This window comes from Somniosus microcephalus, chromosome 10 (genome assembly GCF_052327205.1).
Source record: "Somniosus microcephalus isolate GS21.2 chromosome 10, FLI_Smic_1.0, whole genome shotgun sequence".
Lineage (NCBI taxonomy): Eukaryota > Metazoa > Chordata > Chondrichthyes > Squaliformes > Somniosidae > Somniosus > Somniosus microcephalus.
Window position 1 is genome coordinate 208,816,490 of NC_140996.1, and position 990,108 is coordinate 209,806,597.

At 46.4% G+C, this 990,108-nt stretch overlaps 3 protein-coding genes across 9 annotated transcripts; 2 read left to right on the forward strand and 1 right to left on the reverse strand.

Moving 5' to 3' along the window:
* Window positions 1–229,910: 229,910 nt before the first annotated feature.
* gabrb3 (gamma-aminobutyric acid type A receptor subunit beta3) lies at window positions 229,911–819,420 on the reverse strand. Of its 2 annotated transcripts, XM_085999547.1 has the most exons (10): window positions 818,971–819,420; window positions 707,611–707,658; window positions 613,358–613,449; window positions 613,147–613,214; window positions 333,788–334,008; window positions 319,301–319,383; window positions 312,892–313,029; window positions 290,669–290,821; window positions 271,833–272,077; window positions 229,911–231,399 (listed from the first exon to the last, which is right to left on the reverse strand). In XM_085999547.1, exons 1-10 carry the CDS (start codon window positions 819,072–819,074, stop codon window positions 231,049–231,051), a joined length of 1,503 nt encoding a protein of 500 aa, XP_085855673.1. In that variant the 5' UTR covers window positions 819,075–819,420; the 3' UTR covers window positions 229,911–231,048. The 2 variants fall into 2 exon arrangements, with proteins under 2 accessions (XP_085855673.1, XP_085855672.1); XM_085999546.1 differs by lacking the exons at window positions 707,611–707,658; window positions 818,971–819,420 and adding an exon at window positions 613,568–613,677.
* Window positions 266,786–304,332, forward strand: LOC147112048 (uncharacterized). Of its 5 annotated transcripts, none has more exons than XR_015079802.1 (2): window positions 266,786–268,367; window positions 290,658–290,996. XR_015079802.1 is itself a non-coding variant. In XM_085999550.1 (2 exons), the coding sequence occupies exon 2, from the start codon at window positions 299,903–299,905 to the stop codon at window positions 301,100–301,102; it is 1,200 nt and encodes a 399-aa protein (XP_085855676.1). In that variant the 5' UTR covers window positions 266,842–268,367; window positions 297,742–299,902; the 3' UTR covers window positions 301,103–304,332. The 5 variants fall into 5 exon arrangements, 1 of the variants encoding a protein (XP_085855676.1); XR_015079803.1 differs by having other exon boundaries at window positions 290,662–290,996; XR_015079804.1 differs by having other exon boundaries at window positions 266,786–268,346.
* Window positions 759,014–843,148, forward strand: gabra5 (gamma-aminobutyric acid type A receptor subunit alpha5). 2 transcript variants are annotated; one of them, XM_085999548.1, is made up of 11 exons: window positions 759,014–759,631; window positions 759,804–759,957; window positions 760,198–760,342; window positions 761,013–761,134; window positions 761,995–762,062; window positions 762,155–762,375; window positions 804,013–804,095; window positions 814,803–814,946; window positions 823,441–823,593; window positions 837,471–837,682; window positions 842,545–843,148. In XM_085999548.1, the coding sequence occupies exons 3-11, from the start codon at window positions 760,269–760,271 to the stop codon at window positions 842,836–842,838; spliced, it is 1,371 nt and encodes a 456-aa protein (XP_085855674.1). In that variant the 5' UTR covers window positions 759,014–759,631; window positions 759,804–759,957; window positions 760,198–760,268; the 3' UTR covers window positions 842,839–843,148. The 2 variants fall into 2 exon arrangements, with proteins under 2 accessions (XP_085855674.1, XP_085855675.1); XM_085999549.1 differs by lacking the exons at window positions 759,014–759,631; window positions 759,804–759,957 and adding an exon at window positions 759,967–760,119.
* The last annotated feature ends 146,960 nt before the right edge of the window (window positions 843,149–990,108 follow it).

Consider the following 990,108-nt stretch of genomic DNA (forward strand, 5'->3'; position numbering starts at 1 on the left):
AGCTGGGTCAGGTATCAAATTACTGGGGGGAATTTTTCGGGGGGTTCAGCGGGTACAATAGTATTTTAAGCTCACCTTTAGATTTTTAGAGTTCGCCAACAGCTTCCCCGCTGGGATCACGTCAGGTAAGGTGTTGTGTCAGCATGGGATGATTTCTAAACTTGACAGCTGCAAATGGTCTATAAAAGCTCCCATTTCAAAGGTGCTTACTTTCCAAGGTTACAGGTTGTTGCTTACTGCATTTGGAAGACAGATTGAACTTTATGCAGCTTGCAAGTGTTTGAAGCAAACTCCCGATCCAGTGTCACCTCATTGGATCAACCTCTCTCACCATTGACAGATCGCTTCTGTCATCTCAATCTCACCTGCCATCTATTCCATCAGCATTGGTGCCCTTTATACTCTCTCACCTTGGTCCTCAGAATCCCACCATGATCAGCCCCAACACCAGCGGCACCAGGCACACCAGCAGCACCAACAACAACACCAACCTTCTCTGCAATCAGCTGGTGCTGCACAGGGCACAGGGCATCAGCACCCAACCACATTGCTGACCGGGAGGCCAGGGATAGCCACACCATAGCCAAATTTACTTCACTTGATGCTGTACACCCTGGCTGCCACATGATGCGCCAAGTTGGCACCACCCCACACCAACACCATAAAGCATCCCTACAATGCCCAAGCCATTTCTTTCACACTCATCATCATTGAGGGGGGTACCGTTATGTCTCAGTCATTGCAACTCACTAAGCCACTTCCAAAGGTGCACACAAATCTGTCCAAAATGCAAAGTGTTTAAAGTAAAGATTTCAAAGTTTGATACCACATTAACAGAAACTTCACATGATCATTGACTAAAACAGCCAAGTGCCCGCCCTTGTGTGTTGTTAGTTGGTATGATTGCACTAGGATGAGGATGAGTGTGAGGGCGTCTAGTGAGATGGGGATGTGAAATGTAGATAGAGAGGGATGGGTGGAGGTGCAACATAAGTTGGTGTGATAAGGATATGCAGGAGTAGGGTAGGGAAGGCAGAGTGATGGGGATGTGATGAGAGGCACAGCAGGATGAGGTTGAGTGTGGCTTTGCAGTAACGTTTTGTGATCTACTCAGATCATTGAAAGGTTTGCGCCACTGCAGCCTAGTCCTCCTAACGACATCCCTGCTTGTGTCCTCCTGTGCAATGTGCAACCAAGCTATGTTGATCTCCTGGGGAGGACTCTTCCACTCATGGGAAGGGAACAGAACCTCCCTGTGTCATAGAGTCATAGAGTAATACAGCACGGATAGAGGCCCTTCAGCCCATCGTGTCCGCGCCGGCCATCAAGCCCTGCCTAATCTAATCCCATATTCCAGCCTTTGGCCCGTAGCCTTGTATGCTATGGCATTTCAAGTGCACATCCAAATGCTTCTTAAATGTTGTGAGGGTTTCTGCCTCCACAACCCTTTCAGGCAGTGAGTTCCAGACTCCAACCACCCTCTGGGTGAAAAAGTTCTTTCTCAAATCCCCTCTAAACCTCCCGCCCTTTACCTTGAATCTATGCCCCCTAGTTATTGACCCCTCTACTAAGGGAAAAAGCTCCTCAGCATCCATCCTATCTATGCCCCTCATAATTTTGTACACCTCAATCATGTCCCCCCTCAGCCTCCTCTGCTCCAAGGAAAACAAACCCAATCTGCCCAGTCTCTCTTCATAGCTGAAGCGCTCCAGCCCTGGTAACATCCTGGTGAACCTCCTCTGCACCCTCTCTAACGCGATTACATCCTTCCTGTAGTGTGGCGACCAGAACTGCACACAGTATTCCAGCTGTGGCCTAACCAGTGTTTTATACAGCTCCATCATAACCTCCTTGCTCTTATATTCAATGCCTCGGCTAATGAAGGCAAGTATCCCATATGCCTTTTTTACCACCTTATCCACCTGTTCCGCCGCCTTCAGGGATCTGTGTACTTGCACACCCAGATCCCTCTGACCCTCCGTCTTGCCTAGGGTCTTTCCATTCATTGTGTATTCCTTTGCCTTGTTAGTCCCCCCAAAGTGCATCACCTCGCACTTTTCCGGGTTAAATTCCATTTGCCACTGTTCCGCCCATCTGACCAACCCATCTATATCGTCCTGCAGACTGAGGCTACCCTCCTCGCTATTTACCACCCTACCAATTTTTGTATCATCCGCGAACTTACTGATCATACCCTTTACATTCATATCCAAGTCATTAATGTAGACCACAAACAGCAAGGGACCCAGCACCGATCCCTGTGGTACCCCACTGGCCACAGGCTTCCAGTCACAAAAACAACCTTCGACCATCACCCTCTGCCTTCTGCCACTAAGCCAGTTTTGTATCCAATGTGCCAAGGCACCCTGGATTCCATGGGCTCTTACCTTCTTGACCAGTCTCCTGTGCGGGACTTTATCGAAGGCCTTACTGAAATCCATGTATACCACATCCACTGCGTTACCCTCATCCACACACCTAGTCACCCCCTCAAAAAATTCAATCAAATTAGTCAGACATGATCTTCCCTTGACAAAGCCATGTTGACTATCCCTGATTAATCCTTGCCTCTCCAAGTGGAGACAAATTTTGTCCCTCAGGATTTTTTCCAATAATTTTCCTACCACTGATGGTCCCTTCATAAGCATATGGAGGGAGTCATGGGAGAGCCTGGGTGCAGCCGTGCACCTCTGTGCAATGTTTGTCAGTGTTTGCAGCACCTCAATGCTGTAGAACACTGACAGCAGAACTGTCAAAAACAATTTGTGCATGGTCCCTTTAAGGAAACCGGCTGATGACGCGTCATCAAGTAACGTCATCAGGCCCGCTTTCTTCAATTGGCCGGGAAATGCGTTGGGCGGGCTTAACAAGCCCAATCAATGTAAAATTCTTTTCACAGAGCGGGATGGAACCAGCAGCGGGGTCGCACCCCACCACCGACCCCAGCCACACCGGACCCACCTCGGCGGGTGAAATCGGGCCACTGAGTCTGCTCCAGAACATAGTTGCAACACCTGAGGGGGGTAATGGTGGGATCAGAATTTCTTGGCATGGGTTATGACCCCAATTTCAAATGCTAGAATTGTCCTTCACGTCGCCCCCTTCAATTCTTTACATGTTTCCCAAAGAGGATCAAGTTAGTTCCAATCTCCCATCGGCACACATGTTATTTTTGGAACCAACTTAAACACGAGCTGATCTACCTACCCTCTAAATACATTGGTGTTCAGGCTTACACGTACTAAAATGTTAGGTTTTTTTGGCTAAGTATTTACATATATCAATAGAATCAGCCAGCATTTCCAATCTGAATGGTTACAGCAAGACCACACAATGCCACTTATCCAAAAGTCAGGTAGCCAAATTAATGATCTGATGCCTGTCTAGCTGCTGATCTGTGGGTTTTTGGTTGATGCAGATGCAGTTTTTATGTATAAGAGAGTTGCCAAATTATAGCAACTTCAGCACAACCTATTTATGCATAAAACATGACAAGTCATTCTTTTCTTGTAATAAAATATAATTACTTGTTGTAAGACTAACCCTCTTGTATTAGCCAAGTAATTTGTTCATGTGGTTGTACTGGTTCGTTCAGATATATGATCTTGCACTATAATTGCGTGTAGTTCTGATCTCAGCCCTAGAACTAATCTTCTACTTCCTCGCTGGAAGCACCCTCTTCCCCCGCACCCCTCCATTTGGCAGTTCAATTGTGAATCACAACATGAAGCACGCCACTTCTTAAGGTGACAGTCAGACAAAAGACAGTCAGGATCAATATTACAGATGTGCATCTCCAAGTATTGACCGCAACTTTAAAGAGGCTGGTGTGTTGTCAGGAGCACACTGGGCTACCACTTAGAGTCAAAAGGGAGAATTTTAACTCGCTTCTGCCTGGTGGAAACCAGGCGGAACAGGAGTTAAAAATAAGCGGATGTATTTGCTGCTTCATTCCCTCCTTGTGGCAGGTCTACCCCTCCTGTTTTTGCCAGCAGCTGAGGCACCCGCCTACCTCATGCTATCCCTGACCTGGGAATGCCTGGGTGACTAACGTGGAAAGGATGAAATAACAACAGAAAATGCTGGAAACACTCAGCAGGCCAGGCAGCATCCGTGGAGAGAGAGAAACAGAGTCAACGTTTCAGGTCGAGCACCCTTCGTCAGAACTGGTAAAAGTTGGAGATGTACCAGATTTTAAGCATGCAGAGGCAGGGAAAGGGGGGGCGGAGGGGAGGAAGGAACTGAAGGGACAGTTTGTGCTAGAATGCAAGGCAGGAGTGGTTAAATGTTGCCATGGGTATGGCAGAATCATCAACGGCTGCCGCCTGAAAAAATGGGGGGGGGTTATAGTCTGAAATTGTTGAACTCAATGTTGAGTGCAGAAGGCTGTAAAGTGCCTAATCGAAAGATGAGGTGCCGTTCCTCGAGCTTACGTTCAGCTTCATTGGAACAGTGTAAGAGGACAAGGCCAGAGAGGTCAGAGTGGGAGTGGAGTGGAGAATTAAAGTGACAGGCGACCGTAAGCTCGGGGTCACCCTTACGGACTGAACGGCGGTGTCCCGCAGAGCTGTCACCCAATCTGCATTTGGTCTCCCCAATGCAGAGGAGACCGCATCGTGAGCACCGAATACAGTATACTAAATTGCAAGAAGTACAAGTAAATCGCTGTTTCACCTGGAAGGGGTGTTTGTGGCCCTGGACAATGGGAAGGGAGGGGGTAAAAGGGCAGGTGTTGCACCTCCTGCTCTTGCACAGGAAGGTGCCGTGGGGAGGGGAGGGGCTGTTGGGGGTGATTGAGGAGTGGACCAGGGTGTTGCGGAGGCCGCGGTCCCTTCAGAATGCTGAAAGCGGAGGTGAGGGGAAGATGCGTTTGGTGGTGGGATCACGCTGGAGGTGGCGGAAATGGCGGAGGATGATCCGTTGAATGTGGAGGCTGGTGGGGTGAAAGGTGAAGACAAGGAGAACCCTATCGTGGTTCTGGGAGGGAGAAGGGGTGAGAGCAGAAGTGCGGGAAATGGAACGGACACGGTCGAGGGCCGTGGCAACCATGATAGAGGGGAATCCTCAGTTGCGGAAAAAGGAAGACATATCGGAAGTACTGGTATGGAAGGTGGCATCGTCAGAACAGATGCGGCGGAGACGGAGAAACTGGGAGAATGGAATAGAGTCCTTACAGGAAGCGAGGTGGGAGGAAGTGTAGTCCAGGTAGCTGTGGGAGTCAGTGGGCTTGTAATGGAAAGAATAGTGTGTTCCCCTGCACTGACAATGCTTATCTAACATTTACCCAGAAATGTAGAGGGTTCAAAATTCAGATACATCAGTTACCAGGGGTTTTGATAGGACAGATAGGGCGAAACTGTTTCCACTGGCAGGAGGGTCAGTAACCAGAGGACACAGATTTAAATCAAATTGGCAAAAAAGCCAGGGAGGAGATGAGGAGACATTTTTTAAGCAGTGAGTTGTTGTGATCTGGAATGCACTGCCTGAAAGGGTGGTGGAAGCAAATGCAATAGTAACTTTCAAAAGGATATTGGATATATACTTAAAAAGAAAAAAGGGGATAGAGCAAGGGAGTGAAATTAATTGGATAGCTCTTGTCAAGAGCTGGCACAGGAACAATGGGCTGAATGGCCTCCTTTTGTGCTGTAAGATTCAATACGATTCTATGAATTACTTGGTATAAATGGGTTCAAGGACTAATTGGATATATTTCTGGAGAAAGAAGTGATTGAGGGAAATGGAGATATGATGGGTAGTTGGAGTTGATCTATCAAACAGGCAGGAGCTCTTTGAGCTTAATGGCTTTTTCCTGTTCCTAAAAATCCTTAAGCTCACATGTAGCTTTCCCATTTTAAAGTCTGCAAGGTAAGCTGAAAATAGGATAATGTATTTTTCTTAAGTGCATCACACCAAATGACATTTATGTTCGAGGTATAAATTAATCAGGCTTTGTCCAGTTTTATGGTATAATGGCAGCAGATGATAAATACATACCTCCACCGGGAACGTCGTGGTAAGTAACAGAGTAGATGTGACCATTGTTTAAAGAATAAAGTTCAAGCTATTGATAGCACTGCCGAGAAGGCAGATACAGAGAAATGGAAGGAGCAATGCACGCTGATAGAATTACAATTGATTTGTCCTATAATGTATTTGCACTGAAATTGAACACTTCAGTGAAGTTATTAAAATCTGAGGGTGTGCTGTAACATTTTTTGAATACAATATAATGCGTTAACTCATTCAGTGAGTAATACCGTAAAGATGGGATTGCCTAGAGACAGCAACTGCAGTAGGGCAATTAGGGACGGGCAATAAATGCTGGCCTTGCCAGCGACGCCCACATCCCATAAAAAACAAATATAAAAAAAAAGCACCTGGCATCATAGACATAGAAACATAGAAACATAGAAGGTAGGAGCAGGAGTAGGCCATTCGGCCCCTCGAGCCTGCTCCGCCATTCAATGAGATCATGGCTGATCATCCAAATTCAGTACCCTGTCCCTGCCTTCTGCCCATATCCCTTGATCGCTTTAATAGATCTTGGGTGCAAGACTGCCCTGCCTTTATTATGGTTATATTTATGTTAATATACTACAAGCCAAATGTATGTTGAATGTTTAAATGTCTTAATCCAAATGTACACTCTCGGGAGCCGCAAGCCTACATTTCGTTGTACTGCACTTGTGCACTAACAATGACAATAAAAGTTGATTTGATTTGATTTGATTTGAATGATGATAAATGGCATTGTTAATATTAAGGATTGGGGCTGAAATTGGCTGGTAGCGTTAAATGGGCAAAAGCGAATTGGCATCCCGTTGTGCACCCCGGCCCAATTTTCTTTGCCAATGATTTTAATGTAAAATGGGCTGCCGATTCGCTGGCGCCCGTTTCCTAACTCGCACCAAGTCCCGCTCACCCATCACAGTCGCTGACCTGCACTGGCTGCTGGTTAAGCAGCGCCTCGATTTTAAATTTCTCATCCTTGTTTTCAAATCCCTCCATGGCCTCGCTCCCTCCCTATCTCTGTAATCTCCTCCAGCCCTACAACCTTCCGAGATATCTGCGCTCCTCCAATTCTGGCCTCTTGAGCTTCCCCGATTTTAATCGCTCCACCATTGGTGGCCGTGCCTTCAGCTGCCAAGGGCCTAAGCTCTGGAATTTGCTCCTGAAACCTTTCCGCCTCTCTACCTCTCTTTCCTCCTTTAAGATGCTCCTTAAAATCTACCTCTTTGACTAAGCTTTTGGTCATCTGCCCTAATATCCCCTTATGTGGCTCGGTGACAAATTTTGTTTGATAATGCTCCGGTGAAGCGCCTTGGGATGTTTTACTACATTAAAGGCGCTATATCAATACAAGTTGTTGTTATTGTTGTTGTTTTGCACTGCCATCAAAGACCAATTTCACCCCCTTTATGTTTTCCCAGGACAACTCCCTACTTTTCTTAGAATAGTGCTATGGGATCTTTTACTTCCACTCAGCAGATAGATGAGACCTCGATATAATGTCTCATCTGGGATGATGACGAATCTCACAATGCAGTCCCCGTTCAGTACTGCAATGCAGTGACAAGCCTGGATTATAGGGCTGGAATTTTCTCTTCTTGGGCGGTGTTCCAGCAGGGTGAGACTTCCACATGCTCCTCTAACGCTACTCAACCCGTACCCATTTTAAGAACATAAGAACATAACATAAGAAATAGGAGCAGGAGTAGGCCATTCAATAAGATCATGGCTGATCTTCTACCTCATCTCCATTTTCCTAGGTCGTGGGGTTATTACCACCAAGGTAACCACCTCCCCCTCCTCCCCCCCCCTCCCCCTTGCCAGTACCACAGAGCAACATCTGGATGCAAATGCAGCATCCAAAGAGGCAGTGAGGGATTTTAAAAGAGCAGAAAAGCCCCATAAAGCAGGAGCTGCTGCTTTGTAAGCCTCAGCAGAGACTGAGGCCTACAGAGGTAGCTGCCTGAAGGCCAGATTGGAAGCAGATGAGGGCTTTAACTAGACCCTCTTCTTACATTTGTGGAAATCAGGGCCATTACCACCACTACTATGGGTCTATCACCATCTTGTCCCGAGGAGCAGTGGTGAGGATAGAGCGAACAGGAGGGAGAGGGGTTGGGAAGCTTTGCCTGCCCCATCACCCCGCCGGCATTTACATGTGACGGGTAGTAAAGGAGTAGCCAGCAGTAGCCCTGACAATGGCAGGGGGAGGGAAATTTGTCTCAGGGTGGGAATGCAGCACTGTAGGCCTCACTGCCCAATTCTGACTCCTTTTTCACCATTATCCGACCTGATTTTGGGCAGGATAGCGGAGGGAGATCCAGCCTGATACGCTCAAGTCCATAATGGGGCTTGAACGGACAACTCTCTGACCATGAGGCAAGAGGGCTACCAACGGAACCAAGCTGACATTAGGAGCCCTCCCGAGGCCTGGGGTGCCGAGGCCAATCTCATGTCTCTATTACCACCCTGGCTGAAAAATCACCGAGCTCAGCAAAGATTGGTGGGCAAAGCTGGAACATATGGCTCAATTTGACACTTGGTACATGCGGACTGAAATAACTGGGAAATAACAATGAGAGAGTTAAGCTCCTGAGCAAAAACAATAGCTGTTATTTCACACATGACAATGTTTGCAGAAAGAAAAATTGGATTTCGATTAGCTTGGCAACACGTAGAAAGTGTTGGTTCTCCACTTCCCCATCTCCATTTTATTTCCCATTCCTGTTAAGTACCCAGCAATACGTTCCATTTAATTCAGTAATGAAAGGATCATATTTTGAGAGTGTTTTATAAAATCTCTTATTTCCACTCCTGATCAGGTTTTCATTTGCCGGATGAATATAATGCTCAGTTTATTTTATTACTGATTTCCCCACCAGTTTGGAGGCAGCTAATATTTATGAGCCAAATGGTGGCTACACATGAACTGGGATCAAAAGCTAGGGGATGTCATTTAGAAATTAGGAAATTGGGAGTAAATATAGCAACAACTTACATTGACATTACACCTTTAACATAGAAAAAAAAGTCCCAAAGCGCTTCACAGAAACTTAATTAGAGAAAAATGGATGCCGAGCCAAAGAAGGGAGCTTTAGGAGGGGCGACTAAAAGCTTGGTCAAAGGGAGTGTTTATGGAACGACTTAAAGGAGGATAGGATGGCAGAGAGATTTAGGGAGTGAATTCTGGAGCTTAGGTCCAAGAAGGCTGAAGGCACGGCCGTCAGAGGTGAGGCAAAGGGAAAGGGGATGCACAAGAGGAGAACTGGAGGTTCTCAGAGGGTTGTAGATTTGGAGGAAGTTATAGTGGTAGGGAGGGGTGAAATAGTGACGGGCGAGGGCGTGGAGGGATTTGAACACAAGGATGAGAATTTTAAATTGGAGGCGCTGGGGGACCAAGAGCCAAAGTAGGTCAGTGAGCACATAGGTGATGGGTGAGCAGGACTTGGTGCAGGATAGGGTTGGGGCAGCAGAGTTTTGGATGAGCTGAATTTTTTGAAGAGAGGAGGATGGGAGGCTAGCCAGGAGAGCATTGGAATAGTCAAGTCTAGAGGTGATAACGGCATAGAAGTGGGTTCTAGCAGCAGATGGGCTAAGGCAGGGGCGGAGACGGATAATGTTGCAGGAGTGGAAGTAGGCGGTCTTTGTGATGGAGAGGATATTGGATTTGAAGCTCAGTTCAGGGCGAAATAGGGTGCCAGTATCATAGAATCATAGAATAGTTCAGCACTGAAGGAGGCCATTCAGCCCATCGAGTCTGCACCAGCTCTTTCAAATAGCAATCCAGTTAGTCACACTCCTCCGCTCTTTCCCCATATCCCTGAAATCTTTTCTCCTTCAAGTATTGAATCTATATCCACTACCCTATCATAAAGAGGTTGTAATTGCATTGTGCAACATTAATGGCACAATAATAGTTGAAACACTTGTATGTTAACGCACTCCTATGTTCATTATCATTACCAAGAAAATAATTTGTTTAACATAAACAGGTTAGCTCTATCATTGGAATGGAAGACATATGAATTTCATATAAATATATCAATACATTTGTTACCAACATCACACAGCACAATTTCACCTAAACCATAATGAATTTGTGGAAGACCATTAATGCAAATAGTATAAATGAGTTGAAGAGGTAATTAAATGGCCCATAATTTCCTGCAATGGCGAGGTGCGGCATAAATTTTGCTGCCCAGCATGCCAATCACATCGTTGCTGGCTTACTCCAAATTTTGCTTGTTTTCTAATTAGAATACATGAGAAACCTTTGACAAAGTCCCGCATAGGAGACTGGTCAAGAAGGTAAGAGCCCATGGGATCCAGGGTGCCTTGGCGCGTTGGATCCTAATCTGGCTGAGTGGCAGGAGGCAGAGGGTGATGGTCGAAGGTTGCTTTTGTGACTGGAAGCCTGTGTCCAGTGGGGTACCTCAGGGATCGGTGCTGGGTCCCTTGTTGTTTGTGATCTACATAAATGATTTGGATGAGAATGTAAAAGGTATGATCAGCAAGTTCGCAGATGACACGAAAATTGGTGGGGTGGTCAATTGCGAGGAGGAAAGCCTTAGGCTACAGGACGATATAAACGGGTTGGTCAGATGGGCGGAAAAGTGGCAAATGGAATTTAACCCTGAAAAGTGCGAGGTGATGCATTTTGGACGGACAAATAAGGCAAGGGAATACACAATGAGTGGTAGGACCCTAGGGAGTACAGAGGGTCAGAGGGACCTTGGTGTACATGTACATAGATCCCTGAAGGCAGCGGAACAGGTAGATAAGGTGGTTAAAAAGGCATATGGGACACTTGCCTTCATTAGCCGAGGCATAGAATATAAGAGCAGGGAGGTTATGATGGAGCTGTACAAAACGCTGGTGAGGCCACAGCTGGAGTACTGTGTGCAGTTCTGGTCGCCTCACTATAGGAAGGATGTGATTGCTTTGGAGAGGGTGCAGAGAAGATTCACCAGGATGTTACCTGGGATGGAGCGCCTCAGCTATGAAGAAAGACTAAACAGGTTGGGGTTGTTTTCCTTGGAGCAAAGAAGGCTGAGGGGGGACCTGATTGAGGTATACAAAATGATGAGGGGCATAGATAGGGTAGACAAAGAGGAACTTTTCCCCTTAGTAGGGGGGTCAATAACAAGGGGGCATAGATTCAGGGTAAGGGGCAGGAGATTTAGAGGGGATTTGAGGAGGAACTTTTTCACCCAGAGGGTGGTTGGAATGTGGAACTCAATGCCCAAAAGGGAGGTAGAGGCAGGAACCCTCACAACATTCAAGAAGCATTTGGATGAGCACTTGGAATGCCATTGCATACAAGGCTATGGACCAAATGCTGGAAAATGGGATTAGACTGGACAGGGATGGATGGGCGGCGCAGACACGATGGGCCGAAGGGCCTCTTTCTGTGCTGTAAAACTCTATGACTCTATGACTCTAACAGCGAATCAGAAGCAGCGAAGCCAATGGCCGTTCACAGATTTGGATTGTTTAGCATTTCCTAAGCACGTGTCTCTGTAAGAACCTCGGCACGTGGCTGCCTTTTGCTACCCTTAAATTAACTCAAACAAGCCAGTTGTTAAAATTTAATTGGGATAAATTAAAAGGAGAGACCTGCTTCATTTCCGGTTGGCAGGCTGTAACTGGTGGGGTGCCGCAAGGATCAGTGCTGGGGCCTCAGCTGTTTACAATCTATATTAATGACCGAGATGAAGGGACCGAGTGTAATGTATCCAAGTTTGCTGATGATACAAAGCTAGGTGGGACAGTAAGCTGTGAGGAGAACACAAAGACTCTGCAAAGGGATATAGATAGACTAAGTGAGTGGGCAGTAAGGTGGTAGATGGAGTATAATGTAGGGAAATGTGAGGTTATTCACTTTGGTAGGAAGAATAGAAAAACAGAATATTTTTTAAATGGTGAGAAACTTTCAAATGTTGATGTTCAGAGAGATTTGGGTGTCCTCGTGCAAGAAACACAGAAAGCTAGCATGCAAGTACAGCAAGCAATAAGGAAGTGTAGTGTCCGTGTGTTGATAAAGACACTGAAGACAGGAGTTGGTTCATAGGTATTTACTAAGCAAAGTCTGGGGGGGGGGGGTTCTAACGGATATACACAATATACAGGCTTATATAGGCCGAGTGGCAATTACCGGCATTACAGCACACCTGGGGCTCTTAAAGGCACATACACTACAATTCCTCCCCTTTTAGCTAACCAGTACATCACATTTTAAGTAATTATTAATTATATGTTATAAGCTAAATAATATACATTGCTGTAGTTAATTAATTATAAGTCAGTCTCTCAGGAGGCTTCCTGACTCGGTCCGGATAACGCCTCAGGGGTGTAGTAGTTTCTGGTGGTGTAGTAGGTTCCTCTGGCAAGGCTGATTCGGCTTGAATGCCAGTGTCGGGTTCATCGGGTTCCAGTATCACCGGATCGGAGGTAGATATGGGTATCTCTACTTCATCGTTAGATGTATAGAGTTGTGGTGTAGGTTGTCCCTTTTCGGATGACTTTATGATTTGGTCAGCATGGCGCCTTATTATGCTTTCTCCGATGTCCACGGTATACATCAGTGGTCCTAGTCATGTGCAGATAGTTCCAGGCTGCCATTTCTCGGTATGGTAGTCCCGGGCCAAAACTTGTTGACCTATCTGGAAGGTTCTAGTTGGCCTTTCATTCATGCCTTGAAACTGCCGGTTCTCCACGTCCCTTCTGATGTTGGGCTTGACCAAATCCAGCCGGCATCTTAGGTTTCTATTGAAGAACACCATGGCGGGAGTTTGGTTGGTAACCATATGTGTTGCATTCCTGTATGCGAATAAGAAGTTATCCACCTTGTGCTGAAGTTTTATGTCTTCATTACCCATGGCCTTTATGGCCTTCTTGAAGGTCTGGACAAACCTTTCAGCCAATCCATTGGTGGCGGGATGGTATGGGGCAGACGTGTAGTGCTTAACCCCATTGTTTTTTAAGAACTTTCTGAATTCTTCGGACACAAATTGCGGTCCATTATCAGAACATATCTGTTCCGGCAGCCCATTCCTGGCAAATATGGTCCTTAATACTGTGATGGTTTTTTCCGTGGTGGTGGAGGACATCTTTATTACCTCCGGCCATTTGGAGTGTGCATCAACCGCGATTAAGAACATTGAGTCCATAAATGGACCAGCAAAGTCGATGTGCACCCTTTGCCAGGGAGATGAGGGCCACTCCCATGGATGTAGAGGGGCTTGTGGTGGAGCGTTTTGGACCTTCTGGTATCCTAGGCAGCTCTTGGTCATTTCTTCGATGTCTCCATCGATACCTGGCCACCATACAAATGCCCTAGCTAGGTTCTTCATTTTCACTCCACCCAGATGCCCCTCGTGAAGCTCCTTTAGCACTTTATCCTGGAGTTTGGGTGGAATTACCACTCTGGATCCACACATCAAGGTTCCTTGGCACACTGACAGCTGTTCTCTTCTTTGTGAGAATGCTGGCAACAGTGGTTCGCCATGTGCTGGCCATCCCTTCACTGTTAAATCGTAGACCCGTGAGAGAGTCGGCTCATTTCTCATCTCCCCTTCAATGGCAGAATTTGTTACTGGTAGACATTCCACTATGGTAGAGTGGAACATCTCTACTGGGTCTACTGTAGGTGCCTCTTCTACCGTTGGCAACGGTAGGCGCGATAAACCGTCAGCATTCCCATGCTGTTTTGATCCTTTGTATTCTATGTTGTATTGGTGTGCCCCTAGAAAAAGGGACCACCTCTGTAGCCTTTGCGCTGTCATAATGGGAACACCTTTTTTAGGGTTGAATATGGAGATGAGGGGTTGATGGTCAGTCAACAAGGTAAATTTTTGTCCATGTAGGTAATGGTTGAATTTCTTCACTCCCCATACCAGGCTGAGTGCTTCCCTGTCGATTTGGGCATAGTTACGCTTAGCTGAGTTTAATGAGCGTGATGCAAAAGCTATCGGCCGTTCTGAGCCATCAGGGAATTTATGGGATAATACTGCTCCTATGCCGTAAGGGGATGCATCGCACGCCAGTCTGGTTGGCAGTGATGGGTTGTAATGAGCCAAAACTTCTTCGGATGTGATTAAGTCTTTGCATTTATGGAAGGCACGTTTACAGTCTTCGTTCCATTTCCAAATCACTCCTGTTTATAGAAGTTCATTAAGAGGGTGTAGAAGAGTTGATAAGTTCGGTAAAAATTTATGATAGTAATTGATTAATCCCAGGAACGACCTTAATTGTGAAACATTTTCAGGTGCTGGGGCTTTTATGACCGCTTCAATTTTTTCAGGTGACTTATGCAACCCTTCATTATTAATTATGTGGCCACAATATAATATCTGATTTTGGAAAAATTCGCACTTGGGGCGATTCGCTTGTAGGCCCCGTTCTTTCAGCCTAGTGAGCACCTGCTCCAAATTGGCAAGGTGCTCGTTGTCGTTTTATCCTGTTGCAAGGATGTCGTCTAGGTAGCATTGAGTCCCCGGAATCCCTTGCAGGACTTGCTCCATAGCTCTTTGCCAGACAGCTGGAGCTGATGCTACTCCAAAAACCAGTCGATTGTACTGGTACAGGCCTTTGTGTGTGTTTATCGTGAGATACTTTTTAGAGGCCTCCTCAACCTCCATCTGTAGATATGCCTGTGCCAAGTCAATTTTGGTGAAACGTTTCCCTCCGGATAGTGAGGCGAAAATATCTTCTATCCTCGGAAGAGGATACTGTACTGTGTGAAGGACCAGCTTTACAGTCACTTTGAAGTCTCCACAGATGCGAATTTTTCTCTGTTCTTCAGATTTATCTTTATTCAATGATTTTTTCATGACTGGAACGATGGGTGTTGCCCACTCGCTCCAATCTATTTTGGATAATACGCCTGCTTTTTCCAAATTCTCCAGCTCTGCCTCGACTGCTGGACGTATTGCGTATGGTACCGGTCTTGCCTTAAAAAATTTGGGAATTGCTGCATCTTCCACTTTTATTGAGGCGGTGATGCCTTTCAAGGTTCCTAGTTTCTCTTGAAACACTTCTTTGGCGTTGGCCAAGATGCCTTTTAATCGTTCAGGTATGATGTCATCATTATTTTTTTTCTTATTGGGCACCGTCAGTGCCTGAATGGAGTGCCAGTCTAAACGTATCTTTCTGATCCATTCACGTCCCAACAACAGTGGACCACCATCTTGTAGAATGTATAAATACAACTTTTGTATTTCTTTGCCGTTGTATACAACAGGCACCCTTATTTTTCCTTTGGGGTATACTTTCTGCCCCGTATATGTTTTTAAGATAATGGATGTGTCTTTTAGAGGTATATGCGAAAATAGCCTCTCGTAATGCCGTCGATTTATTACGGTTAGAGCTGATCCTGTATCTAGCTCCATTTTAACTGGGGACCCTGCTATCGTGAGGGTAACCCAAATGGTTTGGTAATCATCTTTGGCAAGTACATCATGTAATTTGAGACAGCTTAGTCTCTTGTTTTCGAAGTCGTTATCGCTCTTCTGGTCTTCGGAGCTACTGCCCATCATCATTTGTACCTTCCTGTACTTTTCTTTAATGATTTTTTTTTTTCTGTCTGTGGATTTATTTTGTCCAGATCGGCATACCCGTGCACTGTGTCCAATCTTTCCGCATTGCCTGCATGCTTTGTCCTTGAACCAGCAGTCCCTCTGGTTATGGGTGGATCTGCCGCAGCGATAACATCTTTCGAAACCCTGTGTCATTTCATGGGTGCCGAAGTCCTGTGTCTTTTGTTGTATCTCTGCAGCTCCTCTTGCTGCTGCTTCGTATGATACAGCCATACTGAAAGCTTTGTCCAATGTTAAATCTTTTTCAGAAAACAGCCTTTTTTGTGTTCCTTCACTTAAGAGACTGCAAACGAATTTGTCTCGAAGATAATCTGATAGTCCTGCCCTGAATTGGCAGTACTTTGATAGCTTTCTTAATTCGGTTAGGTAATCAGCGTTACTTTCATTCTTGTGTTGATTTCTTTTGAAGAACTTGAATCGTTCCGCTATCAGCAGCGGTGTTGGGTTTAAGTGCTCCTGCAGGGTATCAACAATTTCTTTAAAATTCTTGTCCTTTGGTTTGGCTGGAGTGATTAAATTTTGTAACAACCCGTACGCCTTTGCGCCCATTAAGTTCAGAAGTACTGAAGCTTTTTTTTCATCTTCTATTCCATTTGCAGTGCAATATACCTCTACTCTTTCCACGTATGTGGTCCAATCCTCTATTTCGCTATCAAAAGCATCAATATTGCCAGACTTAGGCATTTCAGAAAAGATATGGCGCTTCCCGCGCTTTTTTTTCTTTTCTGCAGCAAAGATATGGCGCTTCCCGCGCTTTCCCGCCGCTGCTGCCGATGACAACGCTGTTTACTGCGGTTTCCGTTCTTTTTTTAAAATTTACTGTCGGAGACTCGTTCCCGCTGGAGTTTCTCTCCAGGTCTGAATGCTGACCTGCTTGCCGCGCCGGCCGTCTCCCGAGTGCTCCCTCCCAGTCCGTTATTGCTTGCCTCCGATTTCGCTGCCTGTCTCAGCTGTAGAGCCAGCCGCTGGAGCCCCAGCCTGACGCGCAGGAAGGATTAGCGCAGTACCTGCCACCAGCTTGGCCAGCTGGTGAAACCACAGCTTCTCTCACTTCCTTGAGTCTTCTGGACGCCCGAGGAATCGATGTCCTTGAGGTGCTGCCGAATTGCAGGTAAGTCCGTTTCCACTTCGTCGCCACTGTCGTGTCCGTGTGTTGATAAAGACACTGAAGACAGGAGTTGGTTCATAGGTATTTACTAAGCAAAGTCTGGGGGGGGGGGTTCTAACGGATATACACAATATACAGGCTTATATAGGCCGAGTGGCAATTACCGGCATTACAGCACACCTGGGACTCTTAAAGGCACATACACTACAGGAAGGCAAATGGCATGTTGGCCTTTATTGCAAGGGGTTTGGAGTATAAGAGTAAGGAAGTCTTGCTACAATTGTACAAGGCCTTGGTGAGACCACACCTGGAGTACTGTGCACAGTTTTGGTCTCCTTAACTAAGGAAGGATATACTTGCCTTGGAGGCAGTGCAACAAAGGTTCACTAGATTGATTCTTGGGATGAGAGGGCTGTCCTATAAGAAATAGGAGCAGGAGTAGGCCAATCGGCCCCTCGAGCCCGCTCCACCACTCAATAAGATCATGGCCGATCGGATCCTAACCTCAAATCTTCTATCACTCTCTCTATCTATGATGAGAGATTGTGTAGAATGGGCCTATACTCTCTGGAGTTTAGAAGAATGAGAGATGATCTCATTGAAACATACAAGATTCTGAAGGGGATTGAAAGTGCTGTGTATGTACCTTAAGGGAATAACAGACTGCAATACCGGCAGTGACCACCCCTGTATAAAAGGCCCTAGCAGGCTTCTGTATTTCCGTTTGACATTGCCCTCCTGTTCAGTAAAGTACCTGTTAAACTGTTCTCCCGAAGTCCATGTATTATTGAGGCGCGGACTTTACAGTGGCGACGAGTAAGTTCGAACTCACCTGCAGTGTGGCATCATCTCACGGGGATCTCCCCCTGAGAGGAGGTTTCTTGGAGGTCGTAGTCTGAGCAACGGGCGTCGACCGCGGGCAACCGCCCAAAGAATTCATCGGTGTTCGGAGAATTGCGGGAGAGACTGTGGAGAGCTGTGCTTGGCTCCCCAGTTAAGGTGTTCCAGCAAATCGTGCTGGTAGCAGGTAGTGCGCTGACCCTTCCGGACTGCGGTGGGCTCAAGCTCGATCGAGCGGCTCTACAAAACGGGCCGTGCAGCGTCGCCGGAAAAAGAAAACAAGAGAGAGAGAGGGTGGAGCGCACAGAGCGCGGTCGGTGCTCAAGAACCGGGCAGCGGAGAAAAAATAAATGGGGGGAAGGAAAGCGAGACGCGCCGAAGCCGCGGGTCGCCGCCATTACCCTGTAGAATGCGAGGAGCAGCGTGGCAGCAAGGGGAAGAAGCAAAAGCGCGGGAGGCGCCATTTTATCCCGTTGGGGAAGAAGCAAAAGCGCGGGAGGCGCCATTTTATTCCATTGGGGAAGAAGCAAAAGCGCGGGAGGCGCCATTTTAAATCACCCAAGATGCCGAAAAGTGGCAGTATCACTGCTTTCGACAACGAGGTAGAAGACTGGACCACGTATGTGGAAAGAATTGAAGTGTACTGCAAGGCAAATGAGGTGGCCGATGGAAAGAGGGCGTCGGTATTATTAAATCTGATGGGCGCGAGTACGTACGGCCTATTGCGGAATTTAATTACCCCAGCTAAACCAATGGAGAAAAGTTTTGAGGAGATTTTTAATATCTTACAGGAACACCTAAGCCCTACACCACTGCTGATGGCAGAAAGATTCAAGTTCCATAAAAGAAACCAGCACAAAGATGAGAGCAATGCTGACTATCTTACGGAACTACGCAAGTTATCGAAGCACTACCAGTTCGGAGCAGGACTGGCAGACACCTTACGGGATAAGTTTGTCTGCGGGCTCCAGAGTGAAGGAACCCAGAAACGACTACTTTCGGAAAAGGACCTGACGCTAGAACATGCTTTCAGCGTGGCAGTATCCTACGAAGCAGCAGCACGGGGAGCTGCGGAAATACAACAGAAACCATAAGAATACAGCGCTAATGAAATGGCGTATGGAGCAGAAAAGTGCTATCGCTGCGGCAGAACAACCCATGAGCAGAAGGACTGCTGGTTTATGGACAAAGTATGCAGGCAATGTGGAAAAATGGGACATATAGCAAGAGTCTGCAGGTCGGGAAAGAAAACCAGCACGACAAGAACTACTAAGGAACAGTACAGGAAAGTAAAGAAACTGACAGACAGTAGTTCGGAAGATCCGGAGAGTGATAAGGACTCCGGGAGCATGAGACTAAGTTGTCTAAAGTTACACAATGTGATCGCAAAGGAGGATCACCGAACCATTTGGGTCACCCTCACGATAGCAGGGTCCCCAGTAAAGATGGAATTGGACACAGGATCAGCCCTAACTGTCAACTGTCATGAATCGACGAGACTATGAGCGGCTATTCTCACACATACCCTTAAAGGACACGTCCATTGTATTGAAGACATACACGGGGCAAAAGGTTTACCCCAGAGGAAAAATAAGGGTGCCAGTTAAATATAACGGCAAGGAAACGCAGAAACTATATATGTATATACTACGAGATGGAGGACCACCATTATTGGGACATGAATGGATCCGAAAAACACAATTGGATTGGCATTCCATTCAGGCGCTAACTGTGACTGACAAAAAGGATGATGACGTCGCACCCGGACGTCTGTCACAAATTCTATCTGACGCGGAAGAGGTGTTCCAACAAGGACTTGGGACTCTAAAAGGAGTAAAGGCAACCATAAAGATTGAAGATAACGCAAACCCAACATTTTTTAAGGCCAGACTGGTGCCATACGCGATCCGCCCAGCCGTTGAAGCTGAACTGGAGAGTCTGGAACGTTCAGGTGTGCTGTCCAAGGTGGACTGGAGCGAGTGGGCCACACCCATTGTTCCTGTAATGAAGAAAGCATTGAGCAGCACGCCTGGGGAGCTGAAGAAAGTTCGCATCTGTGGGGACTTCAAGGTGACTGTGAACCCAGTCCTGCACACAGTACAATATCCACTTCCGCGGATAGAAGATATTTTCGCCTCACTATCTGGAGGGAAACGTTTTACAAAGATTGATCTGGCCCAAGCGTATCTACAAATGGAGGTGGAAGAAGCATCTAGAAAATACCTCACGATAAACACTCACAAAGGCCTTTACCAGTACAATCGACTGGTATTCGGGGTAGCATCAGCCCCGGCTATTTGGCAGAGGGCGATGGAACAAGTCCTGCAAGGGATTCCGGGGACCCAGTGTTATTTGGACGACATCCTGGTTACGGGCGAAAATGACAGTCAACACCTTGCCAACCTGGAGCAGGTGCTCACGAGATTACAGGAATATGGGCTACGAGCCAACTGCCCCAAATGCGAATTCTTCAGGAGACAAATCTCGTATTGTGGCCACATGATTGATGAGGAAGGGTTGCATAAGTCGCCGGACAAGATTGAGGCTGTAGTCAAGGCTCCAGCACTGGAAAATGTGTCGCAACTGAGGTCGTTCCTCGGGTTGGTGAACTACTACCATAAGTTCTTGCTGAATTTATCTACAATTCTGCACCCACTGAACGCCCTGCTGCAAACTGGAGTAACATGGAAATGGAGTGATGAGTGTAAGCGTGCCTTTCAGGAATGTAAATGCCTAATCATTTTCAAAGAAGTATTGGCCCACTACAACCCAACACTACCGATTCGGTTGGCATTTGATGCGTCACCTTACGGCATTGGAGCGGTGCTGTCACACAAATTCCATGACGGTTCAGAGAGGCCAATAGCCTTTGCATCGCGCTCGCTAACCTCAGCCGAGCGTAACTACGCCCAGATTGACAGGGAGGCCCTCAGCCTGGTGTGGGGGGTGAAGAAGTTCAATCACTATCTGCACGGGCAGAAATTCACCCTACTGACTGATCATCAGCCCCTGGTCTCCATTTTTAACCCAAAGAAGGGCGTTCCGGTGATGATGGCGCAACGGCTGCAAAGATGGTCACTTTTCCTAGGGGCACATCAGTACGACATAGAGTACAAGGGTACGAAACAGCATGGAAACGCTGATGGGCTGTCGTGCCTACCGTTGCCTACGGCAGAAGAAGCACCTGCAGTGGACCCTGTTGAGATATTCCATGCAACCATAGTCAAATGTTTGCCTGTTACAAACTCGAGTATAGAGAAGGAAACCCGAAATGACCCGACACTCTCTTGGGTCTATAATTTGACGGTGAAGGGATGGCCAGCATATGGTGACTCACTGTTGCCAGCATTCTCGCCAAGGAGAGAACAGCTGTCAGTGTGCCGGGGAACCTTGATGTGTGGATCCCGAGTGGTAATTCCACCCAAGTTGAGAGATAGTGCTCAATGATCTTCATGAGGGTTATCTGGGTGGGGTAAAAATGGAGAGCCTAGCCAGGGCGTTTGTGTGGTGGCCGGGAATCGATAAAGAAATCGAGGATATGACCAAGAGATGCACAGGGTGCCAGAAGGTCCAAAACGCTCCACCACAGGCCCCGCTACATCCATGGGAGTGGCCCTCATCTCCATGGCAACGGGTACACATTGATTTTGCTGGTCCATTTATGGACTCAATGGGCTAGAAATTGACTTTGGGGAGGCCAGCTCGCTTGCGACCAGAAATTACCGCTGCGCGCGGAGCCACTTGCGCCCGCCGGAAATACAGTTTCAGCGCCCCAAGTCGAAGCCAGCCGCAAATCAAGGGTTTCGGCGCCCCCGCTTGGGGCGCTGAAACTGAATATCGGCGCGCTAAGTGCCGCAGCGCCACCCGCTGCGGAGCTGCAGACTGCGGTACTGCAGGCCTTCCTCCCTCTCTTAAGGGGGAGGTGCCTGCAACAGCACGATCGCCACTCGCTAGTGCCGGCAAATGAGCCCGGCACCACGGAGAAGTGCCGGGCTCCCGGAAAACAGCCGGCAATGCCGCGGGGGGGGGGGTGGAGGAGGCCGGGGAAGGAGGTGCGGTCAGGCCACACATCCGCCTTAACTCGCCCCACTACCGCATCAGGTAGGCCCCGTTTTCTGGTCGCTGTTTGCGGCCGCCGCGGAAGAGGAGGCCGCAACTCAATATGGCAGTCGGGCCGGTAGCAGGGCGGTAGCGGGGCACTGCGCACACCGATGACGTCATCGGTGGTGGCGCAGCGCTACTGGCTAACGCCGCCATTACCGCACCACTAAATATCGGGGGAAGTTTAGCAAGTGGCGCAAAAGCCCTCTTTGGGCGAAAACTGGGCGCAAAGCCAACCGAATTTCTAGGCCAATGTTTCTAATCGCTGTGGACGCCCATTCGAAATGGCCAGAGGTCATTAAAATGTCCTCCACCACCACGGAGAAAACTATTGCAGTCCTAAGGACCATCTTCACCAGGAATGGGTTGCCAGAACAGATTTGCTCCGACAATGGGCCACAGTTTGTGTCTGAGGATTTCTGGAGGTTCCTGAAGAATAATGGGGTGAAACATTACACATCTGCCCCATATCATCCAGCCACAAATGGATTGGCTGAGAGGTTTGTTCAGACCTTTAAAAAGGCCATAGAGGCAATGTATAATGACGACATACCACTACAACACAAGGTGGATAATTTCTTGTTTGCTTACCGGAATGCGACACATGCAGTAACCAACCAAACTCCAGCCGTACTGTTTTTCAACCGAAGGCTAAGATATCGCTTGGATTTGCTCAAACCAAACATAAGACGAGATGTTGAGGATAAGCAGTTCCAGCACATAAATGAGAAGCCAACCAGGAGCTTCAAGATAGGGCAACCAGTCTTGGCCCGCGACTACCGAACAGAAAAATGGCAGCCAGGAACGATATGCACACAGCAGGGACCACTAATGTACACAGTGGACGTTGGAGAGAGCATCGTGAGACGCCATGCTGACCAGATTCTAGAGTCGCAGGAACAAGCCAAACCTATACCACAAGCATGTGCACCTGGTAATGAGCCCGAAGTACAGATTGCGTCTACCTCAGAAGCAGGGGTATTGGAAGCTGACGAACCAACCAATGACAATGAGCCAGAATCGACTCCACCACAAGAACAGGATACTCGAGAAAGGCGCTATCCAGTCAGGATCAGGAAGCTTCCTCAAAGACTGAACTTATAAATGATTATTTCAGTTGACGTATATAGTACCGAGAAAATTGTAATTGTAATTAGTTATTATTTAGTTGTTAAATGAATGTTATGTACTGTTTATCTAAAAGGGGAGGAATTGTTGTGTATGTACCTTTAAGGGAATAACTGGTTTTAGACTGCAGTACCGGCAGTGACCACCCCTGTATAAAAGGCCCTAGCAGGCTTCTGTATTTCAGTCTGACGTTGCCCTCCTGTTCAGTAAAGTACCTGTTAAACTGTTCTCCCGAAGTCCGTGTATTATTGAGGCGCGGACTTTACAGACAGGGTAGATGCTGAGAGGTTGTTTCCCCTGGCTGGAGTGTCTAGAACTATGGGGCATAGTCTCAGCATAAGGGGTAGGCCATTTAAGACTGAGATGAGAAGGAATTTCTTCACTCAGAGGGTTGTGAATCTTTGGAATTCTCTGCCTCAGAGGGCTGTGAATGCTGAGTCTTTGAGTATATTCAAGGCTGAGATAGATAGATTTTTGGACTCTAGGGAAATCAAAGGATATGGAGATCAGGCAGGAAAGTGGAGTTGAGGTCGATGATCAGCCATGATCTTATTGAATGACGGAGCAGGCTCGAGGGGCCGTATGGCCTACTCCTGCTCTTATTTCTTATGTTCTTATCTTCTTATGTTCGTTTCATTTGTTCCCTATGCAGGCTGGTGGCTGTATGGAGCAAACCGATTAATTTCAGCCACGCCTGTTGAAAGAGAAAACTAAAGCTTCAATTTCTAAATCCACGTTTTATAATCCAAATGACTTAGTTGAATCTGTGCCGTGTTCAGCCAATTAGCTATATACACTATGTTATCGGAAGCCATTTCCATCAGTTTGCTCTGAGAAGTGATCACACAATAGCAATCCAAATGCAACAGTGAGCGTTCAGGGGTGATTCGTTCCAACATGGATAGTCCGAGTTCCCGCTCTTTCTGAATTTAACTTTGCACAAAATTGGCTTTTCTGCTTTACAAATGTCATGAGCATTCGAGGGGACATCGGCGGAAATGCTGGAGTGACGTCGCAAGCAGTTGTTTACACTCTATCTCCAGGGTTTCCACCGATCTTCTAGCCAACTTACAATGGGAGAGCAGGGAGCCACACCCGTTAATCTCTAGAACACGTGAATGGGGGCAGGGGGTGGCGGGGTCACCGGGAGAGAGTGGCAGGCAGGAGACTGTTTTATTTATTTGGAATTGGAGTCTTCCTTTCAGTGCCTATTCCAGGTGGGTGGTGTCTGGCTAAAGTACTGCCCCAAGTGATGCAGTCATATTGTGGGGAGACACCCGACTCACACTTTTCTCGGGCTCTTAATGAACCTTGCCCATCGAGCAGCCATCGCATTAACGGTCTCCTAGAAAATCCTATCAGCATTTATGGCTTGCATGATTGTAGATCTTCCGATTAAGAGGAAAAATATCTACTCATTTGCACATCATGTAATATTGACAACGTAACATCAGTGATGCCTGAATTGATATAGTGAAGTGTTACAGAGGGTGATTGTTTACTTGGCCAATTAATTGCTAATATTAGTGGGATCAATTTCTATTTATGAATGAACAACCTGATTGACATCATTCTACTGTCTTTGGGTGTTCTGCAGCATATTTATAGTGTAATCAGCAAAAGTGAGTCATGACAGTCTAACCTCAAATGCCATGTCTGCAATCAGACTTTGCTGATTAGGGCCCCAGGTTCTCAGATAAGAAATTCTATCACTAAATATTGATCGTTAATTCACGGGTGCAGGCTCCTTCTGGTCATGTTTTAATACAATTCCCCAGGCTTGCGGAATTAGAATACTGGACCTTTGTGTAAGACACAGAAACAACATCGAAGACTGTAAAGCGAACAGAGAAGGGACTGCACATGTTCATGGAGATGAATATAGATGCCCTGTGAGAGTAACTCGCCTCATCGAAAAAAAGCAGCAGATAATAGCATTATTTACCCTAAACGTCAGTGCTGCAGGGTTTCTCACATGAGATCGTGCGACCCAGTATATTAAAGAACAACGAGACCAAGGAGAGGTGTTGTTTCTTCAGTCTTAGCAAATCACTGAGGGGATGCCACTTGACACCGCAGCAGCACAGACCCAGTCCTCAGTATCCCCGAAGAAAAACCGGGCAAAAAAGTGATTAGGACCTCATAGAGGATACAAAAATAAATAGGAAAATACGAAGGGCTTTGGAATAAAGCCTGGGGACTAAACTGAGGACATGACTGGTAGCTGCCACTGTGAAAAGCCTCCGTGGGCCATTGGATGCTTACTAACCAAACTGGTAGATCCAAGTGATTTATTTGTTTATCCTAGAGGGATTAGCACTTCAATTTCTTTGTTCTTTGCTACTTGTATTGTTTGATTTGGGTAGGAATCAACTGGGAATAGGTTGGCAGAATACTGTGAAAGGCAACATTATGTGATCTTTAATAACAACAGAAAACGCTGGAAAAACTCAGCAGGCCAGGGCAGCATCCGTGGAGAGAGAAACATTCCCTCTCTCTCTATGGTCACATTCACCTAACTATTCGACTATGCAGCCCTCACACTCCCTATCACTGTGATGCTATGAAAACAACTGACAACACACAGGGAGGGCCCTTGGTCTTGCCACCTCACTCCATCTTTGTCTCCTTCTAATTATCTATGCTATGGAATCTCTATACTCACGCCTTCATTCTCACTCAACCTCCACTTGTTTCCCTCATTGCAGGAAAAGAGAGCTCACAATAAGCGAGAAAGAGCGAGGATAGGAGGAGGGCCACCCTCAGTAGCCCAGCTCAACCCCTTGGAGGAGGCAATCCTGGAGATCGTAGGAGTGGAGGAAGATGCGCCAGTGGGGGACGGACAGATGGGTGCATCACAGCAAGCTGGTGACAGATTAGTTTTCCATCTCTCTCATTGACATTGCATGAGTCGCTGATATTGATTCTGAAGCTCTAACAGATGGAGTTATGATCATCTGCAATATGCAATGTGCATGTAACCTTGGCATCACATCTCTGACTCTTTCCTTTACTCCCCCACAGGAACATCGCAAGCACCCGTCCCCACCAGCCAGGAGGAACAGCATGAGCCTCAAGACTCCTCAGAGGAAGCTGCAACCTCCGAGGGCGTAGCGTCAGCAGAAATAAGCGCACCCAGCACCAGCGCAGACACTCACACCTCGGTGGGACCTTCGGGACATAGAGTAGTGTTGTCACCTGGTGTATCACAGCTCACAAGTGAGCATCAGCAGATTGTGGAGACAGGGACAGCAGTGGAGAGTCCTCGTCGGAGGGTGCAGGTCGCTGCCAGCTCGGCTCAGCTGCATGTCGACCCTCTGCCTCTGGGTCCATCCATAAGATCAGCGGTGCTGGAACTCCAGGAACAGATGCCTTTGTGGAGTCATTGGTGCATGAATGCATCACCATGGAACGGATGGCAACCTCCATGGAGGTGATAAGTCACCAGAGTGCAGAAAACATGGTGAGTGTTCCAAATAGAATGACATCTCTGGAAAAGCGATGGTCATCTATTGAACAGAGAAACCAGACCTTCATGGAAGTCCTTCTGAGTAGGACTGCCAGTGCAGTTATGGGTCCCCATGGCCCCCCTGATGTGCAGCAAGGTGCTCTAAAGCCACTTGCAAGCGCTGAGGGGGACCTGACCCATGAGAGGGAAGTTGGTGGCAGACATCAAGGAAGTGGGGGCTCCTCTCCAAGCACTCACACTTCCATGCCACTAGAGAGCCCTTAGTCAGAGCCCCACCAGAGTCCACACCCATCTGAGATCGGCATCTCAACCCCTGCACAGCCGCAGGAGCAGCAGACTGTTGCCGAGCCCTCACAGGTTCGCAACCCAAGAGGATGCCCGCCAAATGTGTCGAGAGAGGAGCAGCAGGAAAGTGAGCAAGGGGCCGCCACATCTGCTGAAGCCACAGGGGAAGCACCACGTAGGAGCACGCGAAAGAGAAAGATACTGCACAAAAATTCACAAGGGTGAAATGTGTGAAATGGGTGAAATTTGATGTTTTTCTGTGAAAAAGCCATCAGATGAATAATGTAAATAAAAAATCTGATGGCTACTGCTGTAGTTGTAGCGTGTGTCATTTTGCGAATGGGACTTTCACATTGAGGGCTTAGGATTACTTGCAATTGTCAGTATTGTATTGATTTCTTTGTGGGTTCAATGACGAGACATTTATGAAAGCGAATGTCTTTTAATCTAAAGTCTGTTCAACTCATTATACAGCATTTACAGGAGACATCATGCTGGTGATGCATCTAGAACAAAACTGAAACCAAAACCAAACTGCCTTGCTTGTCTCGGTCACATGCCCTCTGCTGGTCAGGCACAAGCAATCAATACATGCAATTATGCTGGTAAGGCATGATAATCAAACAGGCAAATAACATCACTATTTGCTGATATCATTACATCTCCCTTTCTTAAAACAAAAGTATTTTACTTTTAACTAACAACATGTTTTCTTTGTATTAATCTGCATTTTAACTGTAACACTTAATGAACTTACATTATCATTATCATGATCAAGGCTTTTTAACCTTGCTTTGTGTGTTCACATGAAATATGTCAATACACTAGAACTTGAAGAAAGAATAAGATAACATTACTTCCTTCTATAACAATAGTCCTTAAATTTGCTCAATGAGTCTCTCAGGAGGCTTCACGTGTCTTGAGGATTTTCTGATTGATTGTCCTTGAATCTGAGTTGTTGCCTCAGATGATTGTTTCTCAGCTGTGTGATCAGGTTGTTCAACAGTATCAGTCTTTTGACTTGCTGTGGCTGGTCCCATGAGAAGATCCCGACGATTTCTTCTCAGAACAGCACCCTCATCTGTCTGAATGGTGTATGATCTTGGTTGAACTTCCATCAGGACAGTTCCCTTCTGAGTCCATATGTTTGTTTTGTCTTTGAACCTTACTTGGTCACCAGTGTGGAGTTCAGGTAGGTTTTGTGTTCCTCTGTCATAGTAGTACTTTTGCTTTTCTTTCTGTTGTTCTTTGAACTTCCTCACTTTCTCCCCCTCTTTTGTTTTCAGGAGGTTCTCCGGGATGGGTAGGTTTGACCTTAGCCGACGTCCCATCAGGAGTTGGGCTGGTGACTTACCACACTCGAGCGGCGTTGTGCGGTATACAAGCATGCTTTGGTAGAAGTCAGTTCCACTGTCTTTTGCCTTGTACATCAGTCTTTTCACTGTCTGGACCGATTTTTCCACTAGGCCATTGGACTGTGGAAAGTGAGGACTTGACGTTGTGTGGACAAAGTCCCACTCTTCGGCAAAGTGTCGGAAACTTGCATTGTAAAACTGAGGTCCGTTGTCTGTGAAGACCTCGCTTGCCACGCCATGTCTGGAGAATATGGCTTTCATACATGTTATCACAGCATCTGCAGTGGTGGTGCACAGTCTACAAACCTCTGGATACAGGGAGTAATAGTCTGTTACTACAAGATAGTCCTTCCCTTGACATACGAATAGGTCAGCGCCTACCTTCTGGTAAGGCCTGCCTGGTGCTGGGTGTGGCTTTAGTGGTTCTACCGGATTGCTTGCTCGATATTTCAGGCATATTGTGCAGTTTGACACCTCATTTGTCACATCTTGGTTGATTCGTGGCCAGTACATCACCTCTCGTGCTCTTTTCTTACACTTTTCGATTCCCAGATGTCCTCCATGGATCCTTTTTAGCATCTCTTTTCTCAGACTTTTTGGGATAACTATTTTACTTCCTTTGTAGATGATGTCTTCGACCAGTGATAGTTCCGCCCTGCAGTTCCAGTACTCTGCTATGTCAGGTGAGCAGTCTTGCTTTATGTTGGGCCATCCATCCAAGATGCTTTTCCTCAGTCGTCTCATTGTTTCATCTTTGTTTGTCTCATTCTTTATGAGCTCCATTTTTGCATCTGCTATGGGCAGTGCACTTGTGATCATGTCCACGCAGGCGTTCACTTTTTCATCCATTGTGGTGTTTGCGGGCTCACTTGGGTCAACAGCTCTGGACAACGTGTCTGCTGTATACATCAGTTTACCTGGTGTGTACGCAACATTCAGTGTATAGCGTTGCAGCCTGATCATCATTCTTTGTATTCTAAGCGGGCAGCTATTTAGTGGCTTTTGGAACAATGCAATCAAGGGCTTATGGTCAGTCTCTACACTGATTGCTTGTCCTGCCACAAACTGGTGAAATCTTTCACAGGCGTATGTGATGCTGAGCAGCTCCTTTTCTATTTGAGCATATCGCGTCTCCGCGTCTGTCATTGAGCGCGATGCATATGCAATAGGTTGCCAGTAGTCATATTTTTGCAGAAGAACGGCACCGAGCCCACTCTGTGATGCATCTGATGATATCTTGATGGGTCTCGCTGGGTCATAAAACCTCAGAACTGGTTCCTCTGTGAGCAGTTTCTTTAGATCGCTCCATGACATCTCATGCTCATGATTCCATTCCCATTCTATGTTCTTTTCAGTTAGTCTTCTCAGTGGCGCCATCTTTTCTGAGAGGTTGGATATGAATTTCCCCATGTAGTTGATCATTCCATTAAACCTCTGCACGTCCTTTTTGCATTGTGGCTTTGACATATTCTCAATGGCGGACACCTTTCTGGGATCTGGTCTGATGCCCTCACTGCTAAGGATATCTCCCACGAATGTCAGTTCTGTCACCCCGAGCTGGCATTTCTCTCTATTCAGCATCAGGTTTGTTTTCCTTGTTGCTTCCAGCACTTTTTTCAGTCTCTCATCATGCTCAGTTCTCGTGGTTCCCCATACTATGATGTCATCCATTGATGTATCAACTCCCTCCAGGTGCTCATAGATCATATGAATTGTTTTGTGATACACTTCAGGAGCTGAGGCAATGCCAAATGGTAACCTTAGGAATCTGTATCTGCCAAATGGACTGTTGAACGTGCACAGTCTTGAACTTGCTTCGTCCAGCTTCATCTGCCAAAATCCTGATGATGCATCTAACTTGCTGAAATACTTTGCATTTGCAAACTGTGCCATGATTTCCTCACGTGTAGGAAGCTTGAAGTGCTCTCTCTTTATTGCCCTGTTTAGATCTCTTGGATCCAGGCAAATTCTGAGCTTTCCATTCTTTTTGTCCACTACGATGAGGGAACTCACCCACTCAGTTGGCTCATCTATCTTCTGAATCACGTTCAGGCTTTCCATCCTGTCCAACTCTGCCTTCAGTTGCTTTTGAAGAGCAAACGGAACTTTTCTGCATGGATGTATGACCAGTGTCATACTTTTATCTACTCTGATCGTGTGTTCTCCTGGAATGCAGCCTAGACCCTTAAATAGGTCTTTGTACTCTTTCATGAGTTCATCATAGACTGTCTCTCTTTCGCTTTCCACAACGAGGACTCTCTTTACCAGGTTCAGTCTCTCACAGGCTTTTAAACCTAGTATGGCCTGCACATCCTTTGGCACCACGATTAATGCTAGCGTGTGCTCTCTGTCCTTGTGTGTCACTTTGACAATGCATCTTCCTTTCACTGGTATATCAGTACCTGAGTATCCTGTCACTTTCACTTTTATTCCATGTATCTTTGGTCTGGGTCTAATTTTCTTAAAATCAGTCTCTGATATCACATTAACTTGTGCTCCAGTATCCAATTTAAATGGAATGTGTATGTCATTCACTTTTAGTGTCAACATCCAGTCTCTTTTTTCTTCTTTGTTTTCAGACACAACATCTACATAGAACTCCTCTATCTCGCTTTCATCTACTGTATGGACCTTGCTTTGTTGTGCTTGGTTCTTACAGCAACGGGCATAATGGTTGTTTTTGTTGCAACTATTGCATGTTTTACCATATGCTGGACACTTTCTTGGTGTATGCTGTGTACCGCATCGACTACATGACTTTCGATTGTCCCTTTCATTTTTGTTCGCTGGCCACGCCTCTTTTTCACATTGGCACTCTTTTTGTTAAACGGTTTGTGTCCGTTCTTTCTCACTGCATCCACGTTGCAGCTATTGTCACTGAACAGCTCCTTTGCCTGCAACTTCACAGTCTCTGTAGCCCTACACAGTGCTATGGCTTTTCCCAGGTCTAGATCTTGCTCTCTTAGCAGTCTTTCCCTTAGACCATTATCTGGAATACCACACACCAGTCTGTCTTTTATCAGCGAGTCTGTCAGTCCCCCAAATTCACACGATTTGCTTCTGTTTCTCAGTTCAGTCACATACTGATCAATAGTCTCACCCGTTTTCTGTACACATGTGAAAAATCTGTGCCTCTCAAACGTCACGTTACGTTTAGGTATGCAGTAGGCCTCAAACTGTTCCATTATTTTATCTAGCTTCATTTTGTCTCCATCAGCAGCGAATGTGAAGTTATTATACACCTCCAGCGCTTCATCACCCACGACATGTAAGAACAGTGACGATTTCTTTTTATTACTTTTCTCGTCAGCTCCGATTGCTGATAAATACAACCCCACACATTGTTTGAACCTCCTCCAATTTTCAGCCACATTACCTGTTAACTGAAGCTTCGCTGGTGGGTGTAATCCTTCCATTTTTTCACTTCGTTAGCTATTCTCCAAGGTAAGTAATGATTTTCTCTTTTGGCTTGCTAATATGTGGAGAGCTGATTTCACTGGGTAGCTTACTTGCCACTATCTCGTCGAGTTGCTAACTTCAGATTTTTCCTCTTCATCTCTTTCAATCACTTCTGACACCATGTATTGATTTCTTTGTGGGTTCAATGACGAGACATTTATGAAAGCGAATGTCTTTTAATCTAAAGTCTGTTCAACTCTTTATACAGCATTTACAGGAGACATCATGCTAGTGATGCATCTAGAATGAAACTGAAACCAAAACTAAACTGCCTTGCTTGTCTCGGTCACATGCCCTCTGCTGGTCAGGCACAAGCAATCAATACATGCAATTATGCTGGTAAGGCATGATAATCAAACAGGCAAATAACATCACTATTTGCTGATATCATTACAAGTATGGTGGTCAAAATGCTAGGAATCCGCTGGTCCTTGGCCATTGTCGATGCTCAGGTAAGAAGCTGCGAGGCAAAAGTGCTTGATTGGCTAGGCTAAGCAAATCTGGCCAAGATAGGTGCGTTCCTTGCATCCCGGGTAGCGATGTTCTTGCGTACTGCTGCTGCTGGTTGATGGGCCTCTGCAAGATGTTCTTTTTCACTCTCCTCCTCCTCCTCCTCCTCCTCCTCATCTGAGGAGGATATGTGAGGGGCCACTTGGTCCTCAGGAATCTGCAAGCCACGACGCTGTGCCATGTTGTGAAGTGCACAGCAAACCATGATGATTCTGGAGGCCCTGGCTGCTGAGTACTGCAGGGCTCCACCTAATCTATCCAGGCATCTGAAGCGCATCTTCAGCAAACCGATGGTTTGCTCGATTATGGCTCTGGTGGACATGTGGCTGGAGTTGTAGCTCTCCTCAGCTTCGTTGGATGGTCTCCTCAATGGTGTCATTAGCCATGTCTTCAGGGGATAGCCCTTGTCTCCAAGTAGCCATCCGTTAAGTTGGTCTGGCGGACTGAATAGCGGAGGCACACTAGACTGGCGCAGTATGAAGGAGTCATGGCAACTGCCAGGGTACTTGGCACAAACATGCAAAATTTCCTTCTTGTGGTCACACACCAGCTGAACGTTAAGGGAGTGGAAGCCCTTGTGGTTGACAAAAATACCTGGATTGCGATGGGGTGCCTTAAGGGCCACATGTGTGCAGTCAACGACGCCCTGCACCATTGGCAAGCCTGCCAGATTAGCTAATCCAGCCGTACACGCCGTGACACTTGCTTGATCCTTGGTGAAATGGATGTGATTGTGCGCGATGGCAAAGAGGGCATTGGTTACCTGCATGATGTAAGTGTGTGCGGCCGCCTGGGAGATGCCGTTGATGTCTGCTGCTGATCCCTGGAATGAGCCTGAGGCAAAAATGTTGAGTGCAGTGGTGACTTTGATGGCCATTGGTAAGGGTTGTCCACCCGGTCCTCTGGCCTGCAGGTGTTGTTGCAGCATTGCGCAGATGTCACCCACTACCTCTCGCAAAAGTCGGAGCCGCCTTTGGCACTGCTGCTCAGACATGTTGAGGTAGCTGACCCTGTGTTTGTAGACCCTGCTTGGGGGGTATCTCCTGCGCCAATGGGCTTCCATGTGCTGGCCCCTTCTGGCCTGTGCAGCTTCAGGTGGCGCTCCTGTTGTTGCTGCTGCTGTTGGTGCTGCTGCTGTTCCTGGTTTTGCTGGTCTTCATCCTCATCTAATATCCAGAAGGGAAGGAAATAAATGGCTCCCATGCTTCTGGTATATGCCTCAGTTGAGGAAGCGCTCAGTGAAGGTGGCGAGAGGAGGGCACACTGGAGATGGGTGTCAGGCTCCAAACTTCCACAGCTGTGGTTATCCCTTCTAAAAAAGTTCCCCCAGACCTGAGACTACAAAGTCCTGCCACCTGCAAAAGATGGCTGATCAAATCTCCTCTTTAATGTTGGAGCTGCAGCTGATAGTCAGCAATCCAATTGTGCTCCCGCCCGGTTTCACCGTCGTGTTTCAGATCAGGCGTGTTTCACATGGGAAAAGGGTTAAAATCGCTAAGGCCTTTCAAAATGGCATTATAGAGGCAATTTACTGCTTGTTAAGGGCCTTAACGGCCTATCCCACCTCCAAGAGGCGGGATGGAGACAGGACCATTAGACACGAATTAATGAAAATTGCTTGGAGGCGGGGTTGGGCCCGCACACCAGTTTTTGCTATTTTAAACCTCCACACGCCTCCAATCCCGCCTCCACGGCCCAATGAAAATCCTGCCCTAGGTGTATGACACACAGCCCAAATGTGCTTTACTTTAGCATAAATGTGTGCCTCCAACAAAAATCCATAGAAGATTGCAGCACCGACAGAGGCCATTTGGCCCATTGTATCTGTGCTGGCTCTCTGTTAGAGGAATCCAAAATAAATTAAAATTAAAAAAGTAAAATAAAAAAGATTAACAGAAGGTTAAGGGGAGATTTGATAGAGGTGCTTAAAATCACGAATGGTTTTGATAAATAAGGAGAAACTGTCTCCAGTGGCTGAAGGGTCGGCAACCAGAGGACACAGATTTAAGGTGATTGGCCAAAGAACCAGAAGCAACATGAGGAAAAACTTTTTACAGCGAGTTATGATGATCTGGAATGCACTGCCTGAAAGGGCGGTGGAAGCAGATTCACTAGTAACTTTCAAAAGGGAATTGGATAAATACTTGAAGGGGAAAGAATTACAGGGCTATGGGGAAAGAGCAAGGGGAGTGGGATTCATTGGATAGACTCTTACAAAGAGCCGGCACAGGCACGATGGGCCGAATGGTCTCCTTCTATGATTCGATGAAATCCAACAAATGAACACTTCCTGTTTTGCACTGGTTGATATGCGCCGTGAAGCTTTTCTGCCATTGATCAGCAGCTAAAGATAATTACAAAGAGAATTTACAAGCATGTATTTTTCAATTATTTTTGTGTGCGAACCAGAATTAGCTGATTGCAGCTGTTGATGCTGAGCAATGGGTAGGAGGTAGAATACTTAACCAAGGTTTGTGTTGAAGCTGCAGGAATGAGGAATAGCTACATAAATGTTGGATAGAGATAACCTCAGCACAAAATGATCAGAGGAACACGTTGCTGTTTCAAGCTGGCAGCACATCATAAAACATGTATCTCTCTGCTCGCTAGGGTCACATAATAATGTCACTGCAAGGTTTACCTTACCTCTGCTCAACAAGATTTCGCCTGCTTCTCTGGGGATCACAATCGGCCATCCACAGTGTAAATTAATGACTCAGATTACCTTCCCCCTCCCTATTTCACCAACACTATAACAATCATTCAAGGAAATATTACGTAGCAGTATCATTAAACATGCTTATGAAGATCTTCTCTGCTCAGTGTTTCTCATGAAATTGGGAGCGTGTTTTTTTTTTGACATGTTAATGATTTCTCCAGAAACAAAGATCAAAGAAGATCTCTATCAATGCTTTTACAATGTCACTACACACAGCAATCACCGCAATCCTTGCCTCACGTTTATCGGACAGACAAGTATTGTCGTAAGTGTCCCATGGAGCAAAATTACACCTGACAAGTTGATTTATCGACTGCAAACCAATGATTAAAAAGGAGCGGGATTGATATCTAATAATGAAGGTTTTAGGTATAACTGTAAACAGATATTAAAGGGCTATTTAAAGGGATCATGACCTACTTACAGGTTAGTTGCTGAATTATTTCTTCTGGGTGATGATGCAATTGTACGTCATTTGGAGCTTTGCTATACTTGGCTAAAGTTCGAATGCTCTACAGCGAGTGGTGTGGCTGATCTTGAAGTCCCTTTTTTGTCATTTAAAATCTTGTGCTGAAACAAGTTGCTTCCAGATATAGGTGGCCTGGTAGGGATTCCTTTGAATTTGAACATGACTGGGAGAATGAAGAGAGGCCACGCAGAGCAGGACAAGCTGCTAGAAGAGGGAGGAGGAGGAGGGGAAGAAGGGCACTCAGCAGGAAGCCATATCCATGGAGGGCCTTCAGGGAGCAACTGTAATCAAATATATCATTGAAGACAATGGTTTTTGTGAAGCCGTGACCATGGAAATATTAGGGAAAGAATTCAGACAAGGCTGAATGATGCGGATTATATGCTTAGATAAATAAATATTCAGTACATTGAGCATGTGCTGACCGGGAAATCTTCCATTTAGAGATCTTGCCCAATCCTCATGAGATATGCCCAAACCTGTGAATGTTCAGCTAGCCCTAATGTAGTGTTCTGGCACAGAATGCTTTATTATGCATGCACCCTGCATGCAAATGTCTACATAATATTCAGCATTTTCCAATCTTCAGGCATAGTCCTGCTCAGTGTTTATTCCACCCATTCACAATTAAAGCTAAGCTGTATGTGGAAGAGAGCTGTTAAAGGGACATGGGGAGGGGACCGGTTAAATTGAGCCGCATACGCCCATTTTTTAGGCGCTACGCAGCCACATAAGGATCGAAGATGGGTGTGCCCACTTCCGACGGGAGGAGTGCAGGACGCCATCTTGGTAAAGGGGTTTGCGTGCACCACCTAACAGCCGCCCGCAGCATGCACAGCAACAAGATGATGACGCAAATCAGTGTGCAACGCTGATTTGGCGCCAGCGCTGCAATTTTTGAACACCACACTCCAGCCAACGCCCTCTTTTAACCTTGCACAACTGAACACGACATTAAACAGACTGAAGGATCCCCCATCAGCGCTATTTAAAGGGATCAGGAACTACTTACAGTTTAGTTGCTGAATTAGTTCTTCTGGCTGCTGGTGCAATTGTACGTCTTTTGGAGCTTTGCTATACTTGACTAACGTTTGAATAGTCTACAGGGAGGGGTGAGACTAATCTTGAAGTACTTTTTTTGTCATTTAAAATCTTGTGCTGAAACAAGTTGCTTCCAGATATGGGTGGCCTGGTAGGGATTCCTTTGAAATTGAACATGACTGGGAGAATGAAGAGAGGCCATGCAGAGCAGGACAAGTTGCTAGAAGAGGGAGGAGGAGGAGGAGAAGAAGGGCACTCAGCAGGAAGCCATATCCGCCAAGGGCCTTCAGGGAGTAATTCTCTTACCTCAACTAAAGCGAGAACCATTGCTTGAGACGTCTTCGCTTCACTAAAGAGGTCGTTACTGAAATCTGCCAACTGCTGCAGCCACAACTGCAGCCTCAAAGCAAGGCAAGGACCGCATTGCCTGTGGCTGCCAAGCTGACTGTGGCTCTTAATTTTTATGTGTCTGGTTCCTTTCAGGCAGCTGCTGGAGATATAAGCAACATCTCACAGTTTGTAGTGCCCTGCTCTATAAGGAAAGTCATTGAGGCTCTCTATACACAGAGAAACACTTTCATCTCATTCCCTCTTGCCAGAGACAAGCAGGTGGAGGAAGCATGAGGTTTTGCATGTATTGCAGGCTTCCCCATGGTACAGGGTGCCATCGACTGCAGACATATTGCCTTGCATGCACCTCATGTGAACTAATTTTCATGAATCAAAAGGGATTTCACTCCCTCAGTATGCGCCTGGTATGTGACCACAGGCAGCGCATCATACAGGTGAATTCTCATTATCCTCGCAGCAGTCACGATTCCTTCATTCTGCGGCAGGAAATGGTAACAAAGTGGTTATGTTACTGGACTAGTAATCGAGAGGCCTGGACTAATGATCCAGAGACGTGAGTTCAAATCCCACCACAGCAGGGAAATTAAATTCACTTAATTAGAAAAATCTGGAATAAAAAACTAACATCAATAATGGTGACCATGAAACTATCGGATTGTCGTAAAAACTCATCTGGTTCACTAATGCCCTTTATAGAAAAAAATCTGCCGTCCTTACCTAGTCTGGCCTATATGTGACTCCAGGCCCACAGCAATGTGGTTGACTCTTAAATGGCGTAGCAAGCCATTCAGTTGTAACAAACTACTATGAAAAACAATAATAAGAATAAAACCAGATGGACAACCTGGCATTGTCCTAGGCACCGGCTTTGAATATGACAACGACACTCCCAGCCCAGTCGACCCTGCAAAGTCCTCCTCACTAACATCTGGGGACTTGTGCCAAAATTGGGAGAGCTATCCCACAGACTAGTGAAGCAACAGCCTGACATGGTCCTACTCACAGAATCATAACTTTCAGCCAATAGTTCCAGATTCCTCCATCACCATCCCTGGGTATGTCCTGTCCCGCCGGCAGGACAGGCCCACCAGGGGTGGCGGCACAGTGTTATGCAGTCAAAAGTGAGTGGACCTGGGAGTCCTTAACATTGATTCTGGACCCCATGAAGTCTCATGGCTTCAGGTCAAGCATGGGCATGGAAAAATCCTGCTGATTACCACCTACCACCCTCCCTCAGCTGTTAAACATCACTAGGAAGAAGCACTGAGGATAGCAAGGGCGCATACTGTACTCTGGGTGGGGGACTTCAATGTCCATCACCAAGAGTGGCTCGGTAGCACCGAGTAGCCAAGTCCTGAAGGACATAGCTGCCAGACTGGGCCTGCAGCAGGTGTTGAGAGAACCAACACGAGGGAAAAACCTACTTGGCCTTGTCCTGATCAATCTATTTGTCGCAGATGCATCTGTCCATGACAGCATTGGTAGCTGTGACCATCGCACAGTCCTTGTGGAGACAAAGTCCCATCTTGACACTGAGGACACCCTCCATCGTGTTGTGTGGCACTGCCACTGTGCTAAATGGGATAGATTCAGAACAGATCTAGCAGCTCAAAACTAGGCATCCATGAGCTGCTATGGGGCCATCAGCAGCAGCAGAATTGTATTCCACCACAATCTGCAACCTCATGGCCAGGCATATCCCTCACTCTACCATTACCATCAAGCCAGGGGACCAACCCTGGTTCAACGAGGAGTGCAGAAGAGCATGCCAGGAGCAGCACCAGGCGTACCTAAAAATGAGGTGCCAACCTGGGAAAGCTGCAACACAGGACTACATGTATGCTAAACAGCAGAAGCAGCATGCTATAGACAGAACTAAACGATCCCACAATCAGATTGAACCTCTGCAGCCCTGCCATATCCAGTCGTGAATGGTGGTGGACAATTAAACAACTAACGAAAGGAGGAAGCTCCATGAATATCCCCATCCTCAATGACGGCAGAGCCCAGCACACGAGTGAAAAGACAAGGCTGAAGCGTTTTCCATCTGTAGCCAGAAGTGCAGAGTGGATGATCCATATCGGCCTCCTCCTAAGGTTCCTACTATCACAGAAGCCAATCTTCAGCCATGTGATATCAAGAAATGGCTGAGCGCACTGGATACAGCAAAGGCTATGGGCCTCAACAACACCCCGACTGTCGGGCTGAAGACTTGTGCTCCAGAACTAGCCGCACCTCTAGCTAAGCTGTTCCAGTACAGCTACAACACTGGCATCTATCCGACAACGTGGAAAACTGGCCAGGTATGTCCTGTCCAAAAGAAGCAGGGCAAATCCAATTTGGCCAATTACCGCCCCATCAGTCTACTCTCAACCATCAGCAAAGTGATGGAAAGTGTCGTCGATAGTGCTATGAAGCAACACTTACTCACCAATAACCTGCTCACCGATGCTCAATTTGGGTTCCACCAGGAACATTTGGCTCCAGACCTCATTACAGCCTTGGCCCAAACATGGACAAAAGAGCTGAATTCCAGAGGTGAGGTGAGAGTGACTGCCCTCGACATCAAGGCAGTATTTGACCGGGTGTGGCATCAAGGAGCCTCAGTAAAACTGAAGTCAATGGGAATCGGGGGAAAATTCTCCACTGACTGGAGTCATACCTAGCAGAAAAGAAGGTAGTTGTGGTTGTTGGAGGTCAATCATCTCAGCCCCAGGACATCGCTGCAGGAGTTCCTCTGGGAAGTGTCCTAGGCCCAACCATCTTCAGCTGCTTCATCAATGACCTTTTCTCCATCATGAGGTAAGAAGTGGGGCTGTTCACTGATGATCGTATAGGTTCAGTTCCATTCGCAACTCGTCAGATAATGAAGCAGTCTGTGCCCGCATGCAACAAGACCTGGGCAACATTCAGGCTTGAGCTGATAAGTAGGAAGTAACATTTGCACCACACAAGTGCCAGGCAATGATTATCTCCAACAAGCGAGAGTCTAACCACCGCCCCTTGACATTCAATGGCATTACCATCGCCGAATCCCCCACCATCAACATCCTGGGGTCATGGTGTGGAGATGCCGGTGTTGGACTGGGGTGGACAAATGTAAGAAATCACACAACACCAGGTTATAGTCCAACAGCTTTATTTGAAATCACAAGCTTTCGGAGCGCTGCTCCTCAATCAGGTGAACTAGAGAGATGCATAAAAACACAGCTTATATAGTCAGAGAATAATGTCAGATGTTTACAGGTAATCTTTCTAAGCTCGACAGCTTTTTGGGGAAAGAGAGTTCCAGATTTCCACTCCCCTTTGTGTGAAGAAGTGCTTCCTGACATCACGCCTGAACTGCCTGGCTCTAATCTTAAGGTTTTTGCCCCCTTGTTCTAGATTCTCCTGCCAGAGGAAATAGTTTCTCTCTATCTACTCTATCAATCCCTGTAATCGTCTTAAACACCTCAATTAGATCACCCCTTAGTCTTCTATACTCAAGGAAATACAAGGCTAGTCTAGGCAACCTGTCCTCATAATTTAACCCTTTTAGACACATTGGCCCTGAAATTAGATCGGGGGCTTGCCGCGCGTGCAAGCCCCCGATCTGCACTCACCCTGTGCGCCGACATCTGAAGCCCGGGCCTGCTTGCATTTCCTGTCACAGGCTTGGTTCAGCTGTCAGCGCGCTGTGCTTACCTGATCCAGCGGCGTAGTTAGTGCGATGTGCTGGCTGGGATCAGGTGAGCACTGTGCAGCCAATCAGGGGAGGGGAAACTCATTCATGAGTTTGAGAGTAAGAACTGTCAAACTCATGAAAACTACGGGGACCCAAAACACTATTTAAACTTTAAATAAAAATTTAAAAAACATCCCAATCATTAAATTAAGTATAAATAAGTTTAAAAAAATAATTTAAACAATAATTTTTTTTTTTGAAAAAAATAAATTTTTAATAAAAAGGGTCTAAAACTAAACTTACCTTATTGTAGATTCTTTAAAATAATAAACCTGTGGAAAAAAAAATTCTAAATTGCACTGTAAGAGCCATAAAAGCTTAAGGAAATACTTTAAAATAGTGGCTAAATGGCATAATACAGTTAATTTACCTGACCGACTTATTGTATTAAGAAACCCCCTATTTTCTTGCTCCAGTAGTATAGTCCGACACCCCCTTCATTCTTGCCACAATGGAACAGTCCCTAAGCCACACATGGGTGCAGCCATTTTACAGTTTAAACTGCACGTGGTGAAAGAGGCAGAAGCTGTGAGGTTTGGAGCAGTACAGTTTTTGACCGTGTTCGTTTATACGTGTTTGCTTTGTAATTCCGTTTGTTAAGTGTTATAGTAAACAGTTTAAAAGACAAAGCTACGTTTGGGAACGTTTTATTTCGACACGCGTCTACTCGTTGTTAAAGGCCCCACAGCTCAGTGGCCTGCCTGTTTGGAAACTAAGAAGCGCCACTACATTAGTCAAAAACTTGCTCCCTAAGAAGGAAGGGACGGAATCGTCGGCGAACGTATACATGAATGGTCACGGAGCCAGACGACAATATAAGAAAGCGAAGGTACAGTGACTGTTACTTGCTTTGTTCATTCTATTGAGAAGCTAAATAAGAGCTGCTGGTAAAATGGCCGAGGCCTTGCGGAGCCAGGAGCTTCCCTCAGCCAGGAGGATTGCTAGCCAAAAGAGGGAAATAAAGCTCACCCCAAAGGCAATGGAAGAGAAGTTACATAGAAGCATAGGTGCAAGGAAGGCTAAATTAGCTCAGATAACTGGAAAAATGAAGATAATTGATCGCCTCATGGAAGATAATGCTAATATTAAGAAAGCTGAAGACATAATGTATTACGATTTCTCCAAGCTGCATGAAGAATTTAATGTACTCAATGAAGATGTATTAGCACTTCTGTCTGAAGAAGAGGGAAACGATGATCAGCACAACTGGTTTGATCTTAAATCAACCAGCATTAAGGACTATATCAAGGCCACGGAACAGTGGATTTTAAAGATTCGTCAAGATGCTGATACAGCAGAGAAAGATAAAGTTGACGATGAAGTCGGACCAGACGATAGCATTTCAGAGACTTCCGCCAGACCGAGCAAAAATCGAAAAGAAGGTAGCTCTGTTTCTGGACGCAGGTCAGTTGCTTCCACCACAAGCTCGTCGCAACGCATGAGAGCGGAGGCTGAACGGGCGGCGTTGATGGCGCGCACAGCATCTTTAGCGGAGAAGCAAGCTCTTGAATGGGAAGAGGCCCGACTGCAGGTCCAAGAGGCCCAACTGCAGGCCCAACGGGCCCAGGTGCAGGCAAAGAAAGAACAGCTGGAGATAAAAACAGCTATCGAGGTCTCAGACGCCAGGTTGAGTGCGTACGAAGATTATGAAGGCTCACGGGATGGCGGGAGCCACTGCCAGTCAACGTTGTCACATAGAGTTGGATCCAGGGCACCTTCAAGAGTTACAACAGAGCCCGAAGGCAATCCCCTGGCATTACAGCGTGGAAGAGTGGCCTCTCCACTAACAGGAGCACGTGATGCTACCCCAGACGTCAGACGGTCTAGACTAGACCCTGCTGATGACCACCAGAGGCCTGAAGACACAGGGAGAAGCCTATACCGAGTGATGCAACGTCACAACGAAATTACAGAGATGCTTGTAAAACAACAGAATCTGTTTCGACTCCCTCAAAGAGACATACCAGTGTTCCAAGGCGACCCACTCAAGTATAAGCCCTTCATCAGATCCTTTGAACAAGCCATTGACTCCAAAACAGAGAGCAGCAGTGATAAGTTGTACTACCTGGGACAGTAAACCAGTGGTAAACCACAAGACCTGGTCAGAAGCTGTGAACACATGAGACCGGACCGGGGATACATAGAAGCCAGGAAGTTGCTGCAGGAGCACTATGGTAACGAGCTGAAGATAGCCACTGCATATATTGAAAAGGCTACCAAGTGGCCACAGATCAGATCGGAGGACGGAGAGGCATTGAACGCATACGTCCTTTTCCTCATAGGATGTCGCAACACCATGGAGGATGTTGAATTCATGGAAGAGATGGACAATCCTACGACTATGAGAATCATCATCTCTAAGCTTCCTTACAGGATGAGAGAACAATGGAGAAGAACAGCCTTTGAGATAATGGAGAGACGGAAAAGTAGAGCCAGGTTTGCAGACTTAGTGAATTTCATAGACAAACAGGCTAAAATTGCTAGGGACCCATTGTTTGGAAACATCCAGGATGTCAGCCCGACTACTGATGGAAGAGTGAAAGCCAAGCCTGTTGAATCAAAAACTCTCAGGAAAGGTGGTTCCAGGGGAAGCAGCTTTGCAACTATCGTCACTCAGGCCGAGGAAGAAAGGCCCCAGAACTCCTCTACCAAAAGGAGCAGCACAGGGACATCTGCTGATGCCTTTCAGAAGCCATGCTTATTCTGCCAGAAGAATCATACATTGGATTTCTGCAGCGACATCAAAGCACAGCCACATAAGGACAGAATCGAATTCCTGAAGTGCAACGGCCTATGTTTTGGATGTCTCTCTCAGGGGCACCTGAGTAGAAACTGTAAGCAAAGGACAACATGCAGAGAGTGCACTCGGAAACATCCCAGTCTGCTGCATATCCATAAAGAAGAACAAGTCCCTAAGAAGAGTGAAGAAAACAATACCGACGAGACGGTTGTTTCAAGTGCTCTGGTGTCGCTAGAACCAGAGACTTGTGGACTTACTGGGGCCGGTGACAGTGATTGTATTCTTGCCATCGTACCAGTAAGGATCAAGTCTAAGAGGAGTGAGAAGGTTGTGGAGACTTACGCCTTCATAGATCCAGGTAGTTCAGCAACGTTCTGCACAGAATCACTCATGCGACAGCTGAACGTTAGAGGCAGAAGAACAGAAATCCTATTACGCACCATGGGTCATGAGAAGGCAATGCAAAGTTATATCCTGTCAGACCTAGAAGTGTGTGGACTTGAAGAGAAGGACTTCATAGACCTGCCTAATGTTTTCACACAGAGGGAGATTCCTGTTAGAATAGGGAACCTAGCCCTGCAGAAGGATGTGGATAGATGGCCTTACCTAGAAAAGGTGCGTCTCCCATACATTGAAGCAGAAATTGGCCTATTAATTGGAACGAATGCCTACAAAACTATGGAGCCATGGCAGGTGATAAACAGCAAGGATGACGGACCCTACGCCGTCAGGACAGCCCTTGGATGGGTAGTCAATGGACCGGTAAGGAGAGATGATGGCAACAAGTCGAACAAGGAGGAACGACAAAATGTCACAGTTAATCGCATCTCGATCGCAAGCATCGAAGAGCTGTTGATACAGCAGTTCAACGCAGACTTCTCAGAATGCAGCTGTGAGGAAAAGACAGAGATGCCACAAGAAGACCATCAGTTCATGGATTTGATGACAAGGTCTACACAGTTCATTGATGGCCACTATCACATTGGTTTGCCACTGAGAAGACAGACCGCGAAGATGCCGAACAATCGCTGCATAGCAGAGCAACGCGCCATCAGTCTAAAGAGAAAGCTGAACAAGAACCCCGACTTTCACGAAGACTACAAAGACTTCATGAGAAACATCATAGCGAAAGGCTATGCTGTAAAAGTGCCTGAAGAACAGTTGAACAGAGACGATGGAAGGGTCTGGTACATTCCTCATCACGGGGTGTATCACCCAAAGAAGAAAAAGATCCGTGTAGTGTTTGACTGCGCCGCCTCATTCAGAGGAACTTCACTGAATGATCAGCTGCTTCAAGGTCCTGATCTTACTAATACCCTCATTGGTGTCTTGACTAGGTTTAGACAAGAGCTAGTTGCCATGATGGCAGACATAGAATCAATGTTCTACCAAGTCAGAATCCCTGATGAAGATGCTGATCTTCTGCGTTTCCTTTGGTGGCCAGATGGCGACGTTAGTCAAGCGATGGTGGAATGTAGAATGGCCGTACACTTGTTTGGAGCCACATCATCTCCCAGCTGTGCAAGCTACGCTCTCAGAAAAACTGCAGAAGGTGGCAAAGGCAAAGCACCATCAGAGGCCGTGGAGACAATCTTCAGAAACTTTTATGTTGATGACTGTCTGAAGTCCGTGTCAACAGAAGACGATGCCATCGCACTGTCAAGAGACCTTAGAACTCTGTGTTCGAATGGAGGATTCCATCTGACTAAGTGGATAAGCAACAGCAGAGCAGTTCTAGCTTCTACCCCAGAAAAGGAAAGAGCCACTGAAGTCAAAGATCTGGACCTGAGCCACGATGTCCTTCCTATCGAGAGAGCTCTTGGTGTACAATGGTGCATCGAGTCAGACACGTTCAACTTCAGGATAATGGTGAACGAAAGACCATCCACAAGACGAGGGATTCTCTCCGTGGTCAGTTCCATCTACGACCCTCTCGGATTCCTGGCACCACTCATTCTGCCGGTGAAGCTGATGCTACGAGAGCTGTGTAGAGACAAGAGAGGATGGGATGAAGATATCCCAGAAGGTCAAGCTCAGAGATGGCACAGATGGCTGACAGATTTGCAACAACTTTCTAGCTTCAACGTCAGTAGATGCATCAAGCCCGCGAGTTTTGGAGTTACAAGGACGGCTCAACTACATCATTTCTCGGACGCCAGTGAGGACGGCTATGGCACGGCTACTTACCTCTTGCTGACAAATCAACAGGGCCAGAAACATTGTGCCTTCCTCATGGGGAAATCCAGGGTGGCTCCGCTGAAGCAGGTCACCATCCCGAGACTGGAATTGACGGCAGCGGTTGTCGCAGTTAAAGTTGACCAGGTGATGCGTAAAGAGTTACAGCTCCCATTAGAAGAATCTGTCTTCTGGACGGATAGCACGACGGTGCTGAAGTATATAGAGAATGAGAAGATACGCTTCAAGACCTTCGTAGCAAACAGAATCTCATCCATTAGAGAAGCTACACAACCATCTCAATGGAGGTATGTAAACACCTCATTAAACCCAGCAGATCAAGCCTCACGAGGATTGAAGGCTGAAAACTTCATGAGGAGTGAAACTTGGATACAAGGCCCAAGTTATCTGCTGGAAACAGAGAGATCATGGCCAGAAAGACCAGATATGCCAAGTCAGATTGCTGAAGACGACGACGAAGTCAAGAGATCAGTCACAGTAAATCTCATAAATACGAAAGAGAACTTTGACACAGTGAACAAGCTTGTTAACCATTTCTCAGGATGGCACCAGTTGAGGAAAGCAGTTGCATGGTTTCTAAGGTTGAAAGAGTTGCTGCTACACCTGAGCGGTAAGAGAAAAGAGTACCGAGCCACTATCAGTCAGTCTGAAAGTAACCCTGATAAGCAGAGAATGCTTCTACAGCAGTATACGCATCATCACAAGACCACATTGGGCAAGAATTCATTGACCGTGGAGGATTTGGCCAAGGCTGAGAAGGAGATAGTTCGCTTCAGTCAAAGACAAAGATACCCAGAAGAAATCGAAGCTCTACAGCGAAATACTCCAATCAAGAAAGGTAGTCATATCTACAAGCTGGACCCTACACTGCAAGATGGAGTACTGAGGGTGGGAGGGAGACTAAACAAATCTGCTATGCCAGAGGAGGCCAACCATCCTGCTATCCTTTCTAAGGACCTCCGGGCTGCTACTCTCATTCTTCAGCATATACACCAGAGTATTGGACACAGTGGGAGGAATCACGTGCTTGCGAAGCTAAGACAAAGATACTGGATTCCAGGAGCTAATTCCGTAATAAGAAAAATACTCTCTGAATGCATTGTTTGCAGACGGTTACACGACCCTGGAAAGACCGATCACAAAGCTCTGCCTGCTACAAGAAGCAGCGTGAAAGGTTCCTGAACGAAAAAAGTGGACATTTATATTGTAAATATGTTGAACTCATTAGCTTATGACTCTTAAGAATGTTTGAGAAATTGATATGCTTCATGTGCCTAGTCAATTAGGGGCCGGAATGTAAGAGCCATAAAAGCTTAAGAAAATACTTTAAAATAGTGGTTAAATGGCATAATACAGTTAATTTACCTGACCGACTTATTGTATTAAGAAACCCCCTATTTTCTTGCTCCAGTAGTATAGTCCGACACCCCCTTCATTCTTGCCACAATGGAACAGTCCCTAAGCCACACATGGGTGCAGCCATTTTACAGTTTAAACTGCACGTGGTGAAAGAGGCAGAAGCTGTGAGGTTTGGAGCAGTACAGTTTTTGATCGTGTTCGTTTATACGTGTTTGCTTTGTAATTCCGTTTGTTAAGTGTTATAGTAAACAGTTTAAAAGACAAAGCTACGTTTGGGAACGTTTTATTTCGACACGCGTCTACTCGTTGTTAAAGGCCCCACAGCTCAGTGGCCAGCCTGTTTGGAAACTAAGAAGCGCCACTACACAGTCCTTCACACGGTACAATATCTGCTTCCACGAATTGAGGATATTTTCGCCTTGCTACCTGGAGGTAAACGCTTCACCAAAATTGATCTAGCCCAGGTGTTCTTGCAAATGGAGGTGGAAGAAGCCTCAAAACAATACCTCACGATCAACACTCATAAAGGTCTCTACCAATACAACCGGCTGGTGTTCGGGGTAGCATCGGCTCCAGCTATTTGGTAAAGGGCGATGGATCAAGTCCTGCAAGGGATTCCAGGGACCCAGTGTTATTTGGACGACATCCTGGTCACGGGCGAAAATGACAGTGATCACCTCGCCAACCTGGAGAAGGTTCTCACTAGATTAAAGGAATATGGGCTACGAGCTAATCACCACAAGTGCGAGTTTTTCCAGAAGCAGATCTTGTATTGTGGCCACGTTATCGATGAAGAGGGGTTACAAAAGTCCCCTGAAAAGATTGAGGCAGTAGTCAAGGCTCCAGCACCGGAAAATGTGTCACAACTGAGGTCGTTCCTCGGACTGGTAAACTACTACCATAATTTTTTACCAAATTTGTCTACGATATTACACCCACTGAACACCCTACTGCAAACAGGGGTACCATGGAAGTGGAATGACGAACGTAAACGAGCTTTCCAGAAGTGCAAAGAATTGATCACGTCAAAAGAGGTGTTGGCTCATTTCGACCCAGCACTACCAATTCGTTTGGCATGTGATGCATCACCCTACGGTATTGGAGCGGTGCTGTCGCACAAATTCCCAGACGGGTTGGAGAGGCCAGTAGCCTTTGCGTCTCGGTCACTAACCTCAGCCGAGCGGAACTACACCCAGATTGACAGGGAGGCCCTCAGCCTAGTATGGGGAGTAAAAAAATTCAACCACTATCTGCATGGACAGAAGTTCACCTTGCTGACTGACCACCAACCACTTGTCTCCATCTTTAATCCAAAGAAGGGCGTTCCGGTGATGACTGCACAATGGTTACAAAGATGGTCCCTTTTTCTAGGGGCGAACCAATATGAAATAGAATATAAAGGCACGAAACAGCATGGAAACGCTGATGGGCTATCACGCCTGCCACTGCCTACTGTGGAGGAAGCACCAGCAGTGGACCCTATCGAGATATTTTATTCGTCAATAATTGAACGATTGCCAGTAACTAACACGGATATAGAGAAGGAGACCCACAATGATCCGACACTGTCTCGGGTATATGATTTGACGGTGAGGGGATGGCCAACACATGGCGACTCACTGTTGCCAGCATTCTCATCCAGAAGAGAACAGCTGTCAGTATGCCAGGGGACAGTGATGTGTGGATCCCGAGTGGTGATTCCACCCAAGTTAAGGGAGAGAGTGCTCAATGAGCTTCATGAAGGTCATCTGGGAGGGGTGAAAATGAAAAGCCTTGCTAGGGCTTATGTGTGGTGGCCGGGGATCGATCAACAAATCGAGGACCTAGCCAAGAGCTGCTCAGGATGCCAGAAGGTCCAAAATGCACCACCGCATGCCCCTCTACACCCATGGGAGTGGCCCTCCTCTCCATGGCAACGGGTGCATATTGATTTTGCTGGTCCATTCATGGACTCAATGTTCTTAATAGCAGTGGATGCTCACTCGAAATAGCCTGAGGTGATAAAAATGCCCTCAACCACTACAGAGAAAACGATTGCAGTCCTACGGACCATATTTGCCAGGAACGGCTTGCCAGAGCAGATTTGCTCTGATAATGGACCACAGTTTGTGTCCGAAGAGTTTTGGAAATTTATGAGAAGGAATGGGGTAAGGCATTACACATCCGCCCCGTATCATCCAGCCACAAATGGATTGGCTGAGAGGTTCGTACAAACCTTTAAAAAGGCGATAAAGGCCATGTGCGACGATGAAATTCCACTACAGCATAAGGTGGACAATTTCCTATTAGCCTACAGAAATGCGACACATGCAGTCACCAACCAGACCCCGGCCATGATGTTCTTTAACCGAAGGTTGAGATCTCGTCTGGATTTGCTCAGACCAAATGTGCGAAGAAATGTTGAGGATAAACAATTCCAGCACATCAATGAGAAGCCGACAAGGAGCTTCAATGTACGACAACCAGTCTTGGCCTGTGACTACCGAACAGAGAAATGGCAACCCGGAATGATATGCACAAGGCAGGGGCCATTAATGTAAACAGTGGATGTCGGGGAGAACATTGTGAGATGCCACGTCGATCAGATCTTAGCGTCACAGGAACGAGTCAACCCCATGTCTCGAGTACCTGGGGATGAACCCGACATACCGGTAGCATTTACCTCAGAACCAGTAGCAGTGGAAACTGATGAACTAACCGATGAAAAGGGGCCAGAATCGCCTCCGCACCAAGAACAAGAACCTCAGGAAAGGCGCTATCCAGAAAGGATCAGGAAGCCGCCCCAAAGACTGAATCTATAAATGGACTATTTTTGTTTAATGTGCATGTTAAAGTGTTAATTGTTATTTGAATATTATGGGTACTGCTAATCTAAAAGGGGAGGAATTGTAGTGTATGTACCTTTAAGAGAGAACTACTTTTACAGCTCCTGTATACTGTAGTACCGGCTGTGACCACACCTGTATATAAGCCTTGAGCATGCCTCTGTACCCCCAGTCTTGAGACTACCCTACTCCAGTAAACACCTGTTGATTGTTAAGTTACAGCATCCGTGTAGTCATTGGAAAACATCATACTCTCAGAATCACGGATCTAAACCTCGGAGTCACTGAAAGATCAACCATCATCCAGCGCTGGCTCTAGGAAAAACTTGTTTACCATCAAAACGTCGACCAGTGCTAATACCGAAGACACCGCAACCAGCCAAGGAGTCCACAAGATTGAGGAGAGAGAAAGCAGTGTGCAACTGGTCTAAATTGTGGAGAAATCCTTTGGTGAGCACAGTCCCTGTAATTTCAGAGCCTAACTTAGTTAGTGTAGTGGTGGGAGTGTTGAGTCTGTGTGTCCCAGTTATGTTTAAGATCAATCACTGACACAGACAACAAGAATAACTTTTAACAGGTCTTTACTATTCGGAGGTCAGGGCTGAACTGCCCAGCAAATCCTTACACAACACTTATATACCGGTGTGGTCACCACCGGTATTACAGTATACAGCAGCCAAGAGAAAGTAGTACATCTCTTAAAGTAGTTCTCTTAAGGTGGAACAGGTTACATACACCACAATCCTCCATTTTTAGCTTAACAGTTATATCCCCATTTAACATAACATAATAACATATATACAACTTCATGCAAAACAGTTCAAAGATTGTGGCCTAGAAATTCAGTAGCGTGCGCCAGCCGTTAGCGCCTTAGGAGGAGTAGATCTCGAGCGCTAGGTGCTTAGCGCCCGGGCGCAGCGCGATCTGCGCCTCGCCCCAACTTCAGTAGACATTTAGCACCGGCGCAAAGTCTTTGCGCGCGCCCTGCTGCGCGCGCAGATTATGACGTCATTTCCTCGTGCAACGCCCTTTGTGCGCCCCAAACCGGAACTTCAGTCGCGCCGGCCCATTGTGCGCCGGGCGGCCCTAACGACTGTGGAGTGGAACGGTACACAGCCGAAGCGGGCCGCGGGGAGCGCAAATTAAAGGGCACTTACCCTGCACTATAAAGGGCTGCCATTTTGCAGCAATCACTCCTGTGCAACGGATTTTTTGAAAAAAACCAAGGAAGGGAGCTTACTGCTTTGGGCCAACACTAGGACAGGTATTTTTGGCTTCAGGCCAGAGCTTGGCAATTCGCCTTCACTGATATCTCATTGTTTGCCAGCATATTATGGGGGCTGCATGGGGTGCCAATGCTGAGTTTCAGGATTATGTCGGAAGGGCTCGCAGATGCTGGGTTAGAGGGCCAGCCCTGGCTAGACGCAGAGGGGGCAACAGGCGTCGGCAACGTGGGCCTTACCCACTCAGGCAATACCGCCAGCAGGTCTCGTATCTCAACATGACTGGCGCGCAATGTGTTAGGAGGCTGCGATTCAGAAGGGAGGTGGTTGCAGAGATCTGCCATCTGCTTCACAGAGATCTGCGTCCACAGCTGAGTTGCAGGACGTCTCTGTCGGTGGAAGTGAAGGTGACGGTGGCTCTGAACTTCTATGCCACCGGCTCCTTCCAATCAGCTGCTGGGGACATTGCTAACATATCCCAGTTCGCCGTCCATTGCTGCATCCACCAGGTCACCAATGCCCTTTTCAGAAGGAGACGCCAATTCATCTCCTTCCCCATGACCCTGGAGAGGCAGCAGCAGCGTGCAGTGGGATTTGCAAGAATCGCAGACTTCCCCATGGTGCAGGGTGCCATTGACTGCACGCATGTGGCTTTGCGGGCACCTCTGGACCATCCTGAGGATTACCGCAACCGGAAGGGCTACCATTCCCTCAACGTACAGCTGGTGTGTGACCACAGGCAGCGCATCCTAGCTGTCAATGCCCGCTTTCCAGGCAGCAGCCACGATGCCTTTATCCTGCGACAGACTACTGTGGCTGATATCTTCCAGGCACAGCCTCACCCAAGAAGATGGCTTATCGGGGACAAAGGCTATCCTTTGTGTACCTGGCTCATGGCCCCGCTCCGCGCGCTCAGGACCCCTGCTGAAGAGGCATACAACGAGAGCCATCAAGCGACTAGGAACATCATAGAACAAACAATTGGCGTCCTCAAGCAACGGTTCCGCTGCCTGGATCGTTCCGGCGGATCTCTGCAGTATTCGCCGGAGCGAGTCTCCCAGTTCGTGGTCGTTTGCTGCATGCTGCACAATCTGGCTATCCGCAGGACTCAGGCACTGCCACCTCACGCTGGAGCACCACCTCAGGAGGAGGAGCAGGAGGAGCATGAGGAGGAGGAGGAGGAGGAGGAGGAGGAGGAGTACCAGGCCAGGAGGGAGGCACAAGGTCCAAGGGCTGCCCGTCAGCGGCTTATTGAACGTCACTTCTAGGCCCCCTGTCAGGGCATGGCTTGTGCCAATGAAAGAACATGAATGCAGCCGCTCCGCAAGCCCTCAGCCGCTTAAGGCAACAAACACTTCAAAGATCAAACATGGACAATATGAATAAATAAAATGCTTTATTGAACAAACTCAGGGCCCTTCCCACATGAAACCCCAAAACAGCCAAGACCCCCCAAAAAACAGTCACACACATGACTCACTCCCACAACCTGGGGAGGAGTAACAAAACATTTGAACAAAAATGGCCTTCATCCTCGGCCTTAACAGAACAACCATCCCCAGAAACAAAACAACCATCCCCAGAAACAAGACAACCATCCCCAGAAACAAAACAACCATCCCAATATAAACAAACATTTGTCCACACTCTCTACTTTGTGGCCCGCGAGGGCGATTCCTTGTCCAGCCTTTGGCGGCCCCTGGCCGCCCTGCTGCTCCTCCTCAAACCGTGGCCAGTGGCTGCTGCAAGGCTGGGGGAAGGCTCCTGAGGGGCACATGTCGTCACGGCAGATGCCCTTGGGTGTCGGCCTAGACGAGGTCTGGGCCTCGAGGGGCCGGCTGGTGAATGCTGGAGCTGTGGCTGGCCAGCATCAGTCAGACCAGCATCTCGTGGCAGCTCCACTGGGGGAGTGACAGTGGCGGCTGGAGGAATGGGGGCAAGCTAGCGTATGGCAGGCCACCGCTGGTCAAGTGACACACTGGCACTCGCCCGGGCCCGCACTGCAGCATGCGCTGCCATGTGCCGAACGACAGACCGCTGTGCTGCTACAGCGCGGCGGGTGTCCTGGCGATGCCTGGCTGACGCAGCGAGTGTGGCAGCAGTGAGTGCCCGTGCTGCCCTGGTCTGTGACCGCATCAGACCAGCCAGTGACTGCACGGCACCACTGATCAGCTGCCCCCTCGCTGCCTGTGCTGCCACAAATTCGGCACGACTCGCGTCCTGTGCTGCCCCGAATAGCTCCAAACTCCTGGCCTGTGAAGCCCCGAACTCGGCCACACTATGAGCCAGGGACTCGATGGCCTCAGGCATCCGTACCACAACCCCCATGAGCTCGGTGTGCCGGCGCTCCGAGTCCACGGACATTTGATCGAGGAGGCGCAGCTCCTCGGAGTTGACCGTCGGCGGACTGGAGGCCGGACTCTCCCTCTGGGGAGAAGGCCGCCGAGCTGGCCGACCCTTCCCGCGTTGCTGGATGCCACTGGGCCCAGCAACTACACCCCTCTGGGAAGAAGGCCGCTGAGCTACCGCACACCCCCTGCGTTGCTGCACGCCACTGGTCCCAGGAGCGACACTCCCCTCCGACACTTCCCTCACGCTCTCCTCCAGGGAAGACGTGTCCCCTACATTGGCATCCCCTGGCGCGGGTGAGGGTTCCCCTGATGGGCCGCCTTCCTCTTCCTCTTCCTCCTCCTCCTCCCCCTCCTCCTCTTCCGAGGGGCTGTCAGTGGCAGCTTCAGGGACCTCCTCCTCACCATCTGAAAGCAGGAAGGGACAAGAGTAGCTTTAGATTGAGGAGAGGGCGTCAGCGAGGGAGGCATGAGTGGTGGCATTCAGCGCATTGGTCGGACAGTGGCAAAGGATGTAGATCTGATGCGCAAGTGGGACGAGAGAGGTCCAAAAGGTGATGTCCTTACCATTGGTGCCCAGAACAGGGTCGGCATCTCCACTGGCAATGGGGCCAATCACCCGGGCTCCCATGAGGCGACCCACGCGCTCTTCCAGGTCAGTGAGCAGCTGGATCTGGGGACCGCCTCCCCCGGTCTCAGTCCGGCTCTTCTGATTGTGGGCCAGCTTGGCCTGCAAGAGAAAGGACAGCCTCTAAGTACAGTGTGTAGCCCTCATCTGGTGTGCACTGCCTCCCATGGTCGAATAGCTTGGCCAGTGTGGAGCCCTGATCTGGTGTGCACTGCGTCCCATGGTCGAATAGCTTGGCCAGTGTGTCAAGTGCAGAATGTGCAATTGATGTTCATGCCAGTCCCATAGCTGCTGGATGAGGGCTGGCCATTAGGGCTTTCAAGTCCCTTTGCACATAATGTGAGGTGCACATGCAAGGATGAGGAGGACACTGGAAAGGCTACTCACCCTGACAATCCTCGTGAGGTCATTGAACTTTTTTCTGCATTGGATAGAGTTCCTGGGGACCTCGCTGTTGGCTGTCACCCTGATGACGACCTCCCTCCAGGCTTTCCTGTAGACGCTGGTCGCAGGCTTCTTCCCACTGTCCGGGAACAGGTGTTTGCATCTCCTCTCCAAAGCCCCAACCAGCAGCTTCAAATCATGGCCAGAGAAGCGATGCGCTCGTTCACGGGCCTTCTGCATCTTTCCCGGCGCTATTTCTGTTCAGCAGCAGTGTTTAGGCCTAGCTGGAAGGCTGCAGTGTCCAGGGCGTGGCAGCAGACGAACTCGACCCTTCCCCCTTTAAGAGCTGGGCGGCACCAGGGTGTCTGCTGTCAGTCAAGAAATGACCGCACCTGCGCTGTGCCCAGCCTCGGCGGTTTAGCTCAGCACCGCCGGCTTTGCGCCTAAAGATAGTTGTGGAACGCCAGTTTTAGCGCTTGAGCAAACTCTTAGGGCGAAGCTACTGAATATCGGCGAAGTGGCCTCGACTTTGCGCCGGGCGCAAACTTTAGCGGCCGCCCGACTTTTCCGCCCCAAAAGTGGCTATACTGAATTTCTAGGCCTCAGTCTCTGAGGAGGCCTCCTGATTCGAGTTGGATAACGCCTTTCAGGGGTCTCTGATTCTCGTTGTTGGGGTGACTCATCTAGTTGGTCTCTTATGGATTGGACATCATCATCAGGTACATTCACTTCTGAGGTAGATGCTTCAGGTTCACTAACTTCTTCCACGGTTGTCTCTGCCGTAACCATGGGTTCGACCCTTGTTCTCGATTCTACCAGTTGGTCAGCATGACGCCGTATTACATTTTTACCAACATCTACCATGTACATCAGGGGTCCTTGTCTGGCCCGAATTGTTCCAGATTGCCATTTCTCATTTTTATAATCCCGGGCTAACACTGGTTGTCCTATTTCGAAACTCCGAGTGGTCTTGTTATTTATATGCTGGAACTGTTTGTTTTCAACTTCCCTCCGCACATTTGGTTTTAACAAGTCCAACCTGGACCGCAGCCTCCTGTTATAGAACATCATGGCAGGACTTTGGTTTGTCACTGCATGGGTGGCGTTTCGATGTGCCAGTAGGAATTTGTCCACCTTGTGTTGTCGTAGAATCTGATCTTCGCTCATGGCCTTTATCGCTTTTTTGAACGTTTGTACAAATCTCTCGGCCAACCCGTTTGTAGCCGGATGATATGGGGCAGAGGTATAATGTTTCACCCCATTCTTCTTCATGAATCTCTGGAATTCTTCTGACACGAACTGCGGTCCGTTGTCTGAACATATTTGTTCTGGCAATCCATTTCTTGCAAATATCGTTCTTAACACCGCGATCGTCTTTTCCGAGGTAGTGGTAGTCATCTTAATCACTTCTGGCCATTTAGAATGTGCGTCCACCGCAATTAAAAACATGGAGTCCATGAAAGGACCAGCAAAGTCAATATGTACATGTTGCCATGGGGTTGAAGGCCATTCCCATGGATGCAGCGGTGCAATCGGAGGTGCATTTTGCACTTTTTGGCACCCTGAGCAGCTTTTCGTCAGCTCCTCTATCTGTTGGTCGATACCCGGCCACCACACATAAGCCCTAGCACGGCTTTTCATCTTGACTCCCCCCAGATGACCTTCATGCAGTTCCTTTAGAACTCTCTCTCTTAACTTAGGAGGAATAATCACCCTTGTTCCATACATCAATGTTCCTTGGCAGACGGACAGCTGTTCTCGTCTTGCTGAGAATGCCGGTAACAGTGGATCACCATGTGCTGGCCATCCCTTCACTGTCACTTCGTAGACCCTGGACAGTGTCGGGTCGTTCCTGGTTTCTCTTTCAATACTTGCATTGGTGACTGGTAAACATTCGATGATGGTCGAGTGAAATAACTCAACAGGGTCAACCGTCGGTGCCTCCTCCTCTGTAGGTAGTGGCAGGCGCGACAGCCCATCAGCATTACCATGCTGCTTTGTACCTTTGAATTCTATCTGATATTGATGTGCCCCTAGGAAAAGGGACCATCTCTGGAGTCTCTGTGCTGTCATCACCGAAACACCCTTCTTAGGGTTAAAAATGGATACCAACGGCTGCTGGTCTGTCAGAAGCGTAAACTTTTGGCCCTGCAGGTAATGATTAAACTTCTTTACTCCCCACACAAGGCTGAGAGCCTCCCTATCTATCTGAGCATAGTTGCGCTCAGCGGAGGCCAATGACCTGGATGCGAACGCAACTGGCCTCTCCTGGCCATTTGGCAACTTGTGTGAGAGTACTGCCCCAATACCATATGGAGAAGCATCACAAGCCAAACGAATAGGCAGCGTTGGGTTGAAGTGAGCCAACACTTCCTCTGAGGTGATCAATGCCTTGCTTTCGCGAAAGGCCCTCTTACAGTCCTCGCTCCACTTCCATGGTACTCCCTGCTGCAAAAGAGCGTTCAGCGGGTGCAGCACCGTGGATAAATTTGGCAGAAACTTATGGTAATAGTTAATCAACCCTAGAAACGACCTCAATTGGGATACATTATCCGGAGCGGGAGCCTTCACAACAGCTTCGATCTTGTCAGGAGACTTATGAAGTCCCTCCTGGTCAATGACATGACCACAGTACGAGATCCGCTTCTGAAAGAATTCACATTTCTGGCGATTAACTCGAAGACCATATTCTTTCAATCTGGTGAGCACCAGTTCCAAGTTTGCAAGGTGTTCCTCGTCATCATCTCCTGTAATCAGAATATCGTCCAGGTAACATTGTGTACCTGGAATTCCCTGTAATACCTGCTCCATGGCCCTCTGCCAAATTGCCGGAGCCGATGCCACTCCAAAAACCAGTCTATTATACCGGTACAAGCCTCTATGCGTGTTGATCGTGAGATACTGGCGTGACTCTTCCTCAACTTCCATCTGTAAGTACGCCTGCGCCAGGTCTATCTTGGTGAAGTGTTTCCCGCCAGACAACGAAGCGAAGATATCCTCAATCCGCGGAAGCGGATACTGCACCGTGTGAAGCACCGGATTAACAGTGATCTTGAAATCTCCACAGATGCGAACCTTCCCCGGTTCCCCCGGCTTGTTGCTCGATGAACGCTTCATGATGGGGACAATGGGCGTGGCCCACTCACTCCAGTCTACCTTAGACAGTACTCCTGAACGTTCTAGCCCTTCCAGCTCAGCTTCCACAGCAGGTCGTATTGCATAAGGTACCGGTCTGGCTTTGAAAAATTTCGGGTTTGCATGTTCTTCAACCTTGATGTTTGCCGTAATTCCTCTCAGTGTTCCCAGTCCCTGTTGGAACACCTCTTTAGCATCGTCCAATATTCTGGACAATCGTTTAGGTTTGACATCTTTTGTACCGGAATCTACCGTTAGTGCTTTTAAGGAATGCCAGTCCATATTCATTTTCCTAATCCACTCCCGTCCCAGTAGTGGTGGACCTCCCTCAGGTAGCACATATAAGTCCATTCCTCGGCTTTCTTTGCCCTTGTGGACCACCTTTACCTCTATCTTCCCGATGGGGCATACTCTTTGCCCCGTGTATGTTTTCAATACAATCTCCGTATCCCGTACGGGAATATGTGGGAATAACCTTTTGTAATCTTTCTTATTCATGACCGTCAATGCCAATCCAGTGTCCAATTCCATCTTCACTTGGACTCCTGCTATCTGAAGTGTGACCCAAATTGTTTGGAGGTCTGCTTCCTTACCAACATTGTGTACTCTTAGACTACCCAGTTCATTACTGCTGGAGTCTGAATCTGACTTCTGTTCGTTCGAACTGTTCTCTGCCACCTTGTGTACCTTTCTGTACTTTTCCTGCGGTGACTTTTTGTTGCTGGTCTTCTTTCCTGACCGGCATACTTTAGCTATGTGACCAAGCCTGCCACATTTTCTGCATTCCTGATTTTTGAACCAGCACTGGTTCTGATCGTGCGTTGTCTTTCCACAACGATAACATTTTACTGTACTCAAGACCATTTGATTGGTGCTGAGATCCGGTGACCGTAGCTGCATTTCCGCAGTGCCTCTCGCTGCGGCTTCGTGCGATGCTGCAATAGTGACAGCTTTATCAAGCGTAAGCTCATTCTCCTCAAGCAGTCGCTTTTGTGTTCCTTCTTTTAACAATCCACACACAAATTTATCTCTCAGCGCATCTGCTAGTCCTGTTCCAAACTGACAGTACTTTGCTAGCTTACGCAGTTCAATTAAAAATTCAGCATTGCTTTCGTCTTTCAGCTGCGTTCTTCTGTAAAATTTAAATCGTTCCGCTATCATCAGTGGCGTGGGGTTTAAATGATCTTTCAGGACAGTAACAATATTGGTGAAAGCCTGATCCGCCGGTTTATTTGGTGATAGAAGGTGCTTCAATAGCCCGTATGTTTTCGCACCCATTGAGCTTAATAAGGTTAGTGCTTTCTCATCATTTGGTACCTTATTTGCTTTACAATACACTTCCATGCGTTCTACATACGTGGTCCAATCTTCGATATCGCTATCAAAGGCATTAATGCTCCCATGTTTAGGCATCCTTGCAATTTTTTTTTTTTTAATTTTTCTTTTTCTCAAAATGGCGGCTTCCCGCGCTTGTCTTCTTCCCCCGCCTACTAAAATGGCGGCTTCCCGCGCTTGGCGGTCTTTCCCACGCTCGTCTTCTTCCCCCGCCGACTACAATGGCGGATTCCTGCGTTTGCCTTCTTCCCCCGCTGGCTGCAATGGCGATTGCCTTGCTGCTGCCATTCTCGCCTCCCCAGCGGTTCTCACTCCCCGACACTGCTTTGCCTCGCAGCCCTGCTTGCAGCCCGGTCCTTTACACCGGCTGCGTTTGAATTCTTCATGGCTCTCGTGCCTTAAGCTTCTCAACTCCCCGACGCTGCTTTGCCTCGCAGCCCCGCTTGCAGCCTGGTCCTGTACACAGGCTGCGTTTGAGTTCTCCGTGGCTCTCGAGCCTTAAGCTGCCCCAGTCGCTGCGCCTCTCGGCCTCGATTGCAGCCCGGCCCTTTCTACCGGCCGTGGTCGAGCTCTCCGCCCTTATTCCTCCGTTTTCCCTCCCCTGCTCCACAGCCAATGCGGCCGACTTTCTGCTCGTGTCGCTGATCGGCTTACCCACCACCATGGTAGAAGGGATGATCACTGCCTGTCGCTGATGGAGGGCTTCGTGGTCAGAATTCTTTTTCTTTTTAACCCGGGTTCTCGATGCCTCCCATGCGATGGTGCTCAGTAGGATGATGAGGGCGGATGCCTCTTCTCGACGCCCGTTCTGAGGACGAAGCTGCCTTGGATGTAAAACTGCCGCAGGGTAAGATCGGACTCGTCGCCACTGTTGAGTCTGTGTGTCCCAGTTATGTTTAAGATCAATCACTGACACAGACAACAAGAATAACTTTTAACAGGTCTTTACTATTCGGAGGTCAGGGCTGAACTGCCCAGCAAATCCTTACACAACACTTATATACCGGTGTGGTCGCCACCGGTATTACAGTATACAACAGCCAAGAGAAAGTAGTACATCTCTTAAAGTAGTTCTCTTAAGGTGGAACAGGTTACATACACCACAGGGAGGTGGTTTTATTTTGTTTTTTTTTCTCTCACTGCATAACCTCTGTACCTGTTGCGTATACGTTTTTGTTTGGTTAATTCGTGTGGTGTGCGATTTCTAAATAAAATATTTGTTCTTGCACCAAACAGTTGTCTGCCTACATCTATCACATCCCCTAAATAATTCCAAGCCCCAGAACCAGGGAGTGGGACGAGTCAAACCGTCAAGGTCAATTTAAAAGGCTGACAAACCCACCACCCCCTACACTTCCTACCAAAATGTATCACTTCGCACTTTTCTGTGTTAAATTTCATCTGCCATGTGTCTGCCCATTTCACCAGCTTGTCTATGTCCTCTTGAAGTCTATCACTATCCTCCTCACTGTTCACTATACTTCCAAGTTTTGTGTCATCTGCAAATTTTTAAACTGTGCCCTGTACACCCAAGCCCAAGTCATTAATATATGTCAAGAAAAGCAATGGTCCTAGAACCGACCCCTGGGGAACCCCACTGTATACCTTCCTCCAGTCCAAAAACAACCGTTCACCACTACTCTCTGTTTACTGTCACGTAGCCAATTTCGTATCCATGTTGCCACTGTCCCTTTTATTCCATGGGCTTCAACTTTGCTGGCAAGCCTATTATGTGGCACTTTATCAAATTCCAATCCAATTTTATAAATTCAATCATTACATAACGCATACAAAATGAAACTAATCACCCTTGGGCATTCCCTTAGTCCCCGTCTTCCGTGTGCCTTTTGCCTTTCCTAGTGCTCTTACGAGGTGCTTCCCCAGTGGGTGCATCATGGGTGGTGGAAGGCTGCTGAAGTTCAATTGAGCAGACTGCAGATGGTTTTGGAGGACAAATTCGAGGAGCTCTGGGCCTAGAGGGCTTCAGACTGCATAACCTTGGGCTGGGCTGCAGCAGTCTGGACTGGCTGGCTGACAGGCAACAGCAAGGGCACTGGCAGAGTGGCAGGCGTGGGAAACAGGAATGCTGTCATCCTGAGAGAGGACAGCAGGTTCGTTTTCCATGGAGCCAATGCCACTCTCCCGGGGTGGTGCTGCAGCAATCCTGCAGATCTGTTGGAGAACGGATTGATGGACTGCTGTGATGCCCTGGAAGCCCCTTTGAACAGTGGTATCCAGAGCCACAGGGGCAGCAATCTGAGCTTTCAAGGCAGCAGTCTGAGATTCCACTGCAACACTCAGGCCATTGATGGAAGCTGTTTGTGCTGCAATGTAAGATGTTTGTTCTGCAAAGGAAGCTGTAAAATCGGCCAGCAGACACTGCATCATGGTGGGCTCCACAGGTGGGCTGATGGAGGTGACCACCCTGTTCCATGTTGTAAAGGAGCAGTGGTTGAAGCTAGTAGTGCAGTTGTTAGGATGTGCCATTTGAAGATTGAACAAACTCACCTTGACAACTCGGGTTAGATCGTTAAACTTCTTCCTGCACTGCGTCCATGTTCTTGAAGCTACACTCCTGGCATTGACCTCCACCACTACTTCTTCCCACTGCCTCCTGAGCATATGTCCAGAGGGCCTCCTGCCACCCTGCGGATACAGGTCATCTCTTCCTCTTTCCACCTCTTCCACCAAGACCTCCAGTGCAGTGTCTGAAACTCTTGGTGCTCGCTCTATCGCATATTCAGCCGTTCCTCAAAGTATCACAGCATAGATTCACTTTTCAAAGGATTCCCACCACTTCTTGCAGCCACAATGCACCTCCCCGTTAAGAGGTGCAGGCTGCTAACCACTCGCGATATTGGGCCCCCTGCTGATGCTTGCAGGTAGCGCTGGCTGCATTTAAAACAGCAGCAAGCATGAATTTAACGTGCTGCCTGCATCGCAATGAACAGGCGCGGGGTTAATCGCGCATCGTGATCTCCATGCCCATTTTCAGGGTTATCCAATTTAATCCCCGCAGGCTTTAAAATCTAAGAACACGCTGGAAGTGTATATCTTAACAGAAACATAACTAAATCATCGGGCTCGATTTTGCCAGGCCCGAGGAGGCGGGATTGGAGGCATGTGAGGTGTTAAAATCAAATAATTGGCGGGCAGCTCCAATCCCGTCTCCAGCCCGCCTCTGAGCAATTTTCCCAGAATCAGAGTTTCAGACCTCGTTTCCATCCCGCCTCCAAGTGGCGGGATAGGCCCTTAAGGCCCTTAACAACCAGTTAAGTGCCTCTATAATCCCATTTTGAGAGGCCTTTCTGATTTTGACACATTACCCCTGTCCTGCATGTCTCCTCTGGAACACGCCAGTTAATCCTGGCAGCAGCACAAGTGGCTTGCTTACAAACAGCTGCAGCTCCACCATTAAAAAGGAGTTTTCACCAATGATCATTTGCAGGTGGCAGAACTTTGCTGTCTCAGGTCTGGGGGAATTTTTAGCAGGCATACTCATTGTTGTGGAAGTTTGGAGCCTGACACCCATCTCCAGTGTGACCTCCTGGGAAACCCCTCTCCCCACCTTGACTGAGCGCTTCCTCAACTGAGGCATATACCAGAAGCATGGGAACCATTTATTTCCTTTCCTCCTGGACATCAGATTCAGACGAAGACCAGCCGCGGCAGCAGCAGAACCAAACACTTTTGCCTCGCACCTTCTTACCAGAGCATCGACAATGGAGAAGAACCTGCAGATTCCTATCACTCTGACCACCATACTGACAATTGCAAGTCGCCCTAAGCCCTCAATGTGGAAGTCCCATTTGCTAGATGACACAGGCCACAACTTCAACAGTTTGCCATCAAATCTGTTTATTATCACATTACAAGGATGGCTTGTCAAAAATAAACACAACATAACACCCAAGTGACTACCCTTGTGACTACTTGTGCATTATCTTCCTCTTATGCGTGCTCCTATTTGGTGCTTCCCCTGTGGCTTCAGCAGATGTGGAGGCCCCTTGCTCACTTCCTTGCTGCTCCTCTCTCGACACCTTTGGTGGGCGTCCTCTGGGGTTGCGAACCTGTGAGGGCTCGGCAACAGTCTGCTGCTCATGCGGCTGTTCAGGGGCTGAGACTCTGGTGGGGCTCTGACCGAGGGCTTTGCAGTGGCATGGTTGTGTGAGCGCTTGGAGAGGAGCCCCCACTTCCTTGTTGTCTGCCACCAACATCCCTCTCATGGGTCAGGCCCACTTCAGACCTAGCAAGTGGCTTGACAGCATCTTGCTGCACTTCAGGGGGGCCATGAGGCCCCGGTTCTGCACTGGAAGTCCTACTCCAGACGACATCCATTAAGGTTTGGTTTCTATGCTCAATAGCTGACCATCGCTCCTCAAGAGATGTCAGTCTATTCTGAACAATGACCATGTTTTCAACACTCTGGCGACTTAGCTCCTCCATGGCTGTAGCCATCCTCTCCTCTACCATAGCCAGCCTTACCACGGAGGTAGCCATCCTTTCCATGGTGATGCATTCATGCGCCAATGTCTCCACAAAGGCTCTGCTCATGTTCGCGATGGACTCCTCCATTCACTCCATACTCGCAGCAACCCTGGAGACAAAACCTGCCAGAGACTCCTGCACCTGTTCCTGGAGTTCCAGCACCGCTCTCCTTCTGGATAGACCTGGAGGTACAGGGTCGACATGCAGCTGAGCCAAGCTGGCAGAGTCCTGGGCCCTCCGACGAGGACTCTCCCCTGCTGTCCCTGTCTCCACCATCTGCTGATGCTCACTTGTGAGCTGTGATACACCAGGTGACAACATTACTCTATCTCGCGAAGGTCCCACTGAGGTGTGAGTGTTTGCACTGTTGCTGGGTGCTCTGTATTCTGCTGACGCTGCGCCCTCAGAGGTTGCAGCTTCCTCTGGGGAGTCTTGAGGCTCAGGCTGTTCCTCCTGGACAGTGGGAACGGGGGCTGTCGATGGTCCTGTGGGGGAGTAAAGGAAAGAGTTAGAAATGTGAGGTAAAGGTCGCATGCACATTGAATTGTGCAGATGATCATAAGTCAATCTGTTAGAGCATCAGAATCATTATCAGTCACTCATGCAATGTCAATGAGAGAGATGCCAATCTATTCTGTCACCAGCTTGCTGTGATGCGCCCGTCTGTCCGTCCCCCACTTGCGAATCTTCCTCGATCCCAGTGACTTCCAGGGCCGCCTCCTCCAAGGTGGTGAGCTGGGCTACTGAGGAGGCCCGCCTCCTGTCCTCGCTCTTTCCCTCTTATTGTGGGTTATCTTTTCCTGCAATGAGGGACACAAGTGAAGTTTGAGTGAGAATGAAGGAGTGAGTGTAGAGAATCCATAGCATAGATGCTTAGAAGGAGACAAAGGGCCCTCTCTGTGTGCTGTAATTTGTTGTCATTGCATCACAGTGATAGGGAGTGGGAGGGCTGCATGGTCGAACAATTAAGTGAATGTGACCATAGAGAGAGAGGGAATGGGTAAGGGTGCAGGGATGTCAGTGTCAAGTGGGATGTGGAGGAAGAGGTTGGCAAAGCAGAGTGCTGGTGAGGAGAGGCGATGGGGATCAGATTGAGGGTGATGTTAAAGTCATACTTTTCCTGTGCGGAGAAGGTCACAGAATCACAGAAACCCCACAGTGCAGATAGAGGCCATTTCAGCCCAGCGAGCCTGCACCGACACATATCCCACCCGATCCCCGTAACCCCTACATATCCCACCCTATCCCCATAACCCCACGTATTTAATCCCCCTAACACTAAGGGTCAATTTTATCATAGCCAATCAACCTAACTCGCACATCTTTGGACTGTGGGCTTTAGTCTGCTGGGGAGGCTTTTTCCTCCCTGAGGAAGGGAAGAGCACCTCCTTATTTGATCTTGCTCCCTCCATCAGAGCTTGGAGGGAGGCCTCATCGAACCTTGGAGCACACTTTGGCCTACTGGTGGACATAGTTGCTGAATGAAGCGATCACAACAATGGGCATAAAGTTTAAAGTCTCCAGAAGAAGCAAGGCTGCTTGCAGGCCTTAAATCCAGCAGCATTGATGACGTCATCGGAGGCGACTTTCTGTATGAAAAGACTCATTGGGCCAGGGGTTTCCACACGCTGGAAATCAAGTGCCCAATTAGGGCAAGATCACACTTTTTTGCCACTTCACATCGGAGTCGGGGTCCTGACACGAAAACCACCTGACCCGCCCCAGCCCGCCCCCAATGGCAAAATCGAGCCCGGTCTCCAAAATCATTGAAAAGCCAATTGTAGGTGAAACATTTAAAAGTGTTCAGCAGAACAGGAAGATCCCTAAAGGATAGTGGATCCATAAAGTGGCTCCCACTATACATAGAAACATATAATATAGGAGCAGGAGTCGGCCATTTGGCCCCTCGAGCCTGTTCCACCATTTAATGAGATCATCATAATCCCATAATCATAATCATAATCAACTTTATTGTCATTGTTAGTGCACAAGTGCAGTACAACGAAATGTAGTCTTGCGGCTCCCGAGAGTGTACATTTAGATTAAGACATTTAACATTCGACATTCATTTGGCTTGTAATACATAAACATAAACATAATAAAGTGCATTGGCAGATGTGCAGGCTTTAGAGTTTATTTGTGGAGTTCAGTAGGATGACAGCCCTGGGAAAGAAGCTGTTCCTAAATCTGGTCGTGTGGGTGCGAATGCATCTGTAGCACCTCCCAGATGGCAGGGGGGGTGAACAAACTGTGGCTGGGGTGGGTAGGGTCTTTGATGATGGTCAGTGACCTCCGTAAACAGCGTTTCTGATAGATGTTCTCTATGGTCGGTAGCGGGTGCCGGTAATGCGTTGGGCAGTTTTGACTACCCGCTGCAGGGCTTTCCGATCATAGGAGCTACAGCTGCCATACCATACTGTGATACAGTTCATCAGGATGCTCTCTATTGTGCAGTGGTAAAAGTTAGAGAGGATCAGGGGTGACAGGCTGATCATCCAAATTCAGTACCCTGTCCCTGCTTTCTCCCCATATCCCTTGATCCCTTTAGCCTTAAGAAATATATCTAACTCCTTCTTGAATATATTTAATGAATTGGCCTCAACTGCCTTCTGTGGTAGAGAATTCCACAAGTTCACCGCTCTCTGGGTGAAGAAATTCCTCCTCAACTCTGTCCTAAATGGCTTACCCCTTATCCTTAGACTGTGACCCCTGGTTCTGGACTCCCCGGCCATCGGGAACATCCTTCCTGCATCTAGTCTGTCTAGTCCTGTTAGAATTTTATAAGTTTCAATGAGATCCCCTCTCATTCTTCTAAACTCTAGCGAATATAAGCCTAATCAACCCAAACTCTCTTCATACGTCATTCCTGCCATCCCAGGTATCAGCCTGGTGAATCTTCGCTGCACTCCCTCCATGGCAAGAACATCCTTCCTCAGATAAGGCGACCAAAACTGCACACAATACTCAAGGTGTGGCCTCACCAAGGCTGATGGAGTAACTGTAACTGTAAACTACTGAGTCCAATGCAATTGGGGAAGTCAATTTAAAATTTAATGATGGAGTTTGCTTCTAAGCACTGCAATTACAGTATTTGATGGTTGAAGGTACAAGATGAAAGAAGGTGTGAAAGAGAAATCAGCTGGCACCGGAGGCAGATGGCCTACATTTACCATTACACCACTAATCACACCTGCAGGCCATGACATAGCTACCTGGCAATGATTGACAGCAACTAGTGAGTTTAGGAGCAGTAAGACAAGGCAGGTTAATCTGTGGCTTGAGAACTGGCGCAGGAGGGTGGGCTTCAGATTCCTGGGGCATTGGGACCAGTTCTGGGGCAGTAGGGAATTGTACAAGATGGACGTGTTGCACCTGAACAGGGCTGGGACCAATGTCCCCGCGGGGAGGTGAACTAGTGCAGTGTGGGGGGTTTAAACTAATTTGACAGGGGGAGGGGCACCGGGATGAAGCATTAGAGACGAGATACAAGGTACACAGAGGACTGAGAGAGAGAAACAACATTAGAATAAAGAGTAGTTCAGAAATAGGAGGGACCAGACAGGGAGAAAATGCAAGGCAGACTAAGATTGGTTTAGAGTGCATGTGCGGAAATGCAGGTAGCATGGTAAATAAGGTTGTTGAGCTGCAGGCACAAGTAAGCACATGGGGTGATGATATAGTGGTAATAATGGAGACCTGGCTCAAACAAGGGGAGGAATGGCCACTTAATATTCCTGGCTACAATGTATTGAGGAAAGATAGGGAAGGAAAAAATGGAGGAGGGGGTAGCATTATTGATCAAAAATACTGTTACACCATTAGAAAGGGATGATGTACCTGAGGGTGCAGAGACAGAATCTATATTATTACACAGAATTAAGGAACAACAGAAGAGCTATTACCCTGCTGAGTGTATACTATAGGCCAGCAAATAGTTGGAAATGGGATAGAGGAGTAAATTTTCAGGCAAATTGCAGAAAAATGGAAGAACTTTAGAGTAGTGATAACAGGGGACTTCAATTATCCTAATATTGACTGGTAAGATAACAATGTAAAGGGCAACAAAGGCGAGGAATTCCTGAAACATGTACAAGAGAACTTTCTTGATCAGTATGTTTCCAGCTCAATGAGGAAGGAAGCAGTGCTACATAAGAACATAAGAACATAAGAAATAGGAGCAGGAGTAGGCCAATCGGCCCCTCGAGCCTGCTCCGCCATTCAATAAGATCATGGCTGATCTGATCCTAACCGCCAATCCACTATCACAGAACCATCTCCTGAATCTAACAGAATTAGACACACGAAATAGGAGCAGGATCAGGCTACACGGCCCCTGGGCCCGCTCCGCTACCCACAGGGCCATGACCGATCCGAACCTAGACTCATGTCCAAATTCCTGCCCGCTCCCCATAACCCTTTATTCCCTTTACTTCTAGGAAACTGTCTATTTCTGTTTTAAATGTATGTAATGATGTAGCTTCTACAGCTTTTTGGGGCAGCATATTCCATGGACCTACCACCCTCTGAGTGAAGTAGTTCCTCCTCATCTCAGTTTTGAAAGAGCAGACCCTTAGTCTAAGACTATGCCCCCTAGTTCTAGTTTCACCCATCATCGGGAACATCCTCCCCGCATCCACCCGATCCAACCCCTTCACAATCTTATATGTTTCAATAAGATCGCCTCTCATTCTTCTGAACTCCAATGAGAAGAGTCCCAATCTACTCAACCTCTCCTCATATGTCCATCCCCTCATCCCCGGGATTAACCGAGTGAATCTTCTTTGTACTGACTCGAGAGCAAGTATGTCTTTTCTTAAGTATGGACACCAAAACTGTATGCAGTATTCCAGGTGCGGTCTCACCAATACCTTGTACAACTGAAGCAATACCTCCCTATTTTTATATTCTATCCCCCTAGCAATGAAAGCCAACATTCCATTGGCCTTCTTAATCACTTGCTGCACCTGCATACTAACCTTTTGAGTTTCGTGCACCAGGACCCCCAGATCCCTTTGTACTTCAGTACTTTCCAGTTTCTTGCCATTAAGATAATAACTTGCTCTACGATTTTTCCTGCCAAAGTGCATAACCTCACACTTTCCAGTATTGTATTCCATCTGCCAAATCTCTGCCCACTTACTTAGCCTGTCTATATCCCCTTGCAGGTTTTTTATGTCCTCCTCACTCACTACTTTCCCTCCCATCTTAGTATCATCTGCAAACTTTGATATGTTACACTCGGTCCCCTCCTCCAAATCATTAATATAGATTGTAAAGAGTTGGGGACCCAGCACTGACCCCTGTGGAACACCACTAGTTACTGATTGCCAGTCCGAGAATGAACCATTTATCCCAACTCTCTGCCTTCTGTTAGATAGCCAATCCTCTATCCATGCCAGAATATTACCCCCAGTCCCGTGATTTTTTATCTTACGCAATAATCTTTTGTGTGGCACCTTGTCAAATGCCTTTTGGAAGTCTAAATACACTACGTCCACTGGTTCCCCTTTATCCACCCTATATGTTACTTCCTCAAAGAACTCCAACAAATTTGTCAAACATGACTTCCCCTTCATAAAACCATGCTGACTTTGTCCTATTAAATTATGATTATCCAAATGTCCTGTTACTGTCTCCTTAATAATGGACTCCAATATTTTACCTACCACAGATGTTAGGCTAACCGGTCTATAGTTTCCAGCCTTCTGTCTACCGCCCTTTTTAAATAAGGGCGTTACATTAGCAGTTTTCCAGTCTGCCGGGACCTTTGCTGAGTCCAGGGAGTTTTGGAAAATTATTACCAATGCATCCACAATCCCTACCGCCACTTCCCTCAAGACCCTAGGATGTAAGCCATCAGGTCCAGGTGATTTATCCGCCTTGAGTCCCATTATTTTACCGAGTACCACTTCCTTAGTGATTTTGATCGTGTTTAGCTCCTCCCCCCATTTAGCCCCCTGTTTGTCCAGTGTTGGGATATTCTTAGTGTCTTCTACTGTAAAGACTGATACAAAATATTCATTCAGTGTTTTTGCCATCTCCATATTTCCCACCATTAATTTCCCGGTCTCATCCTCTAAGGGACCAACATTTACTTTAGCCACCCTTTTTCTTTTTATATAACTGTAAAAACTCTTACGATCTGTTTTTATATTTTTTGCTAATTTACTTTCATAATCTATCTTCCCTTTCTTAATCAATCTTTTTGTTATTTTTTGCTGTCTTTTAAAGTTTTCCCAATCCTCTATCCTCCCACTAGATTTGGCTACCTTATATGCCCTTGTTTTTAGTCAAATACTATCCTTAATTTCTTTACTTAGCCATGGATGGCTGTCTTTTCTTTTACACCCTTTTCTTCTCAGTGGAATATTTACTTTTTGGAAGTTGTAAAATAACTCCTTAAATGTACACCACTGATCATGTATCGTCTTACCCTTTAATCTATTTTCCCAATCCACTCTACTCAATTCCGCTCTCATACCTTAGTGCTGGATCTAGTTCTGGGAATGAAGTCGGGCAAGTGGAGCATGTTTCAGTGAGAGAGCATTTGGGAAACAGTGATCACAATATCATTAGGTTTAGAGTAGTTATGGAAAAGGAAAAGGGGAAATCAAACATGAAAATACTCAACTGGAGGAGGGCTAATTTCAGTGAGTTGAAAAGGGATCTGGCCCAGGTGGATTGGAATCAAAGATGGGCAGGTCAAACAGTAAATGAACAGTGGGAGGCCTTCAAAGAGGAGATAGTTCGAGTACAGAGGGAAGAGAGAGAGCAGAGTGAAGAAGAAGAAGAAGAAGAAGAAACAGCGTCATTTGATTTGACACTCCCAGCCACCAGCTCCTCGAGGTCACCCTGCAAGGCCATCTGCAGTGTCCCCCGCTGGAAGTCAGCAGCCTTCCACCAGCCACGCTGCAGCCACTGGGGTAGTACTGTGCGACATCTCTAGGATAGCCAAAGGCAGATGCAAGACACTCACTAAGGGAATGCACAAGGGCGATTGGTTGATTTTTTGATGTAATATTGGATGTATATATGAATAATGTTGAATTGGAAAGTTTGCTTTGTGGTGGCTTTTATTTCAGCATTCCGGCCAAGAGGAAGCTGTGATGGTCAGTAACAGAGGGAAGGTAAGATGTGGGACAAATGTGGAAAGTGGGTTTGGTGCTGTGGTCACTGGTACCACAGGCGGATGATTCCATCCCAGCCAGAACGGGGCTGTCTGGGTTGCCTCCTTCCTTCCATTTCCTCCTTTCCTGTTTCCTCCTCTTCTGTTTCTTCCTCCTGCTTCCTCCTCTTCTGCTTCTTCCTCTTCCCTCTGTGAGCAGCTTGTCCCCTTTGCAGCCTCTGCTTCATCTCCATGTGATGTCGCAGTCCAAAGGGGGACTGCAAATAGAGCCCCCAGGACTGGGAGCAAGTGGTCTTCTCAGAGGCCTTCCTTTAACATCCAAAGCCTTGCAAGCACCCAGCAGCACTCCTTGCACTCCCTGCACACTTTAACAACTTTTTAAATGTATTGCACCAAGCCACTACTCCAATAAAATGTAAAGAAAACACTCCAAAAGCTGAAATTGAAACTTACCTGTAAGATGTGTGCATCCCCTTAAGAAGCACCGACAGCATCTCTATACAACTGCTGCATGCACGTTCTTCCATGCGTGGTTAGGAGAGGGCGGTATGGAGTGCGGCAACATACAAAATCGCAGTCGCACGCTGAATGACGTCACGATCTGCACATTTACATGGGCGAGGCCAGCACAGGCAGCGGCAGCGCTGCCCACCTCTCCAAAATGGTGGCCTGCATGTTCCACATCGGAAGCAAGGCGGCTGCCATTTTTTCGACAAAATCGGTCTGAACAGCCGGCGCTACAACACCGAATTTTGCGGCCATAGCGATAAAAATTAAACAGGAAAAGTCGGCTTATGATAAATGTCGAGTTCATAATTCATTAGAGAAGCAAGCTGAATACAAAAAGTACTGGGGAGAACTGAAAAAGAAAGTAAGTGGGGCAAAGAGAGTGTATGAGAATAGATTAGCGCATAACATAAAAGGGAACCCAAAAGTCTTTCATAAACTTAGAAATAGTGAAAGGGTAGTCAAAGGAAGGGTGGGGCCGATTAGGGACCAAAAAGGAGATCTTCTGGAGGCAGAGGGCATGGCTGAGGTACTAAATGAGTACTTTGCATCTGTCTTCATTAAACAAGAGGGTACTGTCACACTAAAGGAGGAGGTCGTAGAGAAATTGGATAGGATAAAAATAGACAAAGAGGAGATACTTAAAAGGTTGGTAGCGCTCAAAGTAGAAAAGTCACCGGTTCGGATGGGATGCATCCTAGGTTGCTAAGGGAAGTAAGGGTGGAAATTGCAGAGGCTCTGGCCACAATCTTCCAATCCTCCTTAGATATGGGGATGGTGCCAGAGGACTGGAGGATTGCAAATGTTACACCCCTGTTCAAAAAAGGGGCCAAGAGTAAACCCAGCAACTACAGGCCAGTCAGCCTAACGTCAGTGGTGGGGAAACTTTTAAATCCGGGACAAAATTAATTGGCACTTGGAAAAATATAGGTTAATAAATGAAAGCCAGCATGGATTTGTTAAAGGCAAATCATGTTTGACTAACTTGGTTGAGTTCTTTGATGAAGTAACATAGAGGGTTGATGAGGGTAGTACGGTTGATGTTGTGTAAATAGACTTTCAAAAGGCACTTGATAAACTACCAGAAAGAAAGACTTGCATTTATATAACGCCTTTCACGACCACCAGACGTCTCAAAGCGCTTTACAGTCAATGAAGTACTTTTGAAGTGGAGTCACTGTTGTAATGTGGGAAACTTGTAATAGATTTATTGGCAAAATTGAAGCCCATGGCATTAAAGGGACAGTGGCAGCATAGATACAAAATTGGCTAAGGGACAGAAAGCAGAGAGTAGTGGTGAACAGTTGTTTTTCAATTTGGAGGGAATTATGCAGTGTTGTCCCCCAGGGGTTGGTGTTGGGACCACTGCTCTTTTTGATATATATTAATGACCTGGACTTGGGTATACAGGGCATCATTTAAAAATTTGCAGATGACACAAAACTCGGAAATGTAGTAAACAATGAGGAGGAGAGTAACAGACTTCAGGAGGACACAGACAGACTGGTGAAATGGCAGACACATGGCCGATGAAATTTAACACAGAGAAGTGTGAAGTGATACATTTAGGTCGGAAGAATGAGGAGAGGCAATATAAACTAAATGGTACAATTTTAAAGGGGGTGGAGGAACAGAGCGATCTGAGGGTGTATGCACACAAGCCTTTGAAGGTGGGAGAACAAGTTGAGAAAGCTGTTAAAAAGGCATATGGGATCCTTGGCTTTAGAGTACAAAAGCAAGGAAGTTATGCTAAACCTTTATAAAACACTAATTAGGCCTCAGCTGGGGTATTGTGTCCAATTCTGGGCACCACACTTTAGGAAGGATGTCAAGGCCTTAGAGAGGGTGCAGAAGAGATTTACTAGAATGGTACCAGGGATAAAAGAATTCAGTTATGTGGAGCGACTCGGGCAACTGGGGTTGTTCTCCTTAGAGCAGAGAAGGTTAAAGGGAGATTTGATAGAGATGTTCCAAAGGGTTTAGCTGGAGTAAATAAGGAGAAACTGTTTCCAGAGGCAGAAGGGTCGGTAACCGGAGGACACAGATTTAAGGTAATTGACAAAAGAACCAGAGGAAAGATGAGTATTTATTTTTATACAGCTTATTGTTAGAATCTGGAATGCACTGCCTGAAAGGGTGGTGGAAGCAGATACAATATTGGCCCAGAAATTCGGGTCGGGGGCTTCCCGCGGGTGCAAGCCCCCGACCTGCACTTATCTTGCGCGCCGGCAGTTGAGCTGTGGGCCCCCGTGGAATTCCACTCTGGGGCCTGGCCCAGCTGCCGGCGCGCTGTGCTTGCGTGTCCCAGGGGCGTAGTTAGTGCGATGCGTCCCCTGGGATCACGTGAGCCATGGGCAGCCAATCGGAGGAGGGAAAAGGCCATTCATAAGATTGACAGGTAGACCTGTCAAAACTTATAAATACTACGGGCCCAAAATAGCAGTAAACCTTCAAATAAATTTTTAATTAAATCACGCTTTTTAAATAAAGTATAAATTACATTAAATAACTATTTTAAACAATAATTTAAATTTTTGAAAAAAATAATTTTATATTATAACAGGGCTAAAAATAAACTTACCTTGCTTTAAAGTATTTAAAAATAATAAACCTGTGGAAAAAATGTTTTAATTTTAATTAATTGACCACTTACCTTGCAAAAAGCAGGCCTTACGCCTGCTTTTTAAATGTGTAAATCCTGCAGGCTTACCCTCCCGGGAAAACCTGTAAAAAAAAACTAAGTTCAAAGCGCACGCGCAGCCTCCCCTGCGTGCGCGTTCGACCTCTGAACCTCTTCTTTCAGAGGATCGGAAGTGCCGGTTTCCCGCGCATGCGCAGTGCATGCAGGAAACCGGCACTTCCATTCGGCCTACGGGTGAGTACCCCGTGCGTACTCACCCGGGGAGAGCCGAATTTCCGGGCCATTAATAACATTCGAAAGGGAGTTGGATAAATAGTTGAAGTGGAAAGATCAGGGCTATGGGGAAAGAGCAATGGAGTGGGACTAATTAGATAGCTTTTTCAAAGAGCTGGCACAGGCACAATGGGCCGAATAGCCTCCTTTTGCGCTGTATCAGTCTATGATTCTATGATTCTATAACTGCCTCCACAGACTCCAGGGTAGCATGGAGACAAGTTCAGAGTGGAGCCATCTGTTGTATGAATACCTGCCATCACAGGGCAGCACAGCCTGTAGAGCAAAGTTCACCACTGCCCTTAACTACTTTGCCTCTGCCTCCTTCCAGGTTGGAATAGGGATCTTCCTGCAATCTCAGCTAACTTGCTGCCCACAGATGTACCAGCCAGATGATCGATGCATTGCTCAGCCAGGTCAGCACTTACAACTCCTTTGCTACTGAATAACAACAGCCTAACACAGACATCTGACTTTTGTCGCACCACTGGATTCCGCAAAATTCGAAGCATTAATGCTGCCTCCCCTGTGGCCGTGTGGATCATTGGATACAATGTCACGGCCTACATGAACACAATGGACTTCAATGTGCAGCCGGTCGGTGATCAGGAACACTGCAGATTGTAGTACAGTAACTGCTTCTCAGTCTGAGGTTGACATGCTTTCATTTAGCAGCAGTCAACCATGTCAACCTTCTTTGAAGGAAAAGGCAGACTCCTCAGAGACCAAGGCTATCCTTTTCAGCTCGGCCTAATAAGCCTTTTTGCAGCAGCCACATACAGAAACAGCTACAAGAATGTCCATGTAATTACCAGGATCGTTATAGAACACTGGCATTCTGAAGGAGCACTTCAGATACCTCAGTAGGTTCAGAGATGATTTACAGTACCGCTCTGACGATATCTCTAAATTAGCGCTGTCTGCTGTATGTTAAGTAGCTTTCCTACACAAAGTGACCTAACCATGAAGGAGTAGACACACACCACCAGGGCAGAATGCAGACACGGACCAAGAGGATGTTGCTACAGAAACACCAGTGTATCCAGGAAAATGATTGTACCATACACTCACCCAAGTCATCTTCACCTGAGCTACCCCTTCCACTAACTGTCATTTCCATGTATACATTACCAAGTGGTGCAAAGAAACTTCTGGAGAAAGTTGAAATGAATTGCAATCATTTTTTCCCCCTTTTTATGGCATAGGTTTTGGGTTTAATATAAAGACAGAAAATGCTGGAAATACTCAGCAGGTCAGGTAGCATCTGTGGAGAGAGAAACAGAGTTAACGTTTCAGGTCGATGACCTTTCCCACAGATACTGCCTGACCTGCTGAGTATTTCCAGCATTTTCTGCTTTTATTTCAGCTTTCCAGCATCCGCAGTATTTTGCTTTTGTATTAGGTTGAGGGTTTCTTGCCTAAGCTCATATGCACATACCAGATTCACCTCTTTGATAGTGCATGGTGTGTGCCATTCCAGTCTACCCCACTATTCCTTATGTGTTCCAACAGTGGAAGGACTAAATGAGGTGCTTGTTTGTTCTCTGACACTGGCTCTGCTGGTTGGCTGTTGTTCTGGGCCTATGAAAAGTGAAGAGGAACATATTTAACAATGCTGCCTGTAGGACACCATTTCACACAATGTTTACAGGGCAATGTACAGTGTGTGATGATTTTGTGCTTGAATGTATGGTCGTGAGGGCTTGTATGTTAGTGAGAAAGGGGGTAGGGGTAGGAAGGAAAAGAAAAGCAAGATGGCACTTGCCCAGAACTTGGGAAGGCCTTTCTCTCTCCTATTCCCTTTATGCTCCAGTCGACAATTCCTGAAGATTGGAAACGGGCACAACTTGTGAAGGCTCAATCAGTGTGTCGGTGCGAGAAATCCACCTTCATTTAAATCCTTGGCTTAACTCTATGGACTCATTAGAGGAATGAATGTGGCAGCATTTTTTTTTATGTTCAGGTTCATCAATGTGAGGGATGTTCGTGCTGGGGAAGAGAACTCGACCCAATTTCCAGCACCCAAAGCCAGTGTCATGTACTCCTGAGGTCAGGTATAACACAGACAGATGCAGAATAAACTTCTCTCTACCTTGTCCTGGCAAAGTGCCTCAGCAGCTAAAGAATATCTCCTGCTGCATTAATATGACATTTTTCTCCCTATTTCCACCAAGCAGTCATGAGATTGTCAATTACAGTAATACCAAATTAGGTGCACCTTTGTGCTGTAGGTTGATGCCCACTCAGAACTGGATTGAGACTGCTCAAACTCATTTCACATAGGACCCCTAAAGCCAAAAGACTTTCACCTCATCAGTCTGGGCTGAATTTGAACCCAGCTCCCAAAGGCGAAAGGTGAAAGGTGAAAGGTGAACTGCTAAGTCACTGCATGCACTAGTTTTCCCTGCATTTTATACCCATGCATCTGAGCTCAGTATCACTACGAATGCAGCTTCTTCACATGTCCCTTAAAAGCTCGATTCCTTGTTCTGGATAAGACCAATACATCTGGGCCACATTACTGAAATGTGAGACTGTGGCGGAGCCACCAAAGGACTCAGAGCAGTTGTACATAATTCCTTTAACAGCAATGCAGTTACAGCCCGTGTCTGTACCTTTAATTACACTGTTTAACTGTACCATGTCTAGTTACATTTACAGCGCGGTTTCAACGTGATGACATCATGCCGTTCGTCACGTGATGCCCCAATGGCGGGAAGAACGTGATGATGTCATGACGTCAGCCTTCGGACCAGAGAGTCAGTCCTCGTGGAGCCTTCAAAGAGAGCAGACCTGTATTCGATGTATTCCAGCAGTTTCTAGTTAAAACCTGTTTTGTTCCATTAAAGTTCGTTGTTTTAATTGCCTGAGTCGAACTCAGTCTTTTCGTTAGGAACCTCCGTTCCTACAAGACGACATTTTGACGTGTTCATGTCCAAGCTTATTTTGACAAGGACGTAAGCGCCTGGCCTTGTCAACTAATGAAATCCAGAATAAACAGATTGACACATACACACAAAAAAAGGAATATGATCCTATGAATGAGAAACAAAGCTTTTTTGTTAATGGATGAATTTCATATGGAGGAAGGGTCATGTTGAACAATCAAAGAGAATTTGAAAAATCAAGCCTTGACTGCACCTGTAGACAGTGTAACAATGTACATTACAATATACAAATGAATGTTAGATGGCTCGTCACACAGATTTCCTGTAACAAGCGCTGGGTGCAGTTGAGGGCAGATCGTGCCCAGAAAAACCAAGTGTTACTGCTTCCAACTGTCACGTGGGTTATAGCTGTCTTAAAGAGACAGATTGGTGTTGGCAAGTGTGGTGTATGTAACCTGTTCCACCTTAAGAGAACTTAAGCCTGGTCCACCTTAAGAAAGGTACTACTTTCTTTGGCTGCTGTATACGTAATACCGGTGGTGACCACACCGGTATATAAGCACAGTGTAATAATATTGTATTCAGTATAGTCCGACCTCCAACCAGTAAAGACCTGTTGAATTTACTCTAGTGGTCTGTGTAGTAATTCTCACTATAACACACAGACTTAACAGTGGCGACGAGTCCGATTCTTACCCTGCTGCAGTAATTTCCACGGCGACTTCGTCCACAGACAGGACGTCGAAGAGAGGTTTCCACCCTCATCACCTACGGGAAGACACGTCGAGCGGCAGGCATCGAGCAACCAGAGTGCAGAAGACATCCTGACCTCGAAGCCTCCATCAGCAACTGTCAGCTTCTTCTACTACCTCGTAGTGGGTAAGCCGGGCAGCGACGTGACAGAAAGTCAACCGCGTTGGCTGTACAGACGGGGCTGGGAAGACGGAGGAATAAGGGCGGTGAGGTCGATCGCGACCAGAGATAAGGGCCGGGCCGCTTTCGAGCGAGAGGCGCAGCGCGGGACATGGATCACGACCGGAGATAAGGGCCGCATTCGGGCTAAAGGCGCAGCATCTGGGGAAACTGAAGGCGCGAGAGCCGTGGTGAAGCGGAGACAGCGTCAGGGGACGGGTGAAGACCGCCAAGCGCGGGAAAACCGCCATTTTGTGGGCGGAGGACGACGGCAAGAGCGGGAAGCCGCCATCTTAGATAACATTAAAAATACGATAAATTGCTACGATGCCTAAACATGGGAACATTAATGCCTTCGACAGTGATATAGAAGACTGGGCTATGTATGTAGAACGCATACAAAACTATTGTAAGGCAAATAAAATTCCTGAGACAGATAAAGCACTAACATTACTAAACTTAATGGGTGCGAAGACATACGGGCAATTGAAACACCTGTTATCACCAGATGAACCGGCGGATAAGACGTTTGAACAGATTGTTACTGTCCTAAAAAATCATCTTAGCCCCACGCCGCTGATGCTAGCGGAACGATTTAAATTTTACGATAGAAGACAGCTGCAAAATGAAAGCAATGCTGAATATTTGATGGAATTACGTAAGCTAGCAAAATATTGTCAGTTTGGAACGGGACTGACAGAGGCACTTCGAGATAGATTTGTGTGTGGTTTATTTAAACAGGATACACAAAGGCGACTACTCGAGGAGAATGAGCTGTCTCTCGAGAAGGCGGTCACTATGGCAGCAGCACACGAGGCCGCAGCAAGAGGCACGGCAGTAATGCAGCTACGGCCACCGGAACTCGGTACAAACAAATTGGGTTTGAGTTCTGTCAAATGTTATCGTTGTGGAAAGACAACGCACGATCAGAACCAGTGTTAGTTTAAAAACCAAGAATGCAGAACGTGTGGCAGGTTTGGCCACATAGCTAAAGTATGCCGGTCAGGAAAGAAGGCCAGCAATAAAAAGTCACCGCAAGGAAAATATGCAAAGGTACACAAGGTGACAAAGAACAGTTTGACTGAACAGAAGTCAGATTCAGACGCTAGCAGTAATGAACTGGATAGCTTAAGAATACACAACGTTGGTAAGGATACAGACCTCCAGACAATTTGGGTCACTCTTAAGATAGCAGGAGTCCAAGTAAAAATGGAATTGGACACTGGATCGGCATTGACGGTCATGAATAAGAAAGATTACAGAAGGTTATTCCAACATATTCCCTTACAGGATACGGAGATTATATTGAAAACGTACACGGGGCAAAGAGTGTACCCCATCGGAAAAATAGAGGTAGAAGTGGTCCACAAGGGCGAAGGAAGCCAAGTAATGGACTTATATGTGCTACCTGAAGGAGGTCCACCACTACTAGGACGGGAGTGGATTAGGAAAATGAATATGGACTGGCACTCCTTGAAAGCACTAACGGTAGATTCCGGGGAAACAGCTGTCAAACCTAAACGATTGTCCAGAATATTGGATGAGGCTAAAGAGGTGTTCCAGCCGGGACTGGGAACACTGAGAGGAATTACGGCAAACATCAAGATTGATGAACAGGCACAACCAAAATTTTTTAAAGCCAGGCCAGTACCCTATGCAATACAACCTGCGGTTGAAGCGGAGCTGGAAGCATTAGAACGTTCAGGGGTACTGTCTAAAGTTGATTGGAGTGAGTGGGCTACGCCCATTGTTCCCGTTATGAAACGTCCTGCGAACAATAAGCAAGGAGATCCAGGGAAGGTTTGCATCTGTGGAGATTTCAAGATCACCGTTAATCCGGTGCTTCACACGGTGCAGTATCCGCTTCCACGGATTGAGGATATTTTCGCTTCACTGTCTGGCGGGAAACACTTCACCAAGATAGACCTGGCGCAGGCGTACTTGCAGATGGAGGTTGAAGAAGAGTCACGCCAATACATCACGATCAACACGCATCGAGGGTTGTACCGGTACAATAGGCTGGTTTTTGGTGTGGCATCGGCTCCAGCAATTTGGCAGAGGGCCATGGAGCAGGTATTACAGGGAATTCCAGGCACACAATGTTACCTGGACGACATTCTGATCACAGGTGATGGTGATGAACAGCATCTCGCTAACTTGGAACTGGTGCTCAACAGACTGAAAGAGTATGGACTTAGGGTAAATCGGCAGAAATGTGAGTTCTTCCAGAAGCGGATCTCGTACTGTGGTCATGTCATTGACCGGGAGGGGCTTCATAAGTCTCCTGACAAGATAGCGGCAGTTGTAAAGGCTCCCGCTCCGGAGAATGTCTCTCAGTTGAGGTCGTTTCTAGGATTAATTAACTACTACCATAAATTTCTGCCAAATCTATCCACGGCGCTGCATCCGTTGAATGCTCTTTTACAGAAAGGGGTACCATGGGACTGGGGTGAAAACTGTAAGAAGGCATTTCGCAAAAGCAAAGAATTGATCACCTCAGAGGAAGTGTTGGCTCACTTCAACCCGACACTGCCTATTCGGTTGGCTTGTGATGCTTCTCCATATGGTATTGGGGCAGTACTCTCACATAAATTGCCAAATGGCACGGAAAGGCCAGTCGCGTTTGCATCCAGATCATTGACCTCCGCTGAGCGCAACTATGCGCAGATCGATAGGGAGGCCCTTAGCCTTGTATGGGGAGTGAAGAAGTTTAATCATTACCTACAGGGCCAAAAATTCACACTTCTGACGGACCATCAACCGTTGGTGTCCATTTTTAACCCTAAGAAGGGTGTTTCGGTGATAACAGCACAGCGTCTCCAGAGATGGTCTCTTTTCTTAGGGGCACATCAATATCAGATAGAATTCAAAGGTACGAAACAGCATGGCAATGCTGATGGCCTGTCGCGCCTGCCACTACCTGAAGATGAAGACATGACGGAAGTTGACCCTGTTGAGTTATTACATTCGACCATTATCGAGTGTTTACCTGTCACCAACGCAAGTATTGAAAGAGAAACCAGGAACGACCCGACACTGTCCAGAGTCTACGAGGTGACAGTGAAAGGATGGCCAACACGGGGTGATCCTCTGTTACCGGCATTCTCGGCAAGGCGAGACCAGCTGTCCGTCTGCCATGGTACTTTGATGTACGGGACAAGAGTGATTATTCCTCCCAAGTTAAGGGAAAGAGTTTTAAAAGAACTACATGAAGGTCATCTGGGGGGAGTTAAAATGAAAAGTCTTGCTAGGGCTTACGTATGGTGGCCGGGTATTGACCAACAGATTGAGGAGTTAACGAAAAGTTGCGCTGGGTGTCAAAAAGTGCAAAATGCACCTCTGATAGCACCGCTACACCCATGGGAATGGCCTTCAGCCCCATGGCAACGCGTACACATTGACTTTGCTGGTCCATTCATGGACTCCATGTTCCTAATCGCGGTGGACGCACATTCCAAATGGCCAGAAGTCATCAAGATGAATACCACTACTTCAGAAAAGACAATTGCGGTGTTAAGAACAATATTCGCAAGGAACGGATTGCCAGAACAGATCTGTTCGGACAACGGACCACAGTTTGTATCAGAAGAATTCCGACAATTCTTAAAGAAGAATGGAGTTAAACATTATACCTCTGCCCCATATCATCCGGCGACAAACAGGTTGGCTGAAAGATTTGTCCAGACATTCAAAAAGGCTATTAAGGCCATGAATGATGATCAGATTCCGCTGCAACACAAGGTCGATAAGTTCCTGATGTCATATAGAAACGCCGATCATGCCGTGACTAACCAAAGTCCTGCTATGATGTTTTATAACAGGAGGTTGCGGTCCAAGTTGGACTTGTTAAAACCAAATGTGCGGAGGGAAGTGGAAAACAAACAGTTTCGGCATATGAACAGCAAGACCACTCGAACTTTCGACGTAGGACAACCAGTGATGGCAAGGGGCTATGGAAACGACAAATGGCAGTCCGGAACAATCCGGGCCAGACAAGGACCTCTGATGTACACCGTAGATATTGGTCATAATGTGATAAGGCGTCATGCGGATCAACTGGTAGAGTCGAGAGCAAGGGTCGAACCCATGGTTGTGACAGAGACAGCTGTGGAAGACGTTCATGAACCTGAAGCATCTACCTCGGCCAAGAATGTATTTGATGATGATGACACCCAATACATTGGCAACCAACTAGAGGAGGCACCTCAACAACAAGAATCAGAGACCACGGAAAGGCGTTATCCAAGCCGAATCAGAAAGCCTCCTGAGAGACTGAACCTTTGAACTGTTATACCTGAAGTTATATATGTATATATGTTATGTTTATTTGGGGATATGACTGTTGAGCTAAAAAAGGAGGATTGTGGTGTATGTAACCTGTTCCACCTTAAGAGAACTTAAGCCTGGTCCACCTTAAGAAAAGTACTGTATACGTAATACCGGTGGTGACCACACCGGTATATAAGCACAGTGTAATAATATTGTATTCAGTATAGTCCGACCTCCAACCAGTAAAGACCTGTTGAATTTACTCTTGTGGTCTGTGTAGTAATTCTCACTATAACACACAGACTTAACAGCAAGGAAGATCTTTGTTTCTGCTTTTTTGAATGAAAATGGTTTTGCTGCTTCAGTTCTACTTGTTCTAGTTCTAGTGTCAGCTGTGGCTCAGTTGGTAGCGCATTTGCCTCTAAGTCAAAAGGCTGTGGGTTCAAGTCCCACTCCAGGGACTTCAGCACATAAAGTTAGGCTGACACTCCAGTGCAGTGCTGAGGGAGCGCTGCACTGTTGGAGGTGCTGGCTTTTGGATGAGACGTTAAACCGAGGCCCTATCTGCTCTCTCAGGTGGACGTAAAAGATCCCACGGCACTATTTCGAAGAAGAGCAGGGGAGTTATCCCCGGTCTCCTGGCCAATATTAATCCCTCAACCAACATAACAAAAACAGATTATCTGGTCATTATCACATTGCTGTTTGTGGGACCTTGTTGTGCGAAAATTGGCTGCCGCGTTTCCCACATTGCAACAGTGACTCCACTTCAAAAGTACTTCATTGGCTGTAAAGTGCTTTGAGACGTCCCTTGGTTGTGAAAGGTGCTATATAAATGCAAGTCTGTCTGTCTGTTGCAGAATGTTGTTTATCTTTTTCACTTACTGATGGAAGCCGTATTCGATATTGTGGATTCCGCCCCGCCCTTAAGAAGTTATATAAAATGTCAGAATGACCAAGGCAAGGCGGTATAGCTTTAAGGGGGGGGGGGGGGGAGGATCCAGGTGAGCGGGAATTTAAAAATTCAATGAGAAATTAGAAAGCAATAGAGCAGGATAGAGATGGGGGCAATAACAACCAGAGTGTGACAGGAAGGGACAGAATGTTTAAACATAAGAATGCAACAGAAAATGGGGCCAAAACAAGGAGAAATGGTAAAAAGACAAAGTTAAAAGCTCTATATCTGAATGCACGCAGCATTCATAACAAGAGAGATGAGTTGACGGCACAAATAAATACAAATGGGTATGATCTGATCGCCATTACAGAGACGTGGTTGGAAGGTGACCAGGGCTGGGAACCGAATATGCAGTTAAACAGGGTATTTGACAATTCGGAAGGATAGACAGAAAGGAAAGGGAGGTAGGGTGGTTTTGTTCATAAAGGATGGGATCAGTGCAGTGGTGAGAAGTGATATTGGCTCAGATGATCAAGATGTAGAATCGGTTTGGGTGGAGATAAAAAATAATAAAGGGAAAAAGTTTCTGGTGGGCGTAGTCTACAGGCCCCCGAACAGTAGCAATATTGTTGGACAGAGTATAAATCATGGAGGCCTGTAAAAAAGGTACGGTAATAATCATGGGTGATTTTAATCTCCATATTGATTGGACAAATCAAATTGGCCATGGTAGCGTTGAGGAGAAGTTCATAGAGTGCATCTGGGATGGTTTCCTAGAACAGTATGCAATGGAACCAACCAGGGAGCAGGCTAACTTGGATCTGGTACTGTGTAATGAGACAGAATTAATAAACGATCTCATAGTAAAGGATCCTCTAGGAAAGAGTGATCATAGCATGGTTGAATTTCAAATTCAATTGGAGGGTGAGAAAGTTGTAATGTCCTGATCTTAAACAAAGCCAATTACAATGGCATGAGGGCAGAACTGGCTAAAGTGGACTGGAAAAATAAATTAAAGGGTAAGACAGTTGAAATGCAGTGGCAGACATTTAAGGAGATATTTCATAACTCTCAACAAAAATATATTCCAGTGAGTAAGAAAGATTTTAAGAGAAGGGAGCACCATCCGTGGCTAACTAAGGAAGTAAAGGATGGTATCAAATTGAAAACGAAGGCATACAATGTTGCCAAGATTGGTGGGAGACCAGGAGATTGGGAAAAAAATTTAAACCAGCAAAGGATGACTAAAAAAAGAGAAAAGATGAATTATGAGAGTAAACTGGCAAGAAACATTAAAACAGATAGTAAGAGCTTCTACAGGTATATAAAAAGGAAGAGGGTAGCTAAAGTAAACATTGGTCCCTTAGAGGATGAGACTGGGGAATTAATAATGGGGAACGGGGAAATGGCAGAGACTCTGAACAAATATTTTGTATCTGTCTTCATGGAAGAAGACACTAACAACACCCCAATAATGGATGATCAAGGGGCCACAGTGAGGGGGGAACTGAAGACAATCACTATCACTAAGGAAATAGTACTTGGTAAAATAATGGGACTAAAAGATGACAAGTCCCCTGGACCAGATGGCCTGCATCCCAGGGTCTTAAAAGAAGTGGCTGCAGAGATAGTGGATGAATTGGTTGCAATATACCAAAATTCCCTAAACTCTGGACAGGTCCCAGCAGATTGGAAAACTGCAAATATAACACCCCTATTTAAGAAAGGAGGGAGACAGAGAGCAGGAAACTATAGACCAGTTAGCCTAACATCTCTCATTGGGAAAATGCTGGAGTCCTTCATTAAGGAAGCAGTAGCAGGGCATTTGGAAAAGCACAATGCAGTCAAGCAGAGTCAGCATGGTTTTATGAAAGGGAAATTATGTTTAACAAACTTGCTGGAGTTCTTTGAGGAGATAACGAGTAGGGTGGACAAAGGTGAACCAGTGGATGTGGTGTATTTGGATTTCCAGAAGGCATTTGATAAGGTGCCACATAAAAGGTTACTGCATAAGATAAGAGCTCACGGAATTGGGGGTAATATATAAGCATGGATAGAGAATTGGCTAACTCACAGAAAGCAGAGAGTCGGGATAAATGGGTAATTTTCCGATTGGCAAACGGTAACTAGTAGGGTACCACAGGGATCGGTGCTGGGGCCTCAACTATTTACAATCTACATTAATGACTTGGGTGAAGAGACCGAGTGTAAGGTAGCCAAGTGTGTGGATGATACAAAGATGGGTGGGAAAGCAAGTTGTGCAGAGGACTTAAAGAACCTGCAAATGGATATAGACAGGATAAGTGAATGGGCAAACATTTGGCAGATGGAGTATAATGTGGGAAAGTGCGAGATTAAGCACTTTGGCAGGAAAAATAAAAAAGCAAATTATTATTTAAATGGAGAGAGATTACAAAATGCTACAGTTCAGAGGGACTTGGGGGTCCTTGTGCATGAAACACAAAAAGTTAGCATGCAGGTACAGCAAGTAATCAAAAAGGCAAATGGAATGTGGGCCTTTATTTCAAAGGGGTTGGAGTATAAATGCTGGGAAGTCCTGCTACAACTGTACAAGGTATTGGTGAGACCACACCTTGAGTACTGCGTACAGTTTTGGTCTCCTTATTTAAGGAAGGATATACTTGCATTGGAGGCAGTTCAGAGAGGATTCACTAGGTTAATTCCAGAGAGAAGGGGGTTGACTTATGAGGAAAGGTTGAGCAGTCTGGGCCCATACTCATTGGAATTTAGAAGAATGAGAGGTGATCTTATTGAAACATATAAGATACTGAGGGGGCACTGTAATGATATCAGCAAATAGTGATGTTATTTGCCTGTTTGATTATCATGTCTTACCAGCATAGTTGCCTGATTGATTGCTTGTGCCTGACCAGCAGAGGGCATGTGACCGAGAGAAGCAAGGCAGTTAGTTTAGTTTCGGTTTCGTTCTAGATGCATCACAGCATCGTGTCTCCTGTAAAAGCTGTATAAAAGAGTTGAACAGACTTTAGATTAAAACTCATTCTCTTTCAGAAATGTCTCATCATTGAACCCACAAAGAAATCAATACATGGTGTCAGAAGTGGCTGAAAGAGATGAAGAGAAAAATTCTGAAGTTAAATCAGCTCTCCACATATTAGCAAGCCAAAACAGAACATCGTTGCTTACCATTAGAGAATAGCTAACGAAGTGAAAAATGGAAGGTTTACTCCCACCGGCGACGCGTCAGTTGACAGGTAATGTGGCTGAAAATTGGAGAAGGTTCAAACAACGTGTGGGGTTGTATTTATCAGCAATCGGAGCTGACGAGAAAAGTAATAAAAGGAAATCATCACTGTTCTTACATGTCGTGGGTGATGAAGCGGTGGAGGTGTATAATAACTTCACATTCGCTGTTAATGGAGACAAAATGAAGCTAGATAAAATAATGGAACAGTTTGAGACCTACTGCATACCTAAACGTAACGTGACGTTTGAGAGGCACTGATTTTTCACATGTGTACAGAAAATGGGTGATACTATTGATCAGTATGTGACTGAACTGAGAAACAGAAGCAAATCGTGTGAATTTGGGGGACTGACAGACTCGCTGATAAAAGACAGACTGGTGTGTGGTATTCCAGATAATGGTCTAAGGGAAAGACTGCTAAGAGAGCAAGATCTAGACCTGGGAAAAGCCATAGCACTGTGTAGGGCTACAGAGACTGTGAAGTTGCAGGCAAAGGAGCTGTTCAGTGACAGTAGCTGCAACGTGGATGCAGTGAGAAAGAACGGATACAAACCGTTTAACAAAAAGAGCGCCAATGTGAAAAAAGAGGCGTGGTCAGCGAACGAAAATGAAAGGGGCAATTGAAAGTCATGTAGTCGATGCGGTACACAGCATCCACCAAGAAAGTGTCCAGCATATGGTAAAACATGCAATAGTTGCAACAAGAACAACCGTTATGCCCGTTGCTGTAAGAACCAAGCGCAACAAAGCAAGGTCCATACAGTAGATGAAAGCGAGATAGAGGAGTTCTATGTAGATGTTGTGTCTGAAAACAAAAAAGAAGAAAGAGACTGGATGTTGACACTAAAAGTGAATGACATACACATTCCATTTAAATTGGATACTGGAGCACAAGTTAATGTGATATCAGAGACTGATTTTAAGAAAATTAGACCCAGACCAAAGATACATGGAATAAAAGTGAAAGTGACAGGATACACAGGTACTGATATACCAGTGAAAGGAAGATGCATTGTCAAAGTAACACACAAGGACAGAGAGCACACGCTAGCATTAATCGTGGTGCCAAAGGCTGTGCAAGCCATACTAGGTTTAAAAGCCTGTGAGAGACTGAACCTGGTAAAGAGAGTCCTCGTTGTGGAAAGCGAAGGAGAGACAGTCTATGATGAACTGAATGTTGCGTACACACCGGGTAAGCTGATGTATACAGCAGACACGTTGTCCAGAGCTGTTGACCCAGGAGAGCCCGCAAACACAGTGAAAAGACTGAAGTACAAGGCAAAAGACAGTGGAACTGACTTCTACCAAAGCATGCTTGTATACCGCACAACGCCGCTCGAGTGTGGTATGTCACCAGCCCAACTCCTGATGGGACGTCGGCTAAGGTCAAACCTACCCATCCCAGAGAACCTCCTGAAAACAAAAGAGGGGGAGAAAGTGAGGAAGTTCAAAGAACAACAGAAAGAAAAGCAAAAGTACTACTATGACAGAGGAACACAAAACCTACCTGAACTCCACACTGGTGACCAAGTAAGGTTGAAAGACAAAACAAACACAAGGACTCAGAAGGGAACTGTCCTGAGTGAAGTTCAACCAAGATCATACACCATTCAGACAGATGAGGGTGCTGTTCTGAGAAGAAATCATCGAGATCTTCTCATGGGACCAGCCACAGCAGGTCAAGAGACTGATACTGTTGAACAACCTGATCACACAGCTGAGAACCAATCATCTGAGGCAACAACTCAGATTCAAGGACAATCAATCAGAAAATCCTCAAGACACGTGAAGCCTCCTGAGAGACTCATTGAGCAAATTTAAGGACTATTGTTATAGAAGGAAGTAATGTTATCTTATTCTTTCTTCAAGTTCTAGTGTATTGACATATTTCATGTGAACACACAAAGCAAGGTTAAAAAACCTTGATCATGATAATGATAATGTAAGTTCATTAAGTGTTACAGTTAAAATGCAGATTAATACAAAGAAAACATGTTGTTAGTTAAAAGTAAAATACTTTTGTTTTAAAAAAAGGAGATGTAATGATATCAGCAAATAGTGATGTTATTTGCCTGTTTGATTATCATGTCTTATCAGCATAGTTGCCTGATTGATTGCTTGTGCCTGACCAGCAGAGGGCATGTGACCGAGAGAAGCAAAGCAGTTAGTTTAGTTTCGGTTTCGTTCTAGATGCATCACAGCATCGTGTCTCCTGTAAAAGCTGTATAAAAGAGTTGAACAGACTTTAGATTAAAACTCATTCTCTTTCATAAATGTCTCATCATTGAACCCACAAAGAAATCAATACAGGCACGACAAGGTAGATGCAGAGAAGATGTTTCCCCTCCTGGGAAATCTAGAACGCGGGGGCACAATTTTAGAATAAAGGGTTGCCCTTTTAGAACTGAGATGAGGAGGAATTTCTTCTCTCAGAGGGTCGTAAATCTATGGAATTCCCTGCCCCAGAGAGCTGTGGAGGCTGGGCCATTAAATACATTTAAGGTGGAGATAGACAGATTTTTGCAAGATAAGGGAGTGAAGGGTTATGGGGAGCGGGCGAGGAAGTGGCTTTGAGCCCAAGATCAGCCATGATCTTCTTGAATGGCGGAGCAGGCTCGAGGGGCCAAGTGGACTATTCCTGTTCCTATTTCTTATGTTCCTAAGAAATCATTAAACTTAATTGTCTTTAATCAGGAACGACTCCCAGCCTGTAAGGATAAAAGGCAGGGGAATAGTTCAGTTGGGGAGAGGGTTTGGAGAGGAAGGAATTAAGAGTGAGGAGGTGTAGGTGGGAAAGCAATCCCGGTTACTGTCTTGTGCAATGCTGCAGGTAACGATACATCTGCCGTGGGTGAATAAACCTCATTTGTCTTAAGCTCCAATCTGCATGTCGAATTGACTACTGGGTGCTGGGCCTGCTTCAGCTTGTTACAATAACCCACGCTTATTTCCCTTGTTCCTCTACCCACTGCTTGCCAACATGCTGGCCCTTTTACCAGGTCCCTCCAGGGCAGATTGCAGAAGTGCCCAGACATTAGCTTGGGGTACGACTGCCACGCACATTAAAATAAATAAGAGGGACAGAGACGCGCACATTTTAGCTCATGGCTGGCGGATCTCAACCCTTTTAATAACGAAACTGTGACTGGTCATTTAATACACTGTTGAATAGCTTCACTACAATAAGTCTGAAATTGTCCCATATTCAAGGCCACCCCATCGACCTTGCCATCTCTTGTGGCCTCGCTACTCCTATCGTGTCAATCGCAGGTAAGGCCATCTCTGACCATTTCCTCGTCTCGTTCTCCATGCACCTCCCCCACCCAACCCTGCTTTGTTCTGCATCCGCCCCTGGAAAAATGTCTCTCCCAACTCTCTTACAACTACACTTATGAAATCCCAACTGTCCAGCCTTTGGCCCTCCATTCACCAGGGCATTTCTGCAGCTACCGATCTTCTCAACCACACCCTTACCACCACTTTAGATGTCCTAGTCCCTATTAAAACAATTACTGTCTCTCACCCTGGCCATTCCCCCTGGTACGGCCCTCATCTTCGCTCCCTTAAGTCCAAGGGACACAGCTTGAACGGATATGGTGGACAACTGGTTTAGCCATTCACTGTCAGATCTAGCTGGACCACTTAAAGCATTATTGGGCCCTGCTCTTGTCTGCCAAAACTGCTCACTATTCCAGAATCATTCTGGAATACAAAGATAAACCCCAGCTTCTATTCACTGCTGCTAACCATCTTCTTAAACCCCTCTCCCCTGTCTCCTCCACCCTCACCTCTGACAACAAGTGCGAGGAGCTCATGGACTTCTTTGTCTCTAAGATTGAGACCATTCGTTCAGCTGCCTCTGCTACTTTCCTTCCTTTCCCTAGCCCACCGGGCCAAACATCCTCTAAGGTTCCCCCCTGCCCTAGACTGAACTCACACCTTTCTCCTGTTTCTCTCTGATCTCTCCTCATGACCTCTCCATGCTCCTCTTGTCCATGAGACCCACCTCCTGCTCTCTCGACCCTATTCCCACCAAACTGCTGTAAGATTTGGATCACAGGTCACACATCGATTACCCAAAGGGTCTTAGGAGTTGTAAGGCTTTTTATTAGAGAGCTGCAGTTTAAGCATAATCAGGTATTACTACATACAATTGAAATAGATACAGTAGACATACAACCCGTGACAGCTGAGGACGATCTACGCCCCTGGAACAGAATGAAACAGACGATGAGGCAGTATGGTGGTCTCAGATTGGGTAGATTCCTGCAGTCTATGGCAGCGGTCACTTCTGTTGGGTCGTCCCTTGGACTGTTGGAGGTGTTAGGCCGTCAGCCAGCATTGATTCACCTCAGAGGCTAAACTTGACCAAGGTGTTAGGCCGTAGCCACCTCGGGGAAGCCTTCGCCCCTAACTGCCTGTTTTCCTCTCTCGGTCGTCTGTTTTTATACCTTATTTTGATGGGCTGGTGGAAACCTGGTGTCAATCATTTTTACCCATCGCATTGTCCAATTACAAGGGAGAGGCTACCTATGACAGCCCCCTCCCAGCCTCATGAGGTAATTTTCCTCCTTATCTCTGTTCTAAAGGTCTTGTTGCCCTCTCGTAGACAGCTTGTTTACCCTACAGCTCCTTGTTGCATCCCTTATGTTACGCCCACTTGAAGGCCTGTTTTTGTGTTCTGACCTCATAATTCAGCTCTCGGTACAGCTATTTTTCTGACATGACTGGAATCTTTCTGTGTCATCAACTTAGGCAAACTGCTGATCTAGGGAACTCGTAACAGACTATTATTTCTTTCAATCCACGATTTCTTACACTGCTGACCACTAACTTCATTTTCTGGCTCCCTTTTTAGCTGACATTGTTAATGGTTCTCTCTCCTCAGGTACTATCCCCCTTTTCCTCAAATCTGCCGTCATCACCTCTCTCCTGAAGAAACCAACCCTTGACCTCTTCGTCCTTGCAAAGTACCGCCCCATCTCCAACCTCCCTTTCCTCTCCAAAGTCCTTGAACGTGTTGTCACCTTCCAAATCTGTGCCCAGCTTTCCCACAATTCCATGTTTGAATCCCTTAAATTAGGTTTCCGCCCCTGCCATAGTACCAGAACGGCTCTCATCAAAGTCACAAATGACATCCTTTGTGACTGTGACAAAGGTAAACTATTCCTCCTTCTCCTTCTTGACTTGTCTGCAGCCTTTGACACGGTTGACCACTCCATCCTTCTCCAACACCTCGCCACCGTCGTCCAACTGGGTGGGACTGCACTGGCCTGGTCCATTCTTATCTGTCTAATCATAGCCAGAGAATGGCTGCAATGGCTTCACTTCCCGCTCCCGGATCGTTACCTCCGGTGTCCCCCAAGGATCTATCCTTGGCCCCGTCCTATTTCTCATCTACATGTTGCCCCTTGGTGACATCATCCGAAAACACAGCATCAGTTTCCACATGTACGCTGATGACACCCAGCTGTACCTCATAGCCACCTCTCTCGACCCCTCCACGGTCTCTAAATTGTCGGACATCCAGTTCTGGATGAGCAGAAATTTTCTCCAATTAAATATTGGGAAGACCGAAGCCATTGTTTTTGATCCCCACCACAAACTCCTAGCCACTGACTCCATCCCTCTCCCTAATCTCTGTCTGAAGCTGAACCACACTGTTTGCATCCTAGGTGTCAAAGGAGAACAATCCCAGCTTCTCAAGTCTGTCCACATAACTGAAGTCCCTCATCCCTGATACCATTCTAGTAATCTCCACAGCAACCTCTCTAAGGTCTTGGCATATTTCCTGAGGAGTGGTGCCCAGAATTGGCTATAATACTCCAGCTGACGCCTAACCAATGATTTATAAATGTTTGGCATAACTTCCTTGACTGCTATTAACTCCTCACATGCACCGTTCTTGCCTGGCTATGGGGTGGCGTTAAATCAACTTTATAATGCTAGAATGAGCGCTGAGAATGTCCTTGGGGAATCTCCCGATTGGCCACTGTAACCTCAGCAGTTACCATCATGTATACGGGGATTCTGCTGAAGTCCTGCTGAAGTTACAGCGGCCGATTGGGAGAACGGTTGAGGAAATTCCTGCTGGAGGTATTTACTCCAACTGGAGGTCAAAGGTACAAGATCTGTGTGAAGATGATTGCGGATAAACAGGAGCAGCCACTTCTCAATAGATGCATTTTTCTTCGGAAGTATAAGAGAAACCCATGAAGAACCCCTAAAGACATCAATAATTGTTGGAAATATCAGCTTTGAGAGTGGAGGGATAATCACTTGTGAGTTGATCCTGTTTCACCAATGGTACACCTACCTATTTTTAAAATATTTTTTCACATAATTAATTTTATTTTGTATAAAACTGGTTAATTTTGCGCTAAATTCAGTTCTGTTATATTCATGGGGCGATTGAGTCCTGCTGAGTTTTTTTGCAACTTGTAACATTGGCCCATAATTTCCGATAGTCTTCCTGCGTGCGAATGCCTCCTATCGGAAAAAAATCTACGCTCTTACCTGAAGGCTCCCGAGATCCGGACACTTCCGATCCTGGGCCTCTCCACAGTCGAAATGCGCAGGGCCCATGTATCCCAGGGGCGCAGGCGGTTCGCAAGCATCCCTGGGATCACGTGGGCCAGGCCAGCCAATAGGAGAAGGGAAATAACAACAGAAAATGCTGGAAAAACTCAGCAGGTCAGGCAACATCCGTGGACAGAAATTTGAGTTGACGTTTCGGGTCGAACCCTTCTTCAAAACTGGAAAGAATAGATAGATCGGAGGCAGGGCTGCGATCGGACAAAAGAATAAAAGAACAAGGTTGAAGAGCCAAACGGAGATCCCGTCGAAGAGAAGAGCAGAACTTCTTCAAGGTAGACTGTAGTAACCTGGGAGGTTATGAGTAACCTGATCCACCAGGTGGTGCTGTGGCAATTGGTCTCCTGAGTTAAGTCTGATCTGTACTGGTTGTATTCTTTGTTTTTGCTGCCTCATGGTAGAAGCTTTTATGTGCAAGTGTTGATTAAACCATGTTACGGAGTTAACCGGTGTCCGTCTCCATCTATGGCCACCTCAAGATACCACATATGGTGACGAGGGTAAAGGACGGAAAAGTTTTGGTGGATCAGTCATAGTTAGGGAGTATTCGGAAGAGGTGCTCGGGTTGGTTAGCAAACTAGTCAGAAAAGCACGAGGCTAGGCCGCAGGAGTCGAAACGGAGTTTGATTTTTTGGCTGAAGTGACCGGACTCCAAGGATGGCAGGAACGGTAGGCTCTGTGGCACCTTTTGACAGCAAGTCGCAGTCTTGGGAGGAGTATATTGAAATACTGAGCCATTTCTTTATGGCAAACGAGGTGGACAGTGCTGAAAAGAAAAGGGCCATTTTACTGAGTTGTGTGGGAGCGCAAACCTATACACGGATGAGGAATCTGCTGAGCCCGGAGCGGCCAGGAGAAAAATCTTTTGATAAGTTGGTGAGTCTACTAAAGAATCATTTCAATCCGAAACCTAGTGAAATAGTACAGAGATGGAAATTCAATTCGAGGATTAGGAGGCCGGAAGAAAGCGTTACTGAGTATGTGGAGGAGCTTCGGAAGCTCGCACAGGACTGTAATTTTGGAAATGCGCTCACAGTCATGTTAAGAGACAGACTAGTGTGCGGAGTTAACGACGACAGTATACAGCAAAGGTTGCTGTCAGAAGAAGGATTAACGTTTGAGACGGCACTTAAAAAAGCACAAGCCATGGAGACGGCTAACAAGGACATTAAGGACTTAAACAGTATGAGCAAGGAGAAATGGAGTAAACCAGTGGGAGGAGCTGTTTTCAAGATGGAAGCTGGCGCGAAAAGTCCACCAGTCGGGGTTGGGGATTGCTACCGATGTGGCGGGACGAGCCATTATGCAAAGGACTGCAGGTTTGCAAAGGCAAAGTGCCACAATTGTGGAAAAATAGGGCACTTAAAGAAAGTCTGTAAAAGGACAGTGAGTGAGAGAAGCAGTGCTAAAGGGGCAAAACATGCTAAAGGGGGGAGGGAGAAGTACACAAAGCGGGCAAATTACATACAAGAGGAAGAAGAGTCTAGTGAGTCTAGTGAGGAGGTTTTCACTGTATACAGTATAGACACTTCAAGGCCCAACGTACCCCCTCTCACTCAGTATTTGATAGTGAACGGAGGTCAAGTAAAGTTTGAGATTGACACCGGATGTAGTGTAACCATAATGTTGCAGACTGAGTACACCAAGCTATGGGGGGAAGCAAAAGTACCAGAGCTAGGTACATGCCCCATTAGTCTCAAAACCTAAACAGGACAGAAGGTGGACATTTTGGGGGCGGCCGAAGTACAAGTGGAACACAAAGGAGTCACCAAAGAGCTTACGGTGGTAGTGGTAGCAGGGTCAGGGCCAAACCTGTTAGGGCGAGGGTGGATCAGTGAGTTGAGTGTGTACTGGCAGGCAATGAATAAAATGGAGGACAATACAGAGGCACTGCAAGAACTGCTGATGAAGCATGAGATAGTGTTCAAGGACGAACTGGGCACCTTAAGGGGAGCCACAGCCAAGATTCATGTAGCCAGTGATGCCACGCCTCGTTTCTTTAAACCAAGGTCGGTACCTTTTGCAATGAAAACCAAGGTTGAGGCGGAACTAGATCGCCTGCTAAGGGACAAAGTAATAGAACCAGTGACATTTTCAGACTGGGCGGCACCAATAGTCCCGGTATTGAAGCCCGACGGTAATGTAAGGGTGTGTGGTGACTATAAGTTAACAGTGAACAGAGTATCATCACTGGAACAGTACCCCATTCCGAGAATGGAGGACATGTTAACATCGCTCGCTGGGGGAGAAAGATTCAGCAAACTGGACATGAGTCATGCGTATCAGCAGATATTGCTAGATGAAGAATCAAAAAAGTTTGTCACGGTGAACACGCACAAGGGGCTGTTCACGTATGCCAGGTTACCATTTGGTGTCAGTTCTAGCCCAGCAATATTCCAACGGACTATGGAGGACACTCTGCAGGGCATTCCAAAGGTGGCCGTGTACTTAGATGATATTCTGCTAACAGGAAGTGACGATCAGGATCACTTAAAAACACTGGACAAAGTGCTACAGCAGCTGGAAGAGGCGGGGCTATGCCTGAAACAGAGTAAGTGTAGTTTCATGGAGAAGGAAGTTACATTCCTGGGACATCGGGTGGATGCCACAGGCCTCCATCCATTACCAGGGAAAGTACGGGCAGTGCAGGATGCACCTGCACCCACCTCAGTGACTGAACTGAAAGCCTATCTAGGGCTCCTGAATTATTATAACCGGTTTCTTCCAAACTTATCGATGCTGCTGGCACCCCTGCACAAACTGCTGAGAAAGGAGGAGCCATGGCGTTGGGGGCCAGAGCAAGCGAAAGCGTTTCAGCAGTCAAAGGAGCTACTTCAGTCCAGCAGGGTGTTGGTGCATTACGATGAGAAGAAGGAGCTGATAATGTCCTGCGACGCATCACCCTATGGAGTGGGGGCAGTGTTGGCCCACCGCATGCCAGATGGAGCGGAAAGGCCCATCGGGTTTGTTTCACGCACGCTCACAGCTGCGGAAAAGAACTATTCACAGCTTGATAAAGAGGGGTTAGCCATTATGTTTGGAGTAAAGAAATTCCATAAGTACATATATGGGAGGAAGTTTGTAATCAGTACTGACCACAAGCCTCTTATTAGCTTACTGAATGAGATGAAAGCGGTGCCTCAAATGGCATCACAGAGAATAATGAGATGGGCAGTAATACTAAGAGCCTATGAATATGTGATCACGTACAGAGCCGGCAAGGAAAACGGGAACGCGGATGCTCTCAGCCGCCTGCCCCTCTCAAAATCTCCTCGCAGTACTTCCCCTGAGGAGCACGTCCTGATGCTGGATCAGGAGTTCAGTCCCCTGATGACTTCAGCACAAATCCAGGGCTGGACAGCCAAGGACCCCATTCTGTCAAGGGTCCGTGAGTATGTGTTGAAAGGCTGGCCAGATCACCGTGAGGGACCGGAGTTCGCGCCGTACAGACAGAGACAGCACGAGCTCAGTGTCCAAGATGGATGTGTGCTATGGGGAGCACGCATCATAGTCCCAGAGCGGGGACGCTCTACTTTGATGGAACAGTTGCATCAATCGCATCCAGGAATGACTAGAATGAAAGGACTGGCTAGGAGCTACCTGTGGTGGCCTAACTTGGATGCTGAAATTGAGTCAAAGGTAAAGTCATGCACTATATGTCAGGAACAGAGGAAAGCACCTGCCGGGGCACCACTCCATCCCTGGGAGTGGCCCAGCAAACCCTGGAGGAGAATTCACATAGACTATGCGGGACCTTTTAGGGGCAAAATGTTTTTGGTGCTGGTAGACGCTCACTCAAAGTGGATCGACGTTTATCCAGTGAGCTCTGCAACGACTGATGCCACACTGAATTGTCTCAGGAACAGCTTCAGCACGCATGGTATTCCAGAAATGATTGTATCTGACAATGCACAGTGTTTTGTTAGTGAAGGGAGCAAAGAATTCATGGTAAGTGTTGTGTATGTAATATGTGTGCTACTTTGAACCTATGGACAGGACTGCACTACTTGTTGGGCGTAGTGATACGCAGTACCACTCCTGGCCATAGGGGTATAAATAGTACTGTGGGTACTGATCCCCCTCAGTTCCCGCCTGTGGGCATGAAGTAAAGACCTACGTGTAGTCCCTACCTCCAACCAGTAAAGACCTGTTTGAGTTATACGTTTAAGTCTTTGTGTTAATTGTTCAATACAATACACATACTTAACACTGGCGACGAGTCAGGCTCTTACCCTGCGGCAGTTATTCCAGGCGGCTTCGTCCAAAGACAGGACGTTGAAGAGAGGTTTCAATCCTCAACACCCCACTCAAAACTGAAGGGCAGCAGAAATCCTGACAGCTTCCAGCGACTGGAAGCGACAGGCATTAGGACCCTGAAGCCTCCATCAGCTTGTGAACCGGAGTAAAGACAGGACTGGGGAAGAGAGAGAGGTAGGGCGATAGCGATCGGCAGATAAGGGCCGGGCCGCTTTGAAGTGAGGGGCGCAGCCGGGCCAGCGATCGGGACCAAAGATAAGAGCCGCACTCGGACTGAAAGGCGCGGCGGCTGCAGAAGCTCAAGGTGCGAGAGTCGCGGTGCACAGCGCGGGCTATCGATCGCGGCGAAGATAAGGGCCGCACTCGGGGGCTGAAGGAGACGGCGTCGGGGGACGGGTGAAGACCGCCAAGCGCGGGAAAACCGCCATTTTGTGGACGGAGGACGACGGCAAGAGCGGGAAGCCGCCATCTTTGATAACAAGTAAAGAAAATAAAATCTGAGAAATTGCAAATCTACAATGCCTAAACACGGGAATATTAGCACCTTTGATAGTGACCTCGAAGATTGGGCCATATATGTTGAAAGAGTAAAAAATTATTGTAAGGCCAATAAAATTCGTGACCAAGATAAAGCTCTAACATTATTAAATTTAATGGGTGCGAAGACGTATGGGCAATTGAAACACCTGTTATCACCAGATGAACCGGCGGATAAGACGTTCGATGAGATTGTTACTGTCCTGAAAGATCATCTAAACCCCACGCCGCTGATGCTAGCGGAACGATTTAAATTTTACGACAGAAGGCAGCTACAGCATGAAAGCAATGCTGAATATTTGCTGGAATTGCGTAAATTAGCGAAATATTGCCAGTTTGGAACGGGATTGACAGATGCACTACGAGACAAATTTGTGTGTGGTTTATTTAAACAGGATACACAAAAGCGACTGCTCGAGGAGAATGAGCTGACGCTTGAGAAGGTGGTCACTATGGCAGCAGCACACGAAGCCGCAGCGAGAGGCACGGCAGTAATGCAGCTACGGTCACCGGAGCTCAGTGCACACAAATTGGGTGTGAGTTCTGGCAAATGTTATCGTTGTGGAAAGACAACGCATGATCAGAACCAGTGTTGGTTTAAAAACCAAGAATGTAGAACTTGTGGTAGGCTTGGACATATAGCTAGAGTATGCAGGTCAGGGAAGAAGACCAGCAACAAGAAGTCACCGCAAGGAAAATACGCAAAAGTACACAAGGTGGCCGAACAGGAGTCCGATTCAGACGCTAGCAGTAATGAACTGGCTAGCTTAAGAGTACTCAACGCTGGTAAGGGTGCAGACCTCCAGACAATTTGGGTCACTCTTCAGATAGAAGGAGTCCAAGTAAAACTGGAATTGGACACTGGATCGGCATTGACGGTCATAAATAAGAAAGATTACGGAAAGTTATTCCAACATATTCCCCTACAGGATACGGGGATTATATTGAAAACATACACGGGGCAAAGAGTGTACCCCATCGGGAAAATAGAGGTTGCAGTGGCCCACAAGGGCGAAGACAGTCAAATAATGGACTTATATGTGATATCTGAAGGAGGTCCTCCACTACTAGGACGGGAGTGGATTAGGAAAATGAATATGGACTGGCATTTCCTACAAACAATAACGAGTGAGAACTCGGTGAAGATAGTCGGCCCAGACTCTGGAACGGATGATGGTAAGCCCAACTCAGGTGCAAAAGACAAAGTTTCAGCACAGAATTCCACTGAGCAACAACAACATAGTTTAACTGTGGATTCTGAGTCTGGCAAGTCTACTGATGTGCCCATTTCTGAGGGACACCGGGCTCGAACTCAACTCCATTTCAAACTGCAACAGCAATTAGAACAAATGCTTCGCCGTTTTGAGCAAGAGTTGAATGCAACGAAAGAGTTCTTTGATATAGAGTTGGAGAATCTGGAAAGACAACAGAAGCAGCTGATGGAGAAAATGGAGCAGGAGCACACAAAACGTCTGATGTCAGAGGAGTTAACGGTCAGCCAACTCCTGCATATGCTGAAGGACAGGACTCTGAAATGGGAAAAACTTGAACATGAACTTCAATATTCAAACGAAAGGGGTTCGGAGCTCTCAAAGGTTATTGGAAGAGCTGAGGTGGCAACACAGACTGAGATGACTGCAACAGAGCAGCCCTTGGATGCCAAAAGTACGCTGACTCACGTCAACGTAGAACAACAGACCGCTGAAACAGCTGCTCCGGTAGAGGGATTGCATAGTCCGATCAATCAATCTCCAAAGGAAGTTGAAGTATTAAAATCACAAATGAGGTCACTAGTAAACGACTTGCTGAAAGCCCAGAAAAAGCTGGATGCAGAGGTACACATGAAGAAGTCTCTTCAGGAAAGATGTCTGGATTTGGAACAAGAGCTGGCTAACGTCCAGCTAGGTATGGAGGAAATAGACGACCCTCTCACTGGTCTAGCTCAGGACGACACCGAATATTACGATGTCCTGTCCTGCCCAGCTTGTAACTTCGACTCCCAAAGTGCAGAAATCATGGAGGAGCACCAAAAGTCTACGGAACATCGGGAGAAGCTGGCTCTACGACGGAAACAGGAGGAAGAGAAGGAGGAACTGCGCATGCAGCTGGCAGCTGTGGCAGCTGACAATGGAGCCCAGAGAGTCTCCAAGAAGCAGAAAAGGAAAAGTAAAAACAGAAGATGACCCATCTGAACCATTATCACCTCTACCAGATCACACACGTGGTCCCTCCGAACGGAGCCAATTCAGTTCGGAAGTTCAAACTGTTAAATCCATGGAAGGACTATTGAATGAGTCACTCTAGCAACGTGAACCGACTACACCACAGAGATTGAATCTGTGAACTGTTTTCCGCAGAGACTGAATCTGTGATCTGTTTTTGACATGAAGTTATCTATGTATCTATGTTATTCTGTTATGTAAACCTGAAGTTATATATGTATATATGTTATTACGTTATGTTAAATGGGGAGATGACTGTAAAGCTAGGAAGGGAGGAATGTTGTGTATGTAATATGTGTGCTACTTTGAACCTATGGACAGGACTGCACTACTTGTTGGGCGTAGTGATACGCAGTACCACTCCTGGCCATAGGGGTATAAATAGTACTGTGGGTACTGATCCCCCTCAGTTCCCGCCTGTGGGCATGAAGTAAAGACCTACGTGTAGTCCCTACCTCCAACCAGTAAAGACCTGTTTGAGTTATACGTTTAAGTCTTTGTGTTAATTGTCACCTCGGCTCCATATCACCCAGCCTCAAATGGGTTAGCCGAGCGAGCCGTGCAGACTTTTAAGGAGCTCATGAGGAAGAGCTCAGGTGACACCCTGGAGACCAAGCTCAATAGAGCCTTGTTTAGTTATCGTATAACACCCCAAGCTACCACGGGGCTTTCTCCGGCTGAGTTGATGATGGGGAGAAAGTTGCGATGTACGTTAGACCTGATACACCCACATCTCAAAAGCAAGGTTGAGACAAAACAAACAAACCAAAAAGCGTACCATGACAAACATACTAAAGCTCGCCATTTTGCCATAGGGGACTCTGTGTACACCTGGAACTTTGGCTAGGGACCTAAATGGATACCAGGACTAATCCAGGACATTACAGTGTTACTAGGGGATGGTCGAGGGGTTTGTCGGCATGTGGATCAGCTTTTCAGCCGGCAGCAGGGAGAACTGCCTCAGATGGAACAAAGGGCAGTAGAGGAGGCTGTTCCAGGACCCAGCACGGCTTATAAGGTGCCAGTGGACACTGGCACTGCCAGGCCACAGCAGGACAGAGTAAAACCAACATCAGAGACTACTCCAATATCAAGTGCGAATGAATCTGAGAATCCACCACAAGTGGAATTAAGACGTTCACAAAGGATTTGCAAGCAACCAGAAAGACTTATACAAACCTGTTAAATTAGTCAGGGGTTAACCATGGTTAGAGCATACTGGTTAATTAAAACGTAGTACCTAGTAAGGGTTATTGTTTAAGAATTACATACGGCAATCTTAAGGGGGGAGGAGTGTAGTAACCTGGGAGGTTATGAGTAACCTGATCCACCAGGTGGTGCTGTGGCAATTGGTCTCCTGAGTTAAGTCTGATCTGTACTGGTTGTATTCTTTGTTTTTGCTGCCTCATGACAGAAGCTTTTATGTGCAAGTGTTGATTAAACCATGTTATGGAGTTAACCGGTGTCCGTCTCCATCTATGGCCACCTCAAGATACCACATAGGCATTCCTAGAAGAGGTGTGGCAGTGAACCAAACACTTGTACGATAGCAAAATACTGCGGATGTTGGAAATCCGAAATAACAACAGAAAATGCTGGAAAAACTCAGCAGGTCAGGGAATCCCCCTTCATACTTTTGACAGATAGACCTGTCAAATATATGAATGGAGATCACTGAAAAAAGACACTAAAACTTTAAATATAGAATTTTTTAAAATCACGTTTTTAGAATGAGTTAAAATTACATTAAATTAAATATTTTAAACAAAAAATTAATTTTTTGAAAAAAATAATTAAAGATTTTTACGGGGCTAAAAATAAACATACTTTTTAAAAAAAGTATTTTAAAATTATAAATGCGTAAAATTAAAAAAAAAAAAAAAAATTCAACTCTTATGCTGGTAAAAGCAGGCCTTACATCTTCTTTTACCAGGCGTAAGATTTCTAAGGGTTTTCTGCGGGTGGAGGTTCTGCAGAAAGCGGAACTATCCACCCGCAGAGGCCCTTCTCCAGGGCAGGCGTGCGATCTGTCAAGAGCATTCTTGACAGATCGGAAATACCGTTTTTCAGCGCAGGCGCTCCGCATGCCTGAAACCGGCATTTCTGATGTCCCTACGGGTGGGTGCACAGCACGTACACACCCGTAGGCATTGGAAAATACGGGCCATTATTTGCCCGTTAGGCAGAAATTTTTGAAGTCGGACATAGTGGAAGTAAAATACCTCAAAACTCCCATTCACTTTCTCGTGATATGATTGTGTACTGAGTGTTTGAAAGTTGAACTTGCCTGCTTTATTCAAGGGTCCTGAATATAGAAACATAGAAGATAGGAGATAGGAGCAGGAGTAGGCCATTCGGCCCCTTGAGCCTGCTCCACCATTCAATGAGATCATGGCTGATCATCCAAACTCAGTACCCTGTTATAGAAACATAGAAGATAGGAGCAGGATATCAGATTACAATATTGTCCATGGGGTGTGTGGTAAATGAAGCGTGGAACAAGTACATCCTGTAAATTGATGAGCTACATGAAGTTTGAAATGCCTGGAAAATCAGAGAAGAGGCAGAGGATGGGCTCCCAGAAAAGGACAATCACTGTGTCTTTGTGCCTGTTTGGGGCATCGCTGAGGCTGAAGAACGGCGAGCTCCATTCGGTCGCCTGTTTGTCGCTTGCAGCCCGCCTGCCAAATTCAAGCCAGGTCGAGGGCCTCACCATCATGGCTGCCTCTTTGCCGCCGGAATGGGCGGCCCCTCGGCTTCACAAAAAGCCAAAATCAACGCCTAAGCCCGTAATAAATAGATCTATCTTGATTAGCTTAACATGGCCGCAGTCATTGACTCATCGAACAACAACAACAACAACTTGTATTTATATAGCACCTTTAACATAGTAAAACGTCCCGAGGTGCTTCGCAGGACTATTAGAAGACAAAAAAATAATAATTTGACACTGAGCCACATAAGGAGAAATTAGGGCAGGTGACCAAAAGCTTGGTCAAAGAGGTAGGTTTTAAGGAGCTTCTTAAAAAGGAGGAAAGAGAGGTAGCGAGGCGGAGAGGTTTAGGCAGGGAATTCCAGAGCTTAGGGCCTAGGCAACAGAAGGCACGGCCACCGATGGTTGAATGATTTATAATCAGGGATGCTCAAGAGGGCAGAATTAGAGGAGCGCAGATATCTCGGGGGGGTTGTGGGGCTGAAGGAGATTACAGAGATAGGGAGGAGCGAGGCCATGGAGGGATTTGGAAACAAGGATGAGAATTTTGAAATTGAGGCGTTACTTAACCGGGAGCCAATGTAGGTCAGCGAGCACAAGGGTGATGGGTGAACGGGACTTGGAGCGAGTTAGGACACGGGCAGCAGGTAGGTGATTCAAAGAGGCCTTGAGGTGGACAATGTGAAAGCTATTTCTACCCATTTTATTTTCTTCCTTCCAGATTGTCTTTCATTGAAATTCTACAAGCCTTTCCGATACGCAACCTAACTTCAGCTATCTAGTCTATTTACCATCTGATGCACGTTTTATGAACTTTATCAACTTGCCTTTTGATGGTGTTTAGAGCTTGTCAAAGTTAACTACTCAAAAGTTATTCATTTTATTAAGCGATTATTCTGACACCAACCAGGCTTTGCGGATTGTACTCAATTATAAAACCATCTGTTCCTATCTTTAATCTTGGAGCATGACAAATAAGCAAAATGTCAAAAAGGTAATAAGGTGCCACATGGGAAATATGCTGATACACCCGTGGTACTTTAGGCAATTCTTATACCATTGCTGTGGTAATAAAGGTAGATTATTCAAGAAAAATTTGAAGCAATACTGAAGGAATGTTCTCAATGCTTTAAAACGTTGAGTGCTTTCCCTATATTTAGTCAACTGCAATTTACCTCACAGAGGAAAGTGATTTCAGAATTCCTTGGAATAGGAGGAAGGGATAAAGGGAGGGAAGATGAAAGGAAGGCAGATACCTGCTCTGGCCTATATGTGATTCCAGTCCCACACTGTAATATACGTGGGTAGAACAAATGAAGGACAGAGACACGATGAGTTGCTAGTCAAGGCACTTGTTTACTAAGCCAGAGCAAACTGAGCATGCTCATACGAAACCATGTGACAAACCATCTGAAAATACATTACACTACTTTCCGCTTAAAAAAAATATGTATTCCCCTCTTAAATACAACAAAACTATGGTCTCACCTTTCCCAGCAGTACATGTACCACATAACAAAAACTCCTGGCTTATTGGCCTAGAAATTCAGTTGGGCGCTGCAAGCTTTGCGCCCAGTTGGCGCCTAAAGAGGGTTTCTGCGCCAGTATAAGAGGTTGCGCTGATATTCAGCGCTGCGGTAATGGTGGCGGTAGCCGGTAGCGCTGCGCCGACACCGATGACGTCATCGGTGTGCGCAGTGCCCTGGTACCGCCCCGCTTCCGGCCCAAACCCCATATTTAGTTGCGGCCGCCTCTTCTGCAGCGGCCGCAAACAACGTTCATGAAACGGGGCCGTACTGCTGCGCTACTGGGGCGCTTTAAGGTGGAGGTGTGGCCGGCCGCTTTTTTGGCGGCCGCCTGCCCGCACCTCCCTCCCCGGCCTCCTCCACCACCCCCCCGCGGCATTGGTGGCTGATTCCCGTGAGCCCGGCACTTCTCCGTGGTGCCGGGCTCATTTGCTGGCAGAATCCAGCGGCGATCTCACGGCTGCAGGCAGCTCCTCCTTAAGAGAAGGAGGAGGCCTGCAGTACCCCAGCCTGCCGCACCGCATCGGGTGGCGCAGCGGCAGCTGGAGCGCTGAAATTCACTTTCAGCGCCCCAAGCGGAGGCGGGCACACCCTGGAACAGCGCCCGGTTCCGAATTGGGGCGCTAAAAGTGAATTTCTGGCGGTCGCAATGGGCTCCGCGCGCAGCGCTAACTTCTGGGCGTTAGCCTGCTGGCGGGCCTTAACTGAATTTCTAGGCCATTGTCTTTTAAATGAACTACAAATCCAGTTTAATAACAGGTTTGCGGAGCCTTCCTGATCTCCTTACAGAAGGTTTTGGTGTTGAACCAGTTTTCGGGCTGTTTTGCTTTGGTTCCGAACTCAAAGATGATCTTGTTTCTATCTCAGATTTGTTTGAACCTAGTACTTCAGTTACTGAAGTCTGAACTGAGTCAAACTCATGTATGTGTTCATGATCAAGTGGTTCAAGATCACGTCTTGGTTCATCTCCAGCAGAGATCACTAGATCTACATGCACACTTCGGATGTTGTCACCAATTTCAACCAAATATCTCTTGGTTCCACCAACCTCTACTATGGTTCCTACATCCCACTTGTGTGAACTCGACTTTCCAGGGAACTGAGAACACAAACACACTTGTTTTGTTTGAAACTGCGTTCTTTCTGATTGCTGCCATAATAACGTTTCTGATTCAACTGTTTCTGTTCAACTCTTGAGGCCAAATTTGGTTGAACAAAACTCAATCGTGTTCTCAATCTCCTCTTCATTAGGCGTTCTGCCGGGGTATATCCAGTTGTAGTGCATGGAGTAGTTCTGTACTTCAACAAGAAATTTGCCAAACCTTGCTGCATGCTGAGTCCCGAACAACCCTGCAACACTTGATTTTTGAGAGCTTCTTTTACTATTTTGACTGACCTTTCGGCTGCTCCGTTTGAAGCTGGATGATATGGTGGAACGAGTATGTGTTTGATATCGTTCCATTACATGAATTCTTGAAATAGTATAGAACGGAACTGAGGGCCATTGTTAGAAACAAACTCATCAGGTAAGCCGTGACATGCAAAGATAGACCTCAACTCATCTATGGTACGTTCAGTTGTAGTATTTGAACCCATGTGTTTCACTTCAATCTGTTACGTCCGTGTAATAATAAGAAAAGGACTGCAGAGAACGGTACAACAGGTGTTTACTCAACGTGGTTCAAACTGCAACTGAAACAACAGATTACTACTCAGCGTTATATACAGGTGTGGTCACTGCCTTTCCCGAGTGTCTTGCTCTTGGTGCGGAGGCGATTCTGGCCCCCTGTCGTCGGTTGGTTCATCAGCTTCCGATGCTACTGTTTCTGGGGTAGATGCTACCTGTACGTCGGGTTCATCACCAGGTACGTATGGGCGAGGCATGGGGTTGACTTGTTCCTGTGACTCTAGGGTCTGGTCAGCATGGCATCTCACGATGCTCTCCCCAACGTCCACTGTGTACATTAGTGGGCCCTGCTGTGTGCATATCGTTCCTGGCTGCCATTTCTCTGTTCGGTAGTCGCGGGCCAAGACTGGTTGCCCTACATTGAAGCTCCTTGTTGGCTTCTCATGGATGTGCTGAAATTGCTTACTCTCAACATCTCCTCGTACGTTTGGTCTGAGCAAATCCAGGCGCGATCTTAACCTTCGGTTAAAGAACATCATGGCTGGGGCCTGGTTGGTGACTGCATGTGTCGCATTCCGGTAGGCGAACAGGAAATTGTCCACCTTGTGCTGCAGCAGAATGTTGTCATTGTACATAGCCTTTATTGCCTTCTTAAAGGTTTGTACGAACCTCTCAGCCAATCCATTTGTGGCTGGATGATACGGGGCGGATGTGTAATCCCTTACCCCATTCTTTTTCAAGAACCTCCGGAACTCTTCGGACACAAACTGTGGTCTGTTGTCGGAGCAAATCTGTTCTGGCAAGCCATTCCTGGCAAAAATGGTCCGTAGGACTGCAATAGTTTTCTCTGTGGTGGTGGAGGACATTTTGATGACCTCAGGCCATTTCGAGTGCGCATCCACGGCTATTAAAAACATTGAGTCCATGAATGGACCAGCAAAATCAATATGCACCCGTTGCCATGGAGATGAGGGCCACTCCCATGGGTGTAGAGGGGCCTGTGGTGGTGCGTTTTGGACTTTCTGGCATCCTGAGCAGCTCTTGGTCAGGTCCTCAATTTGTTTATCGATTCCCGGCCACCACACATAAGCCCTGGCTAGGCTTTTCATTTTTACCCCTCCCAGATGACCCTCATGAAGCTCATTGAGCACTCTCTCCCTTAACTTGGGTGGAATTACCACTCGGGACCCACACATCAAGGTCCCCCGGCACACTGACAGCTGTTCTCTCCTTGTCGAGAATGCTGGCAACAGTGAGTCGGCATATGCTGGCCATCCCTTCACCGTCAAATCATATACCCGAGACAGTGTCGGGCCATTTCGGGTTTCCTTTACGATACAAGCGTTAGTTACCGGTAGGTATTCAACTATAGTCGAATGGAATATTTCGACAGGATCCACTGCTGGTGCTTCCTCCGCAGTAGGCAGTGGCAGGCGTGATAGCCCATCAGCGTTTCCATGCTGTTTCGTGCCCTTATATTTAATCTCATAGTGGTGCGCCCCTAGAAAAAGTGACCAGCTTTGTAGTCGTTGCGCAGTAATCACCGGAACGCCCTTCTTCGGATTAAAAATGGAGACAAGAGGCTGGTGATCAGTCAGCAAGGTGAATTTCTGCCCGTGCAGATAGTGATTGAACTTTTTCACTCCCCACACTAGGCTGAGTGCCTCCCTGTCAATCTGGGCGTAGTTACGCTCGGCTGAGGTTAATGATCGTGACGCAAAGGCTATTGGCCTCTCTGAGCCGTCCGAGAATTTGTGCGACAGCACCGCTCCAATGCCGTAGGGTGACGCATCACAAGCCAACCGAATTGGTAATGCTGGGTTGTAATGGGCCAATACCTCTTTCGATGTGTTTAGTGTTTTGCTCTTCTGGAAAGCTCGTCTACATTCGTCACTCCACTTCCATGGCACCCCAGTTTGCAGTAGGGTGTTCAGTGGGTGTAGTATTGTAGACAAATTTGGCAAGAACTTATGGTAGTAGTTTACCAGCCCGAGAAACTACCTCAGTTGTGACACATTTTCCAGTGCTGGAGCCTTGACTACTGCCTCAATCTTCTCTGGGGACTTATGTAACCCCTCTTTATCGATAACGTGGCCACAATACGAGATCTGTTTTCTAAAAAACTCGCATTTGGGGCGGTTAGCTCGGAGCCCATATTCCTGCATTCTAGTGAGCACCTGCTCCAGGTTGGCAAGGTGATCACTGTCATTTTCGCCCGTGACCAGGATGTCGTCCAAATAACACTGGGTCCCTGGGATCCCTTGCAGGACTTGTTCCATTGCCCTCTGCCAAATAGCCGGAGCTGATGCTACCCCGAATACCAGCCAGTTGTATTGCTAGAGACCTTTATGGGTGTTGATTGTGAGGTATTTTTTTGAAGCTTCTTCTACCTCCATTTGCAGATACGCCTGGGCCAGATCAATCTTAGTGAAGCGTTTCCCTCCCGATAGCGAGGCGAAAATATCTTCAATCCGCGGAAGTGGATATTGTACGGTGTGAAGGATCGGGTTCACTGTTACCTTAAAGTCCCCACAGATGCGAACCTTCCTTGGTTCCCCAGGCGTGCTGCTCAACGACTTTTTCATCACAGAGACGATGGGTGTAGCCCACTCACTCCAGTCTACCTTGGACAGTACACCTGAACGTTCCAGACTCTCCAGCTCTGCTTCGACGGCTGGGCGGATCGCATAAGGTACCGGTCTGGCCTTAAAAAATTTTGGGCTTGCGTTTTCTTCAATTTTAATTGTCGCTGTCATGCCTTTTAATGTTCCGAGTCCTTGCTGGAACACTTCTTTCACGTCAGTTAGGATCTTTGACAGTCGCCCAGGTGTGACGTCGTCACCCTTTTTGTCAGCCACAGTCAGTGCCTGTATGGAATGCCAATCCAGTTGTATTTTCCGGATCCATTCACGTCCCAGTAATGGTGGTCCTCCATCTTGCAATACATACAGGTCTAGATTTGGTGTTTCCTTACCGTTATATATAACGGTCACCCTTATTTTTCCTTTGGGGTAGACTTTTTGCCCCGTGTACGTCTTCAAAATAATTTTTGTGTCTCTCAAGGGTATGTGTGAGCATAGCCGCTCGTAGTCCTGTCGGTTTATGACTGTTAGAGCTGATCCTGTGTCCAATTCCATCTTTACCTGGACTCCTGCTATCTTGAGAGTGACCCAAATGGTTCGGTGATCCTCCGTTGTGATCACATTATGTAGTTTCAGACAACTCAGTTCCCTACTTTCGGAGTCGTTATCACTCTTTTGTTCGTCTGAACTATTCTCCATTATTTTATGTACCTTCTTGTACTTCCCTTTGGTCGGTTTCTTATTGCTGGTTTTCTTTCCTGACCTGCAGACTCGTGCTATGTGTCCTACTTTTCCACACTGTCTGCACACTTTGTCTTTGAACCAGCAATCATTCTGGTCGTGTGTTGTTCTGCCGCAGCGATAGCACTTCTCTGTTCCATATGACATTTCGTTTGTGCCATATTCTTGCGGTCTCTGTTGTATCTCTGCAGCGCCCCGTGCTGCTGCTTCATATGATACCGCAATGCTGAAAGCCTTTTCCAGTGTAAGGTCCTTTTCAGATAAAAGCCGTTTCTGGGTTCCTTCACTTTGAAGCCCACACACAAACTTGTCCCTTAAGGTATCTGCTAGTCCTGTTCCAAACTGGCAGTGTTTCGATAGCTTGCACAGTTCCATTAAATACTCAGCATTACTTTCATCTTTATGCTGGTTCCTTTTGTGAAACTTAAATCTTTCTGCTATCAGCAGCGGTGTGGGGTTTAAGTGGTCCTGTAGGATTGACACTATGTTTTCAAAATCCTTTTCTACTGGCTTCTCTGGGGTTACTAGGTTTCGTAGTAAGCCATACGTTTTTGCACCCATTGAATTCAACAATACCAGCGCTTTCTTGTCATCTGGCACTTCATTCGCCTTGCAGTATACTTCTATGCGTTCGACATATGTCGTCCAATCTTCGACTTCATTGTCGACCGCTGTGATACTGCCACTCTTCGGCATTTTTGGGTGTGGTTAGACTGGCTTAAAATGGCGTCTCCCACGCTTTCCTTTCTTCCCCGCTGCGGCTTAAAATGGCTTCTCCCGCGCTGCTGCCAACGCCGCGCTCGGCAGTCCTCGTGGCAAATGGCGACACCCTGTGGGTTTCGTGCGCTGCTCCTGCGCTGCTGCCAATGCCGCTCTCTGCGGTCCTCATGGCAATGGCAGCGCCTCGCGTTTTCCTGCGTGCCTCTGTCCCCCGTTGACGCTGCTCGGCCCTTGAACACCGGCTGCGCTCTGCTCTCTCTCGTCTCTCTCCCCCGTTGACGCCGCTCAGTCCTGAACACCGGCTGCGCCCTGTGCGCTCTGCCCTCTCTCTCTCCCCCGTTGATGCTGCTCGGCCCTTGAACACCGGCTGCGCGCTGCTCTCTCTTGCCTCTCTCCCCCGTTGACGCCGCTCGGTCCTGAACACCGGCTGCGCCCTGTGCGCTCTGCCCTCTCTCTCTCCCCCATCGACGCTGCTCGGCCTTTTTCTGTGCCGCTCGGTCGGGCTCTAGCCCGTCGCTGTCCGGGAAGGGTCTGCACAGTACCTGTTGCCAGCCCATTTCGCTGGACCACCATGACTGGGAAGCCAAGCCTGGCTCTCAACAGCCTCCCCTGCGATGCTCAAATCTCCGCTGGATGACTGGGCGGTTGCCCGTGGTCGACGCCTGTGCTTCTGGACTCGACCTTCTTCCACTGTTCTCCAGGAGCGAATCCCTGGGAGGTGATGCAGAGTTGCAGGTGGGTTTGAACTTGCTCGTCGCCACTGTTACGTCCGTGTAATAATAAGAAAAGGACTGCAGAGAACAATACAACAGGTGTTTACTCAATGTGGTTCAAACTGCAACTGAAACAACAGATTACTACTCAGCATTATATACAGGTGTGGTCACTGCCGGTACTACAGTATACATAAGCTGTAGAAAGTAGTTCCCCCCCTTAAAGGTGCATACATTACACAATCCACTTTGAGTGACTATCTACAAGTACCACAAAATAATCATTTGCTTTCTCACAGAAGTCTACATGTACTCTCGGAAAAGATCTAATTGACCATGTCCAGGGTTGTAGTTGAGTTTGGGTGGTTTGTTTCTGCAATTTTGGCAAACACCGCATTTGCTGACAAGTGATTCAAGATCACTGTCCAATCCAGGCCCGTAAACAAAGCTTCTTGCAATTGATTTTATACTGACGATCCCTGGATGTTCAGTATGAAGTTCGGCCAGAATTCTATCTCTCAAAGAAGTAGGTCCCACCACTCGCTCACAAGACAATTCAATACGACGGTTATGGGATGGTTTCAAATCTGTGTACAGCCACTGATCAGTCCATCTATTCAAGGGCCCAGAAATTGGCCTTCTTAGCGCCTCCCATTATCGCCTCCGGGGGCAATAACGGGGTGCTAAGCACTTACCGACCAGACGCGGCAAGAAGATCGACTCCCACAATATTCGGCGGGAGGTTTGCAGCGGTGGTATGGCATTGCGCACCGATCTCCTTCGGCCGGAGATCGTGACGTCATCGCCATGCACATCACCCTAGTAGTGCTCCGGACCCAAACTTCAGTTCTGCCCCCTGCAGCATCGCCGGGCGATGACACCGACAGCTGCAGGAGGCGTTCATCGGTTGGCCAGGCACATCAGGGGCGATACTTAAAGGCGAGCTGGCCGAGGTAAGTGGAAAAAATTCTGAAACGCTCTTTCTCTTTTTTTTTCTGCTGTCTTCGCCAACGATCGATCAGCCCGGCACACTGCTGCAGTGTGATCGGTCCGGATCGTGGCTGCCGTCGGGGACCAGGTAAGTTTTCCCCTTGCAGAGCCTGCAGCGATGGCACTTCCCTTTAAGGGAGGGAAGGAGCCTTCCAATGCGACGGCACTGCACGGCCCATTGAGCAGCGCTGCTCACCTACTGCCCCACCTGCTGCCTGTTGCGCTCCTTGATATAGCGTTCCACTTCCTCCCTGGAGAGTAAACCCCGAATTTTTTAAAAGTTGAAAAACATTCAACTTTTAAAAAGTTAGCGCCCCAAACGGGGCGATACCGAATTTCTCCCCCAAGGTGTTTTCATTCAATCTTTCAGTACTGAGTCCTTTTGAGTCTCATCTGCAATCTCAGTTGCATTCATGGGAAAGTCTTTGTCAACTGCACCTAGCGTGAAAATCTCACCTTCACTCCCAACACATGAGTCTTCACGTGGCAACCTGGACAAGGCATCTGCGATTGCATTTTGCTTTGAAGTACGATATTCAATCATGCAGTCATATTGTGACAACAACGCTGCCCAACATTACATTCTTGATGCGGTCATTGCAGGGATGGCAGATTTGGGCCCCAATATTGCTAGGAGCGGTTTGTGATCAGTTATCAGGGTAAACTTTCTGCTGATCAGGAACTGTTGGAATTTCTTGATTCCAAACACTATGGCGAGTGCTTCCTTTTCAATTTGCACGTCGTTTCTTTCGCTCTTTGTGAGGGTTCGCGATACGAACGCGATTGGTTTCTCTTGACCGTCATCCATTACGTGGCTTATGACTGCTCCCACACCATAGCTAGAAGCATCACACGCTAACTTAAGCTCATGCTCTGTGTCATAGTGCACAAGTAGAGCATCGCTAGGGAGACTTCTCTTACAAGCGTCATAAGCTTCCTGTTGTGCTTCTGTCCATTTCCACTGGACATCCTTCTTGAGGAGCTCGTGCAATGGAGCTAACATGGTCACTAGCTCAGGTAAGAAACGTGCGTAGTACGGGACCATTTCAAGAAAAGATCTTAACTCAGACACGTTCTGTGACTTTGGAGCATTGATGACAGCATCAACCTTTTCCTTAACTGGTTGCAAGCCATTTGCATCAACTTTCAGACCAAGGTACACAACCTTGGGCTGCACAAAAGCACATTTGCTTCTTTTCAATTTGACATTCTGGGAATTCAACCTTTGAAGCACTAAATCTAACACCTCTAGATTTTCTTCCTCGCTGCTTGTTGCAATCAGCACATCGTCTTGATTGCATAAGCAATTTGGAATTCCTTGCAAAATCTTATCCATCGTAGCCTGGATGTTTTTGGGGGAGGACTTTACACCATATGGCAGCTTAGTGTATGTCCCTTCTGTACATTCCATTTGTCCACATGTTTCTAGGATTTCTCCGGATTGGTTTTTAACTCTACAGTACTCTTTGTAAGTGGTATTTAATTAAACTTACTCTCATATGTGTCCTTATTCATGATAGAGCAGTCCACCGCTGTGTCAGTGCATGTATCAATATATTGGTCATTCATCAAAAGTTTTGTATGGAAGTCTTTCGCACGACTGCTAATGTTGCCACTAGTGGCATAGATACCGTAGATGCCTAGTTCTTCAACATCAGGTGTGTTCACTTCAATATTGTGAATTCCTCCCCTTTCTTCTCGCTGCTTTGCATTGCCACTAGAATGGTTCTTACTTCCTGCTTTCGATCTAGCTCTGCAAGCTGTTGAAATATGGCCTTGCTTCTGGCAATGAAAACACTTTGCATTTCTATATTGGCAGGTCGGTGGTGAGTGATTTCCATTGCAGTGATAACAATTCACTGAACTGCTCTCACCGACATGCTTTTGACCCGGTCTCACTGCTTTAGGTTCGGCGGTGGTTTTGTGAATGTAGACCTCAGCTGCACTAGTCACTTGAGTTGGACGGAGTTCCCTAGCATTCTTAGACGCCATCTCCATAGATAGGGCAATTTTGCATGCTATGTCAAACGTTAGGTTCGAAGTGTTCAGTAACTTGGACTGTGTGCGCTCATCCACCAGTCCACACACAAACTTATCTCACAACGCACGATCTAAAACTGTGCCGAAGTTACAATGCAAAGACACGTTCTTAAGAGCTACAATGTACTCACTGATGGTTTCACTTTGTTTTTGGTTTCTGGTACCAAACTGATAGCTCTCTGCTATTTCTAATGGCTTTGGGTTGAAATGGTCCTCGAGTTTCGCGACAATGTCTTCAAACGACGCATCCTTCGCTTTCCCTGGTGCGAGTAGGTTTGTCAACATTCCGTAGGCATCTGGCCCAATCTCCGTTCGAAAAATGATTTTTTTACATTCACAAATTACTTTATTTTGAGTTTGAACATTCTCATCTGCACCTTCGGTCTCAGTAATGTTATTGGCCTGAAGAAACATCTCCATTCGCTCAGTGTAAGAACTGACTGGTTCGCGAGCTCGGTCGTACATGCCGAGACTTCCAATGAATCCCATAGGCGCAGCCATGATTGCCCTGGTCCCGTTGAACAGTGCCTCAGCACGCTACCTGTATACCTTAAACTTTTCCACTCGAAGGTTGTCTTTCCCTGATTCCTAAAAATGGCTTTGTGATCCCATTCTCATCACCAAAAATGTAATATATATGGGTAGAACAAATGAAGGACAGAGCCACGATGAGTTGCTAGTCAAAGTGCTTGTTTACTAGGCCAGAGCAAACTGAGCATGCTCATACTAAACCATGTGACAAACCATGTGATAATACATTACACAAACCAACCTGGTTGACTGTTAACTGTCCTCTGTCCTCACATAACAAGCCACTCAGTTGATTCAAGAAGAAGGTCCACCACCACCACTTCCTCAGGGTAACTAGAGATGTGCAATAATGATTTAATTCTTTGATTTGCCTCATTTACCAGCTTGACTTAATTGATAGCACTCTTGCCTTTGAGCTAGAAGATTGTGGGGTGGATTTTGATGTCTGTTATACCCGCAAAAATGGGCATAGACGGGATGCAACAATCTGCAACATTAGGGCAGAATCCTGTTCCGCTGGATTTATGTCCATTTTATGCCTGTTAGATTTTCTGACCCAGTCTGGGGCAAGTGGCGGATGCTCTCCTCTGAAGCAGGGCTGATCTTCATGGATATACTTAAATGCATGGCAAAGTGATAAGATCATAAGAAATAGGGGCAGAAGTAGACCACATGGTCCCTCGAGTCTGCTCCGCCATTCAATAGTAACAATATGATACTTAGATGTCAACATAAGTTCATGTTGTTTCTGCCCATATAGTGCCAGTTCCGGTTTACATCACAAACCCTGAGTTTTCGGTAAAATCAGGTCGTTACTTCAAACAGGAAGGGTTTAAAAGGGCCTCGTCAATACATGATGCAGCCTGAAATTGTTTTTATTTGTTGCTGCAACAAATGATTCAGTGATAGTTAGAGACAATCTGCGGCAGATTTTGGTCATCACCACCTGGGCAGTAAGCTGCTGGGGCAGACTGCCTGCCCATTATAAAACCCATCCAATTTTAATTCCATTGATTTCCATTACCCATTGCACATCTGCCATCTCTATCAGGCTCTGCTTCAGAATGCTTACTGAGCAGATTCAGGGACAGCAATATGCTGAGTGATGCTGAAGGGTTAATTACAGTCGTAGCCCTTTTGGGCCATCCCAGATCAGGCGTATTCCCCAGACGTTCACCCTCAACTTAAGTTAGAGATAGCTGAATTCCATAAGATGCTTAAATGAGTCTAAAGGTTCAGCCTATCTTTCCCTAAAGGAAAGGAACGACTAAAGATGTTACCGTCCTCCGGGTAGTACTTTTAATAAGTTGAACTAGACTGTAGCCTTCCGGATATTATAAGGGTCCGGAATATCCCCCAGATTCCTGCAACTCCTTACAAAAGAGTGTACAGAATTTGTGGGTTCGCGAGTCTATACAGATTCACTCTTTGAGACAATTCTAAAAATATAGGGCTAGATTTTCAGTATAGGCAGTTTTGGGGCGCTAACCTTAGCGCCCGCCCGAAGTTAGCGCCCGCCCCAAAGTAGCGCCCCGTTGCCGGGAATTCAGTGGCTTCGCCCTAAGAGGTTGGTGGAGCGCTAAAAGAGGCGTTCCACCACTATCTTTAGGCGCTAAGCCGGCGGTCCAGAGGGATAGCGCCCAAGCGGGGCGCAGCGCGGGTGCGGTCATTTTTGGACTGACAGCAGACCCCGTGGCGCCGACCAGCTCTTAAAGGGGGAAGGGACGAATTGGTCTGCTGCCACGCCCTGCACACTGCAGCCTTGCAAAGAGGCCTCAACACTGCTGCTCAGCCCCAGGGAGTCATGGCAACGCCAGAGAAGGCCCGTCAGCGTGCCCTGCGCTTCTCAGAGGGTGATCTGGACATAATGGTCACAGCTCTGGAGGTGAGGCGCAAGATCTTGTTCCCAGAGAGTGGGAGGAATCCAACCCACCATGACTACACCAAAGCCTGGAAGCAGATTGCCCAGAGGGTGACGTTCACCGGCGATGCCCCCAGGACCCACAAACAATGTCGTAAAAAATACAACGACCTGACCAGGATTGTCAAGGTGAGTAGCCTTTCCAGTCTCCTCCTCATTCTTGCATGTACACCTGACATGATGGGCAAAGGGAGCTGGAAGTCCTATTGGCCAGCCCTCAGCCAGCAGCATTGGGACAGTCATGAGCATCAAATGGCCATTCGGCACTCTACACTTTGGCCAAGCTATTCCACCATGGGAGGCTGTGCACACTACATCAGGGCTTCACTCTGGCCAAGCTATTCCACCATGGGAGGCTGTGCACACTACATCAGGGCTTCACTCTGGCCAAGCTATTCCACCATGGGAGGCAGTGCACACTACATCAGGGCTTCACTCTGGCCAAGCTATTCCACCATGGGAGGCAGTGCACACTACATCAGGGCTACACTGCGCACTTACAGCCCGTCCTTTCTCTTGCAGGCTAAAGTAGCCTTTAATCGCCAGGCCCGTGCCAGGGGTGGCCGCGCCAAGCTGCAGAAGCTCACTCGGCTGGAGGAGCGCGTGTGTGTGCTCATGGGAGCCCGTGTGATCGTCCCCACAGCGTGCGGAGTATCCGACCCTCCACTGCCCGGCAATGGTAAGGACCTCGCCTTTTGGCCCTCTCGCGTCGCACTGGCCCATCCGAGCTACCTCCTTTGCCACTGTCCCACCAATGCGCTGAATGCCACCAGTCCTAACTCCCTCGCTGACGCTGTCTCCTCACTCTGAAGCTACTCTTGAGCATTCCTGCTTTCAGCTGGTGACGACCAGGACCCTGAAGCTGCCAGTGACAGCACCTCCGAGCAGGAGGAGGAGGAGGAGCAAGCCCGACCATCGGGGGAACAGTCACGTCCCGCAGGAGAGGAGGAAATGCTTGACACCTCCTCACTGGACGAGAGCCTGGAGGACCTGTCGCAGGGCAATGCAGCTTCTGGGACCAGTGGCGTCCAGCCACCCAGGAGCCGTGCGCGTGGCCCGCGGCCTCCCCCCCAAAGGGGGGAAGGATCAGAGGGGAGTGCTGCTGATCGGCACACTCGCCGCCACCAACGTGGCAAGGGTCCCTTAGTTCGGCCCCCTCCTCCCCAGCGGGAGAGTCGCGACTCCAGTCCGGACACCTTCACCTCGGAGGAGGTGCGGAAGCTGGATAAGATGGCCGAGGATTCGGACCGGCGCCACACGGAGCTCATGAGCGTGGCGGGGCGCATGCCTGAGGCCATCGAGTCGCTGGCGACCAGTGTGCGCGAGTTCGGGGCAGCAACTGCCGCGAGTGGCCGCATGCTGACTGATGCCGTCAAGACCCTGGCGGATGTGATGCGCGCGCACACCAGGACAACAGGGGCACTCACTGCTGCCACACGCGCTGTCTCAGGCAGGCATCGCCAGGGCAGCCGCCGCGCTGGACCATCCCAGCAAGCCGCCCCTCGGCTGATTGTTGCGGATCCTGCAGTGCGGGCCCGGCCGAGTGCCACCGCGCCACAGCACCAGCCAGTGCATCCCAGACGCCAGCTGGCCCACATTGCGCCATCCGTCGCCGCCATTCCCCCACTGGGGCGTCAAGGGCAAGCGGCTGCAGCTGATGGTGGCCAGGCTCAGGTGCGCCACTCAGCAGACGGCCCCTCGAGGCCCAAACGCCGTGTAGGCCGCCCCCCAGCGGCATCTGGCGGAAGGGCATCTGAGCCTCAGGCACCTTCCCCCAGCCTCGCAGCAGCCACTGGGCAGAGCTTGCGAAGGAGCAGCAGGCCGGGAAGGGGAGGCAAAAGGCTGGGCAAGGTCTCGCCCTCGCGGGCCACTCAGTAGAGGGTGTGGGCAGCTTTCCTTTTATATGGCGGTGGCCATCTTTATTTTGCCCATGGTTGTGTTGTTGGAGGGCTTATTTTTTGCGTTAGGCCGACGTTGAGGCCCGGTTTGAAGAAAGGTGGAGTGACTCCTCCCCAGTTTGTGGGAGTGAGTCGTTTGTTGGGCTTTTTGTGGGGCCCGTTTATTGTTTTTGGGGATTCATGTGGGAAGGGCTTTTCATTTTTGTGTAATAAAAAATTATCTTTATTCATGCAGTCTCCATGGTTGTTCTTCTTAGTGTTTGTTGGCTTCGCCGGCTGAGGGCTTGCGGAGCGGCTGCATTCATCTTCCCTCATGGCCCCTGGCCATTCCCTGACAGGGGGCTTAGAAGTACCGTGTAATAAGGTGGCGTCGTGCAGCCCTTGGCCCTGGTCGCTCCCTCCTGGGAACGTACTCCTGCTCCTCCTCCTCCTCCTCCTCATGCTCCTCCTGCTCCTCCTCCTGAGGTGCTGGTCCAACGTCAGGTGGCAGTGCCTGAGTCCTGCGGATAGCCAGGTTGTGTAGCATGCAGCAAACCACCACAAATTGGGAGACCCGGTCCGGCGAATACTGGAGAGCTCCTCCGGAGCGATCAAGGCAGCGGAACCGCTGCTTGAGGACCCCAATAGTTAGCTCGATGATGTTGCGGGTGGTTTGATGGCTCTCGTTGTAGGCCTCTTCAGCAGCGGTCCTGGGCGCGCGGAGCGGGGTCATGAGCCAGGTGCACAAAGGATAGCCTTTGTCCCCGAGTAGCCATCCTCTTGGGGGAGGCTGTGCCTGGAACATGTCATGCACAGTACTCTGCCGCAGGATAAAGGCATCGTGGCTGCTGCCTGGGAAGCTGGCATTGACTGCCATGATGCGCTGCTTGTGGTCACAGACCAGCTGCACATTCAGAGAATGGTAGCCCTTCCTGTTGCGATACTGCTCGCCATGCTCCAGAGGGGCCCGCAAAGCCACATGCGTACAGTCAATGGCGCCCTGCACCAAGGGGAATTCCCCGAGTCTGGAAAATCCCAATGCGCGCTGATGCTGGCTCTCCAGGGCCATGGGGAAGGAGATGAATTGGCTTCTCCTTCTGAACAGTGCTTCGGTCACCTGGCGGATGCAGCGATGCGCGCCGTACTGGGAGATGTTTGCTATGTCCCCAGCAGCGTATTGGAAGGAGCCGGTGGCATAGAAGTTCAATGCCACCGTCACCTTCACTTCCACCGACAGAGACGTCCTGCACCTGAGCTTTGGCCGCAGATCTCGGCGAAGCAGGTGGCAGATCTCTGCAATCACCTCCTTTCGGAATCGGAGCCTTTTAACACATCGCGCGGCACTCATGTTTAGGTAGGAGCGCTGCTGGCGGTATAGCCTGACTGGGTAAGGCCTACGTGGCCGACGCCTGTAGCCCCCTCTGCCTCTAGCCAGGGCTGCCCCTCTCACAATGCGTCTGCGAGCCCTACGGACATGGAGCTGCAGCTCCGCGTTGGCACCCCATGCAACCCCCATCAAATCCTGGCAAACACTCAAATTTCCAAAAGGCCACTTGCAGCGCTCTGGCCTGAGTCCAAAAATACCTGAGCTCTTGCTGCTTGAAACCAGTTAGCTATCCTCCTTGTTGTGTCTCCAGAAATGCGTTGCACAAGAGTGTTTGCTGAAAAAAGGCTGGCCTTTATACTGGAAAGCATGTCCCCTTTAATTTGCGCCCCCCGGGGCCCGCGCTGGTTGTGTTGCGTTCCTTTTTCCAAACGCTCCGGCCGCCAGCCGCACAATGGGGCGGTCCGACTGAAGTTTGGAATCGGGGCGCACAAAGGGCGTTGCACGAGGATGTGACGTCATTTTCTGCGCGCGCATCCGGGCGGGCGCTAAACTTTGCGCCGGCGCTAACGGGCAACTTAATTTGGGGCGGGGCGCAAACTGCGCTGCGCACGGGCGCTACACGCATAGCGCCCGAAAATCACTTCTCTTAAGGCGCTAACTGCTGGCGCTATCAACTGAAAATCTAGCCCCTGGTTTCTCTGTTCAACAGATGGCCAATGCTCCTCAAGAGATGTCATTCTCTTATGAGCACTCACCATGTTTTCCGTACCCTGGCGAGTTATCTCCTGCATGGAGATTGCCAACCTTTCCATGGTGATGCGTTCATGCGCCAATGACTCCACAAAGGCTCTGCTCATGGTCGCTATGGACTCCTCCATTCGCTCCACACTCGCAGCGACCCTGGAGACAAAACCTGCCAGAGACTCCTGCATCTGTGCATGGAGATCCATCACCTCTTCTCTTGCGGATGGACCCAGAGGCAGAAGGTTGTCATGCAGCACAGCTGAGCTGAGCTGGCAGAGTCCTGCGCCCTCCGATGAGGACTCTCCACTGCTGTCCCTGTCTCCAGAATCAGCTGAGGCTCACTTGTGAGCTGTGAAACACCAGGTGACAACACTACTCTATGTCCCGAAGGTCCCCCCGAGGTGTGAGTGTCTGCGCTGGTGCTGGGTGCGCTTACTTCTGCTGATGCTGCGCCCTCAGAGGTTGGAGCTTCCTCTGAGGAGTCTGGCTGCACAGCCTCTTCCTCCTCCACAGTGAGGACGGGGGCTCTGGATGGTACTGTGGGGGAGTAAAGGAAGGAGTTAGAGATGTAATGCCAAGGTTCTTCTGGTGACTCCCAGCGAGTTGGCATCTGCTGACACCTGCATCCATGCAGCATTGGCCTCAGTGGGAGGCCTCTTCCTCCCTGACCTAGGGAAGAAGACCTCCCTGTGGACCTAAACCCATCCAATAATGCCTGCAGTGAAGCCTCGTCGAATTTGAAGGCAGCTCGGCCTCTGCCGCTGGCAGCAGCTGGTGCAGGCTCCTCTGCCATTGTGCAAGAGTGGTTGAGAAGCCTGCAGAGGTGGAGAAGCTTGCTGGACACTTTGAAAGCACCACGAATGATGACATCATAGTGTGGGGATTTCTGACTCGAATTGGACAATTAGCAAGGCTTCCCACATGCTGGGAATTAATTGGCCAATTGAGGGAAAATTGCGTGGAGCTGGCTGACACTTTTTTATGTGTGTCAGAAACCCCACATTCAGGGAAATCCGACCATTCCCCACACAAGCCGAAAATCGGGGCCTTTGACTCTGTTCTGCTTCAAGTTTAATACAAACACAATGCAATTGCTTGGTGTCATCTATTGAAGTTATATCTTCAAAGTCTTGTTGGTATGGTTTTTACTATATGTAAATAAAAACCACTTTAACTGTGTGTTTACTTGTTTTCTAGCTATCTCAATTGGTTGCATATTTAATCATGTTTCCTATCATCCAAGTTTAACATAAAACTATTTGACCGATAGATGTTTCTTTTCTTGATGTCATGTTTCAAAGGCACATGCCTCTTTTAATGTTTGTATTTCTGTTTCAATCGTGTTGGTTTTTCACACTTTAAACTGTGTCTCTCATTGTGTTCTTTGCAAACCATAGACCTTTCGGAACCACCAATGGTTTGCTTCAATCTTTCACGGTTTTAGAACATTTAACTAATTCCCATTTCAAAGCTTGTTATCAACTGATCTTTTCTCAGAAGCCTGTATTTCTGTTTACAGCCTTTCTGCTGAGGCTTGTGTCTTTTAAACCCAATATATCTTTTATTAATAATATATTAGAAATCTGTACATAGCATCGTGTATTTCTCTGAATCATGGCTATTCCTTCACAATGCTCCAACTGTAGAATCTTCTGGACTGCCAAGGACTGAGAGGAGAGAGCAAAGCCCAGGGCCTGCATAGCTATAGGATGAGCATTCCTGAGAGAGGCGACTACTGGTTTTCCAGGCTTTGTCATGTTAGGGGCTTTGCTGCAGATAACCCTGGGGTTGACCATGGTAGAGTACAGAGTTGTGCATCAAAACCTCACATGTGTGTATTCTGGAATCCTTCACACTAGCAGCCATGTGATGGGAGCTCCTGGGCACACAGTCTCTTGCCAGGAGCAATCTATCACGGGAACATTGGAATAGTAAGAGGCAATTCGGCTCCTCGAGCCTGTTCCACCATTCAGTTAGGTCATGGCTGATCTCTACCTCAACTCCATTTGCTCCATATCCCTTGAAACATTAACAAATATTTTGTATCTGTCTTCACAGTAGAAGACACAAAAAGCATACCAAAAATGGTGAGGAACCAGGGGTCTAATGAGGGTGAGGAACTTAACATAATTAATATAAGTAGAGAAAAAGTACTAGAGAAACTACTGGAACTAAAAGCTGACAAATGCCCTGGACCTGACGGCCTACGTCCTAGGGTTCTAAAAGAGATGGCTGAAGAGAGAGTAGGTGTCTTGGTATTGATCTTCCAAAATTCCCTAGATTCTGAAATGGTCCCAGCGGATTGGAAGGTTACAAATGTAACACCGCTATTCAAGAAAGGAGGGAGAGAAAAAACAGAGAACTACAGGCCAGTTAGCCTGATATCAGTCGTCGGAAAAATGCTAAGGAAGTGGTATCAAGACACTTAGAAAATCATAACATGATTAGGCAGGGTCAACATGGTTTAATGAAAGGGAAATCGTGTTTGGCAAATTTATTAGAGTTCTTTGAGGATGTAACTAGCAGGGTAGATAAAGGTGAACCAGTGGATGTAATATATTTGGATTTCCAAAAGGCATTCGGTAAGGTGCCACATAAAAGATTATTACACAAGATTAGGGCTCAAGGGGTTGGGGGTAATATAGTAGCATGGATAGAGGATTGGTTAACGTACAGAAAACAGAAAGTAGGGATAAACAGATCTTTTTCAGGTTGGCAGGCTATAACTAGTGGGGTGCCGCAAGGATCAGTGTTGGGGCCTCAGCTATTTACAATCTATATTAATGACCTAGATGAAGGGATCGAGTGTAATGTATCCAAGTTTGCTGATGATACAAAACTAGGTGGGACAGTAAGCTGTGAGGAGAACACAGAGAGCAGGATTTTCATTGGGCCGTGGAGGCGGGATTGGAGGCGTGTGGGGGATTAAAATCCTGAAATCGGGGGGGGCACAAACCCATCCCGCACCCAACCCGCCTCCATGCCAGTTTCAAAGGAGGCGGGTACCTGACCCGCACTGGGACCCGCCTCCCCGAGGCGGGAAGGGGATTAGTGTCAATTAACTGCCTGTTAACAGATAGTTAACAGGCAGTTTTTAGCCTAATCCCTATTTTTAATGTTGAAGTGTGGGATTCCCAACGGCTCCAAACCACGCCAAGTTAGAGGAGGCGGACCGTCGGGATGAAGGGCTTGGAGGGGTCAAGATGTCCGGTGTTCAGGTGAGTGATGGGTGCATGAGTGCAAAGGTAAGTGTGTTTGGTGTGTGTAAAGTGTTTAAAGAAGTTTTACATATCTTTACTTACCTTTACAGCCTTCCTTCCTTCAGGTCTCGGGAGTCCCTCATCTCCCCGGCACAGAAAGCAGAATGGCTGCGAGCTGTCAAAAATTGCAGCATTCAGCTTTCTGTTCCGGGGAGATCTCTAAATCAGCCTGAGAGGAAGGAATTAACCTGGAGTACAGATTGTCAGTGTTTGACAGCTTCAAATAGCTGTGAAACGCTGATATTTCACCTGTCAAAAGGTCTTGACAGATGAAATATCAATTTGTGACATCACCTGTTGCTGGGTGGCCCTTAATCAAATCAAATCAAATCAAATCAAATCAACTTTTATTGTCATTGTTAGTGCACAAGTGCAGTACAACAAAATGTAGGCTTGCGGCTCCCGAGAGTGTACATTTGGATTAAGACATTTAAACATTCAACATACATTTGGCTTGTAGTATATTAACATAAATATAACCATAATAAAGTGCATTGGCAGATGTGCAGGCTTTAGAGTTTATTTGTGGAGTTCAGTAGGATGACAGCCCTGGGAAAGAAGCTGTTCCTAAATCTGGTCGTACGGGTGCGAATGCATCTGTAGCGTCTCCCAGATGGCAGGAGGGCGAACAGACTGTGGCTGGGGTGGGTAGGGTCTTTGATGATGGACCGTGACCTCCGTAGACAGCGTTTCTGGTATATGTGCTCTATGGTCGGTAGCCGGGTGCCGGTAATGCGTTGGGCAGTTTTGACTACCCGCTGCAGGGCTTTCCGGTCATACTAGCTACAGCTGCCATGCCATACTGTGATACAGTTTGTCAGGATGCTCTCTATAGTGCAGCGGTAAAAGTTAGAGAGGATCAGGGGTGACAGATTACATCCCTTCAGCCTCCTTAGGAAATATAGGCGCTGCTGGGCCTTCTTCACCAGAGAGGAGGTGTTGAGGAACCAGGAGAGGTCCTCTGTGATGTGGGCTCCGAGGAACTTAAAGCTGTCCACCCTTTCCACCACAGCCCCATTGATGTGGATGGGGGTGTGACTTCCGCCTTTGGACTTCCTGAAGTCCACAATGATTTCTTTTGTTTTCTTGGTGTTAAGGGCCAGGTTGTTATCGGCGCACCACTTCACGAGATGCTGGACCTCCTCCCTGTAGGCTGACTCATCGTTGTTGGTGATCTGGCCTACTACGCTGGTGGGCTCAACAAGGTCAATCAAGTCAAAATCGCGTGGGTTGGCTAGAATTCGATGGAGGCAGGACTACAAATTTCGGGGTTGTAGTCCCGCCTCCTACCCGACTCCTCAATGAAAATCCAGCCCAGAGAGTCTGCAAAGGGATATAGATAGACTAAGCGAGTGGGCAGTAAGGTGGCAGATGGAGTATAATGGAGGGAAATGTGAGGTTATTCACTTCGGTAGGAAGAATAGAAAAACAGAATATTTTTTAAATAGTGAGAAACTTTCAAATGTTGGTGTTCAGAGAGATTTGGGTGTCCTCGTGCAAGAAACACAGAAAGTTAGCATGCAGGTACAGCAAGCAATAAGGAAGGCAAATGGCATGTTGGCTTTTATTGCAAGGGGGTTGGAGTATAAGAGTAAGGAAGTCTTGCTTCAACTGTACAGGGCCTTGGTGAGACCACACCTGGAGTACTGTGCACAGTTTTGCTCTCCTTATCTAAGGAAGGATATACTTGCCTTGGAGGCGGTGCAACAAAGGTTCACTAGATTGATTCCTGGGATGAGAGGGCTGTCCTATGATGAGAGATTGTGTAGAATGGGCCTATACTCTCTGGAGTTTAGGAGAATGAGAGGTGATCTCATTGAAACATACAAGATTCTGAACGGGATTGGCAGGGTAGATGCTGAGAGGTTGTTTCCCCTGGCTGGAGTGTCTAGAACTAGGGGGCATAGTCTCAGAATAAGGGGTAGGCCATTTACGACCGAGATGAGGAGGAATTTCTTCACTCAGAGGGTTGTAAATCTTTGGAATTCACTGCCCCAGAGGGCTGTGAATGCTGAGTCTTTGAGAATATTCAAGGCTGAGATAGATAGATTTTTGGATTCTGGGGGAATCAAGTGATATGTAGATCGGGCAGGAAAGAGGAGTTGTGGTCGATGATCAGCCATGATCTTATTGAATGGCGGAGCAGGCTCGAGGGGCTGGATGGCCAACTCCTGCTCCTGTTTCTTGTGTACTTATGTTGATACTGTAATGTATATACCTTTAAGGGGGGAACTACTTTTTACAGCTCATGTATACTGTAGTACCGGCAGTGACCACACCTGTATATAGCACTGAGTAGTAATCTGTGCAGTTCAGTTCCAGAGTGAGCCACGTTGAGTAAACACCTGTTATGCCGTTCTCCTGCAGTCTTGTGTCTTACTACTGACGGACACAACATTGGCGACGAGACAAATTCGATCCTGCCTGCAACGCTGCATCACCTCCCAGGGATTCGTTCCTGGAGACCAGTAGATTGGAGGTCAAGGCCAGAGACATGGGCGTCAGCCACGGGCAACCGCCCAGTCATCCAGCAGAGACTCGAGAATTGCGGGGGAGGCTGTTGAGAGCCAGGCTTGGCTTTCCAGTCGCGGTGGTCCAGCAAAACGGGCTGGCAACAGGTAGTGCGCAGACCCTTCCCGGACAGCGGCGGGCTAGAGCCCGACCGAGCGGCACAGCAAAGTGCCAAGCAGCGTCGACGGGGGAGAGACAGAGAGAGGGCAGAGCGCACAGGGCGCAGCCGGTGTTCAGGGACCGAGCAGCGTCGAGGAGAGGGAGAGAGACGCGCAGAAACCCGTGAGGTGCAGCCATTGCCACGAAGACCGCCAAGAGCGGCGTTGGCAGCAGCGCAGGAGAAGCGCATGAAACCTACAGGCGCCGCCATTGCCACGAGGACCACCGAGAGTGGCGTTGGCAGCAGCGCAGGAGAAGCGCGCGAAACCTACAGGGCGCCGCCATTGCCATGAGGACCGCCGAGAGCGGCGTTGGCAGCAGCGGGGGAGGAAGGAAAGCACAGGAGACGCCATTTTAAGCCATACCCAAAATGTCGAAGAGTGGCAGTATCACCACATTTGACAATGAAGTCGAAGATTGGACTACATATGTCGAACGAATATGGATACATAGATACATAGAAGATAGGAGCAGGAGTAGGCCATTCGGCCCTTCGAGCCTGCTCCGCCATTCAATGAGATCATGGCTGATCATCCAAATTCAGTACCCGGTCCCTGCCTTCTCCCCATATCCCTTGATCCCTTTAGCCTTAAGAAATATATCCAACTCTTTCTTGAATATACTTAATGAACTGGCCTCCACCGCCCTCTGTGGCAGAGAATTCCACAGGTTCACCACTCTCTGGGTGAAGAAATTCCTCCTCATTTCAGTCCTAAATGGCTTACCCCTTATCCTTAGACTATGACCTCTGGTTCTGGACTCCCCGGCCATCAGAAACATCCTTCCTGCATCTAGTCTGTCCAGGCCTGACAGAATTTTATAGGTTTCGATGAAATCCCCTCTCAATCTTCTAAACTCCAGTGAGTATAAGCCCAATCGACACAATCTCTCCTCATACGTCATTCCTGCCATCCCAGGTATCAGCCTGGTGAATCTTCGCTGCACTCCCTCCATGGCAAGAACGTCCTTCCTCAGGTAAGGTGACCAAAACTGCACACAATACTCAAGGTGTGGTCTCACCAAGGCCCTGTACAACTGCAGCAAGACATCCTTGTTCTTGTACTCGAACCCTCTTGCTACGAAGGCCAACATACCATTTGCCTTCTTAACCGCCTGCTGCACCTGCATGCTTACCTTCAGCGACTGGTGTACAAGAACACCCAGATCTCTTTGCACTTCCCCTTCTCCCAATCTATTACCATTCAAATAATAATCTGCCTTCCCATTTTTGCCACCAAAGTGGATAACCTCACATTTATCCACGTTATAGTGCATTTGCCATGTTTCTTCCCAATCACCCAACCTGTCCAAATCGTGCTGGAGTTTCACGACATCCTCCTCACAGCATACCCTCCCCCCCAGCTTTGTGTCGTCTGCAAATTTGGAGATATTACATCCAATTCCCTCGTCCAGATCATTAATATATATTGTGAACAGCTGGGGTCCTAGGACCGATCCTTGCGGTACCCCACTAGTCACTGCCTGCCACTCGGAAAACGACCCGTTTATTCCAACTCTTTGCTTTCTGTCCGCCAATCAGTTCTCTATCCAAGTCAATACCTTGCCCCCAATCCCATGTGCCTTAATTTTGCACGATAATCTCTTATGCGGGACCTTATCGAATAGAGGTATACTGCAAGGCAAATGAGGTGTCAGATGAAAAGAAAGCGCCGGTATTGTTAAATTTAATGGGTGCAAAGACGTATGGCTTATTACGAAATCTAGTAACCCCAGCGAAGTCAGTGGAAAAGAGTTTTGGATACATAGTGACGATACTACAGGAACATTTAAACCCCACACCGCTGCTGATAGCAGAAAGATTCAAGTTTCACAAACGGAACCAGCATAAGGATGAAAGCAATGCTGAATATTTAACAGAACTGCGCAAACTATTGAAACACTGCCAGTTTGGAACGGGACTGGCAGATACCTTAAGGGACAAGTTTGTGTGTGGGCTTCAAAGTGAAGGAACCCAGAAACGGCTTTTATCTGAAAAGGACCTTACGCTGGACAAGGCTTTCAGCATGGCGGTATCATATGAAGCAGCAGCATGGGGTGCTGCAGAGATACAACAGAGACCGCAAGAATATGGCACAAACGAAATGTCATACAGAACAGAGAAGTGCTATCGCTGCGGCAGAACAACACACGCCCACAATGATTGCTGGTTCAAAGACAAAGGCCCCGATTTTCGGCTTGTATGGGGAATGGTCGGATTTCCCCGAATGTGGAGTTTCTGACACACATAAAAAAGTGTCAGCCAGCCCCACGCAATTTTCCCTCAATTGGTCAATTAATTCCCAGCATGTGGGAAGCCTTGCTAATTGTCTAAATCGAGTCAGAAATCCCCACAGTATGATGTCATCATTCGTGGTGTTTTCAAGGTCCATGGCAAGCACTGCATCCTCTGAAGGCTTCCAAATGAACCAGACAGGATGGCAGAGGAGCCTGCAGCAGCTGTGGACAGTGCCAGACCCCGAGCTGCATTCAAATTCGACGAGGCTTCACTGCAGGCATTATTGGATGGGGTTAGGGCCCACAAGGAGGTCCTCTTCCCTAGGTCAGGGAGGAAGAGGCCTCCCACTGAGACCAATGCTGCATGGATGCAGGTGTCAGCAGATGCCAACTCACTGGGAGTCACTAGAGGAACCTTGGCATTACATCTGTAACTCCTTCCTTTACTCCCCCACAGTACCATCCAGAGCCCCCGTCCTCACTGTGGAGGAGGAAGAGGCTGTGCAGCCAGACTCCTCAGAGGAAGCTCCAACCTCTGAGGGCGCAGTGTCAGCAGAAGTAAGCGCACCCAGCACCAGCGCAGACACTCACACCTCGGGGGGACCTTCGGGACATAGAGTAGTGTTGTCACCTGGTGTTTCACAGCTCACAAGTGAGCCTCAGCAGATTCTGGAGACAGGGACAGCAGTGGAGAGTCCTCGTCGGAGGGCGCAGGGCTCTGCCAGCTCAGCTCAGCTGCGCTGCATCTCGACCCTCTGCCTCTGGGTCCATCCGCAAGAGAAGAGGTGATGGCTCTCCATGCACAGATGCAGGAGTCTCTGGCAGGTTTTGTCTCCAGGGTCGCTGCGAGTGTGGAGCGAATGGAGGAGTCCATAGCGACCATGAGCAGAGCCTTTGTGGAGTCATTGGTGCATGAACGCAGCACCATGGAAAGGTTGGCAACCTCCATGGAGGAGATAACTCGCCAGGGTACGGAAAACATGGTGAGTGCTCATAAGAGAATGACATCTCTTGAGGAGCGTTGGCCATCTGTTGAACAAAGAAACCAGATCTTCATGGAAGTCCTTCTGAGTAGGACTGCCGGTGCAGAAACGGGTCCCACTGGCCCCCTAAAGCGCAGCAAGGTGCTCTCAAGCCACTTCCAAGTGCTGGCCCCTTCTGGCATGAGCAGCAGCCTGGTGCTCCTGGTAATCATCCTGCTGTTCCTGGTTCTGCTGCTGCCACCTCTGCTGTTGGAGATCCTCTAATGCCAGGAAGTGAAGGTGCCAAAGGCCTCCCATGCCTCTAGCAGAAGCCTCGGTTGAGGAGGTCCTGAGTTAGGGTGGTGAGAGGGGCTTCCCAGGAGCTCACACTGAAGAAGTGTGTGAGGCTCCAACTTTCTGCAGCTGCTCCTAAGGCTTCAAAAAGTCCCCCCAAGCCTTGATCAACAAGGTCCTGCAGCCTGCAAATGCTGCCTCTTTAAATCTCTTCAGCCCTCAGCGACCTGCTGCTGCAAGCAAGCAAGCCAGCTGTTTTCACGCCAGCTCTCATCGGCGGGGTTCCCCGCAGGCGGGTTTCAGGTGTGGAAAGCCCCAAAGTCGCAACGGCACAGGAAAATCGTCCTTAACGAGGTGATCATTGGTGATTAGTGCTCCGACGAGCAGTCCCGCCAGCGGCGGGCGGGACTGAAGCGGGGCGCATGGAAACGGCGGTCCGAAAGTCGGACGGGGCGGGGAATCAGGCGGGGGGGTCTCGACCTGCTTTTTCTGCGATTTTCGGACCACGGCCGCATGAAAAGCCGCCCGACAGCTGCCCGAAAATCGGGGCCAAAGTGTGCAGACAGTGTGGAAGAGTAGGGCACATAGCACGAGTCTATAGGTCGGGAAAGAAAACCAGCAATAAGAAATCTCCAAAAGAAAAGTGCAAGAAGGGACATAAGTTGACGGAGAGTAGTTCAGACGAACAAAAGAGTGATACCGACTCCGAAAACAGGGAGCTGAGTTGTCTGAAACTACATAATGTGATCAAAACGGAGGATCACCGAACCATTTGGGTCACTCTCAAGATAGCAGGAGTCCAGGTAAAAATGGAATTGGACACAGGATCAGCCCTAACAGTCATAAACTGATGGGACTATGAGCGGCTATTCTCACACATACCTTTGAGAGACACAAAAATTATTTTGAAGACGTACATGGGGCAAAAAGTCTACCCCAAAGGAAAAATAAGGGTGACCGTTATATATAACGGTAAGGAAATACCAAAACTAGACCTGTATGTATTGCAAGATGGAGGACCACCATTACTGGGACGTGAATGGATCCGCAAAATACAGCTGGATTGGCATTCCATACAAGCACTGCCTGTGGCTGCCAAAAAGGATGACGACGTCACACCTGGGCGACTGTCAAAGAACCTAACCGACATGCAAGAAGTGTTCCAGCAAGGACTCGGAACACTAAAAGGCATGACAGCAACAATGAAAATCGAAGAAAACGCAAGCCCAAAATTTTTTAAGGCCAGACCGGTACCTTATTCAATCCGCCCAGCCGTCGAAGCAGAGCTGGAGAGTTTGGAACGTTCAGGAGTACTGTCCAAGGTAGACTGGAGTGAGTGGGCTACACCCATCGTCCCTGTGATGAAAAAGTCATTGAGCAGCACGCCTGGGGAACCAAGGAAGGTTCGCATCTGTGGGGCCTTTAAGGTAACAGTGAACCCAGTCCTTCACACCGTACAATATCCACTTCCGCGGATTGAAGATATTTTCGCCTCGCTATTGGGAGGGAAACAATTCACTAAGATTGATCTGGCCCAGGCGTATCTGCAAATGGAGGTAGAAGAAGCATCAAAAAAATACCTCACAATCAACACCCATAAAGGTCTCTACCAATACAACCGGCTGGTATTCGGGGTAGCATCAGCTCTGGCTATTTGGCAAAGGGTAATGGAACAAGTCCTGCAAGGGATCCCAGGGACCCAGTGTTATTTGGACGACATCCTGGTCACGGGCGAAAATGACAGTGATCACCTCGCCAACCTGGAGCTGGTGCTCACTAGATTGAAGGAATATGGGCTCCGAGCTAACCGCCCCAAATGCGAGTTTTTTAAAAAACAGATCTCGTATTGTGGCCACGTTAGCGATAAAGACGGGTTACATAAGTCCCCAGAAAAGATTGAGGCAGTAGTTAAGGCTCCAGCACAGGAAAACGTGTCACAACTGAGGTCGTTCCTCGGGCTGGTAAACTACTACCATAAGTTCTTGCCAAATTTGTCTACAATACTACACCCAATGAACACCCTACTGCAAACTGGAGTGCCATGGAAGTGGAGTGACGAATGTAAACGAGCTTTCCAGAAAAGCAAAACACTAATCACATCGAAAGAGTTATTGGCCCATTTCAACCCAGCACTACCAATTCGGTTAGCGTGTGATGCGTCACCCTACGGCATTGGAGCGGTGCATTCGCACAAATTCTCAGACTGCTCAGAGAGGCCAATAGCCTTTGCGTCATGATCACTAACCTCAGCCGAGCGTAACTACGCCCAGATTGACAGGGAGGCCCTCAGCCTAGTGCGGGGAGTGAAAAAGTTCAATCACTATCTGCACGGGCAGAAATTCACCTTGCTGACTGACCACCAGCCTCTTGTCTCCATTTTTAATCCGAAGAAGGGCGTTCCGGTGATGACTGCGCAACAACTACAAAGATGGTCACTCTTTCTAGGGGCGCACCACTATGAGATTGAATATAAGGGCACGAAACAGCATGGAACTGCTGATGGGCTATCACGCCTGCCACTGCCTACTGCAGAGGAAGCACGAGCAGTGGATCCTGTCGAAATATTTCATTCGACTATAGTTGAATACCTACCGGTAACTAACGCTCGTATAGAAAAGGAGACCCGAAATGACCCGACACTGTCTCGGGTATATGATTTGATAGTGAAGGGATGGCCAGCACATGGCGACTCACTGTTGCCAGCATTCTCGACAAGAAGAGAACAGCTGTCAGTGTGCCGGGGGACCTTGATGTGTGGATCACGAGTGGTAATTCCACCCAAGTTAAGGGATAGAGTGCTCAATGAGCTTCATGAGGGTCATCTGGGAGGGGTAAAAATGAAAAGCCTTGCCAGGGCTTATGTGTGGTGGCCGGGAATCGATAAACAAATCGAGGACCTGACCAAAAGCTGCTCAGGATGCCAGAAAGTCCAAAATGCACCACCACATGCCCCTCTACACCCATGGGAGTGGCCCTCATCTCCATGGCAAAGGGTGCATATTGATTTTGCTGGTCCATTCATGGATTCAATGTTTTTAATAGCCGTGGATGCGCACTCGAAATGGCCTGAGGTCATCAAAATGTCCTCCATCACCACGGAGAAAACTATTGCAGTCCTACGGACCATTTTTGCCAGGAACGGCTTGCCAGAACAGATTTGCTCCGATAACGGACCACAGTTTGTGTCCGAAGAGTTCCGGAGGTTTATGCAGAAGAATGGGGTAAGGCATTACACATCCACCCCGTATCATCCAGCCACAAATGGATTGGCTGAGAGGTTCGTACAAACCTTTAAGAAGGCAATAAAGGCTATGTACAATGACAACATTCCGCTGCAGCATAAGGTGGACAATTTCCTGTTCGCCTACCGAATGCGACACATGCAGTCACCAACCAGGCCCCGGCCATGATGTTCTTTAACCGAAGGTTAAGATCTCGCCTGGATTTGCTCAGACCAAACGTACGAAGAGATGTTGAGAGTAAGCAATTCCAGCACATCCATGAGAAGCCAACAAGGAGCTTCAATGTAGGGCAACCAGTCTTGGCCCGCGACTACCGAACAGAAAAATGGCAGCCAGGAACGATATGCACACGGCATGGCCCACTAATGTACACAGTGGACGTTGGGGAGAACATCGTGAGGCGCCATGCTGACCAGATCCTAGAGTCACAGGAACAAGTCAACCCCATGCCTCGCCCATACGTACCTGGTGAGGAACCCGACGTACAGGTCGCATCTACCCCAGAAACAGTAGCATCGGAAGTTGATGACCCAACCAACGACAGGGTGCCAGAATCGCCTCCGCACCAAGAGCGAGACACTCGGGAAAGGCGCTATCCAGAAAGGATCAGGAATCCTCCCCAAAGACTGAATATATAAATGGACTATTTTCAGCTAACGTTGTATGTTAAAAGTGTTAATTGTAATTAGTTTGATATTTAATTGTTAAATGAGTGTTATGGTACTGTTAATCTAAAAGGGGAGGAATTGTAATGTATATACCTTTAAGGGGGGAACTACTTTTTACAGCTCATGTATACTGTAGTATCGGCAGTGACCACACCTGTATAGAGCACTGAGTAGTAATCTGTACAGTTCAGTTCCAGAGTGAGCCACGTTGAGTAAACACCTGTTAGACCATTCTCCTGCAGTCTTGTGTCTTACTACTGACGGACACAACAGATACCCTTGCTGTTGAATCCGTGAATCATGAGGTATGGTGCTCTTCATAAATAGACAGAGACTGCAGATGAACAATCAACAGGTGTTTACTGGATGAGGGTATTCTAAAAACTAACAGTACAGAGCCCTCCTCAGGGTTTATATACAGGTGTGGTCACTGCCGGTACTACAGTATACAGGAGCTGTAAAAGTAGTTCTCCTCTTAAAGGTACATACACTACAATTCCCCCCCTTTTAGATTAACAGTACCATAACATTCATTTAACAGTTAACACTTTTAACATGCACATTAACTGAAATAGTCCATTTATAAATTCAGTCTTTGGGGCGGCTTCCTGATCCTTTCTGGATAGCTCCTTTCCTGAGTGTCTTGCTCTTGGTGCGGAGGCGATTCTGGGCCCCTGTCGTCGGTTAGTTCATCAGCTTCCGATGCTACAGTTTCTGGGGTCGATGCTACCGGTATGTCGGGTTCATCACCAGGTACACGAAACATGGGGTTGACTCGTTCCTGTGACGCTAGGATCTGGTCGACATGGCGTCTCACAATGTTCTCCCCCACATCCACTGTGTACATTAGTGGCCCCTGCCGTGTGCATATCGTTCCTGGTTGCCATTTCTCTGTTCGGTAGTCGCGGGCCAAGACTGGTTCTCCTACATTGAAGCTCCTTGTCGGCTTCTCATTGATGTGCTGGAATTGCTTATTCTCAACATTTCTTCGTACATTTGGTCTGAGCAAATCCAGACGAGATCTCAACCTTCGGTTCAAGAACATCATGGCTGGGGTCTGGTTGGTAACTGCATGTGTCGCATTTCTGTAGGCTAACAGGAAATTGTCCACCTTATGCTGCAGTGGAATGTCGTCATCGCACATGGCCCTTACTGCCTTTTTAAAGGTTTGTACGAACCTCTCAGCCAATCCATTTGTGGTTGGATGATACGGGGCGGATGTGTAATGCCTTACCCCATTCCTTCTCATAAATTTCCGAAACTCTTCGGACACAAACTGTGGTCCGTTATCAGAGCAAATCTGCTCTGGCAAGCCGTTCCTGGCAAATATGGTCCGTAGGACTGCAATCATTTTCTCCGTAGTGGTGGAGGACATTTTGATCACCTCAGGCCATTTCGAGTGCGCATCCACTGCTATTAAGAACATTGAGTCCATGAATGGACCAGCAAAATCAATATGCACCCGTTGCCATGGAGAGGAGGGCCACTCCCATGGGTGTAGAGGGGCATGTGGTGGTGCATTTTGGACCTTCTGGCATCCTGAGCAGCTCTTTGTTAGGTCCACGATTTGCTGATCGATTCCCGGCCACCACACATAAGCCCTAGCAACGCTTTTCATTTTCACCCCTCCCAGACGGCCTTCTTAAAGCTCATTTCGCACTCTCTCCCTTAACTTGGGTGGAATTACCACTCGGGATCCACACATCAATGTCCCCTGGCATACTGACAGCTGTTCTCTTCTGGATGAGAATGCTGGCAACAGTGAGTCGCCATGTGTTGGCCATCCCTTCACCGTCAAGTCATACACCCGAGACAGTGTCGGGTCATTTCAGGTCTCCTTCTCTATATTCGCGTTAGTTACTGGCAAGCGTTCAATTATAGTTGAATAAAATATTTCGACAGGGTCCACTGCTGGTCCTTCCTCCGCAGTAGGCAGTGGCAGGCGTGATAGCCCATCAGCGTTTCCATGCTGTTTCGTGCCCTTATACTCTATTTCATATTAGTTCGCCCCTAGAAAAAGGGACCATCTTTGTAGCCGTTGCGCAGTCATTACCGGAACGCCCTTCTTTGAATTAAAGATGGAGACAAGTGGTTGGTGGTCAGTCAGCAAGGTGAACTTCTGCCCGTGCAGCTAGTGGTTGAACTTTTTCACTCCCCACACTAGGCTGAGGGCCTCCCTGTCAATCTGGGCGTAGTTGCGCTCGGCTGAGGTTAGTGACCAAGACGCAAAGGCTACTGGCCTCTCCAAACCGTCCAGGAATTTGTGCGACAGCACCGCTCCAATACCATAGGGTGATGCATCACACGCCAACCGAATTGGTAGTGCTGGGTTGAAATGAGCCAACACTTCTTTTGACGTGATCAATTCTTTGCACTTCTGGAAAGCTCGTTTACATTCGTCATTCCACTTCCATGGTACCCCCGTTTGCAGTAGGGTGTTCAGTGGGTGTAATACTGTAGACTAATTCGGCAAGAACTTATGGTAGTAGTTCACCAGCCCGAGGAACGACCTCAGTTGTGACACATTTTCCGGTGCTGGAGCCTTGACTACTGCCTCAATCTTTTCAGGGGACTTATGTAACCCCTCTTCATCAATAACGTGGCCACAATACGAGATTTGCTTCTGGAAAAACTCACATTTGTAGCGATTAGCTCGGAGCCCATATTCCTTCAATCTAGTGAGCACCTGCTCCAGGTTGGCGAGGTGATCACTGTCATTTTTGCCCGTGACCAGGATGTCGTCCGAATAACACTGGGTCCCTGGAATCCCTTGCAGGACTTGATCCATTGCCCTTTGCCAAATAGCCGGAGCTGATGCTACCCCGAACACCAGTCGGTTGTATTGGTAGAGACCTTTGTGAGTGCTGATCGTGAGGTATTGTTTCGAGGCTTCTTCTACCTCCATTTGCAGGTACGCCTGGGCCAGATCAATCTTAGTGAAGCGTTTTCCTCCAGATAGCGAGGCGAAAATATCTTCAATCCGCGGAAGCGGATATTGTACCGTGTGAAGGATTGGGTTCACTGTCACCTTAAAGTCCCCACAGATGCGAACATTCTTTGGTTCCCCAGGCGTATTACTCAATGACCTCTTCCTTACAGGAACGATGGGTGTAGCCCACTCGCTCCAGTCCACTTTGGACAGTACTCCTGAACGTTCCAAACCTTCCAGCTCTGCTTCGACGGCTGGGCGGATCGCATAAGGCACCGGTCTGGCCGTAAAAAACTTTGGGCTTGCATTTTCCTCTATTTTGATCATCGCTGTTATGCCTTTTAGTGTTCCGAGTCACTCTTGGAACACTTCTTGTGCGTCAGTTAGCATTTTTGACAGTCGTCCAGGTGTGGCGTCGTCATCCATTTTGGCATCTACCGTCAGTGCTTGTATGGAATGCCAATCTAACTGTATCTTCCGGATCCATTCACGTCCTAGTAGTGGTGGTCCTTCATCTGGCAATACATATAAGTCCATTTTTGGTGTTTCCTTGCCGTTGTATATCACGTTCACCCTTATTTTTCCCTTTGGGGTAGATTTTTTGCCCCGTGTACGTCTTCAAGACAATCTCTGTATCTCTCAAGGGTATATGTGAGAATAGCCGCTTGTAGTCCCTTCGGTTTATGACTGTTAGAGCTGATCCTGTGTCCAATTCCATTTTCACTTGGACTCTGTCTATCTTGAGCGTGACCCAGATAGTTTGGTGATCCTCCATTTTGATTACATTATGTAGTTTCAGGCAACCCAGCTCCTTGCTTCCGGAGTCTGCATCACTTTTCTGTTCGTCTGAACTACTCTCCGTCACCTTATGTACCTTTTTGTACTTCTCCTGTGGAGATTTCTTGCTGCTGGTTTTCTTCCCCGACCTGCAGACTCTTGCTATGTGTCCTGCTTTTCCACACTGTCTGCACACTTGGTCCTTGAACCAACAATCCTTCTGGTCGTGTGTTGTTCTGCCGCAGCGATAACACTTCACTGCTCCATATGACATTTCATTTGTGCCATATTCTTGCGGTCTCCGTTGTATCTCTGCAGCTCCCCGTGCGGCTGCTTCGTGTGATACTGCCATGCTGAAAGCCTTGTCCAGCGTAAGATCCTTTTCTGATAGAAGCCGTTTCTGGGTTCCTTCACTTTGAAGCCCACACACAAACTTGTCCCTTAACGTATCTGCTGGTCCTGTTCCAAACTGGCAGTGTTCCGATAGCTTGCGCAGTTGTGTTAAATACTCAGCATTACTTTCGTCTTTATGCTGGTTCCTTTTGTGAAACTTAAATCTTTCTGCTACCAGCAGCGGTGTGGGGTTTAAGTGGTCCTGTAGGATTGCCACTATGCTTTCAAAATCCTTATCCACTGGCTTCTCTGGGGTTATTAAGTTTCGCAGTAAGCCATACGTTTTTGCACCCATTGAATTCAACAATACCAGTGCTTTCCTGGCATCTGGCACTTCATTCGCCTTGCAGTACACTTCAATGCATTCTACATATGTCGCCCAATCTTCAACTTCATTGTCGAATGCTGTGACATTGCCACTCTTCGGCATTCTTGGGTGTGGTTAGACTGGCTCAAAATGGCGTCTCCCGCGCTCTCCCTTCTTCTCCGCTGGCTCAAAATGGCGTCTCCCGCGCTCTCCCTTCTTCTCCGCTGTGGCTCAAATGGCGTCTCCCGCGCTTCCTTTCTTCCCCGCGGACGCTGCTCAGCCCTTGAGCACTGGCTGCGCTCTGCGCGTTTTCCTGCGCGCCTCTCTCGTTGACGCCTCTCGGTCCTGATCCCCAGCTGCGCTTTACCCGCTCTCTCTTTTTGCTTTCCGTCGACGCCACTCGGTCTTCAACCCCCGGCTGCACCCCGTGTGCTTTACCCTCTCTCTTACCCCGTCTACGCTGCTCGGCCTTTTCTGTGCCGTCGGTCGGCTCCCGCCGCCGCTGTCCGGGAAGGGTCTGCGCCGTACCTGTTGCCAGCCTGTTGCGCTGGATCGTCGTGACTGGAGAACCAAGCCCAGCTCTCCACAGCCTCCTCTGCGATGTTCAAGTCTTCTTTGGATGGTCGACGCCTGTATTTCTGGACTCGGCCTTCTTCTTCAGAGTTGCAGGTAGGTTTGAATCCACTCGTCGCCACTGTTGAATCCGTGAATCATGAGGTATGGTGCTCTTCAATAAATAGACAGAGACTGCAGATGAACAATCAACAGGTGTTTGCTGGATGAGGGTATTCTAAAAACTAACAGTACAGAGCCCTCCTCAGGGTTTATATACAGGTGTGGTCACTGCCGGTACTACAGTATACAGGAGCTGTAAAAGTAGTTCTGCCTTAAAGGTACATACACTACACTTACCTAACAAAAATCTATCGATCTCAGTCTTGAAATCTCCAATTAGCCCAGCATCGACAGCCTTTTGAGGGAAAGTATTCCAGGGGCTGGAGTTTGCCGGGTCCCACCCGCACTGTGGAGTTTTAACTCCATAGCGTACGTGAGACGACAGGGGCGAGTTTCCTGCCTGGATGTCAGCCTGATTGACAGGCTGGCTTCCAGTCATGCGGGGAACTCGGCGAAGCAACAGGTAAGTGCTGGGCCCAGGATGGTGGTAGTGGGAGGGGGAGTTCCAATCCCAGGCGGCGGGCTCTGAGCCCCGGGGGGTGGAGTCCAAGCCCGGGGTGGGGGGCTCTGATCCCCGATCCCAGAGCTCAGTCGCGATCACCGAGGGGGGGTCCAATCCCGCGGTCCAAAGCCTGACCCCGGGGAGGGACAGGCTGATGGTGGGAGAGCTTGAGGGGCCGGGAGGAAGCACTCCTGCTCCTCTCGGCCCACAAGGATTGCTTCCTGAGGCTGCGGCCACCTCGTTGCAGCCACCGGGAATCCCGAGCCTCGGGATCCCTGGCCACCTTCCGTAAAAAGAAGCGTCAGGCCTCATTACAGGTAGACTACCCTTTATCCGAACTTCCGAAAACCGAAACCCTCTAAAAACCGAAGGTTTTTTCGGTCAGCGTAAGTCGTGCGCACGACCCCCCGCGGACCCCGACCCCCGCCGACCCCCCCGCGGACCCCCGCCGACCCCGACCCCCCCGCGGACCCCCGCCGACCCCGACCCCGCCGACTTACGCTGAGCAGAGGGTCAGCGTAAGTCGTGCGCACGACCCCCCGCCGACCCCCCCGCGGAACCACCTGACTCTCTTCCAAAGGCTCGAAAGCAACGAGAGCTCTGAGCCCGCGGCGGTGCCGGCCCCTGTTCAGACCAAGCACGACGACCTGTTGGTGGAAATGCGGAACTTCATTGCATTCCAGGCTAGCAGCGATGGACAAGCCACGACTGCGGACCCCCCCCGCGGACCCCCGCCGACGTCGACCCCCCCCGACCCCGACCCCCGCCGACCCCCCCCGCGGACCCCCGCCGACCCCCCCGCGGACCCCCGCCGACCCCCCCGCCGACCCCCCTTCCGAAATCCGAAATTTTCCGAAAACCGAAACACGGCTGGTCCCAAGTTTTTCGGATAAAGGATAGTCTACCTGTATCATATGTAAATTGCCAACCCGCCTCCTGGCAGCGGGTTGGCAGCCTGCCCTCCCGTCCCGCCTGAGTGAAAGGTGAAAGTGGGCGGGTTGGAGGTGGGTTAGGGTCAGGGTTTTCATTTTTTCAACTTTCCCTCCCCCTACGCATCCAACTCACCCGCTCGTACCTCTGAAAATTCCGGTCCAGATTTCCACTGCCCTCTGTGTGAAGAAGTGTTTCCTGATATCACCCCTGAACGACCAAGCTCTAATTTGAAGATGATGTCCCCTTGTTCTTGAGTCCTTGATTTCCCCCACCATAGAATTCATGCTCAGAAAACATCCTTCTTTTAAAAGCCAGGTCACTGAGGTTCACATCCCTGTTGCCTTCAACAGGAAATTGGCTATCAAAGAGATTCTGGAACGCTGTAGTAAATCGTTAATTCCACCATAAACAATCAAACTTCCAAACGGCAGAGCAAGAAATTCCAGCAGCCCCTGTTTTAAATAGGCAAGCGACACTAAAAGAGGGGCCAGCTAAAAAAGAACCCAACTTCAACGGGGCACTGAGTTGCATATGAATTACTACAATCACGAGATATTAAGGAGGATCCATACGAGGCCTCCAGAAGATCCTCCAAATTTTACAACATCGAATTGGCTTTTCGCAAATCAGTTCGGTTTACTTGCCGGATTCGACTCGATGCATTGATGCTAGATGTGGATGTGTTCTCGGAGCTGACCGTCGCGGCAGCAGACCTTGTGCACGAGGCGCTTTGAGATGTTTCTGAGAACTGCGACAAGGCGCTGTGCAACAACAACTTGCATTTATATAGCCTCTTTGACGCAGTGAAACCGTCCCAGGGCACTTCACAGGAGCGATTATCAAACATAATTTGACATCAAAGCCACATAAGGAGCTATTAGGACAGGTGACCAAAAGCTTGGTCAAAGAGGTAGGTTTTAATGCGCGTCTTAAAGGAGCAGAGAGAGGTGGAGAGGCGGAGAGGTTTCGGGAGGGAATTCCAGAGCTCAGGGCCCAGGCAGCTGACGGCACGGCCGCCAATGGTGGAACGATGAAAATCGGGGATGTGCAATATGGCCCTTCACCTAGGTTTCTCAATCATAAAGAAAAACAATCTCTGCCGATAGCAGCTTCTAAATGCTATAAAAATATGTATTTTCAAAAACAGGAAAATAAATGTACTCTGCAGCAGCATAAAGATGCTTCAGGAAGAATGGACCATTCTGACCCCTGGCGTGCTGAGTAAGATCAATTATACTTGTACTTTGTGCATGCTATTTCTCAAATTGGCAACAAGCTGGTTCTTCTCTGTACATCATAATATCTACATGTCAAATCATCACAAGCTTAATCCTTCTTCTACTAATATACAAGTGCCCTGAAATTACACTGTGGGATACTGTTTTATGAACTCTTAATATCTTCATCTGGAATCCTGTCCCTGCTAGTTCAGTGGAGGCATCAACGTGTTTAAAATAGATGAGTTAACAGCACTGATAAATTAGTGGAGAAAGGAGTTTCGGATGATCACATTTAAGCGCTCACATGATAGTTCCTGGGCAGTGTAATTTCAAGGCTAAAGAGTATTATAAATAAATTATCATAATTACAGGAAATCTGCGCAATAAACATAGACATTAGAAGAGAAAAGCTTGGGACTATGAGAAAAGTTCTACTGAGAATTAAATAGAAAAATATGAAATAGAAAATAAAATGGCGAGCTTTAAGTTTTAAAACCATGTTCAAGAGTTTGCAAAGGAATGCCCGCAAAGAAAAAGAATACAAAGCTTTTAACGGAATTTAATGAAGGGAGTCGGAGACTTGGAGACCCTTTTAAATGTTTCAGCGATCTGGACTTTGCTCACAGGTGTGCTTATCAAGTTCAAGGCTAGCAGTATTTATTGCATGTTGCACGCAATTTGTTGAGTTATGTGTATGCTAGGAAACTCCTGCTGAATTGAGCCAACAATTATTTCAATCCTTCAAATCTTGGCTACTGTTTCAGGGGTAATTACGTAGGCGCACTGTTCAAATCGTTTGAGTGGGCTGGAACCTTCAGAGAAAGATAGATTAGACCAATTTAGCTCTAACCTTCAATAGGTTTGACAGTCACGAGAATGATAAAATCATGGCCCTGCTACATTATAGGTGAGATTTAACAGGGTCTGTGTCCAGGCACGTGAAGCTCCTAGGCGCAGCGAGTACTGAAACGTTGGACAGATTCACTTTACAAGTGAGCAAGAGCAGCTGGTGGAGACAGGGACAGCAGTGGAGAGTCCACGTCGGAGGGCGCAGCCCTCTCCAGCTCTGCTCAGCTGGACACAAATGCTGTACCCCGGGGGCTGTCGATGAACAGGAGAATCACTGAGCAGCAGCAGACAATATGCGATGCACTGACAGGCCTTCAAAGTGGACTCACCGCAATTGCAGAGAAATTGGAGGAGTGCACCTCAAGCATGAGGGGGGGTGATGTTGCAGGCCATTGAGATGATGTTTTCTGACAGGGATAGAGTGGCCAGCGCCAATGTTCCCTCTAAGCTGTGCAGCCGCAGGGCCTTGCAATAATGGGAAAGTTCCCGCGCAGGCCACTCACCGTCTTCGCCATTGTAAATACCGCGCATGTGCGGTAATTTAAAGGGGCCGCGCTCCAAAAGAAATAGGCTGTGCAGAACAAAGCACAGCTTACAAGGAACATTGGCCAGTGCCATGGACCGTCATAGTCTCCATACCATGCAGAGTCTGGAGGCCAACATGTCTGCCACCTTAAATAGGTTGACAGATACCTCAGCCTTGGCCTTACAGGGCCACACTGATCTGCACCAAAGTGTTCTACAGCACAGTGGCAGCAGTGAAGTGCGGCTGGGCCATGAGAGGGATGATGGCGAAAGGGGTCATGGAATTGGGGACTCCACTCAAAGCACTTCCACTTCTCACCCATAGCGCATCTCTCAGTCAGTAGCCCACATGCTGCCTCGTCTCCCGATGGCCAAGTCTGGCCTGGCACAGGTGCAGGTGGAGCAGACTTTGGGGGGGCCCTCACGGGCTCCAAAACCCAGAGGACGTCGGCCAAGAGCATCTCAGCAGTCAGAGCAGGGATCTGAGCAGCTGCCTCCACCTCTGCTGAAACCACAGAGGTTGTACCACGCCAGAGTAGCAGGAAAAGGAAGAGTAAAGTTTTGTAGTTGCACAAGGATGTGCACATGGGTGTCTGAGAAAATGTTGTTTTGCTAAGTTTCTGTTCTTTATTTACATCACATGTTTATTCTTTTACACCACTTTCCCGACTTGTCCATTCTTGGTGCTTGGTGGTAAGTGGCCTTCTAACTTATTTGATGATGACTGTGAGAACATGAATTGCTGGGGACCAATGGGGGATTGTTGAAGGGGTGGTTGGTTGGTTGCAGGACTGCTTTGTGTCAGTGGCATTGGTGAGGGGTGGGCAGCAGGAAGAGTGCCATTTGCATTTCTTGGTGAGATGGGACCACTGCTGCAGCATAAATGAAGCTTCCATTAATAAGGCCATCCAGTGATGGCAGCAATGCGAGCAGCTGGGGCTGCATTGCCATCATCACCCTTCTTCTCCTCCCCCTACGAATCATCCAAAGAGGATCAGAGGTCTTTGCCTTGTTCATCCTGCAGGTCCAAGCCTCGCTGTCGCAGTTCTTGTGCATCTCCCAGTCAATGGTCAAGAGCAACATTAACAAATGCCTGAGTACAGGTTCTTTGAGCCAGATTGTGGAGAAAATAATTTGCAAATAAAGAGGAAAATAAGGAAGAGTGGATTGTGACAATTCGGGCTCCCTCCCAACTCAGGGGAATTTATAATGGGGAACAAAGAAATGGCAGACCAATTAAATACATACTTTGGTTCTGTCTTCACAAATGAGGACACAAATAACCTCCCGGAGATGTTGGGGAACATAGGGTCTAATGAGAGGGAGGAACTGAATGAAATCAGCATTTGTAGGGAAATGGTGTTAGGAAAATTGACGGGATTGAAGGCCGATAAATCCCCAGGGCCTGAAAATCTACATCCTAGGGTACTTAAGGAAGTGGCCCTAGAAATAGTAGATGCATTGCTGGTCATCTTCCAAAATGCTATAGACTCTGGAACAGTTCCCATGGATTGGAGGGTAGCTAATGTTACCCCACTATTCAAAAAAAGTGGCAGAGAGAAAACGGGGAATTATAGACCAGTAAGCCTGAAATCGGTAGTGGGGAAAATGCTAGAGTCCATTATAAAAGATGTAATAGCAGAGCAGTTGGAAAACAGTGACAGGATTGGACAAAGTCAACACGGATTTGAAAAAGATAAATCGTGCTTGACTAATCTACTGGAATTTTTTGAGGATGTAACTGGTAGAATAGATAAGGGAGAACCAGTGGATGTGGTGTATTTGGACTTTCAGAAGGCTTTCGATAAGGTCCCGCATAAGAGATTAGCGTGTAAAGTTAAGGCACATGGGATTGGGGGCAAGGTACTGACTTGGATAGAGAACTGGTTGGCAGACAGGAAGCAAAGAGTTGGAATAAACGGGTCTTTTTCCGAGTGGCAGGCAGTGACTAGTGGGGTACCGCAGGGATCGGTCCTAGGACCCCAGCTATTCACAATATATATTAATGATCTAGACGAGGGAACTAGATGTAATATCTTCAAGTTTTCAGATGACACAAAGCTGGGTGGGCATGTGTGCTGTGAGGAGGATGCTGAGAAACTCCACTATGATTTGGACAGGTTGGGTGATTGGGCAGATGCATGGCAGATGCAGTATAATGTGGATAAATGCGAGGTTATCCACTTTGGTGGCAAAAACAGGAAGGCAGATTATTATCTGAATGGCAATAGATTGGGAGAAGGGGAAGTGCAATGAGACCTGGGTGTCCTTGTGCACCAGTCACTGAAGGTAAGCATGCAGGTGCAGCAGGCGGTTAAGAAGGCAAATGGTATGTTGGCCTTCGTAGCGAGAGGGTTCGAGTACAGGAACAAGGATGTCTTGCTGCAGTTGTACATGGCCTTGGTGAGACCACACCTTGAGTATTGTGTGCAGTTGTGGTTGCCTTATCTGAGGAAGGATGTTCTGGCCATGGAGGGAGTGCAGCGAAGATTCACCAGACTGATACCTAGGATGGCAGGAATGACATATGAGGAGAGGTTGGGTCGATTGGGCTTATACGCGCTGGAGTTTTGAAGAATGAGAGACGATCTCATTGAAACTTATAAAATTCTAACAGGACTAGACAGATTAGATGCAGGAAGGCTGTTCCCGATGGCAGGGAGTCCAGAACCAGGGGTCACAGTCTAAGGATAAGGGGTAAGCCATTTAGGGCAGAGATGAGGAGGAATTTCTTCACCCAGAGAGTGGTGAACCTGTGGAATTCTCTACCACAGAAGGCAGTTGAGGCCAATTCATTAAATATATTCAAGAAGGAGTTAGATATATTTCTTAAGGCTAAAGGGATCAAGGGATATGGGGAGAAGGCAGGGACAGGGTACTGAGTTTGGATGATCAGCCCTGATCTCATTGAATGGTGGAGCAGGCTCGAGGGGCCGAATGGCCTACTCCTGCTCCTATCTTCTATGTTTCTATGTAACTCTGTTGACAGCACAATGCAGCTTCCATAGGCTTCTCTGTATCCCCTATGGCCTGAGACTGCCACTTTGATGCATGCTGGAAATGGACGTAATGTGCCACAGGATTAAGAGTTGCCCTTTTGCTGAGATACTTTGCAGTGCAATTTTATGGTTTGACCACCATGCACTCCTGTCCTTCTCAAAGGCAGAATGTACCATGCTGATTAACTGTATCATTCAGGTTAAAACTGCAATCAAATCAATTTACAAGATTTATAACCACACTGAAGCAAAAGGAATGCTCCTGCGGCTGGATGTCCGAAGTCTTCTTTGGGGGAATATCAACAGCCCCAGCATCGAAGCTTTGACCACGCTCGATCAGCTCCGATGGACGGGTCACATCGTCCGCATGCCCGATACGAGACTCCCAAAACAAGCGCTCTACTCGGAGCTCCAACACGGCAAGAGAGCCCCAGGTGGGCAGGGGAAACGCTTCAAGGACACCCTCAAAGCCTCCTTGAAAAAGTGCAACATCCCCACTGACACCTGGGCATCCCTGGCCCAAGACTGCACAAAGTGGAGGAGAAGCATCCGGGAAGGTGCCGAACACCTCGAGTCTCTTCGCTGGGAGTAAGCGGAAGCCAAGCGCAAGCAACGCAAGGAGCGCATGTCAACCCAAGCACCCCACTCACCCGCCCCTTCAACCACCGTCTGCCCCACCTGTGACAGAGACTGTAGGTCCCACATTGGACTCATTAGTCACCTGCGAGCTCATTTTTAATGTGGAAGCAAGTCATCCGCGGTTCCGAGGGACTGCCTAAGAAGAAGAAGATCACCTCTCTGTGTTCTTGGAAAGTGGGAGGCTGCCCCTCTGACTGTTTCCCCATTCAGTGATTCACCATCAGGCCTGTCAACCAAACCAACAACCTCCTCTCCCACGAGTAATATTCTCAGCAGATAACTATTGCTGGACTTACATAAAGAGAATCACCAGCCAACATAATAGGTGCGATTAAAAATATAAACAGAAAATGCTGGAGATACTCAGCCGGTCAGGCAGCATCTGTGAAGAGAGAAACAGAGTTAACGTTTCAGGTCGATGAACTTTCGTCAGAACTGGAAAAAAGCAGGAAATGGAACAGATTTTTAAGCAAGTGTAGGGGCTGGGAAAGGGGTGAGGGAATGAAAGAACAAAAGGGATATCTCTCAATTTCTCTTAACCTCTCCTGCCTTCTATCTTATCACAGCCCTTCCCTTTTGTTCTTTCATCCCCTCCCCCCTTTCCCAGCCCCTACACTTGCTTTTTTCCAGTTCTGACGAAAGGTCATCGACCTGAAACGTTAACTCTGTTTCTCTCTTCACAGATGCTGCCTGACCTGCTGAGTATCTCCAGTATTTTCTGTTTTTATTTCAGATTTCCAGCATCTGCAGTATTTTCTTGTATAATAGGTGCGATTGTCTTGATATCAGAGGCAAGATAGCAAATTGCTTCATCTTCCTTGGTCGTTGCGGACAACAATAAGGAAAGTTCAGCTCATTAACACATCAAACCCTTCTACCTCAGTGGGTGCAGCCTGTTGCTTTTTAAACCTGTGGGAACCACTTTTATTTTAAAACACAACACTTAAACATAAGCCATTCCTAAATCTTCTCTTTGAAGAAAAGAAATGAATCAAAAAATCGTGGAACATGACACCAATTACCCTGTAAAACAAAGATTTTAAGGTTTGAAGCAAGACAGGGCTCTGCTCCTTTACATGGATAAAAGAGAATGAATCAGTGAGTGACACAAGGCATAAATCATGAACGCTAGTGAAGAATGTATGAATTCCGATGGCAGCATCCCCACTGTTTTATTTGCAATAACGTACTGCCAACCTAACCTTTATGTTGTTTATACCACCTATGCTGGCAACTTTCCACCATCTACAAGACACAAGTCAGGAGTGTGATGGAATACTCTTCACTTGCCTGGATGAGTGCAGCTCCAACAACACTCAAGAAACTCTACATCATCCAGGACAAAGCAACCCGCTTGATTGGCACCCCATCCACCACCTTAAACATTCACTCCCTCCACCACCGGCGTGTCGTGGCTGCAGTGTGTACCATCTACAAGATGCACTGCAGCAACTCACCAAGGCTTCTTTGGCAGCACCTCCCAAACCCGCAACCTCTACCACCTAGAAGGACAAGGGCAGCAGGCACATGGGAACACCACCACCTCCAAGTTCCCCTGCAAGTTACACACCATCCTAACTTGGAAATATATCGCCGTTCCTTCATCGTCGCTGGGTCAATATCCTGGAACTCACTCCCTAACGACACTGTGGGAGTGCCTTCACCACATGGACTGCAGCGGTTCAAGAAGGCAGCTCACCACCACCTTCTCAAGGGCAACTGGGGATGGGCAATAAATGCTGGCATTGCCAGCGACGCCCACATCCCATGAATGACTAAAAGAAAACTTCTAGAAAAAAAAGTTTGTGCCTGCAATAATACCAGCCTGGAAATTACCCAGTGCAATATTACTATTCAAACACTTAACTTACAACTTCTTTTATCCAATATATTAAAATAAAACAAGCAGATTAACAAAGCGCAATTTGATATGAATACCTTAAGCTTCCATTCCATATTACGTACTATCAGTCCCAGGCTTTTAATGCATGTGTCTATAGTAGTTTGTCTTTTTAAATGCCGATGTTAACATTACTTGTAATAAATGCACAAATTTTGCCTGGTTAATTGTTCACGGATGTAATACATACTCCCCAAGGAACAAGTCCCTAATTAGACCAATTGCTTATGGACAAACCTAACTAAAATAAGCAAATCAGCAATTATACCAGACTTATGTATGTGACGCACATGAGTGATATTTGAGGTAAGGTTTAGAAACATAGAAATATAGAAGATAGGAGCAGGAGGAGGCCATTCGGCCCCTCGAGCCTGTTCCACTATTTAATGAGATCATGGCTGATCATCCAAATTCAATACCCTGTCCCTGCTTTCTCCCCATATCCCTTGATTCCTTTAGCCTTAAGAAATATATCTAACTCCTTCTTGAATATATTTAATGAATTGGCCTCAACTGCCTTGTGTGGTAGAGAATTCCACATGTTCACCACTCTATGGGTGAAGAACTTCCTCCTCATCTCAGTTGTAAAAGGCTTACTCCTTATCCTTAGACTATGACCCCTGGTTCTGGACTCCCCCGCCATCGGGAACATCCTTCCTGTGTCTAGTCCTGTTAGAACTTTATAAGTTTCAATGAGATCCCCTCTCATTCTTCTAAACTCTAGCGAATATAAGCCTAATCAACCCAATCTCTCCTCATACGTCATTCCTGCCATCCCAGGTATCAGTCTGGTGAATCTTCGCTGCATTCCCTCCATGGCAAGAAAATCCTTCCTCAGATAAGGCGACCAAAACTGCACACAATACTCAAGGTGTGGTCTCACCAAGGCCCTGAACAACTGCAGCAAGACATCCTTGCTCCTGTACTCGAATCCTCTCGCTATGAAGGCCAATGTACCATTTGCCTTCTTAACCGCCTGCTGCACCTGCATGCTTACCTTCAGCGACTGGTGCACAAGGACACCCAGGTCTCGTTGCACTTCCCCTTTTCCCAATCTATTGCCATTCAGATAATAATCTGTCTTCCTGTTTTTGCCACCGAAGTGGATAACCTCACATTTATCCACATTATACTGCATTTGCCATGCATCTGCCCAATCACACAACCTGTCCAAATCATACTGGAGTTTCTCTGCATCCTCCTCACAGCACACACGCCAACCCAGCTTTGTGTCATCTGCAAACTTGGAGATAATTAATTTAATGGCCCAGAACTTCGGGTCTCCACGGGTGAGTACGCACGTGGTACTCACCCGTAGGCCCGATGGAAGTGCCGGTTTCCTGCATGCACTGCGCATGCGTGGGAAACCGGCACTTCAGTTCCTCTGAACGAAGGGGTTCAGAGGTCGAACGTGTGCGCGGGGGAGTCTGCGCGTGCGCTTTGAATTTACGTTTTTTTTACAGGTTTTTCCGTGAGTCTTCAGAATTTAGAAATTTAAAAAGCAGGCGTAAGGCCTGCTTTTTACAAGGTAAGTGGTCAATTAATTAAAATTAAAACATTTTTTCCACAGGTTTATTATTTTTAAATACTTTAAAGCAAGGTAAGTTTATTTTTTGCCTCGTTAGAATATAAAATTATTTTTTTCAAAAATGTAAATTATTGTTTAAAATAGTTATTAAATGTAATTTATAGATTATTTTAAAAATGTGATTTAAAAAAAAAAATATTTGAAGGTTTACTGCTATTTTGGGGCCGTAGTATTTATAAGTCTTGACAGCTCTTCCTGTCAAGACTTATGAATGGAGCATTCCCTGCTCCGATTGGCTGCCCATGGCCCACGTGATCCCAGGGGACGCATCGAGCTAGCTGTGCCCCTGGGATACACAAGCACTGCACGCCGGCAGCTGGGCCAGGCCCCGGATCGGAATTCCACGGGGCCCTGCACCTCAACTGCCGGCGCGCAAGTGCAGGTCGGGGGCTTGCACCCGCGGGAAGCCCCTGACCCGAATTTAAGGCCATTACATCTAGTTCCCTCGTCTAGATCATTTATATATATTGTGAATAGCTGGGGTCCTAGCACCGATCCCTACGGTACCCCACTAGTCACTGCCTGCCACTCGGAAAAAGACCCGTTTATTCCAACTCTTTGCTTCCTGTCTGCCAACCAGTTCTCTATCCAAGACAGTACCTTACCCCCAATCCCGTGTGCTTTAACTTTGTACCCTAATCTCTTATGCAGGACCTTATCGAAAGCCTTCTGAAAGTCCAAATACACCACATCCACTGGTTCTCTCTTATCTATTCTACCAGTTACATCTTCAAAAAATTCCAGTAGATTAGTCAAGCATGATTTACCTTTTGTAAATCCATGTTGACTTTGTCCGATCCTGTCACTGTTTTCCAAGTGCTCTGCTATTACATCTTTTATAATGGACTCTAGCATTTTCCCCACTACCGATGTCAGACTTACCGGTCTATAATTCCCCGTTTTCTCTCTACTACCTTTTTTAAATAGTGAGGTTACATTAGCTATCCTCCAATCCATGGGAACTGTTCCAGAGTCTATAGAATTTTGGAAGATGACCAGCAATGCATCTACTATTTCTAGGGCCACTTCCTTAAGCACCCTAGGATGTAGATTATCAGGCCCTGGGGATTTATCGGCCTTCAATCCCGTCAATTTCCCTAACACCATTTCCTTACAAATACTGATTTCATTCAATTCCTCCCTCTCATTAGACCCTATGTTCCCCGACATCTCTGGGAGGTTATTTGTGTCCTCCTTGTGAAGACAGAACCAAAGAATGTATTTAATTAGCCTGCCATTTCTTTGTTCCCCATTATAAATTCCCCTGATTCTGACTGCAAGGGACATACGCTTGACTTCACCAATCTTTTTCTCTTCACATATCCAGAGAAGCTTTTACAGTCAGTTTAATATGTATACAGCCGCAGTCATAAATCTGACATATATAATGGGCTACACACGAGACCGTTGTGATATATGGAGCTATTGAACTTTATTGTCATGGAATTTGATGAAACTAAGTATCATTTTTAGGATTTGTATGTAATTTTAATAATGTTTTAAAATTACTAAGCATGCTCTGCTGATGGCTCAGAATGTAACTGCGGCTTAGAGACCAGAAGATCCTAAATTCAATTCCTGGTCAGTGCTGAGTTACCTGACCTCAGATTGGTAGCAAGAGCATTACTATTGCATGCCCCCCACCTGCCACCCTGAACTAGGGTGGCAACAATTAGCCCGGTTCAAGTTCCTGGTCACTACCAGTCACCCCTCCTGCAAAAGGCACGTGTGTGAGTATTGAGTGAGCGCAATATCAAGATTGGTTGTGATGCCCTCACTGTTGTATAACTTGCCAACTCTCACTGTCTAAGCTAGGGGTGGGCAATTATTTGGGCTGGAGGGACACTTAACAAGTTTTGGTGAGCTGTTGAGGGCCACACACATAAAATGAATTGAGTTCACAACAGCCATCATTAAAATTTGTTATGGCGTTTATTGTATAAAGAACCCTTCATATCGTTTCCACACTTAATAAAAATACCAACATTTATTAACATGCTAACAAACATGATACAGGTTTACCCAAAACTTAACCAACCCCAGCAGGGCCCAAATCGCGCACAAATACTGCACCCAGAGAGACGCTTTTGCTATTCACTTGTGCCTTGGGATGTTATCCTACGTTAAAGGAGCTGTATAAATACAAGTTGTTGTTGTTGTAGCTTCAGCTGGATACAATGATAACCCAACTACTGCTTGTACTAACTACTACATGGACTACTACATGTAACCTCAGGCAGTCTGACACATCTCCAGTATCCATATGATCCACTCTTTAGCTTCTTACCTTTTGTTGTCTGTCTGCAATAATTCAAAGGTCACACCTGGCCTGTGAGAACTGCCTGATCAGACAATTTCACAAGAGATGAGGTCCTTGACTTACCTCCTGAATAATAATGGGACACACTTTTATCAGCGGCTCAGATTTCCCATGAAGCAGCTCATAAAACACGTCGCCATCATTCACTTACATCACTGGTTTTAGAAGAATGAGAGGGGATCTCATCGAAACTTATAAAATTCTAACAGGACTGGACAGACTAGATGCTGGAAGGATGTTCCCGATGGTCGGGGAGTCCAGAACCAGGGGTCACAGTCTAAGGATAAAGGGTAAGCCATTTAGGACAGAGATGAGGAGGAATTTCTTCACCCAGAGAGTGGTGAACCTGTGGAATTCTCTACCACAGAAGGCAGTGGAGGCCAATTCATTAAATATATTCAAGAAGGAGTTGGATATATTTCTTAAGGCTAAAGGGATCAAGGATATGGGGAGAAGGCAGGGACAGGGTAATGAATTTGGACGATCAGCCATGATCGCATTGAATGGCGGAGCAGGCTCGAGGGGCCGAATGGCCTACTCCTGCTCCTATCTTCTATGTTTCTATGTTTCTATGGTTCTTACCACACCGCCCAGAGACTTAAACTCAGATAAATCTCGGAGCCCACGCTCCCGCCCCCGATTTGCCCATGCGTGGAAAATATATGTGTTTCGCGCATGCACAAATCAGAGTGTTTTATTTTAAAACAAAATGGTGAGATTTAGGCATTCCATTCAGAACCACTGCGTGAACTGGATTGAATTAATTGCCAGTCTGGATATGGCCCATGGGCCGTATTTTGCCCACCGCTGATCTAAGCTCACCCATGAATAAATAGAGGTATAGAGTACAAAAGTATGGAAACTATGATGAACACTGGTTCGGCCCCAGCTGGAGTACTGTGTCCAATTGTGGGCACCACACTTTAAGAAAGATGTGAAGGCTTTAGAGAGGGTGCAGAAAAGATTTACGAGAATGGTTCCAGGGATGAGGGACTTCAGTTATGTTGATAGGCTGGAGAATCTGGGGTTGTTCTCCTTGGAGCAGAGAAGATTGAGAGGAGATTTGATAGAGCTGCTCAAAATCATGAGGGGTCTGGACAGAGTAGATAGAGAGAAACTGTTCCCATTAGCAGAAAGGTCGAGAACCAGAGGACACAGATTTAAGGTGATTGGCAAAAGAACCAAAGGCGACGTAGGAAAAAACTTTTTTACGCAGTGAGTGGTTAGGATCTGGAATGCACTGCCTGAAAGGGTGGTGGAGGCAGATTCAATCACGGCTTTCAAAAGGGAGTTGGATAAGTATTTGAAGGCAAAATATTTGCAGGGCTACGGGGAAAGGGCGGGGGAGTGGGACTAGCTGAAGGGCTCTTGCAGAGAGCCGGCAGGGGCTCGACGGGCCGAATGGCCTCCTTCTGTGCTGTAACCAATCTATGATTCACACTTTTCTGCATTAAATTTCATCTACTACGTGTCCGCCCATTTCACCAGCCTGTCTATGTCTTCCTGAAGTCTATCACTCTCCTCCTCACTGTTCACTATACTTCCAAGTTTTGTGTCATCTGCAGTGATCCAGTGATGCAATCTTTCCGTGCAGCTAGTGGAAAAACAACATCAAATACACATTCAAGGAGCTCTAAGTGCATTCCCTACTTCCTGATATATCAGCACATGTGCTTGAGAGAACTGAGAGGTCAATCTTGGTTCCTGTTTTTTAAATGTCACAAACAGATTTCCCTTTTGTGCAAGTGAGCTATCAGCCCTCTTTGTCAGATATGCGATACCCCTCATTGGATGGCATTCCTTACCACCAATCATGTCCAATTGTCTTTCTCCACTTCTTTTATCAATTATGAAAATATGGCTTGGAAATGCTCATCAACAAGGGGAGTCACTTTGTCCCCCTATTTTAACAGAGGTGTCACAATTAATGGGTTAACTCTGTTAAAATACCTGACAAAGCAATTTCATTTAAACATGCTGGGATAGATTTTGATTGTGGGGGAGTTTCGGGCGTCCATCCGGAGGAGCGCGGCTGGTGGCTGGCCGATAGTCCTGACGGAGCTACTGGTCCATTTTGAGGGCAAGGCCTCATTTGCATAGGTGGCTGTGGGTAGAAAATATTATCACTGTAACCTTCTCCAACCCTTCGAAACCTCTGCCTGCTCCCAACTCTGGCCTCTTGTGCATCCTCCACTCGCTTCCCCCCACCATCGGCGGCCATGCCTTCTGTCTTCTAGGGTCCGGAATTCCCTCTCGAAACCACGCTGCCTCTCCACCTCTCTCTCCACCTTTAAAACCTTCCTAAAACCCATCTCTTTGATCAAGCTTTTAGTCACCACTCCTAACATCTCTTTCTTTGGCATGTCATCGATTTTGTCTGATTATGCTTCTGTGAAGTGCCTTAAGACATTTTTCTAGTTTAAAGGCACAACATAAATGCAAGTTGTTATTATTATTCTTCTTGATTATTGCTTGGCTGGTAAATAATTTTTACCCCAGTACTTTCCCTTGGTGACATTGGAGCCAAACATTTTGTGATGGCTGAATCCTGATGTAACCTCCACTACTGTGGGTCATTCCAGGGACATGGGCAGGTCCCCTTCTTTGCATGCCAATGGCCGGAAGGCAAAATTGTCTGTAAAAAACTCTGCTTTCTCTTTGGGGACCCTGGCCGTAACCCAAGCCTGGACTCCCAGGTGGACCCTACCAATGGTCGACCCAGCAACTGAGAGTTAGAAACATAGAAACATAGACAAATAGGAGCAGGAGTAGGCCATTCGGCCCTTCGAGCCTGCTCCGCCATTCAATATGATCATGGCTGATCCTCTATCTCAATACCATATTCCCACTCTCTCCCCATACCCCTTGATGCCTTTTGTGACTAGAAATCTATCTATCTCCTTCTTAAATATATTCAGTGATTTGGCCTCCACAGCCTTCTGTGGTAGAGAATTCTATAGGTTCACCACCCTCTGAGTGAAGAAATTTCTCCTCATCTCAGTCCTAAATGTCCTACCCCGTATCCTGAGACTGTGACCCCTCGTCTAGACCCCCCAGCCAGGGAAAACATCCTCCCTGCATCCAGCACATAGAAACTCCCCTTGGTAGGACTCCTTGCTGCGAGCTCCTCTATCTGCAATGTTGATGGCCTCGTTAAGGTGGACAGAGGCTTCACACTTACAAGGCCATTAGGAGCCTCCCATTCAGAAAGCCAGCATCTCTGCATTGCAGCCTGATTTATGGCTATTGTGCCACATGCCCGCTATAGTTATGTCAGGAGTGCACACTTTTTGAATCTCCACTGATAGTGATCTCCCACCAGCGGGCTGAATCCAGGCTAGGGGCTTGCTAGGGAATATTTCATTCGACCAGCCTCATGAAACTATGCAAGGTTAGTCCTTTTTAAAAAAAATTGTTTTATGGGATGTGGGCATCGTTGGCGAGGCCAGCATTTATTGCCCATCCCTAATTGCCCTTGAGAAGGTGGTGGTGAGCCACCTTCTTGAACTGCTGCAATCCTACATAATTCTGGCCAGCACAAGGTTGTACACCCTTTTTGCTTTTCAAGTAACACTGAGACATAGGAAAGTACAAAGAGAAATCTTCAAATTCAGTATATCCCAGGACCCTACCCTTTCCAGTGTGCTTTGCCCGTGCCATGTCGCTAGAATATGTTTGATGTGAAAGCTCAGACCTGAGGCGTAATTGCAACAGTGCCTCCATTTATGACAATATTTATTTATTGATTGTTTCCAGGTTCCTTTTCAAAGTAGCACAATCTTTGCAATATCTGCCTAAGGAACTGAAAGGATTTGTCAAAACATGTGGTTGATAATAGATGACAATATTAGAACATCTGATAAATATTTCAATCTTGAAATGCCCTGGAAATACATTACTGAACTTTACCTTACTTTACTCATTCAAGCATGCAATCTGCATGCAAAACGAAGAGCTTTTTATAATATGCACTGACAAATGCTAGTAATTTCCTTTGGGTATACAATTATTCTACGTAAACAAAAACTTGATAGGATCTGTCATCTGCAATGGAAAGATGCCCAACAACTGTCAAGTGGAACGTTTGGTGGCATACGTCAAGAAATAGGAGTTCCTGGTTAGTCTTTTAAAGGTTTAATATACGCCATAATGGAGAACCTGAATGGCTATGGCTAATGGTCAGCTGTGGTTCAGTTGGTGGCGCCCTCACCTCTGAGTCATGAAGGTTGTGGGTTCAAGTCCCAGTCCCAGAGACTTGAGCACAAAAATCCGGCTGACACTCCAGTGCAGTGCTGCACTGTCGGAGGTGCCGTCTTTCAGATGAGACGTTACACCGAGGCCCCGTCTGCTCTCTCAGGTGGATGTAAAAGATCCCACGGCACTATTTCGAAGAAGAGCAGGGGAGTTATCCCCAGTGTCCTGGCCAATATTTATCCCTCAACCAACATCACTAAAACAGATGATGTGGTCATTTGTGGGAGCTTGCTGTGCGCAAATTAGCTGCTGCGTTTCCTAAATTACAACAGAGACTACACTTCAACGAGTGCGTCATTGGCTGTAAAGCGCTTTGGGATGTCCTGATTTACGCAGGGGTGATCAGGAGTGGGGAAAATTGGCCCTTTGATTGTTTTCAATCAATAGCTGATCTCGATCAAGAACCGTTCCGCCTGACCGATATTATAGGTACATTCAAGAAATTTCAGTACAGAAAATATGTTGGCTTAAAGTGCCACTGCACAGGGAGGCTATGTTCATTGCTGTGGGCCCAGCACCATAAAAACCAATGTGTCATGGGATCAGAGAATCGTACAGTACAGAAGGAGGCCATTCAGCCCATCATGCCTGTGCTGGCTCTTTGAAAGAGCAGTCCAATTAGTCCCACTCCCCTGCTCTTTCCCCGTAGCACTGCAAATTTTTCCTCTTCAAATATATATCTAATTCTCTTTTGAAAGTTACTATTGAATTGTGCTTCCACCAAAAATACAAAAAATCTCCTCACCTCCCCTGTGGTTCTTTTGCCAATTATGTTACATCTGTGTCCTTTGGTTACCAACCTACCCACCAGTGGGAGCAGTTTCTCCTTATCTTACAGAGAATTACATAGAATTTACAGCGCAGAAACAGGCCATTCGACCCAACTGGCCTATGTCGGTGTTTATGCTCCACACGAGCCTCACTACCTTACTTCATCTCACCCTATCAACATAACCGTCTATTCATTTCTCCCTCATGTGCTTATCCAGCTTCCCCTTAAATGCATTAAAAGTGTCAGCTGTGGCTCAGTGGGTAGCACACTCGCCTCTGAGTCAGAAGGTTGTGGGTTCAAGTCCCCACTCCAAGAGACTTGAGCACATAAATCTAAGCTGACACTCCAGTGGAGTGCTGAGGGAGTGCTGCACTGTCAGGGGTGCTGTCTTTCGGATGAGGCATTAAACCGAGGCACCATCTGCTCTCTCAGGTGGACGTAAAAGATCCCATGGCACTATTTCGAAGAAGAGCAGGGGAGTTCTCCCTGGTGTCCTGGCCAATATTTATTCTTCAATCAACATAACAAAAACAGATTATCTGGTCATTATCACATTGCTGTTTGTGGGACCTTGCTGTGCACAAATTGGCTGCCGTGTTTCCCACATCATAACAGTAACTCCACTTCAAAAGTACTTCCTTGGCTGTAAAGCACTTTGAGACATCCAGTGGTCGTGAAAGGCGCTATATAAATGCAAGCCTTTCTTTCTTTATTCGTTCTGTTCGTCTCAACTACTCCCTGTGGCAGCAAGTTCCAATTCCAACCACTTTCTGAGTAAATATGTTTCTCCTGAATTCCTTATTGGAATTCCTCAAAAATTCGATGAGATTGGCAAGGCCAACACGACCCATTACTTCTAAATCCATGCTGACTTCCCTTATGCTCCTCAAATGAGTATTGATAACATCCCATAAATACCCTCAAACATTTTCCCCACTATTAGTGCTCGGCTATCTCATCTATAATACCTGGAATGATCGCTGACTCTTGTTCTAAATGTCTGGACACCATGGGAGGATTTTTATTGGGCCGTGGAGGCGGGATTGGAGGCATGTAGGGGGTTAAAATCCCGAAATCGGGGGGCACGAACCCATCCCGCCCCAACCCGCCTCCATGCCAGTTTCAAAGGAGGCGGGTAGCTGACCCGCGCTGGGACCCGCCTCCCCGAGGCGGGAAGGGGATTAGTGCCAATTAACTGCCTGTTAACAGGTAGTTAACAGGCAGTTTTTAATCTAATCTCTATTTTCATTCTTGAAGTGTGGGATTCCCGACGGCTCCAAACCACACCAAGTTAGCGAGGCGGGCTGAAGGGCTGAAGGTCTTGGAGGGGTCGAGGTGTCCGTGTTCAGGTGAGTGATGGGTGCATGAGTGCAGAGGTAAGTGTGTTTGGTGTGTTTAAAGTGTTTATAAAGTTTTACTTACCTTTACAGCCTTCCTTCCTTCAGGTCTCGGGAGTCCCTCATCTCACCGGCACAGAAAGCAGAATGGCCGCGAGCTGTCAAAAATTGCAGCATTCAGCTTTCTGTTCTGGGGAGATCTCTAAATCATCCTGAGAGGAAGGAATTAACTTAGAATACAGATTGTCAGTGTTTGACAGCTTCAAACAGCTGTGAAACGCTGATATTTCATCTGTCAAAAGGTCTTGACAGATGAAATGTCAATCTGTGACGTCACCTGTTGCCGGGTGGCCCTGAATTGGCCTGCTGAGCCCACTGGGCGGGTTCAACAAGGTCAATCAGGGGAAATTCGCATGGGTTGGCTACAACTCGATGGAGGCGGGACTACAACCCCGAAAGTTGTAGTCCCGCCTCCTACCCGCCTCCTCAATGAAAATCCAGCCCCATTTGTCTGTCTTCCAATCCACAGGCAGTGCTTCTGTCTTTACGAAACATCTAAAAAGTATTCACTACGTCCCTGTGAATTTTTTCTTTTATGTCTTGCTATATAAGAAAAGCAATATAAAAATCAGGCTGTTGAGGATTCTCGGGTGTATCCCATTTTATCCAATTCCTTAAGTGTCTTCATAATACATGTTTTACTGATATCCACTATATTCAAATTTGTATAAAAACAAGGCAGGTGAAATTGGATAAAGTTGAAAAACGGGCGCGGGGAGCGCGAAGCACAATGTGCCCGTTCAAAGTGGTGCAGGCAGCAAGCAAAATTCATGCTGCCTGCTCATTATAATGATTGGAGCGCTGATCTCAGCACTAAATGCACTGCTGGTTGGCTTAGAGCTGAACAGGAGGGCCAATAGCGGGTGCAGTCTACTGGCCAATAAAATTTGGCCTAGGCTGTCTGCCCTACTTAAAGGGGGGGTGCTTTGTTGCAGAAGCACCTCATTGTCACTCTGATACCATGGCCCCACAGGCAAGAGAGAGGGCAAGGAGGTTCTCTGATGCGGCATTGGAGGCCTTGGTCCTGGGGGGTGTGCAGAAGATGTCAAAGTCCTCTACTCGTAGGGTGGCAGGAGGCCTTCCAGGCAGCACACCAGAAGGTTGTGGGCAGAACTAGCGCAAGCTGTCAGTGCCACGAGTGTTGTCCCCAGGACCTAGATCCAGTGCCGCAAAAGTTTAATGACCTCACACAAGTGGTCAAGGTCAATGAATGCATCTTTAAATGCCATATCCCACCATCTGCACCACTAGCCTCACACACTGCTCAATGCACCACACCCCCAGCACTCACCTACCAACAATCTCTAGCAATCAAGACTCATACCTCATAATCATAACTTCACCTCACCCTCACACACTTACCACTGCTGCAAGACTCACACCCACATCTCACACCTTGCACACACCGCCAACTGTTCAAGCATCGCAGGCACATCGCCCAAACACATTGCACCACAATCACTGACACGCTTCCCTTTCTCTTGCAGGCAAAGGTGGCACACATATGCCGTGAGCAACAGCAGATGGGTGGAGTGGAAGCCTGACTTCAGAACGTAGCTGTCTTGTTTTGCACACTTTGTACAAAAATAATAACTTGCAGGACAACGGAGTATTACAGTTTAACTCTTTTATTAAGCATTAGGTCTGATCTTACTCATAGCAGCACAGTGGGGAAAAGCATGGCATTAGGACCCCTAGCCTGGGTCTTCCAAACAATAGTAGTCCTTACAGATGCCTGCAGGCCAATGACAACTCAGCATGTGATCACATGTGAATATAATAGGTATTCCTTACAGATGCCTGCGGGCCAATGATAATTCAATATGCAAATGTTACACTAACTTAGCTGGAGGACAGAGTGCTGGAGATCATTGGAGCGGCCATCACTGAGGCCGTGGCGAGTGGTGAGGTTGAGAGCATTGATAATGACGGTATGCTCATACCTAATCCTTCTTCTCACATCCCACTACGCCTCATGCCACAATCTCTTCTCACTTATAAGCTGCTGATGGTGTAGCCAAGCACACCTCGCTTCCGCCCCCCTCCCCTCACCACAGCCCGACCCTTGTGCCTTTCTCCTTTCAGATACCCAAGAACTGCCACCACAGCCTATCCCCGACATTATGGAGAAGAAGAGGCAATGTCACTCGATCTGACGCTCCCAGGCACCAGCTCAGAAAATGGATCTGCCCGGTCTTTCGAGGGCAGTGTAGAGGCAGGACCTGCACATGGTGAGTCACCGGGCATGAGTGGGCTGCAGCCAGGCTAGGGGGAAAGGGTAGCTCCGGTGCCAGCTCCACAGAGGGTGAGTTCGCACATGAGTTCCGCTGCACAGGACTCAGATAATGACTTCAATTGGGTGGCCTACAGAAGAAGGGTGATGGCCATGCACACAAATGCTTGGTGCAATGGCAAGTCTGCCAGAGAGCCTCTTGTCAGTGTCAAGGAGCATGGAGGAGTCCAGCTCCAACATTGCACCAGGCTTTGCGCAGAGCTTGGAGCCAGGATTCAAATGATGGGCAACTCCATTAGGACACTTGTGGACCCAACCACGATGCTGGATGTGATGGACGATGTCGCAGCTTCCATTGCAGCACAAGTGGAAGTGACCCAACGGGCTGGATTTTGCTACGGGGGCGGGTTGGAGGTGGGAAACCCACATTCGGGCTTGTTGTCCCGCCTCCATGGAGATGTGGCCAACCCACTGGATTTTCTTCTGATTGACCTTGTTGAGCCCACCCTGTGGGCTCAGCAGGCCAATTAAGGGCCACCCGGCAACAGGTGACGTCAGAGATTGACATTTCATCTGTCAAAAGCTTTTGGCAGATGAAATATCAGTGTTTAACAGCTGTTTGAAGCTGTCAAGCACTGAAAAACTGCTAATTCAGCCTCAGTCCTTTCTCAGGATAACTTTAAAATCATTTTGCTGCAGAAACCAAGAAGCTGATTTTTTTTTAAAAATCGGAGCTTCTGTGGTTCTTGCAGCCGACTCCCGACACCGGAATGCAGGACTCCTGTAAAGGTAAGTAAAAGTAAGTTAAACTTATTTAAACACTTTAAACACTTGCAAAACACTTACCTTTGCACTCCTGCACCCCTCACTCACCTGAACACTGGGCATCTCGACCCCTCCAAGACCTCAGACCCACGTCCCGCCTCGAAAACTTTTCGTGGTTTGGAGCTGTCGGGAAGCCCACAAACAAGCAATAAAAATCGCGAATAGGCAAAAAACTACCTGTTAACTACCTGTTAGCAGGCAGTTTAATTGCCTTTAATCCCTTCCCGCCTCTGGGAGTCGGGTTCCAGCACTTGTCGGCAACCCGACTCCTATGAAATTGACATGGAGGCGGGTTGGAGGCGGGATGGGGTCGGGACCCCCGGATCTCCGATTTTTATCGCCCGCACGCCTCCAACCCGACTCCAGGGGCTTAGGAAAATCCAGCCCAACGTCTCAGTGCTGCAGTGGAAGCTCAGACTGCTCTCCTGCGGGCTCAGCTTGCTGCCACACAAGCTCAGACTGATGCCATAGTGGTTGGGTTGACGAGTGTGGAAAGGGGCTTACAGGGTCTCACAGCAGTACAGCAATCTGTGCTCCAACCGATCGGTAGGAATGCTGAGGCGCCGCCCCGGGGGAGTGGCAGTGGCTCCGTGGAGCAAGAACCTGCTGTCCTCTCTCAGGATGACAGCATTCCTACTCCCACCACTGCCACTCCGCCATTGTCCTTGCTACTGTCAGCCAGCCAGCCTAAACTGCGGCCGCCCTTTCTGAGGTGGGGCAGTCTACAGTCGGGCCTTCTAGGCCCAGGGCTGCTCAAGGTCGTCCTGCAAGGCCACCTGCAGTCCCCCCCACTGAAAGTCATCAGCCTTCCACTAGCAATGCTGCAGCCACTGGGATAGCACTGCTTAGATGCACTAGAGTGGTTGGTAAAATTTTAGAGTCCATTATTAAGGAGACAGTAACGAGACATTTGGATAAACATAATTTAATAGGACAAAGTCAGCATGGTTTTACGAAGGGGAAGTCATGCTTGACGAATTTGCTTGAGTTCTTTGAGGACGTAACATACAGGGTGGATAAAGGAGAACCAGTGGATGTAGTGTATTTAGACTTCCAAAAGGCATTTGACAAGGTGCCACACAAAAGATTATTGCTCAAGATAAAAAATCACAGGATTGGGGGTAATATTCTGGCATGGGTGGAGGATTGGCTATCTAACAGAAAGCAGAGAGTTGGGATAAATGGTTCATTCTCAGACTGGCAATCAGTAACTAGTGGTGTTCCGCAGGGGTCAGTGCTGGGACCCGAACTCTTTACAATCTATATTAACGATTTGGAGGAAGGGACCGAGTGTAACCTATCACAGTTTGCATATGATAGAAAGATGAGAGGGAAAGTAGTGAGTGAGGAGGACATAAAAAACCTGCAAAGGGATATAGACAGGCTAAGTAAATGGGCAGAGATTTGGCAGATGGAATATAATACTGGAAAGTGTGAGGTTATGCACTTTGGCAGGAAAAATCATAGAGCAAGTTATTATCTTAATGGCAAGAAACTGGAAAGTACTGCAGTACAAAGGGATCTGGGGGTCCTGGTGCACGAAACACAAAAAGTTAGTATGCAGGTACAGCAGGTGATCAAGAAGGCCAATGGAATGTTGGCTTTTATTGCTAGGGGGATGGAATATAAAAACAGGGAGGTATTGCTGCAGTTGTACAAGGTATTGGTGAGACCACACCTGGAATACTGCATACAGTTTTGGTGTCCATACTTAAGAAAAGACATACTTGCTCTCGAGGCAGTACAAAGAAGGTTCACTCGGTTAATCCCGGGGATGAGGGGGTGGACATATGAGGAGAGGTTGAGTAGATTGGGACTCCACTCATTGGAGTTCAGAAGAATGAGAGGCGATCTTATTGAAACATATAAGATTGTGAAGGGGCTTGATCGGGTGGATGCGGTGAGGATGTTCCCAATGATGGGTGAAACTTGAACTAGGGGGCATAATTTTAGAATAAGGGGCTGCTCTTTCAAAACTGAGATGAGGAGAAACTTCTTCACTCAGAGGGTGGTAGGTCTGTGGAATTTGCTGCCCCAGAGAGCTGTGGAAGCTACATCATTACATAAATTTAAAACAGAAATAGACAGTTTCCTAGAAGTAAGGGGAATAAGGGGTTATGGGGAGCGGGCAGGAAATCGGACATGAGGCTAGGTTCAGATCGGTCATGGCCCTGTGGGTGGCAGAGCGGGTCCAGGGACCGTGTAGCCTGGTCCTGCTCCTACTTGTGTTCTAATTCTGTGTTAGATTTCAGGAGATGGTTCTATTCACAGGGATTAGTGGAGACCTCGGGAACAGGCTGCCAGCTAGGAGTCCTTCAAGAGTAAATTGGGCCTGTTCCTGGCTGGGGTGGAGATCCCCTCTTACAGAAGGTAAGTACTGCAGGAAATACAGGGACTGATTGATCTCCTGGACGAGTTTCGATCGCCTAGATGGGTCGGAGAGGAATTTCCCAGATTTTTTCTCCCAAATTGGCCATTGGGTTTTTTATCTGGTTTTTCGCCTCTCCCGGGAGATCACATGGGTTCGGGTGGGATGGAGAGTGAAAGTAGATTTGAGGTTAGGATCAGATCAGCCGTGATTTTATTGAATGGCGGAGCAGGCTCGAGGGGCCAATTGGCCTACTCCTGCTCCTATTTCTTAAGTTATGTTCTTAGAGTAGGCAAATGAACATGAGAGACAGACACTAAGGGAATGCACAAGGATGATTAGTTGATGTTGTTGTGTAGATTGGCATTGATTAATTTATAAATAATGTTTGGAATGTTTGTTTTGTGGTGGCTCTCATTTCAACTTTGTTCCCAAGAGGACGCTGTGATGTTCCGTGACAGAGGGATGGTAAGGTGGGGAAGTGGTGAGCAACGGGGATCTGAGATTTCATTCAGGGGAACCAGATTCTGATGAGGCGCTCACGGACAGCCCGTCCGGAATGGGGATCTGCTGCTCACCTCCTCCCTTCCTCCTCCTCCTCCTGAGGTGGTTTCAGAACCCATGGTGGCAAGGGCTGCACCCTCATGACGGCAAAGTTGTGGAGGATGCAGCAGACCACCACGAAATGGGACACCCACTCCACTGTGCACTGGAGGGCTCCTCCCGAGCAGTCAAGGCAGTGGAACCATTGCTTCAGAACCCTGAAGGTCTGCTCGATGAGGTTCGCCATGGCAACATGGCTCTCATTATATGAGTGCTGGCCACAAGTGTTGGGTTTATGGAGAGGTGTCATCAGCCAGGTGTAGAGCGGATAGCACTTGTCGCTGAGCAGCCACCCTCAGGTTCGAAGTGGTGGCTGAAAGATTGGTGGCACACTGGACTGGCGCAGGATGCAGGCATCATTACTGCTGCCAGGATACCGGGCATTCACCATCATGATGTGCTGGGAGTGGTCACACCCCAACTGTACATTAAGTGAGTGGTAGCCTTTGCAGTTGCGGTATATCTCAGGATTGATATGCAATGCCCGCAAAACCACGTGTGCAATCAATGCGGCCTACACCATGGGGAAGCCTGATATCCTGGCAAAGCCACATGCGAGCTCCTCCTGCTTCTCTCTGTTCAGAGGGAATATAATGAAGTCTCTTGCCCTGGAGTACAGAGCCTCTGTGACCTCTCGGCTGCAACGATAGACAGCAAACTGGGAGATGTTAGCTATGTCTTCTGCTCCAGACTGGAAGGATCCGCGTTCTCCATTTGCAGCAACATTGTCACCTCACCAACTGGACAGTAGAAATCAAAAATCAAGTCGGCTGCAAATGGTTGCCGATCCCTTTAAATAGCGCTGGTGGGGGGTCTTTCCTGCTGTCGAATGCATGTCCAGTTGTTGGTGATTTGGAGAGGGCGTTGAATGGAGTAGCAACGTCGAAAATGGCAGATTGTGCGTCAAGTCAGCGTGGTACACTTATTGACCTCACGATCTGCCTCATTACCATTTCTCTAGCGAGCGCAGGCAACAGCAGCACTGCCGACCTGCCCAAAATGGCGGCCACTGCAGGACCCGCTGGAAGTGGGCGGAAGCGAGGCGGCCGCAATTTTTCCTCCAAAACCGGCCTTATCAGCCGGCACCAATGTGCCGAATTTCACGACAAGTAACTTTGTAGCATGATGCTGTCAGCAAGCAACACAATCGTTTTATTGCATTATTAGAATCAGGCCTGCCTTCAGAGGCAATAATAATATAAATAAGGCAATGAACATGCTTCTAGGGGCAGAGAATAGTACTTCGTATGATGGCTTTGCTCCCTGCCTCAGGAGGTAATGTACCAGAAAATCTAAATAGCCACCTCCAGCACTGCTGCAACCACTGGCTGATATTTATTAATCATTGGTGCCCTGAGCTGTAAGTCATACAAACCACACAATTGCACACGTGTAAATTGTATGGCTTTGCATCCCCCTCAACATATTGACTTAGAAACCAAGCCAACTAGCCATTGTCTGAAGCCCCCGCCACAAACTCTGTACCCTTGTCACTGATTCTATGCCTCTCCCCAGCCATTGTCTCACACTGGACCAGATTGTTGGCAACCTTGAAGTCCGATTCAATGCTGAACTGAGGTTCTGACCCCAATATCTTCTCCATCACAAAGACCGCCAACTTCCACTCCTGTAACGTCATCTGCCTCCACACCTGCTGCTGAATTCATCATTTTTGCCCTTTTGCCTCCAGACTTAACTATTCCAATGTTCTCCAGACCAGCCTCCCACCCTCCGACCACTGCAAACTTCAGTTCAGCCAAAACTCTCATTCCCCTGTCACTCCTGTCCTTGCTGATCTGCATTGGCTTCCTGCCCCCCAATGCTTCAAATGTAAAATTCTCATCCTTGTGTTTAAATCCATTCATGGCCTCACCCCTCCCTATCTCTTTAAGCTCCTCCATCCTGCAACCCCCACCCCGCTCCCCAAAAACTCTCCGTTTTTCTGACTCCGGCCTCTTGCGCATCCCCTGCCCCTTTACCCCACCATTGACGGTCGTGCCTTCAGTCACCTCGGCCCTATGCCATAGCATTTTCTTCCTAAGTTCCTCCGCCTCTTCACCACCCTCTCCTCTTTATAAACTCTGTTTAAAACCCATCTCTTAGACCAAGCGTTTGGTCGCCCCTCCTGATATCTGCTGCTCGGTGCCCATTTTTTGATTAAATCTCTCAGAGTCATAACAGCACAGAAAGAAGCTCTTTGGCCCATCGAGTCCGTGCCGGCTCTCTGTCGAGCAATCCAGTCGGTCCCACTCCCCACTCTATCCCATAACCCTGCAAGTTTATTTCCCTCAAGTGCCTATCCAGTCTCCCCTTGAAAACATTGAGTGTCTCCGCTTCCACCACTTCCGTCGGCAGCGAGTTCCAGGTCATCACCACTTGCTGCGTAAAAATATTTTCCCTCACTTCCCCCTGTATATCTTGCCCAAAACCTTAAATCTGTGCCCCCTAGTCCTTGTACCATCAACTAGTGGGAACAGCCTTTCCCTGTCTAGCCTATTCAAACCCGTCATAATCTTGTACACCTCTATCAAATCACCCCTCAACCTCCTTTGCTTTAATGAAAACAAATCCAGCTTCTCCAACCTGTCGTTGTAGCTAAGATCCCCCATCCCTGGAACCATGATGGTAAATCTCCTCTGCACCCTCTCAAGGGCCTTCACATCCTTCCTAAAGTGTGGTGACCAGAACTGGACGCAATACTCCAGTTGTAGCCTAACCAGCGCTTTATAAAGGTTCAGCATAACTTCTCTACTTTTGTACTCAATACCTCTATTTATGAAGCCCAAGATCCCATATGCTTTGCTAACCACTCTCTCAATATGTCCTGCCACCTTCAGGGGCCTATGCACATTAACTCCCAGGTCCCTCTGTCCCTACACACTCTTTAAAACTGTGCCATTAAGTGTATATTGCTTCTCCCTGCTCCTTCTGCCAAAATTCATCACCTCACACTTCTCTGTATTAAATTGCATCTGCCACTTGTCTGCCCATTCTTTGAAGCATGTTGGGATATTTTTACTACATTAAAGGTGCAATATAAATGCAAATGGTTAACCTTGCTGTAATCCTTATGCCATGGTACTAACTTAGGTTGTGACGTGGATTCAGAACACAGCTGGTTTTTAGTTTTAACTGAATGAAAGGAACCACTCCTGAGCTAAAACCAGAGAAAGGTGCTTCATTTTTGTCACAGCAACTTCCGAGTCGCTGCACATCTGATATTTTGCATCTGTTGCTACAGGTTCTCTGAATCCAACCCATAATATAAACAGGTTAAATTCAGAACATCAGCAGCCTTTCACACATCGTGCACCCACTTCCCCTGGAAGTGGTTCTGCGATATAAACAGGGTATTAGAGACGAGAGTGTTATGGCTGTTCTAAATTTGTTGAGCAGATGCACTTAATTCCTGCTTGTTGATCGGCCAAACCATGACTCACAAGTGCGCTGCGATTCTGTACAGTTTTAACTTGGCTGAACTTTGCAGATCTAAGTAAACAAGCCGGCAGACTTCGTCATTCGCAGCTGCCTGGAGGAGCTGTGAAAATTCTAAATGAAAGGTAAAGAAAGGAAATTAGAATCTTCAACAAGGGAGATGTGACAATTACGACCCATTACATCCTGTCAGAAAAAAACCTGTTAACTGGAAGTACATCAAAAAAATATATAGTGCTAGAACCTATTAACAATGTTCTATTTTTACCACAAAGTTCGGGCAAATGGAGAGTGGTTTTGTTAATTGAAGATGGGCATCAAGGCAAGAATACAATCCAAGAACAATGGTTTATCAGTCATTCGAGACTTTTTTTATGGATTATTTCCTTCTAAGTTGTATAAACAGGAAAAATTAATACCTAGAAATTACTGTGGGTGATTTTGTGCATGAATGCACAACGTGATCTGTCAACATTCCTCTGTCCACTACTTGAGAAGAGACGTTAATGTATTTAACATGAACACATGATACGCATAAACATGAACGCATAATTTCCCCGGGATTTCCGTGGCTCGTCCCCTGAAGTTATGGCGGACCTGGGGGAAGGAACGTGTTCATCTTTTGGGGTCGATTTTCCACGTGGGATCTCCCGCCACGTCCGCCATAACTTCAGGGGATGAGCCACGGAAATCCCGGGGAAATTATGCAAATGAGGAGCTCTATTGCTGAAGTTACAGCGGATGAGCGGAAGCTCATCATCCCCTTTGTCTCTTAATATTTCTCCTAATTTCTAGCTTTCACTCTGAAGACTGGAAGTTTTATTTTACACCAATAAAAAAATAACTCAAGTTCACAATTAGAATAAATCTTTGAAATCTGTATCTCTTCGGCATTTAATTGGCTAATCCAATAGGGAATTCAGAAGAAACTTCTTTGCCCAGAGAGTAGTGAGAATGTGGAACTCGCGACCACAGGGAGTAGTTGAAGCAAATAGCATAGGTGCACTTAAGGGGAGGCTAGATAAGCATATGAGGGAGAAGGGAATAGAGGGTTCTGCTGATAGATTTAGATGAGGAAAGACGGGAGGAGGCTCGAGTGGAGCATAAACACTGGCATGGACTGGTTGGGCTGAATGGCCTGTTTCTGTGCCGTATATCCTATGTAAAAGAAGAGCCACCTTTGAGCCAATCAAAACCAATGTTTGTGCCAAGGAAGAAAAGAAAATAGGTTTTTAAGTCTCTATCCATAATATGTTAAAAACTGTGCAATTAGCTGTTAGACTTCAATAGTCACACTTCCTGTGTCACTGTTGTCACGCTTTGGCTTCACAACTGTATAATGCAGATTTCTTTGTCTTCTTCTTTGGAAATGTCAGAGGGCCCAGAATAACAGGTGTGGGATACACTGGACCTAAGAGGGTTGACCTCAGGGTATCCCACAAACACCCCCTAACGCACACAAACAGCTGCCAAGATGTGGAGAGGCAGGTGCAAAACAAGTTAGCCCCCCACATCCCAAATTGGGATTTTGGATGTAGTTTAAATGAGGTAGAGAGGCTAGATTTGGATTCCATCCCAAATTCCAGTCTCTGCCCCCCCCCACCCCACAAACACCCCCCATAGCTAAATGTCTGATTCCCACCCTCCCCCATTCCAGTAATTTCATATTGAGGTTATTTATATGGAGGTAGTGTGATACACACTTGAGTTATCCCCAGCATGATACTGGGTCTTAGAGGGTTAAATTATGAGGACAGGTTGCATAAACTTGGCTTGTATTCCCTTGACTTTAAAAGTTTGAGGGGTGATCTGATCAAGGTGTTTAAAATGTTAAAAGGATTTGATAGGGGAGATAGAGAGAAACTATTTTTCTGGTGGGGGCGGGGGGTGGGATCAAGAACGAGGGGGTATGATCTTAAAATTAGAGCCAGGCCAGTTCGGAAGAAAATCAGGAAGCACTTTTTCCATACAAAGGGTAGTAGAAATATGGAATTCTCTCCCTCAAAGGGCTGTGGATGCTGGGACAATTGGAGACTTCAAGACGAGATTGATAGCTTTGTGTTAGACAAGGGAGTGGTAGGTAAATGGAGTTTTTTAAAATTCGTTTATGGGATCTGGGCATCACTGGCAAGGCCAGCATTTATTGCCCGTCCCTAATTGGCCTTGAGAAGGTGGTAGTGAGCCACCTTCTTGAACTGCTGCAGTCCATGTGGCGAAGGTACTCCCACAGTGCTGTTAGGGAAGGAGTTCCAGGATTTTGACCCAGCGACGATGAAGGATCGGCGATATATTTCTAAGTCAGGATGGTGTGTGACTTGGAGGGGAACTTGGAGGTGGTGGTGTTCCCATGCACCTGTTGCCCTTGTCCTTCTAGGTGGAAGAGGTCGCGGGTTTGGGAGTGTTAGATCCGTGATTCTGAGGATATGCTGTTATTCAATAATCACACGGATGCTGTAACTTAACAATAACAGGTCTTTACTGGAGGAGGGTAGTCTCAAGACTGGGGGTACAGAGGCATGCGCAAAGCTTATATACAGGTGTGGTCACTGCCGGTACTACAGTATACAGGAGCTGTAAAAGTAGTTCTGACTTAAAGGCACATACACTACAATTCCTCTCCTTTTAGATTAGTAGTACCCCTAATATTCAAATAACAATTAACACTTTAACATGTACATTAAACAACAATAGTCCATTTATAGATTCAGTCTTTGGGGCGGCTTCCTGACCCTTTCGGGATAGCGCCTTTCCGGAGGTTCTTGTTCTTGGTGCAGAGGCGATTCTGACCCCTTTTCATCGGGTAGTTCATCGGGTTCCACTGCTACTGGTTCTGAGGTAGATGCTACCGGAATGTCGGGTTCATCCCCAGGTACTCGAGACATGGGGTTGACTCGTTCCTGTGACGCTAAGATCTGATCGACGTGGCGTCTCACAATGTTCTCCCCGACATCCACTGTGTACATTAATGGCCCCTGCCTTGTGCACATCGTTCCGGGTTGCCATTTCTCTGTTCGATAGTCACGGGCCAAGACTGGTTGCCCTACATTGAAGCTCCTTGTCGGCTTCTCATTGATGTGCTGGAATTGTTTGTCCTCAACATTTCTTCGCACATTTGGTCTGAGCAAGTCCAGGCGAGATCTCAACCTTAGGTTAAAGAACATCATGGCCGGGGTCTGGTTGGTAACTGCATGTGTCGCGTTTCGGTAGGCTAATAAGAAATTGTCCATCTTATGCTGTAGTGGAATTTCATCGTCGCACATGGCCTTTATCGCCTTCTTAAAGGTTTGTACGAACCTCTCAGCCAATCCATTTGTGGCTGGATGGTACGGGGCGGGTGTGTAATGCCTTACCCCATTCCTTCTCATAAATTTTTGAAACTCATCAGACACAAACTGTGGTCCATTATCAGAGCAAATCTGCTCTGGCAAACCGTTTCTGGCAAATATGGTCCGTAGGACTGCAATCGTTTTCTCTGTAGTGGTTGAAGACATTTTTATCACCTCAGGCCACTTTGAATGAGCATCCACTGCTATTAAGAACATTGAGTCCATGAATGGACCAGCAAAATCAATATACACCCGTTGCCATGGAGAGGAGGGCCACTCCCATGGGTGTAGAGGGGCATGTGGTGGTGCATTTTGGACCTTCTGGCATCCTAAGCAGCTCTTAGTTAGGTCTTCGATTTGTTGATCGATTCCCGGCCACCACACACAAGCCCTAGCAAGGCTTTTCATTTTCACTCCCCCCAGATGACCTTCATGTAGCTCATTTAGCACTCTCTCCCTTAACTTGGGTGGAATCACCACTCTGGATCCACACATCACTGTCCCCTGGCATGCTGACAGCTGTTCTCTTCTGGATGAGAATGCTGGCAACAGTGAGTCGCCATGTGTTGGCCATCCCCTCACCGTCAAATCATATACCCGAGACAGCGTCAGATCATTGCGGGTCTCCTTCTCTATATCCGCGTTCGTTACTGGCAATCGTTCAATCTTTGACGAATAAAATATCTCGATAGGGTCCACTGCTGGTGCTTCCTCCACTGTAGGCAGTGGCAGGCGCGATAGCCCATCAGCGTTCCCATGCAGTTTCGTGCCTTTATATTCTATTTCATATTGATTCGCCCCTAGAAACAGGGACCATCTTTGTAACCGCTGTGCAGTCATCACTGGAACGCCCTTCTTAGGATTAAAGATGGAGACAAGTGGTTGGTGGTCAGTCAGCAAGGTGAACTTCTGCCCATGCAGATAGTGGTTGAATTTTTTTACTCCCCATACTAGGCTGAGGGCCTCCCTGTCAATCTGGGCATAGTTGCGCTCGGCTGAGGTTAGTGACCGAGACGCAAAGGCTACTGGCCTCTCCAACCCGTGTGGGAATTTGTGCGACAGCACCGCTCCAATACCATAGGGTGATGCATCACATGCCAAAAGAATTGGTAGTGCTGGGTTGAAATGGGCCAACACCTCTTTTGATGTGATCAATTCTTTACACTTCTGGAAAGCTCATCTACGTTCATCATCCCACTTCCATGGTACCCCTGTTTGCAGTAGGGTGTTCGGTGGGTGTAATACCGTGGACAAATTTGGTAAGAACTTGTGGTAGTAGTTTACCAGCCCGAGGAACGACCTCAGTTGTGACACATTTTCCGGTGCTGGAGCCTTGACTACTGCCTCAATCTTGTCAGGGGACTTATGTAATCCCTCTTCATCGATGACGTGGCCACAATACGAGATCTGTTTCTGGAAAAACTCGCACTTGTGGCGATTAGCTCGTAGCCCATACTCCTTTAATCTGGTGAGTACCTTCTCCAAGTTGGCGAGGTGATCACTGTCATTTTCGCCCGTGACCAAGATGTCGTCCAAATAACACTGGGTCCCTGGAATCCCTTGCAGGACCTGATCCATCGCCCTTTGCCAGATAGCCGGAGCCGAGGCTACTCCAAACACCAGCCGGTTGTATTGATAGAGACCTTTATGAGTGTTAATCGTAAGGTATTGTTTCAAAGCTTCTTCTACCTCCATTTGCAAGTACGCCTGGGCTAGATCAATTTTGGTGAAGCGTTTACCTCCAGATAGCGAGGCGAAAATATCCTCAATTCGTGGAAGTCGATATTGTACCGTGTGAAGGACTGGGTTCACTGTCACCTTAAAATCCCCACAGATGCGGACTTTCTTTGGTTCCCCAGGCGTATTACTCAACGACCTCTTCATTACAGGAACGATGGGTGTAGCCCACTCGCTCCAGTCCACTTTGGACAGTACACCTGAACGTTCCAACCCTTCCAGCTCTGCTTCAACAGCTGGTCTGATCGCATAAGGCACTGGTCTGGCCTTAAGAAACTTTGGGCTTGCATTTTCCTCTATTTTAATCGTTGCTGTTATGCCTTTTAGTGTTCCTAGTCCCTCCTGGAACACTTCTTTTGCGTCAGTTAGCATTTTTGACAGTCGTCCAGGTGTGACGTCGTCATCCTTTTTGGCCTCAACCTTCAGTGCCTGTATGGAATGCCAATCTAATTGTATCTTCCGGATCCATTCACGTCCTAGCAGTGGTGGTCTTCCATCTGGCAATACATATATATCCATTTTAGGTATTTCCTGGCCTTTCACCCTTATTTTTCCTTTGGGGTAGACTTTTTGCCCCGTATACGTCTTCAAGGCAATCTCTGTAGCTTTCAAGGGTATATGTGAAAATTGCCGCTTGTAGTCCCTTTGATTTATGACTGTTAGGGCTGATCCTGTGTCCAATTCCATTTTCACTTGGACTCCGTCTATCTTGAGTGTAACCCAGATAGTCTGGTGATCCTCCATTTCGGTTACCTTATGTAGTTTCAGACAACCCAGCTCCTTGCTTCCGGAGTCTGTGTCACTTTTCTGTTTGTCTGAACCACTGTCCATCACCTGGTGTACCTTTTTGTACTTCTCCTGTGGAGATTTCTTACTGTTGGTTTTCTTCCCAGACCTGCAGACTCTTGCTATGTGTCCTGCTTTCCCACACTGTCTGCACACTTGGTCCTTGAACCAACAATCTTTCTGGTCATGTGTTGTTCTGCCGCAGCGATAGCACTTCCCTGTTCCATAGGACATTTCATTGGTGCCATATTCTTGCGGTCTCCGTTGTATCTCTGCAGCGCCCCTTGCGGCTGCTTCGTGTGATACTGCCATACTGAAAGCTTTGTCCAGCGTAAGATCCTTTTCTGATAGAAGCCGTTTCTGGGTTCCTTCACTTTGTAGCCCACACACAAATTTGTCCCTTAACGTATCTGCTAGTCCCGCTCCAAACTGACAGTGTTTCGATAGCTTGCGCAGTTCCGTTAGGTACTCAGCATTGCTTTCGTCTTTGTGTTGGTTCCTTTTATGGAACTTAAATCATTCTGCTATCAGCAGCGGTGTGGGGTTTAAGTGGTCCTGTAGGATTGTTGCTGTATACTATGCTTTCGAAATTCTTGTTCACCGGCTTCTCTGGGGTTATTAGATTTCGCAGTAACCCATAAGTTTTTGCACCCATGGAATTTAACAAAACCAGTGCTTTATTAGCATCTGGCACTTCATTCGCCCTGCAGTACACCTCAATACGTTCCACATATGTTGCCCAATCTTCGACTTCATTGTCGAACGTAGAGATACTGCCACTCTTCGGCATCCCTGGGTGTGAGTTAACTGTCAAAAATGGCGTCTCCCACGCTTCCCCTTCTTCTCCGCTGGCACAAAATGGCGTCTCCCGCGCTTTCCTTCCTTCCCGCGCTCGCCCTTCTTCTCCGCTGCGGCTTCTAAAAATGGCGTTTCCCGCGCTCTTCCTTCTTCTCCGCGGCTCAATGGCATCTCCCGCGCTCTCCCTTTCTTCTCCCCACGGACCCTGTCCAGCCCGTGAGCCCTTGCTGTGCTCTGCGCGTTCTTCTTTTTTTTTTTTATTCGACGCCGCTCGGTCTTGAACCCGACTGTTTCTTTACCCTGTCTCTCTCCAGTTTGTTTTCTTTTTCTCAACGCCGCTCGGTGATCAACCCCCGGCTGCGCCCTGCGCGCTTCACCCTCTGTCTTACCCCGTCGACGCTGCTCGGCTTTCTCTCCGCCGTCGGTCGGCTCCAGCCGCCGCTGCTCGGGAAGGGTCTGCGCTGGACCTGTCGTCAGTCTCTTGCTGATCGTCATGGCTGGGGAACCAAGCCCGGCTCTCCACAGCCTCCCCTGCGATGTTCACTCTCTGCCTGACGACTGGGTGGTTGCTCGTGTTCCTGGCCTCGACTTTTTTTTTGTTTTTTTGTTGCAGGTAGATTCGAATCGATACTCGTCGCCACTGTTAGATCCGTGATTCTGAGGATATGCTGTTATTCAATAATCACATGGATGCTGTAACTTAACAATAACAGGTCTTTGCTGGAGGAGGGTAGTCTCAAGACTGGGGGTACAGAGGCATGCGCAAAGCTTATATACAGGTGTGGTCACTGCCGGTACTACAGTATACAGGAGCTGTAAAAGTAGTTCTGACTTAAAGGCACATAGACTACAGGGAGGTGCTGCCGAAGAAGCCTTGAGGTATAGATCAGCCATGACCTAATTGAATGGTGGAGCAGGCTTGAGGGAGTGAATCCTGTTCCTGTGCTCCTATGCTTTTGTTCTCTTCACAGATGAAGTTGGGCCATCTGGGCTCCAAGGAGAAACAGTACAACAAACAACACAAGCCATATGCACTATCTCAGCAAGCACCGACACTGTGGCACCTGCACATGTAACTGCTCCACCACAGGAACACCTGACATAAAAGATGAAGTGATAATATAAAATTTAAATGCTGGAAGTCTGAAATGAAAACAGAACATGCTGAAAATTTGCATCTGATCCATTAGCATCTCTAAAAGCAAAGGTGGGGGTCACAGTTTTGGGAGTAGATCCTTCATGAGAACTCGAAAGATACAACGTTAGCAATGCAGAAAATCTGATTGGAAAGACCAGGTCAACTTTTCAAAGGAATATATTGGCGTTGTGTTAAATAGGTGAGTCGATATGGTCACATTAAATGTGTCAGTAAATGTGGTTGACTAAGGTCACACAGAGAAAAAGAGATTTTCTCATCTGAAATGATATGTGATAAGTTTGTCACAAGCCTTTTGGCAAAGATGACTCATAACCCTGGCATTCACAATAGGCCAGATAATTGGTCTGCTCTCAGGCTGCAACTTGTGCTTCTTATACCCAGCGACCAGGAGGCATTATTGATTGCCAAGATTTAGTCTCCCATCTCTATTTTTCCTTTCCCTGCAGGGAGATGCTAATTTTGCGTCTTCCTTTTGTACCTTCCTACTCAGCATGGCTCAGATCATTAAATGAGCAGAGCAGCGGCTGAAACTCTGCTCATCCTTCATTCCGTGGGTTGGAGGATTGTTGCTGTATACAGTGCTACCGAACTGTCCTCAGCTTTTAATGATTAATACCTCTGAAATCTTAAAAGAGCAAATGTGAAAAACGATCAACTTATAGTCCTGTCAAGAGATTTTGGAGAAAGCTTGATGCCGGAGGAAATTATAACTAGTAGTCCACTTGGGGACAAATGAGCTAGCACTCACATTTTCTGTAATTTGAGCTCCTTAAATAGGCACACTTTGGGCATGAGACCCAGAAAATCACCCCTTAGCATCCAGTACGATTTGGACAGGTTGGGCGATTGGGCAGATGCAGTATAATGTGGATAAATGCGAGGTTATCCACTTTGGTGGCAAAAACAGGAAGGCAGATTATTATCTGAATGTCAATAGATTGGGAAAAGAGGAAATGCAACGAGACCTGGGTGTCCTTGTGCACCAGTCGCTGAAGGTAAGCATGCAGGTGCAGCAGGCGGTTAAGAAGGCAAATGGTATGCTGGCCTTCATAGCGAGAGGATTCGAGTTCAGGAGCAAGGATGTCTTGCTGCAGTTATACAAGGCCTTGGTGAGACCACACCTTGAGTATTGTGTGCAGTTTTGGTCGCCTTACCTGAGGAAGGATGTTCTTGCCATGGAGGGAGTGCAGCGAAGATTCACCAGACTGATACCTGGGATGGCAGGAATGACGTATGAAGAGAGATTGGGTCGATTAGGCTTATACTCTCGAGTTTAGAAGAATGAGAGGGGATCTCATTGAAACTTGTAAAATTCTAACAGGACTGGACAGACTAGATGCAGGAAGGCTGTTCCTGATGGCGGGGGAGTCCAGAACCAGGGGTCACAGTCTAAGGATAAGGGGTAAGCCATTTCGGACTGAGATGAGGAGGAATTTCTTCACCCAGAGAGTGGTGAACCTGTGGAATTCTCTACCACAGAAGGCAGTTGAGGCCAATTCATTAAGTATATTCAAGAAGGATTTGGATATATTTCTTAAGGCTAAGGGGGTCAAGGGATATGGGGAGAAAGCAAGGACAGGGTACTGAATTTGGATGATCAGCCATGATCGCATTGAATGGCGGAGCAGGCTTGAGGGGCCGAATGGCCTACTCCTGCTCCTATCTTCTATGTTTCTATGTTTCTATGGTGTAGAGGGTTGCAGTTTGAATCCCCAATTCCTTGAGTTCCCTATCTTGGCTGAACACACAATGAGTGGCTCTTTGCAGGAGGAAAGAAGAATTAGACAGGGAGTCTCCTGTTGTTGTCATTAGCCTCTCAGTGACTAGTCAAGAGTGATATCTTCTCTACTTAAGGTGGCTCATGGCTGCTGGGACCTGTGTAGACAGGAAGATGGTGGGGGAAAAGGAGTATACAAAGCATTTTAGGAGACTAAGAGGGTAATTTTAACCTAACTTGCTTGGAGGGTAATTTATAGGATTGTGTCGGCCGTCCGCTTTACACGACACCGGGCAGATTTGATTAAAATTATTCCCTATGTACCCTGGCAATGTTTCATGTGCATAGAAATCTATCACCATGCTTAAGACTCTCTGAAACAAATTAATGAAAAACTCACAAAATTAGTCTTCCATTGCCTCTCCTCTCTCCTCATAGGGACATAGCCCATGTCCCATCCTGAGAATTTAACTGCATGTTGGCTTAAGGATTCCTAACTATGCATAGGAGTACTGTTAGTATCTAACCAGCTAAAATTACACAATTACCAGCACAGGACTTTGGTATGCTTCCCACAGCTTGTACAGCCAGTTGGAACATTCACTTGCAAGGTTACCTGAAGCTGTGTAGAAAGATTGCCAGTCCCCCGATGGTAAACCCTCGAAGTTCCATCAATGTGCCAGGCTAACTGATGAACTGTTAACAGTGCTGTAGACCTACCTGACTCAGGTGTTAGTTTACCAAGTCTGCCACAGAGAATTTACTCAGTTCAACCGCCTGCCACTAGGCATGTCATCTTGGAATCTACTTGACCCCACTTACCTCGCCTATGGAGGGTAATCATCAGCTGCTGAAATTAAGTGATAAATAGGAAAGCTGCCAAATAGCTTGCTGAAGTATAGTATTCAGAAAGTGTTGGCAGCAAATTCTCTCCTTATTTGTAAAGCTATTTGATCTTGGGTTTGCCAGAAGTGCTGTGAGGACACCTGTTCAGGAAGGTATTAATAGATGTTACTAAGCATGTTATGCTTTGCCTTATCTATATACTCAAATACAAAAGCAGGATCTGATCAGCACACTGCAAATAATGTCCTTTTAAAACTATCCCTTCCTATGTCATATTGTGTTGTTGAGTACTTTTATCAGCATTCTTATTGTAACACTACTTCAATGCACAACGGGCTTTTTGATAATTTAAAAAATCCATTTGTATTTTCAATATTAAATAGCAGCTACATGTGGGGTTATAGTAGAAGAACATAACAGGGGGAATGAGTTACTACTCATTTTGGGGCAGATTTGAGGCAGTAAAAAGAGGAAAATGGGCTCTTTAAGGCAACTGCCTCAGATAACCACCCCAAAAAACTGCACCTGCATTCTCTCCCAAAAAACACCATGAATGCCCCATGTACATGGAGTCAAGTGGATGTGGCCAAGCTCTCTGAGGGGAATGGTCCCCTCAATTTCCACCCCAAACCCACTCCACATAATTAATGCCACAATTCCTTTCTCTAAATCATTTATAAAAATTATAAGCATAGCTCCTTCATAAGACAGGAATTTCCATTTCACCTACTATCATCCAACTCCCAACAGTTGAAAACTAGCAACAGAAATTAGCTCACAATGCTATGTGATTAAGCCATATTTACTTTAAACAACAACATTCACCAGGAATGCCACAAAAAGTTTTTTAATTCATTCACAGGCTGTGGGTGTCACCGGCAAGGCCAGCATTTATTGACCATCCCTAATTGCCTTGAGAATGTGGTGGTGAGCCGCCTTATACAAAGGAGTGGCTTGCTAGGCCATTTCAGAGGGGCAGTTTAGAGTCAACCACATTGCTGTGGGTCTGGACTCATGTGTAGGCCAGACTGAGTAAGGACAACAGATTTCCTTCCCTAAAGGACATTCGTCCAGATGGGTTTTTACAACAATCCAGTAGTCTCATGGTCACCATTACTGACACTAGCTTTTTATCCCAGAAGTATGTTATTAATTTAATTTAATCCCCAGCTGCTGTGGTGGGATCTGAACTCGTGTCCCTCGGATCATTAGTGCAGGCCTCTGGATTACTAGTCCAGTTACAAGAACCACTATGCGACCATAGCCCACATTCTCCCTTTCTACAACTACTTATTAACACCATGACTCTCCTTTGTGCCAGCTACCTTACTTGCTCTAGCTCTTAGTCCACGACTCCTTCGAGGTGCTACCTGAGCGAGCTGACATTGAGCAGTAGGTGGCTGGATGGTTTCCCTGAAGCCTTAAAGACCTCAGCTCAGAGTAGCTGTTTCCCAGAGAGACCAGCTTCTAGCAGCTGTTCTCCTGCAGTGGCGTTCTCCTGTGAAATTTGCACCCACTTCTTGCACCCCACTGATGAAGAGCAGAGACTCTGGGCTGCTACTGCTGGGTGTCATTACAGACTGAATAGCCCCTATGACATGGTTCTGTTGAAAGCATCTATGGAAGCAGTGGTGGCTGCCAGTCTAGAAACCACCAAGTTCTTTCTAAAATCTTGATGTCACAGTAATCTCCTGGGCTTTCAGTGTCATCAGAGTGTTCTTCAGATACTTCCTGCAACATGGTACAGCAGTGGGTAGTGGAGTCCTCCCACTTATCCATCATCTCAACTATATATGCAGAAACCATCTCCACTGCCTCCACATTAGATCTATGCTGCCTAATCATTGCTGTTTTGAAGGCTGGGCCTCTAAGATCTGGGACCCCTGGCTTCTCACCCGAGGGTAATGGTCTCTCCCTAATATGAGTGCACGCATCCATGATGTAGGGGGTTGGCGTGTGCCCAGTCAGCTCTGCCCCTGACTGTCTCTGAGCGGTTCGAATCGCTCCCACACCCCTGGGTTCTAGACACCGGACTTAGGTACAGGCGGCGATACAGAAAATCGAGTAGACAAATGGTTTGGTGCAAGAAAACCGCAAATTTTATTAAAGACAGAATAAAACACAATCTTACTGAGAATTACTGATATAATTACAGGCATATAAAATTATACTTATTTGGGAATGGGGAACACACGGCACATCGAGGGAACAAACACATTAAAAATCCCCTTATCCTTATCCCACCCCCAATACATAACTAGATTAAGCTATGAGGGGCCAGGAATTCATGCTCACCAATTTGAAACCTGTTGGTGTAACTGGTTGTGGGTTTTTGAGGTTCACTCTTGTTGTCCTTTGGGGTTCGTCATCGTCACGTGGTCACAGGGTGCGGCGATGGAGTTGTTTGTGCGAAGCACCCTCCTTTTCCTCCGCTAACGTCTTTGTTGAGTACTTTGTCGCGATGGGTCTTCTTCTTCTTTGTTGCGGTTGAGGCTCGGTTGGCGGTTTTTACCGGTAGACAGATTTTTCTACCCAAGCTTCAAACACCAACTTATTCTTAATTGACCTTGCTACCCATGCTTCAAATGCCAATTTATTCATCAAACGCCAGCTTATAACTAGGCCGTTTGTCTCAATTTCACTGTCCATGCATCAAACGCCAGCTTATAACTAGGCCGTTTGTCTCCCAACGCGTCTTTCCGCTGCCCTTCTCTGCCTTTACCAGTTTTACCGTTTTTCTCCTCTCGTCTCGTCTCAGCTCGTCTGTTCATGGCCCCGTATGTCTGGTGCGTTTTCGATTCGGGTCTCGTTCTCCTCCCGCGTTTGGCCCCCGGTGTGGTAATGGGCGTCCTTGGTGTCAAGCGGTGCGGGGAGGAAGAGAGGCCACAACGAGGCATGAAGCAGCGAGAGGCAGGAGGCAAAGGCCAAGAGAGCGAGAGCTACCGGTGGGCCTACAATTATACCCGGTTCTTCACCCCTTATCTGCGCGCCAAATCAGGTCAGTCCTTTGTCTAACTTTTGGTGGGCTCGTCTAAAATGATTACAGTCATTTACTTTAACGACTTCTGGGGTGGTTGTCTGCAGGGGGTGGCGTGTGGTGGTGTTTGGCGCATACGCCCAGTCAGTTATGCCCCTGAAATAACAACAGAAAATGCTGGAAAAACTCAGCAGGCCAGGCAACATCTGTGGAGAGAAATTAGAGTCAACGTTTCGGGTCAAAACCCTTTATCAAGATAAAAGAGGCACAGGGAATGAAATAGATTAAGAGGCCGGGCTGGGAGAGAACAAAAGAGAAGAGACATTAAGAGGTATTCAAAACAAGACGAGATGGTGATAGGACTAGTGGAGACAAAAGACAGCTCTAGATTAGGTGTGAAATGCGCTGGCAGAATGGGAGACAGCTGCCATGTGGGAGAGAGAAGAAAAAAGGAAAGTGGGGGGAGGGAAAAACCAAAACAAAGGTGTGGATAAAAAATATAAGTAAAAATGTAATAGGGGCCGAGGTTATGATCTGAAATTGTTGAACTCAATATTGAGTCCGGAAGGCTGTAAAGTGCCTAATCAGAAGATGAGGTGCTGTTCCTCAAGTTTACGTTGAGCTTCCATGGAACAATGCAAGAGGCCAAGGATGGTGAGGTCCGAGTGGGAATGGAGCGGTGAATTAAAATGACAGGCAACCGGAAGTTCGGGGTCACCCTTACGGACTGACCAGAAGTGTTCCGCAAAGCGGTCACCCAATCTGCGCTTGGTCTCCCCAATGCAGAGGAGACCATATCGTGAGCAGCGAATACAGTATACTAGATTGCAAGAAGTACAAGTAAATCGCTGTTTCACCTGGAAGGGGTGTTTGGGGCCCTGGACTGTGGGAAGGGGGGAGGTATAAGGGCAGGTGTTACATCTCCTGCGCTTGCATGGGAAGGTGCAAGGCGAAGGGGAAGGGGTGCTGGGGGTGATAGAGGAGTGGACTAGGGTGTCTCGGAGGCAGCGGTCCCTACGGAATGCTGAAAGGGGAGGGGAGGGGAAGATGCGTTTGGTGGTGGGATCACTTTGGAGGTGGCGGAAATGGCGGAGGATGATCCTTTGAATGTGGAGGCTGGTGAAAAGTGAGGACAAGGGGAACCCTATCGTGGTTCCGGGAGGGAGGGGCAGGGGTGAGGGCAGAAGTGTGGGAGATAGAACGGACACGGTTGAGGGCTGTGTCAACCACTGTAGAGGGGAATCCTCGGTTGAGGAAAAAGGAAGATATGTCGGAAGCACTGGTGTGGAAGGTGGCATCGTCGGAGCAGATGCGGCGGAGACGGAGAAACTGGGAGAATGGAATAGAGTCCTTACAGGAGGCGGGGTGGGAGGAAGTGTAGCCCAGATAGCTGTGGCAGTCAGTGGGCTTGTAGTGAATATTGGTCAATAACCTATCCCCAGAGATGGAGACGGAGAAGTCGAGGAAGGGAAGGGAAGAGTCAAAGATGGACCATGTGAAGGTGAGGGAAGGGTGGAAATTGGAGGTAAAGTGAATGAAATTGTCTAGTTCAAGGCGAGAGCAGGAAATGGCTCTGATACAGTTATCAATGTATCGGAAAAAGAGGTGAGGGAGGGGACCTGAGTAGGACTGGAACAAAGAGTGTTCCACATATCCCACGAAAAGGCAGGCATATCTAGAACCCATGTGGGTACCCATAGCAACACCTTTGATTTGGAGGAAATGAGTGGAGTTAAAGGAGGAGTTGTTCAATGTGAGAACAAGTTCAGCCAGGCGGAGGAGGGTGGTGGTGGATGGGGACTGGTCGGGCCTCTGTTCAAGGAAGAAGCGGAGCGCCCTCAGGCCATCCTGGTGGGGGATGGAGGTGTAGAGGGATTGTACGTCCGGACTACCTGAACTACACTTCCTCCCACCCCGCTTCCTGTAAGGACTCTATTCCATCCTCTGTGGCGACACGCCACCACTGGACACAATCCGCTCACGGCGGTACGGACAGTTTAAGCAGATGCCCCCAACTGGGGGCCCTTTCCTCCAGCAACTTGTTTCCCACAGGGACAGGCTGCCGGGAGCACTTCCTGTCTGGGGAGTATTTAAGTCAGGCGCGAGCTCTTCCAGTTCCTGTTTTGCCATGAGGCTGAAATAAAAAGCTGTTCTGATTTACCAGCTCTGGTCTCGACTCCCACGTTTGCCGCGGTATCTCAACACTGGTGACCCCGACGCTCAGGACAAATCCTAAGCTAGCATGGCGGATACAAACGCAGTCACGGTTAAATTACCAGACTTTTGGGAAAACTTGGCCGAAGCCTGGTTCGTTCAAGCCGAGTCCAGATTCCGGCTGAAAGGCATCACAGGCGACACCACGAAGTACAACTACCTCGTCTCCTCGCTCACGTACGCTACCGCTCCCAAAGTTTGGGCAGCGCTGCAGGACCCACCACAGACTGGCAAGTACGAACATCTGAAGGCTGCGCTCCTTAAAAAATTTCAAACGTCCTCTTACCAGCGCCACTGCCAACTCCTTGACCTCCCCGGTCTCGGTGACGCTTCACCATCAGACCTGCTTTCCCACATGCTGTCCCTCGCGGACGACAAGCCCCCCGGCGCCCTCTTTCGCACGCTTTTCATTCGGCAGCTTTCTGCCAGCATCCGCCCGCTCATTGTGGAGTCCGGCTCCACGGACCTGAATGACATAGCAGAAAAGGCCGACCAGCTGCTCTCTGCACAGTCTGCGCGCGACGTCACGCCCGACCTCGCGGCAACAACCACGCGGTCTCCCCGGCCCACCAGGCCCGCCCGCCCTACCACTCCGGGCCACTGTTACTACCACACCCGCTTTGGCACTAAGGCCCAACGCTGCACGCCACCGTGTACCTTCAATTCCCCCCCCGCACCAGCCCCCGCGATGGCCGTGGGGCAAAAGGGGCCTCTACTGTACGTCACTGACGACAGAACCAACCGCCGATTTCTGTGCGACACAGGGGCCCAGCACAGCATCACCCCCGCCTCCACCCTCGAAATCCAACGCGGCACACGAGGTATCACGCTGGCCGCCGCCAATGGCTCGGACATCCGCACATATGGCACCCGCATGGTCACGCTCGGCCTCGCGGGCCGCCGCTACCACTGGGAGTTCCTCACCGCCGAGGTCCTCTGCCCACTCATCGGCGCCGACTTCCTACGCGCCCACGGCCTCCTTGTCGACATTCCGAGGCACCGCCTCGTCGACGCCAACACTATGGCCACCATCCCCGGCGCCTTTACCCCGGACCGTTCGGCCGGCCTGATGACCTACTGCCTCGCCAGGGCCGTGGACGACTACTCGGCACTCCTAGCCGAGTTTCCCGCCCTCACCAACCCGACCTTTTCGGCCAAAGCCGCCAAACACGGGGTGGAGCACTATATCCCCACCACCGGCCCTCCAGTTTCTGCCCACGCCCGCAGGCTCAACCCGGCCAAGCTAGAAATCGCGCGGGCCGAGTTCGCCACCATGGAACAACTCGGCATCATCCGCCGCTCCAGCAGCCCCTGGGCCTCGCCCCTCCACATCGCCCCTAAGCCCGGCGGAGGCTGGCGCCCTTGTGGGGACTACCGCCGCCTTAACGACGCCACCACCCCCGACCGATACCCGGTGCCTCACATCCAGGACTTCTCGGCCCGACTGGCCGGACGAACCGTCTTTTCCAAAGTCGACCTGGTGCGCGGTTACCACCAAGTCCCCGTACACCCCGCGGACATCCCCAAAACGGCCGTCATCACCCCATTCGGCCTGTTCGAGTTCCTGAGGATGCCCTTCGGCCTCAAGAATGCAGCCCAGGCTTTCCAGCGCCTTATGGACTCGGTCCTGCGGGACCTGAACTTCCTATTCGTCTATCTAGACGACATTCTCATGGCCAGCTCCTCCAAACAGGAACACCTCGAACACCTTCGCGTCCTGTTCGGGCGCCTAGCCCAACACGGGCTCATCCTCAGCCCGGCGAAGTGCCAATTCGGCCTAACCGAGATCGATTTTCTCGATCACCACATCACCCCTGCTGGGGCCGTCCCCCTGCCCAACAAGGTGCAGGCCGTCCAGCAGTTCCCCCGCCCCACAACCATCAAGGGCCTCCAGGAGTTCCTCGGGATGGTGAACTTCTACAACAGGTTCATCCCCAGAGCTGCAGCCCTCATGAAGCCCCTATACGACTCCCTCCGAGGTAAATCCAGCAAGATGGCCGTAGCCTGGACCACTGACACGTCAGCCGCCTTCGATGCCACCAAAAACGCGCTCGCCGACGCCACTCTGCTCGCGCACCCGAGGGCCAACGCCCGGGTCGTGCTCGCCACTGATGCCTCCGACCACGCGGTCGGGGCCATGTTCGAGCAGTGGATTAATGGCGCGTGGCAGCCACTTGCCTTCTACAGCCGTCAACTGCGCCCCCCGGAGGTCAAATACTCCAATTTCGACCGCGAGCTTCTCGCGCTCCACCTGTCGGTCCGCCATTTCAGGTTCCTCCTGGAAGGCCGCCCCTTCACCGCGTACGTGGACCACAAGCCACTCACATACGCGATGGCCAAGCACACCGAATCCTGGTCCGCTCGGCAGCAACGCCAGCTCGCGGCCGTGTCCGAGTTTACCACGGACATCCAGCACGTCTCCGGTAGAGACAACGTTGTCGCCGACTGCCTTTCCCGTCCCACCATCTGCGCGAATCACCTCGCGGTCGACTACGCGCAACTAGCAGCGGCCCAGCTCACGGACCCAGACCTCCTCTCGGCGGCTACCAGCCTGCCAGGGCTACGCCTAGCCAAGGTCGCGCACGGGCCCGAAGCCACGGCAGTTACTTGCGACATCACACTCAGCCAACCCAGGCCGGTCGTCCCTGAAACCTGGCGCCGCCGCGTCTTCGACGCGCTCCACGGGCTCTCCCACCCGGGTTCCCGCGCGTCCGTCAAACTCCTCTCCCAGCGTTTCGTCTGGCGCGGCCTCAGCAGAGATGTTCGGACTTGGGCCACCTCCTGCCTCGCCTGCCAACGGGCTAAGGTACAACGGCATACAAAAGCACCCCTGGGAGACTTCGAGGTACCCAGCCGCCGCTTCGACCACGTACACGTCGACATCGTCGGGCCCCTGCCGCCATCGCAAGGCCAGACTTATCTCCTCACGATGGTCGACCACTACACACGCTGGCCTGAGGCAGTGCCGCTGACCTCCACCACCACAGCCGACATCGCCAAGGCGTTCGTTAACACCTGGGTAGCGAGGTTCGGCGTACCGGCCGACATAACCTCTGACAGAGGCGCCCAGTTCACCTCCGAACTCTGGACGGCCACAGCACGCAACCTCGGTGTGACGCTCCACCGAACCACGGCGTACCACCCGCAGGCCAACGGGCTTTGTGAACGCTTCCACCGGTCACTCAAGGCCTCACTCCACGCCAGCCTGCAGGACAGTACCTGGACTGACCGCCTACCGTGGGTACTACTAGGCCTACGCACCGCGGTCAAAGAAGACCTCCAGTCCTCGGCAGCGGAGTTAGTCTACGGACAACCGCTGCGCGTCCCAGGCGAATTCCTTCCGGAGGCTACCACGCCTTGGTCGGCCGACCAGCAGCGGCTCAACTTTTTCTCTTCCGCTCAGCAGTTCGCCCCACTTCCGGTCAACCGACACGGCGAACTCGCAGCTCACCTTCCGCCAAATTTACAGCAGGCGCGCTTCGTCTTCGTGCGACACGACGCGCACCGCGGACCCCTGCGACCCCCGTACGACGGTCCGTACGAAGTACTACAAACTGGGGACAAGGTCTTCAAGCTGCGACTCGGCGACAGGGTCGAGACAGTCTCCATTGACCGGCTCAAACCAGCACACACAGAACCAGGGGAACAGGTCCCCGTGGCCCGGCCTCCAACTAGAGGCCGTCCCGCCAGCAAGCCAGCACAGCTGGCGGTGAACCGCCAGGCCCCGCCAACTAGACCGGCGATCACGCAGAGCCGCTGCGGCAGAACCATCAGACCACCGTCACGACTCGTCCACTCCTCCTAAGCGGATTCTGGGGGGAGCTCTGTGGCGACACGCCACCACTGGACACAATCCGCTCATGGCGGTACGGACAGTTTAAGCAGACACCCCCAACCAGGGGCCCTTTCCTCCAGCAACTTGTTTCCCACAGGGACAGGCTGCCGGGAGCACTTCCTGTCTGGGGAGTATTTAAGTCAGGCGTGGGCTCTTCCAGTTCCTGTTTTGCCATGAGGCTGAAATAAAAAGCTGTTCGGATTTACCAGCTCTGGTCTCGACTCCCACGTTTGCCGCGGTGTCTCAACACCTCCCAGTTTCTCCATCTCTGCCGCATCTGCTCCGACGATGCCACCTTCCACACCAGTGCTTCCGACGTGTCTTCCTTTTTCCTCAACCGAGGATTCCCCTCTACAGTGGTTGACACGGCCCTCGACCGTGTCCATTCTATCTCCCGCACTTCTGCCCTCACCCCTGCCCCTCCCTCCCGGAACCACGATAGGGTTCCCCTTGTCCTCACCTTTCACCTCACCAGCCTCCACATTCAACGGATAATCCTCCGCCATTTCCGCCACCTCCAAAGTGATCCCACCACCAAACGCATCTTCCCCTCCCCTCCCCTTTCAGCATTCCGTAGGGACCGCTCCCTCCGAGACACCCTAGTCCACTCCTCTATCACCCCCAGCACTCCTTCCCCTTCGCCTGGCACCTTCCTTGCAAGCGCAGGAGATGTAACACCTGCCCTTATACCTCCCCCCTTCCCACTGTCCAGGGCCCCAAACACCCCTTCCAGGTGAAACAGTGATTTACTTGTACTTCTTGCAATCTAGTATACTGAATTCGCTGCTCATGCTACAGTCTCCTCTACACTGGGGAGACCAAACGCAGATTGGGTGACCGCTTTGCGGAACACCTCCGTTCAGTCCATAAGGGTGACCCCGAGCTTCCGGTCGCCTGTCATTTTAATTCACCGCTCCATTCCCACTCGGACCTCACCATCCTTGGCCTCTTGCATTGTTCCACGGAAGCTCAACGTAAACTTGAGGAACAGCACCTCATCTTCTGATTAGGCACTTTACAGCCTTCCGGACTCAATATCGAGTTCAACAATTTCAGATCATAACCTCGGCCCCTATTACATTTTTACTTATATTTTTTATCCACACCTTTGTTTTGGTTTTTCCCTCCCCCCCCCTTTCCTTTCTTTTTCTCTCTCCCACATGGCAGCTGTCTCCCATTCTGCCAGCACATGTCATACCTAATCTAGAGCTGTCTTTTGTCTCCACTAGTCCTATCACCATCTCGTCTCATTTTGAATACCTCCTAATGTCTCTTCTCTTTTGTTCTCTCCCAGCCCGTCCTCTTAATCTATTTCATTCCCTGTGCCTCTTTAGTCTTGATAAAGGGTTTTGACCCGAGACGTTGACTCTAATTTCTCTCCACGGATGTTGCCTGGCCTGCTGAGTTTTTCCAGCATTTTCTGTTGTTATTTCGGATTTCCAGCATCTGCAGTATTTTGCTATCGTACCAGTTATGCCCCTGACTGTGAGCGGTTCGAATCGCTCCCACACCCCTGGGTTCTAGACACCGGACTTAGGTACAAGGCGGCGGTACAGAGAAGACTCAAGTAGACAGGTGGTTGGATGTAAACAAAAACCAAGATTTTATTGAAGAAGAATAACTTGATACAATCTTATGGAAAAATTACTAGTGTACACTTCTACAGGCAAAAAACCCCACAAAGAATAATAACTATACTTATACAGGGAATGGGGAACACACGGCACATCGAGGGAAAACAAACTATCTTAACAATCCCCTTATCCTTATCCCACCCCCTATACGTAACTAGGTTCAGCTATGAGGGGTCAGAACTTCATGCTCACCAATCAAAAGGTTTGTTGCACTCAAAACAGCGGTTGGGTTCGGGGTTCGCTCTTGGTGCTCTCTGGAGCCTGCCGTCATCACATGGCCTCCGAGCGCTGCAAGGGTGTTGTCCAGGTTTGAGTACCCCAAAGTTAAAGTCTCTGTTTGGGTACTTTACCTTGCAGGGATGATTCTTCATCGCCAGCCGCCAGTTTGAGTTGATGTACAGATATTCGAAGGTCGGCCGAGGCTGAAGGCCCGATAATTCGAAGCCTCCCCTCAGTTCGTCTCCTCAGTTGGTCTTCTTCAGCCGGTCTTCCTCAGGTGGCCTTCCCTCCGGTGGTCTCCCCTCCTCCCCTTGTCGCGTCCCGCCTCGCCTGGTCTAAATTGTCCGTTTCCGCCCGACCCGGGCCGGGGCGATTCCTGATGGAGTGGGAAAAAGGCACGGCAAAGGCCAGGGGGTAAGCGCGGGATGGGGAAAGAGCGGTGGCCACGAGGGCAAGGGGCCGAAGAGCAGAGAGAGCAGCGGCACCAGCACACAGAGAGAGCGATTGCTACCCGGGGGCCTTCAATTATACCTTTTTCGAAAGCCCTTATCTGCGCGCCAAATCAGGTTAGTTCTTTGTCTTAATCTTGGCGGGCTATTTTAAATAATGGTAGCAATCCATACTAACTGGTTTTAGATGGCCGGTAATCGCATCTACCGGCCCGATAATTGACTTGTATTGTCATGAAAGTTCCTTGATGGGCCTGTCCAGCCTCGATGGCTCTGTTAATCTGTTTCCGATAATATATGTAGACTGCTTGATGGCCTTAACTATAGGCCTAAACTGAATTTAGATTTGTCTCCAATTCGGTCTAATACATAATTCAGAGTCCTGTCTGGTTTCAAAATACAAAGTCTCTCTTCACAGACACTGCAGCTTTGGGTTTCGATCCACAAGCTGTCTGCGTTGCAGAGTCCATTTTAAAATCCCACAGGCTTTCTGCCACGAGGCATGAACGCCATCTTGGGTACCCTTTTTGATTTAAAAAGTCCACACAGGTTCCCGTTTATTAATAACAGCCTTCGGGGAAATGCAGAAATTTTGCAAATCTTACATGTCTCCTTGTTTAATGGCTTCGATATCCTGGCTGTTTGTTATTTATGAAACTTAATCGGGTTTTCCTGGCTCGGTGGCCACGTTGATCTGTTACCGATTATGTATGCAAAAGTTGATGGCCTCAAGATTAGGCCCATTCTGACTTGATCTGTTCCAAGGTGAAGAATGCATATTCTGTGTCTACCTAGCTGTCTGGATTCACAGTCTTTCACAGATTCATGCATGTTAGGTTTCGTTTCAGGTTTTGAAAGGGCCTGCCTTTTGCAGGGCCTTGCTTTTAAAATCCTGTCGGTTTTGGTCACGAGGTTTCAGAAGCCATTTTGGGTACCCTTTTTAGTAACTTGTCCATACAGGGTCCCTTTATCCATAACTTTGGGGAATGTGGGAATTTTGAGAACCCTACAATGATGGCGAGAATTAGAGGTGCAACGTCCCTTTAAATGAAGTCTCCTTGAAGACTAGCAGTAGCACTCGAGTCGAAAGAGTGACTGGTGAGTGTAGATGGTGATTGAGTGTTTTGAGAGGTTGACCTTTGCTTTTGTGAGTTTTCCTGTCACGCAAGTGCTGAGAGAGAATGAGGTCAGGAGGTGCATGAAGGCTCTATTAGTGGTAGAGCATGTGCATTGATATGAGTGCCTTGACATACCTTGTCCACCCTTGTGAAATTATTCAATCTTTTTGGCACTGTGTGGCAGTTTTAGGGATGATGAAGATTGCACTCACTGCCTGTGTCACCTCCCTCCAGCCAGCACCTGATGCATCTGAAAACTTTTGTTCCCTTGTTGCTGCTGCCATGCTTAAGGCCACTGCTCCATCAGCCACCTTGCAATATTTAGAATTGTAAATGCAAAGTCTCCCTTTTAAAGGCTACAACAGAGCTGTCTTTCCCTCTCTCCCGGTAAGCCAATGAAGGGTGGTTTTCTGACCTCCAAACTGCCCTGCATGGTGTACAGAAGTTCCGGGAGGAAATAGTGGTGGGTTAGTGGCGAGTTAGCGGTGGTTTCAAATGGACAGGCGTTAGGAGCATCCCACTGTAAACCGGCCAAGAGGAGGAGAATCCAGGTCATCAATTCGGATGAAGGATCGAAATTGCTTTGCTCAATATTAGGAAAGAATGTGTTAGTGTATTCATGTGAAATTCTTCCGTTCCCTATTTTAACAAAGGACATGTTAAAATAGCAGGAAACGGAATTTCATGCAAACAAATACTGCACTGCACGATTTCAACCTCATGTTAATAAACTGCTCACTGAATATGATATCCTCTGTACTTTTCTTGTAACAGTAAGGGAAACACAGCTCATTAGCACTGCAGCGCGAATGATGATTTAACTGTGGTAGCTTGGTAGCTGTGGAAGTTATGATGAACCTTTCTAAAACACTGGTTTGGCCTCAACTGGAGCATTGTGTCCAATTCTGGGCACCGCATTTAGGAAGGATGTGAAGGCCTTAGGGAGGGTGCAGAAAAGATTTACAAGAATGGTTCCAGGGATGAGGGACTTCAGTTACGTGGATAGACTGGAGAAGCTGGGGTTGTTCTCCTTAGAGCAGAGAGGATTGAGAGGAGATTTGATAGAAGTGTTCAAAATCATGAGGGGTCTGGACAGAGTAGACAGAGAGAAACTCTTCCCATTGGCAAAGGGGTTGAGAACCAGAGGACACAGATGTAAGTGATTGGCAGGAGAACCAAAGGTGACATGAGGAAAAACTTTTTTACGCAGCGAGTGGTTAGAATCTGAAAGGGTGGTGGAGGCAGATTCAATCGTGGCTTTGAAAAGGGAATTGGATAAGCATCTGAAGGGAAAAAATTTGCAGGGCTACGGGGAAAGGGCGGGGGAGTGGGACTAGCTGAAGTGCTCTTGCAGAGAGCTGGCACGGGCTCGACGGGCCGAATGGCCTCCTTCTGTGCTGTAACCATTCTATGATTCCATGATTCTACGATTCTATGCTGTCCACCATGACAATAGCTTGCTGGCAAAAGAAGAGTTGCTAAAGAGAGAATAAAATCACCACCTGTAGACTTCACCTTTATGTATCAGGTAACACAATGTACCACGCAGTGTGTTTGAAGGGTTCAGACGATTATCTTGATGCCAAGCATGGGGAAAGGATCCTGTCGCTAATGCTTCATTAGTTTGCCCCCTAATAACAGGAAGGCAAATCCTCTGCTTTGGTAATGCTTATTTGCACAATTAAGCAGGCTAAATAATTCATCCATGTGAAAGTTGCGAGTGAGTTATAGTCAACCACAGGATTAGCAATGAAGGCCTGCCCTTTAGCACGTTGTTTATAACACTCTCAGCCATCTGCCATTCTTTGCTTAGCTGTTTAGCATGCTCTGCAGATGGTATTGGCCAAAAATACCAAATGTTCGGGAGATTTACTGGAGATGTCTGGTGTCTAATTCCAACATTTAAGCGTCCAGATTGATTTGATTTTATTTAACATCATTATTGTGCACTTTTTCTTAACAAAAATAAAATCTGCCGATATAATTTAAGTGAAATGATTTTGAATTAAATCCATTGGGGCAGCTGGGTTGGCACAGTACCCTTTCAACTCGGGGCCTTGTCTTACGTTCAGTCCAGGTTGATAGGATGAGTTTTCTCTTTCTCTATTTGGTGTAAGGGTTGAAAGCTGAAATGTGTTTGGACAGTCTCAACCCAGTTCCTATTAGGAACATATTACAATATAAAACTGGGCCCGCTCTGCTACCCACAGGGCCGTGACCGATCCGAACCTAGACTCATGTCCAAATTCCTGCCCGCTCCCCGTAACCCTTAATTCCCTTTACTTCTAGGAAACTGTCTATTTCTGTTTTAAATTTATGTAATGATGTAGCTTCTACAGCTTTTTGGGGCAGCATATTCCATGGACCTACCACCCTCTGAGTGAAGTAGGTCCTCCTCATCTCAGTTTTGAAAGAGCAGCCCCTTATTCTAAGGCTATGCCCCCTAGTTCTAGTTTCACCCATCATCAGGAACATCCTCCCCGCATCCACCCGATCCAACCCCTTCACAATCTTATATGTTTCAATAAGATCGCCTCTCATTCTTCTGAACTCCAATGAGTAGATTCCCAATCTACTCAACCTCTCCTCATATGTCCACTTGGTGGGGGAGTGTAACAGTCTGATGGGGCAGTAGCTTTTAAAGGGCTGCGGCTCAACATTTAAGAGGAAGTTGTGATGTTGATGCAAAAGTGGGATGTGCACAACCATCAGCTTTTTGCCCACACTTTTTCATTGTGCCAAAGTCGGATGGCACACATTTCCCACCAGCGGAACAGCAAACATGTGCTCAAGCTTCCATTTGAGGCATTCCTCTGCTGTGAAGAGGTTTCTCAGTGGGGCCAGCAGTCATGGGAGCAAACCTTAGCCCTGGTCTCCCAGAAGCCATCTCACAGTGTTTCTTTGCCATCCAAAAATGCCGGTAATATGAACTGCAAAATAACTAAGGCACCTTGGCTGCTTCAGTATAACGGCCATTATGTGCATAATAATGTTTTTCTGGTCATATACCACTTGAACATTAATTGAGTGCGAGCCTTTATCCTGTTCATTTAGGCCATGGGGTTGCCACATGGGTGCCATCTGTGACCCTTTGCACTTAACCGTCTTCTGGCCATCTGGTGAAAGCTGTATCTCGTGTCCAGCTGGTGCCTCATTTCTATGTGGAAACTGATGACAGTGCTGCCCCTTGCTAACGTAGTATTTGGCACTCACTTGACACATGAATTACAGGCACAAGTCAGGAGTGTGATGGAATACTCTCCACTTGCCTGGACGAGTGCAGCTGCAACAACACTCAAGAAGTTCGACACCATACAGGACAAAGCAGCCCATTTGATTGGCACCCCATCCACCACCTTAAACATTCACTCCCTCCACCACCGGCACACTGTGGCTGCAGTGTGTCCCATCTACAGATGCACTGCAGCAACTTGCCAAGGCTTCTTCGGCAGCACCTCCCAAACCCGCGACCTCTTCCACCTAGAAGGACAAGGGCAGCAGACGCATGGGAACACCACCACCTCCAAGTTCCCCTCCAAGTCGCACACCATCCTGACTTAGAGGTATATCGCCGATCTTTCATCGTCGCTGGGTCAAAATCCTGGAACTCCCTCCCTAACAGCACTGTGGGAGTACCTTCATCACACGGACTGCAGCGGTTCAAGAAGGTGGCTCACCACCACCTTCTCAAGGGCAACTAGGGATGGGCAATAAATGCTGGCCTTGCCAACGACACCCAGATCCCATAAGCAAATAAAAAACAGAAGTGGCCTTTGCTTAGCTGTCACTTATCTTATGTTCTATTATTTCTGAATTATTTGAAGAGCTGAGATCTTTCTTGAAAGAAAATTCCCCCATCACCATTTACTTCAATGTGTGGTTCTTCCGCTGCAGTTTGATGAATGTAATTTTTTTTTTTAATTCTAAATACCTGCCAATAAATTGTGATTTGAAATAAATGTCAATGGTGACTATTGCTGGGATAAGGTTCCATGGAAGGCAACCGCACTCCATTACCTCACCCAACTAGCCATTCATAATATATGAGCCTAAAAGAAACAAAGACTTGCATTTATATAGCGCCTTTCACGACCACCGGATGTCCCAAAGCGCTTTACAGTCAATGAAGCACATTTGAAGTGGAGTCACTGTTGTAATGTGGGAAATGCAGCAGCCAATTTACGCACAGCAAGTGCCCACAAACAGCAATGTGACAATGACCAAATAATCTGTTTTTTTTAGTGATGTTGGTTGAGGGATAAACATTGGCCAGGACACCTGCTCTTCTTCAAAATAGTGCCATGGGTTCTTTTACATCCACCTGAGAGGGCAGACAGGGCCTCGGTTTAATGTCTTATCCAAAAGACAGCACCTCCAACAGAGCAGCACTCCCTCAGTACTGCACTGGGAGTGCCAGCCTAGATTTATGTGCTCAAGTGCCTGGAGTGGGACTTGAACCCACAACCTTCTGACTCAGAGGTGAGGATGCTACCAACTGAGCCATGACTGACATATCACACATAGCCATTGTTGAAACTGCAGATACTATCACTGTCTGCCCACCTGTGTGAAGTCTATTTATTACAACAGCACCTTATAGCACATCCCAGTAAAACCATCACATTTTACAATGACACATACACATCTCTGTAAAATAACAGATGGCGGCGATGGTTAACAATTTCTGCTGTACGACTCCTGCACACACCAAGCACAAACTTTCTAATATAAACCCTCACACCACATGCTTTGTAAAGAGGTATGAAATAATTCATATGTGTTTTGTACTACAAGTAAATGTGGCAGTGTCCATTGCCATGTTGACAGCGTATGTGTGAGTGATGAAGGAGCTCCTGTTTGGAAATGGCAACTTCCTTTGGTGATGGATCAGCCTATAGTTGTTGTTCAGATTTCCCAGGCATTGCATTTCTTAGGCAATACTCCCTGAGGGGAAGTTTAGAAGGATTTTTTATTCATGCTAAGAGTTAATGGTTTACGGAATGCTTCATCACAAGTGGCTATTGAACGCAAGCCGATCGTGACTTTGAAGAGAGGGAATTCGATAAACGCTTGAAAAATACTAAAGGGTTCAGGAAAAGAACAGAGAGATTGGATTTGAATACATAGCTCCATTAAGGGACAATGTGCTGAATGGTCACTTTCTGTACCAACATTTCTACTATTTTGCATGATACATTTAAAGAGTGTACAACTCCTATATAGCTACATGTAAAATGAGGACTGGTCTTACCTTTTATACTTTGAGTATTGTCCACCACAGTCCCACATTAATTATTAATGTCACAGTGTAACACAATCCTGAATTAGGGACTGTAGCATCTCATTGGAAAAAGTGTTACAAGATCACAAGATAATTATGGATGAGAAAGGCTATTTGGTCAATCTTAATTCATCCATCTAGAAAGAACATACACTATGACCATAGCTGTGTCTAGTCGTGCCTTAAATGGGGGCCCATTCTTTTCCCCAATGTGCAATACTTTATATTTGTCTACATTAAATTTTATCCACCGCTATGTTGTTCACACATATTTTGTCTAACTCATTCAATTTCACTGTCCCTCCTAGTTTGGTATCATGGCAACTTTGAAGAATTTGCATTGAGTTTCTGAATTCAAGTTATTAATGCAAATTAGAAACAGTAGTGGTCCCTACACTAAGCCCTGGGCCACCCTGCTCAGTACCTCCAGCCACTCTGACATAACTCCTCTAACAAGTACCTGTCGTTTTCTACCATTCAGCCAATTTCTTATCCAACTCCAAGTTTCACCTTGAACCCTTACTGCTTTGAGTTTAACTAGTAATCTTCATGTTGGAACTCTACTAAATGCTTTTCGGAAGTCTAAATACACAGGGGGAGAAATTCAACCTTGTTTCGCCTGCTTTATGGATGAAAAGTTAAGGTTGGAGAGATGAGTCTCGGGTTGGAATCTCTCGAATCATTTCTCTCACGCCCGATCTTCCCAGCAGTACACGGGCTGTCAAATTGGGAGCTGGCAACAGTCCAGGTGTGCAGAACCTCCACCCGAAACAGGCGTTAAGCATCTTGCATATAGTAATTGGGATCCTAACGGCAGTTGTAGGACCCCTCGATCAAAATTGGTTAAGAACTGGGCAGTGTTTGTGCTATGCGTGCTCCGTCCAGTTGTTCTGGCTCTTCAGTGGATTAAAGGAACCACTGGAGGCCACTGATAAAAAGGTAAGAATATTTTTTTACAGTTTAATTTCTGTGGAGCCTGGAGGAGTAGGAGAGCTCCTGCTCTCCTGTTTACATTGACACGGTGGCTCCGAGAGCAGGACAGCGGCTGGTTTCTCTGCAGCGAGTAGCTCCTATCCTGATCTCTTAATGTTTCTCCACCATCTACAAGGCTCAAGTCAGGAGTGTGATGGAGTACTCACCACTCATCTGGATTGTTGCTGATACAAGAACACTCAAGAAACTCAACACCATTCAGGAGAGCACTCTGCTTGATCCTCACTATTGCCACTGCACTCAATGTCCACCACCAGCTCACTGTGGCTATACTATGTACTATCTACAATATGCACTGTGGCAGCTCACCAATCTTAGTTCAGTAGCAGCTTCCAGCCTTGTGACTTCTACAACCGAGAAGAACAAGAACAGTACTGTCATGAGAACACCATCTGACAGCTCCACTCCAAGTCACACACCATCCAGTAAGAACACTGGGGTCGGTATCGCGACAAATTTATGCCAAGGAACCAGAAGAATCCCTAAACCACTCAACTGGACTCCTCACTGTGAGTTTATCGCTCAGTGGAGGTCTAGGAGCAAATGATGCTTGATTTGGCTCGGCGACCCTCCTTACATCACCCAGTTCAGAGTGAATTTGAGTTACCACCCCTCGCTTGCAAGACACACAAGCTACTGAGTGAATGAATTAACCCTTTCTTACCAAATCATCAAAGAAGAAGTCAAACAAATTGACTATCATTGTTTAAAATTAAACCTTGAGTTCACAAACAATTAATAGATATTGGCCTAGAAATTGGGTATAGCCCCGCCAGCACGTTTGCGCCAAAAATTTTGCGCCCGCCGCGGAGCCAGTTGTGCCCGCCCCATATTCACTTTCAGCACCCCAAAGCGGAACCGGGCGCTGGTACAGGGTGTGTCCGCCCCGCTTGGGGCGCTGAAAGTGAATTTCAGCGCTCCTGGTCCCGCTGCGCCACCCGATGCGGTGCGGCAGGCTGCTGTACTGCAGGCCTCCCCCTTCTCTTAAGGGGGAGGTGCCTGCAACGGCCGGAGCCCCGATTGCAAGTGCCGGCAAAAGAGCCCGGCACAACGGAGAAGTGCCGGGCTCCACGGAAACCAGCCGGCAATGCCGCGGGGGGTGGAGGAGGCCGGGGAAGGAGGTGCGGGCAGGCGGCCGCCCCGCACCTCCACCTTAACTTGCGCCGCTAAGGCTGCAGTAAGGGCCCGGTCTCCTGATGTTGTTAGCGCCCGCCACGGAAGAGGCGGCCGCTACTGAAGATGGGGATCGGCGTGGTTTCGGGCGGTACCGGGGCACTGCGCACACCGATGACGTCATCGGTGCCGGCGCAGCGCTACCGGCTAACGCCGATGTTAGGGCCCACCTAATTTCGGGCGCGACGCAACTTCCGGCGCAACCCACTCTTTCGCCCCTAATTGGGCGCAAACGCAACTGAATTTCTAGGCCACAGATAGTTATAGATAGTGTTGCCTAACAATTTGAGTAATGAATAGTTAATAGACAGAGTTATATTAAACCAATTGTTAGAGAAAAATCTAATTGTAAATGTTCAACAGTGGCTCTTTGCTTCAGGTTTTATTTGTAAGCATTTCTTGAATTCTAGAACATTAGAACTGAAAGCTCTTTGATACGGAGTTTAAACATATTTGTTACTGAAGGCAATTCTGTGTATCACTGTAATTCAACATTAACTAGATTGCTGTTTATTACATTATATTTGCAAGCAATGTCTGAGACTATTGCAAATTGTTGAAGCTACTCTAGGAGTAAGCTCCTTAGGCAGGCAACGTTCCCTCTAAAGTTTTTCTTTGTGCGCGGTACCTTTAAATTTGCTGCGCGGCTGTGCACGCGTGGTATCTTAGTGGGAACAGCTTGTGAGTGGCCTGCGCGATACCTTCCAGATTGCTGTGTGGCCGCGCACGCACACAGCTTAGCGGGAACTTTGCTGACAAGTTAACATCATCGATCTATTGGATAGATTAGGAGCTGTGTGCTTGTGGTTAACAATGTTTTTTTAGAGCTTATATGACCTTGTCCTTATGAGCGGCATAGTCCAGTTGATCTTCTTCCTCCCCTGGGATGGCGGTATTCATTTCTAGAGTTGGTGAAACCATTTGTTGAGGGTTAGCTGCTCCATGTGGATCCTCTGTTCCGGCTGAATCCACTTTACACATGAGTGACAGTATCTGCTAGCTGGCATTAATTATCACCTTTCTTGATCTCAGTCACTTGTACACTTAAGTGACACACTTATCTCTGCCAGTAACTGGCTGGTGTAGCTGTACAATCTGGCTTTCATAACCTCTTACTCTTTGTCCTAAATATAATTTTGAATGAATGTAATGGATTGGAATGGATGGAATGGATTGGAATGGAAACGGTTAATCAGAGCAGCCACAGGATTCTGGTTTAGTAGAGCCAATGATTTGTTTGCTGAGCACATTGTAGCTGTGAGAACAGACCCCCAAGGCCAAATAAGAATGTCCTGGATGATAAGGTGTTGGTACCGATTGATAGGAGGTACAAGGACTGAAGTGTTCCTTCAGCAAAAGAGCCCCTGCTGCTCAGACAAATGTAATAAGAGTTCATGTAAGGTCTAGCAAACAAAGGGGAATACAGCTAGCAAGACATGTTGACAGTCACATAGCAGTGATAAGAAAGGGTATAAAGGGTGAGAGAGTCTGCACCTTGGAGTTGAACTATGGGTATTCTCCACAGAAGAACCTCCGCTGCTGTACTTCTCAGTGACAGAGGATAGTATCATTGTGATCGTTGCGTCCTGCTTTTTTAGGTAAGGTTGCCTCATGGTGGAAAGTACGCAATGTCCTCTTACTGCTTTGAAATGTTGCTGCTTTGCTGATTTTGAAGTCTGTCAGAAATGAAGCTCATATTGATTTTAATATACATATATATGTAACGGGGTCTGATTTGACAGGCTTGAGCCCAAATTATATTTAGAGACACATTTGACCAAAATTTTGTAATTGTAAAAGAATCCTTTTATATCTGTTTAGGTGGAGATGACTACAGAAGAAAATGAAGAGAATCTTCTTCTAACCACAAAGAGAAACTGCATCTAACAAAGATAAAGAGACTCTTAACGAGACGCATGGCAAGTATCCCTTAATATATCCTAAATTCAAAGAAAAACCCCTTTCCATAAAATTGACCAATCTAGGTCACACATCTGTCTGAACACACAGTTATGTAAAGATTCTGGAAGATGTAAAAATTAATGAGGCATGGGCCCCTAGTTATACCAAGTTCTACTTTTTAATCCCCAACTTCCAATTTTCCTTTAACAAAGGGTTCCATACAGAACCAAATTGGGCATTGCATATTTATGTCCCACTGACGAGCTATTCCTGACTTCAGTTTCAATGGTAGCTGCCTTATCACTGGTAATGAATGCCCTGTTTTAAATAAACATCCTCAGGGTTTTAATTAGTTTCATTTCCCTAGCCACTTCCCATCATTCTAGTTATCTACTGACTCCATATTGTGAGGCCACTTTTATTGAAACTCTGTTTTAAGAGCAGAATTCAAACAATTTCTAGGGCCTTTTCCTTACAATCCTGACTTGGACATAAAGCATTTTACCTCTATCGCTGCTGGGTCAAACTCATGGAATTTTCTCCCCAAAACCATTAAAATTAGAAAATCGTGAAACGTGACCCCCAACCCGCTGTGTCCGCCCGCACCTGTTACCGTGTTGCGTGGCGTGTCCGTGTCCCACTCTCGACAGGAACGACTCTTCATTATAATATTTAAATCAGGCTCCCAGAGTTTCTGAAAACCCGGCAGCAAAATGGAGATGGAAGCCGCAGGATCAAGCAGGTAAGTGCTCTTTATAGCACTGCTTGTGAGTCAGGAGGAGCAGGAGTGCTCCCCTGGGCCCTCGAGCAAACCTTCTGCCTATGACACCGTCCCCCCACTCCCAATCTTTCCTTCCCTCCTAATTGCCAGACACCAACCCCACACCAACAACCCCTGATCTTTCCCTGCCTCCCTTCCCGCCTGATTGCTACGCTCCGAACCCCCCACCACAAACCCTTGATATTTCTCCCCGCCAAGCACCCCACCCCCCCCCCCCCCGCACCACCTCGATTGCCAGGCCCTGACTCCCCTCACCAAGCCCCCGATCTTTCCCTACCAATTGCCGAACTCTGACCCCCCCAACACCAACCCCCAATCTTTGCTGGTTACCGGAGACCACCCCCAAAGGTCCCCAGCTGCGACCTTCTACCGCTGGCTTTCCCATCTGGCAGCCGCCAACCTGTCAATCTGGCCGGCTGCCGGTTGGGAAACAGAAATAAAGAATCACACTGAAGTTTGCCGTTAAATTTGGCAGGACCTCCGCGTTCCCGGGATTTCCGGGTTTCCACCTCGCAACCGAACTCCCGCCCCCACCGCCTCCCCCATAAATATCGAGGCCAATGTTTTCCTTCCCTCCCCAGGTTAACATTCCTACCATGGCTGCTCAGTCCCAGCCAGTTCATTTTGGATACTATCCAAATGGATTAGTCTCTACACTATCATAGAGTTCCCAGCATTTGTTAAGATTTCAGGAAACATGAATAGCGCATAGCCCCTTAGGATCCAGATATCAATTATTATTTATTATTATAATCAATTGCAGGTTCTGTATCTACAAGAGTGCACACTTGGAAATAAGAACATAGAGCATTTCTGGTGGTGAGGTTGAGGTACAAATGTTTAATGTACCTGCACTACATTACGCGTGCATTATTTTTATGTAGCTGTTAACCTGTTTGTTTTGAAGGAGTTACGATCTATAAAAATAGCGATTGCAGGAATCTGAGGACATTAAGCTTTAAGAGATGAACTTCACCGGTCAGAATTTCTACCTCAGAACTCTGGAGTGAGAAAAGGTCATTTGGCCCATCAAGCGTGCGCCATCAGAAGCCTGTTTACAATTATTCCAACATGGACTTCCCATCCCAACATGGGCTACCCATCATTTAAGGTGATTGGTAAAAGAACCAGAGGCGATATGAGGAAAAACGTTTTACGCACCGAGTGGTTAGGATTTGGAAGGCACTGCCTGAGAGGGTGGTGGAAACAGATTCAATCGTAGCCTTTAAAAGCGAATTGGATAATTACTTGAAGGAGAAAAAAATTGCAGGGATATGGAGAAAGAGCGGGGGAGTGGGACTAACTGGATTGCTCTCGAAGGAGCTGGCGCAGACTCGATGGGCCGAATGGGCTCCTTTTGTGCTGAACCATCCTATGATTCTAGGATTCTATGGTCCCAAATGGGCAACAACATTCCATTATCCTTGGGTTGGCTAGATATAAGAGATTAGCGTGTAAAGTTAAGGCACATGGGATTGGGGGCAAGGTATTGACTTGGATAGAGAACTGGTTAGCAGACAGAAAGCAAAGAGCTGGAATAAACGGGTCTTTTTCCGAGCGCCAGGCAGTGACTAGTAGGGTACCACAGGGATCGGTCCTAGGACCCCAGCTATTCACAATATATATAAATGATCTGGACAAGGGAACTAGATGTAATATCTCCAAATTTGCAGATGTCACAAAGCTGGGTGGGCGTGTGTGCTGTGAGGAGGATGTCGAGAAACTCCAGGATGATTTGGACATGTTGGGAGTTTGGGCAGAAACATGGCAGATGCAATATAACGTGGATAAATGTGAGGTTATCCACTTTGGTGGCAAAAACAGGAAGGCAGATTATTATCTAAATGGCAATAGATTGGGAGAAGGGGAAGTGCAACGAGACCTGGGTGTCCTTGTGCACCAGTCGCTGAAAGGTAAGCATGCAGGTGCAGCAGGCGGTTAAGAAGGCAAATGGTATGTTGGCCTTCGTAGCGAGAGGGTTTGAGTACAGGAACAAGGATCTCTTGCTGCAGTTGTACAGGGCCTTGGTGAGACCACATCTTGAGTATTGTGTGCAGTTTTGGTCGCCTTATCTGAGGAAGGATGTTCTTGCCATGGAAGGAGTTCAGCGAAGATTCACCAGGCTGATACCTGGGATGGCAAGAATGACGTATTATGAGGAGAGATTGGGTCGATTGGACTTGTACTCGCTGGAGTTTAGAAGAATGAGAGGTGATCTCATTGAAACTTATAAAATTCTGACAGGACTGGACAGACTAGATGCAAGAAGGATGTTCCCGATGGTCGGGGAGTCCAGAACCAGGGGACACAGTCTAAGGATAAAGGGTAAGCCATTTAGGTTCTGAAATGAGGAGGAATTTCTTCACCCAGAGAGTGGTGAACCTGTGGAATTCTCTACCACAGAAGGCGGTGGAGGCCAGTTCATTAAATATATTCAAGAAGGAGTTGGATATATTTCTTAAGGCTAAAGGGATCAAGGGTTATGGGGAGAAAGCACTGAATTTGGATGATCAGCCATGATCGCATTGAATGGCGGAGCAGGCCCGAGGGGCTGAATGGCCTGCTCCTGCTCCTAGCTTCTATGTTTCTTTATCAGGCTGAGATCCTTAAAATCACTTTAGGAAATGCTATCTCTGATATTCTGTATTAACTATAAAAGCTTTCAGAATGGGTTTCAAAAGTATCCTATAAACTTTCTCTACAATAAGATTGTAGTAGCTTTTGTCAAAGATCTTTCTTCCAGTGTGATCACAATTTGTGTCATTAACATAAATATACCATATCTGAATGAACAGAAAGTGGATCTGTTGTAAACTCCACAATGTTTACAATTGCAGCAATTCATAGTTTACTGTCTTGAATGTTAGAAATCCTCAAGAAATGGTGACGCTGATTATTTTTGCAGGTTTGAATTCATACCCTTGTTTTTCTATTTTTGTTTCTCCTGTTCTCCTGGGCGTTTGGCGCTCGGTGGCCTTCCCGCTGTTGATAAGAGTAAACACTGTACACCTGATAATTCAATGTCACTGTTTTGCACTAAAAATATTCAAATCATCTATTCGTTCAAATTAAGCAAAGTAAATAATAGAGCAACATTTCAAATTTAGAGCAAAAGACTAATTATTGGATAATTTGAATTAAGCAACTTTGAATTAAACGATGTATAGATGGTGTACTTTGACGATGGCTCTATCAAGCTGGACTCCTCCCTTCGGGGAGTCAGATGACAGAACAAAATGTGCCGAGAAATGTTTCCACAGAGAATCTCTTGTGAGTTTGTAAAACACAAGCTAAATGTACTGCACTTCTGTTAACAAATCAGGTTAAAAGCAAGACAAGTCCTTTTCAAGTTACATGACACACCTCTGAAACAAAACATCTACTGTCAGCAGCTAATTGCATTACGAATGTGAGGAGGAACATGGGCAACACTCACTTCCACGGTATAACTGAATAAACCATCAGATTACCTCAGAATAGCAGTTTTACATTGTAACATCATAAAACACAGGAAAAGGGAATACTGAAAGACATCAGTATCTTCCTTTAAGATCTATAGAATTATTTATCAATTCAGATGACTACGTCCTCCAATTTATCATACTTGATTACGTGATTAGCTTATAAAATTCTTTATTGGGACAAGAAATTATGGCACAATTTTAAAATAGCAGACACCATGACAAACAAAATTGACAAGCAATATGTGTGATAGACTGAGCAATCTCTAAAATGTAAAAGTGCGAGGTTTTGAAACAGTATTTGGGAATGCGCAGGACACTGCAGCAATATGCAAAACCTCAGAATAATGGCTGAGGCAAGCTTGAAACCCATTTCTTTCCAGAGGCAGTAATAAGCATCTCTCCCAGCAGGGCTTAAAATAAACAGATGTGACTATTGTTGGAAGCAATCTGGTAAAAAAAGAGGTTTCAGCGTTAAGAACGAAAATATGTGGCCTTATAACAATGAGATATCTCTCTCGCCACCTATAGTTGAACCAAATTTAATTGTCTTCAATATCTGTGTTAACTATAGTGGATAGATCAATAGATTGCTGTCCTATCAATAAAGTGCATGATATTCTTCCAATTATTACAACCCGGAGTATAGCCCAAGGATGGCAGCCCTTCACTGTTATTTTTGGGGGGGGTTTTGCAATCTTGAAAGTGGATGACTTGAGAGAGGATCATAAAGAGGTGTATAGAATCACACAGTACGGCATGAGGCCTTTTGGCCCATTGTGTCTGTGCTAGCTCTTTGAAAGAGCTATCCAATTAGTTCAATTCCCCTGCTCTTTTCCCATAGCCCTGAAAATGTCTCCTTTTCAAGTATTTATCCAATTTCCCTTTGAAAGTTGCCAATGAATCTGCTTCCACCACCCTTTCAGGTAATCTATTCCAGATCATAACAGCTCGTTTTACAAAAAAAATGTCTCCTCATTTCCCCCCTGGATGTTTTGTCAATTATGTTAATTCTGTGTCCTCTGGTGACTGACCCTCCTGCCAATGGAAACAGTATCTCCCAATCTATCAAAACCCCATATATTTTGAACACATCTATTAAATCACCTCGTAACCTATCTGCTCTGAGGAGAACTTTTCTATTCTCCCCACATAACTGAAGTCCCTCATCCCTGGTACCATTCTGGTAAATCTCCTCTGCACCCTCTCTCATGCATTGACATCCTTCCGAACGTGCGGTGCTCAGAATATAGACAATAATGGTGTCGAAAATATAAATATAAAAACAGATCCTGTGAGTACCAACAGAATGTCTCTCTTCATTCATTTTCTTTTTACATCATATTTATGGTGCTTCCAACATTAAAGAAGAGTCTGACAGTTGCATAAAATATACTTTTAAATTATCATACTGATTGCTAATATAACATTGAAGATATCTAAATATCACGGAAAGGTCAACTAGTAGGGATCCTAAAGAAATAGCTTCTACAATATACTTATCCTTAGGTTGAAATTACTGCTTCAAATTAAAAAGTAACGGCAGGATAAGGGGGGTGGGTGAGGGCATAGTTTCAACTAGCAAAAGGCAAATAGGACTGATATCAGTGAAGAATATCATGCGGTCCAGAACTAGCCGCGCCTCTAGCCAAGCTGTTCCAGTACATCTATAACACTGGCATCTATCCGACAATGTGGAAAACTGCCCAGCTATGTCCTGTCAACAAAAAGCAGGACGAATCCAATCTGGCCAATTACTGCCCCATCAGTCTTTTTTTTATTCATTCATGGGATGTGGGCGTCGTTGGCAAGGCCAGCATTTATTGTCCATTCCTCATTGCCCTTGAGAAGGTGATGGTGAGCTGCCTTCTTGAACCGCTGCAGTCCGTGTGGTGAAGGTACTGCCACAGTGCTGTTAGGGAGGGAGTTCCAGGATTTTGACCCAGCGACGATGAAGGAACAGCGATATACTTCCAAGTCAGGATGGTGTGCGACTTGGAGGGGAACTTTGAGGTGGTGGTGTTCCCATGCGCCTGCTGTCCTTGTCCTTCTAGGTGGAAGAGGTCGTTTGGGAGGTGCTGCCAAAGAAGCCTTGGTGAGTTGCTGCAGTGCATCTTGTAGATGGTACACACTGCAGCCACGGTACGCCGGTGGTGGAGGGAGTGAATGTTTAAGGTGGTGGATGAGGTGCCAATCAAGCGGGCTGCTATGTCTTGGATGGTGTCGAGCTTCTTGAATGTTGTTGGAGCTGCACTGATCCACGCAAGTGGAGAGTATTCCATCACACTCCTTACTTGTGCCTTGTAGATGGTGGAAAGGCAGGGGGCGAGACACTCACTGCAGAATACCCAGCCTCTGACTTGCTCTTGTTGCCACAGTATTTATGTGGCTGGTCCAGTTAAGTTTCTGAACAATGGTGACCCCCAGGATATTGATGGTGGGGGATTCAGCCATGGTAATGCAATTGAATGTCAAGGGGCGATGGTTAGACTCTCCAGTTGGAGGTAGTCATTGCCTGACACTTGTGTGGTGCGAATGTTACCTGCCACTTATCAGGCCAAGCCTGAGTGTTGTCCAGGTCTTGCTGCATGCGGGAATGGACTGCTTCATTATCTGAAGAATTGCGAATGGCACTGAACACTGTGCAGTCATCAGCGAACATCCTCACTTCTGAACTTATGACGGAGGGAAGGTCATTGATGAAGCACCTGAAGATGGTTGGGCCTAGGACACTGCCCTGAGGAACTCCTGCAGCGATGTCCTAGGGCTGTGATGATTGATCTCCAACCACCACAATCATCTTCCTTTGTGCTAGGTATGACTCCAGCCATTGGAGACTTTTCCCCGGATTCCCATTGACTTCAGTTGTACTAGGGCTCCTTGAGGCCACATTCGGTCAAATGCTGCCTTGATGTCAAGGGCAGTCACTCTCACCTCACCTCTGGAATTCAGCTCCTTTGTCCATGTTTGGACCAAGACTGTAATGAGGTCATGAACCAAGTGGTCCAGGCAGAACCCAAACTGTGCATTGGTGAGCAAGTTATTGGTGAGTAAGTGCCGCTTGATAGCACTGTCGACGACACTTTCCATCACTTTGCTGATGATTGAGAGTAGACTGATGGGGCGGTAATTGGCCGGATTAGATTTGCCCTGCTTTTTGTGGACAGGACATACCTGGGCAGTTTTCCACATTGTTGGATAGATGCCAGTGTTGTAGCTGTACTGGAACAGCTTGGCTAGAGGCGCGGATAGTTCTGGAGCACAAGTCTTCAGCGCAATAGCCCGGATGTTGTTGAGGCCCATAGCATTTGCTGTATCCACTGCACACAATACTCCAAGTGTAGTCTCACCAGCGCCCTATATAATTGCAGTAAGGCGTCTTTACTCTTATACTCAAATCCTCTTGTAATAAAGGCCAACCTACCGTTTGCTTTCCTAATTGCTTGCTGTACCTGCATGTTAATGTTCAGTGATTCATGTACAAGGATACCCAGGTCCCTCTGAACACCAACATGTCCCAATCTCTCTTTAAAAAATACTGGGGGAGTAATTGGGTGGAGCCGCAAACAAGGCGCCCAAACTGTGCATTGGTGAGCAAGTTATTGGTGAGTAAGTGCCACTTGATAGCACTGTCGACGACACTTTCCATCACTTTGCTGATGATTGAGAGTAGATTGATGGGGCGGTAATTGGCCGGGTTGGATTTGTCCTGCTTTTTGTGGACAGAACATACCTGGACAGTTTTCCGCATTGTCGGGTAGATGCCTGTGTTGTAGCTGTATTGGAACAGCTTGGCTAGAGGCCCGGCTAGTTCTGGAGCACAAGTCTTCAGCACGATAGCCGGGATGTTGTCAGGGCCCATAGCCTTCGCTACATCCAGTGTGCTCAGCCGTTTCTTGATAACACGTGGAATGAATCGAATTAGCTGAAGATTGGCTTCTGTGGTGGTGGGGACCTCAGGAGGAGGCCGATATGGATCATCCACTCGACACTTCTGATTGAAGATGGTTGCAAACACTTCAGCTTTGTCCTTTGCACTCACATGCTGGGCTCCACCTTCATTGAGGATGGGGATATTCATGGAGTCTCCCCCTCCCGTTAGTTGTTTAATGATCCACCACCATTCATGACTGGATGTGGCAGGACTGCAGAGCTTTGATCTGATCCGTTGATTGAGGGATCACTTAGCTCTGCCTATCGCATGCTGCTTCCACTTTTTAGCCTGCATGTAGTCCTGTGTTGTGGCTTCCCCAGGTTGGCACTGCATTTTTAGGTATGCCTGGTGCTGCTCCTGGCATGCTCTTCTACACTCCTTATTGAACCAGTCTACTTTCAATCATCAGCAAAGTGGTGGAAGGGTATTGTTGACAGTGCTATGAAACAGCACTTATTTACCAATAACCTGCTCACTGATGCCCAGTTTGGGTTCCGCCAGGACCACCCAGCGTCAGACTTCATTACAGCCTTGGTCCAAACATGGACAAAGGAGCTGAATTCCAGAGGTGAGGTGAGAGTGACTGCCCTTGACAGCAAGGCAGCATTTGACCGAGTATGGCATCAAGGAGCCCTAGTACAACTGAAGTCAATGGGAATCGGGTGGGGGGGAACTCTCCACTGGCTGGAGTCATACCTAGCACAAAGGAAAATGGTTGTGGTGGTTGGAGGTCAATTATCGCAGCCCCAGGAGTTCCTCAGGGCAGTGTCCTAGGCCCAACCATTTTCAGCTGCTTCATCAATGACCTTCCCTCCATCATAAGGTCAGAAGCGGGGATGTTCACTGATGGCTGCACAGTATTCAGTTCCATTCGCAACTCCTCAGATAATGAAGCAGTCCATGCCCACATGCAGCAAGAGCTGGATGACATTCATGCTTGGACTGATAAGTGGCAGGTAACATTCGCGCCACACAAGTGCCAGGCATGACTATCTCCAACAAGCGAGCGTCTAACCACCTCCCCTTGACATTTAACGGCTTTACCATCATTGAATCCCCCACCATCAATATTCTGAGGGTCACCATTGACCAGAAACTTAACTGGACCAGTCACATACTGTGGCATCAAGAGCAGGTCAGAGGCTGGGTATTCTACAGCGAGTGTCTCACCTCCTGACTCCCCAAAACCTTTTCACCATCTATAAGGCACAAGCCAGGAGTGTGATGGAATACTCTCCACTTGCCTGCATGAGTGCAGCTCCAACAACACTCAAGAAGCTCGACACCATCAAGACAAAGCAGCCCGCTTGATTGGCACTCCATCCACCACCTTAAACATTCACTCCCTCCACCACCGGCGTACCTTGGGTGCAGTGTGTACCATCTACAAGATGCACTGCAGGAATTCGCCAAGGCTTCTTTGGCAAGACCTCACAATCCCGTGACCTCTACCATCTAGAAGGACAAGGGCAGAAGCCACATGGGAACACCACCACCTCCAAGTTCCCCTCCAAGTCACACACCATCCTGACTTGGAAGTATATTGCCTTCATCGTCGTGGGGTCAAAATCCTGGACCTCCCTCTCTAACAGAACTGTGGGAGCACCTTCACCACACTGACTGCAGCGGTTCAAGAAGGCGGCTCACCCCCACCTTCTCCAGGGCAATTAGGGATGGGCAATAAATGATGGCCTTGCCAGCGACGCCCACATTCCATGAACGAATAAAGGAAATAAATTCTTCACAAAAAGAGTGATTTTATTGCGGGTTGCCTATTGGAGGAAGAAGCCCTCGAATAATAATAAGAACTAGGGGGCATAATCTCAGGATAAGGGGACAGCCACTTTTTAAGACTGAGATGAGGAATTTCTTCACTCAGAGGGTTGTGAATCTTTGGAATTCTCTACTCCAAAGCACTGTGTATGCTGATTAGTTGAGTATATGCAAGACAGAGATAGTTTTTTGGACTCTAGGGGATTCAGGGGATATGGGGATAGGGCAGGAAAGTAGTGTTGAGGTCGAAGATCAGCCATGGTCTTATTGAATGGTGGAGCAACAACAACAACAAAATCAACTTGTATTTATATAGCACCTTTAACGTAGTAAAATGTCCCAAGGTGCTTCACAGGAGTATTAGAAGAAAAAAATTTGACACCGAGCCACATAAGGAGAAATTAGGGCAGATGACCAAAGGCTTGGTCAAAGAGGTAGGTTTTAAGGAGCATCTTAAAGGGGAAATGAGTGGTAGAGAGGCGGAGAGGTTTAGGCAGGGAATTCCAGAGTTTAGGGCCTAGACAGCTGAAGGCACGGCCACCAATGGTTGAGCGATTATAATCAGGGATGCTCAAGAGGGCAGAATTAGAGGAGCGCAGATATCCCGGAGGGTTGTGGGGCTGGAGGATATTACAGAGACAGAGAGGGACGAGGCCATGGAGGGATTTGAAAACAAGGATGTGAATTTTAAAATCGAGAAGTTATTTAACCGGGAGCCAATGTAGGTCAGCGAGCACAGGGGTGATGGGTGAACAGCACTTGGTGCGAGTTAGGACATGGACAGCCAAGTTTTTGACCTCAATTTAAGTAGGGTAGAATGTGGGAAGCCAGTCAGGAGTGCATTGGAATAGTCAAGTTTAGAGGTAACAAAGGCATGGATGAGGGTTTCAGCAGCAGATGAGCTGAGGCAAGGGGCAGATACGGGCGATGTTACAGAGGTGGAAATAGGCAGTCTTAGTTCTGCTGCGGATATCTGGTCACAAGCTCATTTCAGGGTCAAATATGACACCAAGGTTGCAAACAGTGTGGTTCAGCCTCAGACAGATGTTAGGGAGAGGGATGGAGTCAGTGGCTGGGGAACGGAATTTGTGGCAGGGACCGAAAGCAATGGCTTCGATCTTCCCAATATTTAATTGGAGAAAATTTCTGCTCATCCAGTACTATATGTCGGACAAGCAGTCTGACAATTTAGAAACCGTGGTGGGGTCGAGAGAAATGGTGCTGAGGTAGAGCTGGGTGTCGTCAGTTTACATGTGGAAACTGACGCTGAGTTTTTGGAGCAGACTCAAAGGGCTGTATGGCCTACTCCTGCTCCTAATTCTTATATTCTTATATTCTAATTTAAGGAACATTTGGATTCTATGATTCTGCTGATTTGGATGGACATTAAAGATTGCACTGCACTATTTGAAGACCAGGACATTTTTCTGCTGTCCAGGCTAATGATACTCCCTAAAATTAAGAAAATAAGAAAATGAGAAAGAGGAGCAGGAGTAGGCCATATGACTCCTTGAGCCTGCTCCACCATTCAATAAGATCATGGCTGATCTTCGACCTCAACTCCACTTTCCTGCCCTATCCTCCGTTAGAGTCCAAAAATCTATCGATCTCAGCCTTGAATATACTCAACGACTGAGCATCCAGAGCCCTCTGGGATAGAGAATTCCAAAGATTCACCACCCTTTGAGTGAAGAAATTTCTCCTCATCTCAGTCCTAAATGGCCAACCCGTCAACCTGAGACTCTGACCCCTAGTTGTAGACACTCAAGCCAGGGGAAACAACTTCACAGCATCTACCCTGTCAACCCCTTTCAGAATCTTATATGTTTCAATAATAATAATTCAACTTTATTGTCATTGCACAAGTACATGAACAACGAAAATGTGATCTTGCAAGCTCCCATGACTGGGAGAAGCAAAGCCGCTGCGTCGGTGCGCGCCGCCATTCCATTTCCACCATTCCTCCTGTCCGACAATCTTCAGCCCAACGCCCGGGCCTGCTCACCAGCCGCTCCTCCTTCCGTGACCTTCTCACCAACCGCCCCTCCTCGGGGCTCCTTCCGTGACCTTCTGCACCTGGTCTTCCCTGAAGGTCACCCCTCCAGGTACTAACCAGGCCTGGCTCTAGCTTAGCTTCCAAGCCTTGCCAGTGACCCTGTCCCTAGTCCCAGGAACAGGGCTGGGGGTCCTCTCATGAGAGATCACCTCTCATTCTTCTAAACTCCAGATAATATAGGCCCATTCTACTCAATCTCTCCTCCCAGGAATCAATCTAGTTAACCTTCGCTGCACCCCCTCTAAGGCAAGAATATCCTTCCTTGGGTATGGAGACCAAAGCTATACACAGTACTCCAGATGTGGTCTCACCAAAGTCCTGTACAATTGCAGCAAGACCTCCTTACTCTTATACTCCAACCCCCGTGCAATAAAGGCCAACATACCATTTGCTTTCCTAATAGCTTGCTGTACCAACATGTTAACTTTGTGTTTCGCGTACAAGGACACCCAAATCCCTCTGAACACCAACATTCATTAGTTTCTCACAATTTAAAAAACACCACCAAAAAGCCAATTAGCTGGTTATATCACTTGTGCTTCTAGGATGTTACTGTATTCAAAATGGCTGCATTGTTTACCTATGAAACAATAGTTGATGCGCTGCAAAGTTGTCATTGCATATGAAATGTTTTCAAATATTTCTGAGAGTTGGGATAAGCTGCTATATGTGTGCAAGCCTTTTTTCCTTGTGATTCACATCATCTTCTCTCCTATTGTACTCAACCTTGCTGGTGTCCTTCGCTACGAGCCTTGGCCCTTCGCCCAGGCTTCTCAATTAAAAAAAGACAATAACACTTAAAATTAGGGTCGTAACTAATATTGAGGAGTTCATTTTTTAAGAAAACAAAGGAAATCTGTGACCTTTAATTTTTATTGGTTCTTCTGCAGAAAGGTCTTTCTTACTTACACCCATACGTCATATTACTTCTACGTTCTGGAGGAATCTGAGGGCACATTTACATCTTATTGAACCAAAGCAGTCTGAGCTGGTATTATTACAAGTGTGTTAGAAATATTCCATGTCATCATAAAAAATAAACCCTTATATAAGTACAGCAAACATTCCAGTTATCATTTTACGCCGGTGTCTCTTTTTCAATGCACCAATCTCTCAGAGATACATTTGAGGAACACACTGGTCTTGAGGTCTGCAGGGTCTTGAAGTCCGAAGGACTTTTTCCAGTTCTCTGCCCATTTCTCTCTTCCTTTCCTGAAGGCACTGGCTTTTGCTGTTGTGCGGTTCTCCTGCCACTGGCAGTCCTCTGACACCACGCCCAAATGGTTATTCTTCATGTCTAGGTCTAGACAGTAAGGGTCAGCTGGCTATTACACAGCCGCGTCTGGTTCGGTTCCCACTCTTCAGCTGCACTTGTGTACTTACAGCAGGGGGGCATTAGAGAGTGCTCGCAAGCGGGAACCCTGGAAATGTTCCTTTCCCTAGCCCAGAGGTGCTGAGCTCAGTTGTAGTTCCTCATTTTCGCTCCTCTAACTCAGCACAGACCGGTGAAATAAAAGTAGAAGATGATGTCCTCAGTACACAGCAGGTCATTCACCATGTAAAAAGAAAACAACTGTTCCAATTAAATGTCAAACTCTTGATAATAACCTTTCTTTCATGTTTAGCTATTGAGTAGCCAGCTCTGCTTTTCTTGCATTTCCCTATTTATTTGAGCATTTTCAAATTAAGGATGGAGCATACTGTAGAAGCTATTTCTTTAGGATCCTTACTAGTTGACCTTTCTGTGATATTTAGACATCTGCAATGTTATATTTGCAATCTGTATGGTAATTAAAAGTATATTTTATGCTAATGTCTGACGCTTCATTAGTGCTGGGAACACCATAAATATGATGCAAAAGGAAAATGAATGAGGAGAGACATTTTGCTGGTACTCACAGGATCTTTTTATAATATATTTTGTGCTTATTAAGGTGAGGGATGTTATTGTTGGGCAATACATCACTTTCTATTTCACAGACTCAGCATCCAGCACTCCCAGGTCAACTATACAGGTGCAGAGTAAAGCTTCCTCTCCTCTATCTTAATAGGTCTTGGTCACAACCTCTGCATCTTCACTTGCCCTACCTGATGACCTCTGTGAGTGAGATAACCAATTTAAGGGCAGATTTTTATGAAATTGCTCTCCCAGCACTGAGCTCCACATGACAGGAGCGCATGCAGGTGGGATGTCGTGCACCGCACTCAGTGTGCTCAACGTGATGTTCCACCAAGAACGCAATTTCATAAAGTCGATCCTTTGATGCCAAACTAAGGCGTGCTGCGTGCCTCTGCCCTGGGTTGAGATTTAACAAACTCCTTTCATACAGGACATAACAGTAAGGAAGGAGAACCCTCTCGTCTTTAGATACAAATAGGTGACATGTTCTACATAAAAACGTAAGAAATAGGAGCAGGAATAGACCATTTGGCCCCTCGAGCCTGCTCTGCCATTCAATAAGATCATGGCTGATTTGATCTTGGCCTCAACTCCATGTCATTTGCTGACTTGAGCACAGCCAGTGAGGAACCTCGCCAGCCAGTAGTGCTTGGAACCCTGGCTGCATGCTGTGCAATGATATTTGATGTACAAACGTACAAAAATGATAGACAGGAAAATATGTATTTGTCCATCTAGCCTGTCTCATAGAGTTGTGATATGCAGTGCATCGCAACATAAACACTCCCCACTCACCCAGAGTCATGATATCTTCTCGGAGAGGCAAAAAAGCCAGGCCAATTAGGGGAAATAATCTACAAAATTCCTTTGCTAGCCCTTTCGATGATCAAAACTAGCCCAATAGATCACAGCGACCCCAATTTACATTATAGGATATCTACCTCTTGTACGAGATGATCTCCGCCCCAGCCAGAAACAGGTCCAACTCTCTCTTGAAGGTGTACAGTGAATCAGTGTTCACAGCACGAGCCTGCAACCTGTTCCACAGGCCCACTATTCTCTGTGAAAAGAAGAACCGCCTAACATCCAATCTAGTCCTGCCTTTACATAACTTGTAAGCGTGGTCCTCCCAACTAATCAAATTAAAATAATTGGCCCATATAAACACAATCTAATCCCTTCATATAACCTACCACCAGTGCGAAGCAAGAGATTCATCCCTATTAAGTATTCCTAGGGATTTGAACATTTTAACAACATTTTTTCTCTCCTAGTTAAGTATGTAACCAACATATTGCATAAGATTAGACAATGTACAGAACCGAAACAGGCCATTCGGCCCAACTGGTCCATGCTGGTGTTTATGCTCCACACGTGATTCATCCCACCCCTCTTCATCTAACCTTATCAGCATAACCGTCTATTCCCTTCTCCCTCATGTGCTTTTCTAGCTTCTCCATAAATGCATCTATGTTATTCGCCTCAACTACTCCTTGTGGGAGCGAGACCCACATTCTAACCACTCTCTGGGCAAAGAAGGTCCTCCTGAATTGCCCACTGGATTTACATACAGAAAATCAGTAAATCAGAGTGCTGCGCACCAAGGTTCAGTCTGAGTGTGGCTACACCCTTGTGCAGAGCTCCGTCCATTGACACCCCAACGGCAGTTAAATTTCAATGTTAGGAGCGAGCTGATAGGAGTATCAGCTTTCTGCTGATGTTAAAATCATTAAAAACTAACGGTCGACAGACCACCTGAAAGTTGGCTTAACCCCATGCTGCAGTTATGCTGCACCAGGCGATCTCAGAACTCTTGCCTAACTAGACTTTGGTGGATGGCTCTGAATTTGCGTGGGTCTGAATGGTGCAGTCCAGGGGATGCGCAGAAGAACTTGCATTCATGCAGCGCCTTTCACGGCAGAATGTTCCAAAGCGATTTGCAGCCAATGAAGCACTTTTGAAGTGCAGTCTCTGTTGAAACGTAGGCAGCCAATTTGTGCTTAGCAAGGTCCCACAAACAGCAACGTAATCTGTTTTAGGTATTGGATAAGGTCCATGAATTAGTCAGGGAGTTGTTAGGAAGTGCTACATTTTCTGAGTCCCTCACTGTAGCGGGCACCATGCATGCACCCAACAGTGGTGCCAGTGCCCACTATTGAAATGCAAATCTCCCCTGCCCGCCAGGGTCAGCGGCAGAGTTTCTTAGTGGGCACGTCCCAGCACGCAAGCCGGGATTCTCGGCCCTGCAGTCCTTTTTAATGTTACGAGTGTGTGGACTCCCATGTTACTGCTCACAGATATCCTTTTGCTGGTGGTTTGAGTGAGATGTGCATTGCGGAGTTTTGCAGGCTGCAAATCACAATGGCCCTGAAATTAGATCGGGGGCTTGCCGCGCGTGCAAGCCCCCGATCTGCACTCACCCTGCGCGCCGACATCTGAAACCCGGGCCTGCTTGCATTTCCTTTCACAGGCCCGGTTCAGCTGTCGGCGTGCTGTGCTAACCTGATCCAGCGGCGTAGTTAGTGCGATGTGCCGGCTGGGATCAGGTGAGCACTGTGCAGCCAATCAGGGGAGAGGAAACTCATTCATGAGTTTGACAGTAAGAGCTGTCAAACTCATGAAAAGTATGGGCTGCCAAAACACTACTTTAACTTTAAATAAAATTTTTAAAAACATCCCACTGATTATAATAACTATAAATAAGTTTTAAAAAATGTTTTAAACAATTAATCAATTTTTTGAAAAAAATAAATTTTTAAAAAATAGGGTCTAAAACGAAACTTACTATCCTGTAAATTTTTTAAAAATAACAAACCTGTGGAAAAAAAATTCTACATTGTACTAAAAGCCCACTTACCTGAAAAACTAAATACTTACGTCTTGTTTTTCCACGCGGAAAGACCGGAGGCCTTTACACGCGCGCAACTTTGAATTTTTTTTTTTTTACTGCGCACGCGCTGCCTGTGCAGTCGCGCGCGTTCTGCCTCTGAACCCCTTCATTCAGAGGACAGGAAATGCCGGTTTTCCCCGCATGCGCTGTGCATGCTGAAAACCGGCATTTCCTCCAGACGCATGAGTACCCCGACCGTACTCACACATTGGGAAAGGAATTACTGGCCCATTGTGCACATTCAAATCTCAGACCAGCAGCGCAGTATAACTGCGGCGTAAGATTTATCTTCAGCAGGCCAGGCAGCATCTGTGATGAGAGAAACAGAGTTAACGTTTCAGGTCGATGACCTGTCGTCTGACGTTCTGACGAAAGGCCATCGACCTGAAACGTTAACTCTGTTTCTCTCTCCACAGGTGCTGCCTGACCTGCTGAGTATTTCCAGCATTTCTTGTTTTTATTTAAAATTTCTAGCATCCACAGTATTTTGCTTTTGTAAGATGTATCTTGTCAGCTTGCTGGTTTTTTTCTGTTGTTTGTACATCCAGCACTTCTGTTAAAGGCAGGTATTCAGATTTTTCCATTACCTGAAGATATATTCTCTTAGAATCCATGCCCCTTATTTTGTATATGCTATTCATGGTGCATTATATTTTTACAACAAAACAGCACTGCTCTTACTACCAGTAAATTCAAACATAGAAACATAGAAAAATAGGAGCAGGTGTAGGCCATTCAGCCCTTCGAGCCTGCTCCGCCATTCAATATGATCATGGCTGATCCTCTATCTCAATACCATATTTCTGCTCTCTTCCCATACCCCTTGATGCCTTTTGTGTCTAGAAATCTATCTATCTCCTTCTTAAATATATTCAGTGACTTGGCCTCCACAGCCTTCTGTGGTAGAGAATTCCACAGGTTCACCACCCTCTGAGTGAAGAAATTTCTCCTCATCTCAGTCCTAAATGTCCTACCCCTTATTCTGAGACTGTGACCCTTCATTCTAGACCCCCCAGACAGGGGAAATATCCTCCCTGCATCCAGTCTGTCTAGCCCTGTCAGAATTTTATATGTGTCAATGAGGTCCCCTCTCATTCTTCTAAACTCCAGTGAATTCAGGCCTAGTCGACCCAATCTCTCCTCATACGACAGTCCTGCCACCCCAGGAATCAGTCTGGTGAACCTTCGCTGCCCTCCCTCTATGGGATTGAAGGCCGATAAATCCCCAGGGCCTGATAATCTACATCCTAGGGTACTTAAGGAAGTGGCCCTAGAAATAGTAGATGCATTGCTGGTCATCTTCCAACAGTCGATGGAATCTGGAACAGTACCCATGGATTGGAGGGTAGCTAATGTTACCCCACTATTCAAAAAAGGTGGTAGAGAGAAAACAGGGAATTACAGACCGGTAAGCCTGACATCGGTAGTGGGGAAAATGCTAGAGTCCATTATAAAAGATGCAATAGCAGAGCACTTGGAAAACAGTGACAGGATCGGACAAAGTCAACATGGATTTACAAAAGGTAAATCGTGCTTGACTAATCTACTGGAATTTTTTGAGGATGTAACTGGTAAAATAGATAAGGGAGAACCAGTGGATGTGGTGTATTTGGACTTTCAGAAGGCTTTCGATAAGGTCCCGCATAAGAGATTAGCGTGTAAAGTTAAGGCACATGGGATTGGGGGCAAGGTATTGACTTGGATAGAGAACTGGTTGGCAGACAGAAAGCAAACAGCTGGAATAAACGGGTCTTTTTCCGAGTGGCAGGCAGTGATGAGTGGGGTACCGCAGGGATCGGTCCTTGGACCCCAGCTATTCACAATATATATTAATGATCTAGACAAGGGAACTAGATGTAATATCGCCAAGTTTGCAGATGACACAAAGCTGGGTGGGCATGTGTGCTGTGAGGAGGATGCTGATAAACTCCAGGATGATTTGGACAGGTTGGGTGATTGGGCAGAAGCATGGCAGATGCAATATAATGTGGATAAATGTGAGGTTATCCACTTTGGTGGCAAAAACAGGAAGGCAGATTATTATCTGAATGGCAATAGATTGGGAGAAGGGGAAGTGCAACGAGACCTGGGTGTCCTTGTGCGCCAGTCGCTGAAGGTAAGCATGCAGGTGCAATAGGCGGTTAAGAAGGCAAATGGTATGTTGGCCTTCGTAGCGAGAGGGTTTGAGTATAGGAATAAGGATGTCTTGCTGCAGTTGTACAGGGCCTTGGTGAGACCACATCTTGAGCATTGTGTGCTGTTTTGGTTGCCTTATCTGAGGAAGGATGTTCTTGCCATGGAAGGAGTTCAGCAAAGATTCACCAGGCTGATACCTGGGATGGCAGGAATGACGTATGAGGAGAGATTGGGTCGATTGGACTTATACTCGCTGGAGTTTAGAAGAATGAGAGGGGATCTCATTGAAACTTATAAAATTCTGACAGGACTGGACAGACTAGATGCAGGAAGGATGTTCCCGATAGTCGGGCAGTCCAGAACCAGGAGTCACAGTCTAAGGATAAGGGGTAAGCCATTTAGGACAGAAATGAGGAGGAATTTCTTCACCCAGAGAGTGGTGAACCTGTGGAATTCTCTACCACAGAAGGCAGTAGAGGCCAATTCATTAAATATATTCAAGGAGTTGGATATATTTCTTAAGGCTAAAGGGATCAAGGGATATGGGGAGAAGGCAGGGATGGGGTACTGAATTTGGATGATCAGCCATGATCGCATTGAATGGCGGAGCAAGTTCGAGGGGCCGAATGGCCTACTCCTGCTCCTATCTTCTATGTTTCTATGGCAAGTATATTCTTTCTTAGGTAAGGAGACCAAAACTGCACACAGTACTCCAGGTGGGGTCTCACCAAGGCCTGTATAACTGTAGTAAGACATCCTTGCCCCTGTACTCTTTTCACATCCATATTTTGCTTATCGCCCCACACACAACCTCGATCCCTGGAGTAGTGGAAACCAGGCACTGTCCAAACCTCCAAGCTCACTGGCTAAATTCTTGTATTGGTGCTCTGAGCGCATGGCAAGCAACATACACGCACTGTCACCAAGGATTTACACTGGAATCTGTTGGGCTGCATTACACTACAACTGTGGCCTCTGCATGAGGTTGTTGTAGTGATCAATAGCATGTCATTCTATAGTGGACACTAGGTAGAGCCGTATATAGCTGTATGTATAAGACTACACTACCCAGCTATATATATATTAAGACTACATTACCCATGAGGCTAGGCTACCCACAAGGCAGCAGTCAAGATCGAAGCCTCTACAAGATGCTGTATAAGTCCACATGTGCTCAATAAAAGTAGCTAGCAAAAGCTAGCTGTGTTCATAATAAGAATGTCTATTTATTAATGAACATAACATGGTACCAGGATGGTGAAGATCTGCTGAAAATTGTGAAAAGCGACATGGAGAATTTGAAGTCACCAGAGCGTTTGAATCTCAGAAAAAATCGACTACAATTGGCAGATTTTTAAACAGCAATTCGAACTCTACATTGCAGCCATCGGATTCGGTACGAAGCCAGATGCAAGGAAGATAGCGTTGCTGCTTATGGTTGCAGGCCCACAGGCGATAGAGGTATTTAATACATTTGTATTTAATCCAGCGGAGAACAAAAAAAAATTAGAAGATGCGCTAAAAAAATTTGATGCATATTGCTCTCCCAAAAAGAATGAGGCGTATGAAAGATACATCTTCCGTTCTCGGACACAGCAACAAAATGAGACTTTTGTTAGCTTTATAACTGATCTGAAACTGAAAGCACAGACATGTAATTTCTCTGAGCTGAAATCATCCATGATTCGTGACCAGATTGTGTTTGGTATTCATGATAAAAAAGTCAGGGAACATCTGTCGAGAGAAACCGAACTAAATTTGGAAAATGCAGTGAAAATATGCCAAGCCAGCGAGCTAGCTCGAAAGCACGCGAAGACTTTCAGTGAAATCAATAATGATGCAATTGTAATGAGTGAAAATGCTGCTGTTGGTGCTGTGTCCTACAAGGGGAAGAAACGTGGGCAGAACAGAAATGAAAAGCAATCGGAGGATGAAATTTTTAATTGTAAACGCTGTGGTTACAAACACCAGTTAAGACAATGCCCAGCGTTTGGAAAAATGTGCACATAGTGTAATGGAAAGAATCACTTTGCCAAACAATGCTTTTCAAAAGTAAAAACAACGAAAGGGCAACAAGTTAATGTGATTAAGGACACTGATTTAAGTGAGACATTTTTTGTAGGAATGGTGTCATGTGACGATATCAAAAAAGATACAGAAAATGTGCAGCCCTCAGAAATGGACAATGCTGAACATAAAGTCAATGCAGTAAAAGTGGACAAATGGATGATCCCACTGCAGATAAATGGAGCATTAGTTACATTGAAACTGGACACTGGGGCAAAAGCAAACTTAATCAGTATGAGTGACATAAAAAATATGAAAGAAAAGCCCAAAATACAGAAAAAGTCAGTACTACTGAAGGACTATAATGGACAGAAAATAGATAGCTTAGGTGTATGCAGACTTAAAGTGACAGTCAAAGACAAAGTGCATCATCTCATGTTTTCTGTTGTGGCTGAGAGACTTGATTCGATACTAGGTGACAAAGCTTGTGAAGACTTAGAACTGGTCAAGAGAGTCTACCGTATAAACTGTGCCATAAGCAGACCAGATGACTCAGGTGATGAAGCAGAGAGCCCATCAAGGATGAAAAGGCCAAAGGGTATCCATGTCTTAAAAAAGCCTAGTTTCTCCAAGAAGAAAGAAAAAGACTTTAAGGTCAAAGAGAAGCCAAAGGAAGAAAAGCACAAAGAGGAAAAGCACAAGGAGAAAAAGTCCAAAGATATAACCACAGCAGATGTTGTTAAGCAGTGGAAAGAGAAAAAGAAAAAGAAGCCTGCACCAGAGCAGGAAGCAGTTCCGGTGGATACTCCTTCTTTTCTCAGGCCAATCTTTGGTGTTCCATTAGCCGAGGCTGCTGAGAGGACTATGCTGTATGATGGGATCCTGCTGCCAGCAGTTTTTCGAGAGTGCATTGACTACATTGAGAGTTATGGCATGAAGAGTGAAGGAAACACTGAAACCCTCTCCAAGCAAAGATCGCAAGGAGACCTCGATCTATACAAGAGCAGATCGATGACAATGCCGCAACTGCATCTTGTCATTCACCGCCAGAACAATCTCATGAAGACACATTAGACTTACCCGTGTTGAGAAGATCCACACGTGAAGTAAAAGAGCCTGATAGACTTAATCTTTGAGTACAATGTAAAGCTTTGAAAATGTGTTGACTGTTTTGAAAATGTTTATGTTTATAGAGCACTAACAAAAGTGTTACTGATATTATCTTTATTGTTTTCTTGAAAGTTGATTGATATTGATTTTGTTAAACCTCAAAGAAAGGGGGATGTAGTGATCAATAGCATGTCATTCTATAGTGGACACTAGGTGGAGCCATAGAGCTGTATATAGCTGTATGTATAAGACTACACTACCCAGCTATATATATATTAAGACTACATTACCCATGAGGCTAGGCTACCCACAAGGCAGCAGTCAAGATCGAAGCCTCTACAAGATGCTGTACAAGTCCACATGTGCTCAATAAAAGTAGCTAGCAAAAGCTAGCTGTGTTCATAATAAGAATGTCTATTTATTAATGAACATAACAGTTGTCTTTCTTCACACCAGGCCCGATCTGACACCGCAAGTTTGGTGTCAGGGCGCATGCAGAGCAGCATGGAGTGAGGCTCTCCGGATTGACATGCCACAGGTTTGGTGCGAGGTCACACCCAGCTAAACTTGTACAACAAGTGCACTGTTCTGACTTCTTTGCTGGAAGCTAAAGGATTAAGAAGGAATTTACATTTTATTGCAGGTACTGATTTTGAAATATAAAGAACTGGAAGGGCTTTTTTTTGGAGAAGAAAATATGGAACAAAAAAGCCACTTGATCTATTACATGCTTCCACAGATTACATACAAGTTACCCTATCACTGACTGTGCCTTACTTTTTTGATTTCCTGAGGAACATTCTGCAAAATGTTTCTTTGATCCCCAAAGACAGTTAAAGTAAATTTCCACAATATATACTACTGTATATTGTTTTCCACTATAATAGAGCAAACTGATCTTAAGTATTGTAGTGAGCTTACAAGGTGATAGAATTAATCGTCTAGAAATTCTGGGGAACATTCGTGCCACAGAAGTGCCAGGCAATGACTATCTCCAACAAGCGAGAATCTAACCACCTCCCCGTGACATTCAATGGCATTACCATTGCCGAATCCTCCACCATCAACATCCTGGGGGTCACCATTGACGAGAAACTTAACTGGACCAGCCACATAAATACGTGGCAACAAGAGCAGGTCAGAGGCTAGGTAGTCTGCGGCGAGTGTCTCACCTCGACTCCCCAAAGACTTTCCACCATCTACAAGGCACAAGTAAGGAGTGTGATGGAATACTCTTCACTTGCCTGGATGAGTGCAGTTCCAACAACACTCAAGAAGCTCGACACCATCCAGGACAAAGCAGCCCACTTGATTGGCACTCCATCCACCACCTTAAACATTCACTCCCTCCACCACCGGCGCACCGTGGCTGCAGTGTGTACCATCTACAAGATGCACTGCAGCAACTCGCCAAGGCTTCTTCGGCAGCACCTCCCAAACCCGCGACCTCTTCCACCTAGAAGGACAAGGGCAGCAGGCGCAAGGGAACACCACCACCTTCAAGTTCCCCTCCAAGTCACACACCATCCTGACTTAGAAGTATATCGCCGTTCCTTCATCGTCACTGGGTCAAAATCCTGGCACTCTCTCCCTAACAGCACTGTGGGAGTACCTTCACCACACGGACTGCAGCGGTTCAAGAAGGCGGCTCACCACCACCTACTCAAGGGCAATTAGGGATGGGCAATAAATGCTGGCCTTGGCAGCGACGCCCACGTCCCATAAACAAATAAAAAAACAAGATGGAATTGGAGCAGAACCTAGCTCTGCCAAATTTCCGTCCCATTTTAATTGTGCAGAAAATCCTGGTAGGGGGTGGTGTGGAAGGTTAGGGGAGTGGGGTGGGGGGTGGAAGGCTAGGGGAGTGGGGTGGAAGGTTAGGGGAGTTGGATGGGTGGTGGAAGGTTAGGGGAGTGGGGTGGAAGGTTAGGGGAGTGGGGTGGGGGTGGAATATTAGGGGAGTGGGGTGGGGGGTGGAAGGTTAGGGGAGTGGGGTGGAAGGTTAGGGGAGTGGGGTGGGGGGTGGAAGGCTAGGGGAGTGGGGTGGAAGGTTAGGGGAGTGGGGTGGGGGTGGAAGGTTAGGGGAGGGTGTGTGTGTGGAATATTAGGGGAGTGGAGTGGGGGGTGGAAGGTTAGGGGAGTGGGGGGGGTGGAAGGTTAGGGGAGTGGGGGGGTGGAAGGTTAGGGGAGTGGGGGGGTGGAAGGTTAGGGGAGTGGGGTGGGTGGTGGAAGGTTAGGGGTGGGGGCTGGAAGGTTAGGGGAGTGGGGTATGGGGTGGAAGGTTAGGGGAGTGGGGGGGTGTGTGGAAAATTAGGGGAGTGGGGTGGGGGGTGGAAGGTTAGGGGAGTGGGGGGGGTGGAAGGTTAGGGGAGTGGGGGGGTGGAAGGTTAGGGGAGTGGGGGGGTGGAAGGTTAGGGGAGTGGGGAGTGGGTTGGAAGGTTAGGGGAGTGGGGGGGTGGAAGGTTAGGGGAGTGGGGGGAGGTTGAAAGGTTAGGGGAGTGGGGGGGTGGAAGGTTAGGGGAGTGGGGAGGAGGTTGGAAGGTTAGGGGAGTGGGGGGGTGGAAGGTTAGGGGGTGGGGGGGTGGTGGAAGGTTAGGGGAGTGGGGTGGTGGGTGTGGATGGTTAGAGGAGTGGGGTAGGGGGTGGAAGGTTAGGGGAGTGGGGTGGGGGGTGGAAGGTTAGGGGAGTGGGGTGGAAGGTTAGGGGAGTGGGGTGGGGGGGTTGGAAGGTTAGGGGAGTGGGGTGGGGGTTGGAAGGTTAGGGGAGTGGGGTGGGGGGGTTGGAAGGTTAGGGGAGTGGGGTGGGGGTTGGAAGGTTAGGGGAGTGGGGTGGGGGGGTTGGAAGGTTAGGGGAGTGGGGTAGGGGGTGGAAGGTTAGGGGAGTGGGGTAGGGGGTGGAAGGTTAGGGGAGTGGGGTAGTGGGTGGAAGGTTAGGGGAGTGGGGTGGGGGGTGGAAGGTTAGGGGAGTGGGGTAGTGGGTGGAAGGTTAGGGGAGAGGGGTGGGGGGTGGAAGGTTAGGGGAGTGGGGTAGGGGGTGGAAGGTTAGGGGAGTGGGGGGGTGGAAGGTTAGGGGAGTGGGGTAGGGGGTGGAAGGTTAGGGGAGTGGGGGGGTGGAAGGTTAGGGGAGTGGGGTAGTGGGTGGAAGGTTAGGGGAGTGGGGTGGGGGGGTTGGAAGGTTAGGGGAGTGGGGTAGTGGGTGGAAGGTTAGGGGAGTGGGGGGGTGGAAGGTTAGGGGAGTGGGGGGGAGGTTGGAAGGTTAGGGGAGTGGGGGGGGTGGAAGGTTAGGGGAGTGGGGAGGAGGTTGGAAGGTTAGGGGAGTGGGGGGGGTGGAAGGTTAGGGGGTGGGGGGGTGGTGGAAGGTTAGGGGAGTGGGGTAGGGGGTGGAAGGTTAGGGGAGTGGGGTGGGGGTGGAAGGTTAGGGGAGTGGGGTAGGGGGTGGAAGGTTAGGGGAGTGGGGTGGGGGGTTGAAGGTTAGGGGAGTCGGGTGGGGGGTGGAAGGTTAGGGGAGTGGGGTAGGGGGGTTGGAAGGTTAGGGGAGTGGGGTGGGGGGTTGAAGGTTAGGGGAGTGGGGTGGGGGGTGGAAGGTTAGGGGGGTGGGGGGTTGAAGGTTAGGGGAGTGGGGTAGGGGGTGGAAGGTTAGGGGAGTGGGGTGGGGGGTGGAAGGTTAGGGGAGTGGGGTGGGGGTTGGAAGGTTAGGGGAGTGGGGTAGGGGGTGGAAGGTTAGGGGAGTGGGGTGGGGGGTGGAAGGTTAGGGGAGTGGGGTGGGGGGTGGAAGGTTAGGGGAGTGGGGTAGTGGGTGGAAGGTTAGGGGAGTGGGGGGGAGGTTGGAAGGTTAGGGGAGTGGGGGGGGTGGAAGGTTAGGGGAGTGGGGAGGAGGTTGGAAGGTTAGGGGAGTGGGGGGGGTGGAAGGTTAGGGGAGTGGGGTGGGGTGGGGGTGGAAGGTTAGGGGAGTGGGGTGGGGGGTGGAAGGTTAGGGGGGTGGGGGGTGGAAGGTTAGTGGAGTGGGGTAGGGGGTGGAAGGTTAGGGGAGTGGGGTGGGGGGGTTGGAAGGTTAGGGGAGTGAGGTAGGGGGGTTGGAAGGTTAGGGGAGTGGGGTGGGGGGTGGAAGGTTAGGGGAGTGGGGTGGGGGGTGGAAGGTTAGGGGAGTGGGGTGGGGGTTGGAAGGTTAGGGGAGTGGGGTAGGAAGGTTAGGGGAGTGGGGTGGGGGTTGGAAGGTTAGGGGAGTGGGGTAGGGGGGTTGGAAGGTTAGGGGAGTGGGGTAGGAAGGTTAGGGGAGTGGGGTGGGGGGTGGAAGGTTAGGGGAGTGGGGTAGGAAGGTTAGGGGAGTGGGGTGGGGGGTGGAAGGTTAGGGGAGTGGGGTAGGAAGGTTAGGGGAGTGGGGTAGGGGGTGGAAGGTTAGGGGAGTGGGGTGGGGGGTGGAAGGTTAGAGGAGTGGGGTAGGAAGGTTAGGGGAGTGGGGTAGGGGGGTTGGAAGGTTAGGGGAGTGGGGTAGGGGGGTTGGAAGGTTAGGGGAGTGGGGTAGGAAGGTTAGGGGAGTGGGGTAGGGGGTTGGAAGGTTAGGGGAGTGGGGTAGGGGGTGATTTTGCTTCTTCTGCGTGCTCCACTAACACCCCAACAGCACTTTGGGAGTGCACCTGGGTGCTTTTCTAGGCTACTCGGGGAATCCTGCCAGATAGCTCCTTATGTGGCTCGGTATCAAATGTTGTTTGATAACGCTCCTGTGAAGCGCCTTGGGACATTTTACTTGGTTAAGGCGCTATATAAATGCAAGTTGTTGTTGATAGGCCTGATAAGCTCTTCAGGACCTACATCTGGTAAGAGCAGGAGTAGGTGCTGTTCTGGCCTCACCACCAAGGCTCACCAGAGGGATGAGCTTCCACTTGATTCAGAGCCTGCCAGTGACGGATCTTCTTATAACAACTTCATGGCTGCCTGTATCCATTGGCCCACTGGAGTGGCAGGGTTCCGTGGCGATTTTCCGCTGGGCCAGCAGGGTGCACACTTCTGTTGCATTTCTCCCAACCTCATTACTTAAATAACCCTGCCCCTGGGATTTGGGACAGGATTACCATCAAGTTAAAGTGGCGGGTGGAAGTTTCACCCCCTTTGTACTTCTACCATACTGCAGGATTTCTCTCCTAAAATGTTTTACTTTATATCATTTAAAAATAGGCGAGACTTCAACTGCATCTGAGCTTCATACAGACTGTTCAAAATTGGAATCACTCTGAGTTTTTTTTAACTGCTTTTAACTTTTAGTCACAAGTTATCAATTGTGTCTACAGTGTATTATACAGTACTACACCATCTGTTCATTTTTAAAGATGTATAGGTTCAAATAACTGTTATGGATTCAACAAAGGTAACACGAGATTAGACATAAAAGAAAGACTTGCATTTATATAGCATCTTTCACAACCACCGGACGTCCCAAAGCGCTTTACAGCCAATGAAGTACTTTTTGAAGTGTAGTCACTGTTGTAATGTAGGAAACGTAGCAGCCATTTGCACACAGCAAGCTCCCACAAACAGCAATGTGATACTGACCAGATACAGGAAATTTGTGTTCTCCGGAGGCTAAGTGTCCGGCAAGCGCGAGCCACTGGCAAAAATCAGGAGCCGTTTCGTTAGGTTTTTTTTTCTTCTCGTGGCTTTTTTTTCAACAGTCAGGCTCTGGAAAGTCTCTCTGAAGCTGTTGCTAAGCTACAGAGACGCTTCCAAGGTACGGGCCGACTGTTTAGAAGCTGTTGCTAAGCAACAGTGTTTGTTGTCAGATACGGAGATGAAAAGCTCCGTATGCTTCAACATTAACGCTGGTGTGTCCGGCAGTTTTGAGGGAACGGCAACAGCTCGGTCCCGTCGGTGCCGGATAGCACAAAGTTTCCTGTAATCTGTTTTAGTGATGTTGGTTGAGGGATAAATATTAGCCGGGACATCGGGGATAACCCCCCCGCTCTTCTTCAAAATAGTGCCATGGGATCTTTTACGTCCACCTGAGAGAGCAGACGGGGACTCGGTTTAACGTCTCATCTGAAAGACGGCACCTCCCACAGTGCAGCACTCCCTCAGCACTGCATTGGAGTGTCAGCCTAGATTTTTGTGCTCAAGTCTCTGGAGTGGGACTTGAACCCACAACTTTCTGACTCAGAGGCGAGTCAGGTGCTACCAACTGAGCCACAGCTGACAGATGAGGAAACACAGAGGAGAGCATGCACTGGAAATGTAAGTTAGAAAATTGGGATTACATGTTATCGTGCTCTCTCCAATTCATAGTCCCTTTAAGCGAGGCTCCCCATTGGGATCAGTGAATGCATCTGACACTCTCTATGGAGATCTGGTGTTAAAGTCTATCACTAATTATCACCCAGTCACAAATAGCAAGCGCAAAAGAGAAGAAAATGTATTAAAAAAACATAAAGGTAGATTTTCCTGTTCTTGTGACTGGAGCCATTGGATTGCCTGGGTCCAGAGAATGCAGGAACATCAGGCGGGAAGGATTGCATTCCCATAATACTCCCTGCCCCATTTTCCGTCCATTTGAATTCATGGACGGAAAATTCGGCATAGTCTGTTAAAGGCATGTGCTCTTTCCCGTCTAATTTTCCTGTATTCGCTGTACCCAGGCAATTCACTAGCCCCAAGTGCAGAAAGAGGAAAATCTGCCCCTCAATAAAAAACCTTTAATCCAGTGCATCCGTCAAACTTCAGTGTCACACGTACATAGTCTGTGCTAAACTTGCACCTCAATGGATCAAATATCACACACTCTATTGATAATTAAAAGTTCTTGCACTGAAAGAAAATGAATTCATCAGAAAATTGAATTAAGCAATGTAACATAGGAAAGTACTTGGGGCTAAAAAAAATTTGAATGGTCAGATAATTCAGGTGAAGTGACTTTGAATTAAAAGAAGAAGCCTGTGTTCAGAGAACAGCAACATATCACAACTGACCAGCTGGGGAACATACCAATGAACAAGTAACGTCTTTACAATAGATATTTTTAAAAAAAGCCTAATTATTTCCTGCTGGTTTCTTCTGACCTTCATACGTTTGCCTCTCCGCAAAGTGGGTGAACTGGCCATTTATGGGCAACCGCCAATCTGGACAATCTTCTCAGCAACAGCAATTGGCCTCTGGTTGACCTCAGGATGTGTCCACTTACAGCTATTGGACCTCGAGCCCTTAAAGGAGCAGGTCCCCTTAAACACATTAATGACAGACAACTGCCCTCAACCCCTGTGAGGAAAGGGATCTCAAGACATGATCACACCCCCCTGCCGTTACATAATACACTGCCCATTACATAGGATGATACACCTGATACTATGAAGCAAGGGCTGGGAAATTCCTCGGAGCTATTCCTGCTCTGCCGGCGTGTACCTCATTTGACCCGCGCAAACGGGGTTTTTCGTCGCACTTCCGGCGAAGTAACGCCGGCGGAACGGGAGAAGCCCCGAGGAATTTCTCATCCGATGGACCTTCTGACTCACCACGAGTAAAGCTGGTGTAGAAGAAAGCAAAAATAATGGCAGTAGGTATTCTGTCAGGAAAGATGCAAAAATGGTAAAAGGTTTAAAAATGGAAAAGCTCGTGTAGTATATGGCCGCTGTGAATTATTAACATGAATAGTGCATTATATTTCTTTGTCTCTCTAAACAAATAAGCTGCAAATTATAGAGTAGTTAGTGCCATCAGTTTTGAAAGGAAATAACTTTAAGCATTAATTTATTGTTAATTCTTCCACTGCAGAATGTACTTCCAATCTGCATGTTGTATATCTGCATATAATTATAGAAGAAAGACTAACCAGCATTTATACAGTGTCTTATCAAATCACTTGGAAACATGCCAAGGTGTAAACATACAACAAATTCCTTCGAAATGCAGAGAACGTTGTATACGTGTATATCTATACGTTGTATTATAGACACATTTGTGTATAAGGGTGTTCGAAATCTTCACAAAAGCAGGTTAGGATGACTTCATATGTTCCTCAGGATATTTAATGGCTGTCCATCTAATAGTCTATTTATAAAACCTATATATGGGGTTTTCAACTGAAAGTAATTAAGCTTAAATAGTATTTCTGTAGCTCAAGAAAATCAGCTGGCAGTGTGTTTGGATGCAATCTTTGTTAATGTTGTTATATGTGTACAGAAGCATGCCTTACATTTCCATTTGCTTGCGGTAGTGTTATTTACTGTCAAGGATGGCGATGCCATTAAGGGGATTCACTTCCTCTGGCAGCTCACCAGCGAATGTGTTCATGTAAAATTCCCTTTGTACTCAATTTAACAGGTTAATGGCCGCATTTCAATTGTGCAGAAAGGAATTTTACATGAACACATTAACCAGCAGGCCACCAGAGGAAATTAAACCCGCAACTGTTCAACCGAAACTCCGATTGCAATCAATTGCATTTGTGAAGACTGCCTCTGTTCAGCATTTCTAGTGAAGTCATGAACGCATTCTAAACCAACAGGGTCGATTTCGAACGGTGGTTTCTAAAATGGACGGCTGACGTGTTTATAATTTTGTTACAAATACTAACCAGCATTTAAGGGGAAGCTGGATAAGCACACGAGGGAGAAAGGAATAGAAGGATGTGCTGATAGGGTGAGAGGAAGTTGGGTGGGAGGAGGCTCGTGTGGAGCATAAAGAGCGGCACGGACCAGTTGGGCGGAATGGCCTGTTTCCGTGCTGTAAATTCGATGTAATTCTATTCTATGTAACTGAGGAAATCTTCATCAGTGCATTTTCCAATGTCATTACTCATTGCAGCCAGTGCAATTCGTACCCCCTCAGGTATACCGAGAAATGCTCATCAAGTCTAATCTGTGCTGTCCATTCGTGGATGTACCTTGAGTCTCCTCTTGCAATCCGAGGCCAAAGGACGATGTGCCTGACATGGACATCGATTAAGAGTGAGAGTGTGTGTCGCGCTACGAGGCTCGATGGCCTTTACCTTTTAATTGCAGACACTTTTTTAACCCTTAGCCTCAAACTGCTGCTCTACCAACCAATTATTACCAATTTTATTATTTTTTTTACATTTTATTTTTTTTTAAATGGAACATCAAAGAATTCAAACAGTATGCAGGAATGTTCATGAAGTTACCACTGAGCAAATTACAGCATTTACCATATTGGTTTGGAAAATGGAAATAAAATGAAAAGTAAGTACTAAAACTAGAATATTTACACAATGTCCAACTGTGAATAGCAACTAATCCCAATAACTCTGCCCGTGAATAAATTATCCATGATAACTATACATAGTGTAAAATGATTAAATCACTCAACATCATTCACTGCCAAATTAATACTGCATTCATCCTGTGCTATGCACTGATAAGAATACTGCAAGGTTCCACACTGAAATATAATGCTGCAGAACACTGTGGGAGTTAACTAAATACTGTATATTAACCAGCCGTGATCATTGTATTTAGAAATAGCTGAAAAAACAGCTTCAAGAAAAAGCAACTCTTGCAAGGTCCAAACAATTACTAATTTTTACAATTCCTAGTGTATATGGCAGATAACTCATTGTTTATGTGACATGGTCTCATGCAAAGTATGACGAGCTGTTTCAAGGCTTATAAATGTCATTCTCTCTCTCTCTCTCTGAGGGTATCATTCTTTATCATTTTCCATATGAGTTTATTTTTTAAATTTTTTTCCCCCTCGCACTATCACAGCTTTTGTTCTATGGCAAGAAGATTCCCATAGCTGCGGGGCTGCATTCTGCATTCTTATAATGACTGGGCAGTTGTTTCACCCTGTACAATAAATGGGGTCCTCAGAACTTTGCAGATGGTACCTCGGCATCAGTTTACGTAGTAGAGCCAGTAGATCAAGTTGAAGAGAGAAAAAATCACCGGGAACACTATCCTTGACCACCTGTCTATGGCGTTAACGTCAGTCAGATTTGGGATTTTAATTTTTAGTTGGGAGGACCTTCGTCGCAAACGGTTCTTCTTCGCTTGGGCAGCATTTCTGTCCAACGTGCTGCGACCTAGTCCTTCGCGGGCTGTGCTTTGTTTCCTGTACTGAATGCCTGAGTTGTCAAAGGACATCATTGAATTCCTAGATTCGGTCACACTTGTCGTAACCTCTGTCGCCGTAACTTCGTTGTGGATCTCCAGGGTTGAAAGCAAGATGTTTCCATGGGCGTCCACCTAGTTGTACAAATAAAATTGCATGTCAGTCGCGATTCCCAAATACAGATTTACAACACCGTCTCAACGTTTGGTTGGACATTATGCGGAACAGCAACGGGGTGTAACAGCCGGGGACAAGCTAAATCACGATGGGTGTCACACAAGGTAATGGAAGGGGGTTGACAAAGTTGATCCAAGCAAATTGTTCACTGTGGGAAAGAATTCAAATACCAGGAGGCATTAGGGAAGCTAGGAATTAGGGGGAGCTATAACATTTGAAGAGTAATAGACTTGTGGAATAAATTACTAAAGAAAGAAATCGAAGAGGGCAGTGTTACGGAGTTCAGGAGATAATTGATGCTTTCTGGAGGGAGATGAGCTTGAGGAGGATCCTGTAAAAAAAAGGTCTAATGCCTTACTCTTATCCCTAAGCTGTCATGTTCTTACAATTGTAATTTGACACAAAATTCTGTGGGGGTTAGAACATAAGAAAAAATAGGAGCAGAATTAGGCCATTCAGCCCTTCGAGCCTGCTCCGCCATTCAATGAGATCATGGCTGATCTTCTGCCTGAACTCCATTCACCGGCCCTATCGCCATATCCCTTGATGCCCTTACCAGTCAGAAATCTATCGACTTCTGTTTTGAATATACCCAATGACTGAGCCTCCACAGCCCTCTGGGTTAAAAAGAATTCCAAAGATTCACCACCTTCTGTGTGAAGAAATTTCTTCTCATCTCAGTCCTGAATGGCCTATCCTTTATCCTGAGGCTGTGGCCCCTGGTTCTAGACTCCCCAGCCAAGGGACACATTCTCCGAGCATCCACCCTGTCAAGCCCTGTAATAATTTTGTATGCTTCAATGAGATCCCCTCTCATTCTTCTGAATTCAAGAGAATACAGGCCTAGTTTACTCAATTTCTTCTCATACGACAGTCCCGCCATCCCATGAATCAATCTTGTGAACCTTCATTGCACTCCCTCTATGGCAAGTATATCCTTCCTTAGGTAAGGAGATCAAAATTGTACACAGTACTCCAGGTGTGGTCTTACCAAGGCCCTATATAATTGGAGTAAGACTTCTTTACTCCTGTACTCAAATCCTCTTGTAATGAAGTCCAGCATAACACCAGTGCTAGTGCGAGCAAGCACTGAGTGCGAGTCAGCAGAGAGTGCTGTGAGTTTGGGTAAGTGTGAGTTAGGGTAAGTGGGGTGTTAGGTGCTCTTTTCAAACTTTAACTCTGTGGGTTGTAGTAATAAGGCATTTCTGGTGCAGAGTGACTGTTGGTAAACCATTTAACTGGTGTAATTAGAGGGATTGATTTAATTTAAATCCAATTAATTAAAGGGGATACTAGCATCTAAAATCGGGCAGAGGGTGTCCATAACTAACAATAAAACATTTAATTAATTACATAGAATGGAGCAGGTGATGTGTTACTGTTGCAAGATGTGGGAGCCGGTGGACCCCATTGAGGCTCACGGTGATTACGTCTGTGACAAGTGTCTGCTGCTACAGGAACTCCAGCTCCGTGTTGATGAGCTGGAGTCTGAGCTTCAGACACTGCGACACATCAGGGAGGGGGAAAAGTACCTGGACTCTGTGTTTCAGGAGGTGGTCACACCTATGAAGTTAATTAATTCAGATGTAGCCCATGGTCAGGGACAGGACGGTGTGACTACGAGTGAGGCAGGTACGGGGATCCAGGAGGTAGTGTTGGATGAGCCGCAGCCCTTGCTCTTGTCCAAAAGGTTCGAGGTTCTTACTCCCTGTGGGGACAGGAGCAGGGACTGCAGGGAGGATGAGCAACCTGGCCACAGCACCGTGGAACGGGGGGCCATTCAAGAAGGGGGAGTAAATAGAAATGTTGTAGTGGTAGGGGATAGTATTATTAGGGGGATAGATAGAGTTCTCTGCAGCCGAGAGCGAGGTCCCGAAGGCTGTGTTGCCTACCCGGTGCCAGGGTTAAGGACATCTCCTCTGGGCTGGAAAGAAACTTGCAGTGCGAGGGGGTGGATCCAGTTGTCGTGGTCCATGTTGGTACAAACGACGTAGATAGGACTAGGAAGCCGGTTCTGTTAAAGGAGTATGAGCAGCTAGGGGTCAAATTAAAAAACAGAACCTCAAGGGTAATAATCTCTGGATTATTACCTGAGCCACGAGCGAATTTGGCTGGGACAAATAAAATTAGAGAGTTAAATGCGTGGCTCAAAGACTGGTGTGGGAGAAATGGGTTTTGCTTCCTGGGACACTGGCACCAGTACTGGGGCAGGAGGGAGCTGTTCCGTTGGGACGGGCTTCACTTGGCCAGTGCTGGGACTAGAGTCCTGGTGGATCATATAACTAGGGCTGTAGAGAGGGCTTTAAACTAATTAGTGGGGGGGAGGTTCCTGGAGAGCAAATAATAAAAATGACAACAGAGAAGGTCATAGACTTAGGTAGCAGTGGGGAAATTAAAAACCAGAGCGTGTCAAGAAGGGGCAGAAGGTATGGAGTAAAAGGTAAAGTAATACAAAGGGCAAAAGCAGGAACTAAGTGTCACAAAACATATTTGAAAGTTCTCTATCTGAATGCACGTAGCATTCGTAACAAAATAGACGAGTTAATGGCACAAATAACGACATATGGGTATGATCTTGTGGCCATTACAGAAACATGGCTGCAGGGTGACAATGCCTGGGAATTAAACATACCAGGTTAATAACGATCAGGAAGGACAGGCAGGAAGGAAGGGGAGGTGGGGTGGCTATGTTAATAAAGGAAGGAATCACTGTAATACAGAGAAATGATATTGGGTCAAAAGATCAGGATAATGAAACAGTTTGGGTGGCGATAAGGAATAATAAGGGGAAAAAACACTAGTGGGCGTAGTCTAAGATTGATTAAGAAAGGGAAGATAGATTATGAAAGTAAATTAGCAAAAAATATAAAAACAGATAGTAAGAGTTTTTACAGTTATATAAAAAGAAAAAAGGTGGCTAAAGTAAATCTTGGTCCCTTAGAGGATGAGACCGGGAAATTAATGGTGGGAAATATGGAGATGGCAAAAACACTGAATGAATATTTTGTATCAGTCTTTACAGTAGAGGACACTAAGGCCTAGAAATTCAGTTGTTTGCGCCAGCCGCTAGCGCCTTAGGAGGAGGAGATGTGGGGAGCTAGGCGGCTAGCGGCGGGCGCAGCGCGATCTGCGCCTCTCCCCAACTTCAGTAAAGATTTAGCAGCGGCGCAAAGCCTTTGCGCAGATCCTGATGTCATTTCATCGTGCAACGCCCTTTGTGCGCCCCGAACCGGAAATTCAGTGGCGCCGCCCTTCTTTGCGCCTGGCACCCCCAGCGACTGGTAGAGGGGAACGGTTCCCGGTCGCTGCGGGGCGCGGGGGGCGCTATTTAAAGGGGACGCCTCCTGCAGTATAAGTGGCAGCCATTTTGTGCCAATCCCTCTGTGTGAGAGACGGATATTTGGAGAGAGACAAAGGCAGAGAGCTTTCTGCTTTGACTCAGCGCTTGCACAGGTACTTGTGGCTTCAGGCCAGAGCTTTGCACTTGGATTTCACTTTCAGTGCCATAGCCTTGAGTCGCCACATATAATGGGGGCTGCAATGGGTGGAAACGTTGGCTTTCTGCATTGCATTCAAAGGGATCAGAGACGCCGTGAGAGAGTGCCAGTCATGGCCAGACGGAGATTGGCCAACAGGCGTCGGCACAGGAGGCCTTACCCACCCAGGGTATACCGCCAGCAGTTCTCATATCTGAACATGTCTGAGGAGCAGTGTGTTCGGAGGATGCGATTCAGAAGGGTGGTGGTCACTGAGATCTGCCACCTGCTTCGCAGAGATCTGCAGCCACAGCTGAGGAGCAGGACGTCTCTGTCAGTGGCAGTGAAGGTGATGGTGGCTCTCAACTTCGATGCCACTGGCTCCTTCCAATCCGCTACTGGGGACATTGCCAACATCTCCCAGTTCGCGGTACATTGCTGCATCCGCCAGGTGAACAATGCCCTTTTCAGAAGGAGACGTCAGTACATCTCCTTCCCCATGACCCTGGACAAGCAGCAAGAGCGTGCAATCGGATTTGGAAGAATAGCGGGCTTCCCCATGGTTGAGGGCGTAGAACTGATGAACCAGCAATGGTCAGGCCTTGCTTCAGGGCTGCAGTGTGCAGGGCATGGCAGCCAAACAAGTCGACCCTTCCCCTTTAAGAGCTGACCGGCGCCAGCGTGTCTCCCTTCATTGAGCAACTCGCCGCACATGCGCTGCGCCCGTCCTCGGTGTTAGCGCCCCGGATCGCCGGCTTAGCGCCTAATGATAGTCGTGCATCGCCTGCTTTAGCGCAGCAGCAACCTCTTGGGGCGATGCCACTGAATATCGGCGAAGGTGGCGCGAAGTTGCGCCGGGCGCAAACTTTAGCGGCCGCCCGGCTGTAGCGCCCCAAACGTGGCTATACTGAATTTCTAGGCCTAAGAATATCCCAACACTGGACAAACAGGGGGCTATAGGGGGGGAGGAGCTAAACACGATCAAAATCACTAAGGAAGTGGTACTCGGTAAAATAATGGGACTCAAGGCGGATAAATCACCTGGACCTGATGGCTTACATCCTAGGGTCTTGAGGGAAGTGGCGGTAGGGATTGTGGATGCATTGGTAATAATTTTCCAAAACTCCCTGGACTTAGCAAAGGTCCCGGCAGACTGGAAAACTGCTAATGTAACACCCTTATTTAAAAAGGGCAGTAGACAGAAGGCTGGAAACTATAGACCGGTTAGCCTAACATCTGTGGTAGGTAAAATTTTGGAGTCCATTATTAAGGAGACAGTAACAGGACATTTGGACAATCATAATTTAATAGGACAAAGTCAGCATGGTTTTATGAAGGGGAAGTCATGTTTGACAAATTTGCTGGAGTTCTTTGAGGAAGTAACATATAGGGTGGATAAAGGGGAACCAGTGGACGTAGTGTATTTAGACTTCCAAAAGGCATTTGACAAGGTGCCACACAAAAAATTATTGCTTAAGATAAAAAATCACGGGATTGGGGGTAATATTCTGGCATGAATAGAGGATTGGCTATCTAACAGAAGGCAGAGAGTTGGGATAAATGGTTCATTCTCAGACTGGCAATCAGTAACTAGTGGTGTTCGCAGGGGTCAGTGCTGGGTCCCCAACTCTTTACAATCTATATTAACAATTTGGAGGAGGGGACCTAGTGTAACATATCAAAGTTTGCAGATGATACTAAGATGGGAGGGAAAGTAGTGCGTGAGGAGGACATAAAAAACCTGCAAGGGGACATAGACAGGCTAAGTAAGTGGGCAGAGATTTGGCAGATGGAATACAATACTGGAAAGTGTGAGGTTATGCACTTTGGCAGGAAAAATCGTAGAGCAAGTTATTATCTTAATGGCAAGAAACTGGAAAGTACTGAAGTACAAAGGGATCTGGGGGTCCTGGTGCACGAAACTCAAAAGGTTAGTATGCAGGTGCAGCAAGTGATTAAGAAGGCCAATGGAATGTTGGCTATCATTGCTAGGGGGATAGAATATAAAAATAGGGAGGTATTGCTTCAGTTGTACAAGGTATTGGTGAGACCGCACCTGGAATACTGCATACAGTTTTGGTGTCCATACTTAAGAAAAGACATACTTGCTCTCGAGTCAGTACAAAGAAGGTTCACTCGGTTAATCCCGGGGATGAGGGGATGGACATATGAGGAGAGGTTGAGTAGATTGGGACTCTACTCATTGGAGTTCAGAAGAATGAGAGCCGATCTTATTGAAACATATAAGATTGTGAAGGGGTTGGATCGGGTGGATGCGGGGAGGATGTTCCCGATGATGGGTGAAACTAGAACTAGGGGGCATAGTCTTAGAATAAGGGGCTGCTCTTTCAAAACTGAGATGAGGAGGAACTACTTCGCTCAGAGGGTGGTAGGTCCATGGAATATGCTGCCCCAGAAAGCTGTAGAAGCTACATCATTACATAAATTTAAAACAGAAATAGACAGTTTCCTAGAAGTAAAGGGAATTAAGGGTTACGGGGAGCGGGCAGGAATTTGGACATGAGTCTAGGTTCGGATCGGTCATGGCCCTGTGGGTAGCGGAGCGGGCCCAGGGGCCGTGTAGCCTGATCCTGCTCCTATTTCATGTGTCTAATTCTGTTAGATTCAGGAGATGGTTCTGTGATAGTAGATTGGCGTTTAGGATCAGATCAGCCATGATCTTATTGAATGGCGGAGCAGGCTCGAGGGGCCGATTGGCCTACTCCTGCTCCTATTTCTTATGTTCTTATGTTCTTATCTTTCACCATTTAGGAAATACTCTGTCTGTTTTTTCTACCAAAGTGGATAACTTCACATTTATCCTGTCTGTGTGGAGTTTGCACATTCTCCCCGTGTTTGCGTGGGTTTTCTCCGGGTGCTCCGGTTTCCTCCCACATTCCAAAGATGTGTGGGTTAGGTTGATTGGCTATGATAAATTGACCCTTAGTGTTAGGGGGATTAAAATATGTGGGGTTACGGGGATAGGGTGGGATATGTGTTGGTGTAGGGGTTACGGGGATCGGGTGGGATATGTGTCGGTGCAGGCTCGATGGGCCGAAATGGCCTCTATCTGCATTGTGGGGTTTCTGTGATTCTGTGATTATATTCCATCTGCCATGTTCTCGCCCACTCACTGAGTATGTCGAGATCCCCTTGAAGCCTCGTTGGAGGTTCGGGAGGACTTCAGTGGGAGTATATCGGAATGGCTGAATACTGGGCCAGGGTTTGGATACACCGGGTCCTGGCCTTCCGTCCAGTTTTCTGGGATCGCCTTGTGGAGGAAAAGCTTCTGCTTGCATCTTACAAGACCATCATCGTAAGCGGGGGGTCGGGGGAGGGGGGCGTTGCTGGAGCTGGTGACTCTGAACTGTTACAGATTATTTAAAGGACATTGTCAATTGTTGGTGTAAACCTCAATGTGCCTGACAATTGGACATTTTGGAATGTTCAGAGCTGTCAAAACCTGGAAAATATTAGGATTGTTATGTGTGATCAGCAAGACTGTCACTCATTGTAAAACCTTTAAATAGCGTGGTTTTAAAATAAACAGAGGCATTCCAAACAAGTATGTGAAGAATGGATACCATATAATCACACAGAAGAATTTCAAAGATTCCCCTTAAATTTGATGTAGTAGAATGGTAAATAACAAATGTAAATTCAATCGTGAAGGATTCCTCTGGTTGGGATTTGTAGAGAATTTAAAAATCACAGAAATCACAGAAACCCCATAGTGCAGATAGAAGCCATTTCGGCCCATCGAGCCTGCACCGACACATATCCCAACCGATCCCCGTAACCCCTACACCAACACATATCCCACCCTATTCCCGTAACCCCACGTATTTAATCCCCCTAACACTAAGGGTCAATTTATCATAGCCAATCATCCTAACCCGCACATCTTTGGACTGTGGGAGGAAACCGGAGCACCCGGAGGAAACCCACGCAAACACGTGGAGAATGTGCAAACTCCACACAGACAGTCATTCGAGGCCGGATTCGAACCCGGGTCCCTGGCGCTGTGAGGCAACAGTGCTAACCACTATGCCACCGTGCTACCCAGCACGGTGGGTTTATGATTTCTAGTGACCAGATGAAATCTTCAAGAATGCATTTACAGTTTGCGACACAGGACAAGAAGATCATCTCCTCCTCCATGGCGTTTATATGATGGAGATAAATGTGTAAGGTGCTGGCAATGGCTGATGGGGTATGATGAAGTAAGCAACATGAGCATTGCTAAAATTTGACACAACGTCCACTTTACTATGCTACCATATGCACAGGAACGTAAGAAAATAGGAACTGCTAGATGAGAAAACACCATGTCCCATCTCGTTTGCCGTCTCCCATCCTGGTAGTCACAGGATATCATGTCAATCAATCTCTATCAATTAGTCTACAACAGACCCAGACATCAGGTGAGGAAACCCCAGTGATGGAGAGCTTTGGGAACCATAGGTCCAAACTCGCCTGTTCCTCCTGAGCGTACTACACTTACCATATGTCGCGTCTCAAATTACTCATGTACTGTTTCCCAAAATAGTATTTTCCAAAAGAAATATATCTAATTTGCATTTGACTCAATCAATACTAACTGCTTCCACCATCTCCCTAGGGAGCCTGTTCCATGAATTGACCACTTGCTCACTGAAACAATGGGCTGGATTTTCTCAATGGAGACGAGTTGGAGGCAGGACTGCTGCTTGTCGTGTCAATGTCCCGCCTCCATCCTCGTCTGACCAACCAGAGGGATTTTCCTCTGATTGACCTTGTTAAGCCCCGCCCCGCGGGCTCAGCAGGCCAATTAGGGAGGAAGTCACTGACAGAACACGTTAATGTCAGACGTGCTATCTGTCAAGACTTCTTGGAAGAAGAAATGTCAGCGTTTGACAGCTCTGTGAAGCTGTCAAACACTGACATTCTCTGTAGTTGAATGAGTCCTTGTGTTCAGGACTCATCAAACCTTTCAACTTTGTCGATTTCAGATAGCTGTTGGTTCAGAGGATCCAACGGCCAGTCTGTGAAATCAACAACGAGCATGTCGGGTCTCCTGATCCAGAGAAGATGAAGGCTGTAGGAAGAAAACAAGGTAAGTGAACATTTTTTTACACTTATCACTCACCTTACATACTTACCTCTCCACACTTGCACCCATCACTCACCTCTACATCTTACTTCCAGGTGCCTCTGACCGCCGCAGACCTCCTTCACGTCTCCTCCAGCCCAGCGGGGTTCTCCAAGGTCGGGAAGCCTTCACCTGTGAAGGTAAAATGGCACTAATCCTTTTTTCTGCCTGTTAACTAGCTGTTAACAGGCAGGTAAAAGTATTTAATGCCTTTCCCGCCTCCAGGAGACGGGACCTGAAGCTGCACATCTTCCTGCCTCCTGGCAAAAGGGCACGGAGGCGGGATGGGGGCGAGTTTGCCATCCGCCCCCACTTTCTGCTACTTTACCGACAGTCCCGCCTCCATGCCCACCTCCTCGGGGCTTGGGAAATCCAGCCCAATGCTTTTGAAGATTAGTTTTGAATTTACCCCAACTTCAAGTGCAGGTCGAGTCCTCTGGTCTGGACAAGGTGAGCAGCAATCAGATCATCGCTCAACCTGCTCTTTTACAGTGAGAAGATGCCCAGTTTACATAATCGCTTCTCATAATCTAATCCCTCCATCCCCTCAATCATCCTTTTTGTACTGTGGCGGCCAGAACTGTACACAGTATTCTAAGTGTGGTCGCGCCCATGATTTATAAAGTGGCCGGATTACCTCACTTTGACTGTATTACCACCTCATAACTCACTCCTAGCCAGCCGCTTGCTCTTTATGCACAGTGTTTCCTGGTAATCAACTGTAGATAATAATTACTTTAAGAATCTTCTTTTAAGAATATACTCAGATGCATAAAAAAGACGCAAACGTGAATTCAACCACACCTTTTTTCCCCAGCAGTGACAATACATATAAAAATTAGGATGTTTTATGGCCATTATACAGCCATACACTTCAAAGAATGAACATGAAGTGCTCAAACTTTGCTTTCGTTGTTTTATGATACTTTCCGAAGCAGTTGTTTAGATTTTTTTGGTTCTATCTTTGGACATATTTTATGTAGAAGGGATGAACATGTTGATGAATGAGACATTTTCCACTTAGGTCAGATGTAGCGTGGGTTAGGAACAGGGTAACACTCTCTCTACCCTGCTTCAATGGTGTGTATTAATCCCAGCCTCAGAGGAACCACCAATATTGCACCAGGGTGACATTTCTATTTCTTGCAACAGCTGTCCTTCAAGCATCTCAGAGTAGGATTGCCAACTTATTGACGATGGGGTAGATGTTTAAAAACGGGTGATAGCGAATCGGCAGCCTGTTTTACATCTCTCCTGATTCTTATTTCCATTGAAGTTTTACACTATAGTCAAAATCTATTCCAATTAATGCTGAATTTGTGTTGTGGCAATGCAGTTACCATGATTAAAATGCCCAAACTCGTTTCATGTAGAACCCTCAGCCATCAGAGAGAGGAGGCCTTTCATCTCGTGAATTTGGCCTTGATTCAAATCCAGGTCCCAATAGTGAAAGGACAGCCTTCTAACCCATATTGCATTCCATTCCCCCAATATGTTTCTTTAATTTATTTTTTGCAATTAAAATCTTCAACTTCATACTTATGAAGACCAGTGCACCTGAACAAGCCACCTCCCTAGCCCAGCTATTCCAGTGCAGCTATCTGACAACGTGGAAAACTGCGCAGTACAAATCTAACCCAGCCAAATACTGCCCTACCGGCCTCCTCCCAATCATCAGCAAAGTGATGGAAGGAATCCTCAAATAGTGCCATCAAGCACCACCTACTCATGAATAACCTACTTGCCGACGTATTCGGTTCCACATCTTGTCACAGGATTAATCCAGATATGGACACATGAGCTGAATGCCACAGGGGAACTGAGGATAATTGCTCCTGGCATCAAGGCAGCATTCTACCATGTATGGCATTAAGGAGCCTTAGCAAAACTGAGATCATTGGATGCCAAAGGGAAAAGCCTCCAGTGACTGGAGTTGTGCCTGACACAAAGGAAGATTGCCTTGGTTGTTGGAGGCCTATCGCTGCAGTTACAGGAGTTGCTAAGGGCAGCGTCCAAGGCCAACCATTTTCAGCTGCTTCATCACTGACCTTTGGTCCATTACATGCTTAGGAGTGGAGCTGTTCACCAACAATTCTACAGTGTTCAGCTTTAATTGCAGCTCCTCTGATAATGGAGCAGCCCATGCTAACCTACAGCAGGATCTGGACAACATTCGGGCTTGGGCTGACAAATGCCACATAAATGCTAGGCAATGACAGTCTCTAACAAGAAAAGGCCCAATCACCTCCCCCTGACATTCAATGGTATAATCATCACTGAGTCCTCACCATTACCACTGACGAGAAACTTAAGTGAAGCAGCTATATCAACAATATAGCTACAAGGATAAGGCAGAGACTGTGACAAGTGGCTCACCCCCTCACCCCTCAATGCCTCTCCAGCATCTACAAGGTTAAGTCAGGATTATGATGGAATACTCATCATTCGCCTGGATGCGTGCAACTGTAACAACAAAGTCAGGTAGGTCGACGCCATCTAAGACAGAGAAGTCAGCAACCCTACTGTTGCACTGACTATCCATCCCTCCACCATTTCTGTGCTGTGGCTGTAGAATGTACTATCTACAAGGTACACTGTAGAAACACACCAAGATACTACAACAGCACCTCTTGTCCTCCTTAGTGGTAGAGATTGGAGGGTTAAGAGCAGCAGGATCATGGGAACACTATCACTACCAAGGTCCCCTCCAATTCCCACACCACTCTGACTTGAACAGATATCGCCACTCCTTCATTCTTGTTGGGTCAATATTCTGCAATTCCCTGCCAAACACCATCATGGGAGTACCATTAACACAAGATGAAGACTCACCACCACCTTCTGAGGACAACGAGGAATGGCTAATAATTATACCCCTGCTGGTGTCACCCGAGAAGAGAAAATCATTACCAGTTCATTAATTCAGCCTTCCTCCCAAGAAATACCACATTAAAAATGAAAGCATTTCTCTCCTAATGATATCTTTTAAATAATCTGCAATGTATTGTATTTAATATTTCACAGTATAATATTTATTGAGGCCCTTAAGGAAAGCACACTTAAGAGATTAATGACCCAGAAACAGAAAATTATCTTTAGATTTTTTTCGGAGCTCATTAATCTCAATCACAGTAGAGGGTCTGAGTGAAGCTTCGGATCGAGTAGTGGGATAGCAATAATCAGAAAAGGAAGCATGCAATCCTCAATATCACGAATGGCTCTCAAAGTGCACTTACACTGCAGGTACCATCTAACATCGATAGTATTTTGAGTGTGTTGCAAGCCAACAGCAATGAGTTGTACTGTCCTGCTTGAACAGCTGTGTAATCAAGCTCACCAATTGCGAGTAAAATCTGCAATGTTAGATGAGAGCTGATGGACAGATGACAGATCAATTACTTAGAGTCATATCTGTTACATGTTGTCGCAGTATTCTATAATGTGTTTTTTTTTTACTTATTTCCATTTTCAAGTCCTATCATTTTTGCTGGCTATATGCTGTTTATTGCTATTCATCCTCTTCAGTTATGTTAATCCACTTATACTTTAAGGCCTAGAAATTCGGTATAGCCGCGTTTGGGGCGCTAGTCCTGGCGATGCGCAAAGTTTAGCGCCAGGCGCAATTTAGCGCCACCTAGCGCGATATTGGGTTGCAGCGCCCCTAAAGGTGATTGCGGCGCTAAATCAGGCGCTGCACGCTACTGTTAAGGCGCTAACCCGGCGGCGCAACCCAATTTCGCGGCGGCGGGGCACAGCGAGGGTGCTGTCAATAATCACTTTCCCTCAGACACAGTGGCGCCGGCCGGCTCTTAAAGGGGCAGGTCAATTGGCATCACCAGACACACTCACTGCCTTGTAGGCCTTCAAAGCGGTGGGAGCCTACCTGTGGCGCACCAGCCTAGCAAGACACGGAAAGGGTGAGGCAGAGGGCGGAATGCCTCACTGATGGGGCATTGGATGCTTTGGTTGGCGCAGTGGAATCAAGGTCAAGGAAGATGGTCGGAATGTGATTTATGTTTTGGACAGTCTCCCGGGTGTGAGAGGCAGTTACCCATAGCTTTCTCATGTTTGAAAGAACCACATTTTGTGTAATTAAACACTTTCTTCATTTACAATGGCCATGCCTGCTATTTACATGCATCTTGCCCTTCACAGGCTTCGGGGTATCAGACCGGTTCCATTCCTGTTCTTGGAATGGCAGCAAGCATTCCGTGAGAGGGGCCTAGAAGCTACTTCTGATCAGCCTCTGATGCGCAGCCTGAGAAGAGCCGCTTGCGTAGAAGTTCAGGCCAGCAGCCATCTTTTCAGCCGCCGACAGAGATGTCCTGCACCTTATCTGAGGCTGCAGATCTGGCTGAAGCAGCTGGCACAGCTCAGTCACCACCTCCTTTCTAAATCGCAGCCTTCTGACACACTGCTCCTCCGGCATGTTCATGTAGGAAAACTGCTGTCGGATAACCCTGCCAGCGTAAGGTCTGCTGTGGCGACGTCTGTTGGCCCTCCTCCATCTGGCCATGCCCGCCCCCCTCTCCCTGCGTCTCAGTGCCCTTTCCAGATGATTCAGCAGCAGGACGTTCCCCTCCAATGCAGCCCCCATAATAAGTGCCCACAGGAAGGTTCTCCGTTGTCAAGGCTCACCAACAGCAAGGTGATGGTCAGAAGGCTGAAGATCGTCTGCCTGCGCTGACTCAGTGGTCAAATGGCTCTCAGTGTGCAGCTCAGCAACTCTTTGTAGCTCTCGAGGAAGTTGTGATCCAAAAATGGCTGCCGCTTTTAAACCACACCAGTCCCCTTTAAATAACACTCCTCCAGCCCGAGAGCGACTTGGTAAGGCACAGGTAAGCTGTCACTATTAGCGCCAGGCGCTACAGAGGGGGGCACCACTGAATTTCCGGTCCAGGGCACCCAAAAGGCGTTGCACACTCAAATGACGTCATAATCAGCCTGCGCCCATGAGCCGGCGCTAAATGCATGCTCAATATGGGGCGAGGCGCTAGGTGCCTTGCGCCCGCCCGGAAATTGGCTAGCGCCCCACTTCTTGGCCTCTTTAGGCGTTAATCGGTGGCGCTATCAACCGAATTTCTCCCCCTAAGAGTCTTATTAAAACATATATTGGCAGATTTCCTTGTAATCACCTAAGTGTGGAACATTGGACCAAATCTTGCTGGAGTGGGGCATCTCACAGCGTGCGCCATTAGTTAGACTTTTTCCTGCACCCTTCAGCTCGAATATAATTTGCGCCATAACTTGCGGGAAGTGTGAGTAATGAGCATCTGCGACCTTGGTGAACAACGGGACCAACAATCTATCTCCTTAACCAATGAGATTTAGGATTGAGAAAGAAACAGAGGAATGACGAAGAAAGAGGCTGAATTTGAGCCAAATCAAGTACAGAAAATGAGATAAAGAGAGGGAAAGAAAGATTGGATCAAGAGAGAAATAAAGATACAGAAAGGAAAAGTAAGAAAAAAAAGAAAAAAAATTTGAAGATTTAAAAATCTCTGAGTAGAATTGACAACATGCAGGAATGAGACTCAACCGTTAAATTGTTCCATTTCTGGGCCAAAGAGGTTGAATGGCATTGCATTAACAATTATCACATTGTTTAAAGAGTACTTATGTTGCTATGTATGAGCCCTAACATTCTGTGGTGAGTTTAATGGGCAATTTATGTGCAAATCCAGCAAGTTCTTAAAAAAAAAAATCAGGGAGGTTGAGGGCGAGCTGCTGTTTGTGCGAGGCAAACTTTGGAGGGGTGTAAATCGACAAGCAAATTATGGAGATTCACAACTCATGGGGTATCTCTTCTTCGCCTGAACTTGCTGGCCGATTTGTGCATTAATAACGCCATGTGTCATGAACTCTCTGTTATTTTTCCAGTGATACATCAAGGTTATATAACGTTATTTGCCAGAAAGCAATTGGACTGAAAGGAAGGCTAAAAGAACAGCTTTGCAAAATCAGCAGCCTTGAAAAGAGCTGACTGAGAGAGGGTCTTAAAGAGGGATATAAAATACTAAGTAAAGGTTAATCTGGAGCACAATTTCAAGTTAACCACCACTGTAGGGCAAAAGAGGTATACACTTCCAAAGTGCAAGTTCAATACTTCTTGCTGCAAAAAGAACATAAGAAACAGGAGCAGTGTAGTGTATGTACCTTTAAGACAGAACTACTTTTACAGCTCCTGTATACTGTAGTACCGGCAGTGACCACACCTGTATATAAGCCTTGCGCATGCCTCTGTACCCCCAGTCTTGAGACTACCCTCCACCAGTAAATACCTGTTGATTGTTAAGTTACAGCATCCGTGTGGTTACTGAAAAACATCATACTCTCAGAATCACGGATCTAACAGTGGCGACGAGTGTCGATCGAATCTACCTGCAACTCTGCATTTCCCTTCGAGGATTTGCTCCGGGAGGGCGGTGGAAGAAAGTCGAGGCCAGAAACACGGGCGTCAACCACGAGCAACCGCCCAGTCGTCCGGCAGAGAGTGAACATCGCAGGGGAAGCTGTGGAGAGCTGGGCTTGGTTCCCCAGCCACGACGATCAGCAAGAGACTGACGACAGGTACAGCGCAGACCCTTCCCGGACAGCGGCGGCTGGAGCCGACCGACGGCGGAGAGACAGCCGAGCAGCATCGACGGGGTAAGACAGAGGGTGAAGCGCACAGGGCTCAGCCGGGGGTTGAATACCGAGCGGCGTCAAGAGAAAAAAAAACAAAACGGAGAGAGGGTAAAGCAACAGCCAGGTTCAGGACCGAGCGGCGGAAACGAGAAAGGCACACAAAAAAAAAGAACGCGCAGAGCACAGCTAGGGCTCAAGGGCTGAACAGTGTCTGCGGGGAGAAGAAGGGAGAGCACGGGAGACCCCATTGAGCCGCGGGGAAGGAAGAGCGCGGGAGACGCCATTTTTAGAATCCGCAGCGGAGAAGAAGGGCGAGCGCGGGAAGGAAGGAAAGCACGGGAGACGCCATTTTGTGCCAGCGGAGAAGAAGGGGAAGTGCGGGAGGTGCCATTTTTGACAGTTAAATCACACCCAAGGATGCTGAAGAGTGGCAGTATCTCTACGTTCGACAATGAAGTCGAAGATTGGGCGACATATGTGGAACGTATTGAGGTGTACTGCAGGGCGAATGAAGTGCCAGATGCTAGGAAAGCACTGGTTTTGTTAAATTCCATGGGTGCAAAAACTTATGGGTTACTGCAGAACCTAATAACCCCAGAGAAGCCGGTGAACAAGAATTTCGAAAGCATAGTCAAAATCCTACAGGACCACTTAAACCCCACACCACTGCTGATAGCAGAAAGATTTAAGTTCCATAAAAGGAACTAACACAAAGACGAAAGAAATGCTGAGTACCTAACGGAACTGTGCAAGCTATCGAAATACTGCCAGTTTGGAGCGGGACTAGCAGATACGTTAAGGGACAAGTTTGTGTGTGGGCTGCAAAGTGAAGGAACCCAGAAACGGCTTCTATCAGAAAAGGATCTTACGCTGGACAAGGCTTTCAGTATGGCAGTATCACACGAAGCAGCCGCAAGGGGCGCTGCAGAGAAACAACGGAGACCGCAAGAATATGGCACCAATGAAATGTCCTATGGAACAGGGAAGTGCTATCGCTGCGGCAGAACAACACATGACCAGAAGGATTGTTGGTTCAAGGACCAAGTGTGCAGACAGTGTGGAAAAGCAGGACACATAGCAAGAGTCTGCAGGTCTGGGAAGAAAACCAACGGTAAGAAATCTCCACAGGAGAAGTACAAAAAGGTACACAAGGTGATGGACAGTAGTTCAGACGAACAGAAAAGTGACACAGACTCCGGAAGCAAGGAGCTGGGTTGTCTGAAACTACATAAGGTAACCAAAATGGAGGATCACCAGACTATCTGGGTTACACTCAAGATAGACGGAGTCCAAGTGAAAATGGAATTGGACACAGGATCAGCCCTAACAGTCATAAACCAAAGGGACTACAAGCGGCTATTTTTGCATATACCCTTGAAAGCTACAGAGATTGTCTTGAAGACGTACACGGGGCAAAAAGTCTACCCAAAAGGAAAAATAAGGGTGAAAGTGATATATAAAGGCCAGGAAATACCTAAAATGAACATATATGTATTGCCAGATGGAGGACCACCACTGCTAGGACGTGAATGGATCCGGAAGATACAATTAGATTGGCATTCCATACAGGCACTGAAGGTTGAGGCCAAAAAGGATGATGACGTCACACCTGGACGACTGTCAAAAATGCTAAGTGACGCAAAAGAAGTGTTCCAGAAGGGACTCGGAACACTAAAAGGCATAACAGCAACGATTAAAATAGAGGAAAATGCAAGCCCAAAGTTTCTTAAGGCCAGACCAGTGCCTTATGCGATCAGACCAGCTGTCGAAGCAGAGCTGGAAGGGTTGGAACGTTCAGGAGTACTGTCCAAAGTAGACTGGAGCGAGTGGGCTACACCCATCGTTCCTGTAATGAAGAGGTCGTTGAGTAATACGCCTGGGGAACCAAAGAAGGTCCGCATCTGTGGGGATTTTAAGGTGACAGTGAACCCAGTCCTTCACACGGTACAATATCCGCTTCCATGAATTGAGGATATTTTCGCCTCGCTATCTGGAGGTAAACGCTTCACCAAAATTGATCTAGCCCAGGCGTACTTGCAAATGGAGGTAGAAGAAGCTTCGAAACAATACCTTACGATTAACACTCATAAAGGTCTCTACCAATACAACCGGCTGGTGTTCGGGGTAGCATCGGCTCCGGCTATTTGGCAAAGGGCAATGGATCAAGTCCTGCAAGGGATTCCAGGGACCCAGTGTTATTTGGACGACATCCTGGTCACGGGCGAAAATGGCAGTGATCACCTCGCCAACTTGGAGCAGGTGCTCACCAGATTAAAGGAGTATGGGCTACGAGCTAATCGCCACAAGTGCGAGTTTTTCCAGAAACAGATCTCGTATTGTGGCCACGTTATCGATGAAGAGGGGTTACATAAGTCCCCTGAAAAGATTGAGGCAGTAGTCAAGGCTCCAGCACCGGAAAATGTGTCACAACTGAGGTCGTTCCTCGGGCTGGTAAACTACTACCACAAGTTCTTACCAAATTTGTCCACGGTATTACACCCACTGAACACCCTACTGCAAACGGGGGTATCATGGAAGTGGAATGACGAACGTAGACGAGCTTTCCAGAAGTGTAAAGAATTGATCACATCAAAAGAGGTGTTGGCTCATTTCAACCCAGCACTACCAATTCGTTTGGCATGTGATGCATCACCCTATGGTATTGGAGCGGTGCTGTCGCACAAATTCCCAGACGGGTTGGAGAGGCCAGTAGCCTTTGCGTCTCGGTCACTAACCTCAGCCGAGCGCAACTACGCCCAGATTGACAGGGAGGCCCTCAGCCTAGTATGGGGAGTAAAAAATTTCAACCACTATCTGCATGGGCAGAAGTTCACCTTGCTGACTGACCACCAACCACTTGTCTCCATCTTTAATCCTAAGAAGGGCGTTCCAGTGATGACTGCACAACGGTTACAAAGATGGTCCTTGTTTCAAGGGGTGAATCAATATGAAATAGAATATAAAGGCACGAAACAGTATGGAAACGCTGTTGGGCTATCGTGCCTGCCACTGCCTACTGTGGAGGAAGCACCAGCAGTGGACCCTATCGAGATATTTTATTCGTCAATAATCGAACGTTTGCCAGTAACGAACGCGGATATAGAGAAGGAGACCCGCAATGATCCGACGCTGTCTCGGGTACATGATTTGACGGTGAGGGGATGGCCAACACATGGCGACTCACTGTTGCCAGCATTCTCATCCAGAAGAGAACAGCTGTCAGTATGCCAGGGGACAGTGATGTGTGGATCCAGAGTGGTGATTCCACCCAAGTAAAGGGAGAGAGTGCTAAATGAGCTACATGAAGGTCATCTGGGGGGAGTGAAAATGAAAAGCCTTGCTAGGGCTTATGTGTGGTGGCCGGGAATCGATCAACAAATTGAAGACCTAACCAAGAGCTGCTCAGGATGCCAGAAGGTCCAAAATGCACCACCACATGCCCCTCTAGACCCATGGGAGTGGCCCTCCTCTCCATGGCAACGGGTGCATATTGATTTCGCTGGTCCATTCATGGACTCAATGTTCTTAATAGCAGTGGATGCTCATTCAAAGTGGCCTGAGGTAAAAAAATGTCCTCAACCACTGCAGAGAAAACGATTGCAGTCCTATGGACCATATTTGCCAGAAACGGCTTGCCAGAGCAGATTTGCTCTGATAATGGACCACAGTTTGTGTCCGAAGAGTTTCGAAAATTTATGAGAAGGAATGGGGTAAGGCATTACACATCCGCCCCGTATCATCCAGCCACAAATGGATTGGCTGAGAGGTTCGTACAAACCTTTAAGAAGGCGATAAAGGCCATGTGCGATGATGAAATTCCACTACAGCATAAGGTGGACAATTTCTTATTAGCCTACCGAAACGCGACACATGCAGTTACCAACCAGACCCCGGCCATGATGTTCTTTAACCGAAGGTTGAGATCTCGTCTGGACTTGCTCAGACCAAATGTGCGAAGAAATGTTGAGGATAAACAATTCCAGCAGCTCAATGAGAAGCGGGCAAGGAGCTTCAATGTAGGACAACCAGTCTTGGCCCATGACTACCGAACAGAGAAATGGCAACCCGGAACGATATGAACAAGGCAGGGGCCATTAATGTACACAGTGGATGTCGGGGAGAACATTGTGAGACGCCATGTCGATCAGATCTTAGCGTCACAGGAACCAGTCAACCCCATGTCTTGATAACCTGGGGATGAACCCGACATACCGGTAGCATCTACCTCAGAACTAGTAGCAGTGGAAACCGATGAACTACCCGATGAAAAGGGGCCAGAATCGCCTCCGCACCAAGAACAAGAACCTCAGGAAAGGCGCTATCCCGAAAGTATCAGGAAGCCGCCCCAAAGACTGAATCTATAAATGGACTATTGTTGTTTAATGTACATGTTAAAGTGTTAATTTTTATTTGAATATTAGGGGTACTGCTAATCTAAAAGCACGCAGAGGATAGTGACAAACTTTTGAGGGCAGCTGAATTTGAGGAGGACACTCCATAATCCCTCACGGTTGTCTTGAATATACTCAAGGACTGAGCCTCCACAGCCCTCTGGAGTAGAGAATTCCTATAAAAAGACCGGTGCTAGTGCGAGCAGCACGGAGTGCGAGTAGCAGAGAGTGCCGTTTTGAGAGTTTGGGTAAGTGAGAGAGTTAGGGTAAGTGGGGTGTTAGGTGCTGTTTCTGTTTTGTTTCTGGCCTTGTTTTAACTGCCAGTCTCAGGATTAGCGGACATCGCGGAGGCGGAGCAGCGAGGCGAGGCCCAGTCGAGGCAGCCGGGAGCAGCAGCGGGTGTTGAGTCAAGTCGGAGCAGCGAGGCGAGGCAGCCTAAACAGGCTCCACAGGCAACATTCCAAGGGGAGGTCAGAATCCAAAAGTGACAACGCAGCCAAGCTGGTCGGTGATTGGCTGGTTGGTGAGTACTTTTCCTTCCCTTTTAAACCTTTATAAGTTGGTAAGTTCAATTAAATAGAGGTGTGATATTCATCATCTAGAATCGGGGCAGAGGGTATTTAAAAATAATAATAATAAATTTAATTAATTACATAGAATGGGAGAGCAGGTGATGTGTTACTGCTGCAATATGTGGGAGCTGGTGGACACCACTGATGTTCACAGTGATCACATTTGCAGTAAGTGCTGGCTGCTCGAGGAACTCCGGCTCCGTGTTGATGAGCTGGAGTCCGAGCTTCAAACACTGCGACATATCAGGGAGGGGGAGAGTTATCTGGACTCTGTGTTCCAGGAAGTAGTCACACCAATTAGATTAACTAATTCAGATGTAGTCCGTGGTCAGGGACAGGAGGGTATAACTATGAGTGAGGCAGGTACGGGGATCCAGGAGGTAGTGTTGGAGGAGCTGCAGCCCTTGCTCTTGTCCAACAGGTTCGAGGCTCTTACTACCTGTGAGGACGGGAGCGGGGACTGCAAGGAGGATGAGCAACCTGGCCACAGCACCGTGGAACGAGGGGCCATTCAAGTGGGGGGAGTAAAAAGAAATGTTGTAGTGGTAGTGGATAGTATCATTAGGGGGATAGATAGGGTTCTTTGCAGCCGAGAGTGAGAGTCCCGAAGGCTGTGTTGCCTGCCCGGTGCCAGGGTTAAGGACATCTCTTCTGGGCTGGAGAGAAACTTGGAGTGGGAGTGGGAGGATCCAGTTGTCGTGGTCCATGTTGGTGCCAACGACATAGATAGGACAAGGAAAGAGGTTCTGCTGAGGGAGTATGAGCAGCTAGGGGCCAAATTAAAAAGCAGAACCACAAGGGTAATAATCTCTGGATTACTACCTGAGCCACAAGCAAATTTGGCTAGGGTAAATAAAATCAGAGAGTTAAATGCGTGGCTCAAAGACTGGTGTGGGAGAAATGGGTTTTGCTTCTTGGGACACTGGCACCAGTACTGGGACAGGAGAGAGTTGTTCCGTTGGGACGGACTTCACTTGGCCAGTGCTGGGACTAGAATCCTGGCGAATCGAATAACTAGGGCTGTAGAGAGGGCTTTAAACTAATTAGTGGGGGGGAGGTTTCAAGAGAGCGAAAAATAAAAATGTCAGTGGAGAAGGCAATAGAGCAAGGTAGCAGTGGGGGAATTAAAAACCAGAGCGTGTCAGGAAGGGACAGAATATATAAAGATAAAGGTAAAGTAGTAAAGGGGGTAAAAGCAGGAATAAATTGTCACAAAACATATTTAAAAGTTCTTTATCTGAATGCACGCAGCATTCGTAACAAAATAGATGAGTTGATGGTACAAATAACTACACATGGGTATGATCTGGTGGCCATTACAGAAACATGGCTGCAAGGTGACCATGACTGGGAACTAAACATCCAGGGGTATTTGACTATTAGTAAGGACAGACAGGAAGGAAAGGGAGGTGTGAGGTTATGCACTTTGGCAGAAAAAATCAAAGAGCAAGTTATTAATTAAATGGAGAGAAACTGCAAAGTGCTACAGTACAAAGGGATCTGGGGGTCCTGGTGCATGAAACACAGAAGGTTAGTATGCAGGTACAGCAGGTGATCAGGAAGGCCAATGGAATCTTGGCTTTTATTGCAAGGGGGATGGAGTATAAAAGCAGGGAAGTCTTGCTTCAGTTATACAGGGTATTGGTGAGGCCATACCTGGAATACTGCGTACAGTTTTGGTTTCCATATTTAAGAAAAGATATACTTGCTCTCGAGGCAGCTCAGAGAAGGTTTACTTGGTTGATTCCGGAGATGAGGGGGTTGACTTATGAGGAAAGGTTGAGTAGGTTGGGCCTCTACTCATTGGAATTCAGAAGAATGAGAGGCGATCTTATCGAAACATATAAGATTGTGAGGGGGCTTGATCGGGTGGATGCGGGGAGGATGTTTCCACTGATGGGTGAGACTAGAACTAGGGGACATAATCTTAGAATAAGGGGCTGCCCTTTTAAAACTGAGATGAGGAGAAACTTCTTCACTCAGAGGGTAGTAATTCTATGGAATTTGCTACCTCAGAGAGCTGTGGAAGCTGCGACATTAAATAAATTTAAAACGGAGATAGTTTCCTAGCTGATAAGGGAATTAGGGGTTACGGGGAGCGGGCAGGGAAGTGGATGTGAGTCTAGGTTTGGATCAGCCATGATCCTATTGAATGGCGGAGCAGGCCCGAGGGGCCGTATGGCCTACTCCTGCTCCTACTTCTTATGTTCTAAGATTACCACCCTCTGAGTGAAGAAATTTTTCCTCATCTCAGTCCGAAATGGCCGATCCCTTATTCTGAGACTGTGACCCCTGGTTCTAGACTCCCCAGCCAGGGGAAACATCCTCCCTGCATTTACCTTGTCAAGCCCTATAAGAATTTTGTATGTTTCAATAAGATCAGCTCTCATTCTTCTAAACTCCAGAGGATATAGGCATCGTCTACTCCACCACTCCTCATAGGACAATCCCCCCATCCCAGGAACCAGTCTGGTGAACCTTCGTTACAGTCCCTCTATGGCAAGTATATCCTTCCTTAGGTAAGGAGAGCAAAAGGTTTTATTTTTTATTCGTTTTTATGGGATGTGGGTGTCGCTGGCAAACCCAGCATTAATTGCCCATCCCTAATTGCCCTTGAGAAGGTGGTGGTGAACCGCCTTCTGGAACCACTGCAGTCCGTGTGGTGATGGTACTCCCACAGTGCTGTTAGGGAGGGAGTTCCAGGATTTTGACCCAGCGATGATGAAGGATCAGCAATATATTTCCAAGTCAGGATGGTGTGTGACTTGGAGGGGAACTTTGAGGTGGTGGTGTTCCCATGCGCCTGCTGTCCTTGTCCTTCTAGGTGGAAGCGGTCGCGGGTTTGGGAGGTGCTGCCGAAAAAGCCTTGGCGAGTTGCTGCAGTGCATCTTGTAGGCGGCACACACTGCAGCCACGGTACGCCGGTGGTGGGGGAAGTAAATGTTTGAGGTGGTGGATGGGGTGCCAATCAAGCGGGCTGCTTTGTCCTGGATTGTGTTGAGCTTCTTGAGTGTTGTTGGAGCTGCACTCATCCAGGCAAGGGGAGAGTATTCCATCACACTCCTTACTTGTGCCTTGTAGATGGTAGAAAGGCTTTGGGGAGTCAGGAGGTGAGACACTCGCCGCAGAAACCTGCTCTTGTTGCTACAGCATTTATGTGGCTGGTCCAGTTAAATTTCTGGTCAATGGTGACCCCCCAGGATGTTGATGGTGGGGGATTTGGTGATGGTAATGCCGTTGAATGTCAAGGGGCAGTGATTACACTATCACTTGTTGGACATAGTCATTGCCTGGTACTTAAGTGGCAGGTAACATTCGCGCAACACATCAGCCCAAGCCTGAACGTCGTCCAGGTGTTGTTGCATGCAGGCATGAACTGCTTCATTAGCTGAGGAGTCATGAATGGCACTGAACACTGTGCAGTCATCAGCGAACATCCCCATTTCTGACCTTATGTTGGAAGGAAGGTCATTGATGAAGCAGCTGAAGATGGTTGGGCCTAAGACACTGCCCTGAGGAACTCCTGCAGCGATGTCCTGGGGCTGTAATGATTGACCTTCAACCACCACAACCATCCTCCGTTGTGCTAGGTATGACTTCAGTCAGTGAAGAGTTTTCCCCCTGATTCCCATTGACTTCAGTTTTACTAGGGCTCCTTGATGCCACACTCGGTCAAATGCTCCCTTGATGTCAAGGGCAGTCACTCTCACCTCACCTCTGGAGTTCAGCTGCTTTGTCCATGTTTGGACCAAGGCTGTAATGAGGTCGGGAGCCGACTGGTCTTGGCGGAACCCAAACTGGGCATCAGTGAGCAGGTTATTGGACTTTCAGAAGGCTTTCGATAAGGTCCCGCATAAGAGATTAGTGTGCAAAATTAAGGCACATGGGATTGGGGGCAAGGTATTGACTTGGATAGAGAAATGGTTGGCGGACAGAAAGCAAAGAGTTGGAATAAATGGGTCATTTTCCGAGTGGCAGGCAGTGACTAGTGGGGTACCGCAAGGATCGGTCCTAGGACCCCAGCTGTTCACAATATATATTAATGATCTGGACGAGGGAATTGGATGTAATATCTCCAAATTTGCAGACGACACAAAGCTGGGTGGGAGGGTATGCTGTGAGGAGGATGTCGTGAAGCTCCAGTACGATTTGGACAGGTTGGGTGATTGGGCAGAAACATGGCAAATGCACTATAATGTGGATAAATGTGAGGTTATCCACTTTGGTGGCAAAAACAGGAAGGCAGATTATTATTTGAATGGCAATAGATTGGGAGAAGGGGAAGTGCAAAGAGACCTGGGTGTTCTTGTGCACCAGTCGCTGAAGGTAAGCATGCAGGTGCAGCAGGCGGTTAAGAAGGCAAATGGTATGTTGGCCTTCGTAGCAAGCGGGTTCGAGTACAGGAACAAGGATGTCTTGCTACAGTTGTACAGGGCCTTGGTGAGACCGCACCTTGAGTATTGTGTGCAGTTTTGGTCGCCTTACCTGAGGAAGGACATTCTTGCCATGGAAGGAGTGCAGCGAAGATTCACCAGGCTGATACCTGGGATGGCAGGAATGACATATGAGGAGAGATTGTGTCGATTGGGCTTATACTCACTGGAGTTTAGAAGATTGAGAGGGGATCTCATCGAAACCTATAAAATTCTGTCAGGCCTGGACAGACTAGATGCAGGAAGGATGTTTCTGATGGCCGGGGAGTCCAGAACCAGGGGTCATAGTCTAAGGATAAGGGGTAAGCCATTTAGGACTGAAATGAGGAGGAATTTCTTCACCCAGAGAGTGGTGAACCTGTGGAATTCTCTGCCACAGAGGGCGGTAGAGGCCAGTTCATTAAATATATTCAAAAAAGAGTTGGATATATTTCTTAAGGCTAAAGGGATCAAGGGATAAGGGGAGAAGGCAGGGACAGGGTACTGAATTTGGATGATCAGCCATGATCTCATTGAATGGCGGAACAGGCTCGAAGGGCCGAATGGCCTACTCCTGCTCCTATCTTCTATGGCCTAGAAATTCACTAGCCTTAGCGCCGCTTTTGAGGCGCTAGAGGGACTAGCGCCAGAGTTATGGCCATTTGAAAAATTGAGTGGGGCCCTAAAGCGGCGTTGCACCGGTAGCGCTGCGCCGGCACCGATGACGTCATCGGTGTGCGCAGCGTCCCGGTTGCCGTGGTAACCCGCCCAAACTCCAAAATTGAGTTGCGGCCGCCTCGCCCGTGGCAGCCGCAAGCAACGTTCTGTAAAAGGTGCCTTGCTGAAGTTAGCGCCGGCGCATTAAGGTCGCGCGGCGGCCGGCCGCTTCCCCGGCGGCCGCCTGCCCGCACCTCCCTCCCCGGACTCCTCCAAGACCCCCCCGCGGCACAGATGCATGTGGGCCGCGAGCCCGGCACTTCTCCGAGGTGCCGGGCTCATTTTTATTCAGCCGTCAACGGCCAGCGGTCGGGTGCAGGCAGCTCCTCCTTAACGGAAGGAGGAGGCCTGCACTTCCCCAGCCTGCCGCACCGCATCGGGCGCCGCAGCGCCGGAACAGCGCCGCAATGGGGCAGGTAGCGCCCATTGGGAGGCGCTGAAACCCTCCAGTAGCGCCGGCAGCCGTTTGGGCGCGGCGCTACTGAATTTTTGGCGCGCGCAGGGGGACTTAGCGCCGGCACTAACTTCCGGCGCTAAAGCCCTGGCTGCGCCAAAACCCAATTTCTAGGCCTATGTTTCTATATGCTGCTTGATAGCACTGTCGATGACACCTTCCATCACTTTGCTGATGATTATGAGTAGACTGATGGGGCGGTAATTGGCCGGATTAGATTTGCCCTGCTTTTTGTGGACAGGACATACCTGGGCAGTTTTCCACATTGTTGGATAGATGCCAGTGTTGTAGCTGTACTGGAACAGCTTGGCTAGAGGCGCGGATAGTTCTGGAGCACAAGTCTTCAGCACAATAGCCCGGATGTTGTCGAGGCCCATAGCCTTTGCTGTATCCACTGCACAAAATACTCCAAGTGTAGTCTCACCAGCGCCCTATATAATTGCAGTAAGGCGTCTTTACTCTTCTACTCAAATCCTCTTGTAATAAAGGCCAACCTACCGTTTGCTTTCCTAATTGCTTGCTGTACCTGCATGTTAATGTTCAGTGATTCGTGTACAAGGATACCCAGGTCCCTCTGAACACCAACATGTCCCAATCTCTCTTTAAAAAATACTGGGGGAGTAATTGGGTGGAGCCGCAAACAAGGCGCCAAGCTCGCCTGGGCGCCGAATTTAGCGCAGCGTTTGGAGCATTAGCGATCGCCGGAAATTCAGCTTGAGCGCCCCAAGAGGGACATGGGGTGAGGCTCTCCGCATCCCTCTTAGGGCGCTGAAACTGAATATTGCAACGCAACGGGCGCGCTGCGGTACTGCAGGCCTTCCTCCCATTCTTAAGGGGGAGGGGCCTGCACCAGCGCGATCGGAGATCGCGAGTGCCGGCAAAAGAGCCCGGCACCGAGGAGAAGTGCCAGGCTCTCGGAAAACAGCCGGCAATGCCGCGGGGGGCGATCAGGAGGCTGGGGACGGAGGTGCTGGCAGGCGGCCACCGAAAAAATGACCACCCCGCACCTCCACCTTAATTTGCGCCACTGCCGCCACAGGTAGGCCCCGTGAACCGGGCGCCATTTGCGAACGGTGCTACAGAGGCGGTCGGTGCCAAATATCGCGATCGGGGCGGTAGCAGGGCGCTGCGCACACCGATGACGCCATCGGTGGCGGCGCAGCGCAACAGGCTAACACCGCCATTAGCGCCCCAGCTAAATATCGCGGGAGGCGCGGCCAGTGGCGCTAAAGCCACTGAGTGCCCTCTTTAGGCGCTAACTGGTGGCGCAGCCCACCGAATTTCTAGGCCACTGTTTTTCTATTTTTCCTACCAAAGTGGATAACTTCACAATTATCCACAATATATTCCATTTGCCATGTTCTTGCCCACTCACTTAGCCTGTCTATATCCCCTTGAAGCCTCTTTGCATCCTCCTCACAACTTACATTCCCACCCAGCTTTGTATCATCAGCAAACTTGGATATATTACATTTGGTCCCCTTATCCAAATCATTGATGTAGATTGTGAATAGCTGAGGCCCAAGCACTGATCCTTGCAGTACCACACTAGTTACAGCCTGCCAACCCGAAAATGACCCGTTTATTCCTACTCTCTGTATTCTGTCCGTTAACCAATCCTCAATCCATACTAGTATATTACCCCCAATCCCATGAGCCCTAGCTTTGTGTAATAATCTCTTGTGTGGCACCTTATCGAATGCCTTCTGAAAATCCAAATACACCACATCCACTCTATTCTGCTAGTTACAACCTCAAAAACTCTAACAGATTTGTCAAACACGATTTCCCTTTCATAAATCTGTGTTGACTCTGCCCAATCCTATTATTATTTTCTAAGTGCCCTGTTACCACGTCCTTAATATTAGATTCTAGCATTTTCCCTACTACTGATGTCAGGCTAACTGGTCTGTAGTTCCCCGTCTTCTCTCTCCCTCCTTTCTTAAATAGTGGGGTTACATTTGCTTCCTTCCAATCCACAGGAAAAAGTATCAAGGATGGTCTTCTGAGTGGGGGCAAAAACTCAATCATTCAAGAGGCAGTTGGATGCTATGGCGAGGGATTCATAGGCTTTGATAGAATTATGAGCTAGATGGGCCGAATGCTGTTCCTCATCAAAACTTATCTCTATGATCTGGATTTTGAGGTAGACTCACAGGTACGTCCTAAGGGTCAATATTTTTTCATATATTTTCTTCATGGTAAACCTCTTCAGAGGCTATTTCAGTCTGTCCAAGATTTGAATACTGCTCTCATTTCTGGGGTGCTTCTTTTAGTAACTGTCATGCTCTCCTGGACAGAAGAAAAAAGCTTGTCTAATAGGCGATCCTACAACTCCCTCTCTCTATTGCAACCTTTCTAGTCTTTCTCTATTTTATCATCAATATTTTGGTTATTCTTCTTCTCAACCTTCCTCCTGTTCCTCTTAAGTTCCAATTACACTGTCCTCTCCATTGTGTCTTCACGATTTTGAAATCAGGACTCATTGCATCACCGTTCTAACTCAATTTTCCCAGGACTTCAATGCTATGGAAACCCTTATTAGGCTTTTGAGTTTTAACTGTAGACACTTCCTGGGTCAGTGGCTCAAACCACTCCTGTAGGCGAGTCCTCCCTCCCTATGACCTGGACTATACCATTACTCGCTCATTACATAAGTCATTTGTAGTGAGCTTTGAAATCTAACAGATGATCCTCGTCACTGTAGTTTGGTTTACTGCTTACATCAGGTGCCCTCATGTGATCTGTGTCACCTTCGGAATGTGCTGGCTTGGGCTAAAAACTGCCAAACAAATTTATTATGAGTAAGTAAGAAGAAGCCACAGCACACTGAAGAATAACATTAGATATAGGCTTAACAGTATGTCCCTGTAACACACAAACATTTGCATTGACGATGCTATATTGCACTTTGGGACCAGACACAAGGGGCTAAAAATTGAGTAGTGCCCCAATTGAGGTGCTAACTTCACCGGGGCGCTAAAATTGAGTGGTTGCGCCCCAAGAGGGAAGCGGGGCGTTCCTGGAAGCGCCCCGCATCCCTCTTGGGGCGCTGCGAGTGAATATCGTGGCGCTACGTGCCGCAGCACCACACGCTGCGGCATGTCGCACCGCGGTATTGCAGGCCTTCCTCCCCTTCTTAAAGGGGAGGGGCCTTGTGCAGCACAACCTGGGGCCCAGCTGGGCCCTCGGGGATTGGGAGTGCAGGCAAAAGAGCTCGGCACTCAATAGAAGTGCCGGGCTCTTGGCGCGGAGCCGGCACTCCGTGGGGGGTGGGAGGGCGGGTCGGGAGGCCGGGGACGGCAGCGGAGGCAGGTGCTGGCAGGCGGCCAGCAACAAAAATGGCTGCCCCGCACCTCGCCTTTAAAGTGCGCCTCCCCGGCCGCAGGTACGCCACCCTGACCCTGCCATTATCAGAGGTGCCATCTTTCAGATGAAATGTTAAACCGAGGCCTCTATCTGCCATCTCAGGTGGTTGTAAAAGTTCTGATGAAAGGTCATTGATCGAAACGTTAACTTTGTTTCTCTCTATTCACAGATGCTGCCTGACCTGCTGAGTATTTCCAGAATTTTCTGTTTTTATTTCAGATTTCCAGAATCTGCAGTATTTTGCTTTTGTATAATCTAAATAGTACATTTTGAGGAGGGTGCAATAGCAGGGGACCTGGGGGTGCATATTCACAAATCCTTGAAGGTGGCAGAGCAAGTTGACAAGAAAGCATATGGGGTACTTGGCTTTGTAAATAGGGGCATTCAATACTGTAAGTGCCCCGCCTCCCTCGAGGGAATATCACGGCACTATGTGCCACGGTATTGCAGACATTCCTCCCCTTCTTAAAGGGGAGAGGCCTTGCACAGTGCAACCCGGGGCCCAGCTGGGCCACCGGGTTCAGAGTGCCGGCAAAAGAGCCTGGCACTCAAGAGAAGTGCCGGGCTCACGGAGCGGAGCCGGCACTCCGCGGGGGGTGGGGGGCGGGTCAGGAGGCCGGGGACGGCAGCGGAGGCAGGTGCTGGCAGGCGGCCAGCAACAAAAATGGCTGCCCGGCACCTCACCTTTAAAGTGCGCCTCCCCGGCCGCAGGTAGGCCCCCCTGACCCCGTCGGACATAGTGTCCGGCAGTAAGTCAGGGGGCGCTACCGAACATTGCGGCTGGGGCGCTGCGCACGGCGATGACGTCATCGCTGGCGGAGTAGTGCTGCAGGGCGCTATTGGTTACCGCCGCCACTAACCTGCCACTGAATTTCGCGGGAGGCGCAAAGCAACCGAATTTCCCCCCTATGATTCTATTCTAAAACACAGCACTATTTGAAGAATAGCAGGAGCGTTCTCCCCAGTGTCCTGGCCAATATTTAGCCCTCAAACCAACACCTAAAACAGATGATCAGGTCATTTATCTCATTGCTGTTTGTGGGACCATGCTGTGTACAAATTGGCTGCCGCTATTCTTACATTGTAACAGTGACTATACTTCAAAAGTTCTTCCATTGGCTATAAATAATTTGGGATATCCTGATGTCATGAAAGGTGCTATATAAATGCTAGTTCTCTCTTTCTGTCTGGCCACAATTTCCAACTATCCTCTGACACTCTTGACTAATTCTCTGCCAATACTAAAAGGAGCTTTTCCACAAATTTTGCCTGTATGCTTGAGGTGTTGAGTAATAAGCAGTATGAATAGCATGCTTTCCAAATTTCACTGTGCACACAGCCCATTGTATCCCCAAGGCCACTTTACCAGTCTTTTAGTTCAATTTTTTTTGTTCCACTTATGGTGGTGTGCTGATGATTCAAAACCCCTTAAAAACGTCCAAGGCATCCCCTTCTTTAAAATTTGGTTCACATTGGAGTTAGTGAAATTATCCCTACAAAGTTATGAGCTAGACCAACTGTGTCCTCACTACTGGACTCCTGTCAATATGCCTTTTGCTGCTAATTCAATACACAGCAGTGCTGTCTCTGCTTTTCATCCTTTTCATAACAGTGAAATAATGATCTATTCTTGAGCATCTGTTGGGTACATATATTCAACGTACAGGCATGACCTTGCGGTTCATGTATTGTTTATTTGTGATTGACTCTAGGATAAATGGCATACCTGATGTGTATTTCCAATAGATGATGCAGCTGTGTACAGCCCCCTCAAAGTACTCTGGAAATGATGAAACTTTAGTGCTCCTGCCCAAAAATTGTATGGGGGAAAAATTCAGTATCGCCCCGTTTGGGGTGCCATTATCGGCCGCGCGCAAAGTTTAGCGCCTGGCGCTAATTATCGCCTCCGACAGCAAACTTGGCTTTTATCGCCCCTGGAGGTGATTGGAGCGCTAAATCAGGCGCTTCACACCTGTCTTAAGGCGCAAAGGCCGAGGAGCGAGGCGCTACCTCAGAGCGCTGGTGAAGCAAGGAAGGGCCAATCAAAGTAAACCTGCAAAGTGCTGCTCAGTACTCAAAACTCCTTCACACAGCGTTGAATCTCTCCAGAAGTCTCTCTCTCTCTCTTAGACTGCATGGTGCAAAAATGTCACCGACAAAAAAAGGCAGGAGGCAGTCGCCTTTAGATAGCATAACGCTCCCCTCAACCTGTCGTTGCTAGCGGCAGGCGGTAAGGCAGGGGGCGCCACTCAATTTCTGGTCCTGGGCGCTAATGGGGCGTTGCGCACTCGACTGACGTCACAATCTGCCGGCGCAGGAGATTGTGGCGGTAGTGTTTAGCGCCGCCGCGAAATGCCTAGTTAATTTCGCAAGCGGCGCAAACATCGCTGTGCCCGGGCGCTAGTTGCTTTGCGCCCCATTAGCGCCCTCTTAAAGCGCTAATGGGAGGCGCAAAGAACTGAATTTTTCCCCCTGTATGTTTTAAATTTCAGAAGCTAATAAAGGCTAGAATTTGATGGGATGCAATTGATGGGCTCATGGATTTGTTTTCGATGGGCTGATTGTTTCATATTTGACGAGCTCAGGGGTTCATCTTCAATGGCCCCTTAGGTTTGATGGGCTCTCGAATGAGAGTACGAATGGCTCTCGGTTTGGAGTTTCAATGCATAGTTGGATTAGGTGTGAAAATGCAATCCATTTTTGTCCATTTTTATTCTGTTATGACTTTTCTATTGCTGATTAATGTTTTTAAGATGATTATAAGAGTTGGTTTTTTTCGTTCATGGGATCTGGGTGTCACAGGCAAGGCCAGCATTTATTGCCCATCCCTAGTTGCCCTTGAGAAGGTGGTGGTGAGCCCCCTTTTGAACCGCTGCAGTCCGTGTGGTGAAGGTACTCCCACAGTGCTGTTAGGGAGGGAGTTCCAGGATTTTGACCCAGCGATGATGAAGGAACGGCGATATACTTCCAAGCCGGGATGGTGTGTGACTTGGAGGGGAACTTGGAGGTGGTGGTGTTCCCATGCACCGACTGCCCTTGTCCTTCTAGGTGGTAGTGGTCGCAGGTTTGGGAGGTGCTGCCGAAGAAGTCTTGGTGAGTTGCTGCAGTGCATCCTGTAGATGGTACACACTGCAGCCACGGTACGCTGATGGTGAAAGGAGTGAATGTTTAAGGTGGTGGATGGGGTGCCAATCAAGCGGGCTGCTTTGTCCTGGATGATGTCGAGCTTCTTGAGTGTTGTTGGAGCTGCACTCATCCAGGCAAGGGGAGAGTATTCCATCACACTCCTTACTTGTGCCTGGTAGATGGTGGAAAGGCTTTGGGGAGTCAGGAGGTGAGACACTCGCCACAGAATATCCAGCCTCTGACCTGCTCTTGATGCCACAGTATTTATGTGGCTGGTCCAGTTAAGTTTCTGGTCAATAGTGACCCCCAGGATGTTGATGGTGGGGGATTCGGCGATGGTAATGCCGCTAAATGTCAAGGGGCGGTGGTTAGACTCTCGCTTGTTGGAGATAGTCATTGTCTGGCACTTGTGTGGTGCGAATGTTACCTGCCACTTATCAGCCCAAGCCTGAATGTCGTTCAGGTCTTGTTGCATGCGGGCATGGACTGCTTCATTATCTGAGGAGTTGTGAATGGCGCTGAACACTGTGCAGTCATCGCGAACATCCCCATTTCTGACCTTATGTTGGAGGAAAGGTCATTGATGAAGCAGCTGAAGATGGTTGGGCCTAGGACACTGCCCTGAGGAACTCCTGCAACGATGTCCTGGGGCTGTGATGATTGACCTCCAACCACCACAACCATCTTCCTTTGTGCTAGGTATGACTCCAGCCAGTGGAGAGTTTCCCCCCCCCCCCCGATTCCCATTGACTTCAGTTTTACTAGGGCTCCTTGATGCCATACTCGGTCAAATGCTGCCTTGATGTTTAGGGCAGTCACTCTCACCTCACCTCTGGAATTCAGCTCATTTGTCCATGTTTGGACCAAGGCTGTAATGAGGTCTGGAGCTGAGTGGTCTTGGCGGAACCCAAACTGGGCATCAGTGAGCAGGTTGATAGGGTAGATAGAGAGAAACTATTTCCTCTGATGGGAGAGTCTAGAACAAGGGGGGGCATAACCTTAAAATTAGAGCCAGGCCATTCAGCGTTGATGTCAGGAAGCACTTCTTCACACAAAGGTTAGCGGAAATCTGGAACTCTCTCACCAAAAAGCTGTTGAGGCTAGGTCGATTGAAAATTTAAAAACTGAGAATGATAGATTTTTGATAGGCAAGGGTATTAATAGTTATGGAACCAAGGCGGGTGCGTGGAGTTAAGATACAGATCAGTCACGATCTAATTGAATGGCGGAACAGGTTCAAGGGGCTGAATGGCCTACTCCTGTTCTTATGTTACTATTCTGCTGTTGAATTCACTCTGTGCAATCCCAGAAACATAAAACCTAAAGAAATAGGAGCAGGTGTAGGCCATTTGGCCCTTCGAGCCTGCTCCACCGTTCAATAAGATCATGGCTGATCTTCTACCTCATCTCCACTTTCCTGCACTAACCTCATATTCCTTGATTCCCTTAATATTCAAAAATCTATCGATCTCTGTCTTGTATTTAATCAACGACTAAGTCTCCACAGCCCTCTGGGGTAGAGAATTCCAAAGGATCACCACCCTCTGAGTGAAGAAATTTCTCCTCATCTCAGTCCTAAATGGCCGATGCCTTATTCTGAGACTGTGACCCCCTGGTTCTAGATGCCCCAGCCAGGGGAAACATCCTCCTTGCACCTACCCTGTCAAGTCCTGTAAGAATGTTGTATGTTTCAATGAGATCACCTCTCAGTCTCGAGAGAATATAGGCCTAGTCTACTCAATCTGTCCTCATAGGAAAATCCCCCCATCCCAGGAACCAGTTTGCTGAACCTTCGTTGCACTCCCTCTATGGAAAGTATATCCTTCCTTAGGTAAGGAGACCAAAACTGTGCACAATACTCCAGGTGTGGTCTCACCAGGGCCCTATATAATTGCAATAAGATGTCTTTACTTTACTTTACTTCCCACATACTCCCTTATTTTCAAATGTGCCTGTGATATTTGATTGCACAAACTACTTGTACTCTACATGAAACCCTTAAATAGCTGAACCCAATAAAACAGAATTAAATGCCCAGTACAGATGGTCTTAAGCTCTATTCATATCTTACTCCCTAAAGATTTCAGTGAGTTCAGATCGACATGTCTGTAACTGAACACTGCTCCCAGTAGGTTGCATAATTCAGATAACCCTGATTCAGTTCATACTGCTCGAGAAATTTGATTACCTAACCGATTCATGTGCTGAAGAACCTGAGGTAAATCTCAAAACCTACATAGCTCCTAAATCAATATGTTTGATTTTTTTTTAGTTAAAACTATCACCATTCCTGCATAGCTTTTGTCTTGACTCAGCAGCAAATTCACAGTCACGAGGAATTCCAGGTGCCGTCGGATCTGTTCCTGACATATTATACTTGAATCTGATTAATGTAATAAATCAGGCATTTAATACAATCCTTCAGCCTACTATTACTCTTCAAAGACACTTTCCCTTTTAGTCGATTTTTCCTCTTTATGCTGAAATATATATATATTTTTTATTGAAGACTCTGGACTCCTGCACTCACAGTGGCCAGGTGGGGCAACATTTCAGTCTGCAGCAGAGTTCTATGATGAACTGCGGTACAGATTTGAGACCATACCTGCTACCTTCTGATCTAAATGACCCAGTACCACAGCAGTCACTGCATTTATCCACTAAGTTACTGGGGGAGGCAGGAAAACATCGTTGTCAATCCTTCCAGTGCTCTCCTGGTGGATCTCCCATCCTCCATCCTCCATAAACTTCATCCAAATCTCCACTTCAACAACAACAACAACTTGTATTTATATCGCGCCTTTAACGTAGTAAAATGTCCCAAGGCGCTGCACAGGAGTATTTTAAGCCCAAAAATTTGACACCGATCCACATAAGGATAAATTAGGGCAGGTGGTCAAAGAGGTAGGTTTTAAGGAACGTCTTAAAGGAGGAAAGAGCGGTAGCGAGGCGAAGAGGTTTAGGCAGGGAATTCCAGAGCTTAGGACCTAGGCAACAGAAGGCACGGCCACCAAAGGTTGAGCGATTATAATCAGGGTTGCTTAAGAGGGTAGAATTAGAGTGCAGCTATCTCGGGGGTGGGGGGAGACGGGTTGTGGGGCTGAAGGAGATTACAGAGATAGGGAAGGGCGAAGCCATGGAGAGATTTAAAAACAAGGATGAGAATTTTGAAATCGAGGCGCTGCTTAACCTGGGAGCCAATGTAGGTCAGCGAGCACCTATCTTGCACTCACCCATCACCCTTGTTCTTGCTAACCTACTTTGGCTCCTAGTCCCCCAATGCCCCTAAATTTAAATTCTCATCCTCGTGATTAAATAACCTTCATGGCCTTGCCCCCCTCCTCTGACTCTACAACGCCACCATAACTCTTTGTTCCTCTGACTCTGGCCTTTTGTGCATCCCCCCAATACCTTCACACCATCATTGGCACCTGTGCCTTCATGCTGCTTAGGTCCTATGCTCTGGAATTCCCTCCCTACACCTCCCGCTTCTCCTTTAAGACCCTCCTTGAAACCCACCTCTTTGACCCAGCTTTTGGTCACTCCTATTATTTTCACAATCACCATGAAAGCCATTCTCAGCTAATAGGATCCAAAACTGAATAAAACCAGGCCCATTAACTTCTCCATGCATATACTCCTCAGTATACATATGTGTAAATAGATACACAGGGAGATATTTTAAGATTGTAATCTTAACTCAGATAAAAACTTTTAATGGGGGGAAAGGGTTGATATTATTTGAACCCTTCAGAAGGGTTACTGCTATATAATCACTCCCATCTAGTCATTATTCTGTTTAATTTATCCATGAGACCATTTCTTTTCATTTTAAAGGATGGATGGTAAGTACTTTGCTCTCCAACTATAGCAGCAGTCTAAAATGAACACTTCTTCAGATGCTTCAGCACTGTGTCTGCCAATTAAATCTTGATACTAGAGCTTCCTCTGCTACTCTAACTCACGCTGTGGCAAGACCATCAAAACTGAGAAGCCCCTTAGGTCATTACTCAGGAATGTCTTCAAGCCGTCCTGCCTTCCTCCTATAATCTATGGATTTTTAAAACCCCAAGCCTGGTGTAGCCTAAAGGTGAAGGATTATGGATTTTTTAATACCAGGTTTAAGGAAACGAAAAAGGAACCCTGGAATGCTCAAAGAGCAAAATTTGTTTTAAAAGTATCAACAACAAAGGATAGAAGACAGGGTTGTTAGCCTGACTGCTTGGAAGGCTCACTGAGACAGTGCTCTTTGGTGGAGAGAAGGGACGAGATTGAAGAAGACAGCTGCCCGGCTAAACCTTGAGAGACTGTGGGAACATTAGAACACTGCTTCTGCATCAGAGTGAGAGAGAGGATGGAAAGTTACTGAGAAGTTTAGTTTGCCAGCAGCCAGGGTACAAAGAAGGACGAAAGGTCTGAAGAAAGGTCTTCGACCTGAAATGTTAACTCTGTTTCTCTCTCCACGGATGCTGCCTGGCCTGCTGAGTTTTTCCAGCGTTTTCTGTTGTTATTTCGGATTTCCAGCATCCGCAGTATTTTGCTATCATATAAAGAAGGACTGTTTTAATGCTTCAAAAGAGAAAAGGCTGCAGTCGGGGGAGAAGGAATCCACTGTCCTGTAGAAAGAAGGTAGCAAGACCTCAGGCAAGGGTGAGATCAACCCTTTGTTTTGGACATTATATAGACTCCTTTTAAGGTTGTATTATTGTTAACTGTTTAGTGAATAATTGATGGAATTAATAAAGTACTGTTAAGAAGACAGGAAATGCCTTTTGATGTGTACTAAAGCAGCAGTATTTAATCTCGCTTGAAAAATTGGTGGCTCGCAGTTGAAAATCGCGGGGGGTGGTGGTGGGTGGGGTTGGCATGTCAGCCACCCCACTGATGCCCACGGCCCGCCCGATGCAATTTTCAGGTGGGCCTGTAAATAGGCAAGCAGTAAAGCCACCTGTTTCTGGCAAGAGGTTGCTTAAATATACACATCGGGGTCCTATGCTATTTGTTTGCTGTTTTCAGGAACAAATGGGCAGAGGGCGTGCTGCACACATTCCGTGCATTTCTACCAGGCGTTGAGCAGCCTAACTAGGGCTCCTTAACCGGTGGCCAATGTTCCCTCTAAATGTTTTTTTCCCGGGCGCGGCCCCTTTAAATTTGCTGGTGAGCGGCCTGCCCTTGGACCTCCTGATTTATGCGCGGCCGCGCACCTGTTGGGGGTAATGTTGCTGGTGGCCACTCAAGAAAAAGCCCAGTGTGCCTCCTGGCTCCACAAAACTACAGTGAGGCACCACCGGCCCGTGCGCCACCTGCTCTGGGATCAACTCCTCACACATGGGCCAAAATGCCCTCCCACAAACGGTGAGCTGCAGCGGGCGTGATTGCTGAGCACCCACAGCTCACTGGTTCAGGCCTCCCCGACGCCAGCTTTGGGCGGGGTAGTGCGGCTGCTCCGTCGACTTTGTGCCTGCTTCAGACGCAAGTTGAAAATCGCCCCCAATGTGTCAAGCCAGAGGGTTGCAGAAGTTTTTGGAATAATTGCCGATTCTCCGCACTGTTATTTCTGATTGAATTCCACCCACCCCCAAAAAAATAAACTTCATTTACATCCCTGCATTACCAAGACTTGAAAATAACTTGCTCTGCAAGAACTCCACCATGACCATTTACAGAAAAATTACCTTGTACAACTGACACGAAAATGAAATGGGAAATGAAAGCCAGTCAATGCACAGCAACTGGTGTGGTATCTTATTGAGCCACAAAGTTAGGGTTAACAAATGTGATGATTAGTTGAGTCTTTTGAGCAAGCTGATGGATATAGCAACAGCATTCCAGGGGGCCGATTCAACTTCCTACCATCCCGTTTTGTTGGTGAGACCAGGGTGCTCATGAGATGATAATCGTTAAACAAAAAGCGGCAAGTTACCGCCAGGGGCCTACCTGTTGCCCATCAGGTGAGCCTCAATTTAGACGGCCTGCTCTCCCACCCGAAACCAGTGGGGGGTCAAATTAATATATTAAAATGAGAGCTTTAGGGCACTGTTAGGACCCAAACACCTGGGATGAAAGGGTTGTCCTTTGAGGAGGGATTGAGTAGATTGGGCTTATACTCTCTGGAGTTTAGAAGAATGAGAGGTGATCTCACTGAAACATTCTGAGGGGGATTGGCAGGGTAGATGCTGAGAGGTTGTTTTCCCTGGCTGGAGTGTCGAGAACTAGGAGGCATAGTCTCACGATAAGGGGTAGGCCATTTAAGATTGAGATGAATTAAGAGGAGGAATTTCTCATTCAGAGGGTTGTGAGTCTTTGGAATTCTCTACCACAAAGGGCTGTGGATGAAGAGCTGTTGAGTATATTCAAGACTGAGATAGTTAGATTTTTGGACTCTAGGGGAATCGGGGGATATGGGGATCGGGCGGGAAAGTGGAGTTGAGGTTGAAGATCAGCCATGATCTTATTGAATGGCGGAGCAGGCTCGAGGGCCATATGGACTACTCCTGCTCCTAGTTCTTAACACCATTTTTGTCCATCGGCACCGCCTTTACTGCTTCCTCAGCCCGCCCACAAACCATGGGTGGTACAGGTCGGGATCAAAGACTGCAGTCGGGTAAAACTGGAAGAAGGCCCAGCAAGTTCAACTCATTGTTGCTTGGTGCGCTCATTTTCATTACCCTGCCATTTCAATCTGCTGTTCTATTGACCAATTCCCTCCGGCTTGATGAATGACAGAAATGATAATCAACCCTCCATACTTTTTGATATCACTGAAACCGTCTGATCCAGCCTGAGCCAGCATGGTGATTGGGACTTGGCGCCTACAATTGCTGGGTCAGTTAAATGCCACAACCCATCCTCTGTATTTGTACTTATTTTACATCTGGGTACCTTGCCAAACAAACTGACCTTTGGCACAGAGCACAGTTTTTAATAAGAACATAAAAAACACGGCATGGGAAATGGTTATTTGGCCCAGTAAACATTGCTTCTTCCACAGACCATGTGCAACCTACCCGATGATGGACTCTAGCCTGTACATTTAATCTCCTGGGGCATGTTCCTGTCTGAAGCGTGTCAGGCAACATTACATAAATTGAACAGGTCGATGGGCTACATCGCCAAATCGGCGGAGTTCAAATCTGCCGAGGTCACGCCGAGGTCACGCTGCAAGGCTCACAGTTCCCTGTAGTGCCGTGCACAGTTCCGCTCACTTTGACATAAAGGGGCATCAAGGACCTTGAGGCTGTGCAAGTAGAGCAACTAGGCTGATCCCCAGTGTCAGATGGAGGAGTTTAAGGAATGCCTTGATGAGCTCGGGCTCTTCAGCCTTGAAGAGGCACTCAGGAGGGCTATAGTGGCATATCTGGTATCTAATAGGATAGAAGGAGCAAACCTGAAACAATACTTTCAGACAACAGGAAACGGGGGCATGGGCAGAGTGAAGGGTAAATTTAGACCAGGCGTCAGGAAGTATTTCTTTACATAGAGCAACAGCTGGCAGGCGGCACAAGCCAGGACACTGGACTCATTTAAGAAACAGATAGATCCTGTAATGGGAAGGCTGTAAGGTTGGTATTCTGGAAGGTGAGATCAAATGGGCTAAAGTGCCTTCATCACCTGAATTTGTTTTGTGAATTATCTGTGTATACCTTATCCATAGAGCCAACAATCCCATTCTGAACCAGATATCTCGACAGCTCCTTTCCAAAGGTATTGAGTATCTCAGCAACAACTTCTATTTCTGGGAGTCTGGTACATTTATCTGTTACTTTGCATTAGTTAAGTGATCTTTTCTCTTAGATGACCCCCTGCCCCCAGCATACACAGGCACATAAAACTTTAGAGGGTTGATTTTAACTTTCGGTTGTGACGTAAAACGAGTGGTAGCAGATCGGCCGCCCGTTACACAACTTGCCCAACTTCCCTTTCCATTGAAGTCAAAAATCTTGTGGAGTGTGCAATGGGCGTGCGATCCACTACTGCCTGTCTTCCACCACCAACCAATGTTAAGATTGGCCCTTAGGCTTCAGATGTACAATGGTAACACTCAATGACAAAGTAAAAAAATATATATAACTGCAACACATCCCACAGTGACAGAAAGAAATTGTATTCTCTTACCCTATTGCCCTCATACTTATGTCGGCCATTGTTGCCTTTAGTTGTTTTTTCTGCCAGTTTCTTTTGCATCTGCGGACCTCTCCCAAAGAAGATATAGTTGACAAAAGCGTACTCGAGTAAGGCCAAGAAAACAAACACAAAGCAACCCATCAGGTACAAGTCGATGGCTTTGACATAGGGAATCTTTGGAAGGGTCTCTCTCAGATGGGTGTTGATGGTTGTCATAGTCAGCACAGTGGTGATTCCTAGAAAGAATTACAAACAGGATTTAATAACCTATGCATTGAAGTGGTGTGCTGAGAACTGCTGAAAAATTAAGCCCCTTTGGGACAGGTGTAACAAAATTAGGAAAAGGAAGTATTGGATAAAAGGTGTAATACAATTGCCGTACCAAAAAAAACAGTCCCCCTCATTTTCTCCCCTCCCACCCTGAAGGCTTTGACTTAGGCTGGGATACGGTTCCTTGGTTATTGGTCGCCCTGGCATCTCACCCATTGTTCTAGCTGGAATATAACCAGTGAGTGGCAACAGACTTTGAAGAGGGCATCACAGACGAGCTTGATTCTGTCCACACATGCACTATCTTAGCAGCGATTACCAGAAAGCAATCAGGGGGCAGAAACATGACCCTCCCGTTCTCGGAGACCAATGGTAATGCCTCTGCCTGAGGTCAGCAAAACACATCACTGACTGGGGATCAAATCTAGGATTTTTCTGCTCTCTTCAGCTCACTTGCACACAAGGTGCTGCAGTTACCCACTGAGCTATCGTGGTTGCCAATTGCACTTTTTCGCAAGACATTTGCCCTTGGGCTTCCACTAGTGGGATTGGACTATCCAGTTTTAGAGGTGTTACCTGGAGAGAGAGAAACAATCTGATCAGTGAAACCGTTACTTCCAAAGTCTGTTTCTTGAATATTGACCAACCCTGATGGCATATGAGGAGATTTCTGTGATTTGGACTGTAATGTCCTGGCTAGAGTATAGCACGGCAGCAAGTGATAATTTTGGTGAAGCAGAGAGGGAAAACATTGCAAACATTCAGCAGACATTTACGCAATTCATCTTTACATTGTTCAATGCTGGAAAATTATTTATGTAGACGTTACAGGATATAAATAAATGCCGGCGATATATTACCATATGAACATTTAGGCCTAGAAATTTAAACGAGTGGGTATGCAAAGGGCTTAACGCTTGTTTCGGGCGTGCCAATGTTTTGACCTTTGCCAGAGACTTGAGCACAAAAGTCTTGGCTGACACTCCAATGAGGGAGTGTCGGAGATGCCACCTTTCAGATGAGACATTAAACCAAGGCCCCATCTGCTCTCTCAGGTCGACGTAAACGATCTCATGGCACTATTTCGGAGAACAGCGATGGAGTTATCCCCGGTGTCCTGGCCAATACTTATCCCTCAACCAACATCACTAAAACAGATTATCTGGTCATTGTCACCTTGCTGTTTGTGGGAGCTTGCTGTGCACAAATTGGCTGCCGCGTTTCCTACATTACAACAGTGACTACACTTCAAAAAGTACTTCATTGGCTGTAAAGCGCTTTGGGATGTCCAGTGGTCATGAAAGGCGCTATATTTCTTTCTTTCTATGGCTAGGGAAGGGGGGGGGCGGGGGGGCACGCTCTACTGGCTCCTAATGAGCATGCGCTTCCTGTCTGCCATATTCGAGACCTAGAGGGCTATTAATGCTGAAATTTCCAGGGCAGTATGGTCTCGTACCAACTTCCTCTATGTGCTATTTAAATGGTGGCGTGATCAATCCATTGGCCTAGAAATCTGTCTCGGGCAGAGGCGCAAAACAGGTAATATTGGATTGGCCGCCCGTTATACGCAAGTGCCTGATATTCAGTTTCACTGACTGCAATGGAACTCTGTATCAGGCACTGTGCATAACGTGTTAAAGTCGGATAGCCGGGTGGTGAAGGATAGAACACTAAAGCCTAGTCTTTAGTTACAAACAAGCCTTTATTTACAGAGACAAGATTTACAGAGACCATCTACAAGATGCCCTGCAGCAACTCGCCAAGGCTTCTTTGGCAGCACCTCCCAAACCCGTGTCCTCTACCACCTAGAAGGACAAGGGCAGCAGGCATATGGGAACACCACCACCTCCAAGCTCCCCTCTAAGTCACTCTTGGAATCCTGACTTGGAAGTAGATTGCCAATCCTTCATTGTCGCTGGTCAAAATCCTGGCCTTCCCTCCCTAACAGCACTGCAGGAGTACCTTCACCACACGGACTGCAGCGGTTCAAGAAGGCAGCTCACCACCACCTTCTCAAGGGTAATTAAGGATGGGCAATAAATGCTGGCCTTGCCAGCGATGCCCACATCCAATGATACTGTGAATCCCAAAGATCAGCTTGCAACCCGTCCGCAGCCTAAAAAAGAAAGACTTGCATTTATATAGCGCCTTTCACGACCACCAGATGTCTCAAAGCGCTTTACAAGCAATAAAGTACTTTTGAAGTGGAATCACTGTTGTAATGTGGGAAATGCGGCAGCCAATTTGCGCACAACGGCAATGTGAAAATGCCAAAATAATTTGTTTTTGTTATAGAAACATAGAAGATAGGAGCAGGAGTAGGCCATTCGGCCCCTCGAGCCTGTTCCGCCATTTAATAAGATCATGGCTGATCATCCAAATTCAGTACCCTGTCCCTGCTTTTTCCACATATCCCTTGATCCCTTTAGTTTTAAGAAATATGTCTAACTTCTTCTTGAATATATTTAATGAATTGGCCTCAACTGCCTTCTGTGGTAGAGAATTCCACAGGTTCACCACTCTCTGGGTGAAGAAATTCCTCCTCATCTCAGTCCTAAATGGCTTACCCCTTATCCTTAGAATGTGACCACTGGTTCTGGACTCCCCGGCCATCGGGAACATCCTTCTTACATCTAGTCTGTCTAGTACTGTTAGAATTTTATAAGTTTCAATGAGATCCCCTCTCGTTCTTCTAAACTCTAGCAAATATAAGCCTAATCGACCCAACTTCTGCTCATATGTCATTCCTGCCATCCCAGGTATCAGTCTGGTGAATCTTCGCTGCACTATCTCCATGGCAAGAACATCCTTCCTCAGATAAGGTGACCAAAACTGCACACAATACTCAAGGTGTGGTCTCACCAAGGCCCTGTACAACTGCAGCAAGACATCCTTGCTCCTGTATTCGAATCCTCTCGCTATGAAGGCCAACATACCATTTGCCTTCTTACCCGCCTGCTGCACCTGCATGCTTACCTTCAGCAACTGGTGCACAAGGATACCCAGGTCTCGTTGCACTTCCCCTTTTCCCAATCTATTGCCATTCAGATAATAATCTGTCTTCGTGTTTTTGCCACCGAAGTGGATAACCTCGCATTTATCCACATTATACTGCATTTGCCATGCATCTGCTCAATCACCCAACCTGTCCAAATCATACTGGAGTTTTCTGCATCCTACTCACAGCACACACGCCCACCCAGCTTTGTGTCATCTGCAAACTTGGAGATATTACATCTAGTTCCCTCGTCTAGATCATTTATATATATTGTGAATAGCTGGAGTCCTAGCACCGATCCCTGCGGTACCCCACTAGTCACTGCCTGCCACTCGGAAAAAGACCCATTTATTCCAACTCCTTGTTCCTGTAAGCCAACCAGTTCTCTATCCAAGACAGTACCTTACCCCCAATCCTGTGTACTTTAGCTTTGCATGCTAATCTCTTATGCGGGACCTTATCGAAAGCCTTCTGAAAGCCCAAATACACCACATCCACTGGTTCTCCCTTATCTATTCTACCAGTTACATCCTCAAAAAATTCCAGTAGATTAGTCAAGCATGATTTACCTTTTGTAAATCCATGTTGACTTTGTCCGATCCTGTCACTGTTTTCCAAGTGCTCTGCTATTACATCTTTTATAATGGATTCTAGCATTTTCCCCACTACCGATGTCAGAGTTACCGGTCTATAATTCCCCGTTTTCTCTCTACCACATTTTTAAATAGTGGGGTTACATTAGCTATCCTCCAATCCATGGGAACTGTTCCAGAGTCTATAGAATTTTGGAAGATGACCAGCAATGCATCTACTATTTCTAGGGCCACTTCCTTAAGTACCCTAGGATGTAGATTATCAGGCCCTGGGGATTTATCAACCTTCAATCCCGTCAATTTCCCTAACACCATTTCCCTACAAATACTGATTTCATTCAATTCCTCCCTCTCATTAGACCCTATGTTCCCTGACATCTTTGGGAGGTTATTTGTGGCCTCCTTTGTGAAGACAGAACCAAAGTATGTATTTAATTGTTCTGTCATTTCTTTGTTCCCCATTATAAATTCCCCTGATTCTGACTGCAAGGGACCTACGCTTGACTTCACCAATCTTTTTCTCTTTACATATCTATAGAAGCTTTTACAGTCAGTTTTATGTTCCCTGCAAGCTTACTCTCAATCTATTTCCCCCCTCTTAATTAATCCCTTTGTCCTCCTTTGCTGAATCCTAAACTGCTCCCAATCCTCAAGTTTGCTGCTTTTTCTGGCCAAATTATATGTCCTCTCCTTGGATCTTATGCTATCCCTAATTTCCCTTGTTAGCCACAGTTGAGTCACCTTTTTTGTTTTATTTTTATGCCACACAGGGATGAACAAATTCTGTAGTTCATCCATGCGATCTTTAAATGTTTGCCATTGCCTATCCACCATCAACCCTTTAAGTAATGTTCCCCAATCCATCCTAGCCAACTCATGCCTCATACCATCATAGTTTCCTTTATTTAAATTCAGGACCCTAGTCTCTGAGTCAACTACTTCACTCTCCATTTTAATAAGAATTCCATCATATTATGATCGCTCCTCCCCAAGGGGCCTCACACAACAACATTGCTAATTAATCCTTTCTCATTACATAATACCCAGTCTAAGATGGCCTGATATCTAGTTGGTTCCTTGACATATTGGTCCAGGAAACCATCCCGTATACACTCTAGGAATTCCTCCTCCACAGTATTGTTACTAATTTGGTTGGCCCAATCTATATGTAGATTAATGTCACCCATGATAACTGCTGTGCCCTTATTGCACGTGTCTCTAATTTCCCGTTTAATGCCATCCCCAACTTCAGCATTACTGTTTGGCAGTCTGTATACAACTCCCACTAACATTTTCTACCCCTTGGTATTTCTCAGCTCTGCCTATACAGATTCCACATCATCAGAGCTAATATCCTTCCTTACTATTGTGTTAATCTCCTCTTTAACCAGCAATGCCACTCCACCTCGTTTTCCTTTTTTCCTGTCCTTCCTGAATATTGAATACCCCTGGATGTTGAATTATGTTGGTTGAGGAAAGAAATATTGGCCAGGACACCAGGGATAACTCCCCTTTCTTCTTCAAAATAGTGCCATGAGATCTTTTACGTCCACCTGAGAGAGCAGACGGGGCCTCGGTTTAACGTCTCATCCGAAAGACGGCACCTCCGATAGTGCAGCACTCCCTCAGCACTGCACTGGAGTGTCAGCCTAGCTTTATGTGGTCAAGTCCCTAGAGTGGGACTATGAACCCACAACCTTCTGACTCAGAGGCGAATGTGCTACCCACTGAGCCACAGCTGACACTACAGTCTACGCCCATATGCGCACAAGAGAGTCCCATCACCTGAATACAATTAACACCCAATTGTTATACACCGCTTAAATACAATTAACATAACGGCGGCCAATCCGATACCACCCATTTTGTGCCATTGCCTGAGATGAATTTAAAACAGCAGAGAGAGTTTAATACGGGAACCTTCGTACGATAACAAAGCCCGTCGTAATTTTTACCCAATTTTAAACAATGGCGTATTCTGCCAGATGTAATGGACTGCAGCAGTGAGAGGCTAAGAGGGAGAAAGCCCATATACCTCTGCAATATTGCAAGCTATCAATTTAATTTTACACTCAAAATTATCAAGCTGACAGAGTTGCCGGTGGCTTTTCATCAGCAGATATCTGAAGGATCTATGAATAATAAATAATGGGATTAATGTTTATTTCCTAATAATATTCTCATTATGTTTGTAATAAATTTCACTGCACTTCAAAAACTCAAGCAGTTAGGCTCCAGAGAAATCACACGGCCTGCCAGCTTTACCAACCAGACACAGGGATCTATTTCAAACCGTTCCCTTGTGTCATTGATTTGATGTACGACAGAATCTTGCCTGTATCAAGGGTGATTTCAAAAAGTTTTCATGCAACTTCTCCAAATTTATTGCTTAAAGGCAAACTCAGTCTCAAGTGATGAAGTGGGCCCTTTGCACCACGTTGCCCATTTTTTAAGCTGTTCCTTTATTAAGTCCGATGGTTGCAGCTTTCAACTCTTTCACAGTTAGCTCCGCCCTCTCTCGCCAAGTTCTCGGGTTACGGCGATATCCCTTCAGGGTTCTACATGTCACTAAGCACTGGATATTTCTACATAAACAATGCATTTCATAACACCCTCAAGGCTATTAAAGTAAGGTTGAGGTGCCTGAGTGAAAATCGGCCCCAATGAAAGAATAACAGTGTTACAAATTTAGAAATAACAACAGAAAATGCTGGAAAAACTCAGCAGGTCAGGCAACATCCATGGAGAGAAATTTGAGTTGACGTTTCGGGTAGAACCCTTCTTCAAAACTGGAAAGAAAAGAAAATAGATCGAAGGCAGGGCTGCGATCGGACAAAAGAGGTGAAAGAAACAAAAGAAGTAAAAGACAATAAAAGGTATTCGAAGCTAGACGAAATGGTAATAGGCTGAGATTAGGTGTGAAGTGTACTGGCAGGGCAAGAGATAGCTGCCAGGTGTGAGAGAGAAACAAAAGGAAAGGGGGGGGAAAAGGAGTGGAAAAATTACAAGAAAAAATGTAATAGGGGCCGAGGTTATGATCTGAAATTGTTGAACTCGATATTGAGTCCGGAAGGCTGCAGAGTGCCTAATCGGAAGATGAGGTGCTGTTCCTTGAGTTCGATCTATTTTCTTTTCTTTCCAGTTTTGAAGAAGGGTTCGACCCGAAACGTCAACTCAAATTTCTCTCCACGGATGTTGCCTGACCTGCTGAGTTTTTCCAGCATTTTCTGTTGTTATTTCGGATTTCCAACATCTGCAGTATTTTGCTATCGTACAAATTTAGAAATTCTCTCGGGTATTAGCGGTGCTGGTCACTCCCTTAAGTGGCAGAAATTCAGGGCCTAGGTCTAATTCACTTGTGACATAAATGTTGCACTGGAACATGGTGTGTACAATGTTCCCTCTCATTTTTTTTGGCCCTTATAGGGGCTGTGCAGGCCATTCAAACTACCACGCATGCGGGGTTTTTGTATTGAAAAGCCAGCTGCGTGGGATCACTGGAGCATCTCATGGCCGTGCATCTTACAGGAGACATTGGCTGTGGACCCTATTTTTAAAATTTAAACCTGCTCTGTGCACTACACTTCCATTCCCCAGAACACAGAGGCCACACTTTAGGTGATCTCAGCAGATCATTAAAGCTTTTTCGACACTGAACCCATGTGCGTCTGCACACAGACCTCGAACTCACCTCCTCAGCAATTTGCAGCCAAGCTGCCTTGGTTTGCTGAGGAGGCCTCCTCCTTCCGTTTCCAGGGAAGAGGACCTCCTGACGTCCTCTAACTCCCTCAACAAGAGCATGGAGGGAGCCCTCATTGAACCTGGCTGCAGCCTTAGTTATTGGGGCTGCCATTCCTGCAACAGCCAGCACCTTTAAGAGAAAAAAGCATTAATTTTACTAAGCCAATGGATTGGAACACATCTGGCAAATTTTTGATAGACATTGATAGATAAAAAAATCATAAATGTCTTTCTGGAATTATATGACCAACATTTTCATTCAATTATTTGTGTTCACACCAGCCGCTGTCAAAATTGGCAGATGACACTAAACTTGGAAGTGTATAAAACAGTGAGGAAGCTAGTAATAGGGCTCAATTTTTATAGAGGAGGCGGGTTGAAGGCGGGCCCGCTGCTCGGCAGCTTTCTCGCATCTGATGACGCGTTTTTGGAGTAAAAATTTAAAGGGGCCATGTCCCCTTCGCAAAAAATGTAACTGGAATGGCTTGGTGCTGTATTATCTAGAAAGGGGAGTTGACAGCGGCTTGTGTGAAATACAAAACAAATAATTGAATAAAATTGCTGGTTATATTATTCCAGAAAGACATTTAGGATTTTTTTTATCTATCAATGTCAGATGTATTCCAGTCATTCGTTTAGTAAAATTAATGCTTTTTTCTCTTAAAGGTGCTGGTTGCTGCAGGAATGGCAGCCCCAAAAACTAAGGCTGCAGCCAGGTTCAATGAGGGCTCCCTCCATGCTCTTGTGGAGGGAGTTAGAGAACGTCAGGAGCTCCTCTTCCCATGGAAACGGAAGGAGGAGGCCTCCTCAGCAAACCAAGGCAGCTTGGCTACAAATTGCTGAGGAGGTGAGTTCGAGGTCTGTGTGCAGATGCACATGGGTTCAGTGTCGAAAAAGGTTTAATGATCAGCTGAGATCACCTAAAGTGTGGCCTCTGTGTTCTGGGGAATGGAAGTTCAAGAGTAAGGGCTCAGGGTGAATGCCATGTAGAATGTTGGTGGGGACACTGAGCACTTTAGTAGGCAGATGATGCCTTATAGTCATCTCCATGTGCCAGCCACCTGTGGTTGAAGCGTAAGCTTACGTAAATCTGGCATGGACGAGTGCATCCCTTGCCTGGCGGCCAGCAATGTGTTCGCCTGCTGCTGGATTGGCCACATCCGGCCCCGCAAAGCGTCGCTCTCCGTCCTCCTCCTCCTCCTCCGAGGCTGTGTACTGAGCCACTTGTTCATGCAGCAGCACTAAGCCGCGCTGCTGTGCGATGTTGTGCAGGGCACAGCAGGCCACGCTGATTCTGGACACCCTGGCTGGTGCATATTGCAAGGCTCCTCCAGATCTGTCCAGGCATCGGAAGCGCATTTTGAGCAAGCCGATGGTTTGCTCGATGATGCTTCTGGTGGATATGTGGCTCAAATTGTATCGCTCCTCAGCATCGTTTGATGGCCTCCTCATCGGTGTCATAAGAAACCTTTTCAGGTTTGGTGGTTGGAAGAGCTGAGGCACAGTAGACTGGCGCAGGATGAAGTAGTCATGACAACTGCCAGGGTACTTTGCGCAAACATGCATGATGATCTTCCTGTGGTTACACACCAGCTGGACATTCAGGGAGTGGAATCCCTTGCGGTTGACAAATACAGCTGGGTTGTGATAGGGAGCCCTAATGGCTACATGTGTGCAGTCAATGACGCCCTGCTCCATTGGCAAGCCTGCCACATTGGCAAAGCCAACCGCGCATGCCGTCACACATGGGCCATCTGTGCAGAAGTGGAAATAATTGTGGGCCTTTGCAAAGAGGGCATCAGTGACCTGCATGATGCAGGTGTGCGGCTGACTGGGAGATGCTGCTGATGTCTGCAGCTGATCCCTGGAAGGAGCCCGAAGCAAAGAAGTTGAGTGCGGTGGTGACTTTGACAGCAACTGGTAAGGAGTGTCCACACGGTCCTCGGGGCTCCAGGTGTTGGTGCAGCATTGCGCAGATGTCAGCGACTACGTCTCTTGAAATCCTCAGCCTCCTTTGGCACTGCTGCTCAGTCATGCTGAGGAAGCTGATCCTCTGCCTGTAAACCCTGTGTTGGGGGTATCTCCTGCGGCGAGGTGCAGCCCTGCGCTGAGGCCCTCCGCCCTGTGCATCATCAGGTGGGTGAGGAGGAGGTTGGCGCTCCTGGTGCTGGTGCTGCTGTTGTGGCTGATTGTGGAGCTGCCGCGGCTGCTCTTCCTCCGAATCTGACGACCAGGATGAGAGGATATAAATGGTTCCCATCCCATAGCTATAGATTTCACTTGGGGCAAGAAGCTTGCAAGTGCACACTAGAGGTGGCCTGAAATTATTCCAATCAGGTCACACCGCAGATGGTTGTCAACTTGAACAGTCGAGGTCAGTAGATTCGCAAAATCTTATCCCAAACCTCCAACAACAAGGTTGTCGCACTTGAATTTCAGCCATGTTACAGGAGCGCTTTTAAAGTGCTGCACCAATTACTGCAAATCATGTCCTCGAGAAACTCGTCTCCTTGCAGCTGGCCTGTTTCTGACAAGACGGGAAACAGGAGCCAGAGGCACGAAAATGGGAAACCATGATCAAAATAGGATTAGCAAGGCAGTTAACAGGCTCTTAACTGCCTTAACTACCTGTCCCACTGGTTCCAGTCGGGCCAGTTTGGGAGCGGCTGAACAGACACTCACGAAAATCGGGTGAGGGCGGGATGGAGGCGGGTTGGGTGTCTGAAGCCATTTTTTCCAATTTTCGCTGCCGACCCGTCTCCAAACCCGTCTCCTCAGGGCTATTAAAATCGAGCCCATAGACTTCAAGAGGACATAGCCAGGCTGGTGGAATGGATGGACACAAGGCAGATGAAATTCAACGCAGAAAAGTGTGAGGTGATACATTTCGGTAGGACGAATGAGGAGAGACAATACATACGAAATAATACCATTTTAAAGTGGGTGCAAGAACAGAGAGACATGGGGGTGTTTGTGCACAAATCTTGGAAGGTGGCAGGACAGGTTAACAAAGCAGTTAATAAAGCACATGGGATCCTGGGCTTTATAAATAGAGGCATAGGCCAGGATTTTCACTGGGCCGTGGAGGCGGGATTGGAGGCGTGTGGGGGGTTAAAATCCCGAAATCGGGGGGGCACAAACCCATCCCGCCCCCAACCCGCCTCCATGCCAGTTTCAAAGGAGGCGGGTACCCGACCCGTGCTGGGACCCGCCTCCCCGAGGCGGGAAGGGGATTAGTGCCAATTAACTGCCTGTTAACAGGTAGTTAACAGGCAGTTTTTAGCCTAATCCCTATTTTCATTCTTGAAGTGTGGGATTCCCGACAGCTCCAAACCACGTCAAGTTAGTGAGGCGGGCCGTCGGGCTTGGAGGGGTCGAGATGTCCGGTGTTCAGGTGTGTGATGGGTGCATGAGTTCAGAGGTAAGTGTGTTTGTTGTGTTTAAAGTGTTTAAAGAAGTTTTACTTACCTGTACAGCCTTCCTTCCTTCAGGTCTCGGGAGTCCCTCATCTCACCGGCACAGAAAGCAGAATGGCCGCGAGCTGTCAAAAATTGCAGCATTCAGCTTTCTGTTCCGGAGAGATCTCTAAATCATCCTGAGAGGAAAGAATTAACTTGGAGTACAGATTGTCAGTGTTTGACAGCTTCAAACAGCTGTCAAACGCTGATATTTCATCTGTCAAAAGGTCTTGACAGATGAAATATCAATCTGTGACATCACCTGTTGCTGGGTGGCCCTTAATTGGCCTGCTGGGCGGGCTCAACAAGGTCAATCAAGTCAAAATCGCGTGGGTTGGCTACAACTCGATGGAGGTGGGACTGCAACCCCGAAAGTTGTAGTCCCGCCTCCTTAATGAAAATCCAGCCCATAGAGTACGAAAGCGAGGAGGTTATGCTAAACCTACATTAAACTCTTAGTTGGGCCTCAGCTGGAGTATTGTGTCCAATTCTGGGCACCACCCTTTAGGAAGGACGTGTAGGCTTTAGAGAGGGTGCAGAAGAGATTTACTAGAATGGTTCCAGGGACGAGGGATTATATGGATAGACTGGAGAAGCTGGTGTTGTTCTCCTCAGAGCAGAGAAGGCCAAGAGGAGATTTGATAGAGGTGCTTAAAATCATGAAGGGTTTAGATGGAGAAAATAAAGAGAAACTGTTTCCAGTGGCGGAAGGGTCGGCAACCAGAGGGCACAGATTTACGGGGATTGGCAAAAGAACCAGAGGCGACATGAGGAAAAAACTTTTTTACTCAACGAGTGGTTAGGATTTGGAATGCACTGCCTGATAGGATGGTGGATACAGATTCAATAGTAGCTTTCAAAAGGGAATTGGTAAATACCTGAAGGAGAAAAAATTGCAGGGATATGGGGAAGAGCGGTGGAGTGGGACTCACTGGATTACACTTCGAAAGAGCCGGCACAGACTCAATAGGCTGAATGGCCTCCTTCTGTGCTGTACTAGTCTATGGTTCAATGATTAGGTCAACAGAGTGCTGTATAACCTCGTGAAGTACCAGCACCTGAGTGGGAGAATGTGGGCTTGTGCCCGTGATTCCTCACCTGTTATTGTAGCTGGGCTGATCTTCAGAGGAGCAGCGTGGAGTACTACAGGGTGTGATGGAAAATGGAATGGAGTGTCACCCCGGGCAGCTGCTGACAGCCTCTTTAATGCCAGCTATCAAGTGATATTGGCAGATGCCTGGGGGGTAGAAATGATTCACAACTCAAGGAGATCGTCAAAGCTGTGAGTGCAAGCTTTGGCCTGGCTCAGTAGTTTAGCATGCAGGAGGATAGTTAATTTGCTTAAGAAAGAAACAAAGATGAAAATACTTGCCCCTGTCACAACCTCAGGATGTTGGTTGAGGGATAAATGTTTCTCTGCTCTTCTTCGAAATAGTGCCACCTTTTATGCCCACCTGAGGGGGCAGACCGGGCCTCGGTTTAACGCCTTATCCGAAAGATGGCACCTCCGACAGTGCAGCACTCCTTTAGCATTGCACTGGAGTGTCAGCCTAGATTATGTGCTCAAGGCCTAGAAATTTGTTGATGCTGCATCCATTTTACCTGGTGTACAAAGCGGGGGAGGGGGGTTAAAGCCTCCAATATGGCGGGCAGCTTTCGCATGCCGTGCACATTCTGAGCCGAAAGTGCGTCCAGGGCCCACACCTGAAACAGGCTTTAGGCCCTGTGCATATGGAAATAGGAGGCATAACACCTGTTCGATAAATTGGGCTGCCCGGAGACGGCCCGGCTGCGATCAGGAAAATCAAGTTTACATGTGACCTAACCAGTGGTCTTTAAAGGGGCCGCTGCGGGCCGCCACCAACAAGGTAAGGTTTAAAAAATATACTTCCCTGAATGTGGAGCTGGGAGGTGCAGCAGTGCTCCTCCTGGCTCCACATTGGGGGGTGGTGGGGAAGCTGGGTTTCAGTACATTCACAACACAGCACAACACATTCAGTCCACTATAATACAAATGTAGAGGAAGGGAAAAGAGCATCATGAGCCAATTAGCTCGTCCCAAATTTCAAAAAAACACGCCAATGCTTTCATTTGACCAAACAAAACTATGCAGTTCCCTCTTCTGCCATCTCCCCTTGCTGCTTGTTCCACATATCATCACCCTCTGTGTGAAATAATACATGTAAATTGTCCATTCACCTTCCTCAAACCATTGCTCCGCACAGCTTCAGAAATTTAGTTCTGATGTCTATTGTTATGTATGTACCTTTAAGAGAATAACTGGTCTCAGACTGCAGTACCGGCAGTGACCACCCCTGTATAAAAGGCGCTAGTAAGCCTCTGTAGTTTCAGTTTCCCGATTGACTTCATTCAGTAAAGACTTGTTTTGTTCAACTCCTGCTGTCCGTGTCTCAATCATACATGGACATAATACTGGCGACGAGCAGATACGAACTTACCTACAGTCTGCACCACCTCCTGGGATCCATTCTTGAAGCGAAGTGAGCAGAGGTCGAGGCCAGAAGAAGAAGCAGTAGAAATGGGCGTCGACCGTGGGCATCCGCCCCTGAATCAGCGGAGTTGAAGATTGCTGGAGAAGCTGTCGAAAGCGGGGCCTGGTTCCTGTCGACAGTGCTTCAGCTAATCGGGCTGGTGGCAGGTAGTACACTGATCCTTCCTGGGCTGCGGCGGTCGTGAACTCAAGCGGGTGGCTTGCAACGGGGCCGAGCAGCGTTGTCGGGAAGAGGAGAGAGAGAGGGTGGAGCACACAGGGCGCGGCCGGTGCTACGAAGCCGGGCTGCGTACAGACCCGAGAAGAGGGAGGCAAGAGTCCCACAGGGTTGTTCCACGACGGGAAAATAATAAAAAAAAGAAATATTAAACGCGCAGGAAACCACGAGGAGCTGCAGGTTGCAACGGGAACCGCGGAAAGCAGCGCTAGCAACAGCGGGGAAGAAGGCAAAGCGCGGGAGGCACCATCTTAATCAGCGGGGAAGAAGGCAAAGCGCGGGAGGCGCCATTTTGTTAAATCGGGGAAGAAGGCAAAGCGCGGGAGGCGCCATTTTAGATTTTCAAGATGCCGAAGACTGGCTGTATCACTGCCTTTGATAATACAATAGAGGACTGGACCACGTATGTGGAAAGAGTCGAGTTATATTGCGAGGCAAACGAAATAGCCGATGAGAAAAAGGCATCGGTATTGCTAAACTTAATGGGCGCAAGAACGTACGGCCTATTGCGGGACCTGATTACTCCAGCCAAACCGAAGGCGAAGAGTTTTAACGAAATTGTTGCTGTCCTACAGGAACACCTAAACCCTGCACCGCTGCTGATAGCAGAAAGATTTAAATTCCACAGGAGAACTCAGCATAAAGATGAGAGCAATGCTGAGTACCTTACGGAACTACGCAAGCTATCAAAGCACTGCCAGTTCGGAGCAGGACTGGCAGATACCTTACGGGACAAATTTGTCTGTGGACTCCTGAGTGAAGGAACACAGAAGAAGTTACTCTCAGAGAAAGAGCTGACGCTAGATAAGGCTTTCAGCATGGCAGTAGCGTACGAAGCAGCAGCCAGGGGAGCTGCGGAAATACAACAAAAACCACAGGAATACAGCACCCACACAATGACACGGGGATTTGCAAAATGTTATTGCTGCGGCAGAACTAACCATGACCAGAAGGACTGCTGGTCCAAGGACAAAATATGCAGGCAATGCGGAAAGATGGGACACATTGCACGAGTTTGCAGGTCTGGGAAGAAGACCAGCGACAACAAAAAGGCTACTAAGGAACCGTACAAGAAAGTACAAAAGATGACAGACAGTAGTTCCGAAGACCAGATGAGCGATAGTGAATCCGGGAACAAGAGACTAAGCTGTCTCAAACTTTATAATGTAATCGCAAAAGAGGATCACCGAACCATTTGGGTCACCCTCACGATAGCAGGGTCCCAAGTTAAAATGGAATTGGATACAGGATCAGCGCTAACCGCCATGAATCGACGAGACTACGAGCGGCTATTCTCACACATACCCTTGAGACATCCATCGTCTTCACGACGTATACGGGGCAAAAAGTATACCCCACAGGAAAAATAAGGGTGCCTGTCGAATACAACGGCAAGAAAATACGGAAATTGTATCTCTACATACTGCCAAATGGTGGACCACCGTTATTGGGATGTGAATGGATCAGGAAGATAAGCTTAGATTGGCACTCCATTCATGCAATGACGGTGGATGGTAAAAAAGATGAAGACGTCACTCCGGGACGATTGTCAACAATCTTAGTTAACACCCAAGAGGTATTTCAACAAGAACTGGGCACTCTTAAAGGCATAACCGCCTCGATAAAAATAGAAGAGAATGCAATTCCCAAGTTTTTCAAAGCAAGACCGGTACCGTATGCAATTCGCCCAGCCGTCGAGGCAGAGCTGGAGAATCTGGAGAAGGCAGGCGTGTTGTCTAAGGTCGACTGGAGCAAATGGGCGACCCCCATCGTTCCTGTCATGAAGAAAATGTTAAGCAATAAGTCTGAGGAGCCAAGGAAGGTTCGCATCTGTGGGGACTTCAAGGTGACGGTGAACCCAGTCCTTCACACAGTACAATATCCTCTTCCAAGGATAGAAGACATCTTCGCCTCACAATCTGGAGGGAAGCATTTTACGAAAATTGACCTAGCACAAGCATATTTGCAGATGGAGGTTGAAGAATCCTCTAGGAAGTATCTCACGATAAACACTCACAAAGGTCTTTACCAGTATCATCGATTGGTATTCGGAGTAGCATCGGCTCCGGCGATATGTCAAAGAGCGATGGAACAAGTCCTGCAAGGGATTCCGGGGACTCAGTGTTACTTGGACAACATCCTTGTGACAGATGAAGATGACAGTGAACACCGTAACAACCTAGAACAGGTGATCACTAGACTATGGGAACATGGGCTACAAGCCAACCGCCCCAAGTGCGAGTTTTTTAAGAAACAGATATCGTATTGTGGCCACGTGATTGATGAAGAGGGGTTACATAAGTCCCCTGACAAAATTGAAGCGGTTGTTAAGGCCCCAGCGCCTGAAAATGTGTCGCAACTGAGGTAATTCCTCGGATTGGTGAATTACTACCATAAGTTTTTACCGAATTTGTCCACAATTCTGCACCCACTGAATGCCCGACTACGAACGGGAGTAGCATGGAAATGGAGCAATGACTGTAAGCGGGCCTTTCAGAAGAGTAAGGACTTAATCACTTCAAGAGAAGTATTGGCTCACTACAACCCAGCACTGCCGATGAGACTGGCGTGTGATGCGTCTCCCTACGGCATTGGGGCGGTACTGTCACATAAATTCCTTGATGGTTTAGAGAGGCCGATAGCTTTTGCGTCACGCTTGTTAACTTCTGCCGAGCGTAACTACGCCCAGATTGACAGAGAGGCCCTCAGCCTAGTGTGGGGGGTGAAGAAGTTCAATCACTACCTGCACGGTCAAAAATTTACTCTATTAACTGATCATCAACCTCTTGTCTCCATTTTCAACCCTCAGAAGGGCGTACCGATAATGACAGCGCAACGGCTGCAGAGGTGGTCCCTTTTCCTAGGGGCGCACCAATATGACATCGAGTACAAAGGAACTAAACAGCATGGGAATGCTGATGGATTGTCGCGCCTACCATTGCCGATGGTGGAAGAAGACCTTGCAGTGGATCCAATGGAGATATTCCACTCGACCATAGTCGAATGTCTCCCGGTGACGAATGCAAACATAGAAAAGGAAACACGAAATGACCCGACACTATCCCGGGTCTATGATTTAACGGTGAAGGGATGGCCAGCACATGGTGAACCACTGCTGCCAGCATTCTTGCCGAGAAGAGAACAGCTGTCAGTGTGCAGAGGAACCTTGATGTGTGGATCCAGAGTAGTAATTCCACCTAAGTTGACGGATAGAGTGCTCAATGAGCTTCATGAGGGTCATCTGGGTGGGGTAAAAATGAAGAACTTAGCCAGAGCGTTTGTGTGGTGGCCGGGAATCGATAGAGAAATCGAAGAGATGACCAAGAGCTGTGCAGGATGCCAGAAGGTCCAAAACGCCCCACCACAAGCTCCTCTGCATCCACGGGAGTGGCCCTCATCTCCATGGCAAAGGGTGCACATTGATTTTGCTGGTCCCTTCATGGACTCGATGTTTTTAATTGCGGTGGATGCACATTCAAAGTGGCCAGAGGTAATAAAAATGTCCTCAACCACCACAGAAAAAACTATCACAGTTTTACGAACCATATTCGCCAGGAATGGGCTGCCTGAACAGATTTGCTCTGACAATGGACCACAGTTTGTGTCTGAAGAGTTCCGGAGGTTCTTAAAGAACAATGGTGTTAAGCATTACACATCTGCCCCATATCATCCAGCCACTAATGGATTGGCCGAGAGGTTTGTCCAAACATTTAAGAAGGCTATCAAGGCAATGTGTAATGAAGATATACCCCTCCAACACAAGGTGGACAACTTCTTGTTTGCCTACCGGAATGCGACACATGCGGTTACCAACCAAACTCCAGCCATGATGTTCTTCAATCGAAGACTACGATGCCGCTTGGATTTGGTTAAGCCAAACGTCCGAAGAGATGTGGAGAACAGGCAGTTTCAGAATATGAATGAAAGGCCGACCAGGAGTTTTAAGATAGGTCAACCAGTTTTGGCCCAGGACTACCGCACTGAGAAATGGCAGCCAGGAACGATTTGTACACGGCAAGGACCTCTCATGTATACCGTGGACGTTGGAGAGAGCATTGTAAGATGCCATGCTGACCAGATTCTAGAGTCACTGGAAAACGTCAACTCCACACCATGATCTGATACACCTGGCAATGAAATCGACGTACCAATTGCAGCTACCGCAGAATCGGTGATATTGGAAGCAGATGAACCAAACAACGACATTGATCCCGACTCAACCTTGCCAGAAGAACCTGATACCCCAAAGAGGCGTTATCCAGACAGAATCAGGAAGCCTCCTCAAAGACTGAACTTATAATTGCTTAAACTCAACCAATGTATCTAGCAACCGTAATTGTGATTGTAATTAGTTATCATTTAGTTGTTAAATGAATGTTATGTACTGTTTATCTGAAAGGGGAGGAATTGTTGTGTATGTACCTTTAAGAGAATAACTGGTCTCAGACTGCAGTACCGGCAGTGACCACCCCTGTATAAAAGGCGCTAGTAAGCCTCTGTAGTTTCAGTTTCACTATTGACTTCATTCAGTGAAGACTTGTTTTGTTCAACTCCTGCTGTCCGTGTCTCAATCATACACGGACATAATATCTATCTAATCTGGTTTTCTGAGTTCGAGACCGTGCCCCCTGGTTACAGAGTTTGTGGTTTTTGATTCGGATTCAGATTATCTATATTCTTCAGAGCCGCCCTCAAGACTCCTCCTGCCCAGTGTCAACATTCTGAGCTTTTTCTTCTTTGAAAACCTCCGTAACAAGTGAAATTTGACAGAACTACCCCTTAATAATAATTACAAGACAAATATACAGCAATTTATCAATATAAGGAGAAGGATGGTGCAGCTTTAAATAGTCTGCACAGCGATCATTCCACATTTAAATGTTATCAGCTTAACAGTAATGTGATAGGCCCATTCACAGCCTCCTATTATTTATTATGTTGCAAATCACGTGCTAAAGTGTCATCAAATATATTTCATTGTACCTGCCTGCGGTATTTATTAAAAATATAATATTTTTTTTCTCTAGATAGCCCTTACCCAGCGCAACTCTTGCAGCCGAAGCATCATAATTGATCCAAAATGACACCCAGGAAAGAATTGTAATCAGTATGGACGGCATGTACGTTTGAAGAATGAAGTAGCCGATATTTCTCTTTAACTTGAAGCTCAGTGACAGCCTTGGGTACGCACCTGGGAAAACAAATGAGGAAAGTGCCATTTAATATAAGAAATATGCCCACAGACAGCCTGCACTTGCCGAGGTAGTTTCAAGAGGCACAGTTCCAGCGAAAGTATATGAGGCTGTCCTATGTTATATAAACAATATTCTGATTATTTTTTAAATAAAGTGCCTTTGATTTCTCAATATAGCTGTAATTCCTTATTAGAAATTTGCCAGAATGGATGAACCTTCATGATTTTGTTAAGGGGAGGTTGTGTCTGACTAACCTGATTGAATTTTTTGATGAGGGAACAAGGAGGGTTGATGAGCGTAATTCGTTTGATGTAGTCTACATGGATTTCAGCAAGGCTTCTGACAAGGTCTCACATGGCAGATTGGTCAGAAAAGTAAAAGCCCATGGGATCCAAGGGAAAGTGGCAAGTTGGATCCAAAATTGACTCAGTGGCAGGAAGCAAAGGTTAATGGCCGACGGGTGCTTTTGTGACTGGAAGGCTGTTTCCAGTGGGGTTCTGCAGGGCTCAGTACTAGGTCCCTTGCTTTTTGTGGTATATATCATTGATTTAGACTTCAACGTAGGGGGCACGATTAAGAAGTTTGCAGATGATACAAAAATTGGCCATGTTGTTGATAGTAAGGAAGAAAGCTGTAGACTGCAGGAAGATATCAATGGACTGGTCAGGTGGGCAGAAGAGTGGCAAATGGAATTCAATCCGGAGAAGTGTGAGGTAATGCATTTGGGGAGGGCTAACAAGGCGAGGGAATACGCAATAAATGGTAGGACACTGAGAAGTGTAGAGGATCAGAGGGACCTTGGAGTGCATGTCCACAGATCCCCAAAGGTAGCAGGACAGGTAGATAAGGTGGTTAAGAAGGCATACGGGATACTTGCCTTTATTAGCCGAGGCATAGAATATAAGAGCAGGGAGTTAATGTTAGAACTGTATAAAACACTAGTTCGGCCACAGCTAGAGCACTACATATAGTTCTGATCACCACATTACAGTAAAGATGTGATTGCACTAGAGAGAGTACAGAGGAGATTTACAAGGATGTTGCCAGGACTAGAGAATTTTAGCTATGAGGAAAGATTGAATAGGCTGGGGCTGTTTTCTTTGGAACAGAAGAGGCTGAGGGGAGATTTAATTGAGGTATATAAAATTATGAGGGGCCTAGATTGCGTGGATAGGAATGATCTATTCCCCTAGCAGAGGGCATAGATTTAAAGTGATTGGTAGAAGGATTAGAGGGGAGTTGAGGAGAACTGTTTTTACCCAGAGGGTGGTGGGGGTCTGGAACTCGCTGCCTGAAAGGGTGGTAGAGGCAGAAACGCTCATCACATTTAAAAAGTACTTGGATATGCACCTGAAGTGTCGTAACCTACAAGGCTACGGACCAAGAGCTGGAAAGTGGGATTAGGCTGGATAGCTCTCTTTTCGACTAGCACAGACACGATGTGCCGAATGGCCTCCTTCTGTGCCGTAAACTTCTATGATTCTATGATGAAAAATAATACACTTTTTTGGGGGCTCTTCTCCCTGTTCAAATTTGTACAACATTTACCTCTTTTATTCCATTCTTAACAATATCCCTTTAACATTACCAGTCAGTGGGAAAGTCCAAGTCCATATACCTGTCCACAAGTTTTTGATTTATCGCTGACTTTGCCTACATGCAATGCTGAGCAATTCTACAACGTGGTGGGAGCTGGGAAAAGACAGATGAACCCATCAAACTGAAGAAAACATTTTCTAACATCATGTACAAATTTATCATTAATAATTAAGGAACTAACAACCACCTTGCACTTACGAAGTGCTTTTAATGGCACAAAGCATTACAATTTGGTGGGTTGGGGTGGGGTGGGGGGGTGATATAAATCTCATCATTTATCAAGAAACTACTCATGAAATAACGCTGGACGGCCAGCTGGGCGCCATCCAAGGAGTATAAATACTCGGGCGTGGGCCCAGCTTACCAGGGACATTTTGTAAGACAAGGAACTAGTGAAGTACAACTAGACCTCCATGTTCTGAAACAAGTTGATTAAAGCCTTGCTTTATACTCAAACCAAGTGTGTAGTGAGTTTTATTACGTCAGGGGGCAGAGGAACAGATACATGGGTTAAAAGTGTTCAATTATGAGGGCAGGTTGCATAGACTAGGCTTGTATTCGCTTGAGTATAGGAGATTAAGGGGTGATCTACGTGAGGTGTTTAAGATGATTAATGGATTCGATAGGGTAGAGAGAGAGAAACTATTTCCTCTGGTGGGGGAGTAGAGAACAAGAGGGCATAATCTTCAAATTAGAGCCAGGCTGTTCAGGGGTAATGTCAGGATGCACTTCTTCACAGAAAGGGTAGTGGAAATCTGGAACTCTCCCCAAACAGCTGTTGAGACTAAGTCAATTTAAAATATGAAAACTGAGATTGATAATTATGCAAGGGTATTAAGGGTTAAGGAACTTAGGCGGGTGGATGGAGTTAAGATACAGATCAGCCACGACCTAATTGAATGGTGGAACAGGCTCGAGGTGCTGAATGGCCTACTCCTGTTCCTATCCTAGATAACAGCCAGGAGAGCTAGGAGCAGAACTTGGGAAGTGACCAAAAGTCCAATTAGATTGAGGAGTCATTTGAAGTTGGGAAGAGACATAGGTAGGCTGAGAGGTTTGGGAAGAGAATTCCCAACTGCAGGGCCACAATGGCGAAAGACTGATGGTGGAGCTGAGAGAGGTGGATCGGGCAATAGGTCAGAGACAGAAGTGCAGAGGGTGAAAACCTGGGTAGAGGGCTAGACGAGGTTGCAGAGGTAGGACCATGGAGGCTTTGCAACTGTGGAAGAGGTTTTTGCAATGCATTAGGGGACATAGATGGGTGAGCAGTACTTAGCGTGGGATAGGTGAATGCTAACCCACTGCGCCTTGTTACTGTAAATTTATAATAAAAATATTAGAAGTTAATAAAGATTTAAATGCTTTGGCTGAGAAAAGATACAACAAAGAAAAAGACTTACATTTCTACAGCACCTTTCACGACCACCAGACATCTTAAAACGCTTTACAGCCAATGAAATACTTGTTTTTTGAAGTGTACTCACTGTTGTAATGTAGGAAATGCAGCAGCCAATTTGCACACTGCAAGCTTCCATGCGATAATGACCACATAATTTTTTTTTTGTTATGTTGATTGAGGGATAAATATTGGCCAGCGACACCTGGGAGAACACCCCCTGCTCTTCTTTGGAATAGTGCCATTTCATGGGATTTTTTACACCCACTTGAGAGAGCAGACAGGGCCTCGGTTTAACGTCGCATCTGAAAGACGGCACCTCCGACAGTGCCGCACTCCCTCAGCACTGCACTGGAGCGTCAGCCTAGATTTTTGTGCTCAAGTCCCTGAAGTGGGACTTGAACCCACAACCGTCTGACTCAGAGGCGAGAGTGCTGCCCACTGAGCCACAGCTGACACTAAAGGTACGCTATAGTTAATGACTTGTGGGAAAATATGTTGTTTTCCAGTTCGGTGCTTGCCAGCTTGTGATTGCTACACCCGTCGGTCGTAGTCTATTGGTGTAAAACCGGTGCGTCGGCAAGCACCGAAAAGGAAAACCATGGCCATTAAGTATCTGATAAAAAGCTTTACAATCAAGTTGCCCATCGGCTCAAAGCGTTTGAAGTGAATTGCTCGGCCTTTATTTTTCACTGTGTATGATGCAGACATAGGCAAACTCCAATCAATGGACACTGGATCCCTGCACAGATATTTTTTTTATTATAATCAATAAACCATCTTAAAATAAGTAGCTGCTGTTAACACAATTTTAACATCAATCTATGTTGTGATATAAAATTGATTATTTTTTCCTGAAATTAATTGAAGCGGTGTTTATGTTGTGCAAGAAGGCATGAGGCAAGTGTGGTGGTGTGAGATGTCCAACATGGTGGCTTATTGAGCCCGCAGACTCCTGTGGGTTTAATTCACTCTGCTCAGTAGTTAGAGTGCATTGGAGTTAGCTTCCTGCTTATGGTATTCTATGTAGTCAGCCCATTTATTTTAAACTAGCTGGGGAGCCCCGCGTTGCGAGGGCAATTTTGGGGCGCTTGGTCTCCCTGCCCCTGTGTGTCCCCCCTCTCCCTGTCATGTCCTCTCCCTGTCCTATCCCTCCCTCCCTCCCCTCCCCTCCTCTCCCTCCCCTCCCCTCCTCTGTCTCCCTCGCCCACCCCCACCCCTCCCCCACTCCCCTCTGTCCCTCTCTCCGGCCCCTCCCCCTGCTTAGCGCCTGAGGTCCGGTGCCGTTCCGATAGCGGGAATGCTGAGCGGCGGCCGGCGCCGGGAGCGGGCTCTCGCGGGCGGCGCATGCGCGGTCAGTGCGGGCGGCGCATGCGCGGGCCCCCCGCGATTTCCCGAGGCTCTCCCCCCCCCGATTTCCCGAGGCTCTCCCCCCCCCCCGCGATTTCCCGAGGCTCTCCCCCCCGCGATTTCCCGAGGCTCTCCCCCCCCCCGCGATTTCCCGAGGCTCTCCCCCCCCCCCGCGATTTCCCGAGGCTCTCCCCCCCCCGCGATTTCCGGAGGCTCTCCCCCCCCCCCCGCGATTTCCCGAGGCTCTCCCCCCCCGCGATTTCCCGAGGCTCTCCCCCCCCCCGTGATTTCCCGAGGCTCTCCCCCCGCTATTAAATTGTTATTTAATTCCCTAACACATCATTAAAATATTTACCTTAGTTCCCTAACACACAGAAAGTGTGGGGGGAAAAATTGTGAAAAATCAAGATGGCGGCCACTCACCTCGGTTCAGAAGGATAAGGCCCGCCCACACACGCACCGATTGGTCGACCGGTCAGGTCACCGAAGCGTAGGATTGGTCAATCGTCGAGTCACTCGACACTCAACTGTAGGAAGGAACCCGCCGTCCGATTGGTGGACCTCGACGTCACACGGTCGCTAATGAGATGCTAATGAGCGGAACGCTGAACGTTTTTGGGATACCGCGGGCGGGATTTTTGTCCGGCCGAAACGTAAATACGCCTATGACCGGTCCGGAATCGTAAGCTTTCTTTTGAGGCGACGCGCGCGTCGGTACGCTCTGTAACTTTCAAACGTATAGAGAACGGACAGACAGACATCGGGACAGACAGAAGAGCCGCTTTATATATATAGATGGGTCCAGGGCTGCGTTAAAATACTTGAGGCAGGAAGTTATTGCAAACCAGTGAGCTAAAAATAGGTCGTAGAGTGAATTAAACCCTCAGGAGTACTACGGTGTTGGCCATGTCTGATCTGGGCCTGCAGAGTGAATGGTGAAAGGCCTTTAAAGTCATATTTTTTTTATTAGTTCTGTGCTACTTGTCCATCGGCCACTCAAACACAACACGGCAGATTGGGAAGGAAGGGAACAATCAATTAAACTACTTTCCAGATAGCATTCGTTTTCATTTAAAAAAAAAGAAAACAAGTACAGGTCAGGCATTCTAGATTTCTGCTGTGATTTCTGTGGGTGGGAGGGTGTTGCTATGGTTCCTATGGTTGCTATGGTGAGAAGTTGCATCCCAAAGACAGTGAACAAACTGTTCCTGAAACACTAAACTGAGGGCTTTTTAACACTGCAGCGCTGTTGCCAATGGCAGTCCTGACTTTAACTGTGGAGCTGTAAGATAAATAAGGCGGCTTTCATTCCATCTTGAAGAAGTGGTTTCCCTGGCACCTCTCAAGGCTACAATGTGAGTGTTGGTTCTGGCCCCCAGTTCTTCACAATTACTAGTTTGTATGGGGCTTCCGTAGCCATTGTAGAAGTCCAGCCGCCAGATACTAAAGTCATTTATTTGCAAGCAAACCCGTGTGCAGTTGTTTGTCTGTTGCTGCTACTGTTGCTGTAGAATGCTCTCTGCAACACAAATAGGCAGATTCCACAGCACTGACAGCCGAGGCTATTAGAGAGCCACTTCTACTTGAATAGAGACGCAATCTATGACAGGCATGTTGCAGTATGTTGGTGTACTAATGCACTGCATGGCAAAAAGGTACCGGGTAAGTTTGTACCCATGGCGAGTTCTCAACATAATATGGTGAGTTCTCGACCTCAGCTAGGGTTGTCTCCGCACGGAAGAAGGAAAATCAGAAGGTGAGCCAAGCTATGCTGCTCTCACATGTCTCCTAAAAGCCATTGCGGGCGTCTTCTGATCTCCTTGTTTAGGATAGTATGGGCAGAACTTGCAGCTTCAAAGGATAAGAAAATCAGGTGGCATGTGTAATGGGTGTCTGATCTGCTGCGGCCTCTTTTATTCCCACGCAGCCCCCCCGCCCCATCGAATATCAAAGTTCCGCTCATGGGAGCAGATTTTCATCCCACGTGCTGCTCGGGCCAGGCCTCGTTAGCATAGGGCCAGTGGGTGGGGAACAAGCCCCCCGGGGGAAGCCCATTATCAGGCAGCCCGGCCGGCTTCAAGGCTGGAAGATGGTAGGTTGGTTTGGGGTGCTGCTGTCCTGTTTCCCTTGGGCACGAAGCCTCAAAATCACCCCCATGGACTTTTCATTTCCCTTCCTGTTTGCTTAATACAGCTTCCTAACACGTGACATGCTTATTGTGATGGTGGCATTAAGAGGACATTTGGGTTGATTTACTGCCATTTCCCCACCTGCCGAGCGCAGGCAGCACAAGTCAACCCAAGCACCCCACCCACCCACCCCTTCAACCACCGTCTGCCCCACCTGTGACAGAGACTGTAGGTCCCGCATTGGACTCATCAGTCACCCGAGAACTCATTTTTAGTGTGGAAGCAAGTCATCCTCGGTTCCCGAGGGACTGCCTAAGAAGAAGAAGCACATTAATGGTGGGAAATAATATACAAGATTAGTATCATCTCAGTGCCGGTGAGCAGCACAATTTCTTTTTATTTATTGTGCTTTCAATTTTTACTTTCTTGCTCCCCCTTAAAGGTAGCTCCATGAACCCGTGCTTCTATCTCCCTGCACCCTCCGTGGATACCATCAACGCTTCTCAATGACTCATTGTCTAGGAGGTGTGGTTTGACCAGAACAAGAATGGGCCCTTCCCACCAAAGCTCACCCCCCCCTCGACTGCCACCTCTCATCGCCAGAGATGACTCAACTACGAATTGCACTCTGAGGAAAACCTGTTTGAGAACATCCGTTAAGCCTTGCTTTCCATTTACTGTTGTACTTCTTGGACATTTCCCTCTGAAGAAACAGTTGCGAAGGCAAGGATATTATGGAAGGGTAAAGCAATCTCCATATTTTATTCAATTTTCATTTTCTTCTTTACGTGGGCGTGCACCATGAAACACAGGGGAAAGACTAATGTAATTTTACTTTGTGTAGACAAATTTTCCCTTGACTAATTTTGGTGTTGTATTGATTTAGTCAGTGGGTTATGCATTCTGATTGCATTATTGAGAAACCTATCAATGGGTCCAAGGTCCAGCACTGCAGTTGAACATAGTAAGAGAAAAGATAAAAATAAATCAAGAAGCGATGGTTCGGTAACGTCGAGTTTGAGTTTTAAAAGCTTGTAGATTATAAAAAGACAGAGAGGCTGAAGAATGATTTACAACAGGGCAAAGGCCCAAGAACTTCGAGATGCTCCACTCAGAATAAACATCCAGCCGAATGCCACCGATGAACGGAATGTCTCTGCTCCGTGCCAACTTGCATAATGATCTTGAATCCATCGGAGCAAACCTGTTCAAACCCCTTCAAAATATCATGATGGACAAGCCAATCAAACTAATTAAATGGCAGAAATATTGAATCCATTAAATCTGTCAGAATTATCTGTCAGAATCTGTCAGGATTATTTTAAGTTTACCAGCAGCTGTCTATGAGCTATGGAAGGTAGAGCTCTTGTCTTCGAGCTTTGGTCGAATTGCGGTATACAGTTTAAATGAGGAAATATTGCTCCTCGGTGGACTATTGCGGTCCACCGGTAAGTAATATCTGGTAAGCTGAACAAAATAAACGATTGTTGACACTGTTTCTGCCTTGGGTTTGATCAGAATTTTGGGGCCATTGTTTTGCTCGTCAAAATTTACCTCACAAAATGTTCATGTTATATGCTGCATTCATGCTTTTGTATAAAATATATATTTGACTTTGAAGCCCCACCATTCCCCACCCCCCTCCCCGCCACTCTCCCACCCCCCCACCAAAAAAGGTTTTCTATCTTTTTTCTGTTCATCATTTTCTCACTTGCAAGGTGGGGCAGTGAGTGAGTGGAACTCTTATGAATACATTCATCTTGTTGTCAAGCATAAAATGTTCTAGAATTTATGCTAAACAAACATCATTTATGTAGTGTATGTACCTGTAAGAGAGAACTACTTTTACAGCTCCTGTATACTGTAGTACCGGCAGTGACCACACCTGTATATAAGCCCTGAGCAGGGATCTGTACTGTTAGTTTTTAGACTACCCTCATCCAGTAAACACCTGTTGATTGTTAATCTGCAGTCTCCGTCTATTTATTGAAGAACACCATACCTTAAGATTCACGGATTTAACAGTGGCGATGAGGTCGATTCGAACCTACCTGCAACTCTGCATTCCTCCCAGGGATTCGCTCCTGGAGGACAGTGGAAGAAAGTCGAGGCCAGAAGCACGGGCGTCGACCACGAGCAACCGCCCAGTCATCCGGCAGAGAGTGAGCATCGCAGGGGAGGCTGTTGAGAGCTGGACTTGGTTCTCCAGCCACGACGATCCAGCAACAGGCTGGCAACAGGTATGGCGCAGACCCTTCCCGGACAGCGGCAGCTGGAGCCGACCGACGGCACAGAAAAGGCCGAGCAGCGTCGACGGGGTAAGAGAGAGGGTAAAGCGCACAGGGCGCAGCCGGGAGTTGAAGACCGAGCGGCGTCGACGGAAAACAAAAAGAGAGAGAGGGTAAAGCACAGCCGGGGTTCAGGACCGAGCAGCGGCAATGAGAGAGGTGCACAGGAAAATGCGCAGAGCGCAGCCAGGGCTCAAGGGCTGAGCAGCGTCCGCGCGGGAAGAAAGGGGAGTGCGGGAGACGCCATTTTAAGCCAGCGGAGAAGAAGGGAGAGCGCGGGAGACGCCATTTTAGCCAGTCTAACCACACCCAGGGATGCCGAAGAGTGGCAGTGTCACAGCGTTCGACAAAGAAGTCGAAGATTGGGCGACATATGTGGAACGCATTGAAGTGTACTGCAAGGCAAATGAAGTGGCAGATGCCAGGAAAGCACTGGTTTTGTTGAATTCCATGGGTGCAAAAACGTATGGCTTACTGCGAAACCTATTAACCCCAGAGAAGCCAGTGGATAAGGATTTCGAAGGCACGGTGGCAATCCTACAGGACCACTTAAACCCCACACCGCTGCTGATAGCAGAAAGATTTAAGTTTCACAAAAGGAACCAGCATAAAGACGAAGGTAATGCTGAGTATTTAACGGAACTGCGCAAGCTATCGAAACACTGCCAGTCTGGAATGGGACTAGCAGATACATTAAGGGACAAGTTTGTGTGTGGGCTTCAAAGTGAAGGAACCCAGAAACGGCTTCTATCAGAAAAGGATCTTACGCTGGACAAGGCTTTCAGCATGGCAGTATCACACGAAGCAGCCGCACGGGGCGCTGCAGAGATACAACGGAGACCACAAGAATATGGCACCAATGAAATGTCATATGGAGCAGTGAAGTGTTATCGCTGCGGCAGAACAACACACGACCAGAAGGATTGTTGGTTCAAGGACCAAGTGTGCAGACAGTGTGGAAAAGCAGGACACATAGCAAGAGTCTGCAGGTCGGGAAAGAAAACCAACAGCAAGAAATCTCCACAGGAGAAGTACAAAAAGGTACATAAGGTGACGGAGAGTAGTTCAAACGAACAGAAAAGTGATACAGACTCCGGAAGCAAGGAGCTGGGTTGTCTGAAACTACATAATGTAATCAAAATGGAGGATCACCAAACTATCTGGGTCACGCTCAAGATAGACGGAGTCCAAGTGAAAATGGAATTGGACACAGGATCAGCCCTAACAGTCATAAACCGAAGGGACTACAAGCGGCTATTCTCACATATACCCTTGAGAGATACAGAGATTGTCTTGAAGACATACACGGGGCAAAAAGTCTACCCCAAAGGAAAAATAAGGGTGAACGTGATATACAACGGCAAGGAAACACCAAAAATGGATCTATATGTATTGCCAGATGGAGGACCACCACTACTAGGACGTGAATGGATCTGGAAGATACAGTTAGATTGGCATTCCATACAGGCACTGACGGTAGAGTCCAGAAAGGATGACGACGTCACACCTGGTTGACTGTCAAAAATGCTAACTGACGCACAAGAAGTGTTCCAGGAAGAACTCGGAACACTAAAAGGCATAACAGTGATGATCAAAATAGAGGAAAATGCAAGCTCAAAGTTTTTTAAGGCCATATGCGATCCGCCCAGCCGTCGAAGCAGAGCTGGAAGGGTTGGAACATTCAGGAGTACTGTCCAAAGTGGACTGGAGCGAGTGGGCTACACCCATCATTCCTGTAATGAAGAGGTCGTTGAGTAATACGCCTGGGGAACCAAAGAAGGTTCGCATCTGTGGGGACTTTAAGGTGACAGTGAACCCAGTCCTTCACACGGTACAATATCCGCTTCCGCGGATTGAAGATATTTTCGCCTCGCTATCTGGAGGAAAACGCTTCTTAAGATTGATCTGGCCCAGGCGTACCTGCAAATGGAGGTAGAAGAAGCCTCGAAACAATACCTCACGATCAACACTCACAAAGGTCTCTACCAATACAACCGGCTGGTGTTCAGGGTAGCATCAGCTCTGGCTATTTGGCAAAGGGCAATGGATCAAGTCCTGCGAGGGATTCCGGGGACCCAGTGTTATTTGGACGACATCCTGGTCACGGGCGAAAATGACAGTGATCACCTCGCCAACCTGGAGCAGGTGCTCACTCGATTGAATGAATATGGGCTATGAGCTAATCGCCACAAATGCGAGTTTTTCCAGAAGCAGATCTCGTATTGTGGCCATGTTATTGATGAAGAGGGGTTACATAAGTCCCCTGAAAAGTCTGAGGCAGTAGTCAAGGCTCCAGCACCGGAAAATGTGTCACAACTGAGGTCGTTCCTCGGGCTGGTGAACTACTACCATAAGTTCTTACCAAATTTGTCTACAGTATTACACCCACTGAACACCCTACTGCAAACGGGGGTACCATGGAAGTGGAATGACGAATGTAAATGAGCTTTCCAGAAGTGCAAAGAATTGATCACATCAAAAGAGGTGTTGGCTCATTTCAACCCAGCACTACCAATTCAGTTGGCGTGTGATGCATCACCCTATGGTATTGGAGCGGTGCTGTCGCACAAATTCCCAGACGCGTTGGAGAGGCCAGTAGCCTTTGCGTCTCGGTCACTAACCTGAGCCGAGCGCAACTACGCCCAGATTGATAGGGAGGCCCTCAGCCCAGTATGGGGAGTGAAAAAGTTCAACCACTATCTGCACGGGCAGAAGTTCACCTTGCTGACTGACCACCAACCACCTGTCTCCATCTTTAATCCAAAGAAGGGCGTTCCGGTAATGACTGCGCAACGGCTACAAAGATGGTCCCTTTTTCTAGGGGCGAACCAATATGAAATAGAGTATAAGGGCACGAAACAGCATGGAAACGCTGATGGGCTATCACGCCTGCCACTGCCTACTGCGGAGGAAGTACCAGCAGTGGACCCTGTCGAAATATTTTATTCAACTATAATTGAACGCTTGCCAGTAACTAACGCGGATATAGAGAAGGAGACCCAAAATGATCCGACACTGTCTCTGGTATATGATTTGACGGTGAAGGGATGGCCAACACGTGGCGACTCACTGTTGCCAGCATTCTCATCCAGAAGAGAACAGCTGTCAGTATGCCAGGGGACATTGATGTGTGGATCCCAAGTGGTAATTCCACCCAAGTTAAGGGAGAGAGTGCTCAATGAGCTTCACGAAGGCCATCTGGGAGGGGTGAAAATGAAAAGCCTTGCTAGGGCTTATGTGTGGTGGCCGGGGATCGATCAACAAATCGAGGACCTGACAAAGAGCTGCTCAGGATGCCAGAAGGTCCAAAATGCACCACCACATGCCCCTCTACACCCATGGGAGTGGCCCTCCTCTCCATGGCAACGGGTACATATTGATTTTGCTGGTCCATTCATGGACTCAATGTTCTTAATAGCAGTGGATGCACACTCGAAATGGCCTGAGGTGATCAAAATGTCCTCCACCACTACGGAGAAAACGATTGCAGTCCTACGGACCATATTTGCCAGGAACGGCTTGCCAGAACAGATTTGCTCTGATAATGGACCACAGTTTGTGTCCGAAGAGTTTCGGAAATTTATGAGAAGGAATGGGGTAAGGCATTACACATCCGCCCCGTATCATCCAGCCACAGATGGATTGGCTGAGAGGTTCATACAAACCTTTAAAAAGGCAGTAAGGGCCATGTGCGATGACGACATTCCACTGCAGCATAAGGTGGACAATTTCCTGTTAGCCTACAGAAATGCGACACATGCAGTTACCAACCAGACCCCGGCCATGATGTTCTTTAACCAAAGGTTGAGATCTCGTCTGGATTTGCTCAGACCAAATGTACGAAGAAATGTTGAGAATAAGCAATTCCAGCACATCAATGAGAAGCTGACAAGGAGCTTCAATGTAGGACAACCAGTCTTGGCCCGCGACTACCGAACAGAGAAATGGCAACCAGGAACGATATGCACACGGCAGGGGCCACTAATGTACACAGTGGATGTTAGGGAGAACATTGTGAGACGCCATGTCGACCAGATCCTAGCGTCACAAGAACGAGTCAACCCCATGTCTCGCGTACCTGGTGATGAGCCCGACATACCGGTAGCATCTACCCCAGAAACAGTAGCATCGGAAGCTGATGAACTAACCGACGACAGGGGACCAGAATCGCCTCCGCACCAACAGCAAGACACTCAAGAAAGGCGCTATCCAGAAAGAATCAGGAAGCTGCCCCAAAGACTGAATCTATAAATGGACTATTTCAGTTAATGTGCATGTTAAAAGTGTTAACTGTTAATTGAATGTTATGGTACTGTTAATCTAAAAGGGGAGGAATTGTAGTGTATGTACCTTTAAGAGAGAACTACTTTTACAGCTCCTGTATACTGTAGTACCGGCAGTGACCACACCTGTATATAAGCCCTGAGCAGGGATCTGTACTGTTAGTTTTTAGACTACCCTCATCCAGTAAACACCTGTTGATTGTTAATCTGCAGTCTCCGTCTATTTATTGAAGAACACCATACCTTAAGATTCACGGATTTAACAATTTACTTCAGGTAAAGTCTGCAAGCTCATGGTTTACACTGTTTTGAGGTTCTTACATCAGCTTCCTCAGAAGCTTCCGGCCTTTTCCATCACAGCACAGCACAGAAAGGGAGCATGACATAAAAATAGCAAGTGTCAGTGTGCCCTTAGAATGGTCATTTGACTTAAAACACAAAGATCTGTAGCTTCACTTTGGAGGCAAAATATAAAGAGGGGAAGAGCTTGGCATGAATGACACAGACAGCAGCCAATCAGAAGAATCTAAAGCATTTACAGAAAAATGATCCGCAAAACCCAACCCAATAATTCAAGCTGTATATAATGCTTTCAATGGTACCGCCTGAAACAAGGCTTGTCACAGTGATCAATACCCTGCCTGGCTGCGCTGCCAGGCTGCCTTCAAACATATCTGCCGGCCCCTGGAACACCTACTTGGCACTGGCCATTGGAAATTGCCTTTACAGGGACAATGTCATCAGAGAGAGCCAGATGCAGAGCTGTGCCATCTGCTTTAAAGACACCTGTAACTACCATGCAGCATAGGGCTGGCACATCCAGCTAAAGTAAGTGTGGCCTGAAACAGGACTCCATCCCTTTGCAGGAAAGCTGCAATACTGATGGTACAGTGGGGTGGCACGGAGGTTGACCCTTCCTGCAACCATTTTGTGCAGCACCATCTCCACAATTCCAATGCTCTCCAGGCCAGCCACCCAGCTTGCATCCTCCATCAACTTGAGCTCATCCAAAACTCTGCTGCCCATATCCTAACTCGCACCGAGACCCGTTCATCCATCAGCTCTGTGCTCACTGACCTATGTTGGTTCCCGGTCTGGCAACGCCTTGATTTTAAAATTCTCATTCTTGTTCTCAAATCCTTCCATGGCCTGGCCCCATCCTATCTCTGTAACCTCTTCCAGTCCTTCAGCCCTCCGAGATCTCTGCGGTCCTCTAATTCTGGCCTCTTGCGCATCACTGATTTTAATCGCTCAACCATTGGTGGCCCTAAGCTCTGGAATTCCCTCCCTAAACCTCTCTCTCCTCCTTTAAAACACTCCTTAAAACCTACCTCTTTGTCCAGGCTTTTGGTCACCTGTCCTAATATCTCCTTATGTGGCTCGGTATCAAAGCTTGTTTAATAACGCTCCTGTGAAGTGCCTTGGGACATTTTACTACATTAAAGGCGCTATATAAATGCAAGATGTTGTTTTTGTTGTTGTAGAAATAAAACAGGGAGTCGATTGGTGGACTGCCCCAACACTTGCCGGCACACGCAAGACCTTAGGTTTCCATTCCCTTCATTTTTGCCGATCATTTACCCTTCATTCTTGGTAATGAGTCGGACTGCCTTTGAACCTTTCCAGTGGCTTTCAGAATTTTTGTCATCCTATTGTTGCACACCCCTTTAATTTTCCCCACTCTTTGAATGACACTAATACACCTCCACTGTTATGTGCTCCCTGGAGCTGTGCAGAATTATGATAATATAAGCTGACTTTGGAAAATTGGGTGCAAATAGCTCACTTCCATTCATGTGTACGTAATACCCGTTTCTAAACATTTGGTGGCAAATTTCACCAATAATAACAACAACAACTTACACTTATATAGCCCATTTAACATAGTAAAACATCTCAAGGCACTCAACAAGAGTGGTATCAGAAAATAAACAAATATTTTTTGACACCGAGCCACAGAAGGAGATATCAGGACAGATGACCAAAAGCTTGATCAAAGAGATAGGTTTTAATGAACATCTTAACAGAGGAGAGAAAGGTAGAGAGGTGGAGAGGTTTAGGGAGAGAATTAGGGCCAAGACATCTGAAAGTAGAGTCACCAATGGCGGAGCGATTAAAATCGGGGATGGGCAAGAGGCCAGAATTTGAGGAGCACAAAAATCTCAAAGGCTTGAAGGGCTGGAGGAGGCAACAGAGATAGGGAGGGGTGAGGCCATGGAGTGGCTTGAAAACAAGAATGTGGATTTTAAAATTGAGGCATTGTGGGACCAGGAGCCAGTGGAAGCCAGCAATCACAGGGGTGATGGGTGAACGAGAATTGGAGCGGGTTAAGATATGGGCAGCAGAGCTTTGGATGAGCACAGGTTTACGTAGGGTGGAAGATGGGAGGCTGGCCTGGAGAGCATTGGAATAGTCAAGTCTGGAGGTAACAAGGGCATGGATGAGGGTTTCAGCAGCAAATGAGCTGAGGCAGGGGCAGAGTTGGGCGAGGTTACGGAGGTGGATGTAGGCGGTCATGGTGATGGAGCGGATATGTGGTCGGAGACTCATCTCGGGCTCAAACACAACACCAAGGTTGCGAATGGTCTCAGTCAGCTTAAGACAGTTGCCAGGGATGGAAACGGTGGTCAGGGAACGGAGTTTGTGGCGGGGACCAAAGACAATGGGCTGGATTTTCCAAGGCCCGAGGAGGCGGGGCTGCCGGTAAAATTGGAGAAAGTGGGGGCGGATGGAAAATCCACCCCCATCCCGCCTCCGTGTCCTTTTGCCAGGAGGCGGGAGGATGTGCAGCTTCGGGTCCCGTCTCCTGGAGGCGGGAAAGGCATTTAACCCTTTTAACTGCCTGTTAACAGGTAGTTAACAGGCAGAAAAAAGGATTAGTGCCATTTTACCTTCACAGGTGAAGGCTTCCCGATGTTGGAGAACCCCGCCGGGTTGGAGGAGACGTGAAGGAGGTCTGCGGTTGTCGGAGGCACCTGGAAGTAAGATGTAGAGGTGAGTGATGGGTGCAAGTGTGGAGTGGTAAGTATGCAAGGTGGGTGATAAGTTTAAAAAAGTGTTCACTTACCTTGTTTTCTTTCTACAGTCTTTAGCCGCGCTGGATGGGGAGAGCCGACATCCTCCTCGTCAATTTCACATAATGGCTGGTGGATCCTCCGATCCTACAGACATGTGAAATTTACAAATTTGAAAGGTTTGATGAGTCCTCACCACAAAGCCTCATCAAACTAAAGAGAATGTCAGTGTTTGACAGCTTCACAGAGCTGTCAAATGCTGTCATTTCTCCTTTCAAGAAGTCTTGACAGATAGCACGTCTGACGTTGACGTAATCTGTCAGTGACTTCCTCCCTAATTGGTCTGCTGAGCCCGCAGGGCGGGTTTAACAAGCTCAATCAGGGGAAAGACCCTCTGATTGGTCAGGCGAGGATGGAGGCGGGACATTGACACGACAAGCAGCAGTCCCGCCTCCAACTCGACTCCATTCACAAAATCCAGTCCAATGGCTTCAGTCTTCCCAATATTTAGTTGGAGGAAATTTCTGCTCATCTAATATTGGATGTCAGACAAGCAGTGTCGCAAATCAGAGATAGTCGAGGGGTCCAAAGAGGTGATGGTGAGATAGAACTGAGTGTCGTCAACATATATGTGGAACTTGACATTGTATTTTTGGGAGAGATTACCGAGGGGTAGCATGTAGATGAGAAATAGAAGTGGGCCAAGGACAGATCCTTGAGGGACTCCAGACTTAACAATGTGGGAGTAGGAAAAGAAGCCATTGCAGATGACTCTCTGGCTACAATTAGACAGATAAGAATGGAACCAAGCTAGAGCAGTTCCACCCAGTTGAACGACGGAGGAGAGGGGTTGGAGGATGGTGTGGCCAACTGTGTCAAAGGCTGCAGGTCGAGAAGGATGAGGAAGGATAGTTTATCACAGTCACAGTTACAAAGACTGTCATTTGTGACTTTGACAAGGGCCGTTTCAGTACTATGGCTGGGCCCGAAACATGGAGGGATTCAAATATGGAACTGCAGGAAAGATGGCCATGAATTTGGGAAGCAACATGTTCATGGACTTTGGAGAGGAAAGGGAAGTTGGAGATGGGGTGGTAGTTTGCAAGGATAGAGGAGCCAAGAGTGGATTTTTTGAGAAGAGGGGTATCAGAAATCTAGGTTAATAACTGACAAATCATTCCACCTATTAATATCATTGCAACAAAAAGGTGAGAAGGATCGACAGAAAGGACAGAGGGAAATCAAGGAGACATTAGAGTAGATCCTGAACTTTGTTTTAACTAATTGCAATTTTAAATGGGTTCTGATTATGGGACCACCCCTACGATATTGTGATTCAATCACTATTCAAGACTCAGCAAACCTCTTTTGTGAGCAGAAATTAGATGGTTGTTGCACTGGAGAATGCAGCAACCATCTGTCATCTCTGCCGGTGAGATGCGAGACTCTCTGCATCCCCAACGTTTGAAGTCAGCAGGAAGAAACAAAGGTAAGTAAACATTTTCTATCACTTTCCATTCACCTCACATACTCACCTCTCCACACTTGCACCCATCACTTACCTTCACAGTGCACTTTTGCACCCCTCCGACCCCCGAAGACCTACTGCTCGCCTCCCTGACCCTGGTGGGGTTTGCAGCCTTCGGGAAGCCCACACTTGTGTGGGTAAAATGGGGATAATCCTCTTATCTGCCTGTTAACGACCTGTTAACAGGCAGCTAAGTGGCTGCAATCCCCTTCCCGCCTCCAGGAGACAGGACCTGGCGCGGGTCGACTACCCACCTCTCGGGAAGATGGTACGGAGGTGGGATGGGCACCCGCCCCCAGATTCTGCCATATTCCTGGCAGTCCCGCCTCCCCAGGGCTGGTAAGATCGCGCCCTATGTAAACCTAAACTACATAAAATAAAAAGTGACGTAAGAAAACTACTAGGCACTTGGTCGAAGCGTTAAACAAAGCTTTAATCAACTGTTTTACAACATGGAGGTCTAGTTGTGTCCTTCACTAGTTCCTGTTAAGAATGTCCTGCGCAAGCTGGGCCCGTGCCCGATTATTTATACTCTCCCTGGACAGTGCTACCCGTAGGCCGCTCAGTATTATTTCATAAGTCTTTTTTTCATGAATGACTGATTCATGTCAACAAGAAATTGTAAAGAAGAAACTTTCACTGAAATGCAAATCAATGGGCTCTGCCTGTCTCCTCTGGCTGGTCCAGCATTTGGAGCCAAGCCAGCTGTGGCTGTGCCTTCCCACCCCTTCTCTCGGCCTGACCTCCTTCATCCCTAGCAGCACGTCTGGAGCGGTGGGAGGGTTATGTGACAGACGAATTACTGTGTCTATCCCAAAACCTGTCCCTGGAGGAGCACACCGCACAGGCACAGGAGCAGTGGCCATGCAAGAACACGCTGCTGTAGTATGACCAGAACAAATAAAACTCCTAAATTATGCAAAACAGCTCTTTAATTAATCAGTATTTCCAGAGGTAGGCTCTTGGAGCTTGGATTTTGTAATTTGGTTCAGAACAGGTGAACAATCAGTTGTGCGCGGAGCTGGACAGTCTTATGTATGTAGATTTTACCAATCGCGCCTCTGATTAAGCATTTTTAGTACAGTATTTGCTCAAACATCAGTGAACTGACTCTATCTAATTTACATAGAAACATAGAAGATAGGAGCAGAAGTAGGCCATTCGGCCCCTCGAGCCTGCTCCGCCATTCAATGCGATCATGGCTGATCATCCAAATTCAGTACCCGGTCCCTGCTTTCTCCCCATACCCCTTGATCCCTTTAGCCTTAAGAAATATATCCAACTCCTTCTTGAATATATTTAATGAATTGGCCTCAACTGCCTTCTGTGGTAGAGAATTCCACAGGTTCACCACTCTCTGGGTGAAGAAATTCCTCCTCATTTCTGTCCTAACTGGCCTACCCCTTATCCTTAGACTGTGTCCCCTGGTTCTGGACTCCCCGACCATTGGGAACATCCTTCCTGCATCTAGTCTGTCTAGTCCTGTCAGAATTTTGTAAGTTTAAATGAGATCCCCTCTCATTCTTCTAAACTCCAGCGAGTACAAGCCCAATTGACCCAATCTCTCCTCATACGTCATTCCTGCCATCCCAGGTATCAGCCTGGTGAATCTTCGCTGAACATTGTGTGAGTGAGTTAACCTCCCCCCCCCCACCCCTGGATTAGGTCTGGATTTGGAAGCTTGCCAGAGGATGATGTGAGATTTCATCAAGAGAGGGATCAGTAAATCTAAAGGGATGTGGTGACTTAAAGATAAGTAGCTGCATGCATGTGGGGATAAAAAAATGTGGCTACTATTCCTAATGTATAGTTCGGCATTTGCAAAAAGTTATTTGGGTAGCAAACATGCCTGGCAAAATCCCATGGCTGGCACAATAAATCTGGAGGCAGGAAACCAAGCTTGTTGCCCAGTGACTGAGAGGTACAACACGGCAACTGCTTGATGGCTGGTAATGTGGAGATAAGGCAGAATGAGATGATAGCAACGGAGGTGGCTCTGTGTTCTATATAAAAAGGGTATAGAGGCACTGGAGAAGGTGCAAAAAAGATTCACAAGGATGATACCTGAACTGAGAGAATATACGCATCAGAAAAGGCTGAGCAGGCTGGGGCTCTTTTCTCTAGAAAAGAGAAGACTGAGGGGGTGGCCTGATAGAAGTTTTTAAGATTATGAAAAGGTTTGATAGGGTAGACGTAGAGAAGATGTTTCCACTTGTGGGGAAGGTCAAAACTTGGGGCGATAAATATAAGATGGTCACCAATAAATAGGGAATTCAGGAGAAACTTCTTTACCTAAAGAGTGGTGAGAATATGGAACTCGCTACCACAAGAAGTAGTTGAAGCGAATAGCATAGAGGCATTTAAAGGGAAGCTAGATAAACACATGAGGGAGAAAAGAATAGAAGAATACACTGATAGTGTTAGAAAAACAGGGGTGGGAGGAGGCTCATGTGGAGCATAAACACCGGCATAGGCCGGTTGGGCCGAATGGCCTGTTTCAGTGCTGTAGACTCGATGGAATAACAGGGTACCCTCTCCATAGCACAGTATTGCAACATGCCTGAAAGAGACATGAAAGAAGACTTGAAGACATAGCCGACAGTCAATGCCACTGGCAGTGCCAACCCTATGGTGCACGTTAGCTGCGGGTGTCCTTGCAGCAAATGACCCAGCTCTGCATTTGGCTGTATTCTGATCTGGAAGCTGTGCAGATTGCTCCACAAGGTCATTGCCAGATAAATGCGCCTCCCTGCCTCTGGTGCAGCTTGACATGCTTTGCAGCTCTCCTTCGCTTCCTTCAAGATACATAAATAAAGGGGCTTGCCATCGGGAACACCACCGTCCCAATATTGAGGACGCTCCAAAAATTGGTAGTGCCAGGACACTTGGCACGAATCCTCCCGATCAGCTAAGGGGACACGGCAAAGAAAATAAGAGAGCAAGAAATAAGGTTCAAAACTAGCCTGACGATGTCGCTACAACTCATACTATAGGAGTCTTCATATGCACTTATGCAAACAGTATGCTCCAGCAGCCCTGGACATCCAGAGGCCGAATTTTGTCGTAGAGCTCTTTTGATGGTGATATGGAACTGGACTTCACTTACATGCATCTGCCCCTAACTCAATCACAAATTTGGAGTGCCCCATTTTATATGGGTGGGTAGATGACGAAGTGCTAAACTGAAAGAAATATTATAACGCCACTGGTGGCAAATTTTAATTAACCCCAAACAAACTAGTCCATTTTTAGCCAGTACAAAACTCGTCCAGAAAATTGGATGGGGTGCTATGTGGGTGAAAATTTGGCGGAACAGGTCTCCACCCATTTTTCCGATCAGTAATCCCGGCAAACCGAGTGTGTAGACAGTTAAAACTGACCAGGTGATTTGCCTGCCAACACCCCCCGCCCGGATCCTACCGTCTTCAATCTTAACCTGCTCTTCTGAGCAGGCAGCCAATGTACCCACCTGAAGCCGACAGGGTCCTTCTTTAAATATGCAGATCGGGGGGTTCCAATGATGACATCGGGCCCTGACCGCTGTTTTAACTCTGACCTGAGTGGAGTGTCGCTGTGGCTTTCCCTTCAGGTGAAGTCAAGCGAGAAGATGCCATTTAAGGTAAGTTTTTTTAAATTTCGCTTTGCGAGTCCAGGAGGAGCAGGAGTTCTCATTAACTGTTCCGGGTGGGAAGTCGGCCAGGGACTCGGGGGTTAAAGTCACCGTGACCATATTCTGCCGCAAGCGAGCGGGAATCTAACTGAAACCAGTGGGTTCCAGGTTGGCAGTTAAAATTCCATGCGTAAATCAGGTGGTTGCTGAAAAATTCGTCAGTTAAGTTTCTGGCCCTGAAGTTGAGGGAAATTTTATATTGGCCAGAAATACAAAATTACGGCATAGGAAGCAAAGGGTATTACAAAGCCATTTCTTTTTGAAATTATGAAAGCACCCTAAGTTAAATGTACACATCTATTGAAAATAAATGTACTGAATGACACAACAACTGATCACTAAAGTTACCACTGACACTTGTGACTGTGCTTAGTCCAGGTTATTCGAAGGCCCACCCCCACCATCTCAAGGATAACTCGGGATGGGCAATAAATGCTGGTCTTGCCAGCGAGGCCCGCATCCTGAGAGTGAATATTGTTTTTAAACGTGCAAACTAAGAAGAATAGACCAGGAACTGAAATGCCTGTGAACTTCGATGAAGTGTTTAACTATTATCGGGCAGATTTTCTTCTTATACAACTTGAGTGTCGAGGGTCACCCGGATAGAATGCAGAGAGGAAAATCGGACAAGGAGGATCCCACAACGATAATGGAGGCTGCCTGATTCCAACCCATGTGTCAAAAGTGTGGCAACGCAGACATATAATTGGTACCCCCTTATTTGTTTTCCTTCCCCATCTCCATTTTCCAGGAAAAACACAAGAAATCCTGAAAGTCAGTAAGCATCGTTGTAATGAAGCCAGACTTGCCTGTGGCAAACTCAACGTTGCGGGACACCAGCCTGTACTCCACAATAGAAAACTGTGGCAACTCAATCTTATGTACTCCAGTCACAGCGTCGTCCCCGCCTCTCCAGTAGAACTGAATGTCGTCCGTTGTGTATCCATCTGAAAGGCAAAGGCAAAGCCGGCATTAGTCGGATGTGTCACACTTTCCATACATTCCGTGCTGATCCATCCTTTAACTACACCGTGTATTTTTTTTAGGCTCATTGAGGTGAAGGATGTGAGTGCTGGGAATGGAGCACTTCCCATGTTTATCCAATCAGTCTAAGCATCAAACGTTTTCAGGTCAGGTGCAGCACCAGTCAAAATGCCCTCTGCTCTGCTTCAACACTGTACATTAAAACTGAATCTCAGAAGGGTGAAATTTTGCAATAACCCAGCAACCATTTTTAAGGGCTCTCAGAGAAGAGTTGTCGAGTTAATGCCAATTTGTGCCAAGCTTTGTATGGTGGGTCTATGGCTAAGAATAATTGGATTCACACTATCTAAAGTGATCATGTATACTATCCTTATAACAGAGAGAAAAGACTTTCAGATCAACTGTCTGGGATGGGTTTAAACCCAGTTCCCAAAGGTGTTCAGCCCCCTGCACCATTTCATCTAATAGAAGGTGATCGCCATGCCTCAGAGGGGAATGATACTTTTGCTGTAATGGAATAGAATTTACAATCATTTTATGCTTTTGTAGTTTAACAGAAGTCTAAATAACCCTCTAAAAGGACACAGAGGCTCCGGAGAAAGTGCAAAAAAGCTTTACAAAGGATGGTACCAGAACTGAGAGATTACAGCTATCAGGAAAGGTTGAACAGGTTGGGGCTTTTTTCTTTAGAAAATAGAAGACTTAGAGGTGACCTGATAGAGGTCTTAAAAATTATGAATAGGTTGGACAGGGTAGACGTGGACAGAATATTTCCACTTGTGGAAGAATCCAAAACTAGGGGCCATAAATACAAGATAGTAAGTAATAAATCCAACAGGAAAAACATTTCCCCTGTCCTATTCTTCAGCACTTTCTTCGCCTTGTGTAGCATTCCCTCCTGCAACCCAGCAATCCCCGAGTTCCCTGATAGTCCCGCGGGCCTCTGTCATTACACCCTCTGTCAACTGCTGAAGAGCGATCCATTAGAGTAGTCTAGGCTGATTCACCCTTTGATTTTCTCTTCATCCCTGTGAGCACCTTCCTATCTCACCTTGGCACATTCCATGAGGATTTAGTCAACATTAACTACTTACACCTTGGGAGGAGAGGAGTCGGGGGGGAATACACATATGTGAATTGGCATCCTAATGCCTAAGGGGCAACGTGTGGATATTCCAGATTTGGCACCAACTTAAACAAATCAAATATAATACAACATGTGCTGACTTCTTTCTGGATTATGTTACTTTTATAATTTCTTTATTGTTCTTTTTTGGGGACTGAATGAATTTTCTCAGCTTTAAATTAATTTGCTCTTTCCTCTTTTTTTTCTTCTTTCGCTTGTTTCATGGTAAAGTATTAATAAATGTCACAAATAAAGATTATTCTTTTAGGCATTCCATAATGCACTCAACCCAGTAAAGCCTCGGCAAAATTCAACTTCCCCAGTAATGCCACAGCTGGTTTTGGTGGTTTGTAAAAATGTACAAAAATACAATTGGATCCTTCAAGTGCCCTTGGGTGAATTTATTATTTCAGGTGCCTTTGAGGCATTCTTGACTTGGATACAATTTCCACATCAAATGTGACCCGTCAATCATTGCAATCTAAGCTTTTGATTGGTTCTCAAGCTGGCCCCGGAAGCTGGTTTCCAACCAATGAGAATGCGCTTTTTAAAACAAAGAATTGCTCCGCCTCCAAAATGAAGAGAGGGAGTGAGACGGCAAGAGAAGAAAAATAAATTATATAAAAAGGTTAGAATTAGTGGAATAGGTAGAAAAGAATAAAACTGAAACTCGAATTAACAAAATAAGACAGAAAGAGAATATGGAAAGGATAGTAGGAAAAATGAGGCAAAACAAGCACGAATAAAATGTTTGCTTTTTATTAATATATAAATGTGTGTTTTCGCTGATTAATTTAGTAGATTAGGGTTTCTTTCTTTCTGCCAATTTTCCTCATCTAACCCTTCTTGCCTGAAGGTATCGACTCCTTGCTGGGGTTTGGTTCCATTGGTGTCTCCCAAGTGAACACTGTTCATTGACAGTGAGTGATGCAGATGATTCCTTTGTGTGTCACTTAAGAATGGAGCCTGAACGACCCGAACCTCTTGCCCGTGCACTTACAGTGGGAGTCACCGGACAGCAATCAGGCGTGGGATCCCCCAGCCAGTTTTCGCTTTCATAAAAGGGGTGCTGAGGACACTTGTAACAGAGCAGCAACACCCTGATTGACTCAGTACAGACTGGGGAGGTTAAAACCTGCGACTTGGCTGGTCTGTATGCTTCAGTTGTTCATTGGATAAACTTGCAGAACTGTTGAGGAAGTTTATTTAGGGTTACCTTCGCAGTAATGAAGCTATTCCTGATGTTTGAGTACTTTTATTACTTTAATATTGATGCTTATTTCAGCGTTACTATGCATAACTATTCAAGAAGCATTTAGATGAGCACTTGAAATGCCATAGCATACAAGGCTACGGACCAAGTGCTGGAAAATGGGATTAGAATAGATAGGGCTTGATGGCCGGCGCGGACACGATGGGCCGAAGGGCCTCTTTCTGTGCTGTATAACTCTATGCCTCTATGACCTGAAAACAAATAAAACCAGTCAGCCCAGGGAGACAGGAGTTTCCCTGACCTTGCTGGCAGCTAAGGGTTAATATTTAACCAATGACCCAGAATTTGCTGGAGTGGGGCATCTTGTGGCATGGCCCGTTTGTTAAGATTTTTTTTCCCTCACCTCTAAAAATGTTTGCGCCGCAACTTGCTGGAAGTGCAAGCTGATAACGGCACCAAGAGGGCCAACAGGGGCATCTGGGACCTTGGTGAACCAATGGGACCAACAGTCTATTTCCTTAATCAATGAGAATTAGGGATAGAGAAAGAAACTGGGGAATGATGGAGAAGGAGATCGGGTGAATTAAAGACAAATTCGTTACAGAATGAGAAATAAAGAGAGGGAAAGATAGATTGGATTAAGAGAGAAAAAAGTGACAGAACGAGAAAGCCAGAAAAAAACTTTAAAATTTTTAATTTTTGAAACCTCTAGGAACAATTTACTACCTGCAGGAATGAGACTCTACATTTCAATTGTTCCCTTTCTGGGCTGGAGAGGTTGAATGGCATTGCAGGAACTTAAAGCTCATCATTAAATGGGTCCTTACATCATTAAGTACCAGCCCTAACTTTCTGCGGTGCGTTTAATTCCTTTTAACAGCGGAAATGCAGTAATTTTCTGACACCCACGGGAGGTTGATGGTGAGCTCCCATTTCCACGAGGCTAACAGCAAGTCATCCAGCAATTTGAGCCAACTCGCAACCCACTCAATGGGGTCGATTTTAACTCAGGTGTGGGGAATTGGCGGGTTCCCCGAATTTAGTGATTCCGACACGATTGTAAATGGGTCTGTGAGACTGATGCAAATTTAACACAATTGGTCAATTGATTTCCAGCGTGTGGGAAGCCTTGGCAATTGAGTATTTTCAGTCAGAAAGTCGCAGAATATGACGTCATCATTGCTGCTGCTTCTAAGGTCCACAGCAAGCCTTGCTTCCTCTGCAGGCTCCCAAACTTCACCATTAAGATGGCACAGGAACCTGCAGGAGCAACGGCCAGCGGGAGGGCCAGATCTGCCCCCAAATTTGATGAGGCTTCACTCCAGGCATTACTGGATGGTGCTAGGGCCCACAGGGAGGTCCTCTTCCCTTCTTCAGGGAGGAAAAGGCCTCCCAGTCAGACCAAGGCTGTGTGGCTACAGGTGGCAGGTCAAGTCAACTCCTTGGGGTTCACACGAAGAACGTGGTTGCAGTGCAGGAAAAGAGAGCTCACAATAAAAGAGAACAAGCGAGGACAGGAGGAGGGCCACCATCAGTAGCCCACCTCACCCACTGGGAGGAGGCGATCCTGGAGATCGTGAGACTGGAGGATGAGGCGCAAGTGGGGGACGGACAGACGGGTGCATCACAGCAAGCTGGTGACAGAATAGTTTTCCATCTCTCTCATTGACATTGCATGAGTCGCTGATAATGATTCTGAAGCTCTAACAGACGGACCTATGATCATCTGCAATATGCAATGTGCATGTAACCTTGACCTCACATCTCTAACTCTTTCCTCACTCCCCCACAGGACCATCGAGAGCCCCCGTCCCCACTGTCCAGGAGGAAGAGCCTGAGCTTCCAGACTCCTCAGAGGAAGCTGCAACCTCTGAGGGTGCAGCGTCAGCAGAATTCAACGCACCTTGCACCAGCGCAGACACTCACATCTCGGTGGGACCTTCGGGACATAGAGTAGTGTTGTCACCTGGTGTATCACAGCTCACAAGTGAGCATCAGCAGATTGTGGAGACAGGGACAGCAGTGGAAAGTGCTAGTCAGAGGGCGCAGGCTCGGCTCAGCTGCATGTCGACCCTCTGCCTCTGGGTCCATCCATAAGATCAGCGGGGCTGGAACTCCAGGAACAGATGCAGGCGTCTCTGGCAGGTTGTCTCCAGGGTCGATGTGAGTGTGGAGCGAATGGAGGAGTCCATAGCGACCATGAGCAGAGCCTTTGTGGGGTCATTGGCGGATGAATGCATCACCATGGAAAGGATGGCAACCTCCATGGAGGAGATAAGTCGCCAGGGTATGGAAAACATGGTGAGTGCTCATAATAGAATGACATCTCTTGAGGAGCGATGGGTATCTATTGAACAGAGAAACCAGACCTTCATGGAAGTCCTTCTGAGTAGGATTGCCAGTGCAGATACGGGTCCCCATGGCCCCCTGATGTGCAGCAAGGTGCTCTCAAGCCACTTCCAAGCGCTGGCCCCTTCTGGCCTGTGCAGCAGCCTGGCGCTCCTGTTGCTGCTGCTGTTGTTCCTGGTTCTGCTGGTGCTGCAGCTGGTGTTCGAGCTCATCTAATGCCCAGAAGGGAAGGAAATAAATGGCTCCCATGCTTCTGGTGTGTGACTCCGTTGAGGAAGCGCTGAGTGAAGGTGGCGAGAGGGATTTCCCAGGAGGTCACACTGGAGATGTGTGTGAGGCTCCAACCTTCCACAGGTGTGGCTAGGCCAGGTAAATGTTACCCCAGACCTGAGACATCAAAGTCCTGCCACCTGCAAATGATGACTGATCAAATATCCTCTTTAATGTTGGACCTGCAGCTGATAGTCAACAAGCCAATAAGTGTTCACACCAGGTTTCACAGGCGTCATCCCCATCAGGCGTGTTTTACATGGGAAAAGGGTTAAACAGGCAAGGGCCTGTTAAAATGGGATTATGAAGGCTAATTAGTGCTGTTTAAAGGCCCTAAAGACCAGTCCCGCCTGTTGCAGGCAGGACTGAATCGGGTCAATCAGACACACCTAGGTTAAAATGGCGTGGAGGCGGGAACCAGGCGGGGGTGTCCCGACCCCCAGGTTTTGTGATTTTAACCCCCCGCCCGCCTCACGGCCCAATGAAAATCGTGGCCAATATCTCTTCCTCGCCACAAATTGCTGGGTTTATTTACACACTAATGATGCTGCGCGCATTAAACTCGACATTACTTTCCCAGCAAATTCTGCGGCATTATCTCCTTAAATAATTACAAGTTTCCTGAGGCACCTTTCCACCTGCCCCCCCCCCCGCTCCCCACCCCACCACCTGCTCTCCAGTTTACGATTCTTCTATTGGTTGTGCACGCACTTGAATGAAACATTTGCAATGTCCTGGGTTGAAAACAATGGACTAAATGACCCAAATATCTCGGCAAACTGCTTGTATTGGGCTTGAACTCCTGATTATGAAGTAGGGCTCCGCATGAGCCCAGGGGGCTCAGCAGCACGTGAAGTCATGCGCAATAAAGCAACACAGAGAGCAAATTGCATCCCAGTGTTTGCTTCATTCAGGCTGAAACTGATTAAAATTGGAGCATTATTCATCCCGTGTTGTAGATAAACATCAGACCTCTGTCTAATCAAACTGAAATGATGAAGCGTTTAATGCTTTCTGACTCCCAGCTGCAATTCTCCCATGCGGCGATGCGCGCACATGCCAAAACATTAAAAAAAGAAATAATTTAAAAAAAAGAAGAAACCTCTATCTATTGAAAGAATTTTTTTTAAATTCCATTATGATTTGTAACAGATTTCCCCCCCCACCCCGGGGGGGTTGGGCAGGGGTAAGGGGATACATTTGAATGCTTGATAGGACTAACGCGAGTGGTTGAGAATTTTTAGCCACAGGGCCTGCTTCTCCTGAGAGTACTCACAGCTTTCTATTTCCAGCGTGCAGTTTTGTTCATCCAGTGGGTACCTCCGCAGATCCATCATACATGCAGCTGTTGTTGTGATTCTGCATCAAAGCAAAGAAAGAAAAGGTCACCACGGTAGCTGCTTTTTATTCTGAAATCATGGTGCACGCATCTGTTAACAAGCCCGGGCATTAACTCCTCTGAATTCTGGTCATTGCTCCGCTGAGCTTTCCTCCCTGAGCTCCCAATATGCCATCTTAAGTGCTCTTCCGCCTCCTCACATTCTCACTTTATTGAAATCAGGACAACAACAACAACAACTTGTATTTTATATAGTGCCTTTAACGTACTAAAACGTCCCAAGGCGCTTCACAGGAGTATTATACGACACACAATTTGACACCGAGCCACAAAAGGAGAAATTAGGGCAGGAGATAGGTTTTAAGGAGTGTTTTAAAGGAGGAAAGAGAGGTAGCGAGGCGGAGAGGTTTAGGCAGGGAATTCCAGAGCTTAGGACCGAGGCAACAGAAGGCACGGCCACCAATGGTTGAGCGATTATAATCAGGGATACTCAAGAGGACAGAATTAGAGGAGCACGGAGTTGTGGGGCTGGAGGAGATTACAGAGATAGGGAGGGGCGAGGCCGTGGAGGGATTTGAAAACAAGGATGAGAATTTTAAAATCGAGCCGTTGCTCAACCGGGGGTCAATGTAGGTCACTGAGCACAGGGGTGATGGGTGAACCGGACTTGGTGCGAGTTAGTATATGGGACTCAATGCACCGTCCCCTGCTCTAATGCCTGTTACTAGGACCTCAAAAGTCTCTGAAGCTCCTTACCTCTCTCAGTATTCCTTAATTCCTACAGGCTTTAACCACTCATGTTTAGTATTACCTAAGGACTACTATTGATTTCTCACGTCGCCTTGTTGCACCGTGAGCCTTGGTCCTTTACCCCACTTTCTCAATTTTGAAAAAAAAAACCCTATTAACCTTTAAAATGAACAGTCATTGAAGTCATCAGCTTTGAAATTGAGGTGTGCGATACTGATGTTAAAAATTCCTCACTGCTCTTTTAGCGCAGGTGTTAATCCATTTATTTTAATCACGTTAAACCTCTGTCAAAATGGCAGCAAAAGGAATTTTAGACATACGTTCCTACACTGGTATCCAACAGGCATCACATCCCAATGGGTTTTCATTTTACAAACAAAACAGGCGATTTGAGAGGTGCTAGACTATGTTGCCTACCAACTTGGTGAATCATTTAAAGATCACAGTGACCCTGAGTCACTGTGATCGCCAAATGATTCAGCAAGTTAGATAAACATCAGATCTAGAAACAGTGTCAGCCGGGCTAGTCTGTATTCAACCCAGATTGTGATAGATAGACCCTTAAATCTAAAAGTATATTGTTTAGTCAAGCATAGGAGTAGGGAACTTCTTAAATATACACAACTGCATCTTCATTACTTTCACCAACCCTCTTTGTTGTTTTATTGTCAGTTGTGGCTAATGGATGAACACTCTGTTTCCAGCATAAGATCCCATTAAGAGCAACAAAGCTATGATTCACTCATGTTTAACAGTAATATATACAAGGTGGTGAATAATCCAGTGAAAATGAGTAACACAGCCTTCTGAAGTATGTTTCCTTTGTTTTAAATTCCCCAGTTAGAGCAAACACAGATATGCCTTCCATTCCAAAAAGGATAAACCATTTTTAAACAGCAGCTCTTTGTTCCACCTAATTCCAGGATTATCCTCAGCAGAAAAACTGAACGCAGTTAAGTCTCAATGTTTCTGAGGCTCCGGTCCTGGGGCAGAACATTGCTTGTGGCGGTCACGGGTTGGAAAATCCAGCCATGACATTGCATGCCCAATTTGGCTCAAGCCGATTTTCCAGCGAGTGATTAAGGAGCCGACAAACGAGGCCTTGTTATCGGTGTGTGCAGGCCTCATTTAAATATTTAAATTGGCTAAACCAGGTCCCACGTTGAATCTTCCTACTTAGGGAAAAGGCTCCATCCACAGCTTGCACATAAAAACTGGGTGTATGGGAGTCCTGGGACTTAGTCTTCTTAAAGGGAGATGATAATTTTAGTCCCTGGTAAAAGTCTTTTCTTGCCATTTAATTACATTTTGCTCCGTGTATTAGTTACAGTAGAGGAGCAGCTCGGCCCAGGCACCAACAATTGTTAGTTGTTCCATCAGTGCCATCTGAACCTTTAAGATAGGACTGCAATGGAAATCAAAATTGGGACAGGTGTAAAATGGGCTGCCGATTTGTTATCGCCCATTTCACACTATCGCACAAAGTCAAAATACCACCCCCCCCCCCACCCAGTGTGTGTAAAAAGGTTGTATACAATCCTTCAAATTGTACTTTTCAGAGGGTGTGGCAGATTAGGTTTGTGCCATCGATTGATGGGCCTCAAAAGAAATGTGGGGGTTGTCGGGGCCAATAGTTTGCTACTAATGATAAACTGACACCACTTGCTTGCAACGCAAAGCTTGTAGTCCATCCTCACTGACATGCCCTTTCCTGCAGAAAACAGGTACATGGAAACTGTGCGGACCAATAATTTCCAAATTAAAAACGAGCTGGTATACACCCAGCGTCCACAATTGTAGTTTTTGTTGTGACCTCTGCTGTAGGAAAAGTGAAATGTCAAAAGAGTTTGGGCTATTTGAGGCACACAATTGCTTTGCAGGACAGCATCTGCCAGTGGGTTCCTCAAACAGAAAGCAAGCTTGAATTCGGAGATGGGAGGGATTCATTTTCTTCTGAAGAACATCGCAATTTCTGGCACTTGAGGTTGTATACAGCGAATGGAACATGTAAAATAACGGTGTGTGTGGAAATAAGTTCATGAAAACATTTCCCACAACTTCCTAAAGTCTTTGAAGGCCTAATGTACTGCAGCTCTGAATTTGGCATCCTTGACAAGAATAATTAATAGTCGTGAGGAAGGCAGTTACATGCAGTAACTGAATCGTGTGGCTCAGATGATATGTATAAGCCACTTGAGCTTGCTGTTTATAATGTGGTCTGATTTGCTAAATTCTGCGAGTGTGTTGTGACTCCTTCCTGCCAATTATTGTACTTGAAGGTGACAGGTAGGGCTGAAAGGCTGTGGCTTGGAGTTGCTTGGCAGGTAGACTCTCACATTAGAAATAACGTAAGAAACAGGAGCAGGAAGTAAAATAACAACAGAAAATGCTGGAAAAACTCAGCAGGCCAGGCAGCATCCGTGGAGAGAGAAACAGAGTTAACGTTTCAGGTCGAAGACCTTTCGAAAGATGAGGTGCTGTTCCTCGAGCTTACGCTGAGCTTCTGTGGAATAATGCAAGAGGCCGAGGACGGTGAGGTCTGAGTGGGAATGGAGCGGTGAATTAAAGTGACAGGCGACCGGAAGCTCGGGGTCCCCTTTATCACAGAATCACACAGAAACCCCACAGTGCAGATAGAGGCCATTTCGGCCCATCGAGCCTGCACCGACACATATCCCACCCGATCCCCGTAACCCCTTCACCAACACATATCCCACCCTATCTCCGTAACCCCACACATTTTAATCCCCCTAACACTAAGGGTCAATTTATCATAGCCAATCAACCTAACCCGCACATCTTTGGACTGAACACTTTACAGCCCTCTGGACTCAACATAGCGTTCAACAATTTCAGATCATAACCTCGGCCCCTATTATATTTATATTTTTTATCCACACTTTTTGTTTGTGTTTTTTTCTTCCCTCCCACATGGCAGCTGTCTTTCATTCTGCCAGCGCAATTCACACTCCATCTAGAGCCATCCTTTGTTTCTGAACCTGTCCCATTACCACCTCCTCTTGCCTTGAATATCTCCATGTCTCTTAACCTCTCCTGCCTTCCATCCTATCACAGACCTTCCCTTTTGTTCTTTCATCCCCTCCCCCATTTCCCAGCCCCTAAACTTGCTTTAAAATCTGCTCCATTTCCTGCTTTTTTTCCAGTTCTGACGAAAGGTCTTCGACCTGAAACGTTAACTCGGTTTCTCTCTCCACGGATGCTGCCTGGCCTGCTGAGTTTTTCCAGCGTTTTCAGTTGTTATTTCAGATTTCTAGCATCCGCAGTATTTTGCTATTGGAGCAGGAAGTAGGCCATTTGGCCCTTCGAGCCTGCTCCAGCATTAAAAAAGATCATGGCTGATCTTCTACCTCAGGTAGATGGAGGGGCATTGATCTCATAGGTAAGAAAAACAGACAGAATCCAAATGGTACTGGGGGTTGTGTGTGCCTCCCGCCCAGCCCACTCTCCCTTAATGATCAGGAGGCAGAGTTAATGATAAATCATGGAGAAATCTGCAGCTTCCATTATACTTGCTTTCCTGGCTGGAGAAGCATATGGGGGGAGCGACGGCCAAAAGACTGAGAAGGAAAAATAATAAACAGCAGTGAAAATATTTCTTTTCCCCTAAGAGGTGGCCTGTGTCAACAGCTTGCGGCTGAAACCAATGGGACGATTTTAAACCTACTCGCTCAGCAGAATCCTGGCGGGTGGGCAATGGAAATCGCCCTGGCTCTTACCTGTCTGAAAGCCGTCATGATCGCAACATCTGCAATTTTAACCTGCTCTCCTGAGCAGGCAGCAAGGGCGGAGCCAACAGGGTCCTTCTTTACATATGCATGTTACGGCCTGATGACATCATTGAGACCCGACTCTAATTTTAACTCAGGCCTGGTCGGGGAATCCACCTGGAGTTAAAATCGGGGCCATATCTGAGAATTTCACTTTCGCAGAAGTGCCAGTAAAATCCTGGTTAAACTGTTGCTCTCGTCTCATTTCAAGTGTATCCCATAAAATTAGATTCACTTTCATATTTGAAATATATGAAATACATATTTGAAATATATGAAATACATATTTGCAATATAGAGACAGTGACCCTTCCAAGCTAGATGTGCCCACATCCTGGCATTTTACAACCAGTGTCACATGGTCGACAATAAACGGTTCTGCACTATTGGGCGAAATTTCAAAGCAGTAACTTGAATTTGGTGATATTAACGCTGCGATTGGCTGGCAGTTGTGCCGACAGCAGCATGCACACTAAAGTATGTCATTCAACGAACATGTGTGCATCCCAGGTGCAATTAGGAAAACATGCAATTGGTGGGAATCCTACAGAACTGCAGTGTTTACTCCCTGATTTGGGTCCTTAGGCCAGTCTGAAGTTGCAATGTCCCCGTAAAATGATTGGAGCCAATCAGCCGGCTCCAACCCATCAGTGACATCACTGGAAGGACCTCTGGGGAAGCAGTAATGGTCATGACATTGGAGGTCTATTTTGGGGCAGGAAGGATTGAAGTTTTGCTTTGAAATGGTAATAAATATTTGATAACTATATAGTTTTTACATCGACACAGTAGGGAGTACTTTGAATAAAAAGTACTCCCCCATGAACTTCCATCCACTTCCCATTAAAAGCTTTGATGGATTTGTGTTTCTCTCTTACCTCTCGCATCCTGAAGATGGCGACTTACGCTTTGGTACAGTTACATTAGCTAACAGCTCTCCAGTATCTTACACAAGTTGCCATTTTCTCACATGTGAGCTTGGACAGTGCATGGCGACAGGCTATTCGGCTGCAGTGACCATCACAGCAGAACATGATTCTACCCTCACTCGGGGCTGAATTTTAATGGGGAAGGTGGGCTGGGGCGGTTGGCAAATCCGGGAGGACGGGTTTCCCGCAGGTCCTGCCTAATTTAACGGCAGGGGCTGATTTGCATGGGAGACCTCTGTTTCCCACCCGCAGCCAGCCAGATTGAGAGGCTGGTTGGCTCCGGCCAGGTAGGCCTGTGGCACTAGGCAGCACAGAGGAGGGAGGGATCACGTGGGGGCTGGGGTTGGCTTGGGGGGGGGGGGGACAGGGTCTGAATGGCAGTAGATTGGGAAAAGGGGAAGTGCAACGGGACCTGGGTGTCCTTGTGCACCAGTCGCTGAAGGTAAGCATGCAGGTGCAGCAGGCGTTTAAGAAGGCAAATGGTATGTTGGCCTTCATAGCGAGAGGAATGGAGTACAGGAGCAAGAATGTCTTGCTGCAGTTGTACAGGGCCTTGGTGAGACCACACCTTGAGTATTGTATGCAGTTTTGGTCACCTTATCTGAGGAAGGATGTTCTTGCCATGGAGAGAGTGCAGCGAAGATTCACCAGACTGATACCTGGGATGGCAGGAATGACGTATGAAGAGAGATTGGGTCGATTAGGCTTATATTCGCTAGAGTTTAGAAGAATGAGAGGGTATCTCATTGAAACTTATAAAATTCTAACAGGACTAGACAGACTAGATGCAGGAAGGATGTTCCCAATGGCAGGGGAGTCCAGAACCAAGGGTCACAGTCTAAGGATAAGGTGTAAGCCATTTAGGACTGAGATGAGGAGGAATTTCTTCACCCAGAGAGTGGTGAACCTGTGGAATTCTCTACCACAGAAGGCAGTTGAGGCCAATTCATTAAATATATTCAAGAAGGAGTTAGATATATTTCTTAAGGCGAAAGGGATCAAGGGATATGGGGAGAAAGCAGGGACAGGGTACTGAATTTGGATGATCAGCCATGATCTCATTAAATGGCGGAACAGGCTCGAGGGGCCGAATGGCCTACTCCTGCTCCTATGTTTCTGAAGATAGATCGGCGGCGTGGGCTCTGAAGCTTGGCCAGGTGGAGGAGCGAGGTGGGGTGGTGCGGGTCTGAAGATCGATCGGGGCCGAGGGGCGGGCATAGCAGCAGTGGGGGGTGGGGGGGGGGATCTCGAGGGTCGGGGGCTGGAGGAGCATGGCGGGGGTGGGGAGGGGGTTTGTGATCGGCGGTCTCATTGGGGTTCTTTGATCGCGGGGATTGGCACGTACCTCCTGGATGCAGAAGTCCTCGCCTTGCATTAGCTGGCGGGTGTCACGAGGTGTGCAAAACCCGACCAGCTAAAGTTAAATACAAAATGGAGGTTAAAACAGAGGCTTCCAGCCTTATTGTAATATTTAAATAGACGGTCCGCCTCCTGGCAGCGGATTGGCTATCCGCCATCCCCCGCCTCTCGCCACCATTAAAAGCGGAAGTGGGCGGATTGGTGGCGGGTTCAGATTTTTAACATTTTAACTACCCCCATGCACCCAACCCACTTATTTTTTTTAGGTTACAATTCCCCCCTTGATGTCCATGCATGCAACGGACAATTGTAACCTAATCTGTCCATCGGGAAACTGATGTGGTGGGGGGAGGGGGGCTGGTGGGGAAGAGCCCGCCCGGCTGCACTCTCCATTGAAGTCAATGCTGAGCAACATTGGGCGGGGTGTAAATCCGGCATGCCACCCGATCCCGTGGGATTCCTGCCCGACGAGTTAGCTTAAAAATGACCCCCCATGCTCTTCCGGCCGGGTTCTACTAACTACAGAAAACTTTCTGGTATCCGGCACCGACGGGACCGAGCTGGTGCCGTTAGATCAAAACTGCCGTAGAAACCAGCGCTAATGTTAAAACATACGGAGCTCAGAGCTCCATGTGAAGCAACAAACCCTGTTGCTTAGCAACAGGTACAAAACAATCGGCGCAGCTTGCAAGCATCTAGCTGAAGCTGTTGCTTAGCTACAGAGACGCTTGCAGAGCCAGGACTGGAGAAAAGAAGCAACAACAAGAAAAAAAATGATCTGAACCGACTCCTGAATTTTGCCGGTAGATAGAGCTTTCCGGACATTTAACCTCCGGATAAACGAAAGTTTCCTGTAACAAATCAGAAGCAGGAACCCTTGCCAACGTTCACCTTTCCCTAGGCCACAAGACTGAGGATAATTTCTGATGCCTCAGTTTCGCCCATCCTGAGATCAGCTCACACAACCTGGGGCTTTCCTGCGCCACATTAAGGAGGATATTTACAAATGCATGGTGAAAAGGCTAGGCCGAGCTATGAAATGAAGATTGCATTAAGGAAATAATTTATGTGGTCTGCACTTAAATATTTCATAATTTTACTCTTATTCTGTACAGGGCAAAAGAGCTTTAAAATCAATCCCAATTGCAGGCATTCGATCTATTCCCTTCCTTCAATAGGGCATCAATAACAATACAGGGGTTTCCAATTTCTATAGTGAGCCACAGCAAGCTAACTGAAGCAATCTACAAATTACATCACTCATGCTTTGAGTGGCAGGACTAAAACAGCAGTCGTTCATATATTATTCTGATTGGTAAATAATTAAAGAAAAGCACATTTGTGTCAAAAATACACGAACATGGATTAAAGCTACATCATGCATAAAAGATGAACATCAGCGAGGAAGTCTACTTAAAAGGCAGATTGTGGAGAGTGCATCTTAATACAGCATTCAGCTACTCTCAGTAACTACCTTAAGCCCGATGAAGGAGGATGACATTGTAATCATTAGTTTGCATTTTTTTAAATGAATATAATGAAATATAATGAAGAACATTTCAATGTAATTCAGTGTCTATTCTCTGGTCCTTGCCATGCATCACTGACCTGCATTGTTGTATTATTATCCCGTTCTCACGACGGCCTTTAGAGTAAAGGCACCACCTGGTACAGCACTGGGGCTGTGCAGATCAGAAGCTGCCGGTGGTGTAACTGGGCTCGGGCGGTAATGTAAAGCGGGCGATAGCAAATCGGCCGCCTGCTTTACAATCCGTCCGATTTTCTATTCCACATCTGGGCTGCTACAATTAGCCTCAGTGTCCCTGGACTGGGGAAGGGGAAAAGCAGCTGGCCCGGCTGTGTTCAGGAAAACGTGGTCTTGCAGGTGGCCTAACCAGCGGCCCCAATATCAGGTGCGCCTCGGGCCTACCCGTTCCAGCGCAGGGATCGTTGCCTGTGACCAGTTTGCACCGGTAATTTCTTGACACTCAAGAGTAAAGAGTTTCTGCAAAAGTTGCTCTTTTTCCCTAAGTGTACCACAAATCAACATCCCTTTGGAGGACACTAATGCTAGACTTCTTACAGTGTGCTACAGGCAAATCCACAGGCTGAAGTATCTTGGGCAATTTGGTATAAAGTGTCAGCTGTAACTCAGTTGGTAGCACACTCGCCTCTGAGTCAGAAGGTTGTGGGTTCAAGTCCCACTCCAGAGACTTGAGCAAATAAAGCTAGGCTGACACTCCAGTGCAGTGCTGAGGGAGCGCTGCACTGTCGGAGGTGCCGTCTTTCAGATGAGACGTTAAACCAAGGCCCCGTCTGCTCTCTCAGGTGGACGTAAAAGATCCCATGGCACTATTTCGAAGAAGAGCAGGGGTGTTCTCCCCGGTGTCCGGGCCAATATCACTCAATCAACATCACTAAAAAAACAGATTATCTGGTCAGTATCACATTGCTGTTTGTGGGAGCTTGCTGTACGCAAATTGGCTGCTGTGTTTCCCACATTACAACAGTGACTCCACTTCAACAAGTACTTCATTGGCTGTAAAGCGCTTTGAGACGTCCGTGGCCGCGAAAGGCGATATATAAATGGAAGTCTTTCTTTCTTTATAACCTCTATAATTGGAAATACAGCGATGTCATAAAAAGTAATTACGGCCACTGTAAAAGATTATTCAATGGGGGTCAGAAAAGGCTCTGGTTATAAGGTTACTTCTTAAATATCTGGTTGGTTCAGGAGGGAATGGGTTTTTACCTCAAGACTTAGCCCTGGTAAAGAAGTAATGTTCTTTGCCATTCCTAATAGGTGCTACATTTCTCTACCAGTATTCATTTTTCTATTGGTCTTTATCTGCCTTTACCTGAACTTCTCAGTTAGTTGAAGTCCAGCAATCTGTAGGCTTGGGACGTTTGACTATGTTAAAGGCGCTATATAAATGCAAGTTGTTGTTAGTCACAAGCGTTCCAGATCTCTTTGTTCCGAGGACGTCCTCACTGAAATGGGTAAATTTGATCAAAATACAACAGCCTTTCTTCTCTGCTTTGACCGTCTTCAAGAATGCCTTAGCTTAAGTGATGGATTTGACAGCAAAGTCTGCCCAGCTTTAGATATACAGGAGTCTTTAATCACTACATTTTGGGAATTCCCGAATCCTGTCTTCACCCAACTCTTTTGCGATATGAATTCCCACTGCAGAACAGATCTGAATCCAGATATTGTTCCAGACTTTTCAATACCACAACAACTACCTATCTCCAGCTGTTTCAAGATGTATGTAAATAATTTATTCACATAAAGGGGAACTTCTGACTCCTTCTTGTATTTCTTTTCACAGTGAATCATCACCATCTGAAACAGGCTCCCAAAACATGGGGTGGGTATGGATTGACTACTTGTCCCCTGAAAGGGAACTTGAAAAGTTCATGAATGAAGAGGACATTTCCAGTTAAGAACATAAGAAATAGGAGCAGGAGTCCGCCATTCGGCCCTTCGAGCCTGCTCCACCATTCAATGAGATCATGGCTGATCTTCTGCCTCAACTCCATTCACCGGCCCTATCGCCATATCCCTTGATGCCCTTACTAGTCAGAAATCTATCGACTTCTGTTTTGAATATACCCAATGACTGAGCCTCCACAGCCCTCTGGGGTAGAGAATTCCAAAGATTCACCACCCTCTGTGTGAAGAAATTTCTTCTCATCTCAGTCCTGAATGGCCTACCCTTTATCCTGAGGCTGTGGCCCCGGTTCTAGACTCCAGAGCCAAGGGAAACATTCTCCCAGCATCCACCCTATCAAGCCCTGTAATAATTTTGTATGCTTCAATGAGATCCCCTCTCATTCTTCTGAATTCAAGAGAATACAGGCCTAGTTTACTCAATCTCTTCTCATACGACAGTCCCGCCATCCCAGGAATCAATCTCGTGAACATTTGTTGCACTCCCTCTATGGCAAGTATATTCTTCCTTAGGTAAGGAGACCAAAATTGCACACAGTACTCCAGGTGTGGTCTCACCAAGGTCCTATATAATTGGAGAAAGACTTCTTTACTCCTGTACTCAAATCCTCTTGTAATGAAGGCCAGCATACCATTTGCCTTCCTAATGGCTTGCTGCACCGGCACATTCACTTTCAGTGACTCATGTACAAGGACACCCAGGTCCCTTTGAGCATCTGCATTCCCCAATCTTTCACCATTTAGGAAATACTCTGCCTTTCTGTTTTTTCTACCAAAGTGGATAACTTCACATTTATCCACATTATATTCCATCTGCCATGTTCTCACCCACTCACTGAGCCTGTCGAGATCCCCTTGAAGCCTCTTCACATCCTCTTCACAACTGACACTGCCACCTAACTTTGTATCATCAGCAAATTCGGAAATGTTACATTTAGTCCCCTCATCCAAATCATTGATATAGATTGTGAATAGCTGGGGCCCAAGCACCGATCCTTGCGGTACCCCACTAGTCACGGCCTGCCATCCTGAAAAAGACCCGTTTATCCCTACTCTTTGTTTTCTGTCTGTTAACCAATTCTCAATCCATGCTAGTATATTACCCCCAATTCCATGTGCCCTAATTTTGTTCACCAACCTCTTGTGTGGGACCTTATCGAAGGCCTTCGGAAAATCCAGATACACCACATCTACCGGTTCCCCTTTGTCTACTCCAATAGTTACATCCTCAAAGAACTCCAATAGGTTTGTCAAACAGCATTTTCTTTCATAAATCCATGTTGACTCTGCCCAATCTTACTATTAATTTCTAAGTGCCCAGTTATTACATCCTTTATAATAGATTCCAGCATTTTCCCAACTACTGATGTGAGGCTAACAGGTCTGTAGTTCCCCGTTTTCTCTCTCCCTCCTTTCTTAAATAACGGGGTTACATTTGCTATCTTCCAATCTGCAGCAACCATTCCAGAATCTATAGAATTTTGGAAGATGACAAGTTAGAGGGTAAATTGCTAGTTAGCTGAGATTCTGAGGAGTTCTGGGCTATTTGTAGCTTCAGTTGGAGAGAGATTTCCTGCGTTGGTTGGTTGGTTGGTTGTTTTCTTGCCTTTTCCAGGGAATGGTTAGGAAGTGGTTCAATTGTGTAGGTGTCTATATGGGGTGAGGGCCCAAGAGTCTTTTACGCTTCCTTGCTATATGTTCCTATATTCCTCATGTGTGAGATAGATTCATGCTAATCTGCTCATCTAAATACCATCAAAGTACAGTTGAATTCATGATGCTGGACCAAATGTTCCAACTTTGAGTGCACACTTCGAGATGGCCCGGTCAAAAACTTTACTCTCAGTTACATTAGGTTGTGGCCACTTTCCTGTATAGGATTAGGAGAATGCCCTCGCTTGGTTTGATCCTTTTAATATTGCTATCGTCATTGTTTTGTGCCACCTTCCCCCTTTATTATGGGGAACTTGGTCCATTTTTTAAGATGGGCATGTGACCTGATCCACCAGTGTTGTTCAGGTTGTCCAGGTTAATCTATGTTGCTCTGTGGTTTGTAAAAGTAGCCCAGGATTGACTCTTCTGCTGACGGTTCCTCCCTTTCCATAGGGAAGCACTTGTCCTTTGTCTTTCACTTGCACCGTGTCAGCTGTGGCTCAGTGGGTAGCACATGCGCCTCTAAGTTGGAAGGTAGTGGGTTCAAGTCCCACTCCAGAGACTTGAGTACGCAAATCTCGGCTAACACTCCAGTGCAGTGCTGAGGGAGCGCTGCACTGTCAGAGGTGCCGTCTTTCGGATGAGATGTTAAACTGCGGCCCCGTCTGCTCTCTTGGGTGGATGTGAAAGATCCCATGGCACTATTTCAAAGAAGAGCAAGGGAGTTATCCCCGGTGTCCTGACCAATATTTATCCCTCAATCAACATCACTAAAACAGATTATCTGGTCATTATCACATTGCTGTTTGTGGGAGCTTGCTGTACGCAAATTGGCTGCCGCGTTTCCTACATTACAACAGTGACTACGCTTCAAAAAGTACTTCATTGGCTGTAAAGCACTTTGGGATGTCCGGTGGTCGTGAAAGGTGCTATAGAAATGTAAGTCTTTCCTTTCTTTTTGCTGGTTTCCAATAGTGACATGGGTGAGGTCAGCAGCTGCATCTGTGAACTGACTTCCCATCATTTCGGAGAGCTACCGCTATATGGCCACGTGGCATTGGTTAGGTCCCATGGGCACCAGAAGCCCACCTCTACTGTTTCCAAACAGCTATTTGTCTTACAGGAAGCCTAGCAACTGTCTATTCAACGACAAAGGGCTTCATGGCCAATTCTGATCCTAACATTCATTGTGAGCACTTTCCAGCAGATGTCACTGGATAGAAGTCAGGAGCAGGAACCCCAGATAGCTTATTCCTCTCCCTCCCTCGCCCATGGCGATTGCAGTTAATTGCATCATTTCCACCATTACCTTTGATAAGATTACCTAAATCAGCATATTCTGGGAAGCAAACCCGTGACCTTCTGGCCTGTATGACCTAGCATTATACCAGGTTGTACCTTTACCCACTGGGCTATCAAGGGAATGGGCTGATTATCTTAAAATGTATTTTGTTGGCAGTGGCTGTGATTCTGTCAAGTCCGTTAGTCAAAGGGATATGGGGGCTGGTTGGAAATTAGTCTATTGTGGGCTTCGCAGAATTCTCGCCGATCCCAGCTTCCTTAAGGCCACTCTCTGTAACACAACTACAGAAATCCACACAGGGATAAAGGCTATTTGGTTATTGAAAAAATTCAATTACGGCCTACATCAGGGTAATTACTACTTTAACTCTCTTCCCCTCAGAAAAATCTGCAAACAGCCATCAAACGATTCCCTGAAGCCACTAGTTAGCTCCAACATTCAGATTATTTTTCTTTTATAATTCCTCAAACCAATTACACAGCCGTTTCAGCTTTCCATCATTGGCAGTCTGGCTGTGTCTTCATTATTACTGTAATCGGCCATTTTGGGACCGGGACCATTTTTTTTTATTTACAGGGTGATGATTATGATGTTGAGAGTGGTGTATAGAGGAGATTTTCCTCTGAGATTTTCCATTCATTTAAATGAAAGGTTCCTTTACATGCCTGTGCTGCGAGTACGACCTGCCCAATTTCCTGATATTCACTGTGCCCAGATGATCTAGTACGCCTGGGCACAGGACCAGGAAAATCTGCCCAACTATATTCTGGGAACTAACAGGAAAAACTCGATCAGACAATCCTTAGAGAGGAGAGGGTTAAACCAGGATTCCATAAATGCCACAGATTACGTTAATGTAAACATGATTAATTATTTTGCAAGGGAAATTTCTCTTTGTCTTGTCGCACGTGCTTATATTCCGCCCCCGTTTTCAATTTGCAGTCACTGCAGGGCTTTCCTGATACAGAAACCCAGCCTATCCAGATAAAAGCTGACTGATGACGCCACAGGGGAGACGGGGGAAAAAAAGCACAGAGTGGGTCACGTGTTTGCTACAGGCTTTTTCTTCAGCCTGAGGTCAGGGTTACATAATGTAGCCTGCCAGAATTGCCTTCTGAACATGCAAATGTCAAGGGTGTTGGTAAATTGCCAGGCCAATAAAGAAGGCTCTAATCATATGGTACAAACCTCAGCCCGTACAGCACCGTTCCATCCGGATGAAGGCGGATCATCCGATTCTTCACCGTGACACCGTGCACAAATGATTTCTTGTCGTTCAGGAAGTACGTGTCGGGCACCCAGAGCTGATCTGCCACTCGATTGTCTAGAGTCAGGTTGAGAGGTATCCCTGAATAAGCAAGCCTCTTGTCCCTCCAGTATTGTTGGAAATACATAGTTATCGTGTAATCCTGTAAGAAAAGTGACACGCAAGGCTATCAGCGGTGTTTCACTGAGGAATTCCTTCACGCTTTAGATACTGCACACAAATAGAATGGAAGCAAATGAACCATATAAAATCCTTCTGAGCAAGCACTTAGTGGAGTGAGCATATGGACGGACTAGATTCTACACAAACACTGGAAAATAAATCAGTGTAACGATTCAATGATCTGGCTAGAAATTACAGAACAGAAAACAATATTAGAATAATATTTTTAGGGTGCTTTCATTGAAGACATGCTACATCTTGTTAGCAACGAAGCAGTCATATAAAGAACTGGAGACAGTGTCAAAAGGTAATCATTTAAAAAAAAAATACTGCATTTATGACAAGATACTGTGGAAGTACAGCAGTTAGCCATCTTAGAGGAAATTCAGTGGTCTTTCCCCTGCAAAAAAAGCTGATTTTGACTACAGTATTATGGGTTTTGCATCTCTAAATAGATCTTTATGTATAATAAGTTAAGAATGCAAAAAATTAAAAGGCCATCGGCCCACTAAGTCTGTGCCTTCCACAAACCGAGTACAGTATAATCCACCCTATTGTAAACTTAACAGTATCCATTTAATCTCCTGAGGAAAAATTCTCTATATGCAGTCCCAAATCCACAAACGAGAGAGTGAATTCACAGAATATTCATCCGTCTTGACATATCTATTGTTGAAACCCTGGGTGACTGCCCTCCACAGGTGACGCCCACTCCTAGTCCTCAGCAGCACAAGAACCACCGTATCTTCACCATCTTACAAAAAAATATATATTGCGCTCGCGAGTGCTGGTGGCGCGAGTGCGAGCGTGGTGCAGAAAGAGCAGAAACTCCGGCTTTTGATCCCCACACCGCTTCTGCGTATTTGCTGGGGGCAAAAGGGGCTCGGGGCGAGCCTGGTCACTGCACACATTTGGGTTATGCTGAGGTAGGTGTTTTCTTCTCTCAATTACTTGCACTGCCTTGCTCCATTGAAGCAAGTTCCTCCAGATGTACCATAAATAGAGCAGAGGGAAGGCCTACATGCACATAGTTACAGAAAGTGCCTCCCTGCGCCCCTTAAAGCTGTACCATCGCTGATTGGTAAGTATAATTTTTTTTTCTTTACGGCTTTCTTCTGTTAGATTGACTTTGAAGCTTTTTTTTTAAGTTTCAGATACAGTTTTATTTTTATTTGACCCCTTGTTGCCACCTACCAGTCCTGGTTAATTCACTGCCATGCGCATCAGCCCCTGCTGGGCATTTTTGGGGAATTCTTCTGGTCCTCTGGAGAACCAGGAGAATTTCCAGAGGATTCGGCAGAGAGATGTCTGGTGGCTTCCTCTGAGTGAGGAAACTTGCACAGACCTGCCATAAATCAGGTAGGGATGGTCCCCAGATCCCGTGGACCTTCCTGGGCAGGTCACAAGACACTTGATGACGGTGGCCATTCTCCAGGTTGGGAGTGAGCCAAATGGCATCTGGTTGTCTCAGTAGAAAAAGTCATCTTGATAGGTTGGAAGGAGCACAGACACAATGACAGACACGTACACAACCTACAAAGCCAGCCTGGGAATCAGTAAGTAACTGCACACCAGGCTAGGATGTTCTAAAGTTATTTGAGGTATTAGGGCCTTGAAAGACGTGACTGTGACAAGGTTTCAGATTCTACATTGCACCTCGAAGTTGTGCCATGGGGTTTCATGAGATGCAAAGAATGAGCTGTAAGATTGGGTAAGAGGTTGTCATGGGTGAGGAGTTCAGGTGGAGCAGGCAACACTTTGCAGCAAGCAACCTTTCAGGGATCTATGAGGTAAATGGTTTGGTTGGGTACTGTTTCTTTGCCCTATTCCTTTGTGTACTCTCTTTGCTATCTGGTCCAGGTTCTGCAGGTGGTGATCGTAGCGCTGAGCCAGCTTACCACCTGCTGCCATAAATGGCGCTCTGATGCCATCCGAGGAAGGTTCCTGAAGTGCCACCTTATTAGAAACTAACCACAGTCATTTAAAGAGACACTGACCTGGAGACAATGTCAAAAGGTAGTCATTTATAAAACAAATCCTGTATTTTTAATACGATACTGTGGAAATTCAGTAGTCCAGCCAACTTAGGGGAAATTCAATTTATGTTGCCCTGCAGAAAAGCTAATAACGGCTGCTGTGGGTGCCTCAAAGTGCCATACCTCATACAAACCTCATGTGGCTGCATGTCCATTTAGCTATCCCTGAAACAGAATGCGTAACTGTATCACTCATTCACACGCCCACAGAATCAGCTTTGTACCTCTACATTGGATATCTTTACACTGCCTACACACCCCACCCCCCACCAAGACATGGCCAAGGTTTACTAATATATGACATTGACTTTGAAGCCTAAAGTGGAGATAAATGATTGTCCCCATATGCAGGCAACTTACCTTTAAGTACATAGGCACATTTATTTGGACCTAGATACCCAGAAATGTTACTTGCTGGGGTAGCTGCCTTGCGCAAGGGCAGAGCTGGGCAGGCTGCTATATAGAGTTATTCTAATGAGCTGGAGCAGTCAACGCACTTCTACACTGGGGCAGTTGGCACGGGCAATGCTGCACAATAAAACCTCTCGTGTGTACTCTCTTTGCTATCTGGTCCAGGTTCTGCAGGTGGGAGTGCGATTTCAGGCCCAAGTAAATACTGGACCAGTCTAAAAAATCTCTTTGAATGCCTGGCGCACTCTTCTTCAGCAGCTGTAATAGGATGTTGGAAAAATAGCCAACTAAAATAATCCTCTTACATGGGCAATTAAGACTTCCATGCTGAATTTGATTTTTTTTTGTGTTTATATGGCATCCTCTCCAGAAATACACTACGTATTTACAGGCCAAATCACGAGCTGTGCTGTATAGAAGAGCAGAAAACCAACTAGATATCGAATCAAGACAATAAATCCTGAAAACAAATTGGTTTTAAAATCGGAACTTTAATTTTAGTGAGATGTTGGGTGCTAATCTCGTGAAGTGGTGCGCCGATAACAACCTGGCCCTTAACAAGAAAACCAAAGAAATCATTGTGGACTTCAGGAAGTCTAAAGGCGGAAGTCACACCCCCATCCACATCAATGGGGCTGTGGTGGAAAGGGTGGACAGCTTTAAGTTCCTCGGAGTCCACATCACGGAAGACCTCTCCTGGTCCCTCAATACCTCCTCTCTGGTGAAGAAGGCCCAGCAGCGCCTATATTTCCTAAGGAGGCTGAAGGGATGTAACCTGTCACCCCTGATCCTCTCTAACTTTTACCGCTGCACAATAGAGAGCATCCTGACGAACTGCATCACAGTATGGTATGGCAGCTGCAGCTACTATGACCGGAAAGCCCTGCAGCGGGTAGTCAAAACTGCCCAATGCATTACCGGCACCCGGCTACCGACCATAGAGCACATATACCAGAAACGCTGTTTACGGAGGTCACGGTCCATCATCAAAGACCCTACCCACCCCAGCCACAGTCTGTTCGCCCTCCTGCCATCTGGGAGATGCTACAGATGCATTTGCACCCGTACGACCAGATTTAGGAACAGCTTCTTTCCCAGGGCTGTCATCCTACTGAACTCCACAAATAAACTCTAAAGCCTGCACATCTGCCAATGCACTTTATTATGGTTATGTTTATGTTAATGTATTACAAGCCAAATGTATGTTGAATGTTTAAATGTCTTAATCTAAATGTACACTCTCGGGAGCCGCAAGCCTACATTTCGTTGTACTGCACTTGTGCACTAACAATGACAATAAAAGTTGATTTGATTTGATTTAATATCTCAAATTAGAGCTCTGCGGTAATTTTGCCTGTATTGTTCTAGGTTAGAAGCAGATATAATGAATGGTGACAATAAACTAAAGCAAAACGAGAAGCTCTAAAATAATGGGCTGGGGAACAGTCAGCAAATGAGGGGTAAACGAGAAAAGATTGAATAAAAGGGAAAATAAAAGTCTGGCCATCGACTGGAATCATTTCAGTGGAAGTTGTTACTAGAACAAAGTTCAGCAGAGAAGTGCCGTGGAAAACGTCCTTTTTACATTGCTGCAAATGTTTGGAAATAACACCTGAGCTCCACTTTTCATTTTCAATTTACTTTCACAACAGGCTCTGTACACCTGCCCTGAATGTTACAGAATGAGCTGTCAATGAGTACAAACAATGTAATCACAAATAATAAGAGCATAAAAGGCTTTAACTTTGTTGAAATTCTAGCCCGGAGATGGTGAAAGGGGCCTTTATCAATATTATGTAGTATATGGATAAGGTAAACCCAGGTTATTATTTCAAAGCGATCCAGGAAGGTAGTTGGAAATGACTGGAAAGTAAATTTAGAATAGATACCAAGTAAAATTTCTTTACTCAAAGAGTGATAAATATTTGGAATAATTTACCTCACACGGTGATAGAAACAACAAGCATTTAGATTAGTTAAAATAGAATTTTATGGCTTGAAGGGAGAGCTAGAAACATAGAAGATAGGAGCAGGAGTAGGCCATTCGGCCCCTCGAGCCTGCTCCGCCATTCAGTGAGATCATGGCTGATCATCCAAATTCAGTACCCTGTCGCTGCCTTCTCCCCATATCCCTTGATCCCTTTAGCCTTAAGAAATATATCCAACTCTTTCTTGAATATATTAATGAACTGGCCTCCACCGCCCTCTGTGGCAGAGAATTCCACAGGTTCACCACTCTCTGGGTGAAGAAATTCCTCCTCATTTCAGTCCTAAATGGCTTACCCCTTATCCTTAGACTATGTCCCCTGGTTCTGGACTCCCCGGCCATCAGAAACATCCTTCCTGCATCTAGTCTGTCCAGGCTTGACAGAATTTTATAGGTTTCGATGAGATCCCCTCTCAATCTTCTAAACTCCAGTGAGTATAAGCCCAATCGACACAATCTCTCCTCATACGTCATTCCTGCCATCCCAGGTATCAGCCTGGTGAATCTTCGCTGCACTCCTTCCATGGCAAGAACGTCCTTCCTCAGGTAAGGCGACCAAAACTGCACACAATACTCAAGGTGCGGTCTCACCAAGGCCCTGTACAACTGCAGCAAGACATCCTTGTTCCTGTACTCTAATCCTCTTGCTACGAAGGCCAACATACCATTTGCCTTCTTAACCGCCTGCTGCACCTGCATGCTTACCTTCAGCGACTGGTGCACAAGAACACCCAGGTCTCTTTGCACTTCCCCTTCTCCCAATCTATTGCCATTCAAATAATAATCTGCCTTCCTGTTTTTGCCACCAAAGTGGATAACCTCACATTTATCCACATTATTATAGTGCATTTGCCATGTTTCTGCCCAATCACCCAACCTGTCCAAATCGTACTGGAGTTTCACGACATCCTCCTCACAGCTTACCCTCCCACCCAGCTTTGTGTCATCTGCAAATTTGGAGATATTACATCCAATTCCCTCGTCCAGATCATTAATATATATTGTGAACAGCTGGGGTCCTAGGACCGATCCTTGCGGTACCCCACTAGTCACTGCCTGCCACTCGGAAAACGACCCGTTTATTCCAACTCTTTGCTTTCTGTCCACCAACCAGTTCTCTATCCAAGTCAATACCTTGCCCCCAATCCCATGTGCCTTAATTTTGCACACTAATCTCTTATGTGGGACCTTATCGAAAGCCTTCTGAAAGTCCCAAATATACCACATCCACTGGTTCTCCCTTATCTATTTTACCAGTTACATCCTCAAAAAATTCCAGTAGATTAGTCAAGCATGATTTACCTTTTGTAAATCCATGTTGACTTTGTCCGATTCTGTCACTGCTTTCCAAGTGCTCTGCTATTACATCTTTTATAATAGACTCTAGCATTTTCCCCACTACCGATGTCAGGCTTACCGGTCTATAATTCCCCGCTTTTTCTCTACCACCTTTTTTGAATAGTGGGGTAACATTAGCTACCCTCCAATCCATGGGTACTGTTCCAGAGTCTATCGAGTTCTGGAAGATGACCAGCAATGCATCTACTACTTCTAGGGCCACTTCCTTAAGTACCCTGGGATGTGGATTATCAGGCCCTGGGGATTTGTCGGCCTTTAGTTCCATCAATTTTCCTAACACCATTTCCCTACAAATACTGAGTTCTTTCAGTTCCACCCTTTCATCAGACCCTATGTTCCCCGGCATCTCTGGGAGGCTATTTGTGTCCTCCTTTGTGAAGACAGAACCAAAGTATGAATTTAGTTGGTCTGCCATTTCTTTGTTTCCCATTATAAATTCCCCTGATTCTGAGTGCAAGGGACCTACGCTTGACTTCACCAATCTTTTTCTCATCACATATCTATAAAAGCTTTTACAGTCAGTTTTTATGTTCCCTGCTAGCTTATTAGAGGGATGAGCTTTGCTGGGGCAATGGCTTTTTCTCAACACTATTGTTCTTATTTTGTTATGTGATGGCTACGTACACAGAGTTCTCCTATTGGTTTAGGTGGTAAATGTTGTGGTACTGAGGCACAGATTTGGAAAGTCCAAAATTCATCCCTGGTCTTTGCAGGTTCATCAAGGATGACCATGGGTGAGGCGGGGGGGGGGGGTGCTATAATTAGGCTTAGTATCTCCAGGTTAGGAGGGGAGGGGTGTCGGGGGGAATCAGCCAGGGATCCTACACCTTGCTCATTATTCATTGACCCCTACTTAACAGTCTGACTCCGAGGACAATGATCAGGTTGAGCAATGGCGCTCCCCTTCCATTCAGCATCTAGGTTCAGACATGAAATGTGACCACTTGGGTGAGATAGCAGAGGTATGTCTCAAGAAACGAGGGGAGAAATGGGGAAAGTATTGCAAAATGTATTTAGATTTTGCAATGCAGTTAGGACAATGATAACTTTTTGGGGGTGATTTTAATATTGGGACATTGCTAAACCATGATAGTCCATATTCCACAGAGTTAGTTATTTAGCCTAGGTGGTACAATTACTCTTAGCATATTGAGAATGTATCATATTGGAGTTAATTTTTCTGCCTTATGGTGCATTGTCAGGGAAGTACAATCCAACTGTGGCGCGTGCTATCTTGATGCTTCATGGAGCTAGAATGCTAACCGTTCAAAGCTCCATGTACTGAAAGGCCCCTGGAGGTTACCCTGGACAGTATGTGAGTCCAGTAACGTGCACTTTTCGGGGTGCAAGATCAGCCCATTAATAAGCAGAAAGATGAGTGTGCATAGGAGTGGTGACGAGGTGTTTCCTACCCATTGCGCTTGGAAACATATGCACAAGGTGTCTGACCTGAAGTGGCAGGGGGAGCAATGAGAATAAATGTAAATAGCCTGAGCCTGCCATATATGGGTATCTAAGGAAGCTCCCTGTATCAATCATGTTTGCTTGTCCAAGGGGATACTTATCCTGAATGTATCTTAGAATGTTTTGGAAGTGGGGCATGTAGGAGACAAATGACGATTTTTGAGAAGAATTAAAGCACATCATTTACAGAAAACATATCAAGTTGCAATGAAATCCAGATTACTATTATTAAGCACTTATGGAGCTGACAATTGAAATGCACTCAGCCTACTTCAAATGATATTATACTATGCATAAAGCCATCCTAACTGTACTGCAGGTGTCGAGTCTCACCGCAGAATGTCTGCTCATTCAATGCATATTGTTCTTCTCCTTGCAGTAGAAAGTGGCTTTCAATTGGAGAAACCATCTTAAAACAGGTGGGGCTGCGTAGTGCCTGGCAACTTAAACTTGAGCAGGTGACTAATACTCCTGCGTTGTACATTAACTATGTGTACATTAATTGTGCCAATGAATGAGGGTTTTAGCTGGTCCAAGTCTATGCCCTATCTCTGTAACCTCCACCAGCCCTACAACCACCTGAGATCTCTGCTCCTCCAATCCTGGCCCCCTGTGCATTCCCGATTTCCTTCTCCCCACCGTTGGCGAACATTCAATCAGCTGTCTGGCCCTAAGCTCTGGAATTCCCTTTCCTAAACCTCTTGGCCTCTCTTTCCTCCTTTAAGACGCTGCTTAAAACCTACCTCACCTGTCCTAATACCTCCATATGTGGCTCAGTGTCAAATTTTGTCTGGTAACGCTCCTGTGCAGCTTCTTTGGGGTGTTTCAGCATGTTAAAGGCGCTATATAAATGCAAGTTGTTGTTGTTGACTGTGCTGTGCCACAAAACTTAGTGTGTACGTTAGTGCAGTGACAATATGCATAAAGTCAATTTCATTTATATAGCGCCTTTCCCAACCTCAGGACGTCCCAATGCGCTTTACAGCCAATGAACTACAATCACTGTAATAAGGTAACAAATGTGGCACCCAATTTGTGCATAGCAAGCTCCCACAACCGGCAATGTGAATAATGACCAGATAATCTGTTTAATGACCTGGAATTCGCTGCCGACGGAAGTGGTGGAAGCGGAGACACTCAATGTTTTCAAGGGGAGACTGGATAGGCACTTGAGGGAAATAAACTTGCAGGTTACGGGGATAGAGCGGGGGAATGGGACTGACTGGATTGTTCTACAGAGAGCCGGCATGGACTCGATGGGCCGAATGGCCTCCTTCTGTGCCGTTATGACGCTATGGGTTGGATTTTACTCACCGAGACGAGTTGGGGGCGGGACTGTTGCCTTCTGGGTTCTAGTCCCGCCCCCAGCGATGTCCGATGCACAGGCGCTATTTTCCCATTTGACGTTGTTAAGCCTGCCTGCGGGCTTGCTGGTTAATTAAGGGAAAGCTGGTGTCAGATGACATCAGTTGATGACGCTTCATCTGCCGGTTTACTTAAAGGCACATGAACCATAAATTTTTGATGGATGATTTGACAGTGTTTGACAGCATTGAGGTGCTGTCAAACACTGTACACAGGCGAGCCCTTGCACCCAGGCTCTCCAGTGACTCTCCTTAGGAGGAAACAGGTGGCAGTTGCAGGTGAGGGTACAGAAGCGATCTGTCACTTCTCCCAATGAGGTGAGGCCACACAAACACTTCAAAGCTTGTCACTTACAGAAAAATCTAAACACATTAATAATGCCTTTCCCAACATTTCCTTACCTCTGATACTCACCAGTATCCCATTGCATTCTTCACACCACTTCTGCAGCTGTCATCTATACACTAACATAACAACAGACATACAGCACGCCTTACTTACCCTGGTGGGGTTCCCTGACGTCGGGAAGCCCACAACAGAAGTCTAAAAATTGGAAAAAGCCTCTTAACTGCCTGTTAACTACCTGTTAACAGACAGTCAAGTGGCTATGATCCTCTTCCCGCTGCTAGGAGTCGGGTCCCTGCACAAATTGGGGACCCGACTCCCAGGAAGATTGGTTGCAGGCTCCCATTCTTTTTGACTTTCCCAGCAGTCCCGCCTCCAAACCCGCCTCCTCAGGGCTGGTAAAATCCAGCCCTATGACTCGATGATTAAGATGTTGATTGAGGGATAAATATTGGCCAGGACACCGGGGATAATTCCCCTGCTCTTCTTTGATATAGTGCCATGGGATTTTTATGTCCACCCGAGAGAGCAGACAGGACCTCGGCTTAACGTCTCATCCAAAAGACAGCACCTCTGACAGCTGGTCTGTCAGTCTAGATTTTTGTGCTCAAGTCTCTGGAGTGGGACTATGAACCCATAACCTTCTGACTCAGAGGCGAGAGTGCTATCAACTGAGCCACAGCTAACACTTCACATAAGAAATAAAGTAAAATAAATATTAAATAGAAACAGAAAATGCTGGAAACACTCAGCACATCAGGCAGCACCTGTGGAGAGAGAAAAAGAATTAACATTTCAGGTCGATAACCTTTTATCAGAATTGTCATTGACCTGAACTCTGTTTCTCTCTCCACAGATGCTGTCTGACCTGCTGAGTGTTTCCAGCATTTTCTGTTTTTGTTTCAGATTTCCAGCACCCGCAGTGTTTTGCTTTTGCATAAATATGAACAGGGATTCATCATGTGCCACATACTTCTGTCACATAAATGCCTCTCAGTTATTTAACGTTGAAAACTGATGGCCGTCTGCTCTGGAGACTGCCACTGAGCAGCTTGCAGCATCAGTCACATCTGCAAAAAGAGACCTCAGGCATGCAGATGGTCAGCACAGTGGCAGCATCTCTCCGTGTGCGGCAGCACGGAACAGACTAATGGGTCTCAGCTCGCTCCATGACCTTTCCGTGTTTTGTGTGCATCTGGGAAAAAAGAGGCACCTGAAAGAATGCATAGGGAATTCCGAACACACAGCCAGAGCCATTAGGGTTCTGTAGCAGGTCGAGGTAAGCGGAATCGCACAAAGTTCCTCAGGGGACTCTGCAGGAAGCCCTCGCACCCTCTTTTCCAAGGAAGCACCATTTAGGAACCATGGAATAGATCATGAGGCAGGCCCCTGAGCACCAGTATACATATCATAAGCAGACCGGTCAGTAGCATATTAAGTTAAGCACACCCCATAAATGTAGCGTTAAATTTAAAAAAAAATTCACATCAAAGTAAATTTTGTCGAATTATATAGAATTTGCAGCACAGAAACAGGCCATTTGGCCCAAGTGGTCCATGTCAGTGTTTATGGTTCACACGAGCCTCCTCCCACCCTACTTCATCTCACCCTATCAGCATATCCTTCCCCATTGGATTTATTGGTGACTATCTTATATTTTGGTCTTCCCCACAAGTGGAAACATCTTCGCTACATCTACCCTATCAAAGCCCTTCATAATTTTGAAGACCTCTATCAGGTCACCCGGCAGCCTTCACTTTGTGTCAGCCAGTGGCTCGGTTGGTAGCAGCCTGGCCTCTGAGTCAGAAAGTTGTGGGTTCAAGTCCCCACTCCAGAGACTTGAGCATAAAAGTCTGGGCTGACACTCCAGTGCAGTGCTGAGGGAGTGCTGCACTGTGGGAGGTGCCGTCTTTGGGATGAGACGTCAAACCGAGGCCCCGTCTGCTCTCTCAGGTGGACGTAAAAGATCCCATGGCAATATTTCGAAGAAGAGCAGGGGAGTTATCCCCGGTGTCCTGGCCAATATTTATCCTCAAACAGATTATCTGGTCATTATCACATTGCTGTTTGTGGGAGCTTGCTGTGCGCAAATTGGCTGCTGCGTTTCCTACATTACAACAGTGACTACATTTCAAAAAGTACTTCATTGACTGTAAAGCACTTTGGGCCGTCCGGTGGTTGTGAAAGGTAAAGAAAGACTTGCATTTATATAGCGCCTTTCACGACTACGGGACGGTTCAAAGCGCTTTACAGCCAAGTATTTTTGGAGTGTAGTCACTGTTGTAATGTAGGAAACACGGCAGCCAATTTGCGCACAGCAAGCTCCCACAAACAGCAATGTGACAATGACCAGATAATCTGTTTTGTTATGTTGGTTGAAGGATAAATATTGGCCAGGATACCGGGGATAACTCCCCGGCTCTTCTTCAAAATAGTGCCATGGGATCTTTTACGTCCACCTGAGAGAGCAGACGGGGCCTCGGTTTAACGTCTCATCTGAAAAACGGCACCTCCAACAGTGCAGCACTCCCTCAGCACTACACTGGCGTGTCAGCCTAGCTTTATGTGCTCAAGTCCCTGGTGCTATATAAATACAAGTCGTTCTTGCTTTTCTACAGAACAGAGCCCCAGCCTGTTCAGTCTTTCAATATTGGTATCGATTCTTTTTAATGAATTTGTAAAACTATAGCAAATAAAGAACGTTAACCAAACAGTAATAAATAATACAACCAAAAAAAATCACACCTAATGTGATTATAAAGGTTTTGGACTTCCTCAAACTAGTACTGCTAGTTGACTTAAGGGCCCTGTGCAGGCCTCGGGAGTAGAAATCTTCAGTCGGAGCCTGTCACTTCCTGCAGTGACTGCTCTTTTGCTAGCCCCTGGTCCATCATCGTCCATATCTGCATTATGCCTGATTTCCAAGGCTATGTTATACAGCATGCAGCATACCACTACCAGTCTGCCAACTCTCCATGTGGCATATTGCTGGGCAGCTCCGGAGTGGTCCAAACGTAACTGCTCTTTAAGCAGGCCAATGTCTGCTCTAAGATGTTCCAGCCTCTTGCACTTGCCTCACTGAACGCTGTTTACTGGGGGGTTCAGGGATTGCGAGGTGGTATCATTTTGACCAGGTAACCCGCATATCTAATAACCCAATTAGTCAGAACTGTTCTTACACTGGAAGAGTTGAGGAGTCCACGATTCCTTTAAGATAAGTGCATCAGGGCAATCCCTGGAAAACATGCATTGACATGTATATTAATTTCTCTTCGCCCACCAAGCAGACAGTTGTGGAGTGTTGATCTTTCCAGTTTTCATCCAGGTGTTTGAGTCATCACGTGGGTCCACTTGACGACACCCTGTACCCTAGGAATGTCACACCTTTGGTAAACCCGTGTCTGCCTCTTTAGCTGCAGGTAGACCCCAGTGCTGAACCTACTGTCATCACAGGCGTGTTGAAGTATAGCCTTCGTAATGCAGCAGTGAATTGCAAATTGCTTGACCCTTGTAAAGTCTCCTGCTGGTGCCTGGAAGGATCGTGTAGCATCAAGGTCTGGCGCCGTCATCACTCCTCCTACTTATGTAAGTGAAGTGTCGATGTTGCGTCTTGGCTGTAGCTGTGGTTCCAGCCAATGATACAGTTCCTAAACGGCGTCTCTGGTAAATTCTCCTCACACAGTAATCAGGTGCCTGTGGTAGACCAGGTGCTTGGAGTAGTGTCTGAGTGAAATTGCTAAATTAGATTGCCCTTATTAATGTTCAGAATTATGGATGGCTTTCATCGAATAAACTTGATTGAAAGTGTCCCAGCTCATTTTACTTCGAATCATTGACAATTGCAAGAGATGGGAGACCCTCAGCAGTGCGGTGAACACCAAAAACCACAATCAAACTCACCGCAACCACTCAGCTCATAACTTCTAATGATTTTTTTTAGGCTAAATAAATGAATTACCTTGCAGTGCCAAGCGGATGACCTAACCATCGACAAACTGGAAAAAAAAACCTGTTGATACTTGAGGTTCTACTGTGGGTAGAAAAGAAGCAAAACTATAGGGCTGAATTTAAATGAGGAAGGCGGGTTGGGGTCCATGGCGGTTGGAAATCCGGGAGAACGGGTTTCCGGCAAGCCCTGCTGAATTTAACGGCAGGGCCTGATTTGCATGGGAAGCCTGTTTCCCACCCGCAGCCAGCCAGTTTGAGAGGAGGGAGGGAGGGATTGCGTTGGGGCCAGGGGGTAGCCGGAGGGGTACGGAGCGAGCCTGGACCAGCACAGGGGGGCGGGGGGGTCACTAAGGATTGGAGCTGGTTGCGAGGAGGATCGGTGGCCAGTGAAGGCTGGGGGGGATTTGCGAAGAGGATCGAGGGCACCCACGGGGGAAGGGAGGGGGGGGATTATAGGCCGGGCTGGGGTGCGATTGGAAGCCTCTTGGGGGGGGATCGGAGATCTGGGGGTGGTGGGGGGCGGTGTGAGGCGGGTTAGGCAGGGAAGCTGGATCCAGGAGGTAAGTGTAAAGGCACTTACCTCCTGGATCCAACAGTCTTCACCTTGCATTAACTGGCGGGTTTCACAAGATGTGCAAAAGCTGACCAGCTAAAGTTAACTACAAAATGGAGATTAAAGCAGAGGCTTCCAGCCTCATTATAATATTTAAATAGACGACCTGCCTCCTGGCAGCGGATTGGCTGCCCACCCCCCACTCCATTAAAACCAGAAGTGGGCGGGTTGGAGGCGGGTTCAGGTCGGGATTCAGATTTTAACTACCCACATGCCCCCAACCCACCCGTTTCTTTAGGTTAAAATTCCCCCCATAATTTTTTAAGGCGGGGAAAGAAAACCTCAAATTTATTTCAACTGCTGTGCCAAAAAAATGACCCGGGGTGAAAGAAATTACTTTTCTCCACTGCGCCTTTGATTTGCAATATTTAATTCCGACAGATCCAATTATTTTCTCCTTTTATAGAAACAATGAGAAAGTGCAAACGTATAACTGTAAAAGATGAAACTACCATCATCACACTGGGTAATTTTCCCGGAAGATGCACAGCCGCACCACAAACAATACTGAAGTGTGTCCCTTTCTGTTGCCGTGTTGGAGATGAAAGAAAACATAATCAGCACAAGAAAGGGACAAGGAGACTTGGGGTTGTGTGATGGAGTGGGCTACATTATCCTTTCAGTTAACATAAGAACATAAGAAATAGGAGCAGGAGTAGGCCATTCGGCCCCTCGAGCCTGCTCCGCCATTCAGTAGGATCATGGCTGATCTGATTTTGGCCTCAACTCCACTTTCCCGCCCTCTCCCCATAACCCTTGACTCCCCTGTAGCTCAAATATATGTCTATCTCCGCCTTGAATATATTCACTGACTCCGCCTCCACAGCTCTCTGGGGTAGAGAATTCCAAAGATTCACGATCCTCTGAGAGAAGAAATTCCTCCTCATCTCCGTTTTAAATAGACGACCCCTTATCCTGAAACTATGCCCCCTAGTTCTAAATTCCTCCATGAGGGGAAACACCCTCCCTGCATCTACCCAGTCAAGCCTCCTCAGAATCTTGTATGTTACAATAAGATCACCTCTCATTCTTCTAAACTCCAATGAGTATTGGCCCAACCTGCTCAACCTTTCTTCATAAGACAACCCTTTCATCTCAGGAATTAACCTAGTGAACCTTCTCTGAACTGCCTCCAATGCAAGTATATCCCTCCTTAAATAAGGAGACCAAAACTGTACACAGTACTCCAGGTGTGGTCTCACCAGCGCCCGGTACAGTTGAAGCAAGACTTCCCTACTTTTATACTCCATCCCCCTTGCAATAAAGACCAACATTCCATTTGCCTTCCTAATTATTTGCTGTACCTTCATGCTTACTTTTTGTGTTTCATGTACGAGGACCCCCAGGTCCCTCTGTACCGCAGCATTATGTAGTCTCTCTCCATTTAAATAATTGCTTTTTTTATTTTTCCTACCAAAGTTGATAACCTCACATTTTGATGATACAACGATAGGTGGGAAAACAAGTTGTAAGGAGGACACAAAGGGTTGGCTTTTACCTTAGATCCGGAGGTTGAGGTGGAACTGCTGGTTTTCGGGTTTCAGCCCTGCCCCCAGCGACATCTGACAAACAGACGCTATTTTCCCTTGATAGGCCTTGTTAAGCCCGCCCTGCGGACTTGCCGGCCAATTAAGGGAAAGCCTTATACTCCGTCTGCCAAATTTTTACCCACTCACTTAACCTATCTATATACCTTTGCAGGCTCTGTGGGGGGGATTTTGCCAGCGCTCAGGGGGCAGGTTTGGAGGCGGGACCAGTGGCAAAAAATGGGAGCGGGTCCCGAACCCGCTCCCAACCCGCCTCCAAACTATCTTCCCGGGAGGCGGGTCCCTGATTCGCGCAGGAACCCATCTCCTAGCGGCGGGAAGGGGATTAGAGCCAATTATCTGCCTGTTAACAGGCAGTTAAGAGGCTTTTTCCCATTTTGCGCCTACTGCTGCGGGCTTCCCGATGTCGGAAAACCCCGCCGGGGTAAGTGTGGCGAGCTGTGGGTCTGTTGTACTGTAACTGTAGAAATGACAGCTGCAGAGGTAGTGTGAAGGCTGCAATGGGACACTGGTAAGTATGACAGGTGAGAGAATGTTGGGGATATTTTTTTTACTGTGGTTTGATGCTTCTGCACGTGACAAGCTGTGATGTGATTGTGCAGCTTCATCTCATCGGGAGAAGTGACAGATGGCTTCTGCAATCTCACACGCAGTTGCCATCTGTTTCATCCTAAGGAGAGAGTCATTGGAGAGCCTGGGTGCAAGGGCTCACCTTTGGACAGTGACTGTCAGTGTTTGACAGAACCTCAATGCTGTCAAACACTGACAATTCATCTGTCAAAAAATTATGGTGCCTGTCACTTTAACAAAACCGGCTGATGAAGCGTCATGCACTGACGTCATCTGACACCGGCTTTTCCTTAATTGGCCGGCAAGTCTGCAGGGCGGGCTTAACAAGGCCAATCAAGGGAAAATAGTGTCTGTTCGTCAGACGTCGCTGGGGGCAAGAATGAAACCCGAAAACCAGCAGTTCCGCCTCGGCCTCCGGATCGAAGGTAAAAGCCAACCCTTTGTATCCTCCTTACAACTTGTTTTCCCACCTATCTTTGTACCATCAGCAAATTTGACTACAGTACACACGGTCCCTTCATCCAAGTCATTAATACAGATTATAAATAGATGAGGCCCCAGAAATGATCCCTGTGGCACTCCACTAGTTACAGTTTGTCAACCGGAAAATGACCCATTTATCCCGACTCTAGAATCTGAGCTTGAATCTCACCGAAGCTAATGGTAGACAGTCTTCCCTCCAAAAAAGGAGGTGGGGTAGCATTGCTGGTTAAAGAGGAGATTAACACAATAGTAAGGAAGGATATTAGCTCTGATGATGTGGAATCTGTATGGGTAGAGCTGAAAAATACCAAGGAGCAGAAAACATTAGTGGGAGTTGTGGGAGTTGTATAAAGACCCCCAAACAGTAATGCTGAGGTTGGGGATGGCATTAAACAGGAAATTAGAGATGCGTGCAATAAGGGCACAATAGTCATCATGGGTAACTTTAATCTACAGTTAATTAGTCTGACTAATTTGATTGAATTTTTTGAGGGGGTGACTAGGTGTGTGGATGAGGGTAACGCAGTGGATGTGGTATACATGGATTTCAGTAAGGCCTTCGATAAAGTCCCGCACAGGAGACTGGTCAAGAAGGTAAGAGCCCATGGAATCCAGGGTGCCTTGGCACATTGGATACAAAACTGGCTTAGTGGCAGAAGGCAGAGGGTGATGGTCGAAGGTTGTTTTTGTGACTGGAAGCCTGTGGCCAGTGGGGTACCACAGGGATCGGTGCTGGGTCCCTTGCTGTTTGTGGTCTACATTAATGACTTGGATATGAATGTAAAGGGTATGATCAGTAAGTTCGCGGATGATACAAAAATTGGTAGGGTGGTAAATAGCGAGGAGGGTAGCCTCAGTCTGCAGGACGATATAGATGGGTTGGTCAGATGGGCGGAACAGTGGCAAATGGAATTTAACCCGGAAAAGTGCGAGGTGATGCACTTTGGGGGGACTAACAAGGCAAAGGAATACACAATGAATGGAAAGACCCTAGGCAAGACGGAGGGTCAGAGGGATCTGGGTGTGCAAGTACACAGATCCCTGAAGGCGGCGGAACAGGTGGATAAGGTGGTAAAAAAGGCATATGGGATACTTGCCTTCATTAGCCGAGGCATTGAATATAAGAGCAAGGAGGTTATGATGGAGCTGTATAAAACACTGGTTAGGCCACAGCTGGAATATTGTGTGCAGTTCTGGTCGCCACACTACAGGAAGGATGTGATCGCGTTAGAGAGGGTGCAGAGGAGGTTCACCAGGATGTTACCAGGGCTGGAGCGCTTCAGCTATGAAGAGAGACTGGGCAGGTTGGGTTTGTTTTCCTTGGAGCTGAGGAGGCTGAGGGGGGACATGATTGAGGTGTACAAAATTATGAGGGGCATAGATAGGATGGATGCTGAGGAGCTTTTTCCCTTAGTAGAGGGGTCGATAACTAGGGGGCATAGATTCAAGGTAAAGGGCGGGAGGTTTAGAGGGGATTTGAGAAAGAACTTTTTCACCCAGAGGGTGGTTGGAGTCTGGAACTCACTGCCTGAAAGGGTTGTGGAGGCAGAAACCCTCACAACATTTAAGAAGCATTTGGATGTGCACTTGAAATGCCATAGCATACAAGGCTACGGGCCAAATGCTGGAATATGGGATTAGATTAGACAGGGCTTGATGGCTGGCGCGGACACGATGGGCCGAAGGGCCTCTATCCGTGCTGTATTACTCTATGACTCTATGACTCTACATATAGATTGGGCTAACCAAATTAGTAACAATACTGTGGAGGAGGAATTCCTAGAGTGTATATGGGATGGTTTCCTGGACCAATATGTCGAGGAACCAACTAGAGATCAGGCCATCTTAGACTGGGTATTATATAATGAGAAAGGATTAATTAGCATTGTTGTTGTGCGAGGCCCCTTGGGGAAGAGCGATCATAATATGATGGAATTCTTCATTAAGATGGAGAGTGAAATAGTTGACTCAGAGACTAGGGTCCTGAATTTAAATAAAGGAAACTACAATGGTATGAGGCACGAGTTGGCTAGGATGGATATGGGAACGTTACTTAAAGGGTTGACGGTGGATAGGCAATGGCAAACATTTAAAGATCGCATGGATGAACTACAGAATTTGTTCATCCCTGTTTGGCATAAAAATGAAACAAAAAAGGTGACTCAACCATGGCTAACAAGGGAAATTAGGGATAGCATAAGATCCAAGGAGAGGACATATAAATTGGCCAGAAAAGGCAGCAAACCTGAGGATTGGGAGCAGTTTAGGATTCAGCAAAATAGGACAAAGGGATTAATTAAGAGGGGGAAAATAGAATATGAGAGTAAGCTTGCAGGGAACATAAAAACTGACTGTAAAAGCTTCTATAGATATGTGAAGAGAAAAAGATTGGTGAAGTCAAGCGTAGGTCGATAAATCCCCAGGGCCTGATAATCTACATCCTAGGGTACTTAAGGAAGTGGCCCTAGAAATAGTAGATGCATTGCTGGTCATCTCCCAAAATTCTATAGACTCTGGAATAGTTCCCATGGATTGGAGGGTAGCTATTGTAACCCCACTATTTAAAAAAGGTGGTAGAGAAAATGGGGAATTATAGACCAGTAAGCCTGACATCAGTAGTGGGGAAAATGCTAGAGTCCATTATAAAAGATGTAATAGCAGAGCACTTGGAAAACAGTGACAGGATCGGACAAAGTCAACATGGATTTACAAAAGGTAAATCGTGCTTGACTAATCTACTGGAATTTTTTGAGGATGTAACTGGTAGAATAGATAAGGGAGAACCAGTGGATGTGGTGTATTTGAACTTTCAGAAGGGTTTCGATAAGGTCCCGCATAAGAGATTGGCGTGCAAAGTTAAAGCACATGGGATTGGGAGTAAGGTACTGATTTGGATAGAGAACTGGTTGGCAGACAGGAAGCAAAGAGTTGGAATAAACAGGTCTTTTTCCGAGTGGCAGGCAGTGACTAGTGGGGTACCGCAGGGATCGGTGCTGGGACCCCAGCTATTCAAAATATATATTAATGATTTAGACGAGGGAACTAGATGTAATATCTCCACATTTGCAGATGACACAAAACTGGGAGTGCGTGTGTGCTGTGAGGAGGATGCAGAGAAACTCCAGTATGATTTGGACAGGTTGTGTGATTGGGCAGATGCATGGCAGATGCAGTATAATGTGGATAAATGCGAGGTTATCCACTTTGGTGGCAAAAACTGGAAGACAGATTATTATCGGAACAGCAATAGATTGGGAAAAGGGGAAGTGCAACAAGACCTGGGTGTCCTTGTGCACCAGTCGCTGAAGGTAAGCATGCAGGTGCAGCAGGCGGTTAAGATTGCAAATGGTATGTTGGCCTTCATAGCGAGAGGATTCGAGTACAGGAGCAAGGATGTCTTGCTGCAGTTGTACAGGGCCTTGGTGAGACCACACCTTGAGTATTGTGTGCAGTTTTGGTTGCCTTATCTAAGGAAGGATGTTCTTGCCATGGAGGTAGTGCAGCGAAGATTCACCAGACTGATACCTGGGATGGCAGGAATGACGTATGAAGAGAGATTGGGTCGATTAGGCTTATATTCGCTAGAGTTTAGAAGAATGAGAGGGGATCTCATTGAAACTTATAAAATTCTAACAGGACTAGACAGACTAGATGCAGGAAGGATGTTCCCGATGGCGGGGGAGTCCAGAACCAGGAGTCACAGTCTAAGGATAAGGGGTAAGGATTAGGACTGAGATGAGGATGAATTTCTTCACCCAGAGAGTCGTGAACCTGTGGAATTCTCTACCCCACAAGGCAGTGGAGGCCAACTTATTAAATATATTCAAGAAGGAGTCAGATATATTTCTTAAGGCTAAAGGGATCAAGGGATATGGGGAGAAGGCAGAGACAGGGTACTGAGTTTGGATGATCAGCCATGATCTCATTAAATGACGGAACAGGCTCGAGGGGCCGAATGGCCTACTCCTGCTCCTATCTTCTATGTTTCTATGTTTCTAAATCACTAAAAGCTTAAAAAGGGGCCGTGCGATCCGAAAAAAAAATGAATTGGTCAGTCCCCATCTGGAGTACTGCGTTCAGTTTTGGGCACCGCACCTCAGGAAGGATATATTGGCCTTAAAGGGGAACAGCACCGATTTACCAGAATGATACAGGGCTTAAAGTGTTAAGTTGTGAGGACAGGTTGCATCAACATGGTTTGTCATAGAATCATAGAAAGTTACAGCACGGAAAGAGGCCATTTTGGCCCATCGTGTCTGTGCCGGCCAACAGAGATCTATCCAGCCTAATCCCACTTCCCAGCTCTTGGTCCATAGCCCTGCAGGTTAGAGCATCCCAAGTGCACATCCACATACTTTTTAAATGTGGTTAGGGTTCCTGCCTCTACCGTCCTTTCAGGCAGTGAGTTCCAGACCCCCACAATCCTCTGGGTGAAGAAATTTCCCCTCAAATCTCCTCTAAACCTTCCACCAATTATTTTAAATCTGTGCCCCGTGGTTTTTGACCCCTCTGCTAAGGGAAATAGGTCCTTTCTATCCACTTTATCTAGGTCCTTCATAATTTTATACACCTCAATAAGGTCTCCCCTCAGCCTCCTCTGTTCCAAGGAAAACAGACCCAGCCTATCCAGTCTTATCATTCCCTTTTATTCCCTTGAGTTTAGAAGGTTGAGGGGTGATTTAATTGAGATGATTAAAATGATAAAAGGATTAAAGGAACAGTGGCAGCCTGGGTGTGGAATTGGCTAAGAGACAGAAAGCAGAGTGTAGTGGTGAACGGTTGTTTTTCAGACTGATGGGAAGTGTGTAGTGGTGACCCCCCCAGGTGTCGGTATTAGAACCACTGCTCTTTCTGATATATATTAATGACCTCAGCTTGGGTATACTGGGCATAATCTTAAAGTTTGCAGATGACACAAAATGTAGTAAACAGTGAGAAGGATAGTGGCAGACTTCAGGAGGACATAGACTGGTGAAATGGGAAGATAACATTTAATGCAGAGAAGTGTGAAGTGATGCATTTTGGGAGGACGAAAGAGGAGAGGCAATATAAATGAATTAGTACAATTTTGAAAGGGGTGCAGGAGACTTGGGGGCTCACATTCACAAATCTTTGAAGGTGGCAGAACAAGTTGTTAAAAAAGCATATGTGATTCTTGGCTTTATCAATAGAGGCATAGGGCTGGATTTGGTCAATGGGGAGCTTTTGGAGGCGGGACTCCCACTTGTTGGGTTTCAGTCCCGCCTCCATCGACTTGTGGCCAATCCACGCTATTTTCCCTTGATTGACCTTGTTCCAATGAAGGGAAAGCCAGTTACAGGTGACGTCAGCGAGTGCCGTCTCATCTGTCAATAGCTTTTGACAGATGAAATGTCATCGTTTGACAGCTCTGCGAAGCTGTCAATCACTGACAATCTGTCTTCTAAGTTGTGTCTTTACTCAAGACTCAATTAGAAAGCCTTCCTGACCAGAAAGCAGAGGCTGCAGCTTTTGACAGTTCAGCGGCCATTCTGCTTTCTGTGCCAGTGAGCTGAGACCTGAAGGGAGGAAGCCTGCAGGAAGAAGTAAAAGTAAGTAAAACTTATTAAAACCCTTTACACACACCTCACACACTTACCTCTGCACACATGCACCCATTACTTACCTGCACACTAGACATCTCGGCCCCTCTGACCCCCGCAGACCGACGGCCCACCTCGCTGACCCTGGCGAGGTTCGGAACCATCAGGAAGCCCACACTACAGGGCTCAAAATAGGGATTAGACAAAAAACTGCCTGTTAACTACCAGTTAATTGGCATTAATCCCCTTCCCGCCTCGAGGAGCTGGGGCCTGGCGCGGGTCGGCTACCCGCCTCCTGGCAAGATGGCATGGAGGCGGGTTGGGCACCCGCCCCCAAATTCTGCCATTTTCCTGGCAGTCCTGCCTCCAAACCCGTCTCCCCAGGGCTGGCAAAATCCAGCCCATAGCGTACAAAAGCAAGGAAGTCATGCTAAACTTTAAAAAATGATTGATTAGGCCTCAGTTAGAATATTGCGCCCAATTCTGGGCACCACACTTTAGGAAGGATAGCCAGGCCTTGGAGAGGGTGCAGAAGAGGTTTACTGGAATGGTACCAGGGATGAAAAGCTTCAGTTATGTGGAGAAACTAGAAAAGCTGGGATTGTTTTCCTTAGAGCAGAGATGATTAGGGGAAGATTTAATAGAAGTGTTCAGAATTATGTGAGGTTTTGATAGATTAAATAAGGAGAAACAGTTTCCACTGATTGGTCAGTATCCAGAAGGCACAGATTTAAGATAATTGGCAAAGGAATCAGAGGGGAGATGAGAAGAATGTTTTTTATGCAGTGAGTTGTTATCATCTGGAATGCATTGCTTGTGCTCGTTGACCTACATTGGCATCCGGTTAAGCAACGTCTCGATTTCAAAATTCTCATCCTTGTTTTCAAATCCCTCCATCGCCTCGCCCCTCCCTATCTCTGTAATCTCCTTCAGCTCCACAACACCCCCCCCCCGAGATATCTGCGCTCCTCTAATTCTGCTCTCTTGAGCATTGCTGATTATAATCGCTCAACCATCGGTGGCCGTGCCTTCTGTTGCCTAGGCCCTAAGCTCTGGAATTCCCTGCCTAAACCTCTCCGCCTCGCTACCTCTCTTTCCTCCTTTACGACGCTCCTTAAAACCTACCTCTTTGGCCAAGCTTTTGGTTATCTGCCCTAATTTCTCCTTATGTGGCTCGGTGTCAAATTTTTTGTCTTAAAATACTCCTGCGAAGCGCCTTGGAACATTTTACTACATTAAATGCGCTATATAAATACAAGCTGTTGTTGTTGTTGAAAGGGTGGTGGAAGCAGATTCAATAGTAACTTTCAAAAGAACTGGATAAATACTTGATAAAGATAAATTTGCATTGCTATGGGGAAAGAGCGGCAGTGTGGGACTAATTGGTTAGCTCTTTCAAAGAGCAGGCACAGGCACGATGGGCCGAATGGCTTCGTTCTGTGCTGTAAGATTCTATGATTCAATAGCACAGTTACAGAGAATCTATTCCCTCTGCTGGCGGACTTCAGACCAAGGGGGCACAATCTCAGAATTAGAGTTAGGCCATTCGGGAAATCAGGAAGCACTTTTCCACACATATGTAGTGGAAATCTGGAACTCTTCCCCCATCGCCACAAAAAGGCTGTGGATGCTGGGACAATTGGAGCTTTCAAGACCGAGATCGATAGATTTTTGGTAAGTAAGGGTATCAAGGGATATGGAGCAAAGGTGGTTAAATGGAGTTGATGCACAGATCAGCCATGATCTAGCAGTATGGTGGAACAGGCTCGAGGGGCTGAATGGCCTGCTCCTGTTCCTATGTTCCTCTTGACTGGCTGTAAGGCTATTAAGAGTTTCAGCCATCTTACTCACTTCCGAGTGGGCATGTGTCCACAGCACAATGTTTGGCATCAGCTCGGTGGACTCAGTCAAAGGCTAAAAGGACGCCTGGTAAATAGTATACTAATTAATACAGTATAGCACTTTTTAAGTAGCACTTGGTATCTCTAAGTGGCCGATTGCAGCCAGCCTGTCTGGAGTTGTTGATGACTATAATTAGTTTGCCTGATTTTTCCGTAAAAGCACAGCAAGAGTAACCTCTGTATTATGGTCTGGAATATATGAGTTAATGACCCGACCTGACCCTTGATGAGCTTTGGTTGACGGGAGGGCAGATCAATTGGGCACTTAGCTGTGGCGGTCAGTACGGCCCATTCATTGCCTTCAATGGTTTTCTACTGGTCATTGAAGTTAGTCGTCCCCACAACTTATAGAGGGCGCGTTGATGCCAACGCGATTAGCCCGCTATAAGTGATGGACGGTCTATTGTCTTTTCCAGGGACTAAGACCATGCCGCTACCAGAGGACTGGGAGCAGGGAGCGCCGCACATGGTCAGTCTCAGAGCCAGGCACCGCTCCACACACCCGTTTGTTTAAGCTTCTTCCCTTCACAGGAGGCAAGATTCTCTCCAGAGTGAGGGGGCACGGCCCTGTGTTTGACCCCCATCCCTCCAGAACTGATCACTCTGTCCATCTCCAACATCGGGGAAGGGGGGGTGTGGGGAGACACAGGACACCCCCTCCTACATCTGCAAGCTGGTGAGTAAACTCCACAATCTCGATGATCACCAAATCGAACACAATAAAACCCACTGAGACCCCCAAAAAAAGACACTCGGGGGAATTTCGCCAGCCCTGGGGAGGCGGGACTGCCAGGAAAATGGCAGAAACTGGGAGTGGGTACTGAACCCGCTCCCAACCCGCCTCCGTGTCATCTTCCCGGGAGGCAGGTCCCCGACTTGTGCAGGGACCCGTCTTCTCGAGGCGGGAAGGGGATTACAACCACTTAACTGCCTGTTAACAGGTAGTTAACAGGTAGTTAAGAGGCTTATCCCCATTTTACCCACACAAGTGTGGGCTTCCCGACGACTGCGAACCTCGCCAGGGTCAGCAAGGCGAGCAGTGGGTCTGCGGGGGTGAGAGGGGTTCAAAAGTGCGCAGTGGAGGTGAGCGATGGGTGCAAGTGGGAGGTGAGTGAAAGTGTTAGAAAAAGTTTACGTAACTTTGCTTCTTCCTGCAGGCTTCAACCCTTGGGGATCCGGAGGTGCCTCATCTCAACGGCAGAGATGACAGAATGACTGCTGCATTCTCAGATGCAGCAGCCATCTGCTTTCTGCTGAGGAGAGAGGTCTTGGTGAGTCTTCAGTACAAGGGCTCACCTTAGAACAGAGATTGTCAGTGTTTGACAGCTTCTCAAAGCTGTCAAACGCTGACAATTCATCTGTCAAAAATGTTTGACAGATGAAGCGTCATACACTGACATCCTCTGTCACCGGATTTCCCTAAATTGGCTTGCTAAGCCCGCTGGGCAGGCTTAACAAGGTCAATCAAGGGAAAATAGTGTGGGTTGGCCGGATGTCGTTGGGGGCGGGACTGAAACCAGACAACCAGCAGCCCGCCCCCAACGCACCTCCATTGATGAAATCGAGCCCAAAGAGAGGGACAGTACCAGTGTTGGGGGGGGGGGGGGCGGGGGGGGAGGGGGGGGAAAGGGGGTTAAATTGTTAAAAATGGGAAAACTGGCCCCAACCTTCCGGTTTAACTTTCGTGGGTTTGGGGTCGGACCAGTGAACTGCTCGAGGTGGGTCGGTAGTTGGAATATGTAAACGAGGCTCAATGCCTCAGATTTTATCAGCGATTTGGAGTTATCGGCCGCGGGCCCCGGAAAACCCGGCAGCTAAAGGGAGGCGTGAGCTGCCAGATCCAGCAGCTAAATGCTTTTTCAGCACTGCCTGCGTGCCATGAAGAGCAGGAGTGCTTCCCCCCCTGGTCCCTCAGCAAACCTGCCGCTGAGATCTGCCTCCCTCCCTGTGATCTGTCTCTCTCCCTGTGATCTGCCTCTCTCCCAGTGATCTGCCTCCCTCCCCGCGATCTGCCTCTCTCCCAGTGATCTGCCTCCCTCCCCGCGATCTGTCTCCCTCCCTGTGATCTGCCTCCCTCCCCGCGATCTGCCTCCCTCCCCGCAATCTGCCTCTCTCCCCGCGATCTGCCTCTCTCCCAGTGATCTGCCTCCCTCCCCGCGATCTGCCTCTCTCCCAGTGATCTGCCTCCCTCCCCGCGATCTGTCTCCCTCCCTGTGATCTGCCTCCCTCCCCGCGATCTGCCTCCCTCCCAGTGATCTGCCTCCCTCCCCGCGATCTGCCTCTCCCCGCGATCTGCCTCTCTCCCCATGATCTGCCTCTTTCCCCGCGATCTGCCTCTCTCCCCGTGATCTGCCTCTCTCCCCGCGATCTGCCTCTCTCCCTGTGATCTGCCTCTCTCCCCGTGATCTGCCTCCCTCCCCGTGATTTGCCTCCCTCCCTGTGATCTGCCTCTGTCCCCGCGATCTGCCTCCCTCCCCGTGATCTGCCTCCCTCCCCGAGATTTGCCTCCCTCCTTGCGATCTGCCTCTCTCCCAGTGATCTGCCTCTCTCCCAGTGATCTGCCTCTCTCCCCGTGATCTGTCTCCCTCCTTGCGATCTGCCTCTCTCCCTGTGATCTGCCTCTCTCCCAGTGATCTGCCTCTCTCCCAGTGATCTGCCTCTCTCCCCGTGATTTGCCTCCCTCCTTGCGATTTGCCTCCCTCCCTGCGATCTGCAGACATCCCCCGCAATTAGCCCTCCGTCCCGCAATCTCTCTGACCCCCCACCCCTGATATTTCAGACCCCTCTCCCCACAATCTCTCCACCCCCCGCGAACTCTCCCTCCCTCCTCTCTGCCACGCTCCAAGCTCCCCGCCCCACCGACCCCTGATCTGCTACTGCAGGCTTTCCCGCCTGGCAGCTGGAACAGCCTCTCAATCTGGCTGGGTGCCGAGCGGGAAATGGAGGATAAATGCTAATGAGGTCATGCTGATCATTGCCGGGTTTCCCAGCCATCGACAGGCGTCCCCGCTCCCACCCCTTAAAAACCAGGGCCCGAGAGATCCATGGAGGGATTTAAATACTAATACAGTACGATAACGAGGTGGGAAAATCTGACTGAATTGTTCGAAACAGCCGCCATGCTTAATGTGTCTTTGTATTTGGCTTCAGTGGCAATGACAAATGGTTAGCGCCATATGCCCGACGTAGGTGGCTGCTCATGATAAGTGCAGGATAAGCCTGGGACTGGAAAGTTATCAGGGCCACCATCAAACGTGCTGATCTGCTCTCCCATCAAGTCCAGCTGTGTGCTGACAGCAATAACTCATAAAATTCAACTTTATATTATATAAGTCAGTGTCCAGCACCTGAAGTGTTTGTGAATTGAGTTCATTTGCACCCCAAGTGGCTGCTGTGGTTCATGGGAGTATCACACTAGCACTGCTGAGGTTTGAGGTGATGATAAATTGTTGGGCGGAGTAAACGGTGGTTAGACTGAAACTATCCTTTGTCGTACCTGAGAAAGACGTGTGATGCTAGGTGTCAAAACGTTTTGCAAGTACTAACTCCCGAAAGCAAACTGGCTGAGAAATTGGGCTACGACCATTTTTGAGTGTGCGGAGGAATATTTTGTACTCAAGTCTCTGGAGTGGGACTTGAACCCATGAACTATCCAACTTAGAGCCACAGCTGACACTGTGCAAGTGAAAGACAAAAGACAAGTGCTTCCCTATGGAAAGGGAGGAACCGTCAGCAGAAGAGTCAATCCTGGGCTACTTTTACAAACCACAGAGCAACATAGATTAACCTGGACAACCTGAACAACACTGGTGGATCCGGTCACATGCCCATCTTAAAGAATGGACCAAGTTCCCCACAATAAAGGGGGAAAGTGGCACAAAACAATGATGTTAGCAATATTAAAAGGATCAAACCAAGTGAGGGCATTCTCCTAATCCTATACAGGAAGGTGGCCACAACCTAGTGTAACTGAGAGTAAAGTTTTTGACCGGGCCATCTCGAAGTGTGCACTCAAAGTTGGAACATTTGGTCCAGCATCATGAATTCAACTGTACTTTGATGGTATTTAGATGAGCAGATTAGCATGAATCTATCACACACATGAGGAATATAGGAACATATAGCAAGGAAGCGTAAAAGACTCTTGGGCCCTCACCCCATATAGACACCTACACAATTGAACCACTTCCTAACCATTCCCTGGAAAAGGCAAGAAAACAACCAACCAACCAACCAACGCAGGAAATCTCTCTCCAACTGAAGCTACAAATAGCCCAGAACTCCTCAGAATCTCAGCTAACTAGCAATTTACCCTCTAACTTGTCATCTTCCAAAATTCTATAGATTCTGGAACGGTTGCTGCAGATTGGAAGATAGCAAATGTAACCCCGCTATTTAAGAAAGGAGGGAGAGAGAAAACGGGGAACTACAGACCTGTAGGCCTCACATCAGTAGTTGGGAAAATGCTGGAATCTATTATAGGGCAGCACGGTGGCATAGTGGTTAGCACTGTTGCCTCACAGCACCAAGGACCCGGGTTCGAATCTGGCCTCGGGCGACTGTCTGTGTGGAGTTTGCACATTCTCCCCGTGTTTGCGTGGGTTTTCTCCGGGTGCTCCGGTTTCCTCCCACAGTCCAAAGATGTGCGGGTTAGGTTGATTGGCTATGATAAATTGACCCTTAGTGTTAGGGGGATTAAATACGTGGGGTTACAGGGATAGGGTGGGATATGTGTTGGTGTAGGGGTTACGGGGATCGGGTGGGACATGTGTCGGTGCAGGCTCGATGGGCCGAAATGGCCTCTATCTGCACTGTGGGGTTTCTGTGATTTCTGTGATAAAGGATGCAATAACTGGGCACTTAGAAACTAATAGTAAGATTGGGCAGAGTCAACATGGATTTATGAAAGGGAAATCCTGTTTGACAAACCTATTGGAGTTCTTTGAGGATGTAACTAGTGGAGTAGACATAGGGGAACTGGTAGATGTGGTGTATCTGGATTTTCTGAAGGCCTTCGATAAGGTCCCACACAAGAGGTTGGTGAACAAAATTAGGGCACATGGAATTGGGGGTAATATACTAGCATGGATTGAGAATTGGTTAACAGACAGAAAACAAAGAGTAGGGATAAACGGGTCTTTTTCAGGGTGGCAGGCTGTGACTAGTGGGGTACCACAAGGATCGCTGCTTGGGCCCCAGCTATTCACAATCTATATCAATGATTTGGATGAGGGGACTAAATGTAACATTTCCAAATTTGCTGATGATACAAAGCTAGGTGGCAGTGTCAGTTGTGAAGAGGATGTGAAGAGGCTTCAAGGGGATCTCGACAGGCTCAGTGAGTGGGCGAGAACATGGCAGATGGAATATAATGTGGATAAATGTGAAGTTATCCACTTTGGTAGAAAAAACAGAAAGGCAGAGTATTTCCTAAATGGTGAAAGATTGGGGAATGCAGATGCTCAAAGGGACCTGGGTGTCCTTGTACATGAGTCACTGAAATTGAATGTTCTGGTGCAGCAAGCCATTAGGAAGGCAAATGGTATGCTGGCCATCATTACAAGAGGATTTGAGTACAGGAGTAAAGAAGTCTTTCTCCAATTATGTAGGGCCTTGGTGAGACCACACCTGGAGTACTGTGTACAATTTTGGTCTCCTTACCTAAGGAAGGATATACTTGCCATAGAGGGAGTGCAACGAAGGTTCATGAGATTGATTCCTGGGAAGAGATTGAGTAAACTAGGCCTGTATTCTCTTGAATTCAGAAGAATGAGAGGGGATCTCATTGAAGCATACAAAATTATTACAGGGTTTGATAGGGTGGATGCTGGGCGAATGTTTCCCTTGGCTGGGGATTCCAGAACCAGGGGACACAGCCTCAGGATAAAGGATAGGCCATTCAGGACTGAGATGAGAAGAAATTTCTTCACACAGAGGGTGGTGAATCTTTGGAATTCTCTACCCCAGAGGGCTGTGGATGCTCAGTCATTGGGTATATTCAAAACAGAAGTCGATAGATTTCTGACTAGTAAAGGCTTCAAGTCATATGGCGATAGGGCCGGTGAATGGAATTGAGGCAGAAGATCAGCCATGATCTCATTGAATGGCGGAGCAGACTCGAAGGGCTGAATGGCCTACTCCTGCTCCTATTTCTTATGTTCTTATGTGAAGCGTGAAGAGCCTGCTGGTCAGGAGGAGTCCACTAGCACTGTTGTCGGGGATCAGGCCCTGGGTCAGGGACCAGTTTCTAGACCATTGTATTTAAGGACTAAAAGGCAGTCCTAGAAGGTGAAAATAAGAACATAAGAATATAAGAAATAGGAGCAGGAGTAGGCCATACGGCCCCTCGAGCCTGCTCCGTCATTCAGTAAGATCATGGCTGATCTTCGACCTTGACTCCCCTTTCCCGCCCGGTCCCCATATCCTTCGATTCCCCTAGAGTCAAAAATCTATCGATCTCAGCCTTGAATATACTCAAAGACTCAGCATCCACAGCCCTTTGTGGTACAGAAGTCGAAAGATTCACAACCCTCTGAGTGAAGAAATTCCTCCTCATCCCAGTCCTAAATGGCCGACCCCTTATCCTGCCACTATGCCCCCTAGTTCTAGACTCTCCAGCCGGGGAAACAATGGGGGAAAAATTCAGTATCGACCATTTTGGGGCGCTAACATCGCCTGGGTGCTAACTTTAGCACCCGCCGCTAATTAGTGCCGGCGACCGCAAAATTGAGTTTTAGCGCCCCAAGAGGGAAGTGTAGCGCTAAATCAAGCGCTACGCACTTCTCTTAGGGCGCTAACGTCAGAGAGCGGGGCGCTACCTTCAGAGCACTAATCAAGTTCTGCCGCTGTCAATTAGAAAGCTGTCAGACAGACTGGCGCCTTCCAGTTCTTAAAGGGGAGGTTTAATCGTGCTGCACAGCCTCACTCTGATCATTGCTGCTTGTGAACTGGGCCTGCAAGGAGCTGCAAGCCTTCGCTCAAAGAAGTCATGGCTGATCAGAGGCCCAGAGAGAGAGAGAGCCGGTTCAGCGACCACACTTTGGAAGTTCTGGTCGCGGCCGTGGAACACTGATGGGCAGTGCTCTTCCTGGACACTGGCAGGAGGCCACTGCCACTGGCCTTTAGGAGGATGTGGAGGGAGATCGCACAGGAGGTGCCGGCCAGAAGTGTGGTCCACAGAACTCTCACCCAGTGCCGGAAGAAATTAAACGACCTCACTCGGGCGGTCAGGGTGAGTACATGCTTCGAAAACCTCTACATGCCACCATCTTAATCTCACTCTGTGCACACACTGTATAAACCGCCACATCCCCAACACTCACCCACCAACTATGCCCACCTACTAAAAGTCACATCCACATCTCACGCCTTGCATACATTAACAGCTATTCAATTATGGTAAACACACAGCTGCACACTCACTCACACGCTTTCCTTTTTCTTGGCGGCCAAGCTTGTTCACAACAGGAGGGAGCAGCTACGAACGGGAGGAGGTGAGGTGGACCTGCACCCCCTTACAGACCTGGAGGAGCAAGTGGGCTGCGTCATTCGGGCCCAGGTCGTGGGCGCTGTAGCCTTGGGAGACGTCGGCCCCCTTGGGGACAACGACGGTATGTTCATCACCACTCCCTCTTCTCTCATGCCACTTCCCCTCACCACAAGCCTTTCCCACTTTCCATCTAAATATACTGTCTTCATTCCTTGCTCCCTTCCTGACCCCTCCCCTGACCTTAACCCCATTCTTGTGCCTTTATTCTTTCAGATAATCAGCCACCACATGACCAGCCTTTCCCTCAGCCTCCCAGTGGCAGCGACGCAGGAGAGGAGGAAGAACAAGCCAGAGCCTCACTGCCTGTGTCTCCCGAAGGCGCTAGGTCCAATAATGGGGCAACGTGGTCGCTGGAGGGGAGCCTAGTAGATGGGTCTGATGTGGGTGAAGCTCCGGGACCCAGCGGGCTGCAGCAACGCCACGGGGAAAGGGAAGCTCAGGGGTCATCTCCTTGTATGCAAGGCGTGAGATGTGGAGGTGACTTTTAGTAGGTGGGCATAGTTGGTGGGTGAGTGTTGGGGATGTGGCGGTTTATACAGTGTGTGAGTTTGCGCGCGAGTTCTGCTGCACAGGAATCAGATGAGGACCTCGATGTGGAGGCGTTGACCAGACGGCGATGGGCATGCACACCGAGCTCATGCGTGCAATGGTAAGGAGCATGGAGGAGTCCGCCTCCAACATTGCACTCAGCTCTGCTCACACCATCGAGCCCATCCTTGGCAGTTTGCGAAGGATGGTCGACTCACAGAGAGACCGTGGGGACCGACCTCATGCCGCGTGTCATGGGTGAGGTGGCAGCAGCTATTGCAGCACAGGCCGAAGCAACGCAATGGCTTAGTGCTGTAATGGAGTCTGGTTGCTGGCATCCAATCTCAGACTGCTCTCATGCAGTCTCAGATTGATGCCATGCAAGTACTGACTGCTGCCATCGTCGCTGGGTCGCACACAGTCCACCAGGGATCTCATGGTGTCGCAGCAGGCCTGCAATCTGTGCTCGAGCAGATTGCTCTGGATGCTGAGGTTCTGCTCCGGGGTGGGGTGGCAGTGTGTCGGTCGAGCAGGAAGGTGCTGTCCTCTCTCAGGATGACAGCATTCCTACTCCCACCACTGCCACTCCGCCATTGCACTTGCTGCAGTCTGTAACCCAGCCAGCCCAGACTGCCGCCACCCATGCTGAAGTGGTGCAGTCTGCAGCCGGGCCTTCCAGGCCCAGGGCTGGTCGAGGGCGTCCTGCAAGGCCACCTGCAGCCTCTGGCTCCCAGGCTCAGCAGCCTTCCACCAGCCTTGCTGCAGCCACTGGGGCCACATTACGGAGGAGCAGTAGGGTTGGGAGCGGGCGGGGGGCGGGAAACTCAAAAGGGAAGGGAAATCATTGAAGGGGGAGTAAAGAATACTTTAGTAGCATATGGGGGTAGTGTGTGTTAATAAATTGATGTGTTTGTAAATATATGGTTGTGTTTGGGAACAAATAGTTATGCTTGATAAGAAAGAGTTGTATTTGTTGATAAATGGCTGTGTTTGTTTAAGAATAGTTGTGTTTCATAAGAGAGAGTTGTGCTTGATAATAAATTGTTAATTTGACGTTGCACATTTTGAGATGTTTCTCATTTGACCTTTACCCGGTGATAGGGACTGCGAGTTGGATGTAATGATGTGGTTGTGCTGCGCAAACGCCATGCGATATATCATTGATTGGAAACGCTGTCTAATGAGGCGCTTACGCACAGCCCTTGCAGAAGCAAGATTGAGTGCCTCCCCCCTCCATTGCTGCTCCTCTTCCTCCTCCTCTCCCTCTTCCTGAGGTGGACCTCCAATCCCTGGTGGCAATGGCTGGGTCCTCAGAAGGGCCGGGTTGTGCAGCATGCAGCACACAATGATGAAAAGGAAGACTCGATCAGTGGAGTACTGCAGGGCTCCTCCAGAGCGGTCAAGGCAGCGGAACCATTGCTTTAGTACCCCGCTAGTCTGTTCGGTCAGGTTCCTGGTGGCGGTATGGCTGTTATTGTATGCGTGCTGAGCAGGAGTGTTGGGGTTGCAGAGGCGTGTCATCAGCCAGGTGGCGAGTGGATAACCTTTGTCTCTGAGCAGCCAGCCGTGAGCTTCATGAGGTGGGTGGAACAGTGCTGGGACACTGGTCTGTTGCAGGATGAATGCATCGTGGCTACTGCCAGGATAGTGGGCATTGATGGCGAGGATGCGCTGTCTGTGGTCGCACACCAACTGAACGTTCAGAGAGTGTTAGCCTTTGCGGTTACAGAACACCTCTGCATGGTGATGAGGTGCCCGCAATACCACGTGGGTGCAGTCAATGGCGCCCTGAACCATGGGGAAGCCCGCTATCCTTGCAAAGCCACATGAACGTTCGTCCTGCTTCTCTCTGGTGATGGGGAATGAGATGTACTCCCTTCTCCTTCTGTAGAGAGTGTCTGTTACCTCCCGGATGCAGCAATGGATGGCAAACTGCAAAATGTTTGCAATATCCCCTGTTGAAGCCTGGAAGGAGCCGCTGGCGTAGAAATTGAGAGCGACTGTGACCTTAACTGCCACTGAGAGAGACGTCCTGGTCCTGAGCTGAGGCTGGAGCTCTGGCTGCAGGAGGTGGCAGAGCTCTGTGACCACCTCCTTGCTGAAGCGGAGCATTCTAAGGCACTGCTCCTCTGAGAGATGAATGTATGTGAAGTGCTCCCGGGAAACCCTGGGAGGGTAAGGCCTCCTGTTGCGAGGTCTGTCGGCCCTCCTCCTACCTCTGGCCACATTTGGCTATCTCTGTCTCTGCATCCGCTGCCTCTGACGTAGTTGCCGGGGGGCGAGGTGGAGCGCCAGTACAGCCCCCATAAATGAGAGAAAAGAGCACGTAGAAATGTTCAGAGCAATACAAGTGAAGAAACTGTTAGAGCAGCAACAAAGCAAAAATGGAGAAAATGTGAACGCAGCCAAAACGCTGTCTGACCAGCCAGCAATGAATCTGACCTCCCAATGAACCGGCAGCTGATCCATTTAAATAGCCCCCCCTGGAGCAGCAATCCCAGATATCAACGCCTGCTACTTCTGCCATTCTCAGCGCCAGGCGGTAAGTCAGGGGAAGCGACTGAATTTCGCATCCGGGGCGCTAACGGGGCATTGCGCACTCACTGACGTCAGGGTCTGAGCGGCGCTAGAGGGCCAGGCGCTAAGTGTTAGCGCCGGCGCAAAATGCCGACTGAATTTCGCGGGTGGCGTTGGAATCGCCCTGCTCATGCGCTAACAGGAGGCGCTAAGGTACCGAATTTCTAGTCCAATCTCTCAGCATCTATCCTGTCAATCCTCCCCAGAACCAGTGGTATGAAATAATCCTGGGATGAATTTCAGCTACAGTGCTTCCAGTGCAGGGCTTTGTTCCGGGGAACACATACCAGACATGAACAAAAGGGGAGTCTGTGCAAATTCCCAACATGTACTTTGGTGCAAAAACCCCGAGTTCGGAACCCTGAAGATGAAAGTGTACCCCATTGGATCGTGCATCACATGTATTTCCATCGGTCGTGAAATGTTAACCAGCTTGAAGTTTAAGCTAATTCGTAGTAAAAACAAACTGTTTCGGGTGTTTGCATACAAATTACATCATTATCCTTTCCCTTCAACGCCCATCATGCCAGTAATGACAAGCTGTGTTTGCTTTGAGAGATAATGCGGTTGTGTGAGCAGAACCAACGTCGGATTAACATTATCGCAGGGATTTGCTCGGGCAAGGAAGTCAAGGATTTTCAGGGTATTAGCTAGATTTAAATCTGAGCCCATAAACTCTTTAAGTGTGCTGATTCATTTTGATGCCGAGACTTTGTTTTATTGATACTAATAAGATAAAAGTTTCTCCAAAAAAAAATCCCTGGTATCTCGCTGCACACCTGAACATCAGTTAAGCGATCGACATCATTCGTGTTACGTTATAAGGCTTGTAATATACATTCACTGACACCACTCAAAATGGCTCCAAGTACTAGGAGATTATTGAGAATTTGTAACATCTTACCAATATAAACAATGCTTGCACATCGCCGATATATATTGGAGTGGTGGTATCCATGATCTGGTCGAGAAAGTGAACCGTGAACATGGGCGGTGTGGGAAATGGAGCCTTTTACTGATGCTCTTCTGGGGCTGATGCTGAACATATTGGGGGGAAATTCCACAAGGGTTCTGCCGCTCGTCCACTGTAATTTCAGCAGAAGGGCCGCAGAGACCCAGGAAAAAAGGCAGAACAAGCGGAATCTCACGCTCATTTTTGGGCCTCGCTAGGGGTGACGGTGAGTCACAGAATTGGGCCACTATAGCCTTACTTGTGATCCCTGATTGTGTCTAGTGGGGCTTGTACTGGGAGCAGAACCTCACAATCCCAGCCCCCGTCCACCCATTGGAATTCCCTCCATAAACCTTTTCACCTCTTGCCTTCTTTAAGACACTCCTTAAAACCTACTGCTTTGACCAAGCTTTCGGTCACCTGTCCTAGTATCTCCTTATGTGGCTCAGTGTCAAATTTTGTTTGATAACCCTCCTGTGAGGCGCCTTGAGATGTTTTACTGTGTTAACAGTGCTACATAAATGCAAGCTGTTGTTCATTGCCAATGGTTTCCTCTTGTATATAGTCACCCTGGTGAGGTGCGTGGGGGAATATTTACATTATACACATTTAGCTATCTTTCTATTTATTGATCTATCTTTCTTTTGCCTTGTCACTCTACAAGATCTGGTCAGCAGATGGACTGTAGATAAGAACGGGGTACTCAGTATTTTATTTTGTGCTTATAAGTAAGTATACATGTGGTTAACCAAATCAAATACAAATGTGGGGTTGTATGTGATCGCTGATCATCTTGAATCTGTATTTTGTGAATTCAAAGGTGATGTGCAACTTTCTTAGAGTACTGGAGTACTGTGCACAATTTTGGTCTCCTTATCTGAGGAAGAACATACTTGCCTTGGAGGCAGTGTAACGAAGGTTCACTAGACTGATTCCAGGGATGAGAGGGTTGAGCTATGAGGAGAGATTGAGTAGATTGGGCCGATATTCTCTGGAGTTTAAAAGAATGAAAAGTGATCTCATTGAAACATATAAGATTCTGAGGGGGATTGACAGGGTAGATGCTGAGAGGTTGTTTCCCCTGGCTGGAGAGTCTAGAACCAGGGGCCATAGTCTCAGGATAAGGGGTCGGCCATTTAAGACTGAGATGAGGAGGAATTTCTTCACTTGGAGGGTTGTGAATCTTTTGAATTCTCTACCCCAAAGGGCTGTGGATGTTGAATTGTTGAGTATATTCAAGGCTTAGATATATAGGTGTTTGGACTCTAGGGGAATCAAGGGATGTGGAGATCGGGCGGGAAAGTGGAGTTGAGGTTGAAGATCAGCCATGATCTTATTGAATGGCGGAGCAGGCTCGAGGGGGCCGTATGGCCTACTCCTGCTCCTATTTCTTATGAACTACTTGGATCTCCTATAGATTTGGATGAACTCTGAGTGCTGATTCCAGTTAGCCAGGAGTCTACTGCCAGCGAGGAGAGTGACAGTTCGAGCTCTGGGATTGCTGAAGTGATTAACTAAAGCTATTATACATTGCACTGTAATGAACACGGCGTCAATAAAATCAGTCCACTCAGGAATTGGCACGCATCATTTTCTATCCTATCGTCCTTTCGGAACCGATCTCAATCTGGAATCAATAGCCCACGAGTGGACTGAGGTTACTTCAGAAATCAGATGGCAACATGGACCCTGCTAATCACTCCGAGTGACACCAAATGTGGGAATCACACCGCTCACCACTGCAGATTAAAAAAAAACAATGACTCGGGATGCTGTTTTAGTTCTGGTCAATAAGGTTTGATTGGTACAAACTGTATTCAGCAAACCTTAAGCTTTGCGCATACACTGAAGCAAAGAGACAGCATAGTATGCACAGTTAGCAAACGCAGCCCAAAGTATTAGTAAGCTGGCTTGCAGCCAGGCCTTTCTCCCTCGGCACTATGGATTTTATCCCTGAATGCTAACAGTCCCACAGCCAATTGTACACACTTAGCTCATACTTTAAGCCAAAATGCTAATAAATGCCTAACAAATGTCCTAGCAAACTGCCTGAGGGTGCTTTTCAACGTGCCCTGGAGTGTAACACCGGCATCTCGGGTCGTAGACCCCGTTATAAAGAAATAAAGAAAGACTTGCATTTATGTAGCGCCTTTCATGACCTCAGGATGTCCCAAAACGCTTTACAGCCAATGAAGTACTTTTTTGAAGTGGAGTCACTGTTGTAATGTCGGAAACGTGGCAGCCAATATCCGCACAGCAAGCTCCCACAAACAGCAATGTGATAATGACCAGATAATCTATTTTTAGTGTTGTTGATTGAGGGATAAATATTGGCCAGGACACCGGGGATAACTCCCCTGCTCTTCTTCGAAATAGTGCCATGGGATCTTTTACATCCACCTGAAAGAGCAGACGGGGCCTCGGTTTAACGTCTCATCCAAAAGACAGCACCTCCGACAGTGCAGCGCTCCCTCAGTACTGGGCTGGAGTGTCAGCCTAGAAACGGCCTGAATTTCCTTTCCATTGAGTTCAGTACCAAGGCAAATCGGGCGGTTGCTATAACAGGCGCCAGATCAGCAAGGCCAGTTCTACGCACCGGTGGTAAGATACCCCCACTGGGTCTCGTGTGTAATGGTGAACCAGGTATTTACACACGCATTAATACTGTCTCATGCTTGGTTGCACATCCCAGCATTCTACGCCCTCGAACTCAAACCCATGCATTTTTTTGTGTGATCCTGTCAGCTTTCTTTCCTGTGATGTACCTAAGGTTCCGCCGTAGTTCATGATCGCGCGACCTGATTTTTCATTTAGCTCTCAAGATGTCTGACGATTTATTTAGCATTAATATTAATCTTCATCATATCAGGGAAACCTGAGCAGCAACACTGCAACAAAATGACGTTCCTGAAAAGATGGTCCTTGAAGCTCTATGAATAAAACAACAAATGAGAGATCAATGTGAATATTATCAGAGTACTCACGGTCGAGAGGAGAAAATTAGTCATTCATTCTTGATATGAATTATTAACTGCTATAGAAACCCTCAATATTACACTGATATATCACAGCAGCCCTTCACATAACAAAAATTGCTCATGGTTTCTAATACAGATTTCATATGTAACCCTGCCACATGGGAGTATGCTTTTGTCAAACGCTCAGTGGCCCCAGGCTTTCTGCGAATGGATGGAAAATTATGGTCTGACAAATGCAGAATCGGAATTTCTACCCTCAAAGTGTGAATTGTGTGCAAACCCTAAGTTTATGAGCGAATGCATGTTTGGAAAACACTGATGGAAGTGCGTCCAAATTTGTAGCCAAAGTAGGTAATGTAGTCGGGTAAATTTTCTGGTTAGTGGGATCGGTCTCGTGCTGAGGAATGAGGGGCTCAGAGCAAGGAAATGGGCCTTTTAAGCCAGCCTAAAGTGGCCGGTGCAAAAATTTGAGAAAGCTTAATTAAAGTTCTATGTAAATGAAGAAGATTTCCCTGAAGGGAACAGTCTCCCGATTCTCAGGAATGCACGGGACGCTCAGCTCCCCTGTATAAAATGGGGGTTGAAATTCAGCTACATTCCGGCCTTCGCAGAGGTGAACTGGTGGCTAGTTAGTTGCTGAATTTTCCATTTCTGGATTGCTACAATCAACATTCAGAAGACGGGAATTCCTACAGGTCTTCTACTGGCTGTGAACATCCCCAGGGCCCTGACTGCTTCTGCATCTGGATCCATTTAATCAAACTTTGGGACTGCAACATCAGTCACTCTCCAGTACAGCCACTGTATTTAAGCAGGTCATTGATATGTTGGTTGGCTGTGGCAACTCATTCATTAGTTTCTCCAGGGAAAGCTGGCAGCAAAATGGGGGCCACTGTAACTTCACTGAATGGTATGGTGCCTCAAAGTGGAGGGCATTACTGATGGCACCCATGCAGCCATCTGGACCTTTATACAGAAAGACAATTGGCGCAGATTTTGCAGTAAGTAAGTGCTCACTGTTATTATGGAGTAAATTGAAAGCAACTTCCGGCGTCCGCACATGCGCAGTTAAAAGTGGAAATCTGGAAGTTGCTGTCTGATTTGCCACAAGCTTTGCTACACTGGTACCTCACCGAGAGACTCGGCATTCAAACACATGTAAGGGTGTGAAGTTGCAGTACTTACCCACTAGATACCCACTAAACTCACCAAAAAAGGTTAGGGCTTGTCAATTCAAGTGTAAGTGAATTTTTAACGGCGTGGTAAGTTTTAATTACTGCCAAACAACCTCTCTGGCACTGAAAATTAACGTTTACAAGTGTGGAGTCCCATTCCTTCAGATTGTATTTATTGTTGGAGATTAAATTTTTTAAAACTTTTTCTTTGTCTCTTTTATCTCTCTCCCTTAATCCCATCCATCTCTCCCGCTCTTTATTTCCATTATGTACATGATTTTACAGTGAATTAAATATTCTAACTTACATTTTCTGGTTTAGAATCTGCGTGTCTCAGTGAGGATTCTTCAATCTGGTTGGTTGAAGAGCCACGCTGTTGCTTTCCCTGTTCACACAGGTACCAGATCCCCTGTAGAGGGCGCCGCGCTGTATCAGATGCCCAATGACAGCAACTTGTCGCTCAATAGCTCACGAAAAGCCCGTGGTTAGCTGTAAGCGTAGTGAACAGCGGGCACCGTTCGTTCGCCACTGACCGCAAAATCCGGGCCATAGTCAAGTACTATAAGGGGTTCCATTTCATAAATGTGCTTGTTCCAATGCTCTGTAGGCCGGCCTCCCACCTTCCACCCTGCATAAACTTGAGATCATCCAAAACTCTGCTGTCCGTATCCTAACTCGCACCAAGTCCCGTTCACCTATCACCCCATGCTCACTGACCTACACTGGGTACCGGTCTGGGAACGCCGCGATATTAAAATTCTTATCCTTGTTTTCAAATCACTCCATGGCCTCACCCCTCCCTGCCTCTGTAACCTCCTCCAGCCCTACACGCTCTCGGCGCTCCTCCAACTCTGGCCTCTTTTGCATCCCTGATTTTCATCGCTCCACCACGGGCGGGCGTGCCTTCAGCTGCCTAGGCCCGAAGCTCTGGAATTCCCTCCGTAAATCTCTCCACCTCTCTCTCTCCTCCTTTAAGCCACTCCTTAAAATCTACCTCTTTGACCAAGCTTTTGGTCACCTGTCCTAATATCTCATGTGGCTCGGTATCAAATTTTGTTTGATAAATCATTCGTGAGGCATCTTGGGACGTTTTACTACATGAAAGGCGCTATATACATGCAAGCTGTTGTTGTTGCTGTTGCAGGTGGTCTGTGATCATCAGTACAAGATAATGCAAGTCAAATGGCAGCTTCTCAGGCTAGTCATAATTTGTTTAAGTCAATCTAGCACGTCTGATTTATTTAAATGGAAGGCATACTGGAAGAAGGACTAGAAGATTGAAGCTACCTTCTTTAGGCCTCGCTTTTAACTCCATTGCAACAGCTTAGAGCATCGAATGATTGCAAATAGATTGAGGCCTGTGGGGCCGCCAATATAATTGTTGAGCATAGGAAAGCCTATTTAAAGCAGTGCTTCAGATGCCTGGACAAATCAGGGGGGATTTTACCGTACAGACCTGCTAGAATTTCCAAACTTATCATTGTCCACTGGATGCTGCATGCTGCTGCCATCCAGAGAGGCTCAATCGTTGAGCAAATCTCCTACTTTAACGCTTTCTTTCTCAGCAATGCAAAACGCATCTCTATTAATCTTCCGATTAGGCACTTTACAGCCTTCCGGACTCAATATCGAGTTCAACAATTTCAGATCCTAACCTCGGCCCCTATTACAATTTTATATATATTTTTTATCCACACCTTTGTTTTGTGCCCTTCCCCCTTTTTCTCTCTCCCACATGGCAGCTGTCTCCCATTCTGCCAGCATATTTCACACCTAATCTAGAGCCGTCTTTTGTCTCCACTAGTCCGATCACCATCTCGTCTGGTTTTGAATACCTCTTAATGTCTCTTCACTTCTCTTTTGTTCTCTCAACCCCATTTCCCAGCCCCCAAACTGGCCTTTTAATCTGTTTCATTTCCTGTGTTTCTTCAGTCCTGACGAAGGGTTTCGACCTGAAACGTTGACTCTGTTTCTCTCTCCACGGATGTTTCCTGGCCTGCTGAATTTTTCCAGCATTTTCTGTTGTTATTTCAGATTTCCAGCATCCGCAGTATTTTGCTATCTCTCTATTAGTCTTTCTTTCCTCCTATTATCTGCTTATATACAGGCTTTTGAAACCCAAGATTGGTGTCATCTAATTACTGTTGCTTGGCTTGCTTCTTTGTCTCTCTTATTCTTTTCGACCTCGATGATGTCATGCACCATACTATAGAGCTGGGCCCTTTACCCATTTTCAACTAAAATGACAAAAAACCTGCTCCTACGTGAATGCTGAGGATGTTCTGAGGTGGCCACTTAGAAAAGCCGTTCTGCATTTAATAACCATGCAGGGAAATATGTGCAAGGAATGGAAAGGAAAATGTTTCCGCTTTACGTCTGAAGTGACAACCTGACTGAGAGAGCATCAGATTTTCATTACGTATAGTTTCCTTTTTACATGTTTCCTGCTTAATTCAAATTATTCTTGCGTTAATGAACAATGGGAAAATTTAAAGAGGGTTCAAAGGTCACATCTTGTATTGACAGCAGGGTACCATGTTGGAGCTGAAATGACAACAGAGCGATTTTACTTTCCTTTAATACCTTTTTATTCATGTAGCACATGTAACATGGAAAGCAGACAAAAGTTCAGCAAAAAAAGGGGAAATGCAGTATCCGGGACAAAGATCTGGTGCTGAAATAATGAATCAAGATGTACAACATTGCGTTGCGGGCTGACTATTTTGAGCAAATATGTGTCAAAAATCATCGGCTAATCCACTGGACCAACAGTGCCATTTATGATATTGAGCGCTGGTTTTAGGTAGGGCAGTGTAGTCAGACACAGGCATGGTGGACCGAATGGTCTCCTTCTGTGCTGTATCATTCTATAAACAGAGCAGGCAGGGAGTGAGGGCATATATCAGCAGATGGGACCCAAACTGTCAGATGGGAGGATGCGGCACAGCTGTGTGGGGGGTGAAGTGTTGGGGAGGCAGGCACTGCGGTGTGATCGAAGCAGAAGCAGATGTTCTTCCATTGAGCGGGGAGAAGCAAAACAGTCACCCCATCAATTAAAAAAAAATCCAATTTCTTTTATCCCGTAAAGCCGAGAAATGAATTACCACATCATGCTTAACTCGTTCCTACTTTTTGGCCGCATACGCCCAGGAATGTGAAAGTAAGAAGACAGTGTGCAGAGGTACTTCAGCTCTGATGAAAGGACATCGACCGAAAACGTTGGGGGGGAAATTTAACCCCCAAAAATGGGTGGGTTAGGGTCGGATGAGACGAAAAAATGTTTAAATCTCAGACCTGACCCCAACCCGCCTCCTACCCGCCCACTTTCAAGTTTAATGGGATGGGACAGGGGGCGGGCAGCCAACCCACTCCCAGGAGGCGGGTTGTCCATTTAAATATTACAATGATGAAGCTGGGAGCCTTATATTTAACCTGTCTTACAGGTTTAACCCTGGCCGGCCAGGTTTCCCAGGCCTCGGGAAACCCGGCAGCTCAAGGGAGGGGAGGACAGCTTCGGGGAAAAGGTAAATGCCTTTACAGCACTGCTTGTGAGCCATGAGGAGCAGGAGTGCTTCCCCCCCACCCCCACGGACCACCCAAGCTCATCCTCTTCCCTGGGATGGCACCCACACCACCTCCCCGCCCCAATCGACTGGAGCCAAGCCTGTCAATCAGGCTGACCTCCGGGCGGGGATCCCATTAAAAAAAAGACACACGCTCCACAGCATGCGGGGAAAACAGGACTTCCGGGTTTCCCAATTGAATCTCTGCCCCGCCCCGGCTCGGCAAACCCGCCCCCGTCAATATCGGGGTCGTTAACTCTGTTTCTCTCTCCACAGATGCTGCCTGGCCTGCTGAGTATTTCCAGCATTTTCTCTTTTTATTTCTGATTTCCAGCATCCCACAGCATTTTGCTTTTGTCCTGAGGCCGTGAAAGGCGCTACTTAAATGCAACTCTTTTCCTTTTATATCTACGTGTGTGTGTATATACTGACTGCATGCCTTGCTACTTTAGCAAAGGGTTAAAATAAATGGGTTAACGCTTTTATTAAAATAGTGGACACTGTAATTGCAGGCGAATGCAGTCATGTACAGTGTCATGCCTGCCCTAAAATGTTTAAATCAGATGGCAATGAATGCAGAGATTCAATAGTTTATTTGATTAAGACTGAACCGAAAAGTAGTTTTAAAAATGGTTAAGTTGATGTTTACATTTTTTTTTAAATCAAATTTTTGGTGACATCATGGAGTCAGTGGTACATTAAATTCCCTCAACATTGGGCAAAAGAACTTCACGGCCAGTCAGTAATAATAAATTGGTTACACAGTTGAACTCTGTTAAAGTAATTGCACTTAAAATAGAATCATGGTAAACCCGGTCTATAAATCTGCTTTTGACAGTTGTGCAAAGCCGTACTTTATAGTAAGGAGTATGTTACAGAACAAGGAGTTTTAACATTGTTTTTTGGTTAGTGAGGGAGCCACAAGCAAGGAATGCCTATGTGGAGCATAAACACCGGCATGGAGCGGTTGGGCCGAGTGGCCTGGTTCCACGCTGTAAATTCCATGTAATATGAAAAGCCAATGCTCATGTACTTATTTATACTGACTCTGTGGGAGATCTTGAGGCCCTTTGCCTGGCGGAAATATGGCGGTAGTGCTCCAAAAATGGTGGGGTATGACTTACCAGCCCATTCCCTTTGAATATGCAAAGGATCTAACGCCTGCTTCAGGTGTGGGTAAAGGTTGCCTATTTTTTTTTCTTTCCCAATATGGCGGGCGGTGCACTTTCAGCTGGAAACGTGCGCACGCTTTCCTCCGCTGTTTTTGGGGTCTTCTTCCTAGGCTAGTTAGCACCCATCTGCGGCCGAATTTATAAGTCATGTTCTATCCGGGAGGCCCCGAATTCCAGGAGGGAATGCAGTTCCTTCTGGCATTCTATCCCTTTCACAGTGCCCAATAAAATTCTGCTAAAGGTAGGGGAGGGCGAATCTTCCACCTGCACTCTCTACATCAAGGTGGCTTGTTTAGGGGAGTTCCCAGTCTACTCCAGAAATTCTGCCCATCCCGCCCTTATAAATCCTCAATGAAACGCTCGCCAACTGAGAATTAGCACGAGTTCCGTTGAGACCTTTTCAAAGGTCCAAGTCTTATCTAGACTAAGGTAATCGATCTAGGAGAGGATCCATTACCTTTTGTCTTCAACTTCGGGCATGAACTCAGTGACAACCACGAACCGCCACGTCACAACTAATGAGCAAGAGGACCACGTGGAATTGGTCTACCCGTGTCACTAGGATGTGACCGGTGTGCTGGGGACGCCAGTGGCACCCCAAGAGGCAATGCGCCGGTCGCAAAGATGAAGATCGACCGACAGGGACACTGACACCATCGGACCTACTGAGAGTCCAGCGAAGAGGGAAAGAGATCGGGGTGGGGGGGTGCAGCGGCCCACAGTTTTAAGGTGAAGCACTCCAGCTCCACCTGGCTCCACTTTCAGGTAACCTTTTTTTTGCAGAATAAGCACGTGCACTCAATATTGGACCCTTCAGCACTCGTTTTCTGCCTGAAAAACAGGTGCTGCGGGTTTCAATTTCTACTACAACAACTTACATTTATATAGCGCATTTAACGTAGCAAAACCTCCCACGGCGCTTCACAAGAGCGATAGCAATAAAAACATTTTCGACACCGAGCCACAGAAGGAGATATTAGGACAGGCGACCAAAAGCTTGGTCAAAGAGGCTTCAAGGAGCATCTTAAAAGGAGTTGAGGTAGAGAAGTTTAGGGAGAGAATTCCAGAGATTAGGGCCAAGGCAGCTGAAAGCACGGCCACCAATGGCGGAGCGATTAAAATCGGGGATGCGCAAGAGGCCAGAATTGGAGGAGTGCAGAGATCTTGGAGGGTTGTAGGGCTTCTAGGCCGCCACTTCCAAGTAATCCACTGGAGATTCAATTCTAGTGACCGTACATCGATTACACCTCAAACTGAATCTTCAAACACCTGAAACATCTACTGAATGGAGTGTTGATGTCAACCATGATACCCACTTGCAAGAAAGAGGTGATCTCCTCGTACGGCAGCATCTGGCAATGGCTTGCTGTTTCTCAATTGCAAGGTGCAGCGTCTCTTTTCCTTGTTGTATAATTTGAGCTCGTTTTACTTTCCAACTCAACTTTGATTTTCTCTCACCAACTCCAGCTTTTCTGTGCTTATCTTTATCAGGTCTTTTGTTCTAGACACAAAAGGCATCAAGGGGTATGGGGAGAGAGCAGGAATATGGTATTGAGATAGAGGATCGGCCATGATCATATTGAATGGCGGAGCAGGCTCGAAGGGCCGAATGGCCGACTCCTGCTCCTATGTTTCTATGTTTCTCTGTTCCTTTCTGAAGAACACAAGGAAGTCCAAGGACAAAAAACACTCCTGTGCGGTTTACCTTTAAAGGCATGCAGGATAAATATATACTTAAGATAGCAAGCCTAGACTAAAGAAGCGTGACCCAAAATGGACTGTTAAATTAATCAAAAGCAAAATAATAAGGAAGAATGGCCTCTACAAATCCCGCAGGGAGAAAGGTGAAGATCGGAACTTGTTAAAAAAAAAGTGTTCAGAGCAGCAAAGAACTGAAAACGCACAGCCCCAGGACCAAAAAGTAGCAGTAAGAAATCTATTTAGCACCTTAACAGTAAGGACAGTCAGAGCTGCGAACTATTAAACGTGCTAACCGAATTCAAACAGAGGATGAGTATAATATTCTGAAGGATTACTTCCTTCAAGTTTTCACCAGGGAAGACATGAGAAATGTGCTCTCCCTAAGTAGCAGTAACCTAAGTAGAATTAATCACTCCGATATAAATGAGATAGAAGTCTAGACCGGCCTAGGAGTATTATCCCAAAGTACTAAGAGAGACTAGGGAGATGCACTGTGAGGTCTCTGAGGGAGGCGAGCAACACTGGGGAGATGCCGGTAATTTGGAAACAGGCTCATTTTCAAAAAGGGCAGCAAAGCAGATGCAGGAAACTACAGACCCATTAGTTTTACTTCGGAACTGCGTGAAATAATAGGATTGATTACCAGGAGAAAAGTTGAAGATTATCTGTACAACGATAATTCTGGTAAACAGCAATCAACATTGATTCAGAAGGGGAAGATCCTGCCTTGACTTTTTTGAGGAAGTCCTACTATGTGGTGTACCCAGGTGCCCATAAAGCATTTGCCAGGCGGCTAGTTAAGCTCAAAGTGTTTCGGATAGAAACATAGAAATATAGGAGCAGGAGTAGGCCATTCAGCCCTTCGAGCCTGCTCCACCATTCAATATGATCATGGCTGATCCTCTATCTCAATACCATATTTCTGCTCTCTCCCCATACCCCTTGATGCATTTTGTGTCTAGAAATCTATCTATCTCCTTCTTAAATATATTCAGTGACTTGGCCCCCACAGCCTTCTGTGGTAGAGAATTCCACAGGTTCACCACCCTCTGAGTGAAGAAATTTCTCCTCATCTCAGTCCTAAATGTCCTACCCCGTATCCTGAGATTGTGACCCCTCGTTCTATTACCCCCAACCAGGGGAAACATCCTCCCTGCATCCAGTCTGTCTAGCCCTGTCAGAATTTTATACGTTTCAATGAGATCCCCTCTCATTCTTCTAAACTCTAGTGAATACAGGCCTAGTCGACCCAATCTCTCCTCATACGACAGTCCTGCCATCCCAAGAATCAGTCTGGTAAACCTTCATTGCACTCCCTCTATGGCAAGTATACCCTTTTCTTAGGTAAGGAGACCAAAACTGCACACAGTACTCCAGGTGTGGTCTCACCAAGGCCCTATATAACTGTACTAAGGTAAACCTTAGGAATGGACAATAATTGACCAAAGGATAGAAAGTATCAGATGATACCAAACTAGGAGGGACAGTTAATTCTGAGGAGCCAGCTTGGGAAGCACAAAACAAGTTGGACAAAACATGTATCGAGGCGAAACAATGGCAGATTTAAAGTGTAAAATAGGAAGACAAACTGGTTAGTGTACAGAACTGCACCAAAATGTATTGAATAGCTAAGGATGAATTTGAAAGCTATCTCGTGGTCCTGGTAGACTGAACGTTCAACATATCCAACCGCCTCAAAGAAGGAATAAACAAAGCAAACAAAACAGAACTATATAACCAAAACAGTAAAGAATGTCAGAGAAAGTCATGGTCAAACTGTACACTGTCCTGGTCAGACCGCACCTTGCGTGCTGTGTCTAGTTATGGTTACCCAGAAACAAAAGTACTGTAATGGAGGTATTTCAGAGAAGCACAATGAGGTTGATCCAATGGAGTCGATTTTAACCCCTTCCTCTCCCCGCCAGGTTGGAATAATACGTGGGAAGGGTTGAAACCAGACATTGTCCGATGTCCCGATGTCCCTCCGCTCCCGCCTGCTGCCATTTCATCTTTGCCGACTTTCCAGTCAGCCAATTCTCCGATGACGTCATTGAACTCCCCATTATATTTGAACACAGAGAAGCCATGTTCGGCGCCCAGTGCCGGCAGCACCAGGAGCAGAAGGCCCAGAAGAGGGCCAAATTGTTAAGTTGAGTTTATTTTTTTAACCATTTGCTTGGGGGGCCAGGAGAAGCAGGAGTGGTCCTCCGGGGTCCACAAGGAAGTCTAGCCTCAGGCACACGTCTCCTGACTGCGATCGTTTAGCCCTCCCCACCGCTTACCTGACTGCCTGGGACCGCTCCTACTGTTCCCTGGCTGAGGCCTTCTGCCACGTTCACCCGACTCCCGCCAGCCAGCCTGATGCCATTGATGGTGAGAGTCGGGGCTGGTCTATTTAAATGAGGCCCGGGGGTTAAAATTGCGACCCAGGGCGAGCTTGACGCTCACGGCACCGGCCCCACACTCACTTCACATTCCACGTTAAAATCAGTTGCTTATGTCAACATCCAAGTTTGGATTGGACAGGTGGATGAGGGAAAAGGGGTTGAAGGTATATGGCAACATGGTGGGTAAATGTGATTAGATCTATTTGCTCGTGCGGAGGGCAAATGCCGACACGGATTGGTTGGGCCGAATGGCCTGTTTCTGTGTTCTAACGTCTAGGTCATGTTTTATTTTTCTAAGTAAATCTTTCCCTCACAGAATAACAACCGACTGTTCTTCCTTATAGTGGTCAATGGTTTGGTTAAACCGCTCTGCACCCGTTTCTGGCTCTATAATGGTTTAAGGCTCTGTTAGTGAAAGAAATTATTCACACAATAGCCGAGTGACACAACACAAGTAGGTCCGCTACTTCAAATCAAATGACACTCGCCTGACATTTGTTGAAACACCGGCTAGGAAATTATCTTGCTTCTCTTCCCACCAGATGCTCTTCTAGCCAGAAGCTCGAGCCAGCAACATTTACAATGAATGTGGTTCGGAAAATCAAGACAATACAGATTGCAACTTTTATGAGCCTACGGACCCCGCAGAACAATCCCGCGCACTCTGCTTAATCTTCCAAGTCACATTCCAGCTAATAAATCAGCCTTAATATCAATTATGCCGGATGCTACTTTGACAGTCAAAAGTGTCTAATACTCTAATGCACTTGTGCAAATCATATGGAAGACTCACTGCCCGGGTTTCTTTTTGCTCTCACCTGCTGTTGGTGTACTTTAGTTTATTGGAAATGAGGGGACTACATTATCAGAAATTAGTGAGCTTTCTTTTGCTAACAGACTTTGGACTCATTGGGGGCCATTTTGTTCTTTAGACGATAGTGTAAAACGGGCGATATCAACTTGGCCACCCGTTAAACACCGCTCCCGAGTTTCATTTCCATTAAAGTCGATGCGAGAGGTGTTTAAGGGGCGGCCGAACCGATATTGTGCGTTTTCCACCGTCCTCTAATGATGAGCTTTCTCGGTGCATTTCCTATCACGAAGTACAAGGTGAAGGGTTAGCTCAGTAATCTGTCAGTGTGGATTCCTACTGCACACACCAAGGGGGTGAAATGGGACACGGGCAGGGGGACACTCAACAGGCAGAATCGTACTGACTTCAACAGAATGGAATATCGGGCATGTCCTATAAAGTGCGGCCAATGCGATCCCGCCCATGTCCAATTCACCCCGCCATAAAGTCACAAATTCAAAGGCCAGCCTTATCTGATATTCAGATGCCTTTGCAGTATTCCGCTGCTTTTTAGCCCATTCTCAGCTGACAGCACTGCTCAGTGGAGGGAATGTGCCTCATTTTTACCTGCCATGGTGCCCAACTCAAAGCACAGGTGATATTAGAATTCCCTTTAAGAATTGAATGTTGGCAACGCTGTGGGTATCATTTAAAATAAAAAGAGAAGTCTGATGTTTACCGTACTTAAACATTCAGCGTTGACAATGGCTTCTAAGAAAAATCCCAATTTTAACTCAGGGTGCGAATCGGCTGGGCAGGGAGCGGGAGGCCCAATCGATTTTAACTCCCAGGCTCCATTTATTTATATACTAGCTGGGGAGCCCGGCGTTGCGAGGGCAATTTTGGGGTGCTTGGTCTCCCTGCCCCTGTGTGTCCCCCCTCTCCCTGTCATGTCCTCTCCCTGTCCTATCCCTCCCTCCCCTCCCCTCTCTCCCTCCCCTCCTCTCCCTCCCGTCCCCGCCTCTCCCTCCCTCCCCTCCTCTCCCTCCCTCCCCTCCCCTGTCTCCCTCCCTCCCCTCCCCTGTCTCCCTCCCTCCCCTCCCCTGTCTCCCTCCCTCCCCTCCCCCACCCCTACCCTCCCCCACCCCCTCCCCTCGCCCACCTCCCCCGCTCCCCCACTCCCCTCTGTCCCTCTCTCCGGCCCCTGCCCCTGCCTAGCGCCTGAGGTCCGATTCTGAGGCCGGGACGGACCGGAGCTGAGGTCCCCCGCGTATGGCGCGGCTGATGGACGGCCGCTGCGGGCGGGCGGCGCATGCGCGGTCAGTGCGGGCGGCGCATGCGCGGTCAGTGCGGGCGGCGCGAGCCCCCGCGATTTCCCGAGGCTCGCCCCCCCCCGCGATTTCCCGAGGCTCTCCCCCCCCCCGCGATTTCCCGAGGCTCTCCCCCCCCCGCGATTTCCCGAGGCTCTCCCCCCCCCCGCGATTTCCCGAGGCTCTCCCCCCCGCGATTTCCCGAGGCTCTCCCCCCCCCACGATTTCCCGAGGCTCTCCCCCCCCCCGCGATTTCCCAAGGCTCTTCCCCCCCCCCGCGATTTCCCAAGGCTCTCCCCCCCCCCATTAAATTGTTATTTAATTCCCTAACACATCATTAAAATATTTACCTTAGTTCCCTAACACACAGAAAGTGTGGGGGAAAAAATTGTGAAAAATCAAGATGGCGGCCACTCACCTCGGTTCAGAAGGATAAGGCCCGCCCACACACGCACCGATTGGTCGACCGGTCAGGTCACCGAAGCGTAGAATTGGTCAATCGTCGAGTCACTCGACACTCAACTGTAGGAAGGAACCCGCCGTCCGATTGGTGGACCTCGACGTCACACGGTCGCTAATGAGATGCTAATGAGCGGAACGCTGAACGTTTTTGGGATACCGCGGGCGGGATTTTTGTCCGGCCGAAACGTAAATATGCCTATGACCTGTCCGGAATCGCAAGCTTTCTTTTGAGGCGACGCGCGCGTCGGTACGCTCTGTAACTTTCAAACGTATAGAGAACGGACAGACATCGGGACAGACAGACATCGGGACAGACAGAAGAGCTCTTTTATATATATAGATATAAAATTGACAGGCAGCCCAAACGATCGTGTCAGGTAACGGGCAGCCTGCCCACATGACGCGCGCTATTTCCGGTGGACCTCCTGAGGCCAACTTAAAGCGGGGATGCACCTCATAAAGTGAGGCTGCCTTCCCTACTTTGAATCACTGGTTAGGCCTCAGCTGGACAATTCTGGGCACCACACTTCAGCAAAGATGTAAAGGCCTTGGAAAGGGTAGAGAGGAGGTTTATCAGGATATTACCAGGGATGAGGGACTTCAGTTATGAGGAGAGGTAGGAAAAGTTAGGACTGTTTCTCCTTGGAACAGAGAAGGTTAAGAGGTGACCTAATAGAGGTTTTCAAGATGATGAGAGGTTTTGATCGAGTAGAGAGAGAAAAACTATTCCTTCTGGTGAGTGGCTCAATTATGTATATAAATCTAGAACGCTCTACCTGAAAAGTTGGTGGAAGCTGATTCCATCAATAATTTTAAAAGGGAGTTGGACAGGTGCTTGATGAACATACAGGATTATGGACAAAAAGCGAGGGTGTGGGACTAAGCACGACTGCTCTTTCAAAGAGCCGGCACAGGCGCGACAGGCCGAATGGCCTCCATCTATGGTTGTATGAATTTCGGTTGAATAACGCTGGAAACGATTGTGGTACCAGAAACAAGTCAGAACACTGCTCCCAGGTTTTCTGAAACCTCCCTGGCAGTCAAGGTGAGGAGGGAGGTACTTTTCCTGAGCACCTACCAGGGCCACACTTGTGCAGGTCTGTACAGAGGTGGCTGACAGGGTCAGTGCAACCAGCATCGCCGCCCCCCGCCCCCCCCCCCAGCACCTGAGTTCAATGTAGAAAGCGGTTCAATGACATCACAAGAGCAGCAAGAATGAGTACAGCTCTTCATCTTTGCACCTTTCTCAACAACACCTGACAGCACCCCTTACACCCTCTCAACACCACTCTCAACAATTCCCTCCCCTCCGTCACATCCTTTAGCATACAGTCGCAAGGGCACACCTCTCTTTCTCATTCCAAAACACACTCACCCCTTCCTTTGCTCTCTTCACAGCACACACCAACACCATCCTCTTCTCACATTCTAGCACTTCCACAGCCACCAACTAATTGGTTGGGAGGCAGGAGACAAATAATAATAGGGATAAAGGGATTGTTCTCTGATTGGTGGAATGTGACAAGTGGTGTTCCCCAGGGATCTGTATTGACGCCTCAGCTTTTCACCATACCTATTCATGGCTGGTGAGGGGATAGGCAGTTATATATCCAAGTTTGCATATGACACTAAGTTAGGCGACACAGTAAATTGTGTAGGTGGGAGCAGGAAGTTACATAGATAGACTAAATGCGTGGGCAAAACTATTGCAGATGGAGTTCAACGTGGGGAAACATATAGAAACATAGAAGATAGGAGCAGGAGTAGGCCATTCGGCCCCTCGAGCCTGCTTCGCCATTTAATGAGATCATGGCTGATCATCCAAATTCAGTACCCTGTCCCTGCTTTCTCCCCATATCCCTTGATCCCTTTAGCCTTAAGAAATATATCTAACTCTTTCTTGAATATATTTAATGAATTGGCCTCAACTGCCTTCTGTGGTAGAGAATTCCACAGGTTCACCACTCTCTGGGTGAAGAAATTCCTCCTCATCTCTGTCCTAAATGGCTTACCCCTTATCCTTAGACTGTGACCCCTGGTTCTGGGCTCCCTCGCCATCGGGAACATCCTTCCTGCATCTAGTCTGTCTAGTCCTGTTAAAAGTGTGAGGTTGTCCACTTTAGATCCGAGAAAGACAAATCGGATTATTTTGTTAATGGTGAGAGACTAGGAGGAGCAAAGGGATTTAAGTGGCCATGTACACAAATCACTGAAAGATTGTGCACAAGTACAAAAAGTTATCAAAAAGGCTAATGAAATGTTGGCCTCCAGCTCAAGGAGGTTGGAATACAAAAGTGAAGGAAATGATGCTTCAGTTGTACAGAACCTTGGTCAGACCCCGTCTAAAGTTCTCTGTTCAATTTTTGGCTATGCGGAGCCCTCAGGCACATAGGTACAAGGACACTTTCAGCATCTCTCAGGAATGCTTCCACTGATGAATCGAGGTGTCAAGATTCACAGCCCAAAATGCAAGAAAGGCCGATTTTGATGTGGTTAGAAACATATTAGGAACAGCAATCAAGCAGTGATTCAGAAACCTTGCGGCAGTGCTGTATGTAAAACATTCACACAGTCCCCAGAGATGTACTAATCTCCTGTCTGCAGACACGGATAGTACTCGAGCCATTTGATAACAAGTTGAAATATTAATGTATTTTTTTACATATGTTTTGCAATGAGAAGTGATCTCGCTTCCTGAACAAAACTGAGCAATAATTCCAAATTATGTTTTTGTTCCTGTTTTTAGCATATTTGATTTTCCCTCCTTTTATTTTATGTGGCTGCCTGAGAGTTAGTGTAAGTAAGCAGTATTTGCATTTCTATAGTGCCTTTCATGACCTCAGGACATCCCAAAGTTCTTTACAGCCAATGAAGTACTTTTGAAACGCAGTCACTGTTGTAATGTAGGAAACGCGGCAGCCAATTTGAGCACAGCAAGCTCTAACAAACATCAGTGAGATAAATAAGTTTCTTCTGTTGCTTGAGAGATTAATATTGGCCAGATAGAACCATGGAATCTTTTACGTCCGCCTGAGAGGGCAGACTGGTTTAACATCTCATCCGAAAGCCGGCACCTCTGACAGCGCAGCACTCCCTCAGTACTCCACTGGGTGTGCTCAAGTCTCTGGAGTGGGATTTGACTCGAGAGTACTACCAACTGAGCCACAGCTGACACTTAAAACAACTTAGTGATTATAAGAAAGAGAGAATGTGACAGTACGCTTAAGGCAATAATACATTCTAAGTTCTGTGACGGTTCACTTACTTCATCCCTTAGTTTTTGTGTTTTATGTCATTAAAGTGGCCTAGACTGAGCCACTGTCTTGCAACTCCCTGCTATCTATTATTCTGTATAATGTTATTTCCAAATATAAATACCAAGGGGGAAAAATTCAGTATCGCCCCATTTGGGGTGCCATTATCGGCCATGCGCAAAGTTTAGCGCCTGGCACTAATTATCGCCTTTGACAGCAAACTTGGCTTTTATCGCCCCTGGAGGTGATTGGAGCGCTAAATCAGGCGCTTCACACCTGTGTTAAGGTGCAAAGGCCGAGGAGCGAGGCGCTACCTCTGAGCGCTGGCGAAGCAAGGAAGGGCAAATCAAAATGAACCTGCAAAGTGCTGCTCAGTACTCAAAACTCCTTCACACAGCGTTGAATCTCTCCAGAAGTCTCTCTCTCTCTCTCTCAGAATGCGTGGTGCAAAAATGTCACCGACAAAAAAAGGCAGGAAGCGGTCGGCCTTTACATAGCGCTCCCCCAGTCCCTTTCTGACTGCAAAACGCTCCCCTCAACCTGTCGTTGCTAGCGGCAGCTGGTAAGGCAGGGGGCGCCACTCAATATCCGGTCCGGGGCGCTAACAGGGCGTTGTGCACTTGACTGACGTCACAATCTGCCAGCGCAGGAGATCGTGGCGGTAGTGTTTAGCGCCGCTGCAAAATGTCTAGTTAATTTCGCGAGTGGCGCAAATATCGTCGCGCCCGGGCGCTAGTTGCTTTGCGCCCCAATTGGCGCACTCTTAAGGCGCTAACAGGAGGCGCAAACAACTGAATTTTTCCCCCCAAATGTTTTTGGCCCAATCACTAACATAATCCTAAATATAATTTTAAGCAAAATGTCTCTGTATTGCTATCAGCCTAGATCACAGCTGATTTTTTTTGTGTAATCTATAAAAGGTTACAGCTCTCTGGTGATCTCTGAATGAAGCACGCAGGAAATAGAAACAGAGGCTCCGATTGTAACTCCCCCCTGCCCAGTTTCCGCTGGGGGGGACAGGGGGGGTGGCAGTTAAAATGAGGGCAGTCACTTACCCTCTGTGAGCCCACTGCCTTCCCGCGGGCCCTGATATCAACCTGCTGTTTTGAGCAGGCGAGCGGGACACCCGCAGGAAGGCAGCGAGGTCCTTCTTTAAATATGCAGGTCGGGGTCCTGATGACATCATCGGGACCCAACTGCAATGCTCGTCAGAGGCCTGAGCGGGGGCGGTGGGGAGCAATGGTGGCTTCCGTGTCAGGCCAAGCCTGCTGGGAGCCCGATCGTGCACGTAATAGGACCCCGATTTGCATAATTTAATGTCTGCAGTTAACTGATTTCAAGCACTATGTTCGACAGTTCTGTGAGGTTCTCTTGCTGGGCGGGGGCTGAAGAGCAGGAATGGGAATCCCATGGGTCTCTATTTTGAGATGGGGATTGCAGGAGTGTCAGCCCAAGGCTGGTGGAGCGACGAGATTAACTTCATGGCCAGATTCATGATTACAAGATGCTGAGAGGCTGCTTCCCCTGGCTGGAGAGTCTAGAACTAGGGGTCATTGTCCCAGGATAAGGGGTCGGCCATTTAGGACTGAGATGAGGAGAATTTCGTCACTGAGAGGGTTGTGAATCTTTGGAATTCTCTACCCTAGAAGGCTGTGGGTACTCAGTCATTCAGTGTACTCAAGACTGAGGTCGATAGATTTTTGGACACTCAGGGATATGGGGAGAGGGCGGGAAAGTGGAGTTGAGTTGGAAGATCATCCATGATCTTACTGAATGGCGGAGCAGGCTCGAGGGCCGAATGGCCTACTCCTGCTCTTATTTCTTATGTTAAATCCTCGAGGTCGCCACCTGCTTTAGGTGGGTGCCTCAGCTGCCTGCAGGTTAAGTTTGCAGACAGCGGCGAAAGGGGCAAAAATGGGCGGCTAACTAATCGGCTTGATTTTAACTGCCCGCCCAGGCCCAGTTTCCATCAGGTGGGTAGGGTTAAATTGGACCTCCAGGGATTATTCCGGTTTGCATGGTTTAGTATCACATCGGGCAGTGTCATTACTCGCTGAGCCGAATGGGCAGCCCTTTGCAGATGACACTGGCAAAACCTCCGCATTAAATTAAACTAAGGCTGCTGATGTCAGAGAAAAGAAGCATTAATTGAAAATTCACTGGATCCTTATACCCAGGAGTGGATCCTGGTCAGTAATGCAGTTTTGGGATTCAGTTGACATACATAAAGTAGTCAAGATTCACTGTCATATTTTCTTTGATCCTCACCATTGTAATATTTAATCTGCTTGCAAGTCTGCATCTCCCCTACACTGAACAAAAGGGAAAAGTTGGCAGCCATGCCTTCAGCCCTTTAGGCCCTAAGCTCGGGAATTCCCTCCCTAATCCTCTCCGCCTCTCTGTCATCCTTTACGCCATTCCTTTAAACCTACCTCTTTGACCAAGCTTTTGGTCACCTGTCCTAATATCTCCTTATGTGGCTCAGTGTCAAATTTTGTCTGATAACCCTCCTGTGAAGCACCTTGGGATGTTTTACTACATTAAAGGCGCTGTTAAATGCAAGTTGTTGTTGCTGTTGGTTCCGCAATCAGGTGCGACCAGCGAGGAGCGCAGGGCAGGGCCTCCCGAGCCTGGTTCTTCACCCATTAAAATTAATGGACCTGAGAAGCACAGGCTGAGGCCTTGCGATTTCCTGTCCTGTGCTCCGTGTGAACGCTATTCATCAAGTGGGAGCACCTGAATGTGGAATCAGCCGGGAAAATGTTACGACTGAATTTCAAAGGATCGAACCTCTGTAACCGTCAGATTACTGGCAGCCTGACCAGAAGCTCACAATGGTATACGGTCTATTAACATTAGGTCTAACAGCTACAGAGAATTCAACAGGGGAGTCTTAATTAGATCATTAGCTCCGCAGCAGGCGATGACAAAATATGATGTCAGTAACAAGCAAACAGCTCTTGTCTTTTAATAGCTCAGCTACACATCAACTGTTTCTGGACTTAACTTGCATTCTTTCATTTTTCCAACCCCGATGATGTCCTCCCCTGCGGACCTTGGCTCTTCATCTAAGCTTCTCAATTAAGAAAGCTATGGACTCTCACTTGAGAAGATCGTTTTAATCCGATGGCACTGTTTCATAGAAGGGTAGGGGAGTTCTCCCAGCATTTATCCCTCAGCCAGTATCATTAAACAGTGCTTCCGTTATGTCTTCATTTTTTCCTCAACCGGGGATTCCCTTCCACCATGGAGGACAGGGCCCCTCGTCCGTGTCCATCCCATTTCCCGTACTTCTGCTCTCACCCCTTCCACCCCATCCCAGAACCAGGATAGGGTACCCTTTGTCCTCACCTTCCACCCCACCAGCCTCCACATTTAATGGAGCATCCTCCGCCATTTCCGGTACCTCCAGTGTGATCCCACCACTAACCTGGGGAAGCTGCAACACAGGACTCCATGCATGCTAAACAGCGGAAGCAGCATGCTATAGACAGAGCTAAGCGATTCCCACAATCAACGGATCAGATCAAAGCTCTGCAGTCCTGCCACATCCAGTCGTGAATGGTGGTGGACTATTAAACAACTAACGGGAGGAGGAGGCTCCATGAATATCCCCATCCTCAATGATAGTGGAGGCCAGCACGTGAGGGCAAAAGACAAGGGGTGCAACTGTCTTCAGCCAGAAGTGCCGAGTGGATGATCCATATCGGCCTACTCCCAAGATCCCCACCATCACCATTCAGCCCATTCGATTCACTCCACCCGATATCAAGAAACAGCTGAGCGCACCAGACACAGCCAAGGCAATGGGCCCCGATTGTGGTGTATGTAACCTGTTCCACCTTAAGAGAACTTAAGCCTGTTCCACCTTAAGAGATGTACTACTTTCTCTGGCTGCTGTATACGTAATACCGGTGGTGACCACCGGTATATAAGTACTGTGTAGTGATATTGTATTTAGTATAGTCCTGACCTCCAACTAGTAAAGCCCTGTTGAACTTTATTCTTGTAGTCTGTGTCAGTAATTAATCTTAATACAACTGGAACACACAGACTTAACACCGATGACATCCCGGCTATCGTGCTGAAGACTTGTGCTCCAGAACTAGCCGCGCCTCTAGCCAAGCTGTTCCAGTACAGCTACAACACTCGCATCTATCCGACAATGTGGAAAACTGCCCAGGTATGTCCTGTCCACAAAAAGCAGGACAAATCCAATCCGGCCAATTACCGCCCATCAGTCTACTCTCAATCATCAGCAAAGTGATGGAAGGTGTCGTCGACAGTGCTATCAAGCGGCACTTACTCACCAATAACCTGCTCACTGACGCCCAGTTTGGATTTTGCCAGGACCACTCGGCTCCCGACCTCATTACAGCCTTGGTCCAAACAGGGACAAGAGGGCTGAATTCCAGAGCTGACTACACTTCAAAAGCACTTCATTGGTGTAAAGCACTTTGGGACATCTGGAGATCGTGAAAGGCGCTACATAAATGCAAGTCTTTATTTTTTTTACATTGTTTTACGTCATAAATATATTATGTTCCTTCACTGGGAGCATCCGATCAGGGAATTGGCCCTTAATTCTCTTATCACTGATACTCAACAGTGGGTCTCCTGCAATTCCAGGCTGATGGTTGTTACACAATTTAAATCATCATTCTGTCATTTCTGATTTACAGACTTGTCAGAGGAAGGGCTGATCTCTGCTCTCATCTACACTGTGTTAGGAGAACGTGTCAGAGCAATACATATGCACGCTCCACCCAGCCCATTCCCTTTTTCACTCTCTCCTGACTTGTCACGGATCTCTCCACAGATTTCCATTGTCCCATCTCTATACTAAGGGCTGTAGTACAAGTGCAAAATGGATATTGTGCTTTCTCCGATAAGTATTATGTGTGCAGCATCTCAAACGCTTCCTGGACGTATCTATTCCTAGAGGAGCGATAGAAGAATGAACTAAAGCCAGGAACGGATATTCTAACACAACTCATGACACAACCTCCTGCTGATTACCACCTACTGCCCTCCCTCAGCTGATCAATCAGTACTCCTCCATGTTGAACAGCACCTGGAAGAGGCACTGAGAGTAGCAAGGGCACAGAATGTACTCTGGGTGGGGGACTTCAATGCCCATCACCAAGTGTGGCTCGGTAGCACCACTACTGACCGAGCTGGCCGAGTCCTGAAGGACATAACTGCCAGTCTGGGCCTGCGACATGTGTTGAGAGAACCAACACGAGGGAAAAACCTACTTGACATCGTCCTCACCAATCTACCTGTCACAAATGCATCTGTCCATGACAGCATTGGCAGCAGTGACCACCGCACAGTCCTTGTGGAGAGGAAGTCCCATCTTCACACTGAGGACACCCTCCACCGTGCTAAATAGGATAGATTCAGAACAGATCTAGCAGCTCAAAACTGGGCATCCATGAGGCACTGTGGGCCATCAGCAGCAGCAGAATTGTATTCCACCACAATCTGTAACCTCATGGCCCAGCATATCCCTCACTCTACCATTACCATCAAGCCAGGGGACCAACCCTGGTTCAACAACGAGAGTAGAAGAGCATGCCAGGAGCAGCACCAGGCGTAGCTAAAAATGAGGTGCCAACCTGGGGAAGCTGCAACACAGGACTACATGCATGCTAAAAAGTGGAAGCAGCATGCTATAGACAAAGCTAAGCGATCCCACAATCAACGGATCAGATCAATGCTCTGCAGTCCTGCCACATCCAGTCGTGAATGGTGGTGGACCATTAAACAACTGACAGGAGGAGGAGGCTCCATGAATATCCCCATCCTCAATGATGGTGGAGCCCAGCATGTGAGTGCAGAAGACAAGGCTGAAGCGTTTGCAACCAACTTCAGCCAGAAGTGCCGAGCGGATGATCCTTATCGGCCTACTCCTGACGTCCCCACCATCACAGAAGCCACTCTTCAGCCAATTCGATTCACTCCACGTGATATCAAGAAACGGCTGAGCGCACTGGATACAGCAAAGGCTATGGGCCCTGACAACATCCCAGCTATCGTGCTGAAGACTTGTGCTCCAGAACTAGCCGTGCCTCGAGCCAAGCTATTCCAGTACAGCTACAACACTGGCATCTATCCGACAATGTGCAAAACGGCCCAGTATGCCCTGTCCACAAAAAGCAGGACAAATCCAATCCGGCCAATTACCGCCCCATCAGTCTACTCTCAATCATCAGCAAAGTGATGGAAGGTGTCATCGACAGTGTTATCAAGCAGCACTTACTCACCAATAACCTGCTCACTGATGCCCAGTTTGGGTTCCGGCAAGACCACTCGGCTCCCGACCTCATTACAGCCTTGGTCCAAACATGGACAAAGGAGCTGAATTCCAGAGGTGAGGTGAGAGTGACTGCCCTTGACATCAAGGCAGCATTTGACTGGGTGAGGCATCAAGGAGCCCTAGTAAAACTGAAGTCAATGGGAATCAGGGGGAAACCTCTCCACTGGCTGGAGTCATACCTAGCACAAAGGAAGGTGGTTGTGGTGGTTGAAGGTCAATCATCACAGCCCCAGGACATCGCTGCAGGAGTTCCTCAGGGCAGTATCCTAGGCCCAAACATCTTCAGCTGCTTCATCAATGATCTTCCCTCCAAAATAAGGTCAGAAATGGGGATGTTCGCTGATGACTGCAGAGTGTTCAGTGCCATTCACAACTCCTCAGATAATGAAGCAGTTCATGCTTGCATGCAACAAGGCCTGGATGACGTTCAGGCTTGGGCTGATAAGTGGCAGGTAACATTCGTGCCACACAAGTACCAGGCAATGACTATCTCCAACAAGCGAGTCTAACCACCATCCCTTGACATTCAATGGCATTACCATCATCGAATCCCCCACCATCAACATCCTGGGGGGTCCCCATTGACCAGAAACTTAACTGGACCAGCCACATAAACACTGTGGCAATAAAAACAGGTCAGAGGCTAGGTATTCTGCAGCAAGTGTCTCACCTCCTGACTCCACAAAGCCATTCCATCATCTACAAGGCACAAGTAAGGAGTGTGATGGAATATTTTCCACTTGCCTGGATGAGTGCAGCTGCAACAACACTCAAGAAGCTCGACACCATCCAAGGCAAAGCAGCCCGCTTGATTGGCACCCCATCCAACACCTTAAACATTCACTCCCTCCACCACCGGTGTACCGTGGCTGCAGTGTGTACCATCTACAAGTTGCACTGCAGCAACTTGCCAAGGCTTCTTCAGCAGCACCTCCCAATGCCGCGACCTCTTCCACCTAGAAGGACAAGGGCAGCAGGCGCATGGGAACAACACCACCTCCAAGTCACACACCATCCTGACTTAGAAGTATATCGCCGGTCCTTCATCGTCGTTCGATCAAAATCCTGGAACTCCCTCCTGTGGTGTATGTAACCTGTTCCACCTTAAGAGAACTTAAGCCTGTTCCACCTTAAGAGATGTACTACTTTCTCTGGCTGCTGTATACGTAATACCGGTGGTGACCACCGGTATATAAGCACTGTGTAGTAATATTGTATTTAATATAGTCCTGACCTCCAACCAGTAAAGACCTGTTGAACTTTAATCTTGTAGTCTGTGTTAGTAATTACAACTAGAACACACAGACTTAACAGTGGCGACGAGTCCGATTCTTACCCTGCGGCAGTTTATATCCACGGCGGCTTCGTCCACAGAACGGACGTCGAGGAGAGGCTTCCACCCTCATCACCCTGCTGGAAGACACGTCGCGCGGCAGACATTGAGAAACCACAGTGCAGAAGACACCCTGAACTCGAAGCCTCCATCAGCGGCTATCAGCTATCTTCTTTCTACCTCGGTGGTGGGTAAGCCGGGCAGCGACGCGACCAGAATGTCGGCCACGTTGGCTGTACAGACGGGGAGGGAAGACGGAGGAATAAGGGCGGTGAGATCCATCGCGACCGGAGATAAGGGCCGGGCCGCATTCGGGCCGAAAGGCGCAGCGCGGGGACATCGATCGCGGCTGGTGATAAGGGCCGGGCCGCATTCGGGCTAAAAAGGCACAGCGTCTGGGGCAACTGAAGGCGCGAGAGCCGCGGTGAAGCGGAGACAGCGTCGGGGGAACGGGTGAAGACCGCCAAGCGCAGGAAAACCGCCATTTTGTAGGCGGAGGACGAAGACAAGAGCGGGAAGCCGCCATCTTGGATGAAAATTAAAATAAATTAAATTGCAACGATGCCTAAACATGGGAACATTAATACCTTTGATAGCGACATCGAAGATTGGGCCATGTATGTAGAACGCATACAAAATTATTGTAAAGCAAATAAAATTCCAGATGAAGAGAACGCACTAACATTATTAAACTTAATGGGTGCGAAGACATACCGGCAATTGAAACACCTTTTATCACCAGATGAACCGGCGGATAAGACGTTCGAGGAGATTGTTACTGTCCTGAAAAATCATCTAAACCCCACGCCGCTGATGCTAGCGGAACGATTTAAATTTTACAGCAGAAGGCAGCTGAAGGATGAAAGCAATGCTGAATATTTAATGGAATTGCGTAAGCTGGCAAAGTACTGTCAGTTTGGAACGAGACTGACAGAGGCGCTACGAGATAAATTTGTGTGTGGTTTATTAAAAGAAGATACACAAAAGCGACTGCTCGAGGAGAATGAGCTGACGCTTGAGAAAGCGGTCACTATGGCAGCAGCACACGAAGCCGCAGCGAGAGGCACGGCAGTAATGCAGCTACGGTCACCGGAACTCAGTACAAATAAATTGGGTTTGAGTACTGTAAAATGTTATCGTTGTGGAAAGATAACGCACGATCAGAACCAGTGTTGGTTTAAAAACCAAGAATGCAGAACGTGTGGCAGGCTTGGCCACATAGCTAAAGTATGCCGGTCAGGAAAGAAGACCAGCAACAAAAAGTCACCGCAAGGAAAATACATAAAGGTACACAAGGTGACAAAGAACAGTTCGACCGAACAGAAGTCAGATTCAGACGCTAGCAGTAATGAACTGGGTAGCTTAAGAGTACACAACGTTGGTAAGGATGCAGATCTCCAGACAATTTGGGTCACCCTTCAGATAGCAGGAGTCCAAGTAAAGATGGAATTGGACACTGGATCGGCATTGACGGTCATGAATAAGAAAGATTACAAAAGGTTATTCCAACATATTCCCCTACGGGATACGGAGATTATATTGAAAACATACACGGGGCAAAGAGTGTACCCCATCGGAAAGATAGAGGTAAAAGTGGTCCACAAGGGCGAAGAAAGCCAAGTAATGGACTTATATGTGCTACCTGAAGGAGGTCCACCACTACTGGGACGGGAGTGGATTAGGAAAATGAATATGGACTGGCACTCCTTGAAGGCACTAACGGTAGATTCCGGGGAAACAGATGTCAAACCTAAACAATTGTCCAAAATATTGGATGATGCTAAAGAGGTGTTCCAGCACGGACTGGGAACACTGAGAGGAATTACGGCCAACATCAAGATTGATGAACATGCACACCCAAATTTTTTTAAAGCCAGACCGGTACCCTATGCAATACGACCTACTGTAGAAGCGGAACTGGAAGCGCTAGAACGTTCAGGTGTACTGTCTAAGGTAGATTGGAGTGAGTGGGTTACGCCCATTGTTCCCGTTATGAAACGTCCTTCGAGCAACAAGCCAGGAGAACCAGGGAAGGTTCGCATCTGTGGAGATTTAAAAATCACCGTTAATCCGGTGCTTCACACGGTGCAGTATCCGCTTCCGCGGATTGAGGATATTTTTGCTTCGTTGTCTGGCGGGAAACACTTCACCAAGATAGACCTGGCGCAGGCGTACTTGCAGATGGAGGTTGAAGAAGAGTCACGCCAATACCTCACGATCAACACGCATCGAGGTTTGTACCGGTACAATAGGCTGGTTTTTGGAGTGGCATCGGCTCCAGCAATTTGGCAGAGGGCCATGGAGCAGGTATTACAGGGAATTCCAGGCACACAATGTTACCTGGACGATATTCTGATTACAGGTGATGGTGATGAAGAACACCTCGCAAACTTGGAACTGGTGCTCAACAGACTGAAAGAGTATGGACTTAGAGTTAATCGGCAGAAATGTGAGTTCTTCCAGAAGCGGATCTCGTACTGTGGTCATGTCATTGACCGGGAGGGGCTTCATAAGTCTCCTGACAAGATAGAGGCAGTTGTAAAGGCTCCCGCTCCGGATAATGTCTCTCAGTTGAGGTCGTTTCTAGGATTGATTAACTATTACCATAAATTTCTACCAAATCTATCCACGGTACTGCACCCGCTAAACGCTCTTTTACAGAAGGGGGTACCATGGGAATGGAGCGAAAACTGTAAGAAGGCATTTCGCAAAAGCAAAGAATTGATCACCTCAGAGGAAGTGTTGGCTCACTTCAACCCGACGCTGCCTATTCGGTTGGCTTGTGATGCTTCTCCATATGGTATTGGGGCAGTACTCTCACAGAAGTTGGCAAATGGCATGGAAAGGCCAGTCGCGTTTGCATCCAGATCATTGACCTCCGCTGAGCGCAACTATGCGCAGATCGATAGGGAGGCTCTCAGCCTTGTATGGGGAGTGAAGAAGTTTAATCATTACCTGCAGGGCCAAAAATTCACACTTCTGACAGACCATCAGCCGTTGGTATCCATTTTTAACCCTAAGAAGGGTGTTTCAGTGATGACAGCACAGCGTCTCCAGAGATGGTCCCTTTTCCTAGGGGCACATCAATATCAAATAGAATTCAAAGGTACGAAGCAGCATGGCAATGCTGATGGGCTGTCGCGCCTACCACCACCTGAAGAAGAAGAAACGACGAAAGTTGACCCTGTTGAGTTATTTCATTCGACCATCATCGAGTGTTTACCAGTCACCAATGCAAGTATTGAAAGAGAAACCAGGAACGACCCGACACTGTCCAGAGTCTACGAGGTGACAGTGAAAGGATGGCCAACACGTGGTGATCCTCTGTTACCGGCATTCTCGGCAAGGCGAGACCAGCTGTCCGTCTGCCATGGTACTTTGATGTACGGGACAAGAGTGATTACTCCTCCCAAGTTAAGGGAAAGAGTTCTAAAAGAACTGCATGAAGGTCATCTGGGGGGAGTTAAGATGAAAAGTCTTGCTAGGGCTTATGTATGGTGGCCGGGTATTGACCAACAGATAGAGGAGTTGACGAAAAGCTGCGCTGGGTGCCAAAAAGTGCAAAATGCACCTCCGATCGCACCACTACACCCATGGGAATGGCCTTCAGCCCCATGGCAACGCGTACATATTGACTTTGCTGGTCCATTCATGGACTCCATGGCCTAGAAATTGGGTTTTGGCTTAGCCAGGGCTTTAGCGCCGGAAGTTAGTGCCGGCGCTAAGTCCCCCTGCGCGCGCCAAAAATTCAGCAGGGCCGCGCCCAAACGGCTGCCGGCGCTACTGAAGGGTCTTTGCGGCGGTAAATCGGCGCTAACTGCCGTTTCGCGCCGCAATTCCGGCGCTGCGGCACCCGATGCGGTGCGGCAGGCTCGGGAAGTGCAGGCCTCCTCCTTCCGTTAAGGAGGAGCTGCCTGCACCCGGCCGCGGCCCGCGCAAATCTGTCTAAAAATGAGCCCGGCACCTCGGACAAGTGCCGGGCTTGCATCTGTTCCGGGGGGTGGGGGGGAGTAGTCCGGGGAGGGAGCTGCGGGCAGGCGGCCGGCGGGAAAGCGGCCGGCCGCCGCGGGGCCTTTAATGCGCCGGCGCAAACTCATGCAAGACTCTGTTGCCAGAGTCTTAGTTGCGGCTGCCACGGGCGAGGCGGCCGCAACTGAATTTCGGCGCTAGGGCCCGTCGGCATGGCAACCGGGACGCTGCGCACACCGATGACGTCATCGGTGCCGGCGCAGCGCTACCGGTGCAACGCCGATTTAGGGCCCCAGGGAATTTTTAAACTGGCCATAACTCTGGCGCTAGTCCCTCTAGCGCCTCAAAAGCGGCGCTAAGGCAACTGAATTTCTAGGCCCATGTTCCTAATTGCGGTGGACGCACATTCCAAATGGCCAGAAGTGATCAAGATGAATACCACTACTTCAGAAAAGACAATTGCGGTGTTAAGAACAATATTCGCAAGGAACGGATTGCCAGAACAGATCTGTTCGGACAACGGACCACAGTTCGTGTCGGAAGAATTCCAAAAATTCTTAAAGAAGAATGGGGTGAAACATTATACCTCTGCCCCATATCATCCGGCGACAAACGGGTTGGCCGAGAGATTTGTCCAAACATTCAAAAAGGCAATAAAGGCCATGAACGATGATCAGATTCCGCTACAGCACAAGGTGGACAATTTCCTAATGGCATATCGAAACGCCGCTCATGCAGTGACTAACCAAAGTCCTGCCATGATGTTTTATAATAGGAGGTTGCGGTCCAGGTTGGACTTGTTAAAACCAAATGTGCGGAGGGAAGTGGAAAACAAACAGTTCCGGCATATTAATAACAAGACCACTCGAAGTTTCGACGTAGGACAACCAGTGTTGGCAAGGGGCTATGGAAACGAAAAATGGCAGTCCGGAACAATTCGGGCCAGACAAGGACCTCTGATGTACACAGTAGATATTGGTAACAATGTGATAAGGCGTCATGCGGATCAACTGGTAGAATCGAGAGCAAGGGTCGAACCCATGGTTGCGACAGAGACAACTGTGGAAGACGTTAATGAACCTGAAGCATCTACCTCGGCAGGGAATGTACCTGATGATGATAACACCCAATGCATGGGAGACCAACTAGAGGAGTCACCTCAGCAACAGGAATCAGAGACTACTGAAAGGCGTTATCCAAACCGAATCAGAAGGCCTCCTGAGAGACTGAACCTTTGAACTGTTTATACCTGAAGTTATATATGTTATGATGTTATGTTAAATGGGGATATGACTGTTAAGCTAAAAAGGGAGGATTGTGGTGTATGTAACCTGTTCCACCTTAAGAGAACTTAAGCCTGTTCCACCTTAAGAGATGTACTACTTTCTCTGGCTGCTGTATACGAAATACCGGTGGTGACCACCGGTATATAAGCACTGTGTAGTGATATTGTATTTAATATAGTCCTGACCTCCAACCAGCAAAGACCTGTTGAACTTTAATCTTGTAGTCTGTGTTAGTAATTACAACTAGAACACACAGACTTAACACCTCCCTAACAGCACTGTGGGAGTACCATCACCACACGGACTGCAGCGGTTCAAGAAGAGGGCTCACCACCACCTTCTCAAGGGCAATTAGGGATGGGCAATAAATGCTGTCCTTGCCAGCGATGCCCAGATCCCATAAAAGATTTTTTTTAAAAGGCCTGTGAAGAACGTTGTGACCAGATTGTGCCATAAAGTTCATTCATATCACCTCCAGTGTAAACTGTATCTTTCTAGTATGTAAGAATATATATTTTTTCTTTTTATTGAGAGAAGAATATGCATACGCAAATTCTGTGAAGTCTCTGCACAGTTTGGTCACACGACACTTAAAGGCGAATACATTGATACTGACATTGTTGGTGCAGTTAGTGCTGGCTGGGAACCAAACACTTTGGTGCCAAGGTAATTTGGTGTTCCTCAGGGTCAGCTGAGTCGAGCGTCCTGCCTGCGTAGAGGGGGGGGTCTCAGAGGGTTGGGTTGTTGCCCCATGTGCATCTAGTGTCCCAATCACAAGGAGGAGAATTTTTTTTAAATTCATTCACGGTATGTGGGTGTCGCTGGCAAGGCCAGCATTTATTGCCCATCCCTAATTGCCCTTGAGAAGATGGTGGTGAGCCGCCTTCATGAACCAGACTACACCGTATCTCTGACTGCATATTTCTTGAGCTATACCAAGTTTTGGGTTCTGTAATGACACTGTATAAAGCAAGGATCACTATGTTCTGGCATTGGTATGTGCTGCCTACCAAGTAATAAGTTTATCCACTTCTAATAACTAGATAAAAAAACAACTTGAACCGGTTCCACAGTCAGCGCTGCGCCTGTGTGTGCATTCATAAGAAAATAAAAAGATACTGAAGTAATAAAAAAAAGTCAGCCTGGTGGATATAGAACTTTAGTATAGGTTCACTGGGGATAACCCCGTGCGGTAGTGGAAAATGGGCGATAGCGAATCAGCAGCTCGTTTTGCATCTTTCCCGATTATTATTTTTATTGAAGTCAACAGAAATAAAAAAACGGGAGAAATGCAAAGCAGGCTGCCGATTTGCTATCGCCTGTTTTGCTCTGTCGCACAAAGTCAAGATTACCATTCGTTGTGTTTAATGTCACCACCTGTCCCGGACAGTCAAGTTTGCACCTTGAGTATTGTGTGCAGCTTTGGTCACCTTATCTGAGGAAGGATGTTCTTGCCATGGAGGGAGTGCAGCGAAGATTCACCAGGCTGATACCTGGGATGGCAGGAATGACGTATGAAGAGAGATTGGGTCGATTAGGCTTATATTCGCTAGAGTTTAGAAGAATGAGAGGGGATCTCATTGAAACTTATAAAATTCTAACAGAACTAGACAGACTAGATGCAGGAAGGATGTTCCCGATGGCAGGGGAGTCCAGAACCAGGGGTCACAGTCTAAGGATAAGGGGTAAGCCATTTAGGACTGAGATGAGGAGGAATTTCTTCACCCAGAGAGTGGTGAACCTGTGGAATCCTCTGCCACACAGGGCAGTTGAGGCCAATTCATTAAATATATTCAAGAAGGAGTTAAGATATATTTCTTAAGGCTAAAGGGATCAAGGGATATGGGGAGAAAGCAGGGACAGGGTACTGAATTTGGATGATCAGCCATGATCTCATTAAATGGCGGAGCAGGCTCAAGGGGCCGAATGGCCTACTCCTGCTATCTTCTATGTTTCGATGTGTAAGCTAACCAGACATTTCCAAGAGACAAACAAAATTGTTTTTTTTTATATAAAAACAACTTGTTCCATCTATTCCAGATGCAGAACCATTAGTTATGGAGGCTATCCAGGATTTTGATTCAGTTTCTACATTGGCAAAGCCAAGCAAATTCAAGGCATGGACCTCATCTCCTGCCCTGAAGCCTGTTTTTTGAACTTGGCAAAAGGTAGTAACTTAGCTGTTTATTATGTGCCTAATAATTGAATAATGAATATTTCAATGAACATGCCGCATGGAGCATTATGAGTGCAGCAGAGCTGGGTCTGAGCTTTTCACAGCAGGCCTGGGCCGGAGAGCATTTTTAATATCAGGTTAAGCCATGTGTAGTTTTATGTAATAAGTTAATTAAGTACAAAGTTGCTTGTGGTGTATTCTGGGAGAGCAGCTTGCCGAATGTTTGTGTTAATAAAGCGCTTTTCTTCCGACATGAACTCCATCAGACCTTGGAGGGAAAGAGTAAAATAAAAACATTGAAGCCAAGCTTGTTGACGCTATTTGTGTGCCAGAAGTTCATTTGTATCACTCCCCTAATTTGCAGCTGTCGTTTTCGATGCTTTGCTCAAACCCACATACCGGGGCCGAAATTCCCGCAGGCAGAGAAAAATGGCGGAGGTCCTTATTTGGGCTAGTAGCAGTAATGGTGAGCATGAAAAATGTCGGATTGTCGTAAAAACCTATCTGGTTCACTAATGTCCTTTAGGGAAGGAAATCTGCAGTCCTTACCCGGTCTGGCCTATATGTGACTCCAGACTCACTGCAATGTGGTTGACTCTTAACTGCCCCTCTGAAATGGCCCAGCGCGCCACTCAGTTGTATACCACCAGCTTCTCAAGGGCAATTAGGGATAGGCAATAATTGCCGGCTTTGCCAGCGATGCCCACATCCCATGAATGAATAAAAAGAAAAGCCACATTGGAGGGGGCTGAGGCTGAGAGAGAAGGCCTCCAATAGGGAGGTGTACAAGATTATGACGGGTTTGGATAGGCTAGGCGGGGAAAGGCTGTTCCCACTAGTTGATGGTACAAGGACTAGGGGACACCGATTTAAGGTTTTGGGCAACAGATACAGAGGGGATGTGAGGAAAGACTTTTTTACGCAGCGAGTGGTGAGGACCTGGAACTCGCTGCCGACGGAAGTGGTGGAAGCGGAGACACTCAATGTTTTCAAGGGGAGACTGGATAGGTACTTGAGGGAAATAAACTTGCAGGGCTACGGGGATAGAGTGGGGGAATGAGACTGACTGGATTGCTCTACAGAGAGCTGGCACGGACTCGATGGCCCGAATGGCCTCCTTCTGTGCCGTTATGACTCTATGGGCTGGATTTTCCAAGCCCCGAGGAGGCAGGGATGGAGGCGGGACTGCCGGTAAAGTAGCAGAAAGTGGGGGCGGATGGCAAACCCGCCCCCATCCCGCCTCCATGCCCTTTTGCCAGGAGGCGGGACGAGGTGTTATTTCAGGTCCCATCTCCTGGAGGCGGGAAAGTCATTTAATCCTTTTAACTGCCTGTTAACAGGTAATGAACAGGCAGAAAAAAGGATTAGTGCCATTTTACCTTCACAGGTGAAGGCTTCCCGACATCGGAGAACCCCACCGGGTTGGAGATGTGGAGGAGGTCTGCGGTGGTCGGAAGCACCTGAAAGTAAGATGTAGAGGTGAGTGATGGGTGCAAGTGTGGAGTGGTAAGTATGTAAGGTGAGTGATAAGTGTAAAAAAATGTTCACTTACCTTGTTTTCTTCCTACAGCCTTCACCCTCTCTGGATCGGGAGACCCGACATCTTCCTCGTTGATTTCACAGACTGGCTGTTGGTTCCTCCGAACCAACAGCCATGTGAAATCGACAAAGTTGAAAGGTTTGATGAGTCCTGAACACAAGGGCTCATCAAACTACAGAGAATGTCAGTGTTTGACAGCTTCACAGAGCTTGACAGATAGCACGTCTGACGTTGACGTGATCTGTCAGTGACTTCCTCCCTAATTGGCCTGCCGAGTCCGCGGGGCGGGCTTAACAAGGTCAATCAGGGGAAAATCCCTCTGGTTGGTCAGATGAGGAGGGAGGCTGGACATTGACACGACAAGCAGCCGTCCCGCCTCCAACTTGTCTCCATTGAGAAAATCCAGCCCTATGACTCTGTGGAGAGTTCTTGCACCTTTTGCACTGCAGGAAATCCAGTATGCCAAGGAGAGGAAGCATACTGGCCTCCAGTCTCAGCACAAATGGATCGTACTGGGGGGGGCGGGCGGAGTGGGGAGTGTTCTGGCTGGAATCGGAGCCACTTACGCCACACTATGCGGCCTCTTCTGGTGGTGAGCGCCCTACATGCACCTCCCTGAACACCAAAACCCTTCTTTTCCTGGCACCCAACCCTACTAACCAGCAGCAGCTGGGGTGGTGGCGGCAGACGGTCGGGCCTGCCTGTGTAGTTTGGGGCCAACTTTCCTTAGACCATTAGACACAATCACAAAAGTAGAGACCAATATATTTTAAAGCTTAAAAAACTTAAAAGCATATTGGCTGGCCGCTCTTAAAACAACACGTACTGCAGTACATCTTCCTGAGCCCGCTGCTGTACGAACACAGGAAAGCATCGGACTGGAGAGGCTGTTCACTCCATTGAACCCAATACTTCTAACAGCCATGCAGAAGCTCCATCATCACGGGCTCTACCCAACTCTATCAATCTCCCGAGGAAGGCCAATAAACACAAGAAGATAAAGGTATTTCTCCCTGGCCTCCTCCTCTTGCAAGGGAGTGCATGAAACCTCAAGAACAAAAATCTAATATTACAAGAGACATTATTCAATCCTAATCACGTGCTTTCCCCTTTTGTGATTTCCATGGTTACAGTAGCATAGGACCAATGAAGAGGGGTTGCATTCATTTGCTCTGAGTGTTAGAGATAGTGCATGTGCCAAATCTCCTTTAAGCTGTAGTAAATTTGTGCATTAGCATCAATGCAGAAAGCAAATTAACTCCTAAAGTTGCTCCTGGGAATAAACATTTTAAAGCACTCACCCCATGGTAATGGTCTTATTGTTTGTTAAGAGGCAATTGAAGGCTGTGTCCCTACATTTCTAAGGCTTGACTCCATAACAGAAAAGGCATTATTGATACCTACTGACAGTTGCCAATAGGGCACTGGGAGGAATGGGAAGCTGCCTGGAGGACCCAAAGCAGACAAAACAAGCATGTGGGACTGTGGCAGAAGTTCAGACAAATCCACAGCCTGGTAAAGAAAATGCCCTGATGGGAGAGCACAAGTATCCCCATGTCTGTGCCACCTACTCCTATTGATAACAAGGCCACCGGTTATGTTGCTGTGATACAGTATATCGATAATTCCCCAAGTTTGTGCTCGGGACACAAAGCCTTGCCCACCAGACATGCTCATCAGCTCCCCCCGTGAGTTTCTATTGCAATTATTGGACGGAAACATCAGTGGACATGTACCTGAATTGCTAGCTGTGTTCCCAGGAGAAGAGGTTCCCCTCTGGGAGTGTAAACTTATAAAATCACCCCTTGACTCGACACTCCAGAAGCTGGAGCTGAAGATTACAACACAAAATTCAGCAAAGATGCGATCTTCATGCTATGAATAATTATATACGGAGCAACAGCATGTGGCAGCTGTGGCTCAGTTGGTAGCACTGTCATCTCTGAGTCAGAAGGCTGTGGGCTCAAGTCCCATGCCAGAGACCTGAGCACAAAATTTAGGCTAACACTCCAGTGCAGTGCTGCACTGGCGGAGGTGCTGTCTTTCAGATGAGAAGTTAATCCAAGGTCCTGTCTGCTCTTGCAGGTGGATGTAAAAGATTCCATGGTGCTATTTCTAAGAAGAGCACGGAAATTATTCCTGGTGAGCCCTTATACTTCCCACTTCCCACTGTCCAGGGCCCCAAACACCCCTTCCAGGTGAAACAGCGATTTACTTGTACTTCCTGCAATTTAGTATACGGTATTTGCTGCTCACGATGTGGTCTCCTCTACATTGGGGAGTCCAAACGCAGGATTGGGTGACCGCTTTGCGGAACACCTCCGTTCAGTCCGTAAGGTGGACCCCGAGCTCCCGGTGGCCTGTCACTTTAATTCACTGCTCCATTCCCACTCGGACCTCACCGTCCTCGCCCTCTTGCATTGTGCCACGGAAGCTCAGCGTAAGCTCGAGGAATAGCACCTCATCTTTCGATTAGGCACTCTACAGCCCTCTGGACTCAACACAGAGTTCAACAATTTCAGATCATAACCTCGGCCCCTATCACATATACATATATATATATATATTTTAATCCACACTTTTGTTTGGCCATTTTTCTTCCCTCCCACATGGCAGCTGTCCTTCATTCTGCCAGCGCAATTCACACCCCATCTAGAGCCATCCTTTGTTTCTTAACCTGTCCCATTACCACCTCCTCTCGCCTTGAATATCTCTTAATATCTCTCAATGTCTCTTAATCTCTCCTGCTTTCTATCCTAGCACAGACCTTCCCTTTTGTTCTTTCATCCCCTCCCCCTTTTCCCAGCCCCTTCACTTGCTTAAAAATCTATCCCCTTCCTGTTTTTTTCCAGTTCTGACGAAAGGTTCTCGACCTGAAACGCTAACTCTGTTTCTCTCTCCACGGATGCTGCCCTGGCCTGCTGAGTTTTTCCAGCGTTTTCTGTGGTTATTTTGGATTTCCAGCATCCGCAGTATTTTGGGATCGAATTATTCCTGATGTCCTTGTGTATGTACCTTTAAGAGAATAACTGGTCTCAGACTGCAGTACCGGCAGTGACCACCCCTGTATAAAAGGCGCTAGAGAGCCTCGGTTGTTTAGTTTCGTTATTGCCTTCCACCAGTAAAGATCTATCTGTTTTCACTCCCGCTAGTCCGTGTCTCAATCATTCACGGACTTAACACTGGCGACGAGTAAGAAACGAACTTACCTGCAACTCAGCAGCAGCTCCGACGACGTTGTTGAAGGTCGGAGCCAGAAGAAAGAAAAAAAAAATAGGCCATTGAAACTCGGGAAACGGGCATCGACCGTCAATCATCGATTTCAAAAACTTGCAGGGGAGATTGTCCAGAGCCAGGCTGGGTTCCTCGGTCCGTGGTTTCCCAGCTAATCGGGCTGGTGGCAGGTAGTGCTCTGATCCTTCCTGGGCTGCGGCGGGCTGAAGCTCGATCGGGTGGCTTTTCAACGGGGCTGGGCAGCGAGACGGGAAGCAAAGAGAGAGAGAGAGGGTGGAGCACACAGGGCGCGGCCGTTGTTTCGAAGCCGGGCAGCATTCGGACCTAAGAGGGAGGGAAGTGTCCCAGAGGGTCCGCTCCACGACGGGAAGATAATAAAAGAAAAAGAATTAATATTTAACGCGCAGGAAACCGTGGAAAGCAGCGCTAACAACAGCGGGGAAGAAGACAAAGCGCGGGAGGCGCCATTTTGTTAAATCGGGGAAGAAGGCAAAGCGCGGGAGGCGCCATTTTAGATTTGCAAGATGCCGAAGACTGGCTGTATCACTGCTTTTGATAACACATTAGAGGACTGGACCACTTATGTGGAAAGAGTCGAGGTATATTTCGAGGCAAACGAAATAGCGGAGGGGAAAAAGGCATCAGTATTGCTAAACTTAATGGGCGCTAAAACGTACGGCCTATTGCGGGATCTGATTATTCCAGCCAAACCGAAGGCGAAGAGTTTTAACAAAATTGTTGCTGTTCTACAGGAGCACTTAAACCCTGCACCGCTGTTGATAGCAGAAAGATTTAAATTCCACAGGAGAACTCAGCACAAAGATGAGAGCAATGCTGAGTATCTTACGGAACTACGCAAGCTGTCAAAGCACTGCCAGTTCGGAGCAGGACTGGCAGATACCCTACGGGACAAATTTGTCTGTGGACTCCTGAGTGAAGGAACACAGAAGAAATTACTCGCAGAAAAAGAGCTGACGCTAGATAAGGCTTTCAGCGTGGCAGTATCGTATGAAGCAGCAGCCAGGGGAGCTGCAGAAATTCAACAAAAACCACAGGAATACGGCACCCACGAAATGACACGGGGGTTTGCAAAATGTTATCGCTGCGGCAGAACTAACCATGACCAGAAGGACTGCTGGTCCAAAGACAAAATATGCAGACAATGCGGGAAGATTGGACACATTGCACGAGTTTGTAGGTCTGGGAAGAAGACCAGCGACAACAAAAAGGCTACAAGGGAACCGTACAAGAAAGTACAAAAGATGACGGACAGTAGTTCCGAAGACCAGATGAGCGATAGTGAATCCGAGAACAGGAGATTAAGCTGTCTCAAACTTCACAATGTAATCGCAAAAGAGGATCACCGAACCATTTGGGTCGCCCTCACGATAGCAGGGTCCCAAGTTAAAATGGAATTGGATACAGGATCAGCGCTAACCGTCATGAATCGACGAGACTACGAGCGGCTATTTTCACACATACCCTTGGAGAGAGACATCCATCGTCTTGACGACGTATACGGGGCAAAAAGTATATCCCAGAGGAAAAATAAGGGTGCCTGTCGAATACAATGGCAAGAAAATACGGAAATTCTATCTCTACATACTGCCATATGGTGGACCACCGTTATTGGGACGGGAATGGATCAGGAAGATAAACTTAGATTGGCATTCCATTCATGCAATGACGGTGGACGGTAAAAAAGATGAAGACGTCACTCCTGGACGATTGTCAACAATCTTAGCTAACGCCAAAGAGGTATTTCAACAAGAACTGGGCATGCTTAAAGGCGTAACCGCCTCGATAAAAATAGAAGAGAATGCAGTTCCCAAGTTTTTCAAAGCGAGACCGGTACCATATGCAATTCGCCCAGCCGTCGAGGCAGAGCTGGAGAATCTGGAGAAGGCGGGCGTGTTGTCTAAGGTCGACTGGAGCGAGTGGGCGACACCCATCGCTCCTGTCATGAAGAAAACGTTAAGCAATAAGTCCGGAAAGCCAAGGAAGATTCGCATCTGTGGGGATTTCAAGGTGACGGTGAACCCTGTCCTTCGCACAGTACAATATCCTCTTCCAAGGATAGAAGACATCTTTGCCTCGCTGTCTGGAGGGAAGTGTTTTACAAAAATTGACCTAGCACAAGCATATTTGCAGATGGAGGTTGAAGAGTCCTCTGAGAAGTATCTCACGATAAACACTCACAAAGGTCTTTACCAGTATCATCGATTGGTATTCGGAGTAGCATCGGCTCCGGCGATATGGCAAAGAGCGATGGAACAAGTCCTGCAAGGGATTCCGGGGACTCAGTGTTACTTGGACGACATCCTTGTAACAGGTGAAGATGACAGTGAACACCGTAACAACCTAGAACAGGTGCTCACTAGACTACGGGAACATGGGCTGCGAGCCAACCGCCCCAAGTGCGAATTTTTTAAGAAACAGATATCGTATTGTGGCCACGTGATTGATGAAGAGGGGTTACATAAGTCCCCTGACAAAATTGAAGCGGTTGTTAAGGCCCCAGCGCCTGAAAATGTGTCGCAACTGAGGTCATTCCTCGGATTGGTGAATTACTATCATAAGTTTTTGCCGAATTTGTCGACAATTCTGCACCCACTGAACGCTCTGCTACGAACGGGGGTAGCATGGAAATGGAGCGATGATTGTAAGCGTGCTTTTCAGAAGAGTAAGGACTTAATCACTTCAAAGGAAGTGTTGGCTCACTACAACCCAGCACTGCCAATCAGGCTGGCGTGTGATGCGTCTCCCTACGGCATTGGGGCGGTACTGTCACATAAATTCCTTGATGGTTTGGAAAGGCCGATAGCTTTTGCGTCACGTTCGTTAACTTCTGCCGAGCGTAACTACGCCCAGATTGACAGAGAGGCCCTCAGCCTAGTGTGGGGGGTGAAGAAGTTCAATCACTATCTGCACGGTCAAAAATTTACTCTACTAGCCGATCATCAACCTCTTGTCTCCATTTTCAACCCTCAGAAGGGCGTACCGATAATGACAGCACAACGGCTGCAGAGATGGTCCCTTTTCCTAGGGGCACACCAATATGACATCGAGTACAAAGGAACTAAACAGCATGGAAATGCTGATGGATTGTCACGTCTACCGTTGCCGATGGTGGAAGAAGAAGACCTTGCAGTGGATCCAATGGAGTTATTCCACTCGACCATAGTCGAATGTCTCCCTGTGACGAATGCAAACATAGAAAAGGAAACACGGAATGACCCGACACTATCACGGGTCTATGATTTAACGGTGAAGGGATGGCCAGCACATGGCGAACCACTGCTGCCAGCATTCTCGCCTAGAAGAGAACAGCTGTCAGTGTGCAGAGGAACCTTGATGTGTGGATCCAGAGTAGTAATTCCACCTAAGTTGACGGATAGAGTGCTCAATGAGCTTCATGAGGGTCATCTGGGTGGGGTAAAAATGAAGAGCTTAGCCAGAACGTTTGTGTGGTGGCCGGGAATCGATAGAGAAATCGAAGAGATGACCAAGAGCTGTGCAGGATGCCAGAAGGTCCAAAACGCCCCACCACAAGCTCCTCTGCATCCACGGGAGTGGCCCTCATCTCCATGGCAAAGGGTGCACATTGATTTTGCTGGTCCCTTCATGGACTCGATGTTTTTAATTGCGGTGGATGCACATTCAAAGTGGCCAGAGGTAATAAAAATGTCCTCAACCACCACGGAAAAAACTATCACAGTTTTGCGAACCATATTCGCCAGGAATGGGCTGCCTGAACAGATTTGCTCTGACAATGGACCACAGTTTGTGTCTGAAGAGTTCCGGAGGTTCTTAAAGAACAATGGTGTTAAGCATTACACATCTGCCCCATATCATCCAGCCACTAATGGATTGGCCGAGAGGTTTGTCCAAACATTCAAGAAGGCTATCAAGGCAATGTGTAATGAAGATATACCGTTACAACACAAGGTGGACAACTTCTTGTTTGCCTACCGGAATGCGACACGTGCGGTTACCAACCAAACTCCAGCCATGATGTTCTTCAATCGAAGACTATGATGCCGCTTGGATTTGGTTAAGCCAAACGTCCGAAGAGATGTGGCGAACAGGCAGTTTCAGAATATGAATGAAAGGCCGACCAGGAGTTTTAAGATAGGTCAACCAGTTTTGGCCCGGGACTACCGCACTGAGAAATGGCAACCAGGAACGATTTGTACACGACAAGGACCTCTCATGTATACCGTGGACGTTGGGGAGAGCATTGTAAGACGCCATGTTGACCAAATTCTAGAGTCACTGGAAAACGTCAACTCCACACCACGATCTGATACACCTGGTAATGAAATCGACGTTCCAATTGCAGCTACCGCAGAACCGGTAATATTGGAAGCAGATGAACCAAACAACGACATTGATTCCGACTCAACATTGCCAGAAGAACCTGATACCCCAAAGAGGCGTTATCCAGACAGAATCAGGAAGCCTCCTCAAAGACTGAACTTATAATTGCTTAAGCTTAACCAACGTATCTAGCAACAGTAATTGTGATTGTAATTCGTTATCATTAGTTGTTAAATGAATGTTATGTACTGTTTATCTAAAAGGGGAGGAATTGTTGTGTATGTACCTTTAAGAGAATAACTGGTCTCAGACTGCAGTACCGGCAGTGACCACCCCTGTATAAAAGGCGCTAGAGAGCCTCGGTTGTTTAGTTTCGTTATTGCCTTCCACCAGTAAAGATCTATCTGTTTTCACTCCTGCTAGTCTGTGTCTCAATCATTCACGGACTTAACAGTCCTGGCCAATATTTATCACTTAATCAGCATCACAGATTATCTGGCCATCATCACATGGCTGTTTGTGGGAGCATGCTGTGTGCAAATTGGCTGCCCCATTTCCTACATTATAACAGTGACTTACTTTGGCTGTAAAGCACTTTGGGATGTTCTGAGGTTGTCAAAGGCGCTATATAAATGCAAGTACTACTTTCATGTTGCTACCATTTATTACACCTGCTGACGTGCAAACTGCATCATGGCACGATCGAGTTTACATTTTCCGTTCAATACAGACATTCAAACTGGGGAGCTGAAACAGATGCCTCAGCCCTGTAATTAGAAGTTCTACAAAATCCCGCAAATGCAGAGAAACTGAAACAATGGTGGAAAAATCTGGATACCAATAGCAGACTGTCTGTTCCCTTCACAGACGCTGACTGACCTGATGTGTGTTGCCAGCTTTCTGTTTATAGGTCGTGATGTTCCAAATTAATCTTTGTGAACTGAACACAAGCCTTGACTACTGCTGTTTGGGAATACTTGCATGCATTGTCAACTTTCCAATGCAAAATAGGAACAGACTTACAATTATCATCTTTTTTACACCTCATCTAGGAGCCCTCTTTTATTTCTTAACTTGTCCCATTACCATCTCCTTTTGCCTTGGACCATCTCTTAATCTTTCTTAATCTCTCCTGCCTTCCATCCTATCACAGACCTTCCCTTTTAAGGAGGCAAATGGTATGTTGGCCTTCGTAGCAAGAGGGTTCGAGTACAGGAACAAGGATGTCTTGCTGCAGTTGTACAGGGCCTTGGTGAGACCGCACCTTTGAGTATTGTGTGCAGTTTTGGTCGCCTTGCCTGAGGAAGGACGTTCTTGCCATGGAAGGAGTGCAGTGAAGATTCACCAGGCTGATACCTGGGATGGCAGGAATGACATATGAGGAGAGATTGTGTCGATTGGGCTTATACTCACTGGAGTTTAGAAGATTGAGAGGGGATCTCATCGAAACCTATAAAATTCTGTCAGGCCTGGACAGACTAGATGCAGGAAGGATGTTTCTGATGGCCGGGAGTCCAGAACCAGGGGTCATAGTCTAAGGATAAGGGGTAAGCCATTTAGGACAGAGATGAGGAGGAATTTCTTCACCCAGAGAGTGGTGAACCTGTGGAATTCTCTACCACAGAAGGCAGTAGAGGCCAATTCATTAAATATATTCAAGAAAGAGTTGGGTATATTTCTTGAGGCTAAAGGGATCAAGGGATATGGGGAGAAGGCAGGGACAGGGTACTGAATTTGGATGATCAGCCATGATCTCATTGAATGGCGGAGCAGGCTCGAGGGGCCGAATGGCCTACTCCTGCTCCTATCTTCTATGTTTCTATGTTACGTTTCCCCCCTTTCCCTGCCCCAACACGCTTAAAAACCTGTTCCATCTCCAGCTTTTTCCAGTTCTGACGAAGGGTCATCGACCTGAAACGTTAACTCTGTTTCTCTCTCCACAGATGCTGCCTGACCTGCTGAGTGTTTCAGCATTTTCTGTTTTTATTTTACAATTATCAAGACAGTCTTGCTACCTCTTTTGGTATTTTCTAACCTTCCCATAGATTATTTTGCCTTTTATTACCTTAGGTCACCTTCGGGTGCCAGCCTGAACACTACCTTCGAGTCAGTTTATTCTTGCCTGAAGATCTGCTTTCAGTGACAGGCATAGGAAATTAACAGCAAATCTTTGTCTGGTAATTGCTATTAGTTACTTGGCGTAGCCTATGCCTCCCTAAGGATTCACTCCAGCTTTTGAAAACAGTGGAGCAGCATATCAGACCTCATTTAAGTTTGAAGACTGAACGGTCTGGGGCTCTTTTCTCTAGAAAAGAGAAAACTGAGCGGTGACCCGATTGAGGTGTATAAAATTATGAAGGGGTGGAGAAGATGTTTCCGCTTGTGGGGGAGTCCAAAACTAGGTTCCATAAATATAAGATAGTCACTAATAAATCCAATAGGGAATTCAGGAGAAACTTCTTTGCTCAGAGAGTGGTCAGAATGTGGAACTCGCTGCCACTTGGAGTAGTTGAGGCGAATAGTATAGATGCAGTTAAGGGGAAGCTAGATAAGCACATGAGGGAGAAAGGAATAGAGGGATATGCTGATAGGGTGAGAGGAAGTAAGGTGGGAGGAGGCTCGTGTGGAGCATAAACACTGGCACAGACCTGCTAAGTTGAATGGCCTGTTTCTGTGCTGTAAACTCTATGTAATTCCACGTAAAATGTTAAGAAAATTTAGTTTACAAAAAAATGAACAAGCACTTAATTAACAGTCATATAAAATAGTTCTCTATTTTAGATGGACAAAATAATAATAAGATTGCTGCTCGGAATTTCCAATTTGCTCCGCAGAGCTGGAGAGAGATTGGGAAGCCCCAATGGAAATTTTACATCCACAACTTTAAGAACTAAGTTAACTCTTTGTGATTAATGTTTAAATAATACAATGATTGAAGTGTAGGGAAATACGGCAGACTATTATCATAGAGCAATGTCACACAAACAGCAGTGAGATAAATGGCCAGATAATCTGGTTTTGTTGGTGCTGCTTAAGGGATAAGCATTAGCCAGGACACCAGGAGAACGCCACTATTCTTCTTGAAATAGTGCCATGAGATCGTTTATATCCAACTGAGAGGGCAGAAAGGGCCTTGGTTTAATGTCTCTGGAGTGGGGCTTGAACCCACAACCTTCTAACTCAGAGTCAAGAGTGCTACACTCGTTGCCGGCAAATAATTGCAATCCCCAAACTCTATTACATATGGGGTTCAACAGGTTACCCACACCTGACCGTGAAGGGTAGACATACGCTGATCCATTTGGTGAAGCGTGTGAAAAATTTGACACTGAGCCACATAAGGAGATATTGGAATAGGCGACCAAAAGCTGGGTGAAAGAGGTAGGTTCAAAGGAGAATCTTAAAGGAGGAGAGCGAGGTAGAGAGGCGGAGAGGTTTAGGGAGGAAATTCCAGAGCTTAGGGCCTTGGCAGCTGCAGACAAGGCCGCCAATGGTGGGTCGATGGAAATCAGGAATGCACAAGATGCCAGGAACAGAGGAACACAGAGGGCAGGATTTTCATTGGGCCGTGGAGGTGGGATTGGAGGCGTGTGGGGGGTTAAAATCCCAAAATCGGGGGGCATGAACCCATCCCGCCCCCAACCCGCCTCCATGCCAGTTTCAAAGGAAGCGGGTACCCGCCCCGCACTGGGACCCGCCTCCCCGAGGCGGGAAGGGGATTAGTGCCAATTAACTGCCTGTTAACAGGTAGTTCACAGGCAGTTTTTAGCCTAATTCCTATTTTTAATGTTGAAGTGTGGGATTCTTGACGGCTCCAAACTGCGCCAAGTTAGCGAGGCGGAACGTCGGGATGAAGGGCTTGGAAGGGTCGAGATGTCCGGTGTTCAGGTGAGCGATGGGTGCATGAGTGCAGAGGTAAGTGTGTTTGGTGTGTGTAAAGTGTTTAAATAAGTTTTACATACCTTTACTTACCTTTACAGCCTTCCTTCCTTCAGGTCTCGGGAGTCCCTCATCTCACCGGCACAGAAAGCAGAATGGCTGCAAGTTGTCAAAAATTGCAGCATTCAGCTTTCTGTTCCGGGGAGATCTCTAAATCATCCTGAGAGGAAGGAATTAACTTAGAATACAGATTGTCAGTGTTTGACAGCTTCAAACAGCTGTGAAACGCTGATATTTCATCTGTCAAAAGGTCTTGACAGATGAAATAACAATCTGTGACGTCACCTGTTGCCGGGTGGCCCTTAATAGGCTGGGCGGGCTCAACAAGGTCAATCAAGTCAAAATCGCGTGGGTTGGCTAGAACTCGATGGAGGCGTGACTACAACCCCGAAAGTTGTAGTCCCGCCTCCTACCCGACTCCTCAATGAAAATCCAGCCCAGAGTTCTTGGAAGGTTGTAGGGCTGGAGGAGATTACAGAGAAATGGAGGGGCGAGGCCATGGAGGGATTTGAACACAAGGATGTGCATTTAAAATTCGAGGATTGCGGGACCAGGGCCCAATGTAGTTAACTGCTGTGAGGCATATTATACAATTTTGTATCGATAGTTTAAAAAAAATACTGGTCTGTTCCACAAGTTGATGCATATTTTGTAGCTGGTGATAAGCTGCATGTAAAGGATGGCAAGGAGTAAACCCACAATTAATTATTTCAGTCTAGGCTTCTGTTTTTCCGAAGTAAAAAGCAAAACGGTTTCCATTCTAAAGCAGGGTCTTCTAGGGATATCAGCTTTCCCACACTTTTACCAATTAAAACAAACATCACTAGAGATTAACAACAGAAAATGCTGGAAATACTCAGCAGGCCAGGTAGCATCCGTGGAGAGAGAAACAGAGTTAATGTTTCAGGTCTGGGACCCTTCATCAGAACTGGAAAAACTGGAGATGTAACAGGTGCAGAGACGGGGAGGGGTTAGGAGGGGAGGAAGGAATAGAAAGAACACCCTGTACTTTTGTAAGAGGCAGGAAAGATAAAATGTTGCAAATGGGAATGGCAAAAATCATACTGCATGAAAAATGGGGGCAGGGATAATTATCTGAACTTGTTGAACTCAATGTTGAGTCCGGCAGGCTGTAAAGTGCCCAATCGAAAGATGAGGTGCTGTTCCTCGAGCTTACGTTGAGCTTCATTGGAACAATGCAATAGCCCGAGGACAGAGAGATCAGAGTGGGAGTGAAGCGGTGAATTAAAGTGACAGGCAACCGGAAGCTCAGGGTCACCCGTACGGACTGAACGGAGGTGTTCCGCAAAGCGGTCGCCCAATCTGCGTTTGGTCTCCCCAATGTAGAGGAGACCGCATCGTGAGCAGCGAATACAGTATATTAAATTGCAAGAAGTACAAGTAAATCGCTGTTTCACCTGGAAGGGGTGTTTGGGGCCCTGGACAGTGGGAAGGGAGGAGGTAAAAGGGCATGTGTTGCATCTCCTGTGCTTTTAGATCACTAGAGACATGCCCCCTACAAGGGAGAATGTGCAATCGTTTGCTAGTTTTGAGCTCATTGAGTGGACAGTAAGCAGATTAACAAGTGGCTCAGTAGAATTGCTGCATGTGCGTGCACCGGACTTCAAGAAAGGGCAATGAGTGCAATTGCGCTCGCCTCCGAGTGTGTTGAAGAAAATGGGAGAAAGATTTTACATTCATTTAACACAATCAATGTGCTAGGATATAGGCACAATCACTTGAGGGTATAATAGGGTTGTATCTCCCCCCAAATCTTTTGCCTCCCTTTTCCAAATCTCAGCATGTCCCCTGATGCCCCCTTCCAACTCTTCATATGTGGTTGTGCCTCTGGTGTTCCAGCGTACGCCGTTATCTGTATCTCTGCTTATTGGATATGGTATGGGAAGACCTGAAGGGGTCAACTGAAAAAGAAAGTTTCTATGCAGCTTAATGTTTTTTAATAAGCTGATATTTTAATCGTCACTTCACATTTTTGACATCAGAACATCCACAGTTGAGATCACATGATCATAGGATTTTCCATCTCCAGTCTTGTTTCTTTTTGCCAATGTTCCCCTCTTCTGAGCTCTCCTGAAGACCATGGCCTAGAAATTTGGTGGGCTGCGCCACCAGTTAGCGCCTAGAGAGGGCACTCAGTGGCTTTAGCGCCACTGGCCACACCTCCCGCGAAATTTAGTGGGGCGCTAATGGCGGCGTTAGCCTGTAGCGCTGCGCCGCCACCGATGACGTCATCGGTGTGCGCAGCGCCCCGCTACCGCCCCGCTACCGTCCCGAACGCGATATTGGGTCGCACCCCCCCCGTAGCGCCGGTCGCAAATCGCGACCGGTTCAGGGGGCCTACCTGTGGCGGTAGTGGCGCAACTTAAAGGGGAGGTGCGAGGCGGCCATTTTTTTCCGCCCTCCCCAGCCTCCTGATCTACCCCCCCAGGCAGTGCCGGCTGTGTCCCGAGAGCCCGGCACTTCTCCTCGGTGCCGGGCTCTTTTGCCGGCACTTGCGATCGGTGATCGCGCTGGTGCAGGCCCCTCCCCTTTAAGAAAGGGAGGAAGGCCTGCAGTACCACAGCGCGCCGTGTCGCAGCGTGTGGCGCTGCGGCACGTTGCGCTGCGATATTCAGTTTCAGCGCCCCAAGAGGGACGCGGGGCGCCTCGAGCAGCGCCCCGCTTCCCTCTTGGGGCGCTCAAACTGAATATCGGGCTGGCGCTCCCGGCTCCGTCCGGGGCGGGACTTCCGGCGCCCAGGCGAGCTTGGCGCCCCAAACGCGGCGCCACTGAATTTTTAGCCCCATGACTCTTTGCTGGGGTACAGTTCCATTGGTGTTGGCTACCCTATGATACCTTGCCCAAGTGCCCATGTGCCACCTTTGTGAGCGTCAGCAGATTATTAGATCGTGGCAAAACATTAAATCAAGCTCGATCCTGTCCTCACCCAACATCCATGGATACGTACAAGTAGGTGTCTCAAGACAGGGATCAGGCTTTTGACCCTCCTTAACCCTGCCTAACCCTTACCCCTGTATTGGCTACTATCAGATCAGGGATCGAACCTGGGACCTTCGGGGGCTGTATGGCCCAACTATTCAGTGGTTGAATCTGCTGAACCATTGAAGAGGCTCCCAGTGTTCTTGATTACAATCAGCCTTCTCACTGTGACCGGATAGAGATCAATTATTAAGAAAGGAAGAAAAGGGTGCACAACATGTTCATTTTCCAACACATATGGAGTGGCTGGGCATTAATTCCCACCATGCTTCATATGATGAATACTCGCTCTTAACAGATCTGCAATAGGGAGGAATCAATAAGGGCACCGGTGCTTTCCCACAGGGAAGAAGAAATGGAAAATTGGGTGAAAAGTCATTCCTGACCAACTCTCAAGCACATAGAGGCAGGGGCCTAGGAGTAAGTCTGAAGCCTGTCATCTTAGTTAAAGCTGAGTTCTGCAGGAAGAGGTAAGGGAGGAAATTAGATCGTTCCCTAACAAAAAAGAGGTCAACTGAAAAATCAACCTGCATGTATTCTAAAAAGTGATTACTTGTGTTTGAATTGCTGATCTGCATACTTAGAATCATAGAATCTTACAGCACAGAAGGAGGCAGATCGGCCTGTCGTACCTGTGCCGGCTCTTTGAAAGAGCTGTCCAATTTAGTCTCACACCCTCGTTTTCTCTCCATAACCCTTCTTAAAGTACATGTCCAATTGCCCTTTGAAAGTTCCTATGGAATCTGATTCCACCACCCTTTCAGGTAGTGAATTCCAGATCTTAACAACCTTCTGTGTGAAGAAATTTCTCCTCATTTCTCCTCTAGTTCTTTTGCCAATTATTTTAAATCTATGGCCTCTGGTTACCGACCCAGAGGAAATAGTTTCTGCCTGCTTGTATACAATACTCTAGCTGAGGCCTAATCAGTAATTTGTAAAGGTTTAGCATGACTTCCTTGTTTTTGTGTTCAATGCCCCTATTTACAAAGCCAAGTATCTCAAATGCTTTCTTAACCATCTGATCAACTTGCCCTGCCCTGCCACCTTCAAGGATTTGGGAATATACACCCCCAGGCCCCTCAGCATCAGTGGGAATTTCAGCAGCAGCAGCGAGGCTATAAAAGGCTCCCAGAGACCAGGTAGGCCTCACAGCGTCGCTGGGAATTTCAGCGGCAGCAGCGGGGCTATAAAAGGCCCCCAGAGACCAGGTAGGCCTCACAGCGTACTAATCTCCAATCTCATAGAGAGGGAGAGAAGTAAAAAGTAATCGGAGTGTGACGTCACCAGAAAGCAGGTAAGTGATTGGTTGGTGAGTATTTCTCTCTTTTTAAACTTTAACTCTGTGGTTTATAGTTTCTAAGCTCTCTGTGGTGTAGCGGGGACTGTTTGTAAACCAGGACCCTTAAATATATCATTTAACTGTAGTGAAATTGGTGGGATTGATTTGATTTAATTTAATTGCAATTAATTAAAGGGTAAGTCATGGCAGGACAGCCCAGTGCCATGGTATGCTCCTCCTGCGATATGTGGGAACTCAGGGACACTTCCTGTGTCCCTGACAACCATGTGTGCAGGAAGTGTGTCCAGCTGCAGCTACTGGCAGACCGCATTGCGGCGCTGGAGCTGCGATTGGATTCATACTGGACCATTCGCAAAGCTGAGGACGTCGTGAATAGCACGTTTGATCAGTTGGTCACACCGCAGGCAAAGGTTGGACAGGCAGAAAGGGAATGGGTGACCAACAGACAGAGTACTAGGCACAGGCAGGTAGTGCAGGGGTCCCCTATGGACATCCCCCTCTCAAACAGATACACCACTTTGAGTACTGTTGGAGGGGATGGCTTATCAGAGGAAGGCAGCAGCAGCCAACTTCCTGGCACCAGGGGTGGCTCTGCTGCACAGGACGGGAGGAAAAAGAGGGGTAGAGCTATAGTAATAGGGGAGTCTATTGTAAGGGGAATAGATAGGCGTTTCTGCGACCGCAAACGAGACTCCAGGATGGTGTGTTGCCTCCCTGGTGCAAGGGTCAAGGGTGTCTCAGAGCGGCTGCAGAACATTTTGGAAGGGGAGGGTGAACAGCCAGTTGTCATGGTGCATATAGGTACCAACGATATAGGTAAAAAACGGGATGAGGTCCTAAAAGCTGAATATAGGGAGTTAGGAGGTAAATTAAAAAATAGGACCTCAAAGGTAGTAATCTCAGGATTGCTACCAGTGCCACATGCTAGTCAAAGTAGAAATAGAAGGATATTTCGGATGAATACGTGGCTATAGGAATGGTGTGAGGGGGAGGGATTCAAATACCTGGGACATTGGAACCGGTTCTGGGGGAGGTGGGACCAGTTCAAACCGGATGGTTTGCACCTGGACAGGGCCAAAACCGATGTCCTCAGGGGAGTGTTTGCTAGTGCTCTGGGGGAGGGTTTAAACTAAAATGGCAGGGGGTTGGGAACCTGAGCAGAGGGACAGAGGAAAGGGAAACAAGGATAAAAGAAAAAGATAGGAAGGAGAAAAACAAAAGTGGCAGTCAGAGAAATCAACAGTTTAAATCAAACATGGCCACAGTAAATAATAATTCTAATAGGTCTAAGAGCGTTAAAAAAACAAGCCTGAAGGCTTTGTGTCTTAATGCGAGGAGCATTCGTAATAAGGTGGATGAATTAGCTGCGCAAATAGAGGTAAACGATTATGATTTGATTGGGATTACAGAAACATGGCTCCAGGGTGGCCAAGGCTGGGAACTCAACATCCAGGGGTATTCAATATTCAGGAAAGATAGGCGAAAAGGAAAGGGAGGTGGCGTAGCATTGCTGGCTAAAGAAGGGATTAACACAATTGTAAGGAAGGATATTAGCTCTGATGATGTGGAATCTGTATGGGTAGAACTGAGAAATACCAAGGGGCAGAAAACGTTAGTGGGAGTGGTATATAGACCTCCAAACAGTAATGCGGAGGCTGGGGATGGCATTAAAAGGGAAATTAGAGAAGCGTGCAATAAGGGCACAGCAGTCATCATGGGTGACTTTAATCTACATATAAATTGGGCTAACCAAATTAGTGACAATATTGTGGAGGAGGAATTCCTGGAGTGTTTATGGGATGGTTTCCTGGACCAATTATGTCGAGGAACCAACCAGAGATCAGGCTATCTTAGACTGGGTATTATGTAATGAGAAAGGATTAATTAACAATCTTGTTGTACGAGGCCCCTTGGGTCGGAGCGATCATAATATGATAGAATTCTTCATTAAGATGGAGAATGAAGTTGTTGACTCAGAGACTAGGGTCCTGAATTTAAATAAAGGAAACTACGATGGTCTGAGGCGCACGTTGGGTAGGAGTGATTGCGGAATGTCACTCAAAGGGTTGACGGTGGATAGGCAACGGCAAACATTCAAAGACCGCATGGATGAACTGCAGAATTTGTTCATCCCAGTTTGGCATAAAAGTAAAACAAAAAAGGTGACTCAACCGTGGCTAACAAGGAAAATTAGGGATAGCATAAGATTCAAGGAGAGGACATATAAATTGGCCAGAAAAAGCAGTAAACCTGAGGATTGGGAGCAGTTTAGGATTCAACAAAGGAGGACACAGAGATTAATTAAGAAGGGGAAAATAGAATATGAGAGTAAGCTTGCAGGGAACATAAAAACTGACTGTAAAAGCTTTTATAGATATGTGTGAAGAGAAAAAGATTGGTCAAGTCAAGCATAGGTCCCTTGCAGTCAGAATCAGGGGAATTTATAATGGGGAACAAAGAAATGGCAGACCAATTAAATATATATTTTGGTTCTGTCTTCACAAAGGAAGACACAAATAACCTCAGAGAGATGTTGGGGAACATAGGGTCTGGTGAAAGGGAGGAACTGCAGGAAATCAGTATTTGTAGGGAAATAGTGTTAAGGAAATTGATGGGATTGAAGGCCGATAAATCCCCAGGGCCTGATAATCTACATCCTAGGGTACTTAAGGAAGTGGCCCTAGAAATAGCAGATGCATTGCTGATCCTCTTCCAACATTTGATGGAATCTGGAACAGTACCCATGGATTGGAGGGTAGCTAATGTTGCCCCACTATTCAAAAAAGGTGGTAGAGAGAAAACAGGGAATTACAGACCGCTAAGCCTGACATCGGTAGTGGGGGAAATGCTAGAGTCCATTATAAAAGATGTAATAGCAGAGCACTTGGAAAACAGTGACAGGATCGGACAAAGTCAACATGGATTTACAAAGGGTAAATCGTGCTTGACTAATCTACTGGAATTTTTTGAGGATGTAACTGGTAAAATAGATAAGGGAGAACCAGTGGATGTGGTGTATTTGGACTTTCAGAAGGCTTTCGATAAGGTCCCGCATAAGAGATTAGCGTGTAAAGTTAAGGCACATGGGATTGGGGGCAAGGTACTGACTTGGATAGAGAACTGGTTGGCAGACAGAAAGCAAAGAGTTGGAATAAACGGGTCTTTTTCCGAGTGGCAGGCAGTGACTAGTGGGGTACCGCAGGGATTGGTCCTTGGACCCCAGCTATTCACAATATATATTAATGATCTAGACGAGGGAACTAGATGTAATATCTCCAAATTTGAAGACGACACAAAGCTGGGTGGCTGTGTGTGCTGTGAGGAGGATGCCGAGAAACTCCAGTATGATTTGGACAGGTTGGGTGATTGGGCAGAAGCATGGCAGATGCAATATAACATGGATAAATGTGAGGTTATCCACTTTGGTAGCAAAAACAGGAAGGCAGATAATTATCTGAATGGCAATAGATTGGGAGAAGGGGAAGTGCAACGAGACCTGGGTGTCCTTGTGCACCAGTCGCTGAAGGTAAGCATGCAGGTGCAGCAGGCGGTTAAGAAGGCAAATGGTATGTTGGCCTTCGTTGCGAGAGGGTTTGAGTACAGGAACAAGGATGTCTTTCTGCAGTTGTACAGGGCCTTGGTGAGACCACATCTTGAGTATTGTGTGCAGTTTTGGTCGCCTTATCTGAGGAAGGATGTTCTTGCCATGGAAGGAGTTCAGCGAAGATTCACCAGGCTGATACCTGGGATGGCAGGAATGACATATGAGGAGAGATTGGATCGATTGGGCTTGTACTCGCTGGAATTTAGAAGAATGAGAGGGGATCTCATCGAAACTTATAAAATTCTAACAGGACTAGACAGACTAGATGCAGGAAGGATGTTCCCGATGGTCGGGGAGTCCAGAACCAGGGGTCACAGTCTAAGGATAAGGGGTAGGCCATTTAGGACAGAAATGAGGAGGAATTTCTTCACCCAGAGAGTGGTGAACCTGTGGAATTCTCTGCCACAGAAGGCAGTAGAGGCCAATTCAGTAAATATATTCAAGGAGTTGGATATATTTCTCAAGGCTAAAGGGATCAAGGGGTATGGGGAGAAAGCAGGGACCGGGTACTGAATTTGGATGATCAGCCATGATCGCATTGAATGGCGGAGCAGGCTTGAGGGGCCGAATGGCCTACTCCTGCTCCTATGTTTCTACTCTTGCACCCCCCTCAAAATAGTACCATTTAGATTACACTGCCTGTCTTTGTTGTTTGTCCCAAAGTGCATCACATCACTCTCATCTGCATTAAGTTGCATCTGCCATGTTTCTGCCCATTTTACCAGTCTGTTTACATCCTCCTGAAGTCTGCTACTATCCTGTTCACTATTTACATATGGCCAAGTTTTGCATCATCCACAAACTTCGAAATTGTACTCCCTATACCCAAGTCCAGGTCATTTATATATAAGAAAAGCAATGGTCCTAATACTGACCCCTGGGCGACCCCACTGCATACTTCTCTCCAGTCAGAAAAACATCTGTTCACCACTACTCTCTGCCTCATATCCATTAGCCAATTATGTGCCCAAGTTTCCACCATCCCTTTAATAACATGTGCTTCTATTTCCAAATAAGTCTGTTATGTGGTACTTTATCAAATGCCTCTTGAAAGTCCATATATACAACATCTATTGCATTACCTTCATCAACCCTCTCTGTTACTTCAGCAAAGAACTCAAATCAGGTTAGTCAGCCATGATTTGCCTTTAACAAATCCATGCTGGCTGTCCCTTATTAACCCATACTTCTCCAAGTGAGAATTAATTTTGTCCTTGACAATGGTCTCTAGTAGTTTTCCCACCAGTGAAGTTAGACTGATTGCTGACCCCTGAACTAACATGCAGCAAAATACACCTTTGTACTACAATTCTGATCATCTAGTTTTTGCACATTTGATACAGTGTGTTAAGCAGACTTTTAGTGCACAATTGTGTGGATAATGTGAATGTTGACGATTCACAAATTAGTCTTTAAAGAAAACATTTAGACAGGTAATAATTTTATACGAAGACACTGTCTCTGCTGTATGTGAGCATTTAGCTGAAAATCCAATTGTGAACTGTCGGACCCATTGTTAATCCTTAAAACATCTGTTCCATTTAGCCATAGGCAGCTGTTTCTAATTATTAGGAATAATCTACTGGCCATTATAAAACAATCAGGTATGCAAAATGTAGCAAGCAAAACAATATTATCATATGCAAAATGCTAATTACCAGAGAAACCTGTCACATTTGTTTAAAGTATGGAGAATACATTTGTTAATTGGTACAAATCAGCAGAAACTATTTTTAACGTGACTATTCATAATAGATTTCACTGCCACTCCAGAATCAGAAGCACGATGTGGCCACATCTGCACAGGTACATTATTGAAAGGAAACAAAAAGCATTGTTGAAGGGTGCCGTCTAGGGAAAAGAAAGGCCTGCCTTTATATAGCGCCTTTCCCCATCTCAGGACATCCCAAGGCGCTTCACAGCCAATGAAGTACTTTTGAAGCGTAGTCACCAATGTTCCCGTGAAGCTGGGCGGCCACTTGCTGGCTTCACAATGGAACAAACACGCCTGCGCGAAATGTGAATGGGCCACTCAGTACCCTAACGGGGCCACGCAACCAAAAACAAAATTAGAGGGAACATTGGTAATCACTGTTGTAATGTGGGAAACGCAGCAGCCAATTTGCACACAGCAAGCTCCCACAAACAGCAATGTGATGATGACAAGATAATCTGTTTTTTAGTGATGTTGATTGAGGGATAAATATTGGCCAGACACCGGGGTTAACTGCCCTGCTCTTCTTCGAAATAGTGCCTTGGGAACTTTTACATCCACTTGAGAGAGCCGACTCGGTTTAACATCTCGTCCGAAAAACGGCACCTCTGACAGTACAGCACTCCCTCAGCACTGCACTGGAGTGTCAGCCTAGATGTTTGTGCTCAAGTCTCTGGAGTGGGACTTGAACCCACAACCTTCTGATGCAGAGGCAAGAGTGCTACCCACTGAGCCACGGCTTTTGGATGAGACGTTATATTAAGGTTCTGTACGCCTGTGCAAGAGCCCATTATCCATGTGTCACCCTTGAGTGGGTGTAAAAGATCACGTGGCACTATACGAAGATGAACAGGGAGTTCTCCTGATTGTCTGACCAGCACTGCTCCCTTGACCAACAGCACCACAAACAGATTAACTGGCCTTTTATCTCACTGCTGTTTGCAGGACCTCGCTGTGTGAAAATGAGCTGCTGTGTTTGCTTATACAACAGTGACTGCACGTCACAAGTAATGCACTGGCATTCTTCTTACCCGAGCTGAAGTGGCAGTTTGCATATAGCAAGACCTGAAATGAGCAGCAGCAGTTAACTGAATTTAATGTTGGTGGTGTTGGGATCAGTTAGGAAAGTTGGCCTGGACACTGGGAGAACTCCAGGTGCTTCTTCAAATGCTGCCGCAGGATCTACAAGAACAGGCAGATGGTTTAATTTGAACCATCTGAAGGATGACTGCTCTGACAATGCAGCACCCCCATCCCAGCTTATTGAAGTGTCATCCATTATACTAGCCACTTCAGAGGGAGGTAGCACCAATGGGTTTCAGGCAGCCCAAGGCCTCCAAAATGATAAGGATTTAATATGCCATCAAAATATAATAAAATAAATCATATTGCTTTTTTAAAAATAATTTGCATGGAAGTGGGTGTAAGAAAAGACAATGTGAGCTAACAGCTGAAATCGGTCATGAGGTTTAGGCTGCACTGTTAACTCAACGCGAGTGTCTCGTAAAGATCAAATTCGTATTCGGATTCAGGTTGCATTCTGCAGATCTTTGGTTCAGAATGGAACGGGCCTCCTGCTGCAGGACTATCGGGTGGTCGACTGGCACACCCTGCTAGCCGGCCACCCAAAGTCCACTCGGGGTGAAGATCTACCCCAGGGCATGGTGTGCCAATGACTCAGGCAAACAAGAAGGTCTCCAGGTTTAGTCCCAGGGAATCCCGAGTTGACTGCTGTCAGCCGGGGGAGGTAGTTATTGTGCTACATTTGACACCCAGGGTTAATGACACAGAATTTACAGCACAGAAACAGGCCATTCGGCCCAACAGGTCTCTGCTGATGTTAATGCTGCACACGAGCCTCTTCCCACCCTACTTCACTACACCTTATCAACAGATCTTTCTATTCCTTTGGAAATGTATAGATGCATTTCAAGGGAAGCTAGATAAACACATGAGTGAGAACAGAATAGAAGGTTCTGCTGATTGGGTTAGATGAGAAGGGTGGGAGGAGGTGTGGAGCATAAACACTGGCATAGACCAGTTGGGCCGAATGGCCTATTTCTGAGCTGAACATTCTATGTAATGTCAGGCAGCATCTGTGGAGAGAGAAACGGAGTTAACGTTAACTCTGTTTCTCTCTCCACGGATGTTGCCTGGCCTGCTGAGTTTTTCTAGCGTTTTCTGTTGTTATTTCGGATTTCCAGCATCCGCAGTATTTTGCTATTGTATTCTATGTAATGTAATCATTTCTCCCTCATGCACTTATCTATGCTTCCCCTTACTTGCATCTGTGTCAGAAGGGTTAAGGAGGGTAAATCACTCACAGCTCCCATTGCTCATCACTACCTAGCCTGATGGAAAGTGCACATATATGGATGTTGGGTGAAGAAGGGAGCAGGATGTTGTAAAATATCACTGTCTAGGCTCATACATGAAGAAGGACTTAGATGAGGTGCTTGAGGGTGATCAGTGGCTGTGCATCCCGGTGAGTCAGATCCTTCAGCAAGGTGGGGACAAAAGAGACGAGGTGGCAAAGAAGAACGTTAGGAAGAACAAAGACTGCTGGCAGTTGGAGCGTAGAAAAGCTGATAGGACGACGAGCAATCATTGGCCAAGGGAACTGGTAGGGACGCTCTCTTATCTAAACATATATTCTGCGCTGAAACAAAACAAATAAAATCTACATAACATCCTGACAACCCTACTGCTCACAGCTATCACTTACACCTTTCCAGTTTTAGCCAAGACATGTCACTGCATACGGAGACAAATGCATTGTGTCATCTGACATTTCACCACTTTCTATTTTCTGCGTGCCACTGTGACAGTCAATGATGATGGAAACTTCACTAAAATTCGAGGACTGGTGAACATTGTAAACTACGTTAAACACTGTTGTACATTTTGTTCAATACCCACCTTTCTTATGTAAAATAGCCAGATGGTTCAGTCACACACCAATGTAACAGAAGCACTGTATTGACAAATCCCAGTGTGTAGCCTGTAGTAGTAGAATAGGGTTGCCAACACTGGCTGGACGTATTCCTGGAAGTTTACTCACATGACCTCCCACTTCCAATCAACACGCCCAGTCAAACAGCCTTTATTGCCCAAAATTTTAATAACGAATAAACAAAAGTGTTCAAACAAAATGAGAAAAGCACACAGTTTCTTTTAAAGCTCCTGTGATTTTTCTCCCGGTTTTGTTTCCAGGAGATTATTCCTTAAATTCCTGGAGGCTCCAGGGCACCCCCGGAGAGTTGGCAACCCTATAGTAGAAGGGCAGCAGACAAATCACCGTCTATTCACCAAAAGCCCCAATTCGAGAATTAGATTGAGATCTACCATGTACGAATATCACACACAGCCAATTCTTGGCTACCCGGTTTAGCCCATTTTTGTGATCTCACTTTTTGGTAAGGTGTGAAAGGATTCAACTGTGAGCTGTCTCGTCTCATCTAAACAATAACAAGTCCAAATAACGTGAAGAATTAAATGGAAAACTAACTAGAAAGAATGGAAAACAACTAACTAGAAAGTTACTTCAGCCTAGGCAATGCAAAATAGGATTTTATTATTAGAATCATAGAATGGTTACAGCACAGAAGGAGGCCATTCGGCCCGTCGAGCCCATGCCGGCTCTCTGCAAGCGCACTTCAGCTAGTCCCACTCCCCCAACCTTTCCCCGTAGCCTTGCAAATTTCTTTCCTTCAGGTATGTATTGATTTCTTTGTGGGTTCAATGATGAGACATTTATGAAAGAGAATGTCTTTTAATCTAAAGCTTGTTCAACTCTTTTAACAGCATTTACAGGAGACATCAGGCTAGTGATGCATCTAGAACAAAACTGAAACTAAACTAAACTGCTTGTCTCTGTCACATGACCTCTGCTGGTCAGGCATAAGTAATCAATCAGGCAACTATGCTTGTAAGACATGATAATCAAACAGGCAAATAACATCACTATTTGCTGATATCATTACATCTCCTTTTCTTCAAACAAAAGTATTTTACTTTTAACTAACAACATGTTTTCTTTGTATTAATCTGCATTTTAACTGTAACACTTAATGAACTTACATTGTCATTATCATGATCAAGGTTTTTTAACCTTGCTTTGTGTGTTCACATGAAATATGTCAATACACTAGAACTTGAAGAAAGAATAAGATAACATTACTTCCTTCTATAACAATAGTCCTTAAATTTGCTCAATGAGTCTCTCAGGAGGCTTCACGCGTCTTGAGGATTTTCTGATTGATTGTCCTTGAATCTGAGTTGTTGCCTCAGATGATGTGTTCTCAGCTGTGTGATCAGGTTGTTCAACAGTATCAGTCTTTTGACTTGCTGTGGCTGGTCCCATGAGAAGATCCCGACAATTTCTTCTCAGAACAGCACCCTCATCTGTCTGAATGATGTATGATCTTGGTTGAACTTCACTCAGGACAATTCCCTTCTGAGTCCATATGTTTGTTTTGTCTTTGAACCTTACTTGGTCACCAGTGTGGAGTTCAGGTAGGTTTTGTGTTCCTCTGTCATAGTAGTACTTTTGCTTTTCTTTCTGTTGTTCTTTGAACTTCCTCACTTTCTCCCCCTCTTTTGTTTTCAGGAGGTTCTCCGGGATGGGTAGGTTTGACCTTAGCCGACGTCCCATCAGGAGTTGGGCTGGTGACATACCACACTCGAGCAGCGTTGTGCGGTATACAAGCATGCTCTGGTAGAAGTCAGTTCCACTGTCTTTTGCCTTGTACATCAGTCTTTTCACTGTGTTTGCAGGCTCTCCTGGGTCAACAGCTCTGGACAACGTGTCTGCTGTATACATCAGCTTACCCGGTGTGTACGCAACATTCAGTTCATCATAGACTGTCTCTCCTTCGCTTTCCACAACGAGGGCTCTCTTTACCAGGTTCAGTCTCTCACAGGCTTTTAAACCTAGTATGGCTTGCACATCCTTTGGCACCACGATTAATGCTAGCGTGTGCTCTCTGTCCTTGTGTGTTACTTTGACAATGCATCTTCCTTTCACTGGTATATCAGTACCTGTGTATCCTGTCACTTTCACTTTTATTCCATGTATCTTTGGTCTGGGTCTAATTTTCTTAAAATCAGTCTCTGATATCACATTAACTTGTGCTCCAGTATCCAATTTAAATGGAATGTGTATGTCATTCACTTTTAGTGTCAACATCCAGTCTCTTTCTTCTTTTTTGTTTTCAGACACAACATCTACATAGAACTCCTCTATCTCGCTTTCATCTACTGTATGGACCTTGCTTTGTTGCGCTTGGTTCTTACAGCAACGGGCATAATGGTTGTTCTTGTTGCAACTATTGCATGTTTTACCATATGCTGGACACTTTTTTGGTGGATGCTGTGTACCGCATCGACTACATGACTTTTGATTGCCCCTTTCATTTTTGTTCGCTGGCCACGCCTCTTTTTTCACATTGGCGCTCTTTTTGTTAAACGGTTTATGTCCGTTCATTCTCACTGCATCCACGTTGCAGCTATTGTCACTGAACAGCTCCTTTGCCTGCAACTTCACAGTCTCTGTAGCCCTACACAGTGCTATGGCTTTTCCCAGGTCTAGATTTTGCTCTCTTAGCAGTCTTTCCCTTAGACCATTATCTGGAATACCACACACCAGTCTGTCTTTTATCAGCGAGTCTGTCAGTCCCCCAAATTCACATGTTTTGCTTCGGTTTCTCAGTTCAGTCACATACTGATCAATAGTCTCTCCCGTTTTCTGTACACATGTGAAAAATCTGTGCCTCTCAAACGTCACGTTACGTTTAGGTATGCAGTAGGCCTCAAACTGTTCCATTATTTTATCTAGCTTCATTTTGTCTCCATCAGCAGCGAATGTGAAGTTATTATACACCTCCAGCGCTTCATCACCCACGACATGTAAGAACACTGACGATTTCTTATTATCACTTTTCTCGGCAGCTCCGATTGCCGCTAAATACAACTCTACACGTTGTTTGAATCTCCTCCAATTTTCAGCCACATTACCTGTTAACTGAAGCTTCGCCGGTGGGTGTAATCCTTCCATTTTTTCACTTCGTTAGCTATTCTCCAAGGTAAGTAACGATTTTCTCTTTTGGCTTGCTAATATGTGGAGAGCTGATTTCACTGGGTAGCTTACTTGCCACTATCTCGTCGAGTTGCTAACTTCAGATTTTTCCTCTTCATCTCTTTCAATCACTTCTGACACCATGTATTGATTTCTTTGTGGGTTCAATGACGAGACATTTATGAAAGAGAATGTCTTTTAATCTAAAGCTTGTTCAACTCTTTTAACAGCATTTACAGGAGACATCAGGCTAGTGATGCATCTAGAACGAAACTGAAACTAAACTAAACTGCTTGTCTCTGTCACATGACCTCTGCTGGTCAGGCATAAGTAATCAATCAGGCAACTATGCTGGTAAGACATGATAATCAAACAGGCAAATAACATCACTATTTGCTGATATCATTACAAGGTACTTATCTAATTTCCTTTTGAAAGCCACGACTGAGTCTGCCTCCACCACCCTCTCAGGCAGTGCATTCAAATCATAACCACTCGCTGCGCAAAAAATGTCGCCTTTGGCTCTTCTGCCAATCACCTTAAATCTGTGTCCTCTGGTTCTTGATTTTTGCATTCTCAGTCATTTTTCTCACATACTGGAATGCAGAAAATCTATGTAAAAGAACACTGTAGGAGTGGAGGAGCTCACAACATAGAATCACAGAATGGTACAGCGCAGAAAGAGGCCATTCTACCCATCGTGCTTGTGCTGGTATAGTGGCAGCAATATCCAAGTGTGTGGTTGTGGTAGCAATATCATAGAATCATATTAACTTACAGCACAGAAGGAGACCATTCGGCCCGTCGTGCCTGTGCTGGCTCTTTGAAAGATCAGTCGTGCTCAGTCCCACATCCCCGCTTTTTGTCCGTAATCCTGTACGTTCCTCATCCTCAAGAACCCGTCCAACTCCCTTTTAAAATTATTTATGGAATCAGCTTCCACCACCTTTTCAGGTAGAGCGTTCCAGATCCCGACAACTCTCTGAGTGGAAAAATTCTCCTCATCTCCCCTCTAGATCTTTTGCCAATGATTCTGAATCTGTGGCCTCTGGTTATTGACCCACTCGCCAGAGGGAATAGTTTTTCTCTCTCTACTCTATCAAAACCTCTCATCATCTTGAAAACCTCTATTAGGTCACCTCTTAACCTTCTCTGTTCCAAGGAGGATATTCCTAACATTTCCAACCGCTCCTTATTACTGAAGACCCTCATCCCTGGTGACATCCCGGTAAGCCTCCTTTCTAAGGCCTTTAGATCTTTCCTGAAGTGCGGTGCCCAGAATTGCCCACAATACTCCAGCTGAGGCCTAATCAGTGATTTAGAAAGTTCTAGCTGATCTCTTTGCTTTTATATTTTATACCTCTATTTATAAAACCAGGTAACCATATGCTTTTTAACCACCTTATCAACTTGCCCTGCCACCTTTAAGGATTTGTGTACAGGAAACTTTCGATTAACCGGCCCCTAAATAACCGGAATGCTGTATCCACCGGCAAAATTCAGGAGTCGGTTCAGGTAACTTTTTTTACTTTTAGTTACTTTTTTACTCCATTTGTTGCTGTGCAAGGGTGTAGCTGAAGCTGTTGCTAAGCTACAGAGACGCTTGCAACTTGTGCCCATTGTTCTGAAGCTAAGCAACAGGGTTTGTTGCTTTATACGGAGCTCTGAGCTCCGTATCTTTTACTATAGCGTTCGGTTATCCGGAATTGTTGATGAACCGGCAACACGTCGGTCCCGTCCGTGCCGGATACAAGAAAGTTTCCTGTATATGGACACCAAGGTCTCTCTGCTCTTCTTCAAAATCGTGCCATTTATAATACACTGTCTTTCCATGTAAGTCCTCCCAAAGTGCATCACTTCACACTTTTCCGCATTGAACTTCATCTGCCATTCTTCTGCCCATTTCACCATCCTGTCTATGTCATCCTGAAGTCTATAACTATCCTCATTACTATCTACTACTTTGCCGAATTATGTATCATCTGCAAACTTTATAATGCTGCTCCCTACACCCGAGTCTAGGTCGTTTATAACAATTGCGAAGAGTAAAGGACCCAAAACTGATTGGATAGCAAAATACTGCGGATGCTGGAAATCCGAAATAACAACAGAAAATGCTGGAAAAACTCAGCAAGCCAGGCAACATCCGTGGAGAGAGAAACAGAGTTAACGTTGCAGGTCGAAGACCTTTCGTCAGAACCTTCTGATGAAGGGTCCCAGACCTGAAACGTTGACTCTGTTTCTCTTCCCACGGATGCTGCCTGGCCTGCTGAGTTTTCCCAGCGTTTTCTGTTGTTATTACCCAAAACTGACTGTTAGGGAACACCACTGCAAACCACCTCCCAGTCTGAAAAACATCCATCCACCACGACCCTTGCTTCCTGTTACTGAGCCAATTTCGTATCCATACCGCCACTTTCCCCTTAATTCCATGGGCTTCCATCTTCTTAATATGCCTCCTGTGTGGCATTTTGTCGAATGCCTTCCGAAAGTCCATATGTACATCTACTGCACTACCTTGATTTGATTAACCTTCTCTGTTACCTCATCAAAGAATTAAATCAAGTTAGTCCAAATCCATGCTGGCTTTCCTTGATTAACCCAGTACAAAAGTAGAGAAGTTATGCTGAACCTTTATAAAGCGCTGGTTAGGTAGGCTACAACTGGAGTATTGCGTCCAGTTCTGGTCACCACACTTTAGGAAGGATGTGAAGGCCCTTGAGAGGGTGCAGAGGAGATTTACCAGAATGGTTCCGGGGATGGGGATCCTAGCTACAAGGACAGGCTGGAGAAGCTGGATTTGTTTTCATTAGAGCAAAGGAGGTTGAGGGGTGATTTGATAGAGGTGTACAAGATTATGACGGGTTTGGATAGGCTAGATGGGGAAAGGCTGTTCCCACTAGTTGATGGTAGAAGGACTAGGGGACACAGATTTAAGGTTTTGGGCAAGAGATACAGGGGGGACGTGAGGAAAAACTTTTTTACACAGCGTCGACGGAAGTGGTGGAAGCGGAGACACTCAGTGTTTTCAAGAAGAGACTGGATAGGCACTTGAGGGAAATAAACTTGCAGGGCTACGGGGATAGAGCGGGGGAATGGGTCTGACTGGATTGCTCTACAGAGAGCCAGCACGGATGCGATGGGCCAAATGGCCTCCTTCTGTGCCGTTATGACTCTATGGGCAGGATTTTCATTGGGCCGTGGAGGCAGGATTGAAGGCATGTGGGGGGGTTAAAATCCTGAAATCGGGGGTCCCGACCCTATCCCGCCTCCATGCCAGTTTCAAAGGAGGCGGGTACCCGCCCCGCACTGGGACCCGCCTCCCCGAGGCGGGAAGGGGATTAGTGTCAATTAACTGCCTGTTAACAGGTAGTTAACAGGCAGTTTTTAGCCTAATCCCTATTTTTAATGTTGAAGTGTGGGATTCCCGACGGCTCCAAACCACACCAAGTTAGAGGAGGCGGACCGTCGGGATGAAGGGCTTGGAGAGGTCGAGATGTCTGGTGTTCATGTGAGTGATGGATGCATGAGTGCAAAGGTAAGTGTGTTTGGTGTGTGTAAAGTGTTTAAAGAAGTTTTACATACCTTTACTTACCTTTACAGCCTTCCTTCCTTCAGGTCTCAGGAGTCCCTCATCTCACCGACACAGAAAGCAGAATGGCTGCGAGCTGTCAAAAATTGCAGCATTCAGCTTTCTGTTCCGGGGAGATCTCTAAATCAGCCTGAGAGGAAGGAATTAACTTAGAATACAGATTGTCAGAAACAGCTGTGAAACGCTGATATTTCATCTGTCAAAAGGTCTTGACAGATGAAATATCAATCTGTGATGTCACCTGTTGCCGGGTGACCCTTAATTGGCCGGCTGAGCCCACTGGGTGGGCTCAACAAGGACAATCAAGTCAAAATTGCGTGGGTTGGCTAGAATTCGATCGAGGCGGGACTACAACCCCGAAAGTTGTAGTCCCGCCTCCTACCCGCCTCCTCAATGAAAATCCAGCCCATGACTCCATGCCTTTCCAAATGAAAGTTTATTTTGTCCCTGATCATGGTTTCCAATAACTTCCCCACCACCCATATTAGACTGTGTTGGTTAGAAACATAGAAACATAGGAGCAGGAGTCGGCCATTTGGCCCTTCAAGCCTGCTCCGCCATTCAATATGATCATGGCTGATCCTCTATCTCAGTACCATATTCCCGCTCTCTCCCCATACCCCTTGACGCTTTTTGTGTCTAGAAATCTATCTATCTCCTTCTTAAATATATTCAGTGACTTGGCCTCCACAGCCTTCTGTGGTTGAGAATTCCACAGGTTACCCACCCTCTGAGTGAAGAAATTTCTCCTCATCTCAGTCCTAAATGTCCTACCCTGTATCCTGAGACTGTGACCCCTCGTTCTAGATTCCCCCCAGCCAGGGGAAACACCCTCCCTGCATCCAGTCTGTCTAGCCCAGTCAGAATTTTAGACGTTTCAATGAGATCCCCTCTCATTGAAACGTATCAGCTGATGTTTCTGGCTTATGAATCTTGCTGCTGTTTTTCTCAGTGACGCTACTTAATGCTTGGATATCCTGACTGAAACGCACCGATTGAAAGATAATGGCTGGAAGATAGTGGTATGGGACTGGGAGCTAGAGAGAAGTAATAACAAAATAAAAAAAGATGTCAAAGTATTTCAACATCAAAGAATGATTTGACGTCATTACACAATAGACAAAGAAAAGCAAATAGAATCTGCAGAAAGAATCTTCCCTATAGGCAGTCACCAGTGCAGCTTATTAATAGCTAATATTTGAAATAATAGGTATTCGTCATTGGGAATGTCACTTGATTAAAAAGATTTTTTAATTAACTCAGTGCCGGAGGAGTTAAATCAAAATCTCCAGTCTTAGGTGCAGCATTTTATTTGTAACTCCATCTGAACATTCACTCCTACCCTTTGTGCAACCTTACCTTGACCCTTGAGATTGGAGTGTTGTGTCTTTTCTAAAAATAGCTGCACAAGGTGAAAGATTTACCCATTTGAGCTTTGAGCATCCTCCGCAGCTTGAAGCATAATGCGCGAGGTGCCCATTATATCAGCACAAATGACACTCTGTAGAGTGGTGCTGTCGCATAACTAAACAGGACGCTGAGCATAAGATACGATTGCTTGGCCGCGGCGTCCATAGAACAAACTGAAGAATTGTAACCTGGGATCAATGCAAAAACTTTGGGCACGGATATTGAAAGGAGATTGAGGTAGTGGATCAGGGTCAGGGAAGAGCAATGAGGCAGATTCTGGCATTTGAAATTCTTAAGTTACAAAAGGAAGGTGCACATGAATGTAGCGTGTTATTAATGGATCAAAGATTTGCGAGAACACATGACCCAGCTCTTCAGAATGCTGAAATTAAATGAATTGTAAATTACACAGAATTTACAGTACAGAAACAGGCCATTTGGTCCAACTGGTCTGTGACTGCATTTATGCTCCGCATGACTGTGACAACAGAAGCAGCGCACATGAATGCAAAATGAACCTCCCTCAAGTGTCTCATTATGATGATATGACAAGTTCTTTAGGAAGATTTAGGATTCCGTTCCTAAATCTCTCTGCCTCTCTCTCCTCCTTTAAGTTGCTCCTTAAAACCTGCCTCTTTGACCAAGCTTTTGGTCACCTGTCCTAATATCTCTTCATGTGTCAATTTTTTTTGATAACCCTCCTGTTTAACACCTTGGGACGTTGTATTATGTTAAAGGCACTATATAAATGCAAGTTGTTTTTGTTCTTGTTGAATGCTTGATTAACAACTGGACTGATCCAGGGCAAAGTGTCAAGTTGGATTCAAAACTGGCTTGGAGACAGGAAGCAGAGGGTAATTGTTGATGGGTGTTTTTGTGACTGGAAGACTGTTTCCAGTGGTAGTTAACAGGCAGTTAAGAGGATTTTTCCCATTTTGAGACTTCTGCTGCGGGCTTCCCGATGTCAGGAAACCCCGCCCAGGTAACTGAGGCGTGATGTGGGTCTGCTGTCATGTTGGTGTATAGATGACAGCTGCAGAAATGGAGTGAAGGATCCAATGGGACACTGGCGAGTATCAGAGGTAAGGAGATGCTGGGAAAGTAATTTTTAATGTATTTAGACTTTTCTGTAGGTGACAAGCTTTGAAGTGTTTGTGTGGCTTCACCTCAATGGGAGAAGTGACAGATCGCTTCTGTAACCTCACCTGCAGCTGCCATCTGTTTTATCCTAAGGAGAGAGTCATTGGAGAGCTTGGATGCAAGGGTTCACCTTTGTACAGTGATTGTCAGTGTTTGACAGTATCTCAATGCTGTCAAACACTGACAGATCATCTGTCAAAAATAAATGGTACATGTCCCTTTAAGAAAACCGGCAGATGAAGCATCATCAACTGACATCATCTGACACCAGCTTTCCCTTAATTGGCCGGTAAGCCCGCAGGGCGAGCTTAACAAGGCCAATCAGGGGAAAATAGTGTCTGCATCGGACGTCGCTGGGGGGGTGAGACTAGAACCCGGAAGGCAACAGTCCCGCCCCCAACTCGTCTCGGCAGGTAAAATCCAGCCCGCAGAGTCCAAACCAGGAAGTGTATGTTAGAATATTGAATTCAATGCCAAATTATGTACAGACAGCAAAATAAAGAGAGGGAAAGAAAGATGGGATTAAGAGAGAGATAAAAAAGACAAAGAAAAGTAAAAAAAAAAATTTTAAGTTTTAATTTTTAAAAATCTCCAACAATAATTAAAATCTGAAGGAATGAGACGCCACACTTGTAAAAGTTAATTTTCAGTGTCAGAGAGGCTGTTTGGTAATAATTAAGACTTATCACGTCTTTAAAAATTCACTTACACTTAAATGGACAAGCCCTAAAAACTCAAGAGGCGAATAAGGAAGGATCAAGAAACAAAGTTGCAATTACATCTAGTGCCTTACCACAGGACCAGGACGTCCCAAGACATTTCACATCCAATGAACAACTTTTGACGTATATTCAATCTTGTTAAGTAGGCAATTGCGTAGCCAATTTGCACACAACAAGGTTGCACAAATAGTAAATGATGATGAATGACCAGTTAATGTGTTTTTTTTTATGGGATAAGTGGAAGGAGACATGTTGCTGAAGACATCAGGAGAATTGCCTGCTCTTCTTAAAACAGTGTCACGGGATCTTTTAATTCACTGCACCAGCAAAGGTATATGATGATAAGTGGAATATAAAAACTTAATATATAACACTATTTGAAGTTAGACCTCGATTGCAAGAAAGAAGGACATAGGTACAAACTGGTAAAAGCAAAGTTCAGGATTGATGTCAGAAAGCACAAGGATGAGACCAGAACTGAGAGGATATACTTATCAAGAAAGGCTAAACAGGCTGGGTCTCTTTTCTCTACAAAAGAGAAGGCTGACGGATGGCCTGATAGAGGTCTTTAAAATTGTGAAAGGGTTTGATAGGCAGACATAGAGAAAATGTTTCCACCTGTGGCGGAGTCCAAAACTAGAGGTCATAAATATATGATAGTCACTAATAAATCCAATAGGGTATTCAGGAGAAAACAAAGAGTGGTTAGAATGTGGAACTCGCTACCACAAGGAGTAGTTGAGGCAAAATTAGATAAGCAGAAGGGAATAGAAGGATATGCTGATAGGGTGAGAGGAAGAGGGGTGGGAGGAGGCTCGCTTGGAGCATAAATGCAGGCATGGACCAGTTGGGTCGAATGGCCTGTTTCTGTGCTGTACATTGTATATATTTCTATGTAATACTTCTGCATGCAAAGAGTTATTAATATTTGAAATAGCCTTCCACGTAGCGTAGTGGAGACAATTAGAGAGGCCGTTGGATACAGTAATGGGGGCAATGGTAAGTATCCTCTGAAGTAAAAGCCAGACAGGCCAAATGACCTCCCTTGGTTGTAGTTACCTTTAGAATGATTTTAAAGGGTTATATAAGTGCAGAGCCTGCCAGCACTCTCCGTTCTCACTCCAAAGAAAGTGTCTCGCATCACAGAAGGTTTTAATAAAGCTTTAAGGGAAGTTGCCCATCCCAGTACTATATGACGCTGAGAGTGACCATTCATTCGTTGCAAAATTCCCCTTTAACAATAACTGAGTGAGGCTCTGTCCTCCCATTTCAGCAGCCACATGCTGTTCAGTACCACGCTTTTGCTGAGCTTCATTATTACCCTTGATGAAGCTGGATTCGTGCAGATTTGCCAATCATCACTGTTGTTTTTCCCAAATGACTGATAGGTACAGAGAGGACAGAATTGGTTGGCATCCGTACTAGATATTACTTTATGACAAAGCGTTTCAGAAGCGGAGAACTGGAGGACAGATAGCCTTATTCTCGGAATGGATTAAAATAATTGGAGCCAATTTTGCCCCCTGTGACACTGATTTAGGAAGAAGGCACATGAAAGAGGCTTATTTGAGGTGGTAATAAATAGATCTAAAAGGAATGCTGTCTCAGATATAATCAATTGGCTAGAGGAATAATAATTTAAAGGGGCACTCCTAAGAAGCAAAGTGTCCTGCAAGGTGCTTTACCTGGTTGATAACCAAAAGTGGCCTCAGTGGTGTGATCAGAGTTGCAATGGTCAATTGTGCCTGTCCACCCAGACATATCCCTGGAAATGTTGTTGCCAACAGTTTACCCTAGAATGTATGATAGCTTCACTGGGCCAACAATTGCGGCCGGAGGCATACCTCCGGAGTACGCCTCCGATCCACAAAAGAATTCCGAATCTATCTGCTGGTGGCCAGGCTGCGGAAACCTGCGGTCTCAGGCCTCGAGGCGGAGGGCAGCGTAATGGTCCACGGTTCCCAGGGACGCAGGTGGTGCGGAAGCCTACCTGGGATCGCGTGGGCCTGGTCCTCCAATCACAAAGCAGAATTCGATTTTAATCATTTCCGAAGGGAATCCCCTCATGAGATGCAATGGAACCCTGAAATCTGATCTAAGTGCACTTTACAGAATTGGAATTTTATTCGTAATTACCTTCATTCCACCGACCTCACTAAAATTTTAATTTTTGATAATAATTTGAGACATCGTTAAAACTGTAATTCAGGCCAATATTAGCAGGAACTCACTTCATACAGTGATTGTGTATAATTTACCAGCTGAAAATGTTTAATGAATGTTATCCTCTTACGCTGATGCAAACTGGCCCTGCACAATTGCTGGCCAGTCAGTGGGCAAATAGCCCAACCCAACCCTGCACCCGCGTGGATGGCTGACAGACCGCAAGTTCTGGATATCGCACCTGCGCAAGCACAGGTGGAAATACCAAACTTGCAGTGGATTTCAAAGGAGATACGGCAGCCTACTCTGCAAGTATGTCGCCATACCCTGGCCATTATGTATTCAAATAAGGTCAGTGGTATTTAACCCTCCATTTTCTTAGTCTCGGACGGAATGCCAACCCAGATGAATGAGAGCCCTTTCAAAGTGGGTATTAAAAGCAAGCAGCCTTCTCCACGTGGAGTGGGGGAGGAGGGGTGGGATCTGAAAGGGACACTGCTATTTTTACCATGGCAACTTTACATTAAATAATGGCTTTGCTTTCTGCGCACCCCTACCACAGGTTTTAGGACTTGGGACGGTGAGGATCAAAGAAGTCATGCCAGGCAGATCAGCCTGCACCAGGGCCAGATATCCTGTCCCGGCCATTATGCCACCTTGATCACTCTGGCCCTGACAATGCTGTGCAGTACCAACCTTTTGTGCGAGGTGTTCAGCTGCCCAGCCGGGAACAGGCCCAGCTCTCGTTTAAAGGAATTCAGCAAAGCACCGTCCACCGCTCGAGCCGGCAGCCTGTTCTCGCACAAATCTTAGAATCATCCGCAAACCTGCAGATTGTGCCCCCAACATCTACATCTAGATCACTACTAAAAATGATAAAGAGCAGCCGTCCTAATACCGATATTATCATATTGCTGGTTTGTGGGAGCTTGCTGTGCGCATATATGGGCTGCTGCGTTTCCGGCATTACAACAGTGACTACCCTTCAAAAGTACTTCAGTGGCTGTAAAGTGCTTTGAGATGTCCTGAGGTCGTGAAAGGCGCTATAGAAATGCAAGTCTTTCTTTCTTTATAAGTGAGCTGCAAAGCTTTAGCGGCAGAGACAAGGGGATATGCTTCAGTGAAGCTGATGCATCTAAAATACAAGTATTGCCATCTGGTCATCTGCAGCATGGCTTCCCTTTCCCTTCATTTTTCCCGGTCACTTCACAGTCCCTGCCGCTTAAGCTTTGGCAGAGACTGCAAATATCATGAGATGGTTTCTGAGGCTCTCCAAAGGCTTTCAAAAATGTATCTCTCCCTATCGTGCTACTCCCTTTTAACAGGCCCCATCCCTTTAAATTTCACTTGCACACACCATTTTCCACTCCCACCACCATTTTGCTTCATAGATTCTTTCAAGTCTATACTTGGACCTGTGAACAATTACACCATTGAGCTTTCAACGGCAAAGTAGCACTTTCCCATTCTGGAGGGATTTGCACCCTCCAGAACAGACTTCAACCTGTGGATGAAAATTGGCCTCATCACTCTTCATTCGCAATTCCCTCCTCACCCATGCAATCTGCCCACCCTGACACTAAACAGAAATGGAGCAAGGTGCGGGATCAGTGCTTGAGTTCTGATTAGCGCTGGAGTTTTTGTCAGCGCTTGTGTTTTGGCATGCCTGTCCCCACCCTTGCCTCAGCTCATCCGCTGCTGAAACCCTCATCCATGCCTTTGTTACCTCTCGACTTGACTATTCCAACGCACTCCTGGCTGGCCTCCCACATTCCACCCTACGTAAACTTGAGGTCATCAAAAACTCAGCTGCCTGTGTCCTAACTCGCACCACGTCCCGTTCACCCATCACCCCTGTGCTCGCTGACCCACATTGGCTCCGGGTTAAGCAGCGCCTCGATTTCAAAATTCTCATCCCTGTGTTGGAATCCCTCCATGGCCTCGCCCCGCCCTATCTCTGTAATCTCCTTCAGCCCCACAACCCCCCAGAGATATCTGCGCTCCTCTGATTCTGCCCTCTTGAGCATCCCTGATTATAATCACTCAACCATTATTGGCTGTGCCTTCTGTTGCCTGGGCCCTAAGCTCTGGAATTCCCTGCCTAAACCTGTCCGCCTCGCTACCTCTCTTTCCTCCTTTAAGACGCTCCTTAAAACCTACCTCTTTGACCAAGCTTTTGCTCACCTGTCCTAATTTATCCTTATGTGGCTCGGCGTCAAATTTTTTGTCTTAAAATACTCCTGTGCAGCACCTTGGGACGTTTTACTACGTAAAAGGCACGATATAAATACAAGTTGTTGTTGTTGTTGGTTCTTGTGTTCCATTTTCATTGCAGTGCACAAGATGTAAAATTAGCTTATTTGTGTCAGCTGTGGCTCAGTGGGTGGCACTCTCGCCTCGGAGTCAGAAAGTTGTGGGTTCAAGTCCCATTCCAGAGACTTGAGCACAAAAATCTAGGCTGACTCTCAAGGGCAGTGCTGAGGAGGTGCTGCACTGTCGGAGGAGTCGTCTTTCGGATGAGACCTTAAACTGAGGCCCCTGTCTGCTCTCTCAGGTGGATGTAAAAGATCCCATGGCGCTATTTCGAAGAAGAGCAGGGGGAGTTATCCCCGGTGTCCTGGCCAATATTTATCCATCAATCAACATCACTGAAACATTATCTGGTCATGATCACATTGCTGTTTGTGGGAGCTTGCTGTGCGCAAATTGGCTGCCGCGTTTCCTACATTACAACAGTTACTGCACTTCAAAAAGTACTTGATAAAAGCGCTTTGGGACATCTGATGGTTGTGAAAGGCGCTACAGAAATGTAAGTCTTTCTTTCTTTACTGGTTCTACAGAAATTCACGCTCATGCCTCAAGCACTGATCCAAATTCCACCCTTTCAACACGACGCAGTTCAAGAGCATGGGTCTGAGCATAAAAACCAGGTCCTATTCACTGCAAATGTATAGAATTCATGACCGAAGCAGAACACTAAAATCGAAAATCCTGATCCATGCACAAAATGCTCCCTAATTATCCTTTCTGTGGTGCTCAGCACACCTACAGCCATCCACTGTCAAATTTCACCTCAAGATAGCGCGTATTTGAGTAGTTTAATCACTTTTTTATAGAATGTATGTTTTTCCTGGTGATTGTTTTGCTGTTGGTTTATTTTAGATTGACTCACTGAATGAATGATTAAATGGGTTGTTTGTATCTGCAGATTTTCAGAAGTCCTGACCCAAGCAAACTTTCCCTGGCAAACTCAATGTGCGTTAATCAAGATTCGGCTCAAACTGTCAAGTACTCTGCGCTGCAAAAAATTTAAAGTGAAGTTCTACCCTACTTAAAGCTACAGTGGCACTAATTACATATAACGGCTCTGGCACTGGACTAACAACCCAGAGGACATGCGCTTACCTCCCATCCTGAGAAGTTATCAAACTGAATTCGATGGGCCTCAATTTCCTCGAATGGTGTGATATAAAGATACATCTACATTTACGCCGATCCTGACATTTCCCAAGATAGCGTACACCAGAATGTAAAAACAGGCAGAAAACAAGCGGGAATCAGCGTAAACAAATGAGGCCCAAGGAGATTGAGAAACAGACGCACGTTAAGGACAGCCTGGTGTAAGAAAATTCAATCGTAGGAGCTTTTCCCTTTTTAGCGTAACAGTTTCTGAAGCCAAAAAGAAGTTTTCAAAGATATAGAAAATACAGTGAGGAGAAATAAAAATAATCACTATGAAACACCAAGGGGGAAAAAATTCGGTTGGTTAGCGCCTCCCGTTAGCGCCTCCGGGGGGCGCTAAAGGGGCGCTAGGCACTTAGCGCCCGAACGCGGCAATTTTAGCGCTGCTCGCGAAATTGACCAGTCGTTTTGCGGCGGCGCTAAACACTTACCGCCACGATCTCCTGCGCCTGCAGATCGTGACGTCAGTCGAGCGTGCAACGCCCCGGTATTTGTAGGGAAATGGTGTTAGGGAAATTGACGGGATTGAAGGCCGATAAATCCCCAGGGCCTGATAATCTACATCCTAGGGTACTTAAGGAAGTGGCCCTAGAAATAGTAGATGCATTGCTGATCATCTTCCAACATTCGATGGAATCTGGAACAGTACCCATGGATTGGAGGGTAGCTAATGTTACCCCACTGTTCAAAAAAGGTGGTAGAGAGAAAACGGGGAATTACAGACCGGTAAGCCTGACATCGGTAGTGGGGAAAATGCTAGAGTCCATTATAAAAGATGTAATAGCAGAGCACTTGGAAAACAGTGACAGGATCGGACAAAGTCAACATGGATTTACAAAAGGTAAATCGTGCTTGACTAATCTATTGGAATTTTTTGAGGATGTAACTGGTAAAATAGATAAGGGAGAACTAGTGGATGTGGTGTATTTGGACTTTCAGAAGGCTTTCGATAAGGTCCTGCATAAGAGATTAGCGTGCAAAGTTAAGGCACATGGGATTGGGGGCAAGGTATTGACTTGGATAGAGAACTGGTTGGCAGACAGAAAGCAAAGAGTTGGAATAAACGGGTCTTTTTCCGAGTGGCAGGCAGTGACTAGTGGGGTACCGCAGGGATCGGTCCTTGGACCCCAGCTATTCACAATATATATTGATGATCTAGACAAGGGAACTAGATGTAATATCTCCATGTTTGCAGATGACACAAAGCTGGGTGGGCGTGTGTGCTGTGAGGAGGATGTCGAGAAACTCCAGGATGATTTGGACAGGCTGCGTGATTGGGCAGAACCATGGCAGATGCAATATAACGTGGATAAATGTGAGGTTATCCACTTTGGTGGCAAAAACAGGAAGGCAGATTATTATCTGTATGGCAATAGATTGGGAGAAGGGGAAGTGCAACGAGACCTGGGTGTCCTTGTGCACCAGACGCTGAAGGTAAGCATGCAGGTGCAGCAGGTGGTTAAGAAGGCAAATGGTATGTTGGCCTTCGTAGCGAGAGGGTTTGAGTACAGGAACAAGGATGTCTTGCTGCAGTTGTACAGGGCCACATCTTGAGTATTGTGTGGAGTTTTGGTTGCCTTATCTGAGGAAGGATGTTCTTGCCATGGAAGGAGTTCAGCGAAGATTCACCAGGCTGATACCTGGGATGGCAGGAATGACGTATGAGGAGAGATTGGGTCGATTGGGCTTATACTCGCTGGAGTTTAGAAGAATGAGAGGGGATCTCATTGAAACTTATAAAATTCTGACAGGACTGGACAGACTAGATGCAGGAAGGATGTTCCCGATGGTCGGGAGTCCAGACCCAGGGGTCACAGTCTAAGGATAAGGGGTAAGCCATTTAGGACAGAAATGAGGAGGAATTTCTTCACCCAGAGAATGGTGAACCTGTAGAATTCTCTACCACAGAAGGCAGTAGAGGCCAATTCATTAAATATATTCAAGAAGGAGTTGGATATATTTCTTAAGGCTAAAGGGATCAAGGGGTATGGGGAGAAGGCAGGGACAGGGTCCTGAATTTGGATGATCAGCCATGATCGCATTGAATGGCGGAGCAGGCTCGAGGGGCCGAATGGTCTACTCCTGCTTCTATCTTCTATGTTTCTATGTAGTGCCCCGGACCGGATATTGAGTCGCGCCCCTGCCTTAGCGCCTGCCGCTAGGAACGACAGGTAATGGGGAACGTTTTCAAGTCAGGAAGGGGTTGGGGGAGCGCTATTCAAAGGTGGGCACTTCCTGCCTTTTCTTGTCGGCAAAATTTTTGGTTTGAACGCTGTCCTAAGGAGTTTTGGCCCTCAGCACCACTTTTGCGGTTCCTAAGCGCCGAGCTCTTTCCATGGGCCTATCCATTAGTGCTTCCAACACAATTGCTTTCGAGGTCTCTCCAGGCCGAGATTCAAGGCTGCAATGAGCAGGGAGTGGCTGGTCAGCAAGATGGCCCCTCCCCTTTAAGAACTGGACGGTGTCAGTCTGTCTGGCTTCCATGGTAACTGGCATCGTCTGAGCTTCGGTAGCGCCTCGCTCACTTGACGTTTGCGCCTTGAGAGAGGTGTGTAGCGCCTGGTGTAGCACTCAAATCACCTCTGGGGCGATAGAGGCGAATTTTGCAGTCAGAGGCGATAATTAGCACCGGTGTTAAACTTTGCGCCCGGCCAATAATAGTGCCCCAAAATGGGCGATACCCAATGTTTCCTCCCAAATATAGGACCTTGGGTCTTATGTGCCTAAAATTTTGAAGTAAATGTTCAGAATTGGCGTAAATGTAGGAAACCCGAGTTTTCTAGACTTTTGCACGTGGCAGAGCTATGTTAATGAGCTAAGTGCCGTTTCAGTGGACGTAACTTGGGACGATCATGGAAATTTGCGCCTGACAAGGTTCAGGCGTAAACCCAACACAAGTTACTTACTCGCTCGCCCTGTCAGATCTACGCAAATAAGGCCTGGGCCTCACAGATTGCGAGATAGTCAGCGTCGTTAGAAAGCAGAGACTAGAGATACATTTAGATATTTTTCACATTGGCATGATATAGGTAGTGATGTATCCTAGGGATCCGTACTGATTCCAAATTTGGAGTTATAGCAAACCGTAAGGAAGACGCAGGAGATTATAGGACAACATAGATGGGTTATTGCAGGACAGGTGGCATGTGCAGTTAATGTGGAGCAATGCAAAATAGTGGAGCAATGCAAAATAGTACATGTGAAAGGAGGTTTACTCTAAGCGGTAAGATTCTTTACAGAGTGCTCTGGAACTCACTGCCTGAAAGGGCGAAAGAGGCAGAAACCCTCATCGCATTTAAAAAGTACTTGGATATGCACTTGAAGTGCCGCAACCTACACGGCTACGGACCAAGAGCTGGAAAGTGGGATTAGACTGGATAGCTCTTTCTCGGCCGGCACGGACACGATGGCCCGAATGTCCTCATTCTGTGCCATAAACCTCTCTGAACAGAGAGATCGAGAGATTCAGATATATAGATCATGAAAGAATGGAGTGTAGGCAGGAAAGGGCACTGAATATAAAAGCAAGGAAGCAATGTTGAATTTGTACAAGAGAGTGGCCACATCTGGTGTACTGCGTGCAGTTCTGGGCATTCCATTATAGGAAAGATATCAGAGCCATGGAAAGGCTTCTGCAAAGATTCACTCAGAGAGTACCAGATTGCAAGGTTACACTTAGGAAGAAAGGCTCAAAAAACCGGGGCTTGTTTCACTGAATGAAGAAGGTTCAGGAGAAATCTGATGGAGGTTTTCAAAATTATGAATGGTTTTGAGAAGATGAATAGTGAGAGATTGTTTCCAGTGGTTGGTGAATCAGTAACAAGGAGTCACTGGCGGTAATATTGACTTTGGGCGATACTGTGAAATGGGCGATGTCAGATAAGTCTCCCGTTATACATCACTCACAATTTTAATTTCCATTGAAGTCAAATATCACCCATTTTACATAATCATCCAAAGTCAAAATTACCCCCATTAACTCAGGATTAGCACTGGAAGAATGCAGGGGGAAATTAGAAAAAATGTTTTGAAGAAAGATTTGCATTTATATAGCACCTTTCACGACCTCAGGCTGTCCCAAAGTGCTTTACAGCCAATGAAGTACTTTTTGAAGTGTAGTCACTGCTGTAATGTTGGAAACGCGGCAGCCAATTTACACACAGCAATAGGATAATGACCAGATAATGTTTTTTTTAAGTGATGTTAATTGAGGGATAAATATTGGCCAGGACACCGGGGATAACTCCCCTGCTCTTCTTCGAAATAGTGCCGTGGGATCTTTTAGGTCCACCTGAGAGAGCAGACGGGGCCTCGGTTTAACGTCTCATCCGAAAGACGGCACCTCCGACAGTGCAGCACTCCCTCAGCACCGCACTGGGAGTGTCAGCCTGGCTTTATGTGCTGAAGTCTCTGGAGTGGGACTTGAACCCACAGCCCTCTGACTCAGAGGCGAGGGTGCTACCCACTGAGCCACGGTTGACACCAAGGATTGTTAGAATATAGAATAATCTTTCCACAAGTTCTTATTGAGGCAGAGTTTATAACATCATTTTAGAAAAAAAAAGGGATAAGTAATTGAAAAGGTAGAATAGACAAGGAAGGGGCAGAGAAATGGGCGTAGAGCAGATTGCTCCAGTTGAAGAGGTTGCACTAACACAGGCGTGATGGACCAAATGGCCTCCTTCTGTGCTGTAGCTTTTGGTTATTTTATGAAATTAAAAAAAATAAAGGGGTCAAATTAGCTGCAGTTTTAATTTCTTGCTTGATTTGAGAACATTAAAAAAAGCATTAAAATATTGTGGGTTTGCAAAAAGCCAGCGCTAGCAACATAACAAGGTTGTGGTTTTGACTGAACCATCTCAGGGTAATGCCAAGTGTAAGCTCGCTGCTTCTCCACAGGGAAGATGACAGACTTCGGGGATATGTCAATCTGCAGCAGCCTTTTACACCAGCTCCGGGCCTCACTGGCTGAAGCCGGAGGGTAGAATGTTATTCGTAACATAGCAACAGGAGGAGGCCATTCAGCCACCTCGAGCCTGCTCCGCCATTCAATCAGATCATGGTTGATTTGTATCTGAACTCCATTTAACCCGCCTTAGCTCCATATCCCGAGATACAAAAATCTATCCAACTCAGTCTGGAAAGCATTATTGTTCCAGCATCCATAGCCTTTTGGGGGAGCAGCGGGGTGGGGGAGGGGGGAGAGAGTTCAGGATTTCTACTACCCTTTTGTGTGAAAATAATAATAATAATCATAATCAACTTTTATTGTCATTGTTAGTGCACAAGTGCAGTACAACGAAATGTAGGCTTGCGGCTCCCGAGAGTGTACATTTAGATTAAGACATTTAAACATTCAACATACATTTGGCTTGTAATACATTAACATAAACATAACCATAATAAAGTGCATTGGCAGATGTGCAGGCTTTAGAGTTTATTTGTGGAGTTCAGTAGGATGACAGCCCTGGGAAAGAAGCTGTTCCTAAATCTGGTCGTACGGGTGCGAATGCATCTGTAGCATCTCCCAGATGGCAGGAGGGTGAACAGACTGTGGCTGGGGTGGGTAGGGTCTTTGATGATGGACCGTGACCTCCGTAAACAGCGTTTCTGGTATATGTGCTCTATGGTCGGTAGCCGGGTGCCGGTAATGCGTTGGGCAGTTTTGACTACCCGCTGCAGGGCTTTCCGGTCATAGTAGCTACAGCTGCCATACCATACTGTGATACAGTTCGTCAGGATGCTCTCTATTGTGCAGCGGTAAAAGTTAGAGAGGATCAGGGGTGACAGGTTACATCTCTTCAGCCTCCTTTGGAAATATAGGTGCTGCTGGGCCTTCTTCACCAGAGAGGAGGTATTGAGGGACCAGGAGAGGTCTTCCGTGATGTGGACTCCGAGGAACTTAAAGCTGTCCACCCTTTCCACCACAGCCCCATTGATGTGGATGGGGGTGTGACTTCCACCTTTAGACTTCCGCCTTTTTTGTGCCCAAAACATCAGGGAATAGTCATAAAATAGCTAAACATTTCTGGCACAAAAGAAAATGCTAAAAAAATACAATAATACCCAGTTGAAGAGAGACACCAGAAAAAACAAGACGGAGTGGCCGGCAGAGTGGATGAGGGCAGGATGCTGGAATCATTTAAGAAGCCGTTCGATGCTGTAATGGGATACGGTCGGGTTGTTTTTCTGGAACAATAGGATCAAGTGGTCTGAAGGGCCTTCTTCCTCTGATCTACAACAAGCAAGCAGTGTGTTTTTTCTGCCTGCACAGTTTTTCAAAACATAATTGATTACGAGGGTGTGCAGCACAAATCCATTCCCAGCTCCTTGAACCTCCACCGAGGAGACAAAGATGCGACATCATCGCTTCACTAACAAAGTCGGAACTTTGATTCCCTACCGAAGCATCTGATGTGAAAGGAAGAGATTTTGTGCACGGGTAGCAGTTTGGGCTCATTTGCACGTGCCCGGGAGGGCGTGAATAAAAGTAGTCCTGTGTTCTGAGACATCGCAACACGAGAGTGTGATACGTGTTTTGATGGACTGGTTTTTTAAAAATTAATTGATGGGATGTGGGCGTCGCTGGCTAGGCCTGCATTTAGTGCCCATCCCTAATTGCCCTTGAGAAGATGGTGATGAGCCGCCTTCTTGAACCGCTGCAGTCCATATGGTGTAGGTACACCCACAATGCTGTTAGGAAGGGAGTTCCAGGATTTTGGCCCAGCGACAGTGAAGGAACGGCAATACAGGTCCAAGTCAGGATGGTGTGTGGCTTGGAGGGGAACTTGTAGGTGGTGATGTTCCCATGTGTCTGCTGCCCTTGTCCTTCTAAGTGGTAGAGGTCGCGGGTTTGGAAGGTGCTGTTGAAGGAGCGTTGGTGAGTTGCTGCAGTGCATCTTGTAGATGGTACACACTGCAGCCACAGTGCGCCGGTGGTGGAGGGAGTGAATGTTGAAGGTGGTGGATGGAGTGCCAATCAAGTGGGCTGCATTATCCTGAATGGTGTCGAGCTTCTTGAGTGTTGTTGGAGCTGCACTCATCCAGGCAAGTGGAGAGTATTCCATCACACTCCTGACTTGTGCCTTGTAGATGGTGGAAAGGCTTTGGGGAGTCAGGAGGTGAGACACTCGCCGCAGAATTCCCAGCCTCTGGCCTGCTCTTGTAGCCACAGTATTTATATGGCTGGTCCAGTTCAGTTTCTGATCAATGGTAACCCCCCAGGATGTTGATAGTGGGGGATTCAGCGATGGTAATGCCATTGAATGTCAAGGGGAGATGGTTAGAGTCTCGCTTGTTGGAGATGGTCATCGCCTGGCACTTGTGTGGTGCGAATGTTACTTGCCACTTGTCAGCCCAAGTCTGAATGTTGTCCAGGTCTTGCTGCATATGGACACGGACTGTGTCAGTATCTGACGAGTCTCGAATGGTGCTGAACAGTGTGCAATCATCAGCGAACATCCCACTTCTGACCTTATGATGGAGGGAAGGTCATTGATGAAACAGCTGAAGATGGTTGGGCCTAGGACACTGCCCTGAGGAACTCCTGCAGTGATGTCATGTGATTGAGATGAATGACCTCCAACAACCACAGCCAACTTCCTTTGTGCTAGGTATGATTCCAACCAATGCAGAGTTTTCCCCTTGATTCCCATTGACTTCAGTTTTGCTAGGGCTCCTTGATGCCACACTCGATCAAATGCTGCCTTGATGTCAAGGGCAGTCACTCTCACCTCACCTCTTGAGTTCAGCTCTTTTGTCCATGTTTGGACCAAGGCTGTAATGAGATCTGGAGCTGAGTGGCCCTGGCGGAACCCAAACTGGGCGTCAGTTAGCAGGTTATTGCTGAGTAAGTGCTGCTTGATAACACTGTCGACGACACCTTCCATCACTTTGCTGATGATTGAGAGTAGACTGATGGGACGGTAATTGACCTTTCAGCTCCCTTCTCCCTCAATTGCTGAGGCTAATTGGAGCACTCCAACCATTGCCACAGCTAAGATCGATTTATTTCGTAAATACCACTCAAACCCAGGACTCTCCTGCTCTGTAGGCCTCAGTTCCACAGTAACTAAAGGTATGAACAATTTGGTTGAGTTTAGATGTAGCTAAAAATAAAATTACCTTATAGGAAGATGATTTCCTCTGAGTTCTATGTGTAAGAAAATCATAAACCTGTTCTTTATGGAAGGGTTTATGACCTTGTCACACGTGTCGTGCAGAGGCAGCGATGGCCCCATAGTGACTTGTTGAGTCATGGTGTTAGGTGGAATCCTTTAATATCATTGTCAATGTGCAAGCACTACTTCTTATCTGGTGTGGCTTTTAGAAATAATTATTTTTCACTGATATTCAACATAAGATGAACTAGATGTCATTTCTAGCACTGCCAATACTCTAAAGTTCCACTATATTTAAAATTTCCCACGTGAATCAGGAGTATTTAAAAATACTTCGTGACTTTGGCCGACTGGCAAGTGAATTAAGAGCGTTTGCAACCCTGCACTTCGTGCTGTGCTTGTTTTAAGGGGTCAGCCGTGGCTCAGTGGGCAGCACTCTCGCCTCGGAGTCAGAAGGTTGTGGCTCAAGCCCCACTCCAAGGTCTTCAGCACAGTGCTGAGGGAGTGCTGCACTGTCGGAGGTGCCGTCTTTCGGATGAGACGTCAAACCGAGGCCCCGTCTGGGCTCTCAGGTGATGTAAAAGATACCACGGCACTGTTTCGAAAAAGAGCAGGGGAGTTCTCCCTGGTGTCCTGGACAATATTTGTCCCTCAATCAACATCACAGAAACAGGTTATCTGGTCCTTATCTCATTGCTGTTTGCGGGAACTTGCTGTGCATAAATAGCCCACACTACAGAACTGTCAATAATGTCACTCAAATAGGACCATGGTTTAACATCTCATCAAAAGGCAGCACTCCTGACAGTGCAGCACTCCCTAGATTAGCCATGATCTTATTGAATAAATTTAATTAATTACATAGAATGGGAGATCAGGCGATGTGTTGCTGCTGCAATATGTGGGAGCTGGTGGACACCATTGATGCTCACGGTGATCACATTTGCAGTAAGTGTTGGCTGCTCGAGGAACTCCGGCTCCGTGTTGAAGAGCTGGAGACCGAGCTTCAAACACTGAGACACATCAGGGAGGGGGAGAGTTACCTGGACTCTGTGTATCACGAGGTAGTCACACCAATTAGATTAATTAATTCAGATGTAGTCCGTGGCCAGGGTCAGGATGGTGTGACTAGAAGTGAGGCAGGTACGGGGATCCAGGAGGTAGTGTTGGAGGAGCCGCAGCCCTTGCACTTGTCCAACAGGTTCGAGGCTCTTACTCCCTGTGGGGACAGGAGCAGGGACTGCAGGGAGGATGAGCAACCTGGCCACAGCACCGTGGAGCAGGGGGCCATTCAAGTGGGGGGAGTTAAAAGAAATGTTGTAGTGGTAGGGGATAGCATCGTTAGGGGGATAGATAGAGTTCTTTGCAGCCGAGAGCGAGAGTCCCGAAGGCTGTGTTGCCTGCCCGGTGCCAGGGTTAAAGACCTCTCCTCTGGACTGGAGAGAAACTTGGAGTGGGAGGGGGAGGATCCAGTTGTCGTGGTCCATGTTGGTACCAACGACATAGATAAGACAAGGAAGGAGGTTCTGCTGAGGGAGTTTGAGCAGCTAGGGGCCAAATTAAAAAGCAGAACCACAAGGGTAATAATGGATTATTACCTGAGCCACGAGCGAATTTGGCTAGGACAAATAAAATTAGAGAGTTAAATGCGTGGCTCAAAGACTGGTGTGGGAGAAATGGGTTTTGCTTCCTGGGACACTGGCACCAGTACTGGGGCAGGAGGGAGCTGTTCCGTTGGGACGGGCTTCACTTGGCCAGTGCTGGGACTAGAGTCCTGGCGGATCATATAACTAGGGCTGTAGAGAGGGCTTTAAACTAACTAGTGGGGGGGAGGTTCCAAGAGAGCAAATAATAAAAATGACAACAGAGAAGGTAATAGACTTAGGTAGCAGTGAGGAAATTAAAAACCAGAGCGTGTCAGGAAGGGGCAGAAGGTATGGAGTAAAAGGTAAAGTAATAAAAAGGGCAAAAGCAGGAACTAAGTGTCACAAAACATCTTTGAAAGTTCTCTATCTGAATGCACGTAGCATTCGTAACAAAATAGATGAGTTAATGGCACAAATAACGACATATGGGTATGATCTTGTGGCCATTACAGAAACATGGCTGCAGGGAGACAATGCCTGGGAATTAAACATACCAGGTTATTTAACGATCAGGAAGGACATGCAGGAAGGAAGGGGAGGTGGGGTGGCTATGTTAATAAAGGAAGGAATCACTGTAATACAGAGAAATGATATTGGGTCAAAAGATCAGGATAATGAAACAGTTTGGGTGGAGGTAAGGAATAATAAGGGGAAAAAAACACTCGTGGGCGTAGTCTGTAGGCCTCCGAACAGTGGCAACTCTGTTGGACGGAGTATCAATCAGGAAATAGTTGAGGCTTGTAATAAGGGAACATCTATAATTATGGGGGATTTCAACTATCATATTAATTGGACAAATCAAATTGGGCAGAGCAGCCTTGAGGATGAGTTCATTGAATGTATTAGGGATGGGTTTCTTGAGCAGTATGTAACTGAACCGACCAGGGGGCAAGCAACCTTAGATCTGGTCCTGTGTAACGAGACGGGATTAATTAAAAATGTCCTAGTAAAGGATCCCCTTGGAATGAGTGACCATAACATGGTTGAATTCCATATTCAATTTGAGGGTGAGAAGGTTGGATCTCAAACAAGTGTGCTAAGCTTGAATAAAGGAGACTATGAAGGTATGAGAGCAGAATTGAGTAGAGTGGATTGGGAAAATAGATTAAAGGGTAAGACGATACATGATCAGTGGTGTACATTCAAGGAGTTATTTTACAACTTCCAAAAAATATATATTCCACTGAGAAGAAAAGGGTGTAAAAGAAAAGACAGCCATCCGTGGCTAAGTAAAGAAATTAAGGATAGTATTCGACCAAAAACAAGGGCATATAAGGTAGCCAAATCTAGTGGGAGGATAGAGGATTGGGAAAACTTTAAAAGACAGCAAAAAATAACAAAAAGATTGATTAAGAAAGGGAAGATAGATTATGAAAGTAAATTAGCAAAAAATATAAAAACAGATAGTAAGAGTTTTTATAGTTATATAAAAAGAAAAAGGGTGGCTAAAGTAAATGTTGGTCCCTTAGAGGATGAGACCGGGAAATTAATGGTGGGAAATATGGAGATGGCAAAAACACTGAATGAATATTTTACATCAGTCTTTACAGTAGAAGACACTAAGAATATCCCAACACTGGACAAACAGGGGGCTAAAGGGGGGGAGGAGCTAAACACGATCAAAATCACTAAGGAAGTGGTACTCGGTAAAATAATGGGACTCAAGGCGGATAAATCACCTGGACCTCATGGCTTACATCCTAGGGTCTTGAGGGAAGTGGCGGTAGGGATTGTGGATGCATTGGTAATAATTTTCCAAAACTCCCTGGACTCGGCAAAGGTCCCGGCAGACTGGAAAACTGCTAATGTAACACCCTTATTTAAAAAGGGCAGTAGACAGAAGGCTGGAAACTATAGACCGGTTAGCCTAACATCTGTGGTAGGTAAAATTTTGGAGTCCATTATTAAGGAGACAGTAACAGGACATTTGGATAATCATAATTTAATAGGACAAAGTCAGCATGGTTTTATGAAGGGGAAGTCATGTTTGACAAATTTGCTGGAGTTCTTTGAGGAAGTAACGTATAGGGTGGATAAAGGGGAACCAGTGGACGTAGTGTATTTAGACTTCCAAAAGGCATTTGACAAGGTGCCACACAAAAGATTATTGCTTAAGATAAAAAATCACGGGATTGGGGGTAATATTCTGGCATGGATAGAGGATTGGCTATCTAACAGAAGGCAGGGAGTTGGGATAAATGGTTCATTCTCAGACTGGCAATCAGTAACTAGTGGTGTTCCGCAGGGGTCAGTGCTGGGTCCCCAACTCTTTACAATCTATATTAACGATTTGGAGGAGGGGACCGAGTGTAACATATCAAAGTTTGCAGATGATACTAAGATGGGAGGGAAAGTAGTGAGTGAGGAGGACATAAAAAACCTGCAAGGGGACATCGACAGGCTAAGTAAGTGGGCAGAGATTTGGCAGATGGAATACAATACTGGAAAGTGTGAGGTTATGCACTTTGGCAGGAAAAATCGTAGAGCAAGTTATTATCTTAATGGCAGGAAACTGGAAAGTACTGAAGTACAAAGGGATCTGGGGGTCCTGGTGCACGAAACTCAAAAGGTTAGTATGCAGGTGCAGCAAGTGATTAAGAAGGCCAATGGAATGTTGGCTTTCATTGCTAGGGGGATAGAATATAAAAATAGGGAGGTATTGCTTCAGTTGTACAAGGTATTGGTGAGACCGCACCTGGAATACTGCGTACAGTTTTGGTGTCCATACTTAAGAAAGGACATACTTGCTCTCGAGTCAGTACAAAGAAGGTTCACTCGGTTAATCCCGGGGATGAGGGGATGGACATATGAGGAGAGGTTGAGTAGATTGGGACTCTACTCGTTGGAGTTCAGAAGAATGAGAGGCGATCTTATTGAAACATATAAGATTGTGAAGGGGTTGGATCGGGTGGATGCGGGGGAGATGTTCCCGATGATGGGTGAAACTAGAACTAGGGGGCATAGTCTTAGAATAAGGGGCTGCTCTTTCAAAACTGAGATGAGGAGGAACTACTTCACTCAGAGGGTGGTAGGTCCATGGAATATGCTGCCCCAAAAAGCTGTAGAAGCTACATCATTACATAAATTTAAAACAGAAATAGACAGTTTCCTAGAAGTAAAGGGAATTAAGGGTTACGGGGAGCGGGCAGGAATTTGGACATGAGTCTAGGTTCGGATCGGTCATGGCCCTGTGGGTAGCGGAGCGGGCCCAGGGGCCGTGTAGCCTGATCCTGCTCCTATTTCGTGTGTCTAATTCTGTTAGATTCAGGAGATGGTTCTGTGATAGTGGATTGGCGGTTAGGATCAGATCAGCCATGATCTTATTGAATGGCGGAGCAGGCTCGAGGGGCCGATTGGCCTACTCCTGCTCCTATTTCTTATGTTCTTATGTTCTTAAGTTCTTAGGGCGGAGCAGGCTCAAGGGGCTGTATCTCCGACCCCTGCTCCTAATTCTTACTTTCTTATGTGCTTAAGCCTCTGGAGTGGGTCTTGAACCCATGACTCGCTGTGCGTGCACTACCATTGTTCAAAAGCTGACAGGATAGAAGACACACCTAAGAATGGTTCAAATGTGTTTTCATTTGGAGACTTCATTCAGCAGGCATATGAGGAGGATTGGATGGTGCAATGGATTAGACTTCAGCCACTTTCAATTACAGCAAGTTGCATTTACAGCGTGCCTTTAACTTTGATAAACATCCCAAGACACTTCACAGGAGCAGAAGGTAGAAAATGGACTCTGCGCCAAAGAAGGAGATACAAGGAGGGCTGACCAAATGATTGGCCAAGAAGGTAATGAGAGTCTTAATGAAGGGGATGGAGGTGGCGAGGTTTAAGGAGGGAATTCCAGCGCAAAGATCCTAGGTGGCGGAAGGCATGGTGCCAATGGTGGGGCAAAGGGTCGAGGGGATGCACAAAAGGCCACAGATGGAGGAATGGAGAGCTCGGGCTGGGTTAGAGTGCTGCAGATGTTTGCAGAGATTGGGAGAGGTGAGACCATGGAAGAATTTAAACACAAGGATTCAGGTTTTAACTTTGAGGCAGTGAGGGATCAGAAGCTGACGTAGGTCAGCAAGGACAGAGGTGATAGGCAAGTGGGAGTTGGTATAGGATAGGATACGGGTGGCAGAGTTTTGGATGGGAGGACGGTGTACAGAAGGTGGAGGCTGGGAGGCCAGCCAGCAGCCGAGGAAGAGGTACAGGTGGGTGATGTCCTGGTGGGGGAAACTAGGCCGTCTTTGTGATGGTGAATATATGAGGTTGCAAGCTCAGCTCGGGATTGGATAGGAGCTGCGTTCAAATCTATCCCAGAAGGCATGCAAGTTTCTCTGATGCTGGCTGTGAGGAGCCTACGTGAAATGAATGCGAGCAGTTTCAATCTATAGCCCACATCCCAGAAATGTCCATAATGCCAGTCAAACAGGCTGCAGAATGGTTGAAGTGGGAAGTGGATAATGTCTCAGTAGGTGTTTTACTCTGCATCTAATCATGGGAGCGCTTGAAATTAACCTGGGTTCCTAAAGTGTTCGGTCCTCAACAACAACAGCAACAACATGTATTTATATAGCGTCTTTAACATAGTAAAACGTCCCAAGGTGCTTCACAGGAATGTTATAAGACAAAACATTTGACACCAAGCCACATAAGGAGAAAATAAGGGCACTAATACCTTTCACCTTGAGGAGCACAACTTTCAAATAGAGAGTCTGTTTTTAACTTTTTAAAAGAAAACTGTGGAACAGAACAAATATAACAGCCATGCAGGTATTAATAGGATAATCTGTTCATGTGAAAGCACATTAGCATTGAATGCTCCTTTGTGACCTAACCAACATGTAACTGATATTGTAACTGTTAGGTACAATTTCATACATACGTATTTTACATTATATTATATAAAAAAATTTAAATGGTGCTCTTTACACAATCTCAGTTACTGAATCACTCAATAAACAGAAAATAAGAAATCGGAGCAGGAGTAGGCCACTTGGCCCCTTGAGCCTGCTCCGCCATTCAATAAGATCATGGGTGATCTTGGGCTCAAAGCCACTTCCCCGCCCGCTCCCCATAACCCTTCACTCCCTTATCTTGCAAAAATCAGTCTATCTCCACCTTAAATGTATTTAATGGCCCAGCCTCCACAGCTCTCTGGGGCAGAGAATTCCACAGATTTACGACCCTCTGAGAGAAGAAGTTGCTCCTCATCTCAGTTCTAAAAGGGCGACCCTTTATTCTGAGACTGTGCCCCCGAGTTCTAGATTTCCCCACAAGGGGAAACATCCTCTCTGCATCTACCCTGTCGAGCCCCTCAGTATCTTATATCACCTCTCATTCTTCTAAATTCCAGTGAGTATAGGCCCAGCCTGCTCAACCTTTCCTCATAAGTCAAACCCCTCATCTCTGGAATTAACCGAGTGAATCGTCTCTGAACTGCCTCCAATGCAAGTATATCCTTCCTTAAATAAGGAGACCAAAACTGTACGTAGTACTCAAGGTGTGGTCTCACCAATACCCTGTACAGTTGTAGCAGGACTTCCCTGCTTTTATACACCAACCCCCTTGAAATAAAGGCCAACATTCCATTTGCCTTTTTGATTACTTGCTGTACCTGCATGCTAACTTTGTGTTTTATGCGCAAGGACCCCCAGGTCCCTCTGAACTGTAGCATTTTGTAATCTCTCTCCATTTAAATAATAGTTTGCTTTTTTATTTTTCCTGCCAAAGTGGATAACCTCGCACTTTCCCACATTATACTCCATCTGCCAAATGTTTGCCCACTCACTTAGCCTGTCTATATCCCTTTGCAGGTTCTTTGAGTCCTCTGCACAACTTGCTTTCCCACCCATCTTTGTATCATCCACAAACTTGGCTACATTACACTCGGACCCCTCATCTAAGTCATTAATGTAGATTGTTAATAGTTGGGGCCCCAGCACCGATCCTTGTGGCACTCCACTAGTTACCGTTTGCCAACCGGAAAATTACCCATTTATCCCGACTCTCTGCTTTCTGTTAGTTAGCCAATTCTCTATCCATGCTAATATTTTACCCCCAACTCCGTGAGCTCTTATCTTATGCAGTAACCTTTTATGTGGCACCTTATCGAATGCCTTCTGGAAATCCAAATACACCACATCCACTGGCTCACCCTTGTCTACCCTGCTTGTTACATCCTCAAAGAACTCCAGCAAATTTGTTAAACATGATTTCCCTTTCCTAAAACCATGCTGACTCTGTTTGACTGCAGTATGTTTTTCTAAATGCCCTGCTACTGCTTCCTTAATGAAGGACTCCAGCATTTTCCCAACGACAGATGTTAGGCTAACTGGTCTATAGTTTCCTGCTTTCTGTCTCCCTCCTTTCTTAAATAGGGGTGTTACATTAGCGATTTTCCAATCCACTTGGACCTCTCCAGAGTCCAGGAAATTTTGGTATATTGCAACCAATGCATCCGCTATCTCTGCAGCCACTTCTTTTAAGACCCTGGGATGCAGGACATCTGGTCCAGGGGACTTGTCTTTTAGTTCCATTATTTTACTGAATACCATTTCCTTAGTGATAGTGATTGTCTTTAATTCCCCACTCCCTGTGGCCCCTTGATTATCCATTATTGTCTTCTACAGTGAAGACAGATGCAAAATATTTGTTCAGAGTCTCTGCCATTTCCCCGTTCCCCATTATTAATTCCCCAGTCTCATCCTCTAAGGGACCAACATTTACTTTAGCTACCCTCTTCCTTTTTATATACCTGTAGAAGCTTTTACTATCTGTTTTAATGTTTCTTGCCAGCTTACTCTCATAATTCATCTTCTCTATTATTTTTTTAGTCATCCTTTGCCGGTTTTTTAAAATTTCCCAATCCTCTGGTCTCCCACCAATCTTGGCAACATTGTATGCCTTCATTTTCAATTTGATACCATCCTTTACTTCCTTAGTTAGCCACAGATGGTGCTCCCTTCTCTTAAAATCTTTCTTTCTCACTGGAATATATATTTGTTGAGAGTTATGAAATATCTCCTTAAATGTCCGCCATTGCATTTCAACTTTCTTACCCTTTAATTTGTTTTTCCAGTCCACTTTAGCCAGTTCTGCCCTCATGCCATTATAATTGCCTTTGTTTAAGATCAGGACACTGGTTTGGGATACAACTTTCTCACCCTCCAACTGAGTTTGAAATTCAACCATGCTATGATCACTCTTTCCTAGAGGATCCTTTACTAGGAGATCATTTATTAATTCTGTCTCATTACTTAGTACCAGATCCAAGACAGCTTGCTCCCTGGTTGGTTCCATTACATACTGTTCTAGGTAAACATCCCGGATGCACTCTATGAACTCCTCCTCCAGACTACCATGGCCAATTTGATTTGTCCAATCACTATGGAGATTAAAATCACCCAATATTATTACCGTACCTTTTTTACAGGCCTCCATTATTTGTTGATTTATACTCTATCTAACAAAATGTTGAATCGCCCAGCTCCTTACAGTCAATATTTTGCTGACAAGTTCTGGTGAAAGATTCAATAATGTATGTTGACTTATCTCAGATGGAACTCGCTGATAGCTGGAATATACATAAAGCCAAAACAGCATATCGACTAATTGCTGCCACACACAGGATGTGCCATTAGTTCAGCACCTGGACTCGGGATCTGTTGACAAACTCTAATGACCGGTTTATTGACTGCATTGGGAAAACTGCTTGCTGGCATTTGTTGATAAAGTCCCCAAAGTGAATGACAGTCTTCCCACAAAAAGCACTTCCCATCTTTGAATTGTTTTATTTGCCGCTTAATTTCATCCAATCGCAAAGGAAATCGGGATATGTGTTGGTAGAAGAGCAGCCAACTGGCGGAATGGTGACATGTAAATTGTTCAATTACAATTTAATTTCAATCCATTTCGGGTGCTGCCTCTGTCCGTGGCTATGCTAGCTCAGTTCTCTCCTCAGTGAACTATGCGTGCTAGTGTTTCTGTCCCAATACTTCTTAGACTGAGTTATGTGAAGGTTATTTAGGAGTTAAGGAGGATTGTACAAGGAGCACATGACCTTCATATTAACATAGCTGTTGAAATTGCACTGCGTGAAATTAATAATGATGGAACCAATTTGAAACAGGTTAATGCCTTTGTTAAAATAGACAAAAGGTGTTTCATATGAACGCGTTGACTTGTTCATTATTGCTATCGTGATCTCCACCCAACAGAACAGTGACTTCCCCGTTCTGTCTTCAAGGCCTGAAACGTGAGTCACTCAGAACTGTTCAACTATATATTAACATCATTCTTTTCTAAATTAAGAGCTTTTAAAAAACAGATTTAAGAAGATTTTAGGTGGGATAGTGAGAATAAAAATATTCTTAAAAAACTGAGAATGCAAGAAATCTGAGGCAAAAACAGAAAATGCTGAGAACACTCAGCAGGCCTCGTAGCACTTGACTGGCCAACACCCCAGGTGCAGACCCTTAGTTTACCGCGTGCTTCTTTAGCTAATCCTTGGAGATGCACTAAAGGGCACTCAGTACTGTGATAAATTACTCTGCTTACGTCCAATGTTGATACGAATTCAGGATCAGCTCTCGGGGGAAGGAATTTAACTGCTGGCTGTGCGTCATGCAGCTGAGAAAACAGGCGGCCAGTGACGTAAGAAAACTACTAGGCACTTGGTCTTAGCGTTAAACAAAGCTTTAATCAACTGTTTTACAATATGGAGGTCTAGTTGTGTCCTTCACTAGTTCCTGTTAAGAATGTCCTGCGCAAGCTGGGCCCGTGCCCGAGCATTTATACTCTCCCTGGACAGCGCCACCCGTAGGCCACTCAGTATTATTTCATAAGTCTTTCTTTCATGAATGACTGATTCATGTCAATGGGCGAGCAGCCCACCCTATGTGAGACAGGCGTCAAGCTGCTTAAAGAGGCCAATCGCATTCCTACGGCTGTCGTAGGACCCCATTGCAAAATTCAGCTAAAAATGGGGGAAATCGTGCGCCGATCACGCCTCACCTCGTTGTAACAAGTGTTGAGCAGCTTAACCAGCAGTCCCTTTGAGTCACTCAACAAGGGGCCTAGGTCATTTTGAGTGCTCCTCCTGTGCCCATAAAAAATCTGGCCCATTGCCAGCTCATTCAAAGCCCCCGCACCCCCACCCCCCAATCACCTCCCTCTTCCCCGCTCCCCCCCCCCCAACCCGACTCGTCTTGCTCACCAGCTTGCCGTAGGAGGCAGCCAATCTCCTGTGCTCCCTAATTGCTGAGCTGCAGCGAGTATCTGTTTGGTGCCTGCAGCTCACCAGTGGCTTTGAGGCCCGAGGTTCAGTCCCTCTGCCGACTTGGGTGCCCGTTTTGAGCGAAAGCCAAATTTTCTCCGCCCTTGTGTTTTACTTTGGTGCAAATGCCTGTGTTGTTTTTCCAGAGTCAGCGTAGCCTGTGCTTGACCTAAAAAAAAAAGCTACTGAATGTACGGATTTGTGCCTTCGGTGCCCGAGGTTCTTCATGTCGCTGACTCAGTCTGTCAGAGTAGAAAGGTGGCTAGCAAGGCCTCCCCGCTTAAACTGGAACAAACTGGTCATCTGCGTCTGTAATTCAGGCCCTATCTCCTCTCAACCAAAGGGCCGTGCAGTTATTTCATGTCTCTGCACATCACATTTGTACTGATTAGAGGAACAAATCACTGCTTCTTAACTACAATCAACTCACTGCCCATGAAACAGCAAACGTCAGTCATGCGTTAATTAGAGCAATACTATGTGTGTGCAGGCTGAAACTCTACCTGTACATGTTGATAAAGAATCTTCCTTCAGAATGACAAAACCTATGGTCACATTTAGAAATGTGCTTGTGTCATTAATTAAAGAACTGTTATATGGTGGTTCTATAATTCAGAAATCTTTTCAGTGTTAATTGAGCCTTTAACTGCTGTATTTTATATTTCACTGCATTTGTCGGTCCTGCCATCTAAGGTATTTGACATCTTGAGAAGCACTGAGTTACACTGGAGTAGAAGAGATACCACAGGTTGGAAGGGATGAAATCCCACACTGGAGGGGTGGAGACTTTCTAATTAAGATGATATATCAGCTGCTCAGGAATGCTAACAGAGACTGCTTAGCAGTCGGTGTTCAAAGTCAATATGTTGGCAGAGAATCAGCCATATGAGAAACCAATGGGTTTATTTTCCTCCTGAACTAATGTTAACAGAAAAAAAACATCAATATGAGTATAAAATGACTTTGTACTGGTGGAAAATACACCACAAACTGGGGGTGGGAGTGTGGGAAGTAAGGAGGCTGCTGTGTCAATGGACGATACACTCATAAACTGTAATCTATTTTGTGGTCGAAGAATTATTTCTATATGAATTGAACTGTTTGGTCCAGCACTACTGCTAAATAATAAGTGTTTAATGCATTCATCTCATAGCGAAACTTAAGCAGAACAACACTGACGTGAATCAGTCATTCATGAAAGAAAGACTTATGAAATAATACTGAGCGGCCTGCGGGTGGCGCTGGCCAAGGAGAGTATAAATACTCGGGCACGGGCCCAGTTTGCGCAGGACATTCTTAACAGGAACTAGTGAAGGACACAACTAGACCTCCATATTGTAAAACAGTTGATTAAAGCTTTGTTTAACGCTTAGACCAAGTGCCCAGTAGTTTTCTTACGTCAAACATATGGAAAACAACAACATCAAAGCCATCTGTGACAACATGAAGAAAGCTCTCGTGCACACGCTATATAATGTACTTCCTGGTAAACTGCTGTAGAAATACGTATTGACATTGCTTTGCTGCCACACAAGAGCAGAAGGTTCAGGACATTATGTGTGCAATGTGCTCTCATCTTTATTTCCCTTTCATCCGTTGCAAAGTCCAGTGTGTGAGTTGCATCTTCAGTCGGGATTTTTAAAACCTGCACACTGAGCGGAGCAGATGGTATGAAAGATAGTTTGGAACTCTTATACGGATACACTGTTTTGAATGCTGCACCATGACAGCTCTCCCCTGTAGACTGTATATTATAAAGGATAAAGAAGCTTAGTGCATGCAAGGATCGAGTCCAGTCTCAGAATTCTCCTGACTCACGTAAACAGCTTGAGCTACATGTGCCGGCTCTACTGTCTACAGCTGGTATGCATCCAGCATTCGTCACTCTGTTTGCTATTAATAGACTTCCCTCTGGCACAGAAGGGTTAAAGAATTATTACAATGTGGTGTTGTCATGGAGAGTGCTCGAGCTAAATTATCCAAGCCTTCAACTGAGTGCCTGGGTATAATCATTAGTTGACCATATATTAATCAATATCGTGGAAGTGAAAACCTTGACAGCAGTTCTGACAAACTGTGGCAACCAGAACTGTACACAGTATTCTAAGTGCGGTTTCACCAATGATTTAGAGAAGTGGCAGGATTACCTCCCTATTTCGGCTCAATATGCTTTTTTATACATCCCAACATCCGATTTGCTTTACTCACTGCTGCTGAACATTGTTGCCATAGCTTCAACTTATTGTCAATCAGGATCCCTAGTTTCATTTTCCATACACATTTTTTTCTTTCCATTTAATTAATAGTTCCAGGATGTTTTTTCTCCCCATGTGAAGCACGCTGCATTGCTCCACATTGAAATTAATCTGCCACCTGTTTGCCCAATTCCCAAGTATATTCAAATCCTCCTGTAGCTTACCCTGTTCAGCTTTGGAGTCTACCAACTTCATTAGCTTTCCATCATCCGCAAATTTACCCACTGTGCTTGTGACTCCGAGCTCCAGATCATTTGTGAAGATATTAAACAAAAGACGGCCCAAAACAGACCGCTACGGGACCCCACTGGTAACATTCTTCCAATCCCTCTACCAATACCCTCTGGGTTCTAGCCAGCACGGTGGCATAGTGGTTAGCACTGTTGCCTCACAGCGCCAGGGACCCGGGTTCGAATCCGGCCTTGGGTGACTGTCTGTGTGGAGTTTGCACATTCTCCCCGTGTTTGCGTGGGTTTTCTCCGGGTGCTCCGGTTTCCTCCCACAGTCCAAAGATGTGCGGGTTAGGTTGATTGGCTCTGATAAATTGACCCTTAGTGTTAGGGGGATTAAATACGTGGGGTTACGGGGATAGGGTGGGATATGTGTTGGTGTAGGGGTTACGGGGATTGGGTGGGATATGTGTCGGTGCAGGCTTGATGGGCCGAAATGGCCTCTATCTGCACTGTGGGGTTTCTGTGATTCTGTGATTCTGTGAATTACCTATTCAGTGTGAAATATTTCCACTGATTCCCGCTTTCTTTAGTTTCAGTACCAGCTTTTCCAGAGGAGCCATCAAATGCCTTACTGAAATCCAAGTACACCACATCCACTGCCTTACCCCCATCAGGCCCCTTTGTCACACATACAAGTAAATAATCGTTCCTTTCCTTTTCCCCAAATAATAAAAAACAATAAAACACAGCAGTACAGTGACACTTCTGCCTTTAACCAGTCTGCATGTGTAGTTCTGGTGGCTATCTAGCTGTACACTCTGTTCTATTGGCCTAATCAGTGCCTGTGTCTGCTCTGGCTGCTCATTGACTCTGCGCTCTACTCTACAGATAGTCACTTTGTCAATTTCTGCAGCACTCTCTGGTTAGTCACATGGTAAGCATGCCGTCAGGAAACTTGCAAATGATTACAGCATTCATTCCCACATAACAGCAAGAAGTGTTCTTTCTGCTCCCATAGTAACACATGGCAAAGGGACTGGAACATGGGCGCTGTAATAACTGAAGTAACATATTCTCTCTGTTTTGAGTTCAGTGTTAATGTGTCATAGAGTCTGAGAGAGGCTGGGTAGCAGAATTTCTAGGTGTGAGTTGCTGGCGCTGTACTGCATTAAAAAAAATGATCGTTTTTATTGAAGATAAGCCGCTTAGTCCTCACTTCCCGGCACAACACTGCATTAGTTGTTCATTGTAATCTGAATAACTGGTGACAGTTCTGCCACCCTACCTTCTCCATTGAGTGGCAGCAATCAGCAAACACCTTTGTAACCATCACTTATTTTCCACTCGTATGAATATCAGGACTAATTGTGCCGCCATCCATTTGAGCTGCCATCCATTTGATTGGCTTGGCTGGCTTGTGCCGAATGACAGCTGCCAAATAAAAGACTCCTTTATTTATTCTCTGAGCCATCAATTTGATCCGAAAGCACAATGTAGTGGTTGCTATCGGGTTAGATGGCTGACATTCACTTTGGGTTATTTTCTGACTGTTTTGGAGGGAAATGAGTAAGCACAGGTACGGCACCAGAGTGGCACCATCACTGTTAAACACTAATGAAGCCCCCTAGTGTCATACCCGTGCCATATGACAAAAGACGAGGAGGTAGAAATTCGACGTGAGCAGTAGCGTGAAATGGGTGAGAGCGAATCGGCCGCCCGTTAAACTCCCGGGCCGATATTCAGCACCATTGACTTCAATATAACTGAATATTAAGCGGGCGTAAAACAGGCGGCCAATGTGATACCGCCCGTTTAGCCACCACGCCCATGACTAATTTCTACCCCGAGATTTCCAACTCCAGCACAATCTGAATGAGAAAGGTGTTTCTGCTGTCAGCCCTGAGTCTCACTCCCCTTGCTCCTCCCATTACATTTGCTGGAGGAGCTATTCACTGGACTGGAGGCAACAGAGATGACATATGAAGATTGACCAAGGCACTACTGCGCATTGTGTCCTTTGTATCTTGAAAAAGCCACATGATAGATTGATTTATTTTAACTTCACCTGAGTCTGAGTAAAGCAACTTGAAGCAAAGCAGGTATCGGAGAATTATTGGTGGTACCAAACTGACCGATTCATGGACCCATACCAAGTCCCTGAAAATGAATACTTGAAATCTATTGTTAGAAATACTAACCTTCAGTGAGTATGACTGTCTCTGAAATACCTAAGTTACAAGAAATTGTGATTTGGATTCATCATCCAGAGAAAATATACCCTTATTGGAGAGGGCACTATTTAAGGGACAGAACTGCAGCAAGCCATAGAATCATAGAATCTTACAGCACAGAAGGAGGCCATTCAGCCCATCGTGTCTGTGCCGGCTCTTTGAAAGAGCTATCAAGTTTGTTCCACTCCCCTGCTCTTTCCCGATAGCCCTGCAAGTGGCTCTCCCGATAGGAGCAATTGCACAAAGCAGAGAGAGATAAGCAGAAGCTGGTAGACTAGAACTTGGCAGCTCTGCCTTTGATGATGTGCTTGATCACTTGGTGCTGAGGAAATGGACTCAGCCAAATGAGCTCCCTTACTCTCCCTGCCCCACCCCTGCAGATATGGTAGAGTCTGAGTAGCAAACAGACCATGAGACTGAAAGGTGTGGTCAGCTGGTCAATAAGGAGAATGCCGAGTCATCCGAGCCACTGTCTTCCAGAAGCATGAACTGAGCTCTCCTCGCTGCTATCTTCAGTGCTCCTTCTAACTGGTCATTCTGTTCATACAAATCCATTCCCCTGACCAAAGTGTTTTTCGTTCCAGTATTATTCTTTCCGGGCGCTACTCTTGCTGGGGTACAGCTTCACAGGCACCTGCCACATTCCAGTACCTCACCCTAGTCAGTGAAAGCCAATTATACAGGGCCTTGGTGAGGCCACACCTTGAGTATTGTGTACAATTTTGGTCTCCTTACCTAAGGAAGGATATACTTGCCATAGCGGGAGTGCAAATGAAGGTTCACCAGACAGATTTCTGGGATGGGGGGATTGTCCTATGAGGAGAGATTGAGTAGACGAGGCCTATATTCTCTGGAGTTTAGAAGAATGAGAGATGATCTTATTGAAACATACAAAATTCTTACAGGGCTTGACAGGGTAGATGCTGGGAGGATGTTTCCCCTGGCTGGGGAGTCTAGAACCAGGGGTCACAGTCTCTGAATAAGGGGTCGGCCATTTAGGACTGAGATGAGGAGAAATTTATTCACTCAAAAGGGTTGTGAATCTTTGGAATTCTCTACCCCAGAGGGCTGTGGAGGCTCAGTCATTGAGTACATCCAAGACTGATATCCACAGACTTCTGGATATTAAGGGAATCAAGGGATATGGGGATAGTGCAGGAAAGTGGAGTTGAGGTAGAAGATCAGCCATGATCTTATTGAATGGTGGAGCAGGCTTGAAGGGCTGAATGGCCTACTCTTGCTTCTATTTCTTATGTTCTGATGTATGTTCTTATGGGTTGTTCCACTGTGAGGAGCATCACAGTCGAGCCCACGCCTGCCCTCATCCATCAGCCACACACGTGAGCTACCCAGCTTAAGTCACCGAGCAGTAATCACCAGTGGACACCTTGGTTGTTTTTCCCTCTTCCTCACACTGACACCAATTGTAACGCTACTAATTTAAGAGGCAGATGAGGCCTGCTTACTCAGCATAGACCAGAGATTGAACTCAGTGCCTCCATGGCTTTTATGCCTCAATGCACGTATCAACCGTGCCATCAAAGGAGCTCTCATGCAAAGTCTGTATTCACCCAGAGAGTGGTTAGAATGTGGAACTTGCTACCACAAGGAGTAGTTGAAGCAAATAGCATAGATGCATTTAAGGGGAAGCTAGATAAGTACATGAGGGAAAGGGAATAGAAGGATACATTGATGGAGTTAGATGAAGAAGGGTGGGAGGAGGCTCCTGTGCAGCATAAGCACCGGCATGGACCTGTTAGGGGCGAAGGTTCAACAGAAATCAGAAACTCGCGATACAGTAAATTAATTAAGGCATTCTGTTCAATTATAGACTGATTCATGCTGCTACAAAGGGTTATATTTATTTATTTCAGTATTTTATTTCTATTTTATTGGTGAAGGTATTGTTCCAAAACTAAAATAAAAGTATTAATGGCCAGCTAACTAATTTGTTTTGCACATTTTCTCACTCCAGTTCCACGGTGCAGGTAAGCATATAGTGGCAAGTGATCACATAATCATTAATGTTTTATGCAGAGCAAGGGGATTCACTATTAACCCCTTCCCTGGTGGAACTTACTGCAGAATTTGTGAATGAATACACCTGTCAGAATGATCAATCCCACGTGACCACAGCCAATCAACCATTCCTCCTCCTACCATCCACCCCTTTCCGCTCAACTGAAGCTCCAACTATCAAGCAAATTACTTGAATCTTGTCAAGAAAAATGCCAAAACGCTAAGTGATGTAGGGTCCTGTGTCCGGCTAACACCACATTGGGTCTGTACCTTAAGTGATTCAATCCAATACAGTCTGACATGCACCAGCAAATGGACTGGACTGTAGGTTCTGGATGGTTTCAACAGCAAAATTATTGATGATCAAATTGGTATATTTCAAGGGCGTTTCCCTGAAAAGACTAGAAAATGAAACTCCAGTAATAATCCTTCACACTGCATCCTACTGTACAGTGTAAAGATATAGCGGCTGAGATCTTAATCCTGTTAAGAGATGATTGCAGTATTTTTTGATACTCAATTCTGTGCCAGACCAGGGAGAATGGCTGGACAGTTCTCACTGTATGACACAGCAATCATCAGGCCCAATGTTGTGAAGCTTTTGGGCCGTGTCTGTGGACAACATTTGGCTGTGCTTACCTCTGCAAGAATAGCAGCTCTTCAAATTCATTAACGGAGAACCAGTTGAGTTCCGAGGAAGCCCCTGCTGCCAACCCAGCTGGCTCAGCACATACTGAAGATGATACCTGGGACTTAGCTGGTTCTCACTCTACATCTGCAATCTCCTCCAGCCTTACATCCTCATCCATGTCCTTCATTCTATCAACTCTGGCCTACTGTGCATCCCTTCTCCCTCCATACCGCCACTCAAAACAGAACCGTTCAGCTATTTTGGCCCTACTTCATGGACGCTAGGTCAAAATCTCTCCCTAACAGCACTGCGGGAGTACTTTCACCACACGGACAGCAGCGGTTCAAGAAGGCGGCCCAGCACTACCTTCTCAAGGACAACTAGGGGTAGGCAATAAATGCTGGCCTTACCAGCGACGCCCATGATACCCGAGAATGAATTTTTACGAAATCTCTGGAATTCTCCCCTATGTCCTCCAACTTGCTCCTGCTCTCCCCAAAAACACCTCCTCCACACTATTTCTTTGATCATTCTTTCAGTTGTTTTCTCTAACTCTTCTACTACTGCTCACAGTCTGCTTCTTCTCTGTGAAGCACCTTGGGACATTTACTGTGTTAAAGGCACTATATAAATGCAAGTTGTTGTTTGTGTGGCTTCATTTACTCATGGATAAATTTGCTGAGCAGACCATCTTTGTCAGACCATCTCAAACTCTCACACAAGGAGAACAGCGTGAATTAAAGGAGGGAAAACTGCCAAAAAAAAAAGTTACTACTACAAGTCCACGCTGCAACTCCAAAGTTAATCACTTTACTGGGAATATTTCCGGCTAGTTATGTTACACATTCTGGATTCATGCAAAGTGGTTTTGGTTTTGGATCGATGCAAACTGTCGAGTGTTACTTGGCTGTGAATTCACCTGAATAAATTTACGGGCGCTGCATGAGACCAGCTCACGGAGACGTCTCGCATGGCTTTACCTCCAGCGTAGGCGCAGCTGGTGGAAGCCAACTTTAAAACGTTCCCAACCAATCTGTTGGCAACCTTTTTTTTTTAACCTGTCAGCAGACTTCTTCTGTTGGATGGCCAGTTATAGAAACATAGATACATAGAAGATAGGAGCAGGAGTAGGCCATTCGGCCCCTCGAGCCTGCTCCGCCATTCAATGAGATCATGGCTGGTCATCCAAATTCAGTACCCGGTCCCGGCTTTCTCCCCATATCCCTTGATCCCTTTAGCCTTAAGAAATATATCTAACCCCTTCTTGAATATATTTAATGAATTGGCCTCTACTGCCTTCTGTGGTAGAGAATTCCACAGGTTCACCACTCTCTGGGTGAAGAAATTCCTCCTCATCTCTGTCCTAAATGGCGTACCCCTTATCCTTAGACTGTGACCCCTGGTTCTGGACTCCCCCGCCATCGGGAACATCCTTCCTGCATCTAGTCTGTCTAGTCCTGTTAGAATTTTATAAGTTTCAATGAGATCCCCTCTTATTCTTCTAAACTCTAGCGAATATAAGCCCAATCGACCCAATCTCTCCTCATACGTCATTCCTGCCATCCCAGGTATCAGTCTGGTGAATCTTCGCTGCACTCCCTCCATGGCAAGAACATCCTTCCTCAGATAAGGCGACCAAAACTGCACACAATACTCAAGGTGTGGTCTCACCAAGGCCCCGTACAACTGCAGCAAGACATCCTTGCTCCTGTACTCGAATCCTCTCGCTATGAAGGCCAACATACCATTTGCTTTTTTTTCCTTCTATCTAGCAGGCGGTTAAGAAGGCAAATGGTAAGTGAGCTGTGTGTGTCCCTGTTTGTACCTGGCCTGAGAATGGCGTGGTGCTTTTAGCAGCTGGCAGTCTCCAACCAGCCTCTATAATGCAACTGCACTCTGACGCTTACACAGAAATCAGGCTTGAAAGCAAGCACAGTCCTGCCTTGTAAACTGTGAGCGACAACGCCAACAGCGGCCTGATGAGAATTTGTTCAGGTGCCAGCAGAAAATGAGGAGCATACTGCAAATAGCAATGTTGGGAGAGGAGGGGCTGAGCAATCCTGGTCATCTTCAAACTGAATATTTGCAGCCTGCATAAAGCACGCAGTGTGGAAGGTCACAGAGCAATCTCCCTACTGAAGGAAAATGGCAAAAGTCATCCGAGGTACTGATTGCACAACCCACGAGTGAATACCTCTGTGGACTGAGAATAGGTCCTTGGCAACAAGATGAGATTGCAGCCTATTCTGATATACTGGAATGATTGCACATGAAACCTAAAGCAATTTTTTTTTAACTTATTATTCCCCACCTATAAATAGCAAACAACAATTAACAGACCGCATTTAATCAGAACAAAAGGAGCTAGTCATTATTCTCGATATATGATTTTAACTCCTCAAAATTATTAGCCTTGTATTAAGCTACTGAGCTGCTGGTATTGTGCACAGAATTTCAACTAGGATCTGCGACATATAATTAAAGATCTTTTCTGATTTATCATTTTAATTAAAAATCTTCTGAAGCATTCAAATAGATTGCATTTATTCCCCAACCCAGTATCTCACTGTTCTGTAATGGCTCAGCCCACTGATCCTTGCAATTAGGTTTACAGCCACTCTGCTCTAATACGCACCTTCAGGCACCTTTAACCCTTTGCTTTCTCTGGCGGACTACCTTCAAAAAGAGGTCCACCACTGATATTTCTGTGCCCACGCAATTTGTAATGACCAGTGTGATGAAATATTCCATTCATCACTCATCAGTATTTCTCTGCCTGTGACTGTGGTTGGTTTCAGTTTCATTTCCATTGTATTGTACTGTGTGTAGGGCTCCGCCCATACCTGGCTCCTATGTAAGCTGGCCCAGCCTGCAGCACATCCAGTACGGCAGACCTCTGGATGGAAGATACATTCTCCTCTGTGTGTTACCTTCTAAGTCAATAAAAGCCTTGTTTTGTTTCGCTAACATCGAGTCTCGGATTTATTGAGGCACATCAACCAGCTTCTGTAAAAAAATCTACTGCCAGATTCCCCTCAGAGTAGTGAACCTGTGAAACAGACACTCTGCAATAGCAGTTGTATTTAACCCTTTTAATGCTGCCGACAGGTTTACTCCCTGGGAATGGCAACACGAGCAGGTCAGAGGCTGGGTATTCTGCGGCGAGTGTCTCACCTCCTGACTCCCCAAAGCCTTTCCACCATCTACAAGGCACAAGTCAGGAGTGTGATGGAATACTCTCCACTTGCCTGGATGAGTGCAGCTCCAACAACATTCAAGAAGCTCGACACCATCCAGGGCAAAGCAGCTCGCTTGATCGGCACCCCATCCACCACCTTAAACATTCACTCCCTCCACCACCTGCGCACCGTGGCTGCAGTGTGTACCATCTACAAGGTGCACTGCAGCAACTCGCCAAGGCTTCTTCGGCAGCACCTCTCAAACCCACGACCTCTTCCACCTAGAAGGACAAGGGCAGCAGGCGCATGGGAACACCACCACCTCCAAGTTCCCCTCCAAGTCACACACCATCCTGACTTAGAAATATATTGCCGATCCTTCATCGTCGCTGGGTCGAAATCCTGGAACTCCCTCCCTAACAGCACTGTGGGAGTACCTTCACCACACGGACTGCAGCGGTTCAAGAAGGCGGCTCACCACCACCTTCTCAGGGGCAACTAGGGATGGGCAATAAATGCTGGCCTTGCCAGCGACGCCCACACCCCATAAATGAATTTTTTTTTTTAAATAGTTGAAGGGAATTCTGCCAGTGTCTTAGCCAACATTCTACTCTCAAACACCGCCACCAAAAATAGCTTAACTGGTCATTCATCCCATTGCTGTTGTGAGACTTTGCTGTGCACAAAATGGCTGCCACATTTGCCTACATAAGTCTACATGAAGCGTACGTTAAAGTGATTCATTGTAGGTGCAGCGTTTTGGGATGTCCTGCGAGATGTGATAAGATGCAATATAAAAATTTTTTTTACTCAGGCAGGGCCTGTCAGGGAATCTGGGCAACCAATGAATTAGGATTAAGATGGCGGTGCGCACGGACGCAGCGGCTTTGTCTCTCCCGAGACTGAGCGTTTTCACCCTCCTTCTGAGTCTCTTCTGGACTCTGCTGATTCGGGAATTAAAGGCTGACCTACTGTACAGCCGGCAGATGCTCCTAGACATTGGGGCCGACTGCGTGCGGCTTACACTCGGCGACATCGATCTGCCTCCCGACATCGCCCGACCCCCGGGACCAGCGTGGCGTCCTTCCCCAGCCGGAAGTCAGCGCAGACCGCGCAGGGAACACAAGCAGAAGCGGGGTAAGAGAGCAGGTATCCAAAACAGGCTGAAGAGGGCCCCACACAAACCCTCCCTCCCAAGTATTTTCCTGGCCAACGTCAGGTCACTGGAGAACAAAATGGATGAGATCAAACTGGATCTCTCCACACAGAAAAGGACAAAGGAATGCTGCGCCATGATCTTCACAGAGACCTGGCTGAACAACGGCATCCCTGACACCACCATCCAACTAGAAGGACGCACGGTCTTCCACGCCGACAGAACTGCAGACTCCGGTAAGAGCAAGGGAGGCGGTTTGTGCATTTACACTAACAATGCCTGGTGCACTAACACTGATATAATCGATAGATCCTGCTCGGCTGATTTGGAATTCCTCATGGTAAGGTGCAGACCCTTCTACCTGCCTCGGGAATTCATGGCTGTTATCATCACTGCGGTCTACATCCCACCACACGCTAATGCCAAACTAGCACTGAAGCACCTCTACAGGGCCATCAGCAAACAACAAACTGCGCACCCAGACGGAGCTTTTATCATCGCGGGGGACTTCAATCACATAAACCTAAAAACTGTACTACCGAAATTCCACCAGAATGTCTCCTACCCCACAAGAGGGGAGAACACACTGGATCAAGTCTACACGAGCATTGTAGACGCTTATAAGGCCATTCCCTGCCCCCACCTTGGGAAGTCTGACCACCTCTCCCTGTTTCTAGCCCCGGCATACAAACCGCTCATCAAAAGAGGGAGAACATCAGTGAGATCAGTGAAAGTATGGCCAGAGGGGGCAGTATCGGAGCTTCAGGATTGCTTTGAACGCATTGATTGGGGCATGTTTGCCCATAATGACATCGAGGAATACGCATCCACAGTGCTATTCTACATCAACAGCTGCATCGAGGTCGTCACGACCCATAAAAATATCAGGACATACCCCAACCAGAAACCCTGGATGAACGGAGAGGTCCGCTCACTGTTGAAAGCACGCGACGCAGCATTTAAATCTGGCGACGCGGCGGCTTACAGTGCAGCTAGGACCAACCTAAAAAAGGGTATCAGGGCTGCCAAAAGGAAACAGACACTGCGGATAGAGGATCACTTCCGCAACAACTCGGACCCCTGGCGCATGTGGCAAGGCATCCAGTCGATCACTGACTACAAGGGCAAAAACACCAGTCCCCCGGTTAGCGATGCCTCCCTTCCGGAGGAGCTTAACAACTTCTACGCTCGCTTCGACAGGGACAACATGGAGCCGGCTACCAAAGCCTTGCCACCCCCGGAAGACCAGGTACTCACTCTGTCGACCTCCGACGTAAGGGGTGTTCTATGCGGAGTGAACACACGAAAGGCTGCTGGACCAGATAGCATCCCTGGACGGGTACTCAAGGAATGTGCTGATCAGCTGGCTGATGTCTTCACCGCCATCTTCAATCTGTCATTGGCCCAGGCAGTAGTCCCTACATGCTTCAAGACCACTACCATTATTCCTGTGCCAAAACAAACAGCTGTGACGTGCCTGAACGACTATCGACATGTCGCACTCACACCCATCATAATGAAGTGTTTCGAGAGACTGGTCTTAGCCCACATCAAAGCCAGTGTTCCTGCCTCCCTTGACCAACACCAGTTTGCCTATCGTGCAAACAGATCAACAGAGGATGCAATCACAACTGCTCTACGCTCAGCACTGAATCACCTAGATGGTAAGGAGACCTACATCAGAATGCTGTTTATAGACTACAGCTCAGCATTCAACACTATCGTCCCCAACAAGCTGGCCACCAAACTCCAAACTCTTGGCCTGAACACTTCCCTCTGCAACTGGACCCTGGACTTCCTAACAAACAGACCCCAGTCTGTCAAATTAGGTAACCACACCTCCCCCCCCCGACCCTGAACACGGGGGCCCCACAAGGATGTGTGCTGAGCCCCCTCCTCTACTCCCTCTTCACCCACGACTGTGTGGCTGTTAATGGTTCCAACACCATCATCAAGTTTGCAGATGACACCACGGTAGTAGGCCAGATCACCAACAACGATGAGTCAGCCTACAGGGAGGAGGTCCAGCATCTCGTGAAGTGGTGCGCCGATAACAACCTGGCCCTTAACACCAAGAAAACAAAAGAAATCATTGTGGACTTCAGGAAGTCAAAAGGCGGAAGTCACACCCCCATCCACATCAATGGGGCTGTGGTGGAAAGGGTGGACAGCTTTAAGTTCCTCGGAGTCCACATCACGGATGACCTCTCCTGGTCCCTCAACACCTCCTCTCTGGTGAAGAAGGCCCAGCAGCGCCTATATTTCTTAAGGAGGCTGAAGGGATGTAATCTGTCACCCCTGATCCTCTCTAACTTTTACCGCTGCACTATAGAGAGCATCCTGACAAACTGTATCACAGTATGGTATGGCAGCTGTAGCTAGTATGACCGGAAAGCCCTGCAGCGGGTACTCAAAACTGGCCAACGCATTACCGGCACCCGGCTACCGACCATAGAGCACATATACCAGAAACGCTGTCTACAGAGGTCATGGTCCATCATCAAAGACCCTACCCACCCCAGCCACAGTCTGTTCGCCCTCCTACCATCTGGGAGATGCTACAGATGCATTCGCACCCGTACGACCAGATTTAGGAACAGCTTCTTTCCCAGAGCTGTCATCCTACTGAACTCCACAAATAAACTCTAAAGCCTGCACATCTGCCAATGCACTTTATTATGGTCATATTTATGTTAATATACTACAAGCCAAATGTATGTTGAATGTTTAAATGTCTTAATCCAAATGTACACTCTCGGGAGCCGCAAGCCTACATTTCGTTGTACTGCACTTGTGCACGAACAATGACAATAAAAGTTGATTTGATTTGATTTTGATAGTCATTGGCAGAACCACATCGTGGCTTTTTACACCAAAAACTGACCTGCTCATACTTTTACTCTCATTGAAACATATAAGATTCTGAGGGGGATCGACAGGGCAGTTGCTGAGGGATTGTTTCCCCTGGCTGGCGAGTTTAGAACTGGGGGTCATAGTCTCAGGATTAGGGATCGGCCATTTAAGGCTGAGATGAGGAGGAATTTCTTCACTCAGAGTGTTGTGAATCTTTGGAATTCTCTACCCCAAAGGGCTGTGGATGTTGAATCGTTGAGTATATTCATGGTTGAGATAGATAGATTTTTGGGTTCTAGGGGAATCAAAGGGATACGGGGATCAGGCGGGAAAGTGGAGTTGAGGTAGAAGATCAGCCATGATCTTATTGAATGGCGGAGCAGGCTCGAGGGGCCGTATGGCCTACTCCTGCTCCTAATTCTTATGTTTCTTATGTTATAACATGATCATGACAATCCAAAGAATTAGAGCTGTTAATTCAATTAAAGCCTTTGTAATCAATTTTCAGCCAATAAACGCTGTCATATTTTGGGGATTTTTGATCATGTTTTCTTCATAGAAAGGATTTTGAGTTATGCTTCAGAGTTGTGTTTTGAAACAAAAGGAACTTCACGGGTTTAAAAAGAAAGGCTACAGGATACTGTCTTCGATGTTGTGCACTAAAGTCAGTTTGCAGAAAGTCATCACTCACAGTCTATCTCAAGCTGATACAATGAGGATCTATAGTCTCATCCCAGACCCATTAGACAGGGGGCGCTGAGCAATTCATTATTTCTTCCCAAATGGGCAAAAAACATTAATGTGGACGTGGTGTGAGGCGTCTGCTGAGAATATACTCCTAGGAGAAATGGTAGTCAGTTTGGTTGCCAGGTCTGCTGGTGGCTCTCTACCAGCTGAAGATACCAAAAACACTCGTCCTCTGCTTCAAGGGTTCAGCATCAACAAGAAAAGGAGAAAAAATGTTCATGAGACAAACAAAAGACTGCATGGTCATTGCCTAGAAATAAAGATTGGCTATCCAGCTCTAACATCTAGCCTCCAACCTCCCTTTTTCCATCACAACCTTATCTCAGTATTACCACAATGAATATAAGAACATAAGAAACAGGAGCAGGAGTCGGCCAATCGGCCCCGCGAGCCTGCTCCGCCATTCAATAAGATCATGGCTGATCCAATCTTGGCCTCAACACCACTTTCCCGCTCTCCCCCCCATACCCCTTGACTTCCCTGTAGTTCAAATGTCTGTCAATCTCCGCCTTGAATATATTCACTGACTCCGCCTCCACAGCTCTCTGGGGAAGAGAATTCCAAAGATTCACGACCCTCTGAGAGAAGAAATTCCTCCTCATCTCCGTCTTAAATGGGCGACCCCTTATTCTGAAACTATGCCCCCTAGTTCTAGATCCCCCACTAGGGGAATCAGTCCACTGAACTTTCCTCCATTTTCCCTCTTGACCTCCGATTACACCAACCTCCATGGTCTTCCACCACCTCTTGAAATCGGATCTCATCACACAGTATCCCACCTGTATGCATCAGACTCTCAAGATTCCCTTTCTATTTCAACTAACAGGCTTTTAAAACCCAAGCTGCTATAACCTATTCACTGGAATTCTTGATTTATTGGATCTTCTCTCCACCTTCAACAGTGGCGGTGTCCTGTCCTTTGGACCTTGAACTTTCACCTTGGTTTTTCAATAAAAAACAATGGCCTCATTAGGGTGGATTATATGCTTGTATACAACGTTCCCGCCAAGCTGCGCAGCTGCGCAGCGGTCTGGAGGTCCCATGCAGGCTGCTCACCGGCTGTTATATCGAAGAAATCGCACATGCGCGAAAATTTGGATAGGCCGCGCAGCCAGTTAAAGCGACTGCGCACTAAAAAAGAGAGGGAGCATTGCTTGTATGTCTCACTGCTCTGTACGTGCAATTTTAAGGGCCAGAGATGAGATGAGGAGAATTATTTTTAGGCAGCACATTGTTATGATCTGGAATGCACTGCCTGAAAGAGTAGTGAAAGCAGATTCAATATTAACTTTCAAAAGGGAATTGGATAAATACCTGAAGGGGAAAAATGTGCAGGGCTATGGAGAAAAGGCAGGGGAATGGGACTAATTGGCTAGCTCGTTCAAAAAGCCGGCACAGGTACCATGGGCCGAATGACAACCATCTGTTCTGTAAGACTCTATGACTGGGATTCTACCAACCTTGGCGGGTCCGTGGTGGGCGATGTGTCCCGATCCCGCTGCTGGCTCCATCCTGCTGTCCAAAATGACTTTCATTGATAAGCCCGCCCAGCATGTTTGCCGGTCCAATTAGAGGAAGCGGGTCTAGTGACGTCATTTGATGACACGTCATCACCCGGTTTCCTTAAAGGGACCATGTCCAACTTTATTTTAACATTTGTGCTGTCAGTGTTCTATAGCATTGAGGTGCTGCAAACACTGACAATGACTGCACAGAGATGGACGGCTGCACCCAGGTTCTCCCATGACTCCCTCCATATGCTTATGGAGGGAGTCACAGCATGCAGGGAGGTCCTCTTCCCTTCCGATGGGCGGAAGAGACATCCCCAGAAGACCAACACAGGCTGGTTGCACATTGCACAGGAGGGCACAAGCAGGGATGTGGTCAAGAGGACCAGGCTGCAGTGGCGCAAACCTTTCCATGATCACAGTAGATCACGAAATGTTAGTACAAAACCACAATCACCTTCATCCTGCTGTGCCTCTCATCACATTCTCATCACTCTACCTTCCCTACCCTACTCCTGCATATCCTCACTCACACCAACTTACCTTGCACCTTCACCCACCCATCCCTATATATATTATCACAACCCCATCTAACTAACCACCCCTCACACTTACACTCATGCTAGTCCAATCATACCAACTAACAACACACGGGTAGGCACTTGGGTGTTTTATGCAATGTTCATGTAAAGTTTCTGTTAATGTGGTGTCAAACATTGTAACCTTTATTTTCAACACTTTGCATTCTTGGAGAGATTTGTGTTCACCTTTGGAAGTGGCTTAGTGAGTTGCAGTGAATGGCGAGACATAACGGTACCCCCCGCAATGGTGATGAGTGTGAAAGGAATGGCTTGGGCATTGTAGCGATGTTTTATGGTGTTGGTGTGGGGTGGTGCCAACCTGGCACATCATGTGGCAGCCAGGGTGTACAGCGTCAAGTGAAGTAAATCTGGCTATGGCAAGACCATCCCATGCCTCCCGGGCAGCAATGTGGTCTGGTGCTGATGCCCTGTGCAGCATCAGGTGTAGGTTGGTGTTGTTGTTGGTGCTGCTGGTGTTGGGACCGATCGTGTTGAGATAGTTTCAAGGTGAGATAGTTTCAAGGGCACCGATGCTGATGTAATAGATGGCAGATGGTGAGAGAGGTTGTTCCAATGAGGTGATACTGGATGGAGAGTGGAAATTGGAAAGCCTGCAGAATCTGTGCTGGAAATGGACTGAGATGCAGTTTGTGGCTGAGGAAAATGATGATCTGTCAGGTGGGAGCTTTTACTGTACATTTGAAACTGTCAAGTAATCAGCTGGAGCAATGGCAATTGAACTCCTGCCTCAGGTTGACAGCCATTGTCCTCGAACAGCATGGTTCACGTGGCCATGAAGAAAAAGTGAAAAGGTAAGTTAAAAAAGCCTGTTAATGATCTGTCAACTAGATGTTAATGTGATTAATTGGGTCCCCTGCCGCTGCCTGTCGGATCTGCTCAGCGCTGACAGACCCGACATTGGGAAAGACGCATTGCGGCAGGTGGACAGCAGGGTCCCGATCCGCTGTCAAAAAAAAATCTTTCCCACCCGACCCACAACCGATCCCGCCCGCTGACCCCCTGGAAAATTCCGGCCAGTGATTCTATGCATTTGTATAGTGCATATGCATCATATACATCTAAAGTGCATTACAGTGACACAATGTGTTATCTATCTGTAAAACTGCACTGTGATCACATTTTATGTGGAAGATTTTAACTTCCTACCTTATTCATGCTTAAGTTGTTGGTGTGCTGAAGTGCAAGGCATGATGATTTGTGCTTGGGGAATAAAATTGCTGCATTTTATTGTTTGCACCAAGTAAACGTGAGTCTTTAATTTGGTTGCCGCAGATTTACTCCTTAACCAATACACATCTATATGTCGGTTGTACAAGAAGTGCCCCCAGAAGGGCATGAGTCTATATTTAGCTTTGGACTTATGGAAGCCAAACAATACTACTTTGCACTATTCTCACTCTTTTCTGCTGAGCTAGCCATAATGATGAACACAATGTAATTTCTTCACAGAATGACATCGAATGTACAGCACAGAAACAGGCCATTCGGCCCAACAGGTCCATGCTGGTGTTTATGTTCCACACGAGCCTCCTCCCACTCCTCTTCCTCTAACCCCATCAGCATAACCTGCTACTCCTTTCTCCCTCATGTGCTTTCTAGCTTTCCGTTGAATGCCTCTATGCTATTCGACACAACTGCTGCATGTGGCAGCGAGTTCCACATTTGAACTACTCTCTGGGTTTTAGATACTAGTGTGAGTCAGAATAAATAATAAAAATAAATAGTCAGAGCTCAACACTAGCATTTACTTAATTACACAAAGGAAGTGCCTAAGGGACGCGAATGAGATTAAATGACCAGTGCACACTGGAGTCAAATATGTGGCAAGCCGATTCCCTGGAACTCTTCTAATGACATTGTGCAAGTTTGGACTATTTACTTAGGCTATGATAAGAAAACTATTTAGGTGCCTTTTTTAGCAATTAACTTGTGTATTAACCTTTAACTGGAAAAAGAATGCTCCTGCCAGTTCCAATAAGTGTCCCTTTTATCCAGCTGCTACTGTTAAGCTGAACAGTCAGTGCTTTGAACAGTGTGAGCGTTAAATGGCATTACAGTGCTCACAAAGGGGTAATGTCATGGCCAGGAGCTGTTCATTCCATGCAATAAACAGCCACGTGTGGTACCGATTCCTGTGTAAAGGCATGGATTCCTAGAGTTGAGAAACTGTTTTAGTATAAAATCATCATTTAGCCATTTCAATCTAACTTTCAGTGTGAATTCCATATCACTTATTTCACTTTCAAACCACACTGGGGGTAATTTTGACTTTGGGCGATCCGGAGAGATGTTTAATGGGTGGTTGAGCTGATAGCGCATGTTTTACGTGTCCAAAATCAATGTTACCCCCACTGTGCTTTGTTTTCATTACCACTGTGTCACCAACCAACACAACTGAGTGGCTTGCTCCCATGTGCCAAATTTGGAAATCCTCTGTTAGCCAGGGAGTGCAGGCTTTTTGTGGAATACCACTATGGAGGGGCCAAAGGTCATCTTAATATGGCACTAGAGTCACTGCCAAATTTAAATATTTTGCAATGTACACCACCCTACGATGATACCATTCACAGAAAATACAGCAAAGAAAGGCTTGCATTTATATAGCGCCTTTCATGGCCAATGGACGTCCCAAAGTGCTTTACAGCCAATGAAGTACTTTTTGAAATGTAGTCGCTGTTGTAATGTAGGAAACGCAGCAGCAAACTCCCAGCAACAGCAGTGGGATAATGACTAGGTAATCTGTTGATGATTCAGCCATTCCCATTTACACCTTTTCTAGAGTCATCTTTTGTTTCTTAACTTGTCCCATTACCATCTCCTTTTGCCTTGCACCATCGTCCCTTTTGTCATTTAATCTCTCCTGCCTGCCATCCTATCACAGACCTTCCCTTTTGTTCTTTCCTCCCCTCCCCCCTTTCCCTGCCCCTGTACTTGCTTAAAACCTGTTCCATCTCCAACTTTATCCACTTCTGACGAAAGGTCATTGACCTGAAACGTTGACTTTGTTTCTCTCTCCACAGAGGCTGCCCGACCTGCTGAGTGTTTCCAGCATTTTCTGTTTTTATTTCAGATTTCCATCATCTGCAGTAGTTTGCTTTTGACCAAATGATCTGTTGTAGTGATGTTGGTTAAGGGATAAATATTAGCCAGGACACCAGGGAAAACACCCCTGCAACTCTTTAAATAGTGCCATGGGATTTTTTTTAATTCATTTTTATGGGATGTGGGCATCGCTGGCAAGGCCAGCATTTATTGCCCATCCCTAGTTGACTTTGAGAAGGTGGTGGTGAGCTGCCTTCTTGAACCGCTGCAGTCCGTGTGGTGAAGGTACTCCCATGGTGCTGTTAGGGAGGGAGTTCCAGTATTTTCACCCAGCGATTCCCACCTGAGAGGGCATTGTTTTATCCGTCTCATCTGAATGACGGCACCACCAGAATTCGGCCGCGATATCCCCTACCTCGGCGGGTCTGGTGCGGCTGGGGTCGGTGGCAGGTTGCGATCCTGCTGCTGGCTCCAGCCTACTGTCCAAAGTGATTTTACGTTGATTGGGCTTGTTAAGCCCGCCCACCATGTTTGCTGGCCAATTGAAGGAATCAGGTCTGATGACGTCACTTGATGACACGTCATCAGACGGTTTCCTTAAAGTGAATATGCGCAAATGGATTTTGACAGTTGTGCTGTCAGTGTTCTACAGCATTGAGGTGCTGCAAACACTGACAAGGACTGCACAGAGGTGCACAGCTGCACCCAGGCTCTCCCATGACTCCCTCCATATGCTTATGGAGTGAGTCACAACACGCAGGGAGATCCTCTTCCCTTCACATGGGCTGAAGAGACCTCCCCAGGCAATCAACACAGCCTGGTTGCACATTGCACAGGAGGGCACAAGCAGGGATGTCGTCAGAAGGACCAGGCTGCAGTGCCGCAAATCTTTCAATGATCTCAGCAGATCACGAAACATTACTGCAAAGTCACACTCAACCTCATCCTGCTGTGCCTCTCATCACATCCCCATCACTCTGCCTTCCCTACCCTACTCCTGCACATCCTTACTCACCCCAACTTACCTTGCACCTCCACCCATCCCTCTGTATCTGCTTTATCACTTCCCCATCTCACTAGCCACCCTTTACACTCACCCTCATCCTAGTCCAATCACACCAACTAACAACACACAAGGGTAGGCACTTGGGTGTTTTATCCAATGTTCATGTAAAGTTTCTGTTACTGTGATGACAAACATTGAAATCTTTATTTTCAACACTTTCCGGTCTTGGACAGATTTGTGTGCACCTTTGGAAGTGGCTTAGTGAGTTGCAGTAAATGGTGAGACATAACGGTACCCCCCGCAATGGTGATGAGTGTGAAAGGAATGGCTTGGGCATTGTAGGGATGCTTTATGGTGTTGGTGTGGGGTGGTGCCAACCTGGCGCATCATGTGGCAGCCAGGGTATACAACGTCAAGTGATGTAAATCTGGCCATGGTGAGGCCATCCCTGGCCTCCGGGCAGCAATGTGCTCTATAGATATGTGAAGAGAAAAAGATTGGTAAAGTAAAGTGTAGGTCCCTTGCAGTCAGAATCAGGGGAATTTATAATGAGGAACAAAGACATGGCTGACCAATTAAATACATACTTTGGTTCTGTCTTCACAAAGGAGGACACAAATAAACTCCCAGAGATGTCGGAGAACATAGTGTCTAATGAGAGGGAGGAACTGAATGAAATCAGTATTTGTAGGGAAATGGTGTTAGGGAAATTGACGGGATTGAAGGCCGATAAATCCCCAGGGCCTGATAATCTACATCCTAGGGTACTTAAGGAACTGGCCCTAGAAATAGTAGATGCATTGCTGGTCATCTTCCAAAATTCTATAGACTCTGGAACAGTTCCCATGGATTGGAGGGTAGCTAATGTAGCCCCACTATTTAAAAAAGGTGGTAGAGAAAAATTGGGAATTATAAGCCTGACATCGATAGTGGGGAAAATGCTAGAGTCCATTATAAAAGATGTAATAGCAGAGCACTTGGAAAACAGTGACAGGATCGGACAAAGTCAACATGGATTTACAAAAGGTAAATCGTGCTTGACTAATCTACTGGAATTTTTTGAGGATGTAACTGGTAAAATAGATAAGGGAGAACCAGTGGATGTGGTGTATTTGGACTTCCAGAAGGCTTTCGATAAGGTCCCGCATAAGAGACTAGCGTGCAAAGTTAAAGCACATGGGATTGGGGGTAAGGTATGAGGAGAGATTGGTGACGTATGAGGAGAGATTGGGTCGATTGGGCTTATGCTCGCTGGAGTTTAGAAGAATGAGAGGGGATCTCATTGAAACTTATAAAATTCTAACAGGACTAGACAGCCTAGATGCAGGAAGGATGTTCCCGATGGCAGGGGAGTCCAGAACCAGGGGTCACAGTCTAAGGATAAGGAGTAAGCCATTTAGGACAGAGATGAGGAGGAATTTCTTCACCCAGAGAGTGGTGAACCTGTGGAATTCTCTACCACAGAAGAGAGTTGAGGCCAATTCATTAAATATATTCAAGAAGGAGTTAGATATATTTCTTAAGGCTAAGGGGATCAAGGGATATGGGGAGAAAGCTGGGACAGGGTACTGAATTTGGATGATCAGCCATGATTGCATTGAATGGCGGAGCAGGCTCGAGGGGCCGAATGGCCTACTCCTGCTCCTATCTTCTATGTTTCTATGTGCTGATGCCCTGTGTCCTGTGCAGCATCAGGTGATTGCAGAGAAGGTTGGTGTTGTCGTTGGTGCTGCTGGTGTGCCTTGTGCTGCTGGTGTTGGGGCTGATCGTGGTGGGATTCTGAGGACCAAGGTGAGATAGTTTCAAGGGCACTGATGCTGATGTAATAGATGGCAGATGAAGTTGAGATGACAGAAGCGATCTGTCAATGGAGAGAGAGGTTGTTCCAATGAGGTGATGTTGGATAGAGAGTTTACTCCAAACACTTACAACCTGCATAAAGCTCAATCTGTCTTCCAAACGCAGTAAGCAACAGCTTCTGACCTTGGAGAGTGAACAGCTGTGAGATGGGAGCTTTTATAGCACATTTGCAGCTGTCAAGTAAAGAGATGATTTCATGGTAACACAACTCCCGACCTGCTTACCTGACGTGATCTCCGAGCTGCGTGGACCCCATGAGCGACTTCGTAAAATTTAACGGTGAGCTCAAAATACTTTTTAAGTGGCTGTTAACAAGCTCTTTATCATCTAAATTTCCTCCCCCACCGCTTGCCGTTGGGTCTGTTCAGTGATGACAGACCCAACAGATGGGAAAGGCGCGTGGCGGCGGGTTCCATAACCACAGTCAAAACATTTTTTTCCCACCCGACCTGCCATCAAACGCGCCCGTTGACCCACCGAAAAATTCCCCCCTTCAACTCCACAACATACCATGGTAGGATTTGAACACATGACCTCTGGGTTGCTAGTCCAGTACCACACCCGCAAGATTACTGTACCCTGAAGGTAATCTAACCAAGTCCTATTGTTGCTGCTGCTGTAAGCTTGAAGTGATTGAAAGCAGCTGCATACTAATGGGTGGGAATTCTTGCTCCTGGGAGAATACCCACCCACAGTTTACAGCCACTTTCAAACACTGCGGGTTATAGCTGCGATGGGACTTAGGTAGGAGCCCTGAAGTGGCGTTGAGGGGGAAGAAGGCTGGTTCCTGCAGAGGTTTGTCTACAAATGTGGATCAGACCGCCAAGAACGAAACATCACAGATGGGTGGCACATATGAAGCAATGGTGTTATTCTGATTATTTTTCTGAATATTAAAGAAATAAGAACTGCTAAGCACATCTTAAACACTTAACTGGCCTGTAATATAACTTGTATGGTTCATATAATTTAACACACCATTTCCGATCTGGGGACATATTAGGCAGCTATTAGGGAAGGTCAGATTCAAGCAGAAAAGTAACAGCCCAAAACTCTGTTGTTTTCCTTCCCTGATCCAACTTAGATTTTCATGTTTTATATACATTAGCTGCTTTCAAAGGAAACTGTAGTGATTCAGTGCCAATTTAGTCTGCTTTGAATTCTCAGTCGCTTTCTCCGTTGAGATAAACCTCAATTCCACTGGGTTAAGGATTAGGGGAGGCTCAAGAACATTATCAATGTATATATTACGGGCTGGGTGAGCACTACAGCACCCTAGACAAGAGTTTGAATTCCAGACCGTGGCGAGTTTATACACATACTTCCTCTACTGCAGTGGTTCTCGCGTGCAGCCTCTGAAAGAACAGTATACAATACCCTTGGCTCCCCTTATGTTATGGTACAAAGCAATACAGACGAAGAATGCTCTAGGTTTGATCCCCACTCTGAGCTGAACATAAGAACATAAGAATTAGGAGCAGGAGTCGGCCATTCAGCCCCTCGAGCCTGCTCCGCCATTCAATGAGATCATGGCTGATCTTCGACCTCAACTCCACTTTCCCACCCAATCTCCATATCCCTTGATTCCTTTAGAGTCCAAAAATCTATCGGTCTGAGCCTTGAATATACTCAACAACTGAGCATCCACAGCCCTCTGGGGCAGAGAATTCCAAAGATTCACAAGCCTCCGAGTGAAGAAATTCCTCCTCATCTCAGTTGGCCGGCACCTTATCCTGAGACTATGCCCCTTAGCTCTAGACTCTCCAGCCAGGGGAAACAATCTCTCAGCATTTATCCTGTCAATCCCCCTCAGAATCTTATATGTTTCAAAGAGATCACCTCTCATTCTTCTAAACTCTAGAGAGTATCAGCCCAATTTACTCAATCTCTCCTCATAGGACAACCCTCTGATCCCAAGAATCAATCTAGTGAACCATCGTTGCACCACCTCTAAGGCAAGTATATCCTTCCTTAAATAAGGAGATCAAAACTGTGCACAGTACTCCAGCTGCGGTCTCACCAGAGCCCTGTACAATTGTAACAAGGCTTCCTTACTCTTTACTCCAACCCTCTAGCAATAAAGGCCAACATGCCATTTGCCTTCTGAATTGCTTGCTGTACCTGCATGTTAACTTTCTATGTTTCACTCAGTTAAGGAGTTGGTCAGAGTACAGCGTGGCCTCAGTGCCTCCCTGAGTTAAGCAGCAGAGAAATCAGCTCGTTTCTGTCCCGTAGCCTAATCCCTAACAGTGTATGTGATTATCTGGGAAAAGCAGGATTGCATTCATCTATGGTGCCTCCAATGGTTCAACAGCCGACTCACTGCCCTGCCTCATACATTAATTGAAAAGCAAAATACTGCAGATGCTGGAAATCTGAAATAAAAACAGAAAATGCTGGAAATACTCAGCAGGTCAGGCAGCATCTGTAGAGAGAAAAACAGAGTTAACGTTTCAGGTCGCTGACCCTTTGTCAGAACTGGGCCATCGACCTGAAACGTTGGGCTAGATTTTCGGTGAGCCGTCAGGTGGGGTTTCAGGCTTGTGCGGGGGGGGGGGGGGGGAAATCCCGACTTTGGGGGTCCCGCCACCATCCCGCCCAAAACCCCGCCCCACGTAAGTTTCAGGGGCGGCGGGTACCCGCCCCACACTGGGACCCGCCGAAACCAGGCGGGAAGGGATTAGTGCCAATTAACTGCCTGTTAACAGGTAGTTAACAGGCAGTTTTTAGCCTAATCCCCATTTTGAGGGGTTTCGTGTGGGTTTCCCGACGGCTCCAAACCACGCCAGGTAGAGCAGGTGGGCCGTCGGGTTGAATGAGTTGGAGGGGTCGCGATGTCGGCGCTCAGGTGAGTGATGGGTGCATGAGTGCAAAGGTAAGTGTGTTTGGTGTGTTTAAAGTGTGTGAAGAACTTTTACTTACCTGTACTTACCTTAACAACCTTTCTTCCTGTAGCCGTCGGGAGCGCAGCACTCAGCCGGAACTGAAAGCTGAACGACTGCGATCTGTCAAAAGTGACAGCCTTCAGCTTTTAGTGCTGCTGAGATTTCTAAATGAGTCTGCGCAGAAGGACTCATCTTAGAAATCAGACTGTCAGTGTTTCACAGCCTCAAACAGCTGTGAAACACTGATATTTCACCTGTCAATTGCAGTCTGTGACGTCACCTGTTGCCGGGTGGCCCTTAGTTGGCCTGCTGAGCCTGCTGGGCGGGCTCAACAAGGTCAATCAAGGGAAAATCGCGCGGATTGGCCGGACGTCGAAGTAGGCGGGTCAAAAGCCCGAAAGGGGAAGTCCCACCTTCTTCCCGACAGGTTCGACAAAATCGACCCCGTTAACTCTGTTTCTCTCTACAGATGCTGCCTGACCTGCTGAGTATTTCCAGCATTTTCTGTTTTTATTTCATACATTCATTGCATGTGTTAGGCTTAGAACAGCTGCCCACATCTGTAAATGGCTCACCACCATCTTATCAAGGGCAATTAGGGACGGGCAATAAATGCTGGCCATGCCAGCGACGCCCACATCCCGTGACTGTATAAGAAAGAAAAATCTGTCCCTCAGCATTCAGGAGAGGAGGTGTAAGGAAAGAACAAGACATGTAGCAGCACCAGCCCAACGTCTACCAATGGAACTGGCACCTTATTAGCGCTCCTGAAGCTTAACAAACAGAACTGCTGCGGTCAATCCTTAGCAATGTCCAAACACTCAGCGGCCGAGTGTTCTCTCTGCGCTGAAAGACTATGTGAGAGGTATCTCAAAGCCTGCATGTGCCTCTTCAACAATTAAATGTGCCCTGCACTTCAAAAGGCTTGTCTCCGAAACTCAATGTCGAAATGCCATTCATTATTAATGAAAAGCAGCTGAGGCAACCTGTGACTTGGGACGTACAGCAGAAAACCATATACAACTTAATGAGAAAGAAGTAACATTTATTTTACATATGTTGTAAAATGTTATAATCAGAGACTCACAGAAGGAGGCCATTCGGCCCGCCATGCCCATGCTGGCTCTTAGAAAGGGCAGTCATGCTTAGTCTCACACCCCTGTTTTTTGTCCGTAATCTGTTATAATAGTTTACTGAATAAGTGTTCTCTCCCCCCATCCCCCCACCTCAATTTTCTCCCCTCTTCTTTCTGAAGGCACGAACTCTTGCTGGGGTACAGTTCCACAAGCACTGGCAGCCCTCTGGTACCTTGTCCAATTGGCCATTTCTCGGCCAAGTGGACATTTCTCGGCCACGAGCCTAAATAATGAGTGATGGGCCTTTAGACTTGAGTATGTTGCAGCTGAGCTCCTTCCTGTCCTTGCCAGACACGGACACTTTCCAGCAGTGGTTACTGGATAGTGATCAGGAGCAAAAACCATGGCTGCATTTCCCCTCGCTAGCCTGGGGGCACTGAGGCCATTTTAAACACCCCCAACACCACAGTCCTGCCGAGACTGCCTAACTCAGTACAGCCCTGGAATCAAACCAGTGACTTTTCTTACCTGTCTGTTACAGTACCATGCTGAGCAATGCATTTACACACTAACCCATCAGACCATTACTCAGTGGCCCGGTGTCAGCCATGGCTCAGTTGGTAGCAGTCTCACCTCTGCGTCAGTAGGTTGTGGGTTCAAATCCCACTCCAGAGACTTGAGCACAGGCTGACATTTCAGTGTTAGAACTGAAGGGGTGCTGCACTGTCAGAGGTGCCGTCTTTCAGACGGGATGTTAAACCAAGGCCCTGCCTGAACTGAGGTCGTGAAAGGCACTATATCAATGCAAGTTCTTTCGTTACTACTGAATAAGCGGTTAGCAAATCTTTATGCTCTTCAAAAGGGGTTGTAAGTTCACAAGTTTGCCCACCCAAAGAAAATGAGCAGGGAAAAGGTTGAAAGTGAGCCATAGCAAGGAAGTTTCTCGAGGTCTCCAGTTCTTTCTGCAACTGACTTGTGCAGTTTTTGGAAGGACTGGTGCTAAAGTTTATGTTGGACTATCTGGAAGCTGGACCATCACACTGTCCCAAAACAGGAACCGAACTTCAACAGAGCAGCCAAGAGGTCAATCAAGCTTTAGGATAATGGGATCAAAATGGCTTCCTCTCCCTGTTGGCACAAGGCACATAAAACAGATTCCCCTGTAACCTGCGGCTCGAAGATGTCTGTTCCACCCAGCCTCCCTCAACATAAAAGGTGTGGTGAAGCAGTTTTCTTTAACTTGCTCCATTATTTGTTTTACTTGCATGGCCATCTTAATTTTTTTTTTTAAACGATGTATTGCAGATTCCAATGTAACACATTAGTAGGTGAAATAAAAGCTTCTTCTAACAAGACAGATGCTAACAAGTTGGACTGGTGCCAGGCCCCAGTGAAGCCTGAGTGACACTGCTGTGCGAACATGCTGGAGGCTGTATGGGGCCTACTCCTCCGCTGCAATGTGTGGCCTCAGGTACTGCCCATTGGTGTGGCGAGTGCTGTATTGAAATGGGAAATATTTTTATAGTTCCAAGATGTCCTTTTTCCTCTTACCTTCCTTTATGTTCATTCCATAAATCATCTGCTGAATAGGGCAGGTAGGGACAGGGGGAGGCAGAGAAGATAAAGAGAGATAGAGAGGTAGAGAGAGAGAGAGAGAGGGCTGGATTTTCCCGGGTCCCACCCACACGGTGCAGCCCACCCACACGGTGCAGGGGGACCCGGGAGACGGCGGGAAACCCGGAAGTCTGGTTTCCTGCCACGCTGTGGAGGGTTAACTGTATGGGGCCTGCTCCTCCTGGCCCACAAGGATTGCTTCCCCGAGGCTGAGGGCACCTCATTGCAAACACCAGGAATCCCGAGCCCCGGGATCCCCGGCCGCCTGCAGTAAAACCTGCACGGCAGGTTAAAGTAGAGACTTTAGGCCTCATTATAATATTTAAATTGCCAACCTGCCTCCTGGCAACTTGCACCCCCCCCCCACCCCCCGCCTGACTGAAAGTGAAAGTGGGTGGGTTGGAGGTTCACAGTTTAACAACTTTCACTTCCCCCCGCCACCCTCCCCCCCACGCACCCACCCAGCCCCACCCCCCCCAATCGCCCCCCCCCGCCCCCAGGGCTCCAACTCACCTGATCTTACCTGTGAAACTTCCGGCCAGACAGAGAGAGCTGGCAGAAGATATATTTTTGGTGGTGGATTTTGGATCTGTAAACTGCTTGAGCACCGAGCAATTGCCTGACTAGTGCACTCTGATCTTAGGCCTCATCATGGGTACAGCGTTCTGGGTTAGGAACATAGGAACAGGAGTAGGCCACTCATCCCCTCGAGCCTGTACCACCATTCAATTAGATCATGGCTGATCTGTATCTCAACTCCATCTGCCCGCCTTGGTTCTACAACCTTGAATACCCTTGCCTAACAAAAACCTATCAATCTCAGTTTTGGCATTTTCAATTGACCCCCCCCCCCCCCCGCCTTCCCCCCCAGCCTCAACATATTTGGGGTGAGAGTTCCAGATTTCCACTATCCTTTGTGTGAAGAAGTGCTTCCTGACATCACCCCTGAATGGCCTAGCTTGAATTTTAACATTGTGCCTCCTTCGTTGGTAATTTAAGTTTAAAAATAGAAGTCAAATAATATTTTCAAATATTCCTTTATGCAAATCGGGAGATCCCCGCAGAGAATTATGCCTGTACATGTCCTGAGGGCCGACATAAAATCAAAACAGAAATCCACTGCCAACAGCGTGGACTAAAATGGGTGGAAAAATTATTGTTCCTTAAAGAAACAACAGCTGGTGGTGTAGGAGTTAAGGACACAGGTGGGAGTTCATGATAGAATAATCATACACAGACTCGAGATCGAACAGGGTTGATGGGCCAAATGGCCTTTTCTTGCTCCAGACATTATATATAATTAAGTTATGTAAAATTTGGGATTTAACTCCATATCGCCATCAACCTGCCTTCTTATCAACTGACCCTCATATGTTCTCCAAGCCCTGCTCTGGAATTCCCTCCCTAAACCTCTCCGTCTCTCCACCTCCCTCTCCTCCTTTAAGACCCTCCTTAAAGCCCACATCTTTGACCAAGCACCCCTCATTCTCTGGCTTGGTGTCCATTTGTGTCTGTGAAGTGCCGTGGGGCGCTTTTCTACATTAAAGGCGCTATATAAATGCAAGATGTTGTGTAATCAAAGGCAAATTTAGAAGGGATGGCAGTAACTTCTTTACCACGCGAAGATTAATCAATACATGGAATACAATGGCATGGTCTTCTAGGTAGAGTACAGGAGGCAAAAAGACACTGGAATCAACTGAGAAACCTCTGGCTATCGGGGTTGGGAGACTGTAGGTTCTTTCTGACTGGAAGTGGGAAGGTGGACTGAATGGGCTCCTTTATTTGTATTTATCTTATCACTTCTGTTGCAAAAAGTCTGCCCCAAAAGGTTGTTCACTTGGACACTGACATGAATCAGTCATTCATGAAAGAAAGACTTATGAAATAATACTGAGCGGCCTACGGGTGGCGCTGTCCAGGGAGAGTATAAATACTCGGGCATGGGCCCAACTTGCGCAGGACATTCTTAACAGGAACTAGTGAAGGACACAACTAGACCTCCATGTTGTAAAACAGTTGATTAAAGCTTTGTTTAACGCTTAGACCAAGTGCCTAGTAGTTTTCTTATGTCAGATACTATGAGGTAGATTTTGTACTTGGCACCAAGGAGGTAAAACTGGCGTTATGGGTCGGCTGCCTATTATAGAAACCGCCCCAATTTCTGTAACTGGTGACTGATTCACAATGTCAGCTTAGCGCCCGAGCGGCAAGTCAAAAATTTGGCCCATATGTCCATCACAACATTCACTCTAAGCTGCGCAGCCGGTCCCGCGCAGCCCAGGACCGGCTTTTTCCAATGTTAAATTTTGCGCATGTGCACACAACTGTGAATGGGCTACGCACCCAAAAAATATTTAAAGGGGAACATTGTACACAGAGATCCATAAACAGTGTTGACGGTCATCCACTGAGCCATAGTTGCTGAAGCAGCGTTGGAAAAAATTTTTTTGTTGAGGCCCACAACTCTGAACCAAATGTTGCCTCAGGGCTAGTCTCCAGAATGCTGCAATGCACTGCATTACGGATGTCAGCGTTGCCGCTGTGGACAGCTGCCAAATGGAAGCCAAGCCGCTTCCCAAAGGAAGGGGAGAAAAAAAGTTTAGAACCAATTATTTCTGTTAAGTGTTTCTATTTTAATGAGGCATTTCACTTGCCACCAACAAAAGGAGCTATTACGCTACTTGGTGTATTTTATAGGCCACCAAATAGTGGGGAGGAGATAGAGGAGCAGATTTGGAAAGAAATTACAGGAAACTTTGTGATATCCGGCACCGACGGGACCGAGCTGTTGCCGTCCCATCAAAACTGCCGGACAAACCAGCGCTAATGTTAAAACATACGGAAGCTTTTGAGCTCCGTATCTAGCAACAAACCCTGTTGCTTACAGCTTCTAAACAGTCGGCCGTAGCTTGCAAGCGTCTCTGTAGCTAAGCAACAGCTTTAGCTAGACCTTGCAGAGCCTGACTGGTGAAAAAAAAGCAACGAAAAAAAAAACTTACTGAACCGACTCCTGAATTTTGCCGGTGGCTCAAGCATTCCGGACAGTTAACCTCCGGATAAACCAAAGTTTCCTGTACTGAGAGGTGCAAGTGATAATGGGAGAATTTTACTAACCCAATATTGAATGGGGCAGTGATTGTGTTGAGGGCAGAGAAGGGGAGGAATTTCTGAAGTGTGTTCAGGAGAATTTTCTTGATCAGTATGTTTTGTGCCCAACGAGGGAGGAGGCATTGCTGGATCTAGTCCTGGCGAATGAAGTGTGTCAAGTGGAGATCAGTTATGGAGAAGGTCAAGGAGCAATCTAGAATAAAAATATTTAACTGGAGGAAGGCTAATTTCAGCAAATTGAGGAGGGATCTGGCCTGGGTAAATTGAAGTCAAAGACAGGCAGGCAGAAGTGTAATGGAGGAATGGGTGGCCTTTAAAGAGGAGATGGTTCGGGTGCAGTCTAGGTACATTCCTACAAGGGGGGATAGGGGAAGGCAACCAAAGCCAGAGCTCCCCCCGATGATGAAGGAGTTAGAGAGTAGGATGAAGCAGAAAAAGGAGTCATATGAAAAATAGAAACAGAGTTAACATTTCAGGACGACGAAAAATCATCGACCTGAGACGTTAACTCTGTTTCTCTCTCCACAGATGCTGCCTGACCTGCTGAGTATTTCCAGCATTTTCTGTTTTTATTTCAGATTTCCAGCATCTGCAGTATTTTGCTTTTGTTGTATGACAGATGCCAGCTCGATAAATACAAGGGAGAATCAGGCTGAATATAAATTGTACAGAGGAGAAGTGAAAAAGGAAATAAGAGGGACAAAGAGACACTACGAGAATAGATTGGCGACTGACATAAAAGGGATTCCAAAGGCCTTCTAGAGGCATATTAACAGTAAAAGGGTTGTCAGAGGAGCGGTGAGGCCGATTAGGGACCAAAATGGAGAACTATTGGGGGAGGCAGAAGGCATGGCTGAGGTACTAAATGAGTACTTTGCATCGGTATTTACCAAGGAAGAGAACTTTGCCAAAGCAACGGTACGAGGAGGTTACCGGGATACTGGATAAAAAGAGGAGGTACTAGAAAGGCTGGCGATACTTAAAGTGGATAAAGCACCCGGTCCGGATGGGATGCATCCTAGGTTGCTGAGGAAAGTAAGGGTAGAAATTGCGGAGGTACTGGCCACAATCTTCCAATCCTCCTTAGATACAGGGTGATGCCAAAGGACTGGAGGATTGCAAATGTTACACGCTTTGTTTACAAAAGGGGAGAAGGATAAACCTGGAAATTACAGGCCAGTCAGTTTAACGTCGGTGGTGGGGAAGCTGTTAGAAACAATAATCTGGGAGAAAATTAACAGCCACTTGGACAATCATGGACTAATAAATGAGAGCCAGCATGGATTTGTTAAGGGCAAATCGTGTCGCGGTTGGATGAGGGCAGTGCAGTTGATGTTGTGTATATGGATTTTCAAAAGGCGTTTGATAAAGTACCACATATTAGGCTTGTTAGCAAAATTGAAGCCCATGGGATAAAAGGGGCATTGGCAGCATGGATACAAAATTGGCTAAGGGCTAGAAAACAGAGAGTTATGGTGAATGCGTTTTTTGGACTGGAGGGACGTATACAGTGGCGTTCCCCAAGGTTCAGTACTAGAACCACTGCTGTTTCTGATATAAATTAATGGGGGTTACAGGGCACAATTCTGAAATTTGCAGATGACACGAATCATGGAAGTGTAGTAAACAGTGAAGTAGATAGTGCTAGACTTCAAGAGGAGATAGACAGGCTGGTGGAATGGGTGGACACATGGCAGATGAAATTCAACGCAGAGAAGTGTGAGGTGATACATTTTGGTAGGAAGAATAAGAAGAGACAATACAAGTTAAATGGTACAATTTTAAAGGGGGTGCCAGAACAGAGAGACCTGGGAGTGTTTGTGCACAAATCTTTGAAGGTGGCAGGACAGGTTAACAAAGCAGTTAATAAAGCACATGGGATCCTGGGTTTTATAAATAGAGGCATAGGCCAGGATTTTCATTGGGCCGTGGAGGCGGGATTGGAGGCGTGTGGGGGGTTAAAATCCCGAAATTGGGGGGCACGAACCCATCCCGCCCCCAACCCGCCTCCATGCCAGTTTCAAAGGAGGCGGATACCCGACCCGCACTGGGACCCGCCTCCCCGAGGCGGGAAGGGGATTAGTGCCAATTAACTGCCTGTTAACAGGTAGTTAACAGGCAGTTTTTAGCCTAATCCCTATTTTCATTCTTGAAGTGTGGGATTCCCGACGGCTCCAAACCACGCCAAGTTAGCGAGGCGAGCCGTCGGGCTGAAAGGCTTGGAGGGGTCGAGATGTCTGGTGTTCAGGTGAGTGATGAGTGCATGAGTGCAGAGGTAAGTGTGTTTGGTGTGTTTAAAGTGTTTAAAGAAGTTTTACTTACCTTTACAGCCTTCCTTCCTTCAGGTCTCGGGAGTCCCTCATCTCACCGGCACAGAAAGCAGAATGGCCGCGATCTGTCAAAAATTGCAGCATTCAGCTTTCTGTTCCGGAGAGATCTCTAAATCATCCTGAGAGGAAGGAATTAACTTGGAGTACAGATTGTCAGTGTTTGACAGCTTCAAACAGCTGTGAAACGCTGATATTTCATCTGTCAAAATGTCTTGACAGATGAAATATCAATCTGTGACGTCACCTGTTGCCGGGTGGCCCTTAATTGGCCTGCTGAGCCCGCTGGGCGGGTTCAACAAGGTCAATCAAGTCAAAATCGCTACAACTCGATGGAGGTGGGACTACAACCACGAAAGTTGTATTCCCGCCTTCTACCCGCCTCCTCAATGAAAATCCAGCCCATAGAGTACAAAAGCCAGGAAGTTATGCTAAACCTATATAAACCACTAGTTTGGCCCCAGCTGGAGTATTGTGCCCAATTCTGGGCACCACACTTTAGGAAGGACGTGAAGGCTTTGGAGAGGGTACAGAAGAGGTTTACTAGAATGGTTCCAGGCACGAGGGATTACAGTTACGTGGATAGACTGGAAAAGCTGGGGTTGTTCTCCTTAGAGCAGAGAAGGCTAAGAGGAGATTTGATAGAGGTGTTCAAAATCATGAACGGTTTAGATGGAGTAAGTGAAGAGAAACTGTTTCCAATGGCAGAAGGGTCGATAACGAGAGGGCACAGGCTTAAGGTGATTGGCAAAAGAACGAGAGGTGACATGGGGTTAGGATTCGGAATGCACTGTCTGATAGGGCGGGGGATACAGATTCAATAGCAGCTTTCGAAAGTAAATTGGTAAATACATGAAGGAGAAAAAATTGCAGGGATTTGGGAAAAGAGCCGAGGAGTGGGCCTAACTGGATTGCTCTTCGAAAGAGCCAGTGCAGACTCGATGGGCCAAATGGCCTCCTTCTGTGCTGTACTATTCTATATGAAGCTGGAAAAACCCTGGGGTAGAATTGCATGTTGGGCGGTTTCGTATCGACCTACTGTTATACGCTCGGCTTGACATTCAGTTCTACTGGAGGGAAAGGAACTGAATATCGGGTGGGGAGTATAATGGGCAGTCGATACGAAAGCCCGTTTAACGCTACAGCCCAAGGTGGATTTCTACCCCTATGCCTATCAATAGCACTTTCTTGCCTATTTTAGCTGAACAGGGAGAAAGGTAGAGAGGGCAGTACTGATTCCCAGCTCGGTCAATACAGCATGGGTGTAAATGGGAGGTATATAGTAAGCCTGCTAAAGACCACAAATGAATGAGAACTTGGCTGCAAATGTCCCTCAGGATGTATTATGGATACAATTGCTTGAGACTGTGGAAAATCTCTAAGTTGTCTCTTGGTACTTCCCCATTAGAATCTCTGCAGGCCGCTCCTCTGCGCAGCCAACTGGGCCTCTTTGATGAGACAACCGTCCGCCCCTACAGTCTTGGGTAACACTCAAGTCAGCTTGGAAATAACAGAGAGCTGCTTCGACATCCCACAGGCTATTAAGAGAAACCAGTGATAAGTCTTTTCTTAGCCTGACAGCTCAACGTTCACTCAGCATTTGGAGTTTCTGCTTGAAGGGCTGAGAGGTTGTTTTGTAATGTTTGCAGCCTTTCTGCTCAGGAGCCCTCGGGATTGAGACATGAACTACTTTCAGCGTCCTACAGATATACAGGGTATTATATAAGGAAATGGACAAATATAATAAAATGGTAGGATAGACGTAGAGAAGATGTTTCCACTTGTGGGGGAGTCCAAAACTAGGGCTAATAAATACAAGATAGTCACGAATAAATCCAGTAAGGAATTCAGGAGAAATCTTTCCACCCAGAGAGTGGTGAGAATGTGGAGCGCGCTACTGCACGGAACGGTTGAGGCGAATAGCACAGATGCGTTTAAGGGGAAGCTAGATAAGCACATGAGGGAGAAAGGAATAGAAGGTTATACTGATAGGGTGAGATGAAGAGGGGTGGAGGAAGCTGGTGTGGAGCATAAACACCGGCCGAGACCAGTTTCTGTGCTGTAAATTCTATGTAATGTAGTACGGGTATGATTGGCAGCAAGGTTTTGTTAGGCAATTGATAACGGTGCTTTTATTTAGGAAATATTGAGATTGTACAAGCTGATCACATTATTGTTTCCAATCAATATATGCAAGTAATCATTTCTTCAAATTAAAAAGGCAGAAATTGACGACATTGCATAATGTGTTTGCTACACAATGTGATCTCACCCCATCCTGTAATGCAAAACGATCTGGCGCAAGTATTATTTAGGGATCTAACACAGAAACATAGAAACATAGAAGATAGGAGCAGGAGTAGGCCATTCGGCCCCTCGAGCCTGTTCCACCATTTAATGAGATCATGGCTGATCATCCAAATTCAGTACCCTGTCCCTGCTTTCTCCCCATATCCCTTGATCCCTTTAGCCTTAAGAAATATATCTGGCTCCTTCTTGAATATATTTAATGAATTGGCCTCAACTGCCTTTTGTGGTAGAGAATGCCACAGGTTCACCACTCTCTGGGTGAAGAAATTCCTCCTCATCTCAGTCCTAAATGGCTTACCCCTTATCCTTAGACTGTGACCCCTGGTTCTGGACTCCCCGACCATCGGGAACATCCTTCCTGCATCTAGTCTGTCTAGTCCTGTTAGAATTTTATACGTTTCAATGAGATCCCCTCTCATTCTTCTAAACTCCAGCGAGTATAAGCCTAATCGACCCAATCGCTCCTCATACGTCATTCCTGCTATCCCAGTGAATAGCTAGCTTACCGCAATCCGACCGCTAATCATATAGTGGGTTAAACTGCACCGTAGGTTCTCCCAATCAACAGCCGTAACTGCGGTGGAAGATCTGCGGAATCGCCAGAGAAACGTCTTAAACACCAAAGTCACGGCGATTGATCAGGTGAACCTGCTCGGACATTACGCCTTTATCCTTATATACAGGAAACTTTGTGCTATCCGGAGGTGAACTATCCGGCAATCTGGAGCCACCGGCAAAAATCAGGAGCCGTTTTTTATTCTTTTTGTTTGTTTTCTTTGCTTTATTTGAACAGTCAAGCTCTGCAAGGTCTGTAGCTATAACAACAGCTTTAGCTACAGAGGCTTGCAGCCACACCCAAGTGTTTAGAAGCTGTTGCTAAGCAACAGTGTTTGCTGTCAGATACGAAGATAAGAATCTCCGTATCTCTCAACATTAACTCTGGAGTGTACGGCAGTTTTGAGGGAACGGCAGCAGCTCGGTCCTGTGGGTGCCGGATAGCACAAAGTTTCCTGTATATCATGATACATAGAGACTGGTAGATACAGGTGAATTCTGATCAATGCAGCGCTCTTTTGCTTAGACATTTTATGCGTGGATCAGTTTATGTATACATCGTGAACCTGAAATTCCAAGATTTGTTTGGTGCCGTTTTACTGTAGCGGGTTTCGAGTGAGAGTCATAAATCAGATATGCCAGAGGTGCCGTGCGTATCATCTACAGGATGCACTGCAGCAACTCGCCAAGGGTTCTTTGGCAGAATGACCCAAACCCACAACTTCCACTACCTTGGAAACATGGAAACAGCATTACCTCCAAGTCCCTCACCATCCCGACTTGGACATATATCGCTGTTCCTTCATCGTTGCCGTGACGGAATTCCCACCTAGCTGCACTGCGGGAGCACCTTCACCACACAGACTGCAGTAGTTCAAGAAGGCGGCTCACCACCACTTTCTCAAGGGCAATTAGAGACGGGCAATAAATGCTGGCCTTGCCAGCGACGCCCATAATCCCAAGAATGAGTTTTTTTAAAACAGATTGAAGTTGCACTGCGTGGAATTAATAATAATGGAATTCATTTTAAAACAGGTTAATGCCTTTGTTAAAATAGTAGACAAAAGATATTTGTATGAATGCACTGACTTGTTCATTATGGCTATCACACATCGCAATTTCAACCCAACTTCTTCTTCTTAGGCAGTCCCTTGGAACCGAGGATGACTTGCTTCCACACTAAAGATGAGTTCTCAGGTGATTGATGAGTCCAATGCGGGACCTACAGTCTCTGTCACAGGTGGGGCAGACGGTGGTTGAAGGGGCGGGTGGGTGGGGTGCTTGGGTTAACGTGCACTCCTTCTGCTGTTTGCGCTTGGCTTCTGCTTGCTCCCGGCGAAGAGACTCGAGGTGTTCGGCACCTTCCCGGATGCTTCTCCTCCACTTTGTGCGGTCTTGGGCACAACACAACATCAGTGACTACCTTGTTCTGTCTTGAAACTCTCTACCTAATGGCACTGTGGAACCTTCAACACACCGACTGAAGCAGTTCAAGAAGGCGGCCCACCACCACCTTCTCAAGGGCAACTAGAGATGGGTAATAAATGCCAGCCTTGCCAGCGACGCCACATCCCGAAAATGAACTAAAGAAAGGTATACCTGATTTAACATACACTCTGAATTCCAGTATAAATTGGCTGCTGTTGGAAGATGTGCCCAGCCTTACAGTGGTACATGTATGTGTAAATGACAGGATAATGAGGGCAAAAACTGCTGTCCCAGAAATTCCACCATTTACACAGAATTGCACCCGACTTAACGTTGAGCCTATCGGGGCCCCGAATTATCTGTGGGCCTTTGATCCTGGCCTAAGCACTGGGATCTGCCTGCCGGGAACCTCCGCCACCGATTCCACTGGGGTTTCCAGTATCGGCGAAGGTTCCTCTATTTGCACGGTACTGGCAGGCACCAATGCCACTATGGTGTATTTTGGACGTCCACCAGAACAAGGAAACCGTAAAATGCGGCAAAGGCCTGAAAGATCCTGGCGTCATTGGCCCATAATGTTCTTGGTGAATTTCCCTGGGACTTTGCCTGCTCCACCTAGGTCTGAACCCATAGGGTCTCACTTCCATCGCCACCGTCTTTCACCTGGCCATCAGATCCCAGGCTGAGGCCACGGAAACGACCACCCTGATGTCCCTCCCCCAGCCATGCTCCCTATAACGTGGGGGAACCGTGTTTAGGACAGACAGAGGCTGCACTCGAAACAAGGCCCCATGGATACTCACAACAGAGATACCCGGGTTCCCGGCATAATTTGCAGGAATTTCTTGACAAGAATCAGCTGATCAAAGAGAGTCAACATGGATTTGTGAAAGGTAGGTCATGTCTGACTAATCTAGTTGAGGAGGCCACTGACCTAGTTGAGCATGGTGGACGAGGAGTATCAATGGATGTCATCTATATGGGCTTCCAGAAGCCATTTGATAAGGTTCTGCACAAGAGATTATTAGCAAAAATGAGAGCGCACAGAATTGGAAGTAACCTTGTGGCATAGGCCGGTAATTGGTTAGGAGGTAGGAGGCAGAATGTAGGATAAAAGTGGTCATTTTCTGATTGGTGGGATGTGACATGTGGTGTTTTCCAGGGATCTGTACTAGGGCCTCAGCTTTTCACCATATGCATTAATGAACTTGAATGAAGGAATAGAGAATTAAATATCCAAGTTTTCAGATGACATTAAGGTAGGAGGCACAGTCAGTTGTGTGGATGGGAGCAGGAAGCTACAAAGAGACAGACAGACTAAGTGAGTGGGCAAAACTATGGAAGATGGAGTTCAATGTGGGAGGTCATCCACTTTGGATGCAAGAAAGTGAAATCAGAATATTTTCCTCACGGTGAGAGACTAGGAGCTGTGGAGGAGCAAAGGGATTTGGGTGTCCCTGTACACAAATCATTAAAAGCTAGTTCACAGGTACAAAATGTGATCAAAAAGGCTAATGGAATGTTGGTCTTTATCACAAGGAGGTAAGAATTTAACAGTGAAGAAGTGATGCTTCAGTTGTACAGAGCCTTGATCAGGCCCAGTCTGGAGTACTGCATTCAGTTTTGGGCACCGAACCTCAGGAGAGATGTATTGGCCTTGAAAGGAGTATAATGCAGATTCACCAGAACGATGCCAGGGGTTTAAGGATTAAATTATGAGGATGGATTGCATAAACTTGGTTTGTACTCCCTCAAGTTTAGATAGTTGAGGGATGATCTAATGAAAGTGTTTAAAAATACATAGGGATTCAATAAGGTAGATACAGAGAAACTAGAATCTCTGGTTGGCTAATTCAGAACATAGAAAGGAGGACATAATTGTAAAATTAGAGCTAGGCTATTTAGGAGTGAAATCAGGAAACATTTTTCACACGAAGGGTAGTAGATATCTGGAGCTCGCTTGGCCCCAAAAGGCTGAGGATGCTGGGACAAGTCAACATTTCAAGACTGAGAATAATAGATTTTTGTTAGGCAAGGTTATTAATGGAGATGGAATAAAGGCGAGTAAATGGAGTTGAGATACAGATCAGCCTCGCACCATCATCCCTTTAGTCATTTAATCTCTCCTGCCTTCCAGCCTATCACAGACCTTCCCTTTTGTTCTTTCCTCCCCTCCCCCCTTTCCCAGCCTCTGAACTTGCTTAAAGTATCTCTAACCTTTTCCAGGTCCCAGGCCTGAAACATTAATTCTGTTTCTCTCTCCACAGATGCTGCCTGACCTGCTGAGTGTTTCCAGCATTTTCTGTTTTTATTACAGATCAGCCATGATCTGATTCAATGGCGGAACAGGCTCAATGGCCTACTCCTGTTCCTAATGGTTATTTTTTTAGATCAGCTCAGTTGATGAAGCCACTTCAGTCCATTTGATATCATCCTTCCAGAACATCAACCTATTTGCTCCTTCCCATTACAGCCTTTTAAAGTCGAAATGAAAGAACCTCGGCTTCATGTGTCATTTGAAGGTCAGTGCCTCGAACAATGCAGCGCTCAAGTCAAGCCTACAACTTTCTGACCCAAATGTGAAACTGTTATCAACTGAGTCAGGACGACCCACTAAGAAGCCCCCTAAATTACAGCAGATCCACCAAAGCAACAGTGAGCCGAGGAGGAGGGTGATGATGAGGATAAGGAACAACACAGAAACCACTGCCTTATTGTCAACTACGATGATGACAAGGAGGATGATGATGAAGAGGGAGATGTAGTTGGACTCCAGCCCACCCATGAGTTCTTACACCGACCCCCTGCCCCATGTTCCTCTGCCCCAACCCCTTCCAACGCACCTCCTGTGTCAGTTGCTTCTTCGCTCCTAAGCACCAGCTCACCCAAGGGCAAGTGGATAGTGTTGATGAGAAAAGAAAGACTTACATTTCTATAGCGCCTTTCACAACCACCGGACGTCTCAAAGCTCTTTACAGCCAATGAAGTACTTTTGAAGTGGAGTCACTGTTGTAATGTAGGAAACGCGGCAGCCAATTTGCACACAGCAAGCTCCCACAAACAGCAATGTGAAAATGACCAGATAATCTGTTTTTATTATGTTAGTTGAGGGATAAATTTTGGCCAGGACACCGGGGATAACTCCCCTGCTCTTCTTCGAAAAAGTGCCATGGGATCTTTTACATCCACCCGAGAGAGCAGACAGGGCCTCGGTTTAACGTTTCATCTGAAAGATGGCATCTCCGACAGTGCAGCGCTCCCTCAGCACTGCACTGGAGCGTCAGCCTAGCTTTATGTGCGCAGGTCCCTGAAGTGGAACCTGCGCATATGAGGTTGAGGCATTGGGTGATTTACAGAGCAGGAGGGAGCTGCAGGAGTGGGATGTGGGTGAGCATATACTACCCTCCCAGCAGAAGCTGAGGAGAAGGCTGCCTGTGGTTTTGGAGTTGTGGGATCCAGAACATTGAGTAATCAGCTGAGGAGCATCAAAACCAGCATCAAAATCTGCCCGATTTCCCCGCCATAAAAAGTTACCTGCCCCAATTGTGCACTGGATCTTCGCCGAAAGCGGCGAGGAAATTCACTCCCAAAAATACAAGCATGATGCTGAAGCACCCAATGTTTAGATGACTAAATTGGTACTGGTTCACAGGAGGTTAATATAACTTTCCCTCTTGCAGTCTCCTTCCATGCCACAGCCAAGTTTCTTTTTGTTGTTGTTTATTTGCGGGTTTTTTTCAGGACGAGATGTTACACATAGTTTACATGCGTCACACACACTCATGGAGCCTGGATGTCTTCGCCAGGACTAAAGACATTAGCCCTGAAATTTCAGTGTCTGTGACGCCATACTCTCAGAGTACGCCGTCGTATTCCTTTGGAAAGGGCCCACAAGTTTGGGATTTCCGCATGTGCTTGCGCATGCGCGAAAACCGGAACTTGCGGCCTGTTAACGTACGCGTTGACAAGCCATCCGCGGGGGCCATGAAAAAGCAATCGCTGGCGCAGAGTTGGGCTATTTGCCCTGAGACTGGCCAGCAATTGCCCACGTAAGTCTTACAGTTGATGCAAGAACGCACTGGGCCTGCTTGCATCAGTGTAAGGGGATATCTAAGGCTTAAATTGAACATTTTTATATCCTAAATTATGCACATACACTTTATTAAATGAATTTATGCAAATATTGGCCAAGATTACAGTTTTAATGATGTACAAAATTATCAAAAAATTAAATTTTTATTGAGATTGGTGAAATGAAGGAAATTATGAATAAAATTCCAATTCTGTTAATTGTATAATTATGGGATTCCCTTTGTAAATGATTGAAATGGAATTCTCCTTTGTCATTGGAGGACCGGGCCCACGTGATGCCAGGGATGCTTCCCCACCGCCTGCGTCCTTGGGCTCGGTGGGCCATTACGCTGCCCTCCGCCTCGAGGCCTGAGACCGCAACTCTTCGCAGCCTGGCCGCCAGCAGGTACTTTCGTAATTGTTTGGCGGGTTGGAGGCGTACTCCAGAGGTACGCCTCCGACCGCAATTTCTAGCCCAATAGAAAAATTCCCTTGTCTTATACAGATTACTCCTTTTGAAGAGAGTGCTGTTAATCATAAGAACATAAGAACATAAGAAGTAGGAGCAGGAGTAGGCCATACGGCCCCTCGGGCCTGCTCCGCCATTCAATAGGATCATGGCTGATCCGAATCTAGGCTCACGTCCACTTCCCTGCCCTCTCCCCGTAACCCCTAATTCCCTTATCTGCTAGGAAACTGTCTATCTCCGTTTTAAATTTATTTAATGTTGCAGCTTCCACAGCTCTCTGGGGTAGCAAATTCCATAGATTTACTACCCTCTGAGTGAAGAAGTTTCTCCTCATCTCAGTTTTGAAAGGGCAGCCCCTTATTCTTAGATTATGCCCCCTAGTTCTAGTCTCACCCATCAGTGGAAACATCTTCACCGCATCCACCCGATCAAGCCCCCTCACAAAGATGAAAACGATCCCATGGAATGTTAATGAGCGCTGGAATTTCCACAGGGGGTTCTCCACGCCATTTCTACAGGGCCTCTGCCGATCTTCCGCCAAAGTTACGGCGGGAGGTCGAGAGAACCCTGCAGAAATTCTTCCTTGGAAAGTTTTGCTCGAGTTGTCTGGGTCTCATGCACCTGCTAAAGCCCCTTACAGTATATAACATAGTCCAAAGTGAGATCAAAGTACCTTGATCTTAACTCATTCCCTAATCATAGTCCTTGGTTCATGATGGGGGGGTAAGTGTGCCTGGTTCTGCTGTCAGTGCGGAGTATGCTAACTGTTACAGTCCTTTCTCTGGCATCTGCTCCATCTAATAAGGTTTCAGGCCTGCAGCAGAGCTTTGCAAAATGACTCCTGCTTAGTCCCCAATCTTCCATTTTGTTAGTGTAAAGAGAGCTGCCGCCATTTTAACCCTAGCTACTTTAAACTAGATCCTCTCATACCTGGCCTGACCTTATGCATCCTGAAAATTTTTAATGGTTAGGCTTGACATGAATCAACTGAGCGGCATGTGGGTGACGCTGTCCAGGGAGAGTATAAATACTCGGGCATGGGCCCAGCTTGCGCAGGACATTCTTAACAGGAACTAGTGAAGGACACAACTAGACCTCCATGTTGTAAAACAGTTGATTAAAGCTTTGTTTAACGCTTAGACCAAGTGCCTACTAGTTTTCTTACGTCAAGGTTTATAGGTCTTGCTCACTGTAATACTTAGCTGTAACACAACCGCAATGTACCGTACACTGGTTGTGACTGTTCACTAATAGATATATAACTACATCTATTCAATTTACAGTCTGCAAAACTAAGTCACCCTTGCATCTCATTTACACTAATCCTTCACAACAGATTGCAGGCTGTGTTACTCTTTTAAGTCTGGTAAGTGGGCCGACAATCTGTGAATGGGTTATTTTAATTTATAATGAACTATAAATACAAATATTTAGGAACAAGAACAGGCCATAAGACCAAAAGCCCAACCCTTTTTAATAGAGTAATTCTGCTTAGCTGATCTCTCATCATTTCTCTCAATCCCTTCTCTCTTTAGAGACATATGCAGCTGCCTATTGAACCTGGCCTCAGGGTTCCTGTGTTACGGAAGGAAAAATCAGCCAGGGTTCCTGCTCATGGATGTTATCCAGTGATCCTTGCTGGAAAATGCACATGTCTGAACAGAATCTGGTTTAGGCGTGATGCTCACCCATAAAGAAAGACTCATGACAGCCAATGAAGTACATTTGAAGTGCAGTAACGGTTGTAATGTAGGAAATGTGGCAGCCAATTTGCCCACAGCAAGCTCCTACAAACAGCAATGTGATAATGACCAGATAATCTGTTTTTAGTGATGCCGTTTGAGGGACAAATATTGGCCAGGACACCGGGAGAACTCCCTTGTTCTTCTTCGAATAGAGCTATAGGATCTTCTGGCCTAAAAATGGCCTAAGATGGCGCTAACGGGAAATTCAGCGGGAGGTTAGCGATGGCGGTAACCGTTAGCACCCCATGGTGCTGCGCCGCCGGCAATGACATCATCACTGTGCACAGTGCCCCGCTCACGCCCCAGCCGCAACCTTCGGTAGCGCCCCCTGACTTACTGCTGGACGCTATGTCCAACGGGGTCGGGGGGGGGGCTACCTGCAGCTAGGACGGCGTTAATTAAAGGTGAGGTGCCGGGCGGCCATTTTTGTTGCTGGCCACCTGCCAGCATCTGCCCCCTCTGCCGTTCCCGGCCTTCTCTGCAGTCCCCCCGCGGGGCGCCGGCTGCGCTCCGTGAGCACGGCTGTTCCCTTGAGTGCCGGGCTCTTTTGCCGGCACTCCGATCCCTGGTGGCCCAGCTGAGCCCCGGGTCGCGCTGCATCAGGCCCCTCCGAGCCCCGGGTCGCGCTGCGTCAGGCCCCTCCGTTTTAAGAAGGGGAAGGCGGCCTGCAGTACCGTGGCACATAGTGCCGCGATATTCACTCGCATTGCCCCATGAGGGAGGCGGCGCGCTTCGAGTAGCATCCCGCTTCCCTCTTGGGGCGCCACCGATGAATTTTTGCTGTGGGGGCGCTAAAAGTAGTGCCCCTGCGAAGTTAGCGCCCCAAAAGGAGCGCCCCAAAAGGAGCGCCATTAAATTTTCCCCCCTTTATGTCCACCTGAGAGAGCAGACGGGGCCTCGTTTTAATATCTCATCCAAAAGATGGCACCTCCAATAGCGTAGCACTCCCTCAGTACTGCACTGGAGTGTCAGCCTAGATTTTGTGCTCAAGTCTCTGGAGTGGGACTTGAATCCATGTGATACCATCTGAGCCACGGCTGACGACCTTGCACTCCCTGCCAACACTCATCATTGATAGCTACCCATGAAGAATGGCTATATGGACGAGGTACAGGAGGGTGATCGGTGAAACCAAACACCAGCATGTGCCAATTTTTGAAGAAAAAAAAATAAAATGGAACTAAGCTTCATTGTTGAAGTTATCCCTTTCAGTGCATTGTTCATTCACCTCTGTCTTTATTTCATGCGAATGTTCTTCATTTGTTTCTTCCGGCCAGGGCACTGTGTTCATTTATTTAGACCATCTCAGTTGCCATGACAACTTTTTTCTAAGAATAATGCAATCAAGGACTCATAGTCCTTATGCCAATCTCATTCTTCCACAACAGTTAATTACTTACATAAGAATCATGTGATGGGGCGGGGCTTTGCATAGTAATGTGTCCATGGTGACATCACTTACGCATAATTAACAGGATAAAAGGTTCCATGGTAACCCAGGCAACCTAAGTAAGTGAGCCAAATGTACTCTGACTAAGGAATATAGATTAGCCAAGACACAGTCAAAGTAATGAAGAGAAGGATGAGTAATGTAATTTAAAGACTCTACGACTGAGGTTAAATTTCCCCTTAATATTTGAACAGTCCCAATTGACAACTAGTGACATCAGAAAGGATGGTAAATCAGCACACAGTTTGCAGATTTCAGGGAAATAATCAATTGTTTTTGACCAGATCCTCCGGTCTACTTGTTCAAATACTTCCAATCAGTAAATGTTGTTTACAGGGAAGGTAAATAGATGGTTTTGGTGTAATTCCTCTTATTTACCTATCTGAAGGGCTTCTTTTTCGAGTTCAGAAATTGTTCATTCCCTGTGTGCCTGCCCCAACTATGGCAAACACATCCAATGCACCATCATCGCAAACAGACGAGTTAAAGATTTGTGGGATATAGCACAGTCAGTTCAAGGGATGCATTGCCTCACTAAGTGGCAGCGTGGCTCAGTGTAATACTCTCGCCTCGGAGCCAGAGGGTTTGTGGGTTCACAGTCGCACCCCAGAGACTTGAGCACAAAATCTAGGCTGACACCCCAGTGCAGTGCTGAGGGAGGACTGCACTGTCGGAGGTGCCGTCTTTTGCGTGAGATGTTAAACCGAGGCCATGTCTGCCCTTACAGGTGGATGTAAAAGATCCCATGGCCCTATTCAAAGAAGAGCAAGGGTGTTATCCCCAGTGTCCTGATCAATATTTATCCCTCAACCAACACCTAAACCAGATTATGTGATCATTAGCACATTGCTGTTTCTGGAATCGTGCTGTGTGCAAATTTTCTGCCGCGATTCCTACAACAGTGACTACATTTCAATAGTACTTCATTGGCTGTAAAGTGCTATGGGATGTTCTGAGGTCGTGAAAGGCGCTATAGAAATGCAAGTCTTTCTTTCACTTATGGCTGGGAAAATACCAAGCAGTGTAAAACCCACTTCTTGAAGGTCTGTGCCCCTCACCAACTCCACAATAAAGGGAAGGGCAGGCTGATACGCAAGGGAAGATGGAAGGACAATGTAACTCTTCATACTCTATGGGCAGGATTTTCATTGGGCCGTGGAGGTGGGATTGGAGGCGTGTGTGGGGTTAAAATCACGAAATCAGGGGGCACGAACCCATCCCGCCCCCAACCCACCTCCATGCCAGTTTCAAAGGAGGCGGATACCCGACCTGTGCTGGGAGCCGCCTCCCCGAGGCGGGAAGGGGATTAGTGCCAATTAACTGCCTGTTAACAGGTAGTTAACAGGCAGTTTTTAGCCTAATCCCTACTTTTATTCCTGAAGTGTGGGATTTCCGACGGCTCCAAACCACGGCAAGTTAGCAAGGCGGACCGTCGGGCTGAAGCTGCTTGGAGGGGTTGAGATGTCCGGTGTTCAGGTGAGTGGTGGGTGCATGAGTGCAGAGGTAAGTGTGCTTGGTGTGTGTAAAGTGTTTAAAGAAGTTTAATTACCTTTACTTACCTTTACAGCCTTCCTTCCTTCAGGTCTCGGGAGTCCCTCATCTCACCGGCACAGAAAGCAGAATGGCCGTGAGCTGTCAAAAGTTGCAGAATTCAGCTTTCTGTTCTGGAGAGATCTCTAAATCAGCCTGAGAGGAAGGAATTAACTTAGTGTACAGATTGTCAGTGTTGGACAGCTTCAAAGAGCTGTCAAACGTGGATATTTCATCTGTCAAAAGCTCTTGACAGATGAAATATCAATCTGTGACGTCACCTGTTGCCAGGTGACCCCTAATTGGCCTGCTGAGCCCGCTGGGCGGGCTCAACAAGGTGAATCAAGTGAAAATCGAGTGGGTTGGCCACAACTCAATGGAGGCGGGACTACAGTCCCAAAAGTTGTAGTCCCGCCTCCTACACGCCTTCAGTACCAAAATCCAGCCCTATATCTTTCAGCTCCTTGTATCTTAGATCACTCTTCTAAGTAAGCACCAACTCCCTATGCCTTTGAGAGTATCTTCTCTAGCCTTGCTTTCCAGGGAAGCTTTTGGTAACATATCCAGGAGAATGAATAGTATAACCTATATTGTTCATTATTTTAGTTACTGGAATATTCTTATACCTCCATAGGATCCCTCTCGCATCTTTGATAAGCGGTCGAACACCACAACATAAGATCCCATTTTGGGTTTGAACTATTAAACAAATTGATTCAACAAAAGGTAGCAAGTGAACGACTAACAATAATGGCCCAGATATTCCAATCCCTACGGGTGGGGACGCGCTGTGTACCGTAGGGGCATCGGAAATGCCGGTTTCAGGCATGCACTGCGCTTGTGCTGGAAACCGGCATTTCCGATCTGTCAAGAATGGTCTCGACAGATCCTCCGGCTGCCCTGGAGAAGGGCCCCTGCGGGCGGAGAGTTTCGCTTTTTGGAGACCCTCCACACGCAGAAAACCCTTTCAATTCTTACACCTGGTAAAGGCAGGCGTAAGGCCTGCTTTTAGCAGGATAAGAGTTCAAAAAAGTAAAAAAAACACACATTTTTTCACTGATTTATCATTTAAAAATACTTTAAAAAAAGATAAGTTTATTTTTAGCCCCCTAAAAAACTTCAATTATTTTTTTCAAAAAATTTAATTTTTGTTTAAAATACTTAATTTATTGTAATTTCAAGTCATTTAAAAAATGTGATTAAAAAAATGATTTAAATTTTACTATATTTTTGGGGTGATCTCCATCCATATATTTGACAGGTCATCCTGTCAAGCGTATGAAGGGAGATTCCCTTCTTTGATTGGGTCCCCATGGCCCACGTGATTCCAGGGACACTTGCGAACTACCTGCGCCCCTGGGATACGTGGGCCCTGCACACTTCAAGTTTGGAGAGGCCCAGGAGCGGAAGCGTGTGCGTCCCGGGAGCCCTCAGGTAAGGACATAGATTTTTCCAGATTGCAGGCTTCCGCCCGTGGGAAAATACGGGCCAATACAATATAAATACATTTGCAGTAAAAATCCTTTCATCTAGCTCCCTGAAAGGAAAACAATACAAGGTTGCCATCTAAATACTGAGCTATTAATGTAAATTGAAGGAAAATCAGGCAGATTCCTTTAGGGGCATTTGCTCTGTTCTGCTTGATTATCCAACATTCACTGCGCTCTGCCATCCAGCGCTGCTGGGCTGAGACTGAGGAAAATCTCCCCTTACATCTACTGGGCGTTCCATTTCAACTCTCCCTCACACTCCAACAGCAGCAGCTCCTGAAATATCCCTGAAAACAAGTCCTGGGACCTCCGGGATTTTAATAACTGATGGCCACATTTGGAATAGCTGGCTTTTACATACACAACTGAACAAATCGTCACAGTCTGCGCTTGTTCGAAAGTAGCTTGGCTCTTGCTTCAAACTATGTAGACAAGCAATGAAATCTGAAATATTTGTATTGAGTTAAGCTTGGGGCGGGATTGTGGCTGTAGCTAGATTTTTTTTAAAAATCTGCTTGTGACCAGTGACTGAATTAAACAAACTTAAAACGAGATAGAATTGCTTCATTTTTGTCACACAAAACTACAGGAAACTTTCGATTAACCGGCCCCTAAATAACCGGAACGCTCTATCCACCGGCAAAATTCAGGAGTCGGTTCAGGTAACTTTTTTTACTTTTAGTTACTATTTTTTAATTGATTTGTTGCTGTGCAAGGGTGTAGCTGAAGCTGTTGCTAAGCTACAGAGACGCTTGCAACTTGTGCCGATTGTTTTGAGGCACAGGGTTTGTTGCTTTATACGGAGCTCTGAGCTCCGTATCTTTTACTATAACGTTCGGTTATCCGGAATTGTTGATGAACCGGCACCACGTCGGTCCCGTCCGTGCCGGATACCAGAAAGTTTCCTGTACCACTTTCAGGCATTACAAGAGTAGTTATCAAGCTCAACAACACCCCTCCCCTCCCCCAGACAAGATAGGCTAATCCCAGAGTTCCTTTATAGCTTCTGTTCCCAGTGAACCTCAAACATTAACTCTTATTTACCAATATGAACAATTACACCTACAGACACATTAAGGGTCATTTTCAGGGTTTGCGTTGGCACTTCATACTTTCCACTCTTATTTTTCTCCCCTCTGGTTTCCTGGGATATATACATTCCCTACACCTCCCTCCCTCTGGGTGTGTGCTTGATCCTTCCCCACAGCGATACAGCTAGAGACTGGGAAGTCAGTGAAGTGGAGCAATAGCAAAATACTGCGGACGCTGGATCTCTGAAACAACCACAGAAAACGTTGGAAACACTCAGCAAGCTCAGGCAGCATCCGTGGAGAGAGAAACAGAGTTAACGTTTCAGGTCGATGATCCTTCGTCAGAACTGGAAAAAGTTGGATAAGCGTGACCCCGAGCTTCCGGTCGCCTGTCACTTTAATTCTCCGCTCCACTCCCACTCTGACCTCTCCGTCCTCGGCCTCTTGCATTGTTCCACGAAGCTCAGCGTAAGCTCGAGGAACAGCACCTCATCTTTCGATTAGGCACTTTACAGCCTTCTGGACTCAACATCGAGTTCAACAATTTCAGACCACAACCTCGGCCCCTATGTTTTTTTTTCTCTCATGGCAGCTGTTGATGACTCTGCCATTGTCATTTACACTTCATCTAGAGTTATCTTTTGTTTCTTAACTTGTCCCATTACCATCTCCTTTTGCCTTGCACCATCATCCCTTTTGTCTTTTAATCTCTCCTGCCTTCCAGCCTATCACAGACCTTCCCTTTTGTTCTTTCCTCCCCTCCTTCCTTTCCCTGCCCCACACTTGCTTAAAAATCTGTTACTTCTCCAACTTTTTCCAGTTCGGATGAAGGATTGGGGGCAATTTTCTGACGTCGGAGGAGGTGGGTTTAGAGGCAGGAAAGGCATGAAATTCGGAAACAATGGAGGCGGGTTCGGAACCCGCCTCCGCGGGATTTTGCCGGTGCCGGTTTTGCAGGTCGGGAAACGGTCCCGCCTCCAGCCGGCCAGAGCGCTTGTTAAGAGGATTAAATGCTCATTAAGGGCCTCTCTAAGCCTATTTTGAGAGGCCCTCGTGATTTTTCAACTATTTTGGCGTGTTCCACGACCCTCTTAACTCACGCCAGCTAAACCTCGCGGGTTGGCTAGTGGGTGGTCTCCTCACAGCTGCAGGCCCAACATTAAATTGTTTATTTCATCAGGGATTACTTGCAGGTGCCAGAACTTTGCTTTAAAAGGTCTTTGAGCAATTTTAGAAGGCTTTCCGAAGTCGGAGGTGCTGCAGCTTGAATCTATCAACTGTGGAATCTCCTTGGAAGAGCCTCTCCCCGCTTGCAATGAGCACTTCCCCAACAGAGGCATCTGCAAGCAGCATGGGAAACATTCATTTTCTTTCTCCATGGACCTCAGATGAGGATGAGGAGCATCCACGGCAGCAGCAGAACCAGGCAGCTCAGCAGCAACACCAGCAGGAGCCCCAACCTCCTGCTCAGGCAGCTCAGCAGCAACAGCAGCAGGAGACCTAACCTCTTGCTCAGGCACCTGATGCTGCACAGGGCAGAAGGCACCAGCGCATCGAGGCACCTCGCCCCAGGAGATACCCCCGACAGAGGGTTTACAGACAGAGGATGAGCTATCTCAACATGAGTGAGCAGCAGTGCCAAAGGAGGCTGAGACTTTTGCGAGAGATTGTCCGAGAGATCTGTGGCCTGCTGCTGCAAGACCTGGTGCCCAGAGGAATGGGTGGACACCACTTACCAGTGGCTGTCAAAGTCACCACCGCACTCAACTTCTTTGCCTCAGGCTCCTTCCAAGGATCATCAGCAGACATCAGCGGCATCTCCCAGTCGGCCGCCCACAGTTGCATCACACAGGTTACCAATGCCCTTTTTGCTAAGGCCCACAATTACATCCACTTCTCAAGGGATCAAGCAAGTGTAACCGCACGTTCGGTTGGCTTTGCAAATATGACAGGCTTGCCAATGGTGCAGGGTGTCATAGACTACACACATGTGGCCCTTAGGGCGCCCCATCACAACCCAGTTATCTTTGTCAACCGAAAGGGCTTCCACTCCCTCAACATACAGCTGGTGTGTAACCACAAGAAGGAATTCTTGCATGTTTGCGCCAAGTTCTGTGGAAGTTGCCAGGACTCTTTTCATCCTGCGGTACTCTAGTGTTCCTCCGCTTTTCAATCCACCAAACCAACTTAACGGATGGCTCCTTGGTAACAAAGGCTACCCCCTGAAGAAGTGGCTAATGACGCCGATCAGGAGGCCAGCTAACCAGGCTGAAGAGCGCTACAACGCCAGTCACACTTCGACCAGGTCCATCTTCGCGCAAACAATTGGGTTGTTGAAGATGCGCTTCCATTGCTTTGACCGATCAGGTGGAGCCATGTAGTATACACCATACAGGGTCTCCAGAATGGTCGTGGTCTGCTGTGCACTGCACAACATCGCACAGTGTTGTGGCTTGCAGCTTCCTGATGAGCAAGTGGCTCAGTTCCAGTCCTCCTCAGATGAGTATGAGGAGGCTGAGGAGGAGGAGGAAGAGGAGCAGGAGGAGGTCAGAGCGCCGGTCTATCGACCAGCAGCAGCAGCAGCACGCAAGCACATGGCTGCCCGGGATGCAAGGGATGAACTTATCCTGGCCAGATTTGCATAGGTTGCCCAAGTTGGCACATGTCCATGGCTCGATCCTAAGACATCATTGACAATGGACATGACTCTCTGGCCTCCTTTCACTCAGGCCACCAACCTGACAACGCAAGTGTGGCGGAGCCCGCAATGTGGAGCTGCCTAAGGCAAAAGAACAGATGCCATAATGCCAACACTTTGGCATCAAATCATTTTAATGCTTTTCAACAGGGATGGCATTTCATCAATACACAGAAACATTCACCCAATCTGCACACAGATCTGGAGGTTATATCCCTTGCCAGCTGTACCCACACAGCCTTGGCTTCCTTGGGAGGCCTCTTCCTCCCAGATGAGTGGAAGAGCACCGCCCTGCTAGCTGTCACCCCCTCAAACAACATTTGCAGCGCCTCATCTGAGAACCTCGGGGAGGCCCTTGCCTTGGAATTGGACATAGTGGTTTCTCAGAATATGTTGCAGGTGGTGCAGCATAGGCAGAAATCCTGTAGACTGATCCAAGGCAGCAAGAAGCCATAAAATCAGGCTGGAAAAGTGGTGTCAGCAGAGGCAAGATTCAGTCCCAAAACACGAATTGACCCAGGGCATCCCACACCTCTGAAATCAAGTGGCCAATCAGGGGAAAATCGCAATTTTTTTGAAAACTCTCAGTGGAGGCGGGTTTCAAACCCACCCAAACTGAAACCCGCCTCCATCTCGCCTCCAGTGGGAAAATCGCCCCCGTTAACTCTGTTTCTCTCTCCACAGATGCTGCCTGACCTGCTGAGTGCTTCCAGCATTTTCTGTTGTTGTTTCAGTGAAGTGGAGTATTGAGCCTGGGCCCAAGGCTTTGTGACACCACGTATTGGTGCTGCAGTGCACAGTCCTCTTAAAGATACATTTTATTTCTAACCAACTCTTCATTCTGTTTTTGCTAAACAGGTCAAAGAGAGTAGAACAAACTTCAAGTCTGTCTGGAGACACGGACACCAATACTGGGATAGTGGATTGTGTGTCCTTCCTGTATTGCTTTTCCCAACACCACTAGAGGAGTCTTTAATTAACTTTCCAAATAGTTATTGCATTTGTTCGCTTTTAACTTGTCACCAAGGTAGCAGATCGTATTTGTAGCAGAGTTCAAAATGAAGCAGTGGATCATGACAATCAAGGGTAATGTATTTAGCAATGAAGCCGTCACTGTGAGAACGTGCCAGTTCCAGAACAGTCACCGTGTTGTACTTAACATGAAGTTCATTACACAGGTGTCTGACAGACCTTCTTTGCCAAATGTCGATGTGAAGGTCCATAAGATTATGGGAGAAACCAAAGAAGGCGAAGAGTTCCACAGTTTTGAGTCCCTGGGAAAGAATGAGTTCGACACTGTGTGCTGAGCCTGATTTCCATACAGTGGGGATAGAGAGAGGAGGAACTGTGGACAGAACGGTTCACCATTGTAGCATGATCAAATAGTGAGAAACCAGGACAATTGCAATAGAGAAAAGGTTGTAAACTAGAGGTAGGAGAGGGCCACCTACCAGGTGAGCAGTATTTGGTACAATAAAAAAGGAAATCAAGCTTGTTGTTAACAGAATAAGAGCTATTTTATTTGAGGTCAGAGGAGCTAGCGAGGCCAAGAACGTTGCTAGATGAAGAAGAATTAAGTGTGGAGCCATCGAAGGTGCAAGGACTGTGAGCAATGTTCCCTTTAAGCTGTGTGGCCGTGCAGCCATCTGGAGCTCCCTCGCAGGCCGCTTGCCGGCTTTACAATAGGAAAAACTGCGCATGCGCGGGGATTTGACTGGGCTGCGCAGTCTGTTAAAGGGGCCGCGCACCCAAAAACAATTTAAAGGGATCATTGACTGTGCTTATGTTGATGCAGCAGGGGCATTTACTGCAGTGCAGAGTCCCTTAGTACTAATACAAAAGCAAAATACTGCGGATGCTGGAAATCTGAAATAAAAACAGAAAATGCTGGAAATACTCAGCAGGTCAGGCAGCATCTGTGGAGAGAGAAACAGAGTCAACGTTTCAAGTCGATGACCCTTCGTCAGAACTGGAAAAAGCTGGAGATGAAACAGGTTTTTAAGCGAGTGCAGGGGCGGGGAAAGGGGGGAAGGGGAGGAAAGAACAAAAGGGAAGGTCTGTGATAGGATGGAAGGCAGGAGAGACTGAAAGACATTAAGAGAGATTAAGAGATGGTGCAAGGCAAAAGGAGATGTCCCTTAGTACTATCTCGACTACAGAACAGAAAACGTCAGCCGGGGTTCCTGGTCCTAATTACTATTTGTCAATCATTGCTAGAACACGCATCGACGTCAGGTGAGCCTAGGATCAAGCGTAGCTGAGATGCCTTCTACTATCAAATCGCCTGATGACTCTCCCCATCTGGACTCGCACATGACTAAACGCCACTTGGGTGAGGTACTGGCGAGCCATTGCCAACAACAATAACAACAACTTGAATTTATATAGCGCCTTTAATGTAGAACAATGTCTCATGGTGACTTACAGAGGTGTAATCAAAATGAATGGATGCCAAGTCAAAGGAAGAGATGTTAGCAGTGGTGAGAAGTGTTTTTTAAGGAGGGGCTAAGGGGTGAGGTGGCGAGGCAGAAAACGTTAGAGAGGGAATTCCAACGCACGAGGCCTAGGTTGCTGAGGCATGGCTGCTAATATTGGAGCAAAGGGAGAGGTGAGCTATAAAGAAAGAAAAGAAAGACATACAGCGCCTTTCATGACCACTGGACATCTCAAAGCGCTTTACAGCCAATGAAGAACTTTTGGAGTGGTAGTCACTGTTGTAATGTGGGAAATGCGGCAGCCAATTTGCGCACAGCAAGCTCCCACAAACAGCAATGTGATAATGACCAGATAATCTGGGGTTTTTTGTTATGTTGATTGAGGAATAAATATTGGCCAGGACACCGGGGATAACTCCCCTGCTCTTCTTCGAAATAATACCGTGGGATCTTTTACATCCACCTGAGAGAGCAGACAGTGCCTCGGTTTAATGTCTCATCCTAAAGACGGCACGTCAGACAGTGCAGCACTCCTTCAGTGCTGCACTGGAGTATCAGCCTAGATTTATGTGCTCAAGTCCCTGGAGTGGGACTTGAACCCACAACTTTCTGACTCAGGGGAGGGTGCCACCCACTGAGCCACAGCTGACACTGAGAGGCTGGTGTCAGAGGAACGTAGAGTTCAGCGGGTTGTAAGGTGGAGCAGGTTACAGAGATTGGGAGGCAAGGCTATGAAGGATGGCCAACACCAGGATAAGAATCTAAAATTTGAAGCGCTTGGGGACCGAGAGTCATTATAGGTCAGCGAGCAGAGGGCTTGGTGCAGGTAGAATATGGACAGCAGTTTTGGATGAGCTGATGTTTATAGAGTTGCAGATGGGAGTCCAGCCATGAGAGCACTGAAATAATCGCGCCAGGAAGGTATGAGATTTTCAAAAAAGAAAAAGAAAGACTTGCATTTATATAGCGCCTTTCACAACCACTGGACGTCCCAAAGCACTTTACAGCCAATGAAGTACTTTTGAAGTGTAGTCACTGTTGTAATATAGGAAACACGGCAACCAATTTACACACAGCAAGCTCCCACAAACAGAAATGTGATAATGAGCAGATAATCTGTTTTAGTGATGTTCATTTCAGCAGCAGATAGGCTGAGGTAGGGCGGAAGGGAATGATTTTACTATTGTGGAGCTATACCTGAACGAGAGTCAGTAACTTCAGTAAGAAACAAAAGCATCAGCTAGAGTGAACGAAATGTAATTGTTATTTGTATATTATTTGTGACATTTTAGTCATCAAAGTGAAAGCTGGGGAAGAGAACACTTCCTCATTTTAGATACCTAATGGCTAATCTTGTTAAAGTGCACTGCAGACACAGAGCCCTGCCCACTTGAAATGTACATTGGGAATTTGGTCACATGCTATCCACAATTTTCTGTCTGTCATGGATGGAAAATTATAGGGAGCAATAGCTCCCGAATTTCTGATTTTGTGCTCCCAGCGGGTTGAGGCTCCACGTTGGAGCGTAACTTTTTAAATGATGCCTCTGGTGTCACCACCGACGACTCCCAGGTTAGGTATAGAGCACTAAGTGGATACCGAGGAAAGCTCTCTGTACTTTGCCCGACCAACGTATTTCAACATCACCCTCTTACTGCACCAGTGCACGCATTTGTACTTCAGGCAGACAGAGAAGCAGAAGTTGCACTTCTGTAGCAACCTCATCACATCCTCAGCACATTCCAAAGCACTCGCTGCTTGACTGATATTGACAACTTGTGTCAAATTGTGGGCAGTTTTGTACTTGGACTCATTTCATGTTGGACCTTTGGCCAGTAGATGCACTAGTTGTTCACTCCATTAAGCACAACTCTATTCGAAAATAAAAGAACAGTGTTCTAGCCCACTGTGCCACCCCCAATTCCCTATGCTATGAACATCATGCTTTAAAGTGTCACACTTTGTTATAGATGCTAAAGAATCCTAAAACAAAAGAAAATCAGTCATTCCCTACTGGTTTTTATGACCTAAGGGATAAGAACATAAGAATTAGGAGCAGGAGTCGGCCTTACGGCCCCTCGAGCCTGCTCTGCCATTCAATAAGATCATGGCTGATCTTCGACCTCAACTCCACTTTCCCACCCGATCCCCATATCCCTTGATTCCTCTAGAGTCCAAAAATCTATCTATCTCAGCCTTGAATATACTCAACGATTCAGCATCCTCTGAGTGAAGAAATTCCAAAGATTCACAACCCTCTGAGTGAAGAAATTCCTCCTCATCTCAGTCCTAAATGGCCTACCCCTTATCCTGAGACTATGCTCCCTAGTTCTAGACACTCCAGCCAGGGGAAACAACCTCTCAGCATCTACCCTGTCAATCCCCTTCAGAATCTTGTATGTTTCAATGAGATCACCTCTCATTCTTCTAAACCCCAGCGAGTATAGGCCCATTCTACACAATCTCTCATCATAGGACAGCCCTCTCATCCCAGGAATCAATCTAGTGAACCTTTGTTGCACCGCCTCCAAGGCAAGTATATCCTTCCTTAGATAAGGAGACCAAAACTGTGCACAGTACTCCAGGTGTGGTCTCATCAAAGCCCTGTACAATTGTAGGAAGTCACACAACACCAGGTTGTAGTCCAACAGCTTTATTTGAGATCACAAGCTTTCGGAGCGCTGCTCCTTCGTCAGGTGAAGATGAAGGAGCAGCGCTCCGAAAGCTTGTGATCTCAAATAAAGCTGTTGGACTATAACCTGGTGTTGTGTGACTTCTCACATTTGTCCACCCCAGTCCAACACCGGCATCGCCACATCATGTACAATTGTAGTAAGACTTCCTTACTCTTATACTCCAACCTCTTTGCAATAAAGGCCAACATGCCATTTGCCTTCCTAATCGACAACAGCTGCGAACTTACAGAGAAACAGTTATCCTCAGGAGTGAGCTCAGGACTCACCATTTAAAGAAAAAAAGACTTACATTTATATAGCGCCTTACACAACCTCAGGATATTCCCAAAGTGCTTTGCAGCCGATACATTTGAAGTGCAGTCACTGTTGTAATGTAGGAAATGCGGCAGCCAATGCACACACAGCAAGGTCCCACAAACAGCAATGTGATAACGACCAGTTGATCTGGTTTTTTTTAGTGATGTTGGTTGAGGGATAATTATTGACCAGGGCACCAGGGAGAAATCTTTGAAATAGTGCTATGGGGTCTTATACATCCATACGAGAGGGTAGATGGGGCCTTGGTTTAATGTCTCATCTGAAAAACTGCACAATACTGCACTGAAGTGCCAGGCTAGTTCATGTGCTCAAGTCTCTGGAGTGGGACATGAACATGCAACCTTCTGACTCAGAGGCAAGAGTGCTACCAACTGAGCCATGGCTGACCACAGCCATAGACAGCAATTAGTTTTAGTGGCCTTAATGAGATGGACCACATCACGCACAGCTCCATGTTATCAGCAGAGTAATACATTGTGTGTTACACAATATAATGGTCCTGCCCTTAAATATCTCTGACTTACAGTGAGCACCTCCACAGATCTGCTAACTATGTTTTTGAGCACTTTAGCATGTCCATGGGTTATTCTCAGACAGAGATCATGGGCAGGATTTTCATTGGGCCGTGGAGGCAGGTTTGGAGGCGTGTGGGGGGTTAAAATCCCAAAATCGGGGGGCACGAACCCATCCCGCCACCAACCCGCCTCCATGCCAGTTTCAAAGGAGGCGGATACCCGGCCTGTGCTGGGACCCGCCTCCCCGAGGCGGGAAGGGGATTGGTGCCAATTAACTGCCTATTAACAGGTAGTTAACAGGCAGTTTTTAGCCTAATCCTTATTTTTAGCCCTGAAGTGTGGGATTCCCGATGGCTCCAAACCACGCCAAGTTAGCGAGGCGGGCCGTCAGGCTGAAGGACTTGGAGCGTTCGAGATGTCAGTGTTCAGGTGAGTGATGGGTGCATGAGTGCAGAGGTAAGTGTGATTGGTGTGTTTAAAGTGTTTAAAGAAGTTTTACTTACCTTTACAGCCTTCCTTCCTTCCTTCAGGTCTCGGGAGTCCCTCATCTCACCAGCACAGAAAGCAGAATGGCCGCGATCTGTCAAAAATTGCAGCATTCAACTTTCTGTTCCGGGGAGATCTCTAAATCATCCTGAGAGGAAGGAATTAACTTGTAGTACAGATTGTCAGTGTTTGACAGCTTCAAACAGCTGTTGAACGCTGATACTTCATCTGTCAAAAGGTCTTGACAGATGAAATGTCAATCTGTGACGTCACCTGTTGCCAGGTGGCCCTTAATTGGCCTGCTGAGCCCACTGGGCGGGCTCAACAAGGTCAATCAAGTCAAAATCGCGTGGGTTGGCTAGAACTCGATGGAGGCGGGAGTACAACCCCGAAAGTTGTAGTCCTGGCTCCTACCTGCCTCCTCAATGAAAATCCAGCCCCAAGTGGGATCAAGAAGTAGATCCTCAAACAAGCTGTCATTAGATACATGTTATCACTGAAACCAACTGATAATACAGTAACAGCAATTAGACTAACATTTATTTGGCCAACTCAAGTAGGTTTGCAATCGTGGGCGTATTTTCAAAATGTTCTCAGTCACAATGTTACGGGTTTTCAATAGTTTTCTCTGATTTCTCTGCTTGATTAGATCGACAGAGAGGCGGAAAAGAAGCATAGAAAGCAGCTTTTGGAACTGAACAACTCAGTAAGCACGACAAAGGAAATACTCAATCGCTACCACAGAAATGCTTTATTTCCACTCGCAGTCATGACTCTCACTCATGAATTTGTCGCTTACGAGCTAATGAGGCAGCCGGGGCACACTCATGCAAATAAAAGTCCAATTTCACAAGGAGGCACTGAACGTCCTCGTAATATGCTGTTCACTGAATTAATACAATTTGTAATCAGCTCTCCTCCAAGTATCTGTATTACACAGATTAGCAGGGAGCACATTCCTTCCTTCAGAATGATTGTGCTAATTGATGCATAGAACAGCCTAAAATGAGAAAAGCCCATTCTGCCCATCGAGTCTGCTCTTGTTACAGTCCACGTATAATATATCCTGAGGGGATATTGCAATAAGTACCCCTGATCCCTAAACGTCATCAAGCAACACACTAGAATGTCTGTCCTTTATTCGAGATTGGCCATCTGCCCTGCACAAATGAGAACCTCCTCACCAGCCTCAGCAACATAGGAAGTAACACAACTCCTTGAAATATTTGATTATCTCTCCATTAATACTTATCCTCATGAGGCTTACTGCCACCTTCCTAGCACGACTAGCGATGGGTGATCAATGCAGCCTTGCCAACATTGCCCAAATCTCGAGAACAAATAAAAAGAACATGAATGCCATTCCTAACTTGATTCCAGCTCTTTTAAGTTGTTCATTGATGTATTAACTTAATTCAGATGGGATGCTCACATATCCAGTAATCTAAGAGAAAAAAATACATTCTAATCTGTAGCCTATTTACCTTTTCTCTAGTATTATTCACCTAATCGGAATATTATCTAAACTCTAACTACCACCTGTCCGGAATATATATATTCTAGAAATGAACTGGAACAAAATCCTTAGAACTGTGTAAGCACAAGAAACAAGAGCCGTTCAAGAGACAGTGTCACCTCAACAACAACAACTTGCATTTATATAGCGCCTTTAACATAGTAAAATGTCCCAAGGTGCTTCACAGGAGCGTAATCAGACAAAAACTGACACCATGCCAAAAAAGGAGCCATTAGGATGGTGACAAGAGGTAGGTTTTAAGAAGGGTCTCAAAGGAGTTGGAGAAGCAGAGAGGTTTAGGGACGAAATTCCAGAGTTCAGGGCACGGCCACCAATAGTGGGACGAAGCAAGTCGGAAACGCACAAGAGCGCTTTCCATTGCCTATGTTCCTCAGATGAGCCCACGCTGAAAATCCACTGCCGCAGTAAGTTTGCATTGCACCAAGTATTAGAAAACAAAGTATGGTTTGTGGGGCAGAGGTAATTTTCAAAACATGTGTAAGACCATTTCTGAACTTGCATTAACACAGCTATATTATCTAATGTCCTTTTGGGAAGGAAATCTGCCGACCTTACCTGGTCTGGCCTATATGTGACTCCAGACCCACAGCAATGTGGTTGACTCTTAACCACCCTCTGAAATGGCCGAGCAAGCCACTCAGTTGGGCTGATAAGTGGCAGGTAACATTCGTGCCAGGCAATGGCTATCTCCATCAAGCAAGAGTCTAATCACCGCCCCTTGACATTCAACGGCATTACCGTCGCCAAATCCCCCACTATCAACATCCAGGGGGGTCACCATTGACCAGAAACTTAACTGGACCAGCCACATCAATACTGTGGCAAAAAGAGCAGGTCAGAGGCTGGGTATTCTGCGGTGAGTGTCTCACCTGCTGACTCCCCAAAGCCTTTCCACCATCTACAAGGCACAAGTAAGGAGTGTGATGGAATACTCTTCACTTGCCTGGATAAGTGCAGCTCCAACAACACTCAAGAAGCTCGACACCATCCAGGACAAAGCAGCCCGCTTGATTGGCACCCCATCCACCACCTTAAACATTCACTCCCTCCACCACCGGCGTACCGTGGCTGCAGTGTGTACCATCTACAAGATGCACTGCAGCAACTAGCCAAGGCTTCTTCAGCAGCACCTCCCAAACCCGTGACCTCTTCCACCTAGAAGGACAAGGGCAGCAGGCGCATGGGAACACCACCACCTCCAAGTTCCCCTCCAAGTCACACACCATCCTGACTTGGAGGTATATCACCGATCCTTCATCGTCGCTGGGTCAAAATCCTGGAACTCCTACCCAACAGCACTGTGGGAGTATCTTCACCACACGGACTGTAGCGGTTCAAGAAGGCGCCTCACCACCATCTTCTCAAGGGCAACTAGGGAATGTCCAATAAATGCTGGCATTGCCAGCAATGCCCAGATTCCATAAACACATTTTTTTTTAAATGAGGGTTTGTTTCGCTGTGTCAATATGTGAGCTGAAAATGTTTTTTTTTAAGAAATGGCTGTTCTATGGAAACTGAAAGGCAGTCTAACAGTTAAAACTCTTTTTAGAATTATTTTTTCCTCAATAGCCAGACTGTACCACAACAACAAAAATTATTCTCTGAAAAAGAAGAGCCGTGGGATTGTTTATACCCCTGTAATCTAGTGCTGGGCAAACAGCAGGTGTAGAATTGCACAGCAGGACTATCTAGGAGGACATTCAAAACAGAAATGACTTTCTAGCAACACTGAAGAAATACATTCACCTCACACAGTTTCTTAGCACCAGTATTCAGTACAACAACAAACCTCCTTCCATTTTGTTTGGGGATAGGGTGAGTTTGAGGCCAATATTAAGCACTGCATTTGGAAGAACTATTGAGACAGTCCCAGAGAGAGAGCCTTTGAGTTTTCTATTTGGCTAATGGAATAATTAGTCAAATGGTCCCACATTAAATATTCAAATGATTTTGTAAGAATCAACAAAGCATTTGAAACATTAACAGCTTTACCAACCTACTATACTATGCCTGCCTTTTCTACTGTAAGTGGACCTACCACTGATTAGCGGAAATTTGCAGCAATTTATTCCCAAATGACCCCAATTTTAAGTTGGATCCAAACTCAGATCACTGCCTGATTGATTTTAACAGCAAAATGTGAATTTGCTTTGAAATGACAAGGGAAAATTTAATTGGTCACTTCTGAACAAAAGTTTAATAAGAATCTTTTGGTGAGTTATCACATAATTGGTTGTGTTTTAGTGTGAAGTGTAGCTTTACCCAGAATAGAATTTGTACTCTATAAAGAAGAATATGTTCGCTGTGATAAAGCACAGCCTGGCATGCCGTTAGGGTTCCCAACAATGGTTGGATGTATTCCTGGGGGTTTCATTACATGACCTCGCACTGCCTCGCCCCCACACTCCCGCCATTGGGCTAGCCAACATGTCTATCCTCATGACGCATCATCTTCCCACGCCAACTGGTAAGCGTACAGACGCTGCAGGACTCAATTGGTTGATTCTTCACTGTTAAACACCTTTTCTTCTCCCAACTCTGATATTTTTATAACGAATAAGTGAAAGTATTTTGAGGAAAAAAAACACAATTCTTTTTAATTCTTCTTTGATTTTTCTCCCGGGTTTGCTCGGAGTAGTGTCCTAGAGATTAATCTTCAATTCTTGGAGGCTCCAGGACAATCTTGGACAGGTGGCTACCCTACATGCCATACAGAGTAGGCCCTGAGGACCATACTCAGTTAGCTGGTATCAGCCAAGATGTCTACTTGCGTACGGCAATGAGCCTCAGTGCTTCTATACTAGGGAGGGAACAGTGTGGAGATTGGGTGAATAGCCTGCCATCACTAACTGTTTAAGCTAACATGAAGAATGACCTCTTCGGTGAGGCACTGGAGATCTACCGATGCCTGTGGGTTCGTACTTCAGCATGAATCAGTGCTTCTAGTTAGTTAAATGGGAGAAAATAGAAATGAGAAATAAATATCAAAAGCTGATCATGTTTGAAGGGATAAAATATTGCAACTTTGTGCCCCTCACCAGTAAGAAAATTTACCACCGACAAAGATCGTAGAAAAGGCATTCAAACATGAACAGCAATAACATTAACTGCAGACACGAGGTATGGTAGTTAAATACAGAGAAAGAAATGCACGACATCTGTCAATGTCTTTCCCAGGGGCATGTTCAAGGGTATTTGACAGCCAGGGAATGTAATATATGATTAAAGATATTTGTAATTAAATCAGTTGAACTAATTCCATTTTTTCCTTCCATGATATTCTCTGCTCGGGCGTCCTGCAGCCAACAATCAGTGATGCACAACTGGGCTAGAAAATGCACAGGGGCGTGATCACCCTGCCACCCAACTCGGCCGCTGACTCTGTCGAGGTCTGCGAGTTTGGGGGGGGGGGGGGGAGGGATCTTGTGGAGTGGGGCCTTTGGTGGTCACAACAACAACTTGCACTTGTATAGTGCCTTTAACGTAGAAACACATCCCGAAGCACTTCACAGAAACTCAGTCAACAAAATGGGTGCTGAGCCAAAGACATGGGTTTTAAGAAGGGGCTTAAAGAATGAGTTTAGGGAGAGATTATGGGGCCGAAGGCATGCCTGCCAATGTTGGGGGAAGGCGGGGAGGTTTTTTTTAATTTGTTTATGTGATCTGGGCATCGCTGGCAAGGCCAGCATTTATTGCCCATCCCTAATTGCCCTTGAGAAGGTGGTGGTGAGCCACCTTCTTGAATCGCTGCAGTCCGTGTGATGAAGGTGCTCACCAGTGCTGTTAGGGAGGGAGTTCCAGGATTTTGACCCAGCGACGATGAAGGATCGGCGATATACTTCCAAGTCAGGATGGTGTGTGACTTGGAGGGGAACTTGGAGGTGGTGGTGTTCCCATGCGCCTGCTGCCCTTGTCCTTCTAGGTGGTAGAGTTCGCAAGCTTGGGAGGTGCTGCCGAAGGAGCCTTGGCGAGTTGCTGCAGTGCATCTTGTAGATGGTACACACTGCAGCCACGGTACGCCGGTGGTGGAGGGAGTGAATGTTTAAGGTGGTGGATGGGGTGCCAATCAAGCGGGCTGCTTTGTCCTGGATGGTGTCGAGCTTCTTGAGTGTTATTGGAGCTGCACTCATCCAGGCAAGTGGAGAGTGTTCCATCACACTCCTGACTTGTGCCTTGTAGATGGTGGAAAGGCTTTGGGGAGTCAGGAGGTGAGGCACTTGCTGCAGAAGGCAAGGCCATCTATAATTTAAACCAGAGGATGAAATTGTGCCGGATATGCTGTAAACACTGATGGCAGCTGGCTGGCCTGGGGATCAGGTCCTCCTCCGGAAAGGTGGGTGCCACTAGCATTTTTATTTTTAAAATTCTCCCCTCCCCCGCAAGATCCCAATCTTCAGGTATCCAGACCCTGAGCCCAGGCTAGACTCCCAGACGAGCACCATGTCTGCTGGTATCAGGCAGGTAATCTTGGTGAGACTAGGCGTACTTGCACGGTCGGAGGGCCAGGCGTTGGAGCTCTCGATGTAGGTAATGCACACCCTTGACCCTGTCGCCCCCCCTTGTAGGGGGTAGGTGGAGGCTCCCTGCCCCCCCACAATGCCGTCCTGGTAACAGTCTGAAGGCTGGGACTTGGCAGAGCCCGATGCCACCAATTCCGTGGCTGTTCCACTGGATTCCGACCGAATATACGGTGCGAGTCCGCTCAAATGGCCACACATTTTTCGGGGCCCTCGGTATCGCAGACGAAATATGCACAACCTGCATCAAAACCAAGGCAAATGGGAATGAACCAAAAAGTACATTTTTATTCCTAATGTTCCTTCTCTTGCTGCATTACTGCTGCACAGGCACACCTGGCCCTGGAAGTCATTCATCACGTGTGAACCCACGGAGTGAGTGCCAGCAAGCTAGTCAACGTTGGAGGGTGTCACATGCAGACCTGATCCTCTCCTCAGCAGCTGTCCACACACATGCATTCTCCAGCAGGAATTACTGAACACTTATCAGGGACGGAAACCTTGGTCAACACATGACCGGCACAGACACGATGGGTCGAATGGCCGCCTTCAGTGCCGTAAATTTCTATGATATTCCGCTCCCTTGCCCAGGGGAACTAGAGCCGAGTTCGGAACTATTGCCTCAGCTTCCATCAGCTGCCTCAACACAAGAGCAGTGATTGAAACCTGGGACCTTTTGGTTTCTGCCTTCGTGTACGAGGGGTCCAGACAGAGTAGATAGAGAGAAACTGTTCCCATTGACGGAAGGGTCGCGAACCAGAGGACACAGATTTAAGGTGATTGGCAGAAGAACCAAAGGCGACATGAGGATAAACTTTTTTTACCCAGCGAGTGGTTAGGATCTGGAAAACACTGCCTGAAAGGGTGGTGGAGGCAGACTCAATCGTGGCTTTCAAAAGGGAGTTGGATAAGTACCTGAAGGAAAAAAAATTGCAGGGTTACGGGGAAAGGGTGGGGGAGTGGGGCTAGCTGAAGTGCTCTTGCAGCGAGCCGGCATGGGCTCGATGGGCCAAATGGCCTCCTTCTGTGCTGTAACCATTCTATGATTCTATATAATCAATGCAGTGCAGGTACTTTCAAAGCCATCCGAGGAGTTACCTTTTTCATTCACTAACCAGTACGATTTATCAGTGATCACTTATATCAAAATGTTTTCTGAATGGCCAACTACTTTTTGTTGTCCTGGATTCTTTGGCTAATCTCCCTGCAGCCCACCTTCAAATAAAAAGCTTAATAAGAACAAGTGCAGTGATACAAGGAGATTGTTTGAAAACACTTCCAATCGAAGTACCTGAGGCTGCTCGCGCTGTCTGTGACGCTGATCAAAATTGTGTTGATTACCTTTGTTGCTCCCGTCGCTCAATTTCTCAAGCAAGAGGTCCCAGTGTGGTTGCCAGCTGAGGGGTGAATGTCTACAATGTGACTCTATTAAACAGCCTGACTATTAAAACATAATACTGTAGCAGACTGTTATGGATACAGCCACTATAGACACTAAATAAAACATTTCAGGAATGAAATCCAATGAAAGCAACCACAACCAATTATTATCTACATGTACAATAATTACTTCTCTAGAAAAGAGAAAGCTGAGGGGTGAATCATAAAATCATAGAATGGTTCCAGCACAGAAAAAGGCCATTCGGCCTGTCAAGCCCGTGCTGACTCTCAGCTAGTCCCACTCCCCCGCCCTTTCCCTACAGGTACTTATTCAACTCCCTTTTGAAACATAAAATTGAGTCTGCCTCCACCACCCTTTCAGGCAGTGCATTCCAGATCTTAACCACTCGCTGCGTAAAAAAGGTTTTTCTTACGTCGCCTTTGGTTCTTTTGCCAATCACTTAAATCTGTCCCCTCTGGTTCTCTACCCTTCTGCCAATGGGAACAGTTTCTCCCTATCTACTCTGTCCAGACCCCTCATGATTTTGAACACCTCTATCAAATCTCCTCTCAACCTTCTCTGCTCCAAGGAGAACAACCCCAGCTTCTCCAGTCTATCAACGTAACTGAAGTCCCTCATTCCTGGAATCATGCTCGTAAATCTTTTCTGCGCCCTCTCTAAGGCCTTCACATCCTTCCTAAAGTGCGGTGCCCAGAATTGGACACAGTGCTCCAGTTGGGGCCGAACCAGTGTTTTATACAGGTTCATCATAATTTCCACACTTTTGTACTCTACACCTCTATTTATGAAGCACAGGCTACCGTATGCTTTTTTTAACCGCTTTCTCAACCTGCCCTGCCACCTTCAACGATTTGTGCACACATACCCCCAGGTCTCTCTGTTCGTGCACCCTCTTTAGAATTGTACCATTTAGGTTATATGTTCTCTCCTCATTCTTTCTTTCTTTCAAAATGCATCACTTCAAACTTGTCTGTGTTAAATTTCATCTGCCACGTGTCCGCCCATTCCACCAGCCTGTCTATGTCCTCTTGAAATCTGTCACTATCCTCCTCACTGTTCACTGTACTTCCAAGTTTTGTGTCATCTGCAAATGTTGAAATTGTGCTCGATACACCCACGTCCAAGTCATTAATATTATATCAAGAAAAGCAGTGGTCCTAGAACCTATCCCTGGGGAACACCACTGTATACCATCCTCCAGTCCAAAAAACAACCGTTCATCACTACTCTTTGTTTCCTGTCACTTAGCCAATTCCATATCCATGCGGCCACTGCCCCTTTTATTCCATGGGCTTCAATTTTGTTGGCAAGCCTATTATGTTGCACATTGTCGAACACCTTTTGGAAATCCATGTACACCATGTCAACTGCATTACCCTCATCAACAAGCTTGATCAAGTTGGTTAAACATGATTTGCCTTTAACTAATCTGTGCTGGCTTTCCTTAATTAATCCACCTCCATCCAAGTGACTGTTGATTTTGACCCTGATTATCGTTTCTAAAAGCTTCCCTACTACCGAGGTTAAACTGACTGGCCTGTAGTTGCTGGGTTTATTTTTACACCCTTTTTTGAACAATGGTGGAACATTTGCAATTCTGCAGTCCTCTGGCACCACCCCAGTATCTACTGAAATATTATGGCCAGTACCTCTGCAATTTCTGCCCTCAATTCCCTCAGCATCCTAGGAGGCATCCCATCCATTCCTGGTGATTTATCTACTTTAAGTACAGCCTGTCTTTCTAATACCTCTTTTGCATCAATTTTTATCCCATCAAGTGTCTCTACTACCTCCTCCTTCACTATGTCTATGGCAGCATCCTCTTCCTTGGTAAAGACAGATGCAAAATACTCATTTAGTACCTCAGCTATGCCCGCTGCCTCCATGCGTAGGTCTCCTTTTTGGTCCCTAATCGGCCCCAACCCTTCTTTTACTACCCTTTTACTATTTATATGCCTATAGAAGACTTTAGGATGACCTTTTATGTTGGCTGACATTCTATTCTCATAACCTCTCTTTGCCCCTCTTATTTTCTTTTTCACTTCTCTGACCTTTCTATATATAGCCTGATTCTCAGATGTATTTGCAACCTGACATCTGTCATACGCACTCTTTTTCTGTTTCATCATATTCTCTCTCTGTTTCGCCATCCAGGGAGCTCTGATTTTAGTTGCCCTGCCTTTCCCCCTCGTGGGAATGTACCTCAACTGCACCGAACTATTTCCTCTTTAAAGCCCATTGTTCCACTACAGTTTTGCCTGCCAATCTTTGATTCCAGTTTACCCGGGCCAGATCCATTCTCATCCCAATGAAATTGGACTTCCCCCAGTTAAACATTTTTACTTTAGATTGCTCCCTGTCCTTTTCCATAGCTAATCTAAACCTTATGATATTATGATCACTGTTCCCTAAATGTTCACCTACTGACACTTGCTCCACTTGACCTACCTCATTTCCCAGAACCAGATCCAGCAATGCCTCCTTCCTCATTGGACCCGAAACATATTGATCAAGAAAGTTCTCTTGAACACACTTCAGAAATTCTTCCCCTTCTCTGCCCTGAACACTATTATGATCACAGTCTATATTAGGATAGTTGAAGTTCCCCCATTATTACTACTCTATAGTTTTAGCACCTCTCTGTAATTTCTCTGCAAATTTGCTCCTCCATATCTTTACCACTATTTGGTCTATAGAATACACCTAGTAGTGTAATAAGAGGGTGACCTAATAGAGGTCTTTAAAATTATGAAGGGGTCCAATAGGGTAGACGTAAAGAAAACTTTTCCACTTGTGAGGGAGTCCAAAAGTAGGGATCATAAATATAAGATAGTCACTAATAAATCCAATAGGGAATTCAGGAGAAACTTCTTTACCCAGAGAATGGTTGGAATGTGGAACTTGTTACCACATGGCGTAGTTGAGGCACTTAAGGGGAAGCTAGATCAGTACATGAGGGAGAAAGGAATAGGAGGATATGTTGATGGGGTTAGATGAAGTAGTGTGGGAGGAGGCTCGTGTGGAGCATAATCACCAGCATTGACCATTTGGCCTGCTTCCGTGCTGCAAATTCTATGTAATACGCATACCCTGATGAAATGTTAATTTGTGCCATTTTAAAGACAGTAGAATCCTACTTTTGATCGGAGACTTGGAAAAACTAAGACAGTATTGAATCAATTTTAACCAGGCTCGAAAGGATGAAAAGAGAATGATTATTTCAATTGGTCACTCAATCAGTAACAAGGAGGTGAAAAGTTAGGACTAATGCCAAAAGCATAAAAGAAGAAGCTGAGAATTTTTTTTTCTCACACAATGATTATTCGAATTTGGAGTGCATTATCACAAGTCGCTATTGAAGGCGAGTGAATTATGGCAATTAACAGAGTGAGTTAAACACTTGGGGGAAAATAGTAAAGGGTATGGGGAAGAGCCAGGGAATGGAATTAGAGTAGATAGTTGTAATGCGGAACTAGAACTGGCATAGGCATGGTGGGCCGAATGGTCTCCTGTATGGATTTTATGTTGCAATTTATAGATGGACAATTGTTATAGTATTTCTAAGTAGAATTCTACAAAGTCCACTGTGGTACTGATCCACACACACCAGGTGGGTACAAGGATCGTTCCTGTGCTCAGTTACCTGATGCCAGCTGAGCTCGCTGTCAGAGGTGCTACAATTAGCTTCGAATCCCTAGTCTTGGGTGGGTGAACATCAGCGGGGTTCCCACTCTTAGTCGTTATCCCAGCTAGAAAGTGCATGCCTGTGAAGCACCTTGGGACGTTTTACAACGTTAAAGGCACGATATAAATGCAAGTTGTTGTTGTTGTAGTATGCCTGCGGCCCTGCAGTGAGGGCGAGATTGGTCTCTCCAAGGTTGAATACCTTGCCACCAGCAGTGGTCTAGATGCATGCATGATGTACCTCGGTACCGGTAGGCTGCCAGTATCGATGGATCTGTAGCCCAGAAAGACTCGATGCCTTCAAAAGAGGAGAGAGAGAAAAGCAGATTGGAAGAAAACATGGGTGCTGCCGCTGTCACTGGGACTAATTGGAGCCGGTTCATAGGCCCTGTATTAAAATGAAGTCAATACAATATTATTCTGCGTGACTGCGTTATAAATAGTTAACACAAAGTCTGCAGCACGCTACAAGGCAGCCAGGGGTTGAGATGATAAACCGGTTTATTAATACCATCCCAATCCTGAGAAGGTGGGCCACTAGTTTCAAACAAACTCTAAAATGTGTTCTTCTACATAACATATATATAACACAGTGATTTCTTGTTTTGCAACATGCTTTCATCGTATCTACATGATTAAATGTGCTATTAAGTTCATCCTTCGCTTTTATTCTTTGCCAGATTGAATGTGCTTCATCAAGTTGTAGCAAATAACAAGCGAACAAAAAAAATGTCAAAAGTGAATATTTTTATCAGTACTGTCAGCTTGATGTCATTCAATCAATATGTCTTGATTTAACTTGTCTTCCTTCCTGCTCTCTTCAACCATACTGATGTCCTGGATGATGTACCCTGATGCTTTGCCTGGGCTTCTCAATTTAGAAAATGCATCAGTTGCAATTTTCTATTGTTCATTTACCAAGTTGCCAGTGGTTGTTTTAATTCCACAAACAGGGACTGCCAGGCTGGACCCGGTCTCTGAAGTGACAGCGGCTGTCACAGTAACAAATCATTATTCCTGTAAAATTCACAGCTTCCACTTTGAAAATCAGGCACAAGAAGTAAAATCCGTTTGATTCAATGCCTTGACCGACAGTATGTATGGTAAAAGGATTAAATTGACAGTATTAAGTTATGGGCAGCTGTAGATGCAGTTATCTAATCGTCTGAGACTGTGGCAGTATTTCAGGAGCAGAGAGCAGACAGGAGTGCGAATCCCCTACTTCCGGAAAGCACCATGGAAATGGAAACAATGGCCGGAATTTTGCCTACCTGGGCGGGTCCGGTGCAGCCGGTGTCCATGGTGGGTCGCGACCCTGCTGCTGGCTCCATCCCGCTGCTGAAAATGAACTGACCTTAATGGAGCCTGTTAAGCCCCGCCCAGCGCATTACCCAGCCCAATGAGATGGAGCGGGTCTGGTGACATCATCCATGACGGATTTTCAGCCGGGATCTTTAAAGGGCCAGATTACATTTGAAGTTTCATCTAATGTAGTGCTGTCAGTGCACTACAGCATTGGAGTGCAGCAAACACTGACAATGACTGCACAGAGGCAGAGGGCTGCACCCAGGTTCTCCCATGACTCCCTCCATATGCACGCGGGGAGGTCCTCTTCCCTTCCAACGGGCGGAAGAGACCTCCCCAGGACACCAAGACAGCCTGGTTGCAGATTGCAGAGGAGGGCACAAGCAGGGATGTGTTCAGGAGGACCAGGCTGCAGTGACGCAAACCTTTCAATTATCTCATTAAATCAGGAAACGTTAGTACAAAGCTACACTCAACCTCATCCTGCTGTGCCTCCCATCACATCCCCATCACTCTGCCTTCCCTACCCTACTCATGCTCATCATTACTCACACCAACTTACCTTGGACCTCCACCCATCCATCTCTATCTATATTATCATATCCCCATCTCACTAACCACCCCTCACACTCACCCTCATCCTAATGCAATCATGCCAATTAACAACACATAAGGGTAGCCACGTGGGTATTTTATCCAATGTTTATGTAAAGTTTCTGTTAATGTGGTGTCAAACGTAAAAATCTTTATTTTCAACACTTTCTGGTCTTGGACAGATTTGTGTGCACCTTTGGAAGTGGCTTAGTGAGTTGCAGTGAATGGTGAGACATAACGGTGCCCCCCACAATGGTGATTAGTGTGAAAGGAATGGCTTGGGCATTGTAAGGATGCTTTATGGTGTTGGTGTGGGGTGGTGTCAACCTGGCGCATCATGTGGCAGCCAGGGTGTACAGCCTAAAGTTAACTAAATCTGGCCATGGTGAGGCCATCCCTGGCCTCCCGGTCAGCAATGTGGTCGGGTGCTGATGCCCTGTGTCCTGTGCAGCATCAGCTGATTATGGAGAAGGTTGGTGTTGTTGTTGGTGCTGCTGGTTTGCCTGGCGCGTGGGGGAGGGACGACAGTGGGTTCACGACCCGCTGTCAAAAATAACAACTTTCCCACCCGACCCGCCACCAACCACGCCCGCTACCACCCCGGAAAATTCCAGCCAATCTCTCTACTTTCTTCCTGAACACTGTAATATTTAATAACCTGGGTCAAAATCCCACTGCACCTGTTCTTGACAAGAGCTGGGAGTATATATCATGAAAATTGCACTCTCCCGGCCCATGATTTTCCAGGTTAATGGATGGTAGTTTCGGTCTCCTGACAAATATACACCAAGGAACCAGATAAATCCTTAAACCTCTCACCTGGACTCCTCGCTTAGAAACCGCCTGGGCTTATCGCCTGGCTAAGGTCTAGGAACGAATGATGCATTAGTTGCCTCACTGTTCTGCCTTACATCACCTAATTCGGATAGAATTTGAGTTCACCTTGCCAACCCTTAATTAGGATAACCACAAGCTACTGAATGAATGAATTAACCCTTTCTTACCAAACCATCAAGGAAGCAGTCAAACAAGTCATTCACTAACAACTATTTACCAACTAATAAATCACGATTATCACTTATTAAAATTAAACATGGAGCATACAACAATGAATGGTTATAGATAGGGTAACGTAGCAATTTGAATATAAAAAGTTGATAGACAAAGTTACTTAATGGGGTGCATAAAGGAGGTTGTAAAGATGATTCAGTGTATCACTTTAATTCAGCATTAACTAGATTGGTCATTATTAAATTATAATTCAGATCAGTGTCTGAGACTACTGCAAATTAGTGAGACTATCCTAATCTTAGATGGAGGACATGTTAACAGCATTGATAGCCAGTCTATTGAATACATCAGGGTCTAAGTGCTGCTGTTTAGCAAGGTTTCCAGAGCTTTTACAACCTTGTCCTTATGAGCGGTCTGGTTGAGACGATCTTCTTCCTCCCTTGGGGAGGCGACATGAGTTGATGAGCCCCTTCGTGGCTGGGTTATCTGTTCCACTCGGATCCTTGGTTGCAGCTGGATTCACCTCACGCTTGAGTGACAGTATCTGCTGGCTTAACTCTCACTTCACTGATCTCAGAAAACTTACACAGTTCTGTTAAGGGGTAAGCCATTTAGGACAGAGATGAGGAGGAATTTCTTCACCCAGAGAGTGGTGAACCTGTGGAATTCTCTGCCACAGAAGGCAGTTGAGGCCAATTCATTAGATATATTCAAGAAGGAGTTAGATATATTTCTTAAGGCTAAAGGGATCAAGGGATATGGAGAGAAGGCAGGGACAGGGTACTGAGTTTGGATGATCAGCCGTGATCTCATTGAATGGTGGAGCAGACTCGAGGGGCCGAATGGCCTACTCCTGCTCCTATCTTCTATGTTTCTATGACTCGCCTATCTCTGCTTGTAACTGGCTCGTGCAGCCGTACACTTTGACTTCTCTCCGCCTTGGAAATACTTTGTCCTTGAAAAAGTACTCTCGTACATCTGCTAGGTAAAGGTTGCTATTTTGAAAAAGTACTCGCGTACATCTGCTAGATAAAGGTTACTATAGACAAAGACACATAGGCCTACAAATTGACTATAGCCCCGTTTGGGGCGCCAGCCTTGCCAGGGCGCTAAAAGTAGCGCCCTGGAAGCAGTCGCGGCCGCCTGCCGGAAATTCAGTTGGAGCGCCCCAAAGGGAAGCGTGGCGCTACTGGAGGCGCCCCGCATCCCTCTTGGGGCGCTGCGACTGAATATCGCTGCGCAACGTGCCGCAGCGCCACACACTGCGGCACCGCGCGCTGCGCTACTGCCAGCCTTCCTCCCCTTCTTAAAGGGGAGGGGCCTTATGCAACGCGATCTGGGGCCCAGCTGGGCCCCCGAGGATCGCGAGTGCCGGCAAAAGAGCCCGGCACCGAGGAGAAGTGCCGGGCTCTTGGAACGCAATCGGCACTCTGCGGAGGGGGGGTTCAGGAGGAGGCCGGGGACAGCAGCGCGGAGAGGTGCTGGCAGGCGGCCAGCAACAAAAATGGCCGCCCCGCCCCTCTCCTTTAATTAGCGCCTCTACAGCCACAGGTAGGCCCCCCTGAACTGGTCGCACATAGCGTCCGGCGTTGAATCAGGAGGCGCATCTAAATATCGCGATCAGGGCGTCAGCGGGGCGCTGCGCACACCGATGACGTCATCGGTAGCGGCGCAGCGCTAACGGCTAGTGCCACCATTAGCATCCCACTAAATTTAGCGGGAGGCGTGGCCAGTGGCTTGCGACCCACTTAGCGCCCTCTTAAGGCACTAACGGGTGGCGCAGCCCACTGAATTTCTAGGCCATAGAATCTTCACCTAACTACAAAGAGAAACGACATCTCACCAAGAATCTAACAAAGAGAATCTGCCTTTGCTGCTCTTCCCCTACTAGAAGTGTGCCAAGTACCCCTGAATATATCCTAAACTCAAAGAAATACCCCTTCCATGCAATTGACCAATCTGAGTGACTTATGTGTCCAAAGGGCTCACCTCTTTTGCTGTGTATCACTTCTAACAGTTACGTAATGGTTCTGAAATATGTCAACATTAATGAGGCAGGGACACCTAGTTATACAAGTTTCATTTTCACTCCCCAACTTTGCAATCTTGCTTTTAACAAAGGCACTTCCACAGGACCAGGTAAGGTGCAGTATATTTACGACCCGCTAACGAGCCACCCTGGAGCTCAATCTTAGCTGTCTTGTTATTGGTAAGGAAAGTCCACTGAGGTATTTTGATGACACAAGGTGCGACATGAACCCAAGTATTTCTTTCTTATATTGTCTAATGAATAACAGATTCCTGGTAGTGACTAAAGAGTTGTCATCTCTTCAACAAGTTCAAATTGGTGCGATGCTTTTCTCGTGCCCAACATAAAAGTCCACTTCAGCAGTCCACATTCCTTTTGAACTGAAGCACAACATTATCAACCAATAAATCTGGGACGGTATGCTGCAGGATAAATAATGAACTTTGTACTGAGGTACACACTAGAAATTCTACGGGTTACCAACATTCATTCTTGCTCCCTCAGACCTATGTACAAATAACACTCTGACAGACTACGTGGCCTAGTCTCCACCCGCCTTCCCATCGATTCTGCGGCGGATCTGGGGCGAGTGGCAGCAAGGAACCATGCTTGGAGACACGCTCATTTGCATTCCAAGATTTTGTGACTCCCCCCATTTTCCAGTGGCACAGTGGCAGAGGGTATATCGCCCATATATGGGTGGATGTATGACAATGAGGTACAAATCACAGAAAATACATCCTCTGACGGACGTCCCACAATATGTATCCTTTGAACGCTCTACACTAGGACCGCCTGCTAGACTCAGACATCCAACGTTCTCCCACCAAAAGTGAGGGCTCACATTTTATTTTGGGCATCAGGGCCTGTGTAAGTACTCTGGGAGCAGAGCCTGGCACAGCCCATAGAGGAGGCCTCAGATTTGTTTTAAAAGTCAAATTGTTATGGGCAACAGGGAGGCTGGCTTTAGAGGCTTGCTGCAACTAAACACCACCCCCTTTTTGACAGGACTGTGTATGTAAATGATGCCAAAGCTGAAAGGCCTTAACCCCACTCCCCCCTGAAGATACACCACCGTCAGTGGGAGGCAGAAATTCAAAGACTATATCTTTGACTACAACTATAAATCAAGTTTATTAAGAAGCATAATTAAACAGAAGTATGATCACAGACAGCAAATGTAATTAAAAAGAAAGACTTGCAATCATACAGCACCTTTCACAACCACCGGATGTCCCAAAGCGCTTTACAGCCAATGAAGTACTTTTGAAGTGTAGTCACTGTTATCATGTAGGAAACACGGCAGACAATTTGTGCACAGCAAGTTCCCACAAACAGCAATGTGATAATAACCAGGTACAGGAAACTTTTTTTTATCCGGCACCGACGGGACCGACGTGGTACCGGTTCATCAAAAATTCCGGATAACCGAAAGCTATAGTAAAAGATACGGAGCTGAGAGCTCCGTATAAAGCAACAAACCCTGTTGCTTAGCAACAGGTTCAGAACAATGGCCAAAAGTTCCAAGCATCTCTGTAGTTTAGCAACAGCTGCAGCCACACCCTTGCACAGCAACAGATGGAGGAAGGCAAGTAATAAAACTTACCTGAACCTACTCCTGAATTTTGCCGGTTAACCGAGATTTCCGGTTATTTAGGTGCCGGTAAATCAAAAGTTTCCTGTAATCTGTTTTAGTGATGTTGATTGAGCTATAAATATTGGCCAGGACACCAGGGATAACTCCCCTGCTCTTCTTCAAAATAATGCCATGGGATCTTTTACATCCACCCGAGAGCAGACGGGGCCTCGGTTTAACGTCTCATCCGAAAGACGGCACCTCTGACAGTGTAGTGCTGGAGTGTCAGCCTACATTTTTGTGCTCAAGTCGCTGGAGTGGGACTTCAATCCACAACCTTCTGACTCAGAGGAGAGGGCACTACCCACTGAGCCATGGCTGACACTGTAATTAAATGCATTACTCAACTTACAGTCTTTGTATGAAAATAATTGCCTCAAACCTCTAGCAGGTCTCTCTTGATGGGACAATTGCAAAAGATAAACAATTGAAGATCTGGTGATCAATAGTAATTATTTCTAACATCTTGGTTAACTTCATGTCATATTAGACACCTAAACAGTGGTGACTCATCTGCCTTTGAAGTGACATCTCCACAGCAGCCAGGGATCTAGAACCTTGCATTTGTCCCGTACCAAATCCTGCTCACCCATCAGTCTCGTCCTTGCTCACCTCCATTGGCTTCAGGTCCCCCAACACCACCAATTTAAAATTCTCATCTTCCTGTTCAAGTCCCCACATGGCCTCATCTCTTGCTATCTCTGGAACCTCTTCCAGCCCAATAACCCACTGTGTTCCTCTGACTCTGACCTCTCGTGCATCCCCTCACCCCCACCCCATCATTGGAGGCAGAGCTCTGAGGTTTGGAATTTCTTCTTTAAACTCTACTCTAGGGGGCGTAAAATGATTAGACTATCTAACAGTAAATGACCCATGATTGCAACTCACATTTACTGTACTACTTGCCCATGCCAAGGCCTCACATAACCTTACCACTCTGAATGTAAGCCATGGATACCTAGACATCAGCAAGGCACACATTCAAGTTACAGCTTACAATTGAAAGTCTTACCATGCCACATCTTCCATTGCCTGGCAATCTGTTCCACATGCACTGCCCACCCAAGCCATGCTCTCACAGAACCTTATATTTCTCTCATTGCATTTCATGCAGAGCCATACTTCATCAGAGCATACATCCAAACTGCAATTTATAACTGAAAGCCTAGCTACACCTTCTTCCATAGATAACCATTGCAACACAAGTGTGGTCACTTAGGGCACCCAGGATGGGTTTCAGATTGGGTGTACGACAGCCATAAGTGACTTCCTGTACTTTGGGAAATAGAGTGAGATGACTTTGGGCAGCCATGTACTCTATTTTGTGAGAAAGGAGATGAAAGGATTGGCCATGCTGACTGATGTATCAATCACCTATTTGATGTGTGTGCAAGCAGCGCATTAGCTGACACTGCACTGCTAGCTGGGAATGAACCACAGGTATAACTGTGGAGAGCAGTGGTAACCTTGCCAACTGCTGCAATGCTGTCCCTGTGTTGCAACTTGGCTGCAGGTGTCCTTGCTTCAGATGGTAAAGCGCTCCAACTGGCTCCCTGCAGACCCTGAGCAAGCTGAGGCAGCTGTCCTCAATCGTTGGCAGGAGGATGCTGGAAGAATGTTTGGTCACCATTACTGACCAACTGAAATTAGAGCATCATAGTACAATGAGAGGCAGGGTTCAGGGTTATGTAATTATTCCATTGGCTCGGACTGGAAGTGGGGGAGGGGTATGGTAACCCCCCGTTTGCAGTTGGAGAGACCCCTTGCAAGGGTGGAGCAGGGGGGGTATAAAATTTGTTCCTATAAGGTTTTTTTTGAGGGTGGAGTTGGGTATTTCTGTTCCTTCAAACAGAAGCAAGACTGTGAGACAGTATGTTAACTAGGACATTGGATGAGAACAAGAATGAGCGTGCTTTCAGTTGCCTCAGCCCTCCATTCTGAAATTCCCTCCCTAACTCTTTCGCCTCACCACCCCACTCTCCTCCTGCAAGACCCTCCTCAATCTGACCTCTTTGGCTAAGCTTTTGGTCACCCCTGCTAATATCTCCTAGTTTGGCTCAGTTGCCATTTTATTGATTGTGCCTATGTGAAGCACCTTGGAACTTTTTATTATATTAAGGATGCTATCAATGAACCAGGCTGACTGATCAATGGTCAACAGCAGATCTGTCCGGCTTAGGCATTGGGTCTACCACAGAGTGTCTACTTGGTTCCAATCTCCTATCATGAGCCAAGTCAACTCGCAGGCAACTCAACCTCAAATGCACTCTGCTTACAGGAAGAGTATGAATGGTGCAAAACCCATGCTTAGCAGCATGTTTTTAGTGACATTACTTTGTACATCCACCATTGAATTGCAAAATGGTTCTGACCTGTGCCTTACACAGTGACAGTAGAAATAACATACAAAGCATGATAGCAACAGCTTCCCCATGTTAAGTGGGTAAATGCACTGCTTGTGGCGATACTGAGCCACACCGATCAGGAACATGTCTATACTAAGTTAGGTCATCACAGCCATAGCAGCGTTTTGGGACAAAACAATTAGCCTGACTTAGAGAAAGGGGAAGACAGTCAAGTCTGCCACTCCCCAATCACTATGCAGTCACCCCTACTGCAGAGTGCTCGAGTGTGTACAGGTGAGGACAACATTGAGTAGCGCTATGATGATCTCTGTGATTGAATAGTCTGGTGACACTATCTGGGATCACACACGAAGCATAGCTATTTACATGGGACCATACTTCAGCAAGTACGGTAGCATAGTGGTTACATTACTGGACTAGTAATCCAGAGGCCTGGACTAATGATCTGGAGACGTGAATTCAAATAATTAAATAAATCTGAAATAAAAAGCTAGTATCAGTAATGGTGACCATGAAACAGTTTGTTTGTTGTGAAAACTCATCTCGTTCACCAATGTCCTTCAGGGAAGGAAATCTGCCATCCCTTCCTGGTCTGGCCTATATGTGACTCCAGACTCTTAGCTGCCCTGAAATGGCCACTCAGTTGTATTCAAGAAGGCACCACCTCCTTCTCGAGTGCAATTAGGGACGGGCAATAAATGCTGGCCTTCCTGGCGACGCCCACATCCCGTGAAGGAATAGAAAAATACCTTCAGGAGAACAGGGAAGTAAATGGAAATAAAAGTACATTATGGTGCAAATTACAGTTTCGGTATCCTGAAAAATTATGCGTGGGCTTCAGCTCATTCTGCCTGTATTTTGAGCCAAAGCGTAAGGTGCTTCTCCATCTAAGAAAGACTAATATTATGTTCGCTGATGACTGCACAGTGTTCAGCGCCATTCACAACTCCTCAGATAATGAAGCAGTCCATGCCCGCATGCAACAAGACCTGGACGACGTTCAGGCTTGGGCTAATAAGTGGCAGGTAACATTCGCGCAACACAAGTGCTAGGCAATGACTATCTCCAACAAGCAAGAGTCTAACCACCGTCCCTTGACATTCAATGGCATTACCATCGCCGAATCCCCCACCATCAACATCCTGGGGGGTCACCATTGACCAGAAACTTACTGGACCAGCCACATAAATACTGTGGCAACAAGAGCAGGTCAGAGGCTAGGTATTCTGCAGTGAGTGTCTCACCTCCTGACTCCTCAAAGCCTTTCCACCATCTACAAGGCACAAGTCAGGAGTGAGATGGAATACTCTCCACTTGCCTGGATGAGTGCAGCTCCAACAACACTCAAGAAACTCGACACCATCCAGGACAAAGAAGCCCGCTTGTTGGTACCCCATCCACCACCTTAAACATTCACTCCCTCCGCCACCGGTGTACCGTGGCTGTAGTGTGTACCATCTACAAGATGCACTGCAGCAACTCGCCAAGGCTTCTTCGGCAGCACCTCCCAAACCCACGACCTCTTCCACCTAGAAGGACAAGGGCAGCAGGAACAACATCACCTCCAGGTTCCCCTCCAAGTCACACACCATCCTGACTGGGAAATATATCGCCGATCCTTCATCGTCGCTGGGTCAAAATCCTGGAACTCCCTCCCTAACAGCACTGTGGGAGTACCATCACCACACGGACTGCAGCGGTTCAAGAAGGCGGCTCACCACCACTTTGTCAAGGGCAATTAGGGATGGGCAATAAATGCTGGCCTTGCTAACGCCACCCACATCCCATGAACGAATAATTTTTTTTTAAATTCCATTATTGGTGTTTTTTCTTGAAGCGACAGTATTAGTCTAATGTAAACCAGACAGTCGATGGTGGGGATTATTACAGCAAAAATGTTAACAGAAAATAAAGCAATCACTTACATTTGATCTGCAGGAGAACCCAGGGTCAGCAGACACCCTCATTAAATAAATTGGGTTTAATCAAGAAAAGCATTGAAGTTAAAATGCCCAAGATTTTTCTACAGTGCCTGAATTTGAGTTATTTCCATGGTATTTTTGCCACACTTACTTGATTCATTTTTTGAACAGAAACTTCAGTTAAAATTACATTTCAAATTAATTAGGTTGTGCCCTGCAGCTGCACAAACTAAAATGTATTGTGCCCGCAGCTTTGGAAGCTTTATAAATCTTATTTAGCCTTCTGATTACTAATTGGAAGGCACTTTCCAGTATTATCGTCCAGAAGTTTCTGCCTATTAACATTAAGTAATGCATAAGTATGTGGGAAGTGGTAGGTTCGATATGTCTTTTGGTACCTCTGGGATCTAGCTTTGAATGCAACCCAGACAGCAAGTTTTAAAGGCGCAGTGTCATCAGCATTCCTGCTAGGATTTAAATAAAAAAGAAAGACTTGCATTTATATAGCGCCTCCCATGACCTCAGGATGTCCCAAAGCGCTTTACAGCCAATGAAGTACTTTTGAAGTGTAGGCACTGTTGTAATGTAGGATTTGCGCACAGCAAGCTCCCACAAACGCGATAATGACCAGATAATCTGTTTTTTTGTGATGTTGATTGAGGGATAAATATTGACTTGTACACCTGGGATAATTCCCCTGCTCTTCTTCAAAATAGTGCCGTGGCATCTTTTATGTGCACCTGCGAGAGCAGACGGGGCCTCGGTTTAACATCTCATCTGAAAGACTGCACCTCCGACAGTGCAGCACTCTCTCAGTACTGCGCTGGAGTGTCAGCCTGAATTTCTGTGCTCAAGTCTCCGGAGTGGGACTTGAGCCCACAACCTGCGGACTCAGGCGAGAGTGCTACCCACGGAGCCACGGCTGACACTTCAAATTAAATAAGATAACTTTCCCTATTCCAGGATAGCAAGGCGGCATGTGACTGGTATGCTCATGCGAGGTTTTAAGGGTGGGCTGTCATTCGAACGTAGCAGAAGCATATGAGGGTAATTTTGACTTTGGGGGATAGTGTATAATGGGCGTCATCGGATCAGCTGCCCGTTATACATCTCTCTCGTTTTCATTCCATGGAAATGAGTATCGGGAGAGATGTATGACAGGCGGTTGATCCGATATCACTCATTATACACTATCGCCCAAAGTCAAAATGACCACCTATGAACCTGCCCCATGTTGTTTGATCGACAGATTTGAGATTTGACGGTAATTTTTAATGAATTGACTTAACCGTTAATGTACCTCAAATCCAGCTTTTTCAAAAAGATCAAGCCAGGCTGACATTTTCCTGCCAGCTTGGAATTCGGCAGGACAATGCATGTTTCCGAGATCCCACTTCAGTCCCAAAGCCCCATCAAGTAGCTTGCAGTGTCAAGGGTTTATTTGAAAATCATTGTCCTGAAAGCAATTCTGGAAGAAAAACTAACGGTAAATAAATGTTGCAGATGGAAGAGTGTGTGACAGGCTCAGGTTCCTTTGGTGCAGCTGCTCTGAACTGTCAATATTTTGCAGCTTGACAATTTAAGAAGGGCGGGTTGCCTTCTTGAAGCTCTTACTGTCACACACACGCTATTTTGACAGTTTTACAGGCGTGCTATCAAACAAAAACTGAGAATTCGAAGCTGGTCCTCTTTAGACATCCAATTACACTGCCTGCAATGCTTTTGCTAACAGGAAGAAAATCAAAGTACTAAATCGCACTGTTGCAAGGGTACATAGGGATGAGTAGAACCGTAGGGACTGCCGTCACCTGGGAAAGTGCTCACAGGGTGCTTTGCCCGCTCTGAAATACAGGTGTATGTGATGCCATCACTGGGACCACCACTGACGAAGCCGAATCAATCATCTCACCCAATGTCTATGGTGAAAAATAAATGTGTCAACTTTGATCCAAAACAAACTCCCCAACCCCCGCCTCCCTCAAAAGAAAATGGGACCAATCTTAACCTAACCTGCAGGGTGGGAAAGGAGTGGGTTCTGGTTGACCATTTTACACCCCGGCCGATTTAACTCTCCATTGAAATCAATACATAGCAAAATCAGTTGGGGTGTAAAATGGTCAACCGACCCGATTGAGTCAGCTTCCCACCAGGCGGGACAAGTTAAAACGGCCCCCAATTGTGGCAAATTCCTAGTTTCACCACTGTTATTGGGAAGGATGCTGAGCAAAGTCCATCTCTGTCCCCTTAAGGATGAAGAATGGGTGGGTGAGTTACTCCCGCTCCTGTTACACTTCTCTTAGTGACTGACTCAGCAGTGATTCTGCCTGGGAGCAGGGTGCTCTAAGTGTAGCTGATTCAAGATCAGCCTAAACAGCAATCACAGTCGCTTTTATGAGACTTTTGCAGTTCCTCCCAAACTCGCGACATCTACCATAAGAACATAAGAAATAGGAGCAGGAGTAGGCCCATTGGCCCCTCGAGCCTGCTCCGCCATTCAATAAGATCATGGCTGATCTGATCCTAACCGCCAATCCACTATCACAGAACCATCTCCTGAATCTAACTGAATTAGACACACGAAATAGGAGCAGGATCAGGCTACACGGCCCCTGGGCCCGCTCCGCTACCCACAGGGCCATGACCGATCCGAACCTAGACTCATGTCCAAATTCCTGCCCGCTCCCTGTAACCCTTAATTCCCTTTACTTCTAGGAAACTGTCTATTTCTGTTTTAAATTTATGTAATGATGTAGCTTCTACAGCTTTTTGGGGCAGCATATTCCATGGACCTACCACCCTCTGAGTGAAGTAGTTCCTCCTCATCTCAGTTTTGAAAGAGCAGCCCCTTATTCTAAGACTATGCCCCCTAGTTCTAGTTTCACCCATCATCGGGAACATCCTCCCCGCATCCACCTCCTTCACAATCTTATATGTTTCAATAAGATCGCCTCTCATTCTTCTGAACTCCAATGAGTAGAGTCCCAATCTACTCAACCTCTCCTCATATGTCCATCCCCTCATCCCCGGGATTAACCGAGTGAACCTTCTTTGTACTGACTCGAGAGCAAGTATGTCCTTTCTTAAGTATGGACACCAAAACTGTACGCAGTATTCCTGGTGCGGTCTCACAATACCTTGTACAACTGAAGCAATACCTCCCTATTTTTATATTCTATCCCCCTAGCAATGAAAGCCAACATTCCATTGGCCTTCTTAATCACTTGCTGCACCTGCATACTAACCTTTTGAGTTTCGTGCACCAGGACCCCCAGATCCCTTTGTACTTCAGTACTTTCCAGTTTCTTGCCATTAAGATAATAACTTGCTCTACGATTTTTCCTGCCAACGTGCATAACCTCACACTTTCCAGTATTGTATTCCATCTGCCAAATCTCTGCCCACTTACTTAGCCTGTCTATGTCCCCTTGCAGGTTTTTTATGCCCTCCTCACTCACTACTTTCCCTCCCATCTTAGTATCATCTGCAAACTTTGATATGTTACACTCGGTTCCCTTCTCCAAATCGTTAATATAGATTGTAAAGAGTTGGGGACACAGCACTGACCCCTGCGAACACCACTAGTTACTGATTGCCAGTCTGAGAATGAACCATTTATCCCAACTCTCTGCCTTCTGTTAGATAGCCAATCCTCTATCCATGCCAGAATATTACCCCCAATCCCGTGATTTTTTATCTTAAGCAATAATCTTTTGTGTGGCACCTTGTCAAATGCCTTTTGGAAGTCTAAATACACTACGTCCACTGGTTCCCCTTTATCCACCCTATATGTTACTTCCTCAAAGAACTCCAGCAAATTTGTCAAACATGACTTCCCCTTCATAAAACCATGCTGACTTTGTCCTATTAAATTATGATTATCCAAATGTCCTGTTACTGTCTCCTTAATAATGGACTCCAAAATTTTACCTACCACAGATGTTAGGCTAACCAGTCTATGGTTTCCAGCCTTCTGTCTACTGCCCTTTTTAAATAAGAGTGTTACATTAGCAGTTTTCCAGTCTGCCGGGACCTTTGCCGAGTCCAGGGAGTTTTGGAAAATTATTACCAATGCATCCACAATCCCTACCGCCACTTCCCTCAAGACCCTAGGATGTAAGCCATCAGGTCCAGGTGATTTATCCGCCTTGAGTCCCATTATTTTACCGAGTACCACTTCCTTAGTGATTTTAATCGTGTTTAGCTCCTCCCCCCCTTTAGCTCCCTGTTTGTCCAGTGTTGGGATATTCTTAGTGTCTTCTACTGTAAAGACTGATATAAAATATTCATTCAGTGTTTTTGCCATCTCCATATTTCCCACCATTAATTTCCCGGTCTCATCCTCTAAGGGACCAACATTTACTTTAGCCACCCTTTTTCTTTTTATATAACCATAAAAACTCTTACTATCTGTTTTTATATTTTTTGCTAATTTACTTTCATAATCTATCTTCCCTTTCTTAATCAATCCTTTTGTTATTTTTTGCTGTCTTTTAAAGTTTTCCCAATCCTCTATCCTCCCACTAGATTTGGCTACCTTATATGCCCTTGTTTTTAGTCGAATACTATCCTTAATTTCTTTACTTAGCCACGGATGGCTGTCTTTTCTTTTACACCCTTTTCTTCTCAGTGGAATATATATTTTTTGGAAGTTGTAAAATAACTCCTTAAATGTACACCACTGATCATGAATCGTCTTACCCTTTAATCTATTTTCCCAATCCACTCTACTCAATTCCGCTCTCATACCTTCATAGTCTCCTTTATTCAAGCTTAGCACGCTTGTTTGAGATCCAACCTTCTCACCCTCTAATTGAATATGGAATTCAACCATGTTATGGTCACTCATTCCAAGGGGATCCTTTACTAGGACATTTTTAATTAATCCTGTCTCGTTACACAGGACCAGATCTAAGGTTGCTTGCCCCCGGTCGGTTCAGTTACATACTGCTCAAGAAACCCATCCCTAATACACTCAATGAACTCATCCTCAAGGCAGCCCTGTCCAATTTGATTTGTCCAATTAATATGATAGTTAAAATCCCCCATAATTATAGATGTTCCCTTATTACAAGCCTCAACTATTTCCTGATTGATACTCCGTCCAACAGAGTTGCCACTGTTCGGAGGCCTATAGACTACGCCCACTAGTGTTTTTTTCCCCTTATTATTCCTTACCTCCACCCAAACTGTTTCATTATCCTGATCTTTTGACCCAATATCATTTCTCTGTATTACAGTGATTCCTTCCTTTATTAACATAGCCACCCCACCTCCCTTTCCTTCCTGCCTGTCCTTCCTGATCGTTAAAATGCCTGGTATGTTTAATTCCCAGGCATTGTCACCCTGCAGCCATGTTTCTGCAATGGCCACAAGATCATACCCATATGTAGTTATTTGTGCCATTAACTCGTCTATTTTGTTACGAATGCTACGTGCATTCAGATAGAGAACTTTCAAAGATGTTTTGTGACACTTAGTTCCTGCTTTTGCCCTTTTTATTACTTTACCTTTTACTCCATACCTTCTGCCCCTTCCTGACAAGATGGACAAGGGCAGCAGGCACATGGGAATACCATCACCTGCAAGTTCTCCTCCAAAGTGACTGTCCTGACTTGGAAGTATAGCGGCTGTTCCTTCATCGTCGCTGGGTCAAAATCCTGGAACTCCCTCCCTAACAGCACTGTGGGAATATCTTCAACACCACTATCTCAAGGGTAATTAGGGATGGACAATAAATGCTGGCCTTGCCAGCGATGCCCACATTCCGTAAATGCATTTTTACAAACGCGGTCTACTGGTGGCTGGCAATGTATCTTGGCCATGGTGTTCTCCAATCTAATGGCCGTGCTTATGACTGATCGCTGTCATTACGTAATGACTGAGTGACTGCAGTACGTGCAGATAGAAAATGGCTCTCCAATTTTGATTAACCCAGCAATAAATATATACCTCTCAGATACTCGCTGGAGTGGAATTCCTTTCACTAAAGAGACTTAAATGAAATGTAGAGCCTTCCATTTTTTTTAATATGATGTTCAGACTGGTGTAAGTCCCAGGGCTGGACCTATATTGAGGTACCTTGCAATCTTTTAACGTCTGGGGCTTCAGTTTCATATCTGTGCCATTTTACCAACAGGAAGCTAAAGAATTGGTGCGAAGTATTTGAAATATTTGTAAACAATTTCATTGTCATCCAAGTTCTTTTTTTATTCGCTTATGGAATCTGGGCATCACTGGCAAGGCCAGCATTTATTGCCCATCCCTAGTTGCCCTTGAGAAGGTGGTGGTGAGCCACCTTCTTGAACCGCTGCAGTCCGTGTGGTGAAGGTACTCCCACAGTGCTGTTAGGGAGGGAGTTCCAGGATTTTGACCCAGCGACGATGAAGGATCGGCGATATACTTCTAAGTCAGGATGGTGTGTGACTTGGAGTGGAACTTGGAGGTGGTGGTGTTCCCATGTGTCTGCTGTCCTTGTCCTTCTAGGTGGAAGAGGTCGCGGGTTTGGGAGGTGCTGCTGAAGAAGCTTTGGCAAGTTGTTGCAGTGCATCTTGTAGATGGTACACACTGCAGCCACGGTACACCGGTGGTGGAGGGAGTGAATGTTTAAGGTGGTGGATGGGGTGCCAATCAAGCGGGCTGCTTTATCTTGTATGGTGTCGAGCTTCTTGAGTGTTGTTGGAGCTGCACTCATCCAGGCAAGTGGAGAGTATTCCATCACACTCCTTACTTGTGCCTTGTAGATGGTGGAAAGGCTTTGGGGAGTCAGGAGGTGAGATACTCACCGCAAAATACCTAGCCTCTGACCTGCTCTTGTGGCCACAGTATTTATGTGGCTGGTCCAGTTAAGTTTCTGGTCAATGGTGACCCCCCAGGATGTCGCTAGTGGAGGATTCAGCGATGGTAATGTCACTGAATGTCAAGGGGCGGTGGTTAGCCTCTCATTTGTTGGAGATAGTCATTGCCTGGCACTTGTGTTGCACGAACGTTACCTGCCACTTATCAGCCCAAGCCTGAACGTCGTCCAGGTCTTGTTGCATGTGGGCATGGACTGCTTCATTATCTCTGGAGTTGTGAATGGCACTGAACACTGTGCAGTCATCAGCGAACAGCCCCATTTCTGACCTTATGTTGGAGGGAAAGTTATCTGATGAGGCTCTCCAGCAATCAGGTAGCCAGTACAGATATCCTAGCAATAAAGCACCATAGCTGCACAATCGCTTTATTTTTCTGTGTCAGCTGTGGCTCAGTGTGCACACTCTAGCTTCTGTCAGAAGGTTGTGGGTTCAAGTCCCACTCCAGAGACTTGAGCACAAAATCTAGGCTGATGCTCCAGTGCAGTACTGAGGAAGTGCTGCACTTTCGGATGAGATGTCTGCCCTCTCAGGTGGACGTAAAAGATCCCATGGCACTATTTCAAAGAAGTGCAGGGGAGTTCTCCTCGGTGTCCTGGCCAATATTTATCCCTCAACCAACGTAACTAAAACAGACTATCTGGTCATTATCTCATTGCTGATTGTAGGACCTTGCTGTGCGCAAACTGCTGTTTTTTTACATTACAACAGTGACTACACTTCAACAGTACTTCCTTGGCTGTAAAGTGCCTTAGGATGTCCTGACGTTGTGAAAGTCACGAGATAAATGCAAGTCTTTCTTGAGATATCTGGAGTTCATAACTCAGGCAATGATGATATTAGCATCAATAATCCACCAATCAAATACTAGAGGGGAGATGCAGAGACATTTTTTTACGCAGCGAGTTGTTGTGATCTAAAATGTGTTGCCTGAAAGGGTGGTGGAAGCAGATTCAATAGTAACTTTCAAAAGGGAATTGGATATATAGCTGAAAACGAAAAAAATTGCAGGGCTATGGGGAAAGAGCAGAGGAGTGGGACTAATTGGAGAGCTCTTTCAAAGAGCCAGCACAGGCATGATGGGCTAAATGGCCTCCTACTGTGCTGTATCATTCTATAAAAATTAACCTTGTGTGTAACTGAAACAACACAAATGGTCACATATTGACGCCATTATATTACTGATTGATTCTGTTACTAATACTTTTTAAAATCTTAACCTAGCCTAAGATAATGGGGCAGAATTTGTGGTCAGTATGACGGCATACGCAGAGTACGCCGTCATACCGCCTTTGAAATTGACCGCAAGTTCGGGATTTCCGCATGCGCTTGTGCTAAATCCCAAACTTGCGATTTGTCAAGTTCCCACTGGACAGATCATCCGCTGCAACTGTCAAGTCCTCATTTGAAATGATGTGCTGCCACAGAGTTGAACTAATTGCCCACCAAATGCTCATCAATTATGCTGGAAAATTTTACGGCTGGTGCAAACAGGCGCAGGAGCCTGTTTGCACAGCGTAAAGGGAGGGGGCTGAGAAAATTGTATAAACAATTAAAAACAAACACATAAAAGTGCCACGTAGCAACGTACCAGAGCTGTAAAGGCTCGGTTTGAGGGATGAGATCGTTTTAATCTTTTTTTTTAATCTCGCAGAGTCTTGCAGTAAATAACTGTACTTTCTCTAAAGTATTCCCTGTGCTTTTTAAAGCCAAGTACTGTACTTGTCAAATAAATATTCACACCGCTTAATTTAAAATTTGATTGAAGTCGGGCATCGGAGAGTTCTGTTTCCTGATTGGCAAGTGAAAGGAGCACCCGCCCCACGTAATCCCAGGTACGCTTACGCACAGCGGTGCGTCCCTGGGTCCTGTGAACCATTACGCTGCGTACAACTCTGCAGCATTTCAGAGCAAGTTTTCGTTTGGGGCCTCGCACCAGGTAAGTGTGGATTCCGTTCGGAGACGTGCTCCTTAGTTACGCCGCCGGCCGCAATTTCAGGGCCAATATTTGTATTGCATGGTAAAAGTTTGTGACACAGTTTGTGCTGCAGTAACAAGGTGACACTGATTTCACATCAGGCTGCTCCAGAAATGGAGCTTAGCTGAAAACTCCTGCAGGAAGCAATAACGTTTCTTAAATACCTCTGACTGCTGTTTCAGTAATTAATGGGCAAAAAGGGAAAAATCATTTTTCTTCGATGCAGAGCACTCTTGAAAATAGTTGGAGATGTTTAACCCCAGGAGTAACATGAAAGGAACACATGCTGCATTCAGTCTAGACCTTCTCATTCATAATACAGTGAAATCCCATTAAAATGAAAAGTAAAACTTCAAATCGGAATTTAAGGAAGTAAATTCTTGAAATGCAAAACAGGTCAGTCAGCATCCAGAAGAGAGGAGAAAAAAAAGAGCCCAACATGTTAGAGTTCTGATGAAGGGTCCCACTAGAAGCATTACATTTGGCTTTCACTCTGTGGAGCTTGTTCTTGTACAAGTAATGAAACATATTGCAGCGCAGTGCCATTTCCAGCTTTTTCTTGTCGTTTTGATTTCTGCCCCAGTGCAATGAAATTCCCTGTACAAATGATGTTCGCTCTATAATGAAAAGTTTCCAAAAACCCATTATGCTTATAATCATTCAGGCCTGCCGAATCTCCTCTTACAATGATGGTGCAAATAACATTCCATTGCAAATGAACTCCAGTCTACAGCGACTGGTTAAATCATAAAATTATGCCGGGTTGTCTTAATAAGGCTTGAGTGTAGACTGGCAGGGGTAATGACATGAGAATTTTCCCTTTTATTTCCAATGCCTCCAATCTTATTTTTATTCCACAAACTGTATTGATTTTTGTCACTGGCAGAAAATGAGCTGCTCGTTTCAGTTTGACAGCTAACTCTTGTCTGATTTGTCAAAGGAGGCGGCAGAGAAAACTAATTTCTACAGACAAGGGTGTGCTTTGTTGTATGGATTGAGCATGCGATGTGCTGTTAAAAAAATCTACTACACACACAGCAGAGGATGAGCTTCACAAAATAATAATGAAGAGGGACTGAGCGACACAAGCGGATTTCACGCTATCCTTTCACCTCGGAGACCCTGGCTTTGAATACAATCTCGATAGCGGAGAGGCTCCTCTCTCGTGATGGTCACAATGCTTTTATCTGACATGGCTTTGGCCCGTCTTAGCCAAGTTCTGAGTGGGCATGATTCCACAGTGCAGAGGCTGGCACAAATTCATAAATGCAATGAGATGCCACCAGACTGGCTGCTGTAGCAAGTGGGAATGGATTCACGCTGCTGCAGTGAGTGATGCGGGTTTTGAGGTTGAGGTGCATTGTTAAAGAAAGACTTACATTTCTATAGCGCCTTTTACGACCTCAGGACATCCCAAAGCGCTTTACAGCCAATTAAGTACTTTTGAAGTGCAGTCACTGTTGTAATGTGGGAAACACGACAGCCAATTTGTGCACAGCAAGGTCCCACAAACAGCAATATAATGACCAGATAATCTGTTTTTGTGATGTTGGTTGAGGAATAAATATTGGACACTGGGCAGAACTTCCCTGCTCTTCCCTTTAAAATAATGCCATAGGATCTTTTACATTGACCTAAGAGATCAGGCAGGGCCTCGGTTTAACGTCTCATGCGAAAGACGACCCCTCCGACAGTGCAGCGCTCCCTCAGTACTGCACTGGAGAACCAGCCTAAATTTTTGTGCTCAAGTCTCTGGAGTGGGACTTGAACCCACAACGGCTACCAACTGAGCCACGACAGGATAGACAGACCTTCACTCTACAGCAAGGTGTGCTCTACCCGAGTTTGGAGTACTTGACGTTGACGCGGAGTCACCAAGGCGTAGCGCCATGAGTTCCAAGGAATTCTACGCCCCAGCGCCGACACTGCTTACCTGGATTAGCAGCAAATAAATAAAATTAGGAGCCGGCCACAAAATCATTTCTGGATGCAAAATGGATCTTTCCAGGTTTCTTCTAGTTCGGTGCATTTGAGATTCTTGTGAAACGCGAGACAAGTGAAGCTTCAGGGGCTTTCTTCTGTTAGCACAAGTGTACCAGCCGACAGGAGGTACACTTGCAGTAGATTGAACTGAACAAGATGGGTGGGCCACCTTCTCCCTTTCAGACAGTAGACTGACGTCAAGGCATTCACTAGCACGACTGAGAATAGCTGCCGTTAAGTACTGATAGCAGCCCTGAGACATAAACCTGTAGCTACTTGAGTTGGAAGTCCTGGTTTGTGATGAGCTAGCTGAGGTCAGTCAGCGTGGCAGTAGTGATACTAAAATTGGTTTCAGTGCCACTGTGTTCTTGATTCCTATCCAGTGAGGGTGAATGTACAGGTTGGATGCGAACTGGGTTGGACTTGGCCGGGTCCACCTCCTATAGTTGAATAGCCAGCCAACACTCACTGTCAAGAGTCACACATGATTAACAGCCACTTGTGCATGATACTGTAGGGTGCTTGGTGGTCATTGAACTATATCCGAGCAAAGCATCACCACCTTTGGGAAAGGAAGAGGTGAAAATTGGTGTGCAAAATTGGTGAGTGGGACATTTAAAAAAACAATATGGCCCCATTTTCTCCCCTCCCGAGGCACTGACTCTACTGGAGGGTTAGTATCCCAGGTTTGACTGCCTTCTGTTACCTCGCTCGAGTGAGCCCTAGACAATGAATATCATCAGGCGAAGTAGCCAAAGACATTCCACCAGGAGTCATTGGGTAGCAATTAGGAAAAGTAATCATGGGTGAGCTTATCTTTCAGGGCCAGTTTTACCACATCAGTGGTTGCCATAGTACTTTCCAAAAAAAAGCATGACATTCTTTTCCCCTCCATTTTCTGTCAACTTTCTCCCCTCATCTGCTGATGTCATAGACGCCTTGTTGGAATTTGGTTTCCAGGGCACCAGTTTCTCCCCAAATTGGCTACTCTTTATGCGAGAGCCTTAACAGGGAGTGGCAGCCGAGTATTTGATCATCGTCAAGCCCCCATCCTGTCCACATCCGACACCTTCACACACGTGCAGGGTCACTGGATAAGCCATCAGCAGCAGGAGCTGCTGGCTGATGTTCCCCTCCCGAACCCAGTGATAACGAGCTCAATCGTAGCTCTGACGTTATCGCCTACAGCGGAGATTGTCTAACTCAGCGCCAGCCCTGAAATCAAAACCTGGGGAAGCCCTGCTCTTCATTCACCGTCTTAATCAGCTGAATTACCGGGGGAGCTAAAAGGATGTGATTTTCAAACCTCGCTGCTGTAAAACAAGATGTTACACTGCACCTTTGACTGACAAAAGATTAAAGGAATTTCAACAAGAACGTGGCTGGTGTTCAAGAGAGAAAATAACCACTGAATGAATTTATAAATTATGCTCAGAGTTATTGCCACATCAGCTGTGCAGTTATTAATGAGGAAACAACAGTTGCAGCCAAGCAGATTATATGCCTTTGTCACTGTTCATGAAGCCTCCCACAAAAAGCTACAGTACTCTTGAGATTTGGCTTGGATTTGACTATCTGTTGCTCTTTCAAGGGCTGAGCTTCTCGAGTCATCCGTGACTCAGAGCATGGCACTCTCGTCTGGGGTCAGAAGGTTGTAGATTCAAGTCCCACTCCAGAGACTTGAGCACAAAGTCCAGGCTAACACTCCAGTATATGAATGATGATGTGGAGATGCCGGAGTTGGACTGGGGTGGACAAATGTAAGAAGTCACACAACACCAGGTTATAGTCCAACCGTTTTATTTGAAATCACAAGCTTTTGGAGCGCTGCTCCTTCGTCAGGTGAAGTGACGAAGGAGCAGCGCGCCGAAAGCTTGTGATTTCAAATAAAACGGTTGGACTATAACCTGGTGTTGTATAGGAATGAGGGGGAGCTGCACTATCTGAGGTGTCGTCTTTCAGATGAGATGTTAAACCGAGGCTCTGTCTGGCCTCTCAGATGTAAAAGATCTCATGGCACTCTTTTGAAGAAAAAGAGCAGGGCAGTTCTCCCCAGTGTCCTGGCTGATATTTATCCTTCAACTAACATCACTAAGATAGATTATTTGGTCCTTGTCACATTGCTGTTTGTAGGACCTTGCTGTGCGCAAATTGATTGCCTCGTATCTTACATTATAACAGTGGCTACACTTGCTGCGATTAAAGATATGTGTGTCTACACTGCAAAAGTACTTAATTGGCTGTAAATTGCTTTGGGATGTTTGGACGTTGTGAAAGGCGCTATATAAATGCAAATATTTCTTTTTCTTGAGTTGAGAAGTGGAAATGACAGAAATATTTTACAGGAAATCAATTACATTTTTTCTTCTTTTCAGATTGTGAAGTGGGTGAAGACTGCCCCAAATCAATTACCCAGTAATTTATTAAACTTTTTATGAATGTTGGGAAATGGAACACTTTCCCATGTTGAGCATCCAGCTTTAGCAATGACAGGTTATGTCAACTGATCACTTTGATTACTTTGAAAATCACAGTCCATAAGTCAGTCTCATTTCTACCTCCATGAGTCTGATGCTCATAACGTTAACCACAGCAAATTCTTCTCCTAAACAAGGCAGCTTTTCATTAATCATGGCTTTAAATCATTTTCCTTCCTCTTGGTGAAGTGTTTCTTTATTGAGGTGAGAGAGGTCAGTGCTGGGAAAGAAATACTTCTCCATTTATAGTACTAGCATTGAGCACTCCCAGGTCAAGTACAGCGGTTAGGTGCAGCGTAACCTCAATGGAAAAGAAAACTGGACCGAGTGCGCAATAGGCGAGCGAGTCACTGTCGCCCGTTTTGCGCTACTCTCCAAGGTGAATTTATACCTCCAGAAGTGCTCATTTGGAGGAGCATTAACAGTAATTTTGGGAGTGCAAAGTGCCTTGAATACAGTGATTAAAACGGGCTGGAATGATCCGACACACCAGTTCATCCCTTGGACAATCTAACTGACTAACTTTCCTGATTCAATGTGAGACTTGCATATAGCTTTTTTTCCCCCAATGGCTATCTGTACCCTCATGATACTTGCTGAAAGGCTGGAGTGTGTGATTTGAGGATGATTAAGCCTATTAGCATCTCTCTGAGCCTGGACTGCAATGCTCCATGTGATGCCACTACCGAGTGAGTGGTGCCTCCTCCGACAACAACAACACCCATTTATATAGTACTTTTAGCATAATAAAACATCCCAAGGCGCTTCACAGGAGCGATTATCAAACAAAATTTGACACCAAGTCACATAAGGAGATATTAGGACAGGTGACCAAAAGCTTGGTCAAAGGGGTGGGTTATAATGAGTGTCTTAAAGGAGAGAGAGGTAGAGATGGGGAGAGGTTTAGGGAGGGAATTCCAGAGCTTAAGGCCCAGGCAGCTGAAGGACCGGCCACCAATGGTGGAGCGATGAAAATCAGGGATTCGCAGTGGGCAGAATTGGAGTGCAGCGATCTCGCTGGGTTATAGGGCCGGAGGAGGTTACAGATATAGGGAGGAGCGAGGCCATGGAGCGATTTGTAAACAAGGACAAGAATTTTAAAATCGAGGTGTTGCCGGACCGGGAGCCAATGTAGGTCAGCGGGCACACAGGAGCACATGGGTGAACGGGACTTGGTGCGAATTAGGATACGGGCAGCAGAGTTTTGGATGAGCTCAAGTTTACAATGGCTGCAAGGTAGGAGGTCAGTCAGAGGAGCATTGGAATAGCCGAGTCTAGAGGTAACAAAGATGTGGAGATGCCGGTGTTGGACTGGGGTGGACAAATGTAAGAAGTCACACAACACCAGGTTATAGTCCAACAGCTTTATTTGAAATCACAAGCTTTCGGAGCGCTGCTCCTTCATCAAGTGAAGTGGAGAGATGCATATAGGCACAGCATATATAGTCAGAGAATAATGCCAGATGATTACAGGTAATCTTTCTAACTGCCCTTTATCACACCTCGGCAAAGAGATAATCACAGCAATCAAAGGTGTGAATGGTGTCCAAACAGGTCAGTCAGGAAAACATTACATCAAAGAACAATGAGGTGGGGTCACAAGGGGTCAACTGTTGCAGATGCTGGGGTCTGTATGAAAAATAAAAAACAAACAAAAAACTATTTTTTTGCTGGAAATCACAGCAGGTCCGGCCGCATCTGTGCAGAGAGAACAAACCAATGACGACTCGAGTCTGGAATACTCTATGTTAGGTGGGGTTACATGTAGCGTGACATGCACCCAAGATCCCGGTTGAGGCCATCCTCATGAGTGCGGAAGTTGGCTATCAGTTTCTGCTCGACGATTTTGCATTGTCGTGTGTCTCGGAGGCTGCCTTGGAGAATGCTTACCCGAAGATCGGAGGCTGAATGTCCTTGACTGCTGAAGTGTTCCCCGACTGGGAGGGAACATTGTTCTTTGATGTAATGTTTTCCTGACTGACCTGTTTGGACACCATTCACACCTTTGATTGATGTGATTATCTCTCTGCCGAGGTGTGATAAAGGGCAGTTAGAAAGATTACCTGTAATCATCTGGCAGTATTCTCTGACTATATAAGCTGTGTCTATATGCATCTCTCCACTTCACCTGACGAAGGAGCAGCGCTCCAAAAGCTTGTGATTTCAAATAAAGCTGTTGGACTATAACCTGGTATTGTGTGACTTCTTACATAGAGTTAACAAAGGCATGGATGAGGGTTTCAGCAGCAGATGAGCTGAGTCAGGGGCAGAGACGGGTGATGTTACGGAAGTGGAAGTCGGCGGTTTTGGTAATGGAGCAGATATGGGGTCAGTAGCTCATCTCAGGGTCAAGTAGGACACCCAGGTTGTGAACGGTCTGCTTCAGCCTCAGACAGTGGCCAGGGAGAGGGATGGAGTTGGTGGCGAGGGAACGGAGTTTGTGGCAGGGATGGAAGACCGTGGTTTCGGTCCTGATATTTAGTGGGAGGAAATTTCTGTTCATCCGATACTAGATGTCAGTCAAGCAGCATGACAAATCAGAGGCAGTGGAGGGGTTTCAGTCCCCTCTGCTGCCACAGCGGTAAATCTGATCAGACACCACGTATTCAGTTTGGGGTTAAGTGCGCACGGTTTCTGTTTTCTTCCGACCTTGCATCCTGGAGCATCCATCAGTGCTGCTGAACTGAGTGCCTCACTGGGAAATTATACAAATGGAAAGAAGGGGATAAATGTGAGGTTATCCACTTTGGTGGCAAAAACAGGAAGGCAGATTATTATCTGAATGGCAATAGATTGGGAGAAGGGGAAGTGCAACGAGACTGGGTGTCCTTGTGCACCAGTCACTGAAGGTAAGCATGCAGGTGCAGCAGGCGGTTAAGAAGGCAAATGGTATGTTGGCCTTCGTAGCGACAGGGTTTGAGTACAGGAACAAGGATGTCTTGCTGCAGTTGTACAGGGCCTTGGTGAGACCACACCTTGAGTATTGTGTGCAGTTTTGGTCGCCTTATCTGAGGAAGGATGTTCTTGCCATGGAGGGAGTTCAGCGAAGATTCACCAGGCTGATACCTGGGATGGCAGGAACGACGTACGAGGAGAGATTGGGTCAATTGGGCTTGTACTTGCTGGAGTTTATAAGAATGAGAGGGGATCTCATTGAAACTTATAAAATTCTGACAGGACTGGACAGACTAGATGCAGGAAGGATGTTCCCGATGGTCGGGGAGGCCAGAACCAGTGGTCACAGTCTAAGGATAAGGGGTAGGCCATTTAGGACAGAAATGAGGAGGAATTTCTTCACCCAGAGAGTGGTGAACTTGTGGAATTCTCTACCACAGAAGGCAGTAGAGGCCAATTCATTAAATATATTCAAGAAGGAGTTGGATATATTTCTTAAGGCTAAAGGGATCAAGGGGAGCTTCTGATGCAGCGCACGGCACACAGGATGACATACGACATGCCTGTGGGAGGTTTTCTGCGTAGACTTGCTTTCACCCGACTCTGATCAATGGTGACAGACAGAAAAGACTGAACCAGGCCCGAATGGTCAAAAACAATGGCCAGAATTTCCTGAAATCTTGCGGCATAGCAATGTCGCATCTACGGTGTGCGCCAGAATTACCAGGAAATTGTGGCGTAAACCATCACTTAGTTACGCCATGATTTGCTGGGATGTTTGGCCGCTCTGCAGAGACCCTCACCAAAGCCGTTAAACGCTCCTCCCCCCACCCCCATCAAAAGCAAAGGCGGTCACAAACTTGCTGAATTACACAGAATATACGGCACAGAAACAGGCCATGCGGCCCGACCAGTCCATGCGCCGGCATTTATGCTCCACTCGAGCCTCCTCCCAACGCTACTTTGATCCTCACTGCCACACAGAACCGCACTGGTGGGTGACAGGACGGCACTGCAGGGCACGATAGCAGTAAAGTATTCACTCACGCAGCAGGGTCCTGTATCAAAGACAACTATTTAACATCTCGATCATGCAGGCTGTTGTGCTCAGGGCTCAAACACGCCAGCTCTGTCACTACCTACTGAGGAAGGGCTTTGTTTTATGAGAACCTTAACCTTTAATGTTGGCTCGACCTTCAAGGAATCCTTGAGGGTAACATTTTTATTGACTTGTTCTGGGAACTCCATCAAAATCTTAAATCTCAATTAAGTAAGAAGTGCTTTGACAGCCAGGCATGTTCTGATTTCCCCCTACTCCGACCGATATTTTTATATTAATGTTTATGGAGCTCGGTGTGCTCTAAGCATGGATTATAACCGGCAATGCAACGTGGCCAGTGATCGCACACAGCTCAATAGCCAACCCTATGCACATGGATCCCTTCTTAATGCCTATTTATACCATAGGCTGACACTCCAGTGCAGTACTGAGGGAGCGCTGCACTGTCAGAGGTGCTGTCTTTTGGATGAGATGTTCAACCAAGGCCCCGTCTGCTCTCTCAGGTGGACGTAAAAGACCCCATGGCACTATTTTGAAGAAGAGCGGGGGAGTTATCCCCGGTGTCCTGCCCAATATTTATCCCTCAATCAACATCAGCAAAAGAAATGATGATCTGGTCATTATCACATTGCTGTTTGTGGGAGCTTGCTGTGCGCAAATTGGCTGCCGCGTTTCCTACATTACAACAGTGACTGCACTTAAAAAAAAAAAAAGTACTTCATTGGCTATAAAGCGCTTTGGGGCGTCCGGTGGTTGTGAAAGGCGCTATATAAATGAAATTCTTTCTTGCTAAACGTGCACCATCCAGATCATCACACACTTACAAAAGCTATGGGGAGGGACGTGTCTTTAGATTCAGAATAATTCTATCACTGTTGCCAATGGTTGATACTGTCCACACCGGTAAAGTGATCACCCATTCCATCCAACGCTATCATTGTACAGTCCTCCTATGTGAATTGAATAGTGCTGATAACAATGTGCTTTGGAATAGCACTTTATTCTCAGATAATATAGATGCTGGCTGCCTATTTCAGTTCGGGTTGTACGTTCTTTGGCACCTGTTAAACTGCCAGGTCTTTTTTAACATCGGTTATAATGAGCCCACGGTAAGTGCATGGATGGGTGGGTGGGGTGGCTGTGCTGGCACTTCACAGTATGGGTAATAAATAAGATGGAACTCTTTGAGGCTGACTGGGTTTCAGCATTACTGAGCACTACTTCATCATTGTGATGGAGTAAAATAAAACCTGTAAAGGTCATTCAAGTACTGGTACTAAGTAATGACAGCATATTAAACAACATAGGTAAATGGCACTGAAACAACCAGAAAATGGTCTTGTATTTTAAATGCTGTACTGATCAATTTTGTCAAAAAACGTGTAAAGTAACCTATATCCTGCAAGGTACAGGTTTCCACGCTGTATTTAAAGAGTGCTTCAGTCGGCTAAAGGCTCATGTATTCAGGACATTCTTAGTTCAAACTGAAAAGCAACTTTGTACCTCTGAAGGGGTTTTAAAAAATCTTCATTGTGTTCCAACAACAACCACTCGCATTTATATAGCACCTTTAACGTAATAACGCACCTGTGAAGCGCCTTGGGAAGTTTTATCAAACAAAATTTGACACCGAGCCACATAAGGAGAAATTAGGGCAGATGACCAAAAGCTTGGTCAAAGAGGTAGGTTTTAAGGAGCGTCTTAAAGGAGGAAAGAGAGGTTGAGAGGCGGAAAGGTTTAGGGAGGGAATTCCAGAGATTAGGGCCTCAGCAGCTGAAGACACGGCCACCAATGGTGGAGAAATTAAAATCGGGGATGCGCAAGAGGCCGAAATTAGAGGAGCGCAGATATCTCGGGGGGGGTTGTAGGTCTGGAGGAGGTTACAGAGCTAGGGAGGGGCGAGGCCACGGAGAGATTTCAAAACAAGGGTGAGAATTTTAAAATCGAGGCGTTGCTTAACCGGGAGCCAATGTCGGTCAGCGAGCACAGGGGTGATGGGTGAACGGGACTTGGTGTGAGTTAGGACACGGGCAGCCGAGTTTTGGGTGACCTCAAGTTTACGGAGGGTAGAACGTGGGAGGCCAGCTAGGAGTGCGTTGGAATCGTCAAGTCTAGAGGTGACAAAGTCAGTGCAAAGTAGTTGGCTATGGACAGAAGGCTGATCCAGCTCATCCAACCATGTTATATCTAAACACAAATAAGACTTCAAGTTACTGTTGGGCTTCAAAATGCAGTTAAATCCTCGGCAAAGTAAGTGAGAGTACTGTAGCAATGAACTGCAGTGGCCTTTGCTTAGCTGTCATTTATCTTATGTTCTATTATTTTTGAATTATTTGAAGAGCTGAGATCTTTCTTGAAAGAAAATTCCCCCATCACCATTTACTTCAATGTGTGGTTCTTCCGCTGCAGTTTAACGAATGTAATTTTTCAAAAACTATAAATACCTGCCAATAAATTTTGATGTGAAATAAATTTTCTATTTTTTCCTTCCCCTTTTTTCCCCTGCTCTGGTGACTATTGCTGGGATACCTCACCCAAATAGCCATTCATCATATATGAGCCTAAAAGAAACAAAGAAAGACTTGCATTTATATAGCGCCTTTCCTGACCACCAGATGTCCCAAAGCGCTTTACAGCCAATGATGTACTTTTGAAGTGTTGTAATCGTGGCAGCCAATTTACGCACAGCAAGCTCCCACAAACAGCAACGTGATAATGACCAGATAATCTGTTTTTTTAGTGATGTCAATTGAGGGTTAAATATTGGCCAGGATGGCTGAGCTTCTTCAAAATAGTGCCATGGGATCTTTTACATCCACCTGAGAGAGCAGACAGGGCCTCGGTTTAACGTCTCATCTGAAAGACGGCACACTCCGACAGTACAGCACTTGGCTGGCCTGTCAGCCTAGATTTCTGCACTTAAGTCTCCTGGAGTTGAGACTTGAACCCACAACTTTCAGACTCAGAATCAGAGGCAAGAGTGTTACCAACTGAGTCATGGCTGACACAGCTCAATATTGAGTATTAGAAGGTTATTTGACTGTGGAAAGCATCATAGCCAAGCCCAACTCTGTTCTCACTCTGTATCAGTACACATCTCATTTCCAGTAGGAGTCAATTAATAGCAGCCAGGCGCAGGAACGCTGACTCATTTTTGATTCCTTCCCTAGCCCATGGGTTTTTATGTCGATTGTAGAACTCTTAGCAATGCCCCAGCTGCAAGCAATTATTCAGAACATTTATATAATTATTGCTCATTTTAAAATAGTTTTTTTTATTGTTTTAAAATGCACTAATGATCAATTTTGTACATCGCCAGCATAATCTTTGAAGACTATTTTATAAAAATTTCCCTCAATTAACTGCTTACATAACGTTAGTAACTTTTTTCGTTAAGTTTGGGAATTTTAAACACAGTTTGATAGCAATGGTGGGCAGCCAAAGATAGGGATAATTCAATTCAAGCTGAGAATATTCCACTGCATCTTCAGTGTACATGTTTTCAAGTAATTATACCTAATAAATACACAGAGCACTGGGCACTGCTCTGTGCATCAAATAGGGGAGATTGTCTCGTCGCTATTTATAGCATCGGTACATCTCTCGGTACACGCACTGTCATTATAAAAAGTGACAGCGAAAATATCTGCTATCATAAACATAGCTGGAAAATTCCCCATGTGGGTTATTTCTAATAAAACAATTTAAGGAGTTAAAAAATCTTCATTATGTTCCAAAAACAGTTGGATGTGAACAGAAGGTTGATCCGGCTAGTCAAGCATTCTAAACACATTTACAATTTTGATAAGAGGAGATCTTGCTGCTAAGTCTACAATCTCACTAACACACAGTAGCCAGAAAAAAATCTTCCCCAGCGTGAGCAGCATTGCAGAAAAGCAAACTGAACTTTCTAGAAGATATGGAGTACGCGGACCTGCAATCGCATGGACTGCCTTTAAAGACTGGAAACCCCTTTTCTCTCTCTGATCTACTGTTGTTTCAAATCTACCTTTTTCATTAAATACCAAGATATAACAGGAGCGCTTGTGCCAGCTGTGGCTCAGTGGGTAGAACTCTCCAGGTGGGAGGGGCTAGGAGTGAGCCAGGTGTGACTGGTTGCCTAATTGCAGCTGGGTGTTGGAGGGAGTTTTGTAAAAAGTTGGTGGTGGGTTTTGTTTTCAGGTTTTAGGGCCTTTTTGGCCCACAAAAAACAGCCAGATGGCTGCTGAGGGGTCCAGAGAGCCGTGCTCCTCGGAGGACAGTGTTCCCGAGAGGAATTTAATTAGGGGAGAAATTGTGGTGGGAAAGGAAAAAAGGCCCAAAGATTTAGGCCGGGACCCCAGGAGGTTTGGTAAAGAAAACACGGTGGTGGTGCAGAGGATAAGAAGATTCGAGCCTGGGATATAAGCCAGGCGGTTCATGAGGACTGTGGTGAGGGAAGCTGCTTTGCCTGCCGACCAAAGCCGAATGTGGGATTTGAGGTGACGGTCAGTGGCCGTGAGGAGGTGGAAAAACTGCTACTCAGTCTGAAAGTTGGTGAGAAATTCTTGGAGGTGACTCTGCTATATTCAGAGGAGGTGGTGGTTTCATTTTTGAACTTGCCAATGTACATTGAGGACGAAGTGCTGAGCAAAAAGTTGGAGTCGTGGGACATTAAAATCTGTTCTGAAATAAAGAGGAGGTACTATCCGGGAACACGGGTAGCAGACGGAACCCGGTATGTAAAGGTGCAGTTCCCAGAGGGGGTGAGGCCTTTGCCATACAGTATGAAGTTCGAGACACTGGAAGGAGTGCAGTACTTTCGTGTGCTGCACGATAACCAAGTAAAGGTGTGCTATTATTGTCTGGGACATGACCATCTCGTAAGAAACTGTCCAGATTTGTATTGTTACAATTGCGGTGAGTCGGGACATATCGCTCGGAGCTGCAAGGCGGAGAGCTGTGGGGTGTGTCACAAAGGCCCCACCCGCTGTGAGTGTGTGGCAGAAGGGAGCGATGAGTGATGAGGAGATGGGAGGAGAAGGAGATGAGAGTGGAACAGCCGGAGGAGCGGTGTAGTCGGAGGACACAGCCAGTAAAATGAAGGAGAAAGGAGCACAGGAAGAGGCAGAGGATGGCGGAGCGGAGGACGGGATGGAGATGGCGGAAAACACACCGAGTGCTGTAGAGGGGAACAAAGACAGCAGTGGGCAGCGAGGGTCGAGTGCAGACTTGAGCCTTAGTGCGGTTCGGCTCCCCCTGGGGAGTCTGGTGGCTGCGGGGGGAGAGGAGGCGGGAGCGGGGTGTGTGGTGGATGTGGGTGCTCCGGGGAGACGGATATCTTGGTGAGCGGGAGGGGGCAGGACGGGGAGAGGGAGCAAGAGGCAAGAGCCTTAAAGGGACAGCAGGATGGGATCGGCGACATAGAGACGTCAGAAGGGAACAATTTAGGTGCGCCATTGTCCCATGGAGAGAGGGAACAGGGTGCAAGGGTCAGAGGTGGAGATGTGGTCGAAGGGAGCGGCACAGTGGGAGAAACTGCGATAGCAGGAAGACTCTCTATGGGAGATGAAATATCTGACGGGGAGCAGGCACAGGGGGTTGCAGAAGAGCTTGAGTGTGAGGAATTAGAGGTGGACAGAGACATGGAAGTCGGGGGTGGGGTGGCATCATGTGGAAAGGGAAAGGTTAGTGAGGGGCAGAAGGAGGGAGGAAGGGCAGCTCCTGGGCCCAAACTTAATGCAAGGAAGAGGTGGAACAGCAGGGAAAGTTTAAACAGGAGGGGAAAAAGAGTCGGAGGCTGCAGGAAAAAGCAACAGCTGCCCGAGAAGTTGGGAAGGAGCATGTGAGGAGGGAAGGGCCAGAGATTAAATGATGGGGCGATTATCAGGCATACTTCCCTTCTTTGGAGCCATGATTACATTGCTCTCGATTAATGTGAACAGACTGAGGGGTGAGAAGAAATTGCAGCAGTTGTTGCAGGGTTTTAAAGGTACAGACTTGTTGTGTCTGCAAGAAACCTTTTGGGATGAGGATATCCTAGAAAGAGTTCAGAAGGTTTGGAAGGGAGAGGTGTTTGTAAGTTGTGCAAACAATAACCGTAGAGGGGTGGCTGTTTTGGTGAGTCCGTCCATAAAAGAGAACATTGCCTTGATGGACAAGGGCGCTGAGGGGAGATTTTTACGGGTAAGGGTAAAAATGGAGGGATTTAATTGCGATCTCTTTAATATCTATGCACTGAACGACCATTGCAAGCGTCGTGAGTTTTTTCGGGGGTTATTCACTGAAGTGGCAGAGGTGGAAAATCCTTGTATAGTGGGGGATTTTAATGTATTTTTATCTCGGATGGACATTTCAGCCCAGATGACCTTTAAGGATGATAACTCCAGAGGGATGATTGTAAAAATGATGGCAAATTTAAATTTGAGAGACTTATGGAGGGACCGGAACCCCATAAAAAGGGAGTTCTCCAGATCAGGTTGGGTGGGTGATGTTTTAAAACAGAGCCGAATAGATTTTGTGCTAATGCGGGAAGGGTTAAGTTCTGAGGTGATGGAGATTTATTATAAAAAAGTATTTTTTAGTGATCACTCGGCTTTGGTTCTTAGAATTAGGGACAGCAGAGTTAAGATCGGTTCAGGGGTGTGGATTTTAAACAATCAATACCTGAAAGAAAGTGCTTATAAAGAAGGGATTATAAATATAATAAAGGATGCTCGGAAGGAACCTTTGTTCTTGAAAGAAAGAAGAGTTTAGTGGGATAATTTCAAATATGAGGTAAAAGTTTTTTCGGTACGTTATGGGAAAAAGAGGGCAGCAGCTAACCAGCGTCGAGAAGAGAATATAAATAAAAGGTTTACGGATGTCTGTAAAACAGTTGACGGAGGGGATAAGGGAGCGGAGACTAAGTTCCAGGTGTTAAAGGAAGAGTGGGAATTATTGCAAGCTGAAAAATGCAAAGGGGCCATTCTCCGTGCAAAGGCTAGAGATGCATTGGAGGGCGAAAGATGCACTAGATATTTTCTAGAGCAAGAAAAGCTGCGACAGAGATTATCGTTAATTGAAGGGTTGAAGGTTGGGGAGAAGATCATTCATGAAAGTGGGGAAATTTTAGAGGCGGCTAGCAGCTTTTATCAAGAGTTATATACTGTTGTATCTATGCTTGAATACGTTCAATCAAGCATGTAGATACATCGAATTAAATCAGAGTCAGGCAGACAGGCTTCCAACTGTGATCTTTACTTTATTGGTAAAATGGCCGACTGCTGCTTTCCCGGGTAATTCCCATAACCGTATTAACTGGTGTTAAACTCGTACATTACATTACCGTATTGACTGGTGTCAAACTCGCAATCAATACACGACATCCCCCTTTTCCTTAGAAACAAACTTGCAGTTTACAAACAGTTGCTTACAATAACACTGCATAACTTATTTGATTTATAAACTTTTTACAAACTTGTGTCTTACCACACAACTAAATAATTCCCAGGTTTAAACATTTAACGTCACCCATGCAATTCTGGCACAGTTTATGTTGTAACATAATCAGAGTCTTTGGCGTTTTCTTTTAACCCTTTGAGGTCTGGCTGTACTGGGTATGTCTGACATGTTGGTGTCAGTGGGTATTGCCTGTGTCACAGTGGTATGTGTGTCAGGGTCTACTATACTGTCCTCAGTCCCTTGTGTTTCCTCCTGCTCATGGAGTGTCTCCTTTGGTCCATTGGTTCTGTATTTTTTCACAAACGTAGTGTTTCTCGAGTAGCGTGCTCCTTCTGGAGATTCCACTACTACTTGACTCCTTGTTTTACTCAAAGCTTTCTGCGGTGTGGCATTAAAAGGAGTGGTGAACTTGTCCACTTTGTCCTGCCGTACCAGCACCGTGTCGCCAGCTTCCACCTTTGAGTATAGTGGTCTCCGCTGTTCATCTGCATACAGTTTGGACTTGCCTTTTTGTTCTGCATCCCGGTCACGTACTTCCATGTCTGCGTACGACTCTGTTTTGTGTTCAGCCTTCCTACTCCCTGGAACACTTTTGGATACCGCTGTTCTAGTAGCTGTCTTACATCTACCACAGCTGAGACATCTGCGCCTATTTTTAAAACTCCCAGTTTCATGGCTGTCTCTCTTCCTAGCAACGGCTCTCCATGGCCTTTAACCACAATGAACTCCGCCTGCTCAGTTCTCTTACCTATTGTAATCCCACATGTGAATATACCTTTAACTGACAGTGGTCGGCTAGAAGCATAAGAGAATAACTTTCTCTCTGTCTTAGGGACATGTGACTGACACTTAATGTGTTCTGACTTTAATCCTTCCCATGTATTCTCATCTATCACATTATTAGTTGCACCCGAATCAATTAACATTCTCAGGTTTACTCCCCCTACACAAAAGGTAATTCACTCTGTCACTTTATTTCCAGTAACAGCAAATGCAAAGTCATTTTGTTCCTTTACATTGTTCACACTGTGTTTCTTTGTACCCTTTGTGCGGCATACTTTGGAGAAATGATCCTTTCCCTTGCACTTATGACACGTTTGTCCGCGTGCTGGGCATTTCGGATCTCTGCCCATGTGGTCTGTGTGTCCACATCTGTAACATTTCCTTTCATTCCTATCGCCATTTCCCTTTGGTTTCTCTGTCGAGCTTTTCGTATAATACCCTCTTTTCTGTGTAACACGACGAACAGTATCTGTCTCCGCCTTCTCTGTACATGACATGGCTGACATCTGCTCCTCGACGTATTCACATTGTGAGGCCAATTGTAACGTGCGGGCGAGCGTTAGACCATGCCCTTCCTCTAGCAATTTCCTCCGCACATAGGCTGACGTGCACCTACTCAGGATAGCGTCTCTTATTTGATTATCCGCATCCCCCCCAAAAGCACAGTCTTTAGCAGCCTGCCGCAAGCGAGTAGCAAATTGTTGCACAGTCTCACCTGTCTTCTGGGACAACTTATAAAAAGTCTGTCTAGCAAATGCTGCATTGACCTGCGGCACGAAGTAGTGATTCAAAGCACTAACCGCCGCCGTGTAGTCTGCTGGCTCTCCTGTGTCTGGTAGAGTCGAAAAGATATCCTGGACATCTGGTCCTGCTAGGTGTAGAAGTAGAGCTCTTCTCCTCTGCTTTGTGGCAGCTGTAGAGGTATCATCGATAATGAGTCCTTTGCCGTCAGCATAAAGCTCAAAAGACGTTAACCACCTCGTCCATCTTGGACCCAACGTGGCTGGCTCGGCGAAGCAAGCAAAATTTTGAATGCCGGTCTTCTCCATCCTAGCTAACTAAAACTTCGGCAACTACGTATTTAAAATGATTCCTGTTCATTATCCTCGTCGCCAATGTTGTATCTATGCTTTAATACGTTCAATCAAGCATGTAGATACATCGAATTAAATCAGAGTCAGGCAGACAGGCTTCCAACTGTGATCTTTACTTTATTGGTAAAATGGCCGACTGCTGCTTTCCTGGATAATTCCCATAATGCAATGCACATTACATTACCGTATTAACTGGTGTCAAACTCGCAATCAATACACGACATATACTAAAGAAGACATTTCCAATTTGGCGATGGAGAAGGTTACTGCTTTTATTGAAGAGGGTTTAAAGGAGGATGAGAGAAGTATGTGTGACAAAGAAGTAGGATTAGCGGAAATAAAAGTAGCAATAAGTGGAATGAAGAGGGGGGGGAAAGCCCAGGGTCCGATGGACTAAGTGCAGAATTTTATAAAGAATTTTGCGAGATTTTAAGTCCATTGCTCTTAGAAGTTTTTAAGGAAATTAAAATTGAGGGAAGCCTGGCCCCATCTATGAGGAGAGGGATCATAAGCTTAGCTTATAAAAATAAAGGGGATAGACGGGATCTGAATAATTGGAGGCCCATCATATTATTAAATGTGGATTATAAGATCTTGGCGAGGGTTATGGCAAATCGTTTGAAGGAGGTGTTACCGCAGATAGTTTGGTCATCTCAGTCCTATGGAGTCATAGGCCGGGACATTGCAGACTCTGTGGTCTCAATCCGAGATGCGATAGAGCTCATGGAAGAGAGTGGGAGGGAGGTTTATGTATTAAAGATAGATCAAGAGAAAGCCTTTGATAGGGTCTCTCATGAGTTTTTATTGAAGGTTTTGGAAGCATTTGGTTTCAAGGAAAATTTCATTCAGTGGATAAGGATTTTTTATTCAAACATATTTAGCTGTGTTAAATGTAATGGCTTTTTATCCAAGTATTTTCCGATACAGGAGATCAGTGAGACAGGGTTGTCCCCTGTCCCCATTGTTGTACACATTGGTAGCAGAACCATTAGGTTACATGATGCAAAAGAAACAAGGTGTAGTTGGGATTGTGGTCCCCAGTTCTGGGCTGGTGTCGGTGATACACCAATATGCAGATGACACAACCTTAACATTGAGGAATGGGGAGTCAGTGAGGAAAGCTATGGATGTAGTGGAGGAATATTGTAGAGCTTCAGGAGCCAGAGTGAATTATAGTAAGTCCCAATGCCTGGTTGCAGGGAGGAGTAGGGGGGAATGGTTGGGGGAATGTCCCTTTAAGGTGGTGGAGGTTTTGGAAGTTCTGGGGGTGCATATGGGGTGCAAGAAAGACAGGGATGAAGTGGATCGATTAAATTGGGAACTGAAGGTTATGAAAATTAAAAAGATTTTGGGAAGATGGGAAAGAAGGTGGTTGAAAGTGCAAGGAAGAGCGACAGTGGTGTCTGCCCTCCTGCTATCTAAGCTATGGTACTTATTGACGGTGGAGGATATTCCTGAGTGGGCGGAAAAGTCCATCCGAGAGGCTTGTGTGAGGTTTTTATGGGAAGGGAAACCAGCCTTGGTGGCTTACAATACCATCATTGGATGGAGAAATCAGGGAGGACTCAATTTCCCAGATATTGATTTGAAGAAAAAATCCTTTAGAATCAAATGGGTGAAGAGATTTCTTCAGAAGTCAAATACAAGTTTTTGGAAGAGTTGTTTGGAGCATTTTTAAAACAATGTGGTATAGGAGGGCAGGGGATATTGTATATGGAATACAATAATATGTTTTTGAAATCGGTTAAACTTCTCCCTAGGTTTTATAAGGGGGTTGTAGAGACTTGGGCCCAATTTTTAAAAAGTGTGCAGTTTATGCCCAAGGGGGCTGAGGAATTTTTAGAACAGCCCTTATTTTTGAACAGGTGGGTCAACATCGAAGGAGAGGTTTTATTTAATCAAGCTTTTATAAAAGCTGGGATTATATCTGTGAAAGATGTATTATACGAGGTGATTCCAGGTTGGTTGCCGGAAGCGATAGTGAGGGACATGGTGTGGGAGGAGGATCAGGAGGTAGAGGAAAAAGCAATAGGAATTATGTATGAGAAGATTGTGAGGGCAATGCCACAGGATTGGATGGAAGAAATAAATGCGGAAATCTCCAAAGGAAGTAAAATGCGTCCTGCTTTTCCAAGCTTTGTACTGGAGAAAGGGGGAGAGTTGGTCCAATTTGACAACTGTAATACTCGAGATTTCTATGAGGTATTTAGAGAATGGAGATTCAAGACACCTGCTGGTCAGGAGTTTTGCAGAGTATATACCCACAGCTGGACTTCAACAGAATTTGGAAGGGAGTGTGGGCGAATTTTAAATTTCCAGAGTGGATTGAACTGGATTTCAAATTGGCTCATAACTGGATTTTTACTATGACGGTCTTGTGCAAGATTGGGCAAGTGGAGGCGGCAACTTGCCCAGTGTGTGGGACACGGGATGAGACTCTGTCCCATTTACTGGTGTTATATCCGCAGTTAAATGATTTTAAGTACTATGTTCGACAGTTGTGTGAAGCTTTTTTGCTGGGTGGGGACCGAAGAGCGAAAATGGGAATCCCGTGGGACTCAATTTTGAGATGGGGATTGCAGGAGAGTCTGCCCGAGTCTAGCGGAGCAGCAATTAATTTAATGCTCAGTTTGGCTAGATTCGTGATTGTGAAAAGAAGGAATGCGCTGTTTTTTAAGGGGAGGAGAATCAATCTAAAAGAGTATTTTAAATATAAGCTAAAAGATCATTATAAGGCTCTGTGGATGTTTTATTCAGAAAGGAATTTAAGGATAGTATTTTACAACCAATTTTTAAAGTACAATCGATTAATATGTGTTACAGGAGACAAATTAAACTTCAGGTTTTGATGTTAAAATGTGGTGGCGGAAAGGCTGTGCAGAGCGGCGGAATTGATTTGTATCATACAATGAAATAATCAAGATGTTGTAAATGTTCTTAATGTTCAATAAAGTATATTTATTTTTAAAAAAGTGGGTAGCACCATTGCCTCTGAGTCAGAAGGTTGTGGGTTCAAGTACCACTCCAGAGACTTGAGCACAAAAATCTAGGCTGATGCTCCCAGTGCAGTATGGAGGGAGTACAGCAGTGTCAGAGGTGCCGTCTTTCAGATGAGATGTTAAACTGAGGCCCCATCTGCCCTCTCAGGTGGACATAAAAGATCCCTTGACACTATTTCAAAAAAGAGCAAGGGAGCTGTCTCTGGTGCTTCGCCCTCAACCAAAATCACTATAACAGATTATCGGGTCGTTATCACATTGCTGTTTGTGGGACGTGGGAGCTTGCTGTTCACAAATTGGCTGCTGTGTTCACTACACTTCATTGGCTGTAAAGTGTTTTGAGATGTCTGGTGTTTGTGAAAGGCAAGCCTGTCTTTCTTGTGTATGTACCTCACGCAGTTCAACCATATAGAAAGCTTCTGCATGTAGAACTGTAAAGGCGGCGGGAATTATTGTCCTTCTTTAGCCGTGTGATTGGGAAATTGGGAAGGTTTCTAAGTTACCGATAACAAAATATTTTGAGTATTAAATTTTAAAAATGGACATTTGTTAATGAAGAAATGGTTAAATACCAGTTTGTCTGACCTCCCAGCTCAATGGGTAAATATGCCACCTAGGATGATATTAGCCTATATCCCCACTCCCCCTCCCCTCCCCCCCCCGCCCGACCAAGTCCGTTCCTTCGACATCAAAGAAGACCGCCAGAACCAGAATATCATCTCATTTTCTGCACTCAGTTCTATAATGACTCAGAGCAATTTTTGTTGGCAGTGAGTGATGACAGAGCCGCAGTGGATCCCGGAGACACCAGGTTGGGGATCATGATTTTTCAGGAGAGACTTCCTCAGCTGTCGTTTACATTCAGCATTAGTAATGCAACGGGCCTCACAGTAGGAGGTGCCTTCATGGATGGTTGTTCGCCACGCTTACTTATCTTGAGCAAATTGTTCCCATTTATGGACGTCTGTGGAGAAATTCTTTTACGCAGCGGGTTGTTGTGATCTGGAACGCGCTGCCTGAAAGGGTGCTGGAAGCAGATTCAACAGTAACTTTCGAAAGGGAATTGGATAAATCCTTGGAAAGCAACATTTTGCAGGGCTATGGCAAAAGAGCAGGGTAGTGGGACTAATTGGATAGGTCTTTCAAAGAGCCGGCACAGGCACAATGGGATGAATGGCCTCCTTCTGTGCTGTATGATTCGATGATAAGCCATGGAGACCAGGAAGGTCCTAGGTTAGACTTCTGTGCTCTGCTGCTTCAAGTGACCTCGGCAAGGGTAGCACTCGGGACTTCAGTGTCATTCGACCAGGGGGCAGAAAAATCGACAAGGATTTCCTCTCCCAATGACCGTCCAGTAACTCCGATTGGAAAGTGCACATGTGGGACATCAGGTGAGGATAGGATAGGACTCACCTGTGATACCAGCTAAATCGTCTACCAGTGATGGACTCGCGCACATGTGGAAGAATGGAAGCCTGGGTGAAGAGCTGGAGAGTTGCTGGTTCCTGTGCAACTTCACACTAGCTTTCAAAGAGGAGGTGAGAAAAGGAAATAAAACTGAGGTTGGGGCATGGAGAGGAGAGACCAATCCGACAATAAATGCTTGATCTACTGCACTGCTGCTTTCTGCAGATCGTTGGTTATCATCCCCTATAATCAGAATCACTAATTGCCGCTCTGTCATCACAATTTCACTGAACATATCCCAAATCCGAGTCTGCATTTTAAATCCCCAATTTATACATTATTTAAGGAAGGCTTTGTTGTAACTCTTTTGTTTCAGATATTTTTAAGGTTTATAAATGTCAATGATTCCACTCCATAAATTACCCAAATGAAATACTTCCACCATGGCACACTGGTTAGTGTAGCTCCTCCAGTGTGGCATTCAATCAAAAGGACCAGAGAACCACTAAATTGATTCTCAGCTGTCATACCTTCCACAGCTAAATAGCCTGTCAACAATCACTATCTCGGGTCACACATGAAAGATGCAGTGCTCATGGAAGTGTACTCATATAAGCATGCTGCACCGTGGCTGCAGTGTGTACCCTCTACAAGATGCACTGCAGCAACTCGCCAAGACTTCTTTGACAGCCCCTCCCAAAACCGTGACCTCTACTACCTAGAAGGACAAGGGCAGCAGGCGCATGGGAACACCACCACTTCCAAGTTCCCCTCCAAGTCACACACCATCCTGACTTGGAGATATATCGCCGATCCTTTACCGTCGCTGGGTCAAAATCCTGGAACTCCCTCCCTAACAGCATTGTAGGAGTACCTTCACCACATGGACTGCAGCGGTTCAAGAAGGTGGCTCACCACCACCTTCTCAAGGGCAATGAGGGATGGGCAATAAATGCTGGTCTTGCCGGCGACGCCCACATCCCAGGAACAAATTTTTTAAAAATCTGGAGAGAAAATTGCAAAAAGGAAGAGGCGGAAGAGGTTAAGGATATTAGGAATTCATCTAATGCACCCAATCATCTCACTGACATTTATTTCTGCAATATGGCTATTATTTATCAGCAGCATCCAGTCTAAAAATTGGCCCCAAAAATCTGCAGGGAGAAACGTATCTCGGCATATCCTGGCCCTGGCCTAGTTTTCAATTAATCCGGCGAATCCCTGCTGCGGCGGGATCACTAACTTTGGTAGTGAATTCCACAGCCTCCCAACTCTCTGTGTAAAGAAGATTCTCCAGCCCTCAGCTCTAAATCTTTTACATTTGGGGGGAAAAATTCGGTTGGTTAGCGCCTCCCATTAGTGCCTCCTGTTAGCGCCTCTCGGATACTGAGTCGCGCCTCCTACCTTAGTGCCTGCCGCTAGGAACGACAGGTAGCGGGGAACGTTTTCAAGTCAGGAAGGGGCTGGGGGAACGCTATTTAAAGGTAGACGCTTCCTGCCTTTTCTTATCAGCAAAATTTTTGGTTTTAACGCTGTCCGAAGGTGTTTTGGCCCTCAGCACCACTTTTGAGGTTCCTAAGCACCGAGCTCTTTCCCTGGGCCTATCCATTAGTGCTTCCAAAACAATTGCTTTTGAGGTCTCTCCAGGCCAAGATTCAAGGCTGCAATAAGCAGGGTGTGGCTGGCCAGCAAGATGGCCCTTCCCCTTTAAGAACTGGATGGCGCCAGTCTGTCTGGCTTCCATGGTAATTGGCATCGCCTGAGCTTCGGTAGCATTCTGAGGTAGCGCCTCGCTCCCTGGTGTTTGTGCCTTAAGAGAGGTGTGTAGCGCCTGATTTAACGCGCAAATCACCTCCAGGGGGGCGATAGAGGTGAATTTTGCAGTAGGAGGCGATAATTAGCGCTGGGTGCTAAACTTTGCGCCCAGCCGATATTAGTACCCCAAAATGGGCGATACCGAAATTTTCCCCCTTTATCTTGTATCTGTGACCTCTCATTCTAGGTCACTCCACTGGCTTTAAAATCTGTTCCATTTCCTGCTTTTTTCTCAGTTCTGACAAAAGGTCTTCGACCTGAATCGTTAACTCTGTTTCTCTCTCCATGGATGCTGCCTGGCCTGCTGGGTTTTTTCAGCGTTTTCTGTTGTTATTTCAGATTTCCAGCGTCCGCAGTATTTTGCTATTGCACTCCACTATCTACCTTGTCCCATCCTTTCATAATTTTAAGCAATTCTATCAAATCACCCCCCAGCAATCAGTCTTGTTTTAACGAAACAAGACCCAATATTTGAGTCTTCTGCTATTGCCTCACACAGAGCTGCATCTTAGAGAATCTGTGTTGTGCCTCGTCATAAGCCTCAATATCCTTCCTATAGCTTGGAGCCCAATACTGCACACGGTACTCTAACTAAGGTCTTATTAAGGGTTTACATCGGCTTATCTGAGGAAGTGTGTTTGAAGACAAGGACCTCAAACCCGGCACTAAGCTCATGGTCTACAGAGCAGCAGTGATACCCGCCCTGCTGTATGCCTCAGAGACATGGACCATGTACAGCAGGCACCTCAAAGCACTGGAGAGGTACCACCAATGCTGCCTCCGCAAAATCCTGCAAATCCATTGGCAGGATAGGCGCACCAACGTCAGTGTTCTTGCTCAGGCCAACAGCCCCAGCATCGAAGCTTTGACCACGCTCGATCAGCTCCGATGGACGGGTCACATTGTCTGCATGCCCGATACAAGGCTCCCAAAACAAGCGCTCTACTCGGAGCTCCGGCAAGGCAAGAGAGCCCCAGGTGGGCAGAGGAAACGCTTCAAGGACACCCTCAAAGCCTCCTTGAAAAAGTGCAACATCCCCACCGACACCTGGGAATCCCTGGCCCAAGACCGCACAAAGTGGAGGAGAAGCATCCGGGAAGGCGCCGAGTCTCTTCACTGGGAGCAAGCGGAAGCCAAGTGCAAACAGCACAAGCAGCACATGTCAACTCAAGCACCCCACCCACCCGCCCCTTCAACCAGCGTCTGCCCCACCTGTGACAGAGACTGTAGGTCCCGCACTGGACTCATCAGTCACCTGCGAACTCATTTTTAATGTGGAAGCAAGTCATCCTCGGTTCAGAGGGAATGCCTAAGAAGAAGAAGGAGTTAGCCAATATAAACTTATACCTCATGATAAAACCTAGAATTTCATTAGCTTATTTTTCGGCCTCATCAACCTGAGGTACTGCCTTTAATGTCCTCTGATCCTGTAGCCCTAAATCCCTCTGCTCTTCCACAGCATTGAGCCTACTTCCATATAGTTACTGCTGCAATTACTTATTTTTAAACCAAAATGTATCACCCTACACTTATTGACATTGAAATACATCGGTTAGTTTTTAGCCCCTGACTTGCAGTGGAGCCCCAGAAGAATCACTTGGAAGCCACACCTACCAAGGGCAGCAATTGCTTGGGGGGTAAAAGGGGTTATATTTTCTTGATACTGACACAGTCCATCTCTTTCAGAGCAAGCAAGGATGTTTAAAAGCCCAGCAACTCCCAAGCACGGGTTAGGTATGGCTTAATGTGCTATTGAGTCCAAAAGCTGGCAGATCAGAAACAACAACAGAAAATGCTTGTAAACACTCAGCAGGTCAGGCAGCGTCATGGCGAGAGAAACAGAGTTAACGTTTCAGGTCGGTGACCCTTCGTCAGAACTGGAAAAAGTTGGAGAAGTAACAGATATTTAAGCAAGTGTGGGGCAGGGAAAGGGGGGAGGGGAGGAAAGAACAAAAGGGAAGGTCTGTGATAGGCTGGAAGGCAGGAGAGATTAAAAGACAAAAGGGATGATGGTGCAAGGCGGAAGGAGAAGGTAATGGGACAAGTTAAGAAACAAAAGATGACTCGAGATGATGTGTAAATGACACTGGCAGAATGATCAACAGCTGCCATGTGAGAGAGAAAAGAAAACATGGAGGCAGAGGTTATGGTCTGAAATTGTTGAACTCGATGTTGAGTCCAGAAGGCTGTAAAGTGCCTAATCAAAAGATGAGGTGCTGTTCCTCCAGCTTATGTTAAGTTTTGTTGGAACAATGCAAGAGGTTGAGGACGGAGAGGTCCGAGTGGGAGTGGAGCGGAGCGGAGAATTAAAGTGACAGGCGACTGGAAGCTCGGGGTCACCCTTACGGACTGAATGGAGGTGTTCCGCAAAGCGGTCACCCAATCTGCGTTTGGTCTCCCCAATGTAGAGGAGACTGCATCGTGAGCAGCGAATACAGTATACTAAATTGCAAGAAATACAAGTAAATCGCTGTTTCACCTGGAAGGGGTGTTTGGGGCCCTGGACAGTGGGAAGGGGGGAGGTGAAAGGGCAGGTGTTGCATCTCCCGAGCTTGCACGGGAAGGTGCCGTGGGAAGGGGAAGGGATGTTGGGGATGATAGAGGAGTGGACCAGGGTGTCGCGGAGGGAGCGGAATGCTGAAAGGCGGGGGGGGGTGGGGGGGGTGGAAGATGTTGGGCCTATACTCATTGGAGTTTGGAAGAATGAGAGGTGATCTTATTGAAACAGAAGATACTGAGGGGGCTTGACAGGGTAGATGCAAAGAGGATATTTCCCCTCATGGGGGAATCAAGAACTAGGGAGCATAGTTTCAGAATAAGGGGTCGCCCATTTAAAACAGAGATGAGGAGGAATTTCTTCTCTCAGAGAGTCGTGAATCTTTGGAATTCTCTACCCCGGAGAGCTGTGGAGGCGGAGTCATTGAATATATTCAATGCTGAGATTGACGGAATTTTGAAAAACAGGGGAGTCGAGGGTTATGGGGAACGGGCAGGAAAGTGGAGTTGAGGCCAAGATCAGATCAGCCATGATCTTATTGAATGGCGGAGCAGGCTCGAGGGGCCGAATGCTGCTCCTATTTCTTATGTTCTTATGTGTTTGGTGGTGGGATCACGCTGGAGGTGACGGAAATGGCGGAGGATGATCTTTTGAATGTGGAGGCTGGTGGGATGAAAGGAGAGGACAAGGGGAACCCTATCGTAGCTGGCAGATCGGGTTCAATTGCTCTTTGGGAGCAATTGCTCTCCCATGTCTTGCACTTCAGCAGAGTAGCGTGTGTATCAATATTTAGCTGTTAATAGCCAGCTCAACTGTCCATGACATCCTGCATGTCTTTGTTCTGGCAGCTGCTCAGGAATGCCTCCAGCCAACAGTTTCATGTTTACACTGAAAGCTACTCTGCCTCTGTCACTAAAAGGCGGTATGTTCACTCTTAACATTAACAGGTAAGAAACCAAGAAAAACCAAAAACCCCACACTCAATTTTTTAAGAATTCCCTTCCAATTTTCGCCCTAATTCACCTCAAGGTACTGGCTTGCCTTGGGGGGTTGAGTTCCATTGGCGTCAACCGCTGCCCATTTTACACGTGTGGGAATAGACAGCGGGGGTAGATCTTGACTTTGTGCCATTACGTGAAATGAGCGATAGCGAGTCGGCAGCCCGTTTTGCATCTCTGCTGATTTTTTTAAAATTTCCACTGACTTTAAATCAGGAAGATGGTTTTAGGCCGTGGGATGTAACGCAGCCAAGCGTAAGCCTGCCTTCACCCCTAGCACTGAGGACAACCAATGTTCCTGCTGAGATCAGCCCAGACCAGGGACCCACAATCAAATATAGCACCATAAATAGGGTTTATTTAATCGTGGAAATGCTGCATTTTAATGAGAGCACCGGTGTATAAAATTACGAGGGGCCTAGATAGAGTGGATAGGAAGGACTTATTCCCCTTAGCAGAGAGGTCAATAACCAGGGGGCATAGATTTAAAGTAATTGGTAGAAGGATTAGAGGGGAGTTGAGGAGAATTGCTTTTACCCAGAGGGTGGTGGGGTCTGGAACTCACTGCCTGAAAGGGTGGTAGAGGCAGAAACCCTCATCGCATTCAAAAAGTACTTGGATATGCACTTGAAGTGCCATAACCTACAGGGCTAGGGACCAAGAGCTGGAAAGTAGGATTAGGCTGGATCGCTCTTTTTCAGCTGGCACAGATACGATGGGCCGAATGGCCTCCTTCTATGCCGTAAATTTCCATGATTCTATGAGCACCCGTCAATGAATCATCGAATGATCAATTTATGCTTGGTCAATGGAGCGGAGGAAATCAGGCAGCACCTGCGACAAAATGGTCTTTTCACACCTTGTCAGGTAACCCTGGGAAACTGACACCGTGTAGAACTTATACAGTTGGTCTGTTATAAAATAATCCCCAGCGACAAGTCCTGCATTGCTAAGGATTAGATGAGAAAACTTTCGCAGCATCTCTCTTCAAGGTCCAGTGACTGAAATCTCGCTGTAAGGCACAAATATTCTTAAATACTCCTCAGGTAGCTTTTTTCTCAGAATCGTCATTGGTTTATACACTGGTGCAAGCGTTGTAGATTTTGCATTTGCAGGAGCATATATTGATTGAATGGGTTTGTTGGCATAAATGCATATATCCCATTCAGGAACAAGTGTTATATATTTCAGGAACAGGAGCCTTGTATTCCTCCAAGCCCTTTGCCCAGGCTCTAGAAAGGCAGAATGTACCCAAAGAGCACTCCGCCTGTTCAGGCCTCAGAGTGCCCAAACTTGGTAGGTCAGGAATCAATAAGGCTCAGTTGAACCCTTGGTTCAGGCCTGCCCCTGGCAGTAGACAGGGGTTGGAGCACAAGCCCGAGAGGCCTGCAGCCACAGCATTATCTGATGGGCCTTCTGGCTGACATATGAGAACAGCAGCCAGTAGGCCTCCAGGCCTGAAGATGGTAGGGGAGGAGGTAGTATTTCTATTCTTGCTGCCTGTCTCCCTCAGACCATTTGATCTGAGGGGGTCTCAGGCACAAGGCCCACTGCCTCCTTCTTAGGGCGCTTTTGTGTCTGGGTGCCCTTCGATCGATCAGAGGAAAGTGTGACAGGAGGGTCATGAACACCACCCGCCCCCCCCACCTCGTTTCTATGGGAACACTTCAGCTGCTACCATTGCAGAAATGGGGCAATGCAAAGTGGGTTGATGCCCCATGTAACAGGTCTCCATCCCTTTTCCTTTCCATAAATGCCTGTGAAATGTGCATACCCCAGGCTCTTCATGGAAGACTACCAGAGCCATGGTGTTTTGTTGGAAGTGGGGAGAGGTGGGGGGGGGGGGGGTAGTTGCCAGGGGCCACTTTACGCTGTGTGGGTGTGCAATTAGACCATCACCAGAATGAACAGAAGGAGGGGGGCTAGCTGGCAAGAAAGGCAGAGACAGAAGTGGACCTTGTACCTATTGCAAGTGCCATAGGCACAGCAATATCTTAAAGCAACAATTAACATGAATTAACATGGGGGAAGGCGGGGAAGACTGGTTGCTCTGTAGTAGCAACACTGCAGCACAAAAGTTTCCTCTGGTTGTTAAGTTCTAGTTTCCCAATCAATCCAATATATCTGATCAATCAACAAACTGGCTTAACTGGTACAGGCATTGGTTGATGCACTAAATACCTGTTTGATACTGTCACTGAGATCCTGCTCTGTGGGAGAGCACTCTTAAAGTAACACAAAAATAATGATGCTGCTAGACGTGGCTTGCACAACATTGAAACATATAAAATTCTTACAGGGCTTGACAGGGTGGATGCTGGGAGGATGTTTCCCCTGGCCGTGAGTCTAGAACCAGGGGTCACAGTCTCCGAATAAGGGGTCGGCCATCTAGGGCTGAGATGAGGAGAAATTTCTTCACTCAGAGGGTGGTGAATCTTGGGAATTCTCTACCCCAGAGGGCTGTGGAGGCTCAGTCATTGAGAAACATAGAAGATAGGAGCAGGAGTAGGCCATTCGGCCCTTCGAGCCTGCTCCGCCATTCAATGTGATCATGGCTGATCATCCAAATTCAGTACCCTGTCCCTGCCTTTTCCCCATATCCCTTGATCCCTTCAGCCTCAAGAAACATATCCAACTCTTTCTTGAATATATTTAATGAACTGGCCTCCACCGCCCTCTGTGGCAGAGAATTCCACAGGCTCACCACTCTCTGGGTGAAGAAATTCCTCCTCATTTCAGTCCTAAATGGCTTACCCCTTATCCTTAGATTATGACCCCTGGTTCTGGACTCCCCGGCCATCAGAAACATCCTTCCTGCATCTAGTCTGTCCAGACCTGACAGAATTTTATAGGTTTCGATGAGATCCCCTCTCAATCTTCTAAACTCCAGTGAGTATAAGCCCAATCGACACAATCTCTCCTCATACGTCATTCCTGCCATCCCAGGTATCAGCCTGGTGAATCAAACTGACATCAGGGAGTAATGAGCTGATGGGTGAGCAGGACCTGGCGTGGGACAGGGCATGGGCAACAGAGGTTTAGATGAGCTAACATTTCCCATCAGAGAAGAGCAGGGGAGTTATCCCCAGTGTCCTGGTCAATATTTCTCCCTCAATCAACAGCACTAAAAACAGATTATCTGGTCATTATCACATTGCTGTTTGTGAGGGCTTGCTGTGCGCAAATTGGCTGCCGCATTTCCTACATTACAACAGTGACTGCAGTTCAAAAAGTACTTCATTGGTTGTAAAGCGCTTTGGGACGTCCTGCAGTCATGAAAGGTGCGATATAAATGCAAGTCTTTCTTTTATGAAAGATGGGAAGCTGGCCAGTAGAGCACTGGGGAAATCAAGTACGGAGGCAACAAAGGCACATGGCTGGTTTCGGCAGCAGATAGGTGGAGGTAGGAGCGGCGGCAGAAGCTCTGATAATGGTGGAAGTAGGCAGTCTTTGTAACAAGCGTAGACTGTTAGTTGCCAATCGCAACATCCCACCCTCCTCTGTAGACACTGACCTCAGCGCCTAACTAGTAGAATTTGCCTGGGGAATGAACAAGAGGAATAACATGGAGCGATATGATCAGAAAGTAAAATACTGCAGATGCCGGAAAATTGAAACAAAAACACAAGACTCAGCAGTGCAGGCAGCAGCTGTGGAGAGAACAAAAGTTGACGTGTCGAATATAGACCCTTGCCCTGAACCACATGATATTACAGGTGAACAGCATTTAAAAAAGGAAAAGAACAGAGAAAAGGGAGAAGGGAAAAAACACTATGGCCCGGAATTTGCTATAATAATAACAAGAGAGGCTATCAGCGCTCACCGTTATTATGGAGTAAATCGGACAGCAACTTCTGGCGTCCGTACATACGCAGTTAAATGCGGAAATCCAGAAGTTGCTGTCAGGGATACCCCACTCCGCCACAGGGTGCGCTGCTGCAGCCCTCGCCGATAGACTCGCCATTGAATTGACTGCAAGTGTTAGGGCTGGTGCATTCAGGAGTAAATGAGTTTCTAATGTCGTTTTAAGTGATAATTACTATTGAACAACCTCTCTGGCCCTGAAAAATTAATGTTACAAGTGTAGAGTCTCATTCCCTCAGAAGAAAATTAGTGTTGGAGATATTTTTTTTATTCATTTTTTTTTTACTTTTTCTGTCTGTCTCTTATCTCTCTCCCTTAATCCCATTTGTATTTCGCAATCTTTATTTTGCTTTCTGTACGTCATTTAAATCTAATTTATATTTCCTGTTTTATACTTCCTGGTTTGGACTCTGCATGGCTCGGTGAGGATTCTTCAATCTGATTGTTTGAAGAGCCTCACCACAGATGCCCTATAGAGGACACCGTGCTGGAACAGACACCTAATGACAGGAAGTCTCCACTCTAAAGCAAGTCAAATCTTAGTGGGCAACCGTCAGCAAGGTGAACAGCAAGTGCCGTTCCTTCGCCACTGACTGCAAAATCCGGGCCAATGACCACACACACAGGAAAATAAGATAGAATGACCTGTAAATTGCTTGGGTGGACAACAGTTAAATGGTAGAAGTGAGAGTCACAAAACAAAAGGAGGCATAATGAGAGAAGTAAAAGATAGAGGCCTAGAAATTGGATCATGCTGTACCTGCTTTGCAGGGGTAAATTGGTATTTGAGGGTCCAATATGGTGGGTGGTGCGTGTGCACTCATTCCGCGTCCAATGTACGCCGCTCGCCATATTGAATCAGGCTGCTCAATGGGCGCCCAGGGCACGCACCTGAAACCGCCGTTAGGCCCTCGATTTGCACATGTAATGGGTCTAATGGCCATTTCAGGCCCCCTTTGAGAAGTCAGTTTGTGACTGAACACTGTGTGTGATGCGATCAGTTATTTCAGGAGCAGCAGCCCAAACCAGAGGACCTTAAAGAGTCGCTGGAGGCTGCCGCCCAAAAGGTACGTTTCATGTATTTTTTTTTACTTACCTTACTGTGTAGCCAGGAGGAGCAGGAGCTTATTCTCCCCTTATCTTCGACTTTTGCCTCCCTTGCTCAGTCTATGTCCACCTACATCCGCAAATCTCTTCCGATGCCCTCATGCACTTCCAAGAAATTCCAGTTTTCGTTCCGTCTGACTTTTTAAAAAAAATAAGATTGTGCCACGACCAACATGTCACCTGCTGCAGTGCAAGTTGTTCCTTCTAATTAGTGCCGGCTGTTCTTGGCTTTATTTGAGGGAACTGAGCGAACCTTCAAACTTCCCAGAACAGGCAGACAGACTGCTGCTTCAACACAATTGTGATACTTCAACATTAAAAAAAATGGAAATATCAAACTTTATTTTTAGTTTGAAGTTTCACAGATTGATAAGTGTTGCAAACTGCAGGTGGCTAGCACTAACACCCCGAGTGCAGTTGCGTACTCAGCATCTGCTCCAGGCAAGGTTTTTGGTTCGAAGGCCTCCACTCCTGTCCGTGCAGAAATGACATGTGTAGAAGTCGGGGTGCACTGGAGGAATTGCCGCTGTCTTGTTTAACCTGGGGTGGGGTGGGGTGGGGTGTCCTGGCATCTGCCTGGGGTAGGGTGTTCTGGGGACTGCCCCAAAGCCAATCTGATGCCGTAACCCCCATTAAAATGAAGGGGGCCATTTTAGGTTGTAGCTGCTTCCGTGTTACTAATGTCGCCAGAGTGGTTTGGAAGAAGAAAACCCAAAATGGCAGGTCTTCATTGGGTTAGGAACTTGAGCTTTTTTCAAAATGGTAGCAAATATTTTCATATAATTATGCTTTTTTTTAAATCTAACTAGACTCCCCTTTTAAGTAAGTGAGAAAATAAGGTCCATCTAATCGCGTCTGTATCTGATGGAATACATAGGTTTGTGAGATGCAAGTAGGTCACTGGACACAACCGTGACCAAAGGTTGCCCGTTCACCAGTGAATCATGATGTTGTATGTTCTTAGACTCAGTGACCCCAATATTAACAGGGAGGCGGGGAGGGTGTGAGGGAGCCCGATAGTGGGCGATGAACGCAACAAGGCTGGGGAAGTGGAGTTTACATTTTAAAAACGCAGACTCCTGCCCGACACCTGACCAGATTGACAGCTTGGCCGGCGGGTGGGAGCGGGAATTTGCGGCAGGAGGCCAGAGCCGGGGTCCGTTCGTGGAGGCTCTGGCTGCGATCGGAGGTGGCACCTGGCCGCGATATAAACGCCATCCAATATCAGTGCCTGGAATTTCCCCGGTGGTTCTCTGATGCGGCATCGGCACAATCCCCGGAGAAATGGCGTAAGCGGTTAAAAACGGCTGTCTGGCCTGTTTCTCCAGGGCTTTCACCAGGAAGTTACAGCAGGAGGTGAGGGAGATCCCCGTGGAAATTATCCCCCCTAGCTGTTTGCATTCATAGTTTTATTTAGTGTATCTTGTGTTAGCATTTGCCTCCCTGGAGATGGAGCCCCTAGGGAAGGATGAGTGCTGAGACAGCCTGTGAGAACAGAATGTTGAATGGCTTCATGGAGTGTTTTTTACTTAAAGTGAGAAACCACAGTGAGAGCGAAGGCCCAGAGCGCAGGACAATACTCAATTAGAAAAGGCGACGGAGAAGATGAGGCTAATCAAGAAACACTGCTGCGGAGTTCAGGTTTAAAATATAACATACAGGAAACTCTTGTTCAAACGGCACCTAAATATCCGGTATTCTCTATTAACCGGCAAAATTCTCACTTCAAAAATAACACCTCAATAACCGGCAATGTTGCCGAGTCCGAGTCTCCCACGGTGGCCGAGTTAGTCAGTGAGGGTAGTTCGCCAAACTGCCACTACTCAGCTTCTTGGCGCTGTCTGATGTCCGAACACCTCAAAACCCCTGTAACAGGAGTCTGACTCTCCCACGCTGCCAGTAGTCTCTTCTGATCCGCCATTTTACAGGGGTACTGTGTGTCTCCCACGCTGCTGGTAGTCACTGCATTGCATTACCCTCAACTGGCAGTACTGTACTTAATCAAGCATCTTCCACCATCCATTTAACACAACATTCTGTAGGTGAGTACACAATTACTGTATACAGGAAGCTTTTTTTTAATCCGGCATGGACGGGACCGACGTGGTGCCGGTTCATCAAAAATTCCGGATAACCGAACGCTATAGTAAAAGATACGGAGAGCTGACAGCTCCATATAAAGCAACAAACCCTGTTGCTTAGCAACAAGTTCAGAACAATGGCCACAAGTTGCAAGCGTCTCTGTAGCTTAGCAACAGCTGCAGCCACACCCTTGCACAGCAACAGATGGAGGAACGCAAGTAGAATATGAAGTAAAACCTACTCCTGAATTTTGCCGGTTAACCGAGATTTCCGGTTATTTAGGTGCCGGTAAATTGAAAGTTTCCTGTACTGCACATTTCTTGATTTTTTTTTCTTTTTTAAAAATAGCCTCGGTAGATAACCCACTCTGTCATCCGGAATTTTTGATCAACCGGCAACACGCCGGTCCCGTCGGTGCCGGATACCAAAGAGTTTCCTGTGTAAGATTCTGAGGGGGCTTGACAGGGTAGATGCAGAGAGGATGTTTCCCCTCGTGGGGGAATATAGAACTAGGGGGTATAATTTCAGAATATATGTCCGCCCATTTAAAACGGAAATGCGGAGGAATTTCTTCTCTCAGTGGGTCGTGAATCTTTGGAATTCTCTTCCCCAGAGAGCTGTGGAGGCTGGGTCTGGACAGATTTTTGAAAGGTAAGGGAGTCAAGGGTTATGGGGAGCGGGCAGGGAAGTGGAGTTGAGGCCAAGATCAAATCAGCCATGATCTTATCGAATGGCGGAGCAGGCTCGAGGGGCCAAATGACCGACTCCTGCTCCCACGTCTTATGTTCTTATGTAAAATCTCACAGACTGGAGGAGGAAGGGAAGCATGAGAGAGGTAAGAGGTTCTGAGTGAAACTGGCCCTACTGTATCCAACAAATTGCATCGCCATTTTGGTAGAATAAATTATGTTTTAAATGTAAAGGGATAATCAACAGGCACAATCTACACACTGGAGACCTTCTACTAGTTTGACATGTATAAAACGTATCGTTGTTAAAACTGCATGACGGCAAACAGTAGTACTCCCCATTAAAAGAAAGACTTGCATTTATATAGCGCCTTTCACGACCACCGGACGTCCCAAAGCACTTTACAGCCAATGAAGTACTTTTGAAGTGTGGTCACTGTTGTAATGTAGGAAATGCGGCAGCCAATTTGTGCACAGCAAGCTCCCACAAACAGCAATGTGATAATGACCAGATAATCTGCTTTAGTGATGTTGATTGAGGGATAAGTATTGGCCAGGACATCATGCAGAACTCTCCTGCTCTTCTTCAAAATAGTGCCATGGGATATCTGTCCACCTGAGAGAGCAGACAGGGCCTCGGTTTAACGTCTCATCTGAAAGACGGCACCTCCGACAGTGCAGCACTCCCTCAGCACTGCACTGGAGTGTCAGCCTAGATTTTTGTGCTCAAGTCTCTGGAGTGGGGACTTGAACCCACAACCTTCTGACTGAGAGGCGAGAGTTATTAAAGAGGGGCAGTAAAACACCAAGTTCAGTTACCTCCTTTTTAAAGTGACGCAATAAATGAGCTTCACCAGCATTCAGTGGCAGGGATTAATTAGAGTAGCACTCAGGCTCATCCCTGGGACTGAAGCTGCGAACATGACGGCTCGTTTCGTTTTATCTGAATCATCACAAAGGGAATCCCTGTGGAAGTAATTTGGCCAAATAATTTGGCTGCATTGGCACCAACCCATTCTTAAATAGGCAACGGCGCTTTGACATTGCACAAAAGTTACCGGTGGCACATCACGATATAGAGTCAAACAATTGTGGTCCAGAAGATTTTACTGACTATTGAAATTACTATTTATCTATCATGACCCACTTGTGAATCGGCTGCACCTGGTTATGAAGCCTCGTCGGTCACTGCATGGTTTTTATTGGCCCAGAAATTCAGGTCTCAACGTGTGAGTATGCACGGGGTACTCACCCATAGGCCCAATGGAAGTGCCGGTTTCCTGCATGCACTGTGCATGTGCGGGAAACCAGCACTTCCGTTCCCCTGAAAGGAGGGGTTCAGAGGTGGAACGCGTGCACCGGAGAGGCAGCGTGTGCGCATTGAACTTACATTTTTTTCCCAGGTTTTCCCAGGAGGGTAAGTCTCCAGAAGTTACACATATAAAAAGCAGGCACAAGGCCTGCTTTTAACAAGGTAAGTGGTGAATTAATTAAAATTTTAAAAAAATTTCCACAGGTTTATTATTTTTAAATACTTTAAAGAAAGGTAAGTTTATTTTTAGCCCCATTAGAAAATGTAATTAATTTTTTCAAAATTTAAATTATTGTTTAAAATAGTTATTTTATATAATTTATAGTTATTTTAAAAATGTGATGTTTTTTAAAAATGTATTTGAAGTTTTAGTGATGTTTTGGGGCTTATAGTATTTATATAGGTTTGACAGCTCTTCCTGTCAATTTTATGAATGGGCATTTCCCTGCTACCATTGGCTCTACATGGCCCACGTGATCCCAGGGGACGCATCGAACTAACTGCGCCCCTAGGATACGCAAGCACTACGCGCCGGCAGTTGGAGGAGGCCCAGGATCGGAATCCCACGCGGGCCCACAGCTCAACGGCCGGCGCGCTAGGTAAGTGCAGGTCGGGGGCTTGCACCTGCGGGAAGCCTCCGATCCTAATTTCTGGGCCATTATGTGCAGTGACTTACCTGTTCTCTCTATCATACTCTGAGCTGGCTGGTCTTGTGGGGAAGGGGGACAATTGCAGCGGGGACCTCAAACAGCCGGCAGGTGGTGTAATGATCAATAACATGTCATTCTATAGCGGACACTAGGTGGAGCCGTAGAGCTGTGTAGAGCTATATATAGCTGTATGTATAAGACTACACTACCCAGCTGTATATATATTAAGACTACATTACCCATGAGGCACTAGGCTACCCACAAGGCAGCAGTCAAGATGGAAGCCTCTACAGATACTGTACCTAGTCCATATGTGCTCAATAAAAGTGTCTAGCAAAAGCTAGCTGTGTTCATAATAAGAATGTCTATTTATTAATGAACATAAGATGGTACCAGGATGGTGAAGATCTGCTGAAAATTGTGAAAAGCGACATGGAGAATTTGAAGCCACCAGAGCATTTGAAACTCACAGGAAAAATCGACTACAATTGGCAGACTTTTAAACAACAATTCGAACTCTACATTGTAGCCATCGGGTTCGGTACGAAGCCAGATGCAAGGAAGATAGCGTTGCTGCTTACGGTTGCAGGCCCACAGGCGATAGAGGTATTTAATACATTTGTATTTAATCCAGCAGAGAACAGAGAAAAATTAGAAGATGTGCTAAAAAAATTTGATGCACATTGCTCTCCCAAAAAGAATGAGACCTAAGAAAGATACATCTTCTGTTCTCAGACACAGCAACAAAATGAGACTTTTGATAGCTTTATAACTGATCTGAAACTGAAAGCACAGACATGTAATTTCTCGGAGCTCAAAGCATCCATGATTCGTGACCAGATTGTGTTTGGTATTCATGATAAAGTCAGGGAACGTCTGTTGAGAGAAACCGAACTAAATTTGGAAAATGCGGTGAAAATATGCCAAGCCAGCGAGCTAGCTCGAAAGCACGCGAAGACTTTCAGTGAAATCAATAATGATGCGATTGTAATGAGTGATAATGCTGCTGTCGGTGCTGTGTCCTACAAGGGGAAGAAATGTGGGCAGAACAGAAATGAAAAGCAATCGGAGGATGAAATTTTAAATTGTAAACGCTGTGGTTACAAACACCAGTTAAGACAATGCCCAGCGTTTGGAAAAATATGCACAAAGTGTAATGGAAAGAATCACTTTGCCAAACAATGCTTTTCAAAAGTAAAAACTAAGAAAGGGCAACGAGTTAATGTAATTGAGGACACTGATTTAAGTGAGACATTTTTTGTAGGAATGGTGTCATGTGACGATATCAAAAAAGATACAGAAAATGTGCAGCCCTCAGAAATGGACAATGCTGAACATAAAGTCAATGCAGTAAAAGTGGACAAATGGATGATCCCACTGCAGATAAATGTAGCATTAGTTACATTGAAACTGGACACTGGGGCAAAAGCAAACTTAATCAGTATGAGTGACATAAAAAATATGAAAGAAAAGCCCAAAATACAGAAAAAGTCAGTACTACTGAAGGACTATAATGGACAGAAAATAGATAGCTTAGGTGTATGCAGACTTAAAGTGACAGTCAAAGACAAAGTGCATCATCTCATGTTTTCTGTTGTGGCTGAAAGACTTGATTCGATACTAGGTGACAAAGCTTGTGAAGACTTAGAACTGGTCAAGAGAGTCTACCGTATAAACTGTGCCATAAGCAGACCAGATGACTCAGGTGATGAAGCAGAGAGCCCATCAAGGATGAAAAGGCCAAAGGGTATCCATGTCTTAAAAAAGCCTAGTTTCTCCAAGAAGAAAGAAAAAGACTTTAAGGTCAAAGAGAAGCCAAAGGAAGAAAAGCACAAAGAGGAAAAACACAAGGAGAAAAAGTCCAAAGATATAACCGCAGCAGATGTTGTTAAGCAGTGGAAAGAGAAAAAGAAAAAGAAGAAGCCTGCACCAGAGCAGGAAGCAGTTCCGGTGGATACTCCTTCTTCCCTCAGGCCAATCTTTGGTGTTCCATTAGCCGAGGCTGCTGAGAGGACTATGCTGTATGATGGGATCCAGCTGCCAGCAGTTTTTCGAGAGTGCATTGACTACATTGAGAGTTATGGCATGAAGAGTGAAGGAAACACTGAAACCCTCTCCAAGCAAAGATCGCAAGGAGACCTCGATCTATACAAGAGCAGATTGATGACAATGCCGCAACTGCATCTTGTCATTCACCGCCAGAACAATCTCATGAAGACACATCAGACTTACCCGTGTTGAGAAGATCCACACGTGAAGTAAAAGAGCCTGATAGACTTAATCTTCGAGTACAATGTAAAGCTTTGAAAATGTGTTGACTGTTTTGAAAATGTTTATGTTTATAGAGCACTAACAAAAGTGTTACTGATATTATCTTTATTGTTTTCTTGAAAGTTGATTGATATTGATTTTGTTAAACCTCAAAGAAAGGGGGATGTAATGATCAATAACATGTCATTCTATAGTGGACACTAGGTGGAGCCGTAGAGCTGTGTAGAGCTATATATAGCCGTATATATAAGACTACACTACCCAGCTGTATATATATTAAGACTACATTACCCATGAGGCACTAGGCTACCCACAAGGCAGCAGTCAAGATGGAAGCCTCTACAGATACTGTACCTAGTCCACATGTGCTCAATAAAAGTGTCTAGCAAAAGCTAGCTGTGTTCATAATAAGAATGTCTATTTATTAATGAACAGCCGGCAGGTGGTAGGAGTTTTTTTTTACTACTCCTGGGCCCGGGCCCACAGAAATAAAAAAAAAACAGCCCAGGAAATTTTGAGTTGAGAGGCCTGCAGTGGTCCTCTTTAAGGACCACTGGGTTAAGCTGCTCAGCACCTGGTACAGCTGATCCTGAACCTTTGCAATTGGGTTCCTACAACTGATTTGCATATTTAAGCATTCTTACACCTTCAGTCTCGGGCTGGCGGGCTCCTCGCCCATTAACAGGCCAGCCTGAACATAGCAACAGGCGGGCCTTGGGGGTCAAAGTGCAGCTGAGTTGCCCTCCTGATTTTCAGCTGCTGGCCGTCTGTTTCTCAGCTGTAAAATGCCAGATCATCAGTTTCCCCTCTGCACACTTATGCAAGCACATAACATCAAACTATTTGGATTTCTACAGCGCCTTTCACGACCCCAGGATGTTCAAAAGCACTTTACAGCCAATGAAATACTTTTGAAGTGGAGTCACTGTTGTAATGTGGGAAACGCGGCAGCCAATTTGCGCACAGCAAGGTCCCACAAACAGCAATGTGATAATGACCAGATAATCTGTTTTTGGGTGTTGGTTGAGAGATAAATATTGACCAGGACAAAGGGGAGAACTCCCCTGGTCTTCTTCGAAATAGTACCATGGGACCTTTTATGTCCACCCCAGAGGGCAGACGTAAAAGTCGGTTAAACATCTCATCTGAAAGACAGCACGCTCTGACAGTGCAGCACTCCCTCAGCACTGCGCTGGAGTGTCAGCCTAGATTTTTGTGCTCAAGTCTCTGGAGCAGGACTTGAGCCCAGGACCTTCTAACTCAGCGAGGAGAGTGCGACCCACTGAGCCACTGCTGATGCTATAGGTTGGAGTGTCAGACTGGCACCTGTGGAGTTTGATGTGGAGTTGGCAGACCCAAGCTACATTGCCATGCCTCACTCCGCCAAAGGACATCAGGCCTGCTCACATCCACAGCTCTCCAGCATCTGCATGCAAGTGAGCTCCCCGCTAACATTAAAAACATCAAACTTAGCTTCATTAATACTGCAGCTGGTGTGAAGTCCGAGCAGTGTGAGGTGAACTGTCTCCTCTTCCTTAAGTGTACTCGGGCTGACTTTGCAACCAGATTGTACTACACAACTTGCACTGGTGTGAAGCTGAACATCGCATCAAAACACACTGTATAGCATAACTCCTAGAAGTCTTGAGACTGGTTTAGCGCCCGAGTAAAATGTTTTCTCATCATGTGATGTTGATCGCCTTAATGTGAGCCATTTTTCTTTTAGTAGATTAAACCAGACATTTTGATTCTTGTCGGAGGTGCCGTCTTTCAGATGAGACATTAAACCGAGGCCCCATCTGCCCTTTCAGGTGGACGTAAAAGATCCCACGGGCACTATTCGAAGAAGAGCACGGGAGTTCTCCCTGGTGTCCTGGGGCCAATATTTGTCCTTCAACCAACATCGCTATAACAGATTATCTGGTCATTATCACATTGCTGTTTGTGGGAGCTTGCTGTGCACAAGTTGGCTGCCGCGTTTCCTACATTCCAACAGTGTCTACACTTAAGTACTTCATTGGCTGTAAAGCACTTTGGGACGTCCTGAGGTCATGAAAGGTGCTATATAAACGCAAGTCTGTCTTTTCTTTTTACTTTCAATACCAACCTGGCAGAACCATTGTGGCTGTATGTTGTTGTTGTTCTCTGGGTCTATATATAAAACTCTATTGATTGCTCACAAGATGATGAGAAAACATCTGTCTGCTAAATTAAACACATGATTTACCTAATTGCTATACTGTACTATTAACAAAATGTAATTGTCCATTAACTAATGTCTATAATTATACCAAACTAGTCAAGTCTTTTCCATAATTGAAAATAAATGCATCCTATGCCTTAAAAGTTCCAATAAGGCAGGAAAAAAAAATCAAAGTGCCATAGAGGTGAATATGACCCGAGTGATCAAATTAACCACTAATCATTGTAAAAATATTCATTTAATTTTAATTAACACCAGCATGCTGAACTACATTAAAGCATGTGAAGTATTTTTCTTTTGTAACACTCTAATCATTACTTGGAACATGACTTGCCACAGGGTCATCTTGTACTTGAAATGATAAGAACATAAACCTTGGGGGTTCCGCCGCCCATCGCCCCCCCTCGCCATAGTTTCAGTGGGAGACTGGTGGAAACGGCCATTTGGGGGTTCTGCTTGCCTCCTGCCAAAGAAGGGAAGCTCACAGAATTTCAGGGCCAAGGTCTTTTAGCAACCAGAGAAGGACCATCACCTCCCAAGCACTTTCTCAATCTGCCCTGCAACCCCTTCTTTCCCCAGGAATACATCCAGTGTTTTCGAGCGCTGTCTGCTTCAATGACCCTCCTTCATCTCACAATGTTGTGAAAATTTAATAAAAACTTAAGCCCCCTCACATTAATTGAAGTTGCGAGATTGTAGAGACTCCAAAATGTTTAATATTTTTTATTTTAAAAAGGGTCAGCTGGACAAAATAATATTGATCTAAAATGCGAATTCCCTTTTGCTGTAATATTGTTTTAAAAAAATATCATCTATCTTATAGTAGCTTACTGCTTTAAGTGGCAGCTTAAGATCAAATCCTAATATACCACAGATCCCCACATCTTCTCAACAGTGTAATAATTACTATAACACATCGTGTTCATTTCCTTCTCCCTCATCAAATTTTCTGCCAATTTCCTTCCCTCACTTCAACTCCTTTCTAGGGTATGGCTCCACAGACACTGGGACTCTGTGGTACTTTTGCCCAAGCGACTATTATTCGTGTCTGAGCTCACAGAGCGTCAGCAGGCTATCGGAGCACCACTGCTGAGCCCAATGCTGTCCTTACCCGGTGTCCACACATACAGTGGCCAGCTTTGCCCCTCCCTGGCCTACATGCAGGCAAACCCATCGTCGACCCTCTGCTGTCGCGTCGGCTGTGATCAGCGAACTCCTCGCAGATCAGGGATCATCCTGGTTGCTGAATAAACTTGTCGGCACAACAGGGGAGCTACTTGTTCCTGTTTTCAATGCGACAGGATTAGTTTTAAATGTCCTGATGCGATAACGGTAAGAAATTAAATATAGAATGTGTGTGTGTGAGAGAGAGAGAGAGAGAGAGAGAGAGAGAGAGAGAGAGAGAGATGACAAAACAATTGGAAGTGATATTTAAAAAAGTTCCTGCCTTTAATGCAAGCAAGAAGAATAGCTGGAACAGGTTTACCAAGCACGGTTTCAAGAACAGAAAGTCAAAGTGAGAAATATAGTTTAATCAGTTTTTTGATGATGCCATCTATGATGATCATATTACTACATCGAGCAAGATAGGGTTGGGGTACTCTCACCACATGTACTGCAGCGGTTCGAGAACAAGGCTCACCACCACCTCCCCAAGATCAATTAGGGATGGGCAATCATTTAGGACAGAGATGAGGAGGAATTTCTTCACCCAGAGAGTGGTGAACCTGTGGAATTCTCTACCACAGAAGGCAGTTGAGGCCAATTCATTAAATATATTCAAGAAGGAGTTAGATATATTTCTTAAGGCTAAAGGGATCAAGGGATATGGGGAGAAGGCAGGGACAGGGTACTGAATTTGGATGATCAGCCATGATCTCATTGAATGGCGGAGCAGGCTCGAGGGGCCTAATGGCCGACCCCTGCTCCTATCTTCAGTGTTTCTATAGGCATCACTACCTGTCTCCAGAGAAATGGAAGACAATATGCATCATGAACATTGTACTTGATATGTAACTGGGGGTTGGGGTAATGTGAAGACTTCCCCTATCCACTAGCTCTAGATACATTTTGGATGAAGAATCGGCTTATGATTTTGCGATATCTGATGTACAAAGAATATCCTGCACCCCACCGTGTTTACAGTTGTAATCATAGGGGACGATTTTAAACGGAGTGCACGATACATGCGGACGACTCACCGAAATGATGTCATCGGTGCGAGGCCTGGTCTGTTTTAACTGCAGGGCCTCATTAGCATATGATTGGCAGGCTGCCTGGCCAATCCCCTCGGCAGCGGACCGCCCGCCCACCTTTTAGCGCAATTTGCGGCAGGAATCCCGAGGCAGCATATTTAAAGGGTGGATGAATTTAATCACTGAATTTAATCACGGTTTTGAGTTCGGAGCTTAATAGAATTGGACATTGCTGTAATGGGAGGAAGGTTTGCCCGCAGGTTCCCAGATGCCTCCCTGGAGGTGTTGTTGACAGAGGTCAGGATCAGGAAGGAAGTGTTTTTCCCACAAAGTGGGATGAAGATGCCAAACAGCCTCATTCAGAAAGCCTGGAGAGTGACGGCAGATCAAGTGAGTTCCACTAGCATCACTCAAGGCCCTGAATCCAGTGCAGGAAGAGATTCAACGACCTTGCAAGATCAGCAAAGGCGGCCACAGCTCCGTTTCCCCGTCCCTCGCACTGCACCTGGTCACAGTCCCTTTCCCCCCTTTCCTAGCATGGAGGGCAATTACCATCCCTGCATCACATCCGTCACCACCAATCAGCGTGGTTGCTCCAGCTTGGAGAGACTGGTGCACCAGATGGATAGACGGGTGGACCACTTGGACAGGGGCTTTCAAATCATCGTTCATCCCCTGCAGTCTGCCCTCCCTCAAAACAGTGGGAGTGAACATTAAAACGTTCATCACTTTTGGCATTTTGGCCTGCTGTGTGATTGCAGAGCAGCTTGTGAGTGTGCTTTGTCGGTAAGTCATCGAGGTAAAAGTTGGCTGAATGGTTTCAATGTTATCCAATGCTGGGTGAATGGAGCGATGAATGAGGTTACCACCAGGACTGTTAATGCAGCGGGGTTTTCTTTCCGTTTCTAGAGGAGAGGGTTGCGCAGTCCACTTGATGCGATGAGCTGCTCGTCCCTTGCATTTTAGCAGCAAGGCATTGTGGTGGCGCTCCTTCCTCGCCTTCGCCCAGCTGTTCCTCATCAGGTGATGAGTCTTCTTGTAGCTCTGCCTCCTCCAACAGCAATCCTCTCTGTATATTGTGCGAGATGCACCAGGCCACAATGATGCATATCTCCAGAGCATATTGCAGGGAATCCCCTATCCAGGCACTTGAGCCTGTCCTTCCAGAGCCCCATAGTGGCTTCAGCGATGATCCTTGAGGTGCCATGGTTCTGGTTATATCGGAGCTGCTCAGGCACATTGGGGTTACGAAAGGTTGTCATTAGCCATGTTAGAAGGAGGTGGCTCTTGTCCCCAGCCAGCCATCCTTGAACATCCCTGGCAAGGTGGAAAAGTGGAGGGGAAGTTTTGACTGCTGCAGAATGACTGCGTAGTGACAGCTGCCTGGGAATCTTGCACAGACATGCATGGTTCTTCTGTTGTGATCACATACAGGCTGCATGTTAATGGAGTGAAACTGCTTCCTGTTATCGAATTGAGATGTTTAAGATGATTAAAAAATTTGATGGGGTAAAATGGAGAGAAACTATTTCCTCAGGTGGGGGAATCCAGAACAAGGGGGCGTAACCTTCAAATTACAGCTAGGCCGTTCAGGGGTGATGTCAAGAAGCACTTCTTCACACAAAGGGTAGTGGAAATCTGGAACTCTCTCCCCCAAAGAGCTGTTGAGGCTGGGGGGTCAATAGAAAATTTTGAAACTGAGATTAATAGATTTGTGTTAAGCTAGGGTATTAAGGGTTCCACCAAGGCAGGTCGATAGAGTTCAGATACAAATCGGCGATGATCTAATTGAATGGTGGAACAGGCTCGAGGGGCTAAATGGGCTACTCCTGTTCCTATGCTCCTGTTTACAAAAGCTCTCGACGGGTTTGATGGTGCCCTGAAGGCAGTGGGCATGACGTAAGCAACAACGGAGTGCTAAGGACATCTGCATGATTTTCACTGCCCGCACACCCGGTTCCTGACTGGCGTGTTGGGGTTGGGTTCAAATTCCTCCCATAGTGAATGACGCAATGACAAAAAAAAATACCGTCCTGAACGGCCTCGCAGGTTCTGGGTTCCTGCATGCGCTGCTCGTGCGCGAAAACCCGGATCTTGCGATCTGTCAAGGTTCGTCTCGACAGATCATCCGCCTGCGACCCGAAAACACTTCGCTGGCACAGAACTAACCCAACTATTGCCCAGCAAATGTCCACAAAACCCTTACGTCTGGTCCTGCTTTTACCAGCATAAGGGTTAATATAAATATATAAATTTAAATTAAAAAAAAACACTTAAAATTAGTTTATGTAAATGTGAGCCCGGATTAAAATGTTTAAAATTACTTTTCAAAAAAATCTAATTTTTATTTTCAATGCTTCATTAAAGGGATTTTTAATTAATTTTGAAAATGGGAACTTTTTTTTTATTTCAGTTGCGCAAATTATTTATTTATTTGGGGATTCCTCATAAGCTTATGGGGATTCCGTTTGTAAATGGAATCCCCACAAGCTTATGAGGAATCCCCCTTTCTGATAGGAGGACCGGTGGCCCACGTGATCGCAGAGACGCTTCCGTACCGCCTGCGTTACTGGGATCCGGGGGCCTTTATGCAGGCGTACGAAGACTCCGAAGCCCGGGAGCCTGCAGGCAGGTTCGGATTATTTTTCGGGACGAAGGCATACTCTGGAGGTGCGCCTCCGACTGCAAATTTTGGCTCAATAGTTTTGCTGGTTATGTTGTTAATAACATGTAAAAATTTCCATCAGATCCATTTGAATGAAATGTTGGTACTGAAATGTACGTTTTTCTAGTCGTTATTTATTGCTAAATTAGAATCTTTAAAGGGCTAGAAATTCGGCTGGTTAGCGCTTCCCGCTAGCGCCTCAGGGGGATGATAACAGGGCACTAAGCACATACTGCCCGGGCGCGGCGGAATATCGCCTCCCGCTAAATTTGGCGGGTGGTTTGCGGCGGCAGTATGGCGTTGTGCCCCAATCTCCTTCGCCCGGAGATAGTGACATGATCGCCGTGTGCATCGCCCCGGACCCGAACTTCGGTTTCGCCCCCTGCATCATTGCTGGGCGAAAACATCGGCAACTGCAGGAGACGTTCATCGGGAGGCCGGGCGCTTCGGGGGCGATACTTAAGGCAAGGTGGTCGAAGTAGGAAAATAAATACTGAAATGCTCGTTCTCTTTTTTTTCCACTTTTTGCGCTTGATTTAGCACTCCACTTCCTTCTAGGAGCGCGAAACCACATTTTTTAAAAGTTGAAAGACATTAGCGCCTGGCTATAATGAATTTCTTTGTGCCTTATGATGGCACAGTGCATTAGATCCCCAAATTACTGCCTCTCAGAATGATATGTGACATTTATAGCCTACGTGCTAGTTCCCTGTTTCTGCTTTCCCACCGCAGTTGCCGACACAATAATAGGACTCAAGAATCCCACGTCAAAGAGAGGAAGAATCAGTTTTGGCTCCCACTCCTCAATGTGTGCGTCTGGGTTTTGGGTGAGGCTAGGTTGTGCGCTGCTCTATTGCCCCTCATCACCAATTAGCATGCTGCAACTTACAAATAAAATATAGTCCCTTGAGCAAGATACTGGATGGCTACTAGCCTGCTATTTTGGGGAAAGGAGGTGAGATATTTAAGAGGAAGTCTTGCACGTAAATCAACCAATTAAGTAGAATAATTGTAGCTTAAGGAATATAAAGGAAACATGAAAATAATTGTATACATCGTAAGATTGTCAGTGTAGGTATTGGGCACTACTGCATATGTAGAAGTAATAAAAGATGGATGGATACAAAAATTGACCTCTCAAAATGTTATAATTATTTAGTAATGGCTAAAATCCAAACCACAACTGTTAAGCTCTATTACCTCAGATTTATCTTCTAATGAATTGGGACAATAAGCTTTGTACTCAAGTTCACCAACACACAAGCAATTCAGTGAACTTAAATCTGTAAATATTATATAAGTATCCTTAGATGTAGCATTGTGCAAGAGTTTGCAATTACACACAAAGATCTCTACCCTTACTGCTATTATATGGCTACAAAGCGAATATGGTATTGAGACAGAGGATCAGCCATGATCATATTGAATGGCGGAGCAGGCTCGAAGGGCCAAATGGCCTACTCCTGCTCCTATTTTTCTATGTTTCTAAAACTATCAGATTTCTCACCAACACAGTGAATAAATATAAGGCAATATCCATTTATTCAATCTTTATTTCTGTTACAATGTTCAAAATTTTACCAACCAATATTACTTTGCCAATGCATAAACATGGATCCCATTACAATGCAACACTTAAGCAACTTTTGCCCTCATCAGGTATAACCTCCTTAACTTCACCATTTATTCGCGAGTCAACTGAACACGCTCCAACATTCGGGAAGGAGATGCTTGCTGGAGCAGATGTTCCAAAGGGTGGCCACCCCACAGGTTGCGAGGAGCTGGTAAAGGAACAGCCCAGGCTCATTCCACTTGGAATATTTAAGAGTTCTGAAGCAAACAACTTTCAGCCCGTCAAGTCTGGGATAGATTCCAACCGAGGACCCAAAGGAGAGATTTCAATATTCTAACCCACTGCACCACTCAGCAGTAAATCAGATTACAAATTATTGCTTTTTTGAACAGTACCTCCTGCACCAACTTCACAGTTTCAGAACAAAAGTAGTTCAGATGAAAGTTACTTGGCAGTTCCACCATTGCAATTTTGGAGAATATGTAGAACTATAAAAGGGACATGGTTTATAATATAGATATGATGACTAACATTAAACACATTCTGTAGCTGGTTGGTCATGTGGATAATTAAAGGGGTATTACTGAGGAGATAGACTATATTCCTGAAACACACCACTCCAACTTCATTACTGCAATAATGACATGTTAGCTGCTGCAGCAAGTTCCATATCAAACAATGCATCTGACACAGCGTGAAATTTTTCAATGTATTTGTTTCATTTTTATGTGACTCTTCATTAAAATTAAAAATACTAAGTCAGTAGCAGAAGACACAATCAGTAATATAATGATATTATTGTGTCACTGACTACATCACCTTCCACGGTTCAGATAAAAGATTTTGCAAGACACATTTCCTTTCAGAAAAAAAGGACTTGCACTTATATAACACCTTTAACGACCTCAAGAGGTCCCAAAGCGCTTTACAGCCAACGAAGAATACGTTAAGTGGAGTCACTCTTGTAATTTAGGAAACACGGCAGCCAATTTACGCACAGTAAGGTCCCACAAACAGCAATGGAATAATGACCAGATAATCTGTTTTTGTGATGTTCGTTGAGGGATAAATACTGCCCAGGACACCGGGGAGATTTCCCCAGCTCTTCTTTGAAATAGTGCCGTGGGATCTTTTACATCTACCCGAGAGGGCAGGTGGGACCTCGATTTAACGTCTCACCCGAAAGACGGCACCTCCGACAATGCAGCACTCATCCAGAGATCAATCCTTTCTGCTCGGCTGTGTAGTAGGAGAAACACAGCTATCAATCAAACTTCAAGTACAAACTGCCATTCCTTTAGACTCAAATTATCACAGGAAAAAGACTAACTTAGCGATTCTACTTTCTACACTGTCTGTCGCCTCACTCTTTCCAATAGGTGGATGATCAATATCAAAGACAACCACCTCAGTGTTGTTTTTATTCTGTACCTAAGCTCGGAGAAATTGAGATCGCCAGCGCAAACATGTTGAAATCGGATCACCAGCAACCAGGCAAAATCAGAAGCACACCATCCTCATTTTAAAAATGATAGAGAACGCCACACATTGACTTTTAAATTACAATTGTGCAGCATAATGGCAAGAAGATATTAGCATGTTATGTCAAGGTAGGATTGTCATAAAATCTGTATATCTTAAAATCACCCACCCTCTGTTCTATTTATGGCACATAAGTATCACAAAAAGGAGAAAGGGTTATCCATATAGATCATCAGGTCCCTGTTTCCACATTGTAGAGTAGGTACAATAAGACCCAATGGGTCTGGGTGACACGAGGCCCTGCTCTGCCATATTACTAGTCCCGAAGTAGCACATTATGGACCATTATATTCCGTTGATATTACCCATGGCTACTTTCAATGCATAAAATAAACTGCTGCGTCTCGAAGTGATAATTCACATACTGCATTACTATTTATGCTTTCACAGTGGTGGAGTTTCCTGACTATAACAGAGACCATACAACTTGCACAATAGCTAATTAGCAATGTACCATACAGTAACTGTGATCTCTAGGGCAGTGTCATAACCGCAATGTGACACCAGTCTTTCACAGGGATATTCTCAACTGCTGCAAATTGCACCACATGACCAGATGTTATACTGTTGGCATCACTCAAAGTTTGCTAAAAAAGGAAACAAAAATTTAATTAAAGAAAACATACCAACGCACGAGCCCTTCAGTGAGATTAAAGCTCAAAATGGTAACCACCAACATTACTTTGCCACTGCATAAACAGAATAGCACATGGATCGCACGACAACGCAACACTTAAACAGCTTGTGGCCCTGATCGGATACAATAACACCTTTACTTCATCAGTTATACGATGAAAGTCGTCCTGACACACTCTGCAACATTTGGGAAGGAGAAAGTTTTCTGGAGTGGACGTTCCAGAAGGTGGTCACCCTCACAGGCTGCCAGGAGTAGAGAAACTGGTAAGGGCGACTGAGTGACTGTCGACAGACAGGGCAGGAGGCGACAGGCGAAGGTAGAAAGGGAATCAGCTGTGGAGCTGGATTTGTCTAACGGGTATCCCTATTTAGGTACCAGTGATGTGAACTAAAAGGGTGACAGAGTCACCGTGGAGCAAATAGCTACCCATGGGGGGGAAACAGTACAGGCAGTTAAAAAGTAAACGAGTGGTGATTGTGGGGAATTTGATAGATTGGAAGGTACTTTTGCAGCTGTGATCCAGTGACCCAAGTAGTACAGGAAACTCTTTTTTATCCGGCACCGACGGGACCGACGTGGTGCCGGTTTATCAAAAAGTCCTGATTACAGAGAGGTATAGTAAAAGGTACGAGAGCCCCGTACACGGCCACAGATCCAGGCGTCCCTGCTGCATGGCAACAGGTGCAGGAACCCCGGCCACAGACCAAGCATCCCTGTTGCATAGCAACAGGTGCAGGATCCCCGGTTACACGGCCACAGATCCAGGAACGGCCACTAATATGAAGTAAAGCTTACCTGAACCTACTCCTGAATTTTGCCGGTTAACAGAGATTTACGGTTATTTAGGTGCCGGTAAATCGAGAGTTTCCTGTACGTTGCTTCCCAGGGGCCAAGATTCAGGATATCACAGAGCAAATACAAAAGGGTCCAGAATGGGAGGGCAAGCAGCCAGAGGTCGGGGTTCATGTGGGAATCAGTAACATGGAGAGAAACAGGTTCGAGGCTCTGCAAAGGAATTTCAAGAAAGTAAGTTCTAGATTAAGGAGAAGAATCTCCATGGTAGTAATCTCTGTGTTACTCGCAGTGCCACATTCTGGACCAGACAGGGAGAGAAGGATTGTCAACGTGTAGCTGGAAGGATGGTGCAGAAGGGAGGGTTTCAGATTCCTGGGACACTGGGACCACCTTTGGGGCCAGGGAAGGCTGTATAGACGGATGATCTTGCCGAGAGGGTAAACTGGAGATGCACCCGTGTCCTTGCTGAGAGGGTAAATAGGGCAATGGGGAAAGATTTAAACTAGTTAGAAGGGGAAAACCCACACAGTAAGTCAAAAACTGTGAAAAAAGACCATCAGGACATATGGCCTGACTGGGCACAGTTTCCCAAATAAGAGTTCAGTACACAAATGTATGTAGGATAACAAATATAAGTAAGTTGGAGGAAAAATTCAGCTTAAAGCATATAATGCAGCAGCCATTATAGAGACCTGGCGACACAAACTGGGCATAATTGAGAGCTAAATATTTCAGGCTTATAGGATCTTCAGAGAGAACAGAGAAACTTTGAAAGGTGGGGGCTAGCGATAATGATGAGCGATACAATTACCTGTAAGGGTGATCGGGCAGAGGAAACAGTACAGGTAGAGTTAAGGAACAGCAAAGCAGATAAGACTCTGGTAGACCTTCTGATAGTAGTGGCAGCCGGGGGGGGGGGGGGGGGGGGAAATATATAAATAAGAAGATCAGAGAAGCATGTAGTAAAAATCATTGGTTGTACACATAAACTGGGAGATGCATAGCTGCTCAAGTAGTAGAAGTAATTAATTTCTAGAGTGTATTCGGGACAGTTTTCTAGAACAATATGTTTTAGAACCATCAAGGGAACCAATTTTGTGATGAGTAAAGAACCAGAATTAGTTATCCATCTGACGGTAAGAGAACATCTTGCAAATAATGACCATAATATGACTGAATTTGATATTAGGTTTCAGAGGGAGAAGGGAGAGTCACAAACCAAGGCCTAGAAATTCATTAAGGCGCTGCCAGCTTTGCGGCCAGTTACCGCCTAAAGAGGGCTTCTGCGCCAAAAATGAGTTTGCGCTGATATTCAGCGCAGCGGTATTGGCGGCGGTAGCCGTTAGCGCTGCGCCGGCACCGATGACGTCATCGGTGTGCGCAGTGCCCCGGTTCCGCCCCGAAACCGGCCCGATCCCCATATTTAGTAGCGGCCGCCTCCTCCGAAGCGGCCGCAAACAGCGACCAGAAAACGGGGCCGTGCTGTAGCCTTAGTGGGGCGCTTTAAAGGGGAAGGTGCGGCCGGCCGCTTTTTCGGCGGCCGCCTGCCTGCACCTCCTTCCCCGGCCTCCTCCACCGCCCCCCCCCGCGGCATTGCCGGCTGCTTTCCGCGAACCCGGCACTTCTCCGTGGTGCCGGGCTCATTTGCCGGCACTCTCCAGCGGCGATCTCCCCGTTGCAGGCAGCTCCCCCTTAAGAGAAGGAGGAGGCCTGCAGTACCGCAGCCTGCCGCTCCGCAGCGGCTGGCGCAGCGGTGCCAAGAGCGCTGAAATTCAGTGTCAGCGCCCCAAGCGGAGGCGGGCACACCCTGGTATAGCGCCCGGTTCCGAATTGGGGCGCAAACACTGAATATCTGACGATCGCTAATGGCTCCCCGCCCAGCGCTAACTTTTGGGCGCGAGCGAGCTGGCCGCCCCAAAGTGAATTTCTAGGCCCAAGACTTTAAATTTAAGTAAGGCAAATTTAAACAGGATGAGAAATTAATTGACGACAGTAAACCAAGCTAAATTGTGAATGGGCAAACTTACAGACAAACAGGGGGAAGTATTCAAAAACGCATTTGCTAGGATACAAAATCACTAAAGGCAATGACTCCACTCGTGTAGTTGAGCAACCCATGGCCAATAAATGAGGTGAGAGACAGTACCAATCTAAAAGAAATGCAAGGAAAAGTGAAAAACCAGTGAACTTGGGGAGCTATAAAAGGCAACAAAAGGATACAAAATAATAAGAGGTGCAAAACTGGAATATGAAAAAAAAACTTGCAAGGACTATTAAAGCTAACGGGAAAAAACTTTCAGAAATATATTAAGAAAAAGAGAGTGGTAAAGGGGAATGTGAGCCCAATAAACACAGATGCAGCCAAGACTATAATTGCATAGAATTTACAGCACAGAAACAGGCCTTTCAGCCCATGACGCATGTTTATGCACCACGCGAGCCAAATAATGGACAATAAGAAAATGGAAGACTTGCTAAACAACTACTTTGCTATTGTTTTCAGAGTGGAGGAAATACTAGCGGCACAAGGGAACCTAAAAATAAATCAAGAGGAGGAACTCAGTAGCTTTAATATAAGTAAAAGAAAAGGTAATGGAGAAAATAATGGGACTTAAGGTAGACCAATCTCCAGAACCTGATGGTTTCCACCCCAGAGAACTAAAGGAAGTAGGTGAGGAAATTGCAGAAATGTTAGTCATAATTTTTCACGGATCTCAAATTCAGCAATTGTGCCTTTGAATTAGAAAATTAAAGCTGTCATTCCATTATTTAAGAAGGGAAAGAGAAACAAGGTAAATACAATTTAATTTGAGTTGTGGGGATTATTGGAATCTATCATCAGAGAAGAGAAAATAAATTCAACATTGTTGAGGTTGTTTTGCAGGTGTAAAACGGGTGCAACAATAACCAATTTAACAGGGCATAGGCCTGAGCCTGGTCTGCATGGGTGTTTGGGAAAATGTCATATTGGTTGCGGCATCTTTTAGGCGGCCCTACAGCCTCCTTAATGGGACCGCTGGAGGCTGCTCTAAAAAAGGCCCATAAATTTTGAGAAATATTGTTTTTTTGTAGAGTCAGAAGGAACAGGAGTGTTCATCCTGGCTTTGTAAAACAACTCCGAGATGCTGTCAGCCCACACTCACCCCCACTCCCGATCCTACCTGTGGGTCTCGACGCTGACCGAAATTGCTTAAGCCTCAGCCAGTGAGCTTTGTCCGGGCGCCAGCTCGCCAGAATTGGGCCCAGTTCCGGCGCTATCTAGTTTCCACCCCAGAGTGACTGTGCACTTGGACAAGTATGAACTCATCAAAGAGAGTCAGCATCAATTTGTGAAGGACAGGTCATGTCTGACTAATCAAATTTAATTATTTTTGAGGATGTCGCTAGCATGGTAGATAAAGGAGTGTCTATGGATGTTGTCCATATGGACTTCTAGAAGGCACTTGATGAGATTCTCCACAAGTGATTATTGGAAAAATGAAAGCGCATGGAATTGGAGGGAACCTTGTGACGTGGGTTTGTAATTGTTTGGGGGTAAGAGCCAGAGAGTAGGAATAAAGAGAACATTCTCTGATTACCAGGATGAACAAGTAGTGTTCCCTGGGGATCTGTACTGGAGTCTCAGCTTTTCACCATATATATATATATTAATGACTTGGATGAAGGAATAGAGAATTGTATATCCAAGTTTGCAGATTACAGTAAGTTAGGGGGCACAGTAAATTGTGTTGATGAGAGCAGAAATCACAAAAGGGGCATAAACAGTCTAAGTGGGTAAAATTATGGAAGATTGAGTTCAATGTGGGAAAGTGTGAGGTCATCCATTTTTGATCGGAATATTTTGTTAATGGTGGAGACCAGGAGCTATGGAGCAGTAAAGGTATATAGGTATCCATGCACATAAATCACTAGTACACAGGTACAAATGTAATTAAAATGGCTAATGAAATGTTGGCCTTTACCTTAAGGGGGCTGGAATACAAAAGTGAGGAAGTGATGCTTCAGTTGTACAGAAGCTAGTAGTACCCCTATCTGGGGTATTGCATTCAATTTTGGGCACCAAACCTCAGGATGGGTATATTGGCCTTAGAGGGGTACAATGGAGATTCACCAGAATAATAATAGAGTTTAAAGGGTTAAATAATGAAGGCAGGTTGCATATACATGATTTGTATTTATTTAACTTTAGAAGGTTGAAGGGTGATCTAATCAAAGTCTTTAAAATCGTAACGGGATTCACCAAGGAGTTTAGAGAAACTGGGGGAATCCAAAACAAGGAAATTAGAGCTAGGCTCTTTAAGAGTGAATCGTACAGCATAGAAGGAGACCATTCAGCCCATCATGCCTGGGCTGATTCTTTGAAAGAGCTAGCCAATTAGTCTTGCATTCCGCTGTGCTTTCCCCATAACTCTGCAAATTTTTCCTTTTCAAATGTATATTCAATTCCCATTTGAAAGTTACTATTGAATCTGATTCTACCACCCTTTCAGACCGCACATTCCAGATCATCACAACTCGCTGCATTAAAAAAATGTATTTTGCCAATTACCTTAAATCTGTGTCCTCTGGTTACCGACCCTCCTGACAGAGGAAACAGTTCCTCCTTATTTGCTCTATCAAATCAGGTCATCATTTTGAACGCCTCTATTGAATCTCCCTTTAATCTTCTTTGCTCCAAGGGGAGCAATCCCACCTTCTCAAGTCTCTCCACACAATTGAAGTCCTGTTTCCCTGGTATGATTTTAATCAATCTTGTCTGCACCCTCTTCAAGACCTTCACATCCTCCCTAAAGTGTGATGCCCAGGATTGGACACAACATTCCAGTTGAAGCCTAAGCAGTGATTTATAAAGGTTTAGCGTAACTTCCTTGCTTTTGTACTCCATGCCTCTACTTATAAAGTCATGGGTCCCATGTGCTTTTTAACAGCTTTATCAACTTGTCCTGTCATCTTCAAAGACTTATGTATGTCAACTCTCTTCAAAAGCATCCCCTTCAAAATTGTACCATTTCGTTTATATTGCCTCTTCTCATTCTTCATCTCAAAATACATCACTTCACATTTTCAACGTTAAAATGTCATCTGCCATGCGTCTGCCCATTTCATCAGTCTGCCTGTCTTTCTGAAGTCTGTTACTATTCTTCTCACTGTTTACTACATTTCCAAGCTTTCTGTCATCTGCAAATTTTAAAATTATCTCCCCTATACTCAAATCTAGGTCATTAATATATATCAAGAAGATGCAGTGGTCGTAATACTGATCCCTGGGGGACAGCACTCTATACTTCCATCCTATCTAATAAGCAACTGTTCACCCCTACTCTTTGGTTTCTGTCACTTAACCAATTTCCTATCTATGCTGCTATTGCCCCTATAATTTCATGGGCTAAATTTTGATAACAAGTCTATTATATGTGAAATCAGGAAACAGTTTTTCTCACAAAGGGTGGTGAAAATCTGGAACTCACTGCCCTGTGGATGGTGGAACGATTGAAATGTTCAAGAGTAACATTTTTATTTGTTAGGTATGGGTATCAAGGGATACGGAGCAAAGGCTGGTCAATGGACTGAAGATCAACCCTGATCTAATTGAATGGAGGAACAGGTTTGAGGAGCTGAATGGCCTACTCCTATTCCTATGGTCTATGCTTCGGTCCATCCATTGTTTCAATGTCCTGAGATACCAGCACCTATGCAACTTTTTCTATTTAATATACTAATGACAACTTTCCCAATTGATCCAAGTATCTTCTCTGCCCAAGCACACACTAAAAGCGGTGAAGTACAGAGCATGTGAGGGTCAATAAGACGTATCAGTAGCCTGATAAGAGCTACATAAATGTGGAAAAGGACCCAATGGGGGAAAAATTCGGTTGGTTTGCGCACCTCCCATTAGCGCCTTAAGAGGGCGCTAATGGGGCGCAAAGCAACTAACACCCGGGCGCGGCGATGTTTGCGCCACTCACGAAATTGACTAGAGTTTTTGCGGTGGCGCAAAACACTACCGCCACGATCTCCTGCGCCCGCAGATCGTGACGTCAGTTGAGCATGTAACGCTGCGATAGTGCCCCGGACCAGATATTGAGTGGCGCCCCCTGCCTTACCGCCTGCCACTAGCAATGACAGGTTGAGGGGAGCGTTTTGCAGTCAGGAAGGAACTGGGGGAGCACTATTTAAAGGCAACCACTTCCTGCCTTTTTTTGTCGGCGACATTTTTGCACCACACATTCTGAGAGAGAGAGGGGCTTCTGGAGAGATTCAACGCTGTGTTGAGGAGTTTTGGGTACTGAGCAGCACTTTGCAGGTTCATTTTGACTTGATCTTCCTTGCATCGATTTAAAAGAGACTATGGGGGCTGCACTCTGAGCTGTTTCCCTGGACCTCTCCATTGTTCTTTCCAGCAGATTTGATGTACAGATCTCTCCAGGCCAAGATTCAAGGCTGCAATGAACAGGGTTTGGATGGAGAGCAAGATCAACCCTCCCCTTTAAGAACTGGCTGGCGCCAGTGTGTCTTTGTTCCATTGCTGACTGACATCACATGATCTTCGCCAGTGCTCTGAGGTAGCGCCTCGCTCCTCAGCGTTAGCACTTTAAGTGAGGTGTGTAGCACCTGATTTAGCGCTCCAATCACCTCCAGGGGTGATAGAAGCCAAGTTTGCAGTCAGAGGTGATAATTAGCGCCAGGCACTAAACTTTGCGCCCGGCCGATAACTGTGCCCCAAACGGGGCGATACCGAATTTCTCCCCCAATGACTCATCTCCCTAGATCTTTAAAAACATGTCAATCCAAAATATGTTAATTATATAAAGTTTAAAGCGAGGTCAACATGGGGTGTTCCGGATTAAATCAATTAGCTTCCCTGAAGCTTTAGTGAGTTCATTAGGTAACTAAATGAGCCATATAGATCAGGAAGATGATAGGCTCCATCCTTGATCTGTGCTGAGCTAGCTGATCTTAGCGGAAAGGGGAAGAGGGAGGGAGGAGACAACAGCAGCACTACAACATTTTCCTACATTACGACAGTGACTACACTTCATTGGCTGTAAAACACTTTGGGACATCCTGAGGTTGTGAAAGGTGCTATATAAATAGAAGTCTTTTTTTTTCCCTTTTACAAATTGCCTCAGCATTAATTGGCCATGATTCCCATTCTCGATTACCACTCAATGATCCCTGCTGGAAGTGTACATGTGTAGATATTGAATGAGGACAAGATTCAGACTCAGCTGTAATGATGGTCAAGATAGCCACTAACACTACTGTCAAGGCTCACACATAAATAATGGTTTGGATGGGATACTGGGGATGACCAGTGCCTATTGAGCTGTGCCCTAGCAAGGCATCAAAGCCCCTTTTGGAGGGGATGGAAATAAAAGATTGTTGAGAAAATAATTCAAATAAATTATTGCCAAGTCATTAATTGTATTGATTCACACTAAGGAATGATTACACTTAATACACATTTTAGCTAAGTCTTTTGATGAGCTGGCATTTACACTTCAAACCTCAGAGACCTGAATTATTTCATGCCCAATGTAAAATATCCATCAGCTTGGGTTGGCTAACAAACATTGAATTGTAACTTTACATGGGGACATGACATGTAACAGCGCGAAAAAGGTATCAACAAAATTTCAATCTTTAATTTACATTTCTGAGTGCAAACACTTTATTAAGGAACAAGTTTCCTTTTCCATATGCCCCTCACAAATTCATGCATCGCTGTTGATGTATTCAATTGATTTGGTGTTATAAGTTACATTAAATCAAAGTATCAGGTAGCGTGGAGTCTTAAAAAGTGTTATTTGAGAGCTGAAGTGGAAGGTACATTGATTGGATTATAATTCCACCAATTTATTGACACGGGTCCTGTTCCCACCGCAGTTGGATGTTCACTTTCAGAACTTCGAACAGCGAACTGCCATTAATCTCAATTCACTTCACCCCACATCCGATAAACTGCACTAAAATGCTCGCATCTTCAGAGAGAGAGCGAGAGAGAGAAAAGAGGATACTCTCTCTCTTTTGGTTACGGAAAGCACGGCTACGAGTTTTCAATCACTTCTCAGCGGAAGCGTTGCCAGCAGATGGCATCAGCATTGGGTCTCCAATCTACGCGATATTGCTGCTGCCTCACACAAGGAAAAAAGCCTAGAGTCAGGGGAGGGGGTGCGGAGCGGAGCGCGGAGGGGGGAGCCTTGCCAACCATTGATCACACGCCGCATCCCACACAAGAGCCGCTCCACTCGACCGGAAAATACACACAATTCGGTGACCCAACAACACAAAGCGTTAACGTTTAAAGCCGCACCATACTTCATATCTTGCCAGCAGATGCACCAATCATAACGCCACAAGCCAACGTGGGTTTACAGTCGTGTATTGTTTTTAGCACGGTGTCTATTAAACATCAAAATAAAAGGCAAATGATTCACTCACCATATTAACTTCAGACACCTGGTCAATACTAGCGACGTCTATGTTCATGCCAACACTGACTGGGGGACCTAGAGTACAAATGGTAGGGGGGGGGGGGGGGTTAAAAAAGTTAAAATCAACCGGAATTGCTACACACACATATTTGGACACAGCTTGTGATCATTTTATTGGGGGGGGGGGGGATGAGATTGAGTTAATGCTGCAAGCCTACCTCCAAAATCTGGTCTCAGTCGAATGTCGTATCCTTTCAGCAGGTTATCCACGGTTTCCTTGACAAACGACATATTCCCAGGTTCATTCACGCTGGAAATAAAAAGACAAAAAAAGAGGAGAAAAAAAACCAAACTCGTTGCCGTTTCACATCACACTTATTAACGTGATTTGCCTCTCTCTCTTTCTCTCTCACGTTGAATGTTCTTACCTCTGAGCGCAGCAGACAACTGCCACTAATACTACCGGCGCTGAGAGAATACCAAAGTACCGTCCTCTCCGATATGTCCACATTCCTTGGTTGTTGGGCTAGAAACTATGTCCGTGGGTTAAAATGGCAAAAAAAACCACAAAAAAATGTTGCTGGCACAATGCGGAATACCCTTAAAGTCCAAAAGCATCCGAAAAGACTGCAGATCACACGTTCACCCCTTGAGCAACATGGTTAGGAAATGATTACAACAACAACAAAAATAAGGAAACGTGGTGTGTGGGGTTAGGAGATATTTTTTTCTATCTGCACACGACGCAGTTAATTCTTCCGAATAAAATCTAGTGAGCCTTCAAGGATGGATGCATTTTTTTTGTTTTGTTTTTTTTGCCAAAAGCGGTTGCAGTAGGCTTTCCTTTTTTTTTCTCCTTTCCCCCCCGCGTTTTATTTTTCCTCTTCCCTCACTCGAAATTCAGATCTCCACACACTCCCATATTCCGAGACAGTCTCACAGGCTGCGGGCTCAGAGAGAGAGACACACACACAAAAAAAACACAAAACACACAGAGTGTGGAGGGGGGAAGGAGGGAGGGAGGGAGGGAGACGCTGATACTCCTCAAGAACAAGAGATTCGAGACATCATTCCGACAGGCTCGACGCGAATGCCACAGAAAGCGCCACAAGGTAATACATCCCGGCTGGTTGCCATTCCCCAAACCGATGGCGTCGGGAAGGGAGAGAGAGAGGGGGGTGGGGGGGAAGAAACAAAAATCTTCCTCTCTGGGGCTTCACATATCAAACGCTCTCTCTTCGGCGGCGATGGAGATGATGATGATGATGCTGCTGATGATGATGAGGAGGAGGATGATGGTGCTCGCACACGATTTGGCGCGACTTCGTGGGAATTCTGCTGCCCAGCACAGACCAAAATGAAAGGTAGGTGGAGGAGCCATGTGATAAGAGACTCGGCATTCAGCCCCGACGCGATTGCAGCAGAGCAAGAGATTGACGGCGGCCTCAGCCAGCCAGGAGTTGGCCCTGCCGATAACAACATCTCACACACACACTTACTCTCACACACACACACACACACACACGGAATGGGAAAGCGGACCACCCGGCTTATCAGAGGAGATGGGAGGGACCTTTGGTCTTGAGGGTGTTTAATAGTGACTGGGGGTGGTGGGGAGGAGGGGGGTGCATTGAGTGGAGAAGGGATGCCACCTCATGATATGCCCAGCTCAAGTTGATGGTTCAAGTGGGGAAACAGTCCCGAGTGATGGGACAAGCAGCCCACAGTGGTCTAACTGGGATTTGGGCAATGCCACCTTCATCAGCCCACCTGTCAGGCACCAAACACTTCTAGTAAGATAGTCAACAAGAAATCCAATAGGGAATCCAGAAAGAACTTCTTTATCCAGAGAGTGGTGAGAATGTGGAACTCGCTACCGCAGGGAGTGGTTGAAGCGAATAGTACAGATACATTTAAGGGGGAGGCTAGATAAGCATATGAGGGAGAAGGGAATAGAGGGTTATGCTGATAGAGTTAGATGAGGAAAGACGGGAGGAAGCTCGAGTGGAGCATAAACGCCGGCATGGACTGGTGGGGCCGAATGGTCTGCTTCTGTGCTGCATATCCTAAGTAATTCTCGCCAGCATTTAAACGAAGCATATCACAGCAGTAAAGCCATCCATTGAGGCTAACAACAACACAAAAAACTCCGAACGATCAAGGGAGACTAGTGTAAAATAATTGTCAACAGCGTGACCGCCACCAAGTTCGTTAAAAGACAGCATTGAAATTCCGGATCTTCGTCTGGAACTGATCACTTTAACAAAAAAAAAGCCAACAGAACATGGCAAGGATTAAATGCATCCACCCGATTCTGTTTTTTCAAAAATCAAAGTGCTTAACCGACTGCGATGGTTTCTAACCAGTCGAGGTTTACAAAGTTTAAGAGAGGTGTATCTACTGTTTACTGTCTGGTAACCCGTGGGTTATGTTATGTCAGCGTTAATCATACTTCACAATTCTTATTGAAAGAATAATGCAGTCAGGTCAATATGTAGCCTGGTCAAAACCTGGAATCTGAGGTAGACAACTGGGGTTCTGACCTAGCACTGGGAGCTAAGTGAATCTGTATGCGGCCACTATATGGATAGCAAGCAGCGAGATAAGCAACAACCCTGGCTAAGGAGCAGCTCTCAGCAGAGTTGGAGAGCCCAAGAGGTCATCGGGAAAGACAATACCCAATGATAACACCCCAAAGCTGTCCAATATGGCAGCAACCATATGAGAAATCAAAGGCTGGTCTGTGATCCAAGGCCATCTGATCTCAATGGAAAAGGATATTAGACACCCCAAAATTTCCTCTGGAAAATTGCGGATAGAAAGCAGGGGGGGTGGGAGGGGGCAACATAGAAACATAGAAGATAGGAGCAAAAGTAGGCCATTCGGCCCCTTGAGCCTGCTCCAACATTTAATGAGATCATGGCTGATCATCCAGATTCAGTACCCTGTCCCTGCTTTCTCCCCATATCCCTTGATCCCTTTAGCCTTAAGAAATATATCTAACTCCTTCTTGAATATTTTTAATGAATTGGCCTCAATTGCCTTCTGTGGTAGAGAATTCCACAGGTTCACCACTCTCTGGGTGAAGAAATTCCTCCTCACCTCTGTCCTAAATGGCTTACCCCTTATCTTTAGACTGTGACCCCTGGTTCTGGACTCCCCCAAACAAATCAATAGATGTCGAAGGCTTTGCAGAGTGCTTCCAATTTTGAAGGTGAATTAAATATTAATACCATACAATTTTTGGCACGGGCGAATAAACCCGCACACTGCACAGGATGAGCTAGTGATTAATTAGAGGAGCTTCGTCTAAACTGCTGCCTTTCTCTGGGTTGCCAATACTATCCATTTTGGAAGAGAAGTATTATGCTATTGATTAACTATGAACTGAACATTAGTACAGCATCATGATATAATGACTTAATCTAGAGAGGTCATTTTGCTAACCCAGGTCAACATTCATCATTTTCTTCCGCTTTAATTTGAATACATTTTACGTACACAGTAATCGTTTTGCACATAATTCATTCCACGATGCTTTAGTAGTTCCCACCCCCAGTCGTTCTATCAAAAATCTACTTAAAAAAGGCAATATTAAAGTGTAAGACAATCCCAGAACAGCATATTACATTCCTGGATCGTATTATTCACCAAGGTTTTTCAAACAGTAAACAGTGACTTCCAGATAATTGCAAGCTATTGCCAGATCAACATTAGCAACAAATATGCTCATGTTATAAGAGATTGCTCATTGATGATCATCAATTAATGATGTCCATGCATTGCACTTTATGCTTCCCACAACATGGGACATAGCATCAGTCTCTGGAATGTTTGCCCTAAACTAGATTCTTACTATGTCCCAAACCACATTATGTCTTGCATATACCAGTGCCACATCTTCTCACACCCCAAGCCTAATTATTTAAAACACTGATTCTCATAACCTCATTGAATTTATTCTTACTATCCCCTCTATTTCCCTTTATTGCCATCAACATGACAAAGTTCCTGAGCCAAATATGTTGTTATATACCATAACAGCGTAAAAATTGAGGATTGTATAAAAGGAACATATTTGATATAAATTTTTCCCCATCTATGTAACAGTGGACAATTGGATAATGATCTCCAACCTGTTTTGTCATTATCATTCCCTGCGTTGCCATCCCTAGTCTTTCATCGCACCAGGAAGTCACTGTTGATAGTTTAGCATTAAATGTAGATACATCATTGGGCAACTCCAAGCAGTAAAGGTCAGTATTGGGAAGGTCCTAAACAAGATTCAGGAAGGACCGACTTCTTTCAGTTCAAGAGCCTTCCATTCAACACTCCACCGGCTCTATATACCAAATTCTGACTTTCCTTATTGGGCTTCTTTCTGACATACACATAACGGCCGGAATTTTAACTTTTAAAAAAGGGTGGGTTTGGAGCGTGGGGGTAGTTAAATTGTTAAAAATGGGATTCCCGACCTGATCCCGCCTCCAACTTGCCCACTTCCAGTTTTAACGGGGGCGGGCGACCAACCCACTGCCAGGGGGTGGAACGTCAATTTAAATATTATAACGCGACTGGAAGCCTCTTTTTTAACCTTCATTTTGTTTTTAACTGCATGTGGACGGGTTTCACACAGTTCGTGAAACCCGGCAGTTAAAGCGAGGCGGGGCTGGATCCAGGAGGTAAGTGCCTTTATACCTACCTCCTGGATCCACCCACTCCCTGTGATCGGAGACCCCATCATGAGGCCCCCGATCACCTCCCCAGGACCACCCCCCCACCCACAATGATGATGCTGAGGCTGGCCACAATCCTCTGGTGGCTGGCCCCAATCTACTCTTCACCCAGCCCGATCATCCAGCCCCAATCTCTGCCCGCCCCTCCCCCCAATCGTCTGCCCCCTCCCCCCAATCCATCCCCCGACCCCGATCCTCGCTCCCCTCCCCCATCCATTGCCCAGCCGACCCTCACGCGAACCCTCCCTTCCAGCTCCATGCAGCCACAGGCCTGCTCACACATAGCCAGCCAGCCTCTCAATCTGGCTGACTGCAGGCAGGAAACCGAGGCCTTGCATGCAATTCAGACCCTGCCATTAAAGTCGGCAGGGCCTGCGGCAAACCCAGCCTCCCGGGTTTCCCGTCTGCATCGGAGCCCACCCAACCTGCCTTCCTCCAGAAAATTCCAGCCAACGTATTGTTAAATTAATTGTTTTGATTTCCACCCTCAATTGTAATATTTTTAATATCACATTTGGGGTGTGAAAATCAAACATGTTTCTTTAGGAAATTCTTAATATCCAGACTATTCATTCTCCTTTAATTTAACAAAATAAACAACTCTCATTGATTCAGAAAATCTAATCAGACAACTGGATGTTTAATTTTGACCACAATTGGAAATGTAAATTCATACCATTCAATCGGATGACTTGATTCTCTCATTTGCTTGTTAGGTTAGGGTGTCACACAGTGCAGCACTGACACTATGACCTCTAAACTTCATTAATGCCACACCCACTAGCCTTGTGTTCCTACCATAGCCCTTGTATTCCACGAGACAACTTGTGAAAAATGGCAAAATAAAGGAAATGACCATTTTTTGCAGAAAGGGACCAGGTTCCATAGGTCTAGTACGCTTTTTCCCTTTTGCATACAAGCAAGCCTCAAACATTTCGTGTAAAGGAGATGCTGCAACTTTGAATTTATCTGGTCTTGGATCCAGGATTATCTGCATTGGTGTTTATCTTCTATGATTCCATTGCACTTAAGCATTGCAGCTAATGTCATAATTCACACACTGGTGAGCTTCACCACACAATATCTACAGCATGAACATTTCAGAAGATGCAATTGTTGTTCTGCAATCAATGTATAGAATAGAATCCTGAGACGTTTCTGCATTTCTTTTTGAGATTTTGAAATGATTGGTTAATAATTTCTTAATCAGAGTTGCAGTTAGAATGGCTTTATAGATGCTTGGCCGAAGCTTTTTCCTAGAACCCTCAGACTTTTTTTTCTGCTGTGCTTTACCTTTGGAATGCGGACTACCCTCCTATGAATATTCCATGATACAGGCTGCAGCTGTAGAGTATTGCAAAGCACTGCTGGCTTATAACGTCTGAACTGAAGGCTTTAAGCTTGAAACAAAATCATTTCTAGAGCTCTCAACATAAGCATGGGGAAGGGTTTAAACAATGACATTAGACTTAGCGCTATACAGACTCAAGACAATTTGGACCAGGTATAAATCAAAGTGAGTATTTTATTTCACAGGGAAAGATAACTCAAATGTTCACAAGCTCCCATAAGCTTCACACCTATGCTGTAGATAATTCTTGAACACTTCTAGCTAATCTTGTTTAGACCCAGGTAATGCATTATCCGATAACTTAACCTCTTATTAGCAGAGTATTACAATTATCTTGCTAAATATAGTTCAGAGCTGTACGAGTTCTAGTGGGAGAGAAAAATCGAACATCTAGGCCAGACTAGTAAAACCTTTTTCAAGTAAAATTAGTTTAGTAAAGAAAAATGTAAGAATTCAACTGTCCCTCACTGAGCCTTACTACTACCGCTACATACTTTCATAAGGAAGGTAATGCAAGTGTAGACTATATTATGTGTGGAATATTGTCTCACTAATGATTTAAGGTGTGCCAGTATGGTTTTTTAAAATTTTCTATGCTGTTGCTCATGAGTAAACTGGAGCCTGCGGCATGGTTGTGACGTATAGCTGTTGACAGAACCTGTCTCTTTTAAGGTCACTGCTCAGACACTCTCTATGGGGAGGTGGTCTAAATAGGCACATCATGGGATCAATTAGAGACTAATTGCTGTTGTTGTTAGCAATTTCTTTAGATTGACAGCTTCTTGCCTCATCATCTTATTGAAAGGCCAGCTTATCGCCTTGTCAGAAAAACCTGCTGGAAATAACTGGCTTTTAAAAAAATATATATGTTATATATTTCTTCAGTGTGATTTCTTGGTGTTTTCTTTGTGTTAGCCAGTGGCTCTGTTGGTAGCACCCTTGCCTCGGAGTCAGAAGGTTGTGGGTTTCAAGTCCCCACTCCAGAGACTTGAGCACAAAAAATCTCGGCTGAAGCTCCAGTGCAGTGCTGAGGGAGTGCTGCACTGTCGGAGGTGCCGTCTTTCAGATGAGATGTTAAACCGAGGCCCTGTCTGCTCTCTCAGGTGGATGTAAAAGATCCCATGGCACGATTTCGAAGAGGAGCAGGGGAGTTCTCCCCAGTGTCCTGACAAATATTCATCCCTCAATCAACATCACTAAAACAGGTTAACTGGTCATTGTCACTTGCTGTTTGCGGGAGCTTGCTGTGCGCAAATTGGCTGCCGCATTTCCAACATTACAACAATGCCTACACTTCAAAAAAGTACTTCATTGGCTGTAAAGCGCTTTGGGACATCCGGTGGTCGTGAAATGTGCTATATAAGACTTTCTTTCGTTGATACAAAGTATGGCATTTGAAGTCTGATGTCTAAAATGTGACAGATGCACTCCATATACAGCAGGCACCTCAAAGCACTGGAGAGGTACCACCAACGCTGCCTCCGCAAGATCCTGCAAATCCATTGGCAGGATAGGCGCACCATCGTCAGTGTTCTTGCTCAGGCCAACATCCCCAGCATCGAAGCTTTGACCATGCTCAATCAGCTCCGATGGACGGGTCACAATGTCTGCATGCCCGATACAAGACTCCCAAAACAAGCGCTCTACTCGGAGCTCCGGCACGGCAAGAGAGCCCCAGGTGGGCAGAGGAAATGCTTCAAGGACACCCTCAAAGCCTCCTTGAAAAAGTGCAACATCCCCACCGACACCTGGGAATCCCTGGCCCAAAACCGCACAAAGTGGAGGAGAAGCATCCGGGAAGGCGCCGAGTCTCTTCGCCGGGAGCAAGCGGAAGCCAAGCGCAGGCAGCGCAAGGAGCGCACATCAATCCAAGCACCCCACCCACCCGCCCCTTCAACCACCGTCTGCCCCACCTGTGACAGAGACTGTAGGTCTCGCATTGGACTCATCAGTCACCTGCGAACTCATTTTTAATGTGGAAGCAAGTCATCCTCGGTTCCGAGGGACTGCCTAAGAAGAAGAGATACAGAACTTTTATATATGGTTTTTTCATTTTATCTTATACAACTGAATTTATTTTTTCTGTTTTAACTGTTGTCCTACTCTCACAACAATTTCACACTTTGGTCAACTATCATACTGTATCTGATTTGACTTATTTCTTAATATGCTCTTTATGTAATCATATGTTAGCTTTAGAATGAATATGGGGGCAATTTTAATCTAACTCCCCCAGTGGGAAACTAAAGGGATTGGGCCAAACGCCCGCTTTGCACCCTGTCCAATATTACTTCAAGTAAAATCGAGGTGGGTGTAAAACGGCAGTTGATCTGATCTAATCCCGTCAGCTTCCCATCGGTTAGGTCATATTTAAAATGATTTCCTATGTGTCCAGTAACGTGATCCTTGAACCTGAAGCTCATTTGCGCTTCAACCAGGGGAGGCCTTGCAAGTGGGATCGGAGCGCCTCAGGCCCAATGCGCTCAGCACTTGTCAATGTGGTCAGCCAGCCTGTAGCCCCTTGGGCTCACCGAGGCCCCAAATATTATGTCAATAAAGGGGTCCCCCCCCACAAAATGTGGCTCAAGTGCCCATTGCAAAACAGTGTTTCAGGAAAGCCTGTTTCAAAAAATGTGCATTTCTTTTCTGGGTAATCCTGTCTTTGTTATAGGGCCACCCTTACTGTGTTGTCCACCTTCGAGGAAGTCCCTAATGACCAATTCTTCAATAAAAACTTAGTGCTCCATGCTGTACAAAAAATAAATGGCAGCACTATAAGGACAGCTAACAGGCCGTCTATTCCCAGCATTCAGCCTTTAACCCATGCCAGTGGAGTTCCCAGTATATCATTTGCTAAGAACCACTAAAATATGTTAATGAAGTGAACAAGATCAATTAATTAATTTAGGTATCGATGAACAAGGAACCTATGAAGCAGCAGTCTGGTAGTTTTGCACTGGGTGCACTTTATTGGACCCAATATATTACTTTACATTTCTCCATATTAAATTCTATTTGCAATTCATCTTCCAGTTACTAAATCTGTGAGTTGTCCTGTCATATGATTATTGAAACCTAGAGCAATGGTACAAACTACATTTACTTTCTGCTGCCTTAGGCTCTCTTGACAAATTATCACATCTGCTTCATTGTATGCTTCCAGAGCCACTCTTATAACACATTGATATTCATGGGCGATGCGATATCATTTTAAAACCCTTCTCCATGCTGCCATCAAGAGCTTTACAGGGCACATGCACGGAACGAGTAAGACTACAATTATATGCTTTATTTCAAGAATCTTCAGATTCTTTGATCTCTGTGGCCTTCGCTTCTTGAAATACACAAAATCAATCAATGTGCATAGTTTTCTATCATTTATATACTTTTCACCAGGCTGTGCGATGCTTGGTTATGACGTACTCAATTTAAAACAGATTGGTGGAAATTCTTGGACAACCAACATATAGGCACATTACACTACCTTCTATTCTTAATGTCAGCATATGCTGATTGCTTTGCTAGCTCAAGGTTATTGTTATTTGTTGGTGAATTCTTGTGGTAGAGCTCAACAGCTAAGCAGCAGACATGTTACGACACAAATTCAGAAAAGATTAATCAAGCACCTTGTTTCTCAAATGGGACCACTGTTGAACTCAATGCCGATACTGATATTTTCAGTTCAATGCTAAGTGGTGTCTGTGTCCCAATGGGTCTATTGTTCATGTGTAATTTCTTAGCCCTTGGTGTCTTGGTTAGGCAGCAGGAATGGAATTCCCAATAGACTTAGATTGCTGAAAACGTCTACCGACCCCAGAGTTCAATGGATTTCATTCCATCTTAAAACTAACTGGCACAGCAACAGGAACGGTGCAGTTCCCATAGAAACATAGAAGATAGGAGCAGGAGTAGGCCATTCGGGCCCTCGAGCCTGCTCCGCCATTCAATGCGATCATGGCTGATCATCCAAATTCAGTACCCGGTCCCGGCTTTCTCCCCATACCCCTTGATCCCTTTAGCCTCAAGAAATATATCCAACTCCTTCTTGAATATATTTAATGAATTGGCCTCTAATGCCTTCTGTGGTAGAGAATTCCACAGGTTCACCACTCTCTGGGTGAAGAAATTCCTCCTCATTTCTGTCCTAAAAGGCCTACCCCTTATCCTTAGACTGTGACCCCTGGTTCTGGACTCCCCGACCATCGGGAACATCCTTCCTGCATCGAGTCTGTCCAGGCCCCTCCCTGAGCTACATAGAGCAAATCAGTCAGGCTTCTCATTGCTGTTCACTACCCAGTGACACCTGGACTGAGGATGACTTGCTTCCACGTTAAAAATGAGTTCGCAGGTGACTGATTAGTCCAATGCAGGACCTACAGTCTCTGTCACAGGTGGGGCAGACGGTGGTTGAAGGGGCGGGTGGGTGGGGTGCTTGGGTTGACGGCGCTTCTTGCGCTTGCTCCCGGTGAAGAGACTCGAGGTGTTCGGCGCCTTCCCGGATGCGTCTCCTCCACACCTGGGAATCCCCTGCTAGAAAGTGTACGTGTTTCGATAACAGATGACAGTCGGTTGGAGCTTCGGCTTGATACTCACCATATTCAAGTAGCCTGCTGACCACGTTTAGGTTCATGGATGAAGAAGAATGGCCACAGAAAGAGTGGTCACACGTCATATGTCAGAACTGTGATCTCTAGATGTCAATCAACATTAAATGAATAAAACACATAGGCCGGAATTTTCATGCTGCCGTGCGTGCGGGATTGGAGGCGGGTCGGGAGTAAAATGCGCAAAAAAAACGGGAGCGGGTCGGGAACGCGCTGTCATCCCGCCTCCTCGCACCTTTAACTCGGGCGAGTTTGCCAGCGCGGCACGGACCCGAACGGCAGAGGCGGACGACCTAATTTACCTCGTTAATACCTTGTTGTCAGACCCTTAACAGTGCTTTTAACCAGACCTTTTGAATTTCACTGGCTGCCCACAGGAATCACACAGCTCGGGAACCACGTCTGTCAAGCTGAGGCGGAATCTCAGTGGCCATTGATCGAGGTCATTATTGCAGAGCATGGAAACCACATGACACCTGCTTACTTGCCTAAGGGAAAGGCTCTTGCGGAGTGCATTTTGAGCACAGATTTAGGTGTCTATAGTTGGCAAGTATTTTCTGCAAATACGGAAGCCACTCTCACCTCATTGTTACTTCTTCTTCTTCTTAGGCAGTCCCTCGGAACCGAGGATGACTTGCTTCCACATTAAAAATGAGTTCTCAGGTGACTGATGAGTCCAATGCGGGACCTACAGACTCTGTCACAGGTGGGGCAGACGGTGGTTGAAGGGGCGGGTGGGTGGGGTACTTGGATTGACGTGCGCTCCTTGCGCTGCCTGCGCTTGGCTTCCGCTTGCTCCCGGCGAAGAGACTCGAGGTGTTCGGCGCCTTCCCGGATGCTTCTCCTCCACTTTGTGCGCTCTTGGGCCAGGGATTCCCGGGTGTCGATGGGGATAGTAACATAGAGATAGGAACAGGAGTAGGCCATTCGGCCCTTCGAGCCTGCTCCGCCATTCAATGAGATCATGGCTGATCCTCGTCTGAGATCATAGCTGATCTTACCAGTTCAGTACCCCGTCCCCGCCTTTTCTCCGTAACCCTTAATCCCCTTAGCCTTCAGAAATATATCCAATTCTCTCTTGAAAATATTTATTGAATTAGCCTTCACAGCCCTCTGTGGCAGGGAATTCCACAGGCTCACCACTCTTTGAGTGAAGAAATTCTTCCTCATCTCTGTTTTAAATGATTTGCCCGCTATTTTTAGACTGTGGCCCCTGGTTCTGTGCTCCCTGGCCATTGGAAACATTCTCTCTGAATTCAGCCTGTCCAGGCCTGCCATAATTTTATATGTTTCGATGAGATCCCCTCTCAATCTTCTAAACTCCAGTGAGTACAAGCCCAAACTATTTAATCTCTCTTCGTAGGTCATTCCCGCCATTCCAGGTATCAGCCTGGTGAATCGCCGTTGCACTCTTTCCATGGCAAGAACATCCTTCCGCAGATGGGGCGACCAAAACTGTACACAATACTCCAGATGCGGTCTCACCAGCACCTTGTACAGCTGTAGTAAGGTATCCCTATTCCTATACTCGAACCCCCTTGATATGAAGGCCAACATACCATTTGCCTTCTTAATCGCCTGTTGCACCTGCATGCTCTCCTTCAGTGACTGGTGTACAAGAACACCCAGGTCCCTCTGCACTTCCCCATCTCCCAATCTATTGCCATTTAGATAATAATCTACCCTCCTGTTTTTACCCCCAAAGTGGATAACCTCGCATTTATCCACATTATAGTGCATCTGCCACGTATCCGCCCATTCCCCCAACCTGTCCAAATCGCACTGTAGCCTCCTGACATCCTCATCAGAGCCCACCCCTCCTCCTAGTTTAGTGTCGTCAGCGAATTTGGAAATATTGCATCCAATTCCCTGATCCAGATCATTTATATATATTGTGAACAGCTGGGGTCCCAGGACAGATCCTTGCGGCACCCCGCTGGTCACTGCCTGCCACTCTGAAAACGAGCCGTTTATTCCAACTCTCTGTTTTCTATCCGCCAGCCAGTTCTCTATCCACGTTAATACTTTGCCCCCAATCCCATGAGCCTTAATTTTGCATGATAATCTTTTGTGTGGAACCTTATCGAAGGCTTTCTGGAAGTCAAGGTACACCACATCCACTGGCTCTCCCCCATCTATTTCACCAGTTACTTCCTCAAAAAATTCCAGCAGATTAGTCAAACACGATTTACCCTTTGTAAATCCATGTTGACTCTGTCCGATCCTTTCCCCATTTGTCAAGTGCTCCGCTATTTTATCCTTAATAATGGACTCTAGCATTTTGCCCAGAACCGATGTAAGGCTTACTGGTCTATAATTCCCTGCTTTCTCTCTACCCCCCTTTTTAAATATTGGGGTAACATTAGCTACCCTCCAATCCACGGGTACTGTTCCCGAGTCAATGGAGTTCCGGAAGATGATCCTTAGAGCATCTGCTATCTCCAGGGCCACCTCCTTAAGTACCCTAGGATGTAGTTTATCAGGCCCCGGGGATTTGTCGGCCTTCAGTCCCCTCAACTTACCCAACACCATATCCCTAGAGATACTAATTTCTGTCAGCTCCTCCCTCTCATTAGTCCCTATGTTTGCCGATATTCCTGGGAGGTTATTTGTGTCCTCCTTTGTGAATACAGAACCAAAGTATGAGTTTAATTGGTCTGCCATTTCCTTATTCTCCATTATATATTCTCCCGAATCGGACTGCAGGGGACCGACTTGGGATTTTACCAGTCTTTTCCTCCTGATATACCGATAAAAGCTTTTGCAGTCTGTCTTTATGTTTGCTGCAAGTTTACTTTCGTATTCTATTTTCCCCTTCCTGATTAATCCCTTTGTCCTCTTCTGCTGTATCCTGTACTGCCCCCAATCTTCCGGTCTGGTGCTTTTTTTTGCCAGTTGATATGCCCTTTTTTTTGATTTTATGCTGTCCCTAATTTCCCTCGTTATCCACGGTTGAGTCACCTTTTTAGGTTTATTTTTATGCCAAACCGGTATAAACATGTTCTGGAATTCTTCCATTCTATCTTTGAATGCTTGCCATTGTCTATCCACTGTCAATCCCCCCAGAAACACCACCCAATCAATCTTACACTTTTTCAAGGAGGCTTTGAGGGTGTCCTTGAAGCGTTTCCTCTGCCCACCTGGGGCTCTCCTGCCGTGCCGGAGCTCCGAGCAGAGTGCTTGTTTTGGGAGCCTCGTATCGGGCATGCGGACAATGTGACCCGTCCATCGGAGCTGATTGAGCGTGGTCAAAGCTTCAATGCTGGGGATGTTGGCCTGAGCAAGAACACTGACATTGGTACGCCTATCATGCCAATGGATTTGCAGGATCTTGCGGAGGCAGCGTTGGTGGTACCTCTCCAGTGCTTTGAGGTGCCTGCTGTACATGGTCCATGTCTCTGAGGCATACAGCAGGGCGGGTATCACTGCTGCTCTGTAGACCATGAGCTTAGTGCCGGGTTTGCGGTCCTGGTCTTCAAACACTCTCTTCCTCAGGCGACCGAAGGCTGCACTGGCACACTGAAGGCGGTGTTGGACTTCGTCGTCGACGTCTGCCCTTGTTGACAGTAGGCTCCCGAGGTATGGAAAGTGGTCCACGTTGTCCAAGGACTTGTCGTGGGTTTTGATAATCGGGGGACAGTACTGTGTGGCGGGGGCAGGTTGGTAGAGGACCTTTGTCTTACAGATGTTTAGTGTAAGGCCCATGCTCTCATACGCTTCGGTGAAGGTGTTGACGATGGTTTGGAGTTCGATCTCCGAGTGAGCGCAGACACAAACGTCGTCTGCATACTGTAATTCGACGACAGAGGATGGGACGACCTTGGATACTACCTATCACACCATTGACAGATTGGTCCTCTGATCTCTCCTTGACTTGCCACCTATTACATCAGCATGGGTGGCGTTTATGCTGTCTCGCCTTCGTCCTCAGAATCGGAACAGGAGGAGCTCCAAAACCAGCAGCAGCAGGAACACCAGCAGCAACAGCACCACCAACTTCTCCTTAACGACCTGATGCTGCACAGGACAGTGGGCATCAGTGCAGGGCTGCACCACACCGGAGGCGATACCCCTAACACAGGGTATACAGCCAGAGCATGAGCTTCCTCAACATGACTGATCAGCAGTGCCAAAGGAGGCTCAGGCTATGGTGCCAGGTCGTCGCAGACATTTGCAGCTTACTGGAACCAGACCTGCAGCCCAGCGGACCTGGTGGACACATCTTACCAGTGGCTGTCGATGTCACCAGCGCCCTCAACTTCTTCACCTCAGGCTCCTTCCAGAGATCAGCAGCAGACATTTGTGGGACCTCGCAGTCGGCCAGCCACAGATGCATCACCCAGGTCACCAATGCCATGTTTGACAAATCAGGCAATTATATCAACTTTGCCACTGATGAAGCCAGTGTTACTGAGCGGGCGCTGGCCTTTGCCACACTGGCTGGCTTCCCACGGGTGCAGGGCGTCATCGACTGCACATATGTGACCATCAGGGCACCCCCTCATCACACAGGAGACTTTGCCAACCGTGAGAGCTTCCACTCCCTCAATGTGCAGCTCATCTGCAGCCATAAAAGGATGATTATGCATGTGTACGCCAAATTCCCTGGTAGCTGTCATGACTCTTTCGTCCTGCATCAGTCCACCTTCCCTCAGCTCTTCGCACCATCAAACACACTTACCGGCTGGCTGCTTGGAGACAAGGGCTATCCACTGAAGACATGACTCATGACACTCTTGAGGAGGCCAGGTACTGAGGCCGAGGAGAGGTCATAGAATCATAGAAGGTTACAGCACGGAAGGAGGCCATTTCAGCCCATCGTGTCTGCGCCGGCCAACAAAGAGCTATCCAGCCTAATCCCCCTTCCCAGCTCTTGGTCCATAGCCCTGCAGGTTAGAGCATCCCAAGTGCACATCCAAGTACTTTTTAAATGTGGTTAGGGTTCCTGCCTCTACCACCCTTTCAGGCAGTGAGTTCCAGACCCCCACAACCCTCTGAGTGAAGAAATTTCCCCTCAAAGCCCCTCTAAACCTTCCACCAATTACTTTAAATCTGTGCCCCCTGGTTTTTGACCCCTCTGCTAAGGGAAATAGGTCCTTTCCATCCACTTTATGCCCCTCGCAATTTTATACACCTCAATAAAGTCTCCCCTCAGCCTCCTCTGTTCCAAGGAAAACAGACCCAGCCTATCCAGTCTTTCCTCATAGCTAAGATTCTCTACTCCCAGCAACACCCTTGTAAATTTGAAGTGCAGTGTCATTTGGGGACCTGAAAGCTGTCAAATTGTGTTTTTTCTTTCCTGGTGTCCACACGTGTCTCGTGCTCTAAAATGTCATTCGGGAATCCTTGCAGATGTAACTTCTTTGACGAGAGCTTGGGCAATCGCGAGCTAGTTTATGGATCAAGTCTGCAGGACAAAAGTAATAAATTTGCCAGAAAAAGCAGTAAACTTGAGGATTGGGAGCAGTTTAGGATTCAACAAAGGAGGACAAAGGGATTAATTAAGAAGGGGAAAATAGAATATGAGAGTAAGCCTGCAGGGAACATAAAAACTGACTGTAAAAGCTTTTATAGATATGTGAAGAGAAAAAGATTGGTGAAGTCAAGCGTAGGTCCCTTGCAGTCAGAATCAGGGGAATTTATAATGGGGAACAAAGAAATGGCGGACCAATTGAATACATATTTTGGTTCTGTCTTCACAGAGGAGGACACAAATAACCTCCCAGAGATGTCGGGGAACATAGGGTCTGATGAGAGGGAGGAACTGAAAGAAATCAGTATTTGTAGGGAAATGGTGTTTGGGAAATTGATGGGATTGAAGGCCGATAAATCCCCAGGGCCTGATAATCTACATCCCAGGGTACTTAAGGAGGTGGCCCTAGAAATAGCAGCTGCATTGCTGATCCTCTTCCAACATTCGATGGAATCTGGAACGGTACCCATGGATTGGAGGGTAGCTAATGTTCCCCACTATTCAAAAAAGGTGGTAGAGAGAAAACGGGGAATTACAGACTGGTAAGCCTGATATCGGAAGTGGGGAAAATGCTAGAGTCCATTATAAAAGATGTAATAGCAGAGCACTTGGAAAAAAGTGACCGGATCGGACAAAGTCAACATGGATTTACAAAAGGTAAATCGTGCTTGACTATTCTACTGGAATTTTTTGAGGATGTAACTAGTAAAATAGATAAGGGAGAACCAGTGGATGTGGTGTATTTGGACTTTCAGAAGGCTTTCGATAAGGTCCCGCATAAGAGACTAGCGTGTAAAGTTAAGGCGCATGGGATTGGGGGCAAGGTATTGACTTGGATAGAGAACTGGTTGGCAGACAGAAAGCAAAGAGTTGGAACAAACGGGTCTTTTTCCGAGTGGCAGGCAGTGACTAGTGGGGTACCGCAGGGATCGGTCCTTGGACCCCAGCTGTTCACAATATATATTAATGATCTAGACGAGGGAACTAGATGTAATACAGGTTGACTATCCCTTATCCGAAAACCTTGGGACTAGCTGTGTTTCGGTTTTCGGAAATTTTCGGATTTCAGAAGGTATTATTTCAAACTGGGAAACTCTGAACATTAAATTAATTTGGTAATTAGTATTTGTATTTAATATAAATTTTAAAAGTTCAGGCTACCTCTTGCGACTGTTGCGTGTCTCATTCCCCTTCCTGCTTCTCTGTGCTGCCGCTCCCAGTCTGTTTACAGCTCCCCCTGCTCCGTGTCTCATTCCCCTTCCTGCTTCTCTGTGCTGCCGCTCCCAGTCTGTTTACAGCTCCCCCTGCTCCATGTCTCATTCCCCTTCCTGCTTCTCTGTGCTGCCGCTCCCAGTCTGTTTACAGCTCCCCCTGCTCCGTATCTGAATTCCTTGTCTTAGTGGGGGTCTGGGGCTCGACTGCCGCCGCCAGTTGTGGGAAAGCTGGATATCGGCTGACTCCTACGCTAAACTGGCCCGCAAATCAGGTCAGAAAAGCATCGGCCGCGTCGGGTCATGTTTGGCGCCACTCGGGTTATGTCGTGCGCACGACTTGCGTGCCACAAAAAAACTTACGGTTTTCAGAGGTTTTCGGTTTTCAGAAGTGCGGATAAAGGATAGTCTACCTGTACCTCACACTTCTCTGGATTGAATGCCATTTGCCACTGTTCTGCCCACCTGACCAATTTATTGATATCTTCCTGCAGTCTACAGCTTCCTTCTTCAGTATCAACCACACAGCCGATTTTAGTATCATCTGCAAACTTCTTAATCATACCCCCTATATTCAAGTCTAGATCATTGATATATACCATAAAAAGCAAGGGTCCTGTTGAGTCTGTGTTTTCCAAATGTAGTTATGCTGAATAACTGGACACAGACAACAGAATACTTAAACAGGTCTTTAGTAATTGAGGGTCAGGGCTGAACTGAAATACAAACTGCTCCACAGGGTTTATATACCAGTGTGGTCACCACCGGTACTACAATATACAGGAGCCATCAGAAAGTAGTTCATCACCTTAAGGTAGTCTCCAAAGGTGGTACAGGTTACATACACTACAATTCATCCCCTTTTAGCTTAACAGTGTACACCCCAATTTAAACATAACATATATACAACTTTCATACAAAACTGTTCAAAGATTCAGTCTCTGAGGAGGCCTCCTGATCCGGGCCGGATAATGCCTTTCAGGGGTCTCTGGTTCTCGTTGCTGGGGTGACTCATCCATTTGATCTCTTATGGATTGAACATCATCATGTACGTTCGAGTCTGAGGTAGATGCTACAGGCTCAATAACTTCTTCAACTGGTGTCTCTGCTGTAGACATGGGGTCGACCTTTGTTCTCGATTCCACAAGTTGGTCAGCATGACGTCATATTACGTTCTCACCAACGTCTACCGTGTACATCAAGGGTCCTTGTCGGGCACGAATTGTTCCGGATTGCCATTTATCATTCCTATAGTCCCTGGCCAACACTGGTTGTCCTATTTCGAAACTCCGAGTGCCCTTGTTATTTACGTGCTGGAATTGTTTGTTTTCGACTTCCCTACGCACATTGGGTTTTAACAAATCCAATCGGGACCGCAACCTCCTGTTATAGAACATTATGGCAGGGCTTTGATTTGTCACTGCATGCGTGGCGTTTCGATATGCCATCAGGAAATTGTCCACCTTGTGTTGTAGTGGAATATGGTCTTCGCTCATGGCCCTTATCGCCTTTTTGAACGTTTGTACAAATCTCTCGGCCAACCCATTTGTAGCCGGATGATATGGGGCAGATGTATAGTGTTTCGCCCCATTCTTCTTCATGAATTTCTGGAATTCTTCTGACACGAACTGTGGTCCGTTGTCTGAACATATTTGTTCCGGCAGCCCATTCCTTGCAAATATGGTTCTTAGAACTGCGATCGTCTTTTCAGAGGTAGTGGTCGACATCTTAATCACTTCTGGCCATTTAGAATGTGTGTCTACCGCTATCAAAAACATGGAATCCATGAATGGACTTGCAAAGTCGATATGCACACGTTGCCATGGGGTTGAAGGCCATTCCCACGGATGCAGCGGTGCAATTGGAGGTGCATTTTGAACTTTTTGGCACCCAGAGCAGCTTTCAGTCAGATCCTCTATTTGTTTGTCGATACCTGGCCACCACACATAAGCCCTAGCAAGGCCTTTCATCTTGACTCCCCCCAGATGACCTTCATGCAGTTCCTTTAGAACTCTCTCCCTTAATTTAGGAGGAATAATCACCCTTGTTCCATACATCAATGTTCCTTGACAGACGGACAGCTGCTCTCGTCTGGCTGAGAATGCCGGTAACAGTGGTTCGCCATGTGTTGGCCGTCCCTTCACTGTCAAATCGTAGACCCGAGACAGTGTCGGGTCATTTCTGGTCTCTCTCTCAATACTCGCATTGGTGATTGGTAAGCATTCGATGATGGTCGAGTGAAATATCTCGACAGGGTCAACTGCCGGTGCCTCTTCCGCTGTAGGTAGTGGCAGGCGCGACAGCCCATCAGCATTACCATGTTGCTTTGTACCTTTGAATTCGATATCATATTGATGTGCCCCTAGGAAAAGGGACCATCTCTGAAGCCTCTGCGCCGTCATAACCGGAACACCCTTCTTAGGGTTAAAGATGGAAACCAACGGCTGGTGATCTGTCAGCAGCGTAAACCTTTGGCCTTGCAGGTAATGGTTAAATTTCTTAACTCCCCACACGAGGCTGAGAGCCTCCCTATCTATCTGAGCATAGTTGCGCTCAGCGGAGGTCAATGATCTGGATGCAAACGCGACTGGCCTTTCCAAGCCATTTGGCAACTTATGTGAGAGCACTGCCCCGATACCATATGGAGAAGCATCACAAGCTAAACGAATAGGCAGCGTTGGGTTAAAGTGAGCCAACACTTCCTTAGAGGTGATCAGTGCCTTGCTTTTTTGAAAAGCCCGCTTACAGTCCTCGCTCCACTTCCATGGTACTCCCATTTGCAAAAGAGTGTTCAGCGGGTGTAACACCGTGGATAAATTTGGAAGAAACTTGTGGTAATAGTTAATCAACCCAAGGAACGACCTCAACTGGGATACATTTTCCGGAGCAGGAGCTTTCACAACAGCTTCGATCTTGTCAGGTGACTTATGAAGCCCCTCCTGGTCAATGACGTGACCGCAGTACGAGATTCGCTTCTGAAAGAACTCACATTTCTGGCGATTAACTCTTGAGTCCATATTCTTTCAATCTGGTGAGCACCTGCTCCAAATTCGCGAGGTGTTCCTTATCATCATCTCCTGTAATCAGAATGTCGTCCAGGTAGCATTGTGTGCCTGGAATTCCCTGTAATACCTGCTCCATGGCCCTTTGCCAAATTGCTGGAGCCGATGCCACTCCAAAAACCAGTCTATTATACCGATATAAGCCCTTATGTGTGTTGATCGTGAGATACTGGCGTGACGCTTCATCAACTTCCATCTGTAAGTACGCCTGCGCCAGGTCTATCTTGGTGAAGTGTTTCCCGCCAGACAGCGAAGCGAAGATATCCTCAATCCGCGGAAGCGGATATTGCACCGTGTGAAGAACCGGATTAACAGTGATCTTGAAATCGCCACAGATGCGAACCTTCCCAGGTTCCCCCGGCTTGTTGCTCAACGAACGCTTCATGACGGGAACAATGGGCGTGGCCCATTCGCTCCAGTCCACCTTTGACAGTACTCCTGAACGTTCTAGCCCTTCCAGCTCTGCTTCCACAGCAGGTCGTATCGCATAAGGTACCGGTCTGGCTTTGAAAAATTTTGGGTTTGCATGTTCTTCAACCTTGATGTTTGCCGTAATTCCTTTCAGTGTTCCCAGTCCCTGTTGGAACACCTCCTTAGCATCGTCCAATATTTTAGACAGTCGTTTAGGTTTGACATCGTCCTCTTTACAGGAATCTACAGTTAGTGCTTGTAAGGAATGCCAGTCCATATTTATTCTCCGGATCCATTCCCGTCCCAGTAGTGGTGGACCTCCCTCAGGTAACACATACAAGTCCATTCCCTGACTTTCTTTACCATTGCAGACCACCTTTACCTTTATCTTTCCGATGGGGTATACTCTTTGCCCCGTGTATGTTTTCAATACAATCTCCATATCCCTCAGGGGAATGTGTGAGAATAACCTTTTGTACTCTTGCTTATTCATGGCCGTCAATGCCGATCCAGTGTCCAATTCCATCTTCACTTGGACTCCTGCTATCCGAAGCATGACCCAGATAGTTTGGTGGTCTGCTGTGTTACCCACATTATGTATTTTTAGACAACCCAGTTCCTTACTGCTGGAGTCTGAATCCGTCTTTTGTTCATCCGAACTGTTCTCTGTCACCTTGTGTACTTTCTTGTACTTCTCCTGCGGCGACATTTTGTTGCTGGTCTTCTTTCCTGACCGGCATACTTTCGCTATGTGACCAAGTCTGCCACATTTCCTGCATTCTTTATCTTTGAACCAGCACTGGTTCTGATCATGCGTTGTCCTTCCGCAACGATAACACTTTGCTGCACCCAATGCCATTTCATTGGTGCTGAATTCCGATGGCCTTTGCTGCATTTCCGCAGTGCCTCATGCTGCTGCCTCGTGCGATGCTGCAATGCTGAAAGCTTTGTCCAGCGTAAGATCCTTTTCCTCTAGCAGTCGCTTCTGGGTTCCTTCCTTTAGTAGCCCACACACGAACTTATCTTTCAGAGCGTCTGCTAGTCCTGTACCGAACTGACAGTACTTTGATAACTTGCGCAGTTCGATTAAGAATTCAGCATTGCTTTCCTCTTTAAGCTGAATTCTTTTGTAAAATTTAAATCGTTCCGCTATCAGCAGCGGCGTGGGGTTTAAATGCTCTTGCAGGATAGTAACAATCTCAGCGAAACTCTTTCCTACCAGTTTATCTGGTGTTACAAGGTTCCTTAATAACCCGTACGTCTTCGCACCCATCGAGTTTAATATGGTTAGTGCTTTCTTATCCACCGGTACCTCATTCGCTGTACAGTAAACTTCAACGCGTTCCACATAAGTGGCCCAATCTTCTACATCGCTATCAAAAGCAGTGATGTTACCCGTTTTTGGCATCTTGTTGAGTTTCCTTTATTTTATTTATTTTTCCAAAATGGCGGCTTCCCGCGCTTGGCGGCTTTTCCCGCGCTTATCTTCTTCCCCCGCCGACTAAAATGGCGATTACCGCGCTGTTGCCGTTCTCGCCTCCCAGCGGTCCTTATTTCCCCCGACGCTGCTGCTCTTGTTCCCCGCCGCTCCCGCGGTCCTCGTTGACATTAACGCTTTTCTGGCTGCTGCGCGTCTCTGCCCGATTGCAGTCCGGCCCTTTTCACTGGCTGCGGTCATGTTCTCCGCCCTTTTCTTCGGTTTCCCTCCCCTTCTCCCACTGACAACTCGGCCGACTTTCTCTCCGTGTCGCTAGATCGGGCTTACCCGCCGCTGTCGTAGAAGGGATGATCACTGCCTGTTGCTGATGGTGGACTTCGTGGCCAGCAAATCCAAACCGGGTTCTCGATGCCTCCCGTGCGATGCGGTGCTCAGCAGGATGATGAGGGCGGATGCCCCTTTTCGACGCCCGTTCTGAGGACGAAGCTTCCTTGGATGCAAAACTGCCGCTAGGTACGATCAGACTCGTCGCCACTGTTGAGTCTGTGTTTGCCAAATGTAGTTATGCTGAATAACTGGACACAGACAACAGAATACTTAAACAGGTCTTTAGTAATTGAGGGTCAGGGCTGAACTGAAATACAAACTGCTCCACAGGGTTTATATACCGGTGTGGTCACCACCGGTACTACAATATACAGGAGCCATCAGAAAGTAGTTCATCACCTTAAGGTAGTCTCTTAAGGTGGTACAGGTTACATACACTACAGGTCCTAGTACTGAGCCCTGCGGAACCCCACTGGAAACAGCCTTCCAGTCACAAAAACACCCATCAAACATTACCCTCTGCTTCCTGTCTCTGAGCCAGTTTTGAATCCAACTTGACACTTTGCCCTGGATCCCATGGGCTTTTAACTTCCTGACCAGTCTGCCATGTGGAACCTTATCAAAGGCCTTGCTAAAGTCCATATACACTACATCAAATGCACTACCCTCATCTACCCTCCTTGTTACCTCCTCAAAAAATTCAATCAAGATTGTCAGACACGACCTTCCCTTAACAAACCCGTGCTGACTATCCTTGATTAATCAGTGTCTTTCTAAATAAAGATTTATCCTGTCCTTCAGAATTCTTTCCATTAATTTTCCCACCACCGAGGTTAGGCTGACTGGCCTGTAATTACTCGGTCTATCCTTTGCTCCCTTTTTAAACAAGGGTACCACATTAACAGTCCTCCAGCACCACACCTGAAGCCAGAGAGGATTGAAAAATGATGGTCAGAGTCTCTGCTATTTCCTCTTTTGCTTCGCTTAACAGCCTGGGATACATTTCATCCGGGCCTGGGGATTTATCCAGTTTTAAAGCTGCTAAACCCCTTAATACTTCCTCTCTCACTGATATTTGACACTCCTCCCCCCCTGATAGCAATGTCTGTTTCGCTCCTCTCCTTTGTGAAAACAGACGCAAAGTATTCATTGAGAACCCTACCGACGTCTCCCGCCTCCACACACAGATTATCATCATGATCTCTAATAGGCCCTACCCTTTCCTTAGTTATCCTCTTACTCTTAATATATTTATAAAACATCTTTGGGTTTTCCCAAATGGATATAATGGAAGCCACATGTCCACCAGATGTGTCATAGAGCAGACAATAGGCATGCTGAAAATGCACTTCAGATGACTTGACAGATCTGGATGAGCCCTTCAGTACGCACCAGCCAGGGTCTCCAGAATTGCAGTCGTCTGCTACACGCTGCACAACATAGCGCAGCAACGAGGACTAGCGCTGCATGAGGAACAAGGCGCACAGCGCACAGCCTCTTCAGAGGAGGAGGAGGAGAAGGATGAGCATCAGCTGGAAGACAAGGAGGAGCAGGGGGGTACCCGAGGTCCAGATGCCACCAGCACCCGAACACATTGCTGCCCGGGAGGCCAGGGATGGCCTCATCATGGCCAGATTTACTTAACTTCCTGCATTATACCCATATGGCTTCCACCCCTCTTGCCCCCCCCCACCCCCCCTGCCAACAACACCATAAAGCATCCCTACAATGACCAAGCCATTCCTTTTACACTGACCCCCATTGCTGGAGGTAACATTATGTCTCACAATTCGCGCCAACTCACTAAGCCACTTCCATGCAAAAATGGGCATAACCGGAAAGTGGTGAAAATAAATAGTTTTATATGTGACATAAGAGTAACGGAACCTTAACATAAACAGTTCTTTAAACACCTATGTGCTTACCCTTGTGCATCTACTTCTGTGTCATCTTTCACTTATGCGTGCTTCTGCAAAGTGGAACATCTATGGCTTCAGCAGAGGTAGAGGCAGCCTGGTCACTTCCCTGCTGCGACTGCGTAGACACTTCTGGTGGACTTCTTCTGGGTCTTGGAGCCTCTGATGGCCCCGCCAAAATTTGCTTCTCCTGCGACTGTGCAGGGGCAGACTCGGCCATCACGATCCAAAGAGGCATCTGGGATTCTGACTGAGGGGGAGACAACGAGGGAGAAGTGCGAGTGCTTTGAGAGGAGCCCCCGCTTCCATGTCCCCCTCACCATCATCCCTCTCATGGGTCACCTACACTTCCCTGCTAGCAAGGAGCTGGAGAGCACCTTGCTGCATAGCAGTGGGGCCATGGGGATCCAAGTGTACTTTGACATCTCTCCTAGAGAAGAGGTCTATGAGCCTCTGCCATCTGTTCTCCATAGATAGCATGTGCTCATGTGAGTGGCGCATTAGCTGCTCCATGCAGGTGGCCATCCTTTCCATGGAAGAGCCGACAGTCGCCATTGCCTGCGACATGGTGGAGCTCATGTTGGAGTTGGAGATGGAGATGGAGTCCTCCATTCTCTATACATTTGCAGACATTGTCAGAGCCTCCTCCACTTCTTCCTGCACCTCCAGGATCGCCCTCATGTTCCCCAAGGCTCAGCGTCTACATGCAGCTGAGCAGAGCTGGGAGTGCTCTGCACTCTCCGGCGAGGAGTCTCCACTGCTGTCCCTGTCTCCACCATCTCCTCTTGCTCACTTGTGATTTGTGAGACACCAGGTGACAACACTACTCCATCTCGCATAGGACACACCGAGGTGTGCGTATCTGCGCTGGTGCTGGGCGTGCTTAGGTCTGGTGACGATGAACCCTCAAAGTCTGAAGGCTCCTCTGAGGAGTCATCTTCATCTTCTGTCTGGACATTGGGGGGTTCGCTTGATTGACCTGTGGGAGAGTAAAGAGGAGATTTAGAAATGTAATATCAAGAATGGGTAACAATACCATTATGCATATGATAAACATTCATTGGCTGCTGACATCAGTCCCCATATGAGTGACTGCTGTACGCCATGTGACTGTATGAGATGTAATTCTGTCACCGGGTTGCGGAGATGTCCCCCTCTCTCCGTCTCCCACCGCCAGCTGCTCTGCAACTCCCGAGACCCCCTGGGCGACTTCCTCTGCTGGAGTCAACATGGAGAATGATGGAGGGCCACCTCCGGTTCTCTCCCTCTCCCTCTTATTGTGGGCTCTCTTCTGCAAGAAAGAAAAGAAGGGATGCTTGAGTGAGAGTGATGGCATGAGTGTAAGGATTCTGCGGGTTAAATCTTCAGAAGGTGACTATGAGGGAGTGGGTGCCAATGCCAAAGTGCCAGTGCAAAGTGGCGTCCTTGTGTGTTGTCAGTTGGTATGATGGCATTAGGATGAGGGTGAGTGTGATGGGTTGTTAGTCAGATGGGGATGTGAGTATGTAGATAGAGAGGGATGGGTGGACGTGCAAGATATGTTGGTGTGAGTAATGATGTGCAGAAATAGGCTTTGGAAGGCAGAGTGATGGGGATGTGATGACAGGCACAGCAGGATGAAGTTGCTTTGCACTCACCTTTCCTGATCTCATGAGATCATTGAAGCGCTTCCGGCACTGCACCCGGGTCTCTTCACCACATCCCTGCTGTTGACCTCCTCTGCAATTTGCAGCCAGGCTCTCTTAGTCTCCTGGGGAAGTCTCTTGCGCCCATCAGAAAGGAAGAGGACCTCCCTGCGTGCTCTGACTCCCTCCACAAGAATATGTAGGGAACTTGGGTGCAGCCCTCTGTCTCTGTGAAGGCATCTGCAAGGTTCAGCAATAACCAGATGGTGATGTGTACTGCCTGCACACTCCTAGATGAATCTTCAAATGCGATGTGGCTTTAAATATCCTGGCTGGAAATGAGTCATCGATGACATCATCAGACCCGCACTATTTAGTAGGGCCAGGGAACGTGCAGGCCTGCCTTAATAGGCTCCATTAAGGGAATGTCGTTCTGAGGAGCGGGATAAAAAGAACGAGGCTGCGAGCCGCCATGCCATTCGCCCGCACCCGACCCGCCTTGGTAATGAAAATTCCAGCCACGGAGACAAATATAAACATTAAGAATACTGGAATCAAAGAAGGCTATTCAATGAATTCTGCTTGCTCTGTCTGTCAGCTCCAGTTTCAAGACCCAGTCTGGTCAAATTTTTCTTACCCAAAGTCATATCTTCCTACACTTGGATCAATCAGGAAACAATGGAGTGGAAAATGCAGTCGGAGGATTGCTGCGGGCAAACGCCTCTGAACCGCGAGAAAAATCCGCACCTACCTGGTGCCTCCAGATCTTTGAACACTTGCGTTCCTGGGCCTGCAGGCGTAGGCCTGCGTAAAGGCCCACGTATCCTGGGGCGGATGCGGTTCGCAAGCATCCCTGGGATCAAGTGGGTCGGCCCAACCAATCACAAAGGCGGATTCCCATTATGCTCATGGAGATGCCATTTACGTACGGAATCCCCATAAGCATGAATAGGAATCCCCTAAAAAACACACTTACACAGCACTTAAATAAAAATAAATCATCACATGCTCAAAATTAATTAAAATACAATTTAATTAAACATTTAAAACAAAAATTTAATTTTTTTGAAAAATAAATGTAAACATTTTTAAATGGGCCAAAAATAACCTAAACTGATTTTAAATGTTTTTGTATGGTTAAGTCATTTAAAAAAATGTATTTTAATATTTATTTCAACCCTTACGCTGGTAAAAGAAGGCCCTGTGCCTCCTTTTACCCAGAGTAAGAGTTTCATGGGCCTTCGCTGGGCAAATAGCCCATCTCTCCACCAGCAAATGTCCGTTTCCTGCAGATGGGTACGATCTGTCCAGCAGAATCTTGACAGAGCGCAAGTTCCGGGTTTTCACGCATGCTCATCGCATATGGAAACCCGGAACTTGCGGGGCACTTATGACCGCGTATGCACATAGGCCCCGGAAAATCTGGGCCATTCTCTTTGAATGCTCAACTGAGCCAGCATCCTCTGCATTATGTCTCAGGAAATCATTCCTTATCTCAACTTCTTTAACTTATAGCCTTGTCCTTTGGTTCACCCATCCTGGTCTCACACAAAGTATCTCTCTACAACCATATTACTGATTAAATTCTTCATTGTAAAAACTTGGATCCTGTATGTCCCTTAATCTTTTTACAATGAGGAAAGGTTTAGGGGGTGAAATTGGATATCGCTCCATTTCGGGCGTTAACACATGAAAAGTTGAGAAAATTAGCGCCAAGCGCTAATGTTTCTAAAATTTTCAAAAAGTTGGTTTTGCGCTCCAGGAAGGAAGTGGAGCACTAAACCAAGCGCTCCACTTCCTTCTTGGAGCGCAATCGGCAGCAGGCAGGACGGAGAGTTCAGCAGCGCTGCACACTGGGCCGTGTTCAATGGCTCCTTCCCTCCCTTAGAGGGAAGGGCCATCGCTGCTGGCTCTGCAATAGAAAAATTACCTACCTGGACCACCAAGGCAGCTGCGATCCCGCGTGTTCAGGCCGGCACTCAAGCAGAGGGCCGGGCTGATCGACCGCGGGCAGGAACCCGTGGAAAAGAACTTCAACCGGAAAGGCAAGTTTTTTTTTTTTACTTACCTCAGCCACCTCGCCTTTAATCATCGCCCCTGAAGTGGCCGGCCACCCGATGCACGCTTCCTGCAGTTGTCGGTGCTGCTGCAGGGGGCGAAAGTCAATTTCGGATCCGTGGCGATGCGCACAGCGATGACGTCAGGATCTCAGGGCGAAGGAGATTGGAGCGCAACGCCGTAGCACTGCCGCAAAACTCCCGCTGAATATGGCGGGAGTCGATGTCAGCGCAGTGCCCGGTCACAAAGCCATATGTGCCCCGTTAGCACCCCCCGGGGGCACTAACTGAGGCACAAAGGCACCCAATTTCTCGTCCTTTGTTCTTTCGTCTCTCTTCATCGCTTGATCATCTAAACTCATCTTTATCCCTGACAACTATGTGTGCAGGAAGTGTGTCCAGCTGCAGCTCCTAGCGGTCCGCATGGCGGCGCTGGAGCTGCGAATGGACTCACTCTGGAGCATATGCGATGCTGAGGATGTTGTGGATAGCACATTCAGTGAGTTGGTCACACCGCAGGTAAAGGCTAGCTCAGACAGTAAATGGGTGACCAAAAGGCAGGGTAAAGGCAGGAAGGTAGTGCAGGAGTCACCTGCGGTCATCTCCCTCCAAAACAGGTTTACCGTTTTGGGTACTGTTGGGGGAGATGACTTATCAGGGGAAGGCACCAGCAGCCAGGTTCAGGGCACCATGACTGGCTCTGCTGCACAGAAGGGCGGGAAAAAGAGGGATAGGGCTATAGTGATAGGGGATTCAATTGTAAGGGGGATAGATAGGAGTTTCTGTGGCCGAGACCGAGACTCCAAGATGGTATGTTGCCTCCCTGGTGCAAGGGTCAAGGATGTCTCGGAGCGGGTGCAGAGCATTCTGAAGGGGGAGGGGGATCAGCCAGTTGTCGTGGTACATGTAGGTACCAACGATGTAGGTAAAAAGAGGGAGGAGGTCCTACAAGCTGAATTTAGGGAGTTAGGAGCTAAATTGAAAAGTAGGACCTCAAAGGTAGTAATCTCTGGATTGCTACCAGTGCCACGAGCTAATAAGTTTAGAGAGAGTAAGATAGATAAGCTAAATACGTGGCTTGAGCAGTGGTGCAAGGGAGAGGGATTTAAATTCTTGAGGCATTGGAACCAGTTCTTGGGGAGGAGTGACCTGTACCAAGGGGACGGTCTACACCTGAACTGTGAGGGAGCCGATGTCCTCGGGGTAATATTTTCTAGGGCGGTTCGGGAGGATTTAAACTAATTTGGCAGGGGGTTGGGAACCTAGGTAGTGGAAAAGAGGGAAGTCATATGAAGTCAGAAATAGATGGTAGAAAGGTGAGAAGCAATAAGCAAAGGAGAGAAACACAAAGGGCCAAACTAATTCATAATGAGAGTGTGAAAAAAGCAAGCCTGAAGGCTTTGTATCTTAATGCTAGAAGCATTAGGAACAAGGTGGATGAATTAGTTGTGGAAATAGAGGTAAACAAGTATGATTTGATTGGGATTACAGAAACGTGGCTGCAGGGTGGGCAAGGCTGGGAACTTAACATCCAGGGATATACAATATTTAGGAAGGATCGGCAAAAAGGTAGGGGAGGTGGGGTAGCATTGCTGGTAAAGGAGGGGATTAATGCAATGGAAAGGAAGGATATTAACTCGGATGAAACGGAATCTGTATGGGTAGAAATGAGAAATAGCAAGGGGAGGAAAACGGTAGTGGGTGTGATATATAGGCCTCCAAATAGTAATATGGAGGTGAGGGAAGGCATAAAAAGGGAAATTAGAGAAGCGTGCGATAAGAGCACAGCTGTCATCATGGGTGACTTTAATTTACATATTGATTGGACTACCCAAATTAGTAAAAATTCTGAGGAGGAGGAATTCCTGGAATGTTTTCGGGACGGTTATCTGGACCAATATGTCGAGGAGCCGACTCGAGATCAGGCCATTTTAGACTGGGTATTGTGCAATGAGAAGGGACTTATCAGCAATCTTCTTGTACGAGGCCCCTTGGGTCAGAGCGATCATAATATGATCGAGCTCTCAGTCGAGATGGAGAGTGAGGAAATTGAATCAGAGACTAAGGTCCAGAACTTAAATAAAGGGAATTACGAGGGTATGAGACGGGAATTGGGTAAGATTGATTGGGTGGTGTTTCTGGGGGGATTGACAGTGGATAGACAATGGCAAGCATTCAAAGATAGAATGGAAGAATTCCAGAACATGTTTATACCGGTTTGGCATAAAAATAAACCTAAAAAGGTGACTCAACCGTGGATAACGAGGGAAATTAGGGACAGCATAAAATCAAAAAAAAGGGCATATCAACTGGCAAAAAAAAGCACCAGACCGGAAGATTGGGGGCAGTACAGGATACAGCAAAAGAGGACAAAGGGATTAATCAGGAAGGGGAAAATAGAATACGAAAGTAAACTTGCAGCAAACATAAAGACAGACTGCAAAAGCTTTTATCGGTATATCAGGAGGAAAAGACTGGTAAAATCCCAAGTCGGTCCCTTGCAGTCCGATTCGGGAGAATATATAATGGAGAATAAGGAAATGGCAGACCAATTAAACTCATACTTTGGTTCTGTATTCACAAAGGAGGACACAAATAACCTCCCAGGAATATCGGCAAACATAGGGACTAATGAGAGGGAGGAGCTGACAGAAATTAGTATCTCTAGGGATATGGTGTTGGGTAAGTTGAGGGGACTGAAGGCCGACAAATCCCCGGGGCCTGATAAACTACATCCTAGGGTACTTAAGGAGGTGGCCCTGGAGATAGCAGATGCTCTAAGGATCATCTTCCGGAACTCCATTGACTCGGGAACAGTACCCGTGGATTGGAGGGTAGCTAATGTTACCCCAATATTTAAAAAGGGGGGTAGAGAGAAAGCAGGGAATTATAGACCAGTAAGCCTTACATCGGTTCTGGGCAAAATGCTAGAGTCCATTATTAAGGATAAAATAGCGGAGCACTTGACAAATGGGGAAAGGATCGGACAGAGTCAACATGGATTTACAAAGGGTAAATCGTGTTTGACTAATCTGCTGGAATTTTTTGAGGAAGTAACTGGTAAAATAGATGGGGGAGAGCCAGTGGATGTGGTGTACCTTGACTTCCAGAAAGCCTTCGATAAGGTTCCACACAAAAGATTATCATGCAAAATTAAGGCTCATGGAATTGGGGGCAAAGTATTAACGTGGATAGAGAACTGGCTGGCGGATAGAAAACAGAGAGTTGGAATAAATGGCTCATTTTCGGAGTGGCAGGCAGTGACCAGCGGGGTGCCGCAAGGATCTGTCCTGGGACCCCAGCTGTTCACAATATATATAAATGATCTGGATCAGGGAATTGGATGCAATATTTCCAAATTCGCTGACGACACTAAACTAGGAGGAGGGGTGGGCTCTGATGAGGATGTCAGGAGGCTACAGTGCGATTTGGACAGGTTGGGGGAATGGGCGGATACGTGGCAGATGCACTATAATGTGGATAAATGCGAGGTTATCCACTTTGGGGGTAAAAACAGGAGGGTAGATTATCTAAATGGCAATAGATTGGGAGATGGGGAAGTGCAGAGGGACCTGGGTGTTCTTGTGCACCAGTCACTGAAGGAGAGCATGCAGGTGCAACAGGCGATTAAGAAGGCAAATGGTATGTTGGCCTTCATATCAAGGGGGTTCGAGTATAGGAATAGGGATACCTTACTACAGCTGTACAAGGTGCTGGTGAGACCGCATCTGGAGTATTGTGTACAGTTTTGGTCGCCCCATCTGCGGAAGGATGTTCTTGCCATGGAAAGAGTGCAACGGCGATTCACCAGGCTGATACCTGGAATGGCGGGAATGACCTACGAAGAGAGATTAAATAGTTTGGGCTTGTACTCACTGGAGTTTAGAAGATTGAGAGGGGATCTCATCGAAACATATAAAATTATGGCAGGCCTGGACAGGCTGAATTCAGAGAGAATGTTTCCAATGGCCAGGGAGCACAGAACCAGGGGCCACAGTCTAAAAATAGCGGGCAAATCATTTAAAACAGAGATGAGGAAGAATTTCTTCACTCAAAGAGTGGTGAGCCTGTGGAATTCCCTGCCACAGAGGGCTGTGAAGGCTAATTCAATAAATATTTTCAAGAGAGAATTGGATATATTTCTGAAGGCTAAGGGGATTAAGGGTTACGGAGAAAAGGCGGGGACGGGGTACTGAACTGGTAAGATCAGCTATGATCTCAGACGAAGATCAGCCATGATCTCATTGAATGGCGGAGCAGGCTCGAAGGGCCGAATGGCCTACTCCTGTTCCTATCTCTATGTTTCTATGTTTTATTGTCCATCTCTGAATCATTGATGCGTTGTTGCAAGCGTACAACTGTAGAAAATACTCTTCCCATGGACTATTGTGACACTCATACTTTTTTGGAAATATATTCCGTAGCTCTTATATAGCCTAACATTTAACTTGCCTTTGCAACTGTTGCCCTACATCGTGGCAACACTTTCAATCTTTTGTCAACTGTTACTATTGTACGTATTCTGACTCACCTTATTTATTAATATGCCCCTCATTTTATAATCATATTTGTTAGTTTTAGTAAGAATATGCACAGTATTATGTTACATTTCTCCATATTAAATCCAATTTGATATTCATCTGCCCATTCTCCAAATTGCCCTGTGATTATGACCTCTGGGGAGCTTAATAGTCCACTGTCTAATTAGAAAACATGAGATTTGCAATATCAGGAATCTCTGGGGTATCCTACAACTTAATGTGTAATTGCAAGCCACATTAACCTTTTAAGTAACCATTCTTCCCAGTAGAGTACAATTATGCTTCCTGCACCTTTCCTGGTTTAAGGCGTTTTTATTCCTCATTTTAAAAATTTTCAAGCTGAGCAACATATTTACAAAATAGTCCTGTGCAACAAAGTTGGATTTGTGAATGTAAACACTAAGGTCATCAGTGATGTATTTCCCATTTATTTTGCAAGTCTTCACCGCATTTAAGAAGTGAATTAGTATTAGGAAACTCAGGAGATTTCTACTTTAATAATAGTTCGCCTGAGTTATTTTCCTTGGTCTAATGGTTCTGATTATGATTACAAATGGGATTTACCATTTTAAGCAATTTTAACAAGTGTGCTGTGATCTTTGAGCAATGAAGCAGTTTGGGCCCCCGTGGGTAGCTGGCCAACTGTGCTTTGTAACAGGTCCGTGCAAGTCAGCATTGTTTACCATTTTTGCACTCTTCTGGCTCGTTATCTCATCCACCCTCCCGTGCAATACATTTGGATTACTTGGACATAAAAATTTGCATCAAATCTCTAAGCACATATTGGTAATGGCAACTGTTAGCTTGGCCCGTGGTGCTAATGCCATATCAGGGCTCAGCTGAATCCCAACTTAAAATGATAAATGGAGCTTTCCCAATGGCTCAACTGATTTTTAGCGGTGGTGTTCAAGGGAAGAATATTGGCCAGGACATTGGAGAAAACCTGTTCTGGTTCAAATAATGGCACAGGATCTTCAACATGTACTTGAACAGGTAGAGGGGCCGTGGTTTAACTTCTTATCCAAAGGATAATGCAGCAGCCATTAAGTACTGCACTGAAGTGTCAGCCTAGATCATATGCTCAAGCATCTTGAACCTGTAACCTTTTAACTCAGGGCTGAGAGTGCCATAAACTGGACCTAACTGACATCATAACCTAAATTTTCAAAGCACTCACCCGTGGCAAGGATCCTCATCCATTGCCAGTGCAGGGTTCTAGCTTAGCTCTTGAAAATGCTGCAAGATTACCTGGCCAAAATACAGCTGCCTTTTACTCATTCCATGCCAGGCTACAGTGTAGAAAATTTAAGATGATAAACCAAGAAAGGTTAAAGAAAAGCTCCATTTCAAGCTCTGCATTTACAGCAGATACTGCATCTACCAAGTTTCAGTTGAGGTGTAAAATAATATTAATCAATATTACTTTACTTTTCCTTACACATTACAATCAATGTTTTTACAGTACATTTGCTTGATAAAATAATTTAATTTTGGTTATCGCTGCTTTTGCTAAGCATCTGAAGTGTCTGGTATTTTCCATTTATTTAATTTTTATTGATACAATTATGGGCATGCATAAGCAGCAAATAGCCTACATACAGGGTGCTTAACAACTTTAATGAAGTTTTATTTGTATGAAATCAATATAATCATTAATAAAAATGCATAACAGCATCCAAGCCTGTCATCTAATTGGTATCAAATGTGCTCTGTTCTTTTCAAAGTGCATTAATCAAGAATGTGTTACATAAGTATTTGCAAGTAACTTATTTGAATGGCTTCTAAAAGTGCATTTTTATAGGCACTCTAAGCTCACAATAATTGGCCAGAGTTTGTTCTGAGTTAGTGTCAGCCATGGCTCAGTGGGTAGCACTCTCACTTCTGAGTCAGAAGGTTGTGGGTTCAGGTCCCCACTCCAAGAGACTTGTGCACATAAATCTAGGCTGATACTCCAATGCACTAACTGAGAGAGGGCTGCACTGTCGGAGATGCTGTCTTTCAGATGAGACGTTAAACCGAGGCCCCGTCTGCTCTCTCAGGTGGATGTAAAAGATCCCATGACACGATTTCGAAGAAGAGCAGGGGAGTTCTCCCCAGTGTCCTGGCCAATATTTATCCCTCAATCAACATCACTAAAAATAGATTATCTGGTTATTATCACATTGCTGTTTGTGGGAGCTTGCTGTGCGCAAATTGGCTGCCGCGTTTCCTAAATTACAACAGTGACTACACTTCAAAAGTACTTCATTGGCTGTAAAGCACTTTGGGACGTCCTGAGTTGTTGAAAGGCGCCATATAAATGCAAGTTCTTTCTTCTTTCTGAGTCTACCTAGAACATTGTAATGTGTTTATTTTATGTGCTAGCTTGGAGAAAGTTCATCTTAACTGGAGAAACTTTTGAATGAAACACTACATCATTAAGATTAACAGAATACAGCTCGGTCGTTGAAGAACTGAACTATACAGGCCAAGAAGGTGCCAGGTTTGATTCACATTCTCTGCAATTATCTTTTCTCATCAGGGTGGCAGTAGAGGTGGCATAATTGACCATGGTGTCCCTGGGCTAGGGAGAAGGAAGATCAGCCAGGGTTGCAGCCCAGTGACCACCTGCTGGAAAGTGCACCGGTTGGAGCAGGGCAGGGTTAGGCTTGGTTACAATATCCTTTAGTGTTGAATAAGCCATCAGCACTCATTGCTCATGTTCACACATGAAGAATAATCCCTTGGCAAGGTAACAGAGGGTGGAATACAGGCATGTGACTGTACCTTAGCATGAGTCAGCACCGCCAGGAGAATAAGGGAGAAATTGGGGAGGAGAGAAAAATCCCAGTAACATAGATTTCAGCAACGTATTTGTTACTAAGTCAAAAATAGTTTGCTAAGAATTAAATACAAGTTCTATAAAATCTGGAAAGGATACATAATAAACAGATAGCTTATAATTTGAAGAAGAAATACTGCATAACTCATGATTAGGAAAGGTCTTAGATTTTGAGGATATTGGCCCAGAGATTCGGGTCGGGGGCTTCCCGCGGGTGCAAGCCCCCGACCTGCACTTACCTACCACGCCGGTCGTTGAGCTGTGGGCCCACATGGGATTCCGATCCTGGACCTCCTCCAACTGCCGGCGCACAGTGCTTGTGTATCCCAGGGGCGCAGTTAGGTCGATGCGTCCCCTGGGATCACGTGGGCCATGGAGAGCCAATGGTAGCAGGGAATGCTCCATTCATAAGTTTGACAGGAAGACCTGTCAAACCTATAAATACTATAAGCCCCAAAACATCACTAAATCTTCAAATAAATTTAAAAAAATCACATTTTTAAAATAAACTATAAATTACATGAAATAACTATTTTAAACAATAATTTAAATTTTTGAAAAAAATAATTTTATTTTCTAACGGGGCTAAAAATAAATGTACCTTTCTTTAAAGTATTTACAAATAATAAACCTGTGGAAAAAATGTTTTAATTTTAATTAATTCACCACTTACCTTGTAAAAAGCAGGCCTTGCACCTGCTTTTTAAAAGTGTAACTCCTGGAGACTTATCCTCCCGGGAAAACCTGCAAAAAAAACCTAAGTTCGATGCGCATGCGCTGCTTCTCCTGCGCACGCGTTCCACCTCTGAACCCCTTCTTTCAGGGGAACGGAAGTGCCAGTTTCCCGCGCATGCGCAGTGCATGCATGAAACCGGCACTTCCATTGGGCTTACGGGTGAGTACCCCATGCGTACTCACCCATGGGGACCTGAATTTCTGGGCCAATAGCTCAATATTAGCTCTGTTTAAATTACCTACAGAGGATTACATAGGATATATGGCATAGAGACAGGCCACTCGGCCCAATCGGCGCTTATGCTCCACATCTTTCCTCATCTAAATCTATCAGCATAACCCTCGATTCCCTTCTCCCTCATATGCTTGTCTAGCCTCCCCTTAAATGCATCTATACTTTTTGCTTCAACCACTCCCACATTCTCACCACTCTTTGGGTAAAGACGTTTCTTCTGAATTCCCTATTGGATTTATTGGTGACTATCTTATATTAATGGCCTCTAGTTATGCTCTTCACCATAAGTGGAAACATTCGCTCTGTATCCACTCTATCAAAACCTGTCATAATTTTAAAGACCTCTATTAGGTCATCCCTCAGCCTTTTTTCAAGCGAGAAGAGACTCAGCCTGTTTATCCTTTCCTGATATGTATACCCTCGCATTTCTGGTATCATCCTTGTAAATCTTCTCTGCACCCTCTCCAGTGCCTCTATATCCTTTTTGTAATATGGCGACCAGAAGTGTACGCAGTACTCTAAGTGTGGTCTAACCAAGGTTCAATACAGGTTTAGCATAAATTCCCTACTTTACAATTCTATACCTCTAGAAATAAACCCTAATGCTTGGTTTGCTTTTTTTATGGCCTTGCGTCGCAACTTTTAGTGATTTGTGTATTTGTACTCCGAGATCCCTTTGTTCCTCTACCCCACCTTGACTCGCAACTTCCAAGTAATAAGTGACCTCCCTATTCTTCCTACCAAAATGTAATACCTCACATTTATCTTTGTTGAACTTTATTTGCCAATTATATGCCCATTCTACAAGTTTATTAATGTCCTCCTGTAGTTTGTAGCAGTCCTCCTCAGTTTTTACTATCCCTTCCAATGTGGTGTCATTCGCAAATTTAGAAACTGTGTTTTTGATTCCAAAATCTAAATCGTTGATATAAATTGTGAACAACAGTGGTCCCAGCACTGATCCTTGTGGAACACTACTATCCACCTTCTGCCACTGTGAATAGCTATCTTTTACCCCTACTCTCTGCTTTCTGTCTTGAAGCCAGCTAACTATCCATTCTGCTACTTGTCCCCTGACTCCACATTCTCTGACCTTGTTCATCAGTCTATTATGGGTTACCTTACTGAAGGCCTTTTGAAAATCTAGATAAATTACATCTACTGTATTACCCTTGTCTACTCACTCTGTTACCTCTTCAAAAAATTCAATTAGGTTGGTCAAGCAAGACTTTCCCTTTTGAAATCCATGCTGACTATTCACTACTATGCTTTTGGTTTTTGATGTTCTTCTATTTTCTCCTTTAATAGGGATTCCATTATTTTTCCTACCACCGATATTAAGCTGACTGGTCTATAATTCCCTGGACATGTTCTATCCCCCTTCTTAAATATCGATATTATGTTAGCTATTCGCCAGTCCTCTGGCACTGTACCTTTTCCTAATGAATTATTAAGTATGTGTAGTAATGCCTCTGCTATCTTTTCCCTAGATTCTTTTAAAATGCATGGATGCAATCCATCCGGACCAGGTGTTTTATCCTCTTTGAGTTTGATTAATTTATTTAATATATCCCCTCTTTTTATTTTAAATGCACTTATCCCATTATTAATCTCATCATCCAATGTCATGTCCACCTGTTCTATCTCCCTGGTAAATACTGAAGCAAAATTATTATTTAATATTTCTCCCATCTCTCTATCATTACCTGTGGTATTATCCTGTCTATCCCTTAATGGCCCTATTCACATCCTAACCTTTCTTTTTTATTGATGTACCTGTAAAATATTTTACTATTTTGTTTTATGCTCCTTGATAATTTAATTTCATAGTTCCTCTTTGCCTTCCTAATTGTTTTTTTGGCTTCTCTCCTAATCTCTTCATATTCTCCCTTATCATGCACTCCCCTGCTGTCTACGTACTTAATGTATGCCTCTTTCCTTACCCTCAATTGTTCCCTCCTGGCTTTATTCATCCATGGAGTCTCATTATTGTTTAGTTTGTTCTTTCCTTTTAGTGGAATATATTTTTCCTACACTCTGTTGAACACCGTTTTAAATGTTTCCCATTGCTGTTCTACATTGTTATTTGCCAATATTGCTGCCCATTTTATTTTCCTAAGTTCTATTCCCAGCCCCTCAAAATCAGTTTTTCTCCAATCTAATACCCTGGTTTTCGTCATACTTATGTTCTTCTCAATTATCATCTTAAAGTGTATTATATTATGATCACTATTGCCTAGATGTTCCCCTATTTTTACTTCTCTTATCTGCCCTGGTTCATTCTCCATTTCTAGATCCAATAACGAATCCTCCCTTGTTGGGCTTTTTACATATTGGGTTAGAAAGGAGTCCTATACACATTGTAGGAACTCCATTCCCTTAACCCCTTTACCTACCTCTTCTGTCCAGTTAATATTGGGGTAGTTGATATCCCCCATGGTTATTATTCTATGTTTTTTACTCACTTCCCTAATTTATCTGCATATTTCTTCCTCTACCTCCCTTCCACTATTAGGTGGTCTGTAGACTACGCCTATTAGTGTGATTGATCCTTTATTGGGCCAACATTTGCAATTGGAGGCTTGGAGGCTTCCCGCAGGCAGATGCCTCCGACCTGCAAAATGTCTACAAAAGTACCTGGTGGCCCGGGAAGACTGGCGGCTTGTGATCCTGGGCCCCTCCGGGTCCGCACAGGCAGAGCCCCGCATATCCCAGGGGTGCAAGCGGTTCATAGGAGCCCCTGGGATCATGTGGGCTGACCCAGCAATGGAAGAAGGGAAACCCCATTCATACTTTTGAAAGTTCTGTACGTATGGAACTGTCATAAGTATGAATGGGGATCACTTAAAAAATACACCAACACATGAAATAATTTATTTTTAATTACATATTTAAAATTAATTAAAATGTAATTTAATTAAATATTTTAAACACAAATAAAAATTACATGTTTTTACGGGTCTAAAAATAAACTTACCTTTTTGAAGAGTATTTTTCATTTATAAATGAATGATAACATTTTACTTTTCTATTTTTTAAAGCTCCTATGCTGGTAAAAGCAGGCCTTATGCCTGCTTTTACCAGGCGTAAGAATTTCACAGGCATTGAGCGGGCGGAAGTTGTGCAAATAGCACAGCTCTCCACCCGCAGAGGCCCATCTCCCGCGGATGTGGCGGATCTGTCAAGAGAATTCTTGACCGATCGCAAGTTTCCGGTTTCAGCGCATGCGCTTTGCATGCCTAAACCCGGAACTTGTGCGTCCTCTACGGGCGCGTACACACCTCATACGCACCCGTAACTGTCATAAAATACGGCCCAGCATCTTTTATCTCTATCGATATAGATTCTATTTTTGTCTTGCCGATAGCTGCCCCACTTTTTTCTACTGCCATTATGTTATCCCTAATAAGTACAGATGCTCCACCTCCCCTTTTTCCCTCTCTATCTTTTCTAAATATGTTATACCCTGCAATGTTTAATTCCCAGTCCTGATTTTTCTGTAGTCATGTCTCAGTAATCCCTACTATGTCTGGTTCCTCGCAATGCATGATTGCCTCCAGCTCCCCTGTTTTATTACAGACACTGTGTGCACTGCTGTACAAACAGTTTAACTCATTTTAATATGATTTCCTCTCACTTAATGATTAACCATCATTTTACACTCCTGTTCTATAACTATTTATTCCCTTGCCATCAATATCCTCCCTTACTTTATTCTTTCCTGTGCTCTCTTTTCCTGTTTTGTTTATAATTAGGCTGGTTACGTTTCTTGTAGATCCCTCACCCCTCATCTTACTAGTTTAAAGCCTTTGCCACCTCCCTATTCACCCTTTCCTCTAGGATACGTGTCCCATCCCAGTTCAGACGGAGCCTATCCCATCGATACAGCTCCTTCCTGTCCCAGAACTGGTGCCAGTAGCACATGAAAATGAAACCCTCTTTCCCACACCAGCCCTTTAGCCACATATTAATTCTCCTGATCTGTCTGCTTCTATGCCAATTTGCACATGGCTCGGGCAATAATTCAAATTGTATGTAAGAAGTTAAGACAACCTAACAAAGCATATATATTTTTTTTAAATAATGACGTGGAAAATTCATCAAATAAAGGGTTAAATTCCTCTGTGCAATTTTTAGCACACTGGTTAACACATTTGAGTTATATGCCTTCGAGTGGTATGTAAACACAGTAATTAACCCAACGTGTTAAAACAGTGCAGACAGGAAGTTATCCACAGCACTAAAAATAGCACACAGAGAAAATGAAACCCCTTTGGTAGTTAAATTGCCTTTAAATCAATAGGAAGACTGCTGTGACATTGGAGGAGCTATTATGAAATCAAACTGAGAGGATATCTCAACAGGTTACTTCACTGGAGTGAAATACCTTACAGACCAGTTCTACTGCACAGTTTGACATCAGTGTAAATTGGTTTTGGCTTTGTATTGATGCAAACTGTGTAGTGTAATTCAGGCGTGAAGACACTCGAATCAAACTTAGGCTGGTGGTGTGAGACCCCCTCCAAGAGGTAACCTTCACACCTGAGGCAGTCTAACTACAATTGGTGCAAATCAAACTTTCTAAAGTTCCCAGGGAGTTCAGTGAACTACCTGGGAGCTTCTTAAAACTTAATTTTTAATCTTGTTTACTGTTAGCAGACTAACTGTCCCACAGCTTACTGCTAAATTTAAAATTAAACCAGTATTCTGATGAGTGGAGCTCCGAACATGCAATTTCCCTGGCCAGAGGAGTGAGGTGGATCCAGCAGTATAACTCAGGTCTGCCAACCCTGTGTCACCCTAAACCAGGTACCTCCAACTGGTACTCTGTTATCTTGTGGCGTAAAATGTAGTTGGTGAGTTTTGATCACAAATTTGTGACATTAATAACTACAGTACAACTTAATGGCCCAGAAATTCGGGTCGGGGGCTTCCCGCGGGTGGAAGCCCCCGACCTGCACTTAACTACCATGCTGGCCATTGAGCTGTGGGCCCCCGTAGGATTCCGATCCTGGGCCTCCTCCAACTGCCGGCGCACAGTGCTTGCGTATCCCAGGGGCGCAGTTAGTTCGATGCGTCCCCTGGGATCACGTAGGCCATGGAGAGCCAATGGTAGCAGGGAGTGCTTCATTCATAAGTTTGACAGGAACCTGTCAAACCTATAAATACTATAAGCCCCAAAACATCACTAAATCATCAAATAAATTTTTAAAAAACATTACATTTTTAAAATAAACTATAAATTACATGAAATAACTATTTTAAACAATAATTTAAATTTTTGGAAAAAAATGATTTTATTTTCTAACGGGGCTAAAAATAAACTTACCTTTCTTTAAAGTATTAAAAAATAATAAACCTGTGGAAAAAATGTTTTAACTTTAATTAATTCACCACTTACCTTGTAAAAAGCAGGCCTTGCGACTGCTTTTTACATGTCTAACTTCTGGAGACTTACCTTCCCGGGACAACCTGCAAAAAAAACGTAAGTTCGATGCGCACGCGCTGCCTCTCCTGCGCACGCGTTCCACCTCTTAACCCCTTTCAGGGGAACGGAAGTGCCGGTTTCCCGCGCATGCGCAGTGCGTGCACGAAACCGGCACTTCCATTGGGCTTACGGGTGAGTACCCCGTGCGTACTCACCCGTGGAGACCCGAATTTCTGGGCCAATGTCATAAATTTGTGATCAGAACCTCTCAGCTACATTTTACGCCACAAGACTGCAGTTATTAATAACTATACTCATACATGATGTACACTTTGAAAAATATACAAATTTACAGGAATCACTTTAATTACAAACAACAATCAAGATAAAGATGGATTATTTGTAAGGGATTAGTGATAAGCAGCTGGCGGAATCTCCTATAAGTAAATAATTGGAATATTTGGCATAGTAAGTTGTCATGGAATGTTGTTTCCATGTCATCTTAGTTAGATGTGGAAACCCCTTGATGCAAAATTAGCAGGGGGTGCAATAAAAATGTAGTTTAATTGCTTTTTCTAGGAACTGACAATCGTATTTATTGAAGCGTTAAAGAGAAACTAAAAACATACAGTAGAACTTCCAATATCTGTGAAAATGGAGCCCTGGCACCTCCCAATGAATAATGAAAATTGGCAGCTAACCAGACCCTGAAATTGTTGGTCTAATGGGTGTAGTACAGCAATACCCTAAGAATTGGAATGAAGACAAGTACAATGCCACAGACATCACTTGAACTTAATTGTACTTGGGCTGTGAAGTTGATTGATGCCAGACTGGTTAGCAGGATGTGCAGTCAAGTGACATCTTCTACAAGGCTAAGATATATACTACAAAAATCTGGCAGAAAAACAGGTAATTGGAGCATGGATAATGGAGGTTCTGCAGTAGTTTTATTGAAAGCTATGAACACGAAAAGATACCTAGAGGAAAGTCTATAATTTGATTGTGTAGCACTCTCACCTTGGAGTCAGAAGGTTGTGGGTTCAAGTCCCACTCCGGAGACTTGAGCACATAAATCTAGGCTGACACTCCAGTGCAGTACCGGGGGAGCGCTGCACTGTCGGAGGTGCCGTCCTTCGGATAAGACGTTAAACCGAGGCCCCATCTACCCTCTCAGGTGGATGTAAAAGATCCCACGGCACTATTTCGAAGAAGAGCAGTGGAGTTATCCCCGGTGTCCTGGCCAATATTTATCCCTCAATCAACATCATTAAAAACAGATTATCTGGTCATTTTCACATTGCTGTTAGTGGGACCTTGCTGCGTGCAAATTGGCTGCTGCGTTTTTCTACATTACAACAGTGACTACAATTCACAAACAGAGTGACTGCTGGCAACGAACCAGAAGCTGCTGCCAACGACCGGAATCTGCAGGTTGGTTTAAGTATGTTGCTGGCACAGATTTTATTTTTCTGATGCGGCTCTGTTCGGCCAACCTCCAACCCCACCCCCGCCATCCCGGCCCATTTAATTTCCTTTTTATAAATGCCTGCCTTTGACCTGTTGTAGTTTTGCTATCGCTGCTGTTTCTGCCTGGTTTCCCCAGTGCCCATGTGTCCCGAAAGCCCGCTCCATTCCCGGGTCAATGGCAGTGTGTTACCAGTACCAGTAAGATAACTGGTGCTGCCTCTTGACAGGCCGGTATACGTTCTGTGAAGGAATAAGCCATATAACCTATTTAGAAAAATACACTACCTTATGAAAGAATTCTGCCTTATTAAAACATAACAAACTGGGTTTGGAAATTTAGAAACCCAACTATGAAATAGCTATGAAAGAACTCTGGCTATTGAGATAAGACAGTTGTTGACCCTGAATAAAGAACCTTATTGAAACAGAAGGTGCATGGCGCTGACAGGCTGACTTTTGGGAACAAAAACAATGGTTCACCCTGGATAAGGCATTTTAATTTAAACTTCGTAAAGATGGCACATAAGATAAGGAACATCTGCCCTCATAAAGATGACATAAAGCCTGCCCTTCATACCATTTTATATGGTGAACCCAGAACACCTGGAGATAGAATCATAGAGTCATAGAGTTATACAGCACAGAAAGAGGCCCTTCGGCCCATCGTGTCCGCGCCGGCCATCAAGCCCTGTCTAATCTAATCCCATTTTCCAGCATTTGGTCCGTAGCCTTGTATGCTATGGCATTTCAAGTGCTCATCCAAATGCTTCTTGAATGTTGTGAGGGTTCCTGCCTCTACCACCCTTTCAGGCAGTGAGTTCCAGATTCCAACCACCCTCTGGGTGAAAAAGTTCTTCCTCAAATCCCCTCTAAACCTCCTGCCCCTTACCTTGAATCTATGCCCCCTTGTTATTGACCCCTCTACTAAGGGAAAAAGTTCCTTTCTATCTACCCTATCTATGCCCCTCATAATTTTGGTGTGGAGATGCCGGAGTTGGACTGGGGTGGACAAATGTAAGAAGTCACACAACACCAGGTTATAGTCCAACAGCTTTATTTGAAATCACAAGCTTTCGGAGCGCTGCTCCTTCTTCAGGTGAAGTGGAGAAATGCATAAAGACACAGCTTATATAGTCAGAGAATCATGTCAGATGTTTACAGGTAACCTTTCCAACTGCCATTTATCACACCTCGGCAGAGAGATAATCACAGCAGTCAAAGGTGTGAATGGTGTCCAAACAGGTCAGTCAGGGAAACATTACATCAAAGAACAATGAGGTGGGGTCACAAGGGGAAAGCTCTGAAAGCTTGTGATTTCAAATAAAGCTGTTGGACTATAACCTGGTGTTGTGTGACCTCATAATTTTGTACACCTCAATCAGGTCCCCCCTCAGCCTTCTCTGCTCCAAGGAAAACAACCCCAGCCTGTCCAGTCTTTCTTCATAGCTGAAGTGCTCCAGCCCAGGTAACATCCTGGTGAATCTCCTCTGCACCCTCTCCAAAGCAATCACATCCTTCCTATAGTGTGGCGACCAGAACTGCACACACTATTCCAGCTGTGGCCTAACCAGCGTTTTGTACAGCTCCATCATAACCTCCCTGCTCTTATATTCTATGCCTCGGCTAATGAAGGCAAGTATCCCATATGCCTTTTTAACCACCTTATCCACCTGTTCTGCTGCCTTCAGGGATCTATGTACATGCACACCAAGGTCCCTCTGATCCTCTGTCTTTCCTAGGGTCTTACCACTCATTGTGTATTCCCTTGCCTTGTTAGTCCCTCCAAAATGCATCACCTCACACTTTTCAGGGTTAAATTCCATTTGCCACTGTTCCACCCATCTGACCAACCCATCTATATCGTCCTGCAGACTGAGGCTACCCTCCTCGCTATTTACCACCCCACCAATTTTCGTGTCATCTGCGAACTTACTGATCATACCTTTTACATTCACATCCAAATCATTAATGTAGACCACAAACAGCAAGGGACCCAGCACCGATCCCTGCGATACACCACTGGACACAGGCTTCCAGTCACAAAAACAACCTTCGACCATCACCCTCTGCCTTCTGCCACTTATCCAGTTTTGGATCCAATGTGCCAAGGCACCCTGGATCCCATGGGCTCTTACCTTCTTGACCAGTCTCCTATGCGGGACTTTATTGAAAGCCTTACTGAAATCCATGTATACCATATTGATGCGCCATCAATTACTCAAAAGACTGAGGTTGAGCGAGTAACAATCAGGCTTTTATTAACTAAAGAATGAAGGTCTTGTCTCGAGTGGTCGACCCGTCCAGAATACTAAGGGACTGGGAGGTAGTCACTTATATACCTGGAATAGTGGGAGGAGTCAGCCGAGGCATGTCCAGACCTGTACCTAGTGGAATACACATACAGACACAGACAGGTTATAACAGTGGTTTACCACACACATCCACTGCACTACCCTCATCCACACACCTAGTCACCCCCTCGAAAAATTCAATCAAATTGGTCAGACATGATCTTCTCTTGCCAAAGCCATGCTGACTATCCCTGATTAATCCTTGCCTCTCCAAGTGGAGACTAATTCTGTCCCTCAGAATTTTTTCCAATAATTTCCCGACCACTGATGTTAGGCTCACTAGCCTGTAATTCCCTGGTTTATCCCTACTACCCTTCTTGTATAATGGTACTACGTTAGCTGTTCTCCAGTCCTCTGGCAGATCCCCTGTGGCCAGAGAGGTTCTGAAAATTTGTGTCAGAGCCCCTGCAATCTCCTCCTTTGCCTCACACAGCAGCCTGGGATACATCTCGTCCGGGCCTGGGGATTTATCCACTTTTAAGCCTGCTAAAACCGCTAGTACCTCCTCCCTCGCGATGCTAATATGTTCAAGTATATCACAGTCCCCCTGCCCGATTTCCATGTCTACATTGTCCTTCTCCATAGTGAACACAGATGCAAAAAATTCATTTAAAACCCCACCTACATCTTCTGGCTCCACACACAGATTGCCACTTTGGTCCCTAATGGGACCTACTCTTTCCCTAGTTATCCTCTTGCCCTTAATATACTTATAAAACACCTTAGGATTTTCCTTTATTTTGCTCGCCAGTGTTATTTCATGGTCCCTCCTTGCTCTCCTAATTTATTTTTTAAGTATCCCCCTGCACTTTTTATACTCCTCTAGGGCTTCCTCTGTCTTTAGTCCTTTGTATCTGCCAAAAGCCCCCCTTTTTTTCCTAATCCATTCTCGTATATCCCTTGACATCCAAGGTTCCCTGGGCTTGTTGGTCCCACCCTTGACCTTTACGGGAACAGTTGCCATTGTACTCTCTCAATTTCCTTTCTGAAAGACTCCCATTGCTCCGATGTGGATTTTCCTACAAGTAGCTGATCCCAGTCCACTTTGGCCAGATCCTGCCTTATCATATTAAAATCGGCCTTCCCCCAATTTAGAACCTTTATTTCCGGTCCATCTCTGTCCTTTTCCATGACTACCTTAAATCTCACCGAATTATGGTCACCGTCACCAAAGTGCTCACCTACTAACACTTCTACCACTTGCCCGGCCACATTCCCTAGAATTAGGTCCAGTACCGCCCCCTCTCTTGTAGGACTTTCTACATGCTGGCTCAAAAAGCTCTCCTGGATGCACTTTAAGAATTCTGCACCCTCTAAGCCTTTCACACTCTGACTATCCCAGTTAATATTGGGGAAGTTGAAATCCCCACTATTATTACCCTATTATTTGCACAAACGAGATGAGACAAGATTCTGGAATATTACAAGCTGATGTAGCAGTAAAGAATTGCAGAGGTCAGCAGAAAGATGAATAGGGATAATTAACTTGCATCAGCAGGAAACCTTAAAGGAAATACAACTGGAAAAGTGTATAAATATTGAAGTCTCAAATGGGATATCAGAGTCGCTTTAATTGGGCAAAGCGATTCTTGATTACAGAGGCAGGTTCTGTGGTCTACCACTCTTTGTACCTTGGGGATCAAAGGTATTTGATATTGATGGATATCCTGTACAGAAAACTTTAAGAACAGTAATACTGTAGAGAAGTTAAGATTTAAAAGTAAAATTCTCTTAATAATATCATATTTTTTCTCTTTTTAGAACTGTTAACATTGCGATTGACTGATTCACCAACTGTAAATTGCATGTTGGTTCTTTAATAAATCTCTATACAGTATATTTTTAGAATTGTCTCACATAAGTCTTCTGCATCAATAACTCGCAAACTCAATCTCTGTACACTCTTTGGTGAAAAGTTACGAATTCTGATGGAGTTCTCCGGACCCTCATAATATCCGGGACGTTACAGTCTAGCTAAACTTATTAAAAGCGCTATCTGGAGGATGGTAACATTTTCGGGTTGTTCCTTTCCTTTAGGGAGAGATAGCCCGGACCTTTAGACCCAGTTAAGCTTCTTTAGGATTTGGCTACCTCAAACTTTAGTTGAAAGTGAACGTCTGAGAAATCCACCTGATCTGGGATAGCCCCAAAGGGGCTGGGACTAGTAAATATCCCTTCAGTTCAACTCCTCGCTCTGTTCATATGTCCCCTCCATTTTACACCAATTCACCTCCTGTTGAACTCTTTTTCACCTTTATTTAACTCGTCTGTACTCGTATCTCCTTTCACCACCCCCTCCCCTCCTTTCTCTCGGGAAGTGTTTTCTTTGTGATGGCGACAATTTTTTCTTTTCAGTTAGCGAGCAACCAAAAACACACCGAGACTGCGCATGCGCAACTACTTCAACTTCACTGGCAGCAGTCAGTGCCTCTCAAAAAGTACTTCATTGGCTGTAAAGTGCTTTGGGAATTCCGGTGGTTGTGAAAGGCACTATATAAATGCAAGTCTTTTTTTTGTAAAATTCTTTGTAAGCTTGAGATTAGTCAATGAGAAGTATTTTTAGGCTGCAATCCAAAATATAGGACATTTCAGTATTTTTTTTTAAGTCCAGTGATGATAGCTAGATAAGTGAGAGATTAGCATAAATGTGAAATGGTGTTATGTTTGATGCTGCATCAAGGAAGTATGTGGATGGACAAGGCATCTGATGAAAGCCTTTGGAAGTAAAGTACCTCCAAACTGCAGCAGGCAACTTCTGAAAATGAATGGTTATATATTTCCTTTGCTATCTCCATAAATATCTATAAATTACACAAATATATTCTGATACTTTTGCAGTAATACATTCCTTGACTCTAAACTTTCACTTAGGTTCTTACCTAAATCCTATCATTTTTGCTCAGGTATATAGGTGTCCACAATTTGTTTGATACTTTGATCAAAAGCGCAAGCTTTAAGACTAAGAGGGGGAGAAATTCAGTAGGTTGCACCACCCGTTAGCGCCTTAAGAGGGCGCTAAGTGGGTCGCAAGCCAACTGGCGCCTGGGCGCGGCACTGCCCACGCCTCCCGCTAAATCCCGCGGGACGTTAGTGGTGGCGCTAACCGTTAGCGCTGCGCCGCTGCCGATGACGTCATCAGTGTGCGCAGTGCCCCGCTGATGCCCCAGCCGCGATATTTGGCAGCGCCCCCTGATTTACCGCCGGACGCTATGTCCAACGGGTTCAGGGGGGCCTACCTGCGGCCGGGAGGCACAAATTAAAGGCGAGGTGCGGGGTGGCCATTTTTGTTGTTGCCCGCCTGCCAGCACCTGCCTGCGCCCCCCCCCCACCCCGTGGAGTGCCAGCTGTGCTCCAAGAGCCTGGCACTTCTCCTCGGTGCCGGGCTCTTTTGCCTGCACTCCCAATCCTCGGGGGCCTAGCTGGGCCCCAGATCGTGCTGCACAAGGCCCCTCCCCTTTAAGAAGGGGAGGAAGGCCTGCAATACTGCAGCGCGACGTGCCGCAATGAGTGGCGCTGCGGCACGTAGCACCGCGATATTCACTCGCAGCGCCCCAAGAGGGATGCAGGGCGCCTCCAGTAGCGTCGCGCTTCCCTTTGGGGCGCAACAACTCAATTTCTGGTGTGGTGACGCGAATGTTTCTGGGGCGCTACTTTTAGCGCCCTGGCGAGGCTGGCGCCCCAAACGGGGCTATACTCAATTTCTCCCCCAAAATGTCCTAGCCGCGGAATTTGCTCCCATATCTGAGGAGACACTTCTATCACTTCTTTCACACTCCTGAACAAAATACAAGAAAGCTTACCACCTCCTGCCTCCCTAGTGCAGGCGTTTGTGTCTCTTTCTATTGCATCTATATTACTATGGTCAAATCTCCTCTTAACTTTCCTCTCTTCTTCCTCTAAATCTCCAAATATCCATCTTACAACTCCATCTCTCTCTCCAACTCATTCCTTTTCAGGACCTCAAACTTCTTTAACTGCTTCATTTTTCTACATGCTTTTGAAACCCAAGACTGACTTAGTCTAGCCAATGGTTCCTGACATACATCATCTTCCTTTTTACTCATTTCAATTATTGCTGTGCTTTCATCTTGGTTTCTCAATTTGCCGAAATGCATTTTTAAACTGGATCTCACACCATAGTTTACAATGGGGCTGTTGCAAGCCAGATACTTATTTTATGTTCTCAAAGGAAAGTGCATGACTTTCATAGTCATGATGCATTACGTAGTTACTTTGTTGTATATGTAAACAAAATGTAATATGTCCTTAATGCAAGTATTCTTCAGAATGATTTTAATAGTCAAAACACAATAAAATCTATTGAATAGAAAATAATGGCAGTAATTTTATCGGTGAATTTAGCTGGTGTCATAAGTTGTGAAAGCAAAGCATAACTAATTTATTAACTGTGAACTGAACCCCAAAACTGTGGTCTTGAAATTAGTCCAACATTTTGAAAATAATATTAATATTTCTTGCGGACTTCATAGGTTGGGTTTACTCTGGTTTGGGTCTGTTGTCTAGGTGTCACAACAGATACCAATGATCAGCGTGTTCCATGCCAGTGACCTATTGTGGTGATTATTCCTTGATTAGTAAAAGTATTATGATTCGTTGTTTGTTAACTGCCTTGGCATATGTGTTGTAATCTCATTGGTAGTTGATGATCACATGATGTGTTGTGGCTACCTTAAATTCAGTCCTTTTCTAGCCTTAGTTGGGACTGGATGTAGAAAGATATGCTGCTAATTTTAAAGTTAATAAAGCCTAACTTTGGAAGGCAAATCTATTCTTTATTTCACCTATGCTGTAGGAGTAACATTTCTGGCAAAATCGCTGTAAGTTAATCAAGTGATAGTTAATTACCTTAAACAATACAGTTAATATGTAATACAAGAAAACCAATTGTGGTCACACAATCAGACAACTAATATATTAACTGGCATTTAAGTACCAAGGTAGTTGCTAATCAGCCCTACTGAGCTCGCTTTTACCAGGAGGAAGTGTACAATTTAAGTTAGTCAATCACCCTCTATTACTATCCCCCCCAATGGGAAGAATTCTCAAAGGTCCACTGAGTGTTTCATTACTTAGTAGAATAAAGGCTATGAGGGCTGATGAGCTAAGTGGGGAAAAGAGGGAGATTGAATCAGTAAATAGTAGTAGTACTGGCTGTGAGAACAAATGATATCATGGATAGAAAGTCTAAAAGATTGATTTGCATTTATATAGAATCTTATCACGTCTCTCAGCACTTCACATACAACGAACCACCTTGAAGTTCAGTGGCTGTTGTTAGTCGACGGCAGTTGTAAGGAGTTAAAGGATTATAAAAATATAGGGGTGATTTCTGTGGGAGTCTCCCACTTGTCCGCCGTAACTTTGGTGGGAGGGCCGTGCAAACCCCAGAAAAACGGCATAAAGCCGTGTATCCCGTCCATCTGGAGTTTCGGTGGCGAACGGGAGGAAACCCCCCCCCCCCCTGGAAATTCACCACATAGTGGATCAGTCCATGACAAAAGTGGTGTTGGGGCTGCTTCCAGTGATACCTAGGGGCTCTGGGAGAATAAGCAGGATAACTGACTTGAATAAGCAATTATTAAATGGGATGTATAGGACGGGAGTTTACTTTGCAGATAACTGGGGAACTTTCTCAGGGTAAAGGAAATTATACAGGAAGTAATTCCATTGGGACAATCAGCTGTTGGCGCAAGACATAAAAGTAGCAGTTAGGTTGCCCTTAATCTAAATTTGAATGGAGAAGTGCAAGTATCTAGGTATAGCTGAATGAGCAAAGGTCTGAAGCTGCTCAAGAAGTCAGAGAACATAATGTTGCTTAAAGCAAACTGCAATTTTATATCACCTAATCACATCCTTAGGACGCATCAAAGTTTTTCACAACTAATAAATTACTTTTGAAGTGCAATCACTATGCAACCTTGGTGTCATATTTGACCCTGAAATGAGCTTCCAACCACATATCCGCGCCATCACTAAGAACGCCTATTTTCACCTCCGGCACATTGCCTGACTCCACCCCTGCCTCAGCCCATCTGCTGCTGAAACCCTCATCCATGCTACCTCTAGACTTGACTATTCCAAAGCATTCCTGGCCGGCCTCTCACATTCTACCCTCTGTAAACTTGAGGTCATCCAAAACTCTGCTGCCTGTGTCCTAACTCGCATTTTCACCCATCACTCCTGTGCTCGCTGACCTACATTGGCTCCCGGTTAAGCAACACCTCAATTTTAAAATTGTCATCCTTGTTTTCAAATCCCTCCATGGTCTCGCCCCTCCCTATCTTAATAATCTCATCCAGCCCCATAACCCCCGAGATATCTGCACTCCTCTAATTCTGGCCTCTTGAGCATCCCCGATTTTTAATTGCTCCACCACTGATGTCCATGCCTTCAGCAGCCGAGGCCCTAAGCTCTGGAATTCCCTCCCTAAACCTCTCCGCATCTCTACCTCTCTTTCCTCCTTCAAGATGCTACTTAAAACCTACCTCTTTGAGTAAGCTTTTGGTCATCTGCCCTAATATCTCATGTGGCTCGGTAACAATTTTGTTTTTGAACACTCCTGTGAAGCGCCTTGGGACATTTTACTGTGTTAAAGGCATGTATAAATACAAGTTGTTGTTAGAATCATAGAATGGTTACCGCACGGAAGAGGTCCATTCGGCCCGTTGAGCCCGTGCCGGCCCTCTGCAAGAGCACTTCAGCTAGTCCCACTTCCCCGCCCTTTCCCCGTAGCCCTGCAAATTTCTTTCCTTCAGATACTTATCCAACTCCCTTTTGAAAGCTGTGATTGAATCTGCCTCCACCACCCTTTCAGGCAGTGCATTCCAGACCTTAACCACTCGCTACGTAAAAAAGTTTTTCCTTACGTCGCCTTTGGTTCTTTTGCCAATCACCTTAAATCTGTGTCCTCTGGTTCTTGCCCCTTCTGCCAATGGGAACACTTTCTCTCTATCTACTCTGTCCACCCCTCATGATTTTGAACACCTCTATCAAATCTCCTCTCAATTTTCTCTGCTCCAAGGGGAACAACCCCAGCTTCTCCAGTCTATCAACGTAACTGAAGTCCATCATCCCTGGAATCATTCTCGTAAATATTTTCTGCACCCTTTCTAAGACCTTCACAGCCTTCCTAAAGTGTGCTGCCCAGAATTGGACACAGTACTCCAGTTGGGGCCGAACCAGTGTTTTATACAGGTTCATCATAATTTCCAAAATTTTGTACTCTATGGGGGAGAAATTCGGTATCGCCCAATTTGGGTTGCAATTATCGGCCGGGTGTAAAGTTTAGCACCTGGCGCTAATTATTGCCTCCGACTGCAAACTTGGCTTCTAGCACCCCTGGAGGTGATTGGAGCACTAAATCAGGCGCTACACACCTCTCTTAAGGCACTAATGCCGAGGAGCAAGGCACTACCTCAGAGCGCTGGCGACGCTCGTGTGATGTCAGTCAGCAATGGAACACAGACACACTGGCGCTAGCCAGTTCTTAAAGGGGAGGGTCAATCTTGCTCTCCATCCACACTTTGCTCATTGCAGCCTTGAATCTCGGCCTGGAGAGACCTGCACATCAATTCTGCTGGAAAGAACAATGGAGAGGCCCAGGGAAAGAACTCAGAGTGCAGCCCCCATAGTCTCTTCTAAATCGATGCAAGGAAGGTCAAATCAAAATGAACCTGCAAAGTGCTGCTCAGTACCCAAAACTCCTTCACACAGCATTGAATCTCTCCAGAAGTCTCTCAGAATATGTGGTGCAAAAATGTCGCTGACAAAAAAAGGCAGGAAGCGGTCACCTTTAAATAGCGCTCCCCCAGTCCCTTCCCGACTACAAAACACTCCCCTCAACCTGTCGTTGCTAACGGCAGGCGGTAAGGCAGGGGGCGCCACTCAATATCCGGTCCGGGGTGTTACCGGGGCGTTGCACGCTCAACTGACTTCACGATCTGCGGGCGCAGGAGATCGTGGCGGTAGTGTCTGGTCAATTCGGTGAGCGGCGCAAACATCACCGCACCCGGGCGCCAGTTGCTTTGCGTCCCATTAGCGAACAGGAGGCGCAAAGCAACCGAATTTGTCCCCCTATACTTCTATTTATGAAGCCCAGGATCCCGTAAGCCTTTTTAACTGCTTTCTCTACCTGAGCTGCCACCTTCAACGATTTGTGCATACACACCCCAGGTCTCTCTGTTGATGCACCCCGTCAGAATTGTACCATTTACTTTATATGTCCTCTCCTCATTCTTTCTACCAAAATGTATCACTTCACACTTTTCTGCTTTAAATTTCATCTGCCACGTGTCTGCCCATTTCACCAGCCTGTCTGTCTTCCTGAAGTCTATCACTCTCCTCCTCACTGTTCACTATACTTCCAAGTTTTGTGTCGTCTGCAAATTTTGAAATTGTGCCCTGTACTGTAGGGGGTGGTGGGTGGCGCGTGCGCCCAGTCAGTTATGCCCCTGACTGCCTGTGAGCGGTTCGAATCGCTCCCATGCCCCTGGGTTCTAGACACCGGACTTGGGTACAGGCGGCGATACAGAAAGACTCAAGTAGACAGGTGGTTCGGTGTAAGAAAACCAAGATTTTATTAAAACAGAAAACGAAAACACAGTCTTATGAGAAAATTACTGGTAGAGAAACAATTACAGGCATATAACACTATGGCCTAGAAATTCGGTGGGCTGCGCCACCAGTTAGCGCCCAAAGAGGGCACTTAGTGGGTTTAGCGCCACTGGCCACGCCTCCCATGAAATTTAGAGGGACACTAATGGCGGCGTTAGCCTGCAGCGCTGCGCCGCCACCGATGACGTCATCGGTGTGCGCAGCGCCCCGCTGCCGCCTCGATCGCGATATTTGGTAGCGCCCCCCGCTGTAACGCCGGTCGCAATTCGCGACCGGTTCAGGAGGGCCTACCTGCGGCGGTAGAGGCGCAAATTAAAGGAGAGGTGCGGGGCGGCCGTCTTTGCTGTTGGCCGCCTGCCAGCACCTCTCTGCGCTCCCGTCCCCAGCCTCCTAACCCCCCCCCCCGCCCCCCGCGTTGTGGTGGCTGTATCCCAAGAGCCCAGCACTTCTCCTTGGTGCCGGGCTCTTTTGCCGGCACTCGCGATCTCTGATCGCGCTGCAGCAGGCCCCTCCCCTTTAAGAAGGGGAAGAAGGCCTGCAGTACCACAGCGCGCCGTGCTGCTGCGTGTGGCGCTGCGGCATGTTGCGCTGCGATTTTCAGTTGCAGCGCCCCAAGATGGATGTGGGGCGCCTCGAATAGCACCGCGCTTCCGTTTGGGGCGCTCAAACTGAATATCGGGCTGGCGCTCGCGGCTCCTTCCGGGGCGGTACTTCCGGCGCCACCGAATTTCTAGGCCTATAACTATACTGGGGAATGGGGAACACACGGCACATCGAGGGAAAAACAGCTACTTTAACAATTCCCCTATCCTTATCCCACCCCTACAGCTAACTAGATTAAGCTATGAAGGGCCAGGAATTCATGCTCACCAATCCAAAGCAAAACCTGTTGTTTTAGCAATCGCGAGTTTTGAGGTTTGGGCTGCTGTCCTTTGGGGTACTCCATCGCCACGTGGTCTCAGGGCGTGGTGCTGGAGCTGCTGCTGCGACACACCTTTCTTCTCCTCAGCTACCGTCATCGTCTCGTCGTGATGGGTTCTCTTCTTCTTCTCCCTTGGGCGGTCGTCGGCGGTAATGTTGCGTCAATGAGACGATTAGCAGTCTTCACTGCTTAGATTTTACTACCCAAGCATCAAACGCCAGCATATTCGTTGTGGCGTGGACACCTGCGTTTATTCGCAGTGTTCAACAAGATTCTTCCCCTTCAAGTGCCAGCTTATTTGCAGTGTTCGCCCAACCAACTTAGTCTCACTGTCCTCAGATATTTTCTTCCCCGAGCATCAGCTTATAACTCAGCGCTTGGTCTTAATTAATACGTCTTCTGCTGCCCTTCTCTGCCCTTTGTCGGGTCTACCTTACTCTTCGTCTCGGTTCGTCTCGCCTCATTTCCTCTGCCCTCTCTCGTGGCCCTCTCTCGTGACTTTGGACTCGGGTCTCGTTCCCCTCTCCCGCGTTTGGTATGGATGTCCTTGGTTGCTTGCACAATGCGGGGAGCGAGAAGAGAACCCGCCACGAGGCCAGGGCGCGAGTGCGAGCGGCGGTAGCCCAAGACCAGATGAGAGGTCAGAGTCAGGAGGAGAGAGTCAGCAGAGAGAGATTGCTACTAAGGGCCTACAGTTATATTCCTTTCGATGGCCCCTTATCTGCGTGCCAAATCAGGTTAGTCCATTGTTTCAATTTTGGCAGGCTGTTTTAAATGATTATACCAATCTAAAATAACTGTTTTTTAGATGGCCGTTTATCGTACCTAATGGCCTGATGTCTGGGCTGTATTGTCATTAATGCATTTTAATTGGCCTGTCCAGCCTTGATGGCTTCCTTAAGCTGTTTCCGATTATTTATGTGGACAAACTAATGGCCTCATGTTTATGCCTAACTGGGTTGATCTGTTCCAATTTGACGAAAATGCATATTCAAATGTTTGCTTAGCTGTCTGGCCCTTCAAACACAAAAGTCCTTTTCACAGAAATGCATTTTAAGTTTCGATTTCCCAAAGCTGCTTGTTCGGAGCTGCAGAGTCCAAGCTTTTAAAATCTTACAGGCTTTTGGTCACGAGGTGCGGATGCCATCTTTGGGTACTTTTTAAATTGTCCATAGGGTCCCTTTTATTAATAACCTTGGGAGAATGTGGAAATTTTGCGAATCCTACAAGTACTGTGTGCAGTTTTGGTCTCCTTATTTAAGGAGGGATATATTTGCATTGGAGGCAGTTCAGAGAAGGTTCACTAGGTTAATTCCTGAGATGAAGGGGTTGTCTTATGAAAAATGGTTGAGCAGGTTGGGCCTAAACTCATTGGAGTTTAGAAGAATGAGAGGTGATCTTATTGAAACATATAAGATTTTGAGGGGGCTTGACAGGGTAGATGCAGAGAGGATGTTTCCCCTAGTGGGGGAATCTAGAACTAGGGGGCATTAATTTCAGAATAAGGGGTTGCCCAATTAAAATGGAGATGAGGAGGAATTTCTTCTCTCAGGAGGGTCATAAATCTTTGGAATTCTCTACCCCGGAGAGCTGTGAAGGCAGAGTCACTGAATATATTCAGATTTTTGAGCTACAGGGGAGTCAAGGGTTACGGGGAGCGGGCGGGAAAGTGGCGTTGAGGCCAAGATCAGATCAGCCGTGATCTTATTGAATGGCGGGGCAGGCTCGAGGGGCCGAATGGCCTACTCCTGCTCCTATTTCTTATGTTCTTATGTTTATATGTTCTCTTCTGTTTATCCAGGCCAGATCCGTTCTCATCCCACTGAAATTGGCCTTCCCCCAATTAAACATTTTTACTCTGGATTGCTCCCTGTCCTTTTCCATAGCTAATCTAAAACTTATGATACTATGATCACTGTTCCCTAAATGTTCACCTACTGACACTTACTCCACTTGACCTACCTTATTCCCCAGAACCAGATCCGGCAATGCCTCCTCCCTCGTTGGGCCAGAAACATACTGATCAAGAAAGTTCTCCTGAACACACTTCAGAAATTCTTCCCCTTCTCTGCCCTGAACACTATTACGATCCCAGTCTATATTAGGATAGTTGAATTCCCCCATTATTACTACTCTATAGTTCTTGCACTTCTCTGTAATTTCTCTGCTAGTTTGCTCCTCCTTATCTTTCCCACTCTTTGGTGGTCTATAGAATACACCTAGTAGTGTAATGGCACCTCTATTATTTCTTAACTCTAGCCATATAGATTCTGTCCTTGACCCCTCCAGGACATCCTCCCTCTCCAGCACTAACATTTTCCTTGACCAATACTGCCACACCACCTCTTATCTTTCCTTCCTTATCTTTCCTGAACACTTTATGACCAGAAATATTTAATACCCAATCCTGCCCTTTTTTGAGCCAGGTCTCAGTTATTGCCAGAACATCATATTCCCATGTGACTATTTGTGCCTGCAGCTCACTTACCTTGTTTACTGCGCTTCATGCGTTTACATACATACACTGTAAACCCATCTTAGAACATCCTGGCCGAGAAATTCACTGGCCTTAGCGCCGCTTTTGAGGCGCTAGAGGGCCTAGCGCCGAAGTTATGGCCAGTTTAGAAATTGACAGGGGCCCTAAATCGGCGTTAGGCCGGTAGCGCTGCGCCGGCACCGATGACGTCATCGGTGTGCGCAGCGTCCCGGTTGCCATGGTAACCCGCCCGAACTCGGAAATTGAGTTGCGGCCGCCTCGCCCGTGGCAGCCGCAAGCAACGTTCTGGCAGAGGTGCCTTACAGAACTTTGCGCCGGCGCATTAAAGGCCCCGCGGCGGCCGGCCGCTTTCCCGCCGGCCGCCTGGCCGCAGCTCCCTCCCCGGACTTCCCCCCGGAACAGAAGCAAGCCCGGCACTTGTCCGAGGTGCCGGGCTCATTTTTAAAAAGATTATCGCGGGCCGCGGCCGGGTGCAGGCAGCTCCTCCTTAACGGAAGGAGGAGGCCTGCACTTCCCGAGCCTGCCGCACCGCAGCGGGCGCCGCAGTGCCGGAATAGCGCCGCAATGCGGCGCGTGGCGCCAGTTTTGAGGCGCTGAGACCCCTCAGTAGCGCCGGCAGCCGTTTGGGCGCGGCGCTACTGAATTTTTGGCGCGCGCAGGGGGACTTAGCGCCGGCACTAACTTCCGGCGCTAAAGCCCTCGCTGCGCCAAAACCGAATTTCTAGGCCCCTGTATTCTCTCTTAGTTTGACCCCACCTAATACCTTACTATTTCTTACTTTAGTGCTCTCTGCCTCTCCCAATCCTTTGAGCACTTTATTTCCCCTTTCTAATGTTACATCCTGGTGCCCATCCCTCTGCCAAATTAGTTTAAACCCTCCCCAACAGCACTCGCAAACCTCCCCGCGAGGATACTGGAATCTAAAGCCCTCCCTCCTGCACCATCTCTCCAGCCACACATTCATCTGCTCTATCCTCCTATTTCTATACTCATTAACGCGTGGCAGCAGGAGTAATCCGGAGATTACTACCTTTGAGGTCCTGCTTTTTAATCTCTTTCCTAGCTCCCTGAAATCTGCCTGCAGGACCTCATCTATATAAGCAATTACAGCAGCCAATTTGCACACAACAAGGTTCCACTAACAGCAGATGAGATGAATGACCAGTTAATCTGTTTTTGGTCGTGTTGGGTGATAAAGAAACACAGCACTTGCAGTTATAAAGCACCTTTCATGACCTCAGGACATCCAAAAGTGCTTTACAGCCAATGAAGTACTTTTGAAGTACTGCTGTGGGAAATGTGGGTGCCAATCTGCACACAGCAAAGTCCCACAAACAGCAATGTGATAATAAGAACATAAGAAATAGGAGCAGGAGTAGGCCAATTGGCCCCTCGAGCCTGCTCCGCCATTCAATAAGATCATGGCTGATCTGATCCTAACCGCCAATCCACTATGACAGGACTATCTCCTGAATCTAACAGAATTAGACACACTAAACAGGAGCAGGATCAGGCTACATGGCCCCTGGGCCCGCTCCGCTACCCACAGGGCCATGACCGATCCGCACCTAAACTCATGTCCAAATTCCTGCCCGCTCCCCGTAACCCTTAATTCCCTTTTCTTCTAGGAAACTGTCTATTTCTGTTTTAAATTTATGTAATGATGTAGCTTCGACAGCTTTTTGGGGCAGCATATTCCATGGACCTACCACCCTCTGAGTGAAGTAGTTCCTCCTCATCTCAGTTTTGAAAGAGCAGCCCCTTATTCTAAGACTATGCCCCCCTAGTTCTAGTTTCACCCATCATCTGGAACATCCTCCCCGCATCCACCCGATCCAACCCCTTCACAATCTTATATGTTTCAATAAGATCGCCTCTCATTCTTCTGAACTCCAATGAGTAGAGTCCCAATCTACTCAACCTCTCCTCATATGTCCATCCCCTCATCCCCGAGATTAACCGAGTGAACCTTCTTTGTACTGACTCGAGAGCAAGTATGTCTTTTCTTAAGTATGGACACCAAAACTGTATGCAGTATTCCAGGTGCGGTCTCACCAATACCTTGTACAACTGAAGCAATACCTCCCTATTTTTATATTCTATCCCCCTAGCAATGAAAGCCAACATTCCATTGGCCTTCTTAATCAGATGATGACCAGATAATCTGTTTTTTTTTTAGTGATGTTGGTTGAGGGATAAATAAATATTGGTCAGGACACTGAGCAGAACTGACCTGCTCATCGAAATAGTGCCACCTGAGAGGATAGACGGGACCTTGGTTTAACGTCTCATCCGAAAGACGGCACCTCGGACAGTGCAGCACTCCCTCAGTACTGCAATGAAATGTCAGCCTAGATTATGTGCTCAAGCCTCTGGAGTGGGACGCACAAACCTTCTGATTCAGGTGAGAGTGCTACCCACTGAGCCACAACTGAGGGATGAATATTCGTCAATACTGTCATGGGATTTTTTAGGTCCACCGAATAGAGAGATGGGGCCTCAGTTTTACATTTCATCCAAATGACGGCAATGCAGTACCCCCTCAGTATCACACTGATGTGTCAGCTTAGGTTATGGGCTAAATCTTGGAGGGACTTGAACTCACAACCTCTAGAAAATAGAAGACTGATGGGTGACCTGATAGAGGTCTTTAAGATTATGAAAGAGTTTGATAGGGTAAACACAGAGAAGGTGTTTCCACTTGCGGGGGAGAGCAGTACTAGGGCCCATAAAAATAAAAGACTGTCACAAATAAATCCAACAGGGAATTCACGAGAAACTTCTTTACCCAGAGAGTGGTTACAATTTGGAACACAATAGCAAAATACTGCGGATGCTGGAAATCTGAAATAACAACAGAAAGTGCTGGAAACACTCAGCAGGTTAGGCAGCATCGAGGAGAGAGAAACAGAAGCAACGTTTCCGGTCGAACCCTTCGGTTACAATGTGGAACTCGCTACCACAGGGAGTAGTTGAGGTGACTAACATAGTTACATTTATGGGAAAGCTAGATAAACACATGAGGGAGAAAGGAATAGAAGAATATGTCGATGGGGTGAGATGAAGTGGGTTGGGTGGAGGCTCGTGTAGAGCGTAAACACCGGCATGGACCTGTTGGGCCAAATGGCCTGTTTCTGTGCTGTAAATACAATGGCCTAGAAATTGCAGTCAGAGGCGTACCTCCAGAGTACGCCTCCATAGAATCATAGAATGGTTACAGCACAGAAGGAGGCCATTCGGCCCGTCAAGCCTGAGCCAGCTCTCTGCAAGAGCACTTCAGCTAGTCCCACTCCACCGCCCTTTCCCCGTAGCCCTGCAAATGTTTTATTTCAGGTACTTATCTAATTCCCTTTTGAAAGCCACAATTGAGTCTGTCTGCACCAACCACCCTTTCAGGCAGTGCATTCCAGATCCTAACCACTCACTGCGTAAAAAAGTTTTTCCTCATGTCACCTTTGGTTCTTCTGCCAATCACCTTAAATCTGTGTCCTCTGGGTCTCGACCCCTCTGCCAATGGGAACAGTTTCTCTCTATCGGCTCTGTCTAGACCCCTCATGATTTTGAACACCTCTATCAAATCTCCTCTCAATCTTCTCTGTTCAAAGGAGAACAACCCCAGCTTCTCCAGTCTATCCACATAACTGAAGTCCCTCATCCCTGGAACCATTCATGTAAATCTTTTCTGCACCCTCTCGAAGGCCTTCACATCCTTCCTAAAGTGCAGTGCCCAGAATTGGACACAATACTCCAGTTGAGGCCGAACCAGAGTTTTATAAAGGTTCATCATCACTACCTTGCTTTTGTACTCTATGCCTCTCTTTATGAAGCCCGGAATCCCATATGCTTTTTTAACCACTTTCTCAACCTGCCCTGCCACCTTCAACGATTTGTGCACACATACCCCCAGTTCTCTCAGTTCATGCACTCCTTTTAGGATTGTACCCTTAGTTTATATTTCCTCTCCTCGTTCTTCCTACCAAAATGTATCACTTTGCACTTTTCTGTGTTAAATTTCATCTGCCACGTGTCTGCCCATTTCACCAGCCTGCCTATGTCTTCTTGAAGTCTATCATTATCCTCCTCACTGTTCACTATACTTCCAAGTTTTGTGTCATCTGCAAATTTTGAAATTGTTCCCTGTACACCCAAGTCTGTAAGATTCTCAAAATTAACAGATACCCCAAAAACGAAGGAAAACCCTATTAAAAATGACTTTGTACCCTTGCTAAAAACTTCAGGAGGTTAAAAGGCATGTTGGGCCTAACAAGGAGGTTCAAGGTCAGAAAGCAGACTTGGCATTTTAAAAGGCATGTTCAGGCATGTTTGGAAAAAAGCTGTTACAGAATTTGGGATCTACCTCTGCAATAGACAGTTTGAGTACTGGAGTTACCCAGTCAGTCAAACTGTCTGGGGGAACTGTAAACGTCACTCAGCCCCTATCAAGAAATTTACATGCTGACAATATACCCAGAGAAGAACAGCCCCACAGGACCCATCCAAAAACATGCATAAAACAAATCACTTCGCCAACCTACAAAGAATCTGAGGCCCCACAGGAAACTCAAAGCTTGAGGACAATTCACTACAATTAAATAAGAGCTCAACAGCTCAGGACACCATCCCGAAACCACTTCTCACATTTTAAAAACTATTTCAACAACTCAGGAAGCAATCCCGAAATTGCTTAAACAATTTACACAACTCAATGTTAATGAGCCCGCCAAAATCTAACAATAAACCTAAACTGATTTGGCGTGCAGATTAGCAGGCCTCGATTAGTATAATTGGAGGCCTGTTCCAGAAGTAAAGGGTGTTCAGCGGAGTTAAACCACAAGGAGAGCAACAGTTTCAAGTTCAAGAAGAGCCATCATCGAGTAACATCAAGATCAAGGAGCAAGCATCTCATAGCAGTCCTCTCTCTCGAAGAAGAAGTAACACACCATCGGACACCTCGTGGCACCAAGGGCCCCACGAAACAACCAACCGAATATTACCCTCAGCCAACCGGGTAATATTGGGCCACCGCGGCCAACGAAAACCCAACTCAGAAAAAAACAAAGATCCGCAAGCTTTTCCACTCTACAAACTATTCTGACTTACCCCTGGGTAAGATTTTATTCAAAAAGACTCTAAGCCCTATTTCTAACCAAAGAAAATTGGGTACTCAGCTGATAAATCCAATACACACCCTACCGCATCAGTGGAGTCGCGAAGACTCACCAGATACGCAGGTGAAGTCCTCTACCGCGTCCGGGGTATGACAGGCCCCAACTGACACATCTAGTGAACCCCAAAATCGCGAACCAGCTCAACTGTCAAGGAGTCGTTTGGTGAGCATTATCCCTGGTCCTTTTAGAGCCTAGTAAGGTGGGATTGGGAGGGGTGAGATATTTGTCTACTGTAATTTTCCCTCGTGTATGTCGAAGTGTTTTCCCATTTTACTAGAGTGTTATTATTGTTTTGTATTTTCTTTCTCAAATAAAATTCAAAGTTCTTGCACCAAAATCAGTTTGTCTGCTGCACTTTTGTCACAACCCCCAAATAAGTCCAAGGTCTAGAACCAAGGGAGTGGGAGCGATTCGAACCGCTCATAAGCCAGAGGTGAAGCTGACTCCACACACCACCCCCTACAGTCTAAGTCATTAATATATATCAAGAAAAGCAGTGGTCTTAGAACCAACCCCTGGGGAACACCATCTTCCTCCAGTCCAAAAAACAACCATTCACCACTACACTCTGTTTCCTGTCACTTAGCCAATTTCATATCCATATAGCCACTGTCCTTTTTATTCCATGGGCTTCAACTTTGCTGGCAAGCCTATTATATGGCACTTTATCAAATGCCTTTTGGAAGTCCATGTATACCATATCAACCTCATTGCCCTCATCAACCCTCTCTGTTACCTCATTAAATCCATGCTGGCTTTCCTTAATTAATCCACACTTGTCCAAGTGACTGTTAATTTTGTCCCAGATGTCTCCAACCCGGGAAACAGTTCCGAAAGTACCTCCTGGTGCCCAGGCTGCGAAGAGTTGTGGTCTCAGGCCTCCAGGCGGACGGCAGCGTAAAGACCCATGGATCACAGGGATGCAGACTGATCGGAAGCATCCCTGGGATTACGTGGGCCCGGTCCTCCAATAACAAAGGAGAATTCCATTGCACTCATTTGCAAAGGGAATCCGCGAATGATATGCAATGGAATCCCCAAATAATCATAAAATGTACAAAATTTTAATAATTAAACAACGTACTGATTTGCAAATTTATTCAGAAGTTCCTTCATCGCACCAACCTCAATAAAAATTTAATTTTTTGATAAATAATTTCAAACATCTTAATTCGGGCCAATATTTGCATAAACTCATTTAAAGTGTATGATTTTTAAATGTTTTATTTAAGCCTTATATATGTATACCCTTCCGCTGATGCAAGCAGGCCCTACGCCTGCTTTTACCAGCTGTGAGAGTTGCATGGGCAATTGCTGGGCAGTTGTTGGGCAAATAGCCCATCTCTGCGCCAGCAATACTCAGTTTTCAAGCGATTTGGATGATCTGTCAAGGCGTACCTTGACAGATCACAAGCTCCGGACTTCGTGCGTGCGCAAGCACCTGCGGAAAGCTGGAAGTTGCAGTGCCTTTCAAATGGATTACGACGGCGTACTCTGAGACTACGCCATCACAGAGACCGCAATTTCAGGTGAGAGTGCTACCAACTGAGGCAATATTAAAAAATTATCAAATATGGAAAGGAATATATTGAAGGATAAGGTCAAATGTTCTTATATTAGTGAAACGAGTATTGGAGTAAACTTTTATAATTATAACATAGACTACTGGTGAAAATATTAACCTTATTGGCAACACAGACACATGGCTGCAAATGGAGTTAGAAGGTACAGAATGATTCTAAAAGATAAATTCGGCATAAGAAACACAGTGTTGGTAAGAGATGATCTAACAGCTGTTGAAACAACAGAAGAGGGGACAATAGCTGGAAATTAATGAAGATAAAGGCAACAGCAATTGGAAACTCGTATTAAGGAGAACAGGTTCTAAAGAGTGATCTGTGAAATAATGTTAGAGGCTAGTTTTTATTCTGTAAATTAACTGATGATTTTTTTAACGTGTATTTTATATTCTTATTGAGTAATGGGGTAATAAGCTGCCTGACCCACTGGTGAGAATAGGAGTGTTCGCTCTTGAAATTAGGCTGTGTGAAGATTAGCGTACAAATGCCAAATATATTCAGAAGCAAATCTTTTGTCAGCTGTTTTAATGAAGACTTCTTATAAAAGGGTTAATACCTCTGTTAAAATTCAACAAAGGCTTGTAAGTGTTTAATGCTCATATTTGCATAATTGCAAGGCCTTTGTGACTGACAGGACTCTCAAAATGTAATGCTTAATTCTGGGTTTTCAAATTTGTGGCCAGTCATATTAAGAGAGATGAGACCAAGCTTTATCATTCATAATATTGTGTCAACTAATTATTTGTTAATTACATGTCGTGATTCTTGTGTTAACTAATAAAAAAATCCCTTTCCTCATCTTGAGAATAGCATTAAAAATAGGGTTAGCAGAAGCTGCTTTGTAACTCCCTTGTGGGCAGTATTGTATTGTCACATTCACAGATTGGTATTAAAGGTTTTTTGAGATATTACCGCAGGTTTAGAAATAAATAATCTGCTGCTGAGGAAAGGGATAGGGAAATTCTGTTTCCCGCACACTATAAAACAACATCATTAACTTGCACAACTGTATTTTCATGACTGCAAGAAACAAGGAAAATATAGAATATATGGGGCGATTTTAGCCTTAATGCCCAGTGGATGGCAATTAAAATCGACCGACTAAGTTACCTGCCAATGGACCTAGCCATCTTCAATTTTATGAACGGGTGGAAAGGCCACCAACCTGAAGCTGGCACAGGTCCTTCTTCAAGTATGCAGATTAGGGTCCGATGACATAATCAGGCCCCGACTGCAATTTTAACTCTGGCGTGGGCAGGGAAAAGTGAGAAGAGGACCGGAAGAGGCCAGTTAAGGTAAGTTTTAAAAAATAACTTTTCTTGTGCGGCCAGGAGGAGCAGGAGTGCTCCTCGGGTCCCCAACAAGAAAGTTTAGCCCCTCCCCTCGCCCGCCCGCCCCACCACCCCGGGCTCCCCATCACCTGCCTTCTTGCTGTCGGGCCTCCCTTTGTTGCTGGCCAGCAGCCTCCTGCTGCCCAAAGTCCTCCACCCACCTCCCGGGCGGACAGCTCTCTGGCAGTAGGCGGATGAGACCCAGGAGTTAGATTCGCTCGGGTTCTCACGTTGCTGAGGTTGGGAGGGGAGGGAAGGTGGGTGGGGACAATCCAGCTCCATGTTAAAATTCCCTCCCTCGCATTTATGTATTTGAGGGTCTGCTCCTTTATCAGACAACGCACTTCAAAATGTCAAAAGTAATACAACACAAGGTCAGTCATTTCATACCGAGATGAATTGCAGTTCATTTGCTGTTGGTGGAGGGATGTTTGATGATGGGTCTGGACCAAGAAATTCACAAGCACCTAGTAATCTGTAACCTTCCCTCTCCGGCTTCAATTAAATCCCAACTGGCCTGATGATGGTGCTTATATTTACAGCATTGTGACCTTAAAAGGACAAGCCAACTTTAACGCAGCTCCACCTTTGTAGCATAATAATACATTGTGCATTACACGGCATAATGCTTTTGTCGTATTGAAACAGCGTGCATCCATTTTAGTGCCCTTTTAGCAGTGCCACAGGATATCTGCCTGTGCAAAATAAAATATAAATAGCAAAGTTTGAATTTTGCAGTACAACATACAAAGGATCTTAGATTCAAAATTCTGTTCAGAAATTTCTGATCAGAAATTAATTAGAGTCCCTCGATGGCTCTGTTGCCTAGCTGCTGTAAGGCTCTCAAAAATACACATTTTCCCCCAAAGGGAGAAAGGAGAGATATTGGACTGTTTGAAGGAAATATTGGGCCAAAGGGATTTAAAAATCAAAACCCCAGGAAGATTTGGCTGGTTTAAAAGGCATGTTCAGACTTGCGAAAGGCTGTGACACAGGGTAGGTGGGCTGGGCCCCCGAGTTTGGATACTGGGCCATCTGGGAATGTCCTGGGCCACCTCAGCCTTTACATAAAGACAATAAAACCTGTTCCCGCCGAAAATCGCAGAGCCACAAAGTACATGAATAAAACAGTACATGCCCACAGCAACACAAAAGAACATGGCCCAACAGGAAACAACAATCAAACAGCAGTCCAAAACCAATCAAAGAGATTTACAAATGTTTTACATTTTTAAACTAGTTTCAAGGCAATCCCGAAACCAGTTAAAGGCCAATTAAGACTAGATGGACCATCCCTGAAGCTCGTTAAAACTAGATGGACCATCCCTGAAGCTCGTTAAAGTTTTAGACCATATTAAAAATAACGAGCCCGCCAAAACCGAACAAAGAAACCAAAGATTTGGCGGTCAGATAAGCCAGGCCTCAAACCAATATAATTGAGGCCTGCTTTTTCAGTGAAACAGCTCAGTACAGTCACCGAGAGCACAGTACAGTTCAACGGATCATCATCAGAAGTCAGCACATTCACGCTCACAATACAGTTCACCAGAGAAGAAGAAACGGAGATCGCGGCAACCAAAGGCTTCAAGAAACCAACAACTACCAATATTACCACCAACCAAGTAATACTGGGCCACTGCGACCAACAAGAAACCAACCACCGAAAATTCAAAAATCAAAGACTTGTTTCCACTCTACAGGCTAGTTTGACTTACCCCTGGGTAAGATTTTGACACAAAAGACCCTAAAACTTAGCCTAACCAAAGAAAATTGGGTACTTACCCGATACATCCAACTATGCAGCTAACCGCATCAGCGGACAAATCCAAACTGAAGACCCAATGCAGGTGCAGTCTTCTACCACGTCCAGGGTACGGCAGGCCCCAACCGCCACAACTAAGGAGAACCCCGAAATCGCGAACCTCTACAATCTGTCAAGAAAGTCGTTTGGTGAGCATTTCCTGGTCCTCTGGATTTCAACCTAGTTAGGATAGTGGGGTTGGGAGGGTAAGGGATTTTGCCTATTGTAATTCTCCCTCGCATATTCCGAGTGTTCCCCACCCTTTTAGTGCATAAGTTTTATTGTACTGTATATTTTCCTGTCTCAAAATAAAGATCTCAATTCTTTTGACCAAACCAGGTGTCTATTGCAAGTTAATTACAACCCGCAAATAAGTCCAAAGTCTAGAACAAAAGGGAGTGGGAGCGATTCGAACCGCTCAGAGAGTCAGAGGTGAAGCTGACAAACAACCCACACGCCACCCCTTACACCGCCCAATGCGGAAGTGAGTCATATAGACCAAGCAGGTTCAGAGTTCAATCCTTCCTTTTTGTGGCATTGGCTAATCTCAGCTGGGGTGGCGGTGGCGCTGATAAAATTGTCATCCAGGCTAGGGGCGAGTGAGGAAATAAAATCAACCGAGGATTCCAACTCATGATTAGTAACTCTGCTGTAAAGCACACTTATGCCGATGTCAAGTGAGGATAGGATTGTGCACAACTATGATAGTGTCAGCTGTGGCTAAGTTGGTAGCACCCTCGCTTCTGAGTCAGAAGGTTGTGGGGTAAAGTCCCACTCCAGAGTCTTGAGCATAAAAACCTAGGCCGACACTCCAGTGCAGTACCGAGGGAGCGCTGCACTGTCAGTGGCATCTTTCGGATGAGACGTTAAACCGAGGCCCCGTCTGCTCTCTCAGCTGGACGTAAAAGATCCCATGGCACTATTTCGAAGAAGAGCTGGGGATTTATCCCCGGTGTCCTGGCCAATATTTATCCCTCAATCAACATCACTAAAACAAATTATCTGGTCATTATCACATTGCTGTTTGTGGGAGCTTGCTGTGCACAGACTGGCAACGCATTTCCTACATTACAACAGTGACTACACTTCAAAAGTACTTCATTGGCTGTAAATGCTTGACTTTCAAGACTAAGTGGAAGTATTTCTATACTTTCCATGGGCAACACCCACTGTCTACATTTCCAATTGAATAACGGCCAATTAGGTGAGGTATTGGTGGGCAGCAGAAGCCCAGCATGATTCAGTACCTTCAGGAAAGGTGGGTGCAAATTGGAGGGAAATCAGATGACTGCAGGATTATTGAAGCAATGGATTTTCATTTGTGAACCATGATGTTTTGGTTCAGACTCTTAAATCAACAAAATTCACATTCAAAAGAATAGATGTCCTTATTAACTGCGCAATAGATATATATTTTCAACAAAATTCTTAGTAATATAGTGACGTGGAACTAAAATAATACTTTGATCAAATATGCTACATGACTTAGAAATTTGATGGCCCTTGAGTCTTGTTGATTCCTTTGGTTCAGTTCTGCTCATAAATGACAGCTAAATGATAAATGGTAAAGGTGGAATGATTTGATTTGAAGCAATTTTTAGGAGACTAGGCTCTTAATAATCAATATCAGCAGCTGAAAATTCAGAGAGAGGTTCAAATTTCTTGATTGTCTGTTCTGATCAGATTAGTTAACTGAAAAGACAGCAGTGGAAATGACTAGGAATGGATCCATCTGTGGAACAGGAGAGAACAATTTTGCTGTATTGAGCTCCACACCACAAACCAATCATAAGGTATAAGGGATACTTGTTTTAAGGTTGGAATTCAATTGAGGGATGCGGGTGACATCATAATCTGACAATGAAGCAGTTTATGAAAATTTAGCAGACCCGCAAGATTGAATTAGAGTTCTTACATCTTCCCCTGTATCTACTCTTTTATATAAAATAACAACAGAAAATGCTGGAAACACTCAGCAGGTCAGGCAGCATCCGTGGAGAGAGAAACAGAGTTAACGTTTCAGGTCTGGGACCCTTCATCAGAACTGGAAAAAGCTGGAGATGTAACATATTAAGCAGGTGCAGAGACGGGGGGGGGGGGGGGGGGCGGGTGGGGAGGGGGCGGCAGTTAGGAGGGGAGGAAGGAATTGAAAGAACATCCTGTACTTTTGTAAGAGGCAGGGAAGATAAAATGTTGCAAATGGGAGTGGCAAAAATCATACTGCATGAAAAATGGGGGCAGGGATAATTATCTGAAATTGTTGAACTCAATGTTGAGTCCGGCGGGCTGTAAAATGCCCAATCGAAAGATGAGGTGCTGTTCCTCGAGCTTACGTTGAGCTTCATTGGAACAATGCAATAGGCCGAGGACAGAGAGATCAGAGTGGGAGTGAAGCGGTGAATTAAAGCGACAGGAAGCTCAGGGTCACCCTTACGGACTGAGCGGAGGTGTTCCGCAAAGCGGTCGCCCAATCTGCGTTTGGTCTCCCCAGTGTAGAGGAGACCGCATCGTGAGCAGCGAATACAGTATATTAAATTGCAAGAAGTACAAGTAAATTGCTGTTTCACCTGGAAGGGGTGTTTGGGGCCCTGGACAGTGGGAAGGGAGGAGGTAAAAGGGAATGTGTTGCATCTCCTGCGCTTGCACAGGAAGGTGCCAGGTGAAGGAGAAAGGCTGTTGGGGGTGATTGAGGAGTGGACCAGGGTGTCGCGGAGGGAGCGGTCCCTTCGGAATGCTGAAAGGGGAGGTGAGGGGAAGATGTGTTTGGTGGTGGGACCACGTTGGAGGTGGCAGAAATGGCGGAGGATGATCCGTTGAATGTGGAGGCTGGTGGGGTGAAAGTTGAGGACAAGGGGAACCCTATCGTGGTTCTGGGAGGGAGGGGAAGGGGTGAGAGCAGAAGTGCCGGAAATAAAACGGACACAGTCAAGGGCCGTGTCAACCACAGTAGAGGGGAATCCTCGGTTGAGGAAAAAGGAAGACATGTCGGAAGCACTGGTATGGAAGGTGGCATCATCAGAACAGACACGGCAGAGATGGAGAAACTGGGAGAATGGAATAGAGTCCTTACAGGAAGCGGGGTAGGAGGAAGTGTAGTCCAGGTAGCTGTGGGAGTCGGTGGGCTTGTAGTGGATGTTTGTCGAAAGCCGATCGCCAGAAATGGAGATGGAGAAGTCAAGGAAAGGATGTTGCTAGTGGTTGTGCTATGAGTTTGCTCATAATAAATCAGAGGATGGGGTGTTTTATAACACACATCCACCATGCTCGCACTCCCAGCACAGCCAGAGATGCCTAAGCTTCCATAACGAGGTCTCTCTCTCTCCCTCCCTTGCCTCCCCAAGAGGGTGTCAGTTCCTTCCTAGCCAATATTTTTCCCCCAACCAGCCACTAATACAGATTATCTGGTCATTATCACATCACTGTTTGCGGAAGCTTGCTGTGCGCAAATTGGCTGCCACATTTCCTACATTACTACAGTGACTACACTTCAAAAGTAATTCATTGGCTGTAAAGCACTTTGGGATGCCCCGAGGTCGTGAAAGGCGCTACATAAATGCAAGTCTTTCTTTCCCATCACCCTCACAATGATTCCTCTCTCTTTCTCTCTCTCTCACTCCCCCCACCCACCGCACCCCCCTTCCCCAATCTCGGTTACTTCACTACTGAGGTAAATGAAGTCAGGAGTTTGTTCACAAGAGGCAGGCACCTCTGTATGTGCTGAGCACTTTTGCTCGCTTTCTCCTTTCTCATTTCTCTTTTCCCCTGACCTCTCTTCCTTCACTTTCCTTTCCCAGCCTTCTCTTATTTCTTACCTGCCTTACTTCTGTCCTCTCTGTTACCTTTCTTCTTCTTCTCTCATTTATTTACACTTTCTCCTTTTCTCCATGCCTTACTCTTCTGTTAATTCTCTTCTATTTGATTCTGGGATATTTCCTCCTTACTGCCTGCAGCCTTTGCGCTGTTGCATGCGAACACTGAGGGGAGGAAGAGGCAGTGCCACATAAAAAAGGGAGATCAGGAGGGTGCAGGCCATAGAAAAATCGCGTCGGGGGCAATTATGCCAGCCCTGGGGAGGCGGGACTGCCGCGTTGGGTCCCATCTCCTCGCGGCGGGAAGGGGATTAGTGCCAATTAACAGGCAGTTTTCTGGAGAATCCCTATTTTCAGGCATGAAGTATGGGCTTCCTGATGGCTCCAACCCTCGCCAGGGTCAGCGAGGCGGGCCATCGGTCTGAGGGGGTCAGAGGGGCCGAAATGTCCGGTGTGCAGGTGAGTGATGGGTGCATGTGTGCAGAGGTAAGTGTGTGAGGTGTGTGTAAAGTGTTTTAATAAGTTTTACTTACCTTTACTTCTTCCTGCAGGCTTCCTCCCTTCAGGTCTCGGGAGCCCCTCAGCTCACCGGCACAGAAAGCAGAATGGCCGCTGAACTGTCAAAAGCTGCAGCCTCTGCTTTCTGCTCAGGAGAGATCCCTAACTGAGTCTGAGTGGAAGGACTCAACTTAGAGGACAGATTGTGAGTGTTTGCCAGCTTCACAGAGCCGTCAAACGCTGACATTTCATCTCTCAAAAGCTCTTGACAGATGAAACGTCACTCGCTGACGTCACCAGTAACCGGCTTTCCCTTAATTGGCCTGCTAAGCCTGCTGGGTGGGCTTAACATGGTCAATCAAGGGAAAATAGCATGGGTTGGACACAAGTCGATGGAGGCGGGACTAAAACCTGACAAGTGAGAGTCCCGCCTCCAAAAGCTCCCCAGTGACAAAATCCAGCCCAGAGAGTCTGGGAGAGAGAGAGTCTGGGAGAGAGTGGGCCATGTAGGGAGTCTGGGAGAGAGTGGGACATGTCGGGAGTCTGGGAGAGAATGGGACATGTCGGGAGTCTGGGAGAGAGTGGGACATGTCGGGAGTCTGGGAGAGAGCGGGACATGTCGGGAGTCTGGGAGAGAGTGGGCCATGTCGAGAGAGTGGGACATGTCGGGAGTCTGAGAGAGAGTGGGCCATGTAGGGAGTCTGGGAGAGAGTGGGACATGTCAGGAGTCTGGGAGAGAGTGGGCCATGTAGGGAGTCTGGGAGAGAGTGGGACATGTCGGGAGTCTGGGAGAGAGTGGGACATGTCGGGAGTGGGAGAGAGTGGGACATGTCGGGAGTCTGAGAGAGAGAGTGGGCCATGTCGGGAGTCTGGGAGAGAGTGGGACATGTCGGGAGTCTGGGAGAGAGTGGGACATGTTAGGAGTCTGGGAGAGAGTGGGCCATGTAGGGAGGCTGGGAGAGAGTGGGCCATGTCGGGAGGCTGGGAGAGAGTGGGCCATGTAGGGAGTGGGAGAGAGTGGGACATGTAGGGAGTGGGAGAGAGTGGGACATGTAGGGAGGCTGAAAGAGAGTGGGACATGTCGGGAGTCTGGGAGAGAGTGGGACATGTCAGGAGTCTGGGAGAGAGTGGGACATGTCGGGAGTCTGGGAGAGAGTGGGACATGTCGGGAGTCTGGGAGAGAGTGGGACATGTCGGGAGTGGGAGAGAGTGGGACATGTCGGGAGTCTGAGAGAGAGTGGGACATGTCAGGAGTCTGGGAGAGAGTGGGACATGTCGGGAGTGGGAGAGAGTTGGACATGTCGGGAGGCTGGGAGAGAGTGGGACATGTTGGGAGTCTGGGAGAGAGTGGGACATGTCGGGAGTCTGGGAGAAAGTGGGCCATGTAGGGAGTCTGGGAGAGAATGGGCCATGTAGGGAGTCTGGGAGAGAGTGGGACATGTCGGGAGTCTGGGAGAGAGTGGGACATGTCAGGAGTCTGGGAGCAAGTGGGCCATGTAGGGAGGCTGGGAGAGAGTGGGACATGTCGGGAGTGGGAGAGAGTGGGCCATGTAAGGATGCTGGGAGAGAGTGGGCCATGTAGGGAGTGGGAGAGAGTGGGACATGTAGGGAGGCTGGGAGTGAGTGGGACATGTCGGGAGTGGGAGAGAGTGGGACATGTAGGGAGGCTGGGAGAGAGTGGGACATGTAGGGAGTGGGAGAGAGTGGGGCCATGTCGGGAGTCTGGGAGAGAGTGGGCCATGTAGGGAGTGGGAGAGAGTGGGACATGTAGGGAGGGTGGGAGAGAGTGGGACATGTAGGCTCTGGGAGAGAGTGGGGCCATGTCGGGAGTCTGGGAGAGAGTGGGCCATGTAGGGAGTGGGAGAGAGTGGGGCATGTAGGGAGTCTGGGAGAGAGTGGGGCATGTAGGGAGTCTGGGAGAGAGTGGGACATGTAGGGAGTCTGGGAGAGAGTGGGGCATGTAGGGAGTCTGGGAGAGAGTGGGCCATGTCGGGAGTCTGGGAGAGAGTGGGACATGTAGGGAGTCTGGGAGAGAGTGGGACATGTAGGGAGTCTGGGAGAGAGTGGGCCATGTAGGGAGTCTGGGAGAGAGTGGGCCATGTAGGGAGTCTGGGAGAGAGTGGGACATGTAGGGAGTCTGGGAGAGAGTGGGCCATGTAGGGAGTCTGGGAGAGAGTGGGCCATGTAGGGAGTCTGGGAGAGAGTGGGCCATGTATAATGCACAGAGAGTTTGGAAAGTAGTGGGCCATGGGAAAAGCATGGAAAGATCAGGAGCAGGAGCAATGGAAAACCCTAGAAATATTGGGAAGCATGACCCAAGGAAAAAGAACAGAGAGATTGCGAAATACTACCCGGGCCTGAAATCTGGGCCTGTAAATGTGTTTTGCTCTCACACCAGCCCACGCCCGGCCGAATCATGTCGGGAGTTAAAATTGAACCCATGGACTTAGTGGCCACAGTATTTACTACAGAGACAAAAACATTAATATGAAAATATACAGAATGTGTTCTTATTACTTCTCTTCTTCTTAGGCAGTCCCTCGGAACCGAGGATGACTTGCTTCCACATTTAAAATGAGTTCGCAGGTAAGCTTAATGTAAGCATTAAAATCAGCCTTTGATAATGTGCTACAATGCTGAGGAGTTCAAAGATTTTGTGAAGAAGTAATTATACTTATACTGCCCAGTTATATTATACAGTGTACATTGAAACGAGATGTTTCAACTTCACATTGATGCTGACCATAGTGCAACTCAGATGTGAATTCACCCGAATGGAACTTAGGCAAATAGAGTGAGACACCACAAAGTCACACTACTTTGGCTTTGCACCAGCTTCATTTTTAATCTTATTAATGTTGGCAAAGAGCTGAATTTCCTCTTGATTCCTTGGTACAGAACCACTGAACCTGAACCAATATTCAATGCCAAGGTGTTGGCCAGAAAGTAATGTAGAGCGAATAGTATAACTCAGGTCACTCTATGGGAAGAGGGGAGATGGAGGGTGGGGAAGAGGGGAGATGGAGGGTGGGGAAGAGGGGAGATGGAGGGTGGGGAAGAGGGGGAGATGGAGGGTGGGGAAGAGGGTAGATGGAGGGTGGGGAAGAGGGGGAGATGGAGGGTGGGGAAGAGGGGAGATGGAGGGTGGGGAAGACGGGGAGATGGAGGGTGGGGAAGACGGGGAGATGGAGGGTGGGGAAGAGGGGAGATGGAGGGTGGGGAAGACGGGGAGATGGAGGGTGGGGAAGAGGGGAGATGGAGGGTGGGGATGAGGGGAGATGGAGGGTGGGGAAGAGGGGAGATGGAGGGTGGGGAAGAGGGGAGATGGAGGGTGGGGAAGAGGGGAGATGGAGGGTGGGGAAGAGGGGAGATGGAGGGTGGGGATGAGGGGAGATGGAGGGTGGGGAAGAGGGGAGATGGAGGGTGGGGAAGAGGGGAGATGGAGGGTGGGGAAGAGGGGAGATGGAGGGTGGGGAAGAGGGGAGATGGAGGGTGGGGAAGAGGGGAGATGGAGGGTGGGGAAGAGGGGAGATGGAGGGTGGGGAAGAGGGGAGATGGAGGGTGGGGAAGACGGGGAGATGGAGGGTGGGGAAGAGGGGAGATGGAGGGTGGGGAAGAGGGGAGATGGAGGGTGGGGAAGAGGGGAGATGGAGGGTGGGGAAGAGGGGAGATGGAGGGTGGGGAAGAGGGGAGATGGAGGGTGGGGAAGAGGGGAGATGGAGGGTGGGGAAGAGGGGAGATGGAGGGTGGGGAAGAGGGGAGATGGAGGGTGGGGAAGAGGGGAGATGGAGGGTGGGGAAGAGGGGAGATGGAGGGTGGGGAAGAGGGGAGATGGAGGGTGGGGAAGAGGGGAGATGGAGGGTGGGGAAGAGGGGAGATGGGGCAGATTTCCAAGCCAATGCAAAAATGGCCGCGGTATCGGCAGTGCCCCCCCCGAAGGTCGCAAACTGGAGGTCGAAACCATTTTCAGCTTCAGGCCTCATTTACTCCTTAGTGACGAGCTGCGAGCTCCAATCGGGTGCTCCGCTGCACTCGCTGATTTGGTGTGCCGGAAAATCAACCATGGAGTGGTGGGGGGCAGGGGAGCAGATCCCAAATGGTGGTGGAGGGAGAGCAAGAACAGACCGGCAACAGGCCGAAAGATTTTTGTTGGGCCAGGAGCAGCACCCTAACTTAGGCTGAGTATTTTCCCACGCATTTCTTAAAATGACATTTTAAGCCACACTACATGGTAAATTCAAAACATATTTAGATCTTGACTGTTAATCGTTAAATGTTTACAATTTTCTTGTTTCAGTTTCTAATCTGTCTGTTTGTAATGGTTGGCTTCCTGAAATGAAGTAATAAAAAAATGGATGTGAAAAAAATGAATGATGTATTTGTGTGCAATACATTGTTTTTAATTATAAAATGTGTATAAAAATATAGAGAACATGGTAAAAGAATGACCTTTGTTGACTGTAACATAATGCTCCCTGTGGTGTTGTCTCTAATTGGGCCAATAGATTGTGAATATTGATGTGTTATTCATAATAAATTAAGGGGAAGAAATTTGGTACCTTAGCGCCTCCAGTTAGTTCCTCTGGGGGGGGGCAATAACGGGGCACTAACGACTTACCGCCCGGGTGCGACGATAATACCGCCGCATGCAAAATTCACCTGGAGGTTTGCAGGCGGTGGTAACCCCTAGCGGCACGATCTCCTGCGTCCGGAGATTGTGACATCATCCGGTTGCGCAGCACCCCAGTAACGCCCCGGAACCAAACTTCGGTTCCGCTCCCCTGCAGCATCGACACCGACAGCTGCAGGAGGTGTTGTTCGGGAGGCCGGGCGCTCCGGGGGCGGTAATTAAAGCTGAGGCCGCTGATCAGCAGAAAAAATTTGTTTCCATCCCTTAGGTTGCCGTTTGAAAATTTTGAACTGCTGCGATTGATCAGCCCTGCAATCTGTTAGAGTGCTTGGGGCTGATCGTCACGGCTCCCGGCTGCCGTCGGTGACGAGGGAGATCGTTCAAATGCAGAGCCTGCAGCAGTGACCCTTCACTTTAAGGGAGGGAAGGAGCCTCGGATCCCGGCAGCGCTGCACCTCTACCACCCCTCCTGCGTGCTTTAGTGCTCCAGAAGGGAAGTGGTAGCGTTTGATTTAGCGCTCCACTTCCTTCCTGGAGCGCTAACACCCAATTTAGAGAAAGCGGAGAATCATTAACGCCTGGTGCTAATTTTTCCAGCTTTCAAAACGTAGCGCCCCAAACGGGGCGAGACTGAATTTCTCCCCCTAAAAGTCTTGTTGAAAGCATGCAAGCACTGTTTATTAAACTCACTTCCTGTGTCATTATTTTGTCATACCTGGGTATCACAAGTTTGTCTTGCTTGCGTTTGCTGCAATGCGATTGGGATAATGCTTGAATTTTCCTATTTATTTAAAAGTTAATTCCTCCTAGGTGAACCTCCCAATAGGTGACAGGTGACACTGTGACAATGATTACTTTTATCCTTACATGTCATTGGCTGGAATGTATCATGTGGCCCTCTGAACCCTGACCCCCAAAGAAATAATATCAGAAAAACTAATTACATTAGCAGCTCTAAGGTTCTCCAGCCTTGCTGATTCCAAGCTTATGTTTCCCCCCCCCCCCATTCCTATTTTTTGAAGACCTGTGTGGCTTTTCAAGACTAGTTGCCTGCTTTGTTTATTCTTTTTATTGATTTCCTAGTCTCCCTTTTGTAAAGGATCACTGCCCCCATTTTTGTTTTGCTGAAACTCTCATATGAGGAGAGATTGTGTCGATTGGGCTTATACTCACTGGAGTTTAGAAGATTGAGAGGGGATCTCATCGAAACCTATAAAATTCTGTCAGGTCTGGACAGACTAGATGCAGGAAGGATGTTTCTGATGGCCGGGGAGTTCAGAACCAGGGGTCATAGTCCAAGGATAAGGGGTAAGCCATTTAGGACTGAAATGAGGAGGAATTTCTTCACCCAGAGAGTGGTGAACCTGTGGAATTCTCTACCACAGAGGGCGGTGGAGGCCAGTTCATTAAATATATTCAAGAAAGAGTTGGATATATTTCTTAAGGCTAAAGGGATCAAGGGATATGGGGAGAAGGCAGGGACAGGGTACTGAATTTGGATGATCAGCCATGATCTCATTGAATGGCGGAGCAGGCTCGAAGGGCCGAATGGCCTACTCCTGCTCCTATCTTCTATGTTTCTATCCATGCCTTTGTCACCTCCACACTCAACAATTCAAAAGCTCTCCTTGCCAGCCTTTCATCCTCCATAAATTTTAACTCATCTAAAACTGTACTGTATGTATCTTATCTACACCAAGTCATGCTCAAACATCATCCCTGTTCTCTCAGACCTACCTGTGTTCCCAGTCCCCCTAAGCCTCAAATTTAAAATTCTCATTCTTGTGTTTAAATCCCACCATGGATTTGCCCCTCTCTGGGCGGGATTTTGTGAATGGAGACGAGTTGGAGGCGGGACTGCTGCTTGTCGTGTCAATGTCCCGCCCCCATCCTCTCCTGACTAACCAGAGGGATTTTCCTCTGATTGACCTTGTTAAGCCCGCCCTGCGGGCTCAGCAGGCCAATTAGGGAGGAAGTCACTGATGGAGCATGTCAACGTCAGATGTGCTATCTGTCAAGACTTCTTGAAAGAAGAAATGTCAGCATTTGACAGCTCTGTGAAGTTGTCAAACACTGACATTCTCTGTAGTTTGATGAGTCCTTGTGTTGAGGACTCATCAAACCTTTCAACTGTGTCGATTTTACATGGCTGTTGGTTCGGAGGATGCAACAGCCAGTCTGTGAAATTGACAAGGAGGATGTCGGCTCTTCTGATCCAGCGTGGCTGAAGGCTGTAGGAAGAAAACAACGTAAGTGAACATTTTAAAAAACGTATCAATCACCTTGCATACTTACCACTCCACACTTGCACCCATCACTCACCTCTACACCTTACTTCCAGGTGTCTCCAACCGCTGCAGACCTCCTCCACATCTCCTCCAACCCGGCGGGGTTCTCCGATGTCGGGAAGCCTTCACCTGTGAAGGTAAAATGGCACTAATCCTTTTTTTCTGCCTGTTCACTACCTGTTAACAGGCAGTTAAAAGGATTAAATGCCTTTCCCGCCTCCAGGGGACGGGACCCAAAGCAGCACATCTCCCCGCCCCCTGGCAAAAAGGCATGGAGGCGGGATGGGGGCGGGTTTGCCATCCGCCCCCACTTTCTCTGAATTTACCGTCTGTCCCGCCTCCATGCCCGCCTCTTCGGGGCTTGGAAAATCCAGCCCTCTATCTCTATAGCCTTCCCTAGTCCCACAACCTCCCTCTGAATGCTCCATTCCTCTGACGCTGGCCTCCTGTGCCTCCCCCTCCCCGTCTCTTCAGCCACTTAGCCTCCATGCTCTAGAATTCCCTTACTAAATGCCTCCATCTCCCTCTCTTACTATAAGACTCTCCTTAAAACCCACCTCTTTAATCAAGCTTTTGCTAACCCTCTCCTAATTTCTCCTTCTTTGGCTCAGCATCCATTTTCCTCATGTCTCTTGGGATGTTTTTATATGTTAAAGCTGCTATACGTCACTGTTTTTGTTTCTAGTCCCGCTCTTTATTTCAAAAACTAACTTTCCATCCCTTTTTCCTTATTTCATGGTCCCTCTCTCCTTCCTGGCCTGGCCTCAAATATCCATGAAATGCCCCTCACCCGCGGCACAACATTCCTCACTCCAGAAATTTTCACGGTGAACTTCCCCTCCCACATCACCTTCCAGGCTACAGAGATTCCTGAGGTGGAGATGACAGATGGCTGCTGCATTCTTCAATGCAACAACCATCTAATTTCTGCTGAAGAAAGAGGTTTGATGAGTCTTGAATACAAGGACTCATCAAACAACACAGAATGTCAGTGTTTGACAGCTTCACAGAGCTGTCAAACAATGACAATTTATCTGTCAAAAATCTTTGACAGATGAAACGTCATACGCTGACGTTTTCTGTAACCGGCTTCCCCTTAATTGGCCTGCTAAACCCGCTGGTCAATCAAGGGAAAATAGCATAGGTTGGCCAGAAGTCAATGGAGGCGGGACTAAAACCCAACAAGTGGGACTCCTGCCTCCAAAAGCTCCCCATTGGCAAAATCCAGCCCCATATGGTCTTAGTGTTAGAGATAGACCAGTTAGGAGTGGAATCAAGAAGCATTTTTTCACACAAAGGGTAGTGGAAATCTAGAGCTCTCTCCCAAAAAGGCTGTGGATGCTGGGTCAATTGAAATTTTCAAGACTGAGGTCGAGTTTTATTAGCCAAGGGTATCAAGTGATAGGGATCAAAGGTGGTTAATCGGAGTTGAGGTACAGATCAGCAATAACCTAACTGAATGGTGGAACAGGCTCGAGAGGCTGAATGGCCTACCCCTGTTCCTATGTTATTCCAATTGAGTGGTCCATCTGAAGGCATCAGGAAGACTTAGAGAGGCCAGAAAGATTCCATAAAACATTAGCAATGAACACCCAACTGTATCTTCCAAACACTATCTGTTGTAAGCCAGGTCCAGTTCACGTAGCAGTTTAGTGCAATAAATGCAACATATTGGCCCATAATTTCTGATAGGATGCTTCCTGTGTGCGGATGCCTCATATCGGGAAAAAATTCTACAAACTTACCTGAGGGCTCCTGAAGTCCGGACACTTCTGCTCCTGGGCCTCTCCACAGTCGAAATGCGCAGGGCCCACGTATCCCGGGGGCGCAGGCGGTTCGCAAGCGTCCCTGGGATCACGTGGGCCAGGCCAGCCAATGAAAGAAGAGAATCTCCCTTCATACTTTTGACAGATAGACCTGTCAAATATATGAATGGAGATCACCACAAAAAGACACTAAAACATTAAATAATTTTTTTTTTAAACATCTCTTTTTAAAATGAGTTAAAATTACATTAAAATTAAATATTTTAAACAAAAATGTAATTAAAAAAACATAATTAATGTTTTTACGGGGCTAGAAATAAACTTGTCTTTTTTAAAAGTATTTTATTTTTAAAATTATAAATGAGTGAAAACTTTTTTTGTTTGTTTTTACTTTTTTCAACTCTTATGCTGGTAAAAGCAGACCATACGCCCGCTTTTACCAGGCGTAAGATTGCTAAGGGTGTTCAGCAGGCGGAGGTTCTGAAGAAAGCGGAATTCTCGGCCCGCAGAGTCCCTTCTCCAGGGCAGGTGTCCGATCTGTCAGGCGCAATCTTGACAGATCGGAAATGCCGGTTTTCAGCACATACCGCTGAAACCGACATTTCTGATGCCCCTACGGCTGTGTACACAACGCATACACACCCATAGGCATCGGAAAATACGGGCCAATATTTTCTACCTTCTAAGAACGAATAGTTAAATCTATAACCACCAATTCTACAGTGTATCACTGCTTCACTGCTTCATTTCAGTTATCCATTTCCTGTTCAAGAAATTTGTTTGGCAATTGATTGCCATGCCACATTTTAATAGGATATTTATTCTACTGCCTTTAAAGTCAAGGAAGCTCGTGTGAGGACACATAGTATAACCAGTAAAGTCAAACACAGCGATTAAGGTTTCTGTTGGACTTGCCATAGATAAAGGCCCACTTGGGTCATAGGGAGTTCGGGCTCGCCTACAGGAGTGATTTGAGACTGAACCTTAGAAAAATATCTGGAGTGAAAAGGTAAAAATGCAACACACACCTCTCCATATCTGGACCTGTGCTGATAGTGTTTGGAAGATACAGCTGGAATAGCTGGAAGTCATGTAGCTGCATACCTCAATTTGTCACTTTAGACTATCACTTTGTCCCAGACCAACATTAAGCCCTGAAGCAAAAGCAAGCGAAGGAAATATGAATATTATTTCTGATTACTTCTGAAGTAAATGTATTATTCCCAAAACCGGTGTTTTTTAAACAACTTCTGCTAGAAAGGTATGAAGGGATGTGAAACGAGAGCATTAAACATCAGTCAATTGCCAAACTTAAACAATCTATTAAAACAAGAATTTTACTGTATCCCCAAGATATCAGCTTTTGTTAATAAGCCTAGAATTATTATATTAATTATCATGTCTTGCAGTCTTTGAGGACCCTAATTGAGACATCACCCAAAAACACTGAAATGACCTATAAAGTGATCAATTTTTCAACACTGAAATCAAGCTCCATCCATTAAATCCTTAATGCAACATGTCCACTAGAATGAGGATCCCAAACTATATCTCATAGTTGAGATGCTGAAGAAAAGCAGCTGTGTTGATTCCTGATTTCTGGAATTGCACTAAAGTCTAGCTCAGTCTATTTAGGTACCTGGGGCTAGATTTTCAGTCGCTTGCGCCAGCAGTTAGCGCCTTAAGAGAAGTGTTTTTCGGGCGCTATGCGTGTAGCGCCCGGGCGCAGCGCAGTTTGCGCCCCGCCCCAAATTAAGTTGCCCGTTAGCGCCGGCGCAAAGTTTAGCGCCCGCCCGGATGCGCGTGCAGAAAATGACGTCACATCCTCGTGCAACGCCCTTTGTGCGCCCCGATTCCAAACTTCAGTCGGACCGCCCCATTGTGCGGCTGGCGGCCGGAGCGTTTGGAAAAAGGAACGCAACACAACCAGCGCGGGCCCCGGGGGGCGCAAATTAAAGGGGACGTACTCTCCAGTATAAAGGCCAGCCTTTTTTCAGAAAACACTCTTGTGCAACGCATTTCTGGAGACACAACAAGGAGGATAGCTAACTGGTTTCAAGCAGCAAGAGCCAGGTATTTTTGGACTCAGGCCAGAGCGCTGCAAGTGGCCTTTTGGAAATTAGAGTGTTTGCCAGGATTTGATGGGGGTTGCATGGGGTGCCAACGCGGAGCTGCAGCTCCATGTCCGTAGGGCTCGCAGACGCATTGTGAGAGGGGCAGCCCTGGCTAGAGGCAGAGGGGGCTACAGGCGTCGGCCACGTAGGCCTTACCCAGTCAGGCTATACCGCCAGCAGCGCTCCTACCTAAACATGAGTGCCGCGCGATGTGTTAAAAGGCTCCGATTCCGAAAGGAGGTGATTGCAGAGATCTGCCACCTGCTTCGCCGAGATCTGCGGCCAAAGCTCAGGTGCAGGACGTCTCTGTCGGTGGAAGTGAAGGTGACGGTGGCATTGAACTTCTATGCCACCGGCTCCTTCCAATACGCTGCTGGGGACATAGCAAACATCTCCCAGTACGGCGCGCATCGCTGCATCCGCCAGGTGACCGAAGCACTGTTCAGAAGGAGAAGCCAATTCATCTCCTTCCCCATGGCCCTGGAGAGCCAGCATCAGCGCGCATTGGGATTTTCCAGACTCGGGGAATTCCCCTTGGTGCAGGGCGCCATTGACTGTACGCATGTGGCTTTGCGGGCCCCTCTGGAGCATGGCGAGCAGTATCGCAACAGGAAGGGCTACCATTCTCTGAATGTGCAGCTGGTCTGTGACCACAAGCAGCGCATCATGGCAGTCAATGCCAGCTTCCCAGGCAGCAGCCACGATGCCTTTATCCTGCGGCAGAGTACTGTGCATGACATGTTCCAGGCACAGCCTCCCCCAAGAGGATGGCTACTCGGGGACAAAGGCTATCCTTTGTGCACCTGGCTCATGACCCCGCTCCGCGCGCCCAGGACCGCTGCTGAAGAGGCCTACAACGAGAGCCATCAAACCACCCGCAACATCATCGAGCTAACTATTGGGGTCCTCAAGCAGCGGTTCCGCTGCCTTGATCACTCCGGAGGAGCTCTCCAGTATTCGCCGGACCGGGTCTCCCAATTTGTGGTGGTTTGCTGCATGCTACACAACCTGGCTATCCACAGGACTCAGGCACTGCCACCTGACGTTGGACCAGCACCTCAGGAGGAGGAGCAGGAGGAGCATGAGGAGGAGGAGGAGGAGGAGGAGGAGCAGGAGTACGTTCCCAGGAGGGAGCGACCAGGGCCAAGGGCCGCACGACGCCACCTTATTACACGGTACTTCTAAGCCCCCTGTCAGGGAATGGCCAGGGGCCATGAGGGAAGATGAATGCAGCCGCTCCGCAAGCCCTCAGCCGGCGAAGCCAACAAACACTAAGAAGAACAACCATGGAGACTGCATGAATAAAGATAATTTTTTATTACACAAAAATGAAAAGCCCTTCCCACATGAATCCCCAAAAACAATAAACGGGCCCCACAAAAAGCCCAACAAATGACTCACTCCCACAAACTGGGGAGGAGTCACTCCACCTTTCTTCAAACCGGGCCTCAACGTCGGCCTAACGCAAAAAATAAGCCCTCCAACAACACAACCATGGGCAAAATAAAGATGGCCACCGCCAGAAAAAAGGAAAGCTGGCCACACCCTCTACTGAGTGGCCCGCGAGGGCGAGACCTTGCCCAGCCTTTTGCCTCCCCTGCCCGGCCTGCTGCTCCTTCGCAAGCTCTGCCCAGTGGCTGCTGCGAGGCTGGGGGAAGGTGCCTGAGGCTCAGATGCCCTTCCGCCAGATGCCGCTGGGGGGCGGCCTACACGGCGTTTGGGCCTCGAGGGGCCGTCTGCTGAGTGGCGCACCTGAGCCTGGCCACCATCAGCTGCAGCCGCTTGCCCTTGACGCCCCAGTGGGGGAATGGCGGCGACGGATGGCGCAATGTGGGCCAGCTGGCGTGTGGGATGCGCTGGCTGGTGCTGTGGCGCGGTGGCACTCGGCCGGGCCCGCACTGCAGGATCCGCAACAATCAGCCGAGGGGCGGCTTGCTGGGATGGTCCAGCGCGGCGGCTGCCCTGACGATGCCTGCCTGAGACAGCGCGTGTGGCAGCAGTGAGTGCCCCTGTGGTCCTGGTGTGCGCGCGCATCACAGCCGCCAGGGTCTTGACGGCATCAGTCAGCATGCGGCCACTCGTGGCAGTTGCTGCCCCGAACTCGCGCACACTGGTCGCCAGCGACTCGATGGCCTCAGGCATGCGCCCCACCACGCTCATGAGCTCTGTGTGGCGCCGGTCCGAATCCTCGGCCATCTTATCCAGCTTCCGCACCTCCTCCGAGGTGAAGGTGTCCGGACTGGAGTCGCGACTCTCCCGCTGGGGAGGAGGGGGCCGAACTAGGGGACCCTTGCCGCGTTGGTGGCGGCGAGTGTGCCGAACAGCAGCACTCCCCTCTGATCCTTCCCCCCTTTGGGGGGAAGGCCGCGGGCCACGCGCACGGCTCCTGGGTGGCTGGACGCCACTGGTCCCAGAAGCTGCATTGCCCTGCGACAGTTCCTCCAGGCACTCGTCCAGTGAGGAGGTGTCAAGCATTTCCTCCTCTCCTGCGGGACGTGACTGTTCCCCCGAAGGTCCGGCTTGCTCCTCCTCCTCCTCCTGGTCGGAGGTGCTGTCACTGGCAGCTTCAGGGTCCTGGTCGTCACCAGCTGAAAGCAGGAATGCACAAGAGTAGCTTCAGAGTGAGGAGACGGCATCAGCGAGGGAGTTAGGACTGGTGGCATTCAGCGCATTGGTGGGACAGTGGCAAAGGAGGTAGCTCAGATGGGCCAGTGCGACGCGAGAGGGCCAAAAGGCGAGGTCCTTACCATTGCCGGGCAGTGGAGGGTCGGATACTCCGCACGCTGTGGGGACAATCACACGGGCTCCCATGAGCACACACACGCGCTCCCCCAGCCGAGTGAGCTTCTGCAGCTTGGCGCGGCCACCCCTGGCACGCGCCTGGCGATTAAACGCTACTTTAGCCTGCAAGAGAGAGGACGGGCTGTAAGTGCACAGTGAAGCCCTGATGTAGTGTGCACTGCCTCCCATGGTGGAATAGCTTGGACAGAGTGAAGCCCTGATGTAGTGTGCACTGCCTCCCATGGTGGAATAGCGTGGACAGAGTGAAGCCCTGATGTAGTGTGCACTGCCTCCCATGGTGGAATAGCGTGGACAGAGTGAAGCCCTGATGTAGTGTGCACTGCCTCCCATGGTGGAATAGCGTGGACAGAGTGAAGCCCTGATGTAGTGTGCACTGCCTCCCATGGTGGAATAGCGTGGACAGAGTGAAGCCCTGATGTAGTGTGCACTGCCTCCCATGGTGGAATAGCTTGGACAAAGTGTAGAGTGCCAAATGGCCATGTGATGCTCATGACTGTCCCAATGCTGCTGGCTGAGGGCTGGCCAACAGGACTTTCAGCTCCCTTTGCCCATCATGTCAGGTGTACATGCAAGAATGAGGAGGAGACTGGAAAGGCTACTCACCTTCACAATCCTGGTCAGATCGTTGTATTTTTTACGACATTGTTTGTGGGTCCTGGGGGCATCGCCGGTGAACGTCACCCTCTGGGCGATCTGCTTCCAGGCTTTGGTGTAGTCGTGGTGGGTTGGATTCCTCCCACTCTCTGGGAACAAGATCTTGCGCCTCACCTCCAGAGCTGTGACCATTATGTCCAGATCACCCTCTGAGAAGCGCAGGGCACGCTGACGGGCCTTCTCTGGCGTTGCCATGACTCCCTGGGGCTGAGCAGCAGTGTTGAGGCCTCTTTGCAAGGCTGCAGTGTGCAGGGCGTGGCAGCAGACCAATTCGTCCCTTCCCCCTTTAAGAGCTGGTCGGCGCCACGGGGTCTGCTGTCAGTCCAAAAATGACCGCACCCGCGCTGCGCCCCGCCTGGGCGCTATCCCTCTGGACCGCCGGCTTAGCGCCTAAAGATAGGAGTGGAACGCCTCTTTTAGCGCTCCACCAATCTCTTAGGGCGAAGCCACTGAATTTCCGGCAACGGGGCGCTACTTTGGGGCGGGCGCTAACTTCGGGCGGGCGCTAAGGTTAGCGCCCCAAAACTGTCTATACTGAAAATCTAGCCCACGGTGTTTGTTCTCTGGGTGTGTATAGCCTTGAACTCAAGGTCTGGTTCTTCCCAGAAATCCAATTGTTCTTCATCAGCCAAAATACAAAATTCACCTACCTTAACATTTATGTCAGTTACTTACAGATTACTTAACAATGGGAAAAGTCTACCTCCTAAAAGTCTGATTGCAAGACTTGACTGCAGCGCTACCTTGTGAAAGATTTGCTGTAATCTCCCACCATCAATTCCATCAGCTCAGTTTGAAACACAGATTTGATTGCTTTCAGTGAATCAGCTTAAATGAATGCCTCTTAATTGAGGGCAATATCTTTCTCGATGTAACCTGATTATTTCTCCTAAAATGGCTTCTTATTGACTTCTTGGATCATGAGTGTCTCTTACTGTTATAAAGGGATTTAAATCATTTGCCTAATACAACCCCGCTGCCCCCCCCCATCCACCCCCAGAGCTGTATTAATGCCGTATCAGTGCCTAGATTTTTTTTGAATTCAGGATTCTTACTTCTCAGTTTCTATTGCTCAAGTAACATATTTTCGTGGCTGCTATTTATTTCTATGCATTTCTTGAGTAGATTCAATAAAAAGTTTTAAAGCAGTGATTTTTTTGGGCTGCATATAGTGACACCGCAAGCCCTGGCCATATTGGCGATGATTGGGTAATTCCCCCGTCAATCACGGAGACTGCACTGCTGTAAGTGACTGTGATTAATTTTACGCATATAATTTGTAACATATTATGTAACTATCCTCCACTCACTGCATTTTGCTGAAGAAATAATTCTGCTTTTATCCGGAGACTTTGCTGTAGCTTTGGTCATGGGTTCAGTTTGCTGCAGTTGGTAGAGACTCTGTTTAAATAGACTCTGCTGAACTGCGATGTTTAAATAGACTCTGTTTGTTGTTTGCTGAGTAAATAGACTTTTTTGCTATAAAATACACTGTTTGCTGTAAGTCCTGTGATAAATCCAGCCCCACCTCCAACTCACTGGCTGACACAATGGTGTCAATACTCTGTCTCCATTAGTTTTATATGTGAAAATATTTCACCATGAAAGTTTTATTATCTAGTATTGCTGTGAAATGTGAACCTTTAAGTGAAGCCAGGAGACTGGATCTTAACAATTGCAACTTCTACCAGCACAGTATTTTTAAAACTTTTTCAGAATTTGTGTGCTTTATTTGTAAAAAAAAAAGTATCAAATGTTTGACGTATATGCCTGTCTACTGGGACATAGTGCAAACTGACTAACAATTTTAGTGGGTGAAGTTATTTCTTATTTGGGCCTTTTCTATACTGAGAAATCGAGGTGAAGGGCAAAGGCCCATAGTCAGGACACCATCAAGGTTGAAAAGAGCAGGATGAGGTAAATTAAGGAATAGTGATTAGGTGACAACAAGTTTGGATTTTAAGAGCCTGGACTTTGTAAAAGGAAAGGGAAACTGAGGGAAATAAGGGGTTCCACCGATTTTAAGCCCAGACTTGTTAAACATGTGCTGTAACTATCAATAATGCAATTTCTAGATTTCTCCAAATCTATGAAGTAGCTGGAACGGAAAGCAGTCAGGTAAACTACATGCTGACAGGCTCATTTAGGCTTGGTACCAGTATCTATCCAATAGTTTTTAACTATCATGAGGTAAGGAGAGAGCATTACAATTGTATAATGATTGTACTTAACTCAATATTTTACAGCATTCAACATATTAAGTGAAAGCAGTTTGTTTTTGGCAGCAGGTTGTGTTTTGTGCTCCTTAAAGCAAGAACACCCAGTGCTGGGGAATATAAAACACATTCCCTTTTTAGCAACAGCATTGTAGTCAGGTACAGTACAGGTTAGTTGCAGGGTAAAGTTATATAAAGGGAGAAATTCAATTTCCTCCAAAGTTGTCCTGAAGTTCTTTCCAACAGCAGAAAATAGACAGTGACAGACATTTATTACACAGTCTTCGTTAGCTTCGCATTTCAAGATAACTTAGTGAATATCTGATATGTACTCTTGCACCAGGACCATAATCCAACTTTGCAAAATCAGTTTACCTCAGTTGGGAACACTCTTGTCTCTGGGTCAGAAGGTTGTGGGTTCGGCCATGATCTTATTGAATGGTGGAGCAGGCTCGAGGGGCCATATGACCTACTCCTGCTCCTACATCTTATGTTTGAGCCCCCTGCCAGAAGTATGAACTCATAATCCAAGGTGACACTACACAGAGTACTGTGCAGGTACCAGCCTCAGGAAGAAATGTTAAATCAGTTCAGATGGACAGTAAAATATTATATCACACTATTCACATAGCTGGGAGTTACAAAGTATTACAAAGGGCTGGATTTTGCTACGGGGGCGGGTTGGAGGTGGGAAACCCACATTCGGGCTTGTTGTCCCGCCTCCATGGAGATGTGGCCAACCCACTGGATTTTCCTCTGATTGACCTTGTTGAGCCCGCCCTGTGGGCTCAGCAGGCCAATTAAGGGCCACCCGGCAACAGGTGACGTCAGAGATTGACATTTCATCTGTCAAAAGCTTTTGGCAGATGAAATATCAGTGTTTAACAGCTGTTTGAAGCTGCCAAGCACTGAAAAACTGCTAATTCAGCCTCAGTCCTTTCTCAGGATAACTTTAAAATCATTTTGATGCAGAAACCAAGAAGCTGATTTTTTTTTTTAAATCGGAGCTTCTGTGGTTCTTGCAGCCGACTCCCGACACCGGAATGCAGGACTCCTGTAAAGGTAAGTAAAAGTAAGTTAAACTTATTTAAACACTTTAAACACTTGCAAAACACTTACCTTTGCACTCCTGCACCCCTCACTCACCTGAACACTGGGCATCTCGACCCCTCCAAGACCTCAGACCCACGTCCCGCCTCGAAAACTTTTCGTGGTTTGGAGCTGTCGGGAAGCCCACAAACCAGCAATAAAAATCGCGAATAGGCAAAAAACTACCTGTTAACTACCTGTTAACAGGCAGTTTAATTGCCTTTAATCCCTTCCCGCCTCTGGGAGTCGGGTTCCAGCACTTGTCGGGAACCCGACTCCTATGAAATTGACATGGAGGCGGGTTGGAGGCGGGATGGGGTCGGGACCCCCGGATCTCCGATTTTTATCGCCCGCACGCCTCCAACCCGACTCCAGGGGCTTAGGAAAATCCAGCCCAAAGTATTTACAGCACAGAAACAGGCCATTTGGCCCAATAGGTCCATGTCGGTGTTTATGTTCCACACGAGCCTCCTCCCACCCTTCTTTATCTAACCCCATCAACATATCCTTCTGCTCCTTTCTCCCTCACGTGCTTAACTAGCTTCCTCTTAAATGCATCTATACTATTCGCCTCAACTGCTCCCTGTGGTAGCGAGTTCCACATTCTAACCACTCTCTGGGTAAAGAAGTTTCTCCTGAATTCCCTATTGGATTTATTAGTGACTATCTTATATTTATGGCCTCTCGTTCTGGTCTTGCCCACTAGTGGAAACAGCTTCTCTACGTCTACCCTATCAAACCCTTTCATAATCGTAAAGACCCCTATCAGGTTTCCCCCTCAGCCTTCTCTTTTCTAGAGAAAAGATCCAACTTGTTCAATCAGGAGTTCTCCTGGTGTCCTGGCCAACATCCTTCATTCCACCAACACCATCAGAAATAGATTACCCGCTTGTCCCTCTCCTTGGTGGCTGTGGGATCTCACTGTTCGCCAATTGCCTGTTAGATTTGCCTACTTAATAATGATTAATGAACAGAAAGAACCTGCATTTATATCCCATCCTTAGGATGTCCCAAAGCTTTTTACAACCAATGGATTACTTCTGAAGTGGTCACTGCTGTTATGTAGGCAAATTCACAACAAGGTTCCAAGTGATAGCCTGTAATTAGTGGTGTTAGTTGAGGATGGAATTTTGGCCAGGACAACTGAGAGAACTACATAACAACAGTTACAACCCCTCAAAGTAATTTATGATATGAGAGGTGTTCTGAGACATTTCTGAGAGATATGATAAGATGCAATATAAATGCAAATCTCTTTCTTATGTGCAAAACCCTTACAAATATAAATCTAGGGTTTTAATACTTACAATTCCGGATCTCAATTGAATGGGGTGACAAAACAGAATGGATTAAAAAATCGAGGTGTTGGTTGGGGACTTCTATAACTGATAGGTGATCTGCTCTGCCTGATTACTGCCCGGGGGGAGAAGGCAAAAACCTACCCACAGTCTGATGCCACTGCAAATGAAGGAATCCACCCAATTGCTTAAAGAAGAGTGTGAAACTTTAATAGTTTTGTTTGAAATTAAGCAGTGCTTTTTTATGCCAGGATATTTCAGCAGGTAACCTAGGGGGAAAAATTCAGTGGCGCCCCCTTTGGGGCGCTAACGTCACCAGGGCGCTAATTTTAGCACCCGGAAAAAGTTAGCACCCCTGCACCATAAATTCAGTAGTTGCGCCCCAAGCAGGAGGCGGAGCGCTATGGGAAGTGCTCCCCTCCTTCTTGGGGCGCTACCAGTGAATTTCATGGCGCTACGTGCAACAGCGCCACCCGCGTCGGCACGTAGCGCCGCGTCATTGCAGGTCTCCCTCTCCTGATTAAACGGGAGGGGCCGAGCGCTGCACGCACCGGGGCCCTACCGGGGAGCGGGGTGCCATAATAACAGCCCGGCACTCAAGAGGAGTGCCGGGCTGACCGATCACAGCCGGCACCCCGAAGAAAAAAGAGGAAGATGGCAGGTGCTGGCAGTTGGCCAAAAAAAAATGGCCGCCCGACAACTGCCCTTTAACTTGCGCCGCCACTGCTGCAAAAACGCCCCACCCCCCGACTCTGTCGGATATATATCGCCCGGTGATAGGTCAGGGGGCGCAACCCAAGGTTGCAGCCGGAGTGCGAATGGGGCACTGCGCACGGCGAGCGCAGCGCCATGGGGCGTTACCAGCTACCGCTGCCACTAACCTCCCACTGAATTTTGCAGGAGGCGTTAGCGGTGCCACGCCCAGGCGCTAGGGGCTTTGCACCCCGTTAGCGCCCCCCGGGGACACTAACGGGAGGCGCAAAGCAACCCAATTTTTGCCCCCGCATCTTTAAAAATCCTAAATCTATGGGGATTTTTTAACCTTCTGGTTGTAATTCCTCTCATGTTGTTTCTTACTACTGCAGTCCTTGTAGTTGTTGTAGCATGTAAGTGAAACCTTTACAAAAAATTATCAGTGATGTATTAAAGTTTAATTTTTGGTATTGACCCTTCCTTTCCTACCTTTATCGTGCTGCCCTCCCAACTTCATGATTTGCATATTTAGAGAGTGAAGGGAAATCATTACTACTGCTTAAATTATGAAATAACATTCGATACATAGGAACTTTGTATTCTCAGACAAAATACATTTTATAATACAAAAGGAATGTACACCAAGGCATTTTTCATAAATATTAATTCAGACAGTTAGATAATTAAATTAATAATTGAATTCAGACTTAGCCAAACACAATGTTTTGTAAGTTATGCAATGAAGAATATTACAAAAGTTTTTTTTTTCCACCTGACCACAATTATCATCATTTACACGGCCTTATTGGTAATTAGAAAAAGAAGTAAAAAAGGCTTTAACAACATAGTAATTATCAGACGAGCATTTTCTGACAGGCAAGAAAATGCCTGTGTGTATGAAAAATTATACCAATTAAATAGCACCCATGCTTTAAGCATTATGGCAATAATCCATGTGTAGCTGACGTCACTTATTGTCATTCAGTACATCTGTTTAATTAGATACCAGAGATTCTCAACAAAATCAGTCTGGTTCTCTCCTATTTTCTCCTCTAAAAGACTATGGGTTCCCAACAAAAATTATTTGATTTACGAACAGTGCAAGTAGCTTATTGCAGTCTTGATGTAAAATTTACATTGCCTGTTTTTAATCTACTCTATATCTGGCTCTTACAAGTAAAGGTTAGATCCATACTATGCTCCTTAATGATATTTCAGATTTATTCTGAATTGCTTCAACTGAAAGAAGAGGGGAAAAAAAGTTGTAATCCAAAAAATGATTATGCCTTTTTTTTTATAGAAAAAAACAGATGGGATTATTTTTTACATGGTTACGGCATAGTAGCACTATTTTACTATCATTGAGAAACCCAGGTGGAGGGCATTGGTCAAAGGTGTCAGGCCGCCTGAGGCTAAAAAGAGCAGTAGATAAAACAAATCAAGCAGTAAGGTTGATGACACTAAGCCTGGGTTTCAAAAGCTTGTAGATTGTAAGAGGAAGCAAAAAAAAACTGAATGGGATAGATCTTGACTTTGTGCGATAGTGTAAAATGGGTGAGAGCGAATCGGCAGTGCAGCCTGTTTTACATCTCTCCTGAATGTTGAAACCAATGGAAATATCCCCAAATCACCTGTTTTACACTATCACACAAAGTCAAGATTTACCCCCATGAGTTCTGAAGCCTGGGCAAGGATGAGTGAGGGATGGATTTTACCAGCCCTGAGGAGGCGGGTCTGGAGGCAGGACTGCTGGGAAAATCTCAAAAAATGGGAGCGGGTCCCAAACCCAAACCATAACTGACGTCATCTGACACCAGCTTTCCCTTAATTGGCCGGCAAGCCCACAAGGCCAATCAGGGCAAAATAGCATCCGTTCGTCAGACGTCGCTGGGGGTGGGACTGCTGGTTTTTGGGTTCCAGACCCGCCTCAAACTCAGCCTGGAAGGTAAGATTCCACCCTTAGAGTGCAAAATCGTGTGATCAGTTTCAATTTCAACAGTTAGCAAAAACATACAGCATTAGCCCAACTGCATGGAAGTGTCTAAAGACACATTATGGTGTGAAAATACATACCAGGGCAGATTCACAACTCGCCACATCGTTGCAAATCAGCCGCCCATTACAAAAACCACCCAATTTTAATTTCCATTGAAATCATTGGAAACAAAATGGGGCGGTTTCTATAACAGGCGGCCGATCCACAATGCCAGTTGTACACCTGTGTGGCAAGTTGAATATCTATCCTACTTTCGTTTCTTATGACAGGCCATGAAACAAATAATCAAAAATGGTTTTAAAAATTGCCTGTATAGTAATATTAAAAAGTACAAAATATTATGATGTGGTGCATCAATATTGGGGCAGATTTTCTTCCTCAACACCCGGGCATAAGAGTATGGTGGGCGACAGCACTTATCACAAATGTGCTCACAGTTTTCCATCTGTTAGAATGAATGGATGGAAAATCATGAGCAGTTTCTGTCAACATTTGTGATAAACACTTTTGCGCCATCAAAATCCTACACCTGAAGGGCAAGATCCGCTCCACTTTACTTTATAATCATTGGATTGCAGCGATTAAACATGGAAACATGGCCTTTATTTCTAGTCCAATTGAAAATATGTGCTATATTTCAATCAATTGTGTATTGCAATCAATATCTACATTATTAAAAAGTCTTTAAAAATAGAACTACCACACCAACAATTAAAAAAACAAATTGCAGGGTTTAGATATTGTATTAAGGATTGTTCTCTTGTAACTTTCCACATAAAAAAATGAAAAATTATCTCTAACAACATTATATCACCAGCAAGTATAGTCATATTAGAAAATATGAAGATTGTTTGCAGCACTCACAGTTAAATTGTTCAAATAAATGCACTCACCTTGTATCGTATATTGCAAATATTTTCTTGTTTCCATCCACTGCATTCCTGAAAGAAAAAGAATAATAACGTTTAACATTTCTGAAAGGAATCCTCAACATAAAACAGTATTCCAGATGAGGGATTACCCTGACACAGTTCGTTTCTCATCTGGAATACTATGTCCAGTTTTGGTCCCCTCACATGGAGGGTGATATGCAAGATTATAAACCTCTTGTGGCCAAGTGGACATACAGTGACTTTCTCCCAAGCCTCTGCCTGTGTTGTTGTTGAGATAGCTCTTCAATGACACCCACTGTGTCATTCTCTTGGAAGATGCCTATCTTCTCTAGCTTCCTCTCCACTGCAGTGGCACAGGGGAATCTGCTTGTTGAAACTCTCGACCAGGAAACGTTGGACAGCCCTTCAGTAGCTTCCTAATGTTAAATATATTTGATGCTTTCATGTCATGAAAAAATATGCTCATTGTCCCCTATTACAGTAGAGTATGCTAACAGTGAATCTGAAAATGGTGGAATTCTATGTAGGGATGATTTACAAATCAGTGTGGAGCTTTGCTCACTGGAAACAGGTTTTTAGAAAATTGACCAATGGTAAAGAACCAATACTTTTACATGGAAAATGAGGAAATAATACTCCTTTGGAATGCAATTGGTATCTATTTATAATGGAAAACTATGAATCATTCTTCCATTGTTTCATCCTTAAGAACCAGTGGAATTGTCACAGATTCACTTGGAACTGATTTCTCTTTCAATAAGGTGCTTAATCTCGATTTGTACATGGTCTAAATTACTTAATTATACAACAACAACTTGCAGTTATAGAACCTATTTAATCTAGATGAATGTCCCAAGGTGCTTCACAGAAGCAAAATCAGACAGAAATTGACATCGAGCTAAAGAGGAAGCTATTAGGAGGGTTGACTTAAAGTTTGATCAAAGAGGCAGGCATTAAGGAGGGGCTTAGAAAAGAGAGGCGTATAGGCAGAGGGTTCAGGGAGGGAATTCTCTAAAGAGCCAATGTAGGTTCGCCAGCACAGGGGTGATGGGTGAGTGGAACTTGGTGTGGATTAGCATATGGGTATGAGCTAAAGTTTATGGAGGGTAGGGATGGTAGGCTGGCCAGGAGAGCATGAAGGTGACAAAAGCATGGATGAGGATTTTGGCAGCAGATGGGTTGAGGCAGGAGCAATGATGGGCAATGTTACAGAGGTGGAAGTTGGCTGTTTTTGTGATGGAGAGGATATAGGGAGGGTGGGGGGTTGGAAACTCAGCTTTAAGACATTGAGTTATTTTGTAGTGCACTTTAGAATTACATTTAAAGAGATGTTGAGCAGTGTAGCTTTAATTGCCTTGAGTCACATATTGTGTTCAATCTGTACTGTTCATCCAACTATGCTTTCTCTGTATCTAATTGAAAGTTTGTCTCATATGTTATCAAGTCAGATATAGCAAAACTCCTCACACAAGCCTCAAATTTGGACACTGCTGGGGAAGAGACCGGTGTACAGCAGGACATCTACCATTACCATCTGAACTTCTGCGTCTAATGTTCTTATGTTCAAGCCCTGATCAAATATTTCATTCAAGCTCCTGCCACTGCAGTGGGCTGCACTTGGAAGCATGCATACAGAGAAGTAAGATTTCCTGCATTGCTGCAGCTGTTTGAAAGGATGCAGCAGACATTTACAGAGAAGCAGCCCTTTAAAGGAAAGTATCTACTTTAAGCAAAAGAAAGGTTTTGAGCCAGTAAATGGAGTATCTGAGGATGTGGTAGAGGACGTCAGCAGGAAAACCCCATGTTGAAGTGAAGGTGTTGTTGCGCGAGGTGTGTGTGAGGACAGCTGTCTGCTTGGAAATGCTGGACACCCTCCCAGAACAGAGCAGCGCAGCATGGCTAGGAAGAAGAGGCGGTGACCAGAGTCAATACTGTGTCCAGAATCCTGATAGAAAAGGTGGAAGAAGATGGTAAATCTGAAGAAATCTGCTGAGGTAAGCCTATGTCACAGTACCTTACACCAAGCTGATATAGCTTTCATTACCTTGAGTCAAACCTGGTCTTAGATCTGTTCTTTTGATTGAACTGTTTGTTCTGTGCCTGCTTTGAATTGAACGTTTCCCTCATAATTTATCAATAAATATGCATGTCACAAAATATTGCCCGACAACCTGTTACATACTTAAAGATGTCCCATGTAAAGCACTTACAGATGTTTGAATGTCCATATCAAAATAGGACACACATTCAAGTTGCACTTACAACTATAACTCCTGTCATACTAATATTTTAAAAGGGCTTTGATAGGAAAGAGCCTTCGAACACAATTGAGCTGCATGATGTTTGTTTGTTTAGTCACACAAGTGCTCAGATCCAGGAAGGGCACTTAGGAGTCACTGTATGTGCTCCTGAAATCTCCCGCACCTCAACACTACTTACCTCTTTGCAAGTTCATAGAGTCACAGAATCTTACAGCACAGAAGGAGGCCATTCGGCCCATCATGCCTGTGCCGGTTCTTTGAAAGCGGTGTCCAATTTGTCCCACTCCCCCTGCTCTGTCCCCGTAGCCATGCATTTTTTTCTTTTCAAGTATATATCCAATTCCTTTTGAAATGTACTATTGAATCTGTTTCCAACACCCTTTCAGTTAATGCATTCCAGAACGTAACAACTCGCTGCATAAAAACAATTCTCATCTCCTCTCTGGTTCTTTTGACAATTATCTTGATTTGTGTCCTTTGGTTATCAATCCACCCGCCAGTGGAAGCAGTTTCTCCCTATCTACTCTATCAAAACCCTGCCTAACTTTGAACATCGCTATTAAATCTCCCCTTCTCTTTAAGGAGAACAGACCCAGCTTCTCTAGTCTCTCCAAATAACTGAGGTCCCTCATCCCTGGTACCTCAAGTTGATTCATAACAGGAGGGAACAAATACAGGAGGAGGGCCCCAAAATCAGGCTGATACAGCTTATGAAGAGGCTCCACTGAACATTATTGGCACCAACACCATATAGGGAGTGGCAGAAGGTGAAGTCAGGGACTTCCAACAAACTGAAGGCTCGTACCATTCTTCTGTTGTTACATCTTCTCCCCATACTCACTCACTCAGGCATAACACTATCACACACAGTCAATTTGTTAAGTAACCACTGTTTAAAAAACACTCTCTTGCAGCCAGCATTGCAACATATGTTCCTGTTATGCTTTTGTAGGATTGCTGCAGGAATGAGCCAACAATCCAAGTGCCAAAGAATTAAGCAGCACCACATAGCATTATGGATTATGGCACCACCTGTTTCAGGCACCAGCACACCGACCAGGCATCAACTCCAAAGGATTATGATAATGAGCTTGAAGAGGTAGCACCACGTGAGTCACAGTGCACGTACGAGGAGGATCAAGTCGTGGTAGGAGTGAATGAGTAAATGGTTTCTAGCCAAATGGCCAGCTTGCTTCCTTCTTTAGCTCTGAGCCTGGAGATCTGGATTACACAATGCTTGCTTAGAAAGGTAGATTGGTGCCTGAGCACTGTTGTTTAACCTTGTATAAACCACCCTGCAAGATATGGTAGAAGTAGGAATTAGTCCACTACCGGCATCTGTGTGTTCCTTTAGAATGGGAAATTGTGCACGTCATTCCGCTATTTAAGAATGGCGAGAGAGGGAAACCAGGGAATTATAGATCAGTTAGCCTAACATCTGTTGTCAGGAAATTGCTAGAGTCTATAATTAAGGATAGGGTGACTGAACACCTCGAAAATTCTCAGTTGATCAGAGAGAGCCAGCATGGATTTGTGAAAGGTAGGTCATGCCTAACAAACCTGATTGAATTTTTTGAGGAGGTGACTAAAGTAGTGGACAGGGGAATGTCTATGGATGTTATTTATCTGGACTTCCAGAAGGCATTTAATAAAGTCCCACATCAGAGACTGTTAACTAAGGTAGAAGCCCACGGAATTGAGGGCAAATTATTGACCTGGTTAGGAAATTGGCTGAGCGGCAGGAGACAGGCAGTAGGGATAATGGGTAGGTACTCAAATTGGCAGGATGTGACTAGTGTTATCCCACAGGGATGTGTGTTGGGGCCTCAACTATTCACAGTATTTATTAACGATTTAGATGATGGCATAGAAAGTCATATATCTAAATCTGCCGAAGACACAAAGATAGGCGGCGTTGTAAATGAAAGCATAAAATTGCAAAGGGATATCGACAGATTAAGCGAATGGGCAAAACCGTGGCAAATGGATCTCAATGTCGGCAAATGTGAGGTCATCCACTTTGGACGTAAAAAGGATAGAACAGGGTACTTTCTAACTAGTGAAAAGCTAAAAACAGTGGTGGTCCAAAGAGACTTGGGGGTCCAGGTACATAGATCATTAAAATGTCAGGAACAGGTATAGAAATTAATTACAAAGGCTAATGGGATGCTGACCTTTATATCTAGAGGACTAGAACACAAGGGGGTAGAAGTTATGCTGCAGCTATACAAAACCCTGGTTAGACCACACCTGGAGTACTGTGAGCAGTTCTGGGCACCACACCTTAGGAAGGATATATTGGCCTTGGAGGGAGTACAGCGTAGGTTTACCAGAATGATACCCAGACTTCAAGGGTTAAGTTACACAAATTAGGGTTGTATTCCTAGAATTTAGAATGTATGATTTGATCGAAGTTTTCAAGATATTAAGGGGAACAGATAGGGTAGATTGAGAGAAACTATTCCAGCTGGTTGGGGATTCTAGGACTAGGGGGCATAGTCTAAAAATTAGAGCCAGACCGTTCAGGAGTGAAATTAGCAAACAGTTCTACACACAAAGGCCGAAATTTTGCCGGTTCTCAGAGGGCGGGTTCAGAGGCGGGTCCGCTATCAAAATCAAAAAGATTAACAGTGGGTCGGGATCCCGCTGTCAACCCACCTCCATGTCAGTTTCCCAAGTGTCAGGTCTGTCTGCGCTTTACAGACCCGACACCAAGCGGCGGGTGAGCCAATTCAGATACTTAAGACGATAGCAAAATACTGCGGATGTTGGAAATCCGAAATAACAACAGAAAATGCTGGAAAAAACTCAGCAGGTCAGGCAACATCCGTGGACAGAAATTTGAGTTGACATTTCGGGTCGAACCCTTCTTCAAAACCGGAAAGAAAAGATGGATCGGAGGCAGGGCTGCGATCGGACAAAAGAATAAAAGAAACAAAAGAAGTAAAAAAGAGACAATGAAAGCTGTTAGAAGCTAGACGAGATGGTAATAGGCTGAGATTGGGTGTAAAGTGCACTGGCAGGGCAAGGGATAGCTGCCAGGTGTGAGAGCGAAACAAAAGGAAAGGGAGGGGGGGGAAAGGAGTGGAAAAATTACAAGAAAAAATGAAATAGGGGCCGAGGTTATGATCTGAAATTGTTGAACTCGATATTGAGTCTGGAAGGCTGCAGAGTGCCTAATCGGAAGATGAGGTGCTGTTCCTCGAGTTTACGTTGAGCTTCCGTGGAACAATACAAGAGGCCAAGGACGGTGAGGTCCGAGTGGGAATGGAGCGTTGAATTAAAATGACAGGCGACCGGAAGCTCGGGGTCACCCTTACGGACTGAACGGAGGTGTTCCGCAAAGCGGTCCCCCAATCTGCGTTTGGTCTCCCCAATGTAGAGGAGACCGCATCGTGAGCAGCGAATACGGTATACTAGATTGCGAGAAGTACAAGTAAATCGCTGTTTCACCTGGAAGGGGTGTTTGGGGCCCTGGACAGTGGGAAGGGGGGAGGTATAGGGGCAGGTGTTACATCTCCTCCGCTTCCAGGTGAAACAGCGATTTACTTGTACTTCTCGCAATCTAGTATACTGTATTCGCTGCTCACGATGCGGTCTCCTCTACATTGGGGGGACCAAACGCAGATTGGGGGACCGCTTTGCGGAACACCTCCGTTCAGTCCGTAAGGGTGACCCCGAGCTTCCGGTCGCCTGTCATTTTAATTCAACGCTCCATTCCCACTCGGACCTCACCGTCCTTGGCCTCTTGTACTGTTCCACGGAAGCTCAACGTAAACTCGAGGAACAGCACCTCATCTTCCGATTAGGCACTCTGCAGCCTTCCAGACTCAATATCGAGTTCAACAATTTCAGATCATAACCTCGGCCCCTATTTCATTTTTTCTTGTAATTTTTCCACTCCTTTCCCCCCCCTCCCTTTCCTTTTGTTTCGCTCTCACACCTGGCAGCTATCCCTTGCCCTGCCAGTGCACTTTACACCCAATCTCAGCCTATTACCATCTCGTCTAGCTTCTAACAGCTTTCATTGTCTCTTTTTTACTTCTTTTGTTTCTTTTATTCTTTTGTCCGATCGCAGCCCTGCCTCCGATCCATCTTTTCTTTCCGATTTTGAAGAAGGGTTCGACCCGAAATGTCAACTCAAATTTCTGTCCACGGATGTTGCCTGACCTGCTGAGTTTTTCCAGCATTTTCTGTTGTTATTTCAGATACTTAAGAGCTTGTTAAAAGGTACTTAAACACCATTTTACCATGTACTTGCCATTTTACCAGCTTTTTCCACGAGGTTTCCAATGCTCGGGGATCACGTCAGGTAAGTAGGTCAGGCTGTCAATGACCCTCCATTCCTCTGAATAGTTGACAGCTGCAAAAGTGGTATAAAAGCTACCATTTCACAGCTGTTCAATTTCCAATTTGAGAAGCTGGTGCCTTCAGGATTTGGAACACACTTTTCAGCTTTATGCAGTTTGGAAGTGTTTGGAGTAAACTCTCTATCCAGTGTCACCTCCTTGGAGCAACCTTTCTCACCATTTACAGCTTGCTTCTGTCATCTCTACTTCAGCTGCCATCTATTCCAGCAGCATCGGTGCCCTTGAAAAAATCTTACCTTGGTCCTCAGAATCCCACCACGATCAGCCCCAGCACCAATATCACCAGGCACACCAGCATCACCAACAACAACACCAACCTGCTCCGCAATCACCTGATGTTGCACAGGACACAGGGCATCAGCACCCGACCACATTGCTGCCCGGGAGGCCGGGGTGGCCTCACCATGGCCAGATTTACTCCACATGTTGTGCCAGGCAGGCACCACCCCACACCAGCACCATAAAGCATCCCTGCATGCCCAAGCCATTCCACTGACACTCATCACCATTGCGGGGAGTAGCGTTATGTCTTGCCATTCACTGCAACTCACTAAGCCACTTCAAAAGGTGCACACAAATCTGTCCAAGAACGCAAAGTGTGGAAAATAAAGATTTCAATGTTTGACACCACAGCAACAGAAACTTTACATGAACAACAGCACCAAAGTGCCTACCCTTATGTGTTGTTAGTTGGTATGATTGGACAAGGATGAGGGTGAGTGTGTGGAGTGGCTAGTGAGATGGGGAAGTGATAATGTAGATAGAGAGGGATGGGTGGAGGTGCAAGGTAAGTTGGTGTGAGTAAAGATGTGCAGGAGTAGGGTAGGGAAGGCAGAGTGATGGGGTTGTGATGAGTGGCACAGCAGGATGAGGTTGAGTGTGGCTTTGCAGTAACATTTTGCGATCTACTTAGATCGTTGAAAGGTTTGCGCCACTGCAGCCAGGTCCTCTTGATCACATCCCTGCTTATGCTCTCCTGTGCAATGTGCAACCAGGCTGCTTTGGTGTCCTGGAGAGGTCTCTTCCACCCACTGGAAGGGAAGAGAATCTCCCTGCGTGCTGTGACTCCCTCCATAAGCATATGGAGGGAGTCATGGGAGAGCCTGGGTGCAGCCGTGCACCTTTGTGCAGCGATTGTCAGTGTTTGCAGCACCTCAATGCATCAGAACACTGACAGCACAACTGTCAAAATAAAGGTGTTCATGGCCCCTTTAAGGAAACCGGTTGATGACGCATCAGCAAATGACGTGATCAGACCCGCTTCCTTTTAATTGGCCGGGAACCTCGCAGGGTGGGACTTAACAAGCCCAATCAACGGAAAATTCTTCTCACTGACCGGGATTAGCCGGGAATGGGGTCGCAACCCGCCACCTACCTCGGCCGCACTGAGCCCGCCTCGGTAGGCGAAATCGCGGCCAAAGGGTGGTAGAAGTTTGGAACTCTCTTCCCCAAAACGGCAGAGAAAAATAGTGAGAGATTGATTCCGCTTGTCAGTGAGACAATAATGAAAGGTAACAAATTTAAGATAATCACAAAAATAATTCAAGGGTAAGTTTAGAAAACTAATCCGTCGCACAGAGGGTGGCCGGAATGTGGAAGTCGCTGTCACAACTCAATATTGAAGCAAAGTCTCCAAGTTATTTTAAAAGGTAATTAGAAATTTACTTGAACAAGTATATAATATTAAAGGGTATGTGGAGTGAGGAGGAGAGTGACATTAGACTAGGGGACAAACACTACTGTAAATGTAATGCGCCAAAGGACCTTTTTCTGTGCTGCATCATTCTACAATTCTATAATTACAGCAGCCATTAACGAAGCAGTCCAGCTTTAGGAAACAAACTTCCTGAAAGGTGACACTGGCCGACAGCACTCATTTAAATGGATGGAATTAGCAGAAGGTTAGAACTCCGCCTGAATCTCAGAGAAGAGTGGGTTGCAAACCCATACTCACTTGCATAAAAAGTCATTAAAATGGAGCTCTCACACATTGTCCTCATTTATCTCTATTGCTACAGAAAATCTGCCCGATTGTCAATCTGACAAACAAGGGTTTAATTCTAGAGGGGCGCCATTGTGTTGACAATGTCAGTGGGACTGGATACAAAGGTAAGTTCGAGCATTGTCTATTCACTCTCAGAAGCTGAGTGCGCATCCCATAGGATGGAAGTCTCCTCTCTCAGATGGATGTTACAGTGGTAAAGGGTTGATTCCATGCTCCCAGCAGGGAGTGACACTCAGGGAGCAAATGGCAGGAAATTGCAGTTGTATAGCCCATGATTTTCTATCAGTGCACCCTGAGGGCGCCGCTCCGAATGGGAGCACAGCGGCACAAAATCGGCTCTTTTTTGAATTCAGAGTGGTTACAGCTCCACTGAATAAAATTTGTCCTTCATTTCCCATTAATTGACACCAACTTAGCAGTCGCACTCAGAGAAGCCATAATCGTAGCTGGTATGGAAATGTGACTGACACATTGATGCAGTTCGAGCTGCTCTTGTAACGCTGGAGCTTTATAATATGATGGCCATCCTAGAAATGCTGGACAGGGACTCGGTGGAAAGAAAGAAAGGAGTTGCAATTATATAACGCCTATCACGTCCTCAGGATGTCCCGAAGTGCTTCACAGCCAATGAAGTACTGTCGAAACATAGTTACCGTTGTACTGTAGGGAAAATTCAGCAGCCAATCTGTGCACAGCAAGGTCCTGCAAAGAGCGATGAGATAAATGACCAGATAATCTGTTTTAATGATGTTAGTTGAGGGATTAATGATGTTAGTTGAGGGATTAATGTTGGCCGGGACACCGAAAGAGGCTCGCTGCTCTTCTTTCAAATAGTATCATAGAAATCTTAGAAACTTATAGCACAAAAGGAGGCCATTTGGCCCGTCGAGCCTGTGCTGGCTCTTTGAAAGAGCCGTCGTGCTCAGTCCCACATCCTTGCTTTTTCCCTGTAACCATGTAAATTCCTCAAGTACCTGTCCAACTCCCCTTTAGGATTATTTCTGGATTTAGCTTCCACCACCTCTCCAGGTAAAGTATTCCAGATCCCGACAACCGAGTGAAAAAAATTCTAATGTCCCCTCTAGATCTTTTGCCAGTGATTTTAAATCTATGACCTCTGGTTATTGACCCACTCGCCAGAGTGCGATGGGATTTTTTATTTTTTTTACGTCCGCCTAAGACAGGAGAAGAGACCTCAGTTTCACATCTTATCTGAAAAATGGCACCTCCAATAGTGCAGCACTCCCCTCGGTATCAGTCCAGTTTATGTGGCACTGACATCCCCACAGTGAAGAACAAATACAAATCTACTTAAAAGTGTCTTATGTCACCTGCTGACAGAACTACCATTGAAATATTTTGAATTTCCTACAGACCAAAATCATACACAGTGCAGAATCATAAAGTAAGAGTGGCCTTTCTAGATATGAGATTTAATTTTTTTTTGTCTATGCAGAAATTAGATTTTAATTTTTTTATTTAGTTTTTCTTTATAAGGCCGATTTTGCAGGGTCCTTTAATGGTGACCCTCCCTACTTGACTTTGCTCTATGTGCTGCACCCAGGTGATCCAATACAGCCAGGCACAGGAACAGGAAAATCTATCCCAAAAGCAATTACTTTGGTTCTAATGCTTCTAGATCTGTAAATCAGACTTTCAAAATCTGGAAATAGCCCAGTTAATAAGGCAAGGTCTACAAAGTCCCTGTTCACTTTTATTTCCAACAGTTTTCCTCAAAGCCTTTCCATCATCTACAAGGCACAAGTCAGGAGTGTGATGGAATACTCTCCACTTGCCTGGATGAGTGCAGCTCCAACAACACTTAAGGAGCTCGACACCATCCAGGACAAAGCAGCCCACTTGATTGGCACCCCATCCACCACCTTAAACATTCACTCCCTCCACCTCCGGCGCACCGTGGCTGAAGTGTGTAGCATCTACAAGATGCACTGCAGCAACTCGCGAAGGCTCCTACGGCAGCACCTCCCAAATCCGCGACCTCTACCACCTAGAAGGACAAGGGCAGCAGGCGCATGGGAACACCATCACTTGCAAGTTCCCCTGCAAGTCACACACCATCCTGACTTGGAAATATATCACCGTTCCTTCATCGTCGCTGGGTCAAAATCCTGGAACTCCCTCCCTAACAGCAATGCGGGAGTACCTTCACCACACGGACTGCAGCGGTTCAAGAAGGCGGCTCACCACCACCTTCTCAAGGGCAATTAGGGATGGGCAATAAATGCTGGCCTTGCCAGCGATGCCCACATCCCATGAACGAATAAAAAAAAAGTTTTCTGCTCTCCAGAGCTGGATTGGCATCTTTGTTTGTTACTTTACTAATAAATGGCTTAAATGCCGAAAGCGAGCATTCTGATTGGTTAGGACAATTAATAAAACCATTCAACAGAAAGTTGAAGAAGCTAGCATATCTATTGGCTGCTGTTTAACTAAACAAAGAAAATGATATGATTATATCCAGCGCCTGACTCACCACATGATAAACTCACCAAGGAATTCATGGCGCTAGCAGTCAGGAAGGACCTTGCAGGAGCGCTACCTAAATGGCCCATCCCTCCCATATAGGTTAGGCTGCTAGTCAACTCCTGGGTCTTTTATTGGCTATTTTCTCCAGTTCACAAGTGAATTCTGACTTCTGGGAACAACTTTATGCCGTTGCTGGATTGCTTTTGTCTGCTTTGAAAACTTTTTATTCCAGTCACGGGTGCTCTGGTAGGTCTACCTTTGGGGTTCAATGCAGAGGGGGAGCAGCGTAGAAGATAGGAGAGAGCAGGAGCATCAGGGAGAAGAGAGAGGAGGAGGGCACTGCGTAGGAGGTCATACCCGCAAAGGGCCTCCAGGAAGCACTTCACCAAGGAGGCTGTCATGGTGGAATGTCACCTACCGCAGCCACATCTGGGGCCCCAAACCATGGCACGGATTGCACTGCCTGTTGCTGTCAAGGTCACCGCAGACTTTAACTTGTACACGATGGAGTAATTCCAGGCTGCAGCAGGCGACATCAGCAATATATCACAGTTTTCTGTGCACCGCTGTATCAGGGAGGTGATCAAGGCTCTCTACACCAGGAGGGACACACACATCACATTCCCCATGGACAGACTGCAAAAAGACAAGAGGGCACTCGGCTTCGCCCGCATTGCAGGCCGCCCCAGAGTGCAAGGTGCCATAGACTGCACCCACATTACCTTGCATGCTCCCCATCACCCGCCTGACATCTTTGTCAATGGAAAGGGATACCATTCCCTGTATGTACAACTTGTTTGCCACCACAGGCAGTGCATCATGTTGATCCGTGCCCAGTTTCCTGGCAGCAGTCATGATTCATTCATCCTGTGCCACTCTTTTGTGCTGCCTTTCTCCCAACCAGACCTTGAGATCACAGATAATAAAAACAGAAAATGCTGGAAATACTCAGCAGGTCAGGCAGCACCTGTGGAGAGAGAAACAGAGTTAACGAAGGGTCATCGACCCGAAACGTTAACTCTGTTTCTCTGTCCACAGATGCTGCCTGACCTGCTGAGTATTTCCAGCATTTTCTGTTTTTATTTCAGATTTCCAGCATCTGCAGTATTTTGATTTTGTACTTGAGATCACAGGCTGGATGACAAGGGCTATCCCCCCCTAACAGGGCTCATGACTCCTGTCAAAAACCCAGGCACAGACGCAGAGCATACCTACCATGCCACCACCAGAAATATTATTCAGCAGACTATCAGCGCACTCAAGGAATGATTCAGGTGCCTGGACTGTTCGGGAGGAGCTCTGCAGTACACCTGGAACCAGTTTCCTGATTTGTGGTTTTGTGCTGCTTGCTGTACAAATTCGCTATACTGAGGGACCAGCCTTTACCACCACCTGGGCAGCAAGAAGTGGAGCAGCAGGGGTAAAAGCCGGCGTAGCCTCGATGGGCCGATTGGTCTCCTTCTGTGCTGAACTATTCTGTAATTCAATGACTAATGGTGCAAATAAAAAAAAACAAAATCAATGATGGTGACAGCTGTTTACATTGTACATTAAATATTCAAACCAGAGGTAAATAGAGGAATCTGATCTCTCCTCAGAGAACAAGAATTCCAGTTGTGGTTAAAGGATTCCTTTACTTTTGTCTGCTCGTTATATGTGATATCTCTGAATGCAGTAGTGTTTTCTGAAAACCTTTAGTGAGTTCATGAGTGGAAGGTAATGAAATAGCTCATTTTGACATGGAATTAATTCAATAATAATCAGTGTACCCATGGGGGGGGAAAACATGAGTATGAATAGTTAATAGTAAAAATCTGTGAGATGGATGGCTGCAGTATAAAATGTGTTGATCATGTGGCATCCTTTGTTGTGTGTGGGTGGTGTATTCTGCAAAGCCAGCCAAAGATTGGAAAATTGATTTATAAATAAAACCATACTGTATTCGGAAAGGAAGTTTGATGAATTAATAAATCTTCTGCAATGTATTTCAATAAAATGATTTGTTTAGAATTTATGAAATGTGTAATATCTTCATTTTTGCATTGTAGGGTAAAAGGAGACTTGATTGTTTTCAGTTAGATTAACCCGTTGCCTTCATAGCATGAGCTGACCAGGAAGAATTCCCCTTTCGACTAGTCTGCCACCCAATGATTAAAAACTGAAATAGCATCTAAAGGATTTCTGCTCCAAGATTCTAGGATTTGTATGTTTCTTTAGTGCAGTGCTGAGGGAGTGCTGCACTGTCGGAGGGGCTGTCTTTTGGATGAGACATTAAACCGAGTTTCCGTCTGCCCTCTCAGGTGGATGTAAAAGATCCCATAGGACTATTCAAAGAACATCAGGGGAGTTCTTCCATTGTCCTGGCCGACAATTTTCCCTTAACCCACATCACTGAAACAGATTATCTGGTCATTATCACATTGCTGTTTCTGGGACGTGGCTGTGAGAGAATTGGCTGTCGCGTTGCCCGGACATTACAACAGTGAGTACACTTCAAAAGTACTTAATTAGCTATGAATTGCTTTGGGGCGTCCTGAGGACAAGAAAGGCACTATATAAATGCAAGATTATTTTGTTCTTCTTTGTATCAATGTGAAGCAATTCTGGTTTTATATGCTCCACGTGCTGAATTAAATGAAACTGATCAGAAGTTATTCTGGGCATGTTGTCTAAAATAATAGTCCTAAAATTAAATATCTGCTACTGCTGTGTGGAATGAAATGCAAAACAAACGTTAAAAACTGCACTCAGTTTAAAGTAGAGACATTACCCATGTGAACTTTGGAAAAACCAAACAGAGACCAGGTCCTGGTGAATAGTTGGATGACAAGATTCAGATGTCCTTTCCCCTACATTTTCGTCCCTCCTCTTCTGAAGTCATTGAATCTTGCCGGAGTAGAGTTCGACAGTCTTCTAATACCTCACACAAGTGACTTTTCTTCGTGTGTGTGACCAGACAATTGACCAGAAAATAAAGGCTGGATTTTTTCAATGGGGACGTGATGGAGGCGGGACTCCCACTTTTTGGGTTGTAGTCCCGCCTCCATTGACTTGTGGCCAACCCACGCTATTTTTCCTTGATTGACCTTGTTAAGCCCACCCAGCGGGCTCAGCGGGCCAATTAAGGGACACCTGGTTACTGTTGACGTCAGTGATTGACATTTCATCTGTCAAGAGCATTTGACAGGTGAAAAATCAGCGTTTGACAGCTCTTTGAAGCTGTCAAACACTGACAATCTGTCTTATAACTTGAGTCCTTCTACTCAGACTCAGTTAGAGATCTCACCAGACCAGAAAGCAGAATGCTGCAGCTTTTGACAGTTCAGCGGCCATTTTGCTTTCTGTGCTGGTGAACTGAGGGACTCCCGAGAACTGAAGGAAGGAAGCCTGCAGGAGAAAGTAAAGGTAAGTAAAACTTATTAAAACACTTTACACTTACCTCACACACTTACCTCTGCATACATGCACCCATCACTCACCTGCACAACAGACATCTCGACCTCTCCAACCACTTCAGACCGACAGTCTGCCTCGCTAAATTGGCGTGGTTCAGAGCCGTCGGGCAGCCCACACCTCAGGGCTAAAAATAGGGATTAGGCAAAAAACTGCCTGTTAATTACCTGTTAACAGGCAGTTAATTGGCACTAATCCCCTTCCCGCCTTGGGGAGGTGGCTCCCAGCACAGGTCGGATACCCGCCTCATGGGACATTGGCACGGAGGTGGGTTGGGGGCGGGATGGGTTCGTGCCCTCCCCCCCCCGATTCTGCAATTTTCCCACCACTCCCGCCTCCTCGGGGCTTGGAAATTCGAGCCCAAAGTGTTGACAGTGTGGCGTACTAAAACCGAGCTGGGACCTGTAGTCAACTGACATCCATTTTCATATACTTTCCACCAGGGGCCATTGGGCAACATTCAGAAGTGGGAAATATTAGCTCAATTTAGTTCACTAGCCATCTGCTGCCCTGATTGAGGTCAGCTAACTAACCACAGAATGGGGATGCCATCTGGGACCTTTCTGATCTTTTATGGCTCAGTGCTGCTCCACCTGGACATTGAGATGTTTCTTCTTAGCCATTTTTTACCCAGCTCATCAAGGCCAGCAGCATACTTCTCACTTTGCTGATCCACCATCAATTGTATTTAAAAAGTGAACTGAATCAATTTGAAACAAAGCTAGCTGAAATCAATGGTAATCACTTCAGCTGCGTCGAAATCCATAATTCTAAAGTTCAGAAACTGACTGCGGTAAATAAGAATGACTGCGTGCAAATGATTCTGCATGCTGACGCTACAGTAATGCAGTTAACAGAAATAAACAAGAATTCCTGTAAATCTTGACATATTTACAAATGTGCTATTTACCCTTATGCAAAAATAAACTTTAAATGTTACAGGAGACGAGGACTGTTCATGTAAATATTTAAAAGCAGCGGGTATTTATTCACCTGTATGGCTGATTTAGATAGAATTTAACTGTAAGCATAGATCAATAGTGCCCGCACTGTGCTGCGCAGTGTAAACCAGAAAATAACAGTTAATCCTGGCCAGGATCTTCCAAGCTCTTCCTTCTCTCACCAATGTCTCACTTTGCATGATTTTCTTTGTTGATTTTTTTTTTTTACAGTAGACGTATGTTCTCTTTTCACACTCTCCTTTCACACATTGGGGGGAATTTTAACCTAAAACAAACCGGGTGGTTTAGGGGCTTGGGGGTATTTAAAGTGTTAAAAATCGGAATCCTGACCTAAACCCACCCACTTCCGGTTTTAATGGAGGTGGGACAGGAGGCGGGACGGGGCAGGCAGCCAACCAGCTGCCAGGAAGTGGGCTATCTATTTAAATATTATAATGAGTTCTCCCGGCTTTCCCGACTGCCTCGGAGCCCCACCCCCCCCACCCCTAACCCACCTTCTCCATTAAAATTTAGCCTATTTTCTCTCCTCATACATTTATTCTGTCTGTGCCTCTGCCCCTCTGCTACCTCTCTGTCTCTCTCTCTCTGGTCAGGCAGTAAGGTCAACAGACAGGCAGGGCTGAATTTTGCCGGTGCTCAGAGGGTGGTTTCGGAGGCGGTTCCGCTGTTAAAAATGACATTGATTGATAGCAGGGGCGGAAATTCACGCTGAACCCGCCTCCTTGTTAATTTTCCAAGTGCCGGCTCTGCCTGCGGTTTGCAGACCTGGCACTAAGCGGCGGGTCAGGCAATTGAGATACTTAAGAAGCAGATTAAAGATATTTAAGCAGTATTTTACCAGGTCCTAACGATGTTTCCATGTTTTTTACGAGGTTCCCGGCACTCGGGGATCACGTCAGGTAAGTGTGTCGGGTTCTCAATGACTCTGCATTGCTGTGAATAGTTGACAGCTGCAAAGGTATAAATGCTATCATTTCACAATCTTAGAGGCTGGAGCCTTCAGGATTTGGAATAAACTTTTCAGCTTTTTGGATGTTCGAAGTGTTTGGAGCAAACTCTCTAGCGAGTGTCACCTCCTTGGAGTAACCTCTCTCACCACTGACAGATCGCTTCTGTCATCTCAACTTCAGCTGCCATCTATTCCTGCAACAGGGGTGCCATTGAAAATAACTCACTTTGGTCCTCAGAATCCCACCACGATCAGCCCCAACACCAACATCACCAGGCACACCAGCAGCACCAACAACAGCACCAACCTTCTCCGCAATCACCTGATGCTGCACAGGATACAGGGCATCAGCACCCGAACACACTGCTGCCCGGGAGGCCAGGCTTGGCCTCACCATGGCCAGATTTGCTTCAGTTGACGCTGTACACCCTGGCTGCCACATGATGTGCCAGGTTGGCACCACCCCACACCAACATCATAAAGCATCCCTACAATGCCCAAGCCATTCCTTTTGCACTCATCACCATTGCCGGGGGGGGGGGGGGTTACTGTTATGTCTTACCATTCATTGCAACTCACTGAGCCACTTCCAAAGGTGCACACAGATCTGTCCAAGAACGTAAAGTGTTGAAATTAAAGATTTCAATGTTTGACAACACATTAACAGAAATGTTACATGAACATTGGTGATAACACCCAAGTGCCTACCCTTGTGTGTTGTTAGTTGGTATGATTGGAGAAGGATGAGGGTGATTGTGAGGGGTGGCTAGTGAGATGGGGAAGTGATAAGATAGATAGAGAGGGATGGGTAGAGAGGGATGGGTGGAGGTGCAAGGTAATTGGTGTGAGTAAGGATGTGCAGGAGTACGGTAGGGAAGGCAGAGTGATAGGGATATGATGAGTGGCACAGCAGGATGAGGTTGAGTGTGGCTTTGTAGTAATGTTTTGTGAGCTACTGAGATCATTGATAGGCTTGCACCACTGCAGCCTGGTCCTCCTGACAACATCGCTGCTTGTGCCCTCCTGTGCAATGTGCAACCAGGCTGCATTGGTCCCCTGGGGAGGTCTCTTCTGCCCATTGGAAGGGAAGAGAACCTCCCTGGGTGCTGTGACTCCCTCCATAAGCACATGGAGGGAGTCATGCGAGAGCCTGGGTGCAACCGTGCACCTTTGTGCAGTGCTTGTCAGTGTTTGCAGCACCTCAATGCTATAGAACACTGACAGCACAACTGTCAAAATGATTGTGGGCATGGTCCCTTTAAGGAAACCAGCTGATGATGCGTCATCATGTGACATCAGCAGACCCGCTTTCTATTAATTGGCCGGGAACCTCACAGGGCGGGATTAACAAGCCCCATGAACGGAAAATCTTGCTGGAGGCCGCCCCGGAGCCACTGAAGTTGGAAAAATCCAGCCCGCAGTGTGAGAATTAGGGAGCTGAAAAGAGTGATCAACACATGGAATGGACTTCCATGTAGGCTAGTGAAAACAAAGCTCCTGGAATAATTTAAGAGACCTGCTTGTTCCTGCTATTAAATGTAGCAGATCAAGTAGATAAGGTCAGAAAAAAGACTAATGGAAACCTGAGATTTGTACGTAGAGACATGCCCAACCTGATTTTCCTGATTGGGTACACCATTGATCAATAGCTTAACTGGACCGTCCATATCAACAGTGGCTACAAGAGCAGGACAGAGCCTGGGTATTCTGTGAAAGCTCATCTCCTGATCCCTCAATGCCTCTCCACCATCTACAAGGCTCAAGTCAAGAGTGGATGGAATACTCACCACTCGCCTGGAATGAATTAGCTCTAACAACATGCAAGAAGCTTATCATTGTCCAGGACAGAGCAGTTTGTTTGATTGACACCCCAAATTGTCGGGTAATTTTGACCTAATCCACCCAGCGGGAAACTGACATAATCGGATCGATCACTCATTTTAAACCAGTTCGATTTTACTTTCCATTAAAGTCACAATCAGTCAATGAAGTCAATTGGAAGTAAAAATGGCGGCGAAACTGCCAAACATCTTTGTGCAGTTATGAAGGAGTTGGGACAAACCATGGCTAATACAGGGAATGCATTTCTTACAGGCTTTGTCAGTGTTTCCCTCATCAACTCTTTAATTTTATTCAATGGCATGTTTTAAAGTGCCATTGTATTGCATCTATCATCCTGCCCGAAAGTGAAGGAACTTTCTTGCAGGTTACTGTAACAGCAGGTTCTGCAGTCGGCACTCGCTCTGTCCAGTACATAAGAACATAAGAAATAGGAGCAGGAGTAGGCCATTTGGCCCCTCGAGTCTGCTCCGCCATTCGATAAGATCATGGCTGATCTGATCTTGGCCTCAACTCCACTTTCCCGCCCGCTCCCCATGACCCTTGACTCCCCTGTAGCTCAAATTTCTGTCTATCTCCGCCTTGAATATATTCAATGACTCCGCCTCCACAGCTCTCTGGGGTAGAGAATTCCAAAGATTCACGACCCTCTGAGAGAAGAAATTCCTCCTCATCTCCGTTTTAAATGGGTGACCAGTTATTCTGAAACTATGCCCCCTAGTTCTAGATTCCCCCATGAGGGGAAACATCCTCCCTGTATCTACCCTGTCAAGCCCCCTCAGAATCTTATGAGGGAAAAATTCAGTTGGTTTGCACCTCCCATTAATGGGGTGCAAAGCAACTAGCCCCCGGGTGTGGCGATGTTTGCGCCGCTCGCAAAATTGACCAGACATTTTGCGGCGGCACTAAACACTACTGCCACGATCTCCTGCACCCACAGATCGTGACATCAGTCGAGCGTGCAACGCCCCGGACCAGATATTGAGTGGCGCCCCCTGCCTTACCGCCTGCCGCTAGCAACGACAGGTTGAGGGGAGCATTTTGCAGTCGGGAAGAGACTGGGGGAGTAATATTTAAAGGCGACCTCTTCCTGCCTTTTTTTGTCACGACATTTTTGCACCTCGCATTCTGAGAGAGAGAAAGAGTTCTGGAGAGATTCAACACTGTGTGAAGGAGTTTTGGATACTGAGCAGCACCTTGCAGGTTCATTTTGATTTGACCTTCCTTGCATCGATTTAGAAGACATTATGGTGTCTGCACTCTGAGCTCTTTGACTGGGCCTCCCCATTGTTCTTTCCAGCAGATTTGATGTACAGGTCTCTCCAGGCCAAGATTCAAAGCTGCACTGAGCAGGACGTGGATGGAGAGCAGGATCGACCCTCCCCTTTAAGAACTGGCCGGCGCCAGTGTCCGTGTTCCATTGCTGACTGACATCACATGAGCTTCGCCAGCGCTCTGAGGTAGCGCCTCGCTCCTCGGCGTTAGTGCCTTAAGAGGTGTGTAGCACCTGATTTAGCGCTCCAATCACCTCTGGGGCGATAGAAGCCAAGTTTGCAGTCGGGGGCGATAATTAGCGCCAGGCGCTAAACTTTGTGCCCAGCCGATAATTGCGCCCCAAACGGGGCGATACCGAATTTCTCCCCCTATATGTTTCAATAAGATGACCTCTTATTCTTCTAAACTCCAATGAGTATAGGCCCAACCTGCTCAACCTTTCTTCATAAGACAACCCCTTCATCTCTGGAATCAACCTAGTGAACCTTCTCTGAACTGCCTCCAATGCAAATATATCCCTCCTTAAAAAAGGAGACCAAAACTGCATGCAGTACTCCAGATGTGGTCTCACCTGCGCCCTGTACAGTTCTAGCAAGACTTCCCTACTTTTATACTCCATAGCCCTTGCAATAAGGGCCAGTATCCATTTGCCTTCCTAATTACTTGCTGTACCTGCATGCTAACTTTTTGTGTTTCATGTACGAGGACCCCAGATTTCTTTGTACCGCAGCATTTTGTAGTCTCACTCCATTTAAATAATAATTTGTTTTTTTATTCTTCCGACCAAAGTGCATAACCTCACATTTTCCTCCATCTGGCAAAATTTTTCCCCATCACTTAACCTATCTATATCCCTTTGCAGACACTTATGCCTAGATTTTCAGTGTGACGTGAGGCAGGCTTTTAGGCGTACGGGGGGCTAAAATCCTGAATTCGGGGGTCCCAACACAATCCCGCCCAAAACCTGCCTCCACGTAAGTTTCAAAGGAGGCGGGTACCCGCCCCACACTGGGACCCGCCGACCCGAGGCGGGAAGGGATTAGTACCAATTAACTGCCTGTTAACAGGTAGTTAACAGGCAGTTTTTAGCCTAATCCCTATTTTGAAGGTTGTCGTGTGGGATTCCCGACGGCTCCAAACCACACCAGGTTAGAGCAGGCGGGCCGTCGAGTTGAAGGACTTGGAGGGGTCGAGATGTCGGTGTTCAGGTGAGTGATGGGTGCATGAGTGCAAAGGTAAGTGTGTTTGGTGTGTCTAAAGTGTGTAAAGAAGTTTAAATTACCTGTACTTACCTTTACAGCCTTTCTTCCTCTAGGCGTCGGGAGTCCATCATTCAGCCGGCACTGAAAGCAAAATGGCTGCAATCTGTCAAAAGTGACAGCCTTCAGCTTTCAGTGCCAGTAAGAGTTCTAACTGAGTCTGTGTAGAAGGACTCAGGTTAAAAGTCAGACTGTCAGTGTTTGACAGCTTCAAACAACTGTGAAACACTGATATTTCATTTGTCAACACCTCTTGACAGATGAAATTTCAGTCTGTGATGTCACCTGTTGCCGGGTGGTCCTTAATTGGCCTGCTGAGCCCGCTGGGCGGGCTCAACAAGGTCAATCAAGGGAAACTCGTGTGGATTGGCCAGACGTCGATGGAGGCGGGACTAAAACCCGAAAGTTATAGTCCCGCCTCCTTCCCGACTGCTGAATGAAAATCCAGCCCTTTGTGTCCTCCTCACAACTTGCGTTCCCACCTATCTTTGTATCATCAGCAAATTTGGCTATAGTACACTCGGTCCCTTCATCCAAGTCATTAATATAGATTGTAAATAGTTGAGGCCCCAGCACTGATCCCTGTGGCACCCCACTAGTTACAGTTTGCCAACCTGAAAATGACCCATTTATCCCGACTCTCTGTTTTCTGTTAGTTAGCCAATCCTCTATCCATGCTACAGGAAACTCTCGATTTACTGGCACCCAAACAACCGGAAATCTCAGTTAACCGACAAAATTCAGGAGTAGGTTCAGTTAAGTTTTTCGTCATATTAGTGGCCGTTCCTGGATCTGTGGCTGTGTAACTGGGGGTTTCTGCACTTGTTGCTAAGCAACAGGGATGCTTGGTCTGTGGCCGGGGTTCCTGCAGCTGTTGCTAAGCAACAGGGAAGCCTGGATTTGTTGCTGTGTACGGAGCTCTCGTACCTTTTAACTATACCTCTCTGTAATCCGGACTTTTTGATAAACCGGCACCACGCCGGTCCCGTCGGTGCCGGATAAAAAAGAGTTTCCTGTAATATATTACCCCCAAACCCCGTGAGCTCTTATCTTGTGCAGTAACCTTTTATGTGGCACCTTATCGAATGCCTTCTGGAAATACAAATAGACTACATCTACTGGTTCCCGTTTATCCACCCTGTTCGTTACGTCCTCAAAGAACTCTAGTAAATTTGTCAAACATGATTTCCCTTTCATAAAATTATGTTGACGCTGCTTGATTGTATTATGATTTTCTAAATGTCCTGCTATTACTTTCTTAAGAATGGATTCCAGCATTGTCCCAATGACAGATGTTAGGCTAACTGGCCTATAGTTTCCTGCTTTCTGTCTCCCTCCTTTCTTGAATAGGGGTGTTATATTTGCAGTTTTCCAATCCGCTGGGACCTCTCCCGAATTTTGGTAGATTACAACCAACGCATCCACTATCTCTGCAGCCATTCTGTTAAGACCCTAGGATACAGGCCATCAGGTCCAGGGGACTTGTCAGCCTTTAGTCCCATTAGTTTGCCTAGTACATTTTCTCTAGTGATAGTGATTGTTTAAAGTTCCTCCCTCCCTATAGCCCCTTGATTATCAATTATTATTGGGATGCTTTTAATGTTTTCTACCGTGAAGACCAATACAAAATATCTGTTCAAAGTCGCTGCCATTTCCCTGTTTCCCATTATTAATTCCCCACTCTCATTCTGCATGGGACCAATATTTACTTTAGCTACTCTCTTCCTTTTTATATACCTGTAGAAGCTCTTACTGTCTTTATATTTTTTGCTAGTTTACTCTCATAATCTATCTTCTCCCTCTTTATTATTTTTTTAGTCATCCTTTGCTGCTTTCTAACAATTTCCCAATCCTCTGGCCTACCACTAATCTTCGCAACATTGTGTGCCTTTTCTTTCAACTTGATACCATCCTTAACTTCCTTAGTTAGCCACGGATGGTTCATCCTTCTCGTAGAGTGTTTCTTTCTCATTGGAATAAATCTTTGCTGAGAGTTATGAAATATCACCTTAAATGTCTGCTTATCTACCATCTTACCCTTTAATCTATTTTCCCAGTCCACTTTAGCCAACTCTGTTTTTATACCTTTGTAATTGCCTTTAGTTAAGTTTAGGACACTAGTTTCAGACCCAAGTTTCTCACGCTCAAACTGAATTTGAAATTCTATCATGCTATGATCACTCTTCCCTAGAGGATCCTTTACAATGAGATCATTAATTAATCCTGTCTCATTACACATTACCAGATCTAAAATAGCCTGCTCCCTGGTTGGTTCCACAATGTATTGTTCTAAGAAACCATCCCGAATACACTCTATGAACTCTTCCTCAAGGCTACAGTTGCCAATTTGATTTGTCCAATCTATATCAAGATTAAAATCGCCCATGATTATTGCAGTACCTTTTTTACAAGCCCCCATTATTTCTTGATTTATACTCTGTCCTACAGTGTAGCTACTGTTCGGAGGCCTTTAGACTACTCCCACCAGTGACTTCTTTCCCTAACTATTTGTTATCTCCACCCAAACTGATTCTACATCTTGTTCTTCTGAGCCAATATCATTTCTCACTACTGTACTGATCTCATCCATTATTAACAGAGCTACCCCAGCTCCTTTTCCTTTCTGCCTATCCTTCTGAAATGTCAAATACCCCTGAATATTCAGTTCCCAGCTTTGGTCACCTTGCAACCATGTCTCTGTAATGGTTATCAGATCATACCCATTTATTTCTATTTGTGCCGTCAACGCATCTATCTTGTTACGAATGCTGCGTGCATTCAGATAACGTGCCTTTAATTTTGTCTTTTTCCATTTTTACCTACTCTGACTCTATTTGCTGGTGCACTCTTATGTTAGTATGCTCTGTCTCTTCCTGTCATACTCAGGTTATTATTACCCCTATCGCTACCCTGTACTATTGCCTTCTCCTTTCTCTTTGACTTTCTAAATTCCCCTTCACCTGAACCCTCCTTCCCTACTATTTAGTTTAAAGCCCTATCTACAGCCCTAGTTATTCGATTCGCCAGGACACTGGTCCCAGCATGGTTCAAGTGAAGCCCGTCCCAACGGAACAGCTCCCTCTTTCCCCAGTATTGGTGCCAGTGCCCATGAATCAAAACCCATTTCTCCCACACCAATCTTTGAGCCACACATTCAACTCTCTGATCTTATTGACCCTATGCCAATTTGCTCGTGGCTCAGGTAGTAATCCAGAGATTATTACCTGTGTGGTTCTGCTTTTTAATTTGGATCTGAGCTCGTCAAACTCCCTCAGCAGAACCTCTTTCTTAGTCCTACCTATGTCGTTGGTTCCTACATGGGCCACAACAACTGCATCCTCCCCTTTCCACTCCAAGTTCCTCTCCAGCCCTGAAGGAGATGTCCTTAACCCTGGCAGGCAACATTAGCATCATTGAAATTAAAATTTGCATTTAAAGTGCCAGTGAGCAGGGTGGAATTACAGCAAGGGCCAAATGGCCTACTCCTGCTCCTATTTCTTATCAATATAATGGTATAGGTAGCTGCTACAGTTACCAGCTGGAAACTTCCTTCACTCTTAGGCAGGCTGAGAGAGACAGAACAACGGGACTTTAAAATGTACCTCCGATTAAAATTAAAATGCCAGTGAATAGAGGAAATAATAGGGAAAGATACACTCTAGAGAGAAAATTGTGGGATTTGTCAGAAGAGGTGACAACAACAGCGAATCACTTGCCTGAGTAGTAGCTCACTGCCAGTACATGAAATTAAAAGATTTAAACAATGTCGCAATGTAATCAATGCAATTAAATAAACATCAGTACAATACACATGCTATTACAATTAGAGTAAAATTTATAATATATAATGTAAAATCGCAGAGCTCATCTATAATTGAAATCATGTGTAATACAAGTATTATATTCATTGTGACACTTACAATTGAATTTTATTACTATACTATAGGGTTTGTTTCACAATTACAAAATATTATATTGAAAACTTTAGAATGTAGTCTGCCCAGGGAGACTGAAATTTCCCTAGACCTGCTGACAATCTGAAACTTAAGATGTACAGAGGGTGAATTTCCATAGGGATTCTCCTAGGGTTTCTGTGGCTCTTGCACCACAGTTACAGCAGGCTATCGGGAGAATCCCCATGGAAATTCACCCCACAATGTTTTCTTTTTACGATAGCAAAATACTGCGGATGCTGGAAATCCGAATTAACAACAGAAAATGCTGGAAAAACTCAGCAGGCCAGGCAGCATCCGTGGAGAGAGAAACAGAGTTAACGTTTCAGGTCGAAGACCTTTCGTCAGAACTGGAAAAAAACAGGAAAGGGGATAGATTTTAAAGCAAGTAGGGGCTGGGAAAAGGGGGAGGGGATGAAAGAACAAAAGGGAAGGTCAGTGACAGGAGAGAGTAAGAGACATTAAGAGACATTGAGAGACATTAAGAGATATTCAAGGAATAAAGGATGGCTCTAGATGAAGTGTGAATGGCCCTGGCAGAATGAAGGACAGCTGCCATGTGGGAGGGAAAAAAAAAAGCTCAGGCGAAAGTGTGGATTAAAAAAAGAGAAAATATATATCTACTAGCGGGGGGAGCCCGGCTTTGCCAGGGCTGTCTGTCTGTCCGTTCTCTATATGTTCGAAAGTTATAGAACGTACCTACACGCGCGTCACATCAAAAGAAAGCTTATGATTACGGACCGGTCATAGGTGTATTTTCTTTTCCGTCAGACAAAAATCGTGCCCACGGTATCCCAAAAATGTTCAAAATTCCGCTCATTAAATGGGAAAAGTTCCACTCATTTGCTCATTAGCATTGAGTGACGTGAAGGTTGACCAATCGTGCGGTCGAGCGACCTGACAGTTGACCGACGGTTGACCAATCGCTGCGTCACGGGGGCGGGTTCATTGCGCGTGCGGGCGGGCCATCCTACAGTTGAGTGTTGAGTGACTTGACGATTGACCAATCCTACAGTTCAGTGACCTGACAGTTGACCAATCGGTGCGTGTGTGGGCGGGCCTTATCGTTCTGAACCGAGGTGAGTGGCCGCCATCTTGATTCTTCACAATTTTTTTCCCACACTTTCTGTGTGTTAGGGAACTAAGGAAAATAACAATTTATTTGAGTTTTAAATTGTATTTAGCAACAGTAGAAAATGAAGTGATCCCCTGCCCTTCGCCCGGAGGCTCGCCTACTTTGATGGCCATTTCGAGCGGCTGTGCTGGCGCCGGGCGCGGCCTAGCAGCCGGGGAAGCCTGGGCCTTGAGTTGCAGGCCGTGCCGGGAGCCGCCGCGCACAAAGCTTCCCCGCGGCGTCAACAGCCCCACCCCAGAGCCCGACCCAAAGCCACCAGGTCACCGGCCGCGGTGGGCCGTGCCGGGAGCTGCCGCGCACAAAACTTCCCCGCGGCGTCAACAGCCCCGCCCCAGAGCCCGACCCAAAGCCACCAGGTTACCGGCCGCGGCGGGCCGTGCCGGGAGCTGCCACGCACAAAACCTCCCCGCGGCGTCAACAGCCCCGCCCCAGAGCCTGACCCAAAGCCATCAGGTGAGCGGCCGCGGTGGCCCAGTCTCTCTCTCTCACACTCCCAATCTCTCTCTCTCACACTCCCAATCTCTCTCTCTCTCTCACACTCCCAATCTCTCTCTCTCTCTCACACTCCCAATCTCTCTCTCTCTCTCACACTCCCAATCTCTCTCTCTCTCTCTCACACTCCCAATCTCTCTCTCTCTCTCACACTCCCAATCTCTCTCTCTCACACTCCCAATCTCTCTCTCTCACACTCCCAATCTCTCTCTCTCTCACACTCCCAATCTCTCTCTCTCTCACACTCCCAATCTCTCTCTCTCTCACACTCCCAATCTCTCTCTCTCTCTCTCTCACACTCCCAATCTCTCTCTCTCACACTCCCAATCTCTCTCTCTCACACGCCCAATCTCTCTCTCTCACACTCCCAATCTCTCTCTCTCACACTCCCAATCTCTCTCTCTCACACTCCCAATCTCTCTCTCTCACACTCCCAATCTCTCTCTCTCACACTCCCAATCTCTCTCTCTCACACTCCCAATCCCTCTCTCTCACACTCCCAATCTCTCTCTCTCACACTCCCAATCTCTCTCTCTCACACTCCCAATCTCTCTCTCTCACACTCCCAATCTCTCTCTCTCTCTCTCACATCCAGTCTCTCTCTCACACTCCCAATCTCTCTCTCTCTCACACTCCCAATCTCTCTATCTCACACTCCCAATCTCTCTCTCTCACACTCCCAATCTCTCTCTCTCTCACTCCCAGTCTCTCTTTCACACTCCCAATCTCTCTCTCTCACTCCCAATGTCTCTCTCTCTCACACTCCCAATCTCTCTCTCTCACTCCCAGTCTCTCTCTCTCTCACTCCCAGTCTCTCTCTCAGTCTCTCTCTCTCTCTCACTCCCAGTCTCTCTCTCTCTCACACTCCCAATCTCTCTCTCTCACTCCCAGTCTCTCTCTCACACTCCCAATCTCTCTCTCACACTCCCAATCTCGCTCTCTCTCACACTCCCAATCTCTCTCTCTCTCACACTCCCAATCTCGCTCTCTCACACTCCCAATCTCTCTCTCTCACACTCCCAATCTCTCTCTCTCACACTCCCAATCTCTCTCTCTCTGACACTCGCAATCTCTCTCTCTCACACTCGCAATCTCTCTCTCTCACACTCGCAATCTCTCTCTCTCTCACACTCCCAATCTCTCTCTCTCACACTCCCAATCTCTCTCTCACACTCCCAATCTCTCTCTCTTTCTCTCACACTCCCAATCTCTGTCTCTCTCTCTCTCACTCCCAGTCTCTCTCTCACTCCCAGTCTCTCTCTCTCTCTCACACTCCCAGTCTCTGTCTCTCTCTTTCTCACACACACTCCCACTCTCTCTCTTTCTTTCTCACACACACTCCCACTCTCTCTCTCTCTCACACACTCCCACTCTCTCTCACACTCCCAGTCTCTCTCTCACACACTCCCAGTCTCTCTCTCACACTCCCAGTCTCTCACACACTCCCACACTCCCAGTCTCTCTCTCACACACTCCCAGTCTCTCTCTCTCTCTCTCACACACTCCCATTCTCTCTCTCTCTCACACACACCCCCATTCTCTCTCTCTCTCTCACACACTCCCATTCTCTCTCTCTCTCTCACACACACTCCCATTCTCTCTCTCTCACACACACTCCCATTCTCTCTCTCTCTCTCACACACTCCCACTCTCTCTCTCTCACACACTCCCACTCTCTCTCTCTCTCACACACTCCCACTCTCTCTCTCTCTCTCTCACACTCCCACTCTCTCTCTCTCTCTCACACTCCCACTCTCTCTCTCACACTCCCAGTCTCTCTCTCACACACTCCCACACTCCCAGTCTCTCTCTCTCTCTCTCACACACACTCCCATTCTCTCTCTCTCTCTCTCACACACACTCCCATTCTCTCTCTCTCACACACACTCCCATTCTCTCTCTCTCTCTCTCACTCCCAGTCTCTCTCTCTCTCACTCCCACTCCCAGTCTCTCTCTCTCACTCCCACTCCCAGTCTCTCTCTCTCACGTTCCCAGTCTCTCTCTCTCTCTCTCTCACTCCCAGTCTCTCTCTCTCTCACTCCCAGTCTCTCTCTCTCTCTCACTCCCACTCCCAGTCTCTCTCTCTCTCACACACTCCCAGTCTCTCTCTCTCACGTTCCCAGTCTCTCTCTCACTCCCAATCTTTCTCTCTCTCTCTCACTCCCAGTCTCTCTCTCTCTCACTCCCAGTCTCTCTCTCTCTCTCTCTCACTCACACTCCCAGTCTCTCACTCCCAGTCTCTCTCTCTCTCTCTCTCTCACTCCCAGTCTCTCTCTCTCTCACTCCCAGTCTCTCTCTCTCTCTCTCTCACTCACACTCCCAGTCTCTCACTCCCAGTCTCTCTCTCTCTCTCACTCCCAGTCTCCGTCTCACACACTCCCAGTCTCTCTCTCTCTCTCTCACACTCCCAGTCTCTCTCTCTCTCACACTCCCAGTCTCTCTCTCTCTCTCTCTCTCTCTCACTCACACACACTCCCAGTCTCTCTCTCACACACTCCCACTCTCTCTCTCACTCCCAGACTCTCTCTCTCTCACACTCCCAGACTCTCTCTCTCTCACACTCCCAGTCTCTCTCACACTTCCAGTCTCTCTCTCTCTCACACTTCCAGTCTCTCTCTCTCTCTCACACTCCCAGTCTCTCTCTCTTCCCCCCAATCTCTCTCTCTTTCTCTTCTCCCCCAATCTCTCTCTCTCCTCCCCCAGTCTCTCTCTCTACTTCCCCCTCTCTCTCTCTACTTCCCTCTCTCTCCTTCCCTCTCTCTCTCTCTCTCCTTCCCTCTCTCTCTCTCCTTCCCCCTCTCTCTCTCTCCTTCCCTCTCTCTCTCTCTCCTTCCCTCTCTCTCTCTCTCCTTCCCTCTCTCCTTCCCTCTCTCTCTCCTTCCCTCTCTCTCTCTCTCCTTCTCTCTCTCTCTCTCTCTCTCTCTCCTTCCCTCTCTCTCTCTCTCCTTCCCTCTCTCTCTTCCCCCCAGTCGCTCCCTCTCTCTCTTCCAACAACAACATGCCCTCAAAAAAGCCTCGGCACCGCCGGGCACCCCCAGCTATGTGATAGGGGCCGAGGTTATGATCTGAAATTGTTGAACTCTATGTTGTGTGCAGAGGGCTGTAGAGTGCCTAATCGAAAGATGAGGTGCTGTTCCTCGAGCTTACGCTGAGCTTCCGTGGAACAATGCAAGAGACCGAGGACGGTGAGGTCTGAGTGGGAATGGAGCGGTGAATTAAAGTGACAGGCCACCGGGAGCTCGGGGTCCCCTTTACGGACTGAACGGAGGTGTTCCGCAAAGCGGTCACCCAATCTGCGTTTGGTCTCACCAATGTAGAGGAGACCACATTGTGAGCAGCGAATACAGTATACTAAATTGCAGGGCCATTCACACTTCATCCAGAGCCATCCTTTGTTCCTTGAATATCTCTTACTGTCTCTTAATCTCTCCTGCTTTCTATCCTGTCATTGACCTTCCCTTTCGTTCTTTCATCCCCTCCCCCTTTTCCCAGCCCCTACTTGCTTTACAATCTATCCCCTTTCCTGTTTTTTTCCAATTCTGACAAAAGGTCTTCGACCTGAAATGTTGGCCCCGATTTTCGGGCAGCTGTCGGGTGGCTTTTCATGCAGCTGTGGTCCGAAAATCGCGGAAAAAGCGGGCCGGGACCCCCCCCCCGCCTGATTCCCCGCCCCGTTCGACTTTCGGACCGCCGTTTCCACGCGCCCCGCTTCAGTCCCGCCCGCCGCTGGCGGGACTGCTCGGCGGCACACTAATCACCAATGATCACCTTGTTAAGGACGATTTTCCCGTGCCGTTGCGACTTTGGGGCTTTCCCCACCTGAAACCCGCCTGCGGGGAACCCCGCCGATGAGAGCTGGCGTGAAAACAGCTGACTTGCTTGCTTGCAGCAGCAGGTCGCTGAGGGCTGAAGAGATTTAAAGAGGCAGCATTTGCAGGCTGCAGGACCTTGTTGATCAAGGCTTGGGGGAACTATTTGAAGCCTTAGGAGCAGCTGCAGAAAGTTGGAGCCTCACACACTTCTTCAGTGTGAGCTCCTGGGAAGCCCCTCTCACCACCCTAACTCAGGACCTCCTCAACCGAGGCATCTGCTAGAAGCATGGGAGGCCTTTGGCACCTTCCCTTCCTGGCATTAGAGGATCTCCAACAGCAGAGCTGGCAGCAGCAGAACCAGGAACAGCAGGATGATTACTAGGAGCACCAGGCTGCTGCTCACTCACCTGAAGCTGCACAAGCCAGAAGGGGCCAGCGCTTGGAAGTGGCTTGAGAGCACCTTGCTGTGCTTTAGGGGGCCAGTGGAACCCGTTTCTGCACTGGCAGTCCTACTCAGAAGGACTTCCATGAAGATCTGGTTTCTCTGTTCAACAGATGGCCAACGCTCCTCAAGAGATGTCATTCTCTTATGAGCACTCACCATGTTTTCCGTATGCTGGCGAGTTATCTCCTCCATGGAGGTTGCCAACCTTTCCATGGTGCTGCGTTCATGCACCAATGACTCCACAAAGGCTCTGCACATGGTCGCTATGGACTCCTCCATTCACTCCACACTCGCAGCGACCCTGGAGACAAAACCTGCCAGAGACTCCTGCATCTGTGCATGGAGATCCATCACCTCTTCTCTTGCGGATGGACCCAGAGGCAGAGGGTCGAGATGCAGCGCAGCTGAGCTGAGCTGAGCTGGCAGAGCCCTGCGCCCTCCGACGAGGACTCTCCACTGCTGTCCCTGTCTCCAGAATCTGCTGAGGCTCACTTGTCAGCTGTGAAACACCAGGTGACAACACTACTCTATGTCCCGAAGGTCCCCCCGAGGTGTGAGTGTCTGCGCTGGTGCTGGGTGCGCTTACTTCTGCTGACGCTGCGCCCTCAGAGGTTGGAGCTTCCTCTGAGGAGTCTGGCTGCACAGCCTCTTCCTCCTCCACAGTGAGGACGGGGGCTCTGGATGGTACTGTGGGGGAGTAAAGGAAGGAGTTACAGATGTAATGCCAAGGTTCCTCTGCTGACACCTGCATCCATGCAGCATTGGTCTCAGTGGGAGGCCTCTTCCTCCCTGACCTAGGGAAGAGGACCTCCCTGTGGGCCCTAACCCCATCCAATAATGCCTGCAGTGAAGCCTCATCGAATTTGAAGGCAGCTCGGGGTCTGGCACTGGCCACAGCTGCTGCAGGCTCCTCTGCCATCCTGTATGGTTCATTTGGGAGCCTTCAGAGGATGCAGTGCTTGCCATGGACCTTGAAAGCACCACGAATGATGACATCATACTGTGGGGATTTCTGACTTGATTTAAACAATTAGCAAGGCTTCCCACATGCTGGGAATTAATTGGCCAATTGAGGGAAAATTGCGTGGGGCTGGCTGACACTTTTTTTATGTGTGTCAGAAACCCCGCATTCGGGGAAATCTGACCATTTCCCACACAAGCCGAAAATCGGGGCCAAACTCTATTTCTCTCTCCACGGATGCCGTATGTTTTCTTTTTACTTTGTCAGGCAGTTTCATGGAACTCTAATCATCCCATCTCGAGTAGTGCCTGCCTATTGGCGGAAGATAATAATACATTGCTTAATACGAGCTGCCTTTTGTTACCTAAATTAAACATGGGCAAGATCGATTTCCAGATGAGAACTCATTTCGAATGGTTGACCGGCTCAATTCTCACCATGTCAGCTTCCAGCTAGAAATAGCTCAAAAAATGTGTAGTGCAGATTTTACATTTCCTAACTCTAGTGAAGTTTTATTGAAATATAAAAATAAAATGCTACAGTTGCTAAAATTAGTTTCTCATTTATAGTTCCTGAAAGGTTATATACGATATATGAGACATCCTGACCTTGTGCGACAGTATCATTTTATTCTTTCCTTTATTCTTTTATTTGATATTGACAGCTGTAGCAGTGGCCTGAATATACTGTTGTCAGTAGTCCTCATCTCCAGGTACATGTTTCCTATGGTTAAATTTACCTTTTATAATTCTTTAAGCATTTTCTGTTGCCACGGTCATTGGAAGTTATACATCACATTAATGAAAAAATCAAATCAAATCAAATCAACTTTTATTGTCATTGTTAGTGCACAAGTGCAGTACAACGAAATGTAGGCTTGCGGCTCCCGAGAGAGTGTACATTTGGATTAAGACATTTAAGCATTCAACATACATTTGGCTTGTAATACAGTAACATAAACATAACCATAATAAAGTGCATTGGCAGATGTGCAGGCTTTAGAGTTTATTTGTGGAGTTCAGTAGGATGACAGCCCTGGGAAAGAAGCTGTTCCTAAATCTGGTTGTACGGGTGCAAATGCATCTGTAGCGTCTCCCAGATGGCAGGAGGGTGAACAGACTGTGGCTGGGGTGGATAGGGTCTTTGATGATGGACCGTGACCTCCGTAAACAGCGTTTCTGGTATATGTGCTCTATGGTCGGTAGCCGGGTGCCAGTAATGCGTTGGGCAGTTTTGACTACCCGCTGCAGAAATAGATTGTGCTATTTCCTAATAATTTAGTGTAGAAAAGCTAACATTGTTATATTATCGTATTCCTTTTTATATGATGAGGTTTTGCTCCTTCCAATAGTCTCCTGCTACTCCTTTCCCTCTGAAGAACACTTCACACCACTTGTAACCCTCAAGATACCTTGCACGAGCAGCTATTCTTCATGTGTGACCAGTCATAGTGAGGGTTAGCAGGCCATGCGGGCACCACACCCAAGCACGATATTGTCGGGACCTCATGTCCACAGCCAAGCACTTTCGGGAGTGGAAATCCTGACTAAATGTTTTCCTCCTATCTCAAAGAGTTGAAGGGAGCCGTGACACCCCCAATCAGCTCCCTGACTGAGTCAGTACACACTGCTGATCAAATCTGCGACCTTTCAGGTCTGTATGGCTCAGTAACATAACACCTGGTGCGTGTACTCACTGAGCCATCATGGTAGCTGAGGAATGCTGTGCTTGATCGGCCACGCCAACCAAATCACCAGTTAGGTAGAAACCTGGCACAATGCAGTCTTCCTCGGATCAAACGCCATCAATTATGATTGCACCCTAATTACTGCCTCATCATGGATCTTCATTCACCCTCCCAAAGCTACTGGTGCATTTATCTTACCAGTATAAAAAGTCTGCTAACAATGTTATTTTTTTCTCTTGTCAATATGGTCTCTTTTGGAAATTCCTCTCTGACTCCCTGAGCCAATTAAGCAAGTTCGAGGAGGCCATAATTCATCAAAATCACAACTAACTAGAAACTTAGCCGCTATACCTGGAAGTATCCTCTTAGGAATTTGTCAAGTGCCTTTTTAAAAGACACTTTGCAGCAACTCCAAAATTACCACATGCTTTGGCTGTTTGTTCCACAGGAACATGACTCTCGGAAAATAAACTATCTTGGGATCTAATCTAAATTTCGCCGACAGATTTTATAGGCATGAACTCTAGTCCTACCATCACTATCCATCTCAAATAACCTACCTAACAGGACTGCATCCAATCATTTTAAAAATACCAAGCACATCCCTTCTGTCTGTATTGCTCTAAACTAAGTAACCCTAATTTTTAAAGCTAATACTCTTAACTAAGAGCTCTAACATTTTGTATCATGGAGGTTACCGTCCTCTGCACCTCTCTATATCTTCATCATGTGCAGGAACCAAACCTAGCACAATACTCCAAGCACAAACATATCAAAGCCTTATGTGATCTAAGTTTAGAATTCTGTTTTTTATTCAGTGGTCAGAACAATACAACCTAAAACTCTACTTGATCTCCATATAGTTATCTCACCCTACTTCTGCATTTTTAATGAGTGATCGACTACTATCCCAGGTCTCTTTACTGATCTGTTGCCTTTTATCAAGATACCACTGCATGATACAGAATCTTTGCAGTTTTCTAACCTCAACTGTATGACATCTGCCACCCACACGAGCCAATTCACCTAACTTATGGGCTACAATTTATTGATTCGGACTGAATCGTGAACTCCCATCCACAGATTTAAGAATAGTTCCATTTAAGCCCCTTTTTAGATCATTAATGAAAGTGAACAATAATGGTCCAAATACAGAGCCCTGCTGAACTGGCCCCAATCAGATTCACTCCCATTAATGACAATCCCCTGCTTCCATAATTTCAACCAGCTACCTATCCAATGTAATAGCTGTCCTATAATCCCACAAAATCTCATTTTTTCTAATAGCCATCTCTACTTTGTCAAACACTTTTTGGGACTAAAAAAAAAAGTATCTTCATTCATCATTCTGGTCACTTCCTCAAAGAACCCCGTCATGTCAGTGACACAGGTTCTACATTTCCTAAAAGCATGATGGGTATTCAGAATAACCACTGAACTCTCCAAATGGCCATATGTCACATCCTGTATAACGCTTTTCAATAGCTTCCCTACTACCAAAGTCAAACTCACAGGCCTATAATTTCCAGGGTCTCATTTCTTCCTCTTCTTAAAAAATGGGATCGCATGAGTCTCCCTCCAATCCATGCAAACAAATGTGGACTTCAATGAGTTATTGAATAGATGGCTCACATACAACCTCCACTATTTCCCTGAGCACTCTAGGGTAAGTGGCATCAGGTCCTGGAGCATTATCAGTCTTCAGTTTACCAAGATTAGCTAAAACCATTTCCTCAGTGACACACCTATCCAGTAATATTAGGATCGTAGTAACATCTTCGGAAATGAAAACTGATTCAAACTATCTATTTAGTTCATCAGCCCCATCTTTAACTTCATACATAGCTGTAGTGGTGCTCCGTAGTTTTCAATATGCAGCCACTGAGCTTTGAGGCTTTTAGCAACGAGTAGACGCGTGTCGAAATAAAACGTTCCAAAACGTAACTTTGTCTTTTAACTGTTTACTGTAATACATTTCAAACAGGATTTCAAAGTAAAACATGTTTAACACACACGGTCAAAAACTGTATTGCACCACAGCCCTCAAAGCTTCTACCTTTTCTAGCCTCGTGGAGCTTGAACTGTAAAAATGGTTGGATATCATGTGACAAGCTTAAGGACTGTACCATTGTAGCAAGAATAAAGGGGGTCTCTCAGACTATACTACTGGAACAAGAAAAGAGGGGATTTCTCAATACAATAAGTCAGTCAGTTAAATTAACTATATTATACTAGAATATGCATCAATAATAAACAAATGTACATACATACTGTACCATAATATTTAACCAATATTTTAAAGTATTTTCTTTCTTCTTTACACTTTCTTAAACTTTCATGACTCTTACAATAACCTTCCCTGAAAAATCACTCAAAGGACCAACGTGATCCTTGAGCTTTGATTTCTAATATAAATGGAAAGGTCTTGCTATCACTATTGCGATTATCCACTATCCTTTTTTACCAATGCCTTCTTAGCATTCCTAATATTGGGTTTAGTTATTCTTATCTGTTTTTATACTTATTCAGGAACATCTCGATTTCCCTTTGCCGCGAACTCTCCTTTTATTCCCCATGTGATACAGAAGTCTTCCTTATTCTTCAGCATTGATTTTAACTGAATTTGTTTTTTCTTCTGTATGACGGCAAACCCCAAAGTAGCTTCCCCAAATATTTCCTCATTTAGCTCTGCTGAAATTAGGTGCTAGCGATAAAGTGTCAGCAGTATTACCCCGGATTCGCGGTCCCAATGACAGCGAGCTGGCAGCATTCGCCGTCGTTCCACCTTTGAAACTGACCGCAACTTCAGGATGTAGCGCACGTGCAGCCTAACGTGGAAATGCTTGGGGCACTACCACTCAATTTACGGCGCGGGTGTGCTAACTTTTTCGGGGCGCCAGAAGTAGTGCACTGGCGAAGTTAGCGCCCCAAAGTGGGCGCCACCAAATTTTCCCCCCCAAAGGGTTTTGGTGTAACTGGGGTTTTAACAGCGTATTGACTGCTAAACAAGGTTTATGGGCCTGAAATACTAATTTTTAATTTTGTGGAGTGTCAAATTTATCCATTTTAATAATAAAAAATGTAAAAAATTGAGAAAATTCAAAAAAAAAATGTTTTGATGTTGCTTCATCTTTATTTCAGGTTTGCCTTTTCCCCATCTGAGAGCCCCAATCTTTGTTTTGCTCTCGCTAACATTTTTAAAAAAGTTTGAATTTTAGGAGCTTACCCACTTCCTCATTCGCTGTCTGAGAATTCTCCACTTTGATTGGCTGCTTAGAAAGCTGGTTGACATCACAGCAGCTCGCACTAGGGGATCCCCACTATACTCTGTTGATTTGAATTACATGTCAGAAGCCCCGAACTTCTCAACACAGAGATCGCGAGACCCTTGTGCGAAGCTTGCTTCGGGGCCAGCGCCGAACGCCTTCGCTTCGCCACTGACCACAAATTCTGGGCCATTAAGTTGCTTAATGACTTAAATCTAACCATACAATGATCACTGTTGCCCAGATATTCTTTCATATGGAGATCAGATTTCATCTCTAGATCACTGCTAAATAATAAAGATAATAAGGTCTCCTCTCTGGTACTCTCCTTAAAAGGTTGAACAATGATCCGCAACAAATAACTTAGTTTTACTTCTCTCTGCACTTTGCTGCTCCATCTCAGACCACTTAATGGAAGGGTAGCTAAAATTCCCCAAGATAACAATGCAACACTGCTCTGCTGTTCCCTGAATTTGCTGACAAAAGTTTATCTCCTGGTTTGTTGCCCTAAAGACATATAACATATGCTAAGGATCAAGCTTGAAGAAACCCGCGATTTGGCTGCACTCAAATCATTTCTATTCACTGCTGCTGATCAATATCTTCCTTGACAATCACAGTTATATCCTCATTTTAAAATAATTATACACCACTCCTTTATAAGGAAAGACTTGCATTTAGATAGCACTTTTCATGACCTCAGGACATCCCAAAGCGCTTTACAGCCAATCAACTACTTTTGAAGTGTAGTCACTGTTGTAATGTAGGCAACACTGCAGCCAATTTGTGCACAGCAAGCTCCCACAAACAAAAATGTGATAATAAGCATAATTTTTGTTATATTGAGAGATAAATATTGGCCAGGGCACTGGGGATAACTCCCCTGCTCTTTTTTAAATAGTACCATGGGATCTTTTATGTCCACCTGAGAGGGCAGACGGGGCCTTAGTTTAACGTCTCACCTTTAAAGACAGCACCTCTGACAGTGCAGCACTCCCTCAGTATTCGCACTGGAGTGTCGGCCTAGATTGTTGTGTTCAAGTCTCTGAAGTGGGGCTTGCGAATTTACAACCTTCTGACTCAGAGGTGAGAGTGCTACCAACTGAGCTACAGCTGACACCTATGACTGACCTATCTTTACAGAATGCCGTGTAACTTTCAACGGCACCTCTGCTCCATTGCTACGATCTAGCCAGGTTTCTATGGAAACATATGCCTGTAATTCCAACATTTAGGGGTTACTTTCAAATCATGCCCAAAACAGGCAATGACGTCAGTGTGAGGCGCGAATGCTATGTAGGTTGACACCTTGTTTGAATTTGATGGGCGAGCTGTCAGCACAAATCGTGCTGGTAATTGGGCAGCTTGGCCATTGTGGAGGAGGGATTTTGGGCTGGCCTGACATCTGTCCTTGGCCTGGTGATCTCTCAAACAGTAGGTGCATTGCTCAATGTGGAGCTGAGTTGAAGCTGGTTTCTGTGTATGGGGATGCCGTAAATATCCACTGGGAGATCACCCAGATAATCAGACAATGCCCGGGAGGCTTTAGTGGAGAAAGTAAGGCGGTGGAGAAATGTCCTATTGCCAGCAAAGGGGAGAAGGGCGCCCACCTCACTGCCAGGAAAACATGGTCTGAGGTGGCTAAGTATGTTAATGGCCACAATTTAGACCCTTGAACCTGGATGCATGGCAGGAAGAAAAAGAAAAGAAAGACTTGCATTTATATAGCACCTTTCATGACCTCAGGACGTCAAAGAGCACTTTACAGCCAATGAAGTACTTTTGAAGTGTAGTCACTGCTGTAATGTAGGACATGCAGCAGCCAATTTGCACACAGCAAGCTCCCACAAACAGCAATGTGATGCTAACCAGATTTTTTTTTTTTAAATTTGTTCATGGGATGTGGATGTCGCTGGCAAGGCCAGCATTTACTGCCCATCCCTAGTTGCCCTTGAGAAGGTGGTGAGCCGCCTTCTTGAACCGCTGCAGTCCGTGTGGTGAAGGTACTCCCACAGTGCTGTTAGGTAGGGAGTTCCAAGATTTGGCCCAGCGACGATGAAGGAACGGCAATATGCTTCCAAGTCAGGCTGGTGTGTGACTTGGAGGGGAACTTGGAGGTGGTGGTGTTCCCATGCGCCTGCTGCCCTTGTCCTTCTAGGTGGTAGAGGTTGTGGGTTTGGGAGGTGCTGCCAAAGAAGCCTTGGCGAGTTGCTGCAGTATATCTTGTAGATGGTACACACTGCAGCCACGGTACGCCAGTGGTGGAGGGAGTGAACGTTTAAGGTGGTGGATGGAGTGCCAATCAAGTGGGCTACTTTGTCTTGGATGGTGTCGAGCTTCTTGAGTGTTGTTGGAGCTGCACTCATCCAGGCAAGTGGAGAGTATTCCACCACACTCCTGACAGGTGTCTTGTAGATAGTGGAAAGGCTTTGGGGAGTCAGGAGGTGAGACACTCACTGCAGAATACCTAATCTCTGACCTGCTCTTGTTGCCACAGTATTTATGTGGCTGGTCCAGTTAAGTTTCTGGTCAATGGTGACCCCCCAGGATATTGATGGTGGGGGATTCGGCGATGGTAATGCCGTTGAATGTCAAGGGGTGGTGGTTAGATGCTTGCTTGTTGGAGACAGTCATTGCCTGGCACTTGTGTGGCGCGAATGTTACCTATTACTTATCAGGCCAAGCCTGAATGTTGTCCAGGTCTTGCTGCATGCGGGCATGGACTGCTTCATTGTCTGAGGAGTTGCGAATGGCACTGAACACTGTGCAGTCATCAGCGAACATCCCCACTTCTGATCTTATGGTGGAGAGAAGGTCATTGATGAAGCAACTGAAGATGGTTGGGCCTAGGACACTGCCCTGAGGCACTCCTGCAGCGATGTCCTGGGGCTGTGATGATTGACCTCCAACTACCACAACCATCTTCCTTTGTGCTAGGTATGACTCCAGTCAGTGGAGAGTTTTCCCCCCGATTCCCATTGACTTCAGTTTTACTAGGGCTCCTTGATGCCACACTCGGTCAAATGCTGCCTTGATGTCAAGGGCAGTCACTCTCACTTCACCTCTGGAATTCAGTGTCCATGTTTGGACCAAGGCTGTAATGAGGTCTGGAGCTGAGTGGTCCTGTCAGAACCCAAACTGGGCATCAGTGAGCAGGTTATTGGTGAGTAAGTGCCACTTGATAGCACTGTCAACAACACCGTCCATCACTTTGCTGATGATTGAGAATAGACTGATGGGGCGGTAATTGGCTGGATTGGATTTGTCCTGCTTTTTGTGGACAGGACATACCTGGGCAGTTTTCCAAATTGTCGGATAGATGTCAGTGTTATAGCTGTACTGGAACAGTTTGGCTGGTGGCATGGCTAGTTCTGGAGCACAAGTCTTCAGCACCACAGCTGGCATGTTGTCGGGACCCATAGCCTTTGCTGTATCCAGTGCGCTCAGCTGTTTTTTGATATCACGTGATGTGAATCGAATTGGCTGAAGACTGGCTTCTGTGATGGTGGGGCCCTCAGGAAGAGGCCCATATGGGTCATCCACTCCGCACTTCTGGCGGAAGATGGTTGCAAATGCTTCAGCTTTGTCTTTTGCACTCACGTGCTGTGCTCCACCATCATTGAGGATGGGGATATTCATGGAGCCTCCTCCTCCTGTTAGTTGTTTAATGGTCCAGCACCATTCACGACTGGATCTGGCAGGACTGCAGAGCTTTGGTCTGATCTGTTGATTGTGGGATTGCTTAGCCCTGTCTATAGCATGCTGCTTCCGCTTTTTAGCATGCATGTAGTCCTGTGTTGCAGCTTCCCCAGGTTGGCACCTCATTTTTAGGTACGCCTAGTGCTGCTCCTGGCAAGTTCTTTGACACTCCTTATTGAACAAGGGTTGGTCCCCTGGCTTGGTGGTAATGGTAGAATGAGGGATACGCCAGGCCATGAAGTTACAGATTGTGGTGGAATACAATTCTGCTACTGCTGATGGCCCACAGTGCCTCATGGATGCCCAGATTTGAGCTGCTAGATCTGTTCTGAATCTATCCCATGTAGCACAGTGGTAGTGCCATACAACACGATGGAGGGTGTCCTCAGTGTGAAGACGGGACTTCGTCTCCACAATGACTGTGCGGTGGTCACTGCTACCAATGCTGCCATGGACAGATACATCTGCGACAGGTAGATTGGTGAGGACGAGGTCAAGTAGGTTTTTCCCTCGTGTTGGTTCTCTCACCACCTGTCGCAGGCCCAGACTGGTAGCTATGTCCTTCAAGACTCGGCCAGCTTGGTCAGTAGTGGTGCTACTGAGCCAATCTTGGTGATGGACACTGAAGTCCCCCACCCAGGGTACATTCTGTGCACGTGCTACTCTCAGTGCTCCTTCCAAGTGTTGTTCAACATGGAGGAGTACTGATTCATCAGCTGAAGGAGGGCGGTAGGTGGTAATCAGCAGGAGGTTTCCTTGCCCATGCTTGACCTGAAACCATGAGACTTCATGAGGACTCCCAGGGCTACTCCTTCCTGACTGTATACCAGTGTGCCGCCACCCCTGCTGGGTCTGTCCTGCTGATGGGACAGGACATACCCAGAGATGGTGATGGAGGTGTTTGGGACATTGGCTGCTTTAATGATGTTGATTAAGGGATAAATATTGGCCAGGACACTGGAGATAACTCCCCTGCTCTTCTTTGAATAGTGGTATGGAATCTTCACATCCACCTGAGAGAGCAGATGGGGCCTCAGTTTAACATCTCATCTGAAAGACAGCACTTCCACTAGTGCAACGCTCCCTCACTGAGTGTCAGTCTCAATTTTTGTGCTTAACTCTCTTGGAGGGAAACTTGAACCCACAACATTCTGACTCAGTGGGTGAGATCGCTACCCACTGTGCCACGGCTGGCACAGCTAAAGTGGAGAAGCGGAGCCTCCTCATACATTGCTCTTCGGTGAGCTGCAGGTAAAACGATCTGGGCCTGTAAACTCGTGTGTGATTATGGCCTCCTGTGAGCTGTCTTCCTTCCTTCTGCAGCTGTAGCTCCCTCGACTACCCTCCTGCCCCTCTTCCAGCCACAATGGCAGTGTGAGCAGGAAACCCATTGAAAGCAATCAGAAGTTTGTCAAAAGCCCCTGATCAAAACGCCTCTACTGATTCACCAAGTTACTTTAACAAATGATTACTGTCAGTTCCAGCATCCAAAAATCTCAAAAGCAGCACTCTAGCAGTCCAAAGACTAACCAGTGATGTACCTGAGAGCGGCGATTATCCCTTTAAGTGTCTCTAGTAAGGGCACCCTGCAGGCTGTTTCCGTCCATGATTGGTATGACTGATTCAGAATTGGCGAATAGGATACCAGAGCTGTTGAAAAAGGTTTTTGGGTCCTTAAACTAGTGCATAACCCTGATAATCATGTATAAATGGGTGTCCGCCAATTTCAGGCAAGCAGACTGGACGCCTAAAAGAAGCCTCGATTCAAAATGGTGACTGGGGCATTCTGTACATGAAACAGGTGTGTGAGATTGAGACCTGACGTTCAATGCCTTAGCGCTCATTTTTTGGAGGTAAAACAGGCGTTCCCAGGTTGAAAGTTCCCCCCATTATTTCTAATACTTCCAGCATTGGTATTAAATACAGATTTTCCATTCCATTACTTGTGGGAGGTAGAAGGGTCAGGCTCCACAATTGGGTAAGGGTGTGGAAGTGAGCTAAGGGCGAGAATAATGTGAGTTTCCTTATAGTATTGAGATATATTTGGTCCCTACTAGCACGGATAATCTCATGTGGTTAGCACAGACCTATCAGAACCCCAGCAGACACTCTACAATAATTCCTACAGATGCAAAAAGTTTTTATTAGCAAGACAATGGAATGGGTGAGGCAATTATAGAGGAGACGTTCCACTTTGGTGCTCTTGTGACATGCCAGGAACTCATATTGGGAGATTACACAACCCCAGCCCATGATTTTTTGTCCATTAAATTTAACAGATGGGAAATCACAGGCTGGAGATATGTAATTCCCCAAAATGTATTCCTGGCATGTATTAGGAGGACCAAAGTGGATGAATTTCCCTTATATTCCTTTTTGGTCCATTATTTCTGCTAGAGGCACATGTCATGTCAGTGATCAAGAACCCTGCACTGGCAATGAATGCATGGAGATGTCCACACTGCAAGATTAATGAACATAATGTAATTGTTAAATGTTTATTGAGTAATAATCCACAGCTGATTATTAATCAATAAAACAGTCAGTAAATACTAAAATTAATGAATATCCTGCAGTCATTTCAAGACTAATCTCATTTTGGGGTTTAGATTGTGTGCTCAAGTCTTGGAGTGGGTCTTGAGCCCACGACTTTCTGACTCAGATCCACTTTTAGCCTTATGACCTAGTGCATCATAATTTACCTCTACAGCAACTATCAATTGCTCCTAAGAAACTTCAAGCACTGCATTAAAGACCCTCCTTTGCTCTTCAGTGAGCTGCAGGTAAGAAGTTCTGCTTTTGCTTCGCAGCTCTCTCTCTTTTCACTTACTTTAGCGGGGTCGGGGTCCTGCGTAGTGGATGAGTGGCTAATAGGCTCCAGCTTCAGTTTCTTTGTGACTTCAGCCACAGAAGCAAGGAAATCACTGGCTGCCTCATCTCTTATTGAGTCCATTAGTAGTCACACAGATTAGGTCCCATGCTTCACATTCAATGTCACAAAAATTCATTTTCTCAATGATGGATTCTTTGTTGGATTCTTTCTTGATGCAAATTGGTTACGATGAGATATTTGTGTGAGCTGCAGAGAATATACATTAGTCCGATATGCTGAGGGCCTCAACATGTGTGGATTGATTAGTGCCATTGTTCTCGGAGCAAGGTTTGTGTCACAGATCATTCAGTATGTTTGGAACTGATCAATAGGTCAAGCCATTCCAATCAACTATAAGCATTCGGAGGGGCTGTTTCCAATATATATTTATTTGGCAGCTGTACTTGCGTGGCTAAAATTGTTTTGGACCCTGTGAATGTCCGACCACCTAAATGTAGTCATGAGAAATATAGTTTTAATGTCCCTTTATTCTGGGGTAGCATCATAAATCTAGGCTATACTGTCCGAGGTGCCATCTTTCAGATGAGATGTTAAACCGAGGTCCCGTCTGCTCTCTCAGGTGGATGTAAAAGATCCCGCGGCACTATTTCGAAGAAAAGCAGGGGAGTTATCCCCGGTGTCCTGGCCAATTTTTATCCCTCAATCAACATCCCTAAAAAAAGAGATTATTTGGTCATTATCACATTGCTGTTTGTGGGAGCTTGCTGTGCACAAATTGGCTGTGGCATTTCTCACATTACAACAGTGACTACACTCCAAAAGTACTTCACTGGCTGTAAAGCACTTTGAGACGTCCGGTGGTCGTGAAAGGAGCTATATAAATGCAAGTCCTTCTTTTCAAGTCTTTCTTTTCAAAGGAATTTGGAGCCGTGTGTTGGATGGTACGATCATATTTTAAGGGTCAGTTTAATGGTCAGAGCTAGTGCTGTTTTTGACATTTTGAAGAGAACATTAAAAATATGCCCTCTGTGCACCTGTTTTAAATTCAGTAAATTTGCCTATTGGTTTGTAGCCCAAGCCACGGTGTAATAGAATGTATATTCTTCTGCCAACTGAGGACAAGGAGAGTGCGTGGTGGTACGTGATATATTCCAGTCAGTGAGAAGGCTTCCCTGCCCCCCCACCCCCCGCCGTCTCATTACACTTACCTACACATTTAGAAGGTAAAAGCACTTCCGGTTTGTAAGGGACATGAGGTCCATTTAGGAAGTGGCTAGTAACACTGAATCCCAAGGCAAATATTGCAGAATTACACAGAATGTACAGCACAGAAACAGGTCATTCAACCCAACTGGTCTATCTCAGTATTTATGTTCCACACGAACCTCCTCCCACCCTCACTTCTTCATCTCACCCCATCAACATATCCTTCTGTTCCTTTCTCCCTCACGTACTTATCTAGCTTCCTCTTAAATGCATCTATGCTATTTGTCTCAACTACTCCCTGTGGTAGTGAGTTCCACGTTCTCACCACTCTCTGGGTGAAGACGTTGCTCCTGAATTCTCTATTGGATTTATTAGTGACTCTCTTATATTGATGGCCTCTAGTTATCTGATGCAGAAACAGAAAAATGTAGAAATGGTTTGGTACAATTGATTATCATTCAGATATAAAGGCTAATCATATGTTTTAAATTTAATGGAAATTGAACAGTAACAAACAGCAGCATTTTTAAAATGGCTACAAGGCCTCAGAAAACTGAAGAAAACTAGAATTACCCCTACTGGCTGCAGAAGGGGAAAACAACAAGCACATGTTCCTTGGCGGTGTTCAAACCACAGGTTGAGAAGGAACACTCAAACTCAAGGCTGAGACAAGAACCACCAGTGAAGATTTATGGCAGAGGGACAAGAGAGACAGCAACAACACATATAAAGGCTCGCTATAAATCTGAGGCAGAGGAAAAGAAGAATGAGTTGTAAAGGAATAGAGCACTACGGGGCTCTTGAAATGATAGAAAAAAGGCACATTGTCAGTGAGTCAGGTAAGTGACTCTCCAGTTGATTTAGCTCATTACTTTGTACAGGACAATTTTGTTCAATCCAGTCTGATACTAAATTTTAGACTGGGAGATGACAGATGGATTTTTGTGGGCTATTGAATTATTGCCAAACCACCATAAGTGGACCAAAGAAATTGGGTAGAATAACTTGTATCATCATTTTGTAGTTAAGCACTAATAATACTTTCATGTGTGGATGTAATGGACAGCTCAAACTATGAAATTGTAAAGCATATTATTCTTACTGCTTATGATTTAATGCCTGAAATATACAGACCAAAAATGTATGAAGTTAGGGAAATTCTATATGGGACTTACAGATAATTAGTGATTAGTGGAAAATACTTGGAAACTGTAGTTAGATGGGGAGAATGTATCTGATTATAAAGGGACAATGTCAATGAATGTTAAGGAATGAGGTCTGGAAGCAGTTCCAGATGATCTATTATTTTGGTTGTCTGATCACAAGTACAAGGCAATCAAGCAACCAGGCAAACATCAATTATTTTTTGGCCTCACGAGCCCTGGGGAACCATTGCGGAGGTGTTTCCCCCCCCCCCGTACAATCAGCCACAGTGGCCACTGCCCACACGGTTCAGGGCTTCACCCACCTGGGCAGAGTCGAGGGGGGCCTATGTGTTTTTAAGCACTGGGCCTGTTGTTTCGGCTCTGAGGCACAGTGAAGGCAAGTCACAGGCCCAATGTCTTTTGGGATCTGACTGTCCAAGGAATCCTGGGTAAAGCAAACCAAGTGGACTGAAGGAGGGGCGGTTAGCTGACCACGCCCCCCCTCCCCCCAAGGAATTGAGGAAGGTAGGCCTTCACTGCTCAGGTCAAGTTTAAAGAGGCACTTAATCTCTGACACTGAACCCAAGGAAAGTAACCTGCATAAAAACTGCAAAAATGCACTAAGTCACCAAAATCCTTATTGCGGCTCAGCATCTTGGCACAATCGCACAAAGCCCATCAGCTCCTCCAACATAGTGGCCATCTCTTGTTACACGGCCAGTAATTTGGCCAAATAAGCATCTTGCCCAAGACAAAGAAGGTAACACTGAAGTTTTCGCAGCCACATTAAACATTACAGATGGAAAGTGAAGGATATGCCAAGCTATTAACATGATCGATTGGGGCACCGCTCTGAACTCCATGCCGACGGTTTGCAATCGGTAAACCGCGGAGATAAACGTTAAACGCCACCGATGGAGGGGTTAGCACTCTCTTTGAATCTCCAGTCCTGACTGACCTATAATCAGAAATGGACAGTCCGTAAACCATTCTGCAAGGGCACCCAGTGAGATACATAGTGAAGAGATGACTACATTGTAATTACCTACAGATGGGACATTATACAGATCTATAATCTGCAGATTTCCATTCTATGTGTATGTGGTATACAGTAACATTCTATGCATTCCATAGGCAAGAAATAATTTGTTTCCACAAGTAAAATCAGTGAAGTTTGACTCATTAAAAAGTTGAAGCAGACAGTTCGATAAACAATCTTTTCAGCGGGATGTCAAGAAGAACATATTTGTCATTGACCGTTTTGGTTTATGCAGCTACATTAAAATAAAAAATCTTCGACATGACCGTTAAAAACAAAAAAGTACCTTGGGCCGTCTTTCATAATGTAACTCGGGGCAATGATCGCCACCACCGAGCATTAACGCAGTATTAAGCAGTGCCGTTGCCCAACATTTTGCTGTTAAGCGTCACTTATTTCACGTCAAGTCTGGCACTGTTATCTCTCCTGAAACCAACGCTTTTTATCCCCCCTAATTCTGATACAGAGACTTAGCGCTCCCTCTAATGGAAATAATAGGAGCATACAGAATTTTTAAAACATGTCCCGTGATGAAAAGAAGGAAAAACTTGCCTATGATGTTTCTTTTATTGGTTCCTGGGATGTGGGCGTCGCTGGCAAGGCCGGCATTTATTGCCCATCCCTAACCGCCCTTGAGCAGGTATGGAATTCACGTTATTGACAATTGTGCGGGAAACGGGATCTCCCACAGCAATGACCAACATCAGGAAGGAGAAAAACACTGGGGTCTTGGGCCATCGGCGAGAAGGTCATCGTTGTTTGGTATCGGATTTCACCCAACAACTGGGCCGACCGGAATCCGAAGAGATTAAATAATTGCATCGACCTTGGGTTTTTACTGTATGTTAGAGTTTCAAAGCAAGTGACGTGATCTTAATCCTGGCCAAATTCCTTCTGACCCGTCCACAAAGTAAACAGCTCTGGATATGACTTTCAAACAAAGTTCAAATAGCTACAAGATACAAAGTGCAACATTATCAATCCCCGTTAGTTATGGAAATACAAAACATGGTGGCTAGGATGGATGCGCAATTGCGATTTGCCATAAATATTGCAGCGGATGATATGCCACAAAAATAACTGATTTCTGGGTTTGTTTTAAATTGGAGAGAAACAGTTAAAGATAAATGTATACATTGTCGGGACTGTGAAGAAGATGGGCTAAGCCCCAGAAATGCTAGCAGCCCCAGGAGAGATCAGACATAAGTGGTGTAACATAGCAACATGCTGTGGAACATCAGTGACACTGTTCAATACGTGTCCAAACGTTCGGTTAGAACTCGAGTATTCATTGTGACAACTTAATATGCTTGCCGTGAGTTCCATTAATGTGTTCTTTACACCAAGTGCGATGCTGAAGGCAGGTTCTTCCGTTTTCCAATCCGATGTCAGTTCTCTACACTGCAGTGAAGCTCCTGACCCTATCCCGCGCCTAACTAAAAAAAAAAGCCTCCTAGAACCGAGTCTCGTGTGTTTATTCAGGATGGATCCAAATGGAATCTCCGCGGCGTTCCCATCATGTGTCCAGTAAACCTGGAGAATCCAGGCCGACAAATTAAGCCTCACCCTCTAAAGTACGAGTCGACCCAGGCCAAGAGTCCTAGAGATTTCTGGTCTCATCTTGTAAAATGATCAACCAGTTTAGAGTACGTGTAGAGACGTAATCTAAACCCACCATCTACAAATCCAGGAAAGTACAAGGCAAAGTAAAATCATTTCCCTTTCTATACTACAACTCCAATCAGAAAGCTGCGTGACATGTCAAGGCCCAAGTTGCAGCAGAGCTACTAAAAAGGTCACAATGATAAACAGGAGGAGATAAATCACGAATTAATCGTAGGTGAAGCCAATATCTTATATTAACAGCCTGCAGCTAGTAGGTCAAAGGTCTCAGGGAGGCAACGAGTTCCACAGCTTTGAGTTCCTGGGAAAGAATGAGTTAGAGTAAAAGGTAATGGGACGAGTGTTGATTTCAACGCAATGTAGATGCAATAGGTTTGTATTGGACCACCCAATTGGAGTTTAAGAGGAACAAGAGAGGAAAGTTCAGAGTAAAATGCTCAGAGTAAAATATTCGTAGTACTATGAATAAATCAGAGAGAAAAAAATAAAGGTCACAATGGACACAGAGGCATTGCAGGCTGAAAACAAGAGAATTCTCTATTAAAAAGTCTTGGATGCATGTATCATGTCTAGGAATTTGAGACATGTTGAATGACTGTTCCCAAATGTAAACGCAGTCGTACAGCCTTAGGTGGACTTGGACTTCACAAAGATTTGTTGAGAAGAAAGAAATGTTGACATCAAAGAGGAGCTAAACTTCTAGGAGGCAGTGTTATGTGCGAGTTGTGACCAGCGGAGATACTGGTCAAGAATGGCAGAAGGAGAAGGACTCGCAGTGGAACCAGCAACGGCAAGAGATTGTTGAAATGGTGCTTGCCATTCATTTATATATTTGAAGACCTTAAATAAACATAATTTTCATTACCCCTCTTAACGATATGGAGGCGGTAAAAGATTCAATAGTTAAGCCTACACGATGGCTCGGTCCATACATGCAGCATGTAAGAGAGAGAAAAACTGTAAATGCTGGAAACACTCAGCAGGTCAGTTAGCATTCGTGGCGAGAACAGACAAGTTAACATTTCAGATGTGAACCCTGCATCAGAACTGGGTCCACGTCTGAAACGTTACCTCGTTTGTTCTCTCCGCAGTGCTGACTGACCCGCAGAGTCTTTCCTTCAGTTCCTGTTTTAGATTTGCAGGATTTGTTTTTGGTTTTTGTATATAAGAACGCCATGCAGACTATAAATTCCCAGGTTTGATTCCTGGCCAATTTATCTGATTTCAGCCAAAGTGGCATAGGGCATTACAACTGGCCTCAGTATCCCGAGGCTAGGGAAAGGGAAACCAGCAAAGGTTCACTGACCTATACTGAAAACTATGAGTGTATGTGAACATTGGGTGAGGACAGGGTTCGGCCCATAGGTTATGCCCCGCATACTAGAATACCTTGCTAATAATCACTGCTTAGATTCACGCGTGAAGAATGGGCAGGATGCAAGAGGGATCCTGGTACTCATAGATGCAGGAAGGATGTTCCCAATGGCAGGGGAGTCCAGAACCAGGGGTCACAGTCTAAGGATAAGGGGTAAGCCATTTAGAACAGAAATGAGGAGGAATTTCTTCACCCAGAGAGTGGTGAACCTGTGGAATTCTCTACCACAGAAGGCAGTAGAGGCCAATTCATTAAATATATTCAAGAAGGAGTTGGATATATTTCTTAAGGCTAAAGGGATCAAGGGGTATGGGGAGAAAGCAGGAACCGGGTACTGAATTTGGATGTTCAGCCATGATCGCATTGAATGGCGGAGCAGGCTCGAGGGGCCGAATGGCCTACTCCTGCTCCTATCTTCTGTGTTTCTAAATGTGCTCCCACAGGGAATATTAGCAATTAAAAAAGATGCAGTGGTTCAGTCTGAGGGGATTGGTGCTTGTGTGCAGCAAGGGTGTGCTATCTGAAGGAGGTTGCTGAATGTAAAGTGGAGTCATCAGGTAACAAGTGGATAGAGTTGGAGAGTAAGTAACTGAGATCATTAATGTGGAGAACGAATCAGAATGAAGTGAAGAGAACCCACAGAACCTTTGAGTTGATAGTAACATAATCAGAGAACCAGCTATCAATCACATCAATAATAACGCAGGATTTGAGAGGAAAGTGAATGGGCATGAAACTAACTTTGGTCCAAGCCCATATCATTTAGAGAAAACAATGTGTAAAGGGTGGATTGAATGAGGTCTTTGTTATGGAGAAGAGGCAGAATGCAGAACAGGTAGATTCCACAAGAAGGACCTTCTAGTTTGAATTTATATGATCATAGAGTCCAGTCTTAAAATAATCCAGTTCTACATAATTCTGTAGATTCCTAGTGTTCAATCTATTGCGGTCGACTCTTTGTCGAATGATTCTACTCTACATTCATCAGCCTCCTTCAGTGCAAACAAAATCCATTCTTCTCCCAGACCAATAGTTGAAATATCGAACAATCTCCTGTTAATGTTCCTCTCGCCTGAAAACGTTCACTGCTGCGGGAGTACGGTTCTATGAGTGACCATAGAGATCTCGACAGGGTTTCCCTTACAGCCCAAAACAGGTCCACACGCTCTATAGAGCGGCCCTTAACGTTCAAGATACAACTTAATAGAGAATCCGCTCAGATACAGTCCCAGAGAGTCCAATCCCACCTTTCACAAACGTAAACAATCCTGAACTGTCGTTCCACATACTCTCGCCGTGTACAATCCTAAAGGGTTAAATCTCACCATGCAGAATCATGTAGAATCTACCATGTACAATTGTAAAGATTCCGGTATAGTATTACAGACAATTTCCCCAGTGCACAATCCTAGACTCAAGACGCCGGTTCCGTCGCTAATTGTCGATTTAGCTCTTAGACTCCAACCCTACTATTTACAACTCTGCTGTTTAATGCTATTGTGTACAATCTCGCTGAATCAAGTTTCCTGCAGTCTTTTCCACTTGATATAGTTTAACCCGCCCATGGACATCCTACAATCTAGTCTCCATATATAGTCCCACAGTCTAATCTACAGTGTTACGGATCTAGTTTCTCCTGTACAGTTCTTTAGAGCCCCTTCTAGTACATCAGGCTAACTGGATTCGTGCATATAAAATGAAGTAATGTACAATCGAGTCCAATATCGTTCGATGCACCAATCAAGCCGCTGTAGTCATATCCAGGCTTGAATTGCCTTAAACTCCGATCTACTGAGTCTAATCATGCTTCCAGTTTTATCCTGTAAGGTCAGCTCTTGTGCACTTCTAATAAAAAGGAATTTCTATGAGATCCAGTTTTGTGCAGATTGTGAATTCCAGTCCAGCAGATTACACTCAGAGAAAGATGTCTAGAGTCGCCCAGCTTAGCTCCCCCGCCCTGCCACTCGTGTGGACTTCATAGGGGATCAGGGCTGTGCAGAGCAAGGTTTACTCCTTTCTGCATTCTCGGTTGCATTATCATAAAACACTTGTTAAGTCAACACTCCCCCCCCAACCTTTCCTCCGCTATGTTGCGACTGTAAATCTCTGTATCTACTCCTGTGAACGCCCCAAAGAGGAGCGAGCCGACCAATCGGCTGCCTGGACGGGAGATCCCGGAGCGGCGTGCAGCGCCCAGCCGCCCAGCCTCAGGCACAGAGCGGAGCGGAGACAAGCGAGGCGGCTGGCGGTGGCAGCTCAGCCGCTGTTCGCATGCAGCTTCGCGCCTCCCCTTCGACCCGCTCCAGCAGGCTTTCCCCCCGCGCCGCGAGGAAGCAGTCTGCTGGGACCCTGAACCTGCCGACTGGCCACTAAAACGGAAGCGCAAAAAAAAGTGCACATTCCGGAGGCACCGCTCCCGCCGCAGCCTGGACTGGGCGGGTTGTGTGACTGGTGCTGAAAGGACAGCGCAAAGCGATTGCTCGCCTGGAGGTATTTAAAGTTGGAGCACAATTAGAATGGTCTGCTTAGCTGATGCCATGTATTTTAATGTTGATGATAAACAGGAGTATATAAAAATACATTTGCAAAGATACGACTTGGAGCACAACATGAAAAACAAGATTTTATGATATTAATGACCTGAATTATTTTCTCGTTGCAGAGACTGAACAAAGGAAGGAGTCCGATGCCTTCGATTTCTAAAATCTGCGGCGTGTATGACTGCCAGTGCTGAAAGAACAGCGCTACCTGCCTGGCCTGATTGACTGTGTATTTCCAGGCTCCAACTCCTGCTGCACCCGCCAATGATCCAAAAGGTAGTTAAAATGCCAAAAAATATATTAAAGTCCCAGCATAGGCGATATTTCTGCTGTAATTCGACTCGAGGGATTTCTGCATGAGGCGCCGCATGACGAATTTAAATTATATTCTCACCACCCGCCCTCCCTCCTCCCGGGGAGAAAATGAACTAAATGGAGGTAATGCATTATTCTGTTGGGTCAGCGCCTGTGCCGTGTAATAACGATCACATTATTCACTGCTTTTGTTGATCTCAGATATATTGAGCTCTCGGCCGGATCCAGGGGATTGGATTTTTTGTTGTTGTTGAAGCCAACGTGCTGTGGAGATGGACGGTGGGAAGTTGTACAGGTTCAGCACGCTGTCGGTGCTCCTTGTGTCAAGCCTAACCTGGCGCCCGAGGTAAGTTTCAACGAATTGCCTCTTCTCAATGAAAGCACGATAGGATGTTCCTGTACAGGAGCATTGCCCCTGGACTATCTGAACTCAGCTGTTGTTAGATTCTTCCAATTAGAACCGCATCTCTTTCCAATTAATGTAACCATCCATTCTGTACAACTATCAGCAGCCCAGCTAGCCATGGGCTGATACTCAGCACCATGAGCGATGCTCACTCACGAGTTAGCGCTTAATGCCTTTCTGACTCCCCCCTCCCCCTAAAAAATTTAAAAAGAATTAGTTCCTTACTCAACCATACTTGATACATTTACGAGATACGTGTTCCTTTTCAGCCGGTTGTCTAAATTGGAATTGCTGTTGGAATGGGGCAGGTCTAATACTATCATATATTCTAACTTCCTGCTCTGGCGTGGGAGTAACTTGGGGAAGGCTGAATCTATAAATTACTGTGGTGTGAATTCATCTCTCTCCCGCCCAGCTCCGAATGCGAAAATCGGTCCCATAAAAAAAAAGTTCGTTCAATACATTTCTGGATTAACAAGCACATTGGGCATGAGTGATGGCGTGATATTCACCCAACAAACACAGCTTTTAAAAAAACCAAGACTATCAAGTTAATAGAAAACAAAATAAGGAAAACTGTTTAACCTTTACATGTAAAACTGTTTCGCAGTTTTTCACAGAGCGTTTCGCCAGCGTTGAAACAACATACCAATGACAATATCACCATCTTCACTCGAATATTGGACGGGCTACTGGACGGATACGATAACAGACTCCGACCAGGTCTTGGAGGTCAGTTCACTTCGCTGCACAAACTGCGGTCCCAGGCTTCTCTTTCTCAAATCTGATCTTGTGACTGTCAATGCACCCCTCCAGGTGCACGGAGCGGGGACATTGGGGCATATTGGGAAAGTTTTCAGGAAAAGACTAGATGAAAACCGACTTGAGCGTCAATTGGGTAAATATGGCAAAAAGAAAAAGGGTGGGGGGAGCTAAGGATATTTTTTAAATTACTATGATCTGGAATGCACTGCCTGAGAGGGTGGTGGAAACAGATTCAATCCTAACTTTCAAAAGATAATTGGATAAATACTTGAAAGAAAAAACATTCCAGGGCTACGGGAAAGAGCAGGGAGTGGGATTAATTGGATTGCTCTTTCAAAGAGCCAGAACAGGCATGATGGGCCAAATAGCCTCCTTGTATGATTCTATGAAATATTTGTAGGAATTACCTGCTTATAGTACCTACATAAGGCAAAAAGCTAAAGATAGAGAGAGATGGATGGCTAGAACGTTGAAAGAAAGACTTGCATTTATATAGCGCCATTCACTGCATTCATTTATCCTTGTGTGGATCGGTGTCAAATTTTTTGTCTTAAAATACTCCTGTGCAACGCCTTGGGACGTCTTACTACATTAAAGGCGCTATATAAATACAAGTTGTTGTTGTTTGCGACCACTGGATGTCCCAAAGTGCTTTACAGCCAATGAAGTACTTTTGAAGTGTAGTCACTGTTGTAATGTAGGAAATGTGGCAGCCAATTTGCACACAGCAAGCTCCCACAAACAGCAATATGATAATGACCAGACAATCTGCTTTAGTGTTGTTGATTGAACATTAAAGGTTTCTTTTATGGTTTGATATTTTATAGAAAGAATAACTGAAGTTAAAACTGATATCTACGTTACAAGCTTCGGCCCAGTCTCGGACACAGAAATGGTAAGTTGTCAGAAATGATATTGTTGCTTCTGCAAGGCTGGATTCCACATTTGCAACAGTCACCATCTCACACACCGCCTGTCCCCTAACAGGAGTATACAATGGATGTATTCTTCCGTCAAAGTTGGAAGGACGAACGTCTGAAGTTTAAAGGGCCAATGCAGCAACTGTCTCTGAATAACATGCTGGCGAGTAAGATCTGGACTCCAGACACTTTCTTTCACAATGGCAAGAAATCAATAGCTCACAACATGACCACCCCTAACAAATTGCTCCGGCTGGTGGAGGATGGCACTCTGCTCTACACCATGAGGTAAATGGTTTCACTTTTGTGTTCACAGTACTGGTGGGATTCTGTGTATTCTCAATGTGGAAGAGAAAGTCAACGTATAAACAATGTGCCTCAAGGGTACAAAACATGCATTTTTTTTTCCTGATTGCATCAACTTATTTTACAGAATAATATTTAAAGCTAATACATTACAGTAGACTAATGCACGATTGAAAATTAATCTTAAATTTATAAAGTTTTATGAAAACATTAAATAGGATAAAAATAATGAATTTCAAGACGTGAAACCATGATTGAATCTGATTAGAGTTGCTCTTATGTAGGTTGCTCATGTCATTATCTATATATGTTGGTGTGTATATATATGGAGAAAATAATTTAGAATAAGCTTTGATAAGATTTATTCCTATACATTTTCCATGTTTAGACCTATTTTCAATTACTGCATTGTAAAGTACAGTAACTAAGATTAATTGTGTGAGCTAAAATCTGAAATAGCCCTTTCCTTTGTTAAATAATTTGCTCAGATATATGCAAAAACTAGTGTTCTCAGATTATATTTTGAAATGGTGATTTAAGATGAAGTCCAATACTACAAATTAAATCTTAAGTGCTTCTATAGCACGGCTATTAGCAAAAGAATGTTACCATTTGTTTTGTCAATACAGAGGTAGAGGTGTTTGCCTATCAAGGAATTATACACAGACCAAAATTTTCTTTGTCTCTGAAAGAATTGCTGCCATACCCATCAGCCACCACTAGATGTCTTCTTTGCACCTTTACAAACGTTTCTTTCAGTAATGCAAGACGTTTTAAATTTCACCTGACACAAAAAAATCCTGTAATACTTTTTACTGAAGAATAATTAGGACAATTTAAGGAACTTATCAACCCAAATAATATTTCTTCATTTACATTCTTGCAAGAAAAAAAAAACCAATCTTGTTCAATACTGATCAGTAGCTACAGTATTGGGAGCCTAGCATAACTTGTTTATACTGCCTGGATGTGAGCCCAACTGTTGGGTCCAGGAGAGAGCTCACTGCATATGTACAACTGATAGATTTTGAATGTATGCAGAGCAAGAGTGGGAACGTCCACAATCTCAAAAAAACAAAACAAAATTCACTTCAGTTTATAAAAATGTTCAGGAGAGAGAAAGTCTTGCGGGTTCTGCAGAGGGAGTCCAAAGGGTTAGGCCAACATAGGCAACGGCTGCGCCATTGATGGTGGAAAGGAGGGAGAGGGGTGCACAGGAGGCCAGAGTCAGGATCAAAGGGTTGTACCAAATGGCTGGAGTATGTTGCAGAAGTATGGTGGGATTTGTAAATTAGGATATGGATTTTGAATTCAATGTAGTGGGGGATAGGGAGCCAATGGAGTTGAATGAAGACGAGTGTTGGGTGAATGGGACAAGATGTGCTCTGCATACATGTGGGCGGCAATGTTTTGGCCAGGTGGGATGAAGCCCAGCATGCTGAAGAGAAGGGGACTGGGCAGGATGAATTTGGAGATGATGACAGCAGAGATAAGCATTTCAGTAGTGATGGGAGTGAGGTAAGGCTGCAGGTCTGTGACGCTGTGGATGTCGAAGGAAGTAATCTTGGTGACGGGTCGCATTTAGCTTTTGACGCTCAGCTCAGGGTCGAATAGGACAGCGAGGGTCAGGGGAAGGGAATGCGGAATGAAGTTGGGAGGTAAGGGTAGATCTTTGGCAGGAGCAAAAGAAGATGGTTTCAATCTTCCAAACATACAATTGAGAACGTTCTGGCTCATCCAGGACTGGATGTCAGACAGGCAGTCTCTGAACGGGGAACATTTCCAATGATGGCTCCTCCTCCCATCCCTGCACGTTAACCTCCAGAGTATCCTCCTTCATATCCTGCTTTTCCTCATTTGCAAGCCACCCCTTGGTCACATTGCCCATTGGCATGAGATAATTTTCTATACATTTCCTGAGGATACCTGGCTCTAGTTCTCCCTGCCAACGTAGACTCCTAGATCTCTCTGTTGTCAGAGATGGATGATGTGATGTGTTCAAGGATAGAGAGATTATATATCAGGCAGTAGTTGGAGAGGATGGAGGGTTGGGTTTTTAAGCAGGAAGGGTGATGAACAGCAGTTTAGAAGGGGAAGACAAGTGTGCCAGGAACTATGTTAGAAAGCATTAGCCAAGAAAAGGTAGTTGAGTGATTAGGAATTGGCTGAGGAGGAGATCAGGACAATAAAAGGTAGGTATTATAGCGGAGATAAGCCTTGTAAGTGCTGTGGTAATGAAGAAGAAGCTACAGACTGATGTGGAGTCATGGCTAAGGGCTGGAGGCATTGGAGAAGTCTTGTTGTTTGAAGCATGGGAATATGGGATCATGCTTACCTTCCAGGATGATACTGGAGTAATAAAAGGATTTGAAGAGGGAGGCAAGTATTGCTTGAGATGGTCAACCCAAAAATCTTGGTGTCCAAGCCAGTCATGTATCAGCTGCACTCAAGTCTCCAGCCCTCAGACTCAGCATTGTGGAGGCAGGAACTGTACTAGGGGAAGCAGCGAGGATAGAGGACTGCGAATGACTTGTTCAGGATGAGGAATTCAAAGACAGAGCCAATGTAGATGTTGAGATGGTCAACAAAAGCAGCAGTGTTGTGGAGGGTGAAAGGAGAAATAGTTGAAGCTTAGAGGCCTCACACAATGGCAAGGTGGAAAGGCTGGCCATGGTTGTGGGTGATAGATCTACTTTGGTACATCCCAGAAGGAATTAACACTCATGTTGCCTCCAGTTACAATGGAACTGAACAACAAATTAATATAGTGCACTATTAAAACTACCTTTTCACTTCCTAATTGAATTAATATTGCCTAAATGTTCACTAAATTATGTTGTAACATATAAACAAAATATTTTATTAAGACCCATTGACTATGATTTATTTTCGTGTGGCCTGATGTGATGATAAGTCACAAGACACAAAGTTAAGAGTGAGTTATGGCTAGTGCCATGAGTGGTTTATAAATAGAACCTATTTCCTATATATAGCTTACTGGTCATGTTGGCCCCAGGAGTCCTGTTATGATTGGTACAGGTGTGATCTGTATGTTGTAACTGTCTTTGAATTTGACCTCAATCTATTTGCAGCAATTGACAACCGAACAATATTTTATAAATGTCACCTCCCTTGTATCAGTACCATGTGCCAGGGAGAGAAAGCTTTCTTGGGGGAAAAAAATACGCTCTGTATTGGTACATATGCATTTTCAGATAGTAAATGTGCTGTAGTTTTAGGACTGAAACAGCCAATGCTAGGACCTAGCAGGAACCAGATTCTTCATGGAGCACAGGAGAACCAGATAGTATGAGAGGAGAACATGGAGGGAGGGGGGGGGAAGGGGATTTGAACTAAGATTTGGCCCCGATTTGAACTCCAGGTGGATTCCCCGCTCAGGTCCGAGTTAAAATGACAGTCGGGTCTCAATGATGTAATCGGGCCACAGCGTGCATATGTAAAGAAGGACCCTGTTGGCTCGGGGTGAGTGTCCTTGCTGCCTGCTCGGGAGAGCAGGTTAAAATTGCAGGTGGTGTGATCGTGGCAACTTTCAAACTTCATTCACAGGATGTGTGCGTCACTGGCAAGGCCAGCATTTATTGCCCGTCCCTAATTGCACTTGAGAAGGTGGTGGTGAGCCACCTTCTTGAACTGCTGCAGTCCACATGGTAGTAGTACTTTGTATACAACTCTGAGGGAATCAACCACATTGCTGTGGGTCTGAAGTCACATATAGGCCAGACCAGGAAATGACAGTAGATTTCCTTCCCTAAATGACATTAATGAACTAGATGGATTTTTAAGACAATCCAGTAGTTTCATGGTAACCATTACTGATACTAGCTTTTTATTCCAGATTTATTTAATTAACTGAATTTAAACTCCACAGCTACTATGGTGGGATGTGAACTCATGCTTTCATCAGTCTCGGGTCTCTGGATGACTAGTCTAGTAATATAACCACTATGCTACTGTTCCTATGTAAGGGCCAGGGTGATTTTAACTGCCCACCCTGCTGAACGAGTAGGGTTAAAACGACTTGCAGGGAGAGATATAGAGAAGCTTTGGTGTGGTATAGAGGGTAGTACAGAGGGAAATGTTTTAAACATCTCACCATTAGAAGATAACCTCGAGAAACGGAATATCCAGGAAATCTACATACGCAGTGAAGCTGTTTGCTTTTAGTGCATAAATACTTAACGTGTTCGTCTGAAACCACTTTGCCTGCTATCTTAATGGCTTTAAAATAAATGGGTTAACTCCTCCATTAAAATGGAGAGCAATGAATTTCATTACAAATGCATTAAGTGTTTGCATGCTTAAATCACACAGCACAATTTCACCCAGTACAGAAAATCAGAGCGACAAGCCAGTAGAGAAAGAGATAGTGATCTTAAAGATTAGCTCAGAGGTAATAGGTCAGAAGAAATTAATTAACAAAATACAGAGAAAAGAATAATAGCTGCAACTGAGAGAACCCTAGCGTGCAGTTATACAGAAACAATTTAGCTCTTGGCTTACATGCGATTATGGAGAGCCTCTGCATTCCAGAGTCGCTCAGTCTGCGATTCTGAGGCTGTTTTCAGCTTCACTCACATTCCTAAAGCCAGCGTGATGCTGTCACAACTCAGCACATTCAGCTGAGGAGCCCAACTCCAGAATACTGCATTTACGTTGCATAAGGAGATATAAAAGAAAGACTTTCACGACCTTAGGATTTTCCAAGGCACTTTATAGTCAATGATGTACTTTTGAAGCGTAGGCCGGAATTTTTACGTTTGGACCCGCCATGGGCGGGGGAGGGGGGTGGCGGGGGTGGGGCGGTGGTAGAGCGTGAGAAATCCTAATGTCTGAGTTTCCCCGCATACTGTGGAGTTTTAACTCCACAGCGTGCGTGTGACATCGTGGACATGTTCCCCGCCCGCAGACAGCTGATTGACAGGCTGGCTTCCAGTCGGACGGGGAATGCTGGAGAAGAGGCCAAAACCACAGGTAGGTACGAGCACGAGCCTCGACCCCAGGGTTGGGGGGGTCCAATCCTAGGGGGTGGGGTGCAGTCCGATCCCCAGCCCCGAGGGGGGGGGTCCAATCCTGTGGTCTGATCCCTGACCCCAGGGGGTTTGTATGGGGGTTATGAGGGGGGCTGATGGTGGGGGAGCTTGGGGGGTGGGTGCATTGATGAAGCACTCCTGCTCCTCCCGGCCCACGTGGATTGCTGGCGCTGCAGCTGCCGGGAATGCTGAGGCCCGGGAACCCCGGCTGGCCACAGATTAAATCCGAGGCTTCCAGTCTCATTACAATATTTAAAGTGCCAACCCGCCTCCTGGGAGCTGCCTGCCGCCCCTCCCTGTCCCACCCCCATTAAAACTGGAAGTGGGCGGATTGGAGGTGGGATTCTGGTGTTCCTCTTTTAAAAGAACCAAATAAATTAACCAAATAAAACTGTAAATAAACCGTTGAAACTTCAACTGAACCCTAAGAAATCAAATTAAAATTTGGTTTTCCAGCCCAATTATGCACTCCAGTCCCCGCGGCGCCCACCGGTCACAGAAGTGATCGAGCGCGCCGGCGGACACCGCGTGCTCCATCTCCAGGGCCACCCGGGCGCGAACACAGCCGTGGAAGAGAGGGAGGCAATCCGGCCGGACGACCCCCTCGACCGCCCGCTGCCTGGACCAATTAATGACTTTCTTAGCCAGGCCCAGGAGCAGACCCACGAGGAGGTCCTCCAACCTGCCTGCTCCCCTCCGCACCGGGTGACCGTAGATCAAGAGCGTGGGACTGAAGTGCAACCAAAACTTGAGGAGCAGCCCCTTCAAATAATGGAAGAGGGGCTGCAACCTCTCACATCCAACGTATACATGGAACACGGACTCCTCCAGACCGCAGAACAAACAGGCGGTCTGGGAGTCCGTGAACCTACTTAAGAACCTATTGCACGGGACTGCCCTGTGCAACACCCTCCAGGCCAAGTCCCCAATAGAACAAGGGAGGACTCCCGCATAGAGAGCCCCCCATTGGGGGGATTCTGGTGTTTAACACTTTAACCTGCCACCCGACCCCAACCCATCCTTTTTTGGAGTTAAAATTCCCATAGTCACTATTGTAATGTAGGAATCGCGGCAGTCAATTTGCGCACAGCAAGGTCCCACAAATGATAAATGACAACACCACTTTGGGTATGAAATTCCCAACTGCAAGGGTTTCACCTTCCGATCCCAAGTTCCCTGGAAAGTCTGCTCTGACTCTTTTATACTATGACTTTTAGCTTGCAGTGAAAATCGAAGCTTCAAAGCATCCATTGTGAATAACAGTGAAGGATTAAAGAAAGTAAAGGATTAAAGAGGTGGCAAGGATTATTTAGTTGGAGCACATGGAATCAATAAACAAAATAAACTTCAAAAAGTAAATCAAGAACATTAAAAGGCCAAATAAAAAGGACAGAAGGTTTGAGTATTGAAGAAAAATACAATGACTCATAAATTGCTTCACGCCAGCACTGGGTACGATCCCTGTACTTGAGCAGGTAGGCCGAAGGCCCTCCTGATATTGGGCCTCGAGTCTCATTTGCATGGTTGCAGACCCTTGCTGGAAGTCCCCGAGCAGCTCGCCGGCAAACAACACTCCTTAACCTTCTGGATCCGCATTCAGGATAGTATTATAAACTGACTTTTTTTTGGTTGTGGCCTCCAGCAATCACTTTAAGGACCGCTGGCTAAGCCGCATGTAGACCATGATTTCCTGAACACATCCGAGCCAGTGTCGGCTGTGTTCTGGGCAGCCCAGATTTACAAGGGGGGCCTCAAACAGGCCATTTGCATATGCAAATAGTGGGCCTAACGCCTGCTGCAGGCCTGTGCCCGCGATGCCTCTTTTTCTGCCTTTACCAATATGGCCCACTATGTTGGACGTTTAGGCACCCATTTTTGCGCCTGAAAAACAGGCGCGGCACCATCAAATTTCTAGGCCAGTCATTTTCAACAAAAATCAAATCCAACCATCAACAAACATCAGAATTCCATGCAAATTCTACCCCATTATCTTTTCCTTTATGACACCTCAATTGTAGTTACAAGGGTTAGGGTTGGGGCAGAGTTGAGAGAGCTGTAATCTTTACTTGATCGTGTTTTATCTGAGCAGAGGGATGTTTGATGCTAACACTGGATGGTTTAATTGGAAATTCCAGCACACAAACATCCCTCACCACGAGGAACAAAACATTTACACAAAAGCAGCCGTTAAAAAGGGTATTCTCTACTGTGGACTTACAAATGTATTAAAGGTAATAGCGGACTAGTAGTATGGGCAGAGCTTTAACATGATCACGATTATTTAGAAGTCTTATAAACGGCAGCAACAAGATTCCAGTGACTTAAGTCAATCGAGCCAGCCTTGTAATGTTGAATCATAGAAAAATACAGCATATAGGAGCCCTCTTTGAAAAAAGTCGTGCTAAGCACCTCATCCCCACTTTTTGTCCGTAACCCTGTACGTTCTGCATCCTCAAGTACCTGTCCAATTCCCTTTTAAAATTATTTATGGGATCAGCTTCCACCACCTTTTCAGGTAGAGCGTTTCCAGGTCCCGACAACTCTCCGAGTGAAAACGTTTCTCCTCATCTCCCCTCTAGATCTTTTGCCAATGATTTTAAATCTATGACCTCTGGTTATTGACCCACTCGCCAGAAGGAACAGCCTTTCTCGATCTACTCTACCTAAATCCCTCTTCATCTTGAAAACCTCTATTAGGTCACCTCTTAACCTTCTCTATTCCAAGGAGAACAATCCAAACTTTTCCAAACTCTCCTCTTAATTGAAGTCCCTGGTAACATCCTTGTCAACCTCCTCTGTACCTTTTCTAAGGCCTCTATATCTTTCCCGATGTATGGTTCCTAGAATTGCCCACAATGCTCCAGCTGAGGCCTAAACAGTGATTTATAAAGTTCTAGCATGAACATGACATACAATTCAATTGGCTACGTATTTGAAAATTCACATTTACTGATTGGGTTTGTGACCGTTCAAGTGACATCATGTGACAGGATGACAACAGGGCAGTTTTTAATGATGCAGACAGCACTTGCTAAGAAAGGGGCTTTTACACGGTCATGGTATCACACTGAATTGGAACAGTACCATATAGCAGAAAGATTACCACTGAAAAATAAGCAGATCTTTTAGAATGCCCATAATATTTTTGTATATATTATAGATTGAATAAATAGGTGGGTACCCTACACCCAAATTTACAACAGAGTAACCCAAATCGAGCAGCTCTTACAATGGCGCAAACTGTGAAAGCAAAGATTGAAGAATTTATGAATATCAGCAGAATGACGAGATTAAATTACTGCCCTAACCCTTCATCAGCCCACAGCAGTAATTCTTTCGCTCTCGGCTGCCTATTTTCAATTTTCATCTCACACCCAGATGCTGAAATAAACCTTACAGCAATAAAATGACTCAAAAGTCAAGAACAGCTTTATTTCTGTAATCCTAACTTTGTACCACTAAAATAAACACTTACATTTCTGCTGTGCTTTTCCTCCCCATTCTCTTATTTTCATTACTTCCACTTATTTCTAACTAATATTCTAATGATTCTGAGATGATTTAACATCGTCATTAAGGCTGAACCCATCTTGCCCCTTCTCAGATCCTACTGTCTATCTTGGAGATGGAACAGACCAATTAGCCTCTGATTGGTTTGATACCAGCGCAAAAGGCTTCCTAGTCTGAAGACTAAGATGGTCACGTCTGTGCTTTTTAAAGCATTAAATCAGGAAATGCTATCGCTTATCTCCTCCACAATGACTACACCCCAATCATGTCACGACCCTATTCAAAGAACAGCATGGGAGTTCCCCCAGTGTCCTGACTAACATTTATCCCTCAACCAACATTACGAAAAGAAATTAATTGGGTTATTTCTCCTTGCTATGTGCAAATTGGCTGCGGTTTGTCTCTACTTTACAACAGTGACGATAATTCAAAAGTAATTCATTAGTTATGAAGCGTTTTGGGATATCCTGAGGTTTTGAAAGGCGCTATATAAATGCAAGTTCTTTCTTTGCTAAAATATAGATCTATAAGAAAGAGGTACTGCTGTAGCGGTTGTTTTGGTTTATGAATGTTCTCTATAGGACTGGTTGATAAATAAGACAGCAAAGAGAAAGATGAGATGCATTTTTTGCAGAGATCAATTTGAAGAATGATTTTCATTCAGAAAGTATATTCAAAGGCAGCGGTTTTAACAAAGGCATTTCTTTAATATTTTCCGGGCAAAATGTTTAATTTATTTAATATTCATCCTGCCATACCATAGGAAGATAGGAACAGGAGTAGGCCATTTAGCCCCTCGAGCCTGTACCACCATTCGATGAGATCATGGCCGATCTGTGATCTAACTCCGTATACCCGCCTTTGTCCCATATCCCTTAATACATTTGGGTAAAAAAAAAATCAGTCTTGGATTTAAAATTAATAATTGACCCAGCATCAACTACCATTTGCGGAAGAGAGTTCCAAACTTCTACCACCCATTGCATGTAAAAGTGTTTCCTAACTTCACTCCTGAAAGGTCTGGCTCTACGTTTTAGGCTACGTCCCCTAGTTCTAGACTCCCCAACCAGCAGAAATAGTTTATCTCTATCTACCCTATCAGTTCCCCTTAATATCTTGATAACTTTGATCAAATCCCCCCTTAAACCTACTAAATTCCAGGGACTACAAACATAGTTTGTATAAGCTCACCTCATAATCCTCGGATTCCGGGTATCATCAAGTAAACCTGCGCTGCCCTCCCTCCAAGGCCAATATATCCTTCCTAAGGTGTGGTGCCCAGAACTGAGCACAATACTCTAGGTGTGGTCTAACCAGGGTTTTGTATAGCTGTATACGACCAAAATGTGCTCACTAACATCACTTCTGAGATTTTTTTACTCTTCCTTGACATACAGAGATTTCTTTTATAATTCTTCCTGGCTTTAATGGCCATCTGAAATCCGGAATACAGTCTTTGTTATTGATATTTTTTTCCCCAAAATCATATTTCATCTATTGAACAAGCCATCTCTCTCTGGGCAGTGTTATTCCTAAACTGAGACCAGTACCTATTGGGAACAATGAACCTGATACAGGCAGCACGGTGGCATAGTGGTTAGCATTGTTGCCTCACAGCGCCAGGGACCCGGGTTCGAATCCGGCCTCGGGTGACTGTCTGTGTGGAGTTTGCACATTCTCCCCGTGTTTGCGTGGGTTTCCTCCGGGTGCTCCGGTTTCCTCCCACAGTCCAAAGATGTGCGGGTTAGGTTGATTGGCTATGATAAATTGACCCTTAGTGTTAGGGGGATTAAATACGTGGGGTTACGGGGATCGGGTGGGATATGTGTCGGTGCAGGCTCGATGGGCCGAAATGGCCTCTATCTGCACTGTGGGGTTTCTGTGATTTCTGTGATTTCTGTGAGATACTGCTAGCTCTGCATCACCGCCCGGGCAGGGAAAATGGATCGTTGCGCACGTGTCATTCATAGACCTTCCAGAGATGGTTAAATGTTAATGTTAGCAGAGAGCTGACTGACCTGTGGGCTGCCTGCTAGCATTAAAGATTAAAAATGAAGTGCATGAGGCTCTCGGGCATTCAAATGGACTGCTTGGCAGCTTTTAAAACTTCGCTTCCTTCTGTCTGAGGTTAAGCTGGAGTAGTGTGATACCACCTCCTGGAGAGGATCTCACACTGCTTCACTAATTTGGATATCTGGAAATTTTGTACGTAAATTTGACTGCACGGTCGGCATCAATGCACGGCCAAAGCGCTTTGTCTTTGACACAAAGAGGGACTATTTTAATGAAGAATGGGATTGGTGGGGCCAGGAGGTGAGGCGCACCGGACACCACCTGGCCCTACCCTGCATAAGAACTTAACTCCCGGGCTTCATTTTTATGATTTGCGTCAGCCTCCTGCCAGAATCTGGCCGGAAGCACGGGCTAGCCGGTGGGTGGGAGTGGGATTTCGAGCAGTAGGAGGCCATTGCCGGGGACATGAAGGAATGCTCGCTGGCTGCTAAGGTAAGTGGTTGGGAGGGAGTTTGGATGGTTGGGAAGCCCGGGGCAGGGACGCACCAAGATTTCCTTGTGTGGCCCGGAGCAGCAGTTCCTGCTCTTCCTGGCACACAAAGAAAATTCAAAGAAACTTAACTTTCTGGACCTCTTCTGTCTCCAGCTCGGCTTGAGCGGAGACTTGAGCACATAAAGCTAGGCTGACACTCCAGTGCAGTGCTGAGGGAGTGCTGCACTGTCGGAGGTGCCGTCTTTCGGATGAGACGTTAAACCGAGGCCCCGTCTGCCCTCTCAGCTGGACGTAAAAGATCCCGCGGCACTATTTCGAAGAAGAGCGGGGGTGTTATCCCCGGTGTCCTGGCCAATATTTATCCCTCAATCAACATCACTAAAACAGATCATCTGGTCATTATCACATTGCTGTTTGTGGGACCTTGCTGTGCGCACATTGGCTGCCGCATTTCCCACATTACAACAGTGACACCACTTCAAATAGTACTTCATTGGCTGTAAAGCGCTTTGAGATGTCCAGTGGTCGTGAAAGGTGCTATATAAATGCAAATATTTCGTTCTTTTTTTCTTTCGTTCTTTCCTTCCTTCCTTCCTTCCTTCCTGACAGTCCAGGCAGAGAAACTACAAGGGCTTCCCAGTGCAGGCCTTGGTTAAAGATTGCAGTTGGGTGCTGAAGGCATCATTGGAGCCTGATCTGCATATTTAAACCAGGACCCCGCTACCGTCCTGAGCAGGTTAATATTAGGATCTGCAGGAAAGTAGCGCGATCGGAGGGGGTTGGTCTCACAGGGCACTTTAATTTTAAAATTCCCTCCAAACTGTTTTGGATAACTGGTCCATATGATCTCTGTAAGCTGCTCAGCTTTCTTGTGGAGTCATATCTAAATTTTAACTCAATGTTCTTGTCAATTTCCATATATCTCAAGTTAGAATCATAGAATGGTTACAGCACAGAACGAGACCATTCAGCCAGTCAAGCCCATGCCGGCTCTCTGCAAGAGCACTTCAGCTAGTCCCACTCCCCCGCCTTTTCCCCGTAGCCCTGCAAATTTATTTCCTTCAGGTACTTATGCAATTCCCTTTTGAAAGCCACGATTGAGTCTGCCTCCACCACCCTTTCAGGCAGTGCAATCCAGCTCCAGCTGCATAAAAAAGTTCCCCCTCATGTCGCCTTTGGTTCTTTTGCCAATAACCTTAAATCTGTGTCCTCTGGTTCTCGACCCTTCCGCCAATGGGAACAGTTTCCCTCTATCTACTCTTGTCTAGACCCATCATGATTTTGAACACCTCTATCAAATATCCTCTCAACCTTCTCTGCTCTAAGGAGAACAACCCCAGCTTCTCTAGTCTATCCACATAACTGAAGTCCTTAATCACTGGAACCATTCTCGTAAATCTTTTCTGCACCCTCTCTAAGGCCTTCACATCCTTCCTAAAGTGTGGTGCCCAGAAGTGGACACAATACTCCAGTTGAGGCCAGACCAGTGTTTTATAAAGGTTCGTCATAATTTCCACGCTTTTGTACCCTATGCCTCTATCATGAAGCCCAGTATCCCGTATGCTTTTCAACCACTTTCGCAACCTGCCCTGCCACCTTCAACGATTTGTGCCCATATACCCCCAGGTCTCTCTGTTCATGCACCCACTTTACGATTGTACCCTTTAGTTTATATTGTCTCTCCTCGTTCTTCCTACCAAAATATATCATTTTGTACTTTTCTGTGTTAAATTTCATCTGCCACGTGTCCGCCCATTTCACCAGCCTGTCTATGTCTTCTTGAAGTCTATCACTATCGCCCTCACTGTTCACTATATTTCCAAGTGTTGTGCCATCTACAAATTTTGAAATTGTGCCCTGTACACCCAAGTCTAAGTCATTAATATATATCAAGAAAAGCAGTGGTCCTAGTATGAACCCCTGGGGAACACCACTGTGTACCTTACCCCAGTCCGAAAACAACCGTTCACCACTACTCTTTTTGTTTCCTGTCATTTAGCTAATTTTGTATCCATGCTGCCACTGTCCCTTTAATTCCATGGGCTGCAACTTTGCTGGCAAGCCTATTATGTGGCAGTTTATCAAACAACTTTTGGAAGTCCATGTACATCACATCAGCCGCATTTTGCTCTCGTCAACCCTCTCTGTTACCTCATCAAAAAACTCAATCAAGTTAGTTAAACACGATTTGCGCTTAACAAATCTGTGCTGGCTTTCCTTAATTAGTCCACACCTGTCCAAGTGATTGTTAATTTTGCCCCTGATTATCGTTTCTAAAAGCAGCCCCACTGCCGAGGTTAAACTGACTGGCCTGTAGTTGCTGGGTTTATTCTTACATCCTTTTTTGAACAAGGGTGTAACACTTGAAATTCTCCAGTCCTCTGGCAGCACTCCTGTGTCTAAGGAGGATTGGAAGACTATGGCCAGTACCTCCGCGATTTCCACTTTAAATTCCCGCAGCATCCTAAGATGCATCCTATCTGCTCCTGGGGACTTATCTACCTTAAGTACAGCCAGCCTTTCTAATACCTCTTTATCAATTTTTATCCCATCCATTATCTCTACTACCTCCTCCTTCACTATGTCTATGGCAGCATCCTCTTCCTTGGTAAAGACAGATGCAAAGTACTCATTTAGTACCTCAGCCATACCCTCTGCCTCCATGTATAGGTCTCCTTTTTGGTCCCTAATCAGCCCCACCCCTCCTCTTACTACCCATTTACAATTTATATGCCTATAGAAGACTTTTAAATTCTCTTTTATGGTAGCAGCCAATCAATTCTCATACTCTTTCTTTGCCCCTCTTTTTTTTTCACTTCCCCTCTGAACATTCTATATTCAGCCTAATTCTCACTTGTATTCTCAACCTGACATCTGTCATACACACTCTTTTTATGCGTCATCTTACTCTCTATCTCTTTTGTCATCCAGGGAGCTCTGACTTAGGTGTTGATGCGCTATCAATAACTCAAAAGACTGAGATTAAGCGAGTAATTAACAGGCTTTTATTAACAAGAGAATGAAGGTGTGCCTCGAGTGGTCGACCGGTCCAGAATACAAAGGGGCTGTGGAGCAGTCACCTTTATACCTGGATTCGTGGGAGGAGTCAGCCGAGGCATGTACAGGCATGTACACAGTGGAATACAAACAGTGGTTTACCACAGGTGTGAAAGTGTGTTTTTTCCCCAGCGGGTTGGGACCCTGCTGTGAACCCACCACCACATGCCTTTCCCCAATGTCGGGTCTGTCAGCGCTGAGCAGACCCAACATGCAGCGGCGGGTTCACAGCAGGGCACCCAATTCAGGTAATTAGTGGCTTGTTTACAGCCAATTAAGAATGAATTTTAGCTTATCTTCTGCATTTGACAGCTTGCCCATGAGGTCCACACTGGTCGTGGACTATGTCTGTTAAGCTGAGGCGGGAGTTCAGTGGCCATTGAATCAACTATTGAGTTGACAGCTTCAAATGTACAGTAAAAGCTTCCACCTTACAGAGATATCTTCCCTCAGCCACAAGCTCTTCCTCACTGCATTTCCACAACTGATTCACCATGCTGCAAGTCTTTACACAAGTCTCCATCCAGTCTGACCTCATTACCTCTCTCACCATTGACAGATCGCTTCTGTCATCTCTACTTCACCTGCCATCTATTCCATCAGCATGGGTGCCCTTTATACTCTCTCTCATCTTGGTCCTCAGAATCCCACCACGATCAGCCCCAACACCAGCAGCACCAACAATAACACCAACTTTCTCTGCAATCACCTGATGCTGCACAGGACAGAGGGCATCAGCACCTGGCCACATTGCTGCCCTGGAGGGCATGAATGGCCTCACCATGGCCAGATTTACTTCACTTGATGCTGTACACCCTGGCTGCCACATGATGCACCAGGTTGGCACCACCCCACACCAACAACATAAAGCATCCCTACAATGCACAAGCCATTCCTTTCACACTCATCACCATTGCGGGGGGTACCGTTATGTCTCACCATTCACTGCAACTCACTAAGCCACTTCCAAAGGTGAGCACACAAATCTGTCCAAGAATGCAAAGTGTTGAAAATAAAGGTTTCATTGTTTGACATCATATTAACAGAAACGTTACATGAACGTTACATAAACCACCCAAGTGGCTACCCTTGTGTGTTAATTGGTACGATTGGAGTAGGATGAGGGTGAGTGTGAGGGGTGGCTAGTGAGATGGGGAAGTGATAATGTAGATAGAGAGAGAGAGTGATGGGTGGATGTGCAAGGTAAGTTGATGTGAGTAAGAATGTGCACGAGTAGGGTAGGGAAGGCAGAGTGATGGGGATGTGATGAGAGGCACAGCAGGATGAGGTTGAGTGTGGCTTTGTACTAACGTTTTGTGATCTACTGAGATCATGGAAATGTTTGTGGCACTGCACCCAGGTCTTCCTGACCACATCCCTGCTTGTGCCCTCCTATGCAATATGCAACCAGGCTGTGTTGATCTCCTGGGGAGGTCTCTTCGGCCCATGGGAAGGGAAGAGGACCTCCCTGCGTGCTGTGACATAAGCATATGGAGGGAGTCATGGAAGAGCCTGGGTGCAGCCCTACACCTCTGTGCAGTGCTTGTCAGTATTTGTAGCACCTAAATGCTGTAGAACACTGACAGCACAAATGTCAAAATAAAGTTGGCCATGGTCCCTTTATGGGAACCAGCTGATGACGTGTCATCAAATTACATCACCAGACCCGCTTCCTCTAATTGGCTGGGAAATGCGCTGGGTGGGCTTCACAAGCCCAATCAAGGGAAATTTATTTCAGATGCCAGGATGGAGCCAGCAGCGAGGTCAGGACCCGCCACCGACGTCGCCGGCCACAGACCCACTGAGGTCAGCAAAATCACGGCCTTTGATTTGAGTTTACCCGGGGCCAGATCCGTTCTCAACCCACTGAAATTGGCCTTCCTCCAATTAAGTATTTTTTCCTAGCTAATCTAAACCTTATGATACTATGATCACTGTTCACTAAATGTTCCCCTACTGACACTTGCAGGTGGTAACAGATTATTCAACAGTAATGAGAACAACCCCGTCAAGTCCATGAAACTGATTGAGGATGAAGCAGCAAATAAGAAATAAAAGTGCAAAAGAACTGAGTTGCCTGAGCCTCATAGGCTGGATTACTGGGGTTTATTGGTTGCAGCTGGTTCCTGGGCCACACTTGGACACCCATGAGTTAAAGGACCATGCATCGCCGCCTCCTAATGTGGCCCCTGTGTTGTGTATATTCCCAATCCTCATCAATTGATTTGTATTGTTATTCAATGAATTATTCATTCAATGGTAATGGTAGCTGGGTACTTACTCTTCCACTCTGCTGGGCTATTCCTATTCTCTTAACAACATAGTCAGTAAAAGCAGAGAGAAACTCTCTCACTTCATTTAGAATTCTGTTTGAAGGCAACAGCCCCACAAAAATAAGTCTGATGTGGTTTTTTGACCCCATGGAACATTATCCAAACTTTAGCAGATCCTTTCCCAACTGATGCAATTGCCGGGCATTTCCCTCTACATTCCTGCATACTTTATCCTGTGTCATCAACCCTGTCCATTTCATCCAGCTATGTCGATAGCAAAATATTGCGGATGCTGGAAATCTGAAATAACAACACAAAATGCTGGAAAAACTCAGCAGGCCAGGAAACATCCGTGGAGAGAGAAACAGAGTTAGCGTTTCAGGTTGAAGACCCTTCATCAGGACTGAGAAAAAAGCAGGAAATGAAACAGATTAAAAAGCAAGTTTGGGGGCTGGGAAATGGAGGAGGGGATGAAAGAACAAAAGGGAAGGTCTGTGGGGGGTGAAGAGACATTAAGAGATATTCAAGGCGAGACGAGATGGTAATAGGACAGGTAAAGAGACAAAGGATGGCTCTAGATGAAGTGTGAAATACGCTGGCAGAGTGAGAGACAGCTGCCATGTGGGAGAGAGAAAAAAGGAAAAGGCACAAACCAAAAGTGTGGATAAAAAATATATAAAAATATAATAGGGGCCGAGGTTATGATCTGAAATTGTTGAACTCGATATTGAGTCCGGAAGGCTGTAAAGTGCCTAATCGGAAGATGAGGTGCTGTTCCTCGAGCTTACGCTGAGCTTCCGTGGAACAACGCAAGAGGCCGCGGACGGTGAGGTCTGAGTGGGAGTGGAGTGGTGAATTGAAATGACAGGCGACCGGAAGCTCGGAGTCACCCTTACGGACTGAACAGAGGTGTTCCGCAAAGCGATCACCCAATCTGCGTTTGGTCACCCCAATGTAGAGGAGACCGCATCGTGAGCAGCGAATACAGTATACTAGATTGCAAGAAGTACAAGTAAATCGCTGTTTCACCTGGAAGGGGTGTTTGGGGCCCTGGACAGTGGGAAGGGGGGAGGTATAAGGGCAGGTGTTGCATCTCCTGCGCTTGCACGGGAAGGTGCCGGGTGAAGGGGAAGGGGTGCTGGGGGTGATAGAGGAGTGGACCAGGGTGTCTCGGAGGGAGCGGCCCCTACGGAATGCTGAAAGGGGAGGGGAAGGGAAGATGCGTTTGGTGGTGGGATCACATTGGAGGTGGCGGAAATGGCGGAGGATGATCCATCCAGCTATCTGCCGGGTTTAGCTGCGTTTAGCGCAGGCGTACATTCTGTGCACTTGCATGCCAGGTTTCCTCCAATACTTATCCTTTACTTCTTCCCTGAACTACTTCTTTTCCCTGTAGTGCTTGAATTCCTTCCAGCAACTCTCTCTAAGCTCAAAAGAGGACCCTGCATTAGAAAATGCTGGACACAGTCAGCAGGACAGGCAGCATCTGTGGAGCGAGGAAGGCAGGGGTAACATTTCAATGTCGACGACATTTTGCAAGAAAAGGATTCTGACAATAGGTCATCGAGCTGAAATGTTAACCCTTCCTTCCTCTCTCCACAGATGCTGCCTGACCTGCTGAGTGTTTCCAGCATTTTCTGTTTTTATTTTGGATTTCCAGCATTTGCAGTATATTTTGATTTTCGTCTTTCAACAAACAGTCTAGCATTCTGTCCAAAACCAATTTCCTGAGCTCCGTTTTCAAAAGGTCTTGGAGGTAGGACCCGATCTGTAAAATTAATAAGACTAAGTGGTCTATAAATCATACTGTGAACTAACCTGTTCGAATTATGCCATATTTCCAACTAATGCAGAGATTTCCAATTTTCTTCTTTCATCCTCATTTTTTATTTCTCTTTGAAGCTACCTCAACAGATAAAGAAAAAGACTTACATTTATATAGCGTCTTTCACGAAATCAGGATGTCCCAAAGTGCTTTACAGTCATCGGAGTAATTTTGAAGTGTAGTCACTGCTATAAGGAAATGTGCCAGCCAATTTGTGCACAGTAAGGTTCCACAAACAGTAATGCGATAGTGACCAGACAATCTGTTTTTAAGTGATGTTGATTGAGGGATAAATACTGCGCAGGACACTATTCCCACTCAACAGGATATTTTCTGTCTTATCTAGGTAGGATCCCATCTAATCCACCATTCCATAAACTGCCGAGTAGGCATATCTTTTTCAACGTGTCCCTGTACATCAGATAATTGAAGGCCTTGAAACACTTTTTTTCATAACATGCACTTATTTTGATTCATTTGATTATATATTTGAAAGTTTGAAAAGTTATTTGTTTCTCCTTTACGTTGATTTCCTGAAGCAAACATTGTTCTTACAGCTTTTACTCATGTACTGAAACATTACAATAACAAATAAATCATTTTACTAAACTTAGATCACTTGTGTTTCCCTGCAGTAATAGTTTTGTATGGTCTGGTGTCCAAAGCTGACGATTGACTATTTATGTCAGTAATAATTGCCAGTAGAGAAATGAAGTATTTTTTTAAATTGGCAAGTGTATCAGAGACTAAATAGGAGCTATTGGGTACGTTCGTTTGAATAATTGTTATTTGGAACTCCAAGTGTAGTACCATTAAACACTCTGCGTATGACTGACGCCATGAGTAATAAATCTAAAATCCAGTAGGTGGCAGCAAAGTCACATAAAACAAATAGCTTTGTATTTTCACGAACCGTGGCCCAAAATTTGCGATCGGAGGCCTCCGACCTGTTTAAAAAAAAAAAAAAAAAATCTATGACTGTACCTGGTGGCCCAGGATGTACGGAGATTCACGATCCTGAGCCTCTCCTGGTCCGCGCGGGCAGAGGCCCCCATATCCCAGGGGTGCAAGCAGTTCACAAGCGCCCCTGGGATCACATGCGTACCCGGCCCAACCAATAAAAGAAGGGAATCCCCAGCCATACTTATGGGAGTTCTGTACGTATGGAAACCCCTTAAGTATGAATGGGGATCACTTAAAAAAAAAATACACAAACATATGAAATAAAAAAATTACATATTTAAAATTAATTAAAATGCCATTTAATTAAATATTTTAATCGAATATTTAATTTTTTGAATTTTTTAAAAATATGTTTTAACAGGGCTAAAAATAAACTTAACTTATTGGACAGGATTTTTAATGTATAAATGAGTGATAACATTTTATTTTTCTATTTTTTAAACCTCTTATGCTGCTAAGAGCAGGCCTTACGCCTGCTTCTACCAGGTGTAAGAATTTCACAGGCATTCAGCAGGCGGAAGCTGGACAAATAGCGCCACTCTCTGCCCACAGAGTCCCATCTCCCGCGGATGTGAAGGGTTTGTTAAGAGGATTCTGGTCAGATTGCAAGTTCCGGGTTTTAGCGCATGCGCTTCACAGAAATCACAGAAACCCCACAGTGCAGATAGAGGCCATTTCGGCCCATCGAGCCTGCACCGACACATATCCCACCCTATCCCCGTAACCCCACGTATTTAATCCCCCTAACACTAAGGGTCAATTTTATCATAGCCAATCAACCTAACCCGCACATCTTTGGACTGTGGGAGGAAACCGGAGCACCCGGAGTAAACCCACGCAAACACAGGGAGAGAATGTGCAAACTCCACACAGACAGTCACCTGAGGCCGGATTCGAACCCGGGTCCCTGGCGCTGTGAGGCAACAGTGCTAACCACTATGCCACCGTGCTGCCTTCGCATGCCTAAACCCGCAACTTGCGTGACCCCTACGGCTGCCTACACACCTCATGGGGGTCGCAAAATACGTCCCATTGTAGTTAATCTTCAGGTAATATTTGATCGGGGATGTGTGATTTTAGCTGGTCATCCTGGTATCAACCCATATACTTTCAGTATAATGTCCCCACTTGTAATTTTACTATAAAGTTTCAACCTACACTTTTAGTATAATATTCACTCTGCATTTTAGTGTAATGTCCCCTCTGTACTGCAGGTTTAAATTCCCACTCTTTACATTCAGTGTAAATTTCCACTCTGTACTTTCAGTGTAAATTTCCACTCTTTACATTCAGTGTAAATTTCCACTCTGTACTTTCAGTGTAAATTTCCACTCTTTACATTCAGTGTAAATTTCCACTCTGCACTTTCAGTGTAAATTTCCACTCTGTACTTTCAGTGTAAAGTTCCACTCTTTACATTCAGGGTAAATTTCCACTCTGTACTTTCAGGGTAAAGTTCCACTCTGTACTTTCAGTGTAAAGTTCCACTCTGTACTTTCAGTGTAAAGTTCCACTCTATACCAGCTATTCACAATATATATTAATGATCTAGATGAGGGAACTAAATATAATATCTCCAAGTTTGCAGACGACACAAAGCTGGGTGGGTGTGTGTGCTGTGAGGAGGATGCCGAGAAATTCCAGTGTGATTTGGACAGTTTGGGTGGTTGGGCAAAAGCATGGCAGATGCAGTATATTGTGGATAAATGCGAGGTTATCCACTTTGGTTGCAAAAAGAGGAAGGCAGATTATTATCTGAATGGCAATAGATTGGGAGAAGGGGAAGTGCAACGAGACCTGGGTGTCCTTGGGCACCAGTCGCTGAAGGTAAGCAAGCAGGTGCAGCAGGCAGTTAAGTAGGCATATGGTATTTTGCCTTCATAGCGAGAGGGTTCAAGTACAGGAACAAGGATGTCTTGCTGCAGTTGTACAGGGCCTTGGTGAGACCACACCTTGAGTATTGTGTGCAGTTTTGGTCATCTTATCTGAGAAAGGATGTTCTTTCCATGGAGGGAGTGCAGCGAAGATTCACCAGACCGATACCTGGGATGGCAGGAATAATGTATGAGGAGAGATTGGGTCGATTGGGCTTATACTCGCTGGAGTTTAGAAGAATGAGAGGGGATCTCATTGAAACTAATAAAATTCTAACAGGACTAGACAGACTAGATGCAGGAAGGATGTTCCCGATGGCCAGGGAGTCCAGAACCAGGGGTCACAGTCTAAGGATAAGGGGTAAGCCATTTAGGACAGAGATGAGGAGGAATTTCTTCACCCAGAGAGTGGTGAACCTGTGGAATTCTCTACCACAAAAGGCAGTTGAATTAAATATATTCAAGAAGGAGTTAGATATATTTGTTAACGATAAAGGGATCAAGGGATATGGGGAGAAAGCAGGGACAGGGTACTGAATTTGGACGATCAGCCATGATCTCATTGAATGGTGGAGCAGGCTTGAGGGGCTGAATGGCCTACTCCTGCTCCTATCTTCTATGTATCTATGTATACTTTCAGTGTAAAGTTCCACTCTGTACTTTCAGTATAAATTTCCACTCTGTACTTTCAGTGTAACTGTCCACTCTGTACTTTCAGTGTAAATTTCCACTCTGTACTTTCAGTGTAAATTTCCACTCTGTACTTTCAGTATAAATTTCCACTCTGTACTTTCAGTGTAACTGTCCACTCTGTACTTTCAGTGTAAATTTCCACTCTGTACTTTCAGTGTAAATTTCCACTCTGTACTTTCAGTATAAATTTCCACTCTGTACTTTCAGTGTAACTGTCCACTCTGTACTTTCAGTGTAAATTTCCACTCTGTACTTTCAGTGTAAATTTCCACTCTGTACTTTCAGTGTAAATTTCCACTCTGTACTTTCAGTGTAACTGTCCACTCTGTACTTTCAGTGTAAAGTTCCACTCTGTACTTTCAGTGTAAATTTCCACTCTGTACTTTCAGTGTAAATTTCCACTCTGTACTTTCAGTATAAATTTCCACTCTGTACTTTCAGTGTAAATTTCCACTCTGTACTTTCAGTGTAAATTTCCACTCTGTACTTTCAGTATAAATTTCCACTCTGTACTTTCAGTGTAAAGTTCCACTCTGTACTTTCAGTATAAATTTCCACTCTGTACTTTCAGTGTAAATTTCCACTCTGTACTTTCAGTATAAATTTCCACTCTGTACTTTCAGTGTAAAGTTCCACTCTGTACTTTCAGTGTAAATTTCCACTCTGTACTTTCAGTGTAAATTTCCACTCTGTACTTTCAGTATAAATTTCCACTCTGTACTTTCAGTGTAACTGTCCACTCTGTACTTTCAGTGTAAATTTCCACTCTGTACTTTCAGTGTAAATTTCCACTCTGCACTTTCAGTGTAAATTTCCACTCTGTACTTTCAGTGTAAATTTCCACTCTGTACTTTCAGTGTAAATTTCCACTCTGTACTTTCAGTGTAAATTTCCACTCTGTACTTTCAGTGTAAATTTCCACTCTGTACTTTCAGTGTAAATTTCCAATCTGTACTTTCAGTGTAAATTTCCACTCTGTACTTTCAGTGGAAAGTTCCACTCTGTACTTTCAGTGTAAAGTTCCACTCTGTACTTAGTGTAAATTTCCACTCTGTAATTTCAGTGTAAATTTCCACTCTGTAATTTCAGTGTAAATTTCCACTCTGTAATTTCAGTGTAAACTTCCACTCCGTACTTTTAGTGTAAAGTTCCACTCTATACCAGCTATTCGCAATATATATTAATGATCTAGATGCGGGAACTAAATGTAATATCTCCAAGTTTGCAGACGACACAAAACTGGGTGGGCGTGTGTGCTGTGAGGAGGATGCCGAGAAATTCCAGTATGATTTGGACAGGTTGGATGATTGGGCAGAAGCATGGCAGATGCAGTATAATGTGGATAAATGCAAGGTTATCCACTTTGGTGTCAAAAACAGGAAGGCAGATTATTATCTGAATGGCAATAGATTGGGAGAAGGGGAAGTGCAACGAGACCTGGGTGTCCTTGGGCACCTGTCGCTGAAGGTAAGCATGCAGGTGCAGCAGGCGGTTAAGTAGGCAAATGGTATGTTGGCCTTCGTAGCATGAGGGTTCGAGTACAGGAATAAGGATGTCTTGCTGCAGTTATACAGGGCCTTGGTGAGACCACATCTTGAGTATTGTTTGCTGTTTTGGTCGCCTTATCTGAGGAAGGATGTTCTTGCCATGGAGGGAGCGCCGCGATGATTCACCAGACTGATACCTGGGATGGCAGGAATAACGTATGAGGAGAGATTGGGTCGATTGGGCTTATACTCGCTGGAGTTTAGAAGAATGAGAGGGGATCTCATTGAAACTAATAAAATTCTAACAGGACTAGACAGACTAGATGCAGAAAGGATGTTCCCGATGGCCGGGGAGTCCAGAACCAGGGGTCACAGTCTAAGGATAAGGGGTAAGCCATTTAGGACAGAGATGAGGAGGAATTTCTTCACCCAGAGAGTGGTGAACCTGTGGAATTCCCTACCACAAAAGGCAGTTGAATTAAATATATTCAAGAAGGAGTTAGATATATTTGTTAAGGCTAAAGTAATCAAGGGATATGGGGAGAAAGCAGGGACAGGGTACTGAATTTGGATGATCAGCCATGATCTCATTGAATGGTGGGGCAGGCTCGAGGGGCTGAATGGCCTACTCCTGCTCCTATCTTCTATGTATCTATGTATACTTTCAGTGTAAAGTTCCACTCTGTACATTCAGTGTAAATTTCCACTCTATACTTTCAGTGTACATTTCCACTCTGCACTTTCAGTGTAAAGTTCCGGCATGTACTTTCAGTGTAAAGTTCCACTCTGTACTTTCAGTGTAAATTTCCTCTCTGTAATTTCAGTGTGAATTTCCACTCTGTACTTTCAGTGTAAATTTCCACTCTGTACTTTCAGTGTAACTTTCCATCCTGTACTTTCAGTGTAAATTCCCACTCTGTACTTTCAGTGTGAATTTCCACTCTGTACTTTCAGTGTAAATTTCCACTCTGTACTTTCAGTGTAACTTTCCATCCTGTACTTTCAGTGTAAATTCCCACTCCGTACTTTCAGTGTAACTTTTCACTCAGTACTTTCAGTGTAAATTTCCACTCTGTACTTTCAGTGTAACTTTTCACTCAGTACTTTCAGTGTAAATTTCCACTCAGTACTTTCAGTGTGAATTTCCACTCAGTACTTTCAGTGTAAATTTCCTCTCTGTACTTTCAGTGTAATGTTCCCCTCTGTACTTTCAGTGTAAATTTCCACTCTGTACTTTCAGTGTAAATTTCCACTCTGTACTTTCAGTGTAAATTTCCACTCTGTACTTTCAGTGTAAATTTCCACTCTGTACTTTCAGTGTAAATTTCCACTCAGTACTTTCAGTGTACAGTTCCAGCCTGTACTTTCAGTGTAAATTTCCACTCAGTACTTTCAGTGTACAGTTCCAGCCTGTACTTTCAGTGTAAATTTCCTCTCTGTACTTTCAGTGTAAAGTTCCTCTCTGTACTTTCAGTGTAAAGTTCCACTTTATAGTTTCAGTGTAAATTTCCACTCAGTACTTTCAGTGTAAAGTTCCATCCTGTACAGTCAATGTGAAGTTCCACTCTGTACTTTTAATATAAATTCAGGCAAATTAGGGAATCTCAGCCCCGCCAGAGTCAGCACTTCCACAGAAACTTTAGGATATTTGGAACCATAACTTATGTATTCTCTATACATTTTAGAATGCTTCAGTTCTCACAGAAAATTGTACTTTGGTCATTATTTCATGAAGAACGGGACATTTGGAAATAGTGATACCAAGAATAGAGTTTTGGTTTTTGTGTTATTTAGTTTAGGTGATACTGGGGAACAAGGATGTTTTTAACATGTAGAAGACTAACTGATTGGGGAAAGCTTGCATGGAATCCAAAATCAATATACATTTCAGCTGGACGATATTTGGATAACCTGCTGACAGTCAATGTCAAGGCTCACACATGAATAGCAGCCAATGACACTCCATATTCAGGTATTCTCCAGTGTTATCCAGTAACATCAGAATACACTGGGAAGTGGAGGAGTGAGTTCAGGGTTAAAAAATCATCAGAGGAAGGTAGAAAAAAAATATTCCAATCCATTCTCTCTTAATCATACAAGAGTGACTGCAAAAGCGTAATTAATTGTGGTTTGTGGTTTCAACAACATAATGTGGCGCTATATAAATGAGTTGTTATATAAATGCCAATATTTCTTTTTTATGTGAATGTAAACATTGAAATCTTCCTCCTGAGGTTCCTTTACATGGACTACCCAATTAATCTTGGAACTACACTGCAAATTAAGGCTGATGTCAATATTAGTGAGTGTCCCTTTCTGAGAGTTCAGAGCACAAATCAGCTGGGCTCCGAAATTTCAGGGGCTTGGATCCTGACCCTTAACGCTGGGATGGCACTTGCCGGTACTGACTCCTCACCGGAGTATGCGGGGTCAGGGGGGAAGGCATTGGATTTACCGGAGACCACTGGACACCTACTTTGCCTCGCAAGCTGGAAAATGCAGTGTGACTTGCCCATTCTGAAGTGCACCACACCCCTTCCCCCCAAAACCCAACAACATTTTATAAAGAGGCCACAGTTAACTGAAAAATGTTTTAATTCTCCTTCAATATTCGGGGGTCTAGGATCAGCCAAGCTCAAGTCATGCAAGGCTGACAGGAGAATTGCCCTATTGCTCAATAAACAGTTACCTTACGTCAGACTTGAGATGACTGCAGTTCTCTGAAAATGTCACTAGGTGGCGGAATGCATCAATATATAGCAACAATGCACTGTACTAAAAACCGTCATTGGCTCATAATTTGCTGCCAAAGTAACAGTGAGGCTAATAGTGCTCACCCTTATGCGCAAATGCCACAGCAACTTCAGGCAAGGGCAGATGTGCAGTTAAACGCAAAAATCCATAAGTTGCTGTCCGAGTTGCGCCACTCCACCGTTAGCTTCACGAAAAGGTCATCTTGCTGTCTGCCTCACCATTGAAACACATTGAACTGCTTGAAGTTGCTGCATTTGCACGGTAGATAAAAACTAAAGTCGCCACAGACAGTTAAGCCAAGTCTAAGTCCCCTTTTAACAATGTGATAAGTGTTAATTACTGCCATGCAACCTCTCTGGCACTGACCATTAACTATTACAAACGTGGAGTCTCATTTCTTAACATTTTAATTGTTGTTGGAGATTTTAAAAATGTCAAATTTAAAATATATATTTTTTTCCTTTTCCTTTCTGTCTCTCTTTTCTCTCTCTCTTAATCCAATCTTTCTTTCCCTCTCTTTATTTCTCTTTCTGTACCTGATTTGACATTGAATTCACCCACTCTAATTTACACTGCCTTCCCAGTCCTTGGTTAAGGAGATACAGAGTTTCTTGTCCTCTTCACTCAGCTCTCAGATGCCCAGATTCCCTCGCTGCAATGTTATCAGCTCGCGCTTTCAACAACTTTTCATGTAAAAAATTAAAAAACCTGAATGTGCAAGCGTAAGTTTAACTAACGGCAGATGCCGTTAGATTCACCCCTAAAGCAAATTATGGCCCTAAATAATTAATACATAGAAGCACATTAACCTTACTTTCATAAAATATATGAAAAAAGGATTTTCTGTACATATCAGTTGAATAATATAAGTTAGAATGTGAGAAACATGCAGAAAAAACATGTAGCGTTTATATTATTTTAAAAATAAAATGAAAACTTGTGATCTAATTTTATCGTGCTGGAGAAATGCGTGAGAAGTACACATGCGTGTACCGAGTTCCATGCTTTTCTCTTTCAGTGAAATAAACCTTACTCTTTCGAACCTGTCTCCATAACTAAAATCCTCCATTCTTGTAAGGAAGGAGCTTCAAGGCATGCTAGAGGGGTTTCTAAAAAGAACTTGGAGGATTGCTATGTGAGCAATTAGATCAAACCCATTCAAATCACAGGTAAGATCATGTAGTAAGAAGTCAGTGGCAGGCTAGAGTCTACGTGACTCAGAAGGATAATGACCACATTCGAAGACCTGCATTAAAACATTTAGATATATCAAGGAATCATAAGAACATAAGAAATAGGAGCTGGAGTCAGCCATTTGGCCCTTCGAGCCTGCTCCGCCATTCAATAAGATCATGGCTGATCTTCTACTTCAACTCCACCTTCCCGCACTACCCCCATATCCCTTAATTCCCTTTGTTCCCAAGAGTTTATCGACCTCTGTCTTGAATATACTCAACGACTGAGCCTCCACAGCTCTTGGGCATAGAGAATTCCAAAGATTTACCACCCTTTGAGTGAAGAAATTTCTCCTCATCTCAGTCCTAAATGGTCGACCCCTTATTCTGAGACTGTGACTCTGTGTTCTAGATTCTCTAGCCAGGGGAAACATTTCCCCAACATTAACCCTGTCAAGCCCCTTAAGAATTTTATATGTTTCCATTAGATCACCTCTCATTCTTCTAAATTCTAAGGAATATAGACCTAGCCTACATAATCACTCCTCATAGGACAATCCCCTCATCCCAGGAACCAGTCTAGTGAACCTTCGTTGCACTCCCTCTAAGCCAAGTATATATTTCCTTAGGTAAGGAGACCAGAACTGTACACAGTACTCCAGGTGTGGCCTCACTAATGCCCTGTATAATTGTAGTAAGACTTCTTTACTCTTATACTCTAATCCCTTTGTAACAAAAGCTAACATACCATTTGCTTTCCTAATTGCTTGCTGTACCTGCATGTTAACTTTCTGTGATTCATGTACAAGGACACCCAGGTCCCTCTGAATGCAAACATTTCCCAGTCTCTCACCACTCAAAAGATATTCTGGTTTTTTTTGTTTTTCCTACCAAAGTGGATAACTTCACACTTCCCCACATTGTATTCCATTTGCCATGTTCTTACCCACTCAGTCAACCTGTCTGTATCTCTCTACAGCCTCTTTGTGTCCTCCTCACTTACTTTCCAACCTAACTTTGTATCATCAGCAAACTTGGATACATTGCATTCAGTCCCTTCATTTAAGTCATTAATATAGATTGTAGCTTGAGGCCCAAGCACTGATCCTTGCAATACCCTGCCAGTTACAGCCTGCCAACATGAAAAAGTCCCGTTTATTCCTACTCTGTTTTTTATCCATTAACCAATCCTCAATCCATGCTAATATATTACCCCCAATTCCATGAGTCCTAATTTTGTGTAATGACCTCTTGAGTGGCATCTTATCAAATGCTTTTTGAAAATCCAAATATACTACATCCACTGGTTTCCCCTTATCCATCCTACTAGTTACATCTTCACAAAACTCTAACAGATTTATCAAACACAATTTCCCTTTCATAAAACCATGTTGACTCTGCCTAATCATATTATGATTTTCTAAGTGCCCTGTTACCACGTCCATAATAATAGATTCTAGTATTTTGCCTACTACTGATGCCAGGCTAACTGGTCTATAGTTCCCCGTTTTCTCTTCCTCCTTTCTTAAATAGCGGGGTTATGTTTGCTACCTTCCAATCCTTGGAGACTGTTCTAGAATCTAGGGAATTCTGGAAGATTAATACCAGTGCATCCACTATCTCTGCAGCTCCTTCTTTTAAAACCCTAGGATGCAGGTCATCAGGTCCAGGGCATTTGTTGCCACTTAGTCCCATTAATTTCTCCAGTACTATGTCTTCACTTATACTGATTTCTTTAAGTTCCTCATTCTCTCTAGACCCTTGGTTCCCCATTATTTCCAGAATGTTTTTGTGTCTTTTACCGTGAAGACAGATACAAAGAATTTGTTTAATGTCTGTCATTTCCTTATTGCCCATTATAATTTCGCCTGTCTCTGCCTCTAATGGGCCCATGTTTACTTTCACTAATCTCTTCCTATTTACATACCTATAGAAATGTTTACAATCTGTTTTTATGTCTCTTGCTAATTTACTCTCTCATTCTTTTTTTCTCTTTCCTTATCAATTTCTTGGTCCTTTGCTGAATTCTAATTTCCTCCCAATCCTCAGGCTTACTACTCTTTTCGGCAACATTATAAGCCTCTTCCTTTGATCTAATACTATCTTTAACTTCTCTTGTTAGCCACGGTTGGACCACTTTTCCTGTGGGGTTTTTGTGCCTTAAAGGAATGTATATTTGTTGTAAATTATGTATTAATTCTTTAATGTTAGCCATTTCTTCTCTACCATCATACCTTTTAACGTAGTTTCCCAATCTACCTTAGCCAATTCGCCCCTCATACCTACGTACAGGAAACTCTCTTTTAACCGGCACCTAAATATCCGGAAATCTCTCTTAACTGGCAAAATTCAGGAGTAGGTTTAGGTAAGTTTTACTATATATTAGTGGCTGTGTGACCGGGGTTCCTAGATCTGTTGCCATGCAACAGGGACTCCTGGATCTGTGGCCATGTAACCGGGACTCCTGCACAAGTGCCGTGTAACCGGGGCTCCTGCACCTGTGGCTGTGTACGGGACTCTCGTACCTTGGTAAGTATACCTCTCTGTAATCCAGACATTTTGATCAACCAGCACCACGCCGGTCCCGTCGGTGCCGGATAAAAAAGAGTTTCCTGTAGTTTGCTTTGTTTAGATTGAAGACCCTAGTTTCAGATTTAACTAAATCACTTTCAAACTCAATATAAAATTCTATCATATTATGGTCACTCTTCCCTAAAGGCCCCTTTACTACAGGATTATTAATTAACCCTTTCTCATTGCACAATACTAGATCTAAAATAGCCTGTTCCCTTGTTGGTTCCTCAGCATACTGATCTAGAAAACTATCTTGTATACATTCCATGAATTCGCCCTCCACACTGTTACTGCAAATTTGGTTTGCCCAGTCTATATGTAGATTAAAATCCACCATGATCACTGTTACATGCGCCTCTAATTTCCTGATTTATACTCTGCCCTACATTACAACTATTTTTGGGGGGCCTATAAACAACTCCCACCAATGTTTTCTGCCCCTTGCTGTTTCTTAGCTCCACCCAAACTGATTCTAAGCTCCACCCAAACTGATTCTACTTCTTGATTTTCAGAGCTAAGATCCTTTCTCTCTACTATCTTTATCCCGTCCTTTATTATCAGGGCTACCCCTCCTCCTTTTCCATTTTGCCTATCTCTTCTAAAAGTTAAGTATCCTAGAATATTTAGTTCCCAATCTTGGTCACTTTGCAACCACGTCTCCATAATGGCTATTAGATCAAACCTATTCATTTCTATCTGTGCTATTAATTCATCTATGGTGTTGCGAATGCTTTGCACATTCAGATATACTGCATTCAGCTTTGACTTTTTTCTATTTTTCCCTGATGTCACCTTTGTCACTGATGCCCTTTGTTAATAGTCTCACAATCAGGTAAATAACCCTCAATATGGAGATTGCAAGATCCTTAGTTAAGTGTGGGAGATGGAGAAAGTGGCAACACTTTTGGATGCCTAAACTGTCTTGAATGGTTGTTTAAATATGGGAATACACCACTGCATCACTCCATATGAAATATTCAGCAACATCCTAAAATATTGTCAACTTTTCATGGAATACAAGGGGGAAATGTGTACATTTTTCTGTTCATCAAATTGAACAGTTAATGATTATGAAGAGAATTGATAAAACTGATCCAGGCAAATTGCCCGCTATGGTACAGGCTTCAAATATCAGGAGACATGAAAGGGGAATTTGGTGTAAGAAGGGAGGTCAGGGGGAACTCTTTTCATCTGAAGGGTAATAGAGTTCTGGAATGCTAGTATTGAAATGGCAGTACCGTGTAAATGGCTGAAGGGACAACTGGAGAGAGAAGGGATTGAGGAAAGTGATGGGTTGGTGGTCTATGAAAAAAGAACAAGACTATTTGGGTCTTTTCCTGTTCCCGGTCATTTTTTATGTTCTTATACAGGAAACTTTTTTTTATCCGGCACGGACGGGACTGACGTGGTGCCGGTTCATCAAAAATTCCGGATAACCGAACGCTATAGTAAAAGATACGGAGCTGAGAGCTCCGTATAAAGCAACAAACCCTGTTGCTTACAGCTTCAAAACAATGGCCTCAAGTTGCAAGCGTCTCTGTAGCTTAGCAACAGCTGCAGCCACACCCTTGCACAACAACACATGGAGGAAGGGAAGTAATAAAAGTTACCTGAACCTACTCCTGAATTTTGCCGGTTAACCGAGATTTCCGGTTATTTAGGTGCCGGTTAATTGAAAGTTTCCTGTAGTAATACGTTACAACACTTTTCAAGACACTGATACATTTAACGATAGCAAAATACTGCGGATGTTGGAAATCCGAAATAACAACAGAAAATGCTGGAAAAACTCAGCAGGTCAGGCAACATCCGTGGACAGAAATTTGAGTTGACGTTTCGGGTCGAACCCTTCTTCAAAACTGGAAAGAAAAGATAGATCGGAGGCAGGGCTGCGATCGGACAAAAGAATAAAAGAAACAAAAGAAGTAAAAAAGAGACAATAAAAGGTGTTAGAAGCTAGACGAGATGGTAATAGGCTGAGATTGGGTGTAAAGTGTACTGGCAGGGCAAGGGATAGCTGCCAGGTGTGAGAGCGAAACAAAAGGAAAGGGGGGAGGAGGAAAGGAGTGGAAAAATTACAAGAAAAAATGAAATAGGGCACCTTCCCGTGCAAGCGGAGGAGATGTAACACCTGCCCCTATACCTCCCCCCTTCCCACTGTCCAGGGCCCCAAACACCCCTTCCAGGTGAAACAGCGATTTACTTGTACTTCTCGCAATCTAGTATACTGTATTCGCTGCTCACGATGCGGTCTCCTCTACATTGGGGAGACCAAACGCAGATTGGGTGACCGCTTTGCGGAACACCTCCATTCAGTCCGTAAGGGTGACCCCAAGCTTCCGGTCGCCTGTCATTTTAATTCAACGCTCCATTCCCACTCGGACCTCACCGTCCTTGGCCTCTTGTATTGTTCCACGGAAGCTCAACGTAAACTCGAGGAACAGCACCTCATCTTCCGATTAGGCACTCTGCAGCCTTCTGGACTCAATATCGAGTTCAACAATTTCAGATCATAACCTCGGCCCCTATTTCATTTTTTCTTGTAATTTTTCCACTCCTTTCCTCCTCCCCCCTTTCCTTTTGTTTCGCTCTCACACCTGGCAGCTATCCCTTCCCCTGCCAGTACACTTTACACCCAATCTCAGCCTATTACCATCTCGTCTAGCTTCTAACACCTTTTATTGTCTCTTTTTTACTTCTTTTGTTTCTTTTATTCTTTTGTCCGATCGCAGCCCTGCCTCCGATCTATCTTTTCTTTCCAGTTTTGAAGAAGGGTTCGACCCGAAACGTCAACTCAAATTTCTGTCCACGGATGTTGCCTGACCTGCTGAGTTTTTCCAGCATTTTCTGTTGTTATTTACTGATACATTTAACACTGTTGCCATTAGTACTGTTGTTAGACTTTTCAGCGTTACACAATTGCTACCTCATGTTCACGTACAGAGCAATGGATACCATAAGTGAATTATAAGCCACTGAACCACTGAAGAAGCAGTTAAATGACTTCAGAACTGTACCGGCATAGATGGGTAGTCTATACTATCCAACCTCGATGTTTTAGATAGGAACGTAAGGACATAGGAACAGGAGTAGGCCATTCAGCCCCTCGAGCCTGTTCCACTAATTAGATCATGGCTGATCTACCTTCACTTTATTGACCCGCCTTTGCTCCATATCCCTTTATACCCTTACCTAATAAAAATCTCGCACTCTCAGTCTGGAAAATTTCAGTTGACCCAGCACCCACAGCCGTTAAGGGGTGAGAACCCACTACCCTTTTGTGTGAAAAGTGCTTCCTGATTTCATTCCTGAATGGTCTAGCTCTAATGTTAAGATTATGCCCCCTTATTCCCCCACCAGAGGAAATAGTTTCTCTGCATCTACCCGATCGAATCCCTTTATCATTTTAAACGGCAACTAGATCGCCCCTCAAACTTCTAAACTCAAGGGAATACAGGACAGGTTTATGCAACCTGTCCTCATAATTTAACCCTTTAAGTCAGTTTCATACTACAACACTGTTCCTCCAGTGCCCCCAAAATCTGCTCCCCAGTCAGACTCTATGGGCAGAATTTTCATTGGGCCGTAGAGGCGGGATTGGAGGCATGTGGGGGGTTAAAATCCTGAAATCAGGGGGCACGAACCCATCCCGCCCCCAACCTGCCTCCATGCCAGTTTCAAAGGAGGCGGATACCCGACCTGTGCTGGGAGCTGCCTCCCCGAGGCGGGAAGGGGATTAGTGCCAATTAACTGCCCGTTAACAGGTAGTTAACAGGCAGTTTTTAGCCTAATCCCTATTTTTATTGCTGAAGTGTACGATTCCCGACGGCTCCAAACCATGCCAAGTTAGCAAGGCAGGCTGTCGGGCTGAAGGACTTGGAGGGTTCGAGATATCCAGTGTTCAGGTGAGTGATGGGTGTATGAGTGAAGAGGTAAGTGTGTTTGGTGTGTGTAAAGTGTTTAAATAAGTTTTACTTACCTTTACAGGCTTCCTTCCTTCAGGTCTCGGGAGTCCCTCATCTCACCGGCACAGAAAGCAGAATGGCTGCGAGCTGTCAAAAGTTGCAGCATTCAGCTTTCTGTTCTGGAGAGATCTCTAAATCAGCCTGAGAGGAAGGAATTAACTTAGTGTACAGATTGTCAGTGTTTGACAGCTTCAAAGAGCTGTCAAATGCTGATATTTCATCTGTCAAAAGCTCTTGACAGATGAAATGTCAATCTGTGACATCACCTGTTGCCGGGTGGTCCTTAATTGGCCTGCTGAGCCCGCTGGTCAATCAAGTGAAAATCGCGTGGGTTGGCCACAACTCGATGGAGGCGGGACTACAACCCCAAAAGTTGTAGTCCCGCCTCCTACACGTCTCCAGAATCAAAATCCAGCCCTATTTCTCCCTGCTTCTTGAGCCTGGAACATCCCTCAGTGGTAACAGACGCTAAGACCATATTTCCAGTTGGCCCCCTGATCCCAGACCCGGCCACAACAGGCACCAGCAGCTCGCCCAGAATATTTAGATGAGGCCCGAGGCCCAATTTCGAGCTGACCTCGGGCCTCTTGGTCCAGCCGTGACCCGGAAACGCGCCCTGTCTAATTTTTACCCCATATTTCTTTTCTTTTCTGACCATCAAGAAGGGGGTTGGAGTATAAAATCAGGGAAGTCCTGCTACAACTGTACAGGGCATTGGTGAGACCACACCTGGAGTACTGCGTACAGTTTTGGTCTCCTTATTTAAGGAAGGATATACTTGCTTTGGAGGCAGTTCAGAGAAAGTTCACAAGGTTGATTCCTGAGAAGAAAGGGTTGACTTATGAAGAAAGGTTGAGCAGGTTGGGACTATACTCATTGGAATTTAGAAGAATGAGAGGTGATCTTATTTAAATACATAAGATATTGAGGGGGTTCGACAGGGTAGATGCAGAGAGGATGTTTCCCCTCGTGGGTCACCCTTTTAGAACTGAGATGAGGAGGAATTTCTTCTCTCAGAGGGTCGTAACTCTGTGGAATTCTCTGCCCCAGAGAGCTGTGGAGGCTGGGTCATTAAATACATTTAAGGTGGAGATAGACAGATTTTTGCAAGATAAGGGAGTGAAGTGTTATGGGGAGCGGGCAGGAAAGTGGCTTTGAGCCCAAGATCAGCCATGATCTTATTGAATGGCGGAGCAGGCTCGAGAGGCCAAGTGGCCTATTCCTGCTCCTGTTTCTTATGTTCTTATGTTCATCACTGGTACTACTGATCACAGGTGTTATCTGTCTTTGGGCAGTTCATAACAGAAAAGCAGCAACTGTTAATAAATTTAAATAAGTGTCATCGTTTGCCTGACAAATTCATTTTCCCCAGTATGTTTTGAAAGTTTTATGGGGGAAAAAAACAAATAAATTCTCAGTTCCTCACAGGAAGAGGGCTGACACCCTCAACAACTGCTGATCAACAAATTATACGCTAGGAAATTTTGCAAAGTGCAAATACTCAAGATGCACAGCTTGCATGCTAGGAAATTCTACAAACTATACATGCTCCAAATCCACAGCTGTGGTTGGAAACTATTCTTAGGTAAAAAAAAAATATCCAGTCAAAGCCACTGTTTCTGAGGCTGGGTGAGGACATAAAGTTAAAACTTTTAATGAATGTTAAAAGACACACAAGAAAATTTCATGGGAAAATTCAACAATGTTTCAGTGTGATTTCCAGGGCCAGTCTCATTGGTACATTTTGCTGGTTCTCCAGGCATTAGCAATGTCTCTGCTTGGGACCTTACCCATTAGATGGTGGGAAATGCCATGCTGCCTCAGGATTATAAGGGTTCGCAGCATCTTTAAGGAGTAGGTATCATTGTTATAATTTCTGTACAAGAAAGAAGTTCCTAAAATCCAGAATGGCTGACAGGTCTGCACGAGGGCAGAAAGCCTTGAAGTTCTCCCATTGAGGGATTGGAAGTGAGGCAGGAGTAGGTACTCTTTGGCACTGCACACTACTGGGCCCCAGGGAGAGCTAGCTATCCATGGGGAATGGAAGAAGGTGACCAGATCAATGGCAGCAGAAAGCTTGGGAAGTTGCCTTCGTCAGGTGATGTGAATGAGAGCTGGATGAGTTGTTGCACACAGAGAAGGGTATGTAGATGATGACATCTTTATGGTGGGAAGGGGGAAGATATAAATGGGATTGTAAATGTAGTGGCCAGATGTGGAGGTCAAGACAAGGCCTCTTGCAAGAGTATGAAATGGGTGGCCTACTGCCTTTTTTTCAGGCACAGTGTGGCCTACCATAACCCCAAAATTGCAGGCAGGAAGTGCACCGACCGCCATATTGGGTAAGGACTAACAAGAGACATCCTGTACCCATGCCTGAAGCAGACGTTAGGCACTTTGCATATGCAAATAAAGGGCCTAATGTCTGCTTCAGGACCCTGCTCCAACATTGGTTTGCCCTGAGGCAGCCAGCGCCATTGTGGAAAACCAACCCTATTGAATGTCGGCCAACCTAGAAGATAAGTAACTTACGTGAATGCGGAGACAGGCAGAGCAGGAATACTCCACCCAACGCCATGTCAAAGGACCCGATCGCCATTCCTGACCACCTCCCCTCCATCACCGCTGCTCCTGACCCCCGATCCGACACCCCCAACCCCCAGCCCGACCCCCAACACTGCCAGCATCACTGCGGCCCAGTTTTTCTTCACCTCTCTTCTCCGGCGGGCTGCAGCGCTCTATTCCTATTGATCAGTTTTATCAATATCCCCTCATTCTGATCACGACTTCTCAGTGCGCTTTCTTGCAGACTAGTTATATTACACAGATGATTAATGTGAAGTGTTTTCAGTTTTGCCTCAACAGAGAATGGGATATTACATTTCAGTTGCGAAGATGTTCAAATTGAACTTAGGTAAGTGGTGTGAGATGCCCCACAGGGAGGTAGTTTCACATCGTTAGGGCTTCACACCAACTGCAATGTAAAGGCAATTGGTTCAAAGCCAAGTTTACAAAGTTCCTAGGTGGTCAATTGGACTGCCTGCAAACTTAAAATCTTCAGTCTGAGGCAGTTCACCCTTTACTCACATTGAAATGTAAGCAGCCTTTGGTTGCTGGTGATCAGAGCTCTATTTTCCCCGGTCAAAAAGGCAATGTGAAGTTGGCAGTTTACCTCAGATCCGCCAGCCTGCATCACTCTCAGCAGGCACCAGTCCCAAACTGAACCTGTACCTGGAGTAAAACGAAGGCCTTAGCCACAACACTCTTACTAAATTCTCTTGGCTCTGAAAGTTTTGCTGGAAAGACTTCTTGTAGTGTATGTAACCATTCCACCTTTAAGGGAACTATTTGTAACCGTTCCACCTTTAAGAGAACTATTTTAAGGGTTGCACTACTTTATCTTGGCTGCTGTATACTGTAATACCGGGGGTGACCACACCGGTATATAAGTGCTGTGTAACGATTTATTGGGCAGTTCCGCCGTGACCTTCGAATAGTAAAGTCCTGTTAAAGTTTACTCTTGTGGTCTGTGTATTAATTCTCAATATAACACACAGACTTAACAGTGGCGACGAGGTCGATCTTACCCTGCGGCAGAGATACATCCAAGGCAGTTTAACGGGCGTCGAGAAGAGGCATCCGCCCTCGTCATTCTGCTGAGAGAAGACTCGAGTCTGCAGAGCAAAGGAAGAAGGAAGAATTCTGACACGAAGACTTCCAGCAGCAACAGGCAGTGATCGTCCCTTCTATCACGGTGGTGGGTGAGCCGATCAGCGACGAAAAGCAAGTCGGCCATGTTGACTGTGAGTAGGGGAGAAAATAAAAAATAAAAAACGGAGGATATAAGGGCGGAGAACTCGACCACGGCCGGGGGAAAGGAGCCGGACAGAAGTCGGGGCCAGAGGCGCTGAGACTGGGGCAGCGTAGGGCACGGAAGTCGCGGTGAAGGCAAACGCAGCCGGTGTGAGAGACCGGGCTACAAGCGGGAACGCAGCCGGTGTGAGAGACCGGGCTACAAGCGGGCTGGGAGACGCAACAGCGTCGAGAGACAGCTCGACCGCGACCGGTGAAAAAGGCCGGGCAGCTACCGAGGCCGCGAGGCGCAGCGACCGGGATCGTAAGGCGCGGGAGAAAAAAAAAAAAAAACCGCGGAGAACTCAGCCGCAGCTGGGGGGGAAAGGACCGGACTGCAAGAGGGGCTGGGAGGCACGATTGAAAACCGCTGAGGGAGAGACAGAGCCCGAGCGACCGAGACCGAGCGAGGGAGACCGAGACCGAGCGAGGGAGACCGAGACCGAGCGAGGGAGACCGAGACCGAGCGAGGGAGGGAGACCGAGCGAGGGAGACCGAGCGAGGGAGAACGAGACCGAGCGAGGGAGACCGAGCGAGGGAGACCGAGACCGAGCGAGGGAGAACGAGCGAGGGAGACCGAGACCGAGCGAGCGGGAGTGACAAGAGACAGCCAGCGGGTGAGAAAGGTGGACAGCTCCCCCCCTCTGTGGAGCCTCGCTGCCCAAACTGAAGCCGGCGCGCAGGCTGCGAACCCCGAAAGCCAGCGGTCGTCGCCCGAGGGCAAAGCTTTACCCCTCCCGCCCGAGGAAGAAACGCGGGAAGCCGCCATTTAGGCGGGGAGGAAGACAAGCGTGGGAAACCGCCATTTTGAAAGTAGGCGGGGAAGAAGACAAGCGTGGGAAACCGCCATTTTGAAAAAAAAAGTTAAAGAAAAATTTCTTTTTGTTTTCTCAAGAAGAGTGCGAGGATGCCTAAGCGTGGTAACATCAACGATTTCGATCCCGATGTGGAAGATTGGGCCACGTATGTAGAACGCATAGAGATATATTGTAAGGCAAATAAAATATCAAATGAAGATAAAGCATTAACCTTACTAAACTCAATGGGTGCGAAGACATACGGGCTATTGAAGCATCTTCTATCACCAGCTAAACCGGCGGATCAGACTTTCGCTAATATTGTTGCTGTCCTGAAGGATCATTTGAACCCCACACCGCTGATGTTAGCGGAACGATTCAAATTTTATGCGAGAACGCAACTGAAAGAGAAAAAGCTGGATGAAGCTGAACACGAGAGATGTCTGGATTTGGAACAAAAGCTGGCTAACGTCCAGCTGGGCATGGAGGAAATAGAAGACCCTCTCGCTGGCCTAGCTCAGGACGACACCGAATATTACCACGACCTGTTCTGCCCAGCTTGTGGGGAAATCTTCCAAAGTGCAAAAACCATGAAGAATCACGAAAAGTCTAAGAAACACCGGGAGATGGTGGCGCTACTACGGCAACAACTGGAGGAAGAGGAGGAGGAACTGTGCATGCAGCTGGGAGTGGAGCCGGGAGAGGAAGCCCAGAGAGTCTCCAAGAAACAGAAAAGAAAAAAACGAAGCAGAAGATGATGACTCATCTGAACCATTATCACCCTTACCAGGTCACGCACGTGGTTCCTCCGAACTGAGCCAAATCAGTCTGGAAGCAGAAAAACTTCCCAAGGTACTCGAGCCTTTAGAAGTCAGCAATGCTGGTTCTGAAGTTACGAAAGTTCAAGCTGTTAAGTCCAGTGAAGGACCATTAGATGAGTCACCCCAGCAACAAGAACCTACTACACCATCGAAAACTACTACACCACCGAGGCGTTATCCGGACCGAGTCAGGAAGCGCAGGAGGCGCCACCGCAGAGACTGAATCTGTGAACTGTTTTTACATGAAGTTGTGTATATATGTTATGATGTTATGTTTAATGGGGAATATATACGGTTAAGCTAAAAAGGGAGGATTGTAGTGTATGTAACCGTTCCACCTTTAAGGGAACTATTTGTAACCGTTCCACCTTTAAGAGAACTATTTTAAGGGTTGCACTACTTTATCTTGGCTGCTGTATACTGTAATACCGGGGGTGACCACACCGGTATATAAGTGCTGTGTAATGATTTATTGGGCAGTTCCGCCCTGACCTTCGAATAGTAAAGTCCTGTTAAAGTTTACTCTTGTGGTCTGTGTATTAATTCTCAATATAACACACAGACTTAACACTTCTATTTATATATATATATATATATATAAGGAAGACTTGTATTTATATACCACCTTTCATGATCTCAGGACATCCCAAAGCACTCTAAAGTTACTGAAGTACTTTGTGAAGTGTGGCCACTATTGTTCTGGACAAAGTGAAACAGCTTCTCATGGTCTACATTATCTAGTCCCTTTAGAATTCTAAAAAGAGCAATCATATATTACATCTACTCTATTATCCTTGTCTACTCTTTCTGTTACTTCTTCAAAGAATTCAGTAAGGTTGGAAGCCAATTTGTGCACAGCAAGCTCCCACAAACAGTGTGGGACAGTGATAATGACCAGATCATCTGGAGCACTATGGCTGGAAGAAACTGCAGTTTACGTTATACAGTGTCACATTATATAATGGTTAGACAGTTACTACAATGATTGGCAACATTTGGGGGTAGGCTTTCAACTTGCCTCCTGGGCATAAAACTGGCATTGCTGATCGTTTCAATATAAATGTAAATCGGGCAGTTTATTTAATAGGCACCAATCTACAGCGCCAGTGTTACTCCGGAGGGCAAGTTGAAAATCTATTCCGTGGTTTAAAAAAATCTCAAAACAGGATTGAATCTCGACACAGTGATTGGGACAAAAATGAAGCATTTTTGTCTAACATTTAGCTTGTTATGGGTTTCTCTAATTCCAACAAGGTACACAAAGGGTTAAAAATTAGCATCACTCAAGGCAAAAGGTTCCAGCTCATTTCGTACTATTGTTACCGTATTAATGATTGTCGACGGGCATATGTTCGAGGGAGGGGGCGGGGTGGGGATGGGAGGGTAGTGGCGCAAAGGCATTCAGTTCAAATACAAACGTTCTGAGAGTAATTGTAACCTAACGCGTCCAAGTGACAAATTTTCGGGATCGAGTCCACTGCCCCTTTTCCACCCTGTCCGATTTTTCTCCCCATTGAAGTCAATAGAGAGTAAAATCGAGTGGCGTGTAATACATGCTACACTTACCACATGTTATGACTCAAATTACTCAATCCCAAAATGTTATTTTCTGAAAAAAGTCTTCCCAATTTGCATGTGAATGAATCAATACTAACTGCATCTACTGTCTCCCTAGGGCGCCTAGTCCATAGATTGACCACTCGCTCACTGATATATTGTTTCCACAGACTAGTTTGGGTTTTGCCCACCTTCAAGCGCAAGCCTTGTCCTCTGGCTCTATTGTTCGGGACAAGGTAAACTAGCTTGTCATGGTCTACATTACCTAGTCCCTTTTAAATCCTAAAAAGAGCAATCATATATTGACTGTTCCCATTGGCGGAAGGGTCGAGAACCAGAGGGCACAGATTTAAGGTGATTGGCAGAAGAACCAAAGGCGACATGAGGAAAAACTTTTTTACGCAGCGAGTGGTTAGGATCAGGAATGCACTGCCTGAAAGGGTGGTGGAGGCAGACTCAATCATGGCTTTCAAAAGAGAATTGGATAAGTACCTGAGGGAAAAAAAATTGCAAGGCTACGGGGAAAGGGCGGGGGAGTGGGACTAGCTGAAGTGCTCTTGCAGAGAGCTGGCATAGGCTTTTTGCTCAGTTCCCCAACGCATTTTAAAACCTCATTTATCATTCATCACAGCCTTAATAACCCACAAAACTTTGATGGTACTCCCATATATTAATTTGTAATTATTGTATTAACCATATTAGTTTATATTAGGTAGTGGTTTGAAGGTCATCTGATCGGCAAGAGCTGAATCCCAATATATGCTGCAGATGAATGATTCAGCGAGTTGCCGATAGTACATTTTTAACCACTACCTTCATCAAGTAACTGCAAGAAATCTCTGGAATGACTGGAACATTATACGGGCTGTATGTTCTGTTTTACAGGTTAACCATTTCTGCTGAGTGTCCAATGCAACTAGAAGACTTCCCAATGGACGTTCATGCTTGCCCCCTTAAATTTGGAAGCTGTAAGTGTGTTTTGAAATTGTAATTAAAAACAAAACTGAATAAAATGATCTAGCATCAGGAGCAGAATGGCAATTGCTTTAAACCGTGGCTGTGTAGGGGGGGGGGCGCGGGGGACGATAGATTCATGACCCAATGTAGAGTGAGACCATCCTCCCGTGTACGATTCATCCCATTAGTTTTCATTTTCATTTATCACCAACAGAGTGACTCATCCAGGGAGGGGCAAGGACCTCATATGTATCCAGTTTAAATGTAAGTTGCCTTGGTGAATGTTCATTGCTATATTTATGTTGGAACTTTATTTTAAATTGAGAAGCCTAGCTCAAGGGCCCAAGGTCCTTGGTACAAGACAGCATGAATGTTGGATAGATGATGAGATAAGTCAAGAAATAAAGAACTTGTTTTTAAGTAGCACCTTATGACATACCAAAATGCTTCACATCCAACAAATTACTTTTTGAAGGGCAATCATCGTGGGTAAATGTAGCAGGCAACAGCAAGGTATCACAAAGAAAGAAGGAACACGCATTTATTTTGCACCTTTGAGGTCCTCATTATGAAGTGCCTCACAACCAATAAATTACCTTTGAAGTATGGTCAGTATTGTTTTATAGGCAAACACAACAGCAAATTTATGGCCAATAAGATCCCATAAACATCAATGAGATAAATGACAAGTTAATGTGTCTTGGTGGTGTCGGTTGAGGGATGACTATTGACCAAGACTCCAGGAGAACTCCCTACCCTTCTTTAAAAAGTGCCGATTTTAACCCCCCGTGCCCAACAAGAACAGGGCACGGGAAACCTCTCTTGCTCCAGGCTTCTCCCTACTCCCCCAATCTTGATCCCTGCCACATTTGTCTTCACTGCCCCTGGAGGAGATAAACAGGCCAGGATTGCTGCTCCTAATTGCTACCCAGTGATCCCCTGCTAGAAAGTGAACACTGGCTGAGATCAGGATCAGGTTAGTTCATAATTCCTTCCACAGTCGAATAGCTGACTGCCTCTCATTGCTGCAGCTCACATATAAAAAGGGGGTCAGTTTGCTGAGGGATTGGAGAGCTGCCAGTGCCGCGGACCTGTACTGCAGCTGGACGCAGCAGCCTAGATTTTTCAGGACAAATACAGTTTAGTCACAGATACAGTTTAGTCACAGATCACCAGAAACGAGTGCATTCTCCTGCTTGCATACAATCGCCCTTAGTCAGCCAGCATAATTATTAATAACTCCAGGTGCAGTTCTGGACATTTCAGGGTCAAGTAGGAACTAAAAATGGAAAGTGCCGCTGTGTAAAATTGAGACCAGCCCGCCCTCACTTCAGTTTAGCATTTCAATGACATCACCAATAATCTTCATGATAATTGGTCAAATTAACTGTCAGTCAAGAGGAGCCTTCACTCAATGAGCTGCAAAGCCTTCATATGAATGGCATAGTTATTTATTCCATTTTTGTTTTAATGCCGAAAGGAAGTCGGGTGAAAATTAATAATTCCTAGCAGTTAACCTCATGCGTGTATTTGAGATATTTAGACAATTATACAGAATTCCACATAAGGGTAAAAATCACACTCAATGCATTTTACAGAAATTCTGTATGTTAGTTTGCTGCCTTCTCTTTTCCCCCTTTTCTCATGTTTTTACTCTTTCATCTTACTGCACAATACTCCATCTACAAGCCTGGACCAGCAGGGGTGGGAGGAGGCTCATGTGGAGCATAAACGGCAGCATAGACCAGTTGGGCTGAATGGCCTGTTTCTGTGCTGTAGACTCGATGTAATGTGATGATGAATGAGGCTCAGTGCGTATGAATCCCAGTCTTGCCTGGGTTTCTAACCCACAACCTTTTGCAATAGTGAATACACTTCAAAAAGTACTCCATTAGCTATCGAGGGTTTGGGCCGTCCTGAAGTCATAAAAGGCCGTATATAAATTCAAGCGTTTTCTGCTTTCTTTTAATAAACGTTCTAGTAGAAGCCAAGAGTCCTAGCACAAAATTTCTTAAAGTTTGGGAGAACAATTTAATTATTATTTTAAACCAAAACAAGCAAGAAGACATGTTAATCTGATTATAATGGCTGCTCCCAGCATCCAGTTGAAGCAGTACAAGGTATGTTTTCAGGGATAACAACAGAAAATGCTGGAAAAACTCAGCAGGCCAGGCAGCATCTGTGGCGAGAGAAACGGAGTTAACGTTTCAGGTCGAAGACCTTTTGTCTGACAACCCAAAACCTGTCTTGGAACTTGGTTGCATCCCTGCCCCCCACGACCCAAAAACTAAGGGTACAGCACAAACAGAAGGTATAGGGAAGGTAAGGGAGGGATGTGGAGAGGGGTAGAAAGGCAGGTGGGGGTGAGGGACATGACATGGGAGAAGGGGTAGGATGCTACAGGGGATCAAAGGGCAAGCTGGCATACAGAGGTCAAAGGGGTCGTAGGCGATGACAGCGACAGTGCGATGCAAAGAATTAGAGCAAGTGGTGCCTTGCTCACTGATCACTCCCTAACTATAACACTCCCCCCTCACCCCCACCACACCGACCATGACCCAAAACTTCATAGAGCCCTGGTTCAATCCCTCCCACCACCCATGATCAAAGATGCACTTTGCAGCCCTGCCCTGAACTGCCACACCACAAACTATCTCACACCTCAGAGGGAAGAAGATAAAGGGACAAAGGCAAAAAATGACAGAGAAAGAAAGGAAAGAGCAAAAGAGAGAGAGAAAAACAGAAGATCAGACATAGAGAAGCACACTACTACAAAGAGAGAAAGAGTGAATGGGGTCGGCCATTTAGGACTGAGATGAGGAGAAATTTCTTCACTCAGAGGGTGGTGAATCTTTGGAATTCTCTACCCCAGTGGGCTGTGGAGGCTCAGTCGTTGAGTATATTCAGCACTGACATTGATAAGATTTTTGGACACTAAGGGAATCAAAGGCTATGGGGATCAGGCGGGAAAGTGAGGTTGAGATAGAAGATCATATGGCCCAGAAATTCGGGTCGGGGGCTTCCTGCGGGTGCAAGCCCCCGACCTGCACTTACCTAGCGCGCCGGCCGTTGAGCTGTGGGGCCCGCGTGGAATTCCGATCCTGGGCCTCCTCCAACTGCCGGCACGCAGTGCTTACGTATCCCAGGGGCGCATGGAGAGCCAATCGTAGCAGGGAATGCTTAATTCATAAGTTTGACAGGAAGAGCTGTCAAACCTGTAAATACTATAAGCCCCAAAACATAACTAAAACTTCAAATAATTTTTTTTTTTAATCACATTTTTAAAATAACTATAAATTACATTAAATAACTATTTTAAACAATAATTTAAAATTTTGAAAAAATTAATTACATTTTCTAATGGGGCTAAAAATAAACTTACCCTTCTTTAAAGTATTTAAAAATAATAAAGCTGTGGAAAAAATGTTTTAATTTTAATTAATTCATCACTTACCTTGTTAAAAGCAGGCCTTGCGCCTGCTTTTTAAAAGTGTAACTGCAGGAGACTTACCCTCCCGGAGAAACCTGCAAAAAAAACGTAAGTTCGATGCGCACGCGCTGCCTCTCCGGCGCACGCGTTCCACCTGTCAACCCCTTCTTTTAAGGGAACGGAAGTTCTGGTTTCCCGTGCATGCGCAGTGCATGTATGAAACCGGCACTTTTGTTGGGCCTACGCGTGAGTACCCAACGCGTACTCATGTGTGGGGACCCGAATTTCTGGGCCATTATCTTAGTGAATAGCAGAGCAGGCTTGAGGGGCCATATGGCCTACTCCTACTCCTATTTCTTATGTTCTTATTTTCTAGGATGATAGAGAGACAGAAGCAGCAGCAAAACAAAAATGGCACAGATAAGAGAGAGATGCTGTGCTCCAATTTACCCTGGGCAACGCCATGAGATACCTACTTGTAATATATTAAAAGTCATGTATTTAAGTGTCATTTCTTCAAGTGTCACATTTACTTCCTGTAATACTTGCCCTGTAACACTTTGTTGATGACACATTATTATTGTTATAAAACAGCATATCACAGAATCACAGAATCACAACAGTGCAGATAGAGGCCATTTCGGCCATTCGAGCCTGTACTGACACATATCCCACCCGATCCCCGTAACCCCTACACCAACACATATCCCACCCTATCCCTGTAACCCCACGTATTTAATCCCCCTAACACTAAGGGTCAATTTATCATAGCCAATCAACCTAACCCGCACATCTTTGGGCTGTGGGAGGAAACCGGAGCACCCGGAGGAAACCCACGCAAACACGGGGAGAATGTGCAAACTCCACACAGACAGTCGCCCGAGGCCGGATTTGAACCCGGGTCTCTGGCGCTGTGAGGCAACAGTGCTATCCTCTGAACCAACGTGAACAATGCTCGGGGAGGTCTGCTATATTATATAATACATTCTACGTTATATGGTATCACACTCCTGCCATTATACAACAGCGTGGGGTAGATTTTCAACTTGCTGTTCTGGGGTAAAACTGGTGTTGTGGATCAACCGCCCTTTATAGAAACTGCCCGATTTTCATTTCCATTGATCAATTTTGTGCCCGGGCGGCAAGTTGAAAATCTACCCCTGTATCTTCTAATTCATCATGAGCAACCGGGAGATCCTGTATAAGTTCAATCAAGGCGAGCAATCAGCACAGTGACATTTTGAGAACTGGTTTCCCAGGCTGACACTGTTGAAACATTCTAGTTTTCTAGGCTGACACTAGTGTCCTGGCCAATATTTATCCCTCAACCAACATCACTAAAAACAAATTATCTGGTCATTACCACATTGCTGTTTGTGGGAGCTTGCTGTGCATAAATTGGCTGCCATGTTTCTGACATCACAATAGTGATGATATTTCCAATAGTATTTCATTTGCTGTAAAACACTTTGGGACGTCCTGAGATCGTGAAAGGCGCTATATAAATGCAAGTCTTTCTATCTTTCTTAATATTTATCCATCAGCCAACATCACTAAAACAATTTTAATTGGTCATTTATCTCATTGCTGTTTGTGGGACCTTGCTGCGCACAAGTAGGCTGCTGTGTTTCCTACATTACAATAGTAACTATACTTCAAAAGTAATTAATTGGCTGTAAAATGCTTTGCAATGTCCTGAAGGACAGAAATGCAAGCTTTCTTCTTTCAATTACATAATAGCTGCTCCCATTATCAACATGAACCATTAGTCTCTGTAAGCTTGCCAATTAAACAGGAAAGAGAGTGGTTATTCCTACTTTGCAAATGAGCAGATCTCGACAATACTCTGATCAAGCTGCAGGAGGCAGCTAATAAAATCTGACAGACAATTCATGGATTGGCAATAATTACATTGTAAGATAATGCAAATAGGATTGTTGTGACGCACTGTGACTGGGTTTCAAGGCAGCAGAGTCAGTTCCATTCAAGATTATAAAAGGAATAACCCATGCCTGCAAGTGATTACAAGGCAGTAATCTCATCGATGGGTTCAGAAGGTGAACAGAAATTGAGTCATCTAAAGCATAAGATTAGTTGAACTTAAACTCCCTCCAGGGGATCTGGTATTTCCTGGAATGGATACCGTGAACTTCATAGGGTGTTTTTTCAGTATTAGGTCTATTTTTGCCAGAACTACCAACCTGTGCAATATGTGCTATTGATATGTGATGCCATACACACTGCAAGATTAATGATTGTAATGTGGTACCCCGCCACAGTAACATTATTACTGCAAGTATATTAAGAATAAAATCTGCAGTTAAACTCTGAAAACATGTGCATTCAGCATGATATACTACCACAGTAATTTAATTGAGATTCGACAAATTAAGTTTTTATTGTCTTGGTGGACTGAAAGTTTCAACAATTGTTTTAACGTTTGTTGCAAGCCAGATTAATAGTAAAACTCAGTAAAGTGTTCACAATGAACAGCCCCTGTGTCGGAGTGCACTGTGATATTTGAAAGCAGAAGCTTCCTCATGCTCCCCTCCCCTTATTATGTTTTCCTCTCCTCTCCTCTCCTGCAGGCACTGACTCGTGCTGGAGTACAGTTCCACAAACGCCCTCCAATAACACACCCGAGTAACCTTTGGTTATGTCTGAGCTTAGCCAGCGAAAGGCTTTTCAGCCATGGGGAGCTTTCCAGATTCTGTTGTCATGTGATGTCCACACAGGCGCACTTCCAACTGCATAACTCTGTCTTTTGGATGAGATGTTAAACCGAGGCATTACTCAATGTAAACATGCAAAAAAAATTGTTGAAATTCCACCTCATTCACTCTGTGGCAATAACTGCCTTTAAAGCTTCTTTTCCATATAGAAGCTAGTACAGGTTGAGCGTCCTGAATCCGGCAACCTCAGGACCAAGGCCGAGCCGGTTTTCGTGTTTTTCCAGACTTCGGAACGTGTTTCTGATGTCCGAAGTCCGGAAATATCGCAACCTGGGCTCGGGCGTTTCCAGACTTCGGACATCAGAAACACGTTCCGAGTCTGGAAATGCCTGGGCCGCTCCGCGTAGTGCTGACGCGTTTCTCCGCCCCCTCCCCTTCTGTTAAAGGGGAGGGATGCTGCGAGCTGTGCAGAGCATCCGATGGCCCACGCTAGACCACCCAGGGCGGCGTGGTGCCGTGGCCGCAGCCTGGCGGAAACACTTAGTGGAGCTGTGCCGATTAAGGAGGATAAAACACAACACTAAAGTTTTATTGCATCACTCGCATTTTTCATAGGATTTTTCAAAAAAAAGGCAACAAAAGTTAATGGCTTTTTAAAGTACAGGTTGAGCGTCCAAAATCCGGGGTTCCGGATTCCGGAACACGTAGCAGATTCCGGACGACCCTGCCACCAATCGGCCCGGGATCCGGATTCCGGAACATTGCAGATTCCGGAACTCTGGGTTTTGGGCGCTCAATCTGTAATTATGTAATAGCTGCTTTAAAGCACTTGGATACAGGCAGAAGATAAGTTACTGGAGAGGCTGCCTAGAGAGGGGGAAATGCTTATAAAGTGACCGATGGCATGACAAATGTGGAAAACTTAGTTTTAATTTCATAATTTCCAAACCACTCATTTGGCTGCACGTGACAAGCTCTTTGTTCCAAATCTCCTTATCCAAAAAGGTCACTTATCCAAATCGGCTGGACCTCCCAGCCTGCCCTAAGCATATAATTATTTCATGACACAATATACTGTCTAGCCCTTTTAATTCTGTTGCTTAATTTGAATAATCTGTTAATTCATTTATTTAGGCCAAAATGCTTTCAGTGCTGTTTTATTTATGTTCCTTAATTTGAATTACTGGATAATACATTTTTTTTCAAGCAATAATTGATTTTGAATTAACAGTAGACTGTATCTGCTTCAGTACTGAAATGATATTGTTTAATGCAGTACAACATTGGAATTAATATGCAATTGGTTATCTGAATTATTCACTTCACAGAACTGGAGTGTTTCCCACACTGCTTGGATGAATGGCATTTTTGCATTTGCAGACAATTATACGAACAACTATGAATAAGGAAAAAGACAGATCGCTGATAAGTTTTTTGTTTCTATATTCTCAATTTATTTTTTCCTTTTACCAGAATTCCCTCCCAACTGAAATCATCTTCGTCATTTCTGCAGGCCAGTTACACCACACTATTTTAAATGTGTTATTTTCAGAGTACAGCATTTTCAGAAGTGCCTTCTTTCAGATAAGACATTAAACTAAGTTCCTGTCTGCCTGTTCTGGGGGTTCACTTGAACATGAAAGATCCCCTGGACCTGCTCTGGGGACAGGGGTTCTCCCAGTGTCTCTGGCCAACATTTCTCCCTCAACCAGTCAGTGTCACTAGGAAAACAGATTCGCTGGTCATCCATCTCACTGTTGTTGTGAAGAATTGCTAGCATGCTTTCCGACATAACAGCAGTCACTTGCATTCAAATGGAATCCATTTTGATGGGCCTCGAGATGTTTCAACATGATAAGGTACGATTAAGCATTATTATTGATGTGAAGTGTTCTAACTTTGCATAAACACTAATTCTGTAATGCCGGCATGGGCTGGTTAGGCCGAATGGCCTGTTTCTGTGTCGTATATCGAATATCCTATGTAAATCAGATGAAGTCATCTGAATAATATTTTAGCAAACAGTGCGAGACCGTGTTGGTTTAAAAAACATTCACAGGGATTTGGTTAGACCACGAAGAAGCATTCTAAAACTATTTTTCAAACTGTTTAATTTTAACTAAGAGCTGATTGACCTGCCAACTATTTGTTAATATTAAACCATAACTGGAATTAAAATTTTGATGAGCAGAACTCCTGCACACACCTGCACAGTTCTGTTCTCCTTGGTCAGAAAGTAATGCAGAGATGGCAGTAGAAATAGAATATGAATTGATGTCCCACAGCCACTGAAGTACTTGTGAAGTGTAGTCGCTGTTATAATGCAGAAAATGCGATCGGGCAATTTGCACACAGCAAGGTCCCACAAACTGCAATGTAATAATGACCAGCTAATTTTTAGTGATGTTGGTTGAGGGATAAATATTTGCCAGGATACAAGGGAGAACCGGTGCCACGGGATCGTTTACGTTCACCCGAGAAGCAGACACCGCTATCCCCTGGTGCTGCCTCTATTCCTGACATCAGGCTGCAAGGGGCCGGATGCAAGAACTGCCCACCGCCATAAGAAACCAAAGCGCATTGACAGTGGGGCAAGAGACCTGATATAACTGGATACCACCTCAATTATCATCTCTGCTAATTGCTGCCTCCTCCAAATCCACCAACATCTGTGGATTTTCAGGGCCACTGACTTTGAAATGATCTTTTTAATATTAGACTGCAGTATGCATCCTCCGCAATGTGGGGGAAAGCAAGCTAGCAGTAATGAAAATTAAATTGAGCTCTCACATCTCAGATATTAAAAGTATGCATTTTGTTTCCAGTGTAAAAACAGAAACAATGAGCTCCAGTATTACATAAAGTGTGCAAATATACTTTAGGGCTGTAGTAATACTTCTAGTTTTGTATCGCTGCGAAGCAGAAGTGGGAGAATAACTCAGATCAGTACTGTCTGTGTGGAGTTTGCACATTCTCCCCGTGTTTGCGTGGGTTTCCTCCGGGTGCTCCGGTTTCCTCCCACAGTCCAAAGATGTGCGAGTTAGGTTGATTGGCTATGATAAATTGACCCTTAGTGTTAGGGGGATTAAATACGTGGGGTTACGGGGATAGGGTGGGATATGTGTTGGTGTAGGGGTTACGGGGATCGGATGGGATATGTGTCGGTGCAGGCTCGATGGGCCGAAATGGCCTCTATCTGCACTGTGGGGTTTCTGTGATTCTGTGATCAGTACTGATTGCACATCAACTTAAAGGGGAAGTGAAAACCCCAGCACTTTTGAGGTTTTTTCCAGTTCGTAGGTGGTAGTATAACTTTGTTCTCCCAGGGTTCAGGTGTACAGCGGAATGTCGAATGAATGCGCTGTGTAATGACATCAAAATGAAATGATGTCAGGAGCAACATTCCCGCTAAGCTGCATGGCCATGCAGCGGTCTGGAGATCCCACACAGGACGCTCACTGGCTTTTACAACTGAATTTTTCCCCCTCAATGTGGATAAATGTGAAGTTATCCACTTTGGTAGAAAAAACAGGCAGAGTATTTCCTAAATGGTGAAAGATTAGGGAATGCAGATGCTCAAAGGGACCTGGGTGTCCTTGTACATGAGTCACTGAAAGTGAATGTGCAGGTGCAGCAAGCCATTAGGAAGGCAAATGGTATGCTGGACTTCATTACAAGAGGATTTGAGTACAGTAGTAAAGAAGTCTTACTTCAATTATATAGGGCCTTGGTGAGATCACACCTGGAGTACTGTACAATATTGGTCTCCTTACCTAAGGAAGGATATACTTGCCATAGAGGGAGTGCAACGAAGGTTCACGAGATTGATTCCTGGGATGGCGGGACTGTCGTATGAGAAGAGATTGAGTAAACTAGGCCTGTATTCTCTTGAATTCAGAAGAATGAGAGGGGATCTCATTGAAGCATACAAAATTATTACAGGGCTTGATAGGATGGATGCTGGGAGAATGTTTCCCTTGGCTGGGGAGTCTAGAACCAGGGGCCACAGCCTCAAGATAAAGGGTAGGCCATTCAGGACTGAGTTGAGAAGAAATTTCTTCAGAGGGTGTTGAATCTTTGGAATTCTCTACCCCAGAGGGCTATGGAGGCTCATTCACTGGGTATATTCAAAACAGAAGTCGATAGATTTCTGACTAGTAAGGGCATCAAGGGATATGGCGATAGGGCCAGTGAATGGAGTTGAGGCAGAAGATCAGCCATGATCTCATTGAATGGCGGAGCAGGCTCGAAGGGCCGAATGGCCTACTCCTGCTCCTAATTCTTATGTTCTTATATAACATAAATCTGGTCTGTGCAAGTACATCTGAAGGGGATAGATATGTGCAGTGTAAATGCAGCCTAAGTCGCTAACTGAAATCAAATAATATTTTGATTCTTTTATAATATTGATTGTCATAACAGATAGCACCTGGAGACTGTAAGCTGATAACTAATTTATGCTGCAATATAGATTCTAACTGTTACTGCATTTTCTTGCTCCAAACAACACACGAGAGCAGCAGGCGCCTCATGAAAGTCACAGCCACGCCAACATAACGAACGTGTTGCAATGATGGGCTCACTGTCTAACATTTGCAATCTCTTCTTCCTAATAGATGCCTATCCGAACTCTGAGGTTATTTACACATGGACTAATGAAGTTAACAAATCTGTGGTTGTGGCAGAAGACGGGTCTCGTCTGAATCAATACGATTTGTTGGGTCACACTGTGGGCAGTGAAATTAGCAGCTCAAGCACAGGTCTGTGTATGTTTTCATCTGCTTTTGCTCATGGATAGGAGACAGCACCTATATTATAATCCAGTCATTTTTATTCCAGTATGCGTCAGTTTTTTTAATATGTTACAGGCACCAATCGGAGCGGGGTATCTCAAAGAGGGCAAGTTGCTGCAATTGTAAATAGCATGCACCGGTCCATGATCCGCTCAGATAAAACACACTTGCTGATTTCGAGACGCCGCCACCAAAGCCGCGGTGATTAAAAGAGGTTACAAAAAAAAATGCACTTCCTCAGGGCGCAGTTGCAGGAATCCGAATGCAGCGTGGACTATCTGACAGCAGTGGTTGAATGCAGTGTTGCTGGTTCTGAGTGACAGATCCAGGATGATGGACAGCTCGGTTCCACCTGAGAATTGCAATCCTGGGAATCCCCTCCCCGGACACGTTGTGAGCTCCCGCGGGTCACGTGAACATCGGATTACCGCAGACGTCATCCCCTCTTTGAGATACCCCGCTCCGATTGGCTGCTGCTGGCGAGGCAATTTCACGCTCACGTGGGCGGCGGTGTTACATAAAGCGATTACTGGGGGGCGCGGGTTGCACACACACAGCAAGTCGAACTGCTATAAATAAAGGAGTTATTGTAACTTCTGGCACATCATTTTAACACTTCTGGGGTATATTTTCCAACGCGAGTGAAGTCAAAAACCGGCTACTTTACTAAACTATGATGGGGGGGGGATGCATGTGTCATCCTGTAAATGGTTTAAAATCTGCAACTAGGGCGGGTATCATAGCCCCTGATCAGAAATCCACAGTAAAAAGGATTTACATATATACATATAGTTTAGATGAATAATTTTAGTGAAATTCTTGGGCACAATGACTCAACCTCACCTAGTTTAGTAAAAACATTGCTATTTAAAGATTGATTTTAGTCTTAACTTTGCAGAATTTCAGACATTTTCTGTATTTGCATAGAAACATAGAAGATAGGAGTAGGCCATTTGGCCCCTCGAGCCTGCTCCGCCATTCAATGCGATCATGGCTGATCATCCAAATTCAGTACCCTGTCCCTGCTTACTCCCCACATCCCTTGATCCCTTTAGCCTTAAGAAATATATCCAACTCCTTCTTGAATATATTTAATGAATTGGCCTCTACTGCCTTCTGTGGTAGAGAATTCCACAAGTTCACCACTCTCTGGGTGAAGAAATTCCTCCTAATTTCTGTCCTAAATGGCTTACCCCCTATCCTTAGACTGTGATCCCTGGTTCTGGACTCCACGACCATCGGGAACATCCTTCCTGCATCTAGTCTGTCCAGTCCTGTCAGAATTTTATAAGTTTCAATGAGATCCCCTCTCATTCTTCTAAACTCCAGCGAGTATAAGCCCAATCGACCCAATCTCTCCTCATACGTCATTCCTGCCATCCCAGGTATCAGCCTGGTGAATCTTCACTGAACTCCCTTCATGGCAAGAACATCCTTCCTCAGATAAGGTGACCAAAACTAAGATGTGGTCTCACCAAGGCCCTGTACAACTGCAGCAAGACATCCTTGTTCCTGCACTCAAACCCTCTCGCTACGAAGGCCAACATACCATTTGCCGCCTTAACCGCCTGCTGCACCTGCATGCTTACCTTCAGTGACTGGTGCACAAAGACACCCAGGTCTCGTTGCACTTCCCCTTCTCCCAATCTATTGCCATTCAGATAATAATCTGCCTTCCTGTTTTTTACACCAAAGTGGATAACCTCGCATTTATCCACATTATTTGCATCTGCCATGCTTCTGCCCAATCACCCAACCTGTCCAAATCATCCTGGAGTTTCTCAGCATCCTCCTCACAGCACACATGCCCACCCAGCTTTGTGTCGTCTGCAAACTTGGAGATATTACATCTAGTTCCCTTGTCTAGATCATTAATATATATTGTGAATAGCTGGGGTCCAAGGACCGATCCTTGCGGTACCCCACTAGTCACTGCCTGCCACTCGGAAAAAGACCTGTTTATTCCAACTCTTTGCTTTCTGTCTGCCAACCAGTTCTCTATCCAAGTCAATACCTTGCCCCCAATCCCATGTGCCTTAACTTTACACACTAATCCCTTATGCTGGACCTTATCGAAAGCCTTCTAAAAGTCCAAATACACCACATCCACTGGTTCTCCCTTATCTATTTTACCAGTTACATCCTCAAAAAATTTACTATAGTTTTAGCGCAAAGCACAAAACACTGATGCACAGTAAAAAGTGCAACTTTTCATCAGAACTGAAAACTGCCCTGGATTGAAGAGGCAATGTAAAATGCAATCTTTTCGCATTGTTGCTAAATGCAATGCAACAATGAGGTTCATAAGGTCCTAACTGCAAATGATCCAAAATATTTTATTCCTTCCAGCAAACTATTCTTTAATATTTAGTTACACTAAGTTGCTGGTCTCAGACTGGTATCTGTAAGAGTGCACTGTTCAACAGGCAGACTTGTGACGTACTGCTAGCTGCATCTTATACTGAATTTACAAGGGGCTCTGCACATGCCTGCTTGGATGCATGCGCAAAAACACTGCTATCCCGGCGGGCGGTTTTAATGTTAAGAGAACCTGGGCAGAAGCACCTGCTCTCTTGTAACTTTAAAAAGATCATGAATAAAAGTTAATACTGTTGCCAGCAAGTCCCTGGGGACCATCTGGGTGCTCCTTAGAAGAATGAGAGGGGATCTCATTGGAACGTATAAAATTCTGACAGGGCTAGACAGACTGGATGCAGGGAGGATGGTTCCCCTGGCTTGGGGGGGGGGGGGGATATGTCTAGAACGAGTGGTTAAGTCTCAGGATATGGGGTAGGACATTTAGGACTGAGATGAGGAGAAATTTCTTCACTCAGAGGGTGGTGAACCTGTGGAATTCTCTACCACAGAAGGCTGTGGAGGCCAAGTCACTGAATATATTTAAGAAGGACATAGATAGATTTCTCGACAGATTTCTAGACACAAAAGGCATCAAGGGGTATGGGGAGAGAGCGGGAATATGGTATTGAGATAGAGGATCAGCCATGATCATATTGAATGGTGGAGCAGGCTCGAAGGGCCGAATGGCCTACTCCTGCTCCTATTTTTCTATGTTTCTATGTATCTAAAGTGTGCAAGGTCCAAGCAGTGAGAGACTGTCTATTGGAAGTGGTCTCACATCCAGAAGTTACAACAACTCCTTTATTTATAGCAGTGCTCAGGAGTCAGATCCAAATCTGACTCATTGCAGACCTGTGTTATCAGCGGATTTTTTTTTTAAATGGCACAAGTCACTTAAGAATTTGTGAGCGTTAACTTTTTTTGTGTATATAGGCACATATGCATCTCAGTATCACAAAGATCCCCTTAAAACACTTCTATGATTTTTAAGCGAAATGAGACAACTACGAGGCAGAAGAGGAGCCTGCGCTCCCCACCCCCTCCCCTCCAAAACAGGTCAGACAAGAGCATTTACATTCTCTCGTATTTTCTGCTAACCTTTATCTCAGGAAAAAAATTACTGACTAATACATACTGACAATCTGATACAATATGGTCATGGCACTTGACTGATTTGCATCGTTAACAACGATTCTTGCAGCAAAAGCCGGCAGTGTTTTTAAATCATCTGCATCATCCTGTGGTTTATTCCCAAGGCTTCTCGTTTACGGTGACTGAATATGTCACATTCTGTTTCTATTACATGGCGTTCCAGGAATCTCACTAATGTTTTGAGGATCGCGTTCAGTGGCTCTTCGGGGTTTTTTTTTACTTAGGACGACTAGTTTCTGTTGACCGAGCAAAGTCAGGTTCCATTTTTTGTGACGTGCAATTGCGGATCTCCTGGGGGGGGGGGGGGTTTCACCAGGATATTCGACAATTCTGCTTCTCGCTCCCTGAAAACCCACTAATGCACGGCCCTTGCTTATTCTCACCAACATTCAAGCGAAGTGCTCCGGCTGCTCCAGTGTGTTCCTGCTCAATGCAAAGCACACAACCAAGGACACCAACTGCAAACTGAACAGGGACTTACCAATTGACAATCATGGCCGCGTTGTTTTCTACAACAAATGGAAGTTCTCCGTCGACTTTTAATAACAAGATGCTAGCAATGAGGCCCAGTAATTCTAACATCATCCTTCACGTGTTTTTTTTTTGTGGGGGAGGGGGGGGGGTTAGCAGTATCAAGTTCAAAAGAGATAGCGACAGACCGGCTAACGACCACATGCCCAAATGATCCCAGGTAGTTCACACATCCTTGACTTTTGGTCCTTCCAGATTGTGCGGGTTCGGATCTCTAATTGGTCCCGCGAATTGGAACCCGTTGCAAATACAGTTTTGAACTTTGATATGTCTGTATTTGTGCCTCTTTTAGATTTGATGGTTCAAAAAAAATTAATCCACAAGTTGGTAACGTTAAAAAGCTTTGCCCTGAACGACGGGCGAGATAGACATGCGACCAGTGGACGGGAATCTGTGCAGAGTAGATGACACACTGCTGGATGCAGATTGCAAGAAGGGATTACTGAGGAACAAAAATCGGATTTCGAGGATAGGAGAGCTGCAGCCATCAGTGGCTTTTCTGCAGTTCGTGAGCTCTTTATTGGGCACAGATCAGGAGTTAGGTCTGCGGACACGCACAAACCAAGGCGTTTACACAGACTGAACGCGTTATGCATGGCCCATTTTTTAAAAATCTGTTATTGACAAAGGTAAGGCACTTACAGGAAGGTAAGTTTACAGGAAGAGTTAAAACGCAGTAAAAAAAAAAAAAAGTCCTTTAAAATCTGTTTTGGTACACAGCTTATATTACTGGCCACATAGTGGTGTAGTGACGATGTTAGCGGCATGTTTGACAGCTCGTTTGGTGCATTTTGCAGCATGATTTATTTAGTTACAATTTTAGAAGTGGGTACTCAAAAATGCACCAACCGAAGTGTGAAAAACGAACGTTTTTTTGAGCGGGGGCAGGATGTTGGCGACACGCCTCAGTGCACCTTGTTAAAATGCACTGTCTGTCTGGCTCCCAAATAGTCCATTGCAGTCAGGTTCTACAGTATATATTACTATAATTGTACTCTGTGTTCAGGTGAAACTTCTAGATTGGCTTTCTAGGGTCCCATTAAAATAAATGTGACAACTAATTCGTACATCGCTGCTTACTGGCCAGATTTAAAAAAAACTAGGTTAGCAGAGATGAGTGAATTGAAGTCCAAAGCGATTAGAATCTGCCGGACCGATTTGTGAATGCAGCTGTATGGTCCACCCACTTGAAAGTAGGGCTACTACATATCGACATCAGGATGGACAAGCCCTCCCAATTTCAAGTATGCGACTGCTATCATTTTTAACTGATGAAAAGTTAGCATGTGTTCCTTTAATGAAAATAAGAGTGGGTATATTGCATATACCCATGTATATTCGTCACTACATAGTACACACATTGATATGAATGTAACTATTTTGACATCATTTATTTGTCAGCTTTCTTAGCAAAAGTTCTCCCACCCTCAAAGGCATTGACTCAATCCTGTCCTTACCTGATATGCTCACACCTGTACACTTCCAGCGGGGGTACTTGGAAAGCAATCAGGAGTGGGAGCCCCTGGCTAATTTCCCACTCCTTAGCTGAGGGCTGCTGAGGTCAATTGTTGTTTCGCTACTGTCACTCTGAGATCAGCACAGACCAGGGATTGATCCTAAGACTTCCCTGGTGTGTGCATGTGTGACTCATCGGATAAGCGCACTCATGCACAAGAGAGTATTTTTGCTTTTTTGATAAGTAAGGTTGTGTTTTCCATTTACAACCAGTGATGCTTTAGAAGTATCAGTTTAATAATTTACTAGTCCTATTTCATCAGTAGATTATTAACACATTCTCATCTCATGTGGTGTAAAATGAGTTAGGGCATTCATTTGAGACTACGATAATTCATAATTCAAAGCAAGTATTACAGGGTTAAAACGTTCAACCTGTTATCCCATCAATGGCTGTTCAACCTGTTTGAGCAGTAGATGTGTGGTAATCACATATAGTTACTGTTCAAGCACTAAAATGAAAATGTTCCACTTTTGATTTACTTCAGATGATGAGTTAAGCCAGTTAAAGTTATAATACAAGCTAACTGACTTACCAACCAGAGCTGACAAATTTGACCCTTGGTAACCACAGTGCTTTGCTCTCCATTGACAACAAGCAAAGTGGAATGACTTCCAGCCCCTGCTAAAGCATCCTCTGTAAGCTCTGTTTCAACAACAACAACAACTTGTATTTATATAGCACCTTTAATGTAGTAAAATGTCCCAAGGTGCTTCAGCAATAGAATTAATTAACACGGAAGTGGAAATTATGGATTAAGAAGCTGATGCCAAGATGATAAATTGTCTGGGCTAAAATTGACCCAACAGATTGATTCAATATCAAAATACAAGTGGGATGCAGAAGTGTGCAGAGATCAGGCTGTGTAGCTGGCTCACAATGAAGGCCTGTGGAGGATAGTAAAGATAGGGCTAGGTTACTAGCTGCTGCAGAGACCAAAGTGACTACATCTCCAACCACATGAGCAAAGGGGAATGTTCGTGAATTCCAGTAAGTTGTTAAATTTTCTGAAATATCACTTATTGTGTAAAAATGTTAACCATTATGCTAATGAAACAGATGGCCATTATAAATTACATAGCATGCAATGCTCATTATTCACTTGATATGCATTCTGTCATCACTTTAGGCAAAAATATAATTTTATACATGTTTTAAAAAAAGTTTCCTCAGATTATTTAAAGTGCAAGGTCATGCATTATTAAATCATACTTTCATATTTACACAGGTGATTCATCCCTACCCCAAATAGCAGCTACTCATTCAAAAGAAAGGATCTTCATCTTGTCTAAGGAGGAAGATGAAGATGCAGAAGGAAGTGAAGTGGTGGCCAATATCCGAGTGCAGGTGATAGAGCAGGAAGACTGGAGGACGATACCTCACCCGTAATGTCTGCCACAAGCCCAATTGACTAAAGGAAGTGGCCATCATTTGTTGAGGTTGAAAAAGATGAAGAAATGCACCAGCCCCAGGAGTCAAGAGTTTCGTCCTCAGCTCCCCATATGCTGCAGGCTTTGAGGGCAGGAGACAGCGAGTGCCTAGAGCATCTCAGCACACCAAACATGCCTGTGCTGCCATGCAAACCAGCTTCCACAGATTGCACAGTGATGCTACATTCTTGCACCACACTATATCAATTGAAATGGACACAGTTAACCAGGGAGATTGGCCTGCTTATCAAGCATCTGACTCCATGTAGCTCAGGGATATAAGCAGTCAGACCTCCTTGGATTCTTCTGATGATCAACATAGCTGGATATTTTGGGCCACTTTGAGCACCACTAAGGTCAAAGTACCATCCTTCAGATGTTGACTCTGTGGCAAATCACTGTGATACCTAATCTCAGAACTCCACTTCAAGTGCTGCTCAGGGTTGTTCTACAAAGATAGCCAGTTTTTAAGTTAACTCCCAGCCTATCTTTTGAGTATGTTAAACATCAATATTATTTATCCATCTTCTTAATTGAATAATTGCTAAATTACCACGTTGTTGCTCATTTTTCTGTTAGCCAAACTGTTATCCACATTGCCAGAAACTTCTTGTCATTCTAAAGTAACATAAGATTGTACCAACAATGCTGTGGGATTATTCTACACCCCTAAGAACTAGACAGGTAGCAACACGGGCAGGTTGATTGCGCCTCTTGGGTTGATTTTTCAACTGGTGGCCGTCTGTTTCTCTGCTGAAAAACAGGCGGCTAGCAGTTAAAAATGAAAGAGGGGGGGCCAGGGGCCCCTTGTCAGCCCCACTGAAGTGTAAGGCCTGCTTGATGCAATTTTGAGGTGAGCCTGCTAATGGGTGAGCAGCGCGTCCTCCTGAAATAGGCGAACATCTCCCTTAATGAGATTTAAAGATTGAGGGAAAAACAGCTGTCTGCACTCGCTCTCCCTGTCTGCACTGATGGGACCAGATGCTAAGAAAACTCCAGTGCACATGCACCTTACTTACATGCTTGCTTCACGCCAATTTCAAGCTTCTAGTACTCCAAATAAAGACAAAAATGCGCGTGAATGCAAACTGAGGCCATTTATGCGTCCATCGATGTATGAACCTTTCACCCTGGAAAAATGAAAATTGCCTGATGTAGTGTTTCTCCATAGTTAATTCAATCACTTCATTTCATAAGTCAAGCAAATAATAAGTACAATTCAGTAATCCATGGCTGGCCATGGATGTATGATATGGGTGCGTAATGAATGAATTTTGATAGTCATAGGTGTGCCAGAAAAAACCCCACAATGTAGTTTCTTTGAAGAGAACAGGTTCAATTAATACACAATGTGAATGACGAAAGTTGCTGTTGTTATGTCAAATGTACTTTAACAAATGATTTTAGAAATAATCCCATTCACCCTCCTCTTCACCCGTGATGACTTTCTAATGTTTTTTCCCCTTTGTTACAGGTGATTATGTAGTAATGATAGCACATTTCCACCTGAAGAGAAAGATCGGTTATTTTGTTATCCAAACCTATCTCCCCTGCATTATGACTGTTATCTTATCCCAGATGTCATTTTGGTTGAACAGGGAATCTGTCCCTGCCAGAACTGTGTTCGGTAAGTTTACATTTTCGTTCGACATGAGTTTTAAGTGTTGATGTGAAATGCACTGCATTTCAAGCATACAGTCATTTGTAATCATCTGCACATCTTCTGTTGAGCAAGCAGTTTTCTTTTTCTACTTATCCGATATCCTAGGAAAATAATTTTACTGCATCCTTCATTTCTCTTTGAAAGACAGTGATTAGATAAGTGGCGGGGGGAGGGGGGGGGGAACCAACATCGTAATGCTATTAGTTTAAGAATGAAAACTTGCTAGTTTTAAAGCAAGAATGAGATAAGATCATTCACTCCATTTAGTTCACCTTTGGAGATTTCTTCTGTTCACTATTTGTAGTTTAATCACACCCATGTAAAAAACGCACTTACAATTTTGCTATTAAGAGCAAACAAAGGTAGTTCCCACCACCTCCCCTTGTTGTTTAAATCCATGAATAGAATATGAATAAAATATTCTGTCTCGCTCCTGCCTCAGCGCAAATTCTCCATTACTATACTCCCTATAGAATGATAAATGAGGCCACGGGAGATTGCAAGGTTGGGGAATGGTCCAACCTGGCAATATGGGTAGAAGCATTTATGTAGAGGGAGAGCTTTAGGGAGGAGGAGGGGGAAGGTGAATTTGGAGAGAGGGAAATGGGAGCTAAGGTGAAGATTGGAATAACCAAGGATAATGAGTTGCTTGGTGCGGAGGAAAGAAAGAGAGGATATCTCAGGGAAAAACTTGGCATGGGTCTTGGAGAGGTGATAGATGATGAGGATTTTGAATGCGAGGCAAGAAAGATAGAACAGGGTGAGGTGTTCAAAGAAGGAGAAGGTGCCAGAGGAGTAGGGCCAGAAGCCAAGGAGTGACTCGTTGATAAAGCCGTACCACCACTGTAGAGGTTTGGGTGGGGCAGGTGATGGAAAGTATAGCCAAATGGGGCGACTCCGGGAGGGGCATGTTGTTGCCACCCATGATCCAATTTTGGGTCATAACTAGGTTTTCAATGCAATTATCCACAGTGGATGGTAAGAACATTATTTGCATGTGAATGGACATTCTGGAGTGAAATACAGAGAAGGACGGTGAATGTTGTTCCATTAGCAGAGCCTGGGTGGGGTGAACAGGACAGGATGGAGACTGGTGAGGTGATCTCTCAACTGCCATGCAAGGCATTAAGGTCAGAGTCGAAGATGAGGCAGTTGTGATGACTGCTCTCAGAGAGACAGCAATGGTTACCACATTGGGCCAATTGGAGAATGTTGAAAGGGCCATACAGATTATCTGTGGCCTTGTTCAAGGGGGATTCAAGTCTGGGACTGTGATAAGAGAAAAGCAAGCCAGAGCTGCTTCCAGGGATCCCTTTCTAGCCATTTCTCACCCTGGGTCCGGCACTCAATTGTAGTAGTCTTTAACTGCGTCAAGTTGGTATTGGGATCCCAAAGACAGAAGTGCAGGCCATTTAAATCAAGCCCCACTCTAAAACGGTAGCGGGGGTGGGGGGGGGCCTCAGGCGGGAGGTCAGCAGTAAGTTTATTTTTTGTCATTTTGGTTCTGCTACCACCTGTTCCCACGGAAAAACAGGACGGTAGAGAGCCCAATATTTACAGGCCCTGGCACACACATCTGGCAATGATTATTCAAAACCATCTTCGTAGTTTGCTAACCCAGAACCTGTGAATCCCCTGCGAGGCCAGATGCAGAGCTGTGCCACGACACCTACAGCTATCACGCAGCATAGGGGTGGCACAGAGTGCAACAGCCTGAAACTTGGCTCTGTCTCCTTGCAGGCATATAGCAATGCTGACCTTTGGAGATGGTTCCATGGAACAGTACAGAGCGCCACCCTCCTTGCACGGATCTCGTGCAGTGCCATCTGCACTTTAGCAACTACCAAACAGGAATTGGGTGCAGGGCTGTTCCCTTTCCTTCAGACTCATGCCTGCGCCTCGGGTTTCCTCTCCCTTTATTTTTGCATGTCACTTCTCCGCTACCTCCCCTTTTAGGCCTGGCAAAGGTCTCTAATGGGTTTGCATGCCTTCTGAGCCTTTCCAAAGGGTTTTTAGCATTTTTCTTCTCCACTATTGTGATACTATTGGTTTGCTCCTTAAAATGTCACTTACTCCATTTCTGTCACTCCCACCACCAGTCTGCTACCTGCACCCATCCAAATGTGCACCTGGAGTTATATTAATGAGCTGATCTTGAAAAATTGGGTACAAACAGTACATCTCCATTTGAGTCTGTCTAAAACCCTCCAACTAGCCATTCGGGTCTAAACGACATCAATAGTAGAAAATGTAGGCTTTAGCGCTTAGGCTTAGACATGAAGAATGGTCATTCAATGGCATTACCATCGCTGAATCCCCCACTATCAACATCCTGGGGGTTACCATTGATCAGAAACTGAACTGGACCAGCCATATAAATACTGTGGCTACAAGAGCAGGTCAGAGGCTGGGTATTCTGCGGTGAGTGTCTCACCTCCTGACTCCCCAAAGCCTTTCCACCATCTACAAGGCACAAGTCAGGAGTGTGATGGAATACTCTCCACTTGCCTGGATGAGTGCAGCTCCAACAACACTCAAGAAGCTCGACACCATTCAGGATAAAGCAGCCCGCTTGATTGGCACCCCATCCACCATTTCAACATTCACTCCCTCCACCACCGGCGCACTGTGGCTGCAGTGTGTACCATCTACAAGATGCACTGCAGCAACTCGCCAAAAGCTCCTTCGACAGCACCTTCCAAACCCGCGACCTCTACCACTTAGAAGGACAAGGACAGCAGACGCATGGGAACATCACCACCTACAAGTTCCCCTCCAAGCCACACACCATCCTGACTTGGACCTGTATCGCCGTTCCTTCACTGTCGCTGGGCCAAAATCCTGGAACTCCCTTCCTAACAGCATTGTGGGTGTACCTACACCATATGGACTGCAGCGGTTCAAGAAGGCGGCTCACCACCATCTTCTCAAGGGCAATTAGGGATGGGCACTAAATGCAGGCCTAGCCAGCGAGGCCCACGTCCCATCAATGAATAAAAAAAAACTTGAGAGGTATTCATTTCTACTGAATCACAGAGCTTTCTTTTCATTTGGCTGCAACATTAAAAGCTTTACAGAGTGCTGATCCAGTGTACCATGAAATAACTCCTCCAAGTTAAAAGTATGTAGCTTGCGTGTTATGACTCCTCCGTGACTACATGTGGATATAGCGAGCAGGATAGATTTTGTGGAAAAGTTATTTCATGTTAAAGTGATAATCAAGACCATACAAGTAGGACAAATTTCATGGAAGAGTAATTTCATACGACAGCAGTAGTAATCCTCAGCAAATACAGAGAGATTGTTAGTGCAGAATGGTGAAGTTTAACATGTACTGAGCAATACTGAGCATAGGTTGCAGTGCTGGCACTGCTATTTTTTATTTTGGTCTCCCTGCACCATATTATTTTGCATCTTGATGTGCATGTAGGGAACGTGAATTCCAGACTTCTTTCAATGGCACTTCTGTAGTGGTCATTAAAAGGTACCAGCGGTCTAGGCTGGCTCACTCTTCAATTTTTCCCTCCCTCCAATTGGGAAAATACACGGCCTCTGCTTGTAACTGGACTTGGAGGTATGGTTGAAACTGGAAACTCACCATGTGGGAAATTATTTGTGCACCAACCCATTGGCACTGACTTGATTGGTTTAGCTCTTCCTCCTCCCTCTATTTTATTATGTGTTAATCATTTTGGTTCTTCAAGACATGGTGGCTGGAATTTTGTGGAGGAAGGTGGGTTGGGGGCGAGGGGGGGGGGTGGCTCCGACTTTAATGGCAGGGCCTGATTTGCATGCGAGGCCTTGGTTTTCCGCCCGCAGCCAGCCAGACTGAGGGGCTGGCTGGCTGGCTGTGTGGGTCGGCCTTCAGGTGCACAGGAGAGGGAGGGAGGGTTCGTGTGGGGGCCGGGCCGTTAAATGGATCGGGGTGTTGGGGGGGGGGGGAAAGAGAGAGGATCGGGGGTCGGGCAGATGATAGGAAGGGGGGTAGAGGATCGGGGTGGGGGGGTGAGAGAGGATCATGGTTGGATAATGGTGGGGGGCTGTTGAAGGGAAGATCGTGGCCGGCCACCCAAGGATCGCGGCTGGCCTGAGCAACATCGCTGGCGGCGGGGGGCGGGGGGAATGCCTGAGGAGATGATCGGAGGCCTCATGAGTGTGTCTCCGATTGCAGGGGATGGATTAGGCAGGGACCCTGGATCCAGGAGGTAGGTATAAAAGCACTTACCTCCTGGATCCAACAGTCCCTGTCTTACCGGGTTTCACAAATTGTGCGAAACCCGTCCACATGCAGTTAAATACAGAATGGAGGTTAAAAAAGAGGCTTCCAGTCTCATTATAGATACATAGATACATAGAAGATAGGAGCAGGAGTAGGCCATTCGGCCCTTCGAGCCTGCTCCGCCATTCAATGAGATCATGGCTGATCATCCAAATTCAGTACCCGGTCCCTGCCTTCTCCCCATATCCCTTGATCCCTTTAGCCTTAAGAAATATATCCAACTCTTTCTTGAATATACTTAATGAACTGGCCTCCACCGCCCTCTGTGGCAGAGAATTCCACAGGTTCACCACTCTCTGGGTGAAGAAATTCCTCCTCATTTCAGTCCTAAATGGCTTACCCCTTATCCTTGGACTATTACCCCTGGTTCTGAACTCCCCAGCCATCAGAAACATCCTTCCTGCATCTAATCTGTCCAGGCCTGACAGAATTTTATAGGTTTCGATGAGATCCCCTCTCAATCTTCTAAACTCCAGTGAGTATAAGCCCAATCGACACAATCTCTCCTCATACGTCATTCCTGCCATCCCAGGTATCAGCCTGGTGAATCTTCGCTGCACTCCTTCCATGGCAAGAACGTCCTTCCTCAGGTAAGGCGACCAAAACTGCACACAATACTCTTATGATATTTAAATTGACGTTCCGCCCCCTGGGAGCGGGTTGGTCACCCGCCCCACCGCTCCGTCCCACCTCCTTTAAAATGGGAAGTCGACGGGTTGGAGGCGGGATAAGGTTGGGAATCTCATTTTTAACAATTTAACCACCCCCACACTCCAAACCCACCTGTTTTTTAAGGTTAAAATTCCCCCCACAGTTTATTAACCATTGACTAGACTTGCAGAAGGCGTTATCACCTGTCACCTTTGATGGGTCCCATTGATCCTTCTACATTTATTGACATTCTTTGACTTATTATCCCCTTTCGTTTCAAGTGGAACTCATGTTATCCTTTCATTGATCCAGCTGATACTATAAAGCATGGTTTCTTCTTCTTTCAACTCTCAAGTCCATCTGATTTGAATGCTGCTCCCAAATCTGCAAAGACTCTTCTAACACTACCACACTCCTGACCAGGTCATACTGACCAGGAAGTCTCACATTCAGTCCTGGGTTTATAATGAAATAGCTGTAACGTAAGAAAACTACTGGGCACTTGGTCTGAGTATTAAACAAGGCTTTAATCAACTGTTTTTCAACATGGAGATCGAGTTGTGTCCTTCACTAGTTCCTGTTAAAGAATGTCCTGCACAAGCTGGGCCCATGCCCGAGTATTTATACTTTCCCTGGACAGCGCCACCAGCAGGCAGCCCAGTATTATTACATAAGTCGTTTTCACATGAATGACAAGATTCATGTCAAGCTGTTCTCAGCTGGAGCAATGTGTTAGAGCTGCTAAAATTACATAGAATGACACAGACATTAGAACATAGAAATGCCCAACCAGCCCGTGATGGTCTTCATCCTCCAGATGAGCAGAAGTTCTAATGACATCTGCCTGAGCCAATCCATATCCCTTTCCTTCAACCACATGTCTCAGCTATTCTTAAATGTTGATATGGTCTCAGCTTCAATCACTAAGTAGCCTTGTCTATAGAAGGGAACAATCGTCAGGGGTTCTTACTCCTCATCACTGGCTGCTAGGAAAGTGGGCACGCGCGGACCTTAGCCGAGAACAGAATCAGGCTCGGCCATAATGGACAACATGGGGGTAAATTTCCTCAGAGCTTCTCCTGCTCTGCCGCTGTTACTTTGGCGGAAGGGCAGCAGAAAACCCCGTTTAGGCACGTAAACAGGGAGGAGCGGGAGAAGCCCCAAGGCAGTTCAGCCCCCCATGGTCAAATGACCTGCCATCACTGCCCAGGCACCCGCATGAAGAACACTCACTTGAGTGAGGTAGTGAAGAATGAAGTGATATCCTTAAAGCCATACCTCAGCAAGAGGCAGGACCTACAGGGGAAGGGAGGAAGCCATATATTCCTTATTTTAGGATGATAGAGAGGAAGGAATGATTCGAGCGTTGCTGTTGATGTCCTTGCGGCACAGCATAAATGGTGATATCTATGCTGGAGGCAACAGCTGACGTTTGCAATACAAAAAGTCACAGTATTTAACTGACAGATTCTTGCATCATCGCAAACAGAGCTATACTGGCATGAATAAAATAAAGCTTTATGTGTTAAATGTTAAAGGAGGAAATCTAAACGTGAAGACTTTGAACTTTCCATAGTTTGGTGCTGAACGTTAAACATCAAGGCGCAGCAGTGAACATGGTTAATTAGCGGATTTAAGTGTTACATTACCATTGCTTTGCTTAAACAGCAATTAAGATGCTGTTTTTTTCTTTAATTATAACTGTTATAATGAAGAATGAGGTTATTAAAAAGGTTTGCGGTAATTGCAAAGATGTTTATGTGAAATGGATAAATAGAAATAGTTTAATTTTGATTAAGTTCTAAAGTTGTTTCAAAGCTTTAACTCTTCATTTATTAAATTCTTTTTTGGAGAGACAGACTTTTCAATAATGCAGGACTGTAAAACTGCATAACTCAATTATTTTTGATGGAAGGCGGCCAGCAGCTTTGAATCGCAGCGATGTCTTTTGGAGCAATAATACAATTCATTTCTCAATGTTATCCGTCTCTTGTGCACGGTGACTGAAAGGAAGTGAGATAAACGCCGTCAAATTAACCTGTTCTGCTGAGTGCAGTATTTTCTACTCCGTAAAGGAGCAGGACGGTGGCGCCCTCTGTTGGCCTGACTGTTCTCCCAGGATTTCCATGACAGCAGAGGCATACACTGAGGCCTTTCCTGTTTCATCGCCCGGCTGAGAATAGGTACTGACTCATTTTGGAGCCGCATTGTCTTTTGCGAGATAGGTGAGGGAATCCCACGTGCACAAAAAAAAAACCTCCGGATTAAACCGCTTTTGTTGATGGAGTACTTTACTTTGTCAAATGATTAGAAAACTACAGGGAGAATTATCAACAAAGCCAACGTTAAATAGACTTTTTTGAAAATACATCTGTTAGATCGGTGCTGCATCAACTAACTGAACAGAATATTGTTAAGACAGATTGAAATATTTGATAAATTCAGATACTGGAAAGTTGTTAATGATTCTGAAATGTGCTGATCATGCCAAGACATAATGATATTGGAAAACTCTAGACACCCAAGAGATCATTTTCCAGTATCCACCGGTGGTGGGGTACCCCTCCCATTACCAGTGCTTATCAGAAAATCGCTAGCAAAGATGGACAATTATTTTCCCACTGTGTCAGAATCACCCACTTCCATATTAAATCTAGTAGGGATTAGATGCAAAGTAAAGTCCTCTCTATTCCATGTCAACAATGGAGTAAGATTTTATTTGTACACTATGTATAGAAAGAAAAAAAAGACTTGCATTTCTATTACGCCTTTCACGACCGGACGTCTCAAAGCGCTTTACAGCCAATGAAGTACTTTTGGAGTGTCGTCACTGTTGTAATGCTGGAAACGCTGCAGCCAGTTTGTGCACAGCAAGCTCTCACAAACAGCAATGCGATAATGACCAGTTAATCTGTTTTTGTGATGTTGATTGAGGGATAAATATTGGCCAGGACACCGGGGATAACTCCCCTGCTCTTCTTCGAAATAGTGCCATGGGATCTTTTACATTCACCTGAAAGAGCAGACGGGGCCTCGGTTTAACGTCTCATCCGAAAGACGGCACCTCCGACAGTGCAGCGCTCCATGTCACTCCGTGCAGAGTGTCAGCCTAGATTTTTGTGCTCACATCCCTGGAGTGGGACTTGAACCCACAAGTCTAGTATAGTGGGACTATAGTGCAATTGTTAACCTGCTCATTATGATTCTGATACACTGAGCAATTACTCCTCCAATGTGGCTTAGACTCTCATCTCAGAAGAGTCTTCTAACGTGATATTTCCTCCTCCCTAAACTGGTCATCCTATTGGCCTCTTGTTTAATAATTAGATAGTAGATATTAAATTATAAATAATGTTATGCTGTGGACTCCTGTTCAACAGCAACTGAGTGAGGTTGCTCAAACTGGCTACAATTAGAACCATTAGAGTAAGTAAGTATAGGGAACTTTCATCGGATTCAAATCCACTTCACACAGGTAAAATGATCCACTTAGTCCCTTAAGCCCACTGGTGCCTCTAAGTCCTCCTTATAAACTAACTGGTATGAAATTATGACTATATTCATTATTTCTGCTGCCGATTACAGTTTATTGAGTCATTAATAATATAGTGCTCCTGTGTTCTGCAAACTTTGAGACTTGACGTTCCCAAATACAGTCCTCATTAATATTCTGACTATCCCTTAGAGAGATGTACAGGATTTTGAATTAATGCTACAGTCTGACAAAACTGACATCCTCAAAAATATTAAAACTAGAAAAGTACAGGTAACCCTAATTGGTCCCGTGGTTCAGTTGATAGCACCCTCACCGCAGTCAGAAGGTTGTGGGTTCAAGTCCCACTCCAGAGACTCGAGTACAAAAATCTAAGCTGACACTCCAGTGCGGTGCTGAGGCAGCGCTGCACTGTCGGAGGTGCTGTCTTTTGGATGAGACGTTAAACTGAGGCCCCGTCTGCTCTCTCAGCTGGACGTAAAAGATCCCATGGCACTATTTCGAAGCAGAGCAGGGGAGTTATCCCCGGTGTCCTGGCCAATATTTATCCTTCAATCAACATCAGAAAAACAGATTATTTGATCATTAGCGCATTGATGTTTTATGGGAGTTTGCTGTGTGCAAATTGACTGCTGTGTTTCCTACATTACAACAGTGACTACACTTCAAAAGTACTTCATTGGCTGTAAAGTGCTTTGGGGCATCCTGAGGTCATGAAAGGCGCTATAGAAATGCAAGTCTTTCTTTCTTTCCAATAGTGCTACCCTCCTCTGCATCTTTCCTTCTCCGTCACTCCGGTTCATACTCTCTCGCACCTCCCTTCTCATCACAAGGTGCCATATAGGAGATGTTCCTGGGTCTGTACCAGAGAGCAGTGAATACTGGGAAATCGGGTGTGTCAGAGTGCACGCCTATAAAGGAACCCACCTGATTTTCCTCCATTTAAACTAATAAAGGAAAATCGGGTGAGTTCCTTTACTGTGATCCACCTGATGTTTTGGCATTTTGTTGTGCCTAGGCAATCCTGGGCAGAAACACAGGAAAATGTCCCCTTATGAGTAATTTTTGTCATAATATATTAATTAGTCCAAGGTATTAATTTACTTGGCCGAGTGGTGAAAAATAGATTATTTCCACAACTTTGGAAACACTGCAAACTTAATCGGACAGGTCATTGGCTCCGTCTGGCCCACTCCACACCTTCAAGGTTGCTAAGTCATCCAATCATGCGGGCCACAAATTCAACATGCTGATTCCTGCACTCAAATTCTGGATACGTGGTCACGTGCTGCGAAGCTCCACACTGGGAACACTGACTCATTAAATGTACTCCAAGGGCAATTTGCTGAAACTATTAGCTTGGATTCTCCAATTCCAATTGGCACCCGCCCCATTTTCCACCATCAGATGGGAGAAGCCCCCACCCCATGTTTAGACAGCTCCCCGCCAATAATGACATGGGGACTCCATTCATTGCATTTCCCATCATTTCCACCTCATTCGCACTGTATAAAATCAGTATACCCTGCAGAAAAAGCAGAAGTGAATTCTAAAAGTCCAGCTACTATACGGATAGGATTTCCAGGGACCTTCCTTCTGACTTGATTTTGATGAGGTTTTGTTTGTTTCTTTTTGATGTTGACAACTACTTCCCCATTTGCCTTTGCACCATAGCTGTGGGGCTGCCATTCCCCCCCTCCGCCCTACCCATTTCAGACAGGACAAGAGGCTTCCCATGGGAATGGCCCTGTATCTTTACCTTTTGGAAGAAGAAAAGGAGAAGCAAGGAAAGGACGCAGGCTAGCCAACACTAGAAGTGCATGGCACCCATCTGCTGGAATCTCCATACCAGCATAGGATCATAGGAACAAGTGTAGGCCATTCAGAACCTCGAGCCTGTTCTGCCATTTCAATTAGATCATGGCTGGTCTGTATCTTAACTCCATTTACCCGCCTTGGTTCCATATCCCTCAATACGCTTGCCTAACAAAAATCAATCAATCTCAGTTTTGAAATTTTCAATTGACCCCCCAACCTCAACAGCTTTTTGGGGGAGAGAGTTCCAAACTTCCACTACCCTTAGTGCGCAGAAGTACTTCCTGACATTACCCCTGAACAGTCTAGTTCTAATTTTAAGCTTATACCCCCTTGTTCCCAGCATAACCTCAGCTTGCAATTACAATGGACACACTAAAACCACTTTTCTAATTTAAAACCTCACTTGAGCTTAAGGTGCTTGATTGGGGAAATCAGCCTTGAAGTAGCGAATATAAGACTTTTTTGGTCTCTATGACCAACCTAGTCACTTGTTAAACACACTGAGCTATTCAGAGGCTTGCAAACGGATAAGCGATAATTCTGTGAGCCTGCACTCCAAGCAGGGAGCCATGATTGCAGGGAGAGTGAGTCAGAGAACCGGGAGCTAATGTTATAGCGATATCTCTGACCCATGCTCCTTTTGAGTGTGGCTGCTTCATTCAGAGCATGGGACTGTAGAATTAGCACCGTCGTTCTTTGCAATAAACTCACGTACAAATAGAATCTAACATAGTAAACTACTTTTATTAAGAAAATATGAACAACTTATTCATGGCTTCATCACTCATCATTTAATACACTTGGCATGCAAGCTTAATTAAAATGGCATTTCTTGTGGTTCAACTGGTAATGGCTGTTTCTTTTCAGCTGAACATTGAATAGTTTATGCTATAGAATCATAGAATGGTTACAGCACAGTAGGAGGCCATACGGCCCGTAAAGCCGTGCCGGCTCTCTGCAAGAGCACTTCAGCTAGTCCCACTCCCCCGCCCTTTCCCCGTAGCCCTGCAATTTTCTTCCTTCAGGTACTTATCTAATTCCCTTTTGAAAGCCACAATTGAGTCTGCCTGCACCACCCTTTCAGGCAATGCATTCCAGAACATAACCACTCACGTAAAAAAGTTTTACCTCATGTCGCCTTTGGTTCTTCTGCCAATCATCTTAAATCTGTGTCTTCTGGTTCTTGACTCTTCCACCAATAAGAACAGTTTCTCTCTATCTACGCTGTCTAGACCCCTCATGATTTTGAACACCTCTATCAAATCTCCTCTCAACCTTCTCTGCTCTAAGGAGAACATTTGGGTATATCGCCAAGTGCCTCAAATGTCAGTGTGTTTACTACCGCTGTCACTCTGAATTCTACCCTGCAATGTAAACACGATGGATTCATCAGAACATAAGAATTAGGAGCAGGAGTAGGCCATATGACCCCTTGAACCTGCTCCGCCATTCAATGAGATCATGGCTGGTCTTCGACTTCAACACGACGTTCCTGCCTGATTCTGAAACTCTGAAATGTGCACCTGCTCAGTTGTTTAAAAATCTCAATTACAACTTTTGGTTTTTATTGAGCCGTGAACCTTCCCCAATAGCCAGGGAGGTGAGCGCAGGCCAGTAATGTCAAATCCACATTGCTGGCCTGATTGTTCGTAAAGAAGCAGCTTCTCCTTGAGCACAAGACTGATTAAGCTTTATTAGTTTTGGCGCCAATGCTCGGTAACCCACCCATAATTTAAATGGAACAGGTTCCAGAGTACCGACAGTCAAAACTGACACAACCATTTGTAGTATGGTGGCATCCAAAACCACTGGCAGCAGCTAGTTTCATTTGTTGTTGGTGGCACTGTGCCTCCAGCAGTGTGGTGGGTGGTCCAGTTCCTGAATGATATGCTGTGCCTCCGGAGATACCGAAATCATATTGTTTGGATTTTAACGCTTCCACCTTGAAGCTGCTGCTAGTGGCTGGGTTGGAATACCAATGCAGTTGAACGTGTTCAATGGCTGTTCTCAGTCATGGAACTGGGAGAGATTAACAACTGTTTCTGATAACTCAGGTCATGATATCAGGATCCGGCTGTATCACTCAGCAATCAGACATGACTTTTACTGACCAAAATGCCCCATCACTCTTCCACCATTGGATGTTCTCGGTAGAAACTCTATTTTCTATGTTATTCCTCATACATTATTGGGACATTGGGACATGTTTTACAATGTTAAAGGTGCTACATAAGTGTAAGTTGTTGTTGATGGAAAAAAGTTGAATTTAGTTGTTAGACTGTAAACTTTGTGTGACATCGCTGTCATTTCATTACAGTATAAAACCCATTCAATTATTGGTATACGCAACATCCAAACAAATAACTTTTAATGGGAATTATTGAATCATGAGCCATGTTTCCAATATTCCATTATAAAATTACACCCTAGGCATGCCTGACACAAAACAAATGGCTTTTTAATAAAAAACATATTATTTCCTCATGAAAAATTAAGTTGGAAGTAGTACAAAAGAATTAGAAAAGAACTGCTCTGTTTGGAACAGAACCAAATAGTTTACTGTGTTTAGTGACCTGAAGCATATTTCCACACCCAAAATGATTGGTAGCATCAGTAATGCCAACAGTCCAGAAAAATACATTGTACAGACGAATCAATATCATCGAGCAAATGCATTCAAGTCCTGCCAGACAGTCAATGATGTTTGCTGTTTGCATTTCAAAAACAATATTTTCAAGCTTCCTTGATGATTCAGTGAGTTAATCTAATGAATAGCTGAGCTGTACAGACTAGGAACATCCCAGCTTCAATCCCAATTTGAGTTTTGAGTTAGCTGATCTGTAGGACAGAATAATTGACCTCCATATCGCTGGCTTAGATAAGGAGGGAAAAAATAAATAGTTTCCATTCCTGATTGTTATCTGAAAGCTCTTACAGGAAGTGCCTTCAATGGATCTCAGGTGAGGAGGTGATTGGTTGAGCTACAATATACCCTGAGATCGAATAGCCTATCAACACTACCTTGCTGCCTGGGGTGAGGTACGGGAGAGAAAGTCGTGCCAATGGGACTGGACTCTAGGAAGAAACGAACACCTTTAGGAGAGGAGGGGAGACAATTGGCAAAATAATTAAAAATCTAGCTTTAAATAAACTATTTTCCCATCCTTAATTATTCTAAATAAGATATTAAAAGATTTTTGAATGCTTTGATTTTCCACTGTTCATTGTGCACTGAATTGCAGTGAAGACCGTTAGGTGGCTTGGTGTCAAATTTTGACTGATAACTCCCCTGTGAAGTGCCTTGAGACGCTTTACTACATTAAAGGCACTATATAAATACAAACACATCATCCTGACTTGGAAATATGTCGCTGTTCTTTCATTGTCGCTGGGTCAAAATCCTGGAACTCCCTCCCTAACAGCACCGTGGGAGTACCTTCACCACACGGACTGCAGCGGTTCAAGAAGGTGGCTCACCACCACCACCTCAAGGGCAATTAGGGATGGGCAATAAATGCTGGCCTTGCCAGCGACGCCCACATCCCATGAATGAATAAAAAATAAGATGTTGATGTTGTCCTTATGCTCCTTTTGCTTCAGGTGTAACCACAGTGCTGACAATGACAACGTTGAGCATTAGTGCAAGAAACTCTTTGCCGAAAGTAGCTTACGCCACTGCAATGGACTGGTTCATAGCTGTGTGCTATGCATTTGTCTTTTCCGCGCTGATAGAGTTTGCAACAGTAAATTACTTCACTAAACGAAGCTGGGCATGGGATGGGAAAAAAGCGATGGAAGCTTTTCAATCTAAGGTAAGAATTTTTAATATGCAACTTATACATTTACCAAAACATCGCTCATAGGCTATGGAGCGGAGGCCTAGAATGGAGCAAGAGAGTGGGTTCAAGGCAGGGCAGGGGGGAGAGTGTCCAGACGCACCAGAGAGTGAGAGGGTGGCAGAACAAGCAGAATGTTATGGTTGAGGTACTCTTGGTGGTGATAGGATCGGAAAGGTAGAAAAAGAGACGTGGTAGATTTTTTGATCTTTGTTTATCAATGGTTCCCAGGCTGGCTGTGAACACTTAAGCTACGGAAACCTAAAGGCAGCAGAAAAGGAGCTGAACTTTTTCCGGCTATCTGATAGTTTTTATTCAAAGTAGAAACACTGAACTAATCAAATAAAGAGTATGTGAAGTTACAGACACAGAATTGTTTCATTTTGCAAAATAACTTGCATTTACGTAGTGCCTTTCATCGTCTCGGGACATTCCAACGTGCTTCACAGCCAGTGGATTACTTTTGAAGTGCAGTCACTGTTGTTCTGTAGGCTATCGCAGCAGCCAATTGCACACAGCAAAGTCCCACAAAGAGCAATGAGATAAACAAACAATGAATCTTTGGTTCAGGGATAAAAGTATAATCTACCCCATAAGGCATTCATATCAAATTCCTTATAAAAAATATTGCACAGTGTATTGTACAGTTTCTGTTCTTAATTTGCGATTGCACTACCAACAGTGGTTCAATCCTAATTTAGCAACAGGATGGAAGTAATATAATTTGCCCCAGAGTATTTTTCTCACTTCTCATTGAGTATAATGCCTCAGTAGAATAGTGAAGTCCTTCCAGTTACTGCTGTATCTTGTTGCAGGCTCTTGCAACAGAACCAAGCAAATTCCCTGTTATTGCCTCATCATTTAGAGAAGCACCATACATTTTGTTAAGGATTTAAATGAAAGTCCCACAATGGCTCACTGGATAAATGCACCACCGAATGTGGTACTAAGTCACATAGACCAGGACTTAGTTCAATCGCTAACCTTTGCTTTGTTCACTAATCTCAGCTGGGATAGTGGTAGGGCATGTAACAATTGGTTTCAGTGCTAAAACTCAAGAGCCAGGCCTTTCAGGAGTGAAGTTAGGAAACACTTCTACATGCAAAGGGTGGTAGAAGTTTGGAACGCTCTTCTGCAAATAGCAGTTGATGCTAGTTCAGTTGTTAATTTTAAATCAGAGATAGATAGACTTTTGTTAACCAAAGGTATTAAGGGATATGGAGCAAAAGGCAGGCATATGGAGTTAGGCCACAGATCAGCCATGATCTCATTCAATAGCAGAACAGGCTCACGGGGCTGAATGGCCTCCTCTTGTTCCTGTGTTCCCATGCTCCTGGGCTAGAGATGGAAGGAAAACCAACTGATGATGTTCCAGTGACTTCGACGGGAAATGTGTATATATGTGTGCAGATGTTGAGTGGGGTGATGACAATGCGTGTTAATGTTAAATTGCATCATAAATAACTCTGCATGGAACTGAAATTAGAAATATGATGTATGGCAAAATAATATTTTTGTTCCAGCGATATTTCCACCATTTGTGAAAACTGTAATTATAAATTTAAGTTACTCATACAAATTGAGTCAATCTGCAGGTAAAGCAGCTGCTAATTTTAATTAAGCATTTTATTCCCCGGTTTTGATTTAATTTAAGTGCTACAGATTTATTACAGTATCAGCTATAATATCGTTTTTATACATACATCCCTTGCTCAGTATAAATACTGGGGACCTTCTCTTAATCTGCTCATTGACAAGAATGTAAAACATGAAGAATATTTAAGAACACGAAAAGGCCATTAGACTAATTTACCATTTTTTTTTAAGAGATCAACTTACCTTCTGACTCATATCCCTCAATTTCTTCCTTCTTCAGAAACATATCTAATTGCCTCTTGAATCCCTTTATACTGTCTGTTTCTTGGTAATCCATTTCACAACTGGCCTGAAAAGTTCTACCTAACTTTCCTTCTTATTCCCAACTTCTTTCGTCTTATTTTATACGTATGTCCCCTGATGTAAGAAAACTACCAGACACTTGGTCTAAGCGTTAAACAAAGCTTTAATCAACTGTTTTACAACATGGAGGTCTAGTTGTGTCCTTCACTAGTTCCTGTTAAAGAATGTTCCGAGCAAGCTAGGCCCATGCCCGAGTATTTATACTCTCCCTGGACAGCGCCACCAGCAGGCTGCCCAGTATTATTTCATAAGTCATTTCCACATGAATGACAAGATTCATGTCATCCCCTGCAATTGAAGCCTTGACACAGTGAACAATTTGCTTGGATCAATTTTTATCAATTTTCTTTCCTAATCTCTGAAATTTTGTTTAGTCATTTTTGCATTCCACAGTCAGATTTGACCAGCTCGTGAGTTATATTTCGGGTTTTTGTGGTGCCGCCCGTTAAAATCCACATTGCACTGAGAAAAGAAACAACAGTACAACCGATCTATTAGAGACTAAGGGAGAGCAAATTGATGTCGCCCATGTTATTATACAAACCTTTGACACACTTAGATCAAGTTCCTTTTCTTGCTATTTTAACAAAAGCATTAACCCGTTTACAATTATTAACTGGGTTAACGTTCCAGTGAAAATAAATGAGAAAGCAAGTGTGTTAAGCGTTTTTACAGTAACATCACCAACAGCCATTTCTAGCCTGTGCTTTAGCCATCTTTCTGAACTGACTCAATCCTGGAATAATTCTGAAGCATCATTTCTTTGACAACACATTTGAAATTAATTACAAATTTACGACAGTTCTGTTTGAGAGCCTGATATGAATTGAAGATTTATAAATAGTTTCCACGGCCGTTATATTTTCCCCTCCAGTGTGCCACAGAGGTGATTCATATAATGTATGGATTGAGAGTTCTGCCTTTAAATAAAGTCCATGAGAGACTATAAAATGCGATCATTTGTGCCATGAGCCAACCATAAATTTACTTGTTTTTTTTTCTAACTCCTGTACAAGGTGACAAGCCTTGTAAGAGATTCGACTCCAATTAATCTAGCATGAAGCTCACAAATATGATTAACTGTGAATAATATGCAGCATTGCCAACTCTTGCAGTTTTGTTAAAGACATATTGATTTAACTCTAATGTTTTAATGTACTGTTCACAGAGAGAGAGAGAGCTTTGTTTCTCACTTTCTCTATTTTATACTCTTGAATCACACACATTAAATAATAGTGTTAAATACGTTAATCGTTAACAAAATTGTGAATGCAGACAATGTTGGATACATACATCATTAATAAATGCACAAATGAATAGTGAAAAATATACGTCATAGAATCATACAGCACAGAACAGGGCCATTCGGCCCATCCTGTCTATGCCGGCTCATTTGAAAGCGCTATCCAATTAGTCCCACACCCCAGCTCTTTGCCCATGGCCCAGCAAATGTCTCCTGCAAAAAAAAATGTTTAAATATATTTTAACTACCCTTTGATTTGCTATGTATTTCAGTTATTGTCATAAACCTTTACATTCATTTTAGAATAATAGTGAATGAAATATTGTACCCAGAAACTCACACCAATCTGGTGTAAACAGACCCACTCCCCCGCCCCTGTTTTCTTGGGGGTTGCCTTGACCTCGGTGGGACATTCTTTGAATTCCCGCGGAATTTCAGGGCCATTGGGAGCTGTAGGCGCTGGGAGTTGCAGACTAGTGCCTTGCTGACCCTGTTCACACAGCTGGTGGTGATAACTGTAAAGTTCCCATGGACTCAAGGCCTAGACTTTGTAGAGTTCAGGCTTCCCAATGGAAAATATTGTTCGAGATAGTCTACTCGCACACAAACTGCTGCTGTATAGGTAATTTTAATCATTTTGTTGTATTTTTTTTAATTTTTTAATGTCTTAGCCATGATACAAAGCTTATTTACATCACTAAGTGGGGCGATCTTTGCCTGAAAAACAGGCGGTCAGCAATGGAATTTCGGGCGAGGCACCTCCGTGCCATTGACGCCCAATTCCCTACTGATGAAATTTTCAGATGGGTCTGTAAATGGTTGAGTATCCACCCCTACCTGTCTGAAACAGGCATAAGGCTGCTTCATCATAGCGAATCAGGCCTATGTCAGTTGTAGGGCCCTGATTGCAATCTTCAGGTACAAATGGCCACTGCTGGCGACCACTCAGAAAAAGATCCCAGGTTTTTATGATAGTTTGTTTGAGACCCCCCCCCCGCCGTCCTCCCTGGAGAACACCCCCCGCCTTCCCCCCTGCCCCTCAGACCCATTCCTGGAGCCAGTTCAGCTTGGGAGCTGGCTGATTACCCACCCGACTGGAAGGAGCAAGCTGCAGTCATCTGCAGCTCCTTGGGCCGCAAAATGGTTTGGCCTTCATGCTGGCACCACGTGGCAGATGGTGCAGCCCCTCGGCCGACTTTGTGCCTGTTTTAGACGGAAGAACAAGATCTCCCCAAAGTGTCTCACCTTAGGGAGTAACCTGGAAGGGAGCTGAAAAGCTTTACAAAACATACCGCAAGTAATTTAATTGGTTCCTTTGATTTTTTAAAATATATTGGCAGCTGTTAGTTGACTGATCATTTTGATTCATAGTTTTTCAACTTTGCGATTGGTATTTCGCATTCCAACTTGCTGAATGGTGTATTGCCGATTGTTTCAGTTGTGATTTGCTGCTGTTTTACTCAATTTTGGGTTAATCAGGGATACATGTTATGCCTACATTACAAATCACCTGAGGCATGACACTTCAGTTGTAACACCTGAGGTATTTAAGACGGCTTCACGTGCTAGACACAAGACTTTTATCATCATAAGACAGGCACGTTTGGAATTACTAAAACATTGCACTGTTTTCCAGAAAAAGGAAACCTTGGCAAAGAACATGAACAATGCATATGCTATCGGAGGGATGACCTACACCCCGAATATTACAAAGGACCCCGTCATATCAAGTATTTCAAAGAGTACGACTGTGCAAATGAGGGCAGAGGAAAAGGCCGCTGAAAGTAAAAAGACTTACAACAGCGTCAGTAAAATCGACAAAATGGCCAGGGTTGTGTTTCCTGTTCTTTTTGGAATCTTTAATTTAGTTTACTGGGCAACTTATCTGAACAGAGAGCCGGTTATCAAAGAAGCCATTACTCCAAATTAACTATCCAGGAAATTAACTGTACAGTACTCCGTATGTTGACCATATTCTTAGACACCGATGTAAGCAGGGAAGATTTTAAGCGTCTGATACTTTTATACTGTACGTTTCCTCAAAATATTTCAGACCTTTTTTCATATTTTTTGCATGTCATAAGCAGATGATGTCAGATTTGCTTTGACAATTTCTATATTTAACTGCAAACAAAACAGGGCACAACAATTTCTTTGAGAATGCTGCAATTAAAGAACAATAATATTGAAGTCTGACTTTTGTGTATGCAGGTTGAGAATAAAGTACTGTAAATAACTGACACTGTGTGATTCTGAGGCTTATTTTGTACTTTACAATTTCTTCTGAAGATAATGGTGGGATGTGTCGTAGTGAAGCTGTTGTTTTTTGTTCCATGTATATAATGGATGGTTCCTGTGATGAGCTAGCTACTGTCAGCTGGGCAGCAGTACCAGCGCTACAATTGGTCTAATTATTTCTGAGGTAGCAAGCGGGGAAATAAGACAGATTCCTGCTCCTAACTGCTATGCAGTGGCTTCTGCAAGAAAATGAAAGAAGAAAAAAAAAGACTTGCATTTATATAGCGCCTTTCACAACCACTGGATGTCCCAAAGCGCTTTACAGCCAATGAAATACTTTTAAAGTATAGTCACTGTTGTAACGTAGGAGAGGCAGCAACCAATTTGCACACAGAGAGGTCCCCAGTGAGATAATGACTAGATAATCTGTTTTTAGTGATGTTTGTTGAGGGATAAAGAAGTGAGACAGCCACTACTGAGCCACAGCTGACACCCAATGTTTTCTGTATCCCTCCATGATCAAATAGCTTGAAGACATAAACTGCCTAGGCCTATATATAAAGAGAGCCACTTGGGCAGGCTACCAGAGGGCACCCAGCATCAATGAACTCCACCTCAGCATCAATCAGCACCCTCAAGGGAGCAGGGGAGAAATCTGGAGGAGAAAAGACAAATAAAAAGTGGGTTCATAATCATTATATAGACTTATTTTTTATTCATTTTTGGATATTGGGCGTCGCTAATTAAACCAACATTTATTGCTCATCCTTAATTGCCCTCGAGAAGGTGGTGGTGAGCCGCCTTCTACTTGAACCACTGCAGTCCATGTGGTGAAGGTACTCCCACAGTGCTGTTAGGTAGAGTTCCAGGATTTTGACCCAGCGAAGGTGAAGGAACAGGATGGCATGTGACTTGGAGGGGAAATTAGAGGTGGTGGTGTTCCCATGCACCTGCTGCCCTTATCCTTCTCGGTGGTCGAAGTCACGGGTTTGAAGAGACGCAGACTTGAACGTCTTTGGCGGACAACTGGTCTAATCATCCATCGCCAGATTTGTTTAGATCATATAAAGCACTACTGGGTCCTGCCCTTCATCACTAAAATTGCCCACTATTCGAAGATCATCCAGGACAGCAAAAATAACACCAGGCTTCTCTTCACCACTAACCATTTCTCAAATCACCCTCCCCTGCCTTCCCCTCCCTCACTTCCAACAATAAATGTGAGGAGCTCATGGACTTCTTTGTTAAAAGGATCGACAACATCCGTCCAACTACTTCTGCTTTCAATTCCCTCACTTCCCCTAGCCCTCCGGACCTTACCTCCTCTCCATTTTCCCCCTTGCCCTAATCCTAAATTTGCATATTTCTCTAATTTCTCTCCAATCTCCCCTCTTACTCTTTCAAAGCTCATCTTGTTAATGAGACCGACTTCCTGCTCTCGCGACAACTAATTCTACTAAATTGCTGACAACCCAACTTTGCTTCCTGGCTCCCATGTTAGCGGATATTGTTAACAGTTCTCTCTCCTCAGGTATTGTCCCCCTTTCCTTCAAATCTGCCGTCAAAACCCCTCTCCTCAAAAGGTCAACCCTTGGGCCTAGAAATTCATTATAGCCACTTTTGGGGCGGTAAAGTCGGGCGGCCGCTAAAGTTTGCGCCCGGCGCAAAGTCGAGGCCACTTCGCCGATATTCAGTTGCATCGCCCTAAGAGGTTGCTGCTGCGCTAAAACAGGCGATGCACGACTATCATTAGGCGCTAAGCCGGCAGCTTGGGGCGCTAACACCGGAAGTTGGGCGCAGGGCAGGTGCGGCAAGCTGCTGATTGCCGGCAGACACTCTGGCTCCGGTGAGCTCTTAAAGGGGGAGGGTGGATTTGTTTTTTTGACAGGCCGAGACTAGTATATTTGTGTTTTTGGGGAGGGCTTCTCTCCATCACTGTTCCTCCTCCTCCTCCCAAAGAAGGAGTGTTGCAAAACGGCTGCCTTTTCTACTGCAGGAGTGCCCTTTAATTTGCGCTCCCCACGGCCCGCCTCGGCTGTGTACCGTTCCACTTCACAGTCGTTCGGGCCACCAGGCGCACAATCGGGCGGCGCGAGTGAAGTTCCGGTTCTGGGCGCACAAAGGGCGTTGCACGACGAAATGACGTCATGATCTGCGCGCGCAGATGAGCGCGCGCAATGACTCTGCGCCAGCGCTAAATGTCTACTGAAGTTGGGGCGAGGCGCAGATCGCGCTGCGCCCGGGCGCTAAGTGCCTAGCGCTCGAGATCATCTACTCCTAAGGCGCTAATGGCTGGCGCAGCCAACTGAATTTCTAGGCCTTGATCTTTCTATCCTTGCAAACTATCACCCCATCTCCAACCTCCCTTTCCTCTCCAAAGTTCTTGAATGTGTTGTCACCTCCCAAATCTTTCCCAGAACTCCTTGTTTGAATCCCTCCAATCAGGCTTCTACCCCTGCCACAGTACTGAAACTGCTCTTACCAAGGTCACAAATGATATCTTAATTGACTGCGACACAGGTAATCTATCCCTTCTCGTCCCTCTGGACCTATCTGTAGCCTTTGACACGGTTGACCACAAAATTCTGCTCCAACGCCTCTCCACCGTCATCCAGCTGGATGGGACTGCACTCATCTGGTTTCATTCCTATCTTTCCAGCCGCAACCATAGAATCACCTGCAATGGCGTCTCTTCCCAATCCGCAATGTCACCTCTGGTGTCCTCTGAGGATCTGTCCTTGGACCCGTCCTATTTCTTATCAACATGCAGCCCCTCAAGTGACATAATTCGAAAACACAATGGCCTAGAAATTTGGTATAGCCGCGTCTGGGGCGCTAGTCCTGGCGATGCGCAAAGTTTAGCGCCAGGCGCAATTTAGCACCACCTAGCACGATATTGGGTTGCAGTGCCCCTAAAGGTGATTGCGGCGCTAAATCAGGTGCTGCACGCTACTCTTAAGGCGCTAACCCGGCGGCGCAACCCAATTTCGTGGCGGCGGGGCGCAGTGAGGGTGCTGGCAATAATCACTTTCCCTGAGACACACTGGTGCCGGCCAGCTCTTAAAGGGGCAGGTCAATTGGCATCACCAGACACACTCACTGCCTTGTAGGCCTTCAAAGCGGTGGGAGCCTACCTGTGGCACACCAGCCTAGCAAGACATGGAAAGGGTGAGGCAGAGGGCGGAATGCCTCACTGATGGGGCATTGGATGCTTTGGTTGGCGCAGTGGAATCAAGGCCAAGGAAGATGGTCGGAATGTGATTTATGTTTTGGACAGTCTCCCGGGTGTGAGAGCCAGTTATGTGTTAGTGTATTAGTTTTGCTTTCTGTTGCCATAGCTTTTTCATGTTTGAAGGAACCACATTTTGTGTAATGAAACACTTTCTTCATTTACAATGGCCATGCCTTCTATTTACATGCATCTTGCCCTTCACAGGCTTGGGGTATCAGACCGGTTCCATTCCTGTTCTTGGAATGGCAGCAAGCATTCCGTGAGAGGGGCCTAGAAGCTACTTCTGATCAGCCTCTGACGCGCAGCCTGAGAAGAGCCGCTCACGTAGAAGTTCAGGCCAGCAGGCATCTTCTCAGCCACCGACAGAGATGTCCTGCACCTTATCTGAGGCTGCAGATCTGGCTGAAGCAGCTGGCACAGCTCAGTCACCACCTCCTTTCTAAATCGTAGCCTTCTGACACACTACTCCTCCAGCATGTTCATGTAGGAAAACTGCTGTCGGAAAACCCTGCCAGCGTAAGGTCTGCTGTGGTGACGTCTGTTGGCCCTCCTCCGTCTGGCCATGCCCGCCCCCCTCTCCCAGCGTCTCAGTGCCCTTTCCAGATGTGGTGTGGAGCTGCCGGAGTTGGACTAGGGTGGACAAATGTAAGAAGTCACACAACACCAGGTTATAGTCCAACAGCTTTATTTGAAATCACAAGCTTTCGGAGCGCTGCTCCTTCGTCAGGTGATTCAGCAGCAGGACGTTCCCTCCAATGCAGCCCCCATAATAAGTGCCCACAGGAAGATTCCCCGTTGTCAAGGCTCACCAACAGCAAGGTGATGGTCAGAAGGCTGAAGATCGTCTGCCTGTGCTGGCTCAGTGGTCAAATGGGTCTCAGTGTGCAGCTCAGCAACTCTTTGTAGCTCTCGAGGAAGTTGTGCTCCAAAAATGGCTGCCGCTTTTAAACCACACCAGTCCCCTTTAAATAACGCTCCTCCAGCCCGAGAGCGACTTGGTAAGGTCCAGGTAACTTGTCAATATTAGCGCCAGGCACTATGGAGGGGGGCGCCCAAAAGGCGTTGCACACTCAAATGACATCATAATCAGCCTGCGCCCATGAGCGGGCGCTAAGATTTAGCGCCAGCGCTAAATGCATGCTCAATATGGGGCGAGGCACTAGGCGCCTTGCGCCCGCCCGGAAATTGGCTAGCGCCCCACTTCTCGGCCTCTTTAGGTGTTAATCGGTAGCGCTAACAACCGAATTTCTCCCCCAATGAGTTTTCACATGTACGCTGACGATACCCAGCTCTACCTCTGCTCCACCTCTCTACTATCAGACTGCTTGTCCAACATCCAGCACTGGATGAGTAGAAATTTCCTCCAATTAAATATCGGGAAAACCGAAGCTATTGGCTGGGATTTTACTTACCTGGGTGGGTCCGTGGCGGGTGATGTTGGTGGCAGGCTGCGGCCCCGCTGCTGGCTCCATCCCGCTGACCAAAATGAACTTACGTTAATAGGGCTTGTTAAGCCCGCCCAGCGTGTTTCCCGGTCCAATTAGAGGAAGCGGGTCTGGTGACATTATTCATGACGTGTCATCAGCCCAATTCCTTAAAGGGACATGGCCACAATTCTTTTGACGTTTGTGCTGTCAGTGTTCTACAGCACTAAAGTGCTGCAAACACTGACAATGACTGCACAGAGGCAGAGGGCTGCACCCAGGTTCTCCCATGACTCCCTCCATATGCTTATGGAGGGAATCACAACCACAGGGAGGTCCTCTTCCCTTCCCATGGGAGGAAGAGACCTCCCCAGGAGACCAAAATAACCTGGTTGGAGATTGCAGAGGAGGGCACAAGCAGGGATGTAGTCAGGAGGGCCTGGGTGCAGTGGCACAAACCTTTCAATGATCTCATTAGATCACAAAACGTTACTGCAAAGCCACACTCAACCTCATCCTCCTGTGCCACTCGTCACATCCCCCAGCACTCTGCCTTCCCTACCCTACTCCCACACATCCTTACTCACACCACCTTACCTTGCACCTCCACCCATCCCTCTATCTACATTATCACATCCCCATCTCACTAGCCACCCCTCACACTCCCCCTCATTGCACCCACAGTGCAATCATACCAACTAACAACACACAAGGGTAGCCACTTGGGTTTTTATCCAATGTTTATGTAAAGTTTGTATTAATGTGCTGTCAAACATTGAAATCTTTATTTTCAACATTTTGCATTTTTGGACAGATTTGTGTGCACCTTTGGTGGTGGCTTAGTGAGTTGCAGTGAATGGTGAGACATAACGGTACCCCCCGCAATGGTGATGAGTGTGAAAGGAATGGCTTGGGCATTGTAGGGATACTTTGTGGTGCTGGTGTGGGGTGATGCCAGCCTGGCACATCATGTGGCAGCAAGGGTGTACAGTGTAAAATTAAGAAAATCTGACCATGATGAGGCCATCCCTGGCCTCCCAGGCAGCAATATGGTCAGGTGCTGATGTCCTGCGTCCTGTGCAGCATCAGGTAATTGCAGAGAAGTTTGGTGTTATTGTTGGTGCTGCTGGTATGCCTGGTACTGCTGGTGTTGGGGCTCATTGTGGTCCAATTCTTAGGACCAAGGTGAGACTGTATAAACAGCACGCATGCCGATGGAATAGATGGCAGGTGAAGTAGAGATGACAGAAGCGTTCTGTCAATGGTGAGAGAGGTAATGCGGTGAAACTGGATGGAGATTTTGGTGGAAACACTTGTAGCTTTTACTGTACATTTGAAGCTGACAAGGAATCAGCTGGAGCAATGGCCACTGAACTCCCACCTCAGGTTGACAGATATGGTGCCCAAACAGCGTGGTTTATGTGGCCATGAAGTTAAAGTTAAAAAGTACGTTGAAAAAGCCTGTTAAGGGCCTGTTCATTACATTATAATGAGTTTAATTGCATCGCCCGCTGCTGCTTGTCGTGTCTGCTCAGTGGTGACAGATGCGCCATTGGGAAAGACGTGTTCTGGTGGGATGACAGTGGCTTCCCGACCAGCTGTCAATAAAAAACACTTTCCCACCCAACCCGCCACCGATCCCGCCCGCTGACACCCCGGAAAATTCCAGCCATTGTCTTTGGTTCACAAACTCCATTCCCTTTCTGCTGATTCGATCTCTCTCCCTGGCAACTGTCTAAGGCTGACAAGTCAGTTCACAACCTTGGTGTCATACTTGATCACGAATTGAGCTTCCTACCTCATATCCATTCAATCACTAAAACTGCCCATTTCCACCTTTGCAATATCGCCCGTCTCTGCCCATACCTCAACTTATCTGCTGCCAAAACCCCCATCCATGCCTTTACTACCTCTAGACTTGAATATTCCAATGCATTCCTGACCCACCTCCCTAGTTCTATCCTCCATAAACTTGAGGTCATCCAAAACTCTGCTGCCCGTGTGTTAACTCGCACCAAGTCCCGCTCACCCATCTCCCTTGTGCTTCCTAACCTACAGGGCCTCCCAGTTTAGCAAAACCTCGATTTTCAAATTCCCATCCTTGTTTTTAAATCCCTCCATGGCCTCACCCCTCCCTATCTCTGTAAACTCCTCCAGCCCTATAATTCTTTTAGACCTCTGCATTTTGAACATCCCCGATTTTAAATGATCCACCATTAGCGGTCTTGCCTTCAGCTGCCTCGATCCTAAGTTCTGGAATTCCCTCCCTAAATTGCTCCGTCTCTCAACTTCTCTTTCCTCCTTTAAGACGCTCCTTAAAACCTACCTTTTCGACCAAGCTTTAGCTCATCCGCTCATATGGCTCGGTGTCAAATGTTGATTCTTTTTTGGATAACACTCCTGTGATGTGCCTTGGGATGTTTTATTATGTTAAAGGCGCTATATAAATATAAGTTGTTGTCGTTGTTGGACGGTGCTGTCGAAGATGTCTTGGCGAGTTGCTGCAGGGCATCCTGTGTGTATACAAAGGCTGCATTAAATCTAATTTGAAAGTTCAGGGTTATATAATTAGGTTCAATTATACAGCCAATTGAAAATAGATCTTGTTTGAAAAAAGTCAATTTTATTTTAATGAATGTTGTTTAGAATTAAATTAGAAATTCCTAGAACAAAATGATTAATGGTATGGGTTGTGAAAAAACGCTCATTTGCAGTTTATGGCCCCAATAACTGCGAGGTGGGAAGGGGGGGAGGGGGGGAGATTTAGCGGGCGGGAAACCCAGAATACGGGTTTCCCAGAGCTCCTGCCAAATTTAACGGCAGGGCAGCTTTAAAAATGTTTGCAGGGGTTTCCTGGACGCAGCCAACCAGATTGAGAGGCTGGCTAGCTATCGGGCATGAACACGGCGTGGTCGGAAGCTCATTTCAGGGAGTGCAGCAGAGATAAATCAAACATGGGGGGACGGGGGACAACTCGTACATGGTAGGGTTGGGGGAGGTCAGACATCGGTGGAGATTGGAGATCGGCGAGGGTCCGATCACATGGAGGGAAGGAGGTGAGTTTGGTGGGCCAGGGTGAAACACTCCTGCTCCATTTGTCCCTCAAGCACTGCTGTAAAGGCACTTACCTGACGGATCCTGCCCTTCTTGCCTCCAGGTTTCCTGAAGCCCAGTAAACTAGGCTTGCAGGCGTTAAACAATAACAACAACAACTTGTATTTATATAGCGCCTTTAATGTAGTAAAACGTCCCAAGGCGCTTCACAGGAGTATAACACTAAAAAAAATTGACACCGAGCCACGTAAGAAGAAATTAGGGCAGGTGACCAAATGCTTGGTCAAAGAGGTAGGTTTTAAGGAGCATCTTAAAGGAGGAAAGAGAGGTGGTGAGGCGGAGAGGTTTAGGCAGGGAATTCCAGAGCTTAGGGCTGAGGCAACAGAAGGCACGGCCACCAAAGGTTGAGCGATTATTATCAGGGATGCTCAAGAGGGCAGAATTAGAGGAGCGCAGATATCTCGGGGTGTGTGGGGCTGAAGGAGATTACAGAGATAGGGAGGGGCGAGGCCATGGAGGGATTTGAAAACAAGGATGAGAATTTTGAAATCGAGGCGTTGCTTAACCGGGAGCCAATGTAGGTCAGCGAGCACAGGGGTGATGGGCGAACGGGACTTGGTGCGAGTTAGGACACGGGCAGCCAAGTTTTGGAAGACCTCAAGTTTACGTAGAGTAGAATGTGGGAGGCCAGCCAGGAGTGCGTTGGAATAATCAAGTCTAGAGGTAACAAAGGCATGGATGAAGGTTTCAGCAGCGGATGAGCTGAGGCAAGGGCGGAGACGGGCAATGTTATGGAGGTGGAAATAGGCAGTCTTAATTATGCCGCGGATATGTGGTCAGAAGCTCATTTCAGGGTCAAATATGACACCAAGGATGCGAACAGTGTGGTTCAGCCTCAGACAGATGTTAGGGAGAGAGATGGAGTCGGTGGCTAGGGAACGGAGTTTGTGGCGGGGACTGAAAACAATGGCTTCGGTCTTTCCAGTATTTAATTGGAGAAAATTTCTGCTCATTCAGAACTGGGTGACGGACAAGCAGTCTGACAATTTAGAGACTGCGGAGGGGTCGAGAGAAGAGGTAGTGAGGTAGAGCTGGGTGTCATCAGCGTACATATGGAAACTGACGCTGTGTTTTCGGATGATGTCACCAAGGGGCAGCATGTAGATGAGAAATAGAAGGGGGCCAAGGATAGACCCTTGGGCTCTTGTTAAATGGAGGCACTCATTAAAATGTTAGTGACAGAGCTGCTTCCTGAGAGCAGGCAAGTCGCCCACTTCGCCTCCAAAGATTTTAGCTCTCTTCCCGTCTGTTGTGAGTTTATTTTATAAAATTGCATAATGAATTTGATAATATTCTTGTATTGAAGTAATTGGCAAGAAGTTTGCTCAGGCAAACTATTTTCTCTCTCTTCATCTTTCAATTTATTAAAACACACAGAACTAATAGCACAAAATGAGGCGAAGGTCGGTGACATTTCCAAATGAAACTCCTGTCTCCAAGGGCTGGGTTAACGTCAAGAAAGTGCTTCCATGTGTAAGCATCAGTGGTTTGAGATACCGCCTTCGTAGAGAGCAGAATTTGCATTACAATTAGATCCTGAAATTTCCAATAAACATTAAGGAGGAGGCGGCAATGATCCAGCTGGGGGGCTGAACTGCCAGAGAGCACGGTCAGAGAATCAGGACTACAACGCTGGAGATCTCTCACCAACTCCTTCTCCTTACTGTACAAGCACAGCTTCTTTGCTTGGAGCACGGCACTGGTGATTTACTCTATTTTTATAGCAAAACTCAGTGATATTTTTACGTGCTTAGTGAACATCTCACTATTGATTTGGCCAAAAATTGGTCACATTTGGAGTGTTTATACTAGGAGTGAAGTCAATTACACAATAGAGCAGATTCCCCAGAGGAGCAACGCTCGCACAGAATATTAACCAGGAACTTGCAGACTGAAAATCAGACACTGTCGCCCCACGATTTTCCAAGCAGCATTCCTTGTGAACGTCACTCCTCCTCGAGAACTCCCGGTCGGGGAATCGTCCCTAATACATCACAAAGCTTCTCCAGTGGCTTAGTGAGTGAACATGGTAACGAGTTGTACTAATCAGGAAAGTTTGATCCCTGGGTATTGCTGTTAATTGATCTTAACCAGGACTTCATTGGGTTTAGCTTGCATGGACTGAAGTGGAAGTGGGCGTGCTCATCGTAAGGATATGGTCTGTCCTGTGGCTATGATACCCACATTGTTATAGCCTGTTGGCTGTCAGTACCCAGCCCACAATGAGTCTATTCTGCCAGCGTTTCCACCACTGTTCACTCTCCCGTGACTCCTGCTGGAGATCGCAAGTTCATGGGCATTGAGGATGGACTTTCAACATAAAGAGAAATAAATATATTAAAGCAAATCTATTTTGTTGGGGAACATACACCATAATAGAGTGGAATGAATAAAAGGTATCAGAATATTTTTTAAAAGGTGAGACACTAGTAAATGTTGGTATTCGAAGGGATTTGGGGATCCTTGTACATTAATCACAGGAAGTTAACATGCAGGTGCAACAAGCAATTAGGAAGGGAAATGGTATGTTAGCCTTTATTACAAGGGGTGGGGGTGGAGTATAAGAGTAAGGAAGTCTTGCTGCAATTATAAAGGACCCTGGTGAGACCACACCTGGAGTACTGTGTACAATTTTGGCCTCCTTATCTAAGGATATTCTTGCCTGAGATGGGGTGCAACAAAGGTTCACTAGATTGATTCCTGGGATGAGAGGGCTGTCCTATGATGAGAGATTGTGTAGAATGGGCCTATACTCGCTGGGGTTTACAAGAATGAGAGGTCATCTCATTGAAACATATTAAATCGTTAGAGGGCTTGACAGGGTAGATGCTGAGAGGCTGTTTCCCCTATTTGGAAAGTCTTGAATTAGGGAGCATAGTCTCAGGATAAAGGGGTCGGCCATTTATGACAGATGAGGAGAAATTTCTTCACTCCGAGGGTTATGAATCTTTGGAATTCTCTACCCCAGAGGACTGTGGATGCTCAGTCGTTGAGTATATTGAAGAATGAGATCAATAGATTTTTAGGCACTAAGGGAATCGAGGGATATGGGGATCGGGCGGGAAAGTGGAGATGATGTAGAAGATCAGCCATGATCTTATTAAATGGAGCAGGCTCAAGGGGCCATGTGGCCTACTCCTGCTCCTATTTCTTCTGTTCTTACGTTCTTATGACTCATTAAGAACTAATACCCAGTGCCTAATGCCTTGTTAAGCCATATCATGAATTCAGACTCCAACCGACAGAGTAAACTTATTGAGGTCTGTGCTCCAAATTGGTCCTGGCATTATCATAAGAACTTGCATTTATATAGTGCCTTTAACATAGAGAAAACATCTCAAGACACTTCACCGAAGCATAATCAGATAAAATAAATTAATGCCAAGTCAAAGAAGAGGATAAAAGGAGGGGTGATCAAAAGTTTTGTCAAACAGGTGGATTCTAAGGAGGGTCTCAAAGGTGGAGAGAAAGGTTGAGAGGCGAAGAGATTCAAGAGGGTATTCCAGAGTTTAGGGCCTACTTGGCTGAATACACGGCTGCTAATAGTGGGGAAAGGAGAGCATTAGAATAGTCGGTGACAATGGCATGGATTAGTCAGCAGAAGAGCTGAGGCAGATGCTGAGGTGGGAGATGTTATGGAGGTGAAAGTAGGCGATCTTTGTGATGGAGAGGATATGGGGTCATAAGATCAGCTTGGGGTAAAATAGGTTGTGAAAGGTCTGATTCAACCCGAGGCTGTGGCAGGGGAAGAACATGGAATCAATGGCAATGCCACGGAGTTTGTGGCAGGGAGCGAAGACAATGGCTTTGATCTTACCAATGTTTAACTGGAGGAAACTGCAGCCAATTCAAGATTGGATGTTGGACACGCAGCGTGACAACAGAGAGACAGTAGAGCTGGATGTCATCAGCGTACACGTGGAACCTGGCGCCATATCTTCGGATGATGTCACCGAGGGGCAGCACATAGATGAGAAAGAGAAAAGGGGCAAGGATAGATCCTCGGGGCGGGGGGGGGCTCTGGAGACAATGGAGTGGGGGTGGGAAGAGAAGCCATTGCTGGAGATTCTCTGGTTACAATTGGATTGCTAAGAGTGGAACCAAGTGAGGGCAGTCCCACTGAGCTGGACAATTGAGGAGAGATGTTTGAGTGTTTTACCATGTCAAAGGCTGCAGAGAGGTCGAGAAGGGACCGTGCACCATGATTATAGTTACAGAGGATGCTATTATGTCCGTGAATGATTGAGACACGGACAGCAGGAGTTGAACAAAACAAGTCTTTACTGGTGGAAGTCAATAGTGAAACTGAAAACAACAGAGGCTCACTAGCGCCTTTTATGCAGGGGTGGTCACTGCCGGTACTGCAGTCTGAGACCAGTTATTCTCTTAAAGGTACATACACAACAATTCCTCGCCTTTTAGATAAACAGTACATAACATTCATTTAACAACTAAATGATAACTAATTACAATCACAATTACAGTTGCTAGATACATTGGTTAAGTATAAGCAATTATAAGTTCAGTCTTTGAGGAGGCTTCCTGATTCTGTCTGGATAACGCCTCGTTGGGGTATCAGGTTCTTCTGGCAATGTTGAGTCGGGATCAATGTCGTTGTTTGGTTCATCTGCTTCCAATATTACCGGTTCTGCGGTAGCTGCAATTGGTACGTCGATTTCATTACCAGGTGTATCAGATCGTGGTGTGGAGTTGACGTTTTCCAGTGACTCTAGAATCTGGTCAGCATGGCGTCTTACAATGCTCTCTCCAACGTCCACGGTATACATGAGAGGTCCTTGCCGTGTACAAATCGTTCCTGGCTGCCATTTCTCAGTGCGGTAGTCCCGGGCCAAAACTGGTTGACCTATCTTAAAACTCCTGGTCGGCCTTTCATTCATATCCTGAAACTGCCTGTTCTCCACATCTCTTCGGACGTTTGGCTTAACCAAATCCAAGTGGCATCATAGTCTTCGATTGAAGAACATCATGGCTGGAGTTTGGTTGGTAACCGCATGTGTCGCATTCCGGTAGGCAAACAAGAAGTTGTCCACCTTGTGTTGTAGGGGTATATCTTCATTACACATTGCCTTGATAGCCTTCTTGAATGTTTGGACAAACCTCTCGGCCAATCCATTAGTGGCTGTATGATATGGGGCAGATATGTAATGCTTAACACCATTGTTCTTTAAGAACCTCCGGAACTCTTCAGACACAAACTGTGGTCCATTGTCCGAGCAAATCTGCTCAGGCAGCCCATTCCTGGCGAATATGGTTTGTAAAACTGTGATAGTTTTTTCCGTGGTGGTTGAGGACATTTTTATTACCTCTGGCCACTTTGAATGTGCATCCACCGCAATTAAAAACATCGAGTCCATGAAGGGACCAGCAAAATCAATGTGCACCCTTTGCCATGGGGATGAGGGCCACTCCCATGGATGCAGAGGAGCTTGTGGTGGGGCGTTTTGGACCTTCTGGCATCCTGCACAGCTCTTGGTCATCTCTTCGATTTCTCTATCGATTCCCGGCCACCACACAAACGCTCTGGCTAAGTTCTTCATTTTTACCCCACCCAGATGACCCTCATGAAGCTCATTGAGCACTCTATCCATCAACTTAGGTGGAATTACTACTCTGGATCCACACATCAAGGTTCCTCTGCACACTGACAGCTGTTCTCTTCTTGGCGAGAATGCTGGCAGCAGTGGTTCGCCATGTGCTGGCCATCCCTTCACCGTTAAATCATAGACCCGTGATAGTGTCGGGTCATTACGTGTTTCCTTTGCTATGTTTGCATTCGTCACAGGGAGACATTCGACTATGGTCGAGTGGAATAACTCCATTGGATCCACTGCAAGGTCTCCTTCTTCCACCATCAGCAACGGTAGGCGTGACAATCCATCAGCATTCCCATGCTGTTTAGTTCCTTTGTACTCAATGTCATATTGGTGTGCCCCTAGGAAAAGGGACCACCTCTGCAGCCGTTGTGCTGTTATTATTGGTACGCCCTTCTGAGGGTTGAAAATGGAGACAAGAGGTTGATGATCGGTTAGTAGAGTAAATTTTTGACCGTGCAGGTAGTGATTGAACTTCTTCACCCCCCACACTAGGCTGAGGGCCTCTCTGTCAATCTGGGCGTAGTTACGCTCGGCAGAAGTTAACGAGCGTGACGCAAAAGCTATCGGCCTCTCTAAACCATCAAGGAATTTATGTGACAGTACCGCCCCAATGCCATAGGGAGACGCATCACACGCTAGTCTGATCGGCAGTGCTGGGTTGTAGTGAGCCAATACTTCCCTTGAAGTGATTAAGTCCTTACTCTTCTGAAAGGCCCGCTTACAATCATTGCTCCATTCCCATGCTACTCCCATTCGTAGCAGGGCGTTCAGTGGGTGCAGAATTGTCGACAAATTCGGCAAAAACTTATGGTAGTAATTCACCAATCCGAGGAATGACCTCAGTTGCGACACATTTTCAGGCACTGGGGCCTTAACAACCGCTTCAATTTTGTCAGGGGACTTATGTAACCCCTCTTCATCAATCACGTGGCCACAATACGATATCTGTTTCTTATAAAACTCACACTTGGGGCGGTTGGCTCGCAGCCCACGTTCCCGTAGTCTAGTGAGCACCTGTTCTAGGTTGTTAAGGTGTTCACTGTCATCTTCACCTGTCACAAGGATGTTGTCCAAGTAACACTGAGTCCCCGGAATCCCTTGCAGGACTTGTTCCATCACTCTTTGCCATATTGCCGGAGCCGATGCTACTCTGAATACCAATTGATGATACTGGTAAAGACCTTTGTGAGTGTTTATCGTGAGATACTTCCTAGAGGACTCTTCAGCCTCCATCTGCAAATAATGCTTGTGCTAGGTCAATTTTCGTAAAACGCTTCCCTCCAGACAGTGAGGCGAAGATGTCTTCTATCCTTGGAAGAGGATATTGTACTGTGTGAAGGACTGGGTTCACCGTCACCTTGAAATCCCCACAGATGCGAATCTTCCTTGGCTCCCCGGACTTATTGCTTAACGTTTTCTTCATGACAGGAACGATGGGTGTCGCCCACTCGCTCCAGTCGACCTTAGACAACACGCCTGCCTTCTCCAGATTCTCCAGCTCTGCCTCGACGGCTGGGCGAATTACATATGGTACTGGTCTTGCTTTGAAAAACTTAGGAACTGCATTCTCTTCTATTTTTATCGAGGCGGTTACGTCTTTAAGCGTGCCCAGTTCTTGTTGAAATACCTCTTTGGCGTTAGCTAAGATTGTTGACAATCGTCCAGGAGTGACGTCTTCATCTTTTTTACTGTCCACCGTCATTGCATGAATGGAGTGCCAATCTAAGTTTATCTTCCTGATCCATTCCCATCCCAATAACGGTGGGCCACCATTTGGCAGTATGTAGAGATACAATTTCCGTATTTTCTTGCCGTTGTATTCGACAGGCACCCTTATTTTTCCTCTGGGGTATACTTTTTGCCCCGTATACGTCGTCAAGACGATGGATGTCTCTCTCAAGGGTATGTGTGAGAATAGCCGCTCGTAGTCTCGTCGATTCATGACGGTTAGCGCTGATCCTGTATCCAATTCCATTTTAACTTGGGACCCTGCTATCGTGAGGGTGACCCAAATGATTCGGTGATCCTCTTTTGTGATTACATTGTGAAGTTTGCAACAGCTTAATCTCCTGTTCCCGGATTCACTATCACTCATCTGGTCTTCGGAACTACTGTCCGTCATCTTTTGTACTTTCTTGTACGGTTCCTTAGTAGCCTTTTTGTTGTCACTGGTCTTCTTCCCAGACCTGCAAACTCGTGCAATGTGTCCCATCTTCCCGCATTGCCTGCATATTTTGACTTTGGACCAGCAGTCCTTCTGGTCATGGTTAGTTCTGCCGCAGCGATAACATTTTGCAAATCCCCGTGTCATTTCGTGGGTGCCGTATTCCTGTGGTTTTTGTTGAATTTCTGCAGCTCCCCTGGCTGCTGCTTCATACGATACTGCCACGCTGAAAGCCTTATCTAGCGTCAGCTCTTTCTCTGAGAGTAACTTCTTCTGTGTTCCTTCACTCAGGAGTCCACAGACAAATTTGTCCCGTAGGGTATCTGCCAGTCCTGCTCCGAACTGGCAGTGCTTTGATAGCTTGCGTAGTTCCGTAAGGTACTCAGCATTGCTCTCATCTTTATGCTGAGTTCTCCTGTGGAATTTAAATCTTTCTGCTATCAACAGCGGTGCAGGGTTTAGGTGTTCCTGTAGGACAGCAACAATTTCGTTAAAACTCTTCGCCTTCGGTTTGGCTGGAGTAATCAGGTCCCGCAATAGGCCGTACGTTCTAGCGCCCATTAAGTTTAGCAATATCGATGCCTTTTTCTCCTCAGCTATTTCGTTTGCCTCAAAATATACCTCGACTCTTTACACATACGTGGTCCAGTCCTCTATTGTATTATCAAAAGCAGTGATACAGCCAGTCTTCGGCATCTTGCAAATCTAAAATGGCGCCTCCCGCGCTTTGCCTTCTTCCCCGATTTAACAAAATGGCGCCTCCCGCGCTTTGCCTTCTTCCCCGCTGTTGCTAGCGCTGCTTTCCGCGGTTCCCGTTGCAACCTGCAGCTCCTCGCGGTTTCTTGCGCGTTTAATATTTCTTTTTTTTATTATTTTCCCATCGTGGAACAACCCTGTGGGACTCTTGCCTCCCTCTTCTCGGGTCTATATGCAGCCCGGCTTCGTAGCACCGGCCGCGCCCTGTGTGCTCCACCCTCTCTCTCTATTCTTCCCGACAACGCTGCTCGGCCCCGTTGCAAGCCACCCGCTCGAGTTCGCGACCGCCGCCGCCCAGGAAGGATCAATGTACTACCTGCCACCAGCCTGATTAGCTGAAGCACCGTCGACAGGAACCAGGCCCCGCTTCCGACAGCTTCTCCAGCAATCTTCAACTCCGCTAACACAGGGGCGGATGCCCACAGTCGACGCCCGTTTCTACTGCCTCTTGCTTTCTTTTCTTTCTGGCCTCGACCTCTGCTCACTTTGCTGTAGGAATGGATCCCAGGAGGTGGTGCAGACTGTAGGTAGGTTCGTATCTGCTCGTCGCCAGTATTATGTCCATGAATGATTGAGACACGGATAGCAGGAGTTGAACAAAACAAGTCTTTACTGGTGGAAGTCAATAGTGAAACTGAAAACAACAGAGGCTCACTAGCGCCTTTTATACAGGGGTGGTCACTGCCGGTACTGCAGTCTGAGACCAGTTATTCTCTTAAAGGTACATACACAACAGATGCCATTTGTGACTTTGAGTAGACTGTTTGAATGTTGTGGTACGTGTAGAAACACAATTGGAGAGATTCAAACATGGAGTTGCAGGAAAGACGGGCACGGATTTGGGAGGTGAGAACATGTTGAAGGACTTTGAAGAGGAAAGGGATGTTGCAGGTGGGGGTGATAGTTTTCAAGGACTGAGCAGTTGAGGGTGGGATTTTCAAGAAGGGGAATGATGACTGCTTTTGAAAGGGGGACAGTGCCTGAGGAGATGGAACCATTGATAATAACATGGGGGCCAGGAAGGGACTGACATGAATCAGTCATTCATGAAAGACTTATGAAATAATACTGAGCGGCCTGCGGGTGGCGCTGTCCAGGGAGAGTATAAATACTCGGGCATGGGCCCAGCTTGCATAAGACATTCTTAACAGGAACTAGTGAAGGACACAACTAGACCTCCGTGTTGTAAAACAGTTGATTAAAGCTTTGTTTAACGCTTAGACCAAGTGCCTAGGAGTTTTCTTAAGTCAGGGACGTTGAGTGGTCAATAGTTTAGTGGGAATGCGGTCAAGAGAGCAGGAGGTGGGTCTCATTGACAAGATGAGCTCAGAGGGAGAGTGAGGGGAGATAGAGAACATTTGGGCTAGGGCTGGTGGGAAGCTTTGGGGAGGTTTGGCTTGGTGCGTAAGTGGAAGGAGGGATACAGCAGAGGCAACTGAACGGATGGTCTCAATCTTGGTGACAGAGAAGTCCATGATTTCCTTGCACTTGTTATTTGATGTGAGGGTGGAGGGGGCAGGGGAGAATGGTTTAAAGAGTTATTTGATAGTGGAGAAAAGAATCTGGGGTATCTTTGCTTTCCAGGATTATCCTGGAATGATCATCTAGGTGTGGAGTAGGTTTCATACTTAAACTAATTTGGAGGTAGTCCGATATAAACATTACCCAGATTTGTTGTTCCATCTGATCCATTCTGCTTGCCACATCCATTCTATGCTGGCCACCATTTTAATGTGTATGTTCTTATTTTGGCTTTGCAAATATGCAATATTGCACTCACTGTAAAAAGGATCCATTTTAACTTCCATGTTGCCTTGTTGAAAACCAGCAATGTAAATTATCCTACGGGAACGGTAGTGTAGTGGTTATGTTACTGAACGAATAATCCGAGAGACCAGGACTAATTATCAGGGTGACATGAGTTCAAATCCCACCACGACAGCTGGGGAACTTAAATTCAGTTAATTAAATACATTTGGAATAAAAAGCTAGTATCAGTAAAGGTGACCATGAAACTATCGGATTGTTGTTAAAAACCCATCTGGTTCACTAATGTCCTTTAGGGAAGGAAATCTGCCGTCCTTACCCGGTCTGGCCTATATGTGACTCCAGACCCACAGCAATGTGTTTGACTCTTAACTGCCCTCTGAAATGGCCTCGCAAGCCACTCAGTTGTTCAATTAGGGATGGACAATAAATGCTGGCGACGCCCACATCCCATGAATGAATAAAAAAAAAAAAACTACAATATAATAATGTGGATTAATTTACTAAACATTGGTTAAGAATTTCTTTCAACTGCATGCTCTAAATGCTCATGATTAGATTGAATTAGATAAATGTTGCTATATTCCAAGAATATGAAAGTGGGAGTCAAAGGTTACATGGCCAGGTAGATGAGTTTAAGCTCCACTTTAACCACTATGTAAGCTTGATAAATTCTTCATTTTATATTTTTGCTATTAGTCCAAGTTCTGCTAATGAAAAGCCAATGAAATCAATCTCTTATTAATGATTATGAATTGGCTGAAATCAAAGTTTACGATATTAGTAATGAACATATTAACCTGTTAAGAAAGGTAATTGTCTGTTATTTTAATGATGGTGTTCAATTGTTTAAAATAAATGGATTAATGGCTTTGTTAAAATAACAGACCTGAGGGATCTCCAAATATATTGTGCAAGTTTAACCATATTGTCCAAGGTCATGTTGACAAGCAAAGCGGGACCCACAACCTAAAGGAAACTGAGATTATGAAAAAAATAAGTTCCAATACAACCTAACTGAGGTAAAGCAAGAAGTAGAGGAACTGTTCAGCCACCAGAGCAAGATAATCAATAGCCTTGCCAACATCACTAAAATTATAACTGTGTGCCGCATCCTATATATTTGTGCCTCGTGGAGCAGGAGAACCGGGCGTGCAACTTCAGCCTTTAGCGGAGGAGGAGGAAGAATTGGTTGTAGGCGACTTGCAACCAGAAAAATTTGAGCATTAATCATTGATTAGCAGGACATTCACCTAAGTCTCTAATCCGGCCCCTGCATCATAGGTCGCTGTATTGTGACCCTATGAACAACAAGTCTCCATTACAATTAAATCTACCTCAACTACAGTGCATGCCCGTCAATTTGCTCCCTTAATATGCTGCTTCTCAAAAGGAATTTTGGGACTACATTAAAATAAAGTGCAATAATTTTGTTCCTCTAATCATGTTATGTGAATGTGCTATTACTGTTTCCCTGGTGATTCACCTTGCTGACAGCATACAGTATATGCATTGTATGACTTAATCTTGCACTCCTTTTGTGCTACTTCAGTGGGAGAGGCAAGCAAGGAAGCAGCTTACAGCTCGTCAGTGAAGCCTCTTGGGATGATTGTGGCTTTGCACCTCTTTATACTGGTTCATGAGATGCCTCTGCACCTACTGTCAGCATTTCAGATCCTGCACTGGCTGGTAGCTCCCTCTACCCGCCATTTCCGAGGCCTTTGAGGGTCGGACAGATGAGGTGGCACCTTGCGAAGTAGTTACCTAATTTGTTCCTGCTCCTGCCATGCTCCATTTGCTGAGCATTCCTTGAAGATGACCAAGTATCTGCACTGGAACAAACCCTTGGCCACCATAGAGAAGAGTGAAGCCTGCCATCAAAGTTTTATCATTCCTGATTTCCTAGCGTACATCTCATCTTGAGTCCAGAGTGTCTCCTCTGCTGGTGGAGTTACCACATGCTCCATGGTGTACCACAGTGCTTTGAATCCCTCAAGCATTTCTGCACTGATGTTGCAGCTGCAGTTCTGCAGATTCTCCAACATACCATCCAGGGTGTTATTAACCTTCTCATGAGGTGCTTCAGCTCCTTAATATTGACAGCCCCTTTAGGAGAAGAATCCCAGGTCCCATGCCATGAGGAATATCTAGGGCTGGACATCCTTTCAGTTTGGTTTCTGCTCCCCTACCGCCATCTCCGCTTGCTACTCCTCACTTGTACTATGTGCTACGCCACATATCCCCCTCCTGACCTGAACTATTTGAATTGCCAAGGTGGATGTATCTGAGCAACTGCCTGTATGATCAGGAGTGTATGGTGATCGTAAAAATGGATCATCTCTGCTACCAGCTGCTTCATCTTGGGAGACCCCTGTATAAAGAGAAAAGGAACATGTGTTAGCATGGTACCTGTAGGAAGTGGCAGTGGTGCCACTGCCAGAACACTAAAAAAAATGTTGCTGACATGCAGAATCTGCCTGGGTCCTAGTAAGCAAGCAAGTTTGAAGAGGAGCAACAAGGTTAAATAAAAAAGAACACTCCCCTTTCTGAGCTAGCACCAAGCGACCAAGCTCTCCCTGAACCACACTCTCAATCATCTCCACTCCATTTATTTGCAACAATGCCTCCTCATGTCTACTGAGTCTTCCAAAGTGGGAGAGGCTGCTACTGGTCCTTGTTATCTCCCTATAGTTGTGAGCAGCCTTCTCCGTAAAAACATACAGCTACTAGTGGTTGGAGGAGACACCCCAGTGCACAGCCTACATCCCGCTTAGCATGAACGTAAGACAGAGCAGCATACCGGTAGTTTTAGGTGCCAGTTTGATTTGGGGGTCATAAGATGGAAAAGTTAAGTGTGACAACAGAGGCATTTTTGAATGTCATTCAAAGTACATTCACAGCAGCATGATGGAGATGGAAGTGGAGTTGTGAAAGGTAGTGTCAGTGCTTCCATGCTCCTTTGCTGAACCTGCACAAGGTTCAGATTACAGTGTTAGTGGTAAACATGCTGTGGTCATGTACTTCATTAGAGTTTGCAAGTCCTTGCAATCATACAGCATCCTTAATATAGAAAAAAAGTTCCCAAGGTGTTTTACAGAGTTGTAAGGAAGGAAATGAACATTGAACCAAAGAAGGAGTTATTAGGAGGCATAACCAAAAGCTTGGTCAAAGAGATGGATTTTAAGAAGGGTCTTAAAGGAGAAGAGAGAGGTGGAAGGGTTTAGGGAGGGAATTTCAGAGCGTGGGGATTGGATGGCTGAAGGCACGGCCGCCAATATTGGGGCAAAGGGTGGGGGTGGTGCACAAGAGGCCAGAGTCAGAGGACTAGCGAGTTCAGGGGTGGGCGGTTGTAGCGCTGAAAGACGTTACAGAGGTAGAAAGGGGAAATATCATAGAAGAATTTAAACAGAAGGGGGAGAATTTTAAACTTGAGCCTTAGGGGAAAGAGGAACCAATATAGGTCAGTAAGGATAGGGGTACTGGGTGAGTGAAACTAGCGTGGGATAGGATCGGGACAGCAGAGTTTTGGATGAGTGAAAGTTTATGGCGGGTGGAAGATGGGAGGCCGGCCGGGAAAGCATTGCATTAATCGACGCTGGAGGGGATAAAGGCATGGATGAGGATTCAGTGGCATGTGGGCTCATGTTGGGGTGGAGGCATGAGATTTTAAGGAGATGGAAGTGGGCGGTCACCTTGGGGCCAAATAAGGTACCGAGGTTGTGAACAGTCTGGTTGAGCCCGAGATGTTTACTGGGGAGGGGTTTGAGTTGGTGGTGAGTGACGTAAGAAAACTACTAGGTACTTGGTCTGAGTATTAAACAAGGCTTTACTCAACTGTTTCTAGTTGTGTCCTTCACTAGTTCCTGTAAAAGAATGTCCTGAGCAAGCTGGGCCCATGCCCGAATATTTATCCTCTCCCTGGACAGCGCCACCAGCAGGCCGTCCAGTATTATTTCATAAGTCATTTCCACATGAATGACAAGATTCATGTCAGTGAGATTTTGCATTTAAGCCTGGGGCCAGAGATGATCACATTGGACTTCCTGATATTTAGCTGGAGGAAATTGCAGCTCATCGAAGTCGATGGATGCCGGACAAGCAGTTAGACATGCGGGAGCTGACCCTGTGTCTGCGGATGTTGTCACAAAGGGGTAGGCATGTAGATGAGGAAGAGGAGGGGAACTGAGAATAGATCTTTGGGGGGAGTCTTAAGTGATGGCGCAGGAGTGGAAAGAAAAGCCAGTTCTAAAGATGTTTTGGCTACAATTATTTTGGCGCTGTCACCAGCTCTGCAAGACCCAGGCATCAGGAATTAGCAGCACCAGAACAGCATTAAATAAAGGCATCTGCTTGAAAGTGGACTCTAACCCACTGGAAGGGGAAGAAGAGAATGCTCAAAGAGTACAATGAGAAAGAAGTAAGGTCAGATTAAACCACACAAGGCAAATCGGGTTATTTGAATTAACAAATATTCAGTCACCGGGAATTTAAAAAAAAACATGGGGCAAGGTTTTCTTTGTAATGAAACAGGGTTCCAATTTTGTTACACTTTACTGCATAGAGAAGATCATTGCCTATGTTGTTCAATTAAGAACAACCAAAAGACAACAATGAGAGGGACATACTTTCTTGCTGTAATTCTGCCAAGGCTTATTGAAAGCAATTGGGAACAATAGCATGAAGGATGTAGCTTTTGCATTCAGCTGCTGTTAAATGAGGAGGTAGCTAGCCATACCGACACAGCATGTGGGGTCTTATTTGACGTACAATATTTTAAGCCTTGTCCCTTCGGCAATTGAGGAATAAGCTCTTACCTTGTTTGGATTAATTTGATACAAATGTTTCAGACCACCGAGTAGGAAAACTCATCACGTTGTTTGCCTTAAGGCTCAGCTTGTTGTTCTCTATCAATTTTGATGCTAACTAAAGGCAAATACAAAACTTCTCCAATACAGTCCAATGGTCTTGTGCACTGTAGATAGGCGAGAGTTGTGATAATTATTCTATACCGACCCTTGAAGTGACCTCAGATGGTAAAACTCATACAGATATCACCAATGGGGCCACTAACTATTTATACTGCAGCCGCTATTGGCATTACACTCTGAAGGTTGGTAATGGAGCAGTTCCCCAGCTCATAAAGACACTTATGAGAAGCAATCATGTGCAGTCATATAGTCTACTTCCTAGTCAAATAAATTGAGGCAATTAATTCCATACCTGTGGAGAGATCTGAGCCAAATAACCAGGAGAGTTACAGTGTGTCGGATACAGAACATGTTGTGCACAGCAGAGGGCAAGACAATGTGATCTTGAATTACTGATTTATACATCAACCATTGAAAATATTTTTTATTATTAAGTGATTCAAGGTTTTTTGATATGGATTTTGGTGCCTTCTCCAAAGGAGGATTAAGTAAGGCCTATGGAGCAGGAACTGTCTGGGCAACGCTTGCCAGGGAACCGTGAGATGGATGAAGGAATGTGCTTGAAACCCTGGATTAAAAGGGTGGCTATTTGGTAAAAGAGCATAATTGGTTAAAGTACAGGCAGCCAAGGACGAGTAGCTCATGTGCAGCTAGGGCATACTGAACAAAATCATAGGTAGACTAATTTGGGATTGATAATCCACTGGGGAACAGGTTGGTTGCATTGAAAAAAAGTCGAGCAAGGGCCTCTGAGTCATAATTGCTAGCTTGACCAAAATCAGAGAGTATGCTGGACTTGTTTTTCTCTGAAGTTGCGGTAAGGCTGACCTACTGAATTCATCAAGGACGTATTGTTCAAACTTGATTGCAGTTGCAAAATGAGACAAAGGAAACATTGGCATCAGCGATCAAAATTACAAAGGAAAAGATAAGGGGCTGCGAACATTTGGAGACAGAGAAAAATAAACCTAAATATGATATTCTGCCCAGCAATGGACTTAAGGAGAGATAAGGGTATGAAACAGCCAGACTTATGGTGACTGGTAGGAGAATCACAAGAGGAACCTCCTCAACTCCCCCAGGACATGGGTCTGATCACCCTTGGTTCCTAAGCTGTGCTCCCCAGAATAGGGTTGTAACTTTATCTGGTAAAACTGTTATGTCTGAATGTCAATAAAACTAGAAAATTATGAAGAAAAAAAAATCCTACTGTATTAAATGAATAAACCATGTGAAATAAGTCTTCATTTACTTCCTGTCTGTCAATCAAACAGATTATTTGGGGCATGTTTGGCACTTATTCGTGTTTTATTCACCTTTTTAAGCACCAAATTCAACAGATTTCTGGTTTGTGGATACCCAAACATTGGCATCAGCGATCAAAATCGCAAAGGCCCTAAGGAAAAGTACAAATGAGGGAGGCCATTTCTTTATCCCTCCACAGAAACCTTTGAGTTCACCATCACAGCTTTAACTTCATTGGGATAACGAAGAGTCAAAGATAGGGATGCTGGACTGGAACAAAGGGCAAAGTTCAATGAGGCAAAAAGCGAAATGACCCAAATTAAATGGGCAGAAAAGTTAACAAGCAGCATGACGGATTCGCAGTGGGAATTTTCAAATATGAATTGGATTGAGTACAAATTCCTATAAATGTAAGATAAAAGGCGTAACAGAAGACAAAGTTTCATGGGTAAATTTCCACGGGGGTTCTCCCGCTCATTGGCTGTTACTTTGGTGGAAGAACCCTAGAAACCCCAGAGTTAAATGAAAGAGATCAATTATATTGTAGTGTGGCTGCCTTGTTAAAGCATGTTCTGCAAGCAAGCAGCAAGTCTTCAACACAGGGATTTGTGACCCTGTTAGACTAAACACAACAAGAAGGTTTGTTCCGTTGAAATTCTCCAGTATCTGGTCACATGCTGCCGTTCATGCCAATTAATACGTGTCATGAAAAAAGCTTTACATCACGTGGCAGAACAGAACACAGGACGCTAATTACATAGAATTTTCTTAATTTTACTCTGAAAACTTTCAGAATATTTTCTAGCCGCAATCACAACCTTCAAGCACAATGTAGAGTTGAGATAAACAGCTAAATTATAACTCTCCCACGATTCTGTTGAACAATGTGCCAGAATGTACAGTTTACTTACAATATATAATTTTGAATTGAAAAGGTGCACTTTGTACAGAGATGGAGAGGAGCCTAAATCTGCAAGCAGCCCAAAATACAGTGTTTGTAGGGCCCTGACTTCACAGTTGAGATGGGAGCTTCTAGCCGTGTGTTTAAATGGCATACAATCAAATTCTTTTGTCCTGTTATTGTACAAGTAAAGTTTACAGCTGAGATATTACAATAATACTGCAAATCACAGAATAATTAAATGCAAGTAAATGCAAAGTGATGAGATTTGGTAAAAGAATGTTGTGGAATTATAGGCTCAAGTAGGAGTTGTCCAAGCGGGAGAGATCTTGCAATGATGGACTGGCCACTAACATCACCAGCTCCATGTTCCCAAGTTGTAAGCAAGTCATACGTTGGGCTGCATTGCAAAGGGCAGAACATGATTTTACAACTAGACCTGGCCTTGGTGAGACGAGGGGCTGGATTTTGTCAATGGGGACGTGATGGAGGCGGGTCTCCCACATTTTGGGTTGTAGTCCCGCCTCCATCGATTTGTGGCCAATCCACGCGATTTTCCCTTGATTGACCATGTTGAGCCCACCCAGCAGGCTCAGCAGGCCAATTAAGGGACACCCAGTTACAGGTGATGTCAGGGATTGACATTTCATCTGTCAAGAACTTTTGACAGATGAAATATCAGCGTTTGACAGCTCTATGAAGCTGTCAAACACTGACAATCTGATTTCTAACTTGAGTCCTTCTCCACAGACTCAGTTAGAAATCTCTCCAGAACAGAAAGCAGAATGCTGCAACTTTTGACAGCTCGTGGCCATTCTGCTTTCTGTGCCGATGAGATGAGGAACTCCCGAGACCTGAAGGAAGGAAGCCTGCATTAGTAAGTAAAGGTAAGTAAAACATATTTAAACACTTCACACACACCAAACACACTTACCTCTGCACTCATGCACCCATCACTCACCTGAACACCGGACATCTCGAACCCGCCAAGCCCTTCAGACCAACGGTCCGCCTCGCTAACTTGGCATGGTTTGGAGCCGTCGGGCAGGCCACACTTCAGGGCTAAAAATAGGGATTAGGCCAAAAACTGCCTGTTAACTACCTGTTAACAGGCAGTTAATTGGCACTAATCCCCTTCCCGCCTCGGGGAGGTGGCTCCCAGCACAGGTCGGGTACCCACCTCCTGGGAAACGGGCATGGAGGCGGGTTGGGGGCGGGAAAGGTTCGTGCCCCTCGACTCTGCAATTTTCCCCCCACTCCCGCCTCCAAACCCGCCTCCACGGGGCTTGGAAATTCGAGCCAGAGGTCTGGAGAATAAGCCCCAATTCTTGAGGCTCTGCCCCATTGTCTCTAAATTGTCACACTGCTTGTCCGACATCCAGTTCTGGATGAGCAGAAATTTCCTCCAACTAAATATTGGGAAGATCGAAACCATTGTGGGAAATTTTAACCTAAAAAACGGGAGGGGTTGGAGCGTGGGGCAGTTAAATTGTTAAAAATCAGATTCCCGACCTGACCTCGCCTCTAGCCCGCCAACTTCTAGTTCTAATGGAGGCGGGACAGGACGTAGGATGGGGCTGAGCACCAACCCACTCCCAGGAGGCGGGACGTCAATTTAATTATTACAATGAGGCTGGAAGCCTCTTCTTTAACCCCCATTTTGTATTTAACTGTAGCTGGATGGGTTTCACACACTTCGTAAAACCCGGCAGTTACAGCAAGGCGGGGACTGCTGCATCCAGGAGGCAAGTGCCTTTACACCTACCTCCTGGATCCAGTGTCCCTGCCTAGCTCACCCACCGCGATCGTAGACCTCCCCACGAGACCTCCGATCACCTTCCCGGGCCCCCACCAATCAGCCTGGGGCCGGCCACGATATTCTCTTCCCCCCCCCGATCTTCCCTTCACTCACCCACACCGCCCATCATCCGGAGGCCGGCCACGATCCTCCCTTCACCCCCACGGATGATCCAGCCCCGATCCTCTCACCACCCCCGGATCGTCTACTTGACCCCCCCACCCCACCACCCGATCCTCTTAACGGCCTGACCCTCGATCCTCTGCCCGACCCCCGATCCACTTAACGGCCCGACCCGACCCCTGATCTTCTGCTCGAACCCCCCGATCCTGTTAACTGCCCAGCCCCCCACGCGAACCCTCCCTCCCTCCTCAGTGCAGCCTCGTGCCATAGGCCTACCCGCCTGCAGGCCTCCCGTGTTTCCCGACCGCCTTGGAGCCCATCTGCCCCAAAACCGCCTTCCTTCTTAAAATCCAGGCCTTTGTGATCAGTCCCCGCCACAAACTCCATTCCCTAGTGACCAACATCATCCCTCTCCTGGCAACTATCTGAGGCTGAACCAGACTGTTTGCAGCTTTGGTGTCGTATTTGACACCGAGACGAGCTTCCGACCACATATCCGCAGCATAACTAAGACCGCCTACTTCCACCTCTATAACATCGCCCGTCTCCGCCCCTGCCTCAGCTCATCCACTGCTGAAACTCTCATCCATACCTTTGTTACCTCTAGACTTGACTATTCCAACGCACTCCAGGCTGGCCTCCCACATTCTACCCTACATGAACTTTAGGTCTTGCAACACTCGGCTGCCCGTGTCCTAACTCGCACCAAGTCCTGTTCACCCATCACCTCTGTGCTCGCTGACCTACATTGGTTCCCGGTTGAGCAACGTCTTGATTTTAAAATTCTCATCCTTGGCCTCACACCCTCCCTATCTCTGTGACCTCCTCCAGTCCTATAACCCTTCAAAATAGCTGCACTCCTCCAATTCTGGCCTCATGCGCATCCCCGATTTTACCACCATTGGTGGCTGTACCTTCAGCTGCTGAGGCCCTAAGCTCTGGAATTCCCTTCCTAAACTGCTCCCCCTCTCTACCTCTCTTTCCTCCTTTCAGACGCTCCTTAAAACCTACCGCTTTGACCTAGCTTTTTGTCATCTGCCCTAATATCTCCTTATATGGCTCATTGTCAAATTTTGTTTGATAACACTCCGGTGAAGTGCCTTGGGACGTTTTACTACATTGAAGTTGTTGTTATTGTTGCTAATACTGGGCATGGATCAGAAAATCAGGCCCCTGACCTCAGGTGCCCAATTCGCTGCGCACTTAGGGGGGAAAAAGTCGTCCCCTTAGTGCCTCTAGTTAGCACCAGCAGATGGCGCTAATAGGGCGCTAGAGCCGGGGTGAGGCGAATCTAGCGGCACACGCCAAATTCTGCACCCATAGCGCCACCAGTAAGAGGTATCACCGGGCACATCAATGCCAGGCGGATGGTGACGTCAGTGAGTGTGCAACACTCACTGACCACCCGATCTGCTAAATTGATTCTCGCCATTTACCTTAGCGCCTGGAGTAAACACTGATAGGACGAGCTGGCGTAAAGCACCAGGAAGTCGGCTCCAAGGACGTTATTTAAAGGGATCATCAGTAATCACTCGCAGCTGTCAGGATAGTGCAGTTACAGTGGTTTCTTGTCCATTTCACATACTGCAACAGTTTCATTCAGTAATTTTAAGGTTCTTTTGTATCAGGAGTCTTGTGGCAACTAAAAAGTAGTTACATTTATTCTTCAAAGAATCAAACTGCTACATTTGGTAACATTAATGGGGGCTGTACTGGCATACCACCTCGCCCTCCAGGATCTATGATGGAGGGAGCGTAGGCAGTGAGAAAGATGGGAACATGTGCACAGAGAGATGCGGATGGGCAGCGGGGCTCTCTCGAGGAGGCCTTCCCCTCCGAGGGTATTCCGAGAGCTCATCTCCTACCTTCAATTAAACGAGGAGCAGTGTATTAGACGGCTCCGCCTCACCAAGGAGGCGGTCACAGAACTCTGCCACCTCCTCCAAACAGAACTCCAGCCTCACACCAGGGTGACTTATGCCCAGATCCACTTTGCTCATCACATCTCTATCATGCCACCCCTCTCGCAGGCCATATCACACCACAAAGCTGAAATGACAGACACCACAAAAGAATGGTAAGTGAATTAATAAATTTATTAAAAATCAGTGAACACATATTTACACCAAAAATATTAACTGTTCACCCTTAGTGCCTGTCGTTACTGTGCCTTTGCCTACTCTAGTGCTCCTACAAAGTGTTAACCCAGTGGCTGCAGCAGGGCAGGTGGAAGGCTGCTGAGTGTCTGTGCGGAAGCCTTCAGATGGCCTTGCAGGATGTCCTTGACCAGCTCTGGACCTGGAAGGCCCAGCTGTAGACTGCACCACCTCAGCATGGGCGACAGCAATCTGTGCTGCCTGGATGACAGGCAGCGACAAGGGCAATGGTGGAGTGGCAGTGGTGGGAGCAGGAATGCTGTCATCCTGAGAGAGGACAGCAGGTTCCTGCTCCACTGACTCACTGCCACACCCCCGAGGCAGCACCTCAGCATCCCTAGCCATCTGTTGGAGCACAGATTGCTGGCCTGTTGCGACATTGTGAAAGCCTCGGTCGGTGGCGGTAGACCCAGCCACGATGGCAGCAGTCAGAGCTTGCGTGGCATCAAGCTGAGACTGCATGAGAGCAGTCTGAGATTGGATGCCACCAAGCATGGACTGCATTACAGCACTAAGACGTTGCGTCACTTCCACCTGTGCTGCAATGGAAGCTGCCAGATCGCCCATCACATGTGGCATCAGGTTTGGGTCACCACGGTTTCTCCGGGAGTCCACCATCCTCTGCAGATGGGAAATGATGGGCTCCATGGTGTGCGCAGATCCTGTGCAATGTTGGAGGTGGACTCCTCCATGCCCATTGCCGAGAGGCTCTCGGGCACCCTTGCCATTGCACCTATCATCTCTGTATGCATGCCCATCACCCTTCTTCTAAAGGCCTCCCCATCGAGGTCCTCATCTGAGTCCTGTGCAGCAGAACTCGCACGCGAACCCACCCTCCAGCAAGCTGGTCCACAAGCTACCCTTTCCCCCTGGCCTTGCTGCAGCCCACTTGTCCCTGGTGCCTCATCCTGTGCAGATCCCGCTACTATACTAGCCTCTAAAGAATGCGTAGTGCCATTATCTGAGCTGGTGTCTACAGGTGAGAGATGCAGTGACACGGTGTGTTCTTCCTCCTCCTCTTCTCCTGTCTAACTCTCTACCATGCCCTCAGCAACAGGCTGCTCAGGTGCTTGCTGATTACCTGAAAGCCTTAAGGCAGAAGAGTCGAGTTAAGGTGAGGGGAAGAGGGCAGGAAGGGAGAAATGCATGCATACAGCATAATTAGCTGGAAAGTGCGAAATGCTTGTGGGGTGACGGGGAAATGGGATACGAGAAGCAGGAGTAGGGATGAACATACCGTTGTTGTCCCCAAGGGGGTCAACGTCACCGGTTCCCACGGCGCCCATCACCTGGCACCCAATGATCTGCAACACTCGATTCTCCAGTGCAGACAGTGCTTGGGTGTTGGCTTGTCCCCCGCCTGTGCACTCTTGCTCCCTCCTGTTGTGAGCCACCTTGGACTGCAAGAGAAAGGAAAGTGTGAGAGTGAGTGTGGAGCAATGTGTTTGGGTGATGTGCTTACCATAGCTGAATAGCTTTCTTTGTGTGCAAAGTGTGAGATGTGGGTGTGAGTGTTGCTAGGTAGAGATTGTTGGTGGGTGAGTGCTGGGGGTGTGGTGCTTTGGGCAGTGTGTGAAGATTGTGGCTCAGATGGTGGTATGTAGCATTTGTTGAAGCATTCACTCACCCTGACCACCTGAGTGAGGTCATTAAATTTCTCCCTGCACTGTGTGTGGGTCCTGGGGACCATAATGCTGCCTGAGACGTGCTGTGCTACCTCCCTCCATATGCATTGGAAGAATTGTGGCGAGTGCCTCCTGCCACTTGCCGGGTAAAGCACTGCCATCTGTCTCTCCAGAGCGAAAACTAATGCTTCCAGTGCTTCATTGCAGAATCTGCGGCCTGTCTCCCTGGGATGTGGCTCTGCCATGAGCACACCCTGTTCAGTCCATCAGCTCCTTTCTCCTTGTTCTGCTTCTACTTGCTGAGGCATCTGCACAGTCAGCAATGCTGAGAATGAGGTGCTGCAGCATCAATGAACCTCCCCTTTAAGTAGTGAAAAAAGCCTTTGGCAATCATAACTTGCGATTAGACTGCACCTGATATTGGTCTACCCTTTGAGTGTAACGCCAATGAGCTTGGGTTTTAAGACTTGAATTAGCGCTCCAATCACTTTTTTCAGCAGTGAGCACGAATTTTACATGCAGTCTAAAGCATTAGCACCTGGCGCTAATTCTCCAACTTTTCGACTGACACCGCCCATTCCTTGGCTATAATGAATTTCTAGCCCTTAATCTTCTAATGCACATTTTTGGAGAAGCAAAAAGGCGTGTACTATAGGCATGTGTGAGCCTCATTTAAATGGTATATTTAGATCAGCGAGGTCCCACATTGAATTAGTTTTACACATTTCTCATGTACATTTTACAACTCTAGCACACATCTGCACTTGATATCGGCGGTTTACTTGTGATGGATGATTCCAGCCCTGGCATGTTTTGCGCTTGCCACATTATTGCAATGTATCACATGGCACAGATACGTGCAGACCCAGTGACAGCAGAAATTTCACCTGCTCACACCAGTTCTAAATAAAGAACCAGAGCGCCATAGCAACGTCCATTGGGAGGGTATCAAGTAATGTTCACTATCAGCTGCTATACAGAGCTCAGATCTCTTCCCAACATAGAAAGCTGCAAATGTGACCATTTTCAAGCGGAAAGCAGCGGAATAAAACTTGTAGGATAAATATCATCTCGGTCCTTAATCTTCAAATTGACAATCTCCCCACTGACTTCCAAAACAAAAATTGATTATGCTCCAGAGGCCAAATGCGTTTATTTCACAGCAATGGGAACTCTCTGATGACAGGAGCTGCAGGCAAGATATTGTTTGCAGAGCTCAGTACAAGGAACAAAAGGCTGGCAGTGTGATGAAGGCGACTGAAAGTGCAGCAGAGAGGACGTTCGGCTGGGTTGTTAACCATCACACAGGGCAAACCTGGCTGTGCAGGCACTGATGGGGATGACAGCTGACACTGCTGTGAGCATGTTGAGTGGCAGGGGCCAAGAGGATCGTAAGGACCAAACTATAATGATGCCCAGAAATGCTTGTATGATCTTCCTGGCAAGGGGAAGCAATTGTAGTAGTTTTTGTGACTCAGCATGGGGCGGACGTTAGACTTTCAGACTGAACTTTTTTCACCTGTCTGCTTTTTTTAACCCAACCATTAACCATTACGCATTTGTGCAACAACAATGGTGTTTGGAAAATACATTCCTCATAAAACACAAAGTGCACAACAAGTGGTAAAAACTAGCTAATAAATGCCGCAGCAGGGTCATTCTGATGATAGGTCAGCGACCTGAAGCATTAACTCTGTTTCTGTCTCCACAGATGCTGCCTGAACTTGCTTTTTCTACTTTCTATTTCTGATTTGCAGCATCCGCAGTATTTTGCTTTTCCTTTATTTAGCACCTTTCATGTCCCGAGTGTGTCCCAACAAAGCTTCTCAGCCAATGAAGCACCCTTGAGCTGTAGTCACTGTGGTGGCACCCAATTTACACATAGCAAGGTCCCCGCTGGTATTTTTCCACAGGCAAAGTAGGGCCATGCTGCTGTTTTGCCTCTCCTTGTCAGAACTCTGTCTATTACTGTATTCACGCTCTGTGGCTACACAGGCAGTCAGCATCCCATAGCGGAATTATAGCTGTCACTATTAGCCACGTAATTGTTGTCACGTGACCATTTCCTCCTGATGGACTTTGGTGCTCAAGACTCACTGCTTCTTACTTCATTTGTTTCACTGGGTCTTGATTCTTACCTGGTGCTTTGTGTCAAACCGATTGAAGATGAACCCCAGCAGGTTGACAGAAACAATACCAAAACTCAGTGACTCTTGGATTTCAACTCTATTATGCTTTGTGACTTTGAGGGATTTTTTTTTCTTACATCAAATTGGTTTGGAGCCTGCTGCTTACAAATCTGAAATGCTTCTTAAAACGTCAGGGTCTTACAACTGTGTTATATTCTGTGCTGTACATAATTAACAACGCTTTTCACCGAAGTAGTGCATCCTCTTATATATTAGTGTAAAAATGTCAAACAGTCTCATAACATTGCAGCATTAGAGCATTCATTTCAACATCAACATATTTTGGTAGGTCATAGAACGCGATCTTGCCAGCCCTGGGGAGGCGGGTATGGAGGCGGGACTGCCAGGAAAATGGCAGAATCTGGTGGCGGGTGCCCAACCTGCCCCCAACCCACCTCCGTACCACCTTGCCAGGAGACGGGTAGCCGACCCGCGCCGGGTCCCGTCTCCTTGGAGGCGGAACGGGGATTAGTGCCACTTATCTAACCAGCAGATTAGAGGATTATCCCCATTTTACCCACAGAAGTGCAGGCCTCCCGAAGGTTCCGAACCCTGCCAGAGTCACCGAGGCGAGTAGTGGGTCTGCGGGGATCGGAGGGTACAAAAGTGCGCTGTGAAGGTAAGTGATGGGTGCAAGTGTGGAGAGGTGAGTATGTGAGGTAAGTGGAAAGTGTTAGTAAAAGTTTACTTACCTTTGTTTCTTCCTGCAGGCTTCAAGAGTTGGGGATGTGGAGAGTCTCACACCTCCGTGGCATAGATGACAGATGGCCGTTGCATTCTCCAATGCAACAACCATCTAATTTCTGCTAAAGAAAGAGGTTTGATGAGTCTTGAATTCAAGAACTCATCAAACTACATAGAATGTCAGTGTTTGAGTTTCACAGAGCTGTCAAACGATGACAATTCATCTGTCAAAAATTTTTGACAGATGAAACGTCATACGTTGACATTCTCTGTAACCGGCTTCCCCTTAATTGGCCTGCTGAGCCCGCTGGGTGGGCTTAACAAGGTCAATCAAGGGAAAATAGCGTGGGTTGGCCAGAAGTTGATGGAGGCGGGACTGAAACCTGACAAGTGGGAGTCCCGCCTCCAAAAGCTCCCCATTGGCAAAATCCAGCCCATAGAGTCATAACGGAACAGAAGGAGGCCATTCGGCCCACCGAGTCCGTGCCGGCTCTCTGTAGAGCAATCCAGTCAGTCCCACTCCCTCATAATATTCTGAACATCTTTAAAGCAACACTGCTTTTACATAAGGAAATAATTTGTTAAAGATTTTTTTATTTGTTTCAAGGGTGATTAGAGCCAGAGCGCCATTCGGTTGGTTATGGCGATAACTGTATTGAGTCCACGAATCCAGTGCAGAACCTTGCCTGCCGAGAGAGCATTCCAGAAATTTGGGCGCATGCTTCCTACAATCTTCTGCCTATTAAAACTGATGGTTGGAAAGTGGTGGGCTACACGTGACCAAATTCCCGATATGTACTATCCTGTGGACGAAGCTTTTTGCTGCAGCTTAAGCTCCTAAAATAGGCCCTGTGATGCCATATAAATCATACAATGGTGCCTTTGACCAAATGTACATAACTCTGCTACACCCTTGTCAACAAATGAAAGAAGTCTTTTGCGCCCTGCTATTGAAAGGATATTGAAGCTGATGAAAAGGTCCAAAATAAATTCAGTAGAACGCTACCAGGGAGGTGAGGTCTTTTCTGGTCCTGCGTGCTCTATGTTCCTCTGAGTGCCATTAGTCATTTGTAAATGTCCAACAGTTTGCAATTCCCACACTGGTGGCAGTCAGTCAGCTCCGTCTTGAAATCCCCAAATTCAGCTCCCCATGCCCAGTCCTACAAATCATGGGGGTGAATTTCCTCAGGGATTCTCCTGCTCTGCCGCCGTAAGTGGATGCTCAGTGGTTGAACATATTCAAATGATTCGGTGAGGTGAGAGTGACTGCCCTTTGACATCAAGGCAGCATTTGACCGAGTGTGGCATCAAGGAGCCCTAGTAAAACTGAAGTCAATGGGAATCGGGGGGGAAAACTCTCCACTGGCTGGAGTCATACCTAGCACAAAGGGAGATAGTTGTGGTGGTTGGAGGTCAATCATCTCAGCCCCAGGACATCGCTGCTGGAGTTCCTCGGGGCAGTGTCCCAGGCCCAACCATCTTCAGCTGCTTCATCAATGACCTTCCCTCCATCAGAAAGTGAGAAATGGGGATGTTCGCTGATGTTTGCACAGTGTTCAGTTCCATTCGCAACTCCCCAGATAATGAAGCAGTCCATGCCCGCATGCAGCAAGTCCTGGACAACATTCAGGCTTGGGTTGATAAGTGGTAAGTAACATTCGTGCCACACAAGTGCCAGGCAATGACTATCGCCAACAAGAGAGAGTCTAACCACTGCCCCTTAACATTCAACGGCTTTACCATCGCTAAATCCACAACCATCAATATCCTGGGGGGTCACCATTGACTAGAAACTTAACTGGACCAGCCACATAAATACTGTGGCCACAAGAGCAGGTCAGAGGCTGGGTATTCTGCGGTGAGTGTCTCACCTCCTGACTCCCCAAAGCCTTTCCACCATCTACAAGGCACAAGTCAGGACTGTGATGGAATACTCTCTACTTGCCTGGATGAGTGCAGCCCCAACAACACTCAAGAAGCTCGACACTATCCAGGACAAAGCAACCTGCTTGATCGGCACTTCATCCATCACCTTAAACATTCACTCCCTCCACCATCGGCGTCCCGTGGCTGCAGTGTGTACCATCTACAAGATGCACTGCAGCAACTTGCCAAGGCTTCTTCGACAGCACCTCCCCAACCTGCGATCTCTACCATCTAGAAGGACAAGGGCAGCAGATACATGGGAGCACCATCACCTGCAAGATCCCCTCCAAGTCACACACCATCCTGACTTGGAAATATATCGCTGTTCCTTCATCATTGCCGTATCAAAATCCTGGAACTCCTTCCCTAACAGCACTGTGGGAGTACCTTCACCATACGGACTGCAGTGGTTCAAGAAGACGGCTCACCACCACCTTCTCAAGGGCAATTAGGGATGGACAATAAATGCTGGCTTTGCCGGCGATGCCCACATCCCAGTAATGAATGAAAACAAACAGACTGATAGATTTCTGGATACTAAGGGACGCAAGGGATATGGGGATAGTGCGGGAAGATGGAGTTGTGGTAGAAGATCAGCCATGATTTTATTGAATGATGGAGCAGACTTGAAGAGCCGGATGGCCTACTCCTGCTCTTATTTCTTATGTTCTTATTTTCTGATGTAAGCGGGGGTTTCCGCCGAACTTCCACCGAAGTTGTTATGATCTGGAATGCACTGCCTGAAAACATGGTAGAAGCACTTTCAGTAGTAACTTTCAAAAGGGAATTGGATATATATTTGAAAAGGACAAATTTGCAGAGCTATGGGGAGTGGAACTAATTGGCTAGCTCTTTGAAAGAGCCGGCACAGGCACGATGGGCCGAATGGCCTCCTTCTGTGCTGTATGATTCTATGAAGTGATGACGGCAGAGCTGGAGACGCCCTGAGGAGGTTCCCAGAGTATGTTTTTTATGCACTTTTAAAAAATTTTGCATCACAAGCTTTATTTTCAGTATAAGAAAATTAACCTTTCTGACAGGGTAAAGAAGTGATTGTTTCATAAGAACATAAGAAATAGGAGCAGGAGTAGGCCATCCTACCCCTCAAGCCTGCTCCGCCATTCAATGAGATAATGGCTGATCTGATCTTGGCCTCAACTCCACTTTCCTGCCCGCTCTCCATAACCCTTGATTCCCCTGTTTTTCAAAAATCTATCTATCCCCGCCTTGAATACATTCAATGACTCCGCCTCCACAGCTCTCTGGGGTAGAGAATTCCAAAGATTCCCGACCCTCTTAGAGAAGAAATTCCTCCTCATCTCCATTTTAAATGGGCGACCCTTTATTCTTAAACTATGCCCCCTAGTTCTAGATTCCCCCACGAGGGGAAACATCCTCCCTGCATCTACCCTGTCAAGCCCCATCAGAATCTTATTTGTTTCAATAAGATCACCTCTCATTCTTCTGAACTCCAATGAGTATAGGCCCAGCCTGCCCTCATAAGACAACCCCTTCAACTCAGGAATCAACCTAGTGAACCTTCTCTGAACTGCCTCCAATGCAAGTATATCCCTCCTTAAATAAGGAGATCAAAACTGTACGCAGTACTCCAGGTGTGGTCGCACCAGCGCCCTGTACAGTTGTAGCAAGACTTCCTTACTTTTATACTCTATCCCCTTTGCAATAAAGACCAATATTCCATTTGCATTCCTAATTACTTGCTGTATCTGCATGCCACAGCATTATGTATTCTCTTTCCATTTAAATAATATCTTGTTTTTTTATTTTTCCTACCAAAGGGGATAACCTCAGATTTTCCCACATTATACTCCATCTACCAAATTTTTGCCCACGCACTTAACCTATCTATATCCTTTTGCAGACTCTTTGGGTTCAATTTTGCCAATTGGGGGCGGGCTGGGGCATGTCAGGTGGTTTTCGCGTCAGGACACCGACTCCGATGTGAAGTGGGGAAAGAAGTGCAATTTTGCCCTAATTGGGCACTTGATTTCCAGCGTGTGGAAACCCCTGGCCCAATGAGTCTTTTCATACAGAAAGTCACCTCCAATGACGTCATTAATGCTGCTGGATTTAAGGCCTGCAAGCAGCCTTGCTTCTTCTGGAGACTTTAAACTTTATGCCCATTGTTGTGATCGCTTCATTCAGCAACTATGTCCAGCAGTAGGCCAAAGTGTGCTCCAAGGTTCGATGAGGCCTCCCTCCAAGCTCTGATGGAGGGAGCAAGATCAAATAAGGAGGTGCTCTTCCCTTCCTCAGGGAGGAAAAAGCCTCCCCAACAGACTAAAGCTGTGTGGCTGCAAGTGGCCCAGGAGGTCAACTCAATGTCTATGTGCTGCAGAACTTGGCTGCAGCGCAGGAAGAGGTTTCATGACCTTCTCCACACAGGAAAAGTGAGTATGACTTTCCCATCACCCTCAATCTGATCTCCATCGCCTCTCCTCACTAGCACTCTGCTTTGCCAACCTCTTCCTCCACATCTCACTTGACACTGACATCACTGCACCCTTACACATCCCTATCTCTCTATGGTCACATTCACTTAACTATTCAACCATGCAGCCCTCACACTCCCTATCACTGTGATGCAATGACAACTGTGGTGTATGTAACCTGTACCACCTTAAGAGAACTACCTTAAGAAGATGGACTACTTTCTCTTGCTACTGTATATTGTAGTACCGGTGGTGACCACACCGGTATATAAGCTCTGTGTAGTAATTTGTAAAGCAGTTCAGCCCTGACCTTCAAGTAGTAAAGACCTGTTTAAGTTTTTCCTGTTGTCTGTGTCCAGTTATTTAAAATAAGTATATCTGGAACACACAGACTCAACAACAACAACTTACAACACACAGGGAGGGCCCTTTGTCTCCTTCTAAGCATCAATGCTATGGATTCTCTACACTCCCTCCTTCATTCTCACTCAAACGCCACTTGTGTCCCTCATTGCAGGAAAAGAGAGCCCACATTAAGAGGGAAAGTGTGAGGACAGGAGGAGGGCCACCCTCAGAAGCCCAGCTCACCACCTTGGATGAGGCGGCCCTGGAAATCGCTGGTGTTGAGGAAGATTCGCAAGTGGGGGACAGACAGACGGGCGCATCACAGCAAGCTGGTGACAGAATAGTTTGGCATCTCTCTCATTGACATTGCATAAGTGACTGATAATGATTCTGATGCTCTAACTTATGATCATCTGCACAATTCAATGTGCATGCAATCTTTACCTCACATCTCTAATTCTTTCCTTTACTCCCCCACAGGACCATTGACAGCACCCGTCCCCACTGTCCAGGAGGAACAGCCTGAGCTTCAAGACTCCTCAGAGGAGGCTGCAGCCTCTGAGGGCATAGTGTCAGCAGAATTCAGCGCACCCAGCACCAGCACAGACACTCACACCTCGGTGGGACCTTCACGAGATAGAGTAGTGTTGTCACCTGGTGTATCACAGCTCGCAAGTGAGCATCAGCAGATGGTGGAGACAGGGACAGCAGTGGAGAGCCCTCGTCGGAGGGCGCAGGACTCTGCCAGTTCGGCTCAGCTGCATGTCGACCCTGTGCCTCTGGGTCCATCCAGAAGGAGAGCATGTGAAGGAATAAGCAATATACCTATTCAGAAAAATACACCATCCTATGAAGGAATTTTGACTTTATTAAAACATGACAAACTGGGCTTGAAAATCTGGAAGCCTCAACAAATAAAGCTGTAAACAGCATACAGGCTATTGAGATAAGATAAGTTGTTGACACTGAATCAATAGCCTTGTTGAAACAGAAGGTTAAAGGTTCCTGAAAGTCTGAAGCCTTGGACAGAACACAATGGTACACCCAGTTAAGGTGTTTTAAAGTATACTTTGTAAACAAACACAGAAAATTAAAGAAACATATGCCTTCGTAAAAGTAACATCAAATCAAACACAGAGACACGAGCCTGTGTTACAACCAGTTGAGGTAACTAGAAGACAATGGTGCACCCGGTTGAGGTGTTTTTAATGTACACTTCGGAAAGAGACACAAACAGAAGACTTTGGTAAGAATGACATCAAATAGAAACATCTGCTCCACACCGTTTTTTGTGATAAGCTTTGAACACCTAAAGGTAGAGACACGATTCTTAATGCTACAAGCTGATCTAACTGTAAAAATAGCAGGGGTCAGCAGAAAAAGGACGAGATAATTAGCTTACATCAGCAGAAAACTTCAAAGGAAATACCACTGAGAAAGGGTATAAAAATTGAACTTTCAAATGGGAAGACAGATTCGCTTGAAGGGGCAAAGTGATTCTCAGGCTTCAGAGGCAAGCTCTGTAAGTCTTCAACTCTTTGTATCTCGGGGATCAAGGTACTTGTATTTGATTTTGGTGGATATCCTGGAATAAGACTAAGAAATGTAAAAATGTAATGAAGTTAAGATTTGAGAATAAGGATCTCTGATAATAAGATTGTAAAATCTTTTTGTATTTGGAAATGTTAATGTTGCAATTGAAATACTTACTGTAATTACATGTTGGTTCTTTAATAAATCTATATCTTTTTAGAATTGTCTCACATAGTACTTCTGTATCAAACTTGCGAACTCAATCTCTGTACGCTCCTTGGTAAGGAGTTGCAGGATTCTGGGGGAGTTTTCTGGACCCTCATAATATCCGGAAGGTTACAGCCTAGCTAAACTTATTAAAAGTGCTATCTGGAGGATGGTAACATCTTCAGGTTGTTCCTTTCCTTTAAGGAGAGACAGTATGGACCTTTAGACCCAATTAAGCGTCTTTAGGATTCAGCTACCTCTAACTTTAGTTGAAGGTGAACGTCTGGGGAATACGCCTGATCCGGGGTAGCCCTAAAGGGGCTAGGACTAGTAATTATCCTTTCAATCAGTGCTGGAACTCCAGGAACAGGTGCAGGAGTCTCTGGCAGGTTTTGTCTCCAGGATCGCTGTGAGTGTGGAATGAATGGAGGAGTCCATTGCGAACATGAGCAGAGCCTTTGTGGAGGCATTGGCACATGAACGCATCACCACGGAAAGGATGGCAACCTCCGTGGAAAGGATGGCTATGGTAGAGCAGAGGATGGCTACGGCCATGGAGGAGCTAAGTCGCCAGAGTGTTGAAAACATGGTCATTGTTCAGAATAGACAGGCATCTCGAGGAGCGATGGTCAGCTATTGAGCATAGAAACCAGACCTTCATGGAAGTTCTCTGGAGTAGGACTTCCAGTGCAGAAACGGGTCCTCATGGCCCCCCTGAAGTGTAGCAAGGTGTTGTCAAGCCACTTGCTAGCTCTGAAGTGGGGCTGACCCATGAGAGGAATGTTGGTGGCAGACAACAAGGAAGTGGGGTCTCCTCGCCAAGCGCTCACACGACCATGCCACTGCAAAGCCCTCGGTCAGAGCCCCACCAGAGTCCTCACTCAACTGAGATCGGCGTCTCATTGGCTGCACATCCGCAGGAGCAGCAGACTGTTGCCGAGCCCTCACAGGTTTGCAACCCCAGAGGATGGCCGCCAAAGGTGTTGAGAGAGGAGCAGCAAGAAAGTGAGCAAGGGGCCTCCACATCTGCTGAAGCCACAGGGGAATCACCACGTAGGAGCACGCGTAAGAGGAAGATACTGCACAAGTAGTCACAAGAGTAGGCACTTGGGGGTTATGTTGTGTTTATTTTTGAAATGATATCAGTTGCTTGTTGTGATAAAAAATTCTGATGGCAAACTGTTGAAGTTGTGGCCTGTGTCATTTCACAAATGGGACTTCCACATTGAGGGCTTAGAGCAACTTGCAATTGTTAGTATGGTGGTCAGAGTTGTAATGAATGTACCTTTAAGGGGAGAACTACTTTTTACAGCTCCTGTATACTGTAGTACCGGCAGTGACCACACCTGTATATACACCCTGAGTAGGGATCTGTACGTTTGGTTTTAGAGTAACCCTCATCCAGTAAATACCTGTTGATTGTTCCCTGCAGTCTCGTGTCTAGTTATTGAAGGACACACAACATCAAAATACATGGATCTAACATTGGCGACGAGGCAGATTCGAACCTACCTGCAACTCTGCATCACCTCCCAGGGATTCGCTCCTGGAGAACAGTGCAAGAAGGTCGAGTTCAGAAGCACGGGCGTCGACCACGAGCAACCGCCCAGTCATCCAGCGGAGATTTGAGCATCGCAGGGGAGGCTGTTGAGAGCTGGGCTTGGTTCTCCAGTCACGGTGGTCCAGCGAAACTGGCTGGCAACAGGTACGGTGCAGACCCTTCCCGGACAGCGGCGGCTAGAGCCGACCGACGGCACAGAAAAGGCCGAGCAGCGTCGACGGGAGAAGAGAGAGGGGAGAGCGCACAGGGCGCAGCCGGTGTTCAGGACCGAGCGGCGTCGACGGGAGAAGAGAGAGGGTAGAGCGCACAGGGCGCAGCCGGTGTTCAAGACCGAGTGGCGTCGACGGGAGAAGAGAGAGGGTAGAGCGCACAGGGCGCAGCCGGTGTTCAGGACCGAACGGCGTTGATGGGAGAAGAGAGGCGCAAAGGAAAATGCGCAGAGCGCAGCCGGTGTTCAAGGGACGAGCAGCGTCAGTGGGGAAGAAAGGGAAACGCGCAGAGCGCAGCCGGTGTTCAAGGGCCGAGCAGCCGCAGCGGAGAAGAAGGGAGAGTGCGGGAAAACGCCATTTTGAGCCGCAGCGGAGAAGAAGGGAGAGCGTGGGAAAACGCCATTTTGAGCCAGTCTAACCACACCCAGGCATGCCGAAGAGTGGCAGTATCACAGCATTCGACAATTAAGTCGAAGATTGGACGACATATGTCGAATGCATAGAAGTGTACTGCAAGGCGAATGAAGTGCCAGATGAGAGGAAAACGCTGGTATTGTTGAATTCAATGGGTGCAAAAATGTATGGCTTACTGCGAAACCTAGTAACCCCAGAGAAGCCAGTGGAAAAGGATTTTGGAAACATAGTGTCAATCCTACAGAACCACTTAAACCCCACACCGCTGCTGATAGCAGAAAGATTTAAGTTTCACAAAAGGAACCAGCATAAAGATGAAAGTAATGCTGAGTATTTAACGGAACTGCGCAAGCTATCGAAACACTGCCAGTTTGGAACGGGACTAGCAGATACTTTAAGGGACAAGTTTGTGTGTGGGCTTCAAAGTGAAGGAACCCAGAAACGGCTTCTATCAGAAAAGGATCTTACACTGGACAAGGCTTTCAGCATGGCAGTATCACACGAAGCAGCCGCACGGGGCACTGCAGAGATGCAACGGAGACCGCAAGAATATGGCACAAATGAAATGTCATACGGAACAGTGAAGTGCTATCGCTGCGGCAGAGCAACACATGACCATAATGATTGCTGGTTCAAGGACAAAGTGTGCAGACAGTGTGGAAAAATAGGACACATAGCAAGAGTCTGCAGGTCGGGAAAGAAAACCAGCAGCAAGAAATCTCCACAGGAGAAGTACAAGAAGGTACATAAGGTGACGGAGAGTAGTTCAGATGAACAGAAAAGTGATACAGACTCCGGAAGCAAGGAGCTGGGTTGTCTGAAACTACATAAGGTGATCCAAACAGAGGATCACCATACTATCTGGGTCATGCTCAAGATAGCTGGAGTCCAAGTGAAAATGGAATTGGACACAGGATCAGCCTTAACAGTCATAAACCGAAGGGACTACAAGCGGCTATTCTCACATATACCCTTGAGAGATACAGAGATTGTCTTGAAGACATACACGGGGCAAAAAGTCTACCCCAAAGGAAAAATAAGGGTGAACGTTATATATAACAGTAAGGAAACACCAAAAATGGACCTATATGTATTGCCAGATGGAGGACCACCACTACTAGGACGTGAATGGATCCGGAAGATACAGCTAGATTGGCATTCCATACAAGCCAAAAAGGATGACGACGCCACACCTGGACAACTGTCAAAAATGCTAACTGACGTACAAGAAGTGTTCCAGGAGGGACTTGGAACATTGAAAGGCATAACAGCGATGATCAAAATAGAGGAAAATGCAAGCCCAAAGTTTTTTAAGGCCAGACCGGTGCCTTATGTGATCCGCCCAGCCGTCGAAGCAGAGCTGGAAGGTTTGGAACGTTCAGGAGTACTGTCCAAAGTGGACTGGAGCGAGTGGGCTACACCCATCGTTCCTGTAATGAAGAGGTCATTGAGTAATACGCCTGGGGAACCAAAGAAGGTTCGCATCTGTGGGGACTTTAAAGTGACCCAGTCCTTCACACGGTACAATATCCGCTTCCGCGGATTGAAGATATTTTCGCCTCGCTATCTGGAGGGAAATGCTTCACTAAGATTGATCTGGCCCAGGCGTACCTGCAAATGGAGGTAGAAGAAGCCTCGAAACAATACCTCACGATCAACGCTCATAAAGGTCTCTAACAATACAACCGGCTGGTGTTCGGGGTAGCATCAGCTCCGGCTATTTGGCAAAGGGCAATGGATCAAGTCCTGCAAGGGATTCCAGGGACCCAGTGTTATTTGGACGACATCCTGGTCACGGGCGAAAATGACAGTGATCACCTTGCCAACCTGGAGCAGGTGCTCACCAGATTGAAGGAATATGGGCTCCGAGCAAATCGCCACAAATGCGAGTTTTTCCAGAAGCAGATCTTGTATTGTGGCCACGTTATTGATGAAGAGGGGTTACATAAGTCCCCTGAAAAGATTGAGGCAGTAGTCAAGGCTCCAGCACCGGAAAATGTGTCACAACTGAGGTCGTTCCTCGGGCTGGTGAACTACTACCATAAGTTCTTGCCGAATTTGTCTACCGTACTACACCCACTGAACACCCTACTGCAAACGGGGGTACCATGGAAGTGGAATGACGAATGTAAACGAGCTTTCCAGAAGTGCAAAGAATTGATCACATCAAAAGAGGTGTTGGCTCATTTCAACCCAGCACTACCAATTCGGTTGGCATGTGATGCATCACCCTATGGCATTGGAGCGGTGCTGTCGCACAAGTTCCCGGACGGCTCGGAGAGGCCGGTAGACTTTGCGTCTCGGTCACTAACCTCAGCCGAGCGTAACTGCACCCAGATTGACAGGGAGGCCCTCAGCCTAGTGTGGGGAGTGAAAAAGTTCAACCACTATCTGCACGGGCAGAAGTTCAGATTGCTGACTAACCACCAACCACTTGTCTCCATCTTTAATCCAAAGAAGGGCGTTCCGGTGATGACTGCGCAACGGCTACAAAGATGGTCCCTTTTTCTAGGGGCGAACCAATATGAAATCGAGTATAAGGGCACGAAACAGCATGGAAACGCTGATGGGCTACCACGCCTGCCACTGCCTACTGCGGAGGAAGCACCAGCAGTGGACCCTGTCGAAATATTTTATTCGACTATAATTGAACGCTTGCCAGTAACTAACGCTGATATAGAGAAGGAGACCCGAAATGACCCGACACTGTCTCGGGTATATGACTTGACGGTGAAGGGATGGCCAACACATGGCGGCTCACTGTTGCCAGCATTCTCATCCAGAAGAGAACAGCTGTCAGTATGCCAGGGGACCTTGATGTGTGGATCCCGAGTGGTAATTCCACCCAAGTTAAGGGAGAGAGTGCTAAATGAGCTTCACGAAGGCCATCTGCGAGGGGTGAAAATCAAAAGCCTTGCTAGGGCTTATGTGTGGTGGCCGGGGATCGATCAGCAAATTGAGGACCTGACAAAGAGCTGCTCAGGATGCCAGAAGGTCCAAAATGCACCACCACATGCCCCTCTACACCCATGGGAGTGGCCCTCATCTCCATGGCAATGGGTGCATATTGATTTTGCTGGTCCATTCATGGACTCAATGGCCTAGAAATTGGGTATAGCCCCGCCAGCTCGTTTGCGCCGAAAAGTTTGCGCTGGCCGCGGAGCCAGTTGCGCCCGTCCCATATTCACTTTTAGCGCCCCAAGGCGGAACCGGGCGCTGTTCCAGGGTGTGCCCGCCCCCGCTTGGGGCGCTGAAAGTGAATTTCAGCGCTCCCGGTGCCGCTGCGCCACCCGATGCGGTGCGGCAGGCTGCTGTACTGCAGGCCTCCTCCTTCTCTTAAGGAGAAGGTGCCTGCAACGGCCGGAGCCCTGATCGCGAGTGCCGGCAAAAGAGCCCGGCACAACGGAGAAGTGCCGGGCTCCACGGAAACCAGCCGGCAATGCCGCGGGGGGGTGGTGGAGGAGGCCGGGGAAGGAGGTGCGGGCAGGCGGCCGCCAAAAAAGCGGCCGGCCGCACCTCCACCTTAAAGCGCCCCGCTAAGGCTGCATTAAGGACCCGGTCTCCCGATGTTGTTAGCGGCCGCCACGGAAGAGGCGGCCGCTACTGAAGATGGGGGTCGGGGCGGTAGCGGGGCGGAACCGGGGCACTGCGCACACCGATGACATCATCGGTGCCGGCGCAGCGCTACCGGCTACTGCCGCCATTACCGCGGCCCTCAAAATCAGCGCTACCACCCCTACTGGCGCAGAAGCCCTCTTTGGGCTGTAACTGGGCGCAAAGCCCACCAAATTTCTAGGCCAATGTTTTTAATAGCCGTGGATGCGCACTTGAAATGGCCTGAGGTGATCAAAATGTCATCCACCACCACGGAGAAAATTATTGCAGTCCTACAGACCATATTTGCCAGGAACGGCTTGCCAGAGCAGATTTGCTCTGATAACGGACCACAGTTTGTGTCCGAAGAGTTTCGAAGATTCATGAAAAGGAATGGGGTAAGGCATTACACATCCGCCCCGTATCATCCAGCCACAAATGGATTGGCTGAGAGGTTCATACAAACCTTTAAGAAAGCAGTAAGTGCCATGTGCGATGACAACATTCCACTGCAGCATAAGGTGGACAATTTCCTGTTAGCCTACAGAAATGCGACACATGCAGTCACCAACCAGACCCCGGCCATGATGTTCTTTAACCGAAGGTTGAGATCTTGTTTGGATTTGCTCAGACCAAATGTACGAAGAGATGTTGAGAATAAGCAATTCCAGCACATCAATGAGAAGCCGACAAGGAGCTTCAATGTCGGACAACCAGTCTTGGCCCGCGACTACCGAACAGAGAAATGACAACCAGGAACGATATTCACACAGCAGGGGCCACTAATGTACACAGTGGATGTTGGGGAGAACATTGTGAGACGCCACGTCGACCAGATCCTAGAGTCACAGGAATGAGTCAACCTCATGTCTCGCGTACCTGGTGATGAACCCAACATACAGGTAGCATCTACCCCAGAAACTGTAGCATCGGAAGCTGATGAACCAACTGACGACAGGGGGGCCTCCGCACCAAGAGCAAGACACTCAGGAAAGGCGCTATCCAGAAAGGATCAGGAAGCCGCCCCAAAGACTGAATTTATAAATGGACTATTTTCAGTTAATGTGCATGTTAAAAGTGTTAATTGTTAAATGAATGTTATGGTACTGTCAATCTAAAAGGGGAGGAATTGTAGTGTATGTACCTTTAAGGGGAGAACTACTTTTTACAGCTCCTGTATACTGTAGTACCGGCAGTGACCACACCTGTATATAAACCCTGAGCAGGGATCTGTATGTTTAGTTTTAGAGTAATCCTCATCCAGTAAATACCTGTTGATTGTTCCCTGCAGTCTCGTGTCTAGTTATTGAAGGACACACAACATCAAAATACACGGATCTAACAAGAGTAATAGGAATCTGCAGGTTCTTGTCCATTGTCGATGCTCTGGTAAGAAGGTGTGAGGCAAAAGTGTTTGATTGTGCAGGCTAAGCAAATCTGGCCAACGTGTGCATCCCTCGCATCCCGGGCAGCAATGTGGTCGCACGCTGGCGCCTTCAGGCCTGTGCAGCTTCAGGTGGGTGAGCAGCAGCTTGGCACTCCTGTTGTCACTGCTGCTGTTGGTGCTGCTGTTGTTCATGGTTCTGCTGCTGCCTTCGGTCTTCGAAGGTCTTCGTCCGAATCTGATGTACAGGAGGAAAGGAAATAAATGGTTCCCATGCTTCTGGTATATGCTTAAGTTGAGGAAGCACTCAGTCAAGGTGTGGAGAGGGGTTTCCCAGGAGGTCACACTGGAGATGGGTGTTAGGCTCTAAACTTCCACAACAATGAGTATGCCTGCTAAAAGTTCCCCCAGACCTGAGACAACAAAGTTCTGCCACCTGCAAATGATCATTGGTGAAAACTCCTTTTTAATGGTGGAGCTGCAGCTGTTAACAAGCAATCCACTTGTGAGGCCACCAGGATTAACTGGTGTATTCCAGAGAAGATGTGCAGGATGGGGAAAAAGTGGTAAAATCAGAAAGGCCTCTCAAAATGGGATTATAGAGGCAATTAACTGGTTGTTAAGGGCCTTAAGGGTCTTTCCCACCTCTTGGAGGCGGGATGGAAACGGAGTCTGAAACCCCGATTCTGGGAAAATTGCTCGGCGGCGTACTGGAGTTGGGATCGGAGCCGCCCGCCATTTTTTGCGATTTTAACACCTCACACACCTCCATAGAAACATAGAAGATAGGAGCAGGAGTAGGCCATTCGGCCCTTCGAACCTGCTCCGCCATTCAATGAGATCATGGCTGATCATCCAAATTCAGTACCCTGTCCCTACCTTCTCCCCATATCCCTTGATCCCTTCAGCCTCCTCGGGCCTGGCAAAATGGAGGCCTTTGTGTCCTCTTCACAGCTTGCTAAATCACCTATCCTTGTACCATCAGCAAATATGGCAACAGTACACTCGGTTCCTTCATCCAGGTCATTAATATAGTTGTAAATAGTTGAGGCCCCAGCACTGATCCCTGTGACATCCCACTAGTTACAGTTTGCCAACCTGAAAATGACCCATTTATTCCGACTCTCTGTTTTCTGTTAGTTAGCCAATCCTCTATCCAATCTAATATATTACCCCCAACAGCGTAAGCTCTTGGGGGAGAAATTGGGTGGAGCCGCAAACGGGGCGCCAAGCTTGCCTGGGCGCCGGATTTAGCGCAGCGTTTGGAGCAGTAGCGACCGCCGGAAATTCAGCTTGAGCGCCCCAAGAAGGACACGGGGCGAGGCTCGAGGCGCCCCGCGTCCTTCTTAGGGCGCTGAAACTGAATATCGCAGCGCAACGTGCCGCAGCGCCACACGCTGCGGCATGGCGCGATGCGGTACTGCAGGCCTTCCTCCCATTCTTAAGGGGGAGGGGCCTGCACCAGCACGATCGGAGATCGCGAGTGCCGGCAAAAGAGCCCGGCACCGAGGAGAAGTGCCGGGCTCTCGGAAAACAGCCGACAATGCCGCGGGGGGGCGATCAGGAGGCCGGGAACGGAGGTGCTGGCAGGCGGCCGCTGGAAAAAACGGCCGCCCCGCACCTCCACCTTAATTTGCGCCACTGCCGCCACAAGAAGGCCCGGTGAACCGGGCACCATTTGCGAACGGCGCTACAGAGGCGGTCGCTGCCAAATATCGAGATCGGGGTGCTGCGCACACCGATTACATCATCGGAGGCGGCGCAGCGCCCCAGCTAAATATCGCGGGAGGCGCGGCCAGTGGCGCTAAAGCCACTGAGTGCCGTCTTTAGGCGCTAACTGGTGGCGCAGCCCACTGAATTTCTAGGCCCTTATCTTGTGCAGTAACCTTTTATGCGGCACATTATTGAATGCCTTCTGGAGATCCAAACAAACTACATCTACTGGTTCCCCTTTATTCACCCTGCTCGTTACATCCTCAAAGAACTCTAGTAAATTTGTCAAACACGATTTGCCTTTCATAAAACCATGTTGACTCTGCTTGATTGTATTATGATTTTCTAAATGTCCTGCTATTACTTCCTTAATAATGGATTCCAGCATTTTCCCAATGACAGATGTTAGGCTAACGGGCCTATAGTTTCCTGCTTTCTGTCTCCCTCCTTTCTTGAATAGGGAAGTTACATTTGCGGTTTTCCCATCCGCTGGGACCTCTCCAGAATCCAGGGAATTTTGGTAGATTACAACCAACGCATCCACTATCTCGGCAGCCAGTTATTTTAAAACCCTAGGATGCAGGCCATCAGGTCCAGGGGACTTGTTAGCCTTTAATCCCATTAGTTTGCCTAGTACATTTTCTCTAGTGATAGTGATTGTTTTAAGTTCCTCCCTTCCTATAGCCCCTTGATTATCAATTATTATTGGGATGCTTTTAGTGTTTTCTACCGTGAAGACTGATACAAAATATTTGTTCAAAGTCTCTGCCATTTCCCTGTTCCCCATTATTAATTCCCCAGTCTCATCCTCTAAGAGACCAACGTTTACTTTAGCTACTCTCTTCCTTTTTATATACCTGTAGAAGCTTTTGTGAAGGAATGAGCCATACCTATTCAGAAAAATACACCATCCTATGAACAGAATTCTGACTTTATTAAAACATTACAAACTGGGTTAAAAAATCTAAAAGCCTCAATGACACGAAGCTGTAAACAGAATACAGGCTTTTGAGATAAGATAAGTTGTTAACACAAAGCTGTAAACACCATACAGGCTTTTGAGATAAGAATCAGTTGTTGACACTGGAACAATAGCCCTATTGAAGCAGCAGGTTGGAGCTTCCAGAAAGTCTGAGCTTTGGAAAGAACACAATAAGATATACTCAGTTAAATTGTTTTAAACCAAGGCTTTGTAAACAGGCACATGAAAGAGCACAGTGGTATAATGTTAAGGTGTCATAAACCAACAATTCGGGAAACAGAAACACAGAACATTAAAGAAACGTATGCCTTCATAAATATGACATCAAATGAAAGACAGGAGACATAACTCTTAATACAACCAACTAAGGTAGCTAGGAAGACAATCATGTACTCGGTTGAAGTATTTTTAATTTACATGTTGTAAAAGATACAAACAGAAGACTTTGTAAATATGACATCAATAGACGCACCAAGCAATCACATTGTTTTTATAAGTTTTGAACACCTACACAGAAGACAGAATTCTGCAAGCTAACAGCTGAATTGACAGTAAGAATAGAAATAAGTCAACAGAAAAATGACTAGAGATAATTAGCTTACATCAGCAGAAAACTTCAAAGGATATACCACTAAAAAAGGGTATAAAATATAGAACTTTCAAATAGGGAGACAGAAGTCGCTGGAAGGGGCAAAGCAATCCTCGGCTTCAGAACCACTCTGTAAGCCTACAACTCTTTGAGTCTCGGGTAATCAAAGGTATTTGATTTTGGTGGATATCCTGAATTATGAATAAGTAGAAATGTAAAAATGTAACTAAGTTAAGATTTGAGAATAAGGATCTCTGATGATAAAAATTGTAAGCTATTTGTTTTTGGAACTGTTAAAGTTGCGATTGACTCACCAGTTGTTAACTGCATGTCAGTTCTTTAATAAATCTATATATTTTTAGAATTGTCTCACATAGTACTTTTGTATCAAACTCACAAACTCAATCTCTGTACACTCTTTGGTGAGGAGTTGCAGAATTCTGGGGGAGTTTTCTGGATCCTCATAATATCCGGAAGGTTACAGTCTAGTTAAACTTATTAAAAGTGCTATCTGGAGGATGGTAACATCTTCAGGTCATTCCTTTCCTTTAGGGAGAGAGAATCTGGACCTTTAGACCAAATTAAGCATCTATAGGATTCAGCTACCTCTAACTTTAGTTGAAGGTGAACGTCTGGGGAATACACCTGATCCGGGGTAACCCGAGAAGGGCTAGGACTAGTAATTATCCTTTCAGTTGGCACCCAACATGTGTGTTAATGAGTTGATACAGAACCTATACTTATATTTATATCTATATCCATCTTGTAGATTGTTAAGTATAGAAGGAGTGTTTTACTGACAGTGGTACTAAGACTCAGATTTAAGTTCCTAGAGATGACAAGTCCCTGATCAGGCCTTGTTGAACTTAAATCAGAACTCCCTCAATATAGCATTGAGGTCTAGAAATTTCTTATAATGTTCATATTAAACCCTAACTGAGGTTAGGTCCTGACGAAATGGCAAACCCTGTCGGAATTGGCCAAGTCTTTTATTAGGAAATTCAAACGATTGCTTTATTAGGGGAAATAATCCTATCCCTGTACCTCCACAAAACCAAGTGATAATTTTTGAAATAGAAGGCTTTGATGCTGAAGGAGCCGTTAGAATGATTAATGTTGATCACCAGAACCAGGGGATACAGAATATCCAGTGGGATAATCAAACAAATACTCCAAATCCACTAAATTCCTTAATGATAAAGTGCACACCCGCACAATTGGGAGGCCTAATGAACGGTGCCCAACAAGGTGGTGGCAACCATGACCGAATAGCAGGACCTGGAGCAGCCTATGCTCCTGGGGGCCATGGATTCCGGTTAAGGTGGCAAGCTCATGATGAAATAAATGACCAGAATCTTCAAGAAAACTATAGACAGCTTAGAATCCATTATAATCAATGCCAACAGGCACTAGCTCAATCTTATCTAAATGCTGGAGGCGCAATGATTAATGGTCCAGTAAGCAAACCCCAGCAACCACACATTGTGTCCCTAGGTCAAGTAAACCTGAGCTCTATCTACACAATGTGTGGTAGACTGGGAAACACCAGCCAGGAGAAAACCTGCTGGATTCTAACTAACCTTGATAAATTGGAAACCTGTTCCCAAGATTGGAGTGCCCAACACCTGAGGCAACTACTACAAATGATACTAAGTTCAGACTTAATTCCCCCATTAAACAAGTGTAACAACTGGGTTCAAATATATGCCTATGTTCTCACGACAACTCAGGGAGGGCATGTAATGGGTTCCATCAAGGAAATACTCACTAATACAACCACAACTAAAGGGCTGGTAGCTGCCTACAGATTAGGCAAAGTACTTACACAGGATAACTGGGACATTGTCCATGGTTGCCTGGCCAATCAATATCAAAATACAGCCCTCAAACTTGCCTGTGAGGGTGCTCTAAATGATTATCGAGATAACCAACAAAGATGGGATAATGTCAATTGCATTATCCAATTAAATCATGACCTCTTAGGTCTAGCCCAAACTAAACCTATAATGAGATCAGAAACTAGGGATAAAAAAAACAGAGAAGGTACCTTTGGTACTCAGAAACAAGGACTGTATAGAGCCAAGTCATAAGTCCACCCCGCCCAGACACAAACTCGTGGCTCGGGACCCCCAAGAGGGTATTCCAGAAGGTTTATACCCCCAACTCGCCCACAATACGAGAAAGATTTCTCCCCAGAAAGATGGGATAGATGAGGGGCTAGACCTTGAAAGGAAAACGAAGGACAGTGGACTCCCTATGGGGACAGCTTTTACACTGGCCAAAACTATCAGAGAGCCATGGGAGGATACCAAGAAAACCGAAATGGGGATCAAAAAGATTCCCGGCAGAACCAACGTCCACCCCAACAGGAGAATCGTCAAGATAATAAATGGTCCGACAAACCCCCTCAGGGATCTGGAAAACATGAAACCCCCAAGAGGGAGGAACAAAAATCAGTTAAAATAATTAAAGACAAAGCAGCAAATGAAACTCAGGATCCTGAGGATGAACAATCCCAGGATTGAAGGCCTGGCACCCAGCCAGGGCCTCTTGAATTCCCCTATGCCCTCGCAACCTTGCCCACAAACACACAAGTGAAGGCCCTGTTTGATACGGGAGCTGATTACACTGTAATAGATCCTGCAATTATAAAAACTAAGTGGACAGATTTGGGAAGCTCAATTTGTAAAAAACCATTAGGTGGATTCACACAAGACGAAACCAAAATAATTAGGGGGAAAAATTCAGTATCGCCCCGTTTGGGGTGCCATTATCGGCCGTGCACAATGTTTAGCGCCTGGCGCTAATTATCACCTCCAACGGCAAACTTGGCTTTTATCGCCCTTGGAGGTGATTGGAGCGCTAAATCAGGTGCTTCACACCTGTCTTAAGTCGCAAAGGCCGAGGAGCGAGGCACTACCTCAGAGCGCTGGCGAAGCTCGTGATGTTAGTCAGCAATGGAACACAGACACAATGGCGCCAGCCAGTTCTTAAAGGGGAGGGTTGATCTTGCTCTCCATCCACATCCTGCTCATTGCAGCCTTGAATCTTGACCTGGCGAGACCTGTATATCAAACCTGCTGGAAAGAACAATGGAGAGACCCAGGGAAAGAGCTCAGAGTGCAGCCCCCACAGTCTCTTATAAATCGATACAAGGAAGGGCAAATCAAAATGAACCTGCAAAGTGCTGCTCAGTACCCAAAACTCCTTCACACAGCGTTGAATCTCTCTAGAAGTCTCTCTCTCGCTCTCTCAGAATGCATGGTGCAAAAATGTCACCAACAAAAAAAGGCAGGAAGCGGTCGCATTTAAATAGCGCTCCCCCAGTCCCTTCCTGACTGCAAAACGCTTCCTTCAACCTGTCGTTGCTAGCGGCAGGCGGTAAGGCAGGGGGCGCCACTCAATATCTGATCCGGGGCGCTACCGGGGCGTTGTGCACTCGACTGATGTCATGATCTGTCGGCACAGGAGATCGTGGCGGTAGTGTTTGGCGCCACCGCAAAATGTCTAGTTAATTTCCGAGCGGCGCAAACATCGCCGCACCCGGGCGCTAGTTGCTTTGCGCTCCATTAGCGCCCTCTTAAGGCACTAACGGGAGGCGCAAACCAACTGAATTTTTCCCCCTTAATTTTTACAAAATACCTATTACTATATATGGAATCATGGTGACCCTAGGTGTAGGACTGTTACCACAATTGGCCTGTTCCCTCATTATAGGACAACCAGACATGAAACATTACCGTAAAATTTCAACCAGACCTGTAGAAGCATCCACAGGCCAGGATGACAGGGAAAAACATGTTCAAACACAGCTTGATCGAACTTGCCTAGAGGGGGGAGGCAAAGATCTCCTCGAGCAACTCATGAATATATACTAGCCTTATTATCTACAACGCCATCCAAATCAATGTGGAAAGATAGACATCAAACCCCACCCACTTGATGCTGGCTGGCACAAACCTAAAAAACAGTGGTCTATTCAAGACCACAAAGGAAAAATAGATCTCCTAACAACGCTCAAAGAACTAACAGAACAAGGTGTCTTAATCAAAATGGCATCTAGAACTAATTCACCATTGTTTGGTGTTGCTAAACCAGATGGGAGGTGGAGATTAATGGTCGATTATACAGCCTTAAATAAGGTAACGGCCCCACATACTGCACAACAGCAAAATTCCACAGCCCTTCTCTCTGGAATCATGAGGGAGAAATATAAATCTTGTATTGATCTAGCAAACGGCTTCTGGTCACATCCAATCGAAAAAGCTAATTGGCCAAAAACAGCGATGACTGGAGTATTGCTGGGCCAGATTGCCCCAGGGATTTCAAAACAGCCATCTTTCTTTTTTCAGCCCACATCATTGACCTTTTAAAAGACCTACCCGACATCAATTCTTATGTGGATGATATATATCTGTCTCATGACAATCTCCAAGAGCACTTGAAAGCCATTGATAGTGTTTTATCCAGACTTACAACTGCTGGGTACTTAATCAACATAAAAAAGAGTCAACTAGTTAGGGAAGAGGTAGATTTTCTGGGCCTGCAAATAACTGGAAATGGTAGAGGAATAACTCAATCATATAAAGAAAAATTAGCCACCATTCAATATCCTAAAACACTGAAAAATCTGCAAGCCAGTTTAGGACTCTTGAATTTTGCTCGATCCTTTACGCCAACCTTTGCCGAGCTCTCAGCACCCCTGTATGCTAGAGTGGGTGAAGCAGCAAAAGGACCATTCATATTTTCACCAGATGATAACTCAAAATTGCAACAATTATGCCGAGAGGTACAAAAAGCCATAGACCTGGAACAGAGGGACCTACAAGTTCCCCTCAATATTCATCTCAGGTCATCACCTAAAGTGGCAGTTGCAGTTTTCTATAATGAAAAGAGAATAGTGCCCATTCAGTTCCATTCTTATAACTTTTCCAATGTCGAAAGGAGGTACATTAAAAAAGAAAGGGTCATGACTATGCTAATCCAAAGCCTCATCAAGGCACAAACCCTTCAAGGAAAATACCCCATCACCATCTATACTGAGATTCCCGATTTAAGATCAGTATTGAGGATGGCCTCTGATGAAAAAAGAGCCACCTAGATCCGATATGATAAATGGGCATCATTCTTGAATGATCCTACACTCATTTTTAAATTCCTCTCCCCGGAAATGGACTTGGAGCATCTCCCCATCATGGAGGAATCAGACAAATACCTATGAGACCGCTTACAAAATACCATCGAGTTATTTACTGTGATGGATCATCAATGACGATTAAAAAAGGGGCATCCCAACAATCCTCAGCTGGGATGTGGATAGTAGTAGGGACTTTGAGATTCCTATTCTGTTTATCCAGAAGAATTACTGTCTATACCCCTTGGCCATAAGACAGCGCAACATGCTGAAGCCGCAGCATTACGGTATGCTTTAGAGAAGGCAGACCCTATTAAACCCACACTAATCCGCACGGATAGTGACTACTGTAAAAGAGGATATAACCAAGATCTAGTTTTCTGGGAACAAACAAATTTTACCAATCATAAGGGTAAACCCATAAAACATAAGTCATTGTGGGAAGACATTCTCCGTTCAAGAATGGAGAAACAGAATTGTCAGGTGATTCATGTAAACGGGCATACCACTGGGACGGTACACTCAAAAGGAAACAGCCTTGCAGATGAACAAGCGAAACGTTCGGTCTGCATGACACCCCCTCAAGAGGGGCCTGCCAATGTTAATGTAATCACTGTTGGAATATAGAAAACACGGCAGCCATGTTGCACACAGCAAACTCCCACAAACAGCAATGAGATAATAATCTGTTCTGTGATGTTGATTGAGGGATACATATTGGCTAGGACACCGGGGATAACTCCCCTGCTCTTTTTTGAAATAGTGCCATGGGGTTTTTTACGTCCACCTGAGAGAGCTGACGGGGCCTCGGTTTAACTCGGTCTCATCCAAAAGACAGCACCTCCAACAGTGCAGCACTCTCTCAGTACTGCACTGGAGTGTCAGCCCACATTTTTGTGCTGAAGTCTCTGGAGCGGGACTTGAACCCACAGCCTTCTGACTCAGAGGCGAGAGCGCTACCAACTGAGCTATGGCTGAGCCAAAGGCAGTAGGTCAGGATTACATAGGATATACGGCACAGAAATAGGCCATTCAGCCCAACCAGTCCATGCCGGCATTTACGCGCCACACGAGCCTCCTCCCGTCTTTCCTCACCTAAATCTATCAGCATTGTAGTGTATGTAACTGTTCTACCTTTAAGAGAACTATTGTATGTAACCGTCCACCTTTAAGAGAACTATTTTAGGTGTGGCACTACTTTATCCTGGCTGCTGTATACTGTAATACCGACAGTGACCACACCGGTATATAAGTGCTGTGGCAGAATTTATTGGGCAGATTCGCCCCGACCTTCGAATAGTAAAGTCCTGTTTAAGTTACTCTTGTAGTCTGTGTATTACTTCGCTATACAACCCACAGACTTTACAGTGGTGACGAGTTCGATCTTACCCTGCGGCAACAATACTTCTGAAGAAGTAAACGAGCGTCGAGAAGAGGCACCCGCCCTCGTCGTTTTGCTGGGAGAAAACTCGAGTCTGCAGACCAAGAAAGGAGGAAGATTTCAAACACGAAGTCTTCCATCAGCAACAGGCACGGATTGTCCCTTCTGCCACGGTGGTGAGTGAGCCGATCAACACGAGAAGCAAGTCGGCCACGGTGACTGTGAGTAAAGGGAAAATAGAAACAAATAAACGGAGGATAAGGGCGGTGCACTCGACCACGGTCGAGGGGGAAAGGAGGCGGACAGAAGTCGGGCCCAGAGGCGCTGAGACTGGGGCAGCGTGGAGCAGAAGCCGCGGTACAAGCGGGCGAGGGAGCGTCGTGAGACGGCTAGACCGCGACGGCGAAAAAGGCCGGACAACTACCGCGACCACGAGGCGCTGCGACCGGGATCGTAAGGCACGGGGAGATATAAACATAAATAAGCCACGGAGAACTCAGCCGCAGCCGGGGAGGAAAGCACCGGACTGCGAGAGGGCTGGGAGGCGCGATTGGAGCGAAAAAGGCCGGGCACCTACCGAGGCCGCGAGGCGCTGCGACCGGGATCATAAGGTGCGGAGGCAATAAATAAATAAATAACTAAATAACCCGCGAAGAATCAGCCACAGCCGGGGAGGAAAGGACCGGACTGCGGGAGGTCTGGGAGAGGCGTTTAAAGCCGCTGAGAGAGAGCCGCGCGAGCGGGAGAGACAGAGCCCGAGAGAGAGCGAGCGAGAGCCGAGCGAGCGGGAGAGACAGAGCCCGAGAGAGAGACCGAGCGAGGTTCCGGCCAGCGGCTTGCAGCAGCTGCCGTGAAGGACCAGGAGCTGGATCTGTCCGACGCCAACTGGTTGTCCCCAGCGCCGGTTGCCCCTGCCGAAAAGAAGAAGGGGGGGGAACAAGGAACGCGATCGGCTTTTCTAGCGCGCGCTTCAGAATAAACTGAAGCCGGCGCACAGGCTACAAACCCCGTAAACCAGCGGTCGTCGCCCGAGGGCAAAGCTTACCCCTCCCACCAGAGGAAGAAGTCAGGAGCGGGAAACCGCCATTTTGCCAGTAGGGGGGAAGAAGACAAGCGCGGGAAACCGCCATTTTTGGAAAAAAAAGAAAAAATTAAAAAGTTAAAGAGAAATCCTGTTGTTTCGCAGAAAGATAGTGAGAGATAGTGAAGATGCCTAAGCATGGTAACATCAACAACTTCGATGCCGAGGTGGAAGATTGGGCCACGTACGTAGAACGTATCGAGATATATTGTGAGGCCAATAAAATAGAAGATGATGATAAAGCTATAACCTTGCTAAACTCGATGGGCGCGAAGACATACGGGTTATTGAAGCATCTTCTATCACCAGCTAAACCGGCGGATCAGACTTTCGATAATATTGTTGCTGTTCTGAAGGATCACTTGAACCCCACACCGCTGATGTTGGCGGAACGATTCAAATTTTATGCGAGAACGCAATGAAAAGAGGAAAGCAACGCGGAATACTTGGTCAAACTGCGTAGATTAGCGAAATACTGCCAGTTTGGAGGAAATCTGACAGAGGCATTGCGAGACAAGTTCGTGTGCGGGTTGTCGAAGGAAGGAACGCAAAAGCGACTGCTCGAAGAGAACGACCTTACACTTGAGAGGGCTGTTCTTATTGCAGCATCACATGAAGCCGCAGTGAAAGGAACTGCGGAAATGCAGCTAAAGGCAGCGGTACTCAGTGTGGATCAAATTACTTCGGGTACAACGAAATGTTATCGTTGTGGGAAGACAACACACGATCAGAACCAATGCTGGTTTAAAAACCAGGAATGTAGAAAATGTGGCAAACTGGGTCACATAGCTAAAGTATGCCGGTCAGGGAAGAAGACCAACAACCAAAGAAAACCATCACAGGAAAAGTACAACAAAGTACACAAGGTGGCTGAGAAGAGTTCAGATGAACCGAATTCGGATTCAGACCCAAACGGCCAGGAACTGGGTAGTCTGAGAATTCACAATGTGAGTAAGGAAGCTGACCTACAAACTATCTGGGTCATGCTAAAAATAGCCGGAGTCCAAGTAAAAATGGAGTTGGACACTGGATCAGCCCTATCAGTCATAAATCGAAGGGATTACAACTGGCTATTCTCACATATAACCTTGAGAGATACCAAGTTCGTATTGCAGACATACATGGGACATAAAGTATACCCCATGGGAAAGATAAGAGTCAAGGTGAGAGACAGGGGCAAAGAACACCCAGGAATGGACTTATATGTACTACCTGAGGGAGGACCACCACTTCTAGGACGGGAATGGATCAAGAAAATAGACATGGAATGGCACTGCCTAAAAGCAATAACGAGTGAGGACTCGGTGCGGACAATCAGCTCAGACTCTGAAACGGATGACGATAAGTCCAGCCCAAGTATGAAAGACAAGGCTAAAATGGACTTGCTGACTAAGGTTGGAAAAACGAAGGCGTGCATAAAGGCTTATGCTCCAGAGGAGAACAAAGTTTCAGAACAGAACTCCACTGAACAACAACAACATAGTTTGACAGAGAATTCTGAGTCTATTCAGTTTACAGACATATACATTACTGAGGAACACCGAGCTCGAACTCAAACTTATTTCAAATTACGACAGCAATTAGAGCAATTGAGTTGCCGTCTCGAACAAGAGATGAAAGCGATGAAAAAGTTCTATGACACCGAATGGGAGAATCTGGAAAGACAACAGAAGCAGCTGAGGGAGAAAAGGGAGCAGGAGCACACAAACCGTCTGCGAGAGGAGGCCAAACGAATCAAAGCTGATTCGGTTTCTGAAGGTGCGTGCTCTAATCTGGTGGAACAAGATGTGCAGCAACTGAAGGCGTTTGTTAGCAGGTTGCAGGCAGAAAAGGCTGATTTGGTCGACATGGCTTCCGAGCTCCTACTGAAGTTGGGTGCAGCATCACCGGATGATTCATTTGTGGAAATTCGAATGGTGGAGGCTGCGGATGATGGCAAAGTAGAAACAGCAAAGGAGCCCCAGGGCAAGTTTATAAACAGCCCTGCAGCTAATGGGAAACGGATGATGGCAGAAGAGTTAACAGTCAGCCAACTTCTTCATATGCTGAGGGACAAGACCCTGAAATGGGAAAAACTTGAACACGAGCCCTGCGCTCTTGGCTAATGACGCCATTGAGGAGACCAGCCAGCAAAGCTGAGGAGCGCTACAACTCCAGCCACATTACCACTAGATGCATTATCGAGCAAACCATCGGATTGCTGAAGATGCGCTTCAGATGCCTCGATAGATCAGGTGGAGCCCTACAGTACTCATCAGCCAGGGTCTCCAAAATCGTTGTGGTATGCTGTGTGCTTCACAACATGGCACAGCGTCGTGGCTTGCCGATTCCGCAGGACCAAGAGGTTCCTCACAGAGCCGCCTCGGATGAGGATGATGCTGAGGAGGAGGAGGAGGTCAGAAACGAGCATCCTGCAGAGGCCCGCCAACCAGCAGCACCAGTGCGTGAGAACATTGCTGGGCGGAATGCAAGGAACGCACTCATCCTGGGCAGATTTGCGTTGTCTGCTACATCAAACACTGCAGCCTCACTGCTTCTGAACTGACCATGGACAGTGGCCCATGCTTGTACTTTCCAACAGCTTTGACCAGCTTGCAGTCATTTGCAAGTTATCCTAACGCCTCTATGTGACATCCCCATTCGCCAAATGACAGACGCCATAACTGCAGCAGCTGGCACCAGATTTTTTATGTACAGGAGATGATGGCATTAAAACTATTTACAAGACTGGATGGTGGAATAGTTCTGTGAATGTGAGCAGCGAGAGAGATGGAATGGGGAAGGTTGCATGGATGTGACTGTGAAGTGGTGTAGTGTATGTAACCGTTCCACCTTTAAGAGAACTATTTAGTAACCGTTCCACCTTTAAGAGAACTATTTTAAGAGTTGCACTACTTTATCTTGGCTGCTGTATACTGTAATACCGACGGTGACCACACCGGTATATAAGTGCTGTGTAATGATTTATTGGGCAGTTCTGCCCTGACCTTCAACCAGTAAAGGCCTGTTAAAGTTTACTCTTGTGGTCTGTGTAGTAATTCGCAATATAACACACAGACTTAACAGTGGCGACGAGTACGATCTTACCCTGCGGCAGAGATACATCCAAGGCAGTTTAACGGGCGTCGAGAAGAGGCATCCGCCCTCATCATTCTGCTGAGAGAAGACTCGGGTCTGCAGAGCGAAGGAAGAATTCTGACACGAAGCCTTCCATCAGCAACAGGCAGTGATCATCCCTTCTATCACGGTGGTGGGTAAGCCGATCAGCGACGTGAAGCAAGTCGGCCACGTTGACTGTGAGTAGGGGAGAAAATAAAAAAAACGGAGGATATAAGGGCGGAGAACTCGACCACGGCCGGGGGAAAAGAGCCGGACAGAAGACGGGGCCAGAGGCGCTGAGACTGGGGCAGCGTAAGGCACGGAAGCCGCGGTGAATGCAAACGCAGCCGGTGTGAGAGACCGCAGCGAATGCAAACACAGCCGGAGTGAGAGACCGGGCTGCAAGCGGGCTGGGAGACGCAACAGCGTCGAGAGAGAGCTCGACCACGACCGGTGAAAAAGGCCGGGCAGCTACCGAGGCTGCGAGGCGCAGCGACAGGGACAGCGTAAGGCGCGGAGAAAATACAAAAAAAAAAAAAAACCCGCGGGGAACTCAGCCACAGCCGGGGGGAAAGGACCGGACTGCAAGAGGGGCTGGGAGCCACGAATTGAAAACCGCTGGGGAGGGCGAACGCAGCAATACGGCAATCGCCATTACAGCCAGCGGGAGAGACAGAGCCCGAGCGAGCGAGCGAGACCGAGCGAGCGGGAGAGAGAAGAGACCGAGCGAGCGAGGGAGACCGAGCGAGGGAGACTGAGACCAAGCGAGGGAGACCGAGCGAGCGAGGGAGAACGAGACCGAGCGAGCGAGGGAGAACGAGACCGAGCAAGCGGGAGTGACAAGAGACAGCCAGCGGGGTTGAAAGGCAAATGCGGGAAGCCGCCATTTTCGTAGGCGGGAAAGAAGACAAGCGCGGGAAACCGCCATTTTGAAAAAAAGAAAATAAAAGAAAAATTTCTTTTTCTCTCTCAAGAAGATAGCGAGGATGCCTAAGCGTGGTAACATCAACGATTTCGATCCCAATGTTGAAGATTGGGCCACGTATGTAGAACGCATAGAGATATATTGTAAGGCTAATAAAATATCAAATGAAGATAAAGCACTAACCTTACTAAACTCAATGGGTGCGAAGACATACGGGCTATTGAAGCATCTTCTTTCACCAGCTAAACCGGCGGATCAGACTTTCGCTAATATTGTTGCTGTCCTGAAGGATCATTTGAACCCCACACCGCTGATGTTAGCGGAACGGTTTAAATTTTATGCGAGAACGCAACTGAAAGAGGAAAGCAACGCGGAGTACTTAATTGAACTGCGTAAGCTAGCGAAATACTGTCAGTTTGGGGAAAGCCTGACAGAGGCACTGAGAGACAAATTCGTGTGTGGATTGTCGAAAGAAGGAACACAAAAGCGGTTGCTTGAAGAGAATGATCTTACACTTGATAAGGCTGTCACTATTGCAGCATCGCACGAAGCCGCAGCGAGAGGCATGGCGGAAATGCAGCTGAAGGCAGCGGTACTCAGCGTAGATCAAATGGCTTTGGGTACAACGAAATGTTATCGTTGTGGGCAGACAACACACGATCAGAACCAATGCTGGTTTAAAAACCAGGACTGTAGAAAATGTGGCAAGCTTGGTCACATAGCTAAAGTATGCCGGTCAAGAAAGAAGACCAGCAACAAAAAGTCACCGCAGGAAAAGTGCAGAAAGGTACATAAGGTGGCTGAGAAGAGTTCAGATGAACAGAATTCGGATTCAGACTCTAACAGCAAGGAACTGGGTAGTCTGAGAATTCACAATGTGAGTAAGGAAGCTGATCGACAAACTATCTGGGTCACACTGCAGATAGCAGGAGTCCACGTGAAGATGGATTTGGACACCGGATTGGCGTTGACGGTCATGAATAAACAAGATTACAAAAAGTTATTCACACATATTCCCCTACGGGATACGGAGATAGTATTGCAGACATACACGGGGCAAAGAGTATACCCCATCGGAAAGATAAAAGTCAAGGTGAGACACAAGGGCAAAGAACACCAAGGAATGGACATATATGTACTACCTGAGGGAGGTCCACCACTTCTGGGACGGGAGTGGATCAGGAAAATAAATATGGACTGGCACTCCCTAAAAGCAATGACGGAAAGTCCAGAAAATGAGCGGGAAGTTCTGAGGTGTCCAACGTGCAACAAAGTCTACAAACAAAGGGTGAAAAACCTGTTTCAGAAGCACGTGCTGCAGTGCGGAAACCAGACTTCACAGGAGGATGGTGACGGGAACAAAGCCCAGGATAATGATTCAACCAAAAGGAGGTACCCCCGACGCAGTGCCTGGGCCCGCTCAACTACATTTTTCGGGTTGACTCCCTTTTATGGTGGCAAGTCATATGGTGAAGAGGATTTTCCATTCTACCGAGATCCTTCGGGGAAGAAAAGAGGAGAGCAGTCAACTCAAGGGCAGGTAGACGGAGCCGATGATCCAAGCACGTCTTCTGACGAGGATATGGAATACTACTACAATTTCACCAGAACTGTCATCACGTCCGATCGCGAGGGAAGACTCGAGCCGTGCAGTTTCTTTGACGGCGAGGAAGATTGCCGCCTACCCAGGATCGGCTCAGACTCTGGAACTGATGATGGTAAGATCAGCCCATGTGCAAAAGACAAGTCTAAAATGGACTTGCAGACTAATGACGGAAAAACGAAGGAGTGCATAAATGCTTCAGAAGAGAACAAAGTATCAGAACAGAATTCCACTGAACAACAGCAACATAGTTTGACAGAGAATTCTGAGTCTATCCAGTCTACAGACATGCACATTTCTGAGGAACACTGGGCTCGAACTCAATTCAATCTCAAACTACAACAGCAATTAGAACAAATGATTCGCCGTTTTGAGCAAGAGATGAATGCAAAGAAAAGGTTCTTGGACACAGAGTTGGAGAATCTGGGAAGACAGCAGAAGCAGCTGATTGAGAAAATGGAGCAGGAACACACAAACCGTCTGCGCGATGAGGCCAAACGAATCAAAGCTGAGCAAGAAAGGGAATATGTCAAATTCATCGATCAGTTGAAAGCTAAGAAGAAAGAGCACCCTTTTGTGAGCAGTGTCAGCAGTAATAAGCCACTCAGGAAAGTGGTGGCAGAGGCAAAAGCTGAAGTGATGGAGGAAATAGAAGACAATAGAGAAGAAGCAGAAGATGATGACTCATCTGAACTACTATCACCCCTATCAGGTCACGCACGTGGTCCCTCCGAACTGAGCCAAATCAGTCTGGAAGTAGAAAAACTTCCCAAGGTACTCGAGCCTTTAGAAGTCAGCAATGCTGGTTCTGAATTTACGAAAGTTCAAGCTGTTAAGTCCAGTGAAGGACTATTAGATGAGTCAACCCAGCAACGAGAACCAGAGACCCCTGAAAGGTGCTATGCTGACCAGATCATAGAGTCATCCGAAAAGGGACAATCTACACCACAACTTTATACGCCTAATGATGAAGCAGAGATACCCATAGTATCTACCTCCGATCCGGTGATACTGCAACCAGATGAACTCGACACTGGCATTCAAGCCGAATCGACCTTGCCAAAAGAACCTACTACACCACCGAAAACTACTACAACACCGAGAACTACTACACCACCGAGGCGTTATCCGGACCGAGTCAGGAAGCGCAGGAGGCGCCGCCGCAGAGACTGAATCTGTGAACTGTTTTTACATGAAGTTGTGTATATATGTTATGATGTTATGTTTAATGGGGAACATATATACTGTTAAGCTAAAAAGGGAGGATTGTAGTGTATGTAACCGTTCCACCTTTAAGAGAACTATTTTAAGAGTTGCACTACTTTATCTTGGCTGCTGTATACTGTAATACCGACGGTGACCACACTGGTATATAAGTGCTGTGTAATGATTTATTGGGCAGTTCCGCCCTGACCTTCAACCAGTAAAGACCTGTTAAAGTTTACTCTTGTGGTCTGTGTAGTAATTCGCAATATAACACACAGACTTAACAAGTGGGATGTGGAGGAAGAGATTGCTGAAGCTGAGTGCTGTTGGGGAAAGGCAATGGGGATCAGGTTGAGGGTGATGGAAACTTCATACTTGCTTTCCCTGTGTGGTGAAGGTCATGGAAGCGCTTCCTGCATTGCAGCTAGGTGCGACGGGTGACGTCCAGAGAGTTTACCTCTGCTGCCACCTCCATCCAGGCAGCCGTAGACTCTTTGGGAGGCCTCTTCCTCCCTGAGCGAAGGTAGAGGACCTCCCTGTGGGCCCTTACCCCATCCACCAAGGTCTGCAATGACGTCTCGTTGAATTTGGCCGCAGCTCGGCCTCTGCCACTGGCAGCAGCTGCTGCAGGCTCCTCTGCCATTGTGCAAGAGTGGTTGAGAAGCCTGCAGAGGTGGAGAAGCTTGCTGGACACTTTGAAAGCACCACAAATGATGACATCATACTGTGGGGATTTCTGACTCGAATTGGACAATTAGCAAGGCTTCCCACATGCTGGGAATTAATTGGCCACTTGAGGGACAATTGCGTGGAGCTGGCTGACACTTTTTTATATATGTCAGAAACCCCACATTCAGGGAAACCCGACCATTTCCCACACAAGCCGAAAATCGGGGCCATAGAGTAGGAGTTGAGAGATATTTCTTAAACTGGCAGTAAATGGGAATTAGTGTCCACTGGACCACTGTTCTTTATCATATACAAAAATAATTTGGACTCAAAAATTGGAGGCATGGTGTCAAACTTTGCAGATGATACCAAATTGTGGGTTATAGCTACTAATGTGGAAGGTAACACCAAAATACAGGAAAACATAAACAGGCAGAGTGGGTGGATAAATGGCAAGTAAAATTCAATATAGCAAAGTTTGAGATGGTGCAGTGGGGAAAGAGTTAAGATGACATTGCTGGCAGTTTCACTAAATAGTGTAAAAAGACAGGGGCTAACATGAAAGGCCACATCCATACTGACCTTTGAAAACTAAAAAGCAATTAAGTGGAGACAGAGGGCAGGATTTTCATTGGGCCGTGGAGGCAGGATTGGAGGCGTGTGGGGGGTTAAAATCGCGAAATTGGAGGGCACGAACCCATCCTGCCCCCAACCCGCCTCCGTGCCAATTTCAAAGGAGGCGGATACCCGATCTCTGCTGGGAGCCGCCTCCCCGAGGCGGGAAGGGGATTAGTGCCAATTAACTGCCTGTTAACAGGTAGTTAACAGGCAGTTTTTAGCCTAATCCCTATTTTTATTCCTGAAGTTAGGGCTTCCCGACAGCTCCAAACCACGCCAAGTTAGCGAGGCGGGCTGAAGGACTTGGAGGGTTCGAGATGTCCGGTGTTCAGGTGAGTGATGGGTGCATGAGTGCAGAGGTAAGTGTGTTTGGTGTCTGTAAAGTGTTTAAATAAGTTTTACTTACCTTTACTTACTAATGCAGGCTTCCTTCCTTCAGGTCTCGGGAGTCCCTCATCTCACTGGCACAGAAAGCAGAATGGCCGCGAGCTGTCAAAAGTTGCAGCCTCTGCTTTCTGTTCTGGAGAGATTTCTAAATCAGCCTGAGAGGAAGGAATTTACTTAGTGTACAGGTTGTCAGTGTTTGACAGCTTCAAAGTTCTGTCAAACGCTGATATTTCATCTGTCAAAAGCTCTTGACAGATGAAACGTCAATCTGTGACGTCACCTGTTGCCAGGTGGCCCTTAATTGGCCTGCTGAGCCCACTGGGTGGGCTCAACAAGGTCAATCAAGTGAAAATCACGTGGGTTGGCCACAACTCGATGGAGGTGGGACTACAACCCCAAAAGTTGTAGTCCCGCCTCCTACACGCCTCCAGTATCAAAATCCAGCCCAGAGAGTCTAGAATATCAACTGACCGTGGGGACTTTATTGCCTAGGTCGCATTCCAGGGTGTCTTTTGGTCGGCATTCAGCAATTTGAGTGAGTAACTGAGGAGGCAGCTTTACATTAAGATTTGTAACCAATCAGTGAAGATGCATGCGGGCCAAGGTCCAATCAGGTGACAGGAATGAATTTTGCATGAGCTGGACATATGTGTTGTAATGTATAAAAATGTAGCGTTTGCTGTAACAATTTGGAGAAGTCTGGCTCAGACAGAGCAGACCGTTTCCCCACCGGAGTAATAAAGACAACTTGACTATCGATCTAAAACCTTGTGTCGAGTGTTGGTTTAAAATACTCCACAACAGATGGTTAATCTTGGTAGGAGGAGTAAGGAAGCCACTTATTTCTTGGAAAGTGAGAAACTAAATGGGGAAGAGGCGCAAAGTGATGTTTTTGTATTGCAATCCTCATTCTGTGTACATGGCACGGCAGCAAGATGAACATTGGCCCTCTGTCTCCTTAAAAATTCACTTTGCACAGTCTTAAGCAATATGAAACATCATTAATTGTTCCTAAAAATGTATTTCCCACTGCTTCATTGAACATTGTACTGTGCTCAAGAATTCATTAATAGGTGCCACACATAATTAAAATGAAGAACAGTTGCAAAACCTAGGTAGACTCTTGACTATTAACCAGGAGACTCATGCAGAAATAAGTTATGCATGTGGAGGAATACAATCTTGTGCATTTAAAGGATAATAATAAAAGCCAGAAATTTTAGACAAATGCATATTCTAAACACTTCGTGTTTTAATTGGAAGTGTTAATAGAACTTGGCTGCTGCTGAAAAAGAGATGCGATCCAATGTGGAAGACAATGAAGAACGTGAGTTCAATTTGGAAGAAGTACAATTAATTCAGCAATTGTGCCCAACTGATTACTCTGCAGTGCCATTACTTGGCTGCTTCGATCCTCTCTAGATTCATAAATGGTCCCAAGAGTTGTGGCCAAGGATCCAAATGATACAGAAAACAAAGGTGCAGACACCATAGCCAAGCCAGAATTGGGAAGGAGATGTTCAACCTTTAAACTCTCTTTGTGGAAATCTAGTGGAAGAAACAATATATAGTTGCAAATTATTATAATGTATCACTCAAATGATTATGTATGGCTGTATCTTGGTTACCAATTAATCTATAATGTCATATAGCAATTCTTGTTCGACCTCTTTCTCAATAAAATTCACATTGGATGTGGCACGTATGACACAGTCTACTGGTGGAAAGCTGGCGCTGACTTGTAAGGATCCCTGTGTTCTTTTAAAGAAAGTAAGGAGGGAAGCAAAATAATGGTTTATCAAATCTCTGGGATCAATTAACTTCATGTAGACAAGTTTTGGAGACTTTTCTAAGGCCTCAATGGAAACCCTGCCAATTCTCAACTGGCGAGAGTTCCTTTAGGCCTTACAAGAGTGTAATGGTTGAAAATCCCTCCCACACATGCCACCTTGATATGGAGGGGGAAGGGGGAGATACAGAGCTAGGCTCGTCCGCTTCCTCCTCTCCCACCAGAATTTCTTGCACAGGTTACCGGGGCAAAATCCTGATAGAGCAAAGTTCCACTCCAAAATCCTGTTGGTGATGCGCTTGCTCTCCATTATCTCTGGCCCCCAAAATTTTGGGGCCCTTGAAAATTAGACAAATAAATACCCCTGTCAATCATTTATCATCTCTAAAGGAGAAAACATAAACTGTCCATATGCTTTATAAATTAATTTAAGAGCTCATAGAGACCTTAGAGAATCAGAAATCTCAGCACAGAGGACGATCTAATTAAAGTGTTCAAGGTGATTAAAGGTGTTGATAGGGTACATGGAATGAAACTATTTTCCCTGGTGGGGGAGTTCAGAACAAGGGGACATAACCTTAAAATTAGAGCTAGGGTGTTCAGGAATGATGTCAGCAAGCACTTCTTCACACCAAAGGTAGTAGAAATCTGGAATCCTCTCCCACAAAAACTGTTGAGACTGGGGGTCAACTGAAAATTTCAAAACAGAGATTGATAGATTTTTGTTAGGGGAAGATATTAAGGGTTATGGAATCAAAGCGGGTAGATGGAGTTAAGATACAGATCAGCAATGATCTAAGTGAATGGCGGAACAGGCATGAGGGGCTGAATGGCCTACTCCTGGTCCTCTTTTCTGAGAAGGAGACTATCCAGCCCACAAGTAAGGAGTGTGATGGAATACTCTCCACTTGCCTGGATCAATGCAGCTCCAACAACACTCAAGAAGCTCGACACCATCCAGGACAAAGAAGCCCACTTGATTGGCACGCCATCCACCACCTTAAACATTCACCCCCTCCACCACCGGCGTACCGTGGCTGCAGTGTGTACCATCTACAAGATGCACTGCAGCAACTCACCAAGGCTTATTCGGCAGCCCCTCCCAAACCTGTGACCTCTTCCACCTAGAAGGACAAGGGCAGCAGGCGCATGGGAACACCACTGTCTTGTTTTGCACACTTTGTACAAAAATAATAAATTGCAGGACAACGCAGTTTAAACTCTTTTATGAAGCATCAGGTCTGTAAGCTTTCTCAATCAATACAGCACCGTGTGGACAAGATGGAGTCAGGACCCTGGGTCCTCCAAAACAATAGCAGTCCTTACAGATGCCTGCAGGCCAATGACAACTCAGCATGTGATCACATGTGAATATAATAGGTATTCCTTACAGATGCCTGCGGGCCAATGACAATTCAAGATGCAAATGTTACAACCACCACCTCCAAGTTCCCCTCCAAGTCACACACCATCCTGACTTAGAAATATATCGCCGTTCTTTCATCGTCGCTGGGTCAAAATCCTGGAACTCCCTTCCTAACAGCACTGTGGGTGTACCTTCACCACACAGACTTCAGCGGTTCAAGAAGGCGGCTCACCACCACCTTCTCAAGGGCAATTAGGGATGGGCAATAAATGCTGGCCTTGCCAGCGGCGCCCACATCCCATAAACGAATAAAAAATAAATTTTAAAAATCAGGCCTTTATCAGTGCTAGCTCTTACGTTAGAGCTATCGAATCTCATTTTCTATCAGCTTCCCGAAAACATTTTTCTTCATCAATTCCTCCTTAAATTCCTACTCAGCTTCTATAGCCTCTTGCAGAATAACATTCTATATTTGCATGAAAACAATTTTCTTCCAACCTCTCCCTTTACTAATCCTAAAACTATATCCTTCCCCCCTCCCCATTACCAATGCACCGACCAAAAGAAATAATACTTCACTCTATTCCCTCTCAAATCTATACCAACCTTTGAACACTTCTATTATTTTGCTGTTATCTCTCTGTGCTCCAGTGAATTTAGTCCTACTTTTTTGATTCTTTATCATAACTACACTCTCTCATCCCTGGTATATTTTTAACGACACCTTTTTTAATTACTGATTTTACTTGCCACTTATCCACCTAACTTGCTGACTGTCAATTTTCTGATACAGATTTAACTTGTTAATCACGAGAAGATTGAGGCTTGACTTAAAACATTACTTAGTTCAATGAACCTTTAAGTAACTATGGGCTGGATTTTCTGGGGGGGGGGCGGTGGAAGTCAGTGGGCACGATCGGTGGCGGATTGGGTGGGAAAGTGTTTTTTTCCCCCAGTGGGTCGAGACCCCACTGTGAACCTGCTGCCACACGCATTTCCCCGATGTCGGGTCTGTCAGCGCTGAGCAGACCTGACATGCAGTGGCGGCTTCACAACGGGGGACCCAATACAGGTAATTAGTGGCTTGTTTAGAGCCACTTAAGAATGATTTTCAACTCACCTTCTGCATTTGACAGCTCGCCCACGGGGTCCACGCTGGTCATGAACGCATCTGTCAAGCTGAGGCAGGAGTTCAGTAGCCATTGAATCAGCTGTTGAGTTGGCAGCTTCAAATGTGCAGTAAAAGCTCCCACCTTACAGAGATATCTTCCCTCAGCCACAAGCTCTTCCTCACTGCATTTCCACGACAGATTCACCATGCTGCAACTCTTTACACAAGTCTCCATCCAGTCTGACCTCATTACCTTGCTCACCATTGACAGATCGTGTCTGTCATCTCTACTTCACCTGCCATCTATTCCATCAGCATGGGTGCCCTTCATACTCTCTCACTTTGGTCCTCAGAATCCCACCACGATCAGCCCCAACACCAGCAGCACCAGGCACACCAGCAGCACCAACAACACCACTAACCTTCTCCACAATCACCTGATGCTGCACAGTACACAGGGCATCAGCACCTGACCACATTGCTGCCCAGGAGGCAAAGGATGTCCTCACCATGGCCAGATTGACTTCACTTGACTAGACTGACTTCACCATGGCCAGATTGACTACACTCTGGCTGTCAAGTTGGCACCACCCCACACCAACACCATAAAGCATCCCTACAATGCCCAAGGCATTCCTTTCACACTCATCACCATTGTGGGGAGTACCGTTATGTCTCACCATTCATAAGAACATAAGTACATAAGAAATAGGAGCAGGAGTAGGCCAATCGGCCCCTCGAGCCTGCTCCGCCATTCAATAAGATCATGGCTGATCTGATCCTAACCGCCAATCTACTATCACAGAACCATCTCCTGAATCTAACAGAATTAGACACACGAAATAGGAGCAGGATCAGGCTACACGGCCCCTGGGCCCGCTCCGCTACCCACAGGGCCATATCCAATCTGAACCTAGACTCATGTCCAAATTCCTGCCCGCTCCCGTAACCCTTAATTCCCTTTACTTCTAGGAAACTGTCTATTTCTGTTTTAAATTTATGTAATGATGTAGCTTCTACAGCTTTTTGGGGCAGCATATTCCATGGACCTACCACCCTCTGAGTGAAGTAGTTCCTCATCATCTCAGTTTTGAAAGAGCAGCCCCTTATTCTAAGACTATGCCCCCTAGTTCTAGTTTCACCCATCATCGGGAACATCCTCCCCACATCCACTCGATCCAACCCCTTCACAATCTTATACGTTTCAATAAGATCGCCTCTCATTCTTCTGAACTCCAATGAGTAGAGTCCCAATCTACTCAACCTCTCCTCATATGTCCATCCCCTCATCCCCGGGATTAACCGAGTGAACCTTCTTTGTACTGACTCGAGAGCAAGTATGTCTTTTCTTAAGTATGGACACCAAAACTGTATGCAGTATTCCAGGTGCGGTCTCACCAATACCTTGTACAACTGAAGCAATACCTCCCTATTTTTATATTCTATCCCCCTAGCAATGAAAGCCAACATTCCATTGGCCTTCTTAATCACTTGCTGCACCTGCATACTAACCTTTTGAGTTTCGTGCACCAGGACCCCCAGATCCCTTTGTACTTCAGTACTTTCCAGTTTCTTGCCATTAAGATAATAACTTGCTCTACGATTTTTCCTGCCAAAGTGCATAACCTCACACTTTCCAGTATTGTATTCCATCTGCCAAATCTCTGCCCACTTACTTAGCCTGTCGATGTCCCCTTGCAGGTTTTTTATGTCCTCCTCACTCACTACTTTCCCTCCCATCTTAGTATCATCTGCAAACTTTGATATGTTACACTCGGTCCCCTCCTCCAAATCGTTAATGTAGATTGTAAAAAGTTGGGGACCCAGCACTGACCCCTGCAGAACACCACTAGTTACTGATTGCCAGTCTGAGAATGAACCATTTATCCCAACTCTCTGCCTTCTGTTAGATAGCCAATCCTCTATCCATGCCAGAATATTACCCCCAATCCTGTGATTTTTTATCTTAAGCAATAATCTTTTGTGTGGCACCTTGTCAAATGCCTTTTGGAAGTCTAAATACACTACGTCCACTGGTTCCCCTTTATCCACCCTATATGTTACTTCCTCAAAGAACTCCAGCAAATTTGTCAAACATGACTTCCCCTTCATAAAACCATGCTGACTTTGTACTATTAAATTATGATTATCCAAATATCCTGTTACTGTCTCCTTAATAATGGACTCCAAAATTTTACCTACCACAGATGTTAGGCTAACCGGTCTATAGTTTCCAGCCTTCTGTCTACTGCCCTTTTTAAATAAGGGTGTTACATTAGCAGTTTTCCAGTCTGCCGGGACCTTTGCTGAGTCCAGGGAGTTTTGGAAAATTATTACCAATGCATCCACAATCCCTACCGTCACTTCCCTCAAGACCCTAGGATGTAAGCCATCAGGTCCAGGTGATTTATCTGCCTTGAGTCCCATTATTTTACCGAGTACCACTTCCTTAGTGATTTTGATCGTGTTTAGCTCCTCCCCCCCTATAGCCCCCTGTTTGTCCAGTGTTGGGATATTCTTAGTGTCCTCTACTGTAAAGACTGATACAAAATATTCATTCAGTGTTTTTGCCATCTCCATATTTCCCACCATTAATTTCCTGGTCTCATCCTCTGAGGGACCAACATTTACTTTAGCCACCCTTTTTCTTTTTTATATTACTATAAAAACTCTTACTATCTGTTTTTATATTTTTTGCTAATTTACTTTCATAATCTATCTTCCCTTTCTTAATCAATCTTTTTGTTCTTTTTTGCTGTCTTTTAAAGTTTTCCCAATCCTCTATCCTCCCACTAGATTTGGCTACCTTATATGCCCTTGTTTTTAGTTGAATACTATCCTTAATTTCTTTACTTAGCCACGGATGGCTGTCTTTTCTTTTACACCCTTTTCTTCTCAGTGGAATATATTTTTTTTGGAAGTCGTAAAATAACTCCTTAAATGTACACCACTGATCATGTATCGTCTTACCCTTTAATCTATTTTCCCAATCCACTCTACTCAATTCCACTCTCATACCTTCATAGTCTCCTTTATTCAAGCTTAGCACGCTTGTTTGAGATCCAACCTTCTCACCCTCTAATTGAATATAGAATTCAACCATGTTATGGTCACTCATTCGAAGGGGATCACTGCAACTCACTAAGCCACTTCCAAAGGTGCACACAAATCTGTCCAAGAATGCAAAGTGTTGAAAATAAAGGTTTCAATGTTTGACACCACATTAACAGAAACTTTACAAGAACATTGCATAAACCATTCAAGTGCCTACCCTTGTGTGTTGTTCGTTGATATGATTGCACTAGGATGAGGGTGAGTGTGAGGGGTGGCTAGTGAGATGGGGAAGTGTTAATGTTGTTAGAGAGGGATGGGTGGAGGTGCAACGTAAGTTGGTGTGAGTAAGGATGTGCAGGAGTAATGTAGAGATGGTAGGGTGATGGGGATGTGATGAGAGGCACAGGAGGATGAGGTTGAGTGTGGCTTTGTACTAACATTTTGTGATCTACTGAGATGATTGAAAGGTTTGCGCCACTGCAGCCTGGTCCTCCTGAGGACATCCCTGCTTGTGCCCTCCTGTGCAATGTGCAACCAGGCTGTGTTGATCTCCTGAGGAGGTGTCTTTCACACATGGGAAGGGAAGAGGACCTCCCTGTGTGCTGCGACTCCCTCCATAAGCATATGGAGGGAGTCATGGAAGAGCCTGGGTGCAGCCCTGCACCTCTGTGCAGTGCTTGTCACTGTATGCAGCACCTCAATGCTGTAGAACACTGACAGCACAAATGTCAGAATAAATTTACGCATGGTCCCTTTAAGGAAACTGGCTGATGACGTGTCATCAAATGACGGCACCAGACCTGCTTCCTCTAATTGGCTGGGGAAACGCGCTGGGCGGGCTTAACAAGCCCCATGGAGGGAAATTGATTTTACAGAGCGGGATGGAGCCAGCAGCGGGATCCTGGCCCGTCACCAACGTCGCCCGCCACGGACCCGCCGAGGTCAGCAAAATTGCAGCCTATGTGTTGAAATTAAGCTCTTCAAATATTAGCATGCAAAGACTAATGTGAATAGAATATGGAATTATTTTGTGTGTTATTGTAACACAGACATTAACCCAGTTATTGTAAAACAATAGGCAAAGGAATATCTAATGAATACACTAAGATTTGATACATTAATACATGAACAGCCTAATTCCAAGGCACCTGAGGCTAGAAAGAACTATTTGTGACCTCATCGGATAAACGTTTAATGTGTTAATATGACATTCCTCTGAGTGCTAAGTTAACAGAAGCATCAAAGTATTTAAAGTTAATGGGTTAACACCTCATTAAAATAGCAGAGAGAGGAATGCTACACAAGTGTGTTATGCTAATAGCATCAACAGGAACTTGCAGCCTTGGAACCTAATGAAGGAGAACTTAAAACCATCTAAATGAACTGAAAGTCTAGGGGATGGAAACTGCTCTGTGATCCTGCCCAAAATCTTGAATGAGAGAAAATTCAGGCAGTAAGGCCTACCTCACCTCCCCGGCCTGGATTTCCCTCCTCCCGCCCCCTACTGGGACTGCAACTGGGCATTCCTACTCCAGCCACCACATGCAAATGTTGGCGGGGCGAGTGGGGCCCAGGTCGCAGGTGGATTTTATGAATGTGCGCGTCACTTACCACTGCTTCGGAGGGGCACCATGAGAAGGTGGGGTAAGCCCCGGGAAGTGCTGGCAATGGCCCTGAGGTCCCTCAGTGGAGTGCAGAAAATTCTGCCTCTTTAAAGGCCCTCAATTATTTTCCTTTGTCGGTCTTGGTCTCTGCTGAAGCCTACAAGCCAGGCACTGTGCCGATGTAGTGGGGGCTTCTGTCCGTTCCCTGCTCAGCTGCCTCTCCTGGTGCTTTACTGGCAATTCCAATGCAGCACCTCTGGGATGTTGTAGCCTGATGCTGACAAGCTCTCTCTTGAAAGAAAAAAAGACTTGCATTTAGATGGCGCCTTTCATGGCCTCAGGGCGTCCCAAAGCGCTTTACAGCCAATGAAGTACTTTTTGAAGTGTGGTCACTGTTGTAATGAGGGAAATGCAGCAGCCAATTTGTGCACAGCAAGCTCCCACAAACAGCAGTGTGATAATGACCAGTTAATGGGGCAGTAATTCCTCCCCAAACGCATGAGTACGGAAGGGGTACTCACGCGTCTGGCCGGAGGAAATGCCGGTTTTCAGCATGCACAGCGCATGCGCTGAAAACCGGCATTTCCTCTCCTCTAACCCAAGAGGTGAAGAGGCTAGCACGTGCGCTGTAGAGGGCAGCACGTGCGTCTTGGATTTCCTCTGTTTTGGGGGATTTGCGCATGTGTAAAGGCCTCTGGTCTTTACGCTTGTAAAAAGCACACGTAAGTATTTATTTTTACAGGTAAGTGGTGTTTTAGTGCAATTTAGAATTTTTTTTTCCACAGGTTTATTATTTTAAAGAATCTACAATAAGGTAAGTTTAATTTTAGACCCTTTTTATTAAAAATTTATTTTTTTTAAAAATTATTTAAATTATTTTTTTTAACTTATTGATACTTAATTTAATGATTGGGATGTTTTTTAAAATTTTATTTAAAGTTTAAGTAGTGTTTTGGGGTGCAGTACCTCTCATGAGTTTGACAGTTCTTACTCTCAAACTTATGAATGAAGTTTCCCCTCCCCTGATTGGCTGAACAGTGCTCACCCGATCCCAGCCGGTACATCGCACTAACTACGCCGCTGGGTCAGGTTAGCACAGCGCGCCGACATCAGAACCGGGCCACTGAAAGGAAATCCACTGCGGGCCAGGTTTCAGATGTTGGCGCGCAGGGTGAGTGCACATCGGGGGCTTGCACGCGCGGCAAGCCCCCGACACCAAGTTCTGGGCCAATCTGTTTTTAGTGATGTTGATTGGGCTCTTGGGGAGATTGCCTGCCTCAATGTGCATCAGAAATGAACCCCGACCCAGGGAAAAGGGTCAGGGTTGAGCGGCTTTGGAAGCGCGGGCAGAAGGTTTGCCCTGCCGGAACCCTGCCCCGAAAAGGAGAATCCGGCTCTGAGTATCTAAAGGCTACGAAACCAAGGGTAATGGCTGCATTCCTTGAGAAGAACTAAGGGGCCAAGCAATCGGACTCAAATTGAGAACTGCGAAGGGAGTTTTTAATACCCAACTGCTTTCTTATCAATTACAAACACTGTCTGCCAATTATAAACGAATCCAAGAAATGTAAACTGCAGAAAGCTGACAGCAAGCTTACCGATGGGCACGCCAGTCCATCTGAGGTGTAGCAGCTGAAATGAACCATGAAAGTAAAATGCTGAGAATGGGTCCAAGTAATTGCTCGAGGTGAACGAGCGAACGGAGAGACTGCTGAAGTGAGATATCCTAAGAGATTAATTTACTTATCTGTTTAGTGGAAGACACCACCCACTATCCTGCAAAAAGATTCTGTTTAGACAGGATTGTGCAGCATAAAAGGAAAAGCTCGAATGGAGTCAGTCATGTGAAAACATTCTTAACCCTTAGCTCACTTGCGAGTACCAGGAAAATCCCGAGTCTCTGGGCTAGGAGATTCTGCAAGTTTACAACTTGGTTTTTATATATTAAACACAGGAAAATAAACCGTGCCAAACAGTAAACTTGTTAATAGTCTCTATAGTCCAACCGTGTCCAGATCAGTACACTTGCCCACAATAGAAACATAGAAGATAGGAGCAGGAGTAGGCCATTCGGCCCCTCGAGCCTGCTCCGCCATTCAATGAGATCATGGCTGATCGTCCAAATTCAGTACCCTGTCCCTGCCTTCTCTCCATATCCCTTGATCCCTTTAGTCTTAAGAAATATATCCAACTCCTTCTTGAATATATTTAATGAATTGGCCTCCACTGCCTTCAGTGGTAGAGAATTCCACAGGTTCACCACTCTCTGGGTGAAGAAATTCCTCCTCATCTCTGTCCTAAATGGCTTACCCTTTATCCTTAGACTGTGACCCCTGGTTCTGGACTCCCCGACCATCGGGAACATCCTTCCTGCATCTAGTCTGTCTAGTCCTGTTAGAATTTTATAAGTTTCAATGAGATCCCCTCGCATTCTTCTAAACTCCAGCAAGTATAAGCCCAATCTCTCCTCATACATCATTCCTGCCATCCCAGGTATCAGTCTGGTGAATCTTCGCTGCACTCCCTCCATGGCAAGAACATCCTTCCTCAGATAAGGTGACCAAAACTGCACAATGGGCCAGAACTTCGGGTCCCCACGGGTGAGTACGCGCTGGGTACTCACGCGTAGGCCCAACGAAAGTGCCAGTTTTGTGCATGCACTGCGCATGCGCGGGAAACCGGAACTCCCGTTCCCTTAAAGGAAGGGGTTCACAGGTTGTACGCGTGCGCCGGAGAGGCAGCGCGTACGCCTGGAAGTTCTGTTTTGTTTGCAGGTTTCTCCGGGAGGGTAAGGCTCCAGCAGCTACGCTTTTAAAAAGCAGTTGCAAGGCTTGCTTTTGACAAAGGTAAGTGGTGAATTAAGTAAAATTAAAACATTTTTTCCACAGGTGGATAACCTCGCATTTATCCACACAATATTCAAGGTGTGGTCTCACCAAGGCCCTGTACAACTGCAGCAAGACATCCTTGTTCCTGTACTCAAACCCTCTCGCTACGAAGGCCAACATACCATTTGCCTTCTTAACCGCCTGCTGCACCCGCATGCTTACCTTCAGCGACTGGTGCACAAGGACACCCAGGTCTCGTTGCACTTCCTCTTCTCCCAATCTATTGCCATTCAGATAATAATCTGCCTTCCTGTTTTTGCCACCAAAGTGGATAACCTTGCATTTATCCACGTTATATTGCATCTGCCATGCTTCTGCCCAATCACCCAACCTGTCCAAATCATACTGGAGTTTCTCGGCATCCTCCTCACAGCACACACGCCCACCCAACTTGGAGATATTACATCTAGTTCCCTCGTCTAGATCATGAATATATATTGTGAATAGCTGGGGTCCTAGGACCGATCCCTGCGGTACCCCACTAGTCACTGCCTGCCACTCGGAAAAAGACCCGTTTATTCCAACTCTTTGCTTCCTGTCTGCCAACCAGTTCTCTATCCAAGTCAATACCTTGCCCCCAATCCCATGTGCCTTAACTTTACACGCTAATCTCTTATGCGGGACCTTATTGAAAGCCTTCTGAATGTCCAAATACACCACATCCACTGGTTCTCCCTTATCTATTCTACCAGTTACATCCTCAAAAAATTCCAGTAGATTAGCCAAGCACAATTTACCTTTTGTAAATCCATGTTGACTTTGTCCGATCCTGTCACTGTTTTCCAAGTGCTCTGCTATTACATCTTTTATAATGGACTCTAGCATTTTCCCCACTACCGATGTCAGGCTTACCGGTCTATAATTCCCTGTTTTCTCTCTGCCACCTTTTTTGAATAGTGGGGTAACATTAGCCACCCTCCAATCCATGGGAACTGTTCCAGAGTCTATAGAATTTTGGAAGATGTAATCTACTGTTGACCTGCCTGGAGCCAGCCAGCTGCCTCTTTCTGTCTGTTTCGGGCGGGCTGCTGGTCGGCGAGATGTAAATAAGGCACGGGAGTTAAAATGGCCCATGTGTTAAACTGATGATCTCAGGTAGGTTTGACACTTGCCATCATCTGCCCACCCAAAACCGGTTAACACCACCCCCATCAGTAAGAGATACACATTCATATGTATAGACAGTGTCGAGATCAATGTGCATTCTCTTACATTCTTCCACAGTAGACTCTGATTGGGCTTCTGGAGCAGGTACACAGCCTGAAAAAACATCGCACCATTCACAGCCTGGAGAAACCATACACCTGTTGTGTGTGTGAATGAGACTTCAACTGATCATCCAACCTGGATAGACACAGCGACACCCGCACCACGGAGAAACCGTGCAAATGTGAGAACTGTAGGAAGGGATTCACTTACCCGTCTGAGCTGAATACTCACACCAGGGAGAGGCCGTTCACCTGCTCCATGTGTGGGAAGGGGTTTGCTCATTCATCTCACTTGCTGAGGCGCCAATGCACTCACACTGGGGAGAGGCCATTCACCTGCATGGGAAGGGATTCACTCAGTCAGCCAACCTCACTACACACCAGCGAGTTCACAAGTGACATGCTGGGGTTGGATTCTGCTGTCGTTGCTGCTGTTAATCACATCCAGGACTGAACCATGTTCATTCTGGGTAGCTGGAGTTTGTTTCTGCTGATGTTAAGAACTCCTCTAACTGGGCTGGAGTTTAATATTCTAGCTATGTCTCAAATAAATCAGTTTTGTTTAAAAACATTTATTCAGGGGAGAAGTTAGGAAACGCTTCTTCACGTAAAGGGTGGTAGAAGTGTGGAACTCTCTCTTACAAAAACCAATAGATGCCAGCTCAATTTATAATTTTAAGTCTGAGATTGATAGATTTTTGCCAGCCAAGAGTATAACAGGATATTGAGTCAAGGTGGGCGGATGGAGTTAAGATACAGACCAGCCATGATCTCATTGAATGGCGGAACAGGCTCGAGGGGCTGAATGCCCTCCTCCTGATCCTATGTTCTTATAAGTTCCGTTCCTTAGCCCATTCACTGAATTTATCCAGATCCCTTTGAATGCTATCAGCCTCGCTTAGAATTGTCACTCGGCCACATATGGTAATGAAGTTATCAGTAAGAAAGTTGAAATGTAAGGCAAATAAATATGATGTGAATTGTCAGTGAATGATGAAAGAATGCAGTACAGGGACTGACTGTGCCAATTGTACATAAATCAGAAAGATAATAACCTGGATTCAGTCATATGAACAATCATAGTGGCATATGAACAGAGTTTTCAGTCAAACAGATTAAGATTGAATATGGATAGTGTTTGAACTTTGAAACCTGATGTATCTGATCTTGAGAGAAATCACTGCGGAAGAGCTGATCAAGACAACAATCATAACAACAGCGTTTGAATCTCCATGACAGCCCATTTCTGAACCAAAGATACCATCACTGACAACCCAAGTTAGGAATGCAGAATTATTTCAAAAAGGTGCTCGATGGTAATGCTGGGGTTAGTATTAAAGGCAATTTTTTTCAAGGAAATTTTTGATGACTGTAGATAGAAATAATTAAAAATGAAAGCGATAGTCAAAAAAAGAACCCTCCAAGTGAATAATGTGGACAAAAAACTTGAAGCTAGAACCAGTGACAAGAGAAGATGACTCACAAAAGAGGTTTGTAGCTTTAGTGAAGGTTATGCACCACCTTTTCCTGCAGGAGAAAGGGAAGTGTGTCACTGGGTGTGGTGCAATGTGTTTGGGTGATGTGCCTGTCATGGTTGAATAGCTGGCAGTGTGTGGAAGCTGTGAGATGTGGGTGTGAGTCTTGCAGCAGTGGTAAGTGTGTGAGGGTGAGGTGAAGCTATGAATCTGAGGTATGAGGCGTGTTTGGTAGAAATTGTTGGTAGGTGAGTGATGGGGGTGTGGCGAATTGAGCAGCGTGTGAGGCTAGTGTTACAGATGGTGGGATATGGCATTTGAAGATGAATTCACTGACCTTGACCACTCGTAAAGTCATTAAACTTCTTCCTGCACTGCGCCCACGTCCTCGGGGCCACACTGCTGGCATTCACCACAGTGTCTATCTGCTCCCATTGCACTTTTGTCTGTTGTCTGGAAGGCCTCCTGGCCCGCTGTGGAAAGGTGACCTCTCTCCTTGAGTTGACTTCCTGCATCAAGGCCTCCAATTCTGCATCGGAGAACCTTGGTGCATGCTCTCTCCCCTTTTGTGCCACCGTGATTTGATTTGCACTGTCAGCCAGCTGAATGATGATTGGCAGGCAGACTGCACCTCCCCTTTAAGAGGTGCAGACTGCCTTTAAGCAGTGCAGACTAGCTTTAATTGGTGCTAGCCTCGCACGAACTTGGGCCCCCTGCTGAGCGTTCAGCCACTCAGCAGAGCGTTCAGCACTGGGCAAATGAGAACGAAGTTTGTGTGCTTCCTACAGTCCTCCGAACAGGCATGGGTTGCTAATGCATCGCGATCCCGTCCACACCACCCCCCCCACCACCCGTCCATTTTCGGGGGCAAGCCAATATCTAGGCCAAAGGTTCTTACAGAAAAAAGACAACCAAAGTGAATTAATAGAGAGACTGTTACTTCTACAAAGATAAAGAGAGACAGCTCGCTCGCTAGGAAAGATCACTACAGACTACTGACTACTGATTCTCTGCCACTGGAGCGGCGCTACCTGGGAAAATCGGCCGCGGGGGCACTAAGAGTAGCGTCCTGGCGAAGTTAACACCCCAAAGGGGGCACGACTCAATTTTTTCCCCCATAGAAAAATAGGAGCAGGAGTAGGCCATTCAGCCCTTTGAGCCTGCTCTGCCATTCAATATGATCATGACTGATCATCTATCTCAATACCATATTCCTGCTCTCTCCCCATACCCCTTGATGCCTTTTGTGTCTAGAAATCTATCTATCTCCTTCTTAAATATATTCAGTGACTTGGCCTCCACAGCCTTCTGTGGCAGAGAATTCCACAGGTTCACCACCCTCTGAGTGAAGAAATTTCTCCTCATCTCAGTCCTAAATATCCTACCCCGTATCCTGAGTCTGTGACCCCTCATTCTAGATCCCCCTGCCAGGGGAAACATCCTCCTTGCATCCAGTCTGTCTAGCCCCGACAGAATTTTATACGTTTCAATGAGATCCCCTCTCATTCTTCTAAACTCTAGTGAATACAGGCCTAGTCGACCCAATCTCTCCTTATACGACAGTCCTGCCATCCCAGGAATCAGTCTGGTGAACCTTCGCTGCACTCCCTCGATGGCAAGTATATCCTTTCTTAGATAAGGAGAGCAAAACTGCACACAGTACTCCAGGGGGGAAAAATTCAGTTATTTGCGCCTCCCATTAGCTCCTTAAGAGGGCGCTAATGGGGCGCAAAGCAACTAGCGCCCGGGCGCGGCGATGTTTTGCGCCGGCGCTAAACACTGCCGCCACGATCGCCTGCGCTGGCAGATTGTGACATCAGTCGAGTGCGCAATGCCCTGTTAGCGCCCCGGACCGGATATTGAGTGGTGCCCACTGCCTGCCGCTAGCTACGACAAGTTGAGGGGAGCGTTATGCTGTCAGAAAGGGACTAGGGGAGCGCTATTTAAAGGCGACCGCTTCCTGCCTTTTTTTGTTTGTGACATTTTTGCACCACACATTCTGAGAAAGAGAGAGAGAGACTTCTGGAGAGATTCAACGCTGTGTGAAGGAGTTTTAAGTACTGAGCAGCACTTTGCAGGTTTATTTTGATTGGCCGCTCCTTGCTCCGCCAGCGCTCTGAGGTAGCGCCTCGCTCCTCGGCCTTTGCACCTTAAGACAGGTGTGAAGCGCCTGATTTAGCACTCCAATCACCTCCAGGGGCGATAAAAGCCAAGTTTGCTGTCGGAGGCGATAATTAGTGCCAGGCGCTAAACTTAGCGCACGGCCGATAATAGCGCCCCAAACGGGGCGGTACCGAATTTTTCCCCCCAGGTGTGGTCTCACCAAGGCCCTGTATAACTGTAGTGTGGAGATGCCGGAGTTGGACTGGGGTGGACAAATGTAAGAAGTCACACAACACCAGGTTATAGTCCAACAGCTTTATTTGAAATCAAAAGCTTTCGGAGCGCTGCTCCTTCGTCAGGTGTATAACTGTAGTAAGACATCCTTGCTCATATACTCAAATCCTCTTGCAATGAAGGCCAACATACCATTTGCCTTCCTAACTGCTTGCTGCACCTGCATGTTTGCTTTCAATGACTGGTGTACAAGGAAACCCAGGTCCCTTTGTACATATACATTTCCCAATCTATCACCATTTAAATAATACTCTGCCTTTCTGTTTTTCCTACCGAAGTGGATAACTTCACATTTATCCACGTTATACTGCATTTGCCATGTATTTGCCCACTCACTCAACTTGTCTAAATTGCCTTGAAGCCTCATTGCATCCTCCTCACAACTCACAATCCCTTTTATGTTTTAGTTTCAAAGGGAAGTCACCCTACGTTCACTTAACTAATCAGGGTGGCAACTGTGCCAGAGGTCTCACCCGCCTCCCCAGCCACCCTGCCAATCAAGCCTGATAAATGTGGAGTCCTGCCTGTGTCGTTCTGTCATTGAGTCACTTGGGGAAGGCTTTCCCCCCACACGACAGATTTGTGTCTATGATCCTTTCCCTATCTGCCTTTCTCAAAAAATCTTCACACAAATAGGGAGAAATTACAAGTTTAAAGTTCCATTTGGTGTTCCACTCGTTGCCTGATCTACGGATAATGGGGTCTCATACTAGTAAGAAATGTCTGTAGTACAAACATTTTGGGGTCATTAGTTAGGACCTTTTATGCCTTTAATTGCTTTATGGCCTATAGCTTAGAAGATTTTTATGACCAAATTACCTGAGAACTTCCAGGGCCAAAAGCCTGGGTGATGGTTTGAATTAGCTTCGCTTGTGTTGGCTAAAGGCCTTTTCCCAAAAATTCAGTTCAACAGCTGAACTCCATTTTGTGCGGTCAGCTTTTAAGCCAAGACTCAATTTTAGACATATTTTAGGACTTTTCCTCTACGGATCTTGAAGGCACCTTTTGGGCAATTTACGAGGCACTGTTCCTACAATGCTCTGCCATCAGCCGCCCACTCCAAGTTGGGCAGCCAATTCTCAGTTAGTCACTTGCAGCATTCATTATTACTGCCCTGTGATGGTACCATCATGGTCGGGAATATCACTGAGCTTCCGCTGCATTCTGGCAAAGTTACGGAGGCAAAGTGGGAGCAGCTCCGAGGAAATTCCGGACCCATAAGCATTGCTACATTGTTTAGGATGCAAGAGACAACCAAATATTTGCAGTGACTTTTGTATATGTGTAAGCAGTTCAGTCGTTTTAAGAATACTTCGATTCTAACCTCATTTTACAGGGGATTTCTCCTTGTTGGGCTGATCCTTTCCACTTTTTTATTCATTCATGGGATGTGGGCATCACTGGCAAGGCCAGCATTTATTGCCCATCTCTAATTGCCTTTGAGAAGGTGGTGGTGAGCCGCCACCTTGAACTGCTGCAGTCCGTGTGGTGAAGGTACTCCCACAGTGCTGTTAGGGAGGGAGTTCCAGGATTTTGACCCAGCGATGATGAAGGTTCAGCGATATATTTCCAAGTCAGGATGGTGTGTGACTTGGAGGGGAACTTGGAGGTGGTGGTGTTCCCATGCACCTGCTGCCCTTGTCCTTCTAGAGGTCGCAGGTTTGGGAGGTGCTGCCGAAGAAGCCTTGACGAGTTGCTGCAGTGCATCTTGTAGACGGTACACACTGCAGCCACGGTGCGCCGGTGGTGGAGGGAGTGAATGTTTGAGGTGGTGGACGGGATGCCAATCAAGCGGGCTGCTTTGTCCTGGATGGTGTCAAGTTTCTTGAGTGTTGTTGGAGCTGCACTCATCCAGGCAAGTGGAAAATATTCCATCACACTCCTGACTTGTGCCTCGTGGAAAGGCTTTGGGGAGTCAGGAGGTGAGACACTCGCCGCAGAATACCTAGCCTCTGACCTGCTCTTGTTGCCACAGTATTTATGTGGCTGGTCTAGTCACATGTTGGATTCTAATGCAGGTTGGATTCTTATGCGTATTAGAGATCTGTCTATTCATGCATGTATGATTACTATTTTAATTAGCATATAAACAAAAAGAAGAGTTAGAACAGTTTAAGCATTCATTTTCTACTTTGTTTTATGGTTCGTTTGCTACCAGTACTGAAATGCATATGAATCACTTTCTATCTCATTTTTCACATTTGATCATGTTAACCCATTTCTCCCAAATGCTCCATTTTTTCTCCCCTTCTGGTAGAGAGGGAGGGAATTGGGATACAGCTCTTTAGATAATGAGCACCACCTATAACTTTGCCGTGCTGGCCCTTCTAGGTATCTCAGCCAAATCGAATCCTCTTCAAATCTCATAACTGCAACTATATTTCCCAGCCGGGGACATGGGTTGTAATGAGGAGTGGGAACGCTGGCTGAACTTTCTGGGGCACTGAGACTAAATGTGAACCAACTGCTGCCCAAACCCTGATCAGTTAGGTTACCACGGACCAAGGATAAACCTAGGACCTTCTTGGTCTGTATGACTCAGTACCGCACCACAGCAAATAAAGCCCAGAAATTACTATTGGCAATTATCAGTGGTCCAGCACCTAATGCATTCATGTGACATTTCCCTATCCCACTATTTTGACACAGGTTTGTTCTTAAATGGTTTAATGCCTTCAAAGATAACGGCGTGGTTAAGTCCGTTTCCTTCCTTCCCTAGGACACAGGTGATAGCTTTGAGAGTACTGAGTCAATCAGCCCCCTTTCAGCAGCAAGGCTATCTGTTCCACTTGGTTCCGGCTGAATGAACACATTCAACAATACTTGAGCTGGTTTCACTTTCTCTGATCTCGGACACTTATAAAGTTAAGTTCTACCTCCCCACTGTTCCACCATTCAATTAGATCGTGGCTGATCTGTATCTTAACTCCATTTACCCGCTTTGGTTCCATATCCCTTAGTACCCTGACCTAACAAAAATCTATCAATCTCAGTTTTGAAATTTTCAATTGACCCACCCTCAACAGCTCTTTTGGGAGTTCCAGATTTCCATTATCCTTTGTGTGAAGAAGTGTTTCCTGACATCATCCTGAACGGCCTAGCTCTAATTTTAATGTTATGCCCCCTTGTTCTGGATTCCTTCACCAGAGGAAATAGTTTCTCTCTATCTACCTTTAATCATCTTAAACACTTCAATTAGATCATCCTTAATCTTCCATACTCAAGGGAATACAAGCCTAGTCAATGTAACCTCATAATTTAACCTTTTTAGCCCCAGTATCATGCTGGTGAATCTGCGCTGCACCTCCTCCAAGGCCAATACTGTATATCCTTCCTGAGGTGCGGTGACCAGAACTGAACGCAATAACTCCAGATGCAGTCTAACCAGAGCTTTATACAACTGCAGCATCATTTACACCTCTTTGTATTCCAGCCTTAGCATAGGCTGTATGGCGTGGGGAGGTAGAATTGATGGGTGAGGCTGAAAGGACAGATACTGCAATGTAGAGGCGCAAAGCAGAGTCTGTGGGTTAATAACAGAATAGTTTTGCCAAGGACCCCTTATCTGGCGAAGTGACCATCCTTCTGCATGAGGTGAGTGCAAGGAAAGTTGCTCAATTTGGCAGTCAGGGCGTCTGCCCAGAGGCTGGCAGTGTACAACGAATGACAGGAGTTGGCGGCCAGACTGAACATTGTCTACAGTACCTGGAAACAAAGATGGAAGAAAAGGCTTCTTGGAAAGACCAGGGGGTCGATTTTCCTGGAGCCGTCAGGCGGGGTTTCAGGCGTGTGGGGGAGGGGCAAAATCGCAAAATTAGGGGGTCGCGACCACCCCCCCACCTGATATCCCCGCCCCGTCTGACTTTCACCCCGGTGTTTCAATCCGACCTGAATCAGTCCTGCCCGCAGCAGCCGGGACTGGTCTTTAGGCACCCTAATCACCAATAATTGGCATCTATAATGCCACGTTAAGGGGCCCTTGCTACTTTCAGCCTTTTCCCATGCTAAACACGCCTGGTGGGAACACCGCTGATGAAACCTGGCATGAACAATATCGGCTCGCTTACTTTCAGCTGCAGGTCAATCAGGAAAGAAGAGATTTAATCAGACAGCATTTGTAGGTTGCAGGACCTTGTTGTTTCAGGCTTGGGGCAACTTGTTCAAGGCTTAAGCACAGCTGTGGAAGGTTAGAGCCTTACACACTTCTCCAGTGTGAGCTCCTGGGAAGCACCGCTCGGCACCCTCACTCAGCGCTTCCTCAACGGAGGCATCTACCAGAAGTATGGTGTAAAGTCCGCGCCTCAATAATACACGGACTTCGGGAGAACAGTTTAACAGGTACTTTACTGAACAGGAGGGCAACGTCAGACTGAAATACAGAAGCCTGCTAGGGCCTTTTATACAGGGGTGGTCACTGCCGGTACTGCAGTCTAAAGGTACATACACAACAATTCCTCCCCTTTTAGATAAACAGTACATAACATTCATTTAACAACTAAATAATAACTAATTACAATTTCCTGGATACTATATACATCAACTGAAATAATCATTTATAAATTCAGTCTTTGAGGAGGCTTCCTGATCCTGACTGGATAGCGCCTTTCTCGAGTATCCTGTTCTTGCGGCGGAGTTGATTCTGGTTCATTGTCATTGGTTGGTTCGTCAGCTTCCAATACCATTGCTTCTGAGGTAGACGCAATCTGTACTTCGGGTTGATTACCAGGTGCACCTTCTCGTGCTATGGATTTGGCTTGTTCCTGTGACTCTAGAATCTGGTCAGCATGGCGCCTCACGATGCTCTCTCCAACGTCCACTGTGTACATTAGTGGTCCCTGCTGTGTGCATATCGTTCCTGGCTGCCATTTTTCTGTTCGGTAGTCGCGGGCCAAGACTGGTTGCCCTATCTTGAAGCTCCTGGTTGGCTTCTCATTTATGTGCTGGAATTGCTTAGCCTCAACATCTCGTCTTATGTTTGGTTTGAGCAAATCCAGGCGACATCTTAGCCTTCGGTTGAAGAACAGTACGGCTGGAGCTTGGTTGGTGACTGCATGTGTCGCATTCCGGTAAGCAAACAAGAAATTATCCACCTTGTGTTGTAGTGGTATGTCGTCATTATACATTGCCTTTATGGCCTTTTTAAAGGTCTGAACAAACCTCTCAGCCAATCCATTTGTGGCTGGATGATATGGGGCAGATGTGTAATGTTTCACCCCATTATTCCTCAGAAACCTCCGGAAATCCTCAGACACAAACTGTGGCCCATTGTCGGAGCAAATCTGTTCTGGCAACCCATTCCTGGCGAAGATGGTCCTTAGGACTGCAATAGTTTTCTCCGTGGTGGTGGAGGACATTTTAATGACCTCTGGTCATTTCGAATGGGCATCCACAGCGATTAGAAACATTGAGTCCATAAATGGACCAGCAAAATCAATGTGTACCCGTTGCCATGGAGATGAGGGCCACTCCCATGGATGTAGCGGGGCCTGTGGAGGAGCGTTTTGGAACTTCTGGCATCCTGTGCATCTCTTGGTCATATCCTCGATTTCTTTATCGATTCCCGGCCACCACACAAACGCCCTGGCTAGGCTCTTCATTTTTACCCCTCCCAGATGACCCTCATGAAGCTCATTGAGCACTCTATCTCTCAACTTAGGTGGAATTACCACTCGGGATCCACACATCAAGGTTCCCCGGCACACTGACAACTGTTCTCTCCTTGGCGAGAATGCTGGCAACAGTGAGTCGCCATATGCTGGCCATCCCTTCACCGTCAAATCATAGACCCGAGAGAGTGTCGGGTCATTTCGGGTTTCCTTCTCTATACTTGAGTTTGTAACAGGCAAACATTCGACTATGGTCGCATGGAATATCTCAACAGGGTCCACTGCAGGTGCTTCTTCTACCGTAGGCAACGGTAGGCGCGACAGCCCATCAGTGTTTCCATGCTGTTTCGTACCTTGTACTCTATGTCGTACTGATGTGCCCCTAGAAAAAGTGACCATCTTTGCAGCCGTTGCGCCGTCATCACCGGAACGCCCTTCTTTGGGTTAAAAATGGAGACCAGGGGCTGATGATCAGTCAGTAGGGTGAATTTCTGACCGTGCAGTTAGTGATTGAACTTCTTCACCCCCCACACCAGGCTGAGGGCCTCCCTGTCAATCTGGGCGTAGTTACGCTCGGCTGAAGTTAGCGAGCGTGACGCAAAGGCTATTGGCCTATCTGAACCGTCAAGGAATTTGTGTGACAGCACCGCTCCAATGCCGTAGGGTGATGTATCACATGCCAACCGAATCGGTAGTGTTGGGTTGTAGTGGGCCAATACTTCTTTTGAAGTGATTAGGCATTTACATTCCTGAAAGGCACGCTTACACTCATCACTCCATTTCCATGTTACTCCAGTTTGCAGCAGGGCGTTCAGTGGGTGCAGAACTGTAGATAAATTCGGCAAGAACTTATGGTGGTAGTTCACCAACCCGAGGAACGACCTCAGTTGCGACACATTTTCCGGTGCTGGAGCCTTGACTACAGCCTCAATCTTGTCTGGCAACTTATGCAACCCTTCCTCATCAATCATGTGGCCACAATACGAGATTTGTCTCCTGAAGAACTCGCATTTAGACCATATTCCTGTAATCTCGTGAGCACCTGCTCCAGGTTGGCAAGGTGTTCACTGTCATTTTCGCCCGTAACCAGGATGTCGTCCAAATAACACTGGGTCCCCGGGATCCCTTGCAGGACTTGTTCCATCGCCCTCTGCCAAATAGCCGGGGCTGATGCTACCCCGAATGCCAGTCGATTGTACTGGTAAAGGCCTTTGTGAGTGTTTATCGTGAGGTATTTTCTAGATGTTTCTTCCACCTCCATTTGTAGATATGCTTGGGCCAGATCAATCTTTGTAAAACGTTTCCCTCCAGATAGTGAGGTGAAAATATCTTCTATCCGCGGAAGTGGATACTGTACTGTGTGCAGGACTGGGTTCACAGTCACCTTGAAGTCCCCACAGATGCGAACCTTCTTCGGCGCCCCAGGCGAGCTGCTCAATGCTTTCTTCATTACAGGAACGATGGGTGTGGCCCACTCGCTCCAGTCCACCTTAGACAGCACACCCGAACGCTCCACACTCTCCAGTTCAGCTTCAACAGCTGGGCGGATCGCGTATGGCACCGGTCTGGCCTTAAAAAATGTTGGGTTTGCGTTATCTTCAATCTTTATGGTTGCCTTTACTCCTTTTAGAGTCCCAAGTCCTTGTTGGAACACCTCTTCCGTGTCAGATAGAATTTGTGACAGACGTCCAGGTGCGACGTCATCATCCTTTTTGTCAGTCACAGTTAGCGCCTGAATGGAATGCCAATCCAATTGTATTTTTCGGATCCATTCACGTCCCAATAATGGTGGTCCTCCATCTCGTAGTATATATATATATAGTTTCTGTGTTTCCTTGCCGTTATATTTAACTGGCACCCTTATTTTTCCTCTGGGGTAGACCTTTTGCCCCGTGTATGTCTTCAATACAATGGACGTGTCCTTTAAGGGTATGTGTGAGAATAGCCGCTCATAGTCTCGTCGATTCATGACAGTTAGGGCTGATCCTGTGTCCAATTCCATCTTTACTGGGGACCCTGCTATCATGAGGGTGACCCAAATGGTTCGGTGATCCTCCTTTGCGATCACGTTGTGTAATTTTAGACAACTTAGTCTCCTGCTCCCGGAGTCCTTATCACTCTCCTGATCTCCCGAACTACTGTCTGTCAGTTTCTTTACTTTCCTGTACTGTTCCTTCGTAGTTCTTGTCGTGTTGCTTTTCTTTCCCGACCTGCAGACTCTTGCTATATGTCCCATTTTTCTGCAGTGCCTGCATACTTTGTCCTTAAACCAGCAGTCCTTCTGCTCATGGGTTGTTCTGCCGCAGCGATCGCACTTTTCTGCTCCATACGCCATTTCGTTAGTGCTGTATTCTTGTGGTTTCTGTTGTATTTCCGCAGCTTCCCGTGCTGCTGCTTCGTAGGATACTGCCACGCTGAAAGCCTGTTCTAGCGTCAGGTCCTTTTTCGAAAGTAGTCGTTTCTGGGTTCCTTCACTCTGGAGCCCGCAGACAAACTTATCCCGTAAGGTGTCTGCCAGTCCTGCTCCGAACTGGCAGTGCTTCGATAACTTGCGTAGTTCCGTAAGATTGTCAGCATTGCTCTCATCTTTGTGCTGGTTTCTTTTATGGAACTTGAATCTTTCTGCTATCAGCAGCGTAGGGTTTAGGTGTTCCTGTAAGATATTAACAATCTCCTCAAAACTTTTCTCCATTGGTTTAGCTGGGGTAATTAAATTCCGCAATAGGCCATACGTACTCGCGCCCATCAAATTCAATAATACCGACGCCCTCTTTCCATCGGCCACCTCATTTGCCTTGCAGTACACTTCAATTCTTTCCACATACGTGGTCCAGTCTTCTACCTCGTTGTCGAAAGCAGTGATACTGCCACTTTTCGGCATCTTGGGTGATTTAAAATGGCGCCTCCCGCGCTTTTTCTTCTTCCCCAATGGAATAAAATGGCGCCTCCCGTGCTTTTCCTTCTTCCCCTTGCTGCCACGCTGCTCCTAGCGTTCTACAGGGTAATGGCGGCGACCCACGGCTTCGGCGCGTCTCGCTTTCCTTCCCCCCGTTTATTTTCTCTCCGCTGCCCGGTTCCTGAGCACCGACCGCGCCCTGTGTGCTCCACCGTCTCTCTCTTGTTTTCTTTTCCCGATGACGCTGTGCGGCCCGTTTTGTAGAGCCGCTCGATCGAGCTTGAGCCCGCCGCAGTCCGGAAGGGTCAGCGCACTACCTGCTACCAGCACGATTTGCTGGAACACCTTAACTGGGGAGCCAAGCACAGCTCTCCACAGCCTCTCCCGCAATTCTCCGAACACCGATGAATCCTTTGGGCGGTTGCCCGCGGTCGACGCCCGTTGCTCAGACTATGACCTCCAAGAAACCTCCTCTCAGGGTGAGATCCCCGTGAGATGATGCAACACTGCAGGTGAGTTCGAACTTACTCGTCGCCACTGTAAAGTCCGCGCCTCAATAATACACGGACTTCGGGAGAACAGTTTAACAGGTACTTTACTGAACAGGAGGGCAATGTCAGACTGAAATACAGAAGCCTGCTAGGGCCTTTTATACAGGGGTGGTCACTGCCGGTACTGCAGTCTAAAACCAGTTCTTCCCTTAAAGGTACATACACAACATACGGGAGGCCTTTTTTCCCTTCCCTTCATGCCATTAGAGGATCTCCAGCAGCAGAGGCGTCAGTAGCAGAACCAGGAACAGCAGCATCAGCAGCAGGAGCGCCAGGCTACTGCTCAGTCACCTGAAGCTGCACAGGTCAGAAGGGGCCAACGCTTGGATGTGGCTTGAGAGCACCTTGCTGCACATCAGGGGGCCATGGGGACCCGTATCTGCACTGGCAATCCTACTCAGAAGGACTTCCATGAAGGTCTGGTTTCTCTGTTCAATAGATGTCCATCGCTCCTCAAGAGATGTCATTCCATTATGAACACTCACAATGTTTTCCCTACCCTGCTGACTTATCTCCTCCATGGAGGGTGCCAACCTTTCCATGGTGATGTGTTCATGCACCAATGACTACGCAAAGGCTCAGCTCATCTTCGCTATGGACTCCTCCATTCGCTCCGCACTCGCAGCGACCCTGGAGACAAAACCTGCCAGAGACTCCTGCATCTGTGCATGGAGTTCCAGCACCGCTGATCTTGTGGGTGGACCCAGAGGCAGAGGGTCGACATGCAGCTGAGCTGAGATGGCAGAGTCCTGCGCCTTCCGACGAGGACTCTCCACTGCTGTCCCTGTCTCCACAATCAGCTGAGGCTCACTTGTGAGCTGTGAAACACCAGGTGACAACACTATTTTATCTCCCAAAGGTCCCCCCGAGGTGTGAGTGTCTGCGCTGATGCTGGATGTGCTTACTTCTGCTGACGCTGCGCCCTCAGAGGTTGGAGCTTCCTCTGAGGAGTCTGGCTGCACAGCCTCTTCCTCCTCCACAGTGGGGATGGGGGCACTGGATGGTACTGTGGGGGAGTAAAGGAAGGAGCTAGAGATGTAATGCCAAGGTTCTTCTGGTGACTCCCAGCGAGTTGACATCTGCTGACACCTGCATCCATGCAGCATTGGTCTCAGTGGGAGGCCTCTTCCTCCCTGACCTAGGGAAGAGGACCTCCCTGTGGGCCCTAACCCCATCTAATAATGCCTGCAGTGAAGCCTCGACGAATTTGGAGGCAGCTCGGGGTCTGGCACTGGCCACAGCTGCTGCAGGCTCCTCTGCCATCCGGTATGGTTCGTTTGGAAGCCTTCAGAGGATGCAGTGCTTGCTGTGGACCTTGAAAGCACCACGAATGATGACATCATACTGTGGGGCTTTCTGACTGGAAATAGTCAATTAGCAAGGGTTCCCACACGCTGGAAATGAATTGGCCAATTGAGGGAAAATTGCATCGATGTGGCAGACCCATTTAGATTCATGTGGGAACCCCGACATTCTGAGAACCAACAATTCCCCGCACCTGCGGGAAAATTGGCCTCCAGATATTCCTTTTCTATGAAATGTTTGCCTCTCGTTTGTTTTGAGAGATTTGCAACAAAAGGAACTCAGCTAACTGTTTTAGCCTTTCATGAACTAAACCAAAGTTTCTGTGCTATTTTGCTTAACTTCCAAGAACTTTCTTGGACTGCTTGCTGCTGTAAATCACTATCAGTGAATAAATCAGTTTATAGGTTAGCCTGTTCTGAAGTGGCTGATGTGAAAGATATTAATCATCCTATTTAGTGATGAGGATGTGTAGTGCAAATCCTACGTGTTAAATCCAGAGGTAATAAATGGGACTTTTGTTCATTCTGGCTGCATTATCCCACATTACTTTGTGCACCAGGTCTCACTTCAATTTATTGGAAGTGCAGGCTGACATTTTTCTGTTGAGCACGAGAAAAACCACCTGGGAATTCTAACCATTTAGGAGATTATAAGCTGATTAGGGAGTCAGCTTGGCCTTGTGGAAGGTAGGTCATGTATGACTAATCTAATAGAGTTCTTTGATAGAGTCACTGAGGTGGTGGATAGAGAAGGATCAATAGATGGTATATACATTGATTTCAGAAAGTATTTGATAAGATTCCACACAAGTGATTACAAGCTAACATAAAGCACATTGCATTGGAAATAACCTTGTGGCAAGGGCAAGAACCTTGTTTGAAGGTAGGAGGTAGAATGCTGGGTTAAGAGAGGCATTCTTGGAATGGCAGGTATTGATAAATGGTCTCCACCAAGGATCAATGCTGAGACTTCAACTTGTCACTCAGGAAGGACGATTTTAACCCTGCCCACCCGGTAGAAACTGGGCAGGTGGGCAGTTAAAATTGCCTGGGAGGCTTGCCTGCCAATGACCTGCTCCTTACCCGCAGATGTCGTGTATTGATTGTGAGTTTGACACCAGTCAATACGGTAATGTAATGTGCGAGTTTAACACCAGTAAATACGGTAATGTAATGCGCATTGCATTATGGGAATTACCTGGGAAAGCTGCAGTCAGCCATTTTACCAATAAAGTAAAGATCACAGTTAGAAGCCTGTTTGCCTGACTCTGATTTAATTCGACGTATCTACATGCTTGATTGAACGCATTAAAGCATAGATACAACAGCAGTCTTTCATGTTACCATGCTCTTCTGAGCAGGCAGGAAGGACACCCACTAGAAACTGGCCGAGCCCTTCTTTAAATATGCGGATCGGGCTCTGATATTAACCAGTGGCCATGTGGTTTCACACCAGGTGAAGCTTGTGGGAAGAAGGGTACTGGGGTCTTGTGGTGAGAGAAGAAGCAGGTCTCCCTTTGCCCTGGTCTCCCCACTCCCAATCACAATTTGTCTATGAAAAAAATCATCTAGCAGCAATCTTCCAGGAGAGAATGCAACCTTCCTTTAAGTGATACATTCCCGTTTTAAATAGGCTCCTGGGGGCTCGCCAGAAATTATACCCAGAAAGTGTGCAGGCTTCTCGTTCCCAACGCAATCGGGTGGAAAACCCGCCAATCAACCACTAAGGAGATAAAATATCCTGGGCCTGAAATCTGGACCAGTTCACATGCACTCCAATCCCACCGCACCCACCCCACCCACCTCCCCATGCCCGAAACCTGCCCCGACATTGAGGCCCCTGTCTCTGTCATTTTGACTACAGTCACAACGATCAACCGTATGCTCACAAACCACAATGATTGTGAGAAAATGTACAACAGAATTGCGTAAAAGGGCCATTTTGTGCCTCTACATATGTGCTATATGATCTTCAGCTTTACAAAATATGTCAATGTAAATAAAAAATGATCAAAATTTTGGAAAATGTCATGTTTAAAAATTAAACCACAGCAGTTAAATTTAGGTCACTTCAACATTTGCTTTGGCTTGGATAGGATTCTTGGTAGCTACTGAATCAGTTTATGTTCATCACATGACAGTTGATTTGGATGTTCTCCAATAATATAATAAAAAGGAAGGCTTGCATTTATATAGTGCCTTTCACAACCTCAGAGCGTACAATCCTCTTTACAGCCAATGAAGTATTTAAGAAAAAATTATAGTCACATTTTTTGAGTGTAGTCAATGTAGGGAAACGTGGATGTAGGGAAACGGAAAAGCCAATTTGCACATAGCAAGAAAGAAAGACTTGCATTTATATAGCACCTTTCACGACCATCGGACGTCTCAAAGCACTTTTACAGCCAATGAAGTACTTTTGGAGTGGAGTCACTGTTGTAATGTGGGAAACGTGGCAGCCAATTTGCACACAGCAAGCTCCCACAAACAGCAATGATTTGATGACCAGATAATCTGTTTTATTGATGTTGTTGAGGGATAATTATTGGCCATTACACTAGGGAAAACACCCCTGCTCTTCTTCAAATAGTGCCGTGGGATCCTTTGCGTCCACCTGGAAGGTAGATAGGCCCTCGGTTTAACGTCTCACCCAAAAGACATCACCTGCGACAGTGCAGCGCTTCCTCAGTACTGCACTGGAGTGTCGGCCTAGATTTTGTGCTGAAGTCTCTGGAGTGGGACTTGAACCCACAACCTTCTGACTCAGAGGCAGGAGTGCCACCACTGTGCCACAGCTGATACAGAATGAGTATGTAAACTGCATAGTGTGAGCCCAGGTTCAATGGCTGATGTGTGTTGAGTTATCAAATCTCAGCCAGGGATTCATTAAAGGCAGTACAATTAACCTTAACACCCCTGAGCTGGAGAGGGGAACAGTTACCCAGGATTCTTCTGACTGCTATACAGCGATAACACCTGAAGACATGTGTGTACTGACATGAGATAAGGACAAAGTCAGGCACGGCAGCAATGTTCCCATAGTTGTAGCCAATTGACATTCACACATTAAACAATGGCTATTTGGTGGGACAGATGGCCAACATCATTGGAATCCTGCCCCAGGATAAGTCACCACCTTCTAAATTGTAGGGATTAGAGAGAAAATTAAAAAAGTGAAAAGGATTTGAAGCTACATACACATAAAAATACTGGAGCATTCATTATGATAATCAATATGCAGACTGTATTGAGTTATGCCAGTTAAACTCATTCTGGGAATGTTGATTGTACAGTGCTCACAGCCAACAGGATCACAAGTGATGAGCCCCTGCTGGCTCAGTGGGTAACTGCACCACCCGGTGTTGTGCTGAACCAAGATGTCCCAGGTCCAAAACCTGGTTTGTGTTTTGTGAGTTGATTTCAGCCAAGATTTCCACTAAGGGTGCTACAATTAACCTCAGCAGCCCTGGGCAAGGAGAGGAAGGGAAATAAATCAACCAAGGTTCCTGGTCACTTCTTCCTGTTGGAAAATGTATTTGTGTGGTCATTGAGAAAGGTCATGAATGGATCTGGCTGTGGTACCCAAGAGCCTGCTGACAAGTCACTATTTAGGCATTCACATAAAAGCCAGTTGAGTTAATTCAAAACTCTGTTCCCTATCCTAACTCGCACCAAGTCCCATTCACTCATCGCCCCTCTGCTTGCTGACCTACATTGACTCCCAGTCCAGCAACACCTCAATTTTAAAATTCTCATCCTTGTTTTCAAATCACTCCATGGCCTTGCCCCTCCTTATTTCTTCCTTCAGCCCTAAAACTCTCTGAGATCTCTACGCTCCTCCAATTCTGGCCTCTTGCGCATCCCGATTTTAATCGCTCCACCATTGGCGGCTATGCTCCAACAGCCTAGGCCCTAAGCTCTGGAATTCCCTCCCTGCACCTTTCTGCCTCTACCCTCTCTTCTGCTTTAAGACGCTCCTTAAAACCTACCTCTTTGACCAAGCTTTTTGTCACCTGTCCTAATATCTCCTTATGTGACTCAATGTCAAATTTTATTTGATAACTGCTCCTGTGAAGCAACTTGGGACACTTTACTGCGTTAAAGGCACTATATAAATGCAAGTTGTTGCTGTTGTAAAGGAGGCTGCTGGCTCCTGTGAAATCATACACCAATATTTTCAGGACAGAAGGGAAGAAATGGGGGGGGAAAATTCCCATAGATTAAACGCAGTCTATGAAAAACATGTATTATGTACGGTCAAGAACATCTCAGGATCAGATCCTGTGTTACCATGGAAACTAAACATGTACGTCCTGGAAATCAGACCTTTAAATATGCGTTTGAGTTTCTGTACCATTAAGCCTCGATTTTAATTCGGGGCAAACGACAAGCGAGGAACCGACAAGGTGTCAGGCTCACCCCTGCTCACCAACGTGAGCCCCAGGCCATTTTAACTTCCTGACCTCATTAGCATGCTTCAGCCTGACTGCCGTCCAAACCGGGCCTGAATGTCGTGGAGCCTGTGGGCGAAAGCAGGCCTACCGTGGCAGGAGGCCATCACTGGGGACTCATGAGATTGGTCCCTAGCAGTCAGGTAAGTGGAGGCACAGCTTTCCTTGTGGGGCCCGGTGGAGCACTCCTGCTGCTCCTGGCCCACAAGGAAACCGTTGAAAGATAAATTTTACTAACCATTTCGGCCCTCTTCTGGGCCTGCAGTTCCTTGACGCCCAGTATTCTTGGCGAGGCTGGCATCGGGCGCCAAACACGTTGCTCCAGGTTAAAATATCATCAGGGTCTCAACTACACCATCAGAGCTTGGCTTTGAATGTCAATGAGGCCCTTGCCTGCCTGAAGTGAGGGCCTCACAAGCTCACTGTTAAAATGGTGCGGGGTGCGTGTGCAGCGTTGATTCAGTGTGTAGGACGCTGCTCCGATTTTAACCCCCCCTACATCCCCATTCTCGTTGTACATGGGTGGGTTAAGATCACGGATTTTGTTTCAACTTCCATATCCAAATTGGACTCGCATCAGTCACCAGAACCGTTATACCCTCAGAGTCATGTCCCTAATTTTATCCGTCTTGCACACTTCTTGTGTATCCCTACAGTTCCATTCTTTTAATTCCTTATGGATACAGCTTCAGACGTGCCCTTCTATAGTGACCTACAAAAAGCAAACAAATCTACAAATATCCTACACTATGGGGACAATTTTAACTTCAGGTGGGTTCAAGTCCCACTCCAGGGACTTGAGCACATAAAGCTAGTCTGACACTCCAGTGCAGTGCTGAGGGAGCGCCGCACTGTCGGAGGTATCGTCTTTCAGATGAGACGTTAAACCGAGGCGCTGTCTGCTCTCTCAAGTGGACGTGAAAGATCCCATGGCACTATTTTGAAGAAGAGCAGGGGAGTTATTCCCAGTATCCTGGCCAATATTTATCCCTCAACCAACATAACAAACAGATTATCTGGTCATTATCACATTGCTGTTTGTGGGACCTTGCTGTGCGCAAATTGGCTGCCGCGATTCCCACATTACAACAGTGACTCCACTCCAAAAGTACTTCATTGGCTGTGAAGCACTTTGAGACGTCCGGTGGGCGTGAAAGACGCCATATAAATGCAAGTCTTTCTTTCTTTTCTTTCTTCTTTGTTAATCACGACGCTGTGGCCGACGCCATTTTGAAAGAGGCCTAACGCTCAGGTGTTAGAACCATTTCAATGCATGAATAAGGGTCTTAGGACCCTAGATTGTCATTTTAGGTTGAAACTGGCTGTAGGGTCCGCAATACATACTCCGATCATGCCCACAGGGGATCGAGTCGGAGAGACCCAGCCAAGGTAAGTTTGATATTATTTTTATGAGGTCTGGAGGAACAGGTGTGCTCTTCCGGATCCTACAGAAATAATCTGGGACACCTGCCATCCCGGGACTACTCCACTCCGAGAACGCGCCCCGCCCCTCAACACATACCTTCATTGCAGCCGAGGTGGTCTGTTGTAAATGAGATAATTATCCCAAAATGGCGGCTGTCTCTTCACCGTGGATATGGGTAACCAGTCAGTGCTCTCCACTGGTTGGTCAGCCAAAGGTCAAAACCGACTCCTATTAGACCAACATCACAGACATACCTGCTTTAACTCAAATTCCACGATTGTGATAGCTCGCCCACAGTTACTGCTGATACATGCTCCATAAATAAAACACAATTTCAGACAGGAGTCAAATTATCTTCATTATTATCTAACTTACTAAGACACAACTGAAGATCATAAAAGAAGTTACATTTTGTTTACTTGAGTTTAGTTTTTCTTCTATGTTTTTGCACTCAGAAAGATGAAATGTCATTATTGGAGAAGGGAACATACTTCCACTTTAACATTCAAGGTAGTATCACATTCTCTCAGGTCAAATACAGCATGGCTAGAAAGCAGAATGAACTTTCCTTTGCTCTGATCCAACAATGTTGCCTTAATCCCAATTTATACAGTTCATCCATGTGATTGTCTTTCATTTTCTACATCAGTCATCCTTGTGACTTCTCTGAGTGAGATTACCAATTTACTGCTGAATTGTGGACAGTGTTGCACTGTGGATCAATGTCTATTAGGAGCTGAATTAGATATGTGCAAACTCATTACATCTGGCTGGTTGTGAAAACTTTCAATCTAAGCTGGCTTCATACAGGTCCAGAGGTGAAGAGAAATGATAGCTCTGCATGCTTCCCCATCCCTGATTAGTGCATAATTTAATATGGAATTAATTTCACAAAATAACAAAACGGTGATACAATATTGTGCAAATGGATGGGCTGGGCGTCTTTGTAAGCCTCACTAAGATACAATGGGGAAAAATTTGCAGTCGGCATGACGGCGTACCGCCTTTGAAATTGATCGCAAGTTCGGGAGTTCTGCCTGCACTTGCGCATGCGCTAAATCCCAAACTTGCGATCTGTCAATTTCCAACTGGACAGATCATCCGCTGCGGCTGACAAATCTTCATTGCTGGCATAGAGTTGGGCTAATTGCCCACCAACTGCCCATCAATTACACAAAATTTTTTTATGGCTGGTGCAGACAGGCGCAGGAGCCTGTTTGCACAGCATAAGGGGAGGTGGGGTAGTTGTTCATACTATTTTAATATTCAACATAGCTTTGCATTGCCATACAAACACTACCATTACTTTGTATTGTTTCACTCTGCTGTCTATCATTATGATTACAAATTATTCCCAGCCACCAGGCATTTTGCATAATAAAATAATTGGATATTGTTGAAACAAGATTTGCTGCCTAATATTTCTTTGCCGTACCTCGCTTTGAATAATTGTTGTTTTTATTCATTTCACTCTATGTAAGTAAAACTGGACAGATCCTCGAAAAGGGATCCGTGTTTATTTTACAAAAAATATTCCTTGCCAGTTTAGCTTGAGTGTTATAATCATTATCATTATTATTTGCGGTGGGAGTGATAAGTCATCAATTCAAATCAATATTCACACCGATTAATTTATAATTTGATTGATGTCAGGCATCGGAGATTTCTACTTCCTGATTGGCGCACCGCCCCACGTGATCCCAGGTCCGTTTACGCACACGGTTCACCCCTGGGATCCGTGGGCCACTACACTGCACACAACTCCGCAGCAAAACTACGGAGGTTTTCGAAGGGGGCCTCGCAGCAGGCAAGAGCAGATTTCTTACGGTTGTCGGCGGCGTACTCCTTAGCTACGCTGCCGACCGTAATTTCAGGGCCATTGTTTCATTCAGACGATTTGGGTTCCAGTATCGTAAATGTTAGCTTGGCTCAGTTCATAGCACACTTGACATTTCAATGCGGTACTCAGGAAGTGCTGTATTGTGAGACATGCCCTCCTTTGGATGAAACGTTATACTAAAGGAGCCATCTGCTTGTTGAGGTAGATGTTAGAGATCCCAAGGCACTTTTTGAAGAGGAGAAAGGAATTCTCCCTGGTGCCTTGGCCAACATTCTTCCCTCAACCAATACCACCAACAATAAATTAACTGGCCATCTATCTCACTGGGTGTCTGGAAAGTATTTTATATCATTTAAGGCTGCGGCTGTTTGACTCGGAGTGCAAAACCCTGTCTCAGCTCAAGGTGCCAGTTGCATTTGGACTCACGAGCTTAGGGAAGCAAGTGAGTAATTGTGAATGTAGATGCCCCATGCTGACTGACAGGCAGAGAATTCCAGCCTGTGCCACTACAGCCAAGCAAATGTCAAAGGAGTGACAAGAGAAATTAAGGGGGTGATTTCCATCTGCCTACTGCCCCATTGTCACTATAACATGGGACAGTAGGCAGACAAAGATTTGAAAAGGAAATCTACCACCCACTGGCTGCCCAAGGCTCGCCCAGCTAGATTTTTTCAGTAGGCCTCAAAACGAGCGGCCACCATTCCCACCCAAAGCAGACGAGAGCCTAATTAAATTATTTAAGTCAAGGTCCGCTGCCGTTTGTAGGACCTTGACTCAAATTTGGTATTCCTTAAAGAGACCGCCGCAGGCTGCACCAGATTGCTAAGCAATGCATGAACGCTCCTTCTGGCTCCAGAAAAATCTCATGGCCTGCGACCGCTCCCTCCATGCCCCCTTTTCTCTGAGGTTTCCGCCAATCGTCCACTGAAGTTAGGGTGGGAGATTGGGGGGACCCCCCACAAACATTCTATCCCTCAGATAATTGCTCCCTCAGATGAAAACTGGAACATTCCTTCTCAGTCACGTTATCAGCCTGTTTTATGTTTTAGCAATGGGAAGCTGTAGCAAGTAGGTGCACATTAGGAAATGTACATAACACATCGATTAAGACCGGAGACATGAGGACACCAGTTGGGAGAACGTATGAAAAAAACACAAGACTAGGACGTGAGAAAGAAAGGAAAAAAGAAATTACTATTTAGGGTATAGATCATTAATTTATGTGTAATCTGCCTTATATTGGACTCAAGCCAAGCAATGTCTTTGTCTGTAGCACACTAAGGATTAATGCTTATCGCTTTTGTCTGCATTGTTACACACTGCCATATGGGCAATGAGCCATTTTAAAATCACATTGTATTAATGCACCATTCCAATTGAGTTAATTTTTTTTTGAGCAGCCACGTGTACATGGAAACCTATAAGCATGCTCAAGAGTCTCCAAACCAAACTCCTACAGATAAGAGTTTACTGTTTGACTGCTATGGACAGTGGACTCTTTTTCCCTGTAGGGACACAACCTAAGTCCAGAGAGCTTTGGCACAGGTTGGCAGCAACCAAGGTTTGGTGACCTTTCTTTGGCACCCATGCCCTCCCCCCCCCCCCTCCACCCCACCTCCCCCAAGTGTAGCAAGAGTAACACTGGAGGTTATCCAGCTAAAACCACACAGCATACCACCAAAGAGGTTCCCACTGTTTGTCCAGCCAGGTCCCCTCTACCCACTTGGGCATTGGCTTGCAGGGTTAACTGGAGCTAGATGGGAAGAAACGGAACACACACTGATGAGCCTATCACACAAAATGCCATTAATAAGCCAAACTTGCTGATCAATAAGCAACAGTGCCCTTGAGGCACTCTAGGCCTGGCTGGCTCAGGAATCAAATGACCACGTTGGCCATAGGGGTTAACTTGGTTCCAATCTTCTATCACCAGGCATGTTTTCTTGGAGCTACCCTAATTGCAAAGGGACGGTGGGTACCTTCTCCCTCGCAGAGAAGGGTAGTCACTAGTTGGCCAATGGAAAATGGATGCAAATGTAACATTTATATAAAGGAAATCATTCCTCTGTTGCAACTCAACAAGTGCATTCAACTGTGTGAAGAGGTAACTTGCTGAAGCTAGCAAATGGATTTAAAATCTGACACGCATTTGAAAAACTGTCATGGAGGGGGAAAAGAAAACACTGGAAGAAGTGAGAAAAAATAAATATTTTTATTTGATAAACCAGAATAATGTTACAGGTGTACTTTCTATTGTTCTATAAAGCCAATACACATATCAGTTTTGTTACCTTCACCACAATCTTACGCAATGATTTTAAATTATATTACTAAAAATCTTGTGATTGCTCCCCATGTATGATTTCAAATTGTAGTGAGCTGATTGGTTTGTGATAATCATGTGACATCACAAGGCTAAACAAATCCCAATACAGATCCAGTCTAAACATGTGACACTACAGACCAACCAGATGGTTGGAAACAAAATTTGCAGCCACAATAGTAGTTTCTTATAATATCATAAGAACATAGCAATTGCTAGACATAAAAAGACCACGGCCCAACTAGTTCGCTTTCTACTATCCTGGTAGCCGCATGGTACAATGATAACGGAGTTGTTGACTAATCATAGCAATCAATTTCCATCAATTAGTCTACAACAGACCCAGACACGAGGTGAAGAAAAACCCCAGTGGTGGAGAGCTTTGGGAACCATAGGCCCAAAGTCACCTGCTCCTCCCAAGCATGCTACACTTATCACATGCCATATCTTAAATTATATACTTTACCTCCAAATATTATTTTCTTAAAGAAATCTATCAAATTTTCATTTGAATAGATCAATGCTATCCTGGTTTGTTGTTTTAGTTTTTGACATAGATGTTGTACAACAGAGCAGGAGGCCTGTGAACCATCCAACAATAAGTGAAGGGTTTCCCCACCACTCGGTAGTATAGTGCGAAATTTGATCCATTGATGATAGCTTTTTACCTGCTATTGGTCTCACTTCATTTGAGTATTGAGCACCCTCCTGTGTATCATCATTTCTCCCCTCAGGTAATAGTTGCCTCAGGGATTCAGTAGACCTAAATGAAGAGAACTAATTTGCAGAGACAAGACAGATATTGTTCCATTGATTTCTTTTGGACTAGACATGCATTGAAAGTGTAGATGGATGCTACAGAATAACTTAATACAGTTCAGGCAGAGGAAGGTAGAAATGGGACTCAATCCATGTTCTTTCATGACACTGACATCTATATTAAGATATAAATTAAGATAACCATATGGATAATTCTTGAACATTACATCTGCTACATGGGACAATTGTTAAAAACAATACTATTTCAGAGCGCTTGTTTCGGGCATGCGGACGATGTGGCCCATCCATCGGAGCTCCTCGAACGCGGTCAGAGCTTCGATGTTGGGGATGTTGGCCTGAGCAAGAACACTGACATTGCTGCACCTATCCCATCAATGGATTTGCAGGATCTTGCGGAGGTAGCGTTGGTGGTACCTCTCCAGTGCTCCGAACACCTCGAGTCACTTCGCTGGGAGCAAGCGGAAGCCAAGCGCAGGCAGCGCAAGGAGCGCACGTCAACCCAATCACCCCACCCACCCGCCCCTTCAACCACCGTCTGCCCCACCCGTGACAGAGACTGTAGGTCCCGCATTGGACTCATCAGTCACCTGAGAACTCTTTTTTTTTTAAAGTGTGGAAGCAAGTCATCCTCGGCTCTGAGGGACTGCCTAAGAAGAAGAAGAAGAAATATTTGAGACTTACCAGACAGCCCTGACTCTGAGGAGGGTTATCTTCTTTGTTAAGCAATTTGAAATATTTGCCTGAAGGTGAACTTTCTTCTTTCCGGGGCTCCACGCCATCTTTGTGGTGACATGGGCTTACTTTTTTCATGTATTTAACTTTCATTTTGGACAGCCTTTTCAGGTCATTGGCGCGTTTGATGCAATCCTCTGCACTTCTTAGCATTGTGGAAACTTTGCTGGTTTTGTATACCATCGTGGAGAAGGCTGCATGTGCTTTATTGCTGTTGGAAGAAGAGATGTACCAAAGATAATGCGGTTATGTTCGATGAGTGACCAGTGAATCTGTTTATGGTGGTGCTGGTCAAAGTAACAGCGTCAGCCAGAACACCAGGAGACACTGGATTGAGATGCCCCCACAATTAATTCACACAGCATCCTTACAGTTTACAGTACTTCCAGTTTTTATTTCGAGTTTCCAGTGTCTCCTGGTGTTCTGGCTATCACTGTTACTTTAACCAGCGCCGTAAACAGATTCACTGGTCACTCATCTCATTTCTTGCTGGTGAGATCTTTGTTTTCATGAGTTTGAACATAACTGCACTTCAAAAGTACTCCACTGGCTGTCTGAGTCGCTTTTGTGACATCTTGAGGATGTGATAAGGTCTTATTTAAATACGGGTTATTTCTTCTTATGGGATCTTACTGTGCACAACATGGTTACTGTGTTTGCCTCTTCATCTCTTCTCTTCTTAGGCAATCCCTCGGAACCGAGAATGACTTACTTCCACACTAAAAATGAATTCTCAGGTGACTGATGAGTCCAATGTGGGACCTACAGTCTCTGTCACAGGTGGGGCAGACGGTGGTTGAAGGGGCGGGTGGGTGGGGTGCTTGGGTTAACGTACGCTCCTTCCACTGTTTGCACTTTGCTTCTGCTTGCTCCCGGCGAAGAGACTCGAAGTGTTCGGCGCCTTCCCGGATGCTTCTCCTCCACTTTGTGCGGTCTTGGGCCAGGGATTCCCAGGTGCCGGTGGGGATGTTGCACTTTTTCAAGGAGGCTTTGAGGGTGTCCTTGAAGCATTTCCTCTGCCCACCTGGGGCTCTCATGCCGTGTCGGAGCTCCGAGTAGAGCGCTTGTTTTGGGAGTCTCGTATCGGGCATGCGGATGATGTGACCCGTCCATCGGAGCTGATCGAGCGCGGTCAAAGCTTCGATGCTGGGGACGTTGGCCTGAGCGAGAACACTGGCGTTGGTGCGCCTATCCTGCCAATGGATTTGCAGGATCTTGCGGAGGTGGTACCTCTCCAGTGCTTTGAGGTGCCTGCTGTACATGGTCCATGTCTCTGAAGCATACAGGAGGGCGGGTATCACTGCTGCTCTGTAGACCATGAGCTTAGTGCCGGGTTTGAGGTCCTGGTCTTCAAACACTCTCTTCCTCAGGCAACTGAAGGCTGCACTGGCACACTGAAGGCGGTGTTGGACTTCGTCATCGACGTCTGCCCTTGTTGACTACACGGCAACAGTCACTGCATTTCAAATTAATTTATTGTATATTAAGTTCATTGTCAAATATCTAAGATGTGAAATGCATTAAATAAATGCAAATCTTACTTTCAAGTTTTTCATTCTTTCAGTAAGGCTGTGGGGAGGAGGTCCAGCATCTCGTGAAGTGGTGCGCCGATAACAACCTGGCCCTTAACATCAAGAAAACCAAAGAAATCATTGTGGACTTCAGGAAGTCTAAAGGCAGAAGTCACACCCCCATCCACATCAATGGGGCTGTGGTGGAAAGGGTGGACAGCTTTAAGCTCCTCAGAGTCCACATCACGGAAGACCTCTCCTGGTCCCTCAATACCTCCTCTCTGGTGAAGAAGGCCCAGCAGCGCCTATATTTCCTAAGGAGGCTGAAGAGATGTAACCTGTCACCCCTGATCCTCTCTAACTTTTACCGCTGCACAATAGAGAGCATCCTGACGAACTGTATCACAGTATGGTATGGCAGCTGTAGCTACTATGACCGGAAAGCTCTGCAGCGGGTAGTCAAAACTGCCCAACGCATTACCGGCACCCGGCTACCGACCATAGAGAACATCTACCAGAAACGATGTTTATGGAGGTCACGGACCATCATCAAAGACCCTACCCACCCCAGCCACAGTCTGTTCGCCTTCCTGCCATCTGGGAGACGCTACAGATGCATTCGCACCCGCATGACCAGATTTAGGAACAGCTTCTTTCCCAGGGCTGTCATCCTACTGAACTCCACAAATAAACTCTAAAGCCTGCACATCTGCCAATGCACTTTATTATGGTTATGTTTATGTTAATGTATTACAAGCCAAATGTATGTTGAATGTTTAAATGTCTTAATCTAAATGTACAATCTCGGGAGCCGCAAGCCTACATTTCGTTGTACTGCACTTGTGCACTAACAATGACAATAAAGTTGATTATGATTATGATGAAACAGAAGTATCACGCTGGCATAGCACGGAGTGAATGTTAGGGCTGAAGCATTTTGTTGGGCAGAGTAGAAGGAACTTTACTTTGCACCTAACTGTGCTGTACTTGACCTAGATGTGCTTGATGCAGACAGTGAGTAGAAACAATGCAAAATCTTCCATTCTCCAGCACCAACATCTCTCACATTGATGAGTACAAAATTCACAAAAATCAAACTAAACAATTTGCTGAAGATGTGCAGCCGGTTCTCCCAATGCTGAAATAAAAGAGATTTCAGGTGGGATTGTGTATTAAGACTAACCTCAAAACAGATGAACCTGTCACTCATTTCATTGCTGTGTGTGAGACATTGCTTGTGTAGAATGGCTGGCACATTTGGCTACAAATGTCACTGCACTTTAACAGTAATTAACTGCGAGCAATGCTTTAAGATGTTCTTACAATGTGAGAAAGAGAGATGTAAGTCTGCCTCTCTTTCTTCCAAATGCTGACTATAACTGTGTGAATTTTTCAAGCATTTTCCGGTGTTATTCCTGACTGTAATTTAAGGTCTTTTCTCCTTCAAGGGCAACTCAAATAGCCCTTTCCCGATGTAATTAATTTTCTAACGTAGCATTTCTTATAGAAAATATGGTTTTCTCACAAAAGGGTACTGGTATATTTCAATAAATAACATAAGGTAGAAACCTAATGGCAATGAAAATAGTAGTTTCAAAAGAGCAATGTGGAGTTCTCAACATGCAGTCATGCCTTAAGAAATATCAATATCAGAATGGGAGGGCAATTAACTAGCAGTAGTTAATAGCAAGAGGATTCGAGTACAGGAGCAAGGATATCTTGCTGCAGTTGTACAGGGCCTTAGTGAGACCGCACCTTGAGTATTGTGTGCAGTTTTGGTCACCTTATCTGAGGAAGGATGTTCTTGCCATGGAGGGAGTGCAGCGAAGATTCACCAGACTGATACCTGGGATGGCAGGAATGACGTATGAGGAGAGATTGGGTCGATTGGGCTTATATTATTTGGAGTTTAGAAGAATGAGAGGGGATCTCATTGAAACATAAAATTCTAACAGGACTAGACAGACTAGATGCAGGAAGGATGTTCCCAATGGCGGGGGAGTCCAGAACCAGGGGTCACAGTCTAAAGATAAGGGGTACGCCTTTTAGGACAGAGATGAGGAGAAATGTCTTTACCCAGAGAGTGGTGAACCTGTGGATTTCTCTACCACAAAAGGCAGTTGAGGCCAATTCATTAAATATATTCAAGAAGGAGTTAGATATATTTCTTAAGGCTAAAGGGATCAAGGGATATGGGGAGAAAGCAGGGACAGGGTACTGAATTTGGATGATCAGTCATGATCTCATTAAATGGCGGAGCAGGCTCGAGGGGCCGAATGGCCTACTCCTGCTCCTATCTTCTATGTTTCTATGTTTCAGCAACATTACCTTTTACACTAAGCCTGTCTTCATGGGACCACTTCTTCTAATTGGTTATCCAAACCTCCTGTCACCCTGTCAGTCTCACATCATGCACAGGGCATCACCCAATGTTTCAATTACTAATAACCATTCTCTATAGCATCTATGAGGGGGAAAAGAATACTTTATTTGGCAAGTTTCATGCACTGTTTCACACATGCCAAAGGCCACTGTTGCTCATTGATGCCACTAAAGCTGAGTTATGGGTCTTTCACACTTGTGAATGAAATGCTATAAGTTACAATCACCAGCGAATTACGCAGAGAATAACAATGACTGAGATTGTGCTGTGAGGCTGTAACGCAATCAAGAGTTCTGGATCACACCATAAATTGAGAGAGCAAAGTTTGACCATTTTACATCCATAGTCCGAGAATATGTTACAGCCTTAAACATACACCCAACATGTTTTATATATTGTATGTACGTAGGATCATAGAATTTACAATACAGAAGAAACTGATTTGATCCATAAAAGCTGGCCACTTAGTCGCTTTTCTCCACACCCTTTTACTTGTATTCTTATATGTCTATTCATAATATAGTGAGTTTTAGTAAGGTGTCAGTCTTGGCTCGGCGGTAGCACTCTTGCCTGAGTCAGAAGGTTGTGGGTTCATGTCCCACTCTAGGTTGACACCTCAGTGCAGTACTGATAAGAGTGCTGCACTGCAGGAGGTGCCGTCTTTCGACTGAGACGTTAAACTGATGGTCCCATCTGCTCCCTCAGGTAGATGTAAAAGATCCCATGGCTCTAGTCGAAGATGAGCAGGCGAGTTCTCCCCAGTGTCCTGGCCAATATTTATCCCTCAACCAACATCACTACAACAGATTAGTTGGTCATTATCACATTGCTGTTTGTGGGAGCTTGCTGTGCACAAAAATTGCTGTTACATTTCTGACATTACAACAGTGACTACAATTCTAAAAGTACATAATTGCCTGTAAAGCTCTTTGGGACATCCTGGGGCCATGAGAGGCGCTATATAAATGCAAGTTCTTCCTTTAGTTTAGATTCTTTTATGAACTATTTAGATCTTTTGTGTGTCAGCAATGTCTCCATTGCTAGCACCCTTGCCTCGGAGTCAGAAGGTTGTGGGTTCAAGTCCCACGCGAGGGATTTAAGCACATAAATCCAGGCTGACACTCCAGTGCAGTGCTGAGGGAGTGCTGCACTGTCGGAGGTGCCGTCTTTCAGATGAAACATTAAACCGAGGCCCTGCCTGCTCTCTCAAGTGGTTGTAAAAAATGCTATGGCCTTACTTTGAAGAAGAACAAGGGAGTTTTCCCTGGTGTCCTGGCCAATATTTATCCATCTATCAACATCAATAAAACAGATTATCTGGTCATTATCACATTGCTGTTTGTGGGAGCTTGCTGTGTGCAACTTGGCTGTTGCGTTTCCTACATTACAACGGTGACTACAATTCAAAAAGTACTTCATTGGCTGTAAAGCGCTTTGGGATGTCCGGTGGTCGTGAAAGGCGCTATATAAATGCAAGTCTTTCTTTTCTTTTCTGATTAGTTTTATCATTGGAGCTTCATGTCTTCATTACCACTGTTGCCAATTCACTATCCTTATGACTGCTGATTTTTCACATGCAAAAAGTCAAGGATGTCTCTAATATTTTTGTCTTTGCGACCTTGCAGGTTATCCCAAATATTTATCACCCGTTGAGTAAATATGTTCTTCCTGGTATGTCTTATGTTTGCTTTTTATGAAGTTAAATTAATGCTTTTGGTTCTATTACCTTAGTTTACTTATTATTCAGCATTTACTTTATCCGTATGATTTAATGGTCCAGAATTTGCTTCAAAAATAACGATAGGCAGGATTTTCATTGGGCCATGGAGTCGGGATTGGAGGCGTGCATGGGGTTGAAATCCCGAAATCAGGGGTCCCGACCCCATCCCACACTCAAACCCGCCTCCATGCCAGTTTCAAAGGAGGCAGGTGTTGTATCCGTGTGTTAATGGAGACACGGAATGCAGGAGTTGGTTTAACAGGTGTTTACTGAACAAAGTCTGGAGGTGAACTAAAAGATACAAGACGCTATACAGGCTACCGGTATTACAGTACACAGGGGCTCTTAAAGGTACATACACTACAATTCCTCCCCTTTTAGATAATTAGTACATAACATTTTAAGTAATCATTAATTAACATGTTTACAAGAACAATAATCTACACATTTGCTGCAGTTAATCAATTATAAGTCAGTCTCTCTGGAGGCTTCCTGACTCAGTCCGGATAACGCCTCGGTGGTGTAGTAGTTTTCGGTGGTGTAGTAGGTTCTTTTGGCAAGGTCGATTCGGCTTGAATGCCAGTGTCGGGTTCATCTGATTCCAGTATCACCGGATCGGAGGTAGATACTATGAAGTTAAATGAATGCTTTTGGTTCTATTACCTTAGTTTACTTATTATTCAGCATTTACTTTATCCGTATGATTTAATGGTCCAGAATTTGCTTCGAAAATAACGATAGGCAGGATTTTCATTGGGCCATGGAGTCGGGATTGGAGGCGTGCATGGGGTTAAAATCCCGAAATCAGGGGTCCCGACCCCATCCCGCACTCAAACTCCGAAGACCAGAAGAGCGATAGCGACCCCGGAAACAAGAGACTAAGCTGTCTCAAATTACATAATGTTATTGCCAAAGAAGATTACCAGACCATTTGGGTTACCCTCACGATAGCGGGGTCCCCAGTTAAAATGGAGCTAGATACAGGATCAGCTCTGACTGTCATAAGTCGATGGGATTACGAGCGGCTATTTCCGCATATACCTTTGAAAGACACATCCATTATCTTGAAGACATATACGGGGCAGAAAGTATACCCCAGAGGGAAAATAAGGGTGCCTGTTGTATACAACGGCAAGGAAATACAGAAGTTGTATTTATACGTTCTGCAAGATGGTGGTCCACCGCTGTTGGGACGTGAATGGATCAGGAAGATACGTTTAGACTGGCGCTCCATTCAGGCACTGACGGTGACCAGTAAGAAAAAAAATGATGATGACATCATACCTGAACGATTAAAAGACATCTTGGCCAACGCCAAAGAAGTGTTTCAACAGGAACTAGGAACCTTGAAAGGCGTCACCGCCTCAATAAAAGTGGAAGATGCGGCAATTCCCAAGTTTTTTAAGGCAAGGCCGGTGCCATACGCAATTCGTCCAGCAGTCGAGGCAGAGCTGGAGAATTTGGAAAAGGCAGGCGTGTTATCCAAGGTAGATTGGAGCAAGTGGGCAACACCCATCGTCCCAGTCATGAAGAAAACGTTGAATAAGGATAAATCTGAAGAACAGAGAAAAATTTGCATCTGTGGTGACTTCAAGGTGACTGTAAACCCGGTCCTTCACACGGTACAGTATCCTCTTCCGAGGATAGAAGATATTTTCGCCTCACTATCCGGAGGGAAACGTTTCACCAAAATTGACTTGGCACAGGCATATCTACAGATGGAAGTTGAGGAGGCCTCTAAAAAGTATCTCACGATAAACACACACAAAGGCCTGTACCAGTACAATCGACTGGTTTTCGGAGTAGCATCAGCTCCAGCTATCTGGCAAAGAGCTATGGAGCAAGTCCTGCAAGGGATTCCGGGGATTCAATGCTACCTAGACGACATCCTTGTAACAGGAGAAAATGACAATGAGCACCTTGCCAATTTGGAGCAGGTGCTCAATAGGCTAAGAGAACGGGGCCTAGGAGCAAATCGCCCCAAGTGCGAATTTTTCCAGAAACAAATATCATATTGTGGCCATATAATTAACGAAGAAGGGTTGCATAAGTCACCTGAAAAAATTGAAGCGGTCATAAAAGCCCCAGCACCTGAAAATGTCTCACAATTAAGGTCGTTCCTGGGATTGATAAATTACTATCATAAATTTTTACCGAACTTGTCAACTGTTCTGCACCCTCTTAACGCACTGCTACAAACGGGAGTAATTTGGAAATGGAGCGAAGACTGTAAACGTGCCTTCCATAAATGCAAAGGCTTGATCACGTCCAAGGAAGTGTTGGCTCATTACAACCCATCACTGCCAATCAGACTGGCGTGCGATGCATCCCCTTACGGCGTAGGAGTGGTATTATCGCATAGATTCCCTGATGGCTCGGAGCGGCCGATAGCTTTTGCGTCACGCTCATTGAACTCAGCTGAGCGTAACTATGCCCAGATCGACAGGGAAGCACTCAGCCTGGTGTGGGGAGTGAAGAAATTCAACCATTACCTACACGGACAAAAATTTACCTTGTTGACTGACCATCAACCCCTCGTCTCCATATTCAACCCTAAAAAGGGCGTTCCCATTATGACAGCGCAAAGGCTACAGAGGTGATCCCTTTTCCTAGGGGCACACCAATATGACATAGAATACAAAGGATCAAAACAGCATGGGAATGCTGACGGTTTATCGCGCCTACCGTTGCCAATGGTAGAAGAGGCACCTACAGTGGCGACGAAAAGGAAACGAGAAATTACCCGACTCTCTCACAAGTCTACGATTTAACGGCGAAGGGATGACCAGCACATGGCGAACCACTGTTGCCAGCATTCTCGCAAAGAAGAGAACAGCTGTCAGTGTGCCGAGGAACCTTGATGTGTGGATCCAGAGTGGTGATTCCACCTAAACTCCAGGATAAAGTGCTAAAGGAGCTTCACGAGGGGCATCTGGGTGGAGTGAAAATGAAGAACCTAGCCAGAGCATTTGTGTGGTGGCCAGGTATCGATGGAAACATCGAAGAAATGACCATGAGCTGTCTAGGTTGCCAGAAGGTCCAAAACGCCCCACCACAAGCCCCTCTGCATCCATGGGAGTGGCCCCCATCTCCATGGCAAAGGGTACATATCGACTTTGCTGGTCCATTTATGGGCGCAATGTTCTTAATCGCGGTGGATGCACACTCCAAGTGGCCGGAGGTAATAAAGATGTCCTCCACCGCCACGGAAAAAACCATCACAGTATTAAGGACCATATTTGCCAGGAATGGGCTGCCTGAACAGATCTGTTCTGATAATGGACCGCAATTTATGTCCGAAGAATTCAGGAAGTTCTTAAAAAACAATGGGGTTAAGCACTACACGTCCGCCCCATACCATCCCATCCTCCTCGCCACTGTTGTATCCGTGTGTTAATGGAGACACAGAATGCAGGAGTTGGTTTAACAGGTGTTTACTGAACAAAGTCTGGAGGTGAACTAAAAGATACAAGACGCTATACAGGCTTATATACCCAAGTGGTCACTACCGGTATTACAGCACACAGGGGCTCTTAAAGGTACATACACTACAGCAGGTACCCGCCCTGCACTGGGACCGGCCTACCCGAGGCAGGAAGGGATTAGTGCCAATTAACTGCCTGTTAACAGGTAGTTAACAGGCAGTTTTTAGCCTAATCCCTATTTTTAAGGTTGAAGTGTGGGCTTCCCGATGGCTCCAAACCACGCCAAGTTAGAGGAGGCAGGCCGTCGGGTTGAAGGATTTGGAGGGATCAAGATGTCGGTGTTCAGGTGAGTGATGTGTGCATGAGTGCAAAGGTAAGTGTGTTTGGTGTGTCTAAAGTGATTAAATAAGTTTTACATACCTGTTCTTACCTTTTCAGCCTTCCTTCCTTTAGGTCTCTGGAGTCCCTCATCTCACCGGCACAGAAAGCAGAATAGCTGCGAACTGTCAAAAGTGACAGCCTTCAGCTTTCTGTGCAGGAGAGATTTCTAACTGAGTCTGTGGACAAGGACTCATGTTAGAAGACTGTCAGTGTTTGACAGCTTCAAACAGCTGTGAAACGCTGATATTTCATCTGTCAAAACCTCTTGACAGATGAAATTTCAGTCTGTGACGTCACCTGTTGCTGGGTGGCCTGCTGGGCGGGCTCAACAAGGTCAATCAAGTTAAAATTGCGTGGATTGGCCGCATCTCGATGGAGGCGGGACTACAACCCTGAAAGTTGTAGTCTCGCCTCCAACCCAACTCCTGAATGAAAATCCTGCCCGATGAGTTTAATGGCACTCGCCGTTATTAGTGTGTAAATTGCCCAGCAATTTGTGGAGAGGAAGAAAAACCCTGTGAGTTATGAAACACCACAAGTAGCTGGGCGATTTGCATCACTCCGCTGTTAGCCTCGCAAAAATGGCAGCTTGCCCTTAACCTCCCTGTGAGTTTCCAGAAATTGCTGCATTTGCACATTAAATACGAATTAAACTCGTTGCACAAAGGTAGGGTTGATACTTAACAGTGTAAGGACCCTTTTAATGATGAGATTTATGTTCCTGCAATGACAGTCAACCTCTCTGGCCCAGTAAGGGAACAATTGAAACTGTGGAGTCTCATTCCTGCAGGTAGTAAATTGTTCTCAGAGGTTTGTAAAATATAAAACTTAAATTTTTTTTTCTTACTTTTGCTTTCTGTCTCTTTTATCTCCTTCACTCAATCCAATCTTTCATTCCCTCTCGGAGCAGGGGGAGGAGTTAGGGACAGGAAACCCGGAAGTACGGGTTCCCCGTATGTTTTCTGCAAGTTTCCTGCCTGACAGCCAGGCTGATTGACAGGCTGCCTACCTGTTGGGTGGGAGAGTCTGCTGCAGAAGGATGCCGCCAAGGAACAGGTAGGAAGGCTGCGAGAGATCGCGGTCGGGGTGTCTTGTGGTCGGGGTGAGAGATCACGGAGGGAGTAGAGCATGGTCGGGGGGGGTGAGATGGTGGTCGGTGGGGGCAAGATGGTGGTCGGGGGGGCAAGATGGTGGTCGGGGGGGGTGAGATGGTGATTGGAGGGGTGAGATGGTGTTCAAGGGGGGGCGAGACGGTCGGGAGAGTGTGATTGTGAGGAGAATCAAACAGATCGTGGTGGGGGGAGGTTTACAGGTAATTTGGTTGGGCTGGGGTAAAGGCTCCTGCTCCTCCTGGCCCACAAGCAGTGCTGTAAAGGCACTTACCTGATGGATCCAGTCCTTCCCAACTCCTATTACTGTCGACATTAGTTATAAATAAAAATGCGATTGAAATGGAGGCACAAAGCCTCCTTAACAGCTGTTGCAACAAAAACAACAACTTGTATTTATATAGCGCCTTTAATGTAGTAAAACGTCCCAAGGTGCTTCACAGGAGTATTATAAGACAAAAAATTTGACACCGAGTCAAATGCGGAGACATTAGGGCAGGTGACCAAAAACTTGGTCAAAGAGGTAGGTTTTAAGCAGCATCTTAAAGGAAGAAAGAGAGGTATAGAGGTGGAGAGGTTTAAGCAGGGAAATCCAGAGCTTAGGGCCTAGGCAACAGAAGGCACGGCCACCAAAGGTTGAGCGATTATAATCAGAGATGCTTAAGAGGGCAGAATTAGAGGAGCGCAGATATCTTGGGTGTTGGGGGGTGAGGTTGTGGGTCTGGAGGAGGTTACAGAGATAGGGAGGGGTGAGGCCATGGAGGGATTTGAAAGCAAGAATGAGAATTTTGAAATCCAGGTGTTGCTTAACCGGGAGCCAATGTAGGTCAATGAGCACAGGGGTGATGGGTGAATGGGACATGGTGCGAGTCAGGACATGGATAGGTGAGTTTTGGATGACCTCAAGTTTATATAGGGTAGAATATGAGGTCAGTCAGGAGTGTGTTGGAATAGTCAAGTCTAGAGGTAACAAAGGCATGGATGAGTGTTTCAGCAGCGGATAAGCTGATCCAAGGGTGGAGATGGGCAATGCTACGGAGGTGGAAATAGGCGGTCTTAGTTGTGCCGCAGATGTGGTCGGAAATTCATTTCAGGGTCAAATATGACACCAAGTTTACGAACAGTGTAGTTCAGCCTCAGACAGATGTTAGGGAGGGGGATGGAGTCAATGGCTAGGGAACGGAGTTTGTGGCAGGGACCGAAAACAATGGCTTCGGTCTTCCTAATATTTAATTGGAGAAAATTTCTGCTCATCCAGAACTGGATGTCGGGCAAGCAGTCTGACAATTTACAGACCGTGGAGGGGTCGAGAGAAGAGATAGTGAGGTAGAGCTGGGTGTCATCAGCGTACATGTGGAAACTGACGCTGTGTTTTCTGATGATGTCGCCAAGGGGCAACATGTAGATGAGAAATAGGAGGGGGCCAAGGATAGAGCCTTGGGGGACACCAGAGGTAACGATGTGGGAGCGGGAAGAGAAGCCATTGCAGGTGATTCTCTGGCTACGATTATAGATAAGAATGAAACCAGGCGAGTGCAGTCCCACCCAGCTGGACGACGGTGGAGAGGCGTTGGAGAAGGATGGAGTGGTCAACCGTGTCAGAGGCTGCAGACAAGTCAAGAAGGATGAGGAGGGATAGTTTACCTTTGTCACAGTCACAAAGGATGTAATTTGTGACTTTGATGAGAGCCGTTTCGGTAATGTGGCAGGGGCGTAAACTTGATTGGGGGGATTCAATCATGGAATTGCGGGAAAGATGGGCATGGATTTGGGAGGTGACAACACATTCAAGGACCTTGGAGAGGAAAGGGAGTTTGGAGATGGGGCGGTAGTTTGGAAGGACGGAGGGGTCAAGGGTTGGTTCTATGAGAGGGGGGATGACGGCAGATTTGAGGGAGAGGGGGACAGTTCCTGAGGAGAGAGAACCATTAAAAATGTCAGCTAACATGGGAGCCAGAAAAGGAAGTTGGGTGGTCAGCAATTTGGTGCGAATAGGGTCGAGGGAGCAGGAAGTGGGTCTCGTGGACAAGATGAGTGCGGAGAGGTCATGAGGGGAGATTGCAGAGAAACTGGAGAAAGATGCAAGTTCAGGGCTAGGGCAGGGGGGATCCTTAGAGGAAGTTTGGCCCGGTGGGCTAGGGGAAGGAAGGGAAGTGGCCGAGGCAGCTGAGCAGATTATCTCAATCTTAGAGACAATGAAGTCCATGAGCTCCTCACACTTGTTGTCGGAGGTGAGGGTGGAGGAGACAGGGGAGAGGGGTTTAAGAAGATGGTTAGCAGTGGAGAATAGAAGCCAGGGTTTATCTTTGCATTCCAGAATGATTCTGGAGTAGTGAGCAATTTTGGCAGATGAGAGCAGGACCGACCGACCTGCCTCCTAAGAATGGATTGGTCACCCACAGCCCTCCCCCTTCTGCCCTGCCTTGTTAAAACCGGAAGTAGATGGGTCTGAGGTGGGTTGAGTTCAAGTTTGAAGATTTTTAAAATTTTAACTTCTCACCTGACCCAAACCCACCTGTTTTGGGGGTTAAAATTACCCCCTTTATTTCTCTTTCTATACTGAATTTGACTCTAATGCACCCTATTTCCTACTCCGTCATTCCTCTGTTTCTTCCTCTGTCCTTTAAGCTCACTGGTTAAGGAGGTACACTGTTGGTCCCATCGTTCCCCATGGTCCCAGATGCCCTGTTGACCTCACCGCACCGTTATCAGCTCACACTTCCAGCAATTTGCGGCACAAGACAATTTTGCGCTGAAGGGTAAGGAGAAGTCTAATAAATGGGGCACGCCGCGAGATGCCCCACTCCAGCACATTCAGGCCCAATATTTTGCACTTCTCTATTTTTTCATATAGCTGACAAGAAGTGAGGGCACTTTATAATATTGCAAAAGTAGACTGGCAGATAGGTATCTGGTAGATATCTTCAGCTCACAATAGACAATTTTAAACAAAATGAAATGATTTGCATTTATATAGCACCTTTCATGACCTCAAGGCATCCCAAAGTGCTTTACAGCCAATGAAGTACTTTTGGAGTGTTGTAATGTAGGAAACGCAGCAGCCAATTTGCACACAGCAATAAAAACAGAAAATGCTGGAAATACTCAGCAGGTCAGGCAGCATCTGTGGAGAGAGAAACAGAGTTAACGTTTCAAGTCGATGACCCTTCGTCAGAACTGGAATTCTGACAAAGGGTCAGCGACCTGAAACGTTAACTCTGTTTCTCTCTCCACAGATGCTGCCTAACCTGCTGAGTATTTCCAGCATTTTCTGTTTGTACCTCAGATTTCCAGCATCCGCAGTGTTTTGCTTTTGCACACAGCAAGTTTGCACAAACAGCAATGTGATAATGACCAGATAATCTGTTTTAGTGATGTTGGTTGAGGGATAAATATTGACCAGGATATCAGGGAGAACTTCCATGCTCTTCTTTGAAACAGCACCATAGGAAGCACTCCCTCAGTACTGCATTGAAGGGGCAGCCTAGATTTTGTGCTCAAGTCTCTGAAGTAGGAACTGGAACCCACGACCTCCTGACCCAGAGATGGGAGTGCTACCCACTGAGCCAAGGCTGACAAGTTAAAACATTGTAAATGTGCTCTGTTTCTTGCTATATACAGAGGATGCACAATAAGGAACAGTGGTACAGATAGTTAATTCCCTGATAAATAGATACCTTGTAAACATTTTGAATCTCAGGGCCTGATTTTACTCAAGTAGTAAACACATAAACACACTATTGCCCAGTTATAGCAATGTCCCATTAATCCACTTTGAAGAGCAATTTTGTTAAAAAAAATACAGAAATGAATAGAAAAATAATACTTATTCTTTACTTCTCATCAAAGTATGGGGACGTTGCTATCTTTTTAAAGAAGGCCTATCCTGGTTCATTAATTCATTCAGAAATACCCCACAGTCACCCCCAACTCTCCCCATCGCACCATGTTGGAACAATTCCAGGGCTTTCACCTCCACTGACTACTATGTTTGGAAGTCAACTCCCTGCTTTTATGTGAAGAAGACCTCACTAACATCTGTGCCTTTTGCTAGTCATCTAATTTTTAAAAACTAAATTTAGCATCACTTCTGCACTTTTCCCCCATACATTGGCGTTAATTTATATAATTGCTGCTATTCATTTAAAACTAAAAATAGTCTAGATTACAAATTCAGCAAGGTTCTCCCCAGCATGTCAGCTGTGGCTCAACGGGAAGCACTCTCAACTCTGAGTGGATTAATGGGACATTGCTATAACTGGGCAATAGTGTGTTTATGTGGTAGAATAGATAAGGGGGAACCAGTGGATGTGGTGTATTTGAACTTTCAGAAGGCTTTCGATAAGGTCCCGCATAAGAGATTAGCGTGTGAAGTTAAGGCACATGGGATTGGGGGCAAGGTATTGACTTGGATAGAGAACTGGTTGGCAGATAGGAAGCAAAGAGTTGGAATAAACGGGTCATTTTCCGAGTGGCAGGCAGTGACTAGTGGGGTACCGCAGGGATCGGTCCTAGGACCCCAGCTATTCAAATATATATAAATGATCTAGACGAGGGAACTAGATGTAATATCTCCAAGTTTGCAGATGACACAAAGCTGGGTGGGCGTGTGTGCTGTGAGGAGGATGCCGAGAAACTCCAGTATGATTTGGACAGGTTGGGTGATTGGGCAGAAGCATGGCAGATGCAGTATAATGTAGATAAATGCGAGGTTATCCACTTTGGTGGCAAAAACAGGAAGGCAGATTATTATCTGGATGGCAATAGATTGGGAGAAGGGGAAGTGCAACGAGACCTGGGTGTCCTTGTGCATCAGTCGCTGAAGGTAAGCATGCAGGTGGTTAAGAAGGCAAATGGTATGTTGGCCTTCGTAGCGAGAGGGTTCGAGTACAGGAACAAGGATGTCTTGCTGCAGCTGTACAGGGCCTTGGTGAGACCACATCTTGAGTATTATGTGCAGTTTTGTTTGCCTTATCTGAGGAAGGATGTTCTTGCCATGGAGGGAGTGCAGCGAAGATTCACCAGACTGATACCTGGGATGGCAGGAATATGAGGAGAGATTGGGTCGATTGGGCTTATACTCACTGGAGTTTAGAAGAATGAGAGGGGATCTCATTGAAACTTATAAAATTCTAACAGGACTGGACAGACTAGATGCAGGAAGGATGTTCCCGATGGTCGGGGAGTCCAGAACCAGGGGTCACAGTCTAAAGATAAGGGGTAAGCCATTTAGGACAGAGATGAGGAGGAATTTCTTCACCCAGAGAGTGGTGAACCTGTGGAATTCTCTACCACAGAAGGCAGTTGAGACCAATCATTAAATATATTCAAGAAGGAGTTGGATATATTTCTTAAGGCTAAAGGGATCAAGGGATATGGGGAGAAGGCAGGGACAGGGTACTGAATTTGGATGATCAGCCATGATCTCATTGAATGGCGGAGCAGGCTCGAGGGGCCGAATGGCCTAATCCTGCTCCTATCTTCTATGTTTCTATGTTTCTATGAGTCAGGAGGTTGTGGGTTCACAGTCCCACTCCAGAGACATAAATCTAGGCTGACGCTCCAGTGCAGTGCTGAGGGAGTGCTGCACTGTCGGAGGTGCTTGTAGTGTATGTGCTTTAAGTCAGAACTACTTTTTACAGCTCCTGTATACTGTAGTACCGGCAGTGACCACACCGGTATATAAGCTGTGCGCATGCCTCTGTACCCCAGTCTAGCGATTACCCTCCTCCACTAAAGACCTGTTATTTGTTTATGTACAGCATCCGTGTAATTATTTACCCACTGAACCACGGATCTAACAGTGCTGTCTTTCGACGTTAAACCGAGGCCCCATCTGCTCTCTCATGGCACTATTTCGAAGAAGAGCAGGGGAGTTATCCTTGGTGTCCTGGCCAATATTTATCACTCAACCAACATAACCAAAACAGATTAACTGGTCATTATCACCTTGCTGTTTGTGGGAGCTTGCTGTGCGCGAATTGGCTGCCACATTTCCCACAATACAACAGTGACTCCACTTCAAAAGTAATTAATTGGCTGTAAAGCGCTTTGGGACATCCGGTGGTCGTGAAAGGCGCTATATAAATGCAAGTCTTTCTTTTCAGTAACAGGCATATATGGCGTTTGCTAACCTGAATTAGCCGGCAGATCATTCAATCTCTGCACCAGTATTAGTAGAACACTTTGTATAATTAAAAGGCCAATTGGAAAGGCATGATCACCCTGCACCACAGTTAGGTGACAGGTAACTGGGGTGGGGTGGTGTTAGCCACAGAGGAGGTCATCAGCCCCAGCACTGAAAGGACGAGTGCGTGAAACCCTACTTAAGAGAGGAATTCCATCAACTAGTTAATTGTCTTCTCCCCTAAGGATATCTCAACGTGCCTGTGCAGAAAGCACACTGTGAAAACCCATCAATGTATTAAAGTAAATCCCGCCACTTGAGGGCTTCACCGGGAAGTGTTCGCAACATGAGAGAAATTAGGACATCCTCATGCCACTTTTCCAGTGATAGTATTAGGCTTTAAAAACGGGGTGCATACACAGCTAAGCAGGGTGGCATTTTTGAGAGCAATATTGGGGTTGTCAATTGTGTTTTTTTTAATTACAACATTAATTGTTCGCTGCGTTGCATTTATAAATGGCAGCACTGCAAGATTCCTGATCCCAGGCGAGCGGTTTGCTCCCACTTGTTTACATCAATGATCTGAGACCACACATTCTCACGGCCCGCCTAGCAGCTAGCCTTGTTCATTCCATCACCGTTGTAATGACCGGTTTTATCAATCACCACCGGTGTTACAAAGACAAGCCGGTAATCGACAGAGTTCTGCTCCACCGAGCTTCAAGTTGTATTTTATACAATAGCTCCGTTTCTTGGTCAGACTACAGGTCTCATTCATTCAGTGTTTGTTTCAGCAGACCGTGTTCAGAGTCAATCCTCCCCATTCCAATATGGTTCAAACCCTAGTAAGTTAAAGGAGACCCAAATGGCTAAAAAATCAGAGAGAGAAATGATTGCTACTGTACATGGTGATGGATTAAGATAGAACTGGAAACTCTGCATACTGGGATTCACCTTCATTCCAAAGTGGTTGGAAGAGTTCCAGGGTGAAACTTGCCATCTGCCTGTGCCTATTCCTCATGCGGGGGCACCTCCTCCCGCGACCGCGCTCCATTTCTCACTTGCGATCGATGAGACCCAGTTAGTGACTTCAGATCGATTTCTTCCCGATGGAAATCTACCTGCCACCGTGGCCCAGCCAGCCTCCTCCTACTTTGACTTTGGGTGTCTCTGGGGCAGCCGACCCCTCTCTCAACCACTCAGGCCTGCCAAGTGGACAGGGAGATCCTCCAGAGAAAGGAACATTTCTTACAGTCGGTGCCAGAGGTTCGTCTCCCAAACAAAAAGCAGCACAATTGGTGGGACACGGGGCGGCGTGGGCTGAGGGGCTCTGTAAAAGGATAGAAAGGTTGGCAGACATCCATTTCTTCTCATTCCACGCTGTGGCTTTTTCCACCCGCCCACAGGCTGTTCAACCTCTGCTCTTGTTGAGGTCTCTCAGGTTCAGTTCCAGGGAGCTAAACTGAATCCCACAAAACATTTCAAAGTCTAACACTCTCCTGATACGCTTAATTTCCAGATGAGCAACCTTCTGCTCGACTGTCTGAGATCTATGCCATTATATATACTCAGTTGTATATATATAGATATTAATTGAACTAGACAATTTCATTCACTTTGCTTCCAATTTCCACCCTTCCCTCACCTTCACATAGTCAATCTCCGACTCTTCCCTTCCTCGACTTCTCTGTCTCCATCTCTGGGTGTTAAATCCGTGAATCTTAAGGTATGGTGTTCTTCAATAAATAGACGGAGACTGCAGATTAACAATCAATGGGTGTTTACTGGATGAGGGTAGTCTTAAAAACTAACAGTACAGATCCCTACTCAGGGTTTATATGCAGGTGTGGTCACTGCCGGTACTACAGTATACAGGAGCTGTAAAAGGTAGTTCTCCTCTTAAAGGTACATACACTACAATTCCTCCCCTTTTAGATTAACAGTACCATAACATTCAATTAACAGTTAACACTTTTAACATGCACATTAACTGAAATAGTCCATTTATAGATTCAGTCTTTGGAGCGGCTTCCTGATCCTTTCTGGATAGCGCCTTTCCTGAGTGTCTTGCTCTTGGTGCGGAGGCGATTCTGGCCCCCTGTCGTCGGTTAGTTCATCAGCTTCCGATGCTACTGTTTCTGGGGTAGATGCTAACGGTATGTCGGGTTCATCACCAGGTACGCGAGACATGGGGTTGACTCATTCCTGTGATGCTAGGATCTGGTCGACATGGCGTCTCACAATGTTCTCCCCAACATCCACTGTGTACATTAGTGGCCCCTGCCGTGTGCATATCGTTCCTGGTTGCCATTTCTCTGTTCGGTAGTCGCGGGCCAAGACTGGTTGTCCTACATTGAAGCTCCTTCTCGGCTTCTCATTGATGTGCTGGAATTGCTTATTCTCAACATTTCTTCGTACATTTGGTCTGAGCAAATCCAGACGAGATCTCAACCTTCGGTTAAAGAACATCATGGCCGGGGTCTGGTTGGTAACTGCATGTGTCGCATTTCTGTAGGCTAACAGGAAATTGTCCACCCTATGCTGCAGTGGAATGTCGTCATCGCACATGGCCCTTACTGCCTTTTTAAAGGTTTGTACGAACCTCTCAGCCAATCCATTTGTGGCTGGATGATACGGGGCGGATGTGTAATGCCTTACCCCATTCCTTCTCATAAATTTCCGAAACTCTTCGGACACAAACTGTGGTCCGTTATCAGAGCAAATCTGTTCTGGCAAGCCATTCCTGGCAAATATGGTCCGTAGGACTGCAATCGTTTTCTCCGTAGTGGTGGAGGACATTTTGATCACCTCAGGCCATTTCGAGTGCGCATCCACTGCTATTAAGAACATTGAGTCCATGAATGGACCAGCAAAATCAATATGCACCCGTTGCCACGGAGAGGAGGGCCACTCCCATGGGTGTAGAGGGGCATGTGGTGGTGCATTTTGGACCTTCTGGCATCCTGAGCAGCTCTTTGTTAGGTCCTCGATTTGTTGATCGATCCCCGGCCACCACACATAAGCCCTAGCAAAACTTTTCATTTTCACCCCTCCCAGATGGCCTTCGTGAAGCTCATTGAGCACTCTCTCCCTTAACTTGGGTGGAATTACCACTCGGGATCCACACATCACTGTCCCCTGGCATACTGACAGCCGTTCTCTTCTGGATGAGAATGCTGGCAACAGTGAGTCGCCATGTGTTGGCCATCCCTTCACCGTCAAATCATATACCCGAGACAGTGTCGGATCTTTTCGGGTCTCCTTCTCTATATCCGCGTTAGTTACTGGCAAGCGTTCAATTATAGTTGAATAAAATATTTCAACAGGGTCCACTGCTGGTACTTCCTCCGCAGTAGGCAGTGGCAGGCGTGATAGCCCATCAGCGTTTCCATGCTGTTTCGTGCCCTTATACTCTATTTCATATTGGTTTGCCCCTAGAAAAAGGTACCATCTTTGTAGCCGTTGCGCAGTCATCACCGGAACGCCCTTCTTTGGATTAAAGATGGAGACAAGTGGTTGGTGGTCAGTCAGCAAGGTGAACTTCTGCCCGTGCAGATAGTGGTTGAACTTTTTCACTTCCCACACTAGGCTGAGGGCCTCCCTGTCAATCTGGGCATAGTTGCACTCGGCTGAGGTTAGTGACCGAGACGCAAAGGCTACTGGCCTCTCCAACCCGTCTGGGAATTTGTGCGACAGCACCGCTCCAATACCATAGGGTGATGCATCACACGCCAACCGAATTGGTAGTGCTGGGTCGAAATGAGCCAACACCTCTTTTGATGTGATCAATTCTTTGCACTTCTGGAAAGCTCGTTTACATTCGTCATTCCACTTCCATGGTACCCCCGTTTGCAGTAGGGTGTTCAGTGGGTGTAATACTGTAGACAAATTTGGTAAGAATTTATGGTAGTAGTTCACCAGCCCGAGGAACGACCTCAGTTGTGACACATTTTCCGGTGCTGGAGCCTTGACTACTGCCTCAATCTTTTCAGGGGACTTATGTAACCCCTCTTCATCAATAACGTGGCCACAATACGAGATCTGCTTCTGGAAAAACTCGCATTTGTGGTGATTAGCTCGTAGCCCATATTCCTTCAAACTAGTGAGCACCTGCTCCAGGTTGGCGAGGTGATCACTGTCATTTTCGCCCGTGACCAGGATGTCGTCCAAATAACACTGGGTCCCTGGAATCCCTTGTAGGGCTTGATCCATTGCCCTTTGCCAAATAGCCGGAGCTGATGCTACCCCGAACACCAGCCGGTTGTTTTGGTAGAGACCTTTGTGAGTGTTGATCGTGAGGTATTGTTTTGAGGCTTCTTCTACCTCCATTTGCAGGTACGCCTGGGCCAGATCAATCTTAGTGAAGCGTTTTCCTCCAGATAGCGAGGCGAAAATATCTTCAATCCGCGGAAGCGGATGTTGTACCGTGTGAAGGACTGGGTTCACTGTCACCTTAAAGTCCCCACAGATGCGAACCTTCTTTGGTTCCCCAGGTGTATTACTCAACGACCTCTTCATTACAGGAACGATGGGTGTAGCCCACTCGCTCCAGTCCACTTTGGACAGTACTCCTGAACGTTCCAAACCTTCCAGCTCTGCTTCGACGGCTGGACGGATCGCATAAGGCACCGGTCTGGCCTTAAAAAACTTTGGGCTTGCATTTTCCTCTATTTTGATCGTCGCTGTTATACCTTTTTAGTGTTCCGAGTCCCTCCTGGAACACTTCTTGTGCGTCAGTTAGCATTTTTGATAGTCGTCCAGGTGTGACATCGTCATCCTTTTTGGCCTCTACCGTCAGTGCCTGTATGGAATGCCAATCTAACTGTATCTTCCGGATCCATTCACGTCCTAGTAGTGGTGGTCCTCCATCTGGCAATACATATAGGTCCATTTTTGGTGTTTCCTTGCCATTGTATATCACGTTCACCCTTATTTTTCCTTTGCGGTAGACTTTTTGTCCCGTGTACGTCTTCAAGACAATCTCTGTATCTCTCAAGGGTATATGTGAGAATAGCCGCTTGTAGTCCCTTCGGTTTATGACTGTTAGGGCTGATCCTGTGTCCAATTCCATTTTCACTTGGACTCCGTCTATCTTGAGCGTGACCCAGATAGTTTGGTGATCCTCCATTTTGATTACATTATGTAGTTTCAGACAACCCAGCTCCTTGCTTCCAGAGTCTGTATCACTTTTCTGTTCGTCTGAACTACTCTCCGTCACCTTATGTACCTTTTTGTACTTCTCCTGTGGAGATTTCTTGCTGCTGGTTTTCTTTCCCGACCTGCAGACTCTTGCTATGTGTCCTGCTTTTCCACACTGTCTGCACACTTGGTCCTTGAACCAACAATCCTTCTGGTCGTGTGTTGTTCTGCCGCAGCGATAACACTTCACTGCTCCATATGACATTTCATTGGTGCCATATTCTTGCAGTCTCCGTTGTATCTCAGCAGCGCCCCGTGTGGCTGCTTTGTGTGATACTGCCATGCTGAAAGCCTTGTCCAGCGTAAGATCCTTTTCTGATAGAAGCCGTTTCTGGGTTCCTTCACTTTGAAGCCCACACACAAACTTGTCCCTTAACGTATCTGCTAGTCCCATTCCAAAATGGCAGTGTTTCGATAGCTTGCGCAGTTCCGTTAAACACTCAGCATTACTTTCGTCTTTATGCTGGTTCCTTTTATGAAACTTAAATCTTTCTGCTATCAGCAGCGGTGTGGGGTTTAAGTGGTCCTGTAGGATTGCCACTATGCTTTCGAAATCCTTATCCACTGGCTTCTCTGGGGTTACTAGGTTTCGCAGTAAACCATACGTTTTTGCACCCATTGAATTCAACAATACCAATGCTTTCCTGGCATCTGGCACTTCATTCGCCTTGCAGTACACTTCAATGCGTTCCACATATGTCGCCCAATCTTCGACTTCATTGTCGAACGCTGTGACACTGCCACTCTTCGGCATCCCTGGGCGTGGTTAGACTGGCTAAAATGGCGTCTCCCGCGCTCTCCCTTCTTCTCCGCTGGCTCAAAATGGCGTCTCCCGCGCTTCCCTTTCTTCCCGCGCTCGCCCTTCTTCTCCGCTGCGGCTTCAAAAATGGCGTCTCCCGTGCTCTCCCTTCTTCTCTGCGGCTCAAATGCTGTCTCCCGCGCTTCCTTTCTTCCCCCGCGGACGCTGCTCAGCCCTTGAGCACTGGCTGCGCTCTGCGCGTTTTCCTGCGCGCCTCTCTCGTTGTTGCCGCTCGGTCCTGAACCCCGGCTGTGCTTTACCCTCTCTCTCTTTTTGTTTTCCGTCGATGCCGCTCGGTCTCCAACCCGCGGCTGCGCCCTGTGCGCTTTACCCTCTCTCTTACCCTGTCGATGCTGCTCGGCCTTTTCTGTGCCGTCGGTCGGCTCCAGCCGCTGCTGTCCGGGAAGGGTCTGCGCCGTCCCTGTTGCCAGCTTGTTGCTGGATCGTCGTGGCTGGAGAACCAAGCCCAGCTCTCAACAGCCTCCCCTGCGATGCTCACTCTCTGCCGGATGACTGGGCGGTTGCTCATGGTCGACGCCTGTGCTTTTGGCCTCGACTTTCTTCCACTGTCCTCCAGGAGCGAATCCCTGGGAGGAAATGCTGAGTTGCAGGTAGGTTCGAATCGGCCTCATCGCCACTGTTAAATCCGTGAATCTTAAGGTATAGTGTTCTTCAATAAATAGACGGAGACTGCAGATTAACAATCAATAGTTGTTTACTGGATGAGGGTAGTCTAAAAACTAACAGTACAGATCCCTACTCAGGGTTTATATACAGGTGTGGTCACTGCCGGTACTACAGTATACAGGAGCTGTAAAAAGTAGTTCTCCTCTTAAAGGTACATACACTACGCTGGGGATAGGTTATTGACAAACATTCACTACAAGCCCACTGACTCCCACAGCTACCTGGACTACACTTCCTCCCACCCCGCCTCTTGCAAGGACTCTATTCCATTCTCCCAGTTTCTCCGTCTCCGCCGCATCTGCTCTGACGATGCCACCTTCCACACCAGTACTTCTGCCATATCTTCCTTTTTCCTCAACTGAGGATTCCCCTCTACCGTGGTTGACATGGCCCTCGACCGTGTCCGTTCTATCTCCCGCACTTCTGCCCTCACCCCTGCCTCTCCCTCCTGGAACCACGACAGAGTTCCCCTTGACCTCACCTTTCACCCCACCAGCCTCCATATTGAACGGATCATCCTCCGCCATTTCCGCCACCTCCAGCGTGATCCCACCACCAAACGCATCTTCCCCTCACCTCCCCTTTCAGCATTCCGTAGGGACCGCTCCCTCCGCGACACCCTTGTCCACTCCGCTATCACCCCCAACACCCCTTCCCCTTCACCCGGCACCTTCCTGTGCAAGTGCAGGAGATGCAACACATGTCCTTATAGCTCCCCCCTTCCCACTGTCCAGGGCCCCAAACACCCCTTCCAGCGATTTATTTGTACTTCTCGCAATTTAGTATACTGTATTCGCTGCTCACGATGTGGTCTCCTCTACATTGGGGAGACCAAACGCAGATTGGGTGACCGCTTTGCGGAACACCCCCATTCAGTCCATAAGGGGGACCCCGAGCTTCCAGTCGCCTGTCATTTTAATTCACCGCTCCACTCCCACTCTGACCTCACCGTCCTTGGCCTCTTGCATTGTTTATATATATATATATATTATCCACACTTTTTCTCTGTGTCTTTTTTTCTTCTCCCCCACAATTTACACTTCATCTAGATCCATCCTTTGTTTCTTAACCTGTTCCATTACCATCTCCTTTTGCCTTGAATATCTCTTAATGTCTCTTAATCTCTTCCACCTTCCATCCTATCACAGACTTTACCTTTTGTTCTGTCATCCCCTCCCCCCTTTCCCAGCCCCTTTACTTGCTTAAAAATATGTTCCATTGCCTGCTTTTTTCCAGTTCTGACGAATGGTCATCGACCTGAAACGTTAACTCTGTTTCTCTCTCCACAGATGAGCCTGCTGAGTTTCTCCAGCATTTTCTGTTTTTATTTTATATTGTATTTATTTATATATATTTATTTATATATAAATAGTTGAGTATACACTGATAGTTATATATATTATATATATATATTATTCAGTACAAACTGATAGTTATATATTTTCAAAGTACACACACTGTTTTTTATATATATCTGTACAACAGCAACAACAGCAACTTGCATTTATATAGCACCTTTTCCCCAAGGCACTTCACAGGAGTGTAATAAAACAAAATGTCACACTGAGCTACATGAGGTGAAATTAGGGCAGGGCAGGTGACCAAAAGCTTGGTCAAACAGGTGGGTTTTAAGGAGCGTCCTAAAGGAGGAAAGAGAGGTGGAGAGGTTTAGGCAGAAAACTCCAGAGCTTAGGGCCCAGGCAACAGAAGGCACGGCCACCAATGGTTGAACAATTTATAATCAGGGATGCTCCAGAGGGCAGAATTAGAGGAGCGCAGATATCTCAGGGGGTTGTGGGGCTGAAGGAGATTACAGAGATAGGGAGGGGCGAGGATGGAGGGATTTGAAAAGAAGGATGAGAATTTTGAAATCGAGGCGTTACTTAACTGGGAGCCAATGTAAGCCAATGAACACAGGGGTGATGGGTGAACGGGACTTGGTGCGAGTTAGGACACAGGCAACCGAGTTTTGGATGACCACAAATTTACGTAGGGTAGAACATTGGAGGACAGCCAGGAGTGTGTGGGAATAGTCAAGTCTAGAGGTAACAAAGGCATGGATGAGATACTCAGAGTACACACTGACTGTGTTTTATTATATGTTCAGAGTACACACTGACTGTGTTTTATTATATATTCAGAGTACACACTGACTGTGTTTTATTATATATTCAGAGTACACACTGACTGGCCTAGAAATTCACTTGCGTTTGCGCCCAATTAGGGGCGAAAGAGTGGGTTGCGCCGGAAGTTGCGTCGCGCCCGAAATTAGGTGGGCCCTAACATCGGCGTTAGCCGGTAGCACTGCGCCGGCACCGATGACGTCATCGGTGTGCGCAGTGCCCCGGTACCGCCCGAAACCACGCCGATCCCCATCTTCAGTAGCGGCCGCCTCATCCGTGGCGGCCGCTAACAACATCGGGAGAACGGGTCCTTACTGCAGCCTTAGCGGCGCAAGTTAAGGTGGAGGTGCGGGGCGGCTGCTTTTTCGGCGGCCGCCCCGCACCTCCTTCCCCGGCCTCCTCCACCCACCCCCCGCGGCATTGCCGGCTGGTTTCCGTGGAGCCCGGCACTTCTCCGTTGTGCCGGGCTCTTTTGCCGGCACTTGCAATCGGGGCTCCGGCCGTTGCAGGCACCTCCCCCTTAAGAGAAGGGGGGGGCCTGCAGTACAGCAGCCTGCCGCACCGCATCGGGTGGCGCAGCGGGACCGGCAGCGCTGAAATTCACTTTCAGCGCCCCAAGCGGGGCGGCCAAACCCTGGAACAGCGCCCGGTTCCGCTTTGGGGCGCTGAAAGTGAATATGGGGCGGGCACAACTGGCTCCGCGGCGGGCGCAAAATTTACGGCGCAAACGAGCTGGCGGGGCTATACCCAATTTCTAGGCCACTGTGTTTTATTATATATTCAGAGTACACACTGACTGTGTTTTATTATATATTCAGAGTACACACTGACTGTGTTTTATATATATAAATATTCAGAGTACACACTGACTGTGTTTTATTATATATTCAGAGTACACACTGACTGTGTTTTATATATATAAATATTCAGAGTACACACTGATTGTGTTTGTACACACTGACTGTGTTTTATATATATAAATATTCAGAGTACACACTGACTGGCCGCGATTTTGCCAGCACTCAGAGGGCAGGTTTGGTGGCGGGTCAGAGGTTAAATTTGTTTTGATTGACGGCAGGTTCCGACCCCGCCGTCAACCCACCTCCACGTAACTTTGCCAAGTAACTCTGGGAGTTCCGATCGGACCTGCCACCAAATGGCGGGAGAGGCACTTAAGGCAGTTAACAACTTGTTAACTGCCTACAAAATCCGATTTTAGCAGGCTCTTGCCATTTTGTACATTTTCAGCGTGTTCCACGCCATTCGCGAAACACGCCAGCTGATTGCGCCGGGTGGGTTCAGCAAGTACCTGAATTCTTGACAGCTGCAGATGCAGCATAAAAGCGAACCTGTAACATGGCTGACTTTCAGATGACAGAACTTTGTTTCTTGAGGTGTTGGAAAACTTTTTGCAGGTCTACTGAGCTTGTAAGTGGTGAAGCTGAGATCCATATGCACTGTCACCTCCTTGGAAAACCCTCTCCGCACATTGACTGAGCGCTTAGAACTTCTAGACCTCAATTGACATATATACCAGCAGCATTGGATTTGCAAATATGGCAGGCTTGCCAAGGGTGCAGTGCGTCGTAGACTGCACACATGTGGCCAATAGGGCACCCCAACACAACCCAGCTGTATTTGTGAACCGCAAGGGCTTCCACTCCCTTAACGTCCAGCTGGTGTGTAACCACAGGAAGAACATTATGCATGTTTGCGCCAAGTTCCCTGTCCATTGCCTTGACTCGCTCAGCCTGCAGCAGTCTACTGTGCCTCAGCTCTTCAATCCACCAACCCAACTTTCTGGATGGCTACTTGGAGACAAGGGCTATCCCCTGAAGACGTGACTAATGACACCGATGAGCAGGCCATCAAACGAAGCTGAGGAGCGCTGCAATGCCAGCCACATTTCCACCAGAGCCATCATCGAGCAAACCATCGGCTTGCTCAAAATGCGATTCAGATGCATCGACAGATCAGGTGGAGCCCTACAGTATGCACCCGCCAGGGTCTCCAGAATCATCGTGGTCTGCTGTGCCCTGCACAACATCGCACAGCAGCGTGGCTTGCAGCTGCCTGAGGAACAAGTGGCTCAGAGGAGGAGGACCTTGCGGAGGCAGATGTGCCCATTCCACCAGCACGCGAGCACATTGCTGGCCGTGATGCAAGGGATGCACTAATCCATGACCGATTCGCTTAAGTTAACGAAGCAAACACATGTGGCTGCCACCTTCTTAACACTCCATACACAATCTGTACAATAAACTGTATGTTCCTATCACTCTCACCACTATCATTACAGATGAAAGGTGCTCTGACACCTCACTGTGACACTTCCATTTCTGGGCACACATTGGCCAACTCTTTGAATGTTTGACATCGCATTTCTTTATTACAATTGAAATGCCGATCATAATCTTAAATATGTATTACATCAAAATACCCTTGTGACTAACCTTGTGACTATTTGTGTGTTAACTTTCTCTTATGCGTGCTTCTACGTGGTGCTTCCCCTGTGGCTTCAGCAGATGTGGAGGCCCCTTGCTCACTTTCATGCTGCTCCTGCTTCGACACCTTTGGCGGGCGTCCTCTGGGTTTGCATGCCTGAGAGGGCTCGGCAAAAGTCTGCTCCTCCTGCGGCTGTGCAGGGGCTGAGATGGCCATCTCAGTTGGGTGAGGAATCTGGTGGGGCTCTGACCGAGGGCTCTGCAGTGGCATGGGAGTGTGAGCGCTTGGTGAGGAGCCCACACTTCCTTGTTGCCTGCCACCAACATCCCTCTCGTGGGTCAGCTGCACTTCCGTGATAGCAAGTGGCTGCACAGCACCTTGCTGCACATCAGGGAGGACATAAGGACCCGTCTCTGTACTGACAGTCCTCATAACAAGGACATCCATGAAGCTCTGGTGTCTCTCCTCAATAGATGCCCATCTTTCCTCCATAGCAGACAATCTATTTTGAAGAGTGAGCACGTTGTCGTTAGTCTGGCGACTTTTGTCCTCCATGGCGATTGCCACCCTCTGCATGCCGGAACGGTCATGCGCCATTGCCTCCAACATGGCTTTGCTTATGTTTGAGATGGACTCCTCCATTCTCTGCACACTTGCAGTTACCCTAGATGCAAAACCTGTCAGAGACACCTGCACTTGTTGCTTAAGTTCCAGCACTGCTCTCTTTCTGGATGGCCCCAGAGGCACAGGGTCCACATGCAGCTGAGCAGAGCTAAGAGTGGCCTGCGGCCTCCAACGAGGACTCTCCACTGCTGTCCCTGTCTCCACCATCTGCTGATGCTCACTTGTGAGCTGTGATACACCAGGTGTCAACACTAATCTATCTCGTGAATGACCCACCGAGGTGTGAGTGTCTGCGCTAGTGCTGGGTGCGCTGAATTCTGCTGATGCTGCACCCTCAGAGGTTGCAGCTTCCTTTGAGGAGTCTTCTGGCTCTTCCTCCTGGACAGTGGGGAGGGGGGCTCTCGCTGGTCCTGTGGGGGAGTAAAGGCATGAGTTAGACATGTTATATTAACGTAGCAGGCACATCAATGTGCAGATGATCAGAACTCAATCTGTATGAACATCAGATGCCATATCAGTCACTCATGCAGTCTTAATGAGAGGGCTGCAAATCTATTCTGTCACAAGCTTGCTCTACTGTGCCCGTCTGACCGTCCCCCACTTCTAGATCCTCAGCACCTCCGACAATGTCGAGAGCAGCCTCCTCAGCCGTGTTCAAGTGGGTAATGGAAGGTTGCCCTCCTCCTGTCCTGGCGCTCTCCCTCTTATTGTGGGCTCTCTTTTCCTGTAATGAGGGACACAAGTGGAGTTTGAGTGAGAATGTTGGAGTGAGTGTAGAGAATCTATAGCATAGATGCTTAGAGGGAGACCAAGATGGAGTCTGGTGCCAATACCAAGGGCCCTCCCTGTGCGTTGTTAGTTGTTGTCATTGCATAACAGTGACAGCGAGTGTAAGGGGTGCATAGTAGAATGGTGAAGTAATTCTGTACATAGAGAGGGATGGTTAAGGGTGCAAGGGATGTAAGGGTAAAGTGGGATGTGTAGGGGTAGGTTGACAATGCAAAGTGTAGGTGATGAGAGGAGATGGGGAGCAGATTGTGTGATATTATACTCACTTTTGCTGTGCATAGCAGGTCATTGAACCTTTTCCTGCACTGAAGCCAGGTGCAACCACACAAAAACCTGGTGCTCAGCTCCTTAGCAACTTGCAGCCAGGCTGCTTTGCTTTGCTGAGGAAGCTTCCTCCATCCGTTTCATGGGAAAAGTACCTCCTGGCGCCCTCTCACTCCATCCACAAGAGCAAGGAGGGAGTCATCATCAAATCTGGGAGATGCCTTGGGTCTTGCAGCAGTCATTTTCACAAGTGGTACTGTTGCGTTTGCAAAGATAATCCAGAGGCCGTATGCAGAGCTCAATTCATGTTGCTTTTAATGGCTGATGCAACCACACTCTCACAGGCAAAAGCAATCGTATACCTATATCCAATGTCAGACACAATACAACGATAACAGCACTATCAAACTCCATGTGCTCAGGTCAAGACAATCGAGTACCTATCACCAATGTCAGACATAACATTTCCTCCCCCCTCACAGAATTTCAAACATGAAATGTAGTGACAAAATCCTATAGGTGGCCAGGGCGAGAACGTGTACGAACAGGCCGAGGTGCAGACTGGTGAAGAGCAGGCCGAAGTGGGGACTGGTGAGGAGCAGGCTGAGGCACAATATCTGCTTGAGGGTTGGCTGGCTGAGCCACATGTGCATCCCGCCACTCTGGGGGTAAGGCTTGGGGATTAGGTCCATATAATCCCGCATCAGGCGGCTGGCATGCCACCGAGAGCCGTCAGTGAGGCAGAAAGTGTCTGGTCCAAGTTGGCGGCTGATTTGGAGAGGGGAGGACCAGAATGAGGCCATCTTATTGTTGCGGTGAGGCCTGCGGACTCTTACCCAATCGGAGACTGAGATGTTGGGCGCCTTGGCCCTCTTCGACTGGTCGAAGCGGAGTTTCATCTTCTCCTGCTGTCTAGCGACTGTGGCTTGAGCCCGTGGAGCAGGGCTCTGAGCTAGTGAGGGGCGGAGCCTGCCAAGGGGCAGCATGAGCTCACGGCCTAGCATGAGGGATGCAGGTGAGACCCCTGTAGTGGAATGCTGGGAGGCTCTGTAGTGCAGCAGTGTGTGGAGGAGGGCCTTGTCAAACGCACACCCCTGGGATAGGTGTGCTCTGAGGCCATTTTTCAGTGTCTGGTTAAAACGCTCCACCCCCCCATTTGACTTGGGTGTGTATGTGACGGATGCCCTTGCTCTCAAGGTAAGAGGAGAGTTCTGAAGAGACCATTTGGGGGCCATTGTCTGTGGTGATGGCCTTTGGATGCCCCCAGCGGGAGAAGAGGGACTCAAGGATATCGATGATGACCCGAGAGGTGACGGAGCCCACGGCAGTGACCTCTGGCCATTTTGAGTGCAGGTCATAGGTCACCACTAGGAACCGTTGATGGTGGGGGACACCATGGATCTCCCCGCAAACGTCCAGCTGCAGGTGCTCCCAGGGCTGAGAGGGCCAGGCAAGGGGTTGCAGGGGTGGAGGAGCTTGGTGGCCAGTCTTGCCACTTACAAGGCAGGCTGCACAGTCCTTGACCAGGGCCTCGATTTCCCTGTCAATACCCGGCCACCACACTAGGTCTCGGCATCGTTGTTTGAGCTTCACTATGCCCAAGTGGCCCTCGTGCACCATGGATAAAACACGCGCACAAAGGGCACTTGGGACCACAGTGCAGAGCCCACATGCAACGCAGGAGTCATTCCAGCAGGAGAGCTCCTCTTTAACTCTGGAGTAGGCAGACAGTTCCTCAGGCACCTTGCGAGGCCAGCCATCTCTGATGAAGGTGCACAGCTGGGAGAGGGCCGGATCCTGTTCAGAAGCCTCTTTGAGCTCCTGGAGAGAGAGTGTGGTTTGGAGAGGCGTGTGCAGCATCTGGACGATATCCTGTTCCACATGTTCAGACCCGACGAGTGGGGCTGGGGCAGAGACAGTGCAGGAGAGCAGATCTGCAACAACACTGTCACGTCCTGGTGTGAACTGGAGACTGAAATTGTATTGGCGGAGGCGGTCAGACCAGCGGTGTAGACGCAGTGGTCTGTGGCCCGTGCCGGATGTCGACAGCAGGGCAGTGAGAGCCTGGTGATCAGTTCGCAGGGTGAAGGCACGGCCATATGTGTACAGGTGCCACCGCTCGCATGCCCAGACGCGCGCCAGCGCCTCACGCTCACCTACTGAGTACTTCTGTTCAGTGGGGCTAAGGGCTCGGGAGGCAAAGGCGATTGGTTTCTCCACTCCATTCTGTATCTGTGATAACACCGCCCCCACAGCTGCAGCAGACGCGTCGCAGGTGACGAGGGTGGGGCTGGCGACGTCAAAGTGAGCCAACACTGGAGACGACGTGAGCTGTGATTTGAGGAGGCGAACAGCTTCCGTACAGGTTTGTGACCACACCCAGGGTTCATCCTTTCGCAGGAGCTGGCGCAGTGGGGCTGTGGTGGCTGAGTACTGGGGCAAAAACTTCAGGTAGTACCCAGTCATGCCAAGGAAGGAGGCAACCTGTGCTGCAGAGCTGGGTTCCGGGATGCTGTGAATGGCATCCACGTTTGACTGGAGTGGGGATATACCGTCAGCCGACAACCGAAACCCCACAAATTCGATCTCGGAAACAGCAAAGACACACTTTTCGCCATTCAGTGTGAGCTTGTGTTTTGCTAGAGCCGTGAAAACACTGTGAAGGCGTTCGTCGTGAGTGGAGGTCGAGGGCCCATGCACGACGACGTCATCCAGGTAGATGGCCACCCCAGGAATGCCCGCGAGCACAGAGGACATCACCTTTTGGAAGCAGCTGGGTGCAGAGCTAAGTCCAAATGGCATCCTGGTGTACCGAAAGACGCCAGCATGTGTCACAAAAGCAGTGAGGTCCCTGCTGCTGGGGTGAAGGGGAACCTGTAGATAGCCCTGTCGAAGTACTAGTTTTGAGAACAGGATGGAACCATAGAACTGCGCTGTGAGTTCCTCTGACGTGGGCAGTGGATATTTGTCAGGGATTACGGCCTTATTCACTGCTGGAAGATCGACGCAGATGCGTAGACCACCTGACTTTTTCGTTGCGACCACCAGGTTGGTGACCCATGGGGAGGCATCAACTGGTTCGATGATGCCAACTTCCAGTAGCTGCTTTAGTTCAGCTGTGACCCCATCACCGAGAGCAAGCGGGATGCGGCGCAGTGGCTGAATGACAGGGGTAACGGTGGAGTCAACCATGGGCTGGTGGGTGAAGGCAGTCAGGCAGCCCAGACCCTTGAAGAGTGCTGGCCATGTTTGGCGTCACAGTGAGGCGACGTGCAGAATCGCAGACCCGCCGGTGTCCAAGAGAGAAAAACCCAGGTCAGTGAAAAGATCCAGTCCCATCAGGTTAGCTCCTTGGCGTGCCACATGAAAACAAAAATCTGGCAGTGAGGTTGACTGAGCCCACTAGTCCAATTTTTGAATTACCATACCCGCAAAGGGCAGTGGAGGACGCAGAGAGTGGCAGGGAGCTGAAAAAACATTTGAATGTGTCCACATTCAGCAGTGAGACGCTGGCACCGGTATCCAACAACAGAGGGATGCACACATCATTCAGGTTAACTGTGCATGACTTGAAAGCCACTACTGGCCCAGAGCTCACATTGTGAATTATAGTGCTTGAGGACTGAGAGTGTTCATTTGTAGCAACCGGGGCAGAGCAGCAGACATTGGCAAAGTGATTTTGTTTTCCACAATTGCGACAGGCTTGGCCGCGCGCGGGGCAATTCTGCGCTTTGGTAGCATGTGAACGAGATCCACAGTTTCCACACTGTTACCGCGGTAGTGCGCATTGCTGCCATCGCGCGAGCATTACAGTGTCAGGGCTGTCGGGGCCAAGGGCGCCGTCACTGGGTGTGTGTGCTAGTTTCGCTGCACATTCGGCTGCAGACTCCACTTGAAAGGCAATGTTAACTGCCTGTGACAATGACAGATCGTCGGACTCGAGTAACAGTCTTTCACGCACTCTCACGTTGTTAGTGTGCTCTATTAGTTGATCACGCACCATCTCGTCTTGTAGTGCACCGAACTTGCACGAGCTAGCTAACCCCCTCAAATTCGCCACGTATTGATGCACAGACTCACCGGGAAGTTGGTGACGTTGTCTAAAAATGAATCGCTGCAGGAGGGCACTTTGTGGGGCAGAGAAGTGTGTGCTTAACAGAGCCACAGCCACATCATATGTTTGAATTGCGTCTGCTGTGCCTAATGTCCCAAGAATACGCTGGCCCTCCGCTCCCAAGCAATGGGATAACAGTGCCTTTTTCCGTGCTGTACTCACATTTTCTAGTCCGAGAGCAATGAGGTAGGTTTCAAAGGACTGTAACCAGCGAACCCATGGGATCGGGGGCTCACCGGGTAGTGCAAGGAAGGGAGGAGGTGGTGGAAGAGAGATTTCAGCCATCCTCGTCGCCAAATGTTGCGTTTGCAAAGATAATCCAGAGGCCGTATGCAGAGCTCAATTCACGTTGCTTTTAATGGCTGATGCATCCACACTCTCACAGGCAAAAGCAATCGCATACTTATATCAATGTCAGACACAATACAACGATAACAGCACTATCAAACTCCATGTGCTCAGGCCAAGGCAATCGAGTACCTATCACCAATGTCAGACATAACAGGTACACCAAGAAGCAGCAGGAAAGGAAGGATGAAAAACAAAACTGCATGGGCCCCATAAATGCAGCTGGCTGATAGACGTCAGCAGAGGCGAGCAGCAGACCCAAACCCAGTGATTGGGCCGGGTATCGCGCACGGCGGCCTTAATCAGGCCACTTAAGTAAAAATCTTAATTCCAGGGCGGCTCAAAGTGGCAGCGGGTCCGGTACACGCCGAATATCAAAGCCGCCTCCACACGGAAAAACGCGGCAACTGTGTTTTTTATATATATAATATTGAGAGTACACACTGACTGTGTTTTATATATATACTCAGAGTATACACTGACTGTGTTTTATATATATATATATTCAGAGTACACCCTGACTGTATTATATATATATGTATTCAGAGTACATACTGACTGTTTATATATATATATATATCTTCAGAGTACACACTGACTGTGGTTTATTATATATTCAGAGTACACACTGACTGGGTTTTATATATATATATTCAAAGTGCACACTGATTGTGTTTTATTATATATTCAAAGTAAACACTGACTGTGTTTTATTATATATTCAAAGTAAACACTGACTGTGTTTTATTTATATATTCAGAGTACACACAGACTGTGTTTTATTATATATTCAGAGTACACACTGACTGTTATATATATATATATATCTTCAAAGTGCACACTGATTGTGTTTTATTATATATTCAAAGTAAACACTGACTGTGTTTTATTTATATATTCAGAGTACACACAGACTGTGTTTTATTATATATTCAGAGTACACACTGACTGTGTTTTATATATATATTCAGAGTACACACTGACTGTGTTTTATTTATATATTCAGAGTACACACAGACTGTGTTTTATTATATATTCAGAGTACACACTGACTGTTATATATATATATATATCTTCAAAGTGCACACTGACTGTGCTTTATTATATATTCAGAGTACACACTGACTGTGTTTTATATATATATTCAGAGTACACACTGACTGTGTTTTATTATATATTCAGAGTACACACTGACTGTATTTTATTATATATTCAGAGTACACACTGACTGTGTTTTATTATATATTCAAAGTACACACTGACTGTATTTTATTATATATTCAGAGTACACACTGACTGTGTTTTATTATATATTCAGAGTACACACTGACTGTGTTTTATTATATATTCAGAGTACACACTGACTGTGTTTTATTATATATTCAAAGTACACACTGACTGTGTTTTATTATATATTCAGAGTACACACTGACTGTGTCTTATTATATATTCAGAGTACACACTGACTGTGTTTTATTATATATTCAGAGTACTCACTGACTGTGTTTTATTATATATTCAGAGTACACACAGACTGTGTTTTATTATATATTCAGAGTACACACTGACTGTTATATATATATATATATCTTCAAAGTGCACACTGACTGTGCTTTATTATATATTCAGAGTACACACTGACTGTGTTTTATATATATATTCAGAGTACACACTGACTGTGTTTTATTATATATTCAGAGTACACACTGACTGTATTTTATTATATATTCAGAGTACACACTGACTGTGTTTTATTATATATTCAAAGTACACACTGACTGTATTTTATTATATATTCAGAGTACACACTGACTGTGTTTTATTATATATTCAGAGTACACACTGACTGTGTTTTATTATATATTCAGAGTACACACTGACTGTGTTTTATTATATATTCAAAGTACACACTGACTGTGTTTTATTATATATTCAGAGTACACACTGACTGTGTCTTATTATATATTCAGAGTACACACTGACTGTGTTTTATTATATATTCAGAGTACTCACTGACTGTGTTTTATTACAGATCAGAGTACACACTGACTTTTTTAAAATTCATTGATGGGATGTGAGCGTCGCTGGCTGGCTAGGCCTGCATTTAGTGCCCATCCCTAATTGCCCTTGAGAAGATGGTGGTGAGCCGCCTTCTTGAACCGCTGCAGTCCATATGGTGTAGGTACACCCACAATGCTGTTAGGAAGGGAGTTCCAGGATTTTGGCCCAGCGACAGTTAAGGAACAGCGATACAGGTCCAAGTCAGGATGGTGTGTGGCTTGGAGGGGAACTTGTAGGTGGTGATGTTCCCATGCGTCTGCTGCCCTTGTCCTTCTAAGTGGTAGAGGTCGCAGGTTTGGAAGGTGCTGTTGAAGGAGCTTTGGCGAGTTGCTGCAGTGCATCTTGTAGATGGTACACACTGCAGCCACAGTGCGCCGGTAGTGGAGGGAGTGAATGTTGAAGGTGGTGGATGGAGTGCCAATCAAGCGGGCTGCTTTATCCTGAATGGTGTCGAGCTTCTTGAGTGTTGTTGGAGCTGCACTCATCCAGGCAAGTGGAGAGTATTCCATCACACTCCTTACTTGTGCCTTGTAGATGGTGGAAAGGCTTTGGGGAGTCAGGAGGTGAGACACTCGCCGCAGAATTCCCAGCCTCTGGCCTGCTCTTGTAGCCACAGTATTTATATGGCTGGTCCAGTTCCGTTTCTGATCAATGGTAACCCCCAGGATGTTGATAGTGGGGGATTCAGCGATGGTAATGCCATTGATTGTCAAGGGGAGATGGTTAGAGTCTCGCTTGTTGGAGATGGTCATTGCCTGGCACTTGTGTGGTGCGAATGTTACTTGCCACTTGTCAGCCCAAGTCTGAATGTTGTCCAGGTCTTGCTGCATATGGACACGAACTGCGTCAGTATCTGACGAGTCTCGAATGGTGCTGAACAGTGTGCAATCATCAGCGAACATCCCCACTTCTGACCTTATGATGGAGGGAAGGTCATTGATGAAACAGCTGAAGATGGTTGGGCCTAGGACACTGCCCTGAGGAACTCCTGCAGTGATGTCATGTGATTGAGATGAATGACCTCCAACAACCACAGCCAACTTCCTTTGTGCTAGGTATGATTCAACCAATGGAGAGTTTTCCCCTTGATTCCCATTGACTTCAGTTTTGCTAGGGCTCCTTGATGCCACACTCGATCAAATGCTGCCTTGATGTCAAGGGCAGTCACTCTCACCTCACCTCTTGAGTTCAGCTCTTTTGTCCATGTTTGGACCAAGGCTGTAATGAGGTCAGGAGCTGAGTGGCCCTGGCGGAACCCAAACTGGGCGTCAGTTAGCAGGTTATTGCTGAGTAAGTGCCGCTTGATAGCACTGTCGACAACACCTTCCATCACTTTGCTGATGATTGAGAGTAGACTGATGGGACGATAATTGGCCGGGGTCGGATTTGTCCTGCTTTTTGTAGACAGGACATACTTGGGCAATTTTCCACATTGCCGGGTAGATGCCAGTGTTGTAGCTGTACTGGAACAGCTTGGCTAGGGGCGCAGCTAGTTCTGGAGCACAAGTCTTCAGTACTATTGCCAGAATGTTGTCAGGGCCCATAGCCTTTGCAGTATCCAGTGTCTTCAGCCGTTTCTTGACATCACGTGGAGTGAATTGAATGGGCTGAAGACTGGCATCTGTGATGCTGGGGACCTCAGGAGGAGGCCGAGATGGATCATCCAACTCGGCACTTCTGGCTGAAGATAGTTGCAAATGCTTCAGCTTGTCTTTTGCACTCACGTGCATCATTGAGGATGGGGATATTTTTGGAGCCTCCTCCTCCTGTTAACTGTTTAATTGTCCACCACCACTCACGACTGGATGTGGCAGGACTGCAGAGCTTTGATTTGATCCGATGGGTGTGAGATCGCTTAGCTCTGTCTATCGCATGTTGCTTCCGTTGTTTGGCATGCAAGTAGTCCTGTGTTGTAGCCTCACCAGGTTGACACCTCATTTTTCGGTATGCCTGGTGCTGTTCCCGGCATGCTCTCCTGCACTCTTCGTTAAACCAGGGTTGATCTCCCGGCTTGATGGTAATGGTAGAGTGAGGGATATGCCGGGCCATGAGGTTACAGATTGTGGTTGAATACAATTCTGCTGCTGCTGATGGCCCACAGCGCCTCATGGATGCCCAGTTTTGAGTTGCCCGATCTGTTCGAAATCTGTCCCATTTAGCACGGTGGTAGTGCCACACAACACGGTGGAGGGTATCCTCAACATGAAGACGGGACTTCGTCTCCACAAGGACTGTGCGGTGGTCACTTCCACCAATGCTGTCATGGACAGATGCATCTGCAACAGATAGATTGGTGAGGACGAGATCAAGTAGGTTTTCCCTCTTGTTGGTTCCCTCACCACCTGTCGTAGACCTAGTCTGGCAGCTATGTCCTTTAGGACTCGGCCCAGCTCAGTCAGCTGTGGTGCTACCGAGCCACTCTTGGTGATGGATATTGAAGTCCCCCACCCAGAGGGCATTTTGTGCCCTTGCTACTCTCAGTGCTTCTTCCAATTGGTGTTCAACATGAAGGAGTACTGATTCATCAGCTGAGGGAGGGCGGTAGGTGGTAATCAGCAGGAGGTTTCCTTGCCCATGTTTGACTTGATGCCATGTGACCTCATGGGGTCCTGAGTCAATGTTGAGGACTCCCAGGGCTACTCCCTCCCGACTGTATACCACGGTGCCACCACCTCTGGTGGGTCTGTCCTGCCGGTGGGACAGGACATACCCAGGGATGATGATGGTGGTGTCTGGGACATTGGTTGTAAGGTATGATTCGGTAATTATGACTACGTCAGGCTGTTGCTTGACTAGTCTGTGGGACAGCTCTCCCAATTTTGGCACAAGTCCCCAGATGTTGGTAAGGGAGGACTTTGCAGGGTCGACAGGGCTGGGTTTGCCGTTGTCATTGTCGTTTCCGGTGCCGAGGTCGATGCCGGGTGGTCCGTCTGGTTTTATTCTTATTGTTTTTCATAGCGGTTGTTTGCAACTGAGTGGCTTGCTAGGCCATTTCAGAGGGCATTAAGAGTCAACCACATTGCTGTGGGTCTGGAGTCACATGTAGGCCAGACCAGGTAAGGACGGCAGATTTCCTTCCCTAAAGGACATTAGTGAACCAGATGGGTTTTTGCAACAATCGACAATGGTATCATGGTCGCCATTACTAAGACTAACATTTAATTCCAGAATTAAATTGAAATAATTGAATTTAAATTCCACCAGCTGCCGTGGTGGGATTTGAACCCATATCCTCAGAGTACACACTGACTGTGTTTTATTATATATTCAGAGTACACACTGACTGTGTTTTATTATATACTTGCTGGAGTGCCCGGCGGTGCAGAGGGTTTTTTGAGGGCATGTTGTTATGAAAAGAAGAAATAATTTTTATATATATATAAATGAGTTTGTCTGTCTGTGTGGGAAGGAGAGAGAGAGAGGGAAAGAGAGAGAGAGAGAGAGGGGGGGAAGGAGAGAGAGAGAGGGAAGGAGAGAGAGAGAGGGAAAGAGAGAGAGAGAGGGAAGGAGAGAGAGAGGGAAGGAGACAGAGAGAGAGAGGGAAGGAGAGAGAGAGAGGGGGTAGGAGGGAGAGAGAGAGAGGGAAGGAGAGAGAGAGTGAGGGAAGGAAAGAGAGAGGGAGGAGAGAGAGACAGAGAGAGAGAGGGAAGGAGAGAGAGAGGGAAGGAGACAGAGAGAGAGAGGGAAGGAGGGAGAGAGAGGGATGGTGAGAGAGAGAGAGAGAGGGAAGGAGAGAGAGAGAGAAGGAGAGAGAGAGAGAGGGAAGGAGAGAGAGACAGAGAGAGAGAGGGAAGGAGAGAGAGAGAGAGAGGGAAGGAGAGAGAGAGAGAGAGGGAAGGAGGGAGAGAGAGGGATGGTGAGAGAGAGAGAGAGAGGGAAGGAGAGAGAGAGAGAAGGAGAGAGAGAGAGAGGGAAGGAGAGAGAGACAGAGAGAGAGAGGGAAGGAGAGAGAGAGAGAGAGGGAAGGAGAGAGAGACGGAGAGAGGGAGAGAGGGAAGGAGAGAGAGAGAGAGAGAGAGAGAGGGAAGGAGAGAGTGAGGGAAGGAGATAGAGAAGAGAGGAAGACACCCCGGGGAAGGGGCTGGACTCAGAGCCCGGCGGGTGAAGAAGGGCGGCCGCCATTTGTGAGGTCGGCGGGAAGTTTGAATTGTTGCGGCCGAAGGAAGAAGGCGAGCTCTCCCTCCCTCTCCCACCCCCCTTCACACTTTCCCTCCCTCACCCTCTCTCTCTCCCTCCCCCTCTCTCTCCCTGCCGCTCTCTCTCCCCTCTCTCTCTCCCCCCCTCTCTCCCTGCCCCTCTCTCTCTCCCTCCCTCATCCTCTCTCTCTCCCTCCCCCTCTCTCTCCCTGCCACTCTCTCTCTCCCCTCTCTCTCTCCCCCCCTCTCTCCCTGCCCCTCTCTCTCTCCCCTCCTCTCCCCTCTCTCCTCCCCCTCTCCTCCACTCTCTCTCTCCCCTCGCTCTCTCCCCCCCTCTCCTCCCTGCCCCCTCTCTCTCCCTGCCCCTCTCTCTCTCCTCCCTCCCCCTCCCCCCCGCTCTCTCTCTCTCTCCCTCCCTCCCCACTCTCTCTCCTCTCCCCCTCCCCTCCCTGCTCTCTCTCACTTCTCCCCTCTCCCTCTCTCTCGCTCTGCCCCTCTCCTCTCCCTCCGACTTACCTCGGTACCAGAACGGAGTATATCCGACACCGGGAGGCCGGGTGCCCATCGCTCAGCAGCGAGCCCGGGGTTTCCTCATGTTTTAACCAGGCGGGCCTTTGGACCCGGTTGGCCGGGCGGGCAGTGGAAGGCATTTCGCTCTGGACTCCCGTGTCCGATTTAGGTCGGGGGACAGCTTGTTGGAAAGCCCTGGTTTTCCCCGGTCCCGCACTAATGGCAAGAGAGAGAGGGGGAAGGAGAGAGAGAGAGAGAGGGAAGAGGAGAGAGAGAGAGAGAGGGAAGACGAGAGAAAGAGAGAGAGGGGGGGAAGGAGAGAGAGAGAGGGGGGGGAAGGACTTAGAGGCAGGCCGCGGTGACCATGCGCGGCCTAACGCTTCAGGCCCGGCCGGGCTCTCGGGCCGCGACTCATCTCAGCTGAGCTCACGCTTCGGGAGAGAGAGAGAGAGAGAGAGAGGGGGGAAGGAGAGAGAGAGAGAGGGGGGGAAGGAGAGAGAGAGAGAGAATTTCCTGAATCAATACTAATGAATCAACAATTTCCTCACCTCCATTACCATTTTTTTAGCTTCAGGCCCGGCCGGTCTTTAATGGCCGCCACTCACCTCAGCTCAGCTCCCGCTCGGCAGTTTGAAGGATTAGGCCCCGCCCACAAACCGCCATGAAACGCCC

Coding starts and splice junctions, on each gene's coding strand:
- LOC147112048 (XM_085999550.1), top strand. CDS start 299,903: ATGCCGAAGAGTGGCAGTGTCACAGCGTTCGACAAAGAAGTCGAAGAT.
- gabra5 (XM_085999548.1), top strand. CDS start 760,269: ATGGACGGTGGGAAGTTGTACAGGTTCAGCACGCTGTCGGTGCTCCTT. Junction 760,343..761,012: donor AGCCTAACCTGGCGCCCGAG/GTAAGTTTCAAC, acceptor ACTGTTTCGCAG/TTTTTCACAGAGCGTTTCGC. Junction 761,135..761,994: donor ACTCCGACCAGGTCTTGGAG/GTCAGTTCACTT, acceptor GATATTTTATAG/AAAGAATAACTGAAGTTAAA.
- gabrb3 (XM_085999547.1), bottom strand. CDS start 819,074: ATGATGTTAGAATTACTGGGCCTCATTGCTAGCATCTTGTTATTAAAA. Junction 613,450..707,610: donor TTTGCAATATACGATACAAG/GTGAGTGCATTT, acceptor TTTTATTTCCAG/CGTGAATGAACCTGGGAATA. Junction 334,009..613,146: donor AGGTGTCTGAAGTTAATATG/GTGAGTGAATCA, acceptor CTTTTCTTACAG/GATTACACGATAACTATGTA.